This window comes from Dendrobates tinctorius, unplaced genomic scaffold, assembly GCF_039654945.1.
Source record: "Dendrobates tinctorius isolate UK_male_01 unplaced genomic scaffold, ASM3965494v1 ptg000160l, whole genome shotgun sequence".
Lineage (NCBI taxonomy): Eukaryota > Metazoa > Chordata > Amphibia > Anura > Dendrobatidae > Dendrobates > Dendrobates tinctorius.
The window spans coordinates 25,170,090-26,323,522 of NW_027361827.1; the positions used below are offsets into that span (position 1 = coordinate 25,170,090).

The 1,153,433-nt window shown below is 45.2% G+C and overlaps 4 protein-coding genes, 1 long non-coding RNA gene and 1 pseudogene across 8 annotated transcripts; 1 reads left to right on the top strand and 5 right to left on the bottom strand.

Annotated features, from left to right (window-relative positions):
- Positions 1 to 11,984: 11,984 nt before the first annotated feature.
- TDRD7 (tudor domain containing 7) lies at positions 11,985 to 133,413 on the bottom strand. Of its 2 annotated transcripts, none has more exons than XM_073549740.1 (17): positions 133,168 to 133,413; positions 112,953 to 113,170; positions 99,749 to 99,890; positions 98,899 to 99,109; positions 93,667 to 93,752; positions 85,838 to 85,929; positions 83,105 to 83,682; positions 79,609 to 79,795; positions 78,778 to 78,889; positions 77,056 to 77,258; positions 60,872 to 61,006; positions 59,854 to 59,940; positions 58,726 to 58,860; positions 45,062 to 45,172; positions 33,007 to 33,488; positions 25,489 to 25,649; positions 11,985 to 12,497 (listed from the first exon to the last, which is right to left on the bottom strand). In XM_073549740.1, exons 1-17 carry the CDS (start codon positions 133,226 to 133,228, stop codon positions 12,277 to 12,279), a joined length of 3,222 nt encoding a protein of 1,073 aa, XP_073405841.1. In that variant the 5' UTR covers positions 133,229 to 133,413; the 3' UTR covers positions 11,985 to 12,276. The 2 variants fall into 2 exon arrangements, with proteins under 2 accessions (XP_073405841.1, XP_073405840.1); XM_073549739.1 differs by having other exon boundaries at positions 85,838 to 86,046.
- A 54,648-nt stretch (positions 133,414 to 188,061) lies between these two features.
- On the bottom strand, positions 188,062 to 853,020 carry LOC141052486 (stimulated by retinoic acid gene 6 protein-like). Of its 3 annotated transcripts, XM_073549741.1 has the most exons (21): positions 852,906 to 853,018; positions 740,841 to 740,878; positions 670,053 to 670,102; positions 513,994 to 514,047; positions 358,987 to 359,062; positions 349,017 to 349,117; positions 324,182 to 324,312; positions 323,182 to 323,302; positions 322,604 to 322,649; positions 312,379 to 312,507; positions 312,153 to 312,220; positions 303,889 to 303,997; positions 294,352 to 294,502; positions 287,378 to 287,453; positions 283,027 to 283,108; positions 270,295 to 270,343; positions 270,093 to 270,210; positions 269,114 to 269,233; positions 237,983 to 238,146; positions 229,162 to 229,308; positions 188,062 to 188,436 (listed from the first exon to the last, which is right to left on the bottom strand). In XM_073549741.1, exons 2-21 carry the CDS (start codon positions 740,862 to 740,864, stop codon positions 188,210 to 188,212), a joined length of 2,043 nt encoding a protein of 680 aa, XP_073405842.1. In that variant the 5' UTR covers positions 740,865 to 740,878; positions 852,906 to 853,018; the 3' UTR covers positions 188,062 to 188,209. The 3 variants fall into 3 exon arrangements, with proteins under 3 accessions (XP_073405842.1, XP_073405843.1, XP_073405844.1); XM_073549742.1 differs by lacking the exon at positions 740,841 to 740,878 and having other exon boundaries at positions 852,906 to 853,020; XM_073549743.1 differs by lacking the exons at positions 513,994 to 514,047; positions 670,053 to 670,102; positions 740,841 to 740,878; positions 852,906 to 853,018 and adding an exon at positions 426,687 to 426,899.
- LOC141052487 (uncharacterized) lies at positions 222,942 to 226,025 on the bottom strand. The gene is made up of 2 exons (XR_012220820.1): positions 224,818 to 226,025; positions 222,942 to 224,715 (listed from the first exon to the last, which is right to left on the bottom strand). It is a non-coding gene; the product is annotated as an uncharacterized lncRNA (long non-coding RNA).
- Positions 736,505 to 737,897, bottom strand: LOC141052406 (uncharacterized). The gene is made up of 2 exons (XM_073549634.1): positions 737,698 to 737,897; positions 736,505 to 737,587 (listed from the first exon to the last, which is right to left on the bottom strand). Exon 2 carries the CDS (start codon positions 737,350 to 737,352, stop codon positions 736,513 to 736,515), a length of 840 nt encoding a protein of 279 aa, XP_073405735.1. The 5' UTR covers positions 737,353 to 737,587; positions 737,698 to 737,897; the 3' UTR covers positions 736,505 to 736,512.
- Positions 853,021 to 853,829: 809 nt separating the features above from the next.
- On the bottom strand, positions 853,830 to 854,415 carry LOC141052391 (ras-related protein Rab-7a pseudogene; annotated as a pseudogene).
- A 182,031-nt stretch (positions 854,416 to 1,036,446) lies between these two features.
- On the top strand, positions 1,036,447 to 1,055,925 carry LOC141052392 (uncharacterized). Its single transcript, XM_073549626.1, has 5 exons — positions 1,036,447 to 1,036,893; positions 1,037,583 to 1,037,742; positions 1,037,853 to 1,038,881; positions 1,055,694 to 1,055,764; positions 1,055,831 to 1,055,925. The coding sequence occupies exons 1-5, from the start codon at positions 1,036,848 to 1,036,850 to the stop codon at positions 1,055,923 to 1,055,925; spliced, it is 1,401 nt and encodes a 466-aa protein (XP_073405727.1). The 5' UTR covers positions 1,036,447 to 1,036,847.
- The last annotated feature ends 97,508 nt before the right edge of the window (positions 1,055,926 to 1,153,433 follow it).

Genomic DNA, 1,153,433 nt, shown 5'->3' on the forward strand with positions numbered 1-1,153,433 from the left:
ATTTTATTTTCTCTGACATGACAGTACTTGAGCATAGTGCATCTCTCTTCTCTCCCAGAACCACGGCTGTGGAGTCGGTAAGCTAAACCTGCGACTCTGACTCCAACGCCACGACTCCGACTCCCACATATATTGCTTATACTTAAGTGAAAAAGTTATTGTAGTACAATGTGAACATCAGACATTTAATCATTTCTATGATACAATAATTAAGATATTTAGATAGAACATAATATATATTTATTGGAATACAACTTTAGAACACAGAAAACTGTAATAAATTGTAAATATGCAATACACTATATAATATCGATTACATATATACACAGTACAGACCAAAGGTTTGGACACACCTTCTCATTCAGAGTTTTCTTTATTTTCATGACTATGAAAATTGTAGATTCACTCTGAAGGCAACAAAACTATGAATTAACACATGTGGAATTATATAATTAACAAAAAAAGTGTGAAACAACTGGAAATGTCTTATATTCTAGGTTCTTCAAAGTAGCCACCTTTTGCTTTGATTACTGCTTTGCACACTCTTGGCATTGTCTTGATGAGCTTCAAGAGGTAATTACCAGAATATGGTCTTACAACAGTCTTGAAGGAGTTCCCAGAGATGCTTAGCACTTGTTGGCCCTTTGCCTTCACTCTGCGGTCCATCTCATCCCCAAACCATCTCGATTGGGTTCAGGTCTGGTGACTGTGGAGGCCAGGTCATCTGGCGCAGCACCCCATCACTCTCCTTCTTGGTCAAATAGCCCTCACACAGCCTGGAGGTCTTTGGGGTCCTTGTCCTGTTGAAAAATAAATGATGGTCCAACTAAACGCAAACCGGATGGAATAGCATGCCGCTGCAAGATGCTGTGGTAGCCATGCTGGTTCAGTACGCCTTCAATTTTGAATAAATCCCCAACAGTGTCACCAGCAAAGCACCCCCACACCATCTCCTCCATGCTTCACGGTGGGAACCAGGCATGTAGAGTCCATCCGTTCACCTTTTATGCGTCGCACAAAGACATTCATCCACTCAATGCCGACTTTTATTCCCCATTAACTTACATTGGGGTCGGGTTTCGGACGAAACTCCGACTTTTTTTTACCCTAGTCAGACCAGTTTCATCAGACTCAAATTTTGTTTCAGTCGGGTTTCAAGAAACCCGATTCAACCAAAGTCGCTCAACTCTAGTCTAATGTCCATTCCTTGTGTTCTTTAGCCCAAACAAGTCTCTTCTGCTTGTTGCCTGTCCTTAGCAGTGGTTTCCTAGCAGCTATTTTACCATGAAGGCCTGCTGCACAAAGTCTCCTCTTAAAAGTTGTTGTAGAGATGTGTCTGCTGCTAGAACTCTGTGTGGCATTGACCTGGTCTCTAATCTGAGCTGCTGTTAACCTGCGATTTCTGAGGCTGGTGACTCGGATGAACTTATCCTCCGCAGCAGAGGTGACTCTTGGTCTTCCTTTCCTGGGGCGGTCCTCATGTGAGCCAGTTTCTTTGTAGCGCTTGATGGTTTTTGCCACTGCACTTGGGGACACTTTCAAAGTTTTCCCAATTTTTCGGACTGACTGACCTTCATTTCTTAAAGTAATGATGGCCACTCATTTTTCTTTACTTAGAATTTGTATTATGGCAAGAAAAAGCAGCTAACAGTCTATTCAGTAGGACTATCATCTGTGTATCTACCAGACTTCTGCACAACACAACTGATGGTCCCAACCCCATTTATAAGGCAAGAAATCCAACTTATTAAACCTGACAGGGCACACCTGTGAAGTGAAAACCATTTCCGGTGACTACCTCTTGAAGCTCATCAAGAGAATGCCAAGAGCGTGCAAATAAGTATTCAAAGCAAAAGTTGGCTACTTTGAAGAACCTAGAATATAAGACATACAGTATTTTCAGTTGTTTCACACTTTTTTGGTAATTATATAATTCCACATGTGTTAATTCAGTTTTGATGCCTTCAGAGTGAATCTACAATTTTCATAGTCATGAAAATAAAGAAAACTCTTTGAATGAGGTGTGTCCAAACTTTGGTCTGTAATATATATATATATATATATATATATATATATATATATATATTTTGTGTGTATATCTAATATATCAAGCTCAAAGTGTATGTATGTATGTCCGGGATAGGCATCTGCACCGTCGCAGCTACAGCCACAAAATTTGGCACAGTCACACGTCTGGACCCAGAGAGCATCCTAAGCTATGTTGTGAGGCAAAATTTTAACCCTGCGCGTTCCAATTCACCATTTTTACCCCCATCTACATAATGGGGAAAAAGTGTGTGTGTGTCAAGCCCCGCCCCTCATTATGTCATAATGCCCCTATTTGCATACTGGGGAAACAGTGTGTGTGTATCAAGCCCCGCCCCTCATTATGTCACAATGGTTGCCATGGCGACACTGATATCATAGGTTGCAAGCCCTGCCGCCGCTCATTATGATGTCATAATGGTTGATTATGGGATGGAGGATGTGTGATGGGTATATGGGCACTGGACTATGGGATGGCGAATATGTATGACGGGTATATGGGCACGGGACTATGGGATGGCGGATATGTATGATGGGTATATGGGCACGGTACTATGGGATGGTGGATATGTATGATGGGTATATGACACGGGACTATGGGATGGAGATATGTATGATGGGTATATGGGCATGGGACTATGAGATGAAGGATGTGTGATGGGTATATGGGCACTCGACTATGGGATGGAGAATATGTATGACGGGTATATGAGCACGGGACTATGGGATGGCGGATATGTATGATGGGTATATGGACACGGGACTATGGGATGGAGATATGTATGATGGGTATATGGGCATGGGACTATGAGATGAAGGATGTGTGATGGGTATATGGGCACTCGACTATGGGATGGCGAATATGTATGAGTATATGGGCATGGGACTATGGGATGGAGAATATGTATGATGGGTATATGGGCATGGGACTATGGGATAGAGGATGTGTGATGGGTATATGGGCACTCGACTATGGGATGGAGGATATGTATGATGGGTATATGGGCACGGGCCTATGGGATCGTGGATATGTATGCTGGGTATATGGGCACAGGACTATGGGATGGAGGATAATTGAGATTTGCTATAAATAACCAGTTAGTTACTATGCCCGGGCAGCGCCGGACTCTTCAGCTAATAAATATATATCACTATGACTTATCTCAGCTAAGACAAATCCTAGATCCTCAGGCTACATTCACACCATGGGTGTGGCCGGAATCAAACCTAGGGGGGGGGGGCAGAGCCTCATACTGTTCCGCAGAACCTCATACTGCACACCTCAGCTGCTTCAGAACCTCATACTGCACACCCCTACACTTGAAAATAAAGCCTGCACCTTAAGAAGATGTGGTGATGAATGCAGTCTATTTATTCCAACTATCAATTGATGTGTTACTGGACATCCTTTTGGGCAGCTATGAGGTGTACCTGACTGGCGCTATAAAAAAAATAAAATAAAATAAAAAGGAGTGTTAGTCTGTGTGCTACTCGGCTTTCATTCTTTTTGGTACAGATATGATATGGATAGACAGATATGAATAAATGGATAGATAGAGCAGATTTCTAATCTGCTTTTGCTATTGAAAACATTATGAGCTCAAAAACCTTTCAGGTGATGCGGTTTTTAAAAAAAACTGATCTGCTTTTGCAGCTGAAAAACAGATCCTCAAAAAACGCAGGAAAAATGCTGTGTGTGAATGTAGCCTTAGATCAGGAATAGAACAGCCATTTATAGGACATTTCATAACTTTCCCAAATCCTATGAAAAAATATTCTGCATATTCTGCATTGAACTACTGTACCCAATTTATTATATATTTTAGGAGTCTGAGTCGGACCATTTTATATCGACTCCGACTCCACCAAAATGAGCTCCGACTCCACGACTCAGACTCCACAGCCCTGCCCAGAACTAACTACAAGGGGTGAGGCACAGCCTAAGGGTGTGTGCACACGCCGCAGATTCTGCTATGGAAAGACCTGCGGTTTATTTGCGGTTTGACACTTGTACAATGGAGCAGGTGTAAAACCGCAGCGGAATCCGCACAAAGAATTGACATGCTGCGGATTTGAAACCGCAGCAAATCCGCTCGGAAAATTCCACACCATGTGCACTGCGGATTTCATTTTCCATTGATTATAATGGTACTGTACAACGCAGCAGAAACTGCTGCGGATCCGCAGCAGAATCCGCTGCGTGTGCACACACCCTAAGTGATACCATATTTACTAAATAGATTACAGCAATAAATAAGAAAATGTTCATCATTAACAGGAGCCTATCATGCCAGTTGGGATTCCCTATATGAGGGCTGAAGAGCAGACCTGAGCATAGTGCGGTCTACAGGCCACATCTGGTCCACCACAGCTAAAGAGCTGAAAACAATAGCACAGGCCTTACCTTGCAGTCACCCTTGACTGTGTCCCAATTTCATCTCTATCTGCATCCTTAAGAATACAATGGCGAAGGAGGGTTCCATCAGCTTCTCCTTCCACAATTCAGTGTGTATGACTAAGACAGCAGATGCAATGACGACACTACATCATATCTTATGTGTATGCAGCATGTTAGCGCACGGTCAGACTGGCCAATGAACAGAAAAAAAACAAAGAGAAACATACAGTTCTAGCAAAAATTAAGAGACCACCACATCAAATCCCTGTCATGGGCAGCCCATTCTCCAGACCTGAACCCCATTGAAAACCTCTGGAATGTAATCAAGAGGATGATGGACATCAAAGAACTGCTTAAATTTTTACGACAGAAGCAGTGTGGAAGACTGGTGGCAAGCATGACAAGACGCATGAAAGCGTTTTTTTAAAAATCATGGTTAGTCCACAAAATATTGATTTCTGAACTCTTCCTGAGGTAAAACATTAGTATTGTTGTTTCTAAATGATTATGAACTTGTTTTCTTTGCATTATTTGAGGTCTGAAAGAATTTTTTTTTTAATTTTGAACATTTTCCTTTGTCAGAAAAAAAATACAAAATTCATTGCTTGGAAATTAGGAGACATGTTGTCAGAAGTTTGTAGACTAAAAGACCAATTTACATTTTACTCAAAAATATACCTATAAAGAGAAAAATCAGACAAACTGAACATCTGAAAGTGTTTTGTTTTTTTTCAATTTTTGCCAGAGCTGTAATAACTAAATAGCCTGAAGTAAACAGCAACAGTGCATGAAAATAATATAGGGTACTTAGTTAATATAATTTTGATTAAAAAAAATGCAAAAGCCATCCCTTTTAACCCCTTCACTACCAAGGGTGGTTTGCACGTTAACTCCCGGGCCAATTTTTACAATTCTGACCACTGTACCTTTATGAGGTCATGACTCTGAAACGCTTTCATGGATCCCGGTGATAATGACATTGTCTTCTCGTGACATATTGTACTTCATGTTAGTGGTAAAATTGCATTCAAATAACTTGCGTTTATTTGTGAAAAAAACGGAAATTTGGCGAAAATTTTGAAAATTTCGCAATTTTCCAACTTTGAATTTTTATGCCCTTAAATCACAGCGATACGGCACACAAAAAAACTTAATACATAACATTTCCCACATGTTTTCTTTACATCAGCACAATTTTGGAACCAAAATTTTTTTTTGCTAGGAAGTTATAAGGGTTAAAAATTGACCAGCGATTTCTCATTTTTGCAACACCATTTTATTTTTAGGGACCACATCACATTTGAAGCCACTTTGAGGGGTGCAGTAACCACCGATTGACCAAACCGCTGCACGACCAGCTCTACCCTCGCCTACTGTATTACCACCCATCCCTTATAGATTGTGAGCCCTCGCGGGCAGGGTCCTCTCTCCACCTGTACCAGTCATGACTTGTATTGTTTAAGATTATAGAACTTGTTTTTATTATGTATACCCCCCCTTACATGTAAAGCGCCATGGAATAAATGGCGCTATAACAATAAATAATAATATATGATAGAAAATACCCAAAAGTGACACCATTCTAAAAACTGCACCCCTTAAGGTGCTTAAAACCACATTCAAGAAGTTTATTAACCCTTTAGGTGCGTCACAGGAATTTTTTGAATATTAAAAAAAAAAATGAACATTTAACTTTTTTTCACAAAAAAAATACTTCAGGTTCAATTTTCTTTATTTTACCAAGGGTAACAGGAGAAATTGGACTGCAAAAGTTATTGTGCAATTTGTCCTGAGTACGCTGATACCTGATATGTGGGGGGAACCACTGTTTCGGCGCATGGCAGACCTCAGTAGGGAAGGAGCGCCGTTTGACTTTTTCAATGAAAAATTGGCCGGAATTCAGATCGGACGCCATGTCGCGTTTGGAGAGCCCCTGATGTACCTAAACAGTGGAAACCCCCCCAAGTGACCCCATTTTGGAAACTAGACCCCCCAAGGAACTTATCTAGATATGTGGTGAGAACTTTGAACCCACAAGGGCTTCACAGAAGTTTATAACGTACAGCGGTACAATTAAAAAATCATTTTTTTCCACAAAAATTATCTTTTCACCCCCAATTTTTATTTTTCCAAGGGTAACAGGACCCTAAAAGTTATTGTGCAATTTGTCCTGATTACGCTGATACCCCATATGTGGGTGTAAATGACTATTTGGGCGCATAGCAGAGCTCGGAAGGGAAGCAGCGCCATTTGACATTTTTGGCTAGAATTGAGATCGGACACCATGTCGCGATTGGAAAACCCCTGATGTACCAAAACAGTGGAAACCCCCCACAAATGACACCATTTTGGAATCTAGACCCCCCAAGGAACTTATCTAGATGTGTGGTGAGAACTTTGAACCCCCAAGGGCTTCACAGAAGTTTATAACGTCCAGGCGTGAAAATAAAAATATCGTATTTTTTCAACAAACATCTTTTAGTCCCCATCTTTTTTATTTTCCCAAGGGTAACAGGAGAAATTGGACCCCAAAAGTTGTTGTCCAATGTGTCCTGAGTACGCTGATACCTCATATGTGGGAGAAAACTACTGTATGGGCACACGTCGGGGCTCGGAAGGGAAGTAGTGACGTTTTGGAATGCAGACTTTGATGGATTGGTCTGCGGGTGTCATGTGCGTTTGGAGAGCCCCTGATGTACCTAAACTATTGAAACTCCCCACAAGTGACCCCATTTTGGAAACTAGACCCCCCACGGAACTTATCTAGATGTGTGGTGAGCACTTTGAACCCCCAAGTGCTTCACAGAAGTTTATAACGCCTGGGCGTGAAAATAAAAAAATCTTTTTTCCGCAAAAATTATATTTTTGCCCCCAATTTTTTACTTTCCTAAGGGTAACAGGAGAAATTGGACAACAAAAGTTGTTTTGCAATTTGTCCTGAGTAGGCTGATACTCCATATGTGGGGGTAAAACACTGTTTGGGCGCATGGCAGAGCTTGGAAGGGAAGGAGCACCATTTGACTTTTTCAACGCAGAATTGGCTGGAATTGAGATCAGACGCGATGTTGCCTTTGGAGAGCACCTGATGTGCCCAAACAGTGGAAACCCCCCAATTATAACTCCAACCCTAACCCCAACACACTCCTAACCCTAATCTGAGCCCTAGCCCTAACCCTAGCCCTAATGGGAAAATTTAAATAAATACATTTTCTTTTAGTTTTATTATTTTTCCCTAACTAAGGGGGTGATAACGGGGGGGGTTTGATTTACTATTTATGGCGGTTTTTATGTTTGGCAACTGTCAGACGCTAAAAGACGCTTTTTATTGTAAAAATAGTTTTTGCATCACCACGTATTGTGAGCTATAATTTTTCCATATTTTGACCCACTGAGTCATGTGAGGTCTTATTTTTTGCGGGACGAGTTGACGTTTTCATTGGTACCATTTTCGGGCACGTGACATTTTTTGATCGCTTTTTATTCCGATTTTTGGGATGCAGAATGAACAAAAACCAGCATTTCATGAATTTCTTTTGGGGGGTGCGTTTACACCGTTCCGCGTGCGGTAAAATTGATAAAGCATTTTTGTTCTTCGGGTCAGTACGGTTACAGCGATACCTCATTTAGGTCGTTTTTTTATGTTTTGTCGGTTTTTTGCAGTGAAAACAATTTTATATAAAAAATAATTATTTTTGTATCGCTTTATTCTGCGAGCTATAATTTTTTTGCGGATGACGCTGTATGGCGGCTCGGTTTTTGCAGGACAAGATGACGTTTTCAGTGGTACCATGGATATTTATATGCGTCTTTTTGATCGCGCGTTATTGCACTTTTTGTTCGGTGGTATGATAATCATTATTTTTCGCTTCGTTTTTTATTTTTTAAGGGGTTCGCTAAAGGGGTTAACTAATTGGACAGTTTTATAGGGCGCGTCGCTACGGACGTGGGGGGCTCAGGGAAGCAAGGAGGGAGCACCCTCCCTGCCGATGCTTCCGTTTAACCCCCGGTACACCTCGATCGCGTTTGATCGCGGTGTACAAGGGGTTAACGTGTCGGGGGCGGTCCGTGACCGCCCCTGACACATTGTGCCGGGTGTCAGCTGTGATAATCAGCTGACACCCGGCCGCGATCAGCGGCGCTCACCACGTGGGCGCCGCTGATCGCTGGGACGTAATATTCCGTCCATGGTAATTAGGTCCAGGGTCACATGGACGGAATATTACGTCCATTGTAGGTAAGGGGTTAAACTAAGGTACCCTACATGATTTTCATGCACTATTGCTATTTACTTAATATGTGTTGGTCTTTGTTTTTCTGTTCAGTGGCCAGTGTGAACATGCGCTACATGTAGACCAGTTTGTATCCCATTTCATCAGGTTCTTTTCCAGTATTTTTGCACCATGTGCATATAAGCCTTTCCTTTGAGCTGGACATTATATTGATGTGGTCTCCCTTGGCTGTGTGTCCACTAGTTGGGCCCAGTCCTTCTCAGCCCTTAACATGCATGTCACTTGACAAACGGTAAGGTTTTAATATTAGGCTGTGTGCACACGCTGCGGATTTTGCTGCGGTTCCGCAGCGGTTTTGGCCGCTGCGGACCCGCAGCAGTTTCTGCTGCGGTGTACAGTACCATGATTCCCTATGGGAATCAAAAACCGCAGTGCAGACGGTGCGGAATTTTCCGCGCGGATTATCTGCGGTTTTCAATCCGCAGAAAGAATTGACATGTCAATTCTTTCTGCGGATTCTCCTGCGGTTTGCCATCTCCTCCATTGAGGAGATGAAAAACCGCAGGGCAAAACCGCAGAGCAATCCGCAGGTAAAACCGCAGGTATTTTGACCTGCGGTTTCACCTGCGGATTTTACAAAATCCGCGCGGATGAATCCGCACCTAATCCGCAGCGTGTGCACACAGCCTTAGAGTTAGGACCTTCCCAATTAGGGTCACTGTGAAGTGGTGAGATTACGTTTGCTTTTTTTAACCAAAATTATGTTAAGTACCTTATATTATTTTCATACACTATTGCTGTTTATTTACTGCAGGGTATTTACTTATGAAAAATCCAAAAAGAGAAACATAATATCAGTAATGTGGCGCCTCAGTGCAAACAGCAAAGACAGGAGCAGAGCGTTGGGGAATTAGGAGAGAGAGTGGGGCATGTGTGGGTGACCCCATTGTGCTGCCCGCTTGGGAGGGCTGCGTGGGGCCCCCATATTGCCTGTGTGGGAGGGCCATCATACTGACAGCTGTGGGGGGCCCATCATGCTGCTTGCGCAGGAGAGCTGTGGAGACATACTGTGTGAGAGCTATGAGGACATCATACTGTGTGGTGGGAGCCGTTGATCAAGGTACAAGGGCTGAATAACAGGAGTATACGATTTACAAAAAGCAGTAAATTATATGGTGTTGATTAGCTGCTACTGGCAAGATACAGGTTACAATCAGCTCTATGTAACATGTATTGGTAGTAGCAACAATTCAGCATATTTAACCCCTTTGTGATGGGGCCAATTTTTAAAATTCTGACCAATGTCACTTTATGTGGTGATAACTCTGGAAAGCTTCAACAAATCCCTTTGATTTTGAGATTGTTTTTTCGTGGCACATGATAATTTATGAGAATGGTAAATTTAGGTTGATATGTTTTGTATTTATAAAAAATATTAGAAACTTAACAAAAATGTAAAAAAAAAATAGCAATTTTCAGACTTTGAATGATTATCCCTTTAACCCAGATAGTCATACTACAGCAAAACATTAATAAATAACATTTCCCTCATGCCTGCTTTACATCAGCACCATATTTAAAACGCGAATTTATTTTGTTAGCCTTTCAGGAGGCTTAAAAATGTAGCAGTCATTTTTCATTTTTTCAAGGAAATTTACAAAATTTATTTTTTTGAGGGACCTAGCCAAGTTTGAAGTAACTTTGGGGGTCCTATATATTGGAAAACCCCATACATGATACCATTTTAAAAACAGCACCCCCTGACATATTGAAAACTTCTGTCAGATAGTTTATTAACCCTTCAGGTGCTTTTCAGGAATTAATGCAAAGGGGTATAGCAGGAATGAAAAAGTGTTTGTTTACCACTTAAAAGTCGCTAACTTCTGAGCTGATCGCTATAGCCGGGAGACTCTAAGACCGCTATTTGGCCATGAAATGCTATGGCAAACATCAGGACCACACAATCATGATCTCGGTGTGTCAATTAGATTAAAGCAGAAGCCCCCACAATCTATTAACCATTTATTTGATGTAATCACTTTTGACAGCAGCAACTAAGGGGTTAAACAGATATGGACAGTGGACACTCTCCGTTTGTGATACAGCAAGTTGTCAGCTATAGTGGACAGCCGACAGCTGCTGGATTGTCACCTGTATGTGGATGATATTCTCTTATATCTCAGGTCAGTAAAAAGACGTATTGGCTGTCATTAAGAGGTTAATTTTGTACAATACTAATTAGTATTAATATGAAATTATAATGTCATTTATATTGAGCAGACTTAATTTCAGCCTATTGATTCGTCTCTCCACAACAGAGTCGCAGCCTCTCATGCGGCCCCCCGGGAAAGTTAATTGCCCACCACTGCTATAGCGTAGTCACACTACTAGTGATCTGGCACGTGAGTATTTGGACAGAAGTTTTGTAGAACTTGCATCTTAAATTTGCAGTATGCAGCCAGCAAGGAGTCCACTTGGAGACAAGAGTCCAATGTATTCATTATACTTCTATTAAACACTGACCACAATTCTCAAAAAGCGCCATGAATTTACATGTAGTCCCTTATCCTGTTTATGACCAGGCCAATTTTCCATTTCATTATTTCCAAGAGCCATAACACTTTTTCCCTTGACATCGCCGTATGAGGACTTTTGAGAAATGATTTGTAGTTACCAATGACACTATTATCATTACCACATAAAGGTACTGAAAAAATTTACTGAAAGGTGGTCGAATCATTGTGAAATATGTGCCCAAAAACTGTTGTACGCATCTTGTGCCACATTTCTAATGTATTTTAGACACCTTCTATGGATTATCCAAAAGAACAAGAACATTAAAAGGAGTCTTTTTCAAAAAGGACAGTTGATCCCGGTCAGACGCCTCTCACGCAGGTAAGCCAGAGCTCACACTTTGCACTGATGAGGGGCAGTACCCTGAAGCACAGTGTCTGCAAATTAAGATTCTGGTTTTGGCTTTTATCCTAAGTCATATGATAAGGCTCGTTAAAAGGTCAACATTGATTTCTAGGATTGCTACTTTTAATAGGTGGCACTAGAGTTCTAGTCCTCGTCCACTCTGATGAGACAACTTGAATATTTCCCAAAGGAGCACTGCAGCTTTAAGTCTCCTCATCTCCGCATGCTTAACATGTCATTCTCCACAAGGAGAAACGATGATACATAAAAAAAAAAAAAAAAAAAAAAAAAAAGAGACAGTGAATTTCACGGTGGGATAATCATACAGAGAATCAGTGTTTATCTTCTTCATAAATAAGTTGGGATATTCTGAATTGAGCAGCCGGACCATATAGATTAAAGCACTTTGTTTTATTGTTAAATAAAAGTTATAATCTGCATTATATTCAAACTTTTTACAGCTAATTTATTTAACAATGTGCAAATGTTCAAAAAAATCAACGCCTGTAAACAAAATGACTGTTAAATATCTGTCACAGAAAACAAAAGGAAAAAAAGTTATTCAAACTCTGGAACTTTCATCAAATCAGAACAATAGTGTACAAGTTAACTTTTTAAAATATTTCTATAGACATAACCAGTATTGCTTCTTAAAGATGTGTGGTGGGCTATGGGGAAATGACATTAGTCAGATTTGGAAATCTCGGCAAGGTATTCCGACATGAGGTCATGAATCCAGATATCCGTATCTGGTAAAGTGGTGTCCACAATGTAAGCCACTACCTTCCGATCCCATGAGTTAGTGCTTTCATGAATCTCTTGTATAAGTGCCACAAGAGGCTTCTTTTCCACATGGTTTCTGAACACGTTCGCTGCTTCCTCAGACCACTGCTCACACTTGACACCTGGGGAGATAATTCAATAATATACATGATAAATGGAGGTAGAATATGCACACTTAATTGAAAAAATAAAAGATCTATTTCCATACTGGCCCTACTATTGGCCAAAATTTTTCCTTATTTTCATACTTCAATTTAAATTTTTGTAAAAAGATCAGGATGCCACACACAGTCCATCTTCATGACCAGTAAATTAGGGAACCATCTTAAAATTTCCATCAGTTCTCCATTTTAGCAAATAGAATGTGTTCTAGAAATTGCTATGAAACCCAGCCCTCCCAATCCAAAGATTCATCTTTGGACTGGGAGGGTTAAAAGGAGTGGTCGGAAGTTCAAAGGAATCTTCATCCTAAATCTGTATTTAATGCCATAATCTAAACTAATATACTTGAATTAAAAATTCCCCATCTTTTCCCACCTCTCACTGATTTTCTATTTTTTTCCCCACTTTATGCTGCTTCATGAGAATTCCAGCACTCCTTAAGGGGGCAGAGGTTGCGGTTATTGCTGCAGCTCCTGCCCTGTCCCTGAAACCAAGAGTCATTAGTGAGACTTGCTCAGGGGCTGGGCCAGTGACCCTGCACGATGTGCACAAAGATATTGCTCTCGCGGTTGTCAGCTCAGATTAGCCGTAAAGAGCTGGCACCAGAGTGTATTGTTAGACTACCTGGCATGCAGAGGCCAGCGCTACTTCCGCAAGTGATGTCACTGCCGCAGCCTCTGTCCCCTAATGACGCTTCATTCTGAGTAATATAATGTAATATAATAGAAAAAATGTGAGGTATTAAAACATAACCTTTATTGGTAGTTAATTAAAAATTGCAGTCAAGTCTAATACTTAAATCCTAATATTACCTATATCAATGGTGTGGCTAAAGGGAAGAGAAAGGGGAACATAACCTACTAGTGTATATTTACCTATAGGTTATGAGGATTATCATCATTACAGACAGTGGCCAGTCCTGACAGAGGTGGTCTGCATCATCAAAGACCCACCTCAAACAGAAGTAGACAGCTTATCCTAGTACTAAAACCATAGAAGAGCAGAAGCACATAACAGTGCGAAAAATATGAGCAGAAAAAAAAATGGTTACAAAATCTCATCCTTCTTAAGGTTCAGCACAGTCATAGCATATCTGCTCATGTCACATCGACTCCTGTTCCTTAACCTTGGTAGTCTCCTTCTAACCCTAAAACGGCCCTGGTAAGCCCCAAGACTCCTACCCTAACAAGGGCAGTCCACAGCTATCCCCATTGTAAAGGAAGCCCTAGACTACAGAACACCTCTGCAAGTACTGCCACATATCCTACTATTATTCTTATCTAATTTGTCTTTCTTTTCCTTTTATTCACACCCGTGGGGAAAAACAGAATAGAAAAACAGTTAGGATAGTTAAGGAGAGAAAATGTTTAATTCAAAGTATATTAGAAAATAGTTTAGATTATGACATTAAATAGTTAGGGATTTAGGATGAAAATTACTTTGGACCACCCCTTTAAGCCTGCCATACACATTAGACGGCACCAAACTTGGCCGGCTTTCCCGTACATAGGAGTGCTTGTTCTGCTGAGCGCTCCTGTATACTGTATGTGAAAGCAGTCACCAGACATAGTGGTGACTCCAGCTCTGCTACACCACCTCCGTGAGTATGACAGGCATCGCAGACGGCAGGTCTCCGCGCCGACATGTCTGTGCAAGAGATAGTGGGTCCTGGTCCCTGGGGAAGAGAGGGAGCGATGATCTGATGCCCAACAGCTTGTTCTGGTGTCCGGATGCGGTTCTCCCCTCAGCCGAAGTGCATCGCCGGCGGTCGTCAGAAATTTAGCCCCCAGCTTCTAGTCGGGCTAGGCCGCAGTTACTTTGCTCCGCCCACCGCAAGTGTGCCGGCCCACGTTGCTGGCGCTTCTCGTCCTGAACGAGAAGCGCTCTCCTATTCTCGGGGGCCATGATGTTTTTTCTCTCAGCCTGCTCCCTGATGACCGACGATGGGACTAATTGGTCACGACTCTCCATCAGTAACGCTGGAAGGAGTCAGCAAGTTTGGAGCAGGGATCGCGAAGGCACACTTCTCTCCTGGGGACACAACATCAGATCCTAGGTAACCTGTACTGCGCCTCAGCAGGTGACATTAACCCCTTCTCGGCAGTGCTATACACTTTGTCTACAATATGTAGCAACATTCTGCTTACAGCCTCTATGGGTACACCGTGTCTCAGGTCTAAAAAAGGCTAACAAAGACACAGTGTTTTCTTACTACACCCTTGTCCCGGGCTCACAATATTCCATTATACATGGATTGTGACACAGAATCTGCCAAATGGTGCCCGTCGCCGCCACCTATTCCGCTGAGTCCAGTCCCCCTAAGTGGTTTGTATGCCTGTTAAGGTCTAGGGATTCCATGACTGAGGCAATACCCCCTCTCCCGGGTTTTCTTTTTAGGTCAGGAAACCGTGCAGGGCTCTGGCAACGGTCGGGACAGTTCATCAGCAGGGATTGTACTTGGCAAAGAGATGCTCAGGTTTTTTTTCCATAATGACGTATCCCCCGATCATGCTCACGCTTCGGTGTATGCAAGTTCCATCCCTCGTCCCCCCTCTCCTGACTCTGAATCAGAGGCTGACACGTCATTGACCCAGGGGGCAGCACGGTGGCTCAGTGGCTAGCACTGCAGCCTTGCAGCATTGGGGTCCTGGGATTCAGATCCCACCAACCCCCGAATTATCAAGAGACACTTCATCCTTTTATAGGGTCGGTCAACAAGACTCTGAGGGTGGACTTAGAAAAATATTTCCGTCCCAGAACACATAGTGGCCTTTAAACAAGTCAGCACATGTTCACAAGGTAGTTGCCATTCATCCTAAGTCTAAGGACATTGTCCAGAGACTAGGGACCGGCCAGATTCGCAGGTTGACAGTCTGTTGAGGCTAAATATCCCTTTGGTGATCTAATGAATGATTAGCTACAGCCCCCTTCAGTGCTCCTCACATCATACCCCTATCTGATGATTCCTCAGTCAGAAATCCACTGACCGTCAAATTGATTACCTTGCTCGCTCAGACCTTCCCCCGGAGGCAGCCAACCTCGCTAGTCAGATAGATCCGTCCGGTGACTTCGTAGTTAACACCTCTTTAGAGGTGGCCATTTGCACTCCACAGGTAGCTGCACATGCAGTCTCCAACGGGTGAGCCCTATGGCTCCGATATTGGCAAGCAGATTCCGCTTCCAAGTGATCATTAACTTCTCTGCCTTACCAGATAGGTCGCATATCTGCCGCTACTGGAGAGAACAGCAAATGCCTTCCTCATCAAAGGCCGCACAGCCCCTTTTTGAATTCAACAACAATCCCTTGACAATTCCAGTTGGTCTTCTGCAAATTTCCTTTCTGGGACAGGACAGTCCCCACGTGGGAACAGAGGTTCCCAGATCTCATACAGTCCTAGCCACGCCTAGAAATCCAGGCCAGGGATGTCTGGGTTTAAGGGAGCCAGATTCCTTTAATCCTCTACACAGTGACCAGTTGCGGCATCAGGGGGCACCAACAAATTAGGCGGACGTTCACGTCCATTTTGTCATGCCTGGCTCTTGGTCTCCCACAACGAGTGGGTCAGAGAGCTGGGGTCCTCCGGATACTAACTAGAGGTTTTCTTCCTCTTCCCCGACAGGGTCCATACTGGACCTAAGGCAGTTAAACCCGTTTTGCCAAGCCTAATGCTATTAAAACGTTTTTACCAAGGTACGGCGCTTCAGACTGGATTGGAGTTTTCCAACGTCCATCGGCATTAGGGATGCTTATCTTCACATCCCAATCTTTTCTCCCCATCAACAGTTTCTCCTATGCTTCGTAGTTCACAGGGAACATTTCCTGTTCATTCCTTTACCCTTCGGCCTCGCCACCTCCACCAGAATCCTCACCAGGGTCATGGCAACTGTCACAGCCATTCCTCACAGTCAGGGAGTGGTGGTACTTCCGTATCCGAATGACCTATTGATCAAGGGGCGTCCCTTCCAGTCTGTGAGGAGTCCGTAAGCATCACGGTGGATACACTTGCTCGCCTGGCCTGGAAAAAGACTTAAAAAGTCTTCTCCGTCACCGGCTCAGCAGATTTCCTTCTGGGCAATAGTCCAGGACACTTCCTGTGGATTGGTTATTCTCCCTCCAGAAGAGGCCTTGGCCTTACAACTGGGAGCACGAATTCCTTTACGTCCGATTCCTCGTTCCATATGGTTCTTCATGGGTATTCGCGGGTAAATTGTAGAGGCGATGTAAGCGGTCTCGTTCGCACAATTCCATTTCCGCCCTTTGCAACATGCGCCACTGTTGGCCCGGGACAGAAATCCGATCTTGACCGTCGGTTCCATCTGTCTCTGAGGATCAGGCAGACCCTCAGGTGGTGGATGCTGTACTCTTTGAACCAAGGAAAATCTTCCTCCCAGGGCGCGGTTATGGGACCATGTACGCCAGTCTTTTTGACTGTGGTATAGTTTTTTCGCCGTCACACAACACAAGGGTGTTGGTCCTTTCCAATGTCACGACGCTCCATTAGGCCCTTCTGAGTTCTTTCATTTTCCCCCCGCAGGTCACCCCATCAGGTGCCAATCCGATAATGCCACGGCTAATTCGTATATCAACTGTCAAAAGGGTACCCGCAGTTATTCGGCCAGACACGATGTGGGTCAGGTCCTCTGCTGGACCGACTGCAACCGTTCGGCCATCTTGGCGATTTACATCCCGAGCGTAGTGAATTGAGTAGTGAACTCTTTCTCAGTCGCCAGAGCTTTGCCTTGGGAAGATGGTCTCTTCATCAGGAGGTCTTTCAGCAGATTTGTCGTCGCTGGAGGCGATGCTCTGGCTCTGCCGTGGCATCAGTTTCGGTTCCTGTATTCTTTTCTCCCTCTTGCTTCACTCCCAAGGGTCATCAGGACCATTGCAACAGAGGGAGATTCCAGTGTTCCTAGTTGCGCTGGACATGGTACGCAGAACTAGTTTTTCAACTTGTCGCTGATGTTCCCTGGTGTCTACTAAATCGTATGGATCTACTCTTGCAGGTTGCCACCAAAACTCTGGGGCTCTGTCTTTGTTGGCGGAGCCATTGAATCCTAGCTTTTAGCCCGAGCGGGTTCTCCCATTTAGAAATCCCCACCATTTTAGTCCTAGGCGACCCGCGCAGTTCTCATCACACCTAGAGAATTTTCTTTTCATGGAGCAAATGCCCATAGATGATCTCCCCTGGTGTTGTCCATTCCTTCCATCTTGGAATTCCTGCAATTTCAATCAGAGTCGGTTTGTTCGCACTTAGTTCACTCTAACGACAATTTACAGTCTTGTCAGTTCTATTCCAACGTAAGATTACCGCCAGGTTACAGGTGAAGCCGCTCTTTCAGGTAGTTTCCAGGGTGGCACCTCCCTATAAGTTACTTGGGAAGAGAGAAAAAAAAAAAAAAGGAAAAAAACCAACGAGTAGATCGCAGACTAAAATATAACAGTCTTCATCAACAGATCTTGATGAAGACTTATGTCGAAACGCATCATCTGTTTCTGAAGTGTTTTCCTACATGCCCGGCAATCCGGTGCCATTCATGTTTTAACCTAATGGATTAAAGGTTATATTTTAGTCTGCAATCTACTCGCTGTTTTTATTCCTTTTTTTTTTTTTCTCTCTTCCCAAGTACATTTGCTCTATGGAACTGTGCTGAGTGCCAGCTGCTTAATGAAGACTTCACAGAAGGGTGAGTTGACTTTAGTTCGATTTTTTTTTTCTCCCTATAAGGTACTGTTGGAATTATGGCACCTTACCTTGGTTCTCAGAGTTCTATAAGAACTCCTTGCGAACCACTGCAGGATGTGCCCCTAATTTTTATTCTTTTGGAAACTGGTTTCCTCTTGGTGGCAATTACTTCAATCAGACGAGTCTCTAAGTTGGCAGTTCCATCCTGCCAACCTCCGTTCCTGATTTTTTCAGCAAGACAAGGCAATTTTGAGGACGTCACTTTTTTTTTCTGCCAACGTTATTTTCTTTTATTCGGACTCCCATGACAGCACCACGAGAGAGGGGATCCGCCCTTTAGGAACAGGAAACCTACAGATACAAAAGGGCGGCACCTCTCCCACGCATCAGTTGGTTTCCTGTTCCTGAAGGGACGGGATCCTACAGAAGACCAGGATCCCAGGCCGGCCGGCCGGCCGGCCGATACAGGTAGCGGGGGGGTCTCCTACCTCGGCCTGGTGCGGATCCCTGGAAGACGCCACGGTGGCCCAGGATGGGTAGCACGGCGGTGGCGTAGTCAGCAGGGAGCGGCGTCCGGAGGATGTCCGACTCCAGGATAAAGGCCGCCGCCGGTGAGTATGCTCCCCCCGGGGGGCCCCCGGATCCGGCGGCGCTAGTGCGGTGGCCGGCGTGCTGCGGAGGAGGCTGCGACCGGGGAGCGCGGTATCCCGAAGCTCCCGGGCATCCCGCGTGACTTCCGATCAGGCGGGGTCGCGGTGACGTCAGGGGAGCGGCCGGAGGAGGTGCTTCCGGGTCGGCGGCGACACTGCGCAGGCGCGAGGAAAACAAGATGGTGGCGCCCATCGCAAACGCCGATGAGCGTCGGCTCTCCGGCCGGGTGCGGCGCCAGCTGGGGAAGGGAGCCCTATTAGGGGGGGAGGGGCGCGGCACGCATACTGCTGTCCGGAGGAGGGGTATATAGGCAGGACCCGGGCAGGGTGCCTTGCCTTGGCCACATTATTGCGAGCAGTAATGGAGAGCGAGCAGCAGCAGCAGCGGCAGCAGCAGCAACGACGGCAGCAGCGACAAACATCTCTGCCACCCCTGGATGACCTTCGGCAGGTCAAGCAGAAAAAGAAAGAGAGTCACGTGACAGTGAACGTGCGGGACGAAATGACCAGTCCAGCCATAAAAGCTCCTCTAAGCAGACAGGAGCATCGTCTGAGAAGAATCCCCCTCATCCTCCGGTACTTGATAGTGGCACTGGTAAGTGATCTTCGTGAAAGTTCACTCAGTGACGGGGCCCCCCTTCTGTGCTTTATTCTAGGGGAAGAAGGCTTCAAGTAAAACTAAACACAGGGAATGCGCACTCTGTGCATGCCCATTACCAGACTCATGCCCCAAAAGATTGTGCCCCCCCTGTATTCAGCAGACAGTGGCGGAAGAGTCGCCCGCGGTAGCAGCGAGTTTGAGAGACATTTTTAGGGCAGAAATGAAGGAAACCCTAAAGTCACTGTCCCAGCCGGAAACTATAAAGGGCGGGGTCCCGGTGGAGTCCGATTCCTCGGCAGAATGGAGGAGAAGTAGAGACTCCCAGGCTTCATCTCCCTCGTCCTCCTCAGGAGAAGAGGACTCTGGGCGGTTTTGTCTGCCTCTTGACCGGGTAGACAAGCTGGTCAAAGCAGTCAGAGGGACAATGGAAGTAGAGGAGCCTAAGCCCCAATTATCCATGCAGGATGTCATGTTCAGGGGGCTGGAGCAGAGGAAGCATAGAGTCTTCCCGTTAAATCAGAAGATCCAGGATCTAATCCACAGAGAGTGGAAAAGAACGGATAAAAGAGGGTCGCTACCACCAGCCCTCAAACGCAGATATCCCTTCGACGATCCGGCAGTAAATACTTGGGACAAGGCCCCCAAATTAGATGCGGCCATTGCAAAGGCATCGAAAAGATCCTCGCTGCCCTTTGAGGACATGGGATCCCTTAAAGATCCCCTAGACAGGAAGGCAGACACCTTCCTTAAGAATACTTGGGAGATGGCAGCCGGTTCCTTAAGACCAGCAGTGGCGTCAACATGCACAGCCAGATCCATGATGGTCTGGTTGGACCAGTTGGAGTCACAATTAAAACAGGGTACGTCAAGACAAACAATTCTTGGGGCCCTACCAACAATCCAAGAGGGAGCAGCCTTCCTAGCAGATGCCTCGGCGGATGCAGTAAGAATGGCAGCCAGAGCAGCAGGTCTCTCTAATGCGGCTCGTAGAGCCCTGTGGCTAAAGTGCTGGCAGGGAGACATTCAGACCAGGGCGAAGCTTTGTACTATTCCGTGTGAGGGGGAATATTTGTTCGGCGCAGTCCTGGACGAACTGCTTGAGAAGGCTGGGGACGACAAGAAAAAATTCCCAAATCTCTGGCCTACATCCTACCGACGCCCATTTGGTAGAAGGAGATTCCGTCTGGGGAGAAGGCCCAATTCTTCGCCTACTAGAGACCGTCCCAGATGGGAAGATAGAAGGAGAAGAGGTACGGGCTACATGTTTAGACGCTCGTCTAGAGATCAAAAGAGACAGAATCAATGACTAGCAATTCCCGTGGGAGGTAGACTATCATCCTTCCTTCCGGCATGGTCACAGATTACAAATAGTGACTGGGTGCGCAATGTAATATCCACCGGGCTTAGATTGGAGTTTACCCAGGTCCCGCGGGATACCTTTAAATCCACTCCTTTAAGATCTTCACCCCTCGAACAAGCAGCTTTAGAAGCGGAGGTCTTGAGCCTATGCCAGAAAAATGTCCTGATAGAGGTTCCGGAAGCTGAGAGAGGAAGAGGGTTCTACTCTCCCTTATTCCTGATCCAAAAACCTGATAAGACATTTAGAACGATCATTAACTTACGTTTCCTTAATAAGTTTTTGGTGAACCGTACTTTTAAGATGGAGTCCATCAATACGACAATAAAAATATTGTTTAAAGGGTGTTTTATGGCAGTCATAGATTTGAAAGATGCGTACTATCATGTACCTATCCATGCAGACTTCCAGCAGTTCCTGAGGGTGGCGGTTTCAATAGACGGCACAGTCCGTCATTATCAATATAGAGCCCTTCCCTTTGGTCTCTCAGCAGCGCCCCGGGTATTTACAAAGATAGTGGCCGAAGTGATGGTGCATTTACGGGAGGTGGACATCCTGATTGTTCCATATTTGGATGATTTTTTAATTGTGGGAAAATCAGGGGGCCATTGTACATCCCAGATAGAAAGAGCTAAGTCCAGGTTAGAAAACCTCGGATGGATATTAAACTACGAGAAATCCCGACTCCAGCCCTCAAAAATACAAAAGTTTCTAGGCTTACTATTAAATTCAGAAACTCAGCAGTGTCTGTTGCCATTGGATAAAATGCAAAAGATACAGCAGCAGGTTCTTCGGGCGGTTGATAATCCTTCTATGACCCTCAGACAGGCCATGGCCCTGTTGGGATCTCTAACCTCATGCATCCCAGCAGTTAGGTGGGCACAATTCCATACTAGAGCCCTTCAGAAGGATGTCCTATTTAATAGCAGGGCCTTAAGACACTCCTTACAAGGTAAACTGTTGCTAAGCCCCTCGACTGTCACATCGCTTAGATGGTGGCTCGATGATGAGAACCTAGCCTCAGGGGTGCCCTGGATAACGCAGATAACCCGTGTTATAACCACAGACGCTAGTCCCTTCGGTTGGGGGGCCCATATGGGGGACATAGTGGTACAGGGACAGTGGGATTCGGATACGGAGATCTCATCCAACCAAAGAGAGCTATTGGCGATAGAGCAGGCAGTCAAAAAACTCATTATGTACCTACAGGGCCATCACGTGAGGATACTCTCGGACAACCAGGTAGCGGTAGCATATATCAACCACCAAGGTGGAACCCGCTCCGACGCCCTGATGCGGACAACAGAACGTCTCCTTCAAATAGCAGAGGGAAGTTTTCTATCTTTGACGGCGCTCCACATCAGAGGAAAGGACAACGTAAAGGCAGACTTTCTAAGCCGCAAGGCTCTAAAGCAAGGAGAATGGGCTTTGAACAGGGATATTTACCACCAGATTGTCCGCAGGTGGGGTCGGCCAGAGGTAGACCTCTTTGCCACCAGAGAAAACAGAAAAGAAAAATCGTTCTGCTCTCTGAATCCCAGGGAAAATCCACTAGCAGTGGACGCCCTCCTGAAAAGATGGAACTTTTCTCTGGCATACGCCTTCCCGCCATTAAATCTTCTACCTCTGGTAGTAAGGAAGATCAGGGAAGATCGGGCAAGAGTCATGTTAATTGCCCCCTTTTGGCCCAGGAGGACCTGGTTTGCATGGTTGAGGACCATGTCTGTATGCGATCCCTGGGTGCTGCCGAACCTTCCGGATCTCCTCTACCAGGGGCCAGTCAGCCACCCACAAGTAGCGAGACTCCATTTGACGGCGTGGTCTTTGAAAGGTCACTGTTAGAGGAAAGAGGGTTCTCCAATAAGTTAATTGATACCCTCCTAAAAAGCAGGAAATTGACTACCACTAACATTTATGCTAGGACCTGGAAGCGATTCCTGTCCACCTTTCAGTTTGACGCCAGAGACGGAATTCCCACGAAACATATTCTGGAATTTCTCCAGAAGGGTCTCGAATTGGGTCTCTCCACAAGTACATTAAAAGTACAAGTTTCAGCCTTAGGGGCCTTGTTTGCATGTGATATTGCCAATAACTATTGGGTAGCAAGGTTCATCAAAGCAGCGGCTAGATCGAGACCCATACACAAAGACAGATGTGTACCTTGGGACTTAAATTTAGTCCTTACGGCCTTGACAGAAAGACCATTTGAACCTCTGGATTCGGCCTCATTAAAGATTATATCTCTTAAGGCAGCTTTTCTAGTGGCGATAACATCCGCATGTAGAGTGAGCGACATACAGGCACTTTCCAGATTGCCCCCTTACACAGAGTTCTTACAGGATAGAGTAATCCTAAGGCCAGATCCAGCATACCTTCCCAAGGTAGCATCACAATTTCACAGGACACAAGAGATAGTTCTGCCTTCCTTCCTCCCTAATCCGACCAACCCTAAGGAGCAAAAACTTCAGGCATTAGATATTAGGAGATGCTTACTTAAATATTTAGCAGCCACGGATCCTTGGAAGAAGGAGAATGCATTATTCCTATCCTTCCAAGGTCCCAGGAAAGGTTGTAGGGTATCAAAACGCACATTAGCGAGGTGGATTAGGGAGGCTATCTCTCTTGCCTACACAGCAGGTGGAGGTCCGGCTCCGCAGAACCTGAGGGCGCATTCCACTAGTGCCATGGCATCATCTTGGGCAGAAAGATCTGGAGTGTCAATTGATCAGATATGTAAGGCGGCCACCTGGTCATCTCCTTCCACCTTTTTTAACCACTATCGATTAGATATGGGTGCCTCTTCAGATCTCACATTCGGGCTAAGGGTGCTGCAGGCTGTAGTCCCGCCCTAAATTAGTTTACATCTCTGTAATTCTCTCGTGGTGCTGTCATGGGAGTCCGAATAAAGTATTAAGTTACGTACCGGTAACGGTATTTTTCGGAAGCCCATGACAGCACCCTTAGTTCCCTCCCTTGTTCACATATAGGGGTGCACTCCTTTAGAAGATTGTCCACAATTTACGGTATGTGGGAGATGGTGTAAAAAAAAAAATATATATATATTTCTGCTATATAGGGTAGATAGGTTGTATATATTATATGTTGTGTACTAACCATGGTAGCCTCTCAAGCTCTGTAAACCAACTGATGCGTGGGAGAGGTGCCGCCCTTTTGTATCTGTAGGTTTCCTGTTCCTAAAGGGCGGATCCCCTCTCTCGTGGTGCTGTCATGGGCTTCCGAAAAATACCGTTACCGGTACGTAACTTAATACTTTTCATCTTCACGAGGACATCGTTTTTTGCCTTCATTCTGTCCGGCACCAGTCCATCGTATCGAGAGAACTCTACACACTCTGGATGTGGTTAGGGCTCTTAGACAGTACATCTCACGTACATCTTCCCTGCGCAAGCCAGATGACCTGTTCAGATTTTCAGAAGGGCATAGGAAGGCTCTAGCCGCTCCAAGCGCCAGAGTGGAATCGCTCGGCTATTCAGGACCCCTACTGTGTCAAGGGGACACCTGTCCCAGTAGGGATTACGGCGTATTCTACTCTGTCAATAGACGCCTCTTGGACCATTCGGCATCGGTGTTAGCAGAATAGGCCTGCAAAGCTGTGATTGGGTCAAGCTCGCATACCTTTCAAAAAACTCTCTCACATGCATTTTCAAGTCACAGCAGATGCAGCGCTTGGCAGGCGCTTGCTGCAACCGGCAGTACCACATCTGTAGGCCAGTCGTACATGGGGTATTAGCAGTTGTATTGCTCCCCATCCAGGGACTGCTTTAGGACGTCCCATGGTCCTGTGTCCCCCAATGAGGCGTAGGAGAAATAGGGATTTGTGTGTACTCACCGTAGAATCCTTTTCTCTGAGCCAATCATTGGGGGACACAGCACCCACCCTGATTGCCTATTGGCTTATTGCTTCGTTTTAAGTTTTGACATAATTGATGGTTATTGTTATTTGTTTAAGATCTCCTACTGCTTTGTTATCGAACTGGTTCAATCTCAGCCTGTGGGCGGGTGTATACTGCAGAAGAGGAGATAACTTTTCTGTGTTTCACTTAGTGTCCTCCTAGTGGCAAGCAGCATAACACCCATGGTCCTGTGTCCCCCAATGATTGACTCGGAGAAAAGGATTTTACTGTGAGTACACAAAAATCCTTATTTTGCCATTTAGTCTGAAGACTGCATGCTGTAGGGGTTAAAACACATTTCAGACATGCCACTTTGCTCATTAAGCTTTGTTTACCTGCAATGATTGTTTTAGCACCAGGAGATTATCATTGCTGGGACTTGCTGGCAATAGAACACTGGTCCAACACGCCCCCTTCTGTGATAGGGAGCTCACTGTTTCTAGATATTGTATATACACAGCTTGGTGTGGGCGAGATCAGCTTTATTCTAAACCTAAAAGCTCCAATTGTGTGAGAACGGCTGCACCCAGTAATCTAAGACACATCGCTGGATTACGCTTCTCTTTGCCTACATTATGCTGCTTTCAGATAAAGTAGCAAAAACCTGCTGACTGATTCCCTTTAAAAGAAATTGTTTAAGCAGAAACACCAGTGGCAGCTATACACATTGTAGACACCAACAATACAATGCTTCTGATCCCCATTTCTCAGCTAAATTAAAGATTACATAAGGCAAACTGCTTACCTGCTAGCTGACTTGTTACAGCCTGAAATGGTAACTGTCTGAATTTATCCATCAGAGGCAGGATTTGTCTTGAATTCACAAGCTCATGACGGCCGTAGTCAAGCTCATACACAGATACAAGACCATTTGTAAGGATTCCTCTCAAAAGAACCCTGTACCACCTATATATATAAAAAAAAAAAAAAAAGACTCATTTATAAAACGTAAAATATGTTCTATATTCCAGACTCCTAATAACCACTGTAAATACACGGATGCTAGAACTTCTATTTAGCCAGCTAAACACTGATATCTGTTCTCTGTCTGGATGCACGTGAGGGAATTTTCAACTTTAATAAAAAACATATTACAGGTTCTCCACCTGCATTTTCTGTAGCCTTCCTCACACACTATACATCACATGCAGTGCAGTCTATGAGGAAGGCTGCACTAACAGGAGGAGAACCCAGATTATTAAAAGGGGCTGTGCCACTAGCAAAATGTTGTTTAAATGATAGATATTTAAAAATTAAGAATTTTCACAATTGGAGGTGCTGTAGCGGCTAGTTGACATTAGCAGTTTGTTTTAATTGCACATAAGTTATAGAGGAAAGGCAGGATAAAGTGAATATTATTATTATTATTTATTGTTATAGCGCCATTTATTCCATGGCGCTTTACATGTGAGGGGGGTATACATAAAAACAAGTACAATAATCTTAAACAATACAAGTCATAACTGGTACAGGAGGAGAGAGGACCCTGCCCGCGAGGGCTCACAATCTTCAAGGGATGGGTGATAATACAGTAGGCGAGGGTAGAGCTGGTCGTGCAGCGGTTTGGTCGATCGGTGGTTACTGCAGGTTATAGGCTTGTCGGAAGAGGTGGGTCTTCAGGCTCTTTTTGAAGGTTTCGATGGTAGGTGAGAGTCTGATATGTTGTGGTAGAGAGTTCCAGAGTAGGGGTGATGCACGAGAGAAATCTTGTATGCGATTGTGGGAAGAGGAGATAAGAGGGGAGTAGAGAAGGAGATCTTGTGAGGATCGGAGGTTGCGTGCAGGAAAGTACCGGGAGACGAGGTCACAGATGTATGGAGGAGACAAGTTGTGGATGGCTTTGTATGTCATGGTTAGGGTTTTGTAATGGAGTCTCTGGGCAATTGGGAGCCAGTGAAGGGATTGACAGAGGGGAGAAGCTGGGGAATAGCGGGGGGACAGGTGGATTAGCCGGGCAGCAGAGTTTAGAATAGATTGGAGGGGTGCGAGAGTGTTTGAGGGGAGGCCGCAGAGCATGAGGTTGCAGTAGTCAAGGCGAGAGATGATGAGGGCATGGACTAGGGTTTTTGCAGATTCTTGGGTGAGGAATGAACGGATGCGTGAAATATTTTTGAGTTGAAGTCGGCAGGAAGTGGAAAGGGTTTGGATATGTGGTTTGAAGGAGAGATCAGCATCAAGGATTACTCCGAGGCAGCGAGCTTGTGGGACTGGGGAGAGTGGGCAGTCATTTACTGTAATTGATAGGTTCGTAGGGGGGGTCACGTGAGATGGGGGAAAGATGATGAATTCTGTTTTGTCCATGTTGAGTTTCAGATATCTAGTGGAGAAGAAGGATGAAATAGTGGACAGACATTGAGGGATTCTGGTTAGTAGGGAGGTGATATCTGGTCCAGAGATGTAGATCTGTGTGTCATCAGCATAAAGATGATACTGAAAGCCATGAGATTCTATGAGCTGTCCCAGGCCAAAGGTGTAAATAGAGAACAGCAGGGGCCCTAGGACTGAACCTTGTGGGACTCCGACAGATAGGGGGCGAGGTGAGGAGGTGGTGTGTGAGTGGGAGACGCTGAATGTCCGGTCTGTTAGGTATGATGAGATCCAGGAGAGGGCCAAGTCTGTGATGCCGAGGGATGAGCGGGTCTGTAATAATAGGGAATGGTCCACTGTGTCAAAGGCAGCCGACAGGTCCAGGAGGAGGAGGACAGAGTAGTGTCGCTTGCTCTTGGCAGTTAAGAGGTTATTGGTGACCTTAGTAAGGGCAGTTTCAGTGGAGTGGTGTGACCGGAAGCCAGATTGTAAGCGGTCGAAGAGGGAGCAAGAAGAGAGATGGGAGGACAGTTCAAGGTAGACGTGTTGTTCCAGTAGCTTGGAGGCGTATGGGAGAAGTGATATAGGGCGATAGCTAGATGCAGAGGATGGGTCAAGAGAGGGCTTTTTGAGGATAGGTGTGATGGAGGCATGTTTAAAGCTTGAGGGGAAAACACCAGTTGTTAGTGATAGGTTGAAGAGATGGGTTAGGGTTGGGATGAAGACTGTGGTGAGGTTTGGGATGAAGTGGGATGGGATCGGGTCGAGTGCACAGGTGGTGAGATGTGATCTTGAGAGTAGAGTGGAGAGTCGATCTTCTGTAATGGTGGAGAAGTTGGTTTTGAAGGTGGAGGGCTGGGAAGTCGGGAGGAAGGGCTCTGGGGGTTGTTGACCAAAACTGTCCCTGATGTTATCAATTTTCTGCTTGAAAAATTAGGCAAAGTCTTCAGCTGAGATGAGTGGGGAGGGAGGAGGTGCTGGGGGGCGGAGGAGAGAATTGAAGGTGTTGAATAACTGTTTAGGGTTGTGAGACAGGGAGGATATGAGAGATGAGAAGTAGGTTTGTTTAGCTGTGGCGAGTGTGGTCTTGAAAGTAGTGAGGGACTGTTTGAATGCGATGAAATGCTCGTTGGAGTGGGATCTTTTCCATCTGCGCTCAGCAGCCCTGGAAGCTCGCCTCAGCTCTTTGGTCAGGCTGGTGTGCCAGGGCTGTCTGTTGATTTTGCGAGTTTTGGTATGTGTAAGTGGGGCAGCGGATTCCAAAGCTACAGCTATTGTGGTGTTATATAGAGCGGCAGCGTCATCCGCATTGTGTAAGGAACTTATATCTGTAAGAGGGAGGAGGGATTCGGAGAATGAGTGTAGGTCAAGGTGTTTAAGATTCCTGCGAGGGTGTGAAAGTTTGTGGGGTGGGGATTGTAGACATGGAGTGAAGAGGGAAGAGAATGTGAGCAGGTTGTGGTCAGAGAGAGGAAGAGGTGAGTTAGAGAGGTTAGATAGGGAGCAGAGGCGGGTGAAGATGAGGTCCAGTGTGTGGCCATCTTTGTGGGTGGCTGTAGAAGACCATTGAGTGAGGCCGAAGGAGGAAGTGAGAGATAGAAGTTTAGTGGCAGCTGAGAGGGAAGTGTCAATGGGGATGTTGAAGTCGCCCATGATGATAGTAGGGATGTCCGCGGAAAGGAAATGAAGTAACCAGGTGGTGAAGTGGTCAAAGAAGGTGGTGGCTGGCCCTGGGGGGCGGTAGATGACAGCCAGTTGGAGGTTGGAGGGGGAGTAGATGCGCACAGAGTGCACCTCAAAGGAAGGGAGGGTAACAGAGGGTGGCAGTGGGATTGGGGTGAAGGAGCAGGTATCTGACAGGAGAAAACCAACTCCTCCACCATGTTTGCTGCTGGGGCGGGGGGTGTGAGAAAGGTGGAAGCCGCCATACGGAAGTGCAGCAGGAGAGGCTGTGTCAGAAGGGGTGAGCCAGGTTTCGGTGATGGCGAGGAAGGAGAGTTTGGTAGTAACAAAAAGATCATGGATGTAGGAAAGCTTGTTGCAGACAGAGCGAGCGTTCCACAGAGCTCCTGTTAGTGGGAAGCGGGGGCTGGGTGAATGGGTATAAGGTTGGAGAGGTTACGGAAGGTTGTGATAGAGTGTGGATGGGAGGTAGAAATGACTGTGGGAATGTGGTGAGGAGGACCAGAATTTGGAGAGATATCACCAGCAGTGAGAAGGAGCAGAGAAAGTGTTACCAGGTGGGAGCAGGAGAGGGCATGAGGGGGCTGTCTGTGTTTGGAGACAGAGGATTGTATGTTAAGGAACAGTTTTGAGGCGGAGGTGAGGTGGATGGGGAGGATTGAAGAAGAGATGAACAGTTCCTTACTAGGAGTAGGGATTAGGGGAATTAGCAGAAAGTGAAGGATTATTGGGGTGAAAGTGAAAACAAACAGAAACATTGTTTACAGTGACTGTCCAGTTACCTTCAGTTCCCTTCTGGTTCTACTGATATGCTCTACTGATGTCGATGGCAGGGGTTCTGCCATATTGCTGATTTATATCACATTACTCATCTCTGCCATTTCCTTTGAAGTAGCATCATCAAGATGGGGACCTACCTGTGCACTACAGCGGGCTCAGCGGCAATACAAATTCTGAAAAAGCAGTGTATATGTCCAGCCACTAAGCTGGTAATGCAGCACTGGTTTGATTTTTGTTGAATTTGAGATGAGCGCAAATGTCCCCTACGAAAAGCCCATACCATCCATCACTACATAGATGAAACGTACAGGCAGAGTCATGCAATGCAAATCAATGGTGTGGGATAGCCTCAGCCAATAGCATCAGTAGAGGATATTCACTCAAGTTAATTGATTTGACTGGAGGCAGGATAAGTGAATATCCTCTACTGATGCCATTGGTAGGGGCTTTTCCACATTTTCGATTTGTATCACGTTACTCCTCCGTCTGTGAACCTTTGAGCTCATCCCAATAAATCACAACTGTGCTGTATAGTGACCTCAGTGGCCTGACCTATACGCTGCCATTTCAGTTTTTATGTTCAGCCACAGCTTGCTGTAGTGCACTGGTGCGATTTGTTGGGATGAGCCCATAGGTCCTCTACTATAACCCATACCCCATTGCCATCTAGATTAATGAACAGGCAGAGAGGACTACTGTGATACAAATCAGCAGAATGAAGAACCCATGTAGTAAAGTAAACAAGAGTACCTGTACATGATCGCGTTACACAGGACACATCAGGAGCACAATGATGAACTCCACAGTAGAGCAACCTTTTTTTTTTTTAAACATATCCAGTTTTTGAAGTGCTTAAATTTTCCAATATATATTGATATAATCAAAAGTGATGTTAATCCCTTAGTGACAGAACCAATTAACAGCTTAATGACCAGGCCAATATTAACAATTCTGACCACTGCCACTGAAGTTTATGAGGTTATAACTCAAACGCTTTAACAGATTCCGCTGATTCTGAGTGTTTTTTCGTGACATTTTACTTCATGTTAGTGGTAAAATTTCTTCGCTATGATTTGCGGTTATTTATGAAAAAATTTGAAATATGGCGAAAATTTTTAAAATGTTGCAATTTTCAAACTTAACTCGCTGATTTAAGGGCATAAAAATTATATCACACAAATTACCTAATAAATAACATTTTCAACATGTCTACTTTACATCAGCACAATTTTGGAAACAATTTTTTTTTTTTTACGAAGTTATAAGGGTTAAAAGTTGACCAGCCTATTTCTCATTTTTACAAGAAAATTTACAAAACCTTTTTCTTTTTTTTAGGGACCACATCACATTTGAAGTCACTTTGAGGGGTGTACATGACAGAAAATACCCAAAAGTGACACCATTCTAAAAACTGCACCCCTCAAGGTGCTCAAAACCACATTCAAGAAGTTTATTAACCCGTTACATGCATCACAGGAAGTGAAGCAATGTAAAAAGAAAAAATTAACATTTTTTTTTTACAAACATTTAACTTCAGAACCAATTTTTTTTTTAATTTTCACAAGTGTAAAAAGAGAAAATGAAACACAAAATTTGTTGTGCTGGAATTAAGATCGGACACCATGTCGCGTTTGGAGAGCCCCTGATGTGCCTAAACCCCCCACAAGTTACCCCATTTTGGTAACTAGACCACTCAAGGAACTTATCTAGATGTATGGTGAGCATTTTGAACCCCCTAGTGCTTCACAGAAGTTTATAAACTAAAGCCATAAAAATAAAAAACGATAGTTTTTCCACAAAAATGATCTTTTCACCGCCAAATTTTTACTTTCACAAGTGTAGCAGGAAAAATTGGACCACAAACGTTTTTGTGCAATTTATCCTGAGTGCGCTGGTACCCCATATGTGGTGGGAGAACCACTGTTTGGGCACACATCGGAGCTAGGAAGGGAAGTAGTGACGTTTTGGAATGCAGACTTTGATAAAATGGTCTGCGGACGTCATGTTGCGTTTGCAGAGCACTTTGAACCCCCAAGTGCTTCATAAAAGTTTATAACGCAGAGCTGTGAAAATAAAAAAAAATCATTTTTTTTTTTTCACAAAAATGACTTTTTAGCCCCATTTTTTTTATTTTCCCAAGGGTAACAGGAGAAATTAGACCCCTAAGTTGTTGTGCAATTTGTCCTGAGTGCGCTGATGCCCCATATGTGGGGGTAAACCACTGTTTGGGCGCACGGCAGAGCTCAGAAGGGAGGGAGCACCGTTTGACTTTTTGAACGCAAAATTGGCTGGAATCAATGGTGGCGCCATGTCGCGTTTTGAGACCCCCTGATGTACCTAAACAGTGGTACACACTCCTAACCCTAATCTCAACCCTAACCACAACCCTAACCCCATCCCTAACCCCAATCCCATCCCCAACCCTAACTCCAACCCCAAACCTAGAACACACCTAACCCCAACACACCCCTAACCACCAACCTAACCCTAATCCCAACCCTAGCCACAACCCTAACTTTAGCCACAACCCTAACCCTAATTTTAGCCCAACTCACTTTAGCCCAACTCTAATCATAATGGGGAAATGGAGCCAAATATATTTTCTTTATTGGATTATTGTTCCCAACTGGGGGGGGTGAAAAATCTCATTGTTGCCAGGTGCCGGCCAGCAGAACTCGGTGGGCGCACTGCGCATGCGCCCGCCATTTTCTCACTGGAAGAAGATACCGGTGGCAGTCGGAGGGGGATCGGGGACCCTATTTCTCTCTCCTCTGATGTGCGATCACATCAGAGGAGAAATTAAATGACAAATCGTTTTTTGTTTTTTTTTTGTGGTTGCCGTTATACCATTAATAATGGCGATCGCAACACCGACTCAACTCATGTTCTCTGGGGGTCTCTGCTTCCCTCGGCAGCAGAGACCCCGGAGAAATTCCGATTCTGGGGGACACTATACACGTTTTCCACAGCGCCGTGGTATAAATACCCTTAGCTGCTGCTGTTAAAAGGCGTATCGGCGGTCAGTGAGGGGTTAAAGATAACCACACCCCAAAAAAAAAAAAATCCCCCAAAATCTGCTTAAAACAAAGTTGACCTCCATTTTAATAAGGGAAGTAAGGGGGTGGGGGGAGGTCTCAGTTATTTTAATTTCTTATCTTTTAGCCAGAGTGAAAAAAGTGTAATGTATTGTAGGTCCACAACAAAAGCATAAATAGCCCATTTTTTATGGAAATTAAGTAGCTCTTCATTTACTCTGATTGCGCTACAGAGAAAGTGAACATTTACAACCATTTTTCCCTACAGGTTACAGCCATTCTCTGGAGGCTTCTGTAGAACAACACATTGTGATCAGTTTATTTTCAAGGAAACCTTTAAACAAGTGGGTATTGTCTAAACCTGATCATCCCCTTTATCTTATTTCCTGAACAAGCATCTTGATGCATTAAGAGGTCTTAACCTATAAGTAACAGAAATGCATTTACAAGGTACTTACTTTTTATCCACCTTTGCAGCATACAGTTTATTTTTCTCTAGATTCGGCTGCTTCTCTTCAGTGGTGCTGTAGTGTAAAAGCATTTCCTCCATAAGCACCTCTAACTTGTGCAATTCTTGCCAAGGTTGGAAGACAAAATGGCCAGGATGGCAAGCCACAGATACGAACACATCAATGTGTGCACCAGACCTGGGCAGAGGTAGAGGTGGCGGCAAATCTATGGAGGGGTTGCTGGTGCCCTGCTCTACAGCTTGTTTCTTGGTTACACCGCTTTGGTCCTTCCTGGTCACTGCTACTTGTGTTACAGCATCTCCTTGGGCTTTGGATAAGGTATCAGCAGTACTGGGCAATAAGCTCTTCTGCAGTTTCCAGACCTCTTCACTTATAATCTGGCGATTGATGCTACGTTCAGAATCAAGAGAGGCCCTTGACGTGAAGAGATGAATGTACAACATGCTTTTCGCTTCATCTATATTCACTACCTGTGAAAAGCAAAACAGTAACCATGACAGGACTCAAAATTAACATAAGATTTTCCTTTACTTATTCACTACAGGGACAACTAAGGCTTATTGAAAAAGGTTGAAAGGCTCACATATTTAACCTCTTTACCCTCGAGGGTGGTTTGCACGTTAATGACCGGGACAATTTTTAAAATTCTGACCACTGTCCCTTTATGAAGTAATAACTCTGGAACACTTCAACGGATCCCGCTGATTCGGAGAATGTTTTTTTGTGACATTGTACTTCACGTCAGTGGTAAAATATCTTCGATATAATTTGCGTTTGTGTAAAAAACAGAAATTTGGCAAAAATTTGGAAAATTTTGCAATTTTCAAACTTTGAATTTTTATGCCCTTAAAACAGAGAAATATGTCACGCAAATAGTTAATAAATAAAATTGCCCACATGCCTACTTTACATCAGCATAATTTTGTAAACATTTTTTTTTTTCGTTAGGAAGTTATAAGGGTTAAAAGTTGCCCAGGGATTTCTCATTTTTACAAGAAAATTTACAAAACAATTTTTTTTTTTTAGGGACCACCTCACATTTGAAGTCACTTTGAGGAATCTACCGGTATATAGCATAAAATACCCAGTGACACCATTCTAAAAACTGCACCCCTCAAGCTGATCAAAACCACATTCAAGAAGTTTATTAACCCCTTTACTCCCAAGGCTGGTTTGCACGTTCATGACTGGGCCAATTTTTACAATTCTGACCACTGTCCCTTCATGATCTAATAACTCTGGAACGCTTCCATGGGTCCCGGTGATTCTGACATTGTTTTCTCGCGACATATTGCACTTCATGACAGTGGTAAAATTTCTTTGATATGACTTGCGTTTGTGAAAAAAAAAATGGAAATTTGGCAAAAAATTTTAAAATTTCACAATATTACAACTTTGACTTTTTATGCTCTTAAATCACAGAGATACGGCACACAAAAAACTTAATTAACATTTCCCACATGGTTACTTTACATCAGCACAATTTGGGAAATTTTTTTTTGGGGGGAGGAAGTTACAAGGGTTAAAAGTTGACCAGCGATTTCTCATTTTTACAACACCATTTTATTTTTACGGACCACATCACATTTGAAGTCACTTTGAGGGGTCTATATGATAGAAAATACCCAAAAGTGACACCATTCTAAAAACTGCACCCCTCAAGGTGCTCAAAACCAGATTCAAGAAGTTTAATAACCCTTCAGGTGCTTCACAGAAATTTTTTGAATGTTTAAAAAAAAAAAAAAAAAAATGAACATTTAACTTTTTTCACAAAAAAATTACAATTACTTCAGGTTCAATTTTTTTATTTTACCAAGGGTAACAGGAGAAATTGGACAGGAAAAGTTATTGTGCAATTTGTCCTGAGTACGCCGATACCTGATATGTGGGGGGGAACCACTGTTTGGGCGCATGGCAGAGCTCTGAAGGGAAGGAGCACCGTTTGACTTTTTCACTGCAAAATTGGCTGGAATTCAGATCGGACGCCATGTCAAGTTTGGAGAGCTCCTGATGTGCCTAAACAGTGGAAACCCCCCATAGGTGACCCCATTTTGGAAACTAGCCCCCCCCCCCCAAGGAACTATGAACCACCAAGGGCTTCACAGAAGTTTATAACGTACAGCCGTACAATTAAAAAAGCATATTTTTTCCACAAAAATGATCTTTTCACCCCCAATTGTTATTTTCCCTTGCATTATGTGCAATCACATCAGAGGACAGAGAAATTAAATTGGAAATCAGACTTTTTTTTTTTTGCGGTTGCCGTTATTCCGTTATTAACAGCGATCGCAACACTGGGGTCGGTAAAAACCAACCCGAATCAAGTTCTCTGGGGTCTCAGCTACCCCCTGTAGCAGAGACTCCAGAGAAATTCTGACTCTGGGGGATGTTTTACACTTATTTCTCAGCGCCGTTAAAAAGTACCCTTAATCACCGCCATTAAGGGGCTAAAGATCAGGCCAGGGGCCAAAAGGCATAGTCAAGACTAGTCCGGTGCCACGCATGGCCAGCTTCTCCCAGCGCTTTTCCAGGTGGTTGACAGTTTCCCATGTGTGTATTTGGCAAGAGACTTGTCAATCACTTGGGAGATGGCGGGGAGAATCCGAAAGGTGGTGGCGCTGGATTAGTCTCATCTAACCCAATGGTCCTATATAATCATTTCACTCGCCAGCGTTTCAGAGAAAAATACACCTGGCTGAAATCGTGTAGCTATGCTCTGACTTGGGCAGCATATATCAGGTGACAGGTTCACTAATCCCTTTCCAGCATATGACGCACTGTTACCACGGACTTTGATGTGGGGTCAGGAACAGAACTTGCATCTTTCCCAGCACATGATGGCTGTGATATTGAGTCAATATCTGCCTCTAACAGCGGCATTTACAAAACGGAGGTAGGGATTGAGTCATTCCATGCGCTCATTGGCACCACCATGAAGTGAATGATGGGCGCCAAAGAGGTGCCATGGCAAACAAGGGTCAGCTGAGAACCTCCGAGCCTGTCGTGACCGTACTCCTGGCAATGCAAGCTTCTGGATGGTGTTCATAGGAGAGCGTGATTTTTGGTATGTAAAGTACTGTGCAGTAATGATGCACATAGCAGAAGCGATCGGATATTGGAAGATTGCAGGTTCAAATCCCTTACAGAAATTGACAAATACTGTGTGAAGTATAAGAAAAAGTTTTTGAAAAACCTATAAAAATTTTAAAAAAAGTGAGCTAAGAGACGATTAACCCCTTTCTGCCATATGACGTACTATCCCGTCCATGTGCCCTGGGACTTAATTCCCAGGGACGGGATAGTATGTCATAGCGATCAGCGGCGCCCACGTGGTGAGCGCCGCTGATCGCGGCCGGGTGTCAGCTGATTATCACAGCTGACACCCGGCACAATGTGTCTGGGGCGGTCACGGACCGCCCCGACACGTTAAGCCCTTGTACACCACGATCAAACACGATCGCGGTGTACCGGGGGTTAAATGGAAGCATCGGCAGGGAGGGGGCTCCCTCCGTGCATCCCTGAGCCCCCCACGGCAGCGCAATGTGCAGCGCTGCTGCGGGGGGCTCCTTCCCAGCAGGCCCCCGAATCCAAGATGGCGACGGGGACCTTCGGGGGCCTGTAGGGAGCTGGCTTCCTCAGTGCCTGCAAAGTGCAGGCATGAGGAAGTTTGCAGCAGTGCCTGTGACAGATTGCTGATCTGTCAGTGATCTGTGATGTGACAGATCAACGATCTGTCACAGGACAGTGATGTCCCAACTGGGACAATGTAATAAAGTTAAAAAAAAAAAAAAAAATCGTTAAATAAATTAGTAAAAAGAAAAAAAAAAAAATATTCCCCAATAAATTCATTTTTTGAAAAAAAAAACAAAACAATAAAAGTACACACATATTTGGTGTCGCCGCGTCCGTAGCGACCCGCCCTATAAAACTGCCCCATTAGTTAACCCCTTTAGCGAACCCCTTAAAAAATAAAAAAACGAAGCAAAAAATAATGATTTATTATCATACCACCGAACAAAAAGTTCAATAACGCGCGATCAAAAACACGCATATAAATATCCATGGTACCGCTGAAAACGTCAGCTTGTCCCGCAAAAAATGAGCCACCATACAGCGTCATCCGCAAAAAAATAAAAAAGTTATAGCTCGCAGAATAAAGCGATGCAAAAATAATTTTTTATATAAAATAGTTTTCAGTGCATAAAACTGACAAAACATAAAAAAACGACCTAAATGAGGTATCGCTGTAACCGTACCGACGCGAAGAATAAAACCGCTTTATCAAATTTTACCGCACGCGGAACGGTGTAAACGTAAAAGAAATTCATGAAACGCTGGTTTTTGTTCATTCTGCGTCCCAAAAATAGGAATAAAAAGCGATCAAAAAATGTCACGTGCCCGATAATGGTACCAATAAAAGCGTCAACTCGTCCCGCAAAAAATAAGACCTCACATGACTCGGTGGGTCAAAATACGGAAAAATTATAGCTCTCAATATGTGGTGATGCAAAAACTATTTTTACAATAAAAAGCGTCTTTTAGCGTGTGACAGCTGCCAAACATAAAAACCGCCATAAATAGTGAATCAAACCCCCCCCCGTTATCACCCCCTTAGTTAGGGAAAAATAATAAAAAAAAAAAATGTATTTATTTCCATTTTCCCATTAGGGTTAGGGCCAGGGCTAAGATTAGGGTTAGGGGTGTGTTTGGGTTAGGGTTGGAGTTATAATTGGGGGGTTTCCACTGTTTGGGCACATCAGGGGCTCTCCAAATGCAACATGGCGTCTGATCTCAATTCCAGCCAATTCTGGGTTGAAAAAGTCAAATGGTGCTCCTTCCCTTCCAAGCTCATATAGGGTATCAGCATACTCAGGACAAATTGCAAAACAACTTTTGGGGTCCAATTTCTCCTGTTACCCTTAGGAAAATAAAAAATTGGGGGTAAAAATATCATTTTTGTGAAAAAAAAATGATTTTTTTATTTTCACGCCCAGGCGTTATAAACTTCTGTGAAGCACTTGGGGGTTCAAAGTGCTCACCACACATCTAGATAAGTTCCGTGGGGGGTCTAGTTTCCAAAATGGGGTCACTTGTGGGGGGGTTTCAATAGTTTAGGTACATCAGGGGCTCTCCAAACGCACATGACACCCGCAGACCATTCCATCAAAGTCTGCATTCCAAAACGTCACTACTTCCCTTCCGAGCCCCGACGTGTGCCCATACAGTAGTTTTCTCCCACATATGAGGTATCAGCGTACTCAGGACAAACTGGACAACAACTTTTGGGGTCCAATTTCTCCTTTTACCCTTGGGAAAATAAAAAAAAATTGGTGACTAAAAGATCATGTTTGCGGAAAAAATACGATTTTTTTATTTTCACGCCTGGGCGTTATAAACTTCTGTGAAGCACTGGGGGTTCAAAGTGCTCACCACACATCTAGATAAGTTCCTTGGGGGGGTCTAGTTTCCAAAATGGTGTCATTTGTGGGGGGTTTCCACTGTTTTGGTACATCATGGGTTTTACAATCGCGACATGGTGTCCGATCTAAATTCCAGCCAAAAATGTCAAATGGCGCTGCTTCCCTTCCGAGCTCTGCCATACGCCCAAAGATGTGCATATATAGGAAGGAGAGAAGTCCGGCTTTCAGGATCACGCTGTTCCAGTCCAAAGTTCACAAGGAGTTAATCCAAGGACCAAGCAGTGATTATAACTTCTTTTTATTCCATAAACTCTACGCGTTTCGTGTACACACTGTACACTTCCTCAGGAGCAAAGTTACACTGGCATCACATTCCATTCTCCTTATATACTAACTCCCCCAGGAAGTGAGGTAGGTGCTCATTGCACTTAAAAAAATTCACACATAACTATCAACATAAAGTAAAATCACAAAAATCACTAAAATTCATCTATAAAACACACTTCTATAAAAACACACATATGTAAAACTTCACACTAGAAAAAATGTAAAACATTATAATAAAATTATGATTATACTCAATAAAAATCTAAAATTCTTGGTACATCATATCAATTAGCAGAACAACATACACAAATATCTTATATAACCGCACTTATATTTTCCTTTCAGTATTAACCCTTCATTCAACATATTATACTTTTACTTTCCTTATATTTCAGGCAGATGATCATATACTAATTAATGTATGTACTCCTATGCGGATTCGATCCTGCACAAGAGACCCATGCTCTGCACTCAAGAAACGTTTCTGTTCTCTCAGCCAAAGGCTCCACATCTCCAGAGCTGTCAGTTCCTTTTCAAGGCACCAGCCAACTGTTCCAATCATAGTAAAATACCGCCGATTGTATCTCTTTATATGTTAGCGATATGATCATTCCCTTGCTGTAATGTTATAGCATGGACATCACACAATTATCAGATGCCAATACTACTCTAATCCTTAGCAGACAAATATGCAGAGCACCAAAATTATTTAAAGATGTCAGATATTTCATTTAAACCGTAGGGTTGCAGAGTCTGCAACCTATGAATCCAGTAAATTTCCTTTCTCATCAGAATGACACTCCTGTTCACAGTGTCTTCTGAAACATAATCAATTGGGGCCACTTTAATACATGGTTTCTTCCCATGTTTTATAGTGCAATGTTTTGATACTCCATGGAACATAAAACCTTCAATTATATTGTGTCTGTGCGAATTCATGCAGTTATGCAGTTCTTGTGTGGTTTTACCCACATACTGTAAACCACATTCGCATTCTATCAGATATATCACAAAACTGCTTTTACAATTCAGGGAAAACTTTATATCAAACACCTTATTATTCTGAATTGATCTGAATGTGGTCATATTATGCATAATCATGCCACAACACAGACACCGAGCGGTATTACATTTAAAGACTCCTTGTTTTTTTGCATTGTTCATCCCATTGCGGTTCCGACTTGATAGTTTCTCCTTAAACTTTTTAACTAATTTTACTAAACAAAATAAAAAAATTAGGAATATTTTACAGGATCATTGGTCTGTTCTTCTTAATGATCCAGTGTTGGGGAGTATGCTACCGAATAAACCAGGACTAACCTTTAAAAGATCCTCTACTCTTAGAAATATACTGGCCCCCAGTCGCCTGAAAAAAGAAAAAATTAGGGATGAACAATGCAAAAAACCAGGAGTCTTTAAATGTACACCCACATATGGGGTATCAGTGTGCTCAGGACAAATTGCACAACTTTTAGGGTCCTGTTACCCTTGGAAAAATAAAAATTGGGGGTGAAAAGATAATTTTTGTGGAAAAAAATGATTTTTTAATTGTACCGCTGTACGTTATAAACTTCTGTGAAGCCCTTGTGGGTTCAAAGTTCTCACCACATATCTAGATAAGTTCCTTGGGGGGGTCTAGTTTCCAAAATGGGGTCACTTGTAGGGGGTTTCCACTGCTTAGGTACATCAGGGACTCTCCAAACGCGACATGGCATCCGATCTGAATTCCAGCCAATTTTGCATTGAAAAAGTGAAACGGCGCTCCTTACCTTCTGAGGTCTGCCATGCGCCGAAACAGTGGTTCCCCCCCACATATCAGGTATCAGCGTACTCAGGACAAATTGCACAATAACTTTTGCAGTCCAATTTCTCCTGTTACCCTTGGTAAAATAAAAAAAATTGAACCTGAAGTATTTTTTTTGTGAAAAAAAGTTAAATGTTCATTTTTTTTAAATATTCAAAAAATTCCTGTGACGCACCTAAAGGGTTAATAAACTTCTTGAATGTGGTTTTGAGCACCCTAAGGGGTGCAGTTTTTAGAATGGTATCACTTTTGGGTATTTTCTATCATATAGACCCCTCAAAGTGGCTTCAAATGTGATGTGGTCCGTAAAAATAAAATGGTCAATTTTTAACCCTTATAACTTCCTAACAAAAAAAATTTTGGTTCCAAAATTGTGCTGATGTAAAGTAAACATGTGGGAAATGTTATTTATTAAGTTTTTTGTGTGCGTATCTCTGTGATTTAAGGTCATAAAAATTCAAATTTGGAAAATTGCGAAGTCTTCAAAATTTTCGCCAAATTTCCGTTTTTTTCACAAATAAACGCAAGTTATATGAATGAAATTTTACCACTAACATGAAGTACAATATGTCACGAAAAACAACGTCAGAATCACCAGGATCCATGAAAGCGTTTCAGAGTTATAACCTCAAAGGGACAGTGGTCAGAATTGTAAAAATTGGCCCAGTCATGAACGTGCAAACCACCCTTGGGGCTTAAGGGGTTAAAACATATCTACCACAAAATGGTATAAATAGAAATGTCAGCCCAGGGCACAAAATCAAGCTCTTTAGCAGCTCCACTTACCAAATATTGAAAACATTACAGGTCTTAAACAACTATGCATGTTTGGTATTTGTAATGTAGAATTAGACTATATAATAATACTAGCTGAAGAGCCCGGTGCTGCCTGGGCATAGTAACTAGCTGTGGGTAGTTATAGCAAATTATAATTATCCTCCATCCCATAGTCCCGTGCCCATATACCCATCACACATATCCACGATCCCATAGCCCGTGCCCATATACCCATCATACATATTCGCCATCCCATAGTCGAGTGCCCATATACCCATCCTTCATCTCATAGTCCCATACCCATATACTCATCATAAATATCCTCCATCCCATAGTCCTGTGCCCATATACCCATCATACATATCCGCCATCCCATAGTCCCGTGCCCATATACCCGTCATACATATTCGCCATCCCATAGTCCCGTGCCCATATACCCATCATACATATCCGCCATCCCATAGTCCCGTGCCCATATACCCGTCATACATACCCTCTATCCCATAGTCGAGTGCCCATATACCCGTCATACATACCCTCCATCCCATAGTCCAGTGCCCTTATACCCATCACACATCCTCCATCCCATAGTCGAGTGCCCATATACCTGTCATACATATCCTCCATCCCATAGTCCAGTGCCCATATACTCATCACACATCCTCCATCCCATAGTCAACCATTATGACATCATAATGAGCGGCGGGGCTTGCAACCTATGACGACATCAGCGTCGCCATGGCAACCATTAAGACATCATAATGAGGGGCGGGGCTTGATACACACTTTTTCCCCATTATGTAAATAGGGGCAAAATTGTTTGGTGAACTGGAACGCGCGGGGTTAAAATTTTGCCTCACAACATAGCCTAGGACACTCTCGGGGTCCAGACGTGTGACTGTGAAAAATTTTGTGGCTGTAGCTGCGACGGTGCGGATGCCAATCCCGGACATACACACATACATACAGTTGTGGCCAAAAAGTATTTCCACCCCTGCAATTCTGTCAGATAATACACAGTTTCTTCCTGAAAATGATTGCAAACACAAATTCTTTGGTATTATTATCTTCATTTAATTTGTCTTAAATGAAAAAACACAAAAAAAAATTGTCCTAAAGCCAAATTGGATATAATTCCACACCAAACATAAAAAAGAGGGTGGACAAAAGTATTGGCACTATTCGAAAAATCATGTGATGCTTCTCTAATTTGAGTAATTAACAGCACCTGTAACTTACCTGTGGCACCTAACAGGTATTGGCAATAACTAAATCACACTTGCAGCCAGTTGACATGGATTAAAGTTGACTCAACCTCTGTCCTGTGTCCTTGTGTGTACCACATTGAGCATGGAGAAAAGAAAGAAGACCAAAGAACTGTCTGAGGACTTGAGAAACCAAATTGTGAGGAAGCATGAGCAATCTCAAGGCTACAAGTCCATCTCCAAAGACCTGAATGTTCCTGTGTCTACCATGCGCAGTGTCATCAAGAAGTTTAAAGCCCATGGCACTGTGGCTAACCTTCCTAGATGTGGACGGAAAAGAAAAATTGACAGGAGATTTCAATGCAAGATTGTGCGGATGTTGGATAAAGAACCTCGACTAACATCCAAACAAGTTCAAGCTGCCCTGCAGCCCGAGGGTACAACAGTGTCAACCCGTACTATCCGTCGGCGTCTGAATGAAAAGGGACTGTATGGTAGGAGATCCAGGACGACCCCACTTCTTACCCCGAGACATAAAAAAGCCAGGCTGGAGTTTGCCAAAACTTTCCTGAAAAAGCCTAAAACGTTTTGGAAGAATGTTCTCTGGTCAGATGAGACAAAAGTAGAGCTTTTTGGGCAAAGGCATCAACATAGAGTTTACAGGAGAAAAAAAGAGGCATTCAAAGAAAAAAAACACGGTCCCTACAGTCAAGCATGGCAGAGGTTCCCTGATGTTTTGGGGTTGCTTTGCTGCCTCTGGCACTGGACTGTTATGATTGAGTCACCGTAGGAGGCAAAAACAGAAATGCTAGCTAGTCCTGAAAACCAGAGAAGTTGGCAACTATCAGATTGCAGACCCCTGAACCTATCAACACAACTAGCAGTAGCCGTGGGGGGTTCCTACGATGACCTAGACCCCTCGATCACAGCCAGAGAGATACACCCGCCTAAAGAAGCAAAGTGGAAATCTAACTGCCCCAGAGCAGACCCCAAAGCAATAGGCAGCCCCCCACATATAATGACGGTGAAGCAAGATGAAAACACTTACACAGACAGAAAGACAGGCTGAGCAAAGACGGGGCCCAAAAACTACCTAGATAGGAATGGATAGGAAGGCTGCTGTCTGCAATCTGCCAAAACCCTATCAGAGACAAAAGCCAACAAGCTGATATAAAAATGGCCCTGAAGCAACTAAGCTTCAAAAACTAAATCAGCACTCAGGTACTTTCAGAAGACAGAGCTTTAGGAACACTGCACACTCCAGTAGGGAGTGGCAGAATCCAAAAAGCAAGAAAAACAAAAACAAATCTTAGATGCAAAAAGGCAAAACAGAAAACTTAGCTTTAGGAGAGCAGGAATCAGACTGGTGTCCAAGAGTCCACAGAGAAATCACCCGCAGGGCAGAAAGGGCGTAGGCTGCCTTAAATCCAGTCAGTGACTCCACTCAGCCAATCGTCTTCATTAGTCCCAGGTGCCTGATAATCAGGCTCACTACCTTCCTTCACTAGAATAGGGAGTTCACCAGGCCTCAGTGACGGAGGGGAAAATGAACTCACAACACTGGACTGCTTGACCGTGTGCATGGCATTATGAAGTCTGAAGACTACCAACAAATTTTGCAGCATAATGTAGGGCCCAGTGTGAGAAAGCTGGGTCTCCCTCAGAGGTCATGGGTCTTCCAGCAGGACAATGACCCAAAACACACTTCAAAAAGCACTAGAAAATGGTTTGAGAGAAAGCACTGGAGACTTCTAAGGTGGCCAGCAATGAGTCCAGACCTGAATCCCATAGAACACCTGTGGAGAGATCTAAAAATGGCAGTTTGGAGAAGGCACCCTTCAAATATCAGGGACCTGGAGCAGTTTGCCAAAGAAGAATGGTCTAAAATTCCAGCAGAGCATTGTAAGAAATGCATTGATGGTTACCGGAAGCGGTTGGTCGCAGTTATGTTGGCTAAAGGTTGTGCAACCAAGTATTAGGCTGAGGGTGCCAATACTTTTGTCTGGCCCATTTTTGGAGTTTTGTGTGAAATGATCAATGTTTTGCCTTTTGCTTCATTCTCTTGTGTTTTTTCATTTAAGACAAATTAAATGAAGATAATACCAAAGAATTTGTGATTGTAATCATTTTCAGGAAGAAACTGAGTATTATCTCTGACAGAATTGCAGGGGTGTCAATACTTTTGGCCACAACTGTACACACACTTGAGCTTTATATATTAGATAGTAAGTATGGTTAAAAAAAAAGTTAAAAATAATTGTGGAATTGCATTTTTTTTGCAAAGTCGCCATACTTGGGATTTTTTTCTCGCTTTCTAGTGCATCACATGATAAAATGAATGGAGTCATTCAAAAGTACAACTTGAAAAACAAACAATGCAAAAAAGAAACAAATAGCCAGAGAAGGATTAAAAACCTACAAATAAGTGTGAAAATTTTGAGAAAACAATACAGAAAATGCTTGTTTAGAGGCACATAGATTCTAAGAAATACTTGTTTGAAAGCTATTACCTTGATACTACATTCTGAACGGTTTAAAACAGTGCTTCGGAGCCACAAGACGGCGTCTGGTGTCCACATGCCAATGTTGAGCGGAAGATCAGCAAGGCAGCATCTTTTGGCCTTAAAAAAAAATAAAAATCCATTTATAAAACACAAGAGATTTTAAGGGATGACTTCTAGTGATCAGCGAGTATACTTGTTGCTCGGGTGCGCGCCAAAATCAAACTTTTCGGATTTTGGCGCGCACGGCGAACCGTCAAAAGTGCGCAGCGCAGGTCAAAGCGCAACTAGCGCACGGCCTGCGCACGATCTGCGCACCCTATGCTAAAGATAGGGTGCGCCGATCGCAGGCGCCGCTGTGCGCTAGGAGGCGGCGCTACAAGCAAGGGGCGGGCACAGAGCTGGCTCGGGGGCGGAGCTACCCCCGGCCGTGCGTGCGCTTAAAAAGCGCTAATGTGAAACCAGCCTAAAACAGGGTTCCCCAATTCCAGTCCTCAAGGCCCACCAACAGGTCATGTTTTCAGGATTTCCCTCGAATTGTACAGGTGATGCAATTATCACCTGGGCAATTTTAAGGAAATCCTGAAAACATGACCTGTTGGTGGGCCTTGAGGACTGCAGTTGGGGAACCCTGCACTAAAAGACGCTTTTTATTGCAAAAACTAGTTTTCGCATCCCCATAATTTTGAGAGCTATAATTTTTCCATATTTCGGTCGACAGTAATGTGAGGTCTTGCTTTTGCGGGACAAGTTGACGTTTTTATTGGTACCATTTTCAGTAACAATATTTTTTGATCGCTTTTTATTCCAATTTTTGGGAGTCAGAATGAAAAAAAACAGCAATTCAGGGATTGCTTTTTCGGGTTATTGTTATGTGGTTCCACGTGTGGTAAAATTATTAAGGCAGTTTTACTCTTCAGGTCAGTACGATTACAGCAATACCCCATTTATATTTTCTTTTATGTTTTGGCACTTTTACACAAACTATTATAGAAAAAAGAATTATTTCTTCAATCGCTCTGTTCTGAGACCTATAGGTTTTTAATTTTTCTGCTGATAAGCACCCATACAGCTCTGTATTTTGCGGGACAAAAACATTTTTCAGCGGTAACATGTTGATTTACATTTGTCTTTTTGATCGCATATTGTTGCACTTTTTGTTCAGCGGTATGATAAAGCATTGTTTTGTCTTTTTTTTACTGTGTTCACTGGAGTTAACTTTTTTTTTTTTTACATAAATGTATTTTTTGGAAAAATATTTGTTTTTTGTTCTTTGAGGATTTTTTAAAAATGTTTTTACACCATTTGTTTACATTATCCCTGGATGGGACATCACTATATAGTATCAGATAGCTGATCTGATACTTTGCAATGCTACTGGACTACAGGGCATCGAGCAAGATCTGACAGGCAGGGATGGGGAGAAGCCATGTCAAAAGGCTCTCAGCAGGTGTTCACAAGCCACCTTCCCTGCAGGACCCTGCAGCCATCTTGGGGCTGGGAGGTCTCCATGAAGACCATCAGAAGAATGTGATTGCATTGCGTTGATCTGATGGGAGCACTCAGGGAGACCCCTCCCTGTGTGCGAACTCCTTGTTGTCGCTGTCACTATTGACAGTGGCATCAGAGGGGTTAAACGCCCACGATCGGTGATGGCCCGATAGTGGGCGTTGCGCATGGTGTCAGCTCTCACACAGATCTGAACCTTGTCCCACCCTGCAGAAACGAAGCCCTCACGAAATTAAAACGACATGGGTCTTGGAAAATACACACATTAAATAACCATATTTTCCGGCGTATAAGACGACTAGGCGTATAAGACGACCCCCCAACTTTTCTAGTTAAAATATAGAGTTTGGGATATACTCACCTTATAAGACTACCCCTCCTTCCAGTGTTTGCTGCGCTGTTATGTGCATGACAGCACGGCAAACACATCTTATCGTGAGGGGAAATCATCCAGCGTGAGCCCGTAGCTGTGATCGGAGGTGTAAACTTTACCTCCGGTCACTGGTGACAGCCAATGGGACAACTGCTCCCATCAACAGACACCTACAGCCGCTAATTACAGTGAGAGCAGGTGCGGCAGATGGGAGTATTGATCTGCAGCTCCTGCGCTGCAACGGTAATTAAAAAAAAAAACAAAAACGGTGTAGCTAGTTATCAAGAAAAGAGGGGTCCCCATGCTGTTTTATTATTTAAAATAATAAAAAAAAAACAAAAAAAAAAAACGTGGCCCCCCCGCCCATTTTTGACAACCAACCTTGCTAAAGTTGACAGCTGGGGAGGCTAGTATCCTGAGGCTGGTAAGGGGCCATGGATATTGCCCCCTCCAGCCTAAAATAGCAGTCCACACCCGTCCAGAAAAGGCACATCTATTGATGCACCAATTCTGGCGCTTTGCCTGGCTCTTCCCACTTGCCCTGTAGCGGTGGCAAGTGGAGTTCATATTTTTGGGGGTCGGTGTCACCAAGCCCATGGATTAGTAATAAAGAGGCACCTATAAGACACATATCCATTACTAAGCCTATAGTTACATGGTACATAAAGAAACAGCAAGAATAAAGTCCTTTATAAGAAGTAAAACAAAACACAGTTTTACATTTTTATTTAAAGGCCTAAATCCATCAAAGCCCTCGTTCTCCTGTAATAAAAGTAAAATGAGGAGCAGCTCATTCACCAGTGGTTTTCAGCCTGGACGGACACATCTTGTTACCGTCCAGGTTGAAAACTGTTTATCCCCCAGACATGGATTACGGCATAAGACAGAACGACAAACAGGTATGGTATATTGTTGTTTTATTATTTTTGGTTTATTACAGGAGATCGAGGGCTTCGGTGAAATTAGGCAAGGTCGTAAGTATGGTTTAATAATCTCAATTAAAAAGGAGTCTGTCATTCTTTCAATTAGAGGACTTTTTTCTGGGTGTATGTGTTTTCTTACAATGTGACTACAGGATTAGTAATGGATAAGTGTCTTATAGATGCCTCTCCATTACTAAGCCGTGGGATTGATTTCACCGGACAATACACGGGCGACATCAAACCCAACTTGCCACCGCTACAGGCCAAGTGGGAAGAGCCGGGCAAAGGGCCAGAATTGGCGCATTTAATAGATGTGTGTTATGAGCTCATTTTCTGCTCCACCAGTTGAGAGTTCTCCTTTCGTTCTCCCTCTGGTGGTGACAGGAGGTAGTGAGGTTGGTTTAATTGGTAGTGATCTGCCACCTGATGAGGAGGATAACGATTGGATCTCTGGAGTATCAGACTGGATATAAGACAGTCGACGCCCTATCCTGGTGCTGGTGATTCAGTCTGCTTCTCAGGTCTTGGACTCAGCTCTGTTCCAGTCTTCTCAAGTTAAGTTGTTTTTGCTAATGTTCACACTTGCTCTTGTTGGTCAATTCAGTTTTTTGTGTGGTCAGCCAGCCCGGCTGGGCTGTGCTGAATTTACATTCTTATTTATCTGTATTTGCCAATTTGCCTTTTTTTTGTCCCTTATTAGATTGGCCTCTTTTTGCTCTGTCTCAGAATATTTCAGAGTGCTGATATAGTGGGAGAAGTCTAGTGACTTCAGGGTTAGTTTTGCTATCAGAAGTGTTGGACGTTATTTTTGGTAGGGTTTTTTGGCAGATTGGAGACAGTGTCTTTCCTGTCCTTTCTAGTTAGTTTGGCCCCATCGTTTGCTCAGCCTATTTTCCTGCCTTTGTTTGTGTTTTCATCTTGCTTCACCGTCAATACATGTGGGGGGCTGTCTTTCCTTTGGGATCTGCTCTGGGGCAGTTTTCCTCTTTTCCTGCTTTAGGCTTATTTAGCTCCCCGGTTGTGACGAGGCGTCTAGGACCATCGTAGGAACGCTCCACGACTGCTACTAGTTGCGTGGTTAGGATCAGGGATCTGCAGTCTGCATAGTTACCAATCTCTCTGGTTTTCTGAGACTTAGCTTGTGTTTTTTTTCTCCTCGGCGATCCATTCATAACAGATGTGCTATTTCTGGGCAGCTGCAGGCAGCTATTTTTAGGTTAGGGTGGGCAATATCCATGGCCCCTCACCAGCCTGAGAATACCAACTCCCAGCTGTCTGCTTTAGCAAGGCTGGTTGTCAAAAATTGGGGGGGCCCCATGCCGTTTTTTTTTTTTTTAAATTATTTAAAATACCCTGGGCATCCCAGTCGCCTGCAGCTTACTTCACTGAAGAAAACACCTGGCATATAAGATGACCTCCGACTTTTGAGATTTTCAGGGGTTAAAAAGTTGTTTTATATGCCGGAAAATACGGTATGTTTTTTCAAAGTTCTGATTGCCTTATTCAACATTAAAAAAAAAAATTAAAAAAAAACACAGGATTTTTGGGTTGCTTACCGTAAAATCTGTTTCTCGGAGCCTTCATTGGTGGACACAGAGACCATGGGTGTATGCTGCTGCCACTAGGAGGCTGACACTATGCACAAAAAAGGTTAGCTCCTCCTCCGCAGTGTACACCCCACCGACCGGCAGGAAATTCCTCAGTTAGTGAGAAAGTAGTAGAAGTAACAGAAAACAGAACAGACAACTCAACGTAAATAACCAACAAACATAAGAACAGGAGTTGTAGAACATGGGAGGGTGCTGTGTCCCCCAATGAAGGCTCCGAGAAACAGATTTTACAGTAAGCAACCCAAAAATCCTATTTTCTCTATCGCTTCATCGGGGGACACAGAGACCATGGGACGTCCCAAAGCAGTCCCTGGTGAGGGAGAACAAACTTCCATCAGGCCAGCGGACTCACCACCGCTGCCTGCAGGATCCTTCTACCTAGGCTGGCATCCGCCGAAGCGTAGATGTGGACTTTGTAGAATTTCACAAACGTGTGAACCGATGACCAGGTTGCAGCTTTGCAAAGCTGCAGCGTGGAAGCTCAGTGGCGCACCGCCCAGGAGGCACCCACTGCCCGGGTAGAGTGAGCTCTAATTCCCGGAGGGGCCAATCGATGTTTGACCCGGTAGGCCTCCAAAATTGCCGATCTGATCCAGCGAGCAATAGTAGCTGGAATGATGAAGAGAGAGTCTGCCTTCCGCAAAGGAGTCGTCCTAGCTAGGTACACCTTCATCGCCCTGACCAAGTCCAGCTTGTTCAAGGAGCGCTCCCGAGGTTGTGTTGGACCCGGACAAAAGGACGGGAGAACAATATTCTCATTCAGGTGGAAAGTGGACACCACTTTAAGAAGGAAAGAGGGCGGAGGCCACAGAACTACCTTGTCCTAGTGGAGAACCAACAAAGGAGAGCGGCAAGAGAGGGCCGCCAATTCCGACACGCACCGGATGGAGGTGATGGCTACTAGGAAGGCTACTTTCCATGAAAGGAGAGATAGGGAAACTTCCCTGAGAGGTTCAAAGGGAGGACCTTGCAGAACCTCGAGAACCAGATTAAGATCCCAAGGATCTACGGGCGCTCGGTACGGAGGAGCCGTATGAGCCACTCCTTGAAGGAAGGTTTTGACCTGAGGATGGGAGGCCAACATCTTCTGAAATAAAATGGACAGCGCCGAAACTTGACCTTTTCAAGAGCTGAGGGCAAGGCCTGCATCAAGCCCTGCCTGAAGAAACGCCAGGACAGAAGGGAGCTAAAAACGCATGGGCGGAATGTCGTTGGCCTCGCACCAAGTGAAATAGGCCTTCCAAGTACAGTAATAAATTTTGGAAGACGATGGCTTTCTGGCCCGGATCATGGTACGAATAACTCGATCCGAAAAGCCCGATCGTTTCAAAACCTCGGTCTCAACAGCCACGCCGTTAAATTGAGTGGCCGAGAATTGGGGTGGCAAATCGGACCTTGAGACAGCAGATCTGCCCTGTCTGGAAGATTCCAGGGGGCGTCCGCGAGAAGGTTGATGATGTCCGCGAACCAAGACCTTCTGGGCCAATTCGGGGCGATGAGGATGACTGGAATTCCTTCCGCCTTGATTTTCTTCAACAGCCTGGGAAGAAGAGGCAGGGGAGGGAACAGGTAGGGGAGCTCAAACTGCGACTAAGGAATGGCCAGAGCGTCGGCGCCCACTGCGAGAGGATCTCGAGCCCTGGATACAAACTGTGGGACTTTCCTGTTGAGGCGAAAAGCTAGCAGATCTACATCCGGGGTTCCCCAACGACGGCAAAGCTGAAGAAATACCTCCGGACGTAGGCACCACTCTCCAGCCGCGAGACCCTCGCGGCTGAGAAAATCGGCGGCCCAGTTGTCCACGCCGGGAATGTGCACCGCGGATATTGCCGGGACTGAAACCTCTGCCCAATGAAGAATCTTGGACACTTCTGCCAGGGCTGAGACACTCCATGTCCCCCCTGACGGTTGACATATGCTACCGCTGTGGCATTGTCTGTCTGAATCCGGATAGGCCGGCCCCTGAGAAGTCTCTCCCAGTGAACGAGAGAGAAAAATCGCTCGTATCTCGAGGACGTTGATCGGCAGGGCTGACTCCTGAGTCGACCATCGACCCTGAACAGTGTGATTGCGGAACACTGCCCCCGAGCCGAGGACGCTGGCGTCCGTTGTCACAATCTGCTAGTGAATGGGAAGGAATGACCATCCTAGGGAGATGAGAGGAGACGTCAGCCACAAATTGAGGGACTGCTTGACCCGGTATGAAAGACAAAATGGGCGATCCAGGGAAAGAAAAGACCTGTTCCACAGAGACAGGATGGCATGTTGGAGAGGTCTGGAGTGAAATTGGGCAAAGGGAACCGCCTCTGTCGCCGCCACCATCTTTCCCAGGACTTTCATGGTTGTCCGGAGAGATGGAAGTCGTATGATCTGCAGCGATCGTACATCCCGCTGCAGGGAGCCAATCTTCTCTTGTGGGAGAAAAACCCTCGATCGACGAGTGTCGAACAATAGACCCAGAAACACAAGACGTTGTGTCGGAACAAGGCAGGACTTCTTTTTGTTGATGAGCCACCCGAAATTGGACAGGGTGTCGAGGACGATGGTAAGACTTTGGTGAGCTTGATGAAAGGATGGAGCTTTGATCAGAATGTCGTCGAGGTACGGAAAAAGAACGAGACTTCTGATTCTCAACAAGGCCATCAACGCCGCCATGATCTTTGTAAATACTCTGGGTGCGGTGGCGAGACCGAACGGCAGTGCAACAAACTGGTAATGTTCCTGGCGAATCGCAGGAATTTCTGATGCCCGGAGAATATGGGAACATGCAGATAGGCATCTTGAATGTCTATTGAACACATGAACTCCTGCGTCTCCATGGAAGCGATTACCGACCGAAGAGACTCCATTCGGAAATGATGCAGTCAGACTCTTGTTGAGTAACTTGAGGTCCAAGATGGGGCGAACTGTACCGCCTTTTTTCGCCACCACAAACAGGTTTGAATAAAACCCTGTGAAACGTTCTGATTCGGGAACGGGCACAAACACTCCAGAACGGAGGAGAGAGGTGATGGACGCAAAGAACCCCGGAACTAAGGCAGGATCTTTTGGAGGTCGGGACTCGAAGAAACGATCACGGGGACGAGAAACGAACTCTATCTTGTATCCTGATGATACAACTTCCCTGACCCAAGCGTCTACTGAGGCAAGCCAGACGTCTCTGAAGAAAAGGAGTCGACCTCCCAATTGGGAAGGACCCTCGGGAGTTCGTTGATAGTCATGCTGATGTGGACCGTCCAGATCTGGACCTGGAGGATCTGCCCTGGGAGGAGAGATCGCCAGGAGGGAGTGGGTCTGAATGACACCTTTTTTCTATCCTGGCGTGCCTGCACTCTGTTGGTTAGAGAAGTTGTCTGTCGTATTGAAGCGGTGGAAAGTCCGAAAGGGCCGAAACCGACGTCTTAGCGGAGGTCTGTGAGGCTTGGACTGAGGGAGGAGGGAACTCATGCCTCCAGTGGCGTCCTTAATAATCTGGTCCAGCTGGGATCCGAAGAGACGCGCTCCCTGAAAAGGCAGATTGGTAAGGGACTTTTTTGAAGACAAATCCACCTGCCAAGCCTTGAGCCAAATTGTACGTCGGATTGCCACCACGTTGCTTGACGCCTGAACTGCGCAAGACGCGGCAACCAAGGAGGCAGACAGCAGATAATCCCCTGCATGGGAGATCTGGTTGGCCAGTTCAGCCAATTGCTCTGGTTGGGCCTTATCTAGGATGCCCTTGCGGAGATCCTCTGCCCAAGTGGCTATGGCCTTCGCTACCCAAGATGAAGGGAAGGCTGGGCTTAGCACCGCTGCAGCCGCTTCGAATGTTGACTTTGCTAAAGATTCTATAATTCTATCATTAGAATCCTTTAGTATTAGAACAAAACCGTTGGCACAACCCTGGTGACCGGAGGTGGTGCACAAGTAGGATCCCAATCCGTGAACTTCAATTTATATAGACTTGGCACACACCAAAAAGATTCTGATGCAGAAAGGTGGTTTTAATGAATTGCAGTACATACATACAGACGTTTCGGTCTAGGACCTTCATCAATGTACAATAAGTTGTACTGTGAGCTCTTAGTGACTGGGCTTTAAGGGAGACACCAATACTGCAAGGAGGCACCTGCGGCCGTCCCACATGGTTCTATATAACAACCCTTGGATTCGCGGTGGATACTGCGTTCACTTGTTATATAGAACCACGTGGGACGGCCGCAGGTGCCTCCTTGCAGTATTGGTGCATCAGAAGCTTTTTGGTGTGTGCCAAGTCTATATATATTAGAATCCTTTAGTGACACCACACCTGAAATCGGGAGGACCGTGTTGTTAGAAAGTCTGGACACGAGTGCGTCTACCGAGGGGGAAGCAGACCAGTTGTCGGTGGCCTCTTTGGCAAATGGGTACAGCACGCCGAGGCACTTCCCTCTTTGAAAGCGCCTGGTCGGATTTTCTCTTTCCCTGGTAAGGATCTTGCCAGAGTGGGAGGCGAAGACCCTAGAAGGTGTTTCTGCCCGTCTGAACGAAACCTCCTGTTCTGAGGATTTCGCAGGGGAGTCAGATTTCGAAGGTGTGGTTAATCGCAGCAATGAGGTTCTGTACCGCAACCTTCATGTCCTCGTCCTGGTCCGAATCCAGCTCTAAGATCTCTTTGGATAACACATCAGAGAACGCTTCACCTGACTCGGGTGAGGAACCCCGGGAGGGCGACTGCTGGGAAGGACTATGTGGGGATGTGAAGCCAGGAGAGGATCCCGGCCGGAGATCCTGTCTGGGCCTTTTGTGGATTCTGCTGGCTGGCTCAGATGAAGCTTCATGGGACCTGCTGGACCCTGCAGAAGTGTCCAGGGGCAACTTATCAAGGACGGCTACTAGGGACTGAGACACCCTGGTGAGGTCTGCCACAGAATGTGAAAAATACGAGGCCCAACCAGGAATGGGGGGGGGGGGGGTTCGTTTTCACGTGGCGCAATAGATGGCTCTTGGACGGGGTCATGCTGAATGGGATTGCTGCAGTCCAGGCAATGGGGAATAGGCTGACCTGAGGGAAGTTTGCGATTGCAAGAGGAACATGCGAAGAACTGGACTAGAGAGCCCGTGGGGGCCGGCGGACGGCCACGCTCAGCCGTTAGGCATAATGAAGGAAGAAAAGAAGGACCCTGAAGAAATGCCGGAAGGTTGGGGAACAGAAAGGCAGAGGAGGGTGTCAGTCTGCAGTTGCAGAACTATTCACGGTCCGGTGTCCCCAAAGCGATGTACCAGGCTCGTGAAGATTGCAGGGCCCCAGCAGGGGGTAACCGACATCCGTTTTTCGTCTCCGGCTGACAGGCTGCAAAGATGGCGGCAGCCTGAGGTGAAGGAAAAAGCGCGGTTCAGGAGGGTCAAGAAGAAAGGCGGAGCTAGCCGCCTGAACCAAGGCAAACCGCCCCCCCTACCCAGCCACAGGTCAAGAGAGGCGGTGGGAGGGCCTAGGAACGGGCGGGAGTGCAGCCGGCCTATGTGAGTGAACGGGGGGCGTGGCCACGACGGGCACGAAGGCCCAAAATGAAGCCGGGGACTAAATTTGAGACGGCGGCCGCCTGTCAGCACGCTGCCGCGGCCCCCCACAAAGAAGACGCCACCAGAACACTGCTCTAAGATGAAGCCCCCGATGAATACAGGCGGGGGGGGGGAACAAGGCCCGCACTCTAGATGAAATGTGGCGACCGTCGGTCGGCGCGGGCAGCGTATAAGAACCTGCGGCGCTGCCTTGGCGCCGCTCCATGTTCCATAAAGGTACCGTCTTTATCCAACGTTGTCTGTAATCTTTCCCGTGTCCGCGCCTCGTCCGACCGACAGGCTCTGGTGGGCGAGTGGGTGGGAGGCGGGGGGCAAGGACCATCCGTTGCTGGCACGCACCTGTGCTGAGCTTCTGGTCCGCACGGAGAGCTATGAGGATACGGGGTGGCAGTACACGCCGTACTCATAGCCTCTTTGTGGGAGTACAGTTGTGACTTCACACTGTATCCCTCCGGAAACCTGAAAAGGAACGACGCACATCGAGGTAGATATGGGTCTAATGAGAGACCCGTGTCCACCTCCTACTGACACTAAGCTAAACTCAGGAATTTCCTGCCGGTCGGTGGGGTGTACACTGCGGAGGAGCTAACCTTTTTTGTGCATAGTGTCAGCCTCCTAGTGGCAGCAGCATACACCCATGGTCTCTGTGACCCCAATGAAGCGATAGAGAAAAATGGACACGTTTGGTCTCCGTGTAATCTGGTGAGGAGAATCATAATATCAAGTTATTTTTACAACACAATTTAAGCTGTAAAAATAATCCCCAAAAGACAGTCAGAATTGTGTTTTATTTCACAATTTCACCGTAATTTTTTTTCCGCTTTCCAGTACACCACCTGGTGAAATGAATGGTGTCAATCAAAAATACAATTGGTCCCACAAAATACAAGTTCTCATTTGTTTATGTGGACAGAAATAATAATAATAAAAAAAGTTATGGCTCAGTGAAGGAGAAAACAAAAAACCACACTATTAGATGCCATGTCGCATTTGGAGAGCTCCCGATATGCCGACACAGTGGAAACCTCCCACAAGTGACACCATTTTGGAAACTAGACCCCCTCAGGGAACTGATCTAGATGTGTGGCGAGCACCTTGAACCCCCCAGAAGGTTCAAAGAAGCTTATAACACTGAGCAGAGAAAATAAAAAAACAAAACTTTTTCCTATAAAATTCTTTAGCCCCAAATTGTGCAGTTTCACAAGGGTAACATGAAAAAATGTAACCCAAACTTTGTTGTGCAATATCTCACAAGTACAAACACATCCCATAACTGGGGGTAAACTACTATTTGGGCGCACAAGGCGGCTCAGAAAAGATGGAGTGACGTTTTGGAATGCAAACTTTGATGGAATGGTCTGCCGTTGTCATGTTGCGTTTGCAGAGCTCCTGATGTGCCTAAACAGTGGAAACCCCTCACAAGTGACTCTGTTTTGAAAACTATACCCCTCAAGGAATATATCTAGATGTGTGGTGAGCACCTTGAACCCATAGGTGCTTCCCAGAACTTTAGAACGTTTATTTATAGAAATGAAATATTTTTTTCTCCCAAAAATGTTGTTTTAGCTATCATTTTTTTTTCCCATTTTCACAGGGATAGTGAAAGAAATAAAGAAAGAAAGTGGACCCCAAAATTTATGTAGTTTCTCCTGAGTATGCGGATATCTCATATGTGGTACACTACTTTTGAGACATAGTGCACAGCTCAGAGGGGAACAAGCGCCATGTTGGAGTTCAGATATTGCTGGAATGGTTTGATGGTGCCATGTCACATTGGCAAAGCCCTTGACGTGCCAGAATAGCAGAAACCTCACATATTACCTCATTTTACAAAATACACCTCTCAATGAATTCATCTAGGGGAGCAGTGATCATATTGACTCCACAAGTGACTCACAGATTTTTATAATACTGGGCAGTGAAGAAAGAAAAATTACATTTTTTGCAGAAAAAAAATCTTCATACTGGGAAAGGGGCAAAAATTGCACCAAAATTTGTCCCACAATTTCTGTTGAATATAAAAATACCCCATATGCGACTGTACAGTACTGCTTAGCCATATGGCAAGACTCGGGAGGAACAGGGTGCCATTTGTCTCCTGGAGCTCAGGTTTCCTAGAATAGTGTGCGGACTCCATACACAGAGCGCTTAAGTTTGGGGTGGGGGGGTTGCGGTGTTTTATGCCGTTCCGCGCATTGTAAAATTGTTAAGGCAGCTTTATTCTTCGGGTCAGTACGATTACAGAGATACCACATTTCTTTAGGTTTTTTTTTAGGTTTTGGCGCTTTTCTGCAATAAAAGCTTTTATAGAATAAAATTATTTTTGCATTGGTTTATTTTGAGAGTTATAATTTATTTTTCTGCTGATGGAGCTGTATGGTGGCTTTTTTTTTTTTTTTTTTTTTAACGCGACAAGATGACATTTTTAGCTTTAACATTTTCATTTACATTTGTCTTTTTAATCGCGTTTTATTACACTTTTTGTTTAATGGCATGATGGTAAAGCATTACTTTTTTATGGTGTTCATTGAAGGGGTTAACGGTTGGGACAGTTTTTAAGGTCAGGTCGTTCTGGAGGTGGCGATACCAAATATGTATTTTTTTTTTCCATAAAAATATTTTTTTATGGGTACAATATATTTTGTTTTGGGTTTTTTTTTTTTTTAACCGTTCCTCTATGGGACAGTTTTTGCAGTCTGATCGCAGTTCTAATGCATTGCAATACAATACATTAGAACGGTCAGCCCTGCAGACACAAGTTAGTTCGGTCATGCGCTGCGCATGATCGAACTAACTTAACTAGTGCCTGGTGAACCAGATGTTGTCATAACGACATTGGGTCACCATGACAAAGATTAGCCCTTTGCAACGCCGCAGATCAGAGTGCAAAGGGGACTGCTTTTCTCTGCATTGCCTGCTAAATGCTGCGATCATAGTATTTTGGGGGTTTAAGTGCCGGGAGTGGTGGGGCACCGTTCCTGCAATGAGTGCTAGGCATCAGCTGTCAGAATAAGCTGACACTTGACAGCACACACACCCTCTGTGAGCACAAAATCGCCATGACGTAGACATAAGTCCAAAGTTGGTAAGTAGCAGCCAACTTGGACGCATGGCTATGCCTACGGTTATAAATGGGATGAATAAGACCTTTCACTAAATCTACTACTTTTCTAATTGCCTTGAGGTTACGCGGTTGTAAAATGTTTGTTTACCACAAAACTCTTAAAGTCTGAATTAGAAAAAAAAAATAAAAGCAAAACTAATTTATCTGATGTAACGGTAGAGTCCGAATTTTAGGTGGAGCAGAAGTAGTTAGAAAATTCTTATTTTACAATTTAGTAACTTTCACATAAATGTAAAAAAGTTTAGAATAGCAGTTTATAAGTTAGTTTATAAATTGGGGACTTCGATTGATACACTTTATGCTCTAGCAATGGTGTTCCAGTTATCCCTAATGTTACAATTTTACTACAGCTAGTGTTATCATACTTGCTTATTTAGCACTTGATATGATGCAATATTATAAAATATTGGCCAGTCGAAAGGATGGAGACATAGAGGAGTTTGAACTTTGTCTTACAGACTCCACAGTCCAGGCAGATTTATAGAAAACGGAATAATCCGTGGAGCAGCAGGAATAAAATCAGTGCAAAAACCGGTGACATGTCCTTTACCAACATTCCTGTTATTTTAGCTGTGTCTTGTTCTTTCAGTTACCTGAGGTGGTATTGAGATTAAATCGCGTAAAAAGTGAGAAGGAATTTCTCTCAGCTCAGACACTTTCACTGAAGCAATTGATCCAGTATCCAGGAACTGAACATCTAGTGCTCGACTACTGTGGACACTTGTTATCTATATAGAAGATAAAATGGAAACAGGTATGGGTACAGGAACCCAATATGCGGATCAACGAATGAGATCTATGTAGAGTCCGTACACCCCACAGAACTCTACTCTGTACACTCCTAATTTCACGATTAGAGAGGAGTAGATAGATTTGTGGAACTCCAGTCACAACGTCCAGGTCAGTGATACCTGGCGGCTAGACGGAAGTTCCACGATTCTCTTACTTTGCGTCATTTGATTTGTCAAGGCTGGCACAACACCATCTATGCAGCTTGATGCACAGATGACATGGCGCGAGCCCTGGCTAATCAAAAGCCGTGCCGGCAGGTAAGAGAATTGTGAGAATCCTGTCTAGCTGCCAAGCATCACTGACCCGGACCGAAGAACCGCAAATCAATCCACTCTCCTCTCTCAAATGTTATTTACTGCATCCTCAGTTTCTTATGGAACAAATTCATTGACTTTTAGTGCGCTGCTTGACGGAATAACGAATCCAGGTTATGATGAAGAATTAACCATTACCCAACGCGTTTCGAAGTATATACACTTCTTCCTCAGGGGGTGACATATCAAATATCAGATATGTCACCCCCTGAGGAAGAAGTGTATATACACTTCGAAACGCGTTGGGTAATGGTTAATTCTTCATCATAACCTGGATTCGTTATTCCGTCAAGCAGCGCACTAAAAGTCCATGAATTTGTTCCATAAGAAACTGAAGTTTTTGCGGTCACAGAGTTGACCGTTGGACGTGCAGCAGGCAGACCACGGATCATACATGTCTGAACCTCTCCTATAAAGGGTGAGTGTATTTTTATTAACTCTTAATATTTACCCGGATAAGACCCTATTGCGCTTTGATGTTTCTATAGTTTATCTACATTTACTGCATCCTCTAATGTGTCCCCATAAGCCATGATATACTGGTTTTTACAACATTACAGAATATTAGATCTGAAGAGTTTCCTTCATGAAACAAATGACAATGAATGGCCTTACCTCCACACGTGCCCATTTCCCTTTGTTGAAGAGCAAGCATACTTTTCCAGAAAATGGAAGGGATACAAATAAACTAGAAGTAACAGTCTAGAAAGCAGTAGAAAAGAAGGATTAACCATCATAATATGAATAACAGTAATGAACAAAAATGCAATCTGTCACAACTATTCCATTTAGAAATCTGGAAGGAGAGGTCACTCAAGCGCTGCGGATGATGTATCCACGAAGCATCAAACGGAAGGAAGATTATAACATTTATTAAACCTGTAATAGAGTGACCTCTCCTTCCAGATTTCTACTGTTCGGTCTTCCCAATGACTCATGTCCTTGCAGCGGCTGATGTATATTCAATTCTATGCTAGATACAGGTTGCCTTTAGCAACCAGACCAGGTGAGTGGATTCTATTGATTAAGAACCTATTGCGCTTTTTGTTCCTAGTATCTCATCTGAACTATTCCATTTGATAGACGGAGTCCAGCAACATGCGCCACTGTTCACATCTAAAGGATGGCCAGTGTGGGTCCATCAGATGCAGATGGTATTAAAGGAGTTACAAATCAGACAGAGCACCATGGCTTTTAGGACTCCAGGACAGAAGCCTACTACCTCTGAGCTCATAATCCAGCTTGGATATGAAATGGGGAGAGTATAAACCAGTATTCAGTATTAGGACTTTTTACGTCTATCATTTATATGCTGTATACATTTTTATGGCTATAACATTATATGGAGATCATGTAGCCATGACTTTGGTATTTCATTGTGAGAAACTGCCAGGAACCCACAAGGCGGCAGCAGAAACCGTATTTTATCACTGACAGTCCCCAACAATATATCCAGGGGTAAAAAAAATTAAAATAAAGAAAAAAAAAAAAACAACCATGTGCAATATACTAACTAAACAACTATATGAAATTTTCCACGTTACAAACAAGATTTCTGTGTTGCTTGCGGTTTTGGTGACTGTAGCTCACCCTATGCACTGAATATTCACGAGCACACAAATTCTGGGCATACCTTGGAATTAAATTCAGCTTCAATCTTATGCAGCATATCATTAAGTTTTGTCAGACCTTTTGATGGCAACTGACAAAACAGTGTACCATCAGAACAAACGTTGGTCACATTCACATTTGTGTATGAAGCGTTCACCTAAAAGATAGGAGAAACTTGGTTTATTGCCAAAAGTACACGTTTGGGAAGAGGACACATTTTAACACCAGGTTTCTAAGGGTGAGTGCACACGCTGCGGATTCACCTACGGATTCTTCTGCGCGGATTTGCACATAAAACAGCAGGTAAAGTAACCTGCAGATTTGTCAGCGGTTTTCCCCTGCGGATTGACACCTGGACAATGGAACAGGTGTCAAACCGCTGCGGAACCCGCAGAAAGAATTGACATGCTGCGGATTTAAAACCGCGGAAAAATCAGCAGCATGTGCACTGCGGATTTGAAATCCCATTGGCCAACATTGTACTGTACACTGTCTGCGGAACTGCTGCGGATCTGCAGGGCCGGATCCGCAGCGTGTGCACATACCCTAATTCTGGAAAAGAATTAATCAAATCCTGCAAAAAGTCATTATTATGATACACTTTAAACACCTTCAGCCACCAAGCCTGTTTTCACCTTGATGATCAGGACAAATTTTACAATTTTGACCAATGTCACTTTATGCAGTAATAATTCAAATACTTCCAACGAATCCCACAGATTCTGAAATAGTTTTTTTTGCAACATATTGTACTTCATGTTAGTAGTAACATTTCTTCGATTTGACTAACAGTAGGCAAAAATGTAGAAAATGTTGAAATTTTCAAACTTTCAAATTTTTATGCCCTTAAATCAGAGTTATGTCACAAAAATTAGTTTATAAGCGACATTTCCTACATGTCTACTTTACACTAGCACAATCTGGGAAACTTTTTTTGTTAAGAAGTTATAGGGGTTAAACGTTGACCAGTGATTTCTCTTTTTTTTTTTTTCAATAACATTTACAAAGCTTTTTTTTTTTTTTTAAAGTGAACACCTCATATTTAAAAAGGTGACTGAGGGGAATGTGGAGAAAAAAAAAAGGAATTTTTGGTATTAACCGTAAAATCATCTTTTTTGGAGCCTTCATTGGGGGACACAGGTAACCCATGGGGTGTATGCTGCTGTCGCTAGGAGGCCAACACTGGGGAAAAAAGGAAAATGGCTCCTCCCCAGCAGTATACACCCACAGACAGGCACCAAGTACCTCAGTTGGTGTAAAAGCAGTAGGAGAAGCAACCAAAAACTCAACATATCTAACCAACCCAATAACATTGGTACGTAGGTCCAAAAGCGGTACACACAATTAGGGAGGGTGCTGTGTCCTCTTTTATCGCTTCATTGGGGGACACAGGTAACCATGGGACGTCCAAAAGCAATCCCAAGGGTGGGAACAGAAAGAATGCTAAGAAAACAGGACTTTGGTCGGTCAGTGCGTAACCGCCGCCTGCAGCCCCTTTCCTACCCAGACCTGCATCAGACGAGGTATGGGTATAAACCCTGTAAAACCTCGCAAAAGTGTGCAAGGACGACCAGTTCACGGCCTTGCATATCTGTAAGGCCGAAGCCTGGTGACGAACAGCCCAGGAAGCCCCCCAAGGCCCAGGTGGAATGAGCTCTCACTTTCGGAGGCTGTTTGTCCTGAACGTGGTAAGCCTCCAATATCACCGAACGAATACAACAGGCGATAGTAGACTTAGAAGCTGGGAGCCCCTTTTGACGACCTTCAGAGATGACAAATAGTGAATCGACAAGACAAAGATTCGTTCGTACATAAAATAATTGCACATTTATTCATAGTCCCAATGCATTTCGAAGTTAAAATTTATACACTTCTTCCTCAGGGGATGATATAAAGGTACAATAGCGTTGCTTGCATGTTAAATACATTTGACATTAGAAAAAAAAAAATTGGCGCCAAGAATCACATATTCAAAAAAGTCAAAGTTCATATATTGACCTATACACCACCACATGATTTTAACAGATCATTTTCTTTTATATAAAACAACGCATAAAATAACATTTATTTAAATTGGAGATAAAAATATATATCTATATAAAGAAATATATCTTTATAAAGGATATATATATATCCTGTAGACTGTGAGCCCTCGCGGGCAGGGTCCCCTCTCCTTATGTACTTGTGTGTCCCTTGTCTTACACTTGTTTATTATTCTTGTATATATTACACTTGTCTATATTTCCCCTTTTCACATGTAAAGCGCCATGGAATAAATGGCGCTATTTAAATGAATAATAATAATAATAATAATAAAATATATATATATATATATATATATATATATATATATATATATATATATATCTGCTATATAATTGTCTAATTGTCTGTAATGGAAATCCCACCTCGCTGATTTGGTCGTGGCCTAACTGCCACGACCAATCAGCGACAGTTGCTTAGTCGTCATGGCAACACGGCCGCATTGCTTATTGTACAGGCACATTACAGCCGTTAAAGGCATCACTGCTGCGTCGCTCATTACACAGGCACAGTCCTGTACATATTCTGGAGTACAATACATTAGGTAATTAGGTAACAGTAGAACAGTGACTGCAGCTCTGGGTGTAACTTACGTACAATACATTAGGTGACAACAGAAAAAGTGACTGCAGCTCTGGGTGTAACTGGACTACAATACATTAGGTAAAAGCAGAACAGTGACTGCAGCTCTGGGACTAATTACATTAGGTAACAGCAGAACAGTGCAGCTCTGGGTGTAACAGGAGTACATTAGGTAACAGCAGAACAGTGACTGCAGATCTGGGTGTAACTGGACTACATTAGGTAACAGCAGAACAGTGACTGCAGATCTGGGTGTAACAGGAGTACACTACATTAGGTAACAGCAGAACAGTCACTGCAGCTCCGGGTGTAACGAGTACAATACATTTGGTAAGATCTGAACAGTGACTGCAGCTCTAACTGTAACAGGAGTATAATACATTAAGTAAGAGCAGAACGGTGACTGCAGCTCTAGGTGTAACTGGACTACAATAAATTAGGTAAAAGCAGAACAGTGACTGCAGCTCTGAGATTAACTGGAGTACAATACATTAGGTAACTGCAGAACAGCGACTGCAGCTCTAGCTGTAACTGGAGTACAAGACATTAGGTAACAGCAGAACAGTGACAGCAGCTCCGGGTGTAACAGGAGTATAATACACTAGATGGTGGCCCAATTCTATCGCATCGGGTATTCTAGAGTCTCTGTTAAAATAAAAAATAGTGATATACTCACCTTCCGACAGCCCCTGGATTATTTCTCTCCTCTCACCACGCTCCTGGCATCTTCCGGTCCCAGTAATGCTTAGCAAGAAGGGCAGATGACGTCACTCTCGCGAGAGCGCGACGTCATCAGCGGTGTTTCGCGCTAAGCATCACTGGGACCGGAAGATGCCAGGAGCGTGGTGAGAGAGAAATAATCCAGGGGCTGTCGGAAGGTGAGTATATTCACTATTTTTTATTTCAACAGAGACTCTAGAACACCCGATGCGATAGAATCGGGCCACCAACTATATATATATATATATATATATATATATATATATATATATATATATATATATATATATATATATATATATATATATATATATATATTCACTAAACATGTGATTCTTGGCACCAGTTTTTTTCAAATATCAAATGTATTTAACCTGCAGGCAACGCTATTGTACCTTTATATCATTCCCTGAGGAAGAAGTGTTTTTAACTTCGAAACGCGTTGTGACTATGAACAAATCTGCAATTCTTTTATGAACGAATGAATCTGTCATGTCTAGCAGAGCAGTAAATTCACAAAAAGCTCCATTAATCTGAATATTCCTGCAGTCACTGGTTTGACCTGTGGATGTGCGGCAGCTGACTGACAATTCTATGCGCTTTACCTCTCCTACATCAGGTGAGTGATTGTCTGTACCCTTGTCTATCAAATAAGACCCTATTTGCGCCTTTTTCAATTCCTACAGTGTGAAATCAGTAAATAGTGAATTGGACTGACGAAAAGAAGCAGTCCTAGAAAGCTAGACTCTAATAGCTCTGATCAAATACAGCTTGTGGAGGGACTTCTCCAGGGGATAAACCGGAGTAGGACATAGAGAAGGAAGGACAATGTCTTCATTGATGTGAAAAGAAGAAACCACCTTGGGAAGAAAGGAAGGAATGGGTCTGAGAACTACCTTGTCCTGATGCAGGATCAGGAACGGAGAACGACAAGATAATGCTGCTAACTCGGAAACCCTCCTTATAGACATAATGGCGATTAGGAAGGCCACCTTCCAAGACAGGAGAGAAAACAAAATATCTTGAATGGGCTCAAAGGGCGCAGAGAATGAGATTAAGATCCCATAGTTCTATCGGAGGATGGTAAGGTAGTGCCAGGTGTGCGACACCCTGAAGAAAAGTCTTCACTTGGGAAAGAGAAGCCAGATCACTCTGGAAGAGAACTGACAGAGCGGAAACCTGACCTTTTATAGGGAACTGAGCGATAGACCTGAGTCAAGAAACACTTGAAAAAACCAAGGATGGAAGGAAGTGAAAAGGACATTGGAAACAAATTGCTCTCTTCGCACCACCGAAAGAAGCCCTACCAATATCTGTGGTAGATGCGCGAGGATGAAGGTTTTCTTCTGAATGACCTGGAGAGAAAAACCAGCCTCCTTCAGGACTGCAGCCTCAAAGGCCATGCCGTTAAACTCAGGCTGAGAACTCTGGTGGAAGAGGGGGCCCTTATGAGAGAAGTTCTGCACGGTCTGGAAGCCTCCAGGGAGCATCCGTAAGCATGTTCACCAGCTCCGCATACCAGGCCCGTCTTGGCCAGTCTGGAGCTATCAGGATCACTGGAATCCCTTCTGCCTTTATCTTTTTCACAACCCTCGGAATCAAAGGGAGAGGCGGAAAAAGATAAGGCAGCTGAAACTGGGACCACGGGATCACTAGGGCATCGCAGCCGATGGCCAGCGGATCCCGGGACCTGGCTATGAACTGAGGGACAATGTAGTTCATCTGAGATTCCATGAGGTCGACGTCCGGAGTGCCTCATCTGACATATTATTTTGAAGATGGTGGGATTGAGAGACCTCTCGCCTGATGCGAGACCCTGACGACTCAAAAAATCGGTGGCCCAATTTTCCACCCCCGGGATGTAAACGGCTGATATGTCCGGGAAGTAACGTTCCACCCATCGCAGAATCCCTGCCACCTCTGACATAACCTGTTTGCTGCGAGTCCCGCCTTGGTGGTTAATGTAAGCCACGGCCGTGACGTTGTCCGACTGAATGCGGAATGGCTTGCCTGCGAGGAGGGAATGCCAGTGGAGAAAGGCAAGAAAGATTGCCCTGATCTCCAGGACATTGAAGGGGAGAAAGGCTTCCTGAGTGTTCCAGCGACCCTGCGCTGTGATGAAAGAAGACCGCTCCCCAACCGAGGAGACTGGCTTTGGTGGTGACCTGCCACCCAAGAGGGAGGAAGGACCTCCAGCACAGGACTGAGGCAGATAGCATCCAAGTCAGAGATTGCTTCACCTTGAAAGGCAGAAGTATCGGTCGGTCCAGGGAGACTGTTCTCTTGTCCCAAGCAGACCAGAGGGCCAGCTGAAGAGGACAGGTGTGGAACTGGGTATAAGGCATGGCTTCCATGGAGGCAATCATCGTCCATAGAACTCTCCTGCAGGACCGTAGGGGAAGAGGAGCTGGTCGCCTTAGAGAGCGGATTCCCTGTCAGAGAGATGTAAACTTCTCTTTTGGAAGGAAGACACGGGCCTGAGACGTGTCGAACTTCATACCCAGGAACACCAGGCACTGAGCTGGGATCAGAGAGGACTTCGGGTTTGTTCACACGTTGCGGATTCGTGTGTGAATTTTTCCGAGTGCAATCTGCAAAATCCGCAGGTAAAATGACCTGCGTTTTACCTGCGGAATTACTTCAGATTTAGCCTGCGTTTATACACCTGCAGATTCCTATAATGGAATGGGTGCAAAAATGCTGCAGAATCCGCACAAAGAATTGACATGCTGCGGAAAATAAACCGCTGTGTTTCCTGGTGGAATTTTCCGCAGCACGTGCACAACGGTTTTTCATTTCGATAGCTTAACCGCATGAGGATCTGCAGCGGATCCGCAGGGCCAAATCCGCTGCAGATCCGCACACAAATCCGCAATGTGTGCACATACCCTTACAGGGCCTGTGTGCTACCAATGACATGGAAGCCCCCTATATTTCCAGATGACGGACCTGAGCAGGAACTTGCTTATTTGTTGATTGAGTGGAAGCTTTTATTGGGAACATTTTACTTGACATTTGGGATCACATTTATCTGGCGCTCTACACTGACCACTTACATTGGGATTTACATGTAAATCTCCAAGTGACGCGATTCAGATGAAACCACAGAAAGATCCATTCACTATAATGAGTCATCAGAGTTACTCTGTTCAGGACTTCCATTCTTTTCAGGAGGTGCACAAAACTGTGGCCGTTGGCACTTTTATGAAAGCCTAAAGAGACTGACACCTCCGGATCACATGTCAAACGGCACCCACAGTGTCTCCATCTGCATCATTATAGGGAATCTTCCTTTGGGCTTTCGTCTGAACCAAGTTTTTCAGAGATTTACATGGAAACCTCGGTGTAAGCGATCAGCGCAGGATAAATGTGAGCTGTGCCTTAGGCCGGGTGCACATAATCCATAAATAACAGAGCTTAATAATAATAAATTTTATTTCTATAGCGCCGACATATTCTGCAGCATTTTACATTTCATAGGGGACTTGTACAGACAATAGACATTACAGCATAACAATAATCACATAGATCATAACAGATACCAAGAGGAATGAGGGCCCTGCTCGCAAGCTTACAGTCTATGAGGAAAGAGGTAGACACGAAAGGTGGGTGGTCTGATTGTATGGACCAGCCATAATGTTAAGTAACAGTACAGACACAGAGGGCTAATTGATGCATAAAGCATGTGGGAACATGATGCGGGGAACCTGGTTATGGTAAAACTTTTGGCTGTGCCACACAGGGATAGATTCGGTTAATGCGTTGAGGCGATAGGCAAGTCTGAATAAATGCGTTTTCAGGGCACGCTTAAAATTGTGGGGATTGGGGACTAATCGTATTGACCTGGGAAGTGCATTCCAAAGAATTGGCGCAGCATGTGTATAGTCTTGGAGACAGGAGTGGGAGGTACTGATTATTGAGGATGCTAACCTCAGGTCATCAGCAGAACGGAGGGCGCGGGTAGGGTGGTATACTGAAACAAGGGAGGAGATGTAGGGTGGTGCTGAGCCATGGAGAGCTTTGTGGGTGAGGGTAATAAGTTTGTACTGGATTCTGGAGTGGATGGGTAGCCAGTGTAATGACTTGCACAAGGTAGAGGCGTCGGTGTAACGATTGGCGAGGAATATGATCCTGGCTGCAGCATTCAAGACAGATTGGAGAGGGGAGAGTTTGGTAAGAGGGAGACCGATTAGTAGAGAGTTACAATAGTCCAGACGAGAATGAATAAGAGAAACAGTAAGAGTTTTTGCGGAGTCAAAAGTAAGAAAAGGTCGAATTCTAGAAATGTTTTTGAGGTGCAGATAACAAGTGCGAGCCAGTAATCGGATGTGGGGGGTGAATGAAAGCTCGGAATCAAGTATGACCCCAAGACAGCGGGCATGTTGCTGGGGAGTAATAGTGGAACCACACACGGAAATGGCAATGTCGGGTATAGGTACATTAGTAGAGGGAGGAAACACAAGGAGTTCAGTTTTTGACAGGTTCAGTTTCAGATAGTGAGGACATGATGTTAGACACAGCGTTTAGACAATCACTAGTGTTTTCTAGAAAGGCAGGCGTGATGTCAGGAGAAGCAGCATATAATTGGGTGTCATCAGCATAGAGATGGTACTGGAAACCAAATCTACTGATTGTTTGACCAATAGGGGCAGTGTACAAAGAAGAGGAGGGGGCCTAGGACTGATCCTTGAGGAACCCCAACAGTAAGGGGAAGATGAGAGGAGGAACCAGCAAAAGATACAGTAAAGGAGTGGTCAGAGAGATAGGAGGAGAACCAGGAGAGAACGGTGTCCTTGAGGCCAATGGAACGGAGCATAGTGCGGAGGAGCAGATGATCCACAGTGTCGAATTGCAGAGAGATCCAAGAGAATTAGCATGGAGTAATGACCATTTGATTTTGCTGTTAGTAGATCATTAGAGACTTTAGTGAGGGCAGTTTCAGTAGAGTGTAAAGAGCGGAAACCGGATTGGACAGGGTCGAGAAGAGAGTTATCAAAGAGATAGCGGATAAAACTGGAGTGGACCAGGCGTTCCAGGAGTTTAGAGATGAAGGGAAGATTAGAGACAGGTCTATAGTTAGTGGCCCAATTTTGGTCAAGGGATGGTTTTTTAAGTAGTAGATGTATGATGGCATGCTTAAATGAGGAGGGAAAGATACCAGAAGAGAGAGAGAGGTTAAATATTTTAGTTAGGTGAGGGGTGACAGCAGGGGAAAGGGACTGGAGGAGATGTGACGGAAATGGGTCACTGGTGCAAGTGGTTGGGCGAGAAGATGCAAGGAGCCTGCTTACTTCTTCTTCTGTGACTGGTTAAAAGTCAGAGTGAGCTAGATGCAGTGGGGGAGGGAGGACAACACATGGTATGAGGTGATTGAGAGATAATTTCCTGTCTGATCTGGTCAATTTTTTCTTTGAAGTAATTGGCCAGATCGTCAGCTCAAAGCTCCGTGGTTGGGGGCCTGTACTCTTGGGTTGAGTAGAGAATGAAAAGTGTCAAAGAGACGTTTAGGTTTATTGGACAGTGAGGTGATGAGGGTGTTGAAATAGGTTTGTTTTGAGAGGTGAAGGGCAGTGTTGTATGTTCTAAGCATAAACTTATAATGGATGAAATCTTCGTGTAGATTGGATTTTCTCCACAGACGTTCGGCGCACCTGGAGCACCGCTGCAGGAAACGTGTTTGCAGGGTGTGCCAGGGTTGTCGCCGTCTGTGTTGTGGAGCTTAGGACGCAGTGCATGTTCGCTGCGTCCAAAGTGCTGCAGTCCATTGAATGCAGGTAAATCTGCATATGTTCACTGACCCGTGCAGATTCACCGCATCAATACATTCTATTGGTGAAATTTCTCTTGCGGAGACGCTAAATTGACATGCTGCATTTTGGAAAGATGCGCAGCATGTCAGTCACCACAGGTGAGCAGCGGGCGTATGGACAAGAAATTTCTTGAAATCCCCTCCACTATGCTGTAACATCTGGCCGCTGCGGTTTGGACACTGCAAGAATACTTAGCATCCAACCAGCAGCAATTGCTGATCATGGTGCACCTACCTTTGCTGCGATGTTTGGGAGGCAGGATGAAGAAATCAACAGCATGAAGAATTGGTTTTGTATATTTTTTTACGCTGTTCCTTGTGTGGTATAAGTGATTAGGCGACTTTATTGCGTGCGATTACAGCGATACCAGAAATAGATTTTTTTTGTTTTTTTAAGTTTGGCAGCTGTCACACACTAAAAAGTTTTTTTTATTACAACTTGTTTTGCATCGTCATTTTAAGACAGCTATAAATTTTTCCATATTTCGGCCGACAGTCATGCTATGGCTTGTTTTTTTTTTTTTTGCGGGACGAGTTGACATCTTTATTGGTACCGTTTTCGGTCACAACATTCTTTGATCGCTCTTCATTATGATTTTTGGAAGACAGAATAATAATAATAATAATAATAATAATAAATAATCTTTATTTTTATATAGCGCTAACATATTCCGCAGCGCTTTACAGTTTTTGCACATATTTTCATCACTGTCCCTGATGGAGCTCACAATCTAAATTCCCTATCAGTATGTCTTTGGAGTGTGGGAGGAAACCGGAGTACCCGGAGGAAACCCACGCAAACACGGGGAGAACATACAAACTCCTTGCAGATGTTGTCCTTGGTGGGATGAACAAAAACCAGCAATTCAGGAATTTTTTTTTTTATATACCGTATTTTCCGCTTTGTAAGACGCACTTTTTTTCCCCCAAAATTGAGGGGAAAAAGGGGGTGCGTCTTACAAAGAGGATATACATTTGCGCTGCCACTGAGGGTACTCCCGAGATTTCAGTGCCGAGATGTCCGTCTGCGCATGCGCGGCGGCCATTTTCCAGGAAGAAAGCAGGCATGGAGCGACAGAGACCCCCCCACGCTGAACGGGACAGAGCGCGGCGGCGGCGGTGGGGCGGAAGAAACCACCGGGGGACAGGAGCGCGGCGGTGGCGGACAGCGCAGCGGCAGCATCAGGGCACAGAGTGCCGCGGCAAGTACCCTCAGAACGGGACAGAGCGCGGCGATGGCGGCAAACACCGGGGGGACAGAGCGCGGTGGTGGCGGTAAGAACCGGGGGAGAGCGCGGCGGTGGTGGCAAGCAGGCACCGGGGGACAGCGTGGCGGTGGTGGCAAGCACTGGGGGACAGAGTGCGGCGGTGGTGGCAAGCAGGCACCGGGGGACAGAGCGTGGCGGTGGTGGCAAGCATCAGGGGACAGAGGGCGGCGGCAGTAACAGACACCGGCAGCGGCACGCTGCACATCAAAACACCCCCTCATCCCAGCAGCAATGTTCCACTCCGGCCTCCTCCATCACCACCCCTGGAAAGCAATAAGACGCATGGATTATAAGATGCACCACCATTTTATTAAAAATAAAGTTTTTTTCCTATTTTTCTCCTCAAAATTTGGGGTGCGTCTTATAATCCGGAGCGTCTTATAAAGCGAAAAATACGGTAGCTTTTTTGTTTTTTGTTTTGCCACTGTCACAGTAAAAGCTTTTATAAAAAAATGTTTTGCATTGCTGTATTGTTAAAGTTATAACTTATTATTATTCCGCTGATGGAGCCGTGTGGCAGCTTGTTTTTTGCCGGACAAGATGACATTTTCAGCTATACCATTTTTATTTACATTTTCTTATGGCGATCACTGAAGCGGTTAACTAGTGAGACAGTGGGGCGGGTCATCATGGACGCAGCAATACCAAACATGTATTTTTTTTTTTACCTAAAAATTTACCAGTACTAATTAAAAATATTAAAATGATACAGTGCATTGCGGAAGTATTTGGCTCCTTGGAACTTTTCAACCTTTTCCCACGCCCCAATTTTCAGTTTTTGAATTTCCACAAAAATTTAAAATAAACTAATAAATTTCGTTCAACTTCACAATTGTGTCCCACTTGTTGATTCTTCACCCAAAATTTACATTTGGTATCTTTATGTTTGAAGCTTGATATGTGGGAAAAAGGTTGAAAAATTCCAGGGAGACAAATACTTTTGCAATGCACTGTATACAGTACAGACCAAAAGTTTGGACACCCCTTCTCATTTAAAGAGTTTTCTTTATTTTCATGACTATGAAAATTGTAGATTCACTCTGAAGGCAACAAAACTATGAATTAACACATGTGGAATTATATAATTAACAAAAAAGTGTGAAACAACTGAAAATATGTCTTATATTCTAGGTTCTTCAAAGTAGCCACCTTTTGCTTTGATTACTGCTTTGCACTCTCTTGGCATTCTCTTGATGAGCTTCAAGAGGTAGTCACCGGAAATGGTCTTCCAACAGTCTTGAAGGAGTTCCCAGAGAAGCTTAGCACTTGTTGGCCCTTTTGCCTTCACTCTGCGGTCCAGCTCACCACAAACCATCTCGATTGGATTCAGGTCTGGTGACTGTGGAGGCCAGGTCATCTGGCGTAGCACCCATTATTATTATTATTATGCATTTATATAGCGCCATTTATTCGATGGCGCTTTACATGTGAAAAGGGGAAATATAGACAAGTATAATAAACATGTGAAAGACAAGGGACACACAAGTACATAAGGAGAGAGGACCCTGCCCGCGAGGGCTCACAGTCTACAGGGATGGGTGAGGATTCAGTAGGAGAGGCTAGAGCCGGTCGTGCGGTGGTTCAGTAGACCGAGGATCATTGCAGGCTGAAGGCTTGTCGGAACAGGTGGGTCTTCAGGTTCTTATTGAAGGTTTCCATTGATGGTGAGAGTCTGATGTGTTGCAGCAGAGAGCTCCAGAGTATGGGGGAAGCACGGGAGAAGTCTTGTATGCCGTTGTGGGAAGAGGAGATAAGGGGGGGGGAGTAGAGAAGGAGATCTTGAGATGATCGAAGGTTGCGTGCGGGTAGGTACCTAGAGACCATGTCACAGATGTATGGAGGAGACAGGTTGTGGATGGCTTTGTATGTCACGGTTAGGGTTTTGAATTGGAGCCTCTGGGCAATAGGAAGCCAGTGAAGGGCCTGGCATAGGGGGGAGGCTGGGGAATAGCGGGGAGAAAGGTGGATTAGTCGGGCAGCAGAGTGTAGGATGGACTGGAGCGGAGCCAGAGTGCTAGAGGGGAGGCCAGAGAGTAGGATGTTGCAGTAGTCGAGGCGGGAGATAAGAGCATGCACTAGTGTTTTTGTGGTTTCGTGGTTGTGGTCTCCTTCTTGGTCAAATAGCCCTTACACAGCCTGGAGAGTGTGTTTGGGGTCATTGTCCTGTTGAAAAATAAATGATGGTCCAACTAAACACAAACCGGATGGAATAGCATGCCACTGCAAGATGCTGTGGTAGCCATGCTGGTTCAGTATGCCTTCAGTTTTTGAATAAATCCCCAACAGTGTCACCAGCAAAGCACCCCCACACCATCACACTTCCTCCTCCATTTTTGACGGGGGGAACCAGGCATGTAGAGTCCATCCGTTCACCTTTTCTGCGTCGCCCAAAGACACGGTGGTTGGAACCAAAGATCTCAAATTTGGACTCATCAGACCAAAGCACAGATTTCCACTGGTCTAACATCCATTCCTTGTGTTCTTTATCACAAACAAGTCTCTTCTGCTTGTTGCCTGTCCTTAGCAGTGGTTTCCTAGCAGCTATTTTACCATGAAGGCCTGCTGCACAAAATCTCCTCTTAACAGTTGATGTAGAGATGTGTCTGCTGCTAGAACTCTGTGTGGCATTGACCTGGTCTCTAATCTGAGCTGCTGTTAACCTGCGGTTTCTGAGGCTGATGACTCGGATGAACTTCTCCTCTGCAGCAGAGGAGACTCTTGGTCTTCCTTTTCTGGGGCGGTACTCATGTGAGCAAGTTTCTTTGTAGCGCTTGATGGTTTTAGCCACTGCACTTGGGACACTTTCAAAGTTTTCCCAATTTTTCGGACTGACCGACCTTCATTTCTTACAGTAATGATGGCCACTCGTTTTTCTTTACTTAGAATTTGTATTATGGCAAGAAAAAAGCAGCTAAGTCTATTCAGTAGGACTATCAGCTGTGTATCCACCAGACTTCTGCACAACACAACTGATGGTCCCAACCCCATTTATAAGGCAAGAAATCCTACTTAATAAACCTGACAGGGCAAATCTGTGAAGTGAAAACCATTTCCAGTGACTACCTCTTGAAGCTCATCAAGAGAATGCCAAGAGTGTGCAAAGCAGTAATCAAAGCAAAATGTGGCTACTTTGAAGAACCTAGAATATAACACATTTTCAGTAGTTTCACACTTTTTTGTTAATTATATAATTCCACATGTGTTAATTCACAGTTTTGATGCCTTCAGAGTGAATCTACAATTTTAATGGTCATGAAAATAAAGAAAACTCTTTGAATGAAAAAGTGTGTCCAAACTTTTGGTCTGTACTGTACATATACATATCATATATGCTAGAACAGGTGTCCCCAACCTGTGGCTCGCGGACCCATGAATTGTGGCTCGCGACTGCTAGCTTGGTGCATTAGGTCCAGGTCTAGCAAACAGGTATGAAGAGTACATCTCAAAATAGTGAATTTTGTGAGTAGCCCTGCACAGAAGTGCAGATCTGGATGCACATTTAATGGACTTCGGGGTTTAGAGATGTTTTAGGTATGGTACGCTGGAGGATGGTACTACGTGTTAGAGGAGATGCTCAAAGCTGGATGTGACAGTGTGTTGGGAGTCCTTGATTGGAGAATACTGAATGGGGGTATTGTGGCAACCCCTGGATCTCAGTGTAATGCTTTTGGAGTGATTTCCATGGAAAAACTTTGGTTATGATTATACCTGTAATGAGGGCTTTGGGTTGACACTACTTTGAAGGGGATGGGAGCTGAATGTGGCTTGTGACCCCCTCTCTAAGCTGAATGTAGCTCTCGAGGTCAGAAAGGTTGGGGACCACTGTACTAGAGTATAAGCAGAGTTTTTCAGGACTTTTTTGTGTTGAAAAGCCCCCTTGGCTTATACTCGAGTGAGGGTCCCAGAAGAGCAGCAGCGGATCACAGGAGGCAGGAGCCGGCTGCTGTAGCTAAAGCCTGTGCCCGCTGCTAAAGAGAAATGAATATTCACTGCGCTCACAGTGAATATTTATTTTTCTTTAATAGCGGGCACAGTAGTCGCAGCTGCCAGCTCCCTGCAGCGGCCGGGCGATCACGTGTGCCCACTACTTACGTGAATGAATATTAACTGCGAGCGCAATGAATATTCATTTCTCTTTAGCAGCGGGCACACGTGATCGCCCTGCCGCTGCTGGCATCGGAACAAGACACTGCCGTGCAGACCAGCATGGGGACGGAGGAGCCGTGCAGACCATGACGGGGACGGAGGAGCCGTGCAGACCATGACGGGGACGGAGGAGCCGTGCAGACCATGACGGGGACGGAGGAGCCGTGCAGACCATGACGGGGACGGAGGAGCCGTGCAGACCATGACGGGGACGGAGGAGCTGTGCAGACCATGACGGGGACGGAGGAGCTGTGCAGACCATGACGGGGACGAGGAGGCCATGCATACCAGGATAAGGACGGAGGAGCCGTGCAGACCATGACAGGGACGAGGAGGCCATGCATACCAGGATAAGGACGAGGAGGCCATGCATACAAGGATGAGGATGATGGCATAATGCATAACAAGCTTATACTCGAGTCCATAAGTTATCCCAGTTTTTTTTAGTGGTAAAATTAGGTGCTTCGGCTTATACGGTATATATAATTTTTTAAAATGTTATGTTTACTTTACGAGCATTGAAATGGCTTATAACGGTTAGTACTGCACTGGCACAAGCCCCTGAGACCATGGTGACCCGGATGTCGTTAACAAAACATCAGGCCCCAATTATGACATCGCGGGGAAGCAGATCTGGGAGTGCAGAGGGAACCACCTCCCTCTGCATGCCTGCTAAATGCTGCGACCACAGTATTGGGGGGGGGGGGGGTTAAAGTGCCGAGAGCTGTGTGGGCACTGCTCCTGAGGGTCAGCTGTCACAATTACCTGACACCCGGAAGTCGGTCAGCCAACCAAGATGTACCGCGTACGCCCAAGGTCAGGAAGGGGTTAAGGACTTTCCATACCAGAAGGGTAAATAAAAGTCACAAATCAAAACCCCAGCAACACCGTACTGTCAGATTCATGCTTTTTATCAGCTGACAGGTGCGGAAACACCCTGCAGATCAGTGAGGGTCTGGAGACACCCACCAATCGCTAAGAAGAATTATCAGACATGCACTGCTCAGGAAGGAGTGTTCAGCCCCTACATGAGTGAGTGCACATTTATGAGCTCAAAAGGAAAGGGTATAAGCCCGTAGTTGGCTCCGAGTACTCATACAGGAGCAGAGCATTTCTACCTCCAGAGGAGCATTTTTGAGAAATATTTAGAACATTCACCAGGGTTTGCAGGATGCTTCAGTGCATATTTAAACGAAAAAAAAAGGGGACCAGGTTTCTCCACATTATCCAGGACTGTGATTTTTTTTTTTTTTTACTATGTGCCCAAGAACTAACAGGCCGGCATTTGCTAATTACTACTAACAGAAAGGGGGACCTTCCCTCAAATAAGAGTATATATAGATGCTGCTTTCGCTCTTGACATCAGCATCTGAATGGTTAAATGGCTGTTACAGCAGGGATTCGGCCATGATATACAGCAGACATCTGCTGATAATTTCCAGGCTCTGCTTGTGAGCTGGTAAAATCACATCATACATGTACAGTTGTTGGAGGGATGCATTTCCTGTTGCACCATACATTTATGGTGGATGTTGGGAAAGGTTAAAAAGGTTTTTTTATATAACTAACTTTCTACTCTATTCTGGCAAGTGAAAAACTTTTCCTTGAATCTTACGGTTGCAATATTGCATTGCTTACCTGCACCTGCACAAGCAGCGAATGATCATATAGCTCCTGAAGACACACAGCATTTATGTTTATGTCCTCATCCCCTGAAGTGTCATACAGTACAACCAATGGCTTGTCACTTTTCTGAAGAATTTCAACTGCAAGGATTTTACCATAGGCCTTGGTTTCCACTGCTTTCAACACAACGGGGTCAGCACAAAAAGCTTCCAAACCTTTCAAATAAATGACAGATATATTCATTGGTAAAACTGTACTGTAGCGTAGGCCTTGCTATAAATCTCTCAAATACACACAGATACAAAGTGCAATGAACATGTGACTGTAATAAAGAGATCTCACTCCCTACATTAGATAGGGCAGATCTTTAACAGGAATCTGTCACCCATATTTCGTGATATCATGTAAAGATATCACCCAATTGCGCGTCCCATAAGGATTCTATTAGGGCTTTTGACTCCCCCGACCTCGCACCTTTAAGGCATAAATACCTTTTTTATCTTGTCGGGGGATGTATGCAAATCGCCGAGGTCTGGTCCGATGGGCGTGGCTTAGTCGCCCCCCCCCCCCCCCCCCCCTCGGCTTGCTGCATGTAATCTTCATCTTTGAATAGCACAGATAACGTTGGTTTCCGCACTTGCACATTGTAAAGGCCACCGGCGCCTGCGCAGTATGCTTTACCCAACTGTGGGCGAAGCATATAATCGCTACTGCGCATGCGCCGGTATTTTTCAGCGCGGTCTATGCCCCGGAAGTCTTCACATGCAGGACACACTTCCGGGGCATAGATCGCACTGAAAAATGCCGGCGCATGCGCAGTAGCGATTATATGCATACTGCGCAGGCGCCGGTGGCCTTTACAATGTGCAAGCATGGAAACCAAAGTTATCTGTGCTATTCACAGATGAAGATTACGTGCAGCAAGCCGAGGAGGGGGGGTTGTAGACTAAGCCATGCCCATCGGACCGGACCGCGGCGATTTGCATATGTCCCCAACAAGATAAAAAATGCCTCAAAGGTGCGAGGTCGGGGGAGTCAAAAGCCCTAATTGAATCCTTATGGGACGTGCAATTGGGTGATATCTTTACATGATATCATGAAATATGGGTGACAGATTCCATTTAAGTGTAAATGGAGTAAGCAGAGCTGTAAGATCCCTATGCCCCATTCACACAGTCTGCAGCTACCAGTGTTAAACAGGCTATCCTCTTTCAGGTAATCCTCATCTGCCAGTTATAAATAACTGCTGTCACTACCCTTAAACAGAGAGTCACCAGGGATAACCTTGTCAAGAGATGAGCTAGTCTGAGGGTTCGCTGGTTATCCATGTCGACGCATGCTCGGTACGTTTCCCCTGATCGTCGCTGTATTACTTTCATTGCACTGACAGTGCACTCTCCCACCTGCAATACAGAGAAGTGATGAGCCAGAAAGCTGTCACTTGTCTTTATAGCTGGCGAGGGAGGGCACTGTCAGTGCACAATGAAAGTAATGGTGGCAAGCAGGAACAGAATAATGAGCATGTGTTTATTAATGACAAGGGGCGCATGCTCAGAATAGCAGGGAATAGACAGCCCCTGTAACAGTCATCTGTGATGGCTAACCTTTTGAGGGTGCGGGCAACAGCTATGACAGTGAATACAGTGCCAGACGCCAGATGACATGTTCAAAGTGCATGCTGCGACACAAACGAAACGTCACTGGATGTAAGAACAGAAACACACAAATACACACCTGCTAGTCTGCATTTTGCAGCCTGGAATGGGAGGGAGAAGAATGGTTTGTCCAGCCGACAAACTTTGCTACAATCCACAACTTCGTTGAAACCATGGTCCACATAAAATACCTGCAAAAAAATATATTAATTGAAAAAGTAAATATTACATGGGTATCTAAATAGATATAACAGTCATTACTACTTGATAAAAGCCTGGCCTAATGACTGCACACAACACCCCCAAGGCCCAGCATGGGGAGATATCACACATACCATACAATAGAAGTCAGTGCTTATTAGGAGCCTCATTCTATACCAAAAGCTTTGGATTATTACTTCACCTAAAAGTAGAGACATGGCTTTGTGAACATGGACGCCGTAAAACTTGGAATATATTCATATCACTGCTCAGTATGGGGTAAGGGCCTCACTAAATATTTGTCAGTCTTCCTCATACAAACCGACAAGGGTCAGTCATTGGGTAGCAGCTCTCCCCCAGGTTGTCACACCATGATAGCTCCAGATTTATGTGAAACTGGCCTGGTAAGACGCTATTGCTGTCAGAAAAGTTGTAGCCAGCTATACCATTTCCCACGCAGTGGATGTTGCAGGAGAAATGTAGTACTGCATGGCTGTCAATCAAATTACTGGCTAATACACAGATACAGATATGATGGTTCCAAAAAACATGGGTTGTTGATGTGCAAAGTCTGCAACAAATTGGATGTGTGTGGTAACTTGCAATTTGCCTTTTGGCTCATGTGTTTTGAGGGTTTCGGAGAGATTGTTGTTGGCCAAACAAGCACTCAGCTGAGAGAAGAGTAGTAAACGACATTGAAATGAAATACCTTAATTTTATTTGCTTCAATAGATAGGATCTGAGCACGCAGCCATATCTCATCTTCTACTTTAACAGCCACGAGCTGTGCCACTTTCATGGAGTTCAATTTCATGGATGACGCATTCCTGTTGTAATATTCCTTCATTTCTTCTTCCATGAGTTCTTGTGCTCCAGAGTAGTTCTTGCCAACATATCTACAGAAAACACATTTAACCTTAACAGCTTCTCTTGCAAAAGCAGTAGCAATCCACCCATAAGTCTGGGAGGCACTCGCTCTATCTGGAGGTGGTTTAAGGTACTGTCACACTTAGTGATGCACCAGCGATCCCGACCAGCAATATGACGCGGTCAGGATCGCTGGTGCATCGCTAAGTGGTCGCTAGTGAGCTGCCACACAGGCAGATCTCACCAGCGACATAGCAGCGGTCGGGGGTCACTACTTACCTGTCAGACGAGGCGATCCTGACATCCGCCCGCCCGCGTCCACGCATCGCTCGTCGGCGCCACAGGAAGCCCAGCAGGAAGCTGACGACGAGAAACGGTCCAGGACGTTCTCGTGCCATCAGCGATAACCAGCGGGGGAGCGGGTCAGAGGTAAGTATCACACACAGCGATATGGCTAGCAATATCGCTGCTACGTCACAAAACCAGTGACGTTATAGTGATATTGCTGGTGATATCGCTTAGTGTGACAGGCCCTTTAGTGTTCGGGGCCAACAAGGCTTGTTTACTAGAACTGTGAATCTGTGTTCGTCCACCCCAGGAGCTGGCCACAGCTGATGGATTCAGAAAGGCTTACATGATTACTTATTTATTAGGCTGTGTTTACAGTACTTTTCGGACTTTAAGATGCACCGGACCATAAGACGCACGTCAAATTTTCAAAAGGAAAATGGTGAAAAAAAAATTAATGCGTCAAAAGCAAGTCCATCTTACAATCCTCAATTCAGCTTACCAGGGGTGGGGGTAGATTGGCAGCGCTGGTGGCAGCATGAGTCGAGCAATTCTTCCGGTGGTCCAACGCTGCAGGGCGATGATCTCGCTCCTATCCCAGCCTGGTGCGGATGGCTTGGCGCTGTGGGGGGCTCCGGCGACATTTTCTGAAAGCCCGGAGCCACCATTCTATTGCCTCGATGCTGTGGCTTCCAGGAAAATGGCTGCCGGAGGCGAGATCTCGGAGCCGAGATCTCAATCTACGCATGGGCCGCCTCTGGCGGCCATTTTCCCAGGCGCCAGATGGATTCTCCAGGTGCAGACTGAGACCTCGCCAACGAAATCTCAGAGCCGAGATCTCAATCTGTGCATGCGATGCCTCCGGCGGCCATTTCTGCAGAGGCCACAGCATCGAGACATTCGAAGTGCAGGCTCCGGGCTTTCAGAAAATGTCGCCGGAGTCCCTGGCACCACCGAGCACTGCCGCACTATCATCGCCCTGCAGCGTCGGACCAGGACCACCAGATGAATCGCCCTACTCCTGCTGCCATCACGCTAAGTGTAAGTACAGTAGATTTCGACTATAATACGCACCCCCATTTTCACCCAAAATTTTGGAGGAAAAAAAGTAAGCTATCCTATTCCACAGCGCTTTACAGACATTATCACTTTCCCCATTGGAGCTCACAATCTAAATTCCCTATCAGTATGTCTAGAGTGAGGGGGGAACCCCACACAAACACAGGGAAAAAACATACAAACTCCCTGCAGATGTTGTACTTGGTGGGATTACTTAGAACAGAAAACAAGTACTGTATAGAATATTTTTCTAAAATCTAAAAATTGATATTGTCTGATCAACACTTAGGACCAGGAGGGAAAGACAATCTTATGATGACAGTTTGATGGAAGCTTTTTTTTTTAAACTTCTTTTGGATCATTAGGAGGAAATAAAGTTATAAGGTTTACTTATACCCCCCTTCCCATGACTCAAATCCGGTCCCATCTCATGGATAAAATTGATGGACATGTGTTATTTTCTAATCGTATTATTCAACATTTAGTGTGCTTGTTAAATGCATTGACTGTTTCACTTGCAAGCTTTACATAAATCAATAGTACAAGTAAACAGAAGAAAATTTGGAAAACATAAGATACCTCTTTCTCCACTGATATCACAATCCAACCTGTAACAACAGTTGAAATTCATCTAGGACAGCTCATTTAAAGCACCACTCCAGCATTCTGGATTTTTTTTCCAGCGCCGATACTTACCTGCCGCAGTCTACTTTTTTTGGCCCCATCTAGTTACAGTAACTTCTGACTGGCCAGAAATCAGAAGTTACGTCACAAGCTCTCACTGTAAGGGTGCTTTCACATTGTGTTCTGTGTCCCAGCTGGGGCAAATGTCCAAACGCTTGCGACGACATGGCCATAGACCAATGGTGACAGTAAAGTGAACATGCCACAGGAGGCGGACACTCAAATGTAGTAGATTGCTCTACAATCCCCATTACAATCTATTGGTCCCATCGGCAGTGGACAGACGGATGCCAAGACGGGGACACAGAAGACAATGGAAAAGCATATTCTATTGTAATAGGATGAATGGATGGGAGGAGAATTGGGGATATGAATTTATTTTACAGAGAATATAAAAGCAGAGTGTATATACATTACACGGGGTACAGAGCAGTGTGCGTACAACAGCTATATAGCAATCATATAAATACACCATGCAATAGAGCCACAGATGTGCAGGCAGTTTATAAAAGTATTTGGGAAAGCAAGATATTTAGTGAAGTGGTTCATTATGGCAGTTCATTCACATGAAAGACTTCTGAAACAAAGGGGCTTGCCATTGTTTTTACATTACAGCTGTCTACTGAAGTTTATGGATAGGGCAGAGAGAATAGTATTCTGCACAGTGAACGACAGGGGGATCATGCTCCAGTATCTAAGCGATTGAGCTCATTTTAGCGCTTGAATCACTGTGAGCGTTTTATAATGACCTATATTCTGCTACTCCTCAAGTCTGTGTACTACATAGGGAAATAAAAGCACCAATCCATGTCTCTGTGTGCAGTGTGTATAGAAAGCATCATAGCAGCTTGTCTCCATCCACTAGCTCAAAGACCATTGAAAGTTAGAAAAAGAGCATGCTGAGGAGAAAACTGGTGATTTTTCCCCAGAATACAAGTCATAAAACAGCCAGAAATAGTGTTATTCCTCAGAGTTTGTATGTTCTCCCCGTGTTTGCGTGGGTTTCCTCCGTGTTCTCCGGTTTCCTCCCACATTCCAAAAACATACTGATAGGGAATTTAGATTGTGAGCCCCATCGGGGATGATAATGTGTATAAACTGTAAAGCACTGCGGGATATGTTGGCGCTGTATAAATAGATTATTATTTATTATTACATGCAAAAACACAACTTCTGAAAAAAGTCAACTGAAAAGACAGGTAATCTGTGAAGTTTGTGTGATATGATCTCATGGCACGGTTAAGGCATGATTTAAATACAAGTAAGTATGCAAGATCCCCTGCAAACATACAACTGTGAGCACTTACCGTATGACAACGTCCTCTGTGTTTGTCAATTCCAAGACTAGAACAGAGGGAGAGACTTCTGTTGGAATAACCAGTGGTGGAATGGCCAAATCTAGATACATTTCCTCTTCCCTTTTCTGTTCCATCTGAGCTGGAGTGGCAACACACATCTGCCCTTCATTCATGACCACAAGGTTCTGATTTGCTGCTCCGCTTTGAGGGCTCTTTGGGTAAAGGATTGCTTTGTATGGATTCTCAGATATAACATCCACACTGGATATTTCAGAGAGGTCGTTCATTTTAAGAGCATCAGAAGGAAATGTTATTTTGTATGTGTCCTCAAAGACTTTGGGGAGAGACTGCAACCAGAGACCATTGCTATAGTGACTCAAGAGTTCAGAAACCTTCTGCTTAAGTTCAGAATGAGGTACAGAGTTTGTAGTTTGTTTCGGGGACGAGGGTGGCTTTGTCTGGCCATAAGTAGGAATTGGTTTCACCTGATCAGTGTTTTGTTGGGTAATCTTTTGAGGCATTTGTGGTTTTTTTGTAGGGGAACATAAAAGAACTTCTGTAGAGCCATTGTGCGTGAACTTCTGTGCCTGAAAGAATTCAAGATTTTTATTAGGACATTTATCACTACAAAACTTAAAAAAAAAAAAAATTCATTCAGTAGTCTATTTTTAATCCAAGATATAAAAAAAAAAACAAAAAAAAAACAAAAAAAAAAAAAAACAACAACATACACGCGTACAAGCCAAGATTTTCAGCCCATTTTTTTGGACTGAAAGTCCCCCTCTCGGCTTATACACAGGTCATATACAGGGGTCGGCGGAGGAGCAGGGGTGTCGGATCATACTTACCCCCCCCCGGCGCGTCTCTGTAGCCCCCTGCTTCCCCCAGTCTCAGGCTCCTTCCTTCAGCGGTCACGTGGTACCGCTCATTAAAGTCATGAATATGCACATTTTCATGACTTTAATGAGCGGTACCACATGACCACTGAAGGAAGGAGCCTGAGACCGAGAGAAGCGGGGCTGCAGAGACCGCGCCAGGAGGGGGTGAGTATATGCAATATTCACCTGTCCCCGGTCCACCGCTGCGGCTGCTCTGTCCTCCGCGTCCTCTGGCTGTGATGTTCAGGCAGCAGAGGGCGCGATGACGTAGTCATCGCACCCTGCTGCTTGAATGTCACTGACAGAGGATCCGGAAGAGAGCGGCAGCGATGGACTGGGGACAGGTGAATATCTCAGGTGCCAGGGCCCCGAGCCAGCGGTGACACCGGCACGTGGCCCCAGCGACGAGAGGAGAGTATGTCTTTTTTTTTTTTTTTTATTATTTGCAGCAGCAGCATATGGGGCATAAGCTATGGAGCATTTTATGGAGGCAGCATCTAAGGAGCATCTTATGAGGCATATTATGTGGGCATAATCTATTGGGCATCTTATTAGGGCATAATAATAAAATAATAATAATAAAATGCAATAACAGGAGAACAAAAGATGGGATCTGCACAAAAATGGTATCCTTAAAAACGTCAGCTCGGCGTGCACAAAATAAGCCTTCACCCAACCCCAGATCACGAAAAATGGAGATGTTATGAGTATCAGAAAATGGCGCCAATTTCTTTTTTAGCAAAGTTTGGAGTTTTTTTTCACCACTTACATAAAAAAAGAACCTAGACATGTTTGGTGTTTATGAACTTGTAATGACCTGTAGAATCATAATTGCAGGTCAGGTTTAGCATTTAGTGAACCTAGCAAAAAAGCCAAAACAAAAAACAAGTGTGGGATTGCACTTTTCCCATTTTCGTGTACACGACATGGTAAAACCAATGGAGTTGTTCAAAAGTACAACTAATCATGCAAAAAATAAGCCCTTGGCCATATTGACGGAAAAATAAAAAAAAGTTATGGCTCTGAGAAAAAGAGGAGCGAAAAACGAAACAGCAAAACCGAAAAAAGCTTAAGGGGTTAAAGAGCAATTTAAATATTACGTACAAATATACCTGTAAAAGAGGAAAATCAGACAAACTGAACATTTGGAATTGGTCTCTATATACAGCTCTGGCAAAGCAAAAAAAAAAAAAAAAAAAAGAAATTTTTTTTTATAATATATATATATGTGCACCAATATGCCATCAATAAAAACGTCAGCTCAGCACGCAAAAAATATGTATGTATATACACACATATATACATACACTTTGGATTCCTGGAGAATCATAAGGACAAAAGAAAAAAAAAAAAAAAGAAAATTGTGGAACTGCACTTTTTTACAATTTAACTTCGCTTTCAATTTTTTTGTTTCCCCGTTTCAGTACATTATATGGTAAACCAAATGGTGTCCAGCATCCAATCTGCAGCGTCCAGATGCTACAGCACAGTGGAGGGAATTTTATGATATCCCGTCCCCACTATGCGTGCAGGGACGCATCCGGTGGCCCTGTGTAACCGGACATGTGTCTTTATAGATGCAGCATGTCTATTTATCTTGCGGATATGCTCAGTCTCCGCAAGATAAATAACCCAGTCTATGAATACGATGCAGTGCTTCCGCATGTGTTCAATGAACACATGCGGTATCACCGTGCGTACAACTAGGGGCGGCACTTTGGGCGCAGCGGGGTATCCATTGCATCCAAACCGCAGGGATTCCGGCCCATGGAAACATACCTCTACTATACAGAATTACAATACGTCCATCAGTGCGACAAAGGAAAAGATGCTGGAAAGCATAGCCAACACAGACGTTCCATACCGTGCATAAGTGACTCCAATTCACAACTTGTTTTAACACTTCAGCATCAAGATCTTGCTTGAAGGTCTCCTTGTATACACTTGGCAGTTTGGCTAAAAGAATACCATGGGTGTGTTTGTTAAACAGATCTCGCAGGTTGCCCTGTATTAATGGAAGGTTAGGTTGCATACTGCCAAGCAGAGGAGCTTTTCCTGAAGGGATCTCGTTTGCTAAAACAGACAGACAATGAAACAGTTATATCACAGAAGACTGACATATTATTAAATACTACTAAGAAATAATTCAAACCTGCTCATTTCAGCAGGACCATCCCAATGACCATCCTCTCGACTCGTCTGAGATTAGAACGTGGGAGGTACAAGTGCTTCTCACAAAATTAGAATTTCAAAAAGTTAATTTATCTCTGTTCTTCAATACAAAAAGTGAAGCTCATATTATATAAAGTCATTACAGACAGTGTGATCTATTTCACGTGTTTATTTCAGTTAATGTTGATGATTATGGCTTACAGCCAATGAAAACCCAAAAGTCATTATCTCAGAAACACTTGTATATATTTCATGCCCTGATTTTTGTGTTCTCCCCAGGGATAAGTTTGGCAGTAGTCAACTACACGCCTCTAATCAAAAATGCATGCTTAATCAACATACGTAGCTTTTCTACACAGGGTTTGAAGGCAGAGCAGTTGGCCAAACACTTGTTCGGTTATCTAAGGTACATGAAGTAATTCATAGACTTGTGTCCGTGAAGATTTATCAAGCTAATTACTCAAATCCTGAAACATTTTGAGGTAAAAAAGAGGATTTTTAATAGTCACTGAAAAATCTCTTCTCATAAGGATTTATTGGGGTATGGAGAGAACATGGATATGTTGACTGATGCCACTAAACAGAAAAAAATTGGTTCCTCACATGCAATGCACCTGGGCCAGTGAGCTTTGATCTTTTACCAGTTTGGTGAGCAAGGGAAACGGTAGGCAGATTTAAAGGTGTTGTCCCCAAAGTATATATTCTTCAGGCATCCAGGTTAATCATGCCAGTAAGTCAGAGCATCCGTTTAAAACAACCCCCCGCCCCCTGAAAAAAAAGACATACCACGGCAAAACTACTCTTGATAACCACCACGGAAACTTAAAGAGGACCTGTCACCACACAAAAAGCAACAAGGGTATGTGGGGACGATCCGGAAGTGGCAGCGCTATGGACACAGTGCATGTTCACTGCGACCAAAGAACTGCCGTCTACTCAACGCAGGTGAATCCGCATGCATTCATTGAACCGTGTGGATTCACAGTATTGTATAGGTGAAATTTCTGTTACGGAGGCTTGTATCTCTACAAGAGAAATTGACATGCTGCGGTCTGGAGACCCACGCCGCATGTCCGTCTCAGGTGATATGCGGGAGTCTGTAGACATCTACTGGAAATCCCATCCACTATGCTGTAACAGCTGGACGCTGCACAAGTATGCAGCGCCCAACCAGCAGCTTTTACTGATCGTGTGAACATACCCTTAATCTGCAGATTAAGGGTAACCCGCAAATGAATTGCGTTATTATGCAGCCTGGCACCTGCACATAGCGGAACGCTGCGGGGAGAAAATTACCTTTATTCTCCCTTGCAGCACTCCTGTTTCAGTCACTGCTCTGAGACTACAAAGTGGCAGCTGTAACCACGTCGGTGGCCGAGGGAGTGGTTACAGCCGCTGCTCTGTATACTCAGAGCTGTGACTGAACCAGCACTGGCTGAAACCACCCCATGATTCTGCATTGGGGCTGTCAGTCAGGGATGGTGGCGTTGTTTCAGTTGGGGGCAGAAGTGGCGTGGGGTCAGTCATTGCTCCAAGAATACAGAGAGGCAGATCTAACTGTGCCCCTGGCCCTTACTGACACTCGTTGTGCATTATGGCTGGCTGTCAGTCAGGGCGCAGTTTCAGCCGCCGCTCTGTATACTCAAGGCTGTGACAGAACCAGCTCCAGTTACTGAAAAGGGAACGCTGCTGAGAGAATAAAGTTCATTTTCTCCCCTCTACATTCGGCTAAGTGCGGGTGCCAGGAAGGTTAAGAATGCTATTAAACTGCAGGTTAATATTTTTCTGGGGACAGGCTCCCTTTTAAGTAGCTACAAAAGCTGGGCATCAGGCAGGGCCAAAAGTCTCGAAAGCTGATTTGTCGGATAAACATCTTAAGTTGATGGTACACCGGAGGATTTGTATAAGCGAGATACAGTAGGAATGGAAGACCATTTTGAAAGATCAGCAGAAGAATAAAAGGCGTCCAAATGTTTGGGCTTATGAATATGCCTCTCTGGGTGTTTCCACTGCCTGGTCAGGACCTCAAACTTCATAAAGTTACTGACATTTCTGAGGTTGTTGCATTTTATTCTCTTGAAGCTTTGAATGTTATTAGCCCGAATGAGGCATGGTCAATGTCCATTTACAAATCTGAATAAGAGTCATAGCCTCTCAAAGGCTGAGAGGCAAAGGAGAGGGAGGAGTGGATTGAAGAAAATGGATAGCAAGGATGACACAGAAGGGGCCCCAGAGAAAGACAAATTGGAAGCCTGTCTCGCATGCGAGATCTGTCATGCCAAGAGGTCTTAGCTTTTGGTTCCGAATAAATCTGGGAAATGGCAAGAGTACCAGTGGTGGAAAAATGTAAAAAAAAAAAAACTAAAAGTGAAAATAAGCCTCACCGTGTAGTATGTAGACCGTTGCGCCTCACTTATATAGTTAGGATCAAAGTCCACTGACCGCTGGAAGATTCAGAGAAAAAGGCCAAAAAAAAAGGATCCATTGGCCAGACAATAGGCACTTTTTAAAATTGTCTGGCCAATTCATTTTTAGTCATGTGAAATAAAGATCTGAACGTTTTTAACAGAAATTAGCCAATAGATCATCCCCCCCCATCTCTACCAGTGGTGGTGATAAGTAGACGCTCCACAACAGTATCCAGGGATTGGGAAACTGTTTTTTTCAGACATCAACTGAGTTAATAAATCATGGGTTAGTAAAAGCACTGGACTCTTACAAAGAGGAAGGCTCCTGTGCGGCTTTAAATGGGGTGGTGGGCAGTCACAGGCAGAACAGATCAAATCAGGCTAGTCTGAGCGGAATTTGGACTTGAAAAATGCACGTGCATAACAGGTAAGGATGGATGGGTGCCATGGATGGTATGGGTGCTCTTCCCACGAATCAGATATGGTGAAGGACAAAGGAAAGTGTGGATGGGGGTTACACACAGAAAAGCTGTCAGGTGTGTTGAGCTAACTAAAGCAAAGTTAGTGACAACTCCTTGATATAAGGTAGAGGCTACTGAGAGATGTTCAAGTCCAAATAACAGGTGTCTGGTTTTGGGTATGCATTGGCAGGCCTAAAATAAGGTAGACAGGAAGAATCAGTGATGGAGGTGGCACCAGTAGAGAGGTACTTAGAAACGCAGATGTCTGAGCAGCTTTGCAGGGCAAAGACAACTGCTGACACAGAGACCAAAGAGAAGCAGCACATCAGCAGCAATCAAAGTAGGTGAGGATAGAGAAAAGCCCAGGATTAAAGCTCGTGTTGCTTCTATAGGGTAAAATGCAAATTGGGGGCAAGAGCAAGAGGTCTAGACAAGGTCGCAAACTGGTGGCTGCACGCAAGTCACATGCAGCACAGAAGAGCAGGGAAGAGATGAAGTCATGGCAAGCTGGGAATGGTGCTGCAGGATTTCCTGTTGCACGTCAGCAAAAAGGGATACTGGAGATACCACCGCAGAGAGCATGAAATTCAAAGGGGCTCAGGCTAGGGAGGAAGCACTATTCGCCCACACTACTAAGGCAAATCTTCTGACTTGCTGGTTAATCCATGCGTCAACCCTCGCTATTCAGAGGTCCAGGGCACAAATCAAAAGCCTGATGAAATTGGATATTCCCCTGGACAAGTGTAGAGACCATGCCATTGGGGACTGAGGGGAGAAATGATGGCCCTTTCAGCATCATTCCTTCTTTCCACAGTGGAGGTGACAGAGCAGCCGGGGGGGGGGGGGGGGGGGGGGAGGAAATAACCTATGTGCTCTTTCCCAAAGTTATAGAAAATAAAAGGGGCAAATAAAGAATAGTGAACAGAGGGAAGGAACACATACTAAGGAAGAGACATAATTCAGATCTGTGCGTGCCTTCTACATATTCATAGAATGGTAGAGTTGGAAGGGACCTCCTGGGCCATCTGGTCCAACCCCCTTCTCAAAGCAGGATTCGCTAAATCATCCCAGACAGATATCTGTCCAGCCTCTGTTTGAAGACTTCCATTGAAAGAGAACTCACCACCTCTCGTGGCACCTTGTTCTACTCATTGATCACCCTGTCAAAAAGTTTTTTGTAATATCTAATCTGTGTCTCCTCCCATTCAGTCTCATCCCATTGCTTCTAGTTTTCCTTGTGCAAATGAGAATAAAGTTGATCCTTCTACAATGTGACAGCCCTTGAGATATTTGTAGACATCTATTAAGTCTCCTCTCAGTCTTCTTTTTTGAAAACTAAACATTCCCAAATCCTGTAACCGTTCCTCATAGGACAGGGTTTGCAGACCGGTCACCATTCTGGTCGCTCTTCACTGAACTTGCTCCAGTTTGTTGATGTCTTTTTAAAATGTGGTGCACAGAACTGGACACAGTATTCCAGATGAGGTCTGACAGAGTAGAGGGCAATAATGACTTCACGTGATCTAGACTGTATGCTTCTGTTAATACATCCTAGAATTGCATTTGCCTTTTTTGCTGCTGCATCACACTGCTGAATCATGTTCAATCTGTGATCTATTAGTATACCCAAGTCTTTTCACACGTGCTGTTGCTTAGTCCTATTACTCCCATTTTGTATATGCTTTTTTAATTTTTATTGCCCAGATGTAGTACTTTGCATTTTCCCTTTATATCTTTTTGAATCCTTTCTCTTCTCTAGTATTAGCTATCCCTCTTAGCTTTGTGTCATCAGCAAATTTAATGAGTTTATCCTTAATTCCTTCATCTAAATCACTGATAAAGATGTTGAACAATATACAGGGCTGACAAGTTTGTGTCACAATCACTACGGGACACAGCCCTCCGTACGGAGCAAAGGCAACGGTACAGGAGGCAAGTATGTAATTTTTTTGTTTTGTTTTTTTAACTATACTGTACACCGGAGGGGGGGGGGGGGGGAATCCGTTTTCCAATAGTGAATAACACTTTTTGTGCCTTGTTCAGAAAGGGGGCTGGTCTCAATAAAAAGGGGTGTGATTTAGACAAGCCCATGGCCTAGCATGCCTTTTAGTTCAAATAATCTCTGGAGACAGATTCTCATGCAGATCAACCCATAAATCTCATCAGCTCATTTACATAAAAAAAGTGGATTTCTCTGGAATAAGACATCGAATCGCAGATATCAAGGCATCATTTTATTCAGCTTCCTGACTTGTAAGCCCACGCATAGGAGGGATGATCCTACTGACAGATTCCCTTGAAAAATCAATGATTAATACCAAATATACTAACGTATTTGAAAAAAATATATAAATAAATTATACAAATATACTTTACACATACACATTGCTCAAAAAGATAAAAGGGAACGATTAAACAACAATGTAACACCAAGTCAATCACACTTCTGTGAAATCAGCTTGTGCTGCTGTTGTGCAAAGGGAACAGACGACAGGTAGAAATGATAAGCAATTAGCAAGACAACCCCTGTAAAGGAGTGGTTCTGCAGGGGGTGACCACAGACCATTTCTCTGTTCTCATGCTTTTTGGTTGATTTGGTCACTATTGCATTTTGACATTGCTCTCACCCCTAGAAGTACTGTACAGTAGCATGAGGCGGTGTCTACAAGCCACAGAAGTTGCTCTGGTAGTGCAGCTCATCCAGAATTGAACATCATTGCGAGCTGTGGCAAGAAGGGTAGCTGTATCTGTCAGCAGTATCCAGAGCATGGAGCAGATAGCAGGAGAAAAGGCAAGTACACCAGGAGACATAGAATGGGACATAGCAGGGCAACAATCCAGCAGAAGGGACAGCTACATCCTACTTTGTGCAGGACGAACAGGAGGAGCCGTACCAAAACCCTGCAAAAATACCTACAGCAAGCCACGAACATCCATGTGTCTTCTCAAACTGTCAAACAAACTCCATGAGGATGGTATCATGGCCTGCCATCCACAAGAGGGTATTGTGCTTACAGCCCAACACCATACAGGGCGATTGGCATTTGCCAGAGAACATCAAAATTGGCAGATTCAACATTGGCGCCCAGTGCGCTTCACAGATGAGAGCAGGCACTGAGCACGTGACAGTCTGGAGACGCCGTGGAGAACATTCTGCTGTCTGCAACATCCTCCAGCATGACAGATTTGGCAGTGGGTCAGTAATGGTGTGAGGAGGCATTTCTTTGGAGGTCCACACAGCCCTCCATATGCTACAGTAGTCAGAGGTAGCCTGACTGCCATTTGGCACAGAGATGAAATCCTCAGACGCATTGAGCGCGCCTATGCAGGTGCACTGGGCCCTGCGTTCCTTTTGATGCAATGACAATGCTAGGCCTCATGTGGCTGAAGTGTGTCAGCAGTTCCTGCATGATGAAGGCATTGATGCTATGGACTGGCCTTGCCCGTTCCCCAGACCCGAATCCAATCGAGCACATCTGGGACATCATATTTCTTTCCATACACCAACACCACGTTGCACCGCAGACTGTCCAGGAGTTGTCTGCTGGTTTAATCCAGGTCTGGAAGTAGATCCCTCAGGAGGCCATCCGCCGCCTCATCAGAAGCATGCGCAGGCGTTGTAGGGAGGTCATACAGGCACGTAGAGGTTACTACTGAGCATCATTTCCTTGTCTTGAGGCATTTCCTCTGAAGTTGGATCAGCTTGTAATCTGAGTAATTTGATTTTCCACTTTGATTTGGAGTATCATTCCAAATCCAGACCTCCATGGGATAATTTTGATGTATATTGATCATTTTTATGTTTTATTGTAATCAACGCATTCCACTATGTACTAAATAAAAGATTTGCAACTATAATATTTCAGTGATGTCTAGAAAGTGATAATTTAGTGTTGCCCTAATTTTTTGGAGCAGTGTGTATATTACACACAGACACACACACACAAACACACTTGACATGCAAATATCATCTTGAGAGATATATACCATATTTTTCGGATTATAAGACGCACTTTTTTTTCCTCCACATTTGGGAGGAAAATGGGGGTACGTTTTATAATGCGGATATACGTTACCGGCCGCAGTGGAGCAGGGTCACAGCTGGAGGAGGAAAGAGTGGAGCATTGCTGCAGGCTGGGATGAGGAGGTGTTTTGACGTGCGGCGCGCCCCTGCGGGTGTCTCCGATGCTGCTGCAGGGGCTCTGCTGAAATTTTGTGAAAGGCCAGAGCCCCCGTAGTTCTTTGGTTTCCTATGCGGTCGATCTCAGCGCTGAGCTCTCATCTCCCGAGATCTTGGTGCCGAGATCTCCATCTGCGCATGTGCCGCCCCTGGCAGTCATTTTCCCCAGAGTCCACCACATAGGAAACTATGGAACTGCGGGGGCTCTGACCTTTCAAAAAAATGTTGGCAGAACGCCTGCAGCAGCACTGGTGACACCCCCGTAAGCAATAAGACGCATGGATTATAAGACGCACCACCACTTTAAAAAAAAAAAAAAAAAGTTTTTTCCCATTTTTCTCTAACAAATTTGGGGTGCGTCTTATAATCCGGAGCATTTTATAATCCGCAAAATACGGTACATATATATGACAAGAGTTAAAAGGGAAGACTGATGAAACAAAGAAAAAAAAAGACCTTGCAGTTTTCCTACCATTAGAATCTGTGACAGGGTGCTGCACTGTAAATTGGTGAACTTCTTTCTGGAATCGGGGTGGAAGACTGACTTTCTTTTCAGGCCTGTGCAGAGCAGAAAAGTGGAATCCCCATATTTGAATAAAATCAATCTTACATTGCTCAGTTGTTCTGCTTACACTACAGAAACTGCTGTAAATGCCTGAAGTCAGACAAACTATCAAACAAAAAATCAGCATGTCCTATTATGTGCTGTTGACCCAATTAAACCTAACACTCGCTTTGTGAGAGATGCGACATGCAATCAGCTTGTATTCATCTACTTTCAATGATAAGTAACAGATAGCCACAAATTTCTCCATAGGGATTACCACACACACACAAAAAAAAAAAAAGACAATTGAAGCACGATAGTCATCGCTGCTATTGGATGTGACAAACACAGTGAGAAAACAGATGATTTAAGCAAATGTGCTTGCCAAACCAGTCTAGTTCAGCAAGCATCAGCTAAAAGAGAAAGGAGTCTGCGGGACACGCATAAACAAAACTGCTACTGAAGCATCAGTGGTCTGTCTAACCCAATGGATACAGAACAAAACCCCTCAGAAAATATGTTGCTATATTAGAAGAAAATTCCTTCCAACTCCACAGTAAAAATATTGACACCAAATATCAGACTTAGGGTGGGGGGGTGAGATTAACCCCTTCACCTCAGAGCCTGTTTTCACCTTCATGACCAAGCTAAATTTTACAATTCTGACCACTGACACTTTATGAAGTAATAACTCTGGAACGCTTCAACGCATTCCATTGATTCTAAGAGCGTTTTTTCGGGACATATGGCACTTCAGGATAGTGATAAAATTTATTAAACATGACTTGCGTTTATGAAAAAAATAAAAATCGGAAATTTGGCAAAAAATTTGCAGTTTCTAAACTTTTAGTTTTTATGCCCTTACATCAGAGAGTTCTATCACACAAAATAGTAACTAAACGGGGGCCTATAAGAAAGAAAATACCCAAAAGTGACACCATTCTAACAGCACCCCTCTCAAGGTGCTCAAAACCACATTCAAGAAGCTTATTAACCCTTCAGGTGCCTCACAGCAATTAATGGGGGGGAAAAAAATGAACGTTTCAGATTTTTTCACAAAAATTTTACTTTAGACCCAAGTTTCTTTATTTTCACAAGGGAAACAGGAGAAATTGCACAAATTTTGGGGTCCATTTTCTGAGTACACAGAAACCCCATATGTGGTTGAAACCTACTTTTCAGGCACAGTGCTGAGTTCAGAAGGGAAGAAGAGCCATATTGGAGTTCAGGTTTTACGGTTCTAGTTTGCAGGTGCCATGACCCACTCGGAGAGCCCCTGAGGTGCCAGTACAGCAGAACCCACCATAAGTGTCCTTGTGAGAGAAGATCTGGACGGTCTGGAAGCCTCCAGGGGACGTCCGCGAGCATGTTCACCAACTCCGCGTACCAAGGACGTCTTGGCCAGTCTGGAGCCACCAGAATGACTGAGATGCCCTCTGACTATCTTTTTGACCACCCCTGGGATTAGAGCAAGCGGAGGAAACAGGTAAGGCAGTTGGAACTGGGACCACTGAATTACCAGGGCGTCGCAACCGACGGCTAGAGGATCCCTGGACCTGGCTACAAAGTGAGAAACTTTGTTGTTCATCCGAGATGCCATGAGATCGACGTCCGGGGTGGCCCAACGCTGGCATATCTAATTGAAGACTGTGGGATGAAGGGACCATTCGCCTGACGCTAGACCCTGGCGACTTAAGAAGTCGGCTGCCCAATTCTCCACCCCTGGAATGTGAACGGCGGAGATCGCCGGAACGTGACGCTCTGCCCAACGCAGTATCTTTGCCACTTCTGACATTACCTGCCTGCTGTGAGTACCGCCCTGGTGGTTTATGTATGCCACAGCCGTGGCGTTGTCTGACTGAATGCGGACTGGTTTGCCTACGAGGAGAGGCTTCCAACGAAGGAGAGCAATGAAGACTGCTCTGATCTCCAGAAGGTTGATGGGAAGAAGAGCCTCCTGGGCGTTCCAGCGCCCTTGGGCCGTTTTCCGATGGTAAACAGCCCCCCATCCCAGGAGACTGGCATCGGTGGTGATAACTTGCCACTGAGGCAGAAGAAAGGAGATTCCCTGGAGAACTGACGCCGGCAAAGTTCACCAAGTCAGCGAATGACTAAGCGGAAGGAGGATGGGGCGGTCCAGAGAAAACGAAGTCTTATCCCAGAATGAAAGGAGGAAGGATACCTTACTGCAATCTTTAACAAGACGACAGTTTCTGCTATGCAATTTTTCTTTACATTAGTCTCTTTGATCGTGCTTTATTCCACTTTTTGTTTAGAAATATGATGAAAGCATCTTTTTGCCTTTTTTTTTTTTTACTTACAGTGTTCACTGAAAGGGTTTGGGACAGTTGTATGGGGAAGGTCATGCTGGACGTGGCAATACCAAACATGTGTATTTTTAATTAAATTTTACATTTTTTTTTATTTGGTGCCACTATGGGACTTTCACCAGCCTGATCGTTGTTTTAATCCATTGCAACGTACGAGCATTGTTAGTGTTGTACTGTCATTTCTGCACTGACATGGCCCCCCCACTCGGGTCACCATGGCAAAGATTGGGCTCCCGCGATGACGTTGTGGGGGTGTGGATCGGAAGGCAAAGGGAGCCCTCTCCTGTCTGTCTTCTAAATGCTGCAATCGCTGATGATCGAAGCATTTAGGGGGTTAACCCCTTAATGATCGGAGCTTTTTCGGTTTCGTGTTTTCATTTTCCGCTCCCCTTCTTCTCAGAGCCATAACTTTTACTTTTGCGACAATATGGCCATGTGAGGGCTTATTTTTTGCGGGACGAGATGCACTTTTGAACGACATCATTGGTTTTAGCATATCATGTACTAAAAAACAGGAAAAAAAATTCCAAGTGTGGTGAAGTGCAATCCCACACTTGTTTTTTGTTTGGCCTTTTTGCTAGGTTCACTAAAAGCTAAAATTGACCTGCCATTATGATTCTTCAGGTCACTACGATCTCATAGACACCAAACATGTCTAGGTTCCTTTTAATCAAAGTGGTGAAAAAAATTTCCAAAGTTTGCTTAAAAAAAAAAAAAAAAGACACTGCGCCATTTTCCAATACCCGGAGTGTCTCCATTTTTCGTCATCTCGGGTTGGGCTTAATTTTTTACGTGCCGAGCTGACGTTTTTAATGATACCATTTTGGTGCAGATACGTTCTTTTGATCACCCGTTATTGCATTTTAATGCAATGTTGTGGTGATCAAAAAAATGTAATTCTGGCGTTTCGATTTTTTTTTCTCGCTACACCGTTTAGCAATTAGGTTAATCTTTTTTTATTGATCGGGCGATTCTGAACGCGGCGATACCTAATGTGCATGTGTGATTTTTTTTATTGTTTTATTTTGAAGGGGGTGATTTAAACTTTTATTTTTATTTTTTTTTTTAGATTTTTTAAAACTAATTTTCATTTACTTTTGGCATGCTTCAATAGCCTCCATGGGAGGCTAAAAGCTGAGCTAGCCCGATCACCTCTGCTACATACAGGCGATGCTCAGATCACCTGTATGTAGTAGAATTACTGCATTGCAATGAGCACCGACTACATGGTGGAGCTCATAGCAATTCGGCATCAACCATGGAGGTCTCAAGGGGTCAGCGGTGAGCGTATTTCTGGCCCGATAGCCGGAAACGGGCAATAAATGCCGCCATCAGCGTTTGACAGCAGTATTTAACTACTTAATAGGCGTTGGTGGATCGCGATTCCATCCGCGCCTATTGCGGGCACATGTCAGCTGTTAAAACAGCCGACATATCTCAGCTTTGATGCGGCTCACCGCCAAAGCTCACATCAAAACGGGGGATGCTGCCATCAGATGTACTATTCCGTCCGATGGCAGAAAGGTGTTATTGTGCCAATAGAGAGGCCTGCCAGTGAATGGGTTAAAAAATGCAAACTGACCATATTAGAATCCCAATATAGATTTCTTAAAGTATTTTTCTACTACAACTAAGTTGACAATAGGTCATCAATATCAGATTGGTGGGCATGCAGCACCTCCCACAGGACAGCTTTTCAATGTTAGCTGGATGAAAGCAGTTGCAAAGCTCCACAATTTGATTTAATGGCCACTGCTGGGTACTGCAGTGGCCACTAAACCATATGACAGAGCTGTGCTGTCCAGCCTCGTACTCTCTTGTCGCTGAGCACATCACATGCTCTGAGGGTCAGAAAGTGGCTAAAAGAATTAAACATTAAAACCAAAAAAATTGTGTAGATCCCACTTGGGCCACTAAAACATCTGTGACCCCAAATCAAATGAAAACTGCTCCAGCAGAGGTAAAAGACCAAGCGATGTCTGGGCTGATAATAGGCGCCCTGTACATCACCTCGTGACTGCTGAGTACTAAACGTTTTCTCTGTTCACTTGAATAGTAGAGGACAATCCCTCTAAATTTGGAGGTCAAGCCTCCATCAGTCATACTTGTTACTTCAGCACATACCACAGATGCTAGATCAGATTGAAGCGTAATTTAGAGGCCAAGTCAACAGCGTGAACACTTTGCTACGTTTCTTAAAGAGCTCCACAATCCCAGCTTAAAGAGAAAAAAGTGCCCTACATTAAAAACCCCACTTGCCTCACGAAACAGCACCAAAGCAGGGGTCATTGCTGCGTCATATAACCAATGCAATGAAAAAGGGGCCACTGATCGGCTGCAGCCTTCACACTACTTGTCAGACAGTGCCAGGCCGAGAAGCAAGTATGTGGTTTTCTAATTTTACAAGGGGTGCTTTAACATTTAGGATGAGTTTGTCCCAGTAGTAGAAAACTCCATTAACCTATTCCTGAGCATCTTCCATTGTGGCAAGTTGCATTATCCTGTTGATAGTAGTCACTGCCATAAGGGGACAATGTGCTACTTCCCAAGGTTTCCCAGCAGAAGCTTGCCTACAGAATCCCACCGTCTCCTCTGACTAGCCTTGTACCCTGGTGCAATCTTGCCATTGCAATTTCAGAAATTCTGAGCGACCATGGTGCGCTTCACATTCCTATATTCAAGAACTGACTGTTGAAATGCTGTTTAATATATGAAACAATATGCAAAGTGTAATAATTTTAAGAGCATTTTGCTTTCATTTCACTTTACAGCAGTTTAAGGATATCAAGCCATTCATTGACTATTGATTTAGTTTACGTGTTCTCACCGGCTTGCAATGGTTGGATTCCTCTGCACCTGAACCTCCCGAATAGGTACGGATCCATAAGTGGGCGCTACATGCACAGAAAGAGGGTCTGGAAAAAGCCGACCACTCCAAACATTACTCTTTCCTCTCACAGCCAACGGTATGGGCTTCTTTGCAACTCGGTCTTCTTTTGGTGCAAAGTCTGGTTTTCTAAGCATCGCCTTAGGCTTTCCTAAAAGAAAAAGATTGTAGAAATGAGGCAAGAAGCTGCAGGATAGAGCCAAAACTTATCTCCATTGTTAGAAGGGTTTACCCAATGGTTTTCTCTCTTACTGCTTTGTTCTTTAACCCCATAACCACAGTCTATTGTATTTTGACACTGACCTACAGTGAAGTCTTTTCCTTTCAGCTTGTTTCACAATTTTATTCCCATGTAAACAGGCTGCCGATCACCTAACAAAGGATCAAAGTACTCGTTCATTTTTTGAAATGTGCAGCAAAAAAGACGGTCTTTGGCAGTCCATCATCCGGCGTAAAAAGGACTTGCACTTCCAAGAACTAAGGCAGCCTATGCACACTGAGCGTCCTAGTATAGATCGCTCAGTGCGCATCCTTTACTTTGGTCTGTGTAAACAGGCATTTAAAGGACTGTCGATTGGTAAAAGGTTACACATCTGTGCATGCATCGTGCCGCCGGTCGGGCCATGTAAAAGGACCTTTACATTTTAATTATGATCTAGGCGATTTTGGATAAGTTACTTAGATTTTCTCGTTTTTATATGAGGCCCAAGGTTTGTACAGAAGTAATCAGCATTGTATGCTGGGATGCTAGTATAAACAATAATAGATAGAGCTACAAAAGGTCATTTACCAATATGCGTTATCGGGGCAGAATATTTCAATCTCATCTGGCAGTTTATTTGGCCACCAGACTTCTTCTTTGATGTTCTCTGGCGTGCCACAAGCTCTGCTATCTGGGCTGTTTCCTTGCACACAACAGCATGACAAATGATCTGGAAATTAGAAAAAAAAAAAATTAAATCATGTAGTTCTCTTCATATTTAGCAACTGAAATCCATCATAAAAAGGTAATATTTTGCCCAAGAGCAGTACATGAAACAATTGTTTAATAAAAAGGGAACCAGTCACTAGATTCATGCCAAGCAAACCAGTGTCACCTCAAGTGCAGCCTGGTATATTTCCCTCCAGAACGCTATAGCGTTTCAAAAAATATATAATTAGAAGATCCGGCTGAGGACCATAGCCAGAGGGGAGACTAGTCCGGCTTCTCCCCTTGAGAAAGCAACTCATGAAACACAAGTTGGGGGAGGCTCAGCAATACATAGGTAAGCGTTTCAAGTCACACTCATACCATTATCCATTGGATTGCAAAGACATGCTTGTTACACAGTCATGGCCAAAAAAAAGTGGTGCCACCTTCGAAATTAGTCCAGAAAATGAAGTATTTCTCCCAGAAATTTATTGCAACTACAGTACATGTGTTTTGTTATACACAAGGTTATTTCCTTTGGGAATATTGGAACACACACAAAAGGCAATTAAAAAGTCAAATTTGACGTAATTTCACAGAAAACTAAAAATTGGCAGGACAAAATTGATGGCACCTTTCCAAAATTACAGGTAAACAACTTTGTTTCAAGCATGTGCTGCTCGTTCAAACTTACCTGTGACAAGTAACAGGTGTGGACAATATGAAAATCACACTTGAAAGCAGGAAAAAAAAGGGGAGAAGTGGAGTCATCTTTGCATTTTGTGTCTGTGTGCTACACTGAAAAGGGAGAACAGAAAGAAGAGAACTGTCTGGTAAAGAAAATGGTTTAAAAATTTCAACAATCCTTTCCTTTGTCCACTTCCCCTGACAAAGCCGCCTTTGCAGCGGCGATACGCGTGGGCCTTTTCCCACCTTCCTCCCCATCCCCATTGGGACTTTGCTGCCCCTGTCCAGGTTTGGCCATTCTCCTGGAGACCATGGTTTGACTGCACATTTTGTGCTTTTCAGCTATTATGCATTTTCAGGCAGGTTTTTTCATGCATTGACGATTACCTTGAGGTCATTTGCACATTTGAGGCTAGATAGGAGAATTTATCTCTTGATATTCAATGTACATCAATTTTATTATGCTCGTATGATCAGTTTGCTTATATTGTATAACCATATTCTGGCAATTATGCTTTGTCTTTATTGTTGGACAGGGGGTTCTTTATTGTCCATTATGGGTGGGATTTAGTGTCCGTGGGGCCTTTTGGAGGTGTTGGATTTTTGGTTCATGTATGTATTTTAAATGTTTTTAATCTCATTTGTGTCCATTGTGAAAAAGATTTTTTCATTTTTTATACATGGATGTGCATACCATTATTAGCCTAGTCTTTCTCTTCCGTCTTTTTGGTCTCATTGTTTACAGGCTAGGTATTGCACTCCACTAGATATTGCGGTTTGACAGTAGTGCACCCTCATATATTGTGCATGTTTCTTTGTCCACAGTGCGCAACAGAATAAAGAAGTTTACAACCCATGGCACTGTAGCTAATCTCCCTGGTCGTAGACAGCAGAGTTAAAATTGATAAAGGGTTGCAACGCAGAATAGTCCAGATCATGGATAAGCTGCCCCAATCAAGTTCCAAATAAATTCAAGCTGTACTGGAGGCTCAGGGTGCATCAGTATCAGCGCAAACTGTCGACATTTCAATTAAATGAAACGCTATGGCAGGAGACCCAGTAGGACCACTGCTGACAGACACAAAAAAACTAGACTGCAGTTTTCCAAAATGCATGCGAGTAAGCCAAAAATCCTTCTGGGAAAGCGTCTTGTGGAGAGATGAATAGCTTACTCACAGTTAACGGTGTTTCTCGGAATCCGTGACAGCACCACGGAGAGAGGGGATCCGCCCTTCAGGGACAGGAACCTACAGATAAAAAGGGCAGTACCTCTTCTCTGCCTTCAGTTGGTTACAGAGCATCAGAGGGTCTCCAGGTTAGTTAGACAACAGAAATATATACACAGTATTATAATATTGCTTATTTATCAGAAACACCGTGCCTAAACGGAAGCACTCTACAAACAGTGAAACGTGCTCACCACACTCGTGAAGGGGAGGGGAATAAGCGGGTGCTGTCATGGGTTCGGAGAAACACCGTTATCGGTGAGTAATTAAGCTATTCTCTCTCACCCATGACAGCACCACGGAGAGAATTACAGAGATTGGTAGCTTAGGGAGGGACCACCGCCTGAAGGACCCTTCTACCTACAATGGGCTTTCAACCCTTCCGGGATGGCATTTCCACTGGATGAATATGCCAGTGCAATCGCATCCCTAATCCACCTTGCCAGGGTACTCTTAGATGCTTTGAGTCCCTTCCGAGGTCCCTGGAAACATACAAAGAGAGCCTTCCTTCCTATATTTTTTGGTGGACTAGATATTGTACTAAGCACCTCCTCACATCTAAGGTGTGAAATTTTTCTTCCCCCTTATTTTTAGGATTTGGGCAGAAGGAAGGAAGGACTACCTCTTGGGACCTATGAAAATGTGATGACACTTTTGGTAGATAGGCCGGGTCAGGTTTTAAAATGACTATCCTCCAGAATTTTTTTGAAAGGAGGCCCCGATGATAAAGCTTTAATATCGCTCACCCTGCGAGCTGATGTTAGTGCCACCAGAAGTACCATTTTAAATGACAGAATTCTAAGGGATGCCGAGTGAATGGGTTTGAACGGAGGGCCTGTCAGTGTGGACAGTACAAGATTCAGGTCCCATGACGGAATCCTTCAAATAGCTATTGGCCTGGATCTGGTTGCGGCCTTAATAAACCGTGCCAAGGGTTACCTGCCACATCGTGGTTATAAAGAGCGCCTAAAGCTGCTACTTGGACCTTTAATATGTTGACCGCCAGACCCTGTTCTAGGCCCCTTTGTAGAAATTCTAGGATCTTATCAATCTGAACCCCGTCCTGAACCTTTACCCCAGAAGTGGATAAGAATTTTTTCCATGTTCTTCTGTATTCTCTCATCGTAACCGGTTTTCTACTTTTTTGTAATGTAGTTATCAGGTTCTCTGAAAATCCTCTGACCCTCATCAGAGCCCTCTCAAATTCCATGCTGTTAAATGGAGGTTCACTGCCTGAGGGTGTAAACTCTGGGCCCTGCGATAGCAGGTCCGGGAGATCCGGTAGGATCCATGGATTGGTTACCGACAGCATTCTTAGCCAGGAGAACCAGGTTCTTTTGGGCCAGAAGGTGGCTATTAATATCATTCTTGTCCCGTCTTCCCTGACTTTTCTTAGCACTGCCGGGATAAGCATGATCGTGGGAAAAAGCGTATGTTAGACTCTGCGTCCATGGAAGCATAAATGCGTCCAGAGCTAGAGAATTCCCCCTGGGGTCTAGGGAACAGAACGTTTCCACCTTTTTTGTTTCTGAAGTCAGCAAACAGATCTATGTCCGGGGCCCCCACCTTTTTACAATCTGCCGAAAACGGACCGCTTTAGGACCCATTCCCCCTGCCGTAATTGGGTGCGGCTCAGGAAGTCTGCCATTTGATTCTCCGTGCCTCGGATGTGTAGTGCTGACAGGGATAACAGGGTTGTCTGATAATTTGAGGACTTTGGAGGATGTGTCCATTAGGGCCCGGGACCTGGTTCCCCCCTGATGATTTATATAGGCCACCGTGACTTGATTGTCCGAAAATATGCAGACATGATGATTCTGGAGCAGGGGTAGGAAGTGTGTTAACGCGTAGCCCACTGCTAAGAGTTCTTTCTGGTTTGAGGAGGCTTCTAGTTCTTGGCCTCCCCACGCACCGAGCCACCTCGTTGTTCATGTGTGCTCCCCATGCCGTGGGACTGGCGTCCGTGGTAACTATGTGTGTTATTTTTGTTACCCATGGGATCCCTTTGGAAAGATTGTCTTGGTTTCTCCACCAGGCTAGGGAATGAATAGTCTTTGAATGTAGGGTAATACAACCCTCTAGGTGCCCCCCTACGGCTGATTGGTTGGCTAATACGTCCCACTGGAGCTCTCTCGTGTCTAACTGAGCCCATTGGACAGCTGGCAGGCGGAGAGAGAACCCAGTAGTGACATAGCTTTCCTTAACGTCATGGAGGGATTTTGGATTGCTCTTGTTATCATTTGAGTGATTTTCTCTTTCTTGCGGTCTGGGAGGCGGCACTCTTGAATGTTTGCGTCTAGTGTTAGACCCAAGAATTCCTGTACTCTGCTGGGCTCCAATCTTGATTTTTTCAGATTTAGGAGCCAGCCTAGGCCTTGTAGAGTGTCCATCACCCTGTCCCTCTGTTCCTGGCATTTTCGAGCCGAGCTGCTTGCTATTAAAAAATCGTCCAGATACGGGACTATTTCGTAAACACCCGTGGGGCTACCGATATTCCGAACGGCAAGGCTGTGTACTGGAATTCTTTTACCTTGCCCTTTATTGAGACGGCTAACCGGAGATATTTTCTGGAGTTTTTGTGAATAGGGACGTGATAATAGGCGTCGCTGAGGTCTAATACCGTCATGAAGCAGTTTGGGAACAGGATTTTGGTGGTGGACTTGATCGACTCCATTTTGAAGCTTTGATTCATGACGTATCTGTTTAATTTTTTCAAATTTATGATTGTCCGAAAAGTGCTGTCTGGTTTGGTCACCAGGAAAAGAGGGGAGTAGAACCCTCTGCCCCTTTCCTGCAGGGGAACCTCATGGAGGACTCCTTTTTTTACCAGGTTTAGGACCTTGTTTTCTAGGGCTTCCTGCTCCTGCGTACTGGATCTTAGCGGTTATTACGTACTTTTGAGGTGGGAGAGAGAGAAAGTCTATTTTTAGGACGTCCTGGATTAGGTTTATTATCCAAGGGTTGTTTGAGATTTTCTTTCAGGCTGGAACGAAAAGGGTTAGCCTTCCCCCCCACCTTGGGCAAACTGTCACTTAGAGGGCTTTTTGTCTCGGGATGAGTTACCAAAGAGGAACCCTCTATCTTTCCTTTTGTCATCCCACTTTTGGTCTCTCGGTGGTCTCCTCTGTAAAAACTTCCTATTCCGAAAGGGCCTCTTAAATGTTGCAGGCCCCAAATTCGGGAACCCTTTCTTCTTGTCCCCTTTCTGTAGGAAGTCATCTAATGTCTCCCAAAAAGGAATTACCCTTCACAGGGGATTGAACACAATTTCATTTTTGTCTGTAGGTCCCCTGGCCAACTTTTGAGCCATAGTGTTCTTCGGGCTGCATTTGAGAGCGCTGCTGCTTTGGACAATAATCGGACTGAATCAGCCGATGAGTCCGCTAAGAAGGCAGCCGCTCCCCTTATTACTGGGATAGAATCTAGGATCTTATCCCTTGGCATCCCTTCCCTTAGTTGTTTATCAAGTTGGTCCACCCATACCATTAGGGCTCTTGAGGTACATGTCGCCGCTATGGCTGGTCTGAGACTACCTCCTGCTGACTCCCATGCCCCTTTAAGGAAAGTATCTCCCTTTTTATCTAGGGGATCCCTGAGGGTGCCCATGTCCTCGAAGGGGAGAGCAAATTTTTTTGAGGCTTTAGCGATGGCTACGTCGAGTTTCGGGGCCTTATCCCAGGACGTGGACGCCTCTCCATCAAAGGGATATTTCCTTTTAAGGAAAGGGACAGTGGTGTTTTTCCTGTCCGGTTTGTCCCATTCTTTTTTGATTAGCCCCTGAACAATTTCATTTAGCGGGAACACTCCGCTTTTTGTGGCCTAGTCCCCTGAACATTATGTCCTGGACTGTTTTATCAAGCCTAGGGTCCAATACCCCCATGGCAGACCTTAAGGCTGTGGAGTCGGTAAGCCAAACCTGCGACTCAGACTCCTCAATTTCCCTTCCACCGACTCCGACATATATTGCTTATATTTAAGTGAAAAAAATTATTGTAGTACAATGTGAACATCAGACATTTAATCATTTTTATGATACAATAATCAAGACATTTAGATAGAGCATAAAGCATAATATATATTTATTGGAATACAACTTTAGAACAACTGTAATTGTAAATACGTAATACACTATGTAATATCGACTACTATATATATATATATATATATATATATATATATATATATATATATATATATATACACACACACACATATACACACTCACTGGCCACTTTATTAGGTACACCTGTCCAACTGTGTGTTAAGACTTAATTTCTAATCAGCCAATCACATGACGGCAACTCAGTGCATTTAGGCATGTAGACATGGTCAAGACAATCTCCTGCATTTCAAACCGAGCATCAGTATGGGGAAGAAAGGTGATTTGAGTGCCTTTGAACGTGGCATGCTTGTTGGTGCCAGAAGGGCTGGTCTGAGAATTTCAGAAACTGCTGATCTACTGGGATTTTCACGCACAACCATCTCTAGGGTTTACAGAGAATGGTCCGAAAAAGAAAAAAAAAACCAGTGAGCGGCAGTTCTGTGGCCGGAAATGCCTTGTTGATGCCAGAGGTCAGAGGAGAATGGGCAGACTGGTTCGAGCTGATAGAAAGGCAACAGTGACTCAAATTGCCACCCGTTACAACCAAGGTAGGCAGAAGAGCATCTCTGAACGCACAGTGCGTCGAACTTTGAGGCAGATGGGCTACAGCAGCAGAAGACCACACTGGGTACCACTCCTCTCAGCTAAGAACAGGAAACTGAGGCTACAATTTGCACAAGCTCACCGAAATTGGACAGTAGAAGATTGGAAAAACGTTGCCTGGTCTGATGAGTCTCGATTTCTGCTGCGACATTCGGATGGTAGGGTCAGAATTTGGCGTAAACAACATGAAAGCATGGATCCATCCTGCCTTGTATCAACGGTTCAGGCTGGTGGTGGTGGTGTCATGGTGTGGGGAATTTTTTCTTGGCACTCTTTGGGCCCCTTGGTACCAATTGAGCATCGTTGCAACGCCACATCCTACCCGAGTATTGTTGCTGACCATGTCCATCCCTTTATGACCACAATGTACCCAACATCTGATGGCTACTTTCAGCAGGATAATGCGCCATGTCATAAAGCTCGAATCATCTCAGATTGGTTTCTTGAACATGACAATGAGTTCACTGTACTCAAATGGCCTCCTCAGTCACCAGATCTCAATCCAATAGAGCATCTTTGGGATGAGGTGGAACGGGAGATTCGCATCAGGGATGTGCAGCCGACAAATCTGCGCCAACTGTGTGATGCCATCATGTCAATATGGTCCAAAATCTCTGAGGAATGCTTCCAGCACCTTGTTGAATCTCTGCCACGAAGAATTGAGGCAGTTCTGAAGGCAAAAGGGGGTCCAACCCCTTACTAGCATGGTGTACCTAATAAAGTGGCCAGTGAGTGTATATATCTATCACTATGTAGTAAACTATGTAAGTGGCAAAAAACAGTTTTCAACAAAAACATACTAAACATTTGTGCAGTCTATGAATTTGTTCTAAGAAATAAAGTTGCCTCCATCAGACCCTCCATCATAGATGACCTAAAATCTTACCTAATAATTTTAAGGCCAGAGAAAAACCTCTCTACACTAACTTGGGTTGGAGGCAAAGCCGTAACCACATGGGCAACATCTCTGCAAACCCTGTCTTATGAGGAAAGGTTGCAGGATTTGTGAATGTTTAGTTTGCAAAAGAGAAGACAGAGAGGAGACTTAATAGCTGTCTACAAATATCTAAAGGGCTGTCACATTGTAGAAGGATCAACTTTATTCTCATTTGCACAAGGTAAGACTAGAAGCAATGGGATGAAACTGAATGGGAGGAGACACATTAGATATTAGGAAAAACTTTTTGACAGTTAGTGATCAATGAGTGGAACAGACTCCCATGAGAAGTGGCGACAGACATCTGACTGGGATGATTTAGCGAATCCTGCTTTGAGCAGGGGGTTGGACCAGATGGCCGAGGAGGTCCCTTCCAACTCTACAATTCTATGATTCTAACAATTTCCAAGTATAAAGGAATTGCCTCATGCAGAGTCAGTTTTGATGAACGGTTGAATTTTTCTTTCTTTGAGAGAAAGTGAAACATTTTGCTGAAATATGGTTAATCTGCTTGCTATAGGAGACGAAGTCAAATCTTTTTCCTTGCAGCAACGCTTTGCCTGCTCCATATCATCCAAATACTTGTCAAAGTCAAACTCCTCATCTGATGAGGATGAAGATATGGCAGCAGTAGCACTGTCAGGACCTAAGTCCTCTTGCGCCTGGCAGTCCTCCTGTAGGCCACTCATCCTAACTACTACCTCAGTCAGAGCTTCTTTTCCTTTAGTAAGCTGTTGATCATCAAGCAATATACGATGACTTGGGTCCACATAAACAGCTGCCAGAAAAATTTTATTTTCCAATAGCTGTGTCTCTATCCGTTTCATTGATGCAGAAATGCCATCTGCGATTAAATCTTTGAGACAGGCAAAATATCAAGTTCTTCCACTCCCTTATGAAAATGCCAGGAGTTAAATCCTCAGCTTGTAATTTTTTAGTCACGGTAAATAGGTGATTAAGCAATTCCTTCAATTCAGCCACCTGTGTCCATTGACCTTCATTTAGGGTTACCTGAGGATTCGCCATATCTATAAGAATCGGCTTTAGCCAAGATCAAAACTGGGGGGGGGGGGGGCAGAACCTCATACTGCACACCTCAGCTGCTGCAGAGCCTTATACTGCACACCCCTACACTTGAAAATAAAGCCTGCACCTTAAGATGTGGTGAATGCAGTCTAATTATTCCAACTATAAATTGATGTTGATGTGTTACTGAAGACGAGCAATGCCTGTCCTGGGCGTCCTTTTGGGCAGCTATGAGGTGTACCTGACTGGTGCTAAAAAAAAAAAAGGAGTGTTTGTCTGTGTGCTACCCGGCTTTCATTCTTTTTGGTACAGATAAGATATGGATAGACAGATATGAATAAATGGATAGATAGGGCAGATTTCTAATCTGCTTTTGCTATTGAAAACATTATCTATGAGCTCAAAAACCTTTCAGGTGATACGGTTTTTTAAAAAGCTGATCTGCTTTTGCAGCTGAAAAACGTATCCTCAAAAAACGCAGCAAAAACGCTGTGTGTGAATGTAGCCTTAGATGAGGAATAGAACAGCCATTTATAGGACATTTCATAACTTTCCCAAATTCCTATGAAAAAATATTCAGCACATTCTGCATTGAATAACTGTAACCAATTTATTATATATTTTAGGAGTCGGACCATTTTATACCGACTCCACCAAAATGAGCTCAGACTCCACAGCCCTGGTAGACCTTACAGTTTTCACTAGTTTGTCTACCTCTTCTAGGGGAAAACAGTGACGCCCCCCCCGTTTCCTCATCTGAGGAGCCGGATTCCGAGGTTTTAGAGGTGATTTCTCCCAACGTCAAAGAATCCGACTGGGAGGTCGCTATCATATCTTTCTTTTTTGTTTTGTCCCTGTGCTTAAGGGATATAAGGGCACTCTGAACCTCCGATTTGATCGCGGCTCTTAGGTCAGAGGCGAAATCCAGGGTTTCCTGACAGAGGACTTCTTTCGTACAAGATTCACAGAGTTTTTTCTCCCAAGATATAGTTAGGGGTCTAGTACAAGTGGGACATTCCCTGTTCTTTTTCCCCTTCTTCTTTCCCTAATAAGGGAAAGGAATTCTATTACAATGGTGAACATTCACGAAGATCACTCACCCAAAAGTACACGGCTGCAGGTACCGATTCGGGAGACGGAGTCAAGTCCTGTACAGGTTGCTCTCCCGGTGGCGATTTGCTCCTTGCAGCTGACGTGCTGCGCTGCGTGGAGTGACTGCTGGAACGGCCAATGCTTCTGTTCCATTCTTTTTGGCGATGATGGTGGTGCTGCTGCTGCTTAAGCTGTTGCCTGGCTTGCTGCTCCTGTTGCTGGTCGCTATCCCCCATTGCTCAGGACGCTTCCAGCCAGGAGTGTTTCCAGCGCCACCATTTTAAATTTCCCGGCGTATGGCTCCCATCCTGCACCGCGTCTGCCGGGAAGAGCTCTCCTGCGCATGCGCCGGTTCCCGGAAGCCGGTTTCAATTTCCGGGGCAGCGGCCATTTTGGGACACCTCTGTACCATGGGGCTGCCCGCAAATTTTCCGGGTCCCCACGAGCCCCGACCTCCTTTCCAGAGCGGCGGCTCTGACTTCTCCCCCCGCTCACCTGGCAGCCCGCATCGGCCCCAGAGGTGGCGGCTTCGGGCACCGCACCCGCCGTGACAGGGGCCTCCCCGCTGCCGTCCTTCAGACAGGTCGGCCCCGGATCTGGACTCCCACACAGGTACCGCCGTCCTGTGGGTCACCCGTCAGGGACAGGAACCCAACTGAAGGCGGAGGAGAGGTACAGCCCTTTTTATCTGTAGGTTCCTGTCCCTGAAGGGCGGATCCCCTATCTCCGTGGTGCTGTCATGGGTGAGAGAGAAACCAAGATAGAGCATTTTGGTAAAGCATATCATTCAACCGTTTACTGAAAACAGAATGAGGCCTACAAAGAAAATACAGTACCTACAGTCAAGTATGGTGGGGGTTCCAAGATGTTTTTGAGTTGTTTTGCAGCTTCTGGCACTGGGTGTCTTGAGTGCATGCAAGGCATCATGAAGTCTGAAGATTAACAAAGAATTTTGGGTCGCAATGCAGTGCTCAGTGTCAGAAAGCTGGGTTTGAGTCTGAGATTTTGGGTCTTACAACAGGAGAATAACCACAAACATACTTGAGAATTCTGGAGTGGCCAGCAATGAGTCTGGTTCTAAATCCCATTGAACACTTGTGAAGAGATCTTAATTACTGTTGGGAGAAGGCACCCACCCTTGAAATAGAGGCCTGGAGCAGTTTGCGAAAGAAGAGAGTGGTCCAAAATTCCACTTGAGATGTAAGAAGCGATTGATTTTAGGTTATTTATTCCAAAGGGTGTGCCACCAAACATGTCCAGTCGATTTTGGGGTTGTGTGAAATTATGTCCAATTTGTATTTTTTCTATTTTTTTCTTTTGCTCCAATACACACAAAGAAAATAAACGTCTGTATAACAAAATGTGTAATTGTAATTATTTTCTGGGAGAAACATTTCATTTCTGGAACAATTTCAAGGGTGCCAACACTTTTGGACAAGACTGTACCTAGTCAGCTATGTGGTTTTAGAATTAAAGGGAACCTGTCAACAGAATCGTGCATAGTAACCTACACATTGTCAGGTCGGCGCCGTTATACCAAATAAAAAGATACCTTGGTTGATGAAATCCGTCTTGTTGTTATTCCTTACTCTTTATTTTCAGTTTTGTGTTAATGAGATTCTCGTGCCCTAAGGCGGGGTTGGTGCATGTGGTGCTCTGATTAGATATTCATAATACAGACTGCTGACAGATCACTGATCCCTCACTGACATGCCCCCTAGTTTGCATAATGAATATACTATGTGTGTAATGTCACTTAATCAAAATGGTGGCACCTGCGCAGTCTATCTTATCGGTTAGTGCCTATTATCTTCCAGTGTTTCAAAGAAAAAAAAAACAAACATCGATATGGTGCTGTCGGGAGCGCCTGCGCAGTAATATCTATCGCGTTCCGCTAGATGCTTCTGCGTAAGCGTTGCCACCGGCTCCTTGATGCTACAGCCAAAAAAATGTACACAACAAAATGGCGCCGGCAGCGGGGCTTGCGCAGTAGCATGTTTCGGTATTATGGGGTTATGACCTTATTACGGATTAGCGAAGTGTTATTCACACCTCACTAGGGGATTACCATACCTCTGCTAATTTGCATTTTTGGGCTTCTTGAACTTATTTGCACTGGCAATTTATATACTATTCCTCCCTGCTGTCTGTAGTGCTGCAGCCACTGAGCTCAGCAACTCTGCCACTATAGAGACGGCACAAGCTGCTGAGCTCCCTGATTAGTTATGACATCACCTGTTTAGCCAAACAATCAGAATGGTGTGGCATCGGAGACCACGCCAGACCCAGGGAAGGTAAGAAAAGTCCCACAACACCGTTCTTCAGCTTTTCCTGAGCACACAGTGTGGGGATGCGATTCCTTTGTAATATATCGTATTTTTCGGACTATAAGACGCACTTTTTTTTCCCAAAAAATTTTTTGGGGGAAAGGGGGGTGCATCTCATAGTCGGAGTGTACGGTACTTACACTTAGCGGGGGTGACAGCAGGAGTCAGGTGATTCTTCTGGTGGTTCTACTCAGACGCTTCAGGGCAATGATTGTGCGGCGGTGACGGTGCTCGGTGGTGCAGTGAGGCACTGGCGACGTTTTCTGAAAGCTTGGAGCCCCGCAATTCTATTGCCTCGATGCTGTAGCCTCCTGGAAAATGGATGCCAGAGGCGGCACACGCACAGATTGAGATCTCGTCTTCCAAGATCTCAGGATGAGATCTCGTTGCAAAGATCTCAATCTGCGCAAGCGCTGCCTCCGGCGGCGGCCATAGCGTAGAGGCAATAGAAGTGTGGGGGCACTGGGCTTTCAAAAAATGTCGCCAGAGCCCCCGACACCATCGCCCTGCAGCGTCGGACATCAGAAAATGTCACTGGAGCCCCCCACACCATCATTCCGCAGCGTCAACATCAGAAAAATGTTGTTGGAGCCCCCCACACCACCGAGCACCACCGCACGGGTGCGAAAACACCCTACAGCATTGGACCAGCAGAAGAATCGCCTGACTCCTGCTGCTACCAGAGCTGTCGATCCCCCCGGGTAAAATGAATTCAGGACTGTAATATGGACCCCCATTTAAGCATTAATTTATTTCCCCCATTTTCCATCTGAAAACTTGGAGTCGATCTTATAGTCCCAAAAACACGCTACCAAAACAAGGCTCTATACACTTTTATTGAGAAATGGATGTTCACTCAACACCTAAACCCTTGTGTGAGCTAATAAGTCTATTTTCAGGTCATGCGAGCCAGAAAACCATAGAAAACAGATCATCAAGCATTTTGATATACTTGCACTAAATTGAAAAAAAAAAATTAGGAGGGTTCACAAGAAAAAAAAACAAAAACTGATTTCGATTTTTTTTTTATTACTCACCCTGCATGAGATGCAGTGTAAAATAGCACAATAATAATAAATATTACCTCGCCAACTCTCCCGATATCCATCCTTACTACAGTTGGAATACTTTTCAGGTATGTATCAAGTGCATAAAAACCCATTTCCTTGAAAGGAATCCATTCACCAGTAAGAGCTTTATATTCGCTTTGTAAACGATGCAAGGCTACACCATGTTTGTTGGACTGCAGGACGGCCCGCAGCATCTTGGCAACAAGCTCTTTCTCAGACTCAAACATTTTTGCTAAAGATAAAAACAATGGAAAACAAAAATAGTAAGATAAGCAGCCCAGTCCACAAATACAGGAACAAGTTTCAATAATTCACTACAGCTTTGTACCTAGAGCACCTGTGTAGACCTGCATTTAATTTTTTTTTTAAATAATGGTTTCTTAGAACTTTAACCCCTTCACCCCCAAGCCTGTTTTCACCTTCATGATCAGGCCAAATTTTACAATTCTGACCACTGTCACTTTATAAGGGAATAACACTAAAAATACTTCAACTGATGATCCCACAGATTCTGAGATTGTACTTCATGATAGTGGTAAAATTTCTTCGATAAGTCTGGTGTTTATATTTATGGAAGGGGGACAAAGAAAAAAATTTAGCAAACATTTTGACATTTTCACACTTAACTATTATGTCCTTAAATTAGAGCGTTATGTCACACAAAATAGTTAATAACTAACATTTCCCACATGTCTACATCAGCACAATTTTAGGGACCATATCACATTTGAAGTGACTTTGGAGGGGTAAATATATGACAGAAGATACTGAAAAGTGACACCATTCTAAAAAACTGCACCCCTCAAGGTGCTGAAAGCCACATTCAAGAACATAAAAAAGAGAACATTTAACTTTTTTCCCCCCGCAACAAAATTTAGACCAATTTTTTTATTTTTCGCAAGTGTAACAGGGGAAAATGGACCCCAAAATTTGTTGTGCAACTTCGCAGATACCCAATATGCGGAGGAAAACTACTGTTTTAGCGCACAGCAGGGCTTGAAAGGGGAGAAGCTCCATTTGACTGTTTGTATGCAAAAATTTGCCAGAATAATTACCAAACGTCGCGTTTGGAAAGCCCCTGATGTGCCTAGACCTTGGAAACCCCCCACATCTGACCCCACTTTGAAAACTAGACCCCTCAAGGAATGTACAGTGGGGAAAAAAGTTTTTAGTCAGCTGCCAACTGTGCAAGTTCTCCCACTTAAAAAGTGGAGAGAGGCCTGTAATTGACATCATAGGTAGACCACAAGTATGAGAGTCAAAATGAGAAAACAAATCCAGAAGATCACCTTGTCTGATTTGGCAAGATTTATTTTTCAAATTATGGCAGAAAATAAGTATTTGGTCACCTAAAAACATGCAAGATTTCTGGCTCTCACAGACCTATAACTTCTTCAAGAGGCTCCTCTGTCCTCCACTCATTACCTGTAGTAATGGCACCTGTTTGAACTTGTTATCAGTATAAAAGACACCTGTCCACAACCTGAAACAGTCACGGTCCAAACTCCACTATGGTGAAGACCAAAGAACTGTCGAAGGACACCAGAAACAAAATTGTAGCCCTGCACCAGGTTGGGAAGACTGAATCTGCAATAGGCAAGCAGCTTGGTGTGATGAAATCAACTGTGCGAGCAATAATTAGAAAATGGAAGACATACAAGACTACTGATAATCTCCCTCGAACTGGGGCTCCACGCAAGATCTCACCCCGTGGGGTCAAAATGATCACAAGAACGGTGGGCAAAAATCCCAGAACCACACGGTGAATGACCTGCATAGAGCTGGGACCACCGTAACAAAGGCTACCATCAGTAACGCACTAAGCCATGAGGGACTTAGGGTCCCGTTACATTTAGAGATGCACCAGCGATCCCGACAACGATACAACCTGGCCAGGATCGCTGGTGCATCGCTAAATGGTCTCTAGTGAGCTGCCAAACAAGCAGATCTCACCAGCGACGCAGCAGCGATAAGCGATCCGTCGGAGGTCGCTCTTACCTGTCACACCGCAGTGATGATGACGACTTCCGCTTGCGTCCATGCGTCGCTAGTCGGGGCCAGCGGGACGCCAACGAGGAGAAAATGGCCCAGGACATTCGAGCGCAATCAGCGATATCCAGCGGGGGGGCCGGTCGCAGGTACGTGTCACACAAAGCAAGATTGCTAGCGATATCACTGTTGCTTCACAAAATCGGTGACGTTTTAGCGATATTGCTAGCGATGTCGCTATGTGTAAAAGGCCCTTAATTCTGCAGTGCCAGACGTGTCATCTGCTTAAGCCAGTACATGTCCAAGTCGGTCTGAAGTTTGCTAGAGAGCATTTGGATTATCCAGAAAAGTATTGTGAGAATGTCATATGGTCTGATGAAACCAAAGTAGAACTGTTTGGAAGAGACAAAACTTGTTGTGTTTGGAGGAGACAGAATGCTGAGTTGCATCCAAAGAACACCATACCTAACTATGAGGCATGGGGTGGCAACATCATGCTTTTGGGCTGTTTCTCTGCAAAGGGACCAGGATGGCTGATCCATGTACATGAAAGAATGAATGGAGCCATGTATCACGAGATTTTGAATGCAAACCTCCTTCCATCAGCAAGGGCACTGAGTATGAAACGTGGATGAGTGTTTCAGCATGATAATGATCCCAAGCACATCGCCAGGGCAACAAAGGAGTGGCTTTGTAAGAAGCATGTGAAGGTCCTGGAGTGGACTAGCCAGTCTCCAGATCTCAACCCCATTGAAAACCTTTGGAGAGATTTGGAAGTCCGTATTGCCCAGCGACAGGCCCAAAACATCACTGCTCTAGAGATCTGCATGGAGGAATGGGCCAACATGCCACCAACAGCGTGTGCCAAAACTTACAGAAAACGTTTGACCTCTGTCATTGCCAACAAAGGATATATAACAAAATATTGAGATGAACTTTTGTTAATGACCAAATACTTATTTTCCACCATAATTTGCAAAATAAAAGGTGCCAATCAGATAAGGTGATTTTCTGGATATGTTTTCTCATTTTGACTCTCATAGCTGTGGTCTACCAATTATGTCAATTACAGGCCTGTCTCATCTCTTTACGTGGGTGCACTTGCACAATTGGTGGCTGACTAAATACTTTTTTCCCCCACTGTATCTAGATATGTGATGAGCACCTTGAACCTCCATGTGCTTCACTGAATTTACAGAGGTGTATATAGTGTTTTTTTTTTTTTTTTTACAGCTCTACATTTTTTCCACAAAATGTTAGTTTAGCCACATTTTTTTTTATGTTCACAAGGGTAACAGGAGAAAATTGACCCCAAAATTTGTTGTGCAATTTCTTCTGAGTACACAGATACCCCATATATGGGGGAAAACTACTGTTTGGGAACACGGCAGGTATCAGAAAGGAAGGAGTGACAAATTGGAAAAACTGACACCTGATGAAGACTGTCACCGTCGAAACGCGTTGCAGGCTAAAGAAAAACAAACCTTGTCCTGGTGTTCCTAGCACTCTGCTGACCGTATATTTTGTCTACTTCACTTATCCTCTGTTGGAGGCATACGGCTCGAGCTGAGGTGGATCTCCTTTCTACATTCAATCCTAATAGACCGCTCGCCTAGCGCTCCCCAGTTACCCCAACCTTATTGACTTTTAAATTGGAACACAGACTTTGATGGAATGGCCTGTGGGTGTCAAGTCCCATTTTGAGAGCCTCTGATGTGCCTTAACAGTGGAAAACCCCCAAAAGGGTGCTTCACAGAAATTTTACATAGTTTTTGTGAAAATGAAAAAAAAAAAAAAAAAAAAAAAAAAAAATGTTTTTCCCCAGAAAAATGCTGTTTTCGCGAAATCCCGCGATATTCAAGATGGCGTCGCCGCAGGAACATGTCGCCGGCGTGGATGCCGTCGGGATCCAAAATGGCGTCGGCGAAATCTCGCGAGTACAAGCACAGTAGGTGGGATTTATAGAAATCTCATGCCCGCTGTGCTTTTTTTTTTAACGCTGCGTAAACTGACCTGCGGTGAGGGTTTCCAAGCCACCGCATGTCAATTTCTGTAGAGGAGACTGCATACTTTCCCCGAATAGACTGACATTAAATCCACATAGTTCTAAGACAAGTGTGTATGTAGAACGAGGCAGTCCAAAAAGCTGCTATTCCTGATCATGGGCATGTACCCAAAATGTTTTTTCACCCCCCCCCCAAAAAAAAAAAAGCAAACACTCCATTTTAAGAATAAAACTATTAGTGATGAGCTAGTATGCTCATTAATTACTTGTCAGTTTTCCCGAGCATGCTTGGGTGGTTTCCCGAGTAGTTTGGGCTTGCTCGGAGATTTAGTTTGTGTCACCGCAGCTGCATAATTTGTGGCTGCTAGACAGCCTGAATACAGTACATGTGGGGATTTTCCTAACAAACAGGCAATCCCCACATGTAAATCATGCAGCTGCGGCGACACAAAAACTAAATCTCCGAGCACACCGAAAGTACTGTAGATAAAGCACACATGTAATCCACACCCCCAAAAAATACTTAAAGTGAACCTGTCATCCGGTTAAGCAGATTTCAGTTCTGCACACCGCCTTTCAGTGGTGATATACTGTATTTTTCAGACTATATGACACTTTTTCCCAAAAAAATTTGGGAGGAAAATGGGGGGGGTTGCGTCTTATAGTCCGAACGCAGGCTTACCGGGGGGTTGCGGAAGGTGTAGCAGCAGAATCGGCAGAGATGTGGCTCAGTGTCAGCATTGCGGAGTGCACCCGAGTAGGGTCCCTTCCTCAGGATGCCGCCGGGAGAAATGTGGCGACGCCGTGGCCCGGTGTCCACGACGATCAGAGCCGAGTGCATCACTGGTTTCCCTGCGGCGCGGCCATGTTCTTGAAGCAGAGTGCATCACTGGTTTCTCGGCGGCCATCTTCCTGAGGCTGCGTGTGCGCAGATTGAGATCTCTGCGGCCCTCGGCTTCAGGAAAATGGACGATCTCGGCGGCCATTTTCCTGAAGCTGAGGGCCGCCGAGATCTCAATCTGCGCACATGCAGCCTCAGGAAGATGGCCGCTGAGAAACCAGTGATGCACTCGGCTCTGCTCGTCATGGACACCGGGACACAGCGTCGCCACATTTCTGCTGCCGCCATCCTGAGGAAGGGACCCTGCTCTATGCTCTGCCTCACCGCCGACACAGGACCCACAGCATCGCACCCCAGGCTGGAGCATTGCCTCACTTCTGCTGCCGCCGGCTTCCTGAGGAAGGGACCATCCCTCCTGTGACCCCGCTCTACCACCACCGGCCCTTAGGCAAGATACCTTAAACTGGGACAATAAGACAAACCCCCCATCTTATAAAAATCTTTTTTCTGCTAATTACCACCCCAAAATTTGGGGTGCGTCTTATGGTCCGATGAGTCATAGTCTGAAAAATATGGTACATTCTATAATGCTGTATATCTGCCCCAACCAGACCTGTAAGAGAGGAAAAAACTTATTATACTCACCTGCGATCCGATCCAAGGGGTGGTGCTAGTCTCGGTCCTGCACCTCCCATCTTCTTGCAATGCTGCCCTCCTTCTTGGTTCGTGTGGATGACGTGTCTCTGCGTCATCCACAGTCTCCTCAGCATCGCACTCCTGCGCAGACGTACTTATCTGGCATGTTGAGGGCAGAGCAAAGTGCTGCAGTGTGCAGGCGCTGGACCTCTGACGTTTTCTGGCGACTGTGCACTGCAGTACTTTGTTTTGCCCTCAACAGGGCAGACAAGAACGCCTGCGCAGGAGCAGCATCGCAAGAAGAAGAGAGGTGCCAGACCAAGAAGAACGACGCCACTCGGATTGGCCCGCCTTGCAGGAGAGTGTAATAAAAGTTGTTTTTTTTTTTCTCTTCCAGGTCGTGTTGGGGGCTTATATACAGCATTACTGAATGCTGTATATCAGCCCTGAAAGGCGGTGGCCACATCTCATATCGCCCAAACCTGGCGACAGGTTTCCTTTAAGAAAGCTGTGAAAACGCTGAAAAATTAGCGTTCTGAAAGCCGACAGTTACTGCCAAGAGAGCAGGATTTGGCTAAAGAAAAAAAAAGTATCAAAAGCACTGTGTGAACATAGCCTTGTTTTAAGCATCTTGATGCATTCGTTTACCACAAGTCATTTTTTAGTTCCTTTTCTGTTACAGGGATCAACATTCGATACACCTTCACGAACCATGCTCACCTGAAGGAGCCCTTAAATGAGTTCAGGGGACTGGAGAGAAGCACTGGAGACTGAGCCACCAGGGAGCGGCACTGACTGATTTTACAAGAACATTTGCACATCCGATGGCAGCACCCCCGCTTTGATGTGGGCTCCGGCGGTGAGCCAACCTCAAAGCCAGGACATCTCAGCTTTTTTGAACAGCTGACATGTGCCTGCAATAGCCGCTGGTGGAATCGCGATACACCCATGGCTATTAGGCTAGTTTCACACTAGCGCTTTTGAGCGCAGCGACGGCCTGCGCACGGCCGCCGCTAAGCCCCGCCCCCTGCCGCGCCTCAGCCGGTAGCTCCGCCTACCGGCGCATGACGCTGCATGCGTCCTGCATCTCCTAGCTTTATCAATGGGGGCGCAGGCCGTGCGCAGTATGCGTTTCGCGGCGCATGCGTCCTTTTGACGGTGCGCCGACCTGCGCCAAATGCAACCTGCTGCAGTTTGGTTGCGCTCGGTGCACTGTCAAAAAGGCGCATGCGCCGCCAAACGCATACTGCGCACGGCCTGCGCCCCCAGTGACAAAGATAGGGGACGCAGGACGCATGCAGCGTCATGCGCCGGTAGGCGGAGCTACCGGCGGAGGCGCGGCAGGGGGCGGGGCTTAGCGGCGGCAGTGCGCAGGCCGTCGCTGCGCTCAAAAGCGCTAGTGTGAAACTAGCCTTAACTAGTTAAATGCTGCTGTCAAACTCTGACAGCAGCATTTAACAAGCGCTCCGGGCCAGCCGGCCGGAAATGTGCTCATCGGTGACCCCCGTCACGTGATCAGGGGTCATCGGTTCGTCGGCATGACAACCAGGTCTCCTTGAGACCTCTATGGTTGTTGATACCGGATTGCTGTTAGTGCCTCCCTGTGGTCGGCACTCAAAGCAATGCAGTAAATCTGCTACATAGAGGCGATCTGGGCATCGCCTTTATGTAGCAGAGGCGATTTGAGTTGTGGCAGCTTCTAGCCTCCCATGCCACAAGTTAACAAAAAAAAAAACACGGATTACTTACCGGTAATACTCTTTTGTAGAGTCCACGACAGCACCCACTGAGAGATGGGATCCGCCCCTAGGAACAGGAAACCTACAGAGAGATAAATGGGGCGGGCTCCCTCAGTTTGTATTACAGAGAACAACGGAGGAACCGCCATACACGTTTTAGTCAATTTGTTTAGACGATTCATTTATCCTTATACATATATACTTCTATGTTTGCTAAAGTTATCAACATCTTAAATCCTAATTTTAATCTCCACCACCAAGGAGAACCATTTGTGAAAATTTTATGGGCGGGAAGTGAGCGGGTGCTGTCGTGGACTCTACCAAAGAGTATTACCGGTAAGTAATCCGGTTTTTCCTCTTCACCACGACAGCACCCACTGAGAGATTTTCAGAGATAATCACCTGGGAGGGCACACTGTGTTAAGGACAGATCTACCAAAAGTCAGATCCTCGGTAGAGGATAAATCTAGTCTATAGTGACTATAAAAGGTAGACTGAGAAGACCAGGTTGCAGCCTTACATATTTGCTCAATTGGGACGTTCGCCCCCTCCGCCCAGGAGAATGACATGGCTCTAGTAGAGTGCGCCTTAATACCCTGTGGAGGGTCCTCTCCTTTTGCCGAATATGCCATTGTGATCGCATCTCTGATCCACCTGCACAGCGTGCCTGTCGTAACTCTAGCCCCTTTCTTGTTACCCTGGAAGGAGACACAAAGAGACCTACTCTGCCTCCAGGGACTGGTCCTATCTAAATAGGCTAGCACAGCTCTTCTTACGTCTAAAGTGTGATATTTAACCTCGTCCTGTGTTGTTGGGTTCTCATAGAAAGAATGTAGGCAGATCTCCTGAGACCTATGAAACTTAGTAGCCCGTTTGGGAAGGTAGGACGGGTCCGTTTTCAATACCAGTCTGTCCCGTGTTACTGACAGGAACGGGGGGGGGGTCTACTAACAGGGCATGAAGATCACTTACTCTTCTAGCTGATACTAAGGCTACTAGCATAGCAGTTTTTAAAGAGAGGCATTTCATTGATGCTGAACTTATGGGTTCAAAAGGGGCCTGAGTAAAGGCATCCAAAACAAGACTAAGGTTCCATGCTGGTAGATGAGGAATATGAACTGGCTTTGTCCGCTGACAAGCTGAAATAAACCGGGTCACCCACCTATTACCTGCCACGTTGTGGATAAACAAGGCTCCAGGGGCCGATACACGGACCTTTAGAGTATTTACCGAGAGCCTCAATTCTCGGCCCTTCTGAAGGAATTCTAGAATGGCTGTAATGGGCACTTCACCGGACAGTTTTACTGGGTGAAAGGCCAGGAATTTCCTCCACACCTTAGTGGATATTCTTGTTGTAGATTCCTTCCTACTTTGCAGAAGGGTACTAATCAGGTTTTTTGAGAAGCCTCTCTGCTTCAATAGTTCCCTTTCAAATTCCAGGCCGCTAGGTGCAGGGCTTTGACCTGTGGATGGTAGCAGGGTCCCTGTGAGAGAAGGTCCTGGTGTAGCGCCAGAATCCATGGGTCGGTTATTGACATGGCTCTCAGCCATGAAAACCACGGCCTCTTGGGCCAAAACGGGGCTATCAAGATGATGACCCTCGCCTTTTCTTGTCTTATTTTCCTGACCACTGTTGGTAACAGAACCATTGGAGGGAATGCATAGGCTTGCCGGAATGTCCATGATGCTTGGAGGGCATCTAGTATGTCTGGGTTGTCTGCTCTGTAGAGAGAAGCAAACTTTTTTACACGCCTGTTGGCTCTGGTCGCGAACAGGTCTATTTCTGGTCTGCCCCATTTTGCCGCTATCATCTCAAAGATGTGCCGGCTGAGGACCCACTCGCCTTGATATAAGGTTTGGCGGCTGAGGTAGTCTGCTCGAGAATTGTCCACTCCTCTTATGTGGAGTGCAGATAAGGAGTGAAGATGCACTTCGGCTATCTCCAAGATCTTTTCCGCGATAGACATCAATGGTCCTGATCGCGTACCTCCTTGCCGGTTTATATTTGCCACTGCGGTGGTATTGTCTGACTGGATCCTCACATGGGTTCCTCTTAGCTGCGGGAGAAATTGAGATAAATTGCTGTTAGTTCCTTCATATTAGAGGAGCTTTCTGCTTCATGCTCCAGCTACTGGCCCTGCACCATCTCTTCCTCCAGGTGGGCCCCCCACCCTGAGGGGCTAGCATCCGTGGTGAGTACCATAGAGGGAGTAACCCACCATTGAACTCCTTTTGACAAATTGGTAGGATCCAACCACCAACCTAGGGAGTTAATAACTTCGGGCGATAGGGACATCTTCCCTTACAACCGCCCCCGCAGTCTGTCTCCTGTAAAATAGCCCACTGCAATTTTCTGGAGTGGAATTGGGCCCATTGCACCTCTGGAATGCATGATATTAGGGACCCTAGCAAGGACATACCCTGTCTCAATGATATTACGGGTTTTCCAGTAATGTTCCGTATTTTACTAACGATGGCCTGCGCCTTAGCATCTGGTAGAAAGCATTTCTGACTTACGGAGTCTACTTGAAGGCCTAGGAACTTCTGACAGGTTACCGGTTTCAGCCTGGACTTCTCCCAGTTGATTAGCCAGCCTAATGTCTGTAGGGATGAGACAATATCAGCTATTCTTCTTTCACATTGGGAAACAGATTTCCCTACTATGAGCAGGTCGTCCAAGTAGGGGACCACTAGGGTGTCATTCAGCCTTATATATGACATGAACTCTAGCATCAATTTGGTAAACACCCGAGGAGCCATAGATAGTCCGAACGGCATTGCCGTAAACTGGAAATGTTGAATCCGACCCTTGAACCAGACTGCTACCCGCAGGAACTTCTGGTGCCCTTGGTATATAGGGAGATGGTAATAGGCATCCTTTAGGTCCAAGACTGCCATATAGCACCTAGGGAACAAGAGTTATATTGCTGAATTTATTGACTCCATTTTAAACGGCCTCAGCTTCAAGGATGTATTAAGCTTTTTGAAATTTATTATAGTCCTAAAAGAGCCATCTGGTTTAGGGACTAAAAATAGGGGAGAATAAAAGCCCCTTCCCTTTTCGTCCCCCGGGACCTCTATCAGAACACGCTTAGTTAACAGTGCTGCAATCTCCATCTCCACTGCTTCCTGCTTTGTTTGGGACTTCATAGAAGTCAATAGGAAGGAGTTCGGTGGATGCCGAACAAATTCTAGTTTTAGGTCCGATGAGATGATATCAATAGCCCAGGGGTTGGATGTAATTTTTCCCCATTGGTGGCTGAATTTCAATAGCCTGCAACCTACCGGTGTACTGGTGGTAGCGGAATCTGTCTCCTCTGAAGGGACGTTTCCCAAATAGGCTGCCCCTCTGTTTGGGATCCTTATTTCCCCAGCGGTCCTGAGGTTTGAAATCTTCTTTTTCCCAAATGGAGGCTTTCTTAAGGCCCTCCTGTTAAAGGGAATATACGGGTTAGGAAAACCTTTCTTTCTCTCCCCCGCTTTTGTTAGGATCTCATCCAGCTTCGTGCCAAATAGGTACTTACCATGGCAGGGTATAGCACAAAGTTTAGTCTTTGTCTGTGTATCTCCTCTCCATCCGTTAAACCATAAGGCCCGCCGGCCCGAATTGGTTAGCCCTGCTGCTCTAGCAGATAGTCGGAGAGAGTCCGCTGAGGAGTCGGACAGGAAAGCCGCTGCTCCTTTAATCAGGGGAATAGAGGAAAGGAGCTTGTTTCTAGATACTCCGCTTTTAATTTTCCCCTCCAGGTCATCCAGCCATACCAACATTGACCTTGCTGTGCACGTGGCTGCTATTGCGGGCTTAACCCCTTCACTACCAAGGGTGGTTTGCACGTTAACTCCCGGGCCAATTTTTACAATTCTGACCACTGTCCCTTTATGAGGTCATAACTCTGGAACGCTTTCATGGATCCCGGTGATTCTGACATTGTTTTCTCGTGACATATTGTACTTCATGGTAGTGGTAAAATTGCATTCAAATAACTTGCGTTTATTTGTGAAAAAAATGGAAATTTGGCGAAAATTTTGAAAATTTCGCAATTTTCCAACTTTGAATTTTTATGCCCTTAAATCACAGCGATATGGCACACAAAAAACTTAATACATAACATTTCCCACATGTTTACATCAGCACAATTTTGGATCCAAAATTTTTTTTTGTTAGGAAGTTATAAGGGTTAAAAATTGACCAGCGATTTCTCATTTTTGCAACACCATTTTATTTTTAGGGACCACTTCACATTTGAAGCCACTTTGAGGGGTCTATATGATAGAAAATACCCAAAAGTGACACCATTCTAAAAACTGCACCCCTTAAGGTGCTTAAAACCACATTCAAGAAGTTTATTAACCCTTTAGGTGCGTCACAGGAATTTTTTGAATATTAAAAAAAAAAAATGAACATTTAACTTTTTTTCACAAAAAAAATACTTCAGGTTCAATTTTCTTTATTTTACCAAGGGTAACAGGAGAAATTGGACTGCAAAAGTTATTGTGCAATTTGTCCTGAGTACGCTGATACCTGATATGTGGGGGGGAACCACTGTTTCGGCGCATGGCAGACCTCAGTAGGGAAGGAGCGCTGTTTGACTTTTTCAATGCAAAATTGGCTGGAATTCAGATCGGACGCCATGTCGCGTTTGGAGAGCCCCTGATGTACCTAAACAGTGGAAACCCCCCAAGTGACCCCATTTTGGAAACTAGACCCCCCAAGGAACTTATCTAGATATGTGGTGAGAACTTTGAACCCACAAGGGCTTCACAGAAGTTTATAACGTACAGCGGTACAATTAAAAAATCATATTTTTTCCACAAAAATGATCTTTTCACCCCCAATTTTTATTTTTCCAAGGGTAACAGGACCCTAAAAGTTATTGTGCAATTTGTCTTGAGTACGCTGATACCCCATATGTGGGTGTAAATGACTATTTGGGCGCATAGCAGAGCTCGGAAGGGAAGCAGCGCCATTTGACGTTTTTGGCTAGAATTGAGATCGGACACCATGTCGCGATTGGAAAACCCCTGATGTACCAAAACAGTGGAAACCCCCCACAAATGACACCATTTTGGAATCTAGACCCCCCAAGGAACTTATCTAGATGTGTGGTGAGAACTTTGAACCCCCAAGGGCTTCACAGAAGTTTATAACGTACAGCAGTACAATTAAAAAATCATATTTTTTCCACAAAAATGATCTTTTCACCCTCAATTCTTATTTTTCCAAAAGTAACAGGACCCTAAAAGATATTGTGCAATTTATCCTGAGTACGCTGATACCCCACATGTGGGTGTAAACCACTATTTGGGCGCATGGCAGAGCTCGGAAGGGAAGCAGCGCCATTTGACGTTTTTGGCTGGAATTGAGATCGGACACCATGTCGCGTTAGGAAAGCCCCTGATGTACCAAAACAGTAGAAACCCCCCACAAATGACACCATTTTGGAAACTAGACCCCCCAAGGAACTTATCTAGATGTGTGGTGAGCACTTTGAATCCCCCAGTGCTTCACTGAAGTTTATAACGTCCGGGCGTGAAAATAAAAAAAATCGTATTTTTTCCACAAACATCATCTTTTAGTCCCCATTTTTTTATTTTCCCAAGGGTAACAGGAGAAATTGGACCCCAAAAGTTGTTGTCCAATTTGTCCTGAGTACGCTGATACCTCATATGTGGGAGAAAACTACTGTATGGGCACACGTCGGGGCTCGGAAGGGAAGTAGTGATGTTTTGGAATGCAGACTTTGATGGATTGGTATGCGGGTGTCATGTGCGTTTGGAGAGCCCCTGATGTACCTAAACTATTGAAACACCCCACAAGTGACCCCATTTTGTAAACTAGACCCCCCACGGAGCTTATCTAGATGTGTGGAGAGCACTTTGAACCCCCAAGTGCTTCACAGAAGTTTATAACGCCTGGGCGTGAAAATAAAAAAAACATTTTTTTCCGCAAAATTATATTTTTGCCCCCAATTTTTTATTTTCTTAAGGGTAACAGGAGAAATTGGACCCCAAAAGTTGTTTTGTAATTTGTCCCGAGTAGGCTGATACCCTACATGTGGGGGTAAAACACTGTTTGGGCACATGGCAGAGCTTGGAAGGGAAGGCGCACCATTTGACTTTTTCAACGCAGAATTGGCTGGAATTGAGATCAGACGCCATGTTGCCTTTGGAGAGCACCTGATGTGCCCAAACAGTGGAAACCCCCAATTATAACTCCAACCCTAACCTCAACACACCCCTAACCCTAATCTGAGCCCTAGCCCTAACCCTAGCCCTAGCGGGAAAATGGAAATAAATACATTTTTTTTAATTTTATTATTTTTCCCTAAGGGGGTGATAACGGGGGGTTTGATTTACGATTTATGGCGGTTTTTATGTTTGGTGGCTGTCGCACACTAAAAGACGCTTTTTATTGTAAAAATAGTTTTTGCATCACCACATATTGTGAGCTATAATTTTTCCGTATTTTGACCCACCGAGTCATGTGAGGTCTTATTTTTTGCGGGACGAGTTGACGTTTTTATTGGTACCATTTTCAGGCACGTGACATTTTTTGATCGCTTTTTATTCCGATTTTTGGGGCGCAGAATGAACAAAAACCAGCGTTTCATGAATTTCTTTTGGGGGGGTGCGTTTACACCGTTTCGCGTGCGGTAAAATTGATAACGCGTTTTTATTCTTCGGGTCAGTACGGTTACAGCGATACCTCATTTAGGTCGTTTTTTTATGTTTTGTCGGTTTTTTGCAATGAAAACAATTTTATATAAAAAATAATTATTTTTGTATCGCTTTATTCTGCGAGCTATAACTTATTTTTTTGCGGATGATGCTGTGTGGCAGCTCGTTTTTTGCGGGACAAGATGATGTTTTCAGCGGTAGCATGCATATTTATATGCGTCTTTTTGATCGCGCGTTATTGCACTTTTTGTTCGGTGGTATGATAATAAATCATTATTTTTTGCTTCGTTTTTTATTTTTATTTTTTAAGGGGTTCGCTAAAGGGGTTAACTAATGGGACAGTTTTATAGGGCAGGTCATTACGGACGCGGCGATACCAAATATGTGTACTTTTATTGTTTTGGTTTTTTTTTAATTTGAAAAAATGGATTTATTGGGGAATATTTTTTTTTTTTTTTTACTAATTTATTTAGCGATTTTTTTTAAATTATTTTTAACACTTTTTTTTTTTTTTTTTTTTACTTTATTACCTTGTCCCAGGTGGGACATCACTGTCCTGTGACAGATCGCTGATCTGTCACATCACAGATCACTGTGACAGATCAGCGATCTGACACAGGCACTGCTGAAGGCTTCCTCATGCCTGCGCTTTGCAGGCACTGAGGAAGCCAGCTTCCTCAGGCCCCCGAAGGCCCCCGTCGCCATCTTGGATTCGGGGGCCTGGAGGAAAGGAGCCCCCCGCAGCAGCGCTGCACATTGCGCTGCTGTGGGGGGCTCAGGGAAGCACGGAGGGAGCCCCCTCCCTGCCGATGCTTCCCTTTAACCCCCGGTACACCGCGATCGCGTTTGATCGCGGTGTGCAAGGGGTTAACGTGTCGGGGGCGGTCCGTGACCGCCCCTGACACATTGTGCCGGGTGTCAGCTATGATAATTAGCTGACACTCGGCCGCGATCAGCGGCGCTCACCACGTGGGCGCCGCTGATCGCGATGACGTAATATTCCGTCCATGGTAATTAGGTCCATGGTCACATGGACGGAATATTACGTCAATTGTAGGTAAGGGGTTAAAAGCTGCCGTGCATGCCTCCCAGGATCGTTTAAGAAAGGTATCTGTCTTACGATCTAATGAGTCAGCCAACGACCCTGAATCCTCCACCGGCAGGGAGGATCTACGAGAGGTAGAGGCCACTGCCGCATCTACTTTGGGGGCTCTCGACCAAGATGTTAACTCCTCGTCGTCAAATGGATATTTGCGTTTTGAAGTTAAGGGGAGTAAGGTTCTCTGACCCAGTTTCTCCCACTCCCTCCTTACCAGCTCCTTAATAGCTGGGACTACTGGGAAAGCACGGATCTTCCTCTGGGAAATTCCTGCTAACATCATGTCTTGCAGAGTTTTGGGGTCCTTAGTCACGGGTAGCCCCATGGTATTTCGGACAGACTTAACCAAGTTATTAACACTGTCCGTAGGGAAACAAGTCTGTTCCTCTTCATCTGAGGAAAAGTATTCCTGGGATCTATCTGAGTCTAGTTCCCCAGTTTCTGACGGCGATCCCGACGCCAGTGAAGCTACTCCTCTCGGTGAAACTATTCCTTTGACAGAGGAGTGACCCCCCCCCAGACTACTGGAGCTGCCCAAGGCCCGTAGCTCCTCTCTGATTATCACTCGGATATCCTCTTTTCTCCCTGAGGATTCCTCTTGTAAGGTCTTTTCAATACAAGACTGGCATAATCTCTTAGGATGGCCATCTGGAAGGGGCTCAGAACATAAGGCACACTCTCTATTTTTCACTCACCCGTGAATCTCGTCAGCAAATTACTGGCTGCGGGGTTCCCGACTCAGGCTGAGGCGAGGGAAGGCTTTTTCTCCTTCCGTTTTTTCTCCGCAGGCTCATTTTGCCTGGAATGACCACTGGACTCTCTTCTGGAGCTGCTGCTCCTTCTTGTGGCACCGCTCTTTCTGCTGCCCTGTGGGGACTCGTCTGGCTGGCTCAGTTGGAGCAAAACCGGGTCGTTTGTGGATGACATAGCTGCGCACCGCTGTAGCATTACCGGTGTCGCCTCTCTTTCTCCCCTTTTCTTTTTTCGGCCATTTTTTTGTTTTTTTCCAGCTCTGCCTCCGCATGCGCGGCTCCTGCTCCCGCGATACCGCTCTTATTTGCGTCCTCTGACCCAGGAAGCTGTTGCAGAACTTCCGGGTCGCCTCAGCCTGGGAGCGCCGGCTACCTGCCTGACCTGTCGCCCCATCGCTGCCTCTTAGACCGCTGGACATCTCCTGCTACCAGGTATCTTTCTCAGCGCTGCCCCACACCTCATAATCTGCGAGCTCAGGTTTTCATGGTTTACCTGGCCTCGCTGTATCGGGGGGGGGGGGGGTCATCCCTGGTGCCGCGCTCCTATCCCTTTTGTGGGGACGGGGGGGGGGGGGGGGGGGGAACCCTGCCCCATAAAGTGAGCCTCGGTACTCCACACCACGGCCTCACCTGCATTACCAGCCGGGGGGGGGGGGGGGGGGGGTCTTCTCTCCACCCGACACTGCATCCAGTCCAGGGGCCCCTTCTGCTCATATCATGCATGCATGCGGGCGGCTACCAGACCAGGCATCCTCTTCTGCGGGTTCCTTCTAGGAACAGGAAACCAAACTGAGGGAGCGAGGGGGACCGCCCCATTTATCTCTCTGTAGGTTTCCTGTTCCTAGGGGCGGATCCCCTCCCTCAGTGGGTGCTGTCGTGGCGAAGAGGAAAAGAAAAAAAGTTTTTAAAAATATGAAATAAAAAAAAAATAAATTTTTTTTTATATATATATATATATATATATATATATATATATATATATATATATATATATATATATATATATATAAAAGTTAATCACCCCCAGTCAAAAAAAAAAAAAAAAATCAGACATATTTGGTATCGCCGTGTTCAGAATCGTCCGATCAATAAAAAAAAGGATTAACCTGATCGCTAAACAGCGTAGCGAGAAAAAAAATCAAAACACCAGAATTACTTTTTTTGGTCAATGCAACAACGGGCGATCAAATCAAAAGAATGTATCTGCACAAAAATGGTATCATTAAAATAGTCAGCCCGGCACGCAAAAAATAAGCCCTCACCCGACCCAAGATCACGTAAAATGGAGACGCTACGGGTATCGGAAAAAGACGCAATTTTTATTTTTTATTTTAGCAAACTTTGGAATTTTTTTTCACCACTTAGAGAAAAAAGAACCTAGACATGTTTGAGGTCTATGAACTCGTAATGGAGAATCAAAACGGCAAGTCAGTTTTAGCATTTAGTGAACCTAGCAAAAAAGCCAAACAAAAAACATGTGAGATTGCACTTTGTTTTGAAATTTGACTGCACTTGAATTTTTTTTCCCATTTTCTGTTATATGACAGGGTAAAACCAATGGTGTCACTCAAAAATGCAACTCGTCCAACAAAAAATAAGCCCTCACATGGCCATATTGACAGAAAAATAAAAAGAAGTTATGGCTCTGGGAAGAAGGGGAGGGAAAAACAAACGCAAAACCGAAAAAAAGCTCCGATCATTAAGGGGATAAGTTAAAACCAGGGAGGGAAAAAAAAACAAAACAATTTAAGTTAAAGGTTTCAGCAGCCTGAAGAACCTCTGGTTAAAGGAGGTTGTTAGGCCTTAAGCCCCCGTCACACAGATCGCTGCTGAGTCACAAGTTTTGTGATGCAACAGTGATCTCACCAGCAAGATCGCTGTGACAGCTGTCAGCGACCGGCCCCCCTGCCGGGTATCGCTGATCGCTGTTGAAATGTCTGGACATTTTTGGGGTCGCTGGTCAGCACGCATCGCTGCATGTGACAGGCGGGAGACCAGCGAGCAGGAGCTGGTAACTATGTTACACATCAGGTTTCTAAGGGGGCGCGCTGTGCCTAGATACCCGATGTGTACCTTAGCTACCAGCGCACGGGTAACTAAGCGACGCGCGCCCTTGTTACCTGCGTGTCGCTGGTGAAACTGCCTGTTTGACAGCTCACCAGCGATCCTGACAAGGTGATATCGTTGTCGGGATCGCAGGCGAGTCGCTATGTGTGACGGGGCCCTTATACTGATCGCCTATCCTTAGGATAGCTGATCAATATCAGATCAGTGGGAGGCTGATACTCCGAATGTAAACAGTGACCAGAACAGCACAGCTCTGCTTTGTGTGTAGTAGCGGTTGCTGAGAACTGCAGCGCATAGTCTATTCAAATGCACAGGATCTGACCTGCAGTTCCCAGCAGCAGCCGCTACACAGGACTGTGCTGTTTGGACTCTTCACAGTCCACATCTGGACGCCATGTGGGAGTGTCTGTGCCGAAGCCCATAGGAATAATGGGTGGGTGTGGAGAGGAAAATAAATAAGCTGGACCCATCTGTCGCTGTTAGTTTGATCATAGTGAGTTATATTTTGTATGCAATCCCTTCTCATGGCCTCCGTCAGGCGCAATAGATCTGACAGGCACACAGTAATTAGTTTCACTTCTCTCTCCTTGCCCACTTATCAGAAAACCCCACCCCTCCTAGTTATCTCCTGACTCTACAGGCTCTGTGAAACCTGATATCACAGTGACTCAGCAGACCTTCTAGTGAGCAGATATCAACACTTTGGCTTCTCAGGCACATTGCGCCTGATTTCAACACAAATTGAAAGGTTAGTATTTTCTTTTTTTATTCATCACGATTGTGTATTTAGCTTGTTTTATGAAGGATTAATGTTAAGTTAGTGTACATAAGTACTGTTTTCTTATACAAAAGGAGGGTGGCTTCTAAGGCACATTGCGCCCTAACACATACTCTTTCTCTTTTGCTTCAGATTTTCTGCTGCAATGGCCAGAAAACAGTATGATTCATCTAAACCCCTTCATTTAGAAGAAATGAAGATTTTTTTGTTAGAAGATGATGAGGAAGAACCAGCAGTAACTGAGGATTTAGAGGAATCTAGTGACATTTCATCTGAAGATGAGGTAGCAGAATGTAACACTGATTCTGGAACAGAGCAGGATGGTGATGACACTGATACAGAGGAAACAGACACAGATCTAGCTTATTATTTGGGCAAAGATAAAAATACAAAGGACGTCCCAAGGACGTTCCAGAACAAACACCGACTCTACCACCTTCTAAAAGACGCAGTTGTACTACCTGCTCATTTGTATCTGGTTTCAGAAGGTTTTCTAAATATGACTGCAAAATATGTAAAGAATCAATCTGCCTTTCCCATGCAACTTTTGTCTGCCAGCCTTGCTTTTCTAAGTGTACCTGTGCTGCTTCTGCTGCAATTGAAACCACTGAAGATGAGTAGAAAATAATTAAGTAACATCTAAGTGCAATATCCTTTAAGTTTTTTTCCATAATTTTATATTTAAGTAAAGATAACTGGAGCCTATTTGGCGGTACAACCGAAAAGTGGTACTTTTAGTTTTAATAAGTTTATGGTTAATAAATGTATTTTTTTGCATCTGATTTGGTGTAATCTCTTTTAATACATTCCTATGAAGGTCACTGACTACTTCTATAGTCCTGAAATTGAAATATGTAGCTACTATAGGTGGTTTTCTGACCTGTGCTTGTCAGGCACATTGCGCATGAACTGAGGAGAATCTATATTGCGCCTGACGGAGGGTTAAAAGGGCAACAGCTTGTGGCTTGGGTGTCACATCAGTGCAGCAGGCAATCAAAGGACACTGATCAGCTGCTGCGGGCACATTTTGTCTAAACAGAAAGCTCAGACATGAGGTGTGAAATTTATTTTTTCACTTTGCTAAACCAATGAATCAGGGGTAGTGATGAGCGAGCCCGCTCGGGTGTTATCCGAGTATCTTGGGTGTACTCGAATAATATGGTCGAGTCCCCGCAGCTGCAGGTCTCTCGACTGTTCGATAGCCACAACACATGCGAGGGATCGCCTACAACACAAAGTGCTGCCACAAACTACGCAATGCGTCGCCATACAAGTGGACATGATCCAATGATCGCGCCATCTTACCAACACTTGTTAGGCCATCACTGGGGCCTTTCTATAGCTACACCCTGGTACACACACCATTCTCTGCCCCTAGTAGGGTGGCTATGGCGGAGCCAATCTGTCCCATACCTGCTGAGCTAGAGGTGTATAGCACAATCTGCTAATGGCCGTCACTTACTGAGCCCATATTATCAGGTAGGCTGAGAAGTGAGATTAGGCTGCAGAGCTGCCCTGATAATCCCGTAGTCCCCGACAGACTATCCGGATTATAGGGTGCCCCTAGGTGACAGCAGAGCAGGCCTGGGGGCTACACATAGCACCGCACCCTCCTCGGTTACCCCGCGGCTCACACACTACATACCGTTGGGTCCGGTGGCCGGGCCCCGCTGCTGCAGATGAAGCGGCGACGAGACGGCAGACATGCAGTACCGCAGGCTTCCTGGAGTCGCACCACCCCTCCCTAGCAGTTTCGTTTCCAGCTACTGCGCGAATTCCCTTCACTTTCGTCTTCCAGGTCTCCCTTCCTAGTCCTCGACAAACGGCCGCCCACTGCCCGCCTCCAACACGTGTGCCCGTCACCCGGCCAGTACTGTGGACGCTGCTGCTCACAGACAGAGTGCGTGGGGCTGAAGAGGGAGTAATGATGGGCGGTCTAGTCACGTCTGTCACTGCGAGCAGTCATGCTGTGAAGTATCAGGTACAGTGTGTCCCCAACAATGTTAGGTGGCCCTCAGAGCACCAGGTGGCCCTAACATTATCAGGTGGCCCTAGCATAAATTATAAAGGTACTGTCACACTTAAGGCCCCTTTACATTTAGCGATGCACCAGCGATATGACGCGGTCAGGATCGCTGGTGCATCGCTAAGTGGTCGCTAGTGAGCTGCCACACAGGCAGATCTCACCAGCGACATCGCAGGGGTCGCTACTTACCTGTCACACCAGGCGATCCTGACGTCCTCCCACTCGCGTCCACGCTCGTCGCTCGTCTCTCCACAGGAAGCCCAGCAGGAAGCTGACGACGAGAAACAGTCCAGGACGTTCTCACACGATCAGCGATAACCAGCGGGGGAGCCGGTCGTAGGTAAGTATCACACACAGCGATATCGCTAGCAATATCACTATAACGTCACAAGTTATAGCGATATTGCTAGCGATATCGCTTAGTGTGACAGGCCCTTAAGATGGCCCTCAGAGCACCAGGTGGTCCTGAACACGTCTAGTCAGAAATTCACTAGCTGGCCCTAATGAAGGCCAGGGTGAAACATAAGTGTGTATACATAAAATGTAGTGGGTTTTTGAGGACTCTCAATTATGAGTGGTTAGGGGACACATTCAGTATGTGATCAGTCTTGTCAGTTCTTTACCTCAGTATCTGTAAGCCAAAACCATCAGTGGGTGATAATACAGAAGTGGTGATGTGTATTATACTTTTCCTCTGAATGTTCCTCTCCTGGTTTTGGTTTACACATACTGAGGTAAAATACCATCTGAAAGTGTGAATGTGGCCTTATTGCAAGGTGTTGCATAGTAACATGGCCTCATAAGCGAACAAACATGGTGGGACACAGACCTTTAGTAGGCCCCAACTGCCAAAGCTACCCAGGCCATCAGCACCCCACAATGGGAAGTAACCCCAACTCCCATTCCTTTGGTTAAAGGGAATCTGTCACCCTTTTTTTGGCCTTTCAGCTGCTGGCATAGACAGCCGGGGCTTATCTACAGTATTCTGTAATGCTGTAAATAAGCCTCCGATGTAACCTGAAAGATAAAAAAAACACATTATATTATACTCACCGAGGTGGGTGGTCCGGTCCGATGGGTGTTGCGGTCCGGCGCCTCCCATCTTCATGCAATGACGTCCTCTCCTCCTGTCCTGTAATCCTCCGTCAGGGGCAATATAAATTCTCCTCAGTTCATGCACAATGTGCCCGACAAGCACAGGTCAGAAAACCACCTATAGTAGCTACATATTTCAATTTCAGGACTATAGAAGTAGTCAGTGACCTTCATAGGAATGTATTAAAAGAGATTACACCAAATCAGATGCAAAAAAAAACATTTATTAACCATAAACTTATTAAAACTAAAAGTACCACTTTTCGGTAGTACCGCCAAATAGGCTCCAGTTATCTTTACTTAACTATTGCTTAAATATAAAATTATGGAAAAAAACTTAAAGGATATTGCACTTAGATGTTACTTAATTATTTTCTACTCATCTTCAGTGGTTTCAATTGCAGCAGAAGCAGCACAGGTACACTTAGAAAAGCAAGGCTGGCAGACGAAAGTTGCATGGGAAAGGCAGATTGATTCTTTACATATTTTGCAGTCATATTTAGAAAGCCTTCTGAAACCAGATACAAATGAGCAGGTAGTACAACTGCGTCTTTTAGAAGGTGGTAGAGTCGGTGTTTGTTCTGGAACGTCCTTGGGACGTCCTTTGTATTTTTATCTTTGCCCAAATAATAAGCTAGATCTGTGTCTGTTTCCTCTGTATCAGTGTCATCACCATCCTGCTCTGTTCCAGAATCAGTGTTACATTCTGCTACCTCATCTTCAGATGAAATGTCACTAGATTCCTCTAAATCCTCAGTTACTGCTGGTTCTTCCTCATCATCTTCTAACAAAAAAATCTTCATTTCTTCTAAATGAAGGGGTTTAGATGAATCATACTGTTTTCTGGCCATTGCAGCAGAAAATCTGAAGCAAGAGAGAAAGAGTATGTGTTAGGGCGCAATGTGCCTTAGAAGCCACCCTCCTTTTGTCTAAGAAAACAGTACTTATGTGCACTAACTTAGCATTAATCCTTCATAAAACAAGCTAAATACACAATCGTGATGAATAAAAAAAGAAAATACTAACCTTTCAATTTGTGTTGAAATCAGGCGCAATGTGCCTGAGAAGCCAAAGTGTTGATATTTGCTCACTAGAAGGTCTGCTGAGTCACTGTGATATCAGGTTTCACAGAGCCTGTAGAGTCAGGAGATAACTAGGAGGGGTGGGGTTTTCTGATAAGTGGGCAAGGAGAGAGAAGTGAAACTAATTACTGTGTGCCTGTCAGATCTATTGCGCCTGACGGAGGGGTAATGGCTCCGGCGCAGGAGCACTGCTCTGCCCTGTTGAGGGCAGAGCAGAGTCCTACAGTGTGCAGGCGTCGGCAGAGGTCTGACGCCTGCGCACTGCAGTATTCTGCTCTGCCCTCAACAGGGCAGAGCAATGCGCCTGCGCCGGAGCCATTACGGGACGGGAGAAGAGGACGTCATCGCATGAAGAAGGGAGGTGCCGGACCGGACCGCCCACCTCGGTGAGTATAATATAACTCTTTTTTCTTCTCTTTCAGGTTACATCGGGGGCTTATCTACAACATTACAGAATGCTGTAGATAAGCCCCCGCTGTCTAAGCCAGCAGCTAATAGGGGAAAGAAAGGGTGACAGATTCCCTTTAAAGGGAATCTGTCACCCCATTTTTGAACTATCAGCTGCCGACACCGCCATCAGGGGCTTATCTACAGCATTCTGTAATGCTATAGATAAGCCCCCGATGTAACCTGAAAGATAAGAAAAATGAGTTATATTATACTCACTGAGCAGATGAGGTGATGAAGATGGATACGTCCTTATCCTCAGCGGTGAGCGTCCCAACACTTTTGCAGCACTGCCCAAACACAGTTTACAATGAGCAGCCCGGTTCGGTGTGCTGAATCGACACACGCCTATGTCCTGTTCACAGACCTTGTCTCTCACGGTCAGTACTGTCAGCGAGGGCGGCTGTGGCAGCGTTGTCGGCTTTGTCAGCGGTCTCAGCGAGGGCAGTGATGTCGGCTGGGACAGCGGCGTCTGAGCAGTACACAGTCGACGGTCTCCTGTCAAAGCGCTCTGCCGTCCCAGGCTCTGTTCTGCTCTGCACAGACACCTCTCAGCTGATTTTACCTCACAGGCGACCCGTGCACCCAAAGTTCCCGCCCAAACTGGTCACTTGCAGCTCTATCCGCTTAGCCACACCCACTTTTCTCAAACACATAGTATGGTCTGGAGTCTCAAGCTTTCTACCCCGCAATTTAGGTGACAGCCTTGACTGTTCCAGACCCTTCATGGTGTGACGATTAGGAGCAGGTTACGTCCGAGAGTGGACCCTCTGGATCTCGGATCTGGAGCCCCTGGGGCGAGCACGCCAGGCGAAGACCGACCACTATACAGGGATCGTTTGGGGCAGGACCACAGGGGACAGAAGCGCGACAGCCGGAACCAAGAGGGACTGCTCGAAAGACAGCAATGTTATGGGAGACAGACGGAACTAAAGGAACTAGAGCAGGAGTTCCTGGGCGGGAAGGAGGAGCAATAGAAACAGCAGGGAAAGGTACAGAGAGACTGGCGGAGAGGCTCATACACAACCGACAGACAGGGAAGACACTGGGGGAACGCACGGACAGAGCAGGGCAAAGGCAGGCAAGGAGGAAGGAACAGGGACAGAGGCGGAACAAACGGGTGACAAGGAATGCACGTGAAGTGAGAACTACAGTGGAACTGTAGCGGCAAGAAAGGTGCAGGGGTACCACACGATCACCAGGCGCCCTCCTCATAGGGAGGACGCCTGAAATATCCTAGAGCCAGGAAGTACGTCCTCCAGCCCCGCCCCTCAGCGACGCCCCCCAACAGAGGAAGAGAGAGGGAGTACACGCGCCCGCGACCTAAGGCCAGCGCGTGTTCCCGCAGCAGGGCGGAAGGCAGAGCGGGCGTGCACGTGGAAGGGGGTGTGCAGGTGAGGAGACGCTGCGGCGAGCGCCGCCGCTGAAGGGGCATCGGCGGTCACAGCCGCCGATGTCACAGTACCCCCCTCCTTACGTCCTCCCCTTCTGAGGTTGGCCAGAAATCTTTTCATGATAAGAGGGGCATTGACATTCTCTCGAGGCTCCCAGGACCTCTCCTTGGGACCAAAACCCCTCCAATCGATAAGAAAAAGAGTTTTTCCCCTGACTTTTTTCATATCCAAAATGTCTTTTACTTCAAAGACGTCATCCGAGCCAATTGGTGAAGGAGAGGCAGTGGAAGCTGGGTGGAACCGATTCAGGAGCGAGACATGGAAGGCTTTAGGAACCCAGAGCGAAGCAGGCAACCTCAGTTTATAAGCCACTTCATTAATGCGTCTAATCACTTCAAAAGGCCCGATGTATCGGGGATTTAACTTGTAAGAAGGGACTTTCAGGCGGATATGTTTGGTTGAAAGCCAGACTTTGTCACCAGGATGGTACGGAGGAACATCCTTCCGTCTCTTGTCCGCATGTTTCTTAATTCGGGCACTGGCATTCTCGAGCGCCTCCCTGGTTTCCTTTCCAAATTTGCGAAAATCCCTTGGCAAGAGTATCTGCTGCGGGAACTCCTGATGACGTGGAAAAGGGCAGCGGAATACCAGGATTCTGACCTGTTACCACAAAAAATGGTGATTTGGCGGTTGATTCGCTGGGATGGTTATTATGCGAAAATTCAGCCCAGAGTAGGAGAGAGACCCAATTTTCTTGATGGGCATTGGAAAAGTGACGTAAGAAGGTAGTCAATACTTGATTAACTCACTTCACTTGGCCGTTGGTCTGAGGATGATGTGCAGAGGAAAAATCGAGAGATGTACCCATAAGTCGACAGAGAGCCCTCCAGAATCGAGAGGTAAACTGGACCCCTCGATCTGACACGATCCGCTGAGGAAGACCATGCAGCCTGAAGATCTGGTGGATGAAGATCTCGGCCAACCTCGGGGCTGACGGCAGTCCGGGTAAGGGAATGAAATGGGCCATTTTGGAGAAGCGATCTGCTACGACTAAGATGGTGGTACATCCAGCTGAGCGGGGGAGATCAGTCACAAAATCCATAGCAATTTGCTGTCAAGGAGTTTCTGGAACTGGTAAGGGGTGAAGAAGTCCGGAGGGCAGAGTCCTTGCAACCTTGTTCTGGGCACAGGTCGTGCACGAGGCTACATAGTCCATAACATCCTGGCGAAGGGCAGGCCACCAGTAATAACGGGAAAGCAGCAAGAAGGTCTTCTTAGTCCCAACGTACCCAGCAACTTTGGGGGAATGCCCCCAGCGCAGCACCTCCGAACGTTTGTCTTGAGGAACGAAGGTTTTGCCTGGTGGAGGAGTAGAGAAATTCACAGGAGCCATGGTGATAACTTTAGCAGGCTCGATAATATACAATGGATCTTCATCCCTCTCTGGCAACTGCAAAGACCTGGAAAGTGCATCCGCTTTGATGTTCTTATTGCCAGGTCGGAAGTGAAGCTTAAAATCAAAACGGGAAAAATACAGAGCCCATCTAGCTTGCCGGGAATTGAGTCTTTGGGCGGACTGCAGGTAGGCCAAATTCTTGTAGTCCGTGAAGATGGTGAAAGGGTGTACTGCCCCTTCGAGTAAATATCGCCACTCCGCCAAGGCCATCTTAATGGCTAGCAATTCCCGGTCTCCAATTGAGTAATTGCACTCCGCAGGCGAAAAGGTTTTTGAAAAAACCCGCGAGGCACCAGACGTCCTGAAGAGGCCTGCTGGGACAGAACCACTCCAGCTCCGGTGGAAGAGGCATCCACCTCTAAGACGAAGGGCCTGCTGGCTACCGGACGATGTAAGATTGGTGCTGATGCAAAAGAACGTTTCAGAGCAAGGAAGGCGTCTTCAGCTTCGGGGGACCAGCTGTTTGACTTTGTACCTTTACGGGTCAGGCCCGTGATGGGTTTGGTAATTGTAGAAAAATGAGGCACAAATTGTCTGTAATAGCGAATCCGAGGAAACGCTGGATGGCTTTTACACCAACGGGACGAGGCCACTTGAGTACTTCAGAGAGTTTCTCTGGATCCATCTTCAGGCCGGAATCTGTGACGATATATCCCAAGAAGGGTAGCGATGTTTGCTCAAAGAGGCATTTTTCAATTTTGGCGTAGAGTTGATTCTCTCGAAGACGATGCAGGACCATGCGCACACTCCTCCGATGAGAGGGCAGATCGGGCGAGAAGATGAGAATATAATCTAAGTACACCACCACGCAGGAGTAGAGTAAATCCCGGAACACCTCGTTAACGAATTCCTGAAACACAGCCGGAGCATTGCAGAGACCGAATGGCATGACTAGATACTCATAATGCCCATCACGGGTATTGAAGGCCATCTTCCACTCATCCCCTGCGCGGATCCGGATCAGATTGTAGGCTCCCCGCAGATCCAACTTCGTGAAGATCCGAGCCCCTCTCAACCGGTCGAAGAGTTCTGGAATCAGCAGGAGCGGATATCGATTCTTAACGGTGATGTTGCTCAGGCCCCAGTAATCAATGCATGGTCGCAGTGATCCATCCGTTTTCCGGACAAAGAAAAAACCTGCACCCGCAGGGGATGCGGATTTCCGAATAAACCCCTTGGCCAGGTTTTCTTGTATGTTTACCGTCATAGCCGTGGTCTCTGCTGGGGAGAAAGGATACGTTCTTCCTCTGGGAGGAACAGCTCCGGGAATCAGGTCGATAGGGCAGTCATAGGACCGATGTGGTGGCAGAGACTCTGCTTCCTTCTTGCTGAAAACATCGGCGTATGCGTGATATGGTGCAGGAAGGCCCGGGAGATCGACTGGCCTAGGCAGAGAATGAGGACGATCTAGGACCCGCAGACAGCGTTCATGACAGGAGTGCCCCCAGCGCAAGATCTCTCCAGAGCGCCAGTCGATAACTGGCTCATGCAGCCTGAGCCAGGGTAACCCTAGAAGAACAGCATGGGACAACTGAGGCAGGACATAAAAGGCTATTCTCTCGAGGTGGAGTGCACCAATTTGCAGGTCAATTTCAGCGGTAACCGTGGTGATAAGTTCAGGTAGAGGTTTGCCATCGACGGAGGTGATTGCTCGCGGATTTCTTAGGAAGACCACCGGAATCTGGAGTTTGTCAACCTCTTCTTGGCGAATGAAATTACCTGCTGCGCCCGAGTCCACATACGCCTCCACAGATCCACGCCCCCGACCTGTAATAATCAGAGCTGAAAGGGTAAGTGGTAGAGAGGAGTTATCATCACCTAGGAGGTCCTTTTCTCTTACCTGGCCTAGGTGGAGGTGTTTCCCGGCTTCTCAGGACAGGTGCGTACAAAGTGGTTGGCTCCACCGCAGTACAAACAGAGTCCATTTGTCATCCTCTCCCTGCGCCGTTGCTCGGAGAGCTTGATACGATCTATCTGCATGGGCTTGGGAGCGGAGCTAATAGGAGGTGTGGAAGAAGGCGGAATAGGAGCTTGATACAACCTAAAGGGCCTTTTCTTTCTGGTCGACTCTCTGGCGCGTTCTAAAAAGCGCAGATCAATACGAGTAGCCAGAGAGATGAGATCTTCCAGGGTGGTGGGAGTGTCTCGCCCGGCAAGCTCGTCCTTGATTTTACTAGAAAGGCCTCTCCAGAAGGCACCCACAAGAGCTTCATTATTCCACCCCAGCTCCGAAGACAGGGTCCGAAAGTGGATGGCGCATTGCCCTACCGTAAGGGATCCCTGGCAAAGGTTAAAAAGGGCCTCCGTAGTGGAAGCTAGGCACCCGGGTTCATCAAACACCTTGCGGAATGTCTCCAAAAAATTCTGGATACTGGAAACCACGGGATCATCCCTCTCCCATAAAGGATTCACCCAAGCCAGCGCCTCTCCCTCGAGATGGGACACTATAAACGCCACTTTGGCGCGATCTGTGGGGTATTGTTGGGGCAGAAGCTCAAAAGTGCAGTCTGCACTGGTTTAAAAAGCCCCTACATAACTTAGGGTCCCCGCTATACCTGGGAGGCTTTCCCAGGCGGGGGGTGGAAATGAAACAGCGTCCCGGGCTTGGGTAGAAGCGGCCGCAGAGGACTGCAAAGCAAGCAGTCGATCATCAACAGACGCCATATAACCCAAAATGTGAGATTGGGCATCGCGCTGCTGCGCGAGCTCCTGCTGGAGGCTGGCTAAGAGGGGAGCATGCCCTGGGTCAGTGGTTTGCAGGGCGGAGAGCCGGGTGTCCATGGATTTCATGAAGGACATTATCCGGGTCTGATTCTCTCGTAAGAAAAGCAGCTCCTTCTGTGTAGCAGACGCGGCACCGGCGGGGGTCCATGGCCTGGTGATACTGTGACGATTAGGAGCAGGTTACGTCCGAGAGTGGACCCTCTGGATCGCGGATCTGGAGCCCCTGGGGCGAGCACGCCAGGTGAAGACCGACCCCTATACAGGGATCGTTTGGGGCAGGACCACAGGGGACAGAAGCGCGACAGCCGGAACCAAGAGGGACGGCTCGAAGGACAGCAAGTGTTATGAATGAGTCACCGTAGGAGGCAAAAACAGAAATACTAGCTAAGTCCAGAAAACCAGAGAAGTTGGCAGCTATCGGATTGCAGACCCCTGAACCTAACAACAACAACTAGAAGTAGCCGTGGGGGGTTCCTACGGAGCCCTAGACCCCTCAATCACAGCCGGAGAACTACATAGCCTAAAGACAGAAAGGGAAATCTAAACTGCCTCAGAGCAGACCCCAAAGCAATAGGCAGCCCCCAACATATAATGACGGTGAAGCAAGATGAAAAAACACTCACACAGATAGAAAGATAGGCTGAGCAAATGATGGGGCCCAAGCTAACTAAATAGGACAGAATAGAAAAGCTGCTGTCTGCAATCCGCCAAAACCCTCTCAAAACAAGAGCCAATAGACTGATAGGGAAAAAAGCCCTGAAGACGCTAGGCTTCAAAAAGACTATATCAGTACTCAGGTATTTTCTGAAGACAGAGCAAAAAGGAATTCAGCTCACCCAGCAGGGGAAGGCAGAAATCCAGAAAAACAAGGCAAAACAAAACCAAAACACAAATGCAAAAAGCAGAGCAGAAAACTTAGCTTTTGAGGAGCAGGAATCAGACTGGTCTCCTAGAATCCCTCAGAGAAATCACCCGCAAGGCTGAAGGGCGTCGGCTGCCTTATATCCAGTAAGCAATTCTAGTCACCCAGTCATCATCATTCTGCTCAGGTGCTTTGTAATCAGCCTCACTACCTTCCTTCACCAGAAGAGGGAGTTCATCAGACCTCAATAGTGAAGGGGAAAATGAACTCACAACAGTACCTCCCCCTTGAGGAGGGGTCACCGAACCCTCATCCACGCCACCAGGGCGATCAGGGTGAGCCCGATGAAAGGCACGCACCAATCTTTTGGCATGAATATCAGAGGCAGAGACCCAGGAATTATCCTCCTGACCATAACCCTTCCACTTAACCAAATACTGGAGTCTCCGTCTAGCCAGACGGGAATCCAGTATCTTCTCTACCTCATATTCCATGTTACCTTCAACCAATACAGGGTCCGGAGGTGCCACCCCAAGAACAACTGGTTCAATAAACCTCTTCAACAAGGACTTATGAAACACATTATGAATTTTAAATGTGACAGGAAGAGCCAAACGAAAAGAGACCGGATTAATAATCTCCAAAATCTTGTAAGGTCCAATAAATCTAGGCTTAAACTTAGGAGAAGCCACCTTCATAGCGATATTTTTTGATGATAACCAAACCATATCACCAACCTTAAACTGGGGACCAATGGTCCTATGTCGGTTGGAAAACCGCTGGGCCTTTTCCTGGGAGAGAGATAACTTATCCACCACTTGGTCCCAGATCTGGTGCATTCTCTCCACCACAGTGTCAACACCTGGGCAGGCAGAAGGCTCCACCTGCCCTGAAGAAAATCGAGGATGAAACCCAAAGTTACAAAAAAAGGTGACATCAAAGTGGCAGAACTAGCTCTATTATTTAAAGCAAATTCGGCCAAAGGCAAAAATGAAACCCAATCAACCTGATCAGAGGAAATAAAACATCTCAAATACGACTCCAAGGTCTGGTTTGTTCTCTCCGTCTGCCCATTGGTCTGAGGGTGAAAAGCAGAGGAGAAGGACAACTGAATTCCCAGCTTGGAACAGAAAGTCCTCCAAAATCTAGACACAAACTGAACTCCTCTGTCAGATACAATGTTCTCAGGAATCCCGTGCAAGCGAACCACCTGTTGCAAAAACAGGGGCACCAACTCAGAGGAAGATGGCAACTTAGGGAGTGGTACAAGATGAACCATCTTAGAGAACCTATCACAAATCACCCAAATAACAGTCATTCTCTGAGAGACAGGCATATCAGAGATGAAATCCATTGAAATATGGGTCCATGGCCTCCTGGGGACTGGCAAAGGCATCAACAACCCACTAGAGCGAGAACAAGGTTTAGACCGGGAGCAAGTCCCACAGGACTGCACAAAATTCCTGACATCACGAGGCAAGGCGGGCCACCAAAAAGACCGACTCACCAGATATCTAGTACCAAAAATACCTGGATGACCAGCCAATGCAGAGCAATGAACTTCAGACATCACTCTCTTCTTCCACTGGTCAGGAACATACAACTTTCCACTGGGACAACGCTCAGGTTTGTCCTCCTGAAACTCTTCCAGAGCACGTCTCAAATCGGGCGAGATGGCAGAAAGAACTACCCCTTCGCCTAAGATGGTAGCAGGCTTGGTCACCACAGGAGAATCAGCAAAGAAGCTCCTAGAGAGGGCGTCTGCCTTGACATTCTTAGTGCCAGGAAGAAAAGAGACCACAAAATCAAAACGTGTAAAAAACAAGGCCCACCTAGCCTGTCTAGGGTTCAAGCGTTTGGCCGACTCCAGGTAAATCAAATTCTTGTGGTCAGTGAGGACCACGACTTGGTGTTTAGCTCCCTCCAACCAATGTCTTCACTCCTCAAATGCCCATTTCATGGCTAACAGTTCCCGATTCCCCACATCATAATTACGTTCAGATGGAGAGAACTTTCGAGAAAAGAAAGCACAGGGATTCATTTTAGATGTTACAGGATCCTTTTGGGACAAAACAGCTCCTGCACCAATCTCAGAAGCGTCCACCTCTACCTGGAATGGGAGTGAGACATCAGGTTGCAGCAAAACCAGGGCAGAAGTGAATCTTCGCTTCAGCTCCTGAAAGGAAGAAACAGCCTCCGGAGACCAATTCAACACATCAGCACCCTTCTTAGTCAGATCAGTCAATGGCTTGGCAATACTAGAAAATTTTGCTATAAATTTCCAATAAAAATTAGCAAAACCCAAAAACTTCTGGAGGGCCTTCAAAGAAGTGGGCTGAACCCAATCATAAATGGCCTGTACCTTGGTCGGGTCCATTTCAATAGTTGACGGAGACAAAATGAATCCCAAAAATGAAATCCTCTGTACTCCAAAAAGGCATTTCGATCCTTTGACATACAGGGAATTCTCCCTCAAGATCCGGAACACAGTCCGAACATGTTCCACATGAGAATCCCAATCCTTGGAGAAGATCAAAATATCATCCAGATAGATAATCAAAAATGTATCCACAAAGTCTTGGAAAATGTCGTTCATGAAGCACTGGAAGACAGAAGGGGCATGAGTGAGCTCAAAAGGCATCACCAGGTACTCAAAATGTCCCTCTGGAGTATTAAACGCCGTCTTCCTTTCATCCCCATGCTTAATGCGGATAAGATTATACGCCCCCCTGAGGTCAAGCTTGGTAAACCAGCAAGCACCTTTAACTCTGGAGAATAGATCCGAAATCAGGGGTAACGGATACTGATATTTAATAGTAATTTTGTTGAGGGGACGATAATCAATACAAGGCCTTAATGAACCATCCTTTTTGGCCACGAAAAAACCCCCGGCACCTAAGGGTGGAGAGGATGGTCTAATATGACCCTTCTCCAACGCCTCCTTAATATCGGATCGCATAGCCTCGTGCTCGGGTACAGATAAATTGAAGAGCCGACCCTTGGGAAATTTACACCCCGGGCTCAGTTCAATTGCACAGTCATAACTCCTATGAGGAGGCAAAGACGCAGACTCATTCTCACTAAATACATCATAAAAGTCCGCCAAATAGTCAGGAACATCATGCGACTGAGGAGAGGTGGAAAAAAACGGAGCCTCACTAAGGGCACATCGACAACCCCAACTCACCACAGACACAGATTTCCAATCCAAAACTGGATTATGGATTTGCAACCAGGGAAACCCCAGAACAATGGTATCATGCAAATTATGCAACACCAAAAATCTGCAATTTTCTTGATGGTCTGGGGCGACCCGCATTACCAGGTGGGTGCAAAACTGAGGTTTATTTTTCACCAAAGGAGTAGCATCAATCCTCCTCAAAGGGATAGGCATCCGCAGAGGTGTCATCGGAAATCCACAACGTTTAGCAAAATCCAAGTCCATTAGGTTCAGGGCTGCTCCCGAATCCACAAAAGCCTTGGCGGAAAATGTGGACAGGGAGCAGATCAGAGTAATTGCCAGAAGAAACTTAGGTTGAACACCACCCACAGAAAACGTGTGTGCAAAACTTTTCTCTCGTTTAGGACAGACAGAAATAATATGCGAGGCATCTCCACAAAAAAAACACAGCTTATTACGCCTTCTGAACTCCTGACGTTGCTCCCTGGACAAAACTCTATCACATTGCATAGGTTCAGACACTTGTTCAACAGGTGGCAACACCTCTCGTGCAGTCCTGCGTTCACGTAAACGCCGATCAACCTGAATGGCTAATGACATAGAATCGTCAAGACCAGAGGGAACAGGAAATCCCACCATAGTATCTTTTACGGCTTGTGACAAACCCTTCTGAAAGAGAGCTGCCAAGGCATTATCATTCCAGGTAGTAAGGACCGCCCACTATCAGAATTTTTGACAGTACAATTCTGCAGAAGCTCGACCCTGGCTCAATGCCAACAGGGTCTTTTCAGCCTGATCAATAGCATTAGGTTCGTCATACAACAACCCCAAGGCTTGAAAAAATGCGTTCACATTAGACAGAATAGGATCATCTGGTTTCAAAGAAAACGCCCAATCATGGGGATCGCCACGCAGCAAAGAGATGACAATTTTAACCTGCTGCGCGGAGCTCCCTGACGAGTTAGGCTTCAAGGCAAAAAATAATTTACTATTATTTTTGAAATTCAAAAATTTAGACCGATCCCCAAAAAACACATCAGGAGTAGGGATCTTTGGTTCAGCAGCATGTGAATGAGCAAGATAGGCGGAAATTCCCCGCACTTCCGCAGCGAGCTGCTCCACACGATCAGACAATTGCTTTATCTCCATTGAGAGAAAAAAAAATTCCCCCTACGGCCTCAGAGATATAGAGGAAAAAATATACACACTCTTTTTTTTTTTTTTTTTTTTTTACAATTCTTTCCTGCTATTAAGTACCCTAGGATCTGCTGTATGTCGGGTGATTCTGTTATGAATGAGTCACCGTAGGAGGCAAAAACAGAAATACTAGCTAAGTCCAGAAAACCAGAGAAGTTGGCAGCTATCGGATTGCAGACCCCTGAACCTAACAACAACAACTAGAAGTAGCCGTGGGGGGTTCCTACGGAGCCCTAGACCCCTCAATCACAGTCGGAGAACTACATAGCCTAAAGACAGAAAGGGAAATCTAAACTGCCCCAGAGCAGACCCCAAAGCAATAGGCAGCCCCCAACATATAATGACGGTGAAGCAAGATGAAAAGACACTCACACAGATAGAAAGATAGGCTGAGCAAATGATGGGGCCCAAGCTAACTAAATAGGACAGAATAGAAAAGCTGCTGTCTGCAATCCGCCAAAACCCTCTCAAAACAAGAGCTAACAGACTGATAGGGAAAAAAGCCCTGAAGACGCTAGGCTTCAAAAAGACTATATCAGTACTCAGGTATTTTCTGAAGACAGAGCAAAAAGGAATTCAGCTCACCCAGCAGGGGAAGGCAGAAATCCAGAAAAACAAGGCAAAACAAAACCAAAACACAAATGCAAAAAGCAGAGCAGAAAACTTAGCTTTTGAGGAGCAGGAATCAGACTGGTCTCCTAGAATCCCTCAGAGAAATCACCCGCAAGGCAGAAGGGCATCGGCTGCCTTATATCCAGTCAGCAATTCCAGTCACCCAGTCATCATCATTCTGCTCAGGTGCTTTGTAATCAGCCTCACTACCTTCCTTCACCTGAAGAGGGAGTTCATCAGACTTCAATGGTGAAGGGGAAAATGAACTCACAACAAGCAAGGCTATGGGAGACAGACGGAACTAAAGGAACTAGAGCAGGAGTTCCTGGGCGGGAAGGAGGAGCAATAGAAACAGCAGGGAAAGGTACAGAGAGACTGGCGGAGAGGCTCATACACAACCGACAGACAGGGAAGATACTGGGGGAACGCACGGACAGAGCAGGGCAAAGGCAGGCAAGGAGGAAGGCACAGGAACAGGGACATAGGCGGAACAAACGGGTGACAAGGAATGCACGTGAAATGAAAACTACAGTGGAACTGTAGCGGCCAGAAAGGTGCAGGGGTACCACACGATCACCAGGCGCCCTCCTCATAGGGAGGACGCCTGAAATATCCTAGAGCCAGGAAGTACGTCCTCCAGCCCCGCCCCTCAGCACCGCCCCCCACCAGAGGAAGAGAGAGGGAGGACGCGCGCCCGCGACCTAAGGCCGGCACGTGTGCCCGCAGCAGGGTGGAAGGCAGAGCGGGCGTGCACGTGGATGGGGGCGTGCAGGTGAGGAGAAGCTGCGGCGGGCGCCGCCGCTGAAGGGGCATCGGCGGTCACGGCCGCCGATGTCACACACGGAGGAGACATGCCTAGTTAGTTCCTTCCCCTTACATTCTCCCTCTCTTTGTGCTCGCCATTCCACGGGCGAGAGTTCTTAAAGTATGCATTGACATTCTTCTATATTTCGAACAACTTGTTGCCAAACAAAACTACCCTGATCAAATTGGTGAGGGGGTTTTCCTGCTGTCGAACATTCTGAACATCGTAAACTGGGAATATCATTTGGTTCTACTTGAGTAATAGAATCAGGGTGAATGGACAAAGGTGGGGGCGCGCTCAGCCCTGGAGAATCAGCCCTTGTAGGAATTTCAGGAGTCCCAGGGGTCTCAGATTTCTGTTCTTCTGGTTCTGCCCGTGGTGGTTCAGGGCATTCGTCATCTTCATCTTCACTAGTGAATGATAGAAGATTCTCAAGAGCATCGTGCTCTTTTTTCTCTATTTGCGTAGGGTCTCTAGACACACAGGGGCGTAACATATTTCGATGCACAATACGAGTTTGAGCATCATTGACCCCCTCGGGTTGAATTTCATAGATAGGCCCTTCAGAACTGACTCGCCACCGTACACGATACAGTGTATTCTCCCATCGAGGACGTTTCGAGGACGTTTTTCTCTAACTATCCCTTGCCCTATCCTGGATCTCCTCATACCTCTCCAACCACACATTCAGCGTCACCCACTCCCACACTACCTTCTCATCCCACCCTCTCTCTGTTGGAGTTCCCCAAGGCTCTGTTCTAGGACCCCTACTCTTCTCAATCTATACACTTAGCCTGGAGCAACTCATAAAGTCCCATGGATTCCAGTACCACCTTTATGCCGATGATACTCAGATCTACCTCTCTGGCCCAGATGTCACCTCTCTGCTCTCCAAAATCCCGGAGTGTCTATCAGCTATATCCTCCTTCTTCTCCTCCTGCTTCCTCAAACTGAACTTGGACAAATCTCAACTGATCATCTTTCCCCCATTTCACAGATCTTCCTTACCTGACCTATCTATAACAATTGACGACATCACGCTTTTCCCCGTACTGAAGGTCCGCTGCCTCGGAGTAACCCTTGACTCTGCCCTCTCCTTCAAACCGCACATCCAAGCTCTCTCCACTTCCTGCCACCTCCAGCTCAAAAATATTTCCAGAATCCATCTCTTCCTCAACCCTCACTCTACTAAAATGCTTGTTCATGCCCTCATCATCTCCCATCTCGACTACTGCAACATCTTTTTCTGTGGCCTCCCTGCTAACACCCTCACACCTCACCAGTCCATCCTTAACTCTGCTGCCCGACTAATTCATATCTCTCCTCGCTACTCCTCCGCTTCTCCCCTCTGCAAATCTCTTCACTGGCTCCCACTCCCTCAGCGTATCCTATTCAAATTACTAATACTGACCTACAAGGCCATCTATAACCTGTCTCCCCCATATGTCTCTGAACTAATCTCCCGATATCTTCCCTTACTTAATCTCCGATCCTCCCAAGACCTCCTTCTCTCCTCCACACTTATTCGCTCCTCACCCAACTGCCTCCAAGACTTCTCCCGAATAGCCCCCATCCTCTGGAATTCTTTGCCCCAACATGTCCGGCTATCAACCACACTCGGATCCTTCAGACGGAACCTGAAAACCCATCTCTTCAGGGAAGCCTACAGCCTGCAATGACCCCGCTACCTCCTTCTCTCTCACCACTACCGGTGATATCACCTCAACCAACACCGGAACTGCTGCAACCCACCAACTTACTGTCTCCTTCCCCACCATCCTGTAGCATGTAAGCCCGAAAGGGCAGGGTCCTAAAACAGAGCCTTGGGGGACTCCAACAGAGAGAGGGTGGGATGAGGAGGTTGTGTGGGAGTGGGAGACGCTGAATGTGCGGTTGGAAAGGTATGAGGAGATCCAGGATAGGGCAAGGCCTTTGATGCCGAAGGAGGAGAGGATCTGTAGTAGGAGGCAGTGCTCAACTGTGTCAAATGCAGAGGACAGGTCTAGAAGCAGGAGTATAGAGTATTGTCCATTTGATTTGGCTGTAAGTAGGTTGTTAGTAATTTTGGTCAGGGCTGTCTCAGTGGAGTGATGGGGGCGGAAACCAGATTGTAGATTGTCAAAGAGCAAGTTAGATGATAGGTGGGAGGAAAGTTCAGCGTGGACGTGCTGTTCCAGGAGTTTAGAAGCGAATGGAAGCAATGATATTGGGTGATAGCTGGACATAGCAGTTGGATCAAGGGTTGGCTTTTTAAGGATAGGCGTGATTGTGGCATGCTTGAAAGCAGAAGGGAAGGTACCGGACGTTAGTGATAGGTTGAAAAGGTGGGTTAGGGATGGGATAAGTGTGGTGGTGAGGTTGAGGAGGAGGTGGGATGGGATGGGGTCAAGTGCACAGGTTGTGAGGTGCGATTTGGAGAAGAGGCGATTAAGCTCCCCTTCAGTGATGTTGGAGAGTGAGGTTATGGGGTTTGGGCATTTGTCTGGTATACAAAGGGGTTTTGGTGATTGAGTGATGAAGACTTGCCTTGTTTGGTCAATCTTGTTTTTGAAGTGTGTGGCAAAGTCCTCGGCAGAGATGAGGGAGGTTGGAGGAGGCAGTGGTGCGCGGAGGAGGGAGTTAAAAGTTTTGAATAACTGTTTTGGGTTGTAAGATAGGGAAGATATGAGGGTATAGTAACTAGTACCCGGTCTCCGGCCTGTAGAGCTGTCCCCCGTAGAGGAGCCGTCTCTGGGTGTTCCAACTCTCGAAACTGGATCTGCACCAGATGATGTAGAGTCTGCAATCGATGACGGTGTTCTCTGACCCAGGTGGACACCCCCGTCCGTGTGTAGTCCTCCTCCGGGTCAAGTGCCAGTTCAGTGAGCTCTTTTCCTGGCCTGCCAAAAAGTAGAGCATAGGTCGTGTATCCTGTGGTGCGATGTACCCGATTGTTGCACACCCACACTAGTTCTGCTACAAATTCGGCCAACGGGCCTTTCGATCTTCTTCTAAGGTCCTCAACATTTGAATAAGGGTTTGACTGAACCGTTCACATGCTCCATTGCCCTGAGGGTAGTAAGGGGTCATACAAGATTTCTCAATTCCATACAAATGCTCCTCCATGACTCGCCCTAAGAAGCAGGCACCTTGGTCTGAGAGAATTCTTTTTGGGCAGCCATATACTTGAATGAAATTTTTACAGACAGCATAAGCTGTGGATTCGTCAGTTTGGCCCCGAGTAGGGGTCACGACAATGAACTTAGTGAAGTGGTTCACCATGACTAAACAAGGTTTATACCCTTGATGGGCTGGGCGTATTGTCAGATAGTCTATCATCAACAATTCTAATGGGGCGGAGGTTACGATAGTTTGTGTGGGAGCTCTCTGTTCCGGAGGTTTGGACAGTTCACAGTTCCTACAGAGTCTACATACTTCTTCCACCATTGTTTTAGGCTGAGTTCACACGTTGCATTTTTTTCGCGTTTCCGCGGCGGTTTTAACCGCGCGATTTTGCCGCGAAAAATAAGCATCCCATGCATTCCTATGGGATTCCGCAATGCTGTGCTAATGCTGCGGTTTTTACCGCGGCGGAATCGCTTCGCGGTAAAAACCGCAGCATGCTCATTAATTTGCGGAATCGCGGCGATCCCGCACCCATAGGAAGGCATTGTTCCGCTTACTTCCTGCATGTGGCTGTGCACACCATGCGGAAAGTAAGCAGAACAATTGCGGATGGTACCCACGGTCCGGAGGAGAGGAGACTGTCCTCCGGGCTTTGGGTACCATATCCCTGTAAAAAATAGAATTTAAAAATAAAAAATATTGTTATTCTCACCCTCCGACGTCCCGCGCAGCCTTCCCGCCTCTCTCCACGCTCCGGTCCCAGTAGTCCTTTGCGAAAATGCTCGCGATGACGTCCGTTCTCGCGGGATCGCGAAGTCTCGCGGTCATTCACGCGACGTCATCGCGAATGACCGCGAGACGTCGCTATCCCGCGAGAACTGACGTCATCGCGGGCATTTTCGCAAAGGATTACTGGGAACGGATGCGTGGGACGTCGGAGGGTGAGAATAACACTGTTTTTTATTTTTTTTTTTACATTCTATATTTTACTACTGATGCTGCATAGGCGGCCTCAGTAGTAAAAAGTTGGTCACACTCGTCAAACACTATGTTTGATGAGTGTGACCAACCTGTCAATCAGTTCTCCAAGCGATGCTACAGATCGCTTGGAAAACGCTAGCATTCTGCAAGCTAATTACGCTTGCAAAATGCTAGTTTTTCCGCGGGAAAATCGCGGGAATTTAAAATGCGATTTTCCCGCGGACTGGAATTCCGGAATTCTCGCGGTAATTTCCGCTAGAGTTCCGGTACGTGTGCACTTAGCTGTCAGCTACAGTAGATGTTACAATAGTCTCTGCAACCACTGAAAGGTTTTTTTCTTGACTGAAGTTTGCCCCTTTTTCATGTGCCTCTGTGGCCACTTGATGTAACAGCTTCTTAGGAATCACTACTTGCCAAGTGACAGTCAGGTCCCGCTGTAACTGAACTTTTCTATACAGCAATCCTTCTGTCAGGTGGAGCCTCTCCCATTGCCGTAGGATTTGTTTCGTACAATGAGACAGGTTTTTTTCTCTCCTTCCGGCTAGGCAGTTGTTTGAGGGCCACCCACTGCTGAAGTCGGGCGAGCTCTCCATCCTCCTGCTGAATTCGTACCCACTACCTACTCATCACGAGGCTGTCCCATCACACTTTTCTGAGATTCTGCCCGATTTTGTTCCCCAATAGCTGCCAACTTCTTGGCAGATCCTCAGAACTCCGGCACTTTGTCGGCCTCCAGCTCTTCATCTCGGTTAGTGCCGGGCTGCTTATATGGAACCATGTCATATTCAATGGCTCCCACCTTCAACATGACCGCATTGCTCCCATAGCAACCATCAACTCACACATACCCGTGCAACTGTACCAAGTCCCGGTATAATGAGAGGCACATAAGGGTGTCATACAGAGTCGTACTTAGTGGTTCCCACCTTCCACATGACCGTACTGTTCCCATAGCATCCATCAACTCGCATATAGCGCAGGCACTTTTTGTAATTATTGATACTGTTTAGTATTTATCACTAGTAGTATTTGTATTGTATTGCACTATGTCACTTTATTGTTATCTTTATTATGTACCTATAATATATTATATTGTGTATTATGCACTTTGACACATATACAATGATTATGTATGAATTATGCACTATGTCACTTTATATCTCTACAATGATAAATGTATGAACAGAGTGAACTTGATATAGAATGTTTTGATTGTGATTATTCAGGTCTGGACATTAACACGACTCCCATGGCTATTACATATTGGCGCTGTCCTGCTGTTTGCTGCGGCATGTCGCGGGGACTCTGATTTCCCCTTGCGGTTTTGGGCAGTGGATTCCAGACTGCGTCATGCTGGGAGCGATGTGGCTTGTTTATTATGGCGCCAGTTCTTCCAGGAACATATGCGCATGTCCATGACACGTATGGGCGGAGCGTTGTCCCCGGAGTCTGTGGTGTGTGGGGTGTGAGATCCTGGTCGCATTAATGCGGCCTGTATACTCGCGCACCGCACTGGAGGCCGGGGGGATGTCACTTCTGGCCCTGCATCTGTAATTCACATGCGCCGCTAACTATGTTCATGATGTTAAGGGTGGGAATGTTTACTTCTGTGCCTGCGTTATATGCGAGTTGATGGTTGCTATGGGAACAGTATGGTCATGTGGAAGGTTGGAACCACTAAGTACGACTCTGTATGACTCATCCTAATGCACCGCTCATTATACCGGGACTTGGTACAGTTGCACGGGTATGAGTGTATTATGGTTGCTGTTGTGAATTCACTTTCTGGTCTGCCTCTGGTTGCTGGTGAGGGTGGTGGAGCTGGTTGCATTGACAGAGGAGTCGTGAGTTCTTTTTCCAGGCTCCCTCTGGTGGTTGCAGGAGGTAATGAAGCTGATCTAATTAACAGAGACCTGCCACCTGATAATGAGGACGACAATTGGACATCTGGAGTCTCTGACTGGATTTAAGACAGCCGACTCCCTCTATCCCTGCTGGTGATTTTTCCTGCCTCCTGAGGTCTTAGTTTCCAGCTCAGTCCCTGCATTCTCAAGCTAAGTGTTCTTGCTATTGTTCACATTTGATTTGGTGTTGTCTATTCAGTTTTGTGTGGTCAGCCAGCCCCGGCTGGGGCTGTGCTGAATTTCCATTCTTATGTTACTGCTTGTGTCAGTTTGCTTTTTGTCCCTTATTAGATTGGTCTCTATTGCTCTGTCTTCAGAATATGCCAGAGTGCTGTGTTATGAATGAGTCACCGAAGGAGGAAAAAACAAAAATACAAGCTAAGTCCAGAAAACCGGAGAGGTTGGTAGCTATCGGATTGCAGACCCCTGATCCTATCCACAACAACTAACAGTAGCCGTGGGGGGATCCTACGATGCCCTAGACCCCTCGATCACAGCCGGAGAACTAAATAGGCCTAAAGAAAGAAAGGGGAAATCTAAACTGCCCCAGAGCAAACCCCAAAGCAATAGGCAGCCCCCAACATATAATGACGGTGAAGCAAGATGAAAACTAACACAGATAGAAAGATAGGTTGAGCAAACGATGGGGCCCAAGCTAACTAAAAAGGACAGGATAGAAAAGCTGCTGTCTGCAATCCGTAAAAAACCCTAACAAAAAATGTCCCAACCGTCTGATAGGAAAAACAGGCCCTGAAGTCGCTAGGACTTCAAAAAGACTATATCAGCACTCAGGTAAATTCTGAAGACAGAGCAAAGAGACAAACTGATCAGAGACAAAAATGGAACTCAGCACACCCCCGACCGGGGATGGCTGAACTCCAAAAAACAAGGAAAACAGAACATAACTAATAAGTTCAATAGCAGAGCAAAAACTTATCTTTGGGAAGAAGGAATCAGACTGGTCTCCAAGAATCCAGCAGAGAAATCACCAGCGACTCAGAAGGGTGTCGACTGCCTTATATCCAGTCAGAATTTCCTGTTACCCAGTCATCACCTACCAGATCAGGTGTTTGGTAATCAGCCTCACTACCTTCCTTCACCAGAAGAGGGAGTTCATCAGACATCGACGGTGAAGGGGAAAATGAACTCACAACAGTACCTCCCCCTTGAGGAGGGGTCACCGAACCCTCATCCACGCCACCAGGGCGATCAGGATGGGCCCGATGAAAGGCATGAACCAATCTTTCGGCAAGAATATCGGATGCAGGGACCCAAGAATTATCCTCCTGGCCATAACCCTTCCATTTAACCAAATACTGTAGTCTCCGTCTAGCCAGGCGAGAATCCAGTATCTTCTCAACCTCATATTCGACATTACCTTCAACCAATACCGGTTCAGGAGGTGCCACCACAGGAACTACTGGCTCAACAAACCTCTTTAACAGAGACTTATGAAACACGTTATGGATCTTAAATGTAACAGGAAGGGCCAATCGAAAAGAGACTGGATTAAGGATCTCCAAAATCTTGTAAGGTCCAATAAATCTAGGTTTAAACTTTGGAGAAGCCACCTTCATAGCGATATTCTTTGATGACAACCAAACCATATCACCCACCTTAAACTGGGGACCAATGGTCCTATGCCGGTTGGAAAACCGCTGGGCCTTTTCCTGGGAGAGAGACAACTTATCCACCACTTGGTCCCAGATCTGGTGCATTCTCTCCACCACAGTGTCAACACCTGGGTAGGCAGAAGGCTCCACCTGCCCTGAAGAGAATCGAGGATGAAACCCAAAGTTACAAAAAAAAGGTGACTTCAAAGTGGCAGAACTAGCTCTATTATTTAAAGCAAATTCGGCCAAGGGCAAAAATGAAACCCAATCATCCTGATCAGCAGAAATAAAACATCTCAAATACGACTCCAAAGTCTGGTTTGTTCTCTCCGTCTGCCCATTGGTCTGAGGGTGAAACGCAGAGGAGAAGGACAACTGAATTCCCAGCTTGGAACAGAAAGTCCTCCAAAATCTAGACACAAACTGAACTCCTCTGTCAGATACAATGTTCTCAGGAATCCCACCTGTTGCAAAAACAAGGGCACCAACTCTGAGGGAGATGGCAACTTAGGGAGTGGCACAAGATGGACCATCTTAGAGAATCTATCACAGATCACCCAAATAACAGTCATTCTCTGAGAGACAGGCATATCAGAGATAAAATCCATTGAAATATGGGTCCATGGCCTCCTGGGCAGCGGCAAAGGCACCAACAACCCACTAGAGCGAGAACAAGGTTTAGACCGAGAGCAAGTCCCACAGGACTGCACAAAATTCCTGACATCACGAGACAAGGCGGGCCACCAAAAAGACCGACTCACCATATCTCTAGCACCAAAAATACCTGGATGACCAGCCAATGCAGAGCAATGAACTTTAGACATCACTCTCTTCCTTCACTGGTCAGGAACATACAATTTTCCAATGGGACAACGCTCAGGTTTGTCCTCCTGAAACTCTTCCAGTGCACGTCTCAAATCGGGCGAGATGGCAGAAAGAACTACCCCCTCACCTAACATGGTAGCAGGCTTGGTCACCACAGGAGAATCAGCAGAGAAACTCCTAGAGAGGGCGTCTGCCTTGACATTCTTAGTGCCCGGAAGAAAAGAGACCACAAAATCAAAAAGTGTGAAAAACAAGGCCCACCTAGCCTGTCTAGGATTCAAGCGTTTGGCCGACTCCAGGTAAATCAAATTCTTGTGGTCAGTAAGGACCACGACTTGATGTTTAGCTCCCTCAACCAATGTCTCCACTCGTCAAATGCCCATTTCATGGCTAACAGTTCCCGATTCCCCACATCATAGTTACGTTCGGATGGGGAGAACTTTCGGGGAAAGAAAGCACAGGGATTCATTTTAGATGTTACAGGATCTTTTTGGGACAAAACAGCTCCTGCACCAATCTCAGAAGCGTCCACCTCTACCTGAAATGGGAGTGAGACATCAGGTTGCCACAAAACCTGAGCAGAAGTGAACATTCGCTTCAGCTCCTGAAAGGAAGAAACTGCCTCCGGAGACCAATTCAGCACATCAGCACCCTTCTTAGTCAAATCAGTCAATGGATTGGCAATACCAGAAAAATTAGCTATAAATTTACGATAAAAATTAGCAAAACCCAAAAACTTCTGGAGGGCCTTCAAAGAAGTGGGCTAAACCCAATCATAAATGGCCTGTACCTTGGCCGGGTCCATTTCAATAGTTGACGGTGACAAAATAAATCCCAAAAATGAAATCCTCTGTACACCAAAAAGGCATTTCGATCCCTTGACATACAGGGAATTCTCCCTCAAAATCCGGAACACAGTCCGAACATGTTCCACATTAGAGTCCCAATCCTTGGAAAAGATCAAAATATCATCCAGATAGATGATCAAAAATTTATCCACCAAGTCTCGGAAAATATCATTCATGAAGCACTGGAAGACAGAAGGGGCATTAGTGATCCCAAAAGGCATCACCAGGTACTCAAAATGTCCCTCCGGAGTATTAAACGCCATCTTCCATTCGTCCCCATGCTTAATGCGAATAAGATTATACGCCCCCCTGAGGTCAAGCTTTGTAAACCAGCAAGCACCTTTAACTCTGGAGAATAGATCAGAAATCAGGGGTAACGGATACTGATATTAAACAGTAATTTTGTTGAGGGAACGATAGTCAATACAAGGCCTTAATGACCCATCTTTCTTAGCCACGAAAAAAAACCCAGCACCTAAGGGTGAAGAGGATGGTCTAATATGACACTTCTCTAACGACTCCTTAATATAGGATCGCATAGCCTCGTGCTCGGGTACAGATAAATTGAAAAGTCGACCCTTGGGAAATTTACACCCAGGGCTCAGCTCAATTGCACAGTCATAACTCCTATGAGGAGGCAAAGACGCAGACTCATTCTCACTAAATACATCATAATAATCAGCCAAATAGTCAGGAACATCATGCGACTGGGGAGAGGTGGAGAAAACAGGAGCATCACTAAGGGCACACCGACAACCCCAACTCACCACAGACACAGATTTCCAATCCAAAACTGGATTATGGATTTGTAACCAGGGAAACCCCAGAACAATGGTATCATGCAAATTATGCAACACCAAAAATCTGCAATTCTCTTGATGGTCTGGGGCGACCCGCATTACCACCTGGGTCCAAAACTGAGGTTTATTCTTCGCCAAAGGAGTAGCATCAATACCCCACAAAGGGATAGACGTCCGCAGAGGTGTCATAGGAAATCCACAACGTTTAGCTAAATCCAAGTCCATCAGGTTCAGAGCTGCTCCCGAATCCACAAAAGCCTTAGCGGAAAATGTGGACAGGGAGCAGATAAGAGTAATTGCCAGAAGAAACTTAGGTTGAACACCACCCACAGCAAATGTGTGTGCAAAACGTTTCTCTCGTTTAGGGCAGACAGAAATAATATGCGAGGCATCACCACAGAAGAAACACAGCTTATTACGCCTTCTGAACTCCTGATGTTGCGCCCTAGACAGAACTCTATCACATTGCATAGGTTCAGACATTTGTTCAACAGGTGGCAACACCTCTCGTGCGGTTTTGCGTTCGCGATCAACCTGAATGGCTAATGACATAGAATCGTCAAGACCAGAGGGAACAGGAAATCCCACCATAGTATCTTTTACGGTTTCTGACAAACCCTTCCGAAAGAGAGCTGCCAAGGCACCATCATTCCAGGTAGTAAGCACCGCCCACTTTCGGAATTTTTGACAGTACAACTCTGCAGAATCCCGACCCTGGCTCAATGCCAACAAAGCCTTTTCAGCCTGATCAATAGCATAGGTTCATCATACAACAACCCCAAGGCTTGAAAAAATGCGTTCACATTAGTAAGAATAGGATCATCAGGTTTCAAAGAAAACGCCCAATCATGGGGATCGCCGCGCAGCAAAGAGATGACAATTTTAACCTGCTACGCGGAGCTCCCCGACGAGTTAGGCTTCAAGGCAAAAAATAATTTACAATTATTCTTAAAATTCAAAAATTTAAACCGATCCCCAAAAAACACATCAGGAGTAGGGATCTTTGGTTCAGCAGCATGTGAATGAGCAAGATAGGCCGAAATTCCCCGCACTTCAGCAGTGAGCTGCTCCACACGATCAGACAATTGCTTCATCTCCATTGAGAAAGAAAAAAAATTCCCCCTACGGCCTCAGAGACATAGAGGAAAAAATATGCACAAGAAAAAAAAAAAATTCTGACAAACTCTCTTTTTTTTAATTTTTTTACAATTCTCTCTTGCTATTGAGTACCCTAGGATCTGCGGTATGGCTGGTGATTCCGTTATGAATGAGTCACCGAAGGAGGAAAAAACAAAAATACAAGCTAAGTCCAGAAAACCGGAGAGGTTGGTAGCTATCGGATTGCAGACCCCTGATCCTATCCACAACAACTAACAGTAGCCATGGGGGGTTCCTACGATGCCCTAGACCCCTCGATCACAGCCGGAGAACTAAATAGGCCTAAAGAAAGAAAGGGGAATTCTAAACTGCCCCAGAGCAGACCCCAAAGCAATAGGCAGCCCCCAACATATAATGACGGTGAAGCAAGATGAAAACACTAACACAGATAGAAAGATAGGTTGAGCAAATGATGGGGCCTAAGCTAACTAAAAAGGACAGGATAGAAAAGCTGCTGTCTGCAATCCGTAAAAAACCCTACCAAAAAATGTCCAAACCGTTTGATAGGAAAAACAGGCCCTGAAGTCTCTAGGACTTCAAAAAGACTATATCAGCACTCAGGTAAATTCTGAAGACAGAGCAAAGAGACAAACTGATCAGAGACAAAAATGGAACTCAGCACACCCCCGACCGGGGATGGCTGAACTCCAAAAAACAAGGTAAACAAAACTAATAAGTTCAATAGCAGAGCAAAAACTTATCTTTGGGAAGCAGGAATCAGACTGGTCTCCAAGAATCCAGCAGAGAAATCACCAGCGACTCAGAAGGGCGTCGGCTGCCTTATATCCAGTCAGAATTTCCTGTTACCCAGTCATCATCTACCAGATCAGGTGTTTGGTAATCAGCCTCACTATCTTCCTTCACCAGAAGAGGGAGTTCATCAGACATCGACGGTGAAGGGGAAAATGAACTCACAACAATTCTAGCATCAATTTGTCAGGAACACCTCACTGTACTTGCTCACTGAGCCAGTGCGCGTGTCCTGACTGTCAGTATCCTGTCAGCGCTGGCGTGCAGCCTCCGCTGAGCAGGGACTCACCTGCACTGTAGGGGTACCGGGGTCAGGTACAGCCAGAAAGTACCGATGCACAGGACCTGTGGATGCTGAAGTTTAGCAAGCAGACACGGGACCTACGGTCATGTGACTGCAAAGGGGCGGGGCTTGGCGTCCTGCTTAGTGGGATGGAAAGACACTATACAGAATTACTCAGAGTCAGGCAAAATGGGGTTCATACACAGAGATAGCCGTAACATACCAAGGATGCGACAGAGCGGATAGTCAGGGCCAAGCAGCCGTCAAAACCAAACAGACATAGAAGGTACCAAGCAGAATCCAAAGTAATATCCAGAGAACAGACCGAGTCATACACAGATTATCAAGCAACCAGAACACAGCAAAAACACACTCAGGGGTCACCACACAATGCCAAGGGCAAGAGTATAACTGACAGGGATGGGAGCATCCTGAGGCTATAAGAAGCCTCTCCCAAAACCAGGGAGAGGCCACAATCATAGCCCGAGGTGTGCAGGTAAGCCTACACCGGGATCACAACCTTTAACCCCAGAAAAGCCAGTCATCAGCACTGGTTCCAGACATTAACCCCACGTGTGCGAGTCAAACCCGCACTGAGATCACAACAGTGCCCCCTCTCAACGGGGGGTCTCTGGACCCCCAGGCTTGCCCGGGTATTTAGCATGGAAAGCCCGCACCAGGCGATCAGCATGCATCAACCGGGCCGGTACCCAGGACCTGTCTTCCGTTCCATACCCCTTTCAATGAACCGGGTACTGTACCGACCGCCGTACCAACCTGGAATCTACGACATGACCAACCTCGTACTCCACCTGCCCCTCGACCAAAACAGGAGAAGCAGCAGACTCGGAGTCTCCCCGGACTGCTTCAAAAGGTTTCAGAAGAGATTTATGGAAGACGTTAGGGATCTTGAAAGAGGGTGGAAGGCACAGCCTATACGCCACTGGATTGATTTTTTCCACAATCTTGTATGGGCCAATGAATTTGGGTCCCAACTTGGCTGAAGGAACCTTCAACTTAATGTTTTGAGTGGAGAGCCAAACCTTGTCTCCAACCTGAAACGTGGGCCCTGGTGTTCGTTTCCTGTCCGCAAAAAACTTATACCTGCCCTGAGATCTAGATATACTCCTCTGAACTTCTGCCCATGTATTCGGTAATCGCTGAACAGAGCCCTCAGCCCCGGGACACCACGAATCCAGACGAGAAAACTCACCAAAATGAGGACTGAACCCATAATTGATCAAAAAAGGAGTCATACCCATGGATTGACTCACCCGACTATTGAAGGCAAATTCAGCCAACGGCAGTGCATCGCACCAGTCATTCTGTCTAGCAGCGGTTAGACACATGAGAATCTGTTCCAGGGACTGGTTACTGCGCTCCGTCTGACCATTGCTCTCAGGATGGTATGCAGACGAAAAGGACAGAGAAATCCCTAATTTTTTGCAGAAAGCACGCCAAAACTTAGCCACAAACTGCACACCACGATCAGACACCACATTCAGGGGTACCCCATGCAACCGGATCACATGCTGCACAAGCAACCTGGACAACGTCTCAGCTGACGGTAGTGCGGACAGGGGTACAAAATGAGCCTGCTTAGAAAACCTGTCCACCACTACCCATACCACTGTATTACCCTTAGATGGAGGGAGATTGGTAACAAAATCCATGGATAAGTGAGTCCATGGTCTTTCGGGCACTGCCAAGGGCATCAGCTCCCCTGCTGGCCGGCTATGAGAGCTTTTAGAATGAGCACAGACCCCACAACCAGCAATGAATTTTTTTATGTCCGAACCAAGGGTAGGCCACCAAAAGATCCTAGCCACCGCCAGACGTGTGGCTGAAATACCAGGGTGAGCACTCAGCTTGGATTCATGGAACTCCTACAAGAGTTTCAGACGCAGTTGCTCTGGGACAAACAACTTCCCCTCCGGCTTGGCCGCCGGGGCCCGCAACTGGGCCCCCTGAATCTCCCGTTCCAATTCAGATGAGACCTCTGCTATCACAACCCCAGGGTGAAGAATGGAGGACGGTGGCTCAGGGGGCGATACAGGCTGAAAACTGCGCGATAAGACGTCAGCCTTGACATTCTTAGACCCTGGACAAAATGTAATCGTAAACTGAAAACGGGAAAAAAAGTGACCAACGGGCCTGTCTGGGCTTTAGTCTTTTAGCAGACTCAATGTATGACAAATTTTTGTGATCCGTGATCACCGTCACCGGGTGACTGGCCCCCTCCAAAAAGTGCCTCCATTCTTCAAACGCCAATTTGACCGCAAGAAGCTCTCTATTGCCTACGTCGTAATTTCTTTCCGCAGCAGAGTACTTCTTGGAAAAGAAAGCACATGGCCTGAGGTTGGTTAGAGTGGCAGGCCCGTGGGACAACACCGCCCCCACCCCACCCCAGAGGCGTCCAATTCCATGACGAATGGTTTGGACGGATCTGGCTGTACTAACACAGGAGCAGACATAAAGCTTCTTTTCAGGGTCGTAAAGGCCTCTTTTGCGAGCGAGGACCAGTTTCTCACCTTTACAAGTAAGATCTGTGAGTGGTTTGACCATCTGTCAAAACCCCCGAATAAATTTGCGGTAATAATTGGCGAACCCCAAGAAGCGCTGAAGACCCTTAAGGTCTCGGGGTTGCACCCTGTAACGTCCGTCTGCAAGTCTGGGCTGCAGAAAGACAGCGCCCCGAGTAACCCCAATACCCTTTACCCCTATACAGGGATCTGGATTTACAGCAGAGCCCAGGAGGCGCTGTCAAAATAGGGGCAGTGCCAGAGCAGAACGGTCGCCAATAGAAAAGCAGGAAGGAGCCAAAAACGTGGTCAGAACCAAGCAAGCAGTGGAGGTACAGAAACGGCAGGCAGAGGCAGAGTCGAGAATCCAGGCCAAGGTCACAAAACAAGAGAATAGCAGAAGTACAGAATCAGCAGGCAGAAGAGAGGTCAGGGATCCAAGCCAAGGTCAACGTCCAAAGTCAGGAGAAAAGTAACGGTACAAAAACGGTAGGCAATAGAATAGTCAGAAATCCAGGCTGAGGTCAGAGTAAACTATAATAAATCACAAAGTAGCACGCAGGGGAACCAAGAATATATCCGGCGGCTTGCAAGCCCAGTCCCAAGGTATTTGAGGGATCAGGTCATCCCTCACAGGCTCCCGGGCTGATGATGTCATCAGGACCGCCCCCAGGACCAGACCTGATGATGATGCACCAACCCCTTCATGACTGACAGAGGAGCGGAGTCTACGTCCACTCGACGCCTGCGCAGAAGCCCTTTCACTGTTGCCGCCATCACTCGGGCACGAGCCACGGTGCCTCCCAGTGGCCGAGGCAGGAACAGCAGGCCCCGAGTTCGATGGCGATGTGTCAGTCCGGCGCCTCGGCCTGGACAGCAGGCCCCGAGCCCGAGGGCGGCGTGACAGTCCGTCGCCTCCTAGTGGCTGAGGGTGGAACAGCAGGCCCCGAGTCTGACGGCGACGTGACACACCCAATCTGCAATGGCCTGCACCTTCTTGGGGTCCATGCGAAAACCCTCACAGGACACAATTAATCCCAAAAAAGACAATTCTTGAACAAAAAACACACATTTCACCAATTTGGCATACAGATGATTTTCCCTCAGTCTTTGGAGAACGGTTCGTACATGATTCAGATGAGATTGACTGTCGTGTGAGTATATCAGAATATCGTCTAAGTAAATGACAACAAAACAACCAATGAGATCCGAGAATACCACTTTGATGAAATTCTGAAATATAGCTGGGGCATTGGTAAGACCAAACGGCATGACTAAATTTTCAAACAGTCCCTCGGTCATGAGGAACGCGGTTTTCCATTCATCCCCCTCCTGGACCCTTATCAAATTATATGCCCCCCGAAGATCCAGTTTGGAGAACCATTTTGCCCCTGAAAGTTGGTTACACAAATCGGGAATCAACGGAATGGGGTACGTATTTCGTACAGTAATCTTGTTCAGCTCACGAAAATCGAGGCAGGGACGTAGACCACCATCTTTTTTCTTAACAAAAAAACCCCTGCCGCCACAGGTGAGACTAAGGGACGTATGTGTCCTTTGCGAAGACTCTCAGCAATGTAATCCTTCATGGCCAAGCGCTCAGGGCCAGATAAATTAAACAGACGGGCTTTAGGCAATTTAGCCCCCGGGACTAACTCGATAGCGCAGTCAAAGGGTCTATGTGGCGGCAACATCTCGGCCTCGCTTTCAGAGAACACATCTTTGAATTCTTTCAGGTACTCCGGAATACCTTCCAGCTCGACAGATGACACAGATACAGATTTAACAGGTTCAACCAATAGTGCAGATTTATCACATAACATCGAATCATTAAACCCCCACTGAACAATCTCCGCCGTTTTCCAGTTAATGACTGGGTTATGGCGTTGTACCCAGGGCATGCCCAACACCAATCCTGCTGGTAGATTGTCCAGAACCAAACAACTTAATTTTTCCACATGGGTAGTGCCCACTTTGAGTGAAAACAAGTCAGACATAAAGAGAATTCCCTCTTTAGTGAGGGGGGAGGAGTCAATGGCCACCACTTTGATCGGAACCTTAAGTCTAACTGTCCCTATCTTACAGCGTGTGACCAATTGGGAGTCAATGAGATTGATGGATGATCCGCAGTCCACGAAAGCTGTAGAGGGAAAACAACAATCGTCCACTAACAGTTCCATGAAGCAACACCTTAGACAACGAGGAAAAGGGTACCTGTGGGTCTGAGTAGTCTCCCCGCTGACTACCCAGACCTAGTCGTTTCCCGTCGACCGGGTTGAGGATGGACAATCAGGACACTCCCTTTTCCAATGTCCCGTTTACCACAGTAGAAGCATAACTGCTTTTCTCTCCGGCGTTGTCTCTCCTTTTCCTTCAGTGAGAGAGCCCCTACATCCATGGGTACAGAAACAGTCTCTTTTCCACTAGGGAACAATGGAGTCTCCGCCTGCATCACCCCCCTGACCCAAAGCCTGCGGTCCATCCGGATGGCCTGGGTCATGGCGTCCTCGAGAGAGTTAGGTGGGGGATGTAATGCCAAGGCATCCTGTAATCGCTTGGACAAGCCTCTGCGAAAGAGTCCTCGGAGTGCGTCGTCGTCCCAAGAGACCTCTGCGGCCCAGCGGCGGAATTCTGTGCAAAACCTCTCAGCTGAGTGTTTCCCCTGACAGACGCTCATCACCATGTCCTCTGCCAATCGCACTCGGTCCGGCTCATCATATATGTGCCCGAGGGCCTCAAAAAACGCATTCACAGACACTCTCTCAGGGGCAGTGGGAGGAAGGGAGAAAGCCCAAGCTTGTGGGGACCCTCTTAACAGAGACATAATTACCCCAACCTTCTGACTTTCGTCCCCAGAGGAACGTGGCCTCAAACTAAAGAAGAGTTTGCACTCCTCCATGAAGACCCTGAACTCCTTTTTGTTCCCAGAAAATAAATCAGGCAGTTAAACAGGTGGCTCTGGGGACACCAAAACAACATCACTCGCCCCAGCCCCCAGAGACCCAGCAGCTAAAGTCCCTCGCACTGTCTCAGAAACCTGCTGCTGAGAACAAGCCAGAGCTTGCTGCTCCAGAGATAAACCCTGAAACATCTGACTCAGATTTTTCATTTGCTCAGCAAGAGATTGTATGGGATCCATATTTCTCAGCAGAGAAAAAAAAAAACAAAAAACTTAATGGTCAGTTATAATGTCAGGAACACCGCACTGTACTTGCTCACTGAGCCATTGCGCGTGTCCTGAGTGTCAGGATCCTGTCAGCGCCGGCGTGCAGCCTCCGCTGAGCAGTTACTCACCCGCGCTGTAGGGGCACCGGGGTCAGGTACAGCCAGAAAGTACCGATGCACAGGACCTGTGGATGCTGAAGTTTAGCAAGCAGACACGGGACCTACGGTCATGTGACTGCAAGGGGGCGGGGCTTAGCATCCTGCTTAGTGAGATGGAAAGACACTATACAGAATTACTCAGAGTCAGGCAAAACGGGGTTTATACACAGAGATAGCCGTAACATACCAAGGATGAGACAGAGCGGATAGTCAGGGCCAAGCAGCAGTCAAAACCAAACAGACATAGAAGGTACCAAGCAGTATCCAAAGCAATATCCAGAGAACAGACCGAGTCATACACAGATTATAAAGCAACCAGAACACAGCAAAAACACACTCAGGGGTCACCACACAATGCCAAGGGCAAGAGTATAACTGACAGGGATGGGAGCGTCCTGAGGCTATAAGAAGCCTCTCCCAGAACCAGGGAGAGGCCACAATCATAGCCCCAAGTGTGCAGGTAAGCCTGCACCGGGATCACAACCTTTAACCCCAGAAATGCCAGTCATCAGCACTGGTTCCAGACATTAACCCCACGTGTGTGAGTCAAACCCGCACTGAGATCATGACACAATTGATGTAGAAGCATTATACAGTAGCATTAGACATGTGGAAGGCCTGAAGGCGGTCAACTATTTCCTCAAAGGGAGGGGGACTCATTTGGGTGCACACAATACATTTTTGCTACAACTGTTGGAGTTTGTACTTTGCCATAATTATTTCTTTTTTAATGGCAAATACTTCCACCAGCTCAGGGGCACTGCGATGGGGAGCCCTTGTGCCCCCTCTTACGCAAACGTGCTCCTGGGCTGGTGGGAGGATACCGTGGTCCTTAGTGACAAGGATGTCGTCTGGTCCCCTAACATTTTGTTTTGGGGACGTTATATCGACGACATCCTCGTCCTATGGGCAGGTGATAGAGAATCCTTCAGGTATTTTGTGGACCTTTTGAAAAAAAATGAGATGGGCCTGTTCTTTACACATGAGATTGGGGGAGAGAGTATTACATTTTTGGATACTTCGATATCAATTGCTGAAGATGGATCCCTGAAAACGTCCCTTTATCGAAAACCTACATCAACTAATAGCCTCTTGAGATGGGAGAGTCATCATCCCCCTCCCCTGAAACGTGGTATTCCCAGGGGGAAGATTCTCAGGTTGAGGAGAAACTGCTCTGACTGGGGTGACTTTGAGGTACAATCAGGCGATTTATGGGACTGATTTAGGGACAGAGGCTACCCCACTAATGTCATTCAAACTGGCCAGACAGACTGGGAGATCCTCATTGTTGATCCCTAGAGATAGGAAAGATCCTGACAACCTGAGTAGATTAATAGGTACGTTTGACGATCATTCAGGGAAAGTTATGGAGATTCTAAAGAAGCACTGGGCTATACTTAAGACTGACCAGAATATTTGTGGAATGATTTCACCTAGACCCATCAGTGACCTATAGGAGGGGTAAATCTATTAGGGACAAAGTGGTAAAGAGCCATCTTGAACCACATAGGAAGGAGGGAACATGCCTACAAAATAGGCAGGTCGGAACCTTCAGATGTGGACATTGTAGTTTCTGTAAATTTATTACACCTTCTAAAATAATCACCAGTGCTCACACGAATAGAACTTACAGGATGAATTCCTTTGCGAATTGTAAAACTGTAGGGGTCGCTTATTTATGCACATGTTCCTGCCCTCTGGACTATGTGGGTAAAACTAAACGTGAGCTTCGTATGCGCATTGGTGAACATTTGGGTTACATTAGGCATAAGAGGGACACCCCATTAGCGCGTCACGTCAACCTTGTCCATGGTGGAGATGAAAAGCAGATTGGATTCCGTGTGATTGAGAGAATTGAGCCCGGAGTGAGACAGGGGGACTGGGATAATAAAATACTACAACGGGAGTCGCGTTGGATTTTCTGGCTCGCATCACAGAGCCCTAATGGACTAAATGTGCAATTGAATTTCACGAGTTTTCTATAGAATGTACTTGATGGATCCAGCATGCTGTACTTTTGCTCACTACTATGGGTCATTTTTGCTGCTATCTTGGTCTTTTTGTGCTTTCTTTTTGATCCTTTTCATTTTTCTGTGGTTTCTGGTACTGAATAGGAGTCCCTCAATAAATTGCTCCTTTAACAGTCTGTCTCCATCTTTCACACTGTCGGGGTCAATCTGCTTTATGGCTCGCAGCGCTTCCTGCAGGTTAAGAGCATAGTCCCGTATACTGTCCTGCACTCTCTGCTTACACCCAAAGAATCTCATCTTTATTTCAGCTGCAGTACGGGTGTCAAAGGTGCTTCTTAACTTAGACAGGATCTTTTTAACAGTCTCTTTATCAGTGTCCTGCCAGGCTTTTACTTCCCTTTGTGCTGTACCAGTTAGCTGCCCAATAAGGATGTTCACTTTCTGGCTTTCAGACAGAGGATACACCTCAAACAAACTGCACAGTCTCTCTTTAAATTCACTCAGGGTATGTGACTCCCCTGAGTACTGCGGTAGCCAGGCTGCTCCCGGTATATACAGCTGTGGCCAAAAGTATTGACACCCCTGCAATCCTGTCAGATAATACTTAGTTTCTACCTGAAAATGATTGCAAACACAAATTCTTTGGTATTATTCTCTTCATGGAAAAACACAAAAGAGAATGAAGCAAAAAGCAAAACATTGATCATTTCACACAAAACTCCAAAAATGGGCCAGACAAAAGTATTAGCACCCTCAGCCTAATACTTGGTTGCACAACCTTTAGCCAAAATAACTGTGACCAACCGCTTCCGGTAACCATCAATGAGTTTCTTACAATGCTCTGCTGGAATTTTATTCCATTCTTCTTTGGCAAACTGCTCCAGGTCCCTGATATTTGAAGGGTGCCTTCTCCAAACTGCCATTTTTAGATCTCTCCACAGGTGTTCTATGGGATTCAGGTCTGGACTCATTGCTGGCCACCTTAGAAGTCTCCAGTGCTTTCTCTCAAACCATTTTCTAGTGCTTTTTGAAGTGTGTTTTGGGTGATTGTCCTGCTGGAAGACCCATGACCTCTGAGGGAGACCCAGCTTTCTCACACTGGGCCCTACATTATGCTGCAAAATTTGTTGGTAGTCTTCAGACTTCATAATGCCATGCACACGGTCAAGCAGTCCAGCGCCAGAGGCAGCAAAGCAACCCCAAAACATCAGGGATCCTCCGCCATGTTTGACTGTAGGGACCGTGTTCTTTTCTTTGAATGCCTCTTTTTTTCTCCTGTAAGCTCTATGTTGATGCCTTTGCCCAAAAAGCTCTACTTTTGTCTCATCTGACCAGAGAACATTCTTCCAAAACGTTTTAGGCTTTTTCAGGTAAGTTTTGGCAAACTCAAGCCTGGCTTTTTTATGTCTCGGGGTAAGAAGTGGGGTCTTCCTGGGTCTCCTACCATACAGTCCCTTTTCATTCAGATGCCATCGGATAGTACGGGTTGACACTGTTGTACCCTCAGACTGCAGGGCAGCTTGAACTTGTTTGGATGTTAGTCGAGGTTCTTTATCCAACATCCGCACAATCTTGCGTTGAAATCTCTTGTCAATTTTTCTTTTCCATCCACATCTAGGGAGGTTAGCCACAGTGCCATGGGCTTTAAACTTCTTGATGACACTGCGCACGGTAGACACAGGAACATTCAGGTCTTTGGAGATGGACTTGTAGCCTTGAGATTGCTCATGCTTCCTCACAATTTGGTTTCTCAAGTCCTCAGACAGTTCTTTGGTCTTCTTTCTTTTCTCCGTGCTCAATGTGGTACACACAAGGACACAGGACAGAGGTTGAGTCAACTTTAATCCATGTCAACTGGCTGCAAGTGTGATTTAGTTATTGCCAACACCTGTTAGGTGCCACAGGTAAGTTACAGGTGCTGTTAATTACACAAATTAGTGAAGCATCACATGATTTTTCGAACAGTGCCAATACTTTTGTCCACCCTCTTTTTTATGCTTTGTGTGGAATTATATCCAATTTGGCTTTAGGACAATTCTTTTTGTGTTTTTTCATCTAAGACAAATTAAATGAAGATAATAATACCAAAGAATTTGTGTTTGCAATCATTTTCAGGAAGAAACTGAGTATTATGTGACAGAATTGCAGGGGTGTCAATACTTTTGGCCACAACTGTAGGGCATGGACAGCGGCATTATGGGGACTGCTGCGGTGGGCGCTGATTCTTGCGGCGCTGTGGAGGAAGCGCTGGCTGCTGGATGCAGCACCGCTATGGGAGCCGCAGCTGCGCTGGGCCCTGCAGCTTGTGGAACTGTGAGGTTTGCAGTGGCATCCACCGCTGCATCTGCTCTTGCTTCAGACATTCTCTTCCCCCCTAGTTAACATTTGGCCAGGCCCTGGGTTGCGCTGGTTTACCGGCTGCCGCTGTGCAGGCTGGATGATCGGGCGACGCCGGGACTGCAGGCCTCTGCTTCTCACTTCTCGCGCGCTGGCCTCTTCCGGCGCGGCACTTCACTTTTCACGCTCTCCGGCTGGCTCTGCCCACGACGCCCGCCCCTTTTACTTCCCGCGTGCGCCAAGCAGCGGGGTAATGGCGGCAATTGCACAAACAGTCTATGGCACACAACACAGTCTCTGGCACACAGGACCCAGGGGCACCGGTGTTGTGAGTTCATTTTCCCCATCACCATTGAGGGCTGATGAACTCCCTCTTCTGGTGAAGGAAGGTAGTGAGGCTGATTACAAAGCACCTGAGCAGAATGATGATGACTGGGTGACTGGAATTGCTGACTGGATATAAGGCAGCCGACACCCTTCTGCCTTGCGGGTGATTTCTCTGAGGGATTCTAGGAGACCAGTCTGATTCCTGCTCCTCAAAAGCTAAGTTTTCTGCTCTGTTTTTTGCATTTGTTTTTGGTTTTGTTTTGCCTTGTTTTTCTGGATTTCTGCCTTCCCCTGCTGGGTGAGCTGAATTCCTTTCTGCTCTGTCTTCAGAAAATACCTGAGTACTGATATAGTCTTTTTGAAGCCTAGCGTCTTCAGGGCTTTTTTCCCTATCAGTCTGTTGGCTCTTGTTTTTGAGAGGGTTTTGGCGGATTGCAGACAGCAGCTTTTCTATTCTGTCCTATTTAGTTAGCTTGGGCCCCATCATTTGCTCAGCCTATCTTTCTATCTGTGTGAGTGTTTTTTCATCTTGCTTCACCGTCATTATATGTTGGGGGCTGCCTATTGCTTTGGGGTCTGCTCTGGGGCAGTTTAGATTTTCCTTTCTGTCTTAAGGCTATGTAGTTCTCCGGCTGTGATCGAGGGGTCTAGGGCACCGTAGGAACCCCCCACGGCTACTGCTAGTTGTTGTTGTTAGGTTCAGGGGTCTGCAATCTGATGGCTTCCAACTTCTCTGGTTTTCTGGACTTAGCTAGTATTTCTGTTTTTGCCTCCTACGGTGACTGATTCATAACACACCGGGCTCCATAAATCCTGTTCGTGACGCCAAAATGGGTCACCTTCCCAGGGCTGTGGGGTACTCGGTACAGGGCCGGTCTCTCAGAGAGGAATGACACAGCAGCGGTGACCCGGTCCGTTGCCCTGGGTGCCCATGTAAAAGGGATTAAGTGATGGAATAAAGTTTATGAGTGAATAATTCATGATGTCACCTGTGGTGTTCGGCAATGAAGATGTTAAGCTGACGCTGCGGACAGATCCTCTGGTACAGATGGTGGGGTGCAGCAATGATGGTGTAGCCCTCCACAGGCAGGGCTGTAGTCCCAGGGCAGAGTAGATGAAGAGGGTAGGTGTTGAGGAAGAGGGTGTAGTGTTTGGCACAGAGATGTAGCAGTGCTAGAGAGGTTGCAGGAAGAAGGCAAGGAAACAACAGGGTGCAGTTTCTTTACCTTTACTTTGCTTGGCAAATGCAATTCCAGGGTCCAGATTACAGATGGCACAGGAGCTGGCTAGCCTGGAAGCAACTTAGGAATCTCTCTAGGCAGATGGGTTGTGTAGTCTCCTTCCTAGCGCTTAGTTTTAGGTACTTGCAATACTGTGTTACACTGAAGTTCCACTTGCTTATTCTCCTTAGAACTCCCTCGTATGGCAGACAGCTGTAGCCTTTCTCTTCTGGCTCACCCGTCGCTGTTGTGCCTCCGAGTCTTAAGTGGGAATAGAGCATTTACAGCTTCCTATTCCTTCAGTTCCTGTTGCAGGACCATCAGTGTCCATACAGCCTTGGATACCGGGCTCCAGATCATGCGCTATAGCTGGGAATGAGCCTGAACTCTCTGCTCAATCCCCCAGCCCTCCTCACACGAACTCCAATTTCCCCTTCCTGGCCCTCAGAGAGCAGCTCTTCCCCCAATTTTGGGTTCAGAGCTCCCTTTGCTGGCCTGGAGTGGGAGTTGTGTTGTGTGTTGTGATTAACTGCCAGAGAGACCCTTTATTGCTTCCAAGCATGACATCACACTCCCAAGGAGGAAGGCAATGCCATTGTGGCGACCATGCTCCTGGGGGCGCCACAGTTCTGCAGGGGGTGATCACAGACCATTTCTCTGTTCTCATCCTTTTTGGCTGTTGGTTTGCTCACTTTTGCATTTTGTCATTTCTCTCACCCCTAGTGGTACTGTGCAGTAGCACGAGGCTGTGTCTACAACCCACAGAAGTTGCTCATGTGGTGCAGCTCATCCAAGATATTACATTAATGGGAACTGTGGCAAGAAGGGTAGCTGTGTTTGTCAGCACAGTGTGCAAAGCATTGAACAGATACTGTACCAGGACACCATCCATTTCACCAGGAGAGGAGGAGGGTGCATAGGAGGGTAACAACTGCTACCTCCTCCTTTGCGCAAGGAGGAGCAGTGTCAGAGCCCTGCAAAATGACCTCCAGCAGGCCACTAACATTTATTTGTCTGCTCAAATTATCTGAAAGACTCCATGAGGGTGGTATGTGGGCCCGAAGTCCACAGGTGGGTGTTGGGCTGTAAGCAGGGCGATTGGCTTTTGCCAAAGAACACCAAGATTGGCAGATTCGACATTGGCACTCTGTGTTCTAAATGGAGCACATGTGACAGACGTGACAGAGTCTGGAGATGCTGTGGAGAATGTTCTGCTGCCTGCAAAATCGTCCAGCATGACCGATTTAGCAGTGGATCAGTAATGGTGTGAGGAGGCATTTCTTTGGAGGTCCGCACAACCCTCCTTGTGCTAAACAGAGGTACCCTGACTGCCATTATGTACGGGATGAGATCCTCAGACCCATTGTGAGCACATATGCAGATGCACTAGGCCCTTAGTTTCTTCTTATGCATGACAATAAGAGAAACCTGCGTGCTGGCGCTGGGAGCTGGTATCCAAAGTACACAGCGGGTAACTAAGTGATGTGCGTGCTTAGTTACCCGATATTTACCTTGGATACCAGCTCCCATCCCGAGCATTCAGGTATCCAAGGTACACAGCGGGTAACTAAGCGACACGCTCACTTAGTTACCTGATATTTTCCTTGGATACCAGCGTCCTTGCTGGTCCTGAACGCTGGTGAAATCTGCCTGTTTGACAGCTCACCAGTGATCATGTAGTGAGGCACCAGCGATCCTGACAAGGTCGTATCGTTGTCGGGATCGCTGGTGCATCGTTTAAGTGCCCGTTACACATAGCGATATCGCTAGCAATATCGCTGTAACGTCACAAGTTTTGTGACGTATCAGCGATATTACTAGCGATATCGCTACATGTGATACTTACCTCCGACCGGCTCCCCCGCTGGCTATCACTGATTGCGCGTGAAGGTCCTGGACCATTTCTCGTCGGGCGCTTCCTGTGGCGCCGACGAGCGAGGCATGGACGCGGGCAGGAGGACGTCAGAATCACCGCGTCTGACAGGTAAGTAGCGACCCCGACCCCTGCTATGTCGCTGGTGAGATCTGCCTGTGTGGCAGCTCACTAGCGACCACTTAGCGATGCACCAGCGATCCATATCGTTGTCAGGATCGCTGGTGCATTGCTAAGTGTAACGGTACCCTTAGTATGACGGCACCCTTAGACTCCTGCACTTCCTCATTCAGCAAGCCATCACACCCTGTTGCTCTGTCAGGTTGTATACTCCAAGCTATCTCTATGCCATGAGACCCTGCATACAGACATTCAAGAATAGGGGGGAGGGGATATATTGGTCCTGTGGACACATGCCTAGGGGGATAATTCTGGTGCACTTTTTCAAGTGTACTTTGTGCATTTTGGTGTATGTGTATTTTCCTTGCATGTTGTATTGTGGACATTTGATACATGTTTTCATAGCACATGGCCTTTTCATTTACCTGGCTTTCTCGCCCTATTGTGGAGCTCTGCCTCATACCGTATATGTCCCATATTGTTCATGTTTTGGGTGTGTTGAATTATTGTCATGTTTCATACATGTTTTTAAGTGTTTTTAACTTTGCCATGTCTAAAGGTGTCTAAATAAAGATTATATTCTATATATATACTTTTGTGTCAGGTGTGCACACCACTGTTTGTTTTGTCTTTCTTCTCCAGATTCATACCCAGGCATTCATGCATGGAGACAGCAGATGCCCATTATCAGTTGTTTATTTGTTCAGATACCTAGTGTCAGAGGAGGTCCACCATGACTCCAGCATGTCTGCCAGGGCATTACATTACAAAAGGCATTGGCTGACAACTTTCACACATTAGCTATGTAAGTTAAGTTTACTGACCATGTTGGCTATGATGTAAGCTCCAATGTTGTAGACATCAGTAACCCCCACCTTAATGGATTCCATGCATCTTATAGAATGATGTAATAGATATCTATGTACTTTTATTTTTACAGAATCTACTTTGTCACTTCTATTATTCATATTGAACAGGGGTGGGCAATTAGTTTTCCTGAGGGGCCACATGAGAGACCATGACTGTTGTGGAGGGTGAAACCAATAGCTTGAAATTATTTCTATTCAATATTAATTTATTAATATTAATTGTATTGCTTAATATTGAGCAGATTTAAGTATGCTGACACCCCCTATATATCTTTGAACCCAAGTAAAGCCCCTTCTGTATATCATATAAACCTCCTACAACCCCTTATATACAGCATGAGCCTCATACAACCTCTCCATATACAGCATGAGCCTCGCACAGCATCCCTATATACAGCATGAGCCCAACACAGCCTCCCTTTATACTGCATGAGCCCCACACAACCTCCCTATATATTGCATGAGCCCCACACAGCCTTCCCATATACTGCATGAGGCCCCCATAGCCTCACCATGTGTAGCATGTCACCCCCATAGCCTCACCATGTGTAGCATGTCACCCCCATAGCCTCCCCATGTGCAGCATGATACCTCATAGCCTCCCCGTGTGCAGCATGACACCCCCATAGCCTCCCCATGTGCAGCATGACAGCCACAAAGTCTCCCTATATGCAGCATGTCACCACCATAGCATCCCCATGTTCTGTATGACAGCTCCATAGCCTCCCCATGTGCATCATATCACCCCCATAATAATAATTTTATTTCTATAGCGCCAACATGTTCCGCAGCACTTTACATTATAGAGGGGACTTCTACAGACAATAGACATTACAGCATAACAATAATCACATAGATCATAACAGATACCAAGAGGAGTGAGAGCCCTGCTTGCAAGCTTACAATCTATAAGGAAAAAGGGGAGACACAAAAGGTGGATGGTAACAATTGCTTTGTTTGGACCAGCCATAGTGTAAGAATCGGGTGTTCCTGTTGCTGCATGAACTAACAGTCTAAATATATAACAGTACAGACACAGAGGGCTATTAAATGCATAAAGCATGTGAGAACATGATGCAGGGAACCTGGTTATGTTAAAAATTTTTGAATGAGCCACACCAGGATATTTAGGTTAATGCAATCAATCAATCAATCAAATTTATTATCGCCAAGTACATATTACATATATACAAGGAATTCTTTGTGGCAAAGAGGCAACATAATATATAACAACAGATACAACAAGTAACATCTAACAAGACAGATACAGTATATAGTCTACACATGACGATTTAATTGTTGAACAGAGAGTGGATAGAAGCTGTTCATATGGCGGTTGGTGCTGCATTTGGGGACTCTGAAGCGACGTCCTGAAGGGAGTAGTTGGAATGAGGAGTGTCCCGGGTGAGAGGGATCGGATGAAATTTTCAATGCGTGGGATCGAATACTCTTATCATAAAGATCCTGGACTTTAGGCAGGGGGGAACCTATAATTCTCTCTGCAGTTCTGAAAGTCCTTTGTAAGTGGAGTTTGTCATGCACAGTGGCTCCCCCATACCACACTATCAGAGAGGAACAAATCACAGAGCTGATGACAGCATTAAAGAATAAGATCAGCAGATTCTTAAGCCCCCGTTACACACTGCGATATCGCTAGCAATATCGCTGTAAAGTCACCGATTTTGTGACATTACAGCGATATTACTAGCGATATCGCTGCATGTGATACTTACCTCCGACCGGCTCCCCCGCTGGTAATCGCTGATCACGCGAGAAGCTCCTGAACCATTCCTCGTCGTCCACTTCCTGCTTGGCTTCCTGCTGTGACGACGAGCGACGCGTGGACGCGGGCGGGAGGACGCAGGATCGCCGCGTCTGACAGGTAAGTAGCGATCCCCATCCCCTGCTATGTCGCTGGTGAGATCTGCCTGAGTGGCAGCTCACTAGCGACCACCCAGCGATTCACCAGCAATCCTGACCGCGTCATATTGCTGGTCGGGATCGCTGGTGAGTCGCTAGGTGTAACGGTACCTTTAGACAAACCATATCTTTTCAGCTGACGCAGGAAGAACATCCTCTGTTGTGCTTTTCTTATAACAGCATCCACGTTTTTCCCCCATTTAAGATCATGAGAGATGATAACACCAAGGAATTTGGTCTCTGTGACCCTAAGAACCACTTCGTCATGGATGTAGTTTGGAAGTATCTCATGTTGATCTTTCCTAAAATCCACAACCATCTCAGCAGTTTTTTTAGTGTTGAGTACAAGATTATTGGCTTTACACCAGTCACATATTCTTTTCACCTCACTCCGATACAAGTCTTCAGCATTTCCCCTGATTAGACCAATCAGTGTCATATCATCGGCAAATTTCAAGATTTTTACAGAGTCTGCTGAAGAGATGCAATCATTCGTATAGAGAGAAAACAGTAACAGGGACAAAACACACCCCTGAGGTGCCCCGATGTTTGTGACCAAGGTGTCCGAAGTGAATGGTCCAACTTTTACACTCTGTATCCTGGCTGTCAGGAAGTTATAAATCCACAAGCATAAGTTGAGAGGGACTCCAAGAGCTACCATTTTCTTATGAAGTAAATTCGGATCAATGGTATTGAACGCTGAGCTAAAGTCCATGAAAAGAATCCGGACATATGAGTGCAGTTCATCTGTATGATCCAAAATGTACTGCAGTGCCAGATTGACAGTGTTGTTTGCCGAACGATTCTCCTTATAGGCAAACTGAAGCGGGTCCCATAGCTTCTGCGTGAATTTTATCAGGTGGGACATCATAATTCTTTCGAAGACTTTCATAGCTACAGATGTGAGTGCTACTGGTCTATAGTTGTTCAACTCAGAGGATCCCACTTTCTTGGGGACAGGGATAATTGTGGAACTTTTCCAACACTGAGGTACAACGCACTCTTTCAGTGACACATTGTATATATTTGTCAGTATAGGGGCAAGCTGGGTAGCACATACTTTCAGACACATTGGAGATAAACCATCAGGGCCAGGTGCCTTTTTGACCTTAAGTCCCTTCAGGATGCGTATCACCTCTGCCTCGGAGATCACTACTTGGGTGTTGCACAATGAATGATCTTTATATGAACAGACTGAGGAGCTTAGAGATGAATAGCCACTGTGTGTAGAGCTTGCCTCAAATCTGCAGTAGAATTCATTTAACTCTGCTGCCAGACTTCTGCTGGGGTTCACTATAGTGGGGTGGCTTTTATAATTATATTATAAAATTATATTATTTTATAATGCGTTGAGGCGATAGGTTAGTCTTAACAAATGCGTTTTTTAGGGCACATTTAAGAATTGGCGCAGCATGTGAAAAGTCTTGGAGACGGGAGTGGGAGGTTCTGATTATTGAGGATGTTAACCTCAGGTCATTAGCAGAACGGAGGGCACGGGTAGGGTGGTAGGCTGAGACGAGGGAGGGGATGTAGTGTGGTGCTGAGCCATGGAGTGCTTTGTGGATGAGGGTAATAAGTTTATACTGAATTCTGGAGTGGATGGGTAACCTGTGTAAGGACTAGCACAAGGTAGAGGCATAGGTATAATGATTGGTGAGGAATATGATCCTAGCTGCAGCATTCAGGACAGATTGGAGAGGGGAGAGTTTGGTAAGAGGGAGATCGATTAGTAGAGAGTTACAATAGTCCAGACAAGAATGAATAAGAGAAACCGTAAGAGTTTTTGCAGAGTCGAAAGTAAGAAAGGGTCGAATTCTAGAAATGTTTTGAGGTGCAGATAACAAGAGCAAGCCAGTGATCGGATGTGGGGGGGTGAATGAAAGCTCGGAATCAAGTATGACCCCAAGACAGCGGGCATGTTGCTGGGGAGTAATGGTGGAACCACACATGGAAATGGCAATGTCGGGCATAGGTAGGTTGGTAGAGGGAGGAAACACAAGGAGTTCAGTTTTTGACAGGTTCAGTTTCAGATAGAGGAAGGACATGATGTTATAGACAGTGTTAAGACAATCACTGGTGTTTTCCAAAAAGGCAGGCGTGATATCAGGAGAAGAAGTGTATAATTGGGTGTAATCAGCATAGAGATGGTACTGCAACCCAAGTCTACTAATTGTTTGACCAATAGGGGCAGTATACAAAGAGAAGAGGAGGGGGCCTTGATCTGATCCTTGAGGAACCCCGACAGTAAGGGGAAGATGAGAGGAGAAGGAGCCAGCAAAAGATACAGTAAAGGAGCGGTCAGAGAGCTAGGCGGAGAATCAGGAGAGAACGGTGTCCTTGAGACTGATGGAGCAGAGCATAGTGAGGAGGAGCTGATGATCCACAATGTCGAATGCTGCAGAGAGATCCAAGAGAATTAGCATGGAGTAGTGATCATTAGATTTAGCTGTTAGATGATCATTAAAGACTTTAGTGAGGGCAGTTTCAGTAGAGTGTAGAGGGCTGAGGAGAGAGTTATCTGAGAGATAGCGGATAAGTCGGGTGTGAACCAGGCGTTCCAGGAGTTTAGAGATGAAGGGAAGATTAGAGACAGGTCTATAGTTAGCGGCACAGCGTTGGTCGAGGGATGGTTTTTTAAGTAATGGCTGTATGATGGCATGCTTAAATGATGAAGGAAAGATACCAGAAAAGAGAGAGAGGTTAAATATTTTTGTTAGGTGAGTGGTGACAGAAGAAGAAAGGGACTAGAGGAGATGTGATGGAATGAGGTCACTGGTGCAAGTGGTAGGACGAGAAAATGCAAATATCCTGATTACTTCTTCTTCTATTACTGGTTCAAAATCAGAGTGAGCTAGATGCAGTGGTGGAGGGAGGACAGTGCATGAGGGGATTGGGAGATAATTTCCTGTCGGATATGGTGAATTTTTTCTTTGAAATAATTATCCAGATCATCAGCATGGAGATCCGTGGTTGGGGCCTACACTCTTGAGTTGAGTAGGGAATGAAAAGTGTCAAAGAGATGTTTCGGGTTATTGGATAGTGAGGTGATAAGGGTGTTGAAATAGGTTTGTTTTGAGAGGTGAAGGGCAGTGTTGTATGTTTTAAGCATAAACTTATAATGGATGAAATCTTTGGGTAGATTGGATTTTCTCCTCAGACGTTCGGCGCACCTGGAGCACCGCTGTAGGAAGCGTGTTTGCAGTGTGTGCCAGGGTTGTCGCCATCTGTGCTTCGTTGTTCTATGTATAGGAGGCGCAGTTTCATCCAGGGCACTTTGAAGTGTTTCATTGTACTGTAATGCTTCAGTGCAGAATCAGGACATGAGAGGGAGGAGATAGGGGCCAACAATGACTGCAAGTTCTTCATAAGTTTTTGGGTGTTAATGGCCTGTATGTTTCTAAAAGTGTGGAAAGTGGGGGTGACCTGGGTGGGATGGCAGTTCTTGATAGAGAATAATACAGTCATGGCCAAAAGTATTGACACCCCTGCTATTCTGTCAGATAATACTCAGTTTCTTCCTGAAAATGATTGCAAACACAAATTCTTTGGTATTATTATCTTCATTTAATTTGTCTTAAATGAAAAAACACAAAAAGAATTGACCTAAAGCCAAATTGGATATAATTCCACACCAAACATAACAAAGAGGGTGGACAAAAGTATTGGCACTGTTCGAAAAATCATGTGATGCTTCTCTAATTTGTGTAATTAACAGCACCTATAACTTACCTGTGGCACCTAACAGGTGTTGGCAATAACTAAATCACACTTGCAGCCAGTTGACATGGATTAAAGTTGACTAAACCTCTGTCCTGTGTCCTTGTGTGTACCACATTGAGCACGGAGAAAAGAAAGAAGACCAAAGAACTGTCTGAGGACTTGAGAAACCAAATTGTGAGGAAGCATGAGCAATCTCAAGGCTACAAGTCCATCTCCAAAGATCTGAATGTTCCTGTGTCTACCGTGCGCAGTGTCATCAAGAAGTTTAAAGCCCATGGCACTGTGGCTAACCTCCCTAGATGTGGCCGGAAAAGAAAAATTGACAAGAGATTTCAACGCAAGATTGTGCGGATGTTGGATAAAGAACCTCGACTAACATCCAAACAAGTTCAAGCTGCCCTGCAGTCCGAGGGTACAACAGTGTCAACCCGTACTATCCGTCGGCATCTGAATGAAAAGGGACTGTATGGTAGGAGACCCAGGAAGACCTCACTTCTTACCCCGAGACACAAAACAGCCAGGCTGGAGTTTGCAAAAACTTACCTGAAAAAGCCTAAAACATTTTGGAAGAATGTTCTCTGGTCAGATAAGACAAAAGTAGAGCTTTTAGGGCAAAAGCATCAACATAGAGTTTACAGGAGAAAAAAGAGGCATTCAAAGAAAAGTTCACGGTCCCTACAGTCAGTCAAACATGGCGGAGGTTCCCTGATGTTTTGGGGTTGCTTTGCTGCCTCAGGCACTGGACTGCTTGACTGTGTGCATGGCATTATGAAGTCAGAAGACTACCAACAAATTTTGCAGCATAATTTAGGGCCCAGTGTGAGAAAGCTGGGTCTACCTCAGAGGTCATGGGTCTTCCAGCAGGACAGTCACCCAAAACACACTTCAAAAAGCACTAGAAAATGGTTTGAGAGAAAGCACTGGAGACTTCTAAGGTGGCCAGCAATGAGTCCAGACCTGAATCCCATAGAACACCTGTGGAGAGATCTAAAAATGGCAGTTTGGAGAAGGCACCCTTCAAATATCAGGGACCTGGAGTAGTTTGCCAAAGAAGAATGGTCTAAAATTCCAGCAGAGCATTGTAAGAAACTCATTGATGGTTACCGGAAGCGGTTGGTTGCAGTTATTTTGGCTAAAGGTTGTGCAACCAAGTATTAGGCTGACGGTGCCAATACTTTTGTCCGGCCCATGTTTGGAGTTTTGTGTGAAATGATCAATGTTTTGCTTTTTGCTTCATTCTCTTTTGTGTTTTTTCATTTAAGACAAATTAAATGAAGATAATAATACCAAAGAATTTGTGTTTGCAATCATTTTCAGGAAGAAACTGAATATTATCTGACAGAATTGCAGGGGTGTCAATACTTTTGGCCATGACTGTAGAAGGTTGTGGTCAGAGAGCGGGAGAGGGGTGTTTGTGAAATCATCCACTGAGCAAAGCCGGGAGAAGACCAAGTCAAGGGAGTTTCCGTCTTCATGCATGGGGGAGTTAGTATGCCCCATGATGAGGGGGGGGGATGTCAACAGGAGAGATAGTGTGGAAGCCAGGTGGCAAAGTGATACAGAAACTGATGGGAGGGGCCCAGAGGATGATACACCACCGCCACTCGCATGAAGGGGACGTAGAGTCTGACAGCATGGACCTCGAAAGAAGAGAAGACAAGTGAGGATACTTTAGGGATAACCTGAAAGGTGCATTTGGGTGATAGGAGCAGACCAACTCTTCCACCTGCTCTGTTGTCCGATCTTGGGGTATGAGAGAAGTGTAGTCCACCATATGAAAGAGCAGCAGCAGCGGTGGTGTCTGACTGCTGGATCCAGGTTTCAGTAAGAGCCAGAAGGTTAAGAGAATCGGAACGGAAGAAGTCATGGATGAAGGAGAGTTTATTACACACTGAGTGAGAATTTCAAAGGGCACAATTAAAGAGATAGAAGACATGCATGGAATATTAATGATTAGAGGGGTTTCTGAGTGTAGCAGTTGAGGGGTTCGACTTATTATAACATGAGGGGCCAGGGTTGGGAGAGATGTCCCCTGCGACTAGGAGGAGGATAGAAAGTGAGCAGATGGTTAAGTGATTTGTGAGAGCGTCTCATGTGTTGGATTGTGCGACTGAATGGATCTTTGCTGTTTAGCAATGTGAAAAGAGCGTGAGTGCTATACATAGGAGAGGAAAGGACAGAGGGGCCAATATGGATGGAGTTTAATAAGTTAATGCAAGGGTGGTGGATGTGTGTGAATGCAGCAGCCAGGATATAAATTATACAAACGCATATGGTATATATTTGTGGTAATCCAAATGTATAGGGAACAGGTTTATTAATTTGTCTTACCTGTCTCCTGCCCTGTCTAACTGCCATGTTATAACTGCCCGTACTTCGATTAAATGTACATAAATGCCCCCCTTCATAAATGCTTCCCCAGGCTATGTCTGAATATATAGGAGACCAGTTCTAAGATCTCTTACTTTTTTTTCCTTGGTTAGCAATCAATCTAAGTTGAGACAGCAGGACACAATAACTGTAGTCAGCAGATAAACAAGTGTCCAGGCCTACATAGATCATAAACCACTTTGAAGAGTTACTTGACCTCATACAGTAGCATAAGGGGACAAGCAGAGTAAGTTGAAATAACTATATACCATTATATATGCTGCTAACATGAATAACATAGGTAGGACACATGCAGGATTCAGTGGAGTAGCTTGAAATAGTTAAATACCATTATATATGCTGCTAACATGAATAACATAGGTAGGACACATGCAGGATTCAGTGAAGTAGCTTGAAATAGTATCCCCATGTGCAGCATGTTACTCCCATAGCATCCCCATTTTCTGCATGACAGCACCATAGCCACCCCATGTGCTACATGTCACCCCCATAGCCTCCTTATGTGCTACATGTCACCCCCATAGAATCCCCATGTGCTGTATATGACGTCTCCTGAAGTGGACCCTCTGAGCAGACCTAGTGAGGACCACCCCCAATACAGGGAGCATCAGGGCCAGGGGGATAAAGTACCATGACTGCTGGAACAAGATGGTCAGCTCGAAGGAGGCGTGAGAGGCCAATACTAGCAAGGAGAAGGCGGGGACATGCAGGGTACAGGAGTGCGTAAAGCGTATACATGAGGGAACGCAGGGTACAGGATATTTGCTGAGCATGTACACGGGGGCACACAGGGTACACCATAGTGCAGGCATGTACACGGGGAACACTGGATGCAAGATTGCGTAGGACGTGCAGTGAGGAGCACGCCTGGGTACGAGGCAATGCAGAGCGCGTGCTGGCAAGCACGCCTGCATATAAGGCAAAGCAGAGCGCGTGCTAGGGAACACACCAGAGTACAAGGTAGTGGACCTGAGTATAAAGAGCGCGATCGGGCAGGCACCAAGCAAGCCTAGCAAGGAAGCCAAAACGATAATCAGGCGCCACCTACAGGAAGAGGCGGCCTGATATAGGGAATGCGCACTAGAACTTCCGGGTCAGGTCCTCCTGGACCATAGAGACATCAGAGCTGGAGCGGTGCGGTCAGAGCTGCTGGTAGTGCGCAAGCGCACCAGATGGGACCCCAGCGCCGGCCGCGAGACCAGAACTGAAAATGTCGGGCAGCGTGCGCCAGCACTGGAGGTGTGTGGTGAGAGCGGCGTAACACTGTATATTACCCCCATAGAATCCCCATGTACTGTGTCAACCCCATAGAATCCCCCATGTGCTGTATGTCACCCCCATATATTCCCCATGTGCTGCATGTCACCCCCATATAATCCCCATGTTCATACACATGAAAAAAAAAACACATACTCATGCTCTTCTCCCTGCCTCCGGTGCGCTGACTCTCCGGAGATGATGTCATCGCGTCAGCTGTTTCACATGCTAATTGGTGGAGGAAGTGGCCGGAGGCCCCTCCTCCACCAATGCTGACTGCGCCTAGGGAGACAATGGAGACAGCCAGTGGGCGGGCATGGTACGGCCTGCGGACCTCTGGTTTCCAGCCCCACGATTGTCTTGCTCCATGGGCTGGGCTGAGGCAGTCAGAGAGCCGGACGTAGCCGCGGTCTGCACTTTGCGCAGGTCTGATATAGAATCATTTACCAGTACATCTTTTATTGCAGTGGGGGTATATTGCATTTTTTGTTTTGCTACTGCTGAGTTTATAGGACTGAGTTCGCTACCTGGGTCTACAATGAAAAGAAATATGGTTGGAAATATATAAATTATCTTATTGAGGAATTTTGGCACAACTCAGACAGGCTAGGTTTCCCTTCCTTAGTACATTGTAGACTGTACTCCCTATTTTTTTTTCACTAGTCTGTCATTCAAAAATCTTATTTATTGCACTTGTTTTTGATTGCATTTGTTATATTACATACTTAAATCCCTGTTGTATTTCACATTTACAGCACACTGAAATTAAAAAGATTTTCTTATGAAAGAATTAATTACCAATCTGTAGTATCTGTCTGATTTCTCGGAGATCCACATCTGATCTGCCATGATCACAAAAACAGGAGTCCTGATAAGAATGCAAACAATGAAAAAGAAAAAACTTTGTGCTGGAGTGCAAATCATAGACAAATATATAGTTGAATAATCTAGACTTTATTTAGACTACAGGGTGGGCCATTTAATGGATACACATGTATAAAATGGGAATGGTTGGTGATATGGACTTCCTGTTTGTGGCACATTAGTATATGGGAGGGGGGAAACTTTTCAAGATGTGTGGTGTCAAGTTGCTGTGTTGCTAACAGTGTGTCAAGAGTGGGAGAAGAGGGTTGCATTGACAATCCAACACAATGGGCAGCACTTTAACACATTTTATAAGTGGTCATAAACTTGTAAATAACTCATGAAAGAATAAAGTTACATTAAAACCAAGCACACATTGTTTTTCTTGTGAAATTCTCAATAAGTTTAATGTATCATATGACCCTCTTCCCATTGGAAAAAAAAGTTGGATCCAAAATGGCCGACTTCAAAATGGCCGCAATGGTTACCGCCCATCTTGAAAAGTTTCCCCCTCTCATATACTAATGTGCCACAAACAGGAAGTTGATATCACCAACCATTCCCATTTTATTTAGGTGTATCCATATAAATGGCCCACCCTGTATAATTAAAGCAGTGTACACAAATCAACACCGAGTGGAGGCAAATAGACTGAAAAGTTGGTGCGTGAACAATTGCAGGAAAAACTCCGAAAGAATTAAATTGTTCCTACAAAACATATATTGCAAAAATTGCACCAGTACCTGACTCAATGAGTTGTAGTGTGGCTAATGGTCGCATAATCGATGGGAGGTATGTTTCAGAGATACTAGAGTATTTTTTCTCTAGTAAATGAAAGCACTAAGGCCGGTTTCACATTTGCGCTTCAGGGCGCAGCGACGGCCCGCGCACGGCTGCCACTAAGCCCCGCCCCCTGCCGTGCCTCCACCGGTAGCTCCGCCTCCGGGCGCATGACGCTGCATGCGTCATGCATCCCCTATCTTTATCACTGAGGACACAGGCCGTGCTCAGTATGCGTTTTTGTGGCGCCTGCGTCCTTTTGATGGTGCGCCAAACGCAACCTGTTGCAATTTGGTTGCGCTCGGCGCACCGTCAAAAGGACGCAGATGCCACCAAACGCATACTAGACCAATACATACTGCGCACGGCCTGCGTCCTCAGTGATAAAGATAGGGGACGCATGACGCATGCAGCGTCATGCGCCCGGAGGCGGAGGCGCGGCAGGGGGCGGGGCTTAGCTGCGGCCGTGCGCAGGCCGTCGCTGCACCCTGAAGCGCATATGTGAAATCGGCCTAAGTGGTTTGTTTGTTTCACCTGGGTCCAGGTTGCGGATACCTATAAGAGATGGGTGAGTCTGGCTACCCACATACCTCACTTCTGGGTGTGGTTACAGCCTATTTAATGGAGGCTGTTGCTTGTCACATGGTCTGTGACTGGAGGCATGGAGGTTTCCAGTGTGTTTTGCTGAGGCACTGACCTGAGCGTGCAGACCCGCTGTGCTATATTAACTGTTTGTTTTTCGGTTTGTTTCCATTTTGTACCACAGAAGACCATCTTTTGTTTGCTTAAACTTCAGCAAGTTTATGGAGCAAATAAACCTGAAGGACATTTTTATGAAAACCGCCTCCTGTGCTTCCATCAACCCGCAGCCGAGTGAGTAAAACCTTACAGCGTACATAAATAGGGTGCATTAGTGCATATTCAAATAAATGCATAGAAAAAGTACATTTATTCATATCTTAATACATGTATAAGGAAAGTCATAAATTCGCATGTATAACTGTGTACTTGCAGATGGTTACAAATACGAATGTTTTATCAATGTAATTGTATACAAGTCATTTTAAGTCAATTATCCCAGTATAAAACTGTAAGGCTAAACAACCATAAGCGTATAAATATGCCAGTATCAGTTTGTAAAAGCTCCACTATTACTCACCCACCAACTTTTCAGTCTATTTGTCTCTACTTGGTGTTGATTTGTGTACACTGTTTTAATTATAGTCTAAATGAAGTCTTCATTTTGTAACTATATATTTGTCTATGATTTGCGTCTCCAGCACAAAGATAGTAGCTAGCCAAACAGCTATCTTTCCTGGCATCACCATACACACACCAATCAGTGCTGAAAAGGAATGCATTTTTCTGTGAGGAGAGCAGAGTAAGGGTACCGTTACACTTAGCGATGCACCAGCGATCCCGACAACGATATGGATCGCTGGTGCATCGCTAAGTGGTTGCTAGTGAGCTGTCACACAGGCAGATCTCACCAGCGACATAGCAGGGGTCGGGGGACGCTACTTACCTGTCAGACGCGGCGATCCTGACGTCCGCCTGCCCGCGTCCACGCGTCGCTCGTCGGCGCCACAGGAAGCCCAGCAGGAAGCGCCCGACGAGAAATGATCCTGGACCTTCTTGCGCGACCAGCGATGAGCAGCGGGGGAGCCGGTCGGAGGAAAGTATCAGACATAGCGATATCGCTAGCAGTATCGCTGCTACGTCACAAAATCGGTGACTTTACAGCGATATTGCTAGCGATATCGCTATGTGTAACGGGGGCTTAAGCAACCAATGTCAGCAGCTTATCTCTCAGGAAAATAGAAGATTCCCAATTCTTCTTTCACACATCAGGGAAGACTCAGAAGGCACATAAATTACACAGTTTTGGCCTGACCCATTAAAATCTGCAAGTTCTCCCAACTTTATTATATGGAAACTAATGCACTATATCAGCAAATTGGAAGCATGAAAAAACAATAACAGTTCAGCCACAACTTGTAAACTTCACAGTCATCAGAATTGGTGACAACTGTAAAGGACTTGTGTTATCTTTCCCATAATGCCACGTTGTTAGTATCCAGGGGTCTTTCTTGAATATTTCTCATTTCAGCCTCCAGAACAGAAGCCTGAACAAGCCTGGCCTGCATAACATTATTTGTGCCATTCAAATAATCAAACCCTTTCTGTTTTCTTTGTATTATAAGTCTAGGATTGTTCATAAGAGTGTAATATAGGAGCCATCTTGTTTTAGATTTGACTGATGTTCGAGGACCTGCAAAAAAAAGGGAATTTTGTTAAAGAATTCTGTTACATTTTATTAAAGGGGATCTGTCAGCTCACCTGAGATGTCCATTTCAGTCAATAATTACTCTCTTGCTTATATAAAACTAACATTTTGTGGTGATAAAAAGTTTAAAGAAGTATCTGGAATTAAAGGGGTGGTCCGAAACAAAAATTACTTATCCTAAATGCCTATCTACTTAATGCCATAATGTAATCTATTTTCTAATATACTTTACCTAAGTAGTCTCCACCATTCCCTCACTACACTGATGGCTTTATTTTATTTTTTACTACTTCCTTTTTGATGACAGTTTGTTTGAGAATCCCAGTGCATGCTAGTGTGGGGAAGGTGACCTGACGGACGGACTTGTCAGTAGGGAAAAGGGACGGTTTGTGCACTTTAGACAGATGTATGTAATGACAGAAGGGGAACAGCTGGGGAAAAGTGTAGATTGAGTGCAGCACCTTAGTTTGACCACATGATGGCAGGGAGGAGCGTGAGTACAGGACTTGACAGCAGCTTATGGCTTTAGAAACCGATAGTCATGGGGGGCGGGGAGACAGGAGCCCAGGAAGGTTAAAGATAGGACAGGAGAGGGTTCCAGAAAGTTCCAGTCCCGGGTGGAGCTCGACAGAAGAGGAGACAGTGAAGGAGTACGAACAGTAGTGGAGAGCTCAACTAGAGGACTGAAGAGAAGAGAAGTCAGGGGGGTGGCCCTGACACGAAGAACCGCAGAACAGACGAGGCCCCGGGAGTACCAAATTGACGACGATCTCGGACCGGTGAAACGCTGGCGGTAGATAGGCCTAGGGCAGCCCCAGTGAAAGAGCCGCGAGGAACATCACTACGACAAAAGGAAGGTGCAGGTACCCGGTACTGAATACGGAGAGCTGTGGAAGTGCTGCGGTGTATTGCTGCGGTCGTCAGGAGGACGGCCAATAAACCCGGACCTGTTGTACCCGAAAACTGCCTCAGTCTCATGTCTGTGTCGTCTGCTCGCGGTAAACAGGGGACCACCGCCCAAGCTGGGCCGCCTTCCTACACGTAGATACTCAAACGAAGCATCATCCAGGGCAGAGGCTGCAGTTACTGCTGTAACCCCTGCCACCTCCCTGAAAAAAAGCATCATCAGTGAATTCCATTTCAGGGGGCTGGCCTAGTCGCTGCTCTAATGAGTATGCATCAGATGTCAGTGAGGGTGCTTTCACATTGAGTTTAGGAACCTGTTCAATGGCACAAGTCGGGGCTTACATCCGAACCCCCGCAAAACAGAATTCGGGCACATGCGCCAACGGGGCCATAGACTATAATGGTGCCGACAGAGTGAGCATGTACTCTGTTGTGAATCTTTTTTGGGCGTTTACGCCTACTGGAGGCGGACACTCAGATGTAGTAAACTGTGTCTGCGTGTCCACATCCAGTAGGCGTTGTAACAGAGTCACTGGTAAGGTGATAAAGGGGAGATGTGTGTCACTGCACTTAACGGCGTCAGTGATGTGAAACCAAAGCATTTTTCTCCAGCACACTACGTGTTGTGAGGGTTAAGTTGCATTAAAAGGGCTAGTTTTATGTGGACCTTCATGGATGGGAGAAGGTCCACTTTATCTCCCCCGACAGACCCACCAGGACCTGCATGAGGTCATGATCATGTGATCAATCACATGATGGGGAAGTTACAGGCTTGGGTTGAAATAACGGAGCTCTACAGGCAGTCTGGGTTCAACTAGCCTGGAGAGAAGAGTCTCCAGAGGCTTTGTGGCTGGTTGAGCACAGACTGAACCCGTGCTGCTCCAGAGCAGGGTGCCACCCACAACATACGGACTGTGTTGCAGCATTTTGTTTTTCTTTTGTTGTTTTGTTCCTCTTTTAGCCAGAAAGGCTGAGTTTGTTTTTTTCCAAAAGCTGGTTTATGCTGTCTTACAATAAACCAATGAGGATTTAAAGAGACAGAGTGCACGTTCGCTCTGTTGGCACCATTATAGCCCATGGCCACGTCAGCGCATATGTTCGCATCCCGTTTTGTGGGGGTTCAGAAAGAAGCCCCGACGGAGCCACTGAACGGGTGCCTGAATGCAGTGTGAAAGCACCCTTTCCATTAGATAAATGATCACTTCACCCCACGAATGAGCGTTTTGCTCATTTGCCAAGTGATCAGCAACCTATTTAGACTGCAAAATTATTGTGGAAGATTATCTCATTCTCGATAATCTTGCAGTGTAAATGACCTTTAGAGACTTACTGCCTCTCTAACAAAAACAGAGGCATTTCCCTGTAAACAGAAATAAAGTAAATGAGTGGTTGTGCGCCCTTCGGGCACGCGCGGGGATCACGAACCACGCAATGGGGAGTAACCACGCATCAGACTGACCTCGCAATGGGGTGTAACCATGCACCAGACAGGCGTATGTGCAGACTAACAGCAAACATAAATACCTGGTGTACCTCTCCTGCCACTCCTACCTTGTGTATGAAAAAGCTCTGTAATTAATACTGTTCGGGTACAGTTATTCGATAGCGCTATCCATGAAGAAAGTTTGAAGAATTGTCATGGCGTCTTGGTAATTTTGCTGCATAGCTCTTGGGCTTCCAATGAAACTGGATGGTAAAATTACTGGTGTCCCAGCTTTTAGCCCTTGGTGTAACGCAGCATTATGGATGTGATCCATAACGCCGGCATAACTGTGGACGCGTAATGCCTTTTGATTTTGTTTTATATATTCGATCCTGTTGGATTCAATTTGATGTAACTGTCAACGATAAATTGTTGTGTCAACTTCCCAGCGTTTAAAAGGGGATTGAACTCGTCACAAATGGCAAGCCTGTATGCATAGTATTGCAACAGGGTGATTTTTTCTTGTCGATCTTGATCCACTGGTATGGATGGTAGATCAATGTCACCAATTTCTTGATGTTGCACACTTAGGGCAATTGGAGTTGTCAAATTTATTGTCCATCCACTGTCCCCATATGGGAATAGAAGTGGATATGTCATTGCATCACACTTTATGTGAAGAAAGCTGATTTGAACTGTTTTGTTTTCGCTTTTCAGGTGAACTCTGCTGTCACGATATGTGACTGGCCCTGCGTGGTGTGACCCGATGATCGGTCGGTAACCAAACAACTGGACAAACAAGGGAACACAATTACAACGGTGGGCCCTGCTATAGGGAACGGGGAAATAGACACCTACTGCACTCTCCTGAGGCTGAGTCCTGGACAAACCTGACTTCCCTATACAGCTTCTTTCAAACCGTCGGCGAGCAGGATACCTTGTCCATCACTTATCCAGCACCTATCCCTCACTAGGGAATTGGCAAGTGTGGACACTGGTCCCACTGCACTAATAAAACACCAAGGGTTGAAACAACAGACAAGGGAAAACAAACTACACTTAGCTTTCTCTGCTGCCATGCACCATACAGCAGAGTAAGGTGTGCGAACACTGCTTTAAGCAGTAACACCACTGCTCCCGATAAGCTGAACCACCACTGCACCAGGTAGCTCTAGTTTTCACCACAGTTGGTATCCAAAAAGGACCTGTCATAACCAACAGTCAGCTGATGCACCAGGTGACCTTATATAGGAAGGTGGGAGTGATCACCACCAGCAGACTAAATAAACATGTATTAAACACCAGCGGCCACTGGGGGGATAACTGACATTAATCCTTGATGGCCAGAAAGGAAAAAAGTTTGTATCTGAGAAGCCCAAACTGACACAGATCCAAAAATGGATCGTGACACCTGCTGTCTCTATGAAATGGGTGTTTACCCAAAGCATTTTGATAAATTATAGCTATTTCATTGCACCTTGGTGCATTGTAGCGCCTCTGGTCATCATTGTAGTCTTTTATAATTGACATTGTTATTTCGAGTGGATCGCGATTTTCTAATTCAGCAATCCTCTCTTCCTCTCTTTCAAATTCCCTCATCATTGTGAAGGCATTGCGAGTGGGTTAATGCTTTCATTTTCTCTCCAAGAGATGACATCAGTGCTGGGAGGCACTTTTTATTTGCTTGACTTCTTGTACTTCTTCACTGTCCAAGCTATAAATCTTGGCGTACTTGCGAGTACTACCCACAGGGGGATGTAACGGGGCAGTTCTGTGGTAAATTTGTCCATGAATTCGAAAACAGTATGGACCATGCCCAAGAGTTGGCGCTACTTGTGCTCCCATTGATGCCAAAGCAAGGTAGCTATTGTATTGCCTTATATTAGCCATAAAGTTATTGGAGTGCTGATACTCTCCTTTCATAAACTTGACTAATTGATCATCCATACAAATGGGACGTAATTGGATGCACCCTCTCTTGCAGCAGGAAGGGAATGTTTTGTCCTGCGCCATTTCGTCTTTGAAATTTTTAGATGGGCTGAACGGACATCGAAATGTCAGTTTGCCAGCATAGTGCTCTTCAATACATGTCTCATCAATGTGATTAAGAAGCCCTCTAGCGGCAAATGTATCTTGCCAACGTCGAGTGGCTCCTGCATTTTGGACACGTCTTCTATCTTGTTCTCGTCTATGTGAAATTTATGTATCACTTTGTGCATTGCGTGTTGCTCATTGTTGAGCAGCATTAGATGTTCTAAGTGATTCAGTTACTTCATTCGTTTCTCTTGCTCTGGCCACCCTCTGTCGGGCTGCATCAGCAGTTCTTCCACAATTTTGTTCATCTGTTTCATTAAGATGCAGGTTATGCATCCGTCTGCGATTCGCTTCTCCACGTGCAGCAGCGCAATCAATTTGATCCATATTTACAATGTTGCCTCACACTGTTGCCTGAGTGTTGCCTCACAGTGTTGCCTCACAGTGTTGCCTCACAGGCTAACGTTCAAAAAAGGCTTATGCCTTAACTCGTCACCAGGGAGAGCTTCTCTCCTTATTAAATATGTCACTTAACTCCTATACATGGCATTACAGTACTTTGGTATGCATGGTTGCACCCATGCATATAGTCAGTTTGCTGCTATTGGTAGTAACTATGGATACCTAAGTTCCTGTTGAGCTGTGGATGACTCATTGTGCACAGACACACGGATACATCCAAATTAGGTATATGGATGTGTCCATATATAATGATGATCAACTGTACAGTATACGCCAAATGTCCTGCTGGGGTCTCTATATAGCGCAAACAGGGCAAAAGCTTAGAAATAATATAAATTCTCATTTTCACACAATAAAAGAAAAAACATAGATCTACCCATGGCAAAGCATTTTTGTAGTCCTGATCACAAACCTACAGCCATGAAAATATTTGTATTAAAAGGTATCTTTGAATCCCAAAGATATAGAAGTTTGAGAGTATGAGTGCATGAGGACCATTGACATACTCAAAACAGGAATGAATATGTTGTATAGATTGTCATTCTACATAAATTAAAGAGATTTTCCAATTTCAAATTTTGTTTGTAACTAATTATTTGGTGATTGTGTACAGGGTGAAGATGGGCAGCATGGTGGTCCTTGGTTTAAATCCCACTGTGTTTGCGTGGATTTCCTTTGTTTGCTCTCACACTCAAAAGACATACTGATAGGAAATTTAGAGAGTGAGCCCTAATGGGGACAGTGATGATCACAATGTCTGTAAAGCGCTGTTGAATATGATGGCGCTATATAAGCAAAGCATAAAAAATAAATAAGGTGAGACCAGCAGTGCTGATGACGTAATATCACCACTGCTACCTGTGCATATTCACTGGAGCAGCAGCGGAGACAGAGCACTAGACCTGAGAAGGGTGAGTACCGGATAATTTTAATATTTTTAATATGGTCACAAGGAATTAGTAAAATCTGAAAGGAAAAAAAACACTTAATAATGTGCCATTCAGACCTCCTGAGGACATCATGGCCACATACCAGATCTCAATTAGTGGACAATATAACTACACTTATCTATGAATATATGAACTGCTCCAATCTTTCCTGCTACAACTGTTTACTCCCCTCCACACCACTTGTCTAATTTACTGCACTAGTCCTGTGTCCTTTTGTGTATAATTACCAGAAGACAATTTGCAGTTTTTGGAGCACAGTGGCCCCTTCATGAGGTAAATCTGCAAATAAATGACTGAGATACAAGCACAACTGAGTTTCTTTTTTTTGCTGCAGATGGAAAAGTACATATTAGAGATTATAACACTGTGTTACCAAGGTATTGTCCCTCGGACAGTTTTGAGTGTTCCTGGTAGATTTTTTCATGCTGATTTCAGAAATGACTTCAGATTTTTCCTATCACGTAAGGTTTTTGAGAAATCATACGAAACATTTTAATATTCTGTGTGGTGTAGTGACCACTGTGTCCACTAGGGGGCGCTGTATGGATGTCCCAGGAGAGTGGATGAATGGCAAGATACTGAATGACCGTTATGTATCTCAAGGTGGGTGGCCTTGAAATGGAGATTTATGTGTGTGTTAATCAGCAGTGATACTGCTGAGGTGCTGGTTCAATGTGTCAGGGACTAGTTACCTACAAACCCACCCAGGGGGTGTGTTTAATAACGCTATTGTAAAGTGTATATGTGTGTGTGAAGGACCTGTGGTAAGGTCATAGTCATGTGACCCGGTGGGCATGGCTATGGACCATATAAGGTGGCCAGGGTAGGTCACATGGGGTGAATGCTGGGACCTGGTTGGTCCAGTGTGGAAGGTCCCGTCTGAGTGAGATGGGGCTGCCTTCTGACAGCAAGTGAGCACTGTGTTAATGGCTGCACGTGCCTGAGAGTTCCCTGGAGGGAATGGACGTCTGCCGCATGATGGTGAAGGAACCAGGAGTGACCCTGACGTGGGTGAGATAACGCTGAGGCTGAAGAGCCTGTGTAATGGACATTTGCTTGACCTGTGTGATATAAGGATAACCAGAGTGAAGCTATAATGGACGCTATGCTGAATATGAACTTTATGTTGCTTCTATGGGTTTATGCTGCTGAATAAACCGCATGGACTATGTTATGGTTATTGAAAACACGGTGCCGGATGTGTTTTGTTCGCTGCCTAGCGAGGATCCCCTAACTGAATGACAGCACTACCTCACATCTGTTATAATTCTAAAAACTCTTATATCTTTTCTGAAACAGTATATTCTGAATTTTCCATTGAAATTACAAAAATTGCTGATCTACATGGCTGACCATGTACGGAGCACACCACATCTCCTGGGCAGGGGAAGAATTAAAAGACAATACTGACATACTTAGAGAATGGCTGAATGGATCATGACCTTGAATGCCGTTTGCTGTTCCAATGATATGGAGAGAGCAGAGAGATCATGTAACAGATTGCTACTTCTGTCTTACAAATGTAACAGGATATTCAGCAAAGAACAAGAAATCAATAGAATATCCTAATCTTCCTTCAGCCATAAGACCAGTGCCACATGATGAAAGTCTTTGTGTTCCAAAGCCGCCCAAAGTATGGACAATGGAGGATGACGAAGATGAACTAACAATGTCAGTGGAAAATGAAACTGCTGCAGACCCAGACTTTGAGCCTTCTACATCTAACCTACATCTGTTCAGTCAAGCTGATCTGAGTGACTTGGTCAGTATTTGAAATTGTCAGAGGCAGGCAGAATTATTAGGATCAAGGCTACAAGAACGGAATCTCTTATTACCAGAAATAAGAGTTTATGTTTTTCGCAGTCCGTCAAAAAGACTTTAATCAATTTTTCAACCATATTGACAGTTTAACCTTTTGCAACGACATCTTGGGGTTGTTTGGTGCTCTTGGATGCGAACATGACCCGAAGGAATGGCGACTGTTCATTGACTCGTCAGTTTTAAGTCTGAAGGCTGTTTTACTACACAACGGAAATATCTATCCTGCCATATCTATTGGACATGCCATACACATGAAAGAAATGTATGAGAATATGGAGTTACTGTTGACCCACATTAATTATAGAAATTATAACTGGAACATATGTGGTGATCTAAAAGTTGTTGCACTTCTTCTTGGACTACAGCTTGGATATACCAAGTATTGTTGTTTTATTTGTGAGTGAGACAGTCATGCCTGAGAAATGCACTATTTCAGAAAGGACTGGCCACTCCGCGAAAACCTGGTTGCTGGACAGAAGAATGTCTCTCGTTGATCCAGCAGATATTTCTCCCTCCTTTGCATATTAAACTTGGGCTTATGAAGAATTTTGTCAAAGCAATGAACAAAGAATCGGAAGTCTTTTCTTACTTGTGACAAAAATTTCCAAGAATAAGTGATGCAAAGATTAATGAAGGTATTTTTATTGACCCACAGATCAGAGATATAATGAATGACAGTAAATTTGATGGTCTTTTGCAAGGTGCTGAACAAGTGGCATGGAGAGTCTTTAAAGATGTGACCTTCAACTTCCTTGGCAACAGCAGGGCACAGAACTTTGAACAACTCGTGGACAACATGCTCACCGCATATCATTTGATGAAATGCAATATGTCACTAAAAATGCATTTTCTACATTGTCGCTTGGACTTTTTTCCAGCCAATCTTGGTGCCGTTATCGATGAACATGGTGAAAGATTTCACCAAGACATTGCCCTGAAGGAGAAAAGGTACCAGGGAAAGTGCAGTACGTCAATGCTGGCTGACTATTAATGGAATCTTATTCGAAAAACAGCTGACAGGGATTATAAACGAAAGTTGTCTGCAAAACACTTTTGAACAATTGCTTTTGCTACTGACATCGATGCACATATATGTAGTGTCTCGGATGTCATCATGTAGACTATAAACTGTTGTTTCCTAAAAACCTTAAGTGATACAGACTTTTGGATTACATATTCATTTTCAGGATATCAAAATCTATAAAGGTACAAAAAAGTTTTCTCAGGGGACAAGAACTTGCCTGAAATTTGCTGCGCAGTGTAACTTAGGCGACGTTCACATTAGTGTTCGGGGGCCCTGCGGAGGGCTGCATACTTCCTCCTTTAAGCCCCGCCTACTTCCGCCAAGTTCTGCTTGCGTCCTGCGTACCTATCTTTAACATTGGGTACGCAGGACACGCGGATGTATGCGGACGCTTAGTTTTGATGTGCCCGCAGACCGCACGGGAATGCAACAAATTGCATTTTGTGCGGATGATGGGAGCATAAAAACGATGCATCTGCATACATCCAAATGTCCTCCCTCCCCAATGTTAAAGATAGGTACGCAGGACAAATGCAGAAGTATGCGGAAGTAGGTGGGGCTTAAAAGAGGAAGTACACAGCCTTCCACAGAGCACCTGAAAGCTAATGTGAACCCAGCCTTAGGTTAGTGATCTACAGTCAAATCTGGTAGTTTGAAATGTGTCCATGTAGTGCAGTAGTCCCCAACCTTTCTGACCTAGAGGGCCACATTCAGCTCTGAGAGAGGGTCGCAAGCCACATCTAGCTCCCGCCCACCTGATAGTAGTGAAAACCAGGGCCCCCATTATGGGCAGGGCCACCATCAGGGTATTACTGCCCTGACTGGTGTATGGGGCCCAATCAGCAGAGGGGGCCCGCATCGGGCCCCGTCACCTCTACCCATCGGGCCCCACTGCCCTGTCCCCAGCGGCAGATTCTGCCGATAAAGTAACTGAACCTGCGTCCAGGACACAGGTTCAGTTACTCTATTGCCGTACGGGCCTGCACGGCAATAGTTAAAGCTGCCAGCCAATCGGAGGCTGACAGCTGACGTCAGCGCGCACGTCGCCGGTGTCTGGTCATTGTCAGTCGCTGGCGAGTACGCGCGTTCGGGCTGGGGTGAAGATCGCTCGCCGCTGGAGCGCTGCAAGGTAAGAGGAAAGGTTTTGTTTTTTTTAATTAGTATTGAAAACGGCAGGATTGGGGGCAGGATGGAGACGGGGCAGGATTGGGGGGCAGGATGGAAACGGGCAGGATTGGAGACACTGGGGGCAGGATAGAGACACGGGACAGGATTGGGGACAGGATGGAGATGGGGCAGGATGGAGATGGGCAGGATTGGAGACACTGGGGGCAGTATGGAGATGGGGTAGGATTGGGGGCAGGATGGAGACGGGGCAAGATGGAGATGGGGCAGGATTGGGGGCAGGATGGAGATGGGCAGGATTGGAGACACTGGGGGCAGGATGGAGATGGGGCATGATTGGAGACACAGGGGCAGGATTGGAGAGACAGGGCATAATTGGAGACACAGGGGACATAATTGGAGACACATGGGGCAGAATGGAGACCCAGGGCTAAGGATGAAAGACATGGGGGCAGGATTGCAGACACAGGGGGCAGGATTGCAGACACAAGGGGCATGATTGGAGATGCAGGGGGCATGATTGGTAACACGGGGGCATGATTGGAGACACGGGAGCATGATTGGAGACACGGGAGCATGATTGGAGACACCGGGCCATGATTGGAAACACTGGGGGCATGATTGGAGACACTGGGGGCATGATTGGAGACAAAGGGGGCATGATTGGCATGATTGGAGACACAGGGGGCAGGGTTGGAGACAGATGGGGCAGGGTTGGAGGCAAAGGGGGCAGGGATGGAGAGGGCAGGGTTGGAGACAGAGGGGCCAATATTGGAGACAGATGGGGTAGAATTGGAGACAGATGGGGCAGGATTGGAGACAGATGGGGCAGGATGGAGACAGATTGTGCAGGATCATGGGGCAGAATGGATACTCATGAGGGCGGGATGTGAGAACATATGGCTGAAGCCAGGAAAGAGACACACGGGGGTCAAGATAGGGGATATTATTGCCATAGAGGCTAATTATGGGCTATTATTATTGCAGTGATGTATTTTATTTTTTTGAGTATACTGTTTTAAATGGGGGGCTGTCCAGTTACTATGTTGCCTTTTTTCTTCATGTGGTGTAATGTAAAAGTTGGGAAAAAAATAAGTAATGTGTTCTGCAAGTGGAGCTCTAGATAACTGTTATTTCCTGCAGAGATGAGCCCTGCTGGAAGAAGTGATGGCGGTCTGAGCTGGATGAAAGATTAAAAGCAAAAATGAAGGACTTCACCTAGAGACGTCACTGGTGAGTGAGTGTGTTACCTATACACTGACACTATACACTGTATACTATATATAGAGGTCCTGTGTATAATGTCACCAGTAATCACTGTATTACCTGTACATTATATACAGAGCTCCTGTGTATAATGTCATTGATCACTGTATTACCTGTACACAGACACTGCATACTAAGTACAGATCTCCTGTGTATAATGGTACTTATGATGATAGTATTGTGTTTTTTTTATTACTGATCAGTATTGTAGTATACAGTCACTATGTGGTGGTAATATGTGGTCTGGACATGGTGTGGTGGTATTTGTTCCTTGTATGTGCTATTATTTGGTCACTTTGTGGTCACTTTGTGGTGGTAATATGTGGTCTGGTCATGGTGTGGTGGTATTTGTTCCTTGTATGTGATATTATTTGGTCACTGTGGTGGTAATATATGGTCTGGTCATTGTGTGGCAGTATTTGCTCCTTGTATGTGATATTGTTCGGTGACTGTGGTGGTAATATGTGGTCTGGACATGGTGTGGCGGTATTTGTTCCTTGTATGTGGTATTATAGGTCACTATGTGGTGGTAATATTGTGTCTGGTCATGGTGCAGTGGTATTTGTCCCTTGTATGTGATATTATTGGTCATTTTAAAAATTGAAAAATATATAAAAATATACCTAAATTGTATTGCATATTTTAACAAACTTTTAAAAGGTTACAGTAGAGTAGAGCTCGGCCAAAAGTGTCTTGTGGTGGTGGCTTAAAAAATCTTTTGGCCAAAACACAAGCTGCTGGCTATATGTGTGATCTGGTGATGGGAACTGTTAATGTGAGAAGTTAAGTTTTTCCAAGCGAGAGAGGTGGGACAGTTTGAGGGGTGAAGCCTGAGTGGAGTCTCAAGGGGGTCTCGAAAATGTTGCCAGTATGGGGCCCTGAAATTCCTAGTGGCAGCCCTGATTATGGGTATAATGATAACCAAAGCTTTTCCACAGAAATCACCCCGAAGCAGTATGACAAGATCCAGCGACCCCCCACAATACTGGGGTATTCTCCCATCAAGCACTCCCAACACACTTTCACATCCAGCTTCAGGCATCTCCTCCGACAGGTAGTATCATCCTGTCTCCAGCGTACCATACTTATTTTACCTCCAAACCCCTAAGACCAGTATATGTGCATCCAGATCTGTTCTTCTTTGCATGGCTGCACACAAAATTCACCATTTTGAGATGTGCTCTTCAAACCTGTTTGCTAGACCTGGAGCTAATTCACCAAGCTGGCAGACAGCCGCGAGCCACAATTCAGGGACTCCTGATGTAGCTGGTCATAAAAGGGCTTGTAAATAGACTTTTGCTTGTTAGTTATTAAATATATCACTCCTATAATACCTTTATTTCTTTTGGTATAAATATATTTGCACAGATTTGTCTGCTATCACAGTAACATAATAAATATTTTCTATTGTACCCCAAGGTTCACAAAACTTGTAAGCTCCTCCAGTGTAAGTAGCACTTGAATGAACCAAGCAGCCAAATAAATATTGTATAATCCTATAATTTACTTTTCATGGTCACCTGGTGGGATGACTGTTTCACTTATTTCAAACTCTACTTAATTGAACGTGTCTGCTTTACTTTAAAGTAGTACTATTAAAAATCATCATTTGACTAATTGGATTATTAATGGATTGTCCACTACTCAGACAACTCCTTCTTCAAAGTAAGCCATTATCAGAAAATGTTTAAATAAGAGTTTCGTATTACATCTTTTTTAAAAAAAATTTGGCATTTTTTTTTTTTACACATTAAGGTTCTCTGTTAACCCCTTCACCACACAAGCCAGTTTTCACCTTCATTACCAGGCCAGATTTTACAAGTATGACCAGTGTCACTTTATATGGTTATAACTCTGAAACATTTCAATAGATCCCACAGATTCTGAGACTATTTTCTTGTGACATATTGTACTTTATGATAGTGGTAAAATTTGTTCAGTATGACTTGAGTTTATTTGTGCAAATTTTCAAACATTTAATTTTTATGCCCTTAAATCAGAATTATGTCTACTTTACATCAGCACAATTTTTTAAACATAATTTTTTTTGCAAGGAAGTTATAAGGGTTAGAAGTTGACCAGCGATTTCTCGTTTTTCCAACAACATTTACAAAACCATTTTTTAGGGACCTGATCACATTTGAAGTGACTGTAAGGGGCATATATGACAGAAAATACCCAAAAGTGACACCATTCTAAAAACTGAACCCCTCAACATGTTTAAAACCACATTCAAGAAGTTTATGAACCCTTCAGGTGCTTCACAGGCATTAATGGAACATGGAAGGAAAAAATGAAAGTTTTCTTTTTTCACCAATATTTTACTTTAGAGCCAATTTTTTTTAATTTTCGCAAGGGTAATAGGTAAAAATGACCCACAAAACTTGTTGTGCAATTTCTCCTGAGTACACTGATACCCCAAATGTGGGGGAAAACCACTATTTGAACACACGGTAGAGCTCAGAAGGGAAGGAGCACCATTTGACTTTTTTAATCTAAAATTTGCAGGAATCATGTTGCATTTAGAGCCCCTGATGTGCCTAAACAGTGGAAACCACTCACAAGTGACATCAATTTGGAAACTAGAGTTAACAGGGGACTTACCTAGATGTGTTATTAGCACCATGAACCCCCAGGTGCTTCACAGAAGTTTATAAAGTTAAGCAGTGAAAATAAAAAAAAATCAAATTTTTAACACAAAAATGTTTAACCCCAAATTTTGCATTTTCACAAGGGTAACAGGAGAAATTGCACCATATGATTTTTGTGCAATTTCTCCTGAGTACGCCGATACCCCATATGTTGGGAAAAACTACTGTTTTGGCGCACAGCGGGTCTCAGAAGGGAAGGAGCATCATTTGACTTTTTGAATGTAAAATTTGCTGGAATAATTAGCAGATGTCGCATTTGGGGAGCCCTCGATGTGCTCTAGATGTGTGGTGAGCACCTTAAACCTCCAGATGCTCACAGACGTTAATAACATTAAGCCATGAAAATAAAAAAATCTAATTTTTTCCCACAAAAATGTTCTTTTAGCCCCATTTTTTTATTTTCACAAGGTTAATAGGGGAAAATTGACCCCTAAATGTGTTATGCAATTTCTCCTGAGTACACCAATACCCCAAATGTGGCCGAAAACTAATTTTGAGGCACAGTGCTAAGCTTAAAAGGGAAGAGACGCTATATTGGAGTTCAAATTTTGCTGCTCTGGTTTGACGGTGCCATGTCACATTGGTAGAGCCCCTGAGTAGCCAGAATAGCAGACCCCCCCACAAGTCACCCCATTTTACAAACTACACCTCTCAATTAATCTGCTGGTCCAATGATCATATTGACACCATAGTTGTGTCATAGAATTTAATACCATTGGACAGTGAAGAAAAAATAATTACATTTTTACCACCAAAATTTATTTTTAGCCCCAGATTTTACATTTTCACCTTGGGAAATGGGTAAAATGGCATCAAAATTTTTCCCACAATATCTGCTGAATGTGGAATTACCCCATATGTGGCTGTACAATATTGCTTAACCATGCGGCAAGACTCATGAGGGAGGGACTGCTATTTTCGTCATGGACTGCAGATTTAGCTAGAATAGTTTACAGACTCCATATACAGAGCCCCTAAGGGCTAGAAGAGCAGAATCCCCCATCTAGTAGCTACATAATGTCTCTGTACACTACCACACAGATTAATGTGTCTACATTACACATTACCCATATTAAATGTCATGGAGTGACTGATCCAGTGTGACACGACCCAACAGTTGCTCGGTCACCAAACGGCACAACAACACAACACCGATGAAATAGGGGAGAGGAAGGCCCTGACAATAGGGAATCAGGAATGGTCACCTCTTGAGCTCCACCCTGAGCCTGTCCCTGTTCTCACCTAATACCCTATGCAGGTCCTTTCCCCTTCCGACATCAGGATACCTCATCCCTATTTGTCACCTAGATCTGCCCTGGCTTGTGCACTGACCAGCATGGAGCTCTAGCCTCTCCTCTGACAGACACCAAAGGGACAAGGTAGCAAAAATACAACACTTCGCTTGTGCACAGCACTGCTTAACTCCACACCACAGATAGCACAGCAACAGAACTCCAAACACCAGACTTGGCTGACATCAGAGAGTCGTTTCTGCAAAGGTTGGTCTCCAAAGAGAAACTATATCACTGACAGTCAGCTGATGCATCAGGTGACCTTTTAAAGGATGTGGGAGTGGTCACCAGCAACATCAGCTGACCCAGCAGCACTGCAGTAACACAGCTCGCCAACAGGGAAAAACTGCATTTTACCCCCACTGGCTTGAAAGGAAAAAAAGGAAAAAAGTTTTAATGTGAGTGGAACCAGAGCTGACACAAATCCAAAAATGGATCATGATTCATGACATTAGAGCTCTGGGCCAGTGTCATAATATGGTCCCATGTTTACTACTCCATCCTTTTTTCAGTTGTAGACTCCTCTCCAACTGCAGGCTGCTTAGACTATATGCCCTTTTTATCTAGAGGCACAATATACTATATGCCATTACCCTGTAGATATACATTTCTCAATTTACCATATAACACATTTGTATATATGCATTTATATTATTTTTCTGGTTATAGATAATTTTTCCATATTATAGGTGATTTATATGAGATGCTTTGCATGATGTACTATTGATTAATTTACAGTTTTAAATACCATATACCATTAATGTATCTCTATACAGTATATAGCTCCTACCCTGAATGTTGTAAATTACATCAGGTTGCCTATTTAATTAGTACTCTATACAGTAACTACCTCTTTTGCAATTCTTTAGGGATTATCATTGTCTGACATTTAGCTTTTTTTTTTTAGTTTACATGCAAGTGCAGTCAATGTCTTTGCTTGAAGTGCCACTTTTTTCCCTGTTTTGCCCAATAAAAGTTTGTTTTTACTTTTCTACATACTTGTTTCTGAACCTTTTTGGACCTCATGTTGATTTTTTTTCTTTTTTTTTTTTTGTTTTCTCATCTTCATTCGAATGGTCTGCTATTTATGTGTCCAATAGCAAGTATACAATAATACACATGTACATTGGCAACCAGCCATTTGAAATGGAGATATATACTATTGCTATGCTCTGTGTGTGCTCTCTCTAATATGTGAGTTGTGTAGAGTGCATGAGGTTGGCATATGTGAGTTGTGTATTTAGAGTGCATCAGGTTGGCATTCGTAAATTGTGTAGAGTGCATTAGGTTAGCATATGGGAGGGCATGCTTCCCATTCTTTTCCCTCTTCCATCTCAGGGGTGAATGATCTGATACAAATCTGAACTTCCAGCCCAACAGGTAGTATCTCAGGATGGCATACTTCTTTTCACAGGAGGAGTGTTTCCTACTCAGGTATAGGACTGGATGTTCGTCCCCATCTATTTCTTGGGACAACACAGATGCCAAACCGACCTTGGAGGCGTCTGTCTGGGCCACAAACTCCTTTGTGAAGTCAGGTGCGTTTAAGACCAGCTCTTTGCATAGGGCAAGCTTCAACTCCTGGAATGCCATCTCTGCTTCAGTGAACCCTTTGGCCATCGACATCTTTGTGCCCTTGAGAAGATCAGTCAGGGGACTATCACGGCAAAATTCGAGATAAATCACCTATAGCATCCCACAATTCCCAGAAACGCCCTAACCTACTTTTTGGAGACTGGTTGCAGTCCCTTTTGGATTACCTGCACCTTGTCTGTTTGTGGCTTTATTTTGCCCCTCCCGACGATGTTTTCCCAAGTATTTTGCCTCTTCTTTTAACATGGCAACCTTCTTGCCTTTTATGATAAACCCTGCCTTCCTCAGTACATCCAGTACTGCCTGGACCTTCTACAGGTAACTTCCCCAATCCGGGCTGAAGATCATGAAGTCGTCCAGATAAGCTACAGCACACTTTTTGTGAGAGGCTAGGATCCGTTCCATGGCCCTATGGAAGGTAGTTGGGGATCCCTGCAGACCGAACAGCATCTTGGTATGCTGAAAGCACCCGTCATGTGTACAGAAGGCTGTCTTCTCCTTTTCCCTTGGGGACAAGAGAATTTGCCAATATCCTTTCATTAGGTCCGGGGTTGGAATATATCTGACTGATCCTAGCTTCTCAATGAGCTCATTGACCTGGGGCATTAGATATGCATCAAACTTGGACACCTCGTTCAGCTTCCTGTAGTCATTACAAAAAAAGCACTCTACATCCGGCTTCGGCACAAGGACAATGGGGCTGGACCAACTGCTCTTTGAGTCTTCCCAGGCTCAACATTCTACTCACCTTGGAGATCACCTTGCGGCAGCCTTCGGGAATCCGATACGACTTTTGGTTCACTGTCACATGTGGTTTTGCTCCTCCACAACCTGCATACAACCTGGCAACTCTGAAAACAGGTCGCAATTCCGCTGAAGCAGCTTTTGGCACTGTTGCGTCTGAGCCAGTGACAGTGTCTCTGCTACTGTGACATCCTTGATTCTGACTTAAGGATTAGTCCCCTGGCAAGTAACTTCCACCTGTTCCCTGTCTCGGCATGGTTTGAGTAGGTTAATATGGTACACCTGGTATGGCTTTCTTCCCTCTGATTGGTGGACCTTGTTGTTGACATCACTCAATTTTTTGACCACTTGGTATGACTCTTGCCACTTGGTTAGGAACTTACTTTCCACCAACACCTGGTCTCTAGGGCTAAACTGTCTCAGTCTTGCTGACCGATTGTAGACTCTTGCCTGGGCCTCTTGTGCTTGAAGGAGGCTCTCACTTACAATCGGTATCACCCACGTGATCCTGTCCTGCATGTTTGATGATGCTTCGGTTGGGGCTTACCTCCGCTTACCAGGTCTCCTTTGCAATGTCAAGAATTCCCTGAGGGTGCCGTCTGTAGAGACCTGTGGTGCTTCTCTAATGGAGAACAGTAGGTACGGTTGTCCCAGCCATCCTTCTCCACGACCTTCTTAAGCATAGATTTCAAGGGCAGTATGGTGACTCAGTGGTTAGCACTGCAGCCTTGCAGCGGTAGGGTCCTGGGTTCAAATCCCATTGAGGACAACATCTGCAAGGAATTTGTATGTTCTCCCTGTGTTTGCGTGGGTTTCCTCTGGGTACTCCAGTTTTCTCCCACATTCCAAAGACATACTGATAGGGAATTTAGATTGTGAGCCCCATCAGGGACAGTGCCAGTAATGTCTGTAAAGCGCTGTGGAATTAATAGCACTATGTAAACGAGTAAAATAAATAAATGAGTAAAATAAATATATATATGTTCATCCGCAGGCTGTTCATCTGCGGATGATACACAGATGTCCTGAGTTGAGTAATCTGGAGAACCTTTCATAACGCTCTCATTAACTTGGACATGAACAGCGTAGTAAATGAGCTATACTCCAGGCTGAATAGTTCCTCAGTGGTACTGCCTCTGGGTACCATGTTGCATAGTCCATGATCACCAAGATGCATTGGTGGCCTCTGACGGACTTAACTAGGGGCCCTACAAGGTCCATGGCAGTCCGGTCAAATGAGACCTCTATAATGAGTAACAGAACTGGGGACTACGGAAGTGGGAACTGAGAGCAGTTACAGTGGGTACAGAAAGTATTCAGACCCCTTTAAATTTATTATTATTATTCATTTTTATAGCGCCATTTATTCCATGTGAAAAAGGGACATACAAAGATAAGCACAATAAACATGAGCAATACAAGGCACACACAAGTACAAAATAAGAGAGGACCCTGCCCGCGAGGGCTCACAGTCTACAGGGGATGGGTGAGGATACACTAGGAGAGGGTAGAGCTGGTCATGAGGCGGTTCACTAGACTGAGGATCACTGCAGGCTTTCCGAAAGAGGTGGGTCTTCAGGTTCCTTTTGAAGGTTTCCGTGGTAGGCGAAAGTCTGATGTGTTGGGGTATAGAGTTCCAGAGTAAGGGGGAAGCATGGGAGAAGTCTTGTTTGTGGTTGTGGGAAGGAGAGATAAGATCTCATTCTCTATTCCCGTCTTAAGAGGATCAAAAGTTGCGTGTAGTTAAATACCGGGAGACTATGTCACAGATGTATGGAGGAGACAGGTTGTGAATGGCTTTGTATGTCATAGTTAGGGTTTTGAACTGGAGCCTCTGGATAATAGGATGCCAGTGAAGGGCTTGGCAGAGAGGAGAGGCTGGGGAATAACGGGTAGACAGGTGGATTAGTTGGGTAGCAGAGATTAGGATAGATTGGAGTTGTGCAAGAGTGCTAGAGGGGAGGCCAAAGAGTAGGAGGTTGCAAAAGTTGAGGCGGGAGATGATGAGGGCATGCACAACCTTTTTCGTAGCCTCTTGGTCAAGAAATGTACAGATCCGGGAAATATTTTTGAATTGGAGTCGGCAGGAGGAGGCAAGGGCTTGGATATGTGGCTTGAAAGAGAGGCTAGAGTCGAGGATCACCCCGAGGCACCATGCATGGGGCCTGGGGAAAGTGAGCAGAACATTGAAATTGATGGATAGGTCTGGTGGAGGGGTAGAGTGAGATGATGAGAAAGTGAGAAAGATGAATTCTCTTTTGTCCAGGTTCTGTTTTAGAAAGCAAGCAGAAAAGAAAGATGAAATAGCGGCCAGACTTTGTGAGATTTTGGTCAGTAAGGAGGTGACGTCAGGTTCACATAGGTAGATCGGCATGTTATCAGCGTAGAGATGATACCGTATGATTCTATGAGCTGTCCCATGCCGAAGGTGTAGATGGAGAAGAGTAGGGGTCCTAGAACTGAGCCTTGGGGAACACCGACAGGCAGGGGGTGAGGTGCGGAGGTGGAGTGGGAGAGGGAGACACTGAATGTCCGGTCTGTTAGATATGACGAGATCCAGGATAGGGCCAAATCTGTGATACCAAGAGATGAGAGAATCTGTAACAAGAGGGAACGGTCTACAGTGTCAAAGGCAGAAGACAGGTCCAGGAAGAGGAGGACAGAGTAGTGTTGCTTGTGCTTGGTGGTTAGTAAGTCATTGGTAACTTTAATTAGGGCAGTTTCAGTTGAGTGATGCGGTCGGAAGCCAGATTGTAACTGATCAAAAAGGGAGCAGAAGGAGAGGTGGGAGGACAGTTCAAGATGGACATGCTGTTCCAGTAGTTTTGAGGCATAAGAGAGAAGTGATATTGGGTGATAGCTAGACACAGAGGATGGGTCAAGGGAGGGTTTTTTGAGGATGGGTGTGATTGAGGCATGTTTGAAGAATGAGGGGAAGACACCATTTGCAAATGAAAGGTTGAAGAGATGTGTTAGGGTTGGGATGAAGACTGTGGTGAGGTTAGGGATGAGGTGGGACAGGAAGCGGGTCAAGTGTGCAAGTGGTGAGATGTGATTTTGACAGAAGGGTGAAGAGCTGATCTTCTGTCCTGGTGGAGAACCTGGTTTTGGAAGAAGAGGGCTGAGCAGTTGTGGCGCCCCTGCGGTCTCAGTCACCACAGGGTACTGCACTACATTTAGAAGTGTAGTACTTTGCTCTGAGGTAACGAAGGGGCATTGCCAGGACTCACACACTTACATCCAACACTAGACCTCTCAGGACCCGGGAGGGACTAGGTAGATAGTGGGTGTGGGTGGAGGAAGTTATAGGGGGAGTAGTCAGTGTGGTAAGCAGAGAGCTATTATATTAGAGGGACAGTCTAGAAGGGGAGCTGAAGCTGACTGTAGCTTGTTCCCAGACTACAGAAAGAGAAGCAAGAGGGAAGGAAAGGCTCCAGTAGTGGAGAGGAAGATGAGGTCTCAGGGGTATGGATAGGGAGAGTCCATTCGTGGGACCTGTATCCACCTCTCCTCATCAGGTGGAGGGACCAGGTCGCTGTAAGGGGACCGGCCCCAAAACTAGTGGAGAAACGAAGGAATCAGCTAGGAAACCGGTGTCTGCAGTATTTGCAGGTGCTGCAGCCACATCCATACATATTCGCTGAAAAGGCAGACATATAGGATCCAGGGTTCTGACCAACGTCGCCCTGCAAGATCCGAGTCTGCTGGCTTGGGACGTTGTGTATGAAGACGCAGGGAAGGAGAGGCGGTAGTCAGCATAGTGAGATGGCCAGGAAAGGAACATCTATGGGATCCCTGGCAACGTGCACCCCAAGCTACCTGAGAGCTGTTTGGACCACTATCCCTGAGGACACAACACCCCCAGCTGGGATTTGTACCATCTGAACTATGAGTAAAGCTTGTGAAGACTACACTTTGCTGTGTCCTCCAATTTATTGCTGCGTCACTTGCCCTGCACTACAACAACCATCATCACCATCATTTTACACCTTAATCTGCCGTGGATAATACCTCTGCCTGTGGAGAGCTGAACCAACTCTGCTGCATTAACATCTACCCCAGTGGACGGAATCTGCAGCATCAGCTAACACCTTTACTTGCCGAGTACCACAGGTGGCGTTACGAACTGTCTTTCATAAACTTTATCATTCCCTTATCATCTTTTTCATTGCACACCCAGGGCTATGGACCGGGTCACTGCTGCCATGACACTCCCTTTAAGAACTGACCGGCCCGGTACCGAGTAACCCCGGCCCTAAGGGGCGCTGCACAGTTACGAGGAGGGGCATTGTGGGCTGCGGGCCACGGCTTTCTCTGATGTTATCGCTCTTCTGCTTAAAGAAAGAGGCAAGGTCTTCAGCAGAAATGAGAGGAGAGGGAGGAGGTGCTGGGGGACAGAGTAGAGTATTAAAAGTGTTGAAAAGCTGTTTAGGGCTATGAGACAGGGAGGATATGAGAGATGAGAAGCAAGTTTGTTTTGCGGCAGTGAGCGTGTGTCAGGGTCCTGTCAGCGCCGGCGTGCAGCCTCCGCTGAGCAGGGACTCACCCGCACTGTGGGGGGGCCCGGGGTCAGGTTCAGCCGGAAAGTACAAACAGGACCAGGGGACGCTGAAGTTTAGCAAGCAGTGAAGGACCTATGGTCATGTGATTGCAAGGAGCGGGGCTTAGCATCCTGCTTCCAGAGATGGCAGGACACTAAACAGAAATACTCAGAGTCAGACAAAACAGAGGTCATACACAGAGATAGCAGTAAAGTACCAGGGATGAGACAGAACGGATAGTCAGGGCCAAGCAGGGGTCAAAACCAAACAGACATAGAATCCAACAAGCAATATCCAGAGAACAGACCGAGTCATACACAGAGTATCAAGCAACCAGAACACAGCACAAACACACTCAGGGGTCACCACACTATGTCAAGGGCGAAAGTATAACTGACGGGGATGGGAGCTTCCTGAGGCTATAAGAAGCTTTCCCAGAACCAATGAGAGGCCACCATAATAAGTCCCAGGTGTGCAGGTAAGAGTCTGCACTGAGATCAAAACATTAACTGTTATGATTGAGTCACCGTAGGAGGCAGACACAAAAATAGAAGCTACGTCCAGAAAACCAGAGAAGTTGGCAACTATCAGATTGCAGACCCCTGAACCTATCAACACAACTAGCAGTAGCCGTGGGGGGTTCCTACCATGCCCTAGACCCCTCGATCACAGCCGGAGCGCTAAATAGCCTAAAGACAGAAAAGGAAATCTAAACTGCCCCAGAGCAGACCCCAAAGTAAAAGGCAGCCCCCAACATATAATGACGGTGAAGCAAGATGAAAAAACACTCACACAGATAGAAAGATAGGCTGAGCAAACGATGGGGCCCAAGCTAGCTAAACAGAACAGGAAAGGAAGGTTGCTGTCTGCAATCTGCCAAAACCCTATCAAAGACATAAGCCAACAAGCTGATATGAAAAAGACCCTGAAGCAGCTAGGCTTCAAAAACTAAATCAGCACTCAGGTATTTTCAGAAGACAGAGCTAAAGGAATTCAGCACACCCCAGCAGGGAATGGCAGAAATCCAGAAAAACAAAGCAAAACAAAGTCTAAGCACAAATGCAAAAAGCCGAGCAGAAAACTTAGCTTTAGAGGAGCAGGAATTCAGACTGGTCTCCAAGGATCCCACAGAGAAATCACCCGCAGGGCAGAAGGGCGTCGGCAGCCTTATATCCAGTCAGTAACTCCACTCAGCCAGTCATCATCATCAGACTCAGGTGTTTGATAATCAGGCTCACTACCTTTCTTTACCAGAAGAGGGAGTTCCTCGGGCCTCAGTAGTGAAGGGGAAAATGAACTCACAGCAGTACCTCCCCCTTGAGGAGGGGTCACCGAACCCTCAACCACGCCACCAGGGCGATCAGGGTGAGCCCGATGAAAGGCACGCACCAATCTTTTGGCATGAATATCAGAGGCAGAGACCCAGGAATTATCCTCCTGAACATAACCCTTCCACTTAACCAAATACTGGAGTCTCCGTCTAGCCAGACGGGAATCCAGTACTTTCTCTACCTCATATTCCATGTTACCTTCAACCAATACAGGGTCTGGAGGTGCCACCCCCGGAACAACAGGTTCAACAAACCTCTTCAACAAAGATTTATGGAACACATTATGGATTTTAAATGTGACAGGAAGAGCCAAACGAAAAGAGACCGGATTAATAATCTCCAAAATCTTGTAAGGTCCAATAAATCTAGGCTTAAACTTAGGAGAAGCCACCTTCATAGCAATATTTTTTGATGATAACCACACCATATCACCAACCTTAAACTGGGGACCAATGGTCCTATGTCGGTTGGAAAACCGCTGGGCCTTTTCCTGGGAGAGAGATAACTTATCCACCACTTGGTCCCAGATCTGGTGCATTCTCTCCACCACAGTGTCAACACCTGGGCAGGCAGAGGGCTCCACCTGCCCTGAAGAAAATCGAGGATGAAACCCAAAGTTACAAAAAAAAGGTGACATCAAAGTGGCAGAACTAGCTCTATTATTTAAAGCAAATTCGGCCAAGGGCAAAAATGAAACCCAATCATCCTGATCAGCAGAAATAAAACATCTCAAATATGACTCCAAGGTCTGGTTTGTTCTCTCTGTCTGCCCATTGGTCTGAGGGTGAAAAGCAGAGGAGAAGGACAATTGAATTCCCAGCTTGGAACAGAAAGTTCTCCAAAATCTAGACACAAACTGGACTCCTCTGTCAGATACAATGTTCTCAGGAATCCCGTGCAAGCGAACCACCTGTTGTAAAAACAGGGGCACCAACTCAGAGGAAGACGGCAACTTAGGGAGTGGTACAAGATGAACCATTTTAGAGAACCTATCACAAATCACCCAAATAACAGTCATCCTTTGAGAGACAGGCATATCAGAGATGAAATCCATTGAAATATGGGTCCATGGCCTTTTGGGGACAGGCAAAGGCATCAACAACCCACTAGAGCGAGAACACGATTTAGACCGGGAGCACGTCCCACAGGACTGCACAAAATTCCTGACATCACGAGACAAGGAGGGCCACCAAAAAGACCGACTCACCAGATCTCTAGTACCAAAAATACCTGGATGACCAGCCAAAGCAGAGCAATGAACTTCAGACATCACTCTCTTCTTCCACTGGTCAGGAACATACAACTTTCCACTGGGACAACGCTCAGGTTTGTCCTCCTGGAACTCTTCCAGAGCACGTCTCAAATCGGGCGAGATGGCAGAAAGAACTACCCCTTCGCCTAAGATGGTAGCAGGCTTGGTCACCACAGGAGAATCAGCAAAGAAGCTCCTAGAGAGAGTGTCAGCCTTGACATTCTTAGTGCCAGGAAGAAAAGAAACCACAAAATCAAAACGTGTAAAAAACAAGGCCCACCTAGCCTGTCTAGGGTTCAAGAGCTTAGCCGACTCTAGGTAAATCAAATTCTTGTGGTCAGTGAGGACCACGACTTGATGCTTAGCTCCCTCCAACCAATGTCTCCACTCCTCAAATGCCCATTTCATGGCCAACAGTTCCCGATTCCCCACATCATAGTTACGTTCAGATGGAGAGAACTTTCGGGAAAAGAAAGCACAGGGATTCATTTTAGATTTTACAGGATTCTTTTGGGACAAAACAGCTCCTGCACCAATCTCAGAAGCATCCACCTCTACCTGGAATGGAAGTGAGACATCAGGTTGCCGCAAAACCGGGGTGGAGGTGAATCTTCGCTTCAGCTCCTGAAAGGAAGAAACAGCCTCCGGAGACCAATTTAACACATCAGCACCCTTCTTAGTCAAATCAGTCAATGGCTTGGCAATACTAGAAAATTTTGCTATAAATTTCCGATAAAAATTAGCAAAACCCAAAAACTTCTGGAGGGCCTTCAAAGAAGTGGGCTGAACCCAATCGTAAATGGCCTGTACCTTGGCCGGGTCCATAATAAATCCCAAAAAAGAAATCCTCTGTACTCCAAAAAGGCATTTAGATCCTTTGACATACAGGGAATTCTCCCTCAAGATCCGGAACACAGTCCGAATATGTTCCACATGAGAATCCCAATCCTTGGAGAAGATCAAAATATCATCCAGATAGATAATCAAAAATTTATCGACAAAATCTCGGAAAATATCGTTCATGAAGCACTGGAAGACAGAAGGGGCATTAGTGAGCCCAAAAGGCATCACCAGGTACTCAAAATGTCCCTCCGGAGTATTAAACGCCGTCTTCCATTCATCCCCATGCTTAATGCGAATAAGATTATACGCTCCCCTGAGGTCAAGCTTGGTAAACCAGCAAGCACCTTTAACTCTGGAGAATAGATCAGAAATCAGGGGTAACGGATACTGATATTTAACATTAATTTTGTTGAGGGCACGATAATCAATACAAGGTCTTAATGATCCATCCTTTTTGGCTACAAAAAAAAACCGGCACCTAAGGGTGACGAGGATGGTCTAATATGACCCTTCTCCAAAGCCTCCTTAATATAGGATCGCATAGCCTCGTGCTCGGGTACAGATAAATTGAAGAGCCGACCCTTGGGAAATTTACACCCCGGGCTCAGTTCAATTGCACAGTCATAACTCCTATGAGGAGGCAGAGACGCAGACTCATTCTCACTAAATACATCATAAAAGTCCGCCAAATAATCAGGAACATCATGCGACTGAGGAGAGGTGGAAAACACCGGAGCCTCACTAAAGGCACACCGACAACCCCGACTCACCACAGACACAGATTTCCAATCCAAAACTGGATTATGAATTTGTAACCAGGGAAACCCCAGAACAATAGTATCATGCAGATTATGCAACACCAAAAATCTGCAATTTTCTTGATGGTCTGGGGCGACCCGCATTACCACCTGGGTCCAAAACTGAGGTTTATTTTTAGCCAAAGGAGTAGCATCAATCCCCCTCAAAGGGATAGGCGTCTGCAGAGGTGTCATCGGAAATCCACAACGTTTAGCAAAATCCAAGTCCATTAGGTTTAGGGCTGCTCCCGAATCCACAAAAGCCTTGGCGGAAAATATGGACAGGGAGAAGATCAGAGTAATAGCCAGAAGAAACTTAGGTTGAACACCCCCAACAGAAAACATGTGTGCAAAGCGTTTCTCTCGTTTAGGACAGACAGAAATAATATGTGAGGCATCTCCACAGAAAAAGCACAACTTATTACGCCTTCTGAACTCCTGACGCTGCTCTCTGGAAAAAACTCTATCACATTGCATAGGTTCAGACATTTGTTCAACAGGTGGCAACACCTCTCGTGCAGCTTTGCGTTCGCGCAAACGCCGATCAACCTGAATGGCTAATGACATAGAATCGTCAAGACCAGAGGGAACAGGAAATTCCACCATAGTATCTTTTACGGCTTCTGACAACCCCTTCCGAAAGAGAGCAGCCAAGGCATTATCATTCCAGGTAGTAAGTACTGCCCACTTTCGGAATTTTTGACAGTACAATTCTGCAGAATCACGACCCTGGTTCAATGCCAGCAGGGTCTTTTCAGCCTGATCAATGGCATTAGGTTCGTCATACAACAACCCCAAGGCCTGAAAAAATGCGTTCACATTAGTCAGAATAGGATCATCTGGTTTCAAAGAAAACGCCCAATCCTGGGGATCGCCACGCAGCAAAGAGATGACAATTTTAACCTGCTGCGCGGAGCTCCCTGACGAGTTAGGCTTCAAGGCAAAAAATAATTTACAATTATTTTTGAAATTCAAAAATTTAGACCGATCCCCAAAAAATACATCAGGTGTAGGAATCTTTGGTTCAGCAGCATGTGATTGAGCAAGGTAGGCGGAAATTCCCCGCACTTCCGCAGCGAGCTGCTCCACACGATCAGACAATTGCATTATCTCCATTGAGAGAAAAAAAAATTCCCCCTACGGCCTCAGAGATATACAGTAGGGGAAAAAATATATACACTTTTTTTTTTTTTATACAATTCTTTCCTGCTATTGAGTACCCTAGGATCTGCGGTATGGCGGGTGATTCTGTTATGATTGAGTCACCGTAGGAGGCAGACACAAAAATAGAAGCTACGTCCAGAAAACCAGAGAAGTTGGCAACTATCAGATTGCAGACCCCTGAACCTATCAACACAACTAGCAGTAGCCGTGGGGGGTTCCTACCATGCCCTAGACCCCTCGATCACAGCCGGAGCGCTAAATAGCCTAAAGACAGAAAAGGAAATCTAAACTGCCCCAGAGCAGACCCCAAAGTAAAAGGCAGCCCCCAACATATAATGACGGTGAAGCAAGATGAAAAAACACTCACACAGATAGAAAGATAGGCTGAGCAAACGATGGGGCCCCAGCTAGCTAAACAGAACAGGAAAGGAAGATTGCTGTCTGCAATCTGCCAAAACCCTATCAAAGACATAAGCCAACAAGCTGATATGAAAAAGATCCTGAAGCAGTTAGGCTTCAAAAACTAAATCAGCACTCAGGTATTTTCAGAAGACAGAGCTAAAGGAATTCAGCACACCCCAGCAAGGAATGGCAGAAATCCAGAAAAACAAAGCAAAACAAAGTCTAAGCACAAATGCAAAAAGCCGAGCAGAAAACTTAGCTTTAGAGGAGCAGGAATTCAGACTGGTCTCCAAGGATCCCACAGAGAAATCACCCGCAGGGCAGAAGGGCGTCGGCAGCCTTTTATCCAGTCAGTAACTCCACTCAGCCAGTCATCATCATCAGACTCAGGTGTTTGATAATCAGGCTCACTACCTTTCTTTACCAGAAGAGGGAGTTCCTCGGGCCACAGTAGTGAAGGGGAAAATGAACTCACAACAATTAACCCCAGAAGTGCAGGTTCACCAGCAATGGTATCATGACAGTACCCCCCTCTCAACGGGGGGCCTCTGGACCCCCAGGCTTGCCCGGGTACCTAGCATGGAAAGCCCGAACCAGGCGATCCGCATGCATCAACTGGGCCGGCACCCAGGACCTGTCCTCCGGCCCATACCCCTTCCAATGAACTAGGTACTGTACTGACCGCCGAACCAACCTGGAATCTACGATGTGACCAATCTCATATTCCACATGTCCCTCAATCGAAACCGGAAGAGCAGCGGACTCGGATTCTCCCCGGACTGCTTCAAAAGGTTTCAGTAGAGATCTCTGGAAGACGTTAGGGATCTTGAAAGAGAGTGGAAGGCACAGCCTGAACGCCACTGGGTTGATTTTTTCCACAATCTTGTACGGGCCAATGAATTTGGGGCCCAACTTGGCTGACGGAATCTTTAACTTAATGTTTCGCATGGAGAGCCAAACTTTCTCTCCAACCTGAAACATGGGACCACGTGTTCGTTTCCTGTCCGCGAAAAATGTATACCTGCCTTGAGACCTAGATATACGCCGCTGGACTTCTGCCCATGTATCTTTTAACTGCTGAACAGAGTCCTCAGCCCAGAACCAATGAGAGGCCACCATAATAAGTCCCAGGTGTGCAGGTAAGAGTCTGCACTGAGATCAAAACATTAACCCCAGAAGTGCAGGTCCACCACCACTGGTATCATGACAGAGTGGACTTGAAGCTGGTGAGGTACTGCTTGTATGTGAAAAAGTGCTCAGCAGAACAGGATATTTTCCATTTCCACTCAGCAATCCTGGAAGCTGGTCTCAGTTATTTGGCCAGGCTAGTCAGTCAGGGTTGCCTGTAAATTGTACAAGTTTTGGTGTGTGTGAGGGGGCAGCCTGTTATGAATGGGTCACCGAGGAGGAAAACAAGACCAAGCCAAGTCACAGAAAACCGGAGAGGTTGGTAACTACGTGGATTGCAGACCCCTGATCCTAACCACACAACTAACAGCAGCCGTGGAGCGTACCTACGATGATTCTAGACGCCTCGTCACAGCCGGAGGACTAAATAAGCTTAAAGCAAGAAAAGGATAAAAATAAAACTGCCCCAGAGCAGACCCCAAAGGAATAGACAGCCCCCACACATGTTTTGATGGTGAGACAAGATGAAAACATGAACACAGGTAGGAAAATAGGCTGAGCAAACGATGTGGCCCACACTAGCTAGAAAGGACAGGAAAGGAAAGATACTGTCTGCAATAACGCCAAAAAACCCTGCAAAAATGTCCAACACTTCTGATAGCAAAAAATACCCTGAAGTCACTAGACTTCTCCCACTATATCAGCACTCTGGCATATTCTGAGAACAGAGCAAAAAGAGGCCAACCTAATAAGGGACAAAATGCAAACTGGCACATACAGTGACATAAGAGTGGAAATTCAGCACAGCCCCAGCCGGGGCTGGCTGATCACACAAAAAACTGAATAGACCAAACCAAATCAAATGTGAATATTAGAAAAGACAACTTAGCTTGAGAAGGCAGGAACTGAGCTGGAAACTAAGACCTCAGGAGGCAGGAAAAAATCACCAGCATGGGAATAGGGAGTCAGCTGTCTTAAATCCAGTCTGAGACTTTAGATGTCCAATCCTCTTCCTCATTATCAGGTGGCAGGTCTCTGTTAATTAGATCAGCTTCACTACCTCCTGCCTCCACCAGAAGGAGCCCGGAAAGAGAACTCACAACTCCTCTGTCAGCACAACCATCTCCCTCACCAGAAACCAGAGGCAGACCAGAAAATGAGTTCACAACAGCAGCCGAATCGAGTGTTGCTGTTATTGTGGTGTTATAAAAAGTGGCCGCAGCATCTGTGTCATGTAAGGAAGCTATGTCTGTAAGAGGGAGAAGAGACTTAGAGAGTGAATGTGTTTGAGATTTCTGCGAGGTTGAGTGAGTTTGTGGAGTGGGGGTTGCCCACTAGGAGAGGAGAGGAAAGAGAATGTCAGTAGGTTGTGGTCAGACAGGGAGAGGGGTAAGTTAGTGAGATTAGTAAGGGAACAGAGGCGGGTGAAGATAAGGTCCAGCGTGTGGCCATCTTTGTGAGTGGCTGCAGAGGACCACTGAGTGAGGCCAAAGGAGGCAGTGATAAAAATTTAGAGGCAGCTGAGGTGGAAGTGTAGATGGGGATGTTGATATCACCCATGATGATAGTGGGGATGACAGCAGAAAGGAAATGAAGTAGCCAGGTGGTGAAGTGGTCGAGGAAGGTGAAGATGGCTAATTCTGGGGGGGTGGAGGGGGAGTGGATGCAGACGGAGTGCACCTCAAATGATGGAAGAGTAGTCGGAGGGTGGGAGTGGAATTGGACAGGTGCAAGTAAATTCCTCCACCATGTTGCTGGGGCAAGGGATGTGAGAGAGATGGAATCTGCCATAAGAAAGTGCAGCTGGAGAGGCTGAGTCAGAGGGAGTGAGCCAGGTTTCAGTGATGCCAAGGAAGGAGAGTTTGTTAGTGATAAAGAAGTCATGGATATAGGACAGTTTGTTGCAGACAGAGCGTGTGTTCCATAGTGCTCCAGGTAGGGGGACCAGGGGAGTGGGGGCTAGATGAATGGGTATGAGGTTATCATGATGGCGAGAACTTGTAGAGGATCGTGGCAGGGTGTTAGAAATAAGTGTGGGGATGTGATGAAGAGGGCCAGGATTTGGGGATACGTCGACAGCAACGAGGAGTAGCAGACAGAGTGTTAGAAGGTGGGAGCAAGATAGGACATGATGCGGCCGTGGGTGTCTGGAGAAAAAGGTTTGTATATGAAGGAACAGTTGGAGGAGGAAGTGAGATGGCTGGGGAGGATGGGGGGGAGATATGACTGGTTCCTTACTAGGTAGAGGGAGTTCAAGAGATCGTAAGAAATAAAGTAGTATGGTGGTGAAAGTGAAAAGATACAGAAACATTGTAGTGGTTTTCTATCCCATTATTTTACAGTAAATTCCAGTTGAATTCAAGTCTAATTCAAAATATTATACTTAACCCCTTACCTACATTGGATGTACTATTCCATCCATGTGACCTGGAACCTAAGTCTCAAGAACGGAATAGTACGTCCAACGTGATCAGCGGCGCTCATGGGGGTAGTGCCGCTGATCGCAGCCGGGTGTCAGCTGATTATCACAGCTGACACCCGGCACTATGTGACAGGGGCAGTTACGGACCGCCCCCGGCAATTAACCCCCTGGCACACTGCGATGAAACATGATCGCAGCGTACTGGGGCACAGGGAAGCATCGTGCAGGGAGGGGGCTCCCTGCGTGCTTCCCTGAGACCAACGAAGCAGCGCAATGTGCTTCGCTGCTCCGAGGGTCTCCTCTGCAGGCCTCCGGATCCAGGATGGCTGCGGGAGGCCTCCGGGGGGCCTGCAGGGAGGCGGAGGCAGATCAGCGATATGACACTAGACAGTGATGTCCCCCCCCGGGACAATAAAATAAAGTAAAAAAAAAAAAACGTGTATAAATAATTTATAAAAAATACCTAAATAAAAAAAAAAAATCCCCTAATAAATTCATTTTTTGGAAATAAAAAAAACAATAAAAGTAAACATATTTAGTATCACCGCGTCTATAACGACCCGCCCTATAAAACTGTCCCACTAGTTAACCCCTCTAGTGAACCCCATGAAAAATAAAAATTAAAAAACAAAGCAAAAAAAAATATACATCACCATACCGCCAAACAAAAAGTGCAATAACACGCGATCAAAAAGACGTATATAAATAACCATGGTACCGCTGAAAACGTCATCTTGTCCCGTAAAAAAGGAGCCACAATACAGCATCATCAGCGAAAAAATAAAAAAAGTTATAGCTCGCAGAATAAAGCGGTGCAAAAATAATTATTTTTTTATATAAAATTGTTTTCATTGCATAAAAGCGGCAAAACTTAAAAAAAGACATAAATGAGTTACTGCTGTAATCGTACTGACCCGAAAAATAAAACCGCTTAATCAATTTTACTACACGCGGAACGGTGTAAAAGCACCCCCAAAAGAAATTCACGAAATGCTGGTATTTGTTCATTCTGTGTCCCAAAAATCGGAATAAAAAGCGATCAGAAAATATTACGTGCCCGAAAATGATACCAATAAAATCGTCAACTCGTCCCGCAAAAAGTAAGACCTCACATGACTCGGTAGGTCAAAATATGTAAAAATTATAGCTCTCAAAATGTGGTGATGCAAAAATTATTTTTACAATAAAAAGCGTCTTTTAGCGTATGATAGCTGCCAAACATAGAAACCCCCCTTTATCACCCCCTTAGTTAGTGAAAAATAACAAAATAAAAAAAATGTATTTATTTCTATTTTCCCATTAGGGTTAGGGCTAGGGTTGGGGCTAGGGTTAGGGTTAGGCTGGAGTCACACTAACCTGCGCAAAGTACGGTCAGTATTTTACATGCGTAATACGGATCAATGACCACTAAATAGTGGTCCGTAGGTCATCCGTAAGCAAGGTGAGGTCGCGTATTTTGCGCATGTGTGTCTCCGTATGTAATCCGTATGCAATCCGTATGGCGAGATTTTCTCGCAGCCTTGCAAAATGGACATTTAACGGTTTTGAGGCCTGCAAACAATTTAAATCATTAGCCTGCACCCTATTTAGACACTCAGAAACAGGTGGCTGCCTACATTCTGTACATTTCTCACCTTGCTTTCACGAGGTGTGTTGGTGTTCTTTGTGCAGCATGGCAGAGGGTCTGACATTCAATACAACCGAGCAGGTTCTCTTTACCTGGCTTTTGTCACGGCGCTTTGGGCAACCATATCCTGTGATAGTGGATCCGCGGAGGAGGAGACGCATGTGGGTACATCCACTTTTGAGGCAACGACTCACAAGAGGGCATTTTCACCGCCTCTATTCGTCTCTGCGGGAGCATCCGGACAAATTTTACCAGTACTGTCGAATGAGCATTTCCACATTTGATCGCCTCTTGGAGACAGTGCGCCCTGGGATCACCTTTCAGGACACTAGGATGCGCAAAGCCATATCTGCAGAGGAGCGACTTCTCACAATACGGTATGTACTCCACAACCACATTCTCTATGTTCATAATGTGTGTGTTAATTTATGTTTTTTGGCCTTCTTGGACAATGTTTAATACCCTCATCTTACTCAAAATATGTTTCACCTGACACAGCAGAATGTTACATCTAATATGTCCTGCATATCACTTAGTCATTGTGCCACCACATATGTGTGTGTTGTTATCTCTCATTTCCTACCAAGTTTGGTCGGCATGTAACTGATTTTTTTTTACTTTAGCCATTCTAACCTGTACTATTTCTGTTGTTCTACAGCTTCCTGTCCACTGGCCTGTCTTATGCCGCCCTCCACCATGAGTTTCTCATTGGAAAGTCCACCATTTCAGGCATAGTGAGGTCTACATGTGCAGAAATCTGGACAAGACTCCATCAGGTGGTCCTACCCGAGCCCAGGATGGAAGACTGGATAAGGATTTCAAGGGACTTTGAGGAGGACTGCCAGTTTCCAAATTGTATTGGGGCCCTGGATGGCAAACATATCAGGGTGCGTAAGCCGCCGAACTCAGGGTCCCAATTCTTCAATTATAAGCAATACTTTTCTGTTGTATTGTTGGCTCTGGTAGACCCTCAATACAAGTTTATAATTGTTGACATTGGGGCCTATGGAAGGACGGGAGACTCTAGAGTCTTCAATACTTCCATAATGAGTCGGCGGCTACGCACCAACCAGTTGGATCTACCACCACCACGCCAGCTACCAGGCTCCCCCGAACAATCAGTCCCTTATGTCCTTGTGGCAGATGAGGCCTTTCAGTTATCACGTAATGTCATGAGGCCATATCCCCGGCGCAACCTTGACCACAGGCGCAGAATTTTTAACTTGCGCCTATCACGTGCTAGGCGACTGGTGGAGTGTTCCTTTGGGATTCTTTGTGCCAAATGGCGGGTACTCCAGTCTGCCATTCAGTTGAGTGAGCAAAATGTGAATGAAGTTGTCAAAGCCTGTGTTGTTCTGCATAACTTCACCAGGATACATGATTGTTCCTCCTCTGATGGTGTTGTGCGTAGGCCGGACAATGTGCGCAGGGTGAGACCACCTATCATCCCTCAACGTAGACCGCTCTCTGGCCTCAAAGTGCGTGATATATTCACGAATTACTTTATCTCACCTGAGGGGGCAACGTCTTGGCAAGAGAATGCTGTGTCTATGTTATAATTTCTTTTTTTCAAAGTGTGTCTAAATATATATTACTCAAGCCTTTTTATGATTCTATGAGTGTTTCTTTGCATTGGTTGGTGTCTGTAAGTATGTTGTGATGGATAGAGAGAAATCACACAGAGACGTTAAATAGAGTAGACAAATTTTTAGTTTTGCCTTTTTTTTGTTTGTTTTGCTTAAAGGCAAACATAATTTTGCCAGAACACAAATTTGGCAATGGCCAAAATGACCTTTTGGGCCTTCTTTAACTTGGTGTAACATTAACATTACGGAAAAAAAATGCACCAAACATTATGCAATTACAACATTGCTGCATGCCTACATTAACCTTGATTAGGCAACAAAGGGTGAGCTCCATCACCTAAATAAAGTGAATAAGATAACACTCACATTTCCTCATAATGTTTTCCAATCATAGAAAGATTCCACCATGACAGGCAAGGCTACCTCACATCTTTCACACAGATATTACCTGTCTGTAGAACAGACAATATTTAAGCATGCTATACTGGAAAGGATGAAAATACAAAAATCACTTGTTAAGACATTGAGAGAGCGTGATATTGTGAATGCTGGTCGCCTCAAATTGGTTTACTAGAGAATGCTAATAACAAAGTTGACTACTTAACTAAAGGCAAGCACGCCTTTCCTATGCATTAGCAAGTGATTAGTGTATTTTCATCTTTTCAGGTAAAACATCATAGCGCATTTAAATATTCTCTTTTATACACACATGTAATATCTGTGTGAAAGGCGTGAGGTAGCGTTGCCTGTTATGATGGATTGTTTCATATGTTTGGAAAACATTGTTTAAAAATGTGAGTGTTAAATTATGTTCTAAATGTTGGTGAAGGAGAACACCTGTTTTTTTGTCTAGATTAGAAGCACCAGTTACATGTCACTGGACATCTCCAAATTTTTGAGTCATAAATCCTCATATGTAGGGGAAGGGGAACGGGGAGGAACAGCCTGTGGGTGCTGCTGGACATTGTGGCCAACATCGCCCTGTGTGGGGCCATACTGTTGCCCATGATGCTGTTGTTGTCCAGCCTCCTGGGCCTGTTGGTGATACTGCCCAGAGTAATAATGATGATGGTGAGGGGCTTCTTGTTGGCTCTGGTAGGCCCGTGGCTCATACCCACCAAGATAGCCAGATCGTCCCCAAACAGGTTGGGACCAGCCTCCAACACTGGGTGGGTACAAGTGGCCATATTGGTGGGGTTGGCTTGATGAAGACATTTGGGGCTGCGGAATAGAAGGATGGGTAGGGGGAGGAAGGGGTTGAGGTGTTGGCCCACGTATTAGGGGCTGTTCAGACCCTGCTTAAGCAAGCATCTGTGTGGATGGTCTCATGCACATTAAATTTCTTGGTGAGAGCTGCCACCTCTCCAGAAATTCAAACACCTCATATGGGGTATTGGGGGGGGGTGCTTGCATCAAGCAGGATCTGAATACACCCCCTAATACGGAGCCTGACCTCACGGGTAAGGGCACGGAGATAAAGGGTGAGGCTACGTGCATAGGCCTCCTCACCATCATCTGTAGTGACTCTGGACAAGTAATTCAGCACCCCAGTGTCCACATGGGTCCGGCTCTCTTGAATGGCGATCTGGCGCCTTCTTCTTATTCGCCGTGATGCAAGAGCAGCCTGTGGGGAGGGCCTGATCTGGGCAGTTGGGCTGCTGCTCAAGTTGCCCATCTCTTCCAGGATGGGTGAGGTTGCAGCTGCAGACCGTCCTGGTGGTGTGTTGTGTCGGGCAGCCATTGTGTGGTCTTGTGATGCCTCCTCTTCAGACATCCTTCTTGTAGGGGGAGAAGATGGGCCAGCCACCTCATCCCCTACAGGATCAATAATGGGCTCTGCCTCTGAGGCCGTTCCTCGATCCGTAAGGTTGGATTGAGTTCTGTTATGAAATAGAACAGAGGCAAAAATACATCAATATTTTTGTCCCTGTAAAGTATTTGTGTAATGTTTTTGTGTCATGTGGTGTGAGGTATGTACTTACGGTCTCAGAGCCAGAATTGGGGCGAGGAAGTTCAGCCGGTCATAATATATATATTTCCGCTTTACATGGCCAGCATCCCCACTCCTGGACCGCTGCTGGCGTTCCCGGCGGTACTGGTCCCGGATGCTTCTCCACCGTTTCATCACATCTTCCACTGCAATGTGACAGGAAAGATTGTCAAAATCACATATTTGAGAGGTCACATTTTCAAACAGTAGTCTAGGCATGGGGCCTTATGGGGTGTGCGTTCTACCCATGGTGGCATATGTAATTGGGCCGATACCCAGGGTCTCATTAGCTCCCCTGAAACTAATTTTAGTGGCTAGGAGGATGAGGAGCTTGTGGCCTAACCCCTAATTATGGCTGTGTGAAGCCACGTGTCACATCCTAATGTAACGGCCTCATGAGGCTAAAATTACATGCCCAGGAAGGGGGGGGGGCTGATTGTAGAGTCATTTTATAGCGCGCGCTAACGTTAATTATATTTTTATGGTTGCACTTACGAATTTTCTGCTGCTCATCACGTGGTCTGTCACCAAAGTCATGGTACATCTGGCGACAGATGCGCCTCCATGACGCCTCCTTTCTTGTGCGGTTCGCATAGTTTGCGTCGCGTGGGTCCCATATTTCTGGACGCTCCTGCACCAGCACAATTAGCATCTCCACATTTATGTAAGTGGACGCCATGCTGCTGCTGTACTCCGTGGAGGCTGACTTCCTGGATGTCTGGAGCGCTTTTTGAGCTCATTTGCATGTCTACGCTTCCTGATGATGGATTGGCCCATTTCCTGTTCACCAGCCAAAAGACCTGCGTATTGCTCGCAGGTCACACGTGTGTTCAGTGTGTAATCCGTATTTTTTGCGCACCCATAGACTTGCATTGGCGTGCTACGGGCGTAGTACGCTGACAATCGCAGCATGCTGCGAGTGGCACGGAGCGGAGGATATGGAGGAGAAATATACGCCTGGTGCGAGTGACCCCCATAGAGAATCATTGGTCCGTGTCTAATGCGTGCTTTTTGCGCCTCTCACGCACCCGTATTCCTCGCCAGTGTGACTCCGGCCTTAGAGTTAGAATTGGGGGATTTCCACTGTTTAGACACATCAGGGGCTCTCCAAATGCAACATGGCATCTGATCTCAATTCCAGCCAATTCTGCGTTGAAAAAGTCAAACGGTGCTCCTTCCCTTCCAAGCTCTGCCATGCGCCCAAACAGTGGTTCAGTCTACTCAGGACAAATTGCACAACAACTTTTGGGGTCCAGTTTCTCCTGTTACCCTTGGGAAAATAAAAATTGGGGGCAAAAACATCATTTTTGTGGAAAAAAATATAATTTTTTTATTTTTATGGCTCTACGTTATAAACTTCTGTGAAGCACTTGGGGGTTCAAAGTGCTCACCACACATCTGGATAAGATCCTTGGTGGGGTCTAGTTTCCAAAATGGGGTCACTTGTGGGGGGTTTCCACAGTTTAGGCACATCAGGGGCTCTCTAGAGGCAACATGACACCCGCAGACCATTCCATCAAAGTCTGCATTCCAAAACGTCACTACTTCCTCTCCGAGCCCCGACGTGTGCCCATACAGTAGTTTTCTCCCACATATGGGATATCAGCGTACTCAGGACAAATTGGACAACTTTTGGGGTCCAATTTCTCCTGTTACCTTTGTGAAAATATAAATTGGGGACTAAAAATCATGTTTGTGATTTTTTTATTTTGACGACCGGGCGTTATAAACTTCTGTGAAGCCTTTGGGGGTTCAAAGTTCTCACCACACATGTAGATAAGTTCCTTGGGGGGTCTAGTTTCCAAAATGGTGACATCAGGGGCTTTCCAAACGCGACATGGCATCCGATCTCAATTCCAGCCAAAGAAGTAAATGGCACTGCTTCCCTTCTGAGCTCTGCCATGCGCCCAAATAGTCGTTTACCCCCACATATGGGGTATCAGCGTACTCAGGACAAATTGCACAATAACGTTTGGGGTCCTGTTCCCCTTGGGAAAATGAAAATTGGGGTGAAAAGATGATTTTTGTGGAAAAAATATGATTTTTTAATTGTACGGCTCTACGTTATAAACTTCTGTGAAGCCCTTGGGGGTTCAAAGTCCTCACCACATATCTAGATAAGTTCCTTGGGGGGGTCTTCACTTCTGTGAAGCACTTGGGGGTTCAAAGTGCTCACCACACATCTGGATAAGATCCTTGGTGGGGTCTAGTTTCCAAAATGGGGTCACTTGTGGGGGGGTTTCCACTGTTTAGGCAAATCAGGGGCTCTCCAACGTGACATGGTGTCCGATCTCAATTCCAGCCAATTTTGCGTTCAAAAAGTTAAACGGCGCTCCTTCCCTTTTGAGCTCTGCCGTGCGCCAAAACAGTGGTTCCCCTCCACATATCAGGTATCAGCGTACTCAGGTCAAATTGCAAAATAACTTTTGTGGTCCAATTTCTCCTGTTACCCTTGGTAAAATAAAAAAAATTGGACCTGAAGTAATTTTTTTGTGAAAAAAAAGTTAAATGTTCATTTTGTTAAAACATTCAAAAAATTCCTGTGAAGCACCTGAAGGGTTAATGAACTTCTTGAATGTGGTTTTGAGTACCATCAGGGGTGCAGTTTTTAGAATGGTGCCACTTTTGGGTATTTTCTATCATATAGACCCCTTAAAGTGACTTCAAATGTGATGTGACACCTAAAAAAAATGGTGTTGTAAAAATGAGAAATGGCTGGTCAACTTTTTACCCTTATAACTTCCTAACAAAAAAAAATGTTGTTTCCAAAATTGTGCTGATGTAAAGTAAATATGTGGGAAATGTTACTTACGAAGTATTTTGTGTGCCATATCTCTGTGATTTAAGGGCATAAAAATTCAAAGTTGGAAAATTGCAAAATTTTCAACATTTTTGCCAAATTTCCATTTTTTTTCACAAATAAACGCAAGTTATATGAATGAAATTTTACCACTACCATGAGGCATAATATGCTCACGAGAAAACATTGTCAGAATCACTGGGATCCATGGAAGAGTTCAAGAGTTATTACCTCATAAAGGAACAGTGGTCAGAATTGTAAAAATTGGCCCGGTCATTAACGTGCAAACCATCCTTGGTGTAAAGGGGTTAAAATGCAATAATGGGCGATCAAAAGATCATATCTGCACCAAATTGTCAGCTTGGCACGCAAAAAATATGCCCTCACCCAACCCGAGATCATGAAAAATAGAGACGCTACTGGTATCTGAAAATGGCGCATTTTTTTTTTTAACAAAGTTTAGAATTTTTTTTCACCACTTAGATAAAAAGAACCTGGACATGTTTGATGTCTATGATCTCAAAACGACCTGGAGAATCATAATGGCAGGTCAGTTTTAGCGTTTAGTGAACACGGTGAAAAAGAAAAACAAAAAACAAATGTGGGATTGCACTTTTTTTGCAATTTCACTGCACTTGGAATTTTTTTCTTGTTTTAGAGTACACGACATGGTAAAATCAATGGTGTTGTTCAAAAGTACAACTCGTCCTGCAAAAAGGAAGCCCTCAGATGACCATTTTGACAAAAAATAAAAAAAGTTATGGCTCTGGGAAGAAGGGGAACAAAAAATGAAAATGCAAAACCAAAAATACCTCTGGTCGTTAAGTGGTTAATAACCGTCAAAAATTTTTTTATTGTTATTAATGAACATAATTGGAATGTACTGCTTTCATAGCAATGTTGTTAAAACCCAATAAAAAAATTTAAAGTAAATAAAAATATTGCTCCTACCCTTCTGAGAGCTGCCAAGTACCTAAACAGTACTTACCACCTTTGGGGTATTGCTCTGTTCAGGAGAAATTGCATAACAAATTATGGAGGTCCATTTTCTCACATTATGACAAATTTGTGGCTAATGCAACATTTTAGTGGAAACAATATAATTTTTATTTTTTTCATTTCACTTTATATTAATTTCTATGAAGCATCTGAATAATGCTGCTAATAAAAAATGCTACTAAATTTTGAAGTTTAAAAATGATTCTGTTATAAAGTAGACATATGGGATATGTTATTTTTTGTGGTTTTACTTTGTGTTTTTCTATCTGGCATATAAATCAATTTTTTTTTAAATTTGGCAAATGTGATTATTTTTAGAAATAAATGCAAATCATATCTATCTAAAAATGTATGACTATCATAATGCACAATGGGTTACTGAAAGGAAAACTCCAAATCACTGGGATAGGAAGAAGCATTCTAGAGTTATTACTACATAAAGTAACATGATGATGTCAGTATTGAAGGTGAAAACAGGGTCCGGTGTAAAGGCAGTAACAGCTAGAGGAAAAGAAAATGTTTGCGTTATTGTCTTACCTTCTGTATTACCAAACCCATAATATGCAGGCAACTCTTTGAATCTTTTTTCAGCTCTCATTGTCAAGAGAATGTTGCAAAAACTCACAAGTACTGGGTTATTATGATAGTGGTCCACAAATATCATTCCAATCCATGTATTGTAGCCTTAAGATACACAAAGTTGGTTTATTAGCATTCAACTATACATTGCCACATATTAACCTTCATCAACCTAGCCAAATTTTGGGGTTCTGTGCTTTTTTTCGGGATCTTATCACCAGTGAAAGGATAAGGTAGGAAGTAGTGTTGAGCATTCCGATACTGCAAATATCGGGTATCGGCCGATATTCGCGGTATCGGAATTCTGATACTGAGTTCCGATACTTTTTGCATATCAAATACCGGAATCAGAAGTTCCCATAATGCTATGAGCCAGTTTGATTTGATTCAGCCAATGAGGAATCCTAAGAAGTGTGGGCACATCCTGTTAGGCATGTAGGCATGTTAACTAATGGCATGGCTGTGATTGGCTGCTGAAATGATGTCATGATGCACTATAAAAGCTGCCGCTGCCATTTTGGGTTCACTCTGCTGTGAATTCAGTTAGGGACAGGACGCTGCTCTTCTGACTCTGAGGGACAGTTAGAGATAGCGATTTGCTATATTGTGCTTTACCCAGGCTAGTTTAGCAACCGCTGTGTGAAGCTTTCTTTTGCCTTGCAGTGCTGTTCACAGCTGTCTGTAAGGTCTGTGTGTGTGAGTGCAGCTCATGCTGTAGTGTGTTCTGCAGAAACCTCTGGTTCTAGTCCGCTCAGCGTGTGTCACTGCCTCATACATAGTCTTTTTTTGGTTTATTGCTACTCATTTTTCCTGATTTCTCCTATTAGTGTGCTTCCATCCGTATCCATCTACATTGGTTACAAACACTATATAGGAGTAGATAGCAGAGCCTTTCTGCAGCCTTTCAGTGCTAGTGCACAGTTCTCTGCACTGTTCACGGCTGTCTGTGAGGTCTGTGTGTGTGAGTGCAGCTCACACTGTAGTGTGTTCTGCAGACACCTCTGGTTGTAGTCAGCTCAGCGTGCGTCACTGCCTCATACATTGTCCTTTTTTGCTGTAGTGTTGCTTATTTTCCTGAATTTCTTCTATTAGTGTGCTTCCATCCGTATCCAGCTAGATTGGTTGCAAACACTATATAGGAGTAGATAGAGGAGCCTTTCTGCTGGCTTGTGCCCTGCTGCCCCAGCCCGATTAGTTTTAGCCTATTTTTTGTAGCCTCATCTATTGCATTGTAGGTTACCTTCCTGCATTGTAATAGCTACAAAAAGTTTGTGATACTATCGCTTTCACATCTTTGGTCACATACTTTTTTTTGTGTGAAAAAAAACACGTAAATAAAGTTCACCAAACACTCCACTTTACAGTTGTGTAGGCCACATTAGCTCTAATTAAAGTGTAGTCCACACTTTATAAAATTAGTGTTTCTTATACCTGTTAGCAGCTGTTCAGGAATAAGCACACTAAGCCCTTAGTACTTTTCTGCCTATCTTTATCAGTCTACCAAGATGAAGAAGGCAGAGAGTAAAGCACGTGGTCGTGGGCGTGAAGTTTCAGCAGTGAGAGGACGTGGGGATTCTGTGCCTGCTGCGGGAACCAGTGACTCAGCATCTCCCAGTTTTACCAGGGAACAGTCCTTTATGCGCAGCTTTGTAGGACCTCGCCGTACCCCACTGCTGCGGGACGAACATATTGAAGCCGTTGTCGGATGGATGGCAGCTAACGCATCGACTTCAATTACTTCCACATCCTCTCAGGTCCAGAGCACTGAAGAGCAACCATCTGTCTCTTCACCACCTGCCAAATTGCCCAGGCAGTCAGAGAGCCCTGGACAGGAGCCATCTCTACTTCTGTTCTCTGAATCTCTTGGCTTGGAAAGAGGGGGCCAGCCAAGCAGCATTCTAGAATGTGAAGAAGAGGGAGTATGCAGTGATGCACAACTGCTTTGTCTCTCTGAATTTGAAGAGGCGGGTGGGCCAGTGCCTATGGTCAGCACACCTCAGTACGCATCTGATGATGAGACTTAGGTGCCACTTTCTGGTGCGTACTGTGCTGGCAAGACTACGCAGGAGAAGCAGGTGTTTGAAGAGGGTAGTGTAGATGATGAGGTCCTTGACCCATCATGACGTGAGGTACAGGAAGGTGGTGGGAGCAGCTCTGAGGAAGAGATTCCTCGAACGGCCAAAACAGGAGGGAGAGGGAGGGGGCAGACTTGGTTGCCTGTAGCCTCCACTTTGGCACCCATTAGGAGCATTCCTCTTCCAAAACCCAAAACGGGCACTCCCAGGACTTGCAGTGCGTGGTCCTTTTTTAACACAGTTGCAGATGACATTTGCTTTGTCAAATGCAAGCTGTGTAATCAGAAAGTCAAAAGAGGGAAAAGTGTCAGCAACCTCAATACCACAAATATGTGGAAACATGTGCGGACCAAGCACGTGGTGGAGTTAGAAAGACACACTGAAGACGTAGGCCAACCTACAGCACCACCTAACAACCTCTTCAGCTCGTGTTGTAGCCTCTTCCTCCAGCTCACACACAGCTGGTTCGGCTTCCTCACAGGATCGCCATGGAAGAACCTCTGGTACTGTTGTACAGAGACACAGTGTCATTCCACCCACAGCACCACGTTCCCTGTCATCCTCACACTCCCAGGCCACTCTACAGCCATTGGCAGCACAGGCATGGGAGAAAAGGCGGCCATACACGGCAAGCCATCCCCGAGCACAGGCTCTGAATGCTGGCATTGCAAAACTACTGTCCCTTGAAATGCTCTCATTCAGGCTGGTGGAGACTGACACCTTTCCGTAACTTCATGGCATTGGCAGTCCCACAATACAACGTGCCCAGCCACTTTTATTTCAGCAGGCAAGCCGTCCGTGCCCTGCAAAAGCATGTGGAGGAAAAAATTAAACATGCACTACTAAACACCGTTAGTAGCAAGGTCCACCTGACCACCGATGCGTGGACCAGTAACCATGGACAGGGACGATACCTTTCCCTCACTGCCCATTGGGTAAATGTTGTGGAGCCGGGTATAGATCTTGAGAGTGGCGCTGTATGTTTTCTGCCAACTCCAAGGATTGCAGGAATCCAGTCTGTACACATTGACTCCTCCTCATACTTCAGTTCCTCTGAATCAGCGCTGCAGGAGCCGTCACGGTCTACATCCACATGGATCCGTGAACGCTTACCTGTTACGACCGATATGAGCACAGCCGTGGCCAAACGTCAACAGGCTGTACTGAAATTAATTTCTTTGGGGAATCGAAGCCACACAGCGCAGGAGCTCTGGAATGCCATCAAGCAGGAGAGCGACGTGTGGTTTGTGCCAGCGAATCTCCAGCCAGGCTTGGTAGTGTGTGACAATGGCCGAAATCTGGTGGCAGCTCTGGGCCTAGGCAACCTCACTCACATCCCATGTCTGGCACATGTGCTCAACTTGGTCATGCAGAGTTTTTTGAAGGACTATCCAAATCTTGATGCACTGCTGCACAAGATCTGCATAGAGTGCGCTCACTTGCGGCATTCCAGCAAGGTAAGATCGCACATTGCAGCTCTGCAGCGCCGATTCTGCCTTCCGGAACATCGCATCATATGTGACCTACCCACCAGGTGGAATTCAACGTTACATATGTTGGAGCGGTTGTGTGAACAGCAGGCAGCAGTAATGGATTACCAGATGCATCAGGCGCAAACAAGTCGCACTGCGCGCCGGTCACACTTCACCACGACTGAGTGGGCCTCTATGAAGGACATCTGCCACGTTTTGCGTGCCTTCGATGATTCCACGCGGATGGCGAGTGCAGATGATGCACTAGTCAGCATGACTGTCCCCCTTATCTGCCTGCTTCAAAAAACACTGCAAGCACTAAGGGAGGAGGTTTTGGAAGAGGTGGAGGATGAGGAGTCACAAATGCCATCTGCTTCTGGACAGTCTGCGCAACATGGTTCCTCACAAAGGCCTAGGCTGGGGACACTTTGCGAGGAGGAGTCAATGGAGGAGGAAGACATCTCTCCAGAGGAGTGAGGTACACAATGCTCTAGTAGTCAGTATGTAGAGCGAGGGTGGGGTGATGGAGAGCAGGCAGAGATGACGCCTCAAGCAGGGGACAGCGTTTCTTGGGCAGTTGGGAGTCTGCAGCACATGGTTGATTTCAAGCTGCAGTGCCTGAGAAACGACCGCCGCATCGCCCACATTCTCAACACGGCTGATTATTGGGTGTACACCCTCCTAGACCCTCGCTACCGGGACAACTTACAAAGCCTCATAACACCGTTGAACCGGGAGCGTAAAATGCGGGAGTACCAAGACACACTGGTGCATTCCATCATGTTCTCCATTCCACCCAAGAGCAGTGCTGCTAGTGCTTTACAAAGCAGCTCTGTGCGTCGAGGCAGTGGAGGAAGCTCTGCACAAAGAGGGAGCAGAAGCAGCACCTCAGCACAAGGCAAGACCAGTATGGCCCAAATGTGGCAAAGTTTTGTGTCCCCGCCACAAATGTCTACACCATCCCAGATGGCTCCAGTCAGCAGGAGGCAATGTTTCCGTCAGATGGTGACAGACTACATGTCTTGCCCTGTCAGTTTACTCCCAGATGGCTCTTCCCACTTCAAGTTTTGGGTCTCTAAGCTGGATACATGGCCAGAGCTTAGCCAGTATGCATTGGAGGTGCTGGCTTGCCCTGCTGCTAGTGTATTATCGGAATGCGTCTTTAGTGCTGCAGGTGGTGTACTAACAGACCGTTGCATGCGACTATCCTCCGATGACATTGACTGGCTTACTTTTCTGAAAATGAACAAGGCCTGGATCTCGCCTGAATTTGCCAGTCCTCTTCCAGATTAAATAATTGGTTGGCAACAGTATCCAGGTCTCCTGTTGTGTTCATGTTTCCACCACCTGAACTGTAATCCCTGGGCTCCAACACCGCCAGGTGCTGCTCAGAAATGCCGTCTGCACAGAAAAACACTAGCTCCTGTGTTAGTGGGGTTCAGTAATGCCAGCTGCTCCCCTGCTGTGTGTCTGGCAATGTCTCCTGCTCCCTCCACATTCACACTACATCAGATATTAAACTTGCTCCAATTAGGCCTCAGCCTACACCCTGATTGACCCTGGGCTCCAACACCGCCAGTTGCTGCTCAGAAGTGCCGTCTGCACAGAGAAAAACACTAGCTCCTGTGTTAGTGGGGTTTAGTAACGTCAGCTGCTCCCCTACTGTGTGTCCGACAATGTCTCCTGCTCCCTCCACATTCACACTACATAAGATATTAAACTTAAATGAGGTAACAAGTGTACACTGGCGCTTGCTGGTCTGTACGCTATGGATAATAGGGGATTACCTGCTGCTGGTATATACTGGGTCTGTGCTTACCCAGAAATGCAAAGAAAATAAATGAATAAATGGAAGAAATACCTGCGCAAGTGGAGTTATCCAGAATATGAATCGGACCACAGTCCTGCCTTACTGGTAGCGATGTAGCGAGCACACCGGGATAAACTGTGTGCAGTGGTAGACGTGCCACAGCGGTGTGATTTGGAGATGTGACGCTAAAGAAAAGTCGCCCCAACGCTGTCAGCCTTGACGAAGAAGGTCCGTAGACCTTAGAAACGCGTTGGCTTCTAGTTTGGCCTGCACACACTCCCTTCCTTCCCCGGTGACGTCACCCAGCCTCGCCTCCCCGCCTCCCCCCCTCCCCTCCACGCCACAGCTGCTGTATACTGGCGGCGCCTCTCGGCCGGAGCGTGCCGCCACTCATCTCCATCTCCAGCGGCTGTTAGCGTTGGAGATTACCCGACCACATCGCCTATTGGGGCGACTTTTCTTTAGCGTCACATCTCCAAATCACACCGCTGTGGCACGTCTACCACTGCACACAGTTTATCCTGGTGTGCTCGCTACATCGCTACCAGTAAGGCAGGACTGTGGTCCGATTCATATTCTGGATAACTCCACTTGCGCAGGTATTTCTTCCATTTATTCAAGATATTAAACTTGCTCCAATTAGGCCTCAGCCTACACCCTGATTGACCCTGGGCTCCAACACCACCAGTTGCTGATTAGAAGTGCCGTCTGCACAGTCAACATATGCTCCAGTGTTATTGGGGTTCAGTAATGTCAGCAGTTCCCCAGCTGTGTGTCCGGTAATTTCTCCTGCTCTGTCCACACTCTCACAACTACAGATTTTAAACTTGCTCCAAATAGGCCTCTGCCTCCACTCTGTTTGTACTATTGACCCTGGGCTCCAACACCGCCAGTTACTGCTCAGAAGTGCCGTCTGCACAGTCAACATATGCTCTAGTGTTATTGGGGTTCAGTAATGTCAGCAGATCCCCAGCTGTGTGTCCGGCAATTTCTCCTGCTCTGTCCACACTCACACAACTACAGATTTTAAACTTGCTCCAATTAGGCCTCTGTCTCCACTCTGTTTGTAGTATTTACCCTGGGTTCCAGCACCGCCAGCTAGTTCCCGGCAGTGTCTTTGGCACGGGTACTCCCTCCTGCCCAGCCTGGTTCCAGCACGCCAGCTGTTTCCGGGTAGTGTCAACGTCACTTTACCTACAAAACGTTGTCCTGTCGTGTTGCTGTCGGGTTAGCCGACTCTATGGTGCCTGCAGTTTAGGTTCTTCCTATGTGGGCTGTGGGATCTGGCAATAAAGGCTGGTTCCGTAGTGCCAATAGGACAAGCACCCCCTGTAGGAGTCTGGGTTTCGGTAACTGCGGCCGGCTCGCGGCCTTGCAACTTTGTTTTTCATGGTACCTTCTGCTACCCATCCGGGTTCCAGTACCATCAGCTGGTTCTCGGCAGTGCCTTTGGCTTAGGTGCCTCCTTCTCGGTATCTGAGTTCCAGCAACATCAGCTGGTCCTTGGTAGTGCTTTCTGGCACAGGTACCTCCTGCTTAGTAACCGGGTTCCAGTACCATCAGCTGGTCCTCGGTAGTGCCATTGACTCTTGTTCCTTCTGCTGCCCCTCCAGGTTCCAGCACCGTCAGCTGGTCCTCGGTAGTTCCATTGGCTCTTGTAGCTTCTGCTACCCATCCGGGTTCCAGTACCGTCAGCTGGTTCTCGGCAGTGCCTTTGGCTTAGGTGCCTCCTTCTCGGTATCCGATTTCCAGCAATGTCTGCTGGTCCTTTGTAGTGCTTTCTGGCACAGGTACCTCCTGCTTAGTAACCGGGTTCCAGTACCATCAGCTGGTCCTTGGTAGTGCCATTGGCTCTTGTTCCTTCTGCTACCCATCCGGGTTCCAGTACCGTCAGCTGGTTCTTGGCAGTTCCTCAGCCTTCTTGTACCTTCTGCTACATTTCCAAGTTCAAGCTTTTTGAAATGGCTTTTGGTAATCACTCTGGATCTCCCTGACGACGACCCTGAAGACGACGACCCTGAAGACCACCCCGAAGAAGACGACGACTCCGAAGATGATGACCCTGAAGACGACGACCCTGAAGACCACCCTGAAGAAGACGACGACCCCGAAGATGACGACCCTGAAGACGACGACCCTGAAGACCACCCCAAAGAAGACCAAAAAGATGACCCTGAAAAAGATGACCAAGAGGACAAAGAACATGAAGACAACCACCAAGATACAGAACAACGAGAGACAGAAGACCAAGAAGCAGAAGAACAAAAAGCAGAAGAACAAAAAGCAGAAGAACATTAAGCATAAGACTAAAAATCAGAGCAAAAGATATTATCTAAATTATAAGTGGAAAAAGACTAAGCAGTGTATGGGGGTGAGTCCGTTCCTCCTCGTGGTGCCCCTAGAAAATGCCTGTGACTTTTGTGACAGGCAGAACGGAAGGTGTAAACTTTTATAGATAACAACTACAGGAATGCCTGTCACAAATAAGAATATGATGAAGAAGAAGCAGCATAGGAAGAAGATGAAGAAGTAGAATATGAAGAATAATAGTTGAATAAGAAGAATATGAAGAATGTAAAAAAAAAGAATAATAGGAAGAAGGTGAAGAAGAAGAAGATAAATAAGGTGAAGAAGAAGTTGATGAAAAAGATGCTGCTGCTGCTGAGGATCATGAAGGAGAAAGTGTGGGAGAAGTAAAAAAGAAGGTGAAGAACATGGAAGTAGTGAAACATACATATCTGATAAAATATAAAAGAGGTTAACATAGTCAATATCTTTGTAACTCTGAACGTCTTAAAAAAGTGTATTCCTGCTATTCCATTTGATTGGGCTAAACCTCTATGACTTTAATGTCTCCTCCACCTCCCCCAATACATTCTACATTATTCTTAGTTGTTTTCCTTCATGTAGAATTAACCTACAAGGAAAGAAAGGGTTTATTTTAATTCCGATATTTCTGTCCCATTGACTTGCATTGGTTTCCGGTATCGGAATCGGCGATATCCGATACTTTTTGGGTATCGGTCCGATCCAATCCGATCCGATATTTCCCGATATCGGAAGGTATCACTCAACACTAGTAGGGAGTCAGGGTATTTGGCTGTTTAGGGAATCAGAGAGGCTGACAATATTATAGGTGGCAGTTTTAAATGATCCCTTCCCTTGAGAACATTGGAAATGATGCATTCAACACAGCTGTGGTATGGAAGCTAAAGAGTTAACCATTTAGAAATTTACATGAGAAAAGGGATAAAAGAAAGTGGGAACGTGATATTACAAATTTAACAACTCTAGGGATTGATAGGAAAGAATTAGGAATTGAATCAATATTGGTCTGACAGCTTTATATTGATGAAATATAAGGACTATGTTTTGAATATAACAAACTAGTATAGGCAAATTGCCCATAGAAACTTTCTTACCCATATCTGCAGACTCATATCCGCGTTGTAATATTGTCCGATCAATCCTTGCAATTAACCAACTTCCCAAAATCAGACCAGAAAAAAGTCTAAGAAGGCAGGCTCCCAAACCAAGAATCACATTGTAGAAGAAGAAAAAGTAATTAAAATTATGAAATGCCTTCCTAAAAAGAATAAAAGAGCAAAGATTAGAGAAAAAAGATCAAGTAAATCATTCAACATTCAATAAGCATTTTAATTGATTTTTTTTTACCTCAATTTCAAAACATTTTTTGCATACTTAAGTACAAAAAAGCAGGTTAAAAATGAATTTTGTTTTATCACGAATTGACATGTTTTTGTGTTTCATTTTCTAAAGGAAAGACGCATGCTCAAAAATACAAACCTTCCCAAAGAGACGATCATGACTTATATAATCTTGATTTAAACAAATTGCAAAGACTGGAACACAAAACAGTTATACAGTATTCATTGGAGAGCATGAAACATCCAAAAATGATCCTGTTTGTATAGACAGGACCAGTGTCAGACTGGGGTGCCAAGGGCCCACCTGTAACATTGACTTTGGGGGCCCACTTTCCACCTGGATGCAAATATTACACCGCCTTCATTAACAAATTTACCTATATCTCTATATAATAATAATAATAATAATAATAATAATAATAATAATAAACTGGGTAGTTTGGTTAATGAATGATGAATGAGATGCTGCTTTTTTTTCTGTACAGAATGAATCAAGTGAATTATGCCAAGTACTGCCCATACAGTGGGATTGGGGGCCCAGATTTGCACAGGGGCCCACTGGGGGGATTCCCCTGCTAGCCTATGTGCCAGTCCGAGCCTGGATAAAACACAGGAGCACTCTCCAAACAAGCACTCCTGTTTATAGATGAGCTAGCCAAGATGGCTGACAAATGAACATACAGTAAATGTGATTACTGACACCATTATCTTTTTTTTTTAACTCCATTTATTGAAAATATAAATAAGAACAAACACATTTCCCTTGTCCATAAACAGGAGTACACTTTGTTATTACACTGGTTTACAAATTTAAAAGAAACAATGTATGAATTAGTAGTGTTCATTTCCATGTCTGGTCATTAACTGTCCAGCAATGTTACATTGTGGTTATATATTTCACATACATCTAAACTACACATTGTAACTTGTTATCTCAGTATACATTTACTGGATCGCATAACGTCAACCTCGAAACTTGGAGATCGATACCCTATAACTATTTACATAACAATAACTAAAAATTAACATTTCTGCTGGAAAAACCAACGCACTTGTAAATGTTGTTTGGGCACACTCTCCCACTTCAATATTGTTATCTCATCTTTTGATAGGCAGTATTGGGGAAGGGTAAATATAGCAGAGGTCACACTGCTATGAGAGGAGAGTGCATAAACGAAGTTGTAATGTGACACAGATAAACTCTGCTGTACAGCACCTCCTCACACAGGGACTGCAAAGAGATCAAAGCTCAATGTTGGCAGTAATCACACTTATGTCTACTTGTAATCACTGTGCAATGAGATCAGGCAGTCACTATATGCCTTATTGAAGAGTAGCCTGTTCTGAGCCGTTGTGATGTGTGTTCTATTTCCCCCTGCTTTTGATTGGTCAACATCAAATAGGTGGAAGAAGTACAGTCCCCAGTATAAATTATGTGATAATGCCCACTTGGACTTGGCAAAAATTAACTCATTAGGTGCCAAATATTTTGATTGCTATTATTTCCACAAAGGAGAGCCAAAATTAAGACAAGCTATTAAGACTACTCATTAGGCACAGATTAACACAATATCTGAAGAGTCACATATTTATTCACAATAAGATATGGAAAAGTGCAGTAAATAAGATAAGTGAATTGATGCATGGATTGTGGTTTGCTCCATGTTTCTGATGTTCCCACGAGGTCTGAGTTAAGCACCCTTCACACATAGCGAGATCGCTAGCGATATCGCTAAAGCGTCACCGATTTTGTGACGCAACAGCGATATCGGTAGCGATCTCGCTACAAGTGACACTTACCTCCGACCCGGCTCCCTGCTGGATATCACTGATCGCGCAAGATCGGCCTGGTCCATTTCTTGTCGTCGGCTTCCTGCTGGCGCCGACAAGCGACTCCATGGATGCGGGCGGAAGACTTCACCCTTGCTGCGTGTGACAGGTAAGTGACGTACCCCGACCACTGCTGCATCGCTGGTTAGATCTGCCTGTTTGGCAGCTCACTAGCAACCATTTAGCGATGCACCAGCGATCCTGACCGGGTCGGATCGTTGTCGGGATCGCTGGTGCATCGCTAAATGTAGCGGTACCCTTACACATTCTTAGTAGTATTGAAAGGTAACTTAAAATCCCAGGGAGACACAAGAGTTTATGAATACAAATATATCACAACCCTTGGCACACACAAAAGCAGGAACGAATGTGTTGCATGAATTTACGTTGTTCTACATCATTTAAGGAATGTGCTACTCAGACCTTCTAGGGCAGTGGTGGCGAACCTATGGCACGCCTGCCAGAGGGGGCACGCAGAGCCCTCTCAGTGAACACGTGCGCCATCTCCTCAAAACTAGCACCCCCACCACTGTCGTCAGCCCGCTCGTAATCTCCCTCGTCACCACTTGCGCCTGCGCCGCGGCCACTCTCCTCTGCTCCTAACTCTCCCATCAGTTTGCGCATGTGTTGAGGACGGGGATCTCGCGCGGGCCGAGGATGAGGATGGTGCGCGGGCTGAGGAGAGTGGCAGTGGTGCCACTGCCGAGATGGCGTGCGTTTCCACAAGTAGGACTGATATATGAAGACACCAGATCAGCGTTGGAACGGGCAGAGGTGAGTAATTTTTTTCTGCAGTCATTACACTGTATGTAGCATCACATGGGGCCATTACACTGTTGGCAGCATCATGTGGGGCCATTATACTGTATGCAGCATCACATGGGGCCATTATACTGTATGCAGCATCACATAGGGCCATTATTCTGTATGCAGCATCACGTGAGGCCATTATACTGTATGCAGCATCACATGAGCCATTACACTATATGCAGCATCTCATGGGGTCATTATACTGTATGCAGTATCACATGGGGCATTATACTGTATGCAGCATCACATGGGGCCATTACACTGTATGCAGCATCACATGGGGCCATTATACTGTATGCAGCATAATGTGGGGCCATTACACTGAATGCAGCATCACATGGGGCCATTAAATTGTTTGCAGCATCATGTGGGGCCATTAAACTGTATGTAGCATCACATGGGGCCATTATACTGTATGCAGCATAATGTGGGGCCTTTACACTGTATGCAACATCACGTGGGGCCAATAAATTGTATGCAGCATCATGTGGGACCACTAAACTGTATGTAGCATCACATGGGGCCATTATACTGTATGAAGCATCATGTGGGGCCATTATATTGTATGCAGCATCACATGGGGCCATTATACTGTATGCAGCATCACATGAGGCCATTATACTGTATGCAGCATCACATGAGGCCATTATACTGTATGCAGCATCACATAGGGCCATTATTCTGTATGCAGCATCACATAGGGCCATTATTCTGTATGCAGCATCACGTGAGGCCATTATACTGTATGCAGCATCACATGGGCCATTACACTATATGCAGCATCACATGGGGCCATTATACTATATGCAGCATCACATGGGGTCATTACACTGTATGCAGCATCACATGGGGCTATTATACTGCATGCAGCATAATGTGGGGCCATTACACTGTATGCAGCATCACATGGGGCCTTTACACTGTATGCAGCATCACGTGGGGCCATTAAATTGTATGCAGCATTATGTGGGGCCATTAAACTGTATGTAGCATCACATGGGGCCATTATACTGTATGCAGCATAATGTGGGGCCTTTACACTTATGCAACATCATGTGGGGCCATTAAATTGTATGCAGCATCATGTGGGGCCATTATATTGTATGCAGCATCACATGGGGCCATTATACTGTATGCAGCATCACATGAGGCCATTATAATGTATGCAGCATCACATCCTCAAAAAAATCAAACCTTGACTCAGCTGCTATGCCCAGCTATCACCCCATATCACTGCTCCCGTTTGCTTCCAAACTCCTTGAACAGCATGTCCAGGCCCAACTTTCCTCCCACCTCTCATCTAACTCCCTCCTTGACATCCTGCAATCTGGCTTCCGCCCCCACCACTCCACTGAAACTGCCCTGACCAAAATTACTAATGACTTACTCACAGCCAAAGCTAACAGACAGTTCTCCATCCTCCTCCTTCTTGACCTGTCCTCTGCCTTTGACACAGTTGACCACTGCCTACTGCTACAGATTCTTTCTTCCCTTGGCATCAACAACCTTGCCCTGTCCTGGATTTCCTCATACCTTTCTGACCGCACATTCAGCGTTTCCCACTCCCACACTACCTCCTCATCCCGCCCCCTCTCTGTTGGAGTCCCCCAAGGCTCTGTCCTGGGGCCCCTACTTTTTTCCATCTATACTCTTGGCCTATGACAACTCATAAAGTCCCATGGCTTCCAGTACCACCTGTATGCAGATGACACTCAGATCTGCTTCTCTGGCCCAGATGTCACCTCTCTGCTGTCCAGAATCCCGGAGTGTCTATCAGCCATATCCTCCTTTTTCACCTCTTGCTTCCTGAAACTCAACGTAGACAAAACTGAACTCATTATCTTTCCTCCATCTCACGTATCTTCCCTACCCGATCTATCTATTATGGTAAACGGCATCACGCTCTCTCCAGTACGTGAAATCCACTGAAAATCCGTACGTGAAATCCACTGCCTCGGAATAACTCTCGACTCTGCCCTGTCCTTCAAACCACACGTCCAATCTCTCATCATCTCCTGCCTTGACTACTGCAACGCTCTCCTCTGTGGCCTCCCTGCTAACTTTCTTGCACCACTCCAGTCTGTCCTCAATTCTGCTGCCACACTAATCCACCTCTCTCCTCGCTACTCCCTTGTCTTCCCCCTCTCCAAATCCCTCCATTGACTCCCAATTCCCCAATGAATCCAGTTCAAACTACTAACACTGACCTACAAAGCCATCCACAACCTTTCCCCTCCCTATATCTCTAAACTAATCTCCCAATATCTTCCCTCACGTAATCTTCGATCCTCCCAAGACCTCCTACTCTTCTCCACACTTAACCGCCTCCAAGATTTCTCCCAAATATCCCCTATACTCTGGAATGCCATGCCTCAACACGTCCGATTATCCACCACCCTTGGATCCTTCAAACGGAACCTTTCTTTTCAGGAAAGCTTACAGCCTGCAATGACCATTCTGCCGCCTCACCACCGCCTGAGCTGCCGCCTCATCACCACCAGAGCTGCTCTACCCCTGACCTCCTGTCTCTTCCCCACTATCCTGTAGAATTTAAGGACAGGGTCCCCTCCCCTCTGTACCAGTCTGTCATTGTAAATTTGTTTACTGTTAACGATATCTATAACTTTGTATGTAACTCCCCTTCTCATGTACAGCACCATGGAATTAATGGCGCTATATAAATAAATAATAATAATTCCTGCGGTCCCTGTCTTTGAGGTCCACTATTTCGGCCTTTAGCTTACGGATTTTTGTGGTCAATTCTTGAATATCACTGGATTTTTTTTCTGCTTTGATTTCGACCGCGACTATTCTTTTATCATGGTCCGAATTTTTTTTATTAATCTGATGGAAAGTTGTTTGAAGTAATTTAGCCTGATTTTCGAAATTCAATTTCATATTGTCATTAATTTTATTCGCGAGATCCAACATGTATGACTCTATGTTAGCTTCGCCAGAATTAGGGATATCTCGAGCCGGGATTGGGGAAACTTGCTTATCTCCAATTGAGGTGGGATGTGCGACCTTTTTGAAATTATTTTTTACTGGGTTGGCATTAGGGGAGGAGTCACTGTAATAGTCATCCTCGCCTGAGCATTCATAGGAAGAGGAGAATTTTTGTCCCCAGTCTCCAGGTTCCTTTCTTTTGGATGAGATGGAAAGATCCCCTAAGGTTTTATCATGGGTATCTGAGACTTGTGAATTAGTTACATTCACAGAAGAGGCCACTTTGAGGTGTTTAGAGGGGCCTCCATATCTCATGTTTTTCCCTTGCGTTTGAGGATTCAATTTGTTGGGCTTAGGCTTTTCGTCCCTTTTTTTTTTTTAAACACAAATTTTATTTCAAATTTTCAAATTTTTCATAGACATTGCTTCATTTCACATGACAAGTCATTTTTCCAATAAACAGACAATAACTCAGCCTATCATCCTCCCTTCCTACCCTCCCTTAAACAAACCCTCTTCCTCTTACATTTTCAATGGTCTCCCCTAGCAACTTCGCACACATGTTATGTCTAGACCACTTGTAAAACACAGATTGCAAGCATCACCTCTGTAAAATATCACCACACATTTATCCTTTTTAACTCCTGTCCCTACCAGGACCTTACACCTCACCTTCATTAGCCAACTTCAGATTCCCCAAATTGTTTTGGATGTCTTCCAGTAGGTACCATTCAGTATATTTAAAGGGCCTTACTATTCTCCTTATTTCCTCTTCATCACATTGTCTTACTATGAAAAGCCTCCATTTTTTAAAGAATTTACCCGTCAGACCCTCCTTGTTCCTTTCCGCCTCCAGCTGTTCGATTCTGAGTAAAGATTTAATCTGTCCCATCACCTCTTCCATCAACGGCACACTTCCCTCAAGCCATTTGGACAGTAGAGCCCTCTTACCTATCATAGCCACCCCATGAAACAATTTTGGTAATTTGGGCCTCTGTTCCTCTCCTCCTCTTACTACCTGTCCCTTGTTCCTATAATGAAAGATCCACAGCAATGGATCCATTTCAATTTCCACACTCCCCACTTTTTGCATAAATAATTGTAATCCTTTCCAGAATTTCTGGCTCTCTGGGCATTGCCAGATCCCATGGAACAGGTCTGTTTTTGGCAATTTACATTTGGGGCACTGAGTCACTCTGTTTATCTGTTGTGTATTTGGGATGTTAAAACCATAAATTGCTCTATGCATCAGTCTATATTGAGTGTCCCTCCAACCTTCATTAATCACCTCCTTCCTCATCTTCATCCACCCCTGTAATATCTTCTCCCCTGCTTCAGAGTCACCCAGTTGTCTTGCCCATGCTCTCCAGACTTGTTCTGGGCAGATTGGAATCAAAACCTCCCTCAAAGCTTTATATAATGCGGAGATAGAATTCTCATGTCGGTCTTTCATAATAATTCTGTCCAAGTCATTCGTCACCTGTTCCATTCTAACATCCCTCAGTTGTGACATTAGCCCCTTTTCTATCTGTTTGTATTGGAGGAATTGAAATGTGGATAGCCCATATTTTGTCACGATTTCCTGGTATGTCAGCCATCTATTCTCCACCTCATGTATTAGATCTGTCACCCTTTTTATCCCCTTGTTCTTCCATTCTGAAAATAATTTGTTGTCTCTTCCCGCTGGGAAATCTGGGAACCTCCATATATCAAGATGCTTGGATATTCTCCAAGACAACTTGAATTTTTTCCTCACTGCCTTCCAGGCCATCACCGTATCTCTACATACCAGTGAGTGTTTAATGTTCCTTGGTATGTTGGCCAATGACGTGTGTAATAGTGCCCCTAAATCCCAGGGTTTACAAAACTCACTCTCCAAACGTATGTCAGAATGCCCATTTGTCTTCCTCAACCAGTCTATGGCATGTCTCATCAGGCATGCCAAATTATACCCTCTAATATTTGGCAGTTTAATGCCTCCTTGTTCCAAAGATTGCATCAATTTTTCCATTTTAATTCTCGATCTTTTCCCCCTCCATAGGAATGTCGAAAATGCTTTATTCAATCTATTTATGTCTGTATGTTTCAACAACATGGGGATGGTCTGCATTGTGTAGAGTAACTTTGGAAAGCACATCATTTTCAAGAGATGATTTCTACCTAGCAGAGATAACGGTAGCCCTTCCCACAACTTCAATTCCCGTTCTATTTTCTGTATCAAAGGTTTGTAGTTTAAGTCATATATCGATGCTGACGTACATCCCATCTGTATTCCTAGATATTTAAGATGTGACTTTGCTATTGGTATCCCACAGATTTCCCCCCTTGTTCCATCTGCTACCATTAGTGGCATCCTTTGCCCACAGAGAAATAGTATTTCACACTTTGTTCTGTTCAATTTAAAACCTGACAAGCTCCCAAACTCCTCTATCTGTTTTATCACTTTCGGTAGGTCCCTCTGAGGATTGTTCATGAATAATATAATATCATCCGCAAATAGCGCTGAGTGCAATCGTTCCTTCCCAACACTAATGCCTTCGAAACAATCTCCTTCATTTAACAGTCGAGACAATGGCTCAATGGCAAGGTTAAACAGAAGGGGTGACAATGGACATCCCTGTCTAGTCCCTTTGTTCAAAGGGAAAGACTGCGACAGGAACCCGGGCGTTGCCACCCTCGCCTGAGGATTCGCGTATAATACTCCTATAAACGTACGAAAGGCTCCCTCTATCCCCATATTGTCGAGTACCGTCTCCAACCATGTCCACCCCACGCTGTCGAACGCTTTTTCAGCATCAAGCGTGACCATGGCTGGACATTCCTCCTTTCGAAGATCCCTGTGTCTAATAGCATCCATTACCAACATGGCCCTCCGCACATTTGTCACCGCTGCCCTCCCTTTAACAAACCCCGATTGTGCCGGTGAAATTAAATTTGGTATTATCTCCGCCAACCTATTGGCCATCAATTTGGCCAAGATTTTAAGATCCTGATTTATTAATGAAATTGGCCTATAGTTTGCTGGATTGTCTAGATTCTTATCACCCTTGGGTATCAATTTTATGTACGCAGTGTTGAGATGTCCCGAAATTCCACATCCTCCCAGTATTTTATTGTACATTCTAGTCAAAACCGGCGCTATCTGCTCTCCCATTTCTTTATAAAATTCCCCATTGAACCCGTCAGGTCCCGGTGCCTTGTGTATATTCAAATCCCTTATTACCGACTGTACTTCCTCTATTGTTATTTCCGCGTTCAATCTAGACAGCTCTTCCGAATTTATTTGCGAAAGTTTTATTTTTCCCAACAGATCACTTCCCCTGTCTCCCGTCTCTTCCCCCCTGCTATATAAATTCGCATAGTACTTCCCCAAAATCTCTGTAATCTCCTTTGGGTTTGAGGATTTGCTCCCGTCCGGTCTAGTCATATTAGTTATCAAGGTCATTGGTCGTCGTCCTTTCGCCAGATTGGCCAATAATTTCCCCGCTTTATTGCCAAATTTGTGTAGATCAACTTCCTGTTGTGATCGTATCAGGTCCTCTCTTTTCCCCACCCAAGAGTGAAATTCCTGTCTCGCTGCCTTCCACTCCTCTTTCGCACTTTGTGTCTTATTTGCTAAGTACCCCGCGTATTTCTCTCTGAGGGCCTCGCTTGCGTTTTGGTATTGTTTATGAGTATGCTTTCTAAGTTTAGCTACATGTCCCATCAATCTACCTCTCAGTACTGTTTTTGCAGTTTCCCAGAACAACATTACATCCGCCGCATGTTCACTATTAGTACTGCTATAATCATCCCACCATTCGATCAGAGTTTTGGCAAATTCCTTGTTTCTAAGCAAAAACGACGGAAACCTCCACAGATAATCTGTCCCCCTCTGTATTGTATCAGTGATGTCTAAAAGCACTGGGCTATGATCCGATATCACCATATCCTCAATAACCACATCCCTAACCCTATGCATCAAAAGTTGGTCAACCAAAATGTAGTCAATCCTGGACCACGCTTCATGAGGATGTGAATAGTGAGTGTACTCCCGGTCATTTGGATGATGCAATCTCCAGCTATCTTTCAAATTTGTGTCCTCCAAAAGCTTGGCCATTAAACCTTTTACCTCTCTAATCGGCCTACCATCATCCCTACTATATCTCTTGTCTTCCCCCCTTGATACCACCGCATTAAAATCCCCTCCAACCACCCTTTTGAGTTCCGTATCCTTTTCCAATTCCTGAGTGATGAAGTTAAAAAAAGAAGTTTGTTCATTATTGGGGGCATATATGTTATGTATACCAAATTCTCCCTGTGGACTTGAAAGCTTGATGTAGATATACCTCCCTTCCTCGTCATTAGTCTGAGACACTATCGTGTGGTTAAAATTTTTGTTGATCAAAATCATCACCCCTGCCTTGCGTCCCATGGAGCCTGACCCAACTACTTTTCCCACCCATAGTTTTTGCATACGAAAGAAATCTCCCTGGGGTAGATGAGTCTCCTGTAATAATGCTATATCCACTTTCAATCTTTTGAGGTGCCTCAATATCATCATACGTTTATGTGGTGACTTCAATCCTTTTACATTCCATGTCACTATTTTAACCATTATCCCAATTCCTCAAATATGTCAAGTCGCCATGTGGTCTTTCATATGTGTGGTGTTTTGCTTCCTTCAAGCATTCAGTGCGCTTATGCCGTTGCATTCCCTGTACCCATCCACCCTTCCTGTATCCATTAACAATTAACAACCCCTCAACTATCCCCCCCTGTACAATCAAATGTCTCTGCACTCCCATTTTTTCTGTGATGCTCCTGGCTCCGCTATTCTAGCTCAGCCATTTAATTAAGAATTATACGTAGTCTATCCCACATTAATTTATTACCCAACTAACCCAAACAAGGCCTTCTTGGTCAGTAGTCTAGCCAACATATAGCACCCCCTCCCTCCTTTCCCATGCATAATATTTGTCATTACTGAACCCAGAATCTTTCTTCTTCCCAGCTTTGTGGGTACCTCAACATCCAACAGAGGAGTTTATCAAATAAAAATATAAATGCGAAAGAAACCCGATCCCCCCAGATATTAGTACTCCCCTACCCCTACCCCTCAGAGTAAGCAAAACCCCAATATCAATAACATCTGGAGAGACGAGAGGAACCAGTAAGAAGAGGCCACTTCAACCCCCACTATCCGTCAATCTCTCCTCTCATAAATCCCTCAGTTCAGTCTTCAAACCTACTCCCCAGAGTCTCTCTCAAGGCACTCCCCTGCCCTGGTTTCCCGACTTGTGTGACGGCGATCTTCGTGCCTTAGGGTTCTCCATGTGAGGCTCCTTCCCTTCCTCTCTCCTTTCAGTCCATTCGTTCCAGCCCTCCTCCCGAACCTCCCCTTCCCTCTCCCCGTGTCGACCACCCCTCCTCTCCGGAGATTCACTTGTCAGGTTTCTGTCCTCCATCTCCTCCATCCATCTCTCCGCCTCTCTCAAGTCCTTTGTCACAAAAAAAGATCCATTTCGTTTTGTCACTCTCAGAAGAGCAGGGTAGAGTAGTTGAAACTTTATACCCTTGCGGTACAGTGTGGTGCATATCTTGCTGAAGGACTTCCTTTTCCGGGTGACCTCTGCCGAATAATCCCCAAAGATCAATATTTTATGTCCTTGAAGAGACAGTGGGGTCCTTCGTCCTCTAAATGCTCGCAACAACTCTTCTTTGTCCTTGTATTCCAAATATTTTATTATGACTTGGCGCTGTCTGGCTGTTCCAGTCACCCCTGCATTACCCTCCTTCCCATCCGCTCCCCATGCGCCCGTGTTTTCTCTTACAGGGCCCACTCTGTACGCTCTTTCCACTCTGCATCTGTGTGTCAGGCCCAGCGCCTTGGGAAGCTCTGCTTCACAAATGTTATCCAGCTGCCGCATGGTTATTGATTCCGGTAACCCCACCAGTCTTAAGTTGCTTCTCCTGGACCGGTTTTCTAGATCTTCCAGTTTGTCTTTCATAGCCTGGGAACCCTCCTCCATCTCCTTCATTTTCCCCTTTAACGTTGTCACCTCATCCTCTGTATTAGATAATCTTTGTTCCAGCTCTGCCACTCTGGCTCCCTGCTGTGTGATCTGTTCTTTAATGGGGGATAGCGCCACCCCCACCATGGCCTCCAGGGACTCCTTTATCTTGTCTGCCAGGTGTGCTGCCACTGCTCCTGCCAGGCGATCATAGTCTATGAGCACGTCCGTTAACTGACTGCTCTGCTGGGCTGCCGGCTGCTCATGCTGCCTTCTCCCCTCCTCCTCCATCAGGCTCTGCTCACCTCCCTGCAGACCGCTGTATCCCGCGTCTGCCGCGCCCGCCGCCATTTTGAGATCTCGTGCTGCGTGGTCTTCCCCAGCAGCTCCTGGCTTTAAATGCTTGCCGCCGCTCCGGAGAAGGTACCGCTCCATATACCGGCGTCTCCTACTACTTATCCCTCACTTCCCGCTGTCTCCCGCAGCCTTGGGGTGATCTTTGTCAGTCTTTGTAGCTGAGGGGAGCGCGGAGCTCTGTCTCCTGCGTCCTCACATCACAGCGCCGGAACCGGAAGTCCTCTTCGTCCCTTTTTAAAGGGGACCTGGATTTTATGGGGCTAACAGTATTTACAAGAACTTTTGAGTTTTAACAATGTGAATGAGATTTTTCCCCTTTTTTAGATTTGGGCAATCTAGTCGCTAGTGAGCTAGTAGATTTAGGAATTGTACCGCTACCCTTCATTTTGAATGTAAAATTAGATATTGCTTGCAAAATGAGATACTGGAAACAATCGAGCGGTTTAGTTTAAATCTAAAACACCAACTGGCCTGTATTACACTCTGTGGTCCTCAGACAACCCGTTATGCTGAGTTGATTTAATGAGGCCTATGTAATTTATCAGGATACGAATCCAGCTCACCAGACATAGCATTCCAACATCGGAGCACGAGACCGCTGTGTCAAAGCGCACAATCCAAGGCAATGAGAAAAAACTTTGTCCAGCTCCACGATGTAGTGAAAAATATTCTTTATTCACTCAATAGAAATGAGGTTTAAAAGCCAGCATGAGTTACAAGGCATGCGATCGATCTACGCGTTTCGAGTGGCTAGGCACTCTTAATCATGATACGCAGCTTTGTCCATGGGTAGATCTTATATACTCTATCCGGTCTACACACCGGTTAAATAATTAATTAAAACAAATATAAAACAAATAGAGAGAAAACTAACAATCACAATTAAATATAACAATTTGATTCATTAAGATACAATATTATCGCCTTCAGTAGTATTTTATCTTTTTTTATTTCTTAATTTTTATTCATTATTCTCTTGTTATTATCCATGAAAAAAATGAAGCAAACTTCTGAAATAGAAGAGAAGCATAACAGATCTCAGTGTTGCAACCATTCACAACAGTAAAATTCACATAGATACAATTTTTTTCAAAATGCATGCGGTTTTCAATTACATGTCAAATTTTTATTTCTTTTTTGTGCAATATTAATTTTAGCACAACAAATCATTTTTTAGTATACACATGTATACAAAAAAAAAAAAAAAAATTTTTAAGATTAGAAAGATTTTTTCAGGGACTATTTCAATTAGCGCACCAAATGTGCACACAGCCATAATATATTCGTTTAAAGAGGAGATAGAAAACTCCAATTTGCACTGTTCTAAAGAATTTTTTTCAGTGTACATGATTTTTTTATTTATATACACAGCCAAAAACACATTTAATTCTTTTATTCCCCATCATACACCAATCATAAAAATCCGTTCTGATACATTTATTGAAAAGTCGTTATCATAAACTTTTTTTCGTTATATTTAATTTTTAGTTTATATCTGCAACCCAAAAAAAGGGGGGGGCATTCGGTTATTATATTTTCCCTTCGTGCACTGAAAAAAACCGTTCTAATGCATATATAGAAAGATTATTATCATAGACTTTCCCAAATAAATGAAGTATTTTTTTTCATAGGGTATTTTTTGTGCATAGAACTGTATTTTCATGCCGTTTTTCGAATCTGCATGTTTAAAATATAAAAACTAAAGTATTCAACATAGTTTTGTGTTGATCAGTTACTTAGGAAATACTTCATTTATTTGGGAAAGTCTATGATAATAATCTTTCTATATATGCATTAGAACTTTTTTTTCAGTGCATGAAGGGGAAATATAATAACCGAATGCTCCCCCCCCTTTTTTTGGGTTGCAGATATAAACTAAAAATTAAATATAACGAAAAAAAGTTTATGATAACGACTTTTCAATAAATGTATCAGAACGGATTTTTATGATTGGTGTATGATGGGGAATAAAAGAATTAAATGTGTTTTTGGCTGTGTATATAAATAAAAAAATCATATACACTGAAAAAAATTCTTTAGAACAGTGCAAATTGGAGTTTTCTATCTCCTCTTTAAACGAATATATTATGGCTGTGTGCACATTTGGTGCGCTAATTGAAATAGTCCCTGAAAAAATCTTTCTAATCTTAAAATTTTTTTTTTTTTTTGTATACATGTGTATACTAAAAAATGATTTGTTGTGCTAAAATTAATATTGCACAAAAAAGAAATAAAAATTTGACATGTAATTGAAAACCGCATGCATTTTGAAAAAAATTGTATCTATGTGAATTTTACTGTTGTGAATGGTTGCAACATTGAGATCTGTTATGCTTCTCTTCTATTTCAGAAGTTTGCTTCATTTTTTCATGGATAATAACAAGATAATAATGAATAAAAATTAAGAAATAAAAAAAAGATAAAATACTACTGAAGGCGATAATATTGTATCTTAATGAATCAAATTGTTATATTTAATTGTGATTGTTAGTTTTCTCTCTATTTGTTTTATATTTGTTTTAATTAATTATTTAACCGGTGTGTAGACCGGATAGAGTATATAAGATCTACCCATGGACAAAGCTGCGTATCACGATTAAGAGTGCCTAGCTACTCGAAACGCGTAGATCGATCGCATGCCTTGTAACTCATGCTGGCTTTTAAACCTCATTTCTATTGAGTGAATAAAGAATATTTTTCACTACATCGTGGAGCTGGACAAAGTTTTTTCTCATTGCTATGTAATTTATACTGTGGTGTATTTCTTTGAGATTTGGATTCTCAGTTAGTCAGGCCCAGTAGGGTGCAATGAATAAGCATAAGAATTATTGTAGGTTCTGAAAGAAAGTAGAAGCTAACTACCAAACAAATGTAGGGGACGATATCAGCTCTGAAAGAGGTCGTAATGCCAAATTTCAGTGTATAAAACAAAACTGGAAAGATGGGGTATACCTGACACAAAAGTCTAACGACTTGACCCCAGCAACAATGATATACATATAAAGATTTTTTCAGAGTGTTTCAATTTTGGCCAGTATAGCAAAATGGAATTTACAAAGTTACTAATACCATTTATAATGAAAATCAGGGGCACGCCCCTTTAAAAGATGGGGTATATGTGATCGCTGGCGGAAACTGTGGATCACCTGTACACAGGTTTGATAAGATATTTCTGATAATGGTATTATACAGAATCAAGCGTCACAAAGGAGGAAGAAATAGACCGGGTTTTTCAATGCATCCGCTCTGAACACTCTAGGACAGAAATATTCTTCATGGCTTTATTGTGCCGACGCGTTCCGTGGCAGAACTGCCACTTCCTCAGGGCAAAGGATTCTTTGGCCCTGTGGAATTGGCAGTTCTGCCACGACACGCGTCGGCACAATAAAGACATGAAGAATATTTCTGTCCTTGTGTGGTCAGCGCGGATGCATTGAAAAACCTGGTCTTTTTCTTCCTCCTTTGTGACATTGGTATCTATGGGAGTCTGCAGCGACCACTGGTTCCTTTCACATTCTGCAAGGGATTGTTGTGACTGTTCACAACCTGTAAAGGTGAGTGCAATAACCGTGTAATGTCACCCAAAAAAAAAATCACTTTTATCGCCCTATGTGCGCTCTCTTTCCTTAATTGCAGAATCAAATATGTATTTTATAGAAAGCAGCTGAAACTATCCCTTTAAGAACTGTTTACTTTCACTTTAGGAGTGTAGACAGGAATGTGTATTAGAGAGGGCTGCACTGAAATGGACTGCTGAATCTCAAATGTAAGATCCAGCAGTTGTAATAATCTTAGCCACTAATAATAGCTATGCCCAAGTTAAGTTCAACAGATCCGTTAGGCTGTGGTGCCTACAGCAGTCTTTACCATACACAGATTCTAGAAGTGTCAAGGTACACCGAGATTAGCTAGCACATATTACTGATGGATGTCCAAATTTTTGCAACGTTCCTTTATTAAAGCTCCTTTTATGGGACAATGTGTCCCCACGGATTTCTTACCTTAATGAATAGAATGGCAGGGACTGGGATGACAGAGTCAGCGTTTCCTGACTCCATAGTGGGGAGGAGCTCACCAGTTCTATGTGTTAAGGGCGGGGGGAGGGGAGGAGGCGGGTTGCCCCCGGGAATCCTGCTGATATTAGATGCAGCTTGCGACTCTGTCTCCAGGCAGAGCCTATTAGCTGTTGTCACGGCGAGGTCTGGGTACGGAGGCTTCCGGTGGCAAGTCTGTGGAGAGGCTGCGCAGAGTCAGCCACTATGCAGTTTACAGTATCGGTGATTGCGGCTGTGAGTTCCCGGGAGATCCGTAGCAGCTGTTGTCCTTTCAGGGGGAGGTCCCTATTGCAGCTCCCAAATCAGGCAGAAGTGTTGATGAGGATCCGGAGGTGCCTTCCTGACAGCTCTGCGACACTGGCAGGCCTGTGGCGGGGAATAGCTAGTGCCGGAGCGCTCGCAGATGTCAGCCACTGCCCTTCACGCTCTTCCGGACGGTGCTGTCGGCTGCTTACCGGGATATCAGCTCGTCCTCGGCGTTGGTGTCAGTGGATCCCGATGTCTAAGATCTATAGGCAATGGGTTCAGTGTTAGGTTTATGTTCAGGGTTGTAGACTCAGGGCTCAGAGCGGCAGGTCAGCGGAGAGTTATTTTCCAACCAGCTCTCTGGTATCAGCCACTACTTCAGCACTCAGCTTCGGTGGTCGCAGACAAATTTATCTGAATCACCTCAGTTGCTATATCACAATATACAATCCAGGGGTTCAGATGGTTGTAGGGTGATGTGTCTCGGGGTATTAAAGTTCCAGGAGACCAGTGCAGAGCATGCAGATTCAAAAATGAGAACCATCCCAAATTTTCACAACCAAAATTCCCTCATATTTTTAAATCTAATAATCCCAAAAAAAAGACTGGGACTCTTACCATAATAAAAAATACTATCCCCTTCTGGTTCATCGAGGAATATAAAGGCACCAAAGTGAGAGACCATATTTTAATTTGCAACCTAAATAACCAGCTTTTTACATTAGTTAACATATATGCCCCTAACAAAAATCAAATTAGATTTCTGCACAAACTTCTAGAAGGGGTGCTTTACTATTACTAGGGGACTTTAATATGGTCCCAGACAATTATCTAGACTCATCATCCCTAAATATGCCCCAATCCAATACTCTTAATAATTGGTTGTTCCAGAATGAGTTTTTTGACATCTTTAGGTGCATCAACACCAATTCCAAGGAATTTACTCACTTTTCCAAAGCCAATCAATCTGCTTCTCGAATAGATTTAATGATCACAGATGTATTTACCTTACCCAGGTTCCAGAATATCACAATTGAGAATAAATCATTCTCTGATCATTCCCCAGTAATAGGAGAGCTCGTTCTGGGGTCTCCGATAAATAATCATTCACCATATCAAACAGAACTAGACAAGGATGTCCCCTTTCCCCTCTCCACTTCATAATGGCCATGGAAACTCTTGCCCAAGATATTAGGCAACACGATAGCATCAAAGGAATAGAGACACCTTCTCGCCAACTTAAACTAAGCTTATTTGTGGAAGATATAATCTTAACCTTATCGGATTCAATAAATTCCATTAAAGAGCTCCATAAGGCCTTAAAAACCTTCTCAGAGTTATCATATTTTAAGGTAAACGAGGAGAAATAGAAGATTCTCCACCTTAACCTGACCGATAATCATGTTAAAAACATTAATAAAGTGACCTCTATAAGCTGGGCAAATGGTGAAGTAACCAACAACCTCAATACCTTAATCTCATCTAATATGAAATCTTTATCCGACATCATTAATAAAGACCTTATCATCTACGGCGATAGAGTTCTCTCTTGGTGGGGTAAGAACCTCACAATTAAAACCTTTATGTGTTCAGATCCCTCCCTCTCCCAGTCTCAACTTCGTATTTAACACACCTCCATTCTTCAGTAAATTCCTTCACCTGGAACAAGAATAAAGCAAGAATCCCAACTTCCTTTATTTCTAAAAGCAAGTCTAATGGAGACTTAAGTTCCCCAAACATTTCGGCTCACTACTACACAAATCTTATAAAACATAGTTTGATGGACCTAGAACTTGTACTGAATAACAATAGGCATCCACAAGACCTTATATTTAAAACCTTAATGAACAAAAATTCCAGTTCAATTTCTCATCCTATCTTCCTTGCCTGCACTCATGGTTGGAAAAACCTTTCTAAACCTAAAAAAGGAATGACTAAAATGTCCATTTTGAGGAGAATCCCGCTATCTCTCATATTTACATTCTATAATCAGGAGCTCCCTTCACTCTGGCTTGAAAAAAACATAAAAAATCTAGGAGTCATCCACGATGGGAATAACTTTTTATGTTCAGCGACCTAAAAAATAAACACAACCTCCCAAAGTCGATGTTCTTCCATTACACAATTCTAAAGAACCAGACTCAAGTTTTTCTTAAGGAAAAGCCAAATTTCATAGAAGCAACATTAAACCTCTTGTAATATCAACATTAGAAAGTCCTTAAAGTACCATAAGGTTCAAAACCAGACAGAAAATCCAAAAATGTGGACTGAAACAATAAAAGTTGTCCAGAACACACAACCAGAACCGTAGAAACAACTGGTTTCATTTAAAATATTTTTTTATTAATTAATATGAAAAAATGAACCAATTAGTAAAAAAATCACATACAAGGTGCCTCAAATAAGGGGATTACAGCCACCACAATAGAGTAAATTAATGGACACATCCAGTACAAAAATCTCCAAGATTACAGTAAAAATTAGTATATGAATTAATGATGTAAACTATACTGGATAATTATACAGACTTTTAATAATTAAAGCAAGGGAAAATAGTGAGAACAAGTATAAATACCTTTACTAATAGGTTCTCCCATAAGCTCAATTACTAAATAATTCTAAATTGATGGTACAAACTATATTGGATCTCAAGTATAGCATAAATATTGCTGAAAATCAGTGCAAGTGCCTGCTAAATAAATTTTACCATAGAATTATCCGCCAAGCAGGTCCATATAAAAGAGATCACAAAATATAATTACTTATGCCAAATAGCAAGTCCGTAAGAGTCCAAGAAAAGTGCTGTATGCTAGTGGCGTTTCCCCCACCCCAACGCACATTTCGTTACTTCTTCCTCAGGGGGCGTGTATGGAAATAGAGGGTCACATGGTCTTAAAAGCAGCTAAGCAACCAATCACCACTCACGGTCGGACAGTATGCTAATTAGGTCACGTTTAACAGCTGCAATGAGAAGCTGGATGTCCGGGTGTGTATATGCGTGCTAAGACGCTGTGCGCATAACTGCAAAAGAGTCATCTAATTAATGAGAAGCTAGATGCCTGGGTGTGTTTGTACCATCAATTTAGAATTATTTAGTAATTGAGCTTATGGGAGAACCTATTAGTAAAGGTATTTATACTTGTTCTCACTATTTTCCCTTGCTTTAACTCTTAAAAGTCTGTATAATTATCCAGTATAGTTTACATCATTAATTCATATGTTATACTAATTTTTACTGTTATCTTGGAGATTTTTGTGCTGGATGTGTCCATTAATTTACTATATTGTGGTGGCTGTATTCCCCTTATTTGAGGCACCTTGTATATGATTTTTTTTACTAACTGGTTCAATTTTTAATATTAATTAATAACAAATTATTTTAAACGAAACCAATTGTTTCTATGGTTCTGGTTGTGTGTTCTGGACAACTTTTATTGTTTCAGTCCACATTTTTGAATTTTCTATTAAACCTCTTGTGTAATATTGGCAATAAAATTTTCTTAAGCCATAGATACATCTACAACTGGTTCAATCGAGACATTAAGTTATATAAAACCTCATATATGACCAAATGGGAGACGGACCCAATAGCGTCATTCACTACCGTTCAAAAGTTTAGGGCCACTCAAACAATTTTGTGTTTTCCATGAAAACTAATACTTTTATTAATCAAATGACTTGCCAAATGAATTTAAAATTTAGTCCAGACATTGACAAGGTTCTAAAAAAAGAATTTTATTTGAAATAATTTTCACCTTCAAATTTTGCTTTCGTCAAAGAATGCTCCCTTTGCAGCAATTACAGCATTGCAGACCTTTGGCATTCTAGAAGTTAATTTGCTGAGGAAATCTGGAGAAATTTCACCCTATGCTTCCAGAAGTCCATCCCACAAGTTGGTTTGGCTTGATGGGCACTTTTTGCGTACCATATGGTCAAGCTGCTCCCACAACAGCTCAATGGTGTTGAGATCTGGTAATTGCGCTGGCCACTCCATTACAGATAGAATACCAGCTGCCTGCTTCTTCCCTAAATAGTTCTTGCATCATTTGGAGGTGTGCTTTGGGTCATTGTCCTGTTGTAGGATGAAATTGGCTCCAATCAAGTGCTGTTCACAGGGTATGGCATGGCGTTGCAAAATGGAGTGATAGCCTTCCTTATTCAAAATACATTTTACCTTGTACAAATCTCCCACTTTATTAGCACCAATGCATCCCCAGACCATCACATTACCTCCACCATGCAGATGGCGTCAGGCACTCTTCAGCATCTTTTCAGTTGTTCTGCGTCTCACAAATGTTCTTCTGTGTGATACAAACACCTCAAACTTGGATTCGTCTGTCCATAACACTTTTTTCCAATCTTTCTCTGTCCAATGTCTGTGTTCTTTTGCCCATATTAATCTTTTCCTTTTATTAGCCAGTCTCAAATATGGCTTTTTCTTTGCCACTCTGCCCTGAAGGCCAGCATCCCGGAGTCGCCTCTTCACAGTAAACGTTGACACTGGCGTTTTGTGTGTACTATTTAAAGAAGCTGCCATTTGAGGACCTGTGAGGCTTCGATTTATCAAACGACAGACTCTATTGTACAGTACTTGTCTTGTTGCTCAGTTGTGCAGTTCTCTTTCTACTCTGGTTAGAGCCTGTTTGTGCTACCCTCTGAAGGGAGTAGTACACACCGTTGTACGAAATCTTCAGTTTCTTGGCAGTTTCTCACATGGAATAACCTTCATTTCTAAGAACAAGAATAGACTGTCGAGTTTCACATGAAAGTTCTTTTTTTCTGGCCATTTTGAGAGTTTAATGAAACCAACAAATGTAATTCTCCAGATTCTCAAGTAGCTCAAAGGAAGGTCAGGTTTATAGCTTCTCTAATCAGCCAAACTGTTTTCAGCTGTGTTAACATACTTGCACAAGGGTTTTCAAGGGTATTCTGACCATCTATTAGCCTTCTTACACAGTTAGCAAGCACAAAGTACCATAAGAACACTGGAGTGATGGTTGTTGGAAATGGGCCTCTATACACCTCCACCAACTCCATGAGGATGGTCTGAGTGCCCGACATCCATTGATGGGGGTTGTGTTCACAGCCCAACACCGTGCAGGATGCTTGGCATTTGCCACCGAACACCAGGATTGGCAAATTCGCCACTGGCGCCCTGTGCTCTTTACAGATGAAAGCAGATTCACACTGAGCACATGTGATAGACGTGACAGAGTCTGGAGATGCCGTGGAGAGTGATCTGGGGCCTGCAACATCCTTCAGCATGACTGGTTTGGCTGTGGGTCAGTAATGGTGTGGGGTGGCATTTCTTTGGAGGGCCGCACTGTGTTGGGCTGTGAGCACAACCCCCATCTGTGGACGTCGGGCACTCAGACCATCCTCATGGAGTCGTTTTCTAACCATTTGTGCAGACCCATGCACATTTTTGGCCTGCTGAAGGTCATTTTGCAGGGCTCTGGCAGTGCTCCTCATGTTCCTCCTTGCACAAAGGCTGAGGTAGTGGTCCAGCTGCTGGGTTGTTGCCCTCCTACGGCCCCCTCCATGTCTCCTGATGTACTGGCCTGTCTCCTGGAAGCTCCTCCAGCCTCTGGACACTACGCTGACAGACACAGCAAACCTTCTTGCCACAGCTCACATAGTCCCTAGATATATGATATGAGAACAATTATTTTTAAATGGGAATTTTTTAGATAAAAGGTTCCAATTTTCTTGATTTACACTGAGGTTTAGCAATTCTGATTTAGAGAAGTTAATCTTAAAATTTCAAACTAATCCGAATTCCCGCATTTCTCCAAGTAATGGGTTGATAGAACGCCAGGGTTCTGGGAGGTAAAAAAGGACGTCGTCTGCGAATGCGGCTATTTTATGTTCTTTCTTGCCGCATTTTACGCCCTGGATTTTAGGGTTTTGTCTGATTCTTTGTAGGAAAGTTTCTATAACCAAAACAAACAGAAGTGGGGAGAGGGGGTGCCCCTGTCTTGTCCCATTCCCTATCCCGAATCTAGGGGACAAATCATTATTAATTTTCAGTCGAGCCATTGGGCAGGCATACAGAGCTAATACTCTCCCAATGAAGAGGTCGGGGAAGCCAAATTTCGCTAATGTTTTTTCCATAAATTCCCAATCAACTCGATCGAAAGCCTTTTCAGCATCGGTTGACAGGAGAGCAGCTTGAATATTTTTACATTCTATATAATTGATTATATTCAGGGTTTTAATAGTGTTGTCTTTGGCCTCCCTACCCCCACAAAACCCACCTGTTCTAGATTGATCAAGTCCGGTAAAAGAGTCTGTACTCTACCGGCTAGAATCTTTGCATATAACTTTATATTGTTGTTAATCAATGAGATTGGCCTATAGCTGCCGCAGAGGGTTGAGTTTTTACCCTCTTTTGGGATAAGAGCTATGTGGGCAGAAAGTGCCTCTGTTTCGAATGGGTTTACTGTGGATATGTTTTTGAAGTACTTCAAAAGGTGTAGGGAAAGTTCCTCTTTGAAAATTTTATAGTACTCTATGGAGTACCCATTTGGGCATGGGCATTTTCCTTTGGGGCTTGATTTAATGACAGATTCCAATTCATCCATTGTAATTGGGTTATCTAAGGTTTTTATTCACTGGGATGTTAGTGTCACGTCTCCGTCAGATTTGGGGCCTGCTGTTCCGGTCGCAGCCACTAGGAGGCGCCGGGCCGCCACTTCGCCGTCAGACTCGGGGACGGCTGTTCCTGCCTCGGCCACTGGGAGGCGCCGTGGTTCTATTACGTCGCCGTCAGACTCAGGGCCTATGGTCCCAGCTTTAGCCACTAGGAGGCGCCGGTCTGTCACGTCACCGTTGGATTCGAGGCCTGCTGTTCCGGTCATGGCCACTAGGAGGCGCCAGACCGCCACTTCACTGTCAGACTCGGGGACGGCTGTTCCTGCCTCGGCCACTGGGAGGCGCTGTGGTCCGCCCGTGAGTTATGGTGGTGACAGAGAAGTGGCTCCTGCGCAGGCATCTGGTGGGCACAGGCTCCGCCCCTCTGTCAGTCATCAGGGGGTTACTGCAACACCATCTGGCCTGGTCCTGGGGGCGGCACTAATGACATCACCAGTCCAGGAACCTGTGAGGGATGACCTGATCCCTCAAATACCTTGGGACTGGTCTTGCAAGCCGCCGGATATATTCTTGGTTCCCCTGTGTGTTACTTAGTGATTGATTTCTGTTTGACTCTGACCTCAGCCTGGATTTCTGACCCCTCTTTTGCCTGACGATTCTGTACTTCTGCTACTCTCCTGGTTTGTGACCTTGGCCTGGATATTCTGACTCTGCTACTTCCTAACGATTCTGTACCTCTGCCGCCCTCCTGGTTTTTAACTCTGACCTTGGCCTGAAATTGACTCTGTTATTGCCTGCCATTTTTGTACTTCACTCTGACGACCGTCCTGCTCTGGCCGCTGCTCCTATTCAGACAGTACCTCCTGGGCTCTGTTGTAAATCCAGATCCCTGTATAGGGGTAAAGGGTATCAGTGTTTCTCGGGGTGTTGCCTGGCTGCAGCCCAGAACCGCAGACGGATGTTACAGTTAGTTTTGGTAAGTCTATTGTTTGTAAGTAATTATTGATGAGTTCAGATTTCTTTTTTGGGGATGCACAATCCTCTTTCATTTTTAAATTGTAGAGATCTGAATAACATGTGTTGAAAATTTTAGCTATATCCTCCATTTTGTGGTGTATTTGGTCTTGTGAGTCTTTAATATTTTGTATGTATGATGAGTTAACTTTTTTTTAGCCAAGTTTGCCAAATTTTTACCACATTTATTTGCTTGTGTATATAGTTTAAATCTGGAGTATTGTAAATATTTCTCAGAATCTTGTCTCAATAACGCTCTAAGTTCTGCTCTAAAGGCCCCGTCTCACATAGCGAGATCGCTAGCGAAATCGCTAATGCGTCACCGATTTTGTGATGCAACAGCGATCTCGCCTGCGATCTCGCCACATGTGACACATAGCGGCGACCGGCCCTCCCGCTGGATATCGCTGATCGTGCTTGAATGTCCTGGGCTATTTTTTCATTGTCAGTGACCCGCTGGCCAGCATGCATCGCTGTGTTTGATGCCGACGAGCCACCTCGTTGGCGATGCAGAACTCAGGGACGCAGGCTGGAATCGTTCAGAATAGCTGCTGTGTGACAACGCACCAGTGATCCTTACCAGGTTGTATCGTTGTCGGGATTGCTGGTGTGTCGTTGAAGAGATCTGCCTGTTTGACATCTTACTAGTGATCATTTAACGATGCACCGGCGATCCCTACAGGTTGTATCGTTGTGGGGATCGCTGGTGCTTCGCTATGTGAAACGGGACCCTTAGTCTAAAAAGGTCTTTTTCCAAAGAGGCCTCCTGGGTTGTTTTATGTTTCTCCTCTAAATCTTTAATTTGAGATGATAAAGAGGCTGTAAGTTTCTCTTTTTCATTTTTTTTCCTAGAGTTCATTTCTATAAAAAGGCCTCTAAGCACCGCTTTGTGTGCCTCCCAAAGATTAAAGTCAGAAATATCGTCACTGCGATTTTCTAAGAAAAATTGTTTGACGTTTTCCCTTTTAAACTTCTGAGAATCAGCGTTGTAAATTAAGTTTTTATTTATTTTCCAGTTAAAGGCTAGTTTTTTTGTGTTATTTAAGGCAATGTTAATAAACAATGGGGCATGGTAAATTATATTATCATAAGTGGTCTTTCTAACCAAATTTATTAGATAGAATGGTATACAGTAAATAGATAATCGATTCTTGAGTATTTTTTATGTACTGATGAGAAAAATGAGTAATCTTTCTTTGAGGAGTTTATAATTCTCCAGGCGTCTATCAGGAGAAGGTCCGCCAACGATCTTTCAATATATTTGATTGTTTTATGTGGTATGGATGATTGCCCATTGGAGGCATGTAGTGGGGGATGCAAGGGAATATTGAAGTCACCTCCCAATATTGGCACGCCCTCAATGAATTGGTTCGAGAGTTTAAATTTTTTTTAAAGAAAGGAAGACAGTTCGCATTTGGAGCATATATATTTATTAGTGTGTAGATCTTATTATAGATCATACATTTCAGAAAGAGATATCTCCCGTCTTTATCTGACAAGACATCTTTGAGAACAAAAGGGATATTTTTACTTATAGCGATGGAAACACCTTTATTTCTTTTGGATGGAGAGGTAGAGTTATACCATCTAGTGAATGTTTTGCTTTTAGTTATAGGGATATATGTTTTTTTGAAATGGGTTTCCTGAAAAAAAAAACTAGAGCAATTTTATTCTTTTCCAGATGCCTTAATATTTGTGATCTTTTCTGTGCTTAAGAGGTATCCAGCAGGACCATAGGGGAGCAACTTACAACTGGGGATGACAATTATTAGCATAGCTATGGAAAACATGTTTTCCAGAAAGTTGGGGCTGTGATCCGTCCCACCTCAGATTCACGATTTGCTGCTGGTTGGATAGAGAACCAATGGAGAATCCAACCAGGTGTATTAGCAAAAAAGGATCAACAGATATGTGGGGGCGTGGACCTGCCGATCGAGAGTTTAATGAGAATGATGACCAAGAATAAAGGAGGAGGAAGAAGAAGAGGAAGCAGAAACAGGGGGATGAGCTAAGGAGAAAACAGGGAGAGGGGACCGAAAGTACCAATCCCCGATTGAGTCTCACTTAAAAGAAGAACAAAATCAGAATATATCAATTACTAATCTATTTTGCAAACTTACTTATGTTACCAAGAGAGATAGACTTAGAAAAGAGAATTTAACCACAGAAACATAATATCCAATATTAATAGAGGGTCTGTTTTGCAGAAACCAAATCGCGGCTGAGTCTCAGTCTATTGTGGTATCCTCTTTTTTTAGGTCAGTTCATCCTTCGCCTTCTTTATTGCTTTCGGATGGGGTTTTGTTGACATCCGTATTCATTTTTCTAATTTTTTTTGGTTTGTTTGGTGTGATGTTCGACCATTTTTCGTGGTTAGGTACTGGTGGGAGTCTGAGAATATCCTCTGCTAATGTCCAATCTGGAAGTTGAGGCTGGGAAAGATCCAATTTATTCAGGACATAGGGTAGATCCTCTGGTGTTTTCACAATTAAAGTTTTGTTGTCGAGGGTAATAGCAAGACCAAATGGAAACATCCACCTGTAAGCTATATTTCTGTCCCTTAGGGTCCTGGTCAGAGGCTGAATTTGTCTTCTGAGATCGAGGGTGAGCTTTGAAAGGTCTTGGAAAATTTGTATCTCATTAATATCGTATTTGATTTTAGTGGCTTGCCTGGATTTGTGGTAGATTTCCTCTTTAATTTTAAAGCTTTGTATGCAGCAAAGTATGTCCCTGGGTTTGTCCGGGCTTATGCTTTTGGGCCTGTAGAGCCCTTTTGATCCATATATTAGCATTGTCTTTACCCAATAGATCATTGAATATATTGGTGAGGATTATAGGTATATCTTTGTCTGAGATTTTTTTCGGTAGCCCTCTGATTCTTAGATTATTCCTTCTTGACCTGTTCTCCAGGTCATCTATGTGAATTTTTTGAAGAAAACTTTCTTTCTGGTTATCAATTAGAATTTCCGCAACACGTTCAGAGTGTGTGGATAACTGCTCACAAGTATCCTCTAAGGTCTGTAATCTTGTATGGGACTTGTTTGACCTCTTTTTTAAGGTCCGCTATCTCATCTTTAATGGTTTGGTTAAAATTTTTAAAGAGATTTCTTAAACATTCCGTAGTAGGTAGGGTTTTAATGTAACGTTAAGATTTGTCTCCTCCTCTTCGTCACTGTCAGACCATTGCTTGAGAGAGGAAGAGCTCTGCTTGTGTATTTGTGATACATTATTTGATTTACTGGAATGAGTATCAAGAGAGAGTTGTTTTCTAGATTTCTCCCTCTCCTGACTCCTCTTGGGGTTTTTTGTGGTTTTGGCTATTTCGTCAGCTTGTGATTTGTTAGGTTTTCCCATTTTTAGGTCCGGTCTGAATATAACTCAATTCGAGATGGGCAACAAGATCAGGTCATTTAGATATGATCAGATGATCTTAAATTCCAGAATAGATTGTTATCTATTTGGTCATTTATTTTTAATAGCAATGGAGGCTACGTCTGAGGGGGGGGGACAAAATGAATTACCCCCAACCCCACCACCACAGGTACACAGGGAAAGGCGACTAATTTTAGCAACCCTAGAGCGAAGGGCTCCTGTGTCGGCTACGCCAGTAACCTGGACCTGGCAAACACAGGACACCGGAGGGACGACGGCCAACGCGACCCCCTCGTGGGGGTTGAATGCAGAGGACAGGCGCTGATTAGTGTTATTACTGTGTAGTGTTCAGCAAGGAGCCAGTAGATGTCGCCACCCTCCCATAAACAGTTCTGACCTGAAGAGAGTATGGCGAAACCCAGCTCCACTCTCTTTTGGTTTGCAGGTCTATGTAGCAGTCGGAAGGCAAGGTGAGCCGGTAAACTGAGGGGCCAAAACTATCTGCCCTCTCCAATCTCTTCTACCACTACCCCAAGGGTTCCGCTCCACCACCCCTCCGCAACCCTACGTATGGTGCTGGATTCAGCTGTTATATTGGAGCCCCCTTTTTGGTCAATAGTGGCTTTAAAGAGATGACCCTGTGCCTCAGTTAATGTCCATCCCCCGCTACTCTGGTCTCAGCACCCGGGTATGATCATGATTTCTGATCTCTTCCTGAGTTAAAACATTAGTATTTGTCACGATGACCCGTCCTGTGTGACGCGACCCGCAGGCCGGTAACTGAAACTACAAGACGCGGCACGTGATACTGTCCTGTGTGACATGGCCAGCCGGCCGGTACTACAACAAGACACGGGGATAGGGGAAACAGTTACAACGGTGGGCCCTGCGATAGGGAAAGGGGACGTGGAGACCTCCTGCACTCCCCTGAGTCAGTGTCCCTAATGCTTCTAACGTTCCCTATGCCGGTTCCGCACTGGGCGCCGATCAGGAACCTGTCGCCTTAGCACACCCTACACCTATCCCTTTCTAGGGAGCTGGGTGGCGCAGGCAGTGGCCCCACTGCTGTACTAATACACACTAAGGAAAACCACAAACAGGGAAACACCATTTAGCTTTACTCTGTTGCACTTGCTCCTGGCAATAGAGTCCACCACAAGAATGCAGCTCTCCTCCTGAATAGCTGCCACCAAGCTCTGTCAGAGCTACAAGGAAATCCCCTCTGACTCCTTCCACACCAGGGCAAAGACAGTGCTGCAAGGAACGCTCTCCAGCTCCTTCCTCCACCAAGGATGGTTGAACTGAACACTATCACCAACACTGATTGCAACACCTGTGACTTTTATAGCAGAGCCAGAGCAATCACACCTGCATTATAATCATGTGCACTAACTAAAGAAACCAGAGTGCAATGACACTCACCACCACCGGGGGCAAATTTAGAACAAAAGACACCAAAGTGCAATAATCCTAATGGCCACCAGGGGCAAAAACCAAACTTTAGCACAGCTTAAGAAAAAAAAAAGGTTACCTGTGCTTTTTATCAGTCCTGATCCAGCATGGATCATGACAGTATTGTGGTTTCTAAATTATTATGAAATTGTTTTCTTAGCATTATTTGAGGTCTGCAAGCACTGCATTTTTTTGTTCTTTTGACCATTTCTCATTTTCTGAAAATAAATACAAAATTTAGTGCTTGGAAATTCGAAGACATGTTGTCAGTAGTTATAGAATAAAAGAGCAATTTACATTTTACTCAAAAATATACCTATAAAGAGAAAAATCAAACAAACTGAAAATTTTGCAGTGGTCTCATTATTTTTGCCAGAGCTGTAGATGTCGGGAAGGACATGTGCTCACTAAATTATCCTTTTTGCCACAACAGAAACACACACCTTACACAGACTATATACAATTTGCTAGGTTGAGATGCTGCACCCACCTGCATGGGTTCCACAGCTGACTCAGTACTGATCACTCTCAACCCTGGACCTCCCGCACCCAGAGGTGACTCTCTATGTCTCTGGCGAAGACAGCGATCAACCCAGATTGCCAGAGACATGGCAACCTCAAGGGAGTCAGGGGTCTCAGAGAGCTAAAGCATCTCTTACTCTCACTGAGACACCCTCACAGAACTGACGATGGAGGGCCGGGTCATTCCACCTAGTGTCGGTGGCCCACCTCCAGAACTCAGAGCAATATTCCTTTGCCAGGAGGTCTCCTTGCTGAAGTCGGTGTAGAGAAGACTCTGCCAGGGTGACACAATAGGAGTCATCATACACAAGGCCCAAAGCCTGAAAAAATCCCTCTACCATCTGGAGTGACTGTGAGTCAGATGGGAAAGAAAATGCCCATGCTTGAGGTTCCCCTTGAAGGAGCGAGATTACAGTCCTCACCCATTACTCCTCTGTACCTGAGGATACAGGACGCAACCTGAAATAAAGTTTACAGGCCTCACGGAACACCACAAACTTGTCACGCCCCCCAGAGAACCTGTCTGGCAACTCGAGCTAGAGCTCCAAAATTGTTTGCCTGGAGGGCGAGATCCCCACACCAGATGTAACATGGTGCTGTGAAACCACAGTGCACAAATCCGACAGCTCCAAACTGAGCTGCTGCAACTGCCCTGTCAAAGCTGAGATAGGATCCATCACGGATCAAAAAAATTGATTGTGGTCTGAGTTAATGTCACAATTCGACTGGCGGGTGACCTGGGACAAGGGGCACTGCTCTTGCCCTATCTCCTAGATTAGCCCTTCATCTGTCGCCTTCTCCCACCCAGGGTTGATGGGGCGCTACTGTGAACCAGAGTACACCAAACCGACAGACTGGGTAACAAAGACAAGGGTAATCTGAAAACTCCGCACACAAAATATACACTCACATATAACAGAGGTATTCACCAGGGTGTGTAGGAAGGGGGAAGAAAGCAAAATAGGGAAGGATAAGGAATTTCCAAGTATACAAACCAGGCAACAGTTGCTAATAAATTCCTCCAGCACTCCTTCACAAAACCAACTTCACCTACTCCTCTGTCTTGCAGCAATTGCCAACTCAGACAAGGACTTGGTAATTGAGTCCATATTTTATAGGGGAGGGGAGGTGCCAACTGAGCACAGCTGAATGCAGGAATTTCCAACATGGTCGATTAACCCCTGATCTGCTGAAAGAAATAAACACGTTTAATACACTGGAGAAGTGCTTCTTCTCAGCGGCGGAGTAAGAGGCACCAGATGCTGCGGTCTTCTGGCTCCGCTCCTTTGCGGCAACCCCATGACAGTAACGATGCAACTAGTCCTTTAAAGATAATCTGCAGATAAAACACTGATTTTATTGAAACAACACAGCCTAGTAAGGAATACATCACTGGAATCAGAGTTTCAGCCACTTCATCAAGCTGCTCTCAAAGTACATATCAAAAATCAGCTGACCAATTCCCTTTAAATTACATTCTTATCATTGCACATCCAAGACATGTATTCAATAAGGATAAACAAGATGTTTGTGAGGTTTTTGTGCTTATTTTCTCCTACATAAAATGATTTCAGGAAAAAAGTTCTACTTTTGCCACATTCAACGCTGCTCTTGCAAAAAGGCAGACCTTTGTTTGATCTTATATGTCAAGCAAGCCCTTCAAAGTATAATCAATCAAACAAAATAAATGTTACCTGTTATTTAGTGCTAATGGTTTATGTTTGTCCTCAGGAGCTATTTTCTTCTGCAGAAAGAATTGTCTGGCTAATACAAATTGCAATATAATCAGCGAAATAACAACTGCAACTGTGAGTCTTAAAACAAAAGAAAGACAAATATTAAAAGAATTTAATCAGAATATAATATGTTATATATCATAATGTGTTATTGTGCTCATTGTTTGGGAGCTATAAAGAGTTATGAAAGATTTTTATGCAAGTATTTGTTTTAATTTGCAACTATACGTCATAAAAAGACATTCCCAGAGAGATATGACCTTTGAAGTTTCCTAATTTGCAGCTATCAGTAAAGTCGTGTTTAATCTATTGTTTGATTATATGGCAAATTACTTATGTTCTAAAAAGTTTTTTTTCCCCCATAAATGAACAGTGCATGGTTATATAACAAACTTTGTAATATGCTATTACCCAAAAATTCAGTTTTCTCCATTTAAAAGTCACTTCTTTCCATCCCATAATAGTCTATAGACAGCGAGGTTGAAGAGAGAAGCTAGAGAATTAGAGAGCCACACCGAAACAGGCTGCAGCTTCAAGTCAGTGTTGTAGTTTATGGCAGGTCAAAATTAAAACACATCAGTATTTTTCTGTCCAAACTAGAATTGCAATACCCAACTGGGCCATGGGTCCCTGTCCCTGACCAAAAATATTGGTCTCATAAGCATTTATGAGATGGTTAGAATCAGGAGGCATGCCCTACCCTTACATCAACTGCCTCCCCCCCCCCATCCCCTCTACCCCCCCCTCTACACCCTTGTTAAAAATAAAAATATTGGAAAAGAATCAGGAGGCATGTTCTTTTTTATCATCTGAAAGTTTAACTAGTCTTTAATAAAAATTATAAAAATATAAAATTATCATTTATAAATGTAAGAAAATACCATGTCAGACGATGGATTTCTACTAAGAAAATTCAAAAGCAGTAAGCCAAACTTACAATGAAATTCCAAATCCTTCCAGCACTTCTAAAGCTTTGCCATGTTTTATCGGATACACAAATGCATAAACAAAGAGCAGACCAAACAAGCTCTGTACGATGTGCATTATCAAGTAACCTGCAGAAAAAAGTACGTCAGTAATTGTGAAACCAGATTAAGGTTATGAAGTTCTTTTCTGCAGGAGCATAATTATTGACATACCCCATAAAATATATGCAACTTGCCAACCAGAGTATCGTGCTATGGAAGCCTAGGTGTGAAAGAAAAAAGATATGCATTACATCATTAAAAACACAATATTTCACTGTAAACCCCTGAATAACGCTTTCTCAAAACACGCTGAATAGGCTTTAGTTCGTGATCTCACATTTCATCTGAACAGCAAGGTAAGCAGGAGTTTAAATTATTCTGTATGCTTAGCCAGAGGGGTTGGTTATCCCATATTCTCATAAGCTTATGTTCACGTCTCGTTTGATGTTTGCGTTTGGTATATGTAAGGAAACATCCCGCTCACGGTTTGGTATATCTTTAGTTTGTTCGGAGCCCTGAAATGCTGTCTCAAAGGCATTCAATGGAAGAAGAGATGGATCAAGCTCAACTTGCACTGAATAAGGCTTCGATACCACCTTATATGTTGCAATCACCATGTTGAATCCTGTTTTAAAGAGAACCTGTCAGCAGGATTGGGTACAATAACCTACACACAGTATCAGATCGGCACCATTACATTGAATAAAATGATACTTTGGTTGATGAAGTCTGTCTTGTGGATGTTTCTTAATCTTTATTTTCAGTTTTGTGTTAATGATATGCTTGGGTCCTAAGTCAGGGCTGGGGTATGTGGTGCTCTGATTAGATATTCGTAATACAGACTGCTGACAGGTCCCTGATCTCTCACTGATCTGCCCCCTAGTTTGTATAATTAACACCATCACACACTAAAAAAAAAAAAAAAACGCTTCTGCAGGCAGGTGCTGGCCATGGCACCTGCATGCACTGCTGCATGATCTCATGGTTACTGTGTATGTAATCCCTTTTGCAGATTTACTTGAGCGAGGAAAAAAAAGTAATTTTGAAAATGGCGCCTGCCGCGCCTGCACAGTGTTCCAGGATCCGCACTGTCTGAACCTGTGTGTGGAAGGTGACTTGACAGAGAACTGTAAAGAGGCTGCGGTGTGTGGTTGTGGTCGTCAGGAGGACGACGAATAAGTCCGGAACTGTTACTATTGAAATCTGTCTCTGCCTCATCCTTGCATCGTCTGGTGTCTATGTCATCCGAACAGGGTAAGCAGTGGTCCACCCCCCAATCCCGGCCCCTACCACATTTTGGCATAGTCGGCAGGATTGCCGCCGCTAATACGACATCTTCCGCGGCAGGCCTGCGCCTGAAGAACCTAGAAGCACTTGGACTGCTCCCCTGTGGATTACAAATACCTGTGGATTACAAGACTGCTCACCTGGGGATTATAAATTGGAGACTTTGTTCCAGATCATCACTGCCATCAGAGGATCCGGGGCGGCACCAGAAGCTGTCCAACATGGCTGTGGTACTCCAATGCCGGGGAGAGGCCCGGGCGTTTGCATTTGTTCTGGACGGACTGGGGCCATCTCCAACGTACCCCCGGGGGGAGCGGTGTGAGTCTGGAGCCCGCCGCCCCCTCATACTGGACCCGGGCAGATGGGTGGAGAAGTCAGCCATCGCCCCACCCAGGAGCGGGAGTGGCCCGGGAGAGAAGATCGGCTGCGGCTGCTTGGCGCCATTCGACTGTTGCCCACCGGGCGGGATGCGACGCTGCAATTGCTGTGGCCTCAGACGCCTGGAGTGGTGGTGGCATCGGGAGGTCCAGTCTTGCTTTCTGGAATCACAGACAGTCTTCAAGACATCGGGCGGAGAAGAGGAGCGACTGCGGGCCCTGCGGGAGCAGCTGCTGAAGAAGTCACCTGGGAGCCTCCCCGTGGGACCCACAAGCCTGGAGGCTAGCCCTGCCGGACGGCGGGGTGAAGATCAGAGGCTGCGGGAGGAGCCGTGGGGTGACGTGTTGGAGGCTGTGGCACCGGGGAAGGTGAGAGTTCCCCCCGGCTCTGCCGGTGGCTCCGCAAGCAGCCCGCACCGCCCAGCCTCCCCACATGGCCTCCTGCGTTGCTGTAGGCCCAGCTGCGGAGGGCTCTGCGGCCTCCGCCGGGTTGAACGAAGCTTCCGCCCACGTCCCCGAGCCACCCCGCCCGGCGGCGCCACGTACGGTGTTGCCGGTGTGGAAACAGCCCGCGGCCGACGCTGCTGCGTTACACCTGTCAGTAGCGGCCCATTTCCTGAAGCCAGCCGCCACTCCCGCCCCGTCTGCGACTCCGGTTGCGGCCTGCCCTACGGCTGCATCTGCGTCACCCCCGGAGTCAGCTGCAGCCTGCTTGTCGGGCTCTGCGGCCTACCCACCGGGAACCACGGCTGCCCCTGCCCGCCGCCCGGCCCCAGCGGCTGCTGGACCGCCGACATCTACAGCCACCTCTGCCCCGCTCTCAACCCCGGCTGTGTCCCGCCCACTGGACTCCAGGGCCTACACTGGACCCTCCGTCTGGGTCGCGGAGGTCATACGGAAGAAAAAGTTCAAGGAAGAAGGAGATATGGAACCTGCTCCATGAGAGAGGGGAGGCTGGCTTGGCGGCTTCACGATCTACGGGGCGGCTCGTGTACACCAACTTGGAGAAGGAATACAGGTTCATTTGGGACCTCGCAACCGGTTTTTCATCCAGGTTACAAAGAATGTTTTTTTGTTGTTTGATTTGTTTTCCTGACATAGCGGGGATGTGGAAAAGGGAGTACTAGTGTTAAAGGGAGGGGGAGTATTTGTTTTAAAGATGCTGTGCGGAATGTATTGTGTTGGAAACAATGTTAATGTGTTTGAAAAAAAGAGAAAAAAAAGAAGAAAGAGAAAAAAGGGGTTACTCCGGTTGAGTAACTCCTATGGTTATTAAAGTAAAAGTAATAGTATGTTAAGAGTTCATTTAGTGAGTAGTGTGTATAACAAGAAAAAAAATGTGTATAACAGGTTCCGGGTACGAGGTAGATGTGACGAAGACGCCGGCCATGACTCTTTTAAGTGAAGGACAAAGACGAGAGGTATCGAACCAGACAGTGGTCCGTCAGTCAGGTCCCCGACACGACGGACACCCCAAAAGGAAGGGCAGGTGCCAATGATGACCTGGTAGGCGAAAGGCCACAGTCCTGGCGTTCCGGGTAGTTGAAGGAAGTAGTAGGGGAGAGTAGTGGGAGGTACACGCCATAGAGTAGTCTGGGTGGACCTCGCCAACCTGAAAGAAGATGTCACGTGGCGTGCGCGCTGGCGAGTAGCGGTAGGCTGCTCGGAGCATGGTGCTCCCGGTTTATTTCAGCCCCCGTGGGCAGCGGGTTTGGCCCAATGACCGGTCCGACAACAGACTGTGGACAAGCTTCTGAACGACGTAGGTAGGGAGTACGATTGTTGGGACGACAATGGACAAAGGGAGGGGGAGTGTGGGGAAGGTGACTTGACAGACAGACGTGACTGGTAGTAGGAGGGGACGGTTTGTGTACTAGAGACGGAGATTGACAGGATGGAAGAGTGACAGCTGGGAAAGGTGGATAGGAGAGTGCAGTACCTACAAATGACTACAAGATGGCAGGGGGAGTAGCTTAGGACTTAACATCAGCTTATGGCTTGAGAAACGCTTAGTCATGGGGGGCGGGGAGATAGGAACCCAGGAGGGGAATTCCCGGTGAGAGAGGGGATAAATAGGACTGGGTGGGGTTCCAGGCAGGCTAGTCCAGGGAGGAGCTCGGTAGAAAAAGGTGAAGAGAGAAGAGCTCGACCAGGGGATGGACAGCAAAGAGACAGTCAGGGGGGTGGCCCTGACCCGGCGGACCGCAGGACAGACGAAGCCCCGGGGGTACCGATTGGACGACAACCTCGGGCCGGTGAAGCGCTGGCAGTAGATTGGTCTAGGACAGCCCCAGCGAAAGATCCGCGAGGGACGTTACTTTGACTGGAGCAAAGGTGCAGGTACCCGGGCCTAGAGACAGAGAACTGTAAAGAGGCTGCGGTGCGTGGTTGTGGTCGTCAGGAGGATGACGAATAAGTCCGCAACTGTTACTATTGAAATCTGTCTCCGCCTCGTCCTTGCATCGCCTGGTGTCTGTGTCATCCGGACAGGGTAAGCAGTGGTCCACCCTCCAATCCCGGCCTCTACCACACCTGCACCAGTGTCCAGGATCTGCACTGTATAAACCTGGACCAGAGTCAGTTCTGTCAAGTGTTCCAGGATCCGCACAGTCTGAACCTGCACCAGTGTCCTGTTAATGGGCCCAGAATCTGCACTGTCTAAACCTATGTGAGGGAGTGCCAGGGCTGTAGTCGTGGCTGAGAATATCGGGTCTTGCGCTCCCTGGTCTCCCATCACATACAAAGATCTTCCCAATGTCAGTGTACCTGCGTCTTTACTTTCTGCACCTTCAGGGTATTCTCTATATGGCTTAAGATCCCCTCCGGTCGTTTGAGCACAAACAAAGACACGGTCCAGTTGCAACATAAAACGTAGAACTTTACTTCTTTCTTTGTGCAGCACATCCATATTAGATACAACATCAGCATAGGGTTCCATACAGTCCACATTCTTCCCTTTCCCTCCACTCTTTCCTACATCCTTCAGTACGTGCCCGGGTTGTATCGTCTCATCAGGTACTGCAGCGTCCTCCCTGTTCAGACTCACTATGCTTGTTAGGAATCTGGGTTCTATGATGCCTATGCGGGAATCCAGATTCTCACATTTGTCTCCAGAGGCTAAGTCCTTTTTTCCAGCTTCTGAGCATGCCCACGGGACGAGCTCCCATTGGAGTTCAGGAGTCAGGTGCTCAGGTCCTGCTCCTGATTTCATTGGCTTAGCTCAGGGCTCTGGAGATTTCTGGCAGGTCCCGCACGCTATAAAAAGTGCGCATGGCCGTTCTGCCATGCTCTAGTATTTTTATACTGCTGCTGTGTGAATGGTGACGGATGCTTGGACTGGTGACTGACTCATTAAGAAACCCCTTCCCTCGGTTATTACTTCTGTGTGAGTGAGTGGTATTCTGTCAGCACCTACGATAACGCCAACGCGCACAAGCTCCATCTTCCAGCAGCTTAGCGTCCTGCATCGCGCTTGCGATATTTGCGGTTGCAGCCTTTCCAGGCGTGCGCAGTTGCGACGCCGAGCACACGGTAAGTCCGCTCGGTTGTAGTGACTATCCTTAACTACTCCGGTTTCCGGCTATCGCACATGTGCTGCTGAGTTCCTGTGCTGTTAACAGGCTCAGCGACACTATTTTTTGTTATTTTTCCCTGCAGCTCTGTGTGCTTTAACAGGGCTTGCCTTATTGCATCTGGGTGGTTTAGAACCCTGTGCATATTAGTGCTCTGCCTCTCCCAGCAGCGGTGTTGTCATCCACCTCACGGTGGACCCCGAGTGGCGAAGGCGAAGTGTAGGATCCGGACATCTGGCAGAGGACATCAGACACAGCACATCTGGAAGAGGTCACAAGACACCAGACATCAGGCTCCGGACATCTGGCAGCGACCTAGAAAGGAACCCAAGCGGTCTGGTGCAAACCCCGCCAGGTTGGACTGGAACCGGCAGGTAATTTCAACGAATCCCCAGCTGAGCACAGAGTAGCAGAAACTCAGCAGACACACCGGACTCCTACTTCCAAGATGAACCCGGGTTAAATCACAGCAAGTCAGTTAGCAAAGAGTCACAGTCACTGGGCACAGGGATCAAGACACGGAAGGACCTAAGGAACATCACACAGAGGACACAGTTCAGACAGGGTCAGGTAAAGGAGCAGATCCAGGAAACAAGACACAACATGGCCGGGCCTGGATATGCAGCTTCCAGGAAGGGCGATCTGGGTATTATGCCCCCAGAGCATGCTGAGATACAAGACACAATTCAGACAGGGTCAGGTGCAGGAACAGATCCAGGATCAAGGATTCAGGAAACAAGACACAGCAGGAAATAGGTACAAGGCAAGACTCCAAACATTAAACACAGGGACCAGGATATTATGCTTCCTGGGAGGGCGGTCAGGATCAAGGGCCAAGATATTCTGCCTCCTGGGAGGGTGGACAGGAACAAGGACCAGGATATTCTGCCTCCTGGCATGTGGCAAGACACAGTTCACACAGGGACAAAGAGCAACAGCTCCCCCAGAACTGATCAGAATCAGAGCAGGAGCGGAACACAAGCTCACATGTCTAGGTTCAGGAACTCAATGTGAAGCTCTGGCCATGCCCCACAGGGCAGGGATCTTTTATATAGCAGCTGCCTTATAGCGGTAGGCTGGAGCAGCAATTGTAGCACACACCCATTCCTCATAAAAGCAATGGAGGTGTGGCCGCGTGCACCCTAAGCATAGCCAAACACAAATCAGCATTGCAAAGGACACCTGGTGAAAGCTGACAGCCTGAACACACATGACAAGCCATACACAGTGCAGAGGACCTAGAAATCCATGGATAGCTTTCCACAGTGGCAGCCAGGCACTGCATGAGCGGGTGGTCATGCAGTGCAGTGGAGCCACACACGCATGTACGGATATGCAGCGGAACAGGGAACTGAGCAGCATCCATAAAGGTAACAGACAACAGTATCCCTGCTATTTAGGGGGAAGGGAGCAAAGGGTTAATACAGAGATATGCAGAGTAACGCCGCGGGAGCAAAATACAAACATACCTGTCTCCCCCATATGTCTCTGAACTAATCTCCCGATACCTTCCCTCCCAAGACCTCCTACTCTCCTCCACACTTATTCGCTCCTCACCCAACCGCCTCCAAGACTTCTCCCTACCCTCTGGAATTCTTTGCCCCAACATGTCCGACTATCAACCACATTTGGATCCTTCAGACGGAACCTGAAAACCCACCTCTTCAAGAAAACCTACAGCCTGCAATGACCCTGCTACCTCCTTCTCTCTCACTACTACCGGAGATATCAGCTCAACCAACACCGGAACTGCTGCAACCCACCTGTTAGGCGCCAGATTCCTGCAGCTACACAACAGGAATCCAGAGCCTCACATGCTGCTCTGCAGCAAGTCATTCCTGAGGCTAAGTTCCTCTGCCGCTCCACTGAGCATGCTCATGAGACGATCTCCCATTGGAGGTCGGGAGTCACATGCTCAGGTCCTTCCCCAGATCTGATTGGTCCATCTCAGAGATCTGGAAGGTCCCGGCAGCGTACGGCTATAGAAGGCCCACATGGCCGCTCGGCCATGCGCTTGTATAGAATCTTCATGCTAGATGTGGGAATGGTGATGGATGTATGACTCTGGTGACTGACTTAAGAATCACCTCCCTCTAATATTACGCATGTGGATAGGGAACTAGGGAAAGAGTCAGCACCAGTCAGTGGCAAGCCATAGGCCACAGTGCACACTGCACCTCTACACTAGCGTCTGATGGTGTCACGTCTCACACGGCACTATTGCATAGCGGCTGTGTCTGCCGCCGCGCTGCAGCCAGCAGCACTTTCCGGCGTCCGCAGTAGCGTCGCCACATGCATGGTAGGTCTAGACGGACACCGACCCCAGTCTTGGGCGCGTGTCCTGTGACCGGAGACCTGTGAGTCTAACAGGCTCGGCCTTTATGTTTATGTTACAGCGCCTCTGTGAGCTAACGGAGTCTGCTCTGCGCACATCGGGTGACATTGAACCCGTGCACGTTATACCGCCATATAGCGCGTCTGCCATTAATTAGCAGCAGTGTTTTCACCTTCTGCACGGTGGACCCCGAGCGGCAAACGCACTTTATTATTTATTTAGTGCGTTCTGCCGTTCCTAACATTATACTAGCGCCAGGGTCTGGCTAATAATGGCGGACCAGCAGCAGCTACAGCGGTACATTCGGCAGCTGGAGGGCAGGTTGGCAGCCCTGGAGAGTTCCACCTCAGCTGCAGATGCTGCTGCGGTCGCTGCTCAGACACTTGCAGAAGCTGTCTCCTGGGCGTCCATTTCCACGCCATTGCCGACAATTAGACGCCTCCCGTTGCCCGATAAATTTTCTGGTGACAGAGCCACCTGTAGGGGTTTCGTGAGCCAGTGTACTATCCAGCTCGAGTTACTGGCCACGCGTTTCCCTACAGATCGGGCTAAGGTGGGGTTTATTGTCTCCCTCCTGTCGGGCAGGGCGTTGGAGTGGGCTACGCCACTATGGGAGTGTGATGACCCTGTGGTACTGAGCGCGGCTCAGTTTCTAAAATCACTAAAGCAGGTCTTTATGGGGCCCCGGGTCACTCACGATACCTCTCTCCAGTTACTTGCGTTAGCGCAGGGATCCCTGTCGGTCAGTCAGTACGCTGTCCGTTTCCGGACACTGGCTTCCGAGCTCGAGTGGCCTGATAAAGCACTCATCCCTGTGTTCTTGAGAGGGTTGGCTGAGCATGTCAAAGATGCTTTATCCACCAGGAAGGTCCCCACAAGCCTGGAAGAGTTGATAGCGATCTCCACCCATATTGACCTCCGGTTTACGGAGTGCGGGCTGGAGAGTACTCAATTCAGACAGAAGCTTAGGTTGGCTCCCAACTTCTCTGAATTTCTGGAACCCCCAGATCTGGAAGTTTTACCTACTGAGCCCATGGACGTGTCTCGTACCGGTTCGAAACCGCGTCCGGCACAGGGCTCCACTTGCTGCTACCCGTGTCGACAGTTGGGCCACCTGGCTAACAGGTGTCTGCGGCGGTCGGAAAAAACGTTCACCTCCAGTAGCAGTTGGTGGAGATCTACCTAATATGAAAACTTTCTCCTCCAAACCGGTATTTTCGAGGGATGTTAGATAGTGGAGCTTCCACCTGGGAGGTAGATGTCACAGAGGACTCTGGGGCAGAAGGAAACTTTATGTCTTCAGCCTTTGCCCAAAAGCACGCCATACCACTGGTGCCACTTCCTCACCCTGTGACCATTAGAGTGGTCAACGGATCTACCTTACCATCTCAGGTTACCCACCAAACAGCACCTCTGGGGTTCTCAATCACCCTGTCTCATCGCGAGACATTGTCCCTGCTCATTATGCCTAAGGGCATCGACCAGGTGCTTCTTGGACTCCCCTGGCTCCGTTGCCATTCCCCTCATATAGAGTGGTCCTCGGGGAGTATACTGGGCTGGAGCAAGGACTGTGTGGGAAGGTGCATGGGGGGGGCAGTGTCCAAGTAGCCTCTGCGGAGGTGCCCGCGGATCATTCCGCGCCCCTGACTGGGAATCTGAAGTCCATGGTTCCAGTTGTGGCTGAGCCAGTGCCGCCGAGCAAGACCTTTGTCCCTCCTCACCTGCCGTCCAAGGTTCTCGCGTGGGCACACGCGTCCAGGGTGGGTGGTCACTTTGGTTACAAGCGGACCACTAAACTCCTGGCTATCTCTTATTGGTGGCCGCACAGGGCTCGGGACACTAAAAAAATATATTCAGGCATGCGCCTCTTGCGCTCGGAATAACTCCTCTAAACTGGGGCCGGCTGGGTTACTGTATCCCTTGCCGACAGTCTGGGTCGCACCCCGCATGTCACTCAAATCTCTAAAATGAGAATGAAGACGCCCGCTGACACTTCGGCGCCCCGCTTCAACTTTGGCTCCTGGAGACTTATCCATCCCTGACGCCTTCCACGTGTCCCTTCTCAAACCAATTCACATGTCCCGGTTTTTCAAGTCATCTGCCGGGGCATCAGGCTGGTCTTCGGATGAGCCTGAGGCCTACGCTTCTGGGGGACACAAGGTGGTAAGTGGCAAAAAAACTTTGCTTGGTGGGATGGAAGGCACAGGAGGGAGGGGGCTCTAGGAGGGGGGTAATGTTAGGCGCCGGATTCCTGCAGCTACACAACAGGCTAAGTTCCTCTGCCGCTCCACTGAGCATGCTCATGAGACGATCTCCCATTGGAGGTTGGGAGTCACATGCTCAGGTCCTTCCCCAGATCAGATTGGTCCATCTCAGAGATCTGGAAGGTCCCGGCAGCGTACGGCTATAGAAGGCCCACATGGCCGCTCGGCCATGCGCTTGTATAGAATCTTCATGCTAGATGTGTGAATGGTGATGGATGTATGACTCTGGTGACTGACTTAAGAATCACCTCCCTCTAATATTACGCATGTGGATAGGGAACTAGGGAAAGAGTCAGCACCAGTCAGTGGCAAGCCATAGGCCACAGTGCACACTGCACCTCTACACTAGCGTCTGATGGTGTCACGTCTCACACGGCACTATTGCTTAGCGGCTGTGTCTGCCGCCGCGCTGCAGCCAGCAGCACTAACCGGCGTCCGGAGTAGCGACGCCGCAGGCACCGTAGGTCTAGACGGACACCGACCCCAGTCTTGGGCCCGTGTCCTGTGACCGGATACCGAGCATGCAATTTCGCTGAGACCTGTGAGTCTAACAGGCTTGGCGTTTATGTTACAGCGCCTCTGTGAGCTAACGGAGTCCGCTCTGTGCACATCGGGTGACGTTGAATCCGTGCGCGTTGTACCGCCATATAGGACGTCTGCCATTAATTAGCAGCAGTATTTTCACCTTCTACACGGTGGACCCCAAGCGGCGAACGCACTTTTTTTATTTATTTAGTGCGTTCCGCCGTTCCTAACACCACCAACCTACTGTCTCCTTCCCCACCATCCTGTAGCATGTAAGCCCGAAAGGGCAGGGTCCTCTCCCCTCTGTATCAATCTGTCATTGTTAGTTTGTTTACTGTAAGTGATATCTGTAATTTGTATGTAACCCCTTCTCATGTACAGCACCATGGAATCAATGGTGCTATATAAATAAATAATATGTACGCTGCTCAAAAAATACAGGGAACACTTAAACAGAATATAACTCCAAGTACATCAAACTCACAGTCCAACAATGTGCAGGACGCTTGGCATTTGCCACAGAACACCAGTATTGGCAAATTCGCCACTGGCGCCCTGTGCTCTTCAAAGATGAAAGCAGGTTCACACTGAGCACATGTAACAGTTGTGACAGAGTCTGGAGATGCCAAGGAGATCAATCTGCTGCCTGCAACATCCTTCAGCATGACCGGTTGGGCAGTGGGTCAGTAATGGTGTGGGGTGGCATTTCCTTGGAGGGCAGCACGGTGTTGGTCTGTTAGCACAACCCCCCATCTGTGGATGTTGGGTACTCAGGCCATCCTCATGGAGTCAGTTTCTAACCATTTGTGCAGACACATGCACATTTGTGGCCTGCTGGAGTTCATTTTGCAGGGCTCTGGCAGTGCTCCTCCTGTTCCTCCTTGCACAAAAGCTGAGGTAGTGGTCCTGCTGCTGGGTTGTTGCCCTCCTATGGCCCCCTCCATGTCTCCTGGCCTATCTCCTGGAAGTGCCTCTGGACACTACACTGACAGACACAGCAAACCTTCTTGCCACACCTCGCATTGATGTGCCATCCTGGATGAGCTGCACTACCTGAGCCACTTGTGTGGGTTGTAGAGTCCGTCTCATGCTACCACGAGTGTAAAAGCACAACCAACATTCAAAAGTGACCAAAACATCAGCCAGAAAGCATTGGTACTAAGATGTGGTCTGTGGTCCCCACCTGCAGAGCTACTCCTATATAGAGGATTTCTTGATAATTGCCAATAATTTCCATCTATTGTCTATTCCATTTGCACAACAACATGTGAAATTGATTGTCAAACAGTGTTGCTTCCTAAGTGGACAGTTTTATTTCACAGAAGTGAAGTTTGATTTACTTGGAGTTATATTCTATTGTTTATGTGCTCTCTTTATTTTTGGAGCAGTGTACATTATGACATATATTCCTATACACATAGTAACAACAGATATATATTTATCATACAAGACAATATCTACATCAAGGAAGGGAGTGGAGTATTACACGGTCCCTGTACACCCCTTACACCTGCACCAGTATCAGTTCTGTCAAGTGTTACAGGATCTTCATTGTCTCAACCTGCACCAGTGTCTGTTCTGTTAAGTCGTCCAGGATCCACTCTGTCTTTGTATTAGTATACAGTGCTACTGTACATTGGACTCCGAGTCCATATTTACAATCCTGACCATTTGGGTCAGCTGCCGCAGTACTGGGGACTGACCTTGGAGTTATAACTAGTGCCCACCTGCAGCTCTAGCCTACCTGGACCATCAGGAGCGCTAACAAAAACAAGGTGGCTACTTATCCATGCCCTCCTAAGGTAACACCCGGACTGTGGCGCAGTTGATCCACATGCGTGACAAAACCTAAGTATTAAATATTCCATGTAAATACACAAATTATAATACACCCTGCAGTTTCAAATGTTATCATGAAGTTTGCTACTGATGGAACAGTGAACAATCTTCGAAGCAGTCGTGGAAAATTAGTGAGACAGCCCTAAGAAAATTGGTTTAAAATGTGGTAAAGAAACCAGTCCCTAAATCCAAACAATGTCAGACTAATCTGAAAGATTGTCGCTAATCACACCCCTGTGGGCATGATTAACTCTCTCCATGTTGACCACAGGATATCTTCAGTGTATTCACCTGCCTTCTTCCCTCCCTGAACAGGTGCAGTGAACCTGGGGAGAGTTCACCTAACTTCACTGCACCTGTCTGAGGAACAAATTTTTATAAATACATGATTGCCATCACTGAAGACATGCTATAGGCAACATGGAGAGAGTCAATCAGCTTAGCAACTCTACAGCCGAAGTGTTCCAGGAAAGGAACGCCTCATTGGACTATAAAAAGATAATTTGCATAAGTGATTGAGGGCAATAAAAGCTATTTTTGCATAGATAGTAATAACAAGATGGTACATCAAGGATATGGTTATATTACTGAATTATGGCTTTAGTCACTACAGTTGGGGAAATGAAGGCAGGTTAGAAGGCTTTTGGAACTGACAGGTTTCTTTTAAGACAGTGATTTAACTAGCGCTATATAACCAAGCTTACCACACACTGGGAGGATGAAGGGTTTTGGAATTTTACAGGAAGGAATCCTTTCTCTCCAACCCAAAGTCTCTTCATATGTTTTCTACAGATAAAATAATAAAGAAGATCACTAGCATTACCAATAGTTTTCTTTAAAGAAGGACTTCCATAAAGTTTTTTTTTTTAAAACTAATCTGAGTATACAAGTATATAGTGTAATGATAATAATAATAATAATAATAATACATTTTATTTCTCTAGCGCCGACATATTCCACAGCACTTTACATTTCAGAGGGGACTTGTACAGATGATAGACATTACAGCATAACAATAATCACATAGATCATAACAGATACCAAGAGGAATGAGGGCCCTGCTCGCAAGCTTACAGTCTATGAGGAAAAAAGCGAGACATGAAAGATAGATGGTAACAATTGCCCTGATTGTATGGACCAGCCATAATGTTAAGTGTGTAACAGTACAGACACAGAGGGCTGATAGATGCATAAAGCATGTGGGAACATGATACGGGGAACCTGGTTATGGTAAAACTTTTGACTGCGCCACACAGGGATAGATTAGGTTAATGTGTTGAGGCGGTAGGCAAGTCTGAATAAATGTTTTTTCAGGGCACGCTTAAAATTGTAGGGATTGGGGACTAATCGTATTTACCTGTGAAGTGCATTCCAAAGAAATGGCACAGCACGTGTATAGTCTTGGAGACGGGAGTGGAAGGTTCTGATTATTGTGGATGCTAACCTCAGGTCTTCAGCAGAACGGAGGGCGCGGGTAGGGTGGCATATTGAAACAAGGGAGGAAATGTAGGGTGGTGCTGAGCCATGGAGAGCTTTGTGGGTGAGGGTAATAAATTTGTACTGGATTCTGGAGTGGCTGGGTAGCCAGTGTAATGACTGGCTCAAGGTAGAGGCATCGGTGTAACGATTGGTGAGGAATATGATCCTGGCTGCTGCATTCAAGACAGATTGGAGGGGGGAGAATTTGGTAAGAGAGACCAATTAGAAGAGAGTTACAATAGTCCAGACGAGAATGAATAAGAGAATGAATAAGAGAAACAGTAAGAGTTTTTGCGGAGTCAAAAGTAAGAAAAAGTCGAATTATAGAAATGTTTTCAAAAGCAGATAACAGTGATCGGATGTGGAGGGCAAAGGAAAGCTCGGAGTCAAGTATGACCCCAAGACAGGGGCATGTTGCTGGGGATTAATAGTGGAACCACACATGGAAATGCCAATGTCGGGTATAGGTACATTAGTAGGGGGAGGAAACACAAGGAGTTCAGTCTTTGACAAGTTCAGTTTCAGATATAGTGAGGACATTATGTTAGACACAGCGTTTAGACAATCGCTGGTGTTTTCTAGAAAGGCAGGTTGCTGTACATACTGCTGTAGTGTTGTTAGTGGCCATCTGACTGCAGCAGGGCTCATGTGACATGAATTCATCACATTCTCTCATGATATATTTATCTATTGACAATAGATCAATATATCATGAGAATTGTATATAGTGCACCCCCCGTGTATTCTGCACCTGTATACAGTACCTATGTATCCAGCACCCAATATATACTGCACCCTGTATGCAGTACCTATGTATCCAGCACCCAATATATACTGCACCCTGTATATAGTGCCTGTGTATTGTACATAGCAGGTACTATATACAGGGTGCAGTATACACAGTGTATACTGCACCCTGTATACAGTACCCATGTATAAAACACAGGTACTATATACAGGGTGCAGTATATATTGGGTTCTGAATACATAGGTACTGTATACAGGGTTCAGTATACACAAGTACTATATACAGAGTGCAGTATATACGGGGTATAGTATACACAGTGTATACTGCACCCTGTATATAGTACCTGTGTATACTGCACCCTGTATATAGTACCTGTGCATACTGCACCCTATTTATACGGGGTGCTCTGAGAGCTCTGATGCTGGGAGGAAATATAACTTTATTCCATCCGACAGTCTCGCTCTTTCAGTCACGTGTTCACTGACTGACAGGAGATTCTAATGCTTATTTAGCTGTAAGTCAGTGCAGAGGGCATGGTCACAGCCACCGCTCCCTATACACAGAGTGATGACTGAACTCACGCCGGCATTACACACGTGACTGAAAGAGTGAAACTGCCAGCTGGAATAAAATTAATTTCATCCCAGTCCCAGCATCACAGCTCACGGTGTCAGATTACTATTAGGGTGTGTGCACACGCTGCGGATTCTGCTGCGGATCCGCAGCGGTGTACAGTACCATTATTCCCTATGGGAAATGGAAACCGCTGTGCAGACCCTGCGGAATTTTCCGCGCGGATTATCTGCGGTTTCTAAACCGCAGAAAGAATTGACAGTTTCCTATCTCCTCCATTGTGGAGATGGTGAAACTGCAGGGCCAAACTGCAGGATTATCCGCAGGTCATACAACGAATTAACCCCTTAAATTAACCCCTACAAGTCCAAAATTTTACCCACAAACCTTCATCTAATTAATAATGATAGACATAAAAAAAAAACATGAAATGGTTAACTATGTGTAAACCATGTGTCATTTCATGTCGGGCAGGAGAATAATTATACAAAAGCCGGCAAATGTTTCTGCGGCTATTCTGCAATGAAGAACTGTATGAATTTGTAAATATATATATATATATATATATATATTAATTAATGTGTCTCTATGACATGTATAAAATATATATATATATACTGTATATGTCTAGATCTATTCATTCTTTGTGTGGGGAAACCTGTCATTGGGCTCCATTATATGTCCATTTAGCTACCCAGCGAGAAAATCTCGCCAGACGGATGTCAAACGGATCCTTACATGCGATTAAAATCGCATCAATTACGAAAAAATCGCATCAATGGTTAAGATACTTTTGTGCGATTTCGGACCGTTAAAATGGGACCGTTTTTGATGGGGGTTGTACTTCCCTTCAATGTGTGCACTGCCTCACCTCTCCCAAGGATCTCGGAATAATGTGTGGTAAAGGAAATTGCTACTATACATTTTGCAGGGATAGATACCTGATTGGTGGAGGCAGCTCAGCAACAGTTCCCTCCAACGATCAATATCCATCCCTGCAAACGATGAGGTGGAAAAACATGCTTCTCTCCCTCCTCTGATTTAGGTCTGCGTGTGCAGCGAAGCCTCCAGTTCCTGCTGCCAGCTTTTTGCCACAACTGCAGCGCATGTGCACATCGAGTTCAGTGACCGAGCTTCACCTGCGCATGTGCCAGTTCGGCGGCCATTTTCTTGTAGTCCTGCAGACACAGACTGTGATACCGGTATTCCATCGGAAACCGGAAACTCACAGCCTGTTCCCGGAAGTGTCATGGGGCCGCCCTGCACTGTGCTGCCCGCGCACCGCCAGTTAACCGCAGCGATACCCCCAGCTCCAGGCCTGCTGCACTGCCCCATCGGAGACCCTGCCTTGTGCCATCCATTTTCCTTCCGTTTTTAATGGATACATCACCATTATGTGGTATAGAACACTGTAAATGGTCCTGTAAATGACTGTAGAAAAGTGGCTGGGAAAAAAAACGGATGGAAAAAAAAATGCAAAGAAATCGCATGACACTGGCATAACACTCCACCATTTTTTCCAGTCCAGAAATCGGACCGTTTTTTAAGTCGCCAATGAGTATGAGGCCTTATAGTCCGAAAAATATGGTACAAGCTAATTTTCATGCACAACCATTACCAATGTTTTTTGTGGATTTTTTTTTTTTTTTTTTTACACTATTTTGTTCAAAGTATACATTGTTTTTGTATTGTTGTATTATTGTGACACTTTCCTTTTTTCCTTGTGGTATTAGTCATTGTTTTTGACATCAAATTCATCAAAATGGAGCAAGCGATTCATGAATTTGTTGCAAAGTCAAAAATGGACTTTCTTCCTGACTTAAACTGTTTTTGACTTTGGTGGAAAAAAGTCACACAAATTGCTTTAAAATTCTGTTGTACTCAAAAATATACCAAATAGGGACTGCAGTGAAGTTTCTCAAAATTTTGGGACTTTTTAAAAAGTCACAATTGATGAATCAGGTGAACAAATCTAGAGTTGCTAGAGTTCGCTCACGAAGTGGAAAACAAAAAAACAAACAGGTGAGTACATATATAATAGACTTAAAAAAATTAAAGCAGAATAAACATGTGGGTAGAAACAATAAAAAGGTGCAAAACACACAAAACTAGGCAAAAAAACAGGTGCAATGCAATTATGAATTGGGGCCTATGTGTAGACACTTATGCAAAGCATGCATGAGTAAAATCTGCAGCAATAATATGAACACTGGTCTAATTACAGTAGTATACAGAATTATGCAGCACCACCTTACCTGTAACATGCTAGTATGTGAAAAATATAGGATACAGTGACTGCACTTGATAGGAAAGTAGTGAAAAACCAAACATCTGAAAAAACAAACAAATGTCAATGTGATTTGACAAAAAGTAAGACTTACTATGCTAAACGCACCAGAATTCTGGTTCAATTTGCACCAAAAATCTGTATTACATTTCTTGTATAATATTTAGCATGTGTTTTAAATACTGAACAGTTTTGAAAGGTGTCAAGAAACTAGTGGCTAGGGGGCAATGTTAAGAGAAGTGCATTCATTTTGGCACAAAATATTGCTCTAAATTAAGCCAACCAAAAAGGAGTGTAAGGAAAAGTGACTAAGGCTGGTTTCACATTAGCGCTTTTTAAGCGCACACACGGCCGGGGGTAGCTCCGCCCCCGAGCCGGCTCTCTGCCCGGCGTGCCCGCCCCTTGCTTGTAGCGCCGCCTCCTAGCGCACAGCGGCGCCTGCGATCGGCGCACCCTATCTTTAGCATAGGGTGCGCAGATCGTGCGCAGGCCGTGCGCTAGTTGCGCTTTGACCTGCGCTGCGCATTTTTGACGGTGCGCCGTGCGCGCCAAAATCCGAAAAGTTTGATTTTGGCGCGCACGGCGCACCGTCAAAAGTGAGCAGAGCAGGTCAAAGCGCAACTAGCGCACGGCCTGCGCACGATCTGCGCACCCTATGCTAAAGATAGGGTGCGCCGATCGCAGGCGCCGCTGTGCGCTAGGAGGCGGCGCTACAAGCAAGGGGCGGGCACGCCGGGCAGAGAGCCGGCTCGGGGGCGGAGCTACCCCCGGCCGTGCGTGCGCTTAAAAAGCGCTAATGTGAAACCACCCTTACATGTCTAGTAAAGCTCTGTTTACATGGCAAGTTGGATACAAAATATAAAGCAAAATTACCGTAAATGGATTAGTCTTTTAAAAAAAAACAAAAAAAAAACACTCTTTGGTTTCCATTTTGCTTTTTTGTTCTGTTTTTAATTACGGTAATCCATTATTAGGTTTTTCTAATAACTCCAGTGTTTTGGGCATGGGCAATACAGAAAAAATATTTTTCATAGACTTCAATATTGGAAAAAAATATGGATTCAAATGCTATCCATTGTTTTGGCTGGACAAAAAGCTTGTGCAAACTTACGGTAGGTTTTTGATTTGCCTAAAAAAAAAAGCAGCTGAAAAGGAGGCAAACAGAAGACAAGAATAGATAGTGAACTGGAACATTTTATTTCTGTTTTATTATCCACTACAGATCTAAAAATGGAATTAACTACTGGAAATGTGACCAAAGCCAAAGATATGCCAAATCAAAAACACACTGTCTGATCCTTGTACAAGCTTTACAATTAAGCACTGAAAATGTTCCACAGGGTTGTTTCTTGTAAGTAGCTGTTAGGACATACCAAAGGTAGAATATGTATAAATCAAACTAAAATAATATAAATGAATATATAGAAACTTGTGTGTTGTTAGCAACAGAGTTAAAAAAATATTTGGCATGTGGACATAACACAGAGGCATATTAAATGTAATGCTGGTGGGTGTGGATTGACTGCGGCATGAGCCAGGTTTACCCTGAAGGTGCATGACTAAGTGTCTACTGGTTCTTCACTAGAGCCTCTGATGGTGAGGATAGGCTGGATTGCCGGTAGACCCCAGGTACCACTCCAGGGGAGTGCCCGTGACTGTAGCAGCTGACCGAGGGGTCATAGGAGCTGATATGAGGTACAGGAGGACAAAGATGTGGTCTGACAACCTGAGGTCAGGACAGGCAGCACAGGTTCGATACATGTAGTCGTTGTCAGGAACAGAGAGATCAGACAGGATGGTAAAGAAGTCGGGTTGATAACGGGAGACAGAATACAGAGGAATGCATAAACGGTTGCTAGCAGACTAAGAGCCAACATTTGGACATTGAATGGAGGGTACAGTTACCTGATACATCACCTGTTAGCAGGTGATCGGACAGGTTGGATAAAAATTCCTGCAGAGTTTCTCCGAGCCCCCCTATGACTCACAACTAGCACAAGGCATCTCAGCGTGATGGTCAGGTACTGGGTGCAGCAGAGCGAAACATACAGTGAGTAGGGTGGCGCTTAGAAGGCATGAGAGTGGCCAGCATACCCACTCCTCTTACTCCCTTTATTTTTTGGCCATGCCAAAGGAGAAACTATTCCAATGTGACAGGGACACAGATATTCTCTGCAGGTTCCCAGGATCTCTCCTCAGGTCAAAATCCCTTCCTGTCCGCGAGGTAGAAGATCCTTCTCCAAACCTTTATAGTATCCAGAATGCCACGAACTTTGAAAATTTCCAAGGAACCCTCAGCAACAGTGGCAGCGGAAGTAGCATGGGGCTTCGAGAAGCGATTCAAGAGCACCAACTTCAGGAGCGAGACATGAAATGTCTAAGGGATCCATTGCGTTGAAGACAGTAGGTCACCATATTAAGTTTTTATGGCAAGTGTGAAAATGCTTTTCCACCATATTAAGTTGCCTGAGGATTTTGTACGGACCAAGGTACCTGGGAACAAACTTGCATGAAGGCACCTTCAGGCGAATATTTTGGGATGACAGCCAGACTTTATCTCATAGAAGATACTGTGTCAGCGAACCTCTCTTCTTATCTGCATGAGTCTTTATCCGAGACATGGCCTTAAGGAGTGAAGCCTGTGTCTGTTGTCAGATCTGTAGAAAGATGCCATATGAGGCATCAGCTGCTGGTACATCAGAGGAAGCAAAAATAATAGAGGGCAGTAGAGGATGCTGGGAGTATACCACAAAGAATGGAGATGCTCCGATAGATTCCCCGACTCGGTTATTACAGGAAAACTCTGCCCAGGGGAGTCATTCTGATGGGCAAGGATAAAATGGCAAAGGTAGTTCTCAAGAATCTGATTAAGACTCCAGTAGTCTATACAGGGGAGTAAGGAATCATCCTTCTTAGTCATGAATAAGCCAGCACAGGCAGGGGAGATGGATTTATGGATAAATCCCTTGGTTAAATTCTCTTGGATGTATTCAGACATGGCCTGAGTCTCAGGTAGAGATAGAGGATACACCCAGCTCCAAGGTGGTGAAGTACCAGATAGAAGGTCGCTGAGATAGTCATAAGGTCTGTGGGGTGGCAGAACCTATGCTTCTTTTCATAGAAAATGTCTGCAAAGGCACAATGGTGACTGGACAGAGAATCAAGGTTCTAATGCAGTGGTCCCCAACCTTTTTTGCACCAGGGACTTGCTTCAAGCAAGACCCTACTTCCATGGCCAGGCAGGGCGGGGATGGAGGTGTGGCATGGGTGGGGCTTTGGTAATAAAGGGGTGGGGCTATGGATGGGGTTGTAGTTTAGTAGTGCATACTTATCATTTAATTATAAGATTTATCATGTGAATGTGACTCAACTCACCATAGGTTATGAATGATTGGGAGCACCGGACTTGTTTCCCTGTATCAGTGGGAGCACTGGGCTTGTTTTCCTGCAACAAGACTGTCCCATCTTGGGGTGATGGGAGACAGTGACACCCTTGTATGCATGGCTCCGCTCCCACCCTTGTATGCATGGCTTCGCTCCCACCCTTGTATACAGGGCTCTGTGGGAGTGCAGTCGCGTCCATATTAATGACATTAATGAGCGGTTCTACGTGACCGCTTAGCACTGGATGAAGCTGCCGCGCCCGACAGGGATGCAGGAACTGAGGGTGAATATCACTGTCTTCTGGAAGCCGGCGGTTGCAGCTGTCACTACAGTGCTACAGCCGCCGGCTCCCCTTGTGTCCAGCATTCTGAGCCGTGGCTCCGCGGACAGGCAACAGAACTGCAATGGCCCTGTCCTGGGCGACGGACTGGTGGTTGGGGACCCCTGTCCTAAGGCACTGGTTGCAAAGTATTGGGCGTGACTGAAGGACCAGTCAAAAACCGACACGTGTATACGCAGCCATGGAGGACCCAGGAGAAACAAATTCACAAATCTGGGTAGCAAGTAGAAGCAAATCATCTAAGTATTGTAAGATGGCTGCCGGACGGGAACTTGAGGGGAGATATACATCATCGCGGTTATTAGCTGCGGTGATGTGAGCTCAGAAGCATGCTCCAGCACATATAATGCTGAGAGAGTTCTTAGGCCATTCCAGGGCCGGGTTTTACAAGCAGTCATAAGAGATGGGTGGGAATGACTGCTCACATATCCATACCCCAGGGGCGCGGTTTAGCAAATAAAATGGAGATTCAGTGTCTGGACCAGGAAATATGTGTATCTACTTTGTGTTGGTCTGTGCTAAGACCTAAAGAACTGGATACTATACTGAGCGGGCAGACCTGCTGTATCGTATGGAGCTTTTACTTATTTTCACCTTGTGATGGAAAAGGCTGTTTTTGTTTACTATCCTGAGTGGTTTATGAACTTACATTATGAACTTTTTGAACTTTATGGTTTATGAATTATTCTCATCTAGGGTTGTCTCTTTGGTCAACCCTAGGTGCTGGAGTTTCCCGGTCTCACAGGGCACTGGCGAACAAAATGTCCCTTGTCTCCACAGTACATACTGACATTTTTCCTATACCTCCACTAATGTTCCTGCACAGAAAGCTTCGCTCCTTCAACCTGCATTAGCACAGTGGCTGTTGGCACACATTGCAGTAGCAATGGGAACTGGAAGTTTGGAGCCAGTCTGGATGGTCTTCTGGCATGAGGAGACACCGAAGCTTATTCCTAAGCTCACTCCTGAAACCGAAGATCTATCCTAGTGGCCAGGTGTGTAGGAGGAGCCATCCCTGCTGTGTGCCCGGGCTGGAACCAAGGGGGCTGTCACCAAGGTTCCTAGGGAGACTGTTTCCGGGGGACAGAATTAGAGGATGGAACATAGTTCCAGAGAGGTTGGGGGAGGAGCCATTATAAAAAGGACTGAGTACGCCATGAGGAGAGAGTCAGCAGAACGGGAGAGGAGGAGGAGGAAGGAAGCCAAGAAGCGCCAGAGAGCCAGAGCAAAAGCCAGAGCAGAGTGGGGAGAGCAGCAACCAGAGAGACTGCAGGGAGAATCATGGTGGACTGCAGGGAGACGGCACCGAGCAGTCCAACAGAGAGACAACGCCCGGCTCCGCCCCGTGGGTGTGGCCCGTCCGCTCCCACCCGTGGCAGCCGCCACCCGACTCCACTCCGCGGGTGCGGCCCGTCCCACCTTCATCCCGCTAGCAGGCGGAACCCTGCTGCCCTCACGGGGGGTTGCTCCGCCAAAGGACTCGCCTAGGGCATGTTGCGTCCCCACCTTGCCTGGGTGTAGGAATGCCCGAAGACTTCACCAGATCCTCGCCGGTTGGGCGATCCTCGCTGGCTGGGCCCAGCGGCTGCAACACCAGAGCATTGCCGAACAGCACTCTGCCAGACATCAGTAAGATAAGTGACACATTGGACCTAAGGACCCGTAGTCGGCCATACCGCAGCCCTATAGTGACTGGCCTTTGCCGGGTTAGTCGTGTTCGCATTATCAGTGTATTCTTGTGATTTGGTCCCTGCGAGGACAATTATTGTTAGCTTGTTTCTTGGTTGCTCAAGACAGCCTCAAAGGCATCTATAGATATAAAAGTTACACCTTTAAAGCCCTAACCGTCTCACGCCTCGTCACTGCATCCCCCGTACCTGCGAGTACTACAAGTGTATAAGGGAGTCCAACGAGGAGTGTAGATCTTTTCTAGTCAACTCATCCTTGACACGACCAGACAGGCCTTGACAGAAGGTCGCCGCTAGGGTCTCTTCATTCCAAGCCAGCTCCGATGCCAAGGTATGGAAGCATAAGGCAACAATATAGTGTTAGACACGGAGATGAAGAAGCAGAGGAGGTGTGACCTAAGACCTCAAATACCGCTCGAAAAATCTCCAGGAACCTTCAAACATGGTGGATCTCTTTACCTCCATGCTCCCAAATGGGATTTGCCCAAGCCAGGGTATGTCCAGACAACAGAGAGACCATAAATGCTATTTTGATATGGTCCAAAGGAAAGAAGTGAGCGGGGAGGGTGAAATGGAAATGACACTGACGAAGCCACAGCTCTCCTTGGGATCTTCATCATAGCGAAGCAGAAGTGGAAGCTGGAGGATAGCAGTTCTACCAGAAACTAGAGAAATAGGTGGTTCCCTCAGACAAGCTGACTGTCCAGAAGAGGGTTGGCCAGACAAGCGGAAGGCAGAGTGGAAATTGTGGCAGACAGACCCTGCATCAGTTGGTCTTGACGCTCATGCTGAGAGCAGACCTCCTCGTAGAGTACTTGTACACTTGACTTTGGATCCCTAGGTCCCGATTTGGCAGCGAGATCCATGGTCCAAACATAATGTAGTGCTGGTGAGTGTTAATTCTGAGGACAGGAGTAGAGATTTCAGAAGGGATTGGTAAAAAAGTTTGGTCAATAACAGGAGACTGAAAATGGAGGAATGCATAAAGGCGTGCTAGCAGGCTAGAAACCAATGTACGGATGAGGAATGGAGGGTGGAGTCGCCTGATATATCACCTGCTAGCAGTTGATAGGCTGGGGAAGCAAATCTCTGCAGAACAGAGTGGATACAAATTTCTGCAGAGTTTGGCTGCACCCCCTATGACTCACAACCAGTGCAAGGCAACCCAGCGTGATGTTGAGGTACAGGGTGGAGCAGAGAGAAACACATGGAGAGTAGAAAGAATGCGAGGGGCTGGTGTAACATTATAAGATGTGATCAGTGAAGGACTTTTCTCTATGCACATCATCCATCACAAGGATGAAGAAGCCACTGAGCTCTGCTGAACAATATGGCTTTTCATTTACTTGTCTTTTGTCAGAAATTATAACAATGACAGGCTCAAAATAACATGTTGCTCAGAGGAGTTCCACTTCTTTTTCATTCTAGTGATCATAGGGGTTAAAATTTGGATGAAATGTACATAAGATTTAGTTTTCCACATTCTATATTTTAGGTTGTTAAAAGTTTTGCTATAAAATATTTGCCTACCCACTAATGCATCATTAAACTCCTTTACGGAAACAACTGTTTGATTGTATAGATGCCATGTTACATTTGGTTGTGCCTGCTCCAAATCTTCTTCCCAGACGTGTAGCAAATATGCAATTTTTCCGAATGCACTGTATTCTATTGAAACAAACTGTTGAAGAAAATCATACATAGTATACATAACACATCTGAACTCTGGCTGATGTTTGTTACTTATATACTGTAGATAGGCAATTGTATCAGGTAAATGACCGTGCAAAGTACTCTTTAAACATACACTAAACCTTCACTGTAATCTCAGTTTACTTGGAGTAGCCATTTTAAAGCGAACCTGTCACCAGGATTTTGCTAAGTATAGGCACTGTCAGGTTGGCGCTGTTGTACTGATTAAAGTGATACCTGGCTTGATAAAATACTTCTTGTGGTTGTTGTGTAAGGGGATGGCAGGCCCCCCTGGGCACCTTTATATAAACATGTTCTCAATGTATGTGCTGTATCTGTTATACAATACACAATAGCAGCGGTATAACGTTGCATCCTGTATGTCACAAATTGACACACAGGTGCAGCAGAAACCGGACCATCAAGGATCAATCGCTATAACTTATAATGTGAGGAATGCGGAAACCACAGAAAGAGATGCGACCATAGATCCATAATATTGAAGTATTAAACGTCTTTATTAAATAATGGACAAAAAAGGACAACTGGAGGACATGTGCAAATAGCGACCAAAGTGCAAATAGTGCGAAAGTGCAAAACGAGCAGTCCAGCCACAGTCAGACCCAGTTATAAAATAAACCGTTACTCATATTCAAAATTTCAGAGAATAAAGAGGTATATAGCACGCCTAGAAGGACGTATCAATGATTAGGGGGTATGAAAAATAGGCTGTCCTATGTATTGGACTGACTGCGCATGTTAAATCCATATACAACAATAACTATAATAGGAAAAATAGTGCCCATATGTGCTCTATAAATCAAGTAATCAGATCCCACTCAAATACTGCCACAAAGCAGAAACAACTGTGTTACTAGAGCACACATATGGGAATAGAAGGGAGATTCCCAGCACTGTCGCTATTTGCACATGTCCTCCAGTTATCCTTTTTTGTCCATTATTTAATAAAGACGTTTAATACTTCAATATTATGGATCTATGGTCGCATCTTTTTCTGTGGTTTCCACATTCCTCACATCTGTTATACAATGTATAATGTCATGTGTTTTATGCTGGGATGTGTTTTGCAATGTGTGTACCGCTATATGTTGCACCTGTTTACTATGTATTGTGATGTTCCCCTTAAATGCCTGTATATAGTTAGGGACAGAAACTCTCGGCCACTGTGGACGTTGTGGGTACGTCCACAGCAAGTGTCAGGGAGAGAGCAGGAATCCAATGCTGGAATTGTCTTTTTGTCCATCCTTCATCATTGTTCAATAAAAGTTACTTTTCCCTGTGGGAGTACAGCTGCCTTCCCAGACCCTTAATTGCCTGGACTGCTGTGACCAGAGTAAGAGAAGGTAACCTGTGGGGAAAAGCTGTGTTGGTCCCATCTATCTATGTGCAAGAGACCGGGGGTGCTCGCTGACCATTTGCTCAGTGGACTTTGTTTATGTATTGTGTCTTTAAATAACTCAGCCATAACTACCCCACCCCAGTCACTCTTGTCACAGTTGGTTAATCATTATATGCAGTTTTCAGTTAATGTGATTCCTTTGCTCCGTGATGGCCTGTGGGGGGGTCTTTTTTGGTGCTCTGTTCTGATATTCATCCTTAAGGGCTTAAATAACAGGTCACTGACTACCTCCTATTTTAAATACTGCGCTTGTGCAGTTCATATTGTAGTTTTTAAAAAATAAAATAACATGTAACTACAGCAAAATGGTGCTGACTGCATGCGCAGTAGCATCTATCACTTGCCGAAAAAACTGCTTTTATCAAATCAGCAAGCAGAACAGTAAGTGATATATATATATATATATATATATATATACAGTGGGGAAAAAAAGTATTTAGTCAGTCAGCAATAGTGCAAGTTCCACCACTTAAAAAGATGAGAGGCGTCTGTAATTTACATCATAGGTAGACCTCAACTATGGGAGACAAACTGAGAAAAAAAAATCCAGAAAATCACAATGTCTGGTTTTTTTTCATTTTATTTGCATATTATGGTGGAAAATAAGTATTTGGTCAGAAACAAGCAATCAAGATTTCTGGCTCTCACAGACCTGTAACTTCTTCTTTAAGAGTCTCCTCTTTCCTCCACTCATTACCTGTAGTAATGGCACCTGTTTAAACTTGTTATCAGTATAAAAAGACACCTGTGCACACCCTCAAACAGTCTGACTCCAAACTCCACTATGGTGAAGACCAAAGAGCTGTCAAAGGACACCAGAAACAAAATTGTAGCCCTGCACCAGGCTGGGAAGACTGAATCTGCAATAGCCAACCAGCTTGGAGTGAAGAAATCAACTGTGGGAGCAATAATTAGAAAATGGAAGACATACAAGACCACTGATAATCTCCCTCGATCTGGTGCTCCACGCAAAATCCCACCCCGTGGGGTCAGAATGATCACAAGAACGGTGAGCAAAAATCCCAGAACCACGTGGGGGGACCTAGTGAATGAACTGCAGAGAGCTGGGACCAATGTAACAAGGCCTACCATAAGTAACACACTACGCCACCATGGACTCAGATCCTGCAGTGCCAGACGTGTCCCACTGCTTAAGCCTGTACATGTCCGGGCCCGTCTGAAGTTTGCTAGAGAGCATTTGGATGATCCAGAGGAGTTTTGGGAGAATGTCCTATGGTCTGATGAAACCAAACTGGAACTGTTTGGTAGAAACACAACTTGTCGTGTTTGGAGGAAAAAGAATACTGAGTTGCATCCATCAAACACCATACCTACTGTAAAGCATGGTGGTGGAAACATCATGCTTTGGGGCTGTTTCTCTGCAAAGGGGCCTGGACGACTGATCCGGGTACATGAAAGAATGAATGGGGCCATGTATCGTGAGATTTTGAGTGCAAACCTCCTTCCATCAGCAAGGGCATTGAAGATGAAACGTGGCTGGGTCTTTCAACATGACAATGATCCAAAGCACACCGCCAGGGCAACGAAGGAGTGACTTCGTAAGAAGCATTTCAAGGTCCTGGAGTGGCCTAGCCAGTCTCCAGATCTCAACCCTATAGAAAACCTTTGGAGGGAGTTGAAAGTCCGTGTTGCCAAGCGAAAAGCCAAAAACATCACTGCTCTAGAGGAGATCTGCATGGAGGAATGGGCCAACATACCAACAACAGTGTGTGGCAACCTTGTGAAGACTTACAGAAAACGTTTGACCTCTGTCATTGCCAACAAAGGATATATCACAAAGTATTGAGATGAAATTTTGTTTCTGACCAAATACTTATTTTCCACCATAATATGCAAATAAAATGAAAAAAAACAGACAATGTGAATTTCTGGATTTTTTTTTCTCAGTTTGTGTCCCATAGTTGAGGTCTACCTATGATGTAAATTACAGACGCCTCTCATCTTTTTAAGTGGTGGAACTTGCACTATTGCTGACTGACTAAATACTTTTTTGCCCCACTGTATATATATATAGTTGTTGGGATCAGGGTCTCTGTGTCATGATCCAGGATGGGCTTTGTCTTTGGCCCGTCCTGGTCAGACAGGGGTTAATTGTTTCTGCCTCTCTCTGGCAGAGGGCGGCTATTTAATGCTCACTTGACCTAGGTCCGGTGTCAGTTATACTCTTGCCCTCGGCTGAGTTAGTTGACCTCGTGAGTACGTGTGCCTTGTGCCTGATATCTTGCTTGCTTGTTTGGTTTTGAGCCGGTTCTGTCCCTGTTACGAGTTCTGCCTGTCCCTCTTGTACTGCGCTATCTCTCTGTGTATGACCCTCTGCCTGTGACTTGGCTATTCTCTGCTCGTCCCTCTGGTACCGCACAGCCCTCTCCGTGTACGAACCCTCGCTTGTCTGACCTGCGTTTTCCTCCACTACAGTTTCCCTGCAGTAGGTACTGTGGGGATGTGGCTCGCTTAGGTGCAGCGGGAGACAAATATGAGACAGGTTCTTCAACAGTGCTTGCGGTTTATTCACGGCATAAACGCACAAGGCAACGTAACACCAAACAAATAGCCTTTTAGCTCAGGAAAAATAACACAAAATGTCCGTAGTTGTAGACTCAGAGCAGGAGTCTCAGCACACATGGGAGGCTTAGTCCTCCCCACACACAACTCCCTGGTTCAGGAGCAGGCCACATTATAAGGCTGTAGCCACACCCACAAACTCAGCAGCTGACTGGTCACCTGACTCTGACCTCACCACAGGTCCTTCAAACAACCACAATAATAATATCTGGTACGCTTTACTTATGCCTTACATTATAGAGACAAGCCATTTATGAGGCACATATCTCCCATCAATTACACGACCCTTAGCCCTGCCACATACCTCCCCCCCTGCCTAAAGCCGTGGGGCTTGGCACTTTCACCTACCAGGCAAGGGATTCTGGAGAGGGCATCGGCATTCCCATGTAGCTTCCCGGCCCTATGCTCTACATGGAAGCTGAAGTCTTGTAGGGCTAAGAACCAGCGGGTGACCCTAGCATTCTTGCCCTTTGTTTCCCTCATCCACCTGAGTGGGGCATGGTCGGATATTAATCTAAACTTCCGTCCCACCAGGTAGTACCGTAATGTGTCCACTGCCCATTTTATGGCCAAACACTCCTTCTCTACAACTGAGTAATTTCTCTCACAAGGAGTCAACTTCCTACTCAAGTAGAGAACAGGATGCTCCTCCCCACGTATCTCTTGGGAGAGGACTGCTCCTATCCCGACATCTGAGGCATCTGTCTGGAGGACAAATTCACGTTTAAAGTCTGGGGCCACCAAAACGGGTTGCTTGCAAAGAGCTCCCTTCATTTCTTGGAAGGCTGACTCTGCTTCTTCGGACCAGCTGACCATCACTGACTTCGTCCCCTTAAGCAGATCAGTTAGAGGTGCAGCCATTGTGGCAAAGTTTGGGATGAACCTCCTGTAATATCCCACAATCCCCAGGAAAGCTTTAACTTGCTTCTTTGACAGAGGTCTCGGCCATGTCTGAATTGCTTCCACTTTATTGATTTGGGGTTTGATCTCGCCATGCCCCACTACATATCCGAGGTACTTGGCTTCTTCTCTCCCCAAGGCACACTTCTTCGGGTTTATTGTAAACCCCGCCTCTCTTAGAGCATCAAACACTGCTTGGACCTTCTCCAGGTGAGTCTCCCAGGCCGGGGTAAAGATGACGATATCATCTAGATATGCGGCAGCATATAGCTTATGAGGCGCAAGGATTCTATCCATCGCCCTCTGGAAGGTTGCTGGAGCTCCCTGTAGGCCAAACGGCATCCGGACATACTGGAAGCACCCGTCTGGTGTGGAGAATGCCGTCTTCTCCTTGGCTTCCTGTGCCATGGGAATCTGCCAATATCCCTTTGTCAGATCCAAAGTGGTTATGTATCTGGCCGGTCCAAGCCTCTCGATGAGCTCATCAACGCGTGGCATGGGATAAGCGTCGAACTTGGAGACCTCATTCAGCTTTCGGTAATCGTTGCAGAACCTCCATTCACCATCAGGTTTTGGGACCAGGACAATCGGGCTCGACCAGCCGCTCTTGGATTCCTCAATGACCCCGAGCTTCAACATACGCTGCACCTCCTTGGAGATTACCTCTCGCCGGGCCTCAGGAATACGATAGGGTTTCACGTTCACCCTCACATGTGGCTCGGTCAGAATTTCGTGCTCCACCACCTTCGTGCTCCCCGGCAACTCGGAGAACAGGTCGCGGTTTTTCTGGAGTAACTCCCGGCACTGCTGTTTCTGGGCCTTCGACAGAGTCTCCGCTATGGTAACGGCTCCAACCTCCCCTTCTAGGTTGCCCAGCAAGCACGGAGTTACCCCTGGCTCTCTATCTTGCCATGGCTTGATAAGGTTAATATGGTAAACCTGGTATGGCTTCCGTCTTCCGGGTTGGTGGATCTTGTAGTTTACGTCTCCCAGCTTCTCCACCACCTCATATGGCCCTTGCCACTTGGCCAAGAACTTACTTTCCACCGTCGGGATTAGCACGAGAACTCGGTCTCCCGGATTGAACTGCCTCACTCTGGCTGACCGGTTGTAGACCCTGGCCTGAGCCTCTTGTGCCTGGCGGAGATGTTCTTTAACAATGGGCATCACCTTCGCAACCCTCTGCTGCATCAGTGCCACATGTTCAATGACGCTTCTGTGGGGCGTGACTTCGGCTTCCCAGGTTTCCTTGGCTATATCTAGGAGACCTCATGGATGCCGGCCGTACAGAAGCTCGAAGGGGGAGAACCCCGTGGAGGCCTGGGGAACTTCACGGATAGAAAACAGTAAATACGGTAGGAGACAATCCCAGTCTCTACCATCTTCCTCTATGACTTTTCTCAGCATGCTCTTCAGTGTCTTGTTAAACCTCTCAACAAGGCCATCTGACTGCGGATGGTACACTGAAGTCCTCAGCTGGGAAATTTGCAAGACTCTGCACAATTCTCTCATCACCTTGCTCATAAAAGGTGTCCCCTGGTCGGTCAGGATCTCCTTCGGCAAACCCGTCTGGGAAAACACATGGACCAGCTCACGGGCTATACTCTTCGCAGAGGAGTTTCTCAGGGGAATGGCCTCAGGATAGCGTGTGGCATAGTCCAGGATGACTAATATATACTGATGGCCCCAAGCTGATTTAACTAAGGGACCGACCAAGTCCATGGCAATTCTCTCAAATGGCACCTCAATAATGGGCAGTGGCACAAGAGGGTTCCGAAAATGAGATGTGGGGGCAGTTAACTGACATGTCGGGCAGGACCTGCAATAGTTTACTATTTCCCGGTGACACCCAGGCCAATAGAACCTCTGTACAATCCGTAACTGGGTTTTTTCCACACCCAGGTGTCCCCCCAAGATGTGTGAATGGGCCATGTCCAACACTTTTCATCTATAGGGGCCTGGTACTATTAACTGCTCTGCCACCTCCTCCCTTATTTTCGTGACCCGGTACAACAATTCCCCACTCAACATAAAATGGGGAAACCTTGTGTCTGCTCCCGGCTCTTGTGCAACCCCATTAATGACGGTGACTTTGTTAAAGGCTTCCCTTAGTGTGGGGTCCCTATGTTGGGCAGTCCCAAAATTCTCCCCGGCCACCCATAACTCCGGGATGTCAGGTACAGGGGACCCTTCCTCTTCATCCCCAACAAGGACACATAAAGGGAACTCGTCTGCCTCTGGTGGTGGCGATACCTCAGTGGGGTGGATTGGTTCCCTGCTCTTGTTAGCACACTCAGAACCCATCCCCCACAGATCCCAAAACAGACCGAAATCCCGTCCAATAATTATGGGATGCAACAAGTCTCGAACAACGCCAACTTCATGCGACTCGGTGCCATGCGCCGTTTCAATCTTCACCCTAGCCATAGGGTAGTCCTTTGCATCGCCATGTATGCACCGAACACCAATCTTTTTACCCGGGAGTATGTTTAGAGGAAAACTGGCCCTCACAAGGGTCACCAAGCTCCCGGAGTCCAGAAGCGCCATTGCTGCTCGACCGTTCACCTTCACGGGACACGCTTGTGGCCCCTTGTTAGGTAGCGAGTTCACACTGCAAGCTGGATATGCATAGTATGAACTACGGCGTCCCATGCTGCAGCCCATCTGCTCGGTGGTCTGGGGACAACGGGCCGCTATATGTCCTGGCTCATGACATTTCCAGCAAATAACACCCCAGAGGACCTTGGGCACCGCCTCCCCCACCCCTTTTGACCTTGGACGCACCACGCCTTTTTGTGACTCCGCCCCCTGCTGGGACCCCCAATACGGAATGGGCTGCTTCCCCAGGGAACCTTCCATCCCCTGGTATCTCTCGACCAGCCCAACCAGTTCATCAGCATTTTGGGGATCACCCTGGGCAACCCAAGTCTGTAGAGGTCTCGGCAGAGAATGCACAAACCGATCCATCACAACTCGCTCTACCATCTGTGCCGGGGAAGCCGACTCTGGCTGCAGCCATTTCTGGACCAGGTGCAACAGGTCAAACATTTGGGAGCGCGGGGGTTTGTCCCGGTGATAGGCCCAACGATGCACTCTCTGTGCCCTGGTAGTCATTGTTACCCCCAAGCGGGCGAGAATTTCCGCTTTTAATTTGGGATACTCTCTGGCATCTTGTACCGTCAGGTCAAAGTACGCCTTCTGGGGCTCCCCCGTTAGGTATGGGGCCAGTACCTCCGCCCACCGCTCTGGCTGAAGTTTTTACCTCTCAGCCACCCTTTCAAACACCGTCAGGAAGGCCTCAACATCATCCTCAGGGGTCATTTTCTGTAATGCGCGTCTTACCGCCTTCTCGACGTCGGTGGCATCAGCCCAACCTGGGGTTGGGGCGCTCATCCTGCCCTCCTGGATGGCGGTTGCCAGAAGCTGCATCTGCTGCCGTTGTTCCTGCTGGCTCTGCTGGAACTGCTGCCGCTGCTCCTGCTGGCCTTGCTGGATCTGCTGTAACAACAGCTTGTTGGTTTCCTGCTGCAGTGCCTGGGACTGGACCAGGTGTTTCAGCAGGTCCTCCATGATTCCCGGCAGTACTTGTTGCCCCGCTGCAAACTTCACCCAGGACATGCAGCAACTGTCTCAAGTCTCTGCTGGGACCGCTGCCCGCACGTGTACCACCAATTGTGGGGATGTGGCTCGCTTAGGTGCAGCGGGAGACAAATATGAGACAGGTTCTTCAACAGTGCTTGCGGTTTATTCACGGCATAAACGCACAAGGCAACGTAACACCAAACAAATAGCCTTTTAGCTCAGGCAAAATAACACAAAATGTCCGTAGTTGTAGACTCAGAGCAGGAGTCTCAGCACACATGGGAGGCTTAGTCCTCCCCACACACAACTCCCTGGTTCAGGAGCAGGCCACATTATAAGGCTGTAGCCACACCCACAAACTCAGCAGCTGACTGGTCACCTGACTGTGACCTCACCACAGGTCCTTCAAACAACCACAATAATAATATCTGGTACGCTTTACTTATGCCTTACATTATAGAGACAAGCCATTTATGAGGCACATATCTCCCATCAATTACACGACCCTTAGCCCTGCCACAGTACATTATATCATCTGCAGCAGTAGGACGCTAAGCCCCGCCCCCTGCAGTCACATGATCTAGGTCCTAGGACTCCTTACTATTTTCAGTGCCGCAGGTCCTGTCTGCTTGAACCGTCACTACTGTATTGGACCCCGCGCTCTCCCATAGTGGGGGTAAGTCACCATGCTCGGCGTGGCAGTTTGCCGGCGCTGACAGGGTCCTGACATTTGAGTCCTGACACTCTGTCTCTACATTACACTGCTCTCAGATTAGATGGAGAAAACAGGGTGACAGATTTCTTTTAATTAAATTATAATTTATAACAGTTGCTTACAGCATAAATCTAAGCACATAAGCAGCTAAAATTAACAGGTTTCTGTTACTTACAATATACAGACAAAATAGTGACAGGACGGTAGTACCAATCATCCTGCTGGGAAATTTAAAACATGGGTCCCATGCATATATATTCTTTTCAAACCAGCTTTTCTGTTTTCTGAAATAAAGATATAACTTAAAATAAAAACATTGGGTTAAGTAGATTATAATTGTATAGCAAAACCTTTTTATATACATTTCTACGATTGAGGCTCTAGATTGAGCTCTTCTGACATGACCTTTTAGTTCCTGCATTTCCTATGAAGTAACAATACTGAAGAATCACATAAAACTCCAATTTCATTCCTCTTGTATTATGGTGTGCCCCTACAGTCTCCAATAAGGGCTGGAAGTGGCAGACTCTGTTGCACACGTCAGACTCTGGCCTGCAGGGTGATTATATTTGGCCTGCGACATATCCCCCTCCAATCCCCCATTGTACTGTATGGTGGACTATGTGGGGCCCATTATATTGTATGGAGGACTATGTGGGGCCCATTATACTATATGGAGCACTATGTGGGGGCATATTATACTGTATGGAGGACTATGTGAGGCCCATTATATTGTATGGAGTGCTATATGGGGTCCATTATAGAGTTGAGCGAAACGGGTCGAAAAAATTCAAAAGTCGCCGACTTTTGGCAAAGTCGGGTTTCATGAAACGAAACCCGACCCTAGGATGAGGTCGGCCACGAGGTCGGCGACTTACGCGCCAAAGTCGCGTTTCAAAAGTTTGTTTTGCGCTCTTTTTCAGCCAATCAGGATCCACGGACACTGTGGGCAACGTGATGACATAGGCACGGGTCACCACCATCTTTCAGAAGGGCATGCAAGTGATTGGCTTGCTTTGGTGGGCGTCACAGGGGGTATAAAAGGGCGTGCACGCCGACTGCCATCTTACTTCTGCCGATCTTAGTATAGGGAGAGGTTGCTGCTGATTCTGTAGGGAGAGCGTTAGGCAGGGAAGAAGACAGAAAAACTGCTTCTGCTGCTAGCGATTTGGCCTGCACAACACACAAGTCACTGTGTGTGCAGTGCAAGGGGAGGCTATATTGTGGTGTATCAGTGGTGTTGGTTGTTGGGCTGCCTTTTAAGGCTTCCTGACACGCTGGCATTGCTGTTTACCCACTGCTCCGCAAACTGCTTTTTTAAAAGCAATCCAATCTCCCTTATCCTCTCGTCACTTTGGTCACAGGCAGCTGTGCCATCGAGCGTGTCACATAGCGCTCAGATATCAGTGGGCCGCACACAATCCACAAGTGTCCACTGTCCACAAGTGTACGCAGAGATTCAAAATCTCCATTATCCTCTCGTCACTTTGGTCACAGGCAGCTGTGCCATCGAGCGTGTCACATAGCGCTCAGATATCAGTGGGCCGCACACAATCCACAAGTGTCCAGTGTCCAAAAGTGTACGCAGAGATTCAAAATCTCCATTATCCTCTCGTCACTTTGGTCACAGGCAGCTGTGCCATCGAGCGTGTCACATAGCGCTCAGATATCAGTGGGCCGCACACAATCCACAAGTGTCCACTGTCCACAAGTGTGTGCAGAAATTCTAAAACTCCCCTGTCCTATAGACACCTTGTACCTTGTTTTACATTACTATAAAGTTTGTTGGATTTTGTCTACATTTCTACCAAAAATGAGGAAGGCTGGTGGAAGAGGCCGTGGAATTGGGCGGGGGTTGGCAGCTGGTAATGATGGTGTTGGTGGTGGATCTGATGGTAGTGGCAAGAGCAAAATAGGACCGAATGCAGGAGGTGCTGACCCTGCGTCATCGTCTGGCTACATAAGGACTCGAACGCTTAGTTTTCTAGGAGTTGGCAAACCGCTTTTAAAGGCAGAGCATCAGGAAAAAGTTTTGTCTTACATTGCTGACTCAGCCTCCAGCTCTATCGCCTCCTCTTCTTCAGTTGTAAAAAGTAAAAGCACTGAGTCGTCATTGGAGGCTCATGTTCATGAACCACACCTTTCCTTGTGTCCTTCACCCCAACCAAGATTGAAGGATGACGCAGGCCATACTACTGATTACTCCATGGAGCTGTTTTCACATACCATGCCTGGATTATCAAGTCAAATGGTGAATTACCCAGGCCAAGATGAATCTGACATGGAGTGCACTGATGCACAGCCGCTGATGGATGATTCTGCTGGTACATTCACTCAGAGCACTACATTGTCCTCGCAGTGTACAGAGCCAGATTTTGACCCTGATGAGACTCAGGTGCCCCTTCCCGCACACTATACCACCATACACGGTGACACAGAGAAAGGTGCACATGACATAGAAGAGGAGGTGATGGATGACCCAGTTGTTGACCCAGATTGGCATCCATTGGGGGAAGAGGGTGCTGCTTCCAATAGCTCAGATGAGGAGCATCCACAGCAGACATCGACATCGCAACAGCTGTTATCTGGCAGGCCCGGAGCACTCCAAAGACAGGTTCCAAACATCAAAAGAGTTGCTGGACAGCTTGTCCAGAGGGTCAAAAGACCACAGCGTGCTAGGCCGCAAAATGTCTGCCAAAGTAGGAAGAGTGCAGTGTGGCACTTTTTTGAACAAAATCCTCATGATCAGGCCAAGGTTATCTGTAAGAAGTGCGCAAAGACCTTTAGCCGAGGGAAAAATCTGAAAAATTTGAATACCAGTTGCATGCTTAGACATTTAACCAGCATGCACTTGCAAGCGTGGACACAACACCAAACCTCAAGTGCCACATGTGCAACTGATCACAACGAAGGTAGTCAGCAACGCTACATTGTTTCCCCCACTGTAAGCCCACCGGTTAGCACAGCAGCAAATGTTGAGGTGTCGTTGCAAGGCCACAGCAGTCAGGGAATCCCACTGTTATATCAACGAAAGACTGATTCTAGGCCATCAGAAAGAACACCAACTCCATCACCATCATCAACCCTCTCTCAGTCCGCCCTGTCCACCGCTACTTCCACCATATGCAGCTCTCAAGTCCAGCTCACCCTCCCAGACACTATGAGTAGGTCAAGAAAGTACTCAGTCTCTCATCCGCGTACACTGGGTTTGAACGGCCACATTGCCAAACTAATCTCGTTTGAGATGATGCCCTTTCGGTTGGTGGAAAGCACAGCTTTCCGCGAACTCATGGCCTATGCAGTACCACGCTATGACCTACCCAGTCGCCACTTCTCTCGCAATGCCATCCCAGCCCTCCACCATAATGTGAAAGACCGCATTGTCCATGCACTCAAGCAGTCAGTGAGTGGAAAGGTGCACCTCACAACTGATGCATGGTCCAGTCGGCATGGCCAGGGCCGTTACGTGTCCATCACTGCGCACTGGGTTAATGTGGTGGATGCAGGGTCCACAGGGGACAGCGGTGGTGGGACAGTGCTGCCTAGCCCACGGTATAGGAAACAGTTGGCTGTAGGCGTTCCACCCTCCTCCTCCTCCTCCAGAAGCGACAGCTCGTCCACAGAGCGCAGTCGTACGAGCACTCCATCTGCAGCTGCCACTGTTGCACACGATGTGTCCCCCTATCGAGCAGCTAGTGGAAAGCGTCAGCAGGCTGTGTTGCAGATGATGTGTTTGGGCGACAGACACACCGCCGAGGTGCTGGCCGAGTACTTGAAGCGACAAACTGAGTCATGGCTGGGCAGTGTACATCTTGAGGCAGGCAAGGTAGTTAGTGATAACGGCCGTAATTTTGTGGCAGCCATAGCCCTTTCAAAACTCAGCCACATACCTTGCTTGGCTCACACCTTGAACCTGGTGGTGCAGTGCTTCCTCAAAAATTATCCGGAGTTAACAGCCCTGCTCCAGAAGGTGCGAAGACTGTGCGCGCACATCCGCCGGTCGCCTGTACACTCCGTTCGTATGCAGAAGCTGCAGCGATTGCTCCACCTTCCCAACCACCGCCTCATTATCGACATTGCAACAAGGTGGAACTCCACCCTGCACAGGGTGGAGCGGCTGTGCGAGCAGAGGCAGGCCATAATGCATTTGTGGGAGGATACACGGCCAGGCACTTTGAGAGCAGACATGGAGTTGACAGGCGTGCAGTGGTCGAAGCTGAAAGACCTTTGTAAAGTCCTTCAGTGTTTTGAGGAATGCACACGGCTGGTAAGCGCAGACGACGCCATCCTAAGCATGAGCATCCCACTTATGCGTCTGCTCATGCAAACTTTGACGCACCTTAAGGAGCAGGCGTCTGCAGCCAATGTTGATGAGGAGGAAGAGGAGGAGGGAATCCTTGATGACATTCAGCCATTGTCTGCTCAGGGACCTCTCCTGGACGAGGTGGAGGAAGAAGAGGAGGAGGAGGATGATGGGGATGATTACTTAGGGGAGGAGGATGCATCTCGTGGGGCAAGTGAAAATGTTGGCGTGGCAAGGTCTGGTACAGGGTTTGTGCGTGACTGGAGGGATGTGGATTTGCCAGAAAGTGCTCCTCCACCCAGCACTCGCAGTGCATCATTGACACCGGGAACATTGGCCCACATGTCAGATTATGCCTTGCGGATCCTAAAAAGGGACCCCCGCATTGCCAAAATGATGAACGATGACGACTACTGGTTGGCCAGCATCCTGGATCCACGCTATAAAGGCAAATTACAAAACATCATGCCACAGGAGAACCTTGACCTAATATTGGCTAATAAACAAGCAACTCTGGTAAATCGGTTGCTTGAGGCATTCCCAGCACACAGCAGCGGTGATGGTTCTCACACGAGCCGTACGGGCCGGGGGCAGCTTGGCAGAGGTGTTCGTGGTGCACACAGCAGAAGTGGCGTTGGAGACAGGGGTTTCATGACAATGTTGTGGACTGATTTTTCAAATACCGCTCACACAACTGGTAATACTGCATCGATGGAAAGTGACAGGAGACAGCAGTTGTCAACTATGGTTACAAACTACTTTTCCTCCCATATCGATGTTCTCCCACACAGGTCATTCCCCTTTGACTATTGGGCCGCTAAACTGGACACCTGGCCTGAATTGGCCCAATATGCCTTACAGGAGCTCGCTTGCCCAGCTGCAAGTGTGCTATCGGAAAGAGTCTTCAGTGCAGCTGGATCAATCCTGACAGAAAAAAGGACCCGTCTGTCAACCCAAAATGTGGATGATCTAACCTTCATTAAAATGAACCACGCATGGGTTTCCAAGGATTTTGTCCCACCTTCCCCTGATGACACATAGGGTGACAGAAAAATGGCTTGCTTTGGTCCACCTCTTCCTGGTACTTCACCTATTTCGCCTTTTGCATCAGTTGAATGTCCAACATCAACATATGCCACTTTCTAAAACTCCCTAACTGTGCTGCCTCCCCCCCCATGGCCGGGGTCACCACCTAGCGCACGACACCGTGTGAGTGCCGTTGTCCTGGACAGGTGGGTAGGCCGACTCTTGGGCGCGGGCACTGGCACAGGGTCCCTCATAGTGCAATCAAGTGTCTCTGACGGTGGTGGTGCACACCCGCCGTCAGACACACCGCTGTACTATGAGGGGCCCAGTGCCAGTACCGACGCCCACGAGTGGGCCCCCCTTGCTTGGCCAGGGCCCCAGCATTTGCAGTCTTTACCTCTCCCTGCTCCTCCGCTGTGTAATCTGGGCCGTCAAATCCATACTGTGCCTGACACCGTCTGAGCCTGCCTCCTGAGACATATATTTTGAATGTGTACGCTATCCATACATGTTATCCGGGGATACGGTACCCTTTCTAACCTTTGTGCAATGACGTGCAATCCATACTGGGCCTAACACCGTCTGAGCCTGCCTCATGCTGTATAGACATATATTTTGAATGTGTACGCTATCCATACATGTTATCCGGGGATACGGTACCCCTTCTAACCTTTGTGCAATGACGTGCAATCCATACTGGGCCTAACACCGTCTGAGCCTGCCTCATGCTGTATAGACATATATTTTGAATGTGTACGCTATCCATACATGTTATCCGGGGATACGGTACCCCTTCTAACCTTTGTGCAATGACGTGCAATCCATACTGGGCCTAACACCGTCTGAGCCTGCCTCATGCTGTATAGACATATATTTTGAATGTGTACGCTATCCATACATGTTATCCGGGGATACGGTACCCCTTCTAACCTTTGTGCAATGACGTGCAATCCATACTGGGCGTGAGAACGGCTGGCGAGCTGTTAAGCAAGCTACAGCACCTGTCCAGACAAGTACAGGGATTCCCTAGCGAGGAGACTTATTTGATTGTTTTCTATGTTGGGACAGCAATTTTTGGGGAGCACTATACTCTGGAGAATGATAGATGGGTCCCACCATACACTGGAACATTCCAAAGGTGGACATCAGACACTGGAGCAGCATTTACAGGGCCCATTATACACTAGAGCAGTAGAAATGGGGCCCATTATGTTTGGAGCATTATTTGGGCCCATAAGACAGTGGAGCTTCATCCATGGGGACCAACATATACTGTAGCATTATGTGGAGCTCATCATATACTGTTTCAAACATTATATGGGACCAATGATTTTGTATGGAGAAATAGATGGGCCTCGTCATGAGATGTAAAAAGTGAGGTATTTTTCATTGTACTATACCGCTATTTCTCTGCCGTATCGGAGCATGATGAGTTGTGGTATGTGTTAAAGGGGCGCTCTTTCGCCCAGGGCACATGAAAACCTGCAGCCAGCCCCCCCCCCCCACAAATTTAGCCAAATAACCCCCATTTTTCAGTGCGTAACTTGTATTATGAAGTTAATTAAGGTTGACAAGCTTAAGTAAGAAGAATTGATGCTTTTGGCATTCAAATGGGCACTGTAGGTGTGTTTCCTGTCCTCCTCTCACTGCCGACTTTTATTCCCCATTGACTTACATTGGGTTTCGTGTTTCGGGACGACCCCGACTTTTCCCTATAATCGGACGATCTTGCTCGACCCGACTTTTGGAAAAGTCGGGTTTCACGAAACGAAACGCGACCCTAAAAAAGCAAAAGTCGCTCAACTCTAGTCCATTATACCGTATGGAGGACTATGTGGGGCCCATTATACTATATGGAGGACTGTATAGGGCCCAGTATACTGTATGGGTGACTATGCCAATTGCCTATGTGTCTATTTATTCATAGAGAAAATAGAACATTCACCAGTATTTTTTATACAGCGTAATTACATATTTGTTTAGTACTAGCTGAAGAGCCCGGGCATAGTACTTAACTGTGGGTCCTGCTGTCTTCCTTAACAGCCCTGCTGTCCACCCGCAATCACACTCTCTCCTTCCACAGCCCCGCTCTCCACCCGCCGTTCCGTTCTTTTCCTCCTCAGCCGTGCTCTACATCTGTGTCCAGGTGTCCCTCCACAGCCCCCCTCTCTTCTTCCACAGCCCTGCTGTCCCGCTCTCTCCCTCCACAACCCCGGTCTCTTCGTCCACCGCCCTGCTCTCCCGCTCTCTCCCTCCACAGCCCCTTTCTCTTCCTTCACAGAACTGCTCTCCCGGTCCACAGCCCCGTTCTCTTCCTTCACAGCCTTGCTCTCCCAGTCCACAGCCCCGTTCTCTTCCTTCACAGCCCTGCTCTCCCACTCTCTCGGTCCACAGCCCCGTTCTCTTCCTTCACAGCCCTGCTCTCCCACTCTCTCGGTCCACAGCCCCGTTTTCTTCCTTCACAGCCCTGCTCTCCCGCTCTCTCCCTCTACAGCCCCACTGTCTTCCTTCCTCCACATCCCTGCTCTCCTTGCACCACACGCGGTGATGCCGGGACCAGGAGAGAGAGGTGCACAGATTGTTAGTTCGGCTAGAGTGGGCGGAGCTGTGTGGAGTGGGCGGAGCTAGAGTGGAGCTGCAGCGCATGTGATTGGGTGGCCTGCGGGGGGGAGTGTCCTAGCGTGGGCGGCGGAGTGGATGGAGCTGCAGCGCGTGTGATTGGGCGGCCCGCGGGGCATGGCCTATCGCTGTAGTAGGCCGCAGTAGAAGCCAGGGACTAAATTTAGGCCGGGAAGCTGCAGGGGAGAAGGGCGACGGGGAGTGCCGACTAAGCCGGGACTGGGTTGGGAGGGTGCCGGCACTATTCGACCCCTGTCCTGAGTACTGTCTTCCTCCACAGCCCCGCTCTCCATGCACTGTCCTGCTGTATCCATCCTCAGCCCTGCTCTGCTGCTTCGTGATTGGTTGGTGTCCTACTCTGCTGCTTCGTGATTGGTTGGTAATACACATACACACATTCAGATTTATATATAGAGATTGTATTTTAAGTAATACTACTACTAATAATTATCTTTATAGATGATGTAACATTTATAACGAATGAAACTTACAGTACAGGTTTTTGGAAGAGTCTCTTGACATGTTCAGCCTGATGTATTGGTAAGAAACATTTTTCATCCTAATCAGATGAACCAAATTATAAAATATATTTTGCATATGAGAAAGTTGATAAAAAATATAAACTTTTCACCATTATCAAAAGAAATTTACAAAATCGTAATCTATCTTTTGGATCCATTGGTAGAATTGGCTATGGAGAGTTAGCTCTGTACTTACATTTCGGATGTCAGCTCCCATGTATATTCTCATGTATTTGATAAATATATGTACAAAACGCCCCATCAGGAAGACTAAACACAGCAGCGATGGCCATTCATAAATAACCTTTTCGAAATCACCTAGGGTCTGTAAAACAAATACATATCTTATTCTAAAAGATTTTTCATAGCTATTGTGTCATTTTCGTGCATAATATGTAGCACAAACATGGATACAAGTAATAGATATATTTTTATCAAAAATGAATTAGTGTATGGGCAATAAATATTCTATTATATGTATTAACCAAGCTGGGACTACAAAAAAATAGAGTTCAAGAAATATTAATAAATGTAACGTATAAAGATTATATTCATGCAATTCCAAGAGTGAATGTATTACTTCCACTAAACACCGACATTTGTTGATTTTTCTTCTTCTAATTTCTTATGGTTGATGTTCTTCTACTTTCTTTTTTATTTTTGATCTCTCTATCATTTGCCTCCTCTCTAACAGCACTTGTTGGGTTAATGACTCCTTTACTATGCCTTACATATATTTTCACTATGCTCTGTATTTATTGCATTCTGTCTAACAAGACGTATGGCTCTTAATGTTGCATTATCTGCACTTTAGACCTTCTGGTTATCTGTAATGACCGTGTTTAGGCCTGACTCTAGACCTCTAATAATAATAATACATTTTATTTCTATAGCGCCGACATATTCCGCAGCACTTTACATTTCAGAGGGGACTTGTACAGACGATAGACATTACAGCATAACAATAATCACATAGATCATAACAGATACCAAGAGGAATGAGGGCCCTGCTCGCAAGCTTACAATCTATATGTACCGATAATCGTGTATATGCTGCCTTTTTGGGTGCATGAGCCACTTGGCCCTTTACTATTTTTTTCACTAAATAGGCCCATTGACCTGTGTATTTAATTATATCAATTCCAGTACATGCGTTTAAATCTTCTGTTGAAAATCCTATAGTAGTTTACCTTCCCTAATATCAAGCAGTTTTATGGTGATTCCTTTTATGATCACGTACTATATCACCAATTACCAGACCTAAATAGCTGGCCCTTCCAATAACTAATACATCCTACACAAAATGGAAGTAAAAAGCCGAAAAGTAGAAATAAACCATTCAAATTTGTATTGAACATTTAAAATCTCAACACATATTAAAAATTAACAAAAATGGGGATATAGACACAAAAAGCTGCAAACACAGGAGATCCTATATCTCCACAAGAAATTCCTTATATGAAGATTATTGAATAAATAAGCCATATGTGCAATAATAAATGATAAAAAAACATACATTTTTTTTCATAAAATCCAGTAAATTCCATGGGAAAGAGCCACATATATAATATATACAAAGCCTAAGTGACAAATAGTAAAGAATTATATAAGTATGTACACATATGGTTGAACCCCTGGAAGAAACGGCTTTATAAACTAGAACAACATGGGAAGGGAAGCAAAAGACCAGAAAAAGCCATACACCTGACAAATGCTATTGAGAACTCTGCTATTAGAAGTGGAAAGGAAGAACAAAGATGAAAGAATCTAATTAATAAAAATATTGGAGAAAGAGAAACCAATCACAAACTAAAATGTTTCTATACTAATGCACAAAGCATGGGCAACAAACAAGGAGAATTGGAACTACTAACACAGGAAAAGAAATATGATGTCATTGGAATCACTGAAACTTGGTGGGACAATACACATGATTGGAATACAAGACTAGAAGGATACAACTTATTTTCAAGAAACAGACTTGATAAACGAGGAGGGGGTGTTGCATTGTATGTTCGAAACGCGTATATCTGCACAGAGATTGAAGCTTCAGAGACTGGGAGTTCTGTGGAAACTGTTTGGGTAAGAATACAAGGACAGAACAATGGAAAGGACACCTTTGTAGGCATTTACTACAGGCCGCCTGTGCAAGCCGAAGATATGGATGAACTCTTTATGCATCAGATGGCCAAGTTCTCCAAAAAATATGACATAGTTGTCATGGGAGATTTCAACTATCCAGACATTTGTTGGGAATCTCTCTCAGGCAATACTAACAGGTCAAGGAAATTCTTATCCTCTCTTGCTGACAACTTTATCTTCCAAAAGGTAAGGGAGAAAACAAGGGGAACTGCTACCTTGGATCTAATCCTTATAAACAGGGAGGAAATGGTTGAGGAGGTAAAAGTGGCTGGGACCCTAGGAGGTAGCGACCATGCTATTTTAGAATTTTGGATAACTAGAGGCGGAAGACCTGTGAAGACTCAGACGTCAAGGTTAGATTTCAGAAAGGCAGATTTTAAGGGATTCAGAAAGAGAATTGGAGGGATCCAATGGCTGGATATCCTTAAAGACAAAAATGTCCAGGAAGGATGGGAAATCTTGAAAAATGAAATTCTCAAAGCACAGTTGTTAACAATTCCGAAAAGAGGGAAGAATAGGAAGCATTTAAGGAAACCAGGATGGATGAACACAGAACTTAAGCACATGCTAAAAAGGAAGAAAAAAATGTTTATAAAATGGAAAGAGGGAGGCATATCTAAAGAAGAATATAATGCTGTCTGCAGAACCTGCAGGGCACAAATCAGATTATCTAAAGCTGAAAATGAGCTGAGGCTTGCAAGAGATGTCAAAAGCAATAATAAAGGATTTTGGGGATATGTCAAAAGTAAAAGAAAAGTCAAAGATGCTATAGGATTTTTACAGGATGAAAATGATGAAATAGTAAGACAGGATGTTGAGAAGGCTGAACTATTAAATTCCTATTTTGCATCTGTTTTCTCTCAGAAAGGAAATGCAACATCAACTGTTATTCACTGTGCTATTAAGGGAATAGAAGAATCCAGGATATCTATAAACAGAAAGATAGTGAGGAAACACTTAGCTAACCTAAATGAATTCAAGTCTCCAGGTCCAGATGAATTACACCCCAGAGTACTGAAGGAGATAGCAGAAGAAATTTTTGAACCCCTCTCCATAATCTTTGAAAATTCTTGGAGAACAGGAGAAGTGCCAGAAGACTGGAGAAGAGCAAATGTTGTTCCTATCTTCAAAAAGGGGAAGAAGGTGGACCCAGGAAACTATAGGCCGGTGAGTCTGACTTCTATACCAGGAAAGATCTTTGAACAAATTATTAAACAACATGTATGTCAATACCTGGATAAGAATGAAGTGATTAAACAGAGTCAGCATGGGTTTGTAACTAATAAGTCATGTCAGACTAACTTAATTTCCTTCTATGACGGTATCACTGATTGGGTGGATCAAGGAAATGCTGTAGATATAGTATATCTTGACTTCAGCAAAGCATTTGACAAAGTCTCTCATACAATCCTTATTGAAAAAATGACTAAGTATGGAATGGACAAGGCAACTGTTAGGTGGATTCATAACTGGCTTAGTGATCGGACCCAAAGAGTGGTCGTAAATGGCTGCACATCCAGTTGGAAGAATGTCTCAAGTGGGGTACCACAGGGCTCTGTCCTGGGCCCTGTATTGTTCAACATCTTTATCAATGATTTAGATGAAGGAATTGAGGGTAAACTGATTAAATTTGCTGATGACACAAAGCTAGGAGGGATAGCTAATACTAGAGAAGAGAGAGAGAGGATTCAAAAAGATTTAAATAAACTGGAGAAGTGGGCAGCAACTAACAGAATGGTTTTTAACAGGGAGAAATGCAAAGTACTACATCTGGGCAATAAAAATGAAAAAAGCATATATAGAATGGGAGGAATAGGGCTAAGTGACAGCACATGTGAAAAAGACTTGGGTATACTAATAGATCACAGACTGAATATGAGTCAACAGTGTGATGCAGCAGCAAAAAAGGCAAATGCAATTCTAGGATGTATTAACAGAAGCATACAGTCTAGATCACGTGAAGTCATTATTTCCCTCTACTCCTCTTTGGTCAGACCTCATCTGGAATATTGTGTCCAGTTTTGGGCACCACATTTTAAAAAAGACATCAACAAACTGGAGCAAGTTCAGAAAAGAGCTACCAGAATGGTGACCGGTCTGCAAACCCTGTCTTATGAGGAAAGGTTGCAGGATTTGGGAATGTTTAGTTTGCAAAAGAGAAGACTGAGAGGAGACTTAATAGCTGTCTACAAATATCTTAAGGGCTGTCACATTGTAGAAGGATCAACTTTATTCTCATTTGCACAAGGAAAGACTAGAAGCAATGGGATGAAACTGAATGGGAGGAGACACAGATTAGATATTAGAAAAAACTTTTTGACAGTTAGAGTGATCAATGAGTGGAACAGCTGCCACGAGAAGTGGTGAGTTCTCCTTCAATGGAAGTCTTCAAACAGAGGCTGGACAGACATCTGACTGGGATGATTTAGCGAATCCTGCTTTGAGCAGGGGGTTGGACCAGATGGCCCAGGAGGTCCCTTCCAACTCTACGATTCTATGATTCTATGATTCTATAAGCAATCCTATAAATCAATATGGACCAATAACTGCTACAAAAAAATGGAAAAAAAAATGCATAAATAAATATCCTACAAGAGGAAAATGATTATTTTAAGTGCAAAAATGAAAGAGATGCTTCTCTGACCTAAAAAGTGCTCAGTGCATAATAAAGGTGTAATACCAGAGCCAGAGAATTGAATATAGAAATATGTATGAAAGATAATGGCACTCATATAAAGACACTAAAACTATTATGATCAACCATTATTTCCAGCAAAAGTTGCAAAAAGTACTGTATTGAGGTGAAATACCTTGCCAGGATGAAATAAAAATGATGTGTATCAATTATACATTATTATATGTAACTAAATTGCCAAGTGCTTATAAGGACCCATATGATGAATTAAACAATGCTGTATACATAAGCAGATTGTGTGAGCGAGGAAAGGCTTAGAGAGATGTTTGATACAAGACCTGTGGATGCAGCACCGAGCCCCAATGCATGTTTTGCGATAGCTTCTTCCTGGTTTTTTTTTTTAGTGTTCCCTATCATACATTCATGTTAATAAAGAATTTTCTGTATATTTGGCATATGCTTCCCCTCTTCTTGTAGGTATATATTGTCATGTGGAATGCCATAAGCACAAAAAGTGGAATAAAACGACAGATATTAATAAACATGGTACCGCTGAAAATGTCATCTTGTCCCGCAAAAAAAAGCCATCATACAGCTCCATCAGCAGAAAAATAAAATGGTTATAGCTCTCAGAATAAAGTGATGCAAAAATGATTTTTCTTATAAAATAGTTTTTATTGTGTAAAAGAGCTAAAACATAAAAAAGATATAAATGTGGTATCGCTGTAATCTTACTGACCCGAAGAATAAAACTTCCTCATCAATTTTACCACACACGAAACGGTATAAACCCCCCCCAAAAAAAATTCCTCAATTGCTGGTTTTTGTTCATTCTGCCTCCCAAAATCGGAATAGAAAGAGATAAAAAAAAAAAAAAAGTCGTGCCCGAAAATAGTGCCAATAAAAAGGTCAAAACAAGCCCTCTAATGACTCTGTGGGCCAAATTATGGAAAACTTATAGCTCTCAAAATATGGTGATGCAAAAACTATTTTTTGCAATTAAAAGCATCTTTTAGTGTTTGACAGCAGCCAAACATTTAAAACAAGATATAAATCTGGCATTGCTGGAATCACACCGACCCGAAGAATAAAGTAGTCTAATCATTTATACCGCACAAGGAATGGTGTAAAAAATAATTAAAAACATTTTTTCACTTGCTATTGATTTTTTTTCATTCTGCCTCCCAAAGATCACAGTTAGGCTTGGCGCACATTTATCCTGCTCTCTGCGGTGCGTGCTTGCCCCGGAATTTCCATATAAGTCTCTGAAATATGTGATTCAGATGTATCCCCTGGAGAAATATTCATTATAATAAGGCAGACGGAGTCACTGTGGACACTGTCTTACGTGTGATCCGGTGGTGTAAATCTTTTTAGGATTGCATAAAAGTGCCGTCGGCCCAGTTTTGTGCACTTCTGAGCTGAGGCCAGACGGAATCCAGAGTAAGTCTGCTGCCTTATTATAGTGAATGGATCAGTCAGGGGGTTTCATCTGAATTACTTCACTCAGAGATTTAAATGGAATCCCCAAAGTAAGTGGACAGCATAGGGCGTCGGATAAATGTAATCCCAAATGTTATGTAAAATGTTCCCAAAAAAAGCTTCAACTTAATCCACTAAAAAAGCAAGCCCTCGCTCAGGACTGTCATCTGTTAATGGAAATATAGGGAGCTTCCACATTAATGGTAAGCACAATCTCTCTGGAAAAGCAATATGGCTCCTTGCCCACCAAAAGAAATTCAGCAAATTCTCTGTTACCAAATCCAAATGCCCCCTCCCTTCTGAGTCCATTTTACCTAAACCACTTATAGCATCCACTTTTGGCATTTCTGAAGTGATGAGAGCCTGCCTAACTTACGGGTGCATGCCTCCAGCTGCAACATACTGATGTTTGCAATTTTCACTTGGCAAAATTCATTGCTGCTTGTTTCTGGAAAATATCCATGGAGTCAAAATCGGCACTACCCCTGTAGATAAATTCCCCAAGGGGTATCATTTCCAATATGGGGTCACTGGAGGGGGGATTCTTCTCTTGCAATTAGGAGCTCTGTATATGTGTCACGTACCCGCTTCTCAGCACGTGACTTGGGGTTGCGCCTGCAAGGGTTAATCTGTCTCCTCTCACTCAGTCCATCATTCAACCTCTGTTCAGTGGGAGCATAAACCACAGGTGGAGTATAGCTAGTAGAGTTTCCCTTCGATTAAAACGAAACTTTTAATGTAACATTAAAATCAAGGACAAAAAGACACAAAAAAAACACATGTATAAAGTGCTCGTGCATACCAGTGCTTAAGTTAAAAAATAGTTTGGTTTCACCATTGTAGAGGATATGATTTCACATGGGGTCCATCTGTTCCTGGGCAGGGGAGGGATCTGACAGAATAATTGTTTGACTCCCTGTCTTGCCCCTGTATAGCTCCTGTTCTTACAAGGACAGGCCCCAAGTGTGCCCTACTATGGACAACCCACCATCCTCAAGTGATTATACTTCCCTATGTGGATTCATCAGGGGAACCACACAGATGAGTATTGTGGTAAGATTATATATCTATTCTCATTGTAGGGCACTGCAGTGGCAGGAGCTCCCTAAAGCCGATGTGGCTGTATGTGTCTCAGCCTATACATGGGCAGTTGGTAACCCCAAGAGTACTGTTATAGTGACTCTACTTATACACTACTGCTGGGAGCATAAATTACACCCCGACGCAGAATGCACATCTCGCTTCATACACGCTGCCACCACTCACCGAAAACACAGGTGATGAGTCCCGGAAGTACTACTACTACTATGTGCCAATCACCAGGAGCACACACTCTAAGGCTATGGATTCTTTAGAGCATACAAGGTTCAGATTTAAAGTTTTTAGCTTTAGTAGAACAGGTACAGTGCTTACAATAAAAGGATATCAAAATGGAAATAAAAAGTGACATACAAATACGCGAAAACAGTGATGAAATAAAAGGGAGAAATCTTACAGAAATATCGAACTTTGCATTCTGGTATTCTGCCTCCGAGGGAAGGGAGAATATGAAATGGAGCACATCAGCTAGACTGCCCCTCACTGTGAACATGTTTCTTTTTGTAAAGGCCTAATTTATAGATTTACTCAGGGATCAGGTTTCTAGACCAGCCTCTCATGTTAATATTCTAATTCTTGGTTTGTGACTGGATCATGGTTATTTACCCATGAATACATTATTTTCCTCTGAACACTATTTGTGTGAAATGTTTCCACTTTGTGTGTTCTCAGCAAGGTCCCCTGGAGAGACTGGAGACAGGAGACTTCCTTTCTCAGGATAACATATGCTATCACATTTGTGAGAGCTGCAGTCTAAGGACATATGTTAATTTTCTGCTGGTCATATATATATATATATACATATTTCACTACAATATGGAATCTGCAAACTGTTCTAGGAGTATCTGCACTCCAAGAGGCAAATAGCGCTCCATTCCTCCTGAGTATCTAAGTATGGCTAAGTAGTGCTGTACAGCCACATATGGGGTATTGCCACATTCAGTAGAAATTGTGGGACAAATTTTGTTGCCATTTTTACCCATTTCTTGTGTGAAAATGTAAAATCTGGGGCTAAGACAAAATTTTGGTGGTAAAAATGTAGTTATTTTTTCTTCACTGTCCAATGGTATAAAATTCTGTGACACGACCATGGTGTCAATATAATTACTGCACCCCTAGATGAATTCACTGAGAGCTGTAGTTTGTAAAATGGGGTCACTAATGTGGGTTCTGCGGTGTTGATACCTCATTGGCTCTCCCAGCGGGTAATGGCACCTGCAAACCATAATGGTAAAATCTGGCACTCCTTGCCTTCTGAGCTTTACACTGTGCCTGAAAAATATTTCCCGATTACATGTAGTGTTTTGGTGCACTCAGGAAAAAATGGACCTCAGTTTGCTGTAAAAAGTTCCAATTAGCCTTTAGAAAAAATAAAAACTTGGGGCGAAAACATCATTTTAGCAGTAAAAATGTAATTTATTCTTTCTTCACCGCTCAATGGTGTAAAATTTTGTGAGGCACATGTGGTGTTAATATGATCACTGCACCCCTAGATGAATTGATTGTGGAGTGTAGTTTGTAAAATGAGTTCACATATAGGAGGATTCTGATGCTCTGGCATCTCATGGGCTCTGCCAATATGACATGGCACCCTCAAACCATTCCAGCAAAATCTGAACTCCAATATGACGCCTCTTCACATCTGAGCTTTGCACTGTGCCTCCCCACATATATGGTATCGGTATACTCAGGAGAAATTGCATAACAAATTGGATGGTGAAATTTCGATTGTTCCCCTTATTAAAATGCAAAATTTGGGGCCAAAATAACATTTTTGTGGGAAAATATGATTTTTTTTATTTTCACAACTCAACCTTATAAACTTCTGTGAAGCACCTGGGAGTTCAAGGTGCTCACCGCACATCTAAGCACATTCCTTGAGGAGTCTAGTTCCCAAAATGGGGTTACTTGTGGGGGGTTTCCACTGTTTAGGCAAATCAGAGGTTATCAAATTGGGACATGACGTCCACTAATGATTCCAGGAAATGTTCCTTTTCAAAAAGTTAAATGACTCACCTTCCCATCCGAGCCCTGCTGTGTGCCCAAACAGTAGTTTTCTCCCTCATATTGAGTATCAACGTACTCAGGAAAAATTGCCCTACAAATTGTATGGTGCAATTTCTCATGTTACCCTTATGAAAATACAACATTTGGGGCTAAAATATATTTGTGGGTAAAATGTGTGTGTTTTTTTATTTTTTTTTTTATTTTCACGTCTCAACATTATAAACTTGCGTGAAGTACCTGAGGGTTCAATGTGCTCACCACATATCTAGATCAGTTCCTTGAGGGGTCTAGTTTCGAAATTGATGTCACTTGTGGGGGATTTTCACTGTTTAGACACATCAGAGGCTCTCTAAATGCGACATGGCGTCCGCCATTTGTTCCAGCAAATTTTGTATTCAAAAAGTCAAATGGCGCTCCTTCACTTGTGCGCTCTGCCATGAGCCAAACAGTGGTTTTCTCCCTCATATGGGGTATCAGCATACTCAGGAGAAATTACTCATCAAATTTTGTTACCTTTCTCAAAATAAAAAAAATTGGATCCGAAGTAAAGAATTTTGTGAAAAAAAGTTACTGTAAATTTTCATTTTTTCTTTCCACATTCTAAAAATTCCTGTGCAGCACATGAAGGGTTAATATACTTCCTGAAAGTGGTTTTGAGCACCTTGTGGAGTTCAGGTTTTAGAATGGTGTCATTTTTAGATATCTGCTGTAATATAGACCCCTCAAACTGACTTCTAAATATGATGTGGTCTCTAAAAAAATGGTTTTATAAGTTTTGTCAACTATTAACCCTTATAACGTCTGACAGTGGTCAGAATGGTAAAAATTGGCTTGCTCATTAGCGTGCAATCCACCTTTGGGGGTAAAGGGGTTAAACGCTTATTTTCGGGTTGGATTGACTTTGGGCATTAGTAATATTACTTGTTGTGAGATGTGATGGAGTTTTCATTGTAGTTTCATAATGCTTTTTATATTATTTTTTCTTACTTTACATTTACAATAAAGTGATTCTCTTGTAACTGAGAAACAGTATTGGTAATGCATTATTAAGACTTACATCTCCATGCGGGCACGAAACAATGTCAATCATTGTTACTAAAAACCTAAAAAAGATATATAAAGTCAGTATGGAAATCAATAATCCACAATAATATAGTGTGCCATATGTTAGACTGGTTCTTTTATACCGAGAACCCTTGCATACAAGTCAGGTTTTCTGTGGTCACAATAAAGATAATAAAATAAAATATAACAAGTGTCTAAACCTGATGTTTTATTCCTATTGTAGGCTAGGGCCACAAGGGGATTTTGGCCTTAATACCTTTCATGCGATAAAGCTTCACTAGATGTCGATGTTATATAGTAGCACTATACAAGTCAATGGGTTACTAGGATCGCAACAAGCAAATCTCAAGAAGTCCAACCGATTTGGATATGTTTATGTGACTTGCTTCTCGCGATTGTAGTACCCTCAGGGTTGCATTTTGACCCCATTTACTTGTATTTCGCTGCAATGTAGCAATGACACCTAGCAAACTTTAGTCTCGCAACAGGTGTCGTGGCCAAAGGCGCCGTGTAGCCCTGGCCTTAATGTGTACAATATCTGCTTATACTGAATGATCACTACCCACTCACCAAGTCAGCGTGTATAGAAAACCTGTTACAGATCCTATTAGTTTGCTATCAGTAGTGAGACAGGCAAATATCGGATAATAGGACAAGCCAACTTCAATCGCTCCGACTAAAAGTCCAAGTGCTAGAAAAGGATTAAAAACAAAAGTTCAAAAAACTAAAATACAAGAATCTTTGCATTACACTTCTCCATTCTACAATAAATTTATTTCATTTTATATTCTGTAGTTTCATAAAAAGCATAAAATATAAACGCTGTGAAATTAAAAGTAAAATACAAAACTGTACAGTCGTCGTGCTTTCCTTTGGGGAATTAGCTGTTTTATTTTGGCACACAATGATGCATTTCAGGCAATGCCACTTTTCTATTTAGCCTATACTATACCTTTCAAGCAAGTAAAAAAAAATAAAAATGGTGTAAAAACTGAATGTGGTGCAAAGTATGTATTGCAGTTATTAGGTTGTAAAGTTTTCTGTACAGCAACTGTCCTTGTAACCATCTGTCTGGATACATGGAGGTGATGAAAGCTGCCTAAAGTGACAATGGGAAACTGCTGGACCCTGTAGAAAAAATAGCAATTTCTCATTGATTTTCTTTGCAGAATGTTGCCATCGGTGGTACTAGAGTCTAGAAATCAAGCTGCAAATGACACCTATATCATGGTGTTTGAAAACAAGGGGCTTTTTTTAAGGAATCGATTGATCTACCCACTAGCAACTATCAGAGCAGCATACTGGTTCTTATTCTAATTCTGTTTGCTGATTGATTGAATTCAGCAGAATCAAGTCATCATCAGAATTATGACCAATTGCCAGAGTGGCTTTGATCCATCCACTCCTCATGCTCCCTACCACAACCTGGTCTTCCAAAAACTCACCTTGGGTATTGACAATGATATTATATATTTCACTACATTAATTGACCAGCGTAGACTATAAATAACATGGCTTTATAGAACAATAATGGGTTCATTTCAATCCTGAAACACCTTGAGACATTTACCTCTAGCCCATGGTGGAACTCCAGCTGGCAAATATTCTTCGGAAAAAAGTAGCATAACTTTATTAGCTATTGCTCCAAAAGCAAAGCCGAATGTCCATCTGTTTTTAAAAGTTCCTATGAGATCTAAAGGGCTGTCAATAGAAAGGCCATAGGTTAGGGATCAATGCTTCATAACTGTATTTATTTTATGTAAAACATGGATGAGGAAGAGCATAGCAAGGAATCGTTGCTATCTACCACTACATCAAAACAGCTTCCAAAAATCCATTTTAACCTTCTAGCAATCCAACCCTGCAATTCCAGCAATCCGCCCCTGCAATTGCAGCAAAATTAATGGCAACATTTTGGGGTCCATATAAATAATTTATTAACGCATCTTAACTCTTTCTTGCGCAGCATGCATATAAAACAATTCCTTTATTTTTTTTAAGCGTTTTTAATGTTGTGCCATTCACAATGCTACATAAATAACAAAATACCTTATATTCTCTTGATTGGTACAATTAGAGCAATCCTAAAATTGTTTTTTTTGTGGATCAATTGATCAGTCAACTACCTGTGTTACTATCCTTAAATTTTTCTACCAATAGCAGTCTATGAAATTGATGTTTGCCCACCTCTTAATTTGAACTTAAATTCAAAACTGTAAATGCTGGCCCTGATCCTGGGTCATAAGTGGCCCACGTGTGACTGTTTCTGTGCCATTATAAAATTACTACTTTGGGTCAATTAATGCCACTTTTCTTGGTGTCTGTTCCTAATTTTTGGAAATGTTTAGACTCCAAGTTGGGTCTCTTTCATGTGTGTTGCTTGAATTTGGCAGGGCTCTCACAGCACCAGGCCTACACCTGTCACTCATCCACCTGTTAGTGATCTATGTTTAAGCAAGAAATGCTTGTCCAAGCCCTGTCCCATGCATTCATGCTGTGCAATTATACTATTTGTACTCTGGTTCAATTGATGCCACTTTTCCTTGTGTCTGCCTCTTACTTGAGCTGTTTTTTTAGCAGCTTTTCGGCCCCCTGAAGGTGTTGGGACGTTTGCCGAGCTGAACCAAGCCATGAAAGGTTTGCTCATCTCTATTCCACAGCTGGCTCCTGTGCTATAAATTAAATATTATTTTTTTTAAATTGACATGAGGTCTGTTCTATTTTTTATAGCCAGCATAGCAACACTGACAACTGCAACCAGCAGGGCAAAACCCTCAGCTGTCAGCTTTATCATGGCTGGTTATCAAAAATAGAGGGGTCCCCATTCCATTTTTTAAAATTATTTAAATAAAAAATTTTAAAAAATGGCATTGGTCCCCCATTTTTGACAACCAGCCAAAATAAAGCTGGGGGCTGGTATTCTCAGGCTGGTAAGGGGCCATGGACATTGGCTGCCCCCCTGTTATAAAAATAGCATCCTGCATTTGCCCAGAAATGGTGCATCTATTAGATGAGCCAATTCTGGTGCTTTGCCTGGCTCTTCCCACTTGCCATGGGGTGGTGGCAAGTGGGGTTCATATTTGTGGGGTTAATGTCACCTTTGTATTGTCCGGTGACATCAAACCCATGGGTTAGTAATGTAGAGGCATCTATAAGATGCCTCTCCATTACTAATCCTATAGTTATATTGGAAATAAACACATGATCTAACTAACTTGTGTCAGTGCAGCACTGACAGTTTAAAGCATAGCAATGCTCCTGCATTGCTATGCTCTTATAACAGTGATCAGGATGCTGAAAGTGAAAATCCCATAGAGGGACTAAGTAAAAAAGTTTAAAAAAAAAGTTGTAAAAATATTTTTGTAAAAAATCACAAACTAGTAAACAAAAATAAAAATATATTGTACCCATAAATAAATATTTTTAGGAAAAAACAAACAAAAAAGAACATATATTTGCTATTGCCACATCTTGAACAACCCGCCCTATAAAAATGTCACATTAGTTAATTCCTTCAGTCAACACTGTAAAAAAAACAAACAGAAAAATGGGGCAAAAAAACAATGCTTTGTCATCGTATCACCAAACAAAAAGTGGAATAAAATGCAATAAAAAAGACAAATGTAAATAAAAATGGTATCGCTAAATACATCATCTTGTGCCACAAAAAAAGCTGCCATACAGCTCCAAAAGCAGAAAAATAAAAAAGTTATGGCTCTCAGAATAAAGTAATGCAAAAATAATAATTTGTTCTATAAAATGTTTTTTGTGTAAAAGAGGCAAAACATAAAAAAAGATATAAATGGGGTATAGCTGTAATCGTACTGACGAGAAGAATAAAGCTGCCTTATCAATTTTACCACATGTGGAACACCCCCCTCCGAAAAAAAAAATTGTTGTTGCTTTTTGTTCATTCTGCCTCCCAAAAATTGGAAAAGAAAGTGATAAGAAAACTGTTCTGAAAATGGTAGCAATAAAAATGTCAACTTGTCCCCCAAAAATCAAGATCTCACATGACTCTGTTGGCATTAATATGGAAAAACTATAGCTCTCAAATATGAAGATCTAGTTTTTGCAAAAAAAAGCGTTTTATTGTGGTAGACAGCGGCCAAACTTAAAAACACGATATAAATCTGGTATCGTTGTAATCTCACCCACCCGAAGAATAAAGTCATGTAATCACTTATACCGTGAGAGGAATGGTGTAAAAATAAATAAAACCAATTCTTCACCTGCTGTTAAATTGTTCATTCGGCCTCCCAAAGATTTTAGTAAGGCTCGGCTCACATTTATCCTGCACTCTACGCTGAACGCTTATATTTTCCATGTAAATCTCTGATTCAGATGGAAACCTCGGTGGAAGATTCCCTATAATGAGGAAGATGGAGGCACTGTGGACGTTGTGTGACCTGTGATCTGGTGGTGTCTGCTACAGTTTTGTGCAATTCTGAAAACCTCTGGATACCGCTGAACAGAGGTCAGGCAAAGTCCAGAGTAACTCTGCTGCCTTATTAGAGTGAATGGATCATTCATTGGTTTCATCTGAACCTCCTCAATCTGAGATTTAGATGGAAACCCCGATATAAGTGCTTAGCATGGAGCGCCAGATAAATGTTATCCTACATATTATGTCAAATTTTCCCAATAAACTCTTCAAATTAATAAACAAAAAAAGCCGCCACTGAGGTCCGTCATCCCTCAATGGAAATATAGGGGGCTTCCACATTACTGGTATTGCAAAGGCTCTGGAAAAGTTAAATGGATCCTCGCCCCTCAAGAAAAATTCAGCAAATTCTGCTCTGCCAAATCCAAATTCCCCTCCCTTCTGAGCCCCAGTGTGCCAACACCACATTTAGAGTCCACATGTTTGGCATTTCTGCAGCGATGAGAACCCGTCTAATTTATGGTTACATGTCTCCAGAAGCATCAGCTGGGCACTACAATGTACTAGGTACTAGAACCATACTGGTGATTACAAAGTAATGTGGGCTACAACGGCAGTTTGCCAATTTCACTCAACATCATCCACTAGTGCTTGCATCCATGGAATCAAAATCGTCACTACACATGTAGATAAATTCCCAAAGAGGTAAAATTTCCTAAATGGTGTCACTTTAGGGAGGATTCTGCTCTGCTAGCAACATGGCAGCTCTGTATATGGATTCCGCAAGCTATTCTAGGAAAATCAGTGCTTCAGGTGGCAAATAGTGCTTCGTCTCTCACAAGTCTCGTCATATGGCTAAGCAGTACTGTACGGCCACATATAGGGTATTGCCATGTTCAGCAGAAATTGTGTTAAAAATTTTGGTGCCATTTTTACCCACTTCTCTTTGTGAAAATGTAAAATCTGGGTTAAAACTAAATTTTGGTGATAAAAGTGTAATTACGGTATTTTCTTCACTGCCCAATGGTATAAAATTTTGTGACATGCTTGCGGTGTTAATAAAATCACCGCACCCCTAGATGAATTCATAGTGAGGTGTAGTTTGTAAAATGGGGTCACTTATGAGGGTGTTCTGCTGTTCTGGCTCCTTATGGGCTCTCCCGGTGGGTCATGGCACCAGCAAACTATAACAGTAACACCTGAACTATAATATGGTGCTCCTTCTCTTCTGTGCTTTGCACTGTGCCTTGAAAGTATTTCCAGATTAGAAGTAGGGTCCCGGCACTCTTTTTCCAACTAGCCCTTAGAAAAATTAAAATGACAGAAAATACACAAAAGTGACATCATTCTAAAAACTGCTCCACTCAATGTGCTCAAAACCACATTCAAGAAGCTTATTAACCCTTCAGATGCTTCACAGGAACTGAAGCAATGTAAGAGGAAAAAAATGAACATTTACCCTTTTTTTTCGCTAAAATGTTACTTTAGACCCATTTCGTTCACAAGGGTAACTAAGCACTTTTAGCCCCTAGGTGCTTCTTGATGTTGATGCCCCATATGTGGGGGAAGACCACTGTTCGGGTGCACCGCAGGGCTCAAAATGGAAGGAGCACCATTTGAGCTTTTGAATGCAAATTTGCAAAAATCACTGCCGGATGCCATGTCATGTTTGGAGAATCCTTGATGTGCCTAAACAGTGGAAACCCCACATAAGTGACCACATTTTGGAAACTGTGCATTTTCTCCTGAGTTTGGCGACTTCACATACAATGGGTACAGAAAGTATTGAGACCCCTTTAAATTTTTCACTCTTTGTTTAATTGCAGACATTTGGTAAATTCAAAAAATGAGAATAAAGATGATCCTTCTACAATGTGACAGCCCTTGAGATATTTGTAGACAGCTATTAAGTCTCCTCTGTCTTCTTTTTTGCAAGCTAAACATTCCCAAATCCTGTATCCGTTCCACATAGGACATGGTTTGCAGACCGGTCACCATTCTGGTCGCTCTTCTCTGAACTTGCTCCAGTTTGTTGATGTCTTTTTAAAATGTGGTGCATAGAACTGGACACAGTATTCCAGATGAGGTCTGACCAAAGAGGAGTAGAGGGCAATAATGACTTCACGTGATCTAGACTGTGTGCTTCTGTTATTACATCCCAGAATTGCATTTGCCTTTTTTTTGCTGCTGTATCACACTGTTGATTCATGTTCAGTTTATGATCTATTAGTATACCCAAGTCTTTTTCATATGTGCTGTTGTTTAGCCCTATTCCTCCCATTATGTATATATTTTTTTATTTTTATTGCCCAGATATAGTACTTTGTATTTTACCCTGTTAAAAACCATTCTGTTAGTTGCTTCCCACTGCTCCAGTTTATTTACATATTTTTGAATCCTCTCTCTCTCTTCTCTAGTATTAACTATCCCTCCTAGCTTTGTGTCATCAGCAAATTTAACCAGTGTACCCTGAATTCCTTCATCTAAATCATTGATAAAGATGTTGAACAATACAGGGCCCAGGACAGAAACCTGTGGTACCCCACTTGAGACATTCTTCCAACTGGATGTGCAGCCGTTTACGACCATTCTTTGGGTCCAATAACGAAGCCAGTTATGAATCAACCTAACAGTTGCCCTGTCCATTCCATACTTAGTCATGTTTTCAATAAGGATGGTGTGAGATACTTTGTCAAATGCTTTGCTGAAGTCAAGATATACTATATCTACAGCATTTCCCTGATCCATCCAGTCAGTGATTCTGTCATAGATGGAAATTAAGTTAGTCTGACATGACTTATTAGTTACAAAACCATGCTGACTCTGGTTAGTCACTTCATTCTTATCCAGGTACTTACATACATGTTGTTTAATAATTTTTGTTCAAAGATCTTTCCTGGTATAGAAGTCACTCACCGGCCTATAGTTCCCTGGGTCCACCTTCTTCCCCTTTTTGATGATAGGAACAACATTTGTTCTTCAGTCTTCTGTGACTTCACCTGTTCTCCAAAAATTTTCAAAGATTATGGAGAGTGGTTCAAAAATTTCTTCTGCTATCTCATTCGGTACTCTGGGGTGTAATTCATCTGGACCTGGAGACTTGAATTCATTTATGTTAGCTAAGTGTTTCCTCACTATCTTTGTGTATATAGGTATCCTGGATTCTTCTATTCCTTTAATAGGACAGTGAAGATAAGTTGATCTTACATTTCCTTTCTGAGAGAAAACAAATGCAAAATAGGTATTTAAAAGTTCAGCCTTCTCAACATCCTTTCTTACCATTTCATAATTTTCATCCTGTAAAAATCCTATAGCATCTTTGACTTTGCTTTTACTTTTGACAAATCCCAAAATTCCTTTTTTGTTGCCTTTGATGTCTCTTGCAAGCCTTAATTCATTATCAGCTTTAAATAATCTGATTCGTGCCCTGCAGGTTCTGCAGACAGCATTATATTCTTCTTTAGATGTGCCTCCCTCTTTCCATTTGATAAAACATTTCTTTCTTCCTTTTTAGCATGTGTTTAAGTTCTGTGTTCATCCATCCTGGCTTCCTTAAATGCTTTGTATTGTTCCCTCTTTTTTGAATTGTTAACAATTGTGCTTTGAGAATCTCATTTTCAAGGTTTCCCATCCTTCCTGGACATTTTAGTCCTTAAGGTTATTAAGCCTTTGGATCCCTCTGATTCTCTTACTGAGTCCCTTAAAATCCGCCTTTCTGAAATCTAAACTTGAAGTGTGAGTCTTCACAGGTCTTCCTTCTCTAGTTATTCAACATTCTAAAATAGCATGGTTGCTACCTCCTAGGGTCCCAGCCACTCTTACCTGCTCAACCATTTCCTCCTTATTTATAAGGATTAGATCCAAGGTAGAAGATCCCCTTGTTTTCTCCCCTACCTTTTGGAAGATAAAATTGTCAGCAAGAGAGGATAAGAATTTGTTGGACCTGTTAGTTTAGCCTGAGAGAGATTTCCAACAAATGTCTAGATAGTTGAAATCTCCCATGACCACTATGTCATATATTTTGGAGAACTTGGCCATTTGATGCATAAAGAGTTCATCCATATCTTCAGCTTGCATAGGCGGCCTATAGTAAATGCCTACAATGGTGTCCTTTCCGTTCTCTCCTTGTATACTTACCCAAACAGTATCCACAGAACTCAGTCTCTGAAGCTTTAATATCTGTGCAGATATACATTTTTCTAACATACAATGCAACACCTTCTCATTTGTCAAGTCTGTTTCTTGCAAATAAGTTGTATCCTTCAAGCCTAGTATTCCATTAATGTGTATTGTCCCACCAAGTTTCAGTAATTCCAATGACTTATTTCTTCTCCTGTGTTAGTAGTTCTAATTCTCCTTGTTTGTTGCCCATGATTTGGGCATTTGTACAGAAACATTTTATTTTGTGATTGGTTTCTCTTCCTCCAATATTTTTATTATTTTGATTTTTTTTTGTCTTTGTTCTTCCTTTCCACTTCTAATAGTAGAGTTCTCAATAGTATTTGTCAGGTGTATGCCATTTTCTGGCCTTTTGCTTCCCTTCCCATATTGTTCTAGTTTAAAGCTCTCCTGATGAGTGTGGCAAGGCGACTTCCAAATATATGTTTTCCAGTCTTCGTAAGGTGCACCCCATTTCTAGCAAACAGTCCATCGTAAAGGTAATTCTCTGCATGATCCTGAAATCCAAATCCTTGCTGATGGCACCATTGACATAGCCAATTGTTCACCTGCAGAATCTTATTCCACCTCTTTGTTCCATGGCCATCCACTGGGAGGATGGACGAGAAGACCACCGGCGCTCCCAGTTCTTTCACTTTCTTACCTAAGTTTTCAAAGTCACTGCAGATGGTTTCAATATCCCTTCTTGTGGTGTCATTTGTCCCTACATGTAATAGCAGTAATGGGTGGTCGTCTGTAGGTCTGAAGAGTCCTGATATCCTGTCAGACACATCTTTAATTTTTGCACCTCAACGACAACACATTTCCCTTGAGGTTATATCCGGTATGCAGATAGCGGCCTCTGTTCATCTCAACAGGGAATCCCAAATGACCACAACTCTCCGTTTCTTCTTCACAACATATTTCTTTCTCCATCCTAGAGGACTGTGAGGACGTACAAGGTTGTTCTTTGTGGGTAAAGTCTTGTCTTGATGTATTTCTTTATTGTTCTCCTGCGTGAGAGCCTGGTACTGGTTCCTGAGCAGTATGGGTACTGACTGCCTCCCGATCCTCCTGCTTCTCTGTGTCACATGCTTCCATTTCTCTGTTTCTTCAGGTGCACTTCTAATTTCTTCTCTTTCTGTAACACGAAGAGATAATTCTGCTCTGTCTAAGAACTCTACATCTTAATGATTTTTAATGTAGCTAAACTCTCTTCTAGATTTTGCAACTTTTCCCCCAACGGGGACATAGTAACATGGTAAGGCCTGTGATAAAACACTCCGGGATTGCCTTTGCTGGGGTCAAAGGTCACGTGCGTTTAGCATGAAACTCAGGCGCACAAGCTGGGGTCCGGGTATAACTGACACTGGGTCAGGTTTATTAAAGGTGAAAGCAATGCATAAAGGAAATAAAACATAAAACAAATCCTTGCCTGTCCGGCACTAACTAAACAAGATCCGACCTAACTGCCAACTGGTGGGCTTCTCCCATCCAGCCAAACCACAGTTACAGTGGGCACTGCTTTCACTCATGTGTGTCTCTCACACAGACAGACTCTCTGTGTCCCCAGGCTGAGACACTCACACAACCACCTGGCATCCTTTTATATCCACCTCCCATTATTCATTAGTAACCAGGTGCGATACTGACCAGACTAGGCCACATAGGAAAGGTATCTGGGCGAGATATACCTGCCCTCAACCACTATTCCCACATGATTCTCATATATCCCCCCCTCTGCTCAGACCCCTCCGGTCGAGCAATGACACCCACCAAACAGTGCACTCGGGACAGGGCATCTGCATTCCCCATCTGTACCCCTGGGCGGTGCTCCACCGTAAAAGTGCAGGCCTGCAGGGCAAGGAACCACCGGGTTACCCGGCTATTCCGTTCCTTGTGCAAGTGCATCCACTTGAGAGGGGCATGGTCAGTGATCAGCCTGAACTTTCGGCCCACCAGGTAATATTTGAGGGCCTCTAGAGCCCACTTAATGGCTAGGCACTCTTTTTCTACAACTGCATACTTTTGCACATGTTTATTCAGCTTCCTGCTGAGATAGAGGACTGGGTGTTCCACTCCGTCCCTCACTTGTGACAGTACGGCCCCGATACTGGTATCAGAGGTATCCGTTTGTACCACAAACAAGCTGTGGAAGTCTGGAGTCACCAATACGGGTTGAGAGCAAAGTGTCCGTTTTAGCCTATGGAAGGCTTCTTCAGCCGCTAAATTCCATTTAATCATGACGGAGTCTTTCCCTTTGGCAAGATCCGTCAGGGGGGTAGCAATGGCTGCAAAATTGGGTATGAACCGGCGATAATAGCCGGCGATCCCCAGAAAGGCTTGCACCTGCTTCTTGTTGACAGGTTGCGGCCAGTCCTGAACCGCTTGAATCTTATCGACCTGGGGTTTAACAACACCCCTCCCAATTACATACCCCAAATACCGGACTTCTCCTAGCCCGATGTGACATTTCTTGGGGTTCACGGTTAGACCTGCCTCCCACAGGTCGTCAATCACAGCTTGTACTTTCTGGAGATGAGTCTCCCAGTCCAAGCTGTAAATGACAATGTCATCCAAATAGGCCGAAGCGTACTGCATTTGTGTTACGTGATCTATCACCGTTTTAAACGGAGTGACCTGACCCTCCCAGGTTTCTTTTGCGACGTCTAACAGTCTGCGAGGACGTCGGGCGTACAATAACTCGAAAGGCGAGAATCCCTTGGAAGACTGGGGTACTTCCCTGATGGCAAAAAGCAAATACGGAAGTAAATAGTCCCAGTTCTTCCCATCCTTGTCGATCACCTTTCTCAGCATCTGCTTCAGAGTTTTATTGAACCGTTCGACCAACCGATCTGTTCGAGGGTGATACACGGATGTGCGTAACGGTTTGATTTGTAACAACCGGCAGAGCTCCTTCATTACTCTGGACATAAAGGGGGTCCCCTGGTCGGTGAGTATCTGTTTTGGTATACCGACCAGACTAAACACATGCACCAGTTCCTTGGCAATCGTCTTGGTGGCCGTGTTACGCAAAGGGATGGCCTCCGGGTAACGAGTGGCATAATCCAAGATGACCAGGATATGTTGGTGTCCACGTGCAGACCGTGGAAGGGGCCCAACTAAATCCATCCCAATCCTCTCAAATGGGACTTCAATAATAGGTAGGGGTACCAAAGGGCTACAGAACCGGGGCTTAGGTGCAGAGGCTTGGCAGTCAGCACAAGACTCACAATATACACGAATATCGTGATGCATGCCTGGCCAAACAAAACAATGTAATATCCTTTCGGTGGTTTTCTGGACTCCCAGGTGACCTCCCATCACATGTCCGTGGGCCAGGTCCAGCACTTGCCGCCGGTAGGGTTTTGGCACGACTAACAGTTGCACTGTGTCTTCCCCCTTTTTCTTTATCTGATATAGCAAATCTTTCTCCAGGACCATGTAAGGATATGCCAGCCTAGAGCCAGGTTCTACAGGTACCCCATTTATCACTTTTACATTTGTCCTAGCCTGAGAAAGGGTAGGATCCTTTATTTGCTCGCTTTGGAAGTCATCTTTCTGGACTTCCAAATCCGGCAAACGGGGAGGTGGACGGCTGTCTGCCTCCTCCTCTTCCCTGGTCTCCTCCGTATCACCCGCCAAGACTGAAAACGGGAACTGCAGGTCATTTCCAGCAGACTCTTCCCCCGAGTCTTCCTGGGGGACCTCTTCCAGGGGTTCGGGTCCCACACGCGCCCGGGGAGAAGAGTCACGTACCCTGCTACCCTGGGGCATCAACCGATTCTCCCACAACTGCCAGAAGTGGGGAAAATCCCGGCCCAAGATAACATCATGCAATAATGCAGGGACGAGTCCCACTTTATGTTGCACAGACCCATAGCAAGTAGTAATGCATATGACCGTGGTGAGGTACGAACAGGTGTCTCCATGCACACACGTTACAGAAAATTTGTCTGATGGTCCAGTCGGGGCTGACACCAGACTGGCCTTCACCAGAGTCACCACACTTCCTGAGTCTAACAATGCCACCACATTTTTGCCATCAACAGTTAAATCACACAAGTGTTTTTCCACATCCCTTTGACCGGCATTCACACTCACTACCCGTGCAACCATAGACATGCGGTTTTTAGAGTCTGTGACATCGCACTGCATGGGTTCAGCAGTGACCGGACAGTTCGCAGCAATGTGGCCCATCTCTTGGCAGCGGAAACGCCTAACGGGCCCCTTGCTTAGACCATAGTTCGTTACTCTCGGCCTTGCAGTGCGGGCAGTCCCGTTTTCCTCCCCCACTGTCTTAGGGATTATTCCTTCTCCCCTACTCCCTGGAACAGTCTTACCGGTTCCACGTGGAGATGATGAAGAACAAGGTGGGGTAGTGTCGTCTCGGAGTCCTTCCGCCACGGAGTAACGTTCAACCAGATCCACCAGTTGATCTGCCGTCGTAGGATTTCCATGGCTTACCCACTTCCTCAGGGCTGGCGGTAAAGCTCTCAGGTACTTGTCCATGACGACTCTCTGGATTATCTCTGGCGCTGTCAGCACCTCGAGTTGTAGCCACTTCTTCGATACGTGGATCAGGTCGAACATCTGTGACTTATCCGGCTGATAAGTCCATTGATGCACTCTCTGTGCACGGACAGCGGTCGTCACTCCCAGCCAGGCAAAGATCTCGGCTTTCAGTTTGTCAAAGTCCTGCGCGACTTCAGGTTCTAAGTCATAATAAGCAGAAAAGAAACGGGGCAATCAGGCCGGCCCATCGTGCCTTCGGCCATTTTTCTCGCACCGCCATCCGTTCAAACGTGGTCAGGTATGCCTCGACGTCATCTTCGGTCGTCATCTTCTGCCAGTACCGACTCGCGTGAATCACTCTCGACTCAGCTTCCAGGTTAACCACAGGTAAGCTTGCCAGGCGCTGCGCCACCTGCTGGAGAAGCGAACGATCGGTAGCTGTCATGTCCACCAACTCCTTCAGCTGGGCCATCATCACCCAATTAGCTTCTTGCTGGACGGCGGTGGACTGTACCAGCGCTTTCACCACGTCCTCCATGCTTATGCTTCCAACGTGATGCCCGTATTCTCCACCACAATGTGATAAAACACTCCGGGATCGCCTTTGCTGGGGTCAAAGGTCACGTGCGTTTAGCATGAAACTCAGGCGCACAAGCCGGGGTCCGAGTATAACTGACTCTGGGTCAGGTTTATTAAAGGTTAAAGCAATGCATAAAGGAAATAAAACATAAAACAAATCCTTGCCTGTCCGGCACTAACTAAACAAGATCCGACCTAACTACCAAATGGTGGGCTTCTCCCATCCAGCCAAACCACAGTTACAGTGGGCACTGCTTTCACACACGTGTGTCTCTCACACAGACAGACTCTCTGTGTCCCCAGGCTGAGACACTCACACAACCACCTGGCATCCTTTTATATCCGCCTCCCATTATTCATTAGTAACCAGGTGCGATACTGACCAGACTAGGCCACATAGGAAAGGTATCTGGGCGAGATATACCTGCCCTCATCCACTATTCCCACATGATTCTCACAGGCCAAAAAAAGACATTAGTCCATCCAGTTCAGGATATAAAATTCTGTCAGAATAAATCCCCAGATCTACATCCTTCTAAAGAACCTAACAATAACTGTAAGATACAATATTGTTACGCTCCAGGAAGACATCCAGGCCTCTCTGGCAGGGCCGCCATCAGGGCATGACAGCCCTTACAAGTGTATGGGGCCCCAGTGATTAGGGGGGGGGGCCCGCCCGGCGCCCGGCGCCCGGCGCCCGAGCACACTGGCAGCCCGAGCTCTGTCTGCTGTGTGCGCACAGGACCTGTGATGAGGTCACAAGATGGGAGGAGTCCGGTGTCACATGATCAGGGCCCTGGACGTATTCAGGACTCTGCTGTGCTTGTTGTCGTGTACTGCTGGATGAGGTAAAGTTTCTGTGCGGGGACCCCGGTGATTAGGGGGGCCCGGTGCCCGCCCGGCGCCTGAGAACAATGGCAGCCCGGTCCACGCTCGGCCCCGGGCCCCCCTACATTTTGTTCAGGCTCTTCCAGCTCCGTCTGCTGTGTACGCACAGGACCTGTGATGAGGTCACAGGAGGGGTGGAGTCAGGGGTCACATGATCAGGGGCCTCATGTCTGCAGGACTCTGCTGTGCTGGTTGTCATGGTGTACTGCTGGATGAGGTAAAGTTTCTGTGTGGGTTCAGGAGGGGTTTACAGGGTGGATGTAGCAGAGCTGTGTGTGTACGAGGTGTACGGAGCGGAGCCGTGTGTGTACGAGGAGTACGGAGCGGAGCCGTGTGTGTACGAGGTGTACGGAGCGGAGCCGTACGTGTACGAGGTGTACGGAGCGGAGCCGTACGTGTACGAGGTGTACGGAGTGGAGCCGTACGTGTACGAGGTGTACAGAGCGGAGCCGTGCGCATACGAGGTGTATGAAGCGGAGTTGCACGTGTACGAGGTTTACGGAGAGGAGTCGCGCGTGTAAGAGGAGTACAGAGAGGAGCCGCGCGTGTAAGAGGAGTACAGAGAGGAGCCGCGCGTGTAAGAGGAGTACAGAGAGGAGCCGCGCGTGTACGAGGTGTACGGAGCGGAGCCGCGCGTGTACGAGGTGTACGGAGCGGAGCCGCGCGTGTACGAGGTGTACGGAGAGGCGCCGCGCGTGTACGAGGTGTACGGAGAGGCGCCGCGCGTGTACGAGGAGTACGGAGAGGAGCCGCGCGTGTACGAGGAGTACGGAGAGGAGCCGCGCGTGTACGAGGAGTACGGAGAGGAGCCGCGCATGTACGAGGAGTACGGAGAGGAGCCGCGCGTGTACGAGGAGTACGGAGAGGAGCCGTGTGTGTATGAGGAGTAAGGAGCGGAGCCGTGTGTACGAGATGTACGGAGCGGAGCCGTGTGTACGAGTACGGAGCGGAGCCGTGTGTATGAGTTGTGCGGAGAGGAGCCGTGCGTGTAGGACGAGTACGGAGAGGAGCCGTGCGTGTACGGCGAGTAGCCGTGCGTGTAAGACGAGTACAGAAAGTAGCCATTCGTGTACGACGAGTACGGAGAGGACCCATGCGTGTACGACGAGTACGGAGAGGACCCGTGCGTGTACGACGAGTACGGAGAGGACCCGTCCGTGTACGACGAGTACGGAGAGGACCCGTGCGTGTACGACGAGTACGGAGAAGAGCCGAGCGTGTACGAGGTGTACGGAGAGGAGCCGTGTGTGTACGAGGAGTAAGGAGCGGAGCCGTGTGTACGAGATGTACGGAGCGGAGCCGTGTGTACGAGATGTACGGAGCGGAGCCGTGTGTACGAGTTGTGCGGAGAGGAGCCGTGCGTGTACGACGAGTACGGAGAGGAGCCGTGCGTGTACGAGGTGTACGGAGCGGAGCCGTGTGTACGAGGTGTACGGAGCGGAGCCGTGTGTACGAGGTGTACGGAGCGGAGCATCGCGTGTATGAGGTGTACGGAGCGGAGCCGCATGTGTACGAGGTGAGCGGAGAGGAGCCGTGCGTGTACGAGGAGTACGGAGCGGAGCTGTGTGTGTACGAGGTGTACGGAGCGGAGCCGTGTGTACGAGGTGTACGGAGCGGAGCCGCGTGTGTGCGAGGTGTACGGAGCGGAGCCGTGTGTACGAGGTGTACAGAGCCGCTTGTGCATTTTGGCATTGGGGGGCCCATTAGAAAGTTATTATGCAACGTCGGCGGCGGGCGCTTATGGCCGTGTGAAGGGGATAAGGGAAACCGCGCTTCAGATAGGAGTTCTGCAGCAGCTGCGATATGACTGCGGCTCTCATGCTGGGAGAGCAAGGCTCTGTGGGGCAGCGGTTCCGTCCAGCTCAATAAACCTGTCTCCCCCTGAGGGGCTGCAGTGCCATTGTGGGGTTGGGAGCCTTAGGGTACATCCCCATGTTGTACCCCACAGGGGCAGACTCCCACCCACCTGCCCTATATTCTCTGCTGCAGAGCCGGCTTCTTCCCACTTACCCTACTGTTTCAGGTTGCCCTATGTGCATGAGATGTCATCTTCTAGGGGTCTTTCACTTGTCCCCTGATGACTCCCAATACAGTAAATAAAGCCCCCCAGTCCTTTCCCTCCCCTGCACTAGCTGAAGGGTTCAGAGTCAGACATAGGGGAGGGGGTAATATTATCTAGTCTTTTCTTACCTCAGGGATTTTTTGGGGTCACCTTTTGACAACTCTTATAAAGTCACCTGCTCTATTCTCACAATGTGCAAGGCAGCGGAGAAGTCTGCAGTGTAAAATTGACTGGGGGCTTTATAGTCCCACTGGTTCTCAGTCCACTCTGTGCCATTTTTAGGGTCAGGGCTCTTTTGCAGGGTTTTGACAGAACAGATTTGTGATGGTAATGTAACATAAAGCGCAGTCCTGGGACCATTAGATACTTATAAATATGCATTTCTATTCCTCCAGGAAATGTGTGAGGAAATACAAATGAGTGGGAGATTCCCACTCAAATGTGCATTTTAAAATCCACAGTGTGCCACTTGTATGTGACAAGATCCACACGTGCCACATGATTTTGTTGAGGAAAGTCCACATTGAATGTGCTGCTCGTGCGCTTACTCTTAGGGCTGACCCTCACTACAGGTCTAGTGCTGAACATTGGGGATTTTCGAGTTCCCCTATGTCAATGTCATTCAGGTAAATTGATCTGATTGGCAGTTCACTATCATCTGTAGCAGTGGGGACATATTAGTCAGGGACATGGCAGCCCCTCCATTCTCATCTTGTCATCTTTGACTGCTGGGACCTCGGATACCAGTGTCAGTGCTGATCACTGGCGATTTGTTAGCACAGTCCGTGTCTACAGAAGCATGTCTGGTCTGAAGTGCTGATATCTGCGATCTCATGTTTTGGGGTGCACATACACCTTACATAGCTGGCAGCCAAAAGCCCTTTTCTGAGAAGTTGGGGTCCTAAAGCCATGTTTGAATGGAGCATGAGGGATTTTGTGTGACCATCACCCATAGGCTGTGCCAGCGCGCCACGTGGTGGGACCAGGCTGGGAACAGAAGATGGTGACCGTGGACGGCAGCGGGACGGTGGATGGCGAGGCGCAGACGGTAGGCACTGGCAGACCAGTCATGAGGTGGCGAGCGAGCAGGGTGAGTAGACTGTCTGTCTCTGACTCTCTCCGATGTCTCCGTCTCCGGTGGCATGGTGGCGGTGCCCAAAGAGCCATGACGGGAGAGGGAACAGAATCTGGGGGTCTCATGGGGGGTACAATTACATTGACTTAATATGTGACCAACCTAATATAAGGTACTGCCTTTGCCACCTTGCTGGAGTATGTTAGAGTTAGATGGGCACTGACTCAGTATCATCTGGTCATTGTCTGAAGATGGATGCACAATAATGGTTAAAAAAAGTTACCAAATGTTTAATAGGTTAGAGTAGAGTAGGGCCCTGTCAATAGAGTCTACCTTGTCATGGTGGCAGGCTTAAAAAATCTTTTGGTCAAAACTAAAGCTGATGGCTATGTATGTGATATGGTGTTCATGTGAGATTGGTGAGGGTGTGGTGTAGAAGTGAAGTTTTTCCAAGAAAGGGCAGAGGGATTTTGGAAGGTTCGCATGGTGGAGGAGGAGCTAGGGTGGAGGCGGAGCTGGGGGTGGAGCCTGGGCGGAGTCTCAAGGGGGACCCCATAAATTTTGCCAGTATGGGGCCCCGAAATTCCTAGTGGCAGCCCTGCTCTCTGGAACCTTTCGACTGAGTTCGCCATCACCACATCCTCAGGCAGGGAATTCCAGATTCTCACTGCCCTAACAGTAAGGCTGGGTTCACACGTACCGGAACTCTCGCGGAAATTACCGCAAGAATTCCGGAATTCCATTTAGTGGGAAAAACGCATTTTAAATTCCCGCGATTTTCCCGCGGAAAAACTAGTATTTTGCAAGCATAATTAGCTTGCAGAATTGCTAGCGTTTTCCAAGCGATCTGTAGCATCGCTTGGAGAACTGATTGACAGGTTGGTCACACTCGTCAAACATAGTGTTTGACGAGTGTGACCAACTTTTTACTATTGAGGCCGCCTATGCGGCATCAATAGTAAAAGATAGAATGTAAAAAATAATAATAATAAAAAAAAATTGTTATTCTCACCATCCAACGTCCCAGTAATCGTTTGCAACAATTACCGCGATGACGTCCGTTCTCGCGGGATCGCGACGTCTCGCGGTCATTCGCGATGATGTCGCGCGAATGACCGCGAGACTTAGCGATCCCGCGAGAACGGACGTCATCGCTCGCAAAAGCTAACTGGGATCGGGAGCGTGGAGAGAGGCGGGAAGGCTGCGCGGGACGTCGGAAGGTGAGAATAACAATATTTTTTATTTTAAATTCTATTTTTCACAGGGATATGGTACCCAAAGCCCGGAGGACAGTCTCCTCTCCTCCGGACCGTGGGTACCATCCGCAAATGTTCTGCTTACTTTTCGCATGGTGTGCACAGCCACATGCGGAAAATAAGCAGAACAATGCATTCCTATGGGTGCGGGATCGCCGCGACTCTGAAAAAATTAATGAGCATGCTGCGTTTTTTTACCACAAAGCGATTCCGCCGCGGTAAAAACCGCAGCATTAGCACAGCATTGCGGAATCCCATAGGAATGCATGGGATGCTTATTTTTCACGTTTTCGCGGAAAATACCGCCGCGGAAACGCGAAAAAAACGGTACGTGTGAACGAGGCCTTAAGAATCCTCTTCTATGTTGGTGGAAAAACCTTGTCTCCTCCAGATGCAGAGAATGCCCCCTTGTGACCATCACCTTCCTTGGTATCAACAGATCCTCGGAGAGATATTTGTATTGTCCCCTTATATACTTTACATGGTTATTAGATCGCCCCTCAGTCGTCTTTTTTCTAGACTAAATAATCCTAATTTTGCTAATCTCTCTGGGTATTGTAGTTCCCCCATCCCCTTTATTAATTTTGTTGCCCTCCTTTGTACCCGCTCTAGTTCCATTATATCCTTCCTGAGCACTGGTGCCCAAAACTGTACACAGTACTCCATGTGCGGTCTAACCAGAGATTTGTACAGAGGCAGTATAATGCTCTCATCATGTGTATCCAGACCTCTTTTAATGCACCCCATGACCCTGTTTGCCTTGGCAGCCGCTGCCTGGCACTGGCTGCTCCAGGTAAGTTTATCATTAACTAGGATCCCCAAGTCCTTCTCCATGTCAGATTTACCCAGTGTTTTACCATTCACAAGCTTGCATTTCTGGCATGTGAAGTTTGGCTCTTCCACTGGTAAGTCTGTGAACATGTAGCAAGAAATGCAGCTCACCAAATGGCTCCTGGCCTCTTCCATGTTCTTACTATTAAGAGATATGAAAGCGTTGAAAAAAAGGAGCAAAATGCATGGTATGTGGTAGGCGCTCAGATCATCAATGTCCTCCTTTCAGCTGCAACGGCCAAAATCCAATGTTCTTTGAGCTCGCAGAGACTCTTCACTTATCCCAGAATGCACTGGGATTATGCAAATTCCTCAGGACTCCTACCCTGGTTTACCGAAGTCTTCCTTTCAGCTGCAATGGACAAAATCCAGTGTTCTTTGAGCTCGTGGAGACTCTTCACTTATCCCAGAATGCACTCGGAATATGCAAATAATTCTTTCCTCAGGACTCCTCCTTCGCTGGTTTACCGATGTCCTCCTTTCAGCTGCAACAGCCAAAATCCAGTGTTTGAGCTCGTGGAGATTCTTCACTTATCCCAGAATGCACTGCCCCATGACCCTGCCACATGATCCTGCCCCATCTGTCTCCATCCTGCCCCATCCGTCCCATGATCCTGCCTTATCTGTCCCATGAGCCTCCCCTGGTTTATCAATGTTGTCACGCCCCCCACCGGCGCCGTTACTTACCTGCGCGATCCCAGGCGCACCTCTCACCGCGCTCCCGCTCCACGGTGCGTCCCCGCTTCCGACATCCGGCCTCCTCAACGTCAGACCTGCGCCCGACATTCCACCCGACGCTCAGGCTGATGGGACCTGTGATGCGGTGGCTCCGCCCCCAACATGGCGGCACCCACCGTCTATTTCTTCCCGGCGTCTTCCCAGGTAAGACGCCTGTTTATCCTATGCGGTGATGCTGTCCGTTTGGCCAGCGCTCACTCATTCTTCAGGCCCTGTATCGCTACTTCTGTTCTCTCTGCCGGTGCTACCGCTGGTAGCCTCTGTGTCCTCCTCCTGTCTATACTCTGTGTCCCTGTCTTCCCGGCTCCTCTGTCTCCCACCGTGCTACCATCTCTGGTAGGCCCTCTGAGTGTCTCCTGTCTTCGAGTTTCTTTGTTTGTCTTTCCTGTGGTCCTTGCCTGCTGTATTACCATATCTCTCCCTCTCTTGCAGCCTCCAGCTTCCTCCAGTGCCGTGTGATCCCAGTCCCTTAGTCTCTCTCGCTCCGTGGTCTCTGTTACCTCCCCCTGCTGTTGCATCTTTGACTCTCTACCTCTGCTTTTCTGGTGCAAACCCAGTTGTCTCTTTGGCTTCGGCTGTCACGGTTTCATCCCTTGTGGGCCTGCCCCTAACACTCCCTGTATAGGGGGTGGCTCCACCTGGTCAGCTCCCCCGCAGGGGCTCTGGAGCCATGACCCAGAGGGTCAACTTCCGGGTTGTACTAGTGTTCTCGCCTCACCATAGCACAACCGTAACAAATGTCCTCCTTTCAGCTGCAACTGCCAAAATCCAGGTTAGGAATTCAAAGTTCCTAAGAGCACAGTGGCCTCCATAATCCTTAAATGGAAGAAGTTTGGGACCACAGCAGTCTTTCTAGACCTGGCTGTCCAGCCAAACTGAGCAATCATGGGAGAGGTACCTTGTATAGCACTAGGGGTGCTGCCATCACCATGTATGGTGTTCAAGACAAGGCCTTCTCCTGTGTCTTGAGTGACCACCAGCATGTTGTCACTACATCAGGGATCTGCTCTTTCCCTTTCTGAGCAGCTGCTCAATTATCAATTTAGTGAGTTCCTTCTGATTTTTGGGGACAGTACCGCAGGCTGCGGTACCTCGCGCAGAGATGGACTTGAAGAGTGGGCTGCTGATATGAAAGTTATCTACGTAGAGATGATAAATTTGATCCAGCAGTGGGTGCACCAAATCCCACACAATTTTCCCTAACACTTCCAGGACAGGGAGGCACTCGGGGTTCAATCCAGGAGTCCTTTCCTTCATAAGCCATATACTTTTGGGTGTAACCTGAGGTACTCTCACACAGTTTGTACAGCTTAATTCCATACCTGGCCCTCTTACTGGGGAGTCATTGCTGGAATTTGAGCCTCACCTTGAAATGGATTAGGGACTCATCAACGCAGATGTTCCTTTGGAGCACATATACCTCAGCAAACATGTTGCTGAAATGCTCAATGACAGGCCAAACTTTGAAAAGTCGGTCAAAGTTGGGGTCATCTCGGGGAGGCCACCATACAGTCATGCGGAACACTGGAGTGTTGCATAAAACATCAACCATCAAATATTGCCAAAGATCTGGTTTCTTCACCTTCCCCATGTGAAGAACCAGGTTCAAAACATCATCATTTCTGCTGCGTCTACAGGGGTCCAGTTGACAATGATGATGGGCAGTTTTGTGACAAAATTTGCTGGGCATAAAAATGAGTCTTGGCCACCATGAGGTTTACAAAATCTTCAGAGAAAAAGACTTTGAAAAAGTCTATTTCTGTGAGGACGGTGGTGTCAAATTGGATTCCTGATTGCGCACAGGAATCTGTGGCTCATAGTCTTTGACGGATGAAGTCCATACGGGATCAGCATCAGTGGGCACTGGTTCATTTTCTGTCCTGGGGCATCTATGTGGCAGATTGGTATCACGTGAGGTAGAGGATAAGTTGGAAAAATAAAGGGAGATGGGAGCCTCTCCCTCACTGTCAGGGTCTGAGGAAAGGAAGACGTATGCCTCCTCTGCTGAATACCAGGTTTGGGATGAGTGGGACGACATTTTTTCTCATGTGTTTGTGTGTAAAATAACTACATTTTATTCAGGTGTGTGTCTGTGTGTGAGTGTTTGGTGTAAAAAATTTTTTTTATTTATTAGAGAAAAAATCTAATCCTATCAACTACTCAATTATTTTTTTACTTTCTTTTCACATAAAAAAAACAACTGGAGGTCGTTCAAAGATGTGTTGCTGATCAGTGCTCAATGGCTGTAGGACGGGCACATAGATGTGATTATTTTTTTGTGTGATCTGAGACTAAGTTTAACTTAATTCAGTAAAAAATGCTGCAGTAGTTGATGATTACTACAGCATATTTTTACTGTCCCTAATCAAATTATTTTATTCTTTAATCGGAAGTTGATCACTGATGTATGTCAGTGATCAGCGCTCGATGGCTGCTGGACGGATGCACAGATGATTCTTTTTTCCACGCTGACACTAACTCCGGTAGTAGATAACAATTACTACGGTATATTTTTACTCTTTACTAACCCTAACTTAATTCAGTAAAAAAATAATGTAGTAGACGACAATTACTGCAGTATATTTTTACTGTCCCTAATATAGTTATATGAACTAATCTAAATGATTTTTTACTTGAAAAAAAACAACTGGAGTCCTTTCAGTGATGCTCGTCAACGGCCAGCGCTCAAGAGCTGTAGGAAGTACGCACGGATGTGGTGCAAAAAGGGGATAAAAAATAGACAGGAAAAAAGTCGTTGCCAAAAGCAAGCACGGGTGTTAATCAGTGGGGAACGTCTGATCATCGGCTCGGCGGCTGTAGGATGCACACATGGAATGGAGCAAAGGGGGAAGGAAAAAACAGGGGAAAAAAGTTTGGGAAAACAGTGAGCATATGTAGTATGTATGTATGTTGTATGTATGTAGTATGTATGTTTTTTTTTTTTTTTACATTCAACACATTAGCCGGATGATGGGACTACTACTGTCCCATCACTGGCTAATGTGTCTATCACTGTCATTGTAGCAGGCATCGCCCGATGGGACTTGTAGTCCCATCGGACGATGCCTGCACACACACACGACCCCAGGCTGGCCCGCACAGACCCCCGGCAGGCCCGCACAAACCCCCGGCAGCCCGCACAGACCCCCGGCAGGCCCACACAGACCGCGCATCATGATGACATCATTTCAGCAGCCAATCACAGCCATGCCATTAGTTAGTATGGCTAACACAACTGGCTCATTGCATTATGGGAACTTCCGTTTCCGGTATTCGATATTGTAAAAATATCGGAACTCCGATACAGCGAATATCGGCCGATACCCGATATTTGCAGTATCGGAATGCTCAACACTACTGACAACATATTCATTGTAAATGGTCACATTTGTAAAAAAACATTTATAATTTAGCCAAGTGGTTGATCTACGCAGTCTGTCAGGAAATAAACTAGATGATACGGATAGGAACCATTTGAGAGAAATACACACGTGGTCAAAATTGTTGGTACCCCTCATTTAATGACAGAAAAACCCGCAATGGTGACAAAAATAACTTGAATCTGACAAAAATAATCTATGAAAATGAACAAATGAAAGTCAGACATTGCTTTTCAGCCATGCTTCCACAGAATTTAAAAAAATGAAATTCATGAAATAGGCCTGGACAGAAATGATTGTACCTTTAATTTAATATTTTGTTGCACAACCTTTTGAGGAAATCACTGCAATCAAACGATTCCTGTGACTGTCAATGAGACTTCTGCACCTCTCGACAGGTATTTTGTCCCCCTCCTCAAGAGCAAACTGCTCCAGTTGTCTCCTGTTTGAAGGTTGCCTTTTCCAGATGGCATATTTCAGCTCTTTCCAAAGATGCTCAGTAGGATTTAGGTCAGGGCTCATAGAATGCCACTTCAGTATAACCCAGTGGATCCCAAACTCCAGTCCTCGTGGACCCCAACAGGTCAGGATTTCCATAGTGATAATAATCTTTACATTTATATAGCACTAACATATTCCGCAGTGCTTTACAGTTTGCATACATTATCATTATTATATTATTATTATTTCCATAGTGTTACACGTGAGAGAATTCCTGATGCCTTGTTGATACTTGTGAAATACTAAGGAAATCTTAAAAACATTACCTGTTGGGGTCCACGAGGACTGGAGTTTGGGAACCACTGGTATAGCCCAATGTTTTCCTCTTAGCCATTCTTGGGTGTTTTTAGCTGTGTGTATTGGGTCATTATATTGTCGCAAGACCCATGACCTGCAACTGAGACCAAGCTTTCTGACACTGGGCAGCACATTTCTCTAGAGTCCCTTCATAGTCTTAAGATTTCATTGTACACTGTACAGATTCTAGACACCCTGTGCCAGATGCAGCAAAGCAGCCCCAGAACATAACAGAGCCTCCTCCATGTTTCACAGTAGAGACCTTGTTCTTTACTTGATATGTTTCATTTTTCCATCTGTGAACATAGAGCTGATGTCCTTGCCAAAAAGTTCCATTTTTGTCTCATCTGTCCATAGGACATTCTCCCAGAAGCTTTGTGGCTTGTCAACATGTAGTTTGGCAAATTCCAGTCTGGTTTTTTAATGATTTATTTTCAACAATGGTGTCCTTTGGTCATTTCCCATGAAGTCCACTTTCGCTCTTACAATGATGGATGGTGCGATCTGACACTGATGTTCCTTGAGCTTGAAGTTCACCTTTAATCTGTTTAGAAGTTTTTCTGGACTGCTGCTAAACATCTCTGGCGGGAGTTATCTCGCTGAGGACAAATGAATTGGAAGTCCAAAATCAGACATTCTGCACTCTTAGGGTCCCGTTACACTTAGCAACGCACCAGCGATTCCGACAATGATACGACGTGGTCAGGATTGCTGGTGCGTCGCTACATGATCGCTGGTGAGCTGTCAAACAGGCAGACTCACCAGCGATCAGGACCAGCAAGGACGCTGGTATCCAGGGTAAATAGCGGGTAACTAAGAGCGTGCGGCGCTTAGTTACCCGCTGTTTACCTTGTATACCAGCTCCCAGCGTCTGCTTACAGCGCTGGGAGCTCACTGATTGTTGGTCTCCCGCTGCCACACGCAGCGATGCGTGCTCGCCAGTGGGAGACCAACGATCAAAAAATGGCCCAGGACATTCCTGCACGATCAGCGATACCCGGCGGGGGTCGCTGATGCATGACACACACAGTGAGATCGCTGGCGAGATCGCTGTTGTATCACAAAATCGATGACGAATCAGCGATCTCACTAGCGATCACGCTTAGTGTGAAGTACCCATAAATTCCCCCGATATCTTTTGTTGGAGAACGCGACTGTCGGCCAAGCTCTCCGATAATAGTCTAATGTGTATGGGGTGCTGTAGGTCCCCCTACAGTCCTTGAAATGTGAAAGATTGGATTTTGTATTTTATTTGCTTGAATTGTAAATGTGGACTAAGTAAAGCCTCAGTTTTTATGGGAATGCTGGTGGTTCTCTTGTCCTGTGACAAACTCCAATGTGGACCCATTACTTCGTATAAACTTGAGCACATAAATGCACTATTTCTGTGTTTTTTCTTTGCGATGGAATATGTATTTTCATTAATAAAATTATTTATTACATTATTAGTTTAAAATGACTTTGACTTTAAAATTTACATGCGTAAAAAAATTCAGGCTTTTATAATAAGTGCTTTAAAGGAATTTTTCGTTCAGAAGATATGTCTAGGATAGGTCATCAGTTTCAGATGTGGGGGGTCACATGTTAACACATTGAACTGAGCTCCACTGCATTGCAGCTCCTTTCATGGTTACATCCAGCCACTGAGGAACCTTATAAACAGCTGAATGGTACATGGCCATTTCTGCTTGGAAGAGCCCTTTAATGATTATATCAAGAAAAATCACATGAAAATACCTACGTGACAATTCCAAATCGCCTTGCAAGAAGTTGGATCTTATCATCAAATCTTGACTTATTGATTCGTCTCTCAAGAAAGGAAAGGGCTAAAATTATAAGAACCTTAAAAGAAAGAGAATTTAATATTATTAACATCCACATACAAGATCATAAATTTACAATCAATTTTTGGAGTATTATGTATAAGTACATATAACACATTTAAAAATCATTCATGTGACTATGTAATAAATAAATAATTTTTTTTCATTTTTGTAGTGTTTTTTTTTCTTCATTTTTCAGTAATTCTCACTATGGCCAGTGACACACTACCATAGAATATGGGCGAATGCTATGTAAGAAAGCTGCGATTGGCACTGAGACTCAGCTGAGACTCGCCACAGTATGCCTATGGGTGCAAGAAAAAAAAAAATCGCAGAGCAGTCGGACCATGTGACTGCTGTCCGCTTATTACGCACCAATGCCGCATACAGTAAAATCACCGAGTGACAGGTTAGAATAGAATAGATATATACACATAGAATACATATTTATTTATATATATATACAGTGGGGAAAAAAGTATTTAGTCAGTCAGCAATAGTGCAAGTTCCACCACTTAAAAAGATGAGAGGCGTCTGTAATTTACATCATAGGTAGACCTCAACTATGGGAGACAAACTGAGAAAAAAAAATCCAGAAAATCACATTGTCTGTTTTTTTTTCATTTTATTTGCATATTATGGTGGAAAATAAGTATTTGGTCAGAAACAAAATTTCATCTCAATACTTTGTTATATATCCTTTGTTGGCAATGACAGAGGTCAAACGTTTTCTGTAAGTCTTCACAAGGCTGCCACACACTGTTGTTGGTATGTTGGCCCATTCCTCCATGCAGATCTCCTCTAGAGCAGTGATGTTTTTGGCTTTTCGCTAGGCAACACGGACTTTCAACTCCCTCCAAAGGTTTTCTATAGGGTTGAGATCTGGAGACTGGCTAGGCCACTCCAGGACCTTGAAATGCTTCTTACGAAGCCACTCCTTCGTTGCCCTGGCGGTGTGCTTTGGATCATTGTCATGTTGAAAGACCCAGCCACGTTTCATCTTCAATGCCCTTGCTGATGGAAGGAGGTTTGCACTCAAAATCTCACGATACATGGCCCCATTCATTCTTTCATGTACCCTGATCAGTCATCCTGGCCCCTTTGCAGAGAAACAGCCCCAAAGCATGATGTTTCCACCACCATGCTTTACAGTAGGTATGGTGTTTGATGGATGCAACTCAGTATTCTTTTTCCTCCAAACACGACAAGTTGTGTTTCTACCAAACAGTTCCAGTTTGGTTTCATCAGACCATAGGACATTCTCCCAAAACTCCTCTGGATCATCCAAATGCTCTCTAGCAAACTTCAGACGGGCCCGGACATGTACAGGCTTAAGCAGTGGGACACGTCTGGCACTGCAGGATCTGAGTCCATGGTGGCGTAGTGTGTTACTTATGGTAGGCCTTGTTACATTGGTCCCAGCTCTCTGCAGTTCATTCACTAGGTCCCCCCGCGTGGTTCTGGGATTTTTGCTCACCGTTCTTGTGATCATTCTGACCCCACGGGGTGGGATTTTGCGTGGAGCACCAGATCGAGGGAGATTATCAGTGGTCTTGTATGTCTTCCATTTTCTAATTATTGCTCCCACAGTTGATTTCTTCACTCCAAGCTGGTTGGCTATTGCAGATTCAGTCTTCCCAGCCTGGTGCAGGGCTACAATTTTGTTTCTGGTGTCCTTTGACAGCTCTTTGGTCTTCACCATAGTGGAGTTTGGAGTTTGAGGGTGTGCACAGGTGTCTTTTTATACTGATAAGTTTAAACAGGTGCCATTACTACAGGTAATGAGTGGAGGAAAGAGGAGACTCTTAAAGAAGAAGTTACAGGTCTGTGAGAGCCAGAAATCTTGATTGCTTGTTTCTGACCAAATACTTATTTTCCACCATAATATGCAAATAAAATGAAAAAAAAACAGACAATGTGATTTTCTGGATTTTTTTTTCTCAGTTTGTCTCCCATAGTTGAGGTCTACCTATGATGTAAATTACAGACGCCTCTCATCTTTTTAAGTGGTGGAACTTGCACTATTGCTGACTGACTAAATACTTTTTTCCCCACTGTATATATATATATATATATATATATATATATATGTTAGTGATACACACACATATGTATATATATTACATATATATTACATATATATTACATACTGTAGAACCACAGAAAAAACACAGTATAACAAACGTGCAAAAATACTCTGTTGTAAAAATATATATAACAGTAAATAGCAAGTGCTAGTAAAAAGATGATAACAAAAACAGGGTATTTAGTTGATATGTATTCCTTGCTTCAGCCTGCCTTATCCGATTCTTGTGAACATTCCCATTGCTCTGATGTCTCAGCTGCCTTACATTTAGTCTGTCTCATCCATTTTTTTTCAAGCTGTGAGTCACGCTGTTCATTTTTCTCAGCTCTTTGACACAATTTTGCTTTCTTAGCTTTTGGTTGAACTTGCCCAATAGATGGTCGTTTTTTGGGCGGCATTTTAAAAAACAGTCCTTAGTATAATGGCCCTTTAGTATTCACCTGACACTGATAAGAGATGTAATAGGATGAATAGTAAATACAGAGCAGCCCTCACACAGTATTAATATGACCTGAAGGAGCTCACATTTCAGTAATGAAAACCGTCTCACAGGCAGACTTGTCTAGTTGCCCATAGCAACCAAGCAGAACTCAGCTTTCACTTTACCTCAGCAGCTTCAGTGATGAAAGCTCCCTGTATAGTCAGCAATAATGACAATCTTACTAAGAGGCATTTCTCACCTGATCAATATTGCTGCTCAGTAATGTTCGCCCGTGTGCGTAGGGTGCATCCATCTGAGTGTGTTTGCATGCGTGTGTGGTCCTTGTGTGCGTGTGTGTGTGTGGTGTGCATGTGGTATTTTTGGGGTGTTGTGATATTTGTGTTGTGTGTGTCTAGAGTGGTCTGGTGTTTGTGTGGTGTGTTATGGCATTTGTCTGGTGTTGTGCTTGTGGGTTGGTGTATGTGTGCTGTCTGTGTGACGCTTGCATGGTGTTTGTGAAATGTTTGTGTGTTGTGTGTGGTGGTGCAGCCCCTTTAGCAGCGACTCTTTGGTGCCGTCGCTATAATCTGTCCCTGTCAGTCACAGCTGTTTTCCCCTCAGCACTTTTACTTTCACCTTCACATTTCCCCATTATATGTATAGGGCCTAACTTCGGGGGCCCCAATCTCATGATGGGGGGACGCTAGCGAGATGTAACGTGCACAGTATTCTGCTCCTGTGGGTGTTGAGGGGACGTGCCAAATTTCACCCAAATCGGGCGAGAACTGTGGATTTGTATAGAGCGGGCTACTACAGATTTTGAGTTTTAGATATATACAGTATGTTTTGAAGAATATTTCCTTTGAAAATGATGTGTAAATGACTTAGTGAATTGCTCTATGTAAAAGCTCATGTTAAAATTGCATTGCAGTCGGATAGCAATCACACTGCATTCGGATGTAAATCGGATGCTAGTTGTGAAAAATTGGATTGTACTTGCATAAAAAACACATGACACTTGCATTACACTCGTCTGACTCTCCGGCATTAAAATCGCACCGATTTTAAAATCGCTAGTGTGACTCCAGCCTTAATCCGCAGTGCAACTGACACTGCGGCAATGACTTAACCCCTTAGATGTTGCTGCCATTAGTAACCACAGTACCTAAATGGTTTACAGAGAGAGCGAGCATCCTTTGTCACTCAATTAGTTTTAGGCCAGGTTCAGATAAGTGTATGAAAAATCCATATTGTCATCCATATGCCATCTACGTGAATAGTTTTTACATCCCTATTGCATCCTTATTTATCCTTCAACATTTTAAAACATTTACAAGACCAAATATAGTTTCCTGTGTTAAGAAATAATGTATTCATAAAAATCTGGTGCAAAATGGATGTTGGATATGGGATCCCATTTTTTTTGAATGGTCGAGTCCCATTTGAAATATGGAAGAGAATAGTGCATGTTGCGATTTTCTTTCTAATGAACCAAATACAGTCATCTGAACAGTCCTGTTGAGTAACATCTGTCAGTCTGCAGTACATTTGATATCTGATTATAACATGTCCGACAAACATATGTATAATTTGTTTGTGTGAACAAACCCTAGTACTGAGAGGCATAATTCTCTGCTGTACTCGCACTGTTTTTGAGGCAGAAAAAAAATCAGAACCGCTGATTTTGCTAATGAATAGAGTTGAGCGAATTTGTTGGGGTTTATGCTTATTTGGCAAGCTATAGCACTTTCCAAATAAATTACAACGGGAACGCAGACACATGGACCGCGCCGGCTGATCAGCTGATTGGCGCCGCAGCTGCATGTGTCGCGGCAGTGTGACAATCGTAGCACATGTATGGAGAGCCTAACAAACAGGCTCTCCATGTATGTGCTGTGACTGTGACACAGCCATGACACATGCAGCTGCGGCGCTGATCAGCCGGCACGCTCCATGTATCTGGGTTCCCTTGGCAGCTTATTCGGTAAGCGCTATAGCTTGCCGAATAAGCATGGACGCGAACAAATTCGCTCAACTCTGTAATGACATCACCCAAAAGTGGAGTAAAAAGTGACCACAAAGTAGTATATCTGAAAATGGTACTAACAAATACTAAAAGTTGTCGTCCTGCCACAAAATATGCTCTCATGTGTCTGGTGATGGCAATGAAAATGTTCTGGCTCCCAAAATGTAGCAAAAATTTTTTTAATTAAGCCTTTTTTTATAGTGAAAAAGTAATTACAGATAACAAATTGTGTGTGTGTATATATATATATATATATATATATATACACACATATACATACACAGTGGGTACGGAAAGTATTCAGACCACTTTAAATTTTTCACTCTTTGTTTCATTGCAGCCATTTGGTAAATTCCAGAAAGTTCATTTTTTTATTGATGAACTCTCTGCACCCCATCTTGACTGAAAAAAACCAGAAATGTAAAATATTTTGCAAATTTATTAAAAAATAAAAACTGAAATATCACATGGTCATAAGTATTCAGACCCTTTGCTCAGACATTCATATTTAAGTCACATGCTGTCCATTTCCTTGTAATCCTCCTTGGGATGGTTCTACTCTTTCATTGGAGTCCAGCTGTGTTTAATTAAACTGATAGGACTTGATTTGTAAAGGCACACACCTGTCTATATAAGATCTCACAGTGCATGTCAGACCAAATGAGAATCGTGAGGTCAAAGGAGCTGGCCAAGGAGCTCAGAGACAGAATTGTGGCAAGGCACAGATCTGGCCAAGGTTACAAAAGAATTTCTGCAGTACTCAAGGTTCCTAAGAGCACAGTGGCCTCCATAATCCTTAAATGGAAGAAGTTTGAAACCACCAAAAGTCTTCCTAGACCTGGCTGTCCAGCCAAACTGAGCAATTGTGGAAGAAGATCCTTGGTGAGAGAGGTAAAGAAGAACCCCAAGATCACGGTGGCTGAGCTCCACAGATGCAGAAGGGAGACGGGAGAAAGATCCAACTCTCACTGCAGCCCTCCACCAGTTGGGCCTTTATGGCAGAGTGGCCTGACAGAAGCCTCTCCTCAGTACCAGACATTTGAAAGCCCGCAAGAGTTGCTAAAAACATATGAAGGACTTCCAGACTATGAGAAATAAGATTTTCTGGTATGAACAGATGAAGATAAAACTTTTTGGTGATAATTCTAAGCGGTATGTGTGGAGAAAACCAGGCATTGCCCAATACAATCCCAACATTGAAACATGGTGGTGGCAGCATCATGCTATGGGGGTGTTTTTCAGCTGCAGAGACGAGACGACTGGTTGCAATTGAAGGAAACATGAATCCGGCCAAGTACATTGATATCCTGGATGAAAACTTCTTCCAGAGTGCTCTGGACCTCAGACTTGGCTGAAGGTTTACCTTCCAACAAGACAATGACCCTAAGCACACAGCTAAAATAACAAAGGAGTGGATTAAGGGACCCGTCACACATAGCGATCTCGCTAGCGAGATCGCTGCTGAATCGCTGTGTGTGACAGCGATCAGCGACCGGCCCCCCTGCCGGTATTGCTGATCACTGTTGGAAAGTCCTGGACATTTTTTTGGTCGGTGGTCTCCCGCTGGCCAGCACTCATCGCTGCGTGTGACAGGCGGGAGACCAGCGATCAGCTGGTAACTAAGGTAAACGCAGGGTTTCTAAGCACGGCGCTTAGAAACCCGATGAGTACCTTAGTTACCAGCTCCCTGCATCAGCGCGCTGGTAACTAAGTACACAGCGACGCCGCACGCTCGGCGTCGCTGGTCCTGATCGCTGGTGAAGCTGTCTGTTTGACAGCTCACCAGCGATCTTGTAGCGACTCACCAGCGATCCTGACACGTTGATATCATTGTCGGGATCGCTGGTGAGTCGCTATGTGGGATGGGGCCCTTAGAACAACTCTGCGACCATTCTTGACTGGCCCAGCCTGAGCGCTGACCTAAGTAAAATTGAGCGTCTCTGGAGAGACCTGAAAATGGCTGTCCACCAACGTTCACCATCCAACCTGATAGAACTGGAGATCTGAAAAGAAGAATGGCTGAGGATCCCCAAATCCAGGTGTGAAAAACTTGTTGCATCATTCCCACGAAGATTCATGGCTGAACTAGTTCAAAAGGGTGCTTCTTCTCAACACTGAGCAAAGGGTCTGAATACTTATGACCATGTGATATTTTGTTTTTCTTTTTTAATAAATTTGCAATAATTTCTAAATTTCTGGGGTTTTTTTCAGTCTAGATGGGGTGCAGAGTGTACATTAATGAGAAAAAAATAAACTTTTTTGAATTTACCAAATGGCTGCAATGAAACAAAGAGTGAAAAAATTAAAGGGGTCCGAATACTTTCCGTACCTACTGTATATACAGTGCATTGCAAAAGTATTCGGCCACCTGGAACTTTTCAACTATTCCCACATATCATGATTCAAACATAAAGATGCCAAATGTAAATTTTTGGTGAAGAGTCAACAACAAGTGGGACACAATTGTAAAGTTGAACAAAATGTATTGGTTATTTACAATTTTTTTTTTTAATTCAAAAACTGAAAAGTGGGGCGTGCAATATTATTCGTCCCCTTTAACTTTATACTTTGTTGTGCCACCTTTTGCTGCGATTACAGCTGCAAGTCGCTTGGGGTATGTCTCTATCAGTTTTGTACATCAAGATACTGAAATTCGTGCCCATTCTTCCTTGGCAAACAGCTCGAGCTCAGTGAGGTTTGATGGAGATCGTTTGTGAACAGCAGTTTTCAGCTCTTTCCACAGATTCTCGATTGGATTCAGGTATGGACTTTGACTTGGCCATTCTAACACCTGGATACGTTTATTTGTGAACCATTCCATTGTAGACTTTGCTTTATGTTTGGGATTTATGTTTGGATTTATTGTCTTGTTGGAAGACAAATCTCCGTCCCAGTCTCAGGTCTTTTGCAGACTCCAACAGGTTTTCTTCAAGAATGGTCCTGTTTTTGGCTCCATCCTTCTCCAATCAATTTTAACCATCTTCCTTGTCCCTGCTGAAGAAAAGCAGGCCCAAACCATGATGCTGCCACCACCATGTTTGACAGTGGGGATGGTGTGTTCAGGGTGATGAGCTGTGATGCCTTTACGCCAAACATATCATTTGGCATTGTTGCCAAAAAGTTCGATTTTGGTTTCATCTGACCAGAGCACCTTCTTCCACATGTTTGGTGTGTCTCTGAGGTGGCTTGTTGCAAGCTTTAAATGACACTTTTTATGGAAATGGCTTTCTTCTCACTACTCTTCCATAAAGGCCAGATTTGTGCAGTGTACGAGTGATTGTTGACCTGTGGACAGACTGTCCCTCTGCAGCTGTAGATCTCTGCAGTTCATCCAGAGTGATCATGGGCCTTTTGGCTGCATCTCTGATCAGTCTTCTTCTTGTTTGAGATGAAAGTTTAGAGGGACGGTCGGGTCTTGGTAGGTTTGCAGTGGTATGATACTCCTTCCATTTCAATATGATCGCTTGCACAGATCTCCTTGGAATGTTTAAAGTTTTGGAAATCATTTTGTATCCAAATCCGGCTTTAAACTTCTCCACAACAGTATCACGGACCTGCCTGTTGTGTTCCTTGGTCTTCATGATGCTCTCTGTGCTTCAAACAGAACCCTGAGACTATCACAGAGCAGGTGCATTTATACGGAGACTTGATTACACACAGGTGGATTATATTTATCATCATTAGTCATTCAGGACAACATTGGATCATTCAGAGATCCACAATGAACTTCTGGAGTGAGTTTGCTGCACTGAAAGTAAAGGGGCCGAATAATATTGCTTGCCCCACTTCTCAGTTTTTGACTTTCCACAAAAATTTAAAATAACCAATAAATTTCGATCAACTTCACAATTGTGTTCCATTTGTTATTGATTCTTCACCAAAAATTCACATTTGGTATCTTTGTGCTTGAAGAATATGTGGGAAAAGGTTGAAAAGTTCCAGGGGGCTGAATAATTTCGCAAGGCACTGTATATACTGCCCACAAAAAATAAAGGGAACACATCCTAGTACATTGTGTTAAGTGTTCCCTTTATTTGAGCAGTATATATATATATTATATATATATATATACACACACACACAGTATATACATACAGTACATACACACACAATAACTACAAATTGAGTAAGAATAGAAAAGCAGTGGGCTCTCAGACGGCAGGGATGAAAAAATTGCTCTGTTATAAAGACCAAAGCTGACTGGGGCTGTAGGTGTTGAAATACTGGGTTTTTGTCGTATTAAGCCCTGAAATAATAGGTGTTTAATAGGTGTTGGCACTGTGGCATCCGGACTATTGCTGTGGGTCTTACCAGCTACATTATTGCAGGATTCATTGCTGTATTCCATCTTGCAGCACTAGTGGGCAGCTATACCACTCCTCTTCCTAAGAGGTTTATCCAAATGTGATAATGTGTCTTAAACAATCGATACCAATATATTCTCTATAATTACTGAGATATTATTATGATTTGCAACCTTACACATTTTAGTCTGTTCAAAGACTGATTCTTATTTCACTAATTGTTCTGTCTATGTGTAAGGGGGTGGCAGGTCCCTCAGTTGGCCCTCTCCTCCTTCCGTGTGACCCTCCATGCACGTTATTCAAATAGGCTATGCCTTCGTTGTTATAATGTCTTCATATGTAATAACATGTACTGTATGTGATGTACTGTTGGTAACATATACCTGTTATGTCTGTATTCATGTTAGAGACAGGGATAGCAATGGGTTAAAATGTGGGCTTGGCCAGCAGCAGAACAGGAACAGGAAACTGCTGCTTCCAGTTCAGAAAGCCCTGGTACATCAACCAGGGCAGATCTGTGCTACAGAAGGGGAATTTCCAGACTCCCAGATGGGAGAGATCTGCTGCCCCAGATCAAGGATTTATACAGACTGCAGGCTTACAACACTGGCCCCCAAGACTTGGAAAGGGCCTTCACTGAAGGGGTCTCAGGTGCCCAGATGCCAACGATTGGACTACTGAGAATATTGGCCACTGTGGATGTTCTGGGTACGGCCGCAGCAAGTGTCACAGAGAGAGCAGGAAGCCAGTGCTGAAATTGTCTTTTCGTCCATCCTTCACCATTGTTTAAGTAAAGTTATTTTTTCCCTGTTAGAGAACAGCTGCATTCCCGGACCCTTAATTGCCAGGACTGCTGTGACCAGAGGAAGAGAAGGAGAAGGTAACCTGTGGGGATAAGCTGTGTTGGTCCCATCTATCTATGTACAAGGATCTGGGGGTGATCACTGACCGTTTGCTCTGTGGATACTGTCTATGTACTGTGCCTTTAAATAACTCGCCACAATTACCCCCCCCCCCGTTGCCCTTGTTACAGCTGTAACATTATACTCACCGAAGGAATGAGTGAATAATGGAGAAACAAATATGGATCTATTAGAGTCTGACAGGTGCCATTTTCATAGGTTGTTCTGTAAAAACATAGAAAAAGAACTTCATTTCCCACAGAAGAATTTGTGAAACACTGCTCTTATTAATATAATTAATATTAAATTATTACATTTACAGAATATCTACAGACCATAAATAGACAATGGCAAATTGGGATGAGAGATATCAGTCGTGTCATAATATGCACTAATCTACAAATAGATGAAAATGGGACAAATTCTATCAAATTTATCACCAAAGAGGCCTGAATTGGACCTACGGTATTTATTTTGCCAGATGGTCGTGAGAACCTACGTTGCAGTTCCCTCCCCAGAGGAACTGTATTGTCACCAAACAAGGGAAGGATATGTTGGATTAGGAGAGATTGGCTAAATGGTCATTTAAAGTGTCCGGCGCAAATGCAAGTCAATGGGGGGGAAACCGGATCCGGCATTGCATTTCGCCGGATCCGGTTTCTGTCAAAAGCGCCGGATCGCGCCTGACGGCGAAAACCTGATGTGTGAAAGAGGCCTTAAGAGGAGGAATGGAAAAAGTCTTTTCGTTCTTTGTTGGCAAAATTCAGCACCATAATGGAAGTAACGTTACAATCTTTGCGACAATCACTTGTTCTTCTATGTACACCAGTGTGTAGCAACACTGATTTGTCTTCTTTACATTACCATATGGCTGACAGCCAATATTTTGTAACTGAAAATAGCATATTTTTATCTCTCTCTCACAAAAGTTTGAATTGTTCGAATAGCAACAATTTTTATCTTTTTTTAATCCCTTAACCTCCAGGCCATTTTCCATTTTTGCGTTTTCGTTGTTTGCTCCCCTTCTTCCAAGAGTCATAACTTTTTTATTTTTCGGTCTATTTGGCGATGTGAGGGCTTGTTTTTTTGTGGGACAAATGGTACTGTTGAAAGACACCATTGGTTTTAACATATTGTGTACTGGAAAACGGGAAGAAAATCCAACTGCAGTGAAATTGCAAAAAATGTGCAATTCCACAGTTGTTGTTTTTTTATTTTTTTTTAACCATGCTCACTAAATGCTAAAATTGACCTGCCATTATGATTCTCCAGGTCATTGAAAGTTCACAGACACCAAACATGTCTACTGTAGATTCTTTTTTCTTTAAGTGGTGAAAAAATAATCCGAGATTTGTTAAAAAAAATGGCATCATTTCCTGAGACCTGTGGCATCTCTATTTTTTGTGTTCTGGGGCTTGGTGAGGGCTTACTTTTAGCGCACTGAGCTGACGTTTTTATTGATACAATTTTGGTGTAGATACAATGTTTTGATCGCCCGTTATTGCATTTTATTGCAATGTAGTGGCGACCAAATAAACTTAATTCTGGTGTTTTTAATTTTTTTTCTTGTTACGCCATTTAGCGATCGAGTTAATTTTTTTTATATTGATTCCCCTTCGGAAGAAGCAACAACAAGAAACGCTCATTAAGGGGTTCCAACACATGGTCCTTCAGTACTGAACTTGTGGCATGTTGCTCTGAGGCTCAAATATGTCTTTGATATGAGGGCTGCCTTGCATTAGCTTTAGTAAAGTTATTTTGTACTAGTTGTATTAAAGTTATTTTGGACTTTGCATGCACTTTGAAATAAGTTGTTTCACTATGCACTTTTTTTGATACCTTAATATATATATATATATATATATATGTATATATATATATAACTAGCTGAAGAGCCCGGCGTTGCCCACGCATAGTAACTAACTACGGTTAGTTATAACAAATTATAATGATTATATCTATATATCTATATATATATATATATATATATATATATATATATATATATATATAAAGCTGAGTGTATAGCCCCACCCACTCCGCATAGCCACATTCATTATAATATGCCACATCATCCAGTCAGCCAGAGCTACCGGACTACTACCCTTAATATCCCACATCATCCCGTCAGCCAGAGCCACCAGACTACTAATATCCCACATCATCCCTTCAAAGCCACCAAACTACTACCCCTAATATCCCACATCATCCCATCAGCCAGAGCCAACGGACTATTACCCCTAATATCCCACATCATCCCGTCAGAGCCTGTAAAAGTAGAATAGTGAAATTGCACAGAAACATGGTTCAAAAAGATCCCAGGTTTTCTACTGATCAGGCCGATATTCTCACTTATCTGCCACCATAAATATCACAGTCATGCTTTTCACCAATGGACAGGCACAAACCTTATACATTAGTACAGTAGAGAAACCTTCACACACATTTTCATGCACCGTCAACTTGTAATTTGTCCGGCTGAGTTGCTCATGGATGTACAGCATCTGTATGCAGTATAGTATATTTAATGGGTTGTTATGGGAAAAGCATTACGTGTTATATGGGTATATTCAGGTGAATTGTGGGGAAAAGTAGCACTTTAAAAAAACTCACAGCATCAGAGCACAGTAACACATCAATAATGCATAAAAGTGTCTGTGAGAAAATATTAAATCCACATGACATTTAATATGTGCACTTTCCTGCATTCATGTGTGTCACTTCATGATACCACACGGGAGGGGGGGATTCATTTCTGGCATGTACTCACTGCTGCTTTCTGGGGGACAGACGATGGCTGGAGCTTATGTTCCTGGGGATGCTAGATTTCTCCCACCATGCCAGTGTCTGCTGAGGTGTTGTCAAGTGGGAAAACTTGCGCATAGCAACCAATCACAGCTCAGCTACTTTTAAGCAGCTCTGGTGAAATGAGAGATGCTTAGGCCTGTTTCACACATCAGTTTTTTCTGTCAGTCCAAATCCGCCAAAATAGCGGAAACCGGATCCGCAGGTGGACTGACAGAAACCGGGGACAGCGGATCGGCGGATGTACGGATCTGCCGATGGTAAAAATTTAAAGGAACCGCGGCAGGAAAAAATAAAAAAAATAAAAAAATTAATACCGGTCATCTCGCGGGACGGGGCTGGAGATCGCACGGTCATCTCGCGGGATGGGGCTGGAGATCGCACGGTCATGTCGCGCGATGTGGCTGGAGATCGTGCGGTCATGTCACGCGATGTGGCTGGAGATCGCGCGATCAGGCTGGAGATCGCCGATCATCTCGCGCGATGTGACTGGAGATCGCACAGTCATGTTGCGCGATGTGGCTGGAGATCGTGCGGTCATGTCGCGCGATGTGGCTGGAGATCGCGCAGTCATGTTGCGCGATGTGGCTGGAGATCGCGCGGTCATGCTGGAGATCGCCGATCATCTCGCGCGATGTGGCTGGAGATCGCGCGGTTATGTCGCGGGATGGGGCTCGCATGACCATGTCGCGTGGTGTGGCTGGAGATCGGTCAGTGCGCAATCAGAGATGGGGTTGGAGATCCCATCGCGTGAGAGGAATGGAGGTTGCGGGTAAGGAGAGAGAGAGAGAGATTTTCAACCAGGAGCAAGACTTTTTTCGGGGTTAAAAGGCAAAAATGTGGATCCGGACTGCAAAAAAACGTTGCATGGTCCGTTCGGTGATCTCTGCGGACGCCAAAATTTTGGCGGATCCGCAGAAATACGGATGCAACAGACAGGCATCAGTCAAAATCCGCCGATAATGAAAGTCTATGGGGAAAAAAACGGATCCGCAAGGAAAATTGGCAGATCCGTTTTTTTCACAAAACGGCGGATCTTGACTGAAAAACTGAAGTGTGAAACAGGCCTTAGTGATTGATTGCAAGGAAACCTGTTGGTCATAGCAACCAATCACAGCTTAGCTTCTTTTGAACAGCTCTGGTGAAATGAAAGATGCTTCGTGATTGGTTGGTGATACACACACACACACACACACACATTGATTTTTATATATAGAGATTAAACAGTGCTTGGCACTCTCTGTAATGAACTGTAGGGAGGACTGTAAACTAAAATATAAGTATTTATGAATTTGTTTAGAGGAGAAAATTCCACATTTGTACCACCAGAAAGCAGTATAATAATATATAATCTACATGATGCATTTTCTATATGATTTTGAATAAACTATGGAAATTAATTTCAGATATTTATATATGCATACATTCCCCTTTTGTATATCAGTAAATTAATGTGGAAAAATAGTATCTATAATTCCATACTTATACGTTAAGGACGACTTTTTTTGTGAGAATAATTGTGTCCAAAAAATTTTTTGTGTTATTGATACCACTTTATCTGAAAGTACCATGTGCTGTCTAATCATGTACTACTTTTTAATGTTTATGTTTTATTAATTAGTATTGTATTCAATAAAGAATTGTCCATTATAGTTCCCCAGTTTCTTTTTTTAGGATGGTTTAATTATTGTTTGGGAGACTCAATATTTTCTGCCCAATTATCGGATTGTTTTTATATTGATTGATTGTCACCATGTCACCAATAGTCTCCATGGGAGACTAGAAGCTGCAGTACTTTGATCGCCTCTGCTACACACAGACGATGATCAGATCGCCTGTGTGTAGCAGAAATGCTCATCTGATACGAGCGCCGACCACGTGGCGGACAACCACAGAGGTCTGCTTTAGATCTCTGGTTGTCATGCTGACCCATTGGTGACCCGCAATCAAGTGACGGGGTCACCGATGGGCGGAGCCAGTGATGAATTTCCTGTAAGCACAAGTTAAATGCCACTGTCAGAGATTGACAGCGGCATTTAACTAGTTAACAGCTTCGGGTGGATCGCGATTCCACCTGCGGCTGTTGTGGGCACATGTCAGTTGTATAGATCAGCTGTCATGTGCCCAGAAAGGTGAGGGGTATTATTACGGCACATGTCAGAAAGAGGTTAGTAGCCAGCCTAGAGTTTAAATCAGTGCCATTGTACAAGTTTACAGCTCTTGCATTCTAGCAGGAGCAGGACTGGTGCCAAATTGTCAGACCTCCAGAAAACTATTATAATTTTATGGGAGACATATTATGTTAAAATGTAAGTACAGTATTTTTTGCATTATAAGATGCACTTTTTTCCCCCCCAAATTTTGGGGGAAAATGGGTGTGTGTCTTATAATGCATATGTACCTTACCGGTACTGTTGCTGCAGGCTGGGATGAGGGGGTGTCTGGCGGTGCTACGGGTGCTCGGCAGTGCTAAGGGGGTGTCTGGTGCTGCGGGGGTGTCCGGCGGTGCTGCCCAGTGCTGCTGCCGGTGTCTCCGGTGCTGCCGGGACTCTGCCGACATTTTGAGAAAAGCCAGAGCCCCGACAGCTCCATGGTTTCCTGTGCGGTGGACTACGGGAAAATGGCCGCTGTGGGCGGCGCATGCGCAGATGAGGATCCCCGCACCAAGATCTCGAGAGATGAGATTTCAGCGTTGAAATGAAACAGGAAACCATGGAACTTCCGGTGGTATTTCCTGACGAAGGAGTTCTATGTAACTCTGAAACGCGTTGAATAAAGACCACTATTAATAATACTATTGGATTTAGCAGCGCAGAATAAGACCACGTTCTCCTATATTTTACTCTCCACAAGGAGAACTGTGACCCCAGTCAAGAACCTCTCACCTAGCCAAATCAGTGCTCATACTTTGCATTGACAAGAGCCAATAGCCCGAAACACCGTGTCTGCAAATTGAGATTCCGATTTGGCTTTTATCCTAAGTCATGTGGCAAAACTCGTTAAAGGGTTGATTGTGACTTGTAGGATTGCTAATTCGAATAGGTGGCACTATAGAATTTGAGTCCTCTTCTTCTCTGAAGACGCAATTTTCATATTAAAACACAATATGGAACCCGATTCAAAAATTGTATATTAAGTTTAATTAGTAAATTTAAAGAATAAAGAAGTATGAATTAAACAAATATATACACTGCTCCAAAAATAATGGGAATACTTAAACAACACACTTCTGTGAAATCAGCCTGTCCCGTTAAGAAGCAACACCGATTGTGAATCAATTTCTCCTGCTGTTGTGCAAATTGAACAGACAACAGATAGAAATGATAAGCAAATACATAGTAACATAGTAACATAGTTATTAAGGTTGAAGGGAGACTTTAAGTCCATCTAGTTCAACCCATATCCTATCCTAACTTGCCCTAACATGTTGATCCAGAGGAAGGCAAAAAAACCCCATGTGGCAACAGTAAGCTTCACATTGGGGAAAAAAATTCCTTCCCGACTCCACATACGGCAATCAGACTAGCTCCCTGGATCAACGCAATATTAAGGAGACTAGTGTATATACCCTGTAATATTATACTTTTCAAGAAAGGCATCCAGTCCCTTCTTAAATTTTAGTAGTGAATCACTCATTACAACATCATATGGCAGAGAGTTCCATAGTCTCACTGCTCTTACAGTAAAGAATCCGCGTCTGTGAGTATGCTTAAACCTTCTTTCCTCCAGACGTAGAGGATGCCCCCTTGTCCCCGTCACAGGTCTAAGAGTAAAAAGATCATTAGAAAGGTCTTTGTATTGTCCCCGCATATATTTATACATTGTAATAAGATCACCCCTAAGCCTTCGATTCTCCAAACTAAATAACCCCAAGTGTAATAACCTGTCTTGGTATTGCAGACCCCCTAGTTCCCTAATAACCTTGGTCGCTCTTCTCTGCACCCGCTCCAGTTCAGCTATGTCTTTCTTATACACCGGAGACCAGAACTGTACACAGTATTCTAAGTGTGGTCGCACTAGTGACTTATATAGAGGTAAAATTATGTTCTCCTCATGAGCATCTATGCCTCTTTTAATGCATCCCATTATTTTATTTGCCTTTGCAGCAGCTGCTTGACTCTGGCCACTAAATGTGAGTTTGTCGTCCACCCATACACCCAGGTCTTTTTCAGTGACTGTTTTGCCCAGTGTTTTACAATTAAGCACATAATTATACAACTTGTTCGTTCTACCCAAGTGCATGACCTTACATTTTTCCCAATTAAAGCTCATTTGCCATTTATCAGCCCAAGCTTCTAGTTTACATAAATCCTCCTGTAATATAAAATTGTCCTCCTCTGTATTAATTACCCTGCAGAGTTTAGTGTCATCTGCAAATATTGAAATTCTACTCTCTATGCCCCCTACAAGGTCATTAATAAATATGTTAAAAAGAAGCGGGCCCAAAACTGACCCTTGTGGTACCCCACTGCTAACCGTGACCCAGTCCGAGTGTGCTCCATTAATAACCACCCTTTGTTTCCTATCCCTGAGCCAGCTCTTAACCCACCTACACATATTTTCTCCTATCCCCATTGTTCTCATTTTATGTATCAACCTTTTGTGTGGCACCGTATCAAAAGCTTTTGAAAAGTCCATGTACACCACGTCCACTGCATTCCCTTGGTCCAGTCCGGAACTTACCTCTTCATAAAAGCTTATCAGATTAGTCTGACAGGAACGGTCTCTTGTAAACCCATGTTGATATTGGGTCATAAGGTTATTCTTCTCCAGATACTCCAGTATAGTATCTCTTAGAAAACCCTCCAGGATTTTACCCACAGTTGAGGTTAAACTTACTGGCCTATAATTTCCAAGTTCAGTTTTTGTCCCCTTTTTGAATATTGGCACCACATTTGCTATACGCCAGTCCTGTGGTACAGACCCTGTTATTATGGAATCTTTAAAGATTAAAAATAGTGGTCTATCTATGACTGTGCTTAATTCCTGCAGTACTCGGGGGTGTATCCTATCCGGGCCAGGGGATTTGTCAATTTTAGTGATTTGTAGACGCCGCCGTACTTCCTGCTGGGTTAAGCAGGTGACATTTAATGGAGAATTTTTAACCCTGATCATGTTATCTGTCATGGGATTTTCTTGTGTAAATACTGTTGAAAAAAAGTCATTTAGCATATTGGCTTTTTCCTCATCCTCATCCACCATTTCATCCAGGCTATTTTTAAGGGGGCCAACACTATCATTTTTTAGCTTCTTACTATTTATGTAGTTAAAGAATATTTTGGGATTATTTTTACTTTCTCTGGCAATGAGTCTCTCTGTCTCAATCTTTGCTGTCTTGATTTGCTTTTTACAGAATTTATTTAATCTTCTGTATTTATTTAATGCCTCATCACTACCTACTTGCTTTAATTCTCTAAATGCTTTATTTTTATCTCTTATTGCGCCCCTTACAGCTCTATTTAGCCATAGTGGTTTCCTCCTATTTCTCGCATGTTTATTCCCATACGGTATATATTGTGCACAGGTCCTATTCAGGATGCTAATAAACGTCTCCCATTTTCATTGTGTATTTTTATGTCTCAGGATATCGTCCCAGTTAATTGCACCAAGATCATCTCTCATCCGGTGGAAATTTGCCTTCCTGAAGTTTAGTGTCCTTGTAACCCCTCTACTACACATCTTATTAAAGGATACATGAAAACTTATTAATTTGTGATCACTATTACCCAAGTGACCCTCAACCCTTACATTTGATATGCGGTCTGGCCTGTTGGTTAATATTAGGTCTAGCAGTGCCCCCCCTCTTGTTGGGTCCTGAACCAGTTGTGAAAGGTAATTGTCTCTCATCGTTGTCAGAAACCTATTACCTTTGCTGGAACTGCAGGTTTCGGTTCCCCAATGTATTTCAGGGTAGTTGAAGTCCCCCATAATAATGACTTCTCCTTGAGTCGCTGCTTCATCTATTTGCTTTATGAGGATATTCTCTGTAGCTTCCATTATTTTTGGAGATTTATAACAAACCCCTATCAGTAATTTATTATTTTTCCCCCCTCCCCTTATCTCTACCCACAGGGACTCTACATTTTCATTAGATTCATATATATTATCACGAAGGATGGGTTTTAAGGATGATTTTACATATAAACACACGCCTCCCCCTCGCTTATTTGTACGGTCATTTCTGAACAGACTATAGCCCTGTAAATTAACAGCCCAGTCATGGCTCTCATCCAGCCATGTCTCAGATATCCCCACCATGTCATAATTATGTTCCAACAACATTAACTCCAATTCCTCCATTTTGTTGGCGAGACTTCTGGCATTAGTATACATGCACTTTATGTATCTCTCTGTACCTCTATTCTTTCTTAAATTATTAACTGTTCTAACCCCACCCCCCATGCCACCTCCACCCCCAATGTCATTATTTGTGCCCAGGTCTCTATCTGCACTGTCTTCCCCTCCTATAAAAGGAATACCCTCCCCCCCATCCCTAGTTTAAACACTCCTCCAACCTTCTAGCCATTTTCTCCCCCAGCACAGCTGCACCCTCCCCATTGAGGTGCAGCCCGTCCCTAGCGTAGAACCTGTAGCCAACTGAGAAGTCGGCCCAGTTCTGCAGGAACCCAAACCCCTCCTTCCTACACCAATTCCTGAGCCACTTATTAACCTCCCTAATCTCCCGTTGCCTCTCTGGCGTGGCACGTGGTACAGGAAGTATTTCCGAAAATACCACCTTGGAGGTCCTTGCTTTAAGCTTACAGCCTAATTCCCTGAAATCATCTTTAAGGACCTTCCACCTACCTCTAACTTTGTCATTTGTACCAATGTGCACCATGACCGCTGGATCCTCTCCAGCCCCTCCCAGTAATCTGTCAACCCGATCAGCGATGTGTCGGACTCGAGCGCCAGGTAGGCAGCACACCGTTCGACGATCCCTGTCTTTGTGACAGATTGCCCTATCTGTTCCCCTAATAATTGAGTCTCCCACTACCAGAACCTGTCTGGCCTGCCCTGCTCTCCTATTTCCCCCCTTACTGGAGCAGACACTCCTCCGGCTTTCAGAGGACATGCCTTGCTGCAGCAGTGCTACTCCTGCACTAACACTCCCCTCATCTGCCAACTTAGCAAACTTATTGGGGTGTGCCAGATCAGGACTAGCCTCCCTGGTGCTCTTCCCTCTACCCCGCCTTCTAACTGTCACCCAGCTAGCTGCTTCATTGTCCTGCAGCTCCAACCTAGCATCCCCCCCTCATCTATCCCATTGAGCGTCTGCTCAGTGAGCAGAAGACTCCTTTCCATATTGTCTATGGATCTCAGTGTTGCCAGCTGCACATTTAGATCCAGTATCTGGGCTTCCAAATGCACAACGTGCTCACATCTTGCACAGCAGTATGCACCCTCGACCGGCTGTTCAAGGATTTCATACATGCGGCAAGACGTGCACTGGATGGCATTGGCAATAGTGGAGCACATCCTAATGGGGATTGCACCAGACAATAAGATAAGCAAAAATAAATTAATTAAAAAAAAAAGTATTAATATAACAGCAATTCAGTAAGACCTCCCTTGGAAACTCCCTGAATCTAAAGTCACTGAATTTCAAGTCACACACTTACCACAGTTCGCACTTACACTCAGGTCACACTCAGCTCGTTCACACTCGCTCAGGAAGAAGATTTAAAAGAGTTTTTTTTCTTTTATAGCAAGACAACCCCTATAAAGGAGTGCTTCTGCAGTGACCACAGACCATTTCTCTGTTCTCATCCTGTTTGGCTGTTGTTTCGGTCACTTTTGCATTTTGTCATTGCTCTCACCACTAGAGGTACTTTACAGTAGCCTGAGGCGGTGTCTGCAACCCACAGAAGTTGCTCAGGTAGTGCAGCTTATCCAGGATGGCACATCAGTGCAAGCTGTGGCAAGAAGGGTAGCTCTGTCAGCACAGTGTCCAGAGCATGGAGTAGATACCAAGAGACAGGCCAGAACACCGGGAGAAATAGAGGGTACTGTAGGAGGGCAACAACCCAGCAGCAGGGCCCCTACCTCTCCTTTTTGCAAGCAGGAACAGGAGGAGCAGTGTCATAACCCTGCAAAATGACCTCCAGCAGGTCACTAACATCCATGTGTCTCTTCAAACTGTCAGAAACAGACTCCTTAAGATTGGTATTAGGACCTGACATCCACACTTGGGTGTTGTGCTTGCAACCCAACACCGTGCAGGGCGATTGGCATTTGCCAGAGAACACCGAGATTGGCAGATTCAACATTGGCACCTTGTGCACTTCATGGATGAGAGCAGGTTCACACTGAGCATATTTGACAGACATGACATAGTCTGGTGACGCCGTGGAAAATGTTCTGCTTTCAGTAACATCCTCCAGTAAGACCGGTTTGGCAGTGAGTTAGTAATGATGTGGGGAGGCATTTCTTTGAAGGGCTACACAACCCTCCATCTGCTAGCTAGAGGTACCCTGAAGGCTATTATGTACTGGGATGAGATCCTCAGATGGATTTTGAGACTCTATACAGGTGCACTGGGTTCCCCAGACTTGAATCCAATCGAGCACATCATGTCTTGTTCCATCCACCAATGCCACACAACAGACTCCTCAGGAGTTGACTGATGCTTTAATCCAGGTCTGGTAGGAAATGCCTCAGGAGAATGTCCGCAGCCTCATCAGGACCATGCCCAGGCATGGTAGGGAGGTCATACAGGCATGTGGAGGCCACACACTACTGAGCATCATTCTGTTGTCTTGAGGCATTTCCACTGAAGTTGCGCCAGTCTGTAATGATTTTCCAATACAGAGCTCCTTGGGATAGAAATTTTGATTTACATTGATCATTGTTATGTTTTATTTGTTCTCAACGGATTCCACTATGTAATGAATAAAGATTTGCAACTCAAATATTTCTTTCAGTTATATCTATATCTAGGATGTGATATTTATGTTCCTTTTTTATTAGCAGTATATATACACATATACAATGTAAGAAGTGTGCCGGACAGGTCTTTAAGGAGAGATATGTGTCACTGAGGTTTATATAATGTATATATATTGTAGTGTAGCAACAATAAAAAACTTACACATAGTGGCAGGAAGCAAAATGCAAGCAGGAACAGCGCATACCGAAAGCCACAACCATGAATTGTATACAGAAACATCTGTACAGCATATGGGCTAAGCCCCCCTAAGTCCAGGTGGGAGACCCCAGAAAAAGTGGTGGAAAATAAAAGGGCTAAAATCCTATGGGACTTCAAGATCCAGACAGATAAGCAAGTGTTGGCTAACCAACCATACATTGTGATAGTATACAAGGATCAGAAGACAGCAAAGATAATAGATGTGGCAGTGTCAAGTGATAGCAACATCAGAAAGAAGGAATATAAGAAGCTGGAGAAATATCAGGGCCTCAAAGGAGAACTGGGGAAGATGTGGAACGTGAAGGCAACAGTGATTCCAATGGTGATAGGAGCACTTGGAGCAGTGACCCATAAGTTGGAAGAATGGCTACAACAGCTCCCAGGAGCAATATCTGAGCTGTCTGTCCAGAAAAGCGCAATGCAGGGAACAAGTAAGATCCTGTGCAGAACCATCGAACTCCAAGGCCCCTGGTAGATGACCTGAGAATGAGAAAGGAGAACAAAGACCACCCCCAGTGGGGGGTGAGAAGGAAATTTTTTTATATTGTAGTGTGGCTAATGGTCGCATAGTCCAGGGTTCCCCAACTCCAGTCCTCAAGGCTCACCAACAAGATTTCCTTAGTATTGCTCAGGTGACAATTGCTTCACCTGTGCAATACAAAGGAAATCCTGAAAATATGATCTGTTGGTGGGCCTTGAGGACTGGAGTTGGGGAACCCTGGCATAGTTGATGGGAGGTATGTGTCACAGAGATGGCTTGTCTCTGTGATGTAACCTGGAGTATTTGCTCTAGTGCATGAAAGCACTAAGAGGTTCGTTTGTTGCACCTGGGTCTAGGTTGTGGGTAGCTATGAGAGATGGGAGGATCTGGCTACCCACATACCTTGCTTCTGGGTGTGGTTACAGCCTATATAGTGGAGGTTGTTGTTTGGCACATGGTCTGTGTGTTGGGAGGGAGAAGGCCTCCTGTGTGTGTGGCTCCAGACCTAGCCAGAGTACTGGATATTACTCCAGCCTGTGTGCCCATAGGTCTGGCAGAGCAGAGCCCTGCTATGGACATTTGTACTTTGCTTTGCCTGATCTAAAGGCTGTTTACTTTCTGTTTTTGCTTCATGGTTTATGAAGCAATAAACCCACATGAACTTTTAAAAGGAACAAGCCTCCTGTTTTCCTCCCATCGCACCTGAGTGAGTACAACCCTTACAATTGGTGCTAGATATGCGGGCAGCATTCCCAAAAGAGATCTGAGACTTCTACAGAAAGGACTGCATGTCCTGGGTTAAGGCTGTTGCAAGCCAGCAAGCATCGCCAGACAAGATGGAGGACCTGCTGAAACACCTGGTCCAGTCTCAGCAGTAGCAGCAGCAAGAGACCAGCAGGCTGTTACAGCAGATCCAGCAGAGCCAGCAGGAGCAACGGCAGCTGGTGCAGCTTCTGGCAACTGCCATCCAAGGCAGATGAGCGCCCCAACCCCAGGTCCAGCTGATGATGCCCTCATCCGAAGGCGGTAAGACAGGCTTTGCAGAAAATGACTCCCGGGGATGATGTTGAGGCTTTCCTGACAGTGTTTGAAAGGGTCGCTGAGAGGGAGAAACTCCCACCAGAGCAGTGGGCAGAGGTATTGGAGCAATATTTGACAGGGGAACCCCAGAAAGCATACTATGATTTAGCTTTGCAGGACGCCAAAGAGTATGGCAAGCTAAAAACTGAGATTCTTGCACGCTTGGGGGCAACAATGACTCTCGGGGCACAGAGGGTTCACCGTTGGGTGTATCATTGGGACAAACCACCACGTTCCCAAATGTTTGACCTATTGCACCTGGTCCAGAAGTGGCTGCAGCCAAAGTCCTCTACGCCTGCACAGATGGTAGAACGGGTAGTGATCGACCGGTTTGTGCACTCCCTGCCAAGGCCCGTACAGACTTGGGTTGCCCAGGGTGATCCCCGGAATGCCGATGGACTGGTCGAGAGATACCAGGGGATGGAAGGTTCCATGGGAAAGCAGACCACTCCTTACTGGGGGTCCCAACAGGGGGCAGAGGCCCAAAATAGGGTGATGTGCCCAAGATCCAAAGGGGCGTGGGAGGTGGTGTCCAAGGTCCCTACGGGTGATATTGTTTGTTGAAGGTGCCAAAGCCCAGGCTATATAGATGGACTGCAGCATCGGACACTGATGTTCATATTACAAGTATCTGGCCTGCAGTGTGAACTGTCCACCTAGTGAGGGGCCTGAAGCGTGTCCCATGAAGGTGAACAGGCAAGAAGTAACCACACTGCTAGACTCCGGGAGTCTAGTGGCCCTTGCGAGGGCCAACCTTCCGCTTCAACTGATTCCGGGGAAAAAGGTCGGCGTGTGGTGCATTCATAGTGATGCTAAGGACTATTCTATGGCCAGCGTGGACATTGACTTGGCCCACGGCACTGAGTCCCATGAGGTTGGCATTGTTCGGGACTTGTTGCACGATATAATTATAGGCCGGGACTTTTGTTTATTTTGGGATCTGTGGGGGAAGGGATCTAAGTTCGCTGGCGCGAATAGGGAACCAGTGAACCCTAATAAGGTATCACCACACCCAGAGGCAGACAGGTTTCCCTTTTGTGTCCTTGTGGAGGATGAGGAGGCAGTGTCCCCTGTGTCTGACATTCTGGAGTTAGGGGGTAACCAGTGAGAATTTTGGGACTGCCCAACAAAGGGACCCAACTCTGAAAGAAGCCTTTCTGAGCCCCATCTTCACTGTCATTAATGGGGTTGCACAGGAGTTGGGGGCTGACACAAGGTTTCCCTATTTTATTCTGAGTTTGGAGTTGTTGTACTGGGTCGCGAAAATAAGGGAGGAGTTGGTGGAGCAGTTAATAGTGGCTGGCCCCTATAGACGGAAGGTGTTGGACATGGCCCATTCACACATCTTGGGGGGACATCTGGGAGTGGAAAAAATGCAGTAATGGATTTTGCAGATGTTCTATTGGCTTGGGTGTCACCGGGAAATATTAAACTATTGCAGGTCCTGCCCCACATGTCAGTTAACCGCCCCCACCTCTCACTTTCGGATTCCTCTCGTGCCATTGCCCATTATTGAAGTGCCATTCGAGAGAATTGCTATTGTCTTTGTCTGTCCCCTGGTTAAATCAGCTCGTAGGCATCAGTATATATTGGTCATCCTGGACTATGCCACATGCTATCTTGAGGAAATTCCCCTGAGAAACTCCTCTGCAAAGAGTATAGACCGCGAATTGGTCCATGTGTTTTCCTGGACAGGTTTACCGAAGGAGATCCTGACCGACCAGGAAATCTCTTTTGAAATGAATGAAAGCGTAGGCACAGATGTTGAAGTGCACATTCGTTATTTGCTATTTTTGTGGAAATTCGGGACCACGGACCAGGGGGCTCCGAAGGGTTATGACTATGCAAACCCCAGACACCCGTAGTAAGACCCCTCGAACATGATCAGATTGGGATATCCAGGAGACGCAGGTGCTACCTCCAGTTAGACCCCAGACATGTGGAAGCTGTCCCAGTGGACAGGTGGACATGCAGGGATAACAGGTAGCGTTGTACTTGACAGGTGGGAAGCGGCTGCATGATGCTGACACAGGCAGTACTGACGACGTACAGGGTAATGAAGTGGCGGACAGCTGAGCAGGATGGCACTTGCGCAGGCTGCACTGGCATCATCCCGGGTATGGAGAAGAGAGCCGCAGGTTCTCTGAGAAGACAAACAGTATTAGCTGGACAGGATACGTATGGAGCACAACAGAAGACTGACACAACAGAACACTGAACCGGAAAACTAGCAACAGGAAACATTTGTTGCTCCAGCGACTCCTCTATAGCAGAGGTGCCAGAAATAGTACTAACTACAACACCATTGGTCTGGAGCATGTTTGAATAATGGGCGCTGTCTCTTTAAGAGACCGAGAGCGAGCGTGCAACCTCCGTGTCATACCAGGAGATCTGCTGGCTGCGCACCAGGAAGCAGGAGCAGGAGAGGGACCAGGGGCTTAGGCTGAGCAGCGCAGAGCAGACTGGGAGCGGGGACCTCGCGGAGATACGGGTACGGGTGTTACACCTTTTATGAGTAAGGTGATGAGTGGGTTATGCAAGGTCCTGCAAATCTCCCAGTTGAGGACTTCAGTGTACCATCCTCAGACAGATGGCCTTGTCGAGAGATTTAATAAAACACTGAAGAGCATGCTGAGGAAAGCCATAGAGAAAGACGGTAGAGACTGGGACTGTCTCTTACCATATCTGCTGTTCTCCATCCTTGAGTTTCCATAGGCCTCTACAGGGTTCTCTCCCTTCAAACTTTTGTATGGCCGACATCTGCAATGTCTCCTGGATATAGTCAAGGAAACCTGGGAAGCTGAAGTCACGCCCCACAGAAGCGTCATTGAGCATGTGGCACTGATGCAGCAAAGGATTGCGAAGATGATGCCCATCGTGAAAAGACCTCTCCTCCAGGCACAAGAAGCTCAAGCCAGGGTCTACAACTGGTCAGCCAGAGTGAGGCAGTTCCATCCGGGAGACCGGGTTCCTCTGCTAAACCCTACTGTGGAGAGCAAGTTCTTGGTCTAATGGCAAGGGCCGTATGAAGTGGTGGAGAAGATTGGTGAGGTAAACTATAAGATTCACCAGCCAGGAAGGTGGAACCCATATCAGATCTGCCATGTCAGCCACATCAAGCCATGGCAAGAGAGAGCGCCGGCTGAAACTCCTTGCTTGCTGGGCAAGTCAGAAGGTGAGGTTAGAGGTGTCGCCATAGCGGAGATGCTGTCAAAGGCCCAGAAACAGCAGTGCCGGGAGTTGCTCCAGAGGAACAGGGTCCTGTTTTCGGAATTGCCGGGGTGCACGAAGGTCGTAGAACACGAAGTTCTGATGGAGCCACATGTGAGCGTCAATGTAAAGCCTTAATGGATTCCAGAGGCCTGTCGAGAAGTGATCTCCAAGGAGGTGGAGCATATGCTAAAATTTGGGGTCATTGAGTCCAAGAGTGGTTGGTCGAGCCCAATTGCCCTGGTCCCAAAGCTCGATGGTGAATGGAGGTTCTACAATGACTATCGAAAGTTAAATGAGGTCCCCAAGCTCGTCACATATCCCATGCCACGTGTTGATGAGCTTATCAAGAGACTTGGGCCCTCAAGGTACATAACCACCTTGGACTTGACGAAGGGTTATTGGCAGATCTCCATAGCACTGGGAGCCAAGGAGAAGACTGCATTTTCTACCCCGGATGGATACTTACAGTATGTCTGGATGCCGTTTGGAATGCATAAGGACCCGGCGAAATTCCAGAAAGCTATGGACAAAATCTTGGCACCTCATAAACAATACACTGCTGCATACCTGGACGATATCGTTATCTTTAGCCTGGACCGGGAGAGTCATCTGGAAAAGGTCCAAGCAGTGTTTGATGCTCTAAGGAAGGCATGGTTTTCAATAAACTCGAAGATCTGTGCCTTGGGGAAAGAAGAAGCCAAATACCTGGGGTATGTAGTGGGTTGAGGTGAGATAAAACTTCAGATCAGTAAAGTGGATGCAATTCAAACATGGCCGAGACTATTATCCCAGAAGCAAGTTAGAGCCTTCCTGGGGATCGTGGAATACTACAGGAGGTTCATCCCGTACTTTGCCATGATGGCCGTGCCCCTGACTAACCCCCTTAAGGGGTCAAAATTGGCAATGTTCAAATGGTCTGAAGAGGCAGAAACGGCCTTCAAAGAAATTACACAGGGGCTCTGTGTAAGCAACCAGTTCTGGTGGCCCCTGAATTTACAAAGTGTTTATTCTCCAAACAGATGCCTCAGATGTCGGGGTAGGAGCTGTCCTTTACCAGGAGATACATGGGGAGGAACACACTGTTCTCTACCTGAGTAGGAAACTATCCCCACGTGAGAGGAAATACTCAGTCGTAGAGGAGTGCTCGGCCATAAAGTGGGCAGTGGACCCATTATGGTAATATCTGGTAGGACGTAAGTTTAGGTTGGTATCGGACCATGCCCCACTCAGATGGTTAAGAGAAACAAAGGTGAAAAATGCTAGGGTCACCCATTGTTTTTTAGCCCTACAAGATTTCAACTTCCATGTAGAGCATAGAGCAGGGAAGCTACATGGTAATGCTGATGCCCTCTCAAGAATTCCTTGTCTTGTAGGGGAAAGTGCCAAGCCCCACAGCTTTAGGAAGAGGGGGAGGTATGTAGTGTGTAGTGTGGCTAATGGTCACATAGTCGATGGGAGGTATGTGTCACAGAAATGGCTTATCTCTGATGTAACCCAGAGTATTTGCTCTACTGCATGAAAGCACTAAGAGGTTCATTTGTTGCACCTTTGTCCGGGTTGCGGGTGACTATGATAGATGGGCAGTAGAGTTGAGCAAAACGGGTCGGTCAAATTCAGAATTTGCCGACTTTAGCTAAAGTCGGGTTTCGCCGATTGAAACCCGACCATAGCGTGAGGTCGGCCATGAGGTCACCGACTTGAGCACCAAAGTCGCGTTTCCACAATGCTTCCAGCGCCTTTTCTCAGCCAATCAGCAAGGACGCACATTGTGGGCAACGCGATTACATAGGCAGTGGCCGCCACCATCTTAGAGAAGGGCATCCAAGTGATTGGCTGGCTTTGTGTGGCGTCACAGTGGCTATAAAAGGCTGTGCCCGCCGACCGCCATCTTACTTCTGCCGATCTTAGCATAGGGAAAGGTTGCTGCTGCTCGTTCTCAATAGTGATAGTGTTTAGGCAGGAAAAGAAAAAAAAAGTGCTTCTGCTGATAGCGATTTTCACTGTACAACATACAGTGTGTACAGTGTGCAGTGATATGTACAGTGTGCAGTGACAGGGGAGGCTATATTTGTGTGCAGCAACTCTGGTGGTGATTAGGCTGCCTTATAAGGCTCCCTGATAGCTGCATTGCTGTTTGCACACTGCTGTGCAGAGTGCTTTTTCAAAAGCAAAAAACTTTTATTCCTTTTTTTTCTGCACAGTAGTTACTGAGCGTAAATTTTTGCACACACCGTATAGAGGTGTACCCTCCTCACACACTACCGTGTACTGGCTGGTATCATTGACAAATACATGCTATATGTGTGTGACTCCGTAAAAAATACACGGAGATTAACATTTTTCCATACATACACCGTATAGAGGTGTCCGATTCTCAAACAGTATCGGATATCTGCTGTTCTTATTACGGTCATATGTACACAGAGTCAGCGTGTGTGTGACATTCCATAAATACATATACGGACATTTCCATTTCTCCATACACCTTATTGAGCTGTCTGATTCTCAAACAGTATCGGATATCTGCTGTTCTTATTACGGTCACATCTACACAGAGTCAGCGGGTGTCTGTGAGACTCCGTAAATACATGTACGAACATTTCCATTTCTCCATACACCGTATTGATCTGTCCGATTCTCAAACAGTATCGGATATCTGGTGTTCTTATTACGGTCACATCTACACAGAGTCAGCTTGTGTCTGTGAGACTTCGTAAATACATTTACTGACATTTCCATTTCTCCATACACCGTATTGAGCTGTCGATTCTCAAACAGTATCGGATATCTGCTGTTCTTATTACGGTGACATTTACACAGAGTCAGCGTGTGTGTGAGTCTCCGTAAATACATATATGGACATATCCATTTCTCCATACACCGTATTGAGCTGTCCGATTCTCAAACAGTATCGGATATCTGCTGTTCTTATTACAGTCACATCTACACAGAGTCAGCGTGTGTCTGTGAGACTCTGTGAATACATATACGGACATTTCCAGTTCTCCATACACCGTATGGAGCTGACTGATTCTCAAACAGTATCGGATATCTGATGTTCGCTTTACGGTCACATCTACACAGTCAGCGTGTGTGTGTCATTCCGTAAATACATATAAGGACATTTCCAGTTCTCCATACACCGTATTGAGCTGTCCGATTCTCAAACAGTATCGGATATCTGGTGTTCTTATTATGGTCACATCTACACAGAGTCAGCGTGTGTGTGTGACAATCCGTAAATAAATATACAGACATTTGCAGTTCTTCATACACCGTATTGAGCTGTCCGATTCTCAAACAGTATCGGATATCTGCTGTTCGCTTTACGGTCACATCTACACAGAGTCAGCGGGTGTCTGTGAGACTCTGTAAATACATATACGGACATTTCCATTTCTCCATACACCATATTGAGCTGTCCGATTCTCAAACAGTATCGGATATCTGCTGTTCTTATTACAGTCACATCTACACAGTCAGCGTGTGTCTGTGAGACTCCGTAAATACACATACAGACATTTCCTGTTCTCCATACACCGTATTGAGCTGTTTGATTCTCAAACAGTATCGGATATCTGGTGTTCTTATCACGGTCACATCTATACAGAGTCAGCGTGTGTGTGGCACTCCGTAAATACATATATGGAGATTGACAGTTTCACAAACAACGTATACAGCTTTCTGATACAGTACCGTATATCTGCTTGTTGGATTACGGTGAAATATATACTGGGTGAGCATCTGTGACTCACAAAATATATACGGAGATTTCACTTTTTACATACACCTTACACAGCTGTATGCTCCTCATACAGTACCATTTCTCTGCTGGTATTTTTGGTACATTTTCCCAAACATGAGGAAGTATGGTGGACAAAGCCGCCGACGAGGGCGGTGGGGCGCAGCTGGTACTGATGGTGGTGGTGGAGTATCGGCTGGTTCTGGCAAAAGCACAATAGCAGTTAAGGCAGGAGGTGTTGAGCCTGAGTCATCGTCTGGCACAAGAAGGCCTTTAAGGTTCCCTTTTCTGGGAGTAGGTAAACCGCTTTTAAAGCCAGAGCATCAGGAATAGGTTTTGGCTTACATTGCCGAAACAGCCTCCAGCTCTATTGCCTCCTCTTCTGAAGTTACAAAAACTGCAAGCAGAGAGTCGTCAGTGCAGGCTTCTGGTCAGGAACAACACCTTTCCTTGTGTCCTTCACCCACACCAAAAGTGAAGGATTCCGCAGCACACACTTCAGATTATTCCATGGAGCTCTTTTCACATACCATTCCTGGGTTACCAAGTCAAATCCTGAATTCCCCAGTCCAACATGAATCTGACATGGAGTGCATTGATGCACAGCCACTGCTAGATGATTCCACTGGTACATTCACCCACAGCACTACATTGCCCTCGCAGCCTACTGAGCCCGAATCAGACCCTGATGAAACTCAGGTGCCCCTTCCCGCATACTATATCACCTTACGCGGTGACACAGAGGAAGGTACATAGGAAGGTGCAGATGACATTGAAGACGCGGTCATGGATGACCCAGTTGTTTACCCAGATTGGCATCCTTTGGGGGAAGAGGGTGCCGGTGACAATAGGACAGATTCAGAACAGGAGAAGAATCCGCAGCAGGCATCGTCATCGCAGCAGCTGTTATCTGGCAGGCCCGTAGCTGTCAAAAAACTTGTCAAGAAAACAAAAAGAATTGCAGGACAGCTTGACCAGACCGTCAAATTAGCACAGCGTGCAAGCCCTGAAAATTTGTACCATAGTAGGAAGAGTGCAGTGTGGCACTTTTTTGAACAAAATCCTACTGATGAAGCAAAGGTTATCTGTAAGATGTGCCGAAGGACCTTTAGCAGAGAAAAATCTACGAAATTTGAATACCAGTTGCATGCTTAGACATTTAACCAACATACACTTGCAAGCGTGGACGGACTACGAAACCTCAGGTAGCACATGTGCACCTTCTCCGACTGAAGTTAGCCGGCAACGCTCCATCGCTTCCCCCACTGTAAGGCCACCGCTAAGCACACCACCATCAAGAAATGTTGAGGTGTCGTTGGTAGGCCAAAGCAGTCAGGGAATCACAATATTTTCGCGAGGAAACACTGAATCTTGGCCATCAACAACATCACCATCACCATCACCAAAACCCTTCTCAGTCCAACAGGTCCAATGCTAGTTCCCCCATATGCAGCTCTCAAATCCAGCTCACCCTACCAGACACTCTCAGTAGGACAAGAAAGTACTCATCCTCTCATCCGCGTACACTGGCTTTGAACGCCTACATTGCCAAACTGATCTCATTAGAGATGATGCTCTTACTCCCTATACGGATTCTTTGTAGTTGTTAGACATCATGACATTGGTTTGGTAAATGAGGCCGCGTAAATAGCCGAAACTCAGACTTCTGTTCAAATATATTTTTACTACCAAATGTTTTTTTTTTCTCGGAGTGGTGGCTACCACTAGATCTCTATCCTTTAGCGGCCATTGTCATGGATGGATATTTAATGTTTTCTGTTTAACCTTTGAAAAGTGAAGTTTGTAGGTTATATGATAATCCTCAAGAATTTGTGTCGAATAGTGTGTGTAACTCTGCAAATTTCAATAAATAAAACATTGAAAAGAGATGATGCCCTTCCGTTTGGTTGAAAGTGAAGCTTTCCGAGAGCTCATGGCCTATGCTGTCCCACGCTATGACCTACCCAGTCGGCACTTCTTTTCTCGAAAAGCCATCCCTGCCCTCCACCGACATGTGAAAGACCGCTGTTATGAATGGGTCACCGAGGAGAAAAAAGCAAAACAAGCTAAGTCACAGAAAACCAGAGAGGTTGGTATCCATGCAGATTGCAGATCCCTGATCCTACCACACAACTAGCAACAGCCGTGGAGCGTACCTATGATGATCCTAGACGCCTCATCACGGCCGGAGGACTAAATAAGCCTAAAGCAAGAAAAGGGGAAAACTAACTGCCCCAGAGCAGACCCCAAAGGAAAGACAGCCCCCACACATGTATTGACGATGAAACAAGATGAAAGCACAAACACAGGCAGGAAAATAGGCTGAGCAAACGATGGGGGCCCAAACTAACTAGAAAAGAAAGGAAAGGGAAAGACACTGTCTGCAACCTGCAAAAAACCCTGCAAAAAGAATGTCCACCACTTCTGATGGCAAAATTAACCTTGAAGTCACTAGACTTCTCCCACTATATCAGCACTCTGAAATATTCTGAGACAGAGCAAAAAGAGGCCAAGCTTGTAAGGGACAGAAAGCAAATTGGCAAATACAGATAAGCCGGGGCTGGCTGACCACACAAAAAACTGAATAGACCAACAAAATCAAGTGGGAACATTAGCAGAAAAACTTAGCTTTAGATGATTGGAACAGAGCTGAAAACCAAGAGCTGACAAGCCAGAAGGAATCACCAGCAACTGAATAGGGCGTCGGCTGTCTTAAATCCAATCTGAGATACCTGAGGTCCAATCGTCATCCTCATTCTCAGGTGGCAGATCTCCACCGATCAAATCAGCCTCACTACCTCCTGTTACCACCAGAGGGAGTCTGGAAGGAGAACTCACAACTGGTGAGCCAGAGAATGAACTCACAACAGCACCCCCTTTGAGGAGGGGTCACCGAACCCTCATCCACGCCACCAGGCCGATCAGGATGGGCCCGGTGAAAAGCACGAACCAATCTATTGGCATGAATATCCGAGACAGTGACCCAAGAATTATCCTCCTGACCATAACCCTTCCATTTGACCAAATACTGGAGTCTCCGTCTAACCAAACGAGAATCCAATATTTTCTCTACCTCAGATTCCATATTGCCTTCAATCAACACAGGTCAGGAGGTGCTGCCATAGGAAGCACTGGCTCAACAAACCTATTCAACAAAGATTTGTGAAATACGTTATGGACCTTGAACGTAACTGGAAGAGCCAATCGAAACGAAACAGGATTAAGAATTTCCAAAATCTTTTAAGGACCAATAAATCTTGGCTTAAATTTAGGAGATGCAACCTTCATAGGAATATTCTTAGACGACAACCAAACCATATCACCCACTTTAAACCGGGGACCAATGGTCCTATGCCGGTTGGAAAATCGCTGGGCCTTTTCCTGAGAGAGTGACAACTTATCCACCACTTGGTCCCATATCTGCTGCATTCTCTTAACCACAGTGTCCACACCTGGGCAGGACGAAGATTCCACTTGCCCTGAAGAGAATCGAGGATGAAACCCAAAATTACAGAAAAAGGGTGACATCAAAGTGGCAGAACTAGCTCTATTGTTCAGTGTGAATTTGACCAAGGGCAAAAATGAGACCCAATCATCCTGATCAGCAGAAATAAAACATCTCAAATAAGACTCCAAGGTCTGGTTTGTTCTCTCAGTCTGTCCATTGGTCTGGGGATGAAACGCGGAAGAGAAGGATAACTGAATTCCCAGATTGGAACAAAAGGCTTTCCAGAATCTGGAAACAAACTGGACTCCTCTGTCGGACACAATGTTCTCAGGAATCACATGTAACCGAACCACCTGTTGTAAAAACAAGGGCACCAACTCAGCGGAAGATGGCACCTTTGGGAGTGGTACAAGATGGACCATCTTCGAAAATCTATCACAAATCACCCAGATAACAGTCATTCTATGAGAGACAGGAAGATCAGAAATAAAATCCATTGAGATATGGGTCCATGGCCTCTTGGGCACCGGCAAGGGCATCAGCAACCCACTAGAACGAGAACAGCGTTTAGACCGAGAACAAGTCCCACATGACTGTACAAAATTCCTGGCGTCACGAGACAAGGCAGGCCACCAAAAGGACCGACTCACCAAATCTCTGGTACCAAAAATACCTGAATGACCAGCCAATGCGGAGCAATGAATTTCAGACATCACTCTCTTTCTCCACTGGTCAGGAACATACAATTTTCCCATAGGGCAACGCTCAGGTTTATCCTCCTGAAATTCCTCCAGGGCGTGTCTCAAATCGGTCGAAATGGCAGAAAGAACTGCCCCTTCACCTAGGATGGTACAAGGCTCGGTGACACGAAGAGAATCGGCAAAGAAACTCCTAGAAAGGGCGTCTGCCTTAACATTCTTAGTGCCTGGAAGAAAAGAGACCACAAAATTAAAATGCATGAAAAACAAGGCCCATCTAGCCTGTCTAGGATTCAAGCGTTTGGCCGACTCCAGATGAATCAATTCTTGTGATCGGTGAGGACCACAACTTGATGTCTAGCTCCCTCCAACCAATGTCTCCACTCCTCAAATGCCCACTTCATGGCCAACAATTCCCGATTCCCCATGTCATAGTTGCATTCAGATGGGGAGAACTTTTGAGAAAAGAAGGCACAGGGATTCATCTTAGAAGTCACAGGGTCTTTTTGGAACAAAACAGCTCCTGCACCAATCTCAGAAGCATCTACCTCCACCTGAAATGGAAGTGAGACATCAGGTTGCCGTAAAACTGGAGCTGAAGTAAATCTCTGCTTAAGCTCCTGAAATGCAGAGATAGCCTCAGGAGACCAATTCAGCACATCAGCGCCCTTCTTGGTCAGATCAGTCAGTGCTTTGACAATACCAGAAAAATTACCTATAAATTTACGACAGAAATTAGCAAAACCCAAAAACTTCTGGAGGGCCTTCAAAGAAGTAGGCTGAACCCAATCATAAATGGCCTGTACCTTGGCCGGGTCCATTTCAATAGTCAATGGAGAAAAGATAAATCCCAAAAATGAAATCCTCTGTACACCAAAAAGGCATTTCGATCCCTTAACAAACAAGGAATTCTCCCTCAAAATCCGGAACACAGTCCGGACGTGTTCCACATGAGAATCCCAATCACTAGAAAAGATCAAAATATCATCCAGATAGATGATCAAAAACTTATCCACAAAGTCACGGAAAATATCATTCATAAAGGACTGGAAGACAGAAGGGGCATTAGTGAGCCGAAAAGGCATAACCAGGTACTCAAAATGTCCCTCTGGAGTATTAAACACCATCTTCCATTCATCCCTGTGCTTGATGCGAGTAAGATTATACCTCCCCCCTGAGGTCAAACTTAGTTAACCAGCAGGCACTCTTAACTCTGGAGAATAAATCAGACATCAGAGGTAATGGGTACTGATATTTAACCGTCATCTTGTTAAGGGAACGATAATCAATACACGGTCTTAATGAACCATCTTTCTTGGCCACAAAAAAACCCCCAGCACCTAAAGGTGAGGAGGATGGTCTAATATGACCCTTCTCCAATGACTCCTTAATATAGGATCGCATAGCATCATGTTCGGGTACTGATAAGTTGAAAAGCCGACCCTTGGGAAATTTACACCCAGGCATCAACTCAATTGCACAGTCATAACTCCTATGAGGAGGCAAAGACGCAAACTTGCTCTCACTAAATACATCAGAAAAATCGGCTAGATAATCAGGAATATTATGAGACTGAGGAGAGGTGGAGATAACAGGAGCACCCCTAAGAACACACTGACAACCCCAACTCACCACAGACCCAGATTTCCAATCCAAAACTGGATTATGAGTTTGCAACCAAGGAAAACCCAGAACAATAGTATCATGCAAATTATGCAGCACCAAAAATTTACAATTTTCTTGGTGGTCTGGGGCAACTCGCATTATCACCTGGGTCCAAAACTGAGGTTTATTCTCCGCCAAAGGAGTAGCATCAATACCCCTCAAAGGAATAAGCGTCCGCAGAGGCGTCATGGAAAAACCACAACGTTTAGCAAAGTCCAAATCCATCAGATTCAACGCTGCTCCTGAATCCACAAAAGCCTTCGTGGAAACCGTGGATAAGGAGCAGATCAGAGTAATTGCCAAAAGAAACTTAGGTTGTACACTGCCCACAGCAAATGTGTGTGCAAAACATTTCTCTCGTTTAGGGCAGACAGAAATAGTATGAAAAACGTCTCCACAGAAAAAACACAGCTATTTACGTCTTCTAAACTCCTGACGTTGTGCCCTAGACAAAACCCCATCACATTGCATAGGTTCAGATGTTTATTCAAAAGGTGGCAGCGCCTCCCGTGTAGTTTTACATTCACGTAAACACCGATCAACTTGAATGGCTAATGACAGAATCATCCAGACCAGAGGGAACAGGAAATCCCACCATAACATCTTTTACGGTCTCTGATAAACCCTTCCGAAAGAGAGCTGCCAATGCACTATCATTCCATGTAGTAAGGACCGCCCACTTTCGGAATTTTTGACAGTATAACTCTGCAGAATCCTGACCCTGGTTTAATGCCAACAGGGTTCTCTCAGCTTGATCAATAGCATTAGGTTCATCATACAACAACCCCAAGGCTTGAAAAATGCATCCACATTAGTCAGAATAGGATTTTCAGATGTCAGAGAAAAAGTCCAATCCTAGGGATTGCCGCGCAGCAAGGAGATGACAATTTTAACCTGCTGCACAGAGCTCCCCGATGAGTTAGGCTTCAAGGCCAGAAATAATTTACAATTATTCTTAAAATTCAGAAATTTAGACCGATCCCCAGAAAACACATCAGAAGTAGGGATCTTAGGTCCAGCAGCATGTGACTGAATGAGGTAGGTGGAAATTCCCTGCACTTCAGCAGCAAGCTGCTCCACACGATCAGGCAATTGCTTAAACTCTATTAGGAAAAGGAAAAAAAAAATTCTCCTACGGCTCCAGAGAAAAAGAGGAAAAAATATAAAAAAAATTCTGACACTTTTTTTAACAACTTTTTCCTGCTTTTGAGTACCCTAGAATCTGCGGTATGGCTGGTGATTCTGTTATGAATGGGTCACCAAGGAGAAAAAAGCAAAACAAGCAAAGTCACAGAAAACCAGAGAGGTTAGTATCTATGCAGATTGCAGATCCCTGATCCTACCACACAGCTAGCAGCAGCCGTGGAGCGTACCTACGATGATCCTAGATGCCTCGTCACAGCCGGAGGACTAAATAAGCCTAAAGCAAGAAAAGGGTAAAACTAACTGCCCCAGAGCAGACCCCAAAGGAAAGACAGCCCTCACACATGTATTGACGGTGAAACAAAATGAAAGCACAAACACAGGCAGGAAAATAGGCTGAGCAAACGATGGGGCCCAAACTAACTAGAAAAGAAAGGAAAGGGTAAGACACTGTCTGCAACCTGCAAAAAACCCTACAAAAATAATGTCCAACACTTCTGATAGCAAAATTAACCCTGAAGTCACTAGACTTCTCCCACTATATCAGCACTCTGAAATATTCTGAGACAGAGCAAAAAGAGACCAAGCTAGAAAGGGACAGAAAGCAAATTGGCAAATACAGATAAATAAGAGTGGAAATTCAGCACAGCCCCCAGCCGGGGCTGGCTGACCACACAAAAAACTGAATAGACCAACAAAATCAAGTGTGAACATTAGCAGAAAAACTTAGCATTAGATGACTGGAACAGAGCTGAAAACCAAGAGCTGACAAGCAAGAAGGAATCACCAGCAACTGAATAGGGCGCTGGCTGTCTTAAATCCAATCTGAGATTCCTGAGGTCCAATCGTCATCCTCATTCTCAGGTGGCAGATCTCCACCGATCAAATCAGCCTCACTACCTCCTGTTACCACCAGAGGGAGTCTGGAAGGAGAACTCACAACTGGTGAACAAGAGAATGAACTCACAACAGACCACATTGTCCATGCACTAAAACAATCAGTGAGTGGAAAGGTGCACCTCACAACAGATGCATGGGCCAGTAGGCATGACCAGGGCTGTTACGTGTCCATCACTGCGCACTGGTGGATGCAGGCTCCACTGGGGACAGCGGCGGTGGAGCAGTGCTGCCTAGCACACGGTATAGGAAACAGTTGGCTGTAGACATTCGACCCTCCTCCTCCTCCAGAAGCGAAAGCTCGTCGACAGAGCGCAGTCGCACGAACACTCCATCCACATCTGTCAGTGTTGCACATGAGGTGTCCCATTATCGAACAGCTAGTGGTAAGTGGCAGCAGGCTGTTTTAAAAATGATGTCTTTGGGCGACAGCAGACACAACGCGGAGGTACTGGCTGACTACTTGCATCGACAAACTGAGTCATGGCTGGGCAGTCTACATCTTGAGACAGGCAAGGTAGTCAGTGATAATGGGTGGAATTTTGTGGCAGCCATAGCCCTTGCCAAACTCACACACATACATTGCTTGGCTCACACCTTGAACCTGTTGGTGCAGTGCTTCCTAAAAAATTATCCGGAGTTAACAGCCCTGCTCCATAAGGTGCGAAGTCTGTGCTCGCACATCCGTCGCTCGCCCATCCACTCCAGTCCTATGCAGAAGCTGCAGCGATAACTCCACCTTCTCAAGCACCGCCTAATCATAGACATTGCTACAAGATGGAACTCCACCATGCACATGGTTAAGAGGCGGTGCAAGCAGAGGCAGGCTGTAATGCATTTGTGGGAGGATACACGGGCAGGCAGTTTGAGGGCAGACATGGAGTTGTTGGGTGTGCAGTGGTCAAAGCTGAAAGACCTCTGTAAAGTCCTTCAGTGTTTTGAGGAATGCACACGGCTGGTAAGCGCAGACGATGCCATCATAAGCATGAGCATACCACTTATACATCTGCTCATGCAAACTTTGATGCACATTAAGGATCAGGCGTCTGCAGCTGAGGAGCAACAGGAGGAGGAGGGAAGCCTTGATGACAGTCAGCCATTGTCTGGTCAGGGAACTGTCGTGGACGAGGTGGAGGAAGAAGAGGAAGATGAGGAGGAGGAGGAGGGGGATGATTATTTTGGGGAGGAGGATGCTTCTCAGGGGGCAAGAGAAAATGTGGGCATGCCAAGATCAGGTACAGGGTTTGTGCATGACTGGAGGGATGTGGATTTGCCAGAAAGTGCTCCTCCACCCACCACTGGCAGTGCAGCATTGACACCTGGAACATTGGCCCACATGTGTGATTATGCCTTGCGAATCCTAAAAAGGACCCCCGGATTGCCAAAATAATGAGGGATGATGACTACTGGTTGGCCAGCATCCTCGATCCACGCTATAAAGGCAAATTACACAACATCATGCCACAGAAGAACCTAGAGATAATATTGGCTAACAAACAAGCAACTCTGGTAAACCGTTTGAGGCATTCCCAGCATACAGCAGCGGAGCTGGTTCTCCCACGAGCCGTAGTGGGCAAAATGGAAGAGGTGTTTGTAGTGCACACAGCCAAACTGGCGTTGGAGACAGGAGTTTCCTGACCATGTTGTGGTCCGATTTCTCAAGTACCGCGCACACGACAGCTAATACAGAATCGATTGCAAGTGACAGGAGACAGCAGTTGTCAACTATGGTTACAAACTATTTCTCCTCCCATATCAAGGTTCTCCCTCACAGGTCATTCCCCTTTGATTATTGGGCCTCAAAACTGGACACATGGCCTGAATTGGCACAATATGCCTTACAGGAGCTCGCTTGCCCTGCTGGTAGTGTGCTATCTGAAAGAGTCTTCAGAGCTGCTGGATCAATCCTGACAAAAAAAGGACCCGTCATGTTTGGGCATGTTAGGATAGGATATGGGTTGAACTAGATAGACTTAAAGTCTCCCTTCAACCTTAATAACTATGTTACTATGTTACTATGTCTGTTGACCCAAAATGTTGATGATCTAACCTTCATTAAAATGAACCATGCATGGGTTTCAAAGGATTTTGTCCCAACTTCCCTTGATAACACATAGGTTGCCAGAAAAAAGGCTCGCTTTTGTCCTCCTCTTCCTCGGACTTCTCCAATTCCTCCATTTGCAGCAACTGAAACTCCAGCCTACACATCAACATATGCCATTTTTTAAACCTCACTAACTGGGCTGCCCCCCCCAGGACCGGGGTCACCACCTGTCGCACCCGGGCAAGTGCTGTTGTCCTGAACAGGTGTGTGGCCCCACCCTTGGGCGACGGCACTGGCACAGGGCCTCTCATAGTACAATAAAGTGTCTCTGACGGTGGGGGGGCCCACTCGCCGTCAGACACACTGGCGTACTATGAGGGGCCTTATGCCAGTACCGGCGCCCACGAGTGGGTCCCCCCTGCTTGCTCAGGGACACAGCACTTGCAATACTTACCTCTCCCTGCTCCACCTCTGTGTAGTCTGGCCAGTTAAATCCTTCACAGGGACGGCCACTACAAATTTGGTGTACTGATTGATGATGGTTAAGATGTAGCTATGTCCTGTCCTGCTGGCCTCTACCTTCAGATTACCAATGGCTACCATTTGTAATGGACGTCAACTCACAATCGGATGCATTGGTGCTTTCTGAGCACCTTTCACAGTTTTCATAGTCACAGACGTGTGACATTCCTGCCACCATTTTTCAATGTCTCCTCTCATGGCAATCCAATAGAATCCCCTACGGCATGTGGCTTCTGTGTTTTGCACTCCAAAGTGACAAGACAGATCATGATAGGCGGTGAGAACCATGTCTACAGCTCTCCCTGTGATCACAATTTGATGGAGACGAGTAACGGTGATGGGATCGACGCTACTGCGATGCAGCAACCCTATCTTCACTAATTTGCGTTTTAGCTGTATCCACAGTAAAAGTTATTGAGGGTCAGCATCGCTTCTGCGAATTCTCCGGGGAAGTTTTCCCGTGATTAGTAATTCCAACATTTCTGAAATCACTCGACTTTCCGTCTGTACTTTTATCCATCTAGCTTCCTCTAGCGGAGAGTCTGGACTGGCTGACTGACACTGAAATATATACAAAGATTTCAAAGTACTCCAACACTGTATACAGGTGTACGTTTCGAATACATTTCCCCTTTTTCTCATTTTTATATTCTTGTGTAATCCATACTGAGCCTGTGAGAGTTTGTGTCTTACTCTGGTAAAATATAATGAGATTTAAAATGACACCAACACAGTATGCAGCTGAACGCTTGTAAAACATTACCCTTTTCAAGTTTTTATATTCTTGTGTAATCCATATGAGCCTGTGATTGTCTTTGTCTGAATCCTGAAATATAGATGGAGATTTACAATTACCCCTAGACTGGAAACACCTGCGATCTGCTGATACAGTACCTTTTTCCAACATTTTGTATTACGGTAAAATCCATACTGACTGATAGATCGACCAAGTAATAGAAGACAGAGATGCCCGTATGAAAGGTTCTGCAGCCCTGAGACCACCTTCCAAAGCCCGGCTGAACTCAAAGAAACCCGCTTCTTCCGCACCCGGGGACAATTACCGAAAACGCTACCACTGTAAACGAGATCAAGAATTAGCAATGGAATTCCTAATACCTGCCACCTGTGAAGCCGTCACATGAGCATTAAGCGATAAACAAGTCAAAATTAACTGCCACAGGACTCGAATCACTGGAGGAGAGGACGCCGTCAAGCTGTTAATGGAACACACAACTCCCATGTTGTCACAATTAAAACAGATCCTTCTGTCCCGAAACTCCTCCTTCCGTAGGTTCACAGCCACACAGCCACCAGTATAGGCAAAATATCCAACCAAGCAATATTCCTAATAAGGCCCAGCTGAAATCACTCCTTAGGCCACGCAGCCACGCACCACAGGCCCCTAAAATATGACACAAAACACTCCATCACACGCATCTGTTGCGATGTTACTAGCGCAAAAGGGGAAAGACAGACGTACCCGAGAGTGGACCCTCTGGGTCACGGCTCCAGAGCCCCCGAGGGCGAGCGCCCAGGAGAAGACCACCCCCTATACAGGCAGCGTTAGGGCCAGGCCCCAGGAGGTAGAACCGTGACAGCCGGAACCAAAGGGGCGACAGGGGTAGTATACCGGAGAGGCGGCACAGGGGTACCGGATGGATAGAGCACTGAGACACACGGAGACCTAACGATACACAGGACTGGAGAGCCAGGAGGGAAGATCAGGACTGGAAACTGCAAATGAAAGAGGTATAATGAAGTACACAGAAAAGAGGGAAGACACAAGGCAGGTAGGGTGAGGAGAAGGGGAGCAGGCGGCACAGATAGAGTAGCGAGGCAGGAGACCCAGGAAGCACGGGGAGCAAAGTGTAGCGGCGGAGAACAGAGGACCGGACGGAGAGCACAGGGGTAGTACGGGCAGTGCAGACAGAGGAGAAGAGAAGGGGCCTGAGAACACAGTGAACGCCGCACAAGACAGGCATCACCGCATGCAATAACCAGGCGTCTTACCTGAGGAGACGCTGAACATAAATAGCGGTGGGCGCCGCCATCTTGGGGGCGGGGCCAGCGCGTCAGACTACCCAGGAGGCTGCGCGCTGAGTGCCAGACGCCGAGGGAGCCGGAGACCAGGCGCAGGAGCGCGCCGGGAAGCAGGAGCGCACCGGCCAGAGTGCGCAGGGGAGAAAGCAGAGCCGGAAGTCGTGACAGTACCCCCCCCTTTACGCCCCTCGCTCCTAATATTGGAGAGAAACCGTCTCATAATCCGGGGAGCATTAATATTTTCCTGAGGTTCCCAAGATCTCTCCTCGGGGCCGAAACCCTTCCAATCAATCAAAAACAGAGTCTTTCCTTTAACAGTCTTTCTAGCCAAAATATCCCGTACCTCAAAGGTGTTCTCCGAGCTACAAGACTGGGAGACTAGGGAAGGCGCAGCATGGAAGTGGTTGAACACCGCTGGTTTAAGAAGAGATACATGGAAAGTGTTGGGAATCTTTAGAGAGGCGGGTAGCCTCAACTTGTAGGCAACGTCGTTGATGCGACTCAAGACCTCAAAGGGACCAATGTAACGAGGACCTAACTTGTAGGAGAGAATTTTTAACCTAATATATCGAGAAGCTAACCAAACCTTATCCCCGGGACGATACGGGGGAGCGTCTAGCCGTCTCTTGTCGGCATACCGCTTCATTCTGAGACTGGCATTCTCAAGGGCCACTTTGGTCTCCCTCCAGATCTGAGAGAAGTCCACAGACAAGGAATCCGTTGCCGGCACACCCGAGGTGGGGGATACGGGAAGTGGAAAGCCGGGGTGTTGACCAAAAACCACAAAAAAGGGAGATTTGGAGGAAGCCTCACTTGGGTGATTGTTGTAGGCGAACTCCGCCCAAGGAAGAAGGGAGGCCCAGTCATCCTGATGAGCGTTGGAAAAATGCCAACGGTAAGATGTTAGCACCTGGTTGACTCTCTCGACTTGTCCATTAGACTGAGGGTGATAGGCAGAGGAGAAATCCAACGTTATCTGAAGTAATCCGCAGAGAGCTCGCCAAAAATGGGAAGTAAACTGGACTCCACGATCCGAGACAATGTGCTGGGGAAAACCATGGAGGCGAAAAACGTGAAGCAGAAAGATCTTCGCTAACTCCAAAGCGGTAGGCAAACCAGGCAGAGCGACGAAATGAGCCATTTTGGAAAACAGATCCACGACCACCAATATCACTGTGCATCTAGAAGAGGGAGGCAAGTCAGTGATGAAATCCATGGCGATATGAGTCCACGGGTTGGTTGGTACTGGTAACGGATGCAGGAGTCCTAGAGGAGAATGTCGAGGAACCTTGTTCCGGGCACAAGACGGACAGGAGGCGACGAAATCTTGGACATCCTTGCAAAGCGAAGGCCACCAGTAATGGCGGGAGACAAATGAGAGAGTCTTCTTAACTCCGACATGTCCGGAGAATTTAGATGAATGACTCCAGCGAAGAACCTTTGATCTGTCTCCACTTCGAACAAAGGTCTTACCAGATGGTGGGGAGACCAGGCTTAATGGAGCCACGGAAAGGATCTTGGTGGGATCGATAAGATGGATTGGACCCTCCTCCTTGTCGACAGACAGGAATGACCGTGAAAGAGCATCCGCCTTGATGTTCTTCTCCCCGGGTCGGAAGTGGAGTTCAAAGTCAAATTTTTCGAAAAACAGTGACCATCTGGCTTGACGAGGGTTGAGCCTCTGGGCGGATTGGAGGTAGACTAAGTTCTTGTGATCCGTGAAAATGATGAACGGATGGAGGGCACCCTCGAGGAGATGGCGCCATTCTTCAAGAGCCATCTTTATGGCCAGGAGTTCTCTATCTCCAACAGCATAATTACGTTCGGGAGCGGAAAAAGCCTTGGAAAAGAATCCGCAGGTGAGAGTGCGACCCGAAGATGATTTCTGCAGAAGAACTGCTACAGCTCCCACTGAGGATGCGTCAACCTCAAGGATGAATGGCCTGCTGGCATCCGGGCGATGGAGTACTGGGGACTTATCGAATTCTTGCTTCATGGTTTTGAAGGCAGCCTCGGCATCAGAGGGCCAGTGACTGGGATCGGCTCCTTTGCGGACAAGAGCTGAGATGGGTTTTGTCAAAGAGGAGAAATGCGGGATAAATTGCCTGTAATAATTGGCAAAACCCAAAAACCTCTGAATTGCCTTCACTCCGAGGGGACGTGGCCATTTAAGAACTGCAGAGACCTTCTCAGGATCCATCTCCAATCCTGAGTTTGAGATGATGTAACCAAGAAATGGCAACGAAGTTTGCTCAAAGAGACACTTCTCTAATTTGGCGAAAAGGTGGTTTTCTCTGAGACGTAGAAGAACTTGGCGAACGTCTCGCCGATGGGTAGCCAGATCGGATGAGAAGACTAAAATGTCGTCCAGGTAGACCACGACACAGGAGTAAAGAAGATCCCGAAAGACATCATTAACGAGTTCCTGGAATATGGCAGGTGCGTTGCACAACCCAAAGGGCATAACCAAATACTCGTAGTGTCCATCACGCGTGTTAAACGCCGTCTTCCACTCGTCCCCGGAGCGTATGCGAACCAGATTATAGGCTCCTCGAAGGTCCAGCTTCGTAAACACCCGTGCCCCCCTCAGGCGATCAAAAAGCTCAGAGATGAGTGGTAGGGGATATTTGTTCTTCACCGTAATTTGATTCAAGCCTCGATAATCGATGCACGGGCGCAGGGATCCGTCTTTCTTCTTTACGAAAAAGAAGCCCGCTCCCGCAGGGGACGAAGATTTCCGAATGAAGCCTCTAGATGTTACGGTGTGGCAGAAAAGCAAAGGAGTACCTGGAAGTGGACCCTCTGGGTCACGGCTCCAGAGCCCCCAGAGGCGAGTGCCCAGGTGAGGACCACCCCCTATACAGGGAGTGTTAGGGACAGACATCCCGGGGATAGAGCCGCGACAGCCGGAACCAAAGGGACGACTGAGGTAGGAGAACAGGAGGCAGCGTATAAGGTGAGGCAGTAACCCAGTGGGTGCGGGAACCGGGGACCCAGGGGCGCACAGGAACGGAGGCTGTAGATGTAAAGAAGCAAACAAATGAATTCAAGCTGTACAGCAAATAACCGAGACGGAGAGGGAAGTAGGTAGCAGGACAGAGGAGGGAAAGCACCAGGGAGACAGGGAGGGCAGAGCACAGAAAAGCAGACTGAGGTTAGGCAGGTGGAACCACGGTAAAACAGGCAGCAGGGACAGAGGACAAGAGGGGCCTGAGGACACAGAGAGCGAAGCTGCGGACAGCGTCACCGCATGAGATACTCAGGCGTCTTACCAGGACTGACGCTGGCCATATGTAGCGGTGGGCGCCGCCATCTTGCACAAGACACCGATCAACCCATTGTCAAACACCTATCAACCCAAAAAACACCACCCCAGTAACACACCAACAACTTAACACTATCCGGATGAACATGGATCAACATAAACGCCGACTCAATATCTGTTTTAGGCAAAAGTGCCCCCTTCCAAGATTTCCGGACAAACTTTTCCGCCTCCTCAAATGACTTATAAAACAAAGAGCACAGCTCCGGGTAAATTCCATCTGTCACCGACCTACCACGAGGGAAAGACAGATGATGAATGAGCCTGAGCTTATGCTGCTGTTTCTTAGACACTACACCCAGGGGCGAGACTACCAAATCCTCAAACGGAGGATCCCTAAACTGTACAGACATCCTTCCCAACTTAACCTCCTTCCCCAACTGTTACGACACTACCTCAGCATATTGGTCAGCTGACCTCAGATTGTTAATCACCTGTGGTATCTCAAAAGGAGAGGCGGGAATTTTAAACCCGTCACTGAAAACGGACAACAACAGTTCCGACTTAACCCCATCCGGAAACCTACTTACATAAGGGACCATCGCGGCCAGTTTCAATGGCGTCTACCCCTTTTGAATTAGCACTCTCACTCTGCTTCTCCTTTCTGCTTCCTAAAGCATCTGGAAGCACCATGCAAGGTTCCTTTGCAATGGGATCAAAGGTGCTTGAATTTGCATCAATGTAGCCCCAAATTTACACTAGCCATCATTCACTTGCCAGCAGAGACCCTGCTTCTGGCTGACCGATTCCCCCGACTGACCCCCTTGCCCCTTGTCCACTGCTTTGTGCATTCTACGAACCGGCACCCCCGGCACCCCCAGGAAACGAATGGACGATCTTAGTCGGCGTCATAACCTTCAACCACAGACATATGTCTTTTTCTTTTCCCACCGAATTGCTGGACGAACCGCCTTCCTATGCCTAAACTGTCGTAACGGAGCCAATCCTGAACCCCCTACACCCTATAAGCCTCCCCAATCGAATCCAAAAAACAAAAAAGAGGAGAACAATTCTCAGGTGCCTTCTCTCCAACCATGCTAGCCAAAATATCGAATGCCTGTAGCCAATTAGATAATCTGTGCGCAATCAATCACCATCTCCGTTTTTCCTCCTCCTCTTTTTGGCCATCATCCTTCTTCCCTTTGTCCAAGTTCAACTTTTACAAAGGAAGCAGTGGCAAAATCACGACATATTCGTCCTTCTATATCTTTTCCCGCACCTCCTTCTTACGATGAACGCCCAGTGGGCCCTCAAAGCATACATATACCTCTCCATGCGCCCTGTCATCTACATTGATCCAACATTCCTTTTCCTTCTCAGTCTGAACTGAAACAGACACAGGGTCAGCTCGGCCAACTGACACCCGGTAACCGCCCCCGACAAACTGGTCCCTCTCTCCTGCAACCCCACCCAAGCGTCTAAATACACCGGGGGGCGCTCCAAATCCCTCCATCCGCGACAACAATTCCCACATGGAAGTCAACATCTCCCCCAGCCCCCCAATCTATTAAGGAACTTGGTCCACAACTCCCTGACCTAACACCACCGGCCGGCCCCCCAGCCCACTCCCGAACGCTGGGGACCTCACTAGAGATGAGGACAAACAAGACATGGAGCCATACTGACCGGGCTCCGATGACGCTGTGATTCCTCCAGCCGCCAATTCCGTATCCCGCTGTGCGTTGACTCCGGAGCTTCCCCTCAGACCCTCTGTCCCCAGAGGTCCGCCAACTTGTGAAACAGGCTTTCTTGATGCTGCCGCCCTCATGGGGAACTCCGTTCAGGGCTGTTTGCTTCTCCGGCCCCCGCTAAGCCAAGCGGGCTGCACAGCCACCGGGGCTTCCGCCTGCGGACACCCACCCCCCCGCAACCCCCACCGACTGCCTGATGCACCCTCCATGCTGATCCACCGCCGTTGTTCCGGTCAGGGTGCCCGAGGTACTGGGCATAGCTGACAGCCTCGGGTGATGGGGGCTGCTGCCCGACAACCCCCCCTCCGGGTAACTCCCACCGCCGCCCCAAGAAGAGGAGGCAGACCGCCCGGCTCCATGACGGCCTGCCGTGACGTGATTGTTCATCACAGACCCGGCGAGTGCAGGCCCCGCTTCCCGCTCTGCTCAGGGAGAAGGACTTTTAACCGCCACTGGACCCAGCCTGGCTCATGGATTCCCCCCAGCTCTGGGCCTGCCCGCACGCTTACCAGCAGGCACCCGACCCGGAGTGTCCCTGGAAGGGGCTCCGTCACCAGCGCTGGGTCCTGGGATCTGCGTCGAGGGATAAACTCTCCGTGGCCCTTGACCGCCGCCTCGCACGGGAAGAGACACCAGCGGCCGACCCGCTGCTTCCACAGATGATCCCCATGACCTGCTCCTTGAACCACCCGGCAGGCAGCAACGCCGCTGCAGCGCGCAGCCTCTCCAATCCAGCTGATAAGGACTCCATGCCATCTGGGCGTGGGACAGTCTCTGCGGCTCCGTAGCGGGAACTAAGGTAACCGCCCCATAAGCCCACTTCAAATACCCCCCTTATTTCCATACTCCACCCCCCAGGGACAGTAAACCCCCTCCCTCCATCCCACTGTCATGTGGGCCTCCACTTACGCCTCTGGGGAGGGGGGGTTTGGTTCGCTCTGGCCCCTGTCTTTAGGGAGACACTTAGGCCTGTAAACAGAAGTTCTCATGTGCTTGTGCTGAACGCAATTGTTGGGTACAGTTAGTGTGCAGTCACAGGGGAGGATTTTCTTGTGTGCAGCAACGCCGATTATTAGCCTGCCTTATAGCAGTATTGCTGTGTGTACACTGCTGTGCAGACAGCTTTTTACACAGCAATAATACTTTTATTCTTTTTTTCTGCACACTGAACGAACGTTCATTATTTCCCACACGTATACAGCTGTATGCTCCTCACACAGTACTGTGTCCCGGCTGGTATAACGGAGAAATACATGCTGACTATCTGAATGTGACTCCGGAAATATATAGGGCGATTTACATTTTCACTTATACTATATACACCTGGTATCTCATGATACAGTATCTTTGTTGTAAATTTTTAAGTACGGTATAATCCATAGTGAGTGAGCATGTGTGGTTTAGTCCTTCAATATATACGTAGATAAAAAGTTTACCCTATATTATATACACCTCCTATCTTGTGATACAGTACCTTTGATCAACATCTTGTATTACGATCAAATCCATAGTGAGTGAGCGTCTGAGGGTGATGACGGAAATATATACGCAGATTTAAATTGTACCCTATAATATACAGTATATACACTTGCTATCTGCTTATCCTGTACCTTTTTTCAACATTTTGTATTATGCTCAAATCCAGACTAAGTGAGCGTGTGAGGGTGACTCCGGAAATAGATCCCAAGATGTAAAATTTGACCAACACTGGAAAAAGCTGTATGCTAATGATACAGTACCCTTTTTTGCTATTTAGATTCTGGTGTAATCCACACTGAGCCTGTGAACGTCTGTCTGTAACTCCAGAAATATATTTGTAGATTTAAGATTACCCCAACACTGTATACAGCTGTAAGCTTATGATAGCTTACCCATTTACTGCTTTTTATATAGTGGTCTAGTCCATACTGAGCCAGTGAGAGTCTGTTTCTAACTCTGGAAATATATACTGAGATTTACAATGACCCCTACACTGTATACAGCTGTACCCTTCTGATCCATTACCCTTTTACTGCTTTTTATATTGTGTAATCCATACTGACCCTGAGAGCATCTGTGTCTGCCTCCTGAAATAAATAAGGAGATGTATAATGTTTAAACTATACTATATATACCTTGTATCTGGTGATACAGTAACCTTTTTATATTCTTGGCTAATGCATACTGAGACTGAGAGCATCTGTGTCTGCCTCCTGAAATGTCTACGGAGATTTAGAATGTTTAAACTATACTATATATACCTTGTATTTACCCTTTTTCAACTTTTTAGATTATTGTCTAATCCATACTGAGCCTGTGAGCATATGTGTCTGCCTCCTGAAATACATATGGAGATTTTTTCTATTTTAAGTATACTATATATACCTTGTATGTGTTGATCCAGTACCCTTTGTGCCCGAAATTCATCCTCCACCCACCACTCAAAGTGCGTCATTGACACCTGGAACATTGGCCTTTCTTGCGGATCTTCTTTTTATATTATGGTGTGATCCATACTGAGCCTGTGAGAGGCTGTGTGTTACTCTTGAAATATATATGTAAATCGCCAAATGACCCCAACACTGTATACAGCAGTACGCTTGGGATCCATTCCCCTTTTACTGCTTTTTATATTGTTGTGTAATCCATACTGGGCCTCAGAGCGTCTGTGTCTGCCTCCTGAAATAAATACGGAGATTTTGAATGTTAAAACTATACTAAATATAAATTGAATCTGGTGATACTGTACCCTTTTTCTACTTTTTAGATTGTTGTCGAATCCATACTGGCCATGACAGCGTCTGTGTCTGCCTCCTCAAATATATACGTAGATTTATAATGTTGAAACTATACAATATATCCCTGTTATCTGGTGTTAAAATGAAATGCCACGCAGGCCCGGGGGTTACTCAGTACTGGGCCTTTCAGGCTCTTTTAAGGGGGAAGTATGTCACGGTAGTGATTGGGACCCGGTCCGTGGCCCTGGGTGTCCAATAAAGAAGATGACAGTTCAGATGAGGGGGAAGATGGTATGATAATTAATTTGGAAAAGGGGGATCGTGACGCCACCCGTGGTACTCGGCTAGGGTAGCCGACGTTGCAATGCAGAGCCTCTGGGCCGGTGTTAAAGCAGCCAAGACGATGAAGCTCTCCACGGGCAGAGCTGTATCCCAGGGCAGTTAAGATGGTGTTTGTGAGCCGTTGACGGTGATGGTGAGTGTAGTATGTGTAGCAGGTGCGTTGTAAAAGACACCAAGGACACAGTTGGGTGCAGTTTCTGAGTTTTTCCTCAAAAGTTTTGTGCACAAGATGACCCGCTTGGTACTGTGTCATCCGAGGGAGGGGTCCGGCAAACTCCAAGGTAGATCAGGAACACCTGTTCAACTGTTCAAGACTCCTCCTTGTGTATCCTTTCTAGGCCATGTCTCTGCACTGATCTCTCCCTTCCTTCCTGCTGTGCACCTTCGCAAACAGTGTCCCAAGCCAGCAGCCACGGATCACAGCAGGCGACGTGGGTCAGGCTCCGGGGTCCTTTATTCCAACTGCTGTGTTTTTGAGTATTGAATGCGGCTGCGACTGAGGCACTTAAAGCACTCAGGCTCCGTCTTTCTAGCTGAGCCCTGTATTTCTCCACTACCTTCAGGAGCCACCTTCCCAACGAGGCCTGGTACTTCCTTCTCCAGAAACGGGCTTCACAGGTGGTTTATTGCACTTCCTGTGCCCCAAGGACCCCTTCCGTCCAGTCTAGGAGCATGGACAAGATTTTTCTCTCTTCCCTGACCCTCAGCCCTCTCACAGCAATCACGCTCTTACTCTGTCCTGTCACCGACTGACAACTCTCTAGAAAGATCCATTTTCCTCAGACTAGCTCCACCCACTACTGTCACCTTGCTCTCTCTGATTGGATGCCCACAATCACTCCACTACCTAAGCTCCTCCCACTGTACCTACCTTTCACACTAACCCCCAACACCCTTTCCTAGTCAGTCTGGAATGAGGCCATCCTCCCGCCGGGTACACCCAAAAAGCACTGACTAACCAGTGTGTGTGTTGAGTGCAGGGTTAGGAGTCCTGAGTGGTGATCCCTCCTTACCTGAGGGTGGGATACCACACCGTTGGATGAGGTGCAGTACCTCTGTGGCGACCGTACCCTCAGGGGCGCCATAGTACCCTTTCTCAACTTTCGATATTGTTGTTGGATCCATACTGGGCATGAGAGCGTCTGTGTTTGCCTCCTGAAATGTATACGGAGATTCAGTATGTTTAAACTATACTATATATACCTTGTATCTAATGATACTGCACCCTTTTGCAAATTTTTATATTATTGTCTAATCCATACTGAGCCTGTGACCGTCTGTGTCTGATTCATGAAATATATACGGAGATTTACAATTATCCCTAGACTGTATAGAGCTGCCTGCTTCTGAAACAGTACCATATATCTGCTGGTATTTTGAGTCCATTTTCAAAAAAATTATTAAGTATGGTGGAAGAGGCCGCAGATGTGGGTGTGGGGGGCCAGCTAGTACTGATGGTGGTGGTGGTGGTGCATCTGCTGGTAGTGCCAAAAGCACAATGGCAGCTAAGGCAGGAGGTGTTGAGCCTGCGTCATCGTCTGGCACAAGAAGGCCTTTAAGGCTCCCTTTTCTGGGAGTAGGTAAACTGCTCTTAAAGCCGGAGCATCAGGAACTGGTTTTGCCTTACATTGCCGAAAAAGCCTCCAGCTCTATCGCCTCCTCTTCTGAAGTTTAAAAAAATGCAAGCACTGAGTCGTCAGTGCAGGCTTCTGGTCAGGAACCACCCCTTTCCTTGTCTCCTTCACCCCTAGTAAAAGTGAAGGATGTGGCAGCCCACACTTCAGATTACTCCATGGAGCTCTTTTCACATGCCATGCCAGTGTTATCAAGTGAAATTCTGAATTACCCAGTCCAACATGAATCGGAGATGGAGCGCACTGATGCACAGCCACTGCTAGATGATTCTGCTGGTACATTGACCTACAGAGCAAGAATGTGACACTGATGAAACTCAGGTGCCCCTTCCCGCATACTATACCACCTTACACGGTGACACAGAGGAAGGTGCAGATGAAAGTGCCGGTTCCCTGAGCAGGTGGGCGACGGCAGTGGCACAGGGCCCCTCATAGTACGCAAAAGTGTCTCTGCCGTGGGAGGGCCCACTCGCCGTCAGACATACCGTCGTACTATGAGGGGCCCTGTGCCAGTGCCATCGCCCACGAGTGGGCCCTCATGCTTGAACAGGGACACAGCACTTGCAATACTTACTTCTCCCTGCTCCACCGCGGTGACGTCTTCCGCCTTTCCTGACAGTGACATTCAGGTTAGAGAGCGCGATGACATCACGTCTGTATGCCCTCTACCGAAACCGTACAAGTGCAGAGAGCATGAAGATGGCAATGCTGAGGAGTCCAGAGTAGAGCAGTGCCCAGCGAGGAGAGGTATTTAATTTTTTTAAATGTTGGGAGCATTTTTTGGGGAGCAATATACACTGGAGAATGATATATGGGGCCCATCATACACTGGAGCATCATCTATTTGGCCCATCATATACTGGAGCATTCCAAATTGGGGACATCAGACACTGGAGCAGCATTTATAGGGCCCATTATACACTGGAGCATTAGAAATGGGGCCCGTTATATATGGAGCATTATTTGGGCCCATAGCACACTGGAGCATCGTCCATGGGGACCAACATATTCTGGAGCATTATGTGGAGCTCATCATATACTGTATGGAACATTATATGGGACCAATTATTCTGTATGGAGAAATATATGGGGCTAATTATTCTGTATGGTGCACTAGGTGGTGGCCATAATACTGTATGGAGTAACACACTGTCTGTTTTTTGAGCTATTGTAGAATTTTAAATAGATATCAGTCATGTCACGTAAGCAGTGAAGTACTTTTCATTGTACTATACCTATATTTCTGTGCCGGAGCATTATGAATTGTGGTATGTGTTAAAAGGGTGCACTGACACTCTTTGGCCCAGGGCACACGAAAACCTGGCGCCAGCCCTACCCCCACAACTTTAGCCAAATAATGCCCAGTTTTCAATGCGTAACTATTAGCATAAAGTAAATTAAGGTTGACAAGCTTAAGTAATAAGAATTGATGTTGTTGGCATTGAAATGGGCACTATAGGTGTGTTTACTGTCCTCCACTCCCTGCCGACTTTGCTTCCCCATTGACTTGCATTGGGTTTCGTGTTTCAGTCGGACCCTGACTATTCCCTATAGTCGGCTGATTTCGTTCGACCCAACTTTTAAGAAAGTCGGGTTTCATGAAACCCGACTTGACTCAAAAAAAGGCAAAGTCACTCATCTCTAATGGGCGGGTCTGGCTATCCACATACCTCACATCTGGGTGTGGTTATAGCCTATATAATGGAGGCTGTTGTTTGGCACATGGTCTGTGTGTTGGGAGGGAGAAGGCCTCCTGTGTGTTTGGCTTCTGACCGAGCCAGAGTACTGGTCATTACTCCAGCCTGTGTGCCCAGGCCTGGCAGAGCAGAGCCCTACTATGGATAGTTGTACATTGTTTTGTCTGATCTAAAGGCTGTTTACTTTCTGCTTTTGCTTCTGGGTTTATGAAGCAATGAACCCACATGAACTTTTAAATGGAACAATACTCCTGCTTTCCTCCCATCGCACCCAAATGATTACAACCCCTACAATATATAGATAAAACTTTGTGTACATGTTATTTTTTATATACCGTATATACTCTAGTATAAGCCGACCAGAGTATAAGCCGAGGCACCTAATTTTGCCACGGTCAAATGGGTGAGCTTATTGACTTGAGTATAAGCCGGGTATGCATTGTCCCCTCATCCCTGTCCTGGTATGTGTGGTTCCCCCTTTTGTATGCATGGCTCCCCCGTCCTCCCCCTGTTGTATGCATGGCTCCCCCATCCTCCTCCTGTTGTATACATGGCTCCTCCATCCTCCCCCTGCTGTATGCATGGTTCCTCCATCCTCCCCCTACTGTATGCATGGTTCCCCCATCCTCCCCCTGTTGTATACATGGCTCCTCCATCCTCCCCCTGCTGTATGCATGGCTCCCCCGTCCTCCCCCTGTTGTATGCATGGCTCCCCCATCCTCCTCCTGTTGTATACATGGCTCTTCCATCCTCCCCCTGCTGTATGCATGGTTCCCCCGTCCTCCCCCTGCTGTATGCATGGCTTAAATCACTGACTAGCAAAATCACCGAGAACTGAGCAGCAGCGGAGAGTCCGCAGTAGAGTGCTCTGTTATTTTTAAGTATTACAGAGTCTTTAAGGGCCACTTTCCTCAAAGTGGAAAAGCGCTTTAAGGCTACGGCCACACTATCAGTATTTAGTCAGTATTTCACATCAGCATTTGTAAGCCAAAACCCGGAGTGGGTCAAACATGCAGAATTGGTGCACTTGTTTCTATTATACCTTGTCCTGTGATTGTTCCTCATCTGGTTTTTGCTCACAAATGCTGAGGAATAATACTGAACAAATACTGATAGTGTGGACGTAGCAAGATGTAAACCCTTCACAACTAAACTGCATCAAGGAACCTACAATGCTGTGATCATACACTGTATTGTACATTTTTAAAACATAACATTGACAAGGCTAATAACTTCCTAAAATACGGCTTAATAGCATGTATTACCTAGTTGTGGTTTTAGGGTGAGTGAGTTTGTTAGTGTGGATATTTGACTCATGTTGTTGGCACTGGCATATTTTTTGCTTAGGTATGACCACTATGCATAGAGTATCTCCTATGCTTTGAATTTTATGCCCTGAAATAAGATATTTCTACTTGGAGAAAATAGTGTTAACTGCCAAACTTGAGCTTTTTGTTTTAAAAAGAACTGAAACTTTTTATAGTGATCACATTTACAATTACTATTATAGTGCAATATTTAACATTAAACCTTTAAATATTGAAATCTCTTATAAGACCTGTTTAATTTCATGCTCCAGACCTAACACACACCTGGTGAGATAGGAAACAGAAAGATAAGTCTTAAGATAATCAAGGTTTACAGTACAATCAGTTGATCAAAGGTGAAAAACTGGCTAAAGCTCAGATCACACGTCGTTATTAGTATACACTGAATGTGCTACATTCCCCTAAGCATATCTCCAAATTATGTCACTGTACTGGCCACAATCAGAATAAAAATTGTAGTGTGCAGTGTTTAGGGATTTTGTTCTCTTTATTGATGAAAAAATGATATGACTGTCTATGAAATCATGGTAGGGCATCTATAATGTAACGCTGTAAGCATCACTCTGTCCAAAGCCTTTATAGACTGCGCAAGCGCGACGCGCCTGCGCAGTCTGGCTCCAGACAGAATGAGGCAGCCAGCGGTGAGGAGTGTGTATGGCGCCGGAGATGGCGGTACCGTACACACTGCATACTGCCATCTCCGACTCCATACTTACCTGACCGGGAGGAGCATTGCCGCGGCACTTCTCTTCGGACGGAGACCGGGGCGGGAGTGCGGCCGGAATCGCACATGCGCATAGCGCGATCAGGCTCCATTTTACTTGCAGTGTGTCTTCAGCAATATGGCGACGGACAGCGCTATGGGCATGCATGTACTCCGGAGCCAGACTCCTTCCCCGGCCTCCAGCAGAACGTGGTGACAGCGCTGGAGCACAGGAAAGAAGGGTGAGTATGTGTGTAGTTTTAATAGGAGTGAGGGGACCATGCATACCAGGATAGGGGAGGTGAGAGGACCATGCTTACCAGGATTGGGAGATGAGGGGTACCATGCATACCAGGATAGGGGGGGGGTGAGAGGACTATGCATACCAGGATTGGGGGATGAAGGGTACCATGCATACCAGGATTGCGGGATGAGGGGTACCATGCATACCAGGATAGGGGGTGAGGGGACCATACATACCAGGATAGGAGATCATACATACCAGGATAGGTATATATACTATATATATATGGTGTGTATATATATATATATATATATATATATAGTATATCATATACTGGAGCATTCCAAATTGGGGACATCAGACACTGGAGCAGCATTTACGGGGCCCATTATACACTGGAGCATTAGAAATGGGGCCCATTATATATGGAGCATTATTTGGGCCCATAACACACTGGAGCATCGTCCATGGGGACCAACATATTCTGGAGCATTATGTGGAGCTCATCATATACTGTATGGAACATTATATGGGACCAATTATTCTGTATGGAGAAATATATGGGGCTAATTATTCTGTATGGCGCACTAGGTGGTGGCCATAATACTGTATGGAGTAACATACTGTCTGTTTTTTGAGCTATTGTAGAATTTTAAATAGATATCAGTCATGTCATGTAAGCAGTGAAGTACTTTTCATTGTACTATATCTATATTTCTTTGCCGGAGCATTATTAATTGTGGTATGTGTTAAAAGGGCGCACTGACACTCTTTGGCCCAGGGCACACGAAAACCTGGCGCCAGCCCTACCCCCACAACTTTAGCCAAATAATGCCCAGTTTTCAATGCGTAACTATTAGCATAAAGTAAATTAAGGTTGACAAGCTTAAGTAATAAGAATTGATGTTGTTGGCATTGAAATGGGCACTGTAGGTGTGTTTCCTGTCCTCCACTCCCTGCCGACTTTGCTTCCCCATTGACTTGCATTGGGTTTCGTGTTTCAGTCGGACCCCGACTTTTCCCTATAGTCGGCTGATTTCGTTCGACCCGACTTTTAAGAAAGTCGGGTTTCATGAAACCCGACTTGACTCAAAAAAAGGCAAAGTCACTCATCTCTAATGGGCGCGTCTGGCTATCCACATACCTCACCTCTGGGTGTGGTTATAGCCTATATAATGGAGGCTGTTGTTTGGCACATGGTCTGTGTGTTGGGAGGGAGAAGGCCTCCTGTGTGTGTGGCTCCAGACCGAGCCAGAGTACTGGTCATTACTCCAGCCTGTGTGCCCAGGCCTGGCAGAGCAGAGCCCTACTATGGATAGTTGTACATTGTTTTGTCTGATCTAAAGGCTGTTTACTTTCTGCTTTTGCTTCTGGGTTTATGAAGCAATGAACCCACATGAACTTTTAAATGGAACAATACTCCTGCTTTCCTCCCATCGCACCCAAATGATTACAACCCCTACAATATATAGATAAAACTTTGTGTACATGTTATTTTTTATATACCGTATATACTCTAGTATAAGCCGACCTGAGTATAAGCCGAGGCACCTAATTTTGCCACGGTCAACTGGGTAAGCTTATTGACTTGAGTATAAGCCGGGTATGCATTGTCCCCTCATCCCTGTCCTGGTATGTGTGGTCCCCCCTTTTGTATGCATGGCTCCCCCGTCCTCCCCCTGTTGTATGCATGGCTCCCCCATCCTCCCCCTGTTGTATACATGGCTCCTCCATCCTCCCCCTACTGTATGCATGGTTCCCCCGTCCTCCCCCTGCTGTATGCATGGCTTAAATCACTGACTAGCAAAATCACCGAGAACTGAGCGGCAGCGGAGAGTCCGCAGTAGAGTGCTCTGTTATTTTTAAGTATTACAGAGTCTTTAAGGGCCACTTTCCTCAAAGTGGAAAAGCGCTTTAAGGCTACGGCCACACTATCAGTATTTAGTCAGTATTTCACATCAGCATTTGTAAGCCAAAACCCGGAGTGGGTCAAACATGCAGAATTGGTGCACTTGTTTCTATTATACCTTGTCCTGTGATTGTTCCTCATCTGGTTTTTGCTCACAAATGCTGAGGAATAATACTGAACAAATACTGATAGTGTGGACGTAGCAAGATGTAAACCCTTCACAACTAAACTGCATCAAGGAACCTACAATGCTGTGATCATACACTGTATTGTACATTTTTAAAACATAACATTGACAAGGCTAATAACTTCCTAAAATACGGCTTAATAGCATGTATTACCTAGTTGTGGTTTTAGGGTGAGTGAGTTTGTTAGTGTGGATATTTGACTCATGTTGTTGGCACTGGCATATTTTTTGCTTAGGTATGACCACTATGCATAGAGTATCTCCTATGCTTTGAATTTTATGCCCTGAAATAAGATATTTCTACTTGGAGAAAATAGTGTTAACTGCCAAACTTGAGCTTTTTGTTTTAAAAAGAACTGAAACTTTTTATAGTGATCACATTTACAATTACTATTATAGTGTAATATTTAACATTAAACCTTTAAATATTGAAATCTCAAATCTCTTATAAGACCTGTTTAATTTCATGCTCCAGACCTAACACACACCTGGTGAGATAGGAAACAGAATGATAAGTATTAAGATAATCAAGGTTTACAGTACAATCAGTTGATCAAAGGTGAAAAACTGGCTAAAGCTCAGATCACACGTCGTTATTAGTATACACTGAATGTGCTACATTCCCCTAAGCATATCTCCAAATTATGTCACTGTATTGGCCACAATCAGAATAAAAATTGTAGTGTGCAGTGTTTAGGGATTTTGTTCTCTTTATTGATGAAAAAATGATATGACTGTCTATGAAATCATGGTAGGGCATCTATAATGTAACGCTGTAAGCGTCACTCTGTCCAAAGCCTTTATAGACTGCGCAAGCGCGACGCGCCTGCGCAGTCTGGCTCCAGACAGAATGAGGCAGCCAGCGGTGAGGAGTGTCTATGGCGCCGGAGATGGCGGTACCGTACACACTGCATACCGCCATCTCCGACTCCATACTTACCTGACCGGGAGGAGCATTGCCGCGGCACTTCTCTTCGGACGGAGACCGGGGCGGGAGTGCGGCCGGAATCGCGCATGCGCATAGCGCGATCCGGCTCCATTTTACTGAAGACACACTTGCAGTGTGTCTTCAGCAATATGGCGACGGACAGCGCTATGGGCATGCGTGTACTCCGGAGCCAGACTCCTTCCCCGGCCTCCAGCAGAACGTGGTGACAGCGCTGGAGCACAGGAAAGAAGGGTGAGTATGTGTGTAGTTTTAATAGGAGTGAGGGGACCATGCATACCAGGATAGGGGAGGTGAGAGGACCATGCTTACCAGGATTGGGAGATGAGGGGTACCATGCATACCAGGATAGGGGGGTGAGAGGACCATGCATACCAGGATTGGGGGATGAAGGGTACCATGCATACCAGGATTGGGGGATGAGGGGTACCATGCATACCAGGATAGGGGGTGAGGGGACCATACATACCAGGATAGGTATATATACTATATATATATATGGTGTGTATATATATATATATATATAGTATGTCATATACTGGAGCATTCCAAATTGGGGACATCAGACACTGGAGCAGCATTTACGGGGCCCATTATACACTGGAGCATTAGAAATGGGGCCCATTATATATGGAGCATTATTTGGGCCCATAACACACTGGAGCATCGTCCATGGGGACCAACATATTCTGGAGCATTATGTGGAGCTCATCATATACTGTATGGAACATTATATGGGACCAATTATTCTGTATGGAGAAATATATGGGGCTAATTATTCTGTATGGTGCACTAGGTGGTGGCCATAATACTGTATGGAGTAACATACTGTCTGTTTTTTGAGCTATTGTAGAATTTTAAATAGATATCAGTCATGTCATGTAAGCAGTGAAGTACTTTTCATTGTACTATACCTATATTTCTGTGCCGGAGCATTATGAATTGTAGTATGTGTTAAAAGGGCGCACTCACACTGTTTGGCCCAGGGCACACGAAAACCTGGCGCCAGCCCTACCCCCACAACTTTAGCCAAATAACGCCCAGTTTTCAATGCGTAACTATTAGCATAAAGTAAATTAAGGTTGACAAGCTTAAGTAATAAGAATTGATGTTGTTGGCATTGAAATGGGCACTGTAGGTGTGTTTACTGTCCTCCACTCCCTGCCGACTTTGCTTCCCCATTGACTTGCATTGGGTTTCGTGTTTCAGTCGGACCCTGACTTTTCCCTATAGTCGGCTGATTTCGTTCGACCCAACTTTTAAGAAAGTCGGGTTTCATGAAACCCGACTTGACTCAAAAAAAGGCAAAGTCACTCATCTCTAATGGGCGGGTCTGGCTATCCACATACCTCACCTCTGGGTGTGGTTATAGCCTATATAATGGAGGCTGTTGTTTGGCACATGGTCTGTGTGTTGGGAGGGAGAAGGCCTCCTGTGTGTGTGGCTCCAGACCGAGCCAGAGTACTGGTCATTACTCCAGTCTGTGTGCCCAGGCCTGGCAGAGCAGAGCCCTACTATGGATAGTTGTACATTGTTTTGTCTGATCTAAAGGCTGTTTACTTTCTGTTTTTGCTTCTGGGTTTATGAAGCAATGAACCCACATGAACTTTTAAATGGAACAATACTCCTGCTTTCCTCCCATCGCACCCAAATGATTACAACCCCTACAATATATAGATAAAACTTTGTGTACATGTTATTTTTTATATACCGTATATACTCTAGTATAAGCCGACCTGAGTATAAGCCGAGGCACCTAATTTTGCCACGGTCAACTGGGTAAGCTTATTGACTTGAGTATAAGCCGGGTATGCATTGTCCCCTCATCCCTGTCCTGGTATGTGTGGTCCCCCCTTTTGTATGCATGGCTCCCCCGTCCTCCCCCTGTTGTATGCATGGCTCCCCCATCCTCCTCCTGTTGTATGCATGGCTCCCCCATCCTCCTCCTGTTGTATACATGGCTCCTCCATCCTCCCCCTACTGTATGCATGGTTCCCCCATCCTCCCCCTGTTGTATACATGGCTCCTCCATCCTCCCCCTGCTGTATGCATGGTAGCCCCGTCCTCCCCCTGCTGTATGCATGGCTTAAATCATTGACTAGCAAAAACACCAAGACCTGAGCAGCAGCGGAGATCCCGCAGTAGAGTGCTCTGTTATTTTTAACTATTTCAGAGTCTTTAAGGGCCACTTTCCTCAAAGTGGAAAGCGCTTTAAGGCTACGGCACACTATCAGTATTTAGTCAGTATTTCACATCAGTATTTGTAAGCCAAAACCCGGAGTGGGTCAAACATGCAGAATTGGTGCACTTGTTTCTATTATACCTTGTCCTGTGATTGTTCCTCATCTGGTTTTTGCTCACAAATGCTGAGAAAAAATACTGAGCAAATACTGATAGTGTGGACGTAGCAAGATGTAAACCCTTCACAACTAAACTGCATCAAGGAACCTACAATGCTGTGATCATACACTGTATTGTACATTTTTAAAACATAACATTGACAAGGCTAATAACTTCCTAAAATACGGCTTAATAGCATGTATTACCTAGTTGTGGTTTTAGGGTGAGTGAGTTTGTTAGTGTGGATATTTGACTCATGTTGTTGGCACTGGCATATTTTTTGCTTAGGTATGACCACTATGCATAGAGTATCTCCTATGCTTTGAATTTTATGCCCTGAAATAAGATATTTCTACTTGGAGAAAATAGTGTTAACTGCCAAACTTGAGCTTTTTGTTTTAAAAAGAACTGAAACTTTTTATAGTGATCACATTTACAATTACTATTATAGTGCAATATTTAACATTAAACCTTTAAATATTGAAATCTCAAATCTCTTATAAGACCTGTTTAATTTCATGCTCCAGACCTAACACACACCTGGTGAGATATGAAACAGAAAGATAAGTATTAAGATAATCAAGGTTTACAGTACAATCAGTTGATCAAAGGTGAAAAACTGGCTAAAGCTCAGATCACACGTCGTTATTAGTATACACTGAATGTGCTACATTCCCCTAAGCATATCTCCAAATTATGTCACTGTATTGGCTACAATCAGAATAAAAATTGTAGTTTGCAGTGTTTAGGGATTTTGTTCTCTTTATTGACGAAAAAATGATATGACTGTCTATGAAATCATGGTAGGGCATCTATAATGTAACGCTGTAAGCATCACTCTGTCCGAAGCCTTTATAGACTGCGCAAGCACAACGCGCCTGCGCAGTCTGGCTCCAGACAGAATGAGGCAGCCAGCGGTGAGGAGTGTGTATGGCGCCGGAGATGGCGGTACCATACACACTGCATACCGCCATCTCCGACACCATACTTACATACTTACCTGACCGGGAGGAGCGTTGCCGCGGCACTTCTCTTCGGACGGAGACGGGGCGGGAGTGCTGCCGGAATCGCGCATGTGCATAGCGCGATCCTGCGCCATTTTACTGAAGACACACTTGCAGTGTGTCTTCAGCAATATGGCGACGGACAGCGCTATGGGCATGCGCGTACTTCGGCGCCAGACTCCTCCCCTGGCCTCCAGCAGAACGTGGTGACAGCGCTGGAGCACAGGAAAGAAGGGTGAGTATGTGTGTAGTTTTAATAGGAGTGAGGGGACCATGCATACCAGGATAGGGGAGGTGAGAGGACCATGCTTACCAGGATTGGGAGATGAGGGGTACCATACATACCAGGATGGGGGGGTGAGAGAACCATGCATACCAGGATTGGGGGATGAAGGGTACCATGCATACCAGGATTGGGGGATGAGGGGTACCATGCATAACAGGATTGGGGGATGAGGGGTACCATGCATACAAGGATAGGGGGTGAGGGGACCATACATACCAGGATTGGGGGATGAGGGGTACCATGCATACCAGGATTGGGGGATGAGGGGTACTATTAATACCAGAATTGGGGGATGAGGGGTACCATGCACACCAGGATAGGGGGTCATACATACCAGGATAGGGATGAGGGAGTACCATGCATACCAGGATTAGGGGATGAGGGGTACCATGCATACCAGGATTGGGGGATGAGGGGTACCATGCATACCAGGATTGGGGGATGAAGGGTACCATGTATACCAGGATAGGGGGTGAGGGGACCATGCATACCAGGATAGGGGGTGAGGGGACCATACATAGCAGGATTGGGGGATGAGGGGTACCATGCATACCAGGATTGGGGGATGAGGGGTACCATGAATACCAGAATTGGGGGATGAGGGGTACCATGCACACCAGGATAAGGGGTCATGCATACCAGGATAGGGATGAGGGAGTACCATGCATACCAGGATTAGGGGATGAGAGGTACCATGCATACCAGGATTGGGGGATGAGGGGTACCATGCATAACAGGATTGGGGGATGAAGGGTACCATGCATACCAGGATAGGGGGTGACGGGACCATGCATACCAGGATAGGGGGGTGAGAGGACCATACATACCAGGATAGGGATGAGGGAGTACCATGCATACCAGGGTTGAGGGATGAGGGGTACCATGCATACCAGGATAGGAGGTGAGGGGACCATGCATACCAGGATAGGGATGAGGGAGTACCATGCATACCAGGATTGGGGGGTGAGAGGACCATGCATACCAGATTTGGGGGATGAGAGGACTATGCATACCAGGATAGGGGGTGAGGGGACCATACATACCAGGATAGGGGGTGAGGGGGCCATGCATACCAGGATTGGGGGCGTGGGGACCATGCATCCCTGGATAGGGATGAGGGAGTACCATGCATACCAGGATTGAGGGGTGAGGGGACCATGCATACCAGGATGAAGAATGGGGTGCCATGCATACCAGGATTGGGGGTGTGAGGGTACCATGCATACCAGGATAGGAATGAGGGGTGCCATGCGTACCAGGATAGGAGGGTGGCAGCACATACCAGGACGGGAGACCATATACCAATTAAAATGCTCGTCACCCAGGCGTAGAATGGGTTCATAGCTAGTTATTAATAATAATAATAATCTTTATATAGCGCCAACACATTCCGCAGCGCTTTACAGTTTAACAGTTTCAAAACACAAGTCATAAGTAACAACGTTAACAATACAATAATTAAAGCAAAATTAGATAACCCTGCTCGTGAGAGCTTACAATCTACAATGAGGTGGGGGAGATACAGGTGTGTATTTACAATGATGGTCCAGCCATCTTGAGGGAGTGGGGGATAGAATGAGCTGATGAATGGGCTACACATGCACACTGCCACATAAAATGACTTTGATTAGTGAACGTCATATTCCACGCTGAACAAATGTGTTTTGAGGGAGCGCCTAAACCTATGCAAATTGTGGATAGAACTAATTTGTTGGGGTAGTGCATTCCAGAGGATTGGCGCTGCACGGGAGAAGTCTTGGAGTTGGGAGTGGGAGGAATGGATTAGTGTGGAGGTAAGTGGAAAGTTGTTAGCAGAGCGCAGCGATGGGTTAGGCCGATAGACAGAAATGAGGGAGAAGATGTAGGGGGGGTGCCGCACTGTGGAGAGCTTTGTGGGTGAGAACAAGTACTTTGAATTGGATCCTATAATGAATGGGCAGCCAATGTAATGATTGGCAAAGAGTACCGATTAGCCAGATGGATGACCTTGGCTGCTACATTTAATATGGACTGGAGAAGGGAAAGTCGAGTAACGGGGAGACCAATTAATAGAGCGTTGCAGTAGTCCAGGAGGGAGTGGATCAAGGTGACAGTAAGAGTTTTTGTTGTTTCCATGGTGAGAAAAGGGCAGATTCTAGAGATGTTGTTTAGGTGTAAGCGGCAAGAGATTGTATATGGGATGTGAATGAGAGATTGGTGTCAAACATAATACCCAGACAGCGTGCCTGCTGTCGGGGTGTTATTATGGTGCCACCCACGGAGAGGGAAATGTCAGGTTTAGTGAGATTAGTAGATGGCGGGAGCAGAGGAAGTTCAGTTTTGGAGAGGTTGAGTTTCAGAAGGAGGGAGGACATGATGTTGTAGACTGCGGACAGACAGTCACTGGCGTTCTGTAGTACAGTGGGGTAAGGTCAGGGGATGATGTGTATAGTTGTGTGTCATCAGCATAAAGATGGTACTGAAAGCCAAATCTGCTGATGGTCTGTCCAATTGGGGCCGTGTAGAGAGAGAAGAGAAGGGGGCCAAGGACTGAGCCCTGAGATACCCCAACAGTTAGAGGAAGAGGAGATGACATGGAGTCAGCGAACAAAACACTGAAGGAGCGGTCAGAAAGAAAAGAAGAGAACCTGGAGAGAGCATTGTCCTTAATGCTTAGTGACTGGAGCCTTGGGAGTAGGAGACTGTGGTCAACAGTATTGAAAGCTGTAGAAAGGTCGAGAAGAATGAGCAGAGAGTATTCTCCGTTACATTTTCTGTCAGAAATCAAATTACTTATGTGGTTAGAGATTAAAAATATTTATTAAGGACATTATAATTATCAGTTAACCCCTTTAAAACTGTATAATACAGGAAATAAGTACATTTAGGATCAGTATTTTTATTTTCTGACACCCAAACTTTTAATTATATTTTGCTAAAACAGTTCTAATGGAACTGAGAAGGCTGGTGATAATGTTGAATAGAATGGTGGATTAGTCGCCTGCGGCGGTGAGTCTGAGATTCCATGCACTGCAGGCATAATGACATCACTAGTAATAAAGATGAATGTCCAGCTCCACGATATAGTGAAAATGCAAATCCTTTATTCACTTAATCCATACAAGTAAGGTTAAAAACCAGCATAAAATAACAAGGCTTGCGTTCTACGCGTTTCAAGTGACTAGGCACTCTTAATCATGATACGCAGCTCTGTTGCAAGTAAATTGTGCAAACAAAATAAATATAATTTGAGTAAAGCTCAATAAACGCAACGATAAAAAGCTGCAGCTTTTCCGCATGTTTCTATAATTTTCATTGTCTATGGGCTATTATAGCTGGGAAAAAAAAAAAAAAACGGAAAGAGAGGGGGAAATATTTCCATTTTTCTTTGTGCAAAGGGACATATACAGGTTGAAAAATGAATACAATTTTGAAGGAGGTAATAAATATAGTAACATAGTTATTAAGGTTGAAGGAAGACTTTAAGTCCATCTAGTTCAACCCATATCCTATCCTAACTTGCCCTAACATGTTGATCCAGAGGAAGGCAAAAAAAACCCATGTGGCAACAGTAAGCTTCACATTGGGGAAAAAAATTCCTTCCCGACTCCACATACGGCAATCAGACTAGCTCCCTGGATCAACGCAATATTAAGGAGACTAGTGTATATACCCTGTAATATTATACTTTTCAAGAAAGGCATCCATTCCCTTCTTAAATTTTAGTAGTGAATCACTCATTACAACATCATATGGCAGAGAGTTCCATAGTCTCACTGCTCTTACAGTAAAGAATCCGCGTCTGTGAGTATGCTTAAACCTTCTTTCCTCCAGACGTAGAGGATGCCCCCTTGTCCCCGTCACAGGTCTAAGAGTAAAAAGATCATTAGAAAGGTCTTTGTATTGTTCCCACATATATTTATACATTGTAATAAGATCACCCCTAAGCCTTCGATTCTCCAAACTAAATAACCCCAAGTGTAATAACCTGTCTTGGTATTGCAGACCCCCTAGTTCCCTAATAACCTTGGTCGCTCTTCTCTGCACCCGCTCCAGTTCAGCTATGTCTTTCTTATACACCGGAGACCAGAACTGTACACAGTATTCTAAGTGTGGTCGCACTAGTGACTTATATAGAGGTAAAATTATGTTCTCCTCATGAGCATCTATGCCTCTTTTAATGCATCCCATTATTTTATTTGCCTTTGCAGCAGCTGCTTGACTCTGGCCACTAAATGTGAGTTTGTCGTCCACCCATACACCCAGGTCTTTTTCAGTGACTGTTTTGCCCAGTGTTTTACAATTAAGCACATAATTATACAACTTGTTCGTTCTACCCAAGTGCATGACCTTACATTTATCCCCATTAAAGCTCATTTGCCATTTATCAGCCCAAGCTTCTAGTTTACATAAATCCTCCTGTAGTATAAAATTGTCCTCCTCTGTATTAATTACCCTGCAGAGTTTAGTGTCATCTGCAAATATTGAAATTCTACTCTCTATGCCCCCTACAAGGTCATTAATAAATATGTTAAAAAGAAAAAAATGGCAAAAAAATTGCAATCTTACCAGATATTTCTACTGTATCCATCTTTATACACGATAGCTGCATGCAAACAAAAAGAAATAAGTGCATGCAACTCTTCAAAATGTTTCTAGGAGGAGAGGTGCGAGGAAGCTAATTTAATAGAAAAGCATGATGTCTTTTCTCTTATTTAAACCCTGTGGTATACTAGTATTCAATTTGAACATCCACCACGCCTCCCCATTCCTGAGCACAGATTCTAAATCACCACCTCTAATTCGATTGTGAATTTTTTCAACTCCATATACCTTTAATGATATAACGAAATATTGCAGTAATGTCTTGAATGGCTGAAGTTTTTTGATTGCTGCGTTTTTTTTTCATCTTTCCCAAATAACTTCTTTCTTCTTTGTTCTGTGCAAATTTCTGCGTATGATGAATGAAGTACAGTATGTTTTCTTTCTCCAGGTAAATAGCTTTATGCAATGAATAATAATGAAATTTAAGAATCAAGAAATTTTCTTTTACTTGTCAAACTAATTATTTTACCGGTGTGTAGACCGGATAGAGTATATAAGATTTACTTGCAACAAAGCTGCTTATCATGATTAAGAGTGCCTAGTCACTTGAAACGCGTAGAATGCAAGCCTTGTTATTTTATGCTGGCTTTTAACCTCACTTGTATGGATTAAGTGAATAAAGGATTTGCATTTTCACTATATCGTGGAGCTGGACATTCATCTTTATTACTTTGGATCAGGCGCTTGGACACAGCGGTCCCGTGCTCCGATACTGGAATGCTATTTCTGGTGAGCAGGATTTATATGTTGGATAATGACATCACTACATTGCATCTGCCGTGCTGAAGCCTCAGTACTTATACTGCACAGACTGGAGCAGCGTTCTGTGGAAATGGGGAAAAGTGAATAGTGTTTTTTGTCAGTAATTGTGGAGACCATCATACTAAATAGTGTTTTTGTAGAGGCCAATCACACTGAATGGGGGCTGGTGGGGCCATCATACTGAATAATGGAGACCAGTCATAATAAATAGGTTGCAATTATAGAGAGTGAGTGGCTGAGAGGGCATAATACTGGGTGGGAGGCTGGTAGGGGCCATAATATTGAGTGTGTCAATAATAGTGAGTGGGGGACTGGTATGGGTATTAAACTGAGTGAGGGGTTGTAGGGGGCATTATGCTGAGTGGATTGCTGCTGATGACCATAATATTGAGTGGGAAGCTGGTGCGGGTAATATGCTGAGTGAGGCAATCATGTATGAAATTGTGGGGAGGGAATCACTGTGGGGACACGATTCTCAGTGACTGAGGGTGGGAGCATTTTTTCATCAACTGACATGTGCCCCTAACAGCCGCGGTTGGAAACGCGATTCACCCGCAGCTGTTAACATGTTAAATGCTGCTGTCACTGCAGCTTATACATCTAGCTGGTCAAGACATTCTTGCCAGTTTGGAAGACCTGATTTCCCTGTCCATCAGTACAACCTCTGAACCCATGGAGCTCGATTGCTTGAAGTTGGCTGAACAACATCAGGAACACAAGGGACTGTGCTACTGATGTGGTAGCATGGAATATCTGTTTTGCATGTGTCCCAAGAAGTTTGGAAACACCAAAGCTTAGAGTCTGTAGGAGAGGTTTCCCTGGGCGAAAGTGATTTCTGTACACCATTGGTTCTAACTGTATCAATACCTTGTGGAGGCTCACACGTTGTTGAAACAGCATCCCTACATTCTGGTGCAGCTGGAAATTTCATGCACTGAGAAGTGATAGAGTGGTGCCAAATTCCCATCCGACACCTCAAGAATCCTTTGTTGGTGTCATCAGTTGATAGGAAGGTCCTGTCCAAAGCTATCCATATGGTCGTCAAGGAGGTAGAGTTACATCCACTTCTTCTAGGCCTTCTGAGGCTACGTGTTCATGAACCCATCCTAGACTGGAAATCCAGAAAAATGCTCCGATGGGGACAATCTTACCATGAAAAATGTTTGATTCCTGTGCATCCAATCTGGCTGCTGATGATGAGATCCAACCTGCGAGGTTTGCTGGCCGCTTACTGGTCATACGCGTATATCTTTTACAAGAAAGAAAGGGAAGGCATTACCCCCAGGTCGATTGTATGATTGTCCCATTGATTTTCCCAGGATCCTCACCCCCTCGAGGTCGTATCTATCCGTTGTCACAATAGGAGACCCTATCCATGTCTGGATATGTAAAAAGGAGAATCTGGCTAGGGAATTCTTCCCGAAATCTGCTTCTCCTGCTGGAGCTGGCTTCTTTTTTGTAAAAAATAGATGGTACTCTTTGACCGTGTATTGATTATAGAGATCTCAACCAGATCACAATCAAAAACAATTATCCACTGCCTCTTATTCTGGAATTGTTTGATCATTTGAAAGGTGCCAGGATCCTCTCCAAGTTGGATCTGGGAGGAGCCTATAATGTAATCCGCATACGCCAAGGAGATGAATGGAAGACCGCTTTCAACACACAAGATGGTCACCACCAATACTGTGTTTGGCCATTTGGCTCAGCAACGCCCCAGCAGTCTTCCAAGATTTTGTGAATGATGTCTTCAGAGATCTCCTTTACTCCCATGTGGTGGTTGTACCTGGACGAAATTGTGGTTTTTCCACCTGACCTACCATCATATAGGAGAAATGTTTGTGTAGTCTTGTCTAGACTTGCAAAGAAATTCTCACGGTGATCTGCTATGAAGACACTGAGCATGAACTGCCGTGACCTCATCACTGGCATTTTTCCACGGTCCTGAGGTCACAGCAGTTCAGCCCGGCTGCGAGAACATCTTCAGTGAATAGTGGTGATGTCACTGATGCTGTGCTTCCTCACAGTCTGACCCGCGATGAAATCTGGAGCGTGGAAAAATGAGCTAGCATTTTCCCACGCTCCAGCGTTCAGAGTGGGTCAGGCTGTGAGGGAGCGCAGACTCAGTGATGTCAGCGCTAGTCACTGAGGCTGCGCTGGCAACATCTCCTCACTCATGAGTGTTTTTCAGCAGGGATGGTCGCATCTTAGCACCGTCCAGGTTGAAAAATGTATATCCCCAGATATGGATTATGACGTGGGACACAAAGACGGACAGGTATGATATATTGTTGCTTTTTTAATTTATATTTATTACAGGAGAACGAGGGTTTTGCATGGATTAGGAACATTTGTAAGCATGGTTTAATTAAGAATAAATTAATAGAAGAGTCTGTGTCTTTATTTCAAATAAAGTATTTTTTAATGGGTGTCTGTGTTTTCTTTACAATTTGACTATGGGGTTAGTAATAGGGGCATCTAATTGAAGCCTCTCCATTACTAACCTCGGGGCTTGATGTCACCTTTCCACCCCCTAACTATTACCCCATAAGCCACTGCTACAGGGCAGTGGGAAGAGAGAGGCTATGTGCCAGAATTGAGACAGACTTTTCTGGGGCGGCTGAGAGCTGATGTTTTTAGCCGGGGGGAGCAGGATCCATGGCCCCTTTCTAGGCTATTAACATCAGCCCTCCGCTCTCTGCATAGCCATTGCTGGCTATTAATTATAGGGGGACACCACGCCATTTTTTTCTGTAAAAGAATCTTTTATTCATTAAATACATGTCCAGAATTTTGCACACGCACTATGCTAATTGTATTTGTCACTGACAGCCGACAAATGAATTACCGGTTATTCTTCTATCTATCTCTCTATGAAATATAAAGACACATATATATGTGTGTCACTGATATCTATTCCTATATCTATATCCACCTATTCTACAGTTGTGGGCAAAAGTATTGACACCCCTGCAATTCTGTCAGATAATACTCAGTTTCTTCCTGAAAATGATTGCAAACACAAATTCTTTGGTATTATTATCTTCATTTAATTTCTCTTAAATGAAAAAACACAAAAGAGAATGAAGCAAAAAGCAAAACATTGATCATTTCACACAAAACTCCAAAAATGGGCCAGACAAAAGTATTCGCACCCTCAGCCTAATACTTGGTTGCACAACCTTTAGCCAAAATAACTGCGACCAACCGCTTCCGGTAACCATCAATGAGTTTCTTACAATGCTCTGCTGGAATTTTAGACCATTCTTCTTTGGCAAACTGCTCCAGGTGCCAATACTTTTCATTTAAGACAAATTAAATGAAGATAATAATACCAAAGAATTTGTGTCAATACTTTTGGCCACAACTGTATGTGTATATATCTATTCTATTCTAACCTGTCACTCTGTGATTATACTGTATGCGGCAGATCATTTGCTGGCTTTTAATCTATCTATCTATATATCTATCAATCTAATATTTATATATATATATATATATATATATATATGTTTTGAAGAATATTTTGTTTAAAAGGATGTGTCAATGACAGAGAACTGCTGTACGTAAAAGCTCATGTTAAAATCGCATTGCATACAGATTGCATTCTGATGTCATATGGATACTAGATGTGAGGAAATCGCATTCTTGCATTGGAAAACGGATTACATATGGATCATCATACGGAGAACACTACTACAATTCTCGGCCGAGAAAATCGGACCGATTTTTCATACGGCAAGTGTGATTCCGGCCTCAGTGTGTGGCTGACTTATGTTGTGCTTATCTTTTATGTCTTGCTTTAAACAAGTGGCATCAACTATAGCTGCAAGATTTTTAAAATGTTGTCTCCTATATTGCATTTGCTGGCTCATTATAATCAAAGGTCCTGATTCATCATTAGCTTTGCGCCTTTTTTAAAGTCTATTTTACATAAACCCTACTGTTGTTTTATTTGTTTTCTGCTTTGTGGGCAGAGTCTAGCAATTCCAGATATTTTAGCCTTATTATTACGCCGATGTCGGTATCCCCCGCTTTAATGTGGGCTCCGGCGGTGAGCCCACATCTTTTCCGGGACATGTCAGCTGTTGTGAACAGCTGACATATGCCCGCAATAGCCGCGGGTGGAATCTCTATCCACCTGCGACTATTAAGTAGTTAAATGCCGCTGTCAAACTCTGACAGCAGCATTTAAATGGCACTTCCGGCCATCGGGCCAGAAATACACGCACCAGTGACCCGAGTCACATGATCGCGGGTAACTGGTGTGTTTCGGCATGACAGCCTGAGGTCTGCAGGAGACCCAGTGATCGGCGCTCATAGCAAATCAGTAATTCTGCTACATAGAGGTGATCTGCTCATCACCTCTGTGTAGCAGAGCCTATCAAGTTGTGCCAGCTTCTAGTCTCCTATGGAGACTATTAAAACATGCCAAAATTTTAAAAAAAGTGTTTAAAAATTTAAAAAAATATAAAAGTTTAAATCACCCCCCTTTTTCACCCCATTCAAAATAAAATAATCAAACATACACATAATTGGTATCGCTGCGTTCAGATTCGCCTGATCTATCAGTAAAAAAAAGGGTTAACCCGATGGCTAAACGGCGTAGCGAGAAAAAAAATTCAAAACGCCAGAATTACAGGTTTTTGGTCGCTGCAACATTGCATTAAAATGAAATAGAGAGACAGATTCCAGCTCACCGTCAATGCATCTTGATCTTGGGAACACGGACCCGCTGAGTCAGGGCGTGAAATATCCAAAGAAAAAGCGTCCAGCTTGACCAATTTAGTGAAATGGCAGGTTTATTCACCAAACTTCATACATGGAGGATAAAATCTTCAATACAGTGGCAGAGAAGTGATAGTATCGACGCGTTTCTGAAGACTATACTCCCTTATTCATGATACCAAATACAAGCAAGTACCTCACTTTTAGGCTATGTGCACACGTAACGGAAATCTCGCGGAAATTACCGCGAGAATTCCGGAATTCCATTCCGCGGGAAAATCGCATTTTAAATTCCCACGATTTTCCCGCGGAAAAACTAGCATTTTGCAAGCATAATTAGCTTGCAGAATACTAGCGTTTTCCAAGCGATCTGTAGCATCGCTTGGAGAACTGATTGACAGGTTGCTCACACTCGTCAAACACAGTGTTTGACAAGTGTGACCAACTTTTTACTACTGAGGCCGCCTATGCGGCATCAATAGTAAAAGATAGAATGTAGAAAAAAAAAAATGGTGTTATTCTTACCTTCCGACGTCCCGCGCAACCGTTCCCAATAATCCTTTGCGAAAATGCCCGTGATGGCGTCTGTTCTCGCGGGATCGTGACGTCTCGCGGTAATTCGCGATGACATCGCGCGATTGACTGCGAGACTTCGCGATCCCGCGAGAACGGACGCCATCGCGGGCATTTTCGCAAAGGATTACTGGGAACGAGAGCGTGGAGAGAGGCGGGAAGGCTGCGCGGGACGCCGGAAGGCAAGAATAACAATATTTTTTATTTTAAATTCAATTTTTTACAGGGATATGGTACCCAAAGCCCGGAGGACAGTCTCCTCTCCTCCGGACCGTGGGTACCATCCGCAATTGTTCTGCTTACTTTCCGCATGTTGTGCACAGCCACATGCGGGAAGTAAGCGGAACAATACATTCCTATGGGTGCGGGATCGCCGCGATTCCGCAAAATTAATGAGCATGCTGCGTTTTTTACCGCAAAGCGATTCCGCAGCGGTAAAAACCGCAGCATTAGCACAGCATTGCAGAATCCCATAGGAATGCATAGGATGCTTATTTTTCGCGGTTAAAACCGCCGTGGAAACGCGAAAAAACGCCACGTGTGAACTCAGCCTCAAACTCTGGTCCGGTGAACACACCGGTAGAATAATCGATTACATTAAAGTGTAGGAACAACATAGAAACAAGTGTACAGACGTTTAACATTTACGTTTAACATTTACATTTAACATTTACGTTTAACATTTACGTTTAACCATTTTTTCACAATATGAAAAAACATGCAAAAATGCATGAAAAAGCAGTAGCATAGTAACAATAAAAAATCCTAAGAAAAAACATCATACAAGGTACAAGAAAAAAGGAAATACAAGCCCATATAGAATATAGCATTTCAAGAGAAGATATTTTTCTTCCTTTGTGAAATAACAAAGTATTTACATATTTGTAATTATTACTTTAGATACACCAATATCATTGATTTAATATTTAGCAAGAAGCGCATTGAATGCAAATATTTTATCAATGTAAGCCTCAACAACTAAATTATATGGGGCATAACAATGTGCTAAATCAAAGATTTTGATGTTGCAAATATGGGCTAAAACTGTGGCATTAGCAGAAAGAAATTTTTGTCTTATGTATACAAAAAAAAAATCGCAAGCGGTACTTATTCTATTGTATGGAGAAAAAGATTTTTTATTTATTTTTAATACATAGAATTTGTATCAATTGAATGGAATTATTTTTAAAAACATTACATTTTTCCTACTTCCATATATTGGATCAATACGCCAAAAAATGCATGTGAAAGCGCATATGGAAGAAAATCGGAAGCGGTACTCAGCCTATTGTGTGTAAAAAAAATTATTTTTGTTTGTTTTTGATACAAAATATGTGTATCAATTAAAATAGAATTATTTATGAAAGCATTGAGTTTTTCTTACTTCCATATACAAATAAATGCGCAAAAAAATGCATATGGAGGCGCATGTAGAAAAAAATTGTTTTCTGCACAAATAAACAAGCAATCATTCAGTGAGGCATGATGTATAATTAGATATAAAATGACCCATGATATAGATATGAAACCCCTGTTCTCATCCAACTATATGAACAGAGAGAATTTTTTTATTAAAATGAAATAACGGGCGATCAAAAGATCGTATCTGCACCAAAATGGCATTACTAAAAACATCAGCTCGGCATGCAAAAGATACGCCCTAACCCGACCCAAGATCACGAAAAATGGAGATGCTACGGGTCTCGAAAAATGGTGCAATTTTTTTTTTTTTAGCAAAGAATTTTTTCACCACTTAAAAAAGAAATCCTAGACATGTTTAGTTTCTATGAACTCGTAATGACCTGGAGACTCATAATGGCAGGTCAGTTTTAGCATTTAGTGAACCTAGCAAAAAAGCCAAACAAAAAACATGTGTGAGATTGTACTTTTTTTGCAATTTCACCGCACTTGGAATTTTATTCCCATTTTCTAGTACACAACATGGTAAAACCAATGGTGTCGTTCAAAAGTAAAACTCATCCAGCAAAAAATAAGCACTCACATGGCCATATTGACGGAAAACTAAAAAAGTTATGGCTCTGGGAAGGAGGGGAAAGAAAAACAAAAACGCAAAACCGAAAAAAGCTTTGCGGGTTAAGGGGATAAAGTCTATTTTATATGTGCCCTACTTTTTTTTTTGTTTTCCGCTTAATGGGCAGAGTCTAGCAATTCCAGATATTTTAGCCTTATTCATCAATTATGACTTTTTTAGCACAACTTCCGTACCTCCCGATGTATTTTTGTGCATGCCAAATTTTTCTGTTCCAATTTGTGTGACTTTTGGCATCAAAAGTTTTAAAACAGTTCAAGACAGTAAGAAAGCCCAATTTTTACTTTGAGCCAAATTCATGAATCGTGTGTGCCATTTTGATAAATTTAGAGCCAAAAATGGCAAATGATGCCACATGACAAAAAAAGCAAAGTGACTTAAAAATGCAAATGATGAATTGGGGCCATAGAGTTTAGTCAGTTGACAAATTAGATAATACACAACTAAACCCTAGGCTATGTTCACACATTGTGTTTTTGTAGCATTACTTTTTGCTGTGATTTTTTTAAGCAAATTAAAAGCTGCTTCTTACACTACCGGACATCTCTTGCATACATTTGTTTTTTTTTCTCCTCGCTGAATTGGAAAATTGCTGCTTTTGCAGCATGTCAACTCTTTCAGCGTTATTGTAGTATTTTTGCAGCGCTTTTTCACCCATAGAAATCAATGAGCAGGTGCAAAAATGCAGCAAAACCGCTGCTATCAGATTTCGCAGCAGGTATAACAGGATGTGAAACCCTTTTTTTTTTTTCCCCACATATATTATGGGTTGCACGGTGGCTCAGTGGTTAGCATTGCAGTGCTGGGGTCCTGGGTTCAAATCCCACCAAGGACAACATCTGCAAGGAGTTTGTATGTTCTCCCCGTGTTTTTGTGGGTTTCCTCCCACATTCCAAAGACATACTGATAGGGAATTTAGATTGTGAGCCCCATCGGGGACAGTGATGATGTCTGTAAAGCGCTGTGGAATTAATAGCACTATATAAATGAATAAAATAAATAAGTATAAACCATATTATCTTGGTGTTGTCCCATGACCGTTGGAATTAGTATTTTTTTATTGTAGTGTAATTTGCACTTCATTTTTTTAAAAGAAATCCTTTTGTTTCTTAAATTAGTGATATATGTTAAAGTAAACAATGCTGACCAATTCAACTGCTTTTACATTTGCAATTGTGTATTTTTTCATGCATCACGAATATAATGTCAGTTCACAGCTGCGCTTCATACATGAATCCAGAATAGTCGCTATTTTTTCAGACGTAAAAATCTTTTCTAAGGCAATCCTTTGGTTTTTCCAAACATATTTTAAATTAATGATATGTGTTGAAAGTAAACAATGTCCTATCTAATAATCATAAAAAAAACTCTAAATAATTTGATCAAATTACCCTTTTTTGCCAAAATGTTTTATGTTTTCTATGCTTTTAAACTGGAAGCAAAGCTGAGCTTTGGGATCCTGAAAAACCGTAGCAAAAAACGCAACAAAAAAAGTATCAAGAAAAGCAGAAAAACCCTCGGCTTGACTGTAGCTTTTTTTGCTGCCAAGAGAAAAAAAGCAGCAAAAAAGCAAAGTGTGAACCTTTTTTTTGAGGGGGCAAACAAAAAGCCTTCTTTTATATATGAGGAGGCACATTCTGTACATGATACATGCCTTGGGGCTGAGCAGCTTCAAGTTACCCTTTTTTCTGCACACTTACAGTCCAGTTTTGTCATACAGGCTGGTGTCTACTAATCCTTTTTAAGGAATCATTTGCCCACTATATTCAAATATGCGTTAGTCCAGCTAATACTGGTCAAAGATTACCAGATAGTTTAGGAACTTTTTATACCATCTATAAAAAAAAGTAAAAAAATATAATATATACAAACGGCTTACCTGCTGTTCATGATGATGATATACCAAAGCAAACGTTGGTAGCAGTAAGTAGGCCGCAGGTAAATGTTTTCATCTACAGATCTTGCACAAAGTGATCTTCATTCCAAAAAATTACCCAAATTACACATGCTGAGGTAACTGTCTTTTTAAAATCCAGTGACACAATGGAGCAAGGTATCTGTGTCTCTAAAAGATAATAACACTGAGGACGGCCTTTTTCTTTGGTTCCCTTTGTGACATCGTAATAATTAAGTAAACATACTGTCAAATATTTACTAGGCCTTATCAGGAGAGTCTCTTCCTCATACTTTGTCTGTGTGTAATGCTTTAGTCATTGCATGACTTTCTTCTCAATAGCACATATTTCCCTATAATTAGATTAGAAAAAAAATGGGTTCTCCCATCTTGTACATTTATTGCATATCCACAGGATATTCCGTAACTGTATAGCAGATGTCAATCTCACTAATGGGAGCTGCATCTGCCTTAAGAACAGGTCAATTGTCAGTAAAGACGTGAGCCAAATACCTATTCATTAGTATAAGAGATCCGACTATCTCCTGTAGGTATTCCATAAGTGATCAAGTGGGAAATACCATGGGCATACCGTCCAGAATGGGAAACCACACGGCTGCTGCTGTGGCCCCCATTGTCAGCTATCGTTATAATTTCAATTTGAATAGAATGTTATAACAAGGAGCCATAAGCTCCCTGCTGCACCATTCAGACTGAGCATCCGAGTCTTAGTGCAGTAGGCTCGATTATGTCACTAGATCACATCTGTTTTGCAGAGTCTCAGTACACATGCTGCACAAATGAGGAAACAAGATTAGGTGATACACACGATGCACCAATGGGGGAACAAGGCTAGGTGAGTAGTTTCATTTTTGTAATGTCAGTACATGTGGGATGCTGTGGGGACTCCGATACTGTGTATGGGGGATAAGATGTTTTGTGAGGGCCATCTTACTGTGTGGGGGCCATAATACTTGGCATGGGGGACTGTAAGGACCATCATACTGTGTGTGATGGTCTATCATACTGAGTGGGGGCCATGATACATTGGTGGGTGAGTTGTGGGGGTCATAATACTGTGTGTCGAGTTTCTAGAAGAATAAATAAAAAAATGAAAAAAACGGTGTGGGGTCCCCCGTAATTTTCATAAGCAGCACAGGGAAAGCCGTCGGCTGAGCTGCGGTGAGAAAATTCACCGGAGTTCATAGCTGAACCTCGATGAACCCACAGCACCGATTGCTATGAGAGAACATTCTCACGCAGCAAATGGTGCCATTAATAAGTTCACTGGGGTTTAGTTATGAACTCTGGTGAACCTTCTCACATCAGTTCAGCACTAGACACTGCAGGAGAGATTACGCTCCTGTCAGTGTAAGCCGGATGACAAGGAGAGCGGTTACTGATGTTGCCGTTCTCCAAATAATCTGGATCATTGTGGGACATTATGGATTATGTTCACGTTGGACAGGGAGGGATATGGTTGTTTATCATTTTTCTTTCTTTAACAAGGGACAAGGGCTTCAATGGAATGGGCGTAAGGTGAGTATCATTGATGTCTATTATTTTCTGTTTTCTACAGGGGATAAGGGCTTCAATGGACTAGGCGTAACATGAGTATAAATTTGTTTATTTATTTTATTTCAATTAAAGGACTTTAATCAGGCTGTGTGTTTATTTCAAAACTTACTATGGCATTAGTAATGGGGGTGTCTTATAGACTCACCTTCATTACTAACCTGTGGGCTTGATGTCAGAGGCCATAAAACAGCTGAATTCAACCCCACAACCATTACCCCACTTGCTACTGCACCAGGGAAAGTGGGAAGAGCAGGGCAAAGTGCCAGAATTGGTGCATCTAATTTATACGCCTTTTCTGTGGCAGCTGCAGGCTGCTATTTTTTAGGCTGGGAATACCAGCAGGAGTAGGCTGATGGGAGAATCACTCTCTCATCAGCTTGATGCCTCTGTGACTGGCGGTAAACTTTTTTCACCACACACACATTAACAATTGCCATCACGAAATCACACTAGCCAGCAGCTTTTGTTTTGGACAAAAGATTTTTTAAGCCACCACCATGACAAGGTAGACTCTTTTGGTGGAGCTCTGCTACTCTACCCTATTAATCATTTGTTAAAATATCCAATACAATTTAGGTATATTATTATTTATTTTTCAACTTTTAAAATGACCAATGATCACTTACAAGGGACAAATGTCATGATCCAGGCCAGGTTTTTGTCTTGTCTCTCCATTCCCGGTCTGGTCCTGTCAGGGGTTAATTTCCCCTGCCTCGTTCTTGTGTCCAGTCTGCTATATCTCTGGGCTGCAACTGGTGTGCATTGCCAGTTATATTGCTTACCTTCGGCATGTTTAGCTGGTTCTGGTGAGTTCCTGATCTGTCCTGCTATGCTAATCTAACCCTACCGTGTCTGTTGACTTTCCTCCTACCCGACCCTGCTCCTTATTTCCCTGTGTGTTTGGATTCCCTGGTATTTGACTTTAGCTCATCCCTGACCTGATCCTGTCTCTCCCATCTGTTAGCTCAGCTATTGACTGACACTAACCTTTTGCTCGCTTCTGACTCTGTGTTTTGGATTTCCCCTTTGTACTGTGTTATTCTCTGGTATTGACTCGGCTCTCTGACTATTCCGCTGCCACCTAGTGGTTGCTTCACTGTATTTCTGCTGGCCTGCTTCGTTGCAGGATATTCAGCTCATTCTCCACTCTGCTGCCATCTAGTGGAGTTTGTGTTACTCTGCAGTAACCCTCATTTTTACAGTGAGACTACAAATACCACCGCACCATGACCAGACACCATATTACCACCATATAGAAACCTATAATACCCAAACCACAGCAAAAAAAGGCAGAGATGCTTACCTGCCCAGGCCTCCAAACTAATGCATCAGGATGCAGTTGACCCATATAGTTAAGGTAGCAGCAACACAGGTGCAAGAATACTGATGAGACAACCACTCACAACCTAACAATCCATGGAGGGGGCAGTTGCTTGGTATATTAATGCAAAATGAAGACTTGTATGTGGCGCTGTTCACACTATGGCAATGCACAGCATCCAGGTTACCAGCCTATTAGTTACGCCCTTCTATTATATCAGGCGCGCTGCCCAGTTCTATCAAAATGCATCCAATGTGAATAGACACCACAGTTTACAAGACCAAATGGGCCCAACTGCACCCTGAAACATAAAAGGCAAAAAAACACATAAAAAATGTGCGGTATTAGTTGGCCAAAATACGTAAGCTCGTAACCCTCGTCACGGGTCCCCACGCTTACGAGTCCTAACACTAAACAGCAATAGCACAAAAAGAGGACTTAAAAATCTTCCAAAAATTCAAAAACACAGCAAAAAAGGCAGTGATGCTTACCTGCCCAGGCCTCTAAACAAATGCACTATCAGGATGCAGTGGACCCATATAGTTAAAATGGCTGCAACAAAGGTGCAAGAATACCTATGAGACAATCACTCACAACCTACCAATCCATGGAGGGGGCGGTTGCTTGGTATATTAATGCACAATAAAGACTTGAATACTAATATCTCACATTTTTTATGTGTTTTTTGCACTTTATTATTCAGGGTGCAGTTGGGCCCATTTGGAGCGAAACAGGCAGAAGAAATTGTCATCATGGCGAGGTTAGGCCAGGAAGGAACTGGGGAGCAGTCTAGGACAGTTTGGTCTGGGCGTGTACTGCACAGAAGCAACAGCCAAACAGGGAAAGATGAGGAAACAAGTGAATTCCATGATGTACCAACTGTGGATGTAACGTGTGAAGTATTCAGTAAAGAGAATGTTAAAGTTATCTTGGACTGTGTCTCTATTGCTGGGGGTCACCTGGAAGAGGGACCGTCATTGCCTGGGAAAAGCCGGGGGGAAGCTGAATTTGGAGATGCAGGTACGCTAAAGAGAAGAATACTGTTTTCTGTAGGGGAAGGACTCGACATAGATGTTGCAGTAATGCAGGTCACGACTACAGTCCTGTCCTCCCCTTACATTTGGCGTAGTTGGCAGGATGCAACTACCTCGCCATGTGGCGAACCAGCTAAAAGAAATGATAATGAAGATGTGTGTGCATATGCTGTGCCTCTGAAAGATGACCGGGAGAAAGAACAAGTAGTTGCTGTATCTGAAGAAGAAATTGTGAATGAAACACTGGATTTGCCTACTACCGATTTTGTGACAACATCGGACTTGATTACTGAATTGGACTTGACTGACTGGGAAAGAAAATCTAAAATCTCTACTGTGACCAAGATGGCGGCAGTGAGATTCTTGGGAGATCATGGAGAAGAAGCAAACAACAACGAAAACCGCATCCTTCATGGGCGTTGCCGTCGTCTCCTGGTGCCAAAACCTGCCTGTCAGTATGAATAGGAGAAAACCTCGCCCCCTTCCACTGACCAACAATGGATGGGAGGAGCAGCTGGAGGCGGTTTCCCTGGTGACGGGCGGGACTCAGAAAGAAAACCCCGCAAGAAGTTGTACATTTCCATTTTGTGAACTTGAACCGACCATGATGCAGCACTCATGCACCCATAGCTGCCAAGGCGTGTGCTGCATCGAGTGGAGGTGGCTGCAAGAAAGAGCGAAATCCCAGCCTCCTGAGGCCAACAAGGAAACGGCTGAGGTCCCCATCTGTCCGCCTGTGGAGTTACCTCAGCCACGGAGTATCCAGCTGATGGAGTTACCACCTATCCAGAGGCGGTATTCTTCACATGCGGAACCAGCAGTGCAGCATCGGACCCGAGGATCGGGTGAACCGGAGCTCCTACTGTTTGCTCAGCGGGAACCGGAACTGGCGACTGCCCGGGAGGAACCACGGCTGGAAGTGAAGGGCGAACCGGCACTCCATTCGACCACCAAGCATGCGGGCATTCTCACGGAAGGAGCCAACGTTCCGGGGAGTGCTACGTCCACCTCAGCCCCTTCGGAGCGGGTGAGTGTGCCCTCATCCCTGACCCCGGAGGGAAGACACTCCTTGCAAAATCCCATCCCGGAGGCCGTCGTTCGCCCTCTTGTTCCCATGGGGGAGCTAGTCTTCTCGCCCCCAGCTGTCGGAGGTCTGACCTATCTCTCAGCTACAGCTCTGGGGGCCACACACTCCAACCCAGCAGCAGAGGGTCCCTTCCCCACTCCCAGGCAGGCCGCCTCGGTAGAAGGAGTGATCTATGATAAAAAGCAGTGGGAGAGGGAGGTCTGGAAGGCGCTGCGGTGGCCTGGCAGGGGCGTTCTGGTGGGGCGGCACACCAGCGGATGGTTGGTATATACCAACACCGACTAAGGTCACGGCTTTATTCGGGAAGAAGGGACGGATGCCAAAATGTATGTCAATGTGGCGCCAGTCAAGTTTGGGCAGTTGCTACAAAAAGGAGACCAGGTCTCCTTTAAGGAGGACTGTCATCGAGGTTACTATGCGGTTACTGTTACCCTCTACGACGAGGACAACATGGTACTCTTCCAGGAGTGGGTGCAGGCCCAAACATCAGCTGGCACCCGGGAGCCTGGTGGCGCTACAATGGAGCAGTCTGCATCCTCTGCGGCTGCAGAGATGACATATGGAAAGAACGAAGTGACACGGTGCGTGCTGTTGAACTTGGAAAAAAAATGTGTTATGCTTGTTATATCCCTATTGGAGCTGCTGGGACTGTTCCGCATCCCTGTGGGCACTGTAGCCCTTCAAGAAGAAAGCCCCGCTCACGGTAAGCGGGTGAAGTTCAGCCTTTGACAATGCTGAAGGCGAAGCAATGTCCGTGTTGTTTGTGTTTTTGTGTGTGATTTCGGCCTAGAGGACTGCGAGCTAGGCACATTATATGGAGCCTATGGACTCTTTTTGTCTGTTGCGCCCATTCTGCTGGAAAAAAGGAGAGTCTGTCTTCCTAACCGGAGACTACTGGAAAGACTGTACTCCTCTCAAATGAAGGGGGAGCACTTCTTCTAGGACTGCTTTCTCACTTGTGGGAAGTGTAAATACGAATTGTCCACTGCTATTGATGAAGGTCTCTAACTCCTGGAGGACTGGGAACCATACCGGATACAGCTTAAATTAAGCCAAGTGACTTGTGTTTTCTATGGTTGAAAATTTTAAACTTTGAATCATGCCTTGGTCGAGGATGACCAAGTTCAAGGAAAGGAGAAGTGTAAGGTGGTGAGATGGAATTGCCTCCTTGCGTCCCTTCTTTTGATTGTCTTCCATCTGTTGCTGTTTACATATGTTAAGGTTGATAATGTCTATGATAAATATTTGCAGTACTGCTACATAGTAAGATGTATTATCGCCCACATTTATGGTACTGCCACATGTATACATGTGTTACCATTCTTTAGAGAACTGCATTATATTGTGTTGTGTTCCTTTGGTGTACTACTGTATATATTATATGTGATGTGTACTAATGTTCATGTACTGTTTAGGGAAAGTAAGGTGCATCCTTTTGGGACATTAGAGGAGGGCACCTTAGTATATAGTTCTTATAGCTAAGGGTAGGTGTAATTCCTTTATGGGCCACTAGATCGGGGCATACTAGTGTGCACTGTAGGTATAGTGTATAGGTTGGTTATAGAGGGTTAAGTGTTGGAGGGGCTACCGGATGGTAAGACAGGAGTTTCTAGGAAGTTAGGTCAGACAAGGCAAGGGTGCCCGTTATGTCCACATGGGCTATAGGCCCGGACAGCTTGGCAGCCACGTAATGTTAAAGCGCTGCAGTCCACATTATCCAAGGCCACTGTGCATCATTGTAGTGGACCAGAACAGGGAAGGAAAGCTGTGGCGACTCTTCACCTGGGCGGATGCCTTTAGGGCAGGAGTCAGTTGGACTGAGGAGATGAAGGAAGTTGGAACTTCGATGAGATCAGTACAGACGGGACAGATGCTTTACCAGAGGCAGTGGCTGATGATTTCGAGTCTGGGGCGAAACAGGCAGAAGGAGTTGTCATCATGGCAAGGTTAAGCCAGGAAGGAACTGGGGAGCAGTCTAGGACGGTTCGGTCTGGGCATGTACTGCACAGAAGGGACAGGGAAAGATGAGGAAACAAGTGAATTCCATGATGCACAAACTATGGATGTAACGTGTGAAGTATTCAGTAAAAGAGAATGTTAAAGTTATCTTGGACTGTGTCTCTATTGTTGGGGGTCGCCTGAAAGAGGGACCATCGTTGCCTCGGAAGAGTCCGGGGGAAGCTGAATTTGGAGATGCAGGTTCGCTAAAGAGAAGAATACTGTTTTCTGTAGGGGAAGGACTGGACATAGATGTTGCAGTAATGCAGGTCACGACTACAGTCCTGTGCTCCCCTTACATTACGACCACATAGTGACCAAATAATAGTGCATACAAGGAACAAATGCTGTCACACCATGGCCGGACAACATATTACCACCACATAGCCACATAGTGACTGAATACTACAATACTGATCATTAATAAAAAAAACCCACAATACTAATATCACGATAAGTGCCATTATAAACAAGAGATCTGTACTTAGTAAGCAGTGTATGTGTACAGGTAATACAGTGATTACCGGTGACAATATACACAGGAGCTCTGTATATAGTGTCAGAGTAAAGGTAATACAGTGATCACTGGTAACATTGTATACAGGACCATTGTATATAGTATACAGTGTATAGTGTCAGTGTACAGGTAACACACTGACTCACCAGTGACATCTCTAGGTGAAGTACTTCATCTTTGCTTTTCATATTCATCCATCCAGGGCTTGTCTCTGCAGGAAATAACACAGTTATCTAGAGCACCGCTTGCAGAACATACAGTATTACTTAATTTTTTCCAAACTTCTAAACTACACCAGATGAAGAAAAAAAGGCGAAATATTATAGCCCTGCACAGAAAGAGGACCGCCTCCCCTATTTAAAACAGTATCATCAAAAAATAAAATAAATACATCACTGCAGTAATAATATCCCTTACTTAGCCATTATGGTAATAATATCCCCCATCCTGGCCCCCGTGTGTCTTATTCCTGGCTCCAGCCATATGTTCTCCCATCCTGGTCTGGTTCCATGTGTTCTCCCATCCTGCCCTCATTAGTATCTATTCTGCCCCCATATGATGTTGCATCATCCGCCATCTGTTCCGTGATCCTACCCCATCTGTCCCGTGATCCAGCCCCATCTGTCCCGTGATCCTGCCCTATCTGTCTCCACTGTATCCATGCTGCCCATAATCCTGCACCATGTGTCTCCATCCTGCCCCATGTCTCATCCTGCCCTATCTGTCTCCATCCTGCCCGATCATCCTGCTCCATCTGTCTCCATCCTGCCCCCTGTGTCTCCCATCCTGCCCCTGTGTTTCCCATTCTGTCCCCATGTCTCCCATTCTGCCCCCGTGTCTCTCATCATGCCACCGTGTAACGTCATACGCCGGCAACGTGTGCGTTGACGTCAGCTGCCAACCTCCGATTGGCTGGCGGCTTTTAACTATTACCATGCAGGCCCGCACGGCAATGGAGTTTAACTGAACCTGCATCCCAAATGCAGGTTCAGTTACTGCACTGGCAGAATCCTGCCGCTAAGACCCGCTGAGCAGAGGAGAGGGGGCCCCATACACCATACGGGGCAGTAATGATGGTGACCCTGGACTAACATTGACCAAACCTCGACTATTATTGACAAGTTTTGATGCCATTTTAATGTGTATGGGGGGGCAGACAGATTAATTTCAGGGAAGAAAAGGATCCAGAATCTCCTATTTAGGACTACAGATCCTTTAGTGCTCTAATATAAGCAATCAGTGATATCTGTCAGTGGCTCTCTCATAGAGAAAACAGAAGAGTAGCAGAGCAAGTGCTTCTGTGTTTGGGATAGTTGGGTGAGATACTTGCTGCCAAATGATTTGCTGAACCATCTTCCAGCTAACAGTTATTTAAAATGTATGGGGTTTTAATGAAACAATTGTTTAGTTGACATATGACTTTGTTCAAGCGGCTGTATTTTCAGTCTTTGTGTTTTCCATATGTGCAACGGATAGCAAACTGACCCTATAATGATCTATTGTCATTCTGACAAATTAGGGATTTACTCATTACCATTACTACAGGATCATAAACACCATCAGTACATGTGTACATCCCCAAATCACCATCAGTACATGAACACAGCACCAGAACAACCATCAGTACAACAATACGCCAAAACCACCATCAGTACATGAATATATCACCAGAACCACCATCAGTACAGGATAAAAGCACCAGAACCACCATCAGTATGGGAATAGAGCACCAGAAAAATTATCTGTACAGGAATGTAGCACCAGAAACATCACTTGCAAAGGAATACATTACCTGAGCCTTCATCAGTACATGAATACATCACCAAACTTAGTACAGCAATCATTTGATGTGTCAGGTCATCCCCCATCATATACAATTGTATCACATAACCCTGCAACTCCCAGTATGTCCTTAACCCCTTAATCCCATATGACGTACTATCCCGTCCATGTGCCCTGGGACTTAATCCCCAGGGACGGGATAGTACGTCATAGCGATCAGCGGCGCCCACGTGGTGAGCGCCGCTGATCGCTGCCGGGTGTCAGCTGATTATCACAGCTGACACCCGGCACAATGTGTCAGGGGTGGTCACGGACCGCCCCCGACACGTTAACCCCTTGCACACCGCGATCAAACACGATCGCGGTGTACCGGGGGTTAAAGGGAAGCATCGGCAGGGAGGGGGCTCCCTCCGTGCTTTCCTGAGCCCCCCACGGCAGTGCAATGTGCAGCGCCGCTGCGGGGGGCTCCTGCAGGGAGCCGGCTTACTCAGTGCCTGCAAAGCGCAGGCACGAGGAAGCCTGCTGCACTGCCTGTGACAGATCGCTGATCTGTCACAGTGATCTGTGATGTGATAGATCAGCGATCTGTCACAGGACAGTGATGTCCCACCTGGGACAATGTAATAAAGTTAAAAAAAAAAAAAAAAAGTGTTAAAATAATTGAAAAAAAATCGCCGAATAAATTAGAAAAAAAAATATTCCCCCAATAAATTCATTTTTTGGAAATAAATAAAAAAAAACAATAAAAGTACACATATTTGGTATCGCTGCGTCCGTAACGACCTGCCCTATAAAACTGTCCCATTAGTTAACCCCTTTAAAAATAAAAATAAAAAACGAAGCAAAAAATAATGATTTGTTACCATACCGCCGAACAAAAAGTGCAATAACACGCGGTCAAAAAGACGCATATAAATATCCATGGTACCGCTGAAAACGTCATCTTGTCCCGCACAAAACAAGCTGCCATACAGTATCATCAGCGAAAAAAATAAAAAAGTTATAGCTCACAGAATAAAGCGATGCAAAAATAATTATTTTTAATGTAAAATAGTTTTCATTGCATAAAACCGACAAAACATAAAAAAAGACCTAAATGAGGTATCGCTGTAACTGTACTGACCCAAAGAATAAAAGGGCTTTATCAATTTTATCGCATGCGGAACGGTGTAAACGCACTCCCCCAAAAGAAATCCATGAAACGCTGGTTTTTGTTCATTCTGCGTCACAAAAATCAGAATAAAAAGCGATCAAAAAATGTCACATGCCCGAAAATGGTACCAGTAAAAACGTCAACTCGTCCCGCAAAAAATAAGACCTCACATGACTCGGTGGGTCAAAATACGGAAAAGTTATAGCTCTCAATATGTGGTGATGCAAAAACTATTTTTACAATAAAAAGCGTCTTTTAGCGTGTGACAGCTGCCAAACATAAAAACCCGCCATAAATAGTAAATCAAACCCCCTGTTATCACCCCGTTAGTTAGGGAAAAATAATAAAATTAAAAGAAAATGTATTTATTTCCATTTTCCCATTAGGGCTAGGGCTAGGGTTAGGGTTAGGGCTAGGGTTAGGGCTGAGATTAGGGTTAGGGTTGGAGTTAGAATTGGGGGGTTTCCACTGTTTGGGCACATCAGGTGCTCTCCAAATGCAACATGGCGTCTGATCTCAATTCCAGCCAATTCTGAGTTGAAAAAGTCAAATGGTGGTCCTTCCCTTCCAAGCTCTGCCATGCGCCCAAACAGTGTTTTACCCCCACATATGGGGTATCAGCCTACTCAAGACATTGCAAAACAACTTTTTGGGTCCAATTTCTCCTGCTACCCTTAGGAAAATAAAAAATTGGGGGCAAAAATATAATTCTTGTGGAAAAAAATGATTTTTTTATTTTCACGCCCAGGCGTTATAAACTTCTGCGAAGCACTTGGGGGTTCAAAGTGCTCACCACACATCTAGATAAGTTCCGTGGGGGGTCTAGTTTCCAAAATGGGGTCACTTGTGGGGGGTTTCTATAGTTTAGGTACATCAGGGGCTCTCCAAACGCACATGACACCCGCAGACCATTCCATCAAAGTCTGCATTCCAAAACGTCACTACTTCCCTTCCGAGACCCTACATGTGCCCATACAGTAGTTTTCTCCCACATATGGGGTATCAACGTACTCAGGACAAATTGGTCAACAACATTTGGGCTCCAATTTCTCCTGGTACACTTGGGAAAATAAAAAAATTGGTGACTAAAAGATCATGTTTGTGGAAAAAATACGATTTTTTTATTTTCACAGCCGGGCGTTATAAACTTCTGTGAAGCACTGGAGGGGTCAAAGTGCTCACCACACATCTAGATCAGTTCCTTGGGGAGTCTAGTTTCCAAAATGGTGTCATTTGTGGGGGGTTTCCACTGTTTTGGTACATCAGGGGCTCTCCAAACGCGACATGGTGTCTGATCTCAATTCCAGCCAAAAACGTCAAATGGTGCTGCTTCCCTTCCGAGCTCTGCCATGTGCCCAAATAGTGGTCTACCCCCACATATGGGGTATCAGTTTTCTTAGGACAAATTGCACAATAACTTTTAGGGTCCTGTTACCCTTGGAAAAATAAGAATTGAGGATGAAAAGATCATTTTTGTGGAAAAAATATGATTTTTTAATTGTACCACTGTATGTTATAAACTTCTGTGAAGCCCTTGGGGGTTCAAAGTTCTCATCACACATCTAGATAAGTTCCTTGGGGGGTCTAGTTTCCAAAATGGTGTCATTTGTGGGGGGTTTCCACTGTTTTGGTACATCAGGGGTTTTCCAATCGCGACATGGTGTCCGATCTCAATTCCAGCCAAAAATGTCAAATGGCGCTGCTTCCCTTCCGAGCTCTGCCATGCACCCTAATAGTGGTTTACCCCCACATGTGGGGTATCAGCGTACTCAGGACAAATTGCACAATAACTTTTAGGGTCCTGTTACCCTTGGGAAAATAAAAATTGGAGGTGAAAAGATCATTTCTGTGGAAAAAATGTGATTTTTTTTAATTGTGCCACTGAACGTTATAAACTTCTGTGAAGCCCTTGTGGGTTCAAAGTTCTCACCACATATCTAGAGAAGTTCCTTGCGGGGTCTAGTTTCCAAAATGGGGTCACTTGTGGGGGGTTTCCACTGTTTAGGTACATCAGGGGCTCTCCAAATGTGACATGGCGTCCGATCTGAATTCCAGCCAATTTTGCATTGAAAAAGTCAAACGGCGCTCCTTCCCTTCTGAGCTCAGCCATGCTCCGAAACAGTGGTTCCCCTCCACATATCAGGTATCAGTGTACTCAGGACAAAATGCACAATAAATTTTGCAGTCCAATTTCTCCTGTTACCCTTGGTAAAATAAAAAAAATTGAACCTGAAAAAAGTTAAATGTTCATTTTTTTTAAAATATTCAAAAAATTCCTGTGACGCACCTAAAGGGTTAATAAACTTCTTGAATGTGGTTTTGAGCACCTTGAGGGGTGCAGTTTTTAGAATGGTGTCACTTTTTGGTATTTTCTATCATATAGACCCCTCAAAGTGGCTTCAAATGTGATGTAGTCCGTAAAAATAAAATGGTGTTGCAAAAATGAGAAATCGCTGGTCAATTTTTTAACCCTTATAACTTCCTAACAAAAAAAAAATTTGATTCCAAAATTGTGCTGATGTAAAGTAAACATGTGGGAAATGTTACTTATCAAGTTTTTTGTGTGCCGTATCTCTGTGATTTAAGGGCATAAAAATTCAAAGTTGGAAAATTGCGAAATTTTCAAAATTTTCGCCAAATTTCCATTTTTTTCACAAATAAACTCAAGTTATTTAAATGAAATTTTACCACTATCATGAAGTACAATATGTCACGAGAAAACAGTGTCAGAATAACCGGGATCCATGGAAACGTTTCAGAGTTATAACCTCATAAAGGGACAGTGGTCAGAATTGTAAAAATTGGCCCGGTCATGAACGTGCAAACCACCCTTGGGGCTTAAGGGGTTAATAATACAGTAGTAAAGAGATGATGGGGGCTGTTGTTACAAACCCCGGCAGCTCCGACGTAGTCCACAAATGGAAGCCTGAAAAACATTAAAATAGAGAAATAAAACAAGACATTGCCCCTCATTCACCAATTTATTAGAAAGCAAAGTTCCCACGCAGTTCTGCTGTAGTCCAGCGCTTCCCCAGACGTCCCTTGATTCTGTCGATCAAAGCCCATACACTTTGAGCAGCAGCCACTCCCGGTTCACGCTGCACTCAGCATAACCTGATGACTCTGATGAGAGGTGACATCAGTGAAGTTGCCACTCATCAGAGTCTGCACAGAGGGTAACGAGACCCGGAAACTCTGATGAGCGGTAACATTACTAATGTCATGACTCTTCAGAGCCATTGGGTCTCGTGGAATACAGAGTCAGCTGGGAGTGGCTGCTGCTCAAAGGCCATGGAGCCTCAGATCAAGGCTCCATAAGCTTTGATAGACGGAAAAGAGGAATGTGGAGGGAAGCGCTGTACTACATTGGACCTGAGTCAAAACTTTGCTTTCTATTAAATTGATGAATGAGGGACAGTGTCTTGTTTTTCTTTCTCTTTTTTTATGTTTTTCAGGTATACATTTGTGAACTATGTCGTATCTCCTAAACTAGATCAGACCTGCCTGGGATTTTGGTGAACCAGTGAAAGAGTCAGGGAGTGTATTTTTTAATGAAGTATTTTTGTGTGCTTTTTTTAATCTGGGGCCAGACTTGCGAGTGTGATGTGAGAAACTCACGCAAATCTGTCGCATCAATACCCAGCACTGCCGCTGGCACTCGGGACCGGAGTGTGCAGCTGCATAGAAAGACATGCAGCCACACACTTCGGTCCGAGTGCCGGCGGCAGTGCCGGATATTGACGCGAGAGACTTGTGCAAGTTTCTCGCATCACACTCGCAAGTGTGACCCGGGATACTTTGTATTACTGGATTAGTAATCTCTCAGACACTCCTCCATTACTAACACCAGGGCTTACTGTTAGCTGTGTTTTTGGACTATTCACAGCTGACATCAACTCCAACTTTCATTACCCCGATTGCCAACAAACCAGGGCAATCGGGAAGGGCAAATTCTGACAGCGGCATATAACATGTGCTTCATGGAATCGCGCCAGAAATACGCCCACCAGTGACCCCTGCCACGTGATCGCAGGTCACCGGTGGGTTAGCCTTACAACTAAAGATCTCCTGGAGACCTCTATGGTTGTCAATGCCGGCTCACTGTGAGCGCCGCCCAGTGGTCGGAGCTCATAGCAAGTGAGTAAATTAGCTACATACATGTGAACTGATCATTGCCTGTATGTAGCTGAACCGATCGCGTTATGACAGCTTCTAGTCTCCCATGGAGACTATTGAAGCATGCCAAAAGTAAAATAAAAATGTTTTTAAAATATAAAAAAAATAAAAGTTCCCTTTCGCGCAATTCAAAATAAAACAGTAAAAAAATACACATATTTGGTATCGTCAAGTTCAGAACTGCATGATCTATCAATAAATAAAGATTAACCTGATCGCTAAACAGCATAGCGAGAAAGAAGTCAAAGCACCAAAATTATTTTTTTTGGTAGCCGTGACAATGCATTAAAATGAAACAACGGGCGATCAAAAGATCGTATCTGCACCAATATGGTATCATGGTATCATTAAAAATGTCAGCTCAGCACGCAAAAAATAAGCTCTCACCCAACCTGAGATCACGAAAAATGGAGATGCTACGGGTATAGTAAAATGGTGCAATTTTTTTAACAAAGTTTTTTCCACCAGTTAAAAAAGAATCTAGACATGTTTGGTGTCTATGAACTCGTAATGACCAGGAGAATCATAATGGCTGGTCAGTTTTAGCATTTAGTGAACCTAGTAAAAAAAGCAAACAAAAAATGTGTGGGATTGCACTTTTTTTTGCAATTTCAATGCATTTGGATTTTTTTCCCGTTTTCTAGTATATGACATGGCAAAACAAATGGTGTTATTCAAAAGTACAAAACAAGCCTTAACAGGGTCATATTGACAGTAAGATAAAAAAGTTATGGCTCTGGGAAGAAGGGGAGCAAAAAATGAAAACGCAAAAAGGAAAATACCTCCAGGGATTAAGGGGTTAACCTGTTAAATGTCTCTGTCAATCCTTGACAGCAGTTTTTAACACGCACCAGCAGGGGGGTATCATTACACACATCCATGATGCACCCATGACATGATCATGTGATGCCTATGAGTTACCATGACAGCTAGGGGACGGCTGAAGACTTCTGTGCTTCTCATGCCGATTCACTTGTGAAAGCCAGCGTTTCCTAAAGGAGCTAACAAATACAGTAAAAAGTTTAAAAAATGTTTTTTAAAATATGAAAAACTCCCCCAAAAAACAGAAGTTCAAATCACCCCCCTTTTGTCCCATTAAAAGTAAAAATACACATATTTGGTATCACTGTGTAAGGCCGGGGTCACACTTGCGAGAAAGACGCACGAGTCTCGCGTCTCAATACCCGGCACTGCCGCTGGCACTCGGACCGGAGCGCCCAGCTGCATAGAAATACATGCAGCCGCACACTCTGGTCCCAAGTGCCGGCGGCAGTGTCGGGTGTTGAGGCATGAGACTCGTGCGAGTTTCTCGCAAGTGTGACCCCGGCCTTAGTAAAAGTCTGATATATAGGCGGAACTGGATGGACAAATGTCTGCTTTCGGCCTTGCTAACTATGTTACTATGTTGCTAACTATTTTACTATCAAAATATGACAGAAATTAATATTAATAAATTAATATCTAAATGGTATAATCAGAAAAAAACAAAAACGAAATGGCAGAATTACACCACAACATCACAATAAGAGGCAATCAAAAAATCAGTCCACATACAGTAATATCCCAGAAAATGGCAACATAAGCAAAATGCTTTTTTTTTTGCAAATTTCCTAATTTTTTTCTACCACTTAAATAAAAAAAAAATATATACATGTTTGCCATCTGCGTACTCATACTGCCTTGGAGAATCATATTTGAATCATATTACCATGTCAGTTTTACCTTATATTGAACATGCTAAATAAAAAAAATAAAAAATAATTGTGGAATTGCACTTTTTTTGCAATTTCAATGCACTTGGAATTTTTTTTCCTGCTTTACAGTGCATCACATAATAAAATGAATGGTGTCATTCAAAGGTATAAAAAGAGAATTTTTAATAGTGACTGATTAAAAATTATATTTTATCTCCAATTGGCTTTAAATTGTGATCTCTAGTTTGGAGTATATACCCATTGCTTATTTCTACACTTCCAGGGGACAGACGGCTGAATTTATACGTCAGGATGCCACCAGCAGCGCTGAAGGCACGTGTGGCGCCCCTGAGGGTTCAGTCGCCACAGAGGTACCGCACCTCCTCCTGAGCTGTGGTACCCCACCATTCAGGTAAGGCGGAGACTCCTGACCACGCTCCAACACCTGCATCCCACACAACATAGTAGTGTAGCAAAGCACCCTTTGGTGGCTCCCTGCTTGGAACACAAAGCGTGCTGGGAGGTGGGTGGAGTTTAATCTGCACCAAAAGAGCGGGAAGAGTTTAGGATTTAGTCAGTCTGACAGAGTTAGAGGAAGAGTGAAGATCCCCTGAGTGGGATGGATGAAGGAAGTGCTGCAGCTGACCTCAGTGACCTGGGTACGCTGGCACAGGAAAGAGACATTGATGGAAAGCCTGACTCTCTCCATAAGAAGGAAGGAACGTAAGGAGAGGAGGACTAAGGATCAGGGTTAGAGCAGAACCCTTCCCAAGTTCACAGCGCAAGGCCGGGGTCCGGTCCCCGAGATTGTATGGATACTAATGGTCCTGCGACAGACACCGGAGGAATAGAAGTTGTCACCACTTTATTTCCACGCAAGACTTGGGGGCACAACAGCAACGATAGTGAGCCGGGACTTGGTAGCAAGGAGTCCCCGAAGCAGGCTACAGCTGTCTGTCATACAAGTAGAGTTCATAGGAACATCTGACAGGAAGAACTCCAGTGTTACTCAGTACTGAGAGCACTTCACTATAGGCGCAAAAGGGAGACGTTCAGAAAAGGCACTTATGTTGGCGGAGTGTTGGAACGGAGTACTTCATCTTGCCTGGTGGTTGGCTGGGCCCCTGGCCTGGAGGACACGGCACGGATGCGGGCACCTGTGTGCTCAACAGACTGTGAGTAAAGCTTTGGAACTACATGCCCTGGTGTCCTCCACTTATTCCTGTGCCAACACACTCAGCACTGCTACATCACTGTGACTGACACCGCACCATCGCGTCTCCTCCCTATCTCTTCACCTACACTGCCCTGGGACTACTGCCCTACCTGTGGAGGGCCACAACATCATTGCTGCACCACTCCATCTGTCCCAGAGGATCTGTCTGCATCGTCGGCTTAACATCTTCATTGTAGAACACCACAGGTGGCGTCACGAATCATTCACTAATAAACTTTAATCATCCACACGCTCAATATTCCCCTTTTACAATGGACACCCAGGGCCATGGACCGGGTCACAGCTACCGTGACACTTCCCATTGAACTCCACCGGGCCCGGCTCCAAGTACCCCCGCCTTCCCTGGCGAGACCCTGGGGGCGCTCCACACGTTCTGAGAGAACGCTGGCTCACGGGCACAATTAAACCTCAAAGGCATGTGAGGCGAACTCAGGCCACTCATCCATTTTGGAAGACCAAAATGTGAAAGGCTGCAAACCCTCATTGATGGTATAGATATTTAGTCCTAGATACTCCTACACAAGCCTCTCCATTCGTTCACCACTTGTAAGACTTGGACTCTGTTGTGCTTGTGCATGAGCTGATCTACAAAAGAGTGTCAAAGGAAATTGCTTCATCCACTTACACTACTGCTGCTGCTAATGTTTTGGCGCTGACAAATTGATGTGCCGGAGGTTGGAAGTCTAGAGCTGCGATGTGAACTGTGTGCTTCACTGCTTTCTTGGGGAAAAACTCTCTTACGGTTGTGTAAAAGAGTGTTTCGATACTCCAGCATTCGTGGGTCCCTTTCCAGGGTGGGAAACATCTGGCAAAATTTGGTTTTATAATGTGGATCTAACAGAGTGGCCACCCAGTAGTCAGCAGTATTCCTAGTCATAAGTATACGGGTATCATGTTGCAGATAGTGCAGCAAGAAGGCACTCATATATCGGGCTCTACTATGAGGGCCAAGCCCATGCCTTGTTGGTGGCTGAACAACAATGATGCTTGTTACCTCCATCCCCTCCCGCCAACCACGAAAAACAGAGAGAGGAGGATTATACTCTTCATCTGACAGTTGCTTGCCCATCAACTCTTCCTCCTCCATTTTTTTGATCTTGCACCTTCGATAACAATTTGTCTGTTATCATCAGCCCCCTTTGATCGCAGTAATCCACCCTGCCTTGGCACCCACCTGTGTGATGCAATTTGGAACTTAGAGACAATGTTATCCCTTCCGCATCCTCCTCTGCTTCCTCCTCTTTTCTAGGACCACCATCTCCTCCCGCAGGTTATTGAAAGTCTGCTCCCGCATATATAAATGACCAGAATAGTGATGCTGATGACGGCGGCGTCAGCGCTGACCATCTTAGTAGCCATTTCAAGACTGTGCAGAAAGGTGCAAATGCCCTTAATCTGTGCCCAGTCCGTAACCGTAACATGCGCCACGTCCATACTGTGTTGGCCCAGGCTATACGACATAACATACAGCATCAGGGTTCGTTGCTACTACCACAGTCGCTGCAACATGTGCAGAGTTGAATTCCACCCTGTTGGCACGTCACATATCAACCTATTAACTGGCATGGACAAAGACCTCTGTATAGATGCAAGTTGATGACCTGAGGGGTGTGAACGGTGGAAATAAGAACACAGCTTACATGATTTCTGGAGCAGCTCAACCAGGCCAATATAGTGGCTGGGAAAACGCTGTACCACCAGGTTGAGGACATGAACCATGCAAGGCATATGTGTGAGCTTGCCTTGCCGTAGGGCTGCCACCAGGTTCGCACCATTATCGGACATGGCTTTACCTGGATGCAGGTTCAGTGGAGACAGCCATTAATCAAACTCAGCCTGGAGAGATGTCCACAATTCTTCAGTTGTATGACTGCAATCTCCAAGGCATATCAATTTTAACACTGCCTGTTTGCGGTCAGCCCTGGCTGCCCAGTATGGAGGTGGTGGGGATTCGTTCTGCACTGTTTGAACGTGTGTCTCATTAAGGCAGAGGTTGAAGGCGCAGATGGTTGCCCTAGAGGAGATAGAGGAGGAGGCAGAAGCAGCGGAGGAAGTGTTAAATGTAGAGGTTTGTCCTGCAAGCCTTGGATATTCCAAGACTTGTGGAGCAGCGCATGCCCCCACAGCCACCAGAGTAACTTAGTGTCCAGTCAGCGAGATGTAACGCCTTTGTCTATGCTTACTCATCCAAGTACTGTATCTGTGGTGAAATGCACCCTGGCAAACATAGATTTTAGTCAAGGAATGGCTGATGTCTGCGACATGCTGGTGTAGTGCAGGCACGGCTTTCTAAGAAAAGTAATTGCGACTGGGCAGTTGGTACTGGGGGACTGCGACGACCATCAGCTTTCGGAAACTACCAGGCGGAAAGGCAGCATTTCCGTGGTCAACAGATTGGAGATGGTGGCATTCAACCTCTTAGCTTTGTCATGCGTAGTAGCAGGGCTGCCACTAGGAATTTCCAGGAACCCCCTTGAGACTCCGCCCATGCTCCGCCCCAGCCCTGCCTCCACCCCTCGATTTGTCCACAGTTCCACCGCTCTCTCTTGGAAAATCTCCACTTCTCACCTATCATGCATTAACAGTTCACATCACCAGATCACACTTATAGCCGGCAGTTTTTGTTTTGGCCAAAAGATTTTTTTAAAGCCGCCACCATAACACAGTAGACACTTTTGGCCGGGCCCTACTCTACTGTAACCTATTAAATATTTGTTAAAATATGCAATACAATTTAGGTATATTTTTATTTATTTTTCAATTTTTAAAATGACCAATAATGTCACATACAAGGAACAAATACCGCTACACAATGTCCAGACCACATATTACCACCACAGTGACTAAATAATATCACATACAAGGAACAAATACCACCGCACCATGACCAGACCACATATTACCACTACAAAGTGATCAAGTAATAGCACATACAAGGGACAAATACCGGAACACCAAGTCTAGACCACATAATACCACCACATAGTGACTGAATACTACAATACTGATCAGTAGAGTTGAGCAAAACAGGTCGGTCAGATTAAAAAATCGCCGACTTTCGCCAAAGTCGGGTTTTGCCGATCGAAACCCGACCCTAGCTTGAGGTCGGCCATGAGGTTGCCAATCAGTGCACCAAAGTTGCGTTTCAAATGATGCTTTCAGCGCCTTTTCTCACCCAATGATGGAGGACGCACACTGTGGGCAACGCGATGACATGCGCAGTGGCCAGCACCATCTTAGAGAAGGGCATTGAAGTGATTGGCTGGCTTTGTGTGGCGTCACAGTGGGTATAAAAGGCTGTGAACGCCGCCGACCGCCATCTTACTTCTGCCGATCTTACAACAGCGAGAAGTGCTGCTGCTGATTCTGAACAGGGAGAGCGTTAAGCAGGGAAGGAGAAAAAAAAACTGCTTCTGCTGATAGCGCTTTCACTGTACAGTTAGTGTGCAGTGAAAGGGGAGGATTTTTGTTGTGTGCAGCAGCGCTGGTGGTGATTAAGCTGCCTTTTAAGGCTACCTGATAGCTGCATTGCTGTGTGCACACTGCTGTTCAAACTGCTTTTTTCAAAGCACTCTAAATTTTATTATTTTGTCCTGGTGAGTTACTGAGCGTTCATTTTTTCACACACCATCTAGCGGTGTACGCTCCTCACACACTACCGTGTACCGGCTGGTATCACGGACAAATAGAAGCTATCTGGGTGTGACTCTGGAAGAAAAGGCCAAGGAGTTTGTCCGTTTTTCCAGACCTACACCTTAGAGTTGTGTCTGTTTTTCAAACCGTTTCATATATCTGCTGTTTCATTACAGTCAAAACTAGATAGAGACAGCGTGTGTCAGTCCGTATACAAATACACGGAGCTTGACAATTTTACATACACACCGCACAGTGGTGTACGCTCCTCACACACTACCGTGTACCGCCTTCTAGCACGGACAAATAGAAGCTACCTGTGTGTGACTCTGAAAAAAAAAACGAGGAGTTTTTCCATTTTTCCAGACCTACACCTTAGAGTCGTGTCCGTTTTTCAAACAGTTTCATATATCTGCAGTTTGATTACGGTGTAAACTAGACAGAGACAGCGTGTGTCAGTCCGTATACAAATACATGGAGCTTGACAATTTTACATACACACACCATACAGCGGTGTAAGCTCCTCACACACTAACGTGTACCGCCTTCTAGTGTGGCGCCCCTGAGGGTTCACAGAGGTACTGCACCTCCTCCTGAGGTGTTGTGCCCCACTATCCAGGTAAGGTGGAGACACCTGACCACACTCCAACACCTGCATCCCATACAACATAGTAGCGTAGCAAAGCACCCTTTGGTGGCTCCCTGCTTGGAACACGAAGCGTGCTGGGAGGCGGGTGGAGTTTAGTTTGCACTAAAAGAGCGGGAAGAGGATAGGATTTAGTCAATTAGTCACAGGAGTCTGACGAAGTCAGTCTGTGAAAGGAGATCCCCTGAGTGGGATGGATGAGGGAAGTGCGGCAGCCGACCTCAGTGATCTGGGTCCGCTGGCACAAGAAAGGAGCATTAATAGAAAGCCTGACTCTCCATAAGAAGGAAAGAATTAGTACGGAACGTGAGCAGAAGAAGAGAACAAGGACCAGGGTTAGAGGAGAACCCTTCCCAAGTTCTAAGCGCAAGGCCGTGGTCCGGTCCCCAAGGTTGTATGTGTGGTACTCGCAGGTGCACAGGATGCAGTGGCGATACAAGTAGGTGCTTTCTGTATTAACATTTATAGGGCCAGAGGGAACTTTCCTCAGTCCTGTCCTGATCACCAAAAACAGGGGTAACAAGGGTTGCCCTCGCAGGGGCTCTATACAGGCACACACAAAACAGTAGAACACGACTACTTCTGGCAACAGCCGGTCACTATAGGGCCGCGGTATGGCCGACTAAGGGTCCTTAATTATAAAGTCAACTTAGCCGTCCAGATGTCCCTTGCTGTTCGGGTTGGTGGTCTTTCAGTGTAGTAGTTGCTGGGCCCAGTAGCTGAGACGATGACGAAGTCTTCGCGCACTCCGGCGCGCTGATGACACTGGAGCCCCACAGGCTCCGGCGGGGTCCATGGACGGTTGGGCCACAGCCCCTGGTCTGGGGCAAGTGGCAGCGATGTGTGGTGGTGAAGGGCAGGCCACCTGAGCAGCTAACGGCTGCAACGGGGGGTCCGCGGTCAGCGGAGGCCCGGCCTCTGCTGTGGACCGGAGCGGGACAGTGATGGCTGCCGGCGGTGCTGTACTTGCCGCGGCCACTCATGAGAACAGGGCAGCTGCTGGCGGCGGGGAACAGGCCGCAACTGTGGGCGGGACAGCAGCGGCCGCGGGTGACCGCGAGCAGGCCGTAGCCGCGGGCTGAGGGGAAGCGGCAGCGGCCGCGGGTTGGACTGGGGCCGCAGTGGCCGTGGGCTGGAGTGGGGCAACCAGTCCCAGATAGTCACCTTGGTACCATCCTTCTGGAGTCCTCGGTGAGCGTCCTCCCTGGCACTGGTGAGTCGCTCTCCCTTGCAGCCGCTCCCACTGTCTCCTGCTCTCTCTGTGTCTGTCTGCTGACTCATCGCCCCAGGAATTCCCCACCTTCTTTATATTGGTCCCTCTCCCAGCCCATCTGTCTGTCACAGTGGTCCGTCCCTGAATGCTGTCCCCCGGGGACAGTTTCCCCCGGAACCCAGATGACGGCTCCCATGGTTCCGGCCCGGGCACTCGACGGGGGCCGTTCCTCCCACATATGGATACTAATGGTCCTGCAGCAGACACAGGAGGAATAGAAGTTGTCACCGCTTTATTCCCACACCAGACTTGGGGGCACAACAGCAACGATAGTGAGCCGGGACTAGGCAGTAAGGAGTCCCCGATGCAGGCTACAGCTGTCTGCCGTACAAGTAGAATTTGTAGGAACATCTGACAGGAGGAACTCCAGTGTAACTCAGTACTGTGAGTACTTCACTAAAGGCACTAAGAGGGAGACGTTCAGAAAAGGCACATATGTTGGTGGAGTGTTGGAAAGGAGTACTTCATCTTGTTTGGAAGTTGGCTTAGCTCCTGACCTGGAGGACACGGCACGGATGCGGGCACCTGTACCACAACAGACTGTGAGTAAAGCTTTGGAACTACATGCCCTGGTGTCCTCCACTTATTCCTGCGTCAACCTGCCCGGCACTGCTACATCCCCTGCCCCCGACACTACATCATCTAAGTGTCACTTCACCTACTCTGCCCTGGGACTACAGCCCTGCCTGTGGAGGGCTATAACATCATTGCTGCACCACACCATCTGTAACAGAGGATCTGTCTGCAGCGTCGGCTCAACATCTTCATTGCCGAACACCACAGGTGGCATCACGACTCATTCATTCATAAACTCAAATCATCATAAGCACACTGAACATTTCCCCCCTTTTACAATGGGCGCCCAGGGCCATGGGCCGGGTCCCAGCTGCCGTGACATCTCCCATTGAAGCTACCTGTGTGTGACTCTGGAAAAAAAAAACGAGGAGTTTTTTCGTTTTTCCAGACCTACACCTTAGAGTCGTGTCCGTTTTTCAAACAGTTTCGTATATCTGCTGTTTGATGACAGTGTAAACTAGACAGAGACAGCATGTGTCAGTCCATATACAAATACACGGAGCTTGACAATTTTACAAACACACCGTACAGCGGTGTACGCTCCTCACACACTACCGTGTATTGCCTTTTAGCATGGACAAATAGAAGCTACCTGTGTGTGACTCTGGAAAAAAAAACGAGGAGTTTTTCCGTTTTTTCCAGACCTATACCTTAGAGTCGTGTCCGTTTTTCAAACAGTTTCGTATATCTGCTGTTTGATTACGGTCTAAACTAGACAGAGACAGCGTGTGTCAGTCCAATGTCAGGGTCCTGTCAGTGCTGGCGTGCAGCCTCCACTGAGCAGGGACTCACCCGCACTGTAGGGGGGCCCGGGGTCAGGTACAGCCGGAAAGTACAAACAGGACCTGGGGACACTGAAGTTTAGCAAGCAGTGAAGGACCTATGGTCATGTGACTGCAATGGGCGGGGCTTAGCATCCTGCTTCCAGAGATGGCAGGACACTAAACAGAAATACTCAGAGTCAGGCAAAATGGAGGTCATACACAGAGATAGCAGTAAATACCAGGGATGAGACAGAACGGATAGTCGGGGCCAAGCAGGGGTCAAAACCAGACATAGAAGGTACCAAGCAGAATTCAACAAGCAATATCCAGAGAACAGACCGAGTTGTACACAGAGTATCAAGCAACCAGAACACAGCACAAACACACTCAGGGGTCACCACACTATGCCAAGGGCAAAAGTATAACTGATGGGGATGGAAGCTTCCTGAGGTATAAGAAGCTTTCCCAGAACCAATGAGAGGCACCATAATAAGTCCCAGGTGTGCAGGTAAGAGTTTGCACTGAGATCAAAACATTAACCCCAGAAGTGCAGGTCCACCAGCACTGGTATCATGACAGTACCCCCCTCTCAACCGTGGGCCTCTGGACCCCCAGGCTTGCCCGGGTACCTAGCATGGAAAGCCCGAACCAGGCGATCCGCATGCATCAACCGGGCCGGCACCCAGGACCTGTCCTCCGGCCCATACCCCTTCCAATGAACTAGGTACTGTACTGACCGCCATACCAACCTGGAATCTACGTTGTGACCAATCTCATATTCCACATGTCCCTCAACCGAAACCGGAGGAGCAGCGGACTCGGATTCTCCCCAGACTGCTTCAAAAGGTTTCATGAGAGATCTATGGAAGACGTTAGGGATCTTGAAAGAGGGTGGAAGGCACAGCCTGTACGCCACTGGGTTGATTTTTTCTACAATCTTGTATGGGCCAATGAATTTGGGGCCCAACTTGGCTGACGGAATCTTTAACTTAATGTTTCGCATGGAGAGCCAAACTTTCTCTCCAACCTGAAACATGGGACCAGGCGTTCGTTTCCTGTCCGCGAAAAACTTATACCTGCCTTGAGACCTAGATATACGCCGCTGGACTTCTGCCCATGTATCTTTTAACCGCTGAACAGAGTCCTCAGCCCTGGGACACCCCGAATCTAGACGAGAAAACTCACCAAAATGAGGACTGACTCCATAGTTGATCAAGAAAGGGGACATACCAGTGGATTGACTCACTCGACTATCGAAGGCAAATTCTGCCAACGGCAGTATATCACACCAGTCATTCTGTCTAGCAGAAGTCAGACATCTGAGGATCTGTTCCAGAGACTGATTAGTGCGTTCCGTCTGACTATTACTCTCGGGATGGTATGCAGACGAAAAGGACAGAGATATCCCAAATTTTTTGCAGAAAGCACGCCAAAACTTAGCCACAAACTGCACACCACGATCAGACACCACATTCAGGGGTACCCCAAGCAAGCGGACCACATGCTGCACAAACAACCTGGATAAGGTCTCAGCAGAAGGTAATGTGGACAAGGGTACAAAATGAGCCTGCTTTGAAAATCTGTCCACCACTACCCATACCACCGTATTACCCCTGGAAGAGGGAAGATTGGTAATAAAAGCCATGAACAGGTGGGTCCGTGTGGTCTTTCGGGAACTGCCAAGGGCATCAGCACCCCCGCCGGCCGGTTATGAGAGCTTTTAGAACGAACGCAGACCCCACAACCAGAAATGAATTTCTTTATATCAGAACCAAGGGTAGGCCACCAGAAGATCCTAGCCACCGCCAGTCCCGTGGCTGATATACCAGGGTGAGCACACAGCTTGGATTCATGGAACTCTTGCAAGAGTTTAAGGCAAAGTTGCTCTGGGACAAACAACTTGCCCCCTGGCTTGGCCGCAGGAGCCAGCGACTGGGCCCCCTCAATTTCCCATTCCAATTCAGACGAGATCCCTGCTAACACCACCCCAGGGTGCAGAATGGAGGACGGTGGCTCAGGGGCAGACACAGGATGAAAACTGCGAGATAAGGCATCAGCCTTGACATTCTTTGACCCTGGAAGGAATGTAATAGTAAACTGGAAGCGAGAAAAAAAAAGCGACCAACGGTCCTGTCTGGGCGTTAGTCTTTTAGCAGACTCAATGTATGACAAATTTTTGTGATCAGTGATCACAGTAACCGGGTGACTGGCCCGCTCCAAAAAGTACCTCCACTCCTCAAACGCCAACTTGACCGCAAGAAGCTCTCTATTGCCTACATCATAATTTCTTTCAGCAGCAGAGAACTTCCTGGAAAAGAAAGCACATGGCCTGAGGTTGGTAAGAGTGGCAGGCCCTTGGGACAACACTGCTCCCACCCCCACCTCGGAGGCATTCACCTCCACCACAAATGGTTTGGACGGATCTGGCTGTACCAACACAGGAGCAGACATAAAACATTTTTTCAGAGTCGCAAAGGCCTCTTTTGCGAGCGAGGACCATTTTCTCACATCCACACCTTTGCATGTTAGATCCGTGAGTGGTTTGACCACCTGCGAAAACCCCCGGATAAATTTGCGGTAATAATTGTCGAACCCCAAGAAGCGCTGAAGACCCTTAAGATCTCAGGGTTGTACCCAATCCTCAATGGCCTGCACCTTCTTGGGGTCCATGCGAAAACCCTCAGAGGATACAATTAATCCCAAAAAAGACAATTCTTGAACACAAAATACACATTTCTCCAATTTGGCATACAGATGATTTTCTCTCAGTCTTTGGAGAACAGTTTGTACATGTTCCAGATGAGAATGCCTGTCGGAGGAGTATATCAAAATATCATCTAAGTAGATAGCAACAAAGCGACCAATGAGATCCGAGAATACCACGTTGATGAAATTCTGAAATATGGCTGGGGCATTGGTAAGACCAAACGGCATGACAAAATTTTAAGACAGTCCCTCGGACGTGAGGAACGCAGTTTTCCATTCATCCCCCTCTCGGACCCATATCAAATTATATGCCCCCCGAAGATCCAGTTTGGAGAACCATTTTGCCCCTGATAGTTGGTTGCACAAATCGGGAATCAACGGAAGGGGGTATGTATTCCATACAGTAATCTAATTAAGCTCTCGAAAATCGAGACAGGGACGTAACCCGCCATCTTTTTTCTTTACAAAAAAGAAACCTGCCGCCACAGGTGAGACTGAAGGACGTATGTGTCCCTTGCACAGACTTTCAGCAATGTAGTCCTTCATAGCCAAACGCTCAGGGCCGGATAAATTAAACAGACGGGCTTTAGGTAATTTAGCCCCCGGGACCAGCTCGATAGCACAGTCAAAGGGTCTATGTGGCGGTAACGTCTCGGCCTCACTTTCAGAGAATACATCTTCGAAGTCCTTCAGGCATTCCGGAATACCTTCCAGCTCGACAGATGATACAGACACATATTTAACAGGTTCAACCAGCAGTGCAGATTTATCACACAACTTAAAATCATTAAACCCCCATTGAACAATCTCCCCCGTTTTCCAGTTAATAACTGGGTTATGGCGTTGTAACCAGGGCATGCCCAACACCAACCCTGCAGGTAGATTGTCCAGAACCAAACAACTTAGGTTTTCCTCCTGAGTAGCGCCCACTCTGGGTGAAAACAAGTCAGACACAAACAGAATTCCCTCCTTAGTTAGGGGAGAGGAGTCAATGGCCACCACCTTGATCGGAACCTTGAGCCTAACTGTCCCTATCTTGCAGCATGTGACCAATTGGGAGTCAATGAGATTAATTGATGATCCGCAGTCCACGAAAGCTGTAGAGGGAAAAGAACTACCATCCACAAACAGTTCCACATGAAGTAAAACCTTAGAAACTGAGGAAAAGGGTACCTGAGGGTCTGAGTAGTCTCCCCGCTGACTACCCAGACCTAGTCGTTTCCTGCCGACCCCACCAAAAGTTAAGGATGCGGCAGCCCACACTTCAGATTACTCTATGGAGCTCTTTTCACATACCATGCCTGGGTTATCCAGTCAAATCCTGAATTCCCCAGTACAAGATGAATCTTACATGGAGTGCACTGATGCACAGCCACTGCTAGATTATTCTGCTGGTACATTGACCCACAGCACTACATTGCCCTTGCAGTCTATTGAGCCAGAATCTGACCCTGATGAAACCCAGGTGCCCCTTCCCGCATGCTATACCACCTTACACGGTGACACAGAGGAAGGTAAAGAGGAAGGTGCAGAAGACTTTGAAGAGGAGGTGATGGATCACCCAGTTCTGGACCCGGATTGGCATCTATTGGGGGAGTAGGGTGGCGCTGACAATAGTTCAGATAAGGAGAAGGATCCGCAGCAGGCATTGACATCGCAGCAGTGGTTATTTACCAGGCCCGTAGCTTTCCTAAAACATGGAACAAAAACTAAAAGAGTTGCAGGACAGCTTGACCAGACGGTCAACTTAGCACAGCGTGCAAGGCTAGAAAATATTTACCATAGTAGGAAGAGTGCAGTGTGGCACTTCTTTGTCCAAAATCCTACTAATGAGGCAAAGGTTACCTGTAAGAAGTGCGGAAGGACCTTTAGCCGAGGTACAGTAAACAACTCAGAAATTTGAATACCAGTTGCATGCTTAGACATTTAATCAACATGCACTTGCAAGCGTGGACGGACTACAAAACCTCAGGTAGCACATGTGCACCTGCTCCGACTGAAGGTAGCCAACAACGCTCCATCGCTACCCCCACTGTAAGACCACCACCACCATTCAGCACACCACCAGCACTAAATGTGGAGGTGTCGTCGCAAGGCCAAAGCACTCAGAGAATCACAATGGTTTTGCAACCCAACACTGAATCTAGGCCATCACCACCAATACCATCACCAACCCCCTCTCACTCCATCCGGTCCGCTGCTACTTCCCCCATATGCAGCTCTCCAGTCCAGCTCACCCTACCAGACACTCTGAGTAGGACAAGAAAGTACTCATCCTCTCATCCGCGTACACTGTGTTTGAACGCCTACCTTGCCAAACTAATCCCATTAGAGATTATGCCCTGCCGTTTGGTTGAAAGCAAAGCTTTCTGCGAGCTCATGGCCTACGCTGTCCCATGCTATGACCTACCCAGTCTGCACTTATTTTCTCAAAAAGCCATCCCATCCCTCCACCGGCATATGAAAGACCGCATTGTCCATGCACTAAAACAGTCAGTGAGAGGAAAGGTGCACCTCACAACGGATGCATGGACCAGTAGGCATGGCCAGGGCCGTTACGTGTCCATCACTGCGCACTGGGTTAATGTGGTGGATGCAGGCTCCACTGGGGACAGCGGCAGTGGAACAGTGCTGCCTAGCCCACGGTATAGGAAACAGCTGGCTGTAGGCTTTCGCTCCTCCTCCTCATCTATCAGCGAAAGCTCGTCAACAAAGCGCAGTCGCACGAGCACTACATCCGCAGCTGGCAGTGTTGCACACGAGGTGTCTCACTGTTACGGTTGCTGATACAGGGGCGATGAGGAACAACCCGGAAGTGGACGCTCTGGGTCACGGCTCCAGAGCCCCCGAGGGCGAGCGGCCCAGGTGAGGCCACCCCTATACAGGGAGTGTTAGGGGCAGGACCACGGAGGGTAGAACCGTGACGGCCGGAACCAAAGGGGCGACTGGGGTAAGCCTGGAGAGGATACACAGATAAACAGGGAAAATGCAGAGATGGACCTGGAACAGTGGAGTAGGGGCTGCGAGGCAGACTCAGAGGATGGCACAGACGGGAGAGGGACAATGGATAAGGCACAGATAGGGAGACACGGCTAAGGCAAGCGATCAGAGGGGGACACAGGAGACACCAATGGCAAGGGAAGGCAGAAGCGATAGCGGCAGATACAGGAGACAATGGCAACAAAGCAGACAGGTGAGACAGTGACAGACACAGAGCGCTGGAGACGCAGACAAGAAGTAGGGCCTGGGACACAGTGAACGCTGCAAGATACAGCGTCACCGAAGTCGACAGTCAGGCACCTTACCTGACTATACACCAATCCTAAATAGCCAGTGGATGCCGCCATGTTGGGGGCGGCGCCACCGTGTCATCACTCCCAGGAGGCAGAGCGCCGGGGTCTCCACAGTGCGCAGGTGCCAGACGCCGGGGAACCCGGAAGCTGGGTGCGGGGACGCGCCGGGGTGCAGGGACGCGCCGGGAGGAGCGTGCAGCAGCCGGGACCATAACAGTACCCCCCTCTTACTCCCCTCCCTCCTAATGTTGAAGAGAAATCGTTTCATAATAAGAGGAGCATTAATATTATCCCGGGGTTCCCAAGATCTCTCCTCCGGGCCGAAACCCTTCCAATCAACCAAAAACAAAGTTTTTCCTTTGACTGTTTTCATGGCCAAAATGTCCTGCACCTTGAAAATGTTATCTGAACTACGGGGTTGGGAAGTCTGAGCTGATGCCGAGTGAAAATGATTGAATACTGCCGGCTTGAGGAGGGATACATGAAAGGTATTGGGAATTTTCAGAGAGGGGGGCAATTTTAACTTATTGGCTACGTCGTTGATACGACTCAGGATTTCAAAGGGACCAATGTATCGTGGACCTAACTTATAGGAAGGAATCTTTAACCTGATATGCCGAGAGGATAACGAGACCCTATCTCCAGGTTTATATGGAGGAGCGTCTAACCGTTTTTTGTCGGCATACCTCTTCATCCGGAGGCTGGCTTTTTCGAGGGCAACTTTAGTCTCCCTCCAAATCTGGGAAAAGTCTGTGGACAAGGAGTCCGCTGCCGGCACACCCGAGGTAGGGGAAACAGGTAGAGGAATGCCGGGATGTTGGCCAAAAACCACAAAAAAAGGAGACTTGGAACAGGCCTCGCCGGAATGGTTGTTATAGGCGAATTCTGCCCAAGGAAGCAGATACCCAGTCGTCTTGGTGAGCATTGGTGAAATGCCGAAGGTATGCCGTGAGAGCCTGGTTGACTCGCTCCACTTGACCATTAGACTGGGAGTGATAGGCGGAGGAAAAATCCAGATTTATCTTTAATCCGCAGAGTGCTCACCAAAAACGAGAGGTAAATTGCACTTCCCAGTCCGAGACGATATGCTGAGGAAAGCCATGGAGGTGGAAAACGTGGAGTAGGAAGATCTTCGCCAACTCGGGAGCAGTGGGCAGGCTTGGCAGAGCTATAAAGTGGGCCATCTTGGAAAACCTATCCACGACCACTAACATCACCGTACATCTGGAAGACGGAGGCAAATCGGTGACAAAATCCATAGCAACATGGGTCCAAGGTTTGGCAGGCACCGGTAATGGATGCAAGAGACCCGAAGGAGGATGTCGAGGGACTTTATTTTGGGCGCAGGAAGGACAAGAGGCAATGAAGTCCAAGACGTCCTTGCGAAGAGAAGGCCACCAATAATGACGGGAGACGAGAGAGAGAGTCTTTTTAATTCCTGCATGCCCAGAGAATTTAGACAAATGGCTCCAACGCAGAACCTTCAGTCTGTCTTTACTTCGAACAAGAGTTTTACCGGACGGTGGGGACACCATGTTCAGTGGAGCCACAGTAAGGATTTTGGCAGGGTTGATGAGATGTGCAGGACCCTCCTCCTTATCCACTGATAAGAACGACTGCGATAGGGCATCGGCCTTGATGTTCTTGTCCCCGGGCCGGAAGTGCAGTTCGAAGTCAAAACGTTCGAAGAACATTGACCATCTGGCTTGCCAAGGATTAAGCCTATGAGCGGACTGAAGGTAATCCAAATTCTTGTGGTCCGAAAAGATGGTGAACGGATGGATGGCTCCTTCGAGCAGATGATGCCATTCCTCGAGAGCTAACTTTATGGCCAACAGTTCTCTATTTCCAATAGCATAGTTTCGTTCGGGAGCGGAGAAAGCTTTCGAAAAGAACCCGCAGGTGAGAGTTCGGCCGGAAGAAGACTTTTGCATCAGAACAGGTCCAGCTCCCACTGAGGATGCGTCAACTTCTAGAATAAACGGCCTGTTGGTATCCAGGCGATGGAGTACTGGCGATTTCGCAAATTCTTGTTTCAAAGCTTCAAAAGCATCTTGCGCTTCAGGAGGCCAGAGATTGGGATTGACTCCTTTGCGGACAAGCGCGGTAATAGGTTTAGTCAAAGACGAGAAGTGGGGAATAAATTGCCTATAATAATTGGCAAACCCCAAAAAACGTTGAATGGCCTTTACACCAAGAGGACGTGGCCAATTGAGAACTGTGGAGACTTTCTCAGGGTCCATCTCTAACTCCGAGCTCGAGACGATGTATCCAAGAAAAGGCAAAGAAGTCTGCTCAAAAATGCACTTCTCCAACTTAGCAAAAAGGTGGTTTTCTCTGAGACGTTGGAGAACTTGGCGAACATCTCGACGATGTGTGGCAAGATCGGGGGAGTAGACCAAGATATCGTCCAGGTAGACCACGGCACAAGAGTAGAGAAGATCTTGAAAGATGTCGTTAACGAGTTCCTGGAACACTGCAGGGGCATTGCAGAGACCAAACGGCATAACCAAATATTCATAGTGCCCGTCTCGCGTATTGAACGCGGTTTTCCACTCATCCCCTGAGCGTATGCAAACGAGGTTGTAGGCTCCACGTAAATCGAGCTTGGTGAACACTCGTGCTCCCCTCAGGCGATCAAAGAGCTCGGAGATGAGCGGCAGGGGATATTTGTTCTTGATCGTGATGCGATTCAAGCAACGGTAGTCGATGCACGGACGTAGAGACCCATCCTTTTTTTTCACAAAAAAGAAGCCTGCTCCAGCAGGAGATGAAGACTTTCGAATAAAACCTCTGGCTAAATTGTCTTGAATGTATTCAGACATGGCTTGAGTCTCTGCTGATGAGAGGGGATAAATTCTACCACGAGGCGGAGTGGTTCCTGGAAGGAGCTCGATGGGACAATCGTAGGGACGGTGCGGAGTAAGAGTCTCAGCTTCTCTCTTGTCGAAGACATCCGAAAAAACAGTGTAAGCCAACGGCAACCCGGCGGAAACAGGAGAAGGAGAGGGATTACCTACGGGACGCACCGACAGCAGACACCGAGCACGACAGGACTCTCCCCAGCGCAAGACGTTGCCAGTATGCCAATCCAACATGGGTTCGTGGAGCCGCAGCCAAGGGAGACCGAGGAGGATAGGATGGGAGAACCCTGCTAAGACAAAAAATTTAACTCTCTCCTTGTGCAGGGCCCCTATCTGCAATTCTACCTCCAGAGTAACATGAGTAACGGCCTCCTGTAGGGGTCGGCCATCAACGGACGCAAGAACCTGGGGGTTCTCCAAGACCCTCACAGGGACTGAAAATTTATTAACTTCCTCAAGTCTAATAAAATTTCGGGCGGCGCCCGAGTCCACATAGGCCGTTAGAGAAGCCCGCTTCCCACCAACATGCAAGAGGACAGATAAAGTGAGGTGTTGAGAGGTATCACATACGCCTAGGGAGGCCTCTATTACCTGGCCTAGGCGGAGAAGTTTTCCGGACTCTCAGGACAAGATTGGAGTAGGTGGGAGTTGCTTCCTCAATAGAAGCAAAGGCCCTGGAGACTTCTCTCCCTACGACGCTGGTCCGAGAGCTTAAGGCGGTCCACCTGCATGGGTTCGGGTACGGAAGCAGGAGCGGAGATCCTCGGTCGGGGATTGAGCGACCTGCGAACAGAGGATATAGGACGGGAAACCCTTCTCTCCCGGGCTCGTTCCTGGAACCGGAGATCAATTCGGGTGGCCAGGGAAATTAGATCTTCCAGAGCTGTTGGGGTGTCACGACCAGCCAGCTCGTCCTTAATATGACCCGAGAGACCTCGACAAAAGGCGCCCACCAGTGCCTCGTTTTTCCAGCCTAAATCAGAGGACAAGGTCCTAAACTGTATGGCGTACTGACCCACAGTCTGAGAACCCTGGCAAATGTGGAACAGTGCCTCAGTGGTGGAGGCAAGACCGCCTGGTTCGTCAAAAACTCGCCGAAAAGTGTCCAAAAATACGGATAGCTGGGTGACCGCAGGGTCGTCATGCTCCCAGAGGGGATTTACCCAAGCCAAGGCGTCCCCCTCCAAACGGGAGATGATGAAGGCCACCTTGGCCCGGTCTGTTGGATACTGCTGGGGCAGTAGTTCAAAATGGAGACGGCATTGGTTTAAAAAAACCCCGGAATAATTTAGCGTCACCATTATACTGAGGTGGCTTGGCTAACAGCGGAGGTGGGTGAGAAACCAGAGCGGGGGAGGAGGCAGAGGCGGCCGACTGCAGGGAAAGTAATCGGGCGTCTACAGACGCCATGTAACTGAGAATATGGGTCTGAGTATCACGCTGCTGAGCTAATTCTTGTTGTAAACCCGCCAACTGGGCGGCGTTACCAGGATCAGAGGATTGGAGGGCGGACACGCGCGATTCCATGGTTTTCATGAAGGACATGATACGCGTCTGATTTGCCCGAAGGAAAACTAATTCTTTTTGCGCAGCCGAGGCTCCGGCGGGGTCTATGGCCTGACTGTACTGTTACGGTTGCTGATACAGGGGCGATGAGGAACAACCCGGAAGTGGACCCTCTGGGTCACGGCTCCAGAGCCCCCGAGGACGAACGGCCCAGGTGAGGCCACCCCCCATACAGGGAGTGTCAGGGGCAGGGGCTGCGAGGCAGACTCAGAGGATGGCACAGACGGGAGGCTGCAATAGAGAGGGACAATGGATAAGGCACAGATAGGGAGACATGGCGGAAGGCAAGCGATCAGAGGGGGACACAGGAGACACCAACGGCAAGGGAAGGCAGAAGCGATAGCGGCAGACACAGGAGACAATGGCAACAAAGCAGACAGGCGAGACAGCGGCAGACACAGAAAGAGAGCTGGAGACGCAGACAAGAAGTAAGGCCTGGGACACAGAGAACGCTGCAAGAGACAGCGTCACCGAAGTCAACAGTCAGGCACCTTACCTGACTATACATCAATCCTAAATAGCCGGTGGATGCCGCCATGTTGGGGGCGGCGCCACCGCGTCATCACTCCCAGGAGGCAGAGCGCCGGGGTCTCCACAGTGCGCAGGTGCCCGACGCCGGGGAACCCGGAAGCCGGGTGTGGGGACGTGCCAGGGTGCGGGGACGCGCCGAGAGGAGCGCGCAGCAGCCGGGGCCATAACACTCACTATCGAACAGCTAGTGGTAAGCGTCAGCAGGCTGTGTTAAAGATGATGTCTTTGGGCAACAACAGACACACTGCGGAGGTACTACTTGCAGCGACAAACAGAGTCATTGCTGGGCAGTCTACATCTTGAGACAGGCAAGGTAGTCAGTGATAACGGCCGTAATTTTGTGGCGGCCATAGCCCATTCAAAACTCACACGCATACCTTGCCTGGCTCACGCTTTGAACCTGGTGGTGCAGTGCTTCCTTAATAATTATCCGGAGTTATCATCCCTGCTCCATAAGGTGCGAAGACTGTGCTCACACATCCGTCGCTCGGCCGTACACTCCAGTCGTATGCAGAAGCTGCAGCGATTGCTCCACCTCCCCAAGCACTGCCTAATCATAGACGATGCAACAAGGTGGAACTCCACCCTGCACATGGTTGAGAGGCTGTGCGTACAGAGGCAGGCTGTAATGCATTTGTGGTAGGATACATGGACAGGCAGTTTAAGGGAAGACATGGAATTATCGGGTGTGCAGTGGTCAAAGCTGAAAGACCTCTGTAAAGTCCTTCAGTGTTTTGAGGAATGCACACGGCTGGTAAGCGCAGACGACGCCATCATAAGCATGATGATCCCACTTATGTGTCTGCTCATGCACAGTTTGACGCACATTAAGGATCAGGCATCTGCAGCGGAGGAGGAGGGAAGCCTTGATGACAGTCAGCCATTGTCTGGTCAGGGAACTGTCGTGGACGAGGTGGAGGAAGAAGAGGAAGAGGAGGAGGATGAGGATGAGGGGGATGATTATTTTGAGCAGGAGGATGTTTCTCAGGGGGCAAGAGAAAATGTTGGCGTTCCAAGGTCAGGGACACTGTTAGTGCATGACTGTAGGGATGTGGATTTGCCAGAAACTGCTCCTCCACCCACCACGGGCAGTACATCATTGACACCTGGAACATTGGCCCGCATGTGCGATTATGCCTTGTGGATCCTAAAAAGGGACCCCCGCATTGCCAAAATGATGTGGGATGACAACTACTGGCTGGCCAGCATCCTCTATCCACGCTACAAAGGCAAATTACACAACATCATGCCACAGGAGAACCTAGAGATAATATTGGCAAACAAACAAGCAACTCTGGTAAACCGTTTGTTTGAGGCTTTCCCAGCACACAGCAGCGGTGCTGGTTCTCCCACGAGCCGTAGTGGGCACAATGGAAGAGGTGTTCGTGGTGCACACAGCAGAAGTGGCGTTGGAGACAGAGGTTTAATGACCATGTTGTGGAATGATTTCTCAAGTACCGTTCACACGACTGCTAATACTGCATCGGTTAAAAGTGACAGGAGGCAGCAGTAACTATGGTTACAAACTACTTTTGATCCCATATCGATGTTCTCCCTCACAGGTCATTCCCCTTTGACTATTGGCCTCTAAACTGGACGCCTGGCCTGAATTGGCACAATATGCCTAACAGGAGCTCGCTTGCCCTGCTGCTAGTGTGTTATCTGAAAGAGTCTTCAGTGCTGCTGAATCAATCCTGACAGAAAAAAGGACCCATCTGTTCACCCAAAATGTTGATGATCTAACCTTAATTAAAATTAACCATGCATGGTTTTCAAAGGATTTTGTCCCACCTTCCCCTGATGACACATAGGTTACCAGAAAAGTGCCTCTGTTTTTTCCTCCTCTTCCTCGGACTTGCCCAATTACGCCCTTTGCAGCAGCAGCTAAATGTCCAGCCAACATATCTACATATGCCAATTTTTAAACCTCCCTAACTGGGCTGCCCACCCCTCCCCCAACGGCTGGGGTCAAGACCTGGCGCACCCGGGCAAGTGCCGTTGCTCTAAACAGGTGGATGGGCCCACTGATGGCCGACGGCAATGGCACAGGGCCCCTCATAGTACAATACAGTGTCTCAGACGGTGGGAGGGCCCACTCGCCGTCAGACACACCAGCGTACTATGAGGGGCCCTGTGCCAGTACCATCGACCACGATTGTGCCCCCTGCTGGGTCATGGCCACAGCACTTGCAAGTTGCAATACTTTCCTCTCCCTGCTCCACCGCTGTGTAGTCGATGTAGTTAAATCCTTCACAGGGATGGCCACTAGAAATTTGGTGTATTGATCAATGATGGTTAAGATGTAGCTATGGCGTGTCCTGCTGACTTTCAGCTGATCAATGGCTACCATTTGAACGGACGTCAACTTACAAGCGGATGCAGTGGTGGTTTATGATCACCTTTCACAGTTGTGATAGTCACAGATTCTTCCAGAACCTTCCCTCAGCCTTTTATACTTCCAGTTCTGGTAACTCCGCCCACCATCACCTAACAGTTTCTCTGACCAATGGCAGTTTGTTATGAATGAGTCACCGTAGGAGGCAAAAGCAGAAATACAAGCTAAGTCCAGAAAACCAGAGAAGTTGGCAACTATCAGATTGCAGACCCCTGAACCTATCAACACAACTAGCAGTAGCCATGGGGGGTTCCTACGATGCCCTAGACCCCTCGATCACAGCCGGAGAAATACATATGCCTAAAGAAAGAAAGGGGAAATCTAAACTGCCCCAGAGCAGACCCCAAAGCAATAGGCAGCCCCCAACATATAATGACGGTGAAGCAAGATGAAAATACTAACACAGACAGAAAGATAGATTGAGCAAAGACGGGGCCCCAAAACTACCTAGATAGGAAAGGACAGGAAGGCTGCTGTCTGCAATCTGCCAAAACCCTATCAAAGACATAAGCCAACCAGCTGATATGAAAAAGGCCCTGAAGCAGCTAGGCTTCAAAAACTGAATCAGCACTCAGGTATTTTCAGAAGACAGAGCTAAATGAATTCAGCACACCCCAGCAGGGAATGGCAGAAATCCAGAAAAACAAAGCAAAAACAAAGTCAGAGCACAAAAGCAGGAATTATCCTCCTGACCATAACCCTTCCACTTAACCAAATACTGGAGTCTCCGTCTAGCCAGACGGGAATTCAGTACTTTCTCTACCTCATACTCCATGTTACCTTCAACCAATACAGGGTCTGGAGGTGCCACCCCCGGAACAACAGGTTCAACAAACCTCTTCAACAAAGATTTATGGAACACATTATGGATTTTAAATGTGACAGGAAGAGCCAAATGAAAAGAGACCGGATTAATAATCTCCACAATCTTGTAAGGTCCAATAAATCTAGGCTTAAACTTAGGAGAAGCCACCTTCATAGCAATATTTTTTGATGATAACCAAACCATATCACCAACCTTAAACTGGGGACCAATGGTCCTATGTCGGTTGGAAAACCGCTGGGCCTTCTCCTGGGAGAGAGATAACTTATCCACCACTTGGTCCCAGATCTGGTGCATTCTCTCCACCACAGTGTCAACACCTGGGCAGGCAGAGGGCTCCACCTGCCCTGAAGAAAATCGAGGATGAAACCCAAAGTTACAATAAAAAGGTGACATCAAAGTGGCAGAACTAGCTCTATTATTCAAAGCAAATTCGGCCAAGGGCAAAAATGAAACCCAATCATCCTGATCAGCAGAAATAAAACATCTCAAATATGACTCCAAGGTCTGGTTTGTTCTCTCTGTCTGCCCATTGGTCTGAGGGTGAAAAGCAGAGGAGAAGGACAACTGAATTCCCAGCCTGGAACAGAAAGTTCTCCAAAATCTAGACACAAACTGCACTCCTCTGTCAGATACAATGTTCTCAGGAATCCCGTGCAAACGAACCACCTGTTGTAAAAACAGGGGCACCAACTCAGAGGAAGACGGCAACTTAGGGAGTGGTACAAGATGAACCATCTTAGAGAACCTATCACAAATCACCCAAATAACAGTCATCTTCTGAGAGACAGGCATATCAGAGATGAAATCCATTGAAATATGGGTCCATGGCCTCTTGGGGACAGGCAAAGGCATCAACAACCCACTAGAGCGAGAACACGATTTAGACCGGGAGCACGTCCCACAGGACTGCACAAAATTCCTGACATCACTAGACAAGGAGGGCCACCAAAAAAACCGACTCACCAGATCTCTAGTACCAAAAATACCTGGATGACCAGCCAAAGCAGAGCAATGAACTTCAGACATCACTCTCTTCTTCCACTGGTCAGGAACATACAACTTTCCACTGGGACAATGCTCAGGTTTGTCCTCCTCTAACTCTTCCAGAGCACGTCTCAAATCGGGCGAGATGGCAGAAAGAACTACCCCTTCGCCTAACATGGTAGCAGGCTTGGTCACCACAGGAGAATCAGCAAGGAAGCTCCTAGAGAGGGTGTCTGCCTTGACATTCTTTGTTCCAGGAAGAAAAGAAACCACAAAATCAAAACGTGTAAAAAACAAGGCCCACCTAGCCTGTCTAGGGTTCAAGCGCTTAGCCGACTCTAGGTAAATCAAATTCTGTGGTCAGTGAGGACCACGACTTGATGCTTAGCTCCCTCCAACCAATGTCTCCACTCCTTAAATGCCCATTTCATGGCCAACAGTTCCCTATTCCCCACATCATAGTTACGTTCAGATGGAGAGAACTTTCGGGAAAAGAAAGCACAGGGATTCATTTTAGGATAGTTTCACACTAGCGTTTATGAGCGCAGCGACGGCCTGCGCACAGCCGCCGCTAAGCCCCGCCCCTGCCGCGCCTCCGCCGGTAGCTCCGCCCACCGGCTCATGACGCTGCATGCGCCCTGCGTCCCCTATCTTTATCACAGGGGGCGCAGGCCGTGCGCAGTATGCGTTTGGCGGCGCTTGCGTCCTTTTGATGGTGCGCCGACCTGCGCCAAACGCAACCTGCTGCAGTTTGGTTGCGTCGGCGCACCGTCAAAAAGGCGCATGTGCCGCCAAACGCATACTGCGCACGGCCTGCGCCCCCTGTGATAAAGATAAGGGACGCAGGGCGCATGCAGCGTCATGCGCCGGTGGGCGGAGCTACCGGCGGAGGCGCGGCAGGGGGCGGGGCTTAGCGGCGGCCGTGCGCAGGCCGTCGCTGCGCTCATAAACGCTAGTGTGAAACTAGCCTTAGATGTTACAGGATCCTTTTGGGACAAAACAGCTCCTGCACCAATCTCAGAAGCATCCACCTCTACCTGGAATGGAAGTGAGACATCAGGTTGCCGCAAAACCGGGGCGGAGGTGAATCTTCGCTTTAACTCCTGAAAGGAAGAAACAGCCTCCGGAGACCAATTTAACACATCAGCACCCTTTTTAGTCAAATCAGTCAATGGCTTGGCAATACTAGAAAATTTTGCTATAAATTTCCGATAAAAATTAGCAAAACCCAAAAACTTCTGGAGGGCCTTCAAAGAAGTGGGCTGAACCCAATCGTGAATGGCCTGTACCTTGGCCGGGTCCATTTCAATAGTTGACGGGGACAAAATAAATCCCAAAAAAGAAATCCTCTGTACTCCAAAAAGGCATTTAGATCCCTTGACATACAGGGAATTCTCCCTCAAGATCCGGAACACAGTCTGAATATGTTCCACATGAGAATCCCAATCCTTGGAGAAGATCAAAATATCATCCAGATAGATAATCAAAAATTTATCGACAAAGTCTCGGAAAATATCGTTCATGAAGCACTGGAAGACAGGGGCATTAGTGAGCCCAAAAGGCATCGCCAGGTACTCAAAATGTCCCTCCGGAGTATTAAACGCCGTCTTCCATTCATCCCCATGCTTAATGCGAATAAGATTATACGCCCCCCTGAGGTCAAGCTTGGTAAACCAGCAAGCACCTTTAACTCTGGAGAATAGATCAGAAATCAGGGGCAACGGATACTGATATTTAACAGTAATTTTGTTGAGGGCACGATAATCAATACAAGGTCTTAATGATCCATCCTTTTTGGCTACAAAAAAAAACCGGCACCCAAGGGTGACGAGGATGGTCTAATATGACCCTTCTCCAACGCCTCCTTAATATAGGATCGCATAGCCTCGTGCTCGGGTACAGATAAATTGAAGAGCTGACCCTTGGGAAATTTACACCCCGGGCTCAGTTCAATTGCACAGTCATAACTCCTATGAGGAGGCAGAGACGCAGACTCATTCTCACTAAATACATCATAAAAGTCCGCCAAATAATCAGGAACATCATGCGACTGAGGAGAGGTGGAAAACACCGGAGCCTCACTAAAGGCACACCGACAACCCCAACTCACCACAGACACAGATTTCCAATCCAAAACTGGATTATGAATCTGTAACCAGGGAAACCCCAGAACAACAGTATCATGCAGATTATGCAACACCAGAAATCTGCAATTTTCTTGATGGTCTGGGGCGACCCGCATTACCACCTGGGTCCAAAACTGGGGTTTATTTTTAGCCAAAGGAGTAGCATCAATTCCCCTCAAAGGGATAGGCGTCTGCAGAGGTGTCATCGGAAATCCACAACGTTTAGCAAAATCCAAGTCCATTAGGTTTAGGGCTGCTCCCGAATCCACAAACACCTTGGCGGAAAATGTGGACAGGGAGCAGATCAGAGTAATAGCCAGAAGAAACTTAGGTTGAACACCCCCAACAGAAAACGTGTGTGCAAAGCGTTTCTCTCGTTTGGGACAGACAGAAATAATATGCGAGGCATCTCCACAGAAAAAACACAACTTATTACGCCTCCTGAACTCCTGACGCTGCTCTCTGGAAAAAACTCTATCACATTGCATAGGTTCAGACATTTGTTCAACAGGTGGCAACACCTCTCGTGCAGCTTTGCGTTCACGCAAACGCCGATCAACCTGAATGGCTAATGACATAGAATCGTCAAGACCAGAGGGAACAGGAAATCCCACCATAGTATCTTTTACGGCTTCTGACAACCCCTTCCGAAAGAGAGCAGCCAAGGCATTATCATTCCAGGTAGTAAGTACTGCCCACTTTTGGAATTTTTGACAGTACAATTCTGCAGAATCACGACCCTGGCTCAGTGCCAGCAGGGTCTTTTCAGCCTGATCAATGGCATTAGGTTCGTCATACAACAACCCCAAAGCTTGAAAGAATGCATTCACATTAGTCAGAATAGGATCTTCTGGTTTCAAAGAAAACGCCCAATCATGGGGATCGCCACGCAGCAAAGAGATGACAATTTTAACCTGCTGCGCGGAGCTCCCTGATGAGTTATGCTTCAAGGCAAAAAATAATTTACAATTATTTTTGAAATTCAAAAATTTAGACCGATCCCCAAAAAATACATCAGGTGTAGGAATCTTTGGTTCAGCAGCATGTGAATGAGCAAGGTAGGTGGAAATTCCCCGCACTTCTGCAGCGAGCTGCTCCACACGATCAGACAATTGCTTTATCTCCATTGAGAGAAAAAAAATTCCCCCTACGGCCTCAGAGATATAGAGGAAAAAATATACACACTTTTTTTTTTTTTTTTTTTTTTACAATTCTTTCCTGCTATTGAGTACCCTAGAATCTGCGGTAGGGCGGGTGATTCTGTTATGAATGAGTCACCGTAGGAGGCAAAAGCAGAAATACAAGCTAAGTCCAGAAAACCAGAGAAGTTGGCAACTATCAGATTGCAGACCCCTGAACCTATCAACACAACTAGCAGTAGCCGTGAGGGGTTCCTACGATGCCCTAGACCCCTCGATCACAGCCGGAGAAATACATAGGCCTAAAGAAAGAAAGGGGAAATCTAAACTGCCCCAGAGCAGACCCCAAAGCAATAGGCAGCCCCCAACATATAATGACGGGGCCCCAAAACCACCTAGATAGGAAAGGACAGGAAGGCTGCTGTCTGCAATCTGCCAAAACCCTATCAAAGACATAAGCCAACCAGCTGATATGAAAAAGGCCCTGAAGCAGCTAGGCTTCAAAAACTGAATCAGCACTCAGGTATTTTCAGAAGACAGAGCTAAATGAATTCAGCACACCCCAGCAGGGAATGGCAGAAATCCAGAAAAACAAAGCAAAAACAAAGTCAGAGCACAAAAGCAAAAGGCCGAGCAGCAAACTTAGCTTTGGAGGAGCAGGAATTCAGACTGGTCTCCAAGGATCCCACAGAGAAATCACCCGCAGGGCAGAAGGGCGTCGGCAGCATTATATCCAGTCCGTAACTCCACTCAGCTAGTCACAATCATCAGCCTCAGGTGTTTGACAATCAGGCTCACTACCTTTCTTTACCAGAAGCGGGAGTTCCTCGGGCCTCAGTAATGAAGGGGAAAATGAACTCACAACAGCATTTATTCAGTCCCACTCCTACACTCTCCACAGCCCTCCAATGGACAGGCTAGGACACTGCACCCTTTCCCTTTATCTTAGCGGTTTCACACCTACACAGCGCTACACCTTTGCTTCTCACTACAAGCTGGTTTGTCTGTCAGTCCACCTTCCCTACATTATCCATAGTGAGTGAGCATGTTTGGGTTACGCCTTCTATATATACGGTGAATCGGAGAAACAAATTTTTACACTATACTCGATAGAGCTTGTATCTTGTTATACAGTACCTTTGTTCGACATTTAGCATTACGGTCAAATCCATACTGTGTAAGCGTCTGAGAGTGATTACGGGACTATTTATACGGAGATTTCAATTGTACCCTAAAAATATATATACTTGCTATCTTGTTATCCAGGACCTTTTTTACAACATTTTTTATTATGGTCAAAACCAAACTGAGTGAGCGTCTGAGGGTGACTACAGAAATATATATCGATATTTTTAATTTGGCCAACAATGTATACAGCAGAACGCTTCTGATACAGTAACCTTTTAAGCTATTTAGATTCTGGTGTAATCCATAATGAGCCTGTAAACGTCTGTCTGTTACTCCGGCAATATATTTGTAACTTTAAGATTACCCCAACACTGTATACAGCTGTACGCTTGTGTTACATAACCCATTTACAGCTTTTCATATTCTTGTGTAATCCATACTGGGCCTGAGAGCGTTTGTGTCTGCCTCCTGAAATGTATACGGAGAATCAGAATGTTTACACTATACTATATATACCTTGTATCTGGTGATACTGTAACCTTTTTCAACTTGTTATTTTATTGGGTAATCCATACTGAGCCTGTGAGTGTCTGTGTATGCCTCATGAAATATATACAGAGATTTACTGTTATCCATAGGCTGTATAGAGCTGTACGCTTATGAAACAGTACCATATATCTGTTGGTATTTTGGGTCCATTTTCAAAAACATGAGGAAGTATGGTGGAAGAGGATGCGGATGTGGGCGTGGAGGGCCACCTGGTACTGATGGTGGTGGTGGTGCATCTGCTGGTAGTGCCAAAAACACAATAGCAGCTAAGGCAGGAGGTGTTGAGCCAGCATCATGGTGTAGCTCTGGAAGGCCTGTAAGGCTCCCTTTTCTGGGAGTAGGTAGACTGCTTTTAAAGCCGGAGTATCAGGAACTGTTTGTGGCTTACATTGCTGAAACAGCCTCCAGCTCTATCGCCTCCTCTTCTGAAGTTGTAAAAAATGCAAGCACTGAGTTGTAACTGCAGGCTTCTGGTCAGGAGCAACCCCTTTCCTTGTGTCCTTCACCCACACCAAAAGTGAAGGATGTGGAAGCACACACCTCAGATTACTCCATGGAGCTCTTTTCACATACCATGCCTGGGTTAATTAAAAATAGGGCCCATCATGTACTGGAGCATTGTAAATGGGGCAGATCAGACACTGGAGCAGCATCTAAGGGGCCCATTATACACTGGAGCATTACAAATGGGGCCCATTTTATATGGAGCATTATTAGGGCCCATGATACACTGGAGCATCATCCATGAGGCCCATCATATACTGGAGCATTGAAAATGGGGCAGATCAGACACTGGAGCAACATCTAAGGGGCACACTATACACTGGAGCATTACAAATGGGGCCCGTTATATATGGAGCATTATTGGAGCCCATCATACACTGGAGCATCATCCATGAGGCCCATCATGTAATGGAGCATTGTAAAGGGGCAGATCAGACACTGGAGCAGCATCTAAGGGGCTCATTATACACTGGAGCATTACAAATGGGGCCCATTTTATATGGAGCATTATTAGGGCCCATGATGCACTGGAGCATCATCCATGAGGCCCATCATATACTGGAGCATTGTAAATGGGGCAGATCAGACACTGGAGCAACATCTAAGGGGCACACTATACACTGGAGCATTACAAATGGGGCCCATTATATATGGAGCATTATTGGAGCCCATCATACACTGGAGCATCATCCATGAATCCATGAGGCCCATCATGTACTGGAGAAATGTAAATGGGGCAGATCAGACAGTGGAGCAGCATCTAAGGGGCACATTATACACTGGAGCATTACAAATGGGGCCCATTATATATGGAGCATTATTAGGGCCCATGATACACTGGAGCATCATCCATGAGGCCCATCATGTACTGGAGCATTGTAAATGGGGCAGATCAGACACTGGAGCAGCATCTAAGGGGCATATTAGACACTGGAGCATTACAAATGGGGCACATTAGCATGATGTGGTGCTCATCAGATACTGTATGGAACATTATATGTGACTAATTATTTGGTATGGAGAAATATATGGGGCTCATTATTCTGTATGGTGCACAATGTGGTGGACATAACCCTGTATGGAGTAATATACTGTCCTGTTTTTGAGCTATTGTACAATTTAAAATAGATCAGTCATGTCATGTAAGCAGTGAAGTATGTGTCATTGTTAGTGTTGAGCGATACCATCCGATATCGTGAAATATCGGATCGGACCGATACCCAAAAAGTATCGGATATCACCTATTCCGATACCGGAAACCAATGCAAGTCAATGGGACAGAAATATCGGAATTAAAAAAAACTCTTTCTTTCCTTGTAGGTTAATTCTACATGAAGAAAAACAATTAATAATAATGTAGAATGTATTGGGGGGAGGTGGAGGAGATATTAAAGGCATAGAGGTTTAGTCCAATCAAATGGAATAGCAGGAATACATTTTTTTTTAAAGACGTTCGGAGTTACAAAGATATTGACTATGTTAACCTTTTTTATATTTTGTCAGATATGTATGTTTCACTACTTCCATGCTCTTCACCTTCTTTTTTACTTCTTCCACACTTTCTCCTTCATGATCCTCAGCAGCAGCATCTTTTTCATCAACTTCTTCTTCACCTTATTCATATTCTTCTTCTTCACCTTCTTCCTATTATTCTTTTTTTTTACATTCTTCATATTCTTCTTATCCAACTATTATTCTTCTTCATATTCTACTTCTTCATCTTCTTCCTATTATTCTTCTTCATGATATTCTTATTTGTGACAGGCATTCCTGTAGTTGTTTTCTATAAAAGTTTGAAGATTACACCTTCTGTTCTGCCTGTCACAAAAGATTTACAACAGGATTTGTCCGCGTTCAGTTTGGCCTGCAGCAGCAGGCATTTTCCAGGGGCACCACAAGGAGGAACGGATTTACCCCCATACACTGCTTAGTCTTCTTCTGCTTATAATTTAGATAATATCTTTTGCTCTGATTTTTAGTCTTCTGCTTTTTGTTCTTCTGCTTTTTGTTCTTCTGCTTCTTGGTCTTCTGGTTCTTGGTCTTCTGTCTCTTGTTATTCTGTATCTTGGTGGTTGTCTTCATGTTCTTTGTCCTCTTGGGCATCTTCTTCAGGGTCATCTTTTTGGTCTTCTTCGAGGTGGTCTTCCGGGTCGTCGTCTTCAGGGTCATCGTTTTCGTGGTCATCGTCTTCTTCGGGGTGGTCTTCAGGGTCGTCGTCTTCAAGGTCGTCGTCAGGGAGATCCAGAGTGATAACCAAAAACCATTTCCAAAAGCTTGAACTTGGAAATGTAGCAGAAGGTACCAGAAGGCTGAGGAACTGCCGAGAACCAGCTGACGGTACTGGAACCGGCATGGGTAGCAGAAGGAACAAGAGCCAATGGCACAACCGAGGACCAGCTGACGGTGCTGGAACCCGGAGGGGCAGCAGAAGGAACAAGAGCCAATGGCACTACCGAGGACCAGTTGACGTTACTTGAACCCGGTTACTAGGAAGGAGGTACCTGTGCTATAAAGCACTGCCAAGGACCAGCAGATGTTGCTGGAACTCGGATACCGAGATGGAGGCACCTAAGCCAAAGGCACTGCCGAGAACCAGCTGACGGTGCTGGAACCCTGAGGGGCAGCAGTAGGTACCCATGAAAAACAAAGTTGCAAGGCCGCGAGCTGGCCGCCGTTACCGAAACCCACAGTCCTACAGGGGGTGCTTGTCCTATTGGCACTACGGAACCAGCCTTTATTGCCAGAACCCGCAGCCCACATAGGAAGCACCTAAACTGCAGGCACCATAGAGTCGTCTAACCCGACCGCAACACGACAGGACAACGTATTGGTGGCAAAGTGACGTTGACACTACCCGGAAACAGCTGGCGTGCTGGAACCAGGCTTGGCAGGAGGGAGTACCCATGCCAAAGACACTGCCAAGAACCAGCTGATGGTGCTGGAACCCGGATGGGTAGCAGAAGCTACAAGAGCCAATGGAACTACTGAGGACTAGCTGACTGTGCTGGAACCTGGAGGGGCAGCAGAAGGAACAAGAGCCAATGGCACTACCGAGGACCAGCTGATGGTACTGGAACCAGGTTACTAAGCAGGAGGTACCTGTGCCAGAAAGCACTACCAAGGACCAGCAGACGTTGCTGGAACTCGGATACCGAGAAGGAGGCACCTAAGCCAAAGACACTGCCGAGAACCAGCTGATGGTACTGGAACCCGGATGGGTAGCAGAAGGTACCCATGAAAAACAAAGTTGGAAGGCCGCGAGCCGGCCGCAGTTACCGAAACCCACAGTCCTACAGGGGTGCTTGTCCTATTGGCACTACGGAACCAGCCTTTGTTGTCAGATCCCGCAGCCCACATAGGAAGCCCATAAACTGCAGGCACCATAGACTCGGCTAACCCGACCGCAACACGACAGGTCAACGTATTGGTGGCAAAGTGACGTTGACACTACCCAGAAACAGCAGGCGTGCTGGAACCAGGCTGCGCAGGAGGGAGTACCCGTGCCAAAGACACTGCCAAGAACCAGCTGACGGTGCTAGAACCTGGAGGGGCAGCAGAAGGAACAAGAGCCAATGGCACTACCGAGGACCAGCTGACGGTGCTGGAACCTGGTTACTAAGCGGGAGGTACCTGTGCTAGAAAGCACTACCAAGGACCAGCAGACGTTGCTGGAACTCTGATACCGAGAAGGAGGCACCTAAGTCAAAGGCACTGCCGAGAACCAGCTGACGGTACTGGAACCCGGATGGGTAGCAGAAGCTGCAAGAGCCAATGGAACTAGCGAGGACCAGCTGACGGTGCTGGAACCCGGAGGGGCAGCAGAAGGAACAAGAGCCAATGGCACTACCGAGGACCATCTGACGGTGCTGGAACCTGGTTCCTAAGCAGGAGGTACCTGTGCTAGAAAGCACTACCAAGGACCAGCAGACATTGCTGGAACTCTGATACCGAGAAGCAGGCACCTAAGCCAAAGGCACTGCTGAGAACCAGCTGACGGTACTGGAACCCAGATGGGTAGCAGAAGGCACCCATGAAAAACAAAGTTGCAAGGCCGCAAACCGGCCGCAGTTACCGAAACCCACAGTCCTACAGGGGGTGCTTGTTCTATTGGCACTACGGAACCAGCCTTTGTTGCCAGATCCCGTAGCCCACATAGGAAGCCCATAAACTGCAGGCACCATAGACTCGGCTAACCAGACCGCAACACGACAGGACAACGTATTGGTGGCAAAGTGACATTGACACTATCCAGAAACAGCAGGCGTGCTGGAACCAGGCTGGGCAGGAGGGAGTACCTGTGCCAAAGACAATGCCGGGAAACAGCTGGCGGTGCTGGAACCCAGGGAAAATACTACAAACAGAGTGGAGAGAGAGGCCTAATTGGAGCAAGTTTAAAATCTTTAGTTGTGTGAGTGTGGACAGAGCAGGAGAAATTGCCGTACACACAACTGGGGATCAGATGACATTTCTGAACCCCAAAAACACTGGAGCATATGTTGACTGTGCAGACGGCACTTCTGAGCAGCAACTGGCGATGTTGAAGCCCAGGGTCAATCAGGGTGTAGGCTGAGGCCTAATTTCATCAAGTTTAATATCTGTTGTAGACTACTACTGATTTAAATGTGCTCCAATTAGGCCTCTGGCTCCAATCTGTCTCTAGTATTTACCCTAGCCTCCAACATCGCCAGTTGCTGCTCAGAAGTGCCGTCTGCACAATCAACACTTGTTCCTGCGTTACTGGGGTTCAGTAACGTCAGCTGATCCCCTGATTGTGCAGATGGCACTTCTGAGCAGAAACTGACGGTGTTGGAGGCCAGGGTAAATACTAGAGACAGAGTGGAGCCAGAGGCCTAATTGGAGCAAGTTTGAAATCAGTAGTAGTGTGAATGTGGAGGCAGCAGTAGACGTTGCCGGACACACAGCAGGGGAGCAGATGGCGTTACTGAACCCCACTAACACTGGAGTATGTGTTTTTCTCTGTGCAGACGGCACTTCTGAGCAGCAACTGGCGATGTTGGAGCCCAGGGTCAATCATGGAGTAGGCTGAGGCCTACTTGGAGCAAGTGTAAAATCTGATGTAGTTTGAATGTGGCGGGAGCAGGAGATATTGCCGGACACACAGCAGGGGAGCAGCTGGCGTTACTGAACCCCACTAACACTGGAGCATGTGTTTTTCTCTGTGCAGACGGCACGTCTGAGCAGCAACTGGCGGTGTTGGAGCCCAGGTTCAATCAGGGTTTAGGCTGATGCCTAATTGGAGCAAGTTTTATATCTGATGTAGTTTGAATGTGGAGGCAGCAGGAGACTTTGCTGGACACACAGCAGGGGAGCAGCTGGCTTTACTGAACCCCACTAACACTGGAGTATGTGTTTTTCTCTGTGCAGATGGCACTTCTGAGCAACAACTGGTGGTGTTGGAGCCCAGGATCAATCAAGGAGTAGGCTGAGGCCTAATTGGAGCAAGTTTAATATCTGATGCGGGGTGAATGTGGAGGGAGCAGGCGATATTGCCGTACACACAGCATGGGAGCAGCTGGCGTTACTGAACCCCACTAACACAGGAGCTAGTGTTTTTCTCTGTGCAGACGGCGCTTCTGAGCAACAACTGGCGGTGTTGGAGCCCAGGATCAATCATGGTGTAGGCTGAGGCCTACTTGGAGCAAGTTTAATATCTGATGTAGTTTGAATGTGGAGGGAGCAGGAGACATTGCCGGACACACAGCAGGGGAGCAGCTGGCGTTACTGAACCCCACTAACACAGGAGCTAGTGTTTTTCTCTGTGCAGATGGCGCTTCTGAGCAACAACTGGCGGTGTTGGAGCCCAGGATCAATCATGGTGTAGGCTGAGGCCGACTTGGAGCAAGTTTAATATCTGATGTAGTTTGAATGTGGAGGGAGCAGGAGACATTGCCGGACACACAGCAGGGGAGCAGCTGACGTTTCTGAATCCTGAAAGCTTGTGCTTTTCTCTGTGCAGACGGCACTTCTGAGCAACAACTGGCGGTGTTGGAGCCCAGGCATTACAGTTCAGGTGGTAGAAACATGAACACAACAGGAGACCTGGATACTGTTGCCAACCAATTATTTAATCTGGAGGAGGACTGGCAAATACCGGCGAGATCCAGGCCTTGTTCATTTTCAGAAAAGTAAGCTGGTCAATGTTATAGGAGGATAGTCGCATGCGATGGTCTGTTAGTACACCACCCGCAGCACTAAAGACTCGTTCCAATAATACACTAGCAGCAGGGCAAGCCAGCACCTCCAATGCATACTGGCTAAGCTCTGGCCATGTATCCAGCTTAGAGACACAAAACTTGAAGGGGGAAGAGCCGGTTGGGAGTACACTGACAGGACAAGACATGTAGTCTGTCACCATCTGACGGAAACGTTGCCTCCTGCTGACTGGAGCCGTCTGTGATGGTGTAGACATTTGTGGCGGGCACACAAAACTTTGCCACATTTGGGCCATACTGGTCTTGCCTTGTGCTGAGGCGCTGCGTCTGCTCCCTCTTTGTGCAGAGCTTCCTCCACTGCCTCGACGCACAGAGCTGCTTTGTAAATCACTAGCAGCACTGCTCTCGGGTGGAATGGAGAACATGATGGAATGCACCAGTGTGTCTTGGTACTCCCGCATTTTACGCTCCCGGTTCAACGGTGTTATGAGGCTTTGTAAGTTGTCCCGGTAGCGAGGATCTAGGAGGGTGTACACCCAATAATCAGCTGTGTTGAGAATGTGGGCGATGCGGCGGTCATTTCTCAGGCACTGCAGCATGAAATCAACCATGTGCTGCAGACTCCCAACTGCCCAAGAAACGCTGTCTCCTGCTTGAGGCGTCATCTCTGCCTGCACTGCATCACCCCACCCTCGCTGTACATACTGACTACTAGAGCATTGTGTACCTCCCTCCTCTGGAGAGATGTCTTCCTCCTCCATTGACTTCTCCTCATCCTCCTCACAAAGTGTCCCCTGCCTAGGCCATTGTGAGGAACCACGTTGCGCAGACTGTCCAGAAGCAGATGCATTTGTGACTCCTCATCCTCCACCTTTTCCAAAACCTCCTCCCTTAGTGCTTGCAGTGTTTTTTGAAGCAGGCAGATAAGGGGGACAGTCATGCTGACTAGTGCATCATCTGCACTTGCCATCTGCGTGGAATCATCGAAGGCACGCAAAACGTGGCAGATGTCCTTCATAGAGGCCCACTCAGTGGTGCTGAAGTGTGACCTGCGCACAGTGCGACTTGTTTGCGCCTGATGCAGCTGGTACTCCATTACTGCCTGCTGCTCACACAACCGCTCCAGCATATGTAACGTTGAATTTCACCTGGTGGGTAGGTCACATATGATGCAATGTTCCGGAAGGTGGAATCGGCGCTGCAGAGCTGCAATGCGCGATCTTGCCATGCTTGAACGCCGCAAGTGAGCGCACTCTATGCGGACCTTGTGCAGCAGTGCATCAAGATCCGGATAGTCCCTCAGAAAGCTCTGCACGACCAAGATGAGCACATGTGCCAGACATGGAATGTGAGTGAGGTTGCCTAGGCCCAGAGCTGCCACCAGATTTCGGCCATTGTCACACACTACCAAGCCTGGCTGGAGATTCGCTGGCACAAGCCACACGTCGCTCTCCTGCTTGATGGCATTCCAGAGCTCCTGCGCTGTGTGGCTTCGATTCCCCAAAGAAATTAATTTCAATACAGCCTGTTGATGTTTGGCCACTGCTGTGCTCATATCGGTCGTAACAGGCTCTTGCAGCGCTGATTCTGAGGAACTGGAATATGAGGAGGAGTCAATGTGTACAGACTGGATTCCTGCAATCCTTGGAGTTTGCAGAACACGCACAGCGCCACTCTCAAGATCTGTACCAGGCTCCACAACATTGACCCAATGGGCAGTGAGGGAAAGGCATCGTCCCTGTCCATGATTACTGGTCCACGCATCGGTGGTCAGGTGGACCTTGCTGCTGACGGCGTTTAGTAGCGCATGTTTAATTTTTCACTCCACATGCTTTTGCAGGGCAGGGACGGCTTGCCTGCTGAAATAAAAGTGGCTGGGCACGGTGTATTGTGGGACTGCCAATGCCATGAAGTTACGGAAGGTGTCAGTCTCCACCAGCCTGAATGAGAGCATTTCAAGGGCCAGTAGTTTTGCAATGCCAGCATTCAGAGCCTGTGTTCGGGGATGGTTTGCCGAGTATGGCCGCCTTTTCTCCCATGCCTGTGCTACCGATGGCTGTAGAGTGGCCTGGGAGTGTGAGTGGGTCGCCCTCCCAGGGCTGTGGGGTACTCAGTACCGGGACGGTGTCAGGGGAATGTATCACAGCAGCGGTGACCCAGTCCGTGGCCCTGGGCGCCCAAGTAATGGGAGAATGTAGTTAATGGAATGGAATAATTCGTGACGCCACCTGTGGTGCTCGGCAAGGGAGGTGTTAAGCCGACGCTGCATGCAGATCCACTGGGACTGATGGTAGGGTGCAGCAAGGATGTAAAAGCTCCCCACAGGTGAAGCTATAGTCCCAGGGCAGTGTAGAGGTGGTTGGCATGGGGATGTAGCAGTGCCGTAAGGGTAGGAAGCAGACAAGACACAGCGGGGTGCAATTTCTGTACCTTTACTTGATAACTGCAGTCCAGGATCCTGATTACAGATGGTAACGGAGCAGGCTAACCTGGAAGCAACTCAGGAATTCTCTCTCAGCAGACGGGCTGTGCAGTCTCCTTCCTAGTGCTCGTTTGAATGAAGTACTCCAAGTACTGAGTTACTCTGAAGTTCCTCCTGTCAGATGTTCCCAAGAACTTTACTTGCACAGCAGACAGCTGTAGCCTATCTCGGGGGGCTCCTTTCTCCTGAGTCCCGGCTCTCTATCCAAGCTGCTGTTGTGCCCTCAAGTCTTAGATGGGAGTAGGGCATATACAGCCTCCTACTCCTCTGGTATCTGATGTAGGACCGTTAGTATCCGTACAACCGTGGAGACCAGGCTCCATTTCATGCGCTCACTGTGAGGGAGCTCCCCTTTCCCAGCTCAACCTCCAGCTTCTCTCTCCACGTCTGCACACTTCACCCTCCGCAGACTAACTAACTACGCCTTCCTCTTGGCCCTCAGAGAGCACTCCTCCCCTTAATCCCGGTTCAGAGTTCCCCCTGCTGGCCTGGAGTGGAACTGTGTTGCATGTATGGATTGACTGCAAGAGAGACCCATCATTGCCTCCAAGCCTGGCATTACCCTTCCCTGGACGAAGGCAAAGCCACTGTGGCGGCCATACTCCTGGTGGTTGCCACATGAGGATGACAGGGAACGTGGTGCTGTGGGTGGAATGTCACTGGGTCTCTGGACAACAGTGCCAGAGGTTCTTCCATGGCGATCCTGTGAGGAAGCCGAACCAGCTGTGTGTGAGCTGGAGGAAGAGGCTACAACATGAGCTGAAGAGGTGGTAGGTGGTGCTGTACGTTGGCCTACATCTTCAGTGTGTCTTTGTAACTCCACCACGTGCTTGGTCCGCACATGTTTCCATATATTTGGGGTATTCAGGTTGCTGACACTTTTCCCTCTTTTGACTTTATGATTACACAGCTTGCATTTGACAAAGCAAATGTCATCTGCAACTGTGTCAAAAAAGGACCACGCACTGCAAGTCTTGGGAGCGCCCGTTTTGGGTTTTGGAAGAGGAATGCTCCTAACGGGTGCCGAAGTGGAGGCTACAGGCAACCAAGTCTGCCCCCTCCTGTTTTGGCCATTCGGGGAATCTCTTCCTCAGAGCTGCTCCCACACCTTCCTGTTCCTCACGCCATGATGGGTCAAGGACCTCATCATCTACACTCCCCTCTCCAAACACCTGCTTCTCCTGGGTAGTCTCGCCAGCACCGTACGCACCAGAAAGTGGCACCTGAGTCTCATCATCTGATGTGTACTGAGGTGTGCTGACCATAGGCACTGGCCCACCCGCCTCTTCAGATTCAGAGGGACAAAGCAGTTGCGCATCACTTCATACTCCCTCTTCTTCACATTCTAGAATGCTGCTTGGCTGGCCCCCTCTTTCCAAGCCAACAGATTCAGAGAACAGAAGTAGAGAATGAGATGGCTCCTGTCCAGGGCTCTCTGACTGCCTGGGCAATTTGGCAGGTGGTGAAGAGACAGATGGTTGCTCTTCAGTGCTCTGGCCCTGAGAGGATGTGGAAGTAATTGAAGTCGATGCGTTAGCTGCCATCCATCCGACAACGGCTTCAATTTGTTCGTCCCGCAGCAGTGGGGTACGGCGAGGTCCTACAAAGCTACGCATAAAGGAGTGTTGCCTGGTAAAACTGGGGGATGCTGAGTCACTGGTGCCCACAGCAGGCACAGAATCCCCACGTCCTCTCCCTGCTGAAACTCCACGCCCACAACCACGTGCCTTACTCCCTGCCTTCTTCATCTTGGTAGACTGATAAAGATAGGCAGAAAAGTACAAAGGGGGGCTTAGTGTGCTTATTCCTGAACAGCTCCTAATAGGTATAAGAAACACTAATTTTATTAAGTGTGTGGACTACACTTTAATGTGAGCTAATGTGGCCTACACAACTGTCAAGTGAAGTGTTTGGTGAACTTTATTTACGTGTTTTTTTTAAAAAAAAAAAACAAAAAGGATGTGACCAAAGATGTGAAAGCGATAGTATAACAAACTTTTTGGAGCTATTACAATGCAGGAAGGTAACCTACAATGCAATAGATAAGGCTCCAAAAAATAGGCTAATATTAATCTGGCTGCGGCTGCAGGGCACAAGCCAGCAAAAAGGCTCCTCTATCAACTCCTATATAGTGTTTGCAACCAACCAATGTAGATGGATACGGATGGAAGCACACTAATAGGAGAAAAAAATCAGGAAAAATGAGCTGCAATAAAACAAAAAGAGGACTGTGTATGAGGCAGTGACGCACGCTGAGCGGACTACAACCAGAAGTGGCTGCAGAACACACAACAACGTGAGCTGCACTCACACACAGAGACCTCACAGACAGCCGTGAACAGTGCAGAGAACTGGGCACTAGCACTGAAAGGCTGCAGAAAGGCTCCGTTGTCTACTCCTATAGTGTTTGCCACCAATGTAGATGGATACGGATGGATGCACACTAATAGGAGAATTAATGAAAAATGAGCAACAATAAAACAAAAATATGTATGAGGCAGTGACGCACGCTGAGCGGCCTACAACCAGAGGTGGCTGCAGGACACACTACAGCGTGAGCTGCACTCACACAGACCTTGCAGACAGCTGTGAACAGCGCTGCAAGGCAAAAGAAAGCTACAGTGATTGATAATGTAGCCTGGGTAAAGCACAATATTATTTAGCAAATCGCTATCTCTAACTGTCCCTCAGAGTCTTGAACAGCAGCCTGTCCCTAACTGAATTCACAGCAGAGTGAACCTTAAATGGCGGCGGCAGCTTTTATAGTGCATCATGACATCATTTCAGCAGCCAATCACAGCCATGCCATTAGTTAACATGCCTACATGCCTAACAGGATGTGCCCACACTTCTGAGGATTCCTCATTGGCTGAATCAAATCAAACTGGCTCACAACATTATGAGAACTTCCGATTCCAGTATTCGATATGCAAAAAGTATCGGAATTCCGATACCGTGAATATCGGCCGATACCCAATATTTGCGGTATCGGAATGCTCAACACTAGTCATTGTACTATACCTATATTTCTGTGGCGTATCGGAGCATCATGAGTTGTGGTATGTGTTAAAGGGGCGCACTGACACTCTTTGGCACAGGGCACACGAAAACCTGGAGCCAGCCCAACCCCCCCACAACTTTAGCCAAATAACACCCAGTTTTCAAAGTGTAACTATTATTAGGAAGTAAATTAAGGTTGACAAGCTTCAGTTATAAGAATTGATGTTTTTGGCATTGAAATGGGCACTGTAGGTGTGTTTACTGTCGCTCCTCTCTACTGATCAGTAATAAAAAAACACAATACTATCACCATAAGTGCCATTATACACAGGAGATCTGTACTTAGTATGCAGTGTCTGTGTACAGGTAATACAGTGATCACTGGTGACATTATACACAGGAGCTCTGTATATAATGTATAGGTAATACAGTGATCACTGGTGAAATTATACACAGAACCTCTGCATATAGTATACAGTGTATAGTGTCAGTGTATAGGTAACACACTGACTCACCAGTGACATCTCTAGATGAAGTCTCTCATCTTTGTTTTTTATCTTTCATCCAGCACAGACCGCCATCACGTCTTCCAGCCAGGGTTCATCTCTGCAGGAAATAACACAGTTATCTAGAGCTCTGCTTGCAGAACACATTGCTTATTTTTTCCCAACTTCTACATTACACCACATGAAGAAAAAATGGCAACATAGTATCACTCTACACAGTAACTGGACCTCCCCCCATTTAAAACAGTATACTCAAAAAATTAAATACATCACTGCAGTAATAATAACCTTTAATTAGCCCCTATGGAAATAATAACCCCCATCCTGGCCCCCTGTGTGTCTCATTTGTGGCTCCAGCCATATGTTCTCCCATCCCACCCTCATGAGTATCCATTCTGCCCCATATGATCTCCCCATCTGTCTCCATCGTATCCATCCTGCCCCATGATCCTGCACGATCTGTCTCCAACCCTGCCCCATCTGTCTCCAATCCTGCCCCCTGTGTCTCCAAAAATGCCCCGTATCTCCAATCATGCCCCGTATCTCCATTCTTCCCCGTGTCTCCAATCATGCCCCGTGTCTTGCATTCTGCCCCCATGTCTTACATTCTGCCCCCTTCTGTGTCTGTCACATTCTGCCCCTGTGCCTCACATTCTGCCCCTCCTGTGTCTCACTGTCACATTCTGCCCCCTCCTGTGTCTCACTGTCACATTCTGCCCCCATGTCTTGCATTCTGCCTCCATGTCTGCATTCTGCTCCATGTCTTGCATTCTGCCCCCGTGTCCAGCATTCTTCCGCAGTGTCCAGAATTCTTCCGCAGTGTCCAGCATTCTGCCCCCGTGTCCAGCATTCTGCCCCGGATCGCCGTTCTCAATAATAAAAAAAAAACACAAATTCTTCTTACCTGGCGCGCTCCAGCGGCGAAGCTCACTCCACGCAGCTGAAGCGCGCACTCGCCGGCAACTGACAATGACATCAGATGCCGGCGAGGTGCGCACTGCGGCTGACGTCAGCTGCCAGCCTCCGATTAGCTGGCGGCTGTTAACTATTGACGTGCGGGCCCGCACATCAATAGCATTGAACCGCCGCAGGTGCAGTGCCGCTAAGGGCCCAGTTTAGCCTTCCAGTAGGGGTCTGGTGAGCAGATGAGATGGGGCCCAATGCGGGCCCCCTCTGCCCACCGGGCCCCATACGCCAGTCAGGGCAGTAATGCTCTGATGGCGGCCCTGCGTAGGAGGAAGCAATATTTTAAGTGACCACAACTGCGATACAGTGGGCTGGCTTCAGTTCTGAGAGAGGGCGGAGTATGGTGAACTGGACAACCTGCTGGACCGTGATATAGGTGCAGGCGGAGATGATACGGTGGATTGAGTAAGTTGTGGTGTGCTCATTCTCTGAGATTGGTATAAAACAGCAGGCATGTCCGCATCCATTACAGCTGATGGCGGGCTCTCAGTCAGTGTGACTGGAGTAGGTAAAGCACCCGAGGTTCTGCGGTCAAAGACTTGCATCTCAAGAGTTGGCACAGTAACAGAGGGGGAGGAAGCAGCAGATGCGGCTGATGGGGTGGCTGATGGTTGTTGAAGTCCACTGGTCCGCATTTTTGCGCAGTGGGATTCCCAGAGTAATGCATGTTGATTGCACATACATACAGGAAGTAGTCAAATTATTGCACTTTTACCTCAACTCAGTTTTTTTTTGCAAAGGTGGTAAATGTCGTGAGTTGGCTTATCCCTTTCTGTGTCAAAAAAGGCCCAGGCTAGGCAACCCTTGCCACCTCTGTGAGCTGCAGACCCTCAGACGCTGCTGGTCACAACCACAGTTGTGGCTGAGGATGCATTGCTCGTCATGGCTGCATCACTACGTGTCTGCAACATATGGCGCAACGTAACCTCCTCATCTTCCTCGTCAGATGACCTACTTAGCTGTGTGCCTCTATTTTCATGCCAACTGGGATCTAACACCTCAACATCATCATCCTCTGTGTTATCACATTCCTCGCCCTTGGAGTCGCCATCCTCCTCTTTCTGCCCTGACAGCACATTACAGTCCATGTGAGCTTCAGACATCTGAGTCTCATCAGGATCACCTCCCTCGGGGTTTAACGTCTGATGATGTGGGTCAGGATGCTGCTTGGACTCTTCTTTGTCTTGCCCCAGATCCAAGCTCTGTGAAGCTTTTGAGTGCACTTCTGATGACCATGGCATAGAATGAGTGAACAGCTCTTGAGGCTCACCCATCTGTGGTTCCATACAGTCAGCTGTATGTTTGGAGACTTGGGACGTGGGGGGAAGCAAGGGAAATTTGGGTGCCACCTCTGTGGACTGTACTGGATGTGATGTTGAGGTGGATGAAGAGGAGGAGAAGCCACTTGAAGCTGCACTTACCATCCACTTGAGCATATGTTCTTTCTGGGCCTCATCAACAAGACGTACCGCTGAGCATCTGCCAAAGAAATGTAGTGGAGTAGCCCAACCAGTACCAGAAGTTGTCAGATGTCTGCATAGGACATGACATTTTTGGTTCACTATAGCTTTCACTAACCTTACCACCTACCCCATGTACACCTTGAACACCAAGGCTAATTCACTACGGCCTCGCTTTTTCCCAGATATGTTGCTCAGATAGTGTAGTGGAAGCACAGTATTAGCAACAAAAAATTAGATTTTAACCCCTTTAAGACCTTGCCCTTTTTGAATTTGCATTTCTGTTTTTCGCTCCCCTTCTTCCCAGAGCCATATCTTTTTTACTTTTCCGTCAATATGGCCATGTGAGGGCTTGTTTTTTGTGGGATGAGTTGTCCGTTTGAACGACACCATGGTTTTACCATGTTGTGTACTCAAAAATGGGAAAAGAATTCTAAGTGCGGTGAAATTGCAAAAAAGTGCAATTCCACACCTTTTTTTTAAATTTGTTTTTACCATGTTCACCAAATGCTAATTATGATTCTCTCAGTGATTATGAATTCTTAGACACCAAGCATGTCTAGGTTCTTTTTTTATTTAAGTGAAAAAAATAAAAAGTTTGTAAAAAAAAAAATTGCACCATTTTCCGAGACCCATAGCGTCTCCATTTTTCGTGATTTCTGGTTGGGTGAGGGCTTATTTTTTGCGTGTCGAGCTGACATTTTCAATGATACCATTTTGATACCATTAAATCAATGTCATGGCAACCAAAAAACATAATTCTGGCATCTTGACTTTTTTTCTCGGTACGCCGTTTAGCATACCGAGAAAAATTCTTTTTTTTTATTGATAGATTGGGTGATTTTGAATGCAGCAATACCAAATTTGTGAATATTTGATTTTTTTAATTGTTTTATTTTGAATGGGGTTAAAGGGGGTGATTTAGACTTTTATATTTTTTTATCTTTTTAATATTTTTAAAACATTTTTGTTTACTTTTGGCATGCTTTTGTGGCAACGCAAATATTTTTCCACACTTTTTACCTAATGTTACTGTTTTTTACCGATTTTATTAACTTTAGCTTGTGTTTCCGATCACAAATCCCAAATGTGACATATTTGTGCCGAATTTATGTTTGGTGATCATTTTCCGAACAAATTTGCTCATCACTAGTTATTATGCTTAGGGGCAATCACTTTTTGACACAGGGCCCTGTAGGTGTGGATTTCTTTTTCCCTTAATAATAAAAACTTTCATTTACCCTCTTAGTGACAGAGCCAATTTGGTACTTAATGACCAAGCCAATTTTTACAATTCTGACCACTGTGACTTTATGAGGTTATAGCTCTGGAATTCTTCAACAGATCCCACTGATTCTGAAACTGTTTTTTTCGTTACATATTGTACTTCATGTTAGTGGTAAAATTTATTCGATATAACTTGTGTTTATTTATGAAAAAAATGGATATTTGGCAAAAAAATTGAAAATTTAGCAATTTTCAAACGTTTAATTTTTATGCCCTTAAATCTGAAAGATATGTCACAAAACATACTTAGTAAATAACATTTCCCACATGTCTGCTTTACATCTGCACAATTTTGGAACCAACATTTTTTTTTTGTACCCTTAAATCAGAGAGTTGTGTCACACAAAATAGCTAATAAATAACATTTCCCACATATCAACTTTACATCTGCATAATTTTGGAAACATATTTTTTTTGTTAGGACACTATAAGGGTTAAAAGTTGACCAGTGATTTCTCATTTTTCCAACAAAATTTACAAAACCATTTTTTTAGGGACTACCTCACATTTGAAGTGAGCTTGGGTGGTCAATATAACAGAAAATACCCAAAAGTGACACCATTCTAAAAACATCACCCCTATCACCCCTCAAGGTGCCCAAAACCACATTCAAGAAATTTATTAACAGTCCAGGTGCTTCACAAGAACTAAAGCAATGCAGAAGGAAAAAATGAACATTTTCCTTTTTTCACAAAAAATTTATTTTGGAACCAAATTTTTTTATTTTCACAAGGGTATCAGGAGAAAATGGACCACAAAATTTGTTATGCAATTTCTCCTGAGTACGCCAATACCCCATATACGGGGGAAAACCAATGTTTAGGTGCATGGCATGGCTCAGAAGGGAGGGAGCATCGTTTGACTTTTTGACCGCAAAATTGGCTGGAATCAACGGCACCATGTCGCGTTTGTAGACCCCTGATGTACCTAAACAGTGGAACCCCCAATTCTAACTCCAACCCTAACCCCAACACACCCCTAACCATAATCCCAACCCTAACCATAACCCTAACCACAACCCTAACCTCAAAACCCCCCTAACCATAATGCCTAATCCCAACCCTAACCATGACCCTAACTCCCACACACTCTTAACCCTAATCCCAACTCTAGCCATAACCCTTACAGCAACCCTAACCCTAACACACTCCTAACCATATTCCCATCCTTAACTGTAATCCCAGCCATAACCACAACCATAACCCTAACTCCAATACCACAACCCTAACCCCTGTACATCCCTAGCCCCAACCCTAACCCTAGCTCTAACCCTAACAATATCCCCAACCCTAATCCTAATAGAAAAAAATACATTTTTTTTATTTTATCATTTTTACCTAAGGGGGTGATAAAGGGGAGGTTGATTTACAATTTTTTTTACTTTGATCACTGTTGATCACAATTTCCTATTGTTGCTGTGTGCTGGCCAGCAGATCTCAGCAGGCGCACTGCACATGTGCTCACCATTTTCTTCCCAGAAGAAGATTCCAATGGCTAGTGGACATCACCATGGAAGCAGGAGGGTCCAGGGACACTGGAGGTACCAGGGGACCCCATTTATCTCTCCTCTGATGTGCTAGATCATATCAGAGGAGAGAGAAATTAAATGGGTGATCAGACCTTTTTTGCAGTCACAGTTATTCTGTGAATTACGGTGATCACAACAATGGGGTCGGTAAAAACCCACCCCGAATCATGTTCCCTGGGGTCTCAGCTACCCCCGGTAGCCGAGACCCTGAAGAAATGCTGATGCTGGGGGGCGCTATACACTTATTTCTCAGTGACGTTAAAAAGCAGCGCTGAGGAATAAGTACCCCTAACTGCCGCCATTAAAAGGCGTATCGGCAGTCGTTAAGGGGTTAAAAATTGCATACTGTGTTCACTTGTGTTATCTTTGTCTAGTATTTAAATTTGTTAGGTCAGAAACATTTAAGTGTGACAAACATGGAAAAGAATAGGAAATCAGGAAGGAGCAAACACTTTTTCACACAACTATATATATATATATATATATATATATATATATATATCTTTGTCACCACAAAAGGAGGGGGGTCCAGACTCATTTATAGCACAAGGGCCCAAAGATGTCAGTGTCCACTCTTGTATATAAGTAGTCACTTTTTCACATTGATGGAGACATACTGCTCATAAGAATAGTGTAGCATGTATATCCTCCTATAGAAATAAAATTCCATGATCATTTGGATCCATTGAGCATAATGGGCAACTGGCGAAGGCAGGTCTTTTCGTTACAACAACTTGAAAGAACACACACATCAATTCTTCTCATCAGTCAGTCTATGTGGCTGTTCACATCAGATTTTTTGTCAGATTTTGTGCAAAATTGTGGAGACATCTATAATATTAAACCCAGTATCAGATAAGGACTCATACTCATTTGCAAGAAAAACGCACAAGTGCAATCAGAGAAAAAAATCGGATTGCACTCAGACTAATGCTCTTCAATGGGTTACATCTCATCTGCGATTTTTTTCTCAGCTGAAATCCGTCTGACAAAAAATCGCAGCATGCTGCGATTTGCTCCGTATCTCGGACCAGACTCGCCAAAAGAAGTCAATGGATGCGAAAAAAAAATTGCACAGCACTCGCACCATGCGTATGTAGGAGGAGGAGGAGTCCCCGCTGTGTATCCGGCCTGGAACCAAGGGGACTGTCACTAAGGTTCCTAGGGGGACTGTTTCCGGGGGACATAATTAGGGGACGGGGCACAGAGAGTTCTAGAAAGGTTGGGGGTGGAGCCAATATAAAAGGGGCTGAGGACGCCAGGAAGCGTCAGATGACGGAGCAGGAGCCAGCTAGAGGGCGCCAGAGCGAGAGCCAGAACCAAAGCAAGGATCAGAGAGCAGCGACTGGAGAGGCAAAAGGGAGACTCACCACTGACAGAAGGGGGACGGCACTGAGCCGCAACTGCCCAACTCCAGCCCGCAGCTGCGGCTTGTCTGCTGACGCCCGCGGCCGCCACCGCCCGACTCCAGCCAGCGGTCGTGGCCTGCCCGCCGCCGCGGTCCCCGCAGCTCGGCTTCGGCCCGCGGCTGCGGTCTGTTCATCGTGCCCCACGGCCGCTGCTACCTGTCTGCAGCTGGTGGCTGCGGCTTACACGTCCCAGGGCAACGCTGTCCCACCTCCATCGGGAGGTGCAATGCAGAAGGACTCTTCGGGGGCCTGCTGTGCCCTCACTTCGCCTGGGCGTAGAAACGTCCGAAGCCTCCATCAGATCCTCATCGGCTGGGCCCAGCGGCTGAAATGCTGAACACTGACCATCACTATAACTATTGTTAGCTTGTTTGGTTGCTCGAGATAGCCCTAATGCCTATATATATATAAAAGTTACATCTTGAGATCATCTCTTCTCCCGTCTCGTCACTGCATTGCGCGTACCTACTACATTTGGCATAGTCGGCAGGATGTAGTCTCCGAGCACGAGCGGAGATGCCGCAGACCAAGGAGGGGCCATGGACTCGACGGACAATGATGGTCCCCGGTCCAGTATACAGTATCCTTGGGGGCTATGCTGAGCAACCTGCCTAGGTTCTCCGGCACCAACACCATGCTCTGGAGCTGGATGGAACGGATGCGAGGGCTGTTTAGAATGCATCCGATGACCCCTGACTTAGAAGCAGAGGTAGCCCTTATGACATTGGATGGGGAGGCCCGGGATTCCGTAATGTTAAGACCACCAAGACAACGCAACACCTTTGTTAGGGTCTTACAGATCTTGGAGGAGACTCATGGGGACCCGAAGAATGTGGGGGAGCTGAGAACCCGGTTGTTCAGTCATATGCAGGGGGAGGGGGAGACGGTTACCCAGTACATGAATGTCATTCATGAATTATACACGGCCATCGAGTGGAAGGAAGGTGTAGGCGTAGGACCCATTGACATCACCCTACACGACCTTTTAGTGGCCGGACTCCGAGTCAACACACGTATGGCTTTCTCTGAGGTGGGAAGTCAGGCACGTGCGCAGGAACAGGAACAGGGGCTGACAGTCCCTGTGGGGAAGGTCTGGAGCACCGAGGTCTCCGTGAATGTTATTGGAGAGTCCCAATGGGTAGAGAAATGAAGCGAGAATTGAAGAACATCAGGGGCGAACTGGCTGAAGTGAAGAGAAGGGCCGAGGCCACTATTAAACGGCCTGGTGCGGGTCCGGGGCCCTCGCAATCCCAGGGGCAGTTGGCCCCATGGCCTCGGGAATGTTAGGAATGTGGAGAACCTGGCCACCTCACCCGAGGATGCCCGCGGTGTGGGAGATACCCACCCCGGTGGCCATTAAACTAGAGGGCTCTGAGCTCGGGGGACGCCGCTCGGAGCCAGAAATCACAACGTGGGGTGGTGGAAGTCCCGAAGATTTGATCGCAAAGTATCCAGTGATATGGGCAGAGTTCGAAGGCTGTGCTGTATGATGCTTAGTAGATACAGGGCACGTAAAGACCATGCCAGAGACTTATTTTTTACAGCATTTTCCTGAAGCAGTGAGACCTCAGTGGGGGTCCATGATAAAGTTGCTAGCCACCAACCAGTTACCAGTTCCTGTTGGTGGGGTAGTCTGGATGCAGATTTCGCTGTGCGACAAAGCACTCGGCCGCCGTGGAGTGATCCTGACCCAGGGAGATACAAACAGCAAACATCCGGTTACCCTGGGTATGAATATTCTGCAAGACTTCGGCAGCTTACTCCTCAATGAACCCACACAAGAGACCCTGAGCCAGTGGGGCTCCCGCACACCCCAAGGACAGGTCTTCCAGCAGTTGGTGCGGGGAGCGCGAGTCCTACAGGACTGCCAAGAGGGCGAGGTGCTGGGCAGGGGCGGACATAGACTGTAGTGGGCCCCTGTGCAAGAAATTTTTTGGGCCCCCCCGCCCTTCATAGGGAAACAAAGTTATGTAAACATATAGATTGTAATATTTAAGTTAGGGTGCCTTCACATAGGCGAGTTTTTTGTATCTGATGAGATCAGGCGAAAACTGCATCTGACTTGATATGGTTTTTCTTTTTGCCCTTAAGGATGCTTTGCACTGGCGTTTTTCAACACTAGCAGCAGATCCAGCAGACTTCTGCACCTCTGCCGCTTAATGGGCGACTTGTGGCACGGATCCAGCTAGCCCCATTCATTCTCTATTGGGCTTGGGGCCGGCCGCGGCAAGTGCAGTTGTGCTAGATCCGCATTACGTGGTGCCACTAAAATATACAGCGGATATGCTGCGTTTTTTAGAGCGGGAAAAATCTACACCATGTCAATTTTTGTTGTGGATTTTCCCACTGTAAATGTACTGTATATCTAATATTGAGGCTATGCAGGGCTGGATATAATATCTGTAGAGTGCTGCTGGGCTGTATTTATTATTTGCCAGTTGCAGCCTCCAAATTATATATACAGGCCAGAACAGCCTCCAAATAACATATATAGCCCACTAGCCCAGCATTGCCTCTAGTTGTTAATATATACAGCCCAGCAGAGCCTCCAAACAAAATATGGTATACAGCCCAGCACAGCCTTCAGTTAATATATACAGCCCACCACAGCCTCCATGTGATATATACAGCCCAACATAGCCTCCAGGTGATATATACAGCCCACCACAGCCTCTAGGTGATATATACAGCCCACCACAGCCTCCAGGTGATATATACAGCCCAGCATAGCCTCCAGTTCATATATACAGCCCACCACAGCCTCCAGGTGATATATACAGCCCAGCATAGCCTCCAGTTGATATACATAGCCCACCACAGCCTCCAGGTGATATATACAGCCTACCACAGCCTTCAGGTGATATATACAGCCCACCACAGCCTCCAGGTGATATATACAGCCCACCACAGCCTCCATATGATATATACAACCCAGCATAGCCTCCAGTTGATATATATAGCCCACCACAGCCTCCAGGTGATATATACAGCCCACCACAGCCTCCAGGTGATATATACAGTCCAGCATAGACTTCAGGTGATATATACAGCCCACCACAGCCTCCAGTTAATATATACAGCCCACGACAGCCTCCAGCTGATATATATAGCTCAGCATAGCCTCCAGTTGATCTATACAGCCCACCACAGCCTCCAGGTGATATATACTGCCCACCACAGCCTCCAGGTGATATATACAGCCCACCACAGCCTCCAGGTGATATATACAGCCCAGCATAGCCTCCGGTTGATATATATGTGGGCCGCCTGATTCATGCTTCTTCTCCCCCCATGAGCCGCCCCATTCATGAGCAGCCAAGCATCTCCCCCAAGGGCCCCCCATTCATGAGCAGCCATGCTTCTCCCCAGGGGCCCCCCATTCATGTGCAGCCTTGCTTCTCCCCAGGGCCCCCCCATTCATGTGCAGCCAAGGCCATGCTTTCCTTCTCACCAGGCAAGGGGCCACCCATTCATGAGCAGCCAGGCCTTCATGCTTCAGTTCTCCCCCAGGACGAAGCCCCCCAAAATCATGCCTGCCATGTTCAGTTCTCCCCCACCCCAGGAGCCCCCCAAAATCATGCCTGCACCTCGGTCCCAGTCCCTCAGTCCTGCTCAGCTCTGGTAGTACTCTTACCTGGAGCAGGCAGGGCAGGCCAGACCAAGAGAACCCATCCATTCCACACTGTCCAGTGTCCACACTCCGCACATTCCTGAGTTGCTGCAGCATATGCAGGGCTGCCACTAGGAATTTTGGGGCCCCATACTGGCAAAATTTTCTGGGCCCCTTAAAACTCCGCCCAGGCTCCACCCCAGCTCTGTCCTCCACCCCTCGAACCTTCCAAAGTCTCACCGCCCTCTCTTGCAACAACTCCACTTCTGCACCATGTCCTCACAAATCACACATTTACAGTTCCCATTGTGGCGCCCCTGAGGCTCAGTCGCCACAGAGGTACTGAACCTTCTCCTAAGGTGTAGTGCCCCACCATCTAGGTAAGGGGGAACTCCTTTCCACACTCCAACACTCGCACCCCACACAACAGGGTATTTCTGCACAACCACATTGCGGCTCAGTGCTTAGAGAGTAGCAGAGCACCTCTGGTGGTTCCCTGCATGGAACACTGGATGTGCTGGGAGGTGGGTGGAGTTTAGATATATAAAAGAGTGGGAAAGTATAGGATTAGAGTTCAGTTCAGTCGGGGTTCAGTCTAACAGAAGGTCACTGAGGAAGGAAGCCACTTGGGAGGAGTGGGGATCCCTGGAAGAAGGGATGGAGGAAGGAGTGCTGCAGCTGCCTCAGTGATCTGAGCCAGCTGGCACGGGAAAGGAACAGAAGGAGAAAGACGTAGACGTGAACCGCCAGCAGCTGGAGGACGAAATTGCCCAGCTGACGCGCCACCTGCAACTGAGGAAGGAAGCCTTTTGGACATTGAATCTGCAGCACGCCCAGGAGGGGCCTACACCTGCGGTAACCGCGACACTGGTACCCACCGCTGCTGCACCAGACCTCTTCCAGGCAGACCCTGTGGAGCCTGTGACCGCTGCCATGTCACCGGCAGCGCGCCTTGTTCCCTCTCTGCCGCTACCACTGGAGGAGTTGTACACAGACATCTTCGGGGAATAGATGAGTCTCAGTCGCTTTGGGATAGTGACCTCGGGATCCCTTGGCGGCTGAACCCTCGTAGAGATGCTTATCAGTGCCGACAAGCTGCGGAATCTCAGTGCTAGGCCTTGTACCAGAGCAGCAGAATCACCTATTGAGGAGGAGCAGTTGATGGGCATTGAGGTGCATCATGGGTTCCCTTTGCCACAGCTTCAGTGCCCTATAGCAAGAAACCAGAATCAAGATGAAGATACCACATCTGGTAACAGTACCCAAGCTTCCTGAACCCCAGTAGGGGACCAGCATTAAGAATTACAGTAACTCTCGTTACCCAGGAGGGTTTATTTGCACCAGTTGTGCCTTTTTGTTGCTCATCATGGTTTAACTTTGTTTTTTGCCCTGTTTTGATTGGCAGCGTTCTTTAAAGTGAACTAGCGATCATAAACTTGGAGTGATCCAAAAACTCTTACTTGTAAATAGTTGCACCTCTTTAGGTGCCCTCTCTTGGTTTTACATAAAAGACACTTTGCGAAGATGATGTCAGGATTTTGTATAAGGACACTTTGCGAAGATGATGTTTACCTCAAGGGACACTGCAAGAGATCCTGGCTGGGGTAAAGTATTTGATAATGTGTTTTATAAGAGTATTAGTAATTGAGAAATGTTTTGATAGAGAATTAAGAATAAAGAATTGAACATGACAGGTGACGGACCAGGTACTTGCGGTCAGCGTCTTGCGTCTAGAAGAGAGAACAATAATAAAGAAACGTGTACTAGAGAAGGAAAGCTGAAGTGATAGTGAGTCACAGATAATGGCACTTAGAATGAAAAATTGCACTTTTTGACTTGAAATTTAGATAGTTAAATAAGAATTGTTTGTAACGTTCAAGAATAAGTACCTCCTATACTAGGAAGTTTAGTATAAGAATTGTTTATGCAGCATTATAAAATTTTGTATGTTCCTGTACTGTCAACTTTGTTGTCTGGAAGCCAGCGGACGTGCTGTGTTTAACGGGGGGGTATGTGGCGCCCCTGAGGCTCAGTCGCCACAGAGGTACTGCACCTTCTCCTAAGGTGTAGTGCCCCACCATCCAGGTAAGGTGGGAACTCCTTTCCACACTCCAACATTCGCACCCCACACAACAGGGTAGTTCTGCACAACCACATTGCGGCTCAGTGCTTAGAGAGTAGCAGAGCACCTCTGGTGGTTCCCTGCATGGAACACTGGATGTGCTGGGAGGTGGGTGGAGTTTAGATATATAAAAGAGTGGGAAAGTATAGGATTAGAGTTCAGTTCAGTCAGGGTTCAGTCTGACAGCAGGTCAGTGAGGAAGGAAGCCACTCGGGAGGAGTGGGGATCCCTGGAAGAAGGGATGGAGGAAGGAGTGCTGCAGCTGCCTCAGTGATCTGAGCCAGTTGGCATGGGAAAGGAACAGAAGGAGAAAGACGTAGAACTGCAACCTAAGCTTCCATAAGAGAGAGAAGGATCAGTACGGAACGAAGGAGTAGGAGAACAGAGAGGAGACGTGGGTTGGAAGAGGAACCCTGCCTATAGGTTCTCAGTGCAAGGCCGGGGCCCTGTCCCCGAGGTTGTATGGACACTTATGGTTCTGCAGCAGACACCGGTGAAGTAGTTGGCTGTAAATGCACTACTCCCATCTAAGACTCGGGGCACAACAGCAATTGAATAGAGAGCCAGGACTTTGGAGAAAGGGGTCCCCGAGAGAGGCTACAGCTGTCTGCCATACGAGTAGAATTGTTAGGAACATCTGACAGGAGGAACTCCAGACTATATATATAGTGTGTGGTTGTGTTACATAACATCTCTGGGAGGTGAGCCTATTCATCAGCTATAAATCCTGGTGAGCAGTGTCCTGGACCCCTGCCCCCCCTGAGAACAGAAAATGATAATGCTAGGTGCACACGCTGCGGATTCTGCTGTGGATCCGCTGCGGATTTGGCCCTGCGGATCTGCAGCAGTTCTCCCTCCCTCCTGTTGCTCAGCACTGGCTGCCTCTCCCAGCTGTCTGTCACATTGACTCCTGCTTCCTCCACACAAATTGAACATTTAGCCATGCGGTGCAGGAGGCTGGAGGGGCCCCCCTCTCCCCCTGGGGCCCCGGTTCAATGAACAGGCTGCACGAGTGGTAGGTCCACCCCTGGTGCTGGGGTAGGTGATTGCTCCGGTAGCCCCTCCACTCGTGCTACCGCCCAGACAGATGGTAGTTGCCTTCCCTGTCCGGGCCCCTGTGCCCCTGGAGGGAGTGGAGATGCAGGTGGAGCCAAGCTTCTCAGACCACTGTGTGAAAAGGGACCATCCTGGTGCGCTGCGTTAATCTTGAAGACCAAGACATCGTCCTGGAACCATGGGCCGAAATGGCAAAACTGGTGAGACCTCTGGAGGAGGTGCTTCCAACCCCTGCGTTCTAACTGAAAGTACAGACAGGGGACCCTTGGGCGGTGTCTATCCAATCTTTTCAGACCACTAGGTCCTCGGCCGAAGAGAAGCGCCGAGCCATCCTGGAGAAAATGCGAGCAGAGCTCTCTGGCCTTACTTCGGCCTAGATACTGCAGGTAAAAGCGCTTCTGGGTCAGTACCAGGAGGTATTCGCCAGCCATGAGGATGATTTTGGATGTACCATAGCCATCACGCACGGCATTCCCACTGCAGGAATGGCTCCGATCAGAGAACAATGCCGATAGATTCCCCCACAACTATATCAGGAGGTAAAAACACTGCTGAGCCAAATGCTACGGAAAGGAGTCATCCAAGAAAGCCAGAGTCCCTGGGCTGCCCCCATCATGCTAGTCCGCAAGAAGAATGGCACCTTATGGTTCTGTGTGGACTATTGGAAACTGAACGCTTGTACCATCAAAGATTCGTTCCCGCTGCCTCGGATAGAGGAGTCCATATCCACTCTAGGGAAGTCAATATACTTCTCAACCCTAGATCAGGCCAACGGGTACTGGCAGGTGCCAATGTCAGAAGAAGACCACACCAAAACCGCGTTCATCCTACCCATGGGACTGTTTGAATTTAACCATATGCCATTCGAGCTGGCCAATGCCCCTGGGACCTTCCAACAGCTGATGGAACGGCATCTGAGAGATCTCAACTTTGAGGCCACATTGATATACCTGAACGACATTATTATCTATGCCACTACATTTGAGGACCACCTGCGGCGGTTGGGGCAGGTGCTCGGGCGGCTGCAGAAGTACGGGTTGAAGGTCAAGCCCCAGAAATGCCACCTGTTCCGAACACAGATCGAATACCTTGGACATACCGTCTCTGCCAAAGGCGTTAGACCATCCATGGAGAAGGTCGCCACTATCCAAGGGTGGCCTACTCCCGAGATGGTAATAGACATACAAGCCTATCTGGGGATGGCCGGATATTACCGTCGTTTCGTCAAGAACTTCGCCCGTCGAGCCCGAGCCCTGCAGGACCTACTGAAGGGGGCCCCTGCTGGAGCAAATGGATGGAAGATTCAGTGGCGAGAACCGCAGGAGGAGGCCTTCCGAGATCTCAAAGCCGCACTCTCAGACGCCCCAGTGTTAGATAATGTGGATTTCTTGCAGCCGTTCATACTGCACACCAACAGGAGTTTACATGGGCTAGGAGTTGTGTTGTCACAAGTCCAAGATGGCCGGGAAAGAGTGATCGCTCACAGCAGTTTGTCGCTCCACGACTCTGAACATAATCCCGACAATTACAGCTCTTTTAAGCTTGAGCTCCTCGCGGTAGTGTGGGCTATGATGGAGCGGTTCACAGAGTACCTGGAGGGCTCTGAGGTAGTGGTAAGAACTGACAACAACATGCTGGCCCACCTCGATAATGCCAAACTAGGAGCCCTGGAACAACGATGGGTGGCCCAAATGGCCAAATTCAAGTACAAGATCATCTACAAACGGGGAGCAGAGAATGTACATGCTGACGCCCTCTCCAGGAATTGACGTACGACTCCAGGGCAAAGCCAAGACGATGAGCTAGAAGGAGAAGAGACGCCACTCGCTCTGGTCCCCGCCGGGCTCACAGCTACGACCCGAGAACAATCCCATCTAGGACTCACGAGGGGCCTGCTAGAACTATCCCGGGACAGATGGATCCAGCAACAACAAGAAGATGGAGAGATTGGGCCCCTGCGCCAATGGGTGGCCACAGGCAAAGTACCTAATGACACTCAGAGGCAGACTTTGACTCAGGACACTTTGTTAATGTTATGTCAATGGGAGAAATTGGTAATCAAAGGAGGACTATTGTACAGAAATGCAGTATCGCAGACAACATCAGCGATAGCTTGGCAGGTAGTAGTACCGAGAGCCCAACTTAATGAACTAGCTCTGGAGGCCCATGAGAAAGGGGCTCATTTTGGGGCTCAAAAGACTTTTCAATGGTTGCAACAAATGACCTACCATCCTCGCTTGCAGACCACAGTGGAAGAAGCTTGCCGTGCGTGCCGCCTGTGTGACCTAACTAAACCACCAGCATAACGGGCCCCAGAACAGACAATAGTAACATCAGCACCCCTGGAACTCTTAATGATAGACCATTTGACAATCGGCCCCGCGCACCTGATGTATGAACACTGTCTCGTCATGGTGGATCATTTCACCCAATTCGCCGTAGTAGCCCCTACTCGGGATCAAACTGCAGAGTCGGCTGCCTACGCGATTTGTAAAAACTTTATCTAAATATACGGCTGCCCCCAACGAATCCATTCGGATCAGGGTGCGTGCTTCCAGAGAAAGGTCATGGAAGAACTACACCGTCTATATGATATCGATAAATCCTGCACCACTCTGTACCACCCACAAGGGAATGGAGCCTGCGAACGATTCAATCGGACATTGATCCAAATGTTACGCATCCTGGAGAGCGACCGAAAGTCCCGCCGGCCTAAATACATCCCCGAACTGGTGTGGGTTTATAACAACTGGTACACTGAGTCACCGGTTACATTCCCTATTCGCTATTATTTGGCCAGGAAGGCAAGGGAATCACGGAGGTGAAATTAAACCCAGAAGAGGAATAACCCTGGACAGGGGTCTCCTCGTGGGTCTGAAACCACCGGCATTGGTTGCAAGCCCTGCACCGAATCGTCCACGCAAAACTCGAGGACCTGGAACATCCAGGAGGGACTCTACCTCAATGCATCGACCTCTAGGCCGGAGATCGGGTACTCGTACGAGATCAACGCCCCCAAAACAAGTTGGAGCCCCCCTGGGAAGAAAGTCCCTATCGGGTGCTGCGCCAAATCAGCCCCGAGGGACTGGTGTATGAAATACAATCTGAAAAAGAAGGGGACCACTCCACCAGTACCATACACCGTAATATGTTACAACCCTGCACCTCCACTGATCCTGCACAACCCGAGGTCCCTCCTCAGGTCTCAGAACCCCTGCCAGCAGTATGGGATGAGGACGACGAGGAAGATCGCCCCACCGTGCAAGCGGACACTTCGAGGGACGAAGTTGAACCATGACGCTCCGAGCAGTCAATAGCATAACCCCGAATGCTATGAACAAGACCAGTTCATATGGCAGAAAAGGCTGGCGACTCAAGGAACCGGCCCAGGCCGCCTCAAGCTCTTGCCCGAGGATTGGTGAGCAAACAGGATGGGGGAGTGTAGGAGGAGGAGTCCCCGCTGTGCGTCCGGCCCGGAACCAAGGAGACTGTCACCAAGGTTTCTAGGGGGACTGTTTCCGGGGGACATAATTAAGGGACGGGGCACAGAGAGTTCTAGAAAGGTTGGGGGTGGAGCCAATATAAAAGGGGCTGAGGACGCCAGGAAGCATCAGACGACAGAGCAGCAGAGAAGGATCCAGGAAGCTAGAGGGCGCCAGAGAGCCAGAGTGAGAGCCAGAGCCAAAGCAAGGAGCAGAGAGCAGTGACTGGAGAGGCAAAAGGGAGACTCACCACTGACAGAAGGGGGATGGCACCGAGCCACCCAGCGGAGAGAAACCGACCGCGCTTCCAGCGGCTGCCACCGCCCGACTCCAGCCCACGGCTGCGGCCTATCCGCTGCCGCCCACGGCCGCTACCACCTGTCTCCGGCCCGTGGTTGCGGCCTGCCCGCAGCTTGGTTCTAGTCCGCGACTGCGGCCTGTTCACCGTGCCCCACGGCCGCCGCTACCTGTCCGCAGCTGGTGGTTGCGGCTTACACGTCTCAGTCCCCGGGCAACGCTGTTCCACCTCCATTGGGAGGTGCAATGCTGAGGGACTCTTCGGGGGCCTGCTGCGCCCTCACTTCGCCTGGGCGTAGGAATGCCCGAAGCCTCCGTCAGATCCTTGTCGGCTGGGCCCAGCGGCTGAAACGCCGAAGCAACACCGACCATCACTCTGCTGGACATCAGAGAGGATAAATGACATGTTGTAGTTAATACTCAGGACCCGTAGTCAGCCATGCCGCGGCCCTAAAGTGACCGGTCTTAGCCGGCTTAGTCGTGTTCATTTTACCAGTGTATTCTTGTTTTGATCCCTGCGAGTATAACTATTAGCTTGTTTGGTTGATCGATATAGCCCTAAGGCCTATATATACTGTATATAAAAGTTATATCTTGAGTTCATCCCGTCTCCCGTCTCGTCACTACATCCCGCGTACCTGCGATTACTACACGTATGCCGTCCGTTTTTTACAGATACCTTACCATTCTGGGGCATAGAGCACTGTAAATGGTCCTGTAAATGATTTTCGAATAATAGTTCCAGAGAAAAAAAAACGCATTGCATACGCATGTTCCATTTAAAAAATCGCATGCCACTCGCATTGTACTCGCATGACACTCGTCCGTTTTTTCGGTGATGATATCGGAACTTTTTTTCTCACATATGGGTATGAGCCCATAGTGAAAAAATCAGACAGAATTCTGATTACATCCTTTTGCTATTCTTTTTCTACTGACTGATAGGTATGAGAAGTTGGAGAAGCTTTTTTTTCCCCTCATCAGTTAAACTGATGAAACTTGGTATGTTTTTCTTGTACGTAAAAAAAACCTGATATCTGAATGAGGCCTTAGACTGGAGGAAACTGATGTGGGATCATTTAGAATTAGGACTCATACCTTTCTCACTACCTCTAAGAAGGGATTTATGTTTTTGATAATGTTTTATCAATTGTTCATTGACATTAATACTTACACTTTTAGAGACAAAAGAAAAGCGGCGCTCCATGTGAAAATATCATCTAAAAAAAAAGTAGAAAGTCACACGATCAGGCAGAAAAGTTGTGCTGTCAGGTAAACCTCTCATGTTATAATGAAACAAAATATTGCCCTCATACTTCAGCATACAGTAAGAATAAAATAATAAATGGATGCAACAAGATCTGTCCTGGCTCAGTTCTTGATGCAACAGAGTGAAATTTTCAGTTGTATTCCTATGAACTTGTTTGTTACTGAAAAGTATTTCCTATACTGGCTAAAAAATGTGCATAAAATGCATTTTCTAAAAAGCAAAATATGTTAATGGTTACTTGCATCTGAATTAATGCACAGTTACAAAGTGTTCCATCTTATGATAGTACCAATTTCATAGGACAATCATCTTGTAAGTATATGTGTTTTATCACTACAAATTAAAATAAAACAGACAAAATACAAGTCACATATAGAATAATGGTAAATATTAAAGCAAAATAAGTGTTCAAAGTGAATACAAGTGTACAGCCCATGAGCTATATGTACAGTCATATGTAAAAGTTTGGGCACCCCTATTAATGTTAACCTTTTTTCTTTATAACAATTTTGGTTTTTGCAACAGGTATTTCAGTTTCATATATCTAATAACTGATGGACTCAGTTATATTTCTGGATTCAAATGAGGTTTATTGTACTAACAGAAAATGTGCAATCTGCATTTAAACAAAATTTGACCGGTGCAAAAGTATGGGCACCCTTATCATTTTCTTGATTTGAACACTCCTAACTACTTTTTACTGACTTCCTGAAGCACTAAATTAGTTTTGTAACCTCATTGAGCTTTGAACTTCATAGCCAGGTGTATCAAATCATGAGAAAAGGTATTTAAAGTGGCCACTTGCAAGTAGTTCTCCTATTTGATTCTCCTATGAAGAGTGGCATCATGGGCTCCTCAAAACAACTCTCAAATGATCTGAAAACAAAGATTATTCAACATAGCTTTTCAGGGGAAGGATACAAAAAGTTGTCTCAGAGATTTAACCAGTCAGTTTCCACTGTGAGGAACATAGTAAGGAAATGGAAGAACACAGGTACAGTTCTTGTTAAGCCCAGAAGTGGCAAGCCAAGAAAAATATCAGAAAGGCAGAGGAGAAGAATGGTGAGAACAGTCAAGGACAATCCACAGACCACCTCCAAAGACCTGCAGCATCATCTTGCTGCAGATGGTGTCACTGTGCATCGGTCAACAATACAGCGCACTTTGCACAAGGAGAAGCTGTATGGGAGAGTGATGCGAAAGAAGCCGTTTCTGCAAGCACACCACAAACAGAGTCGCCTGAGGTATGCAAAAGCACATTTGGACAAGCCAGTTATATTTTGGAAGAAGGTCCTGTGAACTGATGAAACAAAGATTGAGTTGTTTGGTCATACAAAAAGGCGTTATGCATGCGCTGTATTGTTGACCGATGCACAGTGACACCATCTGCAGCAAGATGATGCTGTAGGTCTTTGGAGGTGGTCTGTGGATTGTCCTTGACTGTTCTCACCATTCTTCTTCTCTGCCTTTCTGATATTTTTCTTGGCCTGACACTTCTGGGCTTAGCAAGAACTGTACCTGTGTTCTTCCATTTCCTTACTATGTTCCTCACAGTGGAAACTGACTGGTTAAATCTCTGAGACAACTTTTTGTATCCTTCCCCTGAAAAGCTATGTTGAATAATCTTTGTTTTCAGATCATTTGAGAGTTGTTTTGAGGAGCCCATGATGCCACTCTTCATAGGAGAATCAAATAGGAGAACTACTTGCAAGTGGCCACTTTAAATACCTTTTCTCATGATTTGATACACCTGGCTATGAAGTTCAAAGCTCAATGAGGTTACAAAACCAATTTAGTGCTTCAGGAAGTCAGTAAAAAGTAGTTAGGAGTGTTCAAATCAAGAAAATGATAAGGGTGCCCATACTTTTGCACCGGTCAAATTTTGTTTAAATGCAGATTGCACATTTTCTGTTAGTACAATAAACCTCATTTGAATCCAGAAATATAACTGAGTCCATCAGTTATTAGATATATGAAACTGAAATACCTGTTGCAAAAACCAAAATTGTTATAAAGAAAAAAGGTTAACATTAATAGGGGTGCCCAAACTTTTACATATGACTGTATATACACTGTACTGTATATATACTGCCGCCATATACAGTATATATATATGTACTATATATATATATATATATATATATACACAGTATATATATGTTGTAGAGGTCTATAGTGGACAATTTTTTTAAAGAATTGTAATGTAATAGAGTGTATTATGTCAATACAATGACGAATCTGAGGTGTTTGCTGCTTGCTCAAGGTTCAAAAAGACAAACAAGCTAGTAATTGCATAGTTGTTTCTGGCCACTAGGTGGCAGCAGAACACAGTCACACAGTATGTCATCTGTGCTAGAAGTAACCCAAATTCCTAGGGCATCACATTGAAAGTTGTTTTAAAAATTACTGGTATTAAACATGAATGATAGTGAAGTAGAATAATAGAAAGATGATAGAAAATAGTGGAGCTGAAAACTACCTTCTGTATTTGAAAAGTACATAAGATAGATCAGATTTTAACTATATGGTCCATTTGCTTGTATAGTCTGTAATTTATAAATCTAAAATAATTACCTATATTTTATTGTTTCAAAGTGATTGTAAATTTCTGTTTTATTATGATGAATCTGATTGAAAATACAATGGGCTGAGCTTGACTTTCCTGATTCTGACACTGCGATTCCTTGCAGTTCTCATAAAGAGCATCAGGTGTGGGAGACTTCTTCTCACATCAACAGGGAGACTCCATTTTCCATCTCCACGTCTCTTCCAATCATCTAACTAACCCTGGACCAGAAACCGACAGGAAATTATCACACACAAGAGCTTTAACCCAAGTCCATAAGAACACGGTAACAGCAGGCCAAGTTACAAACTTAAACAGACACATCAATGTGGCCGGAACATGGCAGGCACTGCATTCCCTATTCTGGCTAGGCTCTCTGCAGCTCACTCCAGCAGACCTCCCAACCTGAGTTAGCCAAATGACTTTGTGGGCTCAGTGTTGGGCAGTGGAGCACATCTGTATTCCACCAGCTGGAACCATGGTCCCTAGGCTGACGTCCTGTAGAATCATACCGGTGACAGGAGCAGGGCTCTTTCATAACCCTTGGTTCCCATTTGAGGGCATTGTCCCACAGGATTGGGGGGGTTGTCTCACTGTTTGATTTGTTCAATTAGTCTGCATAATTGTCCTCCAAGTGGTGCAGACTAATACACAGCAGGGGGCTGTTATTAGCATGCATTTGTAGGTAGGTGAGCTGACTGGGGGGTGGTCTTCTTACCGCCGCGAACAGACTGAGACAGAGACTATAGTGCGTCCAACCGGTCCTCTTTATTGGCCGTCCTCTCAATGACCCGCAGCACCACACAGCAGCTGCTTGACTCTGCAGCACCTCACAGCAGCTACTTGACTCCGCAGCACCACACAGCAGCTGCTCGACTCAGGCCCAGGTACCTTCACTTCCTTCCTTTCCTGTTTGATGTCCCTCGCAGCTCTGTCACTGTGGCTGCCCTAGGCCTACCACCACAGCGCTTCACCCGTCCAAGTCCGTCCGTCTTGTGGTACCCTAGACTCTCTCCGTCTGCGGCTTCTCCCATCAGGCCGTCTCTGTTGCCAGTCCCTTCCGGAGCTTCTTTTTTGTCCACCTCTCCCTTTAGTCTTCTCCTCTCCTGAGCTCCTCTCCTGGACTGACTGACTCTAGAACTATCTGTCTTCCTTTTATCTCCCTTCTTGGGAATTCCCTCTAGAGTCCTTGTAACCCCGCCCCCCATGGCTGTGCGGTTTCGTAGCCCTAAGCTGATGTTCAGTCCTTTTCTCACAACTCTCTACTGCCATCTTGTGGTCAAGCTTTAGTATTACACCCATTTCCACTATCTCCAGCTGTCTCCCATCTATAAATACAACAGTCCACCTAAAGCACACTATACCTTACCCTCCTTCTGCAGACAGGTCAGTATGTCAGCCCACTTCCCCTACACATTCCACAAATTGGCATACAGAAAGGATCATCCTACAATGGCTCATGTTCCTTGACTTATTGAACAAAGGAATAGTACATCTGACATAATTAAATATGGTTCACGCCTGCTCAAGTGGCCAGATTGATGCTGAGTTGCCACACCATCATGCAATTATATACTGCTTGATGGTGTATCTCCTAATTCACACACCCCAGGGGTTGGCACTCTTCACCCAACAGTGTCTTAGCCTTTCATCTTGTTTGGATTTTCCCCACCTTAACCTTCTTAATCAGTCTTGGAACTGTGTCCAGTTGTTTAGGAGGAGTGTCCCTTCACTCCCTATGACTAAATAAAGGTGTTGTTCACAAGGACAAAAAGCTGAACAAACAGAGAAGAACGCTAACTGCCACTATAGACATAATTTATTTCTGCTAGTGGCTTCACGTCCTTGGTACACAAATATGTAGCCATGTCCTATAAGGACATAGACATTAAACATACCGTGGATACTCCACTAAAAGAAGTTTAAAAACTCATTTAGTTTTAAAATGGTATGTGCACCTTAAAGGAGGCAATGTCAACTGCACACACAATGAATTAAATGCCTCATAAAACATAGGAAGTCCTCCAATCCTGCTGCTTTTTTCTGTTTTGGCCTGCAAAAATCCATTTCAGAAATATTCACATATGTTGCTTTTAGAGCGCAATATGTGAAATCTCTGCCTGCAGTTCAACTGGGCATCTCTTCAGAGTCTTCTCTGGGGGAATTCCTTTGTCTCCTATCTCCAAGACGCTTCCAGTTACCGCTCCGCAACTGGTCTTTCGGTCTCTGATGCTACTGAGCTGTGATTAGCAGAGTCTGAAAGGGAATGGTGAAATTACGAGCCCCCAGAGTTGACTGTGAAGAAATGCCTAGTTGTACTACTAGAAGAGATTTCACATATTGCACTAAAGAAGCAACAAATATGAATATCTCTGTAATGGAGTGATGCAGAGCAAAACGCTAAAAAGCAGCAAAATCAGTGGAAGGTATTTTTTAGAAGGCAACACTTTAACTCATTTTTTTTTAGCAAGTGGCAGGTCCACTTTAAAAGGGTTAAACCAAGACTTGAACTTTTCACCTATCTATGGGATAGCTGGTATGTTTCATATTGCTGGGAGTCTCACTACTGACACCCCATCAGCTGAGACCTGCTTTGATCATGAGAACAAGGGTCTTACGTTCTTGATTTAATAGAGTGGCAGTTGAGCACTCTGTTGACAGTGACTCTGTATGCTCAGCCAGCTCTTTGATGAGAATGTAGTTTTGGACCACAAATTCCTTGTATCATAGATGTAATATTTCCGCCACTCAGTTTTTATATACACAGTGTAATATTGCTATTTTTATCATAAAACACAGTAAGCAGACTACCATTTTAATCTCATTATATACTGTTGCAGGGATCAGCGGGCCACTTGCAAGTACTAACTTTTAAAGATTTTAGCTACATTCCTATTTGTGTAATTTCAGCCCAGCAATTCCATGCAATACCTATGTGTGACCACATGATGGCAGTCAAAACTTGCAGTTATATGTGTTGTTTAACCTACATATTTTTTCCCGGAAAAACACCGAATAAAGCTATAACTTTGAGCGATCAAATTTTTACTTTGGCCTTCAGACAAAGAGATAATATATTTGGCTGAAGTAGATGTCAAAATGTATATTATACCCTTGGTATAAATTTAAAGTTGAACTCTTATTGTATTATACTTGTATTTCTAAAAGTTTGTGTAGTAAAATATGTATTCATATTATTGCTGCTGCTGTTTCCATGTTTCATACAATTATTAACTGATTCAAGTTTATAATTCAAGCATTTCACACAAACTTTAGATTGTTGCAGTATCCTCTTCTTGCAATAACACCCCTGATATGATGTTATACGGAAAGCATTACTCCTACACTGTATGCCCGTATTTTTTTAATTAAGCCGACACAATGGGTGACAAAAATCTTCATATTCCACCAGCGGAATGGGCAACTCCCTACATAATCAAAACTTACACAATTATAGAGCCTCCAGCCCAGCATAAACCAATATGCACAAATGTATAATAGAAAAAATATATCTTTTATTAGAAGTCATATAAAAACACAATGATCACAGTAATTACAGATGAAGTAATTTTTAAAGGAAACAAAAATGACACCTGAAACCCACTCGAAAACTGGCCACTTGTCAAAGCTCCAACCAATTCTAAAGGAGCTATCAGAGAAGGAAAATGATAAGCTCAGTAGATAGACTGCGAAAAATAACCTAATTGAATTAATACTCCACTATCCCCAAAGCAATCCATGCCATAATATATATTTTTATTATCTTCAAGTGAAAACCATGAACACTAATGAGAGCTACAAATAGCAGACTTATGATGGAAATTTGTAATGGGGAAAACAGTCTAAAAGGTGCAAACCGACGCCATACAAACCTGGCCACGTTGGTCAAACAATGCAGTCACAAAGCAAGACCAGTACAAGTTAAAGTGCCACTTGTGCTTACCCATGTATGGCCCCAGCAGAGCAATGATCCCCAGGGAGAGTTATATAGGAGGTGTAAGCCTACACCATATAATGCTGACCACGCTCCTGGAACCCCTATACTCGCCCAGATAGGTAACACTAGCGGCACTTTAACCTGCACTAGTTCTGTTACTTTATCGCACTGTCTGTCCAATGGACGTGGCGGGATGGCTTGTACGTTATTTTGATCAAAATTATGTTTACTAAATACCCTTATTATTATTACTTTTATGCATTATTTGCAGTTTATTTTTTACTTTTTATTTCAGGATATTTGTGCATTTTGCTTTTTGTTTTCTCTGGTTAATGGTCATGTGTTAATATGCACTTACAATGTGCATACACATTAACTTACTTTTCTCAGTTCAGATTTGTTTTTTATTCATTTCAGTGTGCATTCAGTGCATATAGGGGTGTGACCGCCCTCTTTCTGAGCTGGGAAAGCCATCCTGTCTGGTCTAAGCTTTTACTAGTGGTTCAGTCGCTCGATCCTTGTTCACATTCATGCCACTTGGCAAGTGAAAAGGTTTTAAATACTAGAGCAGGACTGTCTCACAAGGGTTGCCGTGACGTGGCGGGATGGCTTGTACATTATTTTGATCAAAATTATGTTTACTAAATACCCTTATTATTATTATTACCTTTATGTATTATTTGCAGTTTATTTTTTACTTTTTATTTCAGGATATTTGTGCTTTTTGCTTTTTGTTTTCTCTGGTTAATGGTCATGTGTTAATATGCACTTACATTGTGCATACACATTAACTTACTTTCTTAGTTCAGACTCCAGTTTTTTTTTTAGCCATGTTAGTAGGTAGATTTATAGAAAGTACAGTAGGTACAGATTGTTAGGTGCTACACTGTACAGTCCAAGGGTTTCAGACTTCTGGCTTCTGGAATTTCCCACGCAGCAATGGCATAAAGTGAGACTAGGGACTTTTTTTTTTTTAAGTGGCGGAGGAATACAGTACGGAAGTATACCTACCTTCCGTCATTGGATTCCTGCAGCCCGTAGAGAACAGCAGCATCAGCTGATGCTGCAGTTCTCTACCCAAGATCGTCGTGGGACACACTCGTGGACTGCTTCGGATCGTGGGTGAGTATTTTTGTGGTTTGTTATGTTAATATTTATTCCGTAAAAGACAATGGCTTCGGGGAACAATGTGACAAGTATTGGTAAGTATGTTACTCTATGTTATATGTACTGTATGTCTATGTATGTATTGTATGAATGTATTGTATGTAGTATGTATGTAGTATATATGTGGTATGTATGTAGCATGTAGTATGTATGTAGTATGTATGTAGCATGCATGTAGCATGCAGTATGTATGTAGCATGCATGTAGTATATATGTAGTATGTATGTAGCATGTAGCATGTAGTATGTATGTAGTATGTATGTGGTATGTATGTAGCATGTAGTATGTATGTAGCATGCATGTAGTATGTATGTAGTATGTATGTAGTATATATGTAGTATGTATGTAGCATGTAGTATGTATGTAGCATGCATGTAGTATATATGTGTTATGTATGTAGCATGCATGTAGTATGTATGTAGTATGTATGTAGTATATATGTAGTATGTATGTAGCATGTAGTATGTATGTAGCATGCATGTAGTATATATGTGTTATGTATGTAGCATGCATGTAGTATGTATGTAGCATGCATGTAGTATGTATGTAGTATATATGTGGTATGTATGTAGTATGTATGTAGTATGTATGTAGTATGTATGTAGCATGCATGTAGTATGTATGTAGTATATATGTGGTATGTATGTAGTATGTATGTAGTATGTATGTAGCATGCAGTATGTATGTAGCATGCATGTAGTATATATGTAGTATGTATGTAGCATGTAGTATGTATGTAGCATGCATGTAGTATATATGTAGTATGTATGTAGCATGTAGTATGTATGTAGCATGCATGTAGTATATATGTAGTATGTATGTAGCATGTAGTATGTATGTAGCATGCATGTAGTATATATGTAGTATGTATGTAGCATGTAGTATGTATGTAGCATGCATGTAGTATGTATGTAGTATTTTTTTTTTTTTTAACATTTAACACATTAGCGGATGATGGGACTACTACTGTCCCATCATTGGCTAATGTGTCAATCACTGTCATGGTAGCAGGCATCGCCAGATGGGACTTATAGTCCCTTCGGACGATGCTTGCACAGACCCCCGGACATCAGCACAGCCCCCCGGCAGGCCGGCACAGCCCCCCGGCAGGCCGGTACAGACCCCCACAGGGTGCACAGACCACCGGCAGGCCGGCACAGCCCCCCGGCAGGCCGGTACAGACCCCCACAGGGTGCACAGACCACCGGCAGGCCGGCACAGCCCCCCGGCAGGCCGGTACAGACCCCGGGCAGTCCACACAGCCCCCCGGCAGGCCGGCAGAGACCCCCGGAAGGCCCGAAATGACGGCGCATCATGATGCGCACACACCGCGCATCATGATGACGTCATTTCGGCTGACAATCAACTTTGAACTTCCGATTCCGATGCCGACTTCCGATATTGAAAAAATATCGGAAGTCGGTATCGGAATTCCGATACAGCAAGTATCGGCCGATACCCGATACTTGCGGTATCGGAATGCTCAACACTACCCGCTACACAACGTACACCTCATGCAAATTTTACCTATTTAGAGCTCACGATTGTCTATTCCTCTCCAAGTGCTAAAACCATAGTGATGAGCAGATATTGCTGTAGAGAATGTACTGTTACGCCACACTTATGCTGGCAGCTATCTTTTCTGGCTTACCCAAATTCGGCCAAGTGTTCATGAGTGTTCATGGATTTTTTATAGGGTACAGAGGAAAAAAAAAGAGTCCCAGAGAACAAAATGATGAGAAGTTTGAGTGCATACTGCCTGCCCCACCAATGTCATTGGGTTCAAACGACTTTAATCTAATGTCTATGGCACTGTGTGTAGATAAACCCTGCTAAAAAGAGGAACAATAGCACCCAATTGTCAGTTTACTTATACATTTCCAGACATAATAACAGGGAAATAATACAATACAAAGCTCTAAGACACAGACAGTGCCACTGCTTTCTACAATGCCACTCTCGCATCAGCTATTGACACGGTCGCCCCTCTCGTTCATGGCAGAATGCGATGTACCAACAGACAACCCTGGCACAATAACACCACTAAAAAGCTCCGGCAAGTGTCCAGGGCTGCAGAGCGGCGCTGGAAGAAAACAAATTCGCAAGACGACTTCACTGCATTCAAACAGGCAACACTTGCTTTCAAATCTGCCCTCACCTCTGTTAAACAGGCCTACTTCACAACCCTCGTATCTTCCCTATCCTACAATCCAAAACAGTTATTCAAAACTTTCAACTCCCTCCACCGCCCACCACTGCCCCCTCCAACCTCCCTCAACTCTGCTGAGGACTTTGCCACACACTTCAAAAATAAGATTGACCAAACAAGGCAAGTCTTCATTGTTCAACCACCACAACCTCTTTGTATACCAGACCAATGCCCAAACCCCATAACCTCCATCTCCAACATCACTGAAGGGGAGCTTAATTGCCTCTTCTCCAAATCGCACCTCACAACCTGTGCACTTGACCCCATCCCATTCCACCTCCTCCAAACCTCACCACCACACTTTTCCCATCCCTAACTCACCTCTTCAACCTATTGCTAACGTCCGGTACCTTCCCTTCTGCTTTTAAACATGCCTCAATCACGCCTATCCTTAAAAAGCCAACCCTCAACCCAACCGCTATGTCCAGCTATCGCCCAATATCACTGCTCCCATTCGCTTCCAAACTCCTTGAGCTGCACGTCCACGTTGAACTTTCCTCCCACCTCTCATCTAACTTGCTCTTTGATAATCTACAATCTGGTTTCTGCCCCATCACTCCACTGAGACAGCCCTGACCAAAATTAACGACTTACTTACAGCTAAAGCAAATGGACAATACTCTATACTCCTGCTTCTAGACTTGTCCTCTGCATTTGACACAGTTGACCACTGCCTCCTACTACAGATCCTCTCCTCCTTTGGCATCAAAGACCTCGCCCTATCCTGGATCTCCTCATACCTCTCAAACCGCACATTCAGCGTCTCCCACTCCCACACTACCTCCTCATCCCACCCTCTCTCTGTTGGAGTCCCCCAAGGCTCTGTTCTAGGAACCCTACTCTTCTCAATCTATACCCTTGGCCTGGGTCAACTCATAAATTCCCATGGATTCCAGTACCACCTTTATGCTGATGACACTCAGATCTACCTCTCTGGCCCAGACGTCACCTCTCTGCTGTCCAGAATCCCGGAGTGTCTATCAGCCATATCTTCCTTCTTCTCCTCTCGCTTCCTCAAGCTCAATGTGAACAAATCCGAACTCATCATCTTTCCTCCATCTCACAGATCTTCCTTACCTGACCTATCTATCACAATTAATGACATCACGATTTCCCCAGTATCGGAAGTCCGCTGCATCGGAGTAACCCTTGACTATGCCCTGTCCTTCATACCACACATCCAAGCGCTTTCTACCTCCTGTTGCCTCCAGCTCAAAAATATTTCCAGAATCCGTCCTTTCCTCAACCCTCAATCTACTAAAATGCTTGTGCACGCCCTCATCATCTCCTGCCTAGACTACTGCAACATTCTTTTTGTGGTCTCCCTGCTAACTCCCTCGCACCTCTTCAGTCCATCCTTAACTCTGTTGCCCAACTAATCCATCTCTCTCCTCGCTACTCCTCTGCTTTTCCCCTCTGAAAATCTCTTCACTGGCTTCCATTCCTTCAGTGTATCCAGTTCAAATTACTAATACTGACCTAAAAAGGCCAATTTGTATGTAACCCCCTTCTTATGTACAGCACCATGGAATCAATGGTGCTATATAAATAAATAATAATAATAATAATAAAATGGTGCTCCAGAATTGTTTCATGAGATATACAAATACAGTAAAATACGTGAGACATATCATGCGTATAAACAGGTACAGTAATTACATTTGGAAACAAACATAGAAAGTCACCTTGTATTATTCAGTGTTGAATTGTAGACCTTGATGTCAGGCCCCCTGTAAGACCTGAAACATAATGGAAGAGTATCACTTAAACTTGAAGGAAATTTGTGACAGATATGTACTATATGGACAAAAGTAGTAGGATACCTCTTCATCATTGAACTCAGGTTTTTATTCAGTCCTTTTGCCACAGGTATATAACATCAAGCCCCTAGCCACAGAGTCTGCATTTAATAACATTGCTGATAGAAGGGGTCACTCTTAAAAAGAAGCCGATATCTGCCTGTGCGATCGTAGCCAGGTATGTTTGACTCTGAAACACTGTGACGTTTCAGAGAAAAAAAAGTTAATAGCTGCTAGGGACTAAGCCATGTGGCAGACTAGTTGGACAGGTGGGTCCCTGGCGGCTTTTTCCCACCTGCTGAAAGTGACTGACAAGTCTTTCCCTATACAGCGCATAGGCAGAAATCTGTCATTCACTGTCAGCATGGTTGATATTAACTTTAACCCCTGTTTTCACCTTCACGATCAGGTGAAATTTTACAATTCTGGCCAGTGTCACTTTATGAGGTAATAATTCTGGAAATCTTCAATGGATCCCACTGATTCTGAGACTGTTTTTTTAATGACATGTTGTACTTTATGATAGCAGTAACATTTCTTGAATATGACTTTATTCGTGAAAAAAATGGAAATTTGACGAAATTTTGAAAATTTAGCAATTTTAAAACTTTTAATTTTTATTCCCTTAAATCAGGGAGTTATGTCTCAAAAATTAGTTAATAAATAACATTTACCATGTGTCTACTTTACATTAGTGCAATTTAAAAAAAAAATGTTGTTAAGTTACAGGGGTTAAAAGTTGACCAGTGATTTCTCATTTTTTTTCAACAAAATTTTCAAAACCATTTTTTTAGGGACCACATTACATTCGAAGTGACTTTGAGTGGTGTATATGACAGAAAATACCCAAAAGTAACAGCATTCAAAAAACTGCACCCTTCAAGGTGCTCAAAAGCACATTCAAAAATGTTATTAACCCTTCAGGTGCTTCACAGGAATTTTTAGAATATGGAAGGAAAAAATTGCACTTTTTTTCACAAAAATTTTACTGTAGACCCAAACTTTTGTATTTTCACTAGTGTAACAGGAAAATATGGATACCAAAATTTGTTATAAAATTTATCCTGAGCATACTGACACCCCATATGTGGGAGAAAACTACTTTTTGGGTGCATGGCAGGTCTCGGAAGGGAAGGAGCACAATTTGACTTTTTGAATACGAAATTTGCTGAAATAATTAGCGGATGTCATGTCGTGTTTGGAGAGCCCTTGATGTGCCTAAACAGTGGAAACCCCTCACAAGTGACATCATTTTGGAAACTAGATCCCTCAGGGAACTTATCTAGATGTGTGCTGAGCACCTTGAAACCCCAGGTGCTTCACAGAAGTTTGTAATGTACAGCCCCAAATTTTTTATTTTCACAAAGGTAACAGGGGAAAATGGACCCCAAAGATTGTTGTGCAATTTCCATGAGTACGCAGATACCCCATATGTGGTCGAAAATTACTTTTGAGGCACAGTGCAAAGCTTCAAAGGGAAGAAGCGAAATATTGAAGTTCAGATTTTGCTGGACAGGTTTGAGGGTGCCATGTCACATTGGCAGAGCCCCTGAACAGCAGAACCCCCCATAAGAGACACCATTTTACAAACTACACCTCGCAATGAATTCATCTAGGGGTGCATTGATCATATTGACACCACAAGTGGGTCACAGTATTTCATACCATTGGGCAGTAAAGAATAAAATAGTTACATTTTTATCATCAAATATTGTGTTAGCCCAAGATTTTACATTATCACACTGAGAAATGGGTAAAAATACCACCACCAAAAATTTGTCCCACAATTTCTGCTGAATGTAGAAAATACCCTATATATGGCTGTACAGTACTGTTTAGCTACACGGCGAGACACGAGAGGGACAGAGCTGTATTTGTCTGCTGGAGCGAAGATTTTCCGAGAATAGTTTGCGGACTCCATATACAGAGCGCTTAAATCCTAGAAGAGTAGAATTCTCCCTCAAATGACCCCTGTGTGGAAATGATACCTCTTTGGTAATTTATCTACAGGTGTAGTGACAATTTTGACATAGGTGTTTTCCAGAAAAAAAGCAGCAGTGGGTGTTGCTGAGTGAAAATTTCAAACTGCCTCTGTACACTGCTCAAAAAAATAAAGGAAACACTTAAACAACAGAATATAACTCCAAGTAAATCAATCTTCTGTGAAATTAAACTGTCCACTTAAGAAGCAACACTGTTTGACAATCAATTTCACATGCTGTTGTGCAAATGTAATAGACAACAGAAGGATTTTATTGGCAATTATCAAGACACCCCCAATAAAGGAGTGGTTCTGCAGGTGGGGACCACAGACCACATCTCAGTACCAATGCTTTCTGGCGGCCCTCCATGGAAATTCCAACCCACACCATTACTGACCCACTGCCAAACCGGTCATGCTGAAGGATGTTGCAGGCAGCAGATCGCTCTCCATGGCGCCTCCAGACTCTGTCATGTCTGTCACATGTGCTCAGTTTGAACCTGCTTTCATCTGTGAAGAGCACAGGGCGCAGTGGCGAATTTGCCAATCCTGGTGTTTTGTGGCAAATGCCAAGTGTCCTGCACCATGTTGGGCTATGAGCACAACCCCCATCTGTGGACATCGGGCTCTCAGACCATCCTCATGGAGTCAGTTTCTAACCGTTTGTGCAGACACATGCACATTTGTGGCCTGCTGGAGGTCATTTTGCAGGGCTCTGGCAGTGCTCCTCCTGTTCCTCCTTGCACAAAGGAAGAGGTAGCGGTTCTGCTGCTGGGTTGTTGCCCTCCTACGGCCCCCTCCATGTCTCCTGGTGTACTGGTATGTCTCCTGAGAGCGCCTCCAGCCTCTGGACACTACGCTGACAGACACAGCAAACCTTCTTGCCATAACTCGCATTGATGTGCCATCCTGGATGAGCTGCACTACCTGAGCCACTTGTGTGGGTGGTAGAGTCCGTCTCATGCTACCATAAGTGTGAAAGCACAACCAACATTCAAAAGTGACCAAAACATCAGCCAGAAAGCATTGGTACTGAGATGTGATCTGTGGTCCCCACCTGCAGAACCAATCCTTTATTGGGAGTGTCTTTATAATTGCCAATAATTTCCTTCTGTTGTCTATTACATTTGCACAACAGTATGTGAAATTGATTGTCAATCAGTGTTGCTTCCTAAGTGGACAGTTTGATTTCACAGAAGTTTGATTTACTTGTAGTTATATTCTGCTGTTTAAGTGTTCCCTTTATTTTTTTGAGCAGTGTAGTAACCAATACTTTGTGCCCAGCTCATGCTTCTGGAGACATGCACCCGTAAATTAAAGGGGATTTCATTGCTATGGAAAGGCCAAACTTGTGAACGCTAAATGTGGTTTAGGGACACTGTGGGGCTCAAAAGAGAGAGGGGTATTTGGGAGCGCAAAATTTGCTGATTTTCTTTTGGGGGGGTGAGGAGCCATTTTGCTTTTACAGAGTGTTTTTTTGCTACCAGTAATGTGCAAGCCCCCTATATTTCCATTGACAGATTATGGACCTGAGTGGGGACTTTTTTATGGATTGAGTTGAAGCTATAATTAGGAAAATTTTATATAATGTTTGGGATCACATTTATCCTGTGCTCTACCCTGAGCACTTACTTTGGAATTTCCATCTAAATTTCTGAATCGTTTGATTCAGATGAAACATCCGAGGGATCCATTCACTATAATAAGGCAACAGCATTACTATGGACTGCGTGTGGCCTTTGTTCAGAGGTGTCCTTTTCAGACTCACACAAAACTGTGGCGGACCACTCTTTTATGCATACCTAAAAAGACGAACACCACTGGATCACAGGCCAGACTTCATCCACAGTGTCTCAATCTGCCTCATTATAAGGAATCTTCCGCCGGGGGTTTTGCATGAATCATGTATTTAAGATATTTAAATGGAAACCCCAATGCAGGCGCAGGATGCAGGACAAATGTATGCCGAGACTTACTGCAATTTGTGAGGGCAGAATGAACAAATCAACAGCAGATGAAGAATTGGTTTTACTTATTAGATGACATTATTCTTTGGATTGATGTGATTACAGCGATACCAGATTTATATCGGATTTTTCTGTTTGGCTGCTATCACACACTAAAAGACGATTTTTAAAAAAATCTAGTAAATGCCGGTCTATCCCCCTTATTCGTAATGGGTCTTCATATAACAATATACTAATACCCCTCTTCTTTTTGTATGGTATCTACCTTCCCCTGATAAGTCTGATAAACGAAACGCATTGGGAAGTAAAAAATTTTGGGGTTATGGTATAAAGGGTCGTAGCTGACTTTCTATGTGGGGTATTGTATCGACAGAAGTAAGTGCCTCCCCCTTCTGATATCAGGAATCATGGTCCCATAACCTTGTGATGAACAAAGGAATATGAGGTGAGATTGTTCCTTTTATTTGAAATTGTTATACCAAAGTATTGGATGCTTTGGTCCTTTTCTATTGGTTACTCTCATGATTTAAAGATTTATACCAGACATTATATACAATCAATGGTGCTGAGTTTGCTCTTCGGTTTTTGTCGTGGGTACTAGGTTGTGGATTGACATTTAAGGATATCCAACTGTTTTGTCAGCATTACAGCTGAGTATACCGGAGCATTATATGCAATCAATAGTGTTGATTTTGCTCCTTGGTCTTTTTTATGGGTATAAGACTGTGGATTGGCATCCAAGGATATCCAATTATTGGGTTATCCTTATATCTGAGTGTGATTTTATGTAAGTTCTAGTTATTGTTTGTTATGTTATTTAGCTTTTTTTAACACTATTGAGTTATTTTAACCTATTTAATAAATGTCATATTTAAACTAATTAATCCTACACTGCTTTTCATAAATTCTATTCTGGATTGGTGGTCATAGCTTTTTGAGATTCAAAATGTAGTTTTTGCATCACTATATTTTAAGAGCTAGAATTTTTCCATATTTCGTCCAACACAGTCATGTAATGGTTTTTTTTTTTGCAGGACGAGTTGACTTTTTTATTGGTACTATTTTCAGACACATGACATTTTTTGATCGCTTTCTATTCCAATGTTTGGGAGGCAGAATTAACAAAAATCAGTATTTCAGGAATTGTCTGTTTTTTTATGTCATTCCACGTGTAGTAAAATTGACAAGGCAGCTTTACTCTTCTGGTCAGTATGATTACAGCAATACCACATATACATTTTTTCTATGCTTTGCCTCTTTTACACAATAAAAACTATTTTATAGAAAAAGTTATTTTTGCATTACTTTATTCTGAGAGCTATAACTTCTTTCTTTTTCTGCTGATGGAGCAGTATAGAGCTGTATGGCGGCTTGTTTTTTCTTGGACAAAATGACATTTTTAGAGTTACCATTTTTATTTACATTCGTCTTTTTGATCACGTTTTATTCCACTTTTTGTTCAATGGTATAATGATAAAGCATAGTTTTTGCCTTGTTTTTTATTTATTTTTTTGAGGTGTTTACTAAAAGGGTTAACTAGTAGGACAGTTCTATACAGTGAAGGGAATAATTATTTGATCCCTTGCTGATTTTGTAATTTTGCCCACTGGCAAAGACATGAACAGTCTATAATTTTAAGGGTGGGTTAATTTTTACTTTTAGAGATAGAATATCAAAAATAAAATCCAGAAAATCACATTGTATAAATTATATAAATTTATTTGCATTTTGCAGTGAGAAATAAGTATTTGATCCCTCTGGCAAACAAAACTTAATAATTGGTGGTAAAACCGTTGTTGGCAAGCACAGCAGACGTTTTTTGTAGTTGATGATGAGGTTTGGAGAAAATAGAAGAGAAAAAGATGAATGCTAAAAAATAGGGAACTCCCAGGAAAATATATAAAATTTGAACTTTATTAATGTAAATAGCAACAAATCACGTGCAAGAAGACAGACTCATAAAAACATTAGAAAAAAAACAAAAACAGGTTCAATAGCTGGTTATGGCCTTGATAAGGCAATAACCTACCTCCACAGAAATTCTCAACATCCAAATGACAATATATTAGTATATAATACCAGAAGTTAAATCCATGAACCCATAGATGCACAAAAAAACACGCACAATATGAAGACAATAAAAGGCTAAATAACCCTATTCATAACGCCATGTCAGTATTTAAGGGATATCAGCTGTGACTGAAATACAAAAAACACACCTGAGAAGTTTAAAGCAGGATTTGGAAACAAAATGATTTCCAAAACTTTAAACATCCCAAGGAGCACTGTACAAGCAATCATATTGAAATGGAAGGAGTGTCATACCACTGCAAATCTACCAAGACCCGGCCGTCCCTGTAAACTTTCATCTCACACAAGGAGAAGACTGATCAGAGATGCAGCCAAGAGGCCCATGATCACTCTGGATGAACTGCAGAGATCTACAGTTGAGGTGGGACAGTCTGTCACTGCACAAATCTGGCCTTTATGGAAGAATGGCAAGAAGAAAGCAATGGCTGGAGCGAGCCTCCCCCTCCCTCGCAGAAGAGGTGTGGGCAGAAACCAACATGACGGGGGTTGGAAGGTGAGGATGGGGGGAGTGTATTTCTGGGGGAAGGGGCGTTGCCCATATAAAATGGGGAGCGGTGGGCCTTCCTCCCTCTCTGTTCCCGCTCTCCCTACCTGAAAGCTTGTCACCATCATGTCAGCTGTGGACCGGGCCCTGGAGTGCCTACGGGAGGCATCCTTGTTGCAGCCGCCGGGCTGGCTAGAGGCACAATTGGCGTCCATCGTGCCTGGGACATCAGGGCAGGCAGCTCAGCCGGCGACGAGGGAGCGGCATGCAAGAAGGGTGAGGCCTCCGTAACGGCTCTCCCCTGATTCGGCTCCCCGGGCCTTGTGCCGGCGCAGGAGCCCCTCCCGGGACCCCCCAAGCCGGGCGCCGTGCGCTCCGCGCAACAGCGGGCCCCGGCTTGGGAGGAATCCGCAAGTCCGGTGAGGCCCTGCGGCAGTGTCCGGCCCAACGTCTCGCTCTGTGCAGGGGGCGGGGCTGACACGCGCCGGGCAACCCAGCTCTCCAGAGGCATCGGGGGGCTGTGTGGGTGGCTCTCCTGCTGCACAGTCTGCTTCTCGCTCCAGGCCGCAGTCGGCCAGCTCCAGAATGGCGGCCTGCCATGCGGCAGGGCCCAACTCTTCACCCCTCATCGGGAGGGGGGCATCGGGAGTGTCGGGGGGCTGCGGCAGGGGGGTGCCTGCCACGTGGTCTGCCTCTTACACCGGGCAAACTGAAAGGAGGTCCTGCAGCAGGGATCCAGCGGCCTGCAGCGCTGCAGGGCATGTACCTTCCACCCCCACAGACGGCGGCAGGGGGTGCGCTTCGGGGGCACAAGTTTCATCACTGGGGGCCGTGGCTGGTCCAGCGCAGATGAATGACGTGGGATCCAGGACCCTCAACGCGGTGACCCAGGCGGCATGGTTGCCCGGGGATCAGCAAGCGGGATCCCCCTGGGTTTCGGGCCCTGTTCCCCGCTTCCCTCGGGGGGGAGTCCTGGACGTCAGCGGCAGTCCAGCATTGCTAGCAGAACAGGCGAAATCTAATCCGTGGGTCCTGGATGTTCGGCTGGAGGGCCCACAGCCCCCTCGCAGCCCGGTGAGTATGGCTCTGTGTCTACTGTTTGTCAGCCATTTTTGTCTTCTTCTATGGCGGGTGTGAGCTCGGCGGATTGTACTGGTGTGGGGGACATGTTAGCGGATGTGCGCAATTTACTGTCATGTTTGGAACGCGGTTTTGTTGCGCCATCTCCGTTGGCGGCTTGGGTGGGGTCACAGGCCGGGGGGCAGGCTTGGCCGAGCGGGTCAGAGGCGATCGGGCGTGCTCGAGACTTGGTGTCAGTGTCGTTGCAAACTCAAAAAGAAAAGGAGTGTCGCGTGCACCTAGACGACAGGGCTCATGGGGAGGTATTCTTATGTTTTGAAGGCCCTCTGGGGGCTCATTTAAAAAAAGAAGTAAAGGAGCGTATTTGGAAGGATGAATATGTGGAAATTTTCTCGTTGTTTACTCTCGAGAAATTTAATTTGGATAAGAGTAAGAAGGAAGATAGCAAGCAGGAGGAAGAGGAAAAGCATAGGTGGCGACTCATCCCTCAGACGTTCGTGAATTGGCAGCAGGCGTTTGCCATTTTGGCAAGCGTCATCGGTGAAAGGGCCCCAGATAATTGGTCGGCATTGTTTTTTTACCTGGATGCGATAGGGGAAGCTTATAGGGTGTATGGGGGTCAGGCTTGGCTGCGGTATGATGAGCAATTCCGACAGAGGAAGGCCGCTCGGCCAGCCATTCGGTGGGACCAAAAGGATATGGGGTTGTGGATGCGCGTCATAGCGCAAAACAAGTTTGGAAGCTCCTTTCATGGGGGGGCTGGCAGCATCAGCCAGAGCAGCGGAAATGCCAACGCCACAAGTGGAAGCGTGCAGGGACAGTCAGGAAACCACAAGTTGGGGGTTTGCTGGCAGTTTAACGACGGGCAGTGCAAGTTTGGGGCGAATTGCAAATTCAAACATCTCTGCTCCACCTACAACAGTGCTTCACACGGAGTGTGTTTCAAAAAAGGGAAGTCTAAAGCTGGGGGCGGTACTTCACAAGGGGGAGAATCCAGTGAATCTGGAAAGGGTGGTCCCTTATCTAAATAGATATATGGACAGAGAGAAAGCGGCATTGTTGTACGCGGGTTTCAAGGATGGTTTTGTTATTCCTCACCCCCCTTTCGTTATTCCGCTTGTTTTAAAAAATTTGCGTTCTGTGCTGCTTCATGCCTCAGTCGTTTTGGAGAAAATTGAGAAAGAAGTCTCTTTGGGCCGCATGGCAGGCCCTTTCGCGTCTCCCCCGTTTCCGGATTTGGTGGTTTCCCCTTTGGGAGTGGTTCCGAAAAAGGAGCCAAATAAGTTTCGGCTTATTCAGCACTAGTGTTGAGCATTCCGATACTGCAAATATCGGGTATCGGCCGATATTCGCTGTATCGGAATTCCGATACCGGTTACCGATATTTTTACAATATCGAATACCGGAATCGGAAGTTCCCATAATGCAATGAGCCAGTTGTGTTAGCCATGTTAACTAGTGGCATGGCTGTGATCGGCTGCTGAAATGATGTCATCATGATGCGCGGTCTGTGCGGGCCTGCGCGGGTCTGCTGGGGGTCTGCGCGGGCCTGCAGGGGGTCTGTGTGGGCCTGCCGAGGGTCTGTGCGGGCTGCCGGGGGTCTGTGCGGGCTGCCGGGGGTCTGTGCGGGCCTGCTGGGGGTCTGTATAGGCCTGCCGGGGGTCTGTGCGGGCTGCCGGGGGTCTGTGCTGGCCTGCCGGGGGTCTGTGTGGGCTGCCGTGGGTCTGTACGGGCCTGCCGGGGGTCTGTACAGGCCTGCCGGGGGTCTGTGCGGGCCTGCTGGGGGTCTGTGTGGGCCTGCCAGGGGTTGTGTGTGTGTGCAGGCATCGTCCGATGGGACTACAAGTCCCATCGGGTGATGCCTGCTACAATGACAGTGATTGACACATTAGCCAATGATGAGACAGTTAGTAGTCCCATCATCCGGCTAATGTGTTGAATGCAAAAAAAACCAAAAACATATATACATACTACATACTATGTACATACTACATACATACTACATATATACAACATTCATACAACATACATACATACTACATACATACTTCATATATACTACATTCATACAACATACATACATACTACATATATACTACATTCATATAACATACTACATACATACTACATATATACTACATTCATACAACATACATACATACTACATACTAGTCTAGGGACTATTTTTTTCCAGTGGCGGAGGAATACAGTGCGGAAGGATACCTACCTCCCGTCATTGTAATACCCTGGGGCCCCTAGAGAGCGGTCGCATCAGCTAAAACTGCTGTTCTTCACGGGAGATCGTCGTGGGACACTCGTGGATTTCTGAGGATCAGGGAGTATATCGGTTGTTTGTTATTTTAATATTTTTTACAGATGACACTGGCTTCGGGGATCAAAGTGACAAGTGATGGTATGTACTCTATGTTATATGTACTGTATGTCTATATGTATGAATTGTATGAATGTATGAATGTATTGCATGTAGTATGTATGTAGTATGTATGTTGTATGTCTGTAGCATGTTTTATGTATGTTGTATGTATGTAGTATGTACTATGTATGTATGTTGTATGAATGTAGTATATATGTAGTATGTATGTAGTATGTATGTATGTTGTATGAATGTAGTATATATGTAGTATGTATGTATTATGTATGTATGAATGTAGTATATATGTAGTATGTATGTTGTATGAATGTAGTATATATGAAGTATGTATGTAGTATGTATGTATGTTGTATGAATGTATTATATATTTAGTATGTATGTAGTATGTATGTATGTTGTATGAATGTAGTATGTATGTTGTATGAATGTAGTATATATGAAGTATGTATGTAGTATGTATGTATGTTGTATGAATGTAGTATATATGTAGTATGTATGTATGTTGTATGAATGGTAGTATATATGAAGTATGTATGTAGTATGTATGTATTTTGTATGAATGTTGTATATATGTTGTATGTATGTAGTATGTACTGTTTGTAGTATGTATGTAGTATGTATGTTTTTTTTTTTTTACATTCAACACATTAGCCGGATGATGGGACTACTACTGTCCCATCATTGGCTAACATGTCAACCACTGTCATTGTTGCAGGCATAGCCCGATGGGACTTGTAGTCCCATTGGACGATGCCTGCACACACACACACAACCCCCGGCAGGCCCGCACAGACCCCCGGCAGCCCGCACAGACCCCCGGCAGGCCCGTACAGACCCCCGGCAGCCCGCACAAACCCCCGGCAGGCCCGCACCGACCCCCGGCAGCCCGCACAGGCCCCCTGCAGGCTCGCACAGACCCCCGGCAGGCCCGCACAGACCCCCGAGAGGCACGTACAGACCCCGCCCGCACACACAGACACGCTCAGTGTCCACCCACGCACCGCCCACACTCTTCCCCCCTCCCGAACTGGAAGTGCAAGGAAAGATATTTCACGATATCGGATGGTATCGTTCAACACTATTCAGCACTTGTCTTTTCCTCGGGGGAGGTCGGTCAATGATGGGATTGATCCGGAGATATGTTCGGTGGTCTACTCCTCGTTTGATGAGGCCGCACGGTGGGTGCAGAGCAGTGGTCGGGGTGCACTCCTGGCCAAGACTGACATTGAAGCCGCGTTTCACCTGTTACCGGTTCATCCAGACAGCATGAGGCTGCTGGGTTGTTTTTGGGACGGCAAGTTTTTCGTGGACAGGTGTCTACCCATGGGTTGTTCATTGTCCTGTGCGTATTTTGAGACAATCAGTTCCTTCTTGGAGTGGGTCATGCGAGAGGTTTCCGGTTTTGACTCAGTCATCCATTATTTGGATGATTTTTTGTGTGTCGGTCCTGCAGATTCGTTGCGTTGTCAGAGAATTCTCAAGGCTATTGAATTGGTTGCTGAGCGATTTGGCATCCCGCTGGCGCCCGGTAAAATGGAGGGCCCAACTACGTGCCTGCGTTTTCTGGGGATTGTCATTGACACTGTCGCGTGGGAATTCAGGCTGCCTGAGGACAAGTTAGTGGATTTGTGGGCGGAGGTGGTTCGGGTGCGTCGTTTGAAGAAAATATCGCTGCGTGACCTCCAGTCAGTGTTGGGGAAGTTGAACTTTGCGTGTTGTGTGATGCCGATGGGGCGAGTTTTTTCACGTAGGCTGGCGAGCGCTACTGCAGGGATTCGAGCCCCCCATCATTTCATTAGATTGTCGTCGGATCTCAGGGCGGATTTGGTGGTTTGGGAGTCTTTTTTGGACGGGTACAATGACTGCTCTTTGGTGATGTCTGAAGTTGTTGGCAACGATGTCTTGGAGTTGTTCACGGATGCTGCCGGCGGTATTGGCTTTGGAATTACTTCAGAGGACAGTGGTGCACGTCTCGGTGGCCCGATGAGTGGATTGCATTCGGTTTGGTGCGTAACATTATGTTACTGGAGATTTTTCTGATCCTTGTGGCAGTGCATTTGTGGGGGCCGTAGTTTTGAGATCGGCGTGTGTGTTTCAATTGAGACAACATGGGCGTGGTGTGTGCGATTAACGGTCTTACCGCGTCGTCCCCTCCAGTCGTTCGAGTGTTGCAACAGCTGGTTTTGCTTTGCTTGTCTTTGAATGCACATGTGACCGCGTCTCACGTTCCCGGAGTCAAGAATGACATAGCTGACTCTCTCATTCACAGTGGGATCGTTTCCGCTCTTTGGCGCCAGAAGCAGAGATCGAGGGTTTAGCTTGTCCGGAGGATCTGTGGAACTTGGCTTATGGGCCGCAGAGTCGCTGATTGAATCTTCCTTGGCACCTAAAACTTCGGAGGCCTACCGGGCAGTATGGTGGATGTGGGAGGAAGTTGTTACAGCTGGTCCGGTCAAGGGTTTCAGGCAGGATCATGAAGGGATGTTGTTGGCTTGGTTGGGGCGTGGCTCCATCGAGGGCTGGTCGTGTGCAAAACTTTTGCGTGTGTTGGCTGGATTGTCCTTTGGCTTTCGCTTACGTTGCAGTCGGGATTTGAGATAGACGTTTTTAGTCAAACAAGCGGCGAAGGGTTTTCGTCGGTGCCGAAGCAAGGGGGATTTGAGGAGGCCGGTATCCTTCCATTTATTGGAGCAGTTGGGCCTCACTCTGGAGTCTGTGTGTTCTACGCGTTACGAGGTCTCGTTGTTTCGTTTAGCTTTCTCGTTAACATTTTTGGGGCTTTACGGGTTGGTGAGCTTGTTTCTTCCAGCAAAATATTGGTGGGTGGGTTATTGGCCAGGGACGTTGTATTGACTTCGTGCGGTGTTGAATTTTGGTTGCGACGTTCCAAGACGGAACAGTCGGAAAGAGGCCGCCGTGTGGTGTTGGGCAGGGTGCCTGGTTCTTTAATGTGCCCTTCTCAGTGCCTACGGAATTTATGGGACTTTCGTCCCAGCTTGACTGGGTCCCTGTTGTGTCATGTTGATGGCGGTAGTTTGTCCAAGTATCAGTTTGGTGCCGTTTTTAATTAGTCCATTCGGTTGCTGGGCCTCGACGACACTCGCTTCGCTCCTCATTCTTTCAGGATAGGGGCGGCGATGGAAGTGGCAGTGGGGGGTTTGGGTCTGGCTTCTATTATGCACATTGGTGGTTGGAAGTCTAATCGATATCGGAGTTACGTGAGGCCTTAATTTTGGGGTTGTTTTCGGGTTGGAGCATATTTGGTGGATAACGAGTGTTACGTTTTGCTTACATTGGTGGTTTATTTTGATGTTAGCACTCCCCTTTTTTGTTGCAGGTGTCGAACCTTTGCTGGTTTGGATTTTCAGGCACTCCTTCGTTCATTGGGGAGCATTGCGTGCCGAAGTCAGGAACGAAGGCAGACAACTGGGCTTCCCCAGGAACATGGCGGTGGTGCGGTGGCTCGGTTTCAGGGGAATGGAGGGGCGAAGGGTATTACAGGAAATTCATGTGTGTGCAAAGTTGGACCGCGCGCCGCACATTCTGGTTCTTCATGTTGGGGGTAACGATTTGGCGATCAGACCGTTTCGGGAACTTATAAAGGACATCAAGCAGGATTGCTTGCGGTTGTGGTTGTTGTATTGGGGGGTCACCATTGTGTGGTCCGAAATTGTTCCACGCAAGCGGTGGCGTTCCATGAGGTCCCTGGTGAAGGTCAACAAGGCCAGGATTAAAGTTAACAGGGCCGTGTCTTCTTTTGTGGTTAGGAACGGGGGTGTGGCTGTGCGCCATTTTGATCTGGAAAAGGGCGAAGGTGATTTTTGGCTGGCGGATGGGGTTCATTTGAACGGGGTTGGTTCCGACATTTGGACTCTCGGTCTTTAGGAAGGCATTGAGCGGGCCATAGCATGGCGTGTTCGGGGGGTCTTGGGCTGTTGAGGTGTTCAAGGTCCCTCGTTGTGGTGGTTCGGAGGGGGGGAGTCCTTGGAGTCATTTGGAAATTGGTTTTGGAGACTCACTGTATAGGGTCTCCTCCGTTTATAGGCATGGTGGTGGTGATCTGGTGAAAGGTGGACGGGGAGTTTCCGTTAAGAGTGCGGATCCCATAGTTGCCTAGTGGACATATGTTTCGGTGTGTTGGTGCTCCTGAGCCTGTGGGGTAACGGCTGGGAGTAATATGTTGGGTTTTTGTCCACAGCATTTTGGGGTCAATTACCTAGATTTGTGGCTTCAAGGACTCCTCAAGTTACTGTATTTATGTTATTCATAATACTTTATTATTGTTGTTTGTTGTTTTAATAAAAGGCTGCTGTGGCCATGCAAATTCCAAAAGAAACTTTTGGTCTCTGGTGTTATTATGCGGCGCATGGGGTTTAATACAAGTGGGGGGTGCGGGGGATTGGGAGGGTTCCGTCTCCCCTTCTAGGAGTAACTTGACAATACCAACCCAACGTCAAGACATTTCTCAAAGATATCCATAAAAAGTGTAATTTAAAGTTTGCAATAAGCCACCTGGGAGACACATCAAACATGTGGAAGAAGGTGCTCTGGTCAGATGAAACCAAAATCAAACTTTTTGGCAACAATGCCAAACGATATGTTTGGCGTAAAGGCAACACAGCTCATCACCCTGAACACACCATCCCCACTGTCAAACATGGTGGTGGCAGCATCATGGTTTGGGCCTGCTTTTCTTCAGCAGGGACAGGGAAGATGGTTAAAATTGATGGGAAGATGGATGGAGCCAAATACAGGACCATTCTTGAAGAAAACCTGTTGGAGTCTGCAAAAGACCTGAGACTGGGACGGAGATTTGTCTTCCAACAAGACAATGATCCCAAACATAAAGCAAAATCTACAGTGGAATGGTTCACAAATAAACGTATCCAGGTGTTAGAATGGCCAAGTCAAAGTTCAGACCTGAATCCAATTGATAATCTGTGGAAAGAGCTGAAAACTGCTGTTCACAAACGATCTCCATCAAATCTCACTGAGCTCGAGCTGTTTGCCAAGGTAGGAATGGGCAAGAATTTCAGTCTCTCGATGTACAAAACCGATAGAGACATACCCCAAGCGACTTGCAGCTGTAATCACAGCAAAAGGTGATGCAACAAAGTATTGTAAAAGGGTTCGATATAATATTGCACGCCCCACTTTTCAGTTTTTGACTTTCCACAAAAATTTAAAATGACCAATACATTTCGTTCAACTTCACAATTGTTGCTTATTCTTCACCAAAAATTTACATTTGGTATCTTTATGTTTGAAGCATGACATGTGGGGAAAGGTTGAAAAGTTTCAGGGGGCAGAAAACTTTCGCAAGGCACTGCATCAATATCTATAGATATATCTATAGATATATGTATTATAGCACAAGAGAAGCATTTATTAGATGATAAGGCCCATCAGAGAAGTGTCACCTTGTCACGGTTGATGGGCTCACATGAACTGGCCAATGTATGCGCTAAGAACCTTCACTTTTGTAAGTAATTTAAAAAAAAAATTACTTTTTATTACAGTCTACTCAGCAATGATGATAGATTTTGTGTTTGCACATACACTCACTGGCCACTTTATTAGGTACACCATGCTAGTAACGGGTTGGACCCCCTTTTGCCTTCAGAACTGCCTCAATTCTTCGTGGCAGAGATTCAACAAGGTGCTGGAAGCATTCCTCAGAGATGTTGGACCATATTGACATGATGGCATCACACAGTTGGCGCAGATTTGTCGGCTGCACATCCCTGATGCGAATCTCCCGTTCCACCACATCCCAAAGATGCTCTATTGGATTGAGATCTGGTGACTGAGGAGGCCATTTGAGTACAGTGAACTCATTGTCATGTTCAAGAAACCAATCTGAGATGATTCGAGCTTTATGACATGGCGCATTATCCTGCTGAAAGTAGCCATCAGATGTTGGGTACATTGTGGTCATAAAGGGATGGACATGGTCAGCAACAATACTCAGGTAGGCTGTGGCGTTGCAACGATGCTCAATTGGTACCAAGGGGCCCAAAGAGTGCCAAGAAAAAATTCCCCACACCATGACACCACCACCACCAGCCTGAACCGTTGATACAAGGCAGGATGGATCCATGCTTTCATGTTGTTTACGCCAAATTCTGACCCTACCATCCGAATGTCGCAGCAGAAATCGAGACTCATCAGACCAGGCAACGTTTTTCCAATCTTCTACTGTCCAATTTCGATGAGCTTGTGCAAATTGTAGCCTCAGTTTCCTGTTCTTAGCTGAGAGTAGTGGTACCCGGTGTGGTCTTCTGCTGCTGTAGCCCATCTGCCTCAAAGTTCGACGCACTGTGCGTTCAGAGATGCTCTTCTGCCTACCTTGGTTGTAACGGGTGGCAATTTGAGTCACTGTTGCCTTTCTATCAGCTCGAACCAGTCTGCCCATTCTCCTCTGACCTCTGGCATCAACAAGGCATTTCCGGCCACAGAACTGCCGCTCACTGGATTTTTTTTCTTTTTCGGACCATTCTCTGTAAACCCTAGAGATGGTTGTGCGTGAAAATCCCAGTAGATCAGCAGTTTCTGAAATACTCAGACCAGCCCTTCTGGCACCAACAATCATGCCACGTTCAAAGGCACTCAAATCACCTTTCTTCCCCATACTGATGCTCGGTTTGAACTGCAGGAGATTGTCTTGACCATGTCTACATGCCTAAATGCACTGAGTTGCCGCCATGTGATTGGCAGATTAGAAATTAAGTCTTAACACACAGTTGGACAGGTGTACCTAATAAAGTGGCCAGTGAGTGTATATATTGGTCTCTACAGAGTGATGCTGCGTTACAGTAGGCACCTGTTCATACTATATGGAGATGCTGGTCAGGTTTTTTATGTGTGTGTGTATATATATATATATATATATATATATATGTACACACATTTTTAATTACTTTGTTTTTTTTATTGATTCATGATTTTTACAATTTTTTTTCACTTTTTTATTTTGTCCCACTATGAGATTTTCACTTTTAGTAGGATGATCACTTGTAAACTTAGGAATGCAATAGCATTCCAATGCTTTACAAACTGTCAGCACTGCACTGACAGACAAATTTGCTACATCATGCTCTGAGCAAGGTGTAAGCAAGTTTGCTAGCTCTGGTGACCTGGATATCATCATGACGACATCTGTCACCGTGGTAACTATTGACCCCTCACGATTGCCGGGGCACCGATTGTAGGGCAGAGGGGCTCCCTCTCGTTTGCCTGCTAAATACTTCAATCGATATTGATTGCAGTTTTTAGGGGGTTAAAATGCCTTGAGCGGTGCGCTCCTGTACCGAGTAAAATCAAAATCGCCATGACATATCCACCATACGTCATAGGTCGGTAAGTACCAGCCGACCATGACGTTTGGTTACGGCTAATGTCAGCAAGGGGTTAAGGATTGCTACTTCCAATAGGTGGCACTAAAGTTCTAGTCTTCTCCCTCTCTGAAGAGGCAACTTGCATATTGAATTTCCCAGAGGAGCATTGTATGGGTTATAAGCCTCCTTACACTGGCATGTCAGACAAAGCATGTCTTTCTCCACCAGGAGAAACATTACCCCTTAGATACTAGTCAGAAGCCTCTCACCTAGCTAGACCAGATCTTATACTTTGCAATGATGAGGGGCAACACCCCGAAACACCGCGTCTGCAAATTGAGATTCAGATTTGGCTTTTTTCCTAAGTCATATGGCAAGGCTTGTTAAATAGTTGCTATTGACTTTTAGGATTGCTACTTCCAAATTGTGGCACTAGAGATCTAGTCCTCTTTCTCTCAAAAGAGACAATTTGCATATTAGCATACTAAGACATTTTGGGCAAATGTATGGTTCCAGCTTTGCTGTAACTAATCAACAAATGTCTTATTCGCTGCCAGTATGACTTGGGCCCAAGGGCACAAAGTATGCTCCATAAAGGCATGGTTGAGTGAGTTTAATGTGGGAGAAGTTGATCGGTCATGCAGAGAACTGACCTTAACCCAATGAAACATCTTTGCAATTACCTAAAATGGAGGTTGTGAGGGAGCCTTTTCATCCAACATCATGGCCTGACATCCCAATTTATCATCTGGATGAACGCTCATAAATTCTCAATCCAGCAGACACACTCTAAAATGTTGTAGAAAGCATTTCCAGAACCGTAGAAGCTGTCATAGCTAGATAGGGAGAACCAACTCCATATAAATGTCTATGGATTTACTTTGGGATGTCATTAGAGCTGCTGTAGGTGTTGTGAATAGATGTCTCCATAATGTGCATTGTTATCCATATAGTGTATGTCAATTCACTTTTTGCAGATAAGCAACTGTTAGAATAACACTTGTTCCAGGAATTGTATATTTTCAGATTTACTTGGACAGCCTCTGATTTATATTAATTTGTCACTCTCCTAATGAGAATCTAGGGTTGTTTCCAGTTCTTTTTCTGATCATTTCATGGAGGGGTTTAGATGTGAAGGCTAGCGCCACTTCATTGACCGCCATAAGCAGTTAACACCCACCTCCCATAAAAGAGGGATATTTTTACATAACCACTTGATTTATGGACATTCCTGAAACATATTGGTGTCACATTGCAAACATCTAAATCATTTTTTTTTCCTGGTCTAAACTGACTATATGTATGCATGCAATAATCAGATGTAATTTAATGAGCACTGTCAAACTTGGCACAAAGTTTTATAAAGGACTACGATACTACAGTGGTAAATTATTGTTATTGTGAACAGTTAAGCAAGTTAAAAATGAAATGATCTCTAAAGGCTAAAGTTAAAGATGACACATTTTATTTGTATTTTTTGCAAAATAAATATTATATTCATCTCTTAAATTTTAAAAATTACAAAAAGGAAAGCACCCCCTTTTGCATGTATCACACCTTGTAAATACTTTTTTGTAGCCTGCCAAGTCTTTCAATTCTTGTGTCACGATCCATTTTTGGATCTGTGTCAGTTAGGGCTTCTCAGATATAATCTTTTTTCCTTTCTGGTCATCAGGGGTTAATGTCAGCTTTTCCCCGTGGTGGCGGCTGGTGTTACTATATGTTTAGTTAGTCTGCTGGTTGTGACCACTCCCACCTTCCTATATAAAGTCACCTGGTGCATCAGCTGACTGTTGGTTATGACAGGTCCTTTATGGATACCAACCGCGGTGAAGAATGGAGCTACCTGGTTCAGTGGTGGTTCAGCTTATCGGGAGCACTGGTGGTTCTGCTGAAGAGAGGAGCTTTCTGGGGCAGTGGTGATACTGCTGAAAGCTGAGTTCAGGAGCCTTACTCTGCTGCTCAGAGCATTGGCAGCAGAGAAAGCCAAGTGTTGCTTTGTTTAACCCTGTCTGTTGTATCTCCCCTTGGTGTTTTATTAGTGCAGCAATGGGACTAGTGTCCACACTTTCCAATTCCCTACTAAGGGATAGGTGCAGGGCAAGTGAGGGCTAAGGTATCCTGCTCAGAGACAGGTTGAAAGAACCTGTATAGGGATGCTAGTAAGAGCAGGGCACATTCTCAGGAGAGTGCAGGAGGTGTCCATTTCCCCATTTCCTATCGCAGGGACAACAGTTGTAATTGTCTCCCCGGTGTCCCCTTGTTTGTCCAGTTGTTTGGTGACTGACCGATTACTGGGTCGTGTCACACAGAGCAGGTCACATATAGTGACATTTTGTTTAAGGAATTATCATCCATTCTTCCCTGAAAAATTCTTCCAGTACTGTGAGATTCCTGAGTCATCTTGCATGCGCTGCTATTTTGTGGTCTAGCCACAGATTTTCAACGATGTTCAGATCAGGAGGCTGTGAGGGTCATTGCAAATCCTTCAGCATGCACCTTTTGAGGTAGTGTTTTGTGGATTTTGACATGTGTTTTGCAAGCCATCCTTTTTTCAACTTCAGCTTTTTTACAGATGGTGTTATGTTTGCAACAAGAATTTATTGAAATTTCATTCAATCCAGTCTTCTCTCTACACGTGAAATGTTCCCAATACCATTGGCTGCAACACAACCCCAAAGCATGATTGATACCCCCCTCATGCGTAGTGGTTGGCAAGATGTTCTTTTTCTGAAATTTTGTGCCCTTTTTTCTCCACACATACCTTTGATCATTGTGTCCAAAGAGTTTTATTTTAACCTCATCGGTTGACATGACTTATTTCCGAAATGCATGAGGCTTGTTTAGCTGTTCTTTTGCATATGTCTGATGCTGAATTTTATGGTGAGGACACAAGAGAGGTTTTCTTCTGGTGACTCTGCCATGTAGACCATATTTGTGCAGGTGTCTATGAATAGTAGAACAATGTACTCTAACTCCAGAGTCTGCTAAATCTTCTTGTTAGGCGTCGGGTTCCGACGCCTTCCAGCAGCTCAGCAGGAATCCAAAGCCTCACATTCTGCGGTCTCTCATTGTCTATCGGCCGCAGAGGAGATTGCTCAGCAGTCTCAGCATCCCAGACGCTCTGCCCAGACCTGCTCTGTGGGTCTGGCTGTTGCTGCCACCTTTGGGTCAGCAATAGCAATGCAGGCTGCTTTGCAGCAAAACGTTCCAGAGGCTAAGTCTTCCCGTCGTGCTTCTGGGTATGCTCATGAGACGATCTCCCATTGGAGATCGAGAGTCACATGCTCAGGTCCTTCTCCTGATCTCATTGGTCCATCTCAGAGATCTGGAAGGTCCCGGAAGTGCACGGCTATAGAAGGTCCGCATGGCCACTCGGCCATGCGCTAGTATAGTCTCTAGATGCTACTGTGTGAATGATGATGGATGCATGAACCTGCGAATGACTCATTAAGATCCCCTTCCTCTGATATTACGAGTGTGTATAGGGACTTAGCTTTAGAGTCTGCGCCAACCAGTGGCAAGCTACCAGCCACAACAGCATCCTCCACAGTGCTAGCATCTGACAGTGCGCCTGCTACCGGGCATTGTCGATTAGCGGCAGTGTCTGTCGCCATGCTGCAGTCTGCAGCTCCTCTCGGCGTCCGCAGTTGCGACACCACACGCACGGTAGGCCTAGGGTTCAGCTCCTGTGACCACATACCGTGCGTGCACTTCTCTGAGGCCTGTGAGTCCAACAGGCTCAGTATTTATGTTAATGCCTTTGGCGTCTCTGTGAAGCCAACAGAATACGCCCAGCGCACACCGGGTGACGTCCAACCCGCATGCAATAATACCGCCATATTTAGTGTTCACCATTATTTAGCAGCAGTGTTAACACCTTCTGCACGGTGGACCCAGAGCGGTGAACGCACTTTATTATTTATTTATTTAGTGCGTTCCGCCATTCCTAGCATTATACTAGCGCCAGGGTCTGGCTAATAATGGCGGACCAGCAGCAGCTACAGCGGTACATTCGGCAGCTGGAGGTCAGGTTGGCAGCCCTCGAGAGTTCCACCTCGGCTGCGGATGCTGCTGCGGTCGCTGCTCAGACAATTGCAGAAGCTGTCTCCCGTGCGTCCATGTCCACGCCCACACCGACTATTTCCCACCTCCCGTTGCCCGACGAAATTTTCTGGTGACAGCGCCACCTGTAGGTGTTTCATGAGCCAGTGCTCTATCCAGCTCAAGTTACTGGCCACGCGATTCCCTACAGAGCGGGCTAAGGTGGGGTTTATCGTTTCCCTCCTGTAAGGCAGGGCGTTGGAATGGGCTACGCCACTATGGGAGCATGATGACCCAGTGGTTCTGAGCGCTGCTCACTTTCTAAAATCACTAAAGCAGGTCTTTTAGGGGCCCCGGGTTACTCCCAACACCTCTCTCCAGTTACTTGCGTTAACACAGGGATCCCTGTCGGTCAGTCAGTACGCCGTCCGTTTCCGGACACTGGCTTCCGAGCTGGAGTGGCCTGATAAAACACTCATCCCTGTGTTCTGGAGAGGGTTGGCTGAGCATGTCAAAGATGCTTTATCTACCAGGGAGGTTCCCGTAAGTCTGGAGGAGTTGATTGCTATTTCCACCCGTATTGACCTCCGTTTTATGGAGCGTGGGCTGGAGCATGCTCAATCCAGACAGAAGCTTAGGCTGGCCCCCGACTCTGAATTTCTTGAACCCCCTGATCTGGAAGTCATACCTCCTGAGCCCATGGATGTGTCTCGTACCGGTCCCAAACGCGTCCGGCACAGGACTCCACATGCTGTTACCTGTGTCGCTAGTCTGGCCACCTGGCTAACAGGTGTCCGCAGCGATCGAAAAAACGCTCACCTCCAGTAGTAGTTGGTGGGGATCTACCTAATATGAAAAATTTCTCCTCAAAACCGGTATTCCGAGGGACGTTAGACAGTGGAGCTTCCACCTGGGAGGTAGAGGTCACGGTGGACTCTGGGGGCAGAAGGAAATTTTATGTCTTCGGCCTTCGCCCAAAAGCACGCTATTCCACTGGTGCCACTCCCTCACCCCATGACCGTCAGGGTGGTCAACGGATCTACCTTACAATCTCAGATAACCCACCAGACAGCACCCCTGGGGTTTTCAATCTAACCCTTCTCATCAAGAGACGTTGTCCCTGCTCATTATGCCAAATGGCATTGAGCAGGTGCTTCTCGGACTTCCCCGGCTCCGTTGCGGACTCTGGAGCCAGGACTCTGACCCTCTGCCTTGGGTTCAGCTCCTGTGACCACATACAGTGCGTGCACTTCTCTGAGACCTGTGAGTCCAACAGGCTCAGTATTTATGTTAATGCCTTTGGCGTCTCTGTGAAGCCAACAGAGTACGCCCAGCGCACACCGGGTGACGTCCAACCCGCGTGCAATAGTACCGCCATATTTAATGTTCGCTATTATTTAGCAGCAGTGTTAACACCTTTTGCACGGTGGACCCCAAGTGGTGAACGCACTTTATTATTTATTTATTTAGTGCGTTCCGCCATCCCTAACACTTTTGAAGGACTTTTGCAGTCAAGCTGGGGTTCTGATTTACCTCTCAAGCAATCCTACGAACAGCTCTCACTGAAATTTTGCTTGATCTCCACTGTTCCTGTTAAGCAAGGAGATCATATAAAAAAAATGATGCACTTGTTTTTTTCTGAAAGCAGGCTAAAATATATTTTAGCCAATTCCCATTGCTTTAATGGGATTAACATATTCCATAGAAATCACCATTATTTACATGTCATGCCCCTTATGTGACTTTTACGATACATTCACAGTAGTGTATAAAAAAAAATCCAGGAGAGTGGGACAATTTTTTCTCACTTGTCACCCATGTGCTGTACGTAAACAATCCATTCTTTCTGTTCAGCAGCTATTTATGCAGACACTAGGAGAACCTGTAGACTCCATGCAGATGATGATCTAGGTCAGAATCAAATCCTGGACCACAAGGCAACAGTAATAATGAAAGAGCCATCAATCTGCCTATGATTAGGTAATTAGACACTTGATATCTTCTATGTTATTACTTTAGCCTGCAAAAGCTATGTTTGTTGGAGCTGGTCTAATGTGGCCAAAAATCCCGCAAAATTAGATCTACCTGATGAACAAACACTATTGGTTGCAGATAATATTGTGCTAGCCTGCATTCTTCTCTAAAGTTAGCTCTCATAGTGCCGTTATTTGTGTTATATTGCATATGCATAGCTCTGACTGTAAATTAAATAAGTAAAAGTTTATTTGAGTTAGGTGACTTTGAATGTACTGACTAGGCAGATTTAGAAAATCGCTCTCTGCCCTTGGGATTTAGTTAAAGATGAGGTCTTTTGATGTCATGTATTTTAGACAGCTTATCAGAGCAGATCTGACATGAGGCTGATGCAGGAAATCACTCTTTGTGCAAGTTGTTCAAGTAGCAAATTGCAGAACACCACTATTTCTAGCAGTCATTCAGGGAAGTCTTGGTATGCATGAGAATAGAAAGAAAAAATGTCCTTAATAAAGGCCCTGCACTTCAGTAATTATGGGTTTTACATCTTAGCAGCTTTGAACCTCATGACACATTTTTCCACACCAGAAAATATATCTGTCATCTATTACCTTTACCAACACAGGAGTCACCTGTCAGGTATTTCAGGTGTGACATCTAAGCTCGACTTACAGTGCGAAAGATTTTAATAAAGTTTGAGAAATGTCACATCATGTGACCGATTACAATTTAAAAATATGGTTTTAAATTGTAATGATCATTAAGAAAATTTTAAGAGGCATCACTGTAACATTATGTACTTACTGAAGTTTCACTATAATTTAACCCCTTGAAGTAAAATGACTTGTGGTTACATTAGTGTTTGGATATCTGTGTGTGGAAAAGGGCTCAGGAACTCACTTCTGTCCACACGTATTAGATGTCAGTTATATTTCATAGTTGGCTTCCGTATTTAACAGCAGCAGCCTGAGTTGAGCTGCTATTACTGCTCTTAACCATTTAGATGCTGCTGTTAATCTCTAGAGAGGGCTCAAAAGCTGAACTCCCTCCACATATGTTAGATGCCAGCTATATTACAGTATATAGATGCTTCTAGGATTAGCAGCATCAGAGGAGCTTTGCTCTGAACACTGCTGTTAACTGTTTAGATGCTGCTGTCAAATTCTAAAAGGGAAGTTTAAATAGAGCAGTTTCCATTGCTCACATTCACCAGCTCTCATTAGACTACTGATCGAAGGGCAATATTTTTATTGGGTTTTAACAACATTGGTATGAAAACAGAACATTCCAATAAGGTTCAACAATAACAATAAAAAAGTTGACAGCTGTTATTATTAAATTGTTAAACATTAGACTGAGTAATAAGTATAATGAGCTTGTTTATGTATTAATATAAGCTCTGACATGAACCAAATAATTGTGTGTGTGCTAGGGGAATGTAAAAAAGAAAGGGGGTGGAAATAGAAAGAATGGGAAGGAAAAGGAAGTTGGGGGAGGAACAAAAGGAGAAAAAACCCAAACCTCAACTTATTGAAACCAGCAATTCAGAGGAGACCACATCTACTACAACATTTTAAGTATTATTTTCTGAGAACCAGATTAACAGGTCATTCCCCTTACTTAATAATATCCAACATGTCCATTGGCGATGAAAGGCTTTGATGTGATTGCTATAGGCTTTGCTACATACTGCAATTTGATCACAAGTTAAAAAACCTGAAAAGAACTAATAAAGTACAAAAAAAAAGTTTCTAAAATTATATAAAAATTCCAGTCATACTCCTTTTGAGCCATTAAAAATAAGAAATTCAAAATCTAAAAAAGTAAATTGTCAGGGGATGCAACTTCGCTGCCTCCAATCGGCAGGACAATTACACAATTGACTGAAAAGTGATGGATGAGGCCCAGGTTGTTTCCACTACTAGGCCAGTTAACGCACAATGAATTTATGGTATATACAGTACACCTCCGATTCCAGTGCATAGTCCATGATTGGACACCCCTAACCGGGTAGCATATGACTTCAGAGATGCGGTTCACACAGGAAGAGGAACAGAGCTGTTAAATTTTATATATTTAATTCAGAAAGCTAGACAGTGCTTATAAAAAAATATAAAAAGATGTTACAAAATGATAACAAAACAATATGGTATATACAATTACATAGGATAAAAAGGAATAACAAAAGGGAAGTACTAAACCTGGGTTTATGCCCACATACCTCCCTTTGGCGAGCTCATATGGGGCTGGTTTTGGGATGGGCTAGGTCTTTTAGAAGATTATGAGATTCCTAACTTTGAGGATATCTGTTCCTGAAGGTCCCAGGTGGGAGATATTGTCAAGAGCACTACGGAACACTCGCTCTGTCTGCAACAAACTTTCCTACATCAATGATCTTTTCATTACTAACAAACTTTCCTTTTTCTCCATCACCGAAACCTGGCTCACCCCCTCGGACACAGCCTCTCCAGCTGCATTTTCATTTGGTGGATTCTATCTTTACCACACACCCCGCCCCAGCAACAAGAATGACAAAGGAGTTGGTTTTCCTCCTCTCAGATAACTGTTCCTTAACTCAAATCCCACTGCTACCCTCTGTTACCCTCCCTTCCATTGAGGTGCACTCTGTGCACATCTACTCTCCCTTTAACCTCCAACTGTAGACGGAGGGTGTTGGACATGACCCTTTCACAAGTCTTGGGTGGCCATCTGGGAATGGACAAAATTCAAGAACGGTTCTTGATAAATTTCTATTGACCCAAATGTCACTGGGAAATCCTAAGGTATTTTAAGTCCTGTCCGACCTGCCAGTTAACTGCTCCTACCCCTCACTTCTGAAATCCCCTTGTGCCACTACCCACCAATGCATGGCAAGACAGGGACACTGTTGAAACTCCATGTTTGCTAGTTAAGCCAGAAGGAAACACTGAAGACGTCACAGTAGCTGAAACACTGTTAAAAGCCCAAAAACAGCAATGTCAGGAACTGCTGCAGCAGAACTGGGACATGTTCTCAGATTTGCTGGGGTGTACAGATGTCATAGAACATGAGGTTTTGACTGACCTCGATGTGTGGGTGAATTCAAATTGCAGAAGCTATCTGAGAATTGATCTCCAAGGAAATGGAGTGTATGCTCAATCTCAAAGTCACTGAGGAATCTAAGAGCGGGTGGTCTACTGACCATTTCTCCACCACAGAGTGTGGTTCACTTTATAAATTTAGAGCTCTTTGTCTCACACATGTCTGTGTTTATGGAGGTGGGCAGAATTCCTGGATTGAATACTTTTTGCTAAAGGATTAAGAAGCAGGACTCTAAGCCAGGCGGGCTATCCAGCACTATTGTATGGATTTTATGTTTATGTTGTACATTCAGGTGGACAAGGGCTCTATTTGAGTTTCCTGTGATGAGTTTTAGGAGGACTGCAGTAAACCAAGCTTGTCACCCATATTTGTTCAATTTAGAACAGTTCTACTTCTGGAATAAAGTTTAATTATGAAGATTCCACTTCTCCAATGAGTTTGATATGGTTCTTTTAGTTTTACCATAAAATATATCATTTTTTGGTTCTGCCAATTAATCTAATTAATGAAGCGTGAAATTATAAATAAATTCGAACAGCCAAAAGCATCACAGACATAAGAGTGAAGGCAATATTGCACAATAACATAGAAGCCATTATTTTCATCAAGCTTGAGAAATGTGCCGTTCTGTTTAATAGCTAATTACTCATGTCGAGGAACTTTATCAGTATGCAGAACAGAAATGTAATATTTAATCTTTCATGTGCTGTCTGGAAAATCTACAATGTTATTCAAATGATTAATGGAGCTTGGAGCGTTGCAGTGCTTTACTGACTTACTGGTAGAGAGTTGTTTGATTCAGGATATACATTGTTTTCTAGGAGAACTCGTACTGACCTCTTCTTTATGCTATTATCCGGGCGAAAGCCTGCAATGAGACCATTGTTTTGTGATATTTTCTATAAACTTTACTTAGTTTGGCCTATAATTCCCCCATTATTCTAGGATGTGACAAATATTATCTTTTGCATATTTGATGGATCGTCTAATTTTGATAACTAATATTCAAATTCTTCTTTATAGGATTTTTTGTAATATTGATTGCCTATCCATTATGCTACATTTATACATTCATGTGGCATGTCCGAATACTGTCCATTTTTTTTCTCAGACAGTACTCGGATTCATAGAGTAGAATGGATGTATTCACACATTAAAATCCAAAATCTATCTAATTTGCAGATCAGACTCTGCCATTCAAATCTATGAGGATCTGTGAGACAAGAATGGAACTCAGAAGGCTCCCATTTTGCCTCCATTTTGCCAATGTGCCTCATGGATCTGTTGCTTAGTGAAAAACTTGAATAACAATGTGATCACTCTCTGAAGAACGAGGGCAAAGCCTGAAATATAGCTTACAGGCTTCTTTGAATACAATAAATGTATCTCTCCCTCCAGAGAACATGTCAGGGAGAGATATTTTGGGTTCCGGTTGAGCCTGGACATGAGCCGAGACCAAGAACCCAGACACCTGCTGAAGCTGTACCACCTGACACAACAACTCCTTAAACTCATCTTTGAGGGTCTGGATCAGGTGAGCAAAAGCCTGCACTTGAGCCATTGGTTCACCAGAAAAACAAAAATAGCTTAGTTGGTAATAATGTCACGGCCCAACAGGCGTTGGTCCAGCGGACGGCACAACAAACGCAATGAGAAAAAGGGAGCGGAAGGCCCTAACAATAGGGAACTAGGGACGGGGCACCTTCTAACACAGCCTGTGCCTATCCCTAAGCTCCCCTAATGCCCTATGCAGGTGGGTCACCCTCCCAGGGCTGTGGGGTAGTCGGTACCAGGCCCGATGAGCTTCAATGGGAGATGTCACGGCAGCTAGGACCCAACCCGTGGCCCTGGGTGCCCAATTTAAAAGGGGGTAAATATTTGGTGTGCTTATGATGATTAGAGTATATGAATGAATGAGTCGTGACGCCACCTGTGGTGTTCGGCAATGAAGATGTTGAGCCGACGCTGCAGACAGATCCTCTGGGACAGATGGTGTGGTGCAGCAATGAGGTTATAGCCCTCCACAGGCAGGGCTGTAGTCCCAGGGCAGAGTAGGTGAAGTGACACTTAGATGATGTAGTGTCGGGCGCAGGGGATGTAGCAGTGCTGGGCAGGTTGACGCAGGAATAAGTGGAGGACACCGGGGCATGTAGTTCCAAAGCTTTACTCACAGTCTGTTGTGGCACCAGAGCCCGCATCCGTGCCGTGTCCTCCGGGTCAGGAGCTCAGCCAACTTCCAGGCAAGATGAAGTACTCCTTTCCAACACTCCGCCAACATATGTGCCTTTTCTGAATGTCTCCCTCTTAGCGCCTTTAGTGAAGTACTCACAGTACTGAGTTACTCTGGAGTTCCTCCTGTCAGATGTTTCTATGAACTCTACTTGTACGGCAGACAGCTGTAGCCTGCTTCGGGGACTCCTAACTACCTAGTCCCGGCTCACTATCAATGATGTTGTGACCCCAAGTCTTGTGTGGGAATAAAGTGGTGACAACTTCTATTTCTCCAGTGTCTGCTGCAGGACCATTAGTATCCATACAAACTCGGGGACCGGACCCCGGCCTTGCGCTTAGAAATTGGGACGGGTTCTCCTCTAACCCTGATCCTTGGTTCTCTTCTTCTCCTCACGTTCCGTACTAATTCTTTCCTTCTTATGGAGAGTCAGGCTTTCTATTAGTGTTCCTTTCCTGTGCCAGCGGACCCAGATCACTGAGGTCGGCTGCAGCACTTCCTTCATCCATCCCACTCAGGAGATCTCCTTTCACAGACTGACCTCGTCAGACTCCTGTGACTAACTGACTAAATCCTATCCTCTTCCCGCTCTTTTAGTGCAAACTAAACTCCACCTGCCTCCCAGCATGCTTCGTGTTCCAAGCAGGGAGCCTCCAAGGGTGCTTTGCTACACTACTATGTTGTGTGGGATGCAGGTGTTGGAGCGTGGTCAGGTGTCTCCACCTTACCTGAATAGTGGGGTACCACACCTCAGGAGGAGGTGCAGTACCTCTGTGGTGACTGAACCCTCAGGGGCACCACATAGGTCCTTCCCCCTGAAGCCGTCACGTGCCTAGTCCCTAGCTGTCACCTCACTAAACTCAGGCTAGTGGACTGGCTGGCAATGATGCTAGATTCACCAATGCAGATGGTGCAAACACAAGGGATCGTGACAAGCACAAGACAGACAAGGTAAATAACCAACAGAAACTTAGCTCAGCTTCTGCAGCAAGCTCCACACAGCAGAGGATAAGGAAAAAGGACCTCAAGCAGTTGACACCAAGAGTTCCCAAATCCTAGACTGGTCTTCAGAGAAAAACTCTATAACCAACAGTCATCTGATGCATCATGTGACTATTTAACCCCTTTCCTACAATGGACGTAATATTCCATCCATGTGACCTGGGACCTAATTCCCATGGACGGAATATTACGTCTAGCGCGATCAGCTTCGCTCACGGGGGGAGCACAGCTGATCGCGGCCGGGTGTCAGCTGATTATCACAGCTGACACCCGGCACAATGTGTCAGGGGCGGTCACGGACCGCCCCCGACACGTTAACCCCTGGCACACCGCGATCAAACATGAATGCGGTGTACCGGGGGTTAAAGGAAGCATCGGCAGGGAGGGGGCTCCCTCCGTGCTTCCCTGCGACCCCCACAGCAGCGCGATGTGCAGCGCCACTGCGGGGGTCACCTTCCCTGCAGGTCCCCGGATCCAATATGGTGACGGGGACCTTCGTGGGCCTGCAGGGAGCTGGCTTCCTCACCGCCCGCAGAGCGCAGGCATGAGGAAGCCTGCAGCAGTGCCTGTGACAGATCGCTGATCTGTCACAGCAATCTGTGATGTGACAGATCAGCAATCTGTCACAGGACAGTGATTTCCCCCATGGGACATAATAATAAAGTAAAAAAAATAAAAAATATTCCTTAATAAATTCATTTTTTGAAAATAAAAAAACAAAAAAACAAAGTACACATATTTGGTATCGCTGCGTCCGTAATGACCCACCCTATAAAACTGTCCCATTAGTTAACCCCTTTAGTGAACCCCTTAAAAAATAAAAATAAAAAACGAAGCAAAAAATAAGGATTTATTATCATACCGCCGAACAAAAAGTGCAATAACGCGCGATCAAAAAGACGCATATAAATATCCATGGTACCACTGAAAACATCATCTTGTCCTGCAAAAAACGAGCTGCCACACAGCATCATCAGCAAAAAAATTAAAAAGTTATAGCTCACAGAATAAAGCGATGCAAAAAAAATTATTTTTTATATAAAATTGTTTTCACGGCATAAACCGCCAAAACATAAAAAAATAACATAAATGAGGTATCGCTGTAACCGTACTGACCTGGAGAATAAAACCGCCTTATCAATTTTACCGCACGCAGAATGGTGTAAACGCACCCCCCAAAAGAAATTCATGAAATGCTGGTTTTTGTTCATTCTGCGTCCCAAAAATCGGAATAAAAAGCGATCAAAAAATGTCACATGCCCAATAATGGTACCAATAAAAACGTCAACTCGTCCCGCAAAAAATAAGAGCTAACATGACTCGGTGGGTCAAAATATGGAAAAATTATAGCTCTCAAAATGTGGTGATGCATAAACTATTTTTGCAATAAAAAGCGTCTTTTAGCGTATGACAGCTGCCAAAAATAAAAACCCGCCATATATAGTAAATCAAACCCCCCTTTATCACCCCCTTAGTTAGGGAAAAATAATAAAATAAAAAAAAATTATTTATTTCCATTTTCCCATTAGGGCTAGGGTTAGGGTTAGGGCTACGGTCAGAGCTAGGGTTAGGGCTAGGGCTAGGGTTAGGGCTAGGGTTAGACTTAGGGTTGGAGTTAGAATTGGGGGTTTCCACTGTTTTGGCACATCAGGGGCTTTCCAAACGTGACATGGCGTCCGATCTCAATTCTAGCCAAAAATGTTAAATGGCGCTGCTTCCCTTCTGAGCTCTGCCATGTGCCCAAATAGTGGTTTACCCCCATATATAGGGTATCAGCGTACTCAGGACAAATTTCACAATAACTTTTGGGGTCCTGATACTCTTAGGAAAATAAAAATTGGGGGTGAAAAGATCATTTTTGTGGAAAAAATGTTTTTTTTAATTGTACTTCTGTACGTTATAAACTTCTGTGAAGCCCTTGGGGGTTCAAAGTGCTCACCACATATCTAGATAAGTTCCTTGGGGGGTCTAGCTTCCAAAATGGGGTCACTTGTGGGGGGTTTCCACTGTTTAGGCACATCAGGGGCTCTCCAAACGTGGCATGGCGTCCAATCTGAATTCCAGCCAATTTTGCAGTGAAAAAGTCAAACGGCGCTCCTTCCCTTCCGAGCTCTGCCATGCGCCTAAACAGTGGTTTCCCCCACATATCAGGTATCGGCGTACTCAGGACAAAATGCACAATAACTTTTCCAGTCCAATTTCTCCTGATACCCTTGGTAAAATAAAAAAAATTGAACCTGAAGTATTTTTTTTGTGAAAAAAAGTTAAATGTTCATTTTTCCCTAAACATTAAAAAAATTCCTGTGAAGCACCTGAAGGGTTAATAAACTTCTTGAATGTGGTTTTGAGCACCTTGAGGGGTGCAGTTTTTAGAATGGTGTCACTTTTGGGTATTTTCTATCATATAGACCCCTCAAGGTGACTTCAAATGTGATGTGGTCCGTAAAAATAAAATGGTATTGTAAAAATGAGAAATCGCTGGTCAACTTTTAACCCTTATAACTTCCTAACAAAAAAAAATGTTGGTGCCCAAATTGTGCTGATGTAAAGTAAACATGTGGGAAATGTTATTTATTAAGTTTTTTTCTGTGCTATATCTCTGTGATTTAAGAGCATAAAAATTCAAAGTGGGAAAATTGCGAAATTTTCAAAATTTTTGCCAAATTTCCATTTTTTTCACAAATAAAAGCAAGTTATATGAATGAAATTTTACCACTAACATGAAGTACAATATATCACGAGAAAACATTGTCAGAATCACCGGGATCCATGGAAGTGTTCCAGAGTTATTACCTCATAAATGGACAGTGGTCAGAATTGTAAAAATTGGCCCGGGAGTTAACGTGCAAACCACCCTTGGTAGTAAAGGGGTTAAAGGATGGTGGGAGTGGTCACCACTCACATCAGCTGACCAGCAACACAGCAGCTTCCAGCAAGGAAACTGATATTCACCATTGCTGGTACAAAAGCAAAAAACAATGTTTAAATTAAAGCAGAGCAAGAGCTGTCACAAATCCAAAAATGAATTGTGACAACAGTTGTGAGTAAGGGAAATTTGTTATTTTTATTTTGTTTTTTTTTTATTTTCTCTCTTTTTTTAATTTTGGTATTATAACTAATTTTAAATTCACATTTTTTTTATTTCTATCTGCAATTCCCGACAAATTGGGCATTTAAACATCGTTCTGAGTACCCACTCTACATCACCTGATGAGAGCTGAAAAGCGGTTTGTGATTTTGAAAACTCCTCATTGAAAGGTACTTATTTTAATTGCTCCGCATCTTCACCATCCCTATTGGCAGCGCACCCACAATATTTTATCACATGTCGCTTTGGACATACCTTTTGTCTGTTTCATTTTCAGAACATACAAATGGAATAAGTGATCCGTTGTATCAGTTAGGCTGGAGTCACACACAGCGATAAAAAAAATCGGTCCGATTTTGACGGACCGAAATCGCACAAAGGTTTCTTGACCAGGAATCCGTCTGTGGTCCGAATTTCCATCGATGATCCGATTTTATTTGCATCTAAGCATCCGTTTGACATCCGTCTGGCGATTTTTTATCGGAGCCTTGCAAAATGGACAAATAACAGTTTTTAGGCCTGAAACTAATTTAAATAATCATCCCACCCTTTATTTATGGGCTCTCCAACAGGTGTGAGCCTGCTACCTTTGCCATAGAGTCAGTGCTTGGATTTTGTTATCTCTGCTTTGTGCTAAACATGACAGACAGGCTGACTTTAAACACCACTGAGCGTGTTCTTTTCTATTGGGTTATATCCCGATGTTTTTGTGAGCAATACCCTGTGATTGTGCATCCGAGGAGGCGTAGACGAATGTGGGTCCATCCGCTTTTGGTGCGCAGGATATCTAAAGGCCATTTCCACCGTCTCTATACATCTCTGCATAGCCATCCGGAGAAGTTCTTTCAATATTGTCGGATGAGCCTTGCTACATTTGGTCTTCTGCTGGAGATTGTGCACCCTGGTATCACGTTTCAGGACACGAGGATGCGCAAAGCTATTTCTGCAGAGGAGCGGCTTCTCCTAACCTTACTCTATGTCTTAAAGCAATATGTTGATGATGTGTGAAGCAGCATATTTAATTTCCAGACCTTGAATCTTATAGATTTTAGCCATGTAATATTATATATTTACAACCACATTTCCCAAGAAACATTATATGCTTGTGTATTACTGAACCAAGCCATGGCATGTAATTTAATGTTGATCATGCATACTTTAGAATTGATAGACTCTAAATGTGATTTAAGCTTTATATGTTGTTTGTTGGGCTGTGTACTCATGTTTTTTTATTTTATTTTAGCTTCCTTTCAACTGGCCATTTATATGCTGGTCTGCATTTAGAATTTTTAATTGGGTAATAAACAATCTCTCGCATTGTCTGGTCTACATGCTCCGAAATCTGGTCCAGACTCCAATCATGTGGTAATGCCGGACCCCAAAATAGCAGACTGGTTGCGTATCTCCCGTGGATTTGAGGCCATGTGCCAGTTTCCACAATGTATTGGAGCCCTGGATGGGAAGCACATCCGTGTGTGTAAGCCGCCGAACTCAGGGTCCCAAGTCTATAATTATAAACAATATTTTTCTGTAGTATTGTTGGCCCTGGTCGACACTCACTACAAGTTTATAATTGTAGTTATTGGGGCCTATGGAATAACTGGAGACTCCAGAGTCTTCAATTCTTCCATTATGGGTCGGCGGCTGCGTAATAATCAGCTGGACCTTCCACCACCACGTCAGCTTCCAGACTCAAATCTGGAACCGGTGCCTTATGTTCTTGTAGCAGATGAGGCGTTTCAATTGACCAGACATGTCATGAGGCCATATCCACGACGAACCCTTGACCACCGGCGTCGAATATTTAACTTACGCCTATAACGTGCTCGGCGACTGGTGGAGTGCGCCTTTGGTATTCTTTCAGCCAAATGGAGGGTCCTACAGTCCGCCATTCAGCTGAGTGAAGCTAATGTCAATGAAGTTATTAAAGCCTGTGTGGTCCTACATAACTTCACACGAATTCATGATTGCCCCTCACATGATGTTGCTGAAGTTGAGTCTGCCAATGTGTCTAGGCCTAGGAGACATGTAATCCCACCCCGACATCCAATCTCGGGACTCAAAGTACGTGATGTGTTCACTACTTATTTTCTTACACCTCAAGGAGCTACTCCCTGGCAAGATGATGCCTTATCTATGTAGTGGTTTGGTTGTGTTGTGTTCTCATAAAGATTTTTTGCTTGCCCTTTTGTGTGTTTTTGTGACTACTTTAGTGTTTTAGATGTATCTAACACATTACAGAACATGTCCGAACATGAACAGGCACACATTGTGAATGTTAACAAGTTTATTACTTGCTTTTCTTTTTTTGAATGCCGAAAGAAAATCACCATATTAGTACCATATGGCATAATGTTAGCAGCACATTATTAGGTAACCTTCGGACACAAAAAATATACATACTGTATAAAAACCAAACCAAACAAAAAAGTCCCAAAGGAAAACCTACAAGTCATGGTAGGTTGGGGGTGGTGAAGGTGGGGGTCCTGTTTGGACATTTGGCTTTGTTTGCTGGGCCACATCTCTGTCTCCCTGTGCGCTGCCAGTTGGCTCTGGCATCTGTTGCATCCTGGCAGGATCAATTTGGGGGTTTGGGTAGGGGTAATTTGGAAATTGTTGGGGGTAGTCCTGGTAGGGCTGCCCAAATTTCCCATATCCCCCAATATGACCATGTCTAACAAACCCATATTGGGGCCACCCTTCAGCATTGGGTAAGTTAAAGTGGCCATATTGTGCATGTGCGCCCTGGCCCATATACTGGACCTGTGGAGCCACATTCTGTATGTTTGCAGGCTGAGGCGGAGGTGTTGGCACCCGTGGTGGAGGTGTTGGCACCTGTGGCGGAGGAGGAGGAGGAAGAGGTTCCAAGGATGGTTGACTTGTCACATCAAGTCCAACCAGCCTATCTATTTGATTTTCCTCCGACAGCGGCCACCTTTCCAAAAACTGAAACACAGTGCGGGGATAATTGGGTGGTGTGCTGGCATCCAAAACGATTTGTAGAGCCCCTCTGGTACGCAGTCTGTACCCACGGGGAATTGCCCTCAAGTACTGTGCCAGACTGTGCCCAAAAGCCTCCTCCCCATCATCATGAGCAGCTGTGGACTAGTAGTCCAAGACACATCGGTCAACCTGCCTCCTTGTTCCCGAAGCTGCTCCTTCTCTCCTGCGCCGGCCTCGTCGTGGTAGGGCAGAAGGCTGTGGAGAGGTATCCAGTGGCATGGTGGGGCTGCTACTGTTGCCCTGGTCGTCATGTTGTGATTCTGGTGGTGGTGATCTTGGTGGTGGGGGTGTGGTTCTGGGAAGTTCTGCAGATGGGCCTGACCCTGCAGCAACATCAGACACTGGATCTATCACCACCTCAGAGTTGGAACCCGTTCTCCCTCTCTGTGAGGTTTGACTCGGTGCTAGAATGTAACAAAAAAAAAAAATTAATATTTTGCATTGAGAAAATAAAAAGTACAAACTTAAACCCTGCACTTACGGTCTCAGATCCATCACAGGAGCAAGGAAATGTAGGCGGTCGAAGTAGAGGTATTTCCTCTTGGTGGTTACGGCCGCTCCACTACGGGCCCTCAGCTGTCTCTCCCTCCTATATGTGTCCCTACAGCTGCGCCAACACCTCATCACATCAGGCACTACTATGTAAAACAAAACACAGGATTTAATAACACACATATGGCTATGTTATCAACGGTTTACATATGCTTAGGCACCCATTTTTTAACTTATATGAATTCGATTTCTGATGGCTCTACACCAATACTCCAAAAATGAGTAACAGGTTGAGGCCTACTACCAAGGACCTTCTAACCAACCTACTTTAAAACAAAATGTAGAAAAACCTGGGGTAATGATATATGGATGCGAACATCTATTATATTTTGATTTAAAAAAAATATATATATATACTGGCTAAGATACGGACCAAAAAACAAGGAGAGCACTGCATTTGCTGAAAGAACAATTAACTAAGGATTGCAATTTTTTTCTGAAAATAGTAATGGGGCCACCAGTCAGAGAGGTGTAACTTACAGTAGATGTTGAAAATATGCAGACATTAATGGCGTAGTAATTTGGTAAAGATATTTGAGCAAGGAGGCCACATATTGTAACTTACAATGAGCATATTACATTTGCCTTTTTTATGTGTCCACACTTTTACAGTCAAACTGATTTTTGGGGGGAATATTTAACTTACTAATTTGCTCCTGCTCCTCCCGAGGTCTGGCCGCATAACCACTGAACATCTGGGAACAGATTCTTCTCCACGCTGCCTCCTTGCATGCATGGACATGATGGAGGACTCCGTGGAGGCGTTCTTACCGGTTTTTTTATATGCTGCAAGTGAAATTTGCATCCCAAAGCTTCCTGCCAATGCCTGATGCTATTTCTTGTTGACCTGGAGAAGTCTTGCGATTTTATCGCAAGTCACACTTGTGGTCCATTTGTAATCCAATTTTTTATCGTACCCATAGACTTGCATTGGCGAATCCGATCCGAAAATCGGTGACAATCGCAGCATGCTGCGATTGTCTCAGTCAGGAGGAAAAGATCCGCCAAAAAATCGGATGATGGGAGCTAAACCATAGAATAACATTGAGATGAATGCAATGCGATTTCTTATCGCATTGCATTCGTACGATTTAATTCGCTAGTGTGACGCTGGCCTTATGCTAACAGGAGATCAGTGGCCCCATAGATAATTATAGCGTTCATGTGGATCCCATTTTTAAGAATGGAAGAAAAGGTTGTGCAGCAAGACTGCATAATAATCACGAGGGCTCTTCTGCAACATTTTGTATGACTGATGAAATGGATCAGTCATTTAGCTTGATTGTTCCTAAAACAGAACAGACAAAGGAAATGTCAGAATGGGCAATGTCAGAAGGCTGTGTTTCCACGATGAGCTTTTGGTGTGTTGCATCGTGCACTCGTGTTTTTTCATTGTGTTTTGTGTGTGTTTTTTTGTCTCTTGTTGGTATGTCTTTTTTAAATAAAGTTGCTTTGTTTTTGTACTTCCTAATATTTGACTTTGGCAAAGCTTTATTGATGTACTTAGGTGCGTATGTTTTTGATGCGTTTCCTCCACAGAAACACACTAAAAATGCATCCTTTGGATTTTCCGCATCTAATGCAAGTCTATAGGGAAATTCAACACAAAAAATTCAGGTACCCACAGAAATTGTACTACTGCGGTTATGAAACACGCACCACAGCTCAGTTTATGAGGATTGAAAAAGAAGCAGTCGGCATGAGGTTTCTACGTATAAATCACATCCGCTTTGTTGGAACTATAAGATGCTGCATTTTTGAAAGCAAAAATACACAATGTTAAAAATGTACCAGAAGCTCACTGTGGGAACGTAGCCTAAGAAGTTGACTTATACTGTATAAGGCTGTGTTCATAAGGCAGAAGTTTGGTCAGCATTTGTAATCCAAAACTAGACCTAGCTCCAAAACCCAGACAAGATTGAAATCTTTCCATTAAACTTTCTCTCTAGTTGTACTGGTTTTGGTTTAAAACACAGACCGAATACAGCCATGGGAAAGGGCCTAACTTATCTTATCAGTATTATAGATCTATAGGAAGGATGCAATATGATCTGTAATAAAGACATATTGGGGATCCATACTATGGACTGATCCAGAATCACAGATATTTTATTACAAGTAATAGCCTTACTTATTTCACGAAGTATATGCATATTTAATGTAATGCTTTCCAACAGTGGAAAAAATACATACTGTATCTATGCATAATTACATTGTACAATGATATTCAGTCTGAATAGCAATCATTATTGTTGAGCATTCCGATACCGCAAGTATCGGGTATCGGCCGATATTAGCTGTATCGGAATTCCGATACTTAGTTCCGATACTTTTTTCATATCGAATACCGGAATCGGAAGTTGCCATAATGCTAGGAGCCCGCTCGATTTGATTCAGCCAATGGGGATCCTCAGAAGTGTGGGCACATCCTGTTAGGTATGTAGGCATGTTAACTACTGGCATGGCTGTGATTGGCTGCTGAAATGATGTCATGATGCACTATAAAAACCGCTGCAGCCGCCATTTCTGGTCACTCTGCTGTGAATTCAGTTAGGGACAGGCTGCTGCTGAAGACTGTGAGGGACAGTTAGAAATAGCGATCATCCAAAATATCTATTGCTCTACCCAGGCTACATAATCCACCACTGTAGCATTTTTGTAGCCCAGCAGCGCTGTTTTAATAGCTGTCTTCAAGGGCTGTGTGAGTGCAGACCCACGCTGTGTAGTGTGTCCTGCAGGCACGTCTGCTTGTAGGCCGCCCAGCGTGTGTCTCTGCCTCATACACATTTTTCTTTTATTGCTGCTTTTTTTTGCTCCTGTATAGTGTGCTTCCATACGTATCCATATACGTTGGTTGCAAACACTAAAGGAGTGGACAGCGGAGCCTTTCAGCAGCCTTTCAGTGCTATAGCCCATTTCTCTGCACTGTTTTTGGCTGTCTGATAGGTCTCTCTGTGTGTGAGTGCAGCTCACGTTGCAGTGTGTTCTACAGCCACCGCTAGCTGTAGTCCGCTCAGCGTGCGTCACTGCCTCATACATAGTCCTTTTTTTGCAGCTAATTTAGCCAGATTTTTGCTCCTATATTAGTGTGCTTCCAACCGCATCCATTGTCATTGGTTGGTTGCAAACACTATATAGGATTAGATAGAGGAGCCTTTTTGCTGGCTTGTGCCCTTCAGGGCCAGCCAGACTAGTATCACCCTATTTTTTGGAGCCTCATCAATTACATTGTAGGTTAGCTTCCTGCATTGTAATCGCTCCAAAAAGTTTGTGATACTATAGCTTTCAAACTTTGGTCACATCCTTTTCTTCCCCCCCCCCCCCAAAAAAAAGGAAATAAAGTTCACCAAACACTCCACTTTACAGTTGTCTAGGCCACATTAGATCATATTAAAGTGTAGTACACACACTCTTAGCCAAATTAGTGTTTCTTATACTGGTTAGCAGGTGTTCAGGAATAAGAACACTAAGCCACCCCTTTTTTACTTTTCTGCCTATCTATCAGTCTACCAAGATGAAGAAGGCAGGGAGTAAGGCACGTGGTCGTGGCCGTGGAGTTTCAGCAGGGAGAGGACGGGGGGATTCAGCAGGGAGAGGACGTGGGGATTCGGTGTCTGCTGCGGCCACCAGTTTACCCGGCAACAGTCCTTCATGCGCAGCTTTGTAGGACCTCGCCGTACCCCACTGCTGCGTGACGAACAAATTGAAGCCGTTGTCGGATGGATGGCAGCTAACGCATCCACTTCAATGACTTCCGCATCCTCCCAAGGCCAGAGCACTGAAGAGCAACCATCTGTCTCTTCACCACCTGCCAAATTGCCCAGGCAGTCTGAGAGCCCTGGACAGGAGCCATCTCAATCTTTACTTCTGTTCTCAGAATCTGTTGGCTTGGAAAGAGGTGGCCAGCCAAGCAGCATTCTAGAGCGTGAAGAAGAGGGAGTATGCAGTGATGCGCAACTGCTTTGTCCCTCTGAATCTGAAGAGGCGGGTGGGCCAGTGCCTATTGTCAGCACACCTCAGTGCTCATCTGATGATGATGAGACTCAGTTGCCAATTTCTGGTGCGTACGATGCTGGCGAGACAACCCAGGACCAGCTGGTGCTTGAAGAGGGGAGTGGAGATGATGAGGTCCTTGACCCATCATGGCGTCAGCCACAGGAAGGTGGTGGAAGCAGCTCTGAGGAAGAGATTCCCCAAACGGCCAAAAGAGGAGGAGGGAGGGAGAGGGCGGGGGCAGACTTGGTTGCCTGTAGCCTCCACTTTGGCACCCGTGAGGAGCAATCCTCTTCCAAAACACAAAACGGGCGCTCCCAGGACTTGCAGTGCGTGGTCTTTTTTGACACAGTTGCAGATGACATTTGCTTTGTCAAATGCAAGCTGTGTCATCAGAAAGTGAAATGAGGGAAAAATGTGAGCAACCTCAATACCACAAATATGTGGAAACATGTGCGTACCAAGCACGAGGTGGAGTTACACAGACACACTGAAGATGTAGGCCAACCTTCAGCAGCACCTACCACCTCTTCAGCTCGTGTTGGGGCCTCTTCCTCCAGCTCACACACAGCTGGTTCGGCTTCCTCACTGGAACGCCATGGAAGAACCACTGCCACTGTTGTCCAGAGACCCAGTGAAATTCCACCCACTGAACCACGTTCGCAGTCATCATCACACTCCCAGGCCACTCACCAGCAATCGGTAGCGCAGGCATGGGAGAAAAAGCGGCCATACTCGGCAAACCATCCCCGAGCACTGGCTCTGAATGCCGGCATTGCCAAACTACTGGCCCTTGAGATGCTGTCATTCAGGTTGGTGGAGACTGACACCTTCCGGAACTTTATGTCATTGGCAGTTCCACAATACAATGTGCCCAGCCGCTTTTATTTCAGCAGGCAAGCCGTCCCTGCCCTGCAAAAGCATGTGGAGGGAAAAATTAAAAATGCGCTACTAAATGCCGTCAGTAGCAAGGTCCACCTGACCACCGATGCGTGGACCAGTAGCCATGGACAGGGACGATACCTTTCCCTCACTGCCCATTGGGTCAATGTTGTGGAGCCGTTTACAGATCTGGAGAGTGGCTCTGTACGTATTCTGCCAACTCCAAGGATTGCAGGAATGCAGTCTGTACATATTGAGTCCTCCTCCTACTCTAGTTCCTCGGAATCAGCACTGCGTGAGCCAGTTAGGCCAGATATGAGCACAGGTGTGGCCAAACGTCAACAGGCCGTCCTTAAATTAATTTCTTTGGGGAATCGGAGCCACACAGCACAGGAGCTCTGGAATGCCATCAAGCAGGAGAGCGATGTGTGGTTTGTGCCAGCGAATCTCCAGCCAGGTTTGGTAGTGAGTGACAATGGCCAAAATCTAGTGGCAGCTCTGGGCCTAGGCAACCTCACTCACATACCATGTCTGGCACACGTGCTCAATTTGGTCGTGCAGAGCTTTCTGAGGGACTATCCGGATCTTGATGCACTGCTGCACAAGGTTCGCCTCGAGTGTGCTCACTTGCGGCGTTCCAGCATGGCAAGATCGCGCATTGCATCTCTGCAACGCCGATTCCGCCTGCCAGAACAGCGCATCATATGTGACCTCCCCACCAGGTGGAATTCAACGTTACATATGTTGGAGCGGTTGTGTGAGCAGCAGGCAGCAGTAATGGAGTACCAGCTGCATCAGGCGCAAACAAGTCGCACTGTGCGCCGGACACACTTCACCACCACTGAGTGGGCCACTATGAGGGACATCTGCCAAGTTTTGCGTGCCTTCGATGACTCCACGTGGATGGCCAGTGCAGATGATGCACTAATCAGCATGACTGTCCCCCTCATCTGTCTGCTTCAAAAAACCTTACAAGCACTAAGTGAGGAGGTTTTTGAAGAGGTCGAGGATGAGCAGTCAGAAATGCCATCTGCTTCTGGCAAGTCTGCGCAACGTGCTTCCACACAAAGGCCCAGGCAGGGGACACTTAGTGAGGAGGATGATGAGGAGTCAATGGAGGAGGAGGAACACATCTCTCCAGAGGAGGGAGGTACACAAGGCTCTAGTAGTCAGTGTGTACAGCGAGGGTGGGGTGATGCTGAGCAGGCAGAGATGCTGCCTCAAGCTGGGGACAGCGTTTCTGATCCAGTTGGCAGTCTGCAGCACATGGTTGATTTCATGCTGCAGTGCTTGTTAAATGACCGCCGCATCGCCAACATTCTCCACACGGCTGATTATTGGGTGTACACCCTCCTAGATCCTCGCTACCGGGACAACTTACAAAGCCTCATACCACAGTTGAACCGGGAGTGAAAAATGCGGGAGTACCAAGAAACACTTGTGCAGGCCATCATGTTCTCCATTCCCCCCGCAAGTGTTGCTGGTAGTGCTTTTCAAAGCAGCCATGTGGGTAGAGGCAGTGGAGGAAGCTCTGCACAAAGAGGTAGCAGAGGCAGTGCCGCAGGACAAGGCAAGGCCAGTATGGCCCAAATGTGGAAAAGTTTTGTGGGACCGCCACAAACGGCTACACCATCACAGACGGCTCCAGTCAGCAGGAGGCAACGTTTCCGTCAGATGGTGACAGACTACTTGTTTTGCCCTGTTAGTGTTCTCCCAGACGGCTCTTCCCCGTTCAAGTATTGGGTCTCTAAGCTGGATACATGGCCAGAGCTTAGCCAGTATGCATTGGAGGTGCTGGCTTGCCCTGCTGCCAGTGTATTATCGGAACGTGTCTTTAGTGCTGCAGGTGGTGTGGTAACAGACTGTCGCACGCGACTATCCGCCGATAATGTTGACCGGCTTACTTTTCTGAAAATGAACAAGGCCTGGATCTCACCTGAATTTGCCAGTCCTCTTCCAGAATAAATAATTGGCTGGCAACAGGATCCAGGTCTCCTGTTGTGTTCATGTTTCTATGACCTGAACTTTATTTCCTGGGCTACAGCAACGCCCGTTGTTGCTCAGAAGTGCTGTCCACACAGACAAAACACTCGCTCATGTGTAAGTGGGGTTCGGTAATGTCAGCTGATCCCCTGCTGTGTGTATGGCAAACTCTCCTGCTGCCTACAACTTCTGACTACCTCTGATTTAATATGTTCTCTGATTTGCCCTCTGTCTCCACTCTGTTTTGAGTATTTCCTCCGGCCTACAACACCGCCTGTTTCTGCTCTCAAGTGCCGTCTGCACAATCCACACTTGTTCCTGTGTTACCTGGGTCCTGTAACATCTGCTCATCTCCAGAGGTGAGCACGGCAATGTCTCCTGCTTTGTCTACATTCGCACTACTTGTAGTGGAAATGTGGACAGAGCAGGAGACATTGCCTGACTCACCTCTAGGGAGAAGCTGCTGTTACAGAACCCCAGTAACACAGGAACAAGTGTGGGTTGTGCAGACGGCATTTCAGAGCAGCAACTGGCGTGGTTGGAAGCCAGAGGAAATACTTGAAACAGAGTGAAGACAGAGGCCTAATTGGAGTACGTTGACAGTTAGTAGTAGTCTAGAAACAATCGCAAACTGCCACCAAGTAGGCCTCGGCCTACTACCTGATTTTCCCTGGGCTCCGACACCGCCAGTTGGTGCTCAGAAGTGCTGTCCGCACAGACAAAACACTTGCTCATGTGTAAGTGGGGTTCGGTAACGTCAGCTGATCCCCTGCTGTGTGTATGGCAAAGTGTCCTGCTCCCTCCACAGTCAAACAACCTCAGATTTACACCTGGCTCCTAGTAGGCCTCGGCCTGCACCCTGATTGTCCCTGGCTTCCAACAACGCTAGTTGGTGCTCGGAAGTGCTGTCCACACAGAAAAACACACTTGTTCATGTGAAAGTGGGGGTCAGTAACGTCAGCTGATCCCCTGCTGTGTGGAGGGCAAAGTGTCCTGCTCCCTCCAAAGTCAAAATACCTCAGCTTTACACCTGGCTCCTAGTAGGCCTCGGCCTGCACCCTGATTGTCCCTGGCTTCCAACAACGCTAGTTGGTGCTCGGAAGTGCTGTCCACACAGAAAAACACACTTGTTCATGTGAAAGTGGGGGTCAGTAACGTCAGCTGATCCCCTGCTGTGTGGAGGGCAAAGTGTCCTGCTCCCTCCACAGTCAAACAACCTCAGATTTACACCTGGCTCCTAGTAGGCCTTGGCCTGCACCCTGATTGTCCCTGGCTTCCAACAACGCTAGTTGGTGCTCGGAAGCGCTGTCCACACAGAAAAACACACTTGTTCATGTGAAAGTGGGGGTCAGTAACGTCAGCTGATCCCCTGCTGTGTGGAGGGCAAAGTGTCCTGCTCCCTCCAAAGTCAAAATACCTCAGCTTTACACCTGGCTCCTAGTAGGCCTCGGCCTGCACCCTGATTGTCCCTGGGCTCCAACAATGCTAGTTGGTGCTCGGAAGTGTTGTCCACACAGAAAAACACACTCGTTCATGTGAAAGTGGGGTTCGGTAACGTCAGCTGATCCCCTGCTGTGTGGAGGGCAAACTGCTGCTTCCTCCAAATTCAAACAACGTCTTATCTTAAACTGCCTCCAAGTAGGCCTCAGCCAACAAAATGACTATCCCTGGGCTCCAACATCGTCAGTTGTTGCACGGAAATGCTGTCCACACAGAAATAAACACTTGTTCATGTGAAAGTGGGGGTCAGTAACGTCAGCTGATCCCCTGCTGTGTGGAGGGCAAACTGCTGCTGCCTCCAAATTGTAACTACTTCAGATTTAAACATTCTCTGATTTGGCCTCTGTCTTCACTCTGTCTCTAGTATTTCCCCTGACCTCCAACACCGCCAGTTCCTGCTCACAGTTGCCGTCCACGCATTCCACACATGTTCCTGTGTTACTGGGGTTCTGTAACGTCAGCAGATCCCCCAATATGTGTCCGCCACTGTCTCCTGCGCTGTCCACCTTCCCACTGCAAGCGGTGGGAATGTGGACAGAGCAGGAGACAGTGGCAGACACTCATCAGGGGATCTGCTGACATTACGAAACCCCAGTAACCCAGGAACACGTGTGGATTGGGCAGACGGCTGCTGTACGCATAAACTGGCGGTGTTGGTGGTCACGTGAAATCCTGGAAACAGAGTGGAGACAGATGCCTAATTGGAGCACGTTGACAGTGTTGTAGCCTACAAACAATCTAAAACTGCCACCAAGTAGGCCTCGGCCTGCACCATGATTGTCCCTGGGCTCCAACAACGCCAGTTGGTGCTCGGCAGTGTCTTTGGCACGGGTACTCCCTGTTGCCCAGCCTGGTTCCAGCACGCCAGCTGTTTCCGGGTAGTGTCAAGGTCACTATGCCACCAATCCGTTGTCCTGTCGTCTTGCGGCCGGGTTAGCCAACTCTACGGTGCCTGCAGTTTAGGTGACTCCTATGTGGGCTGCGGGAACTGGGACTGAAGGCTGGATCCGTAGTGCCAATGGGACATGGACCCCCTGTAAAACTGTGGGTTTCGGTAACTGCGGCCGGCTTGCGGCCTGGCTACTTTGCTTTGAATGGGTACCTTCTGCTACCCACCTGGGTTCCAGCACTGTCTGCTGGTTCTCGCCAGAGCCTTTGGCCTAGGTGCCTCCATCTCGGTATCCAAAGTCCAGCACCGTCAGCTGGTCCTTGGTAGTGCTTTCTAGCACAGGTACCTCCTGCCTAGTAACCGTGGTCCAGCACCGTCAGCTGTTCCTCGGTAGTGCCATTGGGTCTTGTAGCTTTTGCTACCCATCTGGGTTCCAGCACCGTCAGCTGGTTCTCGGCAGTGTCTTTGGCACGGGTACTCCCTGTTGCCCAGCCTGTTTTCAGCACGCCTGCTGTTTCCGGGTAGTGTCAAGGTCACTATGCCACCAATCCGTTGTCCTGTCGTCTTGCGGCCGGGTTAGCCGACTCTACGGTGCCTGCAGTTTAGGTGACTCCTATGTGGGCTGCGGGAACTGGCACTGAAGGCTGGATCCGTAGTGCCAATGGGACATGGACCCCCTGTAGGACTGTGGGGTTCGGTAACTGCGGCCGGCTTGCGGCCTGGCTACTTTGCTTTGAATGGGTACTTTCTGCTACCCACCCGGGTTGCAGCACTGTCTGCTGGTTCTCGTCACAGCCTTTGGCCTAGGTGCCTCCATCTCGGTATCCGAGGTCCAGCACCGTCTGCTGGTCCTTGGTAGTGCTTTTTAGCACAGGTACCTTCTGCTTAGTAACCGTGGTCCAACACCGTCAGTTGGTCCTCGGTAGTGCCATTGGCTTTTGTTCCTTCTGCTACCCATCCGGGTGCCAGCACTGTCTGCTGGTTCTCGCCACAACCTTTGGCCTAGGTGCCTCCATCTCGGTATCCGAGGTCCAGCACCGTCAGCTGGTCCTTGGTAGTGCTTTTTAGCACAGGTACCTTCTGCTTAGTAACCGTGGTCCAGCACCGTCAGTTGGTCCTCGGTAGTGCCATTGGCTCTTGTTCCTTCTGCTACCCATCCGGGTGCCAGCACTGTCTGCTGGTTCTCGCCACAGCCTTTGGCCTAGGTGCCTCCATCTCGGTATCCGAGGTCCAGCACCGTCAGCTGGTCCTTGGTAGTGCTTTTTAGCACAGGTACCTTCTGCTTAGTAACCGTGGTCCAGCACCGTCAGTTGGTCCTCGGTAGTGCCATTGTCTCTTGTTCCTTCTGCTACAGATCCGGGTGCTAGCACTGTCTGCTGGTTCTCGCCACAGCCTTTGGCCTAGGTGCCTCCATCTCGGTATCCGAGGTCCAGCACCGTCTGCTGGTCCTTGGTAGTGCTTTTTAGCACAGGTACCTTCTGCTTAGTAACCGTGGTCCAGCACCGTCAGTTGGTCCTCAGTAGTGCCATTGGCTCTTGTTCCTTCTGCTACCCATCCTGGTGCCAGCACTGTCTGCTGGTTCTCGCCACAGCCTTTGGCCTAGGTGCCTCCATCTCGGTATCCGAGGTCCAGCACCGTCAGCTGGTCCTTGGTAGTGCTTTTTAGCACAGGTACCTTCTGCTTAGTAACCGTGGTCCAGCACCGTCAGTTGGTCCTCGGTAGTGCCATTGGCTCTTGTTCCTTCTGCTACCCATCCGGGTGCTAGCACTGTCTGCTGGTTCTCGCCACAGCCTTTGGCCTAGGTGCCTCCATCTCGGTATCCGAGGTCCAGCACCGTCTGCTGGTCCTTGGTAGTGCTTTTTAGCACAGGTACCTTCTGCTTAGTAACCGTGGTCCAGCACCGTCAGTTGGTCCTCGGTAGTGCCATTGGCTCTTGTTCCTTCTGCTACCCATCCTGGTGCCAGCACTGTCTGCTGGTTCTCGCCACAGCCTTTGGCCTAGGTGCCTCCATCTCGGTATCCGAGGTCCAGCACCGTCAGCTGGTCCTTGGTAGTGCTTTTTAGCACAGGTACCTTCTGCTTAGTAACCGTGGGACAGCACCGTCAGTTGGTCCTCGGTAGTGCCATTGGCTCTTGTTCCTTCTGCTACCCATCCGGGTGCCAGCACTGTCTGCTGGTTCTCGCCACAGCCTTTGGCCTAGGTGCCTCCATCTCGGTATCCGAGGTCCAGCACCGTCAGCTGGTCCTTGGTAGTGCTTTTTAGCACAGGTACCTTCTGCTTAGTAACCGTGGTCCAGCACCGTCAGTTGGTCCTCGGTAGTGCCATTGGCTCTTGTTCCTTCTGCTACCCATCCGGATGCCAGCACTGTCTGCTGGTTCTCGCCACAGCCTTTGGCCTAGGTGCCTCCATCTCGGTATCCGAGGTCCAGCACCGTCTGCTGGTCCTTGGTAGTGCTTTTTAGCACAGGTACCTTCTGCTTAGTAACCGTGGTCCAGCACCGTCAGTTGGTCCTCGGTAGTGCCATTGGCTCTTGTTCCTTCTGCTACCCATCCGGGTGCCAGCACTGTCTGCTGGTTCTCGCCACAGCCTTTGGCCTAGGTGCCTCCATCTCGGTATCCGAGGTCCAGCACCGTCAGCTGGTCCTTGGTAGTGCTTTTTAGCACAGGTACCTTCTGCTTAGTAACCGTGGTCCAGCACCGTCAGTTGGTCCTTGGTAGTGCCATTGGCTCTTGTTCCTTCTGCTACCCATCCGGGTGCCAGCACTGTCTGCTGGTTCTCGCCACAGCCTTTGGCCTAGGTGCCTCCATCTCGGTATCCGAGGTCCAGCACCGTCAGCTGGTCCTTGGTAGTGCTTTTTAGCACAGGTACCTTCTGCTTTGTAACCGTGGTCCAGCACCGTCAGTTGGTCCTCGGTAGTGCCATTGGCTCTTGTTCCTTCTGCTACCCATCCGGGTGCCAGCACTGTCTGCTGGTTCTCACCACAGCCTTTGGCCTAGGTGCCTCCATCTCGGTATCCGAGGTCCAGCACCGTCAGCTGGTCCTTGGTAGTGCTTTTTAGCACAGGTACCTTCTGCTTAGTAACCGTGGTCCAGCACCGTCAGTTGGTCCTCGGTAGTGCCATTGGCTCTTGTTCCTTCTGCTGCCACTACGGGTTCCAGTACTGTCAGCTGGTTCTCGCCAGTTTCTCAGCCTTCTTGTACCTTCTGCTACATTTCCAAGATCAAGCTTTTTGAAATTGTCTTTGGTAATCCTTATTGATCTCCATGACGATGACCCTGATGACGACGACCCTGAAGACCACACCAAAGAAGACCAGAAATATGACCCTAAATAATATGACCAAGAGGACAAAGAACATGAAGACAACCACCAAGATACAGAACAAAAGACAGAAGAACAAGAAGCAGAAGAAGCAAAAGCAGAAGAACAGAAAGCAGAAGAACATTAAGCATAAGACTAAAAATCAGCATAGAAGATATCAAAATTATAAGCAGAAGAAGACTAAGCAGTAAATGGGGTGAGTCCGTTCCTCCTCGTGGTGCCCCTGGAAAATGCCTGCTGCTGCAGGCCAAACTGAACGCGGACAAATCCTGTTGTAAATCTTTTGTGACAGGCAGAACGTAAGGTGTAATCTTATAACTTTTATAGATAAGTACTACAGGAATGCCTGTCACCATAAGAAAATGAAGAAAAAGAAGAATAGGAAGAAGATGAAGAAATAGCATATGAAAATTAATAATAGCTGAATAAGAAGAATATGAAGAATGAAAAAAAAAAATAATGGGAAGAAAGTGAAGAAGAAGAAGATGAATAAGGTGAAGAAAAAGTTGATAAAAAAAATGCTACTGCTGCGGATCATGAAGGAGAAAGTGTGGGAGAAGTACAAAAGAAGGTGAAGAGCATGGAAGTAGTGAAACATACATATCTGACAAAATATAAAAAAGTTAACATAGTCAATATCTTTTTAACTCCGAACGTCTTGAAAAAAAAAATTGGAATTAATGCTATGTCATGTGATTTGAATAAACCACTATGCCTTTAACGTCTCCTCCACCTCCCACAATACATTCTACATGATTCTTATTTGTTTTCAATTATGTAGAATTAGCCAACAAGGAAATAAAGGGCTTTTTTTAATTCCGATACCGGAAGTCCCATTGACTTGAATGGGACTTCCGGTATCGGAATTGGCGATACCCGATATTTTTTTCGTATCGGGCGATACCATCCGATACGATATTTTTGGGTATCGAACGGTATCGCTCAACACTAGCAATCATACATTGCCATGTTTGTGGACAATGATGGAACAACATCTATTTAGTTACATCTGTTGAGGAATAAATTTGGCTTTGGAAATTCCCACCACCTATAATCATGTCTAAATATGACCGTGAGAACTATCTTTTTTGCAGTGATATGAAAACATAGTGCTTCAAATGCTCCATCTGAGACACAAACAGTCCTTACTTTAGCATCACTGTAACTGAACATGTACAAATCAATAATTTCTAGGCTAGCATGAAAGAACTAAAAACTAGAATAGACACGACATATTTCTTTCCTTTTTTTTAATCAAGAGTTTGTCAATTGGGACTCCTTAGCTGAAACTGGGACAGGATGAGGTACGAACCTATGATGTTCTCTCACATAGAAGTAAGAATCAGCAGAGAAAAAGAAATATTCAACGTGCCCAAGTATTTTACTTAGTGATGTAAAATCATTGCTCATGTGAATCCCAGTATAGCAAGAATTATTTCCTAATGGATCAGATCTTTTCATGTATTTTTGAGATTTTTCTAAGTTCCTAAAATATAACCATGGGCAAACTATTAGGAAAGATGTAAAAAATTATATATATATATATATATATATATATATATATATATATAGTGACAGAGTCACTGGTAATTGAGGGGAGATATGTTTCACTATCCCTAATGGCGTCAGTGATAAAAAATGTTATTTCCTCCAGCACAGTAAGTTTTGTGAGGGTTAAGCTATGTTATGGGCTGGTTTTTAGGGTGCATTCATAGAGCGGGTGGGAGAGTGTCCCCCCATATCTCCCCCCCTACAGGACCTTCGGTGAGGTCACCGTTATGTGACCAGTCACGTGGTTGAGTCCAGGAGGTCTGGGCTTAAATGGCTCAAGGAAAGAACTTTCATTGTTCTGTGTGGTTGCCTGAAGAAGCAGCACTGCAGGAGAATGCTCCATGGACTAGAGCAGGGTTCCCCAACTCCAGTCCTCAAGGCCCACCAAGAGATCATGTTTTCAGGATTTCCTTAGTATTGCTCAGGTGATAATTGCAATACAAAGGAAATCCTGAAAACACGATTTGTTGGTGGGCCTTGAGGACTGGAGTTGGGGAACCCTGGACTAGAGAACCTGAACTGTGTTTGATCTGTCAGCCATCAGCGGGAGAAACCCCGCTCACAGAAGGACGGTGTTTGTTCTGCCACCATTTTGTTTTGTTCTCCTGTTTTGCCAAGTGGGCTGTATTTTTTTTTACTACTCTGTGGTTTATGCTGCCTGTAATAAAACAAAGGAAGCTCTTAAAGCTGCAGTGTACCCATGTCTACCTCTGAGTGCAGCCGAGTGAGCCGACCTGCCACTATATATATATATATATATATATATATATATATATATATATATATATATGGGTGAAATAAGTATTGAACACATCACTAATCTTCTAAGGAAATGTATTTCTAAAGGTGTCAAACAGAACACTCACGGTTACTGTCAGAGTTCCTTTCAGTTCTGTCACTCCGGCTCCTTATTTCCCTGTTCCACAAAACACTTTGGAGTCACAGTCTTTTTCCAGCAGTTCAACTTTACTTATCAAAAGGGCACTCATCACTTTGGCAGCACAATTCACAGAGAGCCACATATCCTGCGCTTTCCCAGCCTTCCGAGAAGACTCTACTCTTTCTGTAATCTCTCTCTCTTTCCTCCCAGCGATAACGGTCATACCTGTAGTCAGTCTCTGTTCTGTCCATGCCTTTCCCCTGCCATCCGGGCAGTCTCTTTGGACAGTCCGTGTCCCATCTGATCTTTCCACTGTCAGGAACACCGCACTGCACTTGCTCACTGAGCCAGTGCGCGTGTCCTGAGTAAGACAAACTGTGCTGAGAGATACCTGTGGAGCGGGCAGCAGCAGAGAAGATGCGTGCTTCAGACCCACAGGACCTGAAGCACGTGACTGCTGGGGGCGTGGCCTAAACTCCAGAGAGCTAGGAACTGCAGGAAAACTCCTTGAATGGTAACTACGGAACAAAGTTACTAATTGGCATAAACAGGGACATAAACCAGATCAGGCCGGGGTCAAAGCATGAGATAGCACGGCAATTACCAAAGGGCTAGACAGAACGGATAGTCAAGACTTAGCCAAGAAGTCAGAAACCAGAGAAGCAGATATACAGTACAGAATCAACAGGCAAACTCACAATGGGGGACAGAACCGGATCAGAACCATATAAGCAAGCTATAAGACAACGAACAGGCACACAGGGGTCAAAACACTCGGCCAAAGGCAAAAGTATAACTGACAGGGATTGGAGTTTCTCAGGGCTATAAAAAGCTCTCCCTGCACCAAAGAGAGGCCATAATAATTAACCCCAGGCGTGCAGGTCAAAGCCTGCACTGAGCTCAAGACATTAACCCCTGACGTGCAGGTCAAAAACCTGCACTGGGATCATAACAGTACCCCCCTCTCAACGGGGGGCCTCTGGACCCCCAGGCTTCCCCGGGTACTTGGCATGGAAAGCTCGAACAAGGCGATCTGCATGTACAGAGTGAGCAGGGACCCATGAGCGATCCTCCAGTGGATCCCTACCCTTCCAGTGGACCAGGTACTGCAAAGAGCGGCGCACCCACCGAGAGTCCACAATATGTCCGACCTCATACTCCAAGTGACCCTCCACCAACACTGGAGGAACAACAGACTCTGAGTCATCCTTGACAGACCCCACGGGTTTCAACAGAGATTTATGGAACACATTGGATATCTTAAAGGAGGCAGGGAGATGCATCCTATATGCCACCGGGTTCTCCACAATCTCATACGGACCAATGAACTTTGGTCCCAATATAGCTGACGGTACCTTCAAGTTGATGTTACGTGTGGAAAGCCAAACCTTCCCCCCCACCTGAAACATGTGTCCCGGGGCCCTCTTTTTGTCAGCAAAATATTTGTACCTCCCCTGGGCCCTAGAGATATTACGCTGGACTTCAGCCCAGAGGTTTTTTAACCATTGGACTGACCCTTCTGCCCCTGGATAACCGGAATCCACCCGTGAAAACTCCCCAAAATGAGGATTAAACCCATATGTGATTAGGAATGGGGACATGTTGGTGGACTGACTCACCCGGTTGTTAAAAGCGAATTCCGCCAACGGTAACGCATCACACCAATCCTCCTGTCTCACGGAGGTCAGACACCTGAGAATTTGTTCCAGGGATTGATTGGTGCGTTCCGTCTGACCATTACTCTCCAGATGATATTCCAACGAGAAGGAGAGTGAGATACCCAATTTCATACAGAATGCCCTCCAAAATTTGGCCACAAACTGCACACCTCTGTCAGACACCACATTCAGGGGTACCCCATGCAATCAGACCACATGCTGCACAAACAACCTTGACAATGTTTCTGCTGAGGGTAGTGCTGCCAAGGGAATGAAATGGGCCTGTTTTGAAAACCTATCCACCACCACCCAGATCACGTTATTGCCCCTGGAAGGTGGAAGACCGGTAATAAAATCCATGGAGAGATGAGTCCATGGCCTATCAGGAACCGGTAAAGGTATGTGTTCCCCAGCCGGTTATGCGAGCTTTTGGAACAAGCACAAACTCCACAAGCAGCAATGAATTTCTTGACATCGGACCCCATTGAAAGCCACCAAAAAACCCTGGCTACTGCCTCTCTAGTGGCCGTGATACCGGGATGAGCACTCAGCCTAGACTCATGAAACTCCTGCAGAAGTCTAGGCTGCAATAAATCTGGAACAAACAATTTATCCCCTGGCCTGGTCGTCGGAGCTAGGGCCTGAGCCCTCAAAATTTCTTGTTCCAACTCTGATAAGACCCCCGCCACTACCACCCCTGGGGGAAGAATGGAGGATGGCGGCTCGGGGGGAGACACCGGGTCAAAACTTCTGGACAGGGCATCCGCTTTAACTTTTTTGGACCCTGGTCGAAAAGTAATGGAAAACTGAAAGCGTGAAAAAAAAGTGACCAACGGGCTAGTCTAGGAGTAAGCTTCTTAGCAGATTCAAGGTATGCCAAATTTTTGTGATAAGGGATAACAGTGATAGGGTGAGCTGCCCCTTCCATAAAGTGCCTCCATTCTTCTAATGCCAACTTGACCGCAAGAAGTTCTCTATTGCCTAAATCATAGTTTCTCTCGGCAGATGAGAACTTCTTGGAAAAGAAGGCACAGGGTTTGAGATTAGTAAGGGTGGCTGGACCCTGGGACAACACTGCCCACACCCCTACTTCATAAGCATCCACCTCCACAATAAATGGTTTGGACGGGTCTTGCTGGACCAACATCGGGGCGCACATGAAACATTTCTTAAGAGCTGAGAAGGACTCATTAGCGAGTTCCGACCAATTTTTTACATCAGCCCCCTTCTGGGTAAGATCTGTGAGTGGTTTAACCACTTGAGAGAAACCTTTAATGAATCTCCGGTAATAGTTTGCAAATCCCAAGAAGCGCTGGAGCCTCTTGAGATCATGAGGCTGAACCCAATCTGCAATCACCAGCACCTTTTTAGGGTCCATACGAAACCCCTCACAAGATACAATCAGCCCCAAAAAAGACAGTTCCTGTACGAAAAACGAACATTTTTCCAATTTAGCAAACAAGTGGTTCTCCCTGAGTCTCTGGAGAACTGTCTGTAGATGTTGTAAGTGAGGCTGACTGTCTGGGGAATACACCAAAATGTCATCCAAATAAATGACAATAAAACGGCCTATCAGATCAGAAAACACAACATTGATAAAGTTCTGGAAAATAGCGGGGGCATTAGTTAAACCAAAGGGCATAACCAGGTTTTCAAAGAGTCCCTCTGATGTGAGAAATGCAGTTTTCCACTCGTCCCCTTCCCGAACCCTTATCAGGATGTAGGCCCCCTGGAGATCTAATTTGGAGAACCATTGGGCCCCAGATAACTGGTTACATAGGTCTGGGATGAGGGGAAGTGGATAAGTGTTCCTAACGTTATCTTGTTAAGTTCCCGAAAGTCGAGGCATGGCCGCAAACCACCATCTTTCTTCTTCACAAAAAAGAATCCTGCTGCCACGGGTGACACAGAAGGCCTGATATGCCCTTTGCGGAGACTCTCAGCTATGTACTCCGTCATGGCTTGGCGCTCAGGCCCGGACAAATTGAACAATCGAGCCTCAGGTAACTTGGCTCCGGGTACTAAATCAATGGCACAATCGTAGGGTCTATGTGGTGGCAGCGCCTCAGACTCACTTTCAGAAAATACGTCTTCGAAATCCTTCAGGTACTCCGGAATACCTTCCAGACCGACAGACGGCACAGATACGGTTTTAACAGAGTTAACAAGAGGCCCCAGGTTACAACATTTATCTTTACATCCCCATTGAGTGATCTCTCCCGTCACCCAATGGTAGGATTATGGCGTTGTAGCCAAGGCATCCCCAGTACCAGTCCTGCAGCCAAGTTATCTAACACAAGACAAGTTAATTTTTCCATATGAGTGGAACTCACTTTCAGAGAAAAAAGTTCAGACCTGAAACAGATACCATCCCGGGTAAGAGAGGACGAGTTAATTGCCACAAGTTTAACAGGATCCTGAAGCCTGACTGTCCCTATCTTATTAAGAGTCATAATCCGGGCATCAATCAGGTTAACAGCAGAGCCACAGTCAACAAAGGCGGTAGTCTGAACAGGACCATCACCAAGTTCCAGCTCCACCCGAAGCACAATTTTTGCAAGTGAGGAAAAAGGTACCTGAAGGTCTGGGTAGCCTCCTCGACTACTACCCAGACCCAGTCGTTTCCCGCCACCTTGCAGGATGACGGACAGGAGGGGCAGTCCTTCTTCCTTTGTCCAGATTCCCCACAATAGAAGCACAACTGCTTCTCCCGGCGGCATCTTCTTTCCTTCTCATCACAGGTGACAGCGCTCACCTCCATAGCCATTGGAAGAGTCTGGGTCTCAACTCCACTGGAGAATAATGATGTTTCAAGTTGCAGAACACCTCTTGCCCGCAGTCTGCGATCCATGCGAACCACTTGGGTCATGACATCCTCCAGGGAGTCAGGTGGAGGATGGAGTGCCAGGGCATCCTTCAGACGTTCACATAGGCCTCTACGGAACAGTCCCCGAAGGGCGGCATCACTCCAAGAAATCTCGGCTGCCCAACGTCTAAATTCAGAACAGAACCACTTGGCCGAGTGCTTCCCCTGACAGACACTCATCACCTTGTCCTCAGCCAAACGCACTCTATCTGGCTCATCATAAATAAGCCCTAAGGCCTCAAAGAACGCATCCACAGTCATTCTCTCTGGGGCAGAAGAGGAAAGAGAAAATGCCCAGGCTTGTGGGGACCCCCTAAGCAGGGATATAACTACCCCCACCCTCTGTTTCTCATCCCCAGAGGAACGGGGTCTCAAGGAGAAAAAGAGTTTACAGCCCTCTTTAAACGCTCTAAATTCATTTTTGTCACCAGCAAATGTATCTGGTAACTTAACCGGAGATTTGGGTGGGACTAAAATTACATCTCTATTCCCCACCTGCTGAAAGCCTGCGGAAAGCACCCCCTGAACCGAGTCCGCAACCTGTTGTTGGGATTTGGACAGCATTTGGTGTTCCAAACTTAGCTTCTGCAGCGACTAAGCCAAGCATTTCACCTGCTCAGATAAGGCATGCATTGGGTCCATGCTGGAGAAGTGAGAGAAAAAAAAAGTCAGTTATAATGTCAGGAACACCGCACTGCACTTGCTCACTGAGCCAGTGCGCATGTCCTGAGTAAGACAAACTGTGCTCAAAGATACCTGTGAAGCAGGAAGCAGCAGAGAAGATGCGTGCTTCAGACCCGCAGGACCTGAAGCACGTGACTGCTGGGGTCGTGGCCTAAACTCCAGAGAGCTAGGAGCTGCAGGAAAACTCCTAGAATGGTAACTATGGAACAAAGTTACTAATTGGCATAAGCAGGGACATAAACCAGATCAGGCCGGGGTCAAAGCATGAGATAGCATGACAATTACCAAGGGCTAGACAGAACGGATAATCAAGACGTAGCCAAGAAGTCAGAAACCAGAGAAGCAGATATACAGTACAGAATCAACAGGCAAACTCACAACGGGGGACAGAACTGGATCAGAACCATATAAGCAAGCTATAAGACAACAAACAGGCACACAGGGGTCAAAAAACTCGGCCAAAGGCAAAAGTATAACTGACAGGGATTGAAGTTTCTCAGGGCTATAAAAAGCTCTCCCTGAACCAAAGAGAGGCCATAATAATTAACCCCAGGCATGCAGGTCAAAGCCTGCACTGAGCTCAAGACATTAACCCCTGACGTGCAGGTCAAAAACCTCCACTGGGATCATGACATCCACATCACCAGCTCCGTCAGCGTCTCGTCTGGTTCCAATTGAGAAAGGTGCCAGGAATGCTATCTTAGCTGCTGCCACCCCGGTCTTAGACCCCGGATCCTTCCTGGGGATGGTCCTGTTGAGCTGGTGCCAGACTGCACTATTCTCTGCTTGGGGCCCTTTACTGCCATAGCAGACTTATCCCCACAGCTAGTCACTGTTTGCTCCACTGATTCTCATATAACCTGCCTGGGCCAGCTGTCCGGGATTCTGCCTTTAATCGGGACGTGCCTGTCCTATACCTCCCAGCTCTGTGCTTCTCTGCTCTAACTCCTCCCCATTGAATAACCCATTGCTGCCTGTGCCTAAACTGACACTATTATCTATCCTATTCTCTATATCTAATGTGCCCCGCTCTATTCTAACCCCGCTATTAGTCTACACTAACTTCTATCCCTAATCCTAAACACATACACAGTACAAGTCAGATACATGACATCACAGTACATAAACATTAATATCAATGAGGTGTCACATGTAATCACCCGAACAGTGTTCAGGGGAGAGGAGGCACCTGAGGTTCCCTGCCACCTCCTTACACTTGTTAGGTGATTGGCTAGGAGGACATTCTAGCAGTTGTATTTTCTTTCTCTGAAACCAACTGAGGGTTTCCTTGGCTGTGTGCTTGGGATTATTTGCCTGCTAAAAGTCCACCCATTTGATCTTCATCATCCTGGTAGATGGCAGCAGATTTTTATCAAGGATTTCTCGGTACATTTGTCCTTTCACTCTTCCTTCAATCATATGAAGTTTGCTTGTACCGTTTACTGAAAAACAGCCCCACACCATGATGTTCCCACCTCCAAACTTCACTATTGGTATGGTGTTTTAACATTGTGTGTATTACAGCATTCAAAGAGTTCAATTTTGGTCTCATCTGACCGGACTATATGCTCCCAGTATTTCATGGGTTTGTCAAAGTGTTGTTGCGCAAACTTTAAAAGTGCCTGAACATGCTTCTTATTCACCAATGGAGTCTTGTGTGGTGAGTTTGGGGAGTCTTGTGTGGTGAACGTCCATACAGGCCACGGAGATTGAGAGCATTACATACAGTTTTCTTTGAACAATAGTACCTGCTGATTCCAGGTCTATAGCTCTCCACAGGTAGTCCTTGGCTCTTGGACAAGGTTTCTGATAATTCTTTTCACTAATCTGTCCAAAATCTTGTGGGGAACACCTGATCATGGCCAGTTTATGGTGAAATGATGTTCTTTCCACTTCCTGATTTTGGCCCCAACAGTAGTCACTAGAACCTTCAGTAGTTTAGAAATTCCTCTATCATTGTCATCAGTATGGCTTTGAACTGTAAGTTTGTGAAGGTCTTGAGACAACACACTGATTTTACCTAACATGAGATGTTTCTTTTGTGGTATCTTGGTAATGAGACACCTATTTATAGGCCATTAGTTGAACCAGCTGAGATTATTTTACAGTAAATGGCAGGATTATGTTCAGATTACTGACAGATTTCAACTGGTGTCATGACATTCCATGTTTTTTTTGCATCTCTCTTTCTTCATGTGTTCAATACTTATTCCCTGTGTCTTTTCTCATTATTACATATAACTTAATTTATGGACATCTATGGTTTGATTTCTTTGCCTGTGTTGATTGGATGGGTAGTTACCAACATCTGGTGAGAATTTCATGTCAAGCATGTCAAGGACACCTTTAGAATTTTTTTATTTAGAAAATTGGTGATGTGTTCAACAAAGAACTTTCACCAAAAGATATGTACAGAGATAGAATGTGAACATCTGAAAGGCATGACCAAAAAGGCATACCAAAAGAACAAAGAGATATGATGAAAATTTCAACTAAGAGTGGGAATGTTGATGCCAACTGAAACAAACACACCCAAAACAGATTAAGGAAAGAAGAAAAGAATACACGAAGCACCTTGACAAAAGTGACTCAAACATCTTGAAAGACAAAGTGAGCATGACAGATAGACAAACTAGTACAGATGTACTTAAGCTAGTGAGCCATACATAGGTCGGGGAAAGAAGAGATACCATGTAATAGGTAATTTAGTGTGGAAATTGGAACGTTCTCCCACACCCCCGTTCCATGAGGACATACTGGCTATTGAGGCCCTTTATAGGAGATCCTGGGTTCTCCCACACTCCCCGTCCCATGAGGACATACTGCCTATTGAGGCTCTGTATAGGAGTTCCCTTTTGAGCCATCCAGGTAGCTATGCTTGTGGTTATTCCTCCCCTCAAGCTCTAACACTCTATTTCCATCAGGGTTTTACCCCCTCCCCCTTTGGCTATCCACCTTATTTCCTTCCGCTTCTGATTCTGCTTTTTTCCCAGGTTTTGGGTTGTTATTCCCATACCTTGCATTTTCCACACTAAATTAACCATTAAATGTGGGTAGGAACACTATCTAAATTATTCCATACAGAGACAATTGTAGAATAATAAATAAATATAAAGAGATCATGTTACAGTGGACATGATCAATAATAAAGTATGTGTAACACTATTAATTAAGCGAAGATACAGTACATATAATAGAGTCTCCAATCCTGTATCTCATACCCAATTTAAGGTCAAAGACATACGCTACATTGAATAACAATATATAACATGCTGATAGTGAATAATAATCCATAGGCGCTGATATTCGTTTCAAGATTCCTTAACAGGATGGTCTCTATATAATATGCAGTCCCAATTTACTTGAATAGTTGAGAGAAATAGAAAAGATTCCACATGGGGTACATCAGATTGTTCACGTTTGTGGAAAACCATCTAGATTAAAAACAATAAAAAGATGAGGCTAGTAGGAAGACATAGTTTTGCGGGGGTTTGGATGTAAGCCCCGATGCAGTCACTGAATGTAGTGGGAAATGCTATATACCCCAAGCCTAGGGGTAACTATGTGCATAAGGATTTTTACAAACCAGGCACAGGTTGCTTTTGCTCTCTAGCCCACACTATGGTGGGGTCATGCATATGACAGAATAACAGTGTTACCTCCTTGCTTCCTTTTCTCTAATTGTCTTTGATCTGTTAATGTTTACATATTGCTAATGCTGATCATGTCTATGTTGAATGCTTGCAGTACTGCTACATAGGAACATGTATTACCGCTCACATTTTTGTACTGCCTCATTTATATACAGTATGTGTTACCATGCTTTGGAGACTGCATTTCTTAGTGTTATACTGTATATAATGTAATGTATACTGATATTCATGTACAGTTTAGGGTAAGTAAGTGCATCCTTTGAGAGACATTAGAGGAGGGCACTTTAGTATATAGTTCTTATACATAGGATTAAGTGTAGGAGGGGCTGCCGGGTAGTAAGAGAGAAGTTTCTAGGAAGTTAGGTGAGAGGGGGCCACAGTGCCCAAGTGTCCACATGGGCTATAGGCCTGGACAGCTCAGCAGCCACATAACGTTAAAGTGCTGCAGCCCACGTTACCCATGGCCACTGTGTGTCATAGCAGTGGGCCAGCAAAACAGAAGCCGCGGAGACACCATCACATGTTTCTCAACGCAGTGATTCTAGAACACTGGCCCCATCCCTTATGGGAAATATGCAAAACATGCAAAACAGAGGCCGCGGAGACACCATCACATGTTTCTCAACGCAAGCAATGACCAGCCAGGTCTTTCCCCGGGAAGGAACAACCACGGGAAGGGCAGTCTCCAATGAAGGAAACCACCTATGCCAAAACATGGTATCCATCCACAGACAGCTGTTTCGGGGTATTGCCCCTCATCAGTGTGGAGTAGGAAACTGGCTGGTAGGAGCAATGCCTAGTAAAAGACTGTGAAAAATGAGGATGAATGAACTCATGGAGATCAACATCCAACACTGCGGAGACACCATCACGTGTTTCTCAACGCAGTGATTCTAGAACACTGCCCCCATCCCTTATGGGAAATATGCAAAACATGCAAAACAGAAACCGCGGAGACACCATCACATGTTTCTCAACGCAAGCAACGACCAGCCAGGTCTTTCCCCGAGAAGGAACAACCACGGGAAGGGCAGTTTCCAATGAAGGAAACCACCTATGCCAAAACATGGTATCCATCCACAGACAGCTGTTTTGGGGTATTGCCCCTCATCAGTGTGGAGTAGGAAACTGGCTGGTAGGAGCAATGCCTAGTAAAAGACTGTGAAAAATGAGGATGAATGAACTCATGGAGATCAACATCCAACACTGCAGAGACACCATCACGTGTTTCTCAACGCAGTGATTCTAGAACACTGCCCCCATCCCTTATGGGAAATATGCAAAACATGCAAAACAGAAGCCGCGGGGGTGTGCTGGATTCTTTTTGCTTGATCAGTGTTCTCTTTTGCTCTGCTTCCAGAATATTCTGAGTGCTGATATAGGGTTTGAAGTCTAGTGACTTCAGGGTCCTTTTTGCTTATCAGTTGTGTTGGTAGTATTTTTTGGCAGGGTTTTCTCGGATTGCAGACAGCAGCTTTTCTGTCCTGTCCTTTTTAGTTAGCTTGGGCCCCCATCGTTTGCTCAACCTATCTTTCTATCTGTGTTAGTGTTTTCATCTTGCTTCACCGTCATTATATGTTGGGGGCTGCCTATTGCTTTGTGGTCTGCTCTGGGGCAGTCAGTTTTTCTCTTTTCTCTCTTTAGGCTTGTGTAGATCTCCGGCTGTGATGAGGTGTCTAGGATCACCGTTGGAACACTCCACGGCTACTGCTAGTTGTGTGATAGGATCAGGGGTCTGCAATCTGCTAGTTTCCAACCTCTCTGATTTTCTGGGCTGAGCTTGTGTTTTGTTTTTTTCCTCCTCGGTGACTCAATCATAACAGCACGCCATATTTCATGTTTGAATTTACTGTCGCTGAAATTCAGCTGTTTGCAGAGGTGGTGCAGAATTTAAAATCTAATTTTTGGTTGCTAATACTGTGTTCCTAAAACACTATCTGAGCAACATGACTGGGAAAAAGTGAGGCCATGATGGAAGGGGAATTAGTCTTGGTGTTCAATGTGTACTTGGGGTAGGTGGTAATGTTTGTGAAAGCACAAGTGTAACTTATGTTACTAGACAGTCTACACCACTACCTTTCTTTGGCAGATGCACAGCGGTACGCTTTGTCAATGCCCAGAAAAAGCATGTACTCAAAAGGAAGGCGAGTGCAGATTCAAGTGGCCTCTCCTCCTCTTCCTCCACCACAAGAAAACACAAAGTACAGTTCACAGATGTGACACCCAAATTTCCTTGCCTCCCCCCACGTCCCAACTATCTAACCGCTCAACTGACTGTACAGAACCACAGATGGGTGAGTCTGAAGAGCTGTTCACACATTCTATGCCATGTTCATCAGAAGTGTACTCAAAACTTTTGCAGAGTCAAGAGAAGGAAATCTGCACCGATGCCAAAATTTTTTTTAGCTTGGATTCGGGGGCAGGAAGAAGTATGGTCCGAACAACATCCTGAACCTCATCATCAGATGTTAACCCCTGGGGGAGAGTTTATCCTGATGAGACTCAGATATCTGAGGCTCATGTGGACTGTACTGACTGTACAGTGCTGTCAGGGCAAGAATAGGAGGAGGGTGACTCCAAGGGTGAGGAATGTGATAACACAGAGGATGATGATGAGGTGTTAGATCGCAGTTGGCGTGAACATAGAGGAACACAGCTGAGTAGGTCATCTGAGGAGGAAGAGGAGGAGGTTACATTGTGCTGTCTGTCGCAGACACGTATTGATGCAGCCATGACGAGTGATGCATCCCAGCCACAACTGTGCCTCTGACCAGCAGCGCCCACGGGTCTGCAGCTTACAGGGGTGGCTAGGGTTGCCTAGCCTGGGCCCTTTTTGGACACTGCAAAGGATGAGCCAACTCATGTAATCTGCCAACTTTGAAAAAAAAAGTCGAGGTAAAAAGTGCAGCAATTTAACTACATGTATGAACCTTCACATGCGCAATTAACATGCTTTACTGTGGGAATTTCACTGCACAAAAATGCAGACCAGTGAACCTCAACAACCATTAGCCGCCCCATCAATCGCATCTGCTGCTTCTTCCTCCTCCTCTGTTCCCATGCCAACTATTGAGACGCAGGTCTTCGACCGCAGAACCTCGGGTTCCTTACTCGCTTCAGTCACGTTTGCTGAGAGACCACCTTCAGCTGTAAAGGAAGGGCATGCCTGCTGTTTTTGACCAATCTCAGAGAATGAGCACACCACAAGTTTCTCAATCCACAGTAACATCTCCGCCTGCATCTCAATCACGGTCCAACAGTTTGTCCGGTTCACTGTATTCCACCCTCTCTCAGCACTGCAGCCAGCTCATGGTTCCGCAGTTGTGGTCACGTAAAGATTGTTTCCTCCTATGCATGACAAAGCTAAGAGTTTGAACGCCACATCTCCAATTTGTTGGCCATGCAAATGCTGCCTTTCCACCTGGTAGATACAGACTGTTTCTGAAAACTGATGGCCGTCGCAGTCCCCCAGTAACAATTACCCAGTCGCCATTACTTTTCTAAGAAAACTGTACCTGCGCTACACCAGCATGTCACAGACAACATCACCCTTTACTTGACAAAATCTCTGTCTGCCAGGGTGCATTTCGCCACAGAAATTTGGACAAGTACGCATGGCCAAGTGCATTACATCTCTCTGGCTGGGCACTGTGTGACTCTGGTGCCTGTGGGGACAGGCGCTGCTCCACAAGTCTTGGAGTCCCCAAGGTTTGCAGGGCAAACCTCTACATTTAATACTTCCTCCACAGTTTCTGCCTCCTCTATCTCCTCTAGGGCCTCCATCTGTGCCCTCAACCTCTGCCTTAATGAGACACGCATTCCAACATAGAATCATAGAATCATAGAATCGTAGAGTTGGAAGGGACCTCCTGGGCCATCTGGTCCAACCCCCTGCTCAAAGCAGGATTCGCTAAATCATCCCAGTTAGATGTCTGTCCAGCCTCTGTTTGAAGACTTCCATTGAAGGAGAACTCACCACTTCTCGTGGCAGCCTGTTCCACTCATTGATCACTCCAACTGTCAAAAAGTTTTTTCTAATATCTAATCTGTGTCTCCTCCCATTCAGCTTCATCCCATTGCTTCTAGTCTTTCCTTGTGCAAATGAGAATAAAGTTGATCCTTCTACAATGTGACACCCCTTTAGATATTTGTAGACAGCTATTAAGTCTCCTCTCAGTCTTCTCTTTTGCAAACTAAACATTCCCAAATCCTGCAACCTTTCCTCATAAGACAGGGTTTGCAGACCGGTCACCATTCTGGTCGCTCTTTTCTGAACTTGCTCCAGTTTGTTGATGTCTTTTTTAAAATGTGGTGCCCAAAATTGGACACAATATTCCAGATGAGGTCTGACCAAAGAGGAGTAGAGGGAAATAATTACTTCACGTGATCTAGACTGTATGCTTCTGTTAATACATCCTAGAATTGCATTTGCCTTTTTTGCTGCTGCATCACACTGTTGACTCATATTCAGTCTGTGATCTATTAGTATACCCAAGTCTTTTTCACATGTGCTGTCACTTAGCCCTATTCCTCCCATTCTATATATGCTTTTTTCATTTTTATTGCCCAGATGTAGTACTTTGCATTTCTCCCTGTTAAAAACCATTCTGTTAGTTGCTGCCCACTTCTCCAGTTTATTTAAATCTTTTTGAATCCTCTCTCTCTCTTCTCTAGTATTAGCTATCCCTCCTAGCTTTGTGTCATCAGCAAATTTAATCAGTTTACCCTCAATTCCTTCATCTAAATCGTTGATAAAGATGTTGAACAATACAGGGCCCAGGACAGAGCCCTGTGGTACCCCACTTGAGACATTCTTCCAACTGGATGTGCAGCCATTTACGACCACTCTTTGGGTCCGATCACTAAGCCAGTTATTAATCCACCTAACAGTTGCCTTGTCCATTCCATACTTAGTCATTTTTTTTGAAGTCAAGATATACTATATCTACAGCATTTCCTTGATCCACCCAATCAGTAATACCATCATAGAAGGAAATTAAATTAGTCTGACATGACTTATTAGTTACAAACCCATGCTGACTCTGTTTAATCACTTCATTCTTATCCAGGTATTGACATACATGTTGTTTAATAATTTGTTCAAAGATCTTTCCTGGTATAGAAGTCAGACTCACCGGCCTATAGTTGCCTGGGTCCACCTTCTTCCCCTTTTTGAAGATAGGAACAACATTTGCTCTTCTCCAGTCTTCTGGCACTTCTCCTGTTCTCCAAGAATTTTCAAAGATTATGGAGAGGGGTTCAAAAATTTCTTCTGCTATCTCCTTCAGTACTCTGGGGTGTAATTCATCTGGACCTGGAGACTTGAATACATTTAGGTTAGCTAAGTGTTTCCTCACTATCTTTCTGTTTATAGATATCCTGGATTCTTCTATTCCCTTAATAGGACAGTGAATAACAGTTGATGTTACATTTCCTTTCTGAGAGAAAACAGATGCAAAATAGGAATTTAAAAGTTCAGCCTTCTCAACATCCTGTCTTACCATTTCATCATTTTCATCCTGTAAAAATCCTATAGCATCTTTGACTTTTCTTTTACTTTTGACATATCCCCAAAATCCTTTATTATTGCTTTTGACATCTCTTGCAAGCCTCAATTCATTTTCAGCTTTAGCTAATCTGATTTGTGCCTTGCAGGTTCTGCAGACAGCATTATATTCTTCTTTAGATATGCCTCCTTCTTTCCATTTTATAAACATTTTTTGCTTCCTTTTTAGCATGTGCTTAAGTTCTGTGTTCATCCATCCTGGTTTCCTTAAATGCTTCCTATTCTTCCCTCTTTTCGGAATTGTTAACAACTGTGCTTTGAGAATTTCATTTTTCAAGATTTCCCATCCTTCCTGGACATTTTTGTCTTTAAGGATATCCAGCCATTGGATCCCTCCAATTCTCTTTCTGAATCCCTTAAAATCTGCCTTTCTGAAATCTAACCTTGACGTCTGAGTCTTCACAGGTCTTCCGCCTCTAGTTATCCAAAATTCTAAAATAGCATGGTCGCTACCTCCTAGGGTCCCAGCCACTTTTACCTCCTCAACCATTTCCTCCCTGTTTATAAGGATTAGATCCAAGGTAGCAGTTCCTCTTGTTTTCTCCTTTACCTTTTGGAAGATAAAGTTGTCAGCAAGAGAGGATAAGAATTTCCTTGACCTGTTAGTTTTGCCTGAGAGAGATTCCCAACAAATGTCTGGATAGTTGAAATCTCCCATGACAACTATGTCATATTTTTTGGAGAACTTGGCCATTTGATGCATAAAGAGTTCTTCCATATCTTCAGCTTGCACAGGCGGCCTGTAGTAAATGCCTACAATGGTGTCCTTTCCATTGTTCTGTCCTTGTATTCTTACCCAAACAGTTTCCACAGAACTCCCAGTCTCTGAAGCTTCAATCTCTGTGCAGATATACGCATTTCTAACATACAATGCGACACCCCCTCCTCGTTTATCAAGTCTGTTTCTTGCAAATAAGTTGTATCCTTCTAGTCTTGTATTCCAATCATGTGTATTGTCCCACCAAGTTTCAGTGATTCCAATGACATCATATTTCTTTTCCTGTGTTAGTAGTTCCAATTCTCCTTGTTTGTTGCCCATGCTTTGTGCATTAGTATAGAAACATTTTAGTTTGTGATTGGTTTCTCTTTCTCCAATATTTTTTTTAATTAGATTCTTTCGTCTTTGTTCTTCCTTTCCACTTCTAATAGCAGAGTTCTCAGTAGCATTTGTCAGGTGTATGGCTTTTTCTGGTCTTTTGCTTCCCTTCCCATGTTGTTCTAGTTTAAAGCTCTCCTTACAAGTGTAGCAAGGCGACTTCCAAATACCTGCTTTCCAGTCTTCGTAAGGTGCACCCCATCTCTAGCAAGTAGTCCATCGTATAAGTAGTTCACTCCATGATCCAGAAATCCAAATCGTTGCAGACGGCACCATCGACGTAGCCAGTTGTTCACCTGCAGAATCTTATTCCACCTCCTTGTTCCATGGCCATCCACTGGGAGGATGGAAGAGAAGACCACCTGCGCTCCCAGTTCTTTCACTTTCTTGCCTAAGTCTTCAAAGTCTCTGCAGATGGTTTCCAGGTCGTTTCTTGCGGTGTCATTTGTCCCCACATGTAGTAGCAGGAATGGGTAGTCATCTGTAGGTCTGAAGAGTCCTGATATCCTGTCAGACACATCTTTAATTTTTGCACCTGGAAGACAGCACATTTCTCTTGAAGTTATATCCGGTCTGCAGATAGCGGCCTCTGTTCCTCTCAACAGGGAATCCCCCATGACCACCACTCTCCGTTTCTTCTTCACAACATTTTTCTTTCTCCATCCAGGAGAACTCTGAAGGCGTACAAGGTTGCTGTTTGTTGGCAAAGCCTTATCCTGATGTATTTCTTCATCGTTTTCCTGCGTGAGAGCCTGGTACTGGTTTCTGAGCAGTATGGGTGCTGACTGCCTCCTGATCCTCCTGCTTCTCTGGGTCACATGTCTCCATTCCTCTGTTTCTTCAGGTGCACTTCGAATTTCTTCTCTTTCTGTAACATGAAGAGATAATTCTGCTCTGTCCAAGAACTCTTCACCTTCCTTAATGATCTTCAACGTAGCTAACCTCTCTTCGAGATTTTGCAACTTTTCCTCCAACAGGGTCACAAGCTTGCATTTGTGGCATGTGAAGTTTGGCTTTTCCACTGGTAAATCTGTGAACATGTAGCAAGAAATGCAGCTCACCAAATGGCTCCTGGCCTCTTCCATCTTGAGATTTCTTAAAAAGATGAAAGATGAGCCAAAACCCAGTGATCGTTGAGCTCGCGGAGACTCTTCACTTATCCCAGAAGGCACTGGGAATATGCAAATGATCTCCTCAAGACTCTTCCCCTGGTTTCTCCGATTTCCTCTTTTCAGCTGCAACGGCCAAAACCCAGTGATCGTTGAGCTCGCGGAGACTCTTCACTTATCCCAGAAGGCACTGGGAATATGCAAATGATCTGCTCAAGACTCTTCCCCTGGTTTCTCCGATTTCCTCTTTTCAGCTGCAACGGCCAAAACCCAGTGATCGTTGAGCTCGCGGAGACTCTTCACTTATCCCAGAAGGCACTGGGAATATGCAAATGATCTCCTCAAGACTCTTCCCCTGGTTTCTCCGATTTCCTCTTTTCAGCTGCAACGGCCAAAACCCAGTGATCGTTGAGCTCGCGGAGACTCTTCACTTATCCCAGAAGGCACTGGGAATATGCAAATGATCTCCTCAAGACTCTTCCCCTGGTTGAGAAGCGCGAACCCCCACCACCTCCGTACTGCATAGCCAGGGCTCACCGCAATCAGGCAGTGTTAAAATTGATATGCCAAGGAGATCGCAGTCATACAGCTGAAAAGTTTTGGACAACTCTCCAGGCTGAGTTTGATCAATGGCTGTCTCCGCTGAACCTGCATTAAGGGAAGGCCATGTCCGTTAACAGTGCGAACCTGTTGGCAGCCCTATGGGGAGGCAAGCTCACACAAGTGCCTTGCATGGCTCACGTCCTCAACCTGATGGTACAGCATTTTCTCAGCCACTATCCTGGGCTGGGTGAGCTGCTCCAGAAAGCACATAAGTTGTGTACTCGTTTCCGCCGTTCACACCCCTCTGCTCATCGACTTTCATCGATACAGAGCTCTCTGTCCATGCCAGTTGAAAGGTTGATGTGCGATGTGTCGACCCTGTGGAATTCCACTTTGCTCATGTTGCAGCAACTGTGGCAGCAGCAACGAACCCTGACGCAGTATGTCATGTCGTATAGCCTGAGCCAACGCAGTAGGGACGTGGCATATATATCACATTTACAAAGTGGACACAGATTAAGGACCTCTGCACCCTTCTGCACAGTTTTCAAATGGCTACTAAGATAACACTGATGCCGCCTTCATCAGCATCACTATACCGGTCATCTCTTTGCTGGAGCAGACTATGAATAGCCTGTGGGAGGAGATGGTGGTCCTGGAAGAAGAGGAGGAAGCAGAGGAGGATGCGGAAGGGCTAACATTGTCTCTAAGTTGAAGACTGTCTTCACACAGGAGGGTACCAAGGGAGGGTGGATAACTACAATTAAGGGGAGCCGGTGATAACAGACAAATTGTTATCAAAGGTGCAAGATGCGAGGAACAAATGGAAGAGAAAGAGGTGATGGGCGAACAATTGTCAGATGAAGAGGATAATCCTCCCCTCTCTGTTGCTTGTGGTTGGCAGGAGGGGATGGAGGAAACGAGCCTTATTGTTATCCAGCCACCAACAAAGCATGAGCTTGGACCTCATGGTAGAGCCCAACATATGAGTTCCTTCTTGCTGCACTATCTGCAACATGATCCCGGTATAGTTTTGATTAGGAATAATGCTGACTACTAGGTTGCCACTTTGTTAGATCCACGTTATAAAACCAAATTTTGCCAGATGATTCCCACCCTAGAAAGAGACCTGTGAATGCTGGAGTAACGAAACACACTTTTACACAACCTTAAGAGAGCTTTTCCTCAAGACAGCAGTGAAGCACACAGTTCACATCACAGCTGTAGACTTCCAATCTCCGGCACGTCAATTCATCAATGTCAAAACATTAGCAGCAGCAGCAGTGGTGGAAGTGGAAGAACAATTTCTGTGAGTTCTTTGACACATTTTTAGACGAACTCATGCACCAGCATAAGAGTCCAAGTCTTACACGCGGTGAAAGAATGGAGAGGATGGTGCAGGAGTATCTAGAACTAAATATCAATACTATCAGGGAGGGTTTCGACCCTTTCACATTTTGGTTTTCCAAAATTGATGAGTGGCCTGAGCTCACCTCACAAGCCTTGGAGGATTTATCGTGCCAGGCAGCCAACGTTCAGATCGTGTCTTCAGCGCTGCTGGTGCTGTCGTGACAGATAAGCGCAGCCGACTTTCCCCTGAAAGTGTAGACCGCCTAACTTTCATCAACAAGTCATGGCTCTCCAAGGACTTTTGCACCCCAATCGCAGACTGTACAGACGAGGTGATATTGTATACTTTAGTGTGATGCATTAATGTCACGTAACTGCACTCTGCGATATCTTTTTTGTGGCTTCTGTGCCTGCTGTGGCTGCTGCTGCTGCTGATGGTAACTCAAATTTGTGGAAATTTGAACAGTCATGGTTGGTCTACATCTGCTGGGTTAGCTGTAGAGGAAGACATCTCGGTCCCAATTATACTATTTCTATTCTCGTGACAGTTATTTCACTTCGGTGGGGTCAGGCACTCAGTTTTTAAAATGTGAACACTCCTGAATGGGTGTCTATCTACTGTATTGGGTGTAGTGGAAGGCCTGTTGATCCCTATTACACTATTTCTACTGTGGTGAAATTGATGCTACTTTGGTGGTGTCTGCCAATAATTTTTGGAAATGTGAACACTGTTCATCTGCTAGATTGGGTGCAGTGGAAGAATTGTCGGTCCCTATTATACTATTTCTACTGTGGTGAAATTGATGCCACTTCTGTGGTATAAGGCCCTCATTTCTTTAAATGTGAACACTCCTTGTTGGGTGTCCATATGCTGCACTGTGTGTAGTGGAAGAACTATTGGTCCCTATTATACTATTTCTACTGTGGTGAGATTGATGCCACTTTGGTGGTGTCTGCCAATAATTTTAGGAAATGTGAACAATCCTGGTTGGGTGTCCATCTGCTGTATTGGATGTAGTGAAACACCTGTCGGTCCCTATTATACTATTTCTACTGTGGTGAAATTGATGCCACTTTGGTGGTATCTGCCAATAATTTTTGGAAATGTAAACACTTCTGGTTGGGTGTTAATCTTCTGGATCGAGTTTAGTGGAAGAACTGTCGGTCCCTATTATACTATTTCTACTGTGGTGAAATTGATGCCAATTCTGTGGTGTAAGGCCCTCATTTCTTTAAATGCAAACACTCCTTGTTGGGTGTCCATCTGCTGCATTGGGTGTAATGAAAGACCTCTCAGTCCCTATTAAACTATTTCTACTGTGGTGAAATTGATGCCACTTTGGTGGTGTCTGCCAATAATTTTTGGATATGTGAACACTCCTGGTTGGGTGTTCATCTGCTGGATTGGGTGTAGTGGAAGAACTGTTGGTCCCTATTATATTATTTCTATTGTGGTGAAATTGATGCCACTTCTGTGGTGTAAGGCCCTCATTTCTTTAAATGTGAACACTCCTTGTTGGATGTCCATGTGCTGCATTGCGTGTAGTGGAAGAACTGTCGGTCCCTATTATACTGTTTATACTGTGGTGAAATTGATGCCACTTTGGTGGTATTGGTGGTGTCTGCCAATAATTTTTGGAAATGTGAACACTCCTGGTTGGGTCTCCTTCATGCGTGTTGCCTGTAGCAATAGGCCTCTGAGACCGTCAGGCCTTCACTTCATTGGACTCAACTAGCCGTGTTACTATCCTTAAATTTTTCTGACAATGCTAGTCTACAAAACTGATATTTGTGCCACCTGAGTGTGGCTCAGCATCAAAGCAGGTAGAGGTGTTGCAGGTGGTATCAGAGCTCCAAGCAAAGGGGCCCTACACCGATCCCTCAACCACCTCATCATACTGTGGCATTCAATTGAAACCCAAAAATGCTGTTTCAGACCCCCATACCTCATGCCTGGCTTATTGCTGCAGTGCCATGCTAAAATCTGTACTGTGGGTGAATTGAGGCCTCTTTCCTGGTGAGTGTCCCTCATTTGATGTGTTTTGGCAGCATTTGGGGCCATTATAAGGTGTTATGCATGCATTTGTTTTTGCCTCCCATTGACGTGAATGGAGTTCGAATTATTCAGCGAATATTGCAAATTCGGTGATCGTAATCTGAACCGAACACTGAAATATTCGCTCATCTCTAGCCTCTTCCACATCGATTATGTATATATTTGGATATAAGGACTTTATTTTGGATTATCTGACACCACTATTCAACAGTCCTGCTCATTTGTCCACAATATATCAGAAAATAATGCAATTTGGATGAGTTGTGAGTTTCCAGTAGGTGTAAAGAAGTTCTAGATGTAAGGTATTAAATCTTTTCAAATGCAGTCGCTTGAATGAGACCTTAAAAATGAAGCATAGCAAAGTGAAATGATAAAAAATACAGTAAAAGTATTTTATATTTAACAATTGGAAAACCTTGAAGCACAGAGTTCATTTGCAAATGTCAGTTTTGAGTTTTTTTGCCATGTCTGGGAGAGATGGATTGCACTTACAATACTTAAATCCTCTTTTCGTTGGATTAGGCTGTCATTTGCTTCTTTGTGAATTAGTTTATACATCCCATATCTTTCGTCTTGAGCAATCGCATAAAATGCCAGACAAGCTCTGTGCTTTGTCACATGAGTAATTTCCTTGTACTGGTCTTCAGGTTTTATTCTGAGGGCTTGAGGGATGGACACGATGGTATGGCTGTAATCGTAATGTATTTCCTGACATCTGTGCTAACTTATAGAAGTAGTGTATAATGATAAAATCCAGATTTATAATGGGAAAAACAAAGCCAGGCTGGCTCAATAGAAACATTAGCATCAAAAACGTTCTTGACGTGTTGAGGACTGATTAGGTGAGTGTAATATTTATCACAGTGACACAGTGAAAATAATAACCTTTAGTTTCCAAATGGAATTTAGATTCTGAGGACAGTAGACCTATACCGGTATCTAAATTAGCTGACTTATTATGGTCCATGCTACAATGAAACCATATGCAGGCATAAGGCTGTGTTCATCAGTTTTATCTTCCCTAAATTAATATCCATGTATTTTTAGTAGAAAAACACTTAAGGTAATGTGCCATGAAAGCATGTTCTTCAACAAGTGAAAAAATGTAACGTATTAAGGTTTCAGTTTATTTTTACGATTTTTTTTATGGTATAAAATATCAAAAATTGTTTATTTTTTTTATTTTTAACTTTTAATTGCTCCTAACATTTGTCATGAAAGCCTAGTGTACTGATAGCTCATATTACAACTGCAATAAATGTGGGCGAGATCTACTCACTTGTGTCCATCATTCCTCCCCTTCTGGGCGTTTGCAAAAGAAAGGGGAGGATAAAGTTAAGGCTCACAGTGCGATGCCAATTTGTTGGTGACAGCAATGTGACACTAACATGTGGACGATGTCATCAAACACCACTGGCTGGGCCAATTTGAGTGTTCCTGCTAAATGAGGCAAAAATTGAAGCTGCTCCCCTCTCTCCAGTGCAATATAAACATGCACTGAATAACCACAATTCCTCCATTTTTTGTTGGGTTTTAGCAGCGTTCATTGTTTGATAAAATTGAGCCGTCCTCATGATTAACCAGTAGAGATGAGCGACTTTGCCTCCGGGACGGTCGAGTCGGGTTTCGGACCACCCGACTTTACCAAAAGTCGAGTTGAACGAAATCGGCCGACTATCAGAAAAAGTCGGAGTTGCGACCTAAACCTGACCCCAATGCAAGTCAATGGGGAATAAAAGTCGGCAGTGAGTGGAGGACAGTAAACACACCTACAGTTCCCATTTCAATGGCAGCAACATTAATTCTTATTACTTAAGCTTGTCAACCTTAATTTACTTTATAATAATAGTAACGCATTGAAAACTGGGGGTTATTTGGCTAAAGTTGTGGGGGGGTACAGCCCAGTTAGGGAGGTGGAAAAACTGGCATATGTTGAGGTGTAGGCTGGACGTTCAGCAACTGCAAATGGAGGTATTGGAGAAGTCGGAGGAAGAGGAGGACAAAGTGAGCCATTTTGCTGGCAACCTATGTGTCATCAGGGGAAGGTGGTACAAAATCCTTTGAAACCCAGGCATGGTTAATTTTAATGAAGGTGAGATCACCTACATTTTGGGTCGACAGCCGGGTCCTTCTTTCTGTCAGGATTGATCCAGCAGCACTGAAAACTCTTTCTGATAGCACACTACCAGCAGTGCAAGTGAGCTCCTGTAAGGCATATTGTGCCAATTCAGGCCAGGTGTCCAGTTTACAGGACCAGTAGTCAAAGGGGAATGAACTGTGAGGGAGAACATCGATAGGGGAGAAGAGGTAATTTTTAACCATAGTTGACAACTGCTGTCTCCTGTCTGTTGCAATCGATTCAGTATTACCAGTCGTGTGAGCAGTACTCGAGAAATCAGTCCACAACATGGTCATGAAACCCCCTGTCTCCAACGCCACTTCGGCTGTGTGCACCACGAACACCTCTTCCATGTTGCCCTGTACGGCTCGTGGTAGAACCTGCACCGCTGCTGTGTGCTGGGAATGCCTCTAACAAACGGTTTACCAGAGTTGCTTGTTTGTTCGCCAATATTAGCTCTAGGTTCTCCTGTGGCATGATGTTCTGTAATTTGCCTTTATAGCGTGGATTGAGGATGCTGGCCAACCAGCAGTCATCATCCTTCATATTTTTGGCAATGCGGGGTCCCTTTTTAGGATCCACAAGAGATAATCACACATGTGGGCCAATGTTCCAGGTGTCAATGATGCACTGCCAGTGGTGGGTGGAGGAACACTTTCTGCCAAATCCACATCCCTCCAGTCACGCACAAACCCTGTACCTGACCTTGGCAAGCCAACAATTTCTCTTGCCCCCTGAGAAGCAACCTGCTCCCCAAAATAATCATCCCCCTCATCCTCCTCCTCCTCTTCCTCCTCCTCATCCAGGACAGTTACCTGAGCAGACAATGCCTGACTGTCATCAAGGCTTCCCTCCTCCTCCGCTGCAGATGCCTGATCCTTAATGTGCATCAAAGTTTCCATGAGCAGATGCATAAGTGGGATGCTCATGCTTATGATGGCGTCATCTGCACTTACCAGCCATGTGCATTCCTCAAAACACCGAAGGACTTTACAAAGGTCTTTCAGCTTTGACCACTGCACACCCGACAACTCGATGTCTGTCCTCAAACTGCCTGCCCGTGTATCCTCCCACAAATGCATTACAGCCTGCCTCTGTTCGCACAGCCTCTCAACCATGTGCATGGTGGAGTTCCATCTTGTTGCAACATCTATGATTAGGCGGTGTTTGAGGAGGTGGAGCGATCGCTGCAGCCTCTGCATACGACTGGTCTACGGACGAGCAACGGATGTGCGAGCACAGTCTTCGCACCTCATGGAGCAGGGCTGGTAACTCCGGATAATTATTTATGAAGCACTGCACCACCAGGTTCAAGGTGTGAGCCAGGCAAGGAATGTGTTTGAGTTTTGCCAGGGCTATGGCCACCACAAAATTATGTCCGTTATCACTGACTACCTTGCATGGCTCAAGATGTAGACTGCCCAGCCATGACTCAGTTTCTTGCTGCAAGTAGTCGGCCTGTACCTCTGCGGTGTGTCTGTTGTCGCCCAAAGACATCATCTTTAAAACAGCCTGCTGACGCTTACCACTAGCTGTTCGACAGTGGGACACCTCGTGTGCAACACTGGCAGCTGCGGATGGAGTGCTCATGCGACTGCGCTCTGTCTACGAACTTTCGCTTCTGGAGTAGGAGGAGGCGGAGGGTCGAATGCCAACACCCAACTGTTGCCTATATCATGGGCTAGGCAGCACTGTCCCACCGTTGCTGTGTCCTGTGGACCCTGCATCCACCACATTCACCCAGTGCACAGTGATGGACACGTAACAGCCCTGGCCATGCCTACTGGCCCATGCATCTGCTGTGAGGTGCACCTTTCCACTCACTTATTGTTTGAGTGTATGGACAATGCAGTCTTTCACATGCAGGTGGAGGGCAGGGATGGCTTTCCTAGAAAAGAAGTGCTGGCTGGGTAGGTCATAGCGTGGGACAGTGTAGGCCATGAGCACTCGGAACGCTGCACTTTCAACCAAACGGAAGGGCATCATCTCTAATGAGATCAGTTTGGCAATGTAGGCATTCAAAGCCAGTGTACGCGGAGGAGAGGATGAGTAATTTCTTGTCCTACTCAGAATCTCTGCTAGGGTGAGCTGGAATTGAGAGCTGCATATGGTGGAACTAGCGGTGGACATGGCGGATTGAGAGGTGGTTGGTGATGGTGATGGTGGTGATGATGGCTTAGATGCAGTCTTTTGTTGGAAAAATATTGTGATTCCCTGACTGCTTTGGCCTTGCGACGACACCTCAACATTTCTTGCTGGTGGTGTGCTAACTGGTGGGCTTACAGTGGGGGAAGCGATGGAGCGTTGCTGGCTACCTTCAGTCGGAGCAGGTGCACTTGTGCTACCTGAGGTTTTGTAGTCCGTCCATGCTTGCAAGTGCATGGTGTTTACATGTCTAAGCATGCTACTGGTATTCAAATTTCGGAGATTTTTTCCCTCGGCTAAAGGTCCTTCCACACTTCTTACAGATAACCTTTGCCTCATCAATAGGATTTTGGTCAAAAAAGTGCCTGTCCTGCAACTCTTGTTGTTTTTTTAACACGTTTTTGGACTGCTACGGGCCTGCCAGATAACCGCAGCTGCGATGTCGATGCCTGCTGAGGATCCTCCTCCTCTTCTGAGCTATTGCCAGCGGCACCCTCTTCCCCCAATGTATGCCAATCCGGGTCAACAACTGGGTCATCATCACCTCCTCTTCAATTTCATCTACACCTTCCTCTGTGTCACCATGTAAGGTGGTATAGTATGCGGTAAGGGGCACCTGGATTTCATCAGGGTCATATTCTAACTCAGTAGACTGCGAGGGCAATGCAGTGCTCTGGGTGAATGTACCAGCAGAATCATATAGCACGGGCTGTGCATCAGTGCACTCCATGTCATATTCATCTTGGACTGGGGAATTCAGGATTTCACTTGATAACTCATGCATGGTATGTGAAAAGAGCTCTATGGAGTTATCTGTCGTGTGGCTTGCCGCATCCTTCACTTTTGGTGGGGGTGAAGGACACAAGGAAAGGTGTTGTTCCTGACCAGGAGCCTGCACTGACAGCTCAGTGCTTGCAGTTTTTGAAACTTCAGAAGAGGAGGCGATAGAGCTGGAGGCTGTTTCGGCAATGTAAGCCAAAACCTGTTCCTGATGCTCCGGCTTTAAAAGTGGTTTACCTACTTCGAGAAAAGGGAGCCTTCCAGGCCTTCTGGAGCCAGACGATGACGCAGGCTCAACACCTCCTACCTTAGGTGCTATTGTGCTTTTGACATAACCAGCAGATGCATCACCACCACCATCAGTAACAGCTGCCCCCCCACCCACGTCCACGGCCTCTTCCAGCATACTTCCTCATGCTTGGGAAAATGTACTAAAAATACCAGCAGATACTGTATATGGTACTGTATGAGGAGCGTACAGCTGTATACGGTGTAGGGAAAAATTTAAATCTCCGTATATATTTCCGTAGTCACCACAGACGCTCACTCAGTATGGATTTGACCGTAATATAAACAGCAGACATACGGTTCTGTATCAGAAGCGTACAGCTGTATACGGTGTAGGGGAAAACTTAAATCTCCGTATTTATTTCTGGAGTCAAAAACAGACCCTCTCTCAGTATGGATTTCACCGTAATACAAACAGCAGATATACGGTACTGTATCAGAAGCGTACAGCTGTATATGGTGTAGGGGAAAATTTAAATCTCTGCTTTTATTTCCGGAGTCACACACAGATGCTCTCTCAGTATGGATTTCACTGTAATACAAACAGCAGATATACGGTACTGTATCAGAAGCGTACAGCTGTATACGGTGTAGGGAAAAATTTAAATCTCCGTATTTATTTCCGGAGTCACACACAGATAGTCAGCATGTATTTGTCCGTGACACCAGCCAGTACACGGTAGTGTGTGAGGAGCGTACAGCTCTATGCGGTGTGGGAAAAAATGAACGGTCAGTAACTGTGCAGATAAAAAGAATAAAAATATTAGTGCTGTGTAGAAAGCAGTCTGCACAGCAGTGTACACACAGCAATGCTACTATCAGGCAGCCTAATAACCAGCGCTGCTGCACACAAGAAAATCCTCCCCTGTCACTACACACTAACTGTACAGCACAATTGCTATCAGCACAAGCACATAAGAACTTCTTCTGTTTTCACAGCCCTAACTCTCTCACTACTGATAAACAGCAACCTCTCCCTACTGTTAAGATCGGCAGAAGTAAAATGGAGGTTGGCGTTCAGGGTTTTTATACTATGACGCCCCCCAAAGCAAGTCGATCACTTCAATGCCCTTCTCTACGACGGTGGTGGACGCGACACATGTCATCTCGTTGCCCACAGTGTACGTCCTTGCTTATTGGCTGAAAAAAAGGCACCTGCAAGCAGAGGCGTATCTAGGCTTTCTGGCACCCGGGGCAAGAATTTGGTTCGCCCCCCCCACCCCCCCAAGTACATATGCAACTTGCACACTTAGCCATGTACCCACGAGCTGCTCTCCCTAATACTCTCAATGTTCAGTAAAAAACTGAAAGCAGGATGAGAAGCTCGTTGTCACAAGACCATAAGTATGAAAATCGCATATGAGTGAAGTGTCCATGTGATGACACTGGAACCTGCAGAGCTGAATCCTGACATTGCAGCTTCTGAATTCTCACAATGAATGCACCTGCACACTTTTAGGATTCTCCCTTGCCGATATACAGTCAAGTCAGCACAAGTATGTGATTTATATACTTCTGGCCACATTCTGACTAGATGTGCCCGGCCTCGCTCCGTTCATTTTCATTGAGTGAGGCCACACACGTCTAGTCAGCATGTGACCGCATGTATGTATATTACCGGCACAAGAGAATCCTAACAGCTTTCCGTGAGCACTGTGAGAATTTAGAAGTCTGCAGTCACAAGGAATGACTGCAGACTCAGCACAAACCTTGACAACCCCTTTAATATTCCTAACATATAAAAACATGAGAATTAGTCAGTATCACAAATAATATTTACATCCAGGTACCTTATAGATGACGTTGTCTCTGGAGTCGTTCTCCTTTTCTTCTTCTTGTCCAGACCCCGTGATGAGTTTTCTCATCCACAGCCGTCTCTGCAGACTTCCATCTTCTCCGGTCTTCTGCACCAACTCTCCACACGATGCCCTTAAAGATAGAAATGTCATTATAATGCTCCTACATAAAAATATCTGCAATATACTGTCGCCTCACACTATTCCCCTTCCTCCTCATACTGTCTCCTCCAACATCCCTCTGTTCACCATACTGTCTCCTCATATTTACCCCCTCACTCTCTATACTGTCTGTTCACTCATACCCCCAACTCCCCATACTGTGTCTGCACACATTCACACCCCTTACTGTTTGCACCCATCCCCCATACTGTTTCCTCATACATGCCCTCATACATACATACTCTTCATTTTGTGGCCTCAAATCTCCCCACACACATTAAATCCCATCCCCACTCCAAATCCCCCATCCCCAATCCTCCACACACATTAAGTACCCCCATCCCCACTCCAAATCCCCCCACACATTATGTACCCCCACTCCAAATCCCCCCACACATTAACCTCCATCCCCACTCATTAACCCCCATCCCTACTCATTAACCTCATCCCCACTCATTAACCCCCCACACATTAACCCCGATTCCCACTCATTAACCCCCACACATAAACCCCATCCCCACTCATTAACCCCCCACACATAAACCACATCCCCACTCATTAACCCCCCACACATAAACCCCATCCCCACTCATTAACCCCCAACACATTAACCCCCCACACATAAACCCCATCCCCACTCATTAACCCCCCACACATAAACCCCATCCCCACTCATTAACCCCCCACACATAAACCCCATCCCCACTCATTAACCCTCCACACATAAACCCCATCTCCACTCATTAACCCCCACACATAAACCCCATCCCCACTCATTAACCCCAATCTCCACTCATTAACCCCCCATACATTAACCCCCATCTCCACTCATTAACCCCCCCACTCATTAACCCCCATCCCCACATTAACCACCATCTCCACTCATTAACACCCATCCCCACATTACCACCCATCCCCACATTAACCCCCATCCCCACTCATTAACCCCCACACATTAACCCCCCACTTATTAACATCCATCCCCACATTAACCCCCATCTCCACTCATTAACCCCCATCCCCACATTAACCCCACCACACACAAACCCCATCCCCACTCATTAACCCCCCACACATTAACCCCCATCTCCACACATTAACCCCCCCACTCATTACCACCCATCCCCACATTAACCCCCATCTCCACTCATTACCACCCATCCCCACATTAAACCTCATCTCCCATCTTCGGTGGTTCTTCAGCTCCACAATGGAGCACACTTTCCACCAGCGTTTGCTCTGGGCGCCGGGGAGTGACGTCAGCAGCGTGATCACATGACATGATCACGCTGCTGACGTCGCTCTGACCCGGCAGTCAGAGCTTCAGTTGTACTGGCGTCTGTATAGATGCCAGTACTATTGCTGCCTGGGAGCCGGCACGGCCTCCTTCTCTGCGTCGGCTGTCAGCTTGACAGCCGTCACAGTGAACAGCCGACTCTCAGGCCGGGGGGCGACAGAACGCAGCCGCCGGGGGAGACACTGCGGACCGCTGCATTAGGCGGCCCGACTGCGCCCCCCTGCTGGCGGCGCCCGGGGCAACTGCCCCGGCTGCCCCCCCCTGGATACGCCTCTGCCTGCAAGCATTCTGGGAAATCTGACTTTGGTGCTGGTTTTTCTGACCACATGGCCGACTTCACGTTATGGTCGGGTTTTGGTCGGCGAAACTCACGCCATGGTTGGGTTTCGGTTGGCGAAACTCACGCCATGGTCGGGTTTCGGTCGGCGAAACCCGACTTTGGCAAAAGTCGGTGACTTATGAATCTGGCCGACCTGTTTCGCTCAACTCTATTCACCAGTTCAATATGATTACAATGATACCAAATTTGTATGGATTTTTTTATTTACTGAGAAAAAAAAATCAGAAGTTTAAATAATTTGGTTTGTGGCACCACTAAGAGACACATCATGTTTTACTCCTATCAAAGGAGATATGTTATGACTTGTTTTTTTGCGTGGTGAGCTAATGTATTGATTTTTCATTCATTTTAGGGCACATATAATATTTTGATTGCTTTTTATTAAATTTTTTTAAGGGACGTAAAAAAAAAAAGAATTTTGATTAGTGTTCTGTTTATGGCATTTACTGTAAAGGTTAATGACATATTTTGATATGCAGGGCTTTTACTAATGTGGCAATACTAAATGTTTATTTTTTTAAATTTCAATTTCTTTATTTTTAATGTGGAAGAAAAGGGTGATTCAAATTCCATTTTTACATTTTTTGACTTTCTTTTTTATTTCTTACTTTCTTTTTCTACTGCACCCTTTGCACACTGATTAACCCCTTCCTGACATCCGATGTACTATCCCGTCCATGGGACCCGGGCCCCTATGCCCATGGACGGGATAGTACGTCTACCGCGATCAGCGGCGCCCACGTGGTGAGCGCCGCTGATCGCGGCCGGGTGTCAGGTGATTATCACAGCTGACACCCGGAACAATGTGTCAGGGGCGGTCACGGACCGCCCCCGACACGTTAACCCCTTGCACACCGCGATCAAACATCATCGCGGTGTACCGGGGGTTAAAGGGAAGCATCGGCAGGGAGGGGGCTCCCTCCGTGCTTCCCTGAGCCCCCCACGGCAGCGCAATGTGCAGCGCTGCTGCGGGGAGCTCCTTTCCTGCAGGCCCCCGAATCCAAGATGGCGACGGGGGCCTTCGGGGGCCTGCAGGAAGCTGGCTTCCTCAGTGCCTGCAAAGCGCAGGCATGAGGAAGCCTTTTGCACTGCCTGTGACAGATCGCTGATCTGTCACAGTGATCTGTGATGTGACAGATCAGCGATCTGTCACAGGACAGTGATGTCCCACCTGGGACTATTTAATAAAGTAAAAAAAATAATAAAAAAAAGTGTTAAAATACTTAAAAATAATCGCCAACTAAATTAGAAAAAAAAAAAATATTCCCCCAAATAAATCCATTTTTTGGAAATAATAAAAAAAACAAACAATAAAAGTACACATATTAGGTATCGCCGCGTCCGTAACGACCCGCCCTATAAAACTGTCCCATTAGTTAACCCCTTTAGCGAACCCCTTAAAAAATAAAAATAAAAAACCAAGCAAAAAATAATGATTTATTATCATACCGCCAAACAAAAAGTGTAATAACGCGCGATCAAAAAGACGCATATAAATATCCATGGAACCGCTGAAAAGGTCATCTTGTCCCGCAAAAAACGAGCTGCCACACAGCATCATCAGCGAAAAAATAAAAAAGTTATAGCTCGCAGAATAAAGCGATGCAAAAATAATTATTTTTTATATAAAATAGTTTTCATTGCATAAAACCGACAAAACATAAAAAAATGACCTAAATGAGGTATCGCTGTAACCGTACTGACCCGAAGAATAAAACCGCTTTATCAATTTTACCGCACGCAGAACGGTGTAAACGCACCCCCCCAAAAGAAATTCATGAAACGCTGGTTTTTGTTCATTCTGCGTCCCAAAAATCGGAATAAAAAGCGATCAAAAAAGTCACGTGCCCAAAGATGGTACCAATAAAAACGTCAACTCGTCCTGCAAAAAATAAGACCTCACATGACTCGGTGGGTCAAAATACGGAAAAATTATAGCTCTCAATATGTGGTGATGCAAAAACTATTTTTACAATAAAAAGCGTCTTTTAGCGTGCGATAGCTGCCAAACATAAAAACCGCCATAAATAGTAAATCAAACCCCCCGTTATCACCCCCTTAGTTAGGGAAAAATAGTAAAATAAAAAAAATGTATGTATTTCCATTTTTCCATTAGGGTTAGGGTTAGGGCTAGGGTTAGCTTTAGGGTAGGGTTAGGGTTAGGGCTAGGGCTAGGGTTAGGGTTAGGGCTAGGGTTAGGGCTAGGGTTAGGGCTGAGATTAGGGTTAGGGGTGTGTTGGGGTTCGGGTTGGAGTTAGAATTGGGGGTTTCCACTGTTTGGGCACATCAGGGGCTCTCCAAATGCAACATGGCGTCTGATCTCAATTCCAGCCAATTCTGAGTTGAAAAAGTCAAATGGTGCTCCATCCCTTCCAAGCTCTGCCATGCACCCAAACAGTGTTTTACTCCCACATGTAGGGTATCAGCCTACTCAGGACAAATTGCAAAACAATTTTTGGGGTCCAATTTCTCCTGTTACCCTTAGGAAAATAAAAAATTGGGGGCAAAAATATCATTTTTGTGGAAAAAAATGATTTTTTTATTTTCACGTCCGAGCGTTATAAACTTCTGTGAAGAACTTGGGGGTTCAAAGTGCTCACCACACATCTAGATAAGTTCCGTGGGGGGTCTAGTGTCCAAAATGGGGTCACTTGTGGGGAGTTTCAATAGTTTAGGTACATCAGGGGCTCTCCAAACGCACATGACACCCGCAGACCATTCCATCAAAGTCTGCATTCCAAAATGTCACTGCTTCCCTTCCGAGCCCCGACGTGTGTCCATACAGTAGTTTTCTCCCACATATGGGGTGTCAGCGTACTCATAACAAATTGGACAACAACTTTTGGGGTCCAATTTCTCCTGTTACCCTTGGGAAAATGAAAAAATTGGGGACTAATTGATCATGTTTGTGAGAAAAATACGATTTTTATATTGTCATGCCCGGGCATTATAAACTTCTGTGAAGCCCTTGGGGGTTCAAAGTGCTCACCACACATCTAGATAAGTTCCATTGGGGGTCTCGTTTCCAAAATGGGGTCATTTCTGGGGGGTTTCCACTGTTTAGGTACATTAGGGGCTCTCCAAAGGCAACATGACACCCGCAGAACATTCCCTCAAAGTCTGCATTCCAAGACATCACTACTTCCCTTTCGATCCCCGACGTGTGTCCATACAGTAGTTTTCTCCCACATATGGGAGATCAGCGTACTCAGGACAAATTGGACAACAACTTTTGGGGTTCAATTTCTCCTGTTACCCTTGGGAAAATAAGAAAATTGGGGACTAATTGATCATGTTTGTGGAAAAAATGCGATTTTTTTATTTTCATGCCCTGGCATTATAAACTTCTGTGAAGCCCTTGGGGGTTCAAAGTGCTCACCTCACATCTAGATAAGTTCCTTAGGGGGTTTAGTTTTCAAAATGGGGTCATTTGTGGGGGGTTTCCACTGTTTAGGTACATTAGGGGCACTCCAAAGGCAACATGACACCCGCAGACCATTCCATCAAAGTCTGCATTCCAAAACGTCACTACTTCCCTTCCGAGCCCCGACGTGTGCCCATACAGTAGTTTTCTCCCACATATGGGGTATCAGCATACTCAGGACAAATTGGACAACAACTTTTGGGGTCCAATTTCTCCTGGTACCCTTGGGAAAATAAAAAAATGGTGACTAAAAGATCATGTTTGTGGAAAAAATAGGAATTTTTTATTTTCACGCCCGGGCGTTATAAACTTCTGTGAAGCACTGGGGGGTTCAAAGTGCTCACCATACATCTAGATAAGTTCCTTGGGGGGTCTAGTTTACAAAATAGTGTCATTTGTGGGGGGTTTCCACTGTTTTGGTACATCAGGGGTTTTCCAATCGCGACATGATGTCCGATCTCAATTCCAGCCAAAAACGTCAAATGGCGCTGCTTCCCTTCCGAGCTCTGCCATGCGCCCAAATAGTGGTTTACCCCCACATGTGGGGTATCAGCGTACTCAGGACAAATTGCACAATAACTTTTAGGGTCCTGTTACCCTTGGGAAAATAAAAATTGTGGTCAAAAGATCATTTTTGTGGAAAAAATGATTTTTTTAATTGTACCGCGGTACGTTATAAACTTCTGTAAAGCCCTTGTGGGTTCAAAGTTCTCACCAAATATCTAGATAAGTTCCTTGGGGGGTCTAGTTTCCAAAATGGAGTCACTTGTAGGGGGTTTCCACTGTTTAGGTACATCAGGGACTCTCCAAACGTGACATGGCGTCCAATCTGAATTCCAGCCAATTTTGCATTGAAAAAGTCAAACGGCGCTCCTTCCATTCTGAGCTCTGCCATGCGCCGAAACAGCTATTCCCCCCCACAAATCAGGAATCAGCGTACTCAGGACAAATTGCACAATAACTTTTGCAGTCCAATTTCTCCTGTTACCCTTGGTAAAATAAAAAAAATTGAACCTGAAGTATTTTTTTTGTGAAAAAAGTTAGATGTTCATTTTTTTGAAAATATTCAAAAAAATTCCTGTGACGCACCTAAAGGGTTAATAAACTTCTTGAATGTGGTTTTGAGCACCTTAAGGGGTGCAGTTTTTAGAATGGTGTCACTTTTGGGTATTTTCTATCATATAGACCCCTCAAAGTGGCTTCAAATGTGATGTGGTCCGTAAAAATAAAATGGTGTTGTAAAAATGAGAAATCGCTGGTCAACTTTTAACCCTTATAACTTCCTAACAAAAAAAAATTTTGGTTCCAAAATTGTGCTGATGTAAAGTAAACATATGGGAAATGTTAGTTAGCAAGTTTTTTGTGTGCCATATCTCTGTGATTTAAGGGCATAAAAATTCAAAGTTGGAAAATTGCAAAATTTTTCTCACAAATAAACGCAAGTTATTTGAATGAAATTTTACCACTAACATGAAGTACAATATGTCACGAGAAAACAATGTTAGAATCACCGGGATCCATGGTAGCGTTCCAGAGTTATGACCTTATAAAGGTACAGTGGTCAGAATTGTAAAAATTGGCCCGGTCATGAACGTGCAAACCACCCTTGGGGGTGAAGGGGTTAATGTCTGCTATGCCAATGTAAAGCCTCAATCAGATGTCCAAGATACATGGACTTCTGAATAAGGTTTTACTGCTGCGTCTGTAAAGGGCATCAGAAGAAATGACTTTGCCACTGATTACTGTGCTCTTTACATTAAAATTGAATATGCACACTGCTATTGTCAATGATAAAGTCATCTCTTCTGAAACCCTTTGCAGATGCAAGCGCAAAGCCTCATTCAGATGTCCACGTATCATGCGTGTCTGAAGAAGGCTTTACACGGACTGAGCAGAGCAGCCATTTTTCAGAGTACAGAAGTGTGGTTAGCTGGTATTGTACTATTAATTTCAGGCTACCGACCTGTTCTCACCACTGTTAGAAGTCACCAACAGAGTCCTGCTCTCACCGCTAAGAAGAGGGTTGCAGAGGTAACCTCTTCCAGTGGTGAGAACAGATCCATAGCCTTGCATTAGTAGTTCAATACGGGGGTGCCAATATGTTCTCAGTGACACTTCCCTGGTACCCAGTGCTAGTGGTGAGAGGGGTAAATTGTAACCCAGCGTATAGCGCTAGGTCACGATAAGATGTCACCTGGCTCCACCTATAGCAGTAAATTGGGCAGCCCATGGATCAAGTCCAGTTCACAGTTGTATCTGCCGTGGAATACAGAGACATGGTTGGGCGCAGTCTAATAATAATAATAATAAATTTTATTTTTATAGCGCCGACATATTCCGCAGCACTTTACATTTCAGAGGGGATTTGTACAGACAATAGACATTACAGCATAACAATAATCACATACAGTAGATTATAACAAATACCAAGAGGAAAGAGTGTCCTGCTCGCAAGCTTACAGTCTATGAGGAAAGAGGTAGACACGAAAGGTGGGTGGTAACAGTTGCCCTGATTGTATGGACCAGCCATAATGTTAAGTGTGTAACAGTACAGACACAGAGGGCTAATGGATGCATAAAGCATGTGGGAACATGATGCGGGAAATCTGGTTATGGTAAAACTTTTGGCTGTGCCACACAGGGATAGATTAGGTTAATGTGTTGAGGCGATAGGCCAGTCTGAATAAATGCGTTTTCAGGGCACGCTTAAAATTGTGGGGATTGGGGATTAATTGTATTGACCTGGGAAGTGCATTCCAAAGAATTGGCGCAGCACGTGTAAAGTCTTGGAGACGGGAGTGGGAGGTTCTGACTATTGAGGATGCTAACCTCAGGTCATCAGCAGAACGGAGGGCGCGGGTAGGGTGGTATACTGAAACAAGGGAGGAGATGTAAGGTGGTGCTGAGCTATGAAGGGCTTTGTGGGTGAGGGTAATAAGTTTATACTGAATTCTGGAGTGGATGGGTAGCCAGTGTAATGACTGGCACAAGGTAGAGGCATCGGTGTAACGATTGGTGAGGAATATGATCCTGGCTGCAGCATTCAAGACAGATTGGAGAGGGGAGAGTTTGGTAAGAGGGAGACCGATTAGAAGAGAGTTACAATAGTCGAAACGAGAATGAATAAGAGAAACAGTAAAAGTTTTTACAGAGTCAAAAGTAAGAAAAGGTCGTATTCTAGAAATGTTTTTGAGGTGCAGATGACAAGAGCGAGCCAGTGATCGAATGTGGGGGGCAAAGGAAAGCTCGGAATCAAGTATGACCCCAAGACAGCGGGCCTGTTGCTGGGGAGTAATAGTGGAACCACACACAGAAATGGCAATGTCGGGTATAGGTACATTAGTAGAGAACACACCAGGGGTTCAGTCTTTGACAGGTTCAGTTTCAGATATAGTGAGGACATGATATTAGACACAGTGTTTAGACAATTGCCGGTGTTTTCTAGAAAGGCTGGCATGATGACAGGAGAAGAAGCGTTTAATTGGGTGTCATCAGCATAGAGATGGTACTGGAAGCCAAATCTACTGATTGTTTGACCAATAGTCAGTCTCATATTAGATGTTAGTATAATAAATTTTATATTGTTTTAAAACTAAACTCTAATATAATTACTAATTTTTAAAAAATTGTGATACATTGTCTTTGTGTCCGTTGATCCTGGTTATCATATGCCCCAAGTACTGTATGGTCTAAATACAATCAAGCTAAATTTTTGTGCTTTTTTCTTTTTTTTTTATGGTCTAAATACAGCCAAGTAAATCATAACAATTAAACATGCTCATGGTAAAAGAGTCATGAGATTTACTGGGATGGCATGATAGATGAGACACAACAGTTCGTGTAAATGATGGAAATTAATTATGAATCTGTTTGCTTTTCAGGTCTCCAGATATTCTTGTATTTCAGGTGACATGTTGTTTTATGTTTGCTTTATCATTAGTGTCATGCAACAAATCATATGATATCAGCTGATGTGTCACAAAGCTTGGGAACCTTTGTTTTACACATTATATTTGTAGCGCTTTCATCTTCAATGAGTAGCTGCTTTGGAACACGAAGCCACAGCTACAATACAGAAAAAAACCCCGTAAAAATAAAATCCCTAACCTTGTCCAGGCAGTACCCAAACAATACAGACCTTGGCTATTCAGACACAGCTGAGCTAGTCACCACTTGGTCACAAAAAAACAGCTATCGTCCATAGCAACCTGTGATACTTACTGTTTGGTGCATATATAATAAATAATAATAAATAAATTCTTCAGAAATGATAAGGGAAAGGCTTTTTATTCACAACGCGTTTCAACCCGGTACCGGCATCTTTTTCAAGCCTTTTCCTCATTATTTCTGAAGATTCTATTTACTCCAGCAGCGCAGCCCACCGACATGTTCATCCAACTGGATCCAATATCTCCTGGAGGATTTATCCACCAGCCACGGGGCAGCAGCAGCTATTTTTTTTATGCCTACATAGGTGTTGTGCCTGTCACAACTCCATCAGGTGAGTGTATCCAGCACTTACCTCCTCTCCCTACATTGGGTATCACTCTATTGTGCACTCTGGTTCCCCCTTCTAGATTTACACAGCTTCCCCAGCAGCTGACTGATAACAGTGAACACATGGCCTGGTTCTTGTCATAGCTATCCAGGTGCACCTAATCAGGACTTAAAGTGCTTGGATTTAACCCTAGCCTACCTGGCTTTCCTACAATACATACATCAAGTGATACAAGTTAAACACTCGGACATGGTTTTTGTTCAGCAAGGGAGTCTTGCATGGTTAGCATACATACAGGCCATAGAGGTTGAGTGCATTACTTATGTTTTTTTCAATTTTACCTACTGATTCCAGGTCTTTCTGTATCTCTTCATAGGAGATCTATTGCTCTTGGGCAATAATTCTGATAAGATTTCAGACAGATGAGTGAAAAGAATTATGGGGAGCATCTTGTCGTGGCCAGTTTATGGAAAAATGGTGTTCTTTCCACTTCTGGATTAAGGCCCCAACAGTGCTTACTTGAACCTTTAGTAGTTTAGAAATAAGGTTGCAAATGTCTTAAGACAGCTCACTTTTTTTTACCTATCATGAGATGTTTCTCATGTGGTATCTCGGTAATGCGACACCTTTTTATAGGCCATCACTTCAACCAGCTGATATTATGTTTCACTTAGTGGCAGGGTTGCTTTCTAATTACTGATAGATTTCAGCTGATGTCCTGACTTTCCATGGCTTTTTGCACTATTTCTTCATGTTTTCAATACTTTTTCTCCAAGTCATTTCTCAATATTACACATTAGTTAATTGATGGACATCTTGATTTTCCTTCCTGTGTGGATTGGATGGGCTGTTACCGACATCTGGTGAGAATTTTATGTCAATAGCACCTTTATTTACTTAGAAAATTGGTGACATGTTCACTACTTATTTCATCCGCTGTATATCTACACACTCTTGTTAAAATGCCATGTTTTTTCATGAAACAAAAATCATACCAAGAAGAATCATTTCAGAACTCTTGCCACCTTTCACCCCTTCTCAACCTTGAGTTTTTCTATTTTTGAGTTTCGGTTTTTTTGCTTCCCTTCTTCCCAGAGCCATAACTTTTTTATATTTCTATCAATATGGCCATGTGAGGGCTTGTTTTTTTGCGAGACGAATTGTACTTTTGAATGACAGCATTAGTTTTGCCATATAGTGTACTGAAAAATGGGAAAAAATTCAAAGTGCGGTGAAATTGTAAAAAAGTGCAATTCCGCAATGTTTTTTTTGTTTTGCTATTTTACCATGTTTACTAATTGCTAAAACTGACCTGCCCTTATGATTCTCCAGGTCAAAATGAGTTTGTAGATACCAAACATGTATAGGTTCTTTTTAATTATGTGGTAGAAAAAAAATCCAAAGTTTCTAAAAAAAAAAAAAGTCACCATTTTCCGAGACCCGAAGTATCTCCATTTTTTGTGATTTATGGCTGCGTGAGGGCCCTTTTTTTTTTGTGCACCGAGCTTACATTCTTAGGCTACTTTCACACTTGCGTTTTTTTATGCTGCGCACCGTGTGCAGTGCAAATGCACATAAAAATTGCGGTTTTGTGCGCGTTTTTTAAAAAACGCATGCGTTTTTTGCGCTGACGTGCGCATTACCATGCGCACATCAGCGCACCCATAGACTATAATGGGTGATTGGGTGAAAAAAAACGCATTGCGTGCGCATGCGTTTTTTGGGGGCAAGTTGGACGCTCAAAAAATGCAACAGAGTGCATTTTGTGCGCCTGAGCGCACAATACAAAAAAAAGCATACGCGTACAAACGCGTACAAACGCATGTGTATGCGCGCCCATGTTAAGAATAGGAAAAAAAAGCATGCGTTTTTTGCGCGAAAAAACAGCGCAAAAAAACGCAAGTGTGAAACCAGCCTTATTGATACCATTTTAGTGTAGATACAATCTTTTCATCACTCGTTATTACATTTTAATGCAGTATTGCGGCGAGCAAAAGAAATGTAATTCTGGCGTTTTCACGATTTTTCTTGTTATGCCATATACAGATTGGATTAATTCTTTTTATGCATTGATAAATCAGACAATTCTGAACGCAGCGATACAAAATATGTGTATTTTTTTCCTTTATTCTTTAATTTTGAATGGGGCAAATAGGGGTGATTTGAACTTTAATTTTTTTTAAAACATTTTTTTTTACTTTTCACATGCTGGAATAGTGTTCATGGGAGACTAGAAGCTGTGATCATCCGATCGCTTGTGCTACACAGAGCAGGGCTGCAGCCCTGCTCTATGTAGTTAAAATGATCACTTGCTATGAGCGCTGACAGCGGGCGACGCTCATAGATATCTGGCAATGACAACCACAGGGGTCTGCTGCAGACCCCAGGTTGTCATGTCAACTAGTGATGAGCGAGCACTAAAATTCTCTGGTGCTTGTTGCTCCAGTCGAGCAAATTGGAATACTCCGGTACTCGGACAGAACAACGAGCCCAATGTAAGATTATGGGAGACCCGAGCATTTTTACTGCGATCCCCCCGGCCATCCTTTTAAGGTCTAAAGATGTATGAAAATGATGGAAACACTGCTTAAATGACACAGGAACATCATAGCAAATGCCGCTGGAAGCATATCAGACTCGTAGGTCACAGCTGTAAACAATGTCAGAGTTTCATGCCATTTTTACAGGCGCACCATAAACCATACAAAAACAAAAGCAAAATTGATTTTGCTGGGAAATATGTTAAGGTACATCCTTTCCAGGTTAATGACTTGGATATAAGGCAAAATAATTAACCCAAAACAAATAATGTTCCTCCACCACTTGGGCTATGTTCAGACACAGCGTTTTTGATGCATTCTTCAACTTTAGCATTGCTTTCAACCAATACAAAAGCATTCACTGGGAAATGTCATTGTAACATTTAACAACCTTAGCTGGCCATGTGGTGTGTGACACATAAGCAGGCACATCTTGTTTCATTTATGAAGAAGGGACTCCTAGGGTGTGTGCACACGAAAGCGTTTTTTAAGCGTTTTTACCGGCAAAAACTCTTAAAAATCACTTACAAGAAGCATCCCAGTCATTTTAATGAATTCTGCACTTTTTGTGCATATTGATGTGTTTTTTCCACGAAAAAAACGCATCACAGTAAAAAACGCAGCATGCTCATTAATTTCTCGGAAAAATCCGCATTTCTAACTATATTCTATGAGACTGGGGATGCTCCGGAAAAAATGCATAAAAAATGTGCAAAAATCGCGTGGAAAACGCACGGAAAAAAATGCGCGTTTCCTGGGAAGGAATCCAGTTTTTAGTCAGGAATTTTCTGCATACGTGGGTACATAACCTTAAAGTCACAGAGCCTATTTTTACCGGAGCATCAGGCGGCATTAATCTTCTTAAAGGGCCATTATTAAACATTGGGTCTCCTATGCTGTTATTGCATATGCAGTGAGTGGATGGGCTGCCAAGAATTTCAACGCATCCCAATACCCCTTTCACAAAAGGTACAGGATGGATTCCTGAAAAAATGTTGCATTGAATGCAAGGCCTGGCCTGTCCCAAAAATATATATGCACCCCGATAAGCTTTTCAAGCCACGTACTGGAAGGGCACAGGAAAATCCACTTCACATTATTCATTTTGTACTCCCATAATGTTTTCTTATGCATTGACTGCAAGGCCTGCCCTGCTATCAAGTCATATGCACCCCAATAAGCCTTTGAACCCACGCACTGGATGGCCACAGGAAAATCCACTTCTCATTATTCATTTTGTATTCCAATACTGTTTTCTTACGCATTGACTGCAAGGCCTGCCCTGCTATCAAGTCATATGCACCCAATAAGCCTTTGAACCCAGGTACTGCATAGCCACAGGAAAAACCACTTGTCACGGTCACGCGTGGCTGGACACAGCGCCTCCAGCAGGGCGGATTTAAATGATATGCGTGACCCTGGATACACCGCCTCCAGTTGAGCGAATTTAAATAATAAAACGTGCAGCTGGATACGCCGCCTCCAACAGGCGAATTTCGGAAATACACGTATGACTGGAAACCCCCTCCTCCAGTAAGGCAAATTTAAACTATAAAAGGGAAAATCTGGGTAACAATAACAATGGTGGCCCTGCGATAGGGAACGGGGAAGTGGAGACCTCCTGCACTCCCCTGAGTCAGTGTCTCTACACTCCTAACAATCCCTAGACTGGTTCCGCACCGGGCGCCGCTCAGGATACCTTTAAACCCTAGCTCGCCCTCCACCTACCCCTTTCTAGTGTAATGGCCGGTTCTGAAACTAATCCCACCACTGCACTAAAACACACATAAGGAAAAGAGACAAAACAGGGAAACACCACTTAGCTTTGATCTGTTGCTTATGCTTTCAGCAACAGAGCCCACCACCTGCATGCATCTTTTCCTCCGACCGGATCCAACACCATAGTGCAGCCTTGGAGCAAACAGAGTCCACCACCTGTGTGCAGCTGTCCAGAAACAGAGTCCAGCATATGAGTCCAGCTTTCCAGCAAAAGAGTCCAGCATCTTGAGTCCAGCTTTCCAGCAACCAAGTCCAGCATCATGAGTGCAGCTCTACACCATAGCTGCAACTCCACCAAGCCATGCAAGAACTCCTTACTGACACCATAGCTGCAACTCCACCAAGCCATGCCAGCCCTCCTCGCAGACACCATAGCTGCCATTCCTGGACTCTCACTGAGATGCCCGGAACTCTCCTTCAGCTCCATCCTTCACCCATGCTTGCTTGTAACTGAGGACTATCACCAACCGTGATTACCACACCTGACACTCTTTTATAGAGCAATCACACCTGTTATATAATTACGTGCACAAAATCAAAGCAACCTGTCATGATCCAGGTTGGATCTGACAGATTAAATGCACAAAGTAACCTTTTTTTTCCTTAGGCTGAGTGCCAAAGGTGGTTTTGCCCCCGGTGGCCATTAGGGTCATTGCACTGTTGTGTTTTCAGTTGTAGTTTCCCCCCGGTGGCCATAAGGGGCATTGCACTTGGTTACTTTAGTTTGTGCACGCAATTGTGTTACAGGTGTGATTGCTCTATAAGAGAGTGTCAGGTGTGTCAATCACGGTTGTTGATTAGTCCTCAGTTACATGCAAGCCTGCGTGAAGAATGGAGCTGAAAGAGAGTCCTGGGCAGCTCAGTGAGAGTCCTGGAGTGGCAGCTATGGTGTCTGCAAGGAGGTCTCGCATGGTTTGGTGGAGTTGCAGCTATGGTGTCAGCAAGGAGTTCTTGCATGGCTTGGTGGTGTGGCAGCTATGGTGTAGAGCTGCACTCATGATGCTGGATTCGGTTGCTGGAAAGCTGGACTCAACATGCTGGACTCTTTGGCGGATAGCTGGACTCTTATGCTGGACTCTGTTTTCTGGACAGCTGCACGGAGATACTGGACTCTGTTTGCTCCAAGGCTGCACTATGGTGTTGGACCCAGTTGGAGGAAAAGATGCACACAGGTGGTGGGCTCTGTTGCTGGGAGCATAAGCAACAGAGCAAAGCTAAGTGGTGTTCCCCTGTTTTGTCTCTTTTCCTTATGTGTGTTTAGTGCAGTGGTGGGAATAGTTTCTGCACCGACCATTTCCCTAGTGAGGGTTTAGGTGCAGGGTGACCTAGGGTTTAAAGGTATCCTGAGCCGTGCCTGGTGCGGAACCAGCCTAGGGAATGCTAAGAGTGGAGAGACTGACTCAGGGGAGTGCAGGAGGTCTCCACTTCCCCGTTTCCCAATCGCAGGGCCACCATTGTTATTGTTACCCAGGTTTCCCTTATTGTTTAAATTCGCCTTACTGGAGGCGGGGTTTCCAGATTTCGTGTTACGTGTATTACCTAAATTCGCCTGTTGAAGGCGGCGTATCCAGCTGCACGTTTTATTATTTAAATTCGCCCAACTGGAGGCGGTGTATCCAGGGTCACGCGTATCATTCCGCCCTGCTGGAGGCTGTAAGCATCGTTCCTATTCTGCTGTGTTCCGGACTTTGCCCTTACTGTTGCCCTTAAGCCTGGCTTCGTTCGGCCATACTGGTTCCTGTGACATCACCGCCTGTTGGTCCCGCCCGCCGGGTTTAAATAGCTTTCCTGGACGTGACTACCTTGCTTGTATATCTCGTCCTGTACCTGATCTGCTAGCTGGGAGTTGCACGCTGTGCTACCTCCTTCCTTCCTGCTGAATCCACCTGGATTACCTGCTGCCTACTGCCGCCTGGACCCTCTGACGGTGTCTGCCTGAAGGCTCCTTCCAGCTCTGCCTCCACCGCTCACCGCTACTACAGCACTCACGGTATGCGCTGAAGATCTCTACTGCTGTGTGCGTTCCACCTGAGAGACTATCCCTGCTACCTTTGCACATCCAGTATCAATTACCTAGTGACTTTCTCTGCCACTGCACTGTGCCCGAAGATTCCCCTCCCGCAAGGGAGAGGGCTAAGTGACTGTCCTTGCCTGCATTCTTCAGACTGTGTCTGCTTACATCTACACAGTGCCGGTGTACAACTTGCTATCTACGGGACTGAGTTCTGCTGCTGTTACCACTGCTGTCATTATCTGGCTCCGCCAGCACCTGTGCTGTTCTGTGCTGCTTGTTTAATACAAACTACTTTCACGTATACCTGTGTCTGTGACTCTATCATCTAGCCACTGTCTTCATAGAAACCTACTATACATCATTACAGGATATACAAGCCACCAATATGGAGACCGCAGGTGTAGAGTCCCTGGAGAAACGTGTAAGCAAGCAGCTTGCTTTGATACGGCAGGATGTGGCAGGCATTAGGACCCAGCTGGACACGCTGGAGCAACGTATCGAACACAACGCCGGGGCAGCAGAGGCACAGTTGCAACGACTGGCAAATCGGATTACGGCGCTGGAACAAGCAGCTCCTCTTCAGGGTGATCGTGTTCTGGCGTTGGAGCAAGCGATTCCTATGCAGCTCGATCGGATTGCTGCTCTGGAACAGGCCCCAGCCGCGCAGGTAGCAGGTGTTGCCCGGGATACTACACCGACCTTCCCGAAGCTTCCACCCTTCCGGTTCGCTGGTGAGAGGGATAAATTCCGAGGATTTTTGAACCAGTGTCGGATCTTCTTTGCTGCTCATGCCCCACAGTTCACTACGGAACGCTCCAAAGTTCTGACCATAGTCATGCTGCTGTCTGGTAAGGCACTCGCGTGGGCCAACCCTTTGATTGAGACCGACGACCCTCTGCTTAACTCTATGGACAATTTCATTGCCGCAATGACGCAGATGTTTGATGACCCGAACCGAGCTAATACTGCTGAGACGACGCTGCTGACCCTTCGGCAGGGGAAGCGTTCGGTGCTGGAGTATGCATTGGACTTCCGTAGATGGGCTTTAGACACCACCTGGAACGGGGCAGCCAAGCAGGCCATCTTCCGCAGGGGATTGTCTACGGCAGTTAAGGATGAACTGGCACGCGGGGACTCGCCCGTGCTTCTTGGGGACTTCATCAACCACTGCATCCGCATTGACAATCGACTCTCTGAGCGCAGACAGGAGCGCTGGTCTGATCTACGGTTTAATAACACTGTTCCGTTCTCTTCTCCCTCCAGAGATGTCACCAGCAGGAGGAATCCCGAGCCCGAACCGATGCAGGTGGATGCCGTACGTAGAAATCCTCCTGATGCCCGCAAGGAGCATCGCTTTAAGGAAAACCTGTGCTTCTACTGCGGGGGGACCGGTCACTTCATCTCCGAGTGTCCAGTCAGGAGACGTAAGACGGCTGCAGCTATCATTGATTGTAACTCCGAGGCGGGGGAGTCCTGCGTCCTAGATCTGAACAATTCGGGGGGCAGAGACAATCAGAGAGACCTGGACTTTGCCGATATGAATTCGCTGGCATCTCTTCCATTGAACGCAGTGGTGATCTCGATGACATCCGTCGTTTCCTCCTTCGCTACTAAGAAGAATTCCCACTATTACCTATCCTTGAGGGTCTGCTTCCAGGGTCGGTGTGTCGAGAGCGCCGCCATGTTGGACTCCGGGGCCAGTGGAAACTTCATGGATATCGCGTTTGCAAGGAAGCATGGAATCAGGGCAGTGAAGAGGGAGTCGTCAGTCTTGATGGAGACAGTAGACGGGTCACCACTTACATCGGGACCGGTAACCATGGAGACTGAGTCGGTGAAGGTATGCATTGGAGAGGAACATGTGGAACATTTGTCCTTTTTACTAATATCTTCTCCTCACTTTCCTATTATCCTGGGGTTACCTTGGCTCCAGGTTCAGAATCCTCGCATCAACTGGGAGACCAGGGAAGTGCAGTTCCCTCCAAGTTCTAACAGCAACCCCGCTATTCCTAAGGTCGCTGCTATCCCCAAGGTAGTAGCTACGACTGAGGGACAATTACCAATGGAGTATCAGGATCTGGCAGAGGTATGTGATAAGAAGAGGGCAGATATGTTACCTCCCCACCGGCCTTATGATTGCCCGATAGAACTGATATCTGGGGCGGAGATCCCATTCGGGCGTATTTACCCTTTGTCTGGTCCTGAATTAAAGGCCTTGAAGGACTTCATCGACGAGAATCTCGCCAAGGGCTTCATCCGACCGTCTACTTCTCCTGCGGGTGCACCAATCTTCTTCGTGAAGAAAAAGGACGGGGGTCTGCGTCCTTGCATGGACTACCGTGATTTAAACAAGGTAACGGTCATGAATCGGCACCCGCTACCCTTAATCTCTGAACTACTGGAGAGGGTGAAGCAGGCTAAGATATTCACCAAACTGGATCTTCGGGGAGCCTACAATCTCGTGAGAATTCGGTCTGGAGATGAGTGGAAGACGGCCTTCCGCTGCCGTTATGGACACTTCGAATCACGGGTCATGCCGTTCGGACTACGAAATGCTCCTGCAACCTTTCAGCATTTTGTTAATGACATTTTCCGAGATGTGCTTGATGTATTTATGGTTGTGTATCTCGATGACATTTTAATCTTTTCCAGTGATCTCGAGGAACATCGGCTCCACGTGAGGACAGTGCTGCAACGCCTGCTGCATAACCATCTTTACATCAAATTGGAGAAATGCGAGTTCCACAGGGCAACAGTGCAGTTCCTCGGTTATGTCATCTCTCCACAGGGTCTCCAGATGGACGATCAAAAGACCAGAGCGATCCAGGAGTGGCCAGCGCCAGGATCGGTGAAGGAAGTTCAGAGGTTTGTGGGATTCGCCAACTTCTATAGGCGCTTCATCCGTAACTTCTCTGAGATTGTGGCTCCCATCACCCAACTGACCAAGAAGGGGGTACCGTTCCGGTGGACTCCGCAAGCCCAGGAGGCGTTCACACGGCTGAAGGACAAATTTGTGTCGGCTCCCATCTTAAGACATCCAGACCCAGACCTGAGCTTTACTCTTGAGGTGGACGCATCGGATGTCGCCATCGGCGCAGTGTTGTCACAGAGAGGAGGTGAGAAGGCAGTTCTTCATCCTTGTGCCTTTCTTTCTCAGAAGCTATCCCCGGCGCAGAAGAACTATGACGTAGGGAACAAGGAGTTACTGGCGATTGTGACGGCATTCAAGGAGTGGAGACACTTGCTGCTGGGGTCCTCAACTCCGATTACAGTTCTTACCGACCACCGAAACCTGGAATTCATGCAGTCCGTAAGATGTTTGAACCCACGTCAGGCACGTTGGAGCTTGTTTCTAAACCAATTCAACTTCATCATCTCCTACAGGTCGGGGGCACGGAATGGTAAGGCAGATGCGCTATCTAGGATTGCTGCTCCTGAGGAAGTGATTAAGTCGTCTCCTAGTACTGTTGTGTCTCCCGCTCATTTCATCTCTGCAATCCATCATCAGGATCTTCTGTCTGAGATCAAAGCAGCATACGCAGCAGATCCGTTGCTAAGGCAACCTACCCCCGAAGTAAGCCTAAATTACAATGGAGGAGTATGGTTACAGGAGAATCGGCTGTATGTACCAGAGGTGACAAGAATTGAAGTCCTCCGACTGATCCATGATTCTAAGATTGGGGGACATCGTGGAATAACGAAGACCCAAGAGTTCCTGGCTCGGTACTTCTGGTGGCCTTCGTACCGGAAGGACGTGGAGGGATACGTGTCATCCTGCGAGGTATGTGCTCGGTTCAAGACGCCTCGTGCGTCGCCTTCCGGGTTGTTACAACCCTTGCCTATACCATCTCGTCCCTGGAGATCCATCTCAATGGACTTTATTGTTGAACTACCGGTCCCAAGGGTAAGAACACCATTCTAGTGGTCGTGGACCGCCTCACTAAGGCAGCACACTTTATCCCTTGCGCTGGATTACCCACAGCAAAACAGACTGCAGACTTGTTGATTCAAGAGGTGGTCCGTCTGCACGGAGTCCCGGATGAGGTGATCTCGGATCGTGGGGTGCAGTTCACGTCTAGGTTCTGGAGGTGTTTCTGCGCGGCTCTGGATATTAGAGTAAGTCTGTCTTCGGCTTACCATCCACAGACTAATGGACAGACGGAACGTACGAATCAGACCCTGGAGCAGTACCTCCGTTGCTACTTAAGTCATCTGCAGGACGATTGGGTAGATCTGCTTCCCCTGGCAGAGTTCACATATAACAACTCGCAGCACTCCTCGACTAAGCAGTCACCGTTCTTTGCTAATCAGGGTTACCACCCAAGCATCTTGCCGCAGTTCCCCAAGGAGGCTGCAGTGCCTGCTGTGTCTGACCATCTTTCTTTCTTACAGCAGAATTTGGAAGCTCTGAAGACCACCTTGACGACTGCGCAGGAAAGGTATAAGAGAGCAGCAGATCGTACCAGGAGGCCGGCTCCGGTGTATAGGGTGGGAGATACGGTCTGGTTGTCTACCAAGAATCTGAGGGTGAGGGCACCGACTGTCAAGCTGGGGCAGAAGTTTGTAGGGCCATACAAGATCGTGGCTCTAGTGAATTCGGTAGCGGTGCGTCTGAAATTACCCCCTGCCTGGAAGGTTCACCCGGTGTTCCATGTTTCCCTACTAAAGCCAGTTGTACCAAATTCTTTCCCAGGGCGTACTTCCTCTCCTCCAGCTCCAGTGCTCGTTGATGGACATGAACAATATGTCGTGGAGAAGATTCTGGATTCACGGATCTTCAGAAGGAAGTTGCAATATCTGGTCAAGTGGCAAGGATACTCTGTCGAGGAGAATTCCTGGGAACCGGTGGAGAATATCTGTGCTCCGCGGCTGCTGGAGCAGTTTCATCTAAGGTACCCGGACAAGCCTGGTCGAAGATTGTCCGGAGGACATTCTTTAAGGGGGGAATAATGTAAGCATCGTTCCTATTCTGCTGTGTTCCGGACTTTGCCCTTACTGTTGCCCTTAAGCCTGGCTTCGTTCGGCCATACTGGTTCCTGTGACATCACCGCCTGTTGGTCCCGCCCGCCGGGTTTAAATAGCTTTCCTGGACGTGACTACCTTGCTTGTATATCTCGTCCTGTACCTGATCTGCTAGCTGGGAGTTGCACGCTGTGCTACCTCCTTCCTTCCTGCTGAATCCACCTGGATTACCTGCTGCCTACTGCCGCCTGGACCCTCTGACGGTGTCTGCCTGAAGGCTCCTTCCAGCTCTGCCTCCACCGCTCACCGCTACTACAGCACTCACGGTATGCGATGAAGATCTCTACTGCTGTGTGCGTTCCACCTGAGAGACTATCCCTGCTACCTTTGCACATCCAGTATCAATTACCTAGTGACTTTCTCTGCCACTGCACTGTGCCCGAAGATTCCCCTCCCGCAAGGGAGAGGGCTAAGTGACTGTCCTTGCCTGCATTCTTCAGACTGTGTCTGCTTACATCTACACAGTGCCGGTGTACAACTTGCTATCTACGGGACTGAGTTCTGCTGCTGTTACCACTGCTGTCATTATCTGGCTCCGCCAGCACCTGTGCTGTTCTGTGCTGCTTGTTTAATACAAACTACTTTCACGTATACCTGTGTCTGTGACTCTATCATCTAGCCACTGTCTTCATAGAAACCTACTATACATCATTACAGAGGCGCTGTGTCCAGCCACGCATGACCGTGACACAACCAAAGTACAATGAGCCTAATGGCCACCGGGGGGGAACTAAGAAAAAGGTCACCACTGTGTAATAACCCTTAATGGCCACCGGGGGCAAAACCAACCCTGAGCAAACAGCTCACAGAAAAAAAGGTTACTTGTGCATTTTCTCTGTCATATCCAACCTGGATCATGACACAACTTCACATTATTCATTTTGTACGCCCATACTGCCACCCCAATCCCCCCTTCCCCCTTCCCTTTCCCCTTCTTTTTACCCCCCTCCACCCCCCTTTGTGCCGCCTTTGTGCGCACAATTCAGCAGCCGTCGAGCGTTGATTGGTGAAGCAGTTCAACGATCAACTCGTGCTCGCTTTTCTTTTTCACCACCCTCTATGTGCACATCCAGCAGCTGCCGAACTTTGATAAGTGATGCAGTTCACTTATCAGAGCTCGTGCCTACTGTTTTCCATTTTTCTCTCACCTCCCTTGCGCCACCCCCATGCGCACATCCAGCTGCCACAGAATTTTGATAAGTGCCGCAGTTCACTTATCAGAGCACGTGCCTGCTGTTTTACACGTTTCTTTTCACAGGCATTTTTTTTCTCCCTATTTGCTTTTTTCTTTTAGCTTTTTCTTTTCAGACAAGTTTGCATCAATTACTATCCTCACACACACATACAGTTATAAATAAAGTAGACACAAAGCACAATATTCACAAAAAAATGTCCCGCTCATCACGTTCGTCCCAACAGCACTATTCATTGGAGGAGGGATATGCTTTTCTTGCCTCCGACACTGATAACGAGGGAGAGGATCCCACATTTCTTTACTTTTTAGCTTCTTCATCCTCTTCCTCTTCCTCCTCGGGTCCTGTGGAACCGTCACGCAGATGTCCCAGGACAGAAGATGAGGTAGCGCCTATTCCTGAAGATGAACCAGCGCACCCCACTGCGGACCCCGTATGGACCTTGCCCCCCGAAAATTACAAGCCACTGATTAACTTCATAATGGAGCAAACTAATTTACATGCTCTTCAATTTTTGTCGCAAAACCCTTGTTCATCATTTTCTAACTGGTCTCCTATAGACGCAGTTGAAATGATAAAGTTTTGGGGCCTGGTCCTTAACATGGGGATCCTGAAGAAGCCAGAATTTCGGCAATATTGGATTGTTGATATTTTATATAACACTCCAGTGTTCCGAATGGTAATGGGCCGGACGCGTTTTGAGGCATCCACAAATTCCTGCATTATACCGATGATGCACAGCGTCCCGCACGAGATGACCCCATCTTTGACCATCTGTTCAAAGTTCGGCCAGTCATCAAACACTTCAACAAAAAGTTTGCTGAAGTGTATGTGCCCCAGCAAGAGGGCCAGGTACAGAATCAAACTCTATAAGCTGTGTGAGAGTACCTCAGGGTACACCCACAGCTTTAGAGCTTATCAAGGAAAGGACACCAGGATTGAACCCCCTGAGTGTTCCCCTGTCCTGGGAGTGAGTGGGAAAATTGTGTGGGATTTGGCGCACCCACTGATGGATAAAGGTTATCACCTCTACACCGATAACTTTTATGCCAGCATCCCGCTCTTCAAATCCCTCTCCTCGCGAGGTACCACAGCCTGCGGTACTGTCTGCAAAAATCAGAGAGGCCTCCCGAAAACGCTACTTTGGCAGATACCGTGTCTCAGGAGGAAACGCACACGCCACGTCTCCCTATAAAGATTGTCACTACATGTCTCCCTATAAAGATTGGCACTGCATGCCAATCAATCATAACCTGAATTTAACTCTGATGGATGTAAATGCATCCGGATAACCACTACTATTTTAGCCCATTTATGACCTTAGACGTACTATCCCATCTATAAAACACGTGAAATTCTGACCCTGGATGGGATAGTATGTCACAGCGATCGGACGCACTCACGGGGGGAGCGCGGCCAATTGTGGCTGGGTGTCAGCTGATTCTCACAGCTGACACCCGGCACTAAGTGGTCACGGACCGCTCCCGGCACTTTAACCCCAGCACACTGCAATCAAACATGATCACAATTTTCCGATAGCATAAGGAAGAATTACGCAATGTAAAAAAGTTAAAAAAAAAATTATACTGTGTAAAAAATATTTTTTAAAAATTACTAAATAAATAAAAAGAAAAATTTCCCCAATAAATACATTTCTGTAAATAAAAAAAATAAAAGTACACATATTTAGCATCGCCACGTCCGTAACGACCCGCCCTAATAAACTGTCCCACTAATTAACCCCTTCAGTGAACACCATAAAAAAAAACAAGGCAAGAAATAATGCTTTATCATCATACTGCCGAACAAAAAGTGCAATAACACGCGATAAAAAAGACAGAAATAAATAAACATGGTACCGCTGAAAACGACATCTTGTCCTGAAAAACATGAGCTGCAATACAGCATCATCAGCAAAAAAATTAAAAAGTTGTAGCTCGCAGAATAAAGCGATGCAAAAACAATTATTTTTTTATAAAATAGTTTTTATTGTATAAAAGCGCCAAAACATAATTAAAACATAAATGAGGTATCGCTGTAATCGAACTAACCCAAAGAATAAAACCGCTTTATCAATTTTACCACACACGGAACGGTATAAACGTTCCCCCCAAAAGAAATTCATGAATTGCTGGTTTTTGTTCATTCTGTCTCGCAAAAATCGTAATAAAAAGCGATCAAAAAAGTCATGTGCCCGAAAATGGTACCAATAAAAACGTCAGCTTGTCCCGCAAAAAACAAGACCTCACATGACTCTGTGGGCCAAAATATAGAAAAATTATAGTTCTCAAAATGTGGTGAGGCAAAAACTATTTTTTGCAATAAAAAGTGTCTTTTAGCATGTGACAGCTGCCACACAAAAAACCCGCTATAAATAGCAAATCAAAGCCCCCTTTATCACCCTCTGTGTTAGATAAAAATAATAAAATAAAAAAAATGTATTCATTTCCTTTTTACCATTAGGGTTAGGGCTAGGGTTAGGGTTAGGGTAAGGGTTGGGGCTAAAGTTAGGGTTAGGATTAGGGTTAGGGCTGGGATTAGGGTTAGGAGTGTGTTGGGGTTAGAGTTGGAGTTAGAATTGGGGAGTTTCCACTGTTTAGACACATCAGGGGCTCTTCAAATGTGACATGGCGTCCGATCCCAATTCCAGCCAATTCTGCATTGAAAAAGTAAAACTGTGCTCCTTCCCTTCTGAGCTCTGCTGTGCGCCCAAACAGTGCTTTACCCCCACATATAGGGTATCGGCATACTCAAGACAAATTGAACAAAAATTTTAATGGTCCAATTTCTCCTGTTACCCTTTTGGAAATAAAAAATTGGGGGCGAAAAAATAATTTTTGTGAAAAAATATGATTTTTTTATTTTTACGGCTCTATGTTATAAACTTCTGTGAAGCACATGTGGGTTCAAAGTACTCACCACACATCTAAATAAGTTCTTTAGGGGGTCTAGTTTCCAAAATGGTGTCACTTGTGGGGGGTTTCCACTGTTTAGGCACATCAGGGACTCTCCAAACGCGACATGGAGTCCAATCTCAATTCCAGCCAATATTGCATTGAAAAGTCAAATGGCGCTCTTTCACTTCCAAGCTCTGCCATGCACCCAAACAGTCATTTACGTGCATATATGGGGTATCAGCATACTCATGACAAATGAGTATTGTATAGTAACATTCCAAAAATTCCTGTGAAGCGCCTGAAGGGTTAATAAACTTCTTGAATGGGGTTTTGAGGTACCGTCAGGGGTGCAGTTTTTATAATGGTGTCACTTTTGGGTGTTTTCAATCGTATAGGCCCCTCAAAGTGACTTCAAATGTGATGTGATCCCTAAAAAAAAATGGTGTAAAAATGAGAAATCGCTGGTTAAATTTTAACCCTTATAACTTCCTAACAAAAAATAATTTTGGTGCCAAAATTGTGCTGATGTAAAGTAAACATGTGGGAAATGTTACTCATTAGGCCTCTTTCACACTTCAGTTTTTTACAATCAGTCACAATCCGCCAGGTTTTGAAAAAAACGGATCCGCAATTTTCTTTTGAGGATCCGTTTTTTTTCCCCATTGACTTCCATTATTGGCGGATTGTGACGGATTGCCGTCCGTTGCATCAGTTTTTTTTGCGGATCCTCCAAAAGTTGCTGTCCGTCACCATTCTCAAAGATTTCAAAACGGAGCTTGCAACGTTTTTTTCTCTGGCGGATCCTCCAGACACTCATTTAACCCGAAATTCTTTCTGGGTGCCGGACAAAAAAATTCTCTCTCTCTCTCTCTTTCCTTTAAAATTGTTCATTTGTCGGATCCGTCAAAAAAACGGACGGGTGGCATCCGTTGTCATCAGTACTAAAACGGATCCGCCATCCGTCCTTTTGGCGGATTTTGACTGATGCAAAAAACTGAAGTGTGAAAGAGGCCTTAAGTATTTTGTGTGACATATCTCTATGATTTAAGGGCATAAAAATTCAAAGTTGGAGAATTGCTAAATTTTCAAAATTTTCGCCAAATTTCCATTTTTTTTTTTTTACAAATAAACGCAAGGCATATCAAAGAAATTTTATCACTATCGTGAAGTACAATATGTCACAAGAAAACTGTCAGAATCACCAGGATCCACGGAAGTGTTCCAGAGTTATTTCCTCATAAAAGGACAGTGGTCAGAATTGTAAAAATTGGCCTGTCATTAACATGCAAACCACCCTTGGGGGTAAAGGGGTTAATAGGAAACTTATTATTCTAGTACGTAACTGACAAAGGTCCTGGTGACCAAAACATTTTATGTGTACTACAATAAACTAATTCTCACATCATTAAGTTGAGTGCAAAGTTTTCATGTTCATTACCATTTATCAATACGACACCTGCCCCGACAAACCTGGCCTGTGTATAAAAGATTGCTTCAGATTGTACCACACCACCATGCACTACTAATTTACTTAGATTTACAGGGAACAGAAGATTAGTTCCAAAAAGTGGGCACATCTAGATAAGTTCCTTAGGGTGTCTAGTTTCCAAAATAGGGTCACTTGTGTTTTTTTTTTTACTGTTTAGGCACATCACGGGCTCTGCCAACGGAACATGATGCCCGCAGACCATTCCATTAAAGTCTGCATTCCAAAACATCACTATTTCCATTTCGAGACCTGATGTGTGCCCAAACAGTTTTTTCCCACATATGGGGTATCAGCATACTCAGGACAAATTGTACAACAACTTTTGGGGTCCAATTTCTCCTGTTAGTCTTGGGAAAATAAAAAATTGGGGACTAAAATGTCATTTTTGTGGGTAAAAATAGGATTTTTTATTTTCACGCCCGGGCATTATAAACTTTAGTGAAACAATTGGGGTTTAAAGTTTTCACCACAAATCTAGATAAGTTCCTTAGTGGGTCTAGTTTCCAAAATGGGGTCACTTGTGTGGGGTTTGTACTGTTTAGGCACTTCAGGGGCTTGCCAAACAGAACATGACGCCCACAGACCATTCCATCAAAGTTTGCATTTCAAATTGTCACTACTTCCCTTTCAAGCCCCGACGTGTGCCCAAACAGTAGTTTTCGCCCATATATGGGGTACTCAGGACAAATTGTACAACAACTTCTGGGTGTTAGGCATCAGGCTCCTGCAGCTGCACAGCAGGAATCGAGAGCCTTGCATCCAGTGGTCTCCCATTCTCCACCAACTGCTCAGGAGCCTGCACAGCAATCCCAGACGCTCTGCTCAGACCAGCTCTGTAGGACTGGTTGTTGCTGCCACCTCTGGGTCAGCAATAGCAGCGCAGGCTGTCCTGCAGCAAGCCACTCCAGAGGCTAAGTCCTCTTGTCCTGCTACTGGGCATGCTCATGAGACGATCTCTCATTGGAGATTGGGAGTCATGTGCTCAGGTCCTTCTCCTGATCTGATTGGTCCATCTCAGAGATCTGGAAGGTCCCAGCAGAGCACAGCTATAAAAGGCCCACATGGCCGCTTAGCCATGTGCTAGTATAGACTCTTCTTGCTAGATGTGTGAATGGTGATGGATGTATGATTCTGGTGACTGACTTATTAAGATTCCCCTCCCTCTAATATTACACATGTGGATAGGGAACTATAGAAAGAGTCAGCGCCAGTCAGTGGCAAACCTTAGGCCACTGTACACACCGCACCTCTACACTAGGGTCCGGTGGTGTCACGTCTCTCACGGCACTATCGCATAGCGGCTGTGTCTGCCGCCGCGCTGCATTCAGCAGCACTTACCGGCATCCGCAGTTGCGACGCCGCACGCACGGTAGGTCTAGACGGACACCGTCCCCTGTCTTGGACCCTGTCCTGTGACCTGATACCGTGCGTGCAATTTCGCTGAGACCTGTGAGTCTAACAGGCTCGGTGTTTATGTTTATGTTACAGCGCCTCTGCGAGTTAACAGAGTCCGCTCTGCGCACATCGGGTGACGTTGAACCCGTGCGCATTATACCGCCATATAACGCGTCTGCCATTGTCTAGCAGCGGTTTTAACACCTACTGCACGGTGGACCCCGGGTGGCGAACGCACTTTCTATTATTATTTAGTGCGTTCCGCTGTCCCTAACACTGGGGTCCAATTTCTCCTGTTATCCTTGGGAAAATAAAAAATTGGGGACTAAAAGATCATGTTTGTGGAAAAAATATGCAGGTAGTTACATAATCTAGCCCTCCACCTATGGGCATTTGGGATTTCCAATTATGCTAACATGTTTTTTAAAATCTAGAGGGCAAATTCCATTTATGTTAAGTAATGGTGAAATAGTACCTGGCTCCATTTTGAGAGACATTGATATATACCTCTACCATATGGAGGAAGTGTTCTCTTTCATGACTGGAGTATCTATGTTTAGAAGGGATTCAGATGGTTATCATGCAGCATCTTTTCATCTAATCTTCTGATTATCCACTAAGGAGAAACGCGTCGAGGTTTCTTGGATATCAACTAATCATAAGTACCCCTCAAGCTTGCTGTTATCAACATGATTTAAGCATATATCAGTGCTATATACGCCATTTAGATTTTTATCTGCCTCTCTGGCATTCTTGCATGTTATGCACTTCTAATTCACCCCTATTGATTTATAGGAAAAAATGAAGTGAAATACCATGAAGATTAAAAAAGATTTTATTGATACTTCATTTAAAAATAACCAGAAAGGTGCAAATACAAACAGAAGAGAGAGAGGGAATTAATACCATCCCATGTGGTGCCATTTAGCAGCAGGATTACATTTAGATGCTATATAGTTTATATCAATTAATACACACCTCTGAATACCAGTGCCTTACAACAATGTTTAAGCATCTGAATTGTGCCTCAAAAAAATCCAAAGTGGTCCAGCCAGGAACCAATGCACATTGACAAATGCCCAGTGAAATTCCGCTGTATCTACACTAGTAAGGCTTCGACCTGTCAGTGGTCATAAGGTAAAGTGCAGGTTTTAGGATACATATAGGCTGATAGAAATAATATAATTACCTGAGTGGACCGCTGCTATGCCACATGAATGGTGTCCCTCTGCCCCGACGCGCATTTTGCCTCCCGAAGAAGCAAAAGCATGTTAGTTGCATGTTAGTTGCCTTATTAATTGTTATATGGCTACCCTTGTGTCAATATTTGAGTGGGATCAGGAAATCCAAGGACAGCTGCCGTGGAGCGGGGGCGCCATTCCGCTGACCAGTAGGGTGCCAACCTCTGCTGTCAAGAAGGATATATAGTAACAGGGAACAGTGTAGTGAGGTACTTTAGCATTTGCACTCATCACTTTACTGTTGTGTTGCCATTTCACCTCTTTTTGCACATACTTTCTATTGTTGCCTACCTAACCACAATCCTTGACTGGCAACCCCTATATACTCCTGTTGTATGGTTAAATGGGTGACCACGTAACGCACCAAGATAGGGACATTTAGGAGTATTAGGGTCAGCCGCTGAGGAGCGGTGGTGCCAATCTCGTTTTGTGTTTAGGGAGCCAACCTCCGCTGGTAGGCAGGCTTGTGGCATTAGGTGTTATTTATTTAGGGCTATGGTAGCCAGCACGGTTGCTTGTTTGATGCTTGGTAATGTCTTGTGTTTTTAATAGGCATAATAAAAGTTAATTTTTATCTGAACTTTTACTGATATATAAGGTTCTCTAATAACAATATTCTTCATTTTTTGACCTTATAAGTTTCAATCTTGATATATGTTTTTCAAAGTGCTCACCACAAAAGTCAAATGGCGCTACTTCCCTTCCGAGTTCCTTACTGGGCCTAGTTTCCAAAATGGGGGTCACTTGTGTGGGGTTTCCACTGTATAGGCACATAAGGGGCTCGTCAAATGAAACATGGCGTCAGATCTCAATTCAATCCAATTTTAGTTTTAAAAAGTCACATGGCGCTACTTCCCTTCCGAGTCCTGCTGTGCGCCCAAACACTAGTTCCCTCACACATGTGGGGTATCAGCGTACTCAGGACAAATTGTGCAACACATTTTGTGGTCCAATTTCTCCTGTTACCCTTGGAAAAATAAAAAATTGGGGACTAAACAATCATGTTTGTGGGAAAAATATGATTTTTTATTTTCATGCCCGGGCGTTATATACTTTAGTGAAACACTTGGGGGTTCAAAGTGTTCACCACACATCTAGATAAGTTCCTTAGTGGGTCTAGTTTCCAAAATGGGGTCACTTGTGTGGGGTTTCCACTGTATAGGCACATCAGGGGCTCGCCAAATGCGAGATGGCGTCGGATCTCAATTCAAGTCAATTTTAGTTTTAAAAAGTCAAACGGCGCTCCTTCCATTCTGAGTCCTGCCATGCGCCCACACAGTGGTTCCCCCCACATATGGGGTATCAGCATACTTAGGAGAAATTGCACAACATTTTTTTCTGTTCATTTTCTCTTTTTACCCTTGTGAAAATAAAAAAAAATTGTTGCTAAAATATCATTTTTGTGCCTAAAAAGTTAAATGTTCATTTTTTCCTTCCACGTTACTTCTGCTCCTGTGAAGCACCTGAAGGGTTAATAATCTTCTTGAATGTGGTTCTGAGTACCTTGAGGGGTGCAGTTTTTATAATGGTGTCACTTTTGGGTATTTTCTGCCATATAGACCACTCAAAGTGACTTCAGATGTGAGGTGGTCCCTAAAAAAATGGTTTTGTAAATTTTGTTGTAAAAATGAGAAATCGCTGGTCAACTTTTAACCCTTATAACTTCCTAATGTAAAAAAATTTTTGTTCCAAAATTGTGCTGATGTAAAGTAGATATGTGAGAAATGTTATTTATTAAATATTTTGTGTGACATACTTCTCTGATTTAAGGGCATAGTTCAAAAATTGCAAAATTTTCCAAATTTTTGCCAAATTTCCGTTTTTTACACAAATAAACGCAAGTTATATCAAAGAAATTTTACCACTAATCTAAAGTACAATATGTCTGAAGAAAACGTCCTCAGAATCTTCAAGATCCGTTGAAGCGTTACAGATTTATTACCTCATAAAGGGACAGTGGTCAGAATTGTAAAAATTTGCCCGGTCATTAACGTGCAAACCACCCTCGGGGGGTATAGAGGTTAAAGCGGTTGTACACTGACCAATATGAGCACCAACATTGTTGTATAATAGAGAAGTAATTCCGCTAGGCCATAACCACATATTACAAGTATACACAGTAGTAATAATACCACCATACTGTTTAGTAATCAAAACTTTTAGTACTGAACCAGAGCAGGATTACCTCACCTAAGATTATTGCAAAAGAAATGAGCAAAATGTTTTCCCATACAGGGATCCCAAAATTTTAACAGACCAGGGAACACCTGTTCTGTCTAAAATTACCAAATAGCTCTATTGGCTGTTACACAAATATGTAATTTTTAACAGTATCTCAGTGTATCATTCCCAGACTGATGGTCTGGTAGAATGTTCACTAGGACACTGAAAATGATGCTAAAAATGTGGAAAAACTGGGATTATTTTTCATCATATTGTAAATGTTTTGTGTTCTCTGTAAATTGCAGTAGTAATGCCAATTGTCCAGGAGCATATACGACGGTGTTGATAAGCTCAGGCCAGAACCTTCAGTATGTCTGCTGCAGTGTCAGGTGCATTCAGCCACATAGAGAGTTAGTTCTGGTGCCAACAGTTAAGAGTAAATTTTTGCAAAATTGTTATTTCTATATAAGATCAGAGAGAAAGTAAATGATGTGAAGTATAAGGTTTATCAACCAGGGAAAAGAAAGACAATCCAAATATTACACTGATTTAATCAAACCCTGGATGGACCAGGAGGTTGTGTCTTCTGTAAATCAACCTAAAGAGTTGCCTAGCCTTGTTTTACTACAAATGTATATTTCAGAAACCTTGTCTGCTGTCAAAACTCAAAAGAAGTAAAAGAGTTTGTGTAAGAGAGTCAGGGCCTAGACCTGTAAATGTTGTTGCTACTAGTTACCCGTATATGATTGCCATATTTGCATGTGTCATGTACTGTATATATATAATTGTGATGTATTTACGTATCTGTGTATGATATATAAGTTAGGCACAATGCAGTTATTAGAAAGGACACTAGATGGGGGCACTGAGTACACTGCATAATAGAGCACAGTTGTAGGACACTTTAGAGGATAAGGGTAGGAGTGGTAGCTGGGAATTAGCCTAGAGAGTCTTTCCTGGTTATAGTCAGTCGGGGGTAGCCACTGGTGCTACTCAGATGTTCCCATGCCTGAGCAGTTTAGCTGCCACACAAACGTGTGAAGTGGAGTAAGGTATCTGCAGCAACGTGAAAAAGAAGCCAGTGAGGAAGTCACTGAGGAAGCGTCAGGAAAAGTCTGGGTACTGAAGAAATAGTCGAGTGGGTCACCAGCGAGTGCTCGGGCAGGATAACCAAAAGGGGTGGACGACCTAGTAGATGTTTATTTCCGTGTCTTGACTGATGTCGGTTCCAGGGAGATAGGTGCAAGTGCCGTTTTCACAGGGCTTCTCATCCCATAGTGACTTTGTAGTCCATTCTGGTGTAGCTGAAGACGCTAGGGAAAGCTGAAGAAAATGTATTGCTGGTACTGTGTCAAGTGTGCTAAAGGTTTGTTGGATGTGCTGTGTCATGAAGAAAATAAATCTTTATTGTTTGAAGTTATCCTGGGCTCTGCCTCCAGTCCTTTGAACTCCAGGAAGAATGTGGAACGCACCAGGGAAGAAGCAGCTGCCAACACAGTGAGTACGGAATGTGCTGATGTGTCTATCCCTGGGCCGTATTATTACATGTGGCGTAGTCGGCAGGATGTCACACAACGGTGCAGAGGGGGCAGACCAAGCAGTTGGGGGAGGCCCCAGGGTTACCATCTCCCTGGGATCCATGCTAATTAATTTGCCAAAATTCTCTGGGAGCATTGTTATGCTGTGGAGTTGGACGGAGTGCATCCGAGGGATGATGCGGATGCATCCCATGATGCCAGCCTGGGAGGCAGAAATAGCTGTGATGGCCCAAGAGGGGGATGCACGGGACTCTGTTATGCTTAGACCCCCCAGGCGAGAGATACCCTGGACAAAGTTCTGTGTATACTTGAGGAGACGCATAGGGACCCCACTGACGTAGGTGAGCTGCGCATGCGACTGTTTCCCCGGGTACAAAGAGAGGGTGAGACCGTGATGCAGTTATGAATGCCCTGCAGGAACTCCATACTGCCATCGTACGGAAGGACAGCATAGGTGTGGGGCCAATTGGCGTTGTGCTGCAAGACCAGCTAGTGACAGGTTTGCGTGACGTGTTGATGAAGCAGGCCTTGCGAGAGCATATGCGGGTTAAGCCAGGCATGATTTTTTCTGAGGTTGGGAGTGAGGCGCTCACGTGCAAAAAGGATGCAGGCCGTTGAACTCTCCTTTGCCCTTTCCTTTTTAGCACACGTTGCACCTCTCAGGGACTGTTCCGCATCCCCTCAGGGTAAGGGAACCCTGCTACACTGTAGAAAAGAGCTGAAGACTGTGCTCCCCTCAAAGGGAGGGAAGGCACCTTTTTGTAAGAAGTTGTAATATATGGACACGTGCGTTGTCATACTAAAAAGTGGACATTATTACTCTCCCTGTGTGGAGTATCCTTGTAAAATAAAAGAGTTTGATATATTACTATAGATGCTAATTTAAAACACGGTATATTTATGTTTTGCAGGAAAATGTTAGTATCGTTTTCACATTGCCGGGGACGTCAATGATTTTAGGAAGGGGGTATGTAAGAGGGTCAGGGCCTAGCCCTGTAAATGTTGTTGCTACTAGTTACCTGTATATGATTGCCATATTTGTATGTGTCATGTATATATATAATTGTGACGTATTTACGTATCTGTGTATGATATATAAGTTAGGGTCAGTGCAGTTAGTAGAAAGGACACTAGATGGGGGCACTGAGTACACTGCATAATAGAGCACAGTTGTAGGACACTTTAGAGGTTAATGGTAGAAGTGGTAGCTGGGAATTAGCTAGAGAGTCTTTCCCGGTTATAGTCGGGGGTAGCCCATGGTGCTGCTCAGATGTTCCTGTGCCTGAGCTGTTTAGCTGCCACACAAACGTGTGAAGTGGAGTATGGTATCTGCAGCAGTGTGGAAAAGTGTTAGGCGCCAGATTTCTGCGTTTACTCCGCAGGGATCCAGACCCTCACATTCTGCAGTCTCCTGCTGTTTACCTACTGCAGAGGAGATTTCAGAGGAGATTGCCTTGCAGCAAATCTCTCCTGAGGCTAAGTCCTTCTGCCCTCCTACTGAGCATGCTCATAGGACGATCTGCCATTGGAGATCGGGAGTCATGTGCTCGGGTCCTGCTCCAGATCTCATTGGTCCATCTCAGAGATCTGGAGGCTTGCAGAATGTCCCAACTGCTATAAAAGGCGCGCATTGCTGTTCCGCCATGCACTAGTATAGACTTACTTGTTGCTGTGTGTATGAGGACAGCTGTATGATTCTGGTGAATGACTCATTATAAACCCCTTCCTTCTGATATTACGTATGTGGTTAGGGGCTGAGTTAGAATCAGCACCAGCACTCCTCTGCTGCAACATCCTGTTAGGAACGGCGGAACGCACTAAATAAAAATAATAATAAAGTGCGTTTGCCGCTCGGGGTCCACCGTGCAGTAGGTGATATAACTGTGGCGCCCCCAGGAGTATGGTCGCCACAGAGGCATTACCTTCCTCCTAGGGAGTGTGATGTCATGTTTGGAAGCAATGAAGGGTCTCTCTATCAGTTAAATACAGCACACAGCACAGTTCCCACTCCAGGCCAGCAGAGGGAGCTCTGAACCAAAACTGGGGGAGGAGCTGCTCTCTGGGGGCCAGGAAGGGGAAAATAGTTAGTTCGTGTGAGGAGGGTGAAGTGTGTGGACATGAGGAGAGGAGCTGGAAGATTGAGCAGAGTTCAGGCTCACTTCTAGCTGTAGCGCATGGTCTGGAGTCCGGTCTCCAAGGTTGTACAGATACTGATGTTCCTGCAGCAGAAACCGGAGGAATAGGAAGCTGTAAATGCTCTGTTCCCACATAAGACTCGGAGGCACAACAGCAATGTGTGAGCCAGAAGAATAAGGCTACAGCTGTCTGCCATTCGAGGGAGTTCTAAAAGAGAACAAGCAAGTGGAACTTCAGTGTAACACAGTACTGCAAGTACCTCAGATAAGCGCTAAAAAGGAGACTACACAACCCATCTGCATAGAGAGATTACTAAGTTGCTTCCAAGCTGGCCTGCCTCTGTTCCCTCTGTAATCTGGACCCTGGACTGCACTTACAAAGCACAGTAAAGGTAACGGAAACTGGACCCTGTTGTGTCATTGCATTCTTCCTGCAAATCCTCCAGCACTGCTACATCTCTGTGTCAGACACTACACCCTCTTCCTCAACACCTATTACCACTGCCCTGGGACCACAGCTCCACCTGTGGGGAGCTATTACATCTTGCTGCCTTATACCATCTCTCCCAGAGGATCTGTCTGCAGCGTCAGCTTAACCCCTTTATTGCCGATCACCACAGGTGGCGTCACGTATCATCCACTTATAAACTTTAACCTGCCACGCTTAACCCCTTTTACATGGACGCCCAGGGTCATAGACCGGGTCACTGCTACTGTGACACTTCCCTCTGAGATACCGGCCCGGTACCGAGTACCCCACTGCCCTGGCGGGCGACCCATAACCGTTGCTAAATGGTGGCAGGAGCAATATGGTGGTAATGCGCACAGGGTTAAACATCACCCAGGTGCGCAGAGCAATCTCTGTTAAGTCACAGGAATGCCAAATAAATACAAATACAAAAGACTGAGCCTGTTGAGATCACAGTACTCAGTATAAATACACACACGGTATCAGGTCATAGGAGTAGCCCAAGATGGCGGCACTACGTCCGTCTAGACCTACCGTGTGTGCGGTGTCACAGCTGCGGACGCAAAGGGGGGCTGCTACTGCTGCGCGGCATGGACACTGCCGCTAAATGACAGGGCTAAGGCGCAAGCGCAATGTTGGATGCTAGCAGCTGTGGATGTTGCAGCAGAGGAGCGCTGGCGCTGATTCTAAACTCAGTCCCTAACCACATACGTAATATCAGAGGGAAGGGGTTTTATAATGATTCACCAGAATCATACATCCGTCCTTATACACACAGCAGCAAGTAAGTCTATACTATCTCATGGCGGAAAAGCCATGCGCGCCTTTTATAGCAGCCGGGACCTTCCGCAAGCTTCCAGATCTCTGAGATGGACCAATGAGATCTGGAGCGGGACCTGAGCACATGACTCCCGATCTCCAATGGGAGATCGTCCCATGAGCATGCTCAGTAGGAGGACAGAAGGACTTAGCCTCAGGAGAGATTTGTTGCAAGGCAATCACCTCTGCAATCTCTTCTGCAGTAGATAAACAGCAGGAGACTGCAGAATGTGAGGGTCTGGATCCCTGCAGAGCAAATGCAGAAATCTGACGCCTAACACATCCACAGCTGCTAGCGTCCGACATTGCGCTTGCGTCATAGCTTTGTCATTTAGCAGCAGTGTCCACGCCGCGCTGCAGTAGCAGCTCTCCTTAGCATCTGCAGCTGCGACGCCGCACACATGATAGGTCTAGACGGACGTAGTGCCGCCTTGGGCTACTCCTGTGACCTGATACCGTGTGTGTATTTATACTGAATACTGTGACCTCAACAGGCTCAGTCTGTGTATTTATGTTTTTTGACATCTCTGTGACTTAACAGAGATTGCGCTGCGCACCTGGGTGACATTTAAACCTGTGCACATTACCACCATATTGCTCCTGCCACCACTTAGCAGCGGTTATATAACCTACTGCACGGTGGACACCAAGCGGCAAACGCACTTTATTATTATTTTTATTTAGTGCGTTCCGCCGTTCCTAACACAAAAGAAGCCAGTGAGGAAGTCACTGATGAAGCATCAGCAAAAGTCTGGTGCTGAAGAAATAGTCGCGTGGGCCACCAGCGAGTGCTCGGGCAGGATAACCAAAAGGGGGTGGATGACCTAGTAGATGATTATTTCTGTGTCTGGACTGAAGCCGGTTCCAGGGAGATAGGTCAAAGTGCCATTTTCACAGGGCTACTCGTCCCGTAGTGACTTTGTGGTCCATTCTGGTGTAGCTGAAGAAGCTAGGGAATGCTGAAGAAAAAGTATTGCTGGTATGGTGTTAAGTGTGCTAAAGGTGTATTGGATGTGCTGTGTCATGAAGAAAATAAATCTTTATTGTTTGAAGTTATCCTGGGCACTGCCTCCAGTCCTTTGAACTCCAGGAAGAATGTGGGACGCACCAGGGAAGAAGCAGCTGCCAGCACAGTGAGTATAGAATGTGCTGATGTGTCTACCCTCAGGCCGTATTATTACCCTTGAATAAAGGAATAGAGATGTCTTTTCAGAAGTATCAGAGCAATCTTATCTATTAAAACATGATATTGTGACTGAGTCTAACCAAAAGGTTAAATTAAGACCATATTGTGTATCAAAGGCTCAGAAAGACTAATTTAGAGGAAGGTAAAAAAAAAATGTTGTCTCTAGGGGTAATAAAAAAACACTGATTAGTCAAGCCCCGTTGTCCTAATCCCCAAACCTGATGGCAGAACGAGGTTTGTTATGACTTGGTAGTTAAATTTAATATGAAAATGTGATGCCTATCGAATGCCCCAGGTTGAAGATTGGATTGGGACCTGCCAGGTTTGTAACAACCACTTTTGAGCTCACTAAAGTCTATTGGAAAGTTTCTTTGACTTGAATAGGCTAAGGAGAAGACTAAGGCTGTGTGCACACGCTGCGGATTAGGTGCGGATTCATCCGTGCGGATTTTGTAAAATCTGCAGGTGAAACCGCAGGTCAAAATACCTGTGGTTTTACCTGCGGATTGCTCTGCGGTTTTGCCATGCGGTTTTTCATCTCCTCAATGGAGGAGATGGCAAACCACAGCAGAATCCGCAGAAAGAATTGACATGTCAATTCTTTCTGCGGATTGAAAACCGCAGATAATCCGCGTGGAAAATTCCGCACCGTCTGCACTGCGGTTTTTAATTATCATAGGGAATCATGGTACTGTACACCGCAGCAAAAACTGCTGCGGGTCCGCAGCAGCCAAAACCGCTGCGGAACCACAGCAAAATCCGCAGCGTGTGCACACAGCCTAAGGAGAAGACTGCTTTTCTGCTTCAGATGGCCATTTTCAGTATGCTGTTCTTTCTTTTTGACAATGAATGCCCCAGCCACCATCCAAAGGTTGATGGACCTAATTCTACAGCCCCTCAAAGAATATGCGTCAGCATATCTAGATGATATCGTCATCTTCAGTTCATACTTGGAATCTCATATATCTACGGAACAACGATTTTTCTGCAGACTTAGGCCAGTTTTACACATCTATGAAAATATTATTATTATTATTTATTTATATAGCACCATTGGTTCCATGGTGCTGTACATGAGAAGGGGTTACATACAAATTACAGATATCACTTACAGTAAACAAACTAACAATGACAGACTGATATAGAGGGGAGAGGACCCTGCCCTTGCGGGCTTACATTCTACAGGATGGTGGGGAAGGAGACAGTAGGTTGGGGGGTTGCGGCAGCTCCGGTGTTGAGGAGGAGTCGGTAGCTCCAGTAGTGGTGAGGAGGCAGCAGGGATCATTGCAGGCTGTAGACTTTCCTGAAGAGGTGGGTTTTCAGGTTGAGCTGGGATTGCAATACCCAGCCAAACCACTGGGTCTCCTAATCTGAGATAACTGCATTATATATGTTTTTGAGGCAGCTACTCAGTGTCTGGAGGCCTTGAAGTTTCAGATATCAGAATCCGAGCTCAATGTTTTATGGACGCTTTAAATGTGCAGTACTGGTCTAAGTAGCAAAATTGTGACATTTTCCATAATCATTTAGCTGTAAAATATCCTAGCACTTACCCAGTTAAAACATTTTATTAACATTCTTTATGTCCTCAGGAAACTTAATAACATAAAGGAGTGAGAATAGAGGAAATAATCCACTTATTTACCTAATCTGCAACACTAGAATTAATGCATATATTATTGCAAGGAAAATCTTAAAATATAGGTCAGGTGTTCTATCATCTGATCATTGAGCACAGTGAATAAGTGAATAATTTATCTCCACTGGTTGACATATAGGCATGGATCATATATCTGCTACGTGAAAGATCATAGCATCTGCCAAATTAACGCTTTATTTCAAAGATAAAAAAATTAGGATTATAAAACATGTTTTCTGCACAACCTTAATGCTTTTATTCTTCTCTCACTAAAAAACATCTGAAAATGTACCATATTCGTTCATAGTTTGTTGACTTAGGGCTAGTGTAACTATCTCTCTATCATGTGGGCTGTATCGCTCATACCCAGACTGGATGGCGTGAGCGAGGGTTATGGCCCCACTGTGCCACAAACCAGACTTACTCTGGAGGGGCATGAATAAGCAGGTACCTTAGTGTTCGATGGAGCCTCTAGTGGTGAGGTCAGGTCTGTGCAGCAGGTAGCTGCCAGGTACCACTCCAGGGTGGCATCTGGCAGTAGCAGCTGACCCCCAAGGGGACAGGACACTGTAACAACAGGTGCAGGCAAGTACTGTAGGTATACTGTCTGGCTCAGGTGATGTATAGACAAGCAAGTACTGAAGGCACGGGTGTAGTTCAGGCAGGCAAGGCTGACATTTAGGCAGGCAGGCATGGCTGACACTCTGGCAGGCAGGCAGGTGGGCAAAGTTCAGACTGGAGGGACAGCAACAGTTTCAGTAAGGACTGGGACACAGGCAGGTATGACTGGAACACAGGGACAAGTAGGACCCAGTACAGACTGGACAGACAAGAAGCCACAGGTGCAGAATGGATGCAGAGCCACACATGTGGAACGGATGCAGATCCGCAGGTGCGGTACAGATGCAGAGCCGCAGGATAGAGATAGGTGCTGGTTCAGCTACTTCAGGTTTTTTTGAGTTACGTGCCAGTACCAGGTTTTTTTGAGTTACGTGCCAGTACAGACACTGCAGGTTTTTAAGAGATAGAAGCTGATTCAGACACTTCAAGTGTAAGGAATAGGTACAGGGACAAACCTAACAAGTTAGGGAAGGATCCAGACATGGATACAAACAGGTTCAGGAATAGTACAAATTCAGACAAGGACAGACACAGGTTCAGGATTCAGGCCTGAGTATACAGCCCCTAAGGTGACAGAAACAAGACTAGAAACAGGACAGAACTTGGCAACTCAGTAGTTGAACACAGACTGAAAGAGAATGTTGCTCAGGCATCTTCCTATTGGTGGATATGCCTTAAGTACCAAGTGCCTGTTAGCAATAGGCTGCGGACACATTAGTAATGTGCACACTGTCTCTTTACGAATCAGAAAGGGCAGGAGCGACCACCCTAAGAATACAGCCAGGAAGTATGCACACAGCAATCAGAGGATACGTGGTTTACAGCATACAGCAAGCAGAGGACAGAACGCACTCCATGGCCAGGAGTGGTGAGTAAGTCAGTGTCTCTGCCTGGTGTGGGATGGGAAGCCATGCAGTGATGCCAGCAGGGATGTTACATGGACATAGTATGCTGCTTTAGTTATTCTCACTACATGCTCGTAAAGGAATGATTAGTCTACAACGAGTATTTGTATTTCTGACACTTTGTATTTTTGTGCACAAATAATAAACAGGGTATTAGAGTTCTAGTAAAGTGGATGGGATTTATAGAGATCTCATGACCACTGTGCTTTTCTTTTACGCAGTGTAATCTGACCTGTGGTGTGTGTTTGAAACTGCAACATGTAAATTTCTCTTGCGGTAAATATGCGGTTCATTTACGAATTATCACCATTGACTTGAATGAGATGAGGAAAATCGTTAGCTAAAAAATTCATGTGCATTATTAGTGTGTCTCTGTTGTGGAAAAACACATGTAATATGCACTTGACTTTATCAATAAAGTTTACTTAAACCTAAGTAAATGAAACTTTCCAAAGCAGAGCAGGTAAATTTAAAACATAGCAAGCCAAAATGACCCATGTAAAACAAAAAACAAAAATGCACCCAAAAGTGCAATGAAAAAACATAAGCAACATAATTTAGCTATTTGGTGCAGAGAATCTGAGGTATAAAAACTCACCAAATACTTATGGTAGGAACTTGGCCTTAAGGTATGCACACATCTGACATTTCATCACCTATCTAACGTATTTGAATAGGGTTTGTAGAATCACTCGCACTTGCTGCAGAAACCACTTCATTCATGTATAGCTATCTCTCCATTAAAATGGGCCACTTCTGAGCTACTTTCCAGGGATTTATGGGAATCCCATCTGTAGATAAGTGATAACGTGCTAAAATAAGAATAACCCTTGAGGCCTGTGCAAACAACTCTTTTTCTTTGCTTGAGTAATATAGATAAGTTTGCATGAGGTTCATTTCTTTCCTGACTAATTCATGATATGCTTTGGCTACCCTAGTGGTTATATACAGCTCTGGCAAAAATTAAGAGACCACTTCCAAATGTTCAGTTTGTCTGATTTTTCTCTTTATAGGTATATTTGAGTAAAATGTAAATTGCTCTTTTAGTCTACAAACTTCTGACAACAGAAGCAATAAATGTATTTATTTTTTTCTAAATGGTCAAAATTTAAAAAAAAAACAAATGGTCAAAATTTAAACAAAAAACAAAACAGTGCTTTCAGGCCTCAAATAATGCAAAAAACAAGTTCATAATCATTTAGAAATAGCAATACTAATGTTTTAACTCAGGAAGAGTTCAGAAATCAATATTTTGTGAAATAGCCATGATTTTTAAAAACAGCTTTGATGCGCCTTTTCAGGCTTTCCACCAGTCTTTCACACGGCTTCTGGCGCAAAAATTTAAGCAGTTCTTCTTTGTTTGATGGCTTGTAACTATCCATCATCGTCTTGATTACATTCCAGAGATTGTCAATGGGGTTTAGGTCTGGAAAATGGGATGCCCATGACAGGGTTTTGATGTGGTGGTCTCTTAATTTTTGCCAGAGCTGTATATATGTATATATATATATATATATATATATATATACACACATATATATATATATATATATATATATACATACGAGGGGTGCCTGAAAACTTCAAGGCCCACCCATGAAATCTTTTTTGCATGGTCTTGTTTTGCAATGCAATATGTTATTTAGTTAGTTGAATGGTCTCATGAGCAATCTGAATTTATTTTGATTTTTTTTGTTTCCGTTACAGCATTTTAATGTTGGGTCGCAAGGCTGAAATATGGAAATGGAGAAGTTGGCAAAGTTCACACATCGGCTGTTGCAATGGCTGCAATGGCTGCAATGGCTGCAATTCCACCTTCCACCAAGGTGCTTTTTCATCTGTGGGAATAGGTGATAGTCCGAGGGAGCCAAATCAGGGGAATAGGGTGGGTGCTGAAGCAGTTGGAAACCACAGGAGTGTATTGCAGCAGCCGATGTGTGAACTTTGCCAACTTCTCCATTTCCATATTTCAGCCTTGCGACCCAACTTTAAAATGCTGTAGCGGAAACAAAAAAAATCAAAATTACTCCAGATTGCTCATGAGACCATTCAACTAACTAAATAACATATTGCATTGCAAAACAAGACCATGCAAAAAAGATCTCATGGGTGGGCCTCAAAGTTTTCAGGCGCCCCTCGTATATACAGTGGGGAAAAAAAGTATTTAGTCAGTCAGCAATAGTGCAAGTTCCACCACTTAAAAAGATGAGAGGCGTCTGTAATTTACATCATAGGTAGACCTCAACTATGGGAGACAAACTGAGAAAAAAAAATCCAGAAAATCACATTGTCTGTTTTTTTTTCATTTTATTTGCATATTATGGTGGAAAATAAGTATTTGGTCAGAAACAAGCAATCAAGATTTCTGGCTCTCACAGACCTTTAACTTCTTCTTTAAGAGTCTCCTCTTTCCTCCACTCATTACCTGTAGTAATGGCACCTGTTTAAACTTGTTATCAGTATAAAAAGACACCTGTGCACACCCTCAAACAGTCTGACTCCAAACTCCACTATGGTGAAGACCAAAGAGCTGTCAAAGGACACCAGAAACAAAATAGTAGCCCTGCACCAGGCTGGGAAGACTGAATCTGCAATAGCCAACCAGCTTGGAGTGAAGAAATCAACTGTGGGAGCAATAATTAGAAAATGGAAGACATACAAGACCACTGATAATCTCCCTCGATCTGGTGCTCCACGCAAAATCCCACCCCGTGGGGTCAGAATGATCACAAGAACGGTGAGCAAAAATCCCAGAACCACGCGGGGGGACCTAGTGAATGAACTGCAGAGAGCTGGGACCAATGTAACAAGGCCTACCATAAGTAACACACTATGCCACCATGGACTCAGATCCTGCAGTGCCAGACGTGTCCCACTGCTTAAGCCTGTACATGTCCGGGCCCGTCTGAAGTTTGCTAGAGAGCATTTGGATGATCCAGAGGAGTTTTGGGAGAATGTCCTATGGTCTGATGAAACCAAACTGGAACTGTTTGGTAGAAACACAACTTGTCGTGTTTGGAGGAAAAAGAATACTGAGTTGCATCCATCAAACACCATACCTACTGTAAAGCATGGTGGTGGAAACATCATGCTTTGGGGCTGTTTCTCTACAAAGGGGCCAGGACGACTGATCCGGGTACATGAAAGAATGAATGGGGCCATGTATCGTGAGATTTTGAGTGCAAACCTCCTTCCATCAGCAAGGGCATTGAAGATGAAACGTGGTTGGGTCTTTCAACATGACAATGATCCAAAGCACACCGCCAGGGCAACGAAGGAGTGGCTTCGTAAGAAGCATTTCAAGGTCCTGGAGTGGCCTAGCCAGTCTCCAGATCTCAACCCTATAGAAAACCTTTGGAGGGAGTTGAAAGTCCGTGTTGCCAAGCGAAAAGCCAAAAACATCACTGCTCTAGAGGAGATCTGCATGGAGGAATGGGCCAACATACCAACAACAGTGTGTGGCAACCTTGTGAAGACTTACAGAAAACGTTTGACCTCTGTCATTGCCAACAAAGGACATATCACAAAGTATTGAGATGAAATTTTGTTTCTGACCAAATACTTATTTTCCACCATAATATGCAAATAAAATGAAAAAAAAACAGACAATGTGATTTTCTGGATTTTTTTTTCTCAGTTTGTCTCCCATAGTTGAGGTCTACCTATGATGTAAATTACAGACGCCTCTCATCTTTTTAAGTGGTGGAACTTGCACTATTGCTGACTGACTAAATACTTTTTTTCCCCACTGTATATATATATATATATATATATATATATATATATATATATATAATTAGACAAAAAAGAAGAAACAGCACAGTACTTAGCTTCGGGTGCAGGGCCCCCAGGCAGAAAGTCCAGTATCAGCCACAATGTCCAATATTCATTCCAAATAAAGGCAGCATTCCATAGTTAGTTTTCAGGTGACAGTGAATTTATTAGACGCACATATCAGGGCAACGTTTCGGGCAATCTTGAGGAAGGCTCATTTGAACCGAAACGTTGCCCTGATATGTGGGTCTAATAAATCCACTATCACCTGAAAACTAACTATGGAGTGCTGCCTTTATTTGGAATGAATATTGTATATATATATATATATATATATATATATATATATATATATATAGAGTATATATATAGTGATGTAGCGATCAATAAGCGGGTTGGGGTACACTCACTTGGCAGCGATAATTGAACAGCAGCAGTTTCTTCAAATACATAAGTCTATTTCTGGTTTATTATACAGCCATAAACCAAGGTAGGCCAGGTAAACATCACGTAACCGACATACAGTCCATTCTCTTTAGTATATACGTCTGCTCACTTTGCAGAAACGTATCTGACCTATTAAACCATTTCAACTGCGGTTATGTCCGCACAGGTCAATAGCTGACACCCGATAGTGCACACAATTGCCCATGCCCTGGGTTACCTGCTTAACAGCTTTGCAGGCTTCACAGACTGGCTGTAACAATTACGTATGTGGGTATTATGGAATCTGATTGCGTGGGATAAAACGAATCTGAGACCAAAGCTGAGGCAAACGAGTGTATTTAAAAAAGTAAAAGGTGGAAAAAAAAACTAACAGAGATCTTCCTGTAATTGCACAGCACAATATAGAAATGTTCAACAAACTGAATAGCGGGGCGCGACCACTAATACGAACCAGTCCAGCAGTAACATGACGTAGGAGTGCACACGGCACTTAAAAATGGAAGTCCAGCAATAATCTGAGTGTGAATGCACCCAGCACTTAAACGTGGAAGTCTAGCAATAATATGAGTGAGAATGCACACAGCACTTAAACGTTGAAGTCTAGCAATACACAGGTGGAGCGTTAGCAGGAGGAACTCTCTAAATGTACCTTTTGGGCTGAAAAGTCCTGCTCAAGTCCAGCACTGCAGCCCAACAGACACAGTCCAGGAAGAAATAATGGTGTCAGAATTTCTTAATGATCACAGCAGTTCCAGAGGCGAGTAGCTCCACACCAGAAGTCCAGACAATAGGTAATCCCGGTCAGGATCAGGGATCAGCACCGAGGACTGAAGGCAGCAGAATGTGGAGAGGTAGAGCACCAAGAAACGAGCAGCAGCAAGGACACCAGAAGAAACAGGCAGAAGCTAAGCAGCCAACAGCAACAAAAAACAGGCAAGGAGGATTTCCTGACCCGGACTAAAATAACAGGACAGACAGAATGATCAAGGGCAGGGCGAAGTACCAGACTCCATCTTGGACAAGGGCAAAACAGGCTCCAAGGAACAGCCAGAACCCTTACTTTACTCCCACCTTAGAAGTGGCCTCAGGATGATCAAGGACTAAGTTTCCCAAGAAATTTCTGATGGAACAAAGCAAGTTTTTGCGGAGCACAGATATTACTTACAGGCTCCCAAGAGTTCTTCTCAGATGATAATCCCTGCCACTTAATGAGGTACTGCAGCTGATTCCTATGGATCCTAGGTCCAGAATCTTCTCCATGACAAATTGTTCTTGTCCGTCCACCAACAACAGCTGAGGAGGAGGCGCAATACGACCCTGAAAAGTATTTGGAGACACTGGTTTTAATAGGGAGACATGGAGCACAGGATGTACCTTCATGGTCCTTGGTAACTTCAGACGACAGGCAACAGAACTTACAATCCCAGGGATCTTGCATGGGCCGATTAATTTTTGTCCCAACTTCTGTGATGGTACATTCAATTTCAAATTTTTTGTGGATAACCACACAGAGTCCCCTACCTTGAACATAGGTGCAGACATCCTAAGCCTATCGGCAGATCTTTTATATCTCTCTTGTGCAGAGAATAGTGATTCCTTCAGAGTTTCCAGAATCTGTTTCATCGCCACCAACCTCTCATGAACTGCAGGCACTGGTGCATCGATCGGGGATCTGGGAAGAATACTAGGATGATAACCCAGGTTGGCAAAGAAGGGTGTTACCTTAGTATTGCAGCAAAATTCTGCTAGAGGAAGCAACTCCAACCAGTCGACCTGCGAATGACTGATATAGCATCGAAGATATTGTTCCAGAGTATGACTGGTCTGCTCCGACTGCCCATTAGTCTGAGGCTGATATGCTGAAGACAGACAAACATTAACAGCAAGCGCAGAACAAAATCCCTTCCAGAATCTAGACCTAAACTGCACTTCCCTATCAGAGATGACTTCATCCGGAACTCCATGCAGCCGAAACACATTCTGAATGACCAGATCTACTTTCTCCTTGGCTGAGGGAAGACTCATAAAAGGAATGAAGTGGACAACTTTAGTAAGGCGATCTATTACAACCAGAATAGAATTCTTTCCCCCAATGGTGCATAATTCCACTATAAAGTCCATAGAAATAGACCCCCAGGGGCGAAAAGGTAGTGGCTTCAGAAATCCAGTCGGTGATGCACCAGGAGACTTAAAGCGTGCACATACCTCACAAGAGAGAACATAGCTCTTCATGTCCTTCAGACAGGTAGGCCACCAAAAGAAATGGCCCAGGAACTCCTGTGTCTTCTGTACCCCCCCGATGACTAGCCAACTTGGAGTCATGGACAAACTTGAGGACCCGCAAACTTACGACCTCTGGAACTCATAAACGTCGATCCCAGACCCACATACCGTTCTTGAGAACTAAGTCCACATCATCAGTCGGGTTAGCCAGAAATAGGTCTGCATCATAGGCCTCCTTAATAGTCTTCCATAAGTCCTTATTCTGGACGACTTCGACAAAGTTGGCATCCAACAAAATGGTCTTGGACGGGGTCCCAGGTATGGAATCCATGGCATGGATTCAGGACAAAGCATCCGCTTTCCCATTACGTGAACCTGGGCAGTACGAAATGACAAAGTTAAATTGATTAAAAAATAGACTCCAACGAGCCTGACATGGAGAAAGACATCTAGCAGATCTGAGAAATTCCAGATTGCGATGATCCGTGAGCATAATAACTTGTTGTGTTGCCCCCTGCAGATGGTGCCTCCATTCCTTAAATGCAGAGATAATGGCTAGAAGCTCTTTGTCACCCACATCATAATTCTTCTCTGCAACAGAAAGTCTACAAGAGAAAAAAGCACACAGATGTAACAGACGCTTCTTTTCTGTTCTCTGCAAGAGGATGGCCCCCAGAGCACCATCCGAAGCGTCCACTTCGACGATGAAAGGATGTGCTGGGTTAGAATGAATTAATACAGGTGCAGAAGTGAAATAGGTCTTAAGACAATCAAAAGCCTCTTGAGTCTATGTACACCACAAGAAAGTCTTTTACTTCTGGGTTAGTTGCGTAATGGGACAAACAATTTCAGAGTAATTACGAATAAGCCAACTATAAAAGTTTGAGAATCCGATTAAACATTGTACCTCTTTGACATTTTTAGATGCAGGCCAATCAAGAATAACTTGGATTTTACTTGCTTCCATGTTAAGCCCCTGTGGCGAGATGACATAACCCAGAAATTGAATCTCAGTGCGATGGAACTCACATTTCTCAGGCTTGATGTAGAGATGATTCTCTTTCAGGCATCTCAAAACATGCTCTTGATGTTCCTGCAATGAATCAGAAAAAATCAAAATATCGTCCAGATAGATTACGACAAAATGATCTAACAGATCTCTAAAAATGTCATTAGCCAGGTGTTGGAAGGTTACTGGAGCATTGCATAGACCAAAAGGCATCACAAGGTATTTGAAGTGCCCGTAACGGCATCTAAACACAGTTTTCCAATCATCCCCAGAGCGGATCCGAATCAGATTATGAGCTCCTTGAAGATCCAACTTAGAGAAAATCTTATCATGTCGTACTCTTTCCAGTAGTTCAGGAATTAACGGCAAAGGATAACAGTTCCGAGTGGTTTCCTTGTTGAGCTGCTGATAATCAATACAAGGTCTAAGAGTTCCATCCTTCTTTTTTACGAAAAAGATGAGTGCTCCAGCCGGGGATTAGGAGGGGCGAATGAAATCCTTAGCCAGATTCTCATCAATGTATTCCTTCAAGGCTTGCAGCTCCAGAGCTTCCAGTGGGTAGACATTTTTTAATGGAATAGCTGCCCTCGGAAGTAGTTCAATAGGACAATCATAAGGTCTATGAGGAGGAAGCTGATCGCCATTTTCTTTTCAGAAATATCAGAAAATTCATTATAAATGGATGGTAACATAGATACCTCAGTGGTACATTCCGTATCCAGAGAACTTGCCTGACTTGTTACTGGTGTCTCCCTTGGTGGAAAAGTGATCTCCTTGGTCTCCCAGTTGGTAATTGGATTCTGCAATTGTAGCCAGGGAATTCCTAAAAGTAAAGTGAAATGTGGTGAAGAAATTAACATAAAGGATAGCATTTTCTGATAATTGGGTTCAATGAAAGCCTCCAGAGGCACTGTTTCCTCATCCACCAGTCCTGAAGCAAGAGGGAAATCATCCACAGTTTCCATGGTTACCGGGGTGGCTCTCTGCTGAGTCTGTATGCCATGTTTCTTGGCAAAAGTTAAGTCTATAAAGTTACCTCCTGCCCCTGAATCCACCATGTCTGCACAGGAGTTCCATTGTCCCAACAACCGGACCTTTATGGGAAGGGAACAAAGTGTCTCTTTATCCTTCCATATTTTAGGAGAGGCAGTCACTGAGAGGGAATGAAAAACAGCATTCACAGAAAAATTGGACTCAGAAGCAACAGATTAAGCAACCTGATTCTCATATTCCCCTACAGCAGCTAGTACCTTGCACTTGGGACAGTTGATAAGGAAGTGATCTGACTGACCACAGTAAAAACACAAACTTTCCTGAAAACAACGCTCCCTGCGCACATTACTCTGACGCTGCTGGAAGGCATCCACTTGCATGGGAACTGGTTCAACTTCCCAAGAGGATTTGCCTGCAGGTTCTTTAAGAGAAAGGGGAGAGTAAGGCTGGTTTGACATTAGTGTTTCTTTGCGCAGCGCATTGTGCGCGTCCATGCGCATGCGTCATGCGTACCTATGTTTAACATGGCGTGTGCATGGTCTTGCTGTTGCACACGTTCGTATGTGTTTTCATGCTCATGCGTTTTTTCAAGGTGTGCGCCTAGGCGCGCCAGATGCAACCTGTTGCCTTTTTGAGTCCGCCAAAAGGCGTCAAGAAAACGCATGCGCACGCTTGTGCACGGAATGCGACAAAATAACGCATTACAGTCTATGGGAACAAAGGCATGCGCATGGACATGCGTTCATCTGCGTTTTCGTGCGCATGCGTTTTTGGCGTAAAAATGTGTAGACACAGGTTTTAACCCCTAGAGAACGAATGCGCATAAAAAACGCAAATGCATGCAAAAACACATGATGCATTTTTTTGCATGCATTTCTATTGTGCACAATGTGCTGTGCAAAAAAACGCTAATGTGAAATTAGCCTTAGTGACATGGTTGGAGGCTGAAAATCTCTCCTGTCTACGCTTAGTAATTCGTATGTCAATGTGCATGCAACGCTGTATGAATGCCTCTAACTCTTGCGGGGCATCTGCATGGGCTAACTCATCCTTAATCACACTAGAAAGTCCCCTCTTAAAAATTAGTAATTGGCCATAACAGTCCCAAACCGTATCCACCGCCAGCCGTCTAAATTTAGTAGTGTATTCAATGACAGAAAGCTAACCGTAATGATAACACTGCGTTTTCAGCTGTAGTGCGATGATTAGGATCATCAAACATTATAGACTTTGCAGCAAGAAAATCGTTAAGGTTATTCAAATGAGGGTGATGAATCTCAATTAGCGGATTCACCCACGTGAGTGCTCAGGAGGTAAGTAACATGATAATACTTAAGACTTTAGTTCGATGTGTATGAAAGTAGGCAGCATGTACATCAAAATGCACTGATTAATAAATCCACGAAATTTGTAGCTGTCTCCATTAAACCTAAACAGTGGTAACTTGGGAGGGCTGGTTGGCAGTGGCTCTCCCGGAGGTGGAGGCACCCGTGCTGTTATTTCATTACTTAAATCCTGAAGCGCCTGCCCAAAATGGGCCTCCCAGTTAGCAATCTTGTTTTGCAGAGCCTCTATGTCCCCTTGTAAGGAGTTGATCAACTGATCCAACTTTGTCTCAGTCGACATTATCCCAGCAGATTTCTTACTCGGCCTGAGTATCCCGTAACAATTATGTGTGTCCTATGGAATCTGATTGTGTGGGATAAAATGAATCTGAGACCAAAGCTGAGGCAACGACTGTATTTAACAAAGTAAGAAGTGGAAACAAAACTAACAGAGACCATACTGCAATTGTAACGAAGTGCACAGCACAATATAGAAATGTTTAACAACCTGAATAGTGGGGCATGACCACTAATATGAACCAGTCCAGAAGTAATATGAGGCAGGAGTGCACATGGCACTTAAACATGGAAGTCCAACAACAATATGAGTGTGAATTCACCCAGTACTTAAACGTGGAAGGTCAGCAATAAGATGAGTGAGAATGCACACAGCACTTAAACGAGGAAGTCCAGCAATAATATGAATGAGAATGCACACAGCACTTAAACGTGGAAGTCCAGCAATACACAGGTGGAATGTTAGCAAGAGAAAGTCTCAAATGTACCTTTTGGGATGAAAATTCCCGCTCAAGTCCAGCACCGCAGCCCAACAGAGAGGAAGAAATGGTGTCAGAATCTCTTACTGACACAGCAGTTCCAGAGGCAAGTATATCCATACCAGAAGTCCACACAATAGGTAATACCAGTCAGGATCAAGGAGCAGCACAGAGAAATGAAGGCAGCAGAACATGGAGAGGTAGAGCACCGAGTAACAAGCAGCAGCAAGGAGTCAAGAAGAAACATGCAGACGTTCAGGAGCCAACAGCAACAAAAAACAGGCAAGGAGGATCTCCTGACCCAGACTAAAATAACAGGACAGACAGGAAGTTCAAGGGCAGGGTGAAGTACCAGACTTCATCTTGGACAAGGGCAAAACATGCTCCAAGGAACATCTGGAATCCTTACACTGGCTTTATCTTGGTCCTGTTACTAGTCTAGACCCTCATTAGCTCCCTGGACTTTCAGGGCTTCAGCCAGCTCCAGACTCACACATAGCCTTTCCCCCCACGTGGTGCAACTAGGAAACATATAGGACCTTTCTGACATCACAGGAACACACCCCCTGGGAGGTATATGATTAACCCACCCATCATTTTCTGATTAACCCTTAAAAATCCAGCCCTAATCCAATTTACAGGTTTGTGGGACCACAAGAACCAGCAATCTGTCCTGGATTTTAGATCTCAGCAGACCGCTCTCTGTGCGATATATACCTGTCTCTCACCATACAACTAGTTGGTACATCTGATGTAGTTACCTTGACGTTTGGTATATATATACTGCTCAAAAAATAAAGGGAACACTTAAACAACAGAATATAACTCCAAGTAAATTAAACTTCTGTGAAATCAAACTGTCCACTTAGGAAGCAACACTTATTGACAATCAATTTCACATGCTGTTGTGCAAATGGAATAGACAACAGATGGAAATTATTGGCAATTATCAAGACACCCTCAATAAAAGAGTGGTTCTGCAGGTGGGGCCCACAGACCACATCTCAGTACCAAAGCTTTCTGGCTGATGTTTCGGTCACTTTTGAATGTTGGTTGTGCTTTCACACTCGTGGTAGCATGAGACATACTCTACAACCCACACAAATGGCTCAGGTAGTGCAGCTCATCCAGGATGGCACATCAATGCGAGCTGTGGCAAGAAGGTTTGCTGTGTCTGTTGGCGGAGTGTCCAGAGGCTGGAGGCGCTACCAGAAGACAGGCCAGTACACCAGGAGATGTGGAGCGGCCGTAGGAGGGCAACAACCCAGCAGCCGGACCGCTACCTCCGCCTTTGTGCAAGGAGGAACATGAGGAGCACTGCCAGAGCCCTGCAAAATGACCTCCAGCAGGCCACAAATGTGCATGTGTCTGTACAAACGGTTAGAAACCGACTCCATGAGAATGGTCTGAGGGCCCAACGTCCACAGATGGGGGTTGTGCTCACAGCCCAACACCGTGCATTTGCCACAGAACACCAGGATTGGCAAATTCGCCACTGGCTCCCTGAGCTTTTCACAGATGAAAGCAGGTTCAAACTGAGCACATGTGACAGACATCATAGAGTCTGGAGGTGCCATGGACAGCGATCTGCTGCCTGCAACATCCTTCAGCATGATCGATTTGGCAGTGGGTCATTAATGGTGTGGGGTGGCATTTCTTTGGCGGGTGGCACAGCCCTCCATGTGCTTACCAGAGGTAGCCTGACTGCCATTAGGTACTGAGATTAGATCCTCAGACCCTTTGTGAGACCATATGCTGGTGTGGGTGGCCCTGGGTTCCTCCTAATGCAGAACAATGCCAGACCTTATGTGGCTGGAGTGTGTCAGCAGTTCCTGCAAGATGAAGGCATTGAAGCTATGGACTGGCCCGCCCATTCTCCAGACCTGAATCCCATTGAGCACATCTGGGACATCATGTCTCGCTCCATTCACCGTCACGTTGCACCACAGACTTTCCAGAATTTGGTGGAGGCTTTAGTTCAGGTCTGGGAGGAGATCCCTCAGGAGACCAATCGCCGCCTCAACAGGAGCATGCCCAGTCGTTGTACAGTAGGGAGGTCATACAGGCATGTGGAGGCCACACACAATACTGAGCATCATTTCCTTGTTTCCTACTTTCTACAATGCCACTCTTGCATCAGTCATCGACTCGGTCGCCCCTGTCATGCATAACAGTGTGCAACGAATCAATAGACAACCCTGGCACAATAACACCACCAAAAAGCTTTGGCAAGCATCCAGAATTGCTGAACGGTGCTGGAAGAAAACGCTTTCCCAAGACTACTTTACATCCCTTGTATCTTCCTTATCCCACAACCCTAAACAGTTGTTCAATACTTTGAACTCCCTCCTCCGCCCACTACTGCCCCCTCCAACTTCCCTAATCTCTGCTGAGGGCTTCAAAAACAAGATAGACCAAACACAGGAAGTCTTTATTGTTTAACCACCACAGCCCCTTTGTATAACAGACCAATGCCCAAACCCCATAACCTCCTTATCCAACATCACTGAAGGGGAGCTTGCTCATCTTCTCTCCAAATCACACCTCACCACCTGTGCACTTAACCCCATCCCATCCCATCTCTCCCCAACCTTGCCACCATTCTTATCCCATCTCTAACCCACCTCTTCAACCTATCACTAACTTCTGGTACCTTCCCTTCTGCTTTCAAACATGCTACAATTACGCCAATCCTCAAAAAGCCAACCCTTGACCCAACTGCTATGTCCAGCTATCGCTCAATATCGCTGCTCCCATTTGCTTCCAAACTCCTGGAGCATCATGTCCACGCTGAACTTTCCTCCCATTTGTCATCTAAACTCTTTGACAATCTACAATCTTGTTTCCGCCCCCATCACTACACTGAGACAGCCCTGACCAAAATTACCAACGACCTACTTACAGCCAAAGCGAACGGACAATATTCTATACTCCTCCTTCTAGACCTGTCCTCTGCCTTTGACACAGTTGACCACTGCCTCCTACTACAGATCCTCTCTTCCTTTAGCATCAAAGACCTTGCCCTATCCTGGATCTCCTCATACCTCTCCAACCGCACATTCAGCGTCTCCCACTCCCACACTACCTCCTCATCCCACCCTCTCTCTGTTGGACTCCCCCAAGGCTCTATTCTAGGACCCCTGCTCTTCTCAATCGATACACTTGGCCTGGGGCAACTCAAAGTCCCACGGATTCCAGTACCACCTTTATGCCGATGATACTCAGATCTACCTCTTTGGCCCAGACGTCACCTCTCTGCTCTCCAAAATCCCGGAGTGTCTATCAGCCATATCTTCCTTCTCCCGCTTCCTCAAACTGAATGTGGACAAATCTGAACTGATCATCTTTCGCCCATCTCACAGATCTTCCTTACCTGACCTATCAATAAAAATTGACAACATCAGGCTTTCCCCCGTACCGGAGGTCCGCTGCCTCGGAGTAACCCTTGACTCTGCCCTGTCCTTCAAACTGCACATCCAAGCTCTCTCCACCTCCTGCTGCCTCCAGCTCAAAAATATTTCCAGAATCCGTCCCTTCCTCAACCCTCACTCTACTAAAATGCTTGTGCATGCCCTCATCATCTCCCATCTCGACTACTGCAACATCCTTTTCTGTGGCCTCCCTGCTATCACCCTCACAGCTCTCCAGTCCATCCTTAACTCTGCTGCGCGACTAATTCATCTCTCTCCTCGCTACTCCTCTGCTTCTCCCCTCTTCAAATCTCTTCACTGGCTTCCATTCCCTCAGTGTATCCAGTTCAAATTACTAATACTGACCTACAAGGCCATCTATAACCTGTCTCCTCCATATATCTCTGAACTAATCTCCCTATATCTTCCCTCACGTAATCTCCGATCCTGCCAAGACCTCGTTCTCTCCTCCACACTTATTCGCTCCTCACCCAACTGCCTCCAAGACTTCTCCCAAATTGCCCCCATCCTCTGGAATTCTTTGCCCCAACACGTCCGGCTATCAACCACACTCGGATCCTTCAGACAGAACCTGAAAACCCATCTCTTCAGGGAAGCATACAGCCTGCAATGATCTCCGCTGCCCCCTCACCACTACTGCAGCTATGTGATGTCACGGGTGAATGGATACTCCACCTCCAGAAGGGCGAATTTCTATGACACCCGTGACCCTGGATACACCGGCTCCAGCAGGGCGAATTTAAACAAGGTAACGTGCAGCCAGATACACCGCCTCCAGCAGGCGAATTTCAGTAGTTACACGTGTATCTGGATACACCGCCTCCAGCAGGCGAATTTCAGTAGTTACACGTGTATCTGGATACACCGCCTCCAGCAGGGCGAATTTACAGAGATAAGGGAAACACCAGGAAAACCGATACAATGGAGGGCCCTGAGTAGGGAACGGGGATGTGGAGACCTCCTGCACTCCCCTGAGTCAGTGTCTCTACACTCCTGACGGTCCCTAGGCAGGTTCCGCACCTGGCGACGAGTAGGATACCTAAAAACCCTAGCTCGTCCAGCACCTATCTCTTTCTAATGAATTGGACGGTGCAGAAAATAATCCCACCACTGTGCTAAAACACACATAAGGAAAGTTACAAACAGGGAAAAACCACTTAGCTTTGCTCTGTTGCTATTGCTCCCAGCACCTGAGTGCAGCTTTCCTCCTGAATAGCTGCTACTTCACCAAAGCTTTGTCAGAGCTGCAAGGAACTCCTCACTGTTGCTCCTTCCACACCAGGACTCTAACTGAGCTGCAAGGAACTCTTCTCTAGCACCTTCCTCCACCAAGGATGGTTGGAAATGACCAATATCACCAACAGCAAGTGAGACCACCTGACTCTCTACAGGCAAGAGCCAGAGCCATAACACCTGCTAGTGATTCCTGTGTAATAATACTAGCCACCACCGGGGGCAAAACTAGAACTAAAGACACCACTGAGTAATGACCCTAATGGCCACCAGGGGGCAAAACTAACTTTAAGCAACCAGCTTAAAGAAAAAAAAAAAGGTTACATGTGCTTCTATCTGTCACAATCCAGCATGGATCGTGACAAGTTACCGCCTCACCATCACTGGAGCTGCTGCAAATGTCTCCTTCCTCTACATCCTGTAGAATGTAAGCCCGAAAGGGCAGGGTCCTCTCTCCCCTCTATATCAGTCTCTGTGTTAGTTTGTTTACTGTAAGTGATATCTGTAATTTGTATGTAACCCCTTCTCATTCTGCGCTATATAAATAAATATTAATAATAATAATAATAATAATAATAATAAAAATGAGGCATTTCCACTGAAGTTGGATCAGCCTGTAATTTGATTTTCCACTTTGATTTTGAGTATCATTCCAAATCCAGACCTCCATGGGATATTCATTTTGATTTTCAATGATAATTGTTATGTTTTACAGCATTGTTCAGAACACATTCCACTATGCAATGAATAAAAATTTGCAACTGGAATATTTCATCCAGAGATATCTAAGATGTGGTATTTTAGTGTTCCCTTTATTTTTTTGTATATATATATATATATATATATATATATATATATCTTATATATAAAGCTCAATGCGGGTGTGTATGTATGTATGTATGTACGTATGTCCGGGATTGGCATCCGCACCGTCGCAGCTACAGCCACAAAATTTGGCACAGTCACACGTCTGGACCCCGAGAGCGTCATAGGCTATGTTGTGAGGCAAAATTTTAACCCTGCATGTTCCAATTCACCAAAACAATTTTGCCCCTATCTACATAATGGGGAAAAAGTGAAAGGAAAAGTGTTGGAGGCAAATTGACAGCTGCCAGATGTGAACAAGGGGGACTTAAAGAATAAGAGCGATGGCGCCAAAGAGTATATACCGTACAGTTGCTAAGGTGGGGCCCTGACATGGGATACTCACCACACACGGGGATATGAACACACACAAAAAATGCGCCACACACTACCACGTGCTTCAACACATATACCACCCTCAGCATACATTTCACCACACATACACCAACCTCGCCACATAAAAGTCGAAACACAAAAGTCACCACTCAAAACTCGCCACGCTGTCCCAGAGCTGTTTAAAAGATGAAAAATGAGCTGTGATTGGTTGCTATCAGCAACAGTTTTCTTTGTAGACAGTTGTGGTAACTGAGGCCTATTATTCTTATCATTTCTATGGTGTCATCGTCCTTCTGTAAAGCTGGAAATAACACAATTTATTACCATGCCAACACAGACCACCCTCTGACACAGACTGCAGGGGGAGCCCAGTATCACCCAGGATAGGATTAGATACACGGCTCAGCAGTCAGTATCACACATGATAGGATTAGATACACAGCTCAGCAGTCAGTATCACACAGGATAGGATTAGATACACGGCTCAGCAGTCAGTATCACACAGTATAGGATTAGATACATGCCTCAGCAGTCAGTATCACTCAGGATAGGATTAGATACACAGCTCAGCAGTCAGTATCACACAGGAGAGGATTAGACACATGGCTCAGCAGGCAGTATCACACAGGATAGGATTAGATACACAGCTCAGCAGTCAGTATCACACAGGATAGGATTAGATACACAGATCAGCAGTCAGTATCACACAGGATAGGATTAGTTACACGGCTCAGCAGGCAGTATCACACAGGATAGGATTAGATGCACAGCTCAGCAGGCAGTATCACACAGGATAGGAATAGAAACACGGCTCAGCAGACAGTATCACACAGGATAGGATTAGATACACAGCTCAGCAGTCAGTATCACACAGGAGAGGATTAGATACACAGCTCAGCAGTCAGTATCACACAGGATAGGATTAGATACACGGATCAGCAGTCAGTATCACACAGGATAGGATTAGTTACACGGCTCAGCAGGCAGTATCACACAGGATAGGATTAGATGCACAGCTCAGCAGGCAGTATCACACAGGATAGGAATAGAAACACGGCTCAGCAGACAGTATCACACAGGATAGGATTAGATACACGGCTCAGCAGGCAGTATCACACAGGATAGGATTAGATACCCGGCTCAGCAGGAAGTATCACACAGGATAGGATTAGATACACGGATCAGCAGTCAGTATCACACAGGAGAGGATTAGACACATGGCTCAGCAGTCAGTATCACACAGAATAGGATTAGATACACAGCTCAGTAGACGGTATCACACAGGATAGGATTAGATACACGGCTCAGCAGACAGTATCACACAGGATAGGATTAGATACACAGCTCAGCAGTCAGTATCACACAGGATAGGATTAGATACACAGCTCAGCAGTCAGTATAACACAGGAGAGGATTAGACACATGGCTCAGCAGTCAGTATCACACAGGAGAGGATTAGATACACAGCTCAGCAGTCAGTATCACACAGGAGAGGATTAGACACATGGCTCAGCAGTCAGTATCACACAGGATAGGATTAGATACACGGCTCAGCAGTCAGTATCACACAGGAGAGGATTAGACACATGGCTCAGCAGTCAGTATCACACAGGAGAGGATTAGATACACAGCTCAGCAGTCAGTATCACACAGGAGAGGATTAGACACATGGCTCAGCAGTCAGTATCACACAGGAGAGGATTAGACACATGGCTCAGCAGTCAGTATCACACAGGATAGGATTAGATACACAGCTCAGCAGTCAGTATCACACAGGATAGGATTAGATACGCAGCTCAGCACACAGTATCACACAGAATAATATTAGTTACACGGCTCAGCAGTCAGTATCACACAGGATAGGATTAGATACGCAGCTCAGCACACAGTATCACACAGAATAGTATTAGATACACAGCTCAGCAGTCAGTATCACACAGGATAGGATTAGATACACGGTTTTTATGTGCAATATAATCATTATAATTTGTTATAACTAACCACAGTAGATTACTATGCCCAGGCAATGCCGGGCTCTTCAGCTAGGCTAGAATATATATATATATATATATACTACCATTCAAAAGTTTAGGGTCACTTAGACATGTCCTTATTTTTTAAAGAAAAGCAGTTTTCTCCAATGAAGCTAACATTAAATGATTCAGAAATACACTCTATACATTGTTAATGTGGCAAAGGACTATTCTAGCTGCAAACATCTAGTTTGTGATGCAATATCTTCATAGGTGTATAGAGGCCCATTTACAACATTCATCACTCCAGTGTTCTTATGGTACTTTGTGTTTGCTAACTGTGTAAGAAGGCTAATGGCTGGTTAGAATACCCTTGAAAACCCTTGTACAAGTATGTCAGCACAGCTGAAGACAGTTTGGCTGATAAGAGAAGCTATAAACCTGACCTTCCTTTGAGCTGGTTGAGAATCTGGAGCATTACATTTGTTGGTTCCATTAAAGTCTCAAAATGGCCAGAAAAAAAGAACTTTCGTGTGAAACTCAACAGTGTATTCTTGTTCTTAGAAATGAAGGCTATTCTATGCGAGAAATTGCCAAAAAACTGAAAATTTCCTACAACGGTGTGTTCTACTCCCTTCAGAGGAGAGCACAAACAGGCTCTAACCAGAGTAGAAAGAGAAGTGGGGGAGGCCGCGCTACACAACTGAGCATCAAGACAAGTACATTAGAGTCTGTCGTATGAGAAATCGAAGCCTCACAGGTCCTCAACTGGCGGCTTCATTAAATAGTACATGCAAAACGCCACTGTCAACGTCTACAGTGATGAGGCGACTTCGGGATGCTGGCCTTCAGGGCAGAGTGGCAAAGAAAAAGCCATATCTGAGACTGGCTAATAAAAGGAAAAGATTAATATGAGCAAAAGAACACAGACATTGGACAGAGGAAGATTGGAAAAAAGTGTTATGGACAGACGAATCCAAGTTTGAGGTATTTGGATCACACAGAAGAACATTTATGAGATGTAGAACAACTGAAAAGATGCTGGAAGATTGCCTGACGCCATCTGTCAAGCATGGTGGATGTAATGACCAGAAAAAAGAGAAAAAGACGCTACTGCATAGTTGCGCACTCTGACCACAAATAGAATATAATCTAATAATCTTTATTGACACATAAACCACAATATATAAAAACATAATTAAAATCATATAACAATGACATCCATGAAATCTGCAGTATACCCAATACAAAATACAGTCCTACCAAAATAAGATCATACAGAGTCTAAATGTATATCCGGTTACTTTAGTACCATAATTATATCCTATTTGTGCCTATGGCTAATGAGGACAGAAACAGCCCTATCAAGAGTGTTATATAAATCCTAGAAAGGGAAAAGGTAAGGACCAAAATAATCCAATATGGCCCCTAATAGACCTTGATCTGGGTTATAATGAACCCTGGTCCCTACAGGGCACAGATAACGCCCACAATACCCACATAGTCCAACAAATCAAAACATCTTTAGGATTAGTTACTTAGGAATAAATTCATGGACTTTGAGTGCGCTGCCAGACAAATTTCATAATCACACAAGGTTGCAAAAGTTAACCCTTTAATCCCTACGCGTTTCGAAGCATAGCACTTCTTCAGGGGTTGACACCCCTGAAGAAGAAGTGCTATGCTTCGAAACGCGTAGGGATTAAAGGGTTAACTTTTGCAACCTTGTGTGATTATGAAATTTGTCTGGCAGCGCACTCAAAGTCCATGAATTTATTCCTAAGTAACTTTGTTGCGGTTCCGCTGTGGACCGTTGGACGTGCAGCAGGCTGACATACTATACAGGCTTTACTTTCTCTCTAAGAAGGTGAGTATAATTACTCTAATTATCCATACATTTTACCCGGATAAGACCCTATTGCGCTCTTGTCTCAACCTTCTAGTGTATACAATTACTGAACATCTTTAGGATAGGATATAAAGAATAGAGGACATTACCAGAAAGAGATCATATACCACAATAGGTATGCAGACCCATGGAAGCCAGGCCCTAGACCATAACCCCACGCGTATCGCCGTAACCCGTACGGCTTCGTAAGGAGAACTTCTAAAGATGTTTTGATTTGTTTGAAGAAGAAAATTAGTATTTCAAATAAAAATCTTTTTTTTCATATCTTGTTAATGTCTGGACTAAATTTTAAATTCATTTGGCAACTCATTTGATTAATAAATGTATGAGTTTTCATGGAAAACACAAAATTGTCTGTGTGACCCCAAACTTTTGAACGGTAGTGTATACATATATACACAGCTCTGGCAAAAATTAAGAGACCACCACATCAAATCCCTGTCATGGGCAGCCCATTCTCCAGACCTGAACCCCATTCAAAACCTCTTGAATGTAATGAATGATGATGGATAGTCACAAGCCATGAAATAAAGAAAAACTGCTTAAATTTTTGCACCAGAAGCAGTGAGAAAGGCTGGTGGCAAGCATGCCAAGACGCATGAAAGCTGTTTTTAGAAATCATGGTTATATCACAAAATATTGACCTGAACCCCATTGAAAACCTCTGGAATGTAATGAAGAGGATGATGGATAGTCACAAGCCATGAAATAAAGAAGAACTGCTAAAATTTTTGCACCAGAAGCAGTGTGAAAGGCTGGTAGCAAGCATGCCAAGACGCATGAAACCTATTTATAAAAATCATGGTTACTCCACAAAATATTGATTTCAGAACTCTTCCTGAGTTAAAACCTTAGTATTGTTGTTTCTAAATGAACTTGTTTTCTTAGCATTATTTGAGGTCTGCAAGTACTGGGTTTTTAAAAAAAAATTTGACTAGTGATGAGCGAGCACTAAAATGCTGCGGTGCTCATTGCTCGGGTCGAGCAAATTGGAATACTCAGAAACTCGGACAGAAGAACTAGCCCGATGTAAGTCTATGGGAGACCCGAGCATTTTTACCCCGATCCCCCCGGGGGTCCTTTTAAGGCCGGCGTCACACACAACGATAAAAAAATCGGTCCGATTTTTACGGACCAAAATCGGACAAATGTTTCATGAACAGTGATCCGTCTGTCATCTGAATTTCCTGCGATAATCCTATTTTATTCGCATCTAAGCATCCGTTTGACATCAGTCTGGCGATATTTTCTCGCAGGCTTGCAAAATGGACATATAATGGATCCCTATTGCAGGTTAAAACCCAAAACGAAATAATAGATATATATACACATAGAATACATATACATATATATATATATATATATATATATATATATATATACATGTCATTGAGACACATATATATATTTACAATTCATACGATTCTTCATAGCAGAATAGCCGCAAAATCAATTGCCGGCTTTTGTAAAATCATTCCCCAACCCGACATGAAATGATACATGGTTTACATACAGTAAACCATTTCATTACATGCCTTTTTATATGTCTTTCACTAGTAATTAGATGAGGGTATGTGTGTAAAATTTTGGAGGTGTAGGTTGTAATTTAAGGGGTTAATTCGTTGTAAAAAATTGCGTGGGCTCCCGCGGTAATTTGTCAACCAGAGAGGTAAAGTAGGTGAGTGAGGGTAGATTTTACTAGCCTTGAGAGGGACCATTGTTTTCGCCCCCCCCAGCTACAAAAATCTGCCCTCTGTCAGTGTGATTTTACTGTATTGCAAAATGAATTGCCGACTTTTGTTAAAGGACACCGGGTGCGATTTTATCGCAAGTCACACTTGTGGTCCGTTTGCAATCCGATTTTTAATCGCACTCATAGACTTGCATTGGCGAGTCCGATCTGAAAATCAGTGACAATCGCAGCATGCTGCGATTGTCTCGGTCCGAGGAAAAGTTCCGAAAAAAAAAATCGGATGATGGGAGCTACGCCATAGAATAACATTGGGACGTTTGCAATGCGATTTTTTATCGCATTGATATTCATCCGATTTTTTCGCTAGTGTAACGCCGGCCTAAAGTCTAAAAAAAGTCTGAAAATGATGAAAACACTGCTCAAATGACACAGGTAAATCATAGGGATCACCCCTGGAAGCATTTCTGACTCCTAGGTCACAGCTGTAAACAAGGTTATCAGAGTTTAATGCCATTTTTACAGGTGCAGCAAAAAACATACAAAAACATAACTAAAATGGATTTTACTGGGAAATATGATAAGGAACATTCTTTCCAGCTTAATAACTTTTATCTAAGCCAAAATAATTAACCCTAAGTGTATGGGCTGGCAGACATTTCCCCTGTGGGGTACACCTCAACCTTTTTCTGGTGATCTAGTGGTGGCGGATGATGAGATGTGGAGGAAGGCCTGATTAAAAACTATGCCCAATTTAAAGGAGCGGGTCTCCTATACTTGTAATGCCCATACATTGAGTGTATGGGCTGGCAAACATTTCCCCTGTGGGGTACACCTCAACCTTTTTCTGAACAAGTATTTTACGCCCAGCATAAACAACGACCCTTGTTAATAATTTGACACTGGCTGTAGAAGCATGGAACACATTGAACCTGGTGATTTAGTGGCAGTGGATGATGAGACGTGGAAGAAGGCCTCATTAACCCCTTTACCCCCAAGGGTGGTTTGCACATTCATGACCGGGCCAATGTTCACAATTCAGACCACTGTCCCTTTATGAGGTAATAACTCTGGAACGCTTCCATGGATCCCGGTGATTGTTTTCTCGTGTCGTGACGTATTGTACTTCATGTTAGTGGTAAAATTTCATTGACATAACTTGCGTTTATTTGTGAAAACTATGGAAATTTGGCGCAATTTTCCAACTTTGAATTTTTATGCCCTTAAATCACAGAGATATGGTACACAAAAAACTTAATAAGTAACATTTTCCACGTGTTTACTTTCCATCAGTACAATTTGGGAACAAAAATTTTTTTTTGTTAGGAAGTAATAAGGGTTAAAAGTTGACCAGCGATTTCTCATTTTTACAACACTATTTTATTTTTAGGGAACCACATCACATTTGAAGTCACTTTCAGGGGTCTATATCATAGAAAATACTCAAAAGTGACCCCATTCTAAAAACTGCACCCCTCAAGGTGCTCAAAACCAGATTCAAGAAGTTTATTAACCCTTCAGGTGCTTCACAGGAAATTTTTGAATGTTTAAAAAAATGAACATTTAACTTTTTTTCACAAAAAAATTACTTCAGGTACAATTTTTTTTTATTTTACCAAGAGTAACAGGAAAAAGTTGACTGCAAAAGTTATTGTGCAATTTGTCCTGAGTACGCTGATACCTGATATGTGGGGGGGACCACTCTTTCGGCGCAAGTCAGAGCTCAGAAGGGAAGGAGCGCCGTTTGATTTTTTCACTGCAAAATTGGCTGGAATTCAGATCGGATGCCATGTCACGTTTGGAGAACCCCTGATGTGCCTAAACAGTGGAAACCCCCCAAATGGCCCCTATTTTGGAAACTAGACCCCCTAAGGAACGTATCTAGATATGTGGTGAGAACTTTGAACCCCCAAGGGCTTCACAGAAGATTATAACGTACAGCTGTACAATTAAAAAAATCATATTTTTTCCAAACAAATGATCTTTTCACCCCCAATTTTTATTTTCCTAAGGGTAACAGGACCCCCAAAAGTTATTGTGCAATTTGTCCTGAGTACGCTGATACCCCATATGTGGGGGTAAACGACTATTTGGGTGGATAGCAGAGCTCGGAAGGGAAGCAGCGCCATTTGACTTTTTTGTTTGGAATTGAGATCAGATGCCATGCCGCGTTTGGAAAGCCCCTGATGTGCCTAAACAGTGGAAAACCCCACAACTGACCTCTTTTGGAAACTAGACCCCCAAGGAACTTATCTGGATGTGTGATGAGCAGTTTGAACCCCCAAGTGCTTCACAGAAGTTTATAACGCCAGGGCGTGAAAATTAAAAAATCATATTTTTTCCACAAACATGATCATTTAGTCCCCAATTGTTTAATTTTCCCAAGGGTAAAAGGAGAAATTGGACCCCAAAAGTTGTTGTCCAATTTGTACTGAATACGCTGATATCCCATATGTGGGAGAAAACTACTATATGGGCACACGTCGGAGCTCGGAAGGGAAGTAGTGACATTTTGGGAAAATGGAAATAAATACTTTTTTTATTTTATTTTTTTCCTAACTATGGGGGTTTTAAATGGGGGTTTGATTTACTATTTATGGCAGGTTTTTATGTTTGGCAGCTGTCGCATGCTAAAAGACGCTTCTTATTGTAAAAAGAGTTTTTGCATCACCACATTTTGAGAGTTATAATTAGAGTTGAGCGATACCGTCCGATACTTCAAAGTATCGTATCGGATGGTATCGGCCGATCTTTAAAAAAAGTATCGGTATCGCCGATTCCGATACCGGAAGTCCCATTCAAGTCTATGGGACTTCCGGTATCGGAATAAGAAAAACCCTTTCCTGCCCTTGTACAGCCTCTCTGGGGTCTGTACGGGCCTTTCGGGGGGCTGTGCCGGCCTGCCAGGGGGTCTGTGCAGGCTCCGGTGGTCTGTGCCGGCCTGCCGGGGGGCTGTGCAGGCTCCGGGGGGCTGTGCCGGCCTGCCGGGGGGCTGTGCCGGCCTGCCGGGGGGCTGTGCAGGCTCCGGGGGGCTGTGCCGGCCTGCCGGGGGGCTGTGCCGGCCTGCCGGTGGTCTGTGCAGGCTCCGGGGGTCTGTGCAGGCATCGTCCGATGGGACTACAAGTCCCATCGGGCGATGCCTGCTACCATGACAGTGATTGACACATTAGCCAATGATGGGACAGTAGTAGTCCCATCATCCGGCTAATGTGTTAAATGTAAAAAAAAAAAAAAAAATTACATGCTACATACATACAACATGCATACTACATACATGCTACATTCATACTACATACTACATACATGCTACATTCATACTACATAAATACTACATGCAACATACATACTACATATATACTACATGCATGCTACATACATACTGCATGCTACATACATACCACATATATACTACATACATACTACATGCATGCTACATGCATGCTACATGCTACATACATAACATATATACTACATGCATGCTACATACATACTACATGCTACATACATACTACATGCTACATACATACTACATACATACTACATACATGCTACATACATACTGCATGCTACATACATACTACATACATACTACATGCATGCTACATACATACTACATATATACTACATGCATGCTACATACATACTACATACATACTACATACATGCTACATACATACTGCATGCTACATACATACTACATACATACTACATACATACTACATGCATGCTACATACATACTACATATATACTACATGCATGCTACATACATACTACATGCTACATACATACCACATACATACTACATATATACTACATGCATGCTACATACATACTACATATATACTACATGCATGCTACATACATACTGCATGCTACATGCATGCTACATACATACTACATACATACTACATGCTACATACATACCACATATATACTACATACATACAATACATTCATACAATACATACATAGACATACAGTACATATAACATAGAGTAACATACTTACCAATACTTGTCACATTGTTCCCCGAAGCCATTGTCGTCTACGGAATAAATATTAACATAACAAACCACAAAAATACTCACCCACGATCCGAAGCAGTCCACGAGTGTGTCCCACGACGATCTTGGGTAGAGAACTGCAGCATCAGCTGATGCCGCCGTTCTCTACTGGCTGCAGGAATCCAATGACGGAAGGTAGGTATCCTTCCGCACTGTATTCCTCCGCCACTTAAAAAAAAAAAGTCCCTAGTCTCACTTTATGCCATTGCTGCGTGGGAATTTCCCACACAGCAATGGCATAAAGTGAGACTAGGGACTTTTTTTTTTTAAGTGGCGGAGGAATACAGTGCGGAAGGATACCTACCTTCCGTCATTGGATTCCTGCAGCCCGTAGAGAACGGCAGCATCATCTGATGCTGCAGTTCTCTACCCAAGATCGTCATGGGACACACTCGTGGACTGCTTCGGATCGTGGGTGAGTATTTTTGTGGTTTGTTATGTTAATATTTATTCCGTAGACGACAATGGCTTCGGGGAACAATGTGACAAGTATTGGTAAGTATGTTACTCTATGTTATATGTACTGTATGTCTATGTATGTATTGTATGAATGTATTGTATGTATGTAGTATATATGTGGTATGTATGTAGCATGTAGTATGTATGTGGTATGTATGTAGCATGCATGTAGTATGTATGTAGCATGCATGTAGTATATATGTAGTATGTATGTAGTATGTATGTAGTATGTATGTAGCATGTATGTAGCATGCAGTATGTATGTAGCATGTATGTAGTATGTATGTAGCATGTATGTAGCATGTAGTATGTATGTAGTATGTATGTAGCATGTATGTAGCATGCAGTATGTATGTAGCATGTATGTAGTATATATGTAGTATGTATGTAGCATGTAGTATGTATGTAGTATATATGTAGCATGTATGTAGTATGTATGTAGTATGTATGTAGCATGCATGTAGCATGTATGTAGTATGTATGTAGTATGCAGCATGTATGTAGTATGTATGTAGTATATATGTAGTATGTATGTAGCATGCATGTAGTATGTATGTAGTATGTATGTAGCATGCAGTATGTATGTAGCATGTATGTAGTATGTATGTAGTATATATGTAGTATGTATGTAGCATGCATGTAGTATGTAGTATGTATGTAGCATGCAGTATGTATGTAGCATGTATGTAGTATGTATGTAGTATATATGTAGTATGTATGTAGCATGCATGTAGTATGTATGTAGCATGCATGTAGTATGTATGTAGTATTTTTTTTTTTTTTTTTTTTTTTTAACATTTAACACATTAGCCGGATGATGGGACTACTACTGTCCCATCATTGGCTAATGTGTCAATCACTGTCATGGTAGCAGGCATCGCCCGATGGGACTTGTAGTCCCATCGGACGATGCTTGCACAGACCCCCGGACATCAGCACAGCCCCCCGGCAGGCCGGCACAGCCCCCCGGCAGGCCGGTACAGACCCCCACAGGGTGCACAGACCACCGGCAGGCCGGCACAGCCCCCCGGCAGGCCGGTACAGACCCCGGGCAGTCCACACAGCCCCCCGGCAGGCCGGCACAGCCCCCCGGCAGGCCGGCAGAGACCCCCGGAAGGCCCGAAATGACGGCGCATCATGATGCGCACACACCGCGCATCATGATGACGTCAGGCCGTCAATCAACTGAACTTCCGATTCCGATGCCGAATTCCGATATTGAAAAAATATCGGAAGTCGGTATCGGAATTCCGATACAGCAAGTATCGGCCGATACCCGATACTTGCGGTATCGGAATGCTCAACACTAGTTATAATTTTTCCATATTTTGACCCACTGAGTCATGCCAGGTCTTATTTTTTGCGGGACGAGTTGACGTTTTTATTAGTACCATTTTCGGGCAAGTGACATTTTTTGATCGCTTTTTATTCTGATTTTTGGAACGCAGAATGAGCAAAAACCAGCATTTCATGAAATTCTTTTGGGGGGTGTGTTTACACCGTTCCGCGTGCGGTAAAATTGATAAAGCAGTTTTATTCTTGGGGTCAGTACGATTACAGCGATACCTCATTTATGTATTTTTTTAGGATTTGTCGCTTTTATGCAATGAAAACAATTTTATATAAAAAGTAATTATTTTTGCATCGCTTTATTCTGCGAGCTATAACTTTTTAATTTTTTTGCTGATGATGCTTTGTTGTGGCTCATTTTTTGCTGGACACGATGTCGTTTTCAGCGGTGCCATGGTTATTTATATCCGTCTTTTTGAACGCGCATTATTGTACTTTTTATTCGGCGGTATGATGATAAAGCATTGTTATTTGCTTTGTTTTTCATTTTTATTTTTTAAGGGGTTCACTAAAGGTGTTAACTAGTGGGACAGTTTTATAAGATGGGTCATTACGGACGCGGCAATACTAAATTTGTGTATTTTTATTGTTTTTTTTATTTCCAAAAAATAAATTTATTAAGTAATTTTTTTATTTATTTAGGGATTTTTTAAAAATTATTTTAACTTTTTTTTTTACTTTATTCTATTGTCCCAGGGGGACATTACTGTAATTTGTCAGATCGCTGATCTGACAGTTTGGACAGCAGTCTGTCAGATCAGCGATCTGACAGGCGCTGCACAGGCTTCCTCACTGCCTGCTCTATGCAGGCACTGAGGAAGCCGCCTCCCTGCAGGCCCCCGAAGGCCCCCGCAGCCATCTTGGATCCAGAGGCCTGCAGGGAAGGAGGCCCCCAGAGCAGCGCAGCACATCGCGCTGCTCCGGGTGTCTCAGGGAAGCACCGATGGAGCCCCCTCCCTGCCGATGCTTCCCTAATCCCCTGGTACACTGCGATCATGTTTGATCGCAGTGTGCCAGGGGTTAAAATGCCGGGGGCAGTCGGTGACCACCCCTGACACATAGTGCCGGGTGTCAGCTGAAATTGGCCGCGATCAGCGGCACCCCCCTGGGAGCACCACTGATCGCTTAGACAAACTATCCTGTCCCCGATCATAGGGCCCGGGTACCATGGATGGAATAGTATGTCTCATGTCAGAAAGGGGTTAAAAAATAGGCCCAATAGGAGTGGGTCTACTAGGCTTGTAATGCCCATACACTAAGTATAGGGGCTGGCAAACATTTCCCCTGTGGGGTACACCTCAACCTTTTTCTGAACAACTATTTTATGCCCAGCATAACAAACAACCCGAGGCACTATCTCCTTCCCCATAATCCTGTAGCATGTAAGCCCGCAAGGTCAGGGTCCTCTTCCCTATGTATGTTGCAAAAGTTCAATATTCCAGGAATTATCAATAATGAAAAGTGAACATATAATCCCTATAAAAGCGACTTTTAATTGCATATAAAAATAAAACCACCCATTCCCAGTGAAAAAATGACAATGCCACAATATAGACCTAAACTAAGATGCTGCAAGGCCCTACAATAAACTCAACTGATACTTTCCTGTCCGTGGAGGTTGGCACCCTAGGGATCCTGATTATTTGGCGACCCCACTCAGCGAGGACTGTACCAGTCTGTCATTGTTAGTTTGTGATATTTGTATTTTGATGTAACCCATCTCATGTACAGCACCATGGAATTAATGGTGCTATATAAATAAATAATAATAATCATGGGGCATTAAGTGGTCAACCCCTTCGTGCCGGAGCCCATTTTCGTTTCTGAGTTTCTGTTTTTCCTCCCCTTTTTCCCAGAGCCATAATAGTTTTATTTTTCTGTTAATATGGCCATGTGAGGGTTTTTTTTTGCAGGGCAAGTTGTACGTTTGAACAACACCATAGGTTTCACCATATGCACTCAAAAACAAGCAAAAAAAAGTGCGATGAAATTGCAAATGTGCAATTCCACAATGGCTTTTTGGATTTTTTTTTACCACGTTTGCCAAATGCTAAAACTGACCTGCCATTAAGATTATCCATGTCATTACAAGTTCATAGTCACCAAACATGTCTAGGTTCTTTTTTATTTAAGTGTGAAAAAAAAAATTAAAAGTTTGTTAAAAAAAATTGTGTTATTTTCCAAGCCCCATAGCGTCTCCATTTTTCTTGATCTCGGGTTGGATGAGGGCTTATTTTTGGCGTGCGGAACTGACATTTTTATAAGATCTTTTGATCGCCCTTTATTGCATGTTAATGCAATGTCGCGGCGATTAAGAAAACGCAATTCTAGTATTGCGCATGTTGCAAAAGGGTTAAATAGTGTCTTCCCAGACTGGATGACAAAATACCCCAATAGTATAACTCGTGTCCTCCATAATCCTGAATTGCTTTCAACTTTACTAATAAAAAGTGATCATTGAGCAGCCAATCAGCAACCACTTGAAAGTCATGACTTCTTGCTGTTACTCTCTGCATCACAGGATACATTCAGACAGGCGGAACTATAGTATTCATAGACTGTTCCAATCTTGTAATAAAACAATTATGTGGATTTTGAGCCCCACTGCGGACACTGAGTGATGTCATGTCTGAACAGAGCTGTGGAATATATTGTGTATATAAAAGCAACATAAATAATAAAAAAACAGTATAAATAAGCTGTTGTATTATTGAAAGCTAAGAAAACCAATGAAATATTAAAGAAATTCTCAGTACATGGTCTAGTTGAGGGGTTGACAACCATCGTTCTAGAGCGTGTCATGAGACGGCCAAGGAATACTTCACAGCCAACAAAGCTGGTTTAGCTCCAAAATGAAGCATTAATACCGTGACCTTCTGTAATCTCCAGCTGGCAGTCTTACTATCTGAAAGTGAGTGAGCAGAGGGGATGTAGTACGCTTTCTTTTAACCCTTTTATAATCTTAAAGATGCCTTAATCCAACAAGCCACTATCTAATGATAATGATATTTTAAGCAAAGTAGGGAAGACAAGAGGTATGGCTTATGTACAGTCATATGTTAAAGTTTGGGCACCCCTATTAATGTTAACCTTTTTTCTTTCTAACAATGTTGGTTTTTGCAACAGCTATTTCAGTTTCATATATCTAATAACTGATGGACTCAGTTATATTTCTGGATTCAAATGAGGTTTATTGTACTAACAGAATATGGGCAATCTCCATTTAAACAAAATTTGACCGGTGCAAAAGTATGGGCACCTCAACATAAAAGTGACATTAATATTTCGTAGATCCTCCTTTTGCAAAAATAACAGCCTCTAGTCGCTTCCTGTAGCTATTAATAAGTTCCTGGATCCTGGATGAAGGTATTTGTGACCATTCCTGCTTACAAAACAATTCCAGTTCAGTTAAGTTTGATGGTCGCCGAGCATGGACAGCCCGCTTCAAATCATCCCACAGATGTTCAATGATATTTAGGTCTGGGGACTGGGATGGCCATTCCAGAATATTGTAATTGTTCCTCTGCATGAATGCCTGAGTAGATTTGGAGCGGTGTTTTGGATCATTGTCTTTCTGAAATATCCATCCCCTGCGTAACTTCAACTTCGTCACTGATTCTTGCATATTATTGTCAAGAATCTGCTGATACCGAGTGGAATCCATGCGACCCTCAACTTTAACAAGATTCCCGGGCCGGCATTGGCCACACAGCCCAAAAGCATGATGGAACCTCCACCAAATTTTACTGTGGGTAGCAAGTGTTTTTCTTGGAATGCTGTGTTTTTTAGCCTCCATGCATAACGCCTTTTTGTATGACCAAACAACTCAATCTTTGTTTCATCAGTCCACAGGACCTTCTTCCAAAATGTAACTGGCTTGTCCAAATGTGCTTTTGCATACCTCAGGCGACTCTGTTTGTGGCGTGCTTGCAGAAACGGCTTCTTTCGCATCACTCTCCCATACAGCTTCTCCTTGTGCAAAGTGCGCTGTATTGTTGACCGATGCACAGTGACACCATCTGCAGCAAGATGATGCTGCAGGTCTTTGGAGGTGGTCTGTGGATTGTCCTTGACTGTTCTCAGCATTCTTCTTCTCTGCCTTTCTGATATTTTTCTTGGCCTGCCACTTCTGGGCTTAACAAGAACTGTACCTGTGTTCTTCCATTTCCTTACTATGTTCCTCACAGTGGAAACTGACAGGTTAAATCTCTGAGACAACTTTTTGTATCCTTCCCCTGAAAAGCTATGTTGAATAATCTTTGTTTTCAGATCATTTGAGAGTTGTTTTGAGGAGCCCATGATGACACTCTTCATAGGAGAATCAAATAGGAGAACTACTTGCAAGTGGCCACCTTAAATACCTTTTCTCATGATTTGATACACCTGGCTATGAAGTTCAAAGCTCAATGAGGTTACAAAACCAATGTAGTGCTTCAGGAAGTCAGTAAAAAGTAGTTAGGAGTGTTCAAATCAAGAAAATGATAAGGGTGCCCATACTTTTGCACCTGTCAAATTTTGTTTAAGTGCAGATTGCACATTTTCTGTTAGTACAATAAACCTCATTTGAATCCAGAAATATAACTGAGTCCATCAGTTATTAGATATGTGAAACTGAAATAGCTGTTGCAAAAACCAAAATTGTTATAAAGAAAAAGGGTTAACATTAATAGGGGTGCCCAAACTTTTACATATGACTGTATACATTCCCATGTTTACTTAAAAAAGCCATCTGAAAATTGCATAAAACTCGCATTTATCAAGTAGCAGTTCACCCTAGAACATATTTACACTAGTGAAATACATGTGATTTTATTTTGTGTTTTCGTTTAGCATTTAGATTCAGTATTACTGTTGTTGGATCTTTCTATTAGGAAATATGTTATCCCTACAATGCTTATGTGGTAACCACTAATTAGCTTCTTAAAGATGAAGGCTATGTGCCCGCGTAGCGTTTTAAAATGCACACTAAAATCCGGACTCCTTCCCAGAAATCGCGCGTTTTTTTCCGCACGATTTCACTGCGATTTTACAGCGATTCTGTTCGCGATTTTGCCGCGATTTTCTCAAGCACTTTCCAAGCGATTTGAAGCATCGCTTGGAAAGTGATTGACAGGTTGGTCACACTCATCAAACATAGTGTTTGACAAGTGTGAGCAGCTTTTTACTATTGAGGCCGCCTATGCGGCCCAATAGTAAAAGATAAAATGTTAAAAATGATAAAAAAATAAAAAATCGGGGTGTATTTACCTTCCGACGTCCCGCGCTGCCATCCCGGGTCTCAGCGTTCCCAGCGATGCCTTGCGAGACCTGTGATGACGTTGGTCTCGCGTTGCTATAGCGATCTCGCGAGACCGCTAGAGTCACGCGAGACTACGTCATCACAGGACGTTGCCGCAAGGCATTACTGGGAACGCTTAGGCCGGGAATGCAGCGCAGGACGCCGGAAGGTAAATATACCCCGATTTTTTATTCTTTTTTTTACAGGGGTATGGTACCCAGGGCCTGGAGGACAGTCTCCTCTCCTCCACACCGTGGGTACCAACCGCACATGAGATGCTTAACTTCCCGCATGGTGGGCATAGCCACATGCGGGAAGTAAGCGATTCTCATGCATTCCTATGGGTGCGGAATCGCGGCAATTCTTTGCGATTCCACACAAAAGAATGAGCATGCTGCGATTTTTTCCGCGATGCGTTTCCGCCGCGGAAAAAAGCGCAGCATTAGCACAGCATGTGCGGAATGCCATAGGAATGCATGGGGGGCATTCTGTACACGATTTTTTAACGTTTTCGCGCCGAAAATCGTGGCAAAAAACGCTTAAAAATCGCATCGTGGGCACACAGCCTTACTGGTGTTAATCATGTGGCTGTATTATAGTTATATTTTTTTTAACCAAGCTACAAGAGGGTTCCTTTACAGATGTATGAAATCTATGTGTCAGTGCTTTTAATGGAAAATACCTCAATGGCACCCATTGGAGCCTACCTGGCAAAACCCATATGCCAAGCAGCTTCTTAATAGAGTGTAGGTGCACTGTTACACATGTGCATCAGCCCTAATGATCTCCAACATTGGGTTATTAGTGTAGGTGCACTGTTACACATGTGCATCAGCCCTAATGATCTCCAACATTGGGTTATTAGTGTAGGTGCACTGTTACACATGTGCATCAGCCCTAATGATCTCCAACATTGGGTTATTAGTGTAGGTGCACTGTTACACATGTGCATCAGCCCTAATGATCTCCAACATTGGGTTATTAGTGTAGGTGCACTGTTACACATGTGCATCAGCCCTAATGATCTCCAACATTGGGTTATTAATAAGGCAAATGAAATAAGAGTCGGCATTGTAGGAGGTGATGCATAAGGTGACCAAAAAAGTATTCAGTAAACTCACTGACTATAACGGTGAAATGAGAGGTATTCTGTAGATTGTGAGCCCTCGCGGGCAGGGTCCTCTCTCCTCCTGTACCAGTTGTGACTTGTATTGTTTAAGATTACTTTACTCTTTTTTTATGTTTACCCCTTTTCACATGTAAAGCGCCATGGAACAAATGGCACTATAATAATTATTAATAATAATAACAATAATTCTATGTAAGCTGTGGGAAGCAGCCATGCCTCCTTAGATCTCCAGGTAAGTTAAAAGTTGCCTACTGTTTCTGGGAAGCTCATACACATAAAAAAAAATCTTCCTTGGAAAGTTCAATCAACATAGGCACCAAACCCCACTTTTTCATTTGAAGCTGGATACATTAAGTTAGCATGATCATTTTTTCATAAGCCCATGTTTATATCAAGTTGTGTTTCATGTTCAAGATGCCATATCTTAGAAAATCAAACAAGGAATATTACTGTCCTGAAGCAAAATCACAAAGGAGATCTCCTTTAGAAGTGGGGCACTTCACCAATGCAGTATGCGAGAAATACTTGTGGGGCCCTTCCTGCTATTCCCCACTTCTACCAGGAATCTCCTTTGTGACTGTGCTTCCGGATAGTAATATGCCTTGTTTGGTCTTCTAAGATATGGCATCCTGGATTTTCTGAAGAAATACGCATTACTTGATATAAGCATGGGTTTATAAGAAAATGATCATGTCAAGTGAAAAGATGGGGTTTGGCGTATGTGTTCCTTGAATTTTCTTAGGGGGGGTTCTTTTATCTACTTTACACTTTGAGGCTATGTGTCCACGTTGCAGAAATGCTGTGGAAATGTCCGCAGCATTTCCGCAAGTTCCTGCCGCGGGTAAAACGCATGCGGAATACGCATGCGTTTTCCCGCAAAACACAAGCGCTTTGCAAGCATTTTTAGCTTGCAGAATGCTTGCGCTTTCCAAGCGATTTGAAGTGTGACCAACTTTTTACTATTGATGCTGCCTATGCAGCGTCAATATTAAAAGATAGAGCGTAAAGAATAATTTAAGAAAATAGGCATATACTCACCTTCTGTTGGCCCCTGGCCCTCAGCGACGTTGCCGGCAGGCTCTGTTCCCAGGGATGCATTGCGAGAATCACCTCAGATGACATAGCAGTCACGCGACCATGACATCATCTGGGATGATTCGCGCAGTGCATCCCTGGGAACGGAAAATGCCGACAGCGTGGCGGACAGGTGGGAGAGCTCTGGGGGCCATGAGAAGGTGAGTATATCCCTATTTTTTATTTTAATTCTAATTTTTACAGGTATATAGTACCTAAGGCATGGAGGAGAGTTTCCTCCAGACCCTGGGTACCATTTGCACATGAAGCGCTCACTTTAGGCATGGTGGTCATAGCCACATGCGTAAGGTTAGCATTCAATGCAATCCTATGGCGGCGGAATCGCCGCTTTTCCACAGAAATAATGAACATGCTGCGGATTTTACTGCTATGTGATTCCGCAGCGGTAAAATTCACAGCATTGGCAGAACAACTGCGGAATCAATAGTATTGCATGGGATGCGTTTTCATAGCGGTTTTTAAGCGTTTCCGCTGCGGAAAAAAGCGGCAAAAACGCTTAAAAAACGCAACGTGGGCACACAGCCTAAAGATCAGGCACCTGTAGTAGAAAAGCAGAGATTACAGTTGGATAGAGCAGTACACATTCCTTGTTTTAGTACCTTGCATGAGGCTATAGAGATCTTCTGTATACACCATGACTGGTGTTAAATAATGTCCATTCAAGACTCATGGAGAATAATCAAGGTAGAGTTCTTGATGCTTCCTTATAATTAGCGTTATCTGAAGCTAGCTCACCTACAGGGAAGGCCTTAATTGCATGTGCTGGAGGAATGGATGAATGCTAGATGGATTCAGAAAAGTCCTACCTGACTCTTGGTAGTTCTGTTTTTAACTTCATCACAGATCTTCTGTAAAACTGATAGAAAAATATATAAGCATTTATATTACTTTAGTCTTGCAAAAATATGTTACTTGTTTATTTGCCATCCACAAACATTATTTATACAAAACAAATTAGATTTTAATGTTATACACATGGCTTAGGCTGTACCGCGGCACACAGTTACTTCGGCTCTATATTATGGAGCTTTATTGAGGAATAATAGGATCTTCTAGATGTTAATAGACACCCTATTGCAGCGCTGTGTACATTGATTCAAAGCAACATGGTCTACAGTGAGTAAGTGCAATCTAGTCTTCTTAGGCCGCTTTCACTCTTCAGGCTTTCGGTATCCGGCATGGGGCGGCGAAAAACCGGACTGTCGGATCCGGCCGCATACACAGACACCGGATCCTTCTTTCTGCCGGATATATTCCTGGCAGAGAAGGTTTCCGGGCATGCGCAGTGCGAAAAACCGGTCCGGCGTTGGGAAAAAACGTTGCATGCAACGTTTTTTCCAGACACGGGCCGGCTATTTTCTCCGGATCCGGAAAAAAACAGACGCGCCGCATTGCCTTCCGGTGCAATGCGGCAGCAATGAAACAGCACGGGGAAAAAGCCGGATCTGGTCGTAACAGGCGCCGGATCCGGCAGTCCGGTTTTTCGCCGCACCATGCCAGATACCGAAAGCCTGAAGTGTGAAAGCGGCCTTACCCTATTGTATATGTATCAGTTTACATTGACAAGTAAGAAGATCTAACTTTTCTCATAATTGGTTTACACAAGTGTAGCGCTTCCTGGTGCCACAGGTTCATATTTTCCCCGGATCTGTACAATTAAAATGTCTTTCCTCGCTGCAGGAATATTCAGGCAAACATCTGACAGGTATCGTACAACAGGAGAGAAGCATATAGAAGAACTATAATAAATTAATACCAATAAAAAGTTGTTTTTAGAAGGAATCTAACTTAAACTAAGTCATGATTCTGCAGTCAATACCTTTTTTAGACATGCACATATGGAAGTCAGAAGTTTTTCTAGGAGGGAGAAATATTTAAGTAATAGTCACTCGAGTGAAGCTGCAGCTGCATTCTTGTAATCAAATTTTCTGCTGTAGTCATGCCCATTCTTCCTTGATTGACCTCCCACTTGGCTGACTTGACACATGCCAAGTGGGACGTCAATCAAGGAAGAGTGGTTTCACCCAGATGACTGTTGGAGAGTGGCACATGATCATGATTTAACTTCACTATCTCCATTCTAGGAAAACTGCTGATTTCCACATGGGAATATATAAAAATGTATCAACATGATATTCCTTAATATGATTGAAAGCTCTGCTAACTTATGCCACATAAAAACAAGTTTCTTTTCAATAAAACAAGCATTGAATTAGTACAGATTTAACCCCTTCACGACTGCGCCATACTAGTACTGTGCATGTCGTGTCCCCCCCTTTGATGTGGCCTCCGGCGGTGAGCCCACATCTTTCCATGGAAGATGTCAGCTGTTTTGAATCACGATCCACTCACGGTTATTAACCCGTGAAATGCCGCTGTCAATCTCTGACAGCAAGATTTAACGCACGCTTCGGGCCATCGGGTCGAAAATCCGCCCACCAGTGACCCCATCACGTGATCGTGGGTCACCGGTGGGTTGGCATGACAACCAGAGGTCTCGTGGAGACCTCTATGGTTGTCACTGCCCTAACCCGGTTGTCGGCGCTCATAGCAAGTCAGTAAATCTACTGTATATTCAGGTGATCTGATCATCGCCTGTATGTAGCAGAGCAGATTGGGTTATGGCAGCTTCTACTCTCCCATAGAGACTATTGAAGCATGCCAAAAGTTAAAAAAAATATTTTTAAAGATATAAAAAATAAAAAAATATAAACGTTCAAATCACCCCCTTTCGCCCCTTTCAAAATAAGACCATAAAAAAACAAAAAACTTACACATATTTAGTATCTCTGCATTCAGAATTGCCCAATATATCAATAAAAAAATGATTAACCTGATCGCTAAATGGCGTAGTGAGACCAAAGTCAAAATGCCAGAATAATGTTTTTTTGTCGCCGAGACATTGCATTAAAATGCAATAACGGGCAATCAAAAGAATGTATCTGCACCAAAATGGTATCTTTAAAAACGTCAGCTCGGCATGCAAAAAAATAAGCCCTCACCCAACCAGAGATCACGAAAATTGAAGACGCTACAGGTCTCGGAAAATGCCGCAAATGTTCTTTTTCTTTTAACAAACTTTGGATTTTTTTTCACCACTTAAATAAAGAAAAACCTAGACATGTTTGATATCTATGAACTTGTAATGACCTGGAGAATCATAATGGCAGGTCAGTTTTAGCATTTAGTGAACATTGTAAAAAAGTATTTTAACCCCTTCCTGACATCAGACGTACTATCCCATCCATGGGACCCGGGCCCCTATGCCCATGGACGGGATAGTACGTCTAGCGCGATCAGCGGCGCCCACGTGGTGAGCGCCGCTAATCGCGGCCGGGTGTCAGCTGATTATCACAGCTGACACCCGGCACTATGTGTCAGGGGCGGTCACTGACCGCCCTCGACACGTTAACTCCTTGCACACCGCGATCAAACATGATCGCAGTGTACCGGGAGTTAAAGGGAAGCATCGGCAGGGAGGGGGCTCCCTCTGTGCTTCCCTGAACCCCCCACGGCAGCGCAATGTGCAGCGCTGCTGCGGGGGACTCCTTTCCTCCAGTCCCCCGGATCCAAGATGGCGACGGGGGCCTTCGGGGGCCTGGAGGAAGCTGGCTTCCTCAGTGCTTGCAAAGCGCAGGCATGAGGAAGCCTTGTGCACTGCCTGTGACAGATTGCTGATCTGTCACAGTGATCTGTGATGTGACAGATCAGCGATCTGTCACAAGACAGTGATGTCCCACCTGGGACTATGTAATAAAGTAAAAAAAAATTAAAAAAAAGTGTAAAAATAATTTTAAAAAAATCGCCAAATAAATTAGTAAAAAAAATAAAAAATATTCCCCAATAAATTCATTTTTTGAAAATAAAAAAACCCCAAAACAATAAAAGTACACATATTAGGTATCGCCGCATCCGTAACGACCCGCCCTATAAAACTGTCCCATTAGTTAACCCCTTTAGCGAACCCCTTAAAAAATAAAAATAAAAAACGAAGCAAAAAATAATGATTTATTATCATACCGCCAAACAAAAAGTGCAATAACGCGCGATCAAAAAGACACATATAAATATCCATGGTACCGCTGGAAACGTCATCTTGTCCCGCAAAAAACGAGCTGCCATACAACATCATCAGCAAAAAAATAAAAAAGTTATAGCTCGCAGAATAAAGCGATGCAAAAATAATTATTTTTTATATAAAATAGTTTTCATTGCATAAAACCGACAAAACATAAAAAAACGACCTAAATGAGGTATCGCTGTAACCGTACTGACCCGAAGAATAAAACCGCTTTATCAATTTTACCGCACGCGGAACGGTGTAAATGCACTCCCCCAAAAGAAATTCATGAAACGCTGGTTTTTGTTCATTCTGTGTCCCAAAAATCGGAATAAAAAGCGATCAAAAAATGTCACGTGCCCGAAAATGGTACTAATAAAAATGTCAACTCGTCCTGCAAAAAATAAGATCTCACATGACTCGGTGGGTCAAAATACGGAAAAATTATAGCTCTCAATATGTGGTGATGCAAAAACTATTTTTACAATAAAAAGCGTCTTTTAGCGTGCGACAGCTGCCAAAAATAAAAACCGCCATAAATAGTAAATCAAACCCCCCGTTATCACCCCCTTAGTTAGGGAAAAATAATAAAATTAAAAAAATGTATTTATTTCCATTTTTCCATTAGGGTTAGGGCTAGGGTTAGGGTTAGGGCTAGGGTTAGGGCTAGGGTTAGGGCTTGGGTTAGGGCTGAGATTAGGGTTAGGGGTGTGTTGGGGTTCAGGTTGGAGTTAGAATTGGGGGTTTCCACTGTTTGGGCACATCAGGGGCTCTCCAAATGCAACATTGCGTCTGATCTCAATTCCAGCCAATTCTGAGTTGAAAAAGTCATATGGTGCTCCTTCCCTTCCAAGCTCTGCCATGCGCCCAAACAGTGTTTTACCCCCACATGTAGGGTATCAGCCTACTCAGGACAAATTGCAAAACAATTTTTGGGGTCCAATTTCTCCTGTTACCCTTAGGAAAATAAATAATTGGGGGCAAAAATATCATTTTTGTGGAAAAAAATGATTTTTTTTTATTTTCACGTCCGAGCGTTATAAACTTCTGTGAAGCACTTGGGGGTTCAAAGTGCTCACCACACATTTAGATAAGTTCCGTGGGGGGGTCTAGTGTCCAAAATGGGGTCACCTGTTGGGAGTTTCAATAGTTTAGGTACATCAGGGGCTCTCCAAACGCACATGACACCCGCAGACCATTCCATCAAAGTCTGCATTCCAAAATGGCACTGCTTCCCTTCCGAGCCCCGACGTGTGTCCATACAGTAGTTTTCTCCCACATATGGGGTATCAGCGTACTCAGGACAAATTGGACAACAACTTTTGTGGTCTAATTTCTCCTGTTACCCTTGGGAAAATGAAAAAATTGGGGACTAATTGATCATGTTTGTGGAAAAAATACGATTTTTTTATTTTCATGCCCGGGCATTATAAACTTCTGTGAAGCCCTTGGGGGTTCAAAGTGCTCACCACACATCTAGATAAGTTCCTTAGGGGTTCTCGTTTCCAAAATGGGGTCATTTGTGGGTGTTTCCACTGTTTAGGTACATTAGGGGCTCTCCAAAGGCAACATGACACCCGCAGACCATTCCATCAAAGTCTGCATTCCAAAGCGTCACTACTTCCCTTCCGAGCCCTGACGTGTGTCCATACAGTAGTTTTCTCCCACATATGGGGTGTCAGCATACTCAGGACAAATTGGACAACAACTTTTGGGGTTCAATTTCTCCTGTTACCCTTGGGAAAATAAAAAAATTGGGGACTAATTGATCATGTTTGTGGAAAAAATACAATTTTTTTATTTTCATGCCCTGGCATTATAAACTTCTGTGAAGCCCTTGGGGGTTCAAAGTTCTCACCACACATCTAGATAAGTTCCTTAGGGGGTCTAGTTTCCAAAATGGTGTCATTTGTGGGGGGTTTCCACTGTTTAGGTACATCAGGGGTTTTTCAATCGCAACATGGTCTCCGATCTCAATTCCAGCCAAAAACGTCAAATGGCGCTGCTTCCCTTCCGAGCTCTGCCATGTGCCCAAATAGTGGTTTACCCCCACATGTGGGGTATCATCATACTCAGGACAAATTGCACAATAACTTTTAGGGTCCTGTTACCCTTGGGAAAATAAAAATTGGGGTGAAAAGATCATTTTTGTGGAAAAAATATGATTTTTTAATTGTACCGCTGTACGTTATAAACTTCTGTAAAGCCCTTGTGGGTTCAAATTTCTCACCACATATCTAGATAAGTTCCTTGGGGGGTCTAGTTTCCAAAATGGGGTCACTTGTAGGGGGTTTCCACTGTTTAGGTACATCAGGGACTCTCCAAACGTGACATGGCGTCCGATCTGAATTCCAGCCAATTTTGCATTCAAAAAGTCAAACGGCGCTCCTTCCATTCTGAGCTCTGCCATGTGCCGAAACAGTCGTTCCCCCCCACAAATCAGGTATCAGCGTACTCAGGACAAATTGCACAATAACTTTTGCAGTCCAATTTCTCCTGTTACCCTTGGTAAAATAAAAAAAATTGAACCTGAAGTATTTTTTTTGTGAAAAAAAGTTAGATGTTCATTTTTTTAAATATTCAAAAAAATTCCTGTGACGCACCTAAAGGGTTAATAAACTTCTTGAATGTGGTTTTGAGCACCTTAAGGGGTTTGAGTTTTTAGAATGGTGTCACTTTTGGGTATTTTCTATCCTATAGACCCCTCAAAGTGGCTCCAAATGTGATGTGGTCCTAAAAATAAAATGGTGTTGTAAAAATGAGAAATCGCTGGTCAAATTTTAACCCTTATAACTTCCTAACAAAAAAAAATTTTGGTTCCAAAATTGTGCTGATGTAAAGTAAACATGTGGGAAATGTTAGTTGTCAAGTTTTTTGTGTGCCGTATCTCTGTGATTTAAGGGCATAAAAATTCAAAGTTGGAAAATTGCGAAATTTTCAAAATTTTTGCCAAATTTCCGTTTTTTTCACAAATAAACGCAAGTTATTTGAATGAAATTTTACCACTAACATGAAGTACAATATGTCACGAGAAAAGAATGTCAGAATCACCGGGATCCATAGAAGCATTCCAGAGTTATGACCTCATAAAGGGACAGTGGTCAGAATTGTAAAAATTGGCCCGGTCATGAACGTGCAAACCACCCTTGGGGGTGAAGGGGTTAAAAAACTTTGTATAATTGCACTTTTCTGGCAATTTCACCACACTTGGAATTTTTTTCCCGTTTTTGAGTACACAATATGGTAAAACCAATGGTGTCGTTCAGAAGGACAACTCATCCCGTAAAAATCAAGCTCTCGTATGGCCATATTGATGGAGAATAAAAAAGCTATGTTTCTAGGAAGAAGGGGAGCGAAAAACAAACGCAAAAATGAAAAAGGGCTGCGGTGTGAAGGGGTTAAAAAAACTATACTATAAAGGACTTCCTATAAAATAAACTCCTTGATGGAAGTGATTTTTTCTCAACTAGGCCATGTGTTTAAGGGTTAAACTAGATGTACAAATGCTTTTACTAAATAATAATCATGTGTGCTGATAGACAGCGATTTCAGATATTTTGTGTAGCTGCAATGATTGAAATGGTCACTGATGTTACAACAAAAATCAATAGTCCTAGGCAATTATAACAAACTTCATATTAGAAAAAGATGCTTCTTTCTCCACTTATGAGCCACTTCTTCTCCACCCCTTACCCACTGCCTCCTGAACTTGTTATCCACTAAGGATAACAGCTCAAATCTGTCTTGTTTAAAGAAAGACAGGGCCAGGTTACACAGACGTGCTGTAAGAACTGTTATTCCTCAGTACAGTGCTGGATTCACAGACACACAGTTTAGCATTACTGTATGCATCCAGAGAACCTGATCAGGCATGTTGTTCTCTATTCCTCCCCTGTACACTCCCTGCCTTCTGCTCTGCGAGTCTGTTTCAATAAATTGGAAACAAAGGACTTTTTGAATCTCATACCTGGTGAGTGCTGCTTTTCATTTTTTTGCTTGGATGCACTATTACTATAAAATAACTTCCATATATTGTCAACCATGCCATTCAGTCTGTGTGCACGTTGTATGGGAGACAAGTATTTATTATAAGCTTAGGGATAGAATAGAAGGTAGTATAGGACAATAGTGGGATTAGAATAGAGAAGCACACTAGAGCTAGGGAATAAGAGTCTTAGAATAGATATAGTTAGCATAGGGGTTTTCCAGACTGGGAGGAGTTACGGAGCAGTGTAGTGCAGAACAGTGAGGATATAGTGAAGACATTTCCTGGTTAGTGAGCAGAGCCCAGGCAGCCTTGCCCAGGGCAAGTAGCGAAGAGGCAGCAGTGAACAGGGACAGTTTGACAGCCATGGGGATAAGGTTGCTTTGGCAAGAAGGGGCCCCAGGTTGAGTGTCGTACAGGCGGTCACCAACTTAAACGGAACCATTCAAAAGAGAATCTGGGGTCTACGACCGGGGCAGGTGAAGCTGAGACAGTGAGCCAGGCACCTTTTCCTTCTGAAGCCAGACAATGGAATGGTAGAAAGCTGGTGGGCCTAAAGACATGGACGGGACTGAGATTGTCCAGGAAGGGCAGTTATTGCTAGGACAGGACTGGAATTTTCCAGGAAGAGCAGTGAATACTGCAAATGGACAGGGATTATCCAGGAAGAGCAGTGATTGCTGGAACAGGACAGGGATTTCCAGGAAGAGGAGTGATGGCCAAGACAGGACAGGGATTGTCCAGGAAGAGCATGGAATGCAAGGAAGACAGGAAAGCCCAAGAAATGTCACTCTACATGCACTGGGCAACCTCTGTATAGAAAACCTTGATGATAAGTAAAGTTAACCTGTAAGGAGTGGACACTGTCTCTGGAGTTGTTTGTGAGACCCATGTGGTTGAAGCTGGAATGACAGAAGCAGAGGGGACTCTGTTGAATAACGTGAGTGTTCTGTTGCGCACATTGCACATACAGCAGAATGGACATTATGATTCATCTGTGGGGAGCCAGGGTATGGGACACTACAGCTCATTGCCACGACTATCACCCTGGCTCCCTTACAGATGTGTGTCTCTGGCCTTTAGAGGTATTGTGATTACAAAAAGTTAATTTTAGTTTCAATGAAGGAGCTTTTGTTGTTTAAGGGTTAAATATGTCATAAGCAAATTGTAGGAAAATACAGATTTTTTTTAGTGATCTTTACAAGGGATTAACCAGTGCTATTTCTTGCACAAATAGAAGCCAAGCTGGGGTCCTCTGGGAATGACAATATGGAGGATTAACATTCTAGCTTTGTAAATTTCAATTTCTATTTAACCAGCCATTGTGTTTTACAGCATTCAATTTCTTTTGGTTCTTGGTTACAGTCATTAAAACAGATTGGTTGGCATTTGTAAAATATTACTGGAATTTTATATTTTGGTATTTAAAAAAGAATACCAAATGCACAATAGTGATTAGGTATCAGAGAAGTGCACAGTATGCAACATCTCCTGCCCTAAACTCTACCAACAGGGAGGTGTATTCCAATGCAAAGTGGCTAAGCAGGACGCCGATGTATTCCCCTGTGTGCCCCAGGTCATTGGCGGGCCCCCGAGTAGGACGTAGAGGGGACCCGCTAGTTTCAATTGAATGTGCATCGCAATAATTAACTGACTTTAGTTTATTTGTCCCTTGTATTTAATATTATTTGGTCACTATGTGTAACAATTATATGTGTACTACGGAATCTGATTGGATGGTGTGATATGTTATGTATGTATCATTTTGTGTATATTTATATTTTACGGATTTCCATAGTGTTCTCTTGCTGCCCTGTATCATTTTGTGTCCCAATTACCTTCCAAAAGTGTGATAATTGAATTAGCTAACTTACTGCCTGCAGCCTGACTGTATCTATGCCTCTTGATGAACCCCCTGTAGTGCCTTAATCCCCAAGGCACCTTTGTCAGGTCTGGGAGGCCTGAAAACCGCCCCAACTGTCTGACTACCCCTGGACATAAGGAGGGAGCTGGGGAGGACAGGAGCTGTTCAAGTCAGACCTTGTGTGGTGATGATCATGTGAATGCAGCACGTCAGAGAGGAGGGGAAGCATATGGACCCATTTTATCCTCTGTCTGCTGGATTATTGGAATCTCATCTCCTTGAACATTCATCCTGTTACTGAACTGCATTCGTGTTCTGGACTATTGTATACTCAGTATGGTAGATTGTTTATGGACCATTTAGTTTTGCCTATGGACCATTTAGTTTTGCCTATAATAAAGGTCTTGGGATTGTTCACACTTCCCTCGATCTGTTGTGTGGTATCAGAGAAGGACTCCGTGACACATGGGATAATAAGAAACTGAGACCAAAGTTGATGCAAATGAGTATATTAACAAGAGAAACAAAACTAACAGAGCACTTCCTGCAATAGTAACGAAAACACATCACAATATAGAATAATGTAAGTGAAACAAAACTAACAGAGCAGTTCCTGCAATTGTAATGAAAACACAGCACAATATAGAATGATGCAAGTAAAGCAAAACTAACAGAGCACTTCCTGCAACAGTAACGAATGCACAGAACAAGTGTAACTGAAGTGCGGGGCGTGACCGATAATATGAACCAATCCAACAGTAATATGATGCAGGTGTGCACAAGGCACGAAACGTGGGAGTCCATCAGTAAGTATGAGAGTAAGCACACCGTGTTTAATAAGGAAGTCCAGCTATATTATGAATGAGCACGCCCACGGCACTAAAGTGTAGAATTCCAGCAATCATATGGGTGGAAATGCACACGGCACTTAAATGCAGAATACCAGCATTATACGAGAGTGGCATTAACAGGAGAAGTCACAGGCCACTATACTGTATATACCTTTTTGGGCTGAAAGTCCCGCACAAGTCCAGCACCGCAGCCCAACAAACACAGGCCTAGAGGAGATGGTGATGTCAGGATTCTTTGCAGTCCACAGCAGATCCAGAGGCGAATAGTTTCACACTAGAAGTCCAGACAGTAGTTAAGCATAGACAGCATCAGGTAGACGCACAGACTGTAGGCAGCATAACGTGTAGAGACAGAGCACCGAATAACGAGCAGCAGCAGGGAGTCCACCAGTAGACAGGCAGGAGCTCAGGAGCCAACAGCAACAAAATACTCAGGCAAAGAGGAACACACGGCCCGGACTTAAATAATCAGAACAGACAGGAAGTTCAGTGACAAGGCGAGATACAAGACTCCATCTTGGATAAGGGCGAACAGGCACAAAGGAAGGTCTGGAATCCTTACACTTTGTTGTGGTAATATGTGGGCTGGTCATGGTGTGGCGGTATTTCTTTCTTGTACAGTATGTAGTATTATGTGGTCACTATGTGGTGGCATATGTGGTCTGGTCATGGTGTAGAGGAATTTCCCCCTTATATGTGGTATTGGTCTTGATATTAATTACGAGAAGATTCTTTATTTCCATTAGAGATTAAATACTTGGAACACAGTGACAGAGATGCACTTACAGGGGTTCTCCGGTGAAAACAAATAATCTCCTCTCCACGGGATCAGTGATAAGTTATTGATTGGTGGAGGTCTGCCTGCTGGGACCTGCAGCAATTGGCAGAATGTGGAACTTTTATCCCCATTAGACTGGAGCGAGATTTACAACTCGACCATTGATCCATTCATTCTGGCTGCGAGCACTGCTCTTGTTTTTTTCTGGAAATCCCAAAGAGAATGAATGAAGCTGCAGGCAGATATTCCACCTGCTGCTCAATTTAAAATGGGGTGGTGTTGCATTCCCATACTGGGGTACCTAGAGGGAGCCTGAATCCTAAAAGAAGGGTAGTAGAGTCACCACTCCAAGGTCCCAAGGGGTTGCTGAGGGGTTGCCAAAGGCTGCTGGTAAAGACTTGCTCTGCTGGAGATGTCACTGTCCTGGACATATGGACTGCAGCCTAGAGAGGCACTGTTAATACTATGCCTACCCTGCCGGCAGTGTGGACTATCAGTACGGTGAGGGATACTGGTGTCTGGACTTGTGGACTCGGGGAGTTTATAGTTGATGCCCAGAAAGCACATAGGCGTCTGCTGTATTCACAGGATGTCAAGGACTACCTCAGTGCCACAGTGACCATAAAAATGAACTTTGGGGCTGAGACCCATGAGATCGGAGTGGTTAATGACCTGCTACACCTGGTGATAATAACTGGGACTTTAGCTTGTTTTGGGACCTATGGTGGAAAGTAGGGGTACCAAGTGGCTCAAACAGAAGCCGATTCAACCAAGATGAATGCTCATCACAGTCGGAGGCGGATGAGTTCACCCTGTGAGTTTGTGCTGGTAACTAGGATGAGATGGTGACCTTTGAGGTCGAGATTCCTGAGTTGGTGGTTTCTGGGGGTATTTTTGGGACTACTCAAATGCACAATCTTACGTTAAAAGGTACATTTGATAACGTGACTGTAATAAATAAGGCTGCTCAAGCGACTGGGGCTGACACCAGGTTACCCTAATTTGCTTTAAATGAGAAGTTATGTCAGGTCACTAAACTGATAGGGGAAGTGATAGCGCAGTTGTTAGTACCGGGTTCCTATACGCGTAGGGTACTAGACCTGGCCCATTCTCACTTCATGGGTGGGCACCTGGGAGTAGAGAAAACTTCAGAGGTTCTACTGGCCTGGATGTTACCGAAACATTGTTTATTTCTGCTGGTCCTGCCCTACCTGTCAGCTAACTACTCCAGTATCCCTCTTCCACTGTCCCTTAGTGCCACTACCCATTATAGAGGTCCCATTTGACCAGATAGCCAAGAACCTTGTTGGGCCCCAAGTTAAGTTCGCTAGGGGGCACCAGTACATCCTGGTGGTGATGGACTATGCAACTTGGTACCCAGAGGCGATACCACTGAGAAACTCCTCCTCAAGAAGTAAAGCCTGAGAACTAGTCCATATTTTCTCCCAGACAACCTGCCAAAGGAGATCCTGACAGACCAAGGAACTTGTTTTATGTCCAAAATGATGAGGGAGTTGTGTAAGGCTGAGTTCACACGTAGCATTTTTTTTCCAGAATTGGCTGGAATTGAGATTGGACGCCATGTCGCATTTGGAGAGCCTCTGACGTGCCTAAACAGTGAAAAACCCCCACAAGTGACACCATTTTTTAAACTAAACCCCATAAGGAACTTATCTAGATGTGTGGTAAGCACTTTTAACCCCCAAATGCTTCACAGAAGTTTAAAACGCAGAGCAGTGAAAATAAAAAATAATTTTTTTCCTCAAAAATGATTTTTTAACCCGCTATTTTTTATTTTCACAGGGCTAACAGTAGAAATTGGACCACAAAAGTTGTTGTGCAATTTGTCCTGAGTACAACGATACCCCATATTTGGGAGTAACCACTGTTTGGGCGCATGGGAGAGCCCGGAAGGGAAGGAACGCCATTTTGGAATTCAGACTTTGATAGAATGTTCTGCTGGCGTCATGTTGCGTTTGCAGAGCCCCTAATGTGCCTAAACAGTAGAAACCCCCCACAAATGAGCCCATTTTGGAAACTAGACCCCTTAAGGAGCTTATCTAGATGTGTGCTGAGCACTTTGAACCACCAAGTGCTTCATAGAAGTGTATAATGCAGAACCGTGAATATAAAAAACTTTTTTCCACAAAAGTAATTTTTTAGACCCAATTTTTTTTCCCAATGGTAACAGGAGAAATTAGACCACCAAAGTTGATAAATAGTGGAAACCCCTCAATTCTAGCTCCAACTATAACCCAACACACCCCAAACCCTAATCCCAACTGTAACCCTAATGCTAATCCCTAACCCTAATCCTAACCCTAATCCCAACCTATCCCTAATCCTAACCCTAATTCCAACGCTAACCCTAATTCTAACCCTAATTCCAACCCTAACCCTAATTCTAACCCTAACCCTAATTCCAACCCGAACCCTAATTCTAACCCTAACCCTAATTCTAATCCTAACCCTAACAGAAAAATGAAAATACATTTATTTTCTTTATTTCATTATATTTACCTAACTAAGGGGGTGATAAACAGGGGAGTTGTTTACTTTTTTTTATTTTGATCACTGTGATAGGGTTTATCACAGTGATAAAAATGTACTTGTAATGAATTAATTGAATCTGCCGGCCAGCAGATTCGGCGGGCGCACTGCGCATGTGCCCACCATTTTCTTCCCGGACCAACATGGAGGCGCCCACCGGAGGAGGGCCTGGGGACCAAGAGGACCACCGGGAGGCGCCGGGGGGATCGGGGACCCTATTTCTCTCTCCTCTGATGTGCGATCACATCATAGGAGAGAAAAATCAAATTCAAAATTGCGGCTTTTTGTGCGATAGCCATTATACGTTTAATAATGATGATCGCAAAAGCGGTGTTGGTAAAAACAGACCCAAATCATGTTCTCTGGGGTTTCGGCTACCATTGGTAGCCGAGACCCTAGAGGAAAATCGAACTCTGGGGGGCGCTATTTACTTTCTTCACAGCGTTGTTAATTAACGGCGCTGTGGTTTAAGTACCTTTAACTACCGCCGTTAAAAGGCGTATCGGCGGTCGTTAAAGGGTTAAGAAGGTCATGGAGAAGGATGACCGAGACTGAAATTGCCGATTTCCATACCTGTTATTCTCTATTAGACTGGAGTCATACTAGACGTATAAAAAATCGGTCCGTTTTTCATGGACGAGAATCGCACAAATGTTTCATGAACAGTGATCCATATGTCATCCGTGTGCAATGCAAGGATGCGATTTCCTCGCATCAAAGTATCTGTGTGACATCAGTATGGTATTTTCTCGCCGGCTTGCAAAATGGACATAAAATTGGTTTACAGCCTCAAATATTTGTGAAAACATATACAGTCTATATATATATATATATATATATATATATACATATATGTCAGTGAGATACATATATATATATATATATATATATATATATATACAGTATTTCATACAGAGGTAGATGGCAGAATAGCCGATAATTCAATTTTCGGCTTCTGGAAAATCATTACCGATCCCCACAGGATATGAGACATGGTTTACACATAGTAAACCATTGCATATCCGTTATTTTTTTATATGTCACTCACTAATAATGTTAGTAGTGTGTGTTAAAATTTGGAGTTGTAGGTGTTAAATTAAAGGATTAATTCACGGACAAAACTGGCATGGGCTCACGCGTAATTTTCTCCGCCAGAGAGGGTAAACCAGTGATGAAGGGCAGAAATTATTAGCCTAGAGAGGGACCATTGTTTTTGGGCCCCCCTGGCTAAAAACATCTGTCCCCAACCACCACATCTGTAAGATGCACCAATTCCAGCACTTATTCACTCTCTTCCAATTGCCCTTTAGTGGTGGCATATGGGGTAATAAGGGGTTAATGTCACCTTGCTATTGTAAGGTGACATTAAGCCTGATTAATAATGGAGAGGTGTCAATAACATAATTTGAAGTGTGACATCTTTTAAAGTGTTACATTAGAGATATACCAGAAATAGTCCAGAAATCAGTCAGAAGTTAAGAATTACCACATCTTTCTTATTTTAATTGCCTTTATTCTTACCCTGTTCTTTAACCATGCTTACATTTGCCCTAACCAGTTTTGCTCCACTAATCTTCACTCTCCTTCGCTATCCCCAAACCTCTGCACCCTTGAACCAAATAACTATCTCCCCCTCTCTCTTTCCCCCCACCTTGCTTCATCTGCAGACATACTCCTTAACCTCAGACTTCTACCAAAATACAATACAAGATGATCACTCTCCCTCACCCACCTGCTTTCCCTTTCTCTGCTTCTTCTCACTGCTGGTGACATATCCCCAAATCCTGCCCCCCCGCCTCATACATCCCACTAATCCTCACCCCTATCTTTCTCACACTAAGAGAAACTGCTGCAATCCCTCACACTTAAAACTTGTGCCACTGACCCCCACCCTCCTGTATCCTCTCTCTGGAGCACTTTGGAATGCTCGCTCCATCTGCAACAAGCTCCACGTGATCCATGACCTCTTTACCTCCCACAACCTTTCCTTCCTGGTGCTCTCTGAGACCTGGCTGACACCCCCTGACATGGCCTCCCCTGCCGCACTGAGTTACGGCGGCCTCCACTTTACACATACTCCTCGCCCTGGCAACAGGCATGGTGGAGGAGTGGGTTTCCTCCTTTCTAAACACTGCTCCTTCAACCCTATCCAACCCCCACCCTACCTTATCCTCTGTTGTGAGCTCTCTTGATCCGACTTTTGAGGCAAGGCTCCCTCTTGTGGATACTGCTGGTATTGGTGCTGGTCAACATGACGTTAACCCAACAGCTGCAGAAGATAATTGGAGGAGTGGTGGTAGTGACTGGGACTACATAAGCGAGCAGACTTCTCTCAGTGACTGCCAGTAATACTCCTTTCTTTGCTTACTGAGGATTTCTGTCTGCTGCCTGATCCTGCATTTTTTCAGCTAAGTGTCATTTGCTAAACCCTTTGCATCTGTTTTTGCCTTGCTGTCAGGGGTCAGCTTGCTCCCCCCTTGGGCTGCTGGCTCCTGCCCTGTAGTTTTGTATCTTGTGTTTGTTTGCTCAGTCCCCTGCTGTATTAGCCTGTTCCTAGCCGCCAGTTCACACCTGAGTGCTGATATAGTGGGGGTGAGGTTGTTCAAACCTCAGTATTTTTGTACATCAGTCGTGTTGGAATTATTAGGGTTTTTGCATGTTTGCAGACAGTGCCTTTTCTGTCCTGTCCTATCTAGTCAGTGTGGGCCCCATCATTTACTCAGTCAATTTTCTGTCTGTGTTTCTGCTTCATCTTGTCTCACTTACAATATATGTTTGGGGGCTGTCTATTCCATTGGGGATCTGCTCTGGGGCAGTTTAGATTTGACCTTTCTGTCTTTAGGCTTAGTTAGTCCTCCGGCTGTGACGAGGTGTCTAGGGCAATATAGGAATGCTCCATGGCTACTGCTAGTTGTGTTGTTAAGATCAGGGGTCTGCAATCCGCTGAGCGACCAACCTCTCTGGTGTTCTGGTGGCATAGCCTATTGCGCTGTCCTCCTCGGTGACCCATTCATAGCAGAATCACTGGACAAACTGTAGATTCTAGGGTACTCAAAAGAAGGAAAGAATTGCAAAAAAAAAGTGTCAGAATTTTTTATATATTTTCCTCTTTTTTCTCTGGGGCTGTAGGAGGATTTTTTCCTTAATGGAGACTAGGCAATTGTCTGATGTGTTGAGCAGCTCGCTGCTGAAGTGCGTAGAATTTTTTCTTATCTCGCCCAGTCATCTGTTGTAGAGCCGAAGATCCCTACTCCTGATGTGTTTTCTGGGGATCGGTCTAAATTTCTGAACTTTAAGAATAATTGTAAACTATTTCTTTCTTTGAAGCCTAAGGGCCCCGTCACACATAGCGACTCACCAGCGATCCCGGCAACGATATCAACTTGTCAGGATTGCTGGTGTGTCGCTACATTTATCGCTGATGAGCTGTCAAACAGGCAGCTTCACCAGCGATCAGCACCAGCGACGCCGAGCGCGCGGCGTCGCTGTGTACGTTACCAGCGCGCTGATGCAGGGATCTGGTAACTAAGGTATACATCGGGTTTCTAAGCAATGCACGTCACTTAGAAACCTGATGTGCACCTTGGCTACCAGCTCCCTGCATCAGCGCTCTGGTAACTAAGGTACTCATCGGGTTTCTAAGTGATGCGCAGCACTTAGAAACCCTGCGTTTACCCTAGTTACCAGCGCGCTGATCGCTGGTCTCCCGCCTGTCACATGTAGCGATGCGTGCTGGCCAGCGGAAGACCAGCAATCAAAAAAATGTCCTGGCTATTCCAGGACGATCAGCGATAACCGGCAGTGGGGCCAGTCGCTGGTCAGTGTCACACACAGCGATCTCGCTGGTGAGATCGCTGTTGCATCACAAAAATTGTGACTCAGCAGCGATCTCGCTGGAATGATGATGCCCTAGCAGCTCTCTTTCGGAAAGGTCTGGCAGAATCCTTAAAGGATGTTATGGTGGGATTCCCTGTCCTTTCTGGTCTTGACGACTCTATGTCATTGGCCATTCAAGTTGATCGACGTTTGCGAGAACGTAAAACTACGCGAGAGGCGGTGCTGCCTTTCGAACAAACCTCTGAACCTATGCAATGTGATAGGGTTTTGTCTAGGGTGCAGCGCCAAGAGTTTAGAAGGTGCAATAAGTTATGCTTCTTTTGTTGCGATGCTTCTCATGCTATTTCAGCCTGCTCTAAATGAGAGAAACGTTTTGCTCACTCATTTGCGATGGGCAGTGTGCAGCCTAAGTTCCTTTTGGCTGTTACCTTGATCTGCTCCTTGTCTACATTTTCCGCTAAGGCATTTGTGGATTCAGGAGCAGCTTTGAATCTGATGGATTTTGACTTCACTAAGCATTGTGGTTTTCCTATGGTGCCCCTTCGGACCCCTATTCCTTTGAGGAGTATTGATGCTACCCCTTTGGCGGAGAATAAACCCCAGTTTTGGACCCAGGTGATTATGCGGGTCGCCCCGGACCACCAAGAGAATTGTAAATTTTTGGTGTTGCACAATTTACATGATATTATTGTACTAGGTTTTCCGTGGTTGCCGACCCATAATCCTGTGTTGAAATGGAAATCTGTGTCTGTGGTGAGTTGGGGTTGTCAATGTGCTCTTGGTGACACTCCTGTTTTCTCCACCTCTCCCCAGTCTCAAGATGTTCCTGACTATTTGGCTGATTTTTCTGATGTATTTAGTGAGAGTAAGTCCGTGTCTTTGCCTCCTCATAGGAGTTATGATTGCGCAATTGAGTTGATGCCTGGGTGTAAAGTTCCCAAAGGTCGGCTTTTCAACTTATCGGTACCTGAACATGATGCTATGCGATCTTATATCAAGGAGTCATTAGAGAAGATTCATATAAGACCATCCTCTTCACCTTTAGATGCTGTTTTTTTTGTGGCCAAGAAAGATGGCTCATTAATGCCATCTATTGACTATTGCTCCCTTAATAAGATCACTGCTAAATATCATTACCTGTTGCCTATGATTTCTGATTTATTTTCCAGGGTCAAAAGTGCTTGTTAGTTTACCAAACTTGACCTTAGGGGGCGTATAATCTTATTCGCATCATGCACGGGGATGAATGGAAGATGACTTTTAATACTCCGGAGGGACATTTTAAGTACCTGGTAATGCCCCTTAAGTCTTCCAGTCTTTTATGAACGATATTTTCCGGGACTTTGTGGATAAGTTTTTGATCATTTATCTGGATGATATTTTGATTTTTTCCAGTGATTGGGATTCTCATATGGAACATGTTCAGACTGTGTTCCGGATCTTGAGAGAAAATACTCTATGTTAAGGGATCGAAATGTCTCTTTGGTGTACAGAGCATTTCATTTTTGGGATTCATTTTGTCCCCATCTGCTAATGAAATGGACCAGGCCAAGGTACAGGCCATCTATGATTGGGTTCAGCCCACTTCTCTGAAGGCTCTTCAGAAGTTTTTGGGTTTTTCTCATTTCTATCGTAAATTTCTAAGTAATTTTTCTGGTATTGTTAAACCACTGACGGATGTGACCAAAAAAGGCGCTGATGTGGTGAATTGGCCTCTAGAAACAGTCTCGGCGTTTCAGGAGCTTAAGCGGAGATTCACTTCTGCTCCGGTTTTGCGGCAACCTGATATTTCACTCCCATTTCAGGTGGAGGTAGATGCTTCTGAGATTGGTGCAGGAGCCGTTTTGTCTCAAAGGGATCCGATAACCTCTAAGATGAATCCCTGTGCCTTCTTTTCTCAAAAATTTTCCCCATCTGAACGTAACTATGACATGGGGATTCGAGTGTTGTTGGCCATGAAGTGGGCATTTGAAGAGTAGAGACATTGGTTGGAGGGAGCTAGACATCAAGTTGTGGTCCTTACCGACCACAAGAATTTGATTTATCTTGAATCAGCCAAGCGCTTGAATCCTAGACAAGTCAGGTGGGCCTTGTTTTTCAAGCGTTTTAATTTTGTGATCACCTTTCTTCCTGGCACTAAGAAAGTTAAGGCGGACGCCTTTTCTAGGAGTTTCTTTGCGGATTCTCTTGATGTGACCGAGCCTACTACCATTCTGGGTGAGGGTGTGGTTCTTTCTGCCATTTCACCCGATTTGAGATTTTCCCTGGAGGAATTTCAGGAGGACAAGCCTGAACGATGCCCTGTGGGGAAATTGTATGTCCCTGACCAGTGGAGGAAAAGAGTGATGGCTGAAATTCATTGCTCTGCGCTAGCTAGTCATCCGGGTATTTTTGGTACCAGAGATTTGGTGAGTCGGTCTTTTTGGTGGCCTGCCTTATCTCGTGATGTCAGGAATTTTGTGCAGTCCTGTGGGACTTGTTCCAGGTCCAAGTCCTGTTCTCGTTCTGGTGGTTTTGTTGATGCCCCTGCCGGTGCCCAGCAAGCCATGGACCCATATTTCAATGGATTTTATTTCTGATCTCCCTGTCTCTCAGAGAATGACTGTTATCTGGGTGATTTGTGATAGATTTTCCAAGATGGTCCATCTTGTACCACTCCGAAGTTGCCATCTTCTTCTGAGTTGGTGCCCCTGTTTTTACAACAGGTGGTTCATTTGCACGGGATTCCTGAGAACATTGTGTCAGACAGAGGAGTCCAGTTTGTTTCCAGATTTTGGAGGGCCTTTTGTTCTAAACTGGGAATTCAGTTTTCTTTCTCCTCTGAATTTCATCCTCAGACCAATGGATGAACTAAGAGAACAAGCCAGACTTTGGAATCCTATTTGAGATGTTTTATATCTTCTGATCAGGATGACTGGGTCTCATTTCTCCCATTGACCGAATTCGCTCTAAACAATAGAGCTAGTTCCGCCACTTTGATGTCTCCATTTTTCTGTAATTTTGGTTTTCATCCTCGATTTTCTTCGGGGCAGGTGGAGGCTTCTGCTTGCCCAAGTGTGGATTCTGGGGTTGACAGAATGCAGCAGATTTGGGACCAAGTAGTGGACAAGCTGTCCCACTCTCAGGAAAAGGCCCAACGGTTTTCCAACCGGCATAGGACCTTTGGTCCCGGTTCAAAGTGGGTGATATGGTTTGGTTGTCCTCAAAAAATATTCCGATGAAGGTTGCCTCTCCAAAATTCAAGCCAAAGTTCATTGGACCTTATAAGATTTTGTAAATCCTTAACCCCTTTTCTTTCCGTTTGGCTCTTCCAGGTACGTTCAAGATTCATAATGTTTTTCACAAATCATTGTTGAAAAGATTTGTGGAGCCAGTAGTTCCTGTGGTGGCACCACCTGACCCTGTATTGGTTGAGGGTAATTTGAAGTATGAGGTAGAGAAAATATTGGACTCTCGTCTGGCTAGACGGAGACTCAAGTACTTGGTCAAGTGGAAAGGTTATGGCCGGGAGGATAATTCTTAGGTCTCTGCTTCCTATATTCATGCCGAGAGATTGGTTCGTGCTTTTCACCGGGCCCATCCTGATCGGCCTGGTGGTGTGGATGAGGGTTCGGTGACCCCTCCTCAAGGGGGGTACTGTTGTGAGCTCTCTTGATCTGACTTTTGAGGCAAGGCTCCCTCTGGTGGATACTGCTGCAAGTGGTGCTGGTCAACATGATGTTAACCCAACAGCTGCAGAAAATAATTGGAGGAGTGGTGGTAGTGACTGGGACTACATAAGCGAGCAGACTTCTCTCAGTGACTGCCGGTGATACTCCTTTCTTTGCTTACTGAGGATTTCTGTCTGCTGCCTGATCCTGCATTTTTTCAGCTAAGTGTCATTTGCTAAACCCTTTGAATCTGTTTTTGCCTTGCTATCAGGGGTCAGCTTGCTCCCCTGGGGCTGCTGGCTCCTGCCCTGTATTTTTGTATCTTGTATTTGCTCAGTCCCCTGCTGTATTAGCCTGTTCCTAGCCGCCAGTTCACACCTGAGTGCTGATATAGTGGGGGCGAGGTTGTTCAAACCTCAGTATTTTTGTACATCAGTCGTGTTGGAATTATTAGGGTTTTTGCGTGCTTGCAGACAGTGCCTTTTCTGTCCTGTCCTATCTAGTCAGTGTGGGCCCCATCATTTGCTCAGTCTATTTTCTGTCTGTGTTTGTGCTTCATCTTGTCTCACCGACAATATATGTTTGGGGGCAGTCTATTCCTTTGGGGATCTGCTTCGGGGCAGTTTAGATTTGTCCTTTCTGTCTTTAGGCTTAGTTAGTCCTCCAGCTGTGATGACTGACGAGGCATCTAGGGCAACGTAGGAAAGCTCCATTGCTACTGCTAGCTGTGGTGTTAAGATCAGGGTCTGCAATCTGCTGAGCGACCTGTCAGTGGAGTTTTAGTCTTCCAATTAGAAAACGTCCAGACCTGAATAAGTAAGATGTTTCTTTATTGGTCATGCCGGCAAGGAGAAAGAATGACAGCCACACCAGCAGTGGGCATTCATCTGTCTGACTTCATACAGATTCTTAGAGTTTAAGTAGAAGTGCCCAAAGGGCGTTTAAAATACTAAGTTTGCAAAACTAGTACACACAATTGGAATATGCTTAGCTGTTAGCAATCCTTATCTACGTTACCAGAGAAGTAAAGGTATGACATTTTATTTTGTACATTAGTTAAGGATAGCAAACTAAGCATTACACCCATGTCTTCTCATTACATCAGCTGAAAAGACTTTCTAAGGCTACTTTCACACATCAGGTTTTCGGCGTCAGGCGCGATCCGGCGTCGTGCCGGAACGCCGGATCCGGCAAATGTTTTGTAAAACCTGATGTGTTTTTCTGCCGGATCCGTCTTGTTCTTGACAGAAAAAACCGGATCCGTCTCATCCGGTTCATCCGTTTTTCTATCCGTTTTTCGACAGATTACGCCGGATCCGGTTTTTAAAATTGACCCTTGTGGCCTTCCGAACGGGATTGGCTACTGGAAAACTATATATAGCGTGTTCCTACAGCCCTTCTTTGACAGGTTGGAGAGGAGAAAGTGCAGGTTGGAGAGAAGAGCAAGTTACTGGCGAAGATGGATGTTGTGATTGGAAATATTTTGAAGAATTCGGCGGATTTTATAGCGGAGGCGAATCGTTTGAGGGTGATTGTTCTGGAGAAGGAGAGAGTGAGACAGCAGCGCATCAGGCATAGTAGACGACGTTTGTGGATCCACCCCATCACAGCCAAGAGAATGACGCGTGGGGTCTATTCTACACTCTGCATGGACCTTCGACGAAACCCGGATAAATTTTTTGGATATGTTCGGATGAAAATGGAGAATTTTGATTACTTGGTGGAGCGCATTGCACACCTCATAAGAAAAGCGGACACCTATTGCCGCTTCTCTGTTTCACCCACAGAGCGTCTGATGGTGACTTTAAGGTAAGCCACATTTATTGGATATGCTCGCATCAGAGCACACTTTCACTGCAATCTTGTTGGTGGTAGTTTGTATCTCCAAGTGTTATAGCTGAGTTTTGGTATGTAATGCTGTGATTTAAAACTAATTTATTGTTTTTTAATTCCCCACAGATTTCTTGCAACTGGAGAATCCCTTTTGTCACTGCATTTCCAGTACAGACTCGGGATTTCCACCATATCTGGAATAGTGAAGTACACATGCCGTGCACTGTGGGACTCCTTAGCTGAAGAGTTTTTACCAGAGCCCACAACAGAGAGGTGGATTGAAATTGCTGACAAGTTTCAACAGATATGTCAGTTTCCCAACTGCTTGGGCGCTGTGGACGGGAAACATATCCGCATTGTAAAGCCAGCCGTATCGGGATCGGAATATTTCAATTACAAGAAATATTTTTCAATTGTCCTCATGGCCATCGCTGATGCGGAATACAAATTTATTGCTGTTGATATTGGGGCCTATGGCCGCTCCAATGACTCTCAAGTTTTCAAACTGTCTGCCATGGGGCGTAAACTGTATGGAAACACCTTCCAGTTCCCACCACCTAGACCGCTGCCGCAAACATCTGGTCCACCTATGCCATTTGTCTGTGTAGGGGATGAAGCCTTCCAGCTGTCAGAACACCTTTTGAAACCGTACTCTAGCAGAGGATTGACAAGACCAAAATGCATTTTTAATTACCGCCTCACAAGAGCAAGAAGAATGGTTGAATGTACCTTTGGTATTCTGACAGCCAATTGGCGGGTCCTATTGACTGCGATCAACCTCAAGACAGAAACTGTTGACGAGGTGATCAAAGCTTGCGTGGTACTCCACAATTTTGTTATCTGCAAGGAACCCATTTCCATTGAGGACACCTCTGAAGAAACCACCTTGCAAGATTACCATGACATTACCACTAGAAGTTCTGTGTCGGTTTCAGTAATGAGGGACAATTTTGCACTATACTTTATGTCACCTCAAGGCAGAGTACACTGGCAGGATGACAGAGTGTGAAAGATTTGTGCCCAACCAAACTTGTGTACCTTCTGTACCAACAGTATATACCTTTGCCAACCAAAGTTGGCTATCTTGTCATGGTCTCTATTTTTAGCTTTAGGCCACAGGTGTGTACCTGGTTGTGTTTTATGCAAAGTATTTCACCTTTTAACAAAAGTTGTGTACATTGTTAGGAAATCACCAACAATAAACACAACTTTTTAGGTGAAATACTTTGCTTCAAACACAACCAGGAACACAACTGTGGCAAAAAGCTAAAATTTACCCACAGTTATATACCTGGTTTTGAATACCTTTTTACCTTTTAAATACCCTGTATTTAACCTTTTTTTTAAACATATTTCGCCGCAGAAAGAAATGACAGACAACCAGTGTAAACAATAATTTAACTTTTATTTAAAATATTTTTTTTTTATAAACTGTTTTTAAAGTTAAAAAAACTTTTTTAATAAAGGTTTGAAAAAAAACTGGGCATTTTTATTACAAAACACACATTACAAATCTGTGTAGTGTGGGGTGGAAATACTGCTGGAGGGGCTGCGGGACACTTCGACACTGGGAGTGTGGAGAGAGGACTGGGATCGTGGTGGCGAAGGAACAGTTAGAGGTGATGGTGTGGAAAAAGCTACAGAATGGGTGGACATGTGGGAGGCAGAAGAGGTGGTGGGCGGTGGAGTGGAGGGTTGGGCAGGGACTGTAGGAGCAGATGATGTTGATGGAAAGTTGTATGGGGAAGGAGTTTGGTACGGGGAAGGAGTTTGGTACGGGGAAGGAGTTTGGTACGGGGCAGGTTGCTGGAAGTGGGGAGATGTCTGGTACTGGGGAGGTTGCTGGTACTGGGGAGGTTGCTGGTATGTAATAGGAGGGGGAGGATGGAAAGTGGCTGGAGGGGGTGCAGATGTAATAGGAGGGGGAGGATGGAAAGTGGCTGGAGGGGGTGCAGATGTAATAGGAGGGGGAGGATGGAAAGTGGCTGGAGGGGGTGCAGGTGGAGGAACTACAGTGGTGGGAGGTGGAGGTTGGGAGGTAACCTGCTGTAGAGCACCGTGGCACGAATGCATTACATGCATCTGCTGGGTAGGAGATAGTGTTGCCATGCGCTCCACAACAGACCTGAAAAAGGTGTGGTTTGGCGAAGATCTTGCTTCTGAATGCATGGTTTGCAGAAGTGTCTTCACCTCCAGAATGCTGGAGTTGATCTGCTGAAAGCCTGTGGAGATTTGCTCTGACAAGACTTTTAGACAGTTCTGGAAAGATGCATTCAGATGCAAGAACTCTGGCGCATAAGTCTTTTCCTGACCCCTCTGCCACTGCCGCCCAGTACCCGCAGGTGTACTAGAGGTGGCAGGGGCAGAAGGGTGGGGTAAAGGGAAAGCGATCTCCTCACCAGCAGCTTCATGTAATGTAGGCGGCCACGATGCTCCTGTGCTGGTGGATGGGACAGATGGGTCGAATGTGTGGGAAGGCTGGGAAGGTGCAGATGTACCGGGGCGGTCGAAGTGTCCCTCGGTGACGGTCTCCTCAGGGATCGCCTCAGAAGGGTCCAATCGTGCAGGCTCCCGAGTGCTGCTCACCGTGCTGTGGAATAAAGAGAAAAAAAAACAATTAAAATAGTGACATGGTATGGCCCTGGCTGAAAAAAAAAAAGTTACATCTAAACATTTTTTTGTCACATGTGGTGTGTAATATTTACCTTCTGGTGAGCATTGTCTCCCGGAGGAACGACAGGGCTCGTGCGTACTTGTACTTGCTCCTGCGTCCTCCAGATCCACTCGGGGCCCGCATCTCTTTATTGAACTCCTTCTTGAAACGATCCCTCACAGACCGCCACCGCTTCACAATTCTCTCCCCTGAAACGAGAAAGGACAAAGTGGTTAGTATACAACATCAGTGTTTCCCAAATTCCAGTCCTCATGGTCCCCAGGGGTCATGTTTTCAGGATTTCCAAAGTAAATAGAAATCCTGAACACATGATCCGTGGGGACCACGAGGACTGGAGTTCGGGAAACACTGGTTTAAATCAAGCAACCGGTACTGTATATACTTACGCTCTTTAATCTGGGCCCGAGCTTCGAGGTCCTCCCAGCGGTCCACAAGGAGCGAACAGATTTCCTCCCAGAGTCGTCGGGTAACGATAAGGTCAGCGTGGCGGCGGTCAGCCATATTCCAGAGCGGCTCCCTTTCTCTGACGAGATCGATCAGGCGGTCCACATCAATCCCTCCATCCTCACCGTCAGAGTCGGGAGCACGCTGTGAAGGCTGTTAAAGAAAAAGACAAAAATAACATAATTAGCCTCCACAAAAGAAATGAAATAAAAAGTGCAAAAAAAAACAAAGCAAAAATATTTATACTTACACGCTGGTGACCGCCGCGTTGCTGTCGCCGACGACCCCGGGAGGCACTGCGAGGACCTCTTGGCCGAGCACCAGATTGGGAAGACTAGAGAAGAAAACAAAAAATGTTATGTCTTTGGATGTAGGCATTTGTTTGCTGTGTGTGGTCTGCAGAACATTGTTTTCTATGTGTTGTGTGTAGTGTGATGTTGTGTTTCTGCGTTTGATGCAAAAAACTTACCAATTGTGAGCCCACTCCAAGTGTCTGTCCACCCCTTCCTTCTTCTTCTGGGAGCTCCTCTTCATCTTGTGATTCCTGTTTTGAAATAAAAGGCAATGAATAGACATACAGTGGGGAAAAAAAGTATTTAGTCAGTCAGCAATAGTGCAAGTTCCACCACTTAAAAAGATGAGAGGCGTCTGTAATTTACATCATAGGTAGACCTCAACTATGGGAGACAAACTGAGGAAAAAAAATCCAGAAAATCACATTGTCTGTTTTTTTTTCATTTTATTTGCATATTATGGTGGAAAATAAGTATTTGGTCAGAAACAAGCAATCAAGATTTCTGGCTCTCACAGACCTGTAACTTCTTCTTTAAGAGTCTCCTCTTTCCTCCACTCATTACCTGTAGTAATGGCACCTGTTTAAACTTGTTATCAGTATAAAAAGACACCTGTGCACACCCTCAAACAGTCTGACTCCAAACTCCACTATGGTGAAGACCAAAGAGCTGTCAAAGGACACCAGAAACAAAATTGTAGCCCTGCACCAGGCTGGGAAGACTGAATCTGCAATAGCCAACCAGCTTGGAGTGAAGAAATCAACTGTGGGAGCAATAATTAGAAAATGGAAGACATACAAGACCACTGATAATCTCCCTCGATCTGGTGCTCCACGCAAAATCCCACCCCGTGGAGTCAGAATGATCACAAGAACGGTGAGCAAAAATCCCAGAACCACGCGGGGGGACCTAGTGAATGAACTGCAGAGAGCTGGGACCAATGTAACAAGGCCTACCATAAGTAACACACTACGCCACCATGGACTCAGATCCTGCAGTGCCAGACGTGTCCCACTGCTTAAGCCTGTACATGTCCGGGCCCGTCTGAAGTTTGCTAGAGAGCATTTGGATGATCCAGAGGAGTTTTGGGAGAATGTCCTATGGTCTGATGAAACCAAACTGGAACTGTTTGGTAGAAACACAACTTGTCGTGTTTGGAGGAAAAAGAATACTGAGTTGCATCCATCAAACACCATACCTACTGTAAAGCATGGTGGTGGAAACATCATGCTTTGGGGCTGTTTCTCTGCAAAGGGGCCAGGACGACTGATCCGGGTACATGAAAGAATGAATGGGGCCATGTATCGTGAGATTTTGAGTGCAAACCTCCTTCCATCAGCAAGGGCATTGAAGATGAAACGTGGCTGGGTCTTTCAACATGACAATGATCCAAAGCACACCGCCAGGGCAACGAAGGAGTGGCTTCGTAAGAAGCATTTCAAGGTCCTGGAGTGGCCTAGCCAGTCTCCAGATCTCAACCCTATAGAAAACCTTTGGAGGGAGTTGAAAGTCCGTGTTGGCAAGCGAAAAGCCAAAAACATCACTGCTCTAGAGGAGATCTGCATGGAGGAATGGGCCCACATACCAACAACAGTGTGTGGCAACCTTGTGAAGACTTACAGAAAATGTTTGACCTCTGTCATTGCCAACAAAGGATATATCACAAAGTATTGAGATGAAATTTTGTTTCTGACCAAATACTTATTTTCCACCATAATATGCAAATAAAATGAAAAAAAAACAGACAATGTGATTTTCTGGATTTTTTTTTCTCAGTTTGTCTCCCATAGTTGAGGTCTACCTATGATGTAAATTACAGACGCCTCTCATCTTTTTAAGTGGTGGAACTTGCACTATTGCTGACTGACTAAATACTTTTTTTCCCCACTGTATATTCCAGAGATGATGGATTTTGGAAATAAAAACTTACCGTCAAACGCTGACGATGCGAGGGAGGGCTCCCAGAAGAAGATGTGCTGTCTTCCTCATGGCCAGACTCCATGGCTGTGGGTGGTGTTCCTGCTGCTGCCATCGCTGCTGCTGCTGCTGCTGCATCTATTGGGCGGCTGTTGAATAAAGAGAAACAAAGGGCCAATGAATATCTTGATATTCCATAGCCCTAGTTTGGAGGAATGGGGGATTTGATAATTACCGTCTCTCATCTGCTGCTGGACTCCCCTCCCATTGTTCAGCATGCTGCTCCATTTGGGGTGGTGCTGATGGTGCTGCTGCTGCAGATGTCTGCTGCCTTCTCCTGCTCCTGGTTCTTGGCTTGGGTGGCATGTTGGGTGTGGCTGAGGGTCACACTGTCTTGCTTTTATATATGTCTTGTGGGCAGAGCTACTGAGCATGCTCAGACCAAAAAAACCGGATCCGGCCACCGGATCCGGCTGTCGCCGGATCAGGCGCATTGCGGCGCTCATAGGCTTTCATTGTATGAAAAAGCCGGACACGCCGGATCCGGCGTGTCCGGCTTTTTCGCCGGAGACAAAAAACGTTACAGTAGCCGTTTTTTCCAGACGCCGGATCGCGTCACATTGCCGGATCCGGCGAAAATCGGATGAAACGCATGGCCATCCGGCTCGATCCGGCTCTAATGCAAGTCAATGGGGGGGAAACCGGATCCGGCATTGCATTTCGCCGGATCCGGTTTTTGTCAAAAGCGCCGGATCGCGCCTGTCGGCGAAAACCTGATGTGTGAAAGAGGCCTAAGTCTAAGCATAATAATGGCATATATGCAATCATGTGTATATATATATATATATATATATATACTCACACACGTACATGCATACATATATACATATATATATATACACACATGCACATAAAAGAAAGGACTTTATTACAATTATTATAACATTCCCTCATCTTGTAATAAAAATCATTAATCTGTACACTTTGCAGACAGATTTTTTTTTGTCAGATTTCACAGAAGATCTTCGTATATAATCTAGAGGGAGAGTAATATGTTCAGTATATTTATCATTAAGTCCCAAAATGTTCATTCTTTCATTGGATTCCAAGATCTCCATTCCTTGATACATAGTTTTTATGGCAGAGTCAATCAGTCTTTGAACAAGTCCTCTAATCTCTAATGCATAGAATAGCACAGCATCCACAAACAATCAGCACTTTGGCCACGATAGTAAGAGATGTCAATGCAGAAGTGAATAATCCGGACTAGAGATGAGCGACTTTGCCTTTTTTCGGGTCGAGTCGGGTTTCATGAAACCCGACTTTCGCAAAAGTCGGGTCGAACGAAATCGGCCGATTATCGTGAAAAGTCAAAGGCTGACTGAAGCACGAAACCCAATGCAAGTCAATGGGGAAGAAAAGTCGGCAGTGAGTGGAGGACAGTAAACACACCTACAGTGCCCATTTTAATGCCAAAAACATCAATTCTTATTACTTAAGCTTGTCAACCTTAATTTACTTTATAATAATAGTTAGGCATTGAAAACTGGGGGTTATTTGGCTAAATTTGTGGGGGGGGTAGGACTGGCTCCAGATTTTCGTGGGCCCAGGGCCAAAGAGTGTCAATGGGCTCCTTTAACACATGCTACAATTCATGATCCTCTGATATGGCAGAGAAATAGCAGTATAGTACAATGAAAAATACTTCACTTCTTACATCACATGACTGATATCCATTTTAAATTCTCCAATAGCTCCAAAAACGGACAGTATATTACTCCATACAGTATTATGGCCACCGCATAGTGCGCTATACAGAGTAATGAGGCCCATATATTTCTCCTTACAGAATCAGTGGTTCCATTTAACCCCTTCCTGACATCCGACGTACTATCCCGTCCACGGTACCCGGGCCCGTATGACCGTGGACGGGATAGTACGTCGGGCCCTTTAATGCGATACTGCGACTAAAGTCGCAGTGATCGCATTAAAATTCCGATGCCATCTCACCTTACAAAAGATGGCGTCGGCATCCCGGGCTGCGATCCCGCCCCCCCGGCATCCAGAGCGCTGTGATTGGCTGTTCTGAACAGCCAATCGCAGCGTTTCTCATTGTTTCAGCCAATCAGCTTGGCTGAAACAATGATGTCCTAGGCTGGGATCGAGTACATCTGTACTCGATCCTAGAGCCGGTGCCTGGCAACGCCAGGCACCGGCAAAAAGCACCCGGATTGGCGCAATCGCCGATCTGATCGATCGCGCCAATCGCAGTGCACAGCGGCGCTATATCGCCGCTGTGCCCTGTCAGTACCGGCCGGATCGGTGCTATATTAGCACCGATCCTAGGCTGGAGCCCAGCAGGGCCTGCAGGAGTTGGCTGGCACGATCGATTAGATCGGCGATTGCGCCAACCACAGGGCACAGCTGCGGTCACCATGTGACCGCTCTGTGCCCTGCTAGTGACCTGGGCATGACCTGCCTAGTAATCAGAGCTGTGAGCTCCGATTCTAGGCAGTTGCCATGGTCACCAGGCAGATCAGGGATTGGTGGGATCGATGTAATCATTCGATCCCACCAATGACAGGTCACAGCAGCGATGTGACCGCTCTGTGACCTGCCCCCTGACCTGCCTCTGACCTGTCTGACCTGTCTGCAGGGGTCCTCACTCTAGCTGAGGATTCCTGCAGAGAGGTCAGACGCAGCAAGAGCTCCTGTGCTGGGTATTGTGGTGCCACAGCTTGTAGCATCACAATCCCTGCAGAAGAAAGAAGAAAGAAAACTACAACTGTAAGTGCTAATTGATCCCTGATCCCCTGCCCAATCTATCTTCACCCCCCCAATCTATCTTCACCCCCCCAATCTATCTTCATCCCCCTGCCCCCCTCCACCCCCCCTCTTACCCCCCTTCACCCCCCTTTTATCCCCCTCCACCCCTCTTTTGCGCCACCTCCGTGCGCAGCCGGTGAGCGTTGATCGGTGACGCAGTTCACCGATCAACACTCGAGCTCACTTTTTTTCCTTAGCCCCCTTTGCGCCACTTCCGTACACCCATCCCGCAGCCGCAAAAGTTGGATAAGTGACACACGTCACTTATCCAAGCTTGTGCCTGCCGTTTTTCATTTTTTTCACCCCCCTTTGTGCCACCTAACTACAACCCTAACTGTTGATCCCTGCCCAATCTCTCTTCATCCACCCCAATCCCCCCATCCCCCTTCCCCCTATTTTTACCCCCCTCCACCCCACTTTTGCGCCACCTCCGTGCGCAGCCGGCGAGCGTTGATTGGTGACGCAGTTCACTGATCAACACTCGAGCTCGCTTTTTTTTCCTTAGCCCCCTTTGCGCCACTTCCGTACACCCATCCCGCAGCCGCAAAAGTTGGATAAGTGACACACGTCTCTTATCCAAGCTTGTGCCTGCCGTTTTTCATTTTTTTCACCCCCCTTTGTGCCACCTAACTACAACCCTAACTGTTGATCCCTGCCCAATCTCTCTTCATCCACCCCAATCCCCCATCCCCCTTCCCCCTATTTTTACCCCCCTCCACCCCACTTTTGCACCACCTCCGTGCGCAGCCGGCGAGCGTTGATTGGTGACGCAGTTCACTGATCAACACTCGAGCTCGCTTTTTTTTCCTTAGCCCCCTTTGCACCACTTCCGTACACCCATCCCGCAGCCGCAAAAGTTGGATAAGTGACACACGTCTCTTATCCAAGCTTGTGCCTGCCGTTTTTCATTTTTTTACCCCCCTTTGTGCCACCTAACTACAACCCTAACTGTTGATCCCTGCCCAATCTCTCTTCATCCACCCCAATCCCCCATCCCCCTTCCCCCTATTTTTACCCCCCTCCACCCCACTTTTGCGCCACCTCCGTGCGCAGCCGCCGAGCGTTGATTGGTGACGCAGTTCACCGATCAACACTCGAGCTCGCTTTTTTTTTCCTTAGCCCCTCCATACACACATCCCGCAGCTGAGAAACTTGGATAAGTGACACAGTTCACTTATCAGAGTTTCTGCCTGCCGTTTTCCTTTTTTTTTTTCCACCCCCCCCCTTGCGCCACCCCGTGCGCACATCCAGCAGCCTAGTTTTGATAAGTGACACTTATCAGCTAGGGCCTGCTGTTTTAGACTTTTTTCCACAGCTTTTTCTTTACAGAAAGTTTACACCAATCACTCCCCCCCTCATGTACACATACAGTTTTCAATAAAGTGTACACCCAAGCACCATATTTACACAAAAATGTCATCAAATTCATCCCAACAGTGCTATTCAGTGGAGGAGGCATATGCTTTACTTGCCTCCGACACTGATAGCGATTTGGATGGCGATCTGACTTTTCTTTATTTTTCGGATTCTTCATCCTCTTCTTCTTCCTCTTCCCCCTCCTCATCTTCCTCCTCGGGTCCTGCGGAACCGCCACGCAGACGCTCCAGGACAGAAGATGAGGCAGCGCCCACCATGCCCGCAGCTGACCCAGTGCTCCCCGTATGGACCTCGCCCCCCCGAAAATTACGAGCCACTGATTCCTGATTTTGTGGCAGAATCAGGAATCAAGTTTGACACCACCGGCCTCACAGAAATTGACTTTTTCAAAGTCTTTTTCTCTGAGGATTTTGTTAACCTCATGGTGGAGCAAACTAATTTGTACACTCGTAAATTTTTGGAGCAAAACCCACGTTCAACACTTTCAAACTGGTCTCCTGTAGACGCAGTTGAAATGACGCAGTTTTGGGGCCTGGTCCTCCATATGGGGATACTGAAGAAGCCGGAAATTCGGCAATATTGGAGTGTTGATATTTTATACAACACTCCAGTGTTCCGAATGGTCATGGCCCGGACGCGTTTTGAGGCCATCCACAAGTTTCTGCATTATACTGATAATGCAGAGTGTCCCGCACAAGATGACCCCCAACTTTGACCATCTGTTCAAAGTTCGGCCGGTCATCGAACACTTCAACAAAAAGTTTGCTGAAGTGTACGTGCCCCAAAGGGACATCTGCGTGGATGAGTCCTTGGTTCACTTCAAGGGAAGGCTGCGATTCCGTCAATACCTGCCCAGTAAGAGGGCCAGGTACGGAATCAAACTCTATAAGTTGTGTGAGAGTACCTCAGGGTACACCCACAAGTTTAGAGTTTACGAAGGGAAGGACACCCGGATTGAATCCCCTGAGTGTCCTCCTTTCCTGGGAGTGAGTGGGAAAATTGTGTGGGATTTGGTGCACCCACTGCTGGATAAAGGTTATCACCTCTACACTGATAACTTTTATACCAGCATCCCACTCTACAAATCCCTCTCTGAGCGATGTACCGCAGCCTGCGGTACTGTCCGCAAAAATCAGAGAGGCCTCCCGAAGACGCTACTTGGGCAGATGCTCCGAAAAGGTGAGAGCAGAGCCCAATGTAGCGACCACCTGCTGGTGGTCAAGTACAAGGACAAGAGAGATGTCCATCTCTTGACCACCATACACGTTGATGGCAGTACCTTCTGCACTGTACGGGGTACCTCTACACAGGTCCTCAAACCGACATGTGTAGTGGGGTACAACAAAAACATGGGGGGAGTTGATCTCTCCGATCAACTCCTCCAACCGTACAATGCATTGAGGAAGGCCAAGGCGTGGTACAAAAAGCTGGCCATGCACATCGTCCAAATGGCAATGCTCAACGCATTCCTGCTGTCACAATGTGCATGCCCCAGCGATACGGCGTACCTTCATTTCCAGGAGGTAGTGGTTAAGGCCCTGATGTTTGGCGCTCAGGAAGGAGCGGGCCCCAGTACTTCTGGTACTGAAGGTGCTCGTATTGTCCCAGGTCAGCATTTTCCGGGGGTGGTCCCGCCAACCCCAAGAAAAGGTAAGCCGCAAAAAAGGTGTCGAGTGTGTTACAAAAAAGGAATACGCAGGGACACCACTTATCAATGCGACACCTGCCCCGAAAAACCTGGCCTGTGCATGAAGGATTGCTTCAAATTGTACCACACCTCCATGCACTACTAATTTACATTAGATTAGTTGGGGGCACATCTAGATTTGTTCTTTGGGGGTCTAGTATCCAAAATGATGTCATATGTGGTTTTTTTTTCCTGTTTAGGCACATCAGGGACTCTGCAAATGGAACATGACGCCAGCAGACCATCAAAGTCTGCATTCCAAAACAACACTACTTCCCTTTCGAGCCCCGACGTGTGCCTAAACAGTTTTTTCCCCACATGTGGGGTACCAGAGTACCCAGGACAAATTGGACAACGACTTTTGGGGTCCAATTTCTCCTGTTACTCTTGGGAAAATTAAAAATTGGGGACTAAATGATCATTTATGTGGGAACAAAACAGGATTTTATATTTTCACGCCTGGGCATTATAACCTTTAGTGAAACACTTGTGGGTTCAAAGTGCTCACCACACATCTAGATAAGTTCCTTAGGGGGTCTAGTTTCCAAAATGGGGTCACTTGTGGGGGGTTTCCACTGTTTAGGCACATCAGACGCTCGTCAAATGTGACATGGCGTCCGATCTCAATTCCAGCCGATTTTAGGTTGAAAAAGTCAAACAGGGCTCCTTCCCTTCTGAGCCATGCCATGTGCCCAAACAGTGGTTCCCCCCCACATATTGGGTATCAGCATACTCAGGACAAATTTGACAACAACCTTTGGGGTCCAAATTCTCCTGTTACCCTTGGGAAAACAAAATATTGGGGACTAAATGATCATGTTTGTGGAAAAAATATGATTATTTATTTTCACGCCCGGGTGTTATAAACTTCTGTGAAGCCCTTGGGGGTTCAAAGTGGTCACCACACATCTAGATAAGTTCCCTAGGGGGTCTAGTTTCCAAAATGGGGTCACTTGTGGGGGGTTTCCACTGTTTAGGCACATCAGACACTCGTCAAATGCGACATGGCGTCCGATCTCAATTCCAGCCAATTTTAGGTTGAAAAAGTCAAACAGGGCTCCTTCCCTTCTGAGCCCTGTCATGTGCCCAAACAGTGGTTCCCCCCCACATATTGGGTATCAGCGTACTCAGGACTAGAGTTGAGCGAAACGGGTCGAAAAATTTCAAAAGTCGACGACTTTTGGCAAAGTCGGGTTTCATGAAACGAAACCCGACCCTAGGATGAGGTCGGCCACGAGGTCGGCGACTTACGCGCCAAAGTCGCGTTTCAAAAGTTTGTTTTGCGCTCTTTTTCAGCCAATCAGGATCCACGGACACTGTGGGCAACGTGATGACATAGACAGGGGTCACCACCATCTTTCAGAAGGGCATGCAAGTGATAGGCTTGCTTTGGTGGGTGTCACAGGGGTTATAAAAGGGCGTGCACGCCGACCGCAATCTTACTTCTGCCGATCTTAGCATAGGGAGAGGTTGCTGATTCTGTAGGGAGAGCGTTAGGCAGGGAAGAAGAAAAAAAAACTGCTTCTGCTGCTAGCGATTTTGCCTGTACAACACACCAGTCACTGTGTGTGCAGTGCAAGGGTAGGCTATATTGTGGTGGATCAGCGGTGTTGGTTGTTAGGCTGCCTTCTAAGGCTTTCTGACAGCTGCATTGCTGTTTACCCACTGCTCTGCAAACTGCTTTTTTAAAAGCAATCCCAATTTTTTTTTTTGTCCTGCTGAGGTACTGAGCGTGCATTTTTTCACACCATACAGCGTCAGTGGGCCTCACACAATCCAAAAGTGTCCAGTGTCCACTAGTGTCTGCAGAAATTCAAAATCTCCCTTATCCTGTAGTCACTTTTTTCACACCTGTGCCATCGAGCCTGTGACATAGCGCTCTAATATTCAGTGGGCCTCACACAATCCAAAAGTGTCCAGTGTCCACTAGTGTCTGCAGAAATTCAAAATCTCCCTTATCCTGTAGTCACTTTTTTCACACCTGTGCCATCGAGCTTGTGACATAGTGCTCTGATACTCAGTGGGCCTCACACAATCCAAAAGTGTCCAGTGTCCACTAGTGTCTGCAGAAATTCAAAATCTCCCTTATCCTGTAGTCACTTTTTTCACACCTGTGCCATCGAGCCTGTGACATAGCGCTCTGATATTCAGTGGGCCTCACACAATCCAAAAGTGTCCAGTGTCCACTAGTGTCTGCAGAAATTCAAAATCTCCCTTATCCTGTAGTCACTTTTTTCACACCTGTGCCATCGAGCCTGTGACATAGCGCTCTGATATTCAGTGGGCCTCACACAATCCAAAAGTGTTCAGTGTCCACTAGTGTCTGCAGAAATTCAAAATCTCCCTTATCCTGTAGTCACTTTTTTCACACCTGTGCCATCGAGCCTGTGACATAGCGCTCTGATATTCAGTGGGCTTCACACAATCCAAAAGTGTCCAGTGTCCACTAGTGTCTGCAGAAATTCAAAATTTCCCTTATCCTGTAGTCACTTTTTTCACACCTGTGCCATCGAGCCTGTGACATAGCGCTCTGATATTCAGTGGGCCTCACACAATCCAAAAGTGTCCAGTGTCCACTAGTGTCTGCAGAAATTCAAAATCTCCCTTATCCTGTAGTCACTTTTTTCACACCTGTGCCATCGAGCCTGTGACATAGCGCTCTGATATTCAGTGGGCCTCACACAATCCAAAAGTGTCCAGTGTCCACTAGTGTCTGCAGAAATTCAAAATCTCCCTTATCCTGTAATCATTTTTTTCACTCCTGTGCCATTGAGCCTGTGACATAGCGCTCTGATATTCAGTGGGCCTCACACAATCCAAAAGTGTCCAGTGTCCACTAGTGTCTGCAGAAATTCAAAATCTCCCTTATCCTGTAGTCACTTTTTTCACACCTGTGCCATCGAGCCTGTGACATAGCGCTCTGATATTCAGTGGGCCTCACACAATCCAAAAGTGTCCAGTGTCCACAAGTGTCTGCAGAAATTCAAAATCTCCCCTGTCCTATAGACACCTTGTACCTTGTTTTACATTACTATATAGTTTGTTGGATTTTGTCTACATTTCTACCAAAAATGAGGAAGGCTGGTGGAAGAGGCCGTGGAATTGGGCGGGGGGTTGGCAGCTGGTAATGATGGTGTTGGTGGTGGATCTGATGGTAGTGGCAAAAGCAAAATAGGACCGAATGCAGGAGGTGTTGAGCCTGCGTCATCGTCTGGCTCCACAAGGCCTCGAAGGCTTAGTTTTCTAGGAGTTGGCAAACCGCTTTTAAAGCCAGAGCTTCAGGAAAAAGTTTTGTCTTACATTGCTGACTCAGCCTCCAGCTCTATCGCCTCCTCTTCTGAAGTTGTAAAAAATAAAAGCACTGAGTCGTCATTGGAGGCTCATGTTCATGAACCACACCTTTCCTTGTGTCCTTCACCCCAACCAAGATTGAAGGATGACGCAGGCCATACTACTGATTACTCCATGGAGCTGTTTTCACATACCATGCCTGGATTATCAAGTGAAATGGTGAATTACCCAGGCCAAGATGAATCTGACATAGAGTGCACTGATGCACAGCCGCTGATAGATGATTCTGCTGGTACATTCACTCAGAGCACTACATTGTCCTCGCAGTGTACAGAGCCAGATTCTGACCCTGATGAGACTCAGGTGCCCCTTCCCGCACACTATACCACCATACACGGTGACACAGAGGAAGGTGCACATGACATTGAAGAGGAGGTGATGGATGACCCAGTTGTTGACCCAGATTGGCATCCATTGGGGGAAGAGGGTGCTGCTTCCAATAGCTCAGATGAGGAGGAGCATCCACAGCAGACATCGACATCGCAACAGCTGTTATCTGGCAGGCCCGGAGCACTCCAAAGACAGGTTCCAAAAATCAAAAGAGTTGCTGGACAGCTTGTCCAGACGGTCAAAAGATCACAGCGTGCTAGGCCGCAAAATGTCTGCCAAAGTAGGAAGAGTGCAGTGTGGCACTTTTTTGACCAAAATCCTCATGATCAGGCCAAGGTTATCTGTAAGAAGTGCGCAAAGACCTTTAGCCGAGGGAAAATGCTGAAAAATTTGAATACGAGTTGCATGCTTAGACATTTAACCAGCATGCACTTGCAAGCGTGGACACAACACCAAACCTCAAGTGCCACATGTGCAACTGATCACAAAGAAGGTAGTCAACAACGCTACATTGTTTCCCCCACTGTAAGCCCACCGGCTAGCACAGCAGCAAATGTTGAGGTGTCGTTGCAAGGCCACAGCAGTCAGGGAATCCCACTGTTATATCAACGAAATACTGAATCTAGTCCATCAGAAAGAACACCAACTCCATCACCATCAACCCTCTCTCAGTCCGCCCTGTCCACCGCTACTTCCACCACATGCAGCTCTCAAGTCCAGCTCACCCTCCCAGACACTATGAGTAGGTCAAGAAAGTACTCAGTCTCTCATCCGCGTACACTGGGTTTGAACGCCCACATTGCCAAACTAATCTCGTTTGAGATGATGCCCTATCGGTTGGTGGAAAGCGCAGCTTTCCGCGAACTCATGGCCTATGCAGTACCACGCTATGACCTACCCAGTCGCCACTTCTTCTCTCGCAAAGCCATCCCAGCCCTCCACCATCATGTAAAAGACCGCATTGTCCATGCACTCAAGCAGTCAGTGAGTGGAAAGGTGCACCTCACAACTGATGCATGGTCCAGTCGGCATGGCCAGGGCCGTTACGTGTCCATCACTGCGCACTGGGTTAATGTGGTGGATGCAGGGTCCACAGGGGACAGCGGTGGTGGGACAGTGCTGCCTAGCCCACGGTATAGGAAACAGTTGGCTGTATGCGTTCGACCCTCCTCCTCCTCCTCCTCCAGAAGCGAAAGCTCGTCCACAGAGCGCAGTGGTACGAGCACTCCATCTGCAGCTGCCACTGTTGCACACGAGGTGTCCCCCTATCGAGCAGCTAGTGCTAAGCGTCAGCAGGCTGTGTTGCAGATGATGTGTTTGGGCGACAGACACACCGCCGAGGTGCTGGCCGAGTACTTGAAGCGACAAACTGAGTCATGGCTGGGCAGTGTACATCTTGAGGCAGGCAAGGTAGTTAGTGATAACGGCCGTAATTTTGTGGCAGCCATAGCCCTTTCAAAACTCAGCCACATACCTTGCTTGACTCACACCTTGAACCTGGTGGTGCAGTGCTTCCTCAAAAATTATCCGGAGTTAACAGCCCTGCTCCAGAAGGTGCGAAGACTGTGCATGCACATCCGCCGGTCGCCTGTACACTCCGTTCGTATGCAGAAGCTGCAGCGATTGCTCCACCTTCCCAACCACCGCCTCATTATCGACATTGCAACAAGGTGGAACTCCACCCTGCACATGGTGGAGCGGCTGTGCGAGCAGAGGCAGGCCATAATGCATTTGTGGGAGGATACACGGCCAGGCACTTTGAGAGCAGACATGGAGTTGACAGGTGTGCAGTGGTCGAAGCTGAAAGACCTCTGTAAAGTCCTTCAGTGTTTTGAGGAATGCACACGGCTGGTAAGCGCAGACGACGCCATCCTAAGCATGAGCATCCCACTTATGCGTCTGCTCATGCAAACTTTGACGCACCTTAAGGAGCAGGCGTCTGCAACCAATGTTGATGAGGAGGAAGAGGAGGAGGGAATCCTTGATGACATTCAGCCATTGTCTGCTCAGGGACCTCTCCTGGACGAGGTGGAGGAAGAAGAGGAGGAGGAGGATGATGATGGGGATGATTACTTAGGGGAGGAGGATGCATCTCGTGGGGCAAGTGAAAATGTTGGCATGGCAAGGTCTGGTACAGGGTTTGTGCATGACTGGAGGGATGTGGATTTGCCACAAAGTGCTCCTGCACCCAGCACTCGCAGTGCATCATTGACACCGGGAACATTGGCCCACATGTCAGATTATGCCTTGCAGATCCTAAAAAGGGACCCCCGCATTGCCAAAATGATGAACGATGACGACTACTGGTTGGCCAGCATCCTGGATCCACGCTATAAAGGCAAATTACAAAACATCATGCCACAGGAGAACCTTGACCTAATATTGGCTAATAAACAAGCAACTCTGGTAAATCGGTTGCTTGAGGCATTCCCAGCACACAGCAGTGGTGATGGTTCTCACACGAGCCGTACGGGCCGGGGGCAGCTTGGCAGAGGTGTTCATGGTGCACACAGCAGAAGTGGCGTTGGAGACAGGGGTTTCATGACAATGTTGTGGACTGATTTTTCACGGACCGCTCACACAACTGGTAATACTGCATCGATGGAAAGTGACAGGAGACAGCAGTTGTCAACTATGGTTACAAACTACTTTTCCTCCCATATCGATGTTCTCCCACACAGGTCATTCCCCTTTGACTATTGGGCCGCTAAACTGGACACCTGGCCTGAATTGGCACAATATGCCTTACAGGAGCTCGCTTGCCCAGCTGCAAGTGTGCTATCGGAAAGAGTCTTCAGTGCAGCTGGATCAATCCTGACAGAAAAAAGGACCCGTCTGTCAACCCAAAATGTGGATGATCTAACCTTCATTAAAATGAACCATGCATGGGTTTCCAAGGATTTTGTCCCACCTTCCCCTGATGACACATAGGGTGACAGAAAAATGGCTTGCTTTGGTCCACCTCTTCCTGGGACTTGACCTATTTCGCCTTTTGCATCAGCTGAATGTCCAACATCAACATATGCCACTTTCTAAAACTCCCTAACTGTGCTGCCTCCCCCCCCATGGCCGGGGTCACCACCTAGGGCACGACACCATGCGAGTGCCGTTGCCCTGGACAGGTGGGTAGGCCGACTCTTGGGTGCGGGCACTGGCACAGGGTCCCTCATAGTGCAATCAAGTGTCTCTGACGGTGGTGGTGCACACCCGCCGTCAGACACACCGCCGTACTATGAGGGACCCAGTGCCAGTACCGACGCCCACGAGTGGGCCCCCCTTGCTTGGGCAGGGCCCCAGCATTTGCAATCTTTACCTCTCCCTGCTCCTCCGCTGTGTAGTCTGGGCCGTCAAATCCATACTGTGCCTGACACTGTCTGAGCCTGCCTCCTGATGTATAGACATATATTTTGAATGTGTACGCTATCCATACATGTTATCCGGGGATACGGTACCCTTTCTCACCTTTGTGCAATCACGTGCAAGCCATACTGGGCCTAACACCGTCTGAGCCTGCCTCCTGATGTATAGACATATATTTTGAATGTGTACGCTATCCATACATGTTATCCAGGGATACGGTACCCTTTCTCACCTTTGTGCAATCACGTGCAAGCCATACTGGGCCTAACACCGTCTGAGCCTGCCTCCTGATGTATAGACATATATTTTGAATGTGTACGCTATCCATACATGTTATCCGGGGATACGGTACCCTTTCTCACCTTTGTGCAATCACGTGCAAGCTATACTGGGCCTAACACCGTCTGAGCCTGCCTCCTGATGTATAGACATATATTTTGAATGTGTACGCTATCCATACATGTTATCCAGGGATACAGTACCCTTTCTCACCTTTGTGCAATCACGTGCAAGCCATACTGGGCCTAACAGCGTCTGAGCCTGCCTCCTGACGTATAGACATATATTTTGAATGTGTACGCTATCCATACATGTTATCCTGGGATACGGTACCCTTTCTCACCTTTGTGCAATCAAGTGTAATCCATACTGGGCGTGACAACGGCTGGCGAGCTGTTAAGCAAGCTACAGCACCTGTGGTTTGCACACGCAAGTTTTTCATTTTTTCAGGAATGACGGTTAGGCCTAATTCTGGAACTGTGGTTGACCTGCACTTACTGGGAAATCATCGTTCGCGGGTAATAATTGTAATCAGTGATCCCCATCACTAACGTTGTTCAGCGGGTTATCTGCACCTGTAAGCGACAAACGCTGGCCTTTTCAGTGTAGCGCACATGCAGCCACGAACATGTAAGGGCATGACACACCAGTTATTGGCCAATCTCATGTGCCAGAGCCTCCCGTGTCCCTCTAGTAAGCCGGACTCGGACCGCAGGGCATGACGGAGTCTCGTTCGTTAACGGAATTAAGCTTGCAATGTGTGCATCTGTTCTGTAGCTGGCATGGTTGAGGTTTCCCAGGTGGAGTCAAATTTAACCGTAGGCTCCACTCCTGGTGGTGCCCTTCTGGACATTCCTTTAAGGTTCAGCTTTGCAACCATACTGCCCACGTAAAACAAACACTTTGCCTTCATGAACGCTGTTTGGAGGGTCATGACTCGTGGGAATAACGCCGCCCAATCAGTTAACCTGCTAGAGAGATCCTTCGTTGCTCCCAAGCATGACATCACACTCCCTAGGAGGAAGGTAATGCCACTGTGGCGACCGTACTCCTGGGGGAGACACAAGTGCACTGATGCCCAGCCACTGCTCGATGAATCTGCTGGTACATTGACCCAGACCACTACATTCCTCTCGCACGCTACACGGCCTGAATCTGACCCTGATGAAACTCAGGTTACCCTTCCCATATACAGTTCCATCTTACACGGTGACAGAGAGGAAGCTGCAGATGAAAGTGCAGGTTCGGCCCAGCCGCCATCAGACACACCACCGTACTATCAGGGGCCCTGTGCCAGTGCCGTCGCCAAAGAGTGGGCCCCCCCTGCTTGCTCAGGATCACAGCACTTGCAAGGTTGAAATACTGTGCAGTGAGATGGAAGATGGGGACGACGAGGAGTCCAGACTAGTACAGAGATTCCCTAGCGAGGAGACTTATTTCATTGGTTTCAATGTTGGGACAGCAATTTTTGGGGAGCACTATACTCTGGAGAATGATAGATGGGGCCCACCATACACTGGAACATTCCAAAGGTGGACATCAGACACTGGAGCAGCATTTACAGGGCCCATTATACACTAGAGCATTAGAAATGGGGCCCATTATGTTTGGAGCATTATTTGGGCCCATAAGACAGTGGAGCTTCATCCATGGGGACCAACATATACTGTAGCATTATGTGGAGCTCATCATATACTGTTTCAAACATTATATGGGACCAATGATTCTGTATGGAGAAATAGATGGGCCTCGTCATGAGATGTAAAAAGTGAGGTATTTTTCATTGTACTATACCGCTATTTCTCTGCCGTTTCGGAGCATGATGAGTTGTGGTATGTGTTAAAGGGGCGCTCTTTCGCCCAGGGCACATGAAAACCTGGAGCCAGCCCTACCCCCCACAACTTTAGCCAAATAACCCCCATTTTTCAGTGCGTAACTTGTATTATGAAGTCAATTAAGGTTGACAAGCTTAAGTAAGAAGAATTGATGCTTTTGGCATTCAAATGGGCACTGTAGGTGTGTTTCCTGTCCTCCTCTCACTGCCGACTTTTATTCCCCATTGACTTACATTGGGTTTCGTGTTTCGGGACGACCCCGACTTTTCCCTATAATCAGCCGATCTTGCTCGACCCGACTTTTGGAAAAGTCGGGTTTCACGAAACGAAACTCGACCCTAAAAAACCAAAAGTCGCTCAACTCTACTCAGGACAAATTTGACAACAACCTTTGGAGTTCAATTTCTCCTGTTACCCTTGGGAAAACAAAATATTGGGGACTAAATGATCATGTTTGTGGAAAAAATATGATTTTTTATTTTCACACCCGGGTGTTATAAACTTCTGTGAAGCCCTTGGGGGTTCAAAGTGGTCACCACACATCTAGATAAGTTCCATAGGGGGTCTAGTTTCCAAAATGGGGTCACTTGTGGGGGATTTCCACTGTTTAGGCACATCAGACACTCGTCAAACGCGACATGGCGTCCGATCTCAATTCCAGCCAATTTTAGGTTGAAAAAGTCAAACGGGGCTCCTTCCCTTCTGAGCCCTGCCATGTGCCCAAACAGTGGTTCCCCCCCACATATTGGGTATCAGCGTACTCAGGACAAATTTGACAACAACCTTTGGAGTCCAATTTCTCCTGCTACCCTTGGGAAAACAAAATATTGGGGACTAAATGATCATGTTTGTGGAAAAAATATGATTTTTTATTTTCACGCCCGGGCGTTATAAACTTCTGTGAAGCCCTTGGGGGTTCAAAGTGGTCACCACAAATCTAGATAAGTTCCTTAGGGGGTATAGTTTCCAAAATGGGGTCACTTGTGGGGGGTTTCCACTGTTTAGGCACATCAGACGCTCGTCAAACGCGACATGGCGTCCGATCTCAATTCCAGCCAATTTTAGGTTGAAAAAGTCAAACGGGGCTCCTTCCTTCCGAGCCCTGCCATGTGCCCAAACAGTGGTTCCCCCCCACATATTGGGTATCAGCGTACTCAGGACAAATTTGACAACAACTTTTGGGGTCCAATTTCTCCTGTTACCCTTGGGAAAATAAAAAAATTGTTGCTAAAATATTATTTTTGTGACTAAAAAGTTAAATGTTCATTTTTTCCTTCCACGTTGCTTCTGCTCCTGTGAAGCACCTGAAGGGTTAATAATCTTCTTGAATGTGGTTTTGAGTAGCTTCAGGGGTGCAGTTTTTAGAATGGTGTCACTTTTGGGTATTTTCTGCCATATAGACCCCTCAAAGTGACTTAAAATGTGAGGTGGTCCCTAAAAAAAATGGTTTTGTAAGTTTTGTTGTAAAAATTAGAAATCGCTGGTCAAATTTTAACCCTTATAAATTCCTAACAAAAAAAATGTTGTTTCCCAAATTGTGCTGATGTAAAGTAGACATGTGGGAAATGTTATTTAGTAACTATTATGTGTCACATATTTCTCTGTTTTAAGGGCATACAAATTCAAAGTTTGAAAATTGCAAAATTTTCAAAATTTTCGCCATATTTCTGCTTTTTTCATAAATAAACGCAAGTTATAGCGAAAATTTTTTACCACTAAAGTGAAGTACAATATGTCACGAGAAAACAATCTCAGAATCGCCTAGATCTGTTGAAGGGTTCCAGAGTTATAACCTTATAAAGGGACAGTGGTCAGAATTGTAAAAATTGGCTTGGTCATGAACGTGCAAACCACCCTTGGGGGTGAAGGGGTTAATGTTCCATACAGTATATGATGAGCTCCACATAATGCTACAGTATATGTTGGTCCCCATGGATGTAGCTCCACTGTCTTATGGGCCCAAATAATGCTCCATATATAATGGGCCCCATTTCTAATGCTCCAGTGTATAATGGGCCCTGTAAATGCTGCTCCAGTGTGTGATGTCCACCTTTGGAATGCTCCAGTGTATAGTGGGCCCCATATATCATTCTCCAGAGTATAGTGCTCCCCAAAAATTGCTCCTAACCTTTAAAACAATGAAATAAGTCTCCTCACTAAGGAATCCCTGTACTAGTCTGGACTCCACGTCGTCCCCATCTTCCATCTCTCTGCACTTGGACTGTTTAGGCAGAGGGCGTACAGATTTGATGTCATCACGCTCTCTGACCAGAATGTCACTGTCAGGAAACGTGGAAGACGTCACGGCGGTGGAGCAGGGAGAGGTAAGTATTTCAACTTTGCAAGTGCTGTAATCCTGAGCAAGCAGTCCCACTCATTGGCGACGGCACTGGCACAGGGCCCCTCATAGTACGGCGGTGTCTGACGGCGGGTGGTGGGCCCTCCCACCGGCAGAGACACTTTTGCGTACTATGAGGGGCCCTGTGCCAGAGCCGTCACCCACGAGTATGCCCCCCACCTGCTCAAGGAACCTGCACTTTCATCTGCATCTTCCTCTTTGTCACCGTGTAAGGTGGTATAGTTTGCGGGAAGGGGAACCTGAGTTTCATCAGGGTCAGAGTCTGGCTGTGTAGAGTGCGAGGGGAATGTAGTAGTCTGGGTCAATGTACCAGCAGAATCATCTAGCAGTGGCTGGGCATCAGTGCACTTGTGGCGCCCCCAGGAGTGCGGTCACCACAGTGGCATTACCTTCCTCCTAGGGAGTGTGATGCCATGCTTGGGAGCAACAAAGGATCTCTCTAGCAGTTAAACCAACACACAACACAGTTCCCACTCCAGGCCAGCGGGGAGAGTTCTGAACCTGACTGCTGAGGAGCTGCTCTCTGTGGTCGGGAGGAGGGTAGTTAGGGCAGTCTGTGAAGGGAAGGGGAAGTGTGTGGATGTGAGAAGGGGAGCTGGAGGATGAGCAGAGTTAAGGCTCACTCCTAGCTGGAGCGCATGGTCCGGATTACGGTCTCCGAGTTTGTAGGGACACTGACGGTCCTGCAGCAGAAACCGGAGAAAGTAGCAGCTGTAAATGCTCTGTTCCCAACTAAGGCTCGGAGGCCCCAGCAGCGACTTGTGTGAGCCAGAAGGAAAAGGCTACGGCTGCCTGCCATACGAGAGTTTCAAAAGAGAGTCAACAGAGGGAGCTTCAGTGAACTCATGTCTGCGAGTACCTCAGATAAGCGCTAGAACGGAGGCCACACTACCTATCTGCAGAGAGAGAATTCCTAATTTGCTTCCAGGCTGACCAACTCCATCTCCATCTGTTCTCTGGGTCCTGTACGGCACTTACCAAGTACAGGTAAAGGAACTGCACGACTGTGTCTGTCATCTTTCTCCTGCACCTGGTGCACGGCTTTGCTACATTCTGCACTGCACACCATCTACCAACTCTTTCATCTGCCCTGCGACTACGGCCCTACCTGTGCAGGGCTTCTACATCTTAGCTGCACCACAACATCTGTCCCAGAGAAGCGACACTGCAGCGCTGGTCAATCTGATCAGAATCCACAGGTGGCATCACGTATCATTCACCTATAAACGTTATTCACCCCTTTGCATGGACGCCCATGCCCACGGACCGGGTCACCACCACCGTGACAAATCCCTCTGAGACAACTGCCCGGTACCGATTAACCCCACTGCCCTGGCTGGCCAGCCACACTCGATGTCAGATTCATCTTGGACTGGGGAATTCACGATTTGACTTGATAACCCAAGCATGGTATGTGGGAAAAAGCTACATGGACTAATGTGAAGTGTGGCCTGCTGCATCATTCACTTTTGTTGGGGGTGAAGGACACAAGGAAAGGGGTTCTTCCTGACCAGGAGCCAGCACTTGATGACTCAGTGCTTACATTTTTTGAAACTTCAGAAGAGGAGGGCATATTTGCTGGAGTCTGTTTCGGCAATGTAAGCCAAAACCAGTTCCTGATGCTCCGGCTTTAAAAGCGGTTAACCTACTCCCAGAAAAGGTAGCCTTCCAGGCGTTCTGGAGCCAGACCATGATGCAGGCTCAACACCTCCTGCCTTAGCTGCTATTGTGCTTTTGCCACTACCAGCAGATGCACACCACCATCAGTACCAGCTGGCCCCCCCACGCCCACATCCGCGGCCTCTTCCACCATACTTACAAATTTTGGAGAAAATGTACCCAAAATGACATCAGATATATGGTACTGTATTAGAAGCGTACAGCTCTATACAGTCAAAGGATAATTGTCAATCTCCCTATATATTTCATGAGTCACACAGAGACACTCACAGGCTCAGTATGGATTTGTCAAGAATATAAAAAGTAGAAAAAGGGTACAGTATCATCAAATATCAGGTATATATAGTATAGTTTAAACATTCTAAATCTCCGTATATATTTCTGAAGGCAGATACAGACGCTCTCAGGCTCAGTATGGATTACAACACAATATAAAAAGCCGTAAAATGGTAATGGATCTGAAGCGTTCAGCTGTACACAGTGTAGGGGTCATTGTCAATCTCAGTATTTATTTCCACAGTCAGAAACAGACTCTCACTTGGTCAGTTTGGATTAGACCAGAATATAAAAAGCAGTAAATGGGTAATGTATCACAAGCGTAGAGCTGTATACAGTGTTGGGGTAATTTTAAAATCTACATGTAAATTGCAGGAGTAACCCACAGACTCTCACACGCTCAGGATGGATCACACAACAATATAAAAAGAAGATCCGCAAGAAATAATCACACATGTGGGCCAATGTTCCAGGTGTCAATGATACACTTAGAGTGGTGGGTGGAGGAGGACTTCCTGGCAGAAAGGGTACAATATCACGAGATACCAGGTATATATAGCATAGTTTAAACATTAAAAATGTACATCTATATATCAGGACTCAGGAGTAGTGTTGAGCCACCCCGCTAGTGTTCGAGGTTGGTTCGGTTCGTCGAACAGGAGGCAAGTTCGTCGAATTTTTGATGAACACCGTCGAGCCCCATTGAAAACAATGGCAGGCAAACACAAACACATAGGAAACAGTTACAAAACACCTTAAAAGGTGTCCCAAAGCAGACACAATGCTCAGAAGACAAAAATAACATATGGAAAAGGGCAACTACATATAGAAAAGAGGTGGAGGAGTAAAAGGAGGAGGAGACACAGACATAGGCAGGTCATGCCCTTATAAAGTCAAGAAAGGCTGGACTAAAAATCTAAAATAAAAAAATCTAAAATTCTAAAATCGAAGACGATTTAAGCAAAGTGTTCGAGTTCGACGAACGGCTCGAACAACCCCCAAAACAGCTCAAATTTGAACTTGGCGAACAGGTCGACTCGAACACCGCTCATCTCTAATCAGGAGGCAGACTCAGACGGTCTCAGACCCAATATGGTTTTGACAGGATTGTAGAAAGTTGAGCAAGGGTACAGTATCATCGGATAACAGGTATATATGTAGCACAGTTTACACATTAAAAATCTATGTGTATATATCAGGAGGCAGACTCAGACGGTCTCAGGCCCAGTATGGATTCAACAAGATTGCAGAAATTTGAGAAAGGGTACAGTATCACCGGAAAGCAGGTATATATGTAGCATGATTTACACATTACAAATCGATATCTATATATCAGGAGGCAGACTCAGATGGTCTCAGGCCCAGTATGGATTCAACAAGATTGTAGAAAGTTGAGAAAGGGTACAGTATCACTGGATACCAGGCATATATAGCATAGTTTAAACATTAAAAATCTCTGACAGACACTCACAGCCTCAGTATGGATTAGTCAACAATCTAAAAAATAGAAAAAGGGTAATGTATTCGAAGCATACACCAGTATACACTGTTGGGGGTATTTTTCAATCTTCATATATATTTCAGTCTCAGTAAGACAGTCCAGACTCTCCGCAAGAGGAAATGAGATGGATACAAGAACAGACGGAAAGTCAAATGATTGCAGAAATTTTGGAATTACTAATCACGGGAAAAACTCCTGGGAGAATTCTCAGAGGCGATGCTGACCATCAACTACTTTGTCTGTGGAGACAGTGAAAACAGTTCTTGTGAAGAAAGGTTTGCTGTATCGCAGTACCGTGGATCCCATCACAGTTACTCATCTCCATCAAATTGTGATCACAGGGAGAGATGTAGACATTGTCCTTACTGCCTATCATGACCTGTCAGGTAACTTTGGAGTGCAAAATACAGAAGCAACAGGCCATAGGCGATTCTATTGGATTGGCATGAGAGGACACATTTAAAAATGTGGGCAGGAATGTCACGTCTGTGAGTCGGAAAACCGTGAAAGCTGATGATAAACCACCACTGCATCTCATTGTGAGTCAACGTCCATAACAAATCGAAGCCATTGATCATCTGAAGATAGAGCCCAGAAGGACAGGGCATAGCTACATCATAACCATCATCTATCAGTTCACCAAATTTGTAGTGGCAGTCCCAGTGAAAGATTTAACAGCCCAGACTACACAGCGGTGGAGCAGGGAGAGGTAAATATAGCAAGTGCTGGGGCCCTGAGCAAGCTGGGGGGGCTGTTATGATTGAGTCACCGTAGGAGGCAAAAACAGAAATGCTAGCTAAGTCCAGAAAACCAGAGAGGTTGGCAGCTATCGGATTGCAGACCCCTGAACCTATCAACACAACTAGCAGTAGCCGTGGGGGGTTCCTACGATGCCCTAGACCCCTCAATCACAGCCGGAGGACTAAATAGCCTAAAGACAGAAAGGGAAATCTAAACTGCCCCAGAGCAGACCCCAAAGCAAAAGGCAGCCCCCCACATATAATGACGGTGAAGCAAGAAGAAAGAACACAACACAGACAGAAAGATAGACTGAGCAAAGACGGGGCCCAAGCTAACTAGATAGGAAAGGACAGGAAGGCTGCTGTCTGCAATCTGTGAAAAACCCTATGAAAAATAAGAGCCAACAGACTGACAGTGAAAAAGGCCCTGAAGACGCTAGGCTTCAAAAAGACTATGTCAGTACTCAGGAATATTCTGAAGACAGAGCAACAGGCAAAAGGAGATTGAGCTCACCCCAGCAGGGAATGGCAGAATCCAGAAAAGCAAGGCAAACAAAAACAAAACACAAATGCTAAAAGGCAAAGAAGAAAACTTAGTTTTAGAGGAGCAGGAATCAGACTGGTCTCCAAGAAGTCCAAAGAGAAATCACCCGCAGGGCAGAAGGGCGTCGGCAGCCTTATATCCAGTCCGTGACTCCACTCAGCCAGTCATCATCATTAGGCTCAGGTGCCTGATAATCAGGCTCATTACCTTCCTTTACCAGAATAGGGAGTTCACCAGACCTCAGTGACGAAGCGGAAAATGAACTCACAACAGTACCTCCCCCTTGAGGAGGGGTCACTGAGCCCTCAACCACGCCACCAGGGCGATCAGGGTGAGCCCGATGAAAGGCACGCACCAATCTTTTGGCATGAATATCAGAGGCAGAGACCCAGGAATTATCATCCTGACCATAACCCTTCCACTTAACCAAATACTGGAGTCTCCGTCTAGCCAGATGGGAATCCAGTATTTTCTCTACCTCATATTCCATGTTACCTTCAACCAATACAGGGTCCGGAGGTGCCACCCCAGGAACAACTGGTTCAACAAACCTCTTCAACAAGGACTTATGGAACACATTATGGATTTTAAATGTGACAGGAAGAGCCAAACGAAAAGAGACCGGATTAATAATCTCCAAAATCTTGTAAGGTCCAATAACTCTAGGCTTAAACTTAGGAGAAGCCACCTTCATAGCAATATTTTTTGATGATAACCACACCATATCACCAATTTTAAACTGGGGACCAATGGTCCTATGTCGATTGGAAAACCGCTGGGCCTTTTTCTGGGAGAGAGATAACTTATCCACCACTTGGTCCCAGATCTGGTGCATTCTCTCCACCACAGTGTCAACACCTGGGCAGGCAGAAGGCTCCACCTGCCCTGAAGAAAATCGAGGATGAAACCCAAAGTTACAAAAAAAAGGTGACATCAAAGTGGCAGAACTAGCTCTATTATTTAAAGCAAATTCGGCCAAGGGCAAAAATGAAACTCAATCATCCTGATCAGCGGAAATAAAACATGTCAAATACGACTCCAAGGTCTGGTTTGTTCTCTCTGTCTGCCCATTTGTCTGAGGGTGAAAAGCAGAGGAGAAGGACAACTGAATTCCCAGCTTGGAACAGAAAGTCCTCCAAAATCTAGACACAAACTGAACTCCTCTGTCAGATACAATGTTCTCAGGAATCCCGTGCAAGCGAACCACCTGTTGCAAAAACAGGGGCACCAACTCAGAGGAAGATGGCAACTTAGGGAGTGGTACAAGATGAACCATCTTAGAGAACCTATCACAAATCACCCAAATAACAGTCATTTTTTTAGAGACCGGCATATCAGAGATGAAATCCATTGAAATATGGGTCCATGGCCTCCTGGGGACCGGCAAAGGCATCAACAACCCACTAGAGCGAGAACAAGATTTAGACCGGGAGCAAGTCCCACAGGACTGCACAAAATTCCTGACATCATGAGACAAGGTGGGCCACCAAAAAGAGCGACTCACCAGAACTCTAGTACCAAAAATACCTGGATGACCAGCCAATGCAGAGCAATGAACTTCAGACATCACTCTCTTCTTCCACTGGTCAGGAACACACAACTTTCCACTGGGGCAACGCTCAGGTTTGTCCTCCTGGAACTCTTGCAGAGCAAGTCTCAAATCGGGCGAGATGGCAGAAAGAACTACTCCTTAGCCTAAGATGGTAGCAGGCTTGGTCACCACAGGATAATCAGCAAAGAAGCTCCTAGAGAGGGCGTCAGCCTTGACATTCTTAGTTCCAGGAACAAAAGAGACCACAAAATCAAAACGTGTAAAAAACAAGGCCCACCTAGCCTGTCTAGGATTCAAGCGTTTAGCCGACTCTAGGTAAATCAAATTCTTGTGGTCAGTGAGGACCACATCTTGATGTTTAGCTCCCTCCAACCAATGTCTCCACTCCTCAAATGCCCATTTCATGGCCAACAGTTCCCGATTCCCCACATCATAGTTACGTTCAGATGGAGAGAACTTTCGGGAAAAGAAAGCACAGGGATTCATTTTAGATGTTACAGGATCCTTTTGGGACAAAACAGCTCCTGCACCAATCTCAGAAGCATCCACCTCTACCTGGAACGGGAGTGAGACATCAGGTTGCCGCAAAACCAGGGCGGAGGTAAATCTTCGCTTCAGCTCCTGAAAGGAAGTAACAGCCTCAGGAGACCAATTCAACACATCAGCACCCTTCTTAGTCAGATCAGTCAATGGCTTGGCAATACTAGAAAATCTTGCTATAAATTTCTGATAAAAATTAGCAAAACCCAAAAACTTCTGGAGGGCCTTCAAAGAAGTGGGCTGAACCCAATCATAAATGGCCTGTACTTTGGCCAGGTCCATTTCAATAATTGACGGAGACAAAATAAATCCCAAAAATGAAATCCTCTGTACTCCAAAAAGGCATTTCGATCCTTTGACATACAGGGAATTCTCCCTCAAGATCCGGAACACAGTCCGAATATGTTCCACATGAGAACCCCAATCCTTGGAGAAGATCAAAATATCATCCAGATAGATAGTCAAAAATTTATCGACAAAGTCTCGGAAAATATCGTTCATGAAGCACTGGAAGACAGAAGGGGCATTAGTGAGCCCAAAAGGCATCACCAGGTACTCAAAATGTCCCTCCGGAGTATTAAACGCCGTCTTCCATTCATCCCCCTGCTTAATGCGGATAAGATTATACGCCCCCCTGAGGTCAAGCTTGGTAAACCAGCAAGCACCTCTAACTCTAGAGAATAGATCCGAAATCAGGGGTAACGGATACTGATATTTAATAGTAATTTTGTTGAGGGCACGATAATCAATACAAGGCCTTAAAGAACCATCCTTTTTGGCCACAAAAAAAAAAAACGCACCTAAGGGTGAAGAGGATGGTCTAATATGACCCTTCTCCAACGCCTCCTTAATATAGGACCGCATAGCCTCGTGCTCGGGTACAGATAAATTGAAGAGCCGGCCCTTGGGAAATTTACACCCCGGGCTCAGTTCAATTGCACAGTCATAACTCCTATGAGGAGGCAAGGACGCAGACTCATTCTCACTAAATACATCATAAAAGTCCGCCAAATAGTCAGGAACATCATGCGACTGAGGAGAGGTGGAAAAAACCGGAGCCTCACTAAAGGCACACCGACAACCCCAACTCACCACAGACACAGATTTCCAATCCAAAACCGGATTATGAATTTGCAACCAGGGAAACCCCAGAACAACGGCATCATGCAGACCATGCAACACCAAAAATCTGCAATTTTCTTGATGGTCTGGGGCGACCCGCATGACCACCTGGGTCCAAAACTGAGGTTTATTTTTCGCCAAAGGAGTAGCATCAATCCCCCTCAAAGGGATAGGCGTCTGCAGAGGTGTCATCGGAAATCCACAACGTTTAGCAAAATCCAAGTCCATTAGGTTTAGCGCTGCTCCTGAATCCACAAAAGCCTTGGCGGAAAATGTGGACAGGGAGCAGATCAGAGTAATTGCCAGAAGAAACTTAGGTTGAACACCACCAACAGAAAACGTGTGTGCAAAGCGTTTCTCTTGTTTAGGACAAACAGAAATAATATGCGAGGCATCTCCACAGAAAAAACACAGCTTATTACGCCTTCTGAACTCCTGACGTTGCGCCTTAGACAAAACTCTATCACATTGCATAGGTTCAGATGTCTGTTCAACCGGTGGCAACACCTCTCGTGCAATCCTGCGTTCACGTAAACGCCGATCAACCTGAATGGCTAATGACATAGAATCGTCAAGACCAGAGGGAACAGGAAATCCCACCATAGTATCTTTTACGGCTTCTGACAAACCCTTCCGAAAGAGAGCAGCCAAGGCATTATCATTCCAGGTAGTAAGGACCGCCCACTTTCGGAACTTTTGACAGTACAACTCTGCAGAATCTCGACCCTGGTTCAATGCCAACAGCGTCTTTTCAGCCTGATCAATAGCATTAGGTTCGTCATACAACAACCCCAAAGCTTGAAAGAATGCGTTCACATTAGTCAGAATAGGATCATCTGGTTTCAAAGAAAACGCCCAATCCTGGGGATCGCCACGCAGTAAAGAGATGACAATTTTAACCTGCTGCGCGGAGCTCCCTGACGAGTTAGGCTTCAAGGCAAAAAATAATTTACAATTATTTTTGAAACTCAAAAATTTAGATCGATCCCCCAAAAATACATCAGGTGTAGGGATCTTTGGTTCAACAGCATGCGAACGAGCAAGGTAGGCGGAAATTCCCTGCACTTCCGCAGCGAGCTGCTCCACACGATCAGACAATTGCTTTATCTCCATTGAGAGAAAAAAAAATTCCCCCTATGGCCTCAGAGATATAGACAATTCTTTCCTGCTATTGAGTACCCTAGGATCTGCGGTATGGCGGGTGATTCTGTTATGATTGAGTCACCGTAGGAGGCAAAAACAGAAATGCTAGCTAAGTCCAGAAAACCAGAGAGGTTGGCAGCTATCGGATTGCAGACCCCTGAACCTATCAACACAACTAGCAGTAGCCGTGGGGGGTTCCTACGATGCCCTAGACCCCTCAATCACAGCCGGAGGACTAAATAGCCTAAAGACAGAAAGGGAAATCTAAACTGCCCCAGAGCAGACCCCAAAGCAAAAGGCAGCCCCTCACATATAATGACGGTGAAGCAAGAAGAAAGAACACAACACAGACAGAAAGATAGACTGAGCAAAGACGGGGCCCAAGCTAACTAGGTAGGAAAGGACAGGAAGGCTGCTGTCTGCAATCCGTGAAAAACCCTATGAAAAATAAGAGCCAACAGACTGACAGTGAAAAAGGCCCTGAAGACGCTAGGCTTCAAAAAGACTATGTCAGTACTCAGGAATATTCTGAAGACAGAGCAACAGGCAAAAGGAGATTCAGCTCACCCCAGCAGGGAATGGCAGAATCCAGAAAAGCAAGGCAAACAAAAACAAAACACAAATGCTAAAAGGCAAAGAAGAAAACTTAGCTTTAGAGGAGCAGGAATCAGACTGGTCTCCTAGAAGTCCAAAGAGAAATCACCCGCAGGGCAGAAGGGCGTCGGCAGCCTTATATCCAGTCCGTGACTCCACTCAGCCAGTCATCATCATTAGGCTCAGGTGCCTGATAATCAGGCTCATTACCTTCCTTTACCAGAATAGGGAGTTCACCAGACCTCAGTGATGAAGGGGAAAATGAACTCACAACAGGGCGCCCACTCGTGGGTGGCGGTACTGGCACAGGGCCCCTCATAGTACGCCGGTGTGTCTGATGGCAGGTGTGCACCCCCGCCGTCAGAGACACTCGATTAAACTATGAGGGACCCTGTGCCAGTGCCGTCGCCCAAGAGTGGGCCCACCCACTTGTCCAGGGCACCAGGACTCGCACGGGTGCATGCGCCAGGTGGTGACCCCGGCCCTGGGGGGGAGGCAGCCATGTTAGGGAGGTTGAAAAAATGGCATATGTTGATGTTGGACATTCAGCAGCTGCAAATGGAGGAATTGGAGAAGTCCGAGGAAGAGGAGGACAAAAGCAAGCCATTTTTCTGGCAACCTACGTGTCAGCAGGGGAAGGTGGGACAAAATTTTTTGAAACCCATGCATGGTTCATTTTAATGAAGGTTAGATCATCAACATTTTGGATCGACAGACGGGTCTTTTTTTCTGTCAGGATTCATCCAGCAGCACTGAAGCCTCTTTCCGATAGCACACTAGCAGCAGGGCAAGCGAGCTCCTGTAAGGCATATTGTGCCAATCAGGCCAGGTGTCCAGTTTACAGGCCCAATAGTCAAAGGGGAATGACCTGTGTGGGAGAACATTGATATGGGAGGAGAAGTAGTTTGTAACCATAGTTGACAACTGCTGTCTCCTGTCACTTTCAATCGATGCAATATTACCAGTCGTGTGAGCGGTACTTGAAAAATCAGTCCACAACATGGTCATGAAACCCCTGTGTCCATCGCCACTTCGGCTGTGTGCACCACGAACACCTCTTCCATGTTGCCCCCTACGGCTCGTGGGAGAACCATCACTGCCGCTGTGTGCTGGGAATGCCTCAAACAAACGGTTTACCAGAGTTGCTTGTTTGTTAGCAATATTAGCTCTAGGTTCTCCTGTGGCATGATGTTTTGGAATTTGCCTTTATAGCGTGGATCCAGGATGCTGGCCAACCAGCAGTCGTCATCATTCATCATTTTGGCAATGCGGGGGTCCCTTTTTAGGATCTGCAAGGCATAATCACACATGTGGGCCAATGTTCCAGGTGTCAATGATGCACTGCGAGTGTTGGGTGGAGGAGCATTTTCTGGCAAATCAACATCCCTCCAGTCACGCACAAACCCTGTACCTGACCTTGCCACGCCAACATTTTCTCTTGCCCCACGAGAAGCATCCTCCTCCCCTAAATAATCATCCCCATCCTCCTCCTCCTCCTCTTCCTCTTCTTCCTGCACCTCGTCCAGGAGAGTTCCCTGAGCAGACAATGGCTGACTGTCATCAAGGCTTCCCTCCTCCTCTTTCTCCTCGGCTGCAGACGCCTGCTCCTTAATGTGAGTCAAAGTTTGCATGAGCAGACGCATAAGTGGGATGCTCATGCTTATGATGGTGTCGTCTGCGCTTACCAGCCGTGTGCATTCCTCAAAACATTGAAGGACTTTACAGAGGTCTTTCAGCTTTGTCCACTGCACACCAGACAACTCCATGTCTGCCCTCAAACTGCCTGCCCGTGTATCCTCCCACAAATGCATTACAGCCTGCCTCTGTTCGCACAGCCTCTCAACCATGTGCAGGATGGAGTTCCACCTTGTTGCAATGTCGATAATTAGGCGGTGCTTGGGAAGGTGGAGCAATCGCTGCAGCTTCTGCATACGACTGGAGTGTACGGGCGACCGGCGGATGTGCGAGCACAGTCTTCGCACCTTATGGAGCAGGGCTGTTAACTCCGGATAATTATTGAAGAAGCACTGCACCCCCAGGTTCAAGCTGTGAGCCAGGCAAGGTATGTGTCTGAGTTTTGAAAGGGCTATGGCTGCCACAAAATTCTGGCCGTTATCACTAACTACCTTGCCTGCCTCAAGATGTAGACTGCCCAGCCATGACTCAGTTTGTCGCTGCAAGTAGTCGGCCAGTACCTCCACGGTGTGTCTGTTGTCGCCCAAACACATCATCTTCAACACAGCCTGCTGATGCTTACCACTAGCTGTTCGATAGTGGAACACCTCGTGTGCAACACTGGCAGCTGCGGATGGAGTGCTCGTGCGACTGCGTTCTGTGGAAGAGCTTTCGCTTCTGGAGGAGGAGGAGGGTCGACTGCCTACAGCCACCTGTTTCCTATACCGTGGGCTAGGCAGCACTGCCCCACCGCCGCTGTCCCCTGTGGACCCTGCATCCACCACATTAACCCAGTGCACAGTGATAGACACGTTACGGCCCTGGCCATGCCCACTGGACCATGCATCTGTTGTGAGGTGCACCTTTCTACTCACTGATTGCTTGAGTGCATGGACAATGCGGTCTTTCGTATGCAGGTGGAGGGCTGGGATGGCTTTTCGAGAAAAGAAGTGCCAACTGGGTAGGTCATAGCGTGGTACTGCTTAGGCCATGAGCTAGCAGAAAGCTTCGCTTTCAACCAACCGGTAGGGCATCATCACTAACGAGATTAGTTTGGCAATGTGGGCGTTCAAACACTGTGTATGTGGATGAGAGGATGAGTACTTTCTTGTCCTACTGAAAGTCTCTGGTAGGGTGAGCTTGACTTGAGAGCTGCATATGGTGGAACTAGCGGTGGACATGGCGGACTGAGAGAGGGTTGGTGATGGTGAAGGTGTTGGTGGTCTTGCTGATGGTCTAGATTCAGTCTTTCGTAGTAATAACATTGTGATTCCCTGACTGCTTTGGCCTTGCGACGACACCTCAACATTTGCTGCTGGTGGTATGCTAACCGATGGGCTTACAGTGGGGGAAGCGATGTAGCGTTGCTGACTACCTTCATTCGGAGCAGTTGCACATGTGGTACGTGAGGTTTGGTAGTCCGTCCATGCTTGCAAGTGCATGGTGGTTAAATGTCTAAGCATGCAACTGGTATTCAAATTTCTCAGATTTTTCCCTCGGCTAAAGGTCTTTGCACACTTCTTACAGATAATCTTTGCCTGATAATTAGGATTTTGTTAAAAAAAAGTGCCACACTGCACTTTTCCTACTATGGAAGAAATTTTGAGGCCTTGCACGCTGTGCTAATTTGACCGTCTGGCCAAGCTGTAATGCAACTCTGTCGGTTTTTGTAAACCGTTTTTGGACTGCTACGGGCCTGCCAGATTACAGCTGTTGCGATGTTGATGCCTGCTGCGTATCTTCCTCCTCTTCTGAGCTATTGGCAGCGGCACCCTCTTCCCTCTGGATGCCAATCTGGGTCAACAACTGGGTCATCCATCACCTCCTCTTCAATTTCATGTGCAGCTTTCTCTTTGTCACCGTGTAAGGTGGTATAGTATGCGGGAAGGGGCAACCGGAGTTTCATCAGGGTCAGATTCTGGCTCAGTACACTGCGAGGACAATGTAGTGCTCTGAGTGAATGTACCAGCAGAAAAATCTAGCAGTGGCTGTGCATCAGAGCACTCCATGTCAGATTCATCTTAGACTGGGGAATTCACGATTTGACTTGATAACCCAGGCATGGTATGTGAAAAGAGCTCCATGGAGTATTCTGTAGTGTGGCCTGCCGCATCCTTCACTTTTGGTTGGAGTGAAGGACACAAGGAAAGGTGTTGTTCCTTCACTTTTGGTAGGGGTGAAGGACACAAGGAAAGGTCTTGTTCCTGCCCTCCACTGATGACTCAGTGCTTTTATTTCTTGAAACTTCAGAAGAGGAGGCGATAGAGCTGGAGGCTGTGTCAGCAATGTAAGCCAAAACTTGTTCCTGAAGCTCCGGCTTTAAAAGCCGTTTACCTACTCCCAGAAAAGGGAGCCTTCGAGGCCTTGTGGAGCCAGACGATGACGCAGGCTCAACACCTCCTGCCTTAGGTGCTATTGTGCTTTTGCCACTACCAGCAGATGCACCACCACCCCCACCACCATCAGTACCAGCTGGCAATCCCTGCCCACTTCCACGGCCTCTTCCACCATACTTCCTCATTTTTGGAAAAATGTACCCAAAATACCACCAGCTGTATGGTACTGTAAAACAAGGTACAAGGTGTATATAGTATTGTGGAGAATTTGAATCTCCCTAGAGATTTTAGGAGGCTGAACTATTATTTCAGGCCCACTATAGATTACACCTCATTTGAACAGGCTGAAATAGGCAGGTGTATGACCATGCACAAGGTGTGTATATAGTATTGGGGAGAATTGGAAGCTCCCTAGAGATTTTAGGAGGCTGAACTATTATCTCAGGCCCACTACAGCTTACACCTCAGTTGAACAGGCTGAAATAGGCAGGTGTATGACCATGCACAAGGTATGTATATAGTATTGGGGAGAATTGGAAGCTCCCTAGAGATTTTAGGAGGCTGAACTATTATTTCAGGCCCACTATAGATTACACCTCATTTGAACAGGCTGAAATAGGCAGGTGTATGGCCATGCACAATGTGTGTATATAGTATTGGGGAGAATTGGAAGCTCCCTAGAGATTTTAGGAGGCTGAACTATTATCTCAGGCCCACTACAGCTTACACCTCAGTTGAACAGGCTGAAATAGGCAGGTGTATGACCATGCACAAGGTATGTATATAGTATTGGGGAGAATTGGAAGCTCCCTATAGTTTTTAGGAGGCTGACAATGATGCTTTCAGTCCAAGTATGGCAGCAGGCAGCCTAATAAACAGGACTGCTGCACACAAAAGTGTGGAAAAATGAACGTTTGTTAACTGCAGAAAAGAGGAAGAAAAGTATTTTTGCTTTTAAAAAGCAGTTTGCACAGCAGTGTGCAAACAGCAATGCAGCTATCAGGGAGCCTTATAAGGCAGCCTAATAACCAACAGAGCTGATGCACAAAAAATATAGCCTCCCCTGTCACTGCACACAAACTGTTGTGTTGTGCAGTGGAAATCGCTAACAGCAGAAGCAGTTTTTTTGGTCTTCTTCCCTGCTTAATGCTCTCCCTACAGAATCATCATCAGCAGCTCTCCCTATGCTAAGATCGGCAAAAGTAAGATGACGGTTGGTGTGCACGCCCTTTTATAGCCCCTGTGACGCCACACAAAGCAAGCCAATCACTTGCATGCCCTTCTCAAAGATGGTGGTGACCGATGCCCATGTCATCGCATTGCCCACAGTGGAAGCATCATTTGAAACGCAACTTTGGCGCTCTGGTCGCCGACCTCGTGGCCGACCTCATGCTATGGTCGGGTTTCGTTTCATGAAACCCGACTTTAGCGAAAGTCGGCGACTTATGAATTTGACCGACCCGTTTCGCTCAACTCTAATCCGGACCATTTCCCAAACCATCCTTCAGTTCAGGAATATGTCATCATATCCAGAGTTTTCAGCTAATTCATTAGACAGGGCAGTCAGTCCATCAAGAGCTTTGGAGATACTTCAATCAGGATTTGTATTACGGATAAACGTGCAACAAAATCCTCCAAACATTTTATATACACCTACCTTTTCTGCTAAGAGCTTGTCTAATGCCATCCTATTCTGCCAAGCCATGAGAAAAGTTGGTCCTAATTACTCAGCTATCCCTTTAACTGCATCTCGGGTATAATTAATAAATCTCTTCTGGTTATAGTATAAGTAGTTTATCCAATCTACTTTCTTTTCTATAATCACCCACCAAATTATGGATTGCCACCCGGCTGCTACCTGGTTCCTAGCCTTGTACTCGTTGGACACTCCCCTGGGAACTCCAATGTCATCTATGTAGATACTAGAATCGAAGGATCCTTGCAGAGTTTCATGCTTCTGTCTCTTCCACTACGTACCTTTGGCCATTTCCCTGTTGACAACAGGTGGAACTACATGATTAGCTGGACCACAGCACAATCCCCTCAGAAACCATGTGGTAGTCTGGCTCTTATCTTTTTATCACCACATAACCACCATAAATCTGCTTTCAGGGTAGTGTAGTTTGATCATATGGCTGAGTACTTGGCCCTGTGGGAGACAATGATCCATTCTCTACAAGAGTCGCCTTGGAGCTCTCCAAAGTCGTGCCCATGCCCTGGAAGACTAAAACAAGTATAGTTACCAGGATTAGCAATCACCTGTACTGGGATATCCGGTTTCTCAAGTGGGGGATATAAAAATGATAACATTTTACATTTTCTTTCCCTTTCTGAGCTGACATAAATTTTACTATATAACTTAATTTTTTAAGCTTTCTGCAATGTATTTAAGTCATTCTAACCATTCATTCTTCTCACAGCCTCTCTCTAGAGCTAGTTTATCTTCCTAAGTTAGGTTAGACAATCTAACTATGAACCCTATAGACTCTGTTATGGTTCTCTCTGGCATACCTTCTTTAGGTCTATGTTTGGTATTATTCTGAACTTCTATGTAGAAATGTCCTATTGGGTCTGTTCCTGACATATCAGCTCCTATAACCTTTGATCCCTCATCTTAAGGTACCGTCACATTTAGCGATGCACCAGTGATCCCGACAATGATACGACCCAGTCAGGATCGCTGGTGCATCTCTAAATGGTCGCTGGTGAGCTGCCAAACAGGCAGATCTCACCAATGACATAGCAGCGGTTGGCGGTCGTTACTTACCTGTCAGACGCGGCGATGAAGACGTCCTCCCGCCCGCGTTAACGCGTCGCTCGTCGGCGCCAGCAGGAAGCCCAGCAGGAAGCGGCCGATGAGAAACGGCCCAGGATGTTCTCGCGCGATCAGAGATAACCAACGGGGCGAGCCGGTCGGAGGTAAGTATCACACATAGCGATATCGCTAGCAATATCGCTACTGCGTCACAAAATCGGTGACGCTTTAGCGACATTGCTAGCAATCTCGCTTAGTGTGACGCGGCCTTTAGGGTTTTTAAAGTTCTCAGTAGCAGATTACAATTATTCTTATTTGTGTGAGGGGATCTCCTTTTTCCTAAAGAAGAATCAGGCTTTAAAATCTGTGTAGCCACAAGGCTTATACATATAGTCTCGGGCTACAGTTGTCCATGCTGCTTTACTCAAGTCACACACATTCAGTCCCCTCTGCTATTAGAGCTTATAAAACAAACATACTTATCAGACTCTGCTAGTTTCACAGCTTGTTCCCTAACGCTGTATCATTCATACAACAGACAAAAATTCACTAACATGGCAGCCTCCTCCTGCCCGATTTCAAAAGTAAGATTTAAAGTCTTAAATCTGAAACCATTCTACCACCCTTGACTTTCCTCTCCTGCTGGGTCTATTACTGTCCAATCTACCATCACCATGATCATGAAGAATTTACATGTGACTAACCCTGATGTACACATCCTAGATCTGACCGTCTTGTCCGGGTAGGGGGATAAATGGGAGACTTCACCAGTTTGAGACATGCTTTCCCTTGTGGAAAACCTCCCTTTGTTGCTGGACTTTGACAAGCAAGTCAGATCCTACTCTGTCCCTACCTGTCTGACAAGTTTACAGTGTGAGAGATGGATCCAGGAGGTGCGCTAAGCAATCTTGACCACAGTAGGAGTAGTCAACAGGACTTGGTAAGGACCTTCCCACTTTCACAAAGACCCAGTCTGCAGGTTTCACAATCTCAGGTTTTGTTAGTGGGTTTCCTGGAACAAAACTACGAGTAGAAACTTCTTTGTGAGTTACTATCTTAGGCTAATTTCACACTTGCTTTTTTTTCCAGCGCGTTTTTAGCGCAAAAAAACGCATAGAAAAAACGCATACAAATGCATACAAACGCTGCGTTTTTTTCAAGCATTTTTACGCGCATGCAGGAAAAAAACGCAGCGTTTTTGTGCGTTTGTATGCGTTTTTTGTGCGTTTGCGTTTTTTTACAGATTTTGGAAAAACCCCCCAAAAAAGAAAAAAAAAACATTCAACAACACACAAGACCAATGGGACTTCATTGTGGGTGTGGTATGTTAATATATAGACCCTGTCTACAGTATTCTTCACATTTGCTTGATTCTTCTCGTGACCATGGATCTGCGCTGGAAGAGTTTTCACTTCAACTTGGATTTGGACATCGCGATGGCTCAGGCGTATGCAGTTGCTTGCCATGAACAAAGGAAGAGAGAGGCAGCGAAGACGGCAGCGGCGGCGTATGTGGATACATCCGATTGTTGAACTCCGGGAGAGCCGTGGGGCATACCACACCCTCTACAGCGAGCTCCAGGCAAACCCGGAGAAATTTACAGATTATATCCGGATGTCCCAAGAAAGTTTCAGGGATTTGCTTGCTCGTGTCCAACAATCCATCCGGAGACAGGACACACAGCTCCGTCGTGCGATTCCTCCTGAGGAACGGCTACTGGTGACATTACGGTAAGTAATATTTAAAAACCAAGGGGTGCGGTCTGATGGGTTTTTTTTAAATTTAGTATTCAAAACTTTGGGTAATTAGTTTTCATGAATGTACTAATATTTTATTTTATAGTTTTTTAAAATAATATACATAAATATTAATTTTACTTCTTTGTCTGTTCACAGATTCCTGGCGACTGGAGAAACCCTATCTTCACTACACTTCCAGTACCGTATTGGAATCTCTACCTTGTCTGGAATTGTTGCTGACACCTGCCGGGCTCTCTGGAATGTTCTTTGTCCAGAATTTATGCCCCTGCCCACCGCTGAAAAGTGGATGGAAATTGCTGACAAATTCTGGACAGTATGCAATTTTCCCAACTGTTTGGGAGCTGTTGATGGTAAACACATAGGGATCATCAAACCCAAAAGAACGGGATCTGAGTACTATAATTACAAAAAGTACTTTTCAATAGTACTCATGTCCATTGCGGATGCCGGATGTATGTTTGTAGCAGTGGACATTGGAGCATTTGGCCGTGGTAATGACTCACAGGCTTTTAAAAACTCAGACATGGGCCAGAGGTTGTATGGCAACCAATTTAATTTCCCTATGCCACGGCCTCTTCCTCACACCGAAGCTCCGCCACTGCCCTTTGTAATGGTTGGCGATGAGGCTTTTCAAATGTGCGGAAACTTACTGAAACCCTACTCCAGCCGGGACTTGGACCACACCAAAAAAATATTTAATTACAGGCTGACCAGGGCCAGAAGAACTGTTGAGTGTGCTTTTGGGATTCTTGTCTCCAGATGGCGAATTCTGGGCACGGCCATTAATCTTAAACTTGAAACAGTCGATGAGGTGGTGAAGGCCTGTGTGGTTCTACATAACTTTGTGATGGCTAAAGAGCACCCGACCTTTGAACTGGACGATGATGCTCCTAACCCATTGCCTGAATTCACTCAGCACACTCTCAGGTCATCCGTTGAAGTTGGCCAAATGAGGGACCAATTTGCGGCCTACTTTATTTCTGATGTAGGACGGGTGCACTGGCAAGATGAAATGGTGTAATGTTTTTGTTTGTTTATGGTAATAAAAAACCTTATTTGATACCATTACTGAGTGCACTATATTTTTTAAACTCCAATTAAATAAAAAACTTCCCATGTATAACTGAATTTTTTGATGTTCACACACCTGGGCAGGTAAATACACATATGAGTTAAAATGCAGCATTGCTAGTCTGCGTGAAATATATTGGAACGAGCAAAGCTGCAGGCCATGAATCAGGAAACCAATTTTTTTCAAGAGAAAATTGTCCAACTAGTTGAAAAAAAAGTATGTGATTTTTTCAAAACCCAACCCTCAAAACCCAACCCCAATGAAAGTCAATGGGGAATACAAGTCAGCATTGAGTGGATGAATGTAATCAGCTCAATTCCAACTTTTATTTAAAATTGTGGTAGTGTAGAAATAGACAAGTTTCTAGAGTTATTACACTAGGCCTTGGAATGACTATACTAGGCCGTGGTATTTCAAATATGAGTATAGTAGGCCTTGGGCCTACTAGTATAGTCATATGTGAAATACCACGGCCTAGTATAGTCATACCAAGGCCTACTGTAATAACTCGATTTTTACCAACTAGGATCTTGTTTCACGAAAAACAAACTGGTGAAACTTGACAAGTTTCAACAGTTTGTTTTTCATGAAACCAGATTCTAGTTGGTAAAACTAGAGTTATTACACTAGGCCTTGGAATGACTATACTAGGCCGTGGTATTTCAAATATGAGTATAGTAGGCCTTGGGCCTACTAGTATAATCATATGTGAAATACCACGGCCTAGTATAGTCATACCAAGGCTTACTGTAATAACTCGATTTTTACCAACTAGGATCTTGTTTCACGAAAAACAAACTGGTGAAACTTGACAAGTTTCAACAGTTTGTTTTTCATGAAACCAGATTCTAGTTGGTAAAACTAGAGTTATTACACTAGGCCTTGGAATGACTATACTAGGCCGTGGTATTTCAAATATGAGTATAGTAGGCCTTGGGCCTACTAGTATAATCATATGTGAAATACCACGGCCTAGTATAGTCATACCAAGGCTTACTGTAATAACTCGATTTTTACCAACTAGGATCTTGTTTCACGAAAAACAAACTGGTGAAACTTGACAAGTTTCAACAGTTTGTTTTTCATGAAACCAGATTCTAGTTGGTAAAACTAGAGTTATTACACTAGGCCTTGGAATGACTATACTAGGCCGTGGTATTTCAAATATGAGTATAGTAGGCCTTGGGCCTACTAGTATAGTCATATGTGAAATACCACGGCCTAGTATAGTCATACCAAGGCCTACTGTAATAACTCGATTTTTACCAACTAGCATCTTGTTTCACAAAAAACAAACTGGTGAAACTTTTTAAGAAAGAAACTTATTTTTTAGACAAGTTTCAACAGTTTGTTTTTCATGAAACCAGATCCAAGTTGGTAAAACTCGAGTTATTACACTAGGCCTTGGTATGACTATACTAGTCCGTGTTATTTCACATATGACTATACTAGGCCTTGGGTTGGTTTTTAACATGTATTTACCCATCAGTGTGTGTGAGCGGCGCAAACAACATTAATGAAACTTTGTAATGGTGAACCACAAATGTAAATTTATTTTTAATCACAAAAATAAACCAAAAAATTATTTTTTCCGGCGTTTGGGGGCAGATGGTTTCAATTTGGGGGTGTGCAGGGAATATGCAACACTTGCAGTTGAAGATGGTGTTTGAGGGGAAGGGGCAACAAAACTTGTGGGGGAAGGTAGTCCAGTTAAGGGAATTAAACTAGGAACACTTGGAGGAGAGGAAATCTGTTCAGGTACATTTGTTGTAATGGCATGTCGCCGTAGGCTTGTGTGCCTGGAACGACTTTGGCCCAATGCCCGCCTTGATTGATTTCACCTTGAACTTGGGGCAAATATTGAGTGTAGGTCCCCCGTCTGCTGGGGTGGCTGCTGCTGCTGAGGTGGCTGCTGCTGCTGCTGAGGTGGCTGCTGCTGCTGAGGTGGCTGCTGCTGCTGCTGAGGTGGCTGCTGCTGAGGTGGCTGCTGCTGAGGTGGCTGCTGCTGCTGCTGAGGTGGCTGCTGCTGCTGCTCTTGGTTGTCAGTGCTCGTCCTTGCAGGAGGACTGGTGGCGGCAGTGATGGTCCAGGTTTGCGGAGTGGTGGTGGCAGGGCTACTACATGTTGTTGTAGCGGCAGGGCTGTTCCATGTTTGCCTAGTGGTAGCTGAGCTCCACGCATGCATGGGAGTGGCGGTGGTGCTCCAGACAGGAGCAGCGCTTGCCATGGTGGTGTCGGTGAAGTGACCAGCTGCACTCAGACTTGTGGTGGTGTAACGGTGGGTGTCCTGGCTTTGAATAGAGGTGTCCGTGCAGTGGTATGCAGCACAAGTCGGTAGTGAGGTGAAGCGAGTCAATGGTGGCACAGGTGGAAATGACACCACTGACTGCTGACCGTACCGATTATGCTGCATAGCCTGCAAGAAAGCATTGCTGCAGGCCTGCAGCACATTCAGCTGTTGCTCAGGACTAAGGTGTTCCGCCATGCCCTTTTCAATCTTACTAAAAAAATGGTGTGCTGGTCTGTTGAGGTCGGCCTCCAGACGGTCAAGGCGCTGTTCTACAGAATTGAAGCGGTGTTCAAAGTGGTTAAAACCACGTTCCATGAGTGCAAAACCGCTTTCAACTCTGTCGGACAGCGAATTGAGGCTGGAATTAAAGGCCTCGCTCAAATGCATAAACTCGGGCAAGACATTCCTGTCCAAGGCCCTCTGCCGCTGGCGGGTAGTGCCCGCATAACCAGTGGCAGAGACCTGGGACAGGGGAACACCTGATGGCCCAGCTTCCTGGTCACCAGCTGTGTGTGTGGCTGACCTGCAAGGTGCTTCATGGCTGTCGGATGGCTGGGACGGGTCAGAGGACGTCCGAGGAAGGACCGCTCCAGGGCCAGGTTGCAGGGTGCTGCTCCAGGTGCTGTGGAAGAAAGGAAAATCATTACTACCATGCCTTTACAAGAAGCATCAGCTGTGGATTAGAAAAACACAGATTAATAAAAATAAAAACCCAAAATTTATAATACTTACGATCTCGTGGCAAGGACCGGTCTTAGGAACTGCAACGCGTGATAGTGACGGTATCTAGTTCTGGTCCTTGACGCAGATCCACTGCGAACCTGGCCCTCAGCACGAACATCACTGTTGAAGCGGTCCTTGATCGAACGCCAACGTGTTCGGACTTTGTCCACTGTTGGGAAAAAAAAAAACAGTGCCGTCAAGGACAACAGTCACTGCGGCACAATATAGCAATACAATACTCAAAGCAGTCACTGTAGAGCCCGATGACACTGTTGGGTTTCCTGCTAGAATATACCTAGCACGAAACCCAACAGTGCCGTCAAGGACAACAGTCACTGCGGCACAATATAGCAATACAATACTCAAAGCAGTCACTGTAGAGCCCGATGACACTGTTGGGTTTCCTGCTAGAATATACCTAGCACGAAACCCAACAGTGCCGTCAAGGACAACAGTCACTGCGGCACAATATAGCAATACAATACTCAAAGCAGTCACTGTAGACCCCGATGACACTGTTGGGTTTCCTGCTAGAATATACCTAGCACGAAACCCAACAGTGCCGTCAAGGACAACAGTCACTGCGGCACAATACAGAGCAGGGAAATACTCACTAAACGCCTTTTTGGAGGATGCTGTGGCGCTGTCCCAGCCATCCATCAACGCTGCGGCCACCTCATTCCATAGCCGCCGGGTCACCACATTGTCCTTGTACAGCCGGTCACGGCTGTCCCACAACGGCGCACGCTCCTGGACCAGGCTGATGAGCTGCTCATTATCCAGGTAGACGTCTTCATCCCGTTGTGGAACCTAGACAAAACACATTCATTAGAATAATCAAATTTAAATTGAATAAAAAGTTACAAAAAAAAGAAACATAAAAAAGAGTAAAAATAGAAGATAAAAAATAAAGAACATTACAAATCATTTGATACATACATTCCGTATCACCACCGGGACTTGGCGTCGCTGCTCCTGCTCTTCGCCCTCAGTAGTCCCGTCCGCAGAAGATGATGATGATGATGTCTTAAAAAAGTTGAAAAAAACGTAAGAGATTTGGAGTAGCAGCAGATATACTTACCAGATGCACGAAAATAATCACCTCACGGTCTGCTTGCGCCAATTCCTGCCGCGATGGGGAATATTCGGATTCTGAAGACATACTGCATGTAAAAATAATAAAAATCATTAGTACATACATAATTTAAAAGGACAGGCATATAATGTAATATACTCACATTCTTGACGCTGATAGAAGATGGGTTCCTTGGTGACTGTCTGCTCTCCAATCTGTCAGTGTAGTAGTGGCAGAGTTTTGGCAGGCACCTCCTTTATATAGACTTTTTTTTTTTGACTTTAGAAGTTTATAACTAGTACAACAAGTGGACACCACCAAAAAAATGCAGCGCTAAAAAAATGCATACATGCGCATGCCAGTGCGCACGTATGCGCATCCATAGGCTATAATGGCCATTTTTAGCGCAAAACGTGCGCATACGTGCGCATGCGCTTTTTTGCAGGACCAAAAAATGCAACATGTAGCGTCTGTAAAATACAAACGCACACCCCAAAAAAATGCAGCGCATGAAAATCGCATACGTGCGCATGCCAGCGCGCAGGTATGCGCACCCATGTTAAATATAGGGGAAAAAACGCATGCGCACGTATGCGTTTTTTTCAAGCGCAAAAAAACGCAAATGTGAAACCAGCCTTAGCCATATATTCTGCTAATGTGCAATCAAATTCCTCATCTAGCCTTCTAAAGAATTTTAGCTGAGGTAACAGGAAAGGTCTCCCATATATGATTTCAAAGGCTGTCAGTCCTACAGATGTCGGTGTGACATGCATGTTTAGTACAACCAATAGGAGACAGTGCAACCAATTTTTCCTGTTTCCTTCATGGTCTTTGTCAACTTATTTTTCAAGATCCCACTGTGTCCTTCAACCAGTCTGGCTGACTGAGGATGACAGGCACAGTAGGCTTCTTTTTTTTTTTGAATTCAGTTGAAAATGTTCTGGCTAATAATGACATTACTTAGTTTTCTATATATTTTCTGGAGCCCCAAATCTGGGTATGATTTCCTTTAGAAGGGCCTTCACTATTAATGCATCAGAGTGGACAGCTGGAAAAACTTCAATCCACCTTTTGAAAGCATCTATAACAAGGCAGTACTTTTTCCCCCTCACACTTGTTCAGTTCAATAAAATCCATACAAATGTGTTGGAATAAGTATTCAGGGTGAGGAAATTGTCCTCTTTGGTTTCAGGTTCCCTTAGGAATTATTTTTGCACAAGTAATGCAGATTATACAAAAATGTTTAATAGTTAGTAAAGCCATACATCCTAAATACCTAAGATATGGTCTCTGCCATCCCTCCTGTTGAGACATAGCTTATGCCATGGCTCAATACTGTGACATATCTTAGGAGGTTACTGGGTAGTTTATACATATAGGTCATCTTTAAAGATCACCCCATTTGTTGCCAATTTGTTTTTATTTTATTTTTTTTTCCCATGCCAATAGCATGTCATCCACATAGAAGAGCATCTGGCTACCTTCTGGTGACTCACATTGAGCTAGGTTAGCCAATTTTACCTAGGAAACAACAGTAGGTAGTTCACAGTATCCTTGTGGGATCCTGGTTGTTCCCCTTATATGTGAATACAAACCAAAACTGGCTCTCTGGATGTACCAGGATGCTGAAAAAGACATTACTCAGATCTATCACTGTAAAGACCTTATTTTCCGGCCTCCAGTCATTCAGCAGAATATGGGGGTCTGGCACTGTGGGGGCTCTTGTTATCACAGCCTCATTTACAGCCCTCCCTACTGGAAACAAGGCTGTGTTACAAGGTGAGCTGGACAGGGTACAATCACCTCTTTTATCAATCCCACATCTGCAGGTCATGAGGACCACAAAGATTCTGGGTATGTGGCCAATTCTTCCTCTAATTCTAGGAAAGGATCAACATTTCTCCACTCGTTCCACTGCCTCGATGCAGGTGGACACTGGGTTTAGAAATGGTTTTCCACTTTAGTACTTGTGAATATGCCTGCAGTCTGGCATTGTAAAATGAGCCATCACCCCAGACCTCCCATTGTTACTTTCCTTACACTCCAACAAAATCACCAAGGAATTTCCATGATTTACCTTTACCTCTGGAGAGGGAAACATGTGGCACGGTGCCTCTAAAAAGCAAAAAGCAACAATTTAATTTGTTCTGACAGTTTACAACTGGCAACACAGTTCCCTTATGATCTCAGTATAGAGTGTGCAAAGAACAATCTAGAGCATGAAAATTGTCATAGTTTACATCAGAACCCCTAAAATACCTATAGTACATGGTGCAGTGTAGTTCTTCAGGTGTGTGAAAATCTACATTTGTATACCTTTATCTATTGCATCCTTGATGAAGAACTCAGTAACTGAGGATGGTTCTGCAGTTATTAGATCTAGACTGTAATAATACCTAGATTCTCCATACCCCTGGAGCACCATTGTCTCAGCCATGGATTTCACCTGAAATCCTGCAGCAGTAGGAATTATCCCCAGGCTCAGGGCTTGTATCATATCCCTCCCACACAGCTGATAATATAATTTGTGTATTTTCACTTTTACCTGTGCCGAAGGCCCGGTATCTCCACAGGCGTAGACAATGGTTCTCTGTGTCTTACCACTTGCTCCTTTTACCACTAATGCAGGCAGCAGACGATCCAATAGTAGGTATCTCTTCTGGATTTACTAAGGTTCTAGTGGCTCCTGAATCAACAAGAAAAGTGACCTCATGGTTTCCCACAAGGAGAGTTACTTCTGAAAATACAGTGTTTTATAAATGTATTTGTCACGGTCACGTGTGTCTGTACTCAGCGAGTACCGCAAGGCGAACCTATAGGACACCCGTGACCCTGGATACACCGCCTCCAGTGGGGCGAATTTAAATAATAAACACGTGCAGCTGGATACACCGCCTCCAGCTGGCGAATTTAGACATTACAAGTATATACAAGTCTGGAAACCCCGCCTCCAGTGAGGCGAATTTAAACAATAAGGGAAACCTTGGAAACATTAACAATGGTGGGCCCTGCGATAGGTAATAGGGAAATGGAGACCTCCTGAGCTCCCCTGAGCCAGTGTCCCTGCACTCCTAACGTTCCCTATGCCGGTTCCGCACCGGGCGCGCAACAGGAACCTCAAAACCCTAGCTCGCCCTGACCTAAACCCTCACTAGGGAATTGGTCGGTGCAGACACTAATCCCACCACTGCACTAAACACACATGAGGGAAAGATGACAAAACAGGGGAAACACCACTTAGCTTTGCTCTGTTGTGTACGCTCCTAGCAACAGAGCCCACCACCTGTGTGCATCTTCTCCTCCACCCGGATCCATCACCATTAGTGGATCCTTCACCATAGCGCAGCCTTGGAGCAGAGTCAACCACCAGTTGCAGCTGTCCAGTAACAGAGTCCCAAAGATGAGTTCAGCTCCTGCCCAAAAAGTCAAGCATGCTTGAGTCCAGCTCTCAGCAACCAAGTCCCGCATGCTGAGTGCAACTCTCTCCATAGTCGTTACTCCACCAAGCCATGCAAGCACTTCCTGCCAACACCATAAAATGTGACTCCACCACGCCATGCCAGCCCTTCTTGCAGACCACATAGCTGCCACTCATCCCCTCTGGCTGGGCTGCACAGGACTCATGTTCAGCTCCTTCCTCGCCCAGGCTTCCTTGTGAATGACTAACACACAATATCACCAACAGAGATTGAACCCACCTGGCTCCCTTTTATAGAGTCTAACACCTGATTTGTAAATGCGTGCACATTAACCCTAAAACTAAGGTGCGATACCACTCACCACCACCGGGGCAACTTAGAATGAACGACACCATGTGTAATAATTCTAATGGCCACCGGGGGCAATCACATCACACTTTGGCACACAGCCAAAGGAAAAAAAGTTCACTTTATGCATTTAAGCTGTCAGATCCACCTTGGATCATGACTAGTGTTGAGCATTCCGATACCGCAAGTATCGGGTATCGGCCAATACTTGCTGTATCGGAATTCCGATACCGACTTCCGATATTTTTTCAATATCGGAATTCGGCATCGGAATCGGAAGTTCAGTTGATTGACGGCCTGACGTCATCATGATGCGCGGTGTGTGCGCATCATGATGCGCCGTCATTTCGGGCCTTCCGGGGGTCTCTGCCGGCCTGCCGGGGGGCTGTGCCGGCCTGCCGGGGGGCTGTGTGGACTGCCCGGGGTCTGTACCGGCCTGCCGGTGGTCTGTGCACCCTGTGGGGGTCTGTACCGGCCTGCCGGGGGGCTGTGCCGGCCTGCCGGGGGGCTGTGCTGATGTCCGGGGGTCTGTGCAAGCATCGTCCGATGGGACTACAAGTCCCATCGGGCGATGCCTGCTACCATGACAGTGATTGACACATTAGCCAATGATGGGACAGTAGTAGTCCCATCATCCGGCTAATGTGTTAAATGTTAAAAAAAAAAAAAAAAAAAAAAAATACTACATGCATGCTACATACATACTACATGCATGCTACATATATACTACATACATACTACATACATGCTACATACATACTGCATGCTACATACATACTACATACATACTACATACATACTACATACATACTACATATATACTACATACATACTACATACATACTACATACATACTACATACATGCTACATACATACTGCATGCTACATACATACTACATACATACATACTACATACATACTACATACATGCTACATACTGCATGCTACATACATACTACATACATACTACATGCATGCTACATACATACTACATATATACTACATACATACTACATACATGCTACATACATACTGCATGCTACATACATACTACATACATACTACATGCATACTACATATATACTACATACATACTACATACATGCTGCATGCTACATATATACTACATGCTACATACATACTACATGCATGCTACATACATACTACATATATACTACATGCATGCTACATACATACTACATACTACATATATACTACATACATACTACATATATACTACATACATACTGCATGCTACATACATGCTACATACATACTACATACATACTACATACATACTACATGCATGCTACATGCATGCTACATGCATGCTACATACATACTACATGCATGCTACATACATACCACATACATACTACATGCTACATACATACCACATATATACTACATACATACAATACATTCATACAATACATACATAGACATACAGTACATATAACATAGAGTAACATACTTACCAATACTTGTCACATTGTTCCCCGAAGCCATTGTCTATTCCGGGATAAATATTAACATAACAAACCACAAAAATACTCACCCACGATCCGAAGCAGTCCACGAGTGTGTCCCACGACGATCTTGGGTAGAGAACTGCAGCATCAGATGATGCTGCCGTTCTCTACGGGCTGTAGGAATCCAATGACGGAAGGTAGGTATCCTTCCGCACTGTATTCCTCCGCCACTTAAAAAAAAAAAGTCCCTAGTCTCACTTTATGCCATTGCTGTGTGGGAATTTCCCACACAGCAATGGCATAAAGTGAGACTAGGGACTTTTTTTTTTTTAAGTGGCGGAGGAATACAGTGCGGAAGGATACCTACCTTCCGTCATTGGATTCCTGCAGCCCGTAGAGAACGGCAGCATCATCTGATGCTGCAGTTCTCTACCCAAGATCGTCGTGGGACACACTCGTGGACTGCTTCGGATCGTGGGTGAGTATTTTTGTGGTTTGTTATGTTAATATTTATCCCGGAATAGACAATGGCTTCGGGGAACAATGTGACAAGTATTGGTAAGTATGTTACTCTATGTTATATGTACTGTATGTCTATGTATGTATTGTATGAATGTATTGTATGTATGTAGTATATATGTGGTATGTATGTAGCATGTAGTATGTATGTGGTATGTATGTAGCATGCATGTAGTATGTATGTAGCATGCATGTAGTATGTATGTAGTATGTATGTAGTATGTATGTAGTATATATGTAGTATGTAGTATGAATGTAGTATATATGTAGTATGTATGTAGCATGTAGTATGTAGCATGCATGTAGTATATATGTAGTATGTATGTAGTATGTATGTAGCATGCATGTAGTATATATGTAGTATGTAGCATGTAGTATGTATGTAGCATGTAGTATGTATGTAGCATGCATGTAGTATATATGTAGTATGTATGTAGTATGTATGTAGCATGCATGTAGTATGTATGTAGCATGTAGTATGTAGCATGCATGTAGTATATATGTAGTATGTAGCATGTAGTATGTATGTAGCATGCATGTAGTATATATGTGTTATGTATGTAGCATGTAGCATGCATGTAGTATGTATGTAGTATATATGTGGTATGTATGTAGCATGCAGTATGTATGTAGCATGCATGTAGTATATATGTAGTATGTATGTTGCATGTAGTATTTATGTAGTATGAATGTAGCATGTATGTAGTATGTAGTATGAATGTAGCATGTATGTAGTATGCATGTTGTATGTATGTAGCATGTAATTTTTTTTTTTTTTTTTTTTTTTACATTTAACACATTAGCCGGATGATGGGACTACTACTGTCCCATCATTGGCTAATGTGTCAATCACTGTCATGGTAGCAGGCATCGCCCGATGGGACTTGTAGTCCCATCGGACGATGCCTGCACAGACCCCCGGAGCCTGCACAGACCACCGGCAGGCCGGCACAGCCCCCCGGCAGGCCGGCACAGCCCCCCGGAGCCTGCACAGCCCCCCGGCAGGCCGGCACAGCCCCCCGGCAGGCCGGCACAGCCCCCCGGAGCCTGCACAGCCCCCCGGCAGGCCGGCACAGCCCCCCGGCAGGCCGGCACAGCCCCCCGGAGCCTGCACAGACCACCGGCAGGCCGGCACAGACCACCGGAGCCTGCACAGACCCCCTGGCAGGCCGGCACAGCCCCCCGAAAGGCCCGTACAGACCCCAGAGAGGCTGTACAAGGGCAGGAAAGGGTTTTTCTTATTCCGATACCGGAAGTCCCATAGACTTGAATGGGACTTCCGGTATCGGAATCGGCGATACCGATACTTTTTTTAAAGATCGGCCGATACCATCCGATACGATACTTTGAAGTATCGGACGGTATCGCTCAACTCTAATCATGACAGTATTTCTACTTTAGCCAAATTACATATTTCCTCTCATTACACCTTTCTTGTACCAAATTTTTACTTTTTATAAAAGTTTACCATCAAATACAACCCATCTGTCAATGGATGCACTCAGCTCTTTTAGTGGTCCCTTCTTATCTCAAAACCACAAACACATTCCAAAACAATTCTCATGTTCACAGCTTATCTCACCACCTAAGGACTGTTTGCTCTGGGTGGTGCCTTCTCCTAGTTCAAGATTAAAAAGACAATGTCAGGGCTATACAATTTTTACTTTCTATTTGTTATAATATATAAGAGATCGCTGTGTGTGACATCCAGCAGCGACCGGTCCCCCCGCGGGGTATCACTGAATGTGCTGGATCGTTCTGGCCCATTTTTTCATCACTGGTCTCCCGCTGGCCAGCCCGCATCGCTGCTTGTGGCAGCGGGAGCCAGCGATGAGCAACACTGCACGCTGGTTACCAACGTAAACATTGGTTTCTAAGGGCCGCGGGGCCCTTAGAAACCCGATGTTTACCCTAGATACCAGCGTGCACTGCAGGCAGGGCGGGAGGTGGAGGCAGAGCGGCGCACAGACCGGAGTAGCTCTGCTATCTGCTGCTTCAGTCGGAGTAGCAGATAGCAGAGCTACACCGGTCTGTCTGTGCCGCTCTGCCTCCACCTCCCGCCCTGCCTGCATGCAGTGCACGCTGGTATCTAGGGTAAACATCGGGTTTATAAGGGCCCCGCGGCCCTTAGAAACCCGATGCTTACGTTGGTAACCAGCGTGCTCGCTGGTCCTGATCGCTGGAGGGGCTGTCTATGTGACAGCTCACGAGCGATCAACTAAAAATGTCCCAGCGATCCCATCCACGTCGGATCGTTGGTGGGATCGCTGGGACATCGTTATGTGTAACGGTACCCTTAGGCCTATAAGTTACCAATAAGGACACGTTGCACATTTGATCTGAAGACTGTTATCTCTGGATACCTGATGAAAAAGGACCATGTCCAGTTTTATTCAAGGGATACCTTCTTGGTACAATCTTAATAACTTTCCAGCTTTCAGATGAAATGGACAATAACAATTCTGCCTTATAATGAGGACAAGACCTTAAAATATATCTATGGGACAAAGTCCCATAAGGATGTTACATAAAATTCTTAAAGACAAACAAAATGAGGACTATACACAATATAAATACTGGAGCACAATGGATCTCTACCCACTTATAAGAAGTCTGACAAATATCAGTGAAATTCATAAGTCAACAAGAAGATAAAAAAACAGTAGCAACAATTCAATTACTGTTACTAATATCCAAGATCTAAATAATCCTCACTGATTGCACTATGTCCAAGGTATTTACCAGCTTGTACCTCTATATCTTGCCACCTCCATCCAATGAAGGCCTGTAAGGGGGCGAGTGTAACAACATTGTGTAATAAACATGAAAGGTCCCCAAGGAATGGGGTCACTATGATAAATGTGGTCACTGATATGAACGAGATAAATATGCTCACAGGGACTTCTGACCAGTGTAACAGTACAAACACACAACGTACAACAGCTTCCACAGTTAGGGACTGGACATACACACGTACACAGAGACATAAGACAAGAAATTAAAGTTCCCTCGAACTCCTACACCTGAATTGCTGAGATAAAGTCTAATGACACCGCCTCTTTATATCCAGAGACGTTCCTGTCCTTAAAATCAGGTATTCAGAGCACCACTGACTCCTCAGGGATAATTATAAGATCTTAATCTGACTTTGTGTCCACTTTTTAAATGAGGAGGGTTCATTCACGCTGCGTTATTAAAAGAAAAACATAACAAAACAACATAGAATATTCTCTATTGGGATCAGGTGGCGTGTACTTAGGTGTTTTATACCACTATAATAACCTATGAGTTGTCTCCAGTCCACACATGACCGCCAACCACACCTACTGGACTCCCTTATACATTCAGGATTTTATATTTAAATCCTCATACATTCACTCAAGATAACATTCAAGGAGTCTCATGTGTAACATAAAACATATATTTATGGCATTTTAGTTCTATAATTTTAAAAGACAGACAAAACAGCACACTTAACAGAAAACAACATTCAACAAAGTACAGAAGGCAAAACAATACCGGAAAAAATTAATCTTATACTGGATTCCTTAACCCCTTAGTATCCCATTTTTAAAAACAGCACCCCCTGACATATTGAAAACTTCTGTCAGGTAGTTTATTAACCCTTCATGTGATTTTCAGGAATTAATACAAAGTGGTATAGCAAGATACAGCAAGTTGTCAGCTATAGTGGACAGCCGACAGCTGCTGGATTGTCACCTGTGTGGGGATAATATTCTCTTATATCTCAGGTCAGTAAAAAGACATATTGGCTGTCATTAAGGGGTTAATCTAACGAGAATCGCACTTGATTCTCCTATCTAGATTAATTTAACGTGCACACAGAGTTTTTTATTCCACAGTAGCCTTCTCACACTGGCTTTGTACCCATTCAAAAATAAAAAAAATAAAGATTATTGTCATTCTGCGGAATATCTTACAAGAACAAACAAACCCCAATCACTATGGAGCTTAGCAACTTACAGGAGTTATTATAACTCCAATTGCATGTAAACTTCCAACTTACAGGAGCCTCTCACAAACCCCATTTGGAAAAGTCTACAATCACAGTCCCCATTCAATTTCTAGAATAACATTCATACTGAATTAACAAGGTTACCGAATATAATGAAAATTATTAAATGTTCTTACCTGTATTCAGATACAGACGATTCCCAGAGATCCTTAGACTATACTAAATCCGTCACTTTCCCTCAGTCCGGGATAACTGATAATGCCCCTGTTGACGTCTAATGTCAAGGCGGAGGACTTACTTAAGGAGTTCCAGACTCCCCCGTGCACGGTTCACAGTACTCACCGGTGAGGGAAAGATGTTGGAATTCCCGGCCAACGCACCAAATGTCAGTGGAGTTTTAGTCTTCCAATTAGAAATCGTCCAGACCTGAATATGTAAGATGTTTCTTTATTGGTCATGCCGGCATGGAGATAGAATGATAGCCACACCAGCTGTGGGCAGTCATCTGTCTGACTTCATACAGATTCTTAGAGTTTAAGTAGAAGTGCCAAAAGGGCATTTAAAATACTACGTTTGCAAAAATAGTACATACAATTGGAATATGCTTAACTGTTAGCAATCCTTATTTACGTTACCAGAGAAGTAAAGGTATGACATTGTATTTTGTATGTTAGATAAGGATAGCAAACTAAGCATTACACCCATGTCTTCTCATTACATCAGCTGAAAAGAGTTTCTAAGGCTAAGCATAATAATGGCATATATGCAATCATGTGTATATATAAATATAAAATAAATATACATATATACTCACACACATACATGCATACATATATATACACACATATATATATATATATATATGCATATATATATATATATATATATATACACAGTTGTGGCCAAAAGTATTGACACCCCTGCAATTCTGTCAGATAATACTCAGTTTCTTCCTGAAAATGATTGCAAACACAAATTCTTTGGTATTATTATCTTCATTTAATTTGTCTTAAATGAAAAAACACAAAAAAATCATCATGTGATGCTTCTCTAATTTGTGTAATTAACAGCACCTGTAACTTACCTGTGGCACCTAACAGGTGTTGGCAATAACTAAATCACACCTGCAGCCAGTTGACATGGATTAAAGTTGACTCAACCTCTGTCCTGTGTCCTTGTGTGTACCACATTGAGCATGGAGAAAAAAAAGAAGATCAAAGAACTGTCTGAGGACTTGAGAAACCAACTTGTGAGGAAGCATGAGCAATCTCAAGGCTACAAGTCAATCTCCAAAGACCTGAATGTTCCTGTGTCTACCGTGCGCAGTGTCATCAAGAAGTTTAAAGCCCATGGCACTGTGGCTAACCTCCCTAGATGTGGACGGAAAAGAAAAATTGACAAGAGATTTCAACGCAAGATTGTGCGGATGTTGGATAAAGAACCTCGACTAACATCCAAACAAGTTCAAGCTGCCCTGCATTCCGAGGGTACAACAGTGTCAACCCGTACTATCCGTCGGCGTCTGAATGAAAAGGGACTGTATGGTAGGAGACCCAGGAAGACCCCACTTCTAACCCCGAGACATAAAAAAGCCAGGCTGGAGTTTGCCAAAACTTACCTGAAAAAGCCTAAAATGTTTTGGAAGAATGTTCTCTGGTCAGATGAGACAAAAGTAGAGCTTTTTGGGCAAAAGCATCAACATAGAGTTTGCAGGAGAAAAAAAGAGGCATTCAAAGAAAAGAACACGGTCCCTACAGTCAAACATGTTGGAGGTTCCCTGATGTTTTGGGGTTGCTTTGCTGCCTCTGGCACTGGACTGCTTGACCGTGTGCATGGCATTATGAAGTCTGAAGACTACCAACAAATTATGCAGCATAATGTAGGGCCCAGCGTGAGAAAGCTGGGTCTCCCTCAGAGGTCATGGGTCTTTCAGCAGGACAATGACCAAAAACACACTTCAAAAAGCACTAGAAAATGGTTTGAGAGAAAGCACTGGAGACTTCTAAGGTGGCCAGCAATGAGTCCAGACCTGAATCCCATAGAACACCTGTGGAGAGATCTAAAAATGGCAGTTTGGAGATGGCACCCTTCAAATATCAGGGACCTGGATCAGTTTGCCAAAGAAGAATGGTCTAAAATTCCAGCAGAGCATTGTAAGAAACTCATTGATGGTTACCGGAAGCAGTTGGTCGCAGTTATTTTGGCTAAAGGTTGTGCAACCAAGTATTAGGCTGAGGGTGCCAATACTTTTGTCTGGCCCATTTTTGGAGTTTTGTGTGAAATGATCAATGTTTTGCTTTTTGCTTCATTCTCTTTTGTGTTTTTTCATTTAAGACAAATTAAATGAAGATAATAATACCAAAGAATTTGTGTTTGCAATCATTTTCAGGAAGAAACTGAGTATTATCTGACAGAATTGCAGGGGCTCAATACTTTTGGCCAGAACTGTACACACACGCACATAAAAGAAAGGACTTTATTACAATTATTGTAACACGACCAACCTCTCTGGTGTTCTGGTGGCATAGCCTATTGCGCTCTCCTCCTCGGTGACCCATTCATAACAATCCTCCCTTCTTTCGAGGTTCACTATGTCCGTATCTACTCTCCCTCTAATCTCCAAATGGCTGCCATATATCGACCACCGGGTTCAGCCACTGCCTTAATCGAACAATTCTCCACGTGGCTCCTTCACTTTCTCTCTGCTGACATCCCCACCATCATCATGGGGGACTTCAACATCCCTATCGACACCCACCAGCCAGCAGCTTCCAAACTCCTGTCACTTAACTCATCCTTTGGACTTACTCAGCGGTCCTCCACAGCCACCCACACAGATGGACATACATTAGACCTCATCTTCACCCGCCTCTGTTCCCTACCCAATCTCACAACCTCTTCCTTTCCCCTATCTGACCACCATCTACTCACCTTCTCATCCTTGTCCTTCTCACCTGCCCCCCATGACCAGCCACTAGCACATCCTCGCAGAAACCTCATACACCTAGACATTCACAGACTCTCAGACTCTCTTCTACCTCTGTCCTCCATATCTTCACTCCACAACACGGACAGTGCCACCACTTTCTACAACGCCACCCTCACATCAGCCATAGACTCTGTCGCCCCTCTCATGCATGGCAAAGTGCGACAAATCAATAGGCAACCCTGGCACAACAACCTCAACCAAAAAACTTTGACAAGCATCCAGCGGTGTTTGAACAAAACACGTCTGCCAGATGACTTCATTACTAGAGTTGAGCGACTTTTGGTTTTTTAGGGTCGCGTTTCGTTTCGTGAAACCCGACTTTTCCAAAAGTCAGGTCGAGCAAGATCGGCCGATTATAGGGAAAAGTCGGGGTCGTCCCGAAACACGAAACCCAATGTAAGTCAATGGGGAATAAAAGTCGGCAGTGAGAGGAGGACAGGAAACACACCAACAGTGCCCATTTGAATGCCAAAAGCATCAATTCTTCTTACTTAAGCTTGTCAACCTTAATTAACTTCATAATACAAGTTACGCACTGAAAAATGGGGGTTATTTAGCTACAGACTGTGGGGGGGGAGGGCTGGCTCCAGGTTTTCATGTGCCCTGGGCGAAAGAGCGCCCCTTTAACACATACCACAACTCATCATGCTCCGATACGGCAGAGAAATAGCGGTATAGTACAATGAAAAATACCTCACTTTTTACATCTCATGACGAGGCCCATCTATTTCTCCATACAGAATCATTGGTCCCATATAATGTTTGAAACAGTATATGTTGAGCTCCACATAATGCTACAGTATATGTTGGTCCCCATGGATGAAGCTCTACTGTCTTATGGGCCCAAATAATGCTCCAAACATAATGGGCCCCATTTCTAATGCTCTAGTGTATAGTGGGCCCTGTAAATGCTGCTCCAGTGTCTGATGTCCACCTTTGGAATGTTCCAGTGTATGGTGGGCCCCATCTATCATTCTCAGACGGTGTTAGGCCCAGTATGGATTGCACGTGATTGCACAAAGGTTAGAAAGGGTACCGTATCCCCAGATAACATGTATGGATAGCGTACACATTCAAAATATATGTCTCAGGAGGCAGGCTCAGACGGTGTTAGGCCCAGTATGGATTGCACGTGATTGCACAAAGGTTAGAAAGGGTACCGTATCCCCGGATAACATGTATGGATAGCGTACACATTCAAAATATATGTCTCAGGAGGCAGGCTCAGACGGTGTTAGGCCCAGTATGGATTGCACGTGATTGCACAAAGGTTAGAAAGGGTACCGTATCCCCGGATAACATGTATGGATAGCGTACACATTCAAAATATATGTCTATACATCAGGAGGCAGGCTCAGACGGTGTCAGGCACAGTATGGATTTGACGGCCCAGATTACACAGCGGAGGAGCAGGGAGAGGTAAAGATTGCAAATGCTGGGGCCCTGCCCAAGCAAGGGGGGCCCACTTGTGGGCGTCGGTACTGGCACTGGGCCCCTCATAGTACAGCGGTGTGTCTGACGGCGGGTGTGCACCACCACCGTCAGAGACACTTGATTGCACTATGAGGGACCCTGTGCCAGTGCCCGCGCCCAAGAGTCGGCCTACCCACCTGTCCAGGGCAACGGCACTCGCACAGTGTCGTGCGCTAGGTGGTGACCCTGGCCATGGGGGGGAGGCAGCACAGTTAGGGAGTTTTAGAAAGTGGCATATGTTGATGTTGGACATTCAGCTGATGCAAAAGGCGAAATAGGTGAAGTACCAGGAAGAGGTGGACCAAAGCAAGCCATTTTTCTGTCACCCTATGTGTCATCAGGGGAAGGTGGGACAAAATCCTTGGAAACCCATGCGTGGTTCATTTTAATGAAGGTTAGATCATCCACATTTTGGGTTGACAGACGGGTCCTTTTTTCTGTCAGGATTGATCCAGCTGCACTGAAGACTCTTTCCGATAGCACATTTGCAGCTGGGCAAGCGAGCTCCTGTAAGGCATATTGGGCCAATTCAGGCCAGGTGTCCAGTTTAGCGGCCCAATAGTCAAAGGGGAATGACCTGTGTGGGAGAACATCGATATGGGAGGAAAAGTAGTTTGTAACCATAGTTGACAACTGCTGTCTCCTGTCACTTTCCATCGATGCAGTATTACCAGTTGTGTGAGCGGTATTTGAAAAATCAGTCCACAACATTGTCATGAAACCCCTGTCTCCAACGCCACTTCTGCTGTGTGCACCACGAACACCTCTGCCAAGCTGCCCCCGGCCCGTACGGCTCGTGTGAGAACCATCACCGCTGCTGTGTGCTGGGAATGCCTCAAGCAACCGATTTACCAGAGTTGCTTGTTTATTAGCCAATATTAGGTCAAGGTTCTCCTGTGGCATGATGTTTTGTAATTTGCCTTTATAGCGTGGATCCAGGATGCTGGCCAACCAGTAGTCGTCATCGTTCATCATTTTGGCAATGCGGGGGTCCCTTTTTAGGATCCGCAAGGCATAATCTGACATGTGGGCCAATGTTCCCGGTGTCAATGATGCACTGCGAGTGCTGGGTGGAGCAGCACTTTCTGGCAAATCCACATCCCTCCAGTCATGCACAAACCCTGTACCAGACCTTGCCACGCCAACATTTTCACTTGCCCCACGAGATGCATCCTCCTCCCCTAAGTAATCATCCCCATCATCATCCTCCTCCTCCTCTTCTTCCTCCACCTCGTCCAGGAGAGGTCCCTGAGCAGACAATGGCTGAATGTCATCAAGGATTCCCTCCTCCTCTTCCTCCTCATCAACATTGGCTGCAGACGCCTGCTCCTTAAGGTGCGTCAAAGTTTGCATGAGCAGACGCATAAGTGGGATGCTCATGCTTAGGATGGCGTCGTCTGCGCTTACCAGCCGTGTGCATTCCTCAAAACACTGAAGGACTTTACAAAGGTCTTTCAGCTTCGACCACTGCACACTTGTCAACTCCATGTCTGCTCTCAAAGTGCCTGGCCGTGTATCCTCCCACAAATGCATTATGGCCTGCCTCTGCTCGCACAGCCGCTCCACCATGTGCAGGGTGGAGTTCCACCTTGTTGCAATATCGATAATGAGGCGGTGGTTGGGAAGGTGGAGCAATCGCTGCAGCTTCTGCATACGAACGGAGTGTACAGGCGACCGGCGGATGTGCGCGCACAGTCTTCGCACCTTCTGGAGCAGGGCTGTTAACTCCGGATAATTTTTGAGGAAGCACTGCACCACCAGGTTCAAGGTGTGAGCCAAGCAAGGTATGTGGCTGAGTTTTGAAAGGGCTATGGCTGCCACAAAATTACGGCCGTTATCACTAACTACCTTGCCTGCCTCAAGATGTACACTGCCCAGCCATGACTCAGTTTGTCGCTTCAAGTACTCGGCCAGCACCTCGGCGGTGTGTCTGTCGCCCAAACACATCATCTGCAACACAGCCTGCTGACGCTTTCCACTAGCTGCTCGATAGGGGGACACATCGTGTGCAACAGTGGCAGCTGCAGATGGAGTGCTCGTACGACTGCGCTCTGTGGACGAGCTTTCGCTTCTAGAGGAGGAGGAGGAGGAGGAGGGTCGAATGCCTACAGCCAACTGTTTCTTATACCGTGGGCTAGGCAGCACTGTCCCACCACTGCTGTCCCCTGTGGACCCTGCATCCACCACATTAACCCAGTGCGCAGTGATGGACACGTAACGGCCCTGGCCATGCCGACTGGACCATGCATCAGTTGTGAGGTCCACCTTTCCGCTCACTGACTGCTTGAGTGCATGGACAATGCGGTCTTTCACATGATGGTGGAGGGCTGGGATGGCTTTGCAAGAGAAGAAGTGGCGACTGGGTAGGTCATAGCGTGGTACTGCATAGGCCATGAGTTCGCGGAAAGCTGTGCTTTCCACCAACCGAAAGGGCATCATCTCAAACGAGATTAGTTTGGCAATGTGGGCGTTCAAACCCAGTGTACGCGGATGAGAGACTGAGTACTTTCTTGACCTACTCATAGTGTCTGGGAGGGTGAGCTGGACTTGAGAGCTGCATATGGTGGAAGTAGCGGTGGACAGGGCGGACTGAGAGAGGGTTGATTATGGTGATGGAGTTGGTGTTCTTTCTGATGGCCTAGAATCAGTCTTTCGTTGATATAACAGTGGGATTCCCTGACTGCTGTGGTCTTGCAACGACACCTCAACATTTGCTGCTGTGCTAACCGGTGGGCTTACAGTGGGGGAAACAATGTAGCGTTGCTGACTACCTTCGTTGTGATCAGTTGCACATGTGGCACTTGAGGTTTGGTGTTGTGTCCACGCTTGCAAGTGCATGCTGGTTAAATGTCTAAGCATGCAACTGGTATTCAAATTTTTCAGATTTTTCCCTCGGTTAAAAGGTCTTTGCGCACTTCTTACAGATAACCTTGGCCTGATCATGAGGATTTTGTTCAAAAAAGTGCCACACTGCACTCTTCCTACTTTGGCAGACATTTTGCGGCCTAGCACGCTGTGATCTTTTGACCCTCTGGACAAGCTGTCCAGCAACTCTTTTGATGTTTGGAACCTGTCTTTGGAGTGCTCTGGGCCTGCCAGATAACAGCTGTTGCGATGTCGATGTCTGCTGTGGATGCTCCTCATCTGAGCTATTGGAAGCAGCACCCTCTTCCCCCAATGGATGCCAATCTGGGTCAACAACTGGGTCATCCATCACCTCCTCTTCTATGTCATGTGCACCTTCCTCTGTGTCACCGTGTATGGTGGTATAGTGTGCGGGAAGGGGCACCTGAGTCTCATCAGGGTCAGAATCTGGCTCTGTACACTGCGAGGACAATGTAGTGCTCTGAGTGAATGTACCAGCAGAATCATCCATAAGCGGCTGTGCATCAGTGCACTCCATGTCAGATTCATCTTGGCCTGGGTAATTCACCATTTCACTTGATAATCCAGGCATGGTATGTGAAAACAGCTCCATGGAGTAATCAGTAGTATGGCCTGCGTCATCCTTCAATCTTGGTTGGGGTGAAGGACACAAGGAAAGGTGTGGTTCATGAACATGAGCCTCCAATGACGACTCAGTGCTTTTACTTTTTACAACTGAAGAAGAGGAGGCAATAGAGCTGGAGGCTGAGTCAGCAATGTAAGACAAAACTTTTTCCTGATTCTCTGGCTTTAAAAGCGGTTTGCCAACTCCTAGAAAACTAAGCGTTCGAGGCCTTATGTAGCCAGACGATGACGCAGGGTCAGCACCTCCTGCATTCGGTCCTATTTTGCTCTTGCCACTACCATCAGATCCACCACCAACACCATCATTACCAGCTGCCAACCCCCCGCCCAGTTCCACGGCCTCTTCCACCAGCCTTCCTCATTTTTGGTAGAAATGTAGACAAAATCCAACAAACTATATAGTAATGTAAAACAAGGTACAAGGTGTCTATAGGACAGGGGAGATTTTGAATTTCTGCAGACACTTGTGGACACTGGACACTTTTGGATTGTGTGAGGCCCACTGATATCTGAGCGCTATGTGACAGGCTCGATGGCACAGCTGTGACCAAAGTGACTAGAGGATAAGGGAGATTTTGAATCTCTGCACACACTTTTGGACACTGGACACTTTTGGATTGCGTGAGGCCCAATGAATATCTGAGCGCTATGTGACAGGCTCGATGGCACAGCTGTGACAAAAGTGACTAGAGGATAAGGGAGATTGGATTGCTTTTAAAAAAGCAGATTGCGGAGCAGTGGGTAAACAGCAATGCAGGAATGTCAGGAAGCCTTAGAAGGCAGCCCAACAACCAACACCACTGATACACCACTATATAGCCTCCCCTTGCACTGCACACACAGTGACTGGTGTGTTGTGCAGGCCAAATTGCTAGCAGCAGAAGCAGTTTTTTTGTCTTCTCAGCAGGACAAAAAAAAAAAATTGGGATTGCTTTTAAAAAAGCAGTTTGCGGAGCAGTGGGTAAACAGCAATGCAGGAATGTCAGGAAGCCTTAGAGGGCAGCCCAACAACCAACACCACTGATACACCACTATATAGCCTCCCCTTGCACTGCACACACAGTGACTGGTGTGTTGTGCAGGCCAAATCGCTAGCAGCAGAAGCAGTTTTTTTGTCTTCTTCCCTGCCTAACGCTCTCCCTACAGAATCAGCAGCAACCTCTCCCTATACTAAGATCGGCAGAAGTAAGATGGCGGTCGGCGTGCACGCCCTTTTATACCCCCTGTGACGCCCACCAAAGCAAGCCAATCACTTGCATGCCCTTCTGAAAGATGGTGGTGACCCGTGCCTATGTCATCACGTTGCCCACAGTGTCCGTGGATCCTGATTGGCTGAAAAAGAGCGCAAAACAAACTTTTGAAACGCGACTTTGGCGCGTAAGTCGCCGACCTCGTGGCCGACCTCATCCTAGGGTCGGGTTTCGTTTCATGAAACCCAACTTTGCCAAAAGTCGGCGACTTTTGAATTTTTTCGACTCGTTTCGCTCAACTCTATTCATTGCTTTCAAACAAGCTACACTTGCCTTCAAATCAGCCCTCACCACTGCTAAACAGACCTATTTCACAAACCTTGTATCTTCATCATCCCATAACCCAAAACAACTGTTCAGCACATTTAACTCTCTCCTCCGCCCACCACTGCCACCTCCAACTCCCCTCATCTCTGCTGAGGACTTTGCCACCTACTTCAAAAACAAGATCGACCAAACAAGGCAAACCTTTACTGTCCCACCACCCCAACCACTCCACATACCAGACCTCTGCCCTTCCCTAATAACCTCCCTCTCCAACATCACTGAAGGAGAGCTTTCTCATCTCCTTTCCAAATCACACCTCACCACCTGTGCACTTGACTCCATCCCACCTGCTCCCCAACCTCACTAACATAATCATTCCAGCCCTATCCCATCTCGTCAACCTATCCCTATCTTCTGGTACCTTCCCCTCTGCCTTCAAACATGACACCATAACTCCCATCCTCAAAAAATCAAAGCTTGACCCAACTGCTATGCCCAGCTATCGCCCCATATCACAGCTCCCGTTTGCTTCCAGACTTCTTGAACAGCACAACTTTCCTCCCACTTCTCATCTAACTCCCTCCTTGACATCCTCCAATCTGGCTTCTGCCCCCACCACTCCACTGAAACTGCCCTGACCAAAATTACAAATGACTTACAGCCAAAAGCTAGCAGACAGTTCTCCATCCTTCTCCTTCTTGACCTGTCCTCTGCCTTCGACACAGTCGACCACTGCCTACTGCTACAGATTCTTTCTTCACTTGGCGTCAAAGACCTTGCCCTGTCCTGGATTGTCTCATACCTTTCTGACCGCGCAATGAGCGTTTCCCACTCCCACACCACCTCCTCATCCCACCCTCTCTCTGTTAGAGTCCCCTAAGGCTCTGACCTGAGGCCCCTACTTTTTTCTATCTATACTCTTGGTCTAGGACAATTCATAAAGTCCCATGGCTTCCAGTACCACCTGTATGTGGACGACACTCAGATCTACCTCTCTGGCCCAGATGTCACCTCTCTGCTGTCGAGAATCCCGAAGTGTCTATCAGCCATATCCTCCTTTTTCACATCTCGCTTCCTAAAACTCAATGTAGACAAAACTGAACTCATTCTCTTTCCTCCATCTCACTCATCTTCCCTACCTGATCTATCTATTATGGTAAACGGCATCATGCTCTCTCCTGCACCTGAAATCCGCTGCCTCGGAGTAACTCTCGACTCTGCCCTGTCCTTCAAACCATACGTCCAAACTCTTGCCACCTCCTGTCGCCTCTCTCAGCCTATGCACAGTGTACACACTAATCTGTTAATCAATTGGCGTGAGTAGGGTTACTTAGAGCTAAGAATTTAGAGAACTGGTAGATCTGCAGCAGTAATTTTATCAAAACTGCAGCAAGCAGCTCAGTAACCGGTAGATGGTTGGTACATCACAGTCCCTGCCCATATATAATTCTGCTGTGAGTAGCAAAGACCTGGTGACATATTCCATGGTATGAGGCAGTGAGGGGAATTATATGCAAGGGACAGTATGTATCCCCCAGGATGTGCATAGAAATGTATGCATTGCACTCACAGACATAACTGTGGTTGCAATGCAGAATAAAAGTAAGTTTGGTCTTGGACAAGCTATTTGGCCAAGGCAGATTTAAAAAAAACCCGGCATGGGCTTTTATTTTTGGAGTGAACTACAGGGTGGCAGTGGGACTGTTTACTCCCTCCAGCCAGGTCTTACAAGTGGTCCATGGCCACAGATTCCAATTAAAAACCTTGCAGCAAGGGGTCGGGAGTGTCAGTGTTGGTTTGCAAGCTGCAGAGCAGGTGGCTCTGCAACATCTGTCTTGTCTGTGAGCTCAACACAGAGCCAAGGGAAGTGAACACCTGGCGCCCTGCTGTGAATTCCCTTGCTCGGACTTCTGAGCCGGAGCTCCCTCTGGTGGTTACTGGGAGTAGTGGAGCTGGCCAGGTTGATGGAAGTTTGCCACCTGACAACGATGATTGGGAATCTGGGATTACTGGCTGAGAGCATATAAGTGACCAGGCTTCCCTTAGTGGTTGCTGGTGATTTCCTCCTTGTGCAGTTCTTTTGTCTCCTGCCTGATCTGCATGGTTCAGTTTAGTGATTCTTTTGCTAATCCTTTGCATCTAATCTGGTTGTGCCTTTTTTTTTTGCTTTTTGCTTTGTTGCGAGGGTTCAGCTCACTCCCTGCTGGGGCAGCGCTGGGCCCCGCTCCATATGTTACAGCTTGTGTCAGTTTGTTCAGTCCAATGTTATATTAGTATATTTTGCTTTGCTTCCAGTTCACACCAGAGTGCTGATCTATCGGGGGTAAGGTCGTGTGGTCTCAGGTTTTTTGTACATCAGATGTGTTGGATTTTTAAGGGTTTTTTGCTTGATTGCAGACAGTATCTTTTCTGTCCTGTCCTATCTAGACAGCTTGGGCCCCACCATTTGCTCAGTCTATTTTCTGCCTATGTTTGTGTTTCATCTTGTCTCACCAACAATATACGTTTGGGGGCTGTCTATTCCTTTGGGGATCTGCTCCATGGCAGTTTAGATTTCACCTTTCTGGCTTTAGGCTTAGTTAGTTCTCTGGCTGTGCCGAGGCGTCTAGGGCATCGTAGGAACGCTCCACGGCTACTGCTAGCTGTGTTGATAGTATCAGGGGTCTGCAATTCGCTTAGTTACCAACCTCTCTGGTTTCCTGGTGGCTTAGCCTGTTCCTGCCATCCTCCTCAGTGAATCATTCATAACAGCTCCCCCTCAGTGTGACTCGGTGGTGCAGTCGCCCACGGCAACCGGTCTCGGATATGAACTGTTTTGACACCCTGGCTATGATCCGGAGGATACCGTTTTTCATTTGTGAGTTCTGGACAATAAAGACATTTGCGTTGAACTTTACTGGGTCACTGCCTCATTACGCATGGCGTGAATACTGCCGCACTGCACTGGATGCGTCCACTTTACAGCCATCTGAATGTGGGACTAATCACTAAAAATAAAAAAAAGTCACTTTGAATAAAATCTAATTTTTAGGATAATTTTGTAGAACTTCAAAAATATATAATTACTTTGAATAGAGCGATTATTCTTGCTTAAACTGATGCACAGACTTGTGACATAGAATCTATCAGCCTTTATGCTGCTGCACTATTTCACTGCTTCACAAGCCAACTTAGATAATGATGAAAGGAGCCAGATAAGAAATCTACCTAAGAAGTGAGAAGAGAATTTCTCACTGCTTCTATATTTAATCTCCCCTGAGTTCAACACACTTTTTACAGTCTGCAACCCAGAGAGACGGAAGCTTTTTTTCTCTTGCTCTTTATAATACAGAAACGTCTTCATTTTACAGTCATTTGAACTCATGGGAACATGCAAACTTTCTTTAGGTTTCAAATTTGAAATAATTATTATGGTTCATGTGTGTGGACATTTAGTACAGATGATTCAATTTCCAGCCCTACATTTCCTTACTGCGAGCCCTAATCTTATGACTGTGTGAACACGGGTATTTCCAAACTGAAAATTGCCTTAGTTGTCCTTTAAATTCTTCTAAAACACAACATATTATTATCTGGATGACTGGTTTTTGGAGTTGTATGTATTTTAACATATCTAGTTTCAAATCTAGAAAAAATGATTCTGAAGGTTCACTGAACACCATCAAAACCAATAAAATCTAAACTATAGATTACACAAAATAATGCATACTAATTGTAAAAAAAAAATCAATGGAGAAAGTTTGCAAATATATTCAGATATTGAAGTTATATTTACACAATTTCATTGTATATCTTTTATACACATTGCGATTTGTAAGATTCACCCAGGCGGCTATCTTTGCGTTGATTTTGACAGCTGCTCTTCACATGCAGAAAATGGTTTCTATCTTCAGTATATAACAATTTGTCCCACTAGTGGTACCAGAGACCAGTTGAGGACACAGACCGAAGAGGAGCTCTGTGCAGAGACTGTAAACTTGACCCTCTTCGGGTTTGTAACAAAAGCTGCTGGCTTACCTCTTTGCCACTGACGTACAGTAACACAAAAAACATTATCTGACAGCAATATCTCACTATACACAGGTTTCTTTATATAGTCTGTATGCATGATGACACATGGATGTTCACAGAAGCTGTGTATACAAAACGATAGTTGAATTCTAGTCTTTATATAAAGCAAAGTTGCATTATTTTGAGATTTTAGATGCATTTAAAGAGGATGTGTCATCAGTTTAAAAGTGCCCAGATTTTGCTCGTTTTATTCCCACTGCTTCCCTACTTGTATCTTTTTTTTTAAATCCACCAGACACTTCAGAACTCAGGAGATATGGTCCTTTCTATTTAGTACAAGCTTTTGCAAGGGGTGGTGGTTCACAGGATTCTTTGGTGGGGCATGTGTGTTTTTAGGCTTTTCCCTATGACCCTGTGAGCCACACCACCTTAGTAAAAAACCAAAAAAATTTGTAGTAATTAAACCGGCCCATATCTCTGGAACCATATAGGGCATTAAAAAAAACTAAAAACGGCACACTCAAAGGTGCAGCAGGAATAAAATAAGAGAAAAACCTGGATACTTGAGACCTGATACATATTCTTTATTATTAATCCATATGTGAAAATTAAAATTGTAAACCTGTTCTTAAGCGGTCTCAAATGCTAGACAAAACATTGATAATTTTGTGGTTACGATATGTTTTAATGGCTAACAAAAATAAGATAAGTGATGTTACAAATCAAGCTTTTGAGGCTTCATAGGTTTTTTCATCAGGCATGGTATAACAAAGTATCTAAAGAAATGCAAATATATACACAAAAAAGCAGATACATGGCATAATAAATGGACATTTAACCCCTTAGTGACGGAGCCAATTTGCAGCTTAATGACCAGGCCAATTTTTACAATTCTGACCACTGTCACTTTATGAGGTTATAACTCTGGAACGCTTTAACGGATCCTGCTGATTCTGAGACATATTGTACTTCATGCTAGTGGTAAAATATCTTCGATATGACTTGCGTTTATTTATGAAAACACGGAAATATGGCGAAAATTTTTAAAAGTTTTCAATTTTCAAACTTTTAATTTTTACGCCCTTAAATCAGAGAGATATGTCACAATAAATACTTAATAAATAACATTTCCCACATGTGTTCTTTACATCAGCACAATTTTGGAACCAAAATGTTTTTTTGTTAGGAGGTTATAAGGGTTAAAAGTTGACCAGCAGTTTCTAATTTTTGCATCAAAATTTACAAAATCATTTTTTTAGGGACCATATCACATTTGAAGTCACTTTGAGAGGTTAATATGACAGAAAATACCCAAAAGAGACACCATTCTAAAAACTGCACCCCTCAAGGTGCTCAAAACCACATTCAAGAAGTTTATTAACCCTTTATGTGCTTCATAGGATCTGAAGCAATGCGGAAGAAAAAAATTAACATTTAAATTTTTTTTTAAAACATTTTATTTCAGAACCAATTTTTTTTATTTTTACAAGTGTAAAAAGAGAAAATGAAAAACAAAATGTGTTGTGCAATTTCTCCTGAATACGCAGATACCCCATATGTGGGGGTAAACCACAGTAAACCACTGTTTGGGCGTATGGCAGGGCTTGGAACGGAAGGAGCGCCATTTGACTTTTTCCCCTGATGTGCCTAAACAGTTGAAACCCCCCACAAGTGACTCTATTTTGGATACTAGACCCTCCAAGGACATTATCTAGATGTGTGGTGAGCACTTTGAACCACCAAGTGCTTCACAGAAGTTTATAAAGCAGAGCCGTGAAAATAAAAAATCATTTTTTTCCACAAAAGTGATTTTTTAGCCCCCAGTGATTTTTTTTATTTTCCTAAGGGTAACAGGAGAAATTAGACCCCCAAAGTTGGTGTGCAATTTGTCCGGTGTACGCTGATGCCCCATATGTTGGGGTAAACCACTGTTTGGGCACACATCGGGGCTCGAAAGGGAGGGAGCACCATTTGATTTTTTTACACCAAAATTGGCTGGAATCAATGGTGGCACCATGTTGTGTTTGGAGACCCCCTGATGTGCCTAAATAGTGGAAATCCTTCAATTTTAGCTTCAGCCCTATTCCAAACACACCCCTAATCCAAACCATAACTCTAATCCTAATCCCTAACCCTAATCCCAACACTAACCCTAATCCTAACCCTAATTCCAACCCTAACCCTATTTCTAACTCTATCCCTAATTCTATCCCTAACTGTCATGATCCATGCTGGATCAGGACTGATAAAAAGCACAGGTAACTGTTGTGAGTTCATTTTCCCCTTCACTGTCGATGTCTGATGAACTCCCTCTTCTGGTGAAGGAAGGTAGTGAGGCTGATTACCAAACACCTGATATGGTAGATGATGACTGGGTAACAGGAACTGCTGACTGGATATAAGGCAGCCGACGCCCTTCTGAGTACCTCCTGACCCGGTATTGGTTGAAGGTAATGTGGAATATGAGGTTGAGAACATACTGGATTCTCGCCTGGCTAGACGGAGACTCCAGTATTTGGTTAAATGGAGGGGTTATGGCCAGGAGGATAATTCTTGGGTCCCTGCATCCGATATTCATGCCGAAAGATTGGTTCGTGCCTTTCATCGCGCCCATATATATATCATCAATATAGCGTAGCCATAGGGCTACGCTATCATGTCGAGAATTCATATCGTTAAACACAATTTTTTCCTCCCACCAGCCCAGGAGCAAATTTGCATAAGTGGGCGCACATGGGCAGCCCATTGCAGTGCCCCTGAGCTGGTGGAAGTACTTATTCCAAAAAGAGAAAGACATTATTTGTAAGGCAGAATTTCAAAGCTTTTAAAACGAAATCATTATGTTTCATAAAGAAGCGTCCCCGAGACTTAAGATAGTATTCCACGGCCATCAGGCCTTTTTTGTGGGGTATAAGCTGAACGAAGTATAAAGAGCACGCATGAGTGTATACCCTATGAGAAGGTTGATTCCTGCGCAATCATAGATTAGTAATATGTCTAAGTACACCTGTGATAAGGGTTTAATTTGAATGAGTCAGAAGGTGGTATTGGAAACATATGAGTAATAGGTCTATCACTATGGTAACGCATCAACAGGAAGTGGTCACGGGCATACACCCGGCCTACTTGTAGGAGGCGGGAACATACTAATGAGTGCATGTTATAAAAAGCAAGCAAATGAACAGGCCTGTGATGGCACTTTTTCCATGAAGGCATTAAGTTTGACCCAGAGACTCCCCTGATGATCTGGACGGTGAAACGCGTAGGGAGAAGGGAGCGTCACATGGAGGAACCCGTTACTGAGTAATATTTGGGTGAGATCTCTCCATGATATACGAGATTTTTTTTTTTTTCTAAAAGAAGTCTGTGGAGGTGGTGAACTGCATAAGTAGAGCAATGTATAGGTTCACACCGAGTTGAAGAATCTCAGACTGTGTGCCATGCCATTGTGTATAGTATAGGCTGTTGTTGTAAAAATTGTCAAAAATCATTGTGAGTGTGAATGATGGATGTAAAATGGAAGTAACACATCGATTTAAAAGCAATGGATTTAATATAGACAATTTACGGCACTATAAGAGAGTGCTTGTCCCAAACAAATTTATACTAAGCGGATACTCTGAAGGAGTGCCTGTGTATTATTTGGACTACGACACTAAGAGTAAACCGGAAAGTTTCTGAAGTTTGGTCTTGCCGCATTTAGCGGTTCTTTTGTTTGTGTTTGTGTTTTTGTACATGTGCATTTTTAAAATGGACTAAGTCCCTTTTTAATCAAATTAAAATAAAGTTTATTAGTTTTAATTTCTAGTATTTGTCTAGCTTGCTGGTGAAGATATTATTTCTAGCTAGTAGATCATTTGCTGAAAACCGTAACCTTTTTTTTCTTAAGCTGTGCTTAAGTTTGGTTTTTGCCCCCTGTGGCCATTAGGATTATTGCACTGTGGTGTCGCTTGTTCTAAGTTTGCCCCTGGTGGTGAGCGTCAATGCACTTTGGTTTCTTTAGTTAAGTGCACATGATTATAATGCAGGTGCAATTGCTCTGGCTGCTATAAAAGAGTCACAGGTGTTGCAATCAGGGTTGGTGTAGTGTTCATTTCAACCCTCCTTGGTGGAGGAAGGAGCTGGAGAGCGTTCCTTGCAGCACTGTCTTAGCCCTGGTGTGGAAGGAGTCATAGGGGATTTCCTTGTAGCTCTGACAAAGCTTGGTGGCCGCGATTCAGGAGGAGAGCTGCATTCTGGTGGTGGACTCTGTTGCCAGGAGCAAGTGCAACAGAGTAAAGCTAAGTGGTGTTTCCCTGTTTGTGTTTTTCTTTAGTGTGTATTAGTCCAGCGATGGGGCCAGTGCCTGCGCCACCAAGCTCCCTAGCAAGGGATAGGTGTAGGGTGTGCTAGGGCGACAGGTTGCTGATTGACGCCCGGTGCGGAACCGGCATAGGGAACGTTAGGAGCGTTAGGGACACTGACTCAGGGGAGTGCAGGTGGTCTCCACGTTCCCTTCCCCTATCGCAGGGCCCACCGTTGTAACTGTTTCCCCTTTCCCCTTGTCTTGTTGTTTTAGTTACCGACCTGCGGGCCGTGTCACACAGGACAGTATCACGTGCCGCGTCTTGTTGTTTTAGTTACCGGCCTGCGGGTCGCGTCACACAGGACGGGTCATCGTGACACTAACCCTAATGGATCCGCCATTTTCTTCCCGGAAGAAGATGACAGTGCCCACTGGAGGATGCAGGAGGGCCCGAGGACCACCAGGAGGTACTGGGGGGATCGGTAACCCTATTTCTATCTCCTCTGATGTCCCCAAGAGGAATGGTAACACCTCATTGTCAATTTATTCTTAAATTTCATGTTGGAATAACTTGGTATAATCCAGAGTAATCTCAAACTGAATCTAGAACTGTCATTTCATGGGAAATACTTTTAATTACTAAAACAAAGTGATGACAAGTACTCTTTAAATATATATATTTTTTTTACGTTAAAAATTTTCATCAACAACGGCAATGAAGAGTCGGGGTAGATTGCGAGGCACCTGATTGATTAAGAGGCACACAGTGCTGAATGGCATGAATCTCATCACAAACCTTACTCCAGTCAGGGACTAGAGTAATATTTTTGGCATAAGGTATGCCACTGCTCATCATGAATTTCACAAGAGAGCGTCCGCAGATCCTGTCATGCCCCCATCCCACCCCAGCTTCACCTAATTTGTCATAGCTAGGAGAAAATGGCAAAAATGTTGTAAGGCCTCACGTGGTGCAAAAATTATGTGACTTTTCAAAGCTTTTTACATAAGCTTTATGGCATAAAAGCTTTGATGAATACTGAAATGTGTTCTTTACTGTATATTTTATTACATTTTTCATACAAATTATTGTGGCAGTTCTAGGGATTTGCATTGCAACATGCATCTGTGGCACCCCAGAGTCCGGTTGCCATGGTTACTTTGACTCCCTCTAAGGGGTGATGTCATGCCTGGAGGCTGAGGGGGTCCCCATGCCAGGTAACAAAGTGTACATGTCAATTCTTGCTCCAGGCCAGAAAGGGGAGCTTCCTTATAAATTCTTGCCAGCAGGTGGGGTTACTGAGTCAGAAAGAAGTCAGCTGAGAGAGTAAACAGGAGAGTTGTCATGGAAATGGGAGCCAGTTGGAGCTGGTGACAGGACAGTTGGAGAGGACAGTTGGCAGTTGGTCTGTGGAGAGGGAAGGGACAGGAGCAGAGACAAGGGCTATGGCGAACTAAAATTGCATATAGCTGACCCCAGAGCGGAGCGCTGATAAAAAGGAACGCCAGAGTTCTTGGCTGGGCGGGTGCTGTATGACCTGACAGCCGAATCTGCAGAGCAGGGGACTGCAAGATCCCTAGCCACACCGAACACCTGAAGGCACAGCATCAGACCAAGAGCCCGGGGCTGACAGTGAAAAGGACAGTGCCCTTGATAAAGGCTCACTCTGTCTTCCATACAGGTTAGAAATCATCACACAGGAGAGGGCCGCAGCTTAGCTACAAGCAACAGGGACCCGAAAAGAGAGCGCAGAAGGAAGGACCCAACCCCACTTGGCAGGGTGGATCCCCTGAATGCCTCCAGGTGAGCCGGACTCAATCCGTCATCTGTAATTGGTGTCCCAGATTGCATCTACTTTCAAGTAAAAGGTAAAGAAAACTGCACCTGCCTGTGTCCTTCACTTATTCTCTGCACCCCAACGTTCACCACCATCTAAACAATCAAATATATTTGCCCTGGGGTACCACTCTACCTGTGGGGAGCTGAACCATTTTTGCTGCGTCACCATCAGCCCCAGTGGACCAAAATCGCAGTGTCGGCCACCTATTGCCAAACACCACGTGTGTCGTCACTAGAGTTGAGCGAAACGGGTCGAAAAAATTCAAATGTCGCCGACTTTTGGCAAAGTCGGGTTTCATGAAACGAAACCCGACCCTAGGATGAGGTCGGCCGCGCGCTTTTTCAGCCAATCAGGATCCACGGACACTGTGGGTAACGTGATGACCTAGGCACAGGTCACCACCATCTTTCAGAAGGGCATGCAAGTGATTGGCTTGCTTTGGTGGGCGTCACAGGTGGTATAAAAGGGAGTGCACGCCGACCGCCATCTTACTTCTGCCGATCTTAGTATAGGGAGAGGTTGCTGCTGATTCTGTAGGGAGAGCGTTAGGCAGGGAAGAAGACAAAAAAACTGCTTCTGCTGCTAGCGATTTGGCCTGCACAACACACAAGTCACTGTGTGTGCAGTGCAAGGGGAGGCTATATAGTGGTGTATCAGTGGTGTTGGTTGTTGGGCTGCCTTTTAAGGCTTCCTGACACGCTGGCATTGCTGTTTACCCACTGCTCCGCAAACTGCTTTTTTAAAAGCAATCCAATCTCCCTTATCCTCTAGTCACTTTTGTCACAGCTGTGCCATCGAGCCTGTCACATAGCGCTCAGATATCAGTGGGCCTCACACAATTCACAAGTGTCCAGTGTCCAAAAGTGTGCGCAGAGATTCAAAATCTCCATTATCCTCTCGTCACTTTTGTCACAGGCAGCTGTGCCATCGAGCCTGTCACATAGCGCTCAGATATCAGTGGGCCTCACACAATCCACAAGTGTCCAGTGTCCAAAAGTGTGCGCAGAGATTCAAAATCTCCATTATCCTCTCGTCACTTTTGTCACAGGCAGCTGTGCCATCGAGCCTGTCACATAGCGCTCAGATATCAGTGGGCCTCACACAATCCACAAGTGTCCAGTGTCCAAAAGTGTGCGCAGAGATTCAAAATCTCCATTATCCTCTCGTCACTTTTGTCACAGGCAGCTGTGCCATCGAGCCTGTCACATAGCGCTCAGATATCAGTGGGCCTCACACAATCCACAAGTGTCCAGTGTCCAAAAGTGTGTGCAGAGATTCAAAATCTCCATTATCCTCTCGTCACTTTTGTCACAGGCAGCTGTGCCATCGAGCCTGTCACATAGCGCTCAGATATCAGTGGGCCTCACACAATCCACAAGTGTCCAGTGTCCAAAAGTGTGCGCAGAGATTCAAAATCTCCATTATCCTCTCGTCACTTTTGTCACAGGCAGCTGTGCCATCGAGCCTGTCACATAGCGCTCAGATATCAGTGGGCCTCACACAATCCACAAGTGTCCAGTGTCCAAAAGTGTGCGCAGAGATTCAAAATCTCCATTATCCTCTCGTCACTTTTGTCACAGGCAGCTGTGCCATTGAGCCTGTCACATAGCGCTCAGATATCAGTGGGCCTCACACAATCCACAAGTGTCCAGTGTCCAAAAGTGTGCGCAGAGATTCAAAATCTCCATTATCCTCTCGTCACTTTTGTCACAGGCAGCTGTGCCATCGAGCCTGTCACATAGCGCTCAGATATCAGTGGGCCTCACACAATCCACAAGTGTCCAGTGTCCAAAAGTGCGCGCAGAGAATCAAAATCTCCCTTATCCTCTTGTCACTTTGGTCACAGCTGTGCCATCGAGCCTGTCACATAGCGCTCAGATATCAGTGGGCCTCACACAATCCAAAAGTGTCCACTGTCCACAAGTGTGTGCAGAAATTCTAAATCTCCCCTGTCCTATAGACACCTTGTACCTTGTTTTACATTACTATATAGTTTGTTGGATTTTGTCTACATTTCTACCAAAAATGAGGAAGGCTGGTGGAAGAGGCCATGGAATTGGGCGGGGGTTGGCAGCTGGTAATGATGGTGTTGGTGGTGGATCTGATGGTAGTGGCAAGAGCAAAATAGGACCGAATGCAGGAGGTGCTGACCCTGCGTCATCGTCTGGCTACATAAGGCCTCGAACGCTTAGTTTTCTAGGAGTTGGCAAACCGCTTTTAAAGCCAGAGCATCAGGAAAAAGTTTTGTCTTACATTGCTGACTCAGCCTCCAGCTCTATCGCCTCCTCTTCTTCAGTTGTAAAAAGTAAAAGCACTGAGTCGTCATTGGAGGCTCATGTTCATGAACCACACCTTTCCTTGTGTCCTTCACCCCAACCAAGATTGAAGGATGACGCAGGCCATACTACTGATTACTCCATGGAGCTGTTTTCACATACCATGCCTGGATTATCAAGTGAAATGGTGAATTACCCAGGAAAAGATGAATCTGACATGGAGTGCACTGATGCACAGCCGCTGATGGATGATTCTGCTGGTACATTCACTCAGAGCACTACATTGTCCTCGCAGTGTACAGAGCCAGATTCTGACCCTGATGAGACTCAGGTGCCCCTTCCCGCACACTATACCACCATACACGGTGACACAGAGGAAGGTGCACATGACATAGAAGAGGAGGTGATGGATGACCCAGTTGTTGACCCAGATTGGCATCCATTGGGGGAAGAGGGTGCTGCTTCCAATAGCTCAGATGAGGAGCATCCACAGCAGACATCGACATCGCAACAGCTGTTATCTGGCAGGCCCGGAGCACTCCAAAGACAGGTTCCAAACATCAAAAGAGTTGCTGGACAGCTTGTCCAGAGGGTCAAAAGATCACAGCGTGCTAGGCCGCAAAATGTCTGCCAAAGTAGGAAGAGTGCAGTGTGGCACTTTTTTGAACAAAATCCTCATGATCAGGCCAAGGTTATCTGTAAGAAGTGCGCAAAGACCTTTTAACCGAGGGAAAAATCTGAAAAATTTGAATACCAGTTGCATGCTTAGACATTTAACCAGCATGCACTTGCAAGCGTGGACACAACACCAAACCTCAAGTGCCACATGTGCAACTGATCACAACGAAGGTAGTCAGCAACGCTACATTGTTTCCCCCATTGTAAGCCCACCGGTTAGCACAGCAGCAAATGTTGAGGTGTCGTTGCAAGACCACAGCAGTCAGGGAATCCCACTGTTATATCAACGAAAGACTGATTCTAGGCCATCAGAAAGAACACCAACTCCATCACCATCATCAACCCTCTCTCAGTCCGCCCTGTCCACCGCTACTTCCACCATATGCAGCTCTCAAGTCCAGCTCACCCTCCCAGACACTATGAGTAGGTCAAGAAAGTACTCAGTCTCTCATCTGCGTACACTGGGTTTGAACGCCCACATTGCCAAACTAATCTCGTTTGAGATGATGCCCTTTCGGTTGGTGGAAAGCACAGCTTTCCGCGAACTCATGGCCTATGCAGTACCACGCTATGACCTACCCAGTCGCCACTTCTTCTCTCGCAAAGCCATCCCAGCCCTCCACCATCATGTGAAAGACCGCATTGTCCATGCACTCAAGCAGTCAGTGAGCGGAAAGGTGCACCTCACAACTGATGCATGGTCCAGTCGGCATGGCCAGGGCCGTTACGTGTCCATCACTGCGCACTGGGTTAATGTGGTGGATGCAGGGTCCACAGGGGACAGCAGTGGTGGGACAGTGCTGCCTAGCCCACGGTATAGGAAACAGTTGGCTGTAGGCGTTCGACCCTCCTCCTCCTCCTCCTCCTCCTCCAGAAGCGAAAGCTCGTCCACAGAGCGCAGTCGAACGAGCACTCCATCTGCAGCTGCCACTGTTGCACACGATGTGTCCCCCTATCGAGCAGGTAGTGGAAAGCGTCAGCAGGCTGTGTTGCAGATGATGTGTTTGGGCGACAGACACACCGCCGAGGTGCTGGCCGAGTACTTGAAGCGACAAACTGAGTCATGGCTGGGCAGTGTACATCTTGAGGCAGGCAAGGTAGTTAGTGATAACGGCCGTAATTTTGTGGCAGCCATAGCCCTTTCAAAACTCAGCCACATACCTTGCTTGGCTCACACCTTGAACCTGGTGGTGCAGTGCTTCCTCAAAAATTATCCGGAGTTAACAGCCCTGCTCCAGAAGGTGCGAAGACTGTGCGCGCACATCCGCCGGTCGCCTGTACACTCCGTTCGTATGCAGAAGCTGCAGCGATTGCTCCACCTTCCCAACCACCGCCTCATTATCGACATTGCAACAAGGTGGAACTCCACCCTGCACATGGTGGAGCGGCTGTGCAAGCAGAGGCAGGCCATAATGCATTTGTGGGAGGATACACGGCCAGGCACTTTGAGAGCAGACATGGAGTTGACAGGCGTGCAGTGGTCGAAGCTGAAAGACCTTTGTAAAGTCCTTCAGTGTTTTGAGGAATGCACACGGCTGGTAAGCGCAGACGACGCCATCCTAAGCATGAGCATCCTACTTATGCGTCTGCTCATGCAAACTTTTACGCACCTTAAGGAGCAGGCGTCTGCAGCCAATGTTGATGAGGAGGAAGAGGAGGAGGGAATCCTTGATGACATTCAGCCATTGTCTGCTCAGGGACCTCTCCTGGACGAGGTGGAGGAAGAAGAGGAGGAGGAGGAGGATGATGAGGATGATTACTTAGGGGAGGAGGATGCATCTCGTGGGGCAAGTGAAAATGTTGGCGTGGCAAGGTCTGGTACAGGGTTTGTGCGTGACTGGAGGGATGTGGATTTGCCAGAAAGTGCTCCTCCACCCAGCACTCGCAGTGCATCATTGACACCGGGAACATTGGCCCACATGTCAGATTATGCCTTGCGGATCCCCCGCATTGCCAAAATGATGAACGATGACGACTACTGGTTGGCCAGCATCCTGGATCCACGCTATAAAGGCAAATTACAAAACATCATGCCACAGGAGAACCTTGACCTAATATTGGCTAATAAACAAGCAACTCTGGTAAATCGGTTGCTTGAGGCATTCCCAGCACACAGCAGCGGTGATGGTTCTCACACGAGCCGTACGGGCCGGGGGCAGCTTGGCAGAGGTGTTCGTGGTGCAGAAATGGTGTTGGAGACAGGGGTTTCATGACAATGTTGTGGACTGATTTTTCAAATACCGCTCACACAACTGGTAATACTGCATCGATGGAAAGTGACAGGAGACAGCAGTTGTCAACTATGGTTACAAACTACTTTTCCTCCCATATCGATGTTCTCCCACACAGGTCATTCCCCTTTGACTATTGGGCCGCTAAACTGGACACCTGGCCTGAATTGGCCCAATATGCCTTACAGGAGCTCGCTTGCCCAGCTGCAAGTGTGCTATCGGAAAGAGTCTTCAGTGCAGCTGGATCAATCCTGACAGAAAAAAGGACCCGTCTGTCAACCCAAAATGTGGATGATCTAACCTTCATTAAAATGAACCATGCATGGGTTTCCAAGGATTTTGTCCCACCTTCCCCTGATGACACATAGGGTGACAGAAAAATGGCTTGCTTTGGTCCACCTCTTCTTGGTACTTCACTTATTTCGCCTTTTGCATCAGCTGAATGTCCAACATCAACATATGCCACTTTCTAAAACTCCCTAACTGTGCTGCCTCCCCCCCCATGGCCGGGGTCAACACCTAGCGCACGACACCGTGCGAGTGCCGTTGCCCTGGACAGGTAGGTAGGCCGACTCTTGGGCGCGGGCACTGGCACAGGGTCCCTCATAGTGCAATCAAGTGTCTCTGACGGTGGTGGTGCACACCCGCCGTCAGACACACCGCTGTACTGTGAGGGGCCCAGTGCCAGTACCGACGCCCACGAGTGGGCCCCCCTTGCTTGGGCAGGGCCCCAGCATTTGCAATCTTTACCTCTCCCTGCTCCTCCGCTGTGTAATCTGGGCCGTCAAATCCATACTGGGCCTAACACCGTCTGAGCCTGCCTCCTGAGACATATATTTTGAATGTGTACGCTATCCATACATGTTATCCAGGGATACGGTACCCTTTCTAACCTTTGTGCAATCACGTGCAATCCATACTGGGCCTAACACCGTCTGAGCCTGCCTCATGCTGTATAGACATATATTTTGAATGTGTACGCTATCCATACATGTTATCCAGGGATACGGTACCCTTTCTAACCTTTGTGCAATCACGTGCAATCCATACTGGGCCTAACACCGTCTGAGCCTGCCTCATGCTGTATAGACATATATTTTGAATGTGTACGCTATCCATACATGTTATCCAGGGATACGGTACCCTTTCTAACCTTTGTGCAATCACGTGCAATCCATACTGGGCCTAACACCGTCTGAGCCTGCCTCATGCTGTATAGACATATATTTTGAATGTGTACGCTATCCATACATGTTATCCAGGGATACGGTACCCTTTCTAACCTTTGTGCAATCACGTGCAATCCATACTGGGCCTAACACCGTCTGAGCCTGCCTCATGCTGTATAGACATATATTTTGAATGTGTACGCTATCCATACATGTTATCCAGGGATACGGTACCCTTTCTAACCTTTGTGCAATCACGTGCAATCCATACTGGGCCTAACACCGTCTGAGCCTGCCTCCTGAGACATATATTTTGAATGTGTACGCTATCCATACATGTTATCCAGGGATACGGTACCCTTTCTAACCTTTGTGCAATCACGTACAATCCATACTGGGCCTAACACCGTCTGAGCCTGCCTCATGCTGTATAGACATATATTTTGAATGTGTACGCTATCCATACATGTTATCCAGGGATACGGTACCCTTTCTAACCTTTGTGCAATCACGTGCAATCCATACTGGGCCTAACACCGTCTGAGCCTGCCTCATGCTGTATAGACATATATTTTGAATGTGTACGCTATCCATACATGTTATCCAGGGATACGGTACCCTTTCTAACCTTTGTGCAATCACGTGCAATCCATACTGGGCCTAACACCGTCTGAGCCTGCCTCCTGAGACATATATTTTGAATGTGTACGCTATCCATACATGTTATCCAGGGATACGGTACCCTTTCTAACCTTTGTGCAATCACATGCAATCCATACTGGGCCTAACACCGTCTGAGCCTGCCTCATGCTGTATAGACATATATTTTGAATGTGTACGCTATCCATACATGTTATCCAGGGATACGGTACCCTTTCTAACCTTTGTGCAATCACGTGCAATCCATACTGGGCCTAACACCGTCTGAGCCTGCCTCATGCTGTATAGACATATATTTTGAATGTGTACGCTATCCATACATGTTATCCAGGGATACGGTACCCTTTCTAACCTTTGTGCAATCACGTGCAATCCATACTGGGCCTAACACCGTCTGAGCCTGCCTCATGCTTTATAGACATATATTTTGAATGTGTACGCTATCCATACATGTTATCCAGGGATACGGTACCCTTTCTAACCTTTGTGCAATCACGTGCAATCCATACTGGGCCTAACACCGTCTGAGCCTGCCTCATGCTGTATAGACATATATTTTGAATGTGTACGCTATCCATACATGTTATCCAGGGATACGGTACCCTTTCTAACCTTTGTGCAATCACGTGCAATCCATACTGGGCCTAACACCGTCTGAGCCTGCCTCCTGAGACATATATTTTGAATGTGTACGCTATCCATACATGTTATCCAGGGATACGGTACCCTTTCTAACCTTTGTGCAATCACGTGCAATCCATACTGGGCCTAACACCGTCTGAGCCTGCCTCATGCTGTATAGACATATATTTTGAATGTGTACGCTATCCATACATGTTATCCAGGGATACGGTACCCTTTCTAACCTTTGTGCAATCACGTGCAATCCATACTGGGCCTAACACCGTCTGAGCCTGCCTCATGCTGTATAGACATATATTTTGAATGTGTACGCTATCCATACATGTTATCCAGGGATACGGTACCCTTTCTAACCTTTGTGCAATCACGTGCAATCCATACTGGGCCTAACACCGTCTGAGCCTGCCTCCTGAGACATATATTTTGAATGTGTACGCTATCCATACATGTTATCCAGGGATACGGTACCCTTTCTAACCTTTGTGCAATCACGTGCAATCCATACTGGGCGTGAGAACGGCTGGCGAGCTGTTAAGCAAGCTACAGCACCTGTCCAGACAAGTACAGGGATTCCCTAGCGAGGAGACTTATTTGATTGTTTTCAATGTTGGGACAGCAATTTTTGGGGAGCACTATACTCTGGAGAATGATAGATGGGGCCCACCATACACTGGAACATTCCAAAGGTGGACATCAGACACTGGAGCAGCATTTACAGGGCCCATTATACACTAGAGCATTAGAAATGGGGCCCATTATGTTTGGAGCATTATTTGGGCCCATAAGACAGTGGAGCTTCATCCATGGGGACCAACATATACTGTAGCATTATGTGGAGCTCATCATATACTGTTTCAAACATTATATGGGACCAATGATTCTGCATGGAGAAACAGATGGGCCTCATCATGAGATGTAAAAAGTGAGGTATTTTTCATTGTACTATACCGCTATTTATCTGCCGTATCGGAGCATGATGAGTTGTGGTATGTGTTAAAGGGGCGCTCTTTCGCCCAGGGCACATGAAAACCTGCAGCCAGCCCTCCCCCCCCCCACAACTTTAGCCAAATAACCCCCATTTTTCAGTGCGTAACTTGTATTATGAAGTTAATTAAGGTTGACAAGCTTAAGTAAGAAGAATTGATGCTTTTGGCATTCAAATGGGCACTGTAGGTGTGTTTCCTGTCCTCCTCTCACTGCCGACTTTTATTCCCCATTGACTTACATTGGGTTTCGTGTTTCGGGACGACCCCGACTTTTCCCTATAATCGGACGATCTTGCTCGACCCGACTTTTGGAAAAGTCGGGTTTCACGAAACGAAACGCGACCCTAAAAAACCAAAAGTCGCTCAACTCTAGTCGTCACGATTAAACACCACATAACTATTCTCTATTGGCCATGGAAACGGATCACAGCCCCATGATCTCCCCCATAGAACTGTCCGGTCCGATTCTGGTTACCCCATGTCCCTGGTGGGCACGTCACATCCGGACATGGTAAAAATTCAATCAACTCATTGAAGACATATGTCATACTATGTGCAGTAGTTGTTGGGCAATGAGTATAATAGCTGATGAGGAAGGCTCAGCTCCTCTAATCTCCAGTTTTATGATAAAAGAATATCATATAATAGCATGCAATAATCTGTTACATCTGGAGGGAGTAGGGGAGGCAGATACATATTACAGCCTAGAAGGAATAGAAAATTCCTTTTTTATACTCCAGAGATGTCAGGGCTCGGATGCGTGAATGGATGATCCATTTTCTGGCAGCACTTTATCCCATCAGTCTCAATTCTTAACAGCAGTTTCCAAGTTATTTTTTTCTTCAAGGAAGAATTGATAATGAAGGCTCACAAGGCACATCTAAAATGCTAAGTAGAAGCACACAGTGATTTGTAGATGTTTGAAGCTTTTACTGAGCTGAAAGGAGGCAGTGCAGTTTGACATCAGTGATGACCTATTATACTCACATCCCTTTTTATCACACTGCTCTCGGGGGTTATTTAAAGCCGAAGATTTTCACTCTTCTTGAAAGACAAGAGATAAGTATTGCTCATGAGGAGGTTAAGTGATGTTAACAGAAGTCATTTAACTAAGCATACAATGTGAAGTGAGATATTCAACTTTACTTATTTCCACCAATACTCTAATGCATGTTCATGAAAAAAAAGTCAGTGATATATTGTTGTAAGTACAGAAAAGAAAGTTTTATTCCACAAGAAGAGCTTATTTATAAAGAGATAATTTTATTTTATATATTTATATAGTACCAACATATTTTGGTTTACAATCTAAATTTGTATATCCAATATTCAGAATTAAGAGTCCTCAGTGGTTGATACCTTTTAATGACTAACTTAAAAGATGGTTACCAATTGCAAGCTTTCGAGACTACTCAGGTCTCTTCATCAGGCATGGACTAATACAAAATCTGAAGAGTCACATATTTATGCACAATAAATAGTCACAATATGTGACTCCTCAGATTTTGTATTAGTCTATGCCTCATGAAGAGACCTGAACATGTATTACAGCATGGGACAGTACGTCAGACAGGAGAGGGATATGGTTGTTTTTTATTTTTATTTTTTTACAGGAGACTAGGAATTCAATGAAATATGCATTAAGGTGACTATAACTGTGTTTTTAATTTTTAAATAAAGGAGTAAAACTGTGTGTCTTTGTATTTCAAATAAAGTACTGTATTCTGGCTGAGTGTGTATTTACAATTTGACTATGGAGTTAGTAATGGAAAAGAGGTGTCTTAATAGACACCCATCCATTGCTAACCCATGGGCTTGATGTCACCTAACAATACAAAAATTTATCCTACTTGCCACCACAGGGAAAGTGTTAAAGGGAATCTGTCACCTCATTTTTCGATTATCAGCTGCTAGCACCACCATCAGGGGCTTATCTACAGCATTCTGTAATGCTGTAGATAAGCCCCCGATGTAACCTGAAAGATTAGAAAAATGAGTTCTATTATACTCACCCAGGGGTGGTCCGGGTCCAGTTTTGGTCCAATGGGTGTCGTGGTCCGGTCCGGCGCCTCCCATCTTATAACAGTGACAGCCTCTTCTTTGCTGCCTGTTGTGGCTCCTGTGCAGGCGCACTGCTCTGCCCTGTTGAGGGCAGAGCAGAGTCCTGCAGTGCGCAGGTGCCAGGAGAGGTCCAGCACCTGCGCATCTGACAGTGTGGGAGCTGCAGATCTCTGATAGGCGGTAGTGATCTTATTGCCAATCAGAGTAGCCGGTGTTTCTCGCAATGCCATGTAGATGACAACGCAAGAAACACACGTTGTTCAGGGTACGAAACCCGAATAGTAACACGAACTTCCTGGAGAAGTCCATGTTCCGGATCTGTGCCCAAAAAGTAGGTGTTCAGAACAGACCCTGAACTTTCCCATCTCTGTTTGCGTTCGCAAGTACTGTAGTGATGAGCGAATTTGTTTGGAAAACGATCGCCAAACATAAATTCGTCACAAATTTGGCACATTCAAGTTCGTGATCGGAAACCCAAGCAAAATTGTATAAAATCGGTAAAAATCTGTAACATTCGGTAAGAGTGAGGGAAAATATTTGAGTTGCCACAAAAAAATTTTCAGCACTTTAGCAATGGTAGTGTATCATGAGCATTTGGCTTGTGCTTGATGAGGGGAGGGGGTTTTCAGAGCCCAGAGGCACGGCGTTCTGGTAAACACAGCACGAGTATAGCATTCTAATTCACATGTAGCTAGTTAAAATATTAAACAGCCTGCTGTATCCCACCTTGTCATTTCGTGCTTCGGTGATATAAAACTGTCATCAGACCTAAGGCACATTAAAAAAGTTATAATTTTTTCTGTTGCTAAATGTGAAACAGCCTGCTGTATCCCATGTTTTCATTTTGTGGCGGTGATATGAACCTGTCTGTGATAAACTGTCTGCAGACCTAAGGCACCTTGAAAAAAATTATAATTTTTCAGCTGCAAAAAGTTATACAACCTGCAGTATCACACTTTGTAATTTGGATGGGTTGAAATTAAGCTGTAGATGCCTGATCCATAGGCCGCAAACAAAGTCTTCTGTTATAAACGGCATACAGTAAGGGACCTGACTTTAAACATAGTTTGTAGCATCTAGTGTGTTTTAGAGGCCTGATCCATAGGCCACAAAAAAGTCTTCCGTTATTAACATCATACTGTATAGTAAGGAACCTAACTTTAAAATTGTTTGTAGCATAACTTTTTTGTCATACAGGCCTAATCCGCACTCAAATAATTCTTTTTTTCTGTGACTAACACGATACAGCACGCCATATTTCAACTTTGAATTTACTGTCGCTGAAATTCTGCTGTTAGCAGAGATGGTGCAGAGTTTAAAATCTAATTTTTGGTTGCTAGTACTGTGCTCCTACTACACTATCTGAGCAGTATGACTGGGAAAAAGCTAGGCAGTGGTGGAAGGGGAATTAGACTTGGTGTTCAAGGTGTACGTGGAGTAGGTGGTAATGTTTGTGAAAGCACTAGTGAAGCAACGTCACATCCTATGCAAAGACAGCTGACAACTTATGTTACTGGACAGGCTACACCACTACCTTTCTTTGACAGACGCACAGCGGTATGCCTTGTCGATGATGCCCAAAAAGAGCATGTAGTTGAGTGGATGGCAAGTGCAGCTAAAAGTGGCCTCTCCACCTCTTCCTCCACCTCAACATCACACCCAGTACAGTCCACAGATGTGGCACCAAAATTACCCTTGCTTTCCCCCGCGTCCCAACTATCCAACCGTTCAATTGACTGTACGGAACCAGAGATTGGTTAGTCTGAAGAGCTGTTCACACATTCTATGCCATGCTCATCAGAAGTGTACTCAAAACAGTCAAGAGGAGGAAATCTGCACCAATGCCCACATTTTTTTTTAACTTGGATCTGGGGCAGGAAGAAGTACGGTCCAAACAGCATCCTGACCCTTGTCATCAGACCTGGAGTGGAGATGATCCTGATAAGACACAGATATTTGAGGTTCACGTGGACTGTACTGTGCTGTCACGGCAAGCAGAGGAGGAGAGTGACTCCAATGGCAAGGAATGTGATAACACATAGGATGATGATGAGGTGTTAGATGCCAGTTGGTGTGAAAATAGAGGCACACAGCTGAGTAGGTCATCTGAGGAGGAAGACAAAGAGGTTACGTTGCACCATCCGTTGCAGACACATAGTGATGCAGCCACAACGAGCGATGCATCCTCAGTCACAACTGTGCTTCTGACCAGCAGCATCCGCGGGTCTGCAGCTCACAGGGGTGGCAAAGGGTTGCCTAGCCTGGGCCTTTTTTGATACTGCAAAGGATGAGCCAACTCACGAAATCTGACAACTTTGCAAAAAAAATTGAGTCGAGGTAAAAAGTGCAATAATTTGACTGCTACATGTATGAACCTTCACATGCACAAACAACATGCTTTACTGTGGGAATCCCACTGTGTAAAAATGCGGACCTCAACAACCATCAGCTGCCCCATCAATCATGTCTGCTGCTTATTCCTCCTCCTCTATTACCATGCCAACTATTGAGACGCAAGTCTTTGACCGCAGAACCGCGGGTTCTTTACCTGCTTGAGTCACGCTGACTGAGAGGCCGCCTTCAGCTGTAACTGGAGCAGACATGTCTGCTGTTTTTGACCGATCTCAGAGAACGATCACACAACAAATTTCTTAATCCACAGTATCATCTCTGCCTGCACCTCTCACGGTCCAGCAGTTTGTCAAGTTCACCATACTCTCTCACAGGACTGCAGCCAGCCCACGGTTCCGCAGTTGTGGTCATGTAAAAGATTGTTTCCTCCTACGCATGACAAAGCTAAGATGTTGAACTCCACCATCTCCAAATTGTTAGCCATGGAAATGCTGCCTTTCTGCCTAGTAGATGATATCATCTCCTGAGGAAGAAGTCCTGTACTTCGAAACGCGTTGAGATTGTGAATAAACCATCAACCTTTTCATGAATTGTTTTGCTCCTTAATCCTATACGGCTGTGCAAGAATTTATTCCACAAAATTTCCAGTAGTATAACTTTGACAAAATCTCTGACAGCCAGGGTGCATTTCACCACAGACACTTGGCCAAGGGCGTTTCATCTTGCTGACTGGGCACCGAGTGACTCTTGTAGCTGTGGGGACAGGCGCTGCTCCACAAGTCTTGAAATTCCCAAGACATGCAGGACAAACTTTTACATTTAACACTTCCTCCACTGCTTCTGCCTCCTCTATCTCCATTGGGCCTCCACCTGCACCCTCAACCTCTGCCTTCATGAGACACGCGTTCGAACAGTTCAGAGCGAGCCCCCACTGCCTCCATACTGCGCAGCCAGGGCTCATGTCAGGGAAAGGGGTTATGACTGTTGGCCGCACACGGCTATCACATGTGCAGGGGGGCTTATCTTAGTTATCCCACCACTGCCACAATGTGATGAAAACAACAAGCTAGTCTTGACCTATCAATTTACTGCTGGAGGGCTTATTTTAGTTATCCCTCGACTGCCACACTGTATCACGAACTGCCGGGATTTATGTATATCCCACTTCTGGTTCCGCTTTGAAACTTGCAGCTCTCCGGCGCCCCCCTTACCCTCAGGTCAGTCAGGGAACTGCACCTAGAATAATTAGTCACCAGATGGGCTACTTGTTGTGCACTGGCTATTATGCCCACTGCAGCGAGGGAATTATAAAGGCTCTAGCCGCAGCCAGACAATCAGCTTATAAAACCCCTTCTGTCACTGCCAGCAAGCCCATCTAGCCCAGAGCACACTTTGCTGCCACCAGCTTCCGATTTCTCTAGCAATAATTAAATTAATAAAGTGGTAAGAAGCCCACACAAATTGGTAGCGTAACTACTTCAGGCACGTAAAAGTTCGTTATAGAACATGGAGACGGAACTAATAAGTTTATATTTTACTCCCAAAAGACAGGCAGTGTTTACAGAGGATATAAAAAGATTTTACAATATGAGACAATTAAATTATGTACACAGCAATTACAAAATAACAAGAGGATTAACAGAACAAAAGAGGCACTCACATGATACTTAGATCATTTCAGGCAAAACCATGCTGGTGGGAGGAGCCAGATGTCACAATGCATTTAGGGGTCTGGATGCAGCAGTTTCCCATGCTAGAATGACGGCTGTCATGAGTGCAGGTGACCCCTGGGCTTGTGACATCACTAAAGGGGGTGGTTTTCTGGCTCCCTCCCCTAGCTCAGAGTTACAGATCTGGTTCTGAAAACTTATAATAATCATATCTCGCAGAGGGTATCTCGTATAGAAACACACATAGTATCATCTTATTCTGCTTGTCGCTGGCTTTCATTCAAAACCAAACACGTAGCACCAGGCTGCCCCGGCTGCCCAGGAATCCACTTCTCGGATTCTGCTGAAGCTAGAATTTGGAAAAACACTGGCTAAATAGTCCCGTCGAAGAACGTCCCGGATATGTAGTTTTTGTATTTCTAGCTTAAATTCGCATTGCTTTATGAACAAATGACTAGATTCTCATTATTGTCTATCAGAAGTCCTCACATGGTGGAAAGACAAAGGGGCTCCCTGCTGGGAGGAGGGAAATCACTAACTGGTATCTCAGGTTACACTGAGTGTGTTGTAGCCACATGGTTTAACACATATATCCAATATATTCCATGTGTATAATGGGATTAGTAATGCCTATCATCAAAATAACATATACATAAAGAGGAAAAGATGATCAAAAGGCCAAAAATTTCAATAATCAATATCAGAATATTTTTATTTAATTATAACAATAGTAAAAATCCATACCACCAACATTAGGAGAGACAGACTAGAAAACATTTGCTAGTGCGGTTCCACATACACACACAAAGGAATGCACTCATCTAGGCATAAAAATATTAAGTCTCACGTGAGCACCTCAGCCTATTTATATACAATATAAATAAAGCAGTTTTAAACAGCATTTAAATAGGCTTACACATGTATCCTGAGCTCTATTAATAGGACATAGTGCCCAAAATTCCCATAGTTATTCCTTTATAAAAGCATATTAGCATATATATGGAAAGAGGATCACGCCGATAAACTACTGACCTCCCATAGCCATATCATTACCCACAATGGAAAGGGAAATGCCCGAACAAAGTATATAATTACTCGTGGATGTCAGCAGGTAGTGGCTATATTATTGCCCAGATAGAGTGCGTCCACCCCGACGCCCGTTTCGGACCTTCCTTTCTCAAGGGGCCTGAGAAAGGAAGGTCCAAAACGCGCGTCCTAGATGAGTGCGTTCCTTTGTGTGTGTTTATGTGAAACCGCACTAGCAAATGTTTTTACTATTGTGTGCGATAACAGTGCGAACCTGGTGGCGGCCCTACGGCGAGGCAAGCTCATACACGTGTCTTGCATGGCTCACATACTCAACCTGGTGGTACAGCATTTTCTCAGCCACCATCCTGGCCTGGGTGAGCTGCTCCAGGAAGCACGTAAGCTGTGTGCTCATTTCCGCCGTTCGTACCCCTCTGCTCATCGACTTGTATCTATACAGAGGTCTTTGTCCATGCCAGTTAACAGGATGCTGTGTGATGTACCAACATGGTGGAATTCTACTCTGTACATGTTGCAGTGATTGTGACAGCAGCAACGAGTCTTGACACAGTATGTCATGTCATATAGCCTGGTCCAACGCAGTGCGGATGTGGCGCATATCACATTTACAGAGTGGGAACAGATTAAGGACCTCTGCACCCTTCTGCATATTTTTAAAATGGCTACTAATATGGCTAGCGCTGACGACGCCGTCATCAGCATCACTATTCTGGTCATCTATATGCTGGAGCAGACTTCGAATAGCCTGCGGGAAGAGATGGTGGTCCCAGAAGAAAAGGAGGAAGCAGAGGAGGCTGCACAAGGGTTAACATTGTCTGTGAGTTGAAGACTATCATCACAGAGGTGGGTGCCAAGCGAGGGTGGATTACTGCAAACGAGGGGGGCTGGTGATAACACACAAACTGTTGTCGAAGGTGCAAGATCTGAGGAACAAATGGAGGAAGAAGAAGTGATGGGCGAGCAACTGTTGGATGAAGAGGATAATCCTCCCCTCTCTGTTATTCGTGGTTGGTGGGAGGGGACAGAGGCAATGAGCCTCAATGTTACCCAGCCACCAACACAGCATAGGCTTGGACCTCATGGTAGAGCCCGATATATGACAAAGCGATATGCGTGGGGCCCTTACCTCACCCCCAACTCTTCATTGGGATTTATACCCATATGGCTTTTTTTCACAAACCTCTTTGAGCTGGCGATATGGTGACCACTGTTCACAACCCACAGGCCATTAAGCCCTTTTGCCTCTCTCTTCTTATGACCCAGTAAATATTTATCAGGTTGTATACTGGCTGTGGAATATCTCAGGATTAATTATTCCCCTTTCTTTTTCATTGGGGTCCATCATATATGGAAATTGATCAGTGGGTTAAAGCTTGGATATGGGATTGTGGATGAATAAGGATATGTTTTCCAAGTTATAATAGATTTTACTATCTGGCATTTTTTACTATCTATATATATTCTAGTGTATTATTATTTATTTGCATATTTCATTGCTGTCATGTTATAATTTGGATGCATTGCGGGTTGTCATTAGCACATGTTTTGTCTATATGTGGATTATCCTTATATGGATTCTGGATCAGTCATGATCCGTTTTGACATGTGCCCTTTCTATTAGCCAGATCATTCTTGATTTATTGTGAATTTTCATGTAAAAGCCTATATTGCTTATAACGGGGGGTGTTGATTATTGGTTTTGTGTTATCTGTTTTAAATGTTTTTATACTCATTTTGTCTGAGGTGAAATAAAGTTTTTTTTTCAGATTGTACTACTATGTGGATGTTCATACCATCATTAGTCTAGTTTTTTTTCTCTCATGTTTACATTTTGATGCACAGACTAGGTATTGCACCCCATTTTCATATTCTGATGATTATTGACAGCAGTGCACCCTCCACTTTATTCAAATCTCCGATATATGAGTGCCTTCTTGCTGTACTATCTGCAACATGATCCCCATATAGTTATGATTAGTGGGTTGCCACTTTATTTGATACACGTTATAAATCCAAATTTTGCCACATGATTCCCACCCTAAAAAGGGACCCACAAATGTTCGAGTATCGAAACACACTTTTATACAACCTTAAGAGAGCTTTTCCCCAAGACAGCAGTGAAGCACTCAGTTCGCATCGCAGCTGTAGACTTCCAACCTCCGGCCCATTAATTCGTCAATGCCAAAACATTAGCAGCAGCGGTGGTGGAAGTGGAAGAAGCAATTTCTGTGAGTCCTTTGACACTTTTTTAGATCAGCTCATGTACCAGCACAACAGACTCCAAGTCTTACAAGTGGTGAACGAATGGAGAAGATTGTGTAGGAGTATCTAGGACTAAATATCAATACCATCAATGAGGGTTTGCACCCTTTCACATTTAGTCTTTCAAAATGGTTGAGTGGCCTGAGTTCGCCTCACATTCCTTGGAGGTTTTATAATGCCCGGCAGCCAGCGTTCTCTCAGAATGTATCTTCAGTGCTGCTGGTGGTATCCTGACAGATGAGCGCAGCCGACTGTCCCCTGAAAGTGTAGACCACGTATCTTTCATCAAGATGAACAAGTCATGGATCTCCAGACTTTTGCACCCCAATTGCAGACCGGACAGACTAGGTGATATTGCCTTTTTTAATGTGCTGCATTAATGTCACATAACTGCACTCTGTGATATCTTTAGTGTGGGTTCTGTGCCTGCTGCGGCTGCTGCAGTTGATGTTAACACAAATTTGTGGAAATGTGAACAGTAGTGTTGAGCATTCCGATACTGCAAATATCGGGTATCGGCCGATATTCGCGGTATCGGAATTCCGATACTGAGTTCCGATACTTTTTGCATATCGAATACCGGAATCGGAAGTTCCCATAATGCTATGAGCCAGTTTGATTTGATTCAGCCAATGAGGAATCCGAAGAAGTGTGGGCACATCCTGTTAGGCATGTAGGCATGTTAACTAATGGCATGGCTGTGATTGGCTGCTGAAATGATGTCATGATGCACTATAAAAGCCACCGCCGCCATTTTGGGTTCACTCTGCTGTGAATTCAGTTAGGGATAGGACGCTGCTGTTTTGACTCTGACTGACAGTTTGAGATAGTGATTTGCTATATTGTGCTTTACCCAGGTTATTTTAGCAACCGCTGTGTGAAGCTTTCTTTTGCCTTGCAGCGCTGTTCACAGCTGTCTGCAAGATCTGTGTGTGAGTGCAACTCACGCTGTAGTGTGTTCCGCAACCACCTCTGGTTGTAGTCCACTCAGCGTGCGTCACTGCCTCATACATAGTCCTTTTTTTGTTTTATTTCTGCTCATTTTTCCAAATTTCTCCTATTAGTGTGCTTCCATCCGTATCCATCTACATTGGTTGCAAACACTATATAGGAGTAGATAGCGGAGCCTTTCTGCAGCCTTTCAGTGCTAGTGCACAGTTCTCTGCACTGTTCACGGCTGTCTGTGAGGTCTCTGTGTGTGAGTGCAGCTCACGCTGTAGTGTGTTCTGCAGCCACCTCTGGTTGTAGTCCGCTCAGCGTGCGTCACTGCCTCATACATTGTCCTTTTTTGCTGTAGTGCTGCTTATTTTTCCTGAATTTCTCCTATTAGTGTGCTTCCATCCGTATCCAGCTAGATTGGTTGCAAACACTATACAGGAGTAGATAGAGGAGCCTTTCTGCTGGCTTGTGCCCTGCAGCCCCAGCCAGATTAGTATTAGCCTATTTTTTGGAGCCTCATCTATTGCATTGTAGGTTACCTTCCTGCATTGTAATAGCTACAAAAAGTTTGTGATACTATCGCTTTCACATCTTTGGTCACATCCTTTTTTTTGTGAAAAAAAACATAAATAAAGTTCACCAAACACTTTAATATGAGGTAATGTGGCCCACACAACTGTAAAGTGTAGTCCATGCTTTATAAAATTAGTGTTTCTTATACCTGTTAGCAGCTGTTCAGAATAAGCACACTAAGCCCTTAGTACTTTTCTGCCTATCTTTATCAGTCTACCAAGATGAAGAAGGCAGGGAGTAAGGCACGTGGTCGTTTGCGTGGAGTTTCAGCATGGAGAGTACGTGGGGATTCTGTGCCTCCAGCTCACACACAGCTGGTTCAGCTTCCTCACAGGATCGCCATGGAAGAACCTCTGGCACTGTTGTACAGAGACTGTTATGATTGAGTCACCGTAGGAGGCAAAAATAGAAATGCTAGCTAAGTCCAGAAAACCAGAGAATTTGGCAGCTATCGGATTGCAGACCCCTGAACCTATCAACACAACTAGCAGTAGCCATGGGGGGCTCCTACGATGCCCTAGGCCCCTCGATCACAGCCGGAGGACTACATAGCCTAAAGACAGAAAAGGAAATCTAAACTGCCCCAGAGCAGACCCCAAAGCAATAGGCAGCCCCCAACATATAATGACGGTGAAGCAAGAAGAAAGAACAAAACACAGACAGAAAGATAGACTGAGCAAAGATGGGGCCCACGCTAGCTTTAGATAGGAAAGGACAGGAAGGCTGCTGTCTGCAATCCGTGAAAAACCCTATGAAAATAAGAGCCAACAACTGACAGTAAAAAAGGCCCTGAAGACGCTAGGCTTCAAAAAAGCTATGTCAGTACTCAGGAATATTCTGAAGACAGAGCAACAGGCAAAAGGAGATTCAGCTCACCCCAGCAGGGAATGGCAGAATCCAGAAAAGCAAGGAAAACAAAACACTAATGCAAAAAGGCAAAGCAGAAATCTTAGCTTTAGATGAGCAGGAATCAGACTGGTTTCCTAGAAGTCCACAGAGAAATCACCCGCAGGCCAGAAGGGCGTCGGCAGCCTTATATCCAGTCATTAACTCCACTCAGCCAGTCATCATCATCAGCCCCAGGTGTTTGACAATCAGGCTCACTACCTTTCTTCACCAGAAGAGGGAGTTCCACGGGCCTCAGTAGTGAAGGGGAAAATGAACTCACAACAAGAGACCCAGTGTAATTCCACCCACAGCACTACGTTCCCTGTCATCCTCACACTCCCAGGCCACTCTACAGCCATCGGTAGCACAGGCATGGGAGAAAAGGCGGCCATACTCGGCAAACCATCCCTGAGCACAAGCTCTGAATGCTGGCATTGGAAAACTACTGTCCCTTGAAATGCTCTCATTCAGGCTGGTGGATTCAGTAAAGTCAGATGATCCCCTGCTGTGTGTCCGGCAATTTCTCCTGCTCTGTCCACATTCCCACTACTAATGTGGACAGAGCAGGAGAAATTGCCGGACACATAGCAGGGGTTCAGTTGACGTTACTGAACCCCAATAACACAGGAGCAAGTGTTGACTGTGCAGACGGCACTTCTGAGCAGCAACTGGCGGTGTTGGAGCCCAGGATAAATGCTAGAAACAGAGTGGAGCCAGAGGCCTAATTGGAGCAAGTTTAAAATCAGTAGTAGTCTACAACAGATTTTAATCTTGCTCCAATTAGGCCTCTGCCTCCACTCTGTTTGTACTATTGACCCTGGGCTCCAACACCGCCAATTGCTGCTCAGAAGTGCCGTCTGCACAGTCAACATGTGCTCCAGTGTTATTGGGGTTCAGTAATGTCAGCTGATCCCCAGCTGTGTGTCCGACAATTTCTACTGCTCTGTCCACACTCACACAACTACAGATTTTAAACTTGCTCCAATTAGGCCTCTGCCTCCACTCTGTTTGTACTATTGACCCTGGGCTCCAACACCGCCAATTGCTGCTCAGAAGTGCCATCTGCACAGTCAACATATGCTCCAGTGTTATTGGGGTTCAGTAATGTCAGCTGATCCCCAGCTGTGTGTCCGGCAATTTCTCCTGCTCTGTCCACACTCACACAACCACAGATTTTAAATTTGCTCCAATTAGGCCTCTGTCTCCACTCTGTTTGTACTATTGACCCTGGGCTCCAACACCGCCAATTGCTGCTCAGAAGTGCCGTCTGCACAGTCAACATGTGCTCCAGTGTTATTGGGGTTCAGTAATGTCAGCTGATCCCCAGCTGTGTGTCCGACAATTTCTACTGCTCTGTCCACACTCACACAACTACAGATTTTAAACTTGCTCCAATTAGGCCTCTGCCTCCACTCTGTTTGTACTATTGACCCTGGGCTCCAACACCGCCAATTGCTGCTCAGAAGTGCCATCTGCACAGTCAACATATGCTCCAGTGTTATTGGGGTTCAGTAATGTCAGCTGATCCCCAGCTGTGTGTCCGGCAATTTCTCCTGCTCTGTCCACACTCACACAACCACAGATTTTAAATTTGCTCCAATTAGGCCTCTGTCTCCACTCTGTTTGTAGTATTTACCCTGGGTTCCAGCACCGCCAGCTGGTTCCCGGCAGTGTCTTTGGCACAGGTACTCCCTCCTGCCCAGCCTGGCTCCAGCACGCCAGCTGTTTCCGGGTAGTGTCAACGTCACTTTTACACCAATACGTTGTCCTGTCGTGTTGCGGTCGGGTTAGCCGACTCTATGGTGCCTGCAGTTTAGGTGCTTCCTATGTGGGCTGTGGGATCTGGCAATAAAGGCTGGTTCTGTAGTGCCAATAGGACAAGCACCCCCTTTAGGACTGTGGGTTTCGGTAACTGCGGCCGGCTCGCGGCCTGGCAACTTTGTTTTTCATGGGTACCTTCTGCTACCCATCCGGGTTCCAGTACCGTCAGCTGTTTCTCGGCAGTGCCTTTGGCTTAGGTGCCTCCTTCTCGGTATCCGAGTTCCAGCAACGTCTGCTGGTCCTTGGTAGTGCTTTCTGGAACAGGTACCTCCTGCTTAGTAACCGGATTCCAGTACCATCATCTGCTCCTCGGTAGTGCCATTGGCTCTTGTTCCTTCTGCTGCCCCTGTGGGTTCCAGCACCATCAGCTGGTCCTCGGTAGTGCCATCGGCTCTTGTTCCTTCTGCTACCCATCCGGGTTCCAGTACCATCAGCTGGTTCTCGGCAGTGCCTTTGGCTTAGGTGCCTCCTTCTTGGTATCCGAGTTCCAGCAACGTCTGCTGGTCCTTGGTAGTGCTTTCTGGCACAGGTACCTCCTGCTTAGTAATTGGGTTCCAGTACCATCAGCTGGTCCTCGGTAGTGCCATTGGCTCTTGTTCCTTCTGCTGCCCCTCTGGGTTCCAGTACCGTCAGCTGCTCCTCAGCAGTTCCTCAGCCTTCTTGTACCTTCTGCTACATTTCCAAGTTCAAGCTTTTTGAAATGGTTTTTGGTAATCACTCTGGATCTCCCTGACGATGACCCTGAAGACGACGACCCTGAAGACCACCCCGAAGAAGACGATGACCCCCGAAGACGATGACCCTGAAGATGACGACCCTGAAGACCACCCCGAAGAAGACCAAAAAGATGACCCTGAAGAAGATGACCAAGAGGACAAAGAACATGAAGACAACCACCAAGATACAGAACAACAAGAGACAGAAGACCAAGAAGCAGAAGAACAAAAAGTAGAAGAACATTAAGTGTGGCGCCCCCAGGAGTATGGTCGCCACAGTGGCATTGCCTTCCTCCAGGGAGGGTGATGGCAGGCTTGGAGGCAATGAAGGGTCTCTCTAACAGTTAACCATGTCATGCAACACAGTTCCCACTCCAGGCTAGCAGAGGGAGCTCTGAACCAGAATTGGGGGAGAAGTGCTCTCTGAGGGCCAGGAGGGGAAAAAAGGAGTTAGTGTGAGGAGGGCAAAGAGTGTAGACGTGTGGAGAGAAGCTGGAGGTTGAGCTGAGAATAGAGAGCTCCCTCCCAGTGATAGCGCATGATCTGGAGCCTGGTCTCCACGGTTGTATGGATACTGAAGGTCCTGCCACAGAAACTAGAGGAATAGGAAGCTGTAAATGCTCTATTCCCACCTAAGACTCGGAGGCACAACAGCGACGGGTGAGCCAAGAGAGATAGAGGGCTACAGCTGTCTTCCATACGAGGTAGTTCTAAGAGAAGATAAGAAGGAGGAACTTCAGTGTAACACGTACTGCATGTACCTCAAGCCAGCGCTAGGAAGGAGACTACACAACCCATCTGATAGAGAGATCCCTGAGTTGCTTCCAGGCTAGCCTGCTCCTGTGCCATCTGTAACCAGGACCCTGGACTGCATTTGCCAAGTAAAGGTAAAGAAACTGCAACCTGTTGTGTCCTTGCCTCCTTCCTGCAACATCTTCAGCACTGCTACATCTCTGTGCCAAAAACTGCACCCTCTTCCTAAACATTCCACTACACTGCCCTGGGACCAACAGCCCTATCTGTCATCATTGCTGCACTACACCATCTGTCCCAGGGGATCTGCTTGCAGCGTCGGCTTAACACCTCCCTTGCCGAACACCACAGGTGGCGTCACGAATCACTTATAAACTTTTCAATTACGGAGCCCGGTGTCCCCGGGTCCTGTGTGCCAGAGACTGTGTTTGGTGCTATAGACTGTGTGCAAAATTGGCGCCATTGCCGCCATTGTCCCGCTGATTGGTGCGTGCGGGAAAAAAAGGGGGCAGGCCTTCGTGGCCGGAGCCAGCCGAGAAGCGCGAAAGGAGAAGAGCGCGTGGGAAGTGAAAATCTGAAGCCTGCAGTTCCGGCGTCCCCTAATACAGCCGAGGAGCGGCATCCGGTAAGCCAGTGCAACCCCGCGGCCTGGCCCACGTTATCTAGGGGGGAGAGAAAATGTCCGAGGACAACGCCAATGCAGCGGCGGACACCCCCGCAGTCCCCACAGCGCCACTGAATCCGGCAGCCAGCGCTGTCTTCAGGGCACCGCAAGAATCAGCGCCCACCGCAGCGGTCCCCATAATGCTGCTGTCCATGCCCTACATACCGGGAGCAGCCTGGCTACCGCAGTACTCGGGTGAGTCACATACCCCGAGTGAATTCAAAGAGAGACTGTGCAGTTTGTTCGAGTTGTATCCTCTTTGAGTTGTATCCTCTATCCTCTTGTATCCTGTATCCTCTTTGAGTTGTATCCTCTATCTGAAAGCCAGAAGGTGAACATCCTGATTGGGCAGCTAACAGGTGCAGCACAAAGAGAAGTAAAAGCCTGACAGGACACTGACAAAGAGACTGTTAAAAAGATTTTGGCCAAGCTAAGAAGTACCTTTGACACCTGCACTGCAGCCGAAATCAAGGTGTGGTTCTTTGGATGTAAACAGAAAGCGCAGGACAATATAAGGGACTATGCCCTTAACCTGCAGGAGATGCTGCGAGCAGTCAAGCAGATTGACCCTGACAGTGTGAAAGACGGAGACGGACCGCTAAAGGAGCAATTTATTGAAGGACTCTTATCCAGCACCCACAGAGCACAGCTGCGCATCATAGCCCTACAGAACCCTGATCTAGACTTTGCTGATTTCAAGGACAGGGCTATCCGGGTGCTGCAGGAACCAACTGTCAGCCGTCCAGTGCCCCCTAGGCGCCCAGCGATCACCTACCACCAGGAAGCAACATCTTTCCCTTCCATCCCTGTGGAAGCTGATGCACAGACTCTGGATAAAGATCCAAATGAAGAACTGCTTCTTCAGGTCCAGGAGTTGACCAAAGGTATGGCTGCACTTACTAAAACCGTACAGTCCCTGCAGGTGTCCTCCAAGGAGAAGATCCAGCTTGCTTCCAGTCCAGAGGATGTCCCGTGGCTCCGGAAGAGGAGGACCCCGCCACTCCGAGGGAGGAACAACGATCGCTATGACCAGGACAGACGTCCCATCTGTCGTCACTGCCACAAGGCAGGCCATCTTGCAAGATTCTGTCCTTTAAATGAGTAACCCCTGGGGCAGAGGGCCAACCCCCAGGAATAGGACCACAAGGCCCAAGGAACTGGCGAGTCAAGTATGTTGGAGGGAGACCGATCCTTCCAGTGGTGATTGATGGCATCCCCATGAATGCTTTGCTGGACACTGGCTCCCAGGTGACCGCTATGCCCTATATCCTCTACAAGCGGTATTGGGCTGACTCTGAACTCACCCGTGCCCCAAGTGATGAACTAACAGTAGTTGCCAGTAATGATCAGTCTTTACCACAAGTGGGATGTAAAGAAATTACTGTTAAAGTGGGGAGGGTGGAGTTAAAATCTCAAGGTCTGATAGTTGTGGATATTGATCAACGAGAATGTAATCCCATGATGGCTCTTGGTACAAATGTAATTGAAAATTGTCTTTCCGAGGGTTATTGTCTTGTTGTAACAGGTGGCTGAGACTGCTGGCTCCAGTGAACAATGAGTCCTGCAGAAGGAGATCAAGGCCCTGATGCAAAGACAGCAGGTAGAAATCTCTGGTGGAGAAATTGGCAGTGTCAGAGTGAGTGATGCTTTCCCCATTGCAATACCCCCAGGTGTGAAATGTTGATTTGGTGTCGGGCAGCCATAGGCCTCAGAGGAAAAGATTACCAGGCAATGGTAGAACCAGTGTACTCTGATAGCAGGCCCACTGTCCTGACAGCCAGAGGGGTAGTTGATGTCCGTGAAGGGAGAGTACCTGTACGTCTTCTGAATTGTGGGGAGGAGGAGGCCACAATACCTCGGTACGCCACAGTTGCTTAGCTGCTCACTGTCAGTAACAATGCAATGCAGGCAGCAGAACCTTTGGTCTCATCCGACCAGGTGGAGGACAATGGCTCTGTCAAGCAGCTGGGGGAGTGGTGCCAGCAACTGCAGGTGGGAACTGACTCCACACCTTCATACCAGAAAAATGGGGTTTACAGAGTGACCCAGGAATATGAGCAGGTATTCAGTAAACACCCCCTAGATTTTGGGAAGGCAAAAGGGGTTCAACACCATATCCCCACTGGAGATCATCCACCCATAAAAGAAAGGTACCGGCCTATACCCCCAACACGATACCAATGTGCCAAAGGTATGTTGAGAGAGATGAAGGAAGCAGGGGTTATCAGAGACAGTTGTAGCCCCTGGGCAGCTCCCATAGTTTTTGTAAAGAAAAAGGATGGTACCATGAGAATGTGTGTTGATTACAGAACAATTAACAGCATTACACATAAAGATGCCTACCCATTACCCAGAATTGAGGAGTCATTAGCTGCACTTAAAACTGCTAACTATTTTTCCACCTTAGATCTCACTAGTGGGTATTGGCAGGTTCCCGTGGCAGAGGCAGACAAGGAGAAAACAGCCTTTACCACCCCAATGGGTCTCTGAGTTCAACTATATGCCATTCGGGCTCTGCACTGCCCCAGGAACATTTCAACGGCTGATGGAGTGCTGCCTGGGACACAAGAACTTCGAGACCGTCCTGTTGTACCTTGATGATGTCATTGTTTTCTCCAAGACTTATGAAGACCATGTGAAGCACCTGGCTGAGGTGTTTGAAGCCTTGTCCAACTTTGGCCTGAAGGTGAAGCCTTCCAAATGCCACCTTGTGAAGCCCAAGGTACAGTACCTCGGTCATGTAGTGAGTGCAGAAGGTGTGTCACCAGATCCTGACAAGGTCACAGTCATCAGGGACTGGCCGAAGCCCAACAACCTCCATGAAGTACGCCAATTTCTTGGGTTGGTAGGCTACTACCGAAGGTTCATCAAGGGCTTCACTGAAATAGCCACTCCTATGCAAAATCTTCTGGTGGGGCAGTCCAAGAAAGCCAAACAGAAAAGTTCCACATTTGAATGGACTGAGAAGTTGGAGAGGTCCTTCACCCGACTGAAGATGGCTCTCACAGGAGATGAAGTTCTTGCCTACCCAGACTATGACCGACTCTTTGTGTTGTATACTGATGCCAGCAAGGTGGGACTTGGAGCAGTACTGTCACAGGTACAGAATGGCAAAGAAAGAGTGATCTCCTACGCCAGCAGGAAGCTTCGTCCCACTGAAAGGAACCCAGACAACTACAGTTCCTTCAAGCTGGAGTTCCTGGCCATAGTCTGGGCTGTGACTGAAAGATTCAAGCATTACCTAGCTTCAGCCAAGTTTACCATCTTCACGGACAACAACCCGTTGACTCACTTGGAAACTGCAAACTTGGTGCACTGGAGCAGCGATGGATGGCTTGGCTGTCTAACTATGAGTTTACCATCAAGTACCGAGCAGGGCATAAGAATGCCAATGCTGATGCGCTGTCCAGAATGCCTAATCTGCCAGATGCAGGAGAAGACCCCGAGGCTCTTGAAGAAATAGAGCTACCTCTCTTCCACAGGCCAATTGCAGCCCAACGTGCTCAAGGAGTAAGAAACAGGCGGTCTGGCTTGAAAGAGGTCACCCTAAATCCATTGCCCCATCACGATTGGGCAGAAATGCAGAATAGCGACCCCGCAGTCTGCCTGGTGAAGGAGCTACTGTCACAAGCTGACTCACGCCCAGAGTCGGATGCTCCTGAAGAAACTCAGCAGTTGTGGAAGGAGAGAGGCCGGCTGTTCATCTATGAAGGAAAACTGTGTCGGAGGAGTATCAATGCCTGCACTCATGAGTTGGTCTGGCAGGTGGTAGTCCCAAAGAGAGGCATCAATGGACCTGGAAGCATACCACAATGGAGCTGGCCACTTCGGATGGAAGAAGTTGGAAGCATTTCTCTGGGAGAGGTTCTACTGGGCTGGTATGAGGAAAACCATTGAAAAGTGGTGCCGAGTGTGTGGACAATGTAACCTGCGCAGAAAGGATCGAAACAGTCAGATAGCTCTTCTACAGCCAATAATAACCAAGCAGCCACTTGAGTTGGTCACCCTAGACCACGTGAAGCTGGTCCCAAGCCGTTCAGGCTACATTTATGCTCTTACCATCGTGGACCACTACTCAAGATTCCTGGTAGTTGTGCCTGTCAAGGACCAAACAGCCAGGACAGCAGCCAGAGCATTCCAACAGCACTTCTGTAGGCCACATGGATACCCAGAGCGAGTGCTTACAGATCAAGGTCCAGCTTTTGAGGCAGAAGTGTTCCAGGAATTCTGTAACTTGTACGGTTGCAAGAAGATCAGGACAACACCGTACCATCCACAGACCAATGGCATGTGTGAAAAGATGAACCAGGTAGTGATTGACCTATTGAAGACCTTGCCTTTGGATGAGAGGAATCTGTGGCCAGAAAAGTTGCCAGATCTGGTAGACCTCTACAGCCACATTCCTGTGAATTCCACCAACTGCACTCCAGCCTACCTAATGAGAGCGAGGCCTGGTAAGCTGCCTATTGATTTGGATATGGGAGTCCTGACACCTGAAGTGACATCACCAGATGCTGACTGGGATGCAGAGAGGCAGCAACAGTATAGAAGAGTACAAGAGTGTGTGGAAAAGAGTCTAGCTCAGGCAAGACAAAAACAAGAGAGGAACTACAATCAGCATGCACCTGCAGTCCCCTTGTCACCAGGAGAACAAGTCCTCAAGAGGAAAAGAAGACTGCATAAATTGGATGACCAATGGGAAGCTGAACCCTACACCATTCTACCCTCAAATTTTGACAATACCAAGGAGTGCCTTATTAGTAAAGATGGATGAGAAACCTCAGCAACAGTATCAAGGGATCATTTCAAATTATGCCCTGACCAGTTAAGAGAAAGAATGGAAGAACAAAATAACATCCAACTCATAGAAGAAGAAAAGGTCAGCACTATACTTGGAGAATTCCCTGCCAATTGGACTAAAGTAAATGATGCCATAGTGGTGCCAGTGTTGACATTTCCCCAACTGGTAGTACAAGAAGAAGTGACTCATGAGAACTCTGAAAATCAGGAAGTTCAGGTAGCAGATGCTATACCAGCAGTGGAGCCAGAGAACCCTCGCCCTGCCAGTGGTGAATCTGCCATACCCATGGTCCGACTAAGAGTCGGTAGGAGAATACTACCTATTTTACCCACACCAGAGTTATGCAGGTCTACCCGTACTACACAAGGTATTCCGCCCATCAGATATCGTGTATAGCTAAGTTTATGTGAATGTTGAAATTGTGTATATATGTAACTGTTCTCAAGCTTTGTGCCTACAGAGACTCTGTAAGAAGCCTTTTTGAAGATCTCGTTTCATGTTTTGATGGACATTGGACCACAGGACTTGTGTGGTCAAAACCAACTTGTAAATAGTTCACCACTTGCCCAGGAATGGACCATGGACATTGATGCTTGGACTTATCATCATAGGACTATTCTTGGAGCCTTTGGTTTTTGTAAATTTTTCATTTTTCTTAAATCTTGTAACCTTCCTATTGTTTACATGTTTATATGCCTTTCATGTTTTTCTTTTATCAGTCCAGGAGTACTGACTTGCACTAGTGGGGAATGTGGTGCCCCCAGGAGTATGGTCACCACAGTGGCATTGCCTTCCTGCAGGGAGGGTGATGGCAGGCTTGGAGGCAATGAAGGGTCTCTCTAACAGTTAACCATGTCATGCAACACAGTTCCCACTCCAGGCTAGCAGAGGGAGCTCTGAACCAGAATTGGGGGAGGAGTGCTCTCTGAGGGCCAGGAGGGGAAAAGAGGAGTTAGTGTGAGGAGGGCAAAGAGTGTAGACGTGTGGAGAGAAGCTGGAGGTTGAGCTGAGGATAGAGAGCTCCCTCCCAGTGATAGCGCATGATCTGGAGCCTGGTCTCCACGGTTGTATGGATACTGAAGGTCCTGCAACAGAAACCAGAGGAATAGGAAGCTGTAAATGCTCTATTCCCACCTAAGACTCGGAGGCACAACAGCGACGGATGAGCCAAGAGAGATAGAGGGATACAGCTGTCTTCCATATGAGGTAGTTCTAAGAGAAGATAAGAAGAAGGAACTTCAGTGTAACACGTACTGCATGTACCTCAAGCCAGCGCTAGGAAGGAGACTACACAACCCATCTGATAGAGAGATCGCTGAGTTGCTTCCAGGCTAGCCTGCTTCTGTGCCATCTGTAACCAGGACCCTGGACTGCGTTTGCCAAGAAAAGGTAAAGAAACTGCAACCTGTTGTGTCCTTGCCTCCTTCCTGCAACATCCTCAGCACTGCTACATCTCTGTGCCAAACACTGCACCCTTTTCTTAAACATTCCGCTACACTGCCCTGGGACCAACAGCCCTACCTGTGGAGGGCTACAACATCATTTCTGCACTACACTATCTGTCCCAGAGGATCTGCTTGCAGCGTCGGCTTAACACCTCCCTTGCCGAACACCACAGGTGGCATCACAAATCACTTATATACTTTATTCCCAACTCAACTCCTTTTACATGGGCGCCCAGGGCCACGGACCGGGTCACCGCTGCTGTGACAATCCCCTCTGAGAGACCGGCCCGGCCCGGTACCCCACAGCCCTGGGAGGGCGACCCATAAGCATAAGACTAAAAATCAGAGCAAAAGATATTATCTAAATTATAAGCAGAAGAAGACTAAGCAGTGTATGGGAGCGAGTCCGTTCCTCCTCGTGGTGCCCCTGGAAAATGCCTGCTGCTGCAGGCCAAAATGAACGCGGACAAATCCTGTTGTAAATCTTTTGTGACAGGCAGAACGGAAGGTGTAATCTTCAAACTTTTATAGATAACAACTACAGGAATGCCTGACACAAATAAGGATATAATGAAGAAGAATAGGAAGAAGATGAAGAAGTAGAATATGAAGAAGAGTAATAGTTGAATAAGAAGAATATGAAGAATGTAAAAAAAAAAAATAAATAATATAAAGAAGGTGAAGAAGAAGATGAATAAGGTGAAGAAGAAGTTGATGAAAAAGATGCTGCTCCTGCTGCTGAGGATCATGACGAAGAAAGTGTGGGAGAAGTAAAAAAGAAGGTGAAGAGCATGGAAGTAGTGAAACATACATATCTGACAAAATATAAAAAAAGGTTAACATAGTCAATATCTTTGTAACGCCGAACGTCTTAAAAAAAAATTTAATTGGGCTAAACCTCTATGCCTTTAATGTCTCCTCCACCTCCCCCAATATATTCTGCATTATTCTTAGTTGTTTTCCTTCATGTAGAATTAACCTACAAGGAAAGAAAGGGTTTATTTTAATTCCGATATTTCTGTCCCATTGACTTGCATTGGTTTCCAGTATCAGAATCGGCGATATCCGATACTTTTTGGGTATCGGTCCGATCCAATCCGATCCGATATTTCCCGATATTGGAAGGTATCGCTCAACACTAGTGAACAGTCATGGTTGGTCTACATCTCCTGTGCTAGATGTAGTGGAAGACATGTCGGTCCCAATTATACTATTTCTACTCTTATGAAATTTATGCCACTTCTGTGCTGTAAGTCCCTCATTTGTTTAAATGTGAAAACTCTTGGTTGTCCATCTTCTGGATAGTGGAAGACCTGTTGGTCCCTATTATACAATTTCTGCTATGATGAAATTCATGCCACTTTGGTAATGTCTGCCAATAATTTTTGGAAATGTGAACACTCCTGGTTGGGTGTCCATCTGCTGGATTGGGTGTAGTGGAAGACCTGTCAGTCTCTATTATACTATTTCTATTCTTGTGAAATTTATGCCACTTCTGTGGTGCAAGGTCCTCATTTGTTTACATGTGATCACTCCTGGCTGGGTGTCCATCTGCTGGATTGGGCGTAGTAGAAGACCTGTCGGTCCTTATTATACTATTTCTACTGCGGTGAAATTGATGCCACTTTGGTGGTGTCTGCCAATAATGTTTGGAAATGTTAACACTCCTGTTTGGGTCTCCTTCATGTGTGTTACCTGTAGCAGTAGGCCTCTGAGACTGCCAGGCCTCCACTTCCTTGGACTCAACTACTTGTGTCACCATCCTTAAATTTTTCTGACAATGGTAGTCTACAAAACTGATATTTGTGCCACCTGAGTGTGGCTCAGCATGAAAGCAGGTAGAGGTGTTACATGTGGGCTCCCAGGAAAGGAGGCCTACAGCAATCGCTCACCCACCTCGTCTTACTGTTGCGTTCAATTGAAAGCTGTAAATGTTGTCCCAGATCCCGATACCTCCATACTGAAATTTGTACTGTAGGTGAATTGAGGCCACTTTCCTGGTGTCTGTCCCTCAGTTGATATGTTTTGACAGCATTTGGGACCGTTATAAGGTGTTGTGCATGTGGGTTTTTTTTACCTCCCATTGACATGAATGCGTTTGGTTATGTTCAGCGAATATTTGACAAATTAATAGGCGAATATTGCAAATTCGGCGATCGTAATCAGAGTGGGTGGTGGGACTGTGGAAGGTTCAAGGGGTAGAGGTGGAGCTTGAAAACCTGGGCGGAGTCTCAAGGGGACCCGAAAATGTTGCCAGTTTGAGGGCCTGAAATTCCTGGTAGCAGTCCTGCGTATGCATGGCCATATTGAATAGAACCATATTTGAGATTCATTTAATAAAGTATATAATAGTGGTCATCATTATAATAAGCTCCATTTGAAATATCATAGCATATTTGCATGGTCAAAGACCAACATTTTTTTCCTGGTGTTCTATATTCTAAGCTCCATGTGAAAAGCGTATTTTTTCATGTGCAGATTTTTTATCTGTTTTCCATTTGACTTTTCTGCTGGCACTTTAGCTGTGTTCACAATGTTGTCATGGCTTCCCTTAGCCTTGACAGTTCTGCCAAACCGATCCACAAATGGATATTGATTAATCCTCCGGACCAAAGATGTTGGGTTCATAAGGTTTATATTGAGATTTTGGTGTATTTTCCAGTTTTCACTGCCAATTAAACAATTTCTATATGTATTTATCTATTGACAACTCTATATAAAAAATGTATATACTGTATATAAAACATGTATCAGTAAATAAGTATGTAATGTATGTTAGGCAAAAAAAAAGAGTTCGTTTCCGGAAATAGGCATACGAAGTAAGACATCATGTACTAGGTAGGCTCTCGCTTTTAGCTATATGACGTAACTGTATAGCCCCAACTGTCGAGTATCCATTGCGACAGTCACGGATTTCGGTCTGTGTAAATCATCATGCTACCACTAATGCTTTTGTTATTACTTTGGCTAGGATGGTGGTGCTGTATGATGAGCGGGTGAGATGGGGTAACGTGTTTGATGAAGGGAAAGGGTGTGGAGAGCTTAGAAGAGCAGATCTCTTTTTTTTTTCTCTTATCTTTATGTGTGTTAATTCCGGCAGCCAATCTGGCCGCAGAAACCATCTACAATGTCATGACACAAGGTCTTCTGTATTTGGCTGCCAAAGTCACTTGTCCCTGGCCATATAAATAGCGGACATCTTGTTTTGCTGGCACCATTTTCTCAATGTCACAGTGCAGAGAAGCCGCTGCAAGTGAACTTGTCTGTTAGCTAGATAGGATCCTTTCCTGTGTAAAATCAATCTTTTAGCGTCGAACTAGATTGTGCAAAGACTGTGTGACAGACTCAGGAGGTTCCATTTGCTACAGCCAATTGTTTGTGATAAAATGGGGTTTCAGTGGCAAATCAGAATGCCAGACTTCCACCTAAAAATTGTTAGGCTTAATATTGGGATGCAGCCTCGAGGCTCAATTAGCTACTCCAAATAATTTGTGCTAAGACTGTTTTTCAGTGGCAAATCAGAAGGCCAGATTTCCACTTAAAAATCATTAAACCTAATATCAGGGTGAAACCAGGAGGCCCAATTAGCTAATCCAAATTGTTTGTAATAAAACTGTGTTTCAGTGACAAATCTGAAGGCCAGATTTCCATTTAAAAATCGTTAGGCCAAATATCGGGGTGCAACCTGGAGAACCAATTAGCTAATCCAAATCGTATGTGATTAAACTGTGTTTCAGTGGCAAATTAGAAGGCCAGATTTCCACTTAAAAATCATTAGGCCTAATATTGGGGTGCATCCTGAAGGGCCTATTAGATAATACAAATCGTTTGTAATAAAACTTTGTTTCAGTGAGAAATCAAAAGGCCAAATATCCACTTCAACATTGTTAGGTATAACAGTGTTGTTTAGGCACACTGTCTAGTAAAATAATTAATTATTGTTCATATAGTGACAGGTGACTGACAGGTTGTGAAACAGCAGGTTACAGGAGGGGAAGGCTACTTACAACATGAGTGTGAAAAAGCGAGGTCATGGTGGAAGGGAGAATAGGCTTGGTGTTCGATGTGCACGTGGGTTAGGTGTTAATGTTCATGAAAGCTCAACTGAACAAACACCCAATCACCATTACTTCTCTAAGAATACCAGCATGTTGCCAACAACATCACCTATTCCCTGAAAAAATCTATGTCTGCCAGGATGCATTTCACCACTGACCACTGACACCTGGATGAGCAAACATGGGCAGGGGCGTTACATCTCACTGACTGGGCACTGGCTGACTCTGGTGGCTGTGGGGGCAGGTGGTCAAGGGGCTGCTCCACAAGTCTTTGAATCCGCAAGGCTTGCGGGACAAACCTTTCTATCTAACACTTCTAGTTCCTCCTGTGTAAGTGGCATAAGCAATTTCTGTGAGTTATTTTACAAATTTTAAGACCAGTCCGTGCACCAGCAGAGCACAGAACAGAGTACAAGTCTGAACCGTTGTGAACAACTGTAGAGAATGTTGCAGGAGTATCTGGAGCTCAATATCAATGCCATCTGGGGGTGTTGGACCCTTTTGCATTTTGGTCTTCAAAAATCGAAGAGTGGCATGAGCTCGCCTGTCACGCCTTGGAGGTTATGCCATGCTCGGCAGCCAACGTTCTCTTAGAACGTGTCTTAAGCACTGCTGGTGGTGTCCTGATGGATAAGCAGACCTCGCTGTCTCCTGAAAGTGTAAATCGCCTAACTTTCATCAAAATGAACAAGTCATCGATCCCCATTGACTTTTGCATCCCAGTCGCAGACTGGGTAGACTAGGCGATGGTGTCGTTTTTAGTGTCATGCATTGATCTCACATTATTACAGTCTGCGTCCTCTTTCTGGTGTCTTCTGTGCATGCTGTTGCTACTGCTACTGATGTTACAAACAATTTTTGGAAGTGTGGAGACTCCACGTTGGGTCTCCATCTGGTGTGTTGCTTGTAGTAGAAGGTGTATCAGAGGCCTTTAATACTGTTTCTACTCTGGAAATTGATGCCACTTTTGTAGTGTGTGCCAATTATTTTTTGAAATGTGTAGACTCCAATTTGGGTCTCCATCTGGTGGGTTTCCTTTGGTGCAAGGTGTGTCAGAGGCTTACCATAATATTTCGTGGAAATTGATGCCACTTTAGCAGTGTGACAATTATTTTTTGAATTGTGGAGACTCCAAGTTGGGTCTCCAACTGTTGGGTTGCCTGTATAAATAGAGCTCCCAGACAGGCAGGCCTGCACTTATTTTCAGTCAACTACCGGTGTTACTTTCCTTATATTTTTCTACCAATATTACTTTATGAAACTGATGCTTGTGACATCTGAGTGTGGCTGGAATAACAATAAAAAAAAATTGGAGGTACTGCATGAGGTATCAAGGCTCCCAGATAAGAAGGCTTACACCTCTCCCTTAACCACCAGGTCCTCATTGAAACTTCAAGTCCAAGCTGTAAATGCTGGGCTATAATACCCTGATACCTCATGCATAGGCCATGGCTGACTGCTTCTGTGCCATTGTAACTAGGTTGTGAGATGCAGTGACAAACAGGAGGCAGAGCCAGGGTTAACAAATTTAATTAACAATAAAGGTACTCCTCGCCGTTAAACTGGGAAAGAATAAGGGTGAATAGCAAAAATAGCAACAGTTCAATCAGCAAACTTATCGTGTCAATGGTTTCCTCAGCCGCAAATGTTCCGATGAGGGTAGTTGTCCTTGTAGCTGTCAGCGAATTGTCCTCAAGGGGGTCCAAGATAAGCCATCCGTCTTCTGCCAGCAGCGGTCAGCCTCCAGTACCTTCCGCTGAGCCCCTAGTTCATAAGCTGTTGCAGCCAATGCTACAATAGCTGCAGCAATCTGGGGGTTAAACAAGGGTTGTGATACACTGTTCGGCAGTAAGGTCCGCAGGGTACCTAACTGCAACCGGCCCTGGACTCTCTGCATGTGCACCGGTGTTACTTTCACTGGGCGCGTGGTGGCTCCTACACTAGCTATCTCACTGGTGGCACCAGAAGCTGTCTGCTTCAGTCTGTCACAGCGTCATCGCTTCGGGTGCTGAGCGCGCTGCCCACCTTGCTGCTCGCATGCTGATGGCGGGAACCACACTGCTGCTTGCGCACTTTTCTCTCAGCTTCCGGACAAGTTTTCTGTCTAAACACGCCCCCACTGCCTTGGTCGTGGGGCCTATCCAGTCCTCTATTCCTTTCCCCAGAAAACATGGGACGCAGCCTCAGCAGTTCTGGAAAAGGCTCAATAAAGGTACCCGCAGCCCAGTTTTTCTCCTTACACTATCATAAAAGGTTCTACTGTGGGTCAATTGATCAGTCAACAACCTGTGTTACTTTCCTTACATTTTTCTACCAAAAGTACTGTATGAAACTGATGTTTGTGCCATCTGAGTGTGACTAAAATAATAAAAAAAAAAATTGGAGCTGTTGCATGAGGTGTAAGGTCAGCCTTGAAACTTCGATTCCAAGCTGTAATCGCTGGCCCAGACCCTGATACCTCATGCATGGCCCATGGCTGACTGCTTCTTTGCCAGGTAAAAATCTCTATTGTGGGTTAATTTATGCCACTTTTCATGGTGTCTGCCCCAAATTTTATCTGTTTGAGAAGCTTATTGTCACCCCTTAAGGTGTTAGGTATACGTTTGGTTTGGCCTACCATTGAATTTAATAAGGCTCGAGTATGTTCGTCGAGCGTCTAAACATTTGACAAATAGAACCAAACCTCGAAAGGTTTGCTCATCTCTATTTATTATGTAAATGATTGATAGCTGTTCTCCCCAGATTAAGGGCTTTATTTTTCTGTTCATCTAAGAGTTTTTTGGGGGTAACCTCTTTGTCTAATTTTTGTCAAGGTATAAAGTGAGTCCAAGGCTCATTTTTATTACCTACAATTATTTCACTCTGAAAAATTGTCTGTATAGTAATGACTTTAACATGGTGCTTGGATTGTAACTATTAAAGTGCAAATGGTCATTTTTATCTGTGGGTTTGATATATAGTGATGTTTTCAATTTTATCTTTTCTTGTTTTACCAAGACATCCAAAAATTGTATGCTAGTAGATGAACGAACAAGAGACCATTTTATTGTTGGATCCAATTGATTAAAATACGAGTCATAACAATATTAGCATACGCTAATAAACATACATTTTTGATACATTTTTGTCATTTTTTTCAGTTTACCCATTGATTAATTTCTGATGATATAGGTATTTCTTGTTATTAAAATATTGTGGCCATTTTTATTTTAACATGAGAATTTCATCACTTAAGGAAGGAAATGCTATAGATCACAGTTTGAATGGTCTCCTAACTTGTAACACCCTTAGGGGCTGGTGGAGAACACATGATCCATGAGGTTCTTGGCTCTTACCATATACGCAGTGGATTTGGACTTGCTCTAACCATAGAGTTAGTCCGAATGCCATGGTGTGAAACACGTCTGTAATGTATATTTCCATCACCTTCCCTATGTTCTTTAGTGCTTCTGTTATGCACCTTATTATGACTTTTGTACTAATAAATATACAATAGGGTGATATATTCCCTCTTGATATGGCCTCTTTAAATTGTGCATTGTTTTGGCTTGTGCACCATCCCTATATTAGCCATAGGTTAATATAATCCCCTTTATGCACGGCTTTCCCTCATTTTTTACACTCTAAATGCAAGCAGCACTGATCAAATAATTTCAGGGGTGCTTTCCCTTGTACAAGATGGCGACCGTGAAGGCCGGATATCTAGTGCGCATGCGCAAAAAAAATTTCCTGACCATTTTATTTTCTATTGATTAATTAGCCATGACTAAGTGCAGAATTGCGCAGTGACACTTCTTGAATGATGATTTCTGCATGTCTCCATTCATTCTATCATGGTAATTATAACTATGGGTGAGTCATTCTGTTAACCACTTAGTGACAGAGCCAATTTTGTACTTAATGACCAAGCCAATTTTTACAATTCTAAGGGTGTGTGCACACGCTGTGGATTCTGCTGCGGATTTGGCCGCTGCGGTTCCGCAGCAGTTTTTGCTGTGGTGTACAGTACCATTATTCCCTATGGGAATAAAAAAACGCAGTGCAGACAGTGCGGATTTTTCCACGCGGTTTTCCTGCGGTTTTGAAACCACAGAAAGAATTGACATGTCAATTCTTTCTGCGGATTCCACAGCGGTTTCCTTTCTCCACCATTGTGGAGATAGTGAAACCGCAGGGCCAAACCGCAGGATAATCCGCAGATAAACCACAGGTCATTTGAACGTATCCCACTGATTCTGAGACAGCTTTTTCGTGACATATTGTACTGTTAGTGGTAAAAATTCTTCGATATGACTTGCATTTATTTATAATAAAAAAAAACAGAAATTTGGCAAAAATGTTGAAACTTTTGCAATTTTCAAACTTTTAATTTTTGTGCCCATAAATCAGTGAGTCGTATCACACAAAATATATAATATATATTTCCCACATATTTACTTTCCATCAGCACAATTTTGGAAACATAATCTTTTTTTGTTAGGAAGTTATAAGGATTAAAAGGTGACCAGCGGTTTCTCATTTTTCCAACAAAATTTACAAAACCATTTTGTTAGCGACCACCTGACATTTGAAGTGAGTTTGAGGGGGAGGTCAATATGACAGAAGATACCCAAAAGTGACAACATTCTAAAAACTGCACCCCTAAAGGTGCTCAAAACCACATTCAAGAAGTTTATTTATCCTTCAGGTGCTTCACGAGAACAAAAGCAATGTGGAAGGAAAAAATGAACATTACTTTTTTCACAAAAAATTTACTTTAGGCCCAAACTTTTTTATTTTCTCAAGGGTAACAAGAGAAAATGGACTACAAAATTTGTTGTGCAATTTCTCCAGAATACACCGATACCCCGTATGTGGGGAAAAGCCACTTTTTGGGTACATGGCAGGGCTCTGAAGGGAGGAAGCACCGTTTGACGTTTTGAACCTAAAATTGACAGGAATCAATGGCGGGAGCCATGTCGCATTTGGAGACCCCCTGATGTACCTAAACAGTGGAAACCCCCCAATTCTAACTCCAACCCTAACACAGCCCTACCCCTGACCCTAATCCCAACCCTAATCCTAACTACAAAACTAACCCCATCTGCAGCACAACCCTAACCACAACACCCTAACCGTACCCTCAACACAACCATAACCCCAACACAACCCTAACCCTGACATGATCCTAACCCCAACATCACAACCGTAACCCGAACCATAACCCCAACAAAATCCTAGCTCCAACCCTAGCCCTAACCCTAATGGAAAAATGGAAATAAATGCAATTATTTTTATTTTATTTTTACCTAACTAAGGGGGTGATAAAGGGGAGTTTGGCGATTGCAACACTGGGGATGGTAAAAACCGACCTGAATCATGTTCTCCGTGGTCTCAGCTACCGAGACCCAGAGATTTTCCAATGCTGGGTGGGCGCTATAACCTTATTTCTCAGCACCGTTAAAAAGCGGCACTGAGGAATAAGTATCCTTAACTGCTGCCGTTAAAAGGCGTATCAGTGATCAATAAGGGGTTAATTATGCATGTACATGAATTTATTATCAACACATCTCATCAACACATTATACATTATGACAGTTTTATGAATTGTATGTGTGACTGACAATATTGATTTGTTTCACCTGCACTTTATTTAATATGTATGCTTTCTAAATATTGCACATGATGTTATGTTATATGGAATTTTTTATATTTATATTAACATGATTGTGATTTAGCAAATCTGTATGATTGCTATATATTTATCTTTCACTTGTCTATATTCACTGCTTGAGAAAGGTACTGTGTAACCAAAGTCATCACACCACATAAGCTATTAAAGGTCTAATTATCTTTGCTAAATTAGAGTGCTGCCTAATTTTATTTTTAACTATCTAATCTATCTATCTATCTATCTATCTATCTATCTATCATCTACAGTGGATATGGAAAGTATTCAGACCCCTTTAAATTTTTCACTGTTTGTTTCATTGCAGCCATTTCGTAAATTCAAAATAGTTCGTTATTTTTTATTCATTAATGTGCACTCTTCACCCCATCTTGACTGAAAAAAACAGAAATGTAGAAATTTTTGCTAACTTATTAAAAAAATAAAAACTGAAATATCACATGGTCATAAGAATTTAGACCCTTTGCTCAGTATTGAGTAGAAGCACCCTTTTGAGCTACTTGGGAATGATGCAGCAAGTTTTTCACACCTGGATTTGGAGATCCTCTGCCATTCTTCCTTGCAGATCCTCTCCAGTGCCATCAGGTTGGATGGTGAATGTTGATGGACAGCCATTTTCAGGTCTCTCCAGAGATGCTCAATTGGGTTTAGGACAGGGCTCTGTTTGGGCCAGTCAAGAATGGTCACAGAGTTGTTCCAAAGCCACTCCCTTGTTATTTTACCATTTTACCTGTGTGCTTAGGGTCATTGTCTTGTTGGAAGGTGAACCTTCGCCCAAGTCTGAGATGGAAAGCACTCTGGAAGAGGTTTTCATCCAGGATATCTCTGTACTTGGCCTCATTCATGTTTCCTTCAATTGAAACCAGTTGTCCTCTCCCTGCAGCTGAAAATCACCCCTTAGCATGATGCTGCCACCACCATGTTTCACTGTTGGAATTGTATTGGGCAGGTGATGAGAAGTGCCTGGTATTCTCCACACATACCACTTAGAATTATCACCAAAAAGTTTTATCTTCATCTCATCAGACCAGAGAATCTTATTTCTCATAGTCTAGGAGTCCTTCATGTGTTTTTTTATAGCAAACTCTATGCAGGCTTTCATATGTTTGGCACTGAGGATAGGAATCCATCGGGCCACTCTGCCATAAAGGCCCGACTGGTAGAGGGATGCTTTGATAGCTGACTTTGTGGAACTTTCTCCCATCTCCCTACTGCATCTGTGGAGCTCAGCCACAGTGATCTTGGGGTTCTTCTTTACTTCTCTCATCAAGGCTCTTCTCCCACGTTTGCTCAGTTTGGCTGGATGGTCACATCTAGGAAGACTTCTGGTGGTCCCAAACTTCTTCCATTTAAGGATTATGGAGGTCACTGTGCTCTTAGGAACCTAGAGTACTGCAGATATTCTTTTGTAACCTTGGCCAGATCTGTGCTTTGCAACAATTCTGTCCCTGAGCTCCTTGGCCAGTTCATTTGATCTCATAATTCTCATTTGGTCTGACATGCACTGTGAGCTGTGAGGTCTTATATAGACTGGTGTGTGCCTTTACAAATCAAGTCCCATCAGTTTAATTAAACACAATTGGACTCCAATGAAGGAGTAGAGCCATCTCAAGGAGGATCACAAGGAAATGGACAGCATGTGACTTAAATATGAGTGTCTGAATACTTATGACCATGTGATATTTCAATTTTTCTATTTTAATAAATTTGCAAAAATTTCTACATTTCTGTTTTTTTCAGTCAAGATGGGGTGCAGAGTGTACATTAATGAGAAAAATATGAACTTTTTTGAATTTACCAAATGGCTGCAATGAAACAAAAAGTAACAAATTTAAAGGGGTCTGAATACTTTCCTTCCCCACTGTATCTATCTATCTATCTTTCTGTGAATGATGGGGAGGGATCTAATGGCAGATTACAATCGTCCTGTAAACTTGTGTAGCTGTAACAAGACAGGGTGGTCCCGCCTTTCAGCTGCAAAGTCAGAATTCTCACTCCAACCAGCTAGCTAGAATTCAGCTCCTACAGGAAGACCCCCTGTAGTTCCAAAACAAGTGTGCAAAATTGCTTTGTTCAGACAACTAGGATTTCATAAAGCAAATATGGGCTTATAATATGTCCTGGCCATGCAAAGGTTATCCGAGATCCACAGAACATGATGAGTGCCCCATCTGGGTCTTGAACCATCCTAGCCTCACAAGATGGGGAGATACCTAGAACAGCCAGTTGATGCCAGATAGTAAAGCTATGTTTGGTCTGAACACGTAGCATGCACCCGGTCGTATCTGATGGTGCCACAACCGCTGCTCTAGGACCGTCCAGAAAAGAGTTATGATCTGTCATATGATTTGGAGTTTTGCAGCTGCAGAGGCAAGGGGAGGGGATTTAGGTTCAGCCCATAGGGCAGAAGGGAAGTGACCCAGAGGGGTTAAATCCTTCTGCAGAGCTTAGCCTTTTTGTTTGGGGGTGGGTCGCGACGACATATCATGTGAAGAGAAGTCCAGAAACACAGGGGACCACAAGCCTCCCATGCTGCAGCCCCTCCCCCCCAAGCCAGGCCTTTCATCTACTGGTAACTAATCCAAATATTCTGCTTATATCTTTTGTCCTACCAGTTTTGTACTTGCATATCTGACCATTGTATATGTATATATGGGCGATGTGTGCGGGGCCTCTAGCTCTAGTGAAAGAGGTCTGGGAAGGAGACTTAATTACCCTTGGAGTGTCAGTCGTCGAGTATTTCAAGTGCTTCTGTGACAAAATGTAGGCCTTGGTGCAGCTGCTGTATGATAATATGACGCAAGCCTAGGCTTACCAGAAGCAATGGCATGACCAAAATGCTTGTGAAAGGACCTACCGGGTGGGTCAAAAGGTTGTGGTTACTGATCCCTGTACCCCAGGACAAGCTTTAGGAGATCTAAGAGGGCCCATATCTCCTGCACCAGCAGCTCAATGCTGTAACATACCTGGTTACTCTGGACCACACCTGGGGAAGGAAAAGATCTTCCATGTGAACATGATGAAGGCACATTATGAGTAAGAGGCCTGCGCCCTCCCTGGATGCAACCTGCCAGACGAGGGAAAGGCAGAGACTCTCCTTAATATGCTCACCTAGGCTAGGGTGGGTGGGACCATTGAACACGTGGAGGTTTGCAACCAGCCCTTGTCGGACCAACAGTCCCAGCTGTGGGAAACCATACACCCCTTCCGGGATTTGCTCAGCAACAAGCCCGGAAGGACAGAGTCGGCAGTCCATCATATGGACACTGGGGATCACCCCCCCAATCCAGTGTTCAGCATATCGGGTCTCCCTGGAGGTACAGTAGCACATTCTCCAAGAGATTGATGAGATGCTGAAGCTGGAGGTCATCCAACCATCCAAAACCGCTTGAGCCTTGCCCGTAGTCCTCGTCTCAAAGGATCTGACCACCTGGTTCTGTGTGGACTACAGGGGATTCAGTGCTGTCACAGTCACCGATGAGTACCTAATGCAGCTCATCAATGACCTGCTTGATTAGTTGGCTGGGGCCAAGTACCTGACCATCATGGATCTAAGCCAGAGATATTGGCAGATTCCTCTATTCCTCTGACCCACGAGGCACGAGAATGCTCTGCAATTATCATCTTTGGACTGTACAAGTCAACAATTAATGCCATTCAGCATGAAGAATGCCCATTCCACTTTTCAGCGGATGGTCAACATGCTGCTCAAGGGACTTGAAGGTTACGCGGCCGCGTACCTGGATGTCACCTTCAGTCCCACCTGGGGGATCACCTAGAGCAGGGGTGGGGAATCTTTTTTCTGCCAAGGGCCATTTGGATATTTATACCATCCTTCGGGGGCCATACAAACTCGCCCACAAAGTACATCCTGACTTTGGCACTGGTTTCATGACTTAATCTTTCATTGCATGCCCTTCAATGTTCAGTGAGTGTGCGTGCCAACAGAGCAAGAAGAAATTGATGAGCTTGTGGCAAACAAAATACAGCTCCATGCCCAAGAATGCAGTCCCTGAGAATCTGCTCGGGGGCCTGATAAAAGGGCATCGAGGGCCGTAAATGGCACTGGGGCCTGAAGTTCCCCACCCCTGACCTAGAGCATCGGGCATAGGTGCTTGGGTGGATCTGCTGAGCAGGCTTGACCATCAAAATGGAAAAGTGCCAGCTGGCTATGACTAAAGTCCACTACCTGGGACACCGGGTAGGCGGGGGGCTCTAAAACTGGAGCCTGGGAAGGTGGATGCCATCGTATACTGGCCCATCCCCCGGACTAAGAAACAAGTGATGTCGGGTACAGCAGGAGTTGTGTCCCTCACTATCGTAGCCTGGCAAAGCCCCTGAAGGACCTCACCAAAAAGAAGCTGTCCTCCGCAGTCGACTGGATAAACGACTGTGAGACAGCCTTCTTGGCATTGAACATCGCCCTTTCCAGCTTCCCAGTACTACAGGCAGCCGACTTTATATGGCCGTTTGTGGTACAGACCGATGCCAGTGACTTTGGCCTCGGTGTTTTGCAAAGTCAGGTCGATACTATAGGCCGAGAATACCCAGCTTTGTACCTGAGCCTGACTCTACTGCTGAGGGAAGTGGCCTACTCCACGATGGAGAAGGAATGTCTGGCAATTGTGTGGGCCTGGCAGCGCCTGCAGCCATACTTGTACAGACACCAAATCACCATGGAAATGGATCACGACCCCCTCAACTGATTACACACCTGTCTGTTTCTCAGTTTAATTTTCCATGCTACCAGGGCAGGTTTCTGGCCCGATAGAACCCCGTTAATGGACCAAGCGTATATTGAATGAGGAACTGGTGGCAGTCATACCAGGCTGATAAGGGTCTGTTTCACTTGGGCTAGTAAAAGGGGTCTCTCAGCCTGTCAGGGTTGTGGGCGAGTGTGGTGACACATCAGTGACTGCATCGGATCCATCCTCTCACTCCCCATGCTTCCCTGGGTCCGTGTGGACAGGGAGTGTGTGTAAAACTGTACCAAACTTACCTTACATGTCCCCAGGGGATGTGGAACGTCATGTTGGTACAAGTGGGGAGACCTTACCACGTAATATTGACGTCAGGCGGGGTGGTAAGGTACGGATCCTTCACATGTGGTGGCAGCAGAGGGGTTCTGGGTGACCTCTCTGGAGTCATTATTTACTCTTATTTATCTATCTAATCACATCAAAACCAAAGAAACGAGAAGAGCATGTTCACATTATCTCAATTTAAGTCAAAACTAAGATAGAAACAAAATGAGCAAATACACTGCTGTAAGTAAATAGTATTTGTACAAACGTGGTCAAAATTGTTAGTACCCCTCGTTTAATGGCAGAAAAACCCACAATGGTCACAGAAATAACTTGAATCTGACAAAAGTAATAGTAAATAAAAAATCTATGAAAATGAACAAATGAAAGTCAGACATTTCTTTTCAACCATGCTTCCACAGAATTTTTAAAAAAATAAAACTCATGAAATAAGCTTGGACAGAAATGATGATGCCCCTGAAAATAATGTGACAAAAGGGACATGTTGAATCAAGGCGTGTCCAGGTATTAGCATCCCAGGTGTCTACAATCTTGGAATCAGTGAGTGGACCTGTATAGAGGGCTACAGATACTCACTGTGCTGTTTGGTGACATGGTGTGTATCACACTCAACATGGACCAGAGGAAGTAAAGGAAAGAGTTGTCTCAGGAGATTAGAAAGAAAATTATTGACAAACATGTTAAAGGTAAAATTTATAAGACCATCTCAAAGCAGCTTGTTGTTCCTGTGACTACTGTACAGTTACACATATTATTCAGAAATTTAAGCTCCATGGGACTGTAGCCAATCTCCCTGGACGTGGCCGCAGGAGGAAAATTGATGACAAATCAGAAATGGATAATACGAATGATAACAAAAGAGCCCAGAAAAACTACAGGTGAACTTCAAGTTCAAGTAACATCAGTGTCAGATTGCACCATCCGTCGTTGTATGAGCCAAAGTGGACTTCATGGGAGATGACCAAGGAGGACACCGTTGTTGAAGAAAATATAATAAAAAAGCCAGTCTGGAATTTGCCAAACTACATGTTGACAAGCCACAAAGCTTCTGGGAAAATGTCCTATGGACAGATGAGACAAAAAAAGGTACTTTTTGGCAAGGCACATCACCTCTATGTTTACAGGCAGAAAAATGAAGCATATCAAGAAAAGAACACTGTCCCTACTGTGAAACGTGGAGGAGGCTCTGATATGTTCTGGGGCTGCTTTGCTGCATCTGGCACAAGGCGTTTAGAATCTGTGCAGGGTACAATGAAATCTCAATATTTTTAAGGGATTCTAGAGAGAAATGTGCTGCCCAGTGTCAGAAAGCTTGGTCTCAGTCGCAGGTCATGGGTCTTGCAACAGGATAATAACCCAAAACACACAGCTAAAAACACACTGGAATGGCTGAGAGGAAAACATTGGACTATTCTGAATTGGCTCTATGAGCCCTGACCTAAATCCTATTGAGCATCTTTGGAATGAGCTGAAACATGCCATCTGGAAAAGGCAACCTTCAAACACGAGATAACTGGAGCAGTTTATTCTTGAGGAGTGGACCGAAATACCTGTCTAGAGGTGCAGAAGCATCATTGACAGTTACAGGAATCGTTCGATTGCAGTGATTGCCTCAAAGGTTGTGCAACAAAATATTAAGTTAAGGGTACCATTATTTCTGTCCAGGCCTATTTCATGAGTTTTATTTTTTTTTTTTAATTCTGTGGAAGCATGGTTGAAAAGCAATATCTGACTTCCATTTATTCATTTTCATAGATTTTTGTTTTATTATTACTTTTGTCTGATTCAAGTTATTTCTGTGACCATTGTGGGGTTTTCTGTCATTAAACGAGGGGTACTAACAATTTTTGCCACTTGTGTACATATAAATAACATAGGGTACTTAGTTAACACTGTTTTATATCAAAAAAGTGTAAAAGCCATCCCACTGCGACAAGGTGTACCCCAATCGGGATGGTCCAATCCTCTAGCACTAAAACTCAATTTCAGGCAACCTCAATGTAGATTGGGGCAGAGCATGAACGAGTTCTAACTGGTCAAATACCTCGTCATTGGAAATTATAGAAATGAAATGCCTTGCTCAAAAAACAGATCCACACCCGTTTGTACAAAGTGCAAAAAACTATAGCAAAACCAAATAAATTAGCCACTGTAAATAAATACAGTAAATTGGTCACTATACTTTAAGAAAATGCAATCTGCAAAATAGACAATCTGCAAATCATTTCATTCAAATTTTATTTTTTAATCTCAAAAACTGACTAAAAAATGCTGGCCACTTGGTGTCTCCCGTCTGTTCAAATTACTGTCCACTCCTTGTTGTAAGTGCAATCCACATCCAGAGATGAGTTATAGAAAGCGAGTCCTTGTGTCTCTGCTCCTGCTCTCCTGTGTGTCAAACTGCAAAGAGGCATAACAGTGAGAAGGGCTTTCAGGTCAGGACAGACAAGCCATTGGACAAGTTTCAGCTCCTATCTAGCTGGCACAATGTGTGATGAAGAGGAACTTATTACAAACAGTGGATTACATATTAAAGAGAATATGAATCATTAATGGAATAAAATTCTTGGACTTGTGTGCGCTGCTTGACAAAGTATCACATCTAGGCTATATAAAGAGTTTAACCATTTATTTTCCAACGCGTTTCGAAGTACATCACACTTCTTCCTCAGGGGATTCATGTCATCCCCTGAGGAAGAAGTGTGATGTACTTCGAAACGCGTTGGGAAATAAATGGTTAAACTCTTTATATAGCCTGGATGTGATACTTTGTCAAGTAGCGCACACAAGTCCAAGAATTTTATTCCATTAAGGATCTACACTGGCGTTCACGAAGTGGACCTTTGGACGTGCAGCAAGCTGACAGTTGATCTATATGCCTTAATCTCTCCTGGAAAGGGTGAGTAAATTTCTTTTATTTCTTTCAATAGTAACCTGGATAAGACCCTATTGCGCTCTCTATTTCCTATAGTGTGTATATAGAGAATATGAATCAGGCAGATCCTGGATATACACTGTAATCTTCAAAATAGAATTTTTTAATTGTGATAAAGGTAGTAAAACCATGCTTTCCACAGATACAGGTGAGAAAAGCAGTGTCTTGCTTCCTTTCTCCCCTTTACCTGTAGAAAGCATGATCGTACTGCCTTTATCACCTGTACTGAGGAAAGAAGGTCTTACTATCTCTCTCGAACCTGAAGAAAGCTTTGCCTTACTGCCTTTCTCACTTGTTCCTTAGAAAGCATGGACTTACTGCCTTTCATTCCTGTTCATGAGGAAAGTTTGGTCTTATTGCCTTTCATACCTGTTCATGAGGAAAGTTTGGTCTTATTGCCTTTCTCACCTGTACCTCACGAAACGATGGTCTTACTGCCCTTCTCCCCTGTACCTGACAAAAGCATGGTCTTACTACCTTTCTCATCTGTACCTGAGGAAAGCATGAGCGGCTTTATTAGCTTTCTCACCTGTACCTGTAGAAATGATGGTCTTACTGCCTTTCTCACTTGTACCTGAGGAATGCATGTTCTCATTGCCTTTCTCCCCTGTACCTGTAGGAAGCAGGGGCCAGAAGATCGCAGCATCTGGCAACACAAACCCCTGCACTTATTAGATCTGCTTCACCTTCCTTTTTAGCTGTGCATGTCTTCCTTGCTCTGATATTGCAAGAGTTAATCAGTTCTGACTATCTGCTGTTGGAGCTCTCAGTCCTGAATGGTCTCAGCTGTTCTGTGATGGCCACACCACTCAGATATATTTGCTCACTTCTTGCACTAGGAAATTGCTGGTGATAGTTTGCAACTTCCTGGTTTTCTATTGAAGGAGTAGTCGGAATTAGTAACAGTTGGTAACGGTTGGTGTTGTTTCAGGACATATATGGGTGGATTTTGTATTGTGCATTATCCTAACCCTCTACTCATTTGGTTTGCTCTTCCTACTGTTCTCTTGATTTCCACTCAGTTGTTTTGTGAGTGTATTTGTATGATTGTAATTTTCTTTTATCCCTGACTGTATCCCCTGTTTGTCAGGTTTGAGTTACCCTTTACATTTCTGCCCCATATTTCCCTAAGTGGAGGAGGAAACAGAGAAGTGTGTATATAGGAGCACACCAAGGTACGACAACCCATAATCTCCACCATCAGGGGTAGACTAGGGAATAGGGATAGACTAGGGTCCTCCTAGCTATAGGGACAAGGAAGGAGTCCATTGCCCTAGGAAATCCTGCTACAGTATTGTGACACACGGTCTTATTACCTTTCTCACCTGTACCTGAGGAAAGCATGGTCTTACTGCCTTTCTCACCTGTACCTGTAAAAATAATGGTCTTACTGCCCTTCCTTCCTGTACCTGAGAAAATCATGGTCTTACTGCTTTCTCACCGGTACCTGAGGAAAACATGGTCTTACTACCTTTTTCACCTGTACCTGTAAAAAAAATGGTCTTACTGCCCTGCTCTGCTTGCCTGCACCTGGGGAAAGCATGGCCTTACTGCCTTTCTCACCTGTATCTGAGGAAAGCATGGTCTTACTGCCTTTCTCACCTTTTCACTTAATCATAAATAGAGCTGTGTGAGGGCTTGATTTTTTGCATGGTGAGCTGACATTGTCATTGATACAAGATATTTTGAACACTTTTTATTGTATTTCTTTAGGTAAATAATATGATGACCCAAAAATGTCATTTAGATTTTTTTTCTCTCTACGTTGTTTAATGATTGGGTTATTAAATTTATGTTTTGACAGGTTTTACTTTTCCGTACATAGCAATACCAAATGTGTTTACTTTCATTTCTTTATTTTTAATAAGGGATTATTTTGAATTTTTGTTTTACATTTTTAAACTTTTTTCCTTTTTACTTTAGTCATTCTTAGTCTCGTTAGGGGATTTGAACCTGGCATCATCCATTTAATTATACTATAGTGCAATTGTGGCGCCCCCAGGAGTATGGTCGCCACAATGGCATTGCCTTCCTCCTAGGGAGTGTGATGTCATGCTTGGAAGCAATAAAGGATCTCTCTGGCAGTTAAATACAACACACAACACAGCTCCCACTCCAGGCCAGCAGAGGGAGCTCTGAACCCAAAACTGGGGGAAGAGCTGCTCTCTGGGGGCTAGGAAGGGGAAATTAGGAGTTCGTGTGAGGAGGGCAACGTGTGTGGATGTGAAGGAGAAGAGGTGGGATATTGAGCAGAGAGTTCAGGCTCATTCCCAGCTATAGCGCATGATCTGGAGCCCGGTCTCCAAGGCTGTACGGACACTGATAGTCCTGCAACAGAAACAGGAGGAATAGGAAGCTGTAAATGCTCTATTCCCACATAAGACTCGGAGGCACAACAGCGACGTGAACCAGCAGAGGAAGGCAACAGCTGTCTGCCATATGAGGGAGTTCTAAAGAGAATAAGCAAGTGGAACTTCAGTGTAACACAGTACTGCAAGTACCTAAAAATAAGTGCTAGGAAGGAGGCTACACAACCCATCTGCATAGAGAGATTCCTAAGTTGCTTCCAGGCTAGCCAGCTCCTGTGCCATCTGTAATTTGGACCCTGGACTGCATTTGCCAAGCAAAGTAAAGGTAAAGAAACTGCACCCTGTTGTGTCCTTGCCTTCTTCCTGCAACCACGTCAGCACTGCTTCATCCCTGGGCCAGGCACTGCACCCTCTTCCTCAACACCTATCCTCTCTGCCCTGGGATTACTGCCCTAACTGTGGAGGGCCACAACATCATAGCTGCACCACACCATCTGTCCCAGGGGATCTGTCCGCAGCGTCGGCTTAACATCTTCATTGCCGAACACAGGTGGCGTCACGAATCACTCATAAACTTTATTCCATCACTTAATTCCTTTTACATGGGCGCCCAGGGCCATGGACCGGGTCACCGCTGCTGTGACATTTCCCTCTGAGAGACCAGCCCGATACCGAGTACCCCACAGCTCTGGGAGGGCGACCCACAATACCATGGTAGCGCAGAATATTCGTAGTGTAAAGGCCCCATTACACATAATGATGTCCCAGCTATCCCACCAACGATCCGACATGGATGGGATCGCTGGGACATCGTTAGACAGCCCCTTCAGCGATCAGGACCAGTGAGCAAGCTGGTTTCCAAAGTAAATAGGGGGTATCTAAGCCGTGCGGCTCATGGATACCCACTGTTTACCCTAGATACCTGATCGCTGGTCTCTTGCTGCCACATGCAGCAATGCGTGCTGGCCAGCGGGAGACCAACAGTCAAAAAATGGCCCAGGACGATCCTGCACGATCAGCGATACCCGGAAGGGGGGCCGGTCGCTGATCCCCGTCACACACAGCGATATCTCTGGAGAGATCGCTGAAGCATCACAAAATTCAGCGATCTCACTAGCGATCTCGCTGTGTGTGACTGGGCCCTAAATCGCAGTCTCCTATGAAGGTCAGTAAACTGTATAGCTGAGCTTCAGAAGGTGACAAAGATTGAAGCAACGGGAGCCTTCAGTAGGCCACCAACTGTCATAGGGACCAACTTGGGCCCGTGATTACGTGATGGGAGTCGGTACAGGTGCGTACAAGCTGTGCTATTTAAATTGACAGTGGAATCGGAATCAGAGCTCAGCTCCTGCTGTGGCCGTTAGTCATATGCTGTTAAAGACAGCTACTGAGCCACTTCCATACATGGTCACCATAGTGCAGGATGTTGAGTTACGTCCATTTACGCAAAGGGGTTAATAAATGCATAGTATGTGATTACAAATGTGATACATACAGTATTGCTTAGTTTCTATGTGCTCATTATGTTACTTGACCAAATCAAAATGATGAAATAAATTACAGTCATAAATCTGCTAATATACGGTTTTTAGCAATCACGCCATATACTCAGTGATCAAAAAAAGCCCATGAAGTTTGCAGACACAACAGCCGCCAGTGATTTATGGGTCTTTAAAATTCTTCAAGGTAAATGCTATTAGTGCAGCAGTCTGAGCTTTATTAGTTACAGAAGATACAGCGTATTGCTGTGAGCCATCTCGTTAGGAGCAGCCAGTCAGCTTGCTTATATATTTATCCATTAATTTAGTAATAGCGTCTATGGCATAATTGGCATTTCTTTTGGAATATGGGTGTAAACATACTGCAGCAATCGCTCGTAGCAACTCCAATTTCAAATACCATGTCAAATCCTTTCCTTTCACTAAATTACTCATGTCAGATGAAATTAATGTTTAAATTGGATACTCTTATGTGGTTTATGGAATTTCCATCTATGGCTATTCATAGCACAAACAACGACTCTTCATCACATCCTTCTAATTACAAGTGTCATATACACGGAAGACAGTGTTAGGAAGGTCATGATGAATACATAGCAACGAAAAAAATCTAATCACTTAGAGGAACAAACCCTGAAATCTTCATTTAACATGTAAGGATACACAAGAAAGTTTTCATTACACACATCCAAAAGGTTTAGGGAAAGCCAATGTCCAATTAAATTTACTATTAAAAGTTATAAAGGCTTTATTACTTTAAAAATTGTCCCATTTTAGATTTAAAATGGAAAAAAAAATACTCATCTACTAGATTTCTGCTATTCACCACTGCCCAAATAGGGAGCAAACATACTGGCGGAGAACATGGCAGTCGCGAAGAACATCAGGTGTCTAGTGGGTCTCTGTTCTTCTTGTTTGTTTTTATATTTTAATACCACCATAGTCCCATTTTGACAATACAGAAGATTGGAACATAGCGACATGATGAATACATTAAAATATGTAGATGTTTAATGGGAATCTGTCAGCACAATCCAACCCCTCTCCCCCAAACTGTTTATATGGTCTTGTTGTCCTGTGAAAGATAAATTTATCCACAACTTTACTTATGCAATCTATTACTCCCTGACTGGAAAAAAAATGCTGTTTTTATAAATATGCAAGTGAGTCTTGCGTGCTCTAGGTGTCTCCTTCTCTAACTTCTGCCTCCCTGACTCTGTTCCCCACTCGACTCCACCTTCCTCTGTTTGACCGATAGCTCACTGGTTGATTACACAGCAATCACTCAGTCAGTCCAGAAGTGGAAGGTGGAGCTGGAGGAAAAAAGAGCCAAGGAGACAGAGGTTTGCAAGGTACTTCCACAAGCTCAGAGCACTTCAGCCTCATTTCCATAAGAATTAAAGCAGTGATTTTTCAGTCAGTGATCAACAAAGTGGAAAAGTAAAGGTGTTGCTAACATTATCTTTCAGAGAACAACATGGCCTGATAAAGGTTTTTTTTTTTTTTGGGGGGGGGGGTTGTTGTTCTGATGGATTCCCTTTAAATGAGGTTCAGAAAGGAATTTTTTTTACATTAATAGATTTTAAAAGGGGCACAATCTGAAATAAATTGAGGCTAAGATCAAAACCCGGAATGAGCAAAGCCGTCGATGTTCGGGTTCATCAGATTCGGCTAAACTGGAGTTCAAAGTTCGGTTCCGTTTCCAAACTTTACCCCAAACACATAGAAATCAATGGCAAATCAAACTTTAGTGCTGTAAAATGGTTGTAAAATGGTCGTAGTAAGGACTCGGTGGCTGCAAAAGTAAGCAAAATTGGGGTAAGAGCAGGGCAAGTGCCCTGAAAACAAATGTGGATAGGGAAATGATTTAAAATAGCATAGAATCCAAAATAAAAAGGGAGGCAGGTCTAAGTCTGATAGAGGTGCCGCATAGGCATCCACGCCCTTCTCCAGAGTGACCTTGTGCATCACCTAGGGTGCAGTGGGTCATGAGGCAGGGCATCCATGATGTCTTCTGGAGGCTATTGAACTTACCCTCGCCATGCAAGGGTTGTTTCTGCATATTTTCTGCTTCAGAACCTGCCCGCATAGTGAGCAGCTCTTCCTTCCTAACCCCCCCCCGTGCTGTATAGAGGCTCCATTCCATGGTGTAAGGGTTCTATTCTAGAGAGGTTTCAAAAACTGACCATCACATCCAAGCATAAGCATAGTGTGAACAGGTGCTTAACCTAGAGTCACCAACTCATATACATTCAAACAAAAAAGGAAGCACACTGTAGCGCCATAACATGCAAACATGAAATAAGAAAAATGAGTTGCATTACTGCATTGGAAGTATGAAAAATTGAGAAAGTTTAGCGCATAAAGTGGCCAATTTTATGTGTATCTGGAAGCCACGGTAAGGCATTTCTCGTTTTCAAGGACCCTATCTATGCCTCACTTAGACTGAAGTCTTCATCTGAATGGGGACCTATGCAAATCCTCTGTTTAGACTGAAGTCTATATCTCTGTGGAGGGGTAGTGGCCCTGCTTTAATTAAAAACACCTGCGGCTAACAGGTAGAGTGCTCAGTCAGAAGGTTAATGAATACAGATTTCAAAACTATTCTGGAGAGGTATATCCTAATAAACGGATACCACATCCAAGGAAGGCAGCAGTCAAGCAAATTAACTCCTCAACTGAGTCAGCAGTTGATATTGCAAGGCAAAATAGACATCAATGACAATTTAGAAGCCCTGTAATTGGTGTAATTGGAATGAGTAGTTAAATAATTCAATGAGCATCTATTGGAGGGCAAATCTGCTTGTGGGAGTGATTTGTGAACAGAGTGTGTGCTGGAGGTTTTGCTCTCCAGGAACCAGGAAGGAAGACCTCTCTACTCCCCAGGGAGAGGCAAGTTTTCCTGGGAAGGGCTAAACCAGCGGGAGGGGGGAGGGAGGTAGCGCCTTCAGCTGAGGACTTGCTGAGAAGATCTACCAGGTTAATGAGGACAGTATCCCCATGTCCAGTGCCCAAGGCAGGATCTACCCAGCAGCAGCTAGTTAAGGGGCTTATATTTTCCCCAGGAAAGGTCAGTGGCGCAACTAGTGGGGGGACCGGCAGGGTGACCCTGGAAAAGAACTAGGGGGTTATGGCGCCCCATGAGACTGTGGACACTTTTATGGGCTGTGTAATGCATAGAAGAAGAGACACACCGCCCAGTGTTAATGCCCCATCTAATATTGCCCTGTCCAGTGAAGTTCATCCATGTGCTGTCCCATCCGGGAGCACCCCGCCCAACAGTCATGTCAGCAGTCGAGTCTATGATAATAAAAGTGTCTCAGCTAGCAGCATTTGGCCTCGTGAGATTGGACCACACAGCACAGTTGCCCCACCCAACAATGCCACCTATGCCCAACAGCAGTATCCCGACCAGCAGCATTCAGCCACATGACATCCCTCCTCCCAGCCCCGTTGCTCCACCAAATAATGTCAACCCATCCATCAATGCCATAGGTAGAAAGAGGAATTGTGATGTGCATCCCTGTGGCGCCCCGCCCAGCAACGATGCCCCAATGAGAGGAGTTTTGTCCAGTGGCTTCTAGTCCAGCGTGGGGAATGGGTAGGATTTCATCAGTGGCATGGAAAGCAGCAGAAGAGAGTCTGGTTTCAGGATGAAGTATGCAGTAGTGAAAGTAGTAACAAATGGGCAATTTGGGCGAATTTGAGGCTGCAACATGTGACAGCTTACTGCCAGAACAGGTGGCCCTACCAGACATGGAGTCTTAATTAAGCGATGATTGTGGGCAAAGGTTGGAAAGCGGCTAGTCAAGTGAGGAATGTTAGTCAAATGGGTCAGGTGTTCTCCTGATGACCATTAAGCAGCTGAAGTCCCCCGTCGACCTGATGAGGCTTTCTTTCGGAGATGATGAGGCTCTGAAGGACAGGAAGAAGGAGAAAGTGAATACCAAGGCTGCACGAGATGCGGTGAGTTTCAAATATATTATTGTGTCAGATGCTGCTGCTTCTCTTGTGAACCCCGACAAGCAGGTATAATCAGCCTCTGCAGTGAGTCTGAGTTGCAAATCAGGTAGGGTGTGTGAAGGCAAGAAGAAAGGAGAGCTTGGTGAAACTGCAGTCCCTATGTCTCACAGCAGGGATGGCAGGGATACAGTTTAGGCAGATATGCCAAACTTTGGGTGTAAAGTGGAATTTCCGTCTCTTACCCCTACTTCTTTTCAAACATTTTTATTGAATTTTAGTAATAATATAGGGTTGAAAGGGAGGGGAGAGGAAGGGAATTAACACTAAGGGAAAGGGATGGGAAAGGAAAGAGAAGGGAATAAAAACTTGGGAACTCAAGTCCATGTTAAAATACCTTACAAATACACAGCTAATCAATTACATAGAATAACAAGACATCATGCAATGTTCATGCAGACGAAGCTAAGCTAGTAAATTCAAACCAATATAAAAAATAGCTAAGTATTACAAAATTTAGCATTCCACACTTTCCATTTCACAGTGTATCTAGTCACACCATCATTAATCAGAGCAAACCTCTTTTCTATGGAACTATGCTGGTGAACCTTATCTAGAATTTCTGAGAAAAGAGGGGGATCTGTTTTCTTCCACCAGTAGGCTATTGCGTTTTTGACCACTAAAAAGATATGAATAATGATAAATTTAACTGAAGGGTCAACAAGTTCCAAATCCAGAGATAGTAAGGCTCTTTGGGGTGTGACTTTAAAGTTTTGGGAAAGAATTTATATGGAGTGACACTTTCTTCCAGAGGTCTTTGATCTTTGTACAACCCCAAAATAAGTGAAACAAGTTTCCTTGTTGTCCACAGTTTCTCCAACAAGGAGGGGAATATTCCTTATTTATATGGGCCAATCTAATAGGAGTGAGATACCACCTGGTTAAGATCTTAAAATATGACTCGTGAAGCGCCATTGAGATACCAGATCGGTAAGTTGACCTAATAGCGCTGTCCCACTGTTCATCCGCCATAACTATATTCAAGTCAGACTCCCATCTCCTCATGTACACGTTTTTTGGGCTGACCGCATCTCCATTAAAATAGTTGTATATATTTCTCAGACTCCAGGCAGTTTTGTTGTTTGTGTTGCCTAGCAATGAGATCAACATCTCCAGGTTCATAGTTTTAATGCGCATGAATTTCTGCACACTCTCCTTTAAGATAATAAAGGTTATGAACTCAGACAATGTAAAGTTGTACTGAGACCTAATCCTACTGATACTAAAAAATTCATCTCCCTCAAAGAGATTTCCAGTTCTTTTGATGTTTGAATTTAACCAGGACTCAGAGAAAGGAATATTGTAAACTAACGTTAGAAGATGTAAGGTGGAATTTCCCGAACTGCGTTTTCTTATTAAAGGATTTGTGGGTTTTGAAAGTGCTCTCCAGGCATGTACAATAGAGTGGAAGATTGGATGGGAGGGAGTCATCCTTGGATTGTGGAACATAAACTTGTTCTCTTGCTGTATCCTGTTTACCCACTTCGTTTTACAAGTTAAGCCAGGCAGGCCGATTATTTCCGCTGAACCAAAACCAGCTTTGCTTAACCAACAATGCTTGGTAATATGCAAATAGATCTGGAAGGCCGACACCTCCATTGCTCTTATTTTTGTACAGCAAATCCAGTGAGATTTTAGCTTTTTTTCCACCCCAGATAAATGAATTAATCAGGTTCTGAATCTTGCCAACAAATTTATAAGGGATAATCAAAGGAAGAGCCCTAGAAACTTAAAGAACCTTCAGCAAAATAGTTGTTTTAACCGTTAATATTCTTCCAAACAAAGAGGTATATTTTAGCGTAGAAGGAAACAGCGAGAGAGATAGACTCAAAAATATCTTTCAAGTTGGTTTTGACAGTATGCGATATATTGTTTGAGATGGTTATCCCCAAGTATGTTATCCCCCTTTCTTCCCAGGTAAACTTATACTGTTTCTTTAGTTCCTCAATCTCCTTGCTGCTAATATTAAAAGTCAGATATTTAGATTTGTGATTGTTACTTTTGAAATAGGAGGCCCTAGTAAAGAGCTCCAGTTCCAAGGACAATGCAGCCATAGATTTATTAGGATCGAGTAGCGTCAGAAACAGGTCATCTGCAAACAGTCCAAGTTTATATTCTCACAGTGAGGTGGCAAATCCTTTTATATCAGAGTTAGATCTTATTCTCTGGCCAAAGGCTCAATAGCAAGGACAAACAAGAGAGGTGACAGTGGGCATCCCTGCCTTGTTCCGTTAGAGATGGAGAATTTCTCTGATAGGGAGTTGTTAGTGTATATTCTTGCACTGGGCGCCGAATATAATACAAATATTGTAGAGAGGAATCTCTGATCGAAACCAAATTTCTCAAGAGCAGCCTTGAGATAGGCCCAGTTCAACCTGTCAAAAGCTTTTTCGCGTCCAGTGTCAGAAAAACAGCTTGTGAACCAGAAAGCTCAATCTTGTTCATTAGATTTGTTACTCTCCTTGTTCCGTCCGATGCCTGATGCCCCTCCGTAAAACCGATCTGATTGTCCAAAAGCAAAGATGGCAAAATACCTTTTAGTCGATCAGCTAAAATTTTGGAATACATTTTTATGTCACTGTTAATCAACGATATTGGCCTATAGCTCTGAATCCTCTCGGGGTCCCCCCCCTTTTGGGATCATAATTATTGTCGCTTCCAACATTTCTTTTGGGAAGGAGCCTCAAGAGGAAGCAGCACCAAAGACCGAAGCCAAGTGGGGAGAAAGAATTTCCGCAAATGACCTAAAGTATTCATTGGAAAAACCATCAGGGCCTGGGGATTTTTGAATTTTGAGTTTATGTATGGTGTCGACTATCTCCTTCTCGCCAAAAGAGCCATTAATAAAATCTAAATCTGCGGGGGTAATTTTAGGGAGATTAATGCTAGATAAGATTGCATTGATAGAGCCTGAATCAACATTAGGAGTATTAGGGTCTTCTTTAAGGTTATATAGATTCCGGAAAAAATCTGCAAAGGAACCAACTATGTCCTTAGGGTGAACAAGAGTTTTGCCTGCAGGTGTAATAATTTTATTGATTCTCCTGTTGATTCTCTCCCTTTTAAGTCTCATCATCATATATCTTGTTGGTTTATTAATAGACGTATAAGACTTAAATTTGGAAGCCCTAATGATAGAATCGTATTGAAGATAAATTTCTGATCTCAGTCTTTGTCTGAGTCTCATAATTTCCACCTGAATCGCAGTAGATGGAGTTGGTAGTCTGCACTGTTGTTCCTCCTTATTATAAATTTAAGCCTGTAGATTCAAGATATTTTCTCTATTCTTTTTCTTGTGCCTGGAAGCAATCTGGATAAGGCCACCCATAACAACTGCTTTATGTGCATTCCACAGTGTAAATGCGTCTATCTCAGGAGAAGTGTTTTCCCGAAAATAATTATTTATCAAATTCTCAATCTCCTGTCTATATTCCGGTATTTTAGACAAAGTTGGGTTGCGTTTCCAAAGATATGTATTTTCAGAGACAGGGCCTAATAAAAACTCTGCCAGAATCGGTGAGTGGTCTGACAGTGTCTTTCTTAGAAATGTTAAACTTTTGAATTTACTCAATGTGAAAACATTCGTAAGAATTACCGTAGGGCAATACGAGAGGCTGTGCCGTGAACGTCTGAGTAGTGCGAGTATTCTCTGGAGGAAGTGTTTAAACATCTGAAAATGTCAAACAGTACGTTTTGTTTTAACCAATTTTTCAGCACAGGAGCTCTGTGGCGAACCTTGGAAGATGAATCTAATTCACTGTCGGGGACAATGTTAAATTCCCACAAAAAAATCACATCTCCCGACTTAACCCTGTCAACTATTTTGAGTAGCTTATTCAAAAAGGAGACCTGATTTTTGTTTGGAGTGTAGATGTTCAGCACTGTGCAAGACGTGTTATTTAAAGTGCAGATGAGAGCGTGGAATCTTCCCAATGGGTCCACTACCTCGTCAACAAAATGAAATGGGACAGTTCTACTGATCACTAATCACTCCTGCTTTCTTTGATGGAGAAAGCGCTTTAAACATGTGAGGAAAGGTTTTATGTTTAAAAATCGGGTGGTTGTCCTTTGCCAGCCTGACCTCCTGCAAAAAAACTAAATCAGCATGTGTACGGGTAATTTCTCTCAATAAGGTACCGTATTTTCCGCTTTGTAAGACGCACTTTTTTTCCCCAAAATTTGGGGGGAAAACAGGGGTGCGTCTTACAAAGCGGACATGCCTTACCTAGGCTGTGATCGGGGGCGTCCGGCGGTTGCTGGCCGCTGCTGCGGGTGTGTCCGGTGCCGCGTTGTGTGCCCGTCGATGCCCGGGGCTCTGCCAACATTGTGCGACAGGCCAGAGCCCCGGCATTTCCTCAGTTCCCTGTGTGCCGGTAAAAAGATGGCCGCCGGCGCGTGCGCAGATGGGATCTCGGGACCCAGTTCTCGAGAGATGAGATTTGAAATCTCATCTCTCGAGAGGTGGGTCCCGAGATCCCATCTGCGCACGCGCCGGCGGCCATTTTCCCTGGGTTCCCTGTGTGCGCGCGGTGGTGCCTGCAAAAAAATGGCCGCCGCGCGTGCGCAGATGGGATCTCGGGACCCAGCTCTCGAGAGATGAGATTTCAGATCTCATCTCTCGAGAACTGGTCCCGAGATCCCATCTGCGCACGCGCCGGCGGCCATTTTTTTTTTAACCGGCACTTCAGCGCACATATACAGGGAACCAAGGAAATGCTGGGGCTCTGGTCTGTCAAACAATGTCGGCAGAGCCCCGGGCATCGATGGACACACAACGCCGCACCGGAGCACCTGCAGCACCGGCCTCCAACCGCCGGACAAGTGGAGAAACCTGACACCAGCACAAGACTCTGCAGCAGCAACAGCACACATCGGAGCCCCCCCTCATCCCTGAATGCGGCCTGCAGCATCACTCCACGCCTGCCTCCTCCAGCAGCGAGCCTGGGACCTCTCTACACCGCAGCCACCAACCCCGGTAAGCAATAAGATGCAAGGATTATAAGAGGCACCACCATTTTATTAAAAAATATTTTTTTCTTATTTTTCTCCTCAAAAATTGTGGTGCGTCTTATAATCCGTAGCGTCTTATAAAGCGAAAAATACGGTATATCTTTTGTTGGGGCTATTAAGGCCCCTAACATTGTATGATAAAATCTTCATTAAATACAGTAATGAAAAAATAACCGGCAGAAAATGTAAACCCCCCCAAAAAAAAAGAATAGTTGGCCTCACAAGGCCCAAAACCTATCAAAAGGGACTATAAGAGCCCTCCTGGTGGACACCCAACAGTTGGGGTCTCACCTATTTGTGGGGATAAAAGGTACAAGTTGTGACAGAGGTCCTCCATGGATCCCACTAGTTGTGTATGTAAACAAACATACCTTGATAGAGAATAGATATTTATTCTCTGTCTCTGAACTCTGGTTCATTTAAAAGGAATTTTAAAAACCTGGAACCATCATGAACCGTATTATTTACATGGTTTTTGTTGTTGTACCATATTAACAATTTTGTTGGGAAACCACACCGATAAGGCACTCTAAGATCTCATAATTTAGCAGTGATATCCATAAAGGATCTCCTAGCTTCCATCGTCTCCCTTGAGAAGTCAGAGAAGATCTTGCTCCTGGGCTGGTGGGAGGACACAATAGTGTCTGGGGACGAGGATGTCGTCTGGTCTCCCAAGATCTTGTTCTGGGGACGGTACATCAACGACATCCTCGTCCTCTGGGCAGGGAGTGGAGAGTCGTTTGGGTCCTTTGTGGACACTTTGAATAAGAATGACTTGGGTCTCCTTTTTACACATGAAGTGGGGGGAGACCATATTACCTTCTTGGATGTAAGTATATCTATCACCAGGGAGGGGTCTCTGAAAACATGCCGGTATCGAAAACCAACCTCAACAAATAACCTTCTGAGGTGGGAGAGCTATCAACCCAGCTCCTTTGAAAAGGGGGATCCCCTGGGGGCAGTTCCTTAGAGTTCAGAGGAACTGTTCAGACTGGGGTGACTTTGAATCACAATCGGAAGATCTATAGGGTAGAGTTAGGAATAGGGGGTACCCCACAAAGGTTATTGAACCTGCATATAGACATGCAAAACAGGTGAGGAGGACATCTCTCTTGGTGCCCAGAGAAAAGGAGTACTCGAATAACGTGACTAGATTGATAGGTACTTTTGATGATCAATCTAGTATGGTTTTGGGTATACTTAAGAAACATTGGGCCATTCTTAAGACTGACCAAGATGTTTGTAATTTCATCACCCCAAAGCCGTCAGTGACCTACAGAAAGGGCAAGTCAATCAAGGATAAAGTGGTGAATAGTCATCTTGAACCGCATACAAATGAAGGCACATGGCTGCAGAATAGGTCGACTGGTTCATTCAGGTGTGGACACTGCAGTTTTTGTAAATTTGTTTGTCCTTCAAAGACATTCTGTAGTTCCTTCACTAAGAGGACTTATAACATGAGATTCTTTGCTAACTGTAAAACCACAGGTGTGGTATATTTGTGTACTTGCTCATGTCCCCTTGATTAAGTGGGTAAGACTAAACGAGTTGAGAGTCCGTATAGGAGAGCATTTGGGTGATATTAAACACTTTAGAGATGTCCCTATGGCATGGCATGTTTACCTGGTACATGGAGGTGACATTAAACAGATCTCCTTTCGCGTGATTGAGAGAGTTCAGCCCACAGTTAGACAGGGAGATTGGGATAGGAGGATCTTACAGCGAGAGACACGCTGGATCTTCTTTCTCGAATCACAGAGCCCTAAAGGACTAAATGAACAATTGAGTTTCACAAGGTACTTGTGATCAATGTGGTTCCGCAGGTCTTCAGCCTACTTTTATTACTCCTAATGAGTTATGTGATAACACCTATTATTGGTGTAAGATTATAATTATCATTGTTCTTGGACACAGATTTTTTGTTTTGCTCTTTCTGGGTTTTTTTTTGTTTTTTATTATTGGGGACATTTTTAAAAGACTCTACACACTAAGATTACATAGTTTGAAAAAGAAGCATTTTCCTTGGCTAATTAAATAAGAGGTGTGTAATATAAAATAGCCTTAAGCATTAAACAATCTTGTTGGTTTAATATTCCCGTATGTGGGTGTTGGAAAAAATGCTATCTTACCGCTCATAAGTAGTGTTGAGCGATACCATCCGATATCGTGAAATATCGGATTGGATTGGATCGGATCGATACCCAAAAAGTATCGGATATCGCCGATTCCGATACCGGAAACTAATGCAAGTCAATGGGACAGAAATATCGGAATTAAAATAAACCCTTTCTTTCCTTGTAGGTTAATTCTACATGAAGAAAAACAACTAATAATAATGCGGAATGTATTGGGGGAGGTGGAGGAGACATTAAAGGCATAGAGATTTAGCCCAATTAAATGGAATAGCAGGAATTATTTTTTTTTAAGACGTTCGGAGTTACAAAGATATTGACTATGTTAACTTTTTTTATATTTTGTCAGATATGTATGTTTCACTACTTCCATGCTCTTCACCTTTTTTTACTTCTTCCACACTTTCTCCTTCATGATCCTCAGCAGCAGCATCTTTTTCATCAACTTCTTCTTCACCTTATTAATCTTCTTCTTCACCTTCTTCCTATTATTCTTTTTTATTACATTCTTCATATTCTTCTTATTCAACTATTATTCTTCTTCATATTCTACTTCTTCATCTTCTTCCTATTCTTCTCCTTCATCATATTCTTATTTGTGACAGGCATTACTGTAGTTGTTATCTGTAAAAGTTTGAAGATTACACCAGCCGTTCTGCTTGTCACAAAAGATTTACAACAGGATTTGTCCGCGTTCAGTTTGGCCTGCAGCAGCAGGCATTTTCCAGGGGTACCACAAGGAGGAACGGACTCACCCCCATACACTGCTTAGTCTTCTTCTGCTTATAATTTAGATAATATCTTTGCTCTGATTTTTAGTCTTATGCTTAATGTTCTTCTGCTTTTTGTTCTTCTGCTTCTTGGTCTTCTGTCTCTTGTTGTTCTATATCTTGGTGGTTGTCTTCATGTTCTTTGTCCTCTTGGTCATCTTCTTCAGGGACATCTTTTTCGTCGTCGTCTTCAGGGTCATCATTTTCGTGGTCGTCGCCTTCTTCGGGGTGGTCTTCAGGGTCGTCGTCTTCAGGGTCGTCGTCAGGGAGATCCAGAGTGATAACCAAACACCATTTCCAAAAGCTTGAACTTGGAAATGTAGCAGAAGGTACAAGAAGGCTGAGGAACTGCCGGGAACCAGCTGACGGTACTGGAACCTGGATGGGTAGCAGAAGGAACAAGAGCCAATGGCACTACCGAGGACCAGCTGATGGTACTGGAATCCGGTTACTAAGCAGGAGGTACCTGTGCTAGAAAGCACTACCAAGGACCAGCAGACGTTGCTAGAACTCGGATACCGAGAAGGGGGCACCTACGCCAAAGGCACTGCCTAGAACCAGCTGACGGTGCTGTAACCCGGATGGGTAGCAGAAGCTGCAAGAGCCAATGGAACTACCGAGGACCAGCTGATGGTGCTGGAACCCAGAGGGGCAGCAGAAGGAACAAGAGCTAGTGGCACTACCGAGGACCAGCTGATGGTGCTGGAACCTGGTTACTAAGCAGGATGTACCTGTGCTAGAAAGCACTACACCAGCAGACGTTGCTGGAACTCAGATACCGAGAAGGAGACACCTAAGCCAAAGGCACTGCCGAGAACCAGCTGACGGTGCTGGAACCCGGATGGGTAGCAGAAGCTGCAAGAGCCAATGGAACTACCGAGGACCAGCTGACGGTGCTGGAACCCGGAGGGGCAGCAGAAGGAACAAGAGCCAGTGGCACTACCGAGGACCAGCTGACGGTGCTGGAACCTGGTTACTAAGCAGGAGGCATCTGTGCTAGAAAGCACTACCAAGGTACCTGCAGACGTGGCTGGAACTCGGATACCGAGAAGGAGGCACCTAAGCCAAAGGCACTGCCAAGAACCAGCTGACGGTGCTGGAACCTGGATGGGTAGCAGAAGCTGCAAGAGCCAATGGAACTACCGAGGACCAGCTGATGGTGATGGAACCTGGAGGGCTAGCAGAAGGAACAAGAGCTAATGGCACTACCGAGGACCAGCAGATGGTGCTGGAACCTGGTTACTAAGCAGGAGGTACCTGTGCTAGAAAGCACTACCAAGGATGAGCAGACGTTGCTGGAACTCGGATACCGAGAAGGAGACACCTAAGCCAAAGGCACTGAAGAGAACCAGCTGACGGTGCTGGAACCCGGATGGGTAGCAGAAGCTGCAAGAGTCAATGGAACTACCGAGGACCAGCTGACGGTGCTGGAACCCGGAGGGGCAGCAGAAGGAACAAGAGCCAATGCTACCGAGGACCAACTGACGGTGCTGGAACCTGGTTACTAAGCAGGAGGTACCTGTGCTAGAAAGCACTACCAAGGACCAGCAGACGTGGCTGGAACTCGGATACCGAGAAGGAGGCACCTAAGCCAAAGGCACTGCCGAGAACAAGCTGATGGTACTGGAACCCGGATGGGTAGCAGAAGGTACCCAAGGAAAACAAAGTTGCAAGGCCGCGAGCCGGCCGCAGTTACCGAAACCCACAGTCCTACAGGGGGTGCTTGTCCTATTGGCACTACAGAACTAGCCTTTGTTGCCAGATCCCGCAGCCCACATAGGAAGCCCAGAAACTGCAGGCACCATAGACTCGGCTAACCCGACCGCAACATGACAGGACAACGTATTGGTGGCAAAGTGACGTTGACACTACCCAGAAACAGCAGGCGTGCTGGAACCAGGCTGGGCAAGAGGGAGTACCCGTGCCAAAGACACTGCCGAGAACCAGCTGACGGTGCTGGAACCAGGATGGGCAGCAGAAGGAACGAGAGCCAATGGCACTACCGAGGACCAGCTGATGGTGCTGGAACCTGGTTACTAAGCAGGAGGTACCTGTGCTAGAAAGCACTACCAAGGACCAGCAGACGTTGCTGGAACTCGGATACCGAGAAGGAGGCACCTAAGCCAAAGGCACTGCCGAGAACCAGCTGACGGTACTGGATCCCGGATGGGTAGCAGAAGCTACCCATGATAAACAAAGTTGCAAGGCTGCGAGCCGGCCGCAGTTACCGAAACCCACAGTCCTACAGGGGGTGCTTGTCCTATTGGCACTACGGAACCAGCCTTTGTTGCCAGATCCCGCAGCCCACATAGGAAGCCCATAAACTGCAGGCACCATGGACTCGGCTAACCAGACCGCAACACGACAGGACAACGTATTGGTGGCAAAGTGACATTGACACTACCCGGAAACAGCAGGCGTGTTGGAACCAGGCTGGGCAGGAGGGAGTACCCGTGCCAAAGACACTGCCGAGAACCAGCTGGCGATGCTGTAACCCAGGGTAAATACTACAAACAGAGTGGAGACAGAGGCCTAATTGGAGCAAGTTTAAAATCTGTAGTTGTGTGAGTGTGGACAGAGCAGGAGAAATTGCTGGACACACAGCTGGGGATCAGATGACATTTCTGAACCCCAATAACACTGGAGCATATGTTGACTGTGCAGACGGCACTTCTGAGCAGCAACTGGCGATGTTGGAGGCCAGGGTAAATACTAGAAACAGAGTGGAGCCAGAGGCCTAATTGAAGCAAGTTTTATATCTGATGTAGTTTGAATGTGGAGGCAACAGGAGAATTTGCCGTACACAGAGCAGGGGAGCAGCTGGCGTTACTGAACCCCACTAACACAGGAGCTAGTGTTTTTCTCTGTGCAGATGGCACTTCTGAGCAGCAACTGGCAGTGTTGGAGCGCAGGGTCAATCAGGGTGTAGGCTGAGGCCTAATTGGAACAAGTTTAATATCTGATGTAGTGTGAATGTGGCGGGAGCAGGTGCCATTGCCGGACACACAGCAGGGGAGCAGCTGGCGTTACTGAACCCCACTAACACAGGAGCTAGTGTTTTGTTCTGTGCAGACGGCACTTCTGAGCAACAACTGGCGGTGTTGGAGCCCAGGATCAATCATGGTGTAGACTGAGGCCTACTTGGAGCAAGTTTAATATCTGATGTAGTTTGAATGTGGAGGGAGAAAGAGATATTGCTGGACACACAGCAGGGGAGCAGCTGGCGTTACTGAACCCCACTAACACAGGAGCTAGTGTTTTTCTCTGTGCAGACGGCACTTCTGAGCAACAACTGGCGATGTTGGAGCCCAGGGTCAATCAAGGAGTAGGCTGAGGCCTAATTGGAGAAAGTTTAATATATGATGTAGTTTGAATGTGGAGGGAGCAAGAGATAGTGCCGGACACACAGCAGGGGAGCAGCTGGCGTTACTGAACCCCACTAACACAGGAGCTAGTGTTTTTCTCTGTGCAGACGGCACTTCTGAGCAACAACTGGCGATGTTGGAGCCCAGGGTCAATCAAGGAGTAGGCTGAGGCCTAATTGGAGAAAGTTTAGTATATGATGTAGTTTGAATGTGGAGGGAGCAGGAGACATTGCCGTACACACAGCAGGGGAGCAGCTGGAGTTACTGAACCCCACTAACACAGGAGCTAGTGTTTTTTTCTGTACAGACGGCACTTCTGAGCAGCAACTGGTCGTGTTGGAGCCCAGGGATTACGGTTCAGGTGGTAGAAACATGAACACAACAGGAGACCTGGATACTGTTGTCAACCAATTATTTATTCTAGAAGAGGACTGGCAAATTCCGGCGAGATCCAGGCCTTGTTCATTTTCAGAAAAGTAAGCCGGTCAATGTTATCGGAGGATAGTCGCGTGCGACGGTCTGTTAGTACACCACCTGCGGCACTAAAGACGCGTTCCGATAATACACTAGCAGCAGGGCAAGCCAGCACCTCCAATGCATACTGGCTAAGCTCTGGCCATGTATCCAGCTTAGAGACTCAAAACTTGAATGGGGAAGAGCTGTCTTGGAGTACACTGACAGGGCAAGACATGTAGTCTGTCACCATCTGACGGAAACGTTGCCTCCTGCTGACTGGAGCCGTCTGTGATGGTGTAGACATTTGTGGCGGGCACACAAAATTTTGCCACATTTGGGCCATACTGGTCTTGCCTTGTGCTGAGGCGCTGCCTCTGCTCCCTCTTTGTGCAGAGCGTCCTCCACTGCCTCGACGCACAGAGCTGCTTTGTAAAGCACTAGCAGCACTGCTCTCGGGTGGAATGGAGAACATGATGGAATGCACCAGTGTGTCTTGGTACTCCCGCACTTTACGCTCCCGGTTCAACGGTGTTATGAGGCTTTGTAAGTTGTCCCGGTAGCGAGGATCTAGGAGGGTGTACACCCAATAATCAGCCGTGTTGAGAATGTGGGCGATGCGGTGGTCGTTTCTCAGACACTGCAGCATGAAATCAACCATATGCTGCAAACTCCCAACTGCCCAAGAAACACTGTCCCCTGCTTGAGGCGTCATCTCTGCCTGCTCTGCATCACCCCACTCTCGCTGTACATACTGACTTCTAGAGCATTGTGTACCTCCCTCCTCTGGAGAGATGTCTTCCTCCTCCATTGACTCCTCCTCATCCTCCTAACAAAGTGACCCCTGCCTAGGCCTTTGTGAGGAACCACGTTGCACAGACTGTCCAGAAGCAGATGGCATTTGTGACTCCTCATCCTCCACCTCTTCCAAAACCTCCTCCCTTAGTACTTGCAGTGTTTTTGAAGCAGGCAGATAAGGGAGACAGTCATGCTGACTAGTGCATCATCTGCACTCGCCATCCGCGTGGAATCACCGAAGGCACGCAAAACGTGTCAGATGTGCTTCATAGAGGCCCACAGTGGTGCTGAAGTGTGACCGGCGCACAGTGTGACTTGTTTGCGCCTGATGCAGCTGGTACTCCATTACTGCTGCCTGCTGCTCACACAACCGCTCCAACATATGTAACATTGAATTCCACCTGGTGGGTAGGTCACATATGATGCGATGTTCTGGAAGGCGTAATCGGTGCTGCAGAGCTGCAATGCGCGATCTTGCCATGCTGGAACGCCGCAAGTGAGTGCATTCTATGCGGACCTTGTGCAGCAGTGCATCAAGATCCGGATAGTCCCTCAGAAAGCTCTGCACGACCAAGTTGAGCACATGTGCCAGACATGGGATGTGAGTGAGGTTGCCTAGGCCCAGAGCTGCCACCAGATTTCGGCCATTGTCACACACTACCAAGCCTGGCTGGAGATTCGCTGGCACAAACCACACGTCGCTCTCCTGCTTGATGGCATTCCAGAGCTCCTGCGCTGTGTGGCTTCAATTCCCCAAAGAAATTAATTTCAGTACAGCCTATTGACATTTGGCCACGGCTGTGCTCATATCGGGTAACCGTTCACAGGTCCATGTGGAGGTAGACCATGACGGCTCCTGCAGCGCTGATTCTGAGGAACTTGAGTATGAGGAGGAGTCAATGAGTACAGACTGGATTCCTGCAATCCTTGGAGTTGGCAGAACACGTACAGCGTCACTCTCAAGATCTGTATCCGGCTCCATAACATTACCCAATGGGCAGTGAGGGAAAGGTATCGTCCCTGTCCATGGTTACTGGTCCACACATCGGTGGTCAGGTGGACCTTGCTACTGACAGCGTTAAGTAGCGCATGTTTAATTTTTCCCTCCACATGCTTTTGCAGGGCAGGGACGGCTTGCCTGCTGAAATATAAGCGGCTGGGCACGGTGTATTGTGGGACTGCCAATGCCATGAAGTTACGGTAGATGTCAGTCTCCACCAGCCTGAATGAGAGCATTTCAAGGACCAGTAGTTTTGCAAAGCCAGCATTCAGAGCCTGTGCTCGGGGATGGTTTGCCGAGTATGGACGCCTTTTCTCCCATGCCTGTGCTACCGATGGCTGTAGAGTGGCCTAGGAGTGTGAGGATGACAGGGAACGTGGTGCTGTGGGTGGAATTACACTGGGTCTCTGGACAACAGTGCCAGAGATTCTTCCATGGCGAGCCTGTGAGGAAGCCGAACCAGCTGTGTGTGAGCTGGAGGAAGAAGCCTCAACACGAGCTGAAGAGGTGGTAGGTGGTGCTGTAGGTTGGCCTACGTTTTCAGTGTGTCTTTGTAACTCCACCACATGCTTTGTCCGCACATATTTCACATATTTGTGGTATTGAGGTTGCTGTCATTTTTCCCTCTTTTGACTTTCTGATTACACAGCTTGCATTTGACAAAGCAAATGTCATCTGCAACTGTGTCAAAAAAGGACCACGCACTGCCAGTCATGGGAACGCCCGTTTTGGGTTTTGGAAGAGGAATGCTCCTAACGAGTCCCGAAGTGGAGGCTACAGGCAACCAAGTCTGCCCCCTCCCTCTCCCTCCTGTTTTGGCCGTTTGGGGAATCTCTTCCTCAGAGCTGCTCCCACCACCTTCCTGTTCCTCATGCCATGATGGGTCAAGGACCTCATCATCTACACTCCCCTCTTCAAACACCTGCTTCTCATGGGTAGTCTCGCCAGCACAGTAATCACCAGAAAGTGGCACCTGAGTCTCATCATCTGATGCGTACTGAGGTGTGCTGACCATAGGCACTGGCCCACCCACCTCTTCAGATTCAGAGGGACAAAGCAGTTGCGCATCACTGCATACTCCCTCTTCTTCACATTCTAGAATGCTGCTTGGCTGGCCCCCTGTTTCCAAGCCAAGAGATTCAGAGAACAGAAGCAGAGATAGCTCCTGTCCAGGGCTCTCTGACTGCCTGGGCAATTTGGCAGGTGGTGAAGAGACAGATGGTTGCTCTTCAGTGCTCTGGCCCTGAGAGGATGTGGAAGTAATTGAAGTCGATGCGTTAGCTGCCATCCATCCGACAACGGCTTCAATTTGTTCGTCCCGCAGCAGTGGGGTACGGCGAGGTCCTACAAAGCTGCACATAAAGGACTGTTCCCTGGTAAAACTGGGGGGGGCTGATTCACAGAATTCCCACGTCCTCTCCCTGCTGAAACTCCACGCCCACGACCACGTGCCTTACTCCCTGCCTTCTTCATCTTGGTAGACTGATAAAGATAGGCAGAAAAGTACAAAGGGGGGGCTTAGTGTGCTTATTCCTGAACAGCTGCTAACAGGAATAAGAAACACTAATTTTATAAAGTGTGTGGACTACACTTTAATATGAGCTAATGTGGCCTACACAATTGTGTAGTGGAGTGTGGAGTGTTTGGTGAACTTTATTTACGTGTTTTTTTTTTCAAAAAAACAAAAAGGATGTGACCAAAAATGTGAAAGCGATAGTATCACAAACTTTTTGGAGCTATTACAATGCAGGAAGGTAACCTAGATGAGGCTCCAAAAAATAGGCTAATACTAATCTGGCTGCGGCTGCAGGGCACAAGCCAGAAAAAAGGCTCCTCTATCTACTCCTATATAGTGTTTGTGTGGCGCCCCTGAGGCTCAGTCGCCACAGAGGTACTGCACCTTCTTCTAAGGTGTAGTGTCCCACCATCCAGGTAAGGTGGAAACCCCTTTCCACACTCCAACACTCGCACCCCACACAACAGGGTAGTTCTGCACAACCACATTGTGGCTCAGTTCTTAGAGAGTAGCGGAGCACCTCTGGTGGTTCCCTGCTTGGAACACTGGATGTGCTGGGAGGTTGGTGGAGTTGAGATATATAAAAGAGTGGGAAAGTGTAGGATTAGAGGTTCAGTCTGGCAGAAGGTCAGGCGGGTAAGAAGTCACTCAGACAGGAGTGAGGATCCCTGGAAGAAGGGATGGAGGAAGGAGTGCTGCAGCTGCCTCAGTGATCTGAGCCAGCTGGCACGGGAAAGGAAAAGGAGAAAGACGTAGAACTGAAACCTAAGCTTCCATAAGAGAAAGACAAGTACGGAACGAAGGAGTAGGAGAACAGAGAGGACGTGGGTTGGAAGGGGAACCCTGCCTATAGGTTCTCAGCTCAAGGCCGGGGCCCGGTCCCCGAGGTTGTATGGACACTTATGGTTCTGCAGCAGACACCGGTGGAGTAGTTGGCTGTAAATGCACTACTCCCATCTAAGACTTGGGGCACAACAGCAACTGATTAGAGAGCCGGGACTCAGGAGAAGGGAGTCCCCGAAGCAGGCTACAGCTGTCTGCCATACGAGTAGAGTTCTTGGGAACATCTGACAGGAGGAACTCCAGGGTACCACGGTACTAGAGATCTTCACACTTTAAGGCGCAATAGAGGAGTCGTTCAGGAAAGGTACATGTTGGCGGAGTGTTGGAGACGAGCTTTCCATCTTGCCTGGGGGTTGGCTGAGTCTCTGACCCGGAGGACACGGCCTGGAGGCAGGCACCATTGTGTACCGCAGACTGTGAGTAAAGCTTTGGAACTACAAGCCCCGATGTCCTCCATTCATTCTAGCCCCAACCCACTCAGCACTGCTATATCTGGGTACCATCCTTTACACTGCCTGCATCTCTCCTCAACCATCACCACTACATGGCCCTGGGGCTACAGCTTCACCTGTGGGGAGCTATGCCATCTATGCTGCAACACACCACTAGCCCCAGAGGATCCACATGCAGCATCGGCCTAACATCCCACTTGCCAAACACCTCAGGTGGCGTCACGAACTATTCTATTCCACTTAAACAACATTTCCCCATTACTTGGGTGCCCAGGGCCACGGTCCGGGCCACCGCTGCTGTGACAGATTCCCCTGACACCGGCCTGGTACCAAGTACCCCACAGCCCTGGGAGGGCGACCCATTTGCAACCAACCAATGTACATGGATACGGATGGAAGCACACTAATAGGAGAAAAAAAATCAGGAAAAATGAGCTGCAATAAAACAAAAAAAGGACTATATATGAAGCAGTGACGCACGCTGAGCGGACTACAACCAGAGGTGGCTGCAGAACACACAACAACGTTAGCTGCACTCACACACAGAGACCTCACAGACAGCCGTGAACAGTCTAGAGAACTGGGCACTAGCACTGAAAGGCTGCAGAAAGGCTCCGCTGTCTACTCCTATAGTGTTTGCAACCAATGTAGATGGATACGGATGGATGCACACTAATAGGAGAATGAAAAATGAGCAGCAATAAAACAAAAATAAATATGTATGAGGCAGTGACGCACGCTGAGCGGCCTGCAACCAGAGGTGTCTGCAGGACACACTACAGCATGATCTGCACTCACACAGTCCTTGCAGACAGCAGTGAACAGAGCTGCAAAGCAAAAGAAAGCTACACTGATTGATAATGTAGCCTGGGTAAAGCATAATATTATATAGCAAATCGCTATCTCTAACTGTCCCTCAGAGTCTTGAATTCACAGCAGAGTGAACCCTAAATGGCCGCGGCGGCGGCTTTTATAGTGCATCATGACATCATTTCAGCAGCCAATCACAGCCATGCAATTAATTAACATGCCTACATGCCTAACAGGATGTGCCCACACTTCTGAGGATTCCTCATTGGCTGAATCAAATCAAACTGGCTCATAGCATTATGGGAACTTCCGATTTCCGGTATTCGATATGCAAAAAGTATCGGAACTCAGTATCGTAATTCCGATACCGCGAATATCGGCCGATACTCGATATTTGCGGTAACGGAATGCTCAATACTACTCATAAGGCTTTTCTAATATATGACTGGGCAATATGATATAATTGGGAGAGGAGGTTGTTATATGATGAACTTTACAGCAGGACTGTCGGTGCTTTGTAACAGAGAAAGTGCGCTTTTTGGGATGGGCATTCAGCCTGACGTCATGGGGGCATGTATTTAGCCTCTGTGTTCCTCACCATTATAATATACATCCGCCCTTATGTTACCGGGGCGTGGAATGCCAATAAATGTCAACAATCTTATTGGTTTAACCCCTTAACGACCGCCGATACGCCTTTTAACGGCGGTAATTAAGGGTACTTAAACCACAGCGCCGTTAATTCACGGCGCTGTGATTTAAGTGAATAGCGCCCCCCAGTGTCGGATTTTCTCCGGGGTCTCGGCTGCCAGGGGTAGCCGAGACCCCAGAGAACATGAATCGGTCGGTTTTTACCGACCCCCGCTTTTGCGATCGCCGTTATTAACCCTATAACGGCGACCGCAAAAAAAAAAAGCCGCGATTTTACATTTAATTTCTCTTTCCTCTGATGTGATCGCACATCAGAGGATAGAGAAATAGGGTCCCCGATCCCCCCGGTCCCCTCACGGTACCTCTCCCTTGTCCTCCGTCCCCTACCGGTGGTCCCGCGCCCGCCGGCGTCATCCGATGGGCGCCGCCATCTTGAAAATGGCGGGCACATGCGCAGTGCGCCTGCCGGGAATCTGCTGGCTCCGGCTGGCAGATTCCATTCATTATTTTGATCACTATGATAAACGATCATAGTGATCAAAATAATAAAAATAGTACATAACCCCCCCGTTTATCACCCCCTTATATAGGCACACATAATGAAATAAAAAAAATATTTTTTTTTTCAGTTTTCCATAAGGGTTAGGGTTAGGCTAGGGTTAGGGTTAGGGTTAGGGTTAGGCTAGGGTTAGGCTAGGGTTAGGGTTAGGCTAGGGTTAGGGTTAGGCTAGGGTTAGGCTAGGGTTAGGGTTAGGCTAGGGTTAGGCTAGGGTTAGGGTTGGGCTAGGGTTAAGGGTTAGGGTTGGGCTAGGGTTAGGGTTGGGCTAGGGTTAAGGGTTAGGGTTGGGCTAGGGTTAAGGGTTAGGGTTGGGCTAGGGTTAGGGCTAGGGTTGGGCTAGGGTTGGGCTAGGGTTAGGGCGAACTAGGATTAGGGTTAGAATTAGGATTAGGGATTAGGGTTGGGATTAGGGTTAGGGGTGTGTTGGGGTTAGGGTTGGAGAAAGAATTGAGGGGTTTCCACTATTTACCAACTTTGGGGGTCTAAAAATTGGGGTCTAAAAAATCACTTTTGTGGAAATAAAAAAGACTTTTTATTTTCACGGCTCTGCGTTTATGAACTTCTGTGACGCGCTTGGGGGTTCAAAGTGCTCACCACACATCTAGATAAGTTCCTTAGGGGGTCTAATTTCCAAAATGGGGTCACTTGTGGGGGGTTTCCACTGTTTAGGCCCATCAGGGGCTCTGCAAACGCAACATGATGCCCGCAGACCATTCCATCAAAGTCTGCATTCCAAAATGGCACTCCTTCCCTTCCGAGCTCTCCCATGCGCCCAAACAGTGGTTCCCCCCCACATATGGGGTATCAGCGTACTCAGGACAAATCGCATAATAACTGTGGGGGTATGATTTCTCCTGATACCCTTGTAAAAATAAAAATTTGGGGGTGAAAAGATCATTTTTGTGGAAAAAAAAATGGATTTCTTATTTTCACGGCTCTACGTTATAAACTTCTGTGAAGCACTTGAAGGTTCAAAGTGCTCACCACACATCTAGATAAGTTCCTTCATGGGTCTAGTTTCCAAAATGGGGTCACTTGTGGGGGGTTTCCACTGTTTAGGCCCATCAGGGGCTCTGCAAACGAACATGATGCCCGCAGACCATTCCATCAAAGTCTGCATTCCAAAATGGCACTCCTTCCCTTCCGAGCTCTCCCATGCGCCCAAACAGTGGTTCCCCCCACATATGGGGTATCAGTGTACTCAGGACAAATCGCATAATAACTGTGGGGGTATGATTTCTCCTGTTACCCTTGTAAAAATAAAAATTTGGGTGCGAAAAGATCATTTTTGTGGAAAAAAAATGGATTTCTTATTTTCACGGCTCTACGTTATAAACTTCTGTGAAGCACTTGAAGGTTCAAAGTGCTCACCACACATCTAGATAAGTTCCTTCATGGGTCTAGTTTCCAAAATGGAGTCACTTGTTGGGGGTTTCCACTGTTTAGGCCCATCAGGGGCTCTGCAAACGCAACATGATGCCCGCAGACCATTCCATCAAAGTCTGCATTCCAAAATGGCACTCCTTCCCTTCCGAGCTCTCCCATGCGCCCAAACAGTGGTTCCTCCCCACATATGGGGTATCAGCGTACTCAGGACAAATCGCATAATAACTGTGGGGGTATGATTTCTCCTGTTACCCTTGTAAAAATAAAAATTTGGGGGTGAAAAGATCATTTTTGTGGAAAAAAAAATGGATTTCTTATTTTCACGGCTCTACGTTATAAACTTCTGTGAAGCACTTGAAGGTTCAAAGTGCTCACCACACATCTAGATAAGTTCCTTAATGGGTATAGTTTCCAAAATGGGGTCACTTGTTGGAGTTTTCCACTGTTTAGGCACATTAAGGGCTCTCCGAACGCAACATGGCATCCGATCTTAATTCCAGCCAATTCTGCGTTGAAAAAGTCAAACGGTGCTCCATCCCTTGCGAGCTCTGCCGTGTGCTGAAAAAGGGGTTTACCCCCACATATGGGGTATCGGCGTATTCAGGAGAAATTTTACAACAAATTTTGTGGTTGATTTTCTCTTTTAATTCTTGTGAAAATAAAAAAAATTGGTTCTGAAGTAATTTTTTTCCAAAAAAAAGTTAAATGTTAATTTTTTCCATCCACATTGCTTTCGTTCCTGTGAAGCACTTAAAGGGTTAATAAACTTCTTGAATGTGGTTTTGAGCACCTTGAGGGGTCTAGTTTTTAGAATGGTGCCACTTTTGGGTATTTTCTGTCATGTACACCCCTCAAAATGACTTTAAATATGATGTGGTCCCTAAAAAAAATGGCTTTGTAAATTTTGTTGTAAAAATGAGAAATCGCTGGTCAACTTTTAACCCTTATAACTTCCTAACAAAAAAAAATTTTGCTTCCAAAATTGTGCTGATGTAAAGTAGACATGTGGGAAATGTTATTTATTAAGAAATTTATGTGACACATCTCTCTGATTTAAGGGCATAAAAATTTAAAGTTTTAAAATTGCAAAATTTTAAAATTTTTTGCCATATTTCTGTTTTTTTCATAAATAAACACAAGACTTATCGAAGAAATTTTACCACTAACATGAAGTACAATATGTCACGAAAAAACAATCTCAGAATCAGCAGGATCCATTAAAGCGTTCCAGAGTTATAACCTCATAAAGGGACAGTGGTTAGAATTGTAAAAATTGGCCTGGTCATTAAGCTGCAAACTGGCTCTGTCGCTAAGGGGTTAATATGGCTGTATGTGTTTGTTGCGAGAGATGCTACATGAGATTATTGGGGGTGGAGTTTGGTATATGATGATTTTCACAGCAGGATTCTCGGTACTTTGTAATAGAGAAACTGCGCTCCTTTAGATGGGTGCTCAATCTGACGTCATGCCATTGCACAGAATAAAAGGGGCATGTATTTAGCCTCTGTATCCCTCCCCGTTATAACATACCTCCGCTCTGTCGTTATCTGGGCATGGAATGATGCGATTCAGCCCCTTGGCCCCTCCTCCTTATGACACACTTCCGCCCTTATGCTGTGCGGGTACAGTGGGGAAAAAAAGTATTTAGTCACTCAGCAATAGTGCAAGTTCCACCACTTAAAAAGATGAGAGGCGTCTGTAATTTACATCATAGGTAGACCTCAACTATGGGAGACAAACTGAGAAAAAAAAATCCAGAAAATCACATTGTCTGTTTTTTTTTCATTTTATTTGCATATTATGGTGGAAAATAAGTATTTGGTCAGAAACAAGCAATCAAGATTTCTGGCTCTCACAGACCTGTAACTTCTTCTTTAAGAGTCTCCTCTTTCCTCCACTCATTACCTGTAGTAATGGCACCTGTTTAAACTTGTTATCAGTATAAAAAGACACCTGTGCACACCCTCAAACAGTCTGACTCCAAACTCCACTATGGTGAAGACCAAAGAGCTGTCAAAGGACACCAGAAACAAAATTGTAGCCCTGCACCAGGCTGGGAAGACTGAATCTGCAATAGCCAACCAGCTTGGAGTGAAGAAATCAACTGTGGGAGCAATAATTAGAAAATGGAAGACATACAAGACCACTGATAATCTCCCTCGATCTGGTGCTCCACGCAAAATCTCACCCCGTGGGGTCAGAATGATCACAAGAACGGTGAGCAAAAATCCCAGAACCACGCGGGGGGACCTAGTGAATGAACTGCAGAGAGCTGGGACCAATGTAACAAGGCCTACCATAAGTAACACACTACGCCACCATGGACTCAGATCCTGCAGTGCCAGACGTGTCCCACTGCTTAAGCCTGTACATGTCCGGGCCCATCTGAAGTTTGCTAGAGAGCATTTGGATGATCCAGAGGAGTTTTGGGAGAATGTCCTATGGTCTGATGAAACCAAACTGGAACTGTTTGGTAGAAACACAACTTGTCGTGTTTGGAGGAAAAAGAATACTGAGTTGCATCCATCAAACACCATACCTACTGTAAAGCATGGTGGTGGAAACATCATGCTTTGGGGCTGTTTCTCTGCAAAGGGGCCAGGACGACTGATCCGGGTACATGAAAGAATGAATGGGGCCATGTATCGTGAGATTTTGAGTGCAAACCTCCTTCCATCAGCAAGGGCATTGAAGATGAAACGTGGCTGGGTCTTTCAACATGACAATGATCCAAAGCACACCGCCAGGGCAACGAAGGAGTGGCTTCGTAAGAAGCATTTCAAGGTCCTGGAGTGGCCTAGCCAGTCTCCAGATCTCAACCCTATAGAAAACCTTTGGAGGGAGTTGAAAGTCCGTGTTGCCAAGCGAAAAGCCAAAAACATCACTGCTCTAGAGGAGATCTGCATGGAGGAATGGGCCAACATACCAACAACAGTGTGTGGCAACCTTGTGAAGACTTACAGAAAACGTTTGACCTCTGTCATTGCCAACAAAGGATATATCACAAAGTATTGAGATGAAATTTTGTTTCTGACCAAATACTTATTTTCCACCATAATATGCAAATAAAATGAAAAAAAAACCAGACAATGTGATTTTCTGGATTTTTTTTTCTCAGTTTGTCTCCCATAGTTGAGGTCTACCTATGATGTAAATTACAGACGCCTCTCATCTTTTTAAGTGGTGGAACTTGCACTATTGCTGACTGACTAAATACTTTTTTTCCCCACTGTATGTAATCTTTTATGGACATCATCTAGTCCATTTGTCCCTCCCCGCCCCTTTATGACTCATTTCCGGCCTGTGGATCGCAGACTGCGTTCCATTTGATCTTCATCTTGCCATTCATTGGACCGGAAGTGGGTGTTCCATAATTGGCTCTGATTTTTCAAATGACAGCGCTGAACGCTGACCCCTGATGAATCCTCGTCTATTTTGAGGGGGAAATGCGTCGGGTTTCGTTTTCATCAATGGCTGAATGGCTGATAAGTACCTTTTTTGTATATTATATCTTACAGACTGATGATTAATGGACGCTGGGGAAAATTATGTACCTCATGATGGAACAGATATATTAAGAAATCTGTTTTTTCCTCTATAAGCAACACTGCATAGTCTATGCATAATAATATCTGGTATCATTTGGCGGAGAGAGTATCTGGTTGACATTTGATGAGGTTATTTTTTTCATTGCATAGAAGACTGGGTGACTATATATCTTGGCCTTCCCAATGATTGATATGTTGCAGAGAGCACATTTATGTTAATAATTCTCTCTGGCAATGCAGTGTATTTAAGTTTAAATGTGCGTCCTTACACAAGTGTACTATTTGTGCTGCTGAAGCTTCTCAGTCTTCCTATAGTTGATGGGGGATTAAACCCAGGTATAAATTGGTGGCAGCTTATGATGTTTTCTATTACGAGATAAGTTCCATTGGAGGCTGCATCGAGTGTGAATTGTGGTGTAACCCCTTTGTAGACGTTTTTTATAAATTATTGAATAGGCTATTTAAGCCCAAGTATTTTTCGTCTACTGCAGCTTACTGTATTTTTGACTACGAGATAAGTCCCATTAAAGCTGCAATTTCTCAAATTTTGAGATAAGACTGTATTCATACTACGAGATAAGGTTTGCAGCACTATAGCACTGTTCTATTGAGACTTATTGTCTCTTCATTTTTGTTTGTTCTTTGTCGGTACTGTAGGTGTGTGTGTTAAAATTTTTGTGTCCTTTTTTGTATACGCAGGGTGGTCTAGGGCGTAGTTAGGGACACAGACGTTGAGCGGGAGCGCCATATCGTCTACAACTAGGATGCCAACCTCCGCGGTCAGGAAGGGTCATTATAGGGCCTAATAGGGCAATATAGCTTTTTTGCCTCTGTACATATATGGTAAAAAAAATTCTATATAAATAACTGACCTTTAACCCCCTGGTAGATTTAGATATTCATATATGGGTTGTTTTAATGACTCTATTAAAAGTTAATTTTTAAGGGGTTTTTTGTTTTGGTGCTTTCTGGTTTGACAGAAGAGATGTATGTGTCCAGAATGAACACTCATTTCCAGCAGATGATACCAATATGAGACAACAAGATGTCAAAAAGAAAGAATTTGACTTGGCCTATGTAATACCATGGCCGCCGGGGGGTAGCCCGTTCGGTCACTCCAGTACCCACTGTGCTGGAGGCTGTTTCATCTCCGGTATGCTGTCCACTTTGGGGACCCAATTGCCTGCAGACAGAGGCTGGAAACAACTTTAACAACTCAGCTTTATTCTCTTCAGGGGCACAGCATATCCACAATGGCTAGAGGACTCTTTACTTGATAACAGCAATACATCTTCATCTACAGCAGTAGGTTACTTCTTCCTTCACTTCACACGTATGAACCACACAAGCAAGCTGACACGTCACAGGGAACACGGTGAACACGGAACTATGAACTTTCTTCCTGAGACCGACTTCAGCCCCCGAAGGTACCTATCTTATCCTTTACAGCTCACCCGTTTACGGCACTGTTGCTCCTGTGTGCGGCCTAGATTTGCAGCTCTCTAGATGCTTCACACAGCTCCCGCACTCCAGCTGCCACTTCTACAGGGGGCTCTCCCACTGACCTCCCTGGTTTGACAATCCCAGACACGGGCTGGTTTCCATAGACTGGCTTGGTTGTCACTTCAGCTCTTCTTTGCTAGCTGACTTGACCACTGAGACTTCTCCCTTAGTCTCCCTAGTCCTGCAGTTCCCAGTCTCTAACTGTGTAACCTCCGGCGACCTTCTTCGCTGGCTACTGCTGTAGGCATTTGCTGTACTCCACTGTCCAGTATGGCTACCCCGGGCTCAACTCACTCATGAGGGAAAACTACCTTCTTTTTGTCTCTGGCTAGCCACTCCTCTAACTTAACCCTCTCCACAGATTCCCTCAGTTATGCTCAGTGTCCCCATCTAGTGTCCCTTAATGGTACTACAACTAACTCTATCTATTGTCATGTGGCCGCAAACACACACACACACACACACACACACACACACACACACACACACACACACACACACACACACACGACATATAGTGTATACTGCACACAGACATGTAAGGAACACAGTTAATATGTAATAACAATATTTACAGGGCTAGGCCCTCACCTCCTTACATCTATTAAAAGTTTGGGGACAAATTTTAAAAGATTGTAAAGTGGATTTGATAGAAAACATTTTGGAAGGCGAGACCCTGTACCACGACTACCGCGTACACACTGACGGTACAGTGAAACTGCGAATGATCATTAAATCTGTCAATTTGGATTCAATGTTTTGAATTCCTGGCTACAGATTGCCATAAAAAATTAAGAAACGGTAAAGGAATGCATTGAAACCCTGAGAAGGGCACAGTGTAGGCCCCCATTTCCTCACCCAAACAACCCTGTGCATTGCCTTGGGTGCGTGGGTTAACGAGGCAGGGAGGTCGTTGTGTCCAAGGGAGGCCATTCACCTCACCCTCGCCATGTAAGGGTGTTTTACTACATTTACCCAGTGAGCAGGTAAGGAGATGCAACGTACCTAGCTGTGCTTACTGGTCCACATATCGGTGGTTATGTAGACTTTGGCACTGATAGCATTACACAGTGCACACCTGATTTGTGTGCGGGGCAAGGATGGCCTGCCTGGAAGCATAGTGGTGGCTGGGAACAATGTACTGTGGGACAGCCACTGCCATCAGTTTTTTAAAACTGTACATCTCCACCAGCCGGAATGACAGCATTTCAAAGGCCAGTAATTTGGAAATGCTGTTATTCAGGATCATAGTTCATGGGTGGGTAGGGGGGGATATTTCCTAATTCTCTCGAGGGTTTGTGGGTGGAGAGCTGAACACTTACATGGGATGGTGTGGAGACGCTCGGTGACACTGGTGGTGATAGTGGTGGTGTTGTCACATACTCTCTTTGCGGAAAGGCAGGTAGCTCTGTTGATCGTGAGCTGGAGGAAAAGGCAGAGACTGCCGCAGAAGAGGGAGCAGTAGGAGGCTCAGATCTGTCATGCTTTTTAAGGTGTGTACTCCACTGTACATCGTGCTTGGAATTCAGATGCCTCGTCATGCAGGTGGTGCTCAGGTTCAGGACATTTATACCTCACTTAAGGGTGCTATGGCACAGCATACACACCACCTGTCGCTTGTTGTCAGCACATTGCCTGAAGAAATGCCACGCTAGGGATCTCATGTGAGCTGGCTTTAGTGTTCTCATTTCCTCTGCACATTGGGCAGTAGCAGCCAATGTACTGCCTAGGGGCTGCCCACTGTGCTTTTGCATGCTGATCCCTCCTTTGCTATGCTTCTAGGGCAGCAAGACCACCTCCTCTGAACTGCGCATGTCGCTAGAATAGCTTTTGCTCCATATGAGGTCTAAGACTTCATCATCCCCCTCAACATCCTCCACCCAGTCCTTTCTCCTGCAGTCCTTACTGCTGTGCACACTGCATTAAGATGTAGTTTTGTTTATCAGAGATGTGCTGCAGTGGTCCGCTGACCATATGCACTAACCCTCCCACGTACTCATCCTCCAACTGAACAAGTGGTTGGGCATCAGTGAACTCAATATCTTCTACATGTGGGCCAGGGCCAGGTGGATGGCCCACGGAACCATAGCCAGCGGAGTCATCAAAAAGCAGAAGTGATTGTTGCATGACTTGGTGCTCAGACTGCTTTACTGATTTGCAACAGGGTGAGGTTTGAAGTCGGATTGACCAAATGTCCGCAGGAGCCAAATCTGCGCTTTCAGCAGTGGACTGGGTGGACGATAATACAATAAGGAACTGAAGCCACTGTTAGCCATCCAATGTAGCACCACCTCAACATGTTCTGCCCTACGAAATGACGCAGAACGTCCTGTCACCTGCGTGCACCAGAGGAAGGTGTTCTATTTTGGCATTTATCAGGTACAGAACAACCACGTCTTCTCCCTGCAGCAGTTACACCATCACCACCATCAGCAGCAGCTACACCAGCATCACCACAGCCACGTCTGTGTTTCCTATTTGATGGCCTTATTTTTGGAAGTTATTTTTAGGCACACTACTCGCACAAAACTGGCGGCAGTGTATAATTATTTTTTAGGCATACTACTCATACAGACACAGCTGCACAATATAATTATTTAATAGGCACACTACTCGTACAGACATAGCTGTAGAGTAAAATAATTTTTTAGGCCCGGTCACAACTTGTATAGACACAGCGGAAGAGTAAAATTATTTTTTAGGCGCACAAATGGCACAGACACAGCTGCAAGGTAGAATTATTTTTAAGGCACCCTACTCGCACACACACGGCTGTGAAGTAGAATTATTTCTTAGGCACACTACTTGTACAGACATGGCTGCAGAGTACACAAAGGCTTTTTGTAACAGTACTCCCACAGGCAGGGGTGCAGAGTACACAAAGAGGCTTAAAGGTACAGTACTCCCACAGGGGGGTGCAATATACACACAGAGGCTTAAATGCACAGTGCTCCAACAGGCGGGGGTGCAGAATACACAGAGGTTTAAAAGCACAGTGCTCCCACAGGCAGGATGGCAGAGTACACTCAATACTTGGCATCGCTCTGATGACTCCGGAAGTGCATACAGCCTAAAAGCTTGTTGATTGGCTGTGCTTCAGCCTTTCAACAAACTTTATTCAACATCTGAACCTGAACAGTAAATGGTTATCTGGTAAAAAGACCATGTTAGGGGTTTGGTAATGAACACTTGGTGTCCGGTACGAACCCAAAACTTTACAGTTCGAGTTCACTCTTCTGTAGCCAAAATCAAAGTCTGAATATATTATTTTAGTAAACAGTATTAGATGCTTGAACAAACTTACAGCAAATGCCAACAGCAAGCCAGCATCAAATGTTTGTTTTCTTTTAATTTTGTTTTTAGGCTTTATATGCAAACATAACAAAGTCAACATTATTCACCCACTTTTGCTCCAACAAAGTCTCTGCCCCTTTAGCTGATGGGTTTTCGCAATGATACCGAAGTAGACAACATACTGATCTTTATAGGAGAGTTTCTAGGCATCTTCCGTGACCTATGCAGAACATTCCCTTAGTTGGGAGGGTGAGTGGAAACTGTAGTACCCCAGGCAAACATGGGGAGAACATACAAAATCCTTGCAAATGTTGTTCCTGGTGGTAGTTGAACTTAGGACCCCAGAGATGCAAGGCTACACTATTAACCACTGAGCCACTCTGCTGCCCATTGCGTAGCATACCTAGCACTAGCTCCTACACACCTTTCCTTAACCTTGTACAGATTAAATATTTTAATTCCCTTATTTTACCATTTACACTTTCCTAAAGCCAGCTATATAATGCTGAAAAATATAGAAACTGACCTGAGAATTCTGCTAAGAGGAGGTCTCCATTAAAGTGGTATCTTCTCCCGGAGACATAAAGGAATGATTCCAACCTCCATGGCTCCACCTGCTTCTTACAGTTTCACCACTGGCAGCTATGGTGCGTGAGATAGATATTGCCTCAGCCCTTCCTGTAAAGTCCTCCAGTAGTGTTCCATACCAGCAGGAGGCAGCATCGCTATGTGATGCTGCCTCCTACTGTGCATCAAAGTTATGTCTCTAAAACAGGAGAGATCATAATTACTGCAGTCTGATCATTAAGACCATGCTCCCCACGTGTGGAAAGATTCCAGGTTTCTGCACCAAACTACGCAATAGTAATCTGCTCTGATTATTATTGCTTTTTTGCTGTATTTTATGAAGGATTTTCACTTTTTTGTATTCCTTTTTTGGTGGGTATTAGACACAGCATTTTTTCATCACATAATTAGAAGGTTAATTTATCTTCATGTCGTATATGATACTTATACACAAAACTGTAAAAAGTGTAAAAAGAAAGAACAAAAAGTGAACAAAAAATCCCATATTTCCACAAGACATAAAAATTAACTTATGTTCAAACAAGATTGTCTATGTATCTTGCGTTAACGGCTGCGTGCCCCAAAGAGGCCTGCAACACTGATGGTTGCAGGCCACTTGGTGAGACAAGGGTTAACCCAACATGGGTGCATAGTCCACAGGGAGGATGGGGTGATGATGATGGCGGAGATCTGCTTATAATACAGGTGTCTGTTTCTGTCTGGACCGGTGCCTGGGAGCTGGAGAGGGTGAAGGCAGGGAGGGCAGAGGGGGTCTCATATTTATCTTTTACACTCTGGGCAGGGAAGGGAGAGGGGGTCTCATGTTGGAAGGCCTAATTGTGTTATCTGTTAGTGAAGGACTCCAGGTTCACCTTCTCCCTTCTCAGCAGCTGCAGGTCTCCACAAACACCATTACCCAGTCATTCTTGTCCAGTTTGATGGGTTCTGGGAATTCGTTGCACTGCTTGACCTCTTTTTCCTGTTTAAGTGCATTCCTTGCAATGGTCTGAAATGCCTGCTCCACATTTATCATTAGTGCAGGTCTCAAAGTAAGGGATGTTGTTTTTGCTATGACTCCCCACTTGTGTCGGTTTTGTGGTGACTTGTCTGCTTTCAAGGTCTATCTTGTTTCCCAGGACAACGAATGGGAAGTTTTCCAGGTTTGGAGACTGTCCTGGATGTAGAATTCATCTCTCCAGCAGTGGCGCCAAAGGGCGTAGCAGTCAGCACCAAATAGAAGGCCACCCTGAGAGACAGGAAGTGCTCCTGGCCAGCCATGTCCCATATCTGCATTGTGATCAGCAGGTCTTCCACCATCAGCTTCTTGGTCAGAAAGTCCATCCCAGTTGTGGCCTTATACCGTATTTAGTGAATTTCTTATTAACATACTGGTTTGTGAGCAAAGCCTTCACAACTCCAGAGTCTCCTAGGATGATGACCTTCAGAAGCAGTTTCTTCCTGGACATCATCTTTCAAGAAAATGATCCGTGGTGAGTAGATGGCTGCTGGGTATCCACTCATGTGCTGGGCCACTCTTGTTCTTCTCCGGGCCCGCTGCTGCTGTTGCCACTGCTACTCTCAGCTTCTTCCCTGCCAACCCTTATCTTCCCAGCGGTTGTATGACAGAACATTTTTAATATGCTATATTTAGTGCAGAAACATTGAGATTCAGCACTAAAAATGCCCGAAAATCACACTGTTCAACAGCGTCTTTAACGTACAGTGGACATGAGTTTTCATGGAATCCCATCCACTTTGCTTGAATAATTAAATGCATTAGATTTTCTGCATAAAAAAACGCAGCATATACGCTAGTTGGAAATATGACCTATTATTTCTTCCCTCCTTAACTCCTGTGCATCTCAACTGGCCTCACAGGCAATATAATGTATCTTCCGCTGACTGTTAACTGTTGTGAATGGTGCGATCTTGTGTGATCTGCCGTCATCTACTGTGTTATTCTGTGTAATCTGCTGATTTCTGCAGGCATTTCCCTGTCATGATAATTGTGTCTGTGACGATAAAATGACCTCTGACAAGTGATCTGCATATAACATGATACAACCTGTTCTGAGGCTTAGTGGCCAAAGTGCAAACTGTACAATTTCATTATTTTTTGTTTAACAGTGACATAAAAAAGGAGAAAAGACATTACCAAAAAGTTTTCAACTAATTTTTTACATTTCTATCAATCCTTTTAAAACATTTCTGGGCTAACGATGTGCTCATGCACACAATCAATATTATATGGTTTTGATGGATAGCGCTCGTACCCATAATATTCTATGGGGCAGTGCACGTTCCATTTTTTTTCCTCAGCCCAATCAGTTCCGATTTTGATCCGAGTGTCAAATAAAAATCATCAACAAAAGTTCACGGGTCCATGAAAAACATTGGACTGCATTCGTATTACATCTGAGTACTGTCCAGTTTTCGCTGACAGAATGGAGAAGGTGGAAAAAAAAATTTTTTAATGATTGGACCATTTTTCTCAGATGGTGAAAAAATGGTTGTGTGACCATACCCTACAAAAAGAGTTTTCCAGGCTAGTCAAGGTATATAACAACAAGCTGAGTTGACACTCACCCTTCCCCTAATTCTGCTCTGATGGCTGTTTATAGTCTGCAGTGATGACTTCAAAACTACAGAGCATATCCCTGCTGTAGCCAGTCACAGACCTCAGCGGCTCGTGCCATATATATTGGCAGATTGGCTACCGCAGTGTGCTGTAATCATGACATCACTGCTGCACCTTGTAATCAATCACTGGAGAGCAGAGGACTTCAAGGACCACATGGTCTTTTTCTTACTTCAGTCATTTGTATTACTAGTAGAATACCCGCTTCTTCGCTCGCGGAGGATATGTTAGATTGTTGGTTATGGTAGCTAAAGTAAAATTTTCAGTGTCACCCTGAAATTGACATTTTCAGAGTGCTACAATAAAAAAAAAATGTCTACTCTAAATTTTTATTATTTTGGCATTTTACTAATTTGTCGTAACATTGATGTGAGCAAAAACTTTTTTTTTATTTTAAAATTTTTATTGATTTTACATATTCAATACATATTATGTAGTATAAACTATTGCAACTATTTTTTATCAAAAATAAAAATTTATGCATCTTACACAAACATATAAAACATTTACACCCAACACAAGATAGTGCAACCCTTCTCCCCTCCCTCCAGTGTAATCTCTAAGAAGTTCACAGACAAAAGAGTAAAATTGGTTTACAGTTAAACAACTATCTATTGTAGTGCTTTTTTCGTAAACTATGTTTCTGGTTTTACCTTCAGGTGCACATATGAAAAGATTTTTGGGGTTACCCACTCTAGAGCAAGCAACGTACACCTGTCCATGTGAAAAACACGGGAACTCCATATTAATGCCGGCTACTTTAAGTGAGTAAATAGAGAAAAGGAGGGCACCACACAATGTTTAGGGATACACCTGTAGTGTGTATCAGCACCATATGAAAAACAGAAAAAGAAAAAAGATTCAGACCATAACAAGGATCACCAAAAATATACACATATTTTATTGGATTCATAAGAACAACACCACATAAAAACATTTAAAAAGTCATATCATGACATAGAAACAACACATGATCGTCCATAATAGAGCTACAGTCCCCCAAGGCGAATATAAACCAACATATAAAAATGGACACTGTATTATCAAAGCACAATATCAACAAGCTGTGCAAGATGGATATGGTTCATACCTAAACCAATGATAGCACATAGAATTTATACAAGGTAAAATGCCTGACAAAAATGGCAAACAAACTTGTAAATAAAGATGAAAGTAAGCGGGGTGCACCACCAATGTAAAGGTATACAATATAAAACCTTTCAAGGAATAGATCAAATAAGAAGATTCATGCAACACCCATACCACTATCACTAATTTGGGTCAAATATAAACTTGGTAGACCAGAAACCAAATAGTTAAGTGCTGCAGTGTCCAGCTAAATAGATGTTAAATGAGCTTGAAGGTATAAGTGGCAAGAAACGTCCAGAATCAAGGTTCTAGGATGAAAAAATGGTCACCCAGTCAAAATGTGCTGTATATAGCACCCAATGATGTATGTGACCCCACCAGTGATGTATATTCCCCCAGGGACATATATAACCCCAGTGCTGTCTGTGCTTCCCAGTGATATATATAGCCCCTCGGTGTCTATTCCCCCTAGCCTCCCTAGTGATTGTGTCCCACCATCTATGCCCCCCCAACCCCTTCTGTAATTTGTAACAGAGACTCCTGTGGTGCATATACAGCAGTCTCAATGTTTCCTATGTTATATATGTACAGCAGTCCCAGCATCTCCTATGTGATGTATATACAGCAGTATCAGCTTCTCCTATGTGATGTATATACAGCAGTCACAGTGTCTCCTGTGTGATGTATATACAGCAGTCCCTGTGTCTCCTATGTGATGTATGGACAGCCGTCATAGTGTCTCCTATGTGATGCTTATATAGCAGTCCCATCTTCTCTTATGTGGTGTATATATAATAGTCCCAGCATCTCCTATGTGATGTATATGGTTTACAAAACTTATGACAAAAAGATGACTGTTCTTCTGGCTGACAAAAACCTGGAAAAGCAGCTGCGAGAAGAAACATGATCAGTATCACATAACATCACAGCTACACCAAAGAGAAGCAGCTACAGCCATAACATTAAGAGTGAGTTACCGTAATTAATTGTTTAACTAAATATATCTGGGTCATTTTCAAGGTGATCATTTTTATGTGGCCCCTGAATGATGGTAGAAATTTCCAAATGGCCCTCGGCTGTAAAAAGGTTCCCCACCCCTGCTTTAATTAAATGTGTGTTCTGCTGTCACTCTGTACCTGGCTCCTGCTAGCTCCTCCTTTCTAGTCCTGCACTGCTCCCGGCTGAACTCTCTGACTGGATTTGCATAAGGATCCCACACCTCCTGGCTGACATAGCTTTCCAGCCAGAGAGAGCAGTATATGCTTGGCCCAGCCAGAAGTAGTTGCACATGTGAGGGCGGCTACCGGCTGTTGGAGGTGGAGCGTGAGGAGCTGAGGCTGTGTGCAGACGCCAGACGGTGAGCTGGGCCCGGCTGTGAATTTTTTTTTCTTAATGTGTCCCTTAGCCGCTATGCTGACAATTCTTAAAAAAATAATATGTCTAGCTGCTGCACACAGATTGGAGGGGGTAAATAGTGGCTGCACTGCTGCAGTTTGCACCTTATAGTGTGGGGGCTCTGGAGGTGAATATTCTGCCTGCACACAATTTGCTCATTAGTGTGGAGGAGCGGGGGTAAACAGGGCCTTGGACCATCAGAGGACCCACTCACAGTTGGGGCACGGGCCACTCCCCCAGCATCTCTGCTGTGCCGGACCGCTGGAGCTGCCTGATTGCTGTGACTTCACCAGACACTCCACGACTGCTCGTAGTGTGCCATGCGGCTGTGTCTGGTTGTAATGACGTGGCAGGGGTGACACTGGACTTTTAATTGTGCTTGTGTGTCATCGTGCACTCAGACCATCCTCATGGAGTCAGTTTCTAACCGTTTGTGCAGACACATGCACATTTGTGACCTGCTGGAGGTCATTTTGCAGGGCTCTGGCAGTGCTCCTCCTGTGCCTCCTTGCACAAAGGCTGAGGTAGCGGTCCTGCTGCTGAGTTGTTGCCCTCCTACGACCCCCTCCATGTCTCCTGGTGTACTTGCCTGTCTCCTGGTAGTGCCTCCAGCCTCTGGACACTACGCTGACAGACACAGCAAACCTTCTTGCCATAGCTCGCATTGATGTGCCATCCTGGATGAGCTGCACTACCTGAGCCACTTGTGTGGGTTTTAGAGTCCGTCTCATGCTACCACGAGTGGGAAAGCACAACCACCATTCAAAAGTGACCAAAACATCAGCCAGAAAGCATTGGTACTGAGATGTAGTCTGTGGTCCCCAACTGCAGAACCACTCCTTTATTGAGGGTGTCTTGATAATTGCCAATAATTTCCATCTGTTGTCTATTCCACTTGCACAACAGCATGTGAAATTGATTGTCGATCAGTGTTGCTTCCTAAGTGGACAGTTTGATTTCACAGAAGTTTGATTTACTTGGAGTTATATTCTGTTGTTTAAGTGCTCCCTTTATTTTTTTTGAGCAGTGTATATACATGTTTGTGTGTGGCTATATATATATATATATATATATATATCCATGATTCATCAGATCCAGGTTCAAGGAGCATCCAGGAATACATCAGATTAGCGCCAGAAGATGAGATGTTGACAGAAAGCCTAAGGCAGTAACAACAGATCTGAAAGGAAGAACAGGAGCGTGAAGTGCCATGGCAAGACAAGCCGCTGCATGGGATGTACTACGGACAGATAATGGAAGTGGCTGACATGGAGAAATCCTAACAATGGCTGGAGAAAGCTGGACTCCGAGACAGCACAGAGGCACTAATCATAGCGGCACAAGAGTAAGCACTAAGTACAAGATCCATAGAAGCAGGAATCTACCACACAAGACAAGACCCAAGATGTAGACTATGCAAAGAAACCTCAGAAACAGTACAAAACATAGTGGCAGGATGCAAAATGCAAGCAGGAACAGCTTATACTAAACGCCACAACCAAGTAGCGGGAATTGTATACAGGAACATCTGAGCAGCATATGGGGTAAGCCCCCCTAAGTCCAGGTGGGAGACCCCATAAAAAGTGGTGGAAAATTAAACAACTAAAATACTGTTGGACTTCAAGATCCAGACAGATAAGCAGGTGTTGGCTAACCAACCAGACATTGTCATAGTAGACAAGGATCAGAAGACAGCAATGATAATATATGTGGCAGTGCCAAGTGACAGCAACATCAGAAAGAAGGAATATGAGAAGCTGGAGAAATACCAGGGCATCAAAGGAGAACTGGAGAAGATGTGGAAGGTGAAGGCAACAGTTATTCCAGTGGTGATAGGAGCACTTGGAGAAGTGACCCCTAAGTTGGAAGAATGGGTACAACAGATCCCAGGAGAAACCTCTGAGCCCTCTGTCCAGAAAAGCGCAACACTGGGAACAACTAAGATCCTGCGCAGAACCCTCAAACTCCCAAGCCTCCCGAGGAGGACCTGAGAATGAGAAAGGACAACAAAAAAAGATCAGCCCCATTGAGGGGTGAGAAGGAAGGTTTTATATATATATATATATATATTTATATATAGCTTTGTCGCCATAAAATGACGGGGGCCCAGACACATTTCTTGCACAGGGGTCCCAAGCTGTCAGTGTCCGCCCCTGAGCATCACTGATGATGCTTGTTTCAGGGTGAGCTCCCTGATGATGCTTTGTTTCACTATCCCAGCATGCACTGGGATTCTCAGACAAAGCGTCATCAAAAAGGAAGTGGGGAAGAAAAAGAAAAGCAGTTAGTGTAGTTACAGGAGGATAGGAAATTTTTAATTAATTTTTAACTAAGGTATATTAGAAATTGGTTTAGATTGGCATATAGGATGAAAATTAATTAGTATTTTGCACCACCCCTTTAAGGAGTTTTAAAAGGTTAATAGAGTTAACTTCACTATGTAGAACAGTTTATGATGATGAGGAGATAATTCCTTTCCTTCTTATACAGGAAAGATGTATATCTTTGTACCGTGTTAGCCAGTAGATAGAAAAATATTCAGAATTGAGAGTCCTCAGTGGTTGATACCTTTTAATGGCTAACTGAAAAGATGGTAACACATTGCAAGCTTTCAAGACTACTCAGGTCTCTTCTTCAGGCTAGACTAATACAAAATCTGAAGAGTCACATATTTATGCACAATACAACACAGAAAAAATGCAATGGATAAGACAAGTGACGTGAAGCAGAACTATCAATATGGGAGAGGGAGAAACATAAATATTGGACCAGTACATAGATAAGGAGTCCGGATGTTTTATAGTCCTCTGATTGGGGTTTCCTAATGTGTTGTGATGCCCCCCACCAGGTCTTGAAAGCAAATTCCTTAATTGATGTAAAAAGACATAAATCCATGCAACACATTCATTCCAGCACTGAGAGTGTCAAAGGTCGTCATAAATTTATACTCCCAAATTCTGAATATTTTTCTTTCCTTCCTATGTGATTCTTTATCTCTCCTTGGTCTATCTGTTCTCCCCTTACTACTCGTAAATGTATATTGCTTCTATGGCCTTTTCCCCATTTTATTTGTTATACCTATGTTGTAAATTTTTATGTATAGTCTATACTTGCCTTCCATTGCCAAATAATTTAATTCTGCTCATCTTCAATTGACATTTTGTATTGCTTTGTAGCAATTAATAAAATTGGCAGTGACACTGAGCAATTTTAATTGAGGTTTTTAAATAGCTCAATGCTTTACTATGGCCAGATATTTGTAAGAAGAGCATTATAAACTCCTTGGCCCCATAATTTGCTTTTTTTTTAAAAAAAAAAAATCACTTTTCTTTTTTTGCCCTGTGGTCTTCATTGAGGTTTTTGCTTAACCCCTTTCTGACATATGATGTACTATCCCGTCCATGTGCCCTGGGACTTAATTCTCAAGGACGGGATAGTACGTCATAGCCGCTGATCACGGCCGGATGTCAGCTGATTATCACAGCTGACACCCGGCACTATGTGTCAGGGGTGGTCACGGACCGTCCCTGGCACATTAACCCCTGGCACACTGTGATCAAATATGATCGCAGTGGACCAGGGGTTTAGAGAAGCAACGGCAGGGAGGGGGCTCCCTCCATGCTTCCCTGAGACCCCCGCAGCAGCGCGATGTGCAGTGCTGCTGCGGGGGCCTCCTTCCCTGCACATCCCCGGATCCAATATGGCGGCGGGGACCTTCGGGGGCCTTGAGGGAGGCGACCTCCTCAGTGCCTGCACGGCACAGGCATGAGGAAGCCTGCTGCAGTGCCTGTGTCAGATCGTTGATCTGTCACAGCTTTGTGATGTGTCAGACCAGCGATCTGACACATGACAGTGATGTCCCCCCTGGGACAATGTAATAAAGTAAAAAGAAAAAAAAGTGTAAAAATATTTATAAATATTCCCTAATAAATTCATTTTTTTGGAAATAAAAAAACAAACAATGAAAGTATACATATTTGGTATCGCTGCGTCCGTAACGACCCACCCTATAAAACTGTCCCACTAGTTAACCCCTTTATTGAACCCCTTAATAATTAAAAAACAAAGCAAAAAACAATGCTTTATCATCATACCGCCGAACAAAAAGTGCAATAATGCGCGACCAAAAAAACGGATATAAATAACCATGGTACTGCTGAAAACGTCATCTTGTCCTGCAAAAAACGAGCTGCTATACAGCATCATCAGTGAAAAAATAAAAAGTTATAGCTCGCAGAATAAAGCGATGCAAAAATAATAATTTTTTATATAAAATTGTTTTCATTGCAAAAAAGCGCCAAAATATAAAAAAACGACATAAGTGAGGTATCGCTGTAATCGTACTGACCTGAAGAATAAAATTGCTTAATCAATTTTACCGGACGCAGAAAGGTGTAAACGCACCCCCCAAAAGAATTTCATGAAATGCTGCTTTTTGTTCATTTTGCGTCGTAAAGATCGGAATAAAAAGCGATCAAAAAATGTCACGTGCCCGAAAATGGTACCAATAAAAACGTCGACTCATCCAGCAAAAAATAAGACCTCGCATGACTCGGTGGGTCAAAATATGGAAAAATTATAGCTCTCAAAATGTGGTGATGCAAAAAACGATTTTTACAATAAAAAGCATCTTTTAGCGTATGACAGCTGCCAAACATAAAAACCTGCTATAAATAGTAAATCATACCCCCTTTATCCCCCCCTTAGTTAGGGAAAAATAATAAAATAAAAAAAAATGTATATATTTCCATTTTCCCATTAGGGTTAGGGCTAGGGCTACGGTTAGGGCTAGGGTTAAGGCTAGGGTTAGGGCTAGGGCTGATATTATTGTTAGGGATGTGTTAGGGTTGGAGTTAGAATTGGGGGGTTTCACTGTTAAGGCACATCAGGTGATCTCCAAATGCAACATGGCGTCTGATCTCAATTCCAGCCAATTCTGCGTTGAAAAAGTCAAAAGGTGCTCCTTCCCTTCCAAGCTCTGCCATGCGACCAAACAGTGGTTGACCCCCACATATGGGGCATCAGCCTACTCAGGACAAATTGAACAACAACTTTTGTTGTCCAATTTCTCCTGTTACCCTTGGGAAAATAAAAAAATGGGGGCAAAAATAACATTTTTGTGAAAAAAAAATGATTTTTTTTATTTTTATGGCTCTATGTTATAAACTTCTGTGAGATAAAAGGAGAGATACAGGGCGCATCCACTGTGTGAAATCCGTATAAAACAATTAAAATTGTGGAACAGTAGGGAAGGTGCTCACCTATTGGGGTTGTGAGGAAGTCACAACACCCATGAACGCTTGAGAAGCAGCAGCAAGTCTGCACAGGGTCCTAGGACAGAATTGCAGAAATGACGTGGAAGTGCAATAAGGACTGCGCTTGCTTCTGGTAGAGTAAAGGGTTCTTTATTCAGCCAACGCGTTTCCTGAGCCTGCTGGCTCACTTCATCAGGGCAGGAATCTGCCCTGATGAAGTGAGCCAGCAGGCTCAGGAAACGCGTTGGCTGAATAAAGAACCCTTTACTCTACCAGAAGCAAGCGCAGTCCTTATTGCACTTCCACGTCATTTCTATAAACTTCTGTGAAGCACTTGGGGGTTCAAAGTGCTTTATCTAAATAAGTTCCTTGGGGGGTCTAGTTTTCAAAATGCGGGTCATTTGTGGGGGTTTCAACAGATTAGGCACATCAGAGGCTCTCCAAACGCGACATGACACCCGCAGACCATTCCATCAAAGTCTGCATTCCAAAACGTCACTACTTCCCTTCCGAGCCCTGACGTGTGCCCATACAGTAGTTTTCTCCCACATATGGGATATCCGCGTACTCAGGACAAATTGGACAACAAGTTGGGGGTCCAATTTCTCCTGTTACCCTTGGGAAAATAAACAAATGGGGACTAAATGATAATGTTTGTGAAAAAAATATGATTTTTTAATTGTACGGCTGTACGTTATAAAATTCTGTGAAGCCCTTGGGGGTTCAAAGTGCTCACCACACATCTAGATAAGTTCCTTGGGGGTTCTAGTTTCCAAAATAGTGTCATTGTGGGGGGTTTCCACTGTTTTGGCACATCAGGGGCTTTCCAAACCCGACATGGTGTCCGATCTCAATTCCAGCCCAAAAAGTCAAATGGCGCTGCTTCCCTTCTGAGCTCTGCCATGCGCCCAAATAGTGGTTTACCCCCACATGTAGGGTATCAGGGTACTCAGGACAAATTGCCCAATAACTTTTGGGGTCCTGGTACCCTTGGGAAAATAAAAATTGGGGTTGAAAAGATCATTTTTGTGGAAAAAATATGATTTTTTATTGTACTGCTGTACGTTATAAACTTCTGTGAAGCCCTTGTGGGTTCAAAGTTCTCACCACATATCTAGACAAGTTCCTTGGGGGTTCTAGTTTCCAAAATGGGGTCACTTGTGGGGGTTTCCACTGTTTAGGTACATCAGGGGCTCTCCAAACATGACATGGCATCCGATCTGAATTCCAGCCAATTTTGCATTGAAAAAGTCAAATGGCGCTCCTTCCCTTCTGAGCTCTGCCATGCGCCGAAACAGAGGTTCTTCCCCACATATCAGGTATCAGCATACTCAGGACAAACTGCACAATAACTTTTGCAGTCCAATTTCTCCTGTTACCCTTGGTAAAATAAAAAAAATTGAACCTGAAATATTTTTTTTTGTGAAAAAAAGTTAAATGTTCATTTTTTTTTTAAATATTCAAAAAATTCCTGTGACGCACATAAAGGGTTAATAAACTTTTTGAATGTGGTTTTGAGCACCTTGAGGGGTGCAGTTTTTAGAATGGTGCCACTTTTGGGTATTTTCTATCATATAGACCCCTCAAAGTGGCTTCAAATGTGATGTGGTCCATAAAAATAAAATGGTGTTGCAAAAATGAGAAATCGCTGGTCAACTTTTAACCCTTATAACTTCCTCCAAAAAAATTTTGGTTCCAAAATTGTGCTGATGTAAAGTAAATAGGTGGGAAATGTTATTTATTAAGTTTTTTTATGTGCCGTATCTCTGTGATTTAAGGGCATAAAAATTCAAAGTTGGAAAATTGCGAAATTTTCAAAATTTTTGCCAAATTTCCATTTTTTTTCACAAATAAACGCAAGTTATTTGAATGAAATTTTACCACTAACATGAAGTACAATATGTCACGAGAAAACAATGTCAGAATCACCAGGATCCATGCAAGCGTTTCAGAGTTATAGCCTCATAAAGGGACAGTGGTTAGAATTGTAAAAATTGGCCCGGTCATGAACGTGCAAACCACCCTTGGGGGTTAAGGGGTACATATCTGTAGTCTGAGAGACACATGTATGTATACAATATATATGATCTTTTTGTTTTCATGGCTGCGGTGATCACGAGTCATGGCTGGGAGATGTTGACATGAAGATCTGACAGATGGAGAAGAAACTGCAGGAAATGACTCTAATCAGATCAGATGTCAGCGGAAAGTACCTGGATGTAAATATTATGTTGTTTCTGCACTATGTGACTTGAAGTGATAATGTCAGTTGTAAAATCCCTTAGGCTGCATTCTCACATTCGTGTGATATGTCTGTGTGCTGCAAGATTTTTTTTATTGTACGGCACACGCACATGTAGAGTTTTATAGAACCATTCACACATCCTTGAAAATCATAGATCTGAGAATACGATCTGTGAGGGTCAGAGAATGTCCTGGTCTCATCAGATTTATGTAAGGGAGAGTACTGTAATGTCGGTGGGTTTAAACGCAGTTCTACTCACTGCATGTACCTCTCTACTCCTCCCAGTGTCAGACTATCTCACTGAGCTTCCTTGAGCAACTTTTCCAGGACTGTTTCATCTTCCTGTTGCTAGAGAGTCTCCACATGGATATAGAGAGGCACGGCCAAACTCTTTAAGAATTTAAAACCACTGTGTTCTGCAGAGTTTTGCTTCCCTGACCTATCCCATGCCAGCAGTAGATATACACTGGGCAGTTACAATCTCAACACCTTGCCTGAGGTTAGGTCTAGTTGCAGTTCGTCACTAGTTCCCTGTCAAGGTGCTTAATTGTTTTGACTCTCCTGAGGCTAGTTTCATACTAGCGTTCAATCGCGCATCGCATCGTGCGCTATTGGGCGCATGCGCAATGTCCCCCTATCTTTAACATGGTGATCGCAGGGTCTTGCGAATGTACGCGCTCTTCAGCGTTTAGCGTGCACTGCGCATTTTACAGGTGTGCGCCCAGACGCCCCGTACGCTACATGTTGCATTTTTTTTTCTGGCGGCATCGTTAAAAAAATTGCGAGCGCACAAAAATAGCATTACAGTCTATGTGGTTGCTGACGAGCGCTTGGCACCGCCACATCAGCGCCTTTTGCGCGCTCGCGATTTGAGTAAACAATGTCTAGACACTTGTCTAGAACTCCCCGTAAACAAGCAACATTGTTTTGGATGAGTGTAAATAAAAGAAGGTGTCTTCAGGGTCAGACAATTACATACAGCCTTGCAGAGACCAGACAAGCATTCTACAAGAGCCTTCTACCTGTGGATTCAAGCTTCAGGAGCCAAAATGTGAGTATTCTTAAAAATAATGTCTGTGTGTCCTGTAAAATTTATTATGTACTAATGTAATTTTTTTTTCTTTTCAGCATGTCTTCTTCCGGATCGGTGTATTCGCCATCTCGGCAAGAACTGGCCCAAGCTGATCGTGAGGTGAGAATCTTGCTGCCTTTTGGTAAGTATAGCTTCCTCTAGAAATGTGTTTTAATTTTTTCTATCTTTACAGACATCGGACACGGGCAGTGAAGATGGAGTGCGGGAGTGGTCTGAGCGGGAGCAGTCTGAGCGGGAGCAGTCTGAGGATTCTGAGCGGGAGCAGCGTAGTCAAGTCGTGGCGACGAGATGCAATGTGAGAATATATATTTTTCTTTTCTGTCTTTCTTTGCTTCTTTTCTGTTTCTTTTTGTATCTTTTCCATTCTATATTTTTTTTTCTAGGTTCCACAGCGGGATGACGAAGTCTACATCGACAACGAGCACCTGATCCGCCTCGTTGAGGAGCGCATCCCGTTGTGGGACAGCCGTGACCAGCAGTACAAAGACACAGTGGTGACCCGGCAGCTCTGGAATGAGGTGGCCGCAGCGATGATGGATGGTTGGGACAGTGCCTCTGCAGCTTCAAAAAGGGCGTTCAGTAAGTATAAAGATGCTCTGTGATACAGCATTTATTTTTGGACCTGATGGTGCTGATGTGTTTTTTGCAAGATATATACTTGCAATAAACACACCAATGCCTGGTGGAAAACTGTGATTGATTTGTGTTTTCAACTGTTGCATATTTTTTTGGGACCTGACGGTGCTGGTGTTTTTTTGGCAAGATATATTCTTGCATGAAAAGCACCAATGCCTTGTTGAAAACTGTGATTGATTTGTGTCTTCAACTGCTGCATTGTTTTGTGGACCTGATAGTGCTGGTGTTTTTTTGGCAAGATATATTCTTGCATGAAATGCACCAATGACTTGTTGAAAACTGTGATTGATTTGTGTTTTCAACTGCTGCATTGTTTTGTGGACCTGACGGTGGTGGTGTTTTTTGGGCAAGATATATTCTTGCATGAAAAGCACCAATGCCTTGTTGAAAACTGTGATTGATTTGTGTCTTCAACTGCTGCATTGTTTTGTGGACCTGATGGTGCTGGTGTTTTTTTGGCAAGATATATTCTTGCATGAAAAGCACCAATGCCTTGTTGAAAACTGTGATTGATTTGTGTCTTCAACTGCTGCATTATTTTGTGGACCTGACGGTGGTGGTGTTTTTTGGGCAAGATATATTCTTGCATGAAAAGCACCAATGCCTTGTTGAGAACTGTGATTGATTTTTCAACTGCTGTCTTGATCCTGTTTTCACTCTTGTTCCTGATTATACTGTTGTTTTCGCTGATACATATATTGTAGCAGGAAACATAACAGCGTCGTCCGTCTCAACAGTTACGCATTGTGTCTAGAATTTTATTGGTGCTGCAGCAGTGACTGTTTTCAAAGTTCAGTCAGGTGTGTGTGGTGAGAATGACGTTAAAGTAGTGCATTTTTAATTTTTTTTTACCAATAGTGCAAAAAATCCGCACACGTTGGCACTCGATGAAGGACCGCTTCAACACTGATATTCGTGCTGAGGGACAGGTTCGGAGTGGTTCTGCGGCAAGGCACAGAAGAAAGTACCGCTACCATCGCGAATTGGCTTTCCTGAGACCGGTCCTTGCCAGCAGAGCGTAAGTTTTTGTTTTTTTTGCTTTGTTATTACTATGTGCTTTTCTATTCCACAGGTGATGCTTCTTGTAAATGCATGATACTCATGTTTTCCCTTTCTTTCCACAGCACTTGGAGCAGCACCCTGCTACCTGACCCTGTCCCGGGAGCGGTTCTTCATCGATTGACCTCGGACCCGTCCCAGCCATCCGACAGCCAGGAAGCATCTTGCAGGTCAGCAGCACAGACAGCTGGTGACCAGGAAGCTGGTCCATCAGGTGTTCCCCTCTCCCAGGTCTCTGTCACTGGTAATGCGGGCACTATCCGCCAGCGGCAGAGGGCCTTGGACAGGAATGTCATGCCCGAGTTCATGCACTTGAGCGAGGCCTATAAGGCCAGCCTCAAGGCGCTGGCCACCAGAACGGAAAGTGTTTTTTCCCTGATGGAGCATGGTTTTAACCACATGGAACGTGGTTTTAACCACATGGAACACCGCTTCCACTCTGTCGACCAGCGCCTTGACCGTCTGGAGGCCGACCTTAACAGACCAGCGCACCATTTTTTCAGTAAAATTGAACAGGGCATGGCGGAACACCTTAGTCCTGAGCAACAGCTGAGTGTGTTACAGACCTGCAACACTGCTTACTTGCAGGCTATGCAGCATAATCGGTATGTTCAGCAGTCAGTGGTGTCATTTCCAACAGTTCCACTGCTGACTCGCTTAACCACACTACCGACTTCTGCTGCATACCACTGCACGGCCACCTGCATTCCCAGCGAAGCCGGACATCACTACACCACATCAAGTCTGAGTGCTGCTGGACACTCCTCCGCCACCACCACTATGGCAATCGCTGCTCCTGTATGGAGCACCACCACCGCCACAGCACCACCAGCTTGGAGCCAAGCCACCACAGAACCTGCTTGGGCCACCGACACCAGCAGTCAACAGCAAAGGAGCACCGCCAGCACTCCTCAGCAACAGAGCACCGCCAGCACTCCTCAGGAACAGAGCACCGCCAGCACTCCTCAGCAACAGAGCACCGCCAGCACTCCTCAGCAACAGAGCACCGCCAGCACTCCTCAGCAACAGAGCACCGCCAGCACTCCTCAGCAACGGAGCACCGCCAGCACTCCTCATCAAAGGAGCACCGCCAGCACTCCTCATCAAAGGAGAACCACCAGCACTCCTCATCAACAGAGCACCGCCAGCACTCCTCATCAAAGGAGCACCACCAGCACTCCTCATCAAAGGAACGCCGCCACCACTCCTCATCTTCAGAGCAGCGCCACCAATTCTCCTCCTCGTAGTCCCCCAAGAACTTTGGCTCAGATACGTGATACGCAGCCTCCTTCACATAGCACCGACCCAACATGCTCCCCTTCTAGGAGCACCGCCACTGCCACTTTGAGCAGCACCACCACAGAGCAGCTACGGGGTGATCCGCATTCCCTATTTTACAGGGCAACGCCACACTCCACAGTCACCAGGCGGACTACAAAAGAAAGGCGGTCACAGGCTGCAAGTAGGTCGGGGCAGGATATGCCTGTCCCAAAAAAGAAGCAAAAAAAACTTTGTCCATCCACCGTCTCCTCCTAATGTATCTCAACCTGCCTCAATGTCCATTCCAGAGCTCCCTTCCCCCAGTACTTTTTTCACCCCTTCTCCTAGAACCCCTTTCTCTACCTCCAGTCGTTCCTCGTCTCTCCACACACCCAAAGTCTCCCAATCTTCCCCCAAACGTCTTTCATAATAAAATTTTTCTGGTTTCTTTTTGGTTTCAAAATAAATGTGCACTTGTGCTTTCAAAAAATTGGTATTGGTTTACTGTATCTATCGCCGACTACACACACTGCGCCATAAACTTAGGGTTTTAGCAAAAACATATCTCCATTACTGTTTCTTGTGTGACACTTATTTCTTGTGTCAGTCTTGGAGATATGTGTTGTCAACAAACCAAATCTATATGACTTTCCTTTTCCAGAACAGTCTCTACATTCTAGGAATATTGCACAGAGTGCAATCAGCAGGGTTCCCCAACTCCAGTCCTCAAGGTCCAACAAAAGATCATGTTGTATGGAATCCTCTGTTTGAAAAATTTTTAGCAACTATGGATTTTATTACAACATGATCAGTTGTTGAACCTTGTGGAGTGGAAATGGGGAACCCTGCTGGGTCTAGTGTGTTCAATATTACTAGAATGTAGAGACCTCTGTGGAAAAGACAAGTCATATAGGTATAATCTACATGACTTTCCTTTTCCAGAACAGTCTCTACATTCTAGGAATATTGCACAGAGTGCATCCAGCAGGGTTCCCCAACTCCAGTCCTCAAGGTACAACAAAAGATCATGTTGTATGGAATCCTCTGTTTGAAAATTTTTTAGCAACTATGGATTTCATTACAACATGATCAGTTGTTGAACCTTGTGGAGTTGGTGAAGATGTAGATTGACAAAACATATCTCCAAGACTGACACAAGAAACGTCGGTAATCAAGATATCTAGTGTATTGCTAACTGAATAGAGTTTGTTTCCCTAACTACAGTGTTCAAACCAAACCAACATAGCATGTTTTTAGTAATTACATTGGAGTTCAAAAAAAAAATGTAAACATGATATGTTGGTTGACAATAGGAGTAAAGTTTTAAAACCATTGCTATAGAGGATGGTGTTGAGTGCAAGGTATATTTATTGTTCTCATTTAAAAAATGCAAGGAACTATAGATATACCTTGTAAATAACCACATAATCTATATAGATACCAACTCAGGAGTATTAGTGAATTCATGATGAAAAAAACACAGCATCATAAATTCACTGATACACCTGGCTACTTGCTAATGGTATTGGGAGTGTAAAAACAGAGAATGCACTCAGTACAGGTATCAAAACGTTTTTTTATTAACATACAAACAACATGCAAGACAAATTTTTTAAACCATTTGCTTCTGCCATTCCACCCGTCCTACATCTGAGTTGAAGTATGCCGCAAATTGGTCCCTCATTTGGCCAACTTCAACAGATGACCTGAGAGGGTGCTGTGTAAATTGAGGAAATGGATTAGGATCAACATCATCAAGATCAAAGTTCGGATGCTCTCGAGAAAGTACAAAGTTATGTAGAACAACACAGGCCTTGACCACCTCATCCACTGTTTCCAGTTTCAGATTAATAGCTGTGCCAAGAATGCACCATCTAGATACAAGTATACCGAAGGCACACTCTACTGTTCTCCTGGCCCTGGTCAGCCTGTAATTGAAAATTCTTTTTTGTAGGTCCAAGTCCCGGCTGGAGTAGGGTTTCAGGAGGTGTTGGCACATCTGGAACGCTTCATCACCAACCATTACAAATGGCTGTGGCGGACCTTCGGTGTTGGGAAGAGGCCGTGGCATGGGGAAATTGAAGTTGTTGCCATACAACCTCCTGCCCATGTCCGATGTCTTAAAAGCCTGGGAGTCATTACCACGGCCAAATGCCCCAATGTCCACTGCAATAAACGTACAGTCTGCATCCGCAATCGCCATCAGTACAGTAGAAAAGTACTTTTTGTAGTTAAAGAACTCAGAGCCTGTTCTTTTGGGCTTGATAATCCGGATGTGTTTCCCATCCACCGCTCCCAAACAGTTAGGGAAATTGCAGACAGTCCAGAATCTTTCAGGGATATCCAACCACTTTTCTGCGGTTGGCATGGGCATGAATTCGGGACAAAGAACGTTCCAGAGAGCCCGGCAGGTGTCCGCTACAATTCCAGACAACGTGGAGATTCCAATCCGGTACTGGAAGTGCAGTGAGGATAGGGTCTCTCCAGTAGCCAGGAATCTGTGACAGAAAGAAAACAAGAAAAATTAATATTTTTTTATGTAATTTTTTTACACACGTTACATTAAAAAAAAAAAAAAAATTCTGTAGCCTTTGGTTCAATACATGCCATCAAAAAATTAACGCAGCTTGTAGTTACCGACATGGCAGAACTGTAATTCTGCCAGATTTGGAAGAGTACATGTCACAAGCAAGAAAATTCAGCAGACATTGGTTTAGCAAAACTACGTACCTTAATGTGACCAGGAGCCATTCCTCAGGAGTAATCGCACGCCGGAGATGCGTGTCCTGTCTCCGGATGACTTCTTTTACCCGAACAAGCAAATAGTGAAAGGTTTCTTGGGTCATCCGGGTATAATCCGTAAATTTCTCTGGGTTTGCCAGTAGCTCACTGTAGAGGGTGTGGTACACTCCACGGCTCTCCCGGAGTTCCATAATAGGATGTATCCACATACGCCGCTGCTGCCGTCTTCGCTGCCTCTCTCTCTCCCACTGTTCATGTTCTGTTCAAATTGTTACTATAATAATAATAATAATAATCTTTATTTATATAGCGCCAACATATTCCGCAGCGCTTTACAGTTGAACAGTTTCAAACACAACAGTCATAAGTAACAACGTTAACAATACAATAATTAAAGCGAAATAAGACGACCCTGCTCGTGGAGCTTACAATCTACAATGAGGTGGGGGGGATACAAGCACAGGTTTGTATTTACAATGATGTAGTTACAATGACGGTCCAGCCATCTTCAGGGGGTGGGGGTTAGATGGAGATAGTGAATGGGCTACACACACACAAACATGACTTTGATTACTGAATGTGATAGGCCGCTCTGAACAAATGTGTTTTGAGCGAGCGCCTAAAACTATGCAAATTGTGGATGGTCCTAATATTTTGGGGTAGAGCATTCCAGAGGATTGGCGCAGCACGGGAGAAGTCTTGGAGTCGGGAGTGGGAGGTACAGATTAGGGCAGAGGTTAGTCGAAAGTCATTTGCAGAGCGCAGCGGTCGGTTAGGCCGATAGACAGAAATGAGGGAGGAGATGTAAGGGGGTGCCGCACTGTGGAGAGCTTTGTGGGTGAGAACAAGTACTTTGAATTGTACCCTGTAATGAATTGGCAGCCAGTGTAACGACTGGCGAAGAGCGGACGCGTCTGAGAAACGATTAGCCAGATGGACAACCCTGGCTGCTGCATTAAGGATCGACTGGAGAGGGGAGAGTCGAGTGAGAGGGAGGCCAATTAATAGAGCATTACAGTAGTCTAGGCGGGAGTGGATCAGGGCGACAGTGAGAGTTTTTGTTGTTTCCATGGTGAGAAAAGGGCGGATTCTAGAGATGTTCTTTAGGTGTAAGCGGCATGAGCGGGCAAGAGATTGTATATGGGAGGTGAAGGAGAGATCGGAGTCGAACATAACACCCAGACAGCGCACCTGCTGTCGGGGTGTTATTATGGTGCCACCCACAGAGAGGGAAATGTCAGATTTAGGGAGGTTAGTAGATGGTGGGAGCAGAAGAAGTTCAGTTTTGGAGAGGTTGAGTTTCAGATAGAGAGCAGACATGATGTTGGAGACTGCAGACAGACAGTCAGTGGCGTTCTGTAGTACAGCGGAGGTAAGGTCAGGGGATGATGTGTACAGTTGTGTGTCATCAGCATAAAGATGGTACTGAAAGCCAAATCTGCTGATGGTCTGTCCAATTGGGGCTGTATAGAGAGAGAAGAGAAGGGGGCCAAGGACTGAGCCCTGAGGTACCCCAACAGTGAGAGGAAGAGGAGATGAAGTGGAGCCAGAAAACAGAACACTGAAGGAGCGGTCGGAAAGATAGGAGGAGAACCAGGAAAGAGCAGTGTCCTTAATGCCTAGTGACTGGAGCCTAGAGAGTAGGAGAGGATGGTCAACAGTGTCGAAAGCTGCAGAAAGGTCGAGAAGAATGAGCAGAGAATGGTCACCATTACGTTTTGCTGTCAGAAGGTCATTGGTCACTTTGATAAGTGCAGTTTCTGTTGAATGTAGGGGGCGGAAACCGGACTGTGAAGGGTCTAGGAGGGAGTGAGTGGAGAGGTAACGGGTAAGGCGTGAGTATATCAGGCGCTCCAAGAGTTTAGAGATGAAGGGGAGATTGGAGACTGGTCTGTAGTTGTTTGTGCAGGATGGGTCAAGGGTGGGTTTCTTTAGTAATGGAGTAATGATAGAGTGTTTGAAGGAGGAGGGGAAAATGCCAGAGGAGAGGGAGAGATTAAAGATTGTAGTTAGGTGAGTTGTGACGACTGGGGAGAGAGACTGGAGGAGATGTGAGGGAATGGGGTCGGTTGTGCATGTAGTCGGACGAGAAGAGGAGAGGAGCCTGGAGACTTCTTCTTCTGTGATGGGAGCAAATGTGGAGAGTGAGCCAGGGGAAATGCAGGGAGGGATGGGAGTCACTGAACTTGGTGATTTGGAGCGGATTTCCTGACGGATATTGTCTATTTTCTCTATAAAGTGGGAGGCCAGGTCATCAGCGCAAATGTCTGTGATAGGGGCTTGTGCTTTTGGCCTGAGGAGGGAGTGAAAGGTGTCAAAAAGTTTCTTGGGGTTGTTGGATAGTGAGGAGATCAGGGTGGTGAAGTAGGTCTGTTTGGCGAGGTGAAGGGCAGAGTTATATGTCCTTAACATAAATTTGAAGTGTATGAAGTCTTCTGGTGTGTGTGTTTTCCTCCATAAGCGTTCAGCACACCTAGAGCATCGCTGGAGAAATCGGGTTTGCGATGTGAGCCAGGGCTGTTTCACTCTGTGTTTGGAGGTTCTGAGGGTGAGGGGAGCTACTTGGTCAAGGGTGCTTCTAAGAGTGTCATTGAAGTGATGTACAGCCAGATCAGGACAGGACAAAGAAGAGATTGGGGACAATGATGAGTGTAGGGAGTCTGAAAGTGTATGAGGGTTAATGGCTTGTAGATTTCTGACTGAATGGTAGGTAGGAGGGTGCTGGGGTGAGCGAGGATTTGTGAGTGTAAAGGAGAGAATGTTGTGGTCAGAGAGGGGAAGCGGTGAGTTATCTAGGTAGGAGATTGAGCAGAGCCGGGCGAAAACCACGTCCAGGGTGTTACCGTCTTTGTGTGTTTCAGAGGTTGAGAGCTGAGAGAAGCCTAGAGAAGTGGTTAGTGATAGAAGCTGGGATGCAGATGTGGAAGTGGGGCTGTTAATGGGGATGTTGAAGTCTCCCAGGATAAGGGTTGGTAGTTCTGAGGACATGAAGTGCGGCAGCCAGGCAGAGAAATGGTCCAGGAAGTGGGTGGGTGAGCCTGGGGGCCGGTATATGACCGCTACTCTGAGGGAGAGGGGACGAAAGAGCCTGATGGTGTGGACTTCAAAAGAAGGGAATGAGAGTGATGGAACTGAGGGGATGACCTGGAAAGTGCATTGTGGGGACAGGAGTATGCCGACTCCACCACCAGGTCTATTTGTCGGTCTCGGGGAATGGGAGAATTGTAAGCCACCATGGGAAATGGCAGCAGGAGAGACAGTGTCAGAATCCTCAATCCAGGTTTCCGTGAGGGCCAACAAATTCAGAGAGTTTTTCTACTACTATGGGTAGTATTAATAAAGTGAAGCATCGGGAGACTATGAAAAATAAGATCAAGCAAAATAAGCGTTTATCTGATAATTTTGCTCAATCAGTGGGAATTATTCGTGATGATTGTGCGACTAAGGAGATTTTTTCTCAGGATACTCCCCTGGAGGGTGAGAGTATTATTGAAGAGAGCAAAAATCATGATGCAATACGTGATCACATCACTATTGGGGATTCAGTTAGTGAACACATAAGTAATGAGAAAGGGGACATTGTATTGTCCCCCTCAGATATTGATATACAATTGGAGCAAGTGAAACAGCAAATGGATAAAATTAAAAAAGATAGACTTTTAGATTTAAATACTGTATGTCACTCTAACCCCCTGGATTTACTTATTTCTCTTGCAGCCGAAGAATTGGTGGGAGAGTCTAATATTTTGGACCTCCCTTTATTTGACGAGAGTGAGGTGGATAATATTCCACACTCTCCCCTTGTTCCTGTTCCTGATAGTATTTCTGAAATTGTTTTAAATACTAATTTTGAGAACTCTAAAAATAAAAATAAAATTAGTAATAATAAAATAAGGAATGAGTGTGATCGAACTAAAAAGGGGAATATAATAATAGATAATTCTACCTCGGGATCGGCATCTGTATCTTTTTTACCCAAGGTAATGGAACAAAAAAATACTATGACGAGATACTTTACACCAAAATCACAAAAAAGAAAAAATGTAGAAGGGGAACTCGAGGAAAAAATAATAAAAAAAACAAAAAACAAGAAATCAGGACTGTGTTAATGGAAAATAAAAGTTCTGAAATCGATGTGGGTCGTACTTTTGGACAGGGTGTAGTAAGAATTGGTAATATTTTTAATACTTCTGGACATATCCTCATGGAGGGAGAAATTCTGAATAAGGGATTATCTTTTTGCCCTGAAATACGTCTAGAGATATCGATTTATATATGGATTTGCAGCATTTTGTGAGAAAATTAACCCTTAAGCGTCATTTTGCAATGAATCATGCTAGGGGAGAAACAGTGGAAACCAAGGAAGATGGGATAGTTCATTCTCAACTTCGGGGAAAATCCAATTTTTACCCTATTCATAATAAAGGCCATCATTTAAAAACTTTCACTGATTTGGTTTTGAAGGATTTTGAATCCCTTAATTTGAAAAGAAAAAAGATGGGTAATCTTTCTGCTGCAGAAATCAGAGGTTTGAGATCACTAAAAAATGATACCAACATAGTGATTAGATCTGCCGATAAAGGGGGGGGTATTGTCATACAGGATCTGAATGTCTATTTAAAAGAAGCGGATCGGATTTTGTCGGATGATACTACCTATGCCATCTCTAGTATTGAGGCGTATGAAAATGCGGTTAAAAACTATAGGGAATTGATTAAATATGCTGATAAGACTGGGATTTTAAATAAGAATGAAAAAGATTATCTTGATATAAAGAACCCTTCTATGGCTATATATTATCACCTACCAAAATTACACAAGAATTTAGTGAACCCTCCTGGGCGCCCCATTATTGCAGGGATTAATTCACTAACCTCTAATTTAGCCGCCTATGTTGATTCATTCATGAACAACTCTGTAAAAAGATTGGAAAGTTATCTCAGAGATTCTACCCATCTTATACAGTTACTTCAAGATATCTTATTGAAAGATCAATATGTGTTCATTACTATGGATGTCACTGGATTATATTTGAATATTGAACATAATATTGGTCTGTCCTGCTTTGAGATGTATGTGAATAGGGAGTTGGCTTTTTCCATGACACAAAAAAAATTTTTGATTAAAAGTATGGCTTTCATTTTACAGAATAACTACTTCCGATTTGGGGATGTTATATACCACCAGACGCGTGGGACCGCCATGGGCTCGAGGGCAGCACCTACTTATGCAAATTTATTTATGGCTGTCTTCGAGTCCTGGCATGTCCTCCGTGGTGATTATGGGGCAAATTTAGTGTTATATAAACGCTTCATTGATGACATTATTGTCATTTATAATAACAAAGGGAATTATGTCACAGAATTTCTAGATGGGATGACTAATAATTGTTGGGGTATAGAATTGATTCCACTGATTGATAAGCAGAGTGTTATTTTTTTGGATCTCATTATTTATGTTGACAATTCTGGGAAGGTTTTTACTAGGAATTATTTTAAAAAGGTTGATGCCAATGGCTATGTTCACTATAATAGTGGCCATTATAAACCTTGGCTTAATAATATTCCCCGCAATCAATATGCTAGGATTAGAAAAAATTGCTCCTTAAATATAACCTTTGAGGAGGGGAGCAAAGTTTTATTAAATAGATTTCAAGAAAAAAATTATCCTTCCAGACAGATAAAAAGAGCATACAAATCAGCAAAAAATTTGACTCAAAAGGATTTAATTTATTCCCGTAAGATTGATAGAGGTGTGGATAATTATGATGCGAATTTTATAACCACTTTTTCTGTACAGAATTCGCAGATTCGTATCATATTGGAAAAGCACTGGAAAATTGTTTTAAATTATCCAGTTCTGAATAAGGTGGTGGATCAGAAGCCGGGGTTGATTTTTAGGAGGGCTCCCACCATTAAGAATATTTTAGCCCCAAGTGTTATCTCTTCAAGGGATATTTCACTAAACAGTAGTATACTACATGAGAAAAAAGGCGCTTTTCAATGTAACAGGAAAGGCTGTCAGTGTTGTAGATCTGTAATTGATTCTACTGATAGATTTCACTCCCTTAGTTATCCGAGTGGGGAATTTAGGATCAGATATAGGATGACCTGTATGACCAGTTTTGTCATCTATCTGATTCAATGCAAATGTGGGAAGCAATATGTAGGTAGGACATCTCAACCTTTACATAAGAGGATTAATTCCCATAGGTTTAACATTCGGAAGGGATATATGAAACATGGTTTGTCCCGTCACTGCGCAGTGTTCCATCAGGGTTCTGTGTCTCTGACAGTGCTTCCCATAGATCATGTATCAGAACATACCCCAAATAGAATACAAAATTTAAAAAGAAAGGAAACTTATTGGATATATAAATTAAATACACTCCAACCAATGGGTTTAAATGAAATTAGTGACCTTTTTTAGACATATTTTGGTGAAATAATTAAATGAGTGGGGTATTTGTTACATATGAGGATCTCAAGGGATATGTGGATTTGGTGTGGTCCGGTGGGCTAAGACACGTTAACTACATTTTTTGTTGTTGTTCTGAAGTGGTGGGTTCGAGTGCATTTTATTTTATCATATATATTTTTTGTTATTTTGGTGTATAAAATTTCCATGATATTGATAGATATGTTATTGGATTTTAATCACAGTATTTAAGCATTTTTTATTTATATACATGGTTTTATATGATATATGGGTGTTTCCACAGGAAATGATGTCAAAGAAAGGTGTATTGAAACAGTTTGTGATTGTATTTATATCCTGAATTTGTGATTGTTTTTTACACGAAACACGTAACGCGTAGGCTTATTAAAGAAGTTTTTTATTATATGGACTGCCGAAGGTGTGTTTTTTTCTGGTCAGCGCGGATTATTCAGCCCGGCTCTTTTTTCCACTTTGGATTTGTTTCATGGGAAGCAACGGCATAAGCCTGAGCCATCCTCAGGTCCAGATCCAAGTCAAAGTAAAAACTCTTCCAGCGCAGATCCATGTTTCTCAAGTCAAATGCAAGCAAATGTGAAGAATTCAGCTGTAAACAGGGGCTATATAAAGAATTTCCATAGACACGCCCACTGGTGTCCCATTGGTGGAGTGTGTTGCAAGAATTTTTCAAGGATTTTTTCTCCTGTTTATTGCGCATAAAAAATGCAAGAGTATGAAAACGCTGCGATTTTTTGTTGTTATGCGCACAATAATGCTACAAAACAACACAGCGTTTACCAGCGTTTGCATGCGCTTTTGACATGCGTTTCATGTGCGCTCCAAACGCAGCGCAAAAAAACGCTAGTGTGAAAGTAGCCTGATACTGACCAGACTTATTTATTCATTTTGACTGATCATTCCAGACCCTGGCTTTGTATTTTGATATAATCATGTACACATTAGTTTTTATTATCACACATAAATTATACAAAAAAAACTTGTATTGTTTCTAGCCCTTTCTTGGCCTGTAGGAAGACTGGATAACTCCTTATATTCTATTGCGGAGATCCGGCACATTTGTGCACAATAAAAGCTTTCCCCAATTTTTTGCCTCTTTTTAATGTTTTTAATAACCTATTGTTCACTATTATCATGTTTTGAAATTTCAACACATTTCTTTATTTTTGGATGCAGATGGTCTTATTCTAACCCTTTCATGACCTTAGATGTAACTATATGTCATAGTCAGGTGGGGGGTTCCTGACCCTTGATTTATGCGTACGTTATAGCAATTGTGCGTGGCACACTAGCCTTGCCTATGCTATCTTTGTCGGAAGCTCTTCTTACGTAATAGCCGAGTACTGGCTATAACAGCCAGGAGCGGTGCCTGCACTGGCCCTGGCTATTTAACCCCCTAAATGCCGCAACCTATATCATTTGCAGCATTTGTGAGGCTGAAAGGGATGGGGCTCCCTCTCTCTTCTGATCGGCACCCTCGAGACATCATTGTGAGGGCCCGATCATTGTCGTGATGGCCCCCGGGTCTGACAGCTATGGTAGCCTATTTAGACCATGCTAGTGTAAAGTCTGTCTTCAATAAAAAATTATTAAATCACTGTGGAGTAGATTATTGTTGCTGCCGATAAAAATCTATGGCTTTTTGGAGCTCAAGGCTGACACAGCCATTCTGCTGCAAGTGAAATGAAACAACATGCTTTAAGCCCAGAACTGATAGTAGATGACTTGCAAATTTGATAACTCAGGGATAATATTCCAGTATGCCAGGTTTCATTTTAGTGTAGGAGTTTACTGTAAGCTGCCATTATCACTATGTTGTACAAATATCTCTATTGTCATTTGTCAGGCCCTAATAAAATTTGACTGCCAAACTTATTTCCATTCTTCATTAAACAATAGTGTTCTGCCCATTTTGTGCAGCTAGATATTTTTAAGTGCTGTTCCAGCTATCGCCAGTAGGTGTCATAAGTCGCCCTTCTCCTTTTATTCCTGTGTTTGGAATTTTCTGCTCCCTGAATCTTTAAATGTTTAGAACCGCCCCTTCTTCTAGCCTTAGTCAACAACACGTAACCATTCTCCAGCGTCTCCTGAGCAGCCCACTTGTGTTTAGCTCAGCTCTTTGCAAAACCATTGCTATAACAAGCGGATTCCAGTAAGGATAATGCAATTATGAGTTATGCATCTGTGTTAGAAGCCATAATGCAGCCCCCCATGATGTTTGCAATGCATGCTCAGCTCCTTTGATGTTATTTCACTGCATGTTTGTTATAAGCATCCTCTAGTTATGCATCCTCCGTTCAGTGAGTGTAAAGCTGGCAGCTATTAGTGTGTTAGTTATCTTTCTCCTTTGCTGCTGTGTATGTTATATTGCTCAGCTCTTATATAATGCATGATAACAGCATCCTGTATCATTGCTACTGTTGTGATAATACCCTGCATTGCTATTACCTGCCAGTATTCATGTATTGTATACTGTCTAAGTACTGACATGCTGTATTATCTGTCTTTTGTAGTTTTTACCTGAATCATCCACACTTTGTACAACAACTGCTGAATTTTTATTTAGGGTGTCACTCTATGAGGACCTTTTTTATTTGTGTAGAATGAGTTAAAGAGAATCTGTCAGTAGGACCAACCCTCCTTAGCCATCTACTTGGACAGTCATAGGAAACTGAATAAAATGATACCTTGATATCTGCAAACCAATGTCTTAGGCTGGTTTCACATTTGCGTATCTGTGCGCAGCGTTTAATCCGCATGCGTACATATCGTTAACATGGTGTACACATGGACATGCATTTGCATGCATTCACATGCGGATGCGTACGTATGTGTCATTTCGCTGTGTGTGACGGGGTGCGGCGAACATAAAATAATCGGTACTGCGCATGCGCCGGTATTTTTCAGTGCAGTCTATGCCCCGGAAGTCTTCACATGCAGGACACACTTCTGGGGGGATAGACCGCGCTGAAAAATACCGGCGCATACGCAGTACCGATTATATGCTTTGCCCACAGTTGGGTAGAGCATACTGCGCAAGCGCCGGAGGCCTTTTTAATGCGCAAGTGTGGAAAACCTACGGCATCTGTGATATCCACAGATGAAAATTACGTTCAGCAAGCCGAGAAGGGGGGGTGAGAAGGCGAATAAGCCCCGCCCATCGGACCGGATCGCAGCGAGTTCCATACATCTCCAACCAAGGTAAAAAAGGTATTTATGCATCAAATGTGCGGGTCAGGGGGAATCAAAAGTCCTAATAGAATCCTTATGTGACACAGAATTGAATGATATCTTTACATGATATCACTAAAAATGGGTGACAGATTCCCTTTAAGTAAGTTGAAAATGAAATGCTCTTAAATTGATAAAGTTAAAGATGACACATTTACTTAGTATTTTTGGGAAAAAAAATATATTGAAATTTTTTAAATTTAAAAAATTACAAAATGGAAAATGGGACGATGCAAAGGTTTGGGCACCATTGGGGATTTGTGTACTTGGATAACTTTGACAAAGGTTTCAGTCCTTTATTAACCTGTCAGAGTTATGGCTTGTTCAGTATTTATTATTATTATTATTATTATTATTATTATTATTATTATTTATTTATATAGCACCATTGGTTCCATGGTGCTCTACATGAGAAGGGGTTACATACAGATTACAGATATCACTTACTGCAAGCAAACTAACAATCACAGACTGATATAGAGGGGAGAGAGGACCCTGCCCTTTTGGGCTTACATGCTACAGGATGGTGGGGAAGTAGACAGTAGGTTGGGGGGTTACAGCAGTTCCAGTGATGGTGAGGTGGTAGCTCCAGTATCCAGTAGTGGTGAGGAGGCAGCGGGAATCACTGCAGGTTGTAGGCTTTCCTGAAGAGGTGGGTTTTCAGGTTCTGTCTGAAGGATCCGAGTGTGGTTGATAGCCGGACGTGTTGGGGCAGGGAGTTCCAGAGGATGGGGGCTATTCGGGAGAAGTCTTGGAGGCGGTTGGGTGAGGAGCGAATAAGTGTGGAGGAGAGAAGGAGGTCTTGGGAGGACCGGAGATTCCTTGAGGGAAAGTATCTGGAGATTAGTTCAGAGATGTATGGATGAGACAGGTTGTAGATGGCCTTGTAGGTCAGTATTAGTAATTTGAACTGGATACACTGAGGGAATGGGAGCCAGTGAAGAGATTTGCAGAGGGGAGAAGTGGAGGAGTAGCGAGGAGAGAGATGAATTAGTCGGGTGGCAGAGTTGAGAATGGACTGGAGAGGTGCAAGGGTGTTAGCAGGGAGGCCACAGAAAAGGATGTTGCAATAGTCGAGGCGGAAGATGATGAGGGCATGCACAAGCATTTTAGTAGATTGAGAGTTGAGGAAGGAACGGATTCTGGAAATATTTTTGAGCTGGAGGCGACAGTAGGTGGAAAGAGCTTGGATGTGCAGTTTGAAGGACAGGACAGAGTCAAGGCTTACTCCGAGGCAGCGGACCTCCGGTAAGGGGGAAAGCGTGATGTTGTCAATTGTTATAGAAAGGTCGGGTAAGGAAGATCTGTGAGATGTGGGAAAGATGATCAGTTCAGATTTGTCCACATTGAGTTTGAGGAAGCGAGAGAAGAAGGAGGATATGGCTGATAGGCACTCTGGGATTCTGGAGAGCAGAGAGGTGATGTCTGGGCCAGAGAGGTAGATCTGAGTATCATCGGCATAAAGGTGGTACTGGAATCCGTGGGACTTTATGAGTTGCCCCAGACCAAGTGTGTAGATTGAGAAGAGTAGGGGTCCAAGAACAGAGCCTTGGGGGACTCCAACAGAGAGAGGGTGGGATGAGGAGTTAGTGTGGGAGTGGGAGACGCTGAATGTGCGGTTGTGTGTGGGTTGTGCGGGTGTGTATCATCATTAGGAAAGGCCAGGTGATGAAAATTTCTCAGCTTTATACAGGAAAGATATATATCTTTGTACCGTGTTAGCCAGTAGATAGAAAAATATTTAGAACTGAGAGTCCTCAGTGGTTAATACCTTTTAATGGCGACCTGAAAAGATGGAACACATTGCAAGAAGTCTCGAAAGCTTACAATGTGTTAGCATCTTTTCAGTTAGCCATTAAAAGGTATGAACCACTGAGGACTCTCAATTCTAAGGCTATGTACCCACGTATGCAGAAAATTCCTGACAAAAAAACAGACTCCTTCCCAGAAAACGCGCATTTTTTCCTCACGTTTTCCGTGCGTTTTTTGCCGCAATTTTTTCCGGATCATCCCCAGTCACATAGAATATAGTTAGAAATATTGATTTTTCCACGAAATTAATGAGCATGCTGCGTTTTTTACCGCGATGCATCTTTTTTGTGGAAAAAAACGCATCAATATGCACAAAAAGTGCGGAATTCATTCAAATGAATGGGATGCTTCTTATAAGCATTTTTTAAGCGTTTTTGCCGGTAAAAACGCTTAAAAAAACGCGAAAAAAGTGCTTACTTGTGCACACACCCTAAATATTTTTCCCAGCTTTATAAAAACCCAACCTCCTCTAACCTTGTGTGAAAAACTCCAGCCATGGGTTCTTCTAGGGAGCTGCCTAGCACTTTGAAAATAAAAATGGTGGAGACCCACAAAGCAGGAGAAGGCTATAAGAAGATAGCAAAGCATTTTCAAGTTGCCCTTTCCTCAGTTAAAAATGTAATTAAGAAATGCTAGTTAACATGAACAGCAGAGGTCAAGATAAGGTCTGGAAGAAAAGCAAAAACTTTTTGACCACAATAATCAAAGGTATGTGTGGAGTAAAAAGGACCAAGAATTTCACGAAAAGAACATCTAGCCAACCATTAAGCATGGGGGTGAATCAATCATGCTTTGTGATTGTGTTGTAGCCAATGAAACAGGGAACATTTCACGGGTAGTGGGAGAAATAGATTCAATGAAATGTCAACAAATTCTTGATGCAAACATAACACCATCTGTAAAAAAAAAACTGAAGTTGAAAAGAGGATGGTCTCCACAAATGGATAATGATCCTAAACACACGTCAAAATCCACCTTAAAAGGCGCAAACTGAAGGTTTTACAATGGCCCTTACAATTAGAGATGAGCGACTTTGCCTTTTTAGGGTCGAGTCGGGTTTCATGAAACCCGACTTTCTCAAAAGTCGAGTCGAACGAAATCGGCCGATTATCGTGAAAAGTCGAAGGTCCGACTGAAACACGAAACCCAATGCAAGTCAATGGGGAAGCAAGGTCGGCAGGGAGTGGAACACAGTAAACACACTTACATGCCGGACCACTTTTTTAAAGTGCGCGAAAACTCTCTCTCTCTCCCCGGATGCTGCACATGTCATCTCGTTGCCCACAGTGTACGTCCTTGCTCAGTGGCTGAAAAAAGTCACGTGCAAGCATTCTGGGAAATCTGACTTTGGCGCTCATTTTGCCGACTGCATGGCCGACTTCAGGCTGTGGTCGGGTTTCCGTCGGCGAAACCCGACTTTGCCATAAGTCGGCGACTTATGAATCTGGCCAACCTGTTTTGCTCAACTCTACTCACAATCCCTTGATCTAAGCTTCATTGAAAATCTGTGGCTAAACCTCAAAATAGCAGCACATGCAAGGTGACCTAGGAATCTCACAGAACTAGAAGCATTTTTCAAGGAAGAATGGATGAAAATCTGTCAAACAAGAAATGAATGACTCTTGGCTGGCTACAATAAGCATTTACAAGCTGTGATACTTTTAAGAGGGGGTCCTACTAAGTACTCTCCATGCAGGCTGCCCAAACTTTTGCATTGGCCCATTTTCCATTTTGTTACAAAAAATGTCAACATACTGTATATACAGTATATATATATATATTTTGCTTAAAATACAAAGGAAATTTGTAATTTTTAACTTTAGGCCTTTTAGAGATCATTTCATCTTCAACTTGTTTAGCTGTTCACAATAACTGTGACCAAGGGTGCCCAAACTTTTGATAGTGTCACCATAGCCTAATAGATAAAATACCATGATTGATCAAAGCTTTTTCATAAAAAGTGGTGTAAAAAGCTTTCAAACGTTGCAAAATTTCGCCATAATCTTGAGTTGCACCAAAATTGTGCAACTTATGGTGTTTTCATGACGTTTTTTTCCAGTTCTGTTGAAATAGGCAGGGTTGGGATGGGACATAAGAGCTGTGGGGTTGTAGCACCAAAGTTTGCTTAATTCATATCAAGCTGCATTGTGTTCTGTACTACAAAAATTTCACTCCAGTCCCGCACGGAGGCACATGCCACTCATCAGATGTTCCAGAGTCATGAAAAAGCGTGCATGTCTGTCTATTCCACACCACCTCATCAAGACTAATGAGAAAACCTCCAGTCTTGATTAATCTGTGCCAATGTATCTAATTCCCCATCTTATATCCCCAATGAAATAAATGCTGAAGAATTTTTTTCAAGAAATTCCTACTGCAAATGTTTGAAGAAATTGACACACCTCTTTTGTGAGGATAATGCTGTACCTGTTTTGTCAATTTATTCATACAGAGTCTTAAAGGCTTTTATACATCAACATTGACCAAACCCACCAATATCAGTGGAATTGTCAGTCAAAATTGTGTGTTCCGTCTCTCCCCAGACAGATGAAATAAGAGGAGAAAGTGATCCAGCTCATTAAATTTCCAATTGCTGATCTTTTTGTTCCCCAACAGAAAAACCAAAGTAGTCTGAAATTGGTTCTCCACCAGACAACACACACTCAGAAAAGAACACACTCAGAACTAGCTGAGCATTTCTGTGTAATGGGGAACTCAGGCGAGGTAACGGTTTCTATTTTTTATAGGGGAACTTAACAACATTTTCTTCTAGAAACAATGGCCCCAATTCATCAAGATTGGCAATCTTGACACGTTATGAGTGAGCAGGGTGGAATGCAAAGCTCCTGAGTAAGAGGTTCCAGAATCTAACAAGTGACTTGGGCCTCTTCGCAAATTTTATTGCAGTCCCTGGAATTCGTGATGAGCTGTGGTCACCACAGCCCCATCTCATCCCAACTCCGCCTACTTTGTCGGAGCTCGACAAAAATGGCATGATAATGCCAAAAAGTCTCAAAATTTCAACGCAAACTCGAGTTGCGTCAAAAATGTATGACTTTTTTAGGGGAATGTAATATACTAAAACTGAAATAGGATCCACTGACAGTCCCTCTTCAACTATTTGCTTATTACACTATATACAGTGGGTGAAATAAGTTTTGAACACATCATCAATATTCTAAGTAAATATATTTCTAAGGCCAGGATCACACTACCGTGTGTGCTGCGAGAAACTCGCAGGGGGGCTCTTGCATCAGCACCCGGTGCTGCCGCCGGCACTCAGGACCAGAGCTGTGTATGTATAGAAGCACAGCAGTGCTCGTGCGAGTTTCTCGCATCACACATAGTAGTGTGATCCTGGCCTAAAGATGCTATTGACATGAAATTCTCACCAGATGACGGTAACAGCCCATCCAATCCACACAGTCAAAGAAATCAAACATTAGATGCCCATAAAGTTAAGTAATGTGTAATAATGACAAATGACACAGGGAAAAAGTATTGAACACATGAAGAAAGAAAGGTGCAAAAAGCCATGGAAAGTCATGACACCAGCTGAAACCTATCAGTAATGAGAACGCAATCCTGCCACTTAGTGAAAAATAATATCAGCTGGTTCAACTGATGGCCTATAAAAAGGTGTCTCATTACCAAGGTGCCACACAAGAAAACATTTCATGATGGGTAAAACCAGTGAGATGTCTCAAGACCTTTGCAACCTTATTAATGCAAAACATTCTGATAATATATGGGGGCCAGAAGAATTTCTTAACTACCAAAGGTTCTAATGAGCACTGCTGTAGCCATAATCTGGAAGTGAAAAGAACATCATTTCACCATAAACTGCACATTATCATGTGTTTCCTGAAAGGTTTCAGACAGATTAGTGAAAAGAATTATGAGAAGAGTTGTCCAAAAGCCAAGAACCACCTGTGGGGAGCTATAGAAATGGAATGAGCAGGTACATTTGTTTCAAAGAAACCTACAATTAATGTACTCAGCCTCAATGGCCTGTATGCACACTTACCTCCAAGACTCCATTGCTGAAGAATAAGCATGTTCAAGGGCATTTACAGTTTGCTCAACAATATTTAGATAAGCCTGTGAAATAGTGGAAGAATATAGTCTGGTCAGATGAGAATAAAACTGAACTCTTTGAATGCCATAATACACACTGTGTTTGGAGGCCAAAAGGCACGGCATATCAACACCAAAAATGCCATACCATCAGTGAAGTTTGAGGTGGGAACATCATGATGTGGGGCTTTATTTCAGTATCCGGCACTTGTAAACCTTAATTAATTGAAGGAAGGATGAATTTGTAAGGTGAACATGCTGCCCATGTTCCCCATTAATCCTTAACGACCAATGATGGATCGGTCATTGGACACCTCCCTCTGTTTGGTGCGGGCTCTGGCGATGAGCCTGCACCTTTCTTGGCACATGTCAGCTGCCTTGAACAGCTGACATGTGCCGCTAACAGCCGTGGGAGGAATCGCGAACCTCCCGCGGCTGTTAACCTGTTAAATGCTGCTGTCAAATGCTGACAGCGGCATTTAACATGCATTTCCAGTCATAGCACCGGAAATCCGCCCACCGGTGATGCCCGTCACGTGATCGTGGGTCACCAATCGGTTGGCATGACAACCAGAGGTCTCTTGGAGACCTCTATGGTTGTCACTGCCGCATTGCTATGAGTGCCACCGGGTGATCGGTGCTCATAGCAAGTCAGCAATTCAGAGAAGATCAGGTTATGGCAGCTTCTAGTCTCCCGTGGACACTTTTGAAGCATGCCAAAAGCGAAAAAAAAAAATGTTTTGAAAAATATTAAAAAAATAAATATAAAAGTTCAAATCACCCCCCTTTCGCCTCATTCAAAATAAAACAATAAAAAACAAACATATACATATTTGGAATCGCCGCATTCAGAATTGCCTGCTCTATCAATAAAAATAAGGATTAACCTGATCGCTAAACGGCGTAGTAAAAAAAAGTCAAAACACCAGAAGTACATTATTTTGATCGCCGCGACATTGCAATAAAATGCAATAACGGACAATCAAAAGATCTTATCTGCACCAATATGGTATCATTAAAACTGTCAGCTCAGCGCAGAAACAATAAGCTCTCACCCGAGCTGAGATCACGAAAAATGGAGATGCTGTGGATATCAGAAAATGGTGCAATTTTTTTTTCTATGAAAATTTTGAATTTTTTTTCACCACTTAGATAAAAAAACCTACACATATTTCATGTTAATGATCTCATAATGACCCGGAGAATCATAATGTCAGGTCAGTTTTAGCATTTAGTGAACCTAGTAAAAAAGAAAACAAAAAACACCTGTGGGATTGCACTTTTTTGCAATTTCACCGCACTTTGAATTTGTTTACCATTGTCCAGGACATGACATGTTAAAACCAATGGTATCGTTCAAAAGTACAACTTGTCTCACAAGAAACAAGCCCTCACATGTCCATATTGATGGAAAAATTAAAAAGTTATGGCTCTGGAAAGAAGGGTAGCAAAAAACAAAAACGCAAAACCAAAAATACTTCCGGTCATGAAAGGCTTAAAGACACATGGGTTGTTGCAATGTGTATTGTGACATGCATTATTAGTCACAGTGTTGCACTTTGTAAACACTAGAGAGAGATATGGTTAATGATTGGGACTAGCCCACAGTGGGGTGGTTAAAATGAAGAGACAGTTGCAGTTTCCCAAAGAAAAGCGGTAGACGAAGTGAAGTGATTTACCGGACATGCAATTCAATGCAGGAGGCCTAGCAGTATGGTCCCGAGATCACAAGCCAAAGAGGTAACTGGACACATCAAAGCAGGGGATGCGAGAAGAAGAGAGTGTCCAGGGTGGTAATTTCAAGGTGTCGGGAAGCAGAGAAGCTAAGCAATGACTGTAGTGGCAAAAGTAGCTCACCAAGGGGAAAAGGACACAGAGCAGCGGGTTGAAATAAATGACTCTCACATACTGTATTGTAGTGTCATTAAGGTTTAGCTAGCTCACTGCCGCTGTCCTGTTGCTGCGGAAAAGATCCGCCAGAGGGAAATTACCAAAACAGAAAAAAAAAAATGTTTAAAAATTGGCAGCGCTTCTGGAAAGAAGTCTCTTGTTGCACTATTCATTGGAAGGTTCTTTGTTATCCACTATGCGTTTCAATGCCATACTGGCATCTTTATCAGAACCTATTGAGGGGGCGTGGCCTGCAAGCAGATGGCAGCAGTCGCATAACGCCAGGGCTCCTGAGACTGTGGACCTAACACCGGCACACAGCAGCTTCCAGACAGAATCCTTAGCTCCATAACACAGGCTGCATGTGTCTGAAGGCTCCGGGCTCATGATGAGAGAACCCAGAAATGTGGATCCCCACCAAGATTGAAGACTTCTTTTCCAGAGGGAAGCCTGCTGGAAGCTCAGGTGAAATGGTGCCTGCATCTCCCTCTGGATCCTCTCACTCCTCACATGGCATGGGGGGGAAATGCAGTGGACACAGGGGAGCATGAGCATAATGGACCTCTCACAAAAGGAGATATGGAGAGTCTCCTCTCTTCCTTAAGAGCCTCATTAAGAGAGGACTTGAAATCCATGCTGGGGGAGATGAAAAGAGAAATTTCCAGCCTGGGAGAACGCACTTCCCATGTGGAAAATAAGATGGCAGAATTCACCACATCATATAATGCCCTGATTGATGAGAATAAAGCTCTGAAAGAAGAATTAGCTCAGCTTAGTGACAAAGTATATGATCTAGAGGACAGATCTAAAAGGAATAACATAGCCCCCAACCATCCCGATTCTCGTGGGACCGTCCCGTTTTTGACCCCCTTCACCCACGTCCTCTATTTTTCCCGCACTGCACTGAGCCGCTACGCCCCCCCATGCACCGACTCCATCCTCGCCCTCCCAGAGACCCACCGCAGTCTGCAATGACATCCTATTTAGCTGTTCTGCGGCTGTGCGCACAGGACCTGTGATGAGGTCACAGGAGGGGAGAAGTCAGGGGTCACATGATCAGGGGCCTCCGTGTCTGCACTCTGCAGGACTCTGCTGTGCTGGTTGTCATGGTGCTGGCTGAGGTGAAGTTTACAGGGTGGATGTAGCAGAGCCGTGTGTGTACGAGGTGTACGGAGCGGAGTCGTGTGTGTACGAGGTGTACGGAGTGGAGCCGAGTGTGTACGAGATGTACGGAGTGGAGCCGAGTGTGTACGAGGTGTACAGAGCGGAGTCACGTGTGTACAAGATGTACAGAGTGGAGCCGAGTGTGTACGAGGTGTACAGAGCGGAGTCGTGTGTGTACGAGGTGTACGGAGTGGAACCGAGTGTGTACGAGGTGTACGGAGTGGAGCCGAGTGTGTACGAGGTGTACAGAGCGGAGTCACGTGTGTACGAGGTGTATGAAGCGCAGCCGTGTGTGTATGAGGTGAGTGGAGCCGTGTGTGTATGAGGTGTACAGAGCGGAGCCGCGTGTGTTCGAGGTCTACGAAGCGGAACCATGTATGTACGAGGTGTACAGAGTGGAGCCGTGTTTGTAAGAGGTGTACGGAGCGGAGCCGCGTGTGTACGAGGTGTGCGGATCAGAGCCGCATATGTACGAGGTGCATGGAGCGGACCACATGTGTACGAGGTGTACGGAGCCATTTGTGTACGAGGTGTACAGAGCGGAGCCACGTGTGTACGAGGTGTACGGAGCGGAGTCACATGTGTACGAGGTGTACGGAGCGGAACCGCACGTGTACAAGGTGTACGGAGCAGAGCCACACGTGTACAAGGTGTACGGAGCGACGTGTGTACGAGGTGTACAGAGTGGAGCCACGTGTGTACGAGGTATACGAAGTGGAGCCGCGTGTGTGCGAGGTGTACGGAGCGGAGCCATGTGTGTATGGGGTGTACGGAGTGGAGCCATGTGTGTACGGCAGGGTTCCCCAACTCCAGTCCTCAAGGCCCACCAACAGGTCATGTTTTCAGGATTTCCTTTAGTATTGCTCAGGTGATAATTGCTTCACCTGTGCAATACAAAGGAAATCATGAAAACATGATCTGTTGGTGGGCCTTGAGGACTGGAGTTGGGGAACCCTGGTGTAAGGGATGTACCGAGCGGAGCCAAGTGTGTACAAGGCATACTGTACAAAGTGGGCTTTTCCCGCGGACACAGGAGTACACGGCTGAGCCCTGAGGAGCACTTTAAAACTCGCACATGACGTTTCACCGGAAGTTATGTGCTGGAAGCTGACCGGAAATTAGGTAATTTCATGAGGAGATTGTGACGGAACTATGGAGGCACTTCAGGGAAAGCTTCAGATCCATCTCCGTGTCCTCCTCGGACAGCGGGATCACCTTGGAATTGGGGATGCCGGCCATGTGAGCAGATCATGATAAGTCCTGCATCGGGAGGCTCAGGTGGGCATTACAATGGGAGTCCGGGCTGCTATAGTATCTTTATAGAATCTTTCTTTATTTTTTCTTTCTCTCTCTGTTTCTTTCTCTGTTCTTTCCATCTCTCTCTGTTTCTTTCTTTCTCTGTTCTTTCTCTCCCTGTTTCTCTCTCTCTGTTCTTTCTTTCCCTCTCTTTCTTTCTCTCTGTTCTTTCGCTCTAATCTTTCTTTTTTCTTTCTTTCTCTCTCTGTTCTTTCTCTCTCTGTTCTTTCCCCTCTTTCTTTCATTCATTCTTTCTTTCCTTTTCTTTCCTCTCTTTCTTTGTTTGCTTTTTTCTTTTTCTCTCTGTTCTTTCTCTTTCATTCTTTCCTTCTTTCAATCTCTCTCTCTGCTCTTTCTCGGTCTCTCTCTGTTCTTCCTTTTCCCTCTTTCTTTCTCCCTATCTCTCTTCTTTCTTTCCCCTCTCTCTTTCTCTGTTCTTTCTTTCATTCTTTTTTTTCTCTTTCTTTCTTTCTCTCTCTGTTCTTTCTTTTCCCTCTTTCTTTCGCTCTATCACTCTGTTCTTTCTTTCCCCTCTTTTCTATCTTTCTTTTTTTCTTTCTTTCTTTCTCTTTCTTTCTCTCTCTCTATTCTTTCTTTCCCCTTTCTTTCTTTCTTTCTTTCTGTCTCTGTTCTTTCTTTCTTTCCACTCTTTCTTACGCTCTCCATCTGTTCTTTTTTCTGTCCCCTTTCTTTCTCTCTCTCTGTTCTTTCATTCTATCTGTTCTCTCTCTGTGTTCATTCCCATTTTTCTTTATTTCTTTCTTTCCCCTCTTTCTTTCTCTCCTTTCTCTCTCTCCCTCTGTTCTTTCTTTCCCCTCTTTCTTTCTTTCTATTTCTTTCCCCTCTTTCTTTCTTTTTCTTTCCCCTCTTTCTTTCTTTCTCTCTGTTCTTTCTTTCTCTTTCTTTCTTTACTTCTTTCTTTCTTTCCCCTCTTTCTTTCTCTCTCTGTTCTTTTTTTCTTTCCCCTCTTTCTTTCTTTCACTCTCCCTCTGTTCTTTTTTCTGACCCCTCTTTCTTTCTCTCTCTTCTTTTTTTTATTTCCCCTCTTTCTTTCTTTCTTTCTTTAATTCTCTGTTCTTTCTTTCCCCTCTTTCTTTCTCTCTCTGTTTTTCCTTTCTCTTTCTGTTCTTTCTTTCTCTCTCTTTCTGTTCTTTCTCTCTCTGTTCTTTCTTTTTATCTGTTCTCTCTCTGATCTTTCCCCTCTTTCTTTCTTTCCACTCTTTTTTTTCTTTCTCTCTGTACTTTTTTCTGCCCCCTTTCTTTCTGTGTTCTTTCTTATTTCTCTTTCTTTTTCTCTGTTGTTTCTTTCCCCTTTCTTTCTCTCTCTGTTCTTTCTTTCATTTTTTGTTCTTTATTTCTTTCTTTCCACTCTTTCTTTCTCTCTCTCTGTTCTTTCTTTCGCTCTCTGTTCTTTCTTTCTTTCCCCTCTTTCTCTCTGTTCTTTCTTCTTTCTCTCTCTGTCCTTTCTTCTCTCTCTGTTCTTCCGCTCTCTGTTCCACTCTCCTTTCTTTCTCTCTCTCTGTGTTTTCTTTTTTCTCTCTCTCTGTTTTCTTTCTTTTTCTCAGTACCTTTCAGTGTGCCCACAGTACCAGCCACTGTGCCCATAATGCCAGCCACTGTGCCCTCAGTACCAGTCAGTGTGATCAGCAGTGCTAAATGGGTGCGGTTGGGAGTGGACATGAGTGTGACTAGTTGTGAAATGTGTGCTGTTCTATCTAAAGCTATGACTATATGCTTATATAGATTGTGTTATGTTACCATTCTTTGTGTTCAGTTTTGCATTTGGTCTGCTGCCACCTGCTGTCCTTTTTCTGTATAGCAGACTGCAGCTAATTAATTCTAGTACATGCCTTCCACTTCCAGGTCAGGTCAGTCCTTCTCTTCCTGCCGGTGGCCATTACTAGTTTCATTTTCTCCTGGGAGAGACACGCTTACCAGGCTGTGAAAGGCATCAGTTTTTTTACCACATACAAATCTGTTGCTCACCTTGCTGCATCTTGCTGTACCACCTTGGTTGTTATACCTGCATTTCTGGAGAAGTACTGCATTACCAATCATACGCTGTATGTCCAGATTTCCAATAAACAAGTCTGGACTTCACAATATCTGGTGTGTATCATCTCTCCGGACGCATGAACAGCAAAACAGCAACAATGGTCCTGTCTGCTCTGCATTGAGGAAACGGAAGGTAGGAATCTCTCCCAACCCCAATCAACTACACCTTCAGTCGCCTCATGTGGGGACAGAACAAAATGGGTGTGGTCAGGGGCATGAGCTAAAATTTGCCATGGCACACTGAGTGCACTGCATCCTTTGTCCCTCCTTCCCTTCTTCAAAAGTTGGGAGGTATGGGAATAATGTTCGCATAAGAGGCATCCTAGAGGGGATTGCTGATAACACCTTACATGCTTTCCTGCAATCATTTCTGCAAGCAGTTCTCCCTGATTTAACTCCTAGAGATCTGATGGTGGATAGAGTTCATAGAACCCCTAAACCATAGCATATAAATCCTAATCTCCCTAGAGACACATTAGCCAGACTGCATTTTCTTACCACTAAAGAAACATTTCTGCAGAGATTAAGGAAGAACCCAAGCCTGCCAGAGGATTTTCAAAACATCCAAGTTTTTCCAGATTTTTCTTCAGCAACGTTGGCTAAGAGGAGGGAATATGCCCACGTTGTAAGTCTCTCAGAGACAACAATATCCGATACAGATGGGGTTTTTCGCCGGTGAAGTTGTTGATCTCGCATGAAGGTTGACTGGTGGTATGTCACTCTCCCAAACAAGCGGAAGAAAGTCTGAGTGGAAGATTCCTTTCTCTCCAAGTAAAATCAATCAGGGGAAGAAATTAACCCAGGAGTGGTCTAACCCATGATCTGGAGGTCTGGAGCAGGTCCATATCTCTGAGGCCCATTGTGGGGCTAGTGGAAACAGTGCTGTTGCAGCAACTTTATCTGCTGATTCTTGACTTAACAGTTTACATTCTGGTTTTTTTGCAACCTGTTTTTTTTATTTCTTTTTTCCTTTTTTTTGTTTTGTTTTTTCTTTTTTCGAGCTCTAAGTACTTTTGAATTTTTTGGTTTTCTTCTTTTTGCTTGCTATGGTAATGTGCAATTTTGAATTTTGAATCCCTGACTTGTTTACATTTATTGATGTGTCTGTGCTCTCAAAGTAGTACTACCATGGAGAAGTGTTTAGTCATATTGATTACAACTGTCGGATAGTACTTGGAGGCATATGGGAAGTCCGAGGTGATTACATGTTCCACCATGAGCATCCAAATACTATCACTCAATGTTAAAGGATGGAACTCCCCAGAGAAAAGGTCCATGATGGGGAGGGAGGTGCGGAAATCACAGGCTGAAGTGGTGCGTCTGCAGTAGACGCATTTGCTTGAATCCGATAATAGTAGGATATTAGCCATCCACAATTCCCACGCACATTCTTTGCAAATAACCCTGGCAAGAAAGCAGGGGTATGTATTTTAATTAAAAATACGGTGGCGTTTCAGTGTATAAGTTCTTATAAGACCCAGCGGATTGATTCCTGATTTTAGTGTGCTCTCTTAATGGTGAGACACTTACTATTGTTGCAGCATATGCTCCAAATAATGCACACATTCTCTTTCTGCGCAAAGTATTTCAGAAGGTAACCGAATTATCTCAGGGAGAGCAAATTATTTCCTGAGATTTCAATATTCCTTTGGACAGACTTTTAGATTGTTCTAAAAAAAAGAACTACTTCTGGAAAGAATTAAAACCTTTCATTAGCAAGTTCTATTTATATGATTACTGGAGATATTCTCATAGCGCCGAAAGGGACTTTACTTTCTATTCCTTTTGACATCAGACCTACAGTAGACTGGATTATTTTGTAGACGATTGTATGGCCTTAGGCCGATGCGTCTCAGCAAAAATTGGATAAATTTCCTGGTCGGATCATGCCCCAGTGACCTTGATACTCGCCATGCGACACCAAACAAACCCATCCTCTAGGTGGCGATTAAATACCTCTCTTCTCCTTGACAAGCATGGGATGGAGAAAGTGTCATCAGAACTTTCACATTCCTTTAACACTAATGATGGGGGGGAGGTTTCAGATGAGACCTTATGGTCACCACATAAGGCGGTCAATAGAGGAATATTCATTTAACAGGCGTCTTATTTGAAACGGAAAAGAGAGAGGAGCAGAATTAAGATAATAACACAACTACATCAATTAGAACTAATTATTAAATCCAATCCTTCTTTTAATAACTCAGAGGCTATATGTAAGCTTAGATTTAAATTATGAGAAAATTTCCTTTCTATTTATGCATATAATCTTAAAAAAATGAAAACAAGATTTTATGCAACTGGGGACAGAGCTGGAGCCCTACTGGTTAAAAAACGCGAAATGCGACCCATAACTGATCACCATGTAGTCCCTCATGGAAATTATGTTCGGAACCACACGGAGATAGTGGGCCTATTCACCCAATACTATATCCAGCTTTATAATCTACATAGAGACCCTCAAATTCCTCAACCATCTCAGTCGGAAAATGATCGATATTTGCAAAATATTTATTTACCCAGAGTATCCCAAGACCAGCTAAATTGTCTAAACGCTCTCTTCACTGAGGAGGAGATTTGGACTGCTATTAAATTGACGAAGAGTAATAAAGCTCCCGGACCAGATAGGTTACCAAATGAATATTATTGCCATTTCCAATCAATATTATCACCATTTCTTTTTCTACTTTATAAGCATTGGCAGGTAAAAGAATCTGTGTCAAGTTCTAATCTGGAGGCTACGATTACTACATCACCGAAACCAGGAAAACCGCCTACATGCACAGGTAACTTCAGGCCTATTTTACTTTTGAATTGTGACGTGAAGATATTTCCAAAAATAGCTCCATCTCTGCAAGATAAATATCACAGTCTTTGTATAGGATGCGATGATTCCACATGGTTCAATGAACACATGCGGAATCACCGCGTGTACAAAAGCCGACAGCGCTTTGGACGGAGCTGCATCCAAAGCACTGCCGTTACGGACCGCGGCAACATACTCTTATGCTCACCCCCTCCAAAAGTCTGTAATATCCCCAAATTATTGAAGTCCATAAAAAAGGGCCTAGAGAATCTTCAAATTGTATCTGTGTCGTGGATAGCCAGAATTATTACTTTCAAAATGATGTTACTTCCAAAAATGTTATATTGCTTTAGATGTCTCCCGATTAAGATCTCCCTGAGATATATATCTTTCCTTCAGAGGATGACCAACCAATTCATATGGGCTAATAAGAAGCCCAGAGTGGCCAGTAAAACAAAGTACTATTCCTACGATTTGGGGGGAATGGGAGTTCCGAATATATTAGCATATCATAGAGCAGCCATTCTAGGGGGATCCTGAGTTGGTGGCTAGTCAACCGTCCCCAACAAATGGTTTGAAATAGAATTTTTCTTTGCTAAAGCAGGCTCAACCAGATCGGTATTAGAAACTGAGACAATTAAACATAGCTCCTATACTCCATGCCTCCCGACAATGAAGGTTACCTTAAAATATTGGAGAACACTGTCTAGCACCAAAATTGATAAAAATTCCCCTTAACGGACATCTCACTAGGAGCCCTTATACTCACATTCCCTTTCTTAATCTTCAAAAATGGATAGAGGCAGGGGTAAAAAATGTAGAAGACTTAATGGACAATTTCTCGGTCATCCCTTTCGATCGATTGACAGCAAAATTCCCAGAGATTCTGCGTTATTTTTACCAATACCTACAACTTTGACACCTCTTCCAGACCTCCCCACAATCTGTATTTTTCACTCTTGCCATAGAACACCGGCTAATAGTTATATTCTACGACAAGAATCTAATTCTAAAGGGGTTTCAATTTTATACAAAGCTCTGAAAGAGATAGATTTAGATGATAAACTACCCTATATGAAGCACTGGGAATCAGAATCGGGCATATTCCTGAAATCAGACAATTGGAGGGTGGGTTTGGGAGAGGTACAACGTGTATCCACGTGTATAAACCATCTTAAACACTTGAAAAAGATACACCTACGATGGTACCAGTGGCCAGTGAAACTAGCTCATTTTTTTCCAAATCAGTCATCACTATGTTGGAAAGGATGTGGGGAGAAAGGTACATTGGGTCGTTTGGTGGTTTTGTCCCATAGGCACTAGATTTTGGGAGGGGGTAGCCGATCTTATTAACCTCTTTACCCCCAGGGGTGGTTTGCATGTTAATGACCAGGTCAATTTTTACAATTCTGTCCACTGTCCCTTTATTAGGCAATAACTCTGGAACGCTTCCATGGATCCCGGTGATTCTGACATTGTTTTCTTGTGACATATTGTACTTTATGAATGTAAAGTCTTTGATATGACTTTTTATGGCGTTTATTTGTGAAAAAAATGGAAATTTGGCAAAAAGTTTGAAATGTTTGCAATTTTCCAACTTTGAATTTTCATGCCTTTAAATCACATGAGATATCTCACATAAAATACTTCATAGAATCATAGATTTAAATCACATGAGATATCTCACATAAAATACTTAATAAGTAACATTTCCCACATGTTTACTTTACATCAGCACAATTTTGTAACCAAAATTTTTTTTGTTAGGAAGTTATAAGGTTTAAAAATTAAACAGCGATTTCTCATTTTTACAACACCATTTTTTTTAGGAACCACATCACATTTGAAGTCACTTTGAAGGGTCTACATGATAGAAAATACCCAAAAGTGACACCATTCTAAAACTGCACCCCTCAAGGTGCTCAAAACCACATTCAAGAAGTTTATTAACCCTTCAGATGCTTCACAGGAATTTTTGTCATGTTTAAAAAAATGAACATTTATCTTTTTTTCACAAAAAATTTACTTCAGATCCAATTTTTTTAATTTTACCAAGGGTAGCAGGAGAAATTGGACCCCAAAGGTTGTTGTGCAATTTCTCCTGAGTATGCTGATACTCCATATATGCAGGTAAACCACTGTTTGGGCGCATGACAAAGCTCAGAAGGGAAGGAGCGCCGTTTGACTTTTCAATGCAAAATTGGCTGGAATTGAGATCGTACACTATGTCACGTTTGGAGAGCCCCTGATATGCCTAAACAGTGGAAACCCCCCACAAGTGACACCATTTTGGAAAGTAGACCCCCTAGATGTATGGTGAGCACTTTGAACCCCCAAGTGCTTCACAGAAGTTTATAACGTAGAGCCATAAAAATAAAAAATCATATTTTTTCCACAAAAATTATCTTTTTGCCCCCAATTTTTTTATTTTCCCAAGGGTAACAGGAGAAATTGGACCCCAAAAGTTGTTGTGCAATTTGTCCAGCAGAACCCCCCATTAGTGACCCCATTTTACGAACTACACCTCACAATTAATTCATCTAGGCGTGCAGTGATCATATTGACACCATGGATGTGTCACAGAATTTTATACCATTGGGCAGTGAGGACAAAAATAACTAAATTTTTACCACAAAAATTTTGCTTTAGTCAAAGATTTTACATTTTCACACAAGAAATGGATAAAAAAGGCAATAAAATTTCTCCCACATTTTCTACTGAACGTGGCAATACCTCATATGTGGCTGTACAGTGCTACTTAGCCATGCGGAGAGACTTGGGAGGAAAGGAGCGCTATATATATTCAAATCAATGGGTCTGTGCACTTGTCAGTGTGTTTCCACAGACCGTGTGTCCCTGGGCAAAACACGCTGACATGTCCATTTTTTAATGTCAGCACCGGCCACAAGACATCCAGCACACGTGCATACGCATAACACACATGGATGTCATCCATGTGACACGCATCGGCGCCGAGTGCTGAACACAGCTCTCACTATTCTCCCCTGCTTGTGCAGATCACTGGCAGAGCAGGGGAACAGCGCTTACTGTAACGCTTCTTCCCTGGTGACTGTCCTTGTGGTACTGATGCGGCACACACATGCCACACGTGTGCTGCAAGTATTACACACATGGACACTCACATCTCTGGTACTGGAAATATCAGGATGTGTGAAAGAGGTGTTATAGCTGCTTTTTCTGTTTGGCTGCTGTCACACACTAAAAGACACTTTTTATTGCAAAAATAGCTTTTGCATCGCCACATTTTGAGAACTATAATTTTTCCATATTTTGGCCCACAGAGTCATGTGAGGTCTTGTTTTTTGCGGGACAAGCTGATGTTTTTATTGGTACCATTTTCGGGCACATGACTTTTTATTCCGATTTTTGGGAGGCAGAATGAACAAAAACCATGCTGACGGCTTTTGTACGCGCGGTGATTTCGCATGTGTTCATTGAACAATGCGGAATCACCGCATCCTATACATAGACTGTGAATTTATCTTGCGGAGACTGAGTGTCTCTGCAAGATAAATAGACATGCTGCTGTCTATAAAGAAGCTCCGCATGTGCGTATACGCAGTTCTGCCACCTACATCTTTAAAAGCATAGTTTCATAAAATCCCCACTATGCTGTAACATCTGGCCGCTGCGGATTGGACGCTGCGGCTGTACGCAGCGCCCAATCAGCAGCAAATACTGAATGTGGAAACATACCCTTATTGGACCCCAGCTTAATGGTACTTCACATTGGAATGAATAAGGTTCCTTTTGATCTTAGAGGTTCCCCAACTCACATTTTATTTGCAGCTAGATTAACTCTCGCAGCTAAATTGAAAGATCAGAATGTACCTACTATTAGAGAAGTGGTTGAAAGAATTAACATAAATTGTCAACATGAATTATCTTTGGCTCAGTCCTTAGCAGCTAAGAATAGAATATCCCACATATAGGATCCCTGGTTAGACAGTCCTATGTCCACCCCATTTCACTGAGACAGGACGAGATACAGAAAAGTAAACGTGGAATCTCTAGGTCCTATGTGATCTTGCACATGTTGAGTTTGGGGGTAATCATGGAGTAACAGTTCATATTGCCTCTTGTCCAATACATTATGTTTACTGCTTAATATTCAAAAGTTAATATACAATAAACGATTACTTGATGGAAAAGCTGAGATCATAGTGTTATTGATATATTGCACAGATCCTCTGTTAGTTATGTGGTTTCGCCAGCCATTGGTGGCAGGTGACTGTTTGTATTGAATTTTGAAAACTTAATAAAAATTTATTGGAAAAAAAACGACCTATTGTTTTTTTTTACACTTGATAAATATGCCAGTATGGCATTGAAACGAATAGAGGACAATAAGGAACCTTCCAATGAATATTGCAGCAAGAGACTTCTTTCCAGAAGCACTGCCAATTTTTAAACATTTTTCTTTCTGTTTTGGTATGGTTCAATAAAAGACAGTTTATTTTGAAGTGGTGTCCCTCATTGAAATCTATAACATTCATTTTCACGTAGCTTGCCAGGATGTGAAACATGAGTATCTGAGCCACGGCTACCGCCCCGCGCCACGTTACAAGTGGACAAATGTACCAAGACTTTTATGATAAAAATCTGCTGCTATCGACCAGGCTGATGATGAAGCGAAGATGGACATTTCAGCAAGACAATGATCCAAAACACATCCAACGAAACTCTTTATTGGTTTCAGTGAAAGAAAATAAAGCTGCTAGAATGGCCCAGCCAGTCACCTGACCTGAATCCAATGGAAAATTTTATGGAAGGAACTAAAGCTCAGAGTCCATAGAAGCAGCCCTTGGTACCTTCAGGATTTGAAGAGTGTTTGTGTGGAAGAATGGGCTAAAATCTCACCTGAGCAATGAATGCGACTAGAATCTCCATACAGATGGCATCTTGAAGCTGTCATCACCAACAAAGGCCACTTTTGTATGAAGTATTAAATACATTTCTGTAAACATGTTCAATGAGCTGTTGGATGGGTTTTTACCGACATCTAGTGAGAATTTCATGCCAATACCACCTTTAGGTCAGTACTTAAACTCAGTACTTTGTAGAGCCTCTTGTTGTGGCGATTACAGATGCAAGTTACTTTGGATAAGTCTCTATGAGATTTCAACATCTTGCCACTGAGATTTTTTCCTCAAGGAAAAACTGATCCAGCTCCTTCAAATTAGATGGCTTCCTCTGGTGAACAGCAATCTTCAAGTCTGACCACAGATTCTCATTTGGATTGAGGTCTGAGCTTTGACTGTGACACTCCAAAACATTTACATGTTTCCCTTTAAACAACTTTAGTTTAGCTTTAGCAGTATGCTTTGTCATTGTCTTGTTGGAAGGTGAACCTCTGTCCCAGTATCAAATCACTGAGGGACTCAAACAGATTTTGTTCAAGAACATACCTATATTTTGCACCATCCATTTCCCCCTCGACTAGGACAATTTTCCCTCACTCTGTTGCTGAAAAACATCCCCAAAGCATGATGCTGCCACAACCATGTTTCACTGTGAGGATGAATGGTGTTATTGGGGTGAATAGTAGTGTTGGTTTGACGCCAGACATAGTGTTTACCTTTGGTGGTCAAAAAGTAAAATTTTGATCTCATCTGACCACAGCACCTTCCTCCATGCATTTGGGGAGTGTCCCACATGTCTTTTTGGTAAACTTAAAACAAGCCTTGCAGTTTGTGTGTGTAAGTAAAAGCTTTTTTCTGCCTACTCTTCAATAAAGGCAACCTGTATGGAGTGTCCGGCTTATTGTGGTCATATGGACAGATACTCCAGTCTCTGCTTGGGAACTCTGCAGCTCCTTCAGGGTTACCTTTGGTCTATGTGCTGCCTCTCTGATTAATGCCCTTCTTGTCCGGGTTGAGAGTGTTGGTGGGCAGCCCTCTCTTGGCAGCTCTGGGGATCATCAGAGATCGGGATGTTTATTTATAACCCAGCGTCTTTGTCCCTGACTTATTTGTAGATCTCCTCGGTCTTCATGGTGTTTGTTTAGTGGTGCCTCTTGCTTAATGGTGTTGCAGCCTCTGTGGCCTTTCAGAAAAGGTAAAGTGTATATACTGACAGGCATGTGACACTTAAGCCCCCCGTCACACAATGCATATACCATGCCCTTAATGCTAGCTTCCTGATAATTGGCGTATTGGTGGAAACAGCCTGCGGCCTCCTCTGTTAATTGTTTGTCAATCGTGTAATTATCCAGACAATAGGGGGCAGCAGAGAGCTGCTCGATCCAAAGATCACAACTGCTGGTTCTGTGTGATCTTCCCAGTCTGGGATAATCTTTACAGTGTGCTAATGTAGAAGAGACTTGCCACTCAGAGAGCAAATTGGCATAAAAGAAAAAGTTCCTTTTATTGTGCATCCAATAATCACGTTGTAAAACATTTTCGGTCCACACCCGGAGCTTCATCAGAACTGGTTCAGTAGAAAAGGTGTGAGGATTCTATGTCCCGAAAACGATTAACAAAGTGATTATTGGATGCACAATAAAAGAAACCTTTTCTTTCATGCCAATTTGCTCTCTGGGTGCCAAGTTTCTTCTGCTTTGGATATTACGGGTTGGAAACCCTACTTGAGCACCACCAACTGTTTATTGTATGAGTGCTGTGTCCTTCTACTCTATCTTTACAGTGCGCTAGTGTGGTTCATAAATTGTACCAGAATAGTGCAAGTTGTAATTTTTTTCATGCAGGACATTGGTCCATGTTAAAAGCCAGCAATGTATGTTGGCACACTGGCTATGATGGGTCCATCTGCTCTAAATTTAATACATTCATCTTTATAATCCTTTACTCAGGAGGGTAACTATAATATGTGCCATCACACCTTGGCCCTTAAGATTAAGGGGCCCAAAAGGTCCCTTTGGGCCATATGAAAAGACCATACTGTTAAAGACTTGCAATAGTTGTATGCCCAGTTGGAGCTTTTGCGTCGGGGCCCAAGATCTTCATTTTATGTCACTGCCTTTACTTATATTCGTCCAGCAGTTTTTAGAAACCCGATGTGTACCTTGGTTACCAGCTCCCTGCACCAGCGCGCTGGTATCTAATGTACACTGCGGGTAACTAAGCGACTTGCGTCGCTTGTTACCCGCATGTCACTGTCTTGATCGCTGGTGAAGCTGCCTGTTTGGCAGCTCACCAGCGATCATGTAGTGACACACCAGCGATCCTGACAAGTTCATATCATTGTCGGGATCGCTGGTGAGTCGCTGTGTGTGACGGGGCCCTTCGACTGCACACAGGTGAACTTCCTTTCACTGAGCATGTGACTTATGAAGGTAATTGCTTGCACCAGAAATTTTTAGGGGCTTCATAGCAAAAAGAAGTGAATACATATGCACATGACAATTTTTAGTTATTTGACCCCATAAAATTAATCTATGCCTATATTTTTCTCACTTCACCAAGTTACATTATTTAGTGCTGATGCATCACACACAAATCGGATTAGTAAAATATTTAAACACGGGTTGTAATGTAACCAAATAGGTAAAAAGCCAAGGGGGTGAATACTTATGCAAGTCACTGTATATTTACTTAGAAAATTGGTGACGCATTTAATAATCATTTTACCTGCTTTAATTCAGGAACAAAAGCAAATCAACTATCTCTCATCAGAAAACAGTTACGTACATTACCACCTAATGTATTTCCTAAAATCCCATCCAAGACATTGCTATTGATAGGAGCTCCCTTAGTTCTTTTTAAACACTTTTCCCTGTGAACAGGCATAATTTAAAGGGCACAGCAGGTTATGTAAATTTCCTTTTGGATGTAAAATCCATTGCTAAGAACACAGAAACGCTGTGTGAAATAATTTTATCTTTCTCATTCCAGTTCAGGAGTGACTGAATATTCATACCAAGCAAGCATTTTTCTGGTTTGTCTCTGGGTTGCAGCAGTGTTTTATGTTTCTCTTTGCTGACTTGATATTTCGGGACCTGTATATACAATTCTTGGCTGTCAGAGAAGGAAATGAATTATGATCTGTAAAGATATCACCAGGAAGTTAAAATATAACAGAAGGATAACAGATGGCCGCAAAAATAAATAATCAAATTTCAGAATGTGGAGAGCTCAGAAGACTTATCAAGTTTCAGGATCTTCTTTTTATGTACTTAAAATCCAATACATCTCAGTTTCCGGAAAAGCTATTCCAATCATATTCTATGTGAAATGTCAAAATTGATTTTCAGGAGTCTTTGGTCAAGAAGTACAGATGTTTTATCCTCTATCACAATGTCAAAACACACACATGTCTTTTCAAAGGACAGCAGTGGCATCTGGTGTATGGGAAACATTTGGGCAAGATGAATGCGTGCATTAATGCCATGTGGAAGAAGGTTAACCGTTTCCTTAGAAACTATGCGCTTACCACTGGTATAGGTATGAGCTTGACATTAAGGCTCCCATGCACATTAACCCCTTCACCCCCTTGACCGGGCCAATTTTTACAATTCTGACCACTGTACCTTTATGAGGTCATAACTCTGGAACGCTTCTATGGATCCCGGTGATTCTGACATTGTTTTCTCGTGACATATTGTACTTCATGTTAGTGGTAAAATTTCATTCAAATAACTTGCGTTTATTTGTGAAAAAAATGGAAATTTGGCAAAAATTTTGAAAATTTCGCAATTTTCCAACTTTGAATTTTTATGCCCTTAAATCACAGAGATACGGCACACAAAAAACTTGATAACTAACATTTCCCACATGTTTACTTTACATCAGCACAATTTTGGAACCAAAATTTTTTTTTGTTAGGAAGTTATAAGGGTTAAAAGTTGACCAGCGATTTCTCATTTTTACAACACCATTTTATTTTTAGGACCACATCACATCTGAAGCCACTTTGAGGGGTCTATATGATAGAAAATACCCAAAAGTGACACCATTCTAAAAACTGCACCCCTTAAGGTGCTCAAAACCACATTCAAGAAGTTTATTAACCCTTTATGTGCGTCACAGGAATTTTTTTGAATATTTACAAAAAATGAACATCTAATTTTTTTTCACAAAAAAAATACTTCAGGTTCAATTTTTTTTATTTTACCGAGGGTAACAGGAGAAATTGGACTGCAAAAGTTATTGTGTAATTTGTCCTGAGTACGCTGATACCTGATTTGTGGGGGGGGAACGACTGTTTCGGCGCATGGCAGAGCTCAGAATGGAAGGAGCGCCGTTTGACTTTTTCAATGCAAAATTGGCTGGAATTCAGATTGGACGCCATGTCACATTTGGAGAGTCCCTGATGTACCTAAACAGTGGAAACCCCCTACAAGTGACCCCATTTTGGAAACTAGACCCCCCAAGGAACTTATCTAGATATGTGGTGAGAACTTTGAACCCACAAGGGCTTTACAGAAGTTTATAACGTACAGCGGTACAATTAAAAAATCATATTTTTTCCACAAAAATGATCTTTTCACCCCAATTTTTATTTTCCCAAGGGTAACAGGACCCTAAAAGTTATTGTGCAATTTGTCCTGAGTATGCTGATACCCCACATGTGGGGGTAGACCACTATTTGGGCGCATGGCAGAGCTCGGAAGGGAAGCAGCGCCATTTGACGTTTTTGGCTGGAATTGAGATCGGACACCATGTCACGATTGGAAAACCCCTGATGTACCTAAACAGTGGAAACCCCCCACAAATGACACCATTTTGGAAACTAGACCCCCTAAGGAACTTATCTAGATGTGTGGTGAGAACTTTGAACCCCCAAGGGCTTCACAGAAGTTTATAATGCCCGGGCATGAAAATAAAAAAATCGTATTTTTTCCACAAACATGATCAATTAGTCCCCAATTTTTTCATTTTCCCAAGGGTAACAGGAGAAATTGGACCCCAAAAGTTGTTGTCCAATTTGTCCTGAGTACGCTGACACCCCATATGTGGGAGAAAACTACTGTATGGACACACGTCGGGGCTTGGAAGGGAAGCAGTGCCATTTTGGAATGCAGACTTTGATGGAATGGTCTGCGGGTGTCATGTGCGTTTGGAGAGCCCCTGATGTACCTAAACTATTGAAACTCCCAACAAGTGACCCCATTTTGGACACTAGGCCCCCCCACGGAACTTATCTAGATGTGTGGTGAGCACTTTGAACCCCCAAGTGCTTCACAGAAGTTTATAACGCTCGGACGTGAAAATAAAAAAATCATTTTTTTCCACAAAAATGATATTTTTGCCCCCAATTTTTTATTTTCCTAAGGGTAACAGGAGAAATTGGACCCCAAAAATTGTTTTGCAATTTGTCCTGAGTAGGCTGATACCCTATATGTGGGGGTAAAACACTGTTTGGGCGCATGGCAGAGCTTGGAAGGGAAGGAGCACCATATGACTTTTTCAACTCAGAATTGGCTGGAATTGAGATCAGATGCAATGTTGCATTTGGAGAGCCCCTGATGTGCCCAAACAGTGGAAACCCCCAATTCTAACTCCAACCCGAACCCCAACACACCCCTAACCCTAATCTCAGCCCTAACCCAAGCCCTAACCCTAGCCCTAACCCTAACCCTAGCCCTAACCCTAACCCTAGCCCTAGCCCTAACCCTAGCCCTAACCCTAGCCCTAATGGAAAAATGGAAATAAATACATTTTTTTAATTTTATTATTTTTCCCTAACTAAGGGGGTGATAAAGGGGGGTTTGATTTACTATTTATGGCGGTTTTTATTTTTGGCAGCTGTCGCACGCTTTTTATTGTAAAAATAGTTTTTGCATCACCACATATTGAGAGCTATAATTTTTCCGTATTTTGACCCACTGAGTCATATGAGGTCTTATTTTTTGCAAGACGAGTTGATGTTTTTATTGGTACCATTTTCGGGCACGTGACTTTTTTTATCGCTTTTTATTCCGATTTTTGGGACGCAGAATGAACAAAAACCAGCGTTTCATGAATTTCTTTTGGGGGTGCGTTTACACCGTTCTGCGTGCGGTAAAAGTGATAAAGCGGTTTTATTCTTCGGATCAGTACGGTTACAGCGATACCTCATTTAGGTTGTTTTTTTATGTTTTGTCGGTTTTATGCAATGAAAACTATTTTATATAAAAAATAATTATTTTTGCATCGCTTTATTCTGTGAGCTCTAACTTTTTTATTTTTTTGCTGATGATGCTGTGTGGCAGCTCGTTTTTTGCGGGACAAGATGACGTTTTCAGCGGTACCATGGATGTTTATATGCGTCTTTTTGATCGCACGTTATTACACTTTTTGTTTGGCGGTATGATAATAAATCATTATTTTTTGCTTCGTTTTTTATTTTTATTTTTTAAGGGGTTTGCTAAAGGGGTTAACTAATGGGACAGTTTTATAGGGCGGGTCGTTACGGACGCGGCGATACCTAATATGTGTACTTTTATTGTTTTGGTTTTTTTTTATTTTCAAAAAATGAATTTATTGGGGAATATTTTTTTTTTTTTTACTAATTTATTTGGCGATTTTTTTTAAATTATCTTTACACTTTTTTTATTTTTTTTTTACTTTATTACATAGTCCCAGGTGGGACATCACTGTCCTGTGACAGATCGCTGATCTGTCACATCACAGATCACTGTGACAGATCAGCAATCTGTCACAGGCAGTGCACAAGGCTTCCTCATGCCTGCGCTTTGCAGGCACTGAGGAAGCCAGCTTCCTCCAGGCCCCCGTCACCATCTTGGATCCGGGGGCCTGGAGGAAAGGAGTCCCCCGCAGCAGCGCTGCACATTGCGCTGCCGTGGGGGGCTCAGGGAAGCACGGAGGGAGCCCCCTCCCTGCCGATGCTTCCCTTTAACTCCCGGTACACCGCGATCATGTTTGATCGCGGTGTGCAAGGGGTTAACGTGTCGGGGGCGGTCCGTGACCGCCCTTGACACATAGTGCCGGTTGTCAGCTGTGATAATCAGCTGACACCCGGCCGCGATCAGCGGCGCTCACCACGTGGGCGCCGCTGATCGCGCTAGACGTACTATCCCGTCCATGGGCATAGGGGCCCGGGTCCCATGGACGGGATAGTACGTCTGATGTCAGGAAGGGGTTAAACTAAGCTAGGTCGAACCCACCAGTATCAAAGCGTTCGGCCAACAGTCTTGAGTATGGTGTGTATTGAAACCTCCACCAGGGGGAGCTGGTGAGGGAAGAGAGGTTACACACTAAGAGTAGCAACACTGAGCAACTGCACAGGAGTCACAGGTAACGAGAGAATGGTCAGATGAACCAAGTCAGAAACGATCAGGAGCAGACATACCAGAAGTAGCAGCAATACACGTAGTCAAAATACCAAGCCGAGGGTCAAAATGCCAAACATGAGCGCCGGATCCAAAAACGTGAGACGGAAGCCGTGGTCGGGTACAAGCCAGGAAATCAAAAGTCAGACAGAGAAAGTAGCAGTAGAGACGAATACCAAGAGATGGGGTCAGAGATCAGTCTGGGTCATACACGTGGATGCAAGTCAAAAGCAGGAGGATCACCAAAGTACAAGGGTCAGAGGCTCTGAACTGGAAGCTTGAGCTATCACTAACACTGGTCAGCAGGCTGTGACGGATTGAAATAGCTCAGCTAGCTCCATAACGAGGCAGAGGAGATTAACTCCCGCATGACCAGTCCAGAGTGAAGACAGCAGAAAATAAACTCCGGACTGGACCAGGACATGGTGACCCCCGACTTTTTCACACAACAGATGATGGAGAAGAGATTATTCTGTCATGATGGATTTCCCAAGGACGATCTCCTGTTCCGCACCAAGATCAGCACCTACCAAAGATGTATGGGAGTGGCCCTCTCATAAAAAACACTGGAGGGCTTAGCTGAGCAGGGTGCTCGTATATATAGGAGAATCAGGAGAGATGGCTGTCGGCTGAAATAATGGAACAAATTGCTTTATAAACTGTATGTGAGCCATAATTTTACTAGCTGGTCTATACATAATCTTATTATTAGATAGATGATTAGTTTTGACTTGGGGTGTTCCAAGTAGTATTATTGTTATAACAGAAAATCATAACTCAGAAATCATGCTCCTCAATTTCCAGTTGGTTTCTGCTTCTTGTTCCAATCTTTGACACCAGAAATGGTTGTAAGTGTATCTTCAAACAATCACTGGCCACACTGGTGACCCATTGGAGTCCATATTTGTCTTAGCAAGCATTTCCAGCCTTTTTTGGTGAGTCAAGACAGGACCAGAAGGCAAAGACTAGAGAGCTTGAGTAAATGCCTATGCCTGGATAGGACCAGCAGCGGATTGTGGAGGTTGAGTAAGATTTCTATTATTATTTTATATAATATTCCTTGGAACAAAGCTTTGTTAGAGGATATATACAAATAGTATATTTGATTTTCTAATCTTTAAGTGGTCATATACTTTTCTACATGAAAATGATTATCTAGGACTATGGTGGTTCATTTAGGTGCTAGCCCAGGAACTACCAGTGATAGTGATGGATATCTGTCAAGGAGAGAGTGCCCGCCCTATTTACATATACAGTATGTTGCAGGGTTCCAACTTCCATGCTTAGTCCATTTATAGGGGCATTTGTTATGAATGAGTCACCGAGGAGGAAAAAACAAAAAGCAAGCTAAGCCCAGAAAACCAGAGAGGTTGGTAACTAGCAGATTGCAGACCCCTGATCCTATCCACAGCAACTAGCAGTAGCCGTGGAGCGTGCCTACGGTGGTCCTAGATGCCTCGTCATGGCCAGAGAACTAAATAAGCCTAAAGAAAGAAAGGGAAAATCTAAACTGCCCCAGAGCAGACCCCAAAGCAATAGACAGTCCCCAACATGTATTGTTGGTGAAACAAGATGAAAACACAAACACAGATAGAAAGATAGGCTGAGCAAATGATGGGGCCCTCACTAACTAGAAAGGACAGGAAAGAAAAGCTGCTGTCTGCAATCACGCAAAAAACCCTGCCAAAATGTCCAACACATCTGATAGAAAAAAACCCTGAAGTCGCTAGACTTCAATTCCTTATATCAGCACTCAGGTATATTCTGAAGACAGAGCAAAAGAGATCAACTGATCAGAGAAAAAATGGGGATTCAGCCCAGTCCCAGCCAGGGTTGGCTGAACACAAAAGCTAAGTAAACCAGACAAAAACTCATATGAACAATAGCAGAGAAAACTTAGCTTTAAGAAGGCAGGAACCAAACTGGAAACCAGAAGCCACAGTCAGGAAAAATCACCAGCAAGAAACTAGGGAGTCGGCTGCCTTAAATCCAATCAGAAACTCCTGATGTCCAATCGCAGTCCTCTTCCTCAGGTGGCCGGTCTCTGCCATTTAGATCAGCTTCACTACCTCCCTTCACCAACAGAGGGAGTCCAGATAGAGAACCCACTACTCCTCTGTCAGCACAGCCAGCTCCATAACCCTCACCAGAAGCCAGAGGCAAACCTGAAAATGAGCTCACAACAGTACCCCCCCTTGAGAAGGGGTCACCGAACCCTCATCCACGCCACCGGGCCAATCAGAATGGGCCCGATGAAAAGCACGAACCAATCTATCGGCATGAATATCAGAGGCAGAGACCCAAGAATTGTCCTCCTGGCCATAACCCTTCCACTTGACCAAATACTGGAGTCTCCGTCTAGCGAGACGAGAATCCAGTATTTTCTCTACCTCATATTCCACATTACCTTCAACCAATACAGGGTCAGGAGGTGCCACCATAGGAACTACTGGCTCAACATATCTCTTCAACAGCGACATATGGATCTTAAACGTAACAGGAAGAGCCAATCGAAAAGAAACCGGATTAAGAATCTCCAAAATCTTGTAGGGTCCAATAAATCTTGGCTTGAACTTTGGAGAAGCCACCTTCATAGAGATATTCTTTGATGACAGCCAAACCATATCACCCACTTTAAACCGGGGACCAATGGTCCTATGCCGGTTAGAAAACCGCTGGGCCTTTTCCTGGGAGAGAGACAACTTATCCACTACTTGGTCCAAAATCTGCTGCATTCTCTCTACCACAGTGTCAACACCTGGGCAGGCTGAAGATTCCACTTGCCCTGAAGAAAATCGAGGATGAAACCCAAAGTTACAGAAAAAGGGTGACATCAAGGTGGCAGAACTAGCTCTATTATTTAAAGCGAATTCGGCCAAGGGCAAAAATGAAACCCAATCATCCTGATCAGCAGATATAAAACATCTCAAATAGGACACCAAAGTCTGGTTTGTTCTCTCCGTCTACCCATTGGTCTGAGGGTGAAATGCAGAGGAGAAGAACAACTGAATTCCCAGCTTGGAACAAAAGGCTTTCCAGAATCTGGAAACAAACTGAACTCCTCTGTCCGATACAATGTTCTCAGTTATCCATGCAACCGAACCACCTGTTGTAAAAACAAGGTTACCAACTCTGAGGAAGATGGCAACTTTGGGAGTGGTACAAGATGGACCATCTTAGAGAATCTATCACAAATCACCCAGATAACAGTCATTCTCTGAGAGACAGGAAGATCAGAAATAAAATCCATTGAAATATGGGTCCATGGCCTCTTAGGCACCGGCAAGGGCATCAACAACCCACTAGAGCGAGAACAGGGTTTAGACCAGGAACAAGTCCCACAGGACTGCACAAAATTCCTGACATCACGGGATAAGGCAGGCCACCAAAAAGACCGACTCACCAAATCTCTGGTACCAAAAATAGCTGGATGACCAGCCAATGCGGAGCAATGAACTTCAGACATCACTCTCTTCCTCCACTGGTCAGGAACATACAATTTTCCCATAGGACAATGCTCAGGTTTGTCCTGCTGGAATTCTTCCAGAGCACGTCTCAAATCGGGCGAGATGGCAGAAAGAACTGCCCCCTCACCTAAGATGGTAGTAGGCTTGGTCACAATAGGAGAATCAGCAAAGAAACTCCTAGAAAGGGCGTCTGCCTTAACATTGTTAGTGCCTGGAAGAAAAGAGACCACAAAATCATAATGAGTAAAAAACAAGGCCCACCAAGCCTGTCTAGGATTCAAGCGTTTGGCCGACTCAAGGTAAATCAAATTCTTGTGGTCAGTGAGGACCACAACTTGATGTCTAGCTCCCTCCAACCAATGTCTCCACTCCTCAAAAGCCCATTTCATGGCTAACAATTCCCAATTCCCCACATCATAGTTGCGTTCAGATGGGGAGAACTTTCGGGAAAAGGAGGCACAGGGATTCATTTTAGACGTCACCAGATCTTTTTGGGACAAAACAGCTCCTGCACCAATCTCTGAAGCGTCTACCTCCACCTGAAAAGGAAGTGAGACATCAGGTTGCCGCAAAACTGGAGCAGAAGTGAATCTCCGCTTCAGCTCCTAAAAGGCCGAAACAGCCTCTGAAGACCAATTCAGCACATCAGCACCCTTCTTAGTTAAATCAGTCAGTGGTTTAGCAATACCAGAAAAATTAGCTATAAATTTACGATAAAAATTAGCAAAACCCAAAAACTTCTGGAGAGCCTTCAAAGAAGTGGGTTGAACCCAATCATAAATGGCCTGTACCTTGGCCGGGTCCATTTCAATAGTTGACGGAGACAAAATAAATCCCAAAAATGAAATCCTCTGTACACCAAAAAGGCACTTCGATCCCTTAACATGCAAGGAATTCTCCCTCAAAATCCGGAACACAGTCCAAACATGTTCCACATGAGAATACCAATCCCCGGAAAAGATCAAAATATCATCCAGATAGATGATCAAAAACTTATCCACAAAGTCCCGGAAAATATCATTCATGAAGGATTGGAAGATAGAAGGGGCATTAGTGAGCCCAAAAGGCATCACCAGGTACTCAAAATGTCCCTCCGGAGCATTAAACGCCGTCTTCCATTCATCCCCATGCTTGATGCAAATAAGATTATACGCCCCCCTGAGATCAAGCTTAGTAAACAAGCAAGCACCTTTAACTCTGGAGAATAAATCAGAAATCAGGGGTAACGGATACTGATATTTAACCGTTATTTTGTTGAGGGAACGATAGTCAATACAAGGCCTTAATGAACCATCTTTCTTGGCCACGAAAAAAAAAAAAACAGCACCTAAGGGCGAAGAGGATGGTCTAATATGACCCTTCTCCAACGACTCCTTAATATAAAATCGCATAGCCTCGTGTTCGGGTACAGATAAATTGAAAAGTCGACCCTTGGAAAATTTACACTCAGGTCTCAACTCAATTGCACAGTCATAACTCCTATGAGGAGGCAAAGACACAGACTTGCTCTCACTAAATACATCATAAAAATCAGCCAAATAGTCAGGAACATCATGCGACTGGGGAGAGGTGGAGAAAACAGGAGTGTCTCCAAGAGCACACCGACAACCCCAACTCACCACAGACACAGATTTCCAATCCAAAACTGGATTATGGATTTGCAACCAGGGAAAACCCAGAACAATAGTATCATGTAAATTATGCAACACCAAAAATCTGCAATTTTCTTAGTGGTCTGGGGCGACCAGCATTATCACCTGGGTCCAAAACTGAGGTTTATTCTTCGCCAATGGAGTAGCATCAATATCCCTCAAAGGAATAGGCGTCCGCAGAGATGTCATAGGAAAACCACAACGTTTAGCAAAATCCAAGTCCATCAGATTCAAGGCCGCTCCTGAATGCACAAAAGCCTTCGCGGAAAATGTGGATAAGGAGCAGATCAGAGTAATTGCCAAAAGAAATTTAGGTTGTACACCACCCACAGCAAATGTGTGTGCAAAACGTTTCTCTCATTTAGGGCAGACAGATATAACATGAGAGGCATCTCCACAGAAAAAACACAGCTTATTACGCCTTCTAAACTCCTGACGTTACACCCTAGACAAAACTCTATCATATTGCATAGGTTCACACATTTGTTCAAAAGGTGGCAGCGCCTCCCGTGTAGTCTTGCGTTCACGTAAACGCCGATCAACTTGAATGGCTAATGACATAGAATCATCAAGAGCAGAGGGAACAGGAAATCCCACCATAGTATCTTTTAAAATTTCAGACAAACCCCTCCAAAAGAGAGCCGCCAATGCACCATCATTCCTCTGCAGGATCCTGACCCTGGTTCAATGCCAATAGGGCTCTCTCAGCTTGATCAATAGCATTAGGTTTATCATATAACAACCCCAAGGCTTGAAAAAATGCATCCACATTAGTCAAAACAGGATCTTCAGGTGTCAAAGAAAACGCCCAATCCTGGGGATCGCCGCGCAGCAAGGAGATGACAATTTTAACCTGCTGCGCAGAGCTCCCTGATGAGTTAGGCTTCAAGGCAAGAAATAATTTACAATTATTCTTAAAATTCAAAAATTTAGACGGATCCCCAAAAACACATCAGGAGCAGGGATCCTTGGTTCAACAGCATGTGAATACGTGAGATAGGCGGAAATTCCCCACACTTCAGCAGCGAGCTGCTCCACACGATCAGACAATTGCTTAATCTCCTCAAGGAGAAAAAGAATCCTCCTACGGCCCCAGAGAAAAAGAGGAGAAAATATACATATAAAAATTAAAAAAAAATTCTGACACTTTTTTCTTTTTTTTTTTTACAGTTCTCTCCTGCTTTTGAGTACCCTAGAATCTGCGGTATGGCTGGTGATTCAGTTATGAATGAGTCACCGAGGAGGAAAAAACAAAAAGCAGGCTAAGCCCAGAAAACCGGAGAGGTTGGTAACTAGCGGATTGCAGACCCCTGATCCTATCCACAACAACTAGCAGTAGCTGTGGAGCGTGCCTACGGTGGTCCTAGACGCCTCGTCACAGCCGGAGAACTAAATAAGCCTAAAGAAAGAAAGGGAAAATCTAAACTGCCCCAGAGCAGACCCCAAAGCAATAGACAGCCCCCAACATGTATTGTCGGTGAAACAAGATGAAAACACAAACACAGATAGAAAGATAGGTTGAGCAAATGATGGGGCCCTCACTAACTAGAAAGGACAGGAAAGAAAAGCTGCTGTCTGCAATCATGCAAAAAACCCTGCCAAAATGTCCAACACATCTGATAGAAAAAAGCTCTGATGTCGCTAGACTTCAATTCCCTATATCAGCACTCAGGTATAATCGGAAGACAGAGCAAAAGAGATCAACTGATCAGAGACAAAATGGGGATTCAGCCCAGTCCCAGCCAGGGCTGGCTGAACACAAAAACTAAGTAAAGCGGACAAAACTCATATGAACAATAGCAGAGAAAACTTAGCTTTAAGAAGGCAGGAACCAAACTGGAAACCAGAAGCCACAGTCAGGAAAAATCACCAGCAAGAAACTAGGGAGTCGGCTGCCTTAAATCCAATCAGAAACTCCTGATGTCCAATCGCAGTCCTCTTCCTCAGGTGACCGGTCTCTGCCATTTAGATCAGCTTCAATACCTCTCTTCACCAACAGAGGGAGTCCAGATAGAGATCCCACTACTCCTCTGTCAGCACAGCTAGCTCCATAACCCTCACCAGAAGCCAGAGGCAAACCCGAAAATAAGCTCTGAACAGGCATTGATATGCATTGCTCAGAAACCAACTTCTACCTGAATTCCCCTTCCATGCTGTCACGTCGCCGTCAGACACAGGGACTGTTGATCCTGCATCGGCCACTGGGAGGCACCGGACTGTCACGTCGCCGTCAGATACAGGGACTGCTGTTCCTGCCTCGGCCACTGGGAGGCGCCGGACTGTCACGTCGCCATCAGATACAGGGACTGCTGTTCTGATCTCAACCACTGGGAGGCGCCGGGCGGTCACGTCACCATCAGACTCGGGGACGGCTGTTCCTGCCTCGGCCACTAGGAGGCGCCGTGGTTTCCCCGTGGGTGGTGGTGACAGAGAAGGGGCTCCTGCGCAGGCTCCGCTCCTCTGTCATCCATGAAAGGGTTGGTGCATCACCATCTGGCCTGGTCCTGAGGGCGGTCCAAATGACATCATCAGACTGTGAACCTGTGAGGGATAGCCTGATCCTTCAAATACCTTGGGGCCTCTCTTGCAGGCCGCCAGATATAGTCTTGATTTCCCCAGTATGCTAGTTTATTTGCTATCTTTGATTCTGACCTTTGCCTGGATTTCTGACTCTGCTCCTGCCTGACAATTTTGTACCTCTGCCGTCCTCCTGGTTTATAACTCTGACCTTGGCCTGGTTTTTGACGCTGCGACTGCCTAACGATTTTGTACCTCTGCCGCCCTCCCGGTTTATGACTCTGACCTTGGCCTGGATTTGACTCTGCTACTGTCTGCCGTTTTTGTACATCTGCTGCCCGCCTAGTTTAGACTTGGATTCCTGACTACACTGGTCCCATTTTTTAACCCCTTTCTGGCGACCGTTCTGCTCTGGTCCGCTGCTCTTATTCGGACAGCTACCTCCTGGGCTCTGCTGTAAATCCAGATCCCTGTATAGGGGTAAAGGGTATCGGGGTTGCTCGGTGTGCTGTCTTACTGCAGCCCAGACTCGTAGACGGACGTCACACATGCAGGATTAACCTACCACTATTGATGAACGAGCATCTTTATATTCTTAATCGACGTCATACATGCAGGATCAACCTACCACTAGTGATGAGCGAGCACCTTTATATTCTTAATCGCTATACTCGTAACGAGTACTTTGTAAAAATCACGTATTCATTGCAAATAGTGAGTACTATGCAAGTCAATGGGAAATGCGAGTAATTTTCAGCTGGACCCTACAAAGGGGTCTGTGGGTGTGAAGAATAGGCTGAAATGGATGGGAAAGTAATGAAACAGAATGGGAAGAGCCTGGAGAATATGCCTGCATGCATTTCTGACTCACATTTGGTTTCTGGGAATAAGTTTGTCACAGTATTAATGGCACTTTTACAGATACACAAGAGCAACTACCAAACCTAGATTTCTATTGAATATGTATCCCCTATCTCAATCACAATGTGGGACAACCTGTCACAAGGGCCTCCAATGACAAATATTAGTTTGGTAGGACCACTCTACATTCAAGATTTGTCCACTGCACAATGTGCATAGGGTTTGTAAAAATTAGCTCTATGGGCTGAGTCATGGTTGACACAGGAAGTCACCATTCCAAGTGCCGCCAATCACAAATAGTAGTTAGGCTGGAGTAGGAATACTGTTCTGGTTTGACCACTGCACAATGTGCATAGGGTTTTGTAAAAATTAGCCCTATGTGCTGAGTCCTGGTAGACGAAGGAAGGAAATAGGTTTTTATGGGAAGGGGTTAACGTTAACAGCAATAGCATAAATCAGCAATTTTGGTGAATTTAGAATACAAAAAGGATTTGGGCCTAGAAAAAATGGCTCTTCTAAAACATCTATCCTGGGACGAAGCTAACGCGAAACGCGCGTCGGGGTCCTCCACACCTGCAGGTCGTGTGCACTATTCTCAGTTTGCCCGCCTGGGCTGACATTTGTTCATGCTAAACATGCAGCGTATTATTACACCCTCATGTACTTTGCATTCAGCAATGCTTAATAGTTTAGCTGCGTTTTATTAAGCACCATCATGTCATTCTTATAGCAGCAATCTCTGCTCCATTATGGAGCTACTTGTGTATCTTATCTTATAGTCTATAGGGATTTGTCTTGCTGATTTAGAAACTGGTCATTTATTTTTCTAGGGATGTATTTATTCTCAGATTTTAATTCACTGCAGTAGTTATCAGCATTTCAATGTTTCCCCTTTTTCAACATTCAGAGTACTATGTACACTTTAGTACATTTTGCATATAACAATGTCTAACAGGTCAGCTGTGCCTTATTCAGTATCTACATGCTATTAGTTTATGAGCAATTTTTTGCTCTCGTGTCTTACTTTATTTCCTATAGGGACTTGTCCTGCTGATTTTTCAAATTGGTCATCTATTTCCCTTAGGGAGGTATTTATTGCCAGGCATTCATGTACTGTAGCATTCATCAGCATTTCAATGTTGTCCTAGTTTATATGTGAACCATATTTGCCCCACTTATTCATTTTGAGTGGAAATAAGTTAGACTACACCATTTGGGCCTCAAGCTGGCGTGATTTGATATCATTTATTATCACCTTTATGAATCATCATGACATGGTATTTTTCACAGATGACATGTATGGTGTCAGCAATGAATTTATTACCTTTATAGTGCATATATACCTTGTGGTGTTAAATTGGATATTCATCTCCTTTTATCTCATGTTTGTTTGTTTTTTGTGTCTTTTGTAATGACTTTAATAAATAGATATTAACTCATGGCTACATGCTTCCGTAGTCTTTTTGGATGTTTGGTGAATTTAGGTTGGCTTGTTTTCATCTGGAGGTATTGCAAACTGTGGAGATATCCAGTCCTTGTTGAATTTAATCAGAGTAAGTCTGCCTGCATTTTCCGTGGAGAGGTGTGTGCGCCTCTCAGTGATGATTGACCCAGCGGAACTGAAAACACACTCTGACATCACACTAGCAGCTGGGAAGGCCAGCACCTCCAAGGTTTGTAAGGAGAGGTCAGGCCAAGTGTTCAGCTTGGACACCCAATAATTAAAGGGAACTGAAGCATCAGAAAGGACGCATGTATGGTCACTTAAGTACCCCTTGACCATGTTCTTCAACTTCTCCCTCCTTGACATTGTTACAGACACAGATAGCCCTTGCTGTTGTGCTGGTTTATTGAAAATTGCCCAATTTGTGCACGTTTTCCCCCCACCTCTGCTGGACCTGGTGTTCATGTTTATCTCCATTATCCCTTGGTGTTGAAAACAGCCGCTACCTCTGCCACCATCATTGTCTGAGGATGATATTTTCAACAACTGATCTACAATGGCCGTCTTGAACAATTCCATTGTGAAACTCTTTGGTGACACCAAAAGGAGAGAAGGAAATTTATCCTTGTACCGTGGATCGAGAAAGGTGGCAAACCAGTATTGGTTGTTGGATTATATGTGTATCACGCGAGGGTCTTGCCACAGACACACTTGAACTGTGCCATGTGAGCCCAGCTGCAAAAAGGCAAATATTCTGTGTCCCCAACAGTAGGAACAGTACCCATCCTTTCCTCATGCTGACTCGTCTCCTCCTCCACCTCCTCCTCTCCAGCCCATCCAGGCTGCACAGACATGAAATTTGGATTTGGGGTCCCCTCTTTAGCATTAGGAGCCCCCTTGGTAGCACAGAAAAACAAGTCCTCTCCCTCCTCATCCTCCTCATCACCCAATGTTGCCTCAGAATATTGGCTGGGCTGGGTAATATCACCCATTGTGAAATCTGGATCCATACCAACATGCTGGGCACTCAAATCTTCCTCTATGAGATTAGTCAGTGAAAGTTTCAAGAGAAACAGCAGAGGGATGGTTACGCTGATAATAGCCTGATCACCACTCAAGAGCTTGGTGCAGTACTCAAAGTTCTCAAGAACCTCTCAAATGTCAGCGATCCACACCCACTCGACAGTGGGTGGTGGCTGACTCTCAGTTGACGGGCATGTTGAAGCTGGTATTCAGCTACTGTCCTCTGCTGCTCACTAATCCTCGCCAACATATAATAGGCTGAGCTCCACCGCGTGGGCCGATCGCAAATGAGTCGGTGACTTGTCAAATTCAAGTGCTTTTGCATTGCTGTAGGACCAGCAAAAGCGGTTGAGGAATGGCGGAATTGGGCACTAATACGGCACACCTTCTCAAGTAGGTACGGCAAGGCAGGGTAACATCAGAAATTTTTGAAAAACTAGGCTCAGCACGTGAGCCATGCATGGCATGTGTACCAGCTTGCCGATCTTTAAGACAGGCAGTGCACATATCAGTAGAGGACAGGGCTAAGCTTAAAGAGAGGGGGATGCTTCCCCCCAAGGACTGTTGACCTAATGGAAGGGTCACCCAATTGTAAAATTTGTTTGATACTGGTGGACGAGACCGGAATTTGATACTGTAGACTAACCTGGAGGACTGAGAACCAGTCACCTCTTTTCCCCCTGTGTGGAGTATACGCTGTACAGTGGGGCAAAAAAGTATTTAGTCAGTCAGCAATAGTGCAAGTTCCACCACTTAAAAAGATGAGAGGCGTCTGTAATTTACATCATAGGTAGACCTCAACTATGGGAGACAAACTGAGAAAAAAAAATCCAGAAAATCACATTGTGGAAAATAAGTATTTGGTCAGAAACAAAATTTCATCTCAATACTTTGTGATATATCCTTTGTTGGCAAAGACAGAGGTCAAACGTTTTCTGTAAGTCTTCACAAGGTTGCCACACACTGTTGTTGGTATGTTGGCCCATTCCTCCATGCAGATCTCCTCTAGAGCAGTGATGTTTTTGGCTTTTCGCTTGGCAACACGGACTTTCAACTCCCTCCAAAGGTTTTCTATAGGGTTGAGATCTGGAGACTGGCTAGGCCACTCCAGGACCTTGAAATGCTTCTTACGAAGCCACTCCTTCATTGCCCTGGCGGTGTGCTTTGGATCATTGTCATGTTGAAAGACCCAGCCACGTTTCATATTCAATGCCCTTGCTGATGGAAGGAGGTTTGCACTCAAAATCTCACGATACATGGCCCCATTCATTCTTTCATGTACCCGGATCAGTCGTCCTGGCCCCTTTGCAGAGAAACAGCCCCAAAGCATGATGTTTCCACCACCATGCTTTACAGTAGGTATGGTCTTTGATGGATGCAACTCAGTATTCTTTTTCCTCCAAACACGACAAGTTGTGTTTCTACCAAACAGTTCCAATTTGGTTTCATCAGACCATAGGACATTCTCCCAAAACTCCTCTGGATCATCCAAATGCTCTCTAGCAAACTTCAGACGGGCCCGGACATGTACAGGCTTAAGCAGTGGGACACGTCTGGCACTGCAGGATCTGAGTCCATGGTGGCGTAGTGTGTTACTTATGGTAGGTCTTGTTACATTGGTCCCAGCTCTCTGCAGTTCATTCACTAGGTCCCCCCGCGTGGTTCTGGGATTTTTGCTCACCGTTCTTGTGATCATTCTGACCCCACGGGGTGGGATTTTGCGTGGAGCACCAGATCGAGGGAGATTATCAGTGGTCTTGTATGTCTTCCATTTTCTAATTATTGCTCCCACAGTTGATTTCTTCACTCCAAGCTGGTTGGCTATTGCAGATTCAGTCTTCCCAGCCTGGTGCAGGGCTACAATTTTGTTTCTGGTGTCCTTTGACAGCTCTTTGGTCTTCACCATAGTGGAGTTTGGAGTCAGACTGTTTGAGGGTGTGCACAGGTGTCTTTTTATACTGATAACAAGTTTAAACAGGTGCCATTACTACAGGTAATGAGTGGAGGAAAGAGGAGACTCTTAAAGAAGAAGTTACAGGTCTGTGAGAGCCAGAAATCTTGATTGCTTGTTTCTGACCAAATACTTATTTTCCACCATAATATGCAAATAAAATGAAAAAAAAACAGACAATGTGATTTTCTGGATTTTTTTTTCTCAGTTTGTCTCCCATAGTTGAGGTCTACCTATGATGTAAATTACAGACGCCTCTCATCTTTTTAAGTGGTGGAACTTGCACTATTGCTGACTAACTAAATACTTTTTTGCCCCACTGTATATAATAAAGTTGTATGTGTGAATGGTCATGGATGACCATTGTTAAAGGGAGGAGAATGTAAGGGGTGTACTGGGACTGTGTGATACTCCATTCCCTTGATGTAGATGTTGCCTTGTATGTAAAATTGTATATATATTATGTAGTGATGTACATAATTGACAAATAGTGTTCAATACGGTATTGCTGTAAAATGTATAATATGCTGAAGGTCAGGGAAAGCGTAGTACCCCAAATTGTACACTAGATGGGGCACATTAGTATACATGGTTATTTTGAAGGAGCCAACTGTGGTTAAGATAGAGGGTTTGCCTAAGCCTAGTCAGTAGGGCCTTAGAGCTCGTACAGTGTGGTTGCCTCCACAACATTTAAGTGAGAAGCCCAGCCATCCAGGGTCCATGCGCCAGAAGGGCAGCAGTCACAGCAGCAGTGGGAACAGAAGCTGTAGCCAAAGCCACAGCAGGACAGAGACGTAGGTCGCTCTTCATGTCGCAGTTTACTTTATGGGCAGATGCCCTCTTGTCTGGTGCGAAATGGACGAGGGAACTCCTGAACGTAGTAAAGCTGAATGGAGAGGATGCTGCAGTACAGGATGGGATGGTACGACCCGGGCACCCACTGAAAGACGTAAGGAAGAGTACAGGGAGAGTGAAGGTTGTGTACTGTATGGAACCCTATACTAATGCAGTGTCTGATAAGTATATGCTGCGAAAGGTAAGAAGTAAAGTTATTTGTTTACAGTTGAAATTGGACTGTGCCTCTGTTCGTGCGCAATCGTATGGATGGGGTCTTGAGCAACTCAAAAGAGATCCTGAAATTGCAGAGAGCAGAGAGGCAAGTACACTAACAAAAGGACATTTCTTGTATGTGACGGGAGACCAGGGTGCACTGGAGCCATTAGTCTCAGCCACGGCTACGGCCCTGGTGCTCCCTCACATACGTTCCAGACCGGGAAATTTTTCCAGGAACATAGTGGATGCATCAAGCTTCTTCTGACCTGACACAAACTCAGTGCCTTTTCGTGTGTCACTGACAACATCACATCTACATCCATGTCCCTGTCCCTTAACAACAGGCTTTTTGGCATTTTGGGTTTTGCTCACAGATTTTCAGATGTTGATAGCACAAGCCAAGCTAGCCGTCACAGCCAAAATAGTGGGGAAAATGGTCTGGGGCGTGCTTGATAGCAGGCAGTAGGAAATGTTTGGACTACTGCTTTGCGTAGGGCACTAACCGCCATTTTAAGTGGACTAATGTGGACAGCAGAAGCCAGGCTCTGACCCCAAAAACAGCAGGAAAACTAGACCGGTGCTTTAAAAAAAAGGCAGCACTAAATGCTAGTACTCTGTGTGCTGGAAAAATATTGCTTTGCCTCTAACAAGAGCTGGTTTAAGATGGACACTGGAAGAACCTCTCCGTACCTAATACACAATCTCTTCCTCCCTGTACTCTGAGTTTGTTCTGCGTTTTCAACTCTGAAAAGAGCTCTTTTTTGGTGGTATTATGGAGCTAGTGACCGGCTCCTTTAACCCTCTGTCAGGAACAATATTCGCACTAAGGCTACTTTCACACATCAGTTTTTGTGCATCAGGCGCGATGCGGCGAAAAGTGTAAAAACTGGATCCGGCACCTGTTGCCACCGGATCCGGTTTTTTCCCCATAGAGTTTCATTATTGCCGCATTGCGCCGGATGCCTATGCGGCGTATCCGGTTTTTGCTGGATCCGGCAAAAACAGCCGGTCCGGCGTCTGGAAAAAACGTTACATGTAACGTTTTTTGTCTGCGGTAAAAAACCGGATGACGCCGGATCCGGCGACATTCGTTTTTTTTTATAATGGAAGTCTATGGCCGCCGGATCCGGCGGCATCCGTTTTTTGCCTGATTCCGGCGCCGGATCCGGTTTTTGCACTGGGCATGCTCCAAAAAGTATCAAATTTGGGGAAAAACACCAGCCAATCTCCACCCACCCTATAGGAAAGGTAGAGAGAGGGCATTCATCACCCTGAATGCAGAGGAGAAAGAGCTACTGGAGACACACACAGCCACTGGATTCTGCCACATATACACCAGCCAGCCAGACATCCAGCAACCAACTGGATTTTTGACAGCCATCCACTATTGGACCACCAGCGAGCAGGAGTTTGAGTGTGAGTATAAAAATTTTCTTGCAAGCATAGGTTTTCGTTTTGTCTGTGTGACTGCCGATGCCTGCGCACCCATCCCCGTCACAGCCAGCGACTGTCTTGCCGCCTTCCCAGCTAAACTTGTCACCACCATGACCCCCACAACCGCCACTTGAACCCTCTGCCGCAGAACCCCCATCACTGCTAGCCACCACGCTGGAGTCCCATGCTGTACCTGCTGCTGCCTGCCCAGCATGTATATGTATATATACACACACACACACACACACACACACATGTATGTTGTTCATACATTGTACTATTGTTTTTAAAAAGTTTCAGGTGTGGTCATCAGTGTGGGGAGGGATTCTAATTATGAAGGACAGCGTGAAGTAGTTTGCGTGGGTGGGTGTGTGAATTTATGTGTAAATACTGTAGGGGGAGGTACTGTATATACTCGTGTATACACCAAGATGTTACGCCCATTTTTGGTGCTAAAAGTCCCCCTCTTGGCTTATACACGGGTCATCTCCCATCTCACGGGTCAGAGGGGGAGCAGGGGTGTCACAGGTCATCCTGCTGTCATATCTGTAGCCTTGCTTGCTTCTCCACTGTCTCCCTTCCTGTCTTCAGTGGTAACGTTACCATTCCTCAATCTGTGCGTTGCAAGCATAGTGATATCCACCTTTCCTGGGTCCATTGCTGCTCACTGCGGTCTCTGCTGCATCCTCAGTGGGTGCGTTGATGTGAGAAGTGCGTGTCCCCCTCTGCTGGATGAACAGTCACTGACACAAGAAGTGGCAGACAGGGGCGATGGACCCACAATAGGTTTTTTGTTTTTTTTTTGGCATATGGGGGCATATTCTATGGAACAGCATATGGGGCCATAGTGTATGGATTACACACTGGGCTTATGTGTTCCCAATTTTTGGGCCGGTGCGGCTTATACACGAGTATATACATAGTAATTTTGCGATGGTTTGTTGTCCAAGCTGCATTTTATAGGGTGGTGAGAGTGGAATTCAAAAAATCTTATTTTTTTACTATTTTTGTTGTTTTGTTTGATTGTAAAAATAAATGTTGCACACAACACAAATCTAAACTACATCGTGCTTTTTTCATGCAGGAACTTGCCCAGGACACTACTGCAAAATCCTAATTTGCAACCCATATTGTAAGTATACAGGCCTGAAAGCTTTGAATATGGTTAGTGTTGTAGGTAACAATTGTTTTCATTACAGAATTTCAGCCAGACATGTCTTGTTCTGGGAGCCCTCCCTCACATCACCAGCGAAATGAGGTATTTTTTTTTTTTCTTATTGCCAGAACATTCTTGGTACACATAACCCTATATATGCATTCTTGTTTAATAGGAAGCTGAACCAGAGGGTCTCTCAGAAGGAGACGGACGTAGCGGAGAAATGCCTGGAGTGGGCTCACCGCATGTAAGTATCTTTGCATTATTGCACTAAAACATGTTCTTACACATCACTGGACCTAAAAACAAGATCAACATAACAGCATTTAATTTTCCTTTTCTTCTTTTTTTTTCATTATAGGCTTCTGAATCTGTGGCTCGTCCGAGAGTTCCTCAAAGTGCCTCCCAGAGTCGTCGGCAACCACGCCGGGGCGGTCGCCATAGAGTAAGGATTTTTTTTTTAGGACTTTTATAAGGTTTGTACATAATGCTGTGATTGTTATGTTTACCTTTTTTGTCTTTAAACAGGCTTCACAGCGTGCTCACGATTCCGACAGTGAGGATGTGGCTATTGATGTGGACCTCCTGATTGATATGGTGAGAGATCGTGAGCCACTCTGGAATATGGCGGACCGCTTCCATGCAGATGCTAGTGTTACTAGACGACTCTGGGAGGAAGTGTGCCATGCTGTGGTATCTAACTGGGAGGAACTCCATTCTCGGGCACAGAAAGAACAGCGTAAGTATTCACATTTCAGTAATGTTTCCGGATGTATTGTGCTTGATCCTAATCATTTTGTGTTTTCAATTTTCAGGGGAAAGAGTTCAGTTGCGGTGGCGGTCAATGCGGGATCGCTTCAAGAAGGAGTTCAACAAAGAGATGCAGGCTCCCAGCGGATCAAGAGGACACAGGAGCCGCTATAAGTATTCTGAGGCCCTGTCATTCCTGAGATCAACTATGTTGACAAGAAGGTAAACATTCCTACCAGAAGTGACTAAATAAAAAATGGTCAAATGTGTAATCTTTTTTTTTGCAGCCAGGGCTAATGAATATCATGATATTAATGTCTATTTTTTTCTACTTTTTTCAACAGCACCTTCAGTAGCACGCGGGAGCCTGCATTGAACCCTTCTGGAGCGATCCCCCAGGAGGCCGTCACCATGGACCACAACATACCCAACCCCTCTGCACCCTCCCTGCCTTTCCTTGTGTGTGATCCCTCAGCCCCATCCACCTCTGCTGGAGCATCTGTGCAGGATTCATTACATGAAGCTGCTGTTGACGAGGTAGGCTTTCCTTTACCTCACCCCTCTGACACAGCTGCCCTCTATAGAACACCTTTGAGTTCTGGGCGGCTGCGTCAGCGGGGTCAGGAAAGGCAGTTTGCTGCAGAGTTTTTGAATCTACATGCATCCTTTCAAAACGCTATGAAAGTCATGACCCAGCAAATGTCTGCTGGGTTCAATCTTGTTACTAGAGAGGTGCTTGATTTAGGCACGCATGTTGAAAGGATGCATCTAGATGCAAATAAAGCGCTGCATCATTCTTTTTTCAAAGCTGTGATTGAGCGGCTGGACAACCTAACTCCTGAACAGCAGCTGCATGTAATGCAAGCCTGCCAGGTGGCCTTAGCACAGGTGACATCAGCAGCCCCTCCAACCGGCCCAGTAGTTGCTCCAGGCCCGATCCTTCCTACCCCTCCTGTACCATACCATTTTCCCCAGTACCAACCTCCTGCCCCTTTCCAGTCTGCTTCCCCGTACCAGTTCCCAACTGCATCCGTGCCTCCACTCCCTTCCCAACCTACACTCCCTTCCCAACCTACACTCCCTTCCCAATACATCCAGTGTCCTTCCACATCCCAAATTCAAGCGTCCTTCACCCACAGTTTAATTTCCCCCCCCGTCTATTGTTTTCTCCACCCCTTCATCAGCTTTATCCACCCCTTCACCTTCTTTCTCCATTCCTATACCTTGTCCTTTGCTATCTGACTCCTCACAAACTACATCCTCCCACAACACCCCTGTTGAAGTGGTCCAAACTGAGAGCCCCTCCAATACTATTTCCGCTACACATTACACCAATCTTTAATGTGTTTTGTTGTTACCAATAAAAAAGTTTTATTACAAAAATATAAAAGAAAAAATTTCAGCTAAAGCTGATAAAAATAAAAAAAAATTTCAGTCTATCAAATGTTTTTGTTTCTTTTACTGTTAATATAACATGTCAATGTATAAAACTCAATGAGTGTGTGTGTGTGAGTATGTGAGTGATTGTGTGAGAGTAGGTGTGTGTGAGTATGTGAATGTATGGGAGTGTGTGTACAAGAACATGTATGAGTAACGTACGTGTGTGGCGGTGGGGGGAGGCCTGCTGGTGGGCAGTACTGTGGAAGGTCCTTGGATACCGCTTTATAGCCCCTATATTATTTTCTACACACCACACTACATGATTTAGTAGAAAGATTTTTACTAAATGATAATTTTTGTTCAATTTTAAAAGAGCTTTGTCAGGAATTTAAAAAATGGGAATATTTTGGTACAAAAAATAGGTAGTAAAACAATATAGAATACTGATACAAAGGTACTAATACTTTACCAAAATTGAAGCTAACAAGGTACAGTAACTTAAACCACAGAAATGGTTTGGTACAACAAGGTAAAAAATTGGTTTTAACATCTCAAACCATGTCATCCTGCCATTCAACTGTACCTTCAGGTGACATAAAGTACTCGGCAAATGTGTCCCTCATTCTGGACACTGCTAGAGTACTTCGCACATTAACACTGCGATAATCATGCAATGTGGTTTCAACATCATTGTCTTCGATGGCAATCTGTTCCTTACTAATAACCAAATTGTGTAGCACAACACATGCTTTTACCACCTCATCCACATTTTCTGTTTTCAAGTTAATTGCGGTCAACAGTACTCTCCATTTAGCGGTAAGAATTCCAAACGAACACTCCACCATCCGCCGTGCTCGTGTCAGGCGATAGTTGAACACTCTTTTTGTTGGTGTCAAGTCTCTGCTTGCGTACGGCTTCAGCAGGTGTTCTGACAGTTGAAACGCTTCATCACCTACGCAGACAAATGGCAGTGGTGGCCCAGAAGTTTGAGGAAGCAGTCTTGGAGGTGGGAATTGGAATGTGTTTCCATACAAATTACGTCCCATTGCTGAAATTTTAAAAACTTGTGAGTCATTGGAGCGTCCATAGGCCCCAATATCCACCGCAATGAATTTGTACTTGGCGTCTGCAATCGCCATCAGGACTATTGAGAAATAATTTTTATAATTAAAAAACTCAGATCCCGATCCTGCTGGTTTAGTGATCCTGATGTGCTTGCCATCAACTGCACCCAGGCAATTCGGAAACTGACAGATGCTGTAAAATTGGTCAGCTATTTCGAGCCACCTCTCTGTTGTGGGCTGTGGGATAAACTCTTCATGTAGACTGTCCCACAATGTGCGGCATGTGTACTTGATGATACCTGATAATGTTGAAATCCCAATCCTATACTGGTACTGTAGCGACGAAAGCGATTCGCCTGTTGCAAGGAATCTGTGTAAAAAGTTAAAAAAATAATTAATGCAAAATAACTGCAACAACAGGAGGAGACACATTTCCAGTATACTGAAGTCTGCTTTGAAGGACAAAGAATAACAATTGCTTACCGGAGAGTGACCATCAAACGCTCCGGTGGTGAGATGGAGAAGCGGCAGTAGGTGTCACGTCTCCGGATCAGTTCTCCAACCCTGTCCAGCAAAAAATCAAAAGTTTCCACTTTCATCCTTGTATAATGAAAAAACTTCTCTGGATTTCCTCGCAACGACAGATATAACGTTGCAAACACTCCCAGTGTCAGCCTCTGTGCAGTTATAGGGTGAATCCAGAAACGACGTCGGCGCAGACGCATGATATGCTGTCTTTGTCGCTGCTTCGCCATGACAATTGCTGCCAATGAATTGGCCTCAAAAGTGAAATCAATGTAAGCCTGAGCGATGTTCCCAATAATGGCTTCCATCTTGCTCCAAAACAACAACCTCTCAACAGGGTGTATACCAAGGTATATATAGGATTTTCTGTAAATGCCAGTAGCCAATGGTGGCTTTTGAGCGTTTTTTTAAAAAACGGACAAAACGGATGGAAAAACTGATGCAGCGGTTCCGGTTTTTTGCCGGATCCGGCATAATCCGTTGACCGGATCCGGCAAAAAAACGGAACCGGTGCATCAGTTTTTTCACATATTATGCCGGATCTGGCAATGCGGCACGGTGCCGCATCGCGCCTGATGCACAAAAACTGATGTGTGAAAGTAGCCTAACTCGTAATGGAACAATGTGCCTGTCAAACGCAGGCTAGAAAAATGCCTAGAATATCTAATTTTCTCAATTTCAGTGATCTAAAAGTGATCAGAGACCTTCATAGGGATGTAATAAAAGAGACTACACATTATCAGGTGCAAAATAAACCCATTTACTCAACATAAAAGTAATAACTTTGATATACACAAATTTCAAAACTCCTGAGAAGTACACTTTCATTTGTAAGAAAATTTGCCTTATTTATATGAAATATCCACAAACCTTTCTCTATCCATTCATAAAACAAGCTAAATAAACAATAGTAATGACTAAAAACATTACATACCAACCTTATAGAGTGTGATATGTTCGGGACCAATGAGCCTGAGAAGCCAGCACAGCTATATCTTCCTTCCTGAAGCTCTGCAGACCAACTGTGGTATCAGGTTTCGCACAGCAGCTAGAGCCAGGAGACTATCTAGAGGGAGGGGGTTTCCTGAAAATCTGGTGAGAAGGGAGAAATGAAAGTAGAAGAGCTGCGCCTGTCAGATCCATTGTTCCTGACCGAGGGTTAAACTGTCCCTGCTCGAGTATCTCTCTCTCCCTACTCCCTACATTGACCTAGTATACACTGCAGGTAGCCCTGAAAAGGGCTTTTGTGTTATCAAGAGGCCTAAAGACTCTCCCTAGCAGCTGAGCAATCTCTCCCTATGCTTGTACATGCAATGTGTGCAAAATGTTGGTGGCAGGGCTTACATAGACGCTGTGACGCTGGGCGGCCAGCAAATCACAGTAATGCCACAACCAAGATGTCTGCGGCATTACTGTGATTGTTTAGGAAGCCCAGCATGTTTAGTGGCTGCAAAGGAGGCGCCAAAACTGCAGAGAGGCACATCCGAATATAGCGAGGCGAGTACACAAATACTCGCAATGTAATGAGAAACACCAATACCGTACTATCCATGCGAATAGCAGCGATTATACTCGCTCATCACTACCTACCACCAATGCAGTTGTACAGGTAGCACTGTTCTTACACACTACTCCTTTGGACCTTATCCTTATAGTGCCCTTGGTATACTTGTCTTTGTATTCTTAGTGTCTTTTAATAAGTACGTAATAAAAATATTCGATCTTAACAAGGTTGTTTCTTGGGGATGTATCTTTCCCCATAATAAAATACTGAAAATAGGTGAAAAAATAGAAATGTAAAAAAGCAAAATATATTAGAAAAAGATAATTGTGCAGATTTATTAAATGTTTTATTTTTGGAACAATGTAAAACCTAGATTGTCTTAAAGTCTTAGGCTGTGTTCACACACAGTGTTTTTTTAGCGGTATTTTTAGCGGATTTTCCAATAAAACCGCTAAAAATAAGCTTCCCATTCATTTCTATGCATTTTGCACTTTTTGTGCATACTGATGCGTTTTTTACCTCGAAAAAAACGCTTTGCGGTAAAAAACGCAGTTTCTGGCTATTTCTATGTGTCTTGAAAATGCGCGGAAAAAACGCATAAAAAACGCGCAGAAAAAAAGCGCGGTTTCTGGGAAGGGAGTCAGGTTTTTCAGCAGAAATTTTCTGCTACATGTGCACTTAGCCTTAGGCTATGTGCCCACGTTGCAGATTGCAAGCAGATTTTTCCTGAGATAATCTGCATTCCCTGTTACAGAATCCGCATTCGTTTTTTTTGCGGTTTTTAATGCATTTTTTTTAGCCTTTTATGTGCGCTTTTGAAGCGTTTTTCAGGCGGGTTTTTTTTTGCGGTTTTTAATGCGTTTTGTAAGCGGTTGGACGATCTAACAAAGTTGAAAGAAAAAAAAACCTTTTATGAGGTCATTTACTGTTCCTACCCCTATTCTCCATGTTTTTTGGGAATTGCACTACAGTGAAAGATGCCTCCAGTGCAGAGTTGGTGTTTGAGCCCAGAAATGATGCTTATTTTGCAGCTTTTACCGCCCAGAAATGATGCTTATTTTGCAGCTTTTACCGCACTGATTTTGCTGCACCACCACATTAATGAGCAGGTAAGGCTGGATTCAGTAGCTTTTTTTCCCGCACTGCATCTATCGTTGTTTGCAGCATCGCATCGTGCGCGTCTATGCACATGCATGGCGTGCACATGGTCTTGGGTTTTCCTGTGTTTAGATGTGGATTTATGCACTGGTGTATTTTAGTCGTGTGCATTGACAGGGTTCACATTGCGTTATGGGACAATTTGCTGATGGATACATTACATAGCGGCACTATGTAATGGATGCGTTAAATCCGCCATTGCCCGCAATAACTAATGCATCATAACGCATGTCAAAATCGCAATGTGTTATCACAAAGGCGTTAAGTAATGATGCACCCTTGAACGCGGCTTGCATTTTTTTGGGTGCGTTGGTGAACACACCCGTTTGCTGTGCATAGAACTGTTTGGTCAAATGTTAGGTAGCGCATGTTACCTGGGCACTACCATCTGTTTACGCAAACCGTTATCGCGACGTCAATAATGATGTCAATAATGACATCTGATTTACTGCATACATTTAATGTATCCATTACTTGTTTGCTGTAACGCCATGTAAACCTAGCCTTAGGTGTGCAATATGCAAAGTTTCATTTTTGTGTCCGACGAAAGGCTTTTAAAAAAAAAATGTGCACTTTTTTATGGAATGTGACAAACTAACGCACAATGGTCTAGGGAAATGCAGCGTTCGCATGTACATGCGGTTGTTTGCGTTATAATGTGCATGCGGTTTTGGCGTAAAGATTTGTAGATACTGTGTTTAACCACTATAAAACTAAGGCGCATAAAAAATGCAAGCGCATGCAAAAATGCGTTGTTTTTTGGCAATGGGTTTTTTTGGCACATGATGCCCCTTTCAAAAAAATGCAAATGTGAAAGTACCGTAACATAATGTCCGTATATTTGTTATCGGTTCATTCTTTGGATGTATTTGGGACTGATATTAAATTCTCCCATAGGAGCGATGTCGTACGAGGAGGAGGAAGAGGAGTATAACAGCTTCAAAAAGAATGTGGGTCCACCCAATTGTTCAAGAGTGCGTGGACAAGGGCCTCTTCAATCTTCTTTACCAGGATTTAAGGAAGTAAGATATAGTAGGGCAAACTAGTGTTTTTTTTTATTCCGTGAGCCCAAAAAGTATTTTTAAGTTGTTGTGTTGTTAGTTGTAATCATGTGCAATACTTATCTGTGTGTTAATAATTTTTTTTTCTTTGTTTACAGGTATCCAGAGAAATTTGTACAGTTCTGCCGGCTGACAAGACAAGCATTTGATCACCTACTTGACATTTTTTCACCCGATTTAAATTATGAACACACAGTCATGTGAAGAGCCGCCTCTGCTGAGGACAGGCTGCTCATCACCTTGCGGTATTTTTTTTTTTTTTTTTGGTTATACATTTTACCCCTCGAAAGGTCCCATCAAACAGAAAACAGATGAATGGCAAGGTAGGGCAAAAAAAAATAGTCACAACTTAAGAGACATAGCTATGTTTCTGAAGTATTGCGTTATATTTTGCGCTAAAAGCATTGAGGTGCTTGCATAAAAAAAAAGGAATATTTAAATGTGAAATTAAAAAAAAAACAAGATGCAGCACTAAACACTATAGGGGACAAACTGTGTGTCATTATTTAACATGAATTTCATCAATACATATGAAGACATGCAGGACGCTAGAGGAATGCTAGGGGAGGGAGGTGCGGGACAACGGCCGTTTCTCGCTTACTCGATTAAACTCGCTTCGCCGGGTACAGGACCCGTAGAAGAGATAAATTGCGAAAAGGCCGTTCCAATAACGTCCCGCATGCATATTATTCCTTTATTTTGTAGTATTTAGGTTTGCTTAATTTTTTTTTTTCCAGGTTTTTGGCCACAGGAGAGAGCTACACATCACTGCACCTCCAATTTAGGGTTTGTAAATACACCATCTCTCAAATTGTGAGGTGTACATGTACCGTCATCTGGCAGAAGTTGCAGCCCATCGTCATGCCATTGCCAACCGAGGAGACTTGGCTGAAGGTCGCAGCAGGCTTTCAGTCTGTGGCCAATTTCCCAAACTGAATAGGTGCAGTTCATGGTAAACATGTAAGAGTGCAGAAGCCACCATGATAAGGATCCCGCGTCTTTAATTATAAGAAGTAATTCTCAGTGGTCCTGATGGCGGTGGCTGATGCACATTACAAATTTGTTGCCATCGACGTCGGTGCTTATGGTAGTTCTGGGGATTCTCGGGTGTTGCGATCATCTCAGATCGGACTGCAAATATTTGTAGATGGCGCCACGCTCCCAGCCCCAAGACCTTTGCCGGGTTCCACACTTCCAGTGCCCTTTGTGATGGTATCGGATGAGGCATTTCCATTAAAGACCAACCTGCTGCGCCCATACCCACGAAGGGCACTGGATTACCGACGTAGGATTTTCAATTATCGGCTGAGCCGTGCACGAAGATATGTGGAATGCACCTTTGGGATCCTGTATAGTCAGTGGAGGATCTTTCACACTGCCATCCAGTTAGAGACGGACACAGTTGACACTGTAATTAAGGCATGCTGTGTACTCCACAACTACATTCGAGAATACAGCACAGAGGTAGATGAGGAGTCACAGCTGTCTGAATTAGTTGCAGTTGAAAACTTGAGTCAGGGAAGGCTTTCAAACTCGGGTGTGCGTGTGAGAGAAACCTTCATGAGTCCTGAAGGTGCCGTTCAATGGCAATACTCCAGTGCCAGTGTTGAGCAGCCTGGACAGCAGAGAAGAAATGATGAATAATCCCAAGCAACCAATTTCATTGTTCCTAAAAACATTTTGACTAAAGTGAAAAATGAATAAAATTTTTGGTTGTTCAACATTAACAATCTGGTCTCAATTATTGCGTGAACATCGATTATTTCCATAAGGCCGGGGTCACACTAGCCGACGCAAAATACGGTCAGTATTTTACATGCGTAATACGGATGAATGGCCTCTAAACAGTGCTCCGTATGTCATCCGTAATCAAGGTGTGGTCGAGTATTTTGCGCATGTCAGCATCCGTATGTAATCCGTATAGCATCCGTATGGCGAGATTTTCTCGCAGGCTTGCAAAATGGACATATAATGGAGCCCTATGACAGGGTTTCTAACAGAAACCAAAGAATAGATATAGACACCTAGAATGCATATATATATATATATATATATATATATATATACAGTGGGGAAAAAAAGTATTTAGTCAGTCAGCAATAGTGCAAGTTCCACCACTTAAAAAGATGAGAGGCGTCTGTAATTTACATCATAGGTAGACCTCAACTATGGGAGACAAACTGAGAAAAAAAAATCCAGAAAATCACATTGTCTGTTTTTTTTTTCATTTTATTTGCATATTATGGTGGAAAATAAGTATTTGGTCAGAAACAAGCAATCAAGATTTCTGGCTCTCACAGACCTGTAACTTCTTCTTTAAGAGTCTCCTCTTTCCTCCACTCATTACCTGTAGTAATGGCACCTGTTTAAACTTGTTATCAGTATAAAAAGACACCTGTGCACACCCTCAAACAGTCTGACTCCAAACTCCACTATGGTGAAGACCAAAGAGCTGTCAAAGGACACCAGAAACAAAATTGTAGCCCTGCACCAGGCTGGGAAGACTGAATCTGCAATAGCCAACCAGCTTGGAGTGAAGAAATCAACTGTGGGAGCAATAATTAGAAAATGGAAGACATACAAGACCACTGATAATCTCCCTCGATCTGGTGCTCCACGCAAAATCCCACCCCGTGGGGTCAGAATGATCACAAGAACGGTGAGCAAAAATCCCAGAACCACGCGGGGGGACCTAGTGAATGAACTGCAGAGAGCTGGGACCAATGTAACAAGACCTACCATAAGTAACACACTACGCCACCATGGACTCAGATCCTGCAGTGCCAGACGTGTCCCACTGCTTAAGCCTGTACATGTCCGGGCCCGTCTGAAGTTTGCTAGAGAGCATTTGGATGATCCAGAGGAGTTTTGGGAGAATGTCCTATGGTCTGATGAAACCAAACTGGAACTATTTGGCAGAAACACAACTTGTCGTGTTTGGAGGAAAAAGAATACTGAGTTGCATCCATCAAAGACCATACCTACTGTAAAGCATGGTGGTGGAAACATCATGCTTTGGGGCTGTTTCTCTGCAAAGGGGCCAGGACGACTGATCCGGGTACATGAAAGAATGAATGGGGCCATGTATCGTGAGATTTTGAGTGCAAACCTCCTTCCATCAGCAAGGGCATTGAAGATGAAACGTGGCTGGGTCTTTCAACATGACAATGATCCAAAGCACACCGCCAGGGCAACGAAGGAGTGGCTTCGTAAGAAGCATTTCAAGGTCCTGGAGTGGCCTAGCCAGTCTCCAGATCTCAACCCTATAGAAAACCTTTGGAGGGAGTTGAAAGTCCGTGTTGCCAAGCGAAAAGCCAAAAACATCACTGCTCTAGAGGAGATCTGCATGAAGGAATGGGCCAACATACCAACAACAGTGTGTGGCAACCTTGTGAAGACTTACAGAAAATGTTTGACCTCTGTCATTGCCAACAAAGGATATATCACAAAGTATTGAGATGAAATTTTGTTTCTGACCAAATACTTATTTTCCACCATAATATGCAAATAAAATGAAAAAAAAAAACAGACAATGTGATTTTCTGGATTTTTTTTTCTCAGTTTGTCTCCCATAGTTGAGGTCTACCTATGATGTAAATTACAGACGCCCCTCATCTTTTTAAGTGGTGGAACTTGCACTATTGCTGACTGACTAAATACTTTTTTTCCCCACTGTATATATATGTGCCTCAATGACATGTGTATATATATATATATATATATATATATATATATATATGTATTCTATGTGTCTATATCTATTCTTTCGTTTCTTTATTAAACCTGTCAGTGTGAGCTTACTGTATAGCGCACTGAATTGCTGGCTTTGCTAAAAGACACCTGGTGCGTATTTCTCGCAAGTCACATGTGTGGTCCGTGTGTAATCCGTATTTTTTGTGCACCCATAGACTTGCATTGGCGTACTACGGCCGCAGTACGCTGACAATCGCAGCATGCTGCGATTGGCACGGAGCGTAGGATACGGATGAGAAATATACAGCTGGTGAGAGGGACCCCATAGAGAATCATTTGTCCGTGTCTAATGCGTGCTTTTAGCGCCTCTCACTCGGCCGTATTCCTCGTTAGTGTGACCCCGGCCTAACACCATTACCCACTTGACTCCATTTTCACGATATTTTTATTATTATTTTTGAAAATTGCACCATATATTCCATGGTGCGGTACTTGAGAAGGGGTAGCATACAGATATCACTTACAGTAAACAAAGGATACAGTAGGTTGGGGTATCACAGCAGCTCTGGTGTTGGTTGAGCTGGTAGCTCCAAGAGTGGTGAGGAGGCAGCGTGGATCATTGCAGGCTGTAATCTTTCCTTAGCCAATTATTTTAATGATTCTGTTTGAAGGATCCGATAGTGGTTGATAGTCTGACATGTTGGTGCACATAATACCAGATGATTGGGGCTATTCAGGAAAAGTCTTGAAGGCGGTGTGTAGGAGAGAAGGAGGTCTTGAGAGGACCGAATATTACGTTTGGACGAAGGTATCGTGAGATTTTTCACAATACATAGGGAGGAGACAGGTTGTAGATGGCCTTGTAGGTCAGTAGTATTAAATTTAATTTCATACGTTGATAGCATGGTAGCCAGGGAACAGATTTGCAGAGGGGAGAAGCGGGGGAGTATCGAAGAAAGAGAAGAATACTCTGGCGGCACAGTTAGTAATGATGGAGTGTAGTTTGCGGTGTCCGTGGTGGGTGTATCAGGGAGTACAAAATATAGAACCTCTGTTTGTGGTTGTGGGATAGTGAAGATACAAGCTATGTAAAGTTTGGCTGTTTAGTAGAGGAGAGTGCAGATTTCAATGCAAGTGTGGTTTGGTTGAGTGCAGTGAGGTAGTCTTGGGACTAAAAATATATTCACACACACACTGTGTCTTGAAACAATTTTTTTTTTATATAAACAGTATAAATGGTAAAACCACATAAAAGCACAGTATGAAACATACTTAAACTGAACGACAAACATAGTTGGAATAAATTGAACCCTGTCAACAAGACAGGCAAGGTGTGGGATGGCTACGGGGGGTTTGTGAACAGACAAGTTGGTTGTTGTTGACCAAACCCTCAAAATTCATGGTACTCTGGATCATAGTTATAGGAAGGATATAGGTTTTGGGACAAAACCTGACTCATTTGGGAGCTTCCATGTTCAACACTACTTTGTGAAGAATTTTGGCGGCCATAAACAAATGCATCAGCATGGCCATGACGTAATGGTGCCGCCTGCCCGAAACGATTCGATGCAGCTGCTGCTGCTGGTGGTGGTGGAGGCACACTGCAGGGATTAAAAAGGTTCAGAATCCCTGTGATTATTTCATTTGATGGTGGAAGATTGGATGGAATGTCAACAGACATTATAATAACATTTACTGCAGACATTATTAGATTCCGACGGTCCCGTGGCATGGACCTCAGGCAGCCGGCTATGTTTAAACCAAAAGTGTCGATTTCATCCTGATGTCTTGTATTATCAATAAGACTGAGTGTTCGACTAGTGAGTTGCTCAATTGCGCTAGTCGAAGTCTCAGTCCTTGCCACTTTTTTGGGTGCCGCCCTTGTCGATGCCATGGAACGGCCAGAACCTGCCCGCATCCAAGTGCGCCTTGACACACCACCAGTAGAGCTACTGGCAGCGACAGATGCAGGAGCAGCAGAAGTGGAGCCAGACGCCAATCCCACGTCAGAGGACAGACTGTTATCCAAAAAAGAAGCTGATGAAGCAGCTTTGGATGCTATTGATGACATAGCTGAAGAGGGCCTGTCATCTGGAGGAGCTGGAGATGAAGACATGTCAAAGTCCTGGACCTCCTTTGCCAGACCATGTTCCGGGATGTTCTGTCCAGGGGCCATTGACATGCCGGACCTTACATTTCCATCCGTTCTGTAGAGTGAAGAACAAATGACTGTTACAAAAAGCTAATGATACAAAGTTTATACCTACCTACCAAAAAAAAAAATATAGATATTTCGCATATACTCGGGTATGAGCTGAGATTTTAAGGCCATTTTTTGAGATTAAAGTCCCCCTCTCGGCTTATAAATAGTGATATAATATATGGAGCAGCATATGGGGATGTATTCTATGGACAAGCATATTGGGGAATAATCTATGGAGCATGTTATGGAGCCATAACCATAAAAGGTTCATTATATGGGGCATATTATTATCTTTAGCATTTTATGTGGCCATTTTTAACCTTTGTGCAGAATTATATGGGCTGTTTTTGGTATGGAGCATGTTATGGGGACATCTTGAACTGTATGGAGCATTATATGGGGCTCCAGAATCAATATTGATATTCAAAAACAGTTCACAACAGCTTTCTCAATTATGTTAACTTTTAATTTTTATCTTCGAAATTAACCATTAGCTGCTGTATTTTCCACCCTAGGCTAATACGCAAGTCACAAAGTTTTGCCAATTTTTTGTGTCCCAATTAGTTGGTGAATTGGAAATATACGAGTATATATGGTATTTTATAATGGATAACGAGGCCTGTTCTGCACGAGCATAGTAATTTTATTTTTGTTTTTTATTAAAAAACTTATAATTCTATCTATATCTATTAAGCTGAGTGTAGACTTCCGCATACCCACAATCACTATAATATTCCCCCTTCGTGCCCTCAAAGAGACACACTGCCCTACTACAACCCTAAAATTATTCAACATCGTCACATCAGACAAAATTACCGGCATACTATCCAGAATATCAAACAATGTCCAGTCGTCAGCTAGAGCCACCGGACAGCTACCACAAATATCCCATATCGTGACGTTAGCCGGACACACCGCACTAATCAAACCTCTATTTACCTCCACAAATTCCTGCTTCTTAAAATAAACTGCAGCTGGTCTGCATATGGAACCTTCTTTCTAGGAGGTGAGCTACCACTTGTGGCCTTCAGCGACTTGACCAGCCTGTCCGTGATGGAGCACCATCGCTTTTTTACATCATCCACTGCAATGAAATCAAATACCAACATTCATGTATTTTACAAAATTAAAGTCCAAATTTTCAAATTAGTACTCATAATAATTACTTACAAATGTGTTTTTTTCCCGCTTTTGGCAAGTCAGGCCACTGAGGATAGATTTCGGTCACAATCGCTGGCCACGCATCCCTTTTATTGTATGATCCCTTGTATTCCTCGTTGGCGCGGTCCCATACTTCAGGATGTTTCTCTATCTGCAAAGTGAATAATCCATGTTAATATCTGTTATTTTCAAATAATTGGAATACAACAGTCCGATTTGTCTCTATAATTTTGTCCACACGTGTATATATATATATATATATATATATATATATATATCCACACTGAAAACACACCCACCAAACCAATGTAGATATGTTGGAATCCTGGTAGACCTTTAATCACACAAAATACAAAAGCAACCCTACACGGCTCTTTCAACAGAATCTCTGTCACGGATTCAGCACCGTGTTACTATTTGAACGCTAAATTAGCTGTTATTGAGATCAGGCACCATGTTTCAGATTTATAGCCACTGATGTCACTATACCTGATGCATAACCCTAGGCCTATCCCTTTTCCTCACATTATACCCAACCATAGGCCCAAGCATAACCCTAGGCCAAAGCCTAACATTCCAAATGACCCTAGGCCTAAGCCAATGCCAAACTCCACACCCTCTGCCTGAGCCCAGGCCTAACAATATACATAAAACAATGACCATGCATAACCCTCGGCCTAAGGGTAAACCTTGGCCTAACCTTTTGTCTTAAACTATACGTAACCCTAGGCCAAAGCCTAACCCTCCAAATGACCGTAGGCCTAAGCCAATGCCAAACCCCACACCCTCTGCCTGACCCCAGGCCTAACAATATACATAAATCAATGACCATGCCTAAACGTATGCCTAAGGGTAAACCTTGACCTAATGCTTTGCCTAACACTCCACCTAACCCTACTCCTAAGCATAACCCTCAACATTATAATAGGACTAACCCTAGCCCTACCACTCGACAGAACCCTATGCACATGGCTAAGGTTAGTTTAACACACTAGCGCCTTGTAGCGCTGTGGTTCGTGCGCAATAGAATAAATGCAAGAAATGCTTCATACGTTTCTTGTTTCTAGACGCATGCATTTAAACCAGTCTATAGCCATGATAAGTATAAACATGCATGCAATTTAAAAAGCTGGAGTGCGCATGTCCATGCACACACATGCGTGTTTTTAGCGCATTAATAAGTGCAGAAGGTTTTTTTTTTTGGACACCTGTCAGACGGACCAAAAATACTACAGGTTGCGTACGGTGTGCCTAGGCGCACACAACCCAAAAAAAAAACAATCTTCACAAAAAACGAAGTTAAACGCGTGCGTGCGCTATACCATGTGCACCAATTTTAAAGATAGGGGTGCAGGACGCATGCGCATGGATGCGCACGAACCGCAACCATAAAAAACCCTTTTGTTTTTCCAGCCTAACCCAACTTTTATTAAGAAATCTCTCCAGAACATGGCATGATAAAACATAAGGTTAAACAGAAAGTCAACCTTGTCATATACAAACCATTTTTTAATTATATGGCTATTTATAATTTTTTTTAATTTTGGGGGTCAATGTAAGTATATACTCAGGAAAAAATATGGCGTGGGCTCCCGCGCAATTTTAGACACCAGAGAGGGAAAGCAGATGAGTGACGGCAGATTTAAATAGCCTAAAGAGGGACCATTGTTTTTGGCCTCCCCCCGGCTAAAAAAATCTGCCCCAGACACCCCATAAAAGGCACATCTGAAAGATGCACCTTTTATGACACTTACCCTCTCTCATCCCACAGCCGTCGTGCAGTGGCATATGGGGCAATGAGGGGTTAATGTCACATTGCAATTGGAATGTGACATTAAGCCGGGTTAATAACAGATCGGCGTCAATCAGACGCCTATCCATTATTAACCATATTTTTTGAAAGGGTTAAAAAAGACACGTTAATTTTTAAATATTTTTATTGAAATAAAGACAATCATGTTTTTGACCACATTTTATTGTACGCCCAATCCAAGGTTTGAAGGATTAAAAAAAAAAAAAAAAAATCTGCACAGCCTCCCAAGCTGTACTGATATCAGCACAGGAGTGTGAGAAATTTTCCCACGCTCCTGAGTTCACCTCAGGACAGCCTGGGAGTCCGCGCATGGGCAGACCGCACCACTCGAGTTCACCCAAGCAGCGCAAGCTGCCTTCAGGTGAAGTCGGTAAACAATGAACCGGGGCGCTTTACGGCCCTGTTCATTGTAGCGGCGTTGGTGGTTTAGAGTGGCCACATGATATGTGGCCGCTCTAAACTTTAGATCTTCGTGGGACAATCGTTTTTATGGGATTCTGCGGAGGGTAGGAACTTTTGTGCTTTGTTATTTTATATTTTTATTTACGTTGAGCATGGACTTCGGGGAATTAGCTGTGTAGGTGAGTACGGGTTTTTTATTTTATTTTTTTTTTAGGTGGCGACGTCGGGGACAGGTAATTACAATTTTTTTCCACAGGTAACCACTGGCCACCAATGAAAAAAATTATTGGCCTTCAAATAAAAAATTTTATGAATGGAAAGGGGGGTTGTGAGGGGAAAAAAAGGGTATATGTGGGGAAAACTGGCCTAAAAATGCGGTTTTATTAAAATAACTAGCTGAAGAGCCCGGCACTGCCCGGGCATAGTAACTAACTGTGGTTACTTATAGCAAATTATAATTATCCTCCATCCCATAGTCCCGTGCCCATATACCCATCATACATATCCACCATCCCATAGGCCCGTGCCCATATACCCATCATACATATACTCCATCCCATAGTTGAGTGCCCATATACCCATCACACATCCTCCAACCCATAGTCCCATACCCATATACCCATCACACATCCTCCATCCCATAGTCCCGTGCCCATATACCCATCATACATATCCTCCATCCCATAGTCCCGTGCCCATATACCCATCATACATATCCTCCATCCCATAGTCCAGTGCCCATATACCCATCACACATCCTCCATCCCATAGTCCAGTGCCCATATACCCATCATACATATCATCCATCCCATAGTCCAGTGCCCATATACCCATCACACATCCTCCATCCCATAGTCCAGTGCCCATATACCCATCATACATATCATCCATCCCATAGTCCAGTGCCCATATACCCATCACACATCCTCCATCCCATAGTCCAGTGCCCATATACCCATCATACATATCCTCCATCCCATAGTCCAGTGCCCATATACCCATCACACATCCTCCATCCCATAGTCCAGTGCCCATATACCCATCATACATATCATCCATCCCATAGTCCAGTGCCCATATACCCATCACACATCCTCCATCCCATAGTCCCGTGCCCATATACATATCCTCCATCCCATAGTCCAGTGCCCGTATACCCATCACACATCCTCCATCCCATAGTCAACCATTATGACATCATAATGAGCGGCGGGGCTTGCAACCTATGATGACATCAGCGTCGCCATGGCAACCATTATGACATCATAATGAGAGGCGGGGCTTGATACACACACACACTTTTTCCCCATTATGTAGATAGGGGCAGAATTGTTTGGTGAATTGGATCGCGCGGGGTTAAAATTTCGCCTCACAACATAGCTTAGGACACTCTCAGGGTCCAGATGTGCGACCGTGACAAATTTTGTGGCTGTAGCTGCGACGGTGCGGATGCCAATCCCGGACATACACACACACACATACATACATACACACTTTGAGCTTTATATATTAGATAGTGGGGGCCTAAACCAATATATTGGCGGGGGACTTGACGGGGGTTAAAAAATAAAAAAAAAAATTTCCCAGCAGGAACAGCTCGATGGGAAATACTGCTCCCATCACGCTGAGCCTGCTGGCACTATTGTATGGGAACAGATATAGGCCGATGGGACTAGTAGTCCTATCGGCCTATGCCAAACAAGAGCAGACACAGACGCCCCATACACCACATGCACGCCATATACACTGCACACATACACACACACACTTACCACATGTCAGGATCCTGTCAGCATCGGCAAACTGCAACGGCTGAGCAGAGTGACTTACCCACACTACGGGTGGGCCCGGGGTCCGATACTACAGTGAAAGTTCAAGCAGACAGGACCTGTGACACTGAAAGTAGTAAGGAGTACAAGGACCGACGGTCATGTAACTGCAGGGGGCGGGGCTTAGTGTCCTACTGCTGCAGATGATGTAATATACTTACTGCAGAGACACTGTAGTAGAGGAGAGGGAAACGCAGGTCAGACAAGCAAAGGGCGGTGCGGTACCTGAGGGACGAGCAGAGAATAATCTAGTCACAGGCAGAGAGTCATACACAGAGAGGGTAGCGCAATATAAGAGGGACAGGCAGAACTCGTAACAGGGACGGAACCCGATCAAAACTAAACAAGCAACAAGTTAACAGGCACAAGGCACACGTATGCAAGAGGTCAACTAACTCAGCCGAGGGCTGGAGTATAACTTGACACTGGACCTAGTTCAAGTGGCCACTAAATAGCGGCCCTCTGCCAGAGAGAGGCAGAAACAATTAACCCCTGTCTGACCAGGACGGGCCAAAGATAAAACCCCGTCCTGGATCATGACAATACCCCCTCTCAATGGGGGGCCACTGGACCCCCGGGTCTCTCAGGATACTTGGCATGAAAGGCCCGGACCAAGAGATCTGCATGAACCGATCGGGCAGGAACCCATGACCGGTCCTCAGGACCGTAGCCTTTCCAATGCACAAGATATTGAAGAGCACAATGGACCAACCTAGAGTCAACAATTTGTTCCATCTCATACTCAGACTGCCCGTCTACCAAAACCGGTGGCGGGGAAGACAATGATCCCTCCCCACAGGACCCCACAGGTTTCAAAAGGGCCCTATGGAACACATTGGGGATTCGTAGAGACGGCGGCAGACGCAACCGAAAAGCCACCGTGTTAACCGCTTCGGTAATTTCATAGGGACCAATAAATTTAGCTCCAAGCTTCGCAGAGGGGACCTTGAGCCTTGTATTCTTGGTAGACAACCATACCTTATCCCCAACCTGGAACACCGGCCCCACGGACCGTTTTTTGTCTGCAAAAAACTTATATTTATCCTAGGCCTTTGTAATGTTACTCTGGACCTCCCGCCATTCCTCCCCTAACCGCTAGATAGTCTCATCCGCCCCAGGACACCCAGAGTCCAAACGGGAGAACTCTCCAAAATGTGGATGAAACCCATAGTTGCAGAAAAAGGGAGATGTACCCATAGACTGGTTAACGCAAACTCGGCCAAAGGTAACGCAGTACACCAATCATCCTGTTGGGCTGAGGTCAGGCAACACAGAATTTGCTCCAGAGACTGATTGGTCCGCTTAGTCTGCCCATTAGTCTCTGGATGATAAGCGGATGAAAAAGACAGACCAATACCCAACCTATTACAAAATGCCCTCCAAAATCTGGAAACAAATTATACCCCCCACATTCAAGGGTACCCCATGCAACTGCACCACATGCTCAACAAACAATCTGGACAACGTTTCCGCATTAGGTAGAGCCGCCAAGGGTACAAAATATGCCTGCTTACTAAACCTGTCCACCACTACCCAAAGGACGGTATTACCCTTGGAAGGGGGAAGATTGGAGATGAAATCCATGGACAAATGGGTCCATGGCCTATCAGGAATTGGCAGTGGCACCAATTCCCCGGCCGGCCAGGAATGGGGGTTTTTCGCACAGGCACATACACCACAAGCAGACACAAATTCCCTAACATCAGAGGCTAAAGAAGACCACCAGAATACCCTAGCGATGGCCTTCCGGGTAGCCGAGATCCCTGGATGTCCACCCAGAACTGAGTCGTGGAACTCCTGATTGACCTTGAGACGAAATTGAGCTGTCACAAAATGTTTATCCACCGGCTTAGCCGGAGGGGCAAGAGACTGAGCTTCCCGAATCTCCCGCTCCAACGCATTAGAAATACCTGCCACCACCACCCCAGGCTGATGAATGGAGGATGAAGGTTCGGGGGGGGACACCGGATCCAGACTGCGTGACAAGGCATCAGCTCTGACATATTTGGATCCTGGACGAAAAGTGATGGAGAACTGGAATCGGGAAAAAGTGACCATCTAGACTGTCTAGGAGTCAACCTTTTAGCTGACTCAATGTAAGCTAGGTTCTTGTGGTCCGTAATTACGGTTATATAAGGACAGCCCCCTCCAAAAAATGCCTCCATTCTTCAAAGGCCAACTTCACGGCCAGAAGTTCTCGATTCCCAACATCATAGTTTCTCTCTGCAGGGGAGAATTTCTTAGAGAAAAAGGCACAGGGTCTCAAATTAGTCAAAGTGGTGGGTCCTTGGGACAACACCACCCCCACCCCCACCTCTGAGGCGTCCACCTCAACAATAAATGGTTCAGACGGGTCCGGTTGAATAAGAACCGGAGCAGACATGAAACATTTTTTTAAAAACTGAAACGCCGCTATCGCAGCGGCTGACTAATTCTTGATATCGGCCCCCTTTTGAGTCATATCTGTGAGAGGTTTAACTACCTGTGAGAACCCCCTTATAAACTTGCGGTAATAATTAGCGAATCCTAGGAAACGCTGCAGAGCCTTCAAATCACAAGGTTGAACCCAATCAACAATGGCCTGCACCTTATTAGGATCCATGCGATACCCCTCAGCAGACACAATGAATCCCAGAAAAGATAGTTCCTGAACAAAAAATAAACATTTCTCTAGCTTAGCAAAGAGACAGTTCTCCCGGATCCTTTGGAGAACTGCCCGAATATGACCAATGTGAGCCTGTTTATCAGGTGAGTAGATAAGTATGTCATCCAAATACAAAACCATAAAACGTCCAATAAAATCAGAGAACACATGATTGATGAAATTTTGGAAGACTGCTGGCGCATTGGTCAGACCGAAAGGCATGACCAAATTCTCAAACAACCCTTCAGTAGTGAGAAAAGCAGTTTTCCACTCATCTCCCTCCCGGACCCGGATAAGGTTATATGCTCCCCGTAGATCTAATTTCAAAAACCACTTAGCCCCAGACAACTGGTTGTACAAATCAGGAATAAGTGGGAGGGGGTAAGTATTTCTCACAGTTATCTTGTTTAACTCTCGAAAATCGAGGCATGGGCGCAAACCATCGTCTTTTTTCTTTACGAAAAAGAGCCCCGCCGCCACGGGAGAGACAGAAGGACGAATGTGTCCCTTACGAAGACTCTCGGAAATGTATTCTTTCATAGCAGCCCGCTCGGGACCCGAAAGGTTATACAAGCGGGCCTTGAGCAGTTTAGCACCTGGAAACAGGTCAATGGCACAATCAAATGGGCGGTGTGGTGGTAAAACTTCAGCCTCTTTTTCGGAGAAAACGTCCGTATAGTCCTTCAGTTACTCCGGAATACCTTCCAGAACAACGGACGACACAGACACAGTAGCAAGATATCTTTCAGAAAAATTAGGTCCCCATTTAACAATATCCCGGGAACCCCAGTCAATAATGAGGGTTATGCCTTTGCAACCAGGGAAACCCTAACACCAGGCCAGCAGAGAGGTTATCCAAAACAGAACATGACATATGCTCCTGGTGAAGGGCCCCCACCCTGAGGGTGAATTCCTCAGAAACAAAATGGAGACCGTCCTTGGTGAGAGGTGTAGAATCAATGGCCATTATTTTTATAGGAGTCTCCAACCTTACTGTCCCTATTCTACAGCTGACCACCAGCTTGGAGTCAATCAGGTTCAAGGATGACCCACAGTCCACAAAAGCCAAAGAAGGGAAAAAGCAGTTCTTAACACCAAGTTCTACCTTTAACAGTATCTTAGAAAATGAAGAAAGGGGTACCTGAGAGTCTGAGTGACCTCCAAGAAGATCACCCAGACTCAGCCACTTGTTAGTCGGTGGGTAGGAGGGGCAGTCCTTTTTCCAATGTCCAGAATCACCGCAGTAAAAACACAGTTTTCCAAAGCGCCGTTGTCTCCTTTCTTTCTCTTTGAGGTCGATGATTCCCATCTCCATGGTCTCCAATGTAGGACTGGCTCCCCTTCCTTGGGAGAATAAAGGGGTCTCAATCTGCATCACTCCTCTCGCCCGTAGCCTGCGATCCATTCGGATGGCCTGTGTCATAGCATCCTCCAGAGAATCAGGTGGAGGGTGGAGTGCCAGATGTTCAGACAGGCCTCTACGGAACAAGCCCCGGAGGGTGGCATCATCCCAGAAGACCTCAGCATCCCAGCGTCTGAACTCTGAGCAAAATCACTCGGCTGAGTGCTTCCCCTGACATACACTCATCACCATGTCCTCAGCCATACACACCCGATCAGGCTCATCGTAAATATGCCCCAGGGCCTCAAAAAATGCACCCACAGTCATACGCTCAGGGGCGGTGGCTGGAAGGGAGAAAGCCCAAGCTTGGGGGACTCCCCTTAACAGAGACATAATGACCCCCACTCTCTGACTTTCATCCCCAGAAGAGTGCGATCTTAATGAGAAAAAAAAGCTTACAGCCCGCCTTGAAAACTTTAAATTCCTTTTTATCTCCAAAATAGGTATCCAGTAATTTAACCGGGGACTCAGGGGAAACTAATGTAACATCTTGAGCCCCCGATGATAAAACCCCCTGCACAGTGTCAGCGATCAGCTGCTGAGACTGAGCCAGGACTCGTTCCCCAATGAGTTTCTGAGACATCTGAGTCAGGTGCTTTACCTGCTCAGAAAGAGCGTGCATAGGATCCATCACACACACAGGAGAAGGAAAAAAAAAAAAGGTAACGGTCAGTTATAATGTCAGGATCCTGTCAGCGTTGGCAAACTGCCACGGCTGAGCAGGGTGACTTGTCCACACTACGGGTGGGCCAAGGGTCCGATACTGCAGGGAAAGTTCAAGCAGACAGGACCTGCGACACTGAAAGTAGTAAGGAGTGCAAGGACCTGCGATCATGTGACTGCAGGGGGTGGGGCTTAGCGTCCTACTGCTGCAGATGATGTAATATACTTACTGCAGAGATACTGTAGTAGAGGAGAGGGAAACGCAGGTCAGACAAGCAGAGGTCATAAACGGAGAGGGTAGCGCAGTACAAGAGGGACAGGCAGAACTCATAACAGGGACGGAACCGGATCAAAACCAAACAAGCAACAAGTTAACAGGCACAAGGCACACGTACGCAAGAGGTCAACTAACTCAGCCGAGGGCAGGAGAATAACTGACACTGGACCTAGGTCGAGAGGCCATTAAATAGCCGCCCTCTGCCAGAGAGAGGCAGAAACAATTAACCCCTGTCTGACCAGGACGGGCCAAAGACAAAACCCCATCCTGGATCATGACACCACACTTATCATAAAGGGGACATGAAGCTTCATCCGGTCATACCACTCCATGCCTGCAGCGCCGGCCATGATCCAGGAAGACGGAAAGGATTATGGGATTTCCTTCTTCCTGGATTATGGGATGGTCCTTGCATGGCATGATGGGGCATGATGGGATGTCTTTGATGTCATTTCCTGTCCGCCTGCGGTTTTTACCACTTGAAATCCGCCAAAATTTTTAAAAAAGCGGATTTTAAGCGATCCCATACAACCCTATGTAGGCGGAATCGCCGCGATTCCGCAAAATTAATGAGCATGCTGCGTTTTTTTCCGCGATGCGATTCCGCTGCGGAAAAAAACACAGCATTAGCACAGCAGAGCGGAATCCCATAGGATTGTATGGGATGCTTATTTTTCGCGTTTTCGCGCAAATACCGCCGCGGAAAAGTGAAAAAAATGCTACGTGTGAACGCAGCCTTAAAGTTCCGCATCTTTAGATTGTCTAGACTAAAATGATGAATAATGGTGGTGCCATTGTACAGGTGTAGAGTGCCAGCCTCCGCAGCAAGGTGGGGTCATATCAGGACAAGGGTCGGGAGAATTTATACCCCCTTATTTATTGTACCTTGGGTGAATAACTATCTTGTGGTCACCATATTTATTTTTTTTTTTTTAGAATTCTCTTTTTTAATATATCTTCAATAAAAGTGATGTTTTATTAATTTTTGGATCTGATGTTTAGCATTTAAGTTGGTGATAGCTCTGTTTTTCTTACACTATTTATTGAGAAATCCATGAAAAATAGACAAAGATTATACCACCTACCAGTTAGCTTAGGCTATGTTCACATGTCCAGTAATCATCCGTTGAACCAGATCCAGCATAAATCCTCTGACAAAAAAGTTGTGCATACAGGTTTTGTGCAGACAACCTTTTTGTCCTGCTAGGATTTCAACAGGATCTGTTTTTTATATTGAAGTCTATGGCAAAAAGATCCCTAATATAACCATACAGTTTGCTTCCATTTGAAAAGGATCCATTTTTTGCTTACTGGATGTGGAAAAATAAATATTTAACATGTATTAATTGACATGTGAGCTTCAAGTAATCATCCATTCGAAACTGATTCAGTAAGCAAAAAACGGACCCTTTTTTAATTGGAAGAAACCCTCATGACTATTTAACGGACTCGTTTTCCAAAACAGATACAGCCAAAATAAGTTTTTTTTTGCCGGACAAAAAAATTTTGTCTGCACATTTTTGTCAACGGTTTGCTGCTGGATCCGTTCTAATGGCTGATTACTGGACATGTGAATGGAACCTTAGTTTGTGCCAGTTTTGGCGAATAGTGTTGCACATTATGCCATACCCCTCTCTCCCTAAACCATATCCTTTATTGACCAAGGCACAGAATTTAGCTAAAATGGAAAATCAATGTTTTTCAGGGCATGTACAACATGTTTTTTTAGCCTAAATTGCATCATATTTTGATGTATTTTGCCAAGTACGTTCTCCATTATTATCGTTTAATTAAACCAAAATAAAGTGATGCGTTTTCCTTGTAACTGAAAAAAAATTAGTTTTTGCAACTTTACAACCTAAATATCCGCTATTCAATGTATGATTCGTGTTCTGTTCTGTACCATACAAATTTCTTAGGCTACTTTCACACATCTGGTTTTTGCCTAAATGTCTTGTGAAGTACCGTACATCACATAAATACACCCTAAATGGTGATATATAGATCACCAATAAAGCAGGACCTATAGAAAGGAAAAATCGCATATAGTAGCAAAAACCTAAAAGAAAAACGCGATAAAAATCCAAATATGCTGAAGTAGAAAAAATGTTTATTGAGATATGTAAATACAAGGAGAAGGGAGGTTACCCTCAAGGCACATGTTGACAAAGGACGCTCAATGGATCAAAGCACACATAGTACATATGATAGGGGATATAGACAATATATAAAGTGGAAATAATCAGTACCACTACAGTAAAAGAAGGATATAACAATCACCAATAGGGACTGTATGGGATAATAATATCATACCCATTGCTATACCATCCCACAAGACATTGCTCAATGTGCTATAGGACAACCCGCACCCCAAATAATTATATGAATTGCCAAATACCTGAAATAATAACAGGTCAGGTGGCTAGGCATATAACAAGGAAAAAGCAGACAGATCAATATAAACCTATATACAATATGGAGCAATATGTTTAAATCACTGCACTATATTAATATTAGAATTAATTATGACCACAGGGACAACAGATCATAGTATACAAAAATAATGGCATAGAAAGTTACCACAATATAATGCGACAGCTTCAGTACATACACGGTTATATACCACCATCATAAAATTGACATTAGAAAAATGGAAATACAATATATACACATATAGATGTCCCCAGGGCATGATAACAAACATTATATATGAATAGAGAGCTACTGCTGATGATGCTTGAACGCCTGTTTCCTTCTCGTAAAATAGTGTACGTTATGTAGAAGCCATTCACACAACACTCAAAGAAGGACGACTAGGGCTGAATAAATAAAAAGAATAAAAAGTATAACAGAACAGTTAAAATACAACAAGTTAATTGGACTAACAGGGTTAATCACAAAAATGGGACAAAGCTTATATTTTCATTCAATCCTTTCGGCTGGACTGTATCTAATGCCCAAATCCATCTAGTCTCTCGTTGGGCTAGCCTAACGCTGGTTTTACCACCACGAATACCAGGATCGATAGCATCAATACCCCGAAATCTAATAAGGGAACCGTCACAATTATGATGCTGTTTGAAGTGACGGGGAAGGGTCTTTAGTGTGGACACATCGTCCTCGTCAGCGGCAGCTATGATCCCCAAAAAAATTGGTTGGTAGAATCAATATTCGGGCAAACTACACACCGACCACATGGCCTGCACCCACATGCAGGATCCACACCATCAATAAATTCATTCTTAGATTTGCACTGGTAGTGGCTCTTAACAATGTGATCCCTCAGGTTTTTAGACCTTCTGATAGAGATACTGGGTTTGATGTGTTGTCCCTGTGGCCAAAATTAATTCTAATATTAATATAGTGCAGTGATTTAAACATATTGTTCCATATTGTATATAGGTATATATTGATCTGTCTGCTTTTTCCTTGTTATATGCCTAGCCACCTGACCTGTTAAATCATGGCCTTGGAAATATATCTTCTTTAAGCACAACTAATTGGGATATTGTGAATTTGTGAGATAGTGCATTTCGCACCTTTATAGCAATTCCTTCCTCCCTATACTCATATAAATCCATTCCCCTTCTTTTTCTTGTTATACTAACTACCTATGAGGTCATGAATTTCCTCATTCTTACTTTATTTGCTTTATTAGATTTGTGATGCATGCACACTATTGCCTTAATCGGTGCGCCGGTTTCTGGCACCCTTGCTGCTATGACAACCATCGTTGAGGTTGTGCGTCAAATGACGCTGTTATTGCCGCCCACTGTTAGATCCGGCACGCATGCGCGCCAGTGCCTTGACTTGCACCCGGCTCGCGGCATCTCTTGTTGCCACAGCGACGTCGCATGTCACGTGACGCCGCCGCGCCCATCTCTCGGCTTAGTGTGCGCATGCGTCACTTCACGAAGCTGGAGTGGGTGGCTCCACATGTGATGTGCAATTGTGTCCTTGGTTGGCTAATCTATCTCTATGACGACCAGTGTTGCAGCCAATTGATTGGCTGCTGGGCCTTTTTATACTCTCCTCTTCCTCTTATGGCTAAGCCCCTTGAGAAAGGCTTTCCAGCCGAAACGTGTGTCGGGGTGACGCTCCTGGACTAGGCTCCTGCCTCCCGTTATTATTTCAGGTATTTGGCAATCCATATAATTATTTGGGGTGCGGGTTGTCCTATAGCACATTGAGCAATGTCTTGTGGGATGGTATAGCAATGGGTATGATATTATTATCCCATACAGTCCCTATTGGTGATTGTTATATCCTTCTTTTACTGTAGTGGTACTGATTATTTCCACTTTATATATTGTCTATATTCCCTATTGTATGTACTATGTGTGCTTTGATCCATTGAGCGTCCTTTGTCAACATGTGCCATGAGGGTAACCTCCATCCTACTTGTATTTATATATCTCAATAAACATTTTTTCTACTTCAGCATATTTGGATTTTGATCGCATTTTTCTTTTAGGTTTTTGCTATCTGGTTTTTGCCGTCAGGTGCGATCCGGCGTGTTGCCAGCTCGCCGGATCCGGCTCAAATTATGTAAAAACGGATGAAATGGACCCGGTTTTCTGTCGGATCCATCTAGCGGATCCGTCAGGAAACTGGATCCATTTCATCCGTTTCGCCTGTTTTTTATCCGTTTTTCGACGGATCACGACGGATCCGGTTTTTAAAAACACCCATAGGGGCTGCTACTGGCGGCGTCTGCTGCTGCTTGCGGCCTCTGCTGCTGGATGGCTGAAGGCTGATGCCTTGATGGCCTTGCTACTCCTCTCTGCTTGGCAGGCTGCATGGTAATGGCTGAGGGCCCCACTGGCATGGTTTATATATGTTTCCTGGGGGTTGGCCAACTTCTGAGCATGCTCAGACGTAAAAACCAGATCTGGCCACCGGATCCTTCTTTTTCCGGATCCGGCACATTGCGGCATCCATAGACTTCCATTGTTGAAAAAATCCGGAATCGCCGGCGTTTCTGGCTTTTTTGCCGGAGACAAAAAAACGTTACTGTTGCCGTTTTTTCCAGACACCGGAATGCAAAGTTTAGCCGGATCCGGCAAAAAACAGATGAAACGCAAGGCCATGCAGTGTGATCCGGCACTAATGCAAGTCAATGGGAAAAAAAACGGATCCGGCGTTACATTTCGCCGATTCCTGTTTTTCCAAAAATAGCCGGATCGCGCCTGACGACAAAAACCTGATGTGTGAAAGTAGCCTTAAGCTTGTACAAATCATATTTTCGGGCCTATCTAATCGCTTAGAGAGAAATGTTTTCCTTGAAAGGTAAATCGCTTAGAGAGAAATGTTTTCCTTGAAAGGTAAATGGTGAAGCCTTTAAAACATTTTAACCTGCCAATCCTTAATTAATAGAGGCAGATAATGGAGCCATTATATAAATGCTGCATTTATCCTATATCCTACATTAAATGCATTGACAACCTTTGCAAAATGTCAGTCGACAAAATTGCAAACCGTATATCCTTTCCCTTGGGGAACATAATGGCCAAATCTTTATATGAGTTTTGTTTGCTCTGCCTTAGATCAATATTACACACAGTATGAGGATGTTGCCTAGTTCGGAAATCATGACCAGTTGAAAGGGAGGGAATAAACCACAGATTTACGGTCACATCGGCCTCCATACCAAGCATGAGTCTCCTGGTCATTGTTCCCGTCTGCCAGAGGTGTATCTAGGCTTTCTGGCACCCGGGGCAAGAAGTCGGTTCGGCGCCCCCCCCCCCCTCCCCAGTACATAAGCGATTTCCAAACTTGGTCATGTACTGACGAGCTGCTCTCCCTAATGATCTCAATGTTCAATGAAAAACTGAAAGAAGCAGGAAGAGAAGCTCATCACAAGGCCATAAGTATGCGATTTTCATAGTGAAGTGTCCATGTGATGACTACTGGAACCTGCAGAGCTGAATCCTGACATTGCAGCTTCTGAATTCTCACAACAAATGCACTGCACACTTAGGATTCTCCCGTACTGGTGGCAAGATGGCAAGAGTACAGGGTCATGTCAGCACAAGTATGTGATTTATATACTTCTGGCCACATTCCGACTAGATGTGCCCGGCCTCGCTCTGTCATTATCATTGAGTGAGGCCACACATGTCTAGTCAGCATGTGACCGCATGTATGTAAATTACCGGCATGAGAGAATCCTAACAGCGTTCAGTGAGCACTGTGAGAATTCAGAAGTCTGCAGTCACATAGAATGTCTGCAGACTCAGCACAGACCTGGACAACCCCTGTAATGCTCCTGACATAAATAAAAAACATGAGAATTAGTCAGTATCACAAATAATATTTACATCCAGGTACCTTATAGATGACGTCGTCTCTGGAGTCGGTCTCCTTCTTTTCTTCTTGTCCAGACCCCTTGATGAGTTTTCTCATCCACATCTCATCTCTGCAGACTTCCATCTTCTCCGGTCTTTTGCAGCAAATCTCCACATGATGCCCTTAAAGAGAGAAGTGTCATTATAATGCTCCTAAATAAAAATATCTGCAATACAGTGTATACTGTCTCCTCACACTATTCCCCTCCTCATACTGTCTTCTCTAACAGCCCACCTGTTCACCATACTGTCTCCTCATATTACCCCCTCACTCTCTATACTGCCTGCTCACACATACCCCCTGACTCCCCATACTGTGTCTGCACACATGCCATCACCTCACTCCCCATATTGTGTCCACATACATTTTTTCCATCGCTACTCATACTGTGTCCACATCCATTACCCGTTTGGCTCCCCATACTGTCTGCACCCATCCCCCACTCACCATACTGTGCCTGCACCCATCCCCCATACTGTTTCTCATACATACACTCTTCATTTGTGTCCTTAAATCTCCCCACACACATAAGTATCCCCCATGCCCACTCCAAATCCCCCACACATTAAATATCCCTACTCCAAATCCCCCCACACATTATGTTCCCCCCTCCCCGCTCAAAATCCCCCCACACATTATGTTCCCTTATCCCCACTTATCCCTATAATGTCCTTAGGTTTCCCCCATAATGTCCTCAGGTTTCCCCCCATAATATCCTCAGGTTTCCCCTCATAATATCCTCAGGTCCCCCCATAATATCCTTAGGTTTCCCCATAATGTCCTCAGGTCACCCCATAATATCCTCAGGTCCCCCCATAATATCCTCAGGTTTCCCCATAATGTCCTCAGGTTTCCCCCATAATGTCCTCAGGTCCCCCCCATAATGTCCTCAGGTTTCCCCCCATAATATCCTCAGGTTTCCCCCCATAATATCCTCAGGTTTCCCCCATAATGTCCTCAGGTTTCTCCTCCCCCCCATATGTTCCTCATCTTTCTCCACCACACCACATGAATATGTCTGCACCATCCATGGCCTTGCTCCTCACACACTGTCTGGGCCCAGTCTTCCCTTGCACTGACTCCATATAGCCGCTAGCGTCCGTCCCCGACCCCAACCATCCCTTCCTAGCCCCCAGAGCATGTCCTAATTTACACCAATAACCTTCTTCGGCGTCTTCAGCTCCATTACCCGTCTGGAGCACTTACCACCAACCGCAACGCTGCCTGCCTGAGTCTTCGCCTCTGAAGAGCCGGCCGCCAGCGTGTGACGTCAGCAGCGTGATCATGTGACCTGATCACGCTGCTGGTGCTTCATTGATGCGGAAGTGCCGGCGGCGGTGAGGCCCCGCTGGCGCTTACAGAACAAGTCACATGTATGTACTGGCGTCTGAAGACGCTAGTACACTGACGCGCAGCACATTCTCTGCGCCAGCTGTCAGTTTGACAGCCGGATAAGGCAGAGAACGGGAGAATCAACTGAGTGTGGGGGCGGCAGAATGCCGCTGACGGGGAGTCTCGACTCTCCTGCTTGGACCGCCGCATCAGGCGGCCCGATGGCGCCCCCTGACAGCTGCGCCCGGGGCAAATGCCCCGGCTGCCCCCCCCTGGATACGCCCCTGCCGTCTGCTCTGCCAGCCTTAACCAGTTTATGCTGATCTGTGGTTATTCCCTGTGGATGCCAGCCATTGGACGAAGGCCTCGTTTGTGCGGATCAACCTAATTATATGGAGCAGAGCAGGGATTTTATTGGTAATGCATCACCCAGCAGCTTATGAGTGACATATCCATGCTGTGAAAGTGATTTCTTCCAGCAGAAGTGTTAATTACATTGGTGAACAATCAATGCTGATTAATAGGCTCAACGTATTTCGCCCTTGCAACCCCTGCCTTAACAATAAGATTGATTTCCACAGTGGTGTGGATTGTGTTTGTGCCTCTCATTAGGCACAATGTAGTTGTCCCAGGTAGCCTGTAATTTATCATGATAAGACACCATTGATATCAGCCGCAGGTTACATTGTTGCACACGAGTGCTTGTTTTTCCTTTATGGTGGAATACCCAGATGTTTATATAACTCCTTCATATTCCTCTGATGACTTCTAGCACAAGGATTCTTTTGTTAGATATTCCTATATTATAAATAGTATTAGGTATATTGTTTAGTGTAGTACTTTACATAAGAGTATGCTATACACACTATACACTTCGGCATTACAAACTGTGTAAAGCTGGCCTTATACATTAGACTTCTGAAGACCAAACGATGCTTCAGACAATCATTCGCCCACACTCCTATACTCAGGGACAACAATGCAATTGGCAGTCAGATGTCGGACTTGCCCAGTCACCAGCTCTCCCAACCATCAGTCAGCCAACGCCTCCATACACATTAGATCGTCAGCTGAACACGTCGATATTGGCAGCTTCGACCAAAATTAGTCTTATGTGTCTAGGGGCCTTAAGTTTAGTGGTCGTTCTAGTAATCATTCACCCATTTCCATTATTTATGTGATATCAATACATTCTGTAGTGCCGTGCATAGATATGTTCACTATCAAATAGGAAAAAGTTCTCCTACACAGATAAACACATATGTGAGTCAATTTCACAAGAAAGAAAACTTAGGCCTATGTTTGAAAGATACCAGTATCACCTTTTTACACTTTAGAGATACAGACTCCGGAAACTATGCATGTTGATATAAGCATCAATAGGCAGTCTTTGATTTAACTAACCCCATTATATCACATCAGGGAATGTATGTGAGGAAGTATTTACTCGTTGAGGAAAAAAAACTCTGGAAGAGATGAGGCATTTATATTCAACGAGCTGTAAAGGCAAGAGCAACTTGTTCCCCATATTAACCCCTAAATAGTTTATTGGCCCCCATTTGGCCCAAAATTGTGTAATGACCCATGCATCAGCCCGCAAACAGTATAATAGCCCTCACATTATCCTCCAAACTGTATCATGGTCCCCACATTAGCTCCCAAACTGTATAATGGCCCTCACATTAGCTCCCACGCTGCACTATGGCCCCCACAAACAGTATAATGGCCATCATATTAGTCCTCAAACTATATAATGGTCCCCACATTAGCTCCTTTGCAGTATAATGGCCCCCACATTAGCCCAAGTTGTATAATGGCCCCCATATTAGCCTCCAACCTGTATAATGGCTCTACATTAACTTTCAACCATTATAATGGCTCCACAATTAGCTCAATCGCTGTATAGGGGCCCTCACATTACTCCCTACAATGTATGAGGGACCCTCCACACTTTTTCATAGTCCCCAACACAAAACATATTCTCACCTAATCCAGGATCCTGAACAGTCTGCTTGTGAGGCTCAGACAGTGCAACACACTGATGTCATAGCACCCAATGCATTCACAGAATGTCAGAGTCCCGGCGCAGCGTGATGACATCACCGTGCTGAAACTCCGATGTCCTGTGCGTGCGCCAGCACCTCGGCAACTGCATCATCAAGCTGTTCTGTAGACAACAGGCTTAAATCGACCTACAGTCTACATGTAAGAGGGTGAGCACTGCTCAAGAAGACGCCGAGTCAAGAAAGAGTTATATGTTATAGAAGTATTTTATTGTTATATGTTTTATACAGAAATCTACATTTTATCCTTATGGCCAGTTTGTGTCTCGGTTTCCTGGAGTGCTGTTCATTGGAGAACCAATGGAAGGCATGGGGATACATTTATCAGCATTCAGGGTAAGATATAGTTATAAACTTAGGAATAGCACACATATTGGAAGGGGTTAGATGAGATAAAAAGGGGAAGCACCTCCTAGTTCAAGAGAGTAGTGGAGAAGTCTTAGAGAGTTACAGTGAGTGAGAGGTTCAAGATTAGTGGATTCATAAGCAGCAAATGGTCCTATCAGTTTCAAGTTTCCCAAACAGCATAAGGACACATCTGAAGTTTCGTGCAGATCTCAAGGTGGTGAAGGGCCTAGGGTACAGAAGAGGCATCGGATTCCATAGCTCTTTCTCCCTTAAGTGGAAGAGAATGGTTGGGTCACAGCGAGAGGTAAAGGTGGTGGGCTTCAAGGATGCTGCAATGCTGGATAGGAAGCCCATTGTAACAAGAGAGTCTGTTGAGGCTGGGGCAGATCGGACAGAGCGGATGCAAGATCTGATAGCATACTGGGCAAAGGGAGCACCAATCAGAAGGAACTCTGACTCATACTGCATACCTATACTGTATTTACCTGAATTTCACAATAAAACTGAATTTGTTGAACAGAACCAAATGTTTCTCATTATATGTTCAGCTGTCCCAAGGACGAGGAGGTAACAAGGACTCCCGAATGACAAGTGAGTACAGAACGAATACAGCACAATACAAACATGACATGTTCCTGTTTAGAAGAGGGGTTATAGAGTGAAGAAAAGACAGTAGTGCCCCACAGTCCCGGCCTTGGCCCACCCTTCATACAGAACGCAGAGGGGTAGAGCAGGGAGATCACGCAGATACAGTTAAGGGTAGGAGTGCTCCAGGTGAGCCCCTCTGAGTACGGGACCCGGGACAACTGCCCATTCTTCTCCCCTGGTAGCTAAGCTACTGCTTGCTGATGAGGATGATGATGATTATAATAGGCAGTAAGCAACTTATCAACTTACTGAGAAGTTATCAATTTGAGCAGTGAGTTATTTATAGGCACATTTACACTGACCATTGTTGAGCAGTGCACCAATAGACTTACCCAGCTTGTTTCCTGGCCTGTCTACACAGGCCAATGAAAAATTAATGGGTGCAGAATGTTCGTTAATACGAGCCTTGTTAAAAGGCTCTATATGGTGGAAAAGTAGTCAGTGTTTGCATTTTTTATTCCTGGTGATCCTGGTGATGGAGTAATATGTTTTTTTATTTTTTTAATTCACCATGCATTTGTTTAGATGTGAACCATATCAATTAGTGCAAATTTTTATAGTATTTTCCAAGGATGTGTTGCTCACAGGGTAATAATGCAGAGCAGCCTCGAGACACGCCACCAGAGAATATTGTGAGCCACGTCCCCTTCTAAAACACCATATAAATTATCACTAAATAAGGAATACTTAGGCGAGCAGCAGGAATAAAATAAGAGTAATAAGTGACTACTTTTTACCTGGTAAGTTGAACAGAGAGGGCAAAACAATATGCAGTGATTTTTCAAGGAGAGGTTCACAGCGATGTCCCTCTATCCTGTCATCTCTAGTGCTTGACTATCACTCTTCGCTCTGTACTGAAAAATATGAGGATTCTTGTGTTAAAACATAAACTCAAAAATGAGTTATAATGCAAACCAAAAAGCTGATGTTCAGACTTAAAGGTCATGCTGAAAGCATGGATTTTTTGAGTTTGATGATACCATATAAAAAATTCTAAGGATACAAAGCTGTTCCATGAGGAAACTTCGGAATAATAAAAGTTTGTAAAAAGTAATCTAAATAAAAACAAAAATAACTGACAGAAGTTGGTCTATACCCCAGAATAAAAGGTTTAGCTATTATTGGTCACTCTTTACTTTATGTGTGCATATAGGAACCCATGTTTCCTTTTGGGGGGCTAAGTTAATCTTTTTTTTCATTTGTTTATAACCTCCTAAACTTAGGCTTACATGGGCATATTTTCTGCACAAATTTTGGCAATGAAAAATCAATTCTATTCATCTGAATGGGATGGTTTCTGTACCAAGTATATGGATTACTGCAAGTCCAATACAAATATATAGGATAGCTGTTGAAATTTTGCAAAAAAAAAAATCTGCTGCTGTTAAAGGGAACCATCAGGTTTTCCCCATAAAAAGTAGAACCAGCACCTGTAAGTCCTATGTGACAGCATTCTAGGATGAGATAAAAGGTCATTTTAAGGATGACAGAGAGAGAAAAATTTGGGAATTTAAACTTATAAGGATGTTCAACACTTTGACACTAGGACTCAAAATAACACCTGGATTTATGACTCACTACATGGACACAGTTCACACTTCCACCAGAAGGACTTCAGACAACTAAGAACATCATTCCAACTGCCTCTCCATTTGTAAGAAAATACTAATTCGATTTCCTTGACTCATCTTTAGGAGGCATCACACCTCCCAGTTAGTGAACAAATATCCTACTGTAGCATCCCTTAAATGTTGTGCTTTTTTCTTACTAATCCATTTGTTATCTTGCCTGAAGAAGGAGCCACTGTGCTCTGAAAGCTTGCAAACATATTATTTTCTGGTTAGCCAATAAAGGTATCACCCTGAGAATACTTTTGTCATCATTGTGAGGAAAAGTATTCACATAGGATGCTGTCTAAATGTCCAAAATGTGTTCTCTATGGTCCGGTCTGGCTTCACTGGTCTTGGTCTGGTGCCTCCTCCTTTCTTGCAATCTTCTTGCGATCTCCATCCTCTCTTCTTGCTTGCTTTGTGTGGTTGATGCATTCTACATCATCCACAGTGTCCTTGGCATCGCACTCCTGTGCATGTGCACTTCTCTTCCCTGCCAAGGGCAGAGCAAAGTACTGTAATGTGGAGAGGCCAAAGGACGCATGTGCACTACAATACTTTGCTCTGTCCTCACCAAGGCAGAGAAGTGTGCCGGAACAGGAGCACGATGCTGAGGACATTGTGTGGCTGATGTAGAATGTGTCTTCCTTTCAAAGCAATAAGAGAGGAGACACTGGACCAAGACCAGCGACACCCATCGGACCCGACTGCCCTCTACTGTATGTGAATATAACAAAAGTTATTTTTTGTTTTGTGGAAATCACATTGGGGATATACTGTATATACATCATTCTATAGTGCTGTTGTAACAACCTGCAGGTACGCGGGATGCAGTCACGCATGGGGAGGCAGAGCAAGGGTTAAAGAGATTTATTTACAGGGGGTGTGCTCCACGCAGGGAGTAGGGCTTGTAGGGTGACGGTAAGGAATGGGGCAGAACTGGAAGGATGGCAGGGTAGGTGATGGATGAACGAGAGTTCAATAATAAAGAGAATAAATTTATCAGACTTTAGACTCATGTCAAGAGGAAGTTCAGGGTTCCACCGGTGGCACCGACATTTAGTTGCTGCGGTGTAAGTCCTTCACGTGGCTAGCTGCTCTGCAAAATCTGACATAAATCCATCAGAGCTCTGCTCTTTCCCAGAAGAATTTCAAGAGACTAGATCCAAATTCAGCACATTAAATCTGGACTTTATTGTAGTCCATATAAAAATATGTACAAGTCAAGCTATTCAGTGCATGTATCTTACAGATACAAGTCCCAGGAAGGAATGAGATAAGGTTAACAAGTTTCAAACCTACACGGTTCTAATTAATAACTTCATTATTAAGAACCAAGTAGGTTCAAAACGCATCAACCTTATCTGATGTGTTCCTGGGACATTGTGTACCAGTAAGTTGTATAGCATACAGTGACATGTAAACGTTTAGTCACCCCTGGTCAAAATTACTGTTATTGTGAACAGTTAAGCAAGTTATAGATGAAATGATCTCTACAAGGCCTAAAGTTAAAGATGACACATTCCATTTGTATTTTACGCCAAAAAAAATATTGTCAGTTTTTACATTTTAAACATTACAAAAAGGAAAATGGGCCAATGCAAAACTTTGGGTGCTCTTAGAGATTTGTGTGCTCAGATCACTTTGACCAAAGTTTCAGACCTTAATTAACCTATTAGGATTATGGCTTGTTCATTATCATCGTTAGGAAAAGCCGTGAAATACAGATTTCCCAGATTTATGAAAACCCTGCCTCCTCTAACTTTGTGCCAAAAGAACTGCAGCCATGGTTTCTTCTTAGCAGCTGTCAAGCACTCTAAAAATGAAAATTGTGGAGGCCCACACAGCAGGAGGAGCCAATAAGAAGATAGTAAAGTATTTTCAAGCTACCCTTTCCTCAGTTCAAAATGTAATTAAGAAATGGTAGTTAACAGGAACAGTGGAGGTCAAGATAAGGTCTGAAAGACCAAGCAAAATTTCAGTGAGAGCTGTTCATAGGATTGCTACAGAAGCAAATCAGAACCCCTGCTTTACTGCAAGATACCTTCAGAAAGATTTAGCAGACTCTGGAATTGTGGCACATTGTTCTTTTGTTCAGAGACACCTGCACAAATATGGCCTTCTTGAAACAGTCATCAGAGGAAAACCTCTCGTGCGTCCATGCTTTGAGGTTGCTTTGCAGTCAATGGCATGGGGAGCTGTTATGATTGGGTCACTGAGGAGGAAAGAAAGACCAAGCTAAGCCACAGAAAACCAGAGAGGTTGGTAACTAAGCGGGTTGCAGACCCCTGATCCTATCCACACAACTAGCAGTAGCCATGGAGCGTACCTACGATGATCCTAGACACCTCGACACAGCTGGAGAACTAAATAAGCCTAAAGCAAGAAAGGGGAGATCAAAACTGCCCCAGAGCAGACCTCAAAGGAATAGATAGCCCCCAAACATATATTGTCGGTGAGGCAAGATGAAAACACAAACACAGGTAGGAAAATAGACTGAGCAAACGATGGGGCCTACACTAACTAGACAGGACATGAAAGGAAAGACTCTGTCTGCAATCACGCAAACAACCCTGCAAAAAATGCCCAACACGTCTGAGAAAAATACTGAAGTCACTAGACTTCGTCCACTATATCAGCGCACTGGTATATTCTGAAAGCAGAGCAAAAAGGGGCCAATCTAATAAGGGACAAAAACAAACTGGCACAAGCAGTAACATAAGGATGGAAATTCAGCACAGCCCCAGCCGGAGCTGGCTGACCACACAAAACTGAAATAGACAAAACCAGATCAAATGTGAACAATAGCAAACAAACACTCAGCTGAGCATGCAGGGACTGAGCTGGAAACTAAGACCTCAGGAGGCAGGCAAAAATCATCAGCAGGGATAGAGGGAGTCGGCTGTCTTAAATCCAGTCAGAAACTCCAGATCTCCAGTCATCCTCCTCATTTTCAGGTGCCAGGCCTGTTAATTAAATCAGCTCCATTACCTACAGTAACCACCAGAGGGAGCCCGGAAAGAGAACTCGCGACCCATCTATCAATACAACCAGCTCCACTACATTCACTAGTAACCAGAGGTAGGCCAGAAAGCGAATTCACAACAGGGAGCATTTCCTGTGTAGAGGGAAGAATAGATTCAATGAAATTTCAACTAATTTTTATGCAAACCTAACTTCATCTGTAAAAAAAAAAAGCTGAAGTTGAAAAGACAATGGCTTGTACACATGGGTAATGATTCTAAACACGTGTCAACATCCACAGTAGACTACCTCAAAAAACACAAGCTGAAGATTTTACAATGGCCCTCACAGTCCTCTGATCTGACCATCATTGAAAGTCTGTAGCTAGACCTTAAAATAGCAGTGCATGCAAGACGACTGAACAACCCTGCCGGCTTCACTGCATGGCCTCCCATCCCCCACATGCCTTACACACCAACTTACCCAATACTCCAGGCCATGCTGTGAGTTCTGTCTTCTGTCGCCTCTTGCCTCCTGCCTGCTATCTGCATGCTTCCTGGCTGTATGCATAGGGGGCGGTGCCAGAGCTCTCTAGTTCTTGAGTCTGGGTGCACCTGCCTTATCTGTCCCCGGCCAACTGTCAAGAGGTCTCCAGTACTTAAGGCATCCTCGTCCATAGGGGGATGCCTGAGCAATGTCTTAACTCAGTTAGTGTCTTGCTGCTGAGTTTCCAGATCCTGTCCTGTGTTTTGCCTTCTCAGGAGTCTTGATTCCTAGTCCAGTGTCTGTGCCTGTCTTGCCGCCCTCCAGAAGGCAGAATATCCTGATCTGTGTGTCCTTTTTTCTAGCCTTGCCTTGTACCTGTCCTGTCTGCCCTCCAGGAGGTGGTATTTCCGGCTCTCTGTGTCTTTGTTCCAGTACCTTGTCTTGCACCGTTACCTTGTCTGAACTCTGTCCTACCTCTGTCTGTAAGTCTCCTTGTCGGTGGCTCCTTTCCCTGCTGTGTCTATCCTTGTGTCCTCTCTGTCTGCCTGTGCTCCGCACTCTTGCGGCTTTGCTTGCTCCACGCTCTGCTTGTGCTCCACGCTCTTGCGGCTCTGCTTGTGCTCCACACTTTTGCAGCTCTACCTGTGCTCCGCACTCTTGCGTCTCTGCTTGCTCCATACTCTTGCAGCTTTGCCTGTGCTCCGCACTCTTGTGGCTCTGCCTGCTCCGCACCCTTGCGGCTTTGTCTGTGCTCTGCACCCTTGCGGCTCTGCCTGTGCACTGCACCCATGCGGCCAGGCACCACCCTGGAGTGGCACCTGGCAGCTACCTGCCGAACAAGCCTGACCTCACCATCAGAGGCTCTAGTGAACACCAAGGTAGCTGTCCTAGTCATGCCCCTTCCAGGATAGTCTGGTTTGCAGCACAGTGGGGCCACAACCCCCTGGCTCATGCCTACCAGTTAGGGCATGAGTGTGACAACAACCCAGGAATCTCACAGAACTGAAAGAATTTTCTGAGGAAGAATGGATGAAAATCCCTCAAAAAAGAATTGAAAGACTCTTGCTGGTTGCAAAAAACGTTTACAAGCTGTGATACTTTCGAAAGGGGGTGCTGTTGGTACTAACCATTCAGAGTGCCCAAACTTTTTCATCTGCCCATTGTCCTTTTTGCAATTTTTAAAATGTAAAAGATGAAAATATATATATTTTTTGCCTAAAATACAAAGGAAATGTGGCATATTTAACTTTAGTTCTTTTAGAGATCATATAATCTTCAACTTGCTTAACTGTTCACAATTATAGATGGGCGAACCCGAACAGTAAAGTTCGGTGTCCGCACTGAACACCTACTGTTCAGGCATGGACACCGAACACGGACTTCACCAGGAAGTCCATGTTACTGTTCTGGTTCAGCTGCTCGAACGCCAGCCGTTTGTTGTGTTGTCATGTGTGTGACAGCGTGGCAAACACTGCTTCTGATCGGCGGTGAAATCATCCCCGCCAGTCAGAGAGCTGCGGTTCCCACACTGTAAAAAGACAGCATGCGCACTCAGCTGTCATCAGAGGTGCAAAGTTTACCTTCGGTCAATGGTGTTTGCTGAAAGGACTGCAGCTCCCATCTGCCGACACCTGCTGCTGCCAATAACAGAGAGAGCAGGAGCTGGTGATGGGTGTATTCATTAGCTGGCTCCTGTGCTGTAAATAAATAATAATAAAAAGAAAATGTGGGTTCTCCTGTATTTTTGATAACAAGTCAGGTAAAAGTCACAGCTGGGGGCTGCACCCCTCAGCTGTCAGCTTCAACAAGCCTGGTTATCAAGAATAGAGAGGTCCCCACACTGTTTTTTTAATTATTTAAATAAATAATTTAAAAAATCGGTGTGAGGTCCACCCCATTTTTGACCAGCCTTGCTAAAGCAGACAGGTGGGGGCTGGTATTCTCAGGCTGCTAAGGGGCCCTGGATATTGGACCCACAGCCTAAAAATAGCAGCTCACAGCAGCCCAGGAAAGGCACATCTATTAGATGGAGAGGCGTCTGTAAGACACCTACCCGATACTAATCCTATAGTTATGTGGTAAATAAAGACATAGACAGAATAAAGTAATTTATTAGAAATAAAACAAAACACAGTTTTACTTTTTTATTTAAAAATAACAAACACAGTTATATTCACCTAACATCTAATTCCACCGAAGTCCTCGTACTCCTGTAATAAAACAAAAATAAAAAAAAACAATATCCCTCACCTCTTCATCGTTCTATCCCACACCGTAATCGAAGTCTGGGGGCAAATAGTTTTCAACCTGGACGGTGCCAAGATGCAACCGTCCAGGCTGAGAACCACTGGTGACTGAACTGCTGCGAGTGCAGCCTCAGTGACTGGCGGTGACATCATCAAGGTTACCTTCGATCAATGAAGCTGCGTTCCCTGCCGGGCTAAACCGCAGTGACCTTGGTGAGATCCCAGCTAGCACCGTGAGAAAAACCAAGGAGGATTTCACAAAATGATTACCATTATAAAAATGATATCTTTAATTAATTTAAAATCTGAAATTACCACTGCAATCATGGAAAAAATGAATTAAAAAAGGTAACCTGTCAAAAAAAAGAAATGCTACCCCTATTTGTCCCTTAATGCTCCTTCCCAACCTGACTGCCTATGTTGGCACTTTAATTGATATGAGCTGGTTCTCCTATACATTAATTAATACACAACAATACCATGTATAGTAAATAGAAGAGAATAAGGTTTCAAATTTGTTTGGAGTGTGTGTGACCATAAGGGAAAAACCATGCAGAGTGCTAACCCCAAAGTAGGTAAACTATGATATTATCAACTACTTTATAAAATCGTGCATAAATTCATGCAACAAGGGTTATCCAATACACACAATATCCTACACACAATCCCTTGCTTATGAAAAAAGCTAGCAAGCCCATGACGTGTATAATTAATACCACCATATGGAACATAATTATCCCTTAACTCAGTATTCCTTCCATGTCCCGCCTCTACACATTTCTCCTCTCAGAGGTTAATTAAGAGGCTTCCAGATATTTCTGCATGACGCATTATGTCCTCATGTTAATACAACCTTTCTTCCTCCATGTTCTGATCATACCTCTTTCAGTTCTGTCATGATCCAGTGTTGGATCTGGCAGTATTAAAAGCACAAAGTGAACTTTTTTTACTTTGGTTAAGTTCAAAGGTGTTTTGACTGTCCCCGGTGGTGGTTAGTGGTATTGCACCTTAGGTTAGGTTGCACTTAATCATGGTTCAGGTGTGGGGCTCTATAAATGGGTCTCAGGGTGTTCACTCACTGCTGGTGATATTCCTTGCTGAGTTGTTGGAGAGCCTGGTGGAAGGATGGAGCTGGATAGGAGTCCTGCGCAGTCAGCCAGAGAGAACGAGTGCCAGCTAATGGTGTCTGCAGGAAGGACTGGCATGGCCTGGTGGAGTCGCAGTTTATGGTGTCGGCGGGAAGTGCGGGCATGGCTTAGAGGAGTGGCGACTTGGAAGAGAGTTGCACTCAGCATGTTCGACTTGGTTGCTGAGAACTGGACTCGAGCATGCTTGGATTCTTGGCAGAGGCTGGACTCATCTTGGGACTCTGTGTACTGGACTGCTGCAAGTGGTGATGGACTCTGCTCCCAGGCTGCACGATGGTGATGGATCCGGTTATGGTGATGGATCAGGGTGGAGGAGAAGATGCACACAGGTGGTGGGCTCTGTTGCTAGGAGCGTACGCAACAGAGCAAAGATAAGTGGTGTTTCCCCTGTATTGTCTCTTTCCTCATGTGTGTTACTAGTGCAGTGGTGGGATTAGTCTCCGCACCGACCTAGTCCCTAGTGAGGGTTTAGGCGCAGGGCGAGCCAGGGTTTTGAGGCACGCGTGCGGCGACAGGTTCGGAGCCTGTATAGGGAATGTTAGGAGTGCAGGGACACTGGCTCAGGGGAGCTTAGGAGGTCTCCATGTCCCCATTCCCTATTGCAGGGCCCACCATTGTTAAAGTTTCCCAGGTTCCCCCCCTTATTATTTAAATTCGCCGTACTGGAGGCGGTGTTTCCAGAAATGTATATGTTAACGTGTAATTCCTAAATTCGCCAGGTGGTGGCGGCGTATCCACCTGCACGTGCTATTATTTAAATTCGCCCCACTGGAGGCGGTGTATCCAGGGTCACATGTGTTGTGGGTTCACCTTGCGGTATCATCTGCGTCCTGACACACGTGACCGTGACATTATCACCAGCCATTACTTTTTTTTCTGGTGAGCTTTGGCCATGTGGAGACCTGTGGTAATTGCTGCCGGGCCTCACTGAGGTGCAGTGGGGAGCGGCAAGGTGTGTTTAAGCCGCTGCAGCAGCAGTTATCAGGGTCTGGGGCCTCTGCTCAGATAACCAGAGAAACAAAAATGGCGGCTGCGGTCTGGCAAAAGCCCCTAGAGTCGCTGCTGGGGAGCGGGACTTGCTCTTACAGGGGACGCACCCAGGCAGGTGGGAGGAATGGTGCCCCACGGAGCTGCCTGGTATTCCCCGAGGTGAAGGGGTTCGTCCCTGTAGTGAGCAGATTGGTGAATAGTCCGCGGGGCCCATGCCAAATCTTCTATGCCGCCCCTCCTGGTCGTGTGGAGGCGACCAGCGAGTATATATATTTTCCTCCATATTCCTGCGGCTATGGTACTAAAACCCCCTAGAGTCGCTGCTGGGGAGCAGGACTGGTTCATGCAGGCGGGCGAACCCAGGCAGGTGGGAGGTATGGTGCCCCACGGAGCTGCCTGGTATTCCCCGAGGTGAAGGGGTACGCCCCTGTGGTGAGCTGACTGGTGTGATAGTCCGCGGGGTTTTACGCCAAATCTTCATACCATCGAAGAAGCTGCCCTCCTGGTCGTGTGGAGGCGACCAGCGAGAGTATATTTCCTCCATTTCCCGGTCCCCTTCTCCTCCTGGTGTGTGCAGCAGGTGTGCTGTGGGGGAGTAGGGACAAAAATCTACCCTCGCCATTAACCAACCCTGGGAGGCGCAGACCTCATGGTGAAAGGGTTGGAGGGTGGTGTCCCTTGGTGAATAGCGGGGGTGTGAGTGTGGTGACACAGGGGGACGCCTCTGTTGTCAAGTCCAGAGTGAGTTCACCAAAAAAATGACAAATGTATGTGTGCAATAAACGTTCAGGTCCGGACCTGTGTGTGAACGAGCGTGTATGGGTCCCACCAAAAAACATCTTGTGGAAATGTGTTGTGGAGTCTGATCAGCTCCGAGCAAACATACACATACATTAACTCGTTCCCCAGGTCGGCGCTCTGGAGATGAGTGGTGCCTCCAAAAGGAACTTTATTGCCAATATCAGCGGTGTTTGTCATAAACCTGAAGTGTCAGGTAGTGGTAGGGTGAACTCAGGGTCTGGGCGCCCCCGCTGTAGGTGTTTCCCTAATGAGGGGTGGTCTTGAGGGTCCGGAGGCCCCTCATTAAGGAGGGGGTACTGTCATGATCCAGTGTTGGATCTGGCGGTATTAAAAGCACAAAGTGAACTTTTTTTACTTTGGTTAAGTTCAAAGGTGTTTTGACTGTCCCCGGTGGTGGTTAGTGGTATTGCACCTTAAGTTAGGTTGCACTTAATTATGGTTCAGGTGTGGGGCTCTATAAATGGGTCTCAGGGTGTTCACTCACTGCTGGTGATATTCCTTGCTGAGTTGTTGGAGAGCCTGGTGGAAGGATGGAGCTGGATAGGAGTCCTGCGCAGTCAGCCAGAGAGAACGAGTGCCAGCTAATGGTGTCTGCAGGAAGGACTGGCATGGCCTGGTGGAGTCGCAGTTTATGGTGTCGGCGGGAAATGCGGGCATGGCTTAGAGGAGTGGCGACTTGGAAGAGAGTTGCACTCAGCATGTTCGACTTGGTTGCTGAGAACTGGACTCGAGCATGCTTGGATTCTTGGCAGAGGCTGGACTCATCTTGGGACTCTGTGTACTGGACTGCTGCAAGTGGTGATGGACTCTGCTCCCAGGCTGCACGATGGTGATGGATCCGGTTATGGTGATGGATCAGGGTGGAGGAGAAGATGCACACAGGTGGTGGGCTCTGTTGCTAGGAGCGTACGCAACAGAGCAAAGATAAGTGGTGTTTCCCCTGTATTGTCTCTTTCCTCATGTGTGTTATTAGTGCAGTGGTGGGATTAGTCTCCGCACCGACCTAGTCCCTAGTGAGGGTTTAGGCGCAGGGCGAGCCAGGGTTTTGAGGCACGCGTGCGGCGACAGGTTCGGAGCCTGTATAGGGAATGTTAGGAGTGCAGGGACACTGGCTCAGGGGAGCTTAGGAGGTCTCCATGTCCCCATTCCCTATCGCAGGGCCCACCATTGTTAAAGTTTCCCAGGTTCCCCCTCTTATTATTTAAATTCGCCGTACTGGAGGCGGTGTTTCCAGAAATGTATATGTTAACGTGTAATTCCTAAATTCGCCAGGTGGTGGCGGCGTATCCACCTGCACGTGCTATTATTTAAATTCGCCCCACTGGAGGCGGTGTATCCAGGGTCACGTGTGTTGTGGGTTCGCTTTGCGGTATCATCTGCGTCCTGACACACGTGACCGTGACAAGTTCATTATGAATCCCATTCCCTAATTATGTTGTCATCTCTCCTCTGTTAACAGGAGTAAAATCCTCAGCTCATAGCCTAGGCCTCGTCCCCATGCACTATACTGAATATGCGTGTGACGCATTTGTGTTCAAGTCATCCTCATCTGATATCCAGGCACTAGAGGTCATATTGTGCGTGTGATGCTACAAATCTCTTCATGGCGCATGCGCTGAACCTTCTCATCTTTCATTCAACTATGATCTCTCTCCTCCTTACCACGCCGCATGGCAATTCACTTTATATTGCACATTTGCAACCTGTGACCGCCAGAGGTGTCCCTATATTGGGATTGCTGTGATTTTATATCAGTGAATCACTACAGGGTGGGCCATTTAATGGATACACCTGGGTGGGCCATTTATATGGATAAACCTAAATGAAATGGGAATGGTTGGTGATATCAACTTGATGTTTGTGGAACATTAGTATATGAGAGTGGCGGCCATTTTGAAGTTGGCCATTTTGGATTGCATCTTTATAAATGGCCCATCTAGTCTAAAGACCAATATTCTCTTGCTATCAGCATTCCTCATCACAGAATACAATCATTTCCTCTCACCAGGGCCAGTGTTAGGGGCAAGCAGACCAGGCAGCTTCCTAGTGCCCCCGCTCTTCCAGGGACACCCAGCTCAGCTAGTGACACACCACACGGCCACTGAGGGGCCCGGCGCCACCCCCCATCGCTGATTCAAGTTATCGGCATCATAGACGCCAATACAGTTGAAAGCAGTGATGCAGGAGAGAGTGTCAGCTGACGCTCCCTCTTCCATCACTCCCCCTCTGCTTGTGACTCAGCAGGCGCATGATGACGTCACTTTATCGTGCGCCATGCTGTGCCAGCAGTGGAGCCGATGAGACCGGAGCAGAGCCTAGAGCAGAAGGAGGAACAAGGAGGAGAGATAAGTATTGTGTGAGTGTGTGTATGCATAATTGTGTGTGAGTATATGTGTAAGGCGGCCAGGGTGGTAGTCGTGGCAAATGGCTGTACAGTTCCCACACCCTGGCGTCCCACAGATAAAATAGAATGTCCCTTCTGCTGCACGTGCAGCATGTGCAGTAGAACACTTATGGTTACTGTCAGAGTTCCTTCCAGTTCTGTCACTCCGGCTCCATGTTTCCCAGTTCCATAAAATACCGCAGAGTCACAGTCCTTTTCAAACAGTTCAACTTTACTAATAATATAGGCACTCATCACTTCGGCAGCACAATTTACACAGAGCCATGTATCCTGTGCTTTTCCTGCCTTCCGGGCAGACTCTATTCTTTCTGTACTCCCTCTCTCTTTTCTCTCGACAATCCCTGCCATCTTTTTGGACAATCCGTGTCCTGTCAGTGCTTCCAGCGTCACCAGCTCCGTGTCAGCCCCTCGTCCGGATCCAATTGGGAAAGGTGCCAGGAGTGGCATCTTAACAACTTCTGCCCCGGTCATAGACTCCGGATCCTTCTTGGAGATGGTCCTGTTGAGCTGGTGCCTGACAGCACTATTCTCAAGCCTGAGGCCCCTTACTGCTGTAGCAGCTTTATCCCCACAGCTTGCAACTGTCTGCTCCACTGCTTCTCACACACCCTGCCCTGGGAAAGGCTGCTGGTTCTGCTCCCTAGTCAAGAAATCCTTCATCTATATCCCTGTGGTTCTGCCCTGCTCTGTAGCTCCTCCCAACTGCCAAACCCCTATGCTAACTAAACCTACACAAATAATCCTATTCCCTATCTCTAATGTTCCCCCCTCTATTCTAACCACACTATTGTTCTCTACTACCTTATATCATATCCCTACTTCTATACATATCAAACACATGAACATTAGGGAACCTCACACAAGTAGCAAACCAAAGAGTGGAAAGCATAGAAAGGTCCCCGTCCCCTCCTTACATATGCATTATTATGTGTGAGAGAGTGCAGGGGGGCTGAATTTTACTGTGTATGTTTGTGCATGCATGTCTGCACTATACTGTTTGTTGGGGAGATGCACTGTACTGTGTCTTGGGGGAGCTGCACTTTACTGTGTGTTTGGGGAGCTGCACTTTACTGTGTGTTGGGGAGCTGCACTGTACTGTGTGTTGGAGGAGCTGCACTGTATTGTGTGTTGAAGGGAGTTAAACTGTACTATGTGTTGGGGAGCTGCACTGTACTGTGTGTTGGGGAGCTGCAATGTACTGTAAGTTGGGAAGGAACAGCACAGTACTGTGTGGGGGAGCTGCGCTATACTGTGTGTTGGGGGAGCTGCACTATACTGTGTGTTGGGGGAGCTGCACTATATTGTGTGTTGGGGAGCTGCACTATATTATGTGTTTGGGAAGCTGCACTATACTGTATGTGGAGGGGAGCTGCACTATACTGTGGTTGGGGTGGAGCTGCACTATACTGTGTGTTGTGCTGGAGCTGCACTATACTGTGTGTTGAGGGGAGCTGCACTACACTGTGAGTGGTGGGGAGCTGCACTATACTGTGTGTTGGGGTGGAGCTGCACTATACTGTGCATTGGGGGAGCTGCACCATACTGTGTGGGGGAGCTGCACTATACTGTGAGTGGTGGGGAGCTGCACTATACTGTGTGTTGGGGTGGAGCTGCACTATACTGTGCGTTGGGGGAGCTGCACCATACTGTGTGGGGGAGCTGCACTATACTGTGTGTGTGGGGGGAGCTTGCACCGTACTGTTTGTTAAAGGGAGCTGAACTGTACTATATGTTGGGGGGCTGCACTGTACTATGTGTTTGGGGAGCTGCACTGTACTGTAAGTTGGGAGGGAGCATCACTGTACTGTGTGGGGGAGCTGCACTATACTGTGTGTTGAGGGGAACTGCACTATACTGTGTTTTGGGGGAGCTGCACTATACTGTGTGTTGGGGAGCTGCACTATACTATGTGTTTGGGGGAGCTGCACTATACTATGTGAGGAGGGGAGCTGCACCATACTGTGTGTGGAGGGAAGCTGCACTATACTGTGCGTTGGGGTGGAGCTGCACTTTACTGAGTGTTGGGCTGGAGCTGCACTATACTGTGTGTTGGGGGAGCTGCACTATACTGTGTGGTGAGAAGCTGCACTGTAATGTGTGTTGGGGGAGCTGCACTGTACTGTGTGTTTGGGGAACTGCACTATACTGTGTGTTGGAGAAGCTGCACTATACTGTGCATTTTGGTGGCGGTGCACTATACTGTCTGTTGGGCTGGAGCTGCACTATACTGTATGTTGGGGGGAGCTGCACTATACTGTGTGTAGTGGGGAGCTGCACTATACTGTGCGTTGGGTTGGAGCTGCACTATACTGTGTGTTGGTGTGAAGCTGCACTATACTGTGTGTTGTGGAGCTGCACTATACTGTGTGTTGGGGGAGCTGCACTATACTGTGTGTTGGGGGAGCTGCACTATACTTTTTGTTGGTGGGAGCTGCACTATACTATGTGTTTGGAGGGAGCAGCGCTATACTGTGGGTGGAGGGGAGCTGCACTATAATGTGTGTGGAGACGGCTGCATTATACTGTGTGTGGAGGAGATGCACTATACTGTGTGTGGGGGGGCTGCATTATACTCTGATGGGAGCTGCAGTATATTCTATGAGGGGGTTGCAGTATACTCTATGAGGGGGGTTGTAGTATACTCTATGAGGGGGGCTGCAGTATAACCTGAGGGGGGCTGCATTATACTCTTATCAAGGAACATGGGGAGGGCATTATACTGTATGGGAGCTGCATTATACTGTATCACAAACTATCTGTCTCCTTCATTCTTCCTCCGCCCGTGTAAAGAAACTTGGAAACAGGCGTCTAACAAATTCAATGTCGTCGATCATGCTCGTTTAACGGCTTGAACTCTGCACCTTTAAATATTATTATTATCATTACACTGTGTTCCAAATTATTATGCAAATTATAATTTTCTCTGATTTTCCTAAATAGTCAGTACAAATGACAGTCAGTCTAATAAAAGTCATCACCCGTTAGAATATACATCAAATTTTATTGAAGAAACCTCCCAATGAAAACAGTATAATCTCCAAAATGACTAAAAACTCAAATTGCACTGTTCCAAATTATTATGCACAGTAGAATTTCTAAACATTTGATATGTTTTAAAGAACTGAAAATGCTCATTTGTGGAGTTTGCAGCATTAGGAGGTCACATTCACCGAACAAAAAAGCTATTTAACTCCAAAACATCCTAACAGGCCAAGTTACATGTTAACATAGGAACCCTTCTTTGATATCACCTTCACAATTCTTGCATCCATTGAACTTGTGAGTTTTTTGGAGAGTTTCTGCTTGTATTTCTTTGCATGAAGTCAGAATAGCCTCCCAGAGCTGCTGTTTTGATGTGAGCTGCCTTCCACCATCATAGATCTTTTGTTTGATGATACTTCAAAGGTTCTCTATAGGGTTGAGGTCAGGGAAAGATGGTGGCCAAACCATGAGTTTATCTCCTTTTATGCCCATAACAGTCAATGACTCAGAGGTATTCTTTGCAGCATGAGATGGTGCAGTGTTATGCATTAAGAGGATTTTGCTCCTGAAGGCACATTTCTGCTTTTTATACCATGGAAGACAGCTGTCAGTCAGAAACTCTATATACTTTGCAGAGGTCATTTTCACACCTTCAGGAACCTTAAAGAGCCCTACCAGCTGTTTCCCCATGATTCCGGCCCAAAACATGACTCCTCCACCTCCTTGCTGACGTCGCAGCCTTGTTGGGACATAGTGGCTATCCACCAACCATCCACTACTCCATCCATCTGGACTATCCAGGGTTGCTCGACACTTATCAGTAAACAAGACTGTTTGAAAATTAGTCTTCATGTATGTCTGGGCCCACTGCAACCATATCTGCTTGTGAACACTGTTTAGGAGTGGCCGAATAGTAGTCTTATGCACCACAGCATGCCTTTGAAGGATCCTACACCTTGAGGTTCGAGGGACTCCAGAGGCACCAGCAGCTTTAAATATCTGTTTGCTGGTTTGTAATAGTTTTTTAGCAGCTGCTCTCTTAATCCGATGAACTTGCCTGGCAGAAACCTTCCTCATTCTGCCTTTATCAGCACAAACATGTCTGTGCTCAGAATCAACCACAAATCTCTTAACAGTACGATGATCACGTTTAAGTTTTTGGGAAATATCTAATGTTTTCATCTCTTGACCAAGGCATTGCACTATTTGATGCTTTTCAGCAGCAGAGAGATCATTTTTCTTTCCTAAATTCCTTGAAACCTGTGCCCTGCTTAATAATGTGGAACATCATTCTTAAGTAGTTTTCCGTTAATTGGGCTTACCTGGTAAACTAATTATCACAAGCGTTTGAGATTGATCTCAGTGATCCAAAGAGTCCTGATACACAATAGTATTTATGAGTTTATTTGAAAAACAAAAAATTACATCTTTATGACACTTAAATCCAATTTGCATAATAATTTGAAACACAGTGTAATTATAGCGCCATTTATTCCATGACGCTTTATATGTAAGGAGGGGCATACATAATAAAAACAGTATAGTAATAATAAAAGTACAGTAATCTTAAACAATACAAGTCGCAACTGGTACAGGAGGAGGGAGGACCCTGCCCGCAAGGACTCACAATCTACAAGAATACATGCAAAATGTTTGTGTGATGTGGAATATGTGAGCATTTGGAGCCTCACTTTAAACTTTTGCCCAGGGCCCCACTTTCTCTAAAAACTGGCCCTGCCCAGGGCCGGACTGGGACTAAAATTCAGCCCTGGCATTTGAAGTTACACAGGCCCACTAGTGACATGGTGACTATATAATATCTTTGTACACCTGTAGTTTACAAGAAGTGAGAGGAGATTAACACGACTATATAACATGTAGTCATAGCTGTGCCCAGTATTTCAGCTCAGTCCTATTTATTGCTTTTAGGTACAGTACTCCTCCCAAATCTCTGTCCCCTTTTGTATGCATGATTACAGAATTCCTGGCAGAACTGCTCTCTATTGGGCAACCAGACCCCCTGGTCATAGCCGCCCCTATCATACCTCCCATCTTTTGAAGAAGAGAAAGATGGACAAAGGCTGCGGCGCATGCAGCGCGCCGCTGCAAATTTTGGCCACGCCCAGCCACACCCATTTCACAACTAGTCACACCCATGTCCACACCTAATCGCACCCATTCAGCACTGCTGATCACACTGACTGGTACTGAGGGCACAGTGGCTGGAATTATGGGCACACTGACTGGCACTAAGGAAGAGAGAAAACAGAGAGAGAGAGAAAAAAGAAAACAGAGAGAGCGAGAAAGAAAGAACACGGAGAGAAAGAAGAAAGAACAGAGAGAAAGAAAGGGGAAAGAAAGAAAGAACAGTGAGAGACAAAGAAAGAACAGTGAGAGACTAGAGAAAGAACAGAGAGAGAAAGAAAGAAAGAAGGGAAAGAAAGAAAGAACAGAGAGCGACAGAGAAAGAACAGAGAGAGAAAGAAAGAGGGGAAAGAAAGAAAGAACAGAGAGAGACAGAGAAAGAACAGAGAGAGAAAGAAAGAAGTAAAGAAAAGAAAGAAAGAACAGAGAGAAAGAGAGGAAAGAAAGAACAGAGAGAGAAAAAAGAAAGATTAGAGAGAGAAAGAAAGAACAGAAAGAGAAAGAAAATGAGGGAAAGACAGAACAGAGAATGAAAGAACAGAGAAAGAAAGAAAAATAGGAAAGAAATAAAGAAAGATTCTACAAAGATACTATAGCAGCCTGGCTCCCATTGTAGTGCCCACCTGAGCCTCCCGACCTATCATGATCCGCTCACATGGCCGGCATCTCCGATTCCAAGGCGATCCTGCTGTCTGCGCTGTCGGAGGAGGACACGGTGATGGATCTGAAGCATTCCTGGTTCCGTCACAATCGCCTCAAGAAATTATCTCATTTCCGGTCACCTACCAGCACATCACTTCCGGTGGAACGTCATGTGTGTGTTTTAAAATGCTCCTCGGGGCTCCGCCGTGTACTCCTGTGTCCGTGGGAAAAGCCTGCTTTGTATGCTTTGTACACACTTGGCTCCGCTCCGTACACCTCGTACACGCGTGGCTCCTCTCCGTACACCTCGTACACACTCGGCTCCGTTCCGTACACCTCGTACACACGGCTCCGCTCCGTACACCTCGTACACGCGTGGCTCCTCTCCGTACACCTCGTACACACTCGGCTCCGTTCCGTACACCTCGTACACACGGCTCCTCTCCGTACACCTCGTACACACGCGGCTCTGCTCCGTACACCTCGTACACACGGCTCCGCTCCGTACACCTCATACACACAGGGCTCCGCTCCATACACCTCGTACACACACGGCTCCACCCCGTACACCTCGTACACACACGGCTCCACTCCGTACACCTCGTACACGCGCGGCTCCTCTCCGTATACCTCGTACACACGCGGCTCCGCTCCGTACACCTCGTACACACTGCTCCGCTCCGTACACCTCGTACACGCGTGGCTCCTCTCCATACACCTCGTACACACGCGGCTCCGCTCCGTACACCTCATACACACAGGGCTCTGCTCCGTACACCTCATACACACAGGGCTCCGCTCCATACACCTTGTACACACTGCTCCGCTCCGTACACCTCGTACACGCGCGGCTCCTCTCCGTACACCTCGTACACACGCGGCTCCGCTCTGTACACCTCGTACACACTGCTCCGCTCCGTACACCTCGTACATGCGTGGCTCCTCTCCGTACAACTCGTACACACAGGGCTCCGCTCCGTACACCTCGTACACACTGCTCCGCTCCGTACACCTCGTACACGCGCGGCTCCTCTCCCGTACACCTCGTACACACGGCTCCTCTCCGTACACCTCATACACGCGGCTCCTCTCCGTACACCTCATACACACACGGCTCAGCTCCGTACACCTCATACACACGCGGCTCCGCTCCGTACACCTCATACACACACGGCTCCGCTCCGTACACCTCATACACACATGGCTCCGCTCCGTACACCTCATACACACACGGGCTCCGCTCCGTACACCTCATACACACACAGCTCTGCTACATCCACACTGTAAATCCTGACCCCACACATACTTACCTCAACCAGCACCATGACAACAGCAAAGCAGAGTCTTACAGACGGTAGAGGCAAGGCTGAGCGCACAGGACCTGTGATGAGGTCACAGGAGGGGCGGAGTCAGGGGTGACATGATCGGGGGTCTGGACAAAGGCTCCTGATCATGTGACCCCCTGACTCCTCGCCTCCTGTGACCTCATCACAGGTCCTGCGAACAGAGCGAGTAGGCAAACGAGTGCGACGCTGTGAGTGGATGCGGGGGGGAGGGGGTCTCATGCTAAGGTGAGGATGGGGTGCGTGGGAGGGGCGTGGCGGCTTATCTCCCTGCAGTGCGGGAGGAACTTGAAACTATCACCGCCGTGCTGCAGAGGGCCGGCGGCAGGAGCAACAGTGGCCGCAGCAGCTGGCAAGCGGCCAGATGATCGGTCGCTGCCGCCCGCGGCCCACGTGACAGCGGCCCAGCGGGAAAATGCCCGGTTGGTTATATTGCCAATCCGGGCCTGGCCCTGCCTCTCACCAACCCAGGAGAAGGTTAGCATACGAAGGTGCACAGGGGCACCCCATAGTGATCGCCCTGCGCTGGTGGTAGTATTAGTAATTAAAGGTAAAGTAATTATGTGTCAGTGTGAACCTCATTAAGTCAAGAACTAATTCATTATGCGGTCTTTAACGACTTGCCTTGATTGACAGAAAATGCTCTATAGCAGTAAGTCCCATGTCATGAGGTATACAAGTATAGAGTGCTTCCATGTCTATAGATTACAGAAGGTTGACACTGTCCACTACTATCTAATCCAACTTCAGAAGTAGGTTGGACGTATCCCTGATGTAAGAAGGCAAAGCAATCACTAAGGGATGCAAAATCTCATTCATGTAGACACCCACATTCTGGTTGCGGAACCTACCCCTGACACTTTGAGTCTCCCCTTCAAAGGGTTAGTCCACTCATGTACCTTAGGTAATATATAGAGTAGAGACCATGGGGTGAGTTGGCTCCATGAATTTATACTCATTGTTTTTTTTTGGGTTTTTTTTTTTTTGGTTTACAATTGAATTTTTATAAAATTTTTCAAAATGGTATTACAGACAAGAAAAAGTCAAAATCCTTCAATACAAGAACATATTTCTTAAGACAGCGAAAATGGATGCAATTTCTAACAATAAACAAATTTCTCATCAATATTAAGTAGGCACAATGTAATAAGTTTACATTTCAATATATAGCTTTAAGCAAAAGCAATGACCCTACAAGACAGAGACAGAAAGGGGAGGGTAAGTAAGTAAAACCTATTTTTATTATATGATCCACAGCAACTAATTATGGTGGTCTGACGAGTGATTTGTATAGAGGGAGAATTATGTTTTCATCTTGTGTCCCCAGACCTCGTCTAATGCATCCCATGACCCTATTTGCTTTGGTGGCAGCTGCCTGACACTGGGCACTCCAATTTAGCTTCTTATTGACTAAGATGCCTAAGTCTTTTTCCATGTCTGATTTCCCCAGCAGTTTCCCATTTAGTAAGTAATTATAGCATCTGTTTCTCCTTCCCATGTGCATAACCTTACACTTATCTGTGTTAAACCTCATTTGCCATTTTTCAGCCCAATTCTCCAATTTACTCAAATCTGTCTGTAGTTGCAAACTGTCCTCCTTTGTGTTAACTACCTTACATAGTTTTGTATCATCTGCAAATACTGATATTTTACTGTGTAAGCCATCCACTAGATCATTAGTAAATATATTACATAGTTGGGGGCCCAATACAGAACCCTGTGGTACCCCACTAATAACCCTGGCCCAATCTGAGTATGCACCATTAATAATCTTTGTTTTCTATCACTAAGCCAGCTACCTACCCATCTACACACATTTTCCCCTAGCCCAAGCTTTCTCATCTTACTTACCAATCTTTTATGTGGGACAGTGTCAAATGCTTTAGAGAAGTCGAGATAAATGACATCCAATGATTCTCCTTGGTCCATTTGAGAGCTTACATCCTCATAGAAGCTGATCAGGTTAGTTTGACAGGAGCGATCCTTCATAAATCCATGTTGATATGGAGTTAAACATTTATTAACATTGAGATATTCCATAATGGTATCCCTTAGAAACCCTTCAAAAATTTTACCCATAACAGATGTTAAGCTTACCGGCCTATAGTTTCCAGGTTCCCTTTTACAAACCTTTTTGAATATTGGTACCACATTTGCTTGCCGCCAATTAAAAGGACCAGACCCTGTTTCTATAGAGTCTTTAAATATAAGGAATAGAGGCCTGTCTATCACATTACTTAACTCCCTTAATACCCGAGGGTGAATGCCATCAGGGCCTGGTGATTTGTCAATTTTAATCTTACTAAGGCGGTTTTGCACTTCTTCCTGGGTTAGGCAGGTAATACTTAATGCGGAGTTTACATTATCACTCTGCATTTCCCCTGGCAAATCCTTTTCCTGTGTGAACGCTGTTGAGATAAAAGTATTTAAAACATTCGCTTTTCCCACATCGCTCTCTATGATTTCACCCTCATTGTTCTTTAAAGGGCCGACACCTTCAATTTTAATCATTTTACTGTTTATATAATTAAAGAATAGTTTGGGGTTTGTTTTACTTTCCTTAGCAATGAGTCTCTCATAGTGATGGGCGAGTCCTAAATTACTCGGAATCGCTTGACTCTAGCGAGTCCGAGCCCGGGACTCGCTGCTCGTTGCGAGTCTAGCGAGTCCAATGTTAATGAATGGGGAAGCGAGTCTTAGCGAGTAATGTGCGATTTACAAATCGCAGATGTGTCTCGGAAAGCGCTTGCATTGGCGATTTGTAAACCCCACTCGCAACAGTTTGTTGCTGCTGTGTCCGAGTCCAAACTCGCATTTGTTTGTCTTATTTAGCGCCGATGAGGCGAGGGAAGCAATTTTCTCTAGCACACACCATGCTTTGAGCAAACAGGAAATAATCCGAGTCGAGTTGACATACGCACACACACACAGAGCAATACAGAGCAATCATGGCCCGTGTCACTGTCAACACGCTGCAGTTGATTGATCTGGTGGAGGCTCGGCCCCTGCTTTGGCTCCCCACTGACCCTGCCTATGGGCATAACATCCAGCGGACTACAGCCTGGAGGGAGATCGCTCAAGTGATGTTCCCTGCATTCCATCGCAGTGGCCATGATGCACAGAGCAATATGGGTAAGTTAAATGTGTTCACACGTTATATTGCATTTACCGTATATACTCGTGTATAAGCCGACCCGTGTATAAGCCGACCCCCCTACTTTTGCCCCCAAAAACTGGGAAAACATATTGACCGCCATCCTGGTATACAGCAGCTATCACTGGTAGACAGCCCCCCAGCAGAGTATACAGCTCCCCCTGCAGAGTATACAGGCCCCCCAGTGGGTATACATGCCCCCATATTATGGTATACAGGGCCCTCAGTGGGTATACAGGCCCCCCAGCAGTGGCTATACAGGCCCCCGTGGGTATACAGGCCCCCAGCAGTGGGTATACAGGGCCCCCAGTGGGTATACAGGCCCCACGTGGGTATACAGGCCCCCCAGCAGTGGGTATACAGGGCCCCCAGTGGGTATACAGGGCCCCCAGCAGTGGGTATACAGGGTCCCCAGTGGGTATACAGGGCCCCCAGCAGTGGGTATACAGGGCCCCCAGTGGGTATACATGGCCCCCAGTGGGTATACAGGGCCCCCAGTGGGTATACAGGGCCCCCAGCAGTGGGTATACAGGGTCCCCAGTGGGTATACAGGGCCGTCAGCAGTGGGTATACAGGGCCCCCAGTGGGTATACATGGCCCCCAGTGGGTATACAGGGCCCCCAGCAGTGGGTATACAGGGCCCCCAGTGGGTATACAGGCCCCACGTGGGTATACAGGCCCCCCAGCAGTGGGTATACAGGGCCCCCAGTGGGTATACAGGGCCCCCAGCAGTGGGTATACAGGGTCCCCAGTGGGTATACAGGGCCATCAGCAGTGGGTATACAGGGCCCCCAGTGGGTATACAGGGCCCCCAGCAGTGGGTATACAGGGCCCCCAGCAGTGGGTATACAGGGCCCCCAGCAGTGGGTATACAGGGTCCCTAGTGGGTATACAGGGCCATCAGCAGTGGGTATACAGGGCCCCCAGTGGGTATACATGGCCCCCAGTGGGTATACAGGGCCCCCAGCAGTGGGTATACAGGGCCCCCAGTGGGTATACAGGCCCCACGTGGGTATACAGGCCCCCCAGCAGTGGGTATACAGGGCCCCCAGTGGGTATACAGGGCCCCCAGCAGTGGGTATACAGGGTCCCCAGTGGGTATACAGGGCCGTCAGCAGTGGGTATACAGGGCCCCCAGCAGTGGGTATACAGGGCCCCCAGCAGTGGGTATACAGGGCCCCCAGCAGTGGGTATACAGGGCCCCCAGCAGTGGGTATACAGGGTCCCCAGTGGGTATACAGGGCCGTCAGCAGTGGGTATACAGGGCCCCCAGTGGGTATACATGGCCCCCAGTGGGTATACAGGGCCCCCAGCAGTGGGTATACAGGGCCCCCAGTGGGTATACAGGCCCCACGTGGGTATACAGGCCCCCCAGCAGTGGGTATACAGGGCCCCCAGTGGGTATACAGGGCCCCCAGCAGTGGGTATACAGGGTCCCCAGTGGGTATACAGGGCCATCAGCAGTGGGTATACAGGGCCCCCAGTGGGTATACAGGGCCCCCAGCAGTGGGTATACAGGGCCCCCAGCAGTGGGTATACAGGGCCCCCAGCAGTGGGTATACAGGGTCCCTAGTGGGTATACAGGGCCGTCAGCAGTGGGTATACAGGGCCCCCAGTGGGTATACATGGCCCCCAGTGGGTATACAGGGCCCCCAGCAGTGGGTATACAGGGCCCCCAGTGGGTATACAGGCCCCACGTGGGTATACAGGCCCCCCAGCAGTGGGTATACAGGGCCCCCAGTGGGTATACAGGGCCCCCAGCAGTGGGTATACAGGGTCCCCAGTGGGTATACAGGGCCGTCAGCAGTGGGTATACAGGGCCCCCAGCAGTGGGTATACAGGGACCCCAGCAGTGGGTATACAGGGCCCCCAGCAGTGGGTATACAGGGCCCCCAGCAGTGGGTATACAGGGTCCCCAGTGGGTATACAGGGCAGTCAGCAGTGGGTATACAGGGCCCCCAGTGGGTATACATGGCCCCCAGTGGGTATACAGGGCCCACAGCAGTGGGTATACAGGGCCCCCAGTGGGTATACATGGCCCCCAGTGGGTATACAGGGCCCCCAGCAGTGGGTATACAGGGCCCCCAGTGGGTATACAGGGCCCCCAGCAGTGGGTATACAGGGCCCCCAGCAGTGGGTATACAGGGCCCCCAGCAGTGGGTATACAGGGCCCTCAGCAGTGGGTATACAGGGCCCCCAGTGGGTATACAGGGCCCCCAGCAGTGGGTATACAGGGCCCCCAGCAGTGGGTATACAGGGCCCCCAGCAGTGGGTATACAGGGCTGTCAGCAGTGGGTATACAGGGTCCCCAGTGGGTATACAGGGCCGTCAGCAGTGGGTATACAGGGCCCCCAGTGGGTATACAGGGCCCCCAGTGGGTATACAGGGCCCCCATGGGTTTACAGGCCCCCCATAGCAGGGTATACAGGACCCTCAATGTGTTATCATGCGCCGTCGCATGGTTGCCTATATTTGGATGGGGTCACAACAGTACACTTAGTTTAAGGGCTGGTCCTCCTGGCTCTGAAGGCCAGGGGGTTGGGTGTATATTAATACCACTAATGAGCGGAGTCTGGTGCCCGCACTATTACATTCTCTATGCGTTGACATGTGCCCTGCCTCATTTGTGATTGTGTCAACGTGAGCTCAATGTCCGTAATGCTGTTGATGATGTTCCACACTGTCGTGTCACTGTGCCTTGTATACACATTACATACACACACAACATGAATAAAATGTTATTGTTGATTTGTACACATACTTTTTGTGTTTCAAATGTTACACATGCCTAAACCCGGTTTGAAATAATTTCACAGTTAACAATCTTACAAAACGGTGGAAGAGCTGCCGGGATCAGCATAAAAAGCAGCACCGGAATAACTTGGAGAGGGGACCGGAAGCAGATCAAGGGCAGATGTATCGCCACTACGACCGGTTGTCCTTCCTAGAACCGGTGGTCCGTATGCCAAGGTATGTGTCTGCAGCACTGTTGTGTACTATTATTATTATTATTTATTTATATAGCGCCATTAGGTTCCATGGCACTTTACATGAGGATAAGGGTTAACTAAAAAAAACTGTAAATGAAGACAATCAGGTCATACAGGTACAAGAGGAGAGGACCCTGTCCACGAGGGTTCACAGTCTACGTATGAAGCTCTATAATGAGTGTGGTGGTTTACATACCCACACTGGAGTTTGTTTCTGCCATGGTGCAACAGATTTCTATTACCTTTGGCAATGATCCAGGACATACACATTTATAGCCACATTGTGACGTTGGGACAAATAATCAATGTTCTTTAGGGTGGGCAGACACAATGTTCCGTGACCTCACAATTAGCTATTATTGTTGGCATGTTTGTGGAACAAAGCCATGTTCTTCCCTGCAATGGCCTCTAAGGTGTGTGGCCTTGTCTGGTTTGCCTGTCGTAAGCATCATTTGTATGTGTTCCTAATGGCCTCCACTTGCATAAGGGCCACATACATCCCTACACGTTTAGTTGTGGGTGTTTTTTTCGGCTAAATAACGTTGTAAGGATATACCCCTTTTGCACTAAACTGTTTGTACACCATCCCAGATTGTTGACACAGTCACACACATTTGAGGACATACCCTGTATCACTACAAATACGTGTGGGTGAGTTTTCCCATGGGTATATTTGGGGCTGCAAGGTGATGGTGTAGATATTAGGGCCCACATGTGAATTTTATTTTTTTGTCGTTAACTGATGGCCACATTACGAATCCTCCGAAAAACATAGTGTTTTAATGCTGTATAAAATCAATCTAAAGGGGGCCATATTTTCAGTGCAACAGGCTTTTATGTCCAAGGTCCTTTAGGAAACCAGAAGTTTGCCCTTACTGCTCCCGGCTTTGTGTTCGGCCCCGTTGGAATAATTGTAAAACTGTCCATCTGTGCATACCACCACCTTGTTTGGCACCAACGATGTGTGACCTGCTGCTCAAAAACAACCCCATACTCTATGTCCATTACAGTCGTTTCAAAAGCCAAGCCATATGTTTTGTGGGTTTTATTTACCAAGACATTCCTGATTAGCTTACATGGCAGCAACAAGGAGTGTAGGCCACTAACGCCGAATCCTCATGTGTCACCTATGCTGCTGGACTCCATTTCCTGTCTTGCTCACCTGCCCTATAGATCTGGGTTATGTGTATTGAGACCAAGGCCACCCACACTGCGTCTTTTAGTGTCCATCTGATGGCAAATAACCCTGAAGAATGTGTTTGCCTCACAGTGTCAGGCTATAGCTTTGTCCACATAAAGTTACAACAAAAAGTCAATGCAATAGTTGTTCCCACTAATATGTCATCAAGTGCCTAAATACCTGTCCTGCCTAAGGCAGGGCACAGTGTAATTGTGCACACAAATTTTTAAATTTCTAATGTAATGTCAAAAAATCGAGGACCAACACTACCCGCACATAGAATATTGGTTGAGGCATGAGCCAAAATGTCCTTAATTTATTTGCTGCAATTACATCTTAAGGCCAACAATAAAAACACAGAATACACAGAAACACAGAGTCAAAAAAGCGTGCAAATTTTATGTTTGACCTACAGTATGTTTTTGTTTCCAAATGCAACCCATTCACAAAATTTTTTGTGTATTTTGCCACAGAGCTGTTCACTACCGCAGGCGGCGTCAGCACAGAAATCCTCCGGCACAGCTGCCTGAAGAGGCGAGGGAGGCCCCTGAACCACCCCGACTTCAAGTGGATGAACAAGATGTGGGAATACCAGCACCACCACCAACACCACCAGCTTTGGGGCATGGCCGGCCGCAAGGAGAGGAGGTTGAAGGGCCACAAGAACTCACTCCCCACCAAGGCCAACCTCCTGCAGTGGAGGAAGCAGGATGGCCAACTGCAAGCAGCAGCAGCCATGGTCTGATCCCGGGGGCACAAAATGACCTGCTTGGACAATGTGATGCTGCTGACTTTGCCCGCAGTCTCATACCGTTCCTGGCTCTCATTCCAGTGGAGACAGCACTGCGGACAAGGTCAGCAATACACATTGTCCTTGATGCCAGTCGCCCCCCAAACCACCCTGGCGAGGTCTTTCATTTTTTGGAGCGGTGGCAACTGTCACCCTCCAACCTCCTAGACAGGCCCACACCCCGGGACAGCTATGTGCCGCCCCAGAGGCCTATACCTCCTTTCTCGGCAGGGAACAGGGACCTACTCAATTTCCCCACACCGGCCCAGATGATCCACCCTACAGGGTCAGAATCTGTGGCGGAGGCCATACGTGTGGCCATGGACCTCCTCCAGGACCAGGGTGATGGTGGGCAGGTACAGCCTACCCCACCCAATGAGCCCACCTACCACCATCTGTAGGTTAATTTATTGTTTTTTTTTTTTTCTTTTTTGATAAAAAATGTGCAGTGCACAATTTGTTTTTGTTTTTTTCTGTTTTGTTCTGTTCCATGTTTGCCGTTAAGGCGTGTGAATAGAGAGTTACAAAAAACAGCTTTGTGTATGTCTTTTTTCAGGTAATGGATGTGTAGGTTGTTTTGTGGGTGGGCTTAAAGTCATCATCATTAGCAAGTACTTTACGGCCCGCATGGCGCATGAGGGCACCTTGGTTAGTATGTGTAAAATCATGACTCCACATACAAATGTTGCTGACAAATAAATAGTGCCTGTGTTTGGGGGGGTTACTTAATGCCTCGCTATGGCAACCAGACTAGGAACACAGATGCGAGAGGCTGGGACGTCTACTTGCAACACAGCGCGTCTATGCGTTTTCTCCGGAGCGTACAGTGGGACCCTTCGCCAGGCTCCAGCAGGATCATAGTACAAGCAACGCCCACGATGCAGGCATAGGCTTGTTGCCTCAAAAAATTAGCTCAAAGGGCTTAATAAAGTCTTTTTTGAAATAGAGGAGGGCGCGTGGCCCATACTATATACTTGCTTGTCCTACGAGCATAGTACAAGCAATGCCCACGATGCAGGCATAGGCTTGTTGCCTCAAAAAATTAGCTCAAAGGGCTTAATAAAGTCTTTTTTTAAATAGAGGAGGGCGCGTGGCCCATACTATATACTTGCTTGTCCTACGAGCATAGTACAAGCAATGCCCACGATGCAGGCATAGGCTTGTTGCCTCAAAAAATTAGCTCAAAGGGCTTAATAAAGGCTTTTTTGAAATAGAGGAGGGCGCGTGGCCCATACTATATACTTGCTTGTCCTACGAGCATAGTACAAGCAATGCCCACGATGCAGGCATAGGCTTGTTGCCTCAAAAAATTAGCTCAAAGGGCTTAATAAAGTCTTTTTTTAAATAGAGGAGGGCGCGTGGCCCATACTATATACTTGCTTGTCCTACGAGCATAGTACAAGCAATGCCCACGATGCAGGCATAGGCTTGTTGCCTCAAAAAATTAGCTCAAAGGGCTTAATAAAGTCTTTTTTTAAATAGAGGAGGGCGCGTGGCCCATACTATATACTTGCTTGTCCTACGAGCATAGTACAAGCAATGCCCATGATGCAGGCATAGGCTTGTTGCCTCAAAAAATTAGCTCAAAGGGCTTAATAAAGTCTTTTTTGAAATAGAGGAGGGCGCGTGGCCCATACTATATACTTGCTTGTCCTACGAGCATAGTACAAGCAATGCCCACGATGCAGGTATAGGCTTGTTGCCTCAAAAAATTAGCTCAAAGGGGCTGTATTGTATTGGATGGAAAAAAAGAAAAATGCTCACAAGCGGATGCACTTGTAAAGTAAAATGATTTTTACTGATTGCGTAGTTTTGTTATCATGCAGCAAATGTTGCAGGAACATGACTTATCACATCGTCTGAGCTGAGGGACATGCCGATACTTCCTGTCTTAAAAGGGCATAATGTTAAAAGCGCAATCTTCCAATCATATTAATTATGATTAGGTTACTCTACATTTGGGTACTGTCGTCTAGGGGGCTTACGAACTGCGATGATATCCAGTCCTTGTTAAACTTAATGAGAGTCAGCCTGTCGGCATTTTCAGTAGTAAGCCGTGACCTTCTATCAGTGACTATACCCCCAGCGGCACTGAAAACACGCTCTGATGTCACACTAGCAGCTGGGCAGGCCAGCACCTCCAAGGCATACAAAGAGAGCTCTGTCCAAGTGTGAAGCTTGGAAACCCAGTAATTAAAGGGTACAGAAGGCACGGTTAGGAAGCTGGTACTGTCACTGACATACTCGTTCACCATGTTGGACAATTGTTGTTTCCTACTCAAGGTGACCGTAGGCATGATCCGTTGTTGATTGGAAGGTCTGTTGAACATCGCCCACTTGGTGGACATCTTACCCCCACCTCTTCTTGACATTGATGGCGTTTGTGTCCCAACCAAAGGCTGCTGTTGCAAAGAGCTGGTACTTCGGGGTATAGCGGAGTCAGACGGTGATATTGTCAGCAAATTGTCAACATCAACCCTCTTGAAATAAACCATCGTTAAGCCCCTGGGTGACTGCAAGAGCAACGACGGAAATTTGTCTTTGTACCGTGGGTCCAAAAAGGTTGACAACCAGTAGAGGTCGCTGTCATAGATGTGAATGACGCGTGGATCTTGGGAGAGACATTGAGACATTAAGTCAGCCATGTGTGCTAAGCTGCAAAGACTCATCTCCTCGTTTACAACAGAATGAGGATCACTACGCATCATGGCCTCTAAATCGGTCTCCGCCTCCTCCTCTTCAGCCCACCCATGGTGTACCGACATAAATGTAGGGTTGGGAGTACCATCAGGGTTCACATCAGTACCACAGAAAAATAAATCTTCTTCATCATCACCCTCATCACCTTCTTCTTCCAGACCCAATGTAGCCTGCTGATATTGGCTTGGCTGGCTAGGATCAGCGATGTTAAATTCTGGCTCCATAGCCATCCGCTGGGCTCTCAAAGATTCTGTTTTGAGATTCATTAGGGATTCGTTTAGCAGGCAGAGCATGGGGATGGTGAGACTAATAATCGACTGATCACCGCTGACAAGTTTGGTGCAGTATTCAAAGTTCTCCAGCAACTCGCAAAGGTCAGCGATCCAGACCCACTCTAAAGTACTAATGTGTCTCGTGTGACTTCCGGGGTGACGGGCATGTTGCAGCTGATATTCTGCTATTGCCCTCTGCTGCTCATTAAACCTTGCCAACATATGGAATGTTGAGTTCCAGCGCGTGGGCATGTCGCAAATTAGCCTGTGTTTAGGCAAATTAAATTTGTTTTGAAGGGCTGAAAGACTTCCAACTGCTGTGGAGGAATGTCTGAAGTGGGCGCAATTTCGCCTCACCTTCTCCAGTAGGTCAGATAACTCGGCGTATATTTTCAGGAATTTCTGAACTACTAGGTTCAGCACGTGAGCCATGCAAGGCATGTGTACAAGGTTACCGTGCTTTATTGCCGCCACAAGGTTTCGACCGTTATCGCACACAACAAGACCTGGTTGTAGTTGCAGTGGGGCCAGCCACTCATCAGTCTGTAGCTTAAGACCTTTCCACAGCTCAGTTGCAGTGTGAGGTGTGTCACCTAGACAGATAAGCTTCAAAAGAGCATGTTGTCGCCTTGCTGAAGCAGTACTGCAAAGCTCCCAACTTGGACATGATGGTGCGGGCGGCTCAGCAGTGGACAAGGAAGTTGCAGAAGCAGATTGTGTACTGGACATATATGATGAGGCAGACACCCGGAATGATGTTGTGCCCGCTATTCGTGGAGTTGGTAGTATCGCAGATGGTCCACTTGGAGAAGTTGGGACACTCTCCACCAGGTTGATCCAGTGAGCCGTTAGTGAGATGTATCTGCCCTGTCCACAACAACTTGTCCACGTGTCCGTTGTTAGGTGGACTTTGGCGGTTACAGCATTTGTTAGCGCACGCTTTAAGTTGGTAACCACGTGCTGGTGTAACGCGGGGACGGCACTGCGTGAGAAAAAGTATCGGCTGGGCACAGAGTATCGTGGTGCTGCCACAGCCAACAACTCCCGAAAAGACTCTGTACCCACAAGCCTAAACGGCAACATTTCCACAGCTAACAACTTTGCAATTTGCGCAGTCACTTTTTGGGAAAATGGGTGTGTCGATTGGTACTTCCGCTGCCTTTCATACATCTGTGGCACAGACAACTGGACGTTTGTCGCAGACTCACCAGAGGCTTGACTACTGTCATGTCTCTCTTGTACCGCAGCTTGGGAGGAGTACGTTTGAACAGGAACTGATGCCTGAACACTAGCTGGTGAAGGATGGATCTGAGGTGGCCTGGAAGTGTTGGGATCAGAAGGCACTGATTTTGAAGCCAGATGGGCCGACCACTGAATTGAGTGCTTAACAGACATATGCTTACGCATACTGCTGGTGCTCAAGTTTGCTTTTCCCAGGCCTCTGCTTAGCCTTGCATGGCAGATGTTACAGATAACCATATTTGGTACAGATGTGCTATCCTTAAAAAAATCCCACACAATGGCTTTTCGTCCTTTATGTTGAATTGGAGGCAGAGGAGGATGACTCTGTACAACACCAACTGTTGACACAGTTTGGGCAACTGTGTTTACAGTTTGTGCAACAGTTGGTACAGTTTGTGCAACAGTTGACACAATTTGGGCAACTGTTGTCACAGTTTGTGTTCTGGAGAAAGGAGTAAGCCTTGGTGCTTTTGGCGGTGGTACATAGCCACTTTCCTCCTCCTGGCTGCTCTGTTGGCTATGCATGTCAACAGTCCAGGTAGGATCTGTGGTCTCATCATCCACCCCTTCCTCTTCAAAGTCTTCTGGATAACGTGACTGAGCAGGCTGGCCAGATGAGATGTGTGTCTCATCATCCTCATCATCATCCACCTCCTGAGATGCTGTATGCCTTCGGTGAAAGTGGCTTTCTTCAGTACGAGGTGCTTCCAAACTTTGGCCATAAATAGACATTACGTCTTCTTCAAGTATCTCGTCAGGCAGTGACAAAGAAAGGCCAGATGCAATCGAGGGCTGATAAGAACCAAATAAATCATCGGAGTGACCAAGGTCGCGGTCCAAATTTTCCTCTTGCTGCCGATGGGTTGAGGAAATAGGAAGACTTTGAGGATTGGATGGCCCTGCGTTGTCTGTAGCGACACTAGACTGTGTTGGCAAGGACGATTGTGTACTGCCAGAACCAGTGGTCGAGGTCTTATCAGCCATCCAAGATGTTATCTGGTCATGCTCTTCCGGCCTCAAGACACGTTTTTGTTGAGTACTGGGAATTCTAGACAGGAGAAAGGTAGCTCTATCAATCCTCATCTGTCTACCTGTACCAGTGCCTTCTTGGGCACGACTGCTACGGCCACGACCTCGTCCCTTTGCAACCTCTTTTTTGGGAAATTGTGGTTTTTGTGACATTGTTGACAAATGCACAGTCACCGAGATGGAGTTAGGTGGTGCTGTAGGCGTCACTTGCTGGCGGGGTAAGTGTGTGTGCTGACACCTAGCAGTGAAGCTGCACACTAGTCCCTGCACTGTGCACTGCACTGTAAGGCTTGATCCTCCCTGCCTGCCTGCCTACAGTCTACACAGTACTCCTCTGTCCTCCTGGTAGCTCTCAGAAGAGCTGTTTGGGTTTAATATAAGGAATCTTGAAGTTTCCCTACACTAACTGACAATCCCTATGATCTGCTCAAGCATCTACCTCACCCTGCTCTATCTCAGATCTCTCAGGAATGTAGAGGAAATGGCGGTGGAAAAGGCTTATATACAGCCTCGCCTCTCATACATGACATAGGCATCATGATGGACAGAAGCCAATCATAGTCCTGCCACAACCAACATTACTGAATATGATTGGCTAACATGCTTGTCCATCTAAAAAAGTTTTCTGACCTAACACGCTAGGCTGTCTCAGAAGCTTTGTAGGAACATAACAGATTCTATATTTGCGAGTCCCGAATCCAGTATACAGGACTCGGGATTCGTAGACTCGCTCAGACTCGCTCACAATCGCTGTGTGTTGACATAGGCTGTCTTGGAAACTTGTAGGAACATAACAGATTTTGTATAAGCGAGTCCCGAATCCAGTATACAGGACTCGGAATCGTAGACTCGCTCAGACTCGCTCAGACTTGCTGTTGACAGCGATGTGATATAGCGAGTCTAGCGAGTGAGAAAAAAAAACTCTGACAAAACTAGCATTGCCATTGACTTACATTGGACTCGTTACTGTGCGAGTAATCACTGGGAGACTCGCCGAGTAACGAGTCCAGCGAGTCCCTTACTATTCGCCGAGTAACGAGTCCTAGCGAGTAGACTCGCCCATCCCTAGTCTCTCAGTTTCCACTTTTGCTAAATGTATTTGTTTTTTATACATTTTATTTTTTTCTCTATAACTTTTTAATGCTTCTTCATTGCCTTCTTGTTTTAGCTTCTTAAATGCCTTGTTCTTGTTATTTATTGCCCTTTTTACATCCTTATTTAGCCACATTGGTATTCTCCTGTTCCTAGCCCTTTTATTTCTGTACGGTATGGCTAGCTCGCAATGGGTGTGTAAAACTAATTTAAATATTTCCCATTTATTTTCTGTGCTCCTATTTTTGAGGACATTGTCCCAATCAATTCAGCGAAGGTCCTCTCTAAGCTGATCAAACTTTGCTTTCCTGAAATTCAGCATTTTTGTAACCCCCTTCCAGGGCACCTTACTGAAGGACAAGTGGAATTGTATTATATTGTGGTCAGTGTTCCCTAGGTGCCCATCGACTCATACTTCTGTTATTCTATCTGGCCTGTTGCTTAAAATTAAGTCCAGAAGGGCTGTCCCTCTAGCTGGGCCCTGCACAAGTTGTGACAGATAATTATCCTTGGTCACTGACAGAAATTGGTTTCCTTTCTGAGATACGCAGGTTTCAGTTTCCCAGTCTATGTCCGGGTAGTTGAAGTCCCCCATAATAATCATCTCATTGTGATTTGCTGCTTTGTCTATTTATTTCAATAATACATTTTCAGTGGCTTCTGTTATATTTGGTGGCTTATAACAAACCCCTATGAGGATTTTATTACTTTTCCCTCCTTGTATCTCCCCATCCATAGAGACTCCACCTCTTCGTTTCCCTCTTGTATATCTTCTCTTAGTGTGAGCTTTAAAGTGGACTTTATATAGTGCTATAGTGCATTTGTTCCTAGACCTGGGCAGGTAAGTGTTGCTGCCTTTTTGTTTGCTGTTTAAAAGTGAATTTTTGAAGACCTGAGTATTCTTTAGTGGCTTTGCTATTTAGTTTAGTGTAGGGAACTTTGGCGCAGTTTACGGGCTCACGTATTTTGGCTATAATATTAGCTAATACCTCACTAATTGTGTACTTTTTGCACTACATTTTTCGGGGTGCAGCCAAGCCCAGACACGTTTGGTCTCGTATGAGGGGTGTTCACACTGGGATGCATTGAGGGTGTGCTGGCCAGCCCGCCTAGTCGAATAGTAGGGGCGTGACTAATAGGCTGTGAACCAGACACCATGCAGACACCATGCAGTTCCCTTGTGTGAACAGCACCCTATGCGGGCCTTTATTGTGCAATTGTATACTGGGTAGTCACCCCCTCCAGGAATGGGTAGGTGGAGAGTGCCTGTCAATCTGGTATTTTGCACCTGTGTTGCTAACATCTTGCTTTATGGGCTGGCTGCACCCTGCAGTGCATTTGTTCCTAGACCTGGGCAGGTAAGTGTTGCTGCCTTTTTGTTTGCTGTTTAAAAATGACTTTATATATAGACAGACTCCACCCCCTTTTCTTTTTTTACGATCCCTCCTAAACAAATCATATCCTTGCAAGTTAGCCGCCCAGTCATAGCTGTTGTCTAACCATGTCTCAGTTATTCCTACTATGTCGTATTTTTCCTCATACATTACCAACTCCAGATCTTCAATCTTATTGGTCAGGGCTTCTTGCGTTTGTCAGCATGCAGGAAAGAAGTTTTGCTTCCTTTTTCTTAGCTTCCTTCTGAGTACCCTGTCTTGGGTCCTCTTTACCACATCTAGTATCCTTGATTAGTTTGTCCTTCTGCTGCATGTTCTTGTCTGCTGTTTTTCCTCCCATCCCCTCTTCTTCTAGTTTAAAGCCCTCCTGATGAGTGTGGCAAGTCTTCTGACAAATGTGGGTTTCCCAGGTAAATAAAATTTTGGACACAAGGGGATCTGATGGCCGGGAAAATTACTAATTAAGGACTTGACATATTCCCAGAAGACTAGAATATTTGGGCATGACCAAAACAAATGGGACAGGTCACCTTCTACATTCCCACATCTCCAACAGCAACTAGGGATGGCAGGGTTGAGTTTATTCAGGAAAGATATGATATTAGAACATGAGTATTTTATACTGGTTTTCTTTGTAGATGTAACATGTAGAAGTTTTGACTATGTTTCTCCAGATCTCCTGCCAAATGTAAAGGGTCAAAGGTTTTACCCCTTTAAACTCCATATGTTAATGTATATACACTCACTGGCCACTTTATTAGGTACACCTGTCCAACTGTGTGTTAAGACTTAATTTCTAATCAGCCAATCACATGGCGGCAACTCAGTGCATTTAGGCATGTAGACATGGTCAAGACAATCTCCTGCAGTTCAAACCGAGCATCAGTATGGGGAAGAAAGGTGATTTGAGTGCCTTTGAACGTGGCATGATTGTTGGTGCCAGAAGGGCTGGTCTGAGAATTTCAGAAACTGCTGATCTACTGGGATTTTCACGCACAACCATCTCTAGGGTTTACAGAGAATGGTCCGAAAAAGAAAAAAAATCCAGTGAGCGGCAGTTCTGTGGCCGGAAATGCCATGTTGATGCCAGAGGTCAGAGGAGAATGGGCAGACTGGTTCGAGCTGATAGAAAGGCAACAGTGACTCAAATTGCCACCCGTTACAACCAAGGTAGGCAGAAGAGCATCTCTGAACGCACAGTGCATCGAACTTTGAGGCAGATGGGCTACAGCAGCAGAAGACCACACTGGGTACCACTCCTCTCAGCTAAGAACAGGAAACTGAGGCTACAATTTGCACATGCTCATCGAAATTGGACAGTAGAAGATTGGAAAAACGTTGCCTGGTCTGATGAGTCTCGATTTCTGCTGCGACATTCGGATGGTAGGGTCAGAATTTGGCGTAAACAACATGAAAGCATGGATCCATCCTGCCTTGTATCAACGGTTCAGGCTGGTGGTGGTGGTGTCATGGTGTGGGGAATTTTTTCTGGGCACTCTTTGGGCCCCTTGGTACCAATTGAGCATCGTTGCAACGCCACAGCCTACCTGAGTATTGTTGCTGACCATGTCCATCCCTTTATGACCACAATGTACCCAACATCTGATGGCTACTTTCAGCAGGATAATGCGCCATGTCATAAAGCTCGAATCATCTCAGATTGGTTTCTTGAACATGACAATGAGTTTACTGTACTCAAATGGCCTCCTCAGTCACCAGATCTCAATCCAATAGAGCATCTTTGGGATGTGGTGGAACGGGAGATTCGCATCAGGGATGTGCAGCCGACAAATCTGCGCCAACTGTGTGATGCCATCATGTCAATATGGTCCAAAATCTCTGAGGAATGCTTCCAGCACCTTGTTGAATCTCTGCCACGAAGAATTGAGGCAGTTCTGAAGGCAAAAGGGGGTCCAACCCCTTACTAGCATGGTGTACCTAATAAAGTGGCCAGTGAGTGTATGTATGTATATTTTGTTGCTACGTAATTTCGTTATTATGCTGTGTTTAGTATGTGTATACCAGGTTATTTAATGTAATATTGTTAATGGACCACTAGATAGGGCACTGAAGTGTACATACTTCCACAAAGGGTATAGTGGGAATGTAGATAGTTAATATAGGAGGGGTCACTTAGGTTAGGGGAAGGGAGCTTCATGGTTAGGGACAGTGGGGGCGAGGACACCTATAGAGCTCAGGTGGCCTCTGGCCTAGGCAAGTTAGATACCCCGCAAAGTTTAGACAGAAGTGAGTGCCCAGTCATCCAGAACATGGGGAGCAGCATCACCAGAGCCTGAGCAAAAAGCAGTGAAGTTGAAGCAGAAGTGCAAGCAATATAACTATAGCTACAGAAGTTGATAGAGAAGTTACTAGAGGAGTTACTGGAGAAGAAACTACATGGCAGGACAGAAGGGCGGTGTACTCATCATATGGCAGTTCCTAGCATGGGCAGACAACCTCAGAGCTGGGGCAAAATGGCCTGGGGAACTTTCAAAGGAAGCCAGGCTGCACAGGGAGAATATAGAGAAAGCGTACAGTGTGGTACGACTCGATCTCGAGACATGTGACAGAGCAAGTAAGGGAAGGAAGGAAGAAGTGATATGTGATGTGAATACTGCTGTAAATGCTGTACTGGATATGGATCTACTGCAAAGTTCCGAGAGTAAAGTTTTGTATTTTGAATTATACTTCGGCTGTGTCTCTGATTATTCATCCAAGGCCAAAGGTGACCCCACAGAAAGGAGGGTGGACCTCAGCAGCGCCAGAAATGTGAAGGCAAGTGTAACACAACAGCAATGTAGTGTGTCTGTGAAGGCAGGCCAGGTCTCAGGTGGCCCGGTGTCCTCAGCCATGACTTAGAGCCCTGGCCGACCTTTGCACAAATACAGGGTGGAAGAGATTCTCCCGAAAAACCTTTCCATTTAATCATATCAGAGTATTTGGGGTTGTTCAACTGGATAAGGATTAATTAATATCTGGTAAATATCCAGTATCCTTGATCGAAACACCTGCTCTACACAATCTTTCAAAGTGTGTGGGGTAAGAGACTTTAAAAGTGGAATAAAGAGAATGCACATAATGTCTGATTTGCAAGTATCTGTAGTGAGAGTTAGCCGGTAAGTTATGCCTGCTGTATATGTGTAGGTGTCACAGTCCAATTCTAGGATCTGTGTCAGATTATGGATACCCTCATTTAAACCTTTTTTTTTCCTTTCAGGCCTTTGGAGCCTTAATATGGGTTTTTGCCCCCGGTGGCCACAGGGGTTATTACATGTCTGATAGTTTTCTCTGCTTTACCTTTTGCCCTCGGTGGTCACTGGGGTTATTACATGTCTTTGGTTTCTCTGCTGATGGTGACCACTCCTCCTTTGCTATATAAGGTCACCTGGTGTATCAGCTGGTGTTGGTTATAGCAGGTCCTTGGCGGATTCCAACCACGGTGAAGTGAGCAGCTGGCTCTGAGGTGTTCGAGCCACTGCTGAAAGCTAATCCGGTGATGAATTCTGCTGCCCGGTGACTGCGGCAAAGAAAGATAAGTATTTTGTTGTTTTCCCCCATTTGGTGTATTTTTCTTGTGTGTATTAGTGCAGCGGTGGGACCAGTGTCCGCACTATCCAGTTCCCTAGTAGGGGATAGGTGCAGGGCTAGTGAGGGATTCAGGTATCCTGGTCGGTGACAGGTGAAGAGTCTGTGTAGGGTATGTTAATAGTGTTCAGGGACACTGCCTCAGGGGAGTGTAGGAGGTCTCCACATCCCCGTTCCCTATTGCAGGGCCCACCGTTGTAACTGTTTCCCCGGTATTCCCCCTTTGTCTTGTTGTTTCAGTTACCGACCTGCAGGTCATGTCACACAGGAAAGGTACACGTGACAGTTTGAGGGTGGACTGACATGTGGACCTGTGTTATGAATGAGTCACCAGAGGAGGAAAAAACAAAAATGCAAGCTAAGTCCAGAAAACCAGAGAGGTTGGTAGCTAGCGGATTGCAGACCCCTGATCCTATTCACAACAACTAACAGTAGCCGTGGAGCGTTCCTACGGTGGTCCTAGACGCCTAGTCACAGCCGGAGAGCTACATAAGCCTAAAGAAAGAAAGGGGAAATCTAAACTGCCCCAGAGCAGACCCCAAAGCAATAGACAGCCCCCAACATGTATTGTCGGTGAAAACAGATGAAAACACACACACAGACAGAAAGACAGGCAGAACAAACGATGGGGCCCAACTAACTAGATAGGACAGGACAGAAAAGATGCTGGCTGCAATCCGCAAAAACCCTACCAAAAATGTTCCAACACGTCTGATAGGAAAAACGGCCCTGAAGTCACTAGACTTCAAAATCCCTATATCAGCACTCCGATATATTCTGAAGACAGAGCAAAAGAGATTAAACCGATCAGGGACAAAATGGAAATTCAGCAAAGCCCCAGCCGGGGTAGCTGAACACAAAACTAAGCAAATCAGACAAAATCTCATGAAACAATAACAGAGCAAAACTTAGCTTTAGAAGACAGGAACTGAACTGGAGGCCAGAGCTCAGAGCAGAGAAGTCACCAGCAACCCTACAGGGCGTCGGCTGCCTTATATCCACTCAGAGATTCCTGATGTCCAATCGCAATCCACCTGTTCAGGTGACAGGTCTCTCCCATCCAAATCAGTTTCACCACCTCCTTTCACCAGCAGAGGGAGTTCATCGGACATCAAAGGTGAACGAGAAAATGAGCTCACAACAGACCTGTCTGATGAAGAAGGAACATGTAAAATATGTTGCATACACTGTTTGACAAGAATTCGTATGCACGTCTAAGAAAACAGCTAGAATTAGTAAGAGACAGCGTAGTACCGGGTTTTGGCCACTAGATAGAGACATAAGATAGTGAGCAAAGGACATAACAGCAGCTGAAGCTGGGAAACACAGAGTCATGGTGGGCGGAGTTATGGGACTGAGGAGGGAAATTCCTAAGAAAGGGGATAAAAGGAAAGGGAGTCTCAGGGTCAGGGAGAACACCCAGGAAGAAACAGAGGAGAGAGAGACGGATAGTCGGGGGGGTGGCCCTGACAGGACAACTGCTGACCAAAGGACGCCTGGAGTACCAGACAGCTGGACACTGAAGGGGCAGTAAGTGTCGCAGCGGGCAGACTCGACCGGGGGAAGCGCTGTGGTCGTGGGCCTAACGGCAGCCATGGTGAAAGAACCCAGAGGGTCATCGCCAACAGGAGTAGGAGGAGGTGACAGGGACCCAGGCCAAGGTGCAGAAGCTGTCTGTCATGTCGGACGCTATTCACACCACAGCGTCCGGCAGGCAGAGGTAGTTCCACCTCCGTCCACTATAGCCTCAGTGGCGCCGGCTTGAGTTTCTCAAGCTATCGGGGGTTAATCTAGCTGAAGATCAGGTTGGATGTTTGGTCACGCCCACGGTCTTTAAATAGTCGTGCTGGCCTATGGGCGTCGCCGATTATAGCTTGTGTTTCATACCAAGTGGTTCCGGTCTGGAGTGGAGGTGTTGGAGAGAGAGAGAGATTCATATCTGGTGTCGTATGATCCATTGTTACCTTCTCGCCTTCCCATATTTGTGTTTTGTTGTGCCCTGTTCACATTACTGTATAGTCCTGTGTGTATGCGGCGCGGTGCAGTTTAAGTTCTCCCTGTCTGTCTTTATTGTTTGGGGCTTTGGTGGTTTGTCTCCTCACTGGGTGGAGGGTGGAGGGTTAAGCTTAGGGCTGAGCAGGAGATAAGGAAAGGGTGGAGGCTCAGGCATTTGCACCTTCAGCAAAAACCCTGGGTTGAGGGTCAGACAGGGTTTCCCCTAGTTAAAGGGACATCACAGGGGCCCCGGGTATTTCTGCCTTAGTTGACCTAAGCCCCGCGTGACATTATAATCGGCCCACATTTTTCAGGAGTCCATGGATCCCATGGATTCCATAACCCGCCAGTTGGCGGCGCTGTCCTTACAGGTCTCCGAGTTGAAAGGGGCAGTTCAGCAGCAGGGCCTGGTAGTAGCGAAGGTGCAAACGGCATCTGCAGGTGTCGGTGCAGAGCCGAAGATCCCGCTGCCAGAACGATTCTCAGGGGAACGCAGCAAATTTGTCATATTTCGGGAGGCCTGCAAGTTATACTTCTGCATGCGCCCGGTCTCCTCAGGTAATGAGGCTCAGCGGGTGGGCCTGGTGTTATCATTACTGAGAGGGGACCCCCAAGCATGGGCATTTTCCTTACCAGCTGACTCTGCTACATTTCATTCTGTCGATAATGTTTTTTCTGCACTCGGACTCATTTATGATGATCCCGACAGATTAGCTCTAGCAGAATCTAAAATCCGTGCCCTCCGTCAGGGGGAACGTATGGCGGAAGACTATTGCTCCGAATTTCGCCGTTGGGCAGTAGACACACAGTGGAACGACCCAGCGCTGCGGAGTCAGTTTATTCATGGGGTTTCAGGAAGAGTTAAACAGGCCCTCCTGATGTATGAGACTCCTGCATCGTTGGAGTCTGCCATGAGTTTGGTTATACGTATTGATCGCCGTTTGCGTCAGGGGGCACAGGAGACGCTACCCCTGGGGGAAAGCAGGGGTGCAAGTGTGGTTGCTGCAGGTGAGCCCACTGAACCTATGCAAATTGCGGGGGTGTCACAGGTTAAGCGTCGCGTCCCTGGGTTCACGAAGCCCGGAGCATGTTTTTACTGTGGTAAAAGGAATCATTATGTTAACGCTTGTCCTGTGCTACCGAAAAAGGTCACACCGGCGGAAAACTACTAAGCTCAGTGGGTATGGAGGAGACCCAGCTGAGCGTATGCATATCCTCCATGATGGTATCTCAATGTATGCTCCCTGCCAAGGTTATTATTGCGGGCAGAGAGCTACCAATTTCTGTGTTTGTGGATAGCGGTTCCGCCACCAATCTCATAGATGAGGAGTTTGCACGCACTGCCGGGTTTAAGATCGAAAAACTCCCTCATCCTATTCAGGTGGTTACCATTAATGCCGCTCCCCTCCCTCAGGGGGAGATTACGGAGTTTGTGGCTGAGGTGAAACTCCACATTGGGGTCCTACATTCGGAGTGGGTTACATGGAGGGTCCTCCGTAATCTCCCAGCACAAATGGTCTTGGGTTTTCCTTGGTTGTCCAGGCACAACCCAGTGATTGATTGGAAAACTCAGGACATAGTCCAATGGAGTGGTTTTTGCCAGGACAATTGCTTGGCCACATGTGTGTCCGCCGTGATGCCCAGCCTTCCGGAGGCTTTGCAGGATTTCGCGGATGTTTTCTCTGAGAAGGGTTGCTCAGAACTGCCTCCACATAGAGCCCATGACTGTGCGATTAGGTTAAAACCCGGGGCCAAATTACCTAAGGCCAGGATGTTTAATATTTCTGGTCCAGAGAGACAAGCTCTGAAAGACTACATCGCGGAGAGTCTGAGCAAAGGACACATCCGTCCTTCGTCCTCGCCTGTAGCAGCGGGGTTTTTCTTCATTAAGAAGAAAGATGGGGGGGTACGGCCGTGTCTGGATTTCCGGGAGTTAAACCAGATTACGATCCGTGATCCATACCCGATGCCTTTGATCCCTGATTTGTTCAACCAGGTGGCGGGGGCAAAGTGGTTTTCCAAGCTTGACCTCAGGGGGGCGTATAACCTCATAAGGGTCCGTCAGGGGGATGAGTGGAAGACGGCCTTTAACACTCCTGAGGGTCATTTTGAGAGCCTGGTTATGCCATTTGGGTTGACAACCGCGCCTGCTGTTTTCCAACATTTTATTAATGACGTGTTTGCTCATGTCCTGGGGAAATTTGTGATTGTATACCTGGATGATATCCTCATTTATTCGAGCGACCGGGACATTCATTTAGAGCATGTCAGGCAGGTGTTACAGTTGCTCCGTGAGAATAAGCTCTATGCTAAGCTGGAAAAATGTTTATTTTTTGTTCAGGAGTTGCCTTTTTTGGGATATATTGTGTCCGCCGCAGGGTTTAAAATGGACACCGCTAAGGTGCAAGCGGTGCTACAATGGGAAAGGCCTGATAATCTGAAAGCGCTCCAGCGGTTCCTTGGGTTTGCTAATTATTATAGGAAATTTATAAAACACTTTTCTACTATAGCCAAACCGCTCACGGACATGACAAAAAAAGGTACCGATCTGACTAGCTGGTCTGAGGTGGCGATACGTGCATTTGAGCGTCTGAAGAACAGTTTTGCTTCAGCCCCCATTCTGGTGCAACCGGACGTGTCTAAACCGTTTGTGGTGGAGGTTGATGCGTCTGAGGTGGGAGTGGGGGCAGTACTGTCACAGGGCTCATCTTTGAGCGATATGCATCCATGCGCCTACTTCTCCAAGAAGCTGTCGCCGGCCGAACGGAATTATGATATCGGCAACAGGGAGTTGTTGGCCATCAAATTGGCTTTTGAGGAATGGCGACACTTCTTGGAGGGGGCGGCTCACCAGGTCACAGTCATCACCGACCATAAGAACCTGCTCTATCTGGAGTCGGCCAAGCGTCTGTCTCCTAGGCAGGCTCGCTGGGCATTGTTCTTTACACGTTTCAATTTTCTGGTGACTTACCGTCCCGGGGCTAAAAACACCAAGGCGGATGCCTTGTCCAGGTGTTTTCCGGGGGTAGAACCTCGGGAAGAGCCGGTACCCATCCTCCAGAAAGGTGTAGTGGTTTCGGCTCTCACGACTGAGGTAGAGGCGGAGATTGCCGAGGCCCAAGAGGAGGTACCGCCAGGACTTCCCGCCAACAAATCATTTGTACCCCTTCATCTTCGTCTTAAGGTGTTGAGGGAACATCACGACTCAGTACTGGCTGGTCATCCAGGGGTTAAGGGCACCTTGGAGCTGGTATCGCGTCGTTTCTGGTGGCCCAAAATCCGTCAGGACGTGGTCTCGTACGTGGCAGCTTGCATCACGTGCGCCAGGGCCAAGTCGCCCCGAGCCCGTCCTGCTGGCATGCTACAGCCTCTGGGGGTACCTAATAGGCCATGGACAGAAATCTCCATGGATTTTATCACTGACTTGCCAGTCTCAGCGGGGAACACGGTCATCCTGGTGGTGGTTGACCGATTTTCAAAGATGGCGCATTTTGTCTCATTGCCCTCCTTGCCCAATGCTAAGACGTTGGCTCAGGTGTTTGTGCAGGAGGTGGTCAGACTCCACGGAGTTCTGTCGGACATAGTATCTGATAGGGGAACTCAATTTGTTGCGAGGTTTTGGAAAGCTTTTTGCTCACGTTTGGGGATCAAGTTGTCACATTCATCGGCGTTTCATCCACAGTCAAATGGTCAAACTGAGCGCATGAACCAAAATCTGGAGCAGTATTTACGATGCTTTGTGTCCGACAACCAAGAGGAGTGGTCTACTTTCCTTCCTCTGGCCGAGTTCGCGTTAAATAATCACCGTCAAGAGTCATCAGGAGAGTCTCCGTTCTTTTGTGTTTACGGTCAACATCCTCAATTTTGTACCTTACGTCAGGGTGACTCGGGGGGCGTCCCAGAGGAGGACCAGCTAGGAGCTCAATTATCATCGGTCTGGAGGAGGGTGAAACAGCGTTTGTTGAGCATGAGTGCGAGGTACAAGCGGGTGGCTGACAGTAGACGCGTGCCAGGTCCGGACCTGTGTGTGGGTGAATGGGTGTGGTTAGCGACTAAAAATGTAAAACTCAAAATTCCATCTTTAAAATTGGGTCCAAGGTTTATTGGGCCTTTTAAGATTGCTGCCATCATTAACCCAGTTGTTTATCGGTTGGAACTCCCTGCAGTATACAAGATACACAACGTGTTTCACAGGGCTTTATTGAAAAAGGTGGTAGGCTCTGTGGACACGACGCTGATGCCACCTCCAGTCATGGTGGATGGCGATTTAGAGTTTGAGGTCTCCAAGGTAGTGGACTCTCGAGTAGTGCGCCGTACTCTTCAGTATTTGGTACACTGGCGGGGGTATGGTCCGGAGGAGAGGTCTTGGGTACCAGCCTCGGACATACATGCAGATCGGCTGGTCAGTTCTTTTCACCGTCATCATCCGGACAAGCCGGGTCCTATGAGTCTTGAGGGCCCTGGGGTCCCTCGTAGAAGACGGGGTACTGTCATGTCGGACGCTATTCACACCACAGCGTCCGGCAGGCAGAGGTAGTTCCACCTCCGTCCACTATAGCCTCAGTGGCGCCGGCTTGAGTTTCTCAGGCTATCGGGGGTTAATCTAGCTGAAGATCAGGTTGGATGTTTGGTCACGCCCACGGTCTTTAAATAGTCGTGCTGGCCTATGGGCGTCGCCGATTATAGCTTGTGTTTCATACCAAGTGGTTCCGGTCTGGAGTGGAGGTGTTGGAGAGAGAGAGAGATTCATATCTGGTGTCGTATGATCCATTGTTACCTTCTCGCCTTCCCATATTTGTGTTTTGTTGTGCCCTGTTCACATTACTGTATAGTCCTGTGTGTATGCGGCGCGGTGCAGTTTAAGTTCTCCCTGTCTGTCTTTATTGTTTGGGGCTTTGGTGGTTTGTCTCCTCACTGGGTGGAGGGTGGAGGGTTAAGCTTAGGGCTGAGCAGGAAATAAGGAAAGGGTGGAGGCTCAGGCATTTGCACCTTCAGCAAAAACCCTGGGTTGAGGGTCAGACAGGGTTTCCCCTAGTTAAAGGGACATCAAAGGGGCCCCGGGTATTTCTGCCTTAGTTGACCTAAGCCCCGCGTGACACTGTCATACTGATGTGATGTCCAAGAAGACACCAAATAAAGTGGACCTGATTGAACGTGTTTTTGCATCGGTCGTCAGTCTGTCTCACGGCCGAAAGGGACCACCCCCCAGTCGGTACACGTACTACATATGTAAGGGGGCGCAGAGGAAGAAGAGTGCAAAAGGGGTTACCTCTTCTGCTCCGTGTCCGGAACCACCTAGCCAGACAGCAGATTTGCCGGGGGAAGATTTTCTGACTGGTACGGACTTCCACATGTGACTGCGGGTGGTGGGGACCAGGAAGAGAGGACTGCGCATGGCAAACAGGGGAGGGAGAGCGTGGGAAGGTGTAGCGCACAGGAGAGCAAGCTGACAGCTGTGCTGCAGCTCCGCAGTGTCCAGGCCTCCTGTCTGAGCACTGAGACTAAAGGACAATGCGCTGGGAGCGCCGTATGTGAGTATGTGGACCCGGTAGCTTCCGTGACTAGAGGAGACTTCCCCCCTGACAGTACAGAGACCGTGACTTGAGTACGCAGTGCTGGGGACCGCAGTGACAAGCCAGAGCCCCCTGAGAGTGGTAAAGAGACTTATCAGTGTGCGCTGTTGCTGTTGCCGATGCCGACGTGGGAGAAGTAGACTCTTCAATCAAGCTTTCTCCGGGATGATAAGTTATAACTACCTGAGTTTAACGGTTTAAACTCTGTATTACCATTTAATTGCTGCCTTCAGCCCCATTGTTCTGCTTTACTGTTTTACTTTGTCTCATTTAACCCCCTACTGCTAATCCCTGCGTGGAGTGAAAATCCCTGTGAATAAACCTTTAACTCTTGGTCTGTCTCAGATCCATGGCAGCATCCTTCGTACCTGCAGGTTATTACATATAACGTTTTAAAAGGTAATAAGGTTCTGGAGTGCTTATCCACTATATCTGTAATCAGAAAAGCTGCTTGTTAAACCATGACTTTGTCTGATTACCACTCAGACTATCTAGTATCGCTGGATTAAATAGGAATGAAGTCAAAGGGGAATGTTATGATATTAATGGGATTTTTTTGGAGCATTAATCCCAAATCGTTTTGGTAAAGGTTATTGGGTCCAGCATGTGCAAATCTACTAAAACTATCACCGCGTCCAGAGCTTTCTGTGGTGAGTTCTTCCATCCTACAAATATTAACCTTCTCGGCAAACCATTCCGACATCAGGGCAGTATGGGTTGTTTTCCAATGTCTTGGAATCACTGACTGCGTTGCAGTTAAATAAAATCTGAGACTATGTTTCTTTTGAGAACCAATTGAAGAGGGAAAAATAGAAAGAAGAGCAATCTTAGGGCTGAACTCCAGACTTCTACCTGTAATCAAAGAGTAATTTGAAAAAATCTTTTCCAAGAATGGCTTGATTCCGCTGCAATCCCACCATGTGTGTATCATATTACCTCTATCTCTTCCACATCACCAGCAGGTGTCAGGAACAGATGGAAAAATAGCATGCAATTTTAAAGTATAATGATACCATCTTGTAATAATTTTATATATTTTTTCCTGGGCAGGGCAAGCGATCGATAATAATTTATGTGTAAATAGAAATCTTTTCTCCCACTCCTACTAAGATAAAGATTCCCCAAGTTCCTGTTCCCGTGCCAACTGATAGCCCATCCCCCCCCCCACTTCCCTCTCTGATTAGGTAGTTGTAGATAATTGAAATCATATGCTTAGGTGGAGATTCCTGTAAAAAATAATTTTTTAAAAGGGAAGGTGTGAAGTGACATAAGTGGTTTAGACCCTTAAAAGATATAAGAGATTCCAGACAGACTTGGCGCGAGTAAGAGTGTGCGGCAGGCAGAAGTGAGTGCTCCGTCTCTTGAGCATCGGAATAGCGAAGGCCCGCGCTCATGCTTCCCTGCGGTAACTCACAAAGACTGTGACCAGTATCTTACCGTGTGCCCGCTGGCTCCTGTGACGCAAGGTGCCAGACACTCAGGGCCTGAGAGTAAAGTGCGCGGACCGCTTAGGAAGGACCGTGTGACTCACCGTGAACTGTGCTCTTACTCCCCGGTGTACATCTGTAGAGCCATGGACCAAGGAACCCGTTGAGGACACCGAGGACAAACCGCTGCCATAGGGATTCGGCTCAAGGATGCCCCCAGGATGACACTGGATCCACTGTGGCCTCTCCAGTCAGGAAGCCGTTGGACTGATAAGTTAACCCTTGAAAACTGTTGCTATCTCTATTACATTCTTTACCTCATCCCTTATACCAACTGTTATATCCCTGTTTATCCTATCTCCTGCCTGCATGGAGTATACCCTTGCTCAAGTAAAACTACATTAACTCTAGCTCTGAATCCTGTCCGTTACTGCTTCCCGCAACCTGCTCACAAGAGGATTGTTACTCCCAGAGGGAAATTTTCCCTTCATGAAAGTGTGCCATATTTTGAGAGTCTCTACTGTTACATTATTTAAGCAACCCAACCTGGAAGCCTCTGTCCACGGAATCCATGGCAAGTGCTTTAAAGGTATCTCCCCTCCTTCCTTCTCAATCTAAACCCATTTCTTCCTACCAGGGTAAAAATGCCAATCTATAAACCAAGCTATGCTAGAGGCTTGTAAGTATGCTTTAGGCTGGAGTCACACTTAACGCATAAAAATTCGGTCCAATTTTGACAGACGAGAATCGCAGGAGTATTCTCCGCATGTTGATCCGTAGATAATCCGTTTGCAATGCGATGATGTGGTTTCCTTGCATCTAGTATCCATACGATATCAGTATGCAATCCATATGCAATGCGATTTTAACACAAGCTTTTTCATACAGTAGTTCTCTGTCATTGACACATTGTTTTAAAACAAAATATTCTTCAAAACACACACACATATATATTTTATATATACAGTCATATGTAAAAGTTTGGGCACCCCTATTAATGTTAACCTTTTTTCTTTATAACAATTTTGGTTTTTGCAACAGCTATTTCAGTTTCATATATCTAATAACTGATGGACTCAGTTATATTTCTGGATTCAAATGAGGTTTATTGTACTAACAGAAAATGTGCAATCTGCATTTAAACAAAATTTGACCGTGCAAAAGTATGGGCACCTTTATCATTTTCTTGATTTGAACACTCCTAACTACTTTTTACTGACTTCCTGAAGCACTAAATTGGTTCTGTAACCTCATTGAGCTTTGAACTTCATAGCCAGGTGTATCAAATCATGAGAAAAGGTATTTAAGGTGGCCACTTGCAAGTAGTTCTCCTATTTGATTCTGCTATGAAGAGTGGCATCATGGGCTCCTCAAAACAACTCTCAAATGATCTGAAAACAAAGATTATTCAACATAGCTTTTCAGGGGAAGGATACAAAAAGTTGTCTCAGAGATTTAACCTGTCAGTTTCCACTGTGAGGAACATAGTAAGGACATGGAAGAACACAGGTACAGTTCTTGTTAAGCCCAGAAGTGGCAGGCCAAGAAAAATATCAGAAATGCAGAGAAGAAGAATGGTGAGAACAGTCAAGGACAATCCACAGACCACCTCCAAAGACCTGCAGCATCATCTTGCTGCAGATGGTGTCACTGTGCATCGGTCAACAATACAGCACACTTTGCACAAGGAGAAGCTGTATGGGAGAGTGATGCGAAAGAAGCCGTTTCTGCAAGCACGCCACAAGCAGAGTCGCCTGAGGTATGCAAAAGCACATTTGGACAAGCCAGTTACATTTTGGAAGAAGGTCCTGTGGACTGATGAAACAAAGATTGAGTTGTTTGGTCATACAAAAAGGCGTTATGCATGGAGGCTAAAAACCACAGCATTCCAAGAAAAACACTTGCTATCGACAGTAAAATTTTGTGGAGGTTCCATCATGCTTTGGGGCTGTGTGGCCAATGCCGGCACCAGGAATCTTGTTAAAGTTGAGGGTCGCATGGATTCAACTCAGTATCAGCAGATTCTTGACAATAATGTGCAAGAATCAGTGACGAAGTTGAAGTTACGCAGGGGATGGATATTTCAGCAAGACAATGATCCAAAACACCGCTCCAAATCTACTCAGGCATTCATGCAGAGGAACAATTAAAATGTTCTGGAATGGCCATCCCAGTCCCCAGACCTGAATATCATTGAACATCTGTGGTATGATTTGAAGCGGGCTGTGTGTGCTCGGCGACCATCAAACTTAACTGAACTGGAATTGTTTTGTAAACAGGAATGGTCACAAATACCTTCATCCAGGATCCAGGAACTCATTAATAGCTACAGGAAGCGACTAGAGGCTGTTATTTTTGCAAAAGGAGTATCTACGAAATATTAATGTCACTTTTATGTTGAGGTGCCCATACTTTTGCATCGGTCAAATTTTATTAAAATGCAGATTGCCCATTTTCTGTTAGTACAATAAACCTCATTTGAATCCAGAAATATAACTGAGTCCATCAGTTATTAGATATATGAAACTAAAATAGCTGTTGCAAAAACCAAAATTGTTATAAAGAAAAAAGGTTAACATTAATAGGGGTGCCCAAACTTTTACATATGACTGTATATACAGGGAGCGCCATTCATATGGATACACCTAAATAAAATGGGAATGGTTGGTGATATCAACTTCCTGTTTGTGGCACATTAATATATGGGAGGGGGATACTTTTCAAGATGGGTGGTGACCATGGTGGCCATTTTGAATTCGACCATTTTGGATCCAACTTTATTTTTTCCAATGGGGAAAGGGTCTTATGACACATCAAACTTATTGAGAATTTCACAAGAAAAGCAATGGTGTGCTTGGTTTTAACATAGCTTTATTTTTTCATGAGGTATTTACAAGATCATGACCACTTATAAATTATGTTCAAAGTGCTGCCCATTGTGTTGGATTGTCAATGCAACCCTCTTGACACACTGATAGCAACACCAGAGAAGAAATGCTAGTCAAAGGGGGTCAGATTCCTTGTAGGAATGCTCAGACCTTACACCCATAATGTGGTGGTGCACCGTCTTGCTGGAAAAAACTCAGGGAACGTGCCATCTTCAGTACATAAAGAGGGCAATACATCATCATGTAGCAATTTTAGATATCCAGTGGCATTGATGTTTCCATTGATGAAGAATGGCCCCACTATCTTTGTACCCCATATACCACACCATACCATCAATTATGGGTGTCAGGTCCGAGCATTCCTACATGAACAGTTTCCTGGAAAGTGGATTGGTCATCGTGGGCTAGTTGAATGGCCATCATAGTCTCCCGATCTGACCCCCTTAGACTTTTATCTTTGGGGTCATCTGAAGGCAATTGTCTATGCTGTGAAAATACAAGATGTGCAGCATCTGAAACAACAGATACTGGAAGCCTGTGCTAGCATTTCTTCTGCGGTGTTGCTATCAGTGTGTCAAGAGTGAGAGAATAGGGTTGCATTGACAACCCAACACAATGGGCAGCACTTTGAACACATTTTATAAGAGGTCATAAACTTGTAAATATCTCATGAAATAATAAAGCTATGTTAAAACCAAGCACACAATTGTTTTTCTTGTGAAATTCTCAATAAATTTGATGTGTCACATGACCCTCTTCCCATTGGAAAAAATAAAGTTGGATCCAAAATGGCCAACTTAACATAGTAACATAGTTATTAAGGTTGAAGGAAGACTTTAAGTCCATCTAGTTCAACCCATATCCTACCCTAACATGCCCTAATATGTTGATCCAGAGGAAGGCAAAAAAAACCCATGTGGCAAACGGTAAGCTTCACATTGGGGAAAAAAAATTCCTTCCCGACACCACATACGGCAATCAGACTAGCTCCCTGGATCAACGCAATAGTAACCCCTTTACCCCCAAGGATGGTTTGCACGTTCATGACCGGGCCAATTTCTACAATTCTGACCACTGTCCCTTTATGAGGTAATAACTCTGAAACGCTTCCATGGATCCCGGTGATTCTGACATTTTTTTCTTGAGACATATTGTACTTCATGTTAGTGGTAAAATTTCATTCAAATAACTTGCGTTTATTTGTGAAAAAAACTGAAATTTGGCGAAAATTTTGAAAATGTTGCAATTTTCCAACTTTGAATTTTTATGCCCTTAAATCACAAAGATATAGCACACAAAAAAACTTAATAAGTAACATTTCCCACATGTTTACTTTACATCAGCACAATTTTGGAACCACATTTTTTTTTTGTTAGGAAGTTATAAGGGTTGAAAGTTAACCAGCGATTTCTCATTTTTGCAACACCATTTTATTTTTACGGACCACATCACATTTGAAGTCACTTTGAGGGGTCTATATGACAGGAAATTCCCAAAAGTGACACCATTCTTAAAACTGTACCCCACAAGGTGCTCAAAACCACATTCATGAAGTTTATTAACCCTTCAGGTGCTTCACAGGAATTTTTTGAATGTTTAAAAAAAATGAACATTTAACTTTTTTTCACAAAAAAAATTACTTCAGGTCCAATTTTTTTTATTTTCACAAGGGTAACAGGAGAAATTAGACTGCAAAAGTTATTGTGCAATTTGTCCTGAGTATGCTGATACCTGATATGTGGGGGGGAACCACTGTTTCGGCGCATGATAGAGCTAAGAAGGGAAGAAGCGCCGTTTGACTTTTTCAATGCAAAATTGGCTGGAATTCAGATCGGACGCCATGTCACGTTTGGAGAGCCCTTGATGTAACTAAACAGTGGAAACCCCCCACAAGTGACCCCATTTTGGAAGCTAGACCCCCCAAGGAACTTATCTAGATATGTGGTGAGAACTTTGAACTCACAAGGGCTTCACAGACGTTTATAACGTACAGCCGTACAATTAAAGAATCATATTTTTTCCACAAAAATGATCTTTTCACCCCCAATTTTTATTTTCCCACGGGTAACAGGACCCTAAAAGTTATTGTGCAATTTGTCCTGAGTACGCTGATACCCCATATGTGGGTGTAAATGACTATTTGGGCGCATGGCAGAGCTTGGAAGGGAAGCAGACATTTGACTTTTTTGGCTGGAATTGACATCGGACACCATGTCGCGTTTGGAAAGCCCCTGATGTGCCTAAACAGTGGAAACCCCCACAAATGACACCATTTTGGAAAATATAACCCCTAAGGAACTTATCTAGATGTGTGGTGAGCACTTTGAACCTCCCCAGTGCTTCATAGAAGCTTATAACGCCCAGGCATGAAAATAAAAAAATCATATTTTTTCCACAAACATGATCTTTTAGTCCCCAATTTTTTTATTTTCCCAAGGGTAACAGGAGAAATTGGACCCCAAAAGTTGTTGTCCAATTTGTCCTGAGTACACTGATACCCCACATGTGGGAGAAAACTACTGTATGGGTACACATCAGGGCGCGGAAGGGAAGTAGTGACGTTTTGGAATGTAGACTTTGATGGAATGGTTTGCGGGTGTCATGTCGCGTTTGGAGAGCCTCTGATGTGCCTAAACTGTTGAAACTTCCCACAAGTGACCCCTTTTGGAAACTAGACCCTCGATGGAACTTATCTAGATGTGTGGTGAGCACTTTGAACCCCCAGTGCTTCAAAGAAATTTATAACGTCTGGGCGTGAAAATAAAAAAAATCATATTTTTTTCTACAAAAATGATATTTTTGCCCCCAATTTTTTATTTTCCTAAGGGTAACAGGAGAAATTGGACACCAAAGTTGTTGCGCAATTTGTCCTGAGTAGGCTGATACCCCATATGTGGGGGTAAACCACTGTTTGGGCGCATGGCAGAGGTTGGAAGGGAAGGAGCACCATTTGACTTTTTCAACGCAGAATTGGCTGGAATTGAGATCAGATGCCATGTTGCGTTTGGAGAGCACCTGATGTACCCAAACAGTGGAAACCCCCCAATTCTAACTCCAACCCTAATCTCAGCCCAAACCCTAGCCCTAGCCCTAACCCTAGCCCTAACCCTAGCCCTAACCCTAATGGGAAAATGGAAATAAATACTTTTTTTATATTTTATTATTTTTCCCTAACTAAGGGGGTGATAAAGGGGGGTTTGATTTACTATTTATGGTGGTTTTTATATTTGGCAGCTGTCATACGCTAAAAGACGCTTTTTATTGTAATAATAGTTTTTGCATCACCACATTTTGAGACCTATCAATTTTCCGTATTTTGACCCACAGAGTTATGTGAGGTCTTATTTTTTGCGGGATGAGTTGACGCTTTTATTGTTACCATTTTCGGGCGCGTGACATTTTTTGATCGCTTTTTATTCCGATTTTTGGGATGCAGAATGAACAAAAACCAGCATTTCAAGAATTTCTTTTGGGGGGTGCGTTTACACCATTCCGCGTGCAGTAAAATTGATAAGGCGGTTTTATTCTTCGGCTCAGTATGGTTACAGCGATACCTCATTTATGTCTTTTTTATGTTTTGGCGCTTTTATGCAATGAAAACAATTTTATATAAAAAATAATTATTTTTGCATCGCTTTATTCTGCGAGCTATAACTTTTTTATTTTTTTGCTTATGATGCTGTGTGGCAGCTCAGTTTTTGCTGGACAAGATGACGTTTTCAGCGGTACCATGGATATTTATATGCGTCTTTTTGATCGCGGGTTACTGCTCTTTTTGTTCGGCGGTATGATAATAAATCATTATTTTTTGCTTCGTTTTTTATTTTTATTTTTTAAGGGGTTCGCTAAAAGGGTTAACTAATGAGACAGTTTTATAGGGTGGGTCGTTACGGACGTGGCGATACCAAATATGTGCACTTTTATTGTTTTTGTTTTCTTTATTTCCAAAAAATGAATTTATTAGGGAATTTTTTTTTTAAATTTATTTAGCGGTTTTTTTAAAATTATTTTTACACTTTTTTTTTAACTTTGTTACATTGTCCCAGGGGGGATATAGCTGTCATGTGATAGATCGCTGATCTGTCACATCACAGATCACTGTGACAGATCAGCGATCTGTCACAGGCATAGAAACAGACTTTCTCATGCCTGCGCTTTGCAGGCACTGAGGAAGCCAGCTCCCTGCAGGCCCCCGAAGGTCCCCGTCGCCATCTTGGATCCGGAGACCTGCAGGGAAGGAGACCCCCGCAGCAGCGCTGCATATTGCGCTGCTGTGGGGGGCTCAGGGAAGCACAGAGGCAGCCCCCTCCCTGCCAATGTTTCCCTTTAACCCCCGGTACACCGCGATCGTGTTTGATAGCGGTGTGCAAGGGGTTAACGTGTTGACACATAGTGCCGGGTGTAAGCTGTGATAATCAGCTGATACCTGGCCGTGATCAGCTGCACTCCTGTCACGTCCGCGTCAGACCCGGGGCCTTCTGTCCCGGCCTCGGCCACTAGGAGGCGCCGGAGTGTCACGTCCCCGTCAGACCCAGGGCCTGCTGTCCTGGCCTCGGCCACTAGGAGGCGCCGGAGTGTCACGTCCCCATCAGACCCAGGGCCTGCTGTCCTTGCCTCGGCCACTAGGAGGCGCCGGAGTGTCACGTTGCCGTCAGACTCGGGGCCTGCTGCCCCGGCCTCGGCCACCAGGAGGCACCGGACTGTCACATCGCCGTCAGACTCGAGGCCTGCTGTTCCTGCCTCGGCCACTGGGAGGCACCGTGGTTCTCCCCTGAGTGATGGCAGCGACAGAGAAGGGGCTCCTGCGCAGGCATCTGGTGGACGCAGGCTCCGCTCCTCTGTCAGTCATGAAGGGCCTGGTCCTGGGGGCCGTCCAGATGACATCATCAGTCCGGGAGCCTGTGAGGGATGACCTGATCCCTCAAATACCTTGGGACTGGTCTTGCAAGCCGCCGGATATATTCTTGGTTCCCCTACAGTGGGGCAAAAAAGTATTTAGTCAGTCAGCAATAGTGCAAGTTCCACCACTTAAAAAGATGAGAGGCGTCTGTAATTTACATCATAGGTAGACCTCAACTATGGGAGACAAACTGAGAAAAAAAAATCCAGAAAATCACATTGTCTGTTTTTTTTTTATTTTATTTGCATATTATGGTGGAAAATAAGTATTTGGTCAGAAACAAAATTTCATCTCAATACTTTGTGATATATCCTTTGTTGGCAATGACAGAGGTCAAACGTTTTCTGTAAGTCTTCACAAGGTTGCCACACACTGTTGTTGGTATGTTGGCCCATTCCTCCATGCAGATCTCCTCTAGAGCAGTGATGTTTTTGGCTTTTCGCTTGGCAACACGGACTTTCAACTCCCTCCAAAGGTTTTCTATAGGGTTGAGATCTGGAGACTGGCTAGGCCACTCCAGGACCTTGAAATGCTTCTTACGAAGCCACTCCTTCGTTGCCCTGGCGGTGTGCTTTGGATCATTGTCATGTTGAAAGACCCAGCCACGTTTCATCATCAATGCCCTTGCTGATGGAAGGAGGTTTGCACTCAAAATCTCACGATACATGGCCCCATTCATTCTTTCATGTACCCAGATCAGTCGTCCTGGCCCCTTTGCAGAGAAACAGCCCCAAAGCATGATGTTTCCACCACCATGCTTTACAGTAGGTATGGTGTTTGATGGATGCAACTCAGTATTCTTTTTCCTCCAAACACGACAAGTTGTGTTTCTACCAAACAGTTCCAGTTTGGTTTCATCAGACCATAGGACATTCTCCCAAAACTCCTCTGGATCATCCAAATGCTCTCTAGCAAACTTCAGACGGGCCCGGACATGTACAGGCTTAAGCAGTGGGACACGTCTGGCACTGCAGGATCTGAGTCCATGGTGGCGTAGTGTGTTACTTATGGTAGGCCTTGTTACATTGGTCCCAGCTCTCTGCAGTTCATTCACTAGGTCCCCCCGCGTGGTTCTGGTATTTTTGCTCACCGTTCTTGTGATCATTCTGACCCCACGGGGTGGGATTTTGCGTGGAGCACCAGATCGAGGGAGATTATCAGTGGTCTTGTATGTCTTCCATTTTCTAATTATTGCTCCCACAGTTGATTTCTTCACTCCAAGCTGGTTGGCTATTGCAGATTCAGTCTTCCCAGCCTGGTGCAGGACTACAATTTTGTTTCTGGTGTCCTTTGACAGCTCTTTGGTCTTCACCATAGTGGAGTTTGGAGTCAGACTGTTTGAGGGTGTGCACAGGTGTCTTTTTATACTGATAACAAGTTTAAACAGGTGCCATTACTACAGGTAATGAGTGGAGGAAAGAGGAGACTCTTAAAGAAGAAGTTACAGGTCTGTGAGAGCCAGAAATCTTGATTGCTTGTTTCTGACCAAATACTTATTTTCCACCATAATATGCAAATAAAATGAAAAAAAAACAGACAATGTGATTTTCTGGATTTTTTTTCTCAGTTTGTCTCCCATAGTTGAGGTCTACCTATGATGTAAATTACAGACGCCTCTCATCTTTTTAAGTGGTGGAACTTGCACTATTGCTGACTGACTAAATACTTTTTTGCCCCACTGTATGTGCTTCTGTGTGATTTGCTATTGTTTGACTCTGACCTCAGCCTGGATTTCTGACCTCTCTACTGCCTGCCGTTTTTGTACCTCCGCCTTTCTCCGCTTTTCGACACTGACCTCGGCCTGGATTCCTGACCCCTCTACTGCCTAACGATTTTGTACCTCTGCTACTCTCCCATTTTGTGACCACTGCCTGCCGTTCTTGTACCTCCGCCGCTCTCCCGGTTTCTGAGTACGTTTTTGGTTTCCTGCCTTCTTCTATATTGGCGACCGTCCTGCTCTGGTCCACTGCTCTGCTAGACAGCAACCCCCTGGGCCTTGCTACAATTCCAGATCCCTGTATAGGGGTTAAGGGTCTCGGGGTTTCTCGGGGTGCTGTCCCTACTGCAGTCTAGATCCGCGGACGGACGTCACATTATATCCGGCCACAAAAACTGCTTCTTGTGTATATATCCATCATATACAAAAGCCTGAACTTTTTTTTTTCCTTTCCTTCTCCTGCGTGAGCTGATTTTTGGCCTAAACACCTGTTACTTGCTTCAGTGCACAGCCTGGAGGATCACTTTCATCTTCCTGCACCAGCATGCTGCAGTCTGGAGTCTTCAGGAAGAAAGCTGAACGTCAGAGATCCATACTCCTGGGTCATCGGCCTCTGGGCAGCTCTGGCCATGGTTGCCGAGGGGCTCAGGTACTGCCCGCAGATGCAGCTAAAGTTTTATTACCTATCTCTTTTTCATTTGGTCAGAAAACTCTGTTTAAAAGCTTAAGTGGATAGTGGATCTGAAGGAAATTTTATGGATTCTATGACAGCTAGGAATCTTGGTGTACCACTACTTAAACTTAATGCCCCTATTAAAACCACGGCTATTAATGGCACATCTATTATTCAGGAGGGGGTTAAATTTGTTACTGCCAAAATTGCTATGTCTGTGGGAGCATTACATACTGAGCTTGTGTCATTTTTTGTGATGGACAATTTATCCTCTGCAGTTATTCTGGGTATGCCGTGGTTACGCCAGCACAATCCTGTCATTGACTGGCACTTGGGTGAGGTTGTACGCTGGAGTTCGCAGTGTCAGGATAATTGCATATCATTAGCAGTAAACCAAGTTAAGGTTAAAACCCCTTTCATACCGTTTGCTCACAGGGACTATGAAGATGTCTTTTCTATTGTAGAATCTAAGAAGCTTCCCCCTCACAGAGAGTATGATTGCCCTATAGATCTGATTCCTGATGCCCATCTCCCTAAAGGGAGAATATTTAATCTCTCCGCTCCAGAGCATGAGGCCATGAATGACTATATTGCAGACAGCTTAAAAAAAGGGTTTATTAGACCATCCATTTCACCAGTTGGGGCCGGGTTCTTCTTTGTGGAGAAGAAAGATGGGGGTCTCAGACCCTGCATTGATTACCGGGAATTAAACGCAATCACTATAAAGAATCTGTATCCGCTTCCACTCATCCCTGATCTTTTTAATCAGCTAATGGGAGCCAGTTGGTTTACTAAACTTGACCTCCGGGGGGCATATAATCTGGTCCGCATAAGAGATGCCGATGAGTGGAAAACCGAGTTTAATACACCCCTTGGCCACTTTGAGTACCTTGTAATGCCGTTCGGACTCAGTAACGCACCGGCCGTGTTTCAAAACTTTGTTAATGATATTTTCAGAGATATTTGTGGGGTGTATGTCGTTATGTATTTGGATGACATTCTGATTTACTCTGCTGACTATGTGACACACGCTCAACATGTCTGTTCTGTGCTGCAGAGACTGCGAGAACACTCCTTGTTTGCTAAACTGGAGAAATATGTTTTTTTTGCTGAGGAGGTACAGTTTTTGGGGTACATGGTCTCAGGCAAAGGGTTCCGCATGGATCCTGCCAAGATCCAACCTATTAAAGCTTAGGTGCAACCCAAATCGCTAAAAGCGCTGCAGCGATTTTTGGGGTTTGCTAATTACTACCGCAAGTTCATCAGGGGTTTCTCAGAAATTGCCAAACCACTCACGGACTTGACCCGGAAAGGGGCAAACGTGGTCTATTGGAACCCTGAGGCAATTCAGGCATTTTCTACTCTAAAGGAGTGCTTTGTGGCCAATTCGGTTGTGGTCCAGCCTGATCTGGACCGCCCATTTATTGTAGAAGTATATGCCTCTGAAGTCGGAGTGGGAGCAGTGCTATTGCAAGGCACTGCATCCCTCACTCAGCTTCGCCCATGTGCTTTTTTTTCCCGCAAATTCTCTGCCACTGAGAGAAACTATGATATAGGTAATCGGGAATTATTGGCAATTAAATGGGCCTTTAAGGAATGGCGCCACTTCCTCGAAGGTGCCAAACATAAGATCACTGTAATTACTGATCACAAGAATCTGACCTACTTGGAGTCAGCTAAAAGACTAAGTCCTAGACAGGCAAGGTGGGCCTTGTTCTTTTCTAGGTTTGATTTTTTTAATCACCTTTCGCCCCGGTACTAAAAATGTGAGGGCCTATGCCCTCTCTCGCAGTTTTTGCCCCTCACAAGCCGAGGACTGTGAACCAGTCCCGATATTGGCCAATGGGATCGTTGTGTCGGCAGTGTCTTTGGACCTTCTGGAAGAGATCCGTAGGTCCCCAGAACAAGCTCCTGACCCTACACCCCCCCAAAAAAAAATTGTTCATCCCAGCTACATTTCACTTACAAGTTCTTAAAGAATCACATGACTCTGTTCTGGCAGGCCATCCTGGTCTCAATAATACCACTAGACTGGTAACTAGGAACTTTTGGTGGCCGATGGTGGTTAAGGACTGTAAAGACTGTTTTAGCGTGTGAAGTCTGTGCCCGCGCCAAGTCCCCCCATAATCGCCCTGCCGGCTAGCTCCAGTCCTTGCCCACCGCTGAAAGTCCATGGACCCACATCTCCATGGACTTCATTACGGACCTGCCCCCCTCAGATGGGAAAACGTGTATCTGGGTGGTGGTGGACAGGTTCAGCAAACAGTGTCATTTTGAGTGTCCCCCTGTCTGGGTTACCTAACTCCGAAACTTTGAGTAAACTGTTCATTGTACATGTGGTACGTCTTCACAGTGCTCCGGTGAATATTGTGTCTGACAGGGGTACCCAGTTTGTCTCGAAATTCTGGAGGGCGTTCTGCAAATGCATTGGTATTGAGTTGTCCTTCTCCTCTGCCTACCACCCCGAAACCAATGGTCAAACCGAGCGTACCAACCAGGCTCTGGAGCAATACCTCCGCTGTTATGTGTCAGAACATCAGTCCAATTGGGTGGAACATGTGCCTTTAGCTGAGTTTGCCCTAAATAATCGATACCAGGACTCTATTAAGACTACCCCCTTTTTCTGCAACCATGGACTGCATCCGCGCTTTTGTTCGTTCTCGGCCAGGTTGTCGGAGCTCCCTGGGGTAGAGAAAAATATACATCGCTTAAAGACGATTTGGTCTGAGGTAAACTCGAACTTGAAAGGGGCCCAGGTAAGACAGGCTTCGGCTGCGAACAGATGGCGATCCAAGGGGCCGCACCTGGGAGTTGGAGACAAGGTTTGGCTCTCTACCAAAAACATCAAACTTAAAGTGCCGTCTGCCAAACTGGGTCCCAGATTTATAGGCCCCTACGAAATTATAGAGGTGATTAACCTGGTAGCCTTCCGTTTAAAACTTCCTCAGTCATTTAAATTGCCCAACGTGTTCCACAAGTCTCTCCTCAAGCTGTATCGCTCCCCGATTCACCCTGTCCAGTCCCCTCCTCCTGTTTCGGTCAGGGGTACCTTGGAGTATGAAGTCCAGGGTATCCTTGACTCCCACCTTGTGAGAGGCTCCGTACAGTATCTTGTACACGGGAAGGGCTACGGCCCGGAGGAAAGGTCCTGGGTCCCCGCGGGCAATATCCATGCCAAAGCATTAATTAGGAGATTTCATCTCCATCACCCTGACAGGCCAGGTTTTGAGGGTCCAGAGGCCCCTCTTGGAGGGGGGGTACTGTCACGTCCCCGTCAGACCCGGGGCCTGCTGTCCCAGCCTCGGCCACTAGGAGGCGCCGGAGTGTCACGTCCCTGTCAGACCCGGGGCCTGCTGTCCCGGCCTCGGCCACTAGGGGGCGCCGGACTGTCACATCGCTATCAGACTCGGGGCCTGCTGTTCCGGCCTCGGCCACTGGGAGGCGCCGTGGTTCGCCCCCGAGTGATGGCGGCGACAGAGAAGGGGCTCCTGTGCAGGCATCTGGTGGACGCAGGCTCCGTTCCTTTGTCAGTCATGAAGCGGTTGATGCATCACCATCTGGCCTGGTCCTGAGGCGGTCCAGATGACATCATCAGTCCGGGAGCCTGTGGGGGATGACCTGATCCTTCAAATACCTTGGGACTGGTCTTGCAAGCCGCCGGATATATTCTTGGTTCCCCTATGTCCTTCTGTGTGATTTGCTATTGTTTGACTCTGACCTCAGCCTGGATTTGTGACCTCTCTACTGCCTGCCGTTTTTGTACCTCCGCCTCTCTCCGTTTTTCAACACTGACCTCGGCCTGGATTCCTGACCCCTCTACTGCCTGACGATTTTGTACCTCTGCTACTCTCCCGGTTTGTGACCTTGGCCTGGACTATCGACTCTGCCACTGCCTGCCGTTCTTGTACCTCCGCCGCTCTCCCGGTTTCTGAGTACGTTTTTGGTTTCCTGCCTTCTTCTATATTGGCGACCGTCCTGCTTTGGTCCACTGTTCCGCTAGACAGCAACCCCCTGGGCCTTGCTACAATTCCAGATCCCTGTATAGGGGTTAAGGGTCTCGGGGTTTCTCGGGGTGTTGTCCCTACTGCAGTCCAGATCTGCGGACGGACGTCACAGCTCCCCCCGTGAGCGCAGCTGATCGCGCTAGATGTACTATCCCGTCCATGGGCATAGGGGCCTGGGTCCCATGGACGGGATAGTACGTCTGATGTCAGAAAGGGGTAAAGGAAACTCGTGTATATACCCTGTAATATTATATTTTTCAAGAAAGGCATCCAGACCCTTCTTAAATTTTAGTAGTGAATCACTCATTACAACATCATATGGCAGAGAGTTCCATAGTCTCACAGCTCTCACAGTAAAGAATCCGCATCTGTGATTATGATTAAACCTTCTTTCCTCCAGACGTAGAGGATGCCCCCTTGTCCCCGTCACAGGTCTAAGAGTAAAAAGATCATTAGAAAGGTCTTTGTACTGTCCCCGCATATATTTATACATTGTAATAAGATCACCCCTAAGCCTTCGATTTTCCAAACTAAATAACCCCAAGTGTAATAACTTCAAAATGGCCACCATGGTCACCACTCATCTTGAAAAGTTTCCCCCTTCCCATATACTAATGTGCTACAAACAGGAAGTTGATATCACCAACCATTCCCATTTTATTTATGTGTATCCATTTAAATGGCCCACCATGTATATAGAGTCTGCCTATGGGGCTGCATTATACTATATTGAGAACTAGTTGGTGCATTATACTATATGGATATTATCTAGGGGGCCATAATACATTGTTGGAGCCATCAATCAGTTTGGGGGATACTATGGGGTCAGTATACTGTGTGGGTGGTACTATGCAGTTATACTGTGTATAAGAGAGCATTATACTATGTATAGGGGAACTGTACAGGGGGGGACTCTAGACATTATTAAATGTAAAGTGGGCACTTATTGTTATAGGGGAACTCAGGTTACTGTGACTGTCAAAGGGGCACACACAGGGCACTATTACTTTCTAGGGGACAAAATGTGGGCACTGTTTTCTAGGGCACTTACACCCGGCATTACTATATTCTAGAGGGTTGCTTTAGAATTTAAAGGGCACACTGAACCACACAGTAGGTGCAGTAATAGGGACACATACGGCAGCAGTATTGGGGTATCAGCAGGATGAGGAGTTTGTTCAAGTTTGGAATAGATGGTGATGGGGTTGAAATATGAGAAATGAAACATGTCTTTCTTGCAATCTCTGTAGATGAGTCCTGGCTGAAGGAGTTGTCATGTTGGTCTGGGCCAGATGGAAAAGATGTGAAAAGTGAGCGATTCTATCAGAACGATCGTCAGCGGTAAGTCACTAACTATAACTGTGCACTAATCACTTATATGTTTTGTAAGGCTGGTATTTACCGCTGACCATATGGCGGTAATATCTATGTTGGTCTTTATATAGAGATTATTTTCAGTAACAGCGCAGTCATCTCCTACATCCACTTAGTAGGGTGCGTCACCGAGTTGTAATCAAGGTTACCAGGTTAGGTGCCCAGTGAAAAGTTTCGCGCCTCGAACCAAAACCATAGCTACACCTCTGTTTCACCATATAGTGTACTGAAAAACAGGAAAAAAAAACTCCAAACGTGGGGGAAATTACAAAAAAATTGCAGTTCCACAATTGTTTTTTTTATTTACCATGTTCACTAAATGCTAAAACTGACCTGCCATTATGACTCTCAGGTCTTTACGAATTCATAGATACCAAACATCTGTAAGTTATTTTTTATTTGAGTGGTGAAAAAAAATGACACCATTTTCTGAGACCTGTAGCGTCTCCATTTTTCGTGATCTGGGGCCGGGTGAGGACTTATAGTTTGGAGCTGAGCTGACGTTTTTATTGATACCATTTGGGGCTAGATATCATGTTTTGATTGGCAGTTATTGCATTTTATTGCAATGTTGTGGTGAGCAAAATAATTTTTTTCTCGTTATACTGTTTACCGATCAGATTCTTTTTATATTTGATAGATTCTGAACACATTGATACCAAATAAGTGTATTTTTTTATTTTAAATTTTACAATTTAATTTTTTTAAAAACTTTTTTTTTTTACATTTTTCACTTGGTTCAATCGTCTCCTTAGGAGACTTGAATCTGTAATCTCCTGATCGCTTCTGCTACAAATGGCAGGGCTTCAGCCCTGCCATGTGTAGCAGAAGTGCTCATCTGCTATGAACTCTGGTCACTGGGTAGTGCGCATAGTAGATCGGCAATGACAACCACAGGGGTCTCCTGCAGACGCCCAGTTTATCATGCCAACCCAATAGCGCCCCGCGATCATGTCACAGGGGCGCCAATGGGCAGAGCTAATCATGTGTTTAGGGCGTGGGCATGTTAAATGCTGTTGTCAGAGATTGACAGGGACATTTAACATGTTAACAGCCTCGTGTGGATTGTGATTCCATACACTGCTGTAAGGGGCACATAATAGCTATCAAATCAGTTTAATGTGCCTGAAAAGATGTGGGCTCAGTACTGAAGCCCGCATCACAGAGGGGAAGGTGACCTATGACTTACTGTAGAATCGGTGGGCCGGGCTGGTGGAGATGGTCCCTTTGGGTACCGCGCAGCAACGTATAGACACAAGATGAGGCAGGTTTTGGGTTCAACAGGTCCAAGTTTATTCTCTCACCGTCCGACTGACGGCCCTCAAAGTACACCACGATATCTCCTTCACGGCCATCCATTTCCAGGGCCGCTTCATGCACACCGTACTTTACACCGGGGACGTACATGTACGCACCGTCCCCTCTTCACTCTTAGACGCTCCTGTCAGATCCGTCACTGTGGCCGCCTTAGGCCCGTAAACCAACAGTACGTTTGCTGATCAGTAGTCTCTCTCACTACAGTATGCTTTTTCTCCTTGCCTCGTCTATGCTGCGGTACTTTCGTGTCAGGACCACCCCCCCTGACCTTCTCTCTCCTCAGTCCCCCTGGTTTGGTTCTCTCACAGTGCACAAACTGTCGTAGTCCTCCTGTCACTTGAGCTCCCCCTGGGGACTGGAACTTTCTGGAACCCTCCTGTCAAATTTATAACTTTCCCGGTTCCCTATAACTCCGCCCCCATGAACAACGGTTTCTTAAGCTCTAAGATGATGTCAAGTCCTGTGCTCACACTCCTCCCTGCCCTCTAATGGTCAACCCAAGGTACTGCACGTCCACTACACTTTCCTAGCTATTTCCCCACTGTAATAACTGACACCTGTCTAAACTGTGCAAACCCTCCTTTCTCTATTCTGACAAGTCCGTCCGTCTGTCAGGTCACCTTCCCTACACTACCTATGCAACATAGGTTGTAAAACCATTGCAGCCATTTGGTAAATTCAAAAAAGTTCATTTTGTTCTCATTAATGTACACTCTGCACCCCATCTTGACTGGAAAAAAACAGAAATGTAGACATTTTTGCAAATTTATTAAAAAATAAAAACGGAAATATCACATAGCCATAAATATTCAGACCCTTTGCTCAGTATTGAGTAGAAGCACCCTTTTGAGCTAGTGCAGCCATGAGTCTTCTTGGGAATGATGCAACAAGTTTTTCACACCTGGACTTGGGGATTCTCTGCCATTCTTCCTTGCAGATCCTCTCCAGTTCCATCAGGTTGGATGGTGAACTTTGGTGGACAGCCATTTTCAGGTCTCTGCAGAGATGCTCAATTGGGTTTAGGTCAGAGCTCTGGATGGGCCAGTCAAGAATGGTCACAGATTTGTTCTGAAGCCACTCCTTTTAGCTGTATGCTTAGAGTCATTGTCTTTTTGTAAGGTGAACCTTCGGCCAAGTCTGAGGTCCAGAGCACTCTGGACTAGGTTTTCATCCAGGATATCTCTGTACTTGGCCGCATTCATGTTTAGTTCAATTTCGCCTTGTCCCTGCAGCTGAGAATACTGCTTAGAATTATCACCAAAAAGTTGTATCTTCGTCTCATCAGACCAGAGAATCTTATTTCTCATAGTCTGGGAGTCCTTCATGTGTTTTTTAGCAAACTCTATGTTGGATTTCATTTGTCTGGCACTGAGGAGAGCCTTCTGTCTGGCCACTCTGCCATAAAGGCCCGACTGGTGGAGGGCTGCAGTGATAGTTGACTTTGTGGAACTTTCTCCCATCTCCCTACTGTATCTGTGGAGCTCAGCCACAGTGATCTTGAGGTACTTCTTTACCTCTCTCATCAAGGCTCTTCTCCCACGATTGCTCAGGTTGGCTTGGCGGCCTGGTGTAGGAAGACTTTTGGTGGTCCCTAACTTCTTCCACTTAAGGTTTATGGAGGCCACTGTGCTCTTAGGAACCTTGAGTACTGCAGAAATTCTTTTGCAACCTTGGCCAGATCTGTGCCTTGCCACAATTCTGTCTCTGAGCTCCTTGGCCAGTTCCTTTGACCTCATGATTCTCATTTGGTCAGACATGCACTGTGAGCTTTGAGGTCTTATTTAGACAAGTGTGTGACTTTACAAATCAAGTCCTATCCATTTAATTATACATAGGTGGACTCCAATGAATAAGTAGAACCATCTCAAGGAGGATCACAAGGAAATGGACAGCATGTGACTTAAATATGAGTGTCTGAGCAAAGAGTCTGAATAATTATGACCATGTGATATTTCAGTTTCTTTTTTAACAAATTTTGCAAAAAATTTCTACATTTCTGTTTTTTCAGTCAAGATGGGGTGCAGAGTGTTCATTAATGAGAAAAAAAAAAAACATTTTTTAATTTACCAAATGGATGCAATGAAACAAAGAGTAAAAAATGTAAAGGGGTCTGAATACTTTCCGTATGCAGTGTATAAGCAGCCAAACACAAGTGTTAACTAAAAAACCTAACACTCTACTGAAGGAGGAAACAGGGTATAGTCTCTCTCACTTAACCCCTTCCTGACATCTGACGTACTATCCCGTCCACGGGCCCCGGGCCCCTATGCCCATCGACGGGATAGTACGTCATAGCGATCAGCGGCTCTCACGTGGTGAACGCCGCTGATCGCGGCTGGGTATCAGCTGATTATCACAGCTGACACCAGGCACTATGTGTTAGGGGCGGACACGTTAACCCCTGGCACACTGCGATCAAACATGATCGCAGTGTGTCGGGGGTTTAGGGAAGCATCGGCAGGGAGGGGGCTCCCTCCATGCTTCCCTGCGAACCCAACTGCAGTGCGATGTGCAGCGCTGCTGCGGGGGTCTCCTTCCCTGCAGGTCCCTGGATCCAAAATGGCGGCGGGGACCTTCGGGGGCCTGCAGGAAGCCAACTTCCTCATGCCTGCAAAGAGCTGGCATGAGGAAGCCTCCAGCACTGCCTGTGACAGATCGCTGATCTGTCACAGCGATCTGTGATGTGACAGATCAGCGATCTATCACATGACAGTGATGTCCCCCCTGAGACAGTATAATAAAGTTAAAAAAAGTGTAAAAATAATTTATAAAAAATCGCTAAATAAATTTAAAAAAAAATATTCCCTAGTAAATTCATTTTTTGGAAATAAAAAAAAAAAAAACAATAAAAGTACACATATTTAGTGTCGCCGCGTCCATAACAACCTGCCCTATAAAATTGTCTCATTAGTTAACCCCTTTAGTGAACCACTTAAAAAATAAAAATAAAAAACAAAGCAAAAAATAATGCTTTATTATCATACCGCCGAACAAAAAGTGCAATAACGCGCGATCAAAAACACGGATATAAATATCCATGGTACCGCTGAAAACGTCATCTTGTCCCGCAAAAAACAAGCTGCAAAACAGCCTCATCAGTGAAAAAATAATAAAGTTATAGCTCGCAGAATAAAGCGATGCAAAAATAATTATTTTTTCTATAAAATTGTTTTCATTGCATAAAAGCGCCAAAACATAAAAAAAGACATAAATGAGGTATTGCTGTAACCGTACTGACCCGAAGAATAAAGCCGCTTTATCAATTTTACCGCACGCAGAACGGTGTAAACGCACCCTCCAAAAGAAATTCTTGAAATGCTGGTTTTTGTTCATTCTGCATCCCAAAAATTGGAATAAAAAGCGATCAAAAAATGTCATGTGCCCGAAAATGGTACCAATAAAAACGTCAACTCGTCCCTCAAAAAACAAGACCTCACATGACTCAGTGGGTCAAAATATGGAAAAATTATAGCTCTCAAAATGTGGTGATGCAAAAACTATTTTTACAATAAAAAGCGTCTTTTAGCGTGTGACAGCTGCCAAACATAAAAACCCGCCACAAATAGTAAATCAAACCCCCCGTTATCACCCCCTTAGTTAGGGAAAAATAATAAAATTAAAAAAATGTATTTATTTCCATTTTCCCATTAGGGTTAGAGCTAGGGTTAGGGCTAGGGTTAGGGCTGAGATTAGGGTTAGGGGTGTGTTGGGGTTAGGGTTGGAGTTAGAATTGGGGGGTTTCCACTGTTTGGGCACATCAGGTGCTCTCCAAACGCAACATGGCGTCTGATTTCAATTCCAGCCAATTCTGCGTTGAAAAAGTCAAATGGTGCTCCTTCCCTTCCAAGCTCTGCCATGCGTCCAAACAGAGTTTTACCCCCACATATGGGGTATCAGCCTACTCAGGACAAATTGCAAAACAACTTTTGGGGTCCAATTTCTCCTGTTACCCTTAGGACAGTAAAAAAATTGGGGGCAAAAATATCATTTTGTGGAAAAAAAACATGATTTTTTTATTTTCACGCCTGGGCGTTATAAACTTCTTTGAAGCACTGGGGGGTGCAAAGTGCTCACCACATATCTAGATAAGTTCCTTAAGGGGTCTAGTTTCCAAAATGGGGTCACTTGTGGGGGGGTTTCCACTGTTTAGGTACATCAGGGGCTCTCCAAAGGCAACATGACACCCGCAGACCATTCCATCAAAGTCTGCATTCCAAAACATCACTACTTCCCTTCCGAGCCCCGACGTGTGCCCATACAGTAGTTTTCTCCCACAAATGGGGTGTCAGCGTACTCAGGACAAATTAGACAACAACTTTTGGGGTCCAATTTCTCCTGTTGCCCTTGGGAAAATTAAAAAATTGGGGACTAAAAGATCATGTTTGTGGAAAAAATGAGTTTTTTTATTTTCACGCCCGGGCGTTATAAACTTCTGTGAAGCCCTTAGGGGTTCAAAGTGCTCACCACACATGTAGATAAGTTCCTTGGGGGTCTAGTTTCCAAAATGGTGTCATTTGTGGGGGTTTCCACTGTTTAGGCACATCAGGGGCTTTCCAAATGCGGCATGGCGTCCAATCCTAATTCCAGCCAAAAAAGTCAAATGGTGCTGCTTCCCTTCCAAGCTCTGCCATGCGCCCAAATAGTCGTTTACACCCACATATGGGGTATCATCGTACTCAGGACAAATAGCACAATAACTTTTAGGGTCCTGTTACCCTTGGGAAAATAAAAATTGGGGGTGAAAAGATAATTTTTGTGGAAAAAATATGATTTTTTAATTGTACGGCTCTACGTTATAAACTTCTGAGGATCTCTTGTGGGTTCAAAGTTCTCACCACATATCTAGATAAGTTCTTTGGGGGGTCTAGTTTCCAAAATGGGGTCACTTGTGGGGGGTGTCCACTGTTTAGGAACATCAGGGGCTCTCCAAACGTGACATGGCTTCCGATCTGAATTCCAGCCAATTTTGCATTGAAAAAGTCAAACGGCGCTCCTTCCCTTCTGAGCCGAAACAGTGGTTCCCCCCCACATATCAGGTAGAGATGCGCGACTTTGCCTTTTTCGGGTGGAGTCGGGTCTCATGAAACCTGACTTTCGCAAAAGTCGGGTCGAACTCAATCAGTCGATTATCGTGAAAAGTCGAAGGCCGACTGAAACACGAAACCCAATGCAAGTCAATGGGGAAGAAAAGTCGGCAGTGAGTGGAGGACAGGAAACACACCTACAGTGCCCATTTTAATGCCCAAAACATCAATTCTTATTACTTAAGCTTGTCAACCTTAATTTACTTTATAATAATGGTTAGGAATTGAAAACTGGGGGTTATTTGGCTAAAGTTGTGGGGGGTAGGGCTGGCTCCAGATTTCTGTGGGCCCAGGGCCAAAGAGTGTCATTGGGCTCCTTTAACACATGCCACAATTCATGAGCCTCTGATACGGCAGAGAAATACCGGTATAGTACAATGAAAAATACTTCACTTCTTACATTACATGACTGATATTCATTTAAAATTCTCCAATAACTCAAAAAACGGACAGTATATTAATCCATACAGTATTATGGCCACCGCATAGTGCGCCATACAGAGTAATGAGGCCTATATATTTCTCCATACGAAATCATTGGTCCCATATAATGCTCGATACAGTATATGATGAGTTCCACATAATGCTACAGTATATGTTGGTCCCCATGGATGAAGCTCCACTGTCTTATGGGCCCAAATAATGCTCCATATATAATGGGCCCCCTTTCTAATGCTCCAGTGTATAATGGGCCCTGTAAATGCTGCTCCAGTGTCTGATATCCACCGTTGGAATGCTCCAGTGTATGGTGGGCCCCATATATCATTCTCCAGAGTATAGTGCTCCCCAAAAATTGCTCCCAACCTTTAAATCACTTAAATAAGTCTCATCGCTAGGGAATCCCTGTACTCTGGACTCCTCGTCATCCCCATCTTCCATCTCTCTGCACTTGGACTGTTTAGGCAGAGGGCGTACAGATGTGATGTCATCGTGCTGTCTGACCAGAATGTCTCTGTCAGGAAATGCGGAAGACGTCACGGCGGTGGAGCAGAGAGAGGTAAGTATTTCAACTTTGCAAGTGCTGTGATCCTGAGCAAGCAGGGGGGGGCCACTCATTGGCGATGGCACTGGCACAGGGCCCCTCATAGAATGGCAATGTGTCTGACGGCGGGTGGCCCTCCTACCGGCAGAGACACTTTTGCATACTATGAGGGACCCTGTGCCAGTGCCGTCGCCCATGAGTATGCCCCCCCACATGCTCAAGGAACCTGCGCTTTCATCTGCACCTTCCTCTTTGTCACTGTGTAAGGTGGTATAGTATGCAGGAAGGGGAACCTGACTTTCATCAGGGTCAGATTCTGGCTGTGTAGAGTGCGAGGGGAATGTAGTGGTCTGGGTCAATGTACCATCAGAATCATCTAGCAGTGGCTGGGCATCAGTGCACTTGTGGCGCCCCCAGGAGTACGGTCGCTACAGTGGCATTACCTTCTTCCTAGGGAGTGTGATGTCATGCCTGGGAGCAACGAAGGATCTCTCTAGCAGTTAAACCAACACACAACACAGTTCCCACTCCAGGCCAGCAGGGAGAGCTCTGAACCTGACTGCTGAGGAGCTGCTCTCTGTGGTTGGGAGGTGGGAAGTTAGGGCAGTCTGTGAAGGGAAGGGGAAGTGTGTGGACGTGAGAAGGGGAGCTGGAGGATGAGCAGAGTTAAGGCTCACTCCTAGCTGCAGCGCATGGTCCGGATTCTGGTCTCCGAGTTTGTAGGGACACTGACGGTCCTGCAGCAGAAACCGGAGGAAGTAGCAGCTGTAAATGCTCTGTTCCCAACTAAGGCTCAGAGGCCCCAGCAGCAACGTGTGTGAGCCAGAAGGAAATGGCTACGGCTGCCTGCCATACGAGAACGTAAAGGAACTGCACGACTGTGTCTGTCATCTTTCTCCTGCACCTGGCGCACAGCTCTGCTACATCCTGCATTGCACACCATCTACCAACTCTTTCATCTGCCCTGCGACTACGGCCCTACCTGTGCAGGGCTTCTACATCTTAGCTGCACCACAACATCTGTCCCAGAGAAGCGACACTGCAGCGCTGGTCAATCTGATCAGAAACCACAGGTGGTGTCACATATCATTCACCTATAAATGGTATTCACCCCTTTGCATGGACACCCAGGGACACGGACCGGGTCACCACCACCATGACACATCCCTCTGAGACACCGGCCCAGTACCGATTAACCCCACTGCCCTGGCTGGTGACCCACACTCCATGTCAGATTTATCTTGGACTGGGGAATTCACGATTTGACTTGATAACCCAGGCATGGTATGTGAGAAAGAGCTACATGGACTAATGTGAAGTGTGGCCTGCTGCATCATTCACTTTTGGTGGGGGTGAAGGACACAAGGAAAGGGGTTCTTCCTGACCAGTAGCCAGCACTTGACAACTCAGTCATTGCATTTTTTGAAACTTCAGAAGAGGAGGACATATTAGCTGGAGTTTGTTTCAGCAATGTAAGCCAAAACCAGTTCCTGATGCTCTGGCTTTAAAAGCGGATAACCTACTCCCAGAAAAGGTAGCCTTCCAGGCGTTCCGGAGCCAGACCATGACGCAGGCTCAACACCTCCTGCCTTAGCTGCTATTGTGCTTTTGCCACTACCAGCAGATGCACCATCACCATCACTACAGCTGGCCCCCCCCACGCCCACGTCCGCGGCCTCTTCCACCATACTTCCAAATTTTGGAGAAAATGTACCCAAAATAACATCAGATATATGGTACTGTATCAGAAGCGTACAGCTGTATACAGTCAAAGGATAATTGTCAATCTCCCTATATATTTTATGAGTCACACAGAGACACTCACAGGCTCAGTATGGATTAGACAAGAATATAAAAAGGAGAAAAAGGGTACAGTATCATCAGATGGCAGGTATATATAGTATAGTTTAAACATTCTAAATCTCCGTATATATTTCAGGAGGCAGACACAGGCGCTCTCAGGCTCAGTATGGATTACAACACAATTTAAAAAGCCGTAAAACGGTAATGGATCTGAAGCGTACAGCTGTATACAGTGTAGGGGTCATTGTCAATCTCAGTATTTATTTCCACAGTCAGAAACAGACTCTCACTTGGTCAGTTTGGATTAGACCAGAATATAAAAAGCAGTAAATGGGTAATGTGTTATGAACGGGTAGCCGAGGAGGAAATAAAAAACAACACAAGCTAAGTCTCAGAAAACCAAAGAGGTTGGTAACTATGCAGACTTCAGACCCCTGATCCTAACACGCAACTAGCAGCAGTCGTGGAGCGTTCCTACGGTGGTCCTAGACGCCTCGTCACAACCGGAGAAACTAAATAAGCCTAATGCAGGAAAAGGGGAAAACTAACTCCCCAGAGCAGACCCCAAAGGAGAGACAGCCCCCCACATGTATTGACGGTGAAAAAAAAATGAAAACACAAACAAAGGCAGGAAAATAGGCTGAGCAAACGATGGGGCCAGACTAACTAGAAAGGACAGGAAAGGAAAGACACTGTCTGCCAAAAAACCCTACAAAATGTCCAACACAACTGATAGCAAAATTAACCCTGAAGTCACTAGACTTCTCCCACTATATCAGCACTCTGAAATATTCTGAGACAGAGCAAAAAGAGGCCAATCTAATAAGGGACAAAAAAAAGGCAATTTGGCAAATAAGAGTGGAAATTCAGCACAGCCCAGCTGGGCTGGTTGACCACACAAAAAACTGAAAAGACCAACAAGAGCAAGTGTGAACATTAGCAAAAAGCAAACTTATCTTTAGAAGACTGGAACAGAGCTGAGTCCTAGACCTGAGAAACAGACTAAATCACCAGCAACAGGATAGGGCGTCGGCTGTCTTATATCCAGTCTGATACTCCAGAGATCCAATCACTATCTTCCTCACCAGGTGGCAGATCACTACCACTCAAACCAACCTCACCACATCCTGTCACCACCAGAGGGAGAACGGAAGGGGAACTCTCAACTGGTGGAGCAGAAAATGAGCTCATAACAGTAATGTATCACAAGCGTAGAGCTGTATACAGTGTTGGGGTAATTTTTAAATCTACGTATAAATTGCAGGAGTAACCCACAGACTCTCACACGCTCAGGATGGATCACACCACAATATAAAAAGAAGATCCGCAAAAAATAATCACACATGCGGGCCAATGTTCCAGGTGTCAATGATACACTTAGAGTGGTGGGTGGAGGAGGACTTTCTGGAAGAAAGGGTACAGTATCACCAGATACCAGTATATATAGCATAGGTTAAACATTAAAAATGTACATCTATATATCAGGAGTAGTGTTGAGCCACCCCGCTAGTGTTCGAGTTCGGTTCAGTTCGGCGAACAGGAGGCAAGTTCGTCGAATGTTCGTCAAACGTTTGACGAGCACCGTCGAACCCCACTGAAAACAATGGCACGCAAACACATACAAGCACACAGAAAACACATACAAAACACCTTAAAAGGTGTCCCAAAGCAGACAAAATGCTCAGAAGACACAAATAACATATGGAAAAGGGCAACTACATATAGAAAAGAGGTGGAGGAGTAAAAGGAGGAGGAGGAGACACAGATATAGGCATGTTATGCCCTTATAAAGTCAAGAAAGGCTGGAATAAAAATCTAAAATACAAAAAAATTCTAAAATTCTAAAATCGAAGACTATCATATACCGTCGGACTTCCCACCATAAATTATGCCAACTGCTGATCGGGCGGCGTTTTTTCCCATGACCCTCCGAACAACGTCCATGAAGGCAAAGTGTTTGGTTTACGGGGGCAGTATGGTTGCAAAGCTGAACCTTAAAGGAATGTCCAGAAGGGCACCACCACAAGGAGTGGAGCCTGCGACTTAATTGGACTCCACACGGGCAACCTCAACCATGCCAGCCACGGAAAGGATGGACAGATTGCAAGCTTTCTCGATTCTGTGGGTGGTGGTGCATGGCCGTTTTTAGTTGTGCTAGCGATTTGTCAGCTTAATTCGAGAACGAGACTCCGGCATGCCCCCGTGGTCTGCGTCCAGTTTATTAGAGGGACATGCGAGGCTCTGGCACGCGAGATCAAGCAATAACAGGTCTGTCATGCCCTTACATGTCCGAGGCTGCACGTGCGCTACACTGAAAGGACCAGCGTGTGTCGCTTACAGGTGCGGATAACCCGATGAACCCCATTAGTGATGGTGATCTGGGATTCCAATTCTTCCCCGCAAACGAGGATTTCCCAGTATGTGCAGGTGAACCGGAATACCGGAATTAAGCCTAACCGGCATTCCAGAAAGAATGTGAAAAAATTAAGTGCCCAAACCACAGGTGCTGTAGCTTGCTTAACAGCTGGGCTCCTCTGCTGAGTAGAAGACAGTGCTTACATAAACAGGCGGCATAGCTAGGTTCACGGGTGGGCTCCTCTGCTGAGCAGTAGACACAGGTACTAGGCTCAAAGTATTCACTGGGCTAAATGAAGTAAGGCTGGTTTCACATTTGCGTTTTTTAGCGCTGGAAAAAAACGCATACGTGCGCATGCGATTTTTCCCCTATATTTAACATGGGTGCGCATACATGCGCGCTTGTAAGCGCATGTATGCGATTTTCATGCGCTGCGTTTTTTTGGGGTGTGCGTTGGTATTTTCCAGACGCTGCATGTTGCATTTTTTGGCCCTGGAAAAAAGCGCATGCGCACGTATGCGCACGTTTTGCGCTAAAAAAGGCCATTATAGCCTATGGATGCGCATACGTGCGCACTGGCATGCGCAGGTATGCGATTTTTTAGCGCTGCGTTTTTTGGGTGGTGTCCACTTTTTATCCTAGTTAGAATCTTCTAAAGTAAAAAAAAAAAAGTCTATATAAAGGAGGTGCCTGCCAAAACTCTGCCACTACTACACTGACAGATTGAAGAGCAGACAGTCAACCAAGAACCCATTATATCAGCGAAGAATGTGAGTATATTACATTATATGCCTGTCCTTTTAAATTATGTATGTACTAATGATTTTTATTATTTTTACATGCAGTATGTCTTCAGAATCCGAGTATTCCCCATCGCGGCACGAATTGGCGCAAGCAGACCGTGAGGTGATTATTTTCGTGCATCTGGTAAGTATATCTGCTGCTTCTCCAAATCTCTTACGTTTTTTTCAACTTTCTTAAGACATCGTCATCATCATCTGCGGACGGCACTAGTGAGGGCGAAGAGCAGGAGCAGCGAAGCCAAGTCCCGGTGGTGATACGGAATGTAAGTATCAAATGATTTGTAATGTTCTTTATTTTTTATCTTCTATTTTTACTCATTTTTTTGTTTCTTTTTTTGTAACTTTTTATTCAATTTAAATTTGATTATTCTAATGAATGTGTTTTGTCTAGGTTCCACAACGGGATGAAGACGTCTACCTGGATAATGAGCAGCTCATCAGCCTGGTCCAGGAGCGTTCGCCATTGTGGGACAGCCGTGACCGGCTGTACAAGGACAATGTGGTGACCCGGCGGCTATGGAATGAGGTGGCCGCAGCGTTGATGGATGGCTGGGACAGCGCCACAGCATCCTCCAAAAAGGCGTTTAGTGAGTATTTCCCTGCTCTGTATTGTGCCGCAGTGACTGTTGTCCTTGACGGCACTGTTGGGTTTCGTGCTAGGCGTATTCTAGCAGGAAACCCAACAGTGTCATCGGGGTCTACAGTGACTGCTTTGAGTATTGTATTGCTACATTGTGCCGCAGTGACTGTTGTCCTTGACGGCACTGTTGGGTTTCGTGCTAGGCGTATTCTAGCAGGAAACCCAACAGTTTCATCGGGGTCTACAGTGACTGCTTTGAGTATTGTATTGCTACATTGTGCCGCAGTGACTGTTGTCCTTGACGGCACTGTTGGGTTTCGTGCTAGGCGTATTCTAGCAGGAAACCCAACAGTGTCATCGGGGTCTACAGTGACTGCTTTGAGTATTGTATTGCTAGATTGTGCCGCAGTGACTGTTGTCCTTGACGGCACTGTTGGGTTTCGTGCTAGGCGTATTCTAGCAGGAAACCCAACAGTGTCATCGGGGTCTACAGTGACTGCTTTGAGTATTGTATTGCTACATTGTGCCGCAGTGACTGTTGTCCTTGACGGCACTGTTGGGTTTCGTGCTAGGCGTATTCTAGCAGGAAACCCAACAGTTTCATCGGGGTCTACAGTGACTGCTTTGAGTATTGTATTGCTACATTGTGCCGCAGTGACTGTTGTCCTTGACGGCACTGTTTTTTTTTATCAACAGTGGACAAAGTCCGAACACGTTGGCGTTCAATCAAGGACCGCTTCAACAGTGATGTTCGTGCTGAGGGCCAGGTTCGCAGTGGATCTGCGTCAAGGACCAGAACTAGATACCGTCACTATCACGCGTTGCAGTTCCTAAGACCGGTCCTTGCCACAAGATCGTAAGTATTATACATTTTGGGTTTTTATTTTTATTAATCTGTGTTTTTCTAATCCACAGCTGATGCTTCTTGTAAAGGCATGGTAGTAATGATTTTCCTTTCTTCCACAGCACCTGGAGCAGCACCCTGCAACCTGGCCCTGGAGCGGTCCTTCCTCGGACGTCCTCTGACCCGTCCCAGCCATCCGACAGCCAGGAAGCACCTTGCAGGTCAACCACACACACAGCTGGTGACCAGGAAGCTGGGCCATCAGGTGTTCCCCTGTCCCAGGTCTCTGCCACTGGTTATGCGGGCACTACCCGCCAGCGGCAGAGGGCCTTGGACAGGAATGTCTTGCCCGAGTTTATGCATTTGAGCGAGACATTTAATTCCAGCCTCAAGTCACTGTCCGACAGAGTTGAAAGCGGTTTTGCACTCATGGAACGTGGTTTTAACCACTTTGAACACCGCTTCAATTCTGTAGAACAGCGCCTTGACCGTCTGGAGGCCGACCTCAACAGACCAGCACACCATTTTTTTAGTAAGATTGAAAAGGGCATGGCGGAACACCTTAGTCCTGATCAACAGCTGAATGTGCTGCAGGCCTGCAACAATGCTTTCTTGCAGGCTATGCAGCATAATCGGTACGGTCAGCAGTCAGTGGTGTCCTTTCCACCTGTGCCACCATTGACTCGCTTCACCTCACTACCGACTTGTGCTGCATACCACTGCACGGACACCTCTATTCAAAGCCAGGACACCCACCGTTACACCACCACAAGTCTGAGTGCAGCTGGTCACTTCACCGACACCACCATGGCAAGCGCTGCTCCTGTCTGGAGCACCACCGCCAATCCCATGCATGCGTGGAGCTCAGCCACCACTAGGCAAACATGGAACAGCCCTGCCGCTACAACAACATGTAGTAGCCCTGCCACCACCACTCTGCAAACCTGGGCCATCACTGCCGCCACCAGTCCTCCTGCAAGGACGAGCACTGACAACGAAGAGCAGCAGCAGCCACCTCAGCAGCAGCAGCCACCTCAGCAGCAGCAGCCACCTCAGCAGCAGCAGCCACCTCAGCAGCAGCCGCCACCTCAGCAGCAGCCGCAACCACCTCAGCAGCAGCAGCCACCTCAGCAGCAGCAGCCACCTCAGCAGCAGCCGCCACCTCAGCAGCAGCCGCCACCTATGCAGCAGCAGCCGCCACCTCAGCAGCAGCAGCCATACCAGCAGACGGGGGACCTACATTCCATATTTGCCCCTACTTCAAGGCGTAATCAATCAAGGCGGGCATTGGGCCAAAGTCGGTCCAGGCACACAAGCCTACGGCGACATGCCATTACAACTAATGTAACTGAACAGATTTCCTCTCCTACAAGTGTTCCAAGTTTAATTCCCTTAACTGGACTACCTTCCCCCACAAGTTTTGTTGCCCCTTCCCCTCAAACACCGTCTTCAACTGCAAGTGTTGCATATTCCCTGCACACCCCCAAATTGAAACCATCTGCCCCCAAACGCCGTAAAAAATAATTTTTAGTTTTTTTTTTGTGATAAAAAATAAATTTACATTTGTGGTTCACCATTAATAAGTTTCATTAATGTTGTTTGCGCCGCTCACACACACTGATGGGTAAATACATGTTAAAAAACAACCCAAGGGCTAGTATAGTCATATGTGAAATAACATGGACTAGTATAGTCATTCCAAGGCCTAGTGTAATAACTCTAGTTTTACCAAATAGAATCTGGTTTCATGAAAAACAAACTGTTGAAACTTGTCTAAAAAATAAGTTTCTTTCTAGTTTCACCAGTTTGTTTTTTGTGAAACAAGATGCTAGTTGTTAAAAATCGAGTTATTACAGTAGGCCTTGGTATGACTATACTAGGCCGTGGTATTTCACATATTACTATACTACTAGCCCCAAGGCCTACTATACTCATATTTGAAATACCACGGCCTAGTATAGTCATTACAAGGCCTAGTGTAATAACTCTAGTTTTACCAAATAGAATCTGGTTTCATGAAAAACAAATTGTTGAAACTTGTCTAAAAAATAAGTTTCTTTCTAGTTTCACCACTTTGTTTTTTGTGAAACAAGATGCTAGTTGTTAAAAATCGAGTTATTACAGTAGGCCTTGGTATGACTATACTAGGCCGTGGTATTTCACATATTACTATACTACTAGCCCCAAGGCCTACTGTACTCATATTTGAAATACCACGGCCTAGTATAGTCATTCCAAGGCCTAGTGTAATAACTCTAGTTTTACCAACTAGAATCTATTTTCAAACTGTTGAAACTTGTCAAGTTTCACCCGTTTGTTTTTTGTGAAACAAGATACTAGTTGGCCAAAATCGAGTAGGCCTTGTTATGACTATACTAGGACGTGGTATTTCACATATTACTATACTACTAGCCCCAAGGCCTACTATACTCATATTTGAAATACCACGGCCTAGTATAGTCATTCCAAGGCCTAGTGTAATAACTTGTAATGGAGCAGATTACATGAGCAGATTACATTCATCCACTCAATGCTGACTTGTATTCCCCATGGACTTTCATTGGGGTTGGGTTTTGAGGGTTGTGTTTTGAGAAAATCACATACTTTGTTTTAAACTAGTTGCACAATTTTCTCTTGAAAAAAAATGGTTTCCTGATTCATGGACTGCAGCTTTGCTCATTCCAATATATTTCACGCAGACTAGCAATGCTGCATTTTAACTCGTATGTGTATTTACCTGCCCAGGTGTGTGAACATAACAAAATTCAGTTATACATGGGAAGTTTTTTAATTAATTGGAGTTTAAAAAATATAGTGCACTCAGTAATGGTATCAAATAAGGATTTTTATTACCATAAACAACAACATTACACCATTTCATCTTGCCAGTGCACCCGTCCTACATCAGAAATAAAGTAGGCCGCAAATTTGTCCCTCATTTGGCCAACTTCAACGGATGACCTGAGAGTGTGCTGAGTGAATTCAGGCAATGGGTTAGGAGCATCATCGTCCAGTTCAAAGGTCGGGTGCTCTTTAGCCATCACAAAGTTATGTAGAACCACACAGGCCTTCACCACCTCATCGACTGTTTCAAGTTTAAGATTAATGGCCGTGCCCAGAATTCGCCATCTGGAAACAAGAATCCCAAAAGCACACTCGACAGTTCTTCTGGCCCTGGTCAGCCTGTAATTAAAAATTTTTTTGGTGTGGTCCAAGTCCCGGCTGGAGTAGGGTTTCAGTAAGTTTCCGCACATTTGAAAAGCCTCATCGCCAACCATTACAAAGGGCAGTGGCGGAGCTTCGGTGTGAGGAAGAGGCCGTGGCATAGGGAAATTAAATTGGTTGCCATACAACCTCCGGCCCATGTCTGAGTTTTTAAAAGCCTGCGAGTCATTACCACGGCCAAATGCTCCAATGTCCACTGCTACAAACATACATCCGGCATCCGCAATTGCAATGAGTACTATTGAAAAGTACTTTTTGTAATTATAGTACTCAGATCCCGTTCTTTGGGGTTTGATGATCCGTATGTGTTTCCCATCAACAGCTCCCAAACAGTTGGGAAAATTGCATACTGTCCAGAATTTGTCAGCAATTTCCATCCACTTTTCAGCGGTGGGCAGGGGCATAAATTCTGGGCAAAGAACATTCCAGAGAGCCCGGCAGGTGTCAGCAACAATTCCAGACAAGGTAGAGATTCCAATACGGTACTGGAAGTGTAGTGAGGATAGGGTTTCTCCAGTCGCCAGGAATCTGTGAACAGACAAAGAAGTAAAATTAATATTTATGTATATTATTTTTAAAAACTATAAAAAAAAATATTAGTACATTCACGAAAACTAATTACCCAAGTTTTTGAATACTAAATTTACAAAAAAAAACATCAGACCACACCCCTTTGTTTTTAAAACATACCGTAATGTCACCAGTAGCCGTTCCTCAGGAGGAATCGCACGACGGAGCTGTGTGTCCTGTCTCCGGATGGATTGTTGGACACGAGCAAGCAAATCCATGAAACTTTCGTGGGACATCCGGATATAATCAGTAAATTTCTCCGGGTTTGCACGTAGCTCGCTGTAGAGGGTGTGGTATGCCCCACGGCTCTCCCGGAGTTCAACAATCGGATGTATCCACATACGCCGCCGTCTTCGCTGCCTCTCTCTCTTCCTTTGTTCATGGCAAGCAACTGCATACGCCTGAGCCATCGCGATGTCCAAATCCAAGTTGAAGTGAAAACTCTTCCAGCGCAGATCCATGGTCACGAGAAGAATCAAGCAAATGTGAAGAATACTGTAGACAGGGTCTATATATATTAACATACCACACCCACAATGAAGTCCCATTGGTCTTGTGTGTTGTTGAATGGTTGTTTTTTCTTTTTTGTGGGGTTTTTCCAAAATCTGTAAAAAAACGCAAACGCACAAAAAACGCATACAAACGCGCAAAAACGCTGCGTTTTTTTCCTGCATGCGCATTAAAATGCTGCAAAAAAACGCCGCGTTTGTATGCATTTGTATGCGTTTTTTTAATGCGTTTTTTTGCGGGAAAAACGCGCTGCAAAAAAAAGCAAGTGTGAAACTAGCCTTAAAAAATGGTTCTTACATAAACAGGCGGCACAGCTTGGTTCACGGGTGGGCTCCTCTGCTGAGTAGCAGACAGTGCTACAAGGCCCAAAAAGATTTTCTGGACAAGATATGGTGAAAAATTATTAGAAACACATGGTGTAGCTCCTTGACAGGTGTACTACACCGCTGGCTACCAGACACCGCTACTATGCCATGAAGCTGTCTATTAACATTGAAAACCATTATTAATGTGAAAATTATACTGGCATTATACTGAATGGTTGGCCTTGGGACCCAGAGTATTTAACTATTTATCAAAATGACCCATTGTCTTTGTTTTGTTATCAGTGTCTGGTTGTTCAGACTTTTTAATTGTTTTTAAACAAAGTGTCTGTTTGTTGTGTCCATTAATAAAATTGATACTTTTTGATTATCATATCCTTGTGGTGATCCCTATTTGTGTGCATATACTTTTTTTCTTTATGTGTTTTAATGTGAAAATAAAGTTACGCTTTTGGTGAACGAAACGTTCTCGAACGGAACCTCGAACAGCCGAATTTTAAGCAAAGTGTTCGAGTTCGACGAACGGCTCGAACACCGCCCAAAACAACTCGAATCTGAACTTGGCGAACAGTTCGACTCGAACACTGATCATCTCTAATCAGGAGTCAGACTCAGACGGTTTCAGACCCAGTATGGATTCGACAAGATTGTAGAAAGTTGAGAAAGGGTACAGTATCACCGGATACCAGGTATATATAGCATAGTTTACACATTAAAAATCTAAAGTATGTGTATGTATCAGATAGCAGACTCAGACGGTCTCAGGCCCAGTATGGATTCGACAAGATTGTAGAAAGTTGAGAAAGGGTACAGTATCACCGGATAACAGGTTTATATAGCATAGTTTAACCATTAAAAATCTCTGTGTATATTTCCAGAGTCCGACAAAGACACTCACAGCCTCAGTATGGATTAGACAAGAATCTAAAAAGTAGAAAAAGGGTAATGTATTCGAAGCGTACACCAGTATACACTGTTGGGGTATTTTTAAATCTTCATATATATTTCAGTCTCAGTAAGACAGTCCAGACTCTCCGCAAGAGGAAACGAGATGGATACAAGTACAGATGGAAAGTCGAGTGATTGCAGAAATTTTGGAATTACTAATCACGGGAAAAATTCCCGGGAGAATTCTCAGAGGCGATGCTGAGCCTCAATTACTTTGTGTGTGGAGACAGCGAAAACAGTTCTTTGTGAAGAAAGGGTTGCTGTATCGCAGTACCATGGAACCCATCATCGTTACTTATCTCCATCAAATTGTGATCACAGGGAGAGATGTAGACATGGTCCTTACTGCCTATCATGATCTGTCAGGTAACTTTGGAGTGCAAAAGACAGAAGCCACAGGCCGTAGGCGATTTTATTGGATTGGCATGAGAGGACACATTTAAAAATGTGGGCAGGAATGTCACACGTCTGTGAGTATACTAAAACTGGGAAACAGAAAAGCGCAATAGGGTCTTATCTGGTGGACAATTGAATAGATATAGCAGAAGTCTACTCACCCTTTCCAGGAAAGGTATAGGCATATAAACCCGCCGTCAGCCTGCTGCACGCCCGAAGGTCCACTGTGTGACCGCCAATATGAATCCTTATGGACATAATGTTATTCTCGGGCTTACTGTGCGCTGCTTGACAAGGATAAAATCACCACAACGTGAGAAATTTAACCATTTAATTCCAACGCGTTTCAAAGTGTGAACCACTTCTTCTTCAGGGGTTGACATCCCCTGAAGAAGTGGTTCACACTTTGAAACGCGTTGGGAATTAAATGGTTAAATTTCTCACGTTGTGGTGATTTTATCCTGGTCAAGCAGCGCACAGTAAGCCCGAGAATAACATTATATCCATAAGGATTCACACGTCTGTGAGTAGGAAAACTATGAATGCTGATGATAAACCACCACTGCATCTCATTGTGAGTCGACGTCCATAACAAATGGAAGCCATTGATCATCTGAAGATAGAGCCCAGCAGGACAGGGCATAGCTACGTCTTAACCATCATCTATCAGTTCCCCAAATTTGTATTGGCAGTCCCAGTGAAGGATCTAACAGCCCAGACTACACAGTGGTGGAGCAGGGAAAGGTAAGTATTGCAAGTGCTGGGGCCCTGAGCAAGCAGGGGGGGCCCACTCGTGGGTGGCGGTCCTGGCACAGGGCCCCTCATAGTACGCCGGTGTGTCTGACGGCGGGTGTGCACCCCCACCGTCAGAGACACTTGATTGTACTATGAGGGACCCTGTGCCAGTGCCGTCGCCCAAGAGTGGGCCCACCAACCTGTCCAGGGCAACGGCACTCGCACGGGTGCGTGCACCAGGTGGTGACCCCGGCCCTGGGGGAGAAGGCAGCCCAGCTAGGGAGGTTGAAAAAATGGCATATGTTGATGTTGGACATTCAGCAGCTGCAAATGCAGGAATAGGAGAAGTCCGAGGAAGAGGAGGACAAAAGCGAGTCATTTTTCTGGCAACCTATGTGTCAGCAGGGGAAGGCTTTGAAACCCATGCATGGTTCATTTTAATGAAGGTTAGATCATCAACATTTTGGGTCGACAGACGGGTCCTTTTTTCTGTTAGGATTGATCCAGCAGCACTGAAGACTCTTTCGGATAGCACATTAGCAGCAGGGCAAGCGAGCTCCTGTAAGGCATATTGTGCCAATTCAGGCCAGGTATCCAGTTTACAGGCCCAATAGTCAAAGGGGAATGACCTGTGAGGGAGAACATCGATATGGGAGGAGAAGTAGTTTGTAACCATAGTTGACAAGTGCTGTCTCCTGTCACTTTCAATCGATGCAGTATTACCAGTCGTGTGAGCGGTACTTGAAAAATCAGTCCACAACATGGTCATGAAACCCCTGTCTCCAACGCCACTTCGGATGTGTGCACCACGAACACCTCTTCCATGTTGCCCCCTATGGCTCATGTGAGAGCCATCACCGCTGCTGTGTGCTGGGAATGCCTCAAACTAACTGTTTACCAGAGTTGTTTACCAGAGTTGCTTGTTTGTTAGCCAATATTAGCTCTAGGTTCTCCTGTGGCATGATGTTTTGGAATTTTCCATTATAGCGTGGATCCAGGATGCTGGCCAACCAGTAGTCGTCATCGTTCATCATTTTGGCAATGCAGGGGTCCCTTTTTAGGATCTGCAAGGCATAATCACACATGTGGGCCAATGTTCCAGTTGTCAATGATGCACTGCAAGTGCTGGGTGGAGGAGTACTTTCTGGCAAATCCACATCCCTCCAGTCAAGCACAAACCCTGTACCTGACCTTGCCACGCCAACATTTTCTCTTGCTCCTTGAGAAGCATCATCCTCCACTAAATTATCATCCTCCTCCTCCTCTTCCTCTTCTTCCTCCACCTCGTCCAGGAGAGTTCCCTGAGCAGACAGTGGCTGACTGTCATCAAGGCTTCCCTCCTCCTCTTCCTCCTCGGCTGCAGACGCCTGCTCCTTAATGTGCATCAAAGTTTGTATGAGCAGATGCAAATGATGGATGCTCATGCTTATGATGGCGCCTTCTGCGCTTACCAGCCATGTGTATTCCTCAAAACACTGAAGGACTTTACAGAGGTCTTTCAGCTTCGACCACTGCACACCAGACAACTCCATGTCTGCCCTCAAACTGCCTGCCCGTGTATCCTCCCACAAATGCATTACAGCCTGCCTCTGTTCGCACAGCCTCTCAACCATGTGCAGGGTGGAGTTCCACCTTGTTGCAACGTCGATAATTAGGCGGTGCTTGGGAAGGTTGAGAAATCGCTGCAGCTTCTGCATACGACTGGAGTGTACGGGTGACTGGCGGATCTGCGAGCACAGTCTTCCACCTTATGGAGCAGTGCTGTTAACTCCGGATAATTATAGAGGAAGCACTGCACCACCAGGTTCAAGGTGTGAGCCAGGCAAAGTATGTGTCTGAGTTTTAAAAGGGCTATGGCTGCCACAAAATTCCAGCCGTTATCACTAACTACCTTGCCTGTCTAAAGATGTAGACTGCCCAGCCATGACTCAGTTTGTCGCTGCAAGTAGTCGGCCAGTACCTCCGCTGTGTGTCTGTTGTTTCCCAAACACATCATCTTCAACACAGCCTGCTGACGCTTACCACTAGCTGTTCGATAGTGGGACACCTCGTGTGCAACCAACACTGGCAGCTGCAGATGGAGTGCTTGTGCGACTGCACTCTGTGGACGAGCTTTCACTTCTGGAGGAGGAGGAGGAGGAGGGTCGAACGCCTACAGCCAACTGTTTCCTATACCGTGGGCTAGGCAGCACTGTCCCACCGCCGCTGTCCCCTGTGGACCCTGCATCCACCACATTAACCCAGTGCGCAGTGATGGACACGTAACAGCCCTGGCCATGCCTACTGGACCATGCATGTGAGGTGCACCTTTCCACTCACTGATTGCTTGAGTGCATGGCCAATGCAGTCTTTCACATGCAGGTGGTGGGCTGGGATGGCTTTTCGAGAAAAGAAATGCCAACTGGGTAGGTCATAGCGTGGTACTGCGTAGGCAGCTTCGCTTTCAACCAACCGGTAGGGCATCATGTGACCCAGGAATGGAGACATGTGACCCAGAGAAGCAGGAGGATCAGGAGGCAGTCAGCACCCATACTGCTCAGAAACCAGTACCAGGCTCTCCCGCAGGAAAACAATGAAGAAATACATCAGGATAAGACTTTGCCAACAAGCAGCAACCTTGTACGCCTTCAGAGTCCTCCTGGATGGAGAAAGAAAAATGTTGTGAAGAAGAAACGGAGAGTGGTGGTCATGGGGGATTCCCTGTTGAGAGGAACTGAGGCCGCTATCTGCAGACCGGATATAACTTCAAGAGAAATGTGTTGTCTTCCAGGTGCAAAAATTAAAGATGTGTCTGACAGGATATCAGGACTCTTCAGACCTACAGATGACTACCCATTCCTGCTACTACATGTGGGGACAAATGACACTGCAAGAAACGACCTGGAAACCATCTGCAGAGACTTTGAAGACTTAGGCAAGAAAGTGAAAGAACTGGGAGTGCAGGTGGTCTTCTCTTCCATCCTCCCAGTGGATGGCCATGGAACAAGGAGGTGGAATAAGATTCTGCAGGTGAACAACTGGCTACGTCGATGGTGCCGTCAGCAACAATTTGGATTTCTGGATCACGGAGTGAACTACTTATACGATGGACTACTTGCTAGAGATGGGGTGCACCTTACGAAGACTGGTAAGCAAGTATTTGGAAGTCGCCTTGCTACACTTGTAAGGAGAGCTTTAAACTAGAACAACATGGGAAGGGAAGCAAAAGACCAGAAAAAGCCATACACCTGACAAATGCTATTGAGAACTCTGCTATTAGAAGTGGAAAGGAAGAACAAAGACGAAAGAATCTAATTAATAAAAATATTGGAGAAAGAGAAACCAATCACAAACTAAAATGTTTCTATACTAATGCACAAAGCATGGGCAACAAACAAGGAGAATTGGAACTACTAACACAGGAAAAGAAATATGATGTCATTGGAATCACTGAAACTTGGTGGGACAATACACATGATTGGAATACAAGACTAGAAGGATACAACTTATTTGCAAGAAACAGACTTGATAAACGAGGAGTGGGTGTCGCATTGTATGTTAGAAACGCGTATATCTGCACAGAGATTGAAGATTCAGAGACTGGGAGTTCTGTGGAAACTGTTTGGGTAAGAATACAAGGACAGAACAATGGAAAGGACACCATTGTAGGCATTTACTACAGGCCGCCTGTGCAAGCTGAAGCTATGGATGAACTCTTTATGCATCAAATGGCCAAGTTCTCCAAAAAATATGACATAGTTGTCATGGGAGATTTCAACTATCCAGACATTTGTTGGGAATCTCTCTCAGGCAAAACTAACAGGTCAAGGAAATTCTTATCCTCTCTTGCTGACAACTTTATCTTCCAAAAGGTAAAGGAGAAAACAAGGGGAACTGCTACCTTGGATCTAATCCTTATAAACAGGGAGGAAATGGTTGAGGAGGTAAAAGTGGCTGGGACCCTAGGAGGTAGCGACCATGCTATTTTAGAATTTTGGATAACTAGAGGCGGAAGACCTGTGAAGACTCAGACGTCAAGGTTAGATTTCAGAAAGGCAGATTTTAAGGGATTCAGAAAGAGAATTGGAGGGATCCAATGGCTGGATATCCTTAAAGACAAAAATGTCCAGGAAGGATGGGAAATCTTGAAAAATGAAATTCTCAAAGCACAGTTGTTAACAATTCCGAAAAGAGGGAAGAATAGGAAGCAGTTAAGGAAACCAGGATGGATGAACACAGAACTTAAGCACATGCTAAAAAGGAAGAAAAAAATGTTTATAAAATGGAAAGAGGGAGGCATATCTAAAGAAGAATATAATGCTGTCTGCAGAACCTGCAGGGCACAAATCAGATTATCTAAAGCTGAAAATGAATTGAGGCTTGCAAGAGGTGTCAAAAGCAATAATAAAGGATTTTGGGGATATGTCAAAAGTAAAAGAAAAGTCAAAGATGCTATAGGATTTTTACAGGATGAAAATGATGAAATGGTAAGACAGGATGTTGAGAAGGCTGAACTTTTAAATTCCTATTTTGCATCTGTTTTCTCTCAGAAAGGAAATGTAACATCAACTGTTATTCACTGTCCTATTAAGGGAATAGAAGAATCCAGGATATCTATAAACAGAAAGATAGTGAGGAAACACTTAGCTAGCCTAAATGAATTCAAGTCTCCAGGTCCAGATGAATTACACCCCAGAGTACTGAAGGAGATAGCAGAAGAAATTTTTGAACCCCTCTCTATAATCTTTGAAAATTCTTGGAGAACAGGAGAAGTGCCAGAAGACTGGAGAAGAGCAAATGTTGTTCCTATCTTGAAAAAGGGGAAGAAGGTGGACCCAGGTAACTATAGGCCGGTGAGTCTGACTTGTATACCAGGAAAGATCTTTGAACAAATTATTAAACAACATGTATGTCAATACCTGGATAAGAATGAAGTGATTAAACAGAGTCAGCATGGGTTTGTAACTAATAAGTCATGTCAGACTAACTTAATTTCCTTCTATGACGGTATCACTGATTGGGTGGATCAAGGAAATGCTGTAGATATAGTATATCTTGACTTCAGCAAAGCATTTGACAAAGTCTCTCATACAATCCTTATTGAAAAAATGATTAAGTATGGAATGGACAAGGCAACTGTTAGGTGGATTCATAACTGGCTTAGTGATCGGACCCAAAGAGTGGTCGTAAATGGCTGCACATCCAGTTGGAAGAATGTCTCAAGTGGGGTACCACAGGGCTCTGTCCTGGGCCCTGTATTGTTCAACATCTTTATCAACGATTTAGATGAAGGAATTGAGGGTAAACTGATTAAATTTGCTGATGACACAAAGCTAGGAGGGATAGCTAATACTAGAGAAGAGAGAGAGAGGATTCAAAAAGATTTAAATAAACTGGAGAAGTGGGCAGCAACTAACAGAATGGTTTTTAACAGGGAGAAATGCAAAGTACTACATCTGGGCAATAAAAATGGAAAAAGCATATATAGAATGGGAGGAATAGAGCTAAGTGACAGCACATGTGAAAAAGACTTGGGTATACTAATAGATCACAGACTGAATATGAGTCAACAGTGTGATGCAGCAGCAAAAAAGGCAAATGCAATTCTAGGATGTATTAACAGAAGCATACAGTCTAGATCACGTGAAGTCATTATTTCCCTCTACTCCTCTTTGGTCAGACCTCATCTGGAATATTGTGTCCAGTTTTGGGCACCACATTTTAAAAAAGACATCAACAAACTGGAGCAAGTTCAGAAAAGAGCGACCAGAATGGTGACCGGTCTGCAAACCCTGTCTTATGAGGAAAGGTTGCAGGATTTGGGAATGTTTAGTTTGCAAAAGAGAAGACTGAGAGGAGACTTAATAGCTGTCTACAAATATCTAAAGGGCTGTCACATTGTAGAAGGATCAACTTTATTCTCATTTGCACAAGGAAAGACTAGAAGCAATGGGATGAAACTGAATGGGAGGAGACACAGATTAGATATTAGAAAAAACTTTTTGACAGTTAGAGTGATCAATGAGTGGAACAGGCTGCCACGAGAAGTGGTGAGTTCTCCTTCAATGGAAGTCTTCAAACAGAGGCTGGACAGACATCTGACTGGGATGATTTAGCGAATCCTGCTTTGAGCAGGGGGTTGGACCAGATGGCCCAGGAGGTCCCTTCCAACTCTACGATTCTATGATTCTATGATTCTATGATCATCTCTAACAAGATTAGTTTGGCAATGTGGGCGTTCAAACACAGTGTACGCGGATGAGAGGATGAGTACTTTCTTGTCCTACTCAGAGTCTCTGATAGGGTGAGCTGGACTTGAGAGCTGCATATGGTGGAACTAGCGGTGGACATGGTAGACTGAGAGAGGGTTGGTGATGGTGATGGTGTTGGTGGTCTTGCTGATGGACTAGATTCAGTCTTTCGTAGCAATAACATTGTGATTCCCTGACTGCTTTGGCCTTGCGATGACACCTCAACATTTGCAGCTGGTGGTGTGCTAACCAGTAGGCTTATAGTGGGGGAAGCGATGTAGCGTTGCTGACTACCTTCATTCGGAGCAGGTGCACATGTGGTACGTGAGGTTTGGTAGTCCGTCCACGCTTGCAAGTGCATGGTGGTTAAATGTCTAAGCATGCAACTGGTACTCAAATTTCTCAGATTCTTCCCTCGGCTAAAGGTCTTTGCGCACTTCTTACAGATAACCTTTGCCTGATCATTAGGATTTTGTTCAAAAAAGTGCCACACTGCACTCTTCCTACTATGGAAGACATTTTGAGGCCTTGCACGCTGTGCTAATTTGTCCGTCTGGCCAAGCTGTCCTGTAATCCTTTGGGTTTTTGTAAACCGTTTTTGGACTGCTACGGGCCTGCCAGATAACAGCTGTTGCGATGTCGATGCCTGCTGCGGATCCTTCTCCTCTTCTGAGCTATTGACAGCGGCACCCTCTTCCCCCAATGGATGCCAATCTGGGTCAACAACTGGGTCATCCATCACCTCCTCTTCAATTTCATGTGCACCTTCCTCTGTGTTACTGTGTAAGGTGGTATAATGTGCGGGAAGGGGCACCTGAGTTTCATCAGGGTCAGATTTTGGCTCAGTACACTGCGAGGACAGTGTAGTGCTCTAAGTGAATGTAACAGCAGAAAAATCTAGCAGTGGCTGTGCATCAGTGCACTCCATGTCAGATTCATCTTGGACTGGGGAATTCACAATTTGACTTGATAACCCAGGCATGGTATGTGAAAAGAGCTCCATGGAGTAATTTATAGTGTGGCCTGCCGCATCCTTCACTTTTGGTATGGGTGAATGACACAAGGAAAGGTGTTGTTCCTGACCAGGAGCCTCCACTGATGACTCAGTGATTTTATTTTTTGAAAGTTCAGAAGAGGAGGCGATAGAGCTGGAGGCTGTGTCAGCAATGTAAGCCAAAGCTTGTTCCTGAAGCTTCGGCTTTAAAAGCAGTTTATCTACTCCCAGAAAAGGGTGCCTTCGAGGCCTTGTGGAGCCAGACGATGACGCGGGCTCAACACCTCCTGCCTTAGATGCTATTGTGCTTTTGCGACTACCAGCAGATGCACCACCACCACCACCATCAGTACCAGCTGGCAACCCCCGCCCACGTTCACGGCCTCTTCCACCATACTTCCTCATTTTTGGGAAAATTTACCCAAAATACCACCAGCTATATGGAACTGTAAAGCAAGGTGTATGGTGTATGACAAAGTACAAGGTGTATATATAGTATTGTGGAGAATTTGAATCTCCCTAGAGATTTTAGGAGGCTGAACTATTATCTCAGGCCCACTATAGATTACACCTCAATTTAACAGGCTGAAATTGGCTGGTGTATGACAAAGTACAAGGTGTATATAGTATTGGGGAGAATTTGAATCACCCTAGAGATTTTAGGAGGCTGACAATGATGCAGTCCAAGTATGGCAGCAGGCAGCCTAATAAGCAGGACTGCTGCACACAAATATGTGGAAAAATGAACGCTTGGTAACTGTGCAGAAAAGAGGAAGAAAAGTATTTTTGCTTTTAAAAAAGCAGTTTGCACAGCAGTGTGCAAACAGTGATGCAGCTATCAGGGAGCCTTATAAGGCAGCCTAATAACCAACAGAGCTGATGCACAAAAATAGAGCCTCCCCTGTCACTGCACACAAACTGTTGTGTTGTACAGTGAAAATCGCTACCAGCAGAAGCAGTTTTTTGTTCTTCTTCCCTGCCTAACGCTCTCCCTATTCAGAATCAGCTGCAGCAACCTCTCCCTATGCTAAGATCGGCAGAAGTACGCCACACAAAGCCAGCCAATCACTTGCATGCCCTTCTCAAAGATGGTGGTGACCGCTGCCTATGTCATCGCGTTGCCCACAGTGTGCGTCCTCCATCATTGGCTGAAAAAGGGCGCTGGAAGCATCATTTGAAACGCGACTTTGGCGCTCTGGTCGCCGACCTCATGGCTGACCTCACGCTATGGTCGGGTTTCGTTTCATGAAACCCGACTTTAGCGAAAGTCACCGACTTATGAATTTGACCGACCCGTTTCGCTCAACTCTAATATCAGGTATCAGCGTACTCAGGACAAATTGCACAATAACTTTTCCAATCCAATTTCTCCTGTTACCCTTGGTAAAATAAAAAAAATTGGACCTTAAGAAATTTTTTTGTGAAAAAAAGTTAAATGTTAATTTTTTTTAAACATTCAAAAAATTCCTGTGAAGCAACTGAAGGATTAATAAACTTCTTGAATGTGGTTTTGAGCAACTTGAGGGGTGCAGTTTTTAGAATGGTGTCACTTTTGGGTATTTTCTATCATATAGACCCCTCAAAGTGACTTCAAATATGATGTGGTCCGTAAAAATAAAATGGTGTTGTAAAAATGGGAAATCGCTGGTCAACTTTTAATATAACTTACTAACATAAAAAAATTTTGGTTAAATTTGGTTCCAAAATTGTGCTGATGTAAAGTAAACATGTGGGAAATGTTATTTATTAAGTTTTTGTGTGCCGTATCTCTGTGATTTAAGGGCATAAAAATTCAAAATTGGAAAATTCCAAAATTTTCTACATTTTCGCCAAACTTCCATTTTTTTCACAAATAAACGCAAGTTATATGAAAGAAATTTTACCACTAACATGAAGTACAATATGTTACGAGAAAACAATGTCAGACTCACCGGGATCCATTGAAGCATTTCAGAGTTATTACCTCATAAAGGGACAGTGGTCAGAATTGTAAAAATTGGCCCGGTCATGAACGTGCAAACCACCCTTGGGGGTAAAGGGGTAAAAGGCAAAGTGGTGGTAGTTCACAGTATAGCTTACACTGCATTTTGTGCTTCTTTTCCTTATGAAACAAGCAAGCTTAGTGCCTCTCAAGGCAGCTGGAGCACAGATCTTTTCACTTGCCATTGGAGGAAATATTATGCACAGTCCAGGTAATGCTACACTGATGGAAGGACCCCCATGCCGACACACTAGTAGTGCCTTCACTAAACAAGACTAAATAGACAAAACTGTTTTTTAGCCAGCTCACAGGAAGTGTGTGCACTGAGCTGGGAGACTCCTCCCAGCAGCTTCTATGGGAGCTTGTGAGGAAATGTATCACCTAACTTTCATTTGCATACTTTGACCAGCAGATGGCAGCAAAGTACAATTTACAATGCACATTTATGACTCCTCCTCAGTGTATGGACATACAATGTTTTACATCTCCTACCTCCCAGTGCCCAAAGTAATTCTGGCACACTGGAACAAATCTACTGTCACACGACAACTTTTTAATTCAGCAGCAGTAGACCGGGTGTGGAATACCACAGAGTAGTGGCACTAAATGGGAAGGAGGAGATAATTGGGTACATATCATTTCAAATAATGTGAGATTTCTCTGAAGATATAACTGTTGAACGCTAGTTTAGAGAAAGTTAGAGAGTTAAGAGTGTAAGAGCCTTGCTCCCTTGGTTTGTCCACCTAGGAAAGTGTCAAATGGCATCACCCTACCTCTCTGAATGAAATGTCTAACTTGGGGAGCCTTTGATTCACATAAACCCAGAATATGTGACTGTCCCAACCTTTCAGAGAAAGCCAGGTTATTAAAAAGTACGAGAGCTAGTGTTACAAGATAAACCTAAGTGAGCTAAATCCTTGTCCAAGAACTTCAGCACCTTGTAGGTAACTGGGAGAGATGATAGCCTAGGAGGCCGGTGTATAAAGGGTCAAACAGAATAGAGGGTCCTGGCTTCCCTGTAAAGCTTCCTTTTCAAGGGTCACCCATTACTTATCTTTTTTAGCTGTGAAACTAGTTAAGAATATATAGCATGCCAGTAGGGATGTCTTATAATATAATTCCATCCCTTCGTTGGCCTTAGATTTAAGTATTTATACCCAAGTTCTAGGCTTAGAGCCCACACAAGCCATATTGATAAAAATAACTCTTAGCTGTAAGAAGAAAAACCTGGATATGTGGATGGGAAGGGCTTGCATCAGATATGTGACCCTTGGGAGGATATTCATATTCCGTGAATGGATTTTTCCCAACTACGAAAAGGGACGTTTATTCTAAGTAGCCAAGTCTGATTTCATTTTTTTTGAAGTAGAAGAACAAAGTTTATTGAGTTGAGGTGTTTGTGATTTGCTGAGATCCAGGTACCCAAACGTGCAATAGCCCAAGAGGCCCATATAAAAGGGTCACCATTAAGTTATGAGCTATACACTGCACAACATACTAAATTAAACTGGTTTAACTTCATGCTATTTGGGAAATCTCTTTAAAAACTATTATTTTACATATTCTAATAGTATAAATCTTCAATTTCTGTTTGATAGAATTTTTTTTTTTTCATTGACTTTAATTTTCTACAAAACCTTTATATAAGGGAAGAATTAGTGAGTATTTTGATCTGTTTTATTAATGATGATTACCTTACCCAAGCTTCAGTTTAATGTTCTCTCGTTGCATTTGACTGCGGTCATTTTATCAGTACGCTCTCCCATCTGCACACATACTAAAAACGTCACCGTGTTTAGAGAAACTAGCGAAAGTAAAAGCGATAGCGGTGTTTATAACAGTCTTTCCTGTTTTCCATCCTATAATATGGATGTGAGTGCATTACGGGAAGTGACAAGCTGATTCTGGAATTTCTAGAGATGGAATCTTACACATGGCAATGCTGTTATACCTTTGTTCTCTTTGCCAGAGGTCATTGTATCAGGCTGCAGATGACTAGTTATGAAACCGACACGGACAGAAAACAATGCTGATGTATTCAATTATTACAGCTATGGTGAAAGGAAAGGCGCTGTAAATAACAACTCTTCACCACTTGAGAAAGTAGGATATTCCTCTCCCTGTAAGTGACGGTGACAACAGGAGGATCTGTTTCTTACCTACTGCTTTACATTCGAAATTTATAAAGGTCAGCACCTACAGCTGGATCATGTGGACACCACATGCATCCGAGCACTAAAGGTGGGTGCCGTCAGTGCACCTCAGTATCCAAGCGATGACTGAACCTGATAAAATATTCTACAGCAAGAATACGTATAGCATTAATCTGGAACAGAGCCAGTGACTGTGCATGACTCCTCAATTCTTACCTAGTAATGATCCTCCAGTTGCCAGATCACGGTTACCAATATCATTTATTGAATTAATAAGTGACAGAGCTCATAACAATTAATGTGTGTTTGCTTTCTAAAACTAATCAAGCCATGGTGAAATCAATTCATTTATCTGGATTAGAAATTATAAACTTTGCTTGCAAAGTATTCAGCCCTTCAGACTAGTACTGCCTCGTACACTATCCCCTTCACGATATTTGACATATCTAAACGTCATGGAAGGGAAGGACTTCCCGATCGATGAAGTACATACAAGTGCTAAATTAGAATATCATCAAAAAGTAAATTTAACTAGTTAATAGGCGCGGGCGGACGACGATTCCGGTCACGCCTATTGCGGGCACATGTCAGCTGTTCATAACAGCTAACATGTCACGGCTTTGAGGTGGGCTCACCGCCAGAGCCCACCTCAAAGCGGGGATCCTTACTGATGACGTACTATTCCGTCAACGGTAAGGAAGGGGTTAAAAACAACAGTATCACTGTGCTGATTGGCCAGAAAACTAGCCTGACCTTAACCCCATATGGTATTGTCAAGAGGAAGATGAGAGATACCAGACCGAACAATACAGAGGAGCTGAAAGCTGCTATCAAAGCAACCTGGGCTTCCATAACACCTCAGCAGTGCCACAGCAGTGGCCACGCCGCATTGATGCAGTAATTGATGCAAAAGGAGGCCCGACCAAGTATTGAGTGCATTTACTGAACATACATTTCAGTAGGCCAACATTTTGGATTTTAACATCCTTTTTCAAGCTGGTGTTATAAAGTATGCTAGTTTACTGAGATAATGACTTTTGGGTTTTCATTGGCTGTAAGCCATAATCATCAACATTAACAGAAATAAACACGTAAAATAGATCACTCTGTAATGACTCTATAAATATGAGTTTCACTTTTTGTATTGAAGAACTGAAATAAATTAACTTTTTGATGATTCTACTTTTGTGAAAAGCACCTGTATATGTCATGGCATATACAGGTGCAAGAGCTTTGAGTGCACAATCGCCACCAAGTGTTCAAATAACATGATTGCTGATACTCTCACTGCGAAAAGTGGTGCTCGCACTTTCCCCAGCAGTTTAATCTCCTAAATGCTGCTATCTATATTTATTGCAGCATTTAGAAGGCAGGGAGATGGAGGGGCCTCCCTTTCCGTTCCAATTGGCGCCCTCACAACATCATCACAAAGGCCTGATTGTTGCCATGGTGACCTGAGGTCGTCAGGAAAACATCTGGGTCACCAGGCTATGACAAGTCCCTTACACCATGCGTAGAGTTCAGCGCAGGACTGATCGTTATAAAGCATTACAATGCTATCGCATTGCAATTCTTTATAACAGCAATCAGACTGCTGAAAGTGAAAGTCCCATAAAGTAAGTAAAAAAGTTTAAAAAAAAAAGTAAAAATAATTTTTAAAAAATAAAATAATAATTTATCCATAAATAAGTATTTTTATCTAAAAAAAAAAGTACACATATTTGGCGTGACCCGACCTATAAAATTATCGCACTAGTTAACCCCTTCAGTGAACATCGTAAAAAAATAAATAAATAAAAAATTAGGCAAAAAACTATGCTTTTTTATTACACAAAAAGCGTAATAAAATGTGATCTAAGGCTTCACTTTTGCGGATGTTAGAGCTGCGGAGGGCTGCGTAGTTTCTCTGTGAAGCTCCACCCACTGCCACACCTCTTCATTCAGCTCCGCCTACGTCGGCATGCGTCCTGCGTACCGTATCTTTAACATTGGGCATGCAGGCCATGCAGATGTATGCGGATCCCTCCGCATGCATCGTTTAGACGCTGTGGTGACCTGCGTCGAACGTAACATGTTGCATTTTGTTGCAGTCAAAACGACACATGCAGAGGCATCCGCATACATCCATATGCCCTGTGTACCCAATGTTAAGGATAGGTGCGCAGGCCGCATGCAGACGTAGGTGGAGCTGAACGGAGGAGGTGCGGCAGTGGACGGAGGAGCTACAGAATTAAATATTTTAGTCAGGTGAGTGGTGACCACTGGTGAGAGAGACTGCAGGAGATGTCAAGGAATGGGGTCACTGTTGCAGGTTTTAGGCCGAGCGGAAGCGAGGAGCTTGGAAACTTCATCTTCTGAAACAGGCTCAAAGATGTCTAGTGAGCTTGAGCTGCGGCAGGGAAGGGGATCCAGGCACTGAGGAGATTGGGCTGAGATATCCTGATGGATGGATGTACGTATAAGTCAAGATTTTCAGCCCATTTTTTTGGGTTGAAAGTCCCCCTCTCGGCTTATACGCGAGTCGTATACCGGGGGTCAGCGGGGGAGGGGTGTCAGAGATCATACTCACTCCCTCCTGACATGGTCTCGGCAGCCCACCTGCTCCTTCTATGGTCTTGGCGCCCCCTGCTCTTCCTGCATTCAGCGGTCACGTGGTACCGCTCATTAAAGTCATGAATATGCGCATATTACTTTTTACTTACCTTATGAGACTTTCACTTTCAGCAGTCTGATTGCTGTTATAAAGAATTGCAATGCGCTAGCATTGTAATGCTTTATAACTATCAGTCCTGCGCTGAGACAAATCGCTTAGACCATGCTCTACGCATGGTGTACAGGACTTGCCAATTTGCAATAGCTTGATGATCCAGATGTTGTCCTGATGACCTCGGCTGAACACTGGTGTGAAACTAGTCTAAAAGACATGACTATAATATAAAAAGGTATCTCTGAAACATCAATTTGACGACACACGGAGCGGCACAAAAGGTCAGGAATTGCTGGTTTTTGTTTATTCTGTCTAAAAAATAGGAATAGAAAGTAATCAAAATATGTCTTGTGTCAGGAAATTGTACTGATAAAAACGTCAACTCGTCCCGCAAAAAATAAGCCCTCACATTAGTGTGTCACCCGAAATATGGAAAAATTATAGAATTATAGCTCTCAAAATATAGCGATGCAAAAACTAGGTTTTACAAAAAAATAAGCGTCTTTTAGTGTGTGACAGCAGCCAAACAGAAAAACCCAATATAAATCTGATATCGCTGTAATCACACCAACTAAAATAATAAATCACTTATACTGCACGAGAAACACCGTTAAAAAGTAAATAAAACCAATTCTTGACCTGCTGATGATTTGTTCATTCTGCCTCCCAAAGATCGCACTATGGCTCGGCTCAAATTTATCCTGTACTCTACAATGAGCACTTGCATCAGGATTTCCATGAAAATCTCTGAAATACATGATTGAGACGGAACCCCCCACAGAAGATTCTCTTTAATTAGGTAGATGGAGTCACTTTGAATGTTGTTTGGCCTATGATCCAGCGGTGTCTGAGTTTTTAGGCGTGCATAAAAGCGCAGTCTGCTACAGTTTTGTGCACTTCAGAAAAGAAGGACACTGCTGAACAGAGGTCAGACAGAACTCTGTTGCCTCACAATGAATGGATCCCTCGGGCTTGTCATCTGAATCACTTCACTGGGACATTTAGGGCACAAACATTTGCTCTCCTGACCTGAGCTTGACAGCTGCATAGAAATACATTACACTGTCCTGCTCAGGTCAGGAGAGGTGCCAGGCCAGTCTGTAAAATGCTATGTGATCATCGAACGTCTGTCTGTGCCCTTTAATGGAAACTCTGATGGAAGTGTTCAGCGTGAAGCAGAGGATAAATGTGATCGGAAATATTATGTAAGATGTTCCTAATAAAAGTTTCAACTCAATCCATAAAAAAGCAAACAATTTTTACATAAAAATACTTATTTAAGGATATATATATATATATACACTTATATATATACACTCCTCAAAAAAATAAAGGGAACACTTAAACAACAGAATATAACACCAAGTAAATCAAACTTCTGTGAAATCAAACTGTCCACTTAGGAAGCAAAACTGATTGACAATCAATTTCACATGCTGTTGTGCAAATGGAATAGACAACAGATGGAAATTATTGGCAATTATCAAGACACCCTCAATAAAGGAGTGGTTCTGCAGGTGGGGACTACAGATCACATCTCAGTACCAATGCTTTCTGGCTGATATTTTGGTCACCTTTGAATGTTGGTTGTGCTTTCACACTCTTGGTAGCATGAGATGGACTCTACCACCCACACCAGTGGCTCAGGTAGTGCAGCTCATCTAGGATGGCACATCAATGAAAGCTGTGGCAAGAAGGTTTGCTGTTTCTGTCAGCGTAGTGTCCAGAGGCTGGAGGTGCTACCAGGAGTCAGGCCAGTACACCAGGAGACATGGAATGGGCCGTAGGAGGGCAGCATCCCAGCAGCAGGACCGATACCTCTGACTTTGTGCAAGGAGGAACAGGAGGAGCACTGCCAGAGCCCTTCAAAATGACCTCCAGCAGGCCACAAATGTGCATGTGTCTGCACAAACAGTTAGAAACCGACTCCATGAGGATGGTCTGAGGGCCCGTCCACAGATGGGGGTTCTGCTCACAACCCAACACCATGCAGGACACTTAGCATTTGCCACAGAACACCAGGATTGGCAAATTCACCACTGGCGCCCTGTGCTCTTCACAGATGAAAGCAGTTTCACACTGAGCACATGTGACAGATGTGACAGAGTCTGGAGACCCCATGGAGAGCAATCTGCTGCCTGCATCATCCTTCAGCATGACCGGGTTGGTAGTGGGTTAGTAATGGTGTGGGGTGGCATTTCTTGAGCGTGCCGCACAGCCCTCCATGTGCTTGCCAGAGGTAGCCTGACTGCCATTAGGTACCGAGATGAGATCCTCAGACCCCTTGTGAGACCATATGCTGGTATGGTTGGCCCTGGGTTCCTCCTAATGCAGGACAATGCCAGACCTTATGTGGCTGGAGTGTGTCAGCAGTTCCTGCAAGATGAAGGCATTGAAGCTATGGACTGGCCCGCCCGTTCCCCAGACCTGAATCCGATTGAGCACATCTGGGACATCATGTCTCGCTCCAATCACCAACGTCACCTTGCACCACAGACTGTCCAGGAGTTGGTGGATGCTTTAGTCCAGGTCTGGGAGGAGATCCCTCAGGAGACCATCTGCCTCCTCATCAGGATCATGCCCAGGCATTGTACAGTAGGGAGGTCACACAGGCACATGGAGGCCACACAGAATACTGAGCATCTTTTCCTTGTCATGAGGCATTTCCACTGAAGTTGGATCAGCCTGTAATTTGATTTCCCACTTTGATTTAGAGTATCATTCCAAATCCAGACCTCCATGGGATATTCATTTTGATTTACATTGATAATTGTTGTTTTTTATTGTTCTGAACACATTCCACTATGCAATGAATAAAAATTTGCAACTGGAATATTTCATTTGGAGATATCTAGGATGTGGTGTTTTAGTGTTCCCTTTATTTATTGAGCAGTGTACACCATGTGCAGAATTATTAGGCAAGTTGTATTTGAGAGGATTCTTTTTATTATTGAATAACAACTATGTTCTCAATCAGCCCAAAAGACTCATAGATATCAAAGCTTAATATTTTTGGAAGTTGGAGTGGGTTTTTTTTAGATTTGGCTATCTTAGGATGATATCTGTTTGTGCAGGTAACTATTACAGTGCAGAATTATTAGGCAACTTAATAAAAACCAAATATATACCCATCTCACTTGTTTATTTTCACCAGGTAAACCAATAGAACAACACAAAATTTAGAAATAAACATTTCTGACATTCAAAAACAAAACAAAAAATATCAGTGACCAATGCAGCCACCTTTCTTTATGATGACACTCAAAAGCCTTCCTTCCATAGATTCTGTCAGTTGCTTGATCTGTTTACGATCAACATTGTGTGCCACAGCCACCACAGCCTCCCAGACACTGTCCGGAGAGGTGTAATGTTTTCACTCCCTGTAGATCTCACATTTTATGAGGGACTACAGGTTCTCTATGGGGTTCAGATCAGGTGAACAAGGGGGCCATGTCATTATTTTTTCTTCTTTTAGACCTTTACTGGCCAGCCACGCTGTGGAGTATTTGGATATTTTGATGCATGTTATGGAGCATTGTCCTGCATGAAAATCATGTTTTTCTTGAACGATACCGACTTCTTCCTGTACCACTGCTTGAAGAAGGTGTCTTCCAGAAACTGCCAGTAGGTCTGGGAGTTGAGTTTCACTCCATCCTCAACCCGAAAAGGTCCCACAAATTCATCTTTGATGATACCAGCCCATACCAGTACCCTACCTCCACCTTGCTGGCGTCTGAGTCGGATTGGAGCTCTCTGCCCTTTACTGATCCAGCCTTGGGCCCATCCATCCAGTTTTAATCAAGAGTCACTCTCATTTCATCAGTCCATAAAACCTTAAAAAAATCAGTCTTAAGATATTTCTTGGCCCAGTCTTGACGTTTTAGCTTATGTTTCTTGTTGAAAGGTGGTCGCTTTTCAGCCTTCCTTAGCTTGGCCATGTCCCTGAGTATGGCACACCTTGAGCTTATTGATACTCCAGTAATGTTGCAGCTCTGAAATATGGCAAAACTGGTGGCAAATGGCATCTTGGCAGCTTCACGCTTGATTTTCCTCAATTCATGGATAGTTATTTTGCGCCTTTTTTTATCAACACGCTTCTTGCGACCCTGTTGGATATTTGCCATGAAATGCTTGATTGTTCGGTGATCACGCTTCAAAAGTTTGGCAATTTCAAGACTGCTGCATCCCTCTGCAAGACATCTCACAATTTTTGACTTTTCAGAGTCCGTCAAATCTTTCTTCGGACCCATTTTGCCAAAGGAAAGGAAGTTGCCTAATAATTAAGCACACCTTATATAGGGTGTTGATGTCATTAGACCACACCCCTCCTCATTACAGAGATGCAAATCACCTAATTTACATAATTGGCAGTTGGCTTTCAAGCCTATACAGCTTGGAGTAGGACATGTATAAAAAGAATGATGTGATCAAAATACTCATTTGCCTAATAAGTCTGCACCCAGTGTATGTATGTATATATATATATATATATACAGTACAGACCAAAAGTTTGGACACACCTTCTCATTCAAAGAGTTTTCTTTATTTTCATGACTATGAAAATTGTAGAATCACTCTGAAGGCATCAAAACTATGAATTAACACATGTGGAATTATATAATTAACAAAAAAGTGTGAAACAACTGAAAAAATGTCTTATATGCTAGGTTCTTCAAAGTAGCCACCTTTTGCTTTGATTACTGCAAACTCTTGGCGTTCTCTTGATGAACTTCAAGAGGTAATCACCGGAAATGGTCTTCCAACAGTCTTGAAGGAGTTCCCAGAGATGCTTAGCACTTTTTGGCCCTTTTGCCTTCACTCTGCGGTCCAGCTCACCCCAAACCATCTCGATTGGGTCTGGTGACGGTGGAGGCCAGGTCATCTGGAGTAGCACCCCATCACTCTCCTTCTTGGTCAAATAGCCCTTACACAGCCTGGAGGTGTGTTTGGGGTCATTGTTCAACTGAACGCAAACCGGATGGAATAGCATGCCGCTGCAAGATGCTGTGGTAGCCATGTTGGTTCAGTATGCCTTCAATTTTGAATAAATCCCCAACAATGTCACCAGCAAAGCACCCCCACACCATCACACCTCCTCCTCCATGCTTCACGGTGGAAATCAGGCATGTAGAGTCCATCTGTTCACCTTTTTTGCGTTGCACAAAGACACAGTGGTTGGAACCAAAGATCTCAAATTTGGACTCATCAGACCAAAGCACAGATTTCCACTGCTCTAATGTCCATTCCTTGTGTTCTTTAGCCCAAACAAGTCTCTTCTGATTGTTGCCTGTCCTTAGCAGTGGTTTCCTAGCAGCTATCTTACCATGAAGGCCTGCTACACAAAGTCTTCTCTTAACAGTTGTTGTAGAGATGTGTCTGCTGCTAGAACTCTGAGTGGCATTGACCTGGTCTCTAATCTGAGCTGCTGTTAGCCTGCGATTTCTGAGGCTGGTGACTTGGATGAACTTATCTTCTGCAGCAGAGGTGACTCTTGGTATTCCTTTCCTGGGGTGTTCCTCATGTGGACAAGTTTCTTTGTAGCGCTTGATGGTTTTTGGCACTGCACTTGGGGACACTTTCAAAGATTTCCCAATTTTTCGGACTGACTGACTGACCTTCATTTCTTAAAGTAATGATGGCCACTCGTTTTTCTTTACTTAGCTGCTTTTTTCTTGCCATAATACAAAGTCTATTCAGTTTGACTATCAGCTGTGTATCCACCAGACTTCTGCACAACACAACTGATGGTCCCAACCCCATTTATAAGGCAAGAAATCCCACTTTTTAAATTTGACAGAGCACACCTGTGAAGTGAAAACCATTTCCGGTGACAACCTCTTGTAGCTCATCAAGAGAATGCCAAAAGTGTGCAAAGCAGTAATCAAAGCAATAGGTGGCTACTTTGAAGAACCGAGATTATCAGACATATTTTCAGTTGTTTCACACTTTTTTGTTACTTATATAATTCCACATATGTTAATTCATAGTTTTGATGCCTTCAGAGTTAATCTACAATTTTCATAGTCATGAAAATAAAGAAAACTCTTTGAACGAGAAGGTGTGTCCACACTTTAGGTCGGTACTGTATATATATACATATATATATACTGTATATGTGTGTGTGTGTGTGTGTGTGTGTGTGTGTGTGTGTGTGTGTGTGTGTGTGTGTGTGTGTGTGTGTGTGTGTGAAAAGGAAAAAGCAGCACAAAAATTAAACAGACAATGCGGGTGCAAGCCTTCCAGGCATATACCAAACCTCAAAAATAGTCCTCAAGATGAAAGCAGCACACCAAAAGAAATCCAGTCAAAGTGCTATTTATTAGCCCATCTGGCTAGTTGCCCATACAACAACGTTTCGGTCTTGGTAGCTGTGGACCGCTTGAGAAAGGCCCACAACTCCCAGGACCGAAATGTCACTGCATGGGCAACTAGTCAGATGGGCTAATAAATAGCACTTTGACTGGATTTCTTTTGGTGTGCTGCTTTCATTTTATATAGCTCTGGAAAAAATTAAGAGTCCACCACATCAAAACCCTGTCATGGGCAGCCCATTCTCCAGACCTGAACCCCATTGAAAACATCTGGAATGTAATCAAGAGGATGATGTATAGTCACAAGCCATCAAACAAAGAAGAACTGCTTACGGTACATTTTTTTGAAAAAAAAAATATATATACTGTATATACATTTTTGAGGATTATTATCTAAATTGAATGGTTTTAATATTTTTCTGTGTTTTCACATGGCCTAGATTCATGTACATGTGCTACTGTATTCTTTTTCTCTATATTGTGCAGTTTTTGCAGCTTGCACATGTTCACACTAGGAGGTGCTGGTCGTTTTTTTTTTGTCTATTCAGTTGCTGGATGCTAGCTGCCTCCAGTCTGATCTTGCACCCCTCCCATTGGCCTTGCAGGTGGCCACAATCAGCTCTACCTGTCCATAAATTGTAGGCTTAGCCCGGTAGTGACATGTTTGTCCAAAATTGCAGGCTGGTGGCCCAGAAGTGGCTTATGTACGGTAGAACAGGGACCCATCAGTGGGAGGTCACCTTGCCATGGTTGATGGGCTTGCATGAACTGGCCAATTTGTGCACTAAGAACCTTCATTTTCATCTTACTGTAAGTAAAAAAAATGTTAAAAAATATATATTTTTGAGGATTATTATCTAAATTGAATGGTTTTAATGTTTTTCTGTGTTTTCACATGGCCTAGATTCATGTACATGTGCTGCTGTATTCTTTCTCTCTCTCTCTCTCTCTCTATATATATATATATATATATATATATATATCTGGAAAAAAATAAAGAGTCCACCACATCATAACCCTGCAATGGGCAGCCCATTCTCCAGACCTGAACCCCATTGAAAACATCTGGAATGTAATCAAGAGGATGATGTATAGTTACAAGCCATCAAACAAAGAACTGCTTACGGTACATTTTTGCACCAGAAGCAGTGTGAAAGACTTGTGGATAGCATGCCAAGATACATGAAAGCTGTTTTTAAAAATCATGATTATTCCACAAAATATTGATTTCAGAATTCTTCCTGAGTTAAAACATTAGTATTGTTGTTTTTAAATGATTATGAACTTGTTTTCTTTACATTATTTGAAGTCTGAAGGCACTGTGGTTTTTTTTTTAATTTTGACCATTTTTCTTTGTCAGAAAAAAAACAAAATTTTTAGCTTGAAAATGCAGACATGTCAGAAGTTTGTAGACTAAAAGGACAATTTACATTTTACTCAAAAATATACATATCAAGAGAAAAATCAGACAAGCTGATATATATATATATATATATATATATATATATATATACAGTACAGACCAAAAGTTTGGACACACCTTCTCATTCAAAGAGTTTTCTTTATTTTCATGACTATGAAAATTGTAGATTCACTCTGAAGGCATCAAAACTATGAATTACCCTATGTGGAATTATATAATTAACAAAAAAGTGTGAAACATCTGAAAATACTGTATGTCTTATATTCTAGGTTCCTCAAAGTACGTATGCATGGTCCTCTCACCCCCCGATCCTCGTATGCATGGTCCTCTCACCCCCAAATCCTGGTATTCATGGTCCTCTCACCCCCCAATCCTGGTATGCATGGTCCCCTCACCCCCCAATCATGGTATACATGGTCCCCTCACCCCCTTTTCATGGTATGCATGGTCCCCTCACCCCCTTTTCGTGGTATGCAGGGTCCCCTCACCCCCCTTTCATGGTATGCATGGTTCCCTCACCCTCTTTTCGTGGTATACATGGTCCCCTCACCCTCCTTTCGTGGTATGCATGGTCCCCTCACCCCCCCTTTTGTGGTATGCATGGTCCCCTCACCCCCCCTTCGTGGTATGCATGGTCCCTTCACTCTCCTTTCCTGGTATGTATGGTACCCCCTTATCCCTATCCTGGTATGCATGGTCTTCTCACCCCCCAGTCCTGGTATGCATGGTCCTCTCACCCCCCCAATCCTGGTATACATGGTCCCCTCACCCCCTTTTCGTGGTATGCATGGTCCCCTCACCCCCCTTTCATGGTATGCATAGTCTCCTCACCCTCTTTTCGTGGTATGCATGGTCCCCTCACTCCCCTTTCGTGATATGCATGGTCCCCTCACCCTGCTTTCATGGTATGCATGGTCCCCTCACCCCCATTCATGGTATGCATGCTATCCCTCACCCCCCTTTCATGGTATGCATGGTCCCCTCACCCCCCAATACTGGTATTCATGGTTCCCTCTCCCCCTTTCCTGGTATGCATGGTCCCCTCACCCCCCCTTATCCTGATATGTATGGTCCCCCTCACCCCTATTAAGCTACACACATAAAAAAAACCATTTATACTCACCCTTCTTTCCTGTGCTCCAGGCTGTCACGTTCTGCTGGAGGCCGGGGGAGGAGTGTGGCGCCGGAGTACGCGCATGCCCATAGCTCTGTCCGGCACCATATTGCTGAAGACACTGCAACTGTGTCTTCAGTAGAGATGAGCGACTTTGCCTTTTTTCGGGTTAAGTCGGGTTTCACGTAACCTGACTTTCGCAAAAGTCGGGTCGAACGAAATCGGCCGATTATCGTGAAAAGTCGAAGGCCGACTGAAACACGAAACCCAATGTACGTCAATGGGGAAGAAAAGTCGGCAGTGAGTGGAGGACAGGAAACACACCTAGAGTGCCCATTTTAATGCCAAAAGCATCAATTCTTATCACTTAAGCTTGTCAACCTTAATTTACTTTATAATAATAGTTAGGCATTGAAAACTGGGGGTTATTTGGCTAAAGTTGAGGGGGGTAGGGCTGGCTCCAGATTTTCGTGGGCCCAGGGCCAAAGAGTGTCACTGGGCTCCTTTAACACATGACACAATTCATGATCCTCTGATACGGCAGAGAAATAGCGGTATAGTACAATGAAAAATACTTCAATTCTTACATCACATGACTGATATCCATTTTAAATTCTCCAGTAGCTCCAAAAACAGACAGTATATTCCTCCATACAGTATTATGGCCACCACACAGTGCGCCATAGAGTAATGAGGCCCATATATTTCTCCATACAGAATCATTGGTCCCATATAAGGTTCCATACAGTATATGATGAGCTCCACATGATGCTACAGTATATGTTGTTCACCATGAATGAAGCTCCAGTGTCTTATGGGCCCAAATAATGCTCCATATATAATGGGCCCCATTTCTAATGCTCCAGTGTATAATGGGCCCTGTAAATGCTGCTCCAATGTCAGATGTCCACCTTTGGAATGCTCCAGTGTATGGTGGGCCCCAGATATCATTCTCCAGAGTATCGTGCTCCCCAAAAATTGCTCCCAACCTTTAAAAGAATTAAATAAGTCTCCTTGCTAGGGAATCCCTGTACTAGTCTGGACTCCTCCTCGTCCCCATCTTCCATCTCTCTGCACTTGGACTGTTTAGGCAGAGGGCGTACAAATGTGATGTCATCGCACTCTTTGACCAGAATGTCACTGGCAGAAAAAGTGTTTGGTTACCGGGGGCAGTATGGTTGCAAAGCTGAACCTTAAAGGAATGTCCAGAAGGGCACCACCAGGAGTGGAGCCTGCGGCTTAATTGGACTCAACACAGGCAACCTCAACCATGCCATCCACAAAAAAGCTGCACAGATTGCAAACTTAATTCCGTTAACGAGACTCAGGCATGCCCCCGCGGTCCATGTCCAGCTTACTAGAGGGACACGCGAGGCTCTGGCACACGAAATTGGCCAATAACAGATCTGTCATGCCCTTACATGTCCGGGGCTGCACGCATTCTATAATGAAAGTACCAGCGTGTATCGCTTACAGGTGCGGATAACATGCTGAACCCCGTTAGTGATGGGGATCTGGGATTACAATTCTTCCTCGAGAACAAGCATTTCCCAGTAAGTGCAGGTCAACCGTATTTCCGGAATTAGGCCTAAACGGCATTCCAGAAAAATTGTGAAAAAATGAAGTGTCCAAACCACAGGTGCTGTAGCTTGCTTAACAGCTGGGCTCCTCTGCTGAGTAGCACACAGTTCCTACATAAACAGGTGGCATAGCTTGGCTCACGGGTGGCCAACTCTGCTGAGTAGCATACACAGTTACTAAGTCCAAAGTATTAAGTGGTGTAAATGCAGTCAAAAACTGCTTCTTTCATAAACAGTCGGCATAGCTCGGTTCACGGGTGGGCTCCTCTTCTGAGTAGCAGACACAGTTACTAGGCCCAAAAGGATTTTCAGGACAATATGCGGTAAAAAATTATTAGAAACACACACGGTGTAGCTCCTTCACAGGTGGCTACCAGACACTGCTAATGTGCCCTAAAACTGTCTATTATCATTGAAAACCATTATTAATGTGAAAAAAAAGATACGCTTTTGTTTAACGAAACGTTCTCGAACGGAAACTCGAAAAGCCGAATTTTAATCAAAGTGTTGTAGTTCGACGAATGGATCTAACACTGCCCAAAACAGCTAGAGTTTGAACTTGGCCAACAGTTCCACTCAAACACCATTCATCTGTAATCAGGAGGAAGAATCAGACGGTCTCAGGCACAGTATGGATTCAACAAGATTGCAGAAAGTTGAGAAAGGGTACAGTATCACTGGATAACAGGTATATATAGCATAGTTTAAACATTTAAAATTTCTGTGTTTATTTCCGGAGTCCGACAAAGACACTCATAGCCTCAGTATGGATTAGACAACAATCTAAAAAGTAGTATAATAGTTTCATGGAAAATAACCCCATTTACATAGATTTAAACAGTTATACAACTATGAAATACCATAGAAGATGGGTACATAATTGGACATAATAGGACTATCGCAGGAATATATCAAATATATGAAAGAAAAAAGGCGAAAGAAAGTCCAATACAAAGAATTTATACAAAAATACAAAGATAACTTTATTAACATAGATCCAAGGTATAGGAAGCAGTGAGATAAGAGTCAATAATGACCATAAAAAGCACATGGGCAAAAAATGGGGCACATGCAGGTATGTGACTACAGGGATAATAGTGATTACAGCAATAAACAGTACGAAGTTTGAGAATCCTACATCATCCCTTAGTAATACAAACAGCCAGTCATAATATATATTGAGGCCCATAGGTATCATTACCCCCTGTGGTGGAACCTGCCACCACACATACTATACACTGAACATGTAAGCATACAAAAAAAGAATTTTAACTACATAGTATTACCTCAGACTGGTCGATGGTGAAGGTCCTACCTGATTGTACCCCCCCCAACGCATGTTTCGACCAAATGGCCTTTATCAAGGGGTGAATAACATAGGAAGTGATAAGTATTTAAAATATGGAGCCACCAATGAAATTGTGAGAACTACACACCTGACCTGATAAACCAATAAAATGGTATATCAGATCGCCCTCCCAGGAAATGACATGTGTTACCATAGAAGTGGAACTTGACTGGCTCCTTATGCACAAAGGAATGAATCCAACACTCATGATCACTAATGTTTCATATTATTAAGAATAAAAAAGTGCCCCCATAGATTGTATAATCAATGGTGCTGCCTGACCGCTACAATACACCTCAAATAAGACTGCATCCTCAGGCAAAACATTCAAAGGTCCGCCCCTAGTAGCACAAACATAACAACAATGCCGCCCCTCACAACATCACATGGCCGGCGCCGCATACTGAGGCTACCAAAAGTTCCGCCCCCAATAGCGTCATATAGCTCTAGTGTCAGTGGGCGGGAACTACAAATGAAGGTCTCTCACTCCATTTGCCCCATGGCGCGTCTCGCCCCACCCATAGTGACGCAGGCGTCGCCGCGGCAACCCAGACGCGAGACGGCGTCGGCATCACCTGACCGATGACGTCACGCGCACGTGACCAATCACCGGGCAACCCAGATGCCGAGAGCCACCGAGCGCACAGGGAGCAGCGGCTCACATGCGTGCTGGGAGGACAAGAGTCATCAGGGGGAGAGGTAGATAGTAGGGCTGTGGAGCCAATAGGCAGAATAATTAATCCACAATTATAGGACACATCCACATCCATCCGTGAATGTATGAACCATATGGGGCATAATAAAATGAATCATAAGAAGGGCAAAAATGTGATGACAAGACACATTAATATAACACAAAAGAAAAAAGAAAACAAATAAAGAAAAACAAAATATGACAACATTTGGAATATATGTTTTACCCGAGGGCAGCATATACAATTGTGTATACCTATGCTTAGATCATCTAATGATCATAGTCAACCACTGATGACCACAGTAAACATACTCCATAATATCCTCAATTGTATAATTAATAATGATAATAAAAATAAAAAATAATAATAATAACCAATAAAAAATAAAAAATCAACCACAAAGATAACAGCACAAAAAATAAAAAATCATAAACAACAGAAATAACAACATAAATTACATAAATTACAAATAAATAACTAGATGTGTATTTCCTGAAGGAAGTACAGATAGTGGTTTGAAATGGTGCCCGGGCTGCCCCTTTAAGAGAGACTTGCCTGCTGCCCCTGCAAGACTTTCAACTCAGGATCCGTTTTAACTGTGAGTGCCTCTCAGAGGCCACTTTGGCCTCAGGGTCTGATTTGGTGGGTGGGGCCCCTCAGGATCCGATTCCTTGGCCTGGGCTCCTCAGGGCTTGAATTGTTGGCGGGGATCTCTCAGGCTCCGATTTTGTGGGTGTGGCCCCTCAGGGTCCGATTTTGTGGGTGGGGCCCCTCAGGTTCCGATTTTGTGAGTGGGGCCCCTTAGGGTCCGATTTTGTGGCCGGGGCCCCTCAGGGTCTGATTTTGTGGCCGGATCCCCTCAGGGTCCGATTTTCTGGCCGTGGCCCCTCAGGGTCCGATTATGTGGGTTGGGCCCCTCAGGGTCCGATTTTGTGGCCAGGGCCCCTCAGGGTCCGATTTTGTGGCCGGGGCCCCTCAGGGTCTGATTTTGTGGCCGGGGCCCCTCAGGGTCTGATTTTGTGGTTGGGACCAATCAGGGTCCGATTTTGTGGTTGGGGCCCCTCAGGGTCAAATTTGGTGGGTTGGGCCCCTTAGGGTCTGATTTTGTGGGCGGAGACCCTCTGGGTCCGATTTGGTCGGCGGGGCCACTCTGGGTCTGATTTGGTTGGCGGGACCACTCTGGGTCCGATTTAGTGGGCAGGGCCCCACAGGGTCCGATTTGGTGGGCGGGGCCCCTCAGGGTCCGGTTTGGTGGGCAGGGCCTCTCTGGGTCCGATTTGGTGGGCGGAGCCACTCTGTAAGATTTGGTGGGCGGGGCCACTCTGGGTAAGATTTGGAGGCCGGTGTCGACGAGCTTCCGATTTGGAGGCCGAGGTCAAAGCCTCCGATTTGGAGTCCGGGGTGGCTCAGCCTCCGATTTGGAGGCCGGGGTGGCTCAGCCTCCGATTTGGAGGCCGGGGTCGATCATCCTCCGATTTGGAGGCCGGGGTCGATCATCCTCCGATTTGGAGGCCGGGGTCGATCAGCCTCCGATTTGGAGGCCGGGGTCGATCAGCCTCCAATTTGGAGGCCGGGGTGGCTCAGCCTCCGATTTGGAGGCCGGGGTGGCTCAGCCTCCGATTTGGAGGCCGGGGTGGCTCAGTCTCCCATTTGGAGGCCGGGGTCGATCAGCCTCCCATTTGGAGGCCGGGGTCGATCAGCCTCCAATTTGGAGGCCGGGGTGGCTCAGCCTCCGATTTGGAGGCCGGGGTGGCTCAGCCTCCCATTTGAAGGCCGGGGTGGCTCAGCCTCCCATTTGGAGGCCGGGGTGGCTCAGCCTCCCATTTGGAGGCCGGGGTGGCTCAGCCTCCCATTTGGAGGCCGGGGTCGATCAGCCTCCCATTTGGAGGCCGGGGTCGATCAGCCTCCCATTTGGAGGCCGGGGTCGATCAGCCTCCCATTTGGAGGCCGGGGTCGATCAGCCTCCCATTTGGAGGCCGGGGTCGATCAGCCTCCGATTTGGAGGCAGGGGTGGCTCAGCCTCCGATTTGGAGGCCGGGGTGGCTCAGCCTCCGATTTGGAGGCCAGGGTGGCTCAGCCTCCGATTTGGAGTCCGGGGTGGCTCAGCCTCCGATTTGGAGGCCGGGGTGGCTCAGCCTCCGATTTGGAGGCCGGGTGGCTCAGCCTCCGATTTGGAGGCCGGGGTGGCTCAGCCTCCGATTTGGAGGCCGGGGTGGCTCAGCCTCCGATTTGGAGGCCGGGGTGGCTCAGCCTCCAATTTGGAGGCCGGGGTCAATCAGCCTCCGATTTGAAGGCCGGGGTCAATCACCCTCCGATTTGGAGGCCGGGGTGGCTCAGCCTCCAATTTGGAGGCCGGGGTGGCTCAGCCTTCGATCTGGAGGCCGGGGTGGCTCAGCCTCCGATTTGGAGTCCGGGGTGGCTTAACCTCCCATTTGGAGGCCGGGGTGGCTCAGCCTCCGATTTGGAGGCCGGGGGGTCGATCAGCCTCCCATTTGGAGCCTGTGGTCACTCAGCTTTCGATTTGGCGTGTTGGCCCTTTAAGACTCATTTCGGTGCGCCGGCCCTTTAACAGTCACTTTTGCACTTCGGCCCTTTAAGAGCCAGTTTGGCTCACTGGGCTTCTAAATACACTTTGGTGCACATTCTCTCTCAGGGGCATGTGTCATGTGATGAAGCTAGATTTGCATTTGTGCTGTGGGTTTCGCTTTAAGAGCTGATATTATGTGGCAGAAGCTCTGTTCTGGAGATGTCATGTGACGTTCGTAGGCGTTGGCATAGTAACTGGTTCTGCCTGCGCATATCAATGAGCTCAACTGCCATTTCAATCGCCTCAGGGCATGTTTTGCCATTTCCCATTCAAATGCATTGGAGACAGTGCATTCCAATGACGGGAAAAAAAAATTTCGAACGCAAATTGCGCAAAAACTACAAATCTGATCGACACGAAAAATACTTAGCACACCTCTCATGGGCGCTGGCTTCGAAACGACACCTCAACGGAGTCTGTGCGTGTAGCGGTTCGGGCTGTATTAATTGCGGAAATCAACTTAATAATAATAAGAAGAAGAATAAGTTAGCAGTGTTCGGATTACAATATAGTGGTTTTTTCAAACCACTATAATAAAAATGGATCCGCATCACAGATTTGCCAAGCGCAGAGTCTTCATCCCCATGTACAAGCGGAAGATGGACAGCCACAATTCCTTATCATGTTTATCCAAAAACATAGAGGGTAAGGACACAACATATCAGTGGACACCACACTAAAATAAAATATAAAAACAATAATTAAAAACAAAGCACATGAGCAAGAAATAGTCAATGATGAAGCCGCACAAGATGACTACAAGAATGGGGCAAAGCTAATAGCCTCATTAAGTCCTTTTGGGTATACTGTGTCCAAGGACCAAATCCAACGAGTTTCAACCTGGAATAGCCTCTTCGTTAGATTGCCACCCCGAATGCCAGGTTTAATTATATCGATACCCCTAACACGAAGTAATGAACTGTCGCCTTGGTAATGTCCTGAGAGTGGCCAAGTCCTCATGGTCGACTGCCGCCTGTATCCCGAGTACATGCTCGCGAACACGTGTTTTTAATTGCCGAGTAGTCATCCCAATATATATAAGATTACATGGGCATATGGCAAAATACACCACATAACGTGTCGTACAGGTAATGTAACTTCTAATGTCATATGTTCTAGTTCCTGAAGAATTGAAGAACACTTTGATACAATCAACATTAGGGCAGGCGACACATCGGCCACAAGGAGTACAGCCACTCCCAGGACGGCCAGCATCGAGAAAAGTAGTTTTTGGTTCCGTTTGATAACAACTACGAACAAGATGATCCCGAAGGTTTCTTGATCGCCTAATGGAAATACTAGGCATTGATGGGAGGAGCTGATTTAGAACAGGATCGGTCTGAAGAATCGGCCAGGCCCGTTTGAGACAACCTTTCATACGAGCAAATTGCGCATTATAATTGGTTATAAATCTTACTTTGTTGTCTACTTTTGTCTCTTTTTTCTTGTATAGTAAAGAATGACGTGTAGACCATTTAGCACGATTAAATGCTCTTTTAATCGCTCGCCCACTATAACCTCTCTCCCGAAATCTATCGGCAAGATCCCTTGCCTGAAACTCAAATTCCTGCTCAGTAGAGCAGATCCTACGCAATCGCAGGAACTGCCCTATTGGGACAGAATTAATTACATGTTTGGGATGTGCAGAGGTAGCATGCAACAGCATGTTAGAGGATGTCTCCTTCCTGAAAATGCTAGTTTGCAAATTATTGTCCATATCCCTCCAAACAGTGACATCCAAGAAACTAATCTTATTCGCATCACAATTATATGTGATATGAATATTTTTACCATTTGAGTTTATACCCGTCATAAAATCACAAAGTTGGGAAGAATTCCCCAGCCAGATCAAAAAAATTTTGTCGATGCACCGCACCCAAAAGGGGATGCGGTCCATCGACAGACACTGATCTGACAGGGGGAGGTCCCTCTCCCACAGCCCCAGGAATAGATTAGCATACGCGGGGGCAAAAGAAGCCCCCATAGCGGTACCCTGGAGCTGTAGGTAGAAGGACCCCATAAAGGTAAAGAAATTATGCGTCAGGGAAAACTCAAGTAACTCAAGAATTAAGGCAATTACAGTGGGGAAAAAAAGTATTTAGTCAGTCAGCAATAGTGCAAGTTCCACCACTTAAAAAGATGAGAGGCGTCTGTAATTTACATCATAGGTAGACCTCAACTATGGGAGACAAACTGAGAAAAAAAAATCCAGAAAATCACATTGTCTGTTTTTTTTTCATTTTATTTGCATATTATGGTGGAAAATAAGTATTTGGTCAGAAACAAGCAATCAAGATTTCTGGCTCTCACAGACCTGTAACTTCTTCTTTAAGAGTCTCCTCTTTCCTCCACTCATTACCTGTAGTAATGGCACCTGTTTAAACTTGTTATCAGTATAAAAAGACACCTGTGCACACCCTCAAACAGTCTGACTCCAAACTCCACTATGGTGAAGACCAAAGAGCTGTCAAAGGACACCAGAAACAAAATTGTAGCCCTGCACCAGGCTGGGAAGACTGAATCTGCAATAGCCAACCAGCTTGGAGTGAAGAAATCAACTGTGGGAGCAATAATTAGAAAATGGAAGACATACAAGACCACTGATAATCTCCCTCGATCTGGTGCTCCACGCAAAATCCCACCCCGTGGGGTCAGAATGATCACAAGAACGGTGAGCAAAAATCCCAGAACCACGCGGGGGGACCTAGTGAATGAACTGCAGAGAGCTGGGACCAATGTAACAAGGCCTACCATAAGTAACACACTACGCCACCATGGACTCAGATCCTGCAGTGCCAGACGTGTCCCACTGCTTAAGCCTGTACATGTCCGGGCCCGTCTGAAGTATGCTAGAGAGCATTTGGATGATCCAGAGGAGTTTTGGGAGAATGTCCTATGGTCTGATGAAACCAAACTGGAACTGTTTGGTAGAAACACAACTTGTCGTGTTGGGAGGAAAAAGAATACTGAGTTGCATCCATCAAACACCATACCTACTGTAAAGCATGGTGGTGGAAACATCATGCTTTGGGGCTGTTTCTCTGCAAAGGGGCCAGGACGACTGATCCGGGTACATGAAAGAATGAATGGGGCCATGTATCGTGAGATTTTGAGTGCAAACCTCCTTCCATCAGCAAGGGCATTGAAGATGAAATGTGGCTGGGTCTTTCAACATGACAATGATCCAAAGCACACCGCCAGGGCAACGAAGGAGTGGCTTCGTAAGAAGCATTTCAAGGTCCTGGAGTGGTCTAGCCAGTCTCCAGATCTCAACCCTATAGAAAACCTTTGGAGGGAATTGAAAGTCTGTGTTGCCAAGCGAAAAGCCAAAAACATCACTGCTCTAGAGGAGATCTGCATGGAGGAATGGGCCAACATACCAACAACAGTGTGTGGCAACCTTGTGAAGACTTACAGAAAACGTTTGACCTCTGTCATTGCCAACAAAGGATATATCACAAAGTATTGAGATGAAATTTTGTTTCTGACCAAATACTTATTTTCCACCATAATATGCAAATAAAATGAAAAAAAAACAGACAATGTGATTTTCTGGATTTTTTTTTCTCAGTTTGTCTCCCATAGTTGAGGTCTACCTATGATGTAAATTACAGACGCCTCTCATCTTTTTAAGTGGTGGAACTTGCACTATTGCTGACTGACTAAATACTTTTTTTCCCCACTGTATATTACCTGGCAAATTTGACATATTGAGAAAGTATTGGGTAGCAGCCAATCCATCTGTATGTTTGATGCTGGTGTACAGGGATTCAACATCACCTGTCACCAGCATCATATCTTGACTTACAACAATCTAAAAAGTAGAAAAAAGGAAATGTTTTTGAAACGTAAATCAGTATACACTGTTGGGGTAATTTTAAATCTTCATATATATTTCTGTCTCAGAAAGACAGTCCAGACTCTCCGCAAGAGGAAACGAGATGAATTAAAGTACAGACATTAAGTCGAGTGATTGCAGAAATTTAGGAACTACTAATCACGGGAAAAACTCCCGGGAGAATTCTCAGAGGAGATGCTGACCCTCAATTACTTTGTGTGTGGAGACAGCAAAAACAGTTCTTTGTGAAGAAAGGGTTGCTGTATCGCAGTACCGTTGATCCCATCACTGTTACTCATCTCCATCAAATTTTGATCACAGGGAGTGATGTAGACATGGTCCTCACTGCCTATCATGATCTGTAAGGTAACTTTGAAGTGCAAAAGACAGAAGCCACAGGCTGTAGGCGATTCTATTGGATTGGCATTAGAGGGCACATTTAAAAATGTAGGCAGGAATGTCACACGTTTGTGAGTAGGAAAACTGTGAAAGCTGATGATAAACCACCACTGCATCTCATTGTGAGTCGACGTCCATAACAAATGGAAGCCATTGATCATCTGAAGCTAGAGCCCGGCCAGCAGAACAGGGCATAGCTACGTCTTAACCATCATCTATCAGTTCACCAAATTTGTAGTGGCAGTCCCAGGGAAGGATTTGACAGCCCAGACTACACAGCGGAGGAGCAGGGAGAGGTAAATATTGCAAATGCTGGGGCCCTGCCCAAGCAAGGGGGGCCCACTCGTGGGCGTCGGTACTGGCACTGGGCCCCTCATAGTACACCGGTGTGTCTGACGGCGGGTGTGCACCCCCACCGCCAGAAACACTTCATTGCACTATGAGTGCCGGCGCCCAAGAATTGGCCCACTCACCTGTCCAGGGCAAAGGCACTCGCAAGGTTGCATGCGCTAGGTGGTGACCCCGGCCATGAGGGGGAGGCAGCCCAGTTAGGGAGGTTTAGAAAATGGCATATGTTGATGTTGGACATTCAGCAGCTGCAAATGGAGGAATTGGAGAAGTCCGAGGAAGATGAGGACAAAAGCGAGCCATTTTTCTGGCAACTTATTTGTCATCAGGGGAAGGTGGAACAAAATCCTTTGAAACCCATGTATGGTTCATTTTAATGAAGGTTAGATCATCAACATTTTGGGTCGACAGACGGGTCCTTTTTTCTGTCAGGATTGAGCCAGCAACACTGAAGACTCTTTCCGATAGCACACTAGTAGCAGGGCAAGCGAGTTCCTGTAAGGCATATTGTGCCAATTCAGGCCAGGCGTCCAGTTTAGAGGCCCAATAGTCAAAGGGGAATGACCTGTGAGGGAGAACATCGATATGGGAGGAGAAGTAGTTTGTAACCATAGTTGACAACTGCTTTCTCCTGTCACTTTCATTCGATGCAGTATTACCAGTCGTGTGAGCGGGACTTGAAAAATCAGTCAACCTGGTCATGAAACCCCTGTCTCCAACGCCACTTCAGATGTGTGCACCACGAACACCTCTTCCATGTTGCCCCCTACGGCTCGTTGGAGAACCATCACCGCTGCTGTGTGCTGGGAATGCCTCAAACAAATGGTTTACCAGAGTTGCTTGTTTGTTAGCCAATATTAGGTCAAGGTTCTCCTGTGGCATGATGTTTTGGAATTTGCCTTTATAGCGTGGATCCAGGATGCTGGCCAACCAGTAGCCGTCATCGTTCATCATTTTGGCAATGCGGGGGTCCCTTTTTAGGATCTGCAAGGCATTATCTGACATGTGAGCCAATGTTCCAGGTGCCAATGATGCACTGCGAGTGCTGGGTGGAGGAGCACTTTCTGGCAAATCCACATCCCTCCAGTCACGCACAAACCCTGTACCAGACCTTGCCACGCCAACATTTTCTCTTGCCCCTCGAGAAGCATCCTCCTCCCCTAAATAATCATCCCCATCATCATCCTCCTCCTCCTCTTCCTCTACTTCCTCCACCTCGTCCAGGAGAGGTCCCGGAGCAGACAATGGCTGACTGTCATCAAGGCTTCCCTCCTCCTCTTCCTCATCCTCCTCGGCTGCAGACACCTGCTCCTTAATGTGCATCAAAGTTTGCATGAGCAGACGCATAAGTGGGATGCTCATGCTTATGATGGCGTCGTCTGCGCTTACCAGCCGTGTGCATTCCTCAAAGCACTGAAGGACTTTACAGAGGTCTTTCTGCTTCGACCACTGCACACCCGACAACTCCATGTCTGCCCTCAAAGTGCCTGGCCGTGTATCCTCACACAAATGCATTACAGCCTGCCTCTGTTAGCACAGCCTCTCAACCATGTTCAGGGTGGCGTTCCACCTTGTTGCAACGTCGATAATTAGGCGGTGCTTGGGAAGTTGGAGCAACCACTGCAGCTTCTGCATACGACTGGAGTGTACGGGTGACCGGCGGATGTGCGAGCACAGTCTTCGGACCTTCTGGAGCAAGCCTGTTAACTCCAGATAATTATTGAGGAAGCACTGCACCACCAGGTTCAAGGTGTGAGCCAGGCAAGGTATGTGTCTGAGTTTTGAAAGGGCTATGGCTGCCACAAAATTCCAGCCGTTATCACTAACTACCTTGCCTGCCTCAAGATGTAGACTGCCCAACCATGAGTTTGTCACTGCAAGTAGTCAGCCAGTACCTCCGCGGTGTGTCTGTGGCCCAAACACATCATCTTCAACACAGCCTGCTGACGCTTACCACTAGCTGTTCGATAGTGGGACACCACGTGTGTAACACTGGCAGCTGCAGATGGAGTGCTTGTGCGACTGTGCTCTATGGACGAGCTTTCACTTCTGGAGGAGGAGGGTCAAATGCCCACAGCCAACTGTTTCCTATACCGTGGGCTAGGCAGCACTGTCCCACCGCCGCTGTCCCCTGTGGACCCTGCATCCACCACATTAACCCAGTGCGCAGTGATGGACACGTAACGGCCCTGGCCATGCCTACTGGACCATGCATGTAAGGTGCACCTTTCCACTCACTGATTGCTTGAGTGCATGGACAATGCAGTCTTTCACATGCAGGTGGAGGGCTGGGATGGCTTTGCAAGAAAAGAAGTGCCGACTGGGTAGGTCATAGCGTGGTACTGCGTAGGCCATGAGTTCGCGGAAAGCTTCGCTTTCAACCAACTGGTAGGGCATCATCTTTACCGAGATTAGTTTGGCAACATGGGCGTTCAAACCCTTGTACGCGGATGAGAGGATGAGTACTTTCTTGTCCTACTCATAGTCTCTGGCAGGGTGAGCTGGAATTGAGAGCTGCATATGGTGGAACTAGCGGTGGACATGACAGACTGAGAGAGGGTTGATGATGGTGATGGAGTTGGTGTTCTTTCTGATGGCCTAGATTCAGTCTTTCGTAGCAATAACATTGTGATTCCCTGACTGCTTTGGCCTTGCGACGACACCTCAAAATTTGCTGCTGGTGGTGTGCTAACCGCTGGGCTTACAGTACAGTGGGGGAAACAATGTAGCGTTGCTGACTACCTTCATTGGGAGTAGTAGCACATGTGGTACATGAGGTTTGGTAGTCCGTCCACGCTTGCAAGTGCATGGTGGTTAAATGTCTAAGCATGCAATTGGTATTCAAATTTCTCAGATTTTTCCCTCGGCTAAAGGTCTTTGCGCACTTCTTACAGATAACCTTTGCCTGATCATTAGGATTTTGTTCAAAAAAGTGCCACACTGCACTCTTCCTACTATGGAAGACATTTTGAGGCCTTGCACGCTGTGCTAATTTGACCATCTGGCCTAGCTGTCCTGCAACTCTTTTGGTTTTTGTAACCCGTTTTTGGACTGCTACGGGCCTGCCAGATAACAGCTGTTGCGATGTCGATGCCTGCTGCGGATGCTCCTCCTCCTCTTCTGAGCTATTGGCAGTGCACCCTCTTCCCCCAATGGATGCCAATCTGGGTCAACAACTGGGTAATCCATCACCTCCTCTTCAATGTCATGTGCACCTTCCTCTGTGTCACCATGTAAGGTGGTATAGTATGCGGGAAGGGGCACCTGAGTTTCATCAGGGTCAGATTCTGGCTCATTACACTGCGAGGACAATGTAGTGCTCTGAGTGAATGTACCAGCAGATAAATCTAGCAGTGCCTGTGCATCAGTGCACTCCATGTCTGATTCGTCTTGGACTGGGTAATTCACGATTTGACTTGATAACCCAGGCATGGTATGTGAAAAGAGCTCCATGGAGTAATCTGTAGTGTGGCCTGCAGCATCCTTTACTTTTGGTAGGGGTGAAGGACACAAGGAAAGGTGTGGTTCCTGACCATGAGCCTCCAATAACGACTCAGTGCTTTTATTTTTTGAAAGTTCAGAAGAGGAGGCGATAGAGCTGGAGGCTGTGTCAGCAATGTAAGCCAAAACTTGTTCCTGAAGCTCCAGCTTTAAAAGTGGTTTACCTACTCCCAGAATAGGGAGCCTTCAAGGCCTTGTGGAGCCAGACGATGACGCAGGCTCAACACCTCTTGCATTAGGTGCTATTGTGCTTTTGCCACTACCAGCAGATCCACCACCACCACCAACACCATCATTACCAGCTGGCAACCCCCGCCCACTTCCACGGCCTCTTCCAACACACTTCCTCATTTTTGGGAAAATGTACCCAAAATACCACCAGCAATATGGTACTGTAAAACAAGGTACAAGGTGTATATAGTATTGGTGAGAATTTGAATCTCCCTACAGACTTGAGGACACTGAACTATTATCTCAGGCCCAGTGTAGATTACACCTCAATATAACAGGCTGAAATTGGATGGTGTATAAAATGTCTATATAGGACTGGGGAGAATTTGAATCTCCCTACAGACTTGAGGACACTGAACTATTATCTCAGGCCAAGTGTAGATTACACCTCAATATAACAGGCTGAAATTAGATGGTATATAAAATGTCTATATAGGACTGGGGAGAATTTGAATCTCCCTAGAGATTTTAGGAGGCTGACAATGATGCTCTCAGTCCCAAGTATGGCAGCAGGCAGCCTAATAAGCAGGACTGCTGCACACAAAAGTGTGGAAAAATAAACGCTTGGTAACTGGGCAAAAAAAGAGGATGAAAAGTATTTTTCCTTTTAAAAAAGCAGTTTGCACAGCAGTAATAGCCAACAGAGCTGATGCACCAAAATATAGCCTCCCCTTGCACTGCACACTAACTGTTGTGTTGTACAGGCAAAATCGCTAGCAGCAGAAGCAGTTTTTTGTATCTTCTTCCCTGCCTAATGCTCTCCCTACAGAATCCGCAGCAGCAGCTCTCCCTATTCTGAGATCAGCAGAAGTAAGATGGCGGTCGGCGTGCATGCCCTTTTATAGCTCCTGTGACGCCACACAAAGCAAGCCAATCACTTGCATGCCCTTCTCAAAGATGGTGACCGCTGCCTATGTCATCACGTTGCCCACAGTGGCTGAAAAAGGGCGCTGGAAGCATCTTTTGAAACGCGACTTTGGCGCTCTGGTCGCCGACCTCGTGGCCGACCTCACGCTATGGTCCGGTTTCGTTTCATGAAACCCGACTTTTGCGAAAGTCAGCGACTTTTGAAATTGACCGACCCGTTTCGCTCAACTCTAGTCTTCAGTAAAATGGTGCCGGATCGCGCTATGCGCATGTGCGATTACGGCCGAACTCCTTCCCAGGTCTCCGGCCGAAGAGAAACGCCGCGGCAACTCTCCTCCCGGTCAGGTAAGTATGGCGCCGGAAATAGCGGTATGCAGTGTGTACGCATACCGCCATTTCCGACGGCATACACACTCCTCACCGCTGGATGCCTCATTCTGTCTGGAGCCAGACTGCGCAGACGCATCATGCTTGCACAGTCTATGAAGGCTTCGGACAGAATGGTGCTTAGCGCTTTATATTATAGATACCTTACCCCTTAGACCTCAGTCCAGAGCCTTTCACCTAGCCAAATCAGTTCTCTAACTTTGCACTGACTATGGCCAATACCCCGAAACACTGTGTCTGCAAACTGAGATTCTGATTTGGCTTTTATCCTAAGTCATATTGCAAGACTTGTTAAAGGGTTGATTGAGACTTGTAGGATCGCTACTACCAACAGGTGGAGCTATTGATTTCAAGTCCTCTTTCTCTCTGAAGAGGCAATTTGCATATATATATAATTTTTTAATATTTTATAATTTTTAAAAAATATTTTTACAATTTGCTCAGCATACCCACTTAGGTTTGTCATCTGTTCACGGAACGATATGGGACTGCCACGTTACTGGTAGCACAAATGTTCTGGAAAAACACTATGGCTCCTTGAGAAATTTAGTGAATTCTGCTCTTCCAAATTCAAATGCCCTCTCCATTCTGACCCCCACAGTGTGCCTAAACCATATTTAGCGTCCACATGTTTGACATTTCTGTAGCATCGAGAACCCACCTAATTTATGGGTGCATGTCTCCAGAAGAAGAACTGGGCACTAAAACATACTTGGCACTACAACTTACTTGAAACTGCTATAGCAGATTTGCAAGTTTCACTCAGCAACATCTACTGATGCTTGCTTGTGGAAAACACCCATGGAGTCAAATCATCACTACACCTGTAGATAACTTCCCAAAAGGGTATAATTTCCAAATTCGGGCCACTTTGGGGGGGAATTCTGCTCTTCTAGCACTTAGGGACTCTGTATATGGAGTCTGCAAACTATTCTAGGAAAATCTGCGCTTCAGGAGGCAAATAGCTCTCCGTACCTCCAGAGTATCACTGTATGGCTAAGCAATACTGTACAGCCACATATGGGGTATTTCTACGTTCATCAGAAATTGTGTGACAAATTTTAGTGCCATTTTACCATTTTTTCCTTATGAAAATGTAAAATTTGGGGCTACATCAAAATTTTTGTGGTAAAAATTTAACTATTTTTTCTTCATAAAATTCTATGACACATCTGTGTTGTCAACATGATCACTGCACCCTTAGATGAATTCATCTGAAGGTTTAGTTTGTAATATGGGGTCAGTTATGGAGGAGTTCTTCTTTTTTGGCACTTATGGGGCTTTCCCATTGGGTCATGGCAACTGCAAGCCAGAACAGTAAAATCTGCACTATAAAATGGCGCTCCTTCACTTCTGAGCTTTGCAATGTGCCTGAAAAGTAGTTCTGGTTTACACGTAGGGTATTGGTGCATGCAAGAGAAATTGCACAACAAACTGACAGATCCATTTTTTCCTATTAGCTCTTAGAAAAATTAAAAACTTGGGGTTAAAACAACATTTTAATGGTAAAAATGTAATTATTCATTCTTCACTGCCCAATGGTATAACATTTTTTGAGGCACATGTGGTGTCAACCTGCTCACTGCACCACTAAATGTATTCATTGGGGGTGTAGTTAGTAACAAACATACAAACAAACAAACATAGTAATTAAGGTTGAAGGAAGACTTTATGTCCATCTAGTTCAACCCATATCCTATCCTAACTTGACCTAACGTGTTGATCCAGAGGAAGGCAAAAAAACCCATGCGGCAATCAGTAAGCTTCACATTGGGGAAAAAAATTCCTTCCCGACTCCACATATGGCAATCAGTCTAGCTCCCTGGATCAACAGCCTATCAAGGATTCTAGTATATATACCCAGTAACATTATACTTTTCAAGAAAGGCATCCAGTCCCTTCTTAAATTTTAGTAGGGAATCACTCATTACAACATCATATGGCAGAGAGTTGCATAGTCTCACTGCTCTTACAGTAAAGAATCCGCGTCTGTGAGTATGCTTAAACCTTATTTCCTCCTGCATAGAGGATGCCCCCTTGTCCCCGTCACAGGTCTAAAGCTATGTGCCCACGTAGCGTTTAAATCCGGACACTGAAGACTGGACTCCTTCCCTTAAATCGCGCGTTTTTTTCGCGCGATTTTACCGCGATTATGTTCTCGATTTTCGCGTGCGATATTCAAGCATTTTCCAAGCGATTTGAAGCATCGCTTGGAATGTGATTGACAGGTTGGTCACACTCGTCAAACATAGTGTTTGACAAATGTGACCTGGTTTTTACTATTGAGGCTGACTTTGCAGTCTCAGCGACACTCCCGTTCCCAGCGATGCCTTGCGAGACCTGTGATGACGTTGGTCTCGCGTTGCTATAGCGATCTCACGAGACCGCTAGAGTCACGCGAGACTACGTCATCACAGGACCTTGCCGCAAGGCATTACTTGGGAACGCTGTGGCCCGGGAAGGCAGCGCGGGACGTCGGAAGGTAAATATACCCCAATTTTTTATTTTTTATTCTTTTTTTTACAGGGGTATGGTACCCAGGGCTTGGAGGACAGTCTCCTCCTCCACACCATGGGTACCAACCGCACATGAGACGCTTAACTTCGCGCATGGTGGGCACAGCCACATGCGGGAAGTAAGCGATTCTCATGCATTCCTATGGGTGCGGAATCGCGGCAATTCTTTGCGATTCCGCACAAAAGAATGAGCGTGCTGCGATTTTTCCGCCGCGGAAAAAAGCGCAGCATTAGCACAGCATGTGCGGAATGCCATAAGAATGCATGGGGTGCGTTCTGTACAAGATTTTTAAACATTTTCGCAGCGTTTTTGTGCGGAAAATCGCGGCAAAAACGCTTAAAAATCGCAGTGTGGGCACACAGCCTTAGAGTTAAAAGATCATTAGATAGGCCTTGGTATTGTCCCCGCATATATTTATACATTGTAAAAAGATCACCCCTAAGCCTTCGTTTTTCCAAACTAAATAACCCCAAGTGTAATAACCTGTCTTGGTATTGCAGACCCCCAGTTCTCTAATACCCTTGGTCGCTCTTCTCTGCACCCGCTCCAATTCAGCTATTATACACCGGAGACCAGAACTGTACACAGTATTCCAAGTGTGGTCTCACTAGTGACTTGTATAGAGGTAAAATTATGTTCTCGCCATTAGCATCTATGCCTCTTTTAATGCATCCCATTATTTTATTTGCTTTTGCAGCAGCTGCCTGACACTGGCCACTAAATGTGAGTTTGTCATCCACCCATACACTCAGGTCTTTTTTAGTGACAGTTTTGCCCAGTGTTTTACAATTAAGCACATAATTATACATCTTGTTTGTTCTACCCAAGTGCATGACTTATATTTTTATCCCCATTAAAGCTCATTTGCCATTTATCAGCCCAAGCTTCTAGTTTACATAAATCCTCCTGTAATATAAAATTGTCCTCCTCTGTATTGATTACCTTGCAGAGTGTAGTGTCATCTGCAAATGACGCGCCCCAGGGGCTGTGGGATACTCAGAACAGGGCCTGATTGTCTTAAAGGGATGTGTCACAGTGGCAGTGACCAGGTCCGTGGCCCCAGGCGGTTAATCTGTTCAGAATCGCCCCTTCTTCCTTCCCAGGTTAGCAGCATGTAACCATGTCTGCCGGTCTTCTGAGGAGCTCACATGTGCTCAACATCCTGCAAAACCACTGCTTATATCAAGCAGATTCCGGTAAGGGTTTGATGCATTTATGTAAAATATGCTATGCATCTGTGTAAGCTGGCCATAGTACATGCCTCATGATATTTGCAATGCATGTTCAGCTTCTGTAATACTATTACAATGCATTTTAGTTATATGCAGCCTCTGTTCAGTGAATGCAAGGCTGGCAGCCATACGTTGTTCAGATATCTCTTTCTCTTTTACTGCTGTATATGTTATATTGCTCAGCCTCCATATAATGCATGCAACCGATATAACAGCATCCTGTATCATTGCTACTGTTGTGATAGTACCCTATATTGCTGTGATATTGTCTGTCAGTACTGACATGCTGCATTATCTGTTTCTTATAGTTTTTACCTGAATCATCCATAACTATGTTCAACAACCTCTGATATCATCTACTACTGTGTTCTACTATACCATCTGTTATCATCTCCCATTGTTGTCCATATCATCCCAATAAATATAGACTTAAGCACCCATACAGTCTTGTTACTGGGAGTGGATGAAGGGTTTAGCTGTATGCTGGAATCCACACAGCATCATATGTGGAAGAAGGCAGAACAGACCCCATTTTGGATTATAGGTTCAGGACATCTCACTCCACTCCTGGAAAGTGCCTCTCACCCTTGGCATTCCCCAGGATCAATGTTTTTCTTTAATTAAAAAATCCAGGAACAAGCTCTTTGAAGCTCGATGACTAGCAATTAGCACAAGGGTGTGAGTTCTAGTGCAGGCACAGCCAAACTGGGTTCCTTTTGTCTAACTCACGCACTACAGGTCACAGCAAGGATCTGAGGTATTAAATCTGGAAAATGACCTATAATAACAGAATGCAATATCTCTGAGACTAGCCGAGCAAATAATCGGAACCGGCATTCCTTCTCCTAACATGCCCATGCCTGACAGCCACCTGTAGCACTCTACGTTATGAAGTTATGAAGCATAGCTACCAGGGATTACATACAGTAGGCATATCTCCCTGCACAGCGGAACCCAGTGGCAGCACCGCCAACCCATTTGGAGCTACAGGCGGAAAGCTATGGGTTATCCACAGTTCTGCCTGGAAAATCATACTCTCAGAGATGGAAGGAGAGAGGCTGCACAAGCCCAGGGGTGGGCAAAGAGTGTGGGAGGGAACAGCTTTGGAGATAAGAGGCAGCTGATCATTTTGAGCTTAGTTCTCTACTGGCAGGAGCATCCGTTAGCTGACCCAGCCAGGAAAACCAGATAACTAAGATTTGGACCTGTGATCCATCAGCAGCTCCCTGTGGTCACATACTACATAACACGGTAATTGCAACCTATCTATACCCTATCCTTGTACTACACTCCTGACTGTATACCTGTATATTGTTCTTGTAAATATATACCTATATTTACCTGTATATTTCTATTTCGGTGATTAAATATCAAATTAATCTTGGGATGCTCTATTATCTCAATACATGAAGGCTTAGGATTTAAAAGACAATAATCCCTGACTAGATGCCTGTCCTATGCTATACCTACTGCCACACCTCATTGCAGATGAATTGCAGATGAGAGTGGTATTATTGTACAATATATTGTACAGTATAGAAAGGATTTGAATTGGCTATGAAAAGATTTTTCCTTGTACGTGGCAGCAACAAACTCTGGAGGAATGCAATTAACACTGGCAGATTTGATGAATTTCTGAGTACAGAACACTGTAAAAAAAACATGAATCAGTCAATGAGTCTATCGCAAAGGGCAGCAGCAATTTTTAGAATTAATAAGGCAATAATTATTATATTTTAATTATAACTAGATTCCTGTCATACACTATACCTACTTCAACACCTCACCCGAGAGGAATTGCAGACAAGAGAGATATTATTGTAGAATCTAGAAAAATTTTAACCAGTCTTGAAAAGATATGTTCTTGTACATGGCAGCAACTAACTCTGGAGGAACGCAATTAACATTGGCAGCTTTGATGAATTTCTGAGTACAGATCACCAAAAAAACATGAATCGGTTAATGATTCCATGGAATCAGCAGTAAGGCTTAGAATTTATAAGGCAATAATCCCTGACTAGATGCCTGTCATGCACTATACTTACTGCTACATTTCACCGTACACAAATTGCACATAAGAACGATATTATTGTAGACTATAGAAGAGATTTGAATCAGCCCTGAAAAGTTTTTTCCTTGTACATGGCAGCAAAAAACTCTGCAGTAACACAAGTAACACTGCCTGCTTTGATGAATTTTTGAGTACAGATCACCGTAAAAAACATAAATCGGTCAATGAATGACCCTGATTGAACCAGGGCGCTGGCATCACGTGTTCCGTCCCAGGGTCTTACTGGGTCCTGGCTTCTACAATGTTCACCCAGTGTGAAGTCAGGAAAATGTAGCATCCCTGGCCACAAGCACTTGCCCATGTGTCCATGGTTAAGTGGAGCTTCCTAATAACAGTGTTGGTCAGGGAATGGCTGATGTTATAGAACACGTGCTTGTGTAAGGCGGAGATGGCACACAGGGAGGAACAGTGGCGGCTGGGGACCGACTACCGAGGGACAGCCGCCACCATGGGGTTGCGGAAAGGTTCCACTTCCACAAAACTAGACAGCAACATTTCCAGGGTAAGTAATCTGGAAATGTGGCAGATTAGTATTGTAGCCTGTGGGTGGCTGTGTATATACGTTCCAAGGACTGGGGAAGGGACAACTGAATGCTGGGCTGGGACAAGGACATGGACATGGTTGCTGATGGTGATTGCAAGTGTGCAATAACAGGTGCAGGGTGGGAGGCATCTTCACCTACATCATGGAAAGGGGATTGGCTTGCATGGAGAACAGGGAAAGAGGCAGTGGTGTCACCCGCAGGCACTCTTTCTGGACTCTGGCATTGGGCCCAAATAATTGGGTGCTTTGCTTGCATGTGCCTGAGCATGTTGATGCTGGCATGGCAGGTGCTGCAAACGGCCTTTTTTGGGTTAACTGGACTGTCTTTAAAAATTCGCCAGACTCGGGAACACCTAATCCTTGGCTTGGCAACTTCACCCATGTTGGTGCTCTGGGAACAGCTGCCCGCCTTGAGTCTCTGGCCATCCCACTGCCACTTCCTGCCTGTTGTGGTGCTGCAGATCCCTCCCCCTGTGCACTGCTGTGCCCACTTCAGATGGCCTTCTTTAACAGCAGGATAAATATAGCGATGCTATCGAGATTCAACCAAGTCTGGCTGTATGCTTTTGAAGAACAACTACCACAGTAAAAATGGTAATATTTCCCTGCTCAGAATAATTTGCAGGATTAAGAGTAAAAAGATTATTATTAGACCTGAGAAGAAGTTTTGGTATGAGTTACAGGCTGCAGCATAAAGAAAGTGCAATTCACCCTATCTTGTCCTACACTATCCCTTCAACACAATCTCTCCCTGAGTGCTGATAACAGCAGTTTTACTATTTATTATCATTAGCCCTAAGAAGCGCCGTTGTTGTACTTAAAAGAAATATCGATATGATTGAATCCCTGGCTAATTCTGCCTCTCTTTGACCTGCACCTCTCCCTGCTCTGCCTGTTTCCGGGGTACAGTGTGGCGAGCATGGCGTCACTGGTCTTATATGGACCTGATGATGCTATGCTGCCAGCCAATCATAGTAATGCCACAACCAAGATTGCTACAGTGACTGGTAGGCATTCCCCACATGTTTATTGACTGTCTAAAAAGCGCCAAACATTTGAAGTGGGGACTCAAGTTCCCACTCGAGCACTACAAAAATACTGAGTAATGAGCATCCCAAGCACAATGATGCTTGAGTGAGTAAAAAGTAGTGAAAAGCACTTTATACTTTATATTTATAAAGTGTCTTCAAACAATTGGTGCCAGAAACTGCGATATGCGCACGGGGTTATTTTGGCGCCATTTTATTGAAGTAATGTACTACAACGTTTACATAGGAGTGCGCACACACTGGCCATAGAGATAAAGGCGATGGCCAGCACGTATGCACTGCTATGTTGACAGTGTAGTAGAATTCTTCAGAAAGAAGGCGTCTGAGTCAATGGTGCATGCACACTGCTATACTGACTTTACATTACGTCAATAAAATGGCACCGGAGTCAGTCAGTGTGTGCGCATACCATGGTCTCCAGAGCCATTTTCTTGAAGTAATGCAGATCAGCACCAACGTAGCAGTCCGCACGTGCCATACATAAGGCTTAATGGCAACAGCCAGCGTGTGCGCACTGCTATGTTAACGTAGTTGTAGAATTCTAGCGTGTACATGTACTGCACTATCAGGCTTCATTTTTGTGAAGTCACTGTGTCTGTGAATTTGCATGTACAGTCTCTTCAATAAAATGGTGCCGGAGATCGCGGTATGCGCACTCGCTGATTCTGGTGCCATTTTATTGAAGTAATGTAACTACAATGTCAACATAGCAGGGCAAACACACGCCGCCGGCCATAGGGATAATGGCGATTGCCAGCATGTGCGCACTGCTAGCTTGACAATGTAGTACGTCATTTTGTTGAAGACACTGAGTCTGCGAATTAGAACACCCATAGTGTCTTCAATAAAATGGCACTATAGTGCAGTATGCGCACCTGCTGACTCTGGCGCCACACTGTGAAGGCGGCGCCTACCCTGGATTCAAACAGAATAATGCATCCTCCATTATATATAAGATATTAGCGCATAGCAAATGCATTCTATGTCTCAGAATTTTACACATTTCAAGTAACAAAAAGGTTATACAGCACATAAATGATGCTGGGTGCTTTGCCTTGCTCAATGTATTAACATAAACTGTAATTAGGCATATCACTCAAGCTTTTTTTCTACAGCATATTCACATGTCGAAAATCTGCTGCATTCTAAAGCACCAGTAAAAAGCGTGAGATTTTAAGAAACGTCATGCACATGCTGCAAAATACGTCTGCAGCTTAAACTGATAGGAGCTGCAGGTTTTAGATCTGCAGCATGTCAATTTACAAAAGTGGTCAAAATTGTTGTTTCCCCTCATTTAATGACTGAAAAACCCCACAATGGTGACATAAATAACGTGAATCTGACAAAAGTAATAAATAAAAAAATCTATGAAACTGAACAAATGAAAGTCAGACATTGCTTTTCAACCATGCTTCTGTAGAAATAGCAGGAACGTGGGATGTCGTCATGGACAGGAGTCAGATCAAGTGTAAACAGGTTTATTAACAGCAAATTTACTACGTGCAGGAAGTGGGGCGGTAAAGGGAAAAGCGTTAGGAAGGAGGGCAGAACTGGGGACTGGAAAGGGTCATGGCAGGAACAAACGATAGTTTGATAGGTAGAAAAAGGAAAAGGCAAATAAACTTATCAGTCTTTAGTCTTCTTGCAGAGTCTCGGTTCTCCAACGGTGACAATGACAACGATGGCACGTGACATCTCGGAGCTGTCTGTAGAGAATGGGGTTCCAATCCACGGAGAGACTGAAGAGACTTTGAAGGACACGGGGGGTTCCTGGACTCATGTAAACCAATCACCGGGCTCAGTGTGGTCCAAGAAACTGCCGGAATGAGGCTTCGCTCCGTGGTGTATACAGATACTTGGCTAAGTGGCTCTGGCCTTGTCACCTGCTCCTCACTGTGCCGTGCTCACGTTACAGTCTCTGATTTCAACAGCTGTGCACCTCCTGACACGGAGATAACAGCAGTCTGTCGTCCACTTACAGTAGACCTGTATGAAGGGGAACTGGCAAGTCGGCCTGCGCCCATGGGATACTCTGCTTTAACAGTCGACACTGCACCCAACTGTCCGCTTAGCTTTCCCGCCTGGACTTCTTGCCTTTTCCCGCACGCAGCGCTTTTTAATCCGGCCCCGACTACCATAGTCACATGCAAAGGTCGGTCCTTGTCTGAAAATCTTCTCCCCTGCAACATTGGTGACAGTACTGGCAGTTCCAGAACCGATGCGAGAAAGATATGCCTGATCTTGCTCTTGTTAAGTGCTGGTGGAACGCACCAGATAATGAAGATGGTATAAAGTATATGGTGCGTTCACAGCCAGGGGTCCACCATGCAGAGATGTAAACTGCAGCTAGGCAATGACGAATGGGATATAACAGGAGGTAGCCGGACACCGGCGGGTAACCTCTGACCCGATGCGTGCAAGGACAGACTTTCACAGAGTCCGTACTAGCCGGCGTATAAGCGTGACCTATTAAGCGTCACAGATCACAACTCAATGTAAACTACCGCTCAATGCGGGTACAATGTCTACCCCGATGGTCACCACTAACCAGCATAAGAACAGTGCAGGAAAGCACATGTATCTGCGCACGGCGCCGCTCTGGCAGACACTGTGGTATCAGCAGTATGTGAAGCCTGTACTGGCCGACGCCCACAGGCGCTACAGGAAGGAGAGCTGACTACACTGCAGCGCTAAGCAATGCTCGTGCTAGGTGCTAACTCTGACTCTAGGACTTAACTCATGCGTATCAAAGGGAGGGAGTCTTATTGAGTCAGTCACCAATCTCATACATACATCATCACACACACCACTAAACAATATAGAATCAAAGTCTATCATAGTGCATGGCGGGGCGGCCATGCAAACCCTTTATAGCAGCGTCCTTCCGAGACCTTCCTGATGGTCCAATCCAATCTGGAGAAGGACCTGAGCATGTGACCTCTAATCTCCAATGGGAGGTCATACCATGGGCATACTCAGTGGACCGAAAGGAGGACTTAGTCCCTGGAGTTGTTCGCTGCTGACCAGCATGCGTTGCTATAGCTGGACCACAGGTGGCAGCAGCAATCAAACCTACAAAGCTGGTGTGAGCAGAGCACCAGGATCAATGACTTTGCTGAACAGTCTCCTCTGTGGCTGGAGAGGAATGGGAGACCACTGAAGGCAAGGCTCGGGATTCCTGCTATGCAGCGACAGGAACCTGATGCCTAACAGTTCTTACACTTCCACAGAATTTTTAAAAAATAAAACTCATGAAATAGGCCTGGATAGAAGGTTGCCTTGTCCAGACTGCATGTTTCAGCTCTTTTCAAAGATGCTCAATAGGATTTAGGTCAGGACTCATAGAAGGCCACTTCAGAATAATCTATTGTTTTCCTCTCAGCCTTTCTTGGGTGTTTTTAGCTGTGTGCTTTGGGTCATTATCCTGTTGCAAGACCCATGACCTACAACTGAGACCAACCTTTCTGACACTGGGCAGCACATTTCTTTCTAGAATCCCTTCATAGTCTTGAGATTTCATTGTACACTGCACAGATTCTGGACACCCTGTGCCAGATGCAGCAAAGCATCCCCAGAATATAACAGAGCCTCCTCCATGTTTCACAGTATTCTTTTCTTGATATGCTTCATTTTTCCATCTGTGAACATAGAGCTGCCTTGCCGAAAAGTTCCATTTTTGTCTCATGTGTCCATAGGACATTCTCCCAGAAGCTATGTGGCTTGTCAACATGTAGTTTGGCAAATTCCAGTCTGGCTTTTCTATGACTTTTTTTTTAACAATGGTGTCCTCCTTGGTCATCTCCCATGAAGTCCACTTTGGCTCATACAATGATGGATAGTGCGATCTGACACTGATGTTCCTTGAGCTTGAAGTTCACCTTTAGTCTGTTAAGAAGTTTTTCTGGGCTCCTTTGTTACCATTCATATGAACGTATTATCCGCCTCATTGATGTGTCATCAATTTTCCTCCTGCAGCCACGTCCAGTGAGATTGGCTATAGTTCAATGGAGCTTAAATTTCTGAATTATATGTGCAACTGTAGTCACAGGAACATCAAGCTGCTTTGAGATGTTCTTATAACTTTTACCTTTAACATGTTGGTCTAGAATTTTCTTTCTAATCTCCTGAGACAACTCTTTCCTTCGCCTCCTCTGGTCCATGTTGAGTGTGATACACACCAGGTCACCAAACAGCACAGTGAGTATCTGTAGCCCTCTATACAGGCCCACTCACTGATTCCAAGATTGTGGAAACTTGTGATACTTATTAGTGGACACACTTTGATTTAACATGTCCCTTTTGTCACATTATTTTCAGGGGTACCATCATTTCTGTCCAGGCCTATTTCATGAGTTTTATATTTTTTTTAAATTCTGTGGAAGCATGGTTGAAAAGCAATGTCTGACATTCATTTGTTCATTTTCATAGATTTTTTTATCTATTACTTTTGTCATATTCAAGTTATTTCTGTGACCATGGTGGGTTTTTATGTAATTAAACAAGGGGTGCCAACAATTTTAACCATGTGTGTATGTTGCGGATGTAGGTGCTAATTTTAATCCTGAACAGCTCGAAGAATGAAGTGTGTGGCTTCTCCGCACCTCTTTTGCAATTATATTTGCCATAGTATATATCATTGCTGGTTTCACTGCAGAACCTACACTGCGAAAATCTGCAGCAAATGTGATCTGTGGGAAAGTAGACTTGGTGGAAAGGTTTTTGAGGTTATCTAGCCTTTAAAAATTGATTGCTTATCCTGAGGATAAGCATTAAGATATATTACATTGGTGCTCTTGCATAAGCACCGCAGCCCCTTCAAACTGATCGAAGTTGGTGCTGATAGTCAGACTGCACTAATCTAGTATTAATGATTTAGCCTGAGGACAACTCCTCAACTTCTAAAGCCTGGGCAACTCGTTTAAAGTAGCAGGTCCTACTTCCAAATATTACTTCTTGTCCCTCCAATGTGAATTGTTAATAATATGATAAACGTAGCAGCTCGTCCAATAGAAAAGACTGAATAATACATTAGAAGAGAAAATATTTCACCTTTAAGACTAGAAAAAGCCATTTATCAATCAGCATTCTCAAGATGAAAGGCTATTGACTTCAATAATGTGTCCTTCAGGAGTGTTATCTCACAGCCGATAACTCATTGGTAAGAACGACTTTCAGAATATTGCAGCTCTGGGAGGCATGACGTTGTAGGGAATCATCTTCTAAATGCAAACTCTCTTCCCTGGGGAAATAGCTAATAAAAATGATAATCTAGTTTTTCATCCCACATATTATATTTACAGTATTTCGAAGCAATCATATTCTCTTATTCAAAAACTGGATCCAGGGAATTGTCTGAGCAAAAGCACAATATCAATAGACCCCAGCAGATAGTAAAAATCAAGGACCTTTGACAAAAAATAATTTCCGAATAATAGCAAACTTTATTCAACACATAGTTTATAAGGGTGAGCGAGTGTGCTTGGTGATACTCGGCTATCACTCAAGTATCTGGGTGCTTGGATGTGCTCGGCACTTGACAAGTATTGTCTGGTGCTCAGATGTAATGCTCAAATCTCCGCTACACATTTTTGGTGCACAGATCAGGGACAGTTCTTATTGGAGAGTGAGTGTTTGTCTAGGGCTGTTTGTGCACAGTTGAACTTATCAGAGTCCTCTAGCATTAATACTAGTGCTAATGCTGAACCATCATACTAACAGCCTGTGTAGGGGCTAATCCAGTGCTTTGCTGTTTGTATCAGATATACTCTGTATTTAGCTTAGGGACTATTGAAGGGAGAGTGGTAGAATAAGGCTAAGTGCACACGTACTTTTTTGCCCTGTGGATTTTTCCGCGCAGAATTGAAGAAATCCGCAGGTCAAATGACCTGCATTTTTCCTGTGGATTTCTTCCTGTTTTTGTGCAGTTTTCTTGTGGTTTTTGTGCGGTTTTCCCCTGCGGATTTGGAGAATGGAGCAGGTGGAAAACCGCACAAAAGAAGTGACATGCTGCATATTTTGAACCACAAGAAAACCGCGTGGAAAAATCCGCAGCGTCTGCACAGCGTTTTTTTTTTCTATTGATTAACATGCTACTGTACATCACAATGCGGATATGCAGCGTTTCTGCGTGGTAAAATCCGCTGCGGATCCGCTGGAAATCTGCATCATGTGCACATGGCCTAAAGGCTCTAGGCAGAGCTGAGGACTTTACAGTCTGTTGCAAAACATATGGCAGTTTTTTTTTGTGGGGAGCTGAAAACATTTACTATATTGCCACCCATACAGTATTATGTGATTTGTGGTACATTTCTGTGTGATATAACACTCCAAAAAAGCATAGAAAAAATTGTTCCAAAACTTTTTATGGATTCAATGAGTAACACATACACTGTAACGTGTTTTTTGTTATATTACTGTGGTATATAAAACTCAAAAAAGTCCCAAATTTTTCATGGATTCAGTGATTCATCTATGCATTGTAACGCAGCTCTTATTACATTACTGTGATATATAAAAGTAAACAAAAAGCTTCAAAAAAATTTTATGTATTCAATGACTCATCCATATGGTGTAATACAGTTCTTGTTAGATTATGGTGGTATATAAAACCTTCAAAAAATTTTTATGGATGTAATGATTCATCCATACACTGTAACATGGTTCTTGTTACATTATGGTGGTATTTAAATCTTGAAAAAACCCTTCCAAAGCTTTTTATGGATTAAATGATTCAACCATACACTGTATCTTGGTTCTTGTTACATTACAATGGAATATAAAACTCAAAAAATTCTTCAAAAAATGTTTTATGAATGCAGTGATTCCTTCATATGCTGTAACACAGTTCTTTTTACATTACAGAGCTATATAAAACTGAAAAAACCCTTCAAACTTTTTTTATGGATGCAATGATTCATCCATATGCTGTAACACAGTTCTTGCTACATTATGGAAGTGTATAAAACTCCCAGAAAACCTTCCAAAACTTTTTATTGATCCAATGATTCATCTGTACACTGTAACACGGTTCTTGTCATATAGCACTCCATAAAAGTGTAGAAAAATTGGTCTGGATTCAATTAGTACTCTGTATTAGATGCTTTCTGTTACATTATGGTGGAATATAAGGCTCCTAAACAGAGTTGAAAAATTTGTCTGTATGTAATTAGTCATGCATACAGTATTACATGCTTTGTGTTAAATTTCATTGGTATAAAAATTATAAAATGAACAAAGTTTTTATTAGCCCCAACTTTTCCACAAAACCAGATGACAAAAGCCAATAAAGTATTTTTAAACGTCAATATTTGAATGAGGCCCACCAGTTGTTACCTTCAAGGGTCTATGGATGACTGTATTACCCTTCCAATCAATTTTTCCTGGCTTTGCACTGTGTGTCAAGCCTTTGAGTATAGAAGTGCCACAACTATGCTTTCTTAATTTTTTATGATGCAGTAAAGTTGGTGCCTTGAAGGGTGTATGGATGACCCTGCTTGTCAGGCTTTGCACTGTGTGCAGAGCCTTTATGAGTGTAGAAGTACCACAACTACACTTTATTTACAATATTTGAATAATGTTCTACAGTTGGTGCCCTGCTTGTAATTTTTAGTAAACTTTGCACTGTGTGCAGAGATTTTGAGTGTTGAACTTTACTCGCAATATTTGAATGAGACAGTACAGTTAGTACTTTGAAGGGTGTATGGATGACCCTGCTTGTAATTTTTGGTAGGCTTTGCTCTTAGTGCATAGACTTTATGAGTAATACTACATGACAATTGAACAGAATGTGTATGAGGCCCTTCTTTTTGTCATTTTTTTGCCACTTCTTGTTTCCTTCAAAAATTACACTGATATTTACATTTTTTTAATGAGATATTCAATTTTAGTTTACTTAAATTATAATTAAAAAAAGAAATTGCTTTATACAAGTGATTATACAGGAAAAAATCTTTCTTTTTTTCCTGTAAACTTAAATTTTTCATTGATTTTGAATATTTTATTGTCAGTAGTGTTGAGCGATACCACCCGATATTGAAAAATATCGGATCGGATCGGCCGATATGAAAAAAGTATCGGGTATCGCCGATTCCGATCCCGGAAGTCCCATTCAAGTCAATGGGACAGAAAAATCGGAATAAAAAAACCCCTTTCTTGCCTTGTACATCCTGTTCGGGAAGGGGGAAGAGTGTGGGCGGTGCGTGGGAGAACACTGTGCATGTCTGTGTGTGCGGGCGGGCTCTGTGCAGGCCTCTCGGGGGTCTGTGCCGACTGTCGGGGGCCTGTGCCGGCTGCCGGTGGTCTGTACGGGCCTCTCGGGGGTCTGTACAGGCCTGTCGGGGGCCTGTGCCAGCTGCCGGTGGTCTGTACGGGCCTCTCGGGGGCCTGTGCCGGCTGTCGGTGGTCTGTGCCGGCTGCCGGGGGCCTGTGCCAGCTGCCGGAGGTCTGTACGGGCCTCTCGGGGGCCTGTGCCGGCTGTCGGTGGTCTGTGCCAGCTGCCGGGGGCCTGTGCCGGCTGCCGGTGGTCTGTGCAGGCCTGCCGGGGGTCTTGTGTGTGTGCAGGCATCGTCCGATGGGACTTCAAGTCCCATCGGGCGATACCTGCTACAATGACAGTGATTGACACATTAGCCAATGATGGGACAGTAGTAGTCCCATCATCCGGCTAATGTGTTGAATGTAAAAAAAAAACAAAAAAAAACATACTACATACATGCTACATATATGCTACATTCATACAACATACATACATACTACATACATACTTCATATATACTACATTCATACAGCATACATACATACTACATACATGCCACATATATACTTCATTCATACAACATACATACATACTACATACATGCTACATATATACTATATTCATACAACATACATATATACTACATACATGCTACATATATACTACATTCATGCAATATACATACATACTACATATATACTACATTCATACAGCATACATACATACTACATACATGCTACATATATACTACATTCATACAACATACATACATACTACATACATGCTACATATATACAACATGCATATATACTACATACATGCTACATATATACTACATTCATACAACATACTACATACTACATACATACTACATGTACACTCACTGGCCACTTTATTAGGTACACCTGTCCAACTGTGTGTTAAGACTTAATTTCTAATCAGCCAATCACATGGCGGCAACTCAGTGCATTTAGGCATGTAGACATGGTCAAGACAATCTCCTGCAGTTCAAACCGAGCATCAGTATTGGGAAGAAAGGTGATTTGAGTGCCTTTGAACGTGGCATGATTGTTGGTGCCAGAAGGGCTGGTCTGAGAATTTCAGAAACTGCTGATCTACTGGGATTTTCACGCACAACCATCTCTAGGGTTTACAGAGAATGGTCCGAAAAAGAAAAAAAATCCAGTGAGCGGCAGTTCTGTGGCCGGAAATGCCATGTTGATGCCAGAGGTCAGAGGAGAATGGGCAGACTGGTTCGAGCTGATAGAAAGGCAACAGTGACTCAAATTGCCACCCGTTACAACCAAGGTAGGCAGAAGAGCATCTCTGAACGCACAGTGCGTCGAACTTTGAGGCAGATGGGCTACAGCAGCAGAAGACCACACTGGGTACCACTCCTCTCAGCTAAGAACAGGAAACTGAGGCTACAATTTGCACAAGCTCATCGAAATTGGACAGTAGAAGATTGGAAAAACGTTGCCTGGTCTGATGAGTCTCGATTTCTGCTGCAACATTCGGATGGTAGGGTCAGAATTTGGCGTAAACAACATGAAAGCATGGATCCATCCTGCCTTGTATCAACGGTTCAGGCTGGTGGTGGTGGTGTCATGGTGTGGGGAATTTTTTCTGGGCACTCTTTGGGCCCCTTGGTACCAATTGAGCATCGTTGCAACACCATAGCCTACCTGAGTATTGTTGCTGACCATGTCCATCCCTTTATGACCACAATGTACCCAACATCTGATGGCTACTTTCAGCAGGATAATGCGCCATGTCATAAAGCTCGAATCATCTCAGATTGGTTTCTTGAACATGACAATGAGTTTACTGTACTCAAATGGCCTCCTCAGTCACCAGATCTCAATCCAATAGAGCATCTTTGGGATGTGGTGGAACGGGAGATTCGCATCAGGGATGTGCAGCCGACAAATCTGCGCCAACTGTGTGATGCCATCATGTCAATATGGTCCAAAATCTCTGAGGAATGCTTCCAGCACCTTGTTGAATCTCTGCCACGAAGAATTGAGGCAGTTCTGAAGGCAAAAGGGGGTCCAACCCCTTACTAGCATGGTGTACCTAATAAAGTGGCCAGTGAGTGTATACTACATTCATACAACATACATACATTCTACATACATGCTACATATATACTACATTCATACAACATACATATATACTACATACATGCTACATATATACTACATTCATGCAACATACATACTACATATATACTACATTCATACAGCATAAATACATACTACATACATGCTACATATATACTACATTCATACAACATACATACATACTACATACATGCTACATATATACAACATGCATATATACTAAATACATGCTACATATATACTACATTCATACAGCATACATATATACTACATACATACTACATGTATACTACATTCATACAACATACTGTACATACATACTACATACATGCTACATATATACTACATTCATACAACATACATACATAGTACATACTACATATATACTACGTTCATACAACATACATACATACTACACACATGCTACATATATACTACATTCATACAACATACATACATACTACATACATGCTACATATATACAACATGCATATATACTACATACATGCTACATATATACTACATTCATACAACATACTACATACTACATACATAATACATGTATACTACATTCATACAACATACATACATTCTACATACATGCTAAATATATACTACATTCATACAACATACATATATACTACATACATGCTACATATATACTACATTCATGCAACATACATACTACATATATACTACATTCATACAGCATAAATACATACTACATACATGCTACATATATACTACATTCATACAACATACATACATACTACATACATGCTACATATATACAACATGCATATATACTACATACATGCTACATATATACTACATTCATACAGCATACATATATACTACATACATACTACATGTATACTACATTCATACAACATACATACATACTACATACATGCTACATATATACTACATTCATACAACATACATACATAGTACATACTACATATATACTACGTTCATACAACATACATACATACTACACACATGCTACATATATACTACATTCATACAACATACATACATACTACATACATGCTACATATATACTACATTCATACAACATACATACATACTACATACATGCTACATATATACTACATTCATACAACATATACAACATACATACATGCTACATACATGCTACATATATACTACATTTATACAACATACATACATACTACATACTACATACATGCTACATATATACTACATTCATACAACATATACAACATACATACATACTACATACATGCTACATTCATACAACATACATACATAGTACATACATACTACATACATACATACAACATGCTACAGACATACAACATACATGCATACTACATACATGCTTCATATATACTACATTCATACAACATACATACTACATACTACATACATGCTTCATATATACTACATTCATACAACATACATAGTACATACATACTACATACATGCATACAACATGCTACAGACATACAACATACGTACATACTTGCTACATATATACTACATTCATACAACATATATACATAGTACATACATACTACATACATACATACAACATGCTACAGACATACAACATACATACATACATACTACATACTGCATACATACTACATACATACTGCATACAATACATTCATACAATACATACATAGACATACAGTACATATAACATAGAGTACATACTCACCATCACTTGTCACTTTGATCCCCGAAGCCAGTGTCATCTGTGGAAAAATATGAAAATAACAAACAAACAATATACTCCCTGATCCGCAGAAATCCACGCATGTCCCACGCCGATCTGCCGTGGAGAGCAGCAGCATCAGCTGATGCGACCGCTCTCTACAGGGCTCCAGGAATCCAGTGACGGGAGGTAGGTATCCTTCCGCACTGTATTCCTCCGCCACTGTAAAAAAATAGTCCCTGGTCACTACATACATGCTACATATATACTACATTCGTACAACATACATACATAGTATATACTACATATATACTACATTCATACAACATACATAATACATACATGCTGCATATATACTACATTCATACAACATACATACATAGTACATACCACATATATACTACATTCATACAACATACATACATACTACACACATGCTACATATATACTACATTCATACAACATACATACATACTACATACATGCTACATATATACTACATTCATACAACATACGTATATACTACATACATACTACATGTATACTTGTAAAATAATGCTTATCCTGTAAAATACTCAGGACTAGTTACCAGATAAAAATATAGTGGTTTATTTGGATTCTTCCATCAAAGAAAGGTTATTACAGAAAAACAGGTGAATAAAAATAGGTGAAAGAGAGATTGTCTATTAGTTCATAGCAAAGCAACGTGTATTCTTCTTTCTCTCCGGGATCTCACATGGCAAATGGCGTCTGTCTCAGTTCGGCTTCTTACGTAGCCATCAAGCTACATACCAGCTGTTATGTCATGTCATGGCCCAGCACAGATGACATCTTCGTGTCTGTCTCTCATGATGGTGAGGGAAGAAGACAGCGACCTCTACAGTTAGCCATGAATTATATACGTCTCTTGAAGCACGTGATCTCGGTATATATGGAGTTTGACATTTACCTCAAGGCTAAACTTAAATATGTAGTGAGCTGACATTTACCACTTGCTAAAATAGCACATGCAATGGAAGGCAATGTCCCGTACAGAACATATAAGAATACAACTCCATAACTAATATAAATCCATAACTAATATAAATCCATAACTAATAATATTTAACAATACTACATTCATACAACATACATACTACATACATGCTACATATATACTACATTCATACAACATACATACATACATACTACATACTACATATATGCTACATATATGCTACATTCATACAACATACATACATAGTACATACATACTACATACATACATACAACATGCTACAGACATACAACATACATACTACATACATACTACATACATGCTTCATATATACTACATTCATACAACATACATACTTACATACATGCTTCATATATACTACATTCATACAACATACATAGTACATACATACTACATACATGCATACAACATGCTACAGACATACAACATACGTACATACTACATACTACATACTTGCTACATATATACTACATTCATACAACATACATACATAGTACATACATACTACATACATACATACAACATGCTACAGACATACAGCATACATACTACATACATGCTTCATATATACTACATTCATACAACATACATACTACATACATGCTTCATATATACTACATTCATACAACATACATACATAGTACATACATACTACATACATACAACATGCTACAGACATACAACATACATACATACATACATACTACATACTGCATACATACTACATACATACTGCATACAATACATTCATACATTCATACAATACATACATAGACATACAGTACATATAACATAGAGTACATACTCACCATCACTTGTCACTTTGATCCCCGAAGCCAGTGTCATCTGTGGAAAAATATGAAAATAACAAACAAACAATATACTCCCTGATCCGCAGAAATCCACGCGTGTCCCACGCCGATCTGCCGTGGAGAACAGCAGCATCAGCTGATGTGACCGCTCTCTACGGGGCTCCAGGAATCCAGTGACGGGAGGTAGGTATCCTTCCGCATTGTATTCCTCCGCCACTGTAAAAAAATAGTCCCTGGTCTCACTTTATGGCAAAAGCTGTGTGGGAACTTTCTCACACAGCAATGCCAAAAGTGACGGAATACTACAATACTGATCATTAATAAAAAAACAATACTATCACCATAAGTGCCATTATACACAGGAGATCTGTACTTAGTATGCAGTGTCTGTGTACAGGTAATATAGTGATCACCAGTGACATTATACCCAGGATCTCTGTATATGGTGTCAGTGTACAGGTAACACACTGACTCACCAGTGACGTCTCTAGGTAAATCCCTTAATTAGCCCTTATGGTAATAATGTCCCCCATACTGGCCCCCATGTGTCTCATTCCTGGCTCCTTTAGAACAAAACCGTTGGCACAACCCTGGTAACCGGAGGTGGTGCACAAGTAGGATCCCAATCCGTGAACTTCAATTTATATAGACTTGGCACACACCAAAAAGATTCTGATGCAGAAAGGTGGTTTTAATGAATTGCAGTACATACATACAGACGTTTCGGTCTAGGACCTTCATCAATGTACAATAAGTTGTACTGTGAGCTCTTAGTGACTGGGCTTTAAGGGAGACACCAATACTGCAAGGAGGCACCTGCGGCCGTCCCACGTGGTTCTATATAACAAGTGGACGCAGTATCCGCCGCAAATCTTTTTGGTGTGTGCCAAGTCATTCCTGGCTCCAGCCATATTTTCTCTCATCCTGCCCTCATGAGTATCCATTCTGCCCCCATATGATCTCCCGATCCTGCACCATCTGTCTACATCGTATCCATCATGCCCCATGATCCTGCACCATGTGTCTCCCATCCTGCCCCCTGTGTCTCGCATTCTGCCCCCTCCTGAGTCTCACATTCTGTCCTGTGTCCATTATGCCCCCTCCTGTGTCTTACGGTCACATACTGCCCCTGTGCCTCACATTCTGCCCCCTCCTATGTCTCACTGTCACATTCTGCCCCATGTCCATTCTGCCCCCTCCTGTGTCTCACTGTCACATTCTGTCCCCGTGTCTCACATTCTGCCCGTGTCCATTCTGCCCCCTCCTGTGTCTCACTGTCACATTCTGCCCCCATGTCTCACATTCTGCCCCATGTCCATTCTGCCCGTGTCTCACATTCTGCCCCCCGTGTCTCACATTCTGCCCCATATCCATTCTGCCCCGTGTCTCACATTCTGCCTCATGTCCATTCTGCCCCCGTGTCTCACATTCTGCTCCCTTGTCTCACATTCTGCCCCAAGCCCATTCTGCCCCTGTGTCTCACATTCTGCCCCATGTCCATTCTGCAGCCGTGTCTCACATTCTGCCCCCATGTCCATTCTGTCACGTGTCTCACATTCTGCCCTGGGCCCCCGGATTGCCGCTTTCAATATATAAAAAAAACACATTCTTCTTACCTTGCCACCCTCCTGCGGCGAAGCACCTTCCATGCACGTCAATAGAGTTGGGGCCCGCACGTCAATAGAGCTGAACTGCCGCAGCGCCGCTAGGGCCCGGTTTAGCCTGCCGGTAGGACCCGGTGAGCAGATGAGACGTGGGCCCCTCTGCCCACCAGGCCCCATACGCAAGTCAGGGCAGTAATGCCCTGATGGCAGCCCTGCCCATGCTGTTCTTCTATTCAGCATTTTTCCATCCATTCCAACATTTTCACTGCCCCTCAGACCTCATTGTAGGGTCTGCCGGAAAAATGCTCAGATTTCCCATTGACTCCCATTATTCTTGTTACTCAAATGAGCACCCGAGCATTAGGAATTGCTCGGTTCGAGTAACGAGCATCCAAGCATTTTAGTGCTCGCCATCTCTAATAGTTTACATAAAATCATTAAAAATGTGGGTGATGTCATTACAAAAGAAAAATAACAGGAAACTGATGAGTGTGCCTGAAATTATAGGACTTCAGTAAATTCCATGTAAAGCCTACTAATACCAAGGGTAAACTACGGTAAATGCCTACTCAACCATTTTTGTATTGGATGGTGTTAAGGTATATTCATAAAGTATGGAATAAGGTAGTTACTTCAGGGTTAATATTTGCTATAAAGTGCTTAACACAAAGTAAATTAAAGGAGTTACCCCAGTTCAAAGCAGCGGGAGTGTACATTCATGGATGAGTAAGTAAATAGCATTAGTATGAGTACTTTTTCAAGGCATTACATTATAAAGCATGTCCTTACACTGTGGATCATGATCTGAATACAACAATGGTGTCAATATATTTGGTAAGTAGTAAGCAGGGACAAATTATGGGTCATTTGCCCAGTTCCAGATACTTCCAGCAGCAAAACATGGATGTATACACAACTTATGCTACCAAACTAATAATGTTACTGAACACTGGACCTTCAATACTTCATGTGTCGAAGCTGCTAACTATAAGGCCGGGGTCACACATGCGAGAAACGAGTCTCGCACATCAATACCCGGCACTACCGCTGGCACTCGGGAGCGGAGCATGCGTCTGCATGTATTTCTATGCTGCTGAGCACTCCGCTCCCGAATGCCGGCGGCCGTGCCGGGTATTGACGTGTGAGACTCGTCCGAGTTTCTCGCATGTGTGACCTAGGTCTTAGAAATCTGGTGGTCGGGCATGTTTGTTATAGGTGAATAAAAGGTCTCTAGACAAATATGGATCTAACAACTACCTAAAAAGCATGATAAAATCCAACAACACGAAAACAGTCTCCAAAATGAGCTTTTGTGGAGGTGAGGCCGATTTTGCTGATATCTACAAGAATTGAGAAAAATCAGCCAAAAGTATCTAATCTTGGTGTCTGGTTTCTGCCTAAGTGGTAATACCCTCTCATATGTCCAACAGAGACAGATATTTTTGTAAGCTTGCATTATAAATAGCTGAGCCTGATGCAATGGATATACAATATGTGAAGCCAAACTTAACTCCTTAACGACCAGAGCTATTTTTGGTTTTGCATTTTCATTTTTTGCTCTGCTTCTTCCCAGAGCCCTAACTTTTTTAATTTTTTGTCAAAATGGCCATGTGAGGGCTTGTTTTTTTGTGGGACAAGTTGTACTTTTGAACAACATCATTGGTTTTACCATATTGTGTACTCAAAAGCAGGAAAAAAGTTCCAAGTGCGGTGAAATTGAAAAAAAAATGCAATTTCACAGTGGTTTTTAGCGTTTTTTTTCACCGTGGTCACTAAATGCTAAAACTGACATACCATTATGATTTTCCAGGTCATTATGAGTTCATAGACACCAACCATGTCTAGGTTCTTTTTTATTTAAGTGGTGAAAAAAAATTCCAAAATTTGTTTTAAAAAATTGCCCCATTTTCCAATACTCGTATTTAGAGTTGAGCGAAACGGGTCGAAAAAATTCAAAAGTCGCCGACTTTTGGCAAAGTCGGGTTTCATGAAATGAAACCCGACCCTAGGATGAGGTCGGCCACGAGGTCGGCGACTTACGCGCCAAAGTCGCGTTTCAAAAGTTTGTTTTGCGCTCTTTTTCAGCCAATCAGGATCCACGGACACTGTGGGCAACGTGATGACATAGGCACGGGTCACCACCATCTTTCAAAAGGGCATGCAAGTGATTGGCTTGCTTTGGTGGGCATCACAGGGGGTATAAAAGGGCGTGCACGCCGACCGCCATCTTACTTCTGCCGATCTTAGCATAGGGAGAGGTTGCTGCTGATTCTGTAGGGAGAGTGTTAGGCAGGGAAGAAGACAGAAAAACTGCTTCTGCTGCTAGCGATTTGGCCTGCACAACACACCAGTCACTGTGTGTGCAGTGCAAGGGGAGGCTATATAGTGGTGTATCAGTGGTGTTGGTTGTTGGGCTGCCTTCTAAGGCTTCCTGACAGGCTGGCATTGCTGTTTACCCACTGCTCCGCAAACTGCTTTTTTAAAAGCAATCCAATCTCCCTTATCCTCTAGTCACTTTGGTCACAGCTGCGCCATCGAGCCTGTCACATAGCGCTCAGATATTCATTGGGCCTCAAACTGCTTTTTTAAAAGCAAGCCCAATTTTTTTTTTTGTCCTGCTGAGAAGAAAAAAAAACTGCTTCTGCTGCTGATAGCAATTTGGCCTGCACAACACACCAGTCACTGTGTGTGCAGTGCAAGGGGAGGCTATATTGTGGTGTATCAGTAGTGTTGGTTGTTGGGCTGCCTTTTAAGGCTTCCTGACAGGCTGGCATTGCTGTTTACCCACTGCTCCGCAAACTGCTTTTTTAAAAGCAATCCAATCTCCCTTATCCTCTAGTCACTTTGGTCACAGCTGTGCCATCGAGCCTGTCACATAGCGCTCAGATATTCATTGGGCCTCACACAATCCAAAAGTGTCCAGTGTCCAAAAGTGTGTGCAGAGATTCAAAATCTCCCTTATCCTCTAGTCACTTAGGTCACAGCTGTGCCATCGAGCCTGTCACATAGCGCTCAGATATTCATTGGGCCTCACACAGTCCAAAAGTGTCCAGTGTCCAAAAGTGTGTGCAGAGATTCAAAATCTCACTTATCCTCTAGTCACTTAGGTCACAGCTGTGCCATCGAGCCTGTCACCTAGCGCTCAGATATCAGTGGGCCTCACACAATCCAAAAGTGTCCAGTGTCCAAAAGTGTGTGCAGAGATTCAAAATCTCACTTATCCTCTAGTCACTTAGGTCACAGCTGTGCCATCGAGCCTGTCACATAGCGCTCAGATATCAGTGGGCCTCACACAATCCAAAAGTGTCCAGTGTCCAAAAGTGTGTGCAGAGATTCAAAATCTCCCTTATCCTCTAGTCACTTAGGTCACAGCTGTGCCATCGAGCCTGTCACATAGCGCTCAGATATCAGTGGGCCTCACACAATCCAAAAGTGTCCAGTGTCCAAAAGTGTGTGCAGAGATTCAAAATCTCACTTATCCTCTAGTCACTTAGGTCACAGCTGTGCCATCGAGCCTGTCACATAGCGCTCAGATATCAGTGGGCCTCACACAATCCAAAAGTGTCCAGTGTCCAAAAGTGTGTGCAGAGATTCAAAATCTCACTTATCCTCTAGTCACTTAGGTCACAGCTGTGCCATCGAGCCTGTCACATAGCGCTCAGATATTCATTGGGCCTCACACAATCCAAAAGTGTCCAGTGTCCAAAAGTGTGTGCAGAGATTCAAAATCTCACTTATCCTCTAGTCACTTAGGTCACAGCTGTGCCATCGAGCCTGTCTCATAGTGCTCAGATATTCATTGGGCCTCACACAATCCAAAAGTGTCCAGTGTCCAAAAGTGTGTGCACAGATTCAAAATCTCCCTTATCCTCTAGTCACTTAGGTCACAGCTGTGCCATCGAGCCTGTCACATAGCGCTCAGATATCAGTGGGCCTCACACAATCCAAAAGTGTCCAGTGTCCAAAAGTGTGTGCAGAGATTCAAAATCTCACTTATCCTCTAGTCACTTAGGTCACAGCTGTGCCATCGAGCCTGTCACATAGTGCTCAGATATCAGTGGGCCTCACACAATCCAAAAGTGTCCAGTGTCCAAAAGTGTGTGCAGAGATTCAAAATCTCACTTATCCTCTAGTCACTTAGGTCACAGCTGTGCCATCGAGCCTGTCACATAGCGCTCAGATATCAGTGGGCCTCACACAATCCAAAAGTGTCCAGTGTCCAAAAGTGTGTGCAGAGATTCAAAATCTCACTTATCCTCTAGTCACTTAGGTCACAGCTGTGCCATCGAGCCTGTCACATAGCGCTCAGATATTCATTGGGCCTCACACAATCCAAAACTGTCCAGTGTCCAAAAGTGTGTGCAGAGATTCAAAATCTCACTTATCCTCTAGTCACTTAGGTCACAGCTGTGCCATCGAGCCTGTCTCATAGTGCTCAGATATTCATTGGGCCTCACACAATCCAAAAGTGTCCAGTGTCCAAAAGTGTGTGCAGAGATTCAAAATCTCCCTTATCCTCTAGTCACTTAGGTCACAGCTGTGCCATCGAGCCTGTCACATAGCGCTCAGATATCAGTGGGCCTCACACAATCCAAAAGTGTCCAGTGTCCAAAAGTGTGTGCAGAGATTCAAAATCTCACTTATCCTCTAGTCACTTAGGTCACAGCTGTGCCATCGAGCCTGTCACATAGCGCTCAGATATCAGTGGGCCTCACACAATCCAAAAGTGTCCAGTGTCCAAAAGTGTGTGCAGAGATACAAAATCTCACTTATCCTCTAGTCACTTAGGTCACAGCTGTGCCATCGAGCCTGTCACATAGCGCTCAGATATCAGTGGGCCTCACACAATCCAAAAGTGTCCAGTGTCCAAAAGTGTGTGCAGAGATTCAAAATCTCACTTATCCTCTAGTCACTTAGGTCACAGCTGTGCCATCGAGCCTGTCACATAGCGCTCAGATATCAGTGGGCCTCACACAATCCAAAAGTGTCCAGTGTCCAAAAGTGTGTGCAGAGATTCAAAATCTCCCTTATCCTCTAGTCACTTAGGTCACAGCTGTGCCATCGAGCCTGTCTCATAGTGCTCAGATATTCATTGGGCCTCACACAATCCAAAAGTGTCCAGTGTCCAAAAGTGTGTGCAGAGATTCAAAATCTCCCTTATCCTCTAGTCACTGAGGTCACAGCTGTGCCATCGAGCCTGTCACATAGCGCTCAGATATTCATTGGGCCTCACACAATCCAAAAGTGTCCAGTGTCCAAAAGTGTGTGCAGAAATTCAAAATCTCCCCTGTCCTATAGACACCTTGTACCTTGTTTTACATACTATATAGTTTGTTGGATTTTGTCTACATTTCTACGAAAAATGAGGAAGGCTGGTGCAAGAGGCCGTGGAATTGGGCGGGGGTTGGCAGCTGGTAATGATGGTGTTGGTGGTGGATCTGATGGTAGTGGCAAGAGCAAAATAGGACCGAATGCAGGAGGTGTTGAGCCTGCGTCATCGTCTGGCTACATAAGGCCTCGAACGCTTAGTTTTCTAGGAGTTGGCAAACCGCTTTTAAAGCCAGAGCATCAGGAAAAAGTTTTGTCTTACATTGCTGACTCAGGCTCCAGCTCTATCGCCTCCTCTTCTGAAGTTGTAAAAAGTAAAAGCACTGAGTCGTCATTGGAGGCTCATGTTCATGAACCACACCTTTCCTTGAGTCCTTCACCCCAACCAAGATTGAAGGATGACGCAGGCCATACTACTGATTACTCCATGGAGCTGTTTTCACATACCATGCCTGGATTATCAAGTGAAATGGTGAATTACCCAGGCCAAGATGAATCTGACATGGAGTGCACTGATGCACAGCTGCTGATGGATGATTCTGCTGGTACATTCACTCAGAGCACTACATTGTCCTCGCAGTGTACAGAGCCAGATTCTGACCCTGATGAGACTCAGGTGCCCCTTCCTGCACACTATACCACCATACACGGTGACACAGAGGAAGGTGCACATGACATAGAAGAGGAGGTGATGGATGACCCAGTTGTTGACCCAGATTGGCATCCATTGGGGGAAGAGGGTGCTGCTTCCAATAGCTCAGATGAGGAGCATCCACAGCAGACATCGACATCGCAACAGCTGTTATCTGGCAGGCCCGGAGCACTCCAAAGACAGGTTCCAAACATCAAAAGAGTTGCTGGACAGCTTGTCCAGAGGGTCAAAAGATCACAGCGTGCTAGGCCGCAAAATGTCTGCCAAAGTAGGAAGAGTGCAGTGTGGCACTTTTTTGAACAAAATCCTCATGATCAGGCCAAGGTTATCTGTAAGAAGTGCGCAAAGACCTTTAGCCGAGGGAAAAATCTGAAAAATTTGAATACCAGTTGCATGCTTAGACATTTAACCAGCATGCACTTGCAAGCGTGGACACAACACCAAACCTCAAGTGCCACATGTGCAACTGATCACAACGAAGGTAGTCAGCAACGCTACATTGTTCCCCCACTGTAAGCCCACCGGTTAGCACAGCAGCAAATGTTGAGGTGTCGTTGCAAGGCCACAGCAGTCAGGGAATCCCACTGTTATATCAACGAAAGACTGATTCTAGGCCATCAGAAAGAACACCAACTCCATCACCATCATCAACCCTCTCTCAGTCCGCCCTGTCCACCGCTACTTCCACCATATGCAGCTCTCAAGTCCAGCTCACCCTCCCAGACACTATGAGTAGGTCAAGAAAGTACTCAGTCTCTCATCCACGTACACTGGGTTTGAACGCCCACATTGCCAAACTAATCTCGTTTGAGATGATGCCCTTTCGGTTGGTGGAAAGCACAGCTTTCCGCGAACTCATGGCCTATGCAGTACCACGCTATGACCTACCCAGTCGCCACTTCTTCTCTCGCAAAGCCATCCCAGCCCTCCACCATCATGTGAAAGACCGCATTGTCCATGCACTCAAGCAGTCAGTGAGCGGAAAGGTGCACCTCACTACTGATGCATGGTCCAGTCGGCATGGCCAGGGCCGTTACGTGTCCATCACTGCGCACTGGGTTAATGTGGTGGATGCAGGGTCCACAGGGGACAGCGGTGGTGGGACAGTGCTGCCTAGCCCACGATATAGGAAACATTTGGCTGTAGGCGTTCCACCCTCCTCCTCCTCCTCCTCCTCCAGAAGCGAAAGCTCGTCCACAGAGCGCAGTCGTACGAGCACTCCATCTGCAGCTGCCACTGTTGCACACGATGTGTCCCCCTATCGAGCAGCTAGTGGAAAGCGTCAGCAGGCTGTGTTGCAGATGATGTGTTTGGGCGACAGACATACCGCCGAGGTGCTGGCTGAGTACTTGAAGCGACAAACTGAGTCATGGCTGGGCAGTGTACATCTTGAGGCAGGCAAGGTAGTTAGTGATAACGGCCGTTATTTTGTGGCAGCCATAGCCCTTTCAAAACTCAGCCACATACCTTGCTTGGCTCACACCTTGAACCTGGTGGTGCAGTGCTTCCTCAAAAATTATCCGGAGTTAACAGCCCTGCTCCAGAAGGTGCGAAGACTGTGCGCGCACATCCGCCGGTCGCCTGTACACTCCGTTCGTATGCAGAAGCTGCAGCGATTGCTCCACCTTCCCAACCACCGCCTCATTATCGACATTGCAACAAGGTGGAACTCCACCCTGCACATGGTGGAGCGGCTGTGCGAGCAGAGGCAGGCCATAATGCATTTGTGGGAGGATACACGGCCAGGCACTTTGAGAGCAGACATGGAGTTGACAGGTGTGCAGTGGTCGAAGCTGAAAGACCTCTGTAAAGTCCTTCAGTGTTTTGAGGAATGCACACGGCTGGTAAGCGCAGACGACGCCATCCTAAGCATGAGCATCCCACTTATGCGTCTGCTCATGCAAACTTTGACGCACCTTAAGGAGCAGGCGTCTGCAGCCAATGTTGATGAGGAGGAAGAGGAGGAGGGAATCCTTGATGACATTCAGCCATTGTCTGCTCAGGGACCTCTCCTGGACGAGGTGGAGGAAGAAGAGGAGGAGGAGGATGATGATGGGGATGATTACTTAGGGGAGGAGGATGCATCTCGTGGGGCAAGTGAAAATGTTGGCGTGGCAAGGTCTGGTACAGGGTTTGTGCGTGACTGGAGGGATGTGGATTTGCCAGAAAGTGCTCCTCCAACCAGCACTCGCAGTGCATCATTGACACCGGGAATATTGGCCCACATGTCAGATTATGCCTTGCGGATCCTAAAAAGGGACCCCCGCATTGCCAAAATGATGAACGATGACGACTACTGGTTGGCCAGCATCCTGGATCCACGCTATAAAGGCAAATTACAAAACATCATGCCACAGGAGAACCTTGACCTAATATTGGCTAATAAACAAGCAACTCTGGTAAATCGGTTGCTTGAGGCATTCCCCGCACACAGCAGCGGTGATGGTTCTCACACGAGCCGTACGGGCCGGGGGCAGCTTGGCAGAGGTGTTCGTGGTGCACACAGCAGAAGTGGCGTTGGAGACAGGGGTTTCATGACAATGTTGTGGACTGATTTTTCAAATACCGCTCACACAACTGGTAATACTGCATCGATGGAAAGTGACAGGAGACAGCAGTTGTCAACCATGGTTACAAACTACTTTTCCTCCCATATCGATGTTCTCCCACACAGGTCATTCCCCTTTGACTATTGGGCCGCTAAACTGGACACCTGGCCTGAATTGGCCCAATATGCCTTACAGGAGCTCGCTTGCCCAGCTGCAAGTGTGCTATCGGAAAGAGTCTTCAGTGCAGCTGGATCAATCCTGACAGAAAAAAGGACCCGTCTGTCAACCCAAAATGTGGATGATCTAACCTTCATTAAAATGAACCATGCATGGGTTTCCAAGGATTTTGTCCCACCTTCCCCTAATGACACATAGGGTGACAGAAAAATGGCTTGCTTTGGTCCTCCTCTTCCTGGGACTTGACCTATTTCGCCTTTTGCATCAGCTGAATGTCCAACATCAACATATGCCACTTTCTAAAACTCCCTAACTGTGCTGCCTCCCCCCCCATGGCCGGGGTCACCACCTAGCGCACGACACCGTGCGAGTGCCGTTGCCCTGGACAGGTGGGTAGGCCGACTATTGGGCGCGGGCACTGGCACAGGGTCCCTCATAGTGCAATCAAGTGTCTCTGACGGTGGTGGTGCACACCCGCCGTCAGACACACCGCTGTACTATGAGGGGCCCAGTGCCAGTACCGACGCCCACGAGTGGGCCCCCCTTGCTTGGGCAGGGCCCCAGCATTTGCAATCTTTACCTCTCCCTGCTCCTCCGCTGTGTAATCTGGGCCGTCAAATCCATACTGTGCCTGACACCGTCTGAGCCTGCCTCCTGATACATATAATTTGAATGTGTACGCTATCCATACATGTTATCCGGGGATACGGTACCCTTTCTAACCTTTGTGCAATCACGTGCAATCCATACTGGGCCTAACACCGTCTGAGCCTGCCTCCTGAGACATATATTTTGAATGTGTACGCTATCCATACATGTTATCTGGGGATACGGTACCCTTTCTAACCTTTGTGCAATCACGTGCAATCCATACTGGGCCTAACACCGTCTGAGCCTGCCTCCTGAGACATATATTTTGAATGTGTACGCTATCCATACATGTTATCCGGGGATACGGTACCCTTTCTAACCTTTGTGCAATCACGTGCAATCCATACTGGGCCTAACACCGTCTGAGCCTGCCTCCTGAGACATATATTTTGAATGTGTACGCTATCCATACATGTTATCCGGGGATACGGTACCCTTTCTAACCTTTGTGCAATCACGTGCAATCCATACTGGGCCTAACACCGTCTGAGCCTGCCTCCTGAGACATATGTTTTGAATGTGTACGCTATCCATACATGTTATCCGGGGATACGGTACCCTTTCTAACCTTTGTGCAATCACGTGCAATCCATACTGGGCCTAACACTGTCTGAGCCTGCCTCCTGAGACATATATTTTGAATGTGTACGCTATCCATACATGTTATCTGGGGATACGGTACCCTTTCTAACCTTTGTGCAATCACGTGCAATCCATACTGGGCCTAACACCGTCTGAGCCTGCCTCCTGAGACATATATTTTGAATGTGTACGCTATCCATACATGTTATCCGGGGATACGGTACCCTTTCTAACCTTTGTGCAATCACGTGCAATCCATACTGGGCCTAACACCGTCTGAGCCTGCCTCCTGAGACATATATTTTGAATGTGTACGCTATCCATACATGTTATCCGGGGATACGGTACCCTTTCTAACCTTTGTGCAATCACGTGCAATCCATACTGGGCCTAACACCGTCTGAGCCTGCCTCCTGAGACATATATTTTGAATGTGTACGCTATCCATACATGTTATCCGGGGATACGGTACCCTTTCTAACCTTTGTGCAATCACGTGCAATCCATACTGGGCCTAACACCGTCTGAGCCTGCCTCCTGAGACATATATTTTGAATGTGTACGCTATCCATACATGTTATCCGGGGATACGGTAGCCTTTCTAACCTTTGTGCAATCACGTGCAGTCCATACTGGGCCTAACACCGTCTGAGCCTGCCTTCTGAGACATATATTTTGAATGTGTACACTATCCATACATGTTATCCGGGGATACGGTACCCTTTCTAACCTTTGTGCAATCACGTGCAATCCATACTGGGCCTAACACCGTCTGAGCCTGCCTCCTGAGACATATATTTTGAATGTGTACGCTATCCATACATGTTATCCGGGGATACGGCACCCTTTCTAACCTTTGTGCAATCACGTGCAATCCATACTGGGCCTAACACCGCCTGAGCCTGCCTCCTGAGACATATATTTTGAATGTGTACGCTATCCATACATGTTATCCGGGGATACGGTACCCTTTCTAACCTTTGTGCAATCACGTGCAATCCATACTGGGCCTAACACCGTCTGAGCCTGCCTCCTGAGACATATATTTTGAATGTGTACGCTATCCATACATGTTATCTGGGGATACGGTACCCTTTCTAACCTTTGTGCAATCACGTGTAATCCATACTGGGCGTGAGAACAGCTGGCGAGCTGTTAAGCAAGCTACAGCACCTGTGGTTTGCACACGTAAGTTTTTCATTTTTTCAGGAATGACGGTTAGGCCTAATTCCGGAACTGCAGTTGACCTGCACTTACTGGGAAATCATTGTTCGCGGGTAATAATTGTAATCAGTGATCCCCATCACTAACGTTGTTCAGCGGGTTATCTGCACCTGTAAGCGACAAAGGCTGGCCTTTTCAGTGTAGCGCACATGCAGCCACGGACATGTAAGGGCATGACACACCAGTTATTGGCCAATCTCATGTTCCAGAGCCTCACGTGTCCCTCTAGTAAGCCGGACTCGGACCGCGGGGCATGACGGAGTCTCGTTCGTTAACGGAATTAAGCTTGCAATGTGTGCATCTGTTCTGTAGCTGGCATGGTTGAGGTTTCCCAGGTGGAGTCGAATTTAACCGTAGGCTCCACTCCTTCTGCCCTTCTGGACATTCCTTTAAGGTTCAGCTTTGCAACCATACTGCCCACGTAAAACAAACAATTTGCCTTCATGAACGCTGTTTGGAGGGTCATGACTCGTGGGAATAACGCCGCCCAATCAGTTAACCTGCTAGAGAGATCCTTCGTTGCTCCCAAGCATGACATCACACTCCCTAGGAGGAAGGTAATGCCACTGTGGCGACCGTACTCCTGGGGGCGACACAAGTGCACTGATGCCCAGCCACTGCTCGATGAATCTGCTGGTACATTGACCCAGACCACTACATTCCCCTCGCATGCTACACGGCCTGAATCTGACCCTGATGAAACTCAGGTTACCCTTCCCATATACAGTTCCATCTTACACGGTGACAAAGAGGAAGCTGCAGATGAAAGTGCAGGTTCGGCCCACCCGCCATCAGACACACCACCGTACTATCAGGGGCCCTGTGCCAGTGCCGTCGCCAACGAGTGGGCCCCCCCTGCTTGCTCAGGATCACAGCACTTGCAAGGTTGAAATACTGTGCAGTGAGATGGAAGATGGGGACGACGAGGAGTCCAGACTAGTACAGGGATTCCCTAGCGAGGAGACTTATTTGATTGTTTTCAATGTTGGGACAGCAATTTTTGGGGAGCACGTTACTCTGGAGAATGATAGATGGGGCCCACCATACACTGGAACATTCCAAAGGTGGACATCAGACACTGGAGCAGCATTTACAGGGCCCATTATACACTAGAGCATTAGAAATGGGGCCCATTATGTTTGGAGCATTATTTGGGCCCATAAGACAGTGGAGCTTCATCCATGGGGACCAACATATACTGTAGCATTATGTGGAGCTCATCATATACTGTTTCAAACATTATATGGGACCAATGATTCTGTATGGAGAAATAGATGGGCCTCGTCATGAGATGTAAAAAGTGAAGTATTTTTCATTGTACGATACCGCTATTTCTCTGCCGTATCGGAGCATGATGAGTTTTGGTATGTGTTAAAAGGGCGCTCTTTCGCCCAGGGCACATGAAAACCTGGAGCCAGCCCCCCCCCACAACTTTAGCCAAATAACCCCCATTTTTCAGTGCGTAACTTGTATTATGAAGTTAATTAAGGTTGACAAGCTTAAGTAAGAAGAATTGATGCTTTTGGCATTCAAATGGGCACTGTAGGTGTGTTTCCTGTCCTCCTCTCACTGCCGACTTTTATTCCCCATTGACTTACATTGGGTTTCGTGTTTCGGGACGACCCCGACTTTTCCCTATAACCGGACGATCTTGCTCGACCCGACTTTTGGAAAAGTCGGGTTTCACAAAACGAAACGCGACCCTAAAAAAACAAAAGTCGCTCAACTCTACCCGTATTGTCTCCATTTTTCGTGATCTCGGGTTGGGTCAGGATTTATTTTTTGCGTGCCAAGCTGACATTTTTAATACCATTTTGGTGCAGATATGATCTTTTGATCGCCAACTATTGCATTTTAATGAAATGTTGCGTCGACCGAAAAAACATAATTCTCGCCTTTTGAATTTTTTTCTTGTTACGCCATTTAGCGACTGGGTTAATTCTTTTTTTATTTTGATAGACCGGGCAATTCTGAACGTGGCGATACCAAATATGTGTATGTTTTATTTTGAACGTGGCGAAAGTGGGGTGAATTAAACTTTTATGTTTTTTTTAATATTTTTAAAAACTTTTTTTTTTCACTTTTGGCATACTTCACTAGTCTCCAGAAGTCTCTAGAAGCTGCCATAACCCAATCGGCTCTGCTACATACAGGTGATGATCAGATGACCTGTATGTAGCAGAATTGCTGACTTGCCGTGAGCACCGACCATCTGGTGGATACCCAGAGAATGGAATACTATCTACCTATTGGATTGTGCACACTGTAATATTAAGTGGAGTAGGGAGAATAACATGGGGTTAGGCCTCTTATTTTCAGTACAGAGTAATGTAAATGCTACAGCATGCAAATACATTTTAGGCAATTGTATACTTCCTGCTTTGAAACAGGCACAGTCCTGCTGAAATAGGAAAGGACTTTCCCTTAAAACTATTTTTGCAAAGCCTAGAATAACATTACCTAGCCTCATTTGTTAGCTCACACAACAGCAATGCACTTATAGAGGAGAAAATAAGTATTTGATACACTGCCGGTTTTCTAAATTTTCCAACTATTGAGGAGAGCCATAAGATCAAATACTTAATTAACCTCAAAACATAAGAGATTGAGAGAAACTACCCATAAAGTGTATTGTTTATCCTTACATGAGCTTGTTCAGATCAAAGTGTGACACTAAAGATGGCTGCCATTTCCTGTTTCACCACACAGCATGTGCTGGTATCCAAGATGACGCCCACCCTGATGACCTCATGAACCAACCAAGCCTGAAGACCTCATGGATCAGCCCAAGGACAAGCTCATTGACCAACCTACTAACCAATGGAATATATCTGATCACTCCCATTTTAGAGCTAACCGAGCCCCCTTGCAGGGGATATATAAATCTATGTTCGGATTAATAAAGCCTCTTGGAACTGTGCCATAGATTGATCAAAAAGTCTACATCCGACTGTGTCTGGTGTGATTCCTTTAGTGCTGCTCACTTGATCAATATCCATTGGACCAGGAGCAGGCAACTAGTGAACATTTCTTATTGTTCAACCTAATACCACCTACAAAGAATGGAGAGGTCTGTAATTTTTATCGTAGGTACACTTCAACTGTGAGAGACAGAATCTAAAAACAAAAACCATAAAATTCAATTATATGATTTTTAAATAATTAAACTGCATATTATTGCATTAAATAACTATCTGATCACCTACCAGCCAACAAGAATTCTGGCTCTCACAGACCTGCTAGTTTTTCTTTAAGAAGCCCTCCTACTCTGCACTTATTACTTGTATTAATTGCACCTGTTTGATCTTGTTACCTGTATTAAAGACTTCTGTTCACACACTAAATCAAACTCAAAAATTTCCACCATAGCAAAGACCAAACAGCTGTCTAAGAAAACCGGGGACAAAATTGTAGAACTGCACAAGGCTGGGATGGACTAGAGGAAAATAGGCAAGCAGTTTAGTGAGATGGCAACAACTGTTGGTGCAATTATTAGAAAATGGAAGGAACACAAGTAGTGTTGAGCGATACCATCCGAAATCATGAAATATCGGATCGGATTGGATAGGACCGATACTCAAAAAGTATCGGATATAGCCGATTCCGATACCGGAAACCAATGCAAGTCAATGGGACAGAAATATCGGAATTAAAAAAAACCCCTTTTTCCTTGTAGGTTAATTCTACATGAAGCAAAACAACTAATAATAATGTAGAATGTACTGGGGGAGGTGGAGGAGACATTAAAGGCATAGAGGTTTAGCCCAATCAAATGGAATAGCAGGAATAATTTTTTTTTTTGAAAGATGTTGGGAGTTACAAAGAAATTGACTATGTTAACCTTTCTTATATTTTGTCAGATATGTATGTTTCACTACTTCCATGCTCTTCACCTTCTTTTTTACTTCTCCCACACTTTCTCCTTCATGATCCTCAGCAGCAGCAGCATCGTTTTCATCAACTTCTTCATCTTCTTCTTCTTCACCTTCTTCCTATTATTACTTTTTTTTACATTCTTCATATTCTTCTTATTCAACTATTATTCTTCTTCATATTCTACTTCTTCATCTTCTTCCTATTCTTCTTCATCATATTCTTATTTGTGTCAGGCATTCCTGTAGTTGTTATCTATAAAAGTTTGAAGATTACACCTTCCGTTCTGCCTGTCACAAAAGATTTACAACAGGATTTGTCCGCGTTCAGTTTGGCCTGCAGCAGCAGGCATTTTCCAGGGGCAGCACGAGGAGGAATGGACTCACCCCCATACACTGATTAGTCTTCTTCTGCTTAGAATTTAGATATCTTTTGCTCTGATTTTTAGTCTTATGCTTAATGTTCTTCTGCTTTTTGTTCTTCTGCTTCTTGGTCTTCTGCTTCTTGGTCTTCTGTCTCTTGTTGTTCAGTATCTTGGTGGTTGTCTTCATGTTCTTTGTCCTCTTGGTCATCTTCTTCAGGGTCATCTTTTTGGTCTTCTTCGGGGTGGTCTTCCGGGTCGTCGTCTTCAGGGTCATCGTTTTCGTGGTCGTCGTCTTCTTCGGGGTGGTCTTCAGGGTCGTCGTCAGGGAGATCCAGAGTGATAACCAAAAACCATTTCCAAAAGCTTGAACTTGGAAATGTGGCAGAAGGTACAAGAAGGCTGAGGAACTGCCGAGAACCAGCTGACGGTACTGGAACCCGGATGGGTAGCAGAAGGAACAAGAGCCAATGGCACTACCGAGGACCAGCTGACGGTGCTGGAACCTGGAGGGGCAGCAGAAGGAACAAGAGCCAATGGCACTACTGAGGACCAGCTGACGGTGCTGGAACCTGGTTACTAAGCAGGAGGTACCTGTGCTAGAAAGCACTACCAAGGACCAGCAGACGTTGCTGGAACTCAGATACCGAGAAGGAGGCACCTAAGCCAAAGGCACTGCCGAGAACCAGCTGACTTTACTGGAACCCAGATGGTTAGCAGAAGCTGCAAGAGCCAATGGAACTAGCGAGGACCAGCTGACGGTGCTGGAACTGGGTTACTAAGCAGGAGGTACCTGTGCTAGAAAGCACTACCGAGGACCAGCAGACGTTGCTGGAACTCGGATACCGAGAAGGAGGCACCTAAGCCAAAGGCACTGCTGAGAACCAGCTGATGGTACTGGAACACGGATGGGTAGCAGAAGGTACCTATGAAAAACAAAGTTGCAAGGCCGCGAGCCGGCCGCAGTTACCGAAACCCACAGTCCTACAGGGGGTGCTTGTCCTATTGGCACTACGGAACCAGCCTTTGTTGCCAGATCCCGCAGCCCACATAGGAAGCCCATAAACTGCAGGCACCATAGACTCGGCTAACCCGACCACAACACGACAGGACAACGTATTGGTGGCAAAGTGACATTGACACTATCCGGAAACAGCAGGCATGCTGGAACCAGGCTGGCCAGGAGGGAGTACCAGTGCCAAAGACAATGCCGGGAAACAGCTGGCGGTGCTGGAACCCGGGGAAAATACTACAAACAGAGTGGAGACAGAGGCCTAATTGGAGCAAGTTTAAAATCTGTAGTTGTCTGAGTGTGGACAGAGCAGGAGAAATTGCTGGACACACAGCTGGGGATCAGATGACATTTATGAACCCCAATAACAATGGAGCATAAGTTGACTGTGCAGACGGCACTTCTGAGGAGCAACTGGCGATGTTGGAGCCCAGGGTCAATCAGGGTGTAGGCTGAGGCCTAATTTCATCAAGTTTAATATCTGCTGTAGACTACTATTGATTTTAAATGTGCTCCAATTAGGCCTCTGGCTCCACTCTGTCTCTAGTATTTTCCCTGGCCTCCAACACCGCCAGTTGCTGCTCAGAAGTGCCGTCTGCACAATCAACAATCAACACTTGTTCCTGTGTTACTGGGGTTCAGTAACGTCATCTGGTCCCCTGATGTGTGTCCGGCAATGTCTCCTGCTCTGACCACATTCCCACTCCGGACACACATCAAGGGACCAGCTGACGTTACTGAACCCCAGTAACACAGGAACAAGTGTTGATTGTGCAGACGGCACTTCTGAGCAGCAACTGGCGGTGTTGGAGGCCAGGGAAAATACTAGAGACAGAGTGGAGCCAGAGGCCTAATTGGAGCAAGTTTGAAATCAGTAGTAGTGTGAATGTGCAGGCAGCAGTAGACATTGCAGGACACACAGCAGGGGAGCAGCTGGCGTTACTGAACCCCACTAACACTGGAGCATGTGTTTTTCTCTGTGCAGATGGCAAGTCTGAGCAGCACCTGGTGGTGTTGGAGCCCTGGTTAAATCAGTGTTTAGGCTGAGGCCTAATTGGAGCAAGTTTTATATCTGATGTAGTTTGAATGTGGAGGCAGCAGGAGACTTTGCCGGACACACAGCAGGGGAGCAGCTGGCCTTACTGAACCCCACAAACACTGGAGCATGTGTTTTTCTCTGTGCAGATGTCACTTCTGAGCAGCAACTGGTGGTGTTGGAGCCCAGGTTAAATCAGTGTTTAGGCTGAGGCCTAATTGGAGCAAGTTTTATATCTGATGTAGTTTGAATGTGGAGGCAGCAGGAGACTTTGCCGAACACACAGCAGGGGAGCAGCTGACATTACTGAACCCCACTAACACTGGAGCATGTTTTTTTCTCTGTGCAGACGGCACTTCTAAGCAGCAACTGGCGATGTTGGAGCCCAGGGTCAATCAGGGTTTAGGCTGAATCCTACTTGGAGCAAGTGTAAAATCTGATGTAGTTTGAATGTGGAGGGAGCAGGAGATATTGTCGGAAACACAGCAGGGGAGCAGCTGCCGTTACTGAACCTCACTAACACTCGAGCATGTGTTTTTCTCTGTGCAGACGGCACTTCTGAGCAGCAAGTGGCGATGTTGGAGCCCAGGGTCAATCAGGGTTTAGGCTGAATCCTACTTGGAGCAAGTGTAAAATCTGATGTAGTTTGAATGTGGAGGGAGCAGGAGATATTGTCGGAAACACAGCAGGGGAGCAGCTGCCGTTACTGAACCTCACTAACACAGGAGCTAGTGTTTTTCTCTGTGCAGACTGCACTTCTGAGCAGCAACTGGCAGTGTTGGAGCCTAGGGTCAATCAGGGTTTAGGCTGAGGCCTACTTGGAGCAAGTGTAAAATCTGATGTAGTTTGAATGTGGAGGGAGCAGGAGATATTGTCGGAAACACAGCAGGGGAGCAGCTGCCGTTACTGAACCTCACTAACACAGGAGCTAGTGTTTTTCTCTGTGCAGACTGCACTTCTGAGCAACAACTGGCAGTGTTGGAGCCCAGGGTCAATAAGGGTTTAGGCTGAGGCCTACTTGGAGCAAGTGTAAAATCTGATGTAGTTTGAATGTGGAGGGAGCAGGAGATATTGCCGGACACACAGCAGGGGAGCAGCTGGCGTTACTGAACCCCACTAACACAGGAGCTAGTGTTTTTCTCTGTGCAGACGGCACTTCTGAGCAGCAACTGGCAGTGTTGGAGCCCAGGGTCAATCAGGGTTTAGGCTGAGGCCTACTTGGAGCAAGTGTAAAATCTGATGTAGTTTGAATGTGGAGGCAGCAGGAGACTTTGCCGGACACACAGCAGGGGAGCAGCTGGCATTACTGAACCCCACTAACACTGGAGCATGTGTTTTTCTCTGTGCAGACGGCACGTCTGAGCAGCAACAGGCGGTGTTGGAGCCCAGGTTCAATCAGGGTTTAGGCTGAGGCCTAGTTGAAACAAGTTTTATATCTGATGTAGTTTGAATGTGGAGGCAGCAGGAGACTTTGCCGGACACACAGCAGGGGAGCAGCTGGCATTACTGAACCCCACTAACACTGGAGCATGTGTTTTTCTCTGTGCAGACGGCACTTCTGAGCAGCAACTGGCGATGTTGGAGCCCAGGGTCAATCAGGGTTTAGGCTGAGGCCTAATTGGAGCAAATTTTATATCTGATGTAGTTTGAATGTGGAGGCAGCAGGAGACTTTGCCGAGCACACAGCAGGGGAGCAGCTGGCGTTACTGAACCCCACTAACACTGGAGCATGTGTTTTTGCCTGTGCAGACGGCACTTCTGAGCAGCAACTGGCAATGTTGGAGCCCAGGGTCAATCAGGGTTTAGGCTGAGGCCTACTTGGAGCAAGTGTAAAATCTGATGTAGTTTGAATGTGTTGGGAGCAGGAGATATTGTCGGAAACACAGCAGGGGAGCAGCTGGCATTACTGAACCCCACTAACACAGGAGCTAGTGTTTTTCTCTGTGCAGACTGCATTTCTGAGCAGCAACAGGCAGTGTTGGAGCCTAGGGTCAATCAGGGTTTAGGCTGAGGCCTACTTGGAGCAAGTGTAAAATCTGATGTAGTTTGAATGTGGAGGGAGCAGGAGATATTGCCGGACACACAGCAGGGGAGCAGCTGGCGTTACTGAACCCCACTAACAGAGGAGCTAGTGTTTTTCTCTGTGCAGACAGCACTTCTGAGCAGCAACTGGCGATGTTGGAGCCCAGGGTCAAACAGTGTTTAGGCTGAGACCTACTTGGAGCACGTGTAAAATCTGATGTAGTTTGAATGTGGAGGCAGCAGGAGACTTTGCCGGACACACAGCAGGGGAGCAGCTGGCGTTACCTAACCCCACTAACACAGGAGCTAGTGTTTTTCTCTGTGCAGACGGCACTTCTGAGCAGCAACTGGCAGTGTTGGAGCCCAGGGTCAATCATGGAGTAGGCTGAGGCCTACTTGGAGCAAGTGTAAAATCTGATGTAGTTTGAATGTGGAGGCAGTAGGAGACTTTGCCGGACACACAGCAGGGGAGCATCTGGCATTACTGAACCCCACTAACACAGGAGCTAGTGTTTTTCTCTGTGCAGACGGCACTACTGAGCAACAACTGGTGTTGTTGGAGCCCAGGGATTACAGTTCAGGTGGTAGAAACATGAACACAACAGGAAACCTGGATACTGTTGCCAACCAATTATTTATTCTGGAAGAGGACTGGGAAATTCCGGCGAGATCCAGGCCTTGTTCATTTTCAGAAAAGTAAGTCGGTCAACGTTATCGGAGGATAGTCGCGTGTGACGGTCTGTTAGTACACCACCTGCGGCACTAAAGACGCATTCTGATAATACACTAGCAGCAGGGCAAGCCAGCACCTCCAATGCATACTGGCTAAGCTCTGGCCATTTATCCAGCTAAGGCCTCTTTCACACATCAGGTTTTCGCCGTCAGGCGCGATCCGGCGCTTTTGACAGAAACCGGATCCGGCGAAATGCAATGCCGGATCCGGTTTCACCCCCATTGACTTGCATTTGCGCCGGATCGCGCCGGATGGCCATGCGTTTCATCCGGTTTTCGCCGGATCCGGCAATGTGTCGCAATGTGTCGCGATCCGGCGTCTGGAAAAAACGTCTACTGTAACGTTTTTTGTCTCCGGCGAAAAAGCCGGACACGCCGGATCCGGCGCTTCCGGCTTTTTCACACAATGAAAGCCTATGAGCGCCGCAATGCGCCGGATCCGGCGAAAGCCTGATCCGGCGGCCGGATCCGGTTTTTTGGTCTGAGCATGCTCAGTAGCTCTGCCCACAAGACATATATAAAAGCAAGACAGTGGGACCCACAGCCACACCCAACATGCCACCCAAGACAGCAACCAGGCGCAGGAGAAGGCAGGAGACATCTGCAGCAGCACCATCAGCACCACCCCAATTGGAGCAGCATGCTGAACAACGGGAGGGGAGTCCAGCAGCAGATGAGAGACGGTAATTATCAAATCACCCATTCCTCCAAACTAGGGCTATTGAATATCAAGATATTCATTGGCCCTTTGTTTCTCTTTATTCAACAGCCGCCCAATAGATGCAGCAGCAGCAGCAGCAATGGCAGCAGCTGGAACACCACCCACAGGCATGGAGTGTGGCCACCAGGAAGACAGCACATCATCTTCTGGGAGCCCTCCCTCGCATCGTCAGCGTTTGACGGTAAGTTTTTATTTCCAAAATCCATCTTCTCTGTAATATATGTCTATTCATGGCCTTTTATTTCAAAACAGGAATCACAAGATGAAGAGGAGCTCCCAGAAGAAGAAGGAAGGGGTGGACAGACACCTGGAGTGGGCTCACAATTGGTAAGTTTTTTGCATCAAACGCAGAAACACAACATCACACTACACACAACACATAGAAAACAATGTTCTGCAGACCACACACAGCAAACAAATGCCTACATCCAAAGACATAACTTTTTTTGTTTTCTTCTCTAGTCTTCCCAATCTGGTGCTTGGCCAAGAGGTGCTCGCAGTGCCTCCCAGGGTCGTCGGCGACAGCAACGCGGCGGTCACCAGCGTGTAAGTATAAATATTTTTGCTTTGTTTTTTTGCACTTTTTATTTCATTTCTTTTGTGGAGGCTAATTATGTTATTTTTGTCTTTTTCTTTAACAGCCTTCACAGCGTGCTCCCGACTCTGACGTTGAGGATGGAGGGATTGATGTGGACCGCCTCATCGATCTCGTCAGAGAAAGGGAGCCGCTCTGGAATATGGCTGACCGCCGCCACGCTGACCTGATCGTTACCCGACGACTCTGGGAGGAAATCTGTTCGCTCCTTGTGGGCCGCTGGGAGGACCTCGATGTTCGGGCCCAGATTACAGAGCGTAAGTATATACAGTACCAGTTGCTTGATTTAAACCAGTGTTTCCCGAACTCCAGTCCTCGTGGTCCCCACGGATCATGTGTTCAGGATTTCTATTTACTATGGAAATCCTGAAAACATGACCCCTGGGGACCATGAGGACTGGAGTTTCGGAAACACTGATGTTGTATACTAACCACTCCTTTCTCGTTTCAGGGAACAGAATTGTGAATCGGTGGCGGTCTGTGAGAGATCGTTTCAAGAAGGAGTTCAATAAAGAGATGCGGGCCCCGAGTGGATCTGGAGGACGCAGGAGCAAGTACAAGTACGCAGAAGCCCTGTCGTTCCTCCGGGAAACAATGGTCACCAGAAGGTAAATATTACACACCACATGTGAAAAAAAATGTTAGATGTAAAATTTTTTTTCAGCCAGGGCCATACCATGTCAGTATTTTAATTGTTTTTTTTCTCTTTATTCCACAGCACGGTGAGCAGCACTCGGGAGCCGGCACGATTGGACCCTTCTGAGGCGATCCCTGAGGAGATCGGCACCGAGGGACACTTCGACCGCCCCGGTACATCTGCACCTTCCCAGCCTTCCCACACATTCGACCCATCTGTCCCATCCACCAGCACAGGAGCATCGTGGCCGCCTACATTACATGAAGCTGCTGGTGAGGAGATCGCTTTCCCTTTACCCCACCCTTCTGCCCCTGCCGCCTCTAGTACACCTGCGGGTACTGGGCGGCAGCGGCAGAGGGGTCAGGAAAAGACTTATGCGCCAGAGTTCTTGCATCTGAATGCATCTTTCCAGAACTGTCTAAAAGTCTTGTCAGAGCAAATCTCCGCAGGCTATCAGCAGATCAACTCCAGCATTCTGGAGGTGAAGACACTTCTGCAAACCATGCATTCAGAAGCAAGATCTTCGCCAAACCACACCTTTTTCAGGTCTGTTGTGGAGCGCATGGAAACGCTCTCTCCTGCCCAGCAGATGCATGTAATGCATTCATGCCACGCTGCTCTCCAGCAAGTTACCTCCCAACCTCCTCCTCCTCCTCCCACCACAGTAGTTCCTCCACCTGCACCCCCTCCAGCCACTTTCCATCCTCCCCCTCCTATTACATCTACACCCCCTCCAGCCACTTTCCATCCTCCCCCTCCTATTACATCTACACCCCCTCCAGCCACTTTCCATCCTCCCCCTCCTATTACATACCATCCACCTCCAGCCACTTTCCATCCTCCCCCTCCTATTACATACCATCCACCTCCCCAGCACCATCCACCTCCCCAGCACCATCCACCTCCCCAGCACCAGCCACCTCCCCAGCACCAGCAACCTCCCCAGCACCAGCAACCTCACCAGTACCAGCAACCTCCACAGTACCTGCAAACTCCCCAGTACCAGCAACCTCCCAGTACCAGACATCTCCCCACTTCCAGCAACCTGCCCCGTACCAGACATCTCCCCACTTCCAGCAACCTGCCCCGTACCAGACATCTCCCCACTTCCAGCAACCTGCCCCATACCAGACATCTCCCCACTTCCAGCAACCTGCCCCGTACCAGACATCTCCCCACTTCCAGCAACCTGCCCCGTACCAAACTCATTCCCCATACAACTTGCCATCAACATCATCTGCTCCTACAGTCCCTGCCCAACCCTCCACTCCACCACCCACCACCTCTTCTGCTTCCCACATGTCCACCCATTCAGTAGTTTTTTCCACACCTTCACCTCTAACTGTTCCTTCCCCACAACGATCCCAGTCCTCTCTCCACACTCCCAGTGTCGAAGTGTCCCGCAGCCCCTACAGCAGTATTTCCACCACACACTACACAGAATTATAATGTGTGTATTTAAATAAAAAATGACCAGTTTTATGGTTTCAGTTTTATAGTTTCAAATTTTTATTAAACATGTTTATTAAAATTTTAAAAAAGTTTACTAAAAAAAACATTTTTCAATAAAAGTTAAATTATTTTACACTGGTTGTCTGTCATTTCTTTCTGCGGCGAAAAAGGTTAAATACAGGGTATTTAAAAGGTGAAATGGTATTCAAAACTAGGTATATAACTGTGGGTAAATTTTAGCTTTTTGCCACAGTTGTGTTCCTGGTTGTGTTTGAAGCAAAGTATTTCACCTAAAAAGTTGTGTTTATTGTTGGTGATTTCCGAACAATGTACACAACTTTTGTTAAAAGGTGAAATACTTTGCATAAAACACAACCAGGTACACACCTGTGGCCTAAAGCTAAAAATAGAGACCATGACAAGATAGCCAACTTTGGTTGGCAAAGGTATATACTGTTGGTACAGAAGGTACACAAGTTTGGTTAGGGCACAAATCTTTCACACTCTGTCATCCTGCCAGTGTACTCTGCCTTGAGGTGACATAAAGTATAGTGCAAAATTGTCCCTCATTACTGAAACCGTCACAGAACTTCTAGTGGTAATGTCATGGTAATCTTGCAAGGTGGTTTCTTCAGAGGTGTCCTCAATGGAAATGGGTTCCTTGCATATAACAAAATTGTGGAGTACCACGCACGCTTTGATCACCTCGTCCACAGTTTCTGTCTTGAGGTTGATCGCAGTCAATAGGACCCGCCAATTGGCTGTCAGAATACCAAAGGTACATTCAACCATTCTTCTTGCTCTTGTGAGGCGGTAATTAAAAATGCGTTTTGGTCTTGTCAATCCTCTGCTAGAGTACGGTTTCAAAAGGTGTTCTGACAGCTGGAAGGCTTCATCCCCTACACAGACAAATGGCATAGGTGGACCAGATGTTTGCGGCAGCGGTCTAGGTGGTGGGAACTGGAAGGTGTTTCCATACAGTTTACGCCCCATGGCAGACAGTTTGAAAACTTGAGAGTCATTGGAGCGGCCATAGGCCCCAATATCAACCGCAATAAATTTGTATTCCGCGTCAGCGATGGCCATGAGGACAATTGAAAAATATTTCTTGTAATTGAAATATTCCGATCCAGATCCAGCTGGCTTTACAATGCGGATATGTTTCCCGTCCACAGCGCCCAAGCAGTTTGGAAACTGACATATCTGTTGAAACTTGTCAGCAATTTCAATCCACCTCTCTGTTGTGGGCTCTGGTAAAAACTCTTCAGCTAAGGAGTCCCACAGTGCACGGCATGTGTACTTCACAATTCCAGATATGGTGGAAATCCCGAGTCTGTACTGGAAATGCAGTGACGAAAGGGATTCTCCAGTTGCAAGAAATCTGTGGGGAATTAACAAACAATAAATTAGTTTTAAATCACAGCATTACATACCAAAACTGACCTAACACTTGGAGATACAAATTACCACCAACAAGATTGCAGTGAAAGTGTGCTCTGATGCGATCATATCCAATAAATGTGGCTTACCTTAAAGTCACCATCAGACGCTCTGCGGGTGAAACGGAGAAGCGGCAATAGGTGTCCGCTTTTCTTATGAGGTGTGCAATGCGCTCCACCAAGTAATCAAAATTCTCCATTTTCATCCTAACATATCCAAAAAATTTATCCGGGTTTCGTCGAAGGTCCATGCATAGTGTAGAATAGACCCCACGCGTCATTCTCTTGGCTGTGATGGGGTGGATCCACAAACGTCGTCTACGATGCCTGATGCGCTGCTGTCTCGCTCTCTCCTTCTCCAGGACAATCACCCTCAAACGATTTGCCTCCGCTGTAAAATCCGCCAAATTCTTCAAAATATTTCCAATGACAACATCCATCTTCGCCAGTAAACTTGCTCTTCTCTCCAACCTGCACTTTCTCCTCTACAACCTGTCAAAGAAGGGCTGTAGGAACATGCTATATATAGTTTTCCAGTAGCCAATCCCGTTCGGAAGGCCACAAGGGTCAATTTTAAAAACCGGATCCGGCGTAATCCGTCGAAAAACGGATAGGAAAACGGATGAACCGGATGAGACGGATCCGGTTTTGTCTGTCAAGAAAAAGACGGATCCGGCAGAAAACCGGATCCGTCACATCCGGTTTTACTAAACATTTGCCGGATCCGGCGTTCCGGCACGACGCCGGATCGCGCCTGACGCCGAAAACCTGATGTGTGAAAGTAGCCTTAGAGACCCAAAACTTGAAGGGGGAAGAGCCGTCTGGGAGTACACTGACAGGGCAAGACATGTAGTCTGTCACCATCTGACGGAAACGTTGCCTCCTGCTGACTGGAGCCATCTGTGATGGTGTAGACATTTGTGGTGGGCACACAAAACTTTGCCACATTTGGGCCATACTGGTCTTGCCTTGTGCTGAGGTGCTGCCTCTGCTCCCTCTTTGTGCAGAGTTTCCTCCACCGCCTCGACGCACAGAGCTGCCTTGTAAAGCACTAGCAGCACTGCTCTCGGGTGGAATGGAGAACATGATGGAATGCAACAGTGTGCCTTGGTACTCCCGCATTTTACGCTCCCGGTTCAACGGTGTTATGAGGCTTTGTAAGTTGTCCCGGTAGCGAGGATCTAGGAGGGTGTACACCCAATAATCAGCCGTGTTGAGAATGTGGGCGATGCGGCGGTCGTTTCTCAGGCACTGCAGCATGAAATCAACCATGTGCTGCAGACTCCCAGCTGCCCAAGAAACGCTGTCCCCTGCTTGAGGCGTCATCTCTGCCTGCTCTGCATCACCCCACCCTCGCTCTACATACTGACTACTAGAGCATTGTGTACCTCCCTCCTCTGGAGAGATGTCTTCCTCCTCCATTGACTCCTCCTCATCCTCCTCACAAAGTGTCCCCTGCCTAGGCCTTTGTGAGGAACCACGTTGCGCAGTCTGTCCAGAAGCAGATGGCATTTGTGACTCCTCATCCTCCACCTCTTCCAAAACCTCCTCCCTTAGTGCTTGCAGTGTTTTTTGAAGCAGGCAGATAAGGAGGACAGTCATGCTGACTAGTGCATCATCTGCACTCGCCATTCGCGTGGAATCATCGAAGGCATGCAAACCGTGGCAGATGTCCTTCATAGAGGCCCACTCAGTGGTGCTGAAGTGTGACCGGCGCACAGTGCGACCTATTTGCGCCTGATGCAGCTGGTACTCCATTACTGCTGCCTGCTGCTCACACAACCACTCCAACATATTTAACATTGAATTCCACTTGGTGGGTAGGTCACATATGATGCGATGTTCCGGAAGGCGGAATCGGCGCTGCAGAGCTGCAATGCGCGATCTTGCCATGCTGGAATGCCGCAAGTGAGCGCACTCTATTCGGACCTTGTGCAGCAGTGCATCAAGATCCGGATAGTCCCTCAGAAAGCTCTGCATGACCAAGTTGAGCGCATGTGCCAGACATGGGATGTGAGTGAGGTTGCCTAGGCCCAGAGCTGCCACCAGATTTCGGCCATTGTCACACACTACCAAGCCTGGCTGGAGATTCGCTGGCACAAACCACACGTCGCTCTCCTGCTTGATGGCATTCCAGAGCTCCTGCGCTGTGTGGCTTCGATTCCCCAAAGAAATTAATCTCAGTACGGCCTGTTGACGTTTGGCCACGGCTGTGCTCATATCGGTCGTAATAGGCTCCTGCAGCGCTGATTCAGAGGAACTGGAGTATGAGGAGGAGTCAATGTGTACAGATGGATTCCTGCAATCCTTGGAGTTGGCAGAACACGTACAGCGCCACTCTCAAGATCTGTACCCGGCTCCACAACATTGACCCAATGGGCAGTGAGGGAAAGGTATTGTCCCTGTCCATGGTTACTGGTCCACGCATCGGTGGTCAGGTGGACCTTGCTACTGACAGCGTTTAGTAGCGCATGTTTAATTTTTCCCTCCACATGCTTTTGCAGGACAGGGACGGCTTGCCTGCCAATGCCATGAAGTTACGGAAGGTGTCAGTCTCCACCAGCCTTAATGAGAGCATTTCAAGGGCCAGTAGTTTTGCAATGCCAGCATTCAGAGCCTGTGCTCGGGGATGGTTTGCCGAGTATGGCCGCCTTTTCTCCCATGCCTGTGCTACCGATGGCTGTAGAGTGGCCTGGGAGTGTGAGGATGACAGGGAACGTAGTGCTGTGGGTGGAATGTCACTGGGTCTCTGGACAACAGTGCCAGAGGTTCTTCCATGGCGATCCTGTGAGGAAGCCGAACCAGCTGTGTGTGAGCTGAAGGAAGAGGCTATAACACGAGCTGAAGAGGTGGTAGGTGGTGCTGTAGGTTGGCCTACGTCTTCAGTGTGTCTTTGTAACTCCACCACGTGCTTGGTCCGCACATGTTTCCACATATTTGTGGTATTCAGGTTGCTGACACTTTTCCCTCTTTTGACTTTCTGATTACACAACTTGCATTTGACAAAGCAAATGTCATCTGCAACTGTGTCAAAAAAGGACCACACACTGCAAGTCCTGGGAGCGCCCGTTTTGGGTTTTGGAAGAGGAATGCTCCTAACGGGCGCCGAAGTGGAGGCTACAGGTAACCAAGTCAGCCCCCTCCCTCTCCCTCCTGTTTTGGCCGTATGGGGAATCTCTTCCTCAGAGCTGCTCCCACCACCTTCCTGTTCCTCACGCCTTGATGGGTCAAGGACCTCATCATCTACACTCCCCTCTTCAAACACCTGCTTCTCCTGGGTAGTCTCGCCAGCACAGTACGCACCAGAAAGTGGCACCTGAGTCTCATCATCTGATGCGTACTGAGGTGTGCTGAACATAGGCACTGGCCCACCCGCCTCTTCAGATTCAGAGGGGCAAAGCAGTTGCGCATCACTGCATACTCCCTCTTCTTCACATTCTAGAATGCTTCTTGGCTGGCCCCCTCTTTCCAAGCCAACAGATTCAGAGAACAGAAGTAGAGAATGAGATGGCTCCTGTCCAGGGCTCTCTGACTGCCTGGGCAATTTGGCAGGTGGTGAAGAGACAGATGGTTGCTCTTCAGTGCTCTGGCCCTGAGAGGATGTGGAAGTAATTGAAGTCGATGCGTTAGCTGCCATCCATCCGACAACGGCTTCAATTTGTTCGTCCCGCAGCAGTGGGGTACGGCGAGGTCCTACAAAGCTGCACATAAAGGACTGTTGCCTGGTAAAACTGGGGGATGCTGAGTCACTGGTTCCCGCAGCAGGCACAGAATCCCCACGTCCTCTCCCTGCTGAAACTCCATGCCCACGACCACGTGCCTTACGCCCTGCCTTCTTTATCTTGGTAGACTGATAAAGATAGGCAGAAAAGTACAAAGGGGGGGCTTAGTATGCTTATTCCTGAACAGCTGCTAACAGGTATAAGAGACACTAATTTTATAAAGTGTGTGGACTACACTTAAATATGAGCTAATGTGGCCTACACAACTGTCAAGTGGAGTGTTTGGTTAACTTTATTTACGTGTTTTTTTTCAAAAAAACAAAAAGGATGTGACCAAAGATGTGATAGCGATAGTATCACAAACTTTTTGGAGCTATTACAATGCAGGAAGGTAACCTACAATGCAATAGATGAGGCTCCAAAAAATAGGCTAATACTAATCTGGCTGCGGCACAGGGCACAAGCCAGCAAAAAGGCTCCTCTATCTACTCCTATATAGTGTTTGCAACCAACCAATGTAGCTGGATATGGATGGAAGCACACTAATAGGAGAAAAAAATCAGGAAAAATGAGCTGCAATAAAACAAAAAAGGACTATGTATGAGGCAGTGATGCACGCTGAGCGGACTACAACCAGAGGTGGCTGCAGAACACACTAAAACGTGAGCTGCACTCACACACAGAGACCTCACAGACAGCCGTGAACAGTGCAGAGAACTGGGCACTAGCACTGAAAGGCTGCAGAAAGGCTCCGCTGTCTACTCCTATAGTGTTTGCAACCAATGTAGATGGATACAGATGGATGCACACTAATAGGAGATTTAGTGAAAAATGAGCAGCAATAAAACAAAAATAAATATGTATGAGGCAGTGACGCACGCTGAGCGGCCTACAACCAGAGGTGGCTGCAGGACACACTACAGCGTGAGCTGCGCTCACACAGACCTTGCAGACAGCTGTGAACAGCGCTGCACGGCAAAAGAAAGTTACAGTGATTGATAATGTAGCCTGGGTAAAGCACAATATTATTTAGCAAATCGCTATCTCTAACTGTCCCTCAGAGTCTTGAACAGCAGCCTGTCCCTAACTGAATTCACAGCAGAGTGACCCCTAAATGGCGGCGGCGGCTTTTATTGTGCATCATGACATCATTTCACAGCCAATCATAGCCATGCCATTAGTTAACATGCCTACATGCCTAACAGGATGTGCCCACACTTCTGAGGATTCCTCATTGGCTGAATCAAATCAAACTGGCTCATAGCATTATGGGAACTTCCGATTCCGGTATTCGATATGCAAAAAGTATCGGAACTCAGTATCGGAACTCCGATACCGCGAATATCGGCCAATACCCGATATTTGCGGTATCGGAATGCTCAACACTAAACACAAGATGACTGTCAATCTTCCTTGGTCTGGGGCTCCACACAAGGTGTCACCTTGTGAGGTAATGATGATTCTGAGAAAGATCAGGAATCAGCCAAGAACTACACAGGAGGACCTAGTCAATGACCTAAAGAGAGCTAGGACCACAGTCTCAAACATTATCGTTAGTAACACTACGCAGTCATGGATTAAAATCCTGCATGGCACACAAGGTCCCCCTGCTCACACCACCACATGTACAGGCCCGTTTGAAGTTTGCCAATGACCATCTGGATGATCCAGAAGGAGGCATGGGAGAATGTCATGTGGTCCAATGAGACCAAAATAGAACTTTTTGGTATCAACTCCACTCACCGTGTTTGGAGGAAGACGAATGATGAATACAACCCCAAGAATACCGTCTCAACCATGAAGCATGTAGGGGGAAAACCTCATACTTTGGGTGTGCTTTTCTGCAAAGGGAACAGGACGACTGCAGCGTATTCAAGGGAGGCTGAATGGGGTCTTGTATTATGAGATTTGGGCCAATAACCTCATTCCCTCAGTAAAAGCATTGAAGATGGGTCATGGCTGGGTCTTCCAGCATGAAATGACCTGAAACACACAGCCAGGGCAACAAAGGAGTGCCTCCATAAGAAGCATTTCAAGATCCAGGAGTGGCTTAGCCAGTCTCCAGACCTGAGCCCAATAGAAAATCTTTGGAGGGAGCTGAAACTCAATGTTGCCCAGCAACAGCCCCAAAACCTGAAGTATCTGGAGACGATCTATATGGGGGACTGGGCAAAAATCCTTGCTGCAGTGTGTGCAAACATGGTAAAAAAAACTACAGGAAACGTCTGACATCTGTAATTGCAAGCAAAGGTTTCTATACCAAATATTAACCCCTTTCTTTCATGTGACGTACTATCCCGTCCATGTGCCCTGGGACTTAATTCTCAGGGACGGGATAGTACGTCACAGAGATCAGCGGCGCCCACGTGGTGAGCGCCGCTGATCGCGGCCGGGTGTCAGCTGATTATCACAGCTGACACCCGGCACAATGTGTCAGGGGCAGTCAGGGACCGCCCCTGACACGTTAACCCCTTGCACACCGCAATCAAACACGATTGCGGTGTACCAGGGGTTAAAGGGAAGCATCGGCAGGGAGGGGGCTCCCTCTGTGCTTCCCTGAGCCCCCCACAGCAGCGCCATGTGCAGCGCTGCTGCGGGGGGCTCTATCCCTGCAGGTCCCCGAATCCAAGATGGTGACGGGGACCTTCGGGGGCCTGCAGGGAGCTGGCTTCCTCATGACTGCAAAGCGCAGGCAAGGAGGAAGCCTTGTGCAGTGCCTGTGACAGATCGCTGATCTGTCACAGTGATTTGTGATGTGATAGATCAGCGATCTGTCACAGGACAGTGATGTCCCACCTGGGACAATGTAATAAAGTTAAAAAAAAAAGTGCAAAAATAATTTTTTAAAAATCGCTACATAAATTTAAAAAAAAAATAAAAAATTTCCCTAATAAATTAATTTTTTGGAAATAATAAAAAAAAAAAATAAAAGTACACATATTTGGTATCACCGCGTCCGTAACGACCCGCCCTATAAAACTGTCCCATTAGTTAACCCCTTTAGCAAACCCCTTAAAAAATAAAAATAAAAACGAAGCAAAAAATAATGATTTATTATACCGCCGAACAAAAAGTGCAATAACGTGCGATCAAAAAGACTCATATAAATATGCATGGTACCGCTGAAAATGTCATCTTGTCTCGCAAAAAACGAGCCATGATATAGCGTCATCAGTGAAAAAATAAAAAAGTTATAGCTCGCAGAATAAAGTGATGCAAAAATAATTATTTTTTATATAAAATTGTTTTCATTGCATAAAAGCCCCAAAACATAAAAAACGACCTAAATGAGGTATCGTTGTAACCGTACTGACCCGAAGAATAAAAGGGCTTTATCAATTTTACCGCACGCAGAACAGTGTAAACGGACCCCCCAAAACAAATTCATGAAACGCTGGTTTTTGTTCATTCTGCGTCCCAAAAATCGGAATAAAAAGCGATCAAAAGATGTCATGTGCCCAAACAAGACGCCAATAAAAGCGTCAACTCGTCCTGCAAGAAATAAGACCTCACATGACTCAGTGGGTCAAAATATGGAAAAATTATAGCTCTAAATATGTGGTGATGCAAAAACTATTTTTACAATAAAAAGCGTCTTTTAGCGTGTGACAGCTGCCAAATATAAAAACCGCCATAAATAGTAAATAAAAACCCCCGTTATCACCCCCTTAGGCTGGTTTCACATTTGCGTTTTTTTTCGCGGTAATTTAGCGCTAAATAGCGCATGCGTTTTTTTTCCTATACTTTGCATGGGATGCGCTTATGTGCGCATACACATGCGTTTGTACGCGTTTTACCGCGCATGCGTTTTTTTGCGGTATGCGCTCGGGCGCACAAAATGCAACTTGTTGCATTTTTTGTGCATCCGATTTGCCTCAAAAAAACGCATGCACGCGCAATGCGTTTTTTTACAGCAAGACACCCATTATAAGTCTATGGTGAGCATATGTGCGCATTGGCATGCTTATGTATGCGTTTTTTTGCACATGCTTTTTTTTTTACCATTAGTTTAGACAATGGAATTTAGGGGTTTGGGTAAAGTTAGGGTTAGTTAAGGGGGTTTAGGGTTAGGGTTAGGGTCAGGGTTAGGGTTAGGGTTAGGGTTAGGGTCAGGGTTAGGGTTAAGTATGGTTTGGTTAAGGGTTAGGGTCAGGGTTAGGGTTAGGGTTAGGGTTAGGGTCAGGGTTAGGGTTAAGTATGGTTTGGTTAAGGGTTAGGGTCAGGGTTAGGGTTAGGGTCAGGGTTAGGGTCAGGGTTAGGGTTAAGTATGGTTTGGTTAAGGGTTAGGGTCAGGGTTAGGGTTAGGGTTAGGGTCAGGGTTAGGGTTAGTAAAGTCATGGTTTGGGTTAGTGTGAGGGGCCACCTAATGTTGGAAAAAAATGCAAACGCGGTAAAAACGCACTAAAAACGCATACAAACGCATAAAAACGCTGCGTTTTTTTCATGCATGCTCATAAAAATGCTTGAAAAAAACGCAGCAGTTGTATGCTTTTGTATGCGTTTTTCAATGCGTTTTTTTGCGGGAAAAACGCGCTGCAAAAAAAAGCAAGTGTGAAACAGGCCTTAGTTAGGGAAAAAAATAAAATAAAAAAAATGTATTTATTTCCATTTCCCATTAGGGCTAGGGTTAGGGCTAGGGTTAGGGTTGAGATTAGGGTTAGGGGTGTGTTGGGGTTAGGGTTGGAGTTAGAATTGGGGGGTTTCCACTGCTTGGGCACATCAGAGGCTCTCCAAACGCAACATGGTGTCTGATCTCAATTTCAGCCAATTCTGCGTTGAAAATGTCAAATGGGGCTCCTTCCCTTCCAAGCTCTGCCATGCGCCCAAACAGTGTTTTACCCCCACATATAGGGTGTTAGCATACTCAGGACAAATTGAAAAACAACTTTTGGGGTCCAATTTCTCCTGTTACCCTTAGAAAAATAAAAAATTGGGGGCAAAAATATAATTTCTGTGGAAAAAAATGATTTTTTTATTTTCACGCCCGGGCGTTATAAACTTCTGTGAAGCACTTGGGGGTTCAAAGTGCTCACCATACATCTAGATCTGTTCCGTGGGGGGTCTAGTTTCCAAAATGGGGTCACTTGTGGGGAGTTTCAATAGTTTAGGTACATCAGAGGCTCTCCAAACGCACATGACACCAGCAGAACATTCCATCAAAGTCTGCATTCCAAAACATCACTACTTCCCTTCCGAGCCCCGACGTGTGCCCATACAGTAGTTTTCTCCCACATATGAGGTATCAGCGTACTCAGGACAATTGGACCACAACTTTTGGAGTCCAATTTCTCCTGTTACCCTTGGGAAAATAAAAAAATTGGGGACTAAATGATCATGTTTGTGGAAAAAATACGATTTTTTTATTTTCATGCCCGGGCATTATAAACTTCTGTGAAGCCCTTGGGGGTTCAAAGTGCTCACCGTACATCTTGATCAGTTCCGTGGGGGTCTAGTTTCCATAATGGAGTCACTTGTGGGGAGTTTCAATAGTATAGGTACATCAGAGGCTCTCCAAACGCACATGACACCAGCAGAACATTCCATCAAAGTCTGCATTCCAAAACATCACTACTTCCCTTCCGAGCCCCGACGTGTGCCCATACAGTAGTTTTCTCCCACATATGAGGTATCAGCGTACTCAGGACAATTGGACCACAACTTTTGGGGTCCAATTTCTCCTGTTACCCTTGGGAAAATAAAAAAATTGGGGACTAAATGATCATGTTTGTGGAAAAAATACGATTTTTTTTATTTTCATGCCCGGGCATTATAAACTTCTGTGAAGCCCTTGGGGGTTCAAAGTGCTCACCACACATCTAGATAAGTTCCTTACGGGGTCTAGTTTCCAAAATGGTGTCACTTATGGGGGGTTTCCACTGTTTAGGTACATTCGGGGCTCTCCAAAGGCAACATGACACCCGCAGAGCATTCCATCTAAGTCTGCATTCCAAAACGTCACTACTTCCCTTCCGAGCACTGACATGTGCCCATACAGTAGTTTTCTCCCGCATTTGGGGTATCAGCGTACTCAGGACAAATTGGACAACAACTTTTGGGGTCCAATTTCTCCTGGTACCCTTGGGAAAATAAAAAAAATGGGGACTAAAAGATCATGTTTGTTGAAAAAATATGATTTTTTTATTTTCACGCCCGGTCGTTATAAACTTCTGTGAAGCACTGGGGGGTTCAAAGTGCTCACCACACATCTAGATAAGTTCCTTAGGGGGTCTAGTTTCCAAAATGAGGTCACTTGTAGGGGGTTTCCACTGTTTAGGTACATCAGGGGCTCTCCAAACGTGACATGGCGTCCGATCTGAATTCTAGCCAATTTTGCATTGAAAAAGTCAAACGGCGCTCCTTCCCTTCCGAGCTCTGCCATGCGTCAAAACAGTGGTTCCCCCCCATATATCAGGTATCAGCGTACTCAGGACAAACTGCACAATAACTTTTGCAGTCCAACTTCTCCTGTTACCCTTGGTAAAATAAAAAAAATTGAACCTGAAGTATTTTTTTTGTTAAAAAAAGTTAAATGTTCATTTCTTTTTTAAATATTCAAAAAATTCCTGTGAAGCACCTGAAGGGTTAATAAACTTCTTGAATGTGGTTTTGAGCACCTTAAGGGGTGCAGTTTTTAGAATGGTGTCACTTTTGGGTATTTTCTGTCATATAGACCCCTCAAAGTGGCTTCAAATGTGATGTGGTCCGTAAAAATAAAATGGTGTTGCAAAAATGAGAAATCGCTGGTCAACTTTTAACCCTTATAACGTCCTAAGAAAAAAAAATTTGGGTTCCAAAATTGTGCTGATGTAAAGTAAACATGTGGGAAATGTTACTTATTAAGTTTTTTGTGTGCCGTATCTCTGTGATTGAAGGGCATAAAAATTCAAAGTTGGAAAATTGCGAAATTTTCAAAATTTTCGCCAAATTTCCATTTTTTTCCACAAATAATGCAAGTTATATGAATGAAATGTTACCACTAGCATGAAGTACAATATGTCACGAGAAAACAATGTCAGAATCACTAGGATCCGTGGAAGCGTTAGAGAGTTATTACCTCATAAAGGGACAGTGGTCAGAATTGCAAAAATTGGCCCGGTCATGAACGTGCAAACCACCCTGGGGGGTTAAGGGGTTAAGTTCTGTTTTTTTATTATATCAAATACTTATTTCATGCAATAAAATGCAAGTGAATTATGTAAAAATCATTCAATGTGATTTTCTGGATTTGCTTTTAAGATCCTGTCTCTCACTGTTGACGTGTACCTACGATAAAAATTACAGACCTCTCCATTATTGGTAGGTGGGAAAACTTGCAAAATACTTTCTGAAGACTGACGCCTATAGGAACGCAGCCCTGAAAAGTCACCTCTAGTAAGAAATGGGTTAGTAAGACATGGAGGCCTAATACACTTGTAAGATGTTCAGACAAGGAGAAGGTAAAAGGCGGATGATTACTCGTATATTTCTGGGATACTTTAATGCACTTTGATACCATCAGAGCAGTTTCAGACACAGCCTGTCATCTCTGTGCACATAGCTTTCTGAGAAAGACAATTTCACTAACGGCAGGGGTGTGTGGAAGTAATATCTCCATACAGTGTAGCAAGAGTGGCAATCAGCAACATCTCTGACCTAGTCACAAGTTTCCACTAAACAAGATTGTGATTCGTGACTCTCATATTGATTTATCTGTGTGGGTTTCTGGCCTTATATGGATCAGTTTATACACTGAATAAACAATGTAGCAATACTCTAAGCTGTCATACAGTGTAACTCTCTTTACAGGAGAGTATAAGATATCCCTGGTGTATAACATATAAAGCTACAATGTAGCTTCCTCTAAACAATATTTTGGGTCTGATGTATTCAAACTTTATAAATACATGAGAAAATGTGGCTAGAACTGCAGCCTTGCAGCGTTGGGGTCCTGGGTACAAATCCAACCAAGGACAACATCTGCAAGGAGTTTATATGTTCTTCCTGAGTTTGCGTGGGTTTCCTCCGGGTTCTCTGATTTCCTCCCATATTTCAAAGACATGGTGATAGGTCATTTAGATTGTGAGCCCCATCGGGGCCAGCGATGATGTCTGTAAAGCGCTGTGGAATTAATGTAGGCAGACTCAAATGTAGGCAGAGTTTCACATTTATGAAGCCTCTGTGCTACTTTTCAGACTCATGTTGATGTGTTTATAAAAAAAAAACTAAAAAAAAATGAACATGTGACGCCCCTGCGGTCTCAGTCGCCACAGGGTATTGTACTTCATCCAGAGGTGTGGTACTCTGCTCTCAGGTAAGGAAGGGGCACTGCCAGGACTCACAAACCAGCACCGAACACTAGTCCCCATCTGACCAGGGGGAAGTCAAGTAGAGGGTGTGGGTGGGGAAAGTAGAGAAGGGACGGAGCTCAAGCGAGTGACAGTTGGTGGGAGGAGTTAGTGTTGAGGTAAAGAGGTTGTTCTGGAAAGAATCAGTCAGTCAGAAGGGAGAGAGAAGGAATCACTTGTGGAGATTGAAGCTGAGTGCAGCTTGTCTCCAGACTAAAGAGAGTGAGAGAAACGGAGTGAAGATAGAGAATAAAGGAAGGAAAGCTCCAGGAGGAGAGGAAGAAGAGGTCTTAGGGGCATGGATAGTGAGCAATCCATTCGTGAGGCCTGCATTCACCGGCATGGTCGGTGGAGGGACCAGGTCACAGTTAGGGGACCGGCCCCAAAACTAGGGAGAAACTAAGGACTTAGCTAGGAAAACCGAAGACGGCAGTATCTTAAATTGCTGCAGCCGACCCCACACATTCGCCAAAAAGGCAGACATGTAGGATCCAGGGGTCTGACCAACGTCGCCCAACAAGATCCGAGTCTCCTGGCTCGGGACACTGTGTGTGAAGACACAGGGCAGGAGAGGTGGTAGCCAGCGTAGCGAGACCGCCAGGAAAGGAACATCAAAGGGAGCCCATGCAACGTGCACCCCAAGCTACCTGAGAGCTGTCTGGACCACAAGTCTGGAGAACACAGCAACCCAACTGGGGACTGTAACAAATGAACTGTGAGTAAAAGTGTGAAGGCTGCACTCTGCTGTGTCCTCAGAATCATTTACTGCTTCATCCATCCTGCACTGCACTACCACCACTACCACCATCTTAAATCATATCACTACAACTGCCCTGGGACTCAGCTCTGCCTGAGAAGAGCCGAACCAACTCTGCTGCATCAACAACGGCCCCAGCGGACTGAATCTGCAGCGTTGGCTAACACCTTATCACGAATAATCCCCTACAAACTTTATTTCCCCTTTCAATTGTCATTTTTTATTGGACCCGCAGGACCACGGATCGGGTCACTGTTGCCGTGACACATCCCCTTAAGAACAGGCCCAGCACCGAGTATCCCCACGGCACTGGTGGGCGCTCCAAACATATGAACAGCAAGTTGTTTTGATGCTATCCTTGAATATCTGCATTTATGTTGCAATATAATATCCTGAAGAACTCGAAAAAAAAAATTCACGTGAGGTAAAATGGTGAAAAAAATTAACAATTGTTTGAGTCTTGTTTAATTTCGTCAAAATGACCAGGCAACATTATTGTTCAAGTCAGCACAATTACAGTGATTTCAAATTTATATAATATTTATTATTTAATTGGCTTAAAAAAGTCTTAACTTTGTAAAAGAATAAAAAATAAAACTTGGTTTGTGTACAAATATTTTGATTGGTTTATGCTGCATTTTTGGGGTGAAAAAGGCAATTCTGTTGTTTTGATTTTCCTTCTTTCATTTAGCATATGGGTTAAATCATTTTATAATTTGATGGATTGAGGAGAGAGAGGTGTGACACCCAGATGCCCCACTGGGATGATGCCACATAAATACCATCATCGGTCTGTAAGGGGGTGGAATTGCTATGGACCGTAGAGACAAGCTGCCACTTTAAGACACAGCACCCCCTTGGTTAAAGCAGTGGGACATTCTGCGCTTTCTGCTGTGAAGACTGTTTTGGTCTCTTCTGCCAGCACTGGAGAGGGGAGGGACTGGTTTTCTGTGTGTGAGGAGAGAGCTGAGATTTCAGCAGGAAAGAGACGTGCCTGAGCTGTGAAGGAATGATTTTGTAAACTCTTCTATGGAAAACAAGGTGGTTTTCCTATGTTGCTGTGAGGAGCCACGAAGAAAAGACAAGAAAGGAATCCAGAGGAGGGAATCCACCGCTTCTAGGAGCATCAATGAACCTGCACACAGGGAAAAGACCACGTTGCATAGAGCTTCCAGGAAGAAGTGCACACCATCTTGCAAAGCTGCAGGAGCCTTGGGATTGGACTGAGATAGCAACGCTACTGTGAGTGTTAACCTCTCCTGTGCACATGCTAGGGTTTAGGATAGGCTGCAATAGATAGAGCACGGCAGCCGTGTGGCCAGGTTAGCAAAGGCCAGATAGGCTATAGTTAGTGTAGCATCATACATTCCTTTACTGTGTAGTCTTACCAGTTGGATAAATACACTGAGCAGTGATAGTTGGTGCTCCGTGCTGTATGACGGCCCAGCTAGAGAATATTATCCCTGTAAATTGTCTGTTTTCATTGCCTACCCCTGTTTCTGCATTTTGCTAAACACTGCATTCCTTGCCTGTAAATAAATTAACCCTTTGTTGTTTGCACCTAATCTTGTGTACCGTAGTCTCCCTGCATTGTGGTGGTCCCCCGGCCATCGCTTCAGGTCTTACAGCAGCATTTAAGTGTTTAAACAGCGGAGATTCTGAAGTCGTGAGAAATGGCTTTTGTTCATTCCATATTTTACTTCCAAACATGTTGTGAAGATCTGAATTTCATTTAAAGGTAATCTTTGAGGTCATTTTTGCACACCATACCAATAGTATCCTGAAATAGGTCACGGGCAGCCCTTTCAGGATATGTAACTTTTATTGCTGTGCGTTTCTCCGTTGTGTTGCTGTAAGTCCCAGAAAATTTATAGTCACGTGTCGGCAAGCTGCATAGAAATACATGCTGTCAAACTTCGGTCAAGGGAGCAGATTGCCATTCCGAGCATTACGGTGCGATCCTCAGATGAGTAATATGGCAGTCTGACTGAATCACTGATGCCGATTCAGAGGAGTGGAGGATTAAGGGCCGGGAAGGGGTGAATATTAATTTCACATTTATTATTATATATGCTCGACTTGCCTGCGAATGACTATAAATTTTGCAGGGCTTACAGCAACACAACGGGGCAACGCACAGCAATAAAACTTACATATCATGAAAGGGCTGTCCAAGCTCTTTTCCAGGATACTAATAATAGGGCAGGCAAAAATGACCTTACAGATTCCCTTTAAAGTTGAGGGATGAATCACAAAAGGTCTCCCACTCAAACTTGATTGTCATCTCTTTGAGTGAAAACACAAGACTTTTGGATTAGCAGATTTTTTGGAGCGGAAATTAAAGGTTCACATTCTTTTGCCACTCACAGACATGTAATATTGGATAATTTTCCCCATTAAAAAATGTTGCATGCAGCTGGTGAAATAAGCATTGAACACTTCACTATTGTTCTAAGAAAATATATTTCTAAAGATGCCATTGACATGAAATTCTCCCCACGTCGGTAACAACCCATCCAATCCACACAGGCAAGAAATCAAAACATCAATCCCCATAAATTATGCGTAATAATGAGAAATAAAACAGGGAAAAAGTATTGAACATACTGAATTAAGAGAGATGCAAAAAGCGATGGAAACTCATGACACCAGCTGAAATCTATCAGTAATTAGAAAGCAATACTGCCACTTAGTGAAAAATAATATCAGGGGGTAAAAAGGACACACTAGCGCTCCCTAATGTTAAAGGGGATGTAGCTGCTGGTGATGCGGCAAGCTCTGTGTGTGTTCCAGTCTAAATAATGTAATCACGGTGCTACAAACAAGTAATGCTGATTGAGCCCACCTATTATTCAGGTCTGGGGGACATCAACCCAGAAAAGTGTAGAACAAGTGAAAAACAGTAAGGGCAATAAGTTCTAGCAACACTTACTTGTGCTGTCGGCTTGTGGTGAATTGCACAGTACATCAAGGTAGCAGCACACTCATGTGCAGGGAGGTGAGAGCTTAGGGAGCATCCTCCCATTGCTGCGGCTCTCACGGGTGCACAGAGATGCAGTCTGGTGGCGGGCTTCGGCCGGAAGTGCCGCCGAAGCAGTGGCGAGGTTAGCGGGGGGATGTGGTGAGGAGTGACGTCACGAGAACTGAACGAAAAGTGAGCGATGGGGCGAGTCAACCAACGCGTTTCGAAGGATGCGGTCCTTCTTCATCAGGGTTATGGTCGCTTTACCTGTCCTTATATATCTACGCAAGCCGCCTCATGCCCTGCTGCCTACTAGTGCAATGATACCTGGTAACCGGATTTGATAGTATGTAATCTCTCTATACATAAAGTCACTCCTCACCACGCCCCCGCTAACATCACCACTGCTTAGGTTGCGCTTCCAGCCAGAGTTCGACGCCACTGTATACTGTAAGAATTTTTCTAATAAATTTTGTACTATTGATTAACATCCTTTTATGGTGACCTTATTTCTATGTAGTTAATTTACTCGATAGATTAAGTGTTCACATCTTGGTTGCCAGAGATCAACGCCAGCCTCTATCTCTATGCACCCGTGAGAGCTGCAGCAACGAGAGGATGCTCCCTAAGCACTCACCTCCCTGTACATGAGCATTCTACTACCTTGATCTACTGTGCAATACATCACAAGCCGACAGCACAAGTAAGTGTTGCTAGAACTCCTTGCCCTAAGTGTTATTCACTTGTTCTACACGTTTCTGTATTTATTTCCCAGACCTGAATAATAGGCGGACTCAATCAGTATTACTTGCTTGTAGCGCCGTGATTACATTATTTGAAAAATAATACCAGCTGGTTCAACTGATGGCCTATAAAAAGGTGTTGCATTACCAAGGTGCCACAAAAGAAACATCTCATGTTGGGTAAAATCAGTGAGCTGTCTCAAGACCTTTGCAACTTTATTGTTGTAAATCATACTGATGGCATTGGCTACAGAAAAATTTATAAACTACTAGAGGTTGCAATGAGCACTATTGGGGCCATAGCCCGGAAGTGGAAAGAACATCATTTCACCATAAACCGGCTATGACCAGGTGTTCCCTGCAAGACTTCAAACAGAGGAGTGAAAAGAATATCAGAAGAGCTGTCCAAGAGCCAAGTACCACCTGTCAAGATCTACAGAAAGACTTGGAATCAGGAGGTACAATTATTTCAAATAAAACTATAATTTATGCATTCAACCTCTGTGGTCTGTATGCACGCTCATTGCAAAACTCCATTGATAAAAAAAAAGCATGTTCAAGTGCATTAAACCTCATGCCGCTGCCCATTTTCAATTTCCCATTTGTTTTTTGCTCTCCTTCTTTCCAGAGCCAACACTCTTTTTTTTATTTTTCTGTCAATATGGCCATGTGAGGGCTTGCTTTTTGTGGAAGGAGTTGTACTTTTGAATGACACCATTCCTTTTACCATATAGCGTACAGGAAAATGGGAAAAAATTCCAAGAGCGGTGAAATTGCAAAAAAAAAAGTGCAATACAATTTTTTTTTTTTGCCATGTTTACCAAATGCTAAAACTAACCTGCCATAATGATTCTTCAGGTCATTACGAGTTCATAGATACCAAACATGTCTAGGTTGTTTTTTATTTAAGTGGTTAAAAAAAAATTCAAAGTTTGTTTAAAAGAAAAAACAAAAGTGTCATTTTCTGAGACCTGTAGTGTCTCCATTTTTCATGATCTCGGGTTGGGTGAGGGCTTATGTTTTGCATGCTGAGCTGACATTTTTAATGATACCTTTATGGTGCAGATGCAATCTTTTGATCACCCGTTATTGCATTTTAATGCAATGTTGCGGTGACCAAAAAAAAAGGAATTCTGGCCTTCTTACTTTTTTTCTCGTTACGCCGTTTACCGATCGGATTAATTCCTTTTATATATTGATAGATCGGGCGATTCTGAACTCGGCGATACCAAATATGTTTATTTTTTGTTTTATTTTGAATAAATAAAACAAATATTTAATATTTTTAAAAACTTTTTTTTTTTTTTTAACTTTACACTTGCTTCAATAGTCTCCATTGGAGATTAGAAGCTGTATAAAAATACACTAGTGCCCCACTGAAAGTTGTTTGACGGTGAAGCAGCAAAACAGATATACAGATTTGTGTGAGAAAACTGTAAGGGAAGCCAGAAGAGTTAATAAAGGAATCTGTTGCGCTAAAAACTGAAGAAAAGAATAAAAGGGTTAAATTTAGAACAATTAATATATCAAATGAAGCACATGAATAGATTATCAATAGATTATAACTAGAATATCTCACAGGTCTGCAATAGGCATTACTAGTATTTTTTGCGGTTAGTGAACAGCAACTTTGCAGTTGGTGATGAATCTTGACCTTACGGACAATTGCGGTTACCAGTCATAGTATACTTTGTGACTGTAGTTCGTCACTTTAGGCTTCGCAGAAAGAACCAATCAAAAATGATGATAAAGATAGTAATAGTACTTGCTCTTGCTAGACGCTTTTAATATGTTGGGTATCTTTGGTGTGTGATCCTTATTTTCCTTATTAGATTGGTGGAGCAGCATATAACTAACAATGTACTGTACTTTTAAGGTTCATGAGGATCGTGCACTTGCAAGTGCCGTGGAGAGGATAGCTGTATTCTGTGGTCTGGAGGAAGATACAGCTGTAGGCTAAGCAGTGAAGCTGCAGAAGCCAGGAAGGATGAAAGGCGCCTCGTGAGTAGAGCCAGATGCGCTCCAGCCAGTAGAATCACTGGATAATCCAAGATGTACAGCGGTTCTGTGAGGTGTGTGACGTCACAAGGTACAGATGCCAAAAATATAACCAACGTGTTTCAGGGAGGTTCCGTTCCCCTTCGCCAGGGTGATTACCATTACTGGCCGGAGCGCTCCTGGCTCTACACACGAGGCGCCTTTCATCCTTCCTGGGAGAACAAAATGCACAGTACAATTTGTTGTGCAATTTCTCCTGAGTATGCAGATTCCCCATAAGTGTTGGAAAACTTAAGATGAGTGCACGTCAGGGAAGGTACACCATTTGGAACACAAAATTGGCTGGAATAGTTAGTGGACACCATGTCACGTTTGCACAGCCTCTGATGTCCTAAACAGTGGAAACATTGCACAAGTAAACCCATATTGAAATCTAGACCTCTCAAGGAATTTATTTAGATGTGTGGTGAGCAGCTTGAACACCCAATTTCTCCTGAGTATGCCAATACCCCATATGCAGTCAAAAACTACTTTTGAAGCACAGTGCAAGCCTTAGAAGGGAAGAAGTACCATATTGGAGTTCAGATGTGGCTGGAATGGTTTGAGAGATCCATGTCATATTGGCAGAGACCCTGAGGTGCCAGAACAGCAGAAACCCCCCATAAACAGCCTCATTTTATTCATACAGGGGTGCAGTCAGCAGGTTAACACCACATGTGCCTCACCGAATTTGGGCAATGGAGAAAGAATAATTACATTGTTACCACTAAAATGTTGTTTTAGCCTTAAATTTTCAATTTGTAAAAGGGATAATAGAAAAAAAAATGGTTCACTCACTTTGTTGTGAAATTTCTCCTGAGTGCACCAATACCCTCCATGTAATCAGGCACAGTATAAAGCTCAGAAAGGAAGGAGCACCATATTATAGTGCAGATTTTACTGTTATGGTTAGCAGGTGCTATGACCCACTGGGAGAGGCACTGTTGCCAGAACAGCCAACCCCTCACAAGTGACCCCATTTTACAAACTACACCTCTCAATGAATTCATCAAGGGGTACAGGGACTTGCTCTGAGCATGGTCTAACAGGGTTTCCTCATCCTCATGAGCCAGATATTGTCATGATGACCTCAGGTCAACATGGCAACAATTAGGCATAAGCAAGGATGTCACGGGGACGCCGTTTGGATGGGAAAGGGAGCCCCCTCCCTATACTAGCCTCCTAAATTTTGCAATCTATATCGATTGCTGCATTTATAGGGGTTAAACAGCTGGGTGTGGTGGGGGCACTGCCCCTGTCTGTGAGAGCCGGCTGTTAGCTGTCATTTTAGCTAAACTCCTTGCGCCGATCACGCGGGAACAGCTCCTGCGCCCACATGATCGGCAGGACGTATCCATAAGTCCAAGATCAGGGGTTCTGACCGAGCGTCTGTTCTTGTTTTGAACAGTATTCTGTGGTGACAGAGTCCTTTTAAAGTAATTGACTAGTTGTTAAAAAATCCTTGTAAGGCTTTGTGCACACAGTGTCTTTTAGGCACTGGCACAGATACCGAGTTTTCTCAGGTAAAGTCGCTTCAATAAACGCTGGCGCTGCCGGCATTTTTTACTCCATGATATAAATCCTTAATGGAATAAAATTCTTGGACTTGTGTGCGCTGCTTAACAAAGTATCACATCCAGGTTGTATAAAGAGTTTAACCATTTATTTTCCAACGCGTTTCCCCTGAGGAAGAAGTGTAATGTACTTCGAAACGCATTGGAAAATAAATTGTTAAACTCTTTATACAACCTGGATGTGATACTTTGTTAAGCAGCGCACACAAGTCCAAGAATTTTATTCCATTAAGGATTTATACGGGCGGTCACGGAGTGGACCTTTGGACGTGCAGCAAGCGGACAATTCATCTATATGCCTTAATCTCACCTGGAAAGGGTGAGTAGATTTCTGTTATTTCTTCCAATAATTACCCGGATAAGACCCTATTGCGCTCTCTTTACTATAGTCTGTATATATTGAAGTTACTCCATGATATGTGAAGTATTTAGAGTCTACAGTTTGAATTAGGAAGAAAGAACATGTCACATTTTTGAGAGGTTTCTGAACACTCAAGTGGTTACAAAAAAATTGTTATAAAGATGACACATGTACACAGTGGCATTGCTTTGCATGTTCTTCAGTTTTGGGGAGCTTCTTCGGCCTTTTTTTTTTTGGTGGATGCCGTCTGCACATAGTTTATTGACCAACCAATCTTCTGACTTTTCGCCCCATCTTTTGTCATTCCTGATTGCTACACATTGCCATTAAATGGAACGCTGCATGCCTCACAAATCCGTACATTTACACATTTTCTTGAGCTTGTACACACTACATGTAAAGTGCAGGGTTTCATGACGTTTTTCGGAATGGTTTAGATCTAGCAGTCATTGGATAGTTAACCCTTGTGCTGTGTCGCCAGTAACGCTGCCTTGTCATTAGTCCGCTCTCATAGTTAATATACTCTTTACAATCCAAATACTTTGGCAAGCAAGTGCTGTTGGTATCTCCCAGGGCAAGAAGTCTCGAATTGTTAACTGTTAAGGAAATTCAAATATTTTTTGACAAGGAGGAAACATCCACAATCAGAGGAAGAACAGGGTGAGGCTTAGAATAATAATTTTTGAAAAAAAAAAACTTTTTAACTTTTAAGACAGGGCTGATTAAAACTTCCTTTTTGTGATAAGCAGTGCTACAGCATGTATTCCAGAACATTGTGGTGGGGTACATAGCTGAATAGGAGCACAAAGAGAAACCACTCAGTGGACTACAGGTCCAATAAGAAGTGTATAGTACTTAATGATGCGGTGCCATTATTCATTCTCTTGCAGACAGTGGGTGTTTGAGAGATTCGATCCTTTCTACAGGTGTCACAATAATTAGATAAGCTAACATGAAAGTGACAGACACCTGCGTACAAGCAAAATTGTGCTCGATGGAAAAGCTGGCAGGTGTGTGCTTGGAAGTCCAATAAAAATTGCAATTTATAGGTTGTTCATGCTAGAATTATTTTTCATCATAATTTCATGCAGCTAGCTTTATACCAGCCTCATAAAATAGGAAAAAGAGAAGAGCAGTCAACATAATGACACAGGTACCACCTGAGCACCTAGTTGTTGTGATGGGCATTTTTCCATCATGTAGTCACATTGATTCTTCTTCTTAATTGATGCTGCTTAAAGATAAAAATGTTTGTATGTAAAACAGTCATAAAGATTTGATCTGGAAATTACTGTATATGAATAGTGCCTTTATGGACCTTAAAAAAGGTAGGTGTTTACCAAAATCTGGCTGTACCCATGTAAGGGGTGGTCAGTCATTCATATGTATATAGGGCTTTACGGTTTCAATCTTTCCATTGACACCTGTCAAGGGTGATCAGGCATGTTGAATTATATTTCCAAACCTTTATTTCCACAGGAGATCGATAAAAATCCTCAGCTATGTTAGGTGAAAAACCTATAATGTCAAACTAGCGGAAAAAAAAAAATAAACATGCATTTTAGTCTCGAGTCCCTTCACCATTCATCACCGTGGTGCACACAAGACTCCTTTCTAGTGATGAGCGAGTATGCTCGCTACTTGACATTTCCGAGCATGCTCGGGTGATCGAGTATTCTGGCGTGCTCAGAAATTTAGTTTGTCACCGTAGCTGCATGATTTGCAGCTGCTAGAGAAGCTGAATACATGTGGGGATTGCCTGTTTGTTAGGAAATCCCCACAAGTATTCAGGCTGTCTAGCAGCTGCAAATCATGCAGCTACGGCGACAATAACTACCGGTAAATCT

Bases quoted from the DNA above. Each gene is read 5' to 3' on its own strand.
- TDRD7 (XM_073549739.1), bottom strand. From the start codon at position 133,228: ATGTCTGCCGTCTCGTCGCCGCTTCATCTGCAGCAGCGGGGCCCGGCC. The intron at 83,683-85,837 runs GTATGGAACGTC...GAATTCTTTCAG, and splicing joins ATTGGAGTCACTTATGCACG to GCACAGAAGTTCACGCACAA. The intron at 25,650-33,006 runs GTAAGTACCTTG...TTATATATATAG, and splicing joins GCTGCAAAGGTGGATAAAAA to GTGGTACAGGGTTCTTTTGA.
- LOC141052392 (XM_073549626.1), top strand. From the start codon at position 1,036,848: ATGGATGGCTGGGACAGCGCCACAGCATCCTCCAAAAAGGCGTTTA. The intron at 1,038,882-1,055,693 runs GCAGCCGCCACC...CAATTATTACAG, and splicing joins CAGCAGCAGCCACCTCAGCA to CTATGGTGAAAGGAAAGGCG. The intron at 1,055,765-1,055,830 runs GTAAGTGACGGT...AAATTTATAAAG, and splicing joins AGTAGGATATTCCTCTCCCT to GTCAGCACCTACAGCTGGAT.
- LOC141052406 (XM_073549634.1), bottom strand. From the start codon at position 737,352: ATGCATTTGAGCGAGGCCTTTAATTCCAGCCTCAATTCGCTGTCCGAC.
- LOC141052486 (XM_073549741.1), bottom strand. From the start codon at position 740,864: ATGTTTCCCTCTCCAGAGGTAAAG. The intron at 270,344-283,026 runs GTAAGCTTGGTT...TTTCACACCTAG, and splicing joins CTTCATCCTCCCAGTGTGTG to GCTTCCATAGCACGATACTC. The intron at 188,437-229,161 runs GTAAGACAATAA...TTTTTTTTGCAG, and splicing joins TGGGTTTGGTAATACAGAAG to GTCCTCGAACATCAGTCAAA.